Raw genomic sequence first — 1,153,433 nt, forward strand, 5'->3', positions numbered from 1 at the left:
CCTCTTAACATATCTGCTGTTCTAATTAAACCCAATAAAAAGGTTACGGATATCATAATTTTCTTTTTTAAACTTTAATAAAATTAAACTGTAACGTAATATCTATCATTAATATTTTCAGAATCCATTATCACCAATAAATCCAACCTCTATGCCCTCTTCCCCCCATATGTTTGTATTACTAACAGATACCTCCATTACCGAATAATTTACTCTTTATTGAGCAAAGTAAATAAAATAAAACATCGTAGTAGATAGGAGTTCCCTGGAGCTCTGCTCGTCAAGCTGAGGACTCCCCTAATGAGCTGGCAGACTGCCTAGTTGCAAAGCCAAAATATTGACAAGAAGAAGAAGAAGAACAGTTAGGTTATGGAGGATTTTTGTCATTTTCGTTATGGGAGGATCTCTGCATTGTACTGGCATTGTAAATTAATTCGCGAAATTTTAGCTTCATAAGTGTTTTTGATGTATGTATGTTTTAACACATCCTTTAAACAATTTAATTATGTGAGGGTTGTGGCATTTTATAATGGAAATAAGTGAAAGTTAATGTGGCGAAATCCCTAAAACTTAAAATGTCTAAGATTAAATTGAAAATTTGTATATGTTAGTAGATGTCTGTTAAAAGCTTGCACGTAATTTTATTTGAGATAGTAGGCAATTTACTGAGTTTGGGTTACGTCTAAGCAAGATCAAGAGTAGAAAATAGAAGTATATGATAGATCCTTGAATGAATTTTTATTCCAACTAAATGTTGGTGTAAAAATAGGTTTCACTGTATTCTAATCTAAACACCTTGTATGATGACACGTGTTTGTAAGATAAAATCAAAAACGCATACAAGTATTGCATACATTTATTATCACAATAGCAAATCAAAGTAAAAAATGTTTGGCACCCAACAGAAGAATTAATACATTAAAAATCGTACTCACAAGAAGTGAATGTATAGTATATTTATACTTATTAAAATATTATTTATTCAGAAGAATCATTAAGTTTATGGATGGCTCAACCACTAATACAAGAACAAACCCATTGATCCAAGAAATGGCCTTAAATCTTTAGCCCAAAAAAATTAATCTAAATCCAAAATTCCTTGAACGCACATTTATTGACAAGAAAAAATAGAAATAAATTGGCGACCCTAATCTTTTAAAAACTTAAGACAAGTTTACCAATTTTCGACGAATAAAAATCAACTTAAGTAAAAGCTTAAAAAAAATGTTCAATTCCAACGGTGGGATCGAATTTGACTTGGACATTGCCCAGTTCCTGTTTGGCTTTGGCGGCCGTTTCCTTAACTCGGGACAAATTGACTTGGCTGTCATTGGTGAAAAGGGCACATCTAGAAAGTAGAATACAATAACTGTTATCAAAGGGAACCGACGAGTCCTTAATATGTGCTGCATTTAGATCATATTTTAAAAGCAGATGGTGTCTGCCCTAGTATTGAGGCCAACAATTTATATTCGAATAGCAGAGCTGAATAGAGAGAGAATTCCAACGGTGGGATCGAATTTGACTTCGACATTGCCCAGTTCCTGTTTGGCTTTGGCGGCCGTTTCCTTAACTCGGGACAAATTGACTTGGCTGTCATTGGTGAAAAGGGCACATCTAGAAAGTAGAATACAATAACTGTTATCAAAGGGAACCGACGAGTCCTTAATATGTGCTGCATTTAGATCATATTTTAAAAGCAGATGGTGTCTGCCCTAGTATTGAGGCCAACAATTTATATTCGAATAGCAGAGCTGAATAGAGTACGTGAGACAAAGCTATTGGGAGATATAAAAGCTGGTAGAGATCCCGACGTCAATCCTCACCAGACATGGAAATCCAAATACTATACCGTGGGGGTTGTTGAGTTTATATGTTTAACCAGCTGCACACCATTAAGGAACAGGCAATTAGGATTGGAAATTCAACTCCCTGAGCCTGAAGTATCCCTATCAAAAAGGGGCGTGTTCTTCCTCTGAGGACCCACTTTCAGAACAAGTGTGATTCGCTAATTGGAATGCTCCATTCATCATGTGATTTGTTTTTAAATTGCTAAATAGAATAATAGGCACTATGGAACCAATTTACTTATGACCAAGGTATAGCCAACAAGCAAGCAATAATTTTTTTTTTGTTGACTGAGGAAAACTAAGCGATAGTTACCACTCATGGATGGTGAACAATTTTACTTACCCACCCAAGCCGAAGTGAGAGTACGCTGTTATAGGCAGCGAACAGAGATAGCACATCATGGCGCCGCACGGACAGGTCATCTTATTGCAACCGGTGGATTTTATGAACTTCTTTTGGCAGCTGTAGCACGTCCTGAAAACTCAATTCGTCATCTAGGATTGCGTATAGCCTTATTAACGCATGCGAGCGATATGCTATAAGGAGAATGTAAAAAAAAACAAATAAAGTTAGAAACTATAAATACCGGCTAATCTTACGCCTACGTAATGACCTGAGAAATGTAATAGAAATCAGTATTCTGGCGGGTATTGATTTTCAGGGACACCTGTAGAGAATCCTTCAAGAAAATGCAAATTCTAACACTTTAATCTCAATAAATTTTGGAAAACCTCATGTATATAAAGCTCCATATAAAGGGTTACTTAAGTTTACATTAGCTAATCGTTGACTAAAGGGGCACCTAAATGATCCGGCGTATTTTTCAATAAAACTTCTTAAAGTTCTTCCAGAAAATATTAAACTTTAAGTCAGACAAATTATACAAACTTAAAATTCTGCTGGTTGATAAAAAATTTTACTGTATTGATGAATTTTTGAATATTTGTTTTGAATAAATCTGTCGTAGGTGTGAATTTTATTATACTTGTATACGTAACCCAACGATATACCGCTTTTACGACATAATCCGGCATTTAACTTTGATAAATTTTTATGAAGGTCTAACCACAGGCCTACCACGCTTGGGTTTCTCTTTGTAACCCTCAATACATAGATTCTCATTTCCCCAATGATGCTGTTACCGTCACTCCATCCTTTCTTGACGGTATCGTGGCTGCTATTAAACCAGGTCTCATCTAAATATATGATGGGGACGTTTTTAACACGAATTTTTCCGAAATTCTTCTCGTGTCTCGAGTCCTTTGGCAACAGTCAATGTTAAAAATACTACGCAACTCTTTATGTAAAGTTTTAATTGGTAAAGCAATATTCTACTGATGCGCATCATACATCAACCGTCCACTATTCGGGCATATGCAAGTACATTTTTTGGGACCCCACGATCTTTCCGCGTTATTCTTTCTTGGGCACCATCCACAATTGCGTCACACTGTGGCATATAGTGTTTTAGTCATCTCGGAGATTAATTTTACGGCTCCACTTTCCCCAGATGTCGATTGCCAAAACAGAAACACATTAAAAATTATAATTACGTCATCGACCACAATCTCAATTTCTTTGTCACTGGACATTGCAAGTGACTATCAAAATTGAATAATGTTAGTACTTGGTAAGCAATAAATTATAAAAAAACGTATAAGGTACCTCAATAAAAATGGCACACTGAATCTTGAAAAACATTTGAATAACAGTAAGTTTTTAATTATTAGTTACAAATGCTTTGCTACGAAAATATTTTAGAGTTGGAAATCAGTTTAAGCTTTCTCATGCGTTTTTAATATAGGAGATCAACCTATCTAATGGATAAATCCAACTTGAAATCGAGCTACCTTTTAGGAAGATTTATAAAAAGCACACTCTTATGAATTGATAAACAGTTTAATCAAAGAAAATTTCCTTACTCTTAACATACAACAGTCCACAAGGCACAATTTTTGTCGATTAACATCTTAAATAAACGTCCCGAAAAAAATGGTCTTAAACTCATACCGAAGTCAAAACCATAAAAGGTTGTAAAAACGGTATATCGTTTGGCGAACTTTATAAGTACTCACTCTAATAGAATGTCAACGTCACTTATGTACCATGGCATCAATAAATAGACTGATTGATAATTGGCTCTGTTAAGGTAAACCTAAATAAGCGAAGTTTTAAGCACCTCGTTAACGCTTCAGTCATCTTGTCCTCGATAAAGGTGCGCCGACGCACGTCTTCGTCATACTCGACCTCGCTGCACCTGGCGGGGATGTGGGACTCGTGGCCACACTGTCGGCACGACTCTTTTCCGCAGTCGGGATTCTCGCACTGGAAGACGGTGCTGCCCTCAACCGGGATAGCGGCGAAATCGCAAAACGGACACGTCTCGAGACCTTCGATTTTGGCCCGCTTGATTTCCTCGCTCTGTACGCGCAACACTAGCCGTTCGAAAGTTTTCTTCGGCAGCACCATCTAAATAAATAAGTAGGCTATGAAAATGTATGATGCTATGGTCTGAAAGCGACAGCCACGACTGACTGGTGAATAGAATCAGAATAACACTGAACCAAAGGGCAAATCGACAACTCTAATTTAGGCGTTCGAGTTGGTAACCCAGCATATTCCATTGGTTCATTCCAAGATAGAATGTCCTATAAAATGAACCTCAAAACCGAGGAACCCTATTAGCGATGAACAAAACAGATATGAAAATTCTGAATGGGAAGTGATCCTGCAGTCATCAAACATCACATGCACAAAAACAGCAGTGCATGCAATGTGTAGAAAAGGTACTCAAAATTTTTAATTGTTGAGGACGAAAATGACAATTTTCTGGTAACTTTCTTTCTACAAAGGCTAGGTTTGTCAAGGAGCGAACTCAAGGAATAATTAAATTTTGAAATCCTTCAATCTTTGTAGAGTAATATGTCTCATCGACACATTACTTACAAAACAAAACCGCAAACAAATATTAAAAAAGTAAAATCAATTGTCACCGCTCAAAAGGCGTGATACGGATGGATTGTGCCACACTTTAAAAAAAAAAAAGCCAACATGAGTCAAAAATGCAAAAGGAGATACGGAAATGTCGAAAAGTTAAAGAAGAGGCAAATAAAATTTTATCTGGCTACAAAATTTAACAATAAAGTAGTAAGTAGTAAAGTAGGCTATGATTTATTGATGATCACAAACAACAAAAAAATGAATTTATTTTGACATTAGTTTTAAATGCGTATTAGCGACGCGTCAAAAATAGAGCAACATTTCTAAAATTTGTTCAAAAAGACGCCTTTAGTTAAAGTAAATGCAAAAATAACTCGTGTTGGGTTTATTTTGTGCTAAGTTAACCATTTGTGTGCAGGACTAGTTATGCCAAGAGGAATTACAATTTCAAAAGACCTAAAGCAAAGAGTAGTAAATGCATTTATGGAAGGTACCAATCAAGCTGATATTTCAAGACAGTTTATGTTACCTCGGTACAGCGCATCTAGAATAATTTCATCGTATAATGACAGAAGACACTTAGAAAAAATGCCGAAATCGGGAAGACCCAAAAAAACAACGGTTTTGACAGACAGGCGCATTAAAAGAATTGCTCAACAAGCTCCTTGGAAGTCCGCACCTCGAATAATTGCCGAAATTCCAGAAATTACGGTTGGTATACGAACTGTGCAAAGAAGATTAGTAGCTTCAAAGTTGTTCAGTAGACGGACAGCAAAAAAACCGCTAGTTTCAGCAAGGTTGACCTTTGCACGCCGGCATTTAAACTGGACCGTCAATAACTGGAAAAAAATTCGATTCAGCGATGAAACGCGATATAAAATATTCAATTCTGATGGAATGCGACGTGTGAGGCGACCAATTAATACAAGGTTTAACCCTAAGTACGTAACACCTACAATTAAACATGGTAAAGGCAGTGTTTTTTTATGGGGATGTTTCTCATGGAATGGAGTAGGTCCTATACACTTCATTAATGAGACAATAGATCGATTTGTTTATAGGGAGATTATGCAAAATGTTATGCTCCCTTATGCAGAGTGGGAAATGCCGTTACGTTTTATTTTCCAACAGGACAATGATCCAAAACACTCTTCACAACTCGTTCAACAGAGGTTTACAGAAAACAATGTTAAAGTTTTGCAGTGGCCGGCACACTCGCCAGACCTTAACCCAATTGAAAATCTCTGGGAAGAAGTAGAACGTCGCATTCGTACACAAATGTTTCCAAATAAACAATCGTTGATAGATAAAATTAATAAAGCTTGGACAAATCTTCCAGAAAATGTCACTCAAAAGTTGATTGAGGCAATGCCGCGCCGTTGCCAGCAGGTAATTCTCAATAATGGATAATCTATAAATTATTAAGGCATAATTTTAATTATTATGGTACTAAAATGTGCGTTTAATGTTTTTTTTTTAATAGAATATAATACTGTTAAATACAACTTTTTGAAATAAAATAAAATAAAACACTGTTAAATACAATTTGTTGCTTTACTTTTGTCGCCTTACTTGCTATGGAAAGTATTTTATCATAACTAGCAAAAAATATGAACCAAATTTTTTTTTATTTAAAAAATACTAAAAAAATATGTTTGTTGCTCTACTTTTGTCTGATTGTGTACATGGCAAACTTTGACAAATAAAAATGATATCGCTGTATCTGCTTCTCTTTAGCTAGGTTGTTGAATATTTGAATAAAGATTTTGAAATATTTCCACTTTACCGAGCGCTCCGTTGAAATCAAACTTTTTACTTCGTTTCTCAGGTTCGTAACTTTAAAACGCACGTTTTTATAAGTAAGCAATAAGCATACTGATGCCAAACTATCAACAAACCAAATAGTGTAACAATAAAAAAAATATTGTGTCAGCGTGTGTAATTTTGCGTCCTGCAAAAAAATTTACATGTACAAAATAAAAATATAAACAGAATTTTGATTAATTGTCATATCTTTCAGCAATTTTGTGTTTAGTTGTTTAATTTTTTTTTTGAGCACGCATTGTTTTTTTGAACTTGTTCATTCATCGCATAGCATCGCACCTGTAATCGATTGAGACCGAATTCCGAACCGCAGTCCTCGAAACAGGGAAACGTCAGGTGGCCATCCGCGATTCTGGTCTCAACACCCTTTTGGACGCAGTCCTTGCAGAATATGCAACCCGCGCCGCAGACAAAGCATTCTTCGGGGATGAGCTCGTCGTCGTAGCACACGCGGCAAGTCTCCAAAATGTTCAGTTTTCTGGCTTCTTCCTTACATTGTCTGTAAGTGTCGTCCTTATATTTTATGAACCGTTTAATCATCCTGCGATGTTTCAAGTAAGCCATCTAAAAGGGAGTAAATAAACAAAACGGTCATTATTGGCTAAATTTATTCTAATGTCACTTTGGTATTTATGGGATCCAGGCATAAAATAAAATTCACGATTCACTTTAATCGTTAATTTTTATACTTTATGTTGTACTTTCAACGATGCCTAAAAAATAATAAAAGATAATGGTAACCTAAGTTTCTTTGGTTGAAAGGTATAAAAAATATACTAAATTACAGTAAATCTTTTAAGTAAGAATTCTTTTTATTCTTGCCAGGTTTAAATTTATTTTCTTGTCTTACACCACCGAGGTGCGTAGGCGCTATTTTTAAAAAGTGAAATATGACGTAAAGAGAAGAATCATACCTCTTGAAGAAGTGGCAGATTTGTGGTTTTCAGCTCCACCTCCATTGAACGTTTATTCCTGAGACCCTTCCTAATCGTGTCCAATACATCGCAACATTCAATCAGTCTGTCCTTTTTCCTAGCAAACACCAAATCTATGTGTCGCTTACGAATAAAAGGGTACATGTTGTATAAGAATATTTTGGCACAGTTTACGTCGCCCTCGTTTCCTCCTAATTCATCAGAGAAGAAAGATTTTCTGGTGGGTTGTCGGAACGTCATTTCGGGGTTCGGAAACAGTTCCAAAAATAATTCTGGATCGAATTGGTCTGTATAGAAATTTAATGCCTCGTTGTCTTTTTTCTGCCTGAAGCAAATAGGTATGTGTGATAGATTGGGTTAAAAGCATGCTTTATAACCTGTAAGCTAAAAAGTGGTTAATAGAGGGCTTAAACACAGTGAAATTGGCGGCTATGTAATTTTTGTATAGGAGGGTATGCGCTTAAATTTCGCATTAGAACCCCGTTTTTTTTTATTAAACGGCGATCCCCACACATTTAGACAATACTTCCTTAAAAACGCTGTCGAATTCACAGTGGTCAAAAAAACTGTCAGTAACAATAATATGCGTATTATTAATTTCTAAGTTTGACATGTCAAAAGTTGTTCAAAAGATTTCCAATTAAAATACATCTCTTAAATTTTAGATTATTGGCGTCCGTCCTTAAATGATGGGTGTTGATGATACATTAAAATACATCAAGAATTAATCATCAATCTCTAGGCCTTACCTAAAAAACTTCAATAAATATTTCTTCAACTTTTCATATAAAAATTATGAAACAATTATATGTACTAATTAATGCCAGCTCTCAATGCATTTGGTACTAAAGACATATGACAAAATTTAGTATAAAAAAATCAAAGCAAAGTTTTCTTACTTAAGATAATCCTCCATAGTTGGGTAACTGTTATTTTCAATGGCATCACTAACAAACTGTTCCAACTCTGCACTACCCAAAAGCGCTAATCTTTCTGCCTCCTTTTCTAAGTAACTCGGATCGGCTCCGGGCAAAGCCTCCTGTAACCTATTGAAGATTACCAGAGGATCTTTATCCCGTTTTTTGTAATCAGCTATGAATTAATTATCAAAATTAATTATATTCAATATTCGACCTTTTTATTTTATTACCCTGAGTTAAATAGTCAATAGCATCGTCCATATTAAATCTGCTTTGTTTTGATTGGCAGTAGTCCCACAGGAAGTCAGGATCGGCATCGCCAAAAATATTAATGAGATGATTGTAATTGGCATTCAATGCTCTATCATGTCCACTATGATTTCCGAACCGCATAGGTACAGAATCGGATACAGGGAATGAGTTCAGTGTGCTGCAGGGGTTATCATCTTCTAACTGGCCAGACATTAAATTTACCATATTTTCAATTTTTTCATCTGGACTATCCCACGGATTTTGTTCCTCAACTACTTGCATTACAAAATCGATGACTCGGTCTGATGCGTTAGGGAACATCTCTCGAAGGAACGGTTTCACGGTCCCAGAATCCATTGCGTTAGTCAAATTTTAGGAAGCCAAAATCTACTAATACAGTGAAAGAATCACAAAATATCGCCTACTGTTAAGTTTGGTGGACCCCCGAAAGAGATGTCAAAATACAAAAGCACCCGTAGCAAGTCTTATCAACGAATATCTATCGCAAAAATAAGTTCGATTAATTGTATGGTACTCACCGTTTATCTCAATAAAAGATAATGTAATGTAATACAATTTTTCTCAACAAAAATAACGACCACATACACAACCTAAAACGCAAAATACGAAAGCCAAGCATTTTACCTAATCTGTGGTGCAGCACAGAAGACATAACAGTAATCGAGAAATAGGTTGCCCAAATCCTCAAAGACTTGCATTGAATTTAATGAGTGCGCTGTAAAAACAATTTATCGAAACCACCTGCTAAACAAGATCTCTAAAATAATTGCTAACATCCTGAAATTAAAGTAAAACTCGGATGCACTTCTAGAAACAGGTTGTTATAAAAGCTGAATTCCTTAGCTGTCGTTAAAATAGGATTTAGGACCCATTTTTTAGGCATTCGAGAAATTTATTTTTTTTACGAAAAATAGATACAATGACCTCTTAATTTATTTTATCTATGTAAAAACGGTAAAAAAAAACTTAAAAAAAACGCTGACTCGTTATTCCACAGTGCAAATTATTCCGCCAATTTTTTCCAAAATCATTCGGACGTGAGCCGCAAACGTGGTGAATTTTGATTCTGTAATGACGGATTTCGTTACGTGTATTTATCAGGAACTCAGAAACAACAACAAGTAAAACGTGGTTCGCAGTTTCTGCCTTCCTACGACAAGAACTTCCATTTCGATTGAATTTTTTTATTGGACAATGGTTCAGACCAAGTGAAAATTAGCCAGTCCCGTATCTAAAATAAATCGACAACTGAGGAACTTGTGGGTGCAGAGACATATCATAAAAACTAAACTTTGGATAATGTTGAGCTCGGTGGTTATTGAATTAATGAGTTTTATAACTGTGCGTAGAGACATTTTGTTATATATTTTGTTAATATTTTCTATTAGGACAACAGAGGAGCTGAAGAGATGTCCTCGAAATTGTTTAAACAATTTATTGGTGCCGTCACCCTTCTCTTTCAACCGTTGTTCTGTGGTATTGGATACTGTGGTTCTGTGGTATCAGGACTATTAAGATTCTGACGAAATATTTGCGCATATATAAATCAGTTTTACGTATAGATGAAAAGTTGTATTCTTTTTGAAAAATAATATAAGTTTTCTGATTTATCAATTTTATTTTCATATGCTCCTGGCATTATTGACTAATACATATTTTGCTACATCACAAACCAACGATTCCATTTTTTGCGTATAATTTTGGTAGCGGGCGATCAAAAATGGGCTTTGCCTTCTCGTATATGTTGCCTGAAATAAAAAAATTGTGATAAAACTCAACCTACGGCATACACTAATATAATGTAATGTAATGAAAATTGAACTATTTTGTGTACATTTTTTTTAAATGCGAATAGAGAAGCTAGCCAACAAATAGAACGTGTTAAAGTATACCTTTTGGAGCTGTTATTCGGTTAGAATTAATCCCAATGACCAACAAAAGGATCACAATCATAAAGAAGTTGCAACTAAAATTCATTTTTAATGTCTATAGACAAAAAAACTGATTGTTTTATATATTTGCATATATTTGCCTGGGGGGGGGGGAGGAGGCAATCACTCAGGGGATTTTTGGGTTTTTAGTGGCATTATGAAAAAGGGGAATTACTGATAAAGACCTGATAATTACGATTTTCATATATTACCACATATATCTCATTAGTCAACAAAATTACAAATTACAAAATGTACACAGAGCTGTTCACCAGAATTTTTTTGCTTCATCAAAAATCCCTTTGCTCTTGGAACAATAAGGGCCTCCCATTAAATATAGAGGAGTGAACTCCCGATAGGCTAAACATACTCTACGTTCTCGAATATCTTCCCTTAGAATTTGATGCTCCCAATCGTATCTTGCGGAATCAAACATAACAAGCAAACTAAATTTAGGCATAGGTACCCTTACAATGGGATAATTTACGTCCATTTGCATGGGTCTGACTTTGTAACATTCACTAACACTATTTACCATTCCTTTTGCATCTAAAACTTTGTTATAAAGTGAAACACATTCTAAATTATACTTATTTGGCTTATTATTATAGGTCAAAGTAAGCACAGAATCACTTAGTAGGTTCACTGTAACGATCCTTTCACCCCATATCCAACAATCGTCAATGTGTGGATCTATTGATGCCCCTCTGAGAGGATCATATTCCAAAGAACATTGCTCGATTGTTTGAAAGTCTTTTAATATAGTCACATCATAGAACTTATCTTGAATGAATTTGGAAAATTTAGGGAAACCACAAAAATCGCCTAATTGTAATTTTCGTTTCTTGAAATTACATTTTGGACCGAAATTTTGTTTCCTCCTGCCGCTTTGAGATAAATCCCATGGCAAACTATCTATGCCTGTGATAACATTGTCGTGTTCATTTTCATTCAGAAAACCTAAATCAATATATATTCCAGGAAAATCCAACGGTTCGCCTTTGTGGTTCGGATGCGATTTGTAATCCTCGCAGTCCCAACCGGGCCATGCTGCATTGCAATAGGGACAGTACACGAATGCATTCCTACTTTTCTCTAAATAAGCGAAGTTTTGTGTAATTTTATATTTATCTTCGCAAATTAAACAACTTCTGCGGCCTTTGCAACCACAAGGACGCGGTTTGTCCATTTGCTTAATTTGCAATTTAAAATTAAAATATTTTTTATAATCAAGGCTAGATCCACGGAATTCTTGTTCTTCTTTTCTTATCTCGTTAGGCAAGTTAACTAAGGGCACTCGCTCATTACTAAATCCTCAAAATAGCAGCTCTAGATTATAGAAATGTTTGGATTTTTGCGTTACTTATATTTAACAAACTGTACAACAAATTCGGCGGGAATAAATTCGGAATCACACAGATACTCACTTAGCAGTTTTATTCAAAAAAGATGTAGGAAGTTACATTCGAAACGAATCAATAACAATTACTAACGATGAGGCATGATAGAACATATCAACAGCAACATTATCAAAAATATTCGAATATCGAAAAATAGCTTTTATTGCACTAGACAAATGCTGTTTCTTCTTTCATATAGAAAAAAAATGCGTTTCGCTACGTAGCCCCATATGTAGGTAAAAAACGCCAGATGTAAATAAAATTACTTAAAATTAAAGATACATAAACGATGCTACAAATTATGATATGATCGAATACAAAACTATAGAATATGTCACAAACTTATTGATGACGACACAGCATTATGGATTCTATTTACATTGTGAGTTAGGAATTGATTACTCAATGTAAATGTCTTCGACCGGATACGCAGTCTCGATGAATTTTTGGTAGAACCTCTGAAACGCCCGCCTAGAAAAAATTGTAAATGAACAATTTAAACCACAAAAAAACACACAAGTAACCAATTTAGTGTCTTTGAATAGTAACTCTTCTTTTTTCAATAACGGCAGACAAAAAAACCACAACTGACCCTTGCTGTTTTCTATGACAAAGGCTGAATTTAAAGGTTAATGGGAAAACCGCAGTTTTAATTGTATTTGTATTTGTATCATTTGTAGTTTATTTAATATTACTGTGCACTCACTTATGTCTGAAGGTAAGATTTGTTTTGAAGAGATAATTTTGTTTATTTCATTGAAAATTTTAGAGGAGGTTATTAAGCGGCGCCTGATATTTGATGGCGATGGTACTGGAGAAGATCGTCGGTTAAATGTATTGCTGAGAACGGTTTCCAAATGGATAAATTCGAACGAGGATGCGGAAGAAGAATCTTCGCAAATTTATGACAAAATCTTAGCCCATTTAGCTCTAGTCAAACATTCTAGAAAACGTTCGGAATATGTGGCAAAGTCAAATGCCGAACAGCTTCTAAAATATAAAGCGCTGTACGCACAATATGAAACAAATATAAATGAAACAAAGGAGGAAATTATTAAACAAAAGGTCAAATTACAAAACGCAAAAGTTATTAAGAATAATCGCATACAATATGATCTCCTGGCTAAAGCCATTGCTAAGGAGCCTCGGCGAGCTGATATGATAAAAAAATTAGAGGTTTTGCAAAAAGATCTTACTGATCTGGCGGAAGAAAAGAGGCAGCTAGACATAAATTTGGAGAAAAGGAGGAAACAATTTCATGTTTTAGCTACATCAGCAAATGAGTTAGAAAACATGTTAATTCAAGATCATATGTATCAATCAAAGTCAGACTGTAAATCTGAACCTATGTCTGAATGATTGATTATAATGCAGTAATACTAGTAATAAATATATGTAACTTTATTATAATTTATTGTGTAATATACTTCGAGAGGGATGAATCCAGGACAAACTTATTAAAAAAAAAAGCATAAAAAACTTTTCTCTTATAGATATTGAAAATATGTAGGAACTAAATTTTAATTCCTAATGATTTTTTAAAACCACCTATTGCTATTGCAGCGACATAACTTTTTAAAGGAGTTTGTAAAACTTGAAACAACTTAAATTTCCGTTGCACCTTGTAATTATGGCTGATTTCAAAGTTGACTTTTTTTGCTGCTCCAAAAATTATTTATAATTGAAAACACTCTTTCTTCCTCTGCATTAGCAGAAAGGTAGACAGAGTGCAAACTTAACTATCAAAGATATGCTTTTTTGTACAATTATCAAAATCTTCAAGCCATTGGACACAAACATTAATATATCATTAGTTTCTTTCAGCTTTTCAATGGTTACAGATTACTTTATCAAAGATATTTCTTCAAATAGTTCATCTACATTGATCAATGTGTCATTTTACAACAAAACAGTTTATATTGCGGGTTGAATTTTCGTGTAATGTTTAATTGCAGCGTTGGCAATGTTTATTAATTATCTGGGAGATATCCAGGACAGGCCAATCCTGTATGGTTGGTCAGCCTGGTATATATATCTTTATTTATTGTCATATAGTCAAATGCCTTCTAAATTTCATAAAAATGACTTGCGTTTTCCAATATGAAAATGATACCTATATTTTACAAAATAAATGTAAAATCAGGAAAAATTGGCTACCAGCTGCCAAAATTTTTTACGAATGAATTATTTATTATGATTAGTTAAATCAACTACCAACACATACATTACTAAAAAAAACTAACCTAAAAATAGGTGGCAGTCACTTTTAATCATAGACAACAGATGTTAGTTTTGGAAGGGTTTAGAAACTAGTGAACGAGAAATGACGCTATATATGGCGTCATTACCGTCCAATCATTTATATTCGGATTTGAAGTGCGACTTACCCTACCGCTTCCGCCACAGGCCTGGTCGAGTCTTGCCCCCTAAAAACGTGACAGGCGAACCTCTGCAGCGTCGGGTGCTTCGTTATGAATCCCAAATAGCGGTGATCCCTGGGATGAAACGCGCAAAACGACACATTCTTCAGGGAATAAAAGTAATCTATGCAAGGATCGCTTTGCTGAAAAAACAAACATGAATGTTCGTTAGCCGAGGTTCAGTTTGACCCGGGGCATTTTACGTTTCGTTTCCTCCGGTCGACCATCCTCAGGCCCTGGTCGGAGACTTCGAGGGTGCAGGGCTGCAATTCGGGTTCGCCGCCGTGATTGCTAATCACGCGCCGGACAGCCTGGCACACCACGGGGGTACCTTTATGCGCTAGCGTTTCCACCGATCCGATGTAGCCTCGAGATGAAAATTTGAGATTAGAAAATACTTGCGCAGGGCGTTCCGTTAGTTTTTAAACGTTAAATCTCATGAAAGACTTGGATTGTTTATCGAAGTATCGTTCTGATGTTATTTCTCGAAAATGAGATGAAAAATTAAGGTTAGGAAATACGTGCGCAGAGCGTTCCGTGAGTTTTTAATCGTCAAATCGCAATAAAACTTGAATTGTTTATCGAAGTATCGTTCTGATGTTATTTCTCTAAATTGAGATGAAAAATTGAGGTTACGAAATACGTGCGCAGGGCGTTCCGTTAGTTTTTAAATGCTAAATCGCAACAAAGAGTTGGAATGTTGATCGTAAGCGGATCGTTCTGTTATTTTTAAAAAAAAAATTATTACAAAATTAAACCTGCTGCTAACTTTAGCGAATTCCTTGCGTGATTTCACCACAGTTGATATAAATAAAGGTCATACGATCGAAAATGGATATTTTTCACGATACAAGGTGTCAAACTTAAAAAATTCGTATTTTTCAAAAATATCTGAAACAGTTTCTTAGATTATTTGATTTAAATTCGAAAGTAATGTTTACGATAGTAAGAGGCTTATCTTTATTTAGATTAAAGTTATTAATTCCAGTGGCGCTCTGGAAAGACGATGTATTGCCAATATTATTGCACGCCACCGACTTTTAATTTTTAAAATTTTATGTTTAAAAGTAAAAAATGTTTAAATCTTTTTAACCACCTATTAAACAACAAAAATATTTGTTTTAATATTGGGTCCATTATAGTGCAAGAATTAAATATTTTGGGCATAAATACAAAAAGTAAACTTATTGTGGTTAGTCATATATATATGGGTTGGCGTTTTAGTAAAAATAAACGGAACCTTCTTAATTGCATCTTTTTTAATATGACGTCGCAAGTTGATAGTAGGAATTCTATTTGCGATGTTGCCATATCAAGTTGACTCAACCCTTCAAGAAACTCCTACTATCTTAGTACGGTTTCGGTTCGTTTTTGATGTTTTACCCAAAAGGTATCTTTCGCGGCGGCCGTGTTCGCAAGATGAATCCCAGTCGCTGTAGTCGCTGTCTACGGCGTAGGCGGATGGAAAAATTCCCATTCTGCCAGTTCTTAAGTTTACGCCTAAAAAAAACAGAGAAGTTTGATTTTAACCTACACCTTTTCACCTACAATATGTTGTAGTAAAATATGTAGCCATTTGACAATATGATGGTCGCAAGCAAAGTAAAAACTCAGACTTGAATTGACTCGTATGCGCATTTTGATTGGCCCTACCTAATATTTCTTTCAGAATGGCTTCCGTGGCTCTCTCTGTACTTATATGCCGCAAAACTATTTTTACCTATTTTTTAACATCAACTTATTTGGATTGTTTTTCCTTTTTTTGCTAAATTTGCTCAGCTTGACGATTTAGAATTTTCGGGGCGCATGTGAACAGCAATAAAGAGCAATAATTGTAGAACACTGTGATTTAATCTCTGACAATATATGTTTTATCTCCTACTTTTGTTTATGTCCTTGTGTTTAAATACTTGTAAGTCCTCGTGAAGTTAGCAACTTTCACAAATTAAAATGCTTCTTGTTAAACCACACAAGTATGTAACCAAAACCCCTGCATTGGAATGCTATGACACGAATAAATACATTTTTAGTATTTTATTCCTCGAACCCTGAATATTCGACCCCAAAATTGAAACGTTTATTTTTTTTATGGGTCAATAATTACTCGCCTTCGCACCAGAGGTCGTCGGCTTCTTTTTGTACGTAAATCGGATCGCCGATTTCAACTTCGATTTCGTCGTCGTGACGTGGCACAAACTTGTGCAACCCCCTGTGCGTGGGCTCCAGCATGTCGACGTCATTGTAGACCATGCCACCCACGATTGACGGGGAACTGCCCATCAGAGGCGACATCGATTTTGGCCCGTCGGTTCCGGTGGGCGAATGAGCCGTGCTGTGGCCGCTGTCTGCGTCCGTTAACAATCTGCAAAATTTATAATAATTAACGTTAGGATCTGGCCGGTTTATTTCAAAATTTTAAAATTCAAAATAAAACCCGGTAGATGATAAAACTGCCCACAAGCAGTCATGGCCGAGCGGTTAAGGCGTCTGACTAGAAATCAGATTCCCTCTGGGAGCGTAGGTTCGAATCCTACTGACTGCGATTTCTTTTGTGTGCGTTTTTTTTATTTCATAATTTTGAAACTTGAAAATAACCCATAATAGTATATAATTTTTTTAAACAGATATCAAGTAAATTGAAAACTAGTACATTTAAGGTTGCGCAAGAATGTCGCAAAGTATTATATAAAAAAAACCTTTTGAATAGATTATACAGAGTGTTTTATAAATGCATGTCAATATTTTTGGGTATTAAGATTAAGATTCCTCCAAGAAATTCTTATACGACACCCTGCATTTTTGTTAAAGCGAGGTTGCCAACTTATTCAGAAAAAGACGTTTTATTTACCTCCTACAGCTTTTAAACTGCTGCCTTTATATTGGCAAAAATAGACGTTTATATTAGCGAACATTACTAACGGAGAAGAATAATTATTTATTTAAATAGAACACCTTGTACCTAACTACTTTGTCGTCTGTCGTTAATATTTGTATTTTTGTACATTTGGGTTTCAACAAATGAAAGGTTTAATAATTTATTAATAATTTTTGTTATTACTAAATAATCAATACAATATAAAATACAATTTTATACGACAAAAGATGAAATAAGAATTAGAGATATACATTGTCTAAATGTGAATGTGAAAATATATTGAAATTTGATGTCCAGAGAGGCTTTGGTTAGTGTCTTCAAAAAGGTGTTTTTTTGTTGTTTTGAGGTGCCTCTTTACTTAATTCCGAGCAATCAATGAACATCATTACAAATTAACAAAATTTTTAAATTTGGTTTACTAAAACAATTTAGTTCGTAACAGAAACGTACTTTAAAATAGGCTCATAGCCTGCTTATCTATCTGTCTACCTGTCATATATAGATGTTATATAGATGTGCAAGGTTATGATATCAAATTATATATTCTTCTATTATAATTTATTATATTTATTAATGTAATTTATTATAATTACTGTATTTTTTTTTGGGGGGGGGGGGGGACTGTATAATTGTCAAACACCACACCACCACCACCACATCCTATACTGAGAACTATAATGAGTACGTACAGTAATGGACCAAGCACTCAACCTTGTGGCACCCCATAACCATTTGAGAGCCTATTTCTAATTGTTTCACCTAATTAAACATACTTTTAAGTAAGTGTCAATTAATTTGGTGCGGGGAATTGCATCGGGCTTCGGTATTTTGTTATGAAACACTACAAACCTATCCGATTCGGGCGAATCGTCCCAAAGGTATCCACACTTTAATACTAGAATTGAGCTTGGTCCACTGTTGCATCCCATTTCATCCGCTAAGGACATCTCTCTCGACTGCGCCCCGTACATGGTCGCAATCACAGCTGCGAAGAGAAACAGAAAAATTTTCGACCGCCAAAAAAGGTTCACATCTCACATTTTTTGTTCTTCGGAATTTCGGGCAATTTCCTGCGGCGCCGTTCTCCGTTCCACGGCGGTATCGGTACGCCCCTGGAGAAGGGATCCGGGCGGGGTTTGGGTTCCTCTTTTACCACGGTCCTCGCCTTGGAACATTCTGCTTCCGGCACGTTCGCGTCTCCAATTATATCACAGTCATGGTCGGCGTCTTCGCTACGGGAAGACGTGGGGGAGTCTTCTTCGACGTGCACCAGGCTGCGGTTCAGAATACCTCTTTAGAAGCTGCCCGTGGTCTTAACGTTGGGCATATGACGTGACGTGAAGTTAATTACAGATTTGACAGGTCCTGTATGTTGTCATACTTTGCTTGAGAACCATTTATTTTTCTATACTAAATTCTCTCGAATATAGATGATTGGACGTTGTTTTAAATTTTGAATACAGAACTAGATGTAGATATTTATCATCGCACAATTTTTAATTCACTTTTTTTTTTCGAAATAGTTTTCTTATTATTTAAAATATTTATTATTATAATTTTTTATTTATAGTATTTTTAGTATTTTTGCTATTATTTGAAAAAGTAAAATAGCAATAACTTTTGCAATAAAATTGTAAGATAAGTGGGTACATTAGATTTTGAAGAACTCGAATTGTAATAATTTAATATAACCATTATTAATTATTAGGTAACAACTGATTGTGCAAAACAATGCTAAACAAGAAAAATTCAGTTTTGGTTAGTTTCCTAAATGTTACCTACATTGGGAAATGTTTTCTCAAAAAATTGAAATAATTTAATTTTCCATTATGACCTTCTTTATGACCAAAACCCCTTACAAGAAATAAAAAAAAATAATCCTTATAGATTAATTTTTTTTGTCATGGTAATGTACCTAGCGTTGTGGAATTGACCGCTCAATTTTTTTTTGGCAATTGGCCAAAATAATTTTTAATATACAATGAAATTTATATTTAATTATTTATATTGTGCGTTACATCGCCGTCGCGTAGTTCTGAGAACTAAATGGAGTGGATATTTTTCGTATAGGGAATCCCTTGATGAGGGTTATTGGTAAATTGGACGTCAAAAACGCATAATAATTTATTATAAGATACAAATTAATATTAAATAATGATAGACAACACTCTGCAATTGCAAGATGTTATTTAAAACATTTTGATCGATTTTGACCAGTCAATTAAGAAGTGGTCAATGGGCCACCCTCTAATTAAACCACACATAAATATCTATAATGCAAAAAAAGCCAAAAGTTAACATTTTGTAAAATTGGATATCTCATATTTGTTGTTATTTTTAGTCCAATTTTGATATATTTTTTTAAATCTGGGAATATGATATCCAGTTGTAACTTACATATTCGGCATTTTGTTCAGCGTTTAAAAATATCGGAATAAAAAAGTTATGATGACTTATTCAAAATGCATACTTTTGAGAATCACCCCGTAGCTACGAATCATGCTGACATATCAAGACCAGTTTTTTGTCTTTGAACTTCGGAATATTCTCCGACAATCCGCATTAAAACTCGGCAAAAAATTATATTTTAAAACAATTTCTTTCAGGCAAAGTCAAAATTAAGTCGAAAAGCGTTAATAAAAATTCTTATTTAAAAAATTGATTTAACATTTGGGTACAGGGTTTTGGTTTGGTTAGTTTCATCTGTTAAAATTTGACAATAAGAGTCACATGTTTACAAGTTTTCTTATATTTAAACGAAATTTGCCAAAATCTATTAATAAAAAAATGTTCCCATATATGGTTCGGATTTTAGTGGTGCCATCAAATCCTATCGAAGTTGACCCATCCTGTCCCCAAATGTCAAAACACAGTGTGGAATAATTTTGCATTCAATTTATTCTTAAATACTAATTTTTGTTAACGCTTTTAAGTTAGGATTTAATTTTGGCTTAATTTATGAACAAAAAACTTTACAATATTTATTTTTTGCCGAGCAGGTTGGCTCTTATTGCCCTATTGTTAGTTGGACAGTGTGTTTCTTTTTACGCAAAGTTTATGGTTTCAACTGCTGAAAGATGTTGAATTTCAACGTAGTCAATGAACGTTTTAGGAAAAAGAAAGGCGGAAATAAAAGTTGGGCTAGACTTGCATGATTGATACACTAAGCAGTCATTGCGGCACTTGTGGATGCACCTTTTTTTAAACTAACTTTTTTCGTAAGGATAATGTTGGTCTAAAGTTTATCTTGCACTTAAAACTAACCAATACACTTGAAGACATAGTAAAGAGGCAATTTTTAACGAAAATTTTGTATTTAAAGAAAAAGTGAACGTTTTTTTTTAAATTAGAGAACAAACAACCTTTCCATGCCGTCAGCATTTTGGCAGCAGTTGGCTAAAAAATTATGAAAATTATAACCGCCTATGTGAGGGAAAATTTTGGCAAACAACCCGGAAAACTAGGGCGCGTCAAGACAAAAAAAAAATAAACCAATTGCAGAGACAAATAGCGTATTCTTTACTCACGAGTAAAATGGAGAGGTATTCGTAGAGTGTTGAGGGATTTTGTCGAACCGTTGGCCGAATTCCTCGAAGTCCGAGTCCGCCATGTTTGTTTTGAACCTCTGGACTATCGATTCGGCACTTGCAGGAAGGGTGAAACGCGAAGCCCGGCCGGCGTCGTAGGTCGTCGCGACGCGTCGGACGCGTCGCCGCGCTATCGTGTGGCGGGAAAATTCAGCCTTGTTTTAGATATTAGTCATTCCCCATTGAAAAAACTCAATCATCTATGACGTTAGACATAGATGTGCTAATGAAACTGGTTTAAAAGAAAAATAATAATTTTATACTTATAATCTTTCATAACTTAGCTAGAATATTATTGAATGTAGCACCATGCTTTTATTAGAGACACCAATAATTCCAAAATTGTCCCCTGCTTCGTAACCTGAGAGCTTAGATTGATATCCTAATCTGTAATCTTTTTCTTCACTTTACTAAAATTTTCGTTAAAATATTTTTACTTTTTCTTTGTTTTCTTTTTTATTTTTTTTTCTTTCTTTCTTATTTGTGTTGTTGTTTACAATTTGCATAATGATGCGGGGACACTTGGGACACTACCTTATTTCAGAAACTATAGTGGATTGAGCAAAAAGTTGAATACAAAAGTTAATTGGGGTATTACAAACCTTCAACTTTTGTATTTTAGATGGAGCACTTAGTATATTACTTCATTTTTGAATTCTATTCGAAATTCTAGACATATTTTGCGTATAATGGTCCTATGCCTAAGTCTAACCGTTTCGGACATTTTTAATTTTTTATGCCAAAAATGACGTTTGCGAGACATAAAATATCTGTCAATTTCTTCATTCGGAAGCATTCATTGCCTCACTCAAATTTCGATACGATGCGCGAAAAATAAGATTAAAAATGAAAATAAAAAAACTGCCAAAAAAACTTTTTTTTTAAATGGAAACTACCTATTTTTATAATCTTGTCATATTAGGCATTAAAAATTAAGGCAATTTTATAAAAGGTTGTATATGCCTAATGATTTTACTTTTTGAAATATTTCCTTTTAAACATTTGTCTATCACAATATGTTGTTGGCATATAAGTTCAGTTAGTGTAAGGTGGTTATGACCGCGTATAATAAAACAATTGATTACTGTTATAATTGAAATATTTTTTGACACATTATTAATTTTTTTATTTTTTATCGTTTATAAATTTAATTTATTCCCTTGCTTGCGTATCACGTTTACCACAGAGGAAAAGATTGAGAGATTATGCAACAAAATTTCCATTAAGGAGGATCCCAAAAAAAAGATCTTCGACAACCTTAGAACACCTTAGAATATATGGAACCTTGAAGAAAGAAAATATAGCGTTCTTATATTTTGAATGATGAAGAGCGAATGATGAAATACGCCTTAGATAGATAGAATATATATTAAAAGAACAACGCTTCGATCTGGCCTGAAGTAAACAACTGGAAGTCCTAGAAATTCTGTCTGGGGCAGAAATTAGAGCAACGGTGTTACACATCAGGTTAGATTTTTGCAACAATCTTATGGAAAGACATTTTTTAGAAAATACATTTACAAAAAAATTTTATTACATATAGACGATTCCATATTTACAACCTCAAGTAAAGTTTTAATAGGAAAAATACCCATTACTGAAGCAACGAGAATAATAAAAAAAATATGGAAGTTGCAAGATCACGTAGAACTTCTGTCAAAGTATGGTGCACCATTTGGAGGTTCAGTATTTTTTATCAGAATTTAAATTCCCAACGCTACTTAGAGCTTTTAAATATTATTCATCCCTTTGTTGACAATGACGTGTCTGAAAGAAAACGACGAAATCTAATTTGGTAGCAGGACGGCGCTCCTTATCACAGAAGTCAAGAAATTAGCACCTATTTAAATACATAGTACAGAGAATAGATTGATGAGAATGGCAGTTACTCCTGGCCTCCACTAGATTTTTTTCTATGGGGTACACTTAAGTTTACACTTAGTTTACAAACACAAACCGTCAACTACAGAGGAACTTAAACGTCGGATAAGAGAAGGTATCGATATTTAAAAGGGATTGAATCTGTTAGAAATGCCATTATGTATTTAGAAACCCTTTATCCTATTTGGATTGCTCAAAGTGGAAGACATATTGAACAACTGTTACAATAATTATTATCTTTGTAAGCTACTAATTTTTTTCACCAACGTTATCGCGTATCCTTGGTGTTATTCTGTATAAATAATGCATACATACATTTGTGATAGACAAATATTTAAAAGGAAATATTTCAAAAGGTAAAATCATTAGGCATATACAACCTTTTATAAAATTGCCTTAATTTTTAATGCTTAATATGACAAGATTATAAAAATAGGTAGTTTCCATTTAAAAAAAAAAGTTTTTTGCTAATTTTTTTAATTTCATTTTAATATTATTTTTCGCGTACCTTGTATTATTATGTATCGAAATTTCTTATGAAATCCATTATTCGAGTCCTTTGTCTACAAGAAAACTTACTCAAGTTAATTTGATATAAAATAGCCTTAATTTTTAATGCTAAATATGATAAGATTATAAAACAGGTAGTTCCCATATAAAAAAAAGTTGTTCGTCAATTTTTTTCATATTTAATCTTATTTCTCGGGCACCCTCTATATGTATCGAAATTTCTAATGAAATTCGTTCTCCAGTCCTTTGTCTACAACAACTTAAGTGAAACAATAAATGTTTCCGAATGAAGAAATTGGCAGATATTTTACGTCTTGCAGACGTCACTTTTCGCATAAAAAATAAAATTAAAAATGTGAAAAACGGTTAGACTTAGGTATAGGACATTATACACAAAACATATCTAGAATTTTGTATAGAATTCAAAAATGAAGTAATATACCAGGTGTTCTATTTAAAATAAGAGCGTTGATACTGGCCCACGAAAAATGAAACACCATGTGTTTAAGTTTTGGTTCCATCCCCTATAGTTTCTGAGATAAGGCAGTGTCTCAAGATAAACGGCTCACCCAATAGTTGTGTTGCAATTAAGCAGAAAGAAAGATGACACTTTTTTGGCCAATTCAATAACTCTAATAATAATATTAACTCTTCTGAACCTAAACCTTCAATAAATATGGAATATGTATTTTTGAAAACGAAATATGCTGTTAAAAGTAGTTGTTATTTCTGAAAAATACTTTCAAATATTGTGGTTTCCTTGTTGTTATTATCAATAGTCAAAAAACTATTTAAACTATATTAAATGTATAGCTCCCCTAAAACCAAAACGAAAAATGTAGGTTTAAATGATAGCTTTTTCCAAATGATCTTACAAATTTTCTAAAACCGCAACCTATTTTCCACAAATGTGGATAAATTTTTTTAGTTTTAGACTATTTTTAATTTTAATTTTTACAACTTTTGAAGACCGATATTTTTTAAAAAATATTGTTGCATAGTGTATCGTGTATCGCGTACTTTTTAGGATATTCTAGATGCATCAGATGTAAAGTAGTTGACATGAATTTACTTTGGTATAACACGATTCGAAGATTGCGTTTACAAAGTGAGACTGCGGTCGATCCAAGCTCTCGACTGCACAAAATCAATTCCACTGAGCAGTGCTCCAGCGATAGAGCAAAGCGGAGGACCTTACTCGACCTTTCATGGTTTATTCAGTGGGAATTAATAAAAGCTTTTTCAATTACTTTACTTTTGTTTGACGGCACAGCTTTCCGGCGATTGCCATAAAACTTAAGAGAGATTTTACGTTAAGAACGAGGCTTATTTAAATGTAATTTGATTGGAAGCGACACCGTTTTTTACACAGATTGTCAAGAATTAAAGCAATAAAACACATATAAGCGAGACTAACAAAACTTTCACAATCCTATACTACAAACTACAATCCTGAATGCTTGATCGCCTTTGGATATGACGTCAATGTCAATGTCAATTCTCTTATGTAAAATTTCCAAAATGACAAACCCTACGCGAAGACCGCTGAATTTTCCCAACAGCTACATACCTTACTTAGAGAAACACAGGATTCTAGAACTACTCTACGAAATCGCGAGAGAGCTGGTGATCCAAAAGCCGGAAGATCACGTCCTTTTCATGAAACAGATCCTTCAAAATGCGGCTGCCAGCAGAGATTGCCCGAGAGTGATATTGCTGGGTTCGTCGAAAATCAACAGAGTCAAATTGGCGAAAGAAATAGCAAAACGTACGAGGCAATACGTGATAACCTCGAAGGATATCGAGCAATCATTCGGTGGCAGCAAATCCAAAGCGATCACCTACCTTTTAAGGACGAAGAATCTGGGAGCATCTGGTTGGATTTTGGCAGACTGCATAACGGAAGAGAGTGAAGCCAGAGCACTTGTAAAGCTGGGAGTTCTGCCGACTCATGTGCTTTATATTGTAAGTCCTTCAGATCCCGATATCACTGACTTACTATACTGTAACGTAGCGTCAAACTGGCCAGAGTTCAGGAGGAATTTATTTGGCCTGCGCAACTTATACCAAAAAACTTTCAACGAGGTGTTGGTAGGCAGTAAACCTTTCGACTCTGTTGTGGAGGAATGCGTGAGTGTCCTCAAAAATCGGCGGCCGTTAAAGCGCGTGGTACCCAGACTGATAATTCTAGGGCCCAGGGGATCGGGAAGGAAAACCCAGGCTAAAATGTTAGCCGATTCGATGGGTTTAGTGCACATAGACTTCGAGTATGTTTTGTGTCAGGCTTGGAGGGCTGATACAGAGCTGGGCGCGAGCTTAAGAAAGTGTAAAAGTCAAGTGTGTTTCCATTCGGAACTGTTAAGCCAGATAATAAACAAGAGGGTTTTGAAAGAAGACTGTCTGAAGGGGGGATGGGTGCTCACTGAATACCCATACACGGATACCGATTTCAAGTTCCTTGATCTACTAGACACCCCCCCAAATAGAGTGGTAATTCTGGATTGTGACATCAACGTGTGCAAGCAAAGGATTGCTTCTAGCCAAGACAATAAACAATCGCAAGATGCAGCGAAGCTGCTACAAGCTGAGTTCGACTTCTATCTCGAGCATTACGGCAGCTTAAGAAAGTACTGTGGAGATTCGGCAATTATAATCAAGGGCAACCAGAGTGTCAGGTGCGTAAATGAAGCGATACGTGCGTATATTTTGGGCGCAAATCCCACTGGACCTCCGAGGAAGGGTTTTACCGAAGATATCCCCGAGGTGTGCAGCTGCGACTGCGTCGATGTACCTGCTCCAGTTATCGAAGCTTATATATGATAAATTGTGGAATTGTATGTTTCTTTTTTTACTAGATTAAGAAGTTTTGTTACATAGCAGTTTACAATTGTTTTTGAGGAGCTAGTGACCTGTATGTTTGGTGATTTTATTAAAGCGAATTGACTGGTGAATGGTACACCCACTGGGAGAATTCTTATTTCAACAAGTTGGTGATCATAAAGTTCTCAAACTATATATCAACTGATATCCCTATTTGTATGCCTGCTCGATCACCAGACGTGACACGCGTGGATTTTTTCTAGGGACATTCGAGGGCGGTGTGATAATGTACTTCATTTAGATAAGAACTCCTTAACACCATGCCAGACAATATCACACTGAAGTCATGAAAATGTTTTACTTTGTGATTGAGGATTTTGCTGTTGCATTTGGCTTTGGGCTAGCGAAAATGGTTTCTAACTAAGGATTCAGCCAAACCTTGTGTTGTTTGGCGACGTCTCATTGCGTAATATCAACCTTCGACTTTTCTGCGTCTCATCAGATTGCCGAAGAGTGTCTAGTCATAATTTGACATCTACACGCTTTTTTTGGGGTTTATTTCTTACCACCAGCATCTTCCGTTAAATTGCTGTTAGCTGCTCCAGTCGGTGTTGTAGTACACTTTTAAGTAAATTTTAAAAAAATTATTTCATAGCTCTTGAGTAAAAGGGCTCGTTGTCATGCCATCGTTTTGCAATCAATGTCATATTAGCCTGTGAAAAATTAGACCTTAATGAATAGTTCAACAATATTTGTGGAGATGACTAACTATTTTATTTCACATTTTTTCGTGTAGAATTTAAAATGTTGCTGCTCCCTTTATTCAGACATCAGAAATGTGTGTTTCTCTACGATCGTTGGTTTTTGGGTACATTTTTCTAAAACAACATGAATACATTGACCGATATGACCGTCAGAATTGTCAAATGTCAAAATTCAATCCGTGCGGTAAAATGTCCGAAAACATCCAATTGCTCTAAAATACGTGCACTAATATGACGGAAATGTTCGAAGTGGCTCGGATCCTTGGGAAACGTCACTGAAGCGGCAAAATGGCACTTTCCGCACGCTAGATCAGTGTATAATTAGATAATTTACAGAAGGGAGTAGAAAATATAAATTTCAATTTTTGCTTTAAAAATAGTTTACATAAAAACAAGTCTTGCTTTAACAATAGCTTACATAATAATAACACAAGATGAATAAATATTTCTACCCTGAATTGAGCAGTAGATTATTTAAGTCGGTAATTGTTTTTACTTGTTTTAATTGTTTTACTAAACGAATCTATATCCCTAGAGTCATGGGTAATTTATTGATTTGTTCAGTGGGACGAGACATAGAGTTGTTGAGCGCTGAATTGCGAATATATATCCTAGTTATCCACAACGACGTCACAAATAAGACTAACACTACTTTTAAGAAGCTTCTGGATTATATATTTCTGTGTTTTCTGTAACAAAACTCATCCTTGGAATCCTTAACTCTGCGTTTAGTCAAATATTCAGTTAAACAACATAGAATCATATAAGAAGGCACGCCAATGGAGATTCGCTATTTCCTTTTTGTATCGCCTCTTAAATAGGGAAAATCAAGGGAAAGCATCATTCAACAGGTCCGAAGTCGATAAACAGTCTATCGGGAAAAGCGTTTTCCTGTTCCATTTATACATACAGTTTATCGCGAAACCTTTCCGTCTGCCATCGGAGTTTATTTGAAACTGGCGCGCGTTTCGTAGGAGCCGAGACGCCATACGTAAAACTGTCTTGATCTTAATTTCGCAAAATGAACTTGTCAGTTCAAACGTTCGTAAACGGCCGGGAACGAATCTCCCTATAAGCGAGATACAAGGCGAACAATAGAATCCAAATTACGGAGCGCTCGAAATAGATAATTTCATAATCTAGTTCGTGGGTCCTTCGATGAACATCTTTGCGACTCGATTTTACGCGCCGACTGATGTTGATAAATCTTTTGATGGCATTACGTGTACCCGATGAGACAGCGAATTCGCGAAGGGGTATTTATATACTCTACAAATCGGGTGATTGATGATAACCAAGTATGGATTATTGTTACAAGCAATTTCAGTTGTGTACAAGCAACATAATCGAAAAGACAATGCTGGAGACAACGGTTATAAGAAAAACCCATATTGCATTCCCTATGCTAATAATATCAGAAATTTAAGTATATACAGTGAAGTTCAGATATAGTTGCATCAAAATTTGTTCGCTGTATCCGAGGTTTACTATAAGCAATAAATGATTTTTTGTACACACCTGATGTTTACCTGACGAATGGAGGTTATTGCATAATATATAATATTAAGGACGTTGGTTTTATGGACATATGCTACGATATACTAGCATTTTTCTAGAGATGTATACATAAAAACAAAAAATAAATTTTGGATAAACAAGTCGGATATTTTGGTTTGTACGAGTCTGTTAGAAAAGTTAATATTACTTATATGGCTTTCAAGGTTACAAAAAGAATTAAAATTTTTTCCAGGAACGTCACGCGACTCCAAAAACGTGCGAATTTATATCATTTTTTGCGTCATGTCTTTTACTGAAGGAACATTGATCATGGACGCCTCCTCGATAGGCTCCTCGTTCAGCTCACCTTAACTCAATTCTGCATTTGGTCATTATTTTAATGTTACATTTGATGTTATAGATACCTGTTGACACTAATTGGATAATTTCGTCTTGTGTCAAAGATTCGGCTTGAATAACTTGATCGTCTATTGAAACGTAACTTTGAAATCTCAGCTTCAAGGGCTTTTTGGGTATCGGTATTTTCGGAAACTCCTGAATGTTTTTTAGCCATTCCGTTAGAGGCAATTCATCATCAGAGTCAAAATCATCTTCTGCTTCAAATAACCCTGCATGTTCATGATATTTTGCAATTGCCAACTTCCTGCCAAGTATAGTAATAAAATTTGTAGCATCCAATAAACTCACTGAAAACTCTTGTCCATCATCAATTGCTTCCATCATCTTTATCAGCAAAATCTTTCTATAGTGACACTTCAGGGAACGGATTATCCCTTAATTCAGTTTTGAACAGGTATTGGATGGTATTAAAACCAGTTTGATTTGGTTTAACGGAACATTGCGATGTGCCGGACAATTATCTACTAGCAGAATAATTTTTCTCTTTTTCTTCTTCAATTCTGCTGTTTGACCTTACTTGCCTTGTTTTTAAATCATCCTGGGTTTACTGAATTGTCGATAACAAACAGCTTTCTTTTTTCTGTCCCAGACATGTTTGTAGTAATCAGAACTGTTATTCGAACCTTGGACGTTTTCCACCTGCTCACCGTTCTCTTTGGAATTTCAATGTCTTATCAGGGGTTAGTTTGTAGAAAAGGCCGGTCTCATCGGCGTTAAAAATATTCAGATCAAACCGTTGTGGGCCAGTTATTAACAACATTCATATCAACTGATGCAGACTCAACAATTTTACCTCCAGAGATACAATTTCTCTTCTGAAGACCTTTAATCCAACTTCTGGAATACACAAAATCTCTTTTTTCTATTCTACTTCCCAATTCCTTTGTTTTTTGGTGAAGAAATTTTCTTTTCTTTTTTGGGTAAACCACTGTAAAAGTCCCTTATTGACGCCTTCGTGAGCTGATTTTCTAAGCCTTTTACAAGTTGCATTTACTTGACCATAAGACGAGAGAATCCTGTCTTTTTTTTTTAGGTAATGGAGACAGTTGCTTTAGGCAAATTCATTTCACGACAAATATCACTTTGTTTCATAACACTTTTTGTATAACATCTTATTTTTCAAAGTTAATGCTTTTCATTTTTGCTTCTCCATTTGAAGGTCTGTCATCAATTTTCTTCTAATCTAAATCACAACTGAGATCAAAACAATAACAAAATAAATGTGCTACATATTTCAACTTTTCTCCGGCGAATTACCGGGTGAAGCAACGAAAAAGGTCATTAAAAACGGAAAATGTATATTAATCTTGACGAAATTTAGTTCACTGTATCCGAAAGTTCACTATATTCCAGGTGACTGTAAACAGTAAAAATTTACATTTGTCTTATGAGACTTTTTGAGTGTATTTCAAAAAGTGCTCATTATAACCGAGTGTTCACAATAAAAGGCTTTACTGTATCCGAACTCCACTGTATTTATTTATTTATTAATCAGGATACCAAAGAGATATTCACTATAGAATAGCCAATTATAACGTAGTAGAATATATAAAATCAGTATAATAACATGAACAGAGTATAAACAAAAAAGCAACTATTCAGTTCAGTAATGTAAAATACATATTGACTGCAGTTATTTAGAGAGAGATGGGTAGTAATAGGAACTGTTTTCTTTTTTATCTCTATTTTTAATACTACCTAATGTTGGTGGGAAAATCCGGCTACAATATTTTCAAGATGGCGGTACATCCGGATATACCGGAAGTGGGAGTCAACTTCCTTATTTTAAATAGAACTATATGGTGTGCTTAACTTTCAAAATTAATGTGCGCTAACGGTGAGGACTGGCAACGGCGTAGCAAACAAGAAAGTGTCAGTTGCGTCATAAGAGATAAAAGTATGAGAAGTTAACACTCCAGAAATTCAAACGATTCCGCGGAGGAAATTTTTACAGATATTGTTCGGTCTCTAAACACAAAATGTCTCTGAGAAGATGAGGTTTACGTATAAGATATTATGCATGAAATATGTCTAGACTTTTCTGCAGAATCAAAACAAGCAATGGCAAGTGTAGTGTTCCATTTCAAATAGGAAAGTGGACACCCGTTTTTGGTGTATCCGGATGTGCGGCCATCTTGAAAGCATTTTAGTCGGATAGCCCCCCTCAACATAATTTAAAATTTTCAAACTTTGGCTATAGATATGTGTGTGTGTGATATTTCCATGTAATAACTAAAAAATTTCAATAAATACAATAAACTCCGTTTATAGCGAACATGGGGTATTACGTATATATTTTACTGGTCCGGCCAAAATACTCTTGATTTATCATAGGATATTACGTACAATATATAACTTCTACTACGGTTATAAAGTACAATATTTTCACTATTTCTCTGAACCTGAACCTGAAACCTGCGTGTCCGGCCGACAGTTTCCATTTTATTGTTTTATGGAAAGGCTAGCTCGATTTTTTGAGTTTATGGTTAAAATGGGGGATCGACGCAAGTCTTTAACTGTAAAAGAAAAGATAGAGACTATCAGAAGTATTGAGAGTGGCATCGGTAAGGCGGAAATTGCTAGAAAACAGAAATTAGCAAAAACAACAATATCTACAATTTGGAGTAGTCACGAAAAGATCAAGAAAGAGACTGTAAATCACACAGGATAAAGCTCTTTTACGATGGTTTCAAGTTGGACGATCCGAAAATATTGCAATAAGTGGTCCAGTTTTAAAATCGACAGTCGAAAAATTAGCCAGGGGATTACAGGGTGAGAATTTTAGTGAAGGAAATTTTTACAGATATTGTTCGGTCTCTAAACACAAAATGTCTCTGAGAAGATGAGGTTTACGTATAAGATATTATGCATGAAATATGTCTAGACTTTTCTGCAGAATCAAAACAAGCAATGGCAAGTGTAGTGTTCCATTTCAAATAGGAAAGTGGACACCCGTTTTTGGTGTATCCGGATGTGCGGCCATCTTGAAAGCATTTTAGTCGGATAGCCCCCCTCAACATAATTTAAAATTTTCAAACTTTGGCTATAGATATGTGTGTGTGTGATATTTCCATGTAATAACTAAAAAATTTCAATAAATACAATAAACTCCGTTTATAGCGAACATGGGGTATTACGTATATATTTTACTGGTCCGGCCAAAATACTCTTGATTTATCATAGGATATTACGTACAATATATAACTTCTACTACGGTTATAAAGTACAATATTTTCACTATTTCTCTGAACCTGAACCTGAAACCTGCGTGTCCGGCCGACAGTTTCCATTTTATTGTTTTATGGAAAGGCTAGCTCGATTTTTTGAGTTTATGGTTAAAATGGGGGATCGACGCAAGTCTTTAACTGTAAAAGAAAAGATAGAGACTATCAGAAGTATTGAGAGTGGCATCGGTAAGGCGGAAATTGCTAGAAAACAGAAATTAGCAAAAACAACAATATCTACAATTTGGAGTAGTCACGAAAAGATCAAGAAAGAGACTGTAAATCACACAGGATAAAGCTCTTTTACGATGGTTTCAAGTTGGACGATCCGAAAATATTGCAATAAGTGGTCCAGTTTTAAAATCGACAGTCGAAAAATTAGCCAGGGGATTACAGGGTGAGAATTTTAGTTATTCTACAGGTTGACTCGAAAGTTTTAAAGTTCGTCACAACATAAACATCGGAAAAAAATCTGGTGAAGCAGGAGATGTCAACAAACAAGTTTTGCTGAACTAGTTGGAGGATAAGTGGCCCAGTATTGCGCAAAATTACGACTCGAAAGATGTTTTCAATGGTGACGAGACTGGACTATTTTACAAGATGACTTCAGATCGTACCCTTAAATTTCGAGGAGAAAAGTGTTTGGACGGGAAGCAGTCGAATTTGAGGTACACCGTTTGGGTTTGTGCAAATATGTCAGGAAGCGAAAAATGCAAACTTCTTGACCGAGATGCATGAAAAATGTGAAAAATCTGTCATTTATAAGTCAAACCTGAGAGGGAGAATGAACAACTAAAACGTCAGAATAGAAAAATCTAATCCTTTCAAATATTAGATTAGAGTCTTTGCCTCCAAATAGCACCTCAGTCGTCCAACCAATGGATCAGGGCATAATAAAGGAGTGCAAGGGGTACTGAGGAGGGTGGCTGAGGAGAGAAAGGTCACGTTGGTCTGGGTCCCGGGTCACACCGGTGTCCGGTGCAATGAGGCAGCGGACGCCTTAGCCAGGGAGGGCTCCTCGCATAGGCATATAGGGCCAGAGCCCCGCTTGGGGATCGCCCCGTGTGTGAGGCGGGGAGCTCTCGCAGCCTGGGCGAGAGACCGGGCCGCGGGGGGCTGGAGAGTTGCTCCGGGAATGAGGCAGGCGAGGCTTATGATGGATGGGCCCGCCCTTCCTCGGACCAGCTGCTTAGACTCACCAGAAGGGAGTGTAGAGCACTAACAGGGACCTACACAGGACATTGCAGGCTTAGGAGGCATCTTTGCTTGCTAGGCATTGGAGACGACCCGGAGTGTAGGTGGTGCATGGAAGGGGAGGAGACCCCGTATCATCTGCTCACCGAGTGCCCTGCCTTGACATGGGCAAGATTGGGGGTCTTCAGAACGGCCCTGATCGATCCGGACTCAGTGCACGGTATTGGACTAAAGGAGTTGCTGACCTTCTACAGGAGGGGCGGCATTCTGGACGCCCCCTAGAGCGGCCTGGGGCTACAACGGGTCCATCTGGTGGCCTAAGTGCTTGGACGCCCGCGAGGGCGCCCCCCTTTAATACCAATACCAATACCAATACCGCAGATATTTTTTGTATCGTTTGATCCCGTTGATCCAGTCATTTGAAAATAAGGAACCTTTCAATATGCATAAAATTATTTGCACAATGTTACTTTAACCACTATTCCAAAGTGCTTTCAACATGCAGTTCTGATAAAATCGGAAGATGAGTTTGATTCAGACGATGGTTCAGTGGTTCGAGAGGTACGAAAATAATGACGACGATGACTGGGAGGTTCCCCTAGGTAATTGGTTGTGCAATAGCGGCCAAGATGTTACCTACATGGAAATGTATCTTCCTGAGCTGGATAGCTTCCCAACTGTTGATGATAATTTAAGAACAACGGAGTTATTAACGGATAATGATATTACTACTGAAGTTTTACAGCCAAATGATCCTCAAGGCACTGGCAACGAAAGCGACGATGATCAACAGGACGAAATACCAAGTTATTCTGAAGCGCTTTGTGCCGTTAAAATTGTTACAATTTTTTTACAATCTACTGATAATGTAACTGATGATATTATGCAAGCGTCCTGGAAGGTTGAGAAGCACATTGAGAATATGAAATTTGTATTGCCAAAAAATAAACAAACAAAAATAACGATTTTTTTTTTCTCAAAAATAATAAAGTATGCATGTTGTAAAGTTTATATGGATAGATAAGCTTTTAGTTTAGTTTTTTAGTACCTATATTAGTGTTTATTAGATTTCTATTTTTATATAATATAAAAATATGTACGTACCTACATAATTTTTATAGCGTACTTTCGCTTATAGAGTACTCATTTTCTGGTAACCAGAGGGTACTTTATAACCGGAGTTCGCTGTAGATCGATATCGATGCGTGAAGAAGTTAAATTATTAAGAAATAATAATGAGAACAGTAGAAATGCACAATAAAGAAATCAAACACCTCATTCTCTTATTTATATAAATATGTAAGAGAAAGACAACAATCCCCATTACTTTGGCAAATTTGCCTCACTCTTCTATAACTCCGTTGCTGTTCCAGTCTAAATTCAGTTCACTCATCAAAAGATGTTGAGAAGGGACATTCAATCATCAACAGTCAATTTTTATTATTCAGAATTTTTCGGCAGAATTTTGCCAAAATATGCCCAGAACCCCTTAAATTTGTATCTAAAAATCAGTTAAGTGGGCGAAGATCGTTGTTTAGAAAGAAAATAGTCGAAAAGGTATTAGCCTGTATGGTTGATGGTTTCAGTCGAAGAATTTGGTAAATTTAGAAAAATTAGTGAAAATTTCGCATGCATTTTGTAGGATAGGTAAGATCATTGATCATAATCAGAAATGGACTTCCTTTTTAAAGATAACAATGAAATTTTTCATAGATAAAACTCTAAATGGTGTTTTAGAACTTCAAATAGAACAAAACAAAGGACATATAAAAATAAGAAATGAAATATTAAAATTGTGCATGTAGTAGTAACTTACATCCGAAACAGTTACAGTTATGTTGACACCACTGGCACCATCTTAAACAGACGCAGTTTTTATCATTTAGTCCTTTTATGAGACATCACTGGAGTTTCATCACTAGAGTGAAAAATATATGTGGGAAGCGGTTTTCGCTACCACAACACGCACACAATCCCCGCACTCCTCATTCAGAAGTGGAACAAAAGATGACGCAAATCTTCATCAAAATAACAATCTCCGCTGGGAAAAAAGCCAAAAAGGACGAAAATCTTTCCGATCGACTCTGAGCGCAACGTTTTAAACTCTTAATTCGGCCAATAGGACTGGATTCAGAAGTCGGACAGTGGCGTGTTTCAACAACTAAAAATACTCGTATCTGCACGTAATTGGTCATAAAATTTACAAATAAAACGAAATGGTAAAATAACTTTTCCATGTTTTCCGATTTTAGTATGCGCGGTTAATCTATAGTTTTAAAAGCAATAACCATGTTAGTAAAGTACATCATAGACATTCATTTCAAAGAAAAAGAAATAATTCAATGTATGTGATAGTCTTAGAGCTGATAACCGGATACAATTTGAAACAATGTGAAAGGATGCTGCAGAATGATGGCACTTGCAGGAAAGAAAGGCCAAAGATCAAAAAACAGGAGCTTTAAATTTAATCCGGACATTTGTAAGATTGTCTCATTGCGTATCTTTTTATCTTATATCTTTAAATCATTATTTTTTCATAAGTCTAGCTGCTTATAATTTTAAGATTGTAACCAGGATAGGTTAGGTTACATTAACGAAAAAAAAATATATTACTGATCATCATATCACTGTGAATTAAATTCACTAGAAGTTATGAGTTGTTCAACTGTGGAAGTGAAGAAGAAAAAATATGAGTTCTTGGTAAAGAAATTGCAATGAACACCGCACCATAAATCTATATTGTTTTTAAAAATAATACATAAGAATTTACCCCAAAATTGAGGAACACATTGAAGATACTCAGTTCGGAGTCCGTAAGGGCCTAGGTACAAGGGATGCTCTGTTCAGCAGTCACGTTCAAACTCAAAAATAAATGGGAAAATGGGGTTAAGGTATAAAGTTGATTCTGTTCTAGGGGCAGATAATATTAAAGGACTTCAAAAACTCCTAGATCAAGTAGTAGTGTCGTGCAACCGTTACGGTTGTAGAGTCTTATTATGGCTGTAACTAAAGAACCGGATATGCTTACAGAACTGTGGATCGGCCAAAGAAAACAAGAGCATTAAATATCTGGGACAATTATTAAGAGAGGAATGGGACCATTCACTGGAAATAAAATTCAGAATTGAACAAGCAAGAGCAAGGTTCATACGGATGAGGAAAGTGATTCGTGGACACGAACTTAAAATTGAGCTCAGAATGAGCATGGTCCGATGTTATGTGTTCTTAATCCTGTTGTATGAACCCTCACAGAGACTACCTTAAAAAAGCTGGAATCTTTTGAAGATAAGAAGGATGGAAGTCACGAACAGAATTAGCATTAATATTCTGGAACATCCTGGAACATACACCATCTAGCATTTGATCATTCAGAGCAACATTGAAGGAGGACGAGGCCCAGCAAGAAGAAGAAGAATATCTTGGCTGAAACACCTACCACAGTGGTTCGGACAATCAACTAATACGCTGTTTAGGGCAGCGGTAAATAAAGTATTGATAGCCAACATGATTCCTAACATTCGGTAAAAAACGGTTATGGCACATCAAGAAGAAGAAGATAATGTGGTTCATCGAAGAGTAGACCTTTTGTAATCAATCAATTGGTTGGATGGATATAGAGATATGTAGTAATAAAGTAGTGATTTTACAAAAAAAATAATATGAATCTCTATTGAGAGAGATGGAGATAGATTAACAAATATTGTTGAGACTCTGTAATAAAATATGGAGTGTTCCATTTTAAGCTCCATAGTGGCCGTATAATATAGAATAGTTCCTTAAAAGATTTAATAGAAACGACATCCATTTATCAATCCTGCCATATTATCGATATCCAATATGTTCTGCCATATATATCGGTGCCGCCCATGGAGTTTTCTCATCCCCCCGTTTGGAGTTGAACATCGACGTACGGATTCGTATAAAACACGGGGCGGCATCAAGTGAAAAGCTTTTCTTGTGCTATTTGTCGACATGAGCGGTTCTGGGAAACCCCTCCTGGGTTTGTGGTTGTATCGCAGCGGTGAGGAGTGGAGTTACAAGGAGGAGAGTCCGATCGCTTTAAAAAACCTGGTGAGTTTAGAGCCGCAAAATTTTTATACGGGATTGCCGAAAATTAATGCACATTTTACATCCAAACTGAACTTCTGAAGGGGGGAGGGGGAATGAATATATTTTTTGTAATTAATACTCGAAAGAAGTTTTGAAATTTTTGTATTCTGCTCACTTTTGTGTGCTAATTGTGATTTATTTTGGAGACTGGATAAATTTTATTTATGTTGTTAATCGGCTATTTGTGAGAAATATTTACTTGTCGATTCACATAGCGTTACCGCCTTGAAGGAAAACTAAAAACTGAATCTCATAGATCTGTACTTACTTCTCAAATGTGTTTATTAATTTATGAAACAAACATAACATGTCACAATGAAAACGAAAATACACACATAATTTTTTAGAAACAAAAACACCCATAAACATCCATATGTGTATTAATTAAATTATTTGGTTGGGTTTATTAATTATTTAATTAAAAGAGTTATTCTTAAATTTCCATTCTAGATTTTATGAATTTGGAAATTGCGCTCATCTGATACAAAACCATATGCTCAAAGCAATTTTTTTTCGATTGTTTTTTTTATTTTATGCAATACATAATTTAAAGAATAAAATAATATATAATAAATAAAACAGTTTTTAAATTTAAATAAAACGCACATGAAGTGATGTCAGTCAGTGGTGGGAAGCATTTCCTTCGTCGATGCGTTAGTGACGTCTTTTAAAAAGAAATCAGCGGCGTGCAAAATGGTGCAAAGTTTATGAAATCGGCCTAGAGGTTACAGGGAGGTAAAGGCTTTACTAATAAAATAAGACTGTTTAATATCTCCATCTTTTAGTAAAAATAATAAAGATTAGTATTATTCAATGCCTCTGAATGTCCATTCCTAGTGACAATTATCAGTAACGCTCAAAAAAACTTTTAAACATGAAAAATGGAAAGAACTTCCAAAATCTTTGCCAAAAAATGAAACTTTTTCACTATGTTATTATCACATCCAGCATAACGATGTAATGATTTAGTGATTTTTTTAGAAATGCGACATCACTAACACATAGACCAAAGATGACAGTTTGCAGCACTATATTCACATATAATATGGTCGCCTATCTAGGAAAATCACACTTCTACTTTGGAAAGCATATAAAGAAATCTGTAAAATATTGTTATGGAGGCCTTACGCAACGCTGTCCCGTTGTATAACGTTCTGGGCCACGCCAATGTGATAATCAGATATTACATGTGCCTAAACTTTAGTTAAAATGCTGACTTTTGTGGATTTAATTTTTACTCACTCCGCACTTCCCTTTTGTTGTTTTTTATTAGTACTACTGATACTACATTTTTCGTTTGTGTGTAGGTAATTAGTATTACGACGACATTCATTTGTTCTCTGTAGTCTCTGTAGATTTCGATATATCCAGCGTGCCTTTGATCAAATTGTTGGTTTTGGGGTGACGATCTCAATCAGCAAGGTTCTTTTAAACTATTGTGTGTTGCTGTGGTGTGGTGTGGTTGTTTGGTCATTTAAAATGGTGCAATCCCAGCACACGGGTTGTGGTTGCGGTATTGGGTAAATGTCGTCGCTTCATGGCACCTACAGCGGGATTTCCTTATACTAGGCAAATGCAAATGCCTGTGATATGTTGGATAATCTCCTATGTTTGATTGGTTGCAGTCTAAACCGACATCGACGGATCAGAATTCGGCGACGGAAGTGGAAAAAATTTCCATTATCTTCACCTTGAAAAACCAGGTGGGAGGTTTGGTACGGGCCCTTCAAGCTTTCCAGGATTTGGGCATCAGCGTCCAACACATCGAGTCCCGCCCTTCCCAAACTGGCGACAACCAGGTGGACTTCCTGGTGGACATCGAATGTGATCCCAAAAAACTGGAACAGCTTGGTCGCATGCTTAAGGTAGGTGAAATAAAATGTTTCACCAAAATGCGGTAAATTAAAAAAGGTTTCCTATTAATAACATAGGCCTTTTTCTAGCGATGCTCCCTAATCACAGAGCGATTTTCTTCCCTAATGAACGAATAACGAAAACTGAATTTAACTATATTAAACTTAAAACAAGTCAAGCGTTCAAAAGCTATACGAGTTATGGCATATATTTATCTAGTAGGTTTAAAAGTTTCTTGTCAGCTTGTAAAGATTTGTCACTACTTTAATAAATTTTACGTTTTTTGGGTTAGAATTATTTCAAATACATCATAATCAAATATCTGTACCAAAGAATGTCCTGCCTATTTATTAATTAATATTAAGCATATTTTAATTTAATTTATTTTTTTAAGCGCCAATGTTTTTTATAGGCATCCGCCAGTTTGCCAACATAACAAAAGGTTTAAGATATTCAAAATTTTCATGGGAGTGTGAATATTGAATGCGAAAACGACAAACAAATAATCAGAAGTAGGCAATTTGTTTAACTAGAGCGGAAAGTAAGGCTTTGTGTCTGGTATACGAGCAAATGCCGTCAGTGGGGCGTGAGAATAACAAACTCGATCAAAAAATTGAATAGTTATTTTATAACGAACATATTTTTTTATTTACTTGGATATCGGTAGCGCGATAAAATGCATAATTAAAAAAAAAACTACATCTCTGTGTAACATACGCGAAATTTTTGTATTCCAAACCGTATATAATAGTGCAAAAAATCACACATTGCATTATATTTTTAATATTTTAGGAAATCACAAACTAACTTGTTTGTCGTAGCGATGTTACAAACACAACTTTAAAATTTGCTTTTTAGAAAACTGCTGGATTCCTCCAGGGTCGGTTTTTGCTGAGTTGAACTTGCTAACGTTTCGCCAATCATCACGTTGGCTTCTTCAGAAGTTCGACGCCGCAAAAACCGACGCAGGCAGAATACAGAAGTTTTAAAAAAAGTATTACAGTAGCCTGAAATTTGGTAACTATTCGTGAGGATGTTTCAAATAGTTTAAATAGATAGATAGATAGATAGATTATTTATTCACAAAACCAGGTGATACAATGGATGTTTCGTCAATAAATACAAATAATAAATTACAAGTTTCATTGTAAAAACAATGTATATCATAATCTTAAGTAATGTGTAGAACGAATACGAGTATATATTTATATAACAAACATGACAAACAAGTTAATGTAATTTAAAATAAAAGAGAGTATACATTAGAAAAATCTCGGTAAACTTTTGACGTTATTTACGATGCTCTCAGGTACGCTTCAAATTCTTTCAGGCTGTAGAAAGCATTGGCCGTCAGGAGCCTCTTGATGTGTTTTTTAAATTGATTTATAGATAAATTGTTTAAGCTTGGAGATAGCAAATTATAATAATATGGTCCCGCGTAACTTAGTGATTTTTTATAAAACATATGGTTGAGTTTTGGCTTCAGCAGATGTTCTCTGTTGCGAGTATTGTAACTGTGGACATCAGTATGCTTCCTATGTGAATATTTATTTTTATGTGTGATCAAAAGTATTTTAAATAGGTATATACAAGGCATTGTTAATATTTTGAGCCGTTGAAATGTCTCTTTGCATGATTGCCTCGGAGGAAGTTTAAGAATCAGCCTAAGTATTCTTTTTTGCTGTATAAACACTCTCTCAGCATCATTCGCTTGTCCCCAGTTGACAATATTGTGTGAAATGGAAGAGTAAGCTGACGCGTAGTAAAAAGCTATTAGTGCCTTCTCAAGAAATGAATCTTTAATTGTTAATATTGCGAAAAAGGTTTTATTTAGTTTATTGCAGACATTGTCAATGTCCCGGTCCCATCTCAAGGAGCTATCAATATAAGAACCAAGAAACTTCGTGGTCTGATTCATTTCCAATGGCGAACCAGCAAAACTGATCGATAAGCCAGCTAAAGGTTTAATGTACTGACCAGTAAACTCAACCACGACTGTCTTTTCTACATTCACGATCAAATGATTTTGCCTACAGAAGTTATTAAATTGTGAGACAACAAGAGATGCATCATCCATCAGCACTTCTGTATCTCTTCCAGAGACAAAGACGGACGTATCGTCCGCGTACATAAAGACACGACAGTCACTGTTGAGAAATTCCGGCAAATCGTTCACATATAAAAGAAATAATAATGGACCCTAAGTTCCCCCCTGAGGCGTGCCCAGGCTGACGCTATAAAGGTCTGAGTACGTTCCATTTATTTTGACACTTATTTTCCTATGATTCATATACGATATGATCCAATCATTGATAGGCCCCCTGATTCCCAAGCACTCCAGCTTCTTTGCCATTATACTGAAGGTTAAGGAGTCAAAGGCGCGCGATAAATCGAAAAAAACTCCGATTACTGTCTCTCCGATATCTAGTTTATCATAAATATGCTGAACAAGTTCATTTGACCCCGTTTCCGTAGAGTGACCAGCGCGGAAACCATGTTGCACATTTGTTATTATATCTTCTTGCTCTAAGAAATGTGTCATTCGATTGTACATGGCTTTCTCTAGGACTTTGGAAAAACAACTTGCGATTGTTATTGGTCTGTAATTCTTTATGTTTGTTGAATCCCCTTTCTTAAACACAGGAACCATTTTAGAATTTTTTAGCGCCGAGGGGAATTGCCCTAATAAAACAGAGGAATTAATAATCATAGTTAAATATGGGGCCAGGACATCGCTACATGCTTTAAGAAGTCGTATAGGTATTTCGTCAATTCCCAAAGATTGTTTGTTTTTTAATGAGTGAATTAAGGACACTACTTCTCCCACAAACAAACATACTCTTTTCCCTGATGGGTGGAAAAGTACCGGTATCGTTTTTAAAAAAAATAATAATAAAAGAAAGTGTTGAGTCCATGGTTTATCGCAATTGTTAATAAATTAATTGACTCATTCTACATAAGAATTATCTCTTCGGTTTTTCCGCTGAGACGAACCGTTTTCGAGAAAAAAAAATGCACGTTAATTTTATTTTTTATTATTTTATTATTAAATAAATTCAAACGGTAACAAGAATGTTACCGGTTAAACAAATTTATCGATACTATACATTTGTTTTTAAGTAGCAATAACTACCAAGTTTGAAATCAAAATCTAGAGCAGATTTTTTTAAAATAGAAAAAAAATATTTTCTTTCGCAATATTTCATCAACCTGAAATGCAGTCGGCAGGTTTTAAAGCTTGTATCGATAAGATGTGGTATGGGTACATAATCTCATCCGACCTACGTTAAGTCTATTAGCTATTCTTCCGACACTAGTAGAAGGTTGAGCATTAATCGTGTTAAGAATTGCCTCCTCTAGAGTAAGTTCCTGTTGAACGAGATGTTCAGAAGTAGCTGTAGGAAACTTACGTGGAAACAAGGATGGACATTGCTAAAAACAGTTCTACATCCATCTACGGCTGCTGCTCGTCCGGTTTAATTACACAATGCATAAACAAAGTGAATGTCGGCGTATTTTTCATTCAAAAACGTAAACACGGTACCTTGAAGATTATTTTAATGTAACACACGAAAATAAACACGTAACAGTATATTATGTAACAAGTGCCGTAAACGACCTTTGACTCACGAATTTATTTGGCTCCAGCGGAGCGAGTGTAAAATACCAAATTGTCCAGCGATCTAGCATGCGGGATGCGTTACTTTATACGTCAGTTTCGTTTCCCACGAATCCGAGCCATTTCGGACATTTCCGGGATTTTACCGCACGGATGTGTTCGGAGATATTTCCCACGCTTTGAATTTTGACGTTTGTCAATTCTGACGTTCATGTCAGTGAATGTATTTGTGTTGTTTTGCGAAATTGTATCCAAAAACTAACGGTCGTAGAAAAAGTATAGTATGCAACACGTTCGGTAAACTTTTTAACTCTCTCGTTTATTGAAAACTCGCTTCGTTGCGCTCCGCTCGTGTCAAATAAACTCGTGAGTCAAATGCCGTTTACCGCACTTGTTGCATAATTTACTATTACCAAACTTGTTGCATTCTGTTCTTCTTCTACGACCGTTAGTATTTCAGAATTGACAAACGTCAAGATTCAAGGCGTAGGAAATATATCCGAAAACATCCGATTTCTCCCAGCTAACCAAAACTCGCGTGGTAAAGTGACGCTTTCCGCACGCTAAATGGGTGTATAATTACGTATTTTACAGAAGAGAGTAGAAAAAATTAATTTCATTGACGTTTACTATCACAATACATAAGATTCACAGTCATCTGTAATAATAAAGTAACTAATTCAATAAAGTGGTATTCTCTGTAAAGGGGTAATGCAAATTTCGCGTTCCAGAGAGAGGTGCTGACGATGGTTATTGGAAGTTACGGAACGGGGACAGAGGAGTTTCCACCTCCCACTCCATTATCCGCTACAACAAGCTTTGGTGAGTTCGAGATAAATATCAACGGTCCGGTGTTTGGTATTCATTCATTCGCAACGGAAGAAAGGTTTTAATACGAATTGCACGGTTGGGTTCGATATGTGTAACGTGTCCAGGGGCGTAGTGATCTGCAAAATTGCCAAAATTTTCACTTAGATGCTCCTACAAAGTGTGCACAAGTTGTAGTGCGAAATTCTAACCATTCAATCTATTTTTAAGTGGATTTCAGATAAATTGAAAAAGTGGCAACGCGTCAAATATTCTAGAGCTATAACTGTACCGACAGTTTTGGTGCAGTTAAATTGAAAAAAATCCCAATACAATTTAGGTTAGTTTACTTTTACATAATTTTCAAGCATATTTCCAGTGACGCATGCCAGTAATTCTGTAGAAAAGGAACTTCTATATAGGATTTGATCTTTCTGTCTTCGATTTATTGCTCTAGAGTCATAAAACTTGATAATGTAATAAAAACCCATTAACGGTTGACGTCATACGAAATTTCGACAAACAAATAATAATCGGTGGCATGTATACCGTAAACTTTTATTGCTGATTGCGTTTTTAATGGCAATTGCCAATATCTGTGAATCTGAATTCTTTGTTAATGGGATATTAAAACAAAGCGCATAAAATTCGAAAAATAATTCGAAAAGTTCGGGACCCTAAACTGCTCCGGTTTTAGAAATATTTTAAAAATACAGAAGAAAAAAGAACTTTTAATTTTTTCTGATCTGTGAGATTGGTGTTATGTTTGGACGATGGAAAGGAAGATATGGTTTTATAACTATATCAATAAAAATATTTTTTTTTCATATTTGACAGCTTTAGTTGGCATTGAAAAATATTTGGACCTGGTCTACTTAAATATAAACAAAAAGTGCCTTATATGACTAATGCGAACAGCTAACTCACCGATGGCATTATTGAAAGATGATAGCCAACCAGAATTTCCACATAATGGTATATTATACAATAAGTGCGGTAATAGTACATTATACAACAAGTGCGGTAAACGGCATTTGACTCACGGGTTTATTTGACACGAGTGGAGCGCAGCGGAGCGAGTTTTTAATAAACGAGTGAGTTAAAAAGTTTACCGAACGTGTTGCATACTATACTTTTTCTATGACCGTTAGTTTTTGGGTACATTTTCGCAAAACAACACGAATATATTCACTGACATGACCGTCAGAATTGACAAACGTCAAAATTCAAAGCGTGGGAAATATCTCCGAAAACATCCGATTGCTCCCAAATACGTGCGGTAAAATCCCGGAAATGTCCGGATTCATAGGAAACGAAACTGACGTGATAAAGTGACGCTTCCCGCACACTAGATTGATTTGTAATTATGCATTTTATAGACGTGAGTAGAAAAAATAAGTAATAAGTATTCATTTGTTGGAAAATGGACAATTAGAGAAAAAATCTGACTGCGATAACTAAAAAAATTGCCCTGATAATGTTTTTTAAAAAAGCAGAAATTTTTGTAAATAAAATAGTGAAAAATGTCTCGCTTGGTAGTGAAGTTATCTTCGTGCGGTTTTGCTAAATATTCCTCAAAAATTCAGCCCATGGCATGTAAGTCGGTTTCGATCTATCGATAAATTTCAGATTTCGACGAAATGCCGTGGTTTCCCAAAAAAATATCAGAACTGGATAACGCGCAGAACGTTCTGATGTACGGCAGCGAGTTGGACGCCGACCACCCCGGTTTCAAGGACCCCGTCTATAGAAAGAGGAGGGAGCAGTTTTTCAGAATCGCCATGAACTACAAACAGTAAATATTGTTTCTACTGATTAAAACCTACTAAAGGAGACTCTCGCCTAAGATGTATGTAGCATCTATCCAGATATATTCTTATTTCTTTAAGCATAAGAACCCAATTGGCTTATAAATGAAACATGTCAGGGACTTTATTAACCAAGGTTTACAGGAGAAGGTTAATCAATGACCATTTATTAAACTTCGAACAACTGAGAATTTAATTATTATTATGGCACGCTCAACATGTTGCAAAGACTACTATTTTCAAGCACCAAAGTGCTAACTAAAATACCAGAATAGTCCGAAATGGACTTACCACCGTGGATAACGAGTTTTGATGTTATCACTATGGTGGCTTCTAGTGACATCCATATGTGGTTGCTTTGAAGATGAAGATGAAGATGCGACCTCACCATAGCAATCAATTTACAGGTTAATTATAGTGGTCAGTCTAAAGCTTTTATTATTTCTAATTACGAAGCAAATAAATTACAGGTATTGTAAGAATTCAACCACGATTTTCTCCAAAATTGATATTATATTCACGATATAATGATTTATTTAATATGGGATATAAATTAATACTATACTGTTGCGCGTTTAAAACCAAAAATGTGATTGAGGTTCGGAGGGCGTAATAGGTACCGGAAAAGTCAGTACATTCGTAAAAAATATTTCTTTCTATGGAACAAAATCACCAAATTCCCGCAATATGTTAACATAATTTTACTACACTGTGGGGTATATGACATATAACAAACATTGCTAATACGTTACAACTTTATAAGGATGCACTATTCTGAGAAATTTGGCATTATAAAACCAAGAAAAACAAATATATTTTTCTAATAGCCAAAATAAAACCATTTTATGGCTCATCGGGTATTGATCAGAGTCTGAATCAACATATTTGCCCACTGAGCACATTGTTCCCCTGATTTTATCTAAGTAAAAATGCTCACGCAGATAAAGCAAATAACTACTCTCCAGAAGAAGAATATACACATTTATAAATGTGAGTTTTTTTTCTTTTGCCTTGTTCTTTCAAATGCGATCTGAGTTCCGAATAATTTAAAAATTACTTGTTGATACATGATTCAACTCACATATGGTATACATCACACTCAGCAAAATTGCCTACCCAGATAATAGCTTCCTCCTCTCTTCAAGAAGAAGAATCTGCACACCCACACGTAGCAGTGTTTTGTAGTTGGCCATGTCCATACCATTTTAGCATGCCCTAAGACTAGGGTTAAGCCATAAACTTACTTTTTTTGAAAAATAATAGTGCTATAACTCTGCCTGGCACAGTATCAGATTTATCTACCATCACATTTAATGAACTTTGTATTGCACAATGCTACCAAAATAAGGGGTGTTTTTTTTATGTATAGAACTTTAAGTTGCAATAAAACAACGATCGATTATTCGATTGACATGAATTTTATTTATCCGAAAGATAATCTTGTGGCAATACATTATAAATATGATTTCTGGCATGACAGCCACGGCTGGCGCGGATGTAGTCCTATCTGGACGTTCAATTTTCGATGACTTTTTCCAACATTTGTGGCCGTATATCGGCAGTAACACAGCGAATGTTGTCTTCCAAATGGTCAAGCGTTTGTGGCTTATCCGCATAGACCAATGACTTTACATAGCTCCACAGAAAGTAGTCTAGCGGTGTCAAATCACAAGATCTTGGAGGAAAATTCACAGGCCAAAACGTGAAATTAGGCGGTCACCAAAAGTGTCTTTCAATAAATCGATTGTGGCACGAGCTGTATGACATGTTGCGCCGTCTTCTTCAAACCACATCTCCTGGACATCATGGTTATTCAATTCAGGAATGAAAGAGTTAGTAATCATAGCTCTATACCGATCACCATTGACTGTAACGTTCTGGCCATCATCGTTTTTGAAGAAGATTCCACCAGCCCATAAAGCGCACCAAATAGTAAGTTTTTCTGGATGTAACGGTGTTTCGACATACACTTGAGGATTAGCTTCGCTTCGCTTCGCTTCGCTAATCCTCAAGTGTCGCTAATCCTCAAGTGTATGCCGCTAAGTGCGGCAGTTTTGTTTCTTAACGTAGCCATTCAACTAGAAGTGCGCTTCATCGCTAAACAAAATTCGCTTATGAAAATCAGGAACAACGGCAATCTCGTTTTGGGCCCATTCGACGAATCTACGCGTTACTTGATGATCGTTTGGCGTCAATTCTTGCACGAGTTGGATTTTGTAAGCACTTAAACCAAGATCCTTCCGCAAAATCTTCCAATTCCTGTGCTCGATGGCGGATGGACTCATTCGGGTCTTTCTCAATGCTACGCACTACAGCAGCAATAACTTCTTCTATACGCACCGTACGGCGTCTCTGGGGATGCGAGTTATCAATGAGAGTAAACGTGGTGCGAAAACGTTCTATGGTTAATCGAATTAACTGCTCTGATGGACGATTTTGTCGACGATAAAATGGACGTAGTGCGCGATACCTGTTCCGCACAGAACCATTATTTTTGAAATAAAATTGCACTATTTGCAAGCGTTGTTCAGGCGTGAGTCTATTCATGATGAATTGCCAAACCGAACTGAGAATAAATCACTTGACAGCTGTTAAATCGGTCTCCATCTTGAACAGTAATGCCAGCTTAAAGTTCTATACATCGAAAAAAAACACCCATTACAAACACCGGTTTAGTTACGAAATGACTTCCATTGTTAGTTATTATTCGTGTCGATGGTATTTAGAGCATTGCCGATAAAGTCTCCGTAATATTTTGCAGCGGACAGCCCATTCCGAAGGTCAAATACACGGACGAAGAAGTGAAAACCTGGTAAGTGTTTCGCGCGCTTGCGCAAAACCGTCACGGCGACACTCCATACTTTTTCAGGGGCGTGGTCTTACGCGAGCTGCACCGTCTTTATCAGAGACACGCGTGTAAAGAATACCTCGAGAACTGGCCGCAGCTCGTCAAATACTGCGGCTACAGGGAGGACAACATCCCGCAACTGCAAGACGTCAGCGCCTTCCTCAAACGCAAGACCGGCTTCCAGCTGAGACCGGTTGCCGGGTATCTAAGTCCCAGAGATTTCCTATCAGGCCTCGCGTTTAGGGTTTTTCACTGCACCCAGTACATAAGACACTCCTCAGATCCGTTCTATACGCCCGAACCGTGAGTGCCTTTTGCCATTTACATTGCCTTATGCAAGGTGTTTCGAATGCGAGATGTAATCTCGTTCCATGAAGCGTGGAATACCAGTACCTATTTTTCCTCTTTAATTATTTATTGCAGTTAATAATGCCTAGTGTAATAGCTATCGCCGAGCGGCACACCAATTAGGGCAGAAATAATCTGGCACACAGACGCTCAAAACTCAGCAGCTCGAATATATGAACCCAGGAGGAAAACAAAAACACTGTGCAAGAGAAAATAAAACATTCATAATAAAACAATTGAAGAGTACAGGGGACAAAAGATGAGGGTCCAAAAAACTTTATTCTGAGTAATTGTGATTTTTACTGATTTTGACTACTCTATAACATGGCAAACAAAAACAGAATTGTTAAATAAGAACAAACGTTGTTCAGATTTTCACAGAAATATATTTTAATGACAGCTGTTTCGGCAACACCGTGCCTTTATCAAATGCGGTGTTGCCGAAACAGCTGTCATTTAAATATATTTATGTGAAAATCTGAACAAGGTTTGTTCTTATTTAACTGTTTTAAATGGATTTTCATCAAGTAAAAGCCACTTCATTAAAAAGCAGAATTTTGGAATGTAATTATTGCTAACTTGAATTAAAATACTTTTTCACAAAATATACAAAAAATATATAAATTGTCAATGCAAAAGTATAAAAAAGAAACTTTGATTCCAATCCAAAAAAAAAAAACACTTGGCAATAAAGTTGAAAGGTCCATAATCTATTATTGTAATCTTATCAATGTGGTATTGTTGTAAACAAATCCTGAGCTTTTTGAGAACAGAATCTTTTTAGATGCTGTAGTTCTTGTAATTTAGCTTTAGATGCAGGTACTGGCACATCATAAACTAAAGTTGGAAGCAAAAAAACACTTTTCAGGTAGCGAAAGTCTTTTTTTTTTGTTTTTCAAGTTCTCTATCATTGTAATTTTCCCTATGTATCATTAAACGAGGGTGATTTTCGGTTACACTTAATTCTTTGACCGGTATTGAAGGAAAAGGACACTTGGGCATATAGATATCCGTTAGAAATTTCGTCCAACTCTTAAAAATGGACTGATCTTCACAAGAAATAACTTTAAAAGTGCTTGGTTTTGTCCGGGAATCCCTTAAAACTGCATTCCATTCTTGAGGCAGTTGAACGTACGTCTTCTGTTTCACTAAACCCATATTTCTATCGCATTTTAGACACAACTGAAAAGTATGGGGAAAAAGATGAGGGCCCATTTTTTGCCCAAATAAGACTAACAGTTATTTCGTATAATATATCGGCTATAGCATACCATCCACCTATAAGAAATGGCTAGAAACATAACGGTACAAAGATAAACAGAATTTAAAATGTATATTAGTGTACAAAAAAGATAAAGCTGCCAGAGATTGTGCGCAAGAAAGATGATAGTACATAGAAAATGGCAAAGTAGTGCTTCGCCGGCTTATCATAGTAAACAATGCACGTATTTCAATCCCTAGTTACACACATACAACACATACACATAAAACAAATTGACGTTGAAGTTTATTGGTGTAATTATTGAGTAATCTGTTTTTAAAGTTTTTTGGTGTATTTCTTGTTGTTGAATAATGACTGAGCAACAAAAAAAGAGGAGAAGAAAATCCTTTGGACGAATGCAGGATGTAACTAAAAAGTTACGCAAATGTTCAAAATTTAAATGTTTCCAAAATCTCACTGGAGCCGATTTAAGCTCGATCGTGTCTAAGTTTAATCAACTACAAAGTTATGATGGACAATCCCTTTATCTGAGTGGTTTAATAACGTGCAATCTTGTAACACGCCATCTTCCCGGGAAATCCCGGGAAAAAGGCTACAAATCAAAGGGTTCGGTCATGGAAGACATTAGAAAGTCTCACAACAATGGTTTTTTTACCTGCTGAGCTCAATATTAAGAAAATGTATTCTATGTACAAAGAAAAATATCCCGATAAATTAGTTTCTTATGAAAAATATAGGGAAATATTCAACACCAAGTTTAACATTGCTTTTGGGTACCCACCTGTAGTACATGCGATGAGTTGAAAGTAAAAATTGACATCGGAAAAAAAATTAATCAAAGTGCAGATGATCACAATGGACTGCAGTTACACACAGAACTGCGAAGCTTGCAAGTTGAAAAAAGAGTACATTTTAAAAGAGCAGACACATTTATAAACGTAAAAAAGCTAGACTTGAGGCTCAACAGTCAAAACCAATGAAGCTATTGTAATGGATTTTCAAAAAAATCTTCATCTGCCGAATATTACAACTAATGACACGTATTATCGTAGACAACTTTCGTTCTACATGTTCAACATACATGTCCTTACGACCTCTGAACTTCTTTTCTATACGTATACTAAGTTTCAGAAAAAAAGGGCGCCGATGATTCTGATTCTTCACTGTTATGGGATTACATTTTTAATCATGTGGAATTTAATATCAAGAAGCTTACGATATTTTGTAATTTATGCTGTGGACAAAATAAAAATTTCACGGTGTTACATTATATTGTTTATTTTGTTAAAAGACTTAACCCAATCAAAATGGTTTTTCCTGTTAGTGGACAATCGTATCTACACCGACAGCCAATTGGGGTACCTACACGCATTGCAAAATCCGTCATCAAGAAGAAAAACGGAAATAGAATCACGGAAACGGTGGAAAGACATGCCAGAATGAAAAAAATTTTCAGAAGTCCATGGCATGTGTTCTAACGGATCACTGCCCGGCTGAAAAGGCATCTAAGGTGAATAGCAGTTAAAAAAAACACTGCCAGGGGGAGATGGCGTTTTCATCTGCTGGATGTAAACAAATCAACGGCAATGAGCTACACCAATAAGTCCCTATCGAAGCTGTAGCGTCTAATCGGAGAGACGAACATCAATAAAGCTTTACAGCTATCGAGAGGGTCATAGTAGATCCTTTGCTGGAATTTCTAATCTTGAATCTAGCAATCGCCAGCTGTCAAGTGGCTTCCCTATGCCTTATGGTTGGACTCATTCTTCCTACATGACCTCTCCAATATCAACGCCTTGACCTTATCATCTCCCATCGTACAGTCAAAAATATATAAGTGGAAATTTTTTTAGCTAATCGACCATGAGACATTCTTCATTCAACAAAACAACGACGCACAAAAAAGAGACATTTTAATGACCACACCTAAAAAAACCTGGCCTAACACAAACAATAACAACAAGCAAGATGACGATGGATTTAAATTAGTCCAGCCGAAACGGCGAAGAAACAGAACTTTTATAGAAGGCACAAAAATAACAAGTAGAATACGTGGAGTTGAGAAGAAAGCTTCAATATGTATAACAAGGTTGGATAAATCCACAACATCAGCACAGGTTGAAGAAAACTTATCTGATATCTGTAGAGTAAATTGTGAAAAACTTAATTTTAACCGCAATGAAATTAAAATGTGTGCCCCTTTTACGCACAAGGATGCAATTTTAAACGGAAACCTATGGCCGCACGGTGGGCAAATATTTCTTTCCTAAAAAAAATGTAAGAAACAACGCCAGTGAATACGACTCAGAAAATGAGACACTACACTAGAAGGTGAGACACCTAACAAATCCGTAGTTATGAACCTTAATATTCAAGGGGGTCTCACAAACAAAAAAGAAGCCCTCGAAGCCACGGCGTCAATGTGCTGTGTACCTCAGAGCATCATGAATCCTCAGAAATTTTTTTTTACCTTTCAGATTATAAGGTTCTTAGTTATTTCGCGAGAAATAGTTGCAGGGGAGGGGAAGTCTGTATCTTGGGTAGAGGAAGTTTCGAAGCATTTGTAGAGAAACTCTCAATAATGTTAGAAGCTGTATAAGAACCAAAAAATGAGCACATTTTGTGCGACGACATTAACGTCAACTTGCTTGTAAACAACAATCAAACTAAAATACTAAAAAATATAATTCTTGAGTATAATTTGGTTGCTTCTATAGTAAAAAAAAACTAAAACAAATATTTATATCAAGTTTTCCATTTGTAAAAAAAGGAAAAGTCTCGTACAGGAACAAAACCAATTGGTTTAATAGAGAATAAGAGAGCTGAGTCGTGCGGTACACGAGATGCATTAAATAAATAAAAGAATAAAAAATGATCTACACAGAACTTAAATCCTATTACAACAAAAAACTTAAACCCGCAAAGAAAACTCATCACAATGTAAGGTTAATGAAATCTGATAACATAAGTAGGCAAAGTTGGGCAATAGTCAGGGAAAATAGCAACCGTAAAAGTATGGTGGTGAAACACTTCAAGACGGATCCAAAACCTGTGAAATTTTGAACAAATATATTGCTGATCTTGCTAACGATGTCAAGCAGCCTCAAAATCGAACGCCCGATATCCAAATACACTCAAACTCTATGTTTCTCTATCCTACTACAACAGTAGAGATAAAACAAGTAATTGAAAAAGTATGCCGTAAGAAATCATCTCGAATCGATAAAATACCGGGCACTTTGTTAATTTCTATTAAAGATATTATACCTCCTATTCTATCATACTTAGTCAATTTAAGCTTCCTCCAGGGCAAGTATCCACAGGCCTTAAAAAACTCAAAAATTGTACCTATTTTTAAAAATAAAGGCAATAAAACCAAAACAGAGAGCTGCCGCCCGGTAGCTCTTCAATGTCAAGTGGCAAAAATTTTTGAGTCCTGTTATAATGACAGACTGCAGAGGTTCCTTGAAAAATACTCTTTGATTTCTAATGCTTAAGATTCAGAGCCAACCGCTCCACAAGTACAGCTCTGGACTATGCCCTGGAGATCACTGCACTAGAACCCTGTGCAAGAGAAATAGAAGCAAGGAAGATCCGTAACAAATCAATTGCAATTTACACCGATAGTCAAGCGGCTATAAAGGCCCTGCAACCTAATAAAACAACATCCAAGTTAGTTCTGGACTGCCATAAGGCATTAAACGAGATAGCAAGCCAGAACAAAGTTACTCTACCATTGGCACCGGGGCACGGAGGGCATAAAGGTAATGAAGGCGCAGAAGACGCAGCCCGCGAAGGGTCGTTAATGTCCCTGATTGACAGGCCAATCGGCCAATTTTACTAAGCTACAATAGGAAAACCGTAAGAATAATGGTAGGTCTGCTGATGGGCTACTGCAGGCTTTAGAGACATCTAAGCCTGATGGAAGTGGAAGAAAACACAGAATGTAGATTCTGTGAAGAAGAGGAAGAAACAGCCGCACACGTACTGTGCCACTGCAAAGGCCTAGCGAGAGTGCGTTTCCATCTGCTGGGCGATTCCAAACCAGAGGCAGAGAGCTATACGAGGGAGCCATTATCGAAGTTGTGGAGTCTGGTTAGAGAGACGAACCTGGATAAAGCTCTATAGCTATGGAGAGAGTCACAACAGATCCTCTGAGTCGCAGTGACGGACAGGCTGACTGCTAGCTCTCTCAACTGTTAATCTTAATCTTCATGGTCTGGAGCCAGCCTTAATAATAAAACAGCCACACTAGGCTTTTTTTTTAAATTGAAAAATATGGGAGTTAGAGGACCAGCAAACTCATGGGTTAAATCTTACCTCTTTGAGAGAGTACAGCAGGTTGTGATCGACGGTTCAAAAACGAACCCTCAATATGTAGGCAGAGGCACCCCCGCAAGGATCTTGCCTATCACCGCTCCTCTTTAATTGTTTTATTAACGATCTACCTCAAGATAATACAGCTGCATTATTTGTACTGTATGCAGATGACACAAGCATTTTAGTTATAGATAAAAGCAGAGCTAATCTAAAAGAGGCCGCAGAACCAAGGGTCACGAGGGTGAATGAATGGTGTCGCGATAACGGACTACAATTAAATAAATCTAAGTCAATGGCTATGGAAATAGTCACAAAAAATACTCGCGTTGATTCCAATATTCTTCTCCAATTAGAGCGACGTTCTATAGAAAACGTGGAGGCTACTAAGTTTCTCGGTCTGCACATTGACAACAATCTTACACGGAAATATTACTTAATCCAAAATATTAGAGATACGGTATATATTGATGTTTTAAAGCTGGTGTACTATGGTCTGTTCCAATCAGTGATAGGTTACGGTGTAATGGGGTCTAATCACTGGTGCGCACCGGGGCTTCTTAGCACAAAAACGTACTATTGGTTACGTGATACGTGTAACTAGTAAACATTCATGTAGGGAACTTCAGATCATGACACTTCCGTCGTTATATATTTATTGCGTTTTGATTTACGACAAAAGTAAAATGGCAAGATGGAATAGGAGAAGTGACTTGCGCGAACATGACACACGGCAAAGAGATTACTTGGATATTCCATTCTCTAGACTGCATATCGGGCAACAAAACCCAAGGTATTTTGCCTTGAAAGTATATAACAGAGCTTTAAATTTCTACAAATGCTTCGAAGAAATTGATAGTTTATATATGTTTAAGAAAAGAATTAAGATCTTTTTAACTAATACTACTACTAATACTAACTACTCAATAGATGATTTTTTTAAATGTGTTCTTTAAATGTATTGTTTAAACACTGTATTTTAATGTGATGTAAGGTGCTTGAAAAGTATTTTGACGGCGAGTGTTTTAACCAATTACTTTTTACTTCTATAAATTTTTCAGCGACTGTTGCCACGAACTTTTGGGGCACATGCCCCTCTTGGCGAACCCCAGCTTTGCGCAGTTCTCGCAAGAACTGGGACTCGCGTCTTTGGGTGCATCCGATGAAGACGTCAACAAATTAGCAACGGTACGCACATCACGATATATTTTAATCTGTTCCGTTATCTTTTATAGCAATGAAAATTCTTCTATTATTTCTACCACGAGACAGAAAAAGAATAAAAATGCACCTTGACGTTAGTCAAAAATGGAAATGTTATATAACGATATAAGAACCTTATTATTTAGGCAAAAAATGCTCAGCTTCCATTATATGAACTTCAAAAAAAAAATTTATGTCCAGCCAAGCAAAAATTGTGGCCATTGTTAATTTTATGCCGGGCGTCCTGAAAAATATATACAACGTGGATAGGTAATAACGAAAAACGGGCTATAATCGTTTTTAAAACAATCCTGTTTACTGATCTCTGAAATTTTATCCCACTTTATTTGCTTCAACTAACCAATCAATTTTTATTATGCAATTTTAATAATTTCTGAATTAATGAGTCAGGAAATTTTATCATGCACGTTGGTTGTCCTTTTTTTCAACGTTAAGAGAAAGAGAAACCCAGCAAGCAAATAAACTTAAAATAAAACAGATATTATAATAATATCAGTAAAATATGCAACTAGAAACTGGAAATAATGGAAGATAAAAACTAATTATGATTAATTAATTAACCAATTAACGATCTGGTAAACTTCCAATGAACAGTTATTAAATATTTGGTCTTTATAATACTACCTGCTCAGAAAATGATATATGCATTGTGTAGAGTGGCCTAAAATGAGTATACTCAACGCGCGTGAAAAAAGTCGGAGTTAGTTTTAACCTCTCTGTATAATTCAATAACATAACGAACCTATTGCAGCTTTACTTCTTCACGGTAGAGTTCGGACTTTGCAAGCAGGACGGAGAACTCAAAGTCTACGGGGCGGGTTTGTTGAGCTCCGTCGCAGAATTGGGCCACGCCATCGAGAACGCAGAAACAAAAGTACGACGTTTCGACCCCGATGAAACTTGGAAACAAGAGTGCATCATTACCGACTATCAGCTTGGTTACTGGTACACCGACTCGTTCGAGGAAGCCAAAGAAAAAATGAGGTAATCTTCAAAATAACTGAAAGCTTTCGAGAAACTAACAGCTTCCAATTCGTATTTTCTCACAAAAATATAACTTTTATTGGATAATATACTGCCACTACTACGGTAAATGTAAAACTAACCTGCACATTGCGTTATTTTGTTTTTCAGTAACAATATCTAAACACTTAATTCCTTTTTACCTGAACGTTTGGTGAAACCTGGACTTAATTTGCGAAAATAGTGCCATAAAAATGCCGCATTTAAACTTATTGACGATCTGTCAGCCGCCATGTTGGTTGTTGAATGCCTCAAGGTCGTTGGTTTAAAACGAGAATTTAAATGCCACGCATGCGTACGTTGTCTGGACCTTCTCAACACTTTTTTCATAATTACTCCATAAGTTCCTGTATTATCAGAACAGACAAGGCCGTAATAGGTTTAGTACCTTGAAATAATTGTTAACCAAAATCGAATCTGAACCTGCGTTTCTTTACGTCAACAATGGCAAGTGTTGCCAACAAGAGTTTTTATGCCACAAAATTATAATTATTTTTATTCTGTGCAACTGCAAAAATCACAATTTGAATTTTCAACTGTAGAAAGTTCGCTGAAGAAATTCAAAGGCCGTTCGGAATCCGTTACAATCCGTACACCCAGAGCGTCGAAGTGCTTAGTAACGCCCAGAAAATCACTGCTGTGGTTTCCGAACTCAGGGGCGATTTGTGCATCGTCAACAGTGCTCTGAAGAAAATCAGCGCCCGAGATTCCACTTTGGACGTCAACAAAATCGCCAATCTTCTTCAGACCGGATTGGTTACACGAGACGACAGCGAAAACGGATCCGATTTACCGAACGAAACCACTGACAAACCTAAAATCTAACTGCGTGCACTTATAAAGTTAATGGATTGCTTTGATGTAAATAAAATCGATTATAATCAGTTGTCCAATTTATTAAGTTCATGGAATTTAATTAGAATTAATTAATTTAATTAGAATCGAATACTACCCCCAAATAGGTGGTATAATTTTTCCACAGGATATTTTTCGCATTAACGTTCTACCATGCCCCAATTAAATGCTATGAATGTTTACCCAATGAACCGTTTATTCCGAGGATATAGGCTTTCCATGTTAAAGGAAGAAGATTTCTGACCTTTACCTAACATTTACTCGTTTGATTTTATTGATTTCATATCTCTTACTCACAAAATATGGGTAAAGCGAGTGGGTTTTCGATAAAATTCGATGAAGATTACCTACAATCTCTTGTTGAAACTGACAATTCAGGAGTCTTTTTGGATAATTGCCAGTACCACATTGCCTTACATCCAGCTCAACTAGGTAGTTTTAAAAGTTCCATAGCTGACGAACTGGGTAGGAAAATAGCTAAATATGATAAAAGGTAAATTGACTTACAACTGTTTACAAATGACATAAAAAATAGATCGCTTCTCTGTTTTAGTTTCGATGGAATTTTGCTGGGTTTTAAGAATGTCAAATCTGCGTCCAGATTGGGAGTGATCGGACTGGACAATTGTTTTGTACATATTGACGTAAACGCTGATTGTTATATATTTCGACCCGAAGTAGGGATGATTTTAAAGGGTATTGTGACGAGGAGCACCAAACATCATGTCGGCTGTCTGGTATACAATACATTTAATGTTTCATTAACAAATATGAACTCGGACCAAAACTGGCAAGGTTCAGATGCAAATCCGGGTGATCAAGTATGTTTTGAAATAACCTTTGTCGACCAGGAAACTAGAATGCTGTATATCAAGGGAAAATTATTGTTAGTATAGTAGTTTTATAAAATCGCCATTAAAGAGTAGCAAGATTCTATGAAAAATTTAACAGATTTGCTATATTGACTAATATTTACATGATGTTGCTGTCACTTAAAAGATGAGTTCTCACATTATTTGCAGTGAGTCAAAATGATTATAAATAAGTTTATGAAGTATGTAGAACAAAAATTTATTTTAATATATTATTTGGCATAAGAAGGAAAGATGAAAGATACTCATGCCCATAAATGAATAAAATTACAAAATTGTTGATAAAAAAGGTATGCACAGTTATTTTGCCTGGTTATTGTAATTTAAATACATAAAAAAGTAGTTTGAAAATGTGGTGATGTGGTGACAAAGCTAAAATGAGTTTTTTATATTAAATTGCCTTTTCACTAGGATTTTCGAAAAATTTGTATAATTTAAACAAAATGGTTTTGAAAGAAGCCAGTAGAAGAGAAGAATAGAAGAGATAATTTCAGATCCTTTTATACCGTTTTCGTCATAGACGAGGGTTTTTTCTAAGAGTCCAAGTAAATTAAAAATGGGTCAAGTACACTTCCCTTCATGCACAGTAATGACTATTCTCAAATGTCACTAAGCAGTCTAAAATTTATGTACACCAAGTTTGTTTACAAGCATATAAGCGCATGCAGTAAGAAAGTTACATATTTCCTTAAGAATGGGTTCCAAATTATTCATAGAAAATATGACAGGTACCAAAGAAGTAGGAGGGGGAACATGAGAATTATTCAGGTCCTTAAAAAGGGATTGAGAGTGTGATTAAGGTCTCCTGCTTCTCCGCATTTACACAGGTTAGATGCTTTCACATTAATCCTGTATAGATAGGCCGGGTAACCACAGTAGTTGCTTCTTAATCTACCCAAAGTATTTTCTTTTCTTGTGAGATGCAACCCATGTAACCTAAGTTTAGCCGGAGGGTCCTTATGGAAACTGATATAAATCCTACCTCTCTAAGATCCCATTCTTCTTCATCTTAGAGACCAAGAACTCCATAGATCATTTTTAACAACTCTAAAAAAATCTAAAAATAGGGGTCGATTTCATAAACCCAAGGGCAATTCTAAGTCTCTGATATTGGACTCTATTTAGTTTAGCAATAACCGAATATGAACAGTTGCTCATAATCATAGATCCATGATCTAGATGAGATAACAAAGGCTTTATAGAAAGTTAGAAGAGTAGACGAATGCGCCCCCCACCAAGTCCTTGCTAAATACCTCATAATATTCATCCCAGCTGAAGCTCTAGATATCAGCTACCTCCAAATAGGTGGTATAATTTTTCCACTGGATATTTTTCGCATTAACAGATATATATGGAGGTATAACCCTAATTATCCTTTTAGGAATAATTACCTCGGCCGACTTAGAAGGACTAATGGATAAATCCAGACCGTGCAGGAATTTTGCCACATTTTCTAATGTTTGCTTGAGAACTAAACTCAAATGAGGCAAGGCTCGATCTGCCTCAACAAGAGCAATATCATCGGCAAACAGAAGTAATGTAACTTCTGCAGGAATACACTCAGAGATACAATAAACATAAATATTAAAAAGACGAGGCGCGAGAGGAGAGCTTTCTGGTACTCCCTTGGAGGACCAACTTAAAAAGAAGTGCAAGCATCCCTAACCACAAGCTTCCTCTCCGATGGTAACCTTTTTATTGTATCCACAACATCTTGTGGAATTCCCATACTATTCATAGCTACATAGAGATAGTCATTGTTAAAATTATCATAACTAGAAGCTATATTCAAAATCACCAATTTACAGGGAATATTACTACTAAGATTGCTCAGAATTTTGGTGCTCAACATGGCAGGATTATTATAAGTCCGTTTACCCTGGCGGAATCCGGTTTTAGAATTAGAAAATAACATAAAGTGTTCCAACTCCCATTCCATTCTCCTATTGAACACAGAATTTTACAAATACAGGAGGAAAGGTTAATCAGGCGGTAGGAAGATAGCATCTCTGGATTTCTACCTGGTTTAATGAAAGGAACTACTAATTGAGTCCTCCAATTCTCTGGGACTGGTCTAATATTCTTAAGAACCGAGTTAAAAAGGTTGGCAAGGTAGACGACAGCCTCAAAATGAAGATGGTTGGGTCTAAAATTTCTAGTTTCAAATTCAGCAATGCAAGTGTCATGAGGATAGCAATGCCGAAGGAGTTGCTGTGGGGAAGTTAATAAAAGCATTTTTATATTCCCTTTACTACACGCATGAGTTATTTTAGTTGGAGGTACTATATAACTCTCAATTGCCGTTTCAATTTTGTTATTTTGTCGTGTAAATTATTTTCTATGATAAAATGCCCTTAAGATTGAAGATGGCCTTTCAGATTCAAAACAGTTATTTGTTGTTGTTAAATATTTTATTTTTACTTAATTTTTTTTTTCCATCGTGTAAGTGGTTAGTTATTTTACCCATTATGTCGTGGAATTTATTATACTGACATTCGCAATTCAGTTAGGTTTGGTTTTGGAGGTGGGGGTTCCGTGCTGGTATGAGAGTGTATGTTGCATTTTAATGAGGGAATTATGAACAAGGAAATGTACCTGTATGTAAAAGTGCCGCAAAGTTAGAAATTCCAAAAACTTTGCTTTTTACCACCTTAATTGACTGATATCAATGTTATTTAAAATCTTTGCGACCATCTGGAACAAGTCATTAGCAATATTTCTAACATCGGCGATCTAAAGAATGGGCTAATATCGACCCCAGTTTTTGCGAAAAACAAGTCAGTTCCATCCTAAGGAGTAAAGAACTTATTATGAAGTATTAAAAAATCATTTAAATAAAAAATATGGTATATGACTCGGTGTATGAATTTCATTTTGAAGTCCGATGTTTCGGGTATGATTTATTTTTTTATTAAATTGTTTTTTTTTGTTCATGCACATCTGTATCTGCCTTTATTATGCCAAATGAAATAATAATATTAATTTTGGTACTATCTACTCAATGAAATTGAAATTATTAGTGTAGAAGTTTCATTTTGACTGCTTCTTAGTGCTTTTAATAAAAGAGTCTTAAATTCATTAATCAAATTTTACCTATCTTTTTTTATATATTTATAGCAATTGTCTTCTTTTACAGGTCCCTGAAGAAGAAGCAAAATCAAATATCCTCTAATAATGTTGATGCAGAAAAACCAAGCTGGGGTCAAGAAAGCATACCTGATAATAGCTTCAAAGAAGACGTAGCTGGAGAGATATCATCACTTTCCCAGAGAGAAGGAAAAAAGAAGAAAAAGAAAAAATCCGAGGCTTTGCTGAACAACTCCGATGAATTGGAACAGTCATTAAACATGTTTAACGCAGCTAACGAGCTTAATGTGAAGGAAATTAATTCAGAAACAGCAACAACAGAGGGTCGGAAAAAGAAAAAGCTGAGAAAATTAGCTGACGATGGTGTGACCGCCGGAGCTTCCCTACAAAATATGATTACAGATGATGCAGGAGAGATAACGCAGCGTGAGGGGAAAAAGAAAAAGGAAAAACATGTCGACGAACTCGATAAATTAAACTCGGATATAATCAGCAGAATATTTAACTACAATATTCCACAAAAGGAAGAATTCACAAGTTCTAAGAAAATAAGCGATGATAATTCGGAGATCGATTTCAATGAAAATAAACCAAAAAAGAAAAAAGTATCAAAATTACTGTATGATAGCGTTCAGATTGCTGCGGGTAAAACGTCAGCCGATGATAGTGAAAGAGAAGTCAATTCACGAAAACAGAGTAAAATACAAAATCAAAATATTGCAATGACAGGTTTTGTTACAGACGCCGTAGAAGAGAACATGGGTGAGGTATCTATGGAGAAGATGGTCTTGGAAACGCCGACGAAGAGGCCTAAGAGGAGGCAGAACAAATCACTCGAGCATTGTGTTTTAAATAACTTTGCAGATGATACCAGTGGGACAACAAAAAAGTTGGATGTTAACATACAGAGCGAGTTAATAAGAGCCGGAGAAAAATCGCCAAAACAAAAGCGAAGAAAATCAACGACCGACGTGTCATATAGTGAAGACAAAATTAATGATCCAAATGCGTCTAATGGTGGACCCCAGCTAGAAGATCCCAGTAAAAGTAGAACTAACCGAAGTCCCAAAGAATCAAAACTCTCTTCCATCAGCGTTCCAGATAGTGTAAGTGAAGTAATAGAAGAGGTTGTGAAGAATTCATTGAAACAATCCGAAGAGAAGGAAGCCACGGTGAGTGATATTTTGGAAACGTTGAAAATGAGTATGATAATAGGCGCTAAAAGGAAGCGAAGGAATTCTGTGGCGGGTGACGTTTTAACACTCAAAACGTCAGATGAAGATGGAACAAGCACAACAGGCGAGGGGAAGTTGCAAAGGAAAGAAGAGGTACCCTTTGAAGAGTTAGATTTGAACGTGTTGTTTGAAAATTCTCCCGTGGGGAATGTAAAGCTGGAACGGGATTCAGACTTGGAGAGGACGACCAAGAAGAAAGAGTCGAGTCTCCGGTGAATATTTTAATAATTTGTTTTATTATTTGGGACAACAGGGAAACGGAGCAAGAGATTCTAACACACTTTTACCTCAATTAAAATGTTTTTTTTAATCTTTTCCTCCCTATTTAGAAAATCCTTGATCACTTGTTTGTTGTCCTTATGTATAGATAGGAGTGAGCATTTCTTCTCTTGTATCTTCTTTATTCTCTTTTTCTAAAACAATTTTATAACCATTGTCTTCTTTTAAAGGTCTCCCAAGAAGAAAGTAGATCGAATATCCGCGAATAATATTGAGGCAGAATTACCTAGTTGGAGTCAAGAAAGGAAACCTGATGAGAACTTCGAAGAGAGCGTAGGTGGAAAAATATCGTCTGTGGCCCAGAGAGAAGAGAAAAGCAACAAAAAGAACAAATCTGGGACTAGGCTGAACAAATCGGATGAGTTGACAGATTTGAAAAAAATGAAGAGCAGTACACAGGCATGTAAAATCACGAACGACGAATTTAATGAAATCAACGCGCTTAAAGTAAAGGAAATTGATTTGGAAACATCAACAACGGAGATGGGTTTGGAAACACCGACAAAAAGTCATAAAAAGAAGCAGAAGAGCAAATCTCTCGAGGATGGTGTCTTAAATAACAACTTTCCCGATGGCACAACACTGACAGCTACGCAGGCGCACGATACGACGAAAAGAAAAAGAAATAGTAGCGAAAAGTGGGAAAATTATATAAAGAAAGAGTCAATGACAGCTGGAGAAACTTCTGCAGAGGAATGGGAAGCGGTCGAAAAAACGCCAAAAGAAAAGCGACGAAGGGGTGAGACCCAGCAACTGGGAGATCCCGATAAAAATAGATCTGACCAAAGCCCAGAAAAATCGAAACGTTCTTCAATAAAGGTTCCAGATAGCATAAGTGAAGCAATTGAAGAGGTACTAAAAAATTCATTAAAAGAATCTGAAGACAAGGAGTCTGCGGTAAATGAAATTTTGGAGACGTTGAGAATGAGTATGATAAAAGGCGGTAAAAGAAAGCGTAGGCATTCTGTGGCTGGTGACGTTTTAGCGCCAAAAACGTCAGACGAAGATCGGGAAAGCGAAAGGGGCAGCGCCAAAACGAAAATTAAAAAGGTAAAAGGGGAACCAGCCAGCTCGGAATTAGAAGGAAAGAAATTACAGTCGAAAGATCAGGATTCCCTCGAAGAGTTAGATTTGAACGCGTTGTTTCAAAATTCTTCGGTGGGTTTGAAAATGGGCGAACTGGAACATGGGGCGGAACCGATTAAGAAAAGGAGGAAGAGTTTTTCGCAGAGCTTATCCGTGGAAAATATAAAGTTGGAGCCAGATTCAGACTTCGAAAGAGCAACAATACGGCATAGTTAAGTTTCGGCTGAATATTTTTGTGTGCAGTCTATTATGTAATTTTGTTTTAAATAAATGACGTATTTTAGAGCGACAGATTACACGTTTTTACTCGCTTCTTTAAAGTACCTAATTTACGACTTTGGCTTCATTTTCTATGGCGGCAAGTCACTTCAGTAATTTCCTGGATATTACACACGGGTTTGGACGTAATCGGATGTTTTCGGAGATATTACCTACGATCAAAACCGAAACTAACCGCCTAATTTTTTTAAACAAACTTCCACAGGCTACTGTAATACTTGTTTATAAATCCAACCTGCCAAACATCCTATTGGCTTCTTCAGAGGTTAACTGAAACTGTTGACTTTTAGTTAAGCTCAATCAATTACCGACGCATGAAGAATCAGAAGAGTTGTAAATAGTAAAAATTCTAAAATCCCGGCTTAGAATATAAAGTTTATGTAGTGAATAATACGTTTTCTCGGAATTAGGAATCTCTGATCGCTCTTAAGGGTTTTTCGTTTCGTATTTCTTCCTGTTCAGGGTGACATATATATGTAGGAAGTTGTAACAGCGCTTTAGTTTGACGTGCTTTGTAACTCTAATGTATACATTTTTGGTTGAGAAATGGACATCCCAAAATTGTTGCTTCTGGTTTTAAACACTCTCGTGATGTTTTTTAATTAAATACTTTTTTCATTTTTCTATAAATCTTTTTAAGCGTGTCAGTGTGAAGTTTTGAATTTTCTGCTTCATAAACCCATAAGTACATTTCCATATCTTTTTTATAATGGAATTTAGGATTTTACAAGCTGTGTATTTGCAAGTTAGGCTGACTTGTTCTAACTGATTTCTGCGATCCAATACCTGTTTTCCAAATGACCCTTTTCCCAATTAGGATATTTTAACATTTATAAAGGTCGCTAATAAAATATAGAAAGAAAGATAGTGAATATATACTTAACATAAAATATACTTACCCGTTAATTGGCGATTTCGAAGATCCATCCATGCGGCTCTAGCGTCACGTGTGGTTTTGGTATAGTGCGTTGTTTTGCTTATATGTTTAGCATAGAATGATTTCACCAAACTGTGTTGTTTATAGGTATCATTTCAAGGGAATTGAAGTTTCTCACTTTGTCTGATCAAAGTAGTGCAACTAACGTAAAAATTAATAATAAAGCGGAGGAAGCCTGACACATGAAAGCAATGAGATAAAACTTAATGGAAACCCAGTCGCCAGCGACTTTAACATCAGTTAAATGAAAAATTTTGAAGGTAAAATTCCACTCAATTGACTGCACTTTTTTCAAGTGATTTCTAACATACCCTGTTAAAAATCTACTCCATCGTCGTCCACAAATAAAGGATCTCAAACCGGCAGTATATCCGCTAATTCTCAGATAGGAAGGTCGAGAATAAAAACCACACCATTGAGGAAATAAATACCTGAATACTTTACTCTCACTGGAATATATAAATAATACATCGTCACAATGACAATGTGTCATCGTCCACTCTAGCGCGCCTAAAACTAACCTTAGAAGCTAAAAACGCCATATACAAAATTCCTCCGCGTTGAAACTAATATTTCGCATACCCCCGTCGGTAATCCGAAAAAAAAAAACAACGTGTCATTCAATAACTTTGCTCCAATCAAAATAATCCGATAAAATGGCGACGGGCCTATCGGCTTTAGAACCGCAACTTTGACAGAAATCGTCAAGATTCTGCCGCGGCTGCAAATATAAACGTCAAATAGTTAATTGCTTTTTGCGTTCTAAAGTCGACGCCCGTCGTCCCTCGCTATCACGGTAATATGGTTATATTCAAATTTACATATCCTCACGGCCATTTCTGGACCGTCGTGTCCGTTATGTGGTCGGGCTTCAGTCCGTTCTGGAACCTGTCCCACATTTTCATGTAGAGCAACTCCAACCCTTGAGCGTACTCTCTGCAATCGAACAAGGGTGACGTCGACCTCGCTGTCCACACTTTGTGCCGCATCGCCTTCAAACTGCAACAATTATCGAGTGTTTACGATGGATAAGGCCGCATTTTACCAAAAATTTTTTTTGGATTTGTAGATAACATGCATAAAACATACATTGGAAATACTATATTGATTATGCTTCATTTTTTGAAAATATATATAACTGGTGCGTGAACACAACACCGGTTTTTTCTGTGAAACAAAACTTTACAAAAAATAAACATCCAACAATTAGCGTGTTCTTTAGTCTTAGTTTGTGCCTCGTGCAGTGAACATTACAGTATTTTACTCAAAAGGAATTAGAGGCGGCTATGGAGGAGATCGTGAGGACAATAACAATGAAAGCCGTAAGTATTATTTGGATTTACGTAAATTTATGCTAAAAATAATGTGAAAAAATATTTACAGAACATATTGACGCGGTCTATATTCCACCCGACGTGAATACCTTGACTGACGAAGAAGATACGAATGATAACATAAATCTACAAGAGTTTGGGGAACCAACTGATATAGTTGGCACTTTCGAGTTACATACACCGAATGATACAGCTGTCCTTCAACAGTATTGTAATTCATCAACTACTGAACCTGAATGGGACTCATTAGATGATAAAACCTGGAATTCAAAAGAAGACGTATGCTTTCTGCAAACGACATGCTTGCTTCTACTGTCAAATGGAAGAAAGGTCAGATTGAGTACACTCACACACCTATATCCGATTAATTTAGATCATGTGGGGAACTAAAAAATAGGCTTTCTGGAAAAACTCCGCTTGAAATATTTTGTATGTTTTTTGATGATGAAGTGATTGATTTGATTTTAAATCTTACATTGCTTTGCGACTTATAAAAACTGATAAAACAATTAAAAATTACAAAAAAATCTTGCACCTGCCATAGATTAAGTGCATTATGATAATCAAGGTCACCTCATGATTGTTCATGCTAATAAAGCCCGAAGGAGATGTAGAATCTGCCAGAGCCACACAATTTACGTTTGTAATAAGTGTAATGTGCATTTACATACTTCATACTTTGTAAAATATCAACAAAAATGAAACCGGGTGTTACCAGTGGTGAGCTCACGCACCATAAAACATTATGCGTTTTTTTTTTGTATCAAATCGGGTTCTATTTGGAAAACAATCTACCTTTAGTTGTTTTCTGTCGAATTTGAACTTTCTTTTGTATATTTATGTATAAATTATATGTTACATCTTATGTGCCCCAAAACATTATTTAATGTTTTTTCCCCGTGGTTCGTTTACGCCCCAGTATTTTTTTGTATGTTTCGAGTTTTTATTTATTTTTTTTGACACATGTAATGTATTCTTAAGTGCAACAAAATAATTTCAGAGCAAAAAAGCATTTTTTTTTATTTTTTTTTATAATGTGGGTTAACGTTTTATTATAAGGTAACCACAATTGATTGTGAATACTTCAAAGACTTCTTGTTTCTTGTTATGGATTCGTTACATCACAGATTTTTATTGATATTCTATTAAAATATTGTTTGCTATCGTAGATACTTGCAAACTTCTCTAAATTGGTGCATTCTCTATCAACCTCCTTTCTTCATTTCTCTCGTTTCTTGGCGTTTTTTTGGTTGCGATTAATTTTTTTTTTTTTTAATTTTAATTGATCAATATTAATAATTGTAATTATTTCAACTGTAGATTCGCGAGCGTAGAATAATACAATTTACCCCAAATCAAAATGTGGACTGATGAACAGAATGTCCCAAATTCGAACGGAACTGGCAAACCGGAAGAGATACATAGCCGGTGAAATAGAGGGATAGTTGCGCATTTTGATTCGTAATTTAAATACCCTGAAAAACCGAAAATCAGCAATTTCTTTTGAATTTTTTCCTGACCTTAATATAAAACATTTTTGAAAAGACAGCACACTTTCTCATTACAACTTTTTGTCTGCTATAAGATGACATTTCGATTTTATGTGCCCATCAACAACTTATTTTTTTTAACACAACCGAATTCGCATCTCTTACGGTTTCCGAGATCCCAATAGTCTCCCTTGAATTTGGAATAACCTGTACAGGGTGTGTGTGTTTTTTTTTTAAAAAGGTGGTTAGTACTTTAAAAATTATTCGACTTAGTATTGTCACAATTGTCCGTAAGTGTAAGTACTGCACATCCTATAAATTTATGTTAAATAAAGATTTCTTCTGGCTACTACCACCAGAGACGTACGACAGGGTTAAGTGGCAGTTTGACCTTCCCCAAATTCTACACCAGTGGCAAAATTGCGATTTTAACACAATTTTCTGATTCTCTAATATTTTTTTATATAAATTATAAAATCCAATGAAAAGGTATTAAACAAAAAAGATTTGATTTTTCTAAGCTTTAAAACAGTACTTTACCTATGGTTAACATTTGAAATTTTTGTTTTGTAGAAACCGAGTTTGCAGGATTTTGGCGCCCCGATGTAGAACATTAATTGACGGCCCTCAAATTTAAGTTTACAAATAAATTCAACATGATTAGTATTACAAACAACAAAATGAAATAAATATTTATCTATATCTTACTTACTTCAACAGATTTCAGAATTATTGCACTGAAAACTACATTTATGACCTTTTTTTTTCTTGCTTTTATGAATTACCCACAATCTCGAAAAATGGAATTAATGAATATATCTAAAATTGTTAATTAGAATGAAAATCTCTTGAGAATCAAACATTTTTTTCGTGTTCGAATTTATTTTTCATTCTATTTTAAAAATTATTTCGACAAAAAAATTTGACAGGTCAATTCCACAACGCCTAATGCCTAACGATTTGGTTAAATCTTTTGCTATCATTAAAATATGTTTAAAATTGTTTAAATATTGTGTAAATTACGACTTCCTCATATGGAAGCGAAGATAACAATTACGCCCTCTGGTTGCCATTTAAGATACTCGAAAATAATCTCCAGCATTTTCGGTTGGGCGATCAATTTTTAATCAAAAAATAAGTAGTTCCGGTCATCCGGATTTGTGAAATTGTACTGTAATTAGGGTTGTGGAATTGACCGGTCAATTTTTTTTGTGTCAATTGACCGAAATAGTTTTAAAAATGCAATGAAATTCATATTTATTTATTTATATTGTGCATTACTCCGCCATCGCGTCGTTCTGAGAACTAAATGGAGTGGATATTTTTATTTTATCGTATTCGGGTATTCCTTGAAGAGGGTTATAGATAAATTCTACATCACAAACGCATAATAATTTATTATAAAATTCATATTATTATTAAAGTATGATAGATAACTCTACAACAGTTATTTAAAATATTTTGATCGAATTTGACCAGTCAATTAAGAAGTGGTCAATTGACCGGTTAATTAAGAAGTAGTCAATTGTTGGTCAATTAAGAAGTGGTCAATCGACGGTCAATCAAGAGGTGGTCTGTTGCCGGTCAATTTAGAAGGGGTCAATTAAGAAGTGGTCAATTGACCAGCCCCAACACTAACTGTAATACAACGAGAACTTACTACTCCTTGTCCGTTCCGAGCTGGATGGCGATCTCTTGGTACTCCTGTCGCGATCTCGCGATTAACTCGGGACAGCCGAGGGTGTTCAGCTGACTAGCGGCCACCCTGGAGGCCAGCGTCTCGCTGGGCAATGTGACGACCGGCGTGCCCGTCCACAATACGTCCATGCTGGTCGTGTGACCGTTGCACAGGGGCGTATCGAGGCACACGTCAGCCAGCTGACCGCGTCTGACGTGCTCTTCTTTAGCGGCAACGTTGCTGAAGAGAATACGGCCCGGCGGCAGCCCCAACTGTTGGGCCGTGTTCAAGAGGTTCGGCTCGCCGACTGCAGGGAAACGCAGCAGCCACAGTACCGAGTTGGGAACCGCTTTCAAAATATTAACCTGGAACAAAACGAGACAGAAGGTTTGAGGAGAATGGTATAAATGAAAATTTAATATCTTATCAGAAGCTCAATGCGGTTTTAGGGGAAGAAAAATCTTAGAAAATACGATATTTGACAAGAGTCGTGCATTTTTGTTGCCCTCTCTAGCGTTTCATACCAAATTCTCTTGCCAAAACTGAAAAGTATGGATTGAGACGAAAAGTTGTGGAACTTCTTAAAAGTAGTTTGACAAACAGAAATCGACATGAGATTAATGGTTTCAGATGGTGGAGTGGAATAGAAACCAAAGTTTTAGGCTATCTGCAATTTTGATGCCGTTTTAGTTACAATATGATTAGGAAAAGCAGACTTTGATTACAATCTGGAATCGAGAAGAAGATCCTACTATCAGGCCAAGAGAGAAAGTTGTTAAGTTGATATCTACGGTTTTAAGATTGATTGCGCTACAATAACTGGCGAAAAAGCCGATTTTGACTGTAATCCAATTGAAATCAATTGAAAACAAAGGAAACTATTTGACTCGACAAATTATTTTTTATGGATGCCGTCCAGATTGTTTTTAGTGTAGATATAAATGACTTGTTGGAACTAATACCCATTGTTGAAATGAGTTTCTCAGATGGCACTATACTCTTCTATATGACAGATATTCGGAAAGAATTATAAACTGCAAATGAAAAAGATTTTACAATAATAAATGCCTGATTTCATATCATTAAATAAACTCTAAATTATAAATTAACCCCTTGCAATGTATGAAAAATATTGGCCAAATTTTGGTATTTTAAAAATAAACAATACATAAGAAATTTCTCGAACAGAATCAATTCAATACTTACCGAGTCACCAAAGAGGGGCATATAAAATTGAATTTAGAAATAAAAAGTGTATTAAACAAAATACGAGGGTTTTGCCCAATATTAGATGATATTTTAAGGAACTCTTAGCACCGTCCCATCCATCATATGGGAATATAGTTAAAAAAGAAACAAAAATATTGGATGGATATTAGCCAAATTTGTTTCGAAATATTAAAACAAAATTATAAAGGAAAATACCGCTGAAATACAGAATAAAAAATATACTTTCATAAGCAATATTTTTCAAATTAAAATTTTGTTCAAGTTCATTATACTTGTTTTGTGACATATGTTTTTTTTTTAATTTCATTGTGTTTTTTTGTTGGGATTTACTTTTCAAGCGTTGTCAGCAAGAAATAAGAAATTTTCTTTTCGCTTTCAGTATAGACGCGTGTCGTGTGAGGTGCCTCAAGGCTCAGTACCGGGTCCTATTTCGTTCATTTTGAAATAATAATACTTTATTTCCAACAGGTAACATGACCCAATTAAAGGAAATACTAAATATAAATCATCCTATACATGTACCAGGGGATGTAAAAACTAATCTTAAATCTACTAATCTTATAACTAAAAAAAAAGGAAAGAAGGAAAAAGCAAAGCATAAGACTTATCGGTACGGATAACCCGACGCCAATCGAGACTGGAGACCTGGAGACCATCACAATATAAATCGCAGTGCAATGATAGTTTGTTGAAGGTGGCACACATATTGTAAATACGGTTTTGAAAATGCCTGGGTAACTGCGGTAAGAAAGTTGATTGATGTCTCCCTTCCAGCAGCGGCACATGAAAGCGTAATTGTTCCAGAAGAAACGGACAATCGACTCCATAATGAACTAACTTATAGAGAAATGAAACAGACTGCAAGTCTCTGCGCAAGCTCAGAGGCAGTATAGCGAACCTTCTTAGCAGAAGATCAAGATCAACTTCCCTCTCAGGATAGGAACCGTCCTTCCTGAACATCAGATACTTTTGTAACCTTCTCTGCACACTCTCAATAGACTGAGTGTGGCAGTTATAAATTGGTAACCATATCAGCGAGCCATAGTCAAGCTTGGAACTAACGTAACAGTTAAATAACAATTTAACACTAGCTGAACTTCAACAATGCCTACAATTTCTTATTACGAATCCTAAAATTTGCATTGCACTGGAACCAATTTCAGTAATGTGAGGTACAAAAGAGAACGACTGGTCAATTAAAATCCCCAGATTCTTCACAGTGGCAAGCCTAGTCAGGACAGTATCATCCATATTGTAAACAATTTAGGTGTTTTTTACACTTGCTGATGTCAGTAACCTTCTCTGCACACTCTCAATGGACTGAGTGCGGCAGTTATATGGTGACCATAGCAGCGAGCCATAGTCAAGCTTGGACCTAACATACCAGTTAAAAACAATTTAACAGTAGCTGAGTCACAAAAATACCTGCAATTTCTTATTATGAATCCTAAAATTTGCATTGAACTGGAAACCGTTTTAGTAATGCAAGGTACAAAAGAGAACGTCTGGTCAAATAATATTCCCAGATCCTTCACAGTGGCAAGTATAGTCAGGATAGTACTATCCATATTGTAATTAAAGATTATATATAAGAAACCACATTACACTTGCTGTTGTTAACTGACTGACTGACAATATTGATGTTGTCCTGGAGAGTCATGCAGTCCGTGTCCATTTCAATGCATTCATATAGTTTTAGGTCATCCGCATAGCCAAGCTTGTAGCAGATGATAAAGGATATTTGATCCTCTATTGAACAGAAGTGGTCCAAGATTGGAACCTTGAGGCACAGCAGATAGGTCCTCGATACTGTAATCAGCGAATCGGAGAAACAAAATTTTTGAGATGCTTTTTCAATCAGTAAGTCATAATCCATCTGGTCAAACTGTTTGTGGAAGTCAGTATATATAACGTACACTTGACCTTGCCTGTTCAAGAAGTCACAGAGATACAAAAACAGGGAGCATAAGTTGGTGATAAATGATCTTTTCGCATAAAAACCATGTTTTTGCATTTATTCCTAATTAGAGCAAAAATAAATTTATGTAATATAATCTCGAATATTTAAGAAAAATTGCACAAGATCGCAAGAGTTCTCAACTACAGAAAGGTCACCATTTTTGAGAATAGGATAAACTTTGACAATTTTACAAGGTTCTGGATCAGCACCTGTTTCAAGTATCGGGTTAAAAATGTGACAAAGGAGCACACAGTATTGGTATTAAAGGGGGGCGCCCCCCGCGGGCATCCAAGCACTTAGGTCACCAGCCATGGAGCACACAGTGCGTGGGAACAGTCTCTCACGATAAAACTTTGTACGCCATCAGGACCGGCGGTAATTATGTTTTTGAGTGCTTTGCTTGCTGATAAGACACCCTGCATGGTAAGCTTAGGTATGTTGGGGTTAAAAGACACGCTTGAAGATGAACATGGTACATAGCAAAAGCTGCAACAACCATATTATGCTCGTGGCATGGCTTGGCAAATAATAAATAAAACGCCTTCCTCTATGGCGTAACGGTAATCATTTCCATGACGAAATGTAACTTACCCACATTTGCAGGGTAGTCGGATCAATCTTGTACAGCTGATTGAAGTTGCAGTACACCACCGCATCGTCAGGCAAACCGTACTGCTGCCTCGTGGTAATGACGATATTTTGGGGCACTTCTTCGCCGGTCGCGGCCTTGTTGTTGGTCTGCGTGGTAGCCAGCCCGTTCTGGACCAGAACGCCGTTCAACGAGGTCTGTACTTGCCCAGAGGCGATCATGTTTTCGATCGGCGTAGTGGTCGGCAGTTCGGCCACCTTCAAACTGATCTCGACCGGCTTCGCCGCCTTCACCACCTCTTTGATTTCTTTGACGTCGGTGTTTTCCACGAGCGGCGACAGATCGGTCGCGTTTATGATGGCGACGTTATCCGCCAAACCGTTACCGCTACGGTCGGACACGATGAGACGTTCCTTCAAGTGCGGGAACATCTGCTTGTGGTCGCCGACGAAATAAGTATACGGCATGTAAGCCAGTTTTTCGCTGTACTGGCTGGCCAGTTCTACTGGGGAGGTGACCGCGTCCGTGATCAAGTAGTCCATGAAGCTCGCGCCGCTCGTGCCTAAGAATTGGAAAAAGCAAATTAAATCCATCGCAGGCGAAGGAGTTCACCAAAATTTTTGCTGGCAACGGAATTCCACAAAAGGGCTGAAAGGCTACCCAAAATAAAATATAGGTTTTAGTTTAATAAGGCAATTTTTTTAGGAATAGTCAGAAAAAGTAGTTAGAACTTCTGGAAGAGAAGAATTTCCGACATATCTCCCGCACGAGGCAGTGCCAATGGAAAAATCAGATATACAGGGTGATTCATAAAGAATTCGTAATCTTTAAACTGGAGCTACTAAACACCAAAATATTATACAATTTTCAAGTTTTTTTATTACTATGACTGAAATTGTTATTGTTAAACATTCATTTATTATTGCTCCCCGTACCTTTATAAAAAAAAATCAGAAAAAATACCTTGAACTTTTTAAATGCAAATAAGTCAAAAACCGAAAGAACTAGACAGCCTAAATAGGGTACCTTTTCTATGAAAAATTGAACATTTTTTCAGATTTTCAACCAAAACTCGAATCGATTTTGCAAAATAATATGAAGAAGGCAGCGGCCCTTATAGGCGCAGCCTAACTGCCAAATTTTATCATTATACTATAAAAACTTTCTGAACTAATGAGAAAATTCAGAACAAAATTAAAACTTTGCACGATCTGTATCTCTGAATAATTGGTTAAGGCATGTTGAGTCAGTTTCGAGTCTAGTAAATTCGGTTTAGAGACTGACCATACTTTATGACTCATCCTGTATATCTGATATTTCAGTTAGCGTTTTCCTTTTACGAGAGACTATGTCAGGAATTCTGAGTTATTCTCCAGAACCTTTGACTTGACTGAATTATTCCTAAACAATTTCTCCTATTAAACCAAAATATATTTTATTTTTGGTGGCCTTTCAGCGCTTACGTAAAATACAAAAATAACCTGTATGTTATATTATATGCAAGGTTAATTTATAACGACCACACGACGGAAAATTCGATTTTCGAATTATTTGATAATAATATGTATTTTATAATAAATTATTATGCGTTTGCGATATGCAATCCCAATCATAATATCGACTCCATTTCATTCGTGACGGCCAGGTAACGCACAATATAAATTTCAATGTATTTTTTAAATTATTTCGCTCAATAACTGGTCAATTGACACAAAAACAAATTTGACCGGTCAATTGCACAATCGTAGGAACTCCGCTGAAAAAACTACCAATGTATTTGACAAAAAATTCTAAAAATATCTTTAGCTTGATTAGTTTAACAGGGGTGGATTAAAGTTGCTAGCGGGCGCCACAATTGAAAAAAAAAAGGTTTCTACTTTCGAGAAAAAAGATGGAAGGTTTAATATTAATTAATTATAGAAAAAAAAAGAAATTTCTTGAATCTGTGCTAGTGCGACCCAGCAACTATTGTTTTAATGCGAGTACATAAATAATAGTTAAATATACCTAAAAAAGAACAAAATTTGGGATATTGAGTTAAACTTTTAGAATCAGTGTTTGGATGCTTATAAAATTATTTTGTTTACGAAGTATACCTGTCAGTGAAACCGAGTGATAACACTTACCGGGGTAACCGAGCCACATCACTTGCACGGGGGCCGGCCTGAGGGCGAATATCTCGTTGCGGGCGCCCTTGGTGTAGCCGTTCATGTTCACCAAAATGTGGATGTTGTCCGAATAGATCCTGTCGGCCGCCTTGCCGTTGCAGGACTCGGAAGACAAATCGATAAAGTGCTCGCATTCGCGCGATATTTTGCTCCTAAATGTCGTGCCGTCGTCTTGACTCAACGCGTAACAAAAAACCTCAACCTAGGGGAGAATATGAGATAATGGTATGCTTTTATTCGGTTTATGTATATGTCCAATTACAAAAACAATTAATAAGAGTGGCGGAATTAAACATAGATGTTCATACAACTTCCCAATGAATCTGAATATTGTAAATTACTAAATTCTATCGAAAGAAAATGATTTGATTATTGAAAGATAATAGTCACATGAAAACGTTTATCCGATAGCTGGCGGGAAAATCTCGATACGAGCAATGACGTCATGACCAAGGAATTTGAACCGATAAGCACATTTTTTTCATTTATTTCGCTAGAAACTTTAACGTTATTATTATCAGTTGTTTTAATTGTCTTACTATTATTTTATAATACATAAGTGTTTTTTTTTGTAAACACCTATATTAATTTAATAAAAATCGGACTTTTTTTACCTTTACCCGGGAATGGTAGTGAATATTGAAAGAGAAAATTAAAATACATCAAGAAAGGTCCCGAAACATTTCATCCAAAAGAAGAAAATGAAAAAAAGCAGCTGAGCAACAAGCATCCCATGTCAGAGGGTTTTCACGAAAGCTCCAAAGAATCACCCGCTAAAAGAAAAAACAAAACCGTGTGATTAGAAAGACACCAAAAACTGCATATTTAATAGACTGTAGACCTATGGAAACTCGCATTAAAGATCACATGAATAAAGTACAATGCTATGGTCAGAGAGCAATTAAAGAGGCCTTCATCAATCTATCAATTCAGACAAACAGGCAATATATACTGTTAGTTACAGGTAACAAGAACCACCAATAAAGATGTTAAACACCATCGACCAAGAGTCACCATCCAGCGAATTTTATCGTCATTCTCTTCATAATCGTTGGATATGCATACTAACCAAAAAGTTCATGATAGATATAATTTGAAATGAAGGCAATGGCTTACCTTAAGCCTGTCGTGCAGACCGGGTACCGACTGCATCAAATGCGAAGTCGGATGGTTGCCGAAGTCGCTGCTCACGTAGCCGATCCGCAATCGTCCCTTCAGCTCGGCGGAGAACCGGTATGGAGGCTTGTGGAGCACGTTCACCTTCTCCAAGCAAAGGTTCGCGTGTCTGGCGGCGATCGCCTACGAAAACGCAATCCATACAGTAATCGAGAACGCGTCGACACGCCCGCCACCGTCAAACTCACCTTCCTAAACTCGTGAGACAAAGGGTACAGCATAGAGTGGTGGGGGTGCACCGACGGCAACCGGTTCTTCTCCAGCTGATCGGCGACGATGTTGACCAGCTTCTTCATGCGCGCGTCGTAGTCGGTCCAATCGCACACGATTTGCAGACAATGCGCCAGGTTGCAGTAGGCGTCCGGAAAGTCCGGTTTCAATTTCAATGCGGTCCGGTACGATTGGATCGCTTCTGGGATGTTGCCTGAATCCTTGTGGATGCTGGCGAGGTTGCTGTGCGCGTCGGCGAACGCCGGATTGATTTGAATGGCGCGTGTATAACACTGCAACGCGCCGGAGACGTCCTGCATCTCCTTTAACGTGTTACCTGCCGAAAGGGTACCCTTATTTGCAGGCGGAATAGTACTAGTTAACTAGACAAGTAACACAACATTCCATAGTGTTACGAAACATGGAAAAGTGAAAAAATAGATATGGTTAAGTGAAGAACACGATTTCTGCCTGACATGCACGGAATAACTGAGGACTGTAAATGGACTTAAAACCACAAGCAGAGCCGGTGCTCCAAAGTTTATAAGTACTCGCTCACAATGCATTAATTTGTTATCCAGGTCAGGTCCATGTAGACTGATTAAATTTTACGATGTCAATTCAATAACACCCTGCATTCACTTAGTTTAGAGGTTTGATGATTATACTCACCCATATTCGAGTAAGCGTCGGCGAACGTCGGCTGGATCCTGATCGCCTCTTTGTAATGCATCAGGGCTTCGTTCAATTTGCCCTGTTGCTGCAATACAGACGCCAGATTGCTGTGGGCGGCCGCGAATTCCGGGAACACCTCCAGAGCTTTCAGATACAGCCTGGTCGCTTCCTCGATAAAGCCCTGCTCCCGTTTGATGTTCGCCAAGTTGTTGAGGGAATCCGCGTGGCTCGGGCATAGTCGCAACGCCGTGTTGTAGCAATCCTCAGCTTCCGAAACCTAAACCGAGGGTAGAATTATCGATATTGTGTCGCGCATACGCAGAAGAATAGAAGGGCCACTCTCAGTTTTCTCATTGCTGCGGTTAGAAAAAAAAGGAATTCGAGACAGTTAGTTGTAAATCTCAATTCCAATTTTTTGCAATGTTGTGGCCTCTCTAAGAGGGATCACCTAAACGTTCTCACCTGGTGTAGAATGAATGCGGGCCACTTGGACGTATAAATTAAGCAAGGGCGAATGTCAGAAGAACCTTTCATTATGTGACTTTCAAAATGTTAGAGACTAATAATGGGGTTAAAGAAAAGAAAAAATGCGAATATTCCTTAGGCTGTACAAGATCCAAACAACTATTATAGTTAGCTAAACACCTATTTCGTGCATTGGAATAATAATAACAGTCTTTATTATATATACATTTAGTAAAATAAATATAAAACAGTACTATTATATGTTAAAAAAAACATCAAGTGTTCACCTATCTTCCTTTTTCACCCAGATGTTTTTTTTTTGATTTTCAGATTTCTGTAATTTCTCAAAATGTGTCCTAAAGGAACTCCTACTTTTTGTCATTAATTTTCTTTTTTACTATTTTTATTTTACTCTCCAAAGTAGCCCGCAATCGTTCTATTTTTACTCAAGTCGTTTTCTGCTTCCATTCTATTTGAACTCACCAAACAGTTTAGTACAAAGTAAAAAACCTGTTTCAAACCACTACTATAGAGGAATCTAGTGAAAAATTACTACCATCCAGAAATGTTTCCTCGTAATGAATTAATAAATCGGGTCTTTCCCGGTTCTGGGTTTGGCCATAGATGGCGCTGTCCATGTTTGCGATATCGACAGGTAAATATTATCGGCAAGAAAGTGACATCATTCTATCACTAAACAAAACCGTGTTATGAAATAAGACAGATAATTTCTAAATAGAAAGATAATAAGTAGAAGGGAAATGTGTTACCTAAGCTTTTGTTTACATATTGTTGTTAAGTTGTAGTTAAAGCAGAGTTTAAATTGTGCTAAATATGTGTGGTGACAGAGAGCATCAACTGAATGAATATCTGAGCAACGAGTAACTTTCTCAAGTAAGTATATTGGCCTTAGAAAAGTAAGGCAAGCCAGTTCACTGCCGAGTTCATGTTCACTGTTTGCAACCATCTACACAACTTATAGCTTTAACACTGATCCAACGATTAATAATAATGTAATTTAATTTAATTTTAATATTCACATTTAAATGTTAATACGAACTTACCCATAACGAGAAAGTTAAGTTGCATTAGACTGAACAAATGCACGCAGAAAATTCTTAAATTCATTGTGCATTTGACATCTTTCTGAATGTATTATCTAATTGCTGAAATAAATGTTACGTTACTTTACATTTTTTTAACAATTATACCACCGACTGATATACTTGATTGTCGCGTCGATACTGAGTGCCAATAAGTGTGCCAGTGAAGAGTGCGGGCAGCGAGACGGGCTGAGAGTGACCCTTCTTACAGTGTTAACATTGAGCGATGCGACCTTCAAAGATTGCAAAAATTGTTCCGAGTCCATTCGTGCTTGTTCGGTCACTAATTTCCTGTCATTCATCAAACTACGCCGGGGTAAAATATTAATGACACGATTCGGGAAGGTTTTATATCGCGTCCTACAAGCTGCCGCGCGCCTATTGACTGCCAACGTCGAAACGTTAATGTAACGAGATGGAGATGGATGTGATCAATCAGGCGCGGGCAAAACGTTGCCCGCCGGCGTTTTTTGGCCAAAGCGGCCGAAAAACAACGCGACGGCACCTATTTACCGATGATCAAAAATAGATTTCGGGTAGTTAAGTGTTGTTTGGAATTAAATGTTCAATTAACCGATCCGGGCCGTGTTTGTCGGATATCGAAAATCTATTAGCGGTTTTGCCTGCCAAAACAAACCCGGCCTTTCGATTGCTTATTAAACTGACAAACGTATTGCCAGTTGCATAAAATGCTAGAAGCGCTACCGGCTTATCTCAAACAAGCAGTGAAGCTAAAGTAATTTAAATTAGGTAATTATTTAAATATGGTGGTGACGTGTCAACTCGAATGCAATATTATAAATTGCAACTAGGATGGAACTTGTATTCGGTTGCCTATGAATGAGAGCTAAGAAACATAAAAAAACTTTCTACAAAACTTCTGGATTCCTGATGCGTCGGTTTTTGCTGAGTTGAAATTGCTGACGTTTCGCAATCATCCTGTTGGCTTCTTCAGACTGACTGAAACTGGCTATTTTAATCTGTATGGTCTGTTCATAGATATAAGAAAGTGACCAATTGCTTTGCAGGTAAAATTGTGGTCGGTAATAGAAACTAATTTTATACTTACCTGTGTTTAATATTCTTTGGTTTGGTATACTACTTACTTTAAGTTTATTAGTAATCATTCTTCTTTCGTGTGTAATACAGCGTGTGTTGAATCCTGTGCGAATTATGCAAAATATGTAAGAGTCTAGTGTATCTCAGGAGATGCTCCCACCCAAATATAGAAAACACTATTTTATTGAGACTAAGGAAGTTATAAATAACGTTTACTTGACTCTCATTGAACGTGGTGCCGGCAAGCAAGCATATTTAAGAGAAACGTCCACATTGACGAAAATTCTAACATCAACTGTATGGAAAATTGTGAATAATCCCATTTCAGAGAGGAAAAAAAAAGCGATGCTGACATTTTCTCGAACGTAGATGAAAGTGATCAAGATCTAATACGGCGTAAAATTTACCAGTTATACGAGTTATACCAGTTATACAAAGAACAAAGCGTGCCTACATTAGATATCTTAATTAGGAGACTTGAAAAAGATGAAACTGGTGTTAAATGTGGCAGAACTGTAGAAGTGTATTCGACATATGGGTTTTAGATTTTAAAAAATTGACAAAAGGCAAGTTTTAATGGAATCTTTTAGAATTCGGAAATGGCGACTGGAATATCTAGAAAAAATTAGGATTTACAGAGAACAACAAAGGCAAATTATTTACTTGGATGAAACCTGATTCGACACTTATGATACCCTGGAAATGGGTTGGCTGACTCAAACGCGCCATCAAAAAGAGGTAAAAGAATAAATATTTTGCATGCTGGCTCTAAAGTTGGCTGGATTCCAAATGGACTTTCTCTGTCTGCGAAAAATATTAAAGATTCTTCTCTGGATTACCATGAAGATACCACCGCTGATTTATTTGAAAGTTGGTTTAAAAACAAACTAGTTTCAAACATTCCCCCTAATAGCGCAATTGTAATGGACAATGGACAAGTTATCACAGTAGACAGTTGACTAAAACCCCTTTCTCATGTGACACAAAAGCAACAATCCAAAACTACATGTATAATAACGACATTTACTTTCACGAAGATACCACTGTATTGAACATGTTTGGTATCAACTGAAATCTGCCATTCGTCGTAACAATGTTTTCCCTATGTTAATTTCAATGTCCTCAAACTTATAGAAACCGAAGTTTTTAACATCCCTCCACAATGTTGGGCAAACTCTGTTAAACATATAGAAAAACCTGAACAATCGTATATCCATATTGCAAATAATATAGAACAAATAATAATTAGAACAGACGATGATAGCGATAGTGATACTGATATATTATGTGAATAATTCTAAATAATTTAAGTAGGTAATAAAAAATAATTTGTAATTTTATTTTAGATTTAAACATAAATACATACATAAATAAATAAATATTGTTTAGTATCTTTCCTAACAAAACCCCAAATAATTAAATTCTAAGCAAAGTACGGACCTGTTCGGCCATATTTTATTCTTACAACTTGCCCGGGTCTTTCCTTAATTCGTACAGTTAGTCACTTTCTTATATCTATGAACAGAATTTATCTGGTTATATATTGTTTGAGGGGGGCGCTAATAAGGGGTATAAACACCGTCTCGGATTGTTAGGTTGTTTATAGATTTCTATAGACTCTCGGATTTTTCGTTGGTAGAAGAATTGATTACATGCAAGAATTTTAGTTTTATCGAATAAAATTTGATGCCGGGTTTCATGAGTGTGTTCGGCTGATGAGTTCATTTGTTTTAGTCGTAAGGCTCTTTCATATTCTTTAAGCCTACTTGATATTTTTCGTCCAATGTATTCTTTGCCGCATATGCATGGAATGCTGCAAACTCTTGGCATCTCAAATGGAATTTTGTCTTTGACATTTTGGTTTTGACGTTATACTTCTTTAGAACTTTTGATATGTGGTCAGTGATGTTTTGAATGTAAGGAAAGACCACAGTGGCAAGTGTAGGATTGCTTTCGGCCTCATTGCTATTGGAAGGTTGTGGAGAAGTGTATTTTTTGATGGAACACTTAATATCTTTAATGTGGAAATTATTAGAGAGAAGAGCAGAGGTAAGGTGTTTTAATTCTGTTTTCAGTGACTCGGGCTGAGATAGTTTTACGGCTCTGTAAACAAGAGAGTTCATAACCGATGATTTTTGGGCAGGATAGTGATGTTACCATGCATTAAGGTATCGGTCTGTGTGCGTACGTTTTCTGTAAACAAGCAAGAAACCGACGCAAGAGTAATCCAGAAGTTTTGTAAAAAGTATTACTGCAGCCTGTGGAAGTTCCTTTGAAAAACATATAAAAACTGTTAAAGACAACAAAAAATACGACAAAACAATAACAAAAATGTAATTGTAATGAGAAAAAAGTAACCCTAGGAATTAGAACGATCCCACGAGGAACATAAAAACAACTAACTCGGCTAAATTATCCACTTGGAAATTATCTTCAGTTAGTATAGTCTACCAAGACTTCATGATCAGTCACACAGTTTAAATAGAGTGTCATAGCGTTCTAGCATAAACCTGTACCAATACAATATAAACAATATTAACCAGGTTCAAAAACTATTGAAGAAAATGATAAATAAAAATCGAAATTAAAAAATGTATACTTTCTAAAAGCCACAAAAAATTATATATACATTACGAAATGTTAGCTCGTTGATATTTTAGGTTAATTCCATAAATTAAAATAATGAAAAACACAAATTGGAAAAAGCTGTTTTAGTAAAACAAATATTTATTAATCGAACTATAACAGAAAAAACTAATTAAAAAATACTAACTGGCAAAGCCTAGTGAATTGATTTTTTTAGAAGCTACAAATCGTCAATTTTTTGTCTAATTTGTTCTATTAGTTTTTTGAAAATAGTATTTTATTATTCTCTTATTTAAAACAATACGTTTACTTCACCCTATCCGAAAATTGGCATTTTCCCTGACATGCAGTTGACATAGACTTCGTTAACCAAAACACTAACTAATAAAAACAAAAAATTTAAAGGATTTTATGTCCATTCAGATGCCGTGGGCATGTATCTATCTAGTACATAGGTACAAATCCAATGGTCCAGAGCTAATATTGGTTTTCATGTTTCGTCTTTTCTTTCATTACCGACTTCTAACTTCAATTTTTTTTGTTTGGATTAAAAGTTTAAGGACTATTTTAATTTAACTCTGCATTAAAATATACTATATTATTGTTTTATAATTGCGGGGCCTCGTTATGGAAAATGTTTTTTTTTCTATGATGAATATAAATCGAAACTGAAGCTCGGCAACCGAAAAGCCTTTGGATTTTACTGTGACATTTCAGTAATGTCCTAACTTTTCTGGGCATTCCACTAGTTGCAGGTTGCTGGGAATATTCATTTTTTAAATTTGGTAAATTAGTTTTCTGCATTTATGCCTACACTTGCCTGTCCTTTTTCCTTGAGCGCGTTGGCCAAGTTGCAATATGCGTCCGGGAAGTTGGGCTGTAGCTCGATAGCTCTTCTGTAGGTGTCGATCGCCAGATCGATGAGTCCCTGCTCGTAGTAGACGCAGGCGAGGTTACCGTGGACGACCGCATTATTTGGCGATAAATTCAGCGCCCTGAGGTACGCTGCTACCGCTCTGAAACAAACAAATAGATTATAAATAAGGACGTGTTTGCAAAAAAAGAATTAAAGCTTTAAACTCTGCAGAGTTGAGACTGAAGAATAGACGAACAAGAAATCACACTCTAAAATAATAAAAATATTGAAATTGTCAAATTTAAAAGGTTTAAAACGGTCTGTAAACTTGCGCGCTTATGATATTAGGCAGAGGATCATTATAATTGTAATTCTAAAACCTAACACACATACTCCTAACAAATAAGTGATACCGATGACAAGGATAGGATACAAGCAACAACAAATTCCTGACATAGTTCATGACAGCATCAACATATTAAAAGTAACGTAAAACTTGTAATAATTTTAACTTAATAACTCAATCTCAATTCTTCACTCTTATGCACTAAACAGACGCAAGTCTAAAGCGTCTAGCCAAGTCAGGGTCAGCTCAACGATTGAGCCGAATGTTGAACCATGAGGAACGCCGCCTCGACAGAGCTATTTTGATAAAACTTTGATTGGGTTTTTGGAAGTAAATGATTCTCTTTTATTCGGATAGACATGAAACGAGCGAGAAATAGGACCTTATGTGCCGTTTCGTCACAAATATAAGGAACTAAAATTTTAACGTGAAAATGCTCCTCTGCTCTCAAATATTCTACGATTATATTATTTTCTTATTGTTTTCGATTTTTTGATGAATTTTTTTTGGTATTTATATTTGTATGACTTCAAATATACATTTGTAGGTAAATGTGGCCAATAAAAATCGAGTGAAGCATAAACTGTGGATCACTAACTAATAACTCGCATAATAACTTAAAAATTCCTTCATACTACGCTTTACTTATCGATTAATGGCTTTTCCACTTCAAGTGAAGTGTAAAACGTGTGTTACTAGTAAGACTTTTATTTGCATTTTCTATTGCGATAAGCACAACGTATTTTTTAAACACAAGAAAAACAAGGGTAACCTAACATTTTAACGTGCCGAAAGGATGAAATTTTGAATTATATTGACTCACCGCAAAAGATGCAGTAGAATAGCATCGATAATCATACCCCGGTGAACAATTTTCCAACCAAAACAACTAAGCAATCATGATTTTTATCTAAACGTCTCGATTGTTGTCGTAGTTCTTACCGAGGTGCTTAGTATACTCTGGAAATTTTCAGTCAATGTCGTTGAAATACTAGGCGAATCAAAAAAAAATAAGCCGACTTAACAACAGTGCGTTGCGGCTAAATTTAAAAATTAATGGCTTTGTTTTTTAAAAATACATTTATTTATATATTTATTAAATTTTTATTATAATGTTTAGTTAATTAATCAATAATTAGTAATTTTGGTTTAATAATTTCTTTAAAATCGAATGTTTTGGATAAATTTAAAAAAAACTATGTTAAAGTATTTAAATTAAAATGTTTCGAAAAACATCATACAATAAAAAAATAAACAACTTTTTCCAATAATATGTTGCCATACTTTCAAAAATTACATAATTTTTTAATATTCTTTTTTAAAACTGCGACAGGTGAAGCCAAATGTGAGTGTGTGTGAGTAATGGTGGAACTGCATATAATTTTTTTTTTCCCGTAAAATAAAAACATCTACTATTTTGTCACATCAGCATAAAATTATATCCAACGCTTATCTCAATTAGTAATTTTTGCATGAAAAAATTACCAATCGTACTTTCAAAATCAGAGACTGGCTAACTGAAAAATAAAAAATTTTCAACATAAAATAATAAAATTGTAAAACGCCGGATTTTTATACACACCATATATTATTACAAATGAAACACAATATTTTCAATTTCCGAATGAGCGAAAACTTTATAAAATTGTTTTTTGGATTATTTAAAAATGTAAAAATTGCATGTATGGCAATCACTGATATATTACTGCTTTTTTGCTTTAGTCTTTTTTATGCACACCCCTGTATAGCACACATTTTAGAGCAGTTCATTTCTAATTCACCAAAACTAACCAGTGATAACAAGTTAGGTAGACACCCTGGAAGAATAATAAATTACACGCCGTATATAAAAATCGATACCACCTTATTTTTGTTGTTTGTTCATCATATTTGTTTTGCCGAGTATGACACACTTTTATTTCTATGTGTGTGCATGATGTGGAAACGATAAATTCACCAAGGTCGATTCGAAATCGTCAAGGTTCTACATGCTGAAACGGAAAGAAAACAAACCCGGTGTCCCAATAAATCCCAGTGCTTGAGCTAAACATATAGTTCGCACCAATGTCAAAAGTTCAGGTTTTAACGGGGCAAGACGATAGGGTTTTGACTATTTTCTATTGATTTTGTATCACAAATATTAGTATTTATAAATACATGTACATGATCATGTCTGAAAAGACTTTAAAAATATATAACATGTTTTTATTTTTATTGACATTATAAAGAAAAACAACATATATATTCCATTATTTTCATAAAAGAACAGAAATAATTAAAGACTTTCTATGCTTCAATGTCGGCATCAGTGGCATAATATAGTTATACGGGAGGGCAACGTTGCATTATTTAAAAGTCCACTTTATGTAAACGTAGCAGAATTTATTATATACGTCACAATGATCCTTATTCCAAAGTCCGAGCAGAAAGTCGCACGATTTGAACACCCCTCGTATAAGCTGGTAACACATCTACCGATTGGGACGAACCAATTGCCTTCCATTAGGTTTTACTTAACATTCAGCCAAAGTATCGTAGAGTTGGTTTGTTTGTGTGACTTCCCTTGTCATCATTATATATTCATTAATTCCGGCGAACAAATGCCATTGTGCCGTTGTTTTCTCAGTCGTCCGGTGATATTTCCCGATAAAAGCTCGCGTGACACCATCAAATTAAAGCAAAAAAAAAAAAATAGAAAAAACATGATAAAAGCGCGTTCGTGTGTCCTTATTTCGCCACGTTTTGACTAAACTTAATTTTAAAACCCGATCGGTTTTCTATCTTTAATGCGAGTCCGCGACTTTCCGACACAAAAATGGAGCAGAAAAGGTCAATTACGACAAAGCTGGGAGAGGGATCTTCAAACAATCGGTTTTTGCAGCGTAAACTTTTAAAGCAGTTGGACGAAAACTTTGGAAATGTTCTTTTAATGAAACCCCGTGACTCGAAGAAGAGTTTCTATACGTTTTACCCTGTACCTACTAACCGGCATTTTATCTTCAATTACTTCAACTTCCCGCCCTCTGTTAAGACGAGAACTCTTCAATTAAAATTATCGTTAAAATCGAAAATTTTTGTCGTATTCATTTTTCATTTAGTGTATATGGGTAGGTTTAAATCTACTGCAACAAAATGAATTGAAAAAGTGAACCAAATAAACTTGTTAAAAGGAAATTACGGACTGGCCTTCTTATCTTTATCTAACTCACCCAAAGCAATATGAGAGATAAAGCGAAAAGTTAACTGTAAAGTTGTAATTAACTTACACATTTTAAAAAGTTTTAGACATTTTAAATTTCATGCGAAACACACAAGCTCTAAAATAACCAAAACTTTTAAATATATTTTTTAAGTTGGTTCAAATTTCTTGTTATATTTCCAATAATATTTTGGGAAAACTACCGACAAAATTTTAAATGGAACCTTCAATCCTTTACAATTTTATCTGATACTAAATACTGCTATTGAAATTTGAATAACCGTTCCGGCATTCAAGAAAGGGTCCGAATAATTATATAAGAATTATAGAGGAATAACTCTATTGTGGTCTCAATTTCAGCTATTTACAAAGACCTTAACGCAATGACTTCTGAGGAGAAACAAGGTTATAGAAAAAAACGACCCCCAATGGACGCCATATTCATTCTTAGGCAGCCAATTGAGAAGTCAACAGAATTTAATAAACCCAGTGAAGTGATCTGGATATGTCAGCTGAAAGTAAAGTCAGTATATATAGAAAGCGGAAATGAAAATAAGAGCAGTGACTCTAAGAGATCGGATGCGCAGCGAATTCATTAGAACAGAACTAGATATAGAAGATATCGTACGGATTAGGTCAAGGAGACGCTATTGGAGAGACAGCGTGGATAGGATGAGGCCAGTAATAATAGCAAAATGGGCAAGGACACAAAATCCCGGCACCAGACGACCACCAAGCAGGCCCTTACAACGATGGTGAGATAGCTGGACGTCTCTTTCACAAGAGGCGCTATTAGCTAGATTAAACAGGGCATAGCTCTAGTCAAAGAAGAAGACATTTTTTACTTTTTATGAGATGCGGGTAAGATCACTCGGTGTTAGGTCAATTTATTTAGTCTGCCCTTCCTATAAAGACAAGTAGTTAATTAATAATAATTATTACAGAATAATTTACAGGGCTCCATATTTTGATACAAACCTAAGGTTACATCAAGAAATAGTCAACACGAAAGGGTTACTCGGAAACGTTTGGATCTTCTGTCTTTGCATGTTTTCATGTAATCCTGTAGGTGGGCGTCAAAATATAGCCGGATGTATAATTTGTCATAATATATATAATATACAATTTATTTCAGATTAAGAAAGGTGATACGATAAAGGGGTCGACTTCATCAAGAACCCGAATACTTCTCCTTTGGACAGCTTTTCGCTAGTTCACTTTCATCAACTTCAACTTCTATGACTTCCACAACATGTTTCTACTAAAAATTTCTTCTCTAAATTATCAAAAGAATGAGGAAAACTGCGATTTCAATCAATCTTGCGTTAAGATCGCCTCGTCAGTAACTACTTTTTCAAAGGAAAATCTTCAAAAAACGGCGTACCGCGCGTGGCGGCCAGCATCCAAAATTTTCGACCTTGACCGTATAAATTTTGCGAATACGCTCGCGGTTGACGTCAACTCTTTGGCGACGGGAAAAAATTGGCCGACGAATCCAACAGAAAACGAATTATGCGTTATGGTTGATAATTGCTTTGAAGACGTGCCAGATAATATAAAATGTGCGAGCCACATGAAAAATTTTATACGCATTTTAGCGGTCGCGTCCATTCATCTCAGAATAGTGCTGACGAAAGAGGAGCTGGATATTGATGCGCATGTTTCTGCTAAACGTTGAATTTTGATATAAAATTTAAGACACAAATGCAACAATAGCATAGAAAAAGAGGTCAAGACCGCGATTAACGTAATAATATAAAGGATATTCTACACATCATAAGCCCTGATTTCCTATATAAATATATATTGACAAATGATTCGTTATCCGGGTTGTTATAAGTTGTAAGAAAATCCTATTTTATTGTATCTTTTATAAAATATCTAGATTTATCAGTGGCGTCGGTACAGTATGTGAACAGAATAATTAAAAAACAGATATGCAATTGCAATGTGTATTAAATTATTGTAGATATGTCTCCATTTTTACTTCTTATTTCATTTCTCTATGAATATGACGGAAAAATGCCCAGCTCAAAAGTCAAAGTACAACCTGTATGAAGAAGCCTTGAACTTTGATATGATATTTAGAAATTATATATATATATATATATATATATATATATATATATATATATATATATATATATATATATATATATATATATATATATATATATATATATATATATATATATATATATATATATATATATATATATATATATATATACATATATATATGTAAAGTAAGTAACAAAAGTAGTTAACTCAATGTGTTGGGTAATATTGCAATTTTTAAATATTTTTCCACCATTTGTGGAAACGATTTTTCAAAACCCCAAAACTAATAACGCTTGTAATTTAAATGGATGGCAGGTCTCAAGACTCGAGCAAGACCCAAGAGGATTAATGACGTCCAAGGGGCGGGCCGACTGTGAGGACAAAACGTTTTATTATTAGAATGACTTATGAGTGTACCGTTTGCGTCACCGGTTATTTTCCAGCTGTGCGGAGGAATAACACATCCAATGATATTTCTACACAGTAGACGCTGATGATGTACGATGGGCGCGATTGCAATATTAATGTAACCCAGTTTACGTCCATTTCCCGATGTCCTAGAGTGACGCGTGCATTTGTCACTCCTAAATTACGACCGATCGATATGGAAAGATGCACCATTTCAGTTCGAAGTCGACAGATCCGCAAAAAATATCGCTTGATCGATATAAAATCTATTTTTTTCATATTAATGCTACACAGTGATCGCGTAAAAAGTCTATATTCATCCATTTAAATCCGCTGCCGTATTTTTTGGACCGAGTCGCGTATTTATCGATGCTTTAATCCCTAATGTTTCGAAATATAAACCACCGCAAAATTTTTGATAGTTACCTTAGATTTAAGAGCAAAATCTCCAAAATACTTCAAAGAAAATTAATGTCCACAGCTATGTCAATCTTTGGTTCTCTTGCATTGTAATTACGCTGATATTGCTTATGGCCCAGGTTTTGATGTTCAGTCCAAAAGTTATTCCAAAGAATATAAAAATCAGGCATACTTATTTTTAATCTAATAAGTGTGGAAAAGTAATGTATATTTTACTTGATCGGTTAAAAGTTATTCCAAAGAATATAAAAATCAGGCATACTTATTTTTAATCTAATAAGTGTGGAAAAGTAATGTATATTTTACTTGATCGGTTTGCCAAGTTTAAAATAAAAGTCGTTTTTATGCTATTCTATTTACCGGCTGACACAGGAATTTCCAAATCAGACTTGTCACTTGTTCAAAATTTGAAAATATTTATTAAAAATATAACTTGTGTTATAATTATTATTTTTCCACTTCCTAACTCTAAAATACTTAACTATGCACTGATTAGGCGGGAGCAAAGTGTGGCCTTTAAATTTCAGTTTTACTTAACAATGCATTATGTCATTTTGGAAGTTGCTGGTACTTTCGCCGCAGGCTGGGAGTGATGGGATGGATGTTTTCGGTATATTTGAAACGCTGATGGTGATGTTTTTTGACATTTGTGGGCTTGCGTTAAAACACTCTCGTGACGAAAATGGCGTTTATCAAACTTGTTGCATAATACAATATTTCACTTTATAACAGTTGTTGGCCGTATCAGTTCTCAATCACTGTTAAAAATTAAAAAGAAACTGTAAATAATTAATTAATTGCTTATTGGAAAAGTGAAATTCCTGCCTTTTCGACAGTGCCTACATGCTCCGATTTTGGCCTTAAGTCGCAGAGGATCCGACTTCTTTCTGGTAGTTTAGTAGATCTAAGTGCTCATATACGGAATTGCCACAGATTTTCACTTACAGGGAAGAGAGTTACACCAGCTTTGAAGAGATTGATAATGCTTTTGTCAAGTTTTTTGGGTGGGTATACTATACTCCTCAACAACAGATACCTGAGTTGAATGGATTTTCTAATGCATTTATTACTATTTTTTTAAAGAAACTTTCCCAGGCTACTGTAATACTTTTTACAAAACTTCTGGATTCCTCCTGCGTCGATTTTTGCTGAGTCGAACTTGCTGACGTTTCGCCAATCATTTGGCTTCTTCAGAGCTTAGCCATTGATATTGATATTTTTGCTTTTCATTAATGATATAGTAGCTTACATTGATAGTCAAATTTTGTTTTTTGCTGATGATGTGAAATTGTTTAGGATGATTGATACTGTGGTCGACTGTATGACTCAGCAGAATGATTTGGAGATTATTGGTTCTTGGTGTGCTTCCAATAACCAACTCCCGAATACAGATAAATGTTTCGCAATGACATCTTCAAACAAAACTGATACTATAACTTTTAATTACCATCTATATCACGCATTATTAAGAAAATGTGACAATTTTAAAGACCTGGGTGTAACGTTTGTCACAAAACTCTCCTTCACAAATCATGTGGATAAAATCTGTGGAAGTGCACTCAAAATGCTGGGATTCATAGGGAGAGATTTTGTAAGAAAACATACTTTAACAGTGTTATAGTATAGTTTAGTTATGTGCGCTCGAAACTAGAATACGGTTCAACGGTGTGGCAACCATGGCAAGTACGTACATCACTCAAATTGAATCACTATTGAATCGTAGGAGGTCGAGGTAGGAGGTACCTTTTATTTCTTTGCAATTCGTTAGTGGATTGCATTGAATTGCTGAGCCAGCTAAACTTTCACCTAGTAACTCCAAGGACCATTTTTTTTATTAAAGATGTCCTCTATCAGTTGAGGAAATTATTTAATGACTTCTGTAATGATGTTGAATTTTTGTCTTAGTCGCTCACAGTTTACAACATTAATTAAATGTAAATTTGAAATATTATAATTGCTGGAGTGAATATAGTTGACTACTTATTATAGTTACAGTTCTTAAAATAAAATTGTCTTCTAAATGGATGGCAATCTGTTAGACAATAAAGATGATAATTATTATTATATCGCACAATCCTTAAAATACGTTGGACTTCTTCATTGGCAAATTCTACATCTGCTGATCGAAGGAAAAATCGAAGGCAGGAGAGAGATGCAATGCAATATCCATTGAAAAAAAAAACGACAAGACGTTAAATAAAAATAATTTGAAAAACATTTCATTGGTTAGATGTTGTCGATATTTTCAGAGTCTTTTCCAATGTTTTTTGTTGGACACATAAACAAAATAGGAAAAATTGGAAAAACAAAATGGAAATATGTACATTGTTAGATTTCCTTAAACCATTTTAAAAAGATGAGAACCAAACCCAGTGGGTGAATGAATGAGATTCTCATCGCATACAACTTTTGGCCGCTTTAAAATCACTTGAGGCTTGTAATGTTCTGGAAAATTCCGGCGACGCTGAAATGACCTCATGTACCATGGCCTCGATCGTATCGATTATCCTTTCTCTTTTGAGTCTTGGCAAATCCCATCGAACTCGCGAAAAGTCTTTGCTTTGATTTAATAGGAAAGGTTTGAGCACACACGTGACACTAGCAACCGCATTTTCAATTCGGTGGTCTGCGACATATCTAATCGGATTATTTCGGTGCTAGTTCTTTCATCCTCGTAGAGAAAACGGATTACCATTTACTAGGGCAAAACCAGAAAAAGTATTCATGTAATAATAGTTTTGTTGAAATTGAAAAACCTATTTGTTTTTCTTACAAAATTCGGAGGTTTTGTGGCATTCAAAGTCAAGAACATTGAAATTATGAAAATTGTCAATTACAAGACATTTTTTACAAATATTCGAACGGTCAATTTTTTTTTAAATTTTTAAAACACGAAAATTAAATTAAGTCCGTGACACACTCAGACAAATGACATCATGGTAGTAGGTAGACGATGGATGTCGATTATTTTAATGCAATTGCCGAAATGCATTCCGTCAAGACAACGTCAAGGAATGCTTGTATTTTATTGCTTGGGTTAGTTTAGGTTAGATATTTACTTTTTAAGTGAGTAAAATAATATAATACAATATAAAAATTTTAAAAATATTGAGACAATGCTTCTCCCCATTCTCCAATACCATCAATTTTTTCCGTTCTAGTATTCAAAAACTTAGCAACAGCTCTAAATTTAAATTATCTTTACAGGTTTGGCAAATATTTAACAAACATCCTCATCAAGTCCTAAACGAAGAAGTATCTACTATCACTGGCTATAGGTTACAAGAAATTTTATCCGTATTTTGGTCCACCCTGTATATACAATGTGCCATAACGGATTTATTTTTACAGAGGCTATTCTCGCTAAAGGACGAACGCTACGTAAATAAGATTTTATAGAAACCATAACGATTCGGAAATAAGAAACCCTCGAAGTTGATGAATCCATAAATTTTACGGCCTCGATACAGAATTTTATATTTAATTAGGTGGAGAAAAAACAGTGACGTGACGATTTATTTTCTGCCATTACTACATTGCAATTACCATTATAGAAAAATGTTGGTAATCGTTTTTAATTAAATTTATTTTTGGCTAAAAAAATATAAATTATATCTAGACACATTTTTAAAAAGAATGTCCCGTTTTTAAATTACATTTCAAAATTAATAATAAAATAACTTTTAAGTAAATAACTATTTTAGTTTAATATTTCGTAATATTAACAGTAAAAGATATAATTATTTTTTGAAATGCAATATGGGTTTACAAATTTTATACAAATTATAGCTGTAAAAGTAGGTATGGTCTGTTCATAGATATAAGAAAGTGACCAATTGCTTTTGAATGGGATTATCCAAGGGTGGTCATTAACATACAATGCAACAAGATTATTACCTAAGGATTCGGTATTTAAATTCGGGTAAAATTGTTTGAAAATAATTTTATACCTACCTGTGTTTAATATCCTTTGGTTTGGTATACTACTTAGTTTAAGTTTATTAGTAATCATTCTTGTTTCGTGTGTAATAGAGCGTGTGTTGAATCGTGTGCGAATTATGCAAAATATGTGCGAGTCTAGTGTATCTCAAAAGATGCTCCCGTCCAAAGGTAGAAAACACTATTCTATTAAGACTAAGGAAGTTATAAACAAGGTTTATTTGACTGTCATTGAACGTGGCGCCAGCAAGCAAGCATCTTTAGAAGAAATGACCACATTGACGAAAATTTCAACATCAACTGTATGGAGAATTGTGAATAAGCCCATTTCAGCGAGGAAAAAAACAAGCGATGCTGACATTTTCTTGAGTGTAGATTAAAGTGATCAAGATATAATACGGCGTAAAATTTAGCAGTTATACGAGGAACAAAGCGTGCCTACATTAGATATCTTAATTAGGAGACTTAAAAAGATGAAACCGGTGTTAAATGTGACAGAAGTACCTTATGGAAGTATTCAACACATGGGTTTAAGAATTAAAAAAACTGACAAAAGGCAAGTTTTAATGAAATCTTTTAGAATTCGGAAATGGCGACTGAAATATCTAGAAAAAATTAGGATTTACAGAGAACAACACAGCTATTTTGCATGCGGGCTCTAAAGATGGTTGGATTCCAAATAGACTTTCTCTGTCTGCCAAAAGATTCTTCTCTGGATTACCATGAAGACACCACCGCTGATTTATTTGAAAGTTGGTTTAAAAATAAAGTAGTTCCAAACATTCCTCCTAATAGCGTCATTGCGATGGACAGTGCCAGTTATCACAGTAGACAGTTGGCTAAAACCCCTTCCATATTGCAATAAATATAGAGCAAATAATAATTAGAACAAGCGATGATAGCGATAGTGATACTGAAATATTATGTGAATAATTTTAAGTAATTTAAGTAGGTTATAAAAATAATTAGTAATTTTATTTTAGATTTAAACAAAAAAACATCCATAAATAAATAAATACAGTTCAGTATCTTTCCTAACAAAACCCCAAATAATTAACTTCTAAGCAAAGTACGGACCTGTTCGGCCATATTTCATTCTTACAGCTAGTTAGTCACTTTCTTATATCTATGAACAGACTTTAGATGGGTTATAATTATTTATACATTATCTACAAGGGTTTATTTTTATAATATAGCAAAGAATTTTTAATAAACAATACATTAATATTTCGTGTTATTACTTATAATTTTAATTAATTCCGTATAACAGTGACTATGCGGAACGAAATGGTCACGGATATAGCAAAGTCGATTTTCAATTATCTGGGTACGTAAAACGGTTTTGTTGTTTTGCCTAACCGACTATCCACGAAATATTTCAAATGGTCGGGCCGGAGGGCAATCGGAAAATCTCCAAATTGAGTGTGTAATACGGCAATTTTATTATGAAATCCAGGCCAAGCAAGGACATTTATTTCATATGCGCATTCTTATAACCGACTACCGCGTATAGGGCTGTCTCTTCTAATCCGGCAACTTTGACAGATTTATCGCATACAGAGTTCGAAGCAATAGAAAAGTCCCTGCCTCGCAGCTCTGTTTTTAAGTCAGGTTTCGACAAGCAAATTACAAAATTTTGTAACGCTATATTTTCAAGTCACGGATTTGAAACCGGAAATGCGAAAAACGGAAAACTCTATTAAGCGGGCATTTCCAGGATTTTCAAGTTTTCCAAGTTGATGAATATTTGCAGACGAAATTTATAAATATATATATTTAAAATGAATATTTTTGCATATGGAGCGGAAAAAAAGGGAGCGGATATTTTCAATATTTTGCACAGAAAATTCATAAGGGCTATACGGGACCGAGCAATTTATTTGGGATTAATTTTCTGGGAAACGCGTTTTCAGGATTCTATATCTAATTTGGGGGGGCGAATATACATGAGTATATAATTTAGAAACGCTGGAGGTAACGACATACGAAAGGTTGAGGTATAATAAAGGTAGATTGAAATTAATAACCTCGACCTCAAAAACTATAAAATGTAGTTTAACGTTTTGTAAGTTGCAAATGAAAAAAATAACTTTCAAAAATTATAGATTGGTTCGTACAATTCCAACTAGATTTACTACTTTTTAATTTCTCAAAAGTGATTGAAAAAGTAATTGAAAATTCTCTAGTTATAATACACATAAAACGATGGTGCAATGGTTTCTGAATATTAAACAAAAAAAAATATTTTTTATTATTTTATATTATTTTTGAAAATGAAATAAATCAATGACCATCATGAAAATGTGATTCTTCTTTCTTTTATTATTTGTTTTTATCATATATAACTTGAAATAAAAATCAGTCAATTTTTGAAGCAAAAAGCACCTCAAATATGCAGTAAACCAACTGAAGCTGAAGTTCAAACTCCAAAGGAAATATTTTCGTAGAGATATTTAACAACTCTAATGCATAATTCTTATTCTAAAAAACTATGTACATTAATGCTTTAAAATCCGTAATTTCTAATATGGCAGCAAATATGTCGGAATGATGTCATGGATAGAGTCTATGGATCCTATATCTGCTGTTCCTAGATATGGATTATATCTGAGGGACAAACTAATAGATGATTGATGATTTTGTTATTAATAAGACAATTTAAGATGCTTTTTACAAAACTTCTGGATTCCTCCTGCTTCGGTTTTCGCTGAGTCGAAATTGCTGACGTTTCGCCAATCATCCTGTTGGCTTCTTCAGGATGATTGGCGAAACGTCAGCAATTTCGACTCAACAAAAACCGACGCAGGAGGACTCCAGAAGTTTTGTAAAAAGCATTACAGTAGCCTGGCGAAGTTTCTTTGAAAAATGTGAATTTACTTCTTTAAAATTATTTTTACCCTTGTATTGATTCGTTATGGAAAAACACTTAGAACATATATTATTTATTAGGAAGAAATGTAGATGTTAAGGCCGAAAAGAATAAAATAAAAAAGTCAACGATGTCGGAAACAAAAATATTTCTCCCCATAATAAGACAAAATGAGTGAAGCGAATGTAGGCATCCGATATTTTGCGGACCTTTTGACTTGTTTTCTGATCCAACCGGCGCAACCTGTGTCCCCCTCGTTCCCCTCGACAGTCCCACGGTCCGAAGGCAACTTGGGTATGCTGATGACCGTGTAGACAACCACGCATTGCAATTCCATACCAGTAACTTGGACGCCGTCTTCATAGGCATCTTCGTCCAAGACCCGGCGGCGGCGGAGGCGGCCAGTCTCGCGATGTTTTTCCGGTCACCTGACGACGTCCGTCCCGCGCATTGATCCGGCCACGACTGGCGGGCCGAGAGCGTCGCGACGCTTCTCGGAACCCCGCGCGTAAGATTAATGTTACATGGGGTAAACGTGGAAACCTTTGGCGACGGTTGCGGAGGCGGCCGACCCCGTCTTTCGATCAAAAACGTGACGCGTCCTTCCGGACGTTGTTCTCCGAGTATCCAGATCAGATATGGGGATTGGTTAGTAAGCGAGGAAGATTCATAAAACCATTAGAGTAACATACCGACATCTTTTTTTTTTCATATTTGTAAATTTTGATAAACGCGCAATACACTGTGGCATACCATTTCTGAACGCTAAACTAATCAAAATGGTACTAGTACAGGGTGAGGCAACGATAGAATCAAGTTCATTATCTCATTGGTTTCAAAAGTTATGATTCAAAAAGGACTGTACCTGTTTTTTTAATTTTCCGACAGGCTACTGTAAAACTTTTTATAAAACTAGCTAACATTTGGTCAATGTTTTCTATCACATCAATAACTCCTTTCTACTTTATAACTAATCAAAATATAACATTTTTGGTAGGTTTGGAAATATTTTGGTATTGATTTTTTTACAAATTATCATTTTCATTATCATCAAGTTTCTTTTTTCCTACATTTAAAGTATTGCGCATTTGTTTTAAACGGAATTATGTTCAAAACAATTACTTGTTTATTACAGATTAGATTTCTTCAACATTTTCAAAACAAAACAGGGTCTGCTGTCATGTTACTTTTACCAGTTAATAGAACAAAGGAATAAAGCCGCCATTAGTATAGCATCCGCGCGCTCCTTCACGATAGTCTACTTGTCCACAAATCCTTTCGTTTTATTTTAAGTAACTAATTCAAAGTCGGGGAACATTTAAATCCAATAAAAATATCATATTTTATAAGAACACCTGTTATTTTAAACATTTAAAACAATATTTTGTGATGCTTATTTAATTATCTTTTAATATGCACATGTTCGTTTCAAGAAGACATTATAGAATCACACAGTGTTAATGATTTATTAAAATGCACCAATGAAGCAAAATCATACTTAATTTTGAGCAAATCGTTAGCTTTTTTTATATGTGAAGGCCCTCCTTAGCAACGGAATTTGGATTAGATGCTACAGAGCGTTCAAAATAAACGAATATATTTGAATTATATTAAAAAGAAAAATCTCGATTTTTTTAAATGGCACATTATTATGTTTTCCGAAAGATCTTGCAAAAACCTACAACTTTTCTTAGTATGTTATATACTTATTTTTAATACTTTGCGATTTATTTTAACTTTTCCAATAATTACACTTTTTTCTGTCTATAAAATTAGTTGGTTATGACAAAATGACATTGTTAAATTTTTACCCGAACGCTGAGTAAATAAATTCATACAATTTATTGTGGTGTTAGTAAATTAAAAAAAAAACTAAGGTTTTCTAAAGCTGAATTAATTAATATTATTTATATACTAGGTGAGGCAGAAAACAAATACTTAGTTGGCCGTAACTTTAACTTTAACTTCAGTGTTTAATGGAATGGATTGATAATAGTGATAGTAATGAATATAAAAAATGGAAAAGGGCAAACCGGAATGCTACCTACCAATAAGGAAAAAGAATTAGAAATTTTACTTCAAATTCAAGATAATCCCCACGTCAAGCAGCTAGTGTGATACTTTCAAATAATTTTAAGTTGTGCATCCTAACAATCTTTTGTAACTTTTGTGTGTTTCTCATAGCTTTTGAGTCATCCTATAAAACCTATCCTTGAGTTACCATATCGTTAACAAATTGTTGTTAGATGACCTTCCCTAAATAAATATTAAAAAAATATATAGAAATGCTATTCTTAAAGAAATGAAAAATAAAAGCAAACCAAAAATATTAAAAAAAAAACAATTAGAGCATAAGGTAAAAATGACGAATAGTAGAAAAATTGGAGGTTGATTCATTAAATTCCCTTCCTCTTATAGAACTTAATGCCGTTCCGATTCACTTCTCGCACGATAAATAAATAAGTTTTGCTGCTAAATTGCGTTCTGGACATTCTACGCCAGTGCATCCCAGTAAAAAACCTTACCCAGATCAGTTTACGATACGTTAACGCATAACCGAGCCACAAAAAGCATTTAAAAATGAAAAATTTAAGAAAAATCGACCTGTACCTCAAAATCCAAGATAGCTATGACGTTTCTGTTGGTGTCCCCTTGAAACGTTAACTCTCTTTTCAATGCTGAGGTGCTGAAGGAGTTTACACTGGAAGGAATTTGTTTAGAACTATCCAGTTTAATTGCCATTGGGGTAAGGGTTAGTGCCCTTCCGTACAACTAGCACAATCGCACACAAGATTGTAGACATGATAGATACAGACAGTTACCGTCTGCCATGGTGTTAAGAACAGACTCGAATCAGGAATGGAATAGGGTGGTGTTTGTGAGAACTCGATGGTCGTATAAAAGTCGGCCGCAGACATAGAGAGAGGCGCTAACTTCAATTTGGCATGGAATATGGGACTGCGCTTACTAGGGACCTTATGGTTTTAGGTGTCATAACGTTGCAATCTCTGGATTATCTGAACAGCAACGTAAATGCTCAATGCGACATTAATAAGCTAATACAGCCGTTCTAAAAGTTACTAAATGCAAAAAATTATGTTTAAATGCTTGTCGAACATTTTCGACACTTTACACTATGTCTGAGATAATTTTTTGAATTGTTATGCTATTACTGCGTGTTGATGAGACATTGTTATACTGCTGCGATGAGGAGATATTATGGGCTGTAGCTCAGCTTATTCAAGAATATTTATTACAAAATGATGTTTATTGCGGGTCCAGTCACAAAAAAGGGCAACTTTTGGAAGAGTTAATTTCATATGCAATTAAAAAACAAGAAGTATGTGATAATTTAGCTAAATAGATAGAGCATACTGATTTTCGTCTCGCTCCCCATAGAGCATTTGTAACACCTAGTGAAATCAAATACGAAAGCCGAAAATATACTACTTTAGCTAAGTATTACAAATTTTAATATTTAATCTTTATATTTTTAAAACACCGAAGAACTCCGTCCGTGCTGCTCTGTTCCACAATACCGATTGATTGCCGATACGATATACTTTGAGACACACCATACCTACCCTACACGGAATTTCGAATCAGCTTTTATATTTCCCAGTTAAAAGGAGCTTCGCGAGACTCAATCAAACGGCAAAGTGAATAGCGACCGTGGAGAGGAAAAAAAAAACCAGCGGCCAATCGAGCGCTCAATTTAAATCGGAGCGTCGCAAATTATTCCGGAAGGGGTTCGTCGCGACGAGCGGGAGGGACGTGCTCGAGGTTGTTTTCGGCATGACGACGCGGGGCAGAGGGAACATTTCTGTTCTAAATATAGAACCGCGAGGAAAATAAGACGCCGGTTGCATAAATCTCGGGCAAGTAATGGCGGAGAAAGTGGAGACCTAGTTACATATTATATTACACCTCCAAATTCGTTAAAACTAAAAAATTTCAGCCATTTTTAAAAATCGAAAAAAATACATATATTCCCGGTAACGTACAATTTTTCTATAAAAATGTTGTTCCGATTTTAAATCATCTAAAATGTCAAACGCGACTGTGAAATTAAAACATGTCACTCGCCGTGGAATTTCACGCAACAGAAAATTTATTTCTTCCAAAAATAAAAAATAAGGAGCGGTGTTGCACATAGCACAAGATAATAAGCATTCTTCCAAACCATCCAAAGTGCAAAGTGAAATAAATTTGGTGCCAAGTTGGTTGTTAAATAAAAAAAAGGGCTGTTACTCAGCTATGAAACATTTTTAATAAAAATGTCATCTTTCGCCACGCGATCAAAACCGAGGATTTAATAAGTCTAATTAAAAATCGTTCGCACATTGAACAAAGTGTTCTTATATTTATTTATAAATAAGTGTTTCCTACAGACAGACGCAGCTGTCCAAAAGGAAATCACAAAATGTCACAAAAAAGAGATACTTTGTCAGTGGACTAGTTTAAATTATTTTTTACCAACTAAATCTAATTAAGAACTAATTGCAGCTTTTTATTACAGTATGTTAAGTGGTATACCGTCTTAAGTGTCGTTTTAACGCTTTAAGGCTCAGAGCAAATAGGTCAAGATCGGGTACATCTGATAATTGGAAAGTTAGAAGAGTAGTTTGAATAAATAAAGAAATAATAAATCAAAATTTGTTCTACGATTTTCCAAAGGCTGCATACAATAGAAATGAAGGTTTTCACTATAACTAAAAAAGCCGTTCGATATATTTAAAATACATTGGATTCCAGACTCTCTCTCTCTCTCCCTCCCTCCCTCTCTCACCCCCCCTCTCTCTCATCCCTCTCCCACCCTCCATCACCCTCTCTCTCTCTCCCCCTCCCTCTCCCTCCGTCTCTCCCTCCCTCACCCCCTCTCCCTCCCTTCCTCACCCTCTCTCTCCCTCACCCTCTCCCTCCCTCACCCTCTCTCACTCCATCACCCTCTCTCAATCGAATTAGGCTAGACAATCTTTGTTTGACTTTTAGTTGTTTCAATCTGGAGTCATTAGTCAGGTGTTGTGTCCATGAAATATTTAGTAATTTCCTCCAACTGTACATTTCCGTAGCATCAATCATTCTAACAGTCCGGGCTTCGCAACCATACATACGCATCCGAAAGACTAAGCGGTTCATAATTCTGATTTTTGTTTATGTTGTTATTTCTCTGTCTTTCCAGATTTTATCAAGTTTTTTGGTTGTCATTTTTACCATTTCGCATCTAATTTTGATCTCTTGTTCTAGTGTACCCGTATTTGTGATTAGTAATCCCAAATACAAGTATTGATCAACAACCTCGAACCTGTCAATTATTATTAGCTCGGTCAATTATTATTTTTGTTTTGGAACTGTTGAGTTCCAGACTAGATACACGCTCTCTTTTTCAATCCTATGAATGAGATCCAACAATTCATCTGCAGTGTTTGCCAGTAAGACCGTGTCATCAGCAAATCGAAGATTGTTAATTTTTCTGCCATTAATTGCGACTCTTCCCGTCCAACTATCGACCGATTTCCTGATAATGTATTCGCTGTATATGTTAAATAGTATATATATAACGGATTTCTACGGTACGTGCCGCCTCTCCGTCCCCAGTTTCCATTTCTTTCTATCCAGACACATGTCTTCCTCTAGCCCTCTGGATGTCATAGCTTCATCTACCTCATTCCTCCAGCTTCTTCGAGGTCTTCCACGTTTTCTTTTCTCTACTGGTACCCACTCGAGTAGGCGTTTGGGCCATCTTGTATCGTCCATTCTTTTCGTATGTCCAAACCATATCAGCTGTTTTTTCTCTATTTGTTCTATTATATTTGTGTTCATGTTCATGCTTTCCCTTATGGTGTCATTTCTTACTCTTTCCATTTTTGATTTTCTGCAGCTACGTCGTAAGAAGTCCATTTCCGTCGTCATCAATTTGTTTCTGTTCTTTTTTGTCATATCCCACGTTTCGGATCCGTATGTGATTATACTCTGGACGATGCTAGTGTATATCCGTTTTTTCGTTTCTTTTGTAATTGTTTTATCCCACATTCTGCAATTCTCATTGTCCATTTTCGTTGCCGTGTTCGTTTTCCGTTAAATCTATCGGTTTTCCGAGGTCTACTACTGGGTTGTTTAGCGTTTTTAATGTTTTTTTCCAGATATAAGGGTGCTGGCCTTATGATCTAACCCTCTATTCTTCGAAGGACCAATTCTCCCGCTCTCGTCAGCCCTGACTCTGGTTTCCACTGAGGTTGGTTACTCAATCTTCCCCAGAGTTGCTCAGGTTCCCGGGTTTTGCCAACTTGGAGGTGAGAGTCGGAATTGAGTAGGAGAGGCTAAGTGACCCTAACTTGCAATAGGATCATATATTGCGCATCACTACCCCCTTAAATTAAATAGTTGCGGTGATAATACACATCCCTGTCTCACTCCACATCTTGGTTGAAATTCTCGAGAATATCTGTTATTAATCTTGACATTACCAGTTGTGTTTTGGTATAATGTAATTATTAGGAAGATAAGATGTTGTGGCACTCCCATTTCATTGAGGACAGTCCATAGCTCGCTCCATTTGACTCTATCAAAGGTTTTTTTGTAGTCCATGAAACAGATATACATAGGGACGTTGAATTCTCGAGCTTTTTCTATAATTTGTCATAAGTTGAGCAGATGTTCTCTAGTGCCTCTTCCTTTGACAAACCACGCTTGTTCCTCTGGTATTTGGGGTTGTGAGTAGTTTTTAAGTTTAAGTCTCTCGTTGATTACATGTACGAGGATTTTACTAGCATGCGAAATAAGGGTAATTGTTCTATAATTTTCGCATTTAGTTTTACCTTTTTTTGTGAATCGTTATTATTTTATTTTTTTCCAGTCTTTTGGCCAATGTCCACTTTTCCATATTTGATTGCATAGGTGAAGAAATAGGTTTATTCCCATTTCGCCCGTTGCTCTGAGAATCTCTGCTGTCTGTCGGGCCAGGAGGGAGCTTTTTTATTAATTGGAGATTTTTTATTATTAAACCCGTAAAATAAAGCCAAGACTGTTTAGGGCCTTTGTTTGTTAGTTTGTAGTTACCTAGGTAGAGATGACTTTTAATTTGCAATTGCAATTTTGCAATTTTATCAGCTTTAAACGAAGGGAGTTAGTTAATTTCGAACAGTTAAGTGTAAGTGTATAGACAATACACTTGCAGCATTTTTGTTTATCACTTATGCTGGTTCATAAAAGGCCTTACCAGAAAGTAGATCAACCCATCAACCAAAATATTCTTTTGGATAAAACAATGAGACTCTTTTTCTGTCACGTTCCAATGTGGAACGCCTTGTTTTGGATACACTTAACTTCAAATGTGAATTAAGTAATACCAGTGGTGTATTTTGTGACGTCGTTATGGATATAAAAGCTTCCAAATGTAAACTGAGTTATGCAAAGTCTTATCATCAATATATTAGTCCACTTTCTGTCCCACTCTACAAATAATGAAATTATCTAATCCGCCTCTATTTGAGATGAAGGCGCGTGTCTTTCGACTAACTTGGAAACAATAAAATAAGCCTCCAAAATAACCCCGGGAAACTACGGCACAGTAATTAAACCTTATGCGAGTAAGCAAAACAAAAACTCGTTGGGGGGGGAGGGGAGAAAGTTCTATCAGCCCTCACACACCAACGCGTCTATTTTGTCGCATAAGAAACCGTATTTCCGCGATCCGTACACGCCCTATTTGCTCAAATTCCCGTGGCGTATATAGTGGAACAATTTTCAATTAACCAAGTCTCGTGGAAAACTAGCGACAGGGCGTTGGCGCTCTCGCGGGGTTAATTATTATTGCTATTAGCGAGACGAAAGTTTCACGTGCCGCATATGCTCACTAAATTATAATCTAACTATAATGGCCTATTCGAGGGTGGGAAACAGGACATTTGTTATACAGTGTGGCCGCTTAAGTGTACAGAATGTCACACACAAGAGTAAAGTAGCGTTCTTCCCAAACCAAATCCTAATTTCATTTGTTTTTTATTCAATAAATTAATCAAAATCAAATAAATCTTTCACGATTTTGTTCAAATTTCGACATATTTGACAAATTTAACTTAGATTTTTAATATTTTTGGCAGACGTAAACTTCGGCGATATGAATCACAAAATTTCGAGACATTTCTAAAAGTTCAAAACCTTTATTCATCACCATCTTTCCCATATATTGCGCGATATCTCAGTTACTATGGTCGATTTTCGCGAAACAAAAAGTGCTTCAAATGTTTTCAAAACAGTCTTGGTTGACTACCCTTGTATTTTTAACACCCTGTATCGTAATGAGAGCTAGCTATTGTATATTTCTATACATTTGGCTAGTAACTTAAAACTTGAAATTGTGCAAGGATCAGTTAACCTCATAAATGCTCAAAACAGTAATTGTAAATTAAACCATATACATTTTTCAAAGAAACTTCCACAGGTTACTGTAATGCTTTTTACAAAACTTCTGGATTCCTCCCGCGTCGGTTTTTGCTTAGTCGAAATTGCTGACGTTTCGCCAATTATCCTGTTGGCTTCTTCAGAGCTTGACTGAAACTGGCTCGTATTTTACTCTGTACCTGCTTATATATAGTTTGAGGGGGAGGGGGGGGGCTAATGAAAGTGATGAACACCGTCTCGGATGACTGATTCCCAAGTTGGTGACAGGTAGAGACCTGAGTCGCGATTAAGATTGTTAGGTTGTTTATAGACTTCTAGATAGAGAGATAGATTTCTAAAGACTCTCTACTTTTGTTATTTGGTCTCATGGTCAAGAACCCATAGTAGATTTTCTTAAGACATTTAAACTCGATGCACCCTAACATGCGTTTTACCATTGAGTTGGAAGCTAATAATAACCTGCCATTCTTAGATATACTTATGAATAGAAAATCAGACCTAACATTGGGTCATTGTGTTTACAGAAAACCTACGCACATAGACGGATACCTTAATGCATGGTCACATCACCATCCGGCCCAAAAATCTTCGCTTATCAACTCTCTTGTTTACAGGGTCGTAAAACTATCTCAACCCGAATCATTGAAAACAGAATTAAACGTTCCATCAAAAAATACACTTCACCACAACCTTCTAATAGCAATGAGGCCGAAAGCAATACTACACTTGCCACTGTGGTCCTTCCTTACATTCAAAACATCACTGGCCACATATCAAAAGTTCTAAAGAAGTATAACGTCAAAACAAGACTTACCACTTGTCCAAAAATCTCTCAACATCTGCGGTCCGTCAAAGCATAAATTCCATTTGAGACGCCAGGAGTTGACAGCATTCCATGCTTATGCGGCAAAGAATACATTGGAGAGACCGGACGGAAAATATCAACTAGGCTCAAAGAACATGAAACAGCCTTACGACTAAGACAAATAAACTCATCAACAGTTGTCGAACATACACGAAACCGGACATAAAATGTTATTCGATAAAACTAACATTCTTGCATGTAATCAGTTCTTCTACCAACGAAAAATCCGAGAGTCTATTGAAATCTATAAACAACCTAACAATCTTAATCGCGACTCAGGTCTTTACCTGTCACCAATTTTAGTCAGTCACCTGAGACGGTGTTTATCACTCTCATTAGCCCCCCCCCCCACACCCTCCAAACTATATATAAGCAGGTAAAGAGTAAAATACGAGCCAGTTTCAGTCAAGCTCTGAAGAAGCCAGCAGGATGGTTGGCGAAACGTCGGCAAGTTCGACTCAGCAAAAACCGACGCAGGAGGAATTCAGAAGTTTTGTAAAGAGTGTCACATTTAACATTACTGAAACTTGCCTTAGCACAGTCCTAATAGTGCTGGATTATTTATGAGTTTATCACGGTGTATAGTAGTAGTATCTATTCCTAAGTTCTGCATCCCCCGGGGGAGATTTTTTTTACGACCATAAACTTTTCGGTATTTTTCAAAGGCACTTCCACAGGCTACTGTAATACTTTTTTTACAAAACTTCTGGATTCCTCCTACGTCGGTTTTTGCTGAGTCGAACTTGCTGACGTTTCAGTTAAGCTCTGAAGAAGCCAACAGAATGATTGGCGAAACGTTAGCAATTTCGACTAAGCAAAAACCGACGCAGGGGGAATACAGAAGTTTTGTAAAAAGCAGTAATTGTATTATTTTTGTATTTTATTTGTATTTCATATAATAGAATAATATAATAATTATTATTATGACTGGAAAACAAGTATATGTTTTGGCAATTTATGATCAACCATGTACATCGTAACCATTTAAGTGCAACTAAAATGGCAACAATAATTATCTATATGTATCTTATATCGTATGTTTCAGATAAAAACAACATTTTTTCGCTTTAAGAAAATCAACAAATAACAATTAAAACATTATTTTGGTCAAAGAAATGAAAACAAATTAATAACTAAGTCGAACTTGTCTCTTCTTAATTTGCGCTGTTTTAGCAGTCAACAGATTTTATTCATGAAAGGTTTAAAAAATATTAAATAAATAAATATTAAATAAAATGTATTAGAATTAATGGATTGCTGCTGCCTCGGTTGTTAATGAATAGGCCTAATAAATTTATGATTGGCGAAACGGTAGCAAGTTTGATTTCCTAGTTTTCTCGTCATGTCGCCCTCCATTTTGTATTCCCAGGACGGTAAAAGATCGAATAGCCTGGATAAAACACTTTCCATGGCATCATGGAAAATCAACGACCATACCGGGTGTTTTTTTTTGGCGCTGGCACGAATCCAATTCAACGCGATTTCCACTTAATTTCGCTAATTAAAATGTTATTTTCGAAGCGGCCGTGAATCGGGGACAAAAATAACGGTCCGCCGACGACATTCGAGAGCGAATTAAAATTTACGTTCCCATTTCCTAAATAAACCAAAATATCCGACTAAATTCCAAAAGACTATTTGATCTGGACGTGATCTCAGATTATTGTTCAGTGTATTTACTTATAGCCAAAGAATTTTCAATGCATTCTCGTATAAAGAACATAATAAACAAATTAGATACAGCTGTTGAAATCATTTAATAATTATCTTCAATATAAATGTGACAAATAAATGAATTTCATCAATTAAGATGGATGTCACTGCTCTTTCCAAATTTCCAACTTAATTATAAATAATTTTCTAGTAATAATATAACTTCCTTAAGCTTCTTCGATTTAACACTAACGATCGTTCAGAAGTCGCTACAAGTATCTTTTTGAATTTCAGTGGCTATTTGCATCCTCCTCATCTGGTGTAGTTCGTAAGATGACTTCATTGCATGCAAATGCTGCCAGATGATTATTTTTTTGATTAGGCAAAATTGATGCAATAATAAATACATTTATAAAATCATTGTTATTTGTAAATAGAGTGAAATACGCCCAACTGAGATAAAAATTTGGATTTTTGTTACTTTGTTATTTATTAATTACTTTATACTTTTTAATAAGTTCGGATCTAACCCAAGGGCTAAAAAAATCCGATTTCGGTGCAACATATCGAATTCTGAACAGGCAAACAGGGAGGATAGCTGGCGTTTTCGAAGCCGAGCACAAACGTCCAAGAATCAACGAAACTTTTCGCGAAATTAATAATCGAAAAGTTTTGGCGAACCTCCAAACACTCTACGACTTCAACCCGATACATCGGGCGATCGCACACCGCCAACTTTTCAGAAACTTCCACGAACACCGGCAGTCACCGGGTCCACGAAACGGAAACAGTTTGAACAATTTCCATTTCCTATGTACACGACGGACGCAGGGAAATTTCAGATTTATCGATTTAAATTTAACCCAAATTTGCCGTAATATATACATTTTAATTGGCTGTACCTTTTTTGTTTTTAAAGATATCAAGGTAAACAAAAAAAAAAACACAATGTAGGGTTAGTAGCCAAAAATTTTTTTCAAGTGACGCATAAAACAAAACCCTAACAATTTTCTAACACATAAGCCTACATCATATTTTTTAACACCCTGTATATTATATATGTGTTTAATAGAATATCTTATTCCGATTACAATGATGTAACACACTTCATATTTTAGTCCACTCGTTTTTGAAAAATCGACAAAAATAGGAAATTTTTATATGACTTCAAAGAATACCATGACAGACTCCAACAACAATAATTATTTACAAATTAAAGTAGGAAAAAACACCAAAAATGACAAGACACAAATTATTTAACTATTCTAAATACGGCTGTATGTGATCATAATTTTCCTGAACACATTTCTCATATACTTTAATTGTATGATGTCTTGCATTTAATAACCTCTCTGGATTGTCTCTTAACTGACTGAAATCATTTGCCGAAGTTCACGAGTCCTGTGCACGTGATTTTTGGTGTCCCCAAAAGAAAAAATCCATTAAAGTTAAGTCGGGGCCAATCCATAGTTCCGTCGTTCCTTATCCAACCCATGGAATATTCCATGTTATGAAAATTTTGAACACATTGTAATAAACGAACGTTCATCAGTCCATAAAAGTTTTTCAAAAAATTATTATTCTGATTACATCCATTTAAAAAATCCAAACAAAACTGCACCTCCTTTGACATTATTCGGCACTTAATTATTGAGTTTTACGAAATTTAAATGCATTATATTTATATTGTTTCAAAACTTAGCGGATTGATCCCCGAGAAATACCTGTCTCTTCATATACTTTAGTAATAGAGGAACCTAGAAGTGCTTCATAGAATCCTAATATATTATTTTCTTCATTTAAAACATTATGCGTCCGGCTTACCTTTTTAGCATTTAATACGTTACCCCGTTTTCTGCGAATTTCTTCGCCAGCCTTGGAAATATGTTTTGAAGGAGCTCGGCGCTCTGGATAAAATGTAATATACTGACGACGAGCTGTGGTTGCACTGTTATTATTCAGAAAGTATACTTGAAGCATATCACTCCTGTCACGGATGGTAAATTCGGCGAAAAACCATTTTAAAAATAATGACTTGGACAATAATTCAACCATCAACGTTGTTTACTCTATCTGTATACGAATATATTCATCTACAAGAAGTGGTTGGATGAAAATTTGGTAACCCTAAATGCTAAAAGAAACTAAATTTGTTGACAGAAGAACGTGACTGTCAAAAATAAAAAAATGAGGTTGTGTAGAAAAAAAGAGTTCTACTCGACCAATGCTTAAAATATGGAAACCACATTGACTAATTTACAGCTATTATAGAAATTCATACAATTAACGCAAATTATGTATTAAAAAAAAAACGATTAAAATAGTGCTCCGGGATATGGACTGATGGTATGGAGCTAGCATCTAAAAAAGCGCTCTTTATCGAAGTTAGACTGTTTTCTTTACCATTGCTACCTGTTTCCAGCTAGATATCATGATCAAATATGAAACCTTTAAAATACCAAAAATACACGAAAAGTGAGGGCGGCTTCATATAGTACTTCATGAGAAAACTCAAAAGCATGTTGCAATGAATATAAAATTGAAAATTATAATAAATCCAAGAATTAAATCGGGATATATGAAAAAAGTTTAATGACCATTCCTCTGGTGGATTATTTTATTGCTTTTAAGATTTTAGTTTTGAAAAACATTTTTTTTTCTGGTACGGGTTACGCTAATGTTATAATTTTATTTTCTTTTTAACGCGCTCACATAAATCTTTTTGCTCATTTCTATGTTTGCGAGATATTCATGAATTGTATTTATTTTTGTTTGTTTGAATAAATAAATAAACAAAAGAAGTCAAAAAACAGGAAAAGTTAACTTCACTTTTTATTTCGAATATACAATTTTAGGCATAGTTAAGCGTAATTTTTAATTCTAAATAAGATTAGAGTGTAAAAATATTTATGGCATTTTCTGATATTTATTTTTCTTCTTAATAACAATAATCGAAACTACAACTGAATTTTTTAATGTTGTGTACGAAAAATTTAGTCTTTCCTCTGCAAATGTAATGGAAACTACTAAGTATCTAAATAGTACATCAGGTTTTCGAAAAAGCATGGGCCAATATAAATAAATAAATAAATATATATATATATATATATATATATATATATATATATATATATATATATATATATATATATATATATATATTCTGAAGAACTGAAGAAAATTAGTACCTGTCTTCAACAAAACGGATACCAAAGGCGCACCATCAACAAGGCAATCAATAAACAACAACAGCCGCAGCAGAGAGTGCAGGACGAGACCCAACGAAGATCGATCGCTGTCCTGCCATACATCAAGGGGGTTACTGACAAAATCGGCCGAATATTACGGAAACACGACATATCAACGGCATACAAACCTGACCATACCATCGGAGCAATACTAAGAAACCCAAAACAAAAAATTACTCTGGAAAACCAAGGAGTATACAGTGTAGCATGCGGATCGTGCAGCCTGACGTATGTGGGACAGACCAACAGAAGGATTTCAGCCAGGCTCGAGGAACATCGTTTAGCCATAAGAAACAAACAAACAACATCTGCTTTGTTTCAGCACCAACATCAGACAGGCCATAAAATTGATTTCGGCACTTGCAAACAAATAGCTAATATTCCTGATTTTAGGACTAGGATTATACGAGAGGCCATCGAAATAGAAAAGTCCGGACACCTCAATACGAGAGACGACGCTCTGCATTTATCCAACACGTGGAGAACGATAATCAAACAGCAGAGCGATGCGCAGCAGCCAACGGGGACATCGCAACTACGATCGGGCGAAATTAACAACGCGACAATTCAGGGGGCGGAGCCACCTCCCCCCACGCACAAGCAGCACCGTTACCATCTCCGGCGCAGAGTATAAATACCACACGCACCGCCGATAACCTCCCAGTGTTCGAAGTGTTTTCGGAGCGCGAGCATTGAAGATGCCAAGTGAGATTTTGGCGAAACGTCTGCAGGATTCCAGTCGGAGTTCAACGAGCGAACGGATGATATCCCGGAATATAGTGTCATCACATTTTTCCATCCGTGAATCAATACGTGAGAATATATATATATATATATATATATATATATATATATATATATATATATATATATATATATATATATATATATATATATATATTCTCACGTATTGATTCACGGATATATATATATATATATATATATATATATATATATATATATATATATATATATATATATATATATTCTCACGTATTGATTCACGGATGGAAAAATGTGATGACACATGTCATCATATATATATATATATATATATATATATATATATATATATATATATATATATATTCTCACGTATTGATTCACGGATATATATATATATATATATATATATATATATATATATATATATATATATATATATATATATATATATATATATTTTAATTGTAAATTCCTATTCGACTCACAGTTTTGATAAGCCGAAATTTTAAAACAACAGCTTTTAAATGTTACGCCCGTAAAATAAGCACCGCAGAGTATACATTTTCGTCGGTTTACTGGAATCTTTTTTCAACGCGTATCGACATCAACCGGCAATTAAGCGTTAAAATGTTTAACATCGATCCACGAAGATTAATTGACTATTTATAATAATGGCGGGCCGATTTGGATATTTTACAACCTATTTATTGATACGACGTCCGACTAGAGTGCCGATATTTATCACGCGGGGATCATTCGAGAATAATTAATAAAGTATGGGAAATTTGTATTTAAGTCAGTTTGTCCATCGAAATCGTTCCTCCACTCCTCCCCAAAGTCTTTGGAAGCAACAGGTTGTCTAGGAGACTACAGATTAGTGTCGTTAAATAAAGAAAAACTTCACCGACGCACAGGATGACCTTTATTCTGAGATAATGGCAAATCTGTAGTTTTTGTAGGAACCGTTTGAAAAAAAAAAATTCTGATTCCCTCAGAATTTCAGTATTATTTTGAAAGGCTTTACCAAATTTAAAGCGTCGGATTTTGTTTTTATTTACATTTTTGATTTTGGGTAAATTTGTGCTTTTTGGATCAGACGAAAGTAACAAATTATGAAATACATCCAAATTTGTTGCAGCCTGATGCATTTTCTCGCATCATGGTCCCTGTATCTTAGGTACTCTGTATTGCGGGTCTCTTGGGCCTCTTCGGAAAGTTGTTCGATTGACACAGGACTTCACGATCTCTTTTCCGTATATTAATATTTTACGGATAGTTACTGACATTCTGTACCTAGGATACAGGAAAAAAAATAATCGAGCAGTTTCTGTCAAATAGATTTTAAAATCATCATATCTAATACTAAGTCCCATCGATAACTAATTCTTAGAAAACATCAAAATAAATAAGAACTAAAAGTTCAGATTTTCACGAAATTACATATATTTTTACATGACAATTGTTTCGACAACACCGTGTCTGGTCAAAATATATAATTTCGTGAAAATCTGAACTTTTAGTTCTTATTTATTTTGATAAATGGATTTTCATCAAGTAAAAGCAACCTCAGTTTATTATTGATGGCGGCCAGAGAGGTGCTTCGGCTCAACTACGGAAGCAGGAGAGTTTTCTTCTGCTCGGATAGTAGGGCTGCACTCATGGCGCTGAAGTCAGTGCGTACGCGCTCCTTGTTGATAAAGGAGTGCAAAGGGGTACTGAGGAGGGTGGCTGAGGAGAGAAAGGTCACGTTGGTCTGGGTCTCGGGTCACACCGGTATCCGGGGCAATGAGGCAGCGGACGCGTTAGCCAGGGAGGGCTCCTCGCATAGGCATATAGGGCCAGAGCCCCGCTTGGGGATCGCCCCGTGTGTGAGGCGGGGAGCTCTCGAAGCCTGGGCGAGAGACCGAGCCGCGGGGGGCTGGAGAGGTGCTCCGGGAATGAGGCAGGCGAGGCTTATGATGGATGGGCCCGCCCTTCCTCGGACCAGGGAGCTGCTTAGACTGACCAGAAGGGAGTGTAGAGCACTAACAGGGGCCTACACAGGACATTGCAGGCTTAGGAGGCATCTTTGCTTGCTAGGCATTGGAGACGACCCGGAGTGTAGGTGGTGCATGGAAGGGGAGGAGACCCCGTATCATCTGCTCACCGAGTGCCCTGCCTTGACATGGGCAAGATTGGGAGTCTTTGGAACGGCCCTGATCGATCCGGGCTCAGTGCACGGTATTGGGCTAAAGGAGTTGCTGACCTTCTACAGGAGAGGCGGCATTCTGGACGCCCTCAAGAGCGGCCTAGGGGCACAACGGGCCCATCTGGTGGCCTAAGTGCTTGGACGCCCGCGAGGGCGCTCCCCTTTAATACCAATACCAATACCAATACCTCAGTTCAATTTTACAAAACATTCTAAGCACCTAATCCACGCATGAAGTGAAGAAATTTATCGGCCTCATCAAAATATTTTCTATTTGGTTCATAATTGTATTTTCAAATTCCGCCTGAGGAACAAGGCCTACAGATATTTTTTTTGAACATATCATTTTTATAAATTTTGACAATATGGTGAAATCTGTAAATCAGAAGCTCGCCATGAAACCGAGAGACGACGAGTAAAAACACCTATAATGATACTATGATTATAGGAACCTTAATATATTTTTATAAAATAGGGAGGCAGAGATGGGCAGAATTTTTTAAGAAGGTTTATGAGACAATGAATATTCGTATAAAAAAAAAGTGATACCGTTTTGCTCGATTCTTGGGATATCTCTAAGCGAAATTAAAGATTTTACTTTAGGTAATAGAAGAACACATATTCCATTAAATAACGGTCACGTGGAATCCAAAACACAAAATGAATATGTCCTTATTGATATGAGTAGCCTAAACTTACCTCTATTAAGTTCATCCATTGAAAAATGGTATTTACTTATCGTGGGCCCAAAACAGGAAGCGAACTTGGACAGTTTTTTAAATATTTCTGCAAAAAAGCGGAGGAGTAACACGATTGCAAATATTCGGACGCTGTTTACGGTTAGCATGGAGATGTTTACTAAATTTATAGTGATATTGCGACAAGAAATTTCGTACAAACAAAATTTACCAGTAAATCCCGTTTCAGCACACCTTTCCGAAATTGCTGAGTAAGCAATGAATGATGTCATTTCTTTTCCAACAAATTGAGAAACGTTCGCCTTTTTTACGTACGAACTGCGGGAAAGTATAACTGTAATTGAAAATACTACTCTCGAGACCCTTGACAATCGTCATCGGGATAATAGTCTATGGAATTTATGACTATCTCGCATAAAGAAAAAGAGGACAAAGATATTGCAGAAAAAGTCTACATAATCAAAAGATGAGTAACATACTGAAGGATCTCAAGCCCCTAGTATGCAGGTTGTTGTTGTCCTATTAGGACTCCATACAAAGCTATGTATTAATCCACTCTGTATAACGAATTTCTCACTCTATATACCGAAAGAAAAAATGGCACCTCAGGTAACAAAGTAAGGAATGTAGGCCGTCTTGTAATTAATAGAGTCTCATAACTTCTCAAAATTCCTTACCCTAATAATCTAATTACTGAGATCCTGGTCGTCCTAAGTTTTTTTTCTCGTAATAAGCGATTATGTTAATGCCTTTATGTGTATGTTTAAAAGCGCACCATTGTCTTAATCAGTTCTAATTTGACTTAGTGAATACGGCGAGCATGACAAGTAAGCGAAAAATTTTATCTCTAGGTGATAAAGTTGCTTTAATTCGGGAGAAAAGAAAAGTGATGTGGGCTGTGGATACGGACTTACACCATCGACTGTATCCACGATTTGGAAGTGCAAAGAAAAAATCATTCAGGATGAAGCGTCAGGCAATTCTACTAGAAAACTAAGAAAGCCAAAATTTTAAGATTTGGATAGGGCAATGGTTTGTTCCAACAGCAACGTATTAAAAATGTACCACTCTCTGGACCTATCGTAAAACTAAAACCAGAAAAGTATGCTGAACAGCTTGGCATTATCGATTTCAAGGATTCGGAGAGGACAGGTAAGTGGCGGAGCCCGTGATGTCGACAGAAACGTCACTAGCGATTGGTTGGAGAAGACGTAGCCAAAACTAGCAAAAAAATACCTTGCTGACGACATTTTTAATGCTGACGACACTGGTATTTTTTACAAAACGACGCCAGATAAAACTCTTAAATTTTGAAGCACAAACTGTATGGGTGGAAAACTTTCTGAAGAACGTATAACAGTGTTAGTAGCTGAAAATATGAGTGGGAGAGAAAAAGAAAGCTAGTCGTGATTGGAAAATCAACTAACCCACGATGTTTTAAGAACATGAAACATTTGCCGGTCAGTTACAAGGCAAACGAGTCTGATGGATGACATGGCAAATTTTTGAAGAGGAGATACGGAAATGGGATGCCGAATTAAAGGGGTGGAAAATATTACTTCTCTTAGATAACTGCCCTGCACATCTCCATATTCCAAATCTACGGAATATTGAATTGACATTCCTTCCAGCCAAAACAAGAAGTGTATTAGAGCCGATGGACCAGAGCGTAATAAAAAGTCTTAAGAGTTGATACAGGAAAAACGTAATTTTACTGGAAATGCTCGAGTCCGAAGACAAATTTTCCATTAATATAGATGCAGTCAACTTTATTAGTAAAGCTTGGAAAAAGATGACAGCAGAAACAATTCAACACTCCTATGGTCATGCAGGACTTATTACAGAATGCGAATAGGACTAGGAGAGTGGATAGAGCAGTTTTAAACAACAATTACGTTTACAAGTGAGGAGTTGCAAGATTTTATGGTGATAGATTAGGATTTGGAACAGAGGAAGCCATATTACAACAAGCAAGAGAGGGCGGGGAAGACCACCAAGAGGAAGAAGATGAAGAAGTTGATCTGGGACCACCACCAACCGTTCAACAAGCCCTATATTCAGTTAAGCTGCTAGATAAATTTTTTATGTATCATGGGGAAGATGCCCCTCTCGAAGAAATGGTGAAAGTACAAGCCAAAAAATTCAAAAGAAAATAATCCGATTATTTGAAACATTAAATGTAGTTCTGAAATATTTATATAAAATGTTGCTACGTAGATGTTAAAATATGTATATAAAATAATTAAATTTTACATTGTTATTGTTATTGTGTTATTTTTCAAGTGACTATAACTCGTTTATAACGAAAAAAAAACAGTCCCTTCAATTTCAATAATTCAATTCAATAATTAGGTGACATGTATATGTATATGTTTATTTATGAGTTAAGATAAGATTTTTCCATTAAATATATGTTCTAACCGTTCTTCTTATCAATTTTATAATTTCGGTCATTATTTCGACTTCTCAAAATGCAACTTCCACAAAATGTATTTATGCGCTTGCGAGATCGTTGGCCCGGTGACAAAAACAAAACTTTTCGGGCCCAACGGAGCAGAAACAAAAGGACAAAACTGGCGTCCGGAATCGCCGAAAGACACGTCTGTCGCATCGGTTGTCATAGAAACGCGGGGAATTAAAGGGCGGGGGCAAACACGTCACGAAGTAGTCGTCCCGTTTCCGCCCAAGAATCCAAAGCAAACGGAGCGTACAAGACGGTAACGATAACGTTTCAGTTCTTTTGGGGCACGCCGGACATCTCTCGCAACGGCTTAACCTCAAACAATGGGCTGTTTGACAGCCGGAAAAGCGGTTTGGTCCTTTCCCAGAATCAAATTAAGGACAACTGAGACCCATTAAAAACAGTCTGAACTCCTTATACGTTGGCGCTTAGTTTTTAAACATCGATCCACTCTATACAAAATAAAGGAGCTGTGACTAAACAATTGTAGGGTTGTTGATTCGCATTTAGATAGGCTAGCTAGCTGTCGAACTTTTGATACATATGTATATACTCAATTGCAGAAAAAAGTAGAAATTATTAAGCTTATTGTACTTAAAAAATATATATATAATGAATAGAGAAATCGCGTTTCGGGAAAACAAAGTAAAGTAAAATTTGGTATATTTAAAGTTCGGATAGGCTTGACAATTTCCTACTTCCCAATGCACGCATACAAATTCCCTAAAGGTATGGGCAGGCAGTTTTGGAAATTCCATTGTACGTGCTTCTTTTCCATCGTGGAAATGTAACTGGCAATATGCACCTGAATTTACTAAAAAATTACATCGAAATAATAACTATCATACGGAACCAGAAACAATTATATTCAGGTATGCATTACCAATTTTCTAACCAGACGATTTTCAAAACAACGTAACTTTTTAGGTTTTAGGTGACTCTCACGGCTATTAAAAAAAAAAAACAAAAACAGATGACACCCACAACGTGAGGGGGTTTTGCTATTCTTTTTGCGTCAAATAAACAAATGTGTATTAGTTTTTAGTCGAAACCTTCTTTCCCAGTCGGAAATGCCTTTCGGTAGATTTTCGATCGCCCACCATATTGCACATTCTTTTGATATTCCGAGTAATTCTGAAAAGTGCTCTTCAAGACCAATGCTACAAAACCCATACTGTCCAATATAAGAAGTGGCAACAATTCCGGTTGTTATAAATTTTTTTCTTTTTCTTTCATAAAGCGTTTATATAGGTCGAATTTACAAAAAAACGAGAAGATGTACGGTACATGTTTTCAAAGTAAAATAAATAAACGCCACTGTTATCAGATTCGTGCGATAGGCAAGTTCTGTACTACCTACACGACGAAAGTCCTTAGTTAATAAAACTAGACGAACAAAATGGAACTAGAAATTATCAATTTATGGAGATTTCTTTAGATTACTTTTAGATCTAAATATAATGATTATTTTAAGTAGGAATTTTTAACGCTAATGTGAGTTGTTGGGCAACTAAAAGTTTACACTCAGAAGGTAAACGTTTTGCGCGAAAACTGATTTTAAAAAATTAATTCCTTAAAAAAGCACATAGAAAAAATCTGCAAAGTACCACCATACGCCGTGTTATTGTCAATGTCAACGTGAAAAAAATGACTGCAGAGAACAACGTCGTCAAATATGTAATTCTAAAATGAGATTGTTAAACTTTGCTATACAACTATACAGCATAAAATGCTGGAGAAATGTGATCTGGCCAATACATTTAATTTTAAAAAGATAGACAGAACAATAACTAAAAAACGCCATTTTCATTTCGGTTAAATTGAATTTGATAAATAAAACTAGAAATATGTGGACGTTATCTTTCTCGAAAAATCAATTTCCACGTGTTTTTTGAAATAATATTTTATCTTCTGAGCGAAATATAATAACAAATAATAATAACAAATTAATGGAAGAATTTTTTCAAACAGTATACATGGATTATTGTAGTTTATTGTTGATTATAAACGCCCTACAATTTTTTTTTCAAATTCTGTTGTAATAACCGAAACGGGTATACGGGACGAAATTCAAGCCGAGAAAAGGTGCAAAGAATAATTCTCAAGCCTAGCTGAACTCGAGATTAACGAAAAACTTTAATTACATATCAAAACATACAAAGTGGCATACGGGTATTTACGGTTTGAGTTTAAAGTTTAAAAATAACATTGTTTGTTGCAATTACCTGCCATCCTGCTGGGTTAACGGCAGCAAATTATAAAACTTTTGCTGCCCCAATTTATCAAGTCAAACACTATTCCTATTCAGTTTTCCAAAAACATGTTTGATTAATACTTTTAAAATGACCAAGCGAAAATTATAACCTTTATCTGTCACAGATTGATTTCTTAGTGTTAGTTTCTTTCCAAATACTGCATCTTTAAATTTTTATTCAAACGTAGTTTTGCATTAGTAACGTGTCCTAAAATTCCACCGGAAAACTCTATTTCGGCCGTATTCCCAAAGTTATCGAACTAGGCAAAGAATTTACCCTTATATATGTATATATATGGTTTTATTGCCTATGGGCTCCGAGACTTCGCGTAATAACAGTAAAAGACGGCAATCTCCGATAAAATACCGCCGACGTGGAGCCTCCTATCAACAACAAAAAATTTGGACCGACATGTTAACATCAGATTTGAAAACATTGGAGTTCCGCTAAATCTGCTTTGGCGAATTTCTTCAGGTCGAACTTTATTTTAAAGGGGTTCGAAAAAGCTGAAATTGTACATTGTGCAACAAGTTTGATAAACGCCACTTTAATCACGAGCTGAGCGATTGTTTAAGAAACGAAAAACTGAAGTTTATCAATGTATTGTACATAAAATTTAGTGAGAAAGTGGGCAGCTGAATCAAAACATTTCAAATATCAATAAATGTCTTAGTAAACCAGTTTTGAAAAATATGTAACAAAAGGTAACTTTGGCAACATGTCATATTTAGTGATGGAAATAAATTCAATCTTGATGGTCCCGATGGATGTAAGTAATGGGTGTTTTTTTTTCGATGTATAGAACTTTAAGTTGGCATTACTGTTCAAGATGGCAATCGATTTAACAGCTGTCAAGTGATTTATTCTCAGTTTGGTTTGGCAATTCATCATGAATAGACTCACGCCTGAACAATGCTTGCAAATGGGCCCAAAACGAGATTGCCGTTGTTCCCAATTTTCATTGGTCCGTACTTCGTCAAAAACGATGATGGCCAGAACGTTAGTCAATGGTGATCGGTGTAGAGCTATGATTACTAACTCTTTCATTCCAGAATTGAATAACCATGATGGCCAGGAGATGTGGTTTCAACAAGACGGCGCAAAATGTCACACAGCTCGTGATTTAACACCGCTAGACTACTTTCGGTGGGGCTATGTAAGCTATGTAGGCCGTATATGGCTTTACTATAAGCATCATTTGAGAATTAATAGAAAAAATATGTTTCCAAGAATTAAAGGAGGAGGTTCAGTTATGGTCTAGACCAGACCAGATGTACCTCTTTAAAAATCGATTCATTACGCTGACTGAAGGTACAACTCACCTAACCATGTAGCTGCAACTACAAAACAAGACTTTGGTATCCAGTTATTAGAATTGTCAGCAGTTAGTCCAGACCTACGTCTGGGGGATATTAACAAGTAAATCATATGATCGGGAAAAGACAAAAATAAATAATGTCAATGAACTCAAAAACTGTGACCAACATGGGCCAAAATTTCATCTAATACGCTTAAAGAGTTAATCGATAGCATGGAGTTATAAAAAATAAAGGTGGTTAGACGAAATAATAAGACAATGATAAATATAAGCAGTGAGGTTATAATTTTGTCACAGTAAAAATTAATGTATGTAATATATTAAGACCTTTATTTCAGTGTACTATTTATGCACCTAAACTATTTTCAGAAATCTTCAATTGATTTTAAACGAAATCTTTAAATATGTATGCGTTTATACTTTTTCACAGGCCTGTATGTTACGGGTAACTGTTAATTTTGATGAAAAATCACATTTCTACGAAAATAACCACGAATATTGGTGTGTTATGCAAAATTTACAGCAAAAGTATAAAACACAAAATAAGTATAAAAATTAACCGGTGTTTTTGACTACTTTACAAACTATCCACAGCAAGTGAATAACATATGAACTTAATATTCCCAATGATACATAATAATTAACTCATATAATGTCCATTAAAATAATCAGATATTTGGATAGTTTGAATTCTATTCAGCTAATCTCTAAACACTTTCGCCGCAACACATATACTATACTTTTTAAAAGACCATTAGTTTTGGTTAGTTGGGTATCATTTTGCAAAATAGCATGTGACGACAAGTGATTAAAATCTTTCGAAAACATCCAATCGCTTCCAAACCCGTGACTAAAGTTCCGGAAACGTCAAAAGTGAAGAGACAGTGGTTAACGAAGCTAATCTTAAAGAGACACTTTGCAAGCGCTTGAAAGGGTACTTTAGAACAGAGATAGTGCAAGAAAATATTTTTCATGGAAATTAGTGAAATAAAAATACAAAAAAAAAACAAAAAACAATCCCTCGGTACGGTAATAAAAAAAAGTTTTGAAAAAACACTTTGGAAATAAATAAAATTGATTGTTCTCTGCCGCCATCAGCGTAAAAATGGCTGATATAATTACGTTAGGTACACTTAACACTACCATAAACCTCATGGGAATAATTACGATCGAAATTTTTGATAACGTTAATGATCGTTAAATATTTGCGTTCTTTATAATGGTGTAGATAAAATAAAAATGTACATAATCTCTCTAAACTAGACACGCAGGATAGAGAAGCACACACATTTTTTATTTGAGAAGTTATGGTCCTCCTATTCAATATAAAATTTATAACAATAATAATGTCGGTGAATAACAGAGGTAGCCGAGCTACATTTCATTCTATCAACAACGAGCCCGTCTCTGCCTTCTTTCCGCCAACCGTTGGGTTCTTTCGTAATATTAATAGAGTTTGATAGACCCATGGTCATACTATAACTGTGGTCTCATTCTGATATTCGGGCAAGGCATATTACAGCGGGCGATGCAAGTTATTTATTTATTAAAAAATAACTTATGAATACAAAAAAATGCAAAATCCGAGAAGACGCCACGACACATTTTTAAAAGCAACAATACGCGACCAATGAGAAATGACAAAATCGCAGATAATGGATCACGGATTTGTGAAAAAAATCACGAAAATCTCATAAATAACGAAAAGGTTATTTGCGACCCACTTGGCTCGTGAGCCGCTATCGATTCCCTTCCTCGAGGGATGTATATTATTAATATTCCTTACAATCTGACTTGACTGGTAAATAACATATCTATCAAATGTTATATTTAGATCACACAAATTTGCTATTCTCGATATTAGTACGTCGGCGATTTACTTATAAATCATGCAAAATTTTTGTGATACTATAAACCAGAACGCAATGAATGAATCAACGAATAAATAAATGATCTTATTAATGAATGAAAAGTTCGGACAAAACAATTCAAATCAACTGTTTTTTTGGAGAGTCAGTTTTCATTCATGAAGATTTCATTATGTTGGTTGCAGGAGTCCACTCAATTAATGAATAAATCTCCCATCCTTTGGTTATAACGTATCTATATAGAGAGAGAATGAGCCAAAATGTCTATAAAACGGGCTGAACTCTTAGCCCAAGAAATCCGCTAGAAAAATACTAGCTTGACTAGAAACGACTTGTGGAAGTGAGTAAAAAGAGGCATCAGTGTTGGAACTTATCAATTGACCACTTCTTAATTACCCAGTTAAAATCGATAAAAATAACATCTTGCAATGGCAGAGTATTATTTAATAATAACATGTACTTTAAAATAAATTATTACGCCTCTGTGCGTTTGCAATTTACCTGTTCAACGAATACCCACAACATAAATAAATAAATATCAATTTTGTTGTATCTTTAAAATTATTTCGGGCAACTGACTCAAGGAAAAATGACCCGGTCAATTCCACAACCATAATTTCAAGTATATCTTAAAAATTTAGAAAAATTTATAAATTCTATATTATATTTATTAATCCTATATTAATATTAAGAACATTGATATCTGCCAACGCAAAAAAAAATATTTATCAACGATTAAGCTGGTTCATTGGGGTAGAGTAGTAGATATTCGAAACTTCTGTATCCCCCGAGATAACCAAAGTTCCGCCCCTTATCACAAATTGTTCTTCCACTCAGCTTAAAATTAGATTCACGTAACGTTATACTTTCCGTATTACTCTACATACCATCTTCCAATTTGATTTTTCACATTTAGTGAAGACATAAATCCCAAAGGGAAATTTATAAAACATGTTTTCTACACTTACGGTGTTTGTTTTTGCTGTACACATTTTAGGATTGGATACTAGACATAAATAATAAAGGACACAATCAAAAGAGTCACTCACCGGTCAAATATTCGGGCCTCTTTGAGCACGTTGCCCAAATTGATGTAGGCGTCCAAGAAGTTCGGGTCCAGGGCCACGGCTTTCTCGAAATGGTGAATGGCGAGCCATATCTCGCCCTGGGCGTTGAACACGCACCCCAGATTGCTCCAGGCGACCGCGAAGTCGGGCCTGGTCTCGATCGCTTTCAAATAACAAGCCTACGGGATTGGATCGGACAACGGGGGGACATGGATGGGTAACGGAGCGAGCCAGATCCGGTTGGGACAGAGCAAAAAAGAAAGAGAGAAAAAAAAGAGCAAACGTTAGTCGAAATTTCTACAGAAATATTCGCAAGTTCGGGTGTTTCGCAGTGCGCTGATTATCAGTCTGATCGCCAAGTTTTCGCCATTAACGCCTGGTGATTGACGCATTAACGCGATCTGCTACACGAAGTGATAATTTGGATTTGAAGTGTGGTTTATACCATTTATCCGACGCTCCGTAGTAAAAAAAAGCATTTTTTGGAGATCCGGCTCGAAGGATCAAAGAGTATATTACGCACCATAGGCGAGAACTTAAGGTTACCGACTCGAACGACTTCCTTCCTATAGGCGTTTGTCACCTTAATAAGTAAAGAGTGACCCCAAATGGAAACAAGACCAAAATTTTATATCAAGAGAAAGAAGTCCCCGTGACAAGCAATCTACTGGAAATTTCCGTTCCAATAAATGTAATTAGCGCTAATGGAACGGCGGTTCTGCTGATTAACGGAAATTCTAAAGGTGATGTCATAACTGGCTCCTTATGAATGTAATAAATGTGTCATCTGGTGTGATATTTAATTTTAAAAGATAAATAATTTTAATGTTAATAAGGTCAAACTTTTGAGATATACATGGAAAAAAGCTAAATCAGGAATGTGGTATACGAGATGTATACAGAAAGTGACTAATAACTAACATTTCAGCCTCGATTGCATCGAATTGGAGGAGAGATAATCGGGGCGTACAAGTGAGGTTATGTTCGCTTATATTTTATTAATTTGTAAAAAAATGTTTACATATAAACACTACTTGGTGAAAATGAAAATGGATACACGGTTACACACCATATAGACTTTTTTACAATACATTCGCCACGCAAACAATTACGGAAATAGGTGCTGTACTGAGCATAAGCTCCGAAGCAAAAGCTTCTTGCAACAAAAAATTCTTTCAAAACTCAATCGTTAGTTTAATTTACACGTACGGTATTGTTCTAACGGCGTGGAAAGAAACGTTCTTCAAAACTCTATTAAAGATTTCTTAAAATACATCTTCTGCAATGGTGACCCTTGATTTTTTGATTGATTTCTTTTTATGGAAAATCCCAGATTAAAGAAAATATATAATAATTTAACAAATTATACAGTGTTCCCTGCGGTCTAAATTATTGGACATCTGGACTGTCTCAAACTGCTTCCAATTCGATAGTACTTTAGCCAACAGCGCCGCCTACACTATGTTATGGCTTAGTAACCTTGTAATTCGGTCATAAAATGTATGCGCTTTCCTCCGAAATGACTAGAATTTTTCTCTTGTTTATATATTTTTTTATTAATATTTTTGTTCATAATTCCAAATTTTTGGTGCGAATTGGTTGTAATAAATAATAATCTCGTTAGTAATTATTGATTTACTTACACCTTTGTTTATGGATCAATTTTGATCATCTTTGTTTTGTTGAATAGATCTCTGAAAAATGATCTAAAACCTTGTTTTGCCTACTGCATCAACTTAAAGTCATGACCACCTGGGACTATTCAACAAAAGAGAGAGAAGAGAGAAGTAATATTAGGGATTTGAAAAAAAAAATTAATTGGCAACGAATTCTTATTCAGGGGTACTTGTAATCTAACTATACCAACTTTTATAATATTTCAACACGGGGAGTTTGAAATATCGTTTGCGCCCTGCTTAAGGCTGTACATCGTTTGTAGAATTTTTGATTACGGTTTGATTTTGATACCTTTTTTTTGCTGGATAGATGCCTAAAAAATGCACTCGAAGCTTATGTTTTTTTTCATCAACCTAAAGTCATGGCCGACCGGGACAAATTTTTAATGTTAAATATCGAGAATGGCAATTAGGGATTTCTTTAAAAACAAAGTGTCAATGAATTCTTAATTAGGATTACATAAAACCTGACTATACTATTTTCCATGTAGTTCGCTTAAGCATTATTCCTGTAGAATGGTTGTTTATGGCCCAATTTTGATAATTCTTTTTTACTGGATAGATCTTACTAAACAGAAATTTCTAACTGACACAGGTTTTTAAATCGGAAAAGCTTTAAAAAAAATTCAAATTGAAAATGACAAGAGATTGGTATTCAGGACTGACTAAAAGTAACTACTCCAATGACCATCGCTTTTAATTAAAAAATAAATAAATATTGTAAACCTTGTAAATAATACACAATAACGCGTTTTACCACAAACCGAAACGCGCGTTTCGCCAGCCAAGTTGGCATCTTCAGGAGAAGATTAAGATTCAGTTTTGAATCTTAATCTTCTCCTGAAGATGCCAACTTGGTTGGCGAAACGCGCGTCGAGTACGTAGAATTGAGTTTCGGTTTGTGGTAAAACGCGTTATTGTGTGTTAGTGCAGTGCCGAAGGTTCCAGTCAAGAGTTTGATACTTGTAAATTGTACAAATTTCAAAAATAATGTTAAAAAAGACTTTTTAAGAGACATTTATTTTTTAGTATCATCTTAAAACAGCGGCATTCGCTTCTCTATGGCAAACTAGGTTTTACAAAGGAAACAGTATTTTTGTTATATTCATTTATTAGATGAGAATAAAAATCCTCTTTAATAGGGAAATACATCATCATCATAAATCATCAAATTTTACTTTAAGAAAATCGTTAGTGTCTTTTATCAAAATTGAGCCATAAACAAACATTCTGCATTCTGTATTCGAACTTAGTAAATTAGTATAGTTAGGTTTTATGCAGTCTTCTTCTCTCTCTGTTGGCCATGATTTTAAGTTGAAGCAATAAGCAAAACAAGTTTCATTGTACATTTCTTAAGTGGGACCCAGTGTATATATTTCTTATAGCCGCTTTACGATTAAGCAGTTCTTCGTTGTTAACTCGTAGAACAATAAAATTGAAGTTGACTTGAACTGACAAGATTCTACTAAAGTTATTGTGTTTAAACTAACAAGGGCTGTTTATTACGTATTCGTTGGGTTAGCTGTTTTCTACAAGATATTAAAAACAAGAAATAATACAGACAAATAAATTTTTAAAAAAGAAGAATACAATTTATTGAATTATTGTAAAAACGGGAGATGTGTCCTACAGGGTTCTTTAGACCATTTGTATTAGTTTAGTGACCAAGTAATAGATGGCGCTTCCCATGAAGTGACGTTGCCCCCCAAAGACTTCACATCCGACAAAAAAACATAGCAACACGATTGTGGAGTACGCCAGAAATGAGTAGTAACGTTTTAGTTGTTGTACACTATAATTAATAAATAATACTTTCATAATATGTGTACTTTACTGCCACGAATATAAAATAAAACAATCCGGGACTAATTTTATTATTATTAACGAAGACAAATCCAAATTAACACCCCACCGGACGACGCCAACACGCCAAAACGCTATGCCTAAGCGCTCGCGACGTTTCGACCGTGTAATTTACGCCGATATGATATGACGTTGCGTTACGCCGAGCGCCCAAAACGATACCAAAACTCTACGCGGCAAAGCGCCAATAATGTACAAAAAATCCGGGACGTCCGAAATCTATATGCGAACATTTTCCGTCCTATATAATAATAATAATAATAATATGCGAAATGTAAATAAAGTCTAAATAAAAGGACACGACACACAGTCCACTTGCTTGTCGTCCGTTAATTTTGTTTGTACTTTACCTCTCTCCCATTAATATACTGGGCGCGCCGTTTACGTTAGACACACAACAGAGACAGAACTTTGGCAACTGCGGCTGGAATCGCTGGAATTTCGTTTTAACCTGTCGTTGTATAGGCAAACAACCAAACGATAAGCATGAGTATAGTAAAATACAAATTCTCACAGTCGTATTGATTTCAAATTAAACGAAACAAAAACATCGGCTTTTTAATATATATATGTACTTGCATATGGTGGGGAACGTGGCAACGCGGTGGCGGTAGCATGAAAAGGGCCTTTGCCGTCGGTTAACACCAAAACGAAAACCGCCCGAAGTGGAAAGTTTAAAATAGTTCTCAACCATTATTTTCCTTCAGCTTTGTACACCCACCCTTTTAATACGCTAGTTCTTGTGCGTTTTTTTAATCAAGGATCAAAATTAGAAATGAAAAGAGGTTAGGATTAAGGTCAGACACCACCCCCACTAACGCACCCTTAAATAATCAATTTTTTAAAATTAATCAAATTGTACGTTGCATTTTGATTTTCATTAAAATACACTTTACTAGTCGCGTCATTAAATAATTGCACAGCACACTATGATAAATGGTCACGAACTCTATTAAATAATTCCCAATAATTAAAAATGAATTGTTTTGGGCGCTTAGAAAAGGAAACAAATCGCTTCCATGTCATCTACGAAAACTAAAAGAAATGCAAAAGGGTGGTCATATGTTAATTTTGTATTTATTTTAGTGACACTTTTTTTAGGGGCACTAGAACACAAAACATAATAAGTAATATTTATTCAAACAAAACGACACCGAATATACAGGGTAATTCATAATTTCTAACTACTTTAGATATTTTGTTGATTGTACGGTAGAAGCTTCCGGAATGCAGTTACTTTTTCTCGAGTGAAAATTATTTTTCTACATTCGTGGAGGTCAAAATTGCGATTCATTTCTTAAGCAAAATGCCCTCTGGACTTTCCATTGTCCGACAAAAGCTTTCAGCCCAAAAATCTCAAATGGGCAGTATGAACTTGAGAACAACCATTTTCTTTCACGCTGCCAAAAGAATCTTTTTTTTATTCTATTGTTTGATGCTACAGCAGTGGCATATTTTTTTCATTAAAAATATTCATTGTAATGCCACTGGCGAAACGAGATAAACCATTTTCAACAAAACATATAAAGCAGTGAAAATAAAAAAAAACATTTTTTTTTTGCATTTTCACACCGTATATATCAACAATAAACGGGCTGTGAACCTACATTGATATAAACTTTTTTTGTTTAAAATCGTCACAGGAATTCATCCTACAGAATCTTATTACGAAACACCCTGTACAATATAGACCAAAATTAAGTGAACTTGGTACCAACTTTGAGAAAAATGTTAAATGGTTAAGCAATTATCCACAAAGGACACAAAAAGCTTGAATTGCAATTCTGGGGACAAATCTAGTGACTTTTGTGTTACCAACCCAACACCCCTACGTCAACGTTATTATCGTCTCATTACTATTTTGATTTGGCAATTAAAGTCCTGATACAAAGGGAAAAGTTATTTCACTGGCGGAGTGGCGAGTATTGAAATTAACAATTCTGTTTACATTCGGGTTGTCTGTTTAATTTTGGTAGTCACGTTTTCATTACTAGAGGCTTGCAACATGTCAAACAACATGCACATTTATTGCTAGCAGTTTTTTTTTAATCTTGCAATTTGTTGCTGCAATTTGTCGCACGCTTAATTGGCCCACATAAAATTGACTTTAGTTATTATTTTAAGAAAAATGTATTGCGAAATTATTTCACTACACATTTTAAAGTGATCAAGAATTTTTTTTGTTAAAATCGTTTTTTTTTTAATAAAAAACAAACACAATTCTCAAACTGAGTTTGGTGAAACATCGGCAAAAGACATTTCCAGACTGCCATGCGCGGGGGGACGGGGGTTAAATTGATAGGAAATGAGCACAAAATTTTCAAACAACGCCGAACATTTCGATTTGTTCAATTTCGATATCAAACTCGAACGCATAATGGAAAACCGATCGACGCGTCACCGAGAAAATTTCCGCCATTAAAGCGCGCGGCAAATGCAAAAGCTTTTCTCAAATTCGTATTTGGTTTGTATTTCGACTCGATCCCGACCGGGTGTAACCTACGCCAACGAGCACCTGAAACTTAAACGCCGTAGCGAAAAACAATTGCGTCCGATTTTTCGAAAATTTTGTTTGCCACTACGTTCGCACCTGAAAGAGACTGTTAACCGTGTTAAAATTTACGCCAAGGCGCCGTCGAAGTCTCTGCCGAGAAGCCCAAAAATTACGCACTACGAACCAAACTAATAAACGATTACGCCAAGGTTTTACGCCAAGCGCCAAAATTTGTTTTTACTGCGCGAAATACCAACCAAATACTAACCAATACGATTAATTCGGAAACCCTTGCATTTATCGGATCGGAAACATGTTTTTTAAAACCCGTTCAAAAAAAATGTTTCTATTGCGAGGATGCGGGTGATTGCGGGGGGTAACTGGTGTCGGGTGACGAGCGCCTACGAGCGACACTTACCTTGGCTTCGTCTAAACGCCCTAAAGCTTTGAGTAGGTTACCCAAATCGCTACGAACACAGTAGAGATCCTGCAAAAAAAGCACTGTGTAGGAAGTTAAATAGAGGGGCAAGGGATGAGAGTTATCCATAGATACGAATTCGTCTATATTGTCAAATATAATATTATAACAATGTGTAAGATATTGTAAATAAATAAATAAAAATAAATTTTTTGTCATTGTATTGATGATATAATAATTTTCGATGTGCATACAAAATTTTTTCAAGTTCAATCGCAAAGAACTTCAGTTTTTTGTTTTTAAAAAACAACATTGTTGTTTTGTGTGTGATACAACCCCCTTCCCTTTCTAAATGATGTTATCGATGTATTTTTAACACAACAAAATTGAGTCTGATCTCCAAAGATAATAGAAGAAGAACGAATGTATTGTAGTGTGTGCTACAGCCGCTTCTCGCTAGCGTCGCAACAAATGACAGTAACAACATTTTGAAGTGTTACTTTAAGACGTCAGTTACGTTATTCAAGATGCAATCGATTGTTTTCGATTTTAGTGAATGTATTCGTCCTACTTTGCAAAAATGTACCCAAGAACTAATAGTAGCAGAAAAAGTAGTTCCATCTATGATAAAATAATCGTTGCTTAAAACAAAAGGTCTTTTAATAAGTGGAACGACGAATTTCTAACCTCAAAGAGATAGGCAACCGAACTTGTTCCTGCGTTTGTAATTTAGCCTTTCTATTTACTTTCTTTAACATCATCACCAAAAAAATATCTAAGATTCATTTTTGTTTGTTGTTTTACTCCGAAATAGGAAAAATTGCAAGTAACGGCTTTAGGTAATCTGAGATGATCCAAACACTTGTCAAAAAAAATCCATCCCCAGAACTGTTGGCGAGTAGAAACCAATAAAAACAATGTTCGAAACAAAATCTAACCAAAAATAAAAACAATAAAGAAATGCCGCGCAAATGACTGTAACATTTTGAAATGTCACTTTAATACGTCAGTCCGGCTACTTCAGACGCCCTCGGTATTTTTGTCACGGGTTAGAGAGCGATAGATTGATTGTTTTCGATTTTAGTGAGTATATTCGTGCTACTTTGCAAAAATGTATCCAAAAACTAATTGCAGCAGCAAAAGTTTAGTATGCATTAAAACATTGGCAATATGCTTTGGACCGTTTGCTGAAACTATGTTATTTAATTACATTAATACATGAATCTAGACGATAAATTTCTTTTGCTGACCGCTATATACAAGAAAACGACCACATTAGAATCCAAAATAACTTAAATCATAACTGTTGAAAATAATGGTAATTTTATTACATACATTACATAGAAGTATATCAACAAAATGCGTTTTCATAAGTATGTGCAAAGTTTTAAGATATATAAACAAAATAAGTAAACCTGTGACGACTCCCGCAAATTCATATTTTGGCGGTTAAGTTTAGTTTTCACTCCAGTCACGTGAGCAGCACAGTAGAAGCAGTTTGTTTAAATTGCGCAAGAAAAACTATTCATATCTTTTATCTATGAGAATCCCGAAAAGTCTATTGATCTGTCGATTTTGTTTATGTTGACTGTGACGTTTTTGAGATGCAAGGTAATTTTGAAATTTGTTAATTCCCATTTTTTCCGAAAAATGCAATATCGTTATAAACCAAACTTGCCTTTTTTTAAACTCACACTGAATATTGGATATGATTCAAGAAATTTTATATCTGATGGTTCTATTTCAAGTTTTAGACCATGCATAACTCCTTACAAAGAATAAATATTTTAATGAAACTAAGAATAAGATGGCTACTTTTAAATTGGTCTGCGGTATATTTTGGCTAATCTATTGAAAACACTAATGGGAATACAAAAATCGTTGAATTTTCTTTACTAGTTATTTGGGGACCTAAAAAACAGACGTGGCTAAACTCTAGTCTCGTAAATACAATTTTTGCGTTAAGCAATGTGAAAATATTCCATCTGTGATAAAATAATTGTCACTTAAAACAAAAATACAAGAGCAGGTCTTTTAATAAGTAGAATAACGTAAATTTCTAACCCCAAAAAGTAGGCAACCAAACTTGTTCCTTTGTTTGGAACTTGGCCTTTCTATTTACTTTCTTATGACATCATCCAAAAAAAATATCTAAGACATATTTCTGTTTGTTGTTTTTCTCCGAAATAGAAAAAATTAAGGCACCTGTCAAATGTCAAAAAAAACATTCCCAGAACTGTTGGCGGGTAAAAACCAAACCAAGAATTAATTCAACAATAAGGAAATGTCGCGGAAAAATGAAAGCATTAGATGTTACTGCGCAAAAATAGTGAACAATTGTTTTTCAACAACCATTAACAATTGATTACAGCAAAACGGAAGGCTTTCCAAACTTTCCGCCACAACATTTCACCTTGACAATAAAACCAACACTGCGTTGACTTGCTAATTTAGTGTTATTTATAACCAACCTAATTTTTTATGGGTTTAAAAATTTATCCAACAAACCAATAAAGGAAAAACAAAAGTAGATACATGTAATATATTTTTCAAAAAGCTGTACATATATATATCCAGAAAAATTGGTACGGTTTTTGGTATATTTTTTAGCTACTTTTGGATATATTACTATCAGTATGAAAGTTATTAAGTTTTGTTTTTTTTTACTTTGCGTTGATATAACTAAAACCCTTGCACTGACATTATTAATGATTTTCATGTGCCAAAATTAACATATTTTTAAAGAATGAGCTATTAATAAGTAAATTTTTATTTTGCCATTACTGGTGCCATGATTGCGATTCAAGATTTATCATTATATTACATTATGATTTTCTATTCGATGACAATTGTAGTATTGTGAAGTCCTAGTTTCAAATTCATCAATTAAATATAGTAATAAGGTAATAAGGAATTTCTGGAAGGAAGGAAGGACGGAATACTGGCAGAGGAATTATGTAATAAAAAATAATACCACTTACTGGGTTGTATTGTAAAGCTGTGATGTAGGCTTGAACAGCTTGCTCCATATCACCAGCCGCTACCAGGGCAGCGGCCAAATTGATGTACCCATCAATAAAATCTGGCTTTAACCTAACAGCATGTCTATAATTGTCCAACGCTTCCTGCAACTGGTTGCGTTCTTTGAACACATTACCAAGATTGCTGCAAAGAACCAGCATCCTCTAAATATAATTAACAAACTAAAAAAATTTTTGCTTTACCTGTAAGCTTCAGCCAACAAGGGATTTTGTTTAATGGCCAATGTGCTGAAATGTGCTGACTTCTCCAACCTTCGACACTGGAAATGAATACTGGATAGCAGCAACAGCACCCCGGTATTTGTCTGATCTTGTCTCCATAGTTGCATGCAATGTCTCTCGGCGTTCTCATAATCTCCTGCTTGATATTCGCGATGTGCCAGCTCCAACAAGCCTAAGTTTAGAATAGCAATTTGTAGGGAATACCAAATAGATGTTAAAGCTTTCACTCTACTGTCTTAGCAAGTAAAAATTGAAATGTCTTGCATTTGACATAGCGGTGAACACATAGTAGATAACCTTAGTGTTGCCTGGGTCAAAGGAAAAGTATGGTGGCTAACAATATTATGGGATCGCCATGTCAAGGAGCAAAATGGTGTATCGAAATATTACCGGATATCCAAGACCATTCCGATACAACTAAGGGGCGAAAAAATGCAACAACAGCCAAACGATTTGTCTAAAAATAAGCCATTTTACCGACAACTTACCGACCGAATTCATGGGAATCGCGTCGTTCATTTTCAGGATGACTTGTGTGCCGAGAGGTAGGGTTCCGTTGATTTGATTTTGACTATTTACAGAGACCGATTGGCCCTGCATATTAAAATAAACCGTCAATGGTTGAAAACGCAAAATTTACAACAAAGGATGAACACAATTCACCTCTACGTTACCGACACGGATCGATGTAGAAGAGTGGAAGTGATAATAAATGGCGAAACAGAAGGGGGGATTAGAAAGAGACGGACTGTCGGAAACTGCATCTGTCAAAATAACCCGTTTTCATTGGTCAAACTGTGGGAATTTTCCGCTGGATTGATTTGGAAATTTTTCGTTTTGCGATTTTATAGCAAGCCATATAATCTGCGATAGCTTAAAAAATTTATTTATATGGAAATTTTTACAAACTAGAAAAAGACTAACACGCAATTTTTCATATTTCAAATCATAAAAATAGCAATCCCACGAAGGCATCGATTATCACGTTAAAAAATTTGTTATCTGTAGAAATATTAGCCACCACATTAATATTATCTTTGTTTTTAAGTCGGACATTTGTATATGTTTATAAATTTAAAATTTGAATTAATCGTGTTTATTGGGTACGAAGTTATAAATAAAGCGATATGACCGCAAATTGGTTTACATCGCCTGTTCTTTGACTTTGTTGTGGTAAATTCCAAAGTTCGCGGCTATTCGCTTTCAATTGAACACTTTTTATTCAACAATGTTTAGATCGGTGCAGCTTTTAGTGAACTTAAATTTCATCTTGGCTAATAAACAACGTTTTTATTGTGTTTCAGGTAACAAAATCTATAAATTTATTAAATTTAGTCATGACTTTGATTCTGTAATATATATGTATATGTATTAATAGGTTATTTGGTGAGTATAAATAAATACGTAAGAATTTAGAACTCATCGTTTGATTTAAAATAAATTATGACCAGTATGAAACTAAAGTACAATTCAAACGCAGCAGCCGCTGTGATAAAAGTTAATAAACTAATACTCAGACTTTTTTGGAGTTAACATATCTGCTTCATACGTATTTATAAAAAAAATGAGCTGCCGCTGCCACTAAAAAATTAACAGCGCCGTAATCTTTAATAATAAGCTCACTTTTGAAAATATATTTCTTCACAAAAGTGCTAATAGATAAACCGAATGATTTTTTTAGAAAAAATTTTAAAATCGTTAACAAAATTGATTAAAACACACCTCAAAATATGAACAAAGTTTGCACCTGAACAAAATATTTTTTTTTGTTAGAAGTGAGACTAGGCTAGCGTATAATTGGTTGTATACTTCGAGTACAATTTTTTCACTGGATTGTGAAGTCCAATCGTTTTCTGATATCGTTTTACAAAAGAATAACTTATTTTGGAGAAAATTATATTTTCTCATTGGGCAAAAAATTGTGATTGGCGTTCTTTGTCCTACTTGTCCCGTAGGAACATGTGCTGGCAGCATGTTCGTTAACAGGCCAATTTCTTTTCTTTGCAGTGCACGCGATTAGCTTGATCGAATGGTTCTATAACATTTCCTTTTCTTTTTGAACTTCGATCTCGTGGTTGCTGACGTCGGCGGGGTTCTATTTTTACAGTGCAGTTCTGTTTTTAATCGATCCTTTCATTTGCGTGGGGTTTGGTGTATGATTTGTACCCTTTTGGCATTTTTTTCTTTATTTTCGAGAGCGATGGCTGAAGCACGCGAAAGGACATTCATTATGGTCAAACCTGACGGAGTGCAAAGGGGCCTGGTTGGCAAAATCATCAAGAAATTCGAACAGAAAGGATTCAAGCTGGTCGCTCTCAAATTCGTTTGGGTATGTCAAGAATTACGAAAATTTTATATTCAAAAAAACATGGCTGCATAACCTATAAATATCATATCCTAGCCGGCTGCGACATGGCATCTTGATTGGGTGAAAATATTTATTTTTTTTAACGTTTCGTAGCCTTCTGAAGAGCTGCTGAAGCAACACTATGCAGATTTAGCTGGAAGGCCTTTTTTCCCTGGTTTAGTGAAATACATGAGCTCCGGACCAGTTGTGCCTATGGTTTGGGAAGGTTTGGATGTTGTAAAGACTGGCAGGGTTTTGCTAGGTGCTACCAACCCAGCCGACAGCGCGCCCGGCACTATTCGTGGCGATCTTTGTGTTCAAGTATGTTTTAGAGGATGTAGTAATTAGTTTATTGAATTTTCACATGATGCTTAAGACATTTGAAACCTGAAGTTTCTTGTTGACGATTTTTCACTGATAAAGGTCTAAGACATTTTATGGCAACAGTGTGTATAAGGAGAGTGTAAACAATAAGGTTTTATCATATTGCAGGTTGGGCGTAACATCATCCATGGTTCTGACGCAGTGGAGTCAGCTAAAAAAGAGATCGCTCTGTGGTTCAATGAAAAGGAACTGGTAAACTGGAGACCAGCAACAGAACCGTGGGTGTACGAAGATTAATGTGCTCTTTATAGCAAAAGCCTTCAACTTTGTCATTTTTGTAAAGTGTAGGTCAAAAACAACTATTAGGCTAGGTTGCAAAATATTTTGTAAATTGGTTTAATTTTGTTCACCCTTTTGTGACCCTGGTAATATCAGCTGCATTATTTTTACACTGCAAGATTATTAAATTTCCTTTTTTTTGGTTTCTGTTTTTTTTTGTTTGTAATTATTATTTTTGAAAACACCAAATGACTACATGTAGTTCGATTAGAAATTAAATGGACGGCTTTGCAGAACAATACAATACAATATATGGAAAAACAGCAAAAAGAATAAATTTATGCAACCCGCAATTACATAAACTGGTAAAAGATAATTTGAATTTCGTTTTGTAGAATTAAGGTAGCTGAACAATTTACATAGACATAATTGTTATAAATATAAGGAATAATTCCCAAAAATATCAGTTTATGCAACTCCTAATTACTTCTGAGTAACATTGAAAAATCTATGGAATTGTTTTTTAGTAAACCAAAATTAATAACGTGACGGATAGTGAATGTGTGGTTGCATAACATGCGAGAGGTAATTTAAGCTTCCTTTCGTAGAATTCAGGGAGCGGAACAATTTACTCTCTTGGACTGATGTACACAAACACAAGTGTTATAAATATGTGGAAAAATTTGAAAAAATATTTTAATGCAAACCACAATTGCATCTGAGTAATGTTGAAAAATCCGTGGAATTGTTTTTTAATAAAGCCAAATTTATAATCGAAGCGATAGTGAATGTGTGGTTGCCTGACACACAAGAGGTAATTTGCAACTCATAATTGCATCTCAATAACGTAAAAAAATCAGTAGAATTGTTTTTTAATAAAGCCAAATTAATAACCAGATGAATCGTAAATGTTTGGTTGCATAACACGCGAGAGGTAATTTGAACTTCCTTTCTTAGAATTACGTAGCGGAACAATTTCTTGGTCTAATGCACACATACACAAGTATAAAAGTCATAATAAACAGTATTAAACATTGGCATGCCATTCTGGCTTTTTTTTTGGAATAAATAATATGTATATTAATTTGTTGGCTATTATAATAGGTTTGCAAATTCCAACTTTATACCATTTGGTACCTATGCGTAGTTATAAGTTTAATATTCAACATTTAAAAATGCTTGCCAAAGGTTCCAGCTGAGCGCGATTATCAGAGGCGCGTCAGCAATTTCGGCTCTGTGTAAACCAGTCTTTAGCCGGAAGAACTCGTTCTAAGGATCCAAACAGTAGCTCAACAAAACAAAAACCAACGGCACCAAGTAAAAGTGCATCAACATTAAAGTGTACGGCGACAGCCGGCAAAAGATTTTTTAATAGACATTTTATTTTGCCTTCTAATTATTTTTTTTAAATAAGGAAATAAAAGTAAATTTTACGAAAATAATGACGTCGGAGTGTCCTCCGGTGTTTAACATGTGATTTGTCATATGTACCAATTCCGCTTACCTTTGCGAATTGGAAAGTTGTGCTCAAATCAGCGAAATCGGACAGGTAAGCCAGTATTTATAATTTCTTTGGCGATTTTAAATTCCCCCACCAGTGAAAAATTTTGTTTACTCGAAATCAACAGGTGTTCCAATGTTTTTTGGTGTTTTATATGGGTAATGACAATGTTATTATGTCGGTTTAGGTTATATATCTTGTTTACGTTTGCCGTTTCGTAATTTTATAACTATTCTTTGGTATACATGCATCAGTTGACATAATAATGTTTTTATTTCGGATTGATTTCTTTTCTGTTTACAAAATCAATAGATCTGAATTGAGAACACTACAGTTGCCGATTTATATTAAAGCACCAGTTAAGATACAGTTAGGAAACAATTTGTTTAAATATTTAGATTAATTGCCCAACCAGGCCCGCAGGGTTGAAAACTTTCCCTTGTTTTTATTTTCCATAGATATGGATTTTTATTAACATTTTGATTTAAAAAAGTTATGTATCTCGTTATAACAGGTTTAGTGCACGCCAAGAATATTGATAAACAAAACACTTACTATAATGGACTATCACCGACTAAGCCCTAATGTTTGCTCACAATGTAGATCGTATTTTATTCTACCAGATAAGGCATAGACTATGACGAACTTTTCCGGAATATCAGGCCATAGAATATATTGCAAATAGGAACCTATCGATACAGATTGTAATGGTTGTTCTTACGAGGTCACGGACTGTTCTGATATGACGTAATTTTTTTAATATTTTGTAGTTCTCGAAGAATTTTGTAGTGTTTCACCCACAAGAACAAATTAGTCCTGAAATTTTGTGGACATTTTCCTATTAATAAGAACCATATTTTAGTTTTTCGGTTTTCATTAAGTTAATAAATATTCGAATTCGGTAAAACAATACAAGCTGGAATTTTATTACCAGTTGAAACTAATCTACATGAGGTTGGGGGACCTGCGGGGAACCTGCGTAGGTATCTCAAACTGGCATGATTGAAGTTGCATAAATAATAATAATAATCCCCGGACTAAAATCTAGATCGCGATAAGGACAATAAGTGGCTTAAAAGCGTTTCAAAATCATAACTAAAACAGACGCGTCTATTTTCGGATATTTTTCGGTTCGTTGGGCGCTCCGGCACATTTTGAATTTGTGAAAGCCGTTGGCTAAACACGCGTTGTTATTTTTTGTCCCAAACGCGGTTTGTTAGTGTCAATAGGTTGTGATTTAGGTCATGTTTTCGTAAAAATTCGCGACGTTGCAAAGGAAACATCCATCTAGTTTACAACGTACATACAAGTAGGTACAATACACGTTGTCAGGGGTACTTACGATATATCTCTTATCTTTAGAATTAATATCTGTTGTACGAGAATTTTAAGTCGATTGCAGCGATTTAGAAATTTATTGAAACGTTCGACAAAATTTAGGAAACAAGAAGTCAGATCAAAAATTATACTTAAATTTACCTGTATATATAAATCCGAATGTTTTTATTTGTTCATTTCTTGCTTTGATCAACTTTGACTTTTCATATGGGTGTTTGCAAAGGGGCTCATTAAACCGGGGTATTAGGCTCTTCATTATTTTTAATACACCAATATGCGCCCTGTATGTTTGAGAAAACAACAACAAAAGTTTAACAGCACTAAAAAGATCGAGAGAATTTTTAAATTGTCTATCCCTCATCTATCAGACTTAACTTTTATAGGGACCGGCTTATCAAATATTGTTACAAGTGTCGCGTGTTTTACAAATCTTGTTATAAACATATAAATAAAAATAAAAAGATAATCCTCGTTTTGTTTTTAACTTAACTTAATCGAATGGAAACATTGGAATTGTAGTCAATATTTTTTTTTATTATTTATCTAAATTGGAAATTAAATTTGAAAATGTCATTAACTTGTTTTCTGCTTGTTTAACATTTATAGATATCAATAAAACTAAAGCTTCACTCGGTTATAAATTTTTTTGAGAATTCTAACCTCAAACTGATATTAGGCAAAATTTGCCATTCACTTTCTGAGTTTTATGTATTAACAATACGTAATAATAAAATATAAACGCCTATCTTGAAAGGAGAAAAAAAAACTCATGAATTATTTATTGGGTATACATAATCTGGATTTATAAGAGGGAGTTGTAACCATTTTCATTGAATTTATTACTTTTCGGGGACATGTATTTTTGAATAAATTAAACAGCTCATCTCCTTTATTTGACACATCAAAGGTCTTTTGTACTAATTTAAGTACTCATCCATTTTTCTTTACGACCTATCTTAATTTATATATATTTATATTTAATATTAATAGAAAAAAATGAAATTTATCTTTAGTTCTATTACAAGTTATTATGGTACTTTTCTTTCTCTTTTTCTTCAACTTGATCTGTTGCAGATTTATTTAGTTCCAGAATTTTAGTTATCTAGAATATCCAAAAATTTTTCAACTAGTCAGCAGATGTCTAGTACTTTTTAACAATACGCAACGTTATTACTGAAACGGACCACCACCATCATTTTTAGAAAACATTTTTACTATTTTTTTAATGCTATTTGCTAATTTCAGATGTATATATATTTTTTTTGCAGACCCCAATTCCGTATGTGTATTTCGATGTAACCCATCCCGCGTTACCCTTAATGTGACCGTTTAGTGCCAGAACTATGCCCGACACGAACGGTACCCAGAACGGCGCCCTCGAAAGTGGTACCGAGCTAAAGTCCAATAATCGTGTCCCGGACGCCACTGAATCGGACCCGTGCCTGGATAATCCGGTAACGAAAACCAGGAAATCGGAGACTTTCGAACGATACGTGAGTCAGATACAAGACAGGACCGGACTATCGCGACGGGGTGTCTTCGTGGCCGGGGGTGTAGTGCTATTGAGCATACTTTTGGTGATCGTGGTGATCGCGTTGGCTGCCGCCTGGCCCAGGGTACCCCACAGCTTTCAGTATCCAATATGCAGGGAGCCGGCATGTTTGAGGGCCTCGGTTCAGGTAATTTTTTCACCCTATTCGTTTTTTATTACAATTTACAAAGCTGTTAGACATGAAAGGGAATATAGAGAACTTGTAATATACAGGGTGGTGCACTAGTATGTCCTTGTTTATCATTGTTTTAAAAAATGTTTTCTTAGATGTTACATAGAATCAAAAGATAAACATTAACGTAAAAGCTTGGCAATTAAAAGATATTAACATGCTACATATTTTAGAATTTTTGCAAACCAACCAAAACTATTATCTCTTATCATCCAAGAAAACGTGTTAACTTTTGAGATACAGAGTCGTAAAGTTTTCAAAAATACACACAGCCTACTACATTTATAAGAAATAATTATAAAGATTTCAAAAATGCACCTCAGAGTTTGCGTACTTTCTATGCATACTTCGATTTTTGGAAGTATTTTAATAAAACAGGTAGGCAATTACTTCAGTAAGAAATAATAATGGCAACTCTCTGCGTGTTGCCATATTATCGATATTATGACCATGCAGAGAAGAGATTTTTATTTTTTTAATCGAAATTTCATACGACCACCACTGGTGTATTTAAAAAAAATTGTGGCATTCTATATATACATACATAGTGGTAAAGTTTTCAAAAATAAAATATATTTTTTTAATATCAGTTATATCCCACCACACATGCACTACATGTGCGATGTATCAAGAGGCATTATTTAGTGTATGGTCTGTTCATAGATATAAGAAAGTGACCAATTGCGTTTGAATGGGATTATCCAAGGGTGGTCATTAACATACAATGCAACAAGATTATTACTTAAAGTTTCAGAATTTAAATTCAGATAAAATTGATGGTCCGCAATAGAAAATAATTTTATACCTACCTGTGTTTAATATTCTTTGCTTTGGTATACAACTTAGTTTAATTTTATTAGTAACCATTCTTATTTCGTGTGTAATACAGCGTGTGTTGAATCCTGTGTGAATTATGCAAAATATGCGCGAGTTTAGTGTATCTCAGGAGACACTCCCGCCCAAATGTAGAAAACACTATTCTATTGAGACTAAGGAAGCTATAAACAGTGTTTATTTGACTCTCATTGAACGTGGTGCCAGCAAGCAAGCATCTTTAGAAGAAACGACCTCATTGACGAAAATTTCAACATAATCTGTATAGAAAATTGTGAATAATCCCATTTCAGCGAGGAAAAAAAGAAACGATGCTGACATTTTCTCAAGTGTAGATGAAAGTGATCTAGATATAATACGGCGTAAAATTTACCAGTTATACGAGGAACAAAGCGTGCCTATAATAGATATCTTAATTAGGAGGTTTGAAAAAGATGAAACCCGTGTTAAATGTGGCAGAACTAACTTATGGAAGTGTATTCAACACATGAGTTTTAGATTTAAAAAAATTGACAAAAGGCAAGTTTTAATGGAATCTTTTAGAATTCGCAAATGGCGACTTTAATATCTAGAAAACATTAGGATTTACAGAGAACAACAAAGGCCAATTATTTACTTGGATGAAACCTGGTTCGACACTTATGATACCCCGGAAAAGGGTTGGGTTGACTCAAATGATAAGTGTAAAACAAACGCGCCATCAAAAAGATGTAAAAGAATAAGTATTTGGCATGCTGGCTCTAAATATGGTTGGATTCCAAATGGACTTTCTCTGTCTGCGAAAAATATTAAAGATTCTTCTCTGGATTACCATGAAGACACCACCGCTGATTTATTTGAAAGTTGGTTTAAAAACAAACTAATTCCAAGCATTCCTCCTAATATCGTCATTGTAATGGACAATGCAAGTTATCACAGTAGACAGTTGACTAAAACCCCTTCCTCATGTGACACAAAAGCAACAATCCAAAACTACATGTATAATAACGACATTTATTTTCACAAAGATTATACCAAAAAGCAATTAATTGAGGTTGTACAAAGTTTGAACCTACAAAAGGAATACCTTACCACTGTATATTTAATCCCATTGAACATGTTTGGCACCAACTGAAATCTGGCATTCGTCGTAACAATGTTTTTCCCCGTGTTAACTCCAATGTCCTCAAGTTTATAGAAACCGAAGTTTTTAACATCCCTCCACAAAGTTGGGCAAATTCTGTTAAACATATAGAAAAAGTAGAACAATCGTATATCCATATTGCAAATAATATAGAACAAATAATAATTAGAACAGGCGATGATAGCGATAATGATACTGATCTATTATGCGAACAATTTTAAGTAATTTAAGTAGGTAATTCAAATAATTTGTAATTTTATTTTATATTTAAACATAAATACATATATAAATAAATAAATATTGTTTAGTATCTTTCCTAACAAAACCCCAAATAATTAAATTCTAAGCAAAGTACGGACCTGTTCGGCCATATTTCATTCTTACAGCTTGCCCGTGTCTTTCCTTAATTCGTATCGGTTAGTCACATTCTTATATCTATGAACAGACTTTACCACAATTTTTTTTAAATACACCAAGGGCGGGTGTGCACCTGTCTATTTTGGCACATATTGATAGTACGCCACTGATTTCTCTTAAAATAAAAATTATTCTTACAGTGTCCAATCATTTCTAAAGAAGTTTAATTTCGTGATTTTTTTTATTTCGGTTTTCGGTTAAAAAATAAAAACCTCTTCTCTGCATGGTCATAAAAATATCTTTAAGTGACACCATGCAGAGAAATTAGTTTTTCTTTTTAAATGAAATCCTTGCGACGGACTAAAAAAATTGAAGAGATCAAATCTGCTCATAAATGAAGGCATTTTTTTAAAAATAAATCAGTGGCGTGCCACTGACTGTCTATGAACAAATAATATTTTGGTTGATTAGGTTGCCACTGCACTGGTTAAGTTGTGAAAAATAAAATATCTACCAAAAAGAAAGTATCTAGCTTTTGATTACCAACTACTGTCCTTCACAATATATAGAATTATTAAAAAAAAAACACTACCTACTTAATAATTTTTAACAAAATTGTCTGTTAACAAATTCATAACAACCTTTTTGAAAAAAAGTAGCTACGATGATAAGAAATAATAGTATAAGTGTAGTAGTTAAGTTAAATTAAATTAAATATTGCCTTAATTTCTATTTACATACAAGCATCGCACGAATTCTGTGTCGCATCTATAAATCAATATGCCCAATGTCGGGCGGTACTACCAAGTACTTGGAAAACAAATTGTCAAAAAAAAACTTCACTATGGAAAAGTAGCAAAGCATCTATATTTCCCTTACCTTGGAAAAAATTAAATAAACAGGATGCTTGATGAAAACGTGGCAATATAGATCGAACATCGAGAAATATTAAAATGACACCGTTTTTGAATTTTAATGGGAGTGTTGCCAACCTAATGGAGAAAATTAAAAAAACTTTTTTTTTATAATCTCCTATACCTGTTAATCCGCTGTATTTGTAATAATAAAAACGGACCTTAATATGACCAAAGTCATTAATAAAATTTTAGTGAAGTGAAATTTAATGAATAACAATCAATACTTCAGAAAAAAATCAATCGGACAAACCAAAACCATAACAAAAATAGTAGTGGGACAATAGCTGAACACGGTAATGTGGTTATATAAGGGTGGTTCATTCAAAAATAAGAGAAAAATTAGTGTAAATTTCGTCAAATTGGCAAGAGTTTAGAGAACCCCTTCTAGGACATCATTACTTTGGCACTAAACTCCTAGGAATGCATTTGACTATACAGGGTGTTTTCTAATCGAATGTCAATAACTAAGAGCTCGATTTTTTGAACCATTTTAAAAAGAAAATGTCATATGAATATACTTAAACGTCTTTAATTTTGAGATACAGGGTGCTAAAGTTTTCAACAATAAAATATACTGTTTTAATACCTTTAATATTTTAATGAAATTTGGCACATATGTATGTTATCAAGAGGCATTATTTAGTGTACCAATTTTTTTTTTAAATACGCCAGTGGGGGGCGTACGGAATTTCACATTTTTATTTTGTCTCTTAAAATAAAAATTATTTTTACAATCTCCATTCATTTCCAAAAAAAAATTATTTCTTGATTTTTTTCAATCCGATATACGGTTTTCGCTTAAAAAAAAGCTCTTCTCAGCATGGTCATAATATCGTTAAAATGACAGCATGCAGAGAATAATTATCTTTTTTTTTTCTTACTTAAGTAATTGTCTATATGTTTTATTAAATCACTTCAAAAAATCGAAATACGAATATGCTGTATGTAAACTCTGAGGTGTTTTTTTGAAATATTTATAATCATAATATAATATAATATTATATTTATAACGTCGCATCGTTATGACCAATCCGGCACCTAGGTATGTACCTGTATGTGCCTAATTGTTCAGATTACTCTCGTGATATTAGTTTTAATAACAATAAGGAATAATCAGGCCGCAATAAAAGGTTTGAAAACATTGAAACCCTATCGAAAAAAAGAGAAGAAAACAATACATTATAATAAAAATATAACAAAAAACAAAGAAAAGTAAGGTACTCCAAATACTAATATCGAGAACTATAAGATAACTTGAAAAGTGTAATTAGTTCACTGACAAGAGTTTAACTTAGCCATAATTCAGAAGACAGACGCCCACCAATGAAAACATTGAAACCCTATCGAAAAAAAAAAAGAAGAAAACAATACATTATATTAAAAATATAACAAAAAACAAAGAAAAGTAAGGTACTCCAAACACTAATATCGAGAACTATAAGATAACTTGAAAAGTGTAATTAGTTCACTGACAAGAGTTTAACTTAGCCATAATTCAGAAGACAGACACCCACACATTAGTTTATTCAATCCGAAATAACTATTAAACAATTTTGTACGTCATTTTTTTTCTTTAATGTTACATAAATTATCCAATTTGGGGCCGATATATGATACAAAATGTTTTCCCTAACTGTTTGCGCAATATGTAGTATTAAACAAATTATTTAAATTTCTTCTAGTGTTGTAATTATGACAAATAAAATTGTTAGTTTTTCATTTGTATGGAGTAAATTACATGCAGTTATTATATACAAACTTCTAAATTCAAATATACAAAAGATTCGTTGGATGTAGCCTTGGATGTTACATTTAAATGGTCTAGATGACAGTGTCGTCCTCATCATACCAGTATACCATAATCTAATAGGGACTCCACACTTAATTTATTAGAAATTACAGATTTACCTGTGGTGTAAAGTTCTTATACCAGTTCTTACCAGTAGTCCATTTTGAAAAAAAAACTTACTAGTATGGATTAGTACGATGCTTGTTAACAAAATGTCCCAACATTTTTGATATTCAATTGCATACAGTTCAACAGTTTCTTAATAGGTGAGATCTCCAAGCTTTTGAGTATGTTCGCGATTTCGTTAAAAATTTACACAAGCAGCAATTGCGTTTTCGTTTCCAACTTTCTGTTGCGTTTTTCGAACCTTATTTGAGACTGCATATGCTATAATAAACAACATTCAGACGATTTTGTTTTAGCCAGTTTTACTTTTAGGATGGCGGCGTAGGAAAATAGTTTTCAATTTTCCGCGCACATATGCCGCATAATATCACATTCGTGTTGGAAAGCAAAACAAACATACAATATACATATATAACCGGGTGGGTTTGAAAATGAACTGGCTCTTCGCCTGTCTAATAGTAGAAACGCCAGAATTAAGTAGTCAAACGAGATTTGTAAATGCGACGCAGAATTTGACTACTTTAAACTTAAACCTACTTGGTATACCGACACGATCTTCCAGGCGACAGTGCATGCTTTCGAGATCTGTGCTAGAATATGCTGATGTGCACATGTTCAGACAGCTAGGCAGTATCAAAGGCACCAAGTGGTCCTCTAAGATTGAAGGCAGCTGCCAAGCGTTGTGACCTATGTTAGGGTGCCTTAGCAATATTAGGTGTCTGGGAACGAAACCTACTCTGTTTTAAGAAACGTAAGGTTGTTGGGTATAAAAAAGAAAAAAACACGAAAGGGATATTACATTATACACTGGAAATTGCTTCTTCAACAGTGAGATTTGTAGTACTTGTGTTTTATATAAATGAAGCACTCGAGTTTAGTTATTTTTGGTCCGAGCTTAAATAAATAATATTCCGTTGAGATTTTAGAGATTTAAAAATTCTACCAGACAACGCAGTCATTCGTTATATTTGCCTAGCCTTTATTATTACCGTAATTTATAGAAAAATTGCATACAAATTTGCGTACCTGCCATTATTTAAACTAATTTTAGGGAAATGCGTGTATGGCAGGTAAATATATATTTGACGTTGCGTGTTTTTTTTTTTTATCTGTGGTTTCATTTTTGTGTCGTGATGTCGTTTTTGGCGTTTTGTTGAAATTCAAGCAACGTCAAACACCAAATGCAAAAAAAATAAGCTTGAAAAATTTCTTCATATTTTTTCGGGTTTGGTATTGGGGCCCAGTACATACGAACGTTTTAGGTATAATTGCACTATAAAGCCAGTGCATTTCGGGTTAACAGTAGAATGTATGTATGTGTTTTATGTTGGATATTGAATTGACCTTCAATACGATAATACTTTTGGATTTATATTTCGGTATATAGGAAAAGTCTTACTTAAGAAACAGAATTTATTTTCGGGGTATCTAAATGCATCCCAAAACTCCAGTTAGCGACTTAATCACCCATTTTATTAGCATCGTTAAAGCAGTTCGCAGTTCTAAATGTTTTAAGAAACGTTAAAACTGGGAAGTCGATTGGGTCCGCATGTTATTTTGCGGATTGGGTAAATTAGTTAATTTTAAACTTTATTTAAGTTCAAAAATAAGTTGCTATTCTTATTAAGTAACCCTTATTTCTCGTAAATTTTATTTTTTTTAGGGCTTATTAGTTTTATCAAGGGCTTAATTAACTGAATACAATTTCACTGTTTTAATGAAAAAGAAAAAGCTTTTAATATGGTAGGTAGCATATTTATATGGCTTATAATTAACGTTAAATGCTTCTAGCTATAAGCGTTGTTATTTCTCGAGCGTTGCTGATTTCTAAATTTTTAAACATCGCAACAATGCAAGTATAAAATTGATAATTTTATATTTTATATATATTTTATGGAATATTCCAGGGCTTTAAACTTCCAAAATCAATCAGACTGGACACGTAATTTTCTTTTTGGGATAATTGGTGACGCAGAATAATGTTTTTTTTTATTCTTAAACTAGTGTGATTTTAAGGACAATGTGTATCGACATAAGTAAAAAAAAAGTTGTTTTTTCAAAAATATCTAAGTTTGACAGCCTCTATTTCGAAAGCAAACCATTCCAGAGGGCATTAGAAGAAAAACTATTATGCGATTGAAGTAAGCGAATTTTGTATAATCACCGCGGATATTTCCTAAACATTTTTCTTCCATAGTTATTCTTTTTTGCAGCTTTCCGAAAATCTTAATAGGTCAGTGTCGCCGTGCGGCGATTTGTGGGGGGCCGTTTGCGGCGGGTGGCTCGAAAATCACAGCAGACCCGCCGACCGCAGCGTCTGGAACCAAAAGCAACAATTAGTCAAAAAAGGTATTTAATATGTCTTTAATTTTTAAAAAAAAAGCTCGAAACAAATAAAATTGAAAATAATATTAAATTAAATTAAATATAGTACTCCAAATGTCAAACAAAGTTAAAAATTCGGCTTATATCTTTCATAATGTGATGATAAATTTGACATACAGGCGCTACTACGAAGCATAATTGAGTAATGAGGCTGTTCAAGTTTGGCAAATGTAGTATTAATAATTACATGCAGTAGATACAGTTGATTCTGTTAATAGGAAAAAACACAAAGTGGGTTTCCAATCATAAATACTGACATACAGTGGCCGCGTAAATGTATTAAACTTTAAGTTGCAATAAAACAACGATGGATTATTCGATTGACATGAATTTTATTTACCCGAAATCTTGTGGCATTACATTTTAAATATGATTTCTGGCATATGACTATATGAAAGTCCAATCTGGACGTTCAATTTTCGATGACTTTTTCCAATATTTGTGGCCGTATATCGGCAATAACACGGCGAATGTTGTCTTCCAAATGGTCAAGCGTTTGTAGCTTATCCGCATGGACCAATGACTACATAGCCCCACAGAAAGCAGTCTAGCGGTGTTAAATCATAAGATCTTGGAGGCCAATTCACAGGTCCAAAACGTAAAATTAGGCGGTCACCAAACGTGTCTTTCAATAAATCGATTGTTGCACGAGCTGTGTGACATGTTGTGCCGCCTTATCATGGTTATTCAATTCAGGAATGAAAGAGTTAGTAATCATAGCTCTATACCGATCACCATTGACTGTGACGTTCTGGCCATCATCGTTTTTGAAGAAGTACGGACCAATGATTCCACCAGCCCATAAAGCGCACCAAACAGTTAGTTTTTCTGGATGTAACGGTGTTTCGACATACACTTGAAGGTTAGCTTCGCTCCAAGTGCGGCAGTTTTGTTTGTTGACCATTCAACCAGAAGTGCGCTTCATCGTTAAACAAAATTCGCTTATGAAAATCGGGAACAACGGCAATCTCGTTTTGGGCCCATTCGACGAATCTACGCCTTACTTGATGATCGTTTGACTTCAATTCTTGCACGAGTTGGATTTTGTAAGCACGTAAACCAAGATCCTTCCGCAAAATCTTCCATAAAGTGGATGGACACAGATCCAATTCCTGTGCTCGATGGCGGATGGACTCATTCGGGTCTTCCTCAATGCTACGCTCTACAGCAGCAATAGCTTCTTCTGTACTCACCGTACGGCGTCTCTGGGGATGCGAGTTATCAATAAGAGTGAAAGTGGTGCCAAAACGTTCCATGGTTAATCGAATTAACTGCTCTGATGGACGATTTTGTCGACGTTAAAATGGACGTTGTGCGCGATACGTATTCCGCACAGAACCATTATTTTAGAAATAAGATTGCACTATTTGCAAGCGTTGTTCAGGGGTGAATCTATTCATGATGAATTGCCAAACCAAACTGAGAATAAATCACTTGACAGCTGTTAAATCGGTCGCCATCTTGAACAGTAATGCCAACTTAAAGTTCTATACATCGAAAAAAAAACACCCATTATATAGCACGGTGAATTTTGGAATGTACGTATATCATTCAAATATCTAATTTTTGACATAAAAACAATATCTCAAAATGTCAAAATATTAACAATATTTTTTTTAATGGTAACAGGGGTCATATGATACCTCTTTTAAAAGGTCTTTTCACGTTCTATTCGCCTACCAATTTTGAAAACATTTGATTCTTTAGTTAATGCAAGACATTTAAATGAATGCTTGTAGATATTTTAATAATTTGCTATTACTTAACCGTGGCTTAAATTTAAAAAATAAATAGTTTGATCATTTTATCAACTATTTTATTGAATGTTCAAACTCAGCATCTTGTGCATTTTGAAATTATAAACCTGCCAATAAACTTGTTCCTAACATTATGCAAAGTTTCTGGGATAATTCCACTGCAAACTGTTAAAAAATGATAAAAACGGAATTCTTCTAACTAAATCTTTATTCCTTAAAACATGTGCACCACCACAGTTCCGTTTTTCTTACGTTCCTCTTAGTTTCTGGTCAAAACAAAAAACACAGACCATAATCAAAAGGCACAGAATACAAAATAGACATTGCTAACTTAACTCTTAAAATATAAAATCATAATTTAATATACCTCCTTGATTTTATATCGTAAAAAAAATGATATTCATTAATTGCCAAACACATTTGTTACTTTTAATTGTTGTTTACTGATATTAGCGATATCTGAGTGCGCAGGTTTTGAAATTTTTCTTTTCCAAGTGATTTTGTAAGTATATCTGCGAGTTGATCATCAGTGTTTACTTTCACGATATCAATTAAACCTTTTTTGTAAAAATCATTAATAAAATGATAACTTACGTCAATGTGTTTTGAATGTTTTGCAAGACTTATTCCTCCTGTGTTGTCTTCATAAATTTTAATTGGAGTTTTAATTTTAAAACCTAATTCCTCCAAAATACCTTTTATTGGCAAAATTTCTTCAACACAATCTGCTAAAGCATAAAATTCTGCGTGAGTTGATGCGCGCGATACAATTTTTTGTTTTTGAGATTTCCACAATATAGGATTTCCAAATACTCGAATCAAAATTCCTGTTGTTGACTTACGGTCAATTAAGTCTGCCGCCCCCAATCTGCGTCAACGTAAGAATCTAATATTTTAGAATTTTTACTGTATGCCAAATTGACAAACCTGGTACAATAAAGGTATTTTAAAACTCTTAGTGCATACTTAAAGTGTGTATAACAGTAACTATTTTGAAAACGACTTAAATAATTAACTGAAAATGAAACATCAGGTCGAGTTGCTCCACTTATATCCTATCAAGTTTCTGTATTTATAATGATTTTCTGGATTTTCTGCTGGTTCTAATTTTAAATTCATTTCCATTGGAGTGTGATAAATTTTTGATTCATGAACATTATATTTCTGCGCTAAAGTTTCTATATAATTTTGCTGGTCTAAAAACATTTTCCTTTCGGGTTGATTGTATGTCTCTTTAATACCTAAGTACTGTGTTATCTTGCCTAAATCTGTCATCTTAAAATGTTTATTTAATTTACTCTTAACCTCGTATATTGCATTTAAATCTTGACTAAAAATTAGTAAGTCATCAACATACATAATTACATATATTGATTTTTGATCAGTTTTTCTCGTATATGAACAATAGTCATAATTTGAGCGAACAAAGTTAAAACTTAACATGAAATTATGAAAGCATCCGTACCAATCTCGTGGACTTTCTCTCAGACCATACAGAGCTTTCTTTAATAAACATACTTTATTTGATTCCACTTTGTAGCCGTTTGGTGGATTAGATTTTTCCATTTTGCACATCTATTTGTTCTACATGCCATCCTTGATTGCATGCTACTGATAATAAAACTTTTAAAGGACACATTTTTTCTACCGTATATATCTTCTTCTTCTTGGTATAATTGTTGAAATCCTTTTGCAACTACTCGTGCTTTATATTGTCCATTTGTTTTAATTCTATATATCCATTTAGTTTCGATAATTTTCTTATTTTCGGGTATATTGTCCATGTTTCACTCTCCTCTAAACTTCTTATTGCGTCTTCATAACTTTCTGGAATTAAAACGTTTGCAAAATTAACATAAACATCGTAATCATCATATCGTTTTGGTAGATTAACTTGTCTCTTTGGCCGACCTGAATCTAATCTTTCTGTGCTTTCTTCATTATCTTTTTTGTTCGGTGAGCTTTCTACCTCCTGAATCTTATCCCTGTCCGTTTCTTTAACTTCTTCATTTTCTTCTGAATTGTCACATTCATAGGAGATACTTTTCCTTAAGATTATATGTTTTGTGTCTTCTTCTTCAGCTGCCTATCCACTACTATTGGATGTTGGCGATCACATTTCCGTATGCTACCCTGTCCATTGCTGTATGTACAAGGTCCCCGATATTTTTCAAGCCAGTCCATTCCCTCAGGTTTCTAAGCCATGACATTTGTTTCCTTCCTACGCCACGCTTGCCCTCTATCTTACCCTCGACGATTAGCTGGAGAAGCCGATATTTTGGGTTCCTCATTATGTGTCCGAAATAGGCCGTTTTTCGTTTTTTTATGTGTAATAGAATTTCTCTGTCTCTGCCCATTTTTCTCAAAATTTCCTCGTTTGTAACCCTTTCGACCCATGATACTCTCAGCATACGGCGGTAAGTCCACATCTCAAACGCTTCTAATCTATTAATTGATGTTGTTTTGAGCGTCCATGTTTCCATACCATATAATAGAACGGACCATATATAGCACTCGACGTATCGTCGTCTTAGGTTCAGGCTTGTGTCTCTGTTGGTAAGTATATGTTTAAATTTTAGAAAATAGCTAAGGGCTATTTCTGTTCTGGCTTTGATTTCTTTGTCGTTGTCCCAATCGTCATACAGCCAACTACCCAAGTATCTATATTTCTTGACTCGTTCCAAAGCCATTCCATCGACGACGAGTTGCGCATTTACATAAGGCACCCTGTCCCTACTGATTATCATATACTTTGTTTTATTACTATTTATGTTTAGTCCATAGTTTTTACTGGCGTCGTTTAGTAGAGTAATCAGTTGTTGTAAGTCTTGGATATTATCCGCAATCAAGACAGAATCATCCGCGTACCTAATGTTATTCACATATACTCCATTTACTTTGATTCCGATGTCCTTATCTTCGAATGCTTCGCCAAAAATGGCTTCTGAGTACACGTTAAACAAAAGTGGGGACATGATGCATCCTTGTCTCACTCCTCTACGTATTTCTATATCTTGTGTTTTCAGTTCGTTTGTTGTTATATGTGCAGTTTGATGCCAATATAGATTTTGAATGCAGCGAACATCTTTACCATCTACATCCATTTTTTGTAATATCTCGATTAGTTTTGTGTGCTGCACTCTATCAAAGGCCTTTTCGTAATCAACAAAACAAAGAAAGACGTCCTACGCGAATACTGCGTCCCGCGTCCCCATTCCACTCCTAAACCCAAATTGTGTGTCTTTAATACTGTCCTCACATTTTCTATATAACCTGTGGTGTAAGACTTTAAGAAATATTTTTAGTGTATGGCTCATCAGACTTATTAATCGATGTTCTTTACAGCTTTTTGCATTTCTTTTTTTAGGTAATGGAACGAAGGTAGACCTTAACCAGTCTGTGGGGTACCTGCCAGTGCTGTATATCTTATTGAAAACAACTTCCAATAAAGACAGGTTATCATCGTCTATTAGCTTAATGATCTCGGCTGGCACTTCATCTTGTCCGACTGCCTTGTTATTTTTTGAAAGTTGTATCGCTTTACGAATTTCCTCTTTTGTTATCGGTGGTCCACTCAACGATTCACCCGCGGGGTTAATTTCGAGGTCCGTTCTCTCACTGTCTTGGAATAGTTTTCTTATGTATTGCTCCCACATTCTTCTGCTTTCATCCTTTTCCAGGATTATCTCGTTTTTGTCGTTGACTAGAACTATTGGTGCCTTGGTTTTATATATTCCAGCTACCTCCTTTAGCTTTTCATGTTCGCTATGAGTATCATGTATCTGTTGGAGTCTCTCTATTTCTTGGCATTCTTGTTCTAGCCACTTTCTTTTAGCTTTTCTGATTTCAGATCTAATTCTAGAATTTAAAAGACTATATTGATCAGGGTTTACATTTTTATGTTTACGTCTCTCGTCCATCAGTCGTAGAATTTCCTCTGTCATCCATTTGTTCTTAGGAACAGACTGATGGTATCCTAGTATGTTCTGAGAAACAGAGTTCATGGTTTTCTTCAAGCTATCCCATATATTGTCGACTTGATATTCTCCAATCGTCTCTTGCAGTCTCGCCAGTCCATCATTTAGTTTTTGTTGCAGAGTCGTCCTTACTTCTTCGTTTTTTAGTTTTTCAATAGCTAACTGAGGTTTCCGTTGCTGTCTCTTAACAAGTGAAAGCTTTACTTTATAGGAAGCCAAAAGAAGAACGTGATCGGATGGCACGTCGGCGCCCGGGTATGTACAGACTCGCTTGAGTGATGTGCCAAATCTCCTGTTTATCAGTATAAAATCGATTTGATTTCTAACGATGTTATCCTTATTATCCTGAGGTGATCTCCATGTATAAAGTCTTCTAGGGGGTAACGAAAACCAAGTGTTTGTTATTTTAAAGTTCTCTTCCTGGCAAAATTGTACCAGTCGATCTCCCCTATGGTTTCTATCACCCAATCCATATGGACCGACAATTTGGTCTGCTTGTAAAGAACCGATCTTCGCATTGAAATCGCCTTGTATTATATTGATTTCGTGTGGCTTGGTTAACCCTAGAAGTTCCTTTATCTCGCCATAAAATTTGTCCACTTCGTCATCGCCTCTATCGAGAGTTGGGGCGTACACTTGGATTATGTTGATATTAAGCGGCTTTGTTCGAATTTTTAATAACATTGTTCTGTCTGAGTAGGGAACAAAGTCAGTAACACTTCCAGCTATTTCTTTGGTGACTATGACCCCTACACCTCTTCTGTGGTCCCTGTCATTGTTACCTGAGTAGTAAAATCTTTTGTTTTCCGTGTTACATTCTCCTGCTCCTGGCCACCAGGTTTCGCTTATTCCTAGGATGGATATCTTCAATCTGTCCATTTCATGTATTGTGTTGGCTAGTTTCCCAGCCTCGTACATACTCTGGACATTCCATGTCCCTATGTTTAAAACATCTTTACAAATATTCTTGACTCCGGGGATTCTTAGCACCCTCGTTTTGCCGGAGACTGAGGGCCGATTTTTTGTGGTTTCTTCCATGTGATTTTCTTGGGATAAATACTTCAGTGGTTTCCCGTTGCCTTCTGAAGGTAATTTTTAATCAAGGTTGTCTTCCTTTAGGCTGACTGTCTTACTGGACTTGCGAGATCAGCCTTCCCTTGAAGATTGTTCTTCCGCCTTCCGGACCATTGGAATATTCATATCTCTTCTGCTCCTTCTGCCGTTGACTATCTTCACCGTACCCTGGCAGGGGCCCTTACAGAGTACTATCATCCGGGCCAGATGAACCCTGGTTTTTTAACGAGGTGTTACTCCTCGATTCCTCCTCCTTCCTCATCTCTTGCGTGATGAGACCCCAGGCTTGGGACTGGCATAGCGGAGTTTTGTGTCACATTCAATGAATTGTACGTTTCTACTAATTATCACTTTGCCGTTAACTAGAATTTTGTAGCCCAAGTCGGTGTGTCCTACTAAGATTCCTTTGACTGCTTTTGGATTTAATTTTGATTCTCTGCATTCTTCTGGAATTCTAACAAATGCGGTGCTTCCATACAAGCGTAAATTAGATACATTGTGTTTTTTATTAAAAAAGATTTCATAAGGTGTTTTTTGAACTTTTGTGTTTGCTAACAAACGATTTCCTATATAGGCAGCCGTTCGAATACATTCTGGCCAATAAGATTTATCAAGTTTTGCTTTAGCTAGTAAACATCTAGTACTATTCATAATTGTTCTGTTGTATCTTTCCGCTACGCCATTTAACTCATGAGTATAACGAGGTCCTGGTCGTAGATATATTCCTTCTTTGTTAGTGAACTGGTAAAAATCTTTATTTATATATTCTCTGCCATTATCACAATGAATTTCTTTAATTTTCTTTCCCGTTTGATTTTGAACTAATTTGACATCTTGCACAAAACGATCAAATACTTATTTTTTGTGTTTAATACAATAAACTACCGAATTTTACTGAAATCGTCAATTACAAAATATTTTTCACCTTCATAACCTTCCTGTTTTATTGGACCATGCAAATCTGTATGAATAATCTCTAGTATATCATTTGCTTTACTTCCTTTGTTTTCCAATTTTAGATTCGACATTTTGTTTTCACATTTTACAAATTCATTTTCTAGTCTATTTGGTTAGTTTTGGTTAGTTTTGGTAATTGCTAATTGTAAATTACACATCAATTTTAAATTTTTAAAATTTTTTTCCTTCTTTATCATTTCTTGCACATTTGTATTTGTATGATAAGATTCTGCATTTTTGTAATCATAAATATTAGTAGTTAGTTCATATAACTTATTTCTTTTTGTGGCTATGGCAATTAATGTACCTTTACAATCAAAAATTTTAGCATTATACTTGGAATACGTAATAAAATTATTCACAAAACTCACTTAACAAATTATGTTTCATATTTGGCACAAAATATACATTTTTAATATTTATTTTTATGGTTCTGCCACAAACTGCAAAGCATGCATTAATATTACCTATCTTTTCCGATGTTAAGGAAAAACCGTCACCTACCTTGACATTTACTGGTTTTGTAAGATTTATGAATTCTGAAAAATACTTATCAGTATTTACTATGTGGTCCGAACATCCACTGTCCAACAGCCATGCAATGTGATCTTCATTTGCTGGGGAATCTTCAGTTTTTGTCATCATTACCTCCACATGGAATGTGTAATTGCTGTCGATATCTTCTACTTTTGATGTACTTCCTTGACTTCTTGATTGCTGACTTGTGTTCTTGCTCCTCTTGAGCTGCCTCTCTGATTTCTTCCACGTGAAACAATGAACACTTGTGACGTTTTGTCTCCACTATTACTCTCTCGTTTTCGAAATTCTATATTTGGTTTTGATTTCACATACTCTACCGATTTTTCTTTTTCAGGTAAAGCATATACAATGTCGACTATACGAGAAAAACTTTCTGGCAACGCAAGCAGTAAATAGTTTAGTTTGTCTTCTCCTGTATTTTTCGTTCCTTCGTTACATAGTCTCTCGAATTCATTGAAATATTCCGTTGGATTATCTCTTTCATTCATTTTTAAATCTAACAGCTTAATAGCACTACTCTTTACCAAATATAGTTCGTCTAATTTTTGTATCATCTGTTTTGCCGTAGGCTGTGATATAACTAGTTTCAGTTGTGTATTGTTGAGACGGCTTACTCTATAATTCTTTGCTCTCAATCCCTTTTTGTTCCATTCCAGTTCGGTGATTGTTTCAGGTCTTTCTTGCTTTTTAATTACATCTTCACAATCCTTCATTTGCAGCAGCAACATAAGTCGAAATTTCCATTTGTCATAACCCGATCCATCAAACACATGCAAGATCAGTTCGTCTTTCTTTTCAGTAGCCATGTTACTTCTCTCTTCTTTTACTTTTTGATTTTTCAACAACCATGCTCTGCTACCATGTTAAAAAATGATAAAAACGGAATTCTTCTAACTAAATCTTTATTCCTTAAAACATGTGCACCACCACCACAGTTCCGTTTTTCTTGCGTTCCTCTTAGTTTCTGGTCAAAACAAAAAAACACAGACCACAACCAAAAAGCACAGAATACAAAATAGACATTGCTAACTTAACTCTTAAAATATAAAATCATAATTTAACACAAACATTTCGAACTCTTTCAGATGAATTTGGTTTTGTAACATAAATTTTACTTTGTAGATATCTCCCATGAAAAAAGTCCCGGGGTATTAGGTCTGGCGGCCGAGCTGGCTATTCAATGGGACCTGGTTTTCCAATCCAAAAGTAGTATTTACCAATCTAACGGGCCTTGAATAATGCGGTGGCGCACCGTCCTACTGAAAAAATATGTCTCTTTGAAATTCATTTCGCTTGTTTGCTACAATTGTTTCAATCTGTGGATTAATTTCATTTCGTAAGATTATAATCGATAAATATTGGAGCAACAATTGACTGACTAATCAAATGTTTTCACAATTGGTATGCGAATAGAACGTGATAAAACCTTTTGACATTTTGAGGTATTGTTTTTATGTCAAAAATTGGACCTTTTAATTATATACGTGCATACCAAATTTCACCATGGCTTATGCAAGGGTACAAAAAATAAAATCATCATTTACGCGGCCCTGTATAATAAGTTAGTATACCCAAGTATACTAGAGTATATGTGCCCCTTCCATTCTCCCTTCCTTCCCTTTAAACATTAAATTATTAATATATAATCCTGTACCTATAATAATAATAATAATAATAAACAACGTCTTTTATTAATTACATTTTTTCCAATATGACATTTCATAAATAATCAAAGTGCTTCAATGTGGCGAAGTCTAGCTTAAAAGCTATTCTGCTCAACCACTAGAAGCGAGAGAAAAAGAAATAGACGGAATCGAAAATAAACAAAAAATAAAAGTTGGTATAAAAGTACACACACACACACACACACACACACACACACACACACACACACACACACACACACACACACACACACACACACACACACACACACACACACACACACACACACACACTCACACTCACACTCACACTCACACTCACACTCACACACACACACACACACACACACACACACACACACACACACACACACACACAGACACAGACACAGACACAGACACAGACACAGACACAGACACAGACACAGACACAGACACAGACACACACACACACAAATCATTAGATATACCTCAATTAATATTTTTACCCAGAAAGTTTGTGTTGTTTAAATTCTTTTTTCAACTTCTTTAAAGAAAGTTTGTTTAATTTTCTGGCAGTGAATTATAGACATAGTTTCACCTAAACAAGGAAGTATTGAAAACACACCATCATTTCTTAAATTACAACGTGAATGGCTCTGATGACGTAACTGAAACTTGATTGATTATTAAAGTTTGCCAAGAGTCCTACGCTTTTATATTTTCAACCAGACCAATTCTTTTATTTTTTGTGACACATAATCAGATTTACGAATATTGCAAGTAAGCCTACAACCGCTATTCTGAATGCGAATCCTAGACTCAAGATCTAGATGAGGGCCATAAATAAGATCGTAATAGTTAAAGTGATAACACTAAGCTTTCGCATAGATTATGTTTTAGGGCTGTATTGAGAAAATGTTTGCTTAAATATAAACGTTTCTTAATATGTTCGTGCTAAGCTCCGTGTCTAAGATGTTTCCAAGATTTCTAACAGAATCAACAATATTTAAGGGAATATTATTTATTTTCAATGAAATTTGTTGTTTAGCAACAGTTAACTCTCTATTTGCACCAAACAATATTGCATAAGACTTTACTTGCATTTAAGATTGTGTGCCACTGATAATTTATACAAACTGTTCAATTCATTGTTATTCATTGTTTGAGTATTCTTAGCATTATTGACATCAAAATGAGCGTAGGGATATTCATTATTAGCGTAAGACGGCGCACTTCAGGCAACTGCAGATTTTAAAACACTAGTTGTCTAATTTTAAAGAAATAAAGGTCCCAAAACTGTACCCTGTGGAACCCTAGACACTACACTCACCCTCGACGACCTTTTGCCATTGTAATTTATACTCTGAGACCTGCCACGTAAATATGATTTAGATAAATTTAGAGCTAAATTGTCAAACCCATAGTATTTAAGTTTTAATTTAAAATTTAAATTAATTAAATTTAAATTTAATTTATTTAAATTTAAGAAGTTACTGGAAGGACACCGATAACATGTAGATCAGAAAATTGCTCCTGGTTAATTAATTGTATTTGTAATGTAGGGATCAATAATAGGGCTACAATTTTTTGGAATTTGGCCAGAAATTTGGTCTACGCCGTAAAAATTAGAACGCAAAATACAACCTACTTCTTCGTATTAAGTTGATCCTCTAGACGATTTTGAATTTACTAGAGTAATAAGTGTAAATTTGATTTGCATCATCATCGACAAATATTGAGTACAAAACTCTAGCGGTGACAATAGAAACATCAGAATTCCCCAGTAATGAAACTAAGATGCTAATGATGAGTTACCACCGATATTATCCAATCCTTTCTAGAACTGGAGAGAGTGAGAGACTTAATATCAACGTTGCCGGTTCCTTTGCACACGGGTACCGTAGAATGGAATTTGAAGCGTCTCTACGAGGCCTGTTTAGACGTGGACACTTTGAATCAAGTGGAAGACAGACCCCTGAAAACCATCATTACAGAGCTGGGTAAGTCTTTTTGCGCGTTTTTCGATGTACTCGATTAGTTGAAAGGACGCCGCTGTCAATCGATTTTTCTTGATCACTTGATATGAGATTTTCTGTCTTCTGAAGAATAATTAAATAACTGGTCCCCAAAAACTAATGGTGTTATAACTTATATTATATATATTTAGCGTTTTAAAAGCCTCGTCCGGACTAAGTGACATTTTAATAATCAGTTAAATTTGACAGTATACATTATGAACTATGTGATCCAAAAGATTAAAATTCGTTTTGAATATAAAATTAGTGATTGTTCGACTATATACGACAAGACACATTGCGCGGAGGCTTACAGGAGCTTTTACATTTTAAATTTGTACGCGTACGCCACTGCATTTAAAAAATAAGAGGATCTGAGTTGAATTGCGGAAATGTCAAAATTAGGCTGGAAAATAATACGGTAATCAATATTGTGATTACGCAGTATACGAAAGGCTTCCGATTTACATAAAGATACGCATCTACAATTTGGATTATTAATAGTGCAAGATGAACGGATAACTTCGGGCCTTGATCACACGTGGGTGATTTCTAATGGAACTTGTATGTATGCCTTCTAGAAGAAGAAGAATTAAATAACTGGTTCACAAAAATTAATGACGTTATAACTTTGTTGTTAAAAGGAGTTCCAATACAATAGTGAAAATAAAATTGGAAAGATATTTAATATCATAAGCTTTCTTTGCCTTTTTTTATCATATAATAGTAATACACAAAGATGTTTACAATTGAAATAATTAGTGAAACAGTAGGTAATAAATGTAATAAATTTAACATAAAAAAGAGCCATATTTTTTTACTTATTCATTTAAGTTACAGTTATTTAGGGCTTGAGTCCTAAAAATGATTATTTATTTCATAAAAGGGAAAACATGATTCACGCAATCAAACGCGACTTTTAAGCGACCGGCAGTTGTTGATATTTCGTTGATAAGAGATTTTTATAATCACAAATCTGAAGAGAAAGAAGAAACCATGAAGGCTCTTACTGAAAAAAAACTTGTATTATTTTTAAGTGTTCATTGCAAAACGAAACCTTTTATAAAATCGTATTATAAATATGTATTCAAATATATCGCGGAATATATTGTTATCACATTTTTCCATCCGCGAATCAATACGTGAAAAGAAAAAGATCAATTGAAAAATAATAAAATCTAAGGTGTTTTTCCTATTTTCCATTTTGAGTACCTAAGTATCGGGCCAATAAGAAAAACGGTATTATGTAGTTCATATTTTTTTTGATTAGTTCTCACTGTACATATAAACACAGAATTATCGTACCTGGCAAAAATATAAGTAATTTTTTTACTGTATTTGGAGTTGATATTGATCAGCCTATACAATTGACATGTATTACGACTAATTACACAATATATTGTGATTTAATTCTATTTGGTAATAGAAGATTATGCGAATTTTAGTTTCAGAAACATCGATACGTAATTATTTCTTTTTACTTTTTTCTCTTTACTTTTTAATAGTATTTAGTCCAAGATTAATTCACACAATTTAACCTTATGTTTTTGCGCGGTGGACTCATAATTAAAAACAGAATCGTTTTTACAGTGCGAATCCGTGTTAACATTACTTAAAATTGTTTGATTCGGTCAATAAAAACAAAAGATACTATTTTTATTGGAATATAATAGAAAGGGGTACGATTTAATACTAGTGTGAAATAAAAACTGCGGGAAATTCAAAATAAGTAAATCCCAATAATGTGGGTTTAATATGCTTGACTCTGATTTCTATTCTTAATATTTTTAATATTTAAATACTCATAAAAGAGTCAACGAGGAATTCTGTAAGTATTTCCATGTTTAAGAAACCATTTGAAATATTTTTTCAACTGCGAACACTTTTTGTATATTGCAATTAGTGAATACTCTTTTCAGTTGGGGCCACATAGTACCTATCCTAAATGTAAATGTAATCAAATGAAGTAGATTTTTGTAAAAACCACACCTCTGCGTATAGTGTATTATAGTGAATAAAATTTCTTATTCATGGTATTAGTTGTGAAGCAATCTGGTACGTTCCTGAAGCAATACACGACAACGAAAGAAGGCCGACATGTTTTCTTAATACAGATACCCGTTTCATCCTTAATAAAGATCGTCGAAAATTGATAAGTGGACAACAATAATGTCATTTATAAAGTTAACAGAGGCAGAATGAGCGCTTCTTATGTTCGACAAAGCCTTATATGTCCGTGGACGATTCTGTTGTATTTATTACGCGATGTCAACGTTTTCCAGTTCAATGTCTATTCGACTTTTATTTCTTGCTGATTTGTCAATTGTGTCAGTCGGTGTATATTTCCCACGCGACGCATCGAATGACCCGCATGCCACCATATTGATTTCGATTATGGTGTGGAATAAACGAAGTCATTAGTAATCGGAGTGAAGTCGTTTCGATTGCTCGAAAATCGTCGCCGTTCAGGGTCGAGAACATATATATTTGTTTAATGCGTTCCGTTGGGTAATTTTCTGGACTGGCCCGTCACGCCTTCGATTTAAATAAGATAAAGAGGGTGGTCGCAGCGACATTGAATCTATTTTAAAATTAGACTACTCCAGCTAAGGCGTTATTCGTTTCCTAAAAATATTTCAAGAAAGGGAAATATAATAAAAGTTATATCATCGCAATCAGAGTTTTTTAAAATTTAAATCCAATATGCCTCCCATAAGAAAATTTCAAAATTTATTCTTCATTTTCCAGATTTCAGATGGTGCTAAATTTCTTCAAGTCATGTAGAACGTTTTTTGGATGCAGATTAAAAGTTAAAAAAAATAGAAGCTGATAGCGTAAAAAATAATAGAACTTTCAGCATTTTTCTTTCTAAAATCGGTCTACTTTTAGATCTTTAACAGTGTGAATTTTGACGATTTTTATAAATTACCTTATATTTTTTAATTTTTAGCAGGATTTAAAATGAACAACTTTTTTCTAATTTAATACTGTTATGATCCGGTATATATAAATCATTAACAAGAATTTTAATAAAACCTATAACTGCAGACTGGTTGCGTGTATTGTTGGCTGCCTACGTAAATATTCGTGTACATTATTTCCATTTTAGTTTCATGTGTGCTCTATCTGAAGATACTATTTTGTATTTCTAATTTCATTATAAGCGATGGGACAACGTATCGATTGATTTTTTCATGCGTGTGTAAAAACGCTTCGTGAATATCTGCGAAAGGCTCAGCATTTACGCGGCTCGTTGGTCTAGGGGTATGATTTCCGCTTAGGGTGCGGGAGGTCCCGGGTTCAAATCCCGGACGAGCCCGATATTTTTTTTTCGGAACTCTGATTACTTATAAGTATACAAGTTTTATGCGATTTTAAATAGGCCCAGTTTAATTTACGGTTTTATTTTACGTACTCCGCGCTTGGTTTGAAAGTGTTCGGCGTTCCTCTCGGTATTATGTTCTAAATCCGTTTAATGGAGTTCAATTTTTTATTTATAGACACCAGTTGGACGTTATCAGGCATATGTTTGAAAACCGACCCGAAACCTCAAAGTGATTCGAAAATAGTTACAAAAGGATATTGTTTGATTTATTTTCATAAGTGGAGTCATTGTGCTGGAAAAATTTTAAACGCCACCTCTAAAATTAGAACCTATTTATTGCTTTTCGTATTCGAATTTGACGGATATTGATTTGAATATTGAGTTAAAACTAATTCTAGAAATACCGGGCGTTTCAAAATACTTTCCACGAATTTCAATGATAAATTAAAGTTTATTGTCACAACACACCACACACATAGGCAAATGTGAACGAAATCTCAGGAAAAAATCCATGCCATTAATTGGAATAAAATTAAAAATGGTAAAATGAAAAGATGAGCTTTCTAAGCATTAAAAAAAATTATTACTTTTATTTCACTTGATAGTGGTAACAAAAGATGTTACAAATATCGTGAAAAATAGCTACAATTTGTTACCTATATTACAATAAATTTAAATATAGGATACATTAACCTCCCGCCCGTCCCCTTTTCATATCGAATTTTCAAAAAAGTGCCTGTGAAATTTAACAATTCAATTCGACTTCGAAACTAAGCACATATAAATAAAAAAATCTTTGTTTTGTGATACCTGAGCTTCTTTATTCAACTGCCCATTTGAAATCATATAATATGATATGATTTCAGAGTTGTGAAAAAGAATTTAGAGTTGTAACTTAACGTACTTTCTAGCGGTTTAAAACATTTTTTTTTTTAAAGCTCTTTCTTAACTTCGAAATTTTCGGAATCTTATTATCATGTTTTCATAATCACTTATCATCTTCTTTTTCCTTTTTTTATTTTGCGCTACATTCTCCCTATTTTCTTTAATTTTATTTTGCGACCAATTTAAGTAATTGTTATTTCATAAATACCTCAAAATGAAATAATTATTGATGAATTATCTAAAATTTCTAAGATTTTGTATATTGGAAATATTAATTATTGTTAAAAAGAAAGAAAAATTCCACAGGCTACTGTAATGTTTTTTACAAAACTTCTGGATTCCTCCTGCGTCGGGTTTTGCTTAATCGAAATTGCTGACGTTTCACCAATCATCCTGTTGGCTTCTTCAGAGCTTGACTGAAACTGGTTTCAGTTTCAGTCAAGCTCTGAAGAAGCCAAGAGGAAAATGGGCGAAACGTCAGCAATTTCGACTAAGCAAAACCCGACGCAGAAGTTTTGTAAAAAGCAAGGAAAAAGTAAGTAAAAATGCGGATTTTGGTTATCGTAACCCAATTTTTTTGAAAAAATGTGTCCAGAAATACCGCAGATTACCTCAGGATTTTTCAATATAATTATAATGATATAATACAATATATTATATATAAATTATAATAATATCAATCATTGATATACTTTATAGCTTGGTTGTTCGAAAGTAATAACCTACAGGAGAGCGTAAATAATTTTTTTTTGAAAAAATCTGTAACTGTGTTAAAGTAAATCTGCTTGTATTACTTCAATAATCACTAGGGAGAGGCCCCATTGCCCCAAGCTTTTTGTAAGAAACTATATAACGCCACTTATAAGAAATGTCAACTTTGAACTGACATATATTCAGAAATATTCGGAATAATGGAAATAAATAACTAACGTTATTTTTGAAATATTGTATTTACATTAGAAATTTAAAAATATTCAGTAGTTCGGTTCGCAAAATGTTTAACAACCCTGACCCATTTGGTTAGTTTCTGCTTTTGCGTTGCGGTATTTTCGTCGACCTATTACAAATATTTTAACGAGTCGTTGCTAAAAGCCCGGCCATTTTTTTCCCTCTTGTAAATTGTTTATCAGAATGCGTTAAATATCACATTTATTTTAAATTTGAAATGCATTATGCGACTTGTAAATTAAACTGAGTGGTACTGTTGACTGAAGCTTTTTTGGGTGGATTCGGCGCGAGCAAACAAACATTATTTCTTGTTTTATTGTTCCAATTTGTCTTTCAATATATACAAAAGTTCGACTACACTTTTTCTAAATATTTATCCACAGAAAATTTTCGACTTAGTTTTGGTTGCTATCTGAAAATAAAATACTTACAATATACAAAAAATTCTAAAATGATTCCTGTGTTTAAGAAAGGGGATTCAACAGACATAAAGAATTACAGACCTATAACAATCGCAAGCTGTTTTTCCAAAGTCCTAGAGAAAGCCATGTACAATCGAATCACCCATTTCTTAGAGCAAGAAGATATAATAACAAATGTTCAACATGGTTTCCGCGCTGGTCACTCTACGGAAACGGGGTCAGATGAACTTATCCAGCACATTTATGATAAACTAGATATCGGAGAGACAGTAATCGGAGTTTTTTTCGATTTATCGCGCGCCTTTGACTCCTTAGACTTCAGTATAATGGCAAAGAAGCTGGAATGCTTGGGCATTAGGGGGCCTATCAATGATTGGATCATATCGTATATGAACCATAGGAAAATAAGTGTCAAAGTAGATGGAACGTACTCAGACCTTTATAGCGTCAGCCTGGGCACGCCTCAGGGGGGAACATTGGGTCCATTATTGTTTCTTTTATATGTGAACGACTTGCCGGAATTTCTCAACAGTGACTGTCGCGTCTTTATGTACGCGGACGATACGTCCGTCTTTGTCTCTGGAAGAGATGCAGAAGTGTTGATGGATGACGTATCTCTTGTTGTCTCACAGTTTAATAACTTCTGTAGGCAAAATCATTTGATCGTGAATGTGGAAAAGACAGTCGTGGTTGAGTTTACTGGTCTGTACATTAAACCTTTAGCTGGCTTATCGATCAGTTTTGCTGGTTCGCCATTGGAAATAAATCAGACCACGAAGTTTCTTGGTTCTTATATTGATAGCTCCTTGAGATGGGACCGGGACATTGACAATGTCTGCAATAAACTAAATAAAACCTTTTTCGCAATATTAACAATTAGAGATTCATTTCTTGAGAAGGCACTAATAGCTTTTTACTACGCGTCAGCTTACTCTTCCATTTCACACAATATTGTCAACTGGGGACAAGCGAATGATGCTGAGAGAGTGTTTATACAGCAAAAAAGAATACTTAGGCTGATTTTTAAACTTCCTCCGAGGCAATCATGCAAAGAGACATTTCAACAGCTCAAAATATTAACAATGTCTTGTATATACCTATTTAAAATACTCTTGATCACACGTAAAAATAAATATTCACACAGGAAGCATACTGATATCCACAATTACAATACTCGCAATAGAGAACATCTGCTGAAGCCAAAACTCAACCATATGTTTTATAAAAAATCACTAAGTTACGCGGGACCATATTATTATAATTTGCTGTCTCCAAGCTTAAAAAATTTATCTATAAATCAATTTAAAAAACACATCAAGAGGCTCCTGTCGGCCAATGCTTTCTACAGCCTGAAAGAATTTGAAGCGTACCTGAGAGCATCGTAAATAACGTTAAAAGTTTACCGAGATTTTTACTAATGTATACTCTCTTTTATTTTAAATTACATTAACTTGTTTGTCATGTTTGTTATATAAATTTATACTCGTATTCGTTCTATACATTACTTAAGATTATGATATACATTGTTTTTACAATGAAACTTGTAATTTATTATTTGTATTTATTGACGAAACATCCATTGTATCACCTGGTTGTGTGAATAAATAATCTATCTATCTATCTATCTATCTATCTATCTATCTATCTATCTATCTGTCTATCTATCTATCTATCTATCTATGGGCAGGACAAATATACGGGTATATATAATATGTTAATAGTATTAACTAAACAACTGTTGAATAAAAAATAATTTATTATTTGTATCATTTTTCAATATAATGCATTTCTTTGTTAGGAGACATGAAAAACGAACATTATAGTAGAAATTGTTATTTTCAAGTCATGCTTTTTCTTCAAAACTAACCAAAACCATCTTCCAAATGGCGCGGAGTAGTAAAAGGGGGGGGGGGATTCGGGTTGATAGCACCAATCTTAATTAATAATAGAATTAATCCATAAAGCCATAAATTTTTGGTAGGTAATGGACATATATAAGTCCTCCTAATGGCTAGTTTGGGTTGTTCTGTTATTTTATTATCCACAAATATTAAATTTAATGTAATACAATTTACGTGTTAAAAAAATTTGGTTTAATTCCTTTTACGTATCAAACGCACGATTTTCCTGTACTTACGGCCATTATTTTAGAACAATGGACAAATTATACCTAAATTAACTTCAAACTGAATATAGCATGTTTTTTTTTTAAATTTTATTAGGTCGTTATGCACAGTAAAATCGTTTTGGTTAGTTAGTTGGTTGGTTGGAAGTTTTTTGCTAATTGAAAATTCTTCATCAATTATTATTGTTTATTAACGGGTCTGTACTATATATTTCGTACCTGTCGTTTCGAATGAATTATAAAGTTAAAATAATAAAAATAATTAAAATCATTGGTATTCCAAAATTAATGTTGTTTTGTAAAATAATCTTTAATTTTACTTCCAATAAGTTCATATTATTGACAAATAATATAAACAGAAAATTATTTGATTAAGGCATTTATAAAAAAATCGATTCCGATAGTGATGAAAGTTTCGACAAAAAGGCCACGAAAAACTCTAGGAAAAGGAGAAGACTTTACGCAGCAGACGTATCGATCTATAGATTTTACAGAATTCTTGTAGAAATATTTCCGTTTCCGTCCGTTTCAAACGCGCCGAAAGCCACGCCCCGATTAAACAAACCAACCCCCTAAATCAATCGAATTCGCCACCCTCTCGTCGTCATGTTCTCTGGATAACCATTCCTTCAAATGTGAGCTTTGTAACCCTTACGCAAGGGACAATAACCTCCGTTACTCTGAAACACTGTCGCAGTTTCGAAACCTCCCTAACTCTAGCCGTCCCTTGGAAGGCTCTATAAAATAGGGCGGCATCACTATATATAAATTTGAATTATTCCGTCCCTTATTCCCGCGCCATCTTCCTATCGGGGTGGGATTTTGCTTCTGCCCAGTTATACTCTACTGTTACTCGCGGTGCGTTCGTTTCTTTGTTGGCAACCCTTAAGTGCCGTATAGTTACTGTATGTACATGTGTGTTTAGGGATGGAGATGTTAATTTTTGCATAAATATATTATATAATCGAGGTAGATAACGTTGTTTCCATCTCAACGTGACTTATGAAGGGATGAGACAATGTTGCCAGTGTGCTTTGCATCTCCGAGATTTCTACCGATTTACACGCAAAAGTATAGATAAAGTAATCGTACTTCTCTTCTTTAAACATTATATTTCATTAAACACCCATAAAATAACAATTAGTTTTTACAACAATGGCGATATGGGTTAGCTTTTTTATTTTGAGGAAAATGTCTTTTTGAATGTGAAATGTTTTGGTCACAGTCAAAATCCGGCAATACCGTGAAGTAAGCAAGGAATTTATATCTATATTTTGTTAAACAATTGGTTGAATTCGAATTTTCGAATACATCGTTTTAAATAACTTAGTTGGGTGTTTATGTTGTGTGACAATAAGAAGTATCTTCATTCATTTCCTAGAATTTCCAAGAAATCCATTTTTATAATAAGTTGATAAATAAATTACTTAAAATGTAACATTTGATGTAGTCTTCTCTACCATTTTCCAAAAATATTTGACTAGTAACTTGGAAATTAGAATTTTCAGTAAAAGCTCCACAACAGTTTAGGATATTTGTGTTACTTAATTTTATACTATTTATATTCTCTTACTTTTAACGGTTACCTAATCAACCATTCATAGTTTTTAGGCAACACCCCTCAACTCACAATTTTTTGAAGGAACCATGAGGTCTCTTGATGTGACCTTTGTCTTATATGCGTGTTTAGGGGTGGCGAGACAGGGTATTAATTTTTTTCTTTGTAGCATTGTCTTTTTTGAACAAAAAAAACACAAACCAGAGTTTAGTAGACTTTCCAATAAAAATCCCCCTTCGGCCGGTTTAATCATCGATCGGAGATTTTAAAGCTTCCGCACCCCGTCGTGCGTATGCTACCCTGTCATCGAATCTTTGTCTTCGCCGTTTACACCCTTAGAAACGGCGGGAATGCGAAAAGGGCGCCGAATTTTGACGTATTCGCGGGAGACCTCTCGAAGCTTCTGCTTCGCTGTTAAGAAAAATGCTCTATGCTCTATGCTCAATAATTGAAGCTCACGGGGCGCGCCCCGTTTTAAGGCGTTGTTTGTCGAGTAGAGTCTCTCCCTCAATGGAGGTTGGGAGTGCACGTTTCTAAGAAATGCAAAAGGTGTTTTCCTGACCTTTGTTATTAGGTTTAGGTCGGAGGTAACCTGTACCTATTTTTAACTTTACTTATTTATTACCGCTCTGAATTTTGAAAACAAAACAAAATTGTGTACATATTTTGTCTTCAAGTCGGGTTAAAATTCGCCCTGTTTATTTTAGAAAAGAACGGTTCGTTAAATATTAAAATTTGCTTTTATTTTTTGGTTGCATATTGTTTATTTAAAAATGTGTGAATGCAAAACAAAAAATACTTATAGCAATTTTTTATTTTTTCATACAAATTTTTACGTATTATTCAATAGCTGAAGAGAGTCCTAATGAGAACTGGTTCCAAAAAGACTTAAAATTATACAACTTTTAAAAATATGAAATTAATACTTACCGATTGTGCAATTTTTGAAAAATGTGATATTAATAACTGACAAATAGATGGTAATAATAATAATAATAAGAATAATAATAATAATAATAACGTACCACCATATTAACTAACCGATTTTTAATATTCACGGAGTTGCACAGACAAATCGATCTATACAGTGCTGAAATCTGTGGCTAGAAAACCCAGAACTGGATGTCATCTGCGTTATTGAAATGCCAACTTAAGCGTCTTAAAACGGATTATATTATAATTCAGGCAACAGCAAAAAAGTTTTCACAAGCAAATTGTCATAATAGAGTTTACCGAAAAACTGTTATTAAAATCTTACAACGTAAGCTTCAATGATTTCTTTGTTATTCGTTCTTAGTTTAATATTTCTAATCATAAGAGGAGCCTTTACTGAGAAAATTTCCATTATTTGGAGTGATGAAGTTAGAAGTCACAATGCTTTGGTGATAGTAGGAGTTGTGTCATAAAAACTGAGTAAGAAGCAGCGTTGTATTGTTTTATAAAAAATCGAAAAATGTACGCCAGCAGACTGCCATTAGTTGAAACTATTGCAAGAGTATCAAACTTTCACGTTTGTTTTTCTTTCATCTTGGTTAATTGCACCCTGCAAATAATGTTCGTAAGATAAATGTATGCAATTTTCACATAAAAAAGTATAGTTTTATAATTTCAAGCGATTTGCAGCTGTCAGTGATGAGATTTTGACAATTTTGATTGACAATATGAATAATGAGAAGCAATTTTCTGTTTTTTTGCACTCCCAGGCAGAAACATTCTTTTAAATTGGTTGAACTATTTTGAAAATGGAAATGGAAATGAGAAATCGCAAATGCATAATCTGGGGAACAGTAGTGAATGCATTGGGAATTAGTTGAAGGACTGTGCAGAAAATTATGCATAAAAAAACACAATAAAATAAAAAAAAACTACAAAGTACCAAAAACTGAAGATTTGACGGAAGATATAAAAATGGAAATCAGGAATCTGATTTATGATTTATATAGACCAAAAATTATTGTAAATCTTCTAGTTTTGCAAGAAACTCTTATCAAAATTGTGTAATGGGAGTGATTCAACATTTGGGTAAGATGGTTCTGAAAACAGTGTCACGAGGAAAACGGAATTAAAGGGAGTTCATTATTTTGCATGCTAGTTGTTTGACAACGTTAAATGTGTGTGTGTGTGTGTGTGTGTGTGTGTGTGTGTGTGTGTGTGTGTGTGTGTGTGTGTGTGTGTGTGTGTGTGTGTGTGTGTGTGTGTGTGTGTGTGTATTATGATAATATGAATTGTGAAGTGTTTGAAAATGGATAAAAGAGAAATCTAAAAAATCTACATCGTCTGCTGAAATCGGAACTAACAAAAATATATGCCGTACATGAAACATGACCTACGACGACCGCCATTTCAGTGCGAGTTTAAAGTCCGTGTAATTAAGTTACCGAAATAATCAATACAATTTAGTTTTTTTGGAATATTAAAACAATAATATGTGGCTAATGTGGTTGTACCGTAGAATACTTAAGGTAAAATGGACCGATAAAGTGACCAACATGGAAATCCTGAAAAGAATAAAAAAGGAAAAAGAAATTATCATTACGGTAAAAAAGCGTAAACTTCAGTACCTTGGACACGTCATGAGAGGAGAAAAGTACCAACTACTCCAACTGATATTACAAGAAAAAATTCAAGGAAAGAGAAGTGTAGGAAGAAGGCGTCACTCATGGATGAGAAACTTACGTGACTGGTTCGGGTGCATCACAAACCAACTATTTCGGTCGGCTGTGTCACAAATACGAATAGCACTGATGATTGCCAACCTTCGCAACGAAGACGGCACTTAAAGAATAATAATAATAATAATAAGTTTATTTCTATACCCTAAATGCAAACCAATGCAAAAGAACACAAATAAATTTTTAAGAATAAACAGAAGCATAAATAAATGCTTGTGAGTGGAGTTTTTCATAAAATACAACCGGTTTATACATAATCAGAGTGTATGTGCCTAAAATTTGAAGCGTAAAAAAAATGAAACAATTTTTTGGAAATCAAAATCAACAAAATACATTTTAATTTAAACGATTTAAATATCCGAAAAATAAAAAGTTCTCAGGATCAATAGATACCCAGATTAACCAGAAGCGCAAAGTTATCTTAAATATTTTAAATTCATCCATCAGATCTTTGAAAGTTTTTCTGCCACTATCGAGTATCCAACTCCCAACAGCTATATTAAATTTTTTAAATGTATTTTTAGCAGCAATATGATCCTGAACCATGTCATATAGTCTCGGTGCAAAATAATTACTGGTACGATGACCAATTGCTTTTGAACATGTGATATACGTCGACATTCCCATATTCTCGTAGTTATATAAGTAATATAAGACAGCAACAAAGCATCAATAAGAGTAACCGAAACTTTTTTTTATATATTATTTTAATAATCCATTTTTGTAGTATTTCTAGATTGCTTAAGTGGCATTGCGCAACTCTTCCCCAAGCAAGAATTCTGTAAGACAGTTGTGACTGGACAAGTGCAATATATAAGCTGTGTTGTGAAGAAGTTGTAATGTCACACCTGTATCTGAAACATGGCAAAACTAGTCCTGATATTTCTAACAATATTCTGTATCTGTAAGTCCCATTTGAGATGACGGTCAATAATTATTCCCAGATATCACAACACTACATAAAATAATAACACTATGTTTCCAACTTTGCTATGCCTGGCCGAGGAACTGTTTGACAACCATTGTAGTAGTGTAGTAGACCAAATGTCAAATTATAGGCCAATTGTACTAGTACATAGAAAGCAATGCCTTATTCAACTAAGCACTGTGGTTTTAGGAAAAAAGTAGACACGGTAGATGCGTTGATCAAGGTAACTGGCGGTATAGTCCGATCTTTTAATGACAGAAAAAGGTGTATTAGGTTTTTTCTCGATTTGGCCAAGGCATTCGACACTGAGACTTGAAGACTTGGGTATTAGAGGGCTAGTAAAAAAACTGATTAAATCATACCTACAAGATAGAGTGCAAAAAGTTAAACTAGGTGACACCCTTCTGTTAGGGTATTGTGTGCCGCAGAACGCGGTGTTGGGGCCAATCTTGTTTACATTATATGTACAGGGTGTTCGGAAATTGAGTTCGGAAACTTGGAGGAAAGATACAGGGAAAATAAAAAGAATATTCTAGGTAAAGTGCCCTCTAGTGACAGATTTCCGAAACACTGCTATTTTGTAACGATGACTTTTACTAAATCAGAGCTGTGTGTAAATATCAGTTCATTCCGTTGAGAATTAAGCTCATTGCTTCAAAAATAAAATTTTAAAAAATCAATTTTCACGGAAAATATCTCGATTTCGAATTTTTCTCACATAACTTCCTACCATTATTTTACCACGTTGAATCTTTCCTCCAAGTTACCGAACACCCTGTATATGAATGGAATATTTTTTATTTTACCGAAGGAAGGCTCTTCAATCGCTAGCAATTAGCCAGAAGAATATTCTAAAGAATTGTTTTCTGAAGCGAAAGTACTAAGTATGAACAAAATCTACATTAAAACAGTAAGACATTAAGTCTTTCAGTAAAAAGCAGATTTGTATCAAATCACGCCACGCCAGTACGGATGGTAAAATTTATTTCAGTTTGTTTGCAGCCCCTGGATTGTATAACTTCCTTATACAATATACAAAAACTAAGAGGCTTGTTGACCCCTGGTTGTTGAGTGTTGACTATGACATTCTGGAAGTGATGTTGTGATTTAATTTAGTTTAATAATTCTAATTTAAGTATTCAATTCAAATATATATTAATATGAACTTAGCTATAACTAGTAAGTTAAGTTGCATTAGACTGAAAAAATGCAGGCACAAATTTCTCAAATTCATTGTGCATTTGATATATTTTTGGAATGTATTATCTAATCGCTGAAATAAATGTTATTATTATTGTAGTTGTTGTTATTATTATTTTTATTATTATTATTTTCCTCTAATCTCAGATTGCTCCGGTCAATATATTCAACCTCGGTCCTTAGACAAGATGGCTGAACTTGGGCAATCACTTTCGGTTTCAGATATCTCCAAGAACCCTGCGCACTATTCTACATGTATCCAGAAGCACTGCCTTTTGCATAGGGATATAAAGTCTTTGGTTAGTTTTGGTTAAACTAACCAAAACTCAGGGTTTGAACTCCTTCGTGTAAGCTTTTTGGGATCTCGCCCGTTATCCCGACAACAATGGGTATTATTCGCACTGACTGTAGCCTCCACATTTTTTTTTATTTCATCCGCTAGTGGCAAGTATTTATTGATTTTCTCAGTATACTTCCATGATATGTTGCTAGGCAATGGTATATCCACGTCTATGATTTTCCTCTACCTTTTTGAAAATACGGCACACCACATTCTCCACATCTTGTTTAAGTATTCGGCTTCTGTATGATCTTGTAGCCATGACCTGATCCTGGATAGCCAAGATAAATCCGTCAGTCCCGGGGAACAAACCGCCCGAACGCAGAAAAGCCGTAGAGGCGACGGTATCCATCCGGTCAGCCTCAATCGTCGCTAGGTACCGATAGGGATATTCCGATACTAGTAAATACGAGTAGGTACTCGATACTTTTGATTCGATACCAGGTATTTATAGCATCGAATCAATCTTGCGATACTTACTCGGTATCGAAATAAAAGTACTTGGTATCAAATCGAATCAGCCTCACCATTAAAAAAAAAACCGAAAGCATCAGACAAACAAATTCTCTATCTGATCTATGGTAACGCGTTGTCTCGCGTCAGCCAATCCGATCTCGTCCGACTTCACTCGACCGAGCCCGAGACAAAAGCGAGAAAGACGTCCGCCCTTCATTTTTTTTTCATTGTCAACCAACATAAATTGTCAAACATACAAGAGAATGCTTACAAATAATTTTATTTATTGTAATCATCGGCTTATTATTCCAATGTTATCATGGAGTTTTTTGTTTAAAGTACGTGCTTAACGTGACGCAAACCTTTATAATAAAAGTTTTCTTTTCCTTCTTAATTTTGTTTTAATTATTGTCCTTCAACGTTCATTAAAATAAATAAAAAATAATAAAGTGTATCAATACTTTAGGAGTATTTATTTGAGTAGTATCGATACTTTAACGGTATCGAAACATCCCTAGGTACCGACCGTGTAGCGCTTTTCCTCTCCAGTTTGCCTTAGACTGGGCTACGGTTGTCATTGTCGAGGACGGGTCGAATACACTATCCGTCGATCAGCACGAACCATCCCACGGTGAATCATGCCGCTATTATTATTATTATTATTATTATTATTATTTATTTTGGCACTTTTCGTGTTTAATTCAATTTATATGATGAGAGACTTTTGGACTTGCATGATTGACTGGATTTGACTTATAAGTTGGTTGAATTGTCTTTTATTAACCGTCATGTTTTGGATTTCTAAGATTTTTTTTTTTTTGGTAGTTTTTGCTAATATGGCAAATTCTATAAAAAAAATACTTTTGATAATTGGGCCGAATTCGCGTCGGGCAAACAGTTTCGTGGCTCAAAGAAACACCGGTTGCGGTATGCTCGATCCCATAACCCTGATTAATTGCCTTCGTTAAGCTCGCAACGTGTTATTACGTTTAAAATATGGAACTACCTTCTGGCATTCGAAGCTATTAATTGCATTCCGCTATATTCGTCTTCGCCGCTTGGCAACACTTGACATTTCGATTAAAGTAATAATATCCGGTTTTTTTCCGATTTGTGGCGTTCCCATCGCGGCGTCCGAGTTAATGTTTTCAAATATTTCACGCGGGTCTTGATCGGCCGGCGGCTTTAGGGCTTTTGCGTAAGCGGTTGAGAAACAGAAGTTGCTTATTAAACTAATCGATTCGTTTAGAACAATAAAGATCGCCGCGTGAATTAGTCCTTATGACGTAAGAATAATAGTTTGTTGCACTTTCCCCCCTCTCGTCCCTAGCAATAGTTTTCTTACCCGATGTAATTTTTTTTTAATAAAATATATTTCATCACTTTGGTTGAATTTTGTTTTTCAAGGTTTAACTTTGGGCATTTAATACAAATATAATTTCTAATGCTCGGACTTTTTAAATGAATAGCGGAATTTTGAAATGCTGAATAAAATTATATATACTAATTATATTCTTTTTTTTTACCTCTAAAACTAATTTCTGTGTCATTCTCGTACATTTAGGGCTAATTTAAGTTACAGTTGAAATACATTTTTTATATGAAAATTGTATATTGGCTTGTTTTATAATAGCTTTTAATTTTGCTGACTAAATTGCAGGCAAAATTTTAGTATACTTTAAATGTTGATATAGAAATAGTGGAAGCCTGTGAAAAATATAACTATTTAGGTATAAAACTATCGAAGGAGGGCTTAACTGCGAGGCCTATTAGCTCGAAACATTACAGAGATAAGTCAGATAAGAGATTTCGGAATGCTTACTTTTTTGGTCATCCAGACCAAGCAAAAAGTGAGTACGTTCGAAGTAGTATTTTTTTGGATGATGAATCAATAAATACAAAGAATGAAGAATGGTAAATATTATGCAACAATTGTCGCAAACCACATTTGAGTCACGAGTTTATTTGCCCGAGCGGAGCGCAGCGGAGCGAGTGTTTAATAAACGAGTGACTTAAAACGTTTAGTTTGGGTACATTTTCGAAAAACAACATGAATACACTCACTGATACAAATGTCAGAATTGACAAATGTCACAATTCAAGGCGTGGAAAATATGTCCGAAAACATCCGATTGCTCCCAAACCCGTACGGTAAAATCCCGGAAATGTCCGAAGTGGCTCAGATCCGTGGGAAACGTGTAAAGTGACGCTTCCCGCACGCTAGATCGGTGTGTAATTAGTCATTTTACAGACGGGAGTAGAAAATAGTATATTATGCAACAAATGCGGTAAACGGCATTTGACTCACGAGGTTATTTGACATGAGCGGAGCGCAGCTGAGCGAGTTTTTAATAAACGAGTAACTTAAAAAGTTTACCGAACACGTTACATATTATAATTTTTCTACTATCGTTAGGTTTTATGTACATTTTTCTCAAAACAACACGAATATATTCACTGACATGACCGTCAGAATTGACAAACGTCAAAATTCAAAGCGTGGAGAAGTATTTCTGAAAACATACGATTGCTCCCAAATCCGTTCGGTAAAATCCCGGAAATGTCCGAAGTGGCTCGGATTCATGGGAAACGAAACTGACATGGTAAAGTGACGCTTTCCGCACGCTAGATCGGTGGGTAATTAGGCATTTTACAGACGGGAGTAGAAAATAATATATTATGCAACAAATGCGGTAAACGGCATTTGACTCACGAGTTTATGTGACACGAGCGGAACGCAGCGGAGCGAGTGTTTAATAAACGAGTTAGTTAAAAAGTTTACCGAACGTGTTGCATACTATACTTTTTCTACTATCGTTAGGTTTTATGTACATTTTTCTCAAAACAACATGAATACATTCACTGACATGACCGTCAGAATTGATAAACGTCAAAATTCAAAGGTGTGGCTAAATATTTCCGAAAACATCCGATTGCTCCCAAACCCGTGTGGTTAAATCTCGCAAATGTCCGAAGTGGCTCGGATTCGTGGGAAACGAAACTGACGTGGTAAAGTGACGCTTCACGCACGCTAGATCGGTGCGTAATTAGGTATTTTACAGACGGGAGTAGAAAAAGTTTATTACAGCATCGTCTTAAGACTCTTTATTGCGGAGTAGATATTGCAAGAAGTTTTTTCTAGCCAGGACATTTTTAAGCCGGTTAAATTACATAATTGTAATTAATTAACAATAACGATAATTAGGAATTTATCGAGGCATATACCTAGAAATTTTATTGAGTGGCTAAAGGAATACAAAAAGTTAATGGTTAAATACGTTTTAAGCTTTACTAAAAGAAAATCGGTGTATTGAAAGAATCTACTGCTTTTGATATACAATTAACTACTCAAGACAATCAAATGAATTGATTTTAGATATTTTTAATGTTTTCATTGATTCTATTTTCGAGATATAAGTTAATTGATGTTAGTAGTATATCATATTCGTCAGGTATACACCTGAAATTGACCCTTCCTACACTAGCTTTACCGGTCCCACTATGTTTTGAAAAAAAAATTAAATATGAAGCCTATCAGTGGGCCATTTGCGTTGATTTCAAACTTCTTGTTTTTTTGTGCCTTTGGAAGATCTAACATAAGAACTGAGTTGACAAAAATTGTACCTTTAAGATACGTTATGAAAAGCAAAGGTCGAGAAACCTTAAATTTAGAGAGAAAAATCTCACTGTCGGTTTTATCTGGGGCCGATGAAGCAAGCTGTGAAAATTTTAAATCGAGATGGAAGTTCTTTTAGGTAGTTGTCGCGTAAAATTTCTAGAATCATAATGAAAAAAACTAAAAGCTGGTATATTTGATGGTCATCAAATAAGCAACTTGTTCAAGATCCACAATTCACCACATCAAAGAACTAGGCTGAATGTTTGCTCAAGTGCTACAAAATTTCTTCGGTAATTATAAAGCAACGATTGAAGTAGAAGTATAGGAAAGTATGCTTCAAATTTTCTCGGTTGTAACCCTTGAGGTTTAATATTCCACAGTCACCTACATCATTTACTAGAAAACTTTTGGTGATTCCATCCATAGTTTTTCTTATAAATACTTAGATTCATGTGTTTTGTGCCCTTTTGTAAATGGCAATTGTAATATAACAGTATAGGCTGTTTTAACAATTATACATAGGGTATACAAACCCTGGAATAAACTTATAACCAGTACCTAAGTACTTGTTATCTAAAGATTGGTTGGGATTATTTGGGAAATTTCGTCCACGATTGTAGCGACATGGGTCCTACCAAAAATAAAAAAAAAACAATTGGACGGTTTCACCTTTATCCTTAAACGCACATAATTTATTTCAGTTTTTTCCCTTTGTGCGACGAGATATTTTACGGGATAATATTCCGGCACTTCGGTGAAAGTGGATTTCTTGTCTTCTGCCGACGCGATACGTTGTTAAATTAACTCGCTTAATGACGTTAATAAACCGGCTTATTATGGTCAGATCGGTCGTTTTCGTTTAAGTTCTGCTCTTGATAACCTTACGCCTTATTGGTACTCTTGTTAATTAATATTTTCTGTCGCCTCTTACGTATTCTCGTTACTTTTTTGAATGTTTTTTGGGCGATTGAACGGAACGGATGAAACATTGATTCCTCTAAATTTTCTTTTTCCTTTTAATCTTTAGTTTGTGGTTTTTGTTTTTCGGTTTCAGTTCAATTTTTAGGTTTAAGCAACAACAAAGGTCAGGGTGGGTAAAAAAAAAAATATTTTATTTTTGGATTTGATACATAAAAACTAGTTGCTAGTTACCCTGGAAAGTACTTACCACGTATGAGCTCTTAATATTAAAGCGAAGATTATCCTCATTATAGTTTTATAATAATCATATCTTATAACCAATGGATTATTAAGCTAATTTTATTGATAATTTGTCACTCTTTGATAACACTGTTCCACTCGATATAGAAAAGAAGGTAGTCGAAGCTCTAAAAACTTGAGATGGTAGAAATTCTAGGGTTCAAAAATTTGAGGTCTATCAATTCGTTTTTGCAAAAGGATTTGAGTGACTTCGTTTCTCAAAAATGATTGAATTGGTTCAAAACCTTTTACCCTACCATATGATTTCCTTGATGTTGGCATTGCATTGTGAGCTTCAGATGAGAGATAAGGAAAATGAAGAGTATTTCAAACAAATGAAAGTTGTAAATGACGCAGCAGAGCGTAGGTTGGTCTCTCAACATAATCAGTGTTTGACGAAAAACGAAGAACAGTTTTAATACTCGCTGCAAGTTGTCAAAGAACATCGAGGACTATTTCCTGATTCTAAAAAAAGTCGACTTGTATAACTCAATCTAAAAAATGTATATTTTTCAATTAATACTATATTAAGGCATAACATTTGGTGGATATGGTGGAACAGAATTCGTTTTCTATTAATGCATTGATTGATATTTCTTGAATAAAAAACTTTTTTTTCTGAAATGAAAAAATTGAAAATATGTATTAAAAACTATGGACATAAGTTGGGGTTTCAATGCAAATGTCTTCAAAATGTTTCGAGTAATCGAGAAACCACAAGAGACCTTTTATATAGATCATTTCCTATAAGAATAATTGAAAACATTTGACAACAAACAAAGTTCAGAACAAAAAGTTACTTTCCTTTAAATTCTTCAGTCTTTGACCTGGAAGGTTCCAATTATCGAAAAAGTATAAGAAACTATTTTTGTAGAACGTTCAATTTTCTATAATTTTTTTTAATAAAATTGGCTTTATGATCTATTGGTGATTAGATATGATTATTTATATATGAGACTAAATCGCAAATGCAAAAGTGTAATGAGGATTATCTTCCCATTAATATTAAGAGCTCGTACGTGGTAAGTACTTTCCAGGGGTAACTGGCAACAAGTTTTTGTGTGTCATTTAAAATAAATCGTTTTTTTTACCCACCCTAGTGTCCCAATGGGATGTAGAAAATAATTCAATGAAACTTTATTGAATTTATCACATTTAATTTGATATTTATCGACAATAAAAATTATGCCTTGTATATATCTCCTAAAGTTACAATAGCGTACCCAACAACTCTTATTTTCTAATTAATAGCGTTCGTTTGAAAGCCACTCGTGTCTGATTTGCGCTTTGATAGTTAAAAGTAATTTTGATTTTGATAAATGGTGGCAAATATTTTTGAGAGATGGGTATTTTTTATTACGTCGGTATTATTGCGTAGGTTCTCTCTCGGGACAGAAGCTTTAGGTTTTAAAATACAATTTTATGAGAAAAGTTTGTGTTTTTTACTCTTAAGTTATACAAATAACTGAGTACAACTTTTCCTTTACTTGTTTTTGATATAATCAATATATAATAAAGCCGGTAGATGGGCGTAAAAATACAGAAAAAGCCGTAGCTATATTAGATTTCTAAATACATGGTAATTTTTAAAATTTGGGTTTTTTGGACACCCTTTGCAGTTCGGTTACGCTTTAACTTATCGAAAACTGGTCTGACTAGGTTATGAACCAATGGCGTAGTTGTCTCCTGAAACCCACAAATTTTGGCATGTAAAGTAAATTTACGTTTTTTGTTTAATGGCACACCCTGTATACCTTTTAAAGTTCTGTCCTGGGTGGGTATTTCTTTTTCAAAGTGGAATGAGTGAACTTTTCGTCAAATCTTATATTTGAGATGTACCGCTTGTCCTGCTGCTTTCTTTCCTGCAAAAATTTGGTCTTTTCTGTTCCAGACCTTCTGCAAGAACTTGTAATGTTTTCTTTCATCGTGAAACTATCATGTCTAATGCAAACATACACATTTAAGTTACTGATAAAGGAGAAATTATAAACAGTTTCTTTTTTTCATCGAGAGTATTTATGTATTACTTGCCAATTTATGTTTTATTTCTTAATTTCTGATCTGAATCCTTATTATTTCGCATTGGAAATAGACTTTAGTCCTCTTTTTTTAAACGGTAAATCTTAACGCATTCGATTTTCATCTTTAAAAATTTAGGGAATATTTGTATACTTGACGTCAATTTAAATGTGCACTCTTTCGATGATAGCGCGCACTTGCGAAATGCGCGACACCTATTGATTTTTGTTGCTCCTCCTCCTGGCAACTCTGGATACCTTCAACCGCATCCAACTTATGCTGCCTTGATACCGAGAATTTCCCGTATCCAGCCTGAATTCCTCCGTCTGGACAAAACGACCCTCAAATTCGGTCTCGAATTCAGAAGGACAAATCGAGAGAAACAATAAAAAATTCGCAAATATTTCTGTTGGTCGCGTTTGGACCCGTATTAATTCGAATCCTTCGTCCTTTGCCGCGGCGTGAACGTTGCTGGAGCAATGAAATCGCTCGTAAAGGGCAACTTAAATCTCTGTAAGCGGTTTTGTCGCATTAAAAGCTTCTAATCAATAGATATTTAGTTTTGAAAACTCTCCAATCAGAGAAAGCTTTCCGATCGGGGGAGTAGAACGTTAGAGGCGGTGTCGGAGAACATCGAGCTCTATCTCGATTTGAGGGTCTAGGGAAAAAGCTCTAGGCCCTTGGAGAGAAGCGACTCAATATCCGCTTTCAGACTCTTGGTGGGAGAGGTTATAAACAGGCGAGTAGCGCTGAGCAAGAGGTTATCGATGGCGTTGTAGGGGTTGGTATCATGTTTTAACGTTTATTAATACCGTCGCCATATTTACGGCTGGTTTTACACGACTTATGTCGTATTATTCGTTATTCGCATGTGAAAAGATTGTTTTGAACCCGACATTTTTAGTTTTTGCAAGCTAATTTGCTCTGTTAGATTGACGTTACGTGTTTATTGCAACATATAGTTTTAAGGTAATCATTTGGCATGGATTTTTAATAGCTAACCGTACAATAAAAGTCAGACGTCCTTTTAATTTATAAAGTAATGATCATGTTACTTTCGAAAATCGATGAAATCGAATTTTCGAAAGTATCTGCGCTCGTATAAAAATTTTATATCTCGGTAACGGTAGGTCCTATTGGATTGCCGTTGGTACAGAAATGATCACCGTCGAAAAAAAAAAAATTTGTCTGTCCGTTCCCCATTGTTGTCTTTTGTTTTTTCCTGAATAACCTTCGAACCGTTGGAGCTACAAAATTTTTTAACCCTCCACGAGGCACATAAGCTTGTAAGAAATGGCCCTGATCCGACGCCGGTATCCATCTTTTTTTTGCGATTTTCGACTGTTTTTTGCCTTGCTATGAAACACGATAAGTGTCCGAAATTTGAAGCAGTCGACTTCATATTTGGCACATATTGGCTTTACCCCGTGACGGAACCTATTGAAAATCGGGGGGCCGGGGGGTCGGGAAGTATTCTAAAAAAATAAAAAATCACGTGTGTAAGGGTCTACAAAAAACATAGATACTTCTCTATAAACTTTTATTCGTGACAATTTTTCAAAAATATACAGGGTGCGCAGCAAATTCAAAAAAAACGAAAAATGGGTCCCTCCATTATTGAAAATTGGTTATAACTGAAAGACTATGATTCAGATCTCACTTTCTTTTATATCGCGATATAGCCCGCATATATAGCAAAAACTTTTGTATTTAAGGTTTTCGCCTATTGTACATGGTGTTCCCGATATTCCGTGCTAAATGAGAAATTTGTTAAGTGTCCTAAATTTGCAGATATCAACTTCAAATTTAGCAGAGAAGTAAAAGTCCGTGTCCACATTTAAACTGTGGAAATTGGGCGCAATCAAATATTAGCAAGTATTTTTTAAATTTATTTGAATTTTTTTTTGTTGGTAATTTTAACTTCCAGAAAAATATGTTTTCCTCCATAATGGTTCATAGGATTGGCAAAATTCTTTACCCGGCAGACGCAGAAGATCCAGTGCAATTACATTTAGCATTTTTTCGATTATATACAGGGTTTTCAAATTATAGGCAAAAATCAAAATTTCCTAGAAAGTTGTTTTTTTGCAGGGTAAATTATTAGCCGCAAATATGGATAATTGGATCAAACGGTGTCATAGACCGCATCAAGAGCTATAATTTTTGTATTTGCGCTGCTCGCAATATTTGAAAAAATCCATAAAGAACTTATTTTCTGGAAAACCATTTACTCTTTTCAAAAAATTCTTGAACCAGGACGCGTGGAAAATCCAGAGCTATAACCTCTACTTCGAACAATGATTGTATCATATACAGGGTGTGTCGTTTATGTGCAAAAAATCTAAAACATCCTAAAAATTTCAATTTTTGTGGGTAAATTATTGGCGATAAATGAAAAACCGTTGAAGATGGGATAATTTTATTTGAACAGTAAGAGACTTTCAGGTTTCGTCAATTATAAGGGCTCGAGATATTTGAAAAAATATCATTCGAAAACGCAAATTTTAATATTTACCGCTGTTTGCTGTACAATGCGTTCCTCTACGACAAGAATAAGCGAAGCGCCTTCTTTTTAAAATAAAAACCTGATTGGCTCTACTTTCGACGAACTTGCCCCGCCCATTGAACCATAATTTAATTATTTAAGTATATTAAGATTATCTAATCTAACTTAATTAGGTATTTTATTATAAGTTTTCTCTCCCGGGACTAGGAGGAGCTAGAAGTCTCTACAATTTTTAAAATTAATTTTCAATTTTTTTTCCTTCTTTCCTGCGAGTTTAACCCGAACCCCGAATTTTTTCAGGATACTTATTATCAGCTATAAGGTTGTTCGGAAAGTCATTTCGTTTTTTCCCGTCAGAGAACTTAATTACGTTTTTTCGAAACCAACTTCACACTTAAGCCGCATAACCATTATATGTCTTGAGAGCTGATATTGCAAGGCTTGTGTGTGAAAAAGTTCTATTAATTCTACGCAGTAGCTTTTGGCTGGTGCCCTTTTAAATATGGAGAGCAATAAGCAGCATTTTCGTCATATTTTACTTTTTTACTTCAGAAAAGGTAAAAATGCTGTCCAAGCGAGAAAAAAATTGACGGATGTGTATGGAGAAGGCGTGTTAACAGTACGCCAGTGCCAGAACTGGTTTGCAAAATTTCGATCCGGCAATTTTGATGTCGAAGATGCACCACGGTCTGGAAGGCCGGTCGAAGCTGACAAAGATGCGATAAAGGCCAATATGCAAAGATGCAAATCGGCGAATAACCACACGAGAGATCGGTGAGAGATTAAATTTGTCGAATTCGACTGTTTATGGCCATTTGAAAGGCATGGGCTTAACCTCGAAGCTCGATGTGTGGGTGCCCCATGTCCTTACGGAGCGAAATTTGTGTCGTCGCGTTGACGTGTGTGATTCGCTCCTCAAACGTCAAGAAAATGATCCATTTTTGAAGCGGATTATTACTGGGGACGAAAAATGGGTTGTATACAACAATGTTAAACGCAAGAGGTCATGGAGCAGAAAAGATGAACCGGCTCAAAGCGTGTCAAAAGCCAACATTCACCAAAAAAAGGTGATGCTCTCCGTTTGGTGGGATGTCAAAGGAATCGTTTTTTTTGAGCTTTTGCCGGACAATACAACGATTAATTCAGAAGTCTATTGTCATCAACTGGACAAATTGAATGATTCACCTAAAGAGAAGAGGCCCGAATTAATCAACAGGAAGGGTGTAGTGTTGCACCAGGATAATGCGAGACCTCACACAAGTTTGGTCACTCGCCAAAAACTTTTACAGCTTGAATGGGACGTACTGCAACATCCACCATATTCTCCAGATCTGGCGCCTTACGACTACTATTTGTTCCGGTCCCCGCAAAATTTTTTGGATGGCAAAACCTTTACCTCAAATGAAGATGTCAAAAACCACCTGAACCAGTTTTTCGCCAGCAAGGACCAAAACTTTTATGAGAGGGGAATTATGTTACTGCCAGAAAGATGGCAAAAGGTGTTGGACCAGAATGGCCAATATATAATTTAATAAAATATTTATTCATTATACGAAAACTGTCTTTCATGTTCCCCAAAAAAACGAAATGACTTTCCGAACAACCCAATATAATATCTACGAGGTGAGCGTTAAGCTTTTGTTTATGTTGGCCACCGTGGTTTTTAGGTATCTATGAGCGACTCGTCTTTGTTGGTCCCTGTTGAACGACTCGAATTATTGATCGATAAAAGATTAAAAGTTAATCGAAGAAACATCAGTTACAGGCGGCGTATTGACAGGCCTCTAGTGATAATTTATTATAACCGATCTCTTTTAGAAAGTACGCGTACCGATCTTATTATATTTCGCGCGTAAATGGGACCAATATAATTATTTTTATTGAGGTACATCTATTATTTTTAAAGCCTTCATTGTGGGATGCAATCGTATATGAAGGACTACTTACTGGCTTTCTTATTTACGCTATTTTCAAAGATACTTACGTCATAACACCTGCACTTGATTAAATGAATAATCACATGGATTGTTTCCGAGAGATAAGGTGATAACGATAGTCGTTTGAATCCATGAAATTTAATAGGATAAAGGATTAAAGTTTATAATATTTATAGGTCGAACCAGCCCATTAGGCCCAAAAAAAAAAATCTGTGTTAAACTGAAACAAATTTGCCTTTAAAAAAATCATCAACATTGTAACTGTGCGGTGTTTTTAGATCAACCTTGACAAAATTATGTGTTAACTCTCATTTCTCATTCATACCATTGTCATTAAGGTCATTTTTTGATATTTTCCATTACATTGCTTTCCATGATTCTCCATTAATTTCCATGATTCTAGATTCCTTTCCTTGATTTTTAATAATTTCATTTATACTGTTAAACTCAGCAAAAGAGGTGGTAAACGGCATTTAAGTCACGAGTTTATTTGGCAACGAGTGAGTTAAAAAGTTTACCGAACGTGTTGCATACTATACTTTTTCTACGACCGTTAGTCTTTGGGTACGTTTTCGCAAAACAACAGGAATATATTCACTGACATGACCGTCAGAATTGACAAACGTCAACATTCAAGCCGTGGGAAATATCTCCGAAAACATCCAATTGTTGCCAAACCCGTGCGGTAATAGCCCAGAGATGCCCGAAGAGGCTCGGATTCTTGGGAAATAAAATTGACGTGGTAAAATGACATTTTCCGAACGCTAGATCGGTGTTTGGATATTTTGGAGAAGGGAGTAGAAAAAAAATTATCTCCGTCCAAAAAATATAGGCTCTAGAGCCCTACTGAGGAAGAATCAAAGAGAGCCAATCAGCTTGAACGTAATAATGGTGCAAAAAGTCTAATAAGCAATTTTTTGTCTCTTATCTTCTATTGGTTCATGTTTTTGGTTTTTATCAATGTATTTCTTTATACTGTTTATATCGTTTACAATGTTCTCCATTTGTTGTTAATCCTACTGTATTCCTAATTCTAAACAACAAATTGTTATGAATATTATTCTTAAAGTATCGGTGTATGATTCGGTTGATTTTCTCATTTTTGATTTCTGGATTTGGCTGCTCTTTGCCTCTATCTGCCTTAAACCATATAAAAGTTAAAGTCTGGTCATAAATATAAGAAAGTATACGTAACTGTACGAATTAAGGAAATACCCGGGCAAGTTGTAAGAATGAAATAAGGCCGAACAGGTCCGTACTTTGCTTAGAATTAAAATTATTTTGGGTTTTGTTAGAAAGGAAAGATACTAAACAATATTTATTTATTTATGTATGTATTAAAACTAGAATAAAATTACAAAATTTTTTTTACCTACTTAAATTACTTAAAATTCTTCACATATCAATCAATATATCAGTATCACTATTGCTATCATCGCCTGTTCTAATTGTTATTTGTTCTATATTATTTGCAACATGGATATACGATTGTTCTGCTTTGTCTATATGTTTAACAGAATTTGCCCAACTTTGTGGAGGGATGTTTAATGGGATTAAATATACAGTGGTAAGGTGGAAGCCTTAAAACTGTATGCCCTAGATTTTTTGCATAATTATCACAGATGTACTCCTTTTGTAGGTTCAAGCTTTTTAGAACCTCAATTAATTGCTTTTTGGTATAATCTTCATGAAAATAAATGTCGTTATTATACATGTAGTTTTGGATTGTTTTCTTTTGTGTCACATGAGGAAGGGGTTTTAGTCAACTGTCTACTATGATAACTTGCATTGTTCATTACAATGACGCTATTAGGAGGAATGTTTGGAACTAGTTTGTTTTTAAACCAACTTTCAAATAAATCAGCGGTGGTGTCTTTAATATTTTTCGCAGACAAAGAAATTCCATTTGGAATTCAATTATCTTTAGAGCCAGCATGCAAAATGATGGCGCGTTTGTTTTACACTTATCAGTTGTATAATAAGTGTCGAACCAGGTTTCATCCAAGTAAATCCTAATTTATTCTAGATATTGCAGTCGCCATTACCGAATTCTAAAAGATTTCATTAAAACTTGCCCTTTGTCAATTTTTTTTACAACTAAAACCCATGTGTTGAATACACTTCCATAAAGTAGTTCTGCCACATTTAACACCGGTTTCAACTTTTTCAAGCCTCCTAATCAAGATATCTAATGTAGGCACGCTTTGTTCCTCGTTTAACTGGTAAATTTTGCGCCGTATTTTATCTCGGTCACTTTCATCTACACTCGCTTCTTTTTTTCCTCGCTGAAATGGTATTATTCACAATTTTCCATACAGCTGATATTGGAATTTTCGTCAATCTTCTAAAGATGTTTGCTTGCTGGCATCACGTTCAATGAGAGTCAAATAAACATTGTTTATAACTTCTCTATTCTCATTTGGGCGGGAGCATCTCCTGAGATACAATAGACTCGTACATATTTTGCATAATTCGCACACGATTCAACACACGCTGTATTACACACGAAATGAGAATGATTACTAATAAATTTAAACTAAGTAGTATACCAAACCAAAGAATAATAAACACAGGTAGGTATAAAATTATTTCCTATTACGGACATAAATTTTACCTGAATTTAAATTTCGAAACTTTAGGTAATAATCTTGTTGCATTGTATGTTAATGACCACCCTTGGATAATCCCATTCAAAAGCAATTGGTCACTTTCTTATATCTATGAACAAACCCTACCACTTTTTTCAGCCGGATTATTTACTTATTTACTAGTGTACGTCGATATCGTGAAACTATTTCACCATTATGATGTTCTTCCAAACAGTGCCGTACTTGAGACATTGACCTTCGGAATTGTAATATGCACCTCTTTTGGAATAGATCAGGCCTCTTGAATTCCTCCGGAATTCCTTTAAATTTTTCTGGAGTTCCATTGCAGAATTTCTTCAGATTTCTCGAGAGCGTTTCGGAATTTCTCTGTAATTATGTGGAGTTCTGTGGAGTCCCTCTGGAATTTCTTAGTAATCTACACCATAATTCTTCTGCGGTTTCCCTAAGCGTGGCCGATAAAAATGGATTCGGCGACGCTGTCTCACGCAAGAGAGGAAAATTTTACCGGAAGAATTGCTGCGGTTCCGACCGATTCTGTTCGCTAATCCGCGCATCGAAATTACAATCACGTTCACTTTTGCTTGTTTGTTTGTGTATGTGTGTGTGTGTGAGTGGCCGTAAAAATTTAATATGTAACATTCTAAGCACGATCTTCGATTAGACGTTACAAAACGTCTGGACTTTTTGCCAAAGATCCTATTCGTACACAAGTCATGTCGTAATCGGAGATAGAACGAAGTAGGCGCGATTAGATTTGGCAATAGATGTGATTGTTCGGTAACAACTCCGGGTAACAAGTAACCCGGGACTTGGTTGCGATGATTGTCGATTGTTTTCGGTGGCTCGCACATGATTAATTTGTAATTTAACGTCTATTGATGTACTAACTCTAAAAAAAAGTGCAAAGTTTCGGAATTTTTTCCCTTCCTTCGTCAGTCTACTACTAAACTAAAACTAAAAATATTTTCGCTGTCGCTATCTAATAATCATAACAACTATGGAATTTTAAATGAAACACCATTTTAGTAAAAAAGTTCTTTAAAACTATAAAGATTCAAACACGCCCAATTGTCTTTATAGTTCTGTGAAACCAGGTCTCTTCGATTATGACCGATTTGTTTTATTTTGATAGTCATGTGTACTTCAAATCTTTCATCCTCACAATTTAAGGGTCTTAGAGAGAATTTTCATTTGTTAATTTTGTAGATGTACAAAATATGCGTACCATAAAAATATACTTACTCTGTAGTGCAGCGTACGACAGCTCATTTTCGAAGAGCTATAGATCGTGGTATCTTTTTTATTATTGTACACGCTGCGTGAGGGCGCCTCTTCGCCTGATGTTTTGACTAAGAAATGATTAGGGAGTTTCAGAGGAATGTTCCAGTAAAAAGTTAAAAATGTATTGACTAGTATGGTACAAGAGTTTGATTTTAGAATAGAACACTTAAAAATTGAATGTGTCTCATATCTCTGTAAATTCGATAAGGTACCTTCATGAATTAAAAAAAATAAATTAATATATCGGATTGCCCAGATATTAAAAGTTTATACCGGCCTTGTCTTGACAAGAGTCCGATGCTGTGAGTAACCCAAACTGAAAGAATCTATCTCGATTACGTCCCTTTATCGAAAGCTGGTTCGGCTGTACTAGCTTATGTAAGAAGTATCTATTGAGTATCCGAGGGTATCGGAGAGTATCGGAGCTAAAAAATCCAAAAATCCAAACAAAAACTAAATTTGCAATACAACTAAAGTTAGGTCTGGGGTCCATAAAAATATGAAATGGAGATCGTAGACGAAGATTATATTGAAAAATAAGAAAAAAATATTCAGCGCGCTCCGGTTAATCCCGGCTAATTGAACTGGCTACGCCACAAAATAATACTGACTATAAATTAAACATCAAAATACGGTTTCTATGTAGATGAGATAAATCGGACATCAAACTAACCAACGCGAATACTATGGAACACTCTAAAATGTTGATCAAAATATGGATTGTTGTGAAAACAATAATGGGGCTTTCAGAATTCCAATGTTTATTTGGGAAGGAAAAGAATTCACGGATGAACGTTTTTACAATATGCTAAGCTGATTACCGTGTTCGAAGATACGTTTAAGTAAAAGTGAATTATATAGTTCACGGCCGTTATGTTTACCATCAGTATGACGTTTTAATATTTGCTGAAGGAAGGCTATATTGCCGAAACATCTATCCCTGTGGAATATTCGTTTTAGTCAAACGATGAGTAAATGAATACCGAGTCAATCTGTGAAAATCTTTGCTGGTAAGTCAGTCAATAATTTCCTTCAGTACAATCTTGGTGTTTTTTCTATGATTCGTGAATGACCAGATACGCCGTGACCAAGTTATCTTCCAAAAAAACATCGGATTTCATGTTCTCGTAATAATATCTCGTTGGAAGAGGCTCAATTCCCAACAAAACCTTTTTTTTATCACACACCTACCACTATTAATGTGCTTCTTTTTTTTATTTAATACCCGACAACCAGCTTGACGAGCAATATTTTTGAAATTATATAAATATTCTTTTGCCCTGTTACGGTACATTTTGCGTTATATTTTGCAAGTATTTGCTAGGTTATGCTTTTCTTAGGCCAAATTCAGTCTTCAAGGTTTTGCGTGGCAGTTTTCTACATATTAATGGACTACTGTAACCATCAAAATTCTGTCGATAATACACTCATTACTGTTAAGAATTTTTGTTATTGTTGGTTATTATTTTGTTACTCCTCACCATTTACCTGTGTAAATTAATATGTCTTAGAATATAAAAAATGCTGTTAACATATTAAATGTGCACTTTCTCGCATTTTGAAAAATTTATTGCAGATTGAGCAACTGATTTTATATTTTATTCCTTCTTTCATCTGTACGGGAAGAACTAAATCCGTCGTTTGAAATACCCAACATGTTGCCTAGTCCGTTAATCGAGGTATCCATCCGATACATAATACTGGGTTTAATCTTAAGTGTGAATAAAAGCACTTAATGCACCTCATAGGTCGGTCTGTCGGTCGGTCGACAATGTCGTTTCCTTTAAAAAAACCATCTAGACTAGAACGTATCCGTTGTTTGAATGAAGTCATACTACTTTTTATACAAAAGCTCTTTGTCGGTGGTGCGTTGGTTTTCACGCAACTGACGTAATACGCGTGGGAACATTGTTTGCTTAATATTTTTATTGTGCGATCTTTAAAGCCAATTAACGATGAAGACGTCCTAATCAATGGTTACCTCACTCGTAATAACTTATGCAAATACGGTTTTAATAAAATTGTTCAAACATTCTTTCGAGTGGGTATACCGTTCGGTTTGTTTTTATTTATTATATTTCGGAAATTTATTTATATAGGGTGATTTTTTTTTATGTATAGAACTTTAAGTTGCAATAAAACAACGATGAATTATTCGATTGACATGAATTTTATTTATCCGAATGATAATCTTGTGGCATTACATTTGAAATATGATTTCTGGCATATGACCGCCACGGCTGGCGCGGATGTAGTCCAATCTGGACGTCCAATTTTCGATGACTTTTTCGAACATTTGTGGCTGTATATCGGCAATAACACGGCGAATGTTGTCTTCCAAATGGTCAAGAGTTTGTGGCTTATCCGCATAGGCCAATGACTTTACATAGCCCCACAGAAAGTAGTCTAGCGATGTTAAATCACAAGATCTTGGAGGCTAATTCACAGGTCCACAACATGAAATTAGGCGGTCACCAAACGTGTCTTTCAATAAATCGATTGTGGCACTATACCGATCACCATTGACTGTAACGTTCTGGCCACCACCGTTTTTGAAGAAGTACGGACCAATGATTCCACCAGCCCATAAAGCGCACCAAGTAGTCAGTTTTTCTGAATGTAACGGTGTTTCGACATACACTTGAGGATTAGCTTCGCTCCAAATGCGGCAGTTTTGTTTGTTGACTTAGCCATTCAACCAGAAGTGCGCGTCATCGCTAAACAAAATTCGCTTATGAAAACCGGGAACAACGGCAATCTCGTTTTGGGCCCATTCGACGAATATACGCCTTGCTTGATGATTGTTTGGCTTCAATTCTGGCACGAGTTGGATTTTGTAAGCACGTAAACCAAGATCCTTCCGCAAAATCTTCCATAAAGGGGATGGACACAGATCCATTTCCTGTGCTCGATGGCGGATGAACTCATTCGGGTCTTCCTCAAGGCTACGTTCTACAGCAGCAATAGCTTCTTCTGTACGGACCGTACGGCATCTCTGGGGATGCGAGTTATCAATAAGAGTAAACGTGGTGCGAAAACATTCCATGGTTAATTGAATTAACTGGTCTGATGGACGATTTTGTCGACGATAAAATTGACGTAGTGCGCGATACGTATTCCGCACAGAACCATTATTTTCGAAATAAAATTGCACCATTTGCAAGCGTTGTTCAGGCATGAGTCTATTCATGATGAATTGACAAACCAAACTGAAAATAAATCACTTGACAGCTGTTAAATCGGTCGCCATCTTGAACAGTAATGCCAACTTAAACTTCTATACATCGAAAAAAAAACACCCATTAGAATCGGTTGACGTTTAAGAAAAAAAGTTTTCTGTATTCATCAGAACCAAACTAACGTAAAATATGAATAATGCAAAAGGCATAAAGTGAAATGATGTCGAAAGTTGGAACATTTTTTAAAACCAGTTAAAAATTTTAAATTTTCATGTTTCAAATGAGTGAGACGAAACAATAAAAGATATGAAGTGCTCTTTGTAGGTGGTTCTTTATTGTTTAATGCTTTCGCTTACCATTATTCATCCTCAAAACGGCCTAATGTTAACGCCATTACAAGAGCTCTCGCTGGCCTAGCGATTAAGGCGCGACTCTTGATACACACATTGGGGGAGATGGCTTCTAATCCCATCGATAGCCACGGACTCGCAAATTTCCTTAATAGAAGTAGCTATCCAACTGCAGAAACTATCTCATATGGTCGAGATGGAAAAAAAAAACATTCAAATGAATACGAACTTTAAAAAACTTTTTAGCTAGCGACAGTATTAAAATCAAATCGGCGAGAAGACCCAGATAAACAGTACTAATCAGGAACAAAACAGGAGAAAACATACGTTATGAACTTCGGCAGTTACAACAATCAAGCAACTCTAAGAACAGGGTAGTTCTTAATTTTTCAAAGAAACTTCACATGCTACTGTAATACTTTTTATAAAACTTCTGAATTCCTCCTGCGTCGGTTTTTGTTGAGTCGAACTAACTAACGTTTTGCCAATTATCCTGTTGGCTTCTTCAGAGCATGACTGAAACCGAGGAATCCAGAAGTTCTATACAAAATAGGGTAACTCTTCTTTTGTAGTTTCATCCGGATATGGGATTTTTTTAGTATTTCGTCGTCAGATATAATACCTACTAGGAACAAAATAAACATTCTTCTTCTGTGAGTCATACTTAACTACATATTGGATGCCGGTAACCCTGTCACCGTCTTTTGAGTATTAATATATGTAACACTTCAGAATTGTTACTTTACTGGAATACGATCCGGTAGTTCCGCGCCTACATTTTAAATTCTAAGCGCCTTTTTTTCCTGCAAACACCTGATTTGTTCTGACGTCCACGCTACCAGGCTAAGAAAGTCGTAATTTAATTCGCTTTATTTAGTTGTTATTACCAATGTTTCAAATACACACTTCTTAATAAATGGTCTCCTTAAAACTATACCCTTCTATCAATGAAGAATTAATTGAACCCGACAGCGGAATAAATGCGTATATATTCTCTTTGAATAAATAATTCGTTCGCGAAATAGATTCGTATCGCTAGTATCATTGGGCGTATGGCCTTATGGACCAAGTTCCGTGATTTCTCTCCGTTCCGGCATCTCTCTCGAATATCTGAGAAAGTGATCTATTTATCTTTCTCACTCCTGGCTCCGAGCGACATGCGTGGTATGATATCGTTTTCCTATTTCGGTAGAAGAACAGTGTGGTAGCTAGCCAAAAAGTGATTAACCTACCGACTTTTTCTTTTGCCATCGATTTGCGGATATAGGGTTAAATTCACTTAGATGTGTGGTCAGCGATTTGGTGATTCCGTTGCTGTTCATATTTTTGGTTCGTTCGGAGAACTGCCCACACTTACTCTGTAAGAGGATTTGACTGCTACCTGCTGCCTACCAAGCTTTCACCCTCAAGAACATTCATCGAGGTAAAGTCTTTAACTATTTAGCTTTTGTTACCTTTACCATTTTATTCACTCTTTAAAGAGTCAGTAAATTTTCCGGCTCGTTTTTGGAATTTAGCCGCTGTCGGCTTATACGCGGAAACTTTATAGGGTCCTTGGAACACCCGTACTCTGGTTGGAGCGCCCGTATCTCCTTGAAGCCCTGTACTCGCCTTAGAGCACCCGTACCCTCTTTAGGAGGGCTCGCGTTTCGGAGGCTTCTGGATTGACGTATTCGGGGAGGATCCAAACTTCGAAGTTCCTGTGTTCTCTGGATATTGGAGCACATTTGAATCATTGCTTGACTACCGGCTCACTTGATAGGTCTGCGCGAGGTCAGACACCCTTTGTAGGCTGCACTGTTCGGAAATAAACGAGGTGACGTCCAGTTCGATGTAAGCGCTACGCGAGATATTGTTAGGCATACCCTTTTTTTTGCTTTCCGTTTTTGTTACGCTCGGTAATTTAATCGATACCTTTTTTGGTATACCGACACGGAAATTCAATAATCATGTAGTTTTACTCTCGAAAATTTGTGAACAAATGCTTTGAAAATTTATGTATAATTATTTGCGGGAAGTTGACGTACCGGTAATACTGAGTATGATCGAGTTTTTTTTTATTTTAATAATTACTTATATTGCCCCTGTAAGCCTGTGGTGATCACCTAAGGGAATTTGAGCTTTTTTTTCCTTTGTGTATTTCTATTATTTTGGGAATTTCGTATTAAACGGGCTGTCAACTTGTTGCGGGGACGGCAATTGAATTTTGCGGAGTTTAGGTCGGTATGTCGCGGATTTGTAGTTTCTCATTATCCAGTTTTCATCTCTCTTTTTTTTGTCCCCTTAACCTTCACGACTATCTTTTATCGATTGTACCAATTTAAATTTAATGGTAGGTTTCATCGTTAATGTTCTCTTTTTTTTGTAAAACATCGGGTTCCTCACACCATCTGAGAGACTGGAAGGTCTGCTACTTCCTGGCGCCCTAAGGATAAATAGTGCTATATTTTCTTTATTATTCGTGGACGCCCCCATCGCTCCAGAACTCTGAGCACTACGGGTAACTAATTTGCAAGCACCCAGCGACCATCTTTTTTTTATCTACATAAAATTATATATTATATTTTACTTTGTATTATATATAGTATATATAAAATCACTTTCCCGATTACCAGTTACCACTTTAAACAAAGCGTATATTTTAGACCAACTGAATAATCATTAATAATAATTTTAATCTATAATTCAATTGGGTGCAAAAAAAAATTATATAATATAATTTTTGCTCTTTTTTAAACTACTTCCATCTCGAAACGTTTCGGGCCAGCGCCGTAACATGAATGGTCTGACATTATCCTTTCAACATGGCGGTTGCGCAAACCGACGCATATTAATTTCGATGTTAATCTCCCGAAGAGCAGCAAATATTTCGTTGCAATATTTTTTACCGCCGTTGGACTTGTTTTGGGACCATTAAAGAAGACCCGTAGAATATGCGTAATCCCATTTACATTTATATGTCCGATAAATTAAAATAATTATAGAAAATAGCTGCGCTTTCTAGTGGGGCAACGGCGGTTTGACTATAAAAAATCGATAGTTTCTCAATTTTTCGTTAAAATTCGTCGGACCCTCTTAAAATCAAGATGAAGACGCTTGCGGTAAGTACTTGCCCGATTGGTTAGGTCGTTTTTAGTGCTTGTTCATGTTCTAGGTGCTTCTCGGTGTACTAGCGACGTCACTCGCCAAACCTGGCAACTTGGGGTATAACTATCAGAGTCCTCAATCGAATTTGGTGATTAGGCAGAACTTGCCACCGCAAATATTGCCCCAAGGTCAGCCCCAAAGTTTGCCGCCCCCGGTCTTACCCCAGACTATTCCGGAACTGCAACCCTCCCAACCTTTGCCACTTTCTCAGTATCTTCCACCGCAACAGCTGTCTATCCAGCAGCCCGCTGTTCAGCTGAGGCAGGAGGCACCGCAGCTTTCATTCCCTTCGCTTCCTCAGGGATTGCCTCAACTGCCGCAGTCGTTGCCCCAGCTGCCTCAGTTCCCCCAGTTCTCGCCACAGTTGCCACAATTTTCTCAGCAACTGCCCCAATTGCCGCAGATTAGTCAACAATTCCCGCAAATCAGTCAGCAGCTGCCGCAAGTTCCGCTACAATTGCCTCAAATTCCCCAGCAGATTCCGCAGCTGCCTCTCGTTCGTCAGCAACTACCCCAACCTCTGCCAGAATTGAAACAACCCTTGCCATTACTTAACGAGCAAATCAACGGTCCATCTTTGATTTCTACACCATTGTCAAGTCAACCCGGTGTATTGGTGACCAAGAACATATACGTACACGTACCACCCTCAGAGCCTCAGCCGTTGCCCCAGGTATTACCTGCCCCAGCGATTAGGAAGAACTACAAGATCATCTTCATTAAAGCCCCTGAGGTGCAAGCTGCGCCTATAGTACGCGCGTCAAGCCCTCTAGCCGGACAATCGGAAGAGAAAACTTTGGTGTACGTGTTGGTGAAGAAACCGGAAGAACCCCAAATAGTCGTTCCAAGTCCCGCGCCCACAGAACCGAGCAAGCCCGAAGTGTATTTTATCAGGTATAAGGCACCAGGCAATGGCGCTAGTGCACCACTAGCGCCCCAGCAGGTGGACAGCGGGTCCAATGCCCTGCCCGTGGTTGAAGACGTTGCTAGGCAAGGGTCACCGGTGAGAAGTGGTGAAAGTAGCAGCGTGTTGTTCTCTGGGGGCGTTCCCGGTAGTAAATACGGCCCACCCGGGTATCAAAAGTAATAGGTGCCACCATTTTTGTGGTTAGTTTTTGCGCTAGTCATAGATAAGAGTCTGTTTTGTGATATCGTTGACCGTTTACGACCTTCATACTTACGTAATTGCGTCCATTTGACTTTAAAATATCTAAATGAAGTGAATTTGTGCCATATTAGTCTGGTATGCAGATTTTCTCGTTATGTATTCAGGAAAATATATTATACGCATCATTGAGCATTTTTATTGTCCTTACACAAGTATCAAGATATCAAATCCAATTTCAAAATCGGAAAGTTTGTTGACCTTTCGCGTTTTACACGAATACATTATGTCACCTTTTTCGAAATATAAGCATCAAAAATTGGAATAAACAATTTCAAAAACGAATGGAAACTTCCTTTCATTTTCGAGTCGTTCCCACCAATATTTTTAGGTTAAGTGAGAATTATGTTTGCCGCACTATTATAGTCATCCCCAGGTCACTCTAGTTGATACCCGAATTTTGGTGTAGATCTCATTAAACGCAACCTGAAAATTATGTCAAAAATTCTTGAGAAAACGGTTTTGTTGTTGCCAGAAGACAAAAGACAAATTATTGAATCAACTATAACAATAGTAATAATAAGAAATACATGAATTAGACAAGTCAAGAAACAAGGTAAAGTATATAAAATACATTACAATTTTGCAAAATGTAAATACTTATAAAGTAATAAAAGACAGATTCATAGTTTTAACCGTATATTGCATTGTTAAATGCTTGTATACTGTACACCGTGTGCCAAATAAACCCGTAGGAGATACGAGAAAGAGTTTTTTGGACCCTGCCGAAGATTTAAAACGTTATAATTTTGTTGATACAGAGTGTCCCAAAAGTGTCCCTCCCCGACATTTTTAAATTTTTTAAATGTATACTTCGACATTTTTGGAAATATCGATTAAAATAAAGATCACTTTCTTAAGAAACTCCTATTTAAATTTTGCATAGTTTGGGCAGAAATCGAGGTTATGTGTTTTTGAGATGATGCCTAATTTGGGCAGCTTTAAATTCAACCAGAATTTATACGGGTGTTGAATATATAAGATAAATTACAAACATACCTTATTTTTTGTCCTAGAATTGATGTCTGAATAAAAATATTGTGTTCCATGTGAAAATCTTGAGATTTTGTAGTTGAATTCTCCAAAACGGCTGATGCGCCTCTGTCAAACTGGTTAAGTAGTGCATGATCATAGTCTGGGATTAAATTTTCGTTGCAATACCTGGACCAGTAGCGTCACAACCCAATTTTATATGGGACAATCAAAATATGAAAAAAAAAACATATCCTCAATTTCTGCCTAAACTATGCAAAATTCGAATAGGAATTTCTTAAGAAAATGACCTTTATTTTAACCAAGGATTTCAAAAATAGCGAAGTATACAGGGTTTTCCATTTAAAATAACAAAGTTGAAGTCGTGGGGGGGGGGCGGGCACTTTTGGGACACCCTGTATCGACAAAATTATAATATTTTAAATCTTCAGAGAGCTCAGGAAACTTTTCTGCAAAACTGTTTCTCTTCAAAAAACCCACGGACCGATAGTCTCTCGCAACTCTAGGGGTAAGCTATTGAAAAGAAAACGCTTATTTTTTTATAACTTGTATGTATAAATTGTACACATTCAGTTTTATTGGATCTCTATTTCTAGCCGGGTATTTATGTGTTTCTCCCACCCTGCAATATAAATATTTACGCTTATTTACATAACACAGTATTTTTGGTAAGTAAATTGTAATAAATGCTGGTTTTATGATCTTTAAACAATGGTCTACAGGATTATAGAAGAATAAAGTTGAATAACATAATACGCACATAAAAGACTTTACAGTCTTTTCGGCTAACAAAATTTTTTTCTATTTATTTTTATTGCTGAATTATTAATTTCTGATCTAGAGGACCTATGAAAATAGTTTCTCGTAGAACTGCTTTAATGAAATGGAAAAAATGGAACTCTTTCATTTTTGTGCGACTCATATATTATGACTCAAAAGTCCTGCAATGTGCGTTATAAAAGTAAGATTAAATATGGTTAATATTAGCGAAGGTGTCAGTCATGCACTTAGTTATAGTTATTAAAAATCGTTGAGGTACAAAAAGGAATCTGCAAAAAACAACATTTTCGTTTGGATATTGATGGATATTAATACCCAAAAAAATCTAAAATCTATGGACATAAAACAAGTCGCCACTTGGGTGAATTAAAACAAAGGTTGGTAGGGTTGTATCTCGTACTTTCTACCCGAGAATGAATAAAGCCCTCAATTACAATTATTCCTTTCTCGGTAATTTATCAATGTGAATTCTTATGTTTGTGTGTTAAACATTTTTTTAATTCAAATATATTTCCTGTCTGCTTGTGGCTTATTCCTATCTAGTTTATAGTAGTGCTCGCAACTAATAAGGAAGTTGATTTTGATACAAGGATTATTTAAGTTATTGCAATCAGATTCTGGAATTGTGTTACGTTTGACTAATAATTAACTAATTCAGCAAACTAATTTTTAGGGCATATTTATTAGCCAGTAATATTTTTTTTTCTAATAAGCAAGCATCTTGCTTCGTTTTCGAGGTACAAGGTGTCAGGATTTATAGAAAAAAATCAATTTTTTTCGCTGATTTTGACAAAACTTGGGACGCTTCTTTGTCATGTTAAGGGTTTTTATTTTTTGGTAATCAGAATAAAATTGTTTCAGTGGCGATATTGGAATTGATATTTATAGGTAACATCGTGTATCGTCATTAAATTAAAATGAAACTGCTGGGAAGCTGAAGCTGGGAGTAGAAAAATATGTTTTCAATTCTGGAATAGTTTTTGCAATTTTTCTAGCAAAATGTGTAACTGAAAAAAAAAATTCGAAAATATGTAAATGTGTTTTATACCCAAAGTTTCGCGCCTTTTAACTAAACAAGTTTTTTTTAGACTAAATTTGGGCGATCGCCATAAAAGAAAGTACCTTCAAAATAAATATGTCTGATGTAATTTCGCATGGAATAGTAAAGTCCGGTTAAATATAGTGAGTTACCCCGAGGATTGAAATTCTGGTTAAAATGCATATACTAGATAGTAAATCCAACAAGAAAACAATTTATTTAATTTATTTAATTATTTAATGTTTTAAATTCAGTTGCATACGTAGTAAAATGGATACGCCAAGCAGTGTTAACATAAATAATAAGACATCGATCGCTAATTTATTATCTTGCACAATTAGTTGAATTTAATTGACTTTGAATTACCACCGGATTAACTCTCGAGGCAAGGGGTAAAATCAGCTACTAAAACCAATCACTAATCACTAAGAAAAATTGGTTCTGAAACGAACGTGGTCAAAAGTAGAATTTTAATTTTTGTGTCATTTGAAAGCACTCATGTTAGAGAATTTCTTAAATTAGTATTGACTACTATCATAAATAGTATTGATTTGAAACTCCATTTTGCTCTTATAGTGGGTGTTTTTTTTCGATGTATAGAACTTTAAATTGGCATTACTGTTTAAGATGGCGACCGACTTAACAGCTGTCAAGGGATTTTTTCTCAGTTTGGTTTGGCAATTCATCATGAATAGACTCACGCCTGAACAACGCTTGCAAATAGTGCAATTTTATTTCGAAAATAATGGTTCTGTGTGGAATACGTATCGCGCACTACGTCCATTTTATCGTCGACAAAATCGTCCATCAGAGCAGTTAATTCGATTAACCATGGAACGTTTTCGCACCACGTTTACTCTTATTGATAACTCGCATCCCCATAGACGCCGTACGGTGCGTACAGAAGAAGCTATTGCTGCTGTAGAGCGTAGCATTGAGGAAGACCCGAATGAGTCCATCCGCCATCGAGCACAGGAATTGGATCTGTGTCCATCCAGTTTATACAAGATTTTGCGGAAGGATCTTGGTTTACGTGCTTACAAAATCCAACTCGTGCAAGAACTGAAGCCATCAAGCCGATCATCAAGTAAGGCGTAGATTCGTCGAATGGGCCCAAAACGAGATTGCCGTTCCCGATTTTTATAAGCGAATTTTGTTTAGCGATGAAGCGCACTTCTGGTTGAATGGCTACGTCAACAAACAAAACTGCCGCATTTGGAGCGAAGCTAATCCTCAAGTGTATGTCGAAACACCGTTACATCCAGAAAAACTGACTGTTTGGTGCGCTTCATGGGCTGGTGGAAACATTGGTCCGTACTTCTTCAAAAACGATGATATTCAGAACGTTACAGTCAATGGTAATCGGTATAGAGCTATGATTACTAACTCTTTCATTCCTGAATTGAATAACCATGATGTCCAGGAGATGTGGTTTCAACAAGACGGCGCAGCATGTCATACAGCTCGTGCCACAATCGATTTATTGAAAGACATGTTTGGTGACCGCCTAATTTCACGTTTTGGACCTGTGAATTGACCTCCAAGATCTTGTGATTTAACACCGCTAGACTACTTTCTGTTCGGCTATGCGGATAAGCCACAAACGCTTGACCATTTGGAAGACAACATTCGCCGTGTTGTTGCCGATGTACTGCCACAAATGTTGGAAAAAGTAATCGAAAATTGGACGCCCAGATTGACCTACATCCAGCCGTGGTGGTCATATGCCAGAAATCATATTTAAAATATAATGGCACGAGATTATCTTTCGGATAAATAAAATTCATGTCAATCGAATAATCCATCGTTGTTTTATTGCAACCTAAAGTTCTATACATCGAAAAAAAAACACCCCTCATAACATCAGTTTTGGAATATGCTTGTCAGGTTTGGTCTTCTTCCTACAGGTACTAGGCCCAACAGACTGAAAGACCGCGAAAGAGATTTGTGAAAATTGTTGGGTTTTAAATAGCTATTCAAAATGGGGATGTTGTATATGACGAATTACTCCACTGCCTTAACCTTACAATTCAAATTGGATTAATAGATTGTCCATAATCGCTGTCTTTGCCTCCTGTTTATGGCTCCTTTACATAGTTTAAATATTATCTCTGACATGCTCTTCAATAATAAGTATATAAATTTCTTACCCAGAGTGATGTAAACTTCTTGTATAATTTATTAAAAATTAAAGAATTCCTGTGGTGTATACTAAGTTTATTCTTGTATCTCATTTGTTTTTTACTACTTTAACTTTTGAAACAGTGTTAGTTGTTATACGACTATTGCATTTGTGTTTTTTCTATTAATCATATCTGGGTAAATGCTGCCGCGTTAAGTAATAAATAAAATATAAATAACTTCATAAATAATAATTAATGGAAAAAAATATTTTGTGGTTAGGTGCTAAGTAAGTTTATGATAAAAATATTATAAGAAAGTATGACCACCGTTTTAAAGTTAGTTGTGAAAGTCTTCTTTCTCCCATTTAAGACTTATTAACGCACAAACATCGTACCTTCAAAACGGCGTTAAATTTTTTTGACGTTTCTAGCGTAGGACGTCACAGACATGGCGGTGAATGTTTACAAGGACCCCATACCGTTGTTAACGCTTACGCTTTTAGAATTAAATTGATAATTTGCTATGCTTAATTTATCGAATAGCCCGTATATAGAGGTGTTGGTTTTCTAAGGTCGCAGGACTTAATTACATTGACAATAGGCGCAGAATCGTGCTTGAACGAAGAAAAGCGAACCTCAAAAGAATTTTTACTATCGAGCGGCTGATGATAGGCATGCAAATAATGTATATGACGGATTATGCTATTAGAAAATTAAATTTTTTGTAGTGTTTTTTTGTTATGGTTCTATGAGCCATCAAGTATTTTAAGGAACGTTGGAGATGTTTTTGTGGTTTTCTCAGATTCGAAAAGAAAGAATTTTTTTTTCGGCAAGAGAAACGAGAGAGTGAGATAGTACAAATATCAAGGAACTGAGACTGAACTGAACTGAACTGAAAATTAGATTCAGAGTAAATCAGGCTAGAACTTCATTTACAAAGATGCTGAAAATATTCTGCTCTGACGATTATAAGCAGCCGACTTAAGGTGCATTTGATCACTTGTTATGTTTTCTTAATCCTTGTTGACGGAATGGAGTCATAGACAACCAACAAAGATGACTTACAAAGACTCCAGGCTTTCGAAATTTGGGTATATAGACGCATGCTTAGCGTTTGTTGGACGGTACAACATAATACAATGGAAAAAGAAGATACAATTAGAGAATGGTATCACTGTACATCAGTGGAAGTATTTCGCCATGCATCGCCATGGTGGTAGTCAACCTTCTAAGAGGAGGCGGCATATAAAGAAGAAGAAGAGAAACTAACCAAGAAATTGGGATTGTGTTGATTAACCTTAGAAAGTTTTCTTAAGACTCTCTAGCAAGAGATAAGTGAATAAGATATTGTTTATAAAATGTAACACAGGTCCCGACGCTTTCTCAAGAGAAATTCTCAGGGATTGTCTATAAATGTTGGTGTACCTTTTTTAGCTAGTTGTTTTCATAGCTGCATAGGTCGACTCCAAAGTTAAATCACTAACAGGCTTGAAACAGTTTACCGACCGCATTCAATCTGCGCATGTTTGTCGAATTGTTTCATATAAAGTTTGATTCTACACTGCTCAACATGCAGCGTGCAGCCAAGAGTTTATGACAGTTTTAAACTAGAAGTTAGTTGCACCACCCAGCTTTTTCTATCCTAAAACTGTTTTTGCGCCTTTGACATAGGGTGATCAGCAAACATGTTTTTAGTTTTGAATAGAATGTAGTTTTTTTACCAATAACATTAAATTATTAGAGGTTTGGTAGCAAATTTTTTGATCTTCGTATTTTGTTCGTTATTCACTTGTTTTGTCTACAGGGTGTCCCAAACTACTACTTTAAACATTGAAATTTTATTACCTTGTTTTTTTTTTGTGTATTATTAGATAATTTATAAAATATAAGCTATTTTTTAAATTAGTTCTTCATGTATATTGTTACTCTTTTCGACAAAAAAAAACAGTGAAGATCGATTTTTTCTCAATTGCAATCGAAATTGAGGAAAAAGAAGTTACTTCCTGTTTGAGAAACTAGCCAACACTACTAACAGTAAAATTAGCTTAGTTTTTTTTTATAAAAAATCTAAAATTCCGCAAGATAAGTGAATTCCAAAGAAATATATAACTTTTAACCCATTCAACTGACCCTGTATCTCTAATGGTTTAAAAGTTATGTATATATGATTATGTATTTTTTTAATCATTTGATGATTTTTTGGCTCTTATTTATTTTAGAAAAAAGTGAACGAGAAGAACTGGACTATACTGTACTGTATACCGTAAATTTTTGGCTCTAGTATATTTTTTTACAAACTATTCATCTGACTCAAAAAATAAACAAGCTATTTGCAAAACAATTTAATATGCTTTAGTAAGAGTTCCAATTTATCGTTTAAACGGTTAAAAAAATAAAACGTGTTAATGCACTAGTTATAGTGATAGTAACAAAGTTGTTATAGACTTAAATTAATTGCCTTTGCAACCGGAATTTTCACATTATTCCTTTTTAACCATTTGGATAGCGTTTAATCGTGTTAGCTTGATGCATACTACACCTCGAAGTTATGGTTTTAATCGAAAGTGGACTCCGCCAGCGAGCTGTTGCTCGACAACTGGATATGACATGCAGCAGTTCGAAGAGTATGAGAAGACTGGATCCTTTGCTAGGCGCCTGTAACAGGCAAAAGGCGAATTACAGCGGCTCGTGGTGACCGCTTTATTGTGTCAACAATAATAAGAAATCGTCACCTTAATGCGGTCCAAGTGCAACAAGTGCTATAGTCGACAGAGAGAAGAAGACTGAAGGAAAATAGCCTGATCTCAAAAACAACTACAAATGGTCCAAAACTTACTCCAGCTCATCGACAAGCACGCCTACGCTTTGCACAGGATCATGCGAATTGGACATTGGACCAATGGGAATCTGTTCTGGTCTCAGATGAGAATATGCCAGAGAGAGCGATTTGCAGACTGCTGCAATGAAGAGCGTAGCCTTTATGGAGGTGGTTCCTGCGTGATATGGGGTGCAATTTCTGGGATGCACGAACCGACCCTGTTTGTATCCGTAGGGGCGGCCGTGGTCAAGGGGCAGGAGGTTTAACACTTACCACGTGGTACCATAACATGACAATGCTAGGCCGCACACCGCAAGTTTTCGGGTTATGGAATGATCACCATGCAGTCCCGACCTCAGTCCGATCGACCAATTATGGGATTAGCTAAAACGGAGAATTCAAGCTAGACTTCGTACCCCAACCTCGATACCACAGCTTATTGTTACAGTAGAGGAAGAGTGGCTTAACATCCCACAAGAAACAATAGCGAACTTCATTAGATCTATGCCTAATCGGGTAAGATATATTATTAGGGCAAGAGGGGGTCATACATATTATTAAAAAATAAGGGTTGAGATGCTAATTGTCAATAACCCTATTTGTTTTTAGTAATAAGAAAAGGATAATTTGACTCGTGCAGTTATTTTACCATGCTAAACCTAAAAAGCCTAAATAAATTTTAATCAATTTAAACTCGTATAAAGTCTTTTAAACAGCAAATTTTTTTGATCTGATGAGTTTCTAAAAAAAATGAAATTGAAGTAAAAAGTTCACAATGGGCCGATTTCTGTGCAATAACCACGAAGCTTAATTTCGTATTTTATATGTACATTTCCTATTAGGGAAGGCAAATACAAGCACATTGTTAAAGATCTGCGTTCGAATTTGCCAAATCTCTAATTAAAATTATACCAGTTTATAATTGCAACATTCCAATGGCACTACAGCAATAAATTAGCGGCGCATGCAGTTAATAATGTTAGATATCGCGGATAAAAAGGTGCAAAATTTTGAAACGGGGTCATAAAATTTATCGCCTTATTAAATTTTATAGACGGGCTTTCGCAATTGACTCATCGAACGGGGAGATCATTTTGCACTCGATGTTCGCATTCGATCATTTAAATAAGTAAACTGATAGCAAGTCGGTTTTGGAAAAAATGTTTAGAGTGCACTACCGCAACGTAAAATTAAAAAGTGGAACTGATTGCAGCTTCGTCACAGACCGTTTAAATGCTCTCGTACTTTTTTAATGAGTCTTGAGCGCGATTGTCCTTTTCACACACTTCGCATAAAAATTAACGCACCACTTACATTTGGGTCAACTTCGAAGTTGTTTTTTTCGCGAACTGATGGTTCGGTAATGTTCAAAACCGGAGTTAGGAGGTGGATGTATTTTTTCTGTTAACACAGCATTTTGTAATAGTATATTTAAGGGGTTCGTTATCTATGGAAAGTACATATGGTCCTTAAAAGAAAAAACAATGCGGGTACTTAAAGCCACAGACTATTGGAGACGCGACGCTGAAAAATCATAAACTTTGTTAAAAAACGATAGAATCGGCGAAATTATGGGATCGAAGTAGAAACTAAGGTTGAACTGATTAGGCTTTTACTTCATGAAAATCCATTTATCAAAATAAATAAGAACTAAAAGTTCATATTTTGACAATTGTTTCGACAACACCGTGTCTTTATCAAATGTAATATGTACAAACTACCTGGTACTATATATACCGAAAAATGACCATAAAACCTTAATTAATGTTGTGAGAATTTAAGTTTAATAATGGAGAGGTTTTTAAATCTAATTGATCGTTAAGCAATACATTTGAATGTCTCATTTTGTTAATCTCCAGGGTTTCCAATAAATTTAATTATTTTGAATTTAATGGACAGATTTATATCTCTAAGGAAGGTTTGATTATGGGAAACCCACTTAGTCCTTTGTTAGCCGAGATTTTTATGGATAATTTGGAAAATGTCATACTAGAACATCCTTTAAGTAAAAGTTTTTTTTATGGTGGTATAGATATGTGGATGATGTCTTTACTTGCTTTGCTGAAACGGCCAGACAATTGAATTCTTTTTTAAATTACATTAACTCAATACATAATCGTATAAAATTCACTATTGAGATTGAACAGGATAACTCTATTAATTTTTTAGACTTAACTATTACGAAAGTGCAAAACAAATTAGATTTTTCAATATATCATAAACCTTCACAACACGGACACAGTCGTACATAGCAGCTCAAATCACCATTATACATACAAAATGACTGCATTTAACTCTTTTATACACAGACTTCTTAATACGCCAGTCTCAATAGAAAATTACAACAAAGAACTTAATATCATTAAACAAATTGCACTGAACAACGACTAGAATCCAATACATTATAGATAAAATTATAAATAAAAAACAAATGCAGACAATAGTAAACTGTATTTATCCGAAACTTAATACAGAACACGAACAATTTAAAACAATTACATACATAGGAGAACCTAGTGAAAAAGTTTCAAAACATTTGTCAAAATGTGGTTTAAAATAGCTTTCAGAACAAACAACACAATAGGAACATATTTAAAAAACAATAAATCGAAATGTCCAAGACCCCAAAAATCAGGTCTCTACAGGTTGAAATGTGGATCTTGTCCTAAAATTTATATTGGACAAACAGGTAAATCCTTCAAGAAACGCATCAACGAACATATAAGAGCGTTTAAGATTCTGATTATGCTACACACTTAAATACAGAAAAACACATTTTTGAAGACAATTTTGATATATTTTATACAGCCAGAAAAAATAGAAAATTAAATTTATTGGAAGCCATGGAAATTAACAAAATGTATTGCTTAACGATCAATTGGATTTAAATACCTTTCCTTTATTGAATTTAAATTCTTGTAACAACATTAATTAAGGTTTTATGGTCATTTTTCGGTATATATAGTAGCAGGTAGTTTGTAAATACTACATTTGATAAGGACACGGTGTTGTCGAAACAATTGTCATGTCAAAATATATAATTTCGTGAAAATCTGAACTTTTAGTTCAGAAACTAAGGGAAAACATTCAAATAAATCAATTTAGATGGTACTAGTATGTCCAAATAAAGAAAACAGATACTGAATTACCAAAACAAATCCTTAAATGGAGACTGACCTGCAGAGAAGGTATAGATAGGAAATCAGAGATAGAGGTATTTATGGAGGGTCGAGACACACGGACACTGGAATTGAGAAGGGGTCGAAGAACATGATAAACGTGCTTTTTTGTAATACTATATACTGTAATACTATTCACAAATCTTTGTGTGCGCAGCATAGTTTATGCTGTGCAGAAGCAGATTTGACAATCCACTACTGAGATCCTATTAATTAGTTAATTAATTTAATAAATTGTTATATTTAGCACTAAAGCTTTGAGTTTGGGAAATTTTTCTCGACACTAACAATGAATTATTGATTTCTGATTGGGTTAATTGATGGGAAATACGGTCCTTTCAGAAAAAATAGCTTTTAGGACAGACGTGAACAACTTAAATTTAATATTTAGAGGAGTCACTTTCAAAAATGGGAAAAAAAATGTCTTTCCATTTTTGGCTATTAGTTTTGTTAGGGAGGTAGTTTTAGAACTTTTTTTCTTTCTATATGTGGGCGGGTACTTAATGAATATGAAATTTTAGTTTAAACCATATGAGGATTTAGTGATACGTCTTCTGTTTTTTATAAAGATAAGCGTAAAAATTAGCGCCCTTGCCTTTTTATATTATTATTACTTTTTGAACGCTTATTTCGTATAATGCTACAGTATTATCTCGAAATTTTGGCAATTTTTTATTTGCTGCATTTGGAATATTTGGTCAGCTTATTTGAACCACAACTAACCCACACTAGTAGTAGTACATTTTTTGTGTTTTTTAGTTTTGTCTTGCAATTTTGAAAATAATGAATCAAAATTTGGTACGGCCTATTCATTATCTACAGGGAAGAATATTGAGAGATATTATGTTTCTGTAGTCCAAAAAATGAAAACTTTTTTTCCCCAATCGCGAGCAAACTTGATTAACATTCAACTCAATACTGCATTCAATTTATCCCTCTCCAAGTTTTTGTCACACACAGTCTTTAAATTTGGAAACTTTTTTTTTGGCATATATATTATTTAGTTGCAACAAAAACCATTATATTTCAAACCCACTTTTTTCATTATATATCATTTAGAAATATGGGATAAGTTTAGTTGTTAGATGTGATATTTGTCTGAAAATTTTAGGGCTGATTTTTAATGGCATGAAGTTAAAAAAAGGCACACAGAAGAGCAACGTTAACTCTACAGCAATAATGATTAATGTTTTTGTTTTTATTATCTTGATGCCATTAATGCCCAGGTTAAAAAAGCAACAACATCCTTCAAACCAAATAATTTTTTTTTCATATTGTGTTCACATTTTGCGAATATATCGTTAAATAATAAAATATACTTTTTAGAAAAATTAAAAAAAAACTGTTCTTTTATAAATCACCTGGAAAATTAATTTTTTTGTGTTGTGGTTTGTGTTACTCTTTTCACGTCAGAAGTTATTTAGATATTCTACTTTTTTGATTTTCGGTCCGAAATAATAGAGTAACTGTACCAAGAATTGTGAAATTTTGAGATCTAAGATGATCGCAGTGCATTTCGAACATCCTTGCAACAGGTGATGATAAAATGAATTTAAAAAGTAATTATCGAACGACATTTTTTATAAACGGAACAGAGGCGTCGCAAAATAAGTAATTACATTCTGAGATGGTATTTTATTACGTAAACCGCAAATTTATGTCCGATTTCATTTCGCGAGAGATACGTTAAAATCGAGGCGGATGATAACAATTAAGAAATTCGTGTTTTGTACCGAGCGTTCGAAAATCGAAAGCCGACCTTCGCATTAATAAGAAAAATTCCGGAGTGCTTATCTCCGGCGGAGTAATTGTGACACCGGAGATATATTTTCGGGTTCATTAATAAAACATTTCAATTAGATAACTAATGAAAAGTAAAAGTAAGCGAAAATGGTTGTAAACAGCGTGCGCGTGACAGCCCCGGCGAATTTCGACGTGATTTTGTTAAAAAAATAATAAATTTTAATTAGCGAGGCGGTTGTTTTTTCCTCGCAAAACTGTCATAATACAGGGCGTTTCAAAAATAATCCGGCTTCGCAACGTAATAGGGTAATTAGGCTTTAACTGTATTAAATAGAGCGAGCATTCTGTATTCGGCTTTTTATTCGTAGTTCCCGAAGAACGTCGTAGCCTTTGAAAAGGCTTTTGATCAAATGCAACATGATTTATTATTCAAATATCTAGGGATGAGACAGCTTTAAACAGCTACGACCTCAAATAGCCACGAAGAAGATTCTCATTAAGCGTGGAGTGCTGTCATCAACGTTTTTCATTTATTTCTATTATATAAACGTTTGCAAGACAAAATGCATTATAGCAGGAAGTATAGATGTTGGACAAATGTAACTTTTACTAGATAGTAGACTTCTTGATAGAGTTAACCATTTTAAATAGTTAGGCATCAGAGCTAAACTCTCATCGCCATGTCTTTGGAGAGCGGATTAAAATAGCATTTACTTTGCCTTCGGGGAAAACTGGAGGGCACGCGATTGGATGTAAAAAGCTGTGAGAGATTCGAAAACATCACCACTAAGATGAAGAAGAAGAAGAAGATAGAAGAAAGTCCAGTGCCGTCAGTGTCAACGAATAGTATTGTCAAAATATGTCCGCCACTGACTTTTTGCAATTTTTATTATTTACTATACTAAAGGTACATCTTTTTCGATTCATGAGTTGTTTTCGTGTCTACCCTCGTTTTCCAGCAAAAATCATGAAACTTGGCAATACTTACTTTATTAATGTTATAGTTAAATTTTATATTACAATTATAATATTGTTATAATGTTATATATAATATGTAATATATAATATATAATATGATAATTTTATAATGTTATAATTACTAAAATATAATTCACGCGCGAAAGTTATTACTAGCTTTAGTGTTCTTTTACACGATAACTCCTCCAGAATGCCAAAAAACTATGACCTTGATCTTACCCGAAGGTACGAAGGTGTTGGAGATGTTGGATGTTTTAATAGTGGCTCCATTCGATGCCGTGCGTGTTTTGACTGGCGATTTTTGTGACGAATCCAGTTACATTCACAGGACCATTTATAATGTGCTTTTGCCCTAGTGTCAACATTTTCATCGCGCATATTTTGATGTAAAATGGTTTCAACGCTCTATCCAAAAGCTACACCTCTCTATACATGTCTTAGAAAACTATTGATATGAACGTGCAGATTCACCCAGCCCTTCTAACATTAATCTTTTGTCGTGAAAAATGGCTCTTGATTCGATTAATGGAATTTGGGTGAATTTTTAGGTATTGAAAGGAGTGTAAAAAGGCAAATATGATGAACTCGGTGAATTCGTTAGTGCTACGAACCACCTTGCTGAATGGTCTGTGTTTGTGCGGAATATGGCAAAGAAATCTGTGATTTTGTGTTAAGTTTGTGATTGCGATGATCATAACGGTGAAGGAAACCTCACAACATACCCTGTATATTTTTCAACAACAGTTTCTCAAAAATAAATGATCTTAGTAAACAATGATACAATATCTCAATTCTCATAACTCGTATGCCATGCTATTTGTAATAAAAGTCACTAATAGTTTTTATGTTAGTTTTAAAGATTTAAGTGGTGATGATATGACAATGACAATTTTGTTTGTTGCACATTTCGGAGTTTTATTTCTTAAATTCTACTAATTAAATTAAATGTGGCGCGACTGCTGAAGACTAGTTTTAAAAAACCAAAACTAACGTACCGATATATTGAAAATTCGAATTCCTAAGAAATTATTGTTATTTTGAAATTAAAGAATTTTTGCGGCGGATAGTTGTAACTTACCGGTGAAAATTCACACCATACGTGCAAAAACAACCTACTCGAACAAAATCTGTTGAAAATCTGGTGGTTCTAAATATAGTCTTTATCTACGGGCGCTAATTCCAACAACCTTTTTTCTCGCCTGATTCCGATCGTTTCAATTATAGGAGTTCTTCACTTCAGCCTCAACCTGCTAATTATCTCATTCACGAGCGAGATAATCGGATAATTACAGAGGTTACATCGGCGGATCATCATTAACGGCATCATTCTCACTTTTTGACGGTCCTTGTACCACAATCGCCGTTCACCTAGCCAACCAAAAAAAAAATGGGCACAACCCTACTATTGCTAATATTAATTTTTTATTAATACGTCTAAAGCGCAATTGTCCGATTTTGTACGGGCCCGTCCATTCTAATTCAGCGCACAGTGGGGATGATCCACCACAAAGTATAAAAACTTCAGTTACAGTTTAAAGTATCGTCAAAACACGACCGATATTGCACCTCCATAAGTATTAAAGATGAGACCGTTCTTGGTAAGTGTAATTCGTAATTAGAAAGGTGGCCTCTCCCACGTCGAAGTGATAGTGACCGCGCAAAAATAAAAATCGACGGGGTTCGAGTGTGGTGAACTTGCAGTGCGTCCAATTCGCGTGTGAACCCACGTCCGTTTTGTCTTAATCGTTTGAAGTTGCTAAAAAAAAAAGCAAAATTCGCTGCACTCACTTTCTTGTTTAAGTTCAATAGACGCTGGTGTTTCGAATTCGAAAATTTAACTAAAAAGTACCAAAAGAGATGTTTAGGTCTTTTAAAAGAACAGAACTGACTGTAACTGTAAATTGATAAAAGCATGAAAATGTTCCTGACTAGTTAATCTATTGAATTTTTCTCAATTTTTTAAAATTGCCAACATACCTTGCCTTACCAAATTTGAACATATCCTTGTGCCGTATGCAGAGGAATTCAGAAAATTGACTTTTTCTCTCCGAATTTTATGAACTTTTTATCTAGAAAGTTTTGTTTAATGGCGTTCTATGCGTCTTTCAAGTTCTATTCCTCCTTTTAATGTGGGAAGATTTAAAAATAGTTTTCTATGCTAAACACCCGGTATTTAAAAAGTGAAAATTTTGCTAGAGATTAAGAAATATAATGAGGCCGTAAACTGCTTGTGATCACCAAGTTCGTAGAACAAATTGTTGGATGCTGGAGAACAAATTTATTATCACTATATTGCGTGCGAGTTTGTTGGAAAAAGTTTGTTCTGAACTGAGGAGTATATATATCGAAAATGGTTTTTATAAAAAACATTCATTTCACTCTAGATATCTCTATAAATAAATACACATTTTCTTATGGAAAAGATTTTTGAAAATTTTACCAGTGGCGTTGGTGGGGCATTTAAATTCAATATTATTGACGCCGCTCTTTCAGAAACCTACTTTTGAAATTTCCATTTATATTTTCTTACACCGTCTTCGCTTAAGAAACTGAAAACTATTTTCAAGCATTTCCAAAATGCTAAAATTTGAGTTAATTTAATTTCTGAGACGCTGCAGGATTAATACTCTACTCGAACTACACTGTCAAAGATTTTGTATTACCAAACCAACCATTTCTAGATATATGTTTGTATAGGAAATTAGGGCCTATTTTGAATGTTTCGACACTGCATTTTTGTAGAGTTGCCCTATTCTCAATGCCATTTTTCCTGGCATTTGAAAAAGTCTAATTAATTCGGCGATATTTTGAATTCTAATAAATTCAGAAAAGGGGGTAAACTATGTCTTTTTGCTGATTAAAATTTGATTAATGTTGGTTGATTAATAAATGAATAAACGGACTCCAGAACATTTTTTTTATCACTTCTTTGTCTTAATTTTTTTTTGGGGGTCATTTTAAATTTTTTTCACCCAAAATGGGATTTTGGAAAAAAATTGCCTTAAAAAAGGTCACAAAAGTAAAAAAATTACAGCTTTTTGAGTTTGACATTTAACCAAGTAGCGAATTATTAAATTGTTTTAAGTACTTTTCATTGTCTTCTTAAACCGTTTCAGCAACAATAAAATACAATTTAATGCTCCTTTTATAGAGCCGATTCGCCCGAAGAGGCCATTTTCTATTCACTCTAGAAATTAACGGAATGATTTTTTGAAAAATCCTTTGTATGTATATAACGCAGGCACCTACAAAATAAGTCGAGAATTTTTAGAAATTTCCCAAAAAATGTTACATTGCGTTAACTACTTCCTCAACATATAAATATGTAAAAAAATATTTTTTAAAATCAGTCCTGGAAGTAGGAAGATCCCCGCCCGTTAATAGTTCGATCCCTTTTCCTGCAGTTCACGTGTTTGGTGGCCTTAGCCACAGCTCGACCTGAACCTCCGGTAGGTTACAGCTACCAAGCGCCATCTGGAGGCGCGTCCATTGGTGGGGGTTACGCGGGTGGTTTCTCCTCCTCCCTAGGAGGCGGATACTCTGGAGGAGCTGCCCTCGGAGGTGGCCATTCCGGTGGTGTCTCTTTAGGCGGCGGCCACGGCGGTAGTCTCGGAGGATTCGGTGGCTCGGCCTCTGGCGGATTCGGCCAAGGCGCCGGCCTTGGTGGTGGTTTCGGACAAGGCTCTGGTATTGGGGGCGGTTACTCCGGTGGATTCGACGGTGGTGCCGGTCACGGGATCGGAGGCGGTCAGACAGTCCACAAACACGTGTACGTCCACGTAGCTCCCGAAGAACCTCAAGAACACCAACCAAGGAAAATCATACCCGTAGCTCCCGCTCAGAAACACTACAAAATCATCTTCATTAAGGCTCCAGCTCCTCCTACCCCGACCGCGCCAATCATCCCCGCTCAGCCTCAGAACGAAGAAAAGACCTTGGTCTACGTGTTGGTCAAGAAACCCGAAGACCAACCAGAGATTTCCATCCCCACTCCGGCCCCGACTCAACCATCCAAACCCGAAGTATACTTTATCAGATACAAAACTCAGAAGGAGGCTCTCGCTGCTGGTGGTCATTCCGGATCCGGAGGCGACATTTCGGGGGCATTGGGCGGTATCGATGGCGGCGCTATTGGGGGCGGCGCTGATTTTGCTTCCGCTCACGGAGCTTCGTTCTCCGGCGCCGGAAGTCTAGGAGGACACGGAGGACAGGATCTTTCCGGGGGATATTCCGGCGGTGCTTCCTCCGGTTCCTCGTCCGGAGCTTCTTCCAAATACGGCCCTCCCGGATACCACAAATAAGTAACATTTTGTAAGATCCAAAAGAAGTACGGGTACATCCTCAGTTGTCGTTGAGAAGCATCGTGAGCTGTGTGAGATTTGTGATACGCCACTTAATTCGAGTTCACGCAATATTTATGTATATATTTCCTTAGTCATTTTTTATTCACGTTAGTTTGTAAGAAACGGTGACAAATAAATTTTTATAATATTTTTTTAATTGGTTTTTTAGTTTTGCTTGCAAACTACCCTTCTTGTTCCTGTCCTTAGTTAATTGCATATTAAGAAATTTTTATGATTTGTAATTGCTTCCTATCGATTCATAGTGTCACGTATTTTTCCAATCAAAGCTTAAAAGTTTGACATAAGACGACGACAATAGAAATAACTTTAGAAAAAAAAAAGTAAGTATAAAATAATTATGTGAAGAATCTTTAAGAATAATGAAGTGCCATGAAAAGTAAGAATATACGAAGCAATGCCAACGCCGTCATTATCTTGTTCTGCGATACTTGGATTACGATAATAAAACGAATGGTGGAAACATGAAATTGGAAGATTTGGAGGAGAATATTCGTCGGGAAGCAAACAGAGCTACAGTTTAATGAAGAACAAATGTTGAACTCTACGAACTACTGGCGTGGCACACCTACCAAAAATGGAAGAATAGTTAAGATAATGGCCTAGAAAGTCCGTGAAGGCTAGAAGAAAAGAGGCAAAGCAAAAGACGGGGGAGGCTGAGTAACAAAAGAAAACCAAATCCCGGCTGAAGACGAGAAGCAAAAAGATTGGGAGCTATGGGCCTAAATGGTCTGCATTACCGCTAACGTTATATAGAAATGTTATTATGTTGGCAGATTAGAGGAAGCAATTACGTGCTTTTTGAAAAGTATTATTCGAGTTACGTAACAACCATTCTTTCGTTCTTCGCTAATTTAATGGGATGTTTTGAAACGCCCCACCATAGCCATCGTTCACGCACCTTAATGTCCAGTTCTTCTTTTTTTATGGGTATATATATATATATCGAGATTATCGTTAGTCCGCGTTGAATAATAAGCATCGTAGATGCGACGGTGTTGCCCAAACGCAAGAAGTGAAAGTGCAAGCAGCGCGCGTCTGTGAATTTGTTTAGACCCCGGTTACAACATTTCTTGGGCAATTTTCACAAAACGCTTATATTTGATTTGTCCTCTTTCGGTCTGACCTCCTTGTACGATCAAATTAGATGACGTTGCGCCACCCGTGAGATTTTTCGTCAATTGTCCCAAAGTACGACCGAATTCCTTGACAATTAATTATTGGCACATTTGACAATAAACAATGAAATATTATACAGACAAAAATTAGGTAGATGTAGATGCAGGGGTATTAGTTTATTTTTGTTTTGAATTATGCGGGGTGTTACAAAAAAGTAGATCAATCTGAGAACCATTTGAGACTTCCGCATTGTTCACTAATCACTAGTTAATTGCTTTCAAATACAACTCGACTTTTTCTAATGAGTTTCAAATACAACTCGACTTTTTCTAATGAGTTTCAAATGGGGTTTTGAGAAAGAGACATTTTATAACTTCTATAGCCTGTTGGAAATAGGTTCAATACTATAATAATGGTTAAAATGCGGTGTAAATTAACTAAGGGTGTAGTAGTAACCCATCTATTAAAAGGAAAGAAGATTAGTGTTAAATTCACCATCATTCTATTTGTTTTAGGCTGATGTTTAGACGTTTTATTACATCCTCTTTAGGCCACTACAATGGATATATAGGAATCATCTTTTTTTTTTAATTTAAATAGGTAATTATATTCAGAGATAAACAACTAAATAAAAACAAAAACGTGCAAAATTCTTAAAAAGAAAACGGTTCATTAAAAGACACAAAGGACAAAGTATATGTTATTTTTGCACCAAAACTAAAACACGGAAGTGTAAAAAATACGTTTTATTTGCTATCATATATTTTGTTCTAGTCTAGCTTTTATATATTACCTAACCATATCACACTCTGAAAGCCTCTCAATAAGGCCCACTTTGTCCTGGAGCTCCGTACCTAGCTCCTGAACCAGAACTCGAACTATCACTGGAACCTCCACTCGTACCTTTACTCGCAACAACCGAATCAGTATCTTCCACTTGCTGCTGAAGCTGCTGCGCTTGAACCCTATCTTCTTTGGCCTTGTATCGTATAAAGTATACTTCAGGACGACTGGGCTGCGTGGGTGCTGCGGTGGATAACTCGATCTCTTGTGCTTCATCCGGTTTCTTCACCAGCACGTAGACTAACGTTTTTTCCTCGTTTTGGGCTTGAAGCTGTAACTTAGGAGCGGCAGGTGCGGCGTAACTAGGCGCTTTGATGAAAATAATTTTGTAATGTTTCTGGTGGTTAGCTGCTGCCTGGATCTTAGCCTGTCGTTCCTCCTCTTCGAATGGAGGCGCTACGTGAAAGTAGATATGCTTCTGAACAAGAGGCCCTGGTGCTGCTTGAGGGGAGTTGCTAAATGAAGGGTAGTCCTCTTGAACATTGGAGCGTAAGTCACTTAAATACCCTCTACTAGGGGTCGAGCTGGCTTCGGCTGTAGTGGACGATAAGATCGGTACTCCGTATGACCGGCTGGGGATTTGGAAGGGCTGAATCGTGGGTTGTTTCCTTAGCAGGGATTGTTCTGATTGACTGCTGTCTCCGGATGAGAAAGGGGTTGGAATAGGGTAGTTGTAGCCCACCGGCGGTTCCGGTCGACATTCGCCGAGGGCTATCAGCCCTACTAGTGCCTGAAATGAACTATATTAGGTTTTACTGTTATCAAAGGTTACTATGGTTAGTTGGGGTGTTGCACTTACAAGAAACCGCTTCATATTGGTCGATTTGACGATTGACCGGACGATTTCGAGATGTCAGTTTTTATATCGGCCTTTGTGTCCTAATAGAAAGCGTCCGTCTTGTACAATACATGGCCAAAACAAACATTGTTAAGGTAACGTCAAATTTCATCTCGTGGTTTCAGAATACTTCGTGTTTGTTTAAGGTTTGTGTGTAGAAACTACGAAGGTGTGTCAAAACGCGCTTGTGTCGTAAAAAGAATTTCCACTGATCAGTATAGGTGCTAAGAAATTACGAAAATTAGTTTTTGATTCGTTGGTAAAGTGAAGTGAGGTGAGGGTGTCGGTTTTCAATGGGGTCGTAATTATGGTTTATACAATATGTCCCGGTAAGTCGGGACCGTATGAGAAACTTTTTTTATTATTAATTTTAGAAAATAAAACTAAATTTTCTAAAATCTAAAATAAAGTAATAAGATATTTTCCTTTTTTAAGTATTCAAGCGTAGAATACCTTTAGATTTGACAATATCGACGAATGCTATTTAAAATAAGTTGCAATCTAGGAAGCAACGGTCGCTTCACAACATGGCCGGTGATGGTCTGACGCAAATCCCAATTTTGTAATAGTCTGATATTCTTTCAAGGCTAACGTGTCGGTTGGCGTAAAAACAGATTAATAGGACCTTCTCACATTTCTGACTTCATAGACGAACTACCCTTAGAAGACGGTGCCTCGCGGCACATTACATTGAATGTTAGGGAATATCTTGAACATATGTTCAATGGAAACGTTATCCATAGATATTCTGATATTTCTTGATCTGCTAGATCCCTGATCTTAATCCCATCTGATTACTTCCTGCAGAAGTTTACCAGGAAGGGCTGTTTCAAGATTTAGAAAGAATAATTTTAGAAAAACGCCAGGAAATTTCTTCCGAAATGATCCCGAATGTATTACGTGAATTTCCAGTAGAACGAATACTTGAACGAGACGGTGGATATGACGAGACCTTAGTTAAATGAGTGAAAATTAAATGTCTATTTATATATAGATAATATTATGTTACTTGTACAATTATATATTTGTTTTATTTGAAAAATAAATGTGCATGTGCATTCACTGCGTGTTTAAATTGCAAAAAAGAAGTTAGATAGTTATCATGACTTTCATAATCACAAAACATAAATGTTCATTCCAAATAGCAATGCAAAAAAAAACATCTTTGCAATGTAAAAGGATGTAATTGTATATTCAACGTAGTTTTTGGTTATCACCACCTTTTTTAACAAAATTTTTCGATATTGCTGTACTCTTGAATTTCATTCATATTTTTTTGACACTAATAAAAAAAAATATCTGATGATAATAAAATCAATCTACGGAGATATCAGTTTACCTTTTTGGTTAGAACCCTTTTAGATTCGGTTATTTGTTCCCAACGTTTTAAAAATATTGCAGACAAAAAAAATTACCGCATAGTAAACCCTTGTTTCGCTTCTGCGAGACATCGTCGTAAACAAAAAGAATTTTTCGGTTTCAAAATTATTGCGAAAAATATCCGTCATGTCTCTCTTTTTAAGAAGTTCAAGAATTCTTAGTGCCTGTCCATAAAAAACTTTTTTTTCTTATTTTGGCCCTCCAAAATGTTTGGATATTATTTCCGTAGACTTGGTATAAGTGATATGTATGTCTGCTTCATCAATTGTTAAACGGCCCATCCTGTGCAATTAACCGCAATATGTATTGTGTGTTGTTGTGTTTCGTGAAAGTGAGTTTTTGGTCTGATTTTTTTTAAAACGTTTTACTTTCTTGTTGGATTGTTCCGCACAATACGCACCCAAATAATTATCCATTGTTAAACCTAATATATATTTACGACAGTGTCCCTAATAAAAGTTACCAGCAATAAATAAATTTTGCATTAAACCGAAGCAATTGTAATTTATTTTTACTTATACCTTGACATCAACGCTAGTAGACATTTTTAATTTGATTATTTTGACCGGCCGTAGTCAATTTTCAATTTTTGTCTTTCGAAATGGAAAAAAAATCCCTCAATAGCTCTTTCAAGATACTTCCTAGGCGGAGATCATTGGCTCTGGTTTGGGTATGTCTAGCAGATAAAAACGCACTTCTGGTAGACCTTTACTTTACTTTAAAATTTTTCTCTTCTTTGCCTATCAATTTTCGTTGGAAGTTATCTTCTGGAGTTATAAAAGGAAGATTCATGCGTTTGTAATATTGAAGCAAATGGTACAATAAACATTGCCTAGCTGGGCGATAATATCAATATTTCACATGGTGTGTCAGCAATCATCATCATCATATATCTAAATAAACATGTCAAAACAGATTATTGTTAGATTTTGAGTAAAAACCATTACAAAAAATATAAGTTAGTTTACGTCTTGACGCAGAATTTCACTTATTCGCAAATATTTAGCAGATAAGAAATGGTACAATAAACATTGCCTAGCTGGGCGGTACTGTCAATATTTCACTTGATGTGGTATCAGTTATCAACATATAACTAAATAAACATGTGAAAACAGGCTATTAATAGATTTTGAGTAAACACCATTACAAAAAATGTAAGGTAGTTTACGCCTTGACGTAGAATTTCACTTATTCGCAAATATTTAGCAGATAAGAAATGGTACAATAAACCTTGCCTAGGTGGGCGGTACTATCATTATTTCACTTGATGTTGTATCAATTATCAACATATAACTAAATAAATTATGTGAAAACAGGCTATTAGTAGATTTTGAGTAAACACCATTACAAAAAATGTAAGGTAGTTTACGCCTTGACGCAGAATTTCACTTATTCGCAAATATTTAGCAGATAAGAAATGGTACAATAAACATTGCCTAGGTGGGCGATCTACCAATATTTCACTTGATAAGGTATCAATCATCAACATATAACTAAATAAACACGTGAAAACAGGCTGTTAATAGAGTTTGAGTAAACACCATTACAAAAAATATAAGGTAGTTTACGTTTTGACGCAGAATTTCATTTATTCACAAATATCTAGCATATAAGAAATGGTGCAATAAACATTGCCTAGGTGTGGGGTACTACCAATATTTCACTTGATGTTTTATTAATCATCAACATATTACTAAATAAATGTGTCAAAACGGGTTTTTACTAGAATTTAAGTAAACGCCATCACAAAACGTATAAGGTAGTTTACGTCTTGACGCAGAATTTCACTTATTCGCAAATATCTGGCATATAAGAAATGCTGCAATAAACATTGCCCAAGTCGGCGGTACTATCAATATTTCACTTGATGTGGTATCACTCATCAGCATATAATTAAATAAACATATCAAAAATGCTATTATTAGATTTTAAGTAAACACCATTACAAAAATGTCAGGTAGTTAGTTTACGCCTTGACGCAGAATTTCACTTATTCGCAAATATCTAGCACATATGAAATGGTGCAATAAACATTGTCAAAACAGGCTAATATTAGATTTTGGGTAAATACCGTTACAAAAAATATAAGGTAGTTAGGAGTTATAAAAGGTAGTTCATGCGTTTGTAATATTGAAGCAAATGGTGCAATAAACATTGCCTAGTTGAGCGATACTATTAATATTTCACTTGATGTGGTATCAATCATTAACATGTATCTAAATAAACGTGTAAAAAAAGGTTATTAGATTTTGAGTGAACACCATCATAAAATGTATAATGTAGTTTACTTCTTGACGCAGAATTTCACTTATTCGAAAATATCTAGCACCTAGGAAATGCAATAAACGCAAAGTGACATGGCAAAGGAGGGACAGGGACCGTGTTTGATGAAAGATTCCCGTTGCGTTTTTTTCAATTTTCATTTTGAGTTTATATCGTTTGATAAGTAAGAAGTGACGTGCTCGCGATCAAAGTTTCTACCCATTTTCGTGAATGAGGAGAAATCGCGTTTTGCAAGTATCTGATTCATACGACGGTAATACAATAATTATTATTGTGCACATGTCAGAAAGGTGCGGCGGTTTGGCCTAGAAAAATTTTTCGCTTTGCTTTTTTACACCTTGCGCATTATTTTCGTCCATCTTGCTAGTCGTGTTATCTCAGTCGCGGTTAATGTATCTAGACGAAGCGTGGGCGTAATAGAACGTTTCGTTTCAATAGTCTGCTTTTGTTTCCAGCGGCGGAGATACAATGGCACCGTCACAGAAATAAATATATTATTTGTCGCCCGCAGAAAATTAACAATTTTGCAAATCGGTTGTATGTTTTTTTTTCTGTGAATTATTCGGATTGTAGATGTCGCAACTGCTATTGTAACTTTATAGTTAATTATTCAAATCTCCCTCGTTCAATTTCTCATTTCTCGAAATAAGAAATGACGTCGGCGATTCTTGTGCTCGGACTGACGTAGGCGTGACACTTTCACTGGAAAAAATGCGTGTGGCCATAAAAAAAATCAAAAAATATGTTAATATGCGGTTTTCAGGTAAAAAAGTTGTATGTTGCCCACTATTAATAATGGAGAGGGAAAGTGGTTATTGTTACATGCTAAAGAAACTGCTTTTTATTTCATGTTTGCAGCTTTGGATAATCAGTTTCGCAAAATTATGGATGTATTTAAACTGCTATAATTGTACTTGGACCTCAAAATGATAGATTAGATAGATAGATTGGTACGAGTTTGTGCAAAACAGCACATTCACTGTGTGAATTGTGATATTGCGAAAAGTTGCGATCCTTCTCAACTAAATAATAAATATAAATAAATTTCTTTTATTACCTCTTAATAGTGCAATTAATTAATTTTCGACATGTTTTGATTACGGAACAATTGTTCAGTTTGTCTTTGTGTCTCAAGGGCGTATTATGAGGAGTATTTCACACAAATTTGTCTTCCAAAATTGAAATCTGTTGATAAGGTTGGTTTACATTTTTTTAATGGTCTGCCATTATAATTGAAAGATAAAAGTTTGAAGTTCTGTTTATTTAAAAGACTTCTGCAAATATTTTTATTGTCCTAAACACTGTATAGTGTGAATGTTTTTTTTAAGAAAAGGCGTTCTTCGTGTACTAAATAATAATAGTGTTAAAGTGGCACTTTTTGCACGCCAGGTCAGTGCATATTTCTCGTAATGTTTGAAAATCACCTATTCTAGTGATCATTACACCTTTTTAAGCTTTTGGTACTTTTGAACTAAAGAAAAAGGTACTTTTCTTAGTTAATCCTTTAATAAATATATGCCCCCTCACATTACAAATTTAGCTTGGTTTTTGTTTCTTCTTAATTTAACTTCGAATCTTAATTAATATTGTCACATTTTATGCGTGCTGATATTTTTTTTTTATAAAAACAAATGTCGCTATGCAGGAAAAAAGTTTTTCTTATTTTTTAGTTATTAAAAATGATTTTCTCGCTGCTAATTTTTTTAAATCAAAATATTGAATATAATATTAGTTGGCCAGGCTGAAATTTTTGACGGACAATGAATTTTAATTTTCTTGCTCGCAAATAATACTTTCCTTAATATTCGCAATTAAATTTTATTATTTTAATTGATTGCATGGCGACACTGCCGATAAAACTTATAAATAATTCATCAACGACAGTCTTTTAACCTTGAAAAGAAAGTGTTTGGAACTTGCCCGCGTCTCCTCTCGGCCATCGAAAATTCCAGAAGAGATTCGATTTTCTTTCGGCATCTGGCCGACACTTTTTATTCCGCAAAATAATGTAACATCGTATAGCAATACTTGTCGCATTGCGACGCTAATTGCATTAACGGTTATCTCGTATCCTTCAATTTAAGACCGAAAGTGCAGTCTAAAATTCGAAGCCTACGATACGACGTAGAGGCCGGAGACGATAACGTTCCTGTTGTCGTAAATTTGTCTGAGTCCGCTGAAATTACGTCATATCCAAAGGAGACCAGGCAAAGTATTGCTAAAGAGATAACAGTTGTTCCTGTTAATCAGTCTAAACATAAATGTAAAACACGAAATCTAACCGATTTTTTGGATTCCATCCATAAACAATTTCATGTGACTGTCGTTTATAATGTAATATTATATTCATAAATGTAAAACTAAATATTCCTATGACATATTACTTTCACGGAATTTTTTGTGTCAAACTTAAATATGTTCCAAAAACATACTAGAACATATGAGTTCAACGCGTATTATAAAAAAAAAGTGCGCGAAAATGAAAAACCACATACATCAAGAAATAGTCTATTATCTATATTATAACATTTTTTTTCGCGTTTGCTATATTTCCTAGGGGTGGATTTGATTAATGATTGGTTATTCAGTTAAGTAGGTTTTAAAAAAATCAATTAAATTTGACTTTTTTTTTATTGTTTATCACATTTTATGAATAATTTTTTATTTATCATTTAATAATTTATATAAGTATATTTTTTATTTTTAATGCACTAGTCTCAAAAAACGTCGTCCACGATATTTTGTTTAGGACAAAAAAAAAAAAACGACTAACAGGATAATTTTTATTTTTTACGTTTTTTATGTGGAGCAGGTCTTCTCTCGTAAAATGAATAACTTAGCGCCATAACAAGTAGCCCACGTCGTGGCCTTAGTTGGAGATGGGCGATCGCAGCAATATGTTGCTGAAGGTACGAGAATCAATCAGTCTCCCGTTTGTAGACTGTTAAGAAAAATTTAGAAAACCTGGAAGTTACAATAGACGACCATTTGCAGAATGTCCCTGGTGCACCAACCCTGTAAACTGTTCTCTCCATGGTCTGGAATTTTCAGATATCTGTCAATTCGGTTGGAAACAGATTATGGAAATTTGGAATAAGATCCAGAGTGCCTGTGACTGCTACCTTGTTTAAAGTTGACAAACGAATTCGAATATTAACGACTGAAGTTTTGATGAGAAGGTGTTCACTTTTCGAATCTCATAGACGTGTTCCAGTTTACAAATGTTCAGGGGAGCGATTTCTTCAGTGAGCCAGAAATTTTGTTGGTGGCTCGTTTTTGATATGGGGAGGCTAATTTTTTTCAAGAGAGTTAGTCGTGTTTCGTAGGGGAACGTTAACAGCTTATCGCTATATAAGAGAGGTTACAATTATTGGCGATAATTTCGTCTGCGCGTGGGTAGAATCATGATGGAACTTCAAGAGGTTGCCATTGAAATTTTAGATTAGCCAGCAGTTAGCGCAGGCCTAAACCCAATCGAAAATGTTCGGACTAAATAGGAAAGCGGATAAGAGCTCGTAATATTGCCCCAGACCATCTAGAGGCCTATTTTGTTACTTTACATTTTTTGTTTTTTCTCGAATAAATATTGTTTGCATTATTTTTGCCCATTATGTTTTGATTTTTTCCTTATTACTTTAATTTTGTTTAATTTAGCATTAAGCATTGAACAATTAATAATTTTTGTTAATTTAAATTTTTCAGGGATTACAATTTTAAAGCAAAAAATAATTTAAATGTTAACTTTTAACCTTTTAGCCCTATCCTTATGACTGTTTTTTCCCTGCTAAAACTTTGAGAGGATTCCCTACATTACTTCAAATAACAATTTAATTAAGAAGATGGAAATTCCTCTAAAATCATGCATACATGTGCGGGTACACCCGTAGTGTACAATAAATGAATGTTTTATTTTCCAAAGAAAAACAATTCTTTTTATATCGTGATCCAGTATCAGTAGCCGTAATTCTATAATTGTGAGGCAGTTAGTGATGAATCCTTGAGTGCAGTAGCAGTAAACTGAGGGACAAGCCATTATTGACCTTGAGAAGAGTGTAGTGTTTTTTGGTCTTGGTAACAGCAGGCAACCGCAGCAGGCCCTCGCGTTTGATATGTATGTGATATTGACTGTCGTAGCTCTTCGCCTTTATGTGCCTTTATATTCATAACGTAGAGAGTTCGAGTATTACATATGTCTCTGTGAATTGGGTATAGTTTCCCTTGAGAGTGTATGATTTTCAAAATTTAGTTCATACCAATACCGTAATGTATAAGACTCTACAAGTAATATGTATATTAAGAGGAGTGCTGTCTTTTTTGATAAAAGATAAATACCCACTTCCTTATTTTCTTAGAGAAATAACGTATATGATTGATTGTCCCACTTAAGTTATGGTTCAATAATTATTCCTAAATATTTGATTTTAGCCTTTATTTTATTATGTCATTAGTCCTGTCAATTTTTATATATTCACAATCTGGTCTATTTGCCGTAGTTAGACAACACGCGATGTAGTGAGCTTTTTCGCTATTTAAGGATAGATGATGTTCATTCAACGAGTCTATGAGCAAACTACCCTATGTCACATGCCTAGTGTCACCAAGAAGAAGAAGAAGAGCGGTATCATCAGCATATGATTAATCCCTATTAAAAACAACTTTAGGCGTATTCCTTTTACGTGATAATTTTTGTGACGAGTGTTATTGTAATAATGGAAACGACAACCGTCGTCGCTCCTCTTAACAGTGATTTCCGGCCTGAACGAGTATAAGAGGTGCCGATATCGCGGCGGTCACTTTCGATTGATACAGATCCGCCGAAGCCACGGCCATCCTTGGCCGCGAGCGAAAAGGTGAAAGATTGACCCAAAATTTCACCACCCAAAAATAAGTGCGTGCGTATTCCGCAAGGTACCGTCCTGGACCGCGTTCGAAAATAGAGGTGACGCGGCCGTAGATCTACGTGACGGAACTGCGGAGAGAAACCGGGGATTTCCGATTTTCGAACGCCCTCCTGCGCGGGCAGTGTCCTTCAAAGTGGGGGACACAAAAAGATGCACTATATAACCGCGAGGGTACTTACGAAACGGTATCAAAAACTTCCGGTACCTATATCGGGTAACGTTGGGTACCCGAACCGCAAAAAACATCATGAAAATTTTCGTGGTAAGTATTCCGGTTTTTTTTGTGTTGTGTTGTTGTTTGGTTTATTTATATTATTATCATTTGTTTCTGGTCGTTTTCCATTTTTTTCCATTGTAAACTAGTCTCCTCAAAACTGTATGTGAATTGCCATTTTAAACATAACGGCAAAACTTAAGTCCAATGATATGGTGCAAGATAGAGATCAAATATACTAGTTCCTTTTTTTTATTTAAAAATTTGGACTTATATGTTACTTTTGTTGGTTATATAAATTTGTTTGGTGTTTTTTGATTTTTCATTGTGGTTGTCTTACAACCTTATAATATTATGTTCCTTCTTTCTTCTGTAAATATACACCTTTATGTACCAAGCAATAAAAAAGTCTCGTTTAAAATTTAAGAGTTTTTGGTGTATTATTTTTCAATACAAATTAAACGGAAACTAAAAATGTCATCTTAAACATAAAGCCAAAACTTAAGTCGAATGAGATGGTGCAAGAGAGAGATCAAATTTACTACCAATTTATTTATTTTTTTAGTAATACTTACTTTTATTCTTTTTTGTATTTGTATTTTGTATTTTCATTGTATTTCTTCTGCAAATGTACATTTTTATGTAGCAAGCAAAAAAAAGTGTCGTTATTAGGGGTCGTTTAAAATTTAACAGTTTTCTAAAATTTCACTAAAATATACATAACGTACTTGTTGTATGTTCATTACAAATTCCAGGGAAACTTTTTGGACTTTTTTTAGCCAGATATTTAAATTATTTGCTAAGGTGTCATGTACACATTATGTAAACATTGTTTTTTCGTTTTAATCGTAGAGTTCATAACGCTAAAAGTTGTTGGATGCTATGCCAGTAAGAGCAAGGTATTATTTTTCATGAAAAAATTGCAGCTTAAAGTTTCAATCAGGTCTTAAATTTATTTGACAGATTTTCCACTCGAACGATAATCAAATCAAATGGAAATGGGTCAATTTCGAAGTTACAAAAATCACTTAAAGTTAAATTTTAGTTTTAGGCATATACAAAGTTTTAAAGAAAAACCGCTTTTATGATCAATGTTCGTCATATATTAGACACATCTTTTCTCTGCATTTTGTTTGTGTATTCACGTCATACTTAATAATTACAGTTTATTACAAAAAGAGTTGAAATAAAATCATAAACATTGAACAAATAAAAAGGCAATATCGAGTATTTCATGGACAATGACATTGACTCCGAACCAGATGTTTAAATATTAGTCCATATTTCTTGACGATATCTAATCCACCCATTTAATCCCATAAATGTTTCATTGGGTTAAGGTCTGGACTGCGTGTAGGCTAGTAAAAGGTCTCAACATTGTTTATTTTTCTTGCAGTATGCCGTCTGGCATTATAAAACTCCTCTTGTAATCTGGCAAACTTATTCTTTTGACATTAATTGAGGTGAAAACATGAATAAAGAAACATGATGCTGGAAATGGTGGCATTGACTTGCACAGAATGTCACAAACATTGAGTAAAAATCTGTTTTTTCTCAATACATTTTGTACCTGCCTAAAAAAAAATCTATGTCCAAATCATAATTTTAAAAAAATATATATCCAAATCGAGTCACTAGTTTGTGAGAATATTAATTTTGTGCCCAAGTTATAATGTTACGGTAATTTTGATGCGAAGTTTACGTGTTTCGATGTTGTCCTAGCTAACCGCAGCTAGCAGTCAGTTAGCACTAGGGCCAGACAGGAAGTCCTAGAAAATCTAAATAACCTTAAAATATCATGGAACAGTGTTAATTAATTTTCAATTTTTTTTTATCTTGGCGTTTGATATAAAGTTTTTTGTTATTCTTGTTAGGCTGTTGTGGTTTTTAAATCAGTTTTTCCTCCTCATACGACTTAGGTTTCATTTAGCATTTGATATAAATATGACTTTAAACTCTATAAACCTATCTAACTAATATTTATCTTTTAACTTTATGCTATACAAAACTGAACTGACAGGACATTTGAGATTGTAATCACTGATCATATTTGCTCATAGATAACTACTGCCTTGGTGGCCATAATCCAAGCTCGTCCGGAACCACCTTCTGGATACAGCTACCCCGTGCCAGCGGGCGGCGGTCTGGACGTCTCTCTGGGCGGCCCCAGCATCGGAGGTAGCCACGGAGTCTCGAGCATTTCGCTCGTATCTTCCGGAGGCTCTGGTGGTTTTAGCGGAGGACACGGCAGTTTAGGTGGTGGCCATGACATCTCTGGTATCAGTTTGACTAGCGGAGGTTCGTCCGGTTTCTCCACCAGTTCGTCATTCTCTTCCGGCTATCACGGTAGCAGCGGAGGATCTTCTTTGCTTTCCGGCGGAGGCTCTTCCATAGGCGGAGGCTCTTCCTTTGGCGGAGGCTCTTCCTTTGGTGGAGGTTCTTCATTTGGCGGAGGTTCTTCCTTTGACGGTTCGGGCTTAGGTCTTGGCGGGGGCGGAACTCTTGTTCAGAAGCACATCTACGTTCATGTCCCTCCACCGGAGCCGGAAGACTTTAGACCACAAAGGATCATTCCAGCCGTTCCCGCCCAGAAACATTACAAAATTATCTTCATTAAGGCTCCGGCTCCGCCCACACCGACCGTTCCCGCCATTCCCTTGCAGCCGCAAAACGAAGAAAAGACCTTGGTGTACGTTTTGGTGAAGAAGCCCGAAGATCAACCCGAATTGGTCATACCCACGCCTGCACCAACGCAGCCCAGCAAGCCCGAAGTTTACTTCATTCGCTACAAGACGCGTAAAGAGGGCGGCGGTGGCGGTTTTGCTCTGGGCGGTGCCTCACTTTCCGGAGGAGGTATTTCCGGAGGATCTATATCTTCAATCAATGGTGGAGGCCTTTCTGGAGGATCGTCGCTGGGCTTGGGATCTTTTGCCAGTTCTCACGGTAGCAGTAGCTCGTTCGCAAGTGCCATTAGCTCGTCGTCTAGTTCTAGTTCTATATCGGGAGGTTCGTCAGGTTTGTCCACTAGTTACGGACCGCCGGGACACGTCAGCGGCGCCCCGGTGGGGCCTTATTAGGACATTAACCGGTCGAGAAAGTGATGTAGGGTTCAAGAAAAAGTGGTGCGCTCTACCCCAGATGAACCGTGATATTAATTCGTTTTGTATTCTCATTTGTACATATGCCATCGCTAGCGTTTAAGTTATTTTACGTATTCGTTTTTTTTTACTGTTATACGGTGACAAATAAAACTAATTTTCACGAACGCTGCCGTTTATTTGATCGCGGGGAAACGAAAGTTTTTGATTTATGGGAGAAATTTTTTTTGGCGATCGGATCGACATACTTTTATCGCGATAGTTTTCGGCGGTTAAAAATTTAGCGAGCTTAAAGCTCATAAATATTAATTCGCCGACTTTTGCGCGGTTAAAAGAAATTTCTCCCGAATTAGACCTACCCGTAATTTACTTTCACGGGATGACTCGTGCATTTTCGTTTTTAATTGGTATGTCGGTCCACCAATTATGCGGTTGATGAAGCAGTCCTCCCTAGTAATGGCGATTCTCAACTCGAGTTTCGAACGTCAATTAGAGTGATCAAAAACTTTTATTTTGATTTCTATAAAGTAGAGGAGTTTGGAGGGGTTCGTTTAGATACGAGTATTCCATGTTCCAAATAACGGAATATACCCTTCAACATTTTTTGATACAACCGTAATGACATTAAGGTATTGTGTGACATGTTGCGTCGTCTTGTTGAAACCACATCTCCTGGACATCATGGTTATTCAATTCAGGAATGAAAGAGTTAATAATCATAGCTCTATACCGATCACCATTGACTTGACGTTCTGGTCATCATCGTTTTTGAAGAAGTACGGACCAATGATTCCACCAGCCCATAAAGCGCACCAAACAGTCAGTTTTTCTGGATGTAACGGTGTTTCGACATACACTTGAGGATTAGCTTCGCTCCAAATGCGGCAGTTTTGTTTGTTGACCTAGCCATTCAACCAGAAGTGCGCTTCATCGCTTAAACAAAATTCGCTTATGAAAATCGGGAACAACAGCAATCTCGTTTTGGGCCCATTCGACGAATCTACGAATTACTTGATGATCGGTTTGGCTTTAATTCTTGCACGAGTTGGATTTTGTAAGCACGTAAACCAAGATCCTTCCGCAAAATCTTCCATAAAGTGGATGGACACAGATCCAATTCCTGGGCTCGATGGCGGATGGACTCATTCGGATCTTCCTCAATGCTACGCTCTACAGCAGCTATAGCTTCTTCTGTACGCACCTTACGGCGTCTCTGGGGATGCGAGTTATCAATAAGAGTAAACGTGGTGTGAAAACGTTCCATGGTTAATCGAATTAACTGCTCTGATGGATGATTTTGTCGACGATAAAGTGGACGTAGTGCGCGATACGTATTCCGCACGGAACCATTATTTTCGAAATAAAATTGCACTATTTGCAAGCGTTGTTGAGGCGTGAGTCTATTCATGATGAATGCCAAATCAAACTGAGAATAAATCACTTGACCGCTGTTAAATCGGTCGCATTCGTGAACAGTAATGCCAACTTAAAGTTCTATACATCGAAAAAAAACACCCATTATTAAGCCATTAGGAGTATTATATGGTTTATGAGTAAATTTTCAGGCTACTCGTATAGAGGTCTCTTAAAATTGTCTTACTCAACAGAATTGTCCGTTTTATCATTCTGCGCTAATTAGGAGCTAACAGGCTTTAGAAAAGAAATTATTTTGCTATAGATATTCCACGGAATTCCTTAACCTTGATCTACTAAACAATAAAAGGAAGACCGTGTTCTTGAGATTAGGTCACTGACGATTACGAGCTGTTCAGGTTGGGAGAAAACATTGAACGAAGATTTGTTCAAGAAGGAAGAGTTCCATCGAAAACCATTTACGAAGCTGACTAGAAGAGTAGAAAAGCTGACAGAAACTTAAAAATAAAAATATGTACAAAAAAAAGTGGTTTTAATCCTCGTTCAAATTTAGAAAATATCTTTTTTTGTTCTCCAAAACCGCTAGGATGTTTTCAAAAGCAGAATGATTAATACCCGCGTTAGTTAATCTCTTTTAACATTCAGGCAAGCTTATAAATAAATAATTTTCCCGATTTTTTGAGTCATAAATTAGCGTGTTTCGTAACACCATTCGAAATGTCATCCTGATATTTCATTAGACTCACTTTGTGTCCGCAAGTAGGCAGACGTTTCGATTTGCAGAAACCGCCGCGAATATGTTTTACCTACTTTCGTCACGTAGTTAATGTTCGTCAATAAATAAACAATAAAAATTAAGCATATACTAGTACAGCGATGACCATCCTAAGAAAAAAGGACAGTGAAAATAGGTGGTAAAAAAAACTTTTTTGTAACATATAGACAAATCCATGACATTAAAATGCTTTAGTCAGTATAGTAGATTAAAACTTTTGGAAAACCGATTTTGGAAATAATAAATCTACCATACACTTGCTGCATTGTGTTGTCTTTCTTGTTGTCAGTGGAATTTGTTTGACTGAATGTGTTCTCTGGCTTATTTGCCACATCTACTAAAATAACTGACCAAAACGATCGGCTATAACCTGAGTGCTTAATTCTAATAATAAAGAGACAACACAACTTTAAACAAATAAAATTGAATCTGCCTGCTCTTCAGAAGTGAGGTCTTCATTATAAAAATGTTACAATGTTTTCTTTCTATTTCTTTTTTTGTGATCGGTATGATTTATTTCTTTTATATTATATTTATTATATTTTGTGTACGTATTTTTTGTTACTTGTTAGGTGTAACTAGTCGTAAGACTAAATTTCTCCATTTGCTATCTTGCAATAAAGACGTCTTATTAATATTATATGGCTTTGTATGGGGGTTCCTATAAAACCTTCAACGTTTACAAAAAAGGCTCATTTAAAATGCAAATTAATTAAACATTGTGTGGATGTGTACCGGGAATTATATGGAAAAGATTTAGGTTATGCCTACTATGTCTATGATATGATATATAATCGTATATATATCTAATTATCAGGGTTAATTAATTAATAAACTTTTTTTTTTTTAATTATTATTTATTAGAATTAATCACTGTTTTTGTAAATAATAGCATTTTAGAATAATCTGCATTTTGTTTAAACTATAACAAATATTTAAACTTTCTGCCAGAAAACTTCTAATTTATTGCGAGCAACAAAATATAATGTGCGGACTTATCATATTATCTCATGTGCACAGACGCAGAGACAAATCCCTACAAAAGTGGCATTCTATATTGACGTTAGAAGCCTTCAATCTGTTAAATTCTTTAGTCATTTTTTGAAAGTAAGATAAGTCATCGCATACATATCAGCCGTTTTCTTAAATATTTGACCCTCAATTGAGTACTTCTTAATTGACCGGTAATTGACCACTTCTTAATTAACCAGTCAAATTCGATCTAAATGTCTTAAATAACAATTGTAGAGTGTTATCTATCATTATTTAATAATAATAATAATAATAATAATAATAATAATAATATGTATTTTATAATAAATCATTATGCGTTTGTGTGTTTGTGTGTGTGTGTGTGCGATCGTATCTTTGAGAAACACCCGAATACCATACTTAGCAATTTGGGAAATCTCAATAAAAATATCCACTCCACTTAGTTCTCAGAACGACGCGATGGCGACGTAACCCACAATAAAAATAAATATATATATATATATATATATATATATATATATATATATATATATATATATATATATATATATATAATAAAATTTTTCCGTGAATTGTCACAGTTACCAAAACTTTTTTATAAAATATGACAGATAAAATATTGTTGTTTTTAGAGCGGATTAGAAAAAAGTGACAAAATAAGTGGAATAGAAGCGCAGTCAATTCTTGGAGATCCTTGAACTAACTTCAGAAATTGTAATTTAATATGACGTATAACATACATCGGGTGGAAGGATATGTAAAAAGTAGAATTTCCTGCTGTCAATTAATATTGACGTCTGTCGTGGGACAATAGTTGTTACCTCACAATCGGATGATAATAATGCGTAACTAAGAAGAAATGAAGACGTGCAGAAGAAAATGTGAAAACGTGCCCGAAGAACGTCACGTCCATAGAGAGTTATAAAATGCCTGCCGTCGGGTTATTACGTAGACCTTTTTTCCTTTTCTGTAATCTATTACGGCGGGTAAACAGAATTGACCTCCAAAGGCATTGCGGCATGAAATTAACCCATACCCGGGTTTTATTAATAAATTACTTTGGTTTAAGCCCCGTTTTCTTGATTGATGAATTTAATTGACGCTTAATACGGAGAAGTTCTAATGGCAGTATTGCAAAACTTTCTTTATCCAGCCTGTTAACTGACCAATGCCGAATTTTGAATTAAATTCGGTAATACTTTACACCTCCTACTAAGCAAATACCAGACTTGAGTGATTGGTTGATACTTGACACACTTTTTAACATCAATTATTACGCACATTCTATAAACAAAATGTAATTATTGTGCCGTCAAATCCTATTTATTTATTTTATGTTGTACAGAGTGTCTTATAAGTTGCGTTCTGTAGTTGTCGACTCCGTTGAGATTAGTTCGAGCAGATGCCTTGCAAGCTAGGCCAGTGACCAACTATAAGAGCCATGGATGCACAAGCAAATACTAAAATACTAAATATCAATTAATAACGAATTGAAAAAGTATGTTGTTAATTTGTGTCAAAGGGTTCTTGGGAATAATTATTTTTGATTGCGACAATAACTTTTGCGGTAATATTGTATTTAAAGTCTCGATAAAGCTGTATACATTGGGCAATATTTCAACAAAGATCCATACTCCTACGTGTTTGATCAATATTTTGTACATGGTGACTGACCATTGAAACGAATTTTATTTAACAAATGATGAAACATTAAGTTGATTATCACAAAATGAAGAGACAAATATGCAATATATATATATATATATATATATATATATATATATATATATATATATATATATATATATATATATATATATATATATATATATATATATATATATATATATATATATATATATATATATATATATATATATAAAACACTTCGAAGACTCACACAGTGTTCTTCTTCTTCGTCTACTTTTCGTCTGAACTCGGCTTGAACAGACGAGAAGCAGAACGACCCGACTTGAAAATGGCAAGTGAGATCTTGCCGAAACGTTGTCTTTTCTATTATAGGTTAATCAGTTTTTGATTTTTGGCTATAGTTTTCGATTTCTATCGTCAGAATTTGTTTTGCTTGATATTGAAATAAGACGTTGCCGTACAGTCTGCCTTGTATTTAATATTCTGTATGGTTTAAAAATATCTTTACTCGGATGGAACACTTTTTTAGGTATTGTTCTTGAAAAATATTTTTGTAGAATATCTACCGGTTTGATATTGGTGACACGACCCCACCTCAACTTACACTGTCCAAATTAAGTATTATTTGGACTAAACCATCTCTAGCACAATAAGAACATTTGTAATTTTCTTTACCTAGTGGATCCTATCCCAAATGAGGATCGAATGTTACTCCCAAATATTTAATATATGTATGCTCCCAGATTTCTTGACCTTAATTAATTAACATTTTACTTGTTTAAATACAAATACGTTTAATTTGTTCTTATATCCCATACGCACGCCTTTTTTGTATTTATCATCAACAGAGAAGCAAAAACAAAACAAAATTCCTGTACAACCTAGTGGTCTACCTACATGTGATAAAAAGGCACAAATTTCAATGCCAAAGTAGGATAAACTATGGATGGGCGCCTCCCTGTTGACTTTTTGCATGTATAGCGAGTGTTCATTACTTTACACCAATTAGAAATGGCAACTTATGCAAAAAAGTGCAACTTGTTAGCCTGAGATATATAAGGTAAAGCTCAAAGAACCCATAAGTGCGAACCGACAGTTAAAAATTATTTTTAGCTACTTTCATATTTTTTACTTAAAAGGTAAATATCAATTGCAATATTAGCGGCGACGAGCGGTGGCATAATTTACCACGAACGGAAAAGTCGTTACGATTCTAGATTTGCATGTAGAGATTCACAAACGATTTGCCGCAGCACCCCCTTTCTGAAACTCTTGAGCGATGAAATGGGCAATCATCAATAATTATTCGTCGATACAGTTGCTGGAATTTCATTTCCCTTATCATCTTATTTCGGGAGAAACTTTAAATATGTGTTGAAAAAAAACAGCAGTATTCTTAAAATCTCCAACGTAATTGGTTATAAATTGGTTATAATAATTGTTTATTTCATGTTATTTGTATTTGTGCATTAAAGAGGTTTTTACATTAGAAATATACCGAGTTTCCCAAAGGACGCGGAAGTGCTAAATCTGGTATATTATTAGAAGTGACTTCATCAGTTGCTTGACCAAAACATTGCTTATCCCTCTTGGGATCTAGGTTCTAGCTTCCACGTGCATACAATAGATCTACATTCCTTTCAACAATAGAGTTGTACGAAAGAAAGAGTGAAAGGAGGTTTCACGATGCTGTAGATGTACAAAGTGCTTCAAAAGGGTAGTGTATTATACACACTTAGTAACAAAGAAGCTACAAATATGGCAGAGATATGAAGTTTTTACTTTTTATCTCAGAAACAAAAAGAGAAAATTAAATGTTATGGGATTGAATTAGACTACCCCTATCATTCGCACTAACTAAATGTAAAGGACAATATTGACATGGAAAAAATACCTCTGTTTAATTTAGAAACTTTATTTAAAACTTTCAAATAAAAAAATAAAACTTAAAACATCGCATTTCGAAGAAATGGAAATTTATTTTGGAAAAATAATTTAGTTGGATGCTCTTATATATTTTATACATACCGCTTTCAAATAATAGAAATAACAATTCTATTTTCTCCCATATTTGTAGCTTAGTGTCGACCTAATTGTTGACCTTGAACCCAACGATTATTATAAAAAAAACTACGCTTTAATTTGAACAAGGATCTCTCACCTATGGGTGTCGTATATAGGGATTATCAGTAGTGCCGGATTTAAAATTAATATTTGCAACATTGCCCTTAAGTTCATTATTTTAAAGATCGATTTTTGTAATTAGGACGAGGTTTTGAAATTTCGTAACAGATATGAAAATAAAAATTTGTTTATTAGACATTCTTCAGCAGATTTATAAGAATACTATTTTCAACCTCTTGCCATGTTTTGCAAATATGGCAACGTGGCAGATCCTGGTGATATGGATGTTCCAGAATTGACAATAAGGACCGATACACTTATTTTTAAATTCTCGGATTTTAATTTGGCTGAAATTTGAGAGAAAAATGCAAGAGCACCCTGTAGATAAAACATTCATCACCCATTAACCTCAAATAATTTTCGCAGTAGGCGTTGCTTTCGCTAAGCCAAATCAACGTTTTTTCGAATAGAAAATCTCCTAATTCATAGTCACCGTTTAAGTAATTCGCAATTACATATAAAACCTATGATAAATTACCAGCGTCCGTCGTTTCTCAATCGCTAAAACAGAACGCGTTATGAATTATAGTGTTAAATGTTTTTGTCACCTGAAATCAATTATGGATTATACAATTTAACACGCGAGAATTGCCCGAAGGGGAGCCCCCGCGCGTACCCCACTCGCCGAAGAATAATTGCTAGAGGTTGTGACCCTATTTTCTCCGTTGTTGTTAAATGTTAAAAACGACAAAGATCTTGAAGATGGGCATGGTGAAGAAGAAGACACGACGTGTAATATGGGAGAGTACCCCCCTTCGCCACTTGAATCATGTATAAAAGACTTTGGGCACCCGTTTTGGTACTTGTAGTACATCAACTTTGGATTTAATCATGAAAATATTCGTGGTGAGTACTAGTGAACAGAATATTGCGGTTCGTTTGTGTTTTTAGTGCCCTTTCGGATATGTGTCGTCGGCATTTTATTTGTTCCTCCCTGTAGTCGGGAAATTGATTTTTTTTGTTTATTAACCTTATTTTAACGTTTTTATTAACAATTTTGTCGAATTTTGATTGAATTTATAAAAATTTGAGGTGGATACGATCAAAAAAGTTCGAATGGAATATAGTTCTGTTTCTAATTACAGACTGAAGATGATTTTTTACATTTTTATCAGGTGTCCCTAATAATTTTAATTTTATTTCACATATTGATCCATTGTGTTCTCATTTTTCAAAGTATAACCAGGATAAGTTAAAAAATTACTATAACGCATTTAATTTTAATATATTTTTTCAATAGATTAGGTGTTAAAAACAATTTGGACTTATGTAGGAAAATCTTTTCGTAACATCCAAAGAACTTTATAACTATATAAATCCGGGCATCGTTATTCATCAGATATATTTGAAAGAGTTTTTGAATATAATGCGAATTGTGTACAATTACTAAAAATTTGTGTAAATTTTGCTCTAGGATTATTTAGTACTCTCGATGAATGTGCTTGAGTTCCCTTTTCATCTTTGTGTTATATATAATACACTCAGCGAGTAAATATAAAAGCCAGAATGAATATTGGAGAAATTCCAAAATATGTTTCAAGACTTCAAGGAGTTTTCTTCCATTTCCAGTATAGTTATGTGTTAAGAAGCCATCTGGATAGTTAAAATGAATGTTGATGAAAGCAGATCTACAATTAAAATATAAATCGATCTCGATTGTAGAAATTTGCATCGACTTATATTTTTATTGTAGAGTTTTATCTTATTTGACCAACATTAGTTCTATTCGAAATGAAACGTTTGCAATCACTAAATTTAAAATTGCCGGCAAAGAAAATATTATCTGACCTCTCAAAGTGTATATTTAATTTTCAAACTAATTTCCAACTTTTTGAAAATGACATTAAAAATAAAACGTTTTGTTGTTTTCCTCGAATTAAAAAAAAAGTCTCAATATGAAATAAAATACACTCAACAGGTACATAAAAAAACCAGAATGAATATTTACGGAATTCCAAAATAGGTTTGAGGACTTCAAGGAGTTTTCTTCCATTTCCAATATTATATTATTGTATTGTATAATTATGAGTCAAAAAACCATCTGGAGAATTTGATTTAATGTCCAAGTCTACCATTAAAATATAAGTCGACACAGATTATAGAATTTTGGAAATTTCTACCAGAATCGAAGTATCCTAAAAAAGCCGCTTGCCAAGTTATTTAAATATTCAGAAGGTATTTTAAAATAAAATTTATGAATTCCAACTGGCGATCAGTATTAACTAATCAACATCTGAAATAATGACCGAGAAATACTTTCAGCAATGATCCAGAAATTTTAATATCTAAATATTGTGTATTTTTATTTATATGTTATCAACAAATTTAATTTCTCTAAAAACTTTGTTTAATATTTATTTAACACTTATTTAAATACGGCTAGCGAAAAATTTCAAATTTTGAAAAATGTTTCCGGACTACCAAGGACCTTGGCCACTCCAGGTGTGAGAGCATTCATTAAAATGTTACTGTTGAGCACATTCTTCTAAAATATTTCCAGAGAGCTGAAATTTTATCCTGTTTGGTTTCCATCTTTACTGTTTAAATGTCAGAAGGCATTCAAGTTTTTACCAGATATCGTTATTATCATTACATCAGAGTGTAGTTTTTTGAGAGACCCAATTCACAATTCCAGTAACAATCAGTAATTTTACTTTTCTGTCTCGAATCATATTACCATTTTCTGTTTTTATCACAATTCCTTTTGACTCTAAAAACAAATCAAAACATCTAACATAATTGGTTTTCGTATAAAATTTTTTTCTTGGGACTAGTGAGACATTCATCTTTTCAGTGCCGAGTAACACCCTATTTATTGCACATAGTTAATAAGATGTTGTTGGAGTGGGCACCAAAATACAACCCAATTATTTTGTAAGGCCAATAGAACAGATGGCTCTTTTTGGGGCAAAATCAAATTCAGTTTCTAGAAAAAAAAAGTTGAAGAAACTTGAATGTTCTAAAGGTCTTTCGTTTCTCAAATTCTCCCTTGTATAAACGAAATTTGATCGTAGCTAATAGCCTCCGTGGCCACACTGTGCCACTGTAAGCCGCAATACAGCTACCCCCAACCTGCTCCCCCTAGCGGCAGCTATGGAGCTCCTGGAGGCGGAATCGGAGGCGGGGGACTGATTGGCGGCGGAGGTTGCGGCGCCGGTGGTCTGGGTGGCGGCTTCGGCTGCGGAGGAGGAGGAGGTGGTGGCGGCGGCGGCGGAGGCGGACTCATTGGCGGAGGAGGCATTGGCGGCGGTGGAGGCGGAGGTGGCGGCGGTGGAATAATCGGTGGTGGTGGCACATTGGTGCAAAAACACATCTACGTTCACGTCGCCCCTCCAGAACCGGAAGAATTGCGTCCCCAGCGTCCGATATCGCTCGGACAAGCCACCAAACATTACAAGATCATTTTCATCAAGGCACCGTCCGCTCCTGCACCAACCGCCCCCTCGTTCGCACTCGGAGGTCAGAACGAAGAGAAAACTTTGGTTTACGTTTTGGTTAAGAAACCAGACGACGCTCCCGAAATCAACGTGCCAACGGCCGCTCCTACGGCCCCCAGCAAACCCGAGGTTTACTTTATCCGCTACAAGGCGAAATCGGAGGTTACCGGAGGCGGCGGAGGTGTCGGAGGCGGAGCTGGAATTGGAGGAGGAGCTGGAATTGGAGGAGGAGCTGGAATTGGAGGAGGAGCTGGAATTGGAGGTGGATCCGGAATTGGAGGCGGTGATGGTTTGGGAGGAGGAGCAATCGGAGGTGGGGGAGGCGGCGGCAGTGGTGGAGGTGTTTCTGGAACCTACGGAGTACCTTCAGGATCTTCTGTGAGCCTTGCCACAAGTGGAGCTTCGTCGTCCGCAAGTGTCAGCCGACCAGCTACTAATTACGGCCCTCCAGGACAAAGCGGACCCTACTAAGTTTTGTTTATGTTTTACTTTTTTAATTTTTAGATATTTTTTTATATCTCAACGCTCGTTATCGTGATGATGTGGTCGTGTGAATAATCCCGTGATATTTGCCGTAGACTTTTTTTTACCCGCAGTTACCAGCAATGTGTATAGACTCGTAGTTTTATGTATATATATATATATATTTTTTCGAATTTTATATATTTTATATCCCCTTAGGTTGTAAGATAGAAAATTCAAACGGTGACAAATAAATTATTTTTTTATAGATATCGAATAACGTTGTTTTTCTCAAAAAACTTTGCTTTTTTCCATGTCAATGTTATGGATGCATTGAAAATGTCCTTGCACTGCAAGCCTTAATACTATGAGTAGATATACAAATTTTAATGCCTTTTGAACATGCAGTCAAATGAATACTGTGTTAATCGTCAGACTGAACCCATAAAATGTAACTTTAGACATATTTGTTGACCTTGTACAGTAGAAAGCATTAGAAACATTTATTAGTGACCTTAGAAGTTAATATACCTAATATACTGTCCTTACCTTTAGGATTGTTGGGGTTTTGGTCGTTATGTCTACGAATGTCTATGTCATCAATCAACTGATACTCTTCTTCCTCCCGGAGGGATACACATAGGCATTTATAATATTAAACAAATTATTGACGACTAGCTAAGATCTGTGGCACTGTTTTCTGATTATTCTTAGCTATTTGCATGATTAAAGGAAAGAATTGTGGTCATTAATGTCGTTCTAGTATACCTAAATCGACAAGGAAACAACTTGTGACGGACCTGAGCCGCAATCTCGAAAACTTGGCCTTGATTTGGGGAATTAATTTAAAATATTCTCACTTTTATTGGCTTCAATTTTAACCCAGACTCTCAAAAGATTTGCGTAAATTAATAATTTTCGGACAAAATGTCAAGATTTCGTTCCTGATGGGTGCTTAAAATTGAATTTATGCTTCGCCTGAGGTCCTCCTGCGAGTGCAAAAAAAACAACAACCACGTAAATCAAAATACCACTCGAACACATTTCGGGCAGTCGAAAGGCATTTTTTTTTCTAAATTGACGATGGTCATTTTATTTAATTTCGTTGATAATTTGAATGTTTAATCGCTTTGGCCCATCTTCAAAGAGCAAGGTTGTTCTATTATAGCGGATGAATTGAATAAAAACTAGATATAAAAAATAGTAGGTAACGGTTTGATAAAATAAAGCAATTATATAAATTATATTATAAAAATATAGAGTCAGTGTCGATTTTTTTTACAAAAACTTAAATAGAAAATTAAATTATATTAAAATTTTCAATTTCCAAATTCAATTCGGTGTGACTAAAAAATTACTTGAACAATTTTCCTAAGATACTGATACTGACATTCTTCAGAGCTCTTTTGTCCCAGCACTTCGATATTATGTAAGGGAGCCGGATGAAAGTACCAAATTATAGGTGCCCAGCAGTCTAGAATGGCGGAGGATGGAATATATTTAAGATTGACTGAAACTGATTGATAAAAATGCTCATCACCCTAAGGCATTTTCAAGACCTACGATTTTTTAGTAAGTGGTTCTTAAGATATCTAGATTACTTTTCTTATACATTAGAGCAAAAAGAAATCAAATGCGGGAATTTGGATATCCTTGTTGGTTATAATAATACTACCCAAAATTTTCCAAATTGGTGAGGCAAATCTAGTTTTATTTTGAAATTGCCATAAAATTTATATATGCCTGTTATTTTTTACGATATTGTGTATGTTTTGTTTTGGTTAATTTTTTGAATTGAGTAAAAACTCTTTCATACTCTGTTAACCAATTATCTTATTCAATATTATTAGAAACATATAGTATTCCGACGGATGCAGCAAACAAGATGTCAAGTGTACTAAAAAATGAAAGATATGGAAAAAGTGAATATTTACTTGCTGTAATAATAAGATTCGCCATGCCAAGAGTATGTTTTGTTGTTCGGGATATCCAAAAATACAAAAATATTAAATTTTACTTTTTCCCAATTTAATACAAAACATTAAATTGAAATATTTATTATCCCATTTTATTTTAATATCTACACAGGGTTGTTTTTTACACCGTCCCCCCTGTAACCAAAAAAAAAAAAAATAATGTCATATAAATAAATTACATTACAGGCGGCATTTGTTTAAATATTAAATTATTTGTTTAAGTTTTATGCGAACACAGACAAATCTTGACTTAACTCTTACGTAATCAAATAAAATAAGCATCGTCGACGTTTCCAATTAATTTCCCTTCTTAATTAATCTTTGTCTTTTAAGAGGATTACTACGAGTTTCCGTACTAATAGTCAAACATTATTTATATAATGCCGTCAAAGGAAACGAACGTTAAATGACGTCGTCTTTCAAATCCAATTAGTTCGGCAAACATTACGAAAATCTTCCCAAATTAATTAAAACCAAACAAGAAATATCGCGACCGTCTGCGTGCGGAGCGTAGTTCGGTCCTGGACACCCAGTAGATCACATTTTTCACGTATTTATGTTTATTCATCAATTTATTCCCTATTACGTAATGTCTTAACCGATCGCCCATTGGTGTAGATCTTGGGACTTACCCTTAATATGCCCCACAACGAAAATGTTAAAAATTCAAAATAAGTTTTCCCGGCTGCCGTGCTGTTGCGGAAAATCGGTTGGATTTCATTTTATCTTTCTCTTTTCTCGCTCTCAATAATCAATCAATAATTGTAGAGATTAATGTTCTCATTAATAAAATTGTTAATTAGTTAATTGGTTAATGATTATGTCGGATTGACTTCAAAATTTACTGTCGCTAATCATATAGAGCTTTTTCGATACTTTAGTAATAGGGTGGGAGCCATTGGATATTTTCAACTTTAATCACTGATTCGATTTGATTTATTTGATTACTTTGATTACTCAGTGTATGTTTTCGTGACTAAAATGTTGTTTATGAAACTTTTTGCATGACAGACTAATTTAACCAAACAATACTTCAGATTTTGTTAATTCCTTTGTTGGATATAGATATCCATATATATATATATATATATATATATATATATATATATATATATATATATATATATATATATATATATATATATATATATATATATATATATATATATATATATATATATGTATATAGGGTGAAGGTGGCAACAAGGGATCAACTTTTGTTTGACACGCTGTAGCAAAAAAGTTATGAAAGTTATAACTTTTCATTTTATTTTCAACAAACTATGGCTACACTACTTTAATTACCCACGATTACTTTTTGACATAATAGGTTGGTTGCATCATGACGACCATTTTTTTTTAAGTTTGCAAATGATCCATTGTGTACTAAGGTTAGGGTACAATGGCTCACCCCTAAGTAAACAATGGATCACTGGAGTACACAATGGATAATTATTTTTATAAGTATTAAAGAATGGACATACTAAAATGGATATAATTTTTTATTTATATTTATAAAAATAAAATAAATTCAGGTATATAAGTAATTGGTTGACAAATCCCTTATTCGCTAGATTATAATTAGCAACTATATTTTGAGACTAGGTACTAATAAGTCAAGTACGAATAGGTAAATGATAACTCATTCTTTTAGTAATAACTAAAGACATATCACTTTGGTAACGACTAAACTTGAACAAAACATAAATGACAGCTTCTTGATTCTCTAGGTCATAACCAGTAACAAAACTATCTGACCTAAGGACTAGAAAAAAAGAACACAACGAAACTTAAATTAAAATTGAAAATATTGTGGATTTCTTACATCTAGGCGCAATAACAATCGACATAAACATAACTTCTGATATTAGAGATCATAGTAATAAACAAACAAACAGAATTAAAAAATGACTTAATTAACGTTGAGGGCAGATAAATCTAATGGGAAACTATAGAAAGACTGCTGTCTTGAGGTACTGTCACTACAAATTGGCTTTGATAATATCAATTTGACGTCATCTTCTTTCACGAAAGATATGTCGGGCACATTGGGAACTCGAAATTTATTTATTTATTTATGTGCCCTGTGCTTTTGACTTAAAATAATACCGTCTTAATGTTGTAAACGGAATTCCAGTTGTTCCAGACACTTTGCGGAGGCTATCACCCATTTCAATTCTTAATAAAGCTGCCTTCATACTAGCTGCGGTAGTGTTCCCTCTTGTTCGCGGCCTTTCTGGACGTGGCATTCTGGAAACAAACACTGCGTGAAAAAAAAAACATCTAAAACTCAAAAATTAATTTACGACCAACTCTCATTCTATTGGGTACACAATGGATCATGATCCATTGTGTACTTACGAAAACTGAGCCATTGTATACTAGGACGCCATTAATATTTAAAAATTGTACCCAGCCGTAAATTAAACATACTAATCAAAAGTTTCTGCAGGAAAATAAGCCTAATTAAGTACATTTTAAGGCACGTATATCAGCACTAAGTTATAGATATGAAAATACATGATAGAAAGGTTCAAGTCTTACCTTCTAATTCGTATTTTTGCAACCAAGAACCAAAAACAACGATCAGCACAAATCAGCCTGGCCAACGACGCACATAAAAACGGTTTTGTTTGACATTTTGACATTTTGCAAAGCAAATTTTGCAATAACAAAAAGCTAACAAACTAATGTATTTCTCGTCTAATAAATTTTACGAATTGAATAAATGTTTTACTTTTTTTTATTGAGTTATGGAAAATTATTATTTGTTGAAAAAATTATATAATTAAATTATTTTCATATGAAAAACTATATCAAAATATATTAAAATTTTGCAAAATCTGTAAATGCCCCATTTTTATGTTATGATATTTATTGCCATTTTACTGTTTTTCCCACTATGATAGTATTTAAACTTATACGTAGGACGAATTTGAACAATTAATTTAGGTTCCGCAAATAGAGTGAATTATAAATAATATGCAGACAAATGTAGCTAATGTAGCAGAATTTCTGAAATATTAATTTACTTTATGTTTAAAATGTAATTTCAATCATATTAAACTAAATTAATAAAAAAGAACAAATATTGTCAAGGATAAAAAAAATGTAACATAAATAAATTGGTCGGCCATAAAGAATTATAAATCTATTAGTGTCACAAAATTAACAATTTTTCTACTTTTAAAATTAGAAGAAAAAATTTAAAAAATCAACCCAATTTTATATACTCTGATTACTTGTAAATATAAAAAACTCTCGCAAATATTTCCGGTAATATTTTTCACTTCCTAGCTTTTGCGAGCTAAGCAGTTTCCGATATAGTTATAGATTAGCTCAAAAAAGGCTTTCGGTAGACTTATCATTAAGTTAATCATTATTGGACCAGATCATTGTCAGCAAATTTTCGTCTCCCGTGTAATATGGTGTTAACCACTTTAGCGCGCGCCGCTGGTCATTCATCAGGCGAGGTGAATGATTTTATTATGATTATTTCCAATCCACATACGAGATTAACGCAAGGTGATGATTTTTAGTGGTTTTTTTATAAAGTCTAAATGTTAACTTGTGTATCGTAACCTTGGCTTAAGGATGTCCACCGTTTAGGTGGGGACCTTATAAATACTTTTAATTATCATATCCCGATCGATAGTTCTTCCTGACCCATTAACCATGAAGATCTTGCTGGTAAGTACTGCGTTTCGGTGATCTGTGACGATTCGGTGCATCGTGTGTTTTCTTGCAGCTGGTCGCTTTTGTGGCTTTAGCCAACGCGGACGTCAGTCACTTACAACATCCGGGCTACGCGTACCAAAAACCCGCGGAAACTTACGGCACCCCGTTGAGTAGTTACGGAGTGCCCCAAGGTTCCGTCCAGGGCCTTCCTTCGTTCGAGGGTTTCGGATCGGCGAAGTCTTTCGACCAGTACAACCAGGACTACTTGAAGGCGTTCGCAAATAGTCCCGCATCGTCGCAGCTGAGTTTTTCCAATATACAACAACCCGGATCATTCCAAGCACCAGTTTCCGCGCAGTTTGGTCTTCCCAGTGCCCAACAGGGTGTATCGTTCCAAAGCGCCGGATTCTCCAACCCGTCTCCAAGCGTCGACGTCTCCAACTTCCAATTTTCGACCCCAGCACCGAGCGTGGACGTGTCTAATTTCCAGTTCTCTACTCCAGCGCCCAGCGCTGATCTATCGGCATTCCAATTCTCTACCCCAGCTCCGGCAGTAGCGTCGGCCGGTGTCTCTGGCGTTTCCGTAGCTGACGGTCAATTTTCTACTCCCAAACCTTCGGTCAATGTGCTTCAGTACTCGCAACCTCAATCCTTTGGTTTCGGATCGGGTTTCAACTCTGCCAGTTTTCCTGGCGCTTCGGCTTCGGGTTTCGCTGGATTCGGACAAAGTGTCGTCGGCAAAACATCTGGAGGATCCATAGACGACGCGTTTGGAGCGTCGAACGATGCCCAAGTCGGTAACGAAGAACAGAAAACCCAAGTGTCCAAGCATTTGTACTTCTTCGCTGCCCCGGAAGAGCCGGAAGAGGAAGTGAAACCTCGCATTAATTTACCGGCCCAAGCCGCCCAGAAATCGTACAAGATTATCTTCATCAAGGCGCCGACTTATAAATCTCAGCTTCCGATCAACATTCCCGCGCCGCCAGCCAACGAAGAAAAGACTTTGGTCTACGTCCTGGTTAAGAAACCCGACGCACAGGCCACCATCAACGTGCAACCGTCGCAACCCGCTAAGCCTACCAAACCGGAAGTATTCTTCATCAAATACAAGTCGCAAAAGGAAGCTGAAGAAGCTGTCGCGAAGCTTCAAAGCCAGTACGGTGTTTCTGTTAGCCCCAACTTCGAAAGCGCCAACGCTTTGGATTCTGCCTCGGTGCCAGCTGGAGTCGGAAGCCAGGCTGAATCTGGTTTTTCCGGTTTCGGTCTAGAAGGAAGGAACGCGATCATCTCCAGCCAACCCGAATTACCGTCAGGTAGTTTTGGGTCTTTGTCGCAATCCGAGGGTCAAGGATTTGTGGGTTTTGGAGGAAACTCTGTATCCGCGCCCGAAATTAAAAGCTTTGGAGGCGTGGTATCGAACCAACCCGAAGTCGTCGGTTTTGGAGGCTTCGGTAGCAGTACCCCAACGCCCGTAACATTCGGTGGGAATTCGGCAGATTCATTGAGGGTGTTCGGAGCCGGAGTTGGAGGTTTGGGTCAAGTCGGATTGTCGGGAGGAAACGCCAATTTGCTGCAAGCCAAATTCGGCTTCAACGTCGGCAGTACCGAATCGCCAGCTGGCGCTGGGGTTAGCGTGGAATCTTCTAGTCCCGCTGCTGTTGTTTCGAGTCCCGCGGAAGAGTCTGCGCCCGAGGAGGAGGCTTCTACGGAAGCTTCCTCGACGGACGATGCGTCTCAGAACGCGGTAGACAACTCTGAAGTTGCAGTCAGTACCTTGGCCAGGAGCGGCGACTCCGGGGTCAACTACCAGTCGGAAGGGTCCAATTTCTATCAGACCGGCTTCCAAACGTACGGGGTACCCAAATAGAGACGGAATCGGCTTTTTATTCTTACAGGGTGATTGATTTCTCGATGCCAAGCGTTAAATACTCGCGTAATTTCGATATACTAGTTTAAAAATAAACAAGAGAGGTGAAACAAGTCTGTAATAAGCGTAAGCATTTTGTAAACACGCATCAACTGTACAGTCGTCATCTTTTGTACATACACATAGCGGTAATAAAAATATCATTAAACACGTCGTCGTTTCACTCCGTCCGATCGTAAAATATCCGTGAATATTTGCTACATACACGCGCTTTGATATTTGATGGTACCAAACGTGATAGGAGAAAGTGCGGAGGGAAAGTATTGTAAAACGCTTAGTCGGAAGTGTTATCTGTGGGCGTTTCCTATGTCGGGCGCAAAATATCCTCGTCAGGCAGGTGGTGTCGTTGCTGAGTCACGATGTTCTGCGGGTGGGCCTTCGGGAATGTTGCGGTTAGACGCGTTGGGGTATTTATGGCCGCCTGCCGATTTTAAAGGTCGCGCGGCGGATGTTCGTTTCCAAATTTATTCCGAATGGCGGAAAAAAAACTTACCCGAAGGTTACCCACAAACGGGACCAGATTCCTCATTTTTATGTTAATAACGGCTGTCCTTTTCTCTATGGTTATTTTATGGCGTCGGTTATATAATGTTTTTTTGTACGTACGCCACTGCAGTTTTGTTTTATTTAACATGAGTTGCGTCCGATGAAGAGGGAAGTGCTTTCAAGTATTTTTCCTGACTTTTAGAAAGTGAGCTATTTGGTACCGATTCACGAGAGTGGTGATAAGAGCGATGTCGCTAATTATAGAGGCGTTTGTATAGAGTCGGTGGTTCCTAAATTGCTAGATAAGTTATTTTGTGAGAGACTTTCGTGGCAGAGGAATTCTGGCTGGTCAACAGTCTGGATTTGTACAGGGTAGATCTACCAAAACAAATTTACTCACCTACCAATTTTTATCGAACGATTTGAGGAGTTTGGTCATGTGGATTATGTCTACACTCAGTTAGTTCGTGTTAATAATTATGTCTCAGGTAAAATTGATATATTTTCGGGTGTCCCCCAAGGTTCTCACACCGGACCCGTCCTTTTTAACTTATAAATGAAATTGTTGGTGTAGTTTTGGAGTCGTAGTATCTTTTGTTGCGGATATAGCATTGATGGAGTCGAGATCAAGGCCGTCACTAACACTAAAGTTCTGTGACACATTTTGCAGAAGTGGTAAACAGGTCTATGCGAGTCGTTGGGTTTGTTGTACGCAATAGTGGCCAAGTTACTCCACATTGCTTTAAACTCCTTTATATCTCTTTGGTTCGCTCTAGACTGGAGTATGCATCTGTGATATGATCTCCATATTATGCGTGCCATACGGATAACATTGAAGCCTTTCAGAAAGTATTTTTAAGATCTTTGGCTTCAAAGGCGGATATCAATATCTATAATGGGTACCAGATCAACTACAGTATTGTAACTAAAGTCTTCAATATTGATTCTCTTCAAACCAGAAGATTTCAGAGTGATTTTGTTTTTCTCTTTAAGATTCTGAATGGTTAGCATACAATTGAACGCATATTACAGAAACTGTGATAACTCAATGTTCCGTATGGCCCAAATTATGAAGTTTATTCACCCCTTACTAGAATGCTGAAAGCGTGCAACTGTCTAGAGCTTGATCCTTTTGTCGGCAGCCTCCGCTCTGATGGGTTCTCTTTGAGTGGTACCCCTTAATTCTGTTTATTGTTATTGTAATATTTTGTTCTTGTTTCTGGCTGTTATACTGCTGTCTTCCTCTCTCTTTGCCTTTAATGTTTGTAACAGTTATGTAAGTTGGTTATATCGTAAGTAAATAAATAAATAAATAATATTGCAAGTTGAAGGTCATGATACAACAAGAGCGTGTTAAAATTTATTTAAGAAAATTTTTCCTATAAGATGGCGACCAAAAACGCCGGATCTGGCCCCTCCTATTTTTTATTTGGAGAAGAATTAAGTCTACAAAACACCCTCAAGACATGGTAAATATTTAAAATAACAAATTCGGTATGCTTGTTCCAATTTGTTGGCGTTGCATTTGGTGAACTAATAGAGATAGAGAATCTTTTTTCTTGCCAATTTCTACCCTACCTATCCTTATGTTTGATTGCGCTGGTTGTGTCGAAACGGTCTTTAATGGCACTAAGCTTGGGAACCGTGTTTCGCTTACACTTATTCTTGTAGCATTCCAGTCAATTTTATTTCCAATTTCTCGAAACGATATCCGTCTCTCTCGTAGGCTCGTATGTAATTCCCTTAATTGACAATCTCCTTCCAGTACACTAAAGGTCATAAAACTGAATGGCTTTAAACAAATGTTAAAAAATAACAATAATAAAACCTGTTTATTTCTTGTAAAATTATATGAAAGTCTGGTGTGGCAAACAGGATGAGATAAGAATCTTGCTTTATTTACTGCATCCAGGAATTCGAGCTATAAAATATTATGAATATTACTGCGCGTCTTCCAATTTCTTTGACACATAGTTACGGTGTAGAACCAAGACAAAAAATTTATCTTTTTAACAAACTATGAAGTTGATTTTGATTCAAATATGTTTGTAATAACTCATTCATTTTTAAAGTAATTTGATACCACATAAACGGTGTCTTAGAGTATTGCAAGCTTTACTAGTAAGTGAGTTACCTGTGTTGTTATTATATTTAACATTAATTTAAAATTGTTTTATGTTCCACAAAGGAGTGAGTATTTTATAGTGAAACACGCTATTTGATTGTTGCTGGTTCCATTTTAATTTTCTAACTATTCGATTATTTTCTAATGTTTGAAACTGATAAATGTGTTCTAATATTTAACAATTTCGTTGTCTGTGATTCAAGCAAGTATGAATTTTGTGATGGTGGATGGTGTATCGCTTCAAAACGAAATATACTTTCTACCTCCGTCTGCCGTATCACTGTGAGTTTTGTCCCGTAGAATATGTTGGCGAATGAATGGGTTTTTAGACAGGCAAGGCAATTTCTATATAGAAACGAGACGCAAAATATAAGATATAAACGTATATATATATATATATATATATATATATATATATATATATATATATATATATATATATATATATATATATATATATATATATATATATATATATATATATATACGTCATCGTATATGGTATTTACACATAATACTGATAGAAGAAGATACCATTTATGTGATATCAAATTAAATCGATGACGTAAAAGTGTTTCTTTACTATTATAACTGTGTTTGGACTTTCAATTTTAACACTTTTAAAATGAAACCTACTTGCAAAAAGCAACAAAGACACTGGATTGTGAAAATTGGAGTAAGCGCGGCGAGCATGTGATTAAAATAGAAGAAACAATCTGGGAAGTTGATAGCATGCCAGAAAACACTGTAGAACCCCTCATTATTTCTCTTGACTCCAATGACTATAGTGCATCGGAGTACTCGGAACATGATAACTAAAACTTACAAATGCAGAAAATAATAATACAATTTATCTATTTTCATATTATTCTCTATTAGTTTTTGTTTAATTACATTATTCTCTCGCATTAACAAGCATAGCATAGATATTCTTTATTCTGTTCTATGCTTCCATTAAATTCGTATATAATGATGGCATCAAAGCCAACCGGGTTTTTCAAAAATCTGAATTACACTTATTTGATGATTGATGATGCGATTCGACTCTAATTTACTATAATGAAATTCTATGAAAATTGAAGATACGTTTTTTGCAGTGCAGATTTTTGAAAAACCCCATTTGGTTTTGATAACTCTAACTCTAATTTGGCGTTAGTGAGCTAATCACAACTTTCCAGAATGGAATATAAATTCGTCATACACCAAATAGTCATATAAGCATTGCGAATAATGGATAGAAATAAACAATTTAAAAAAAATGTAAATTTTAAACATAAAAACGTAATTTTTATTTTATATTTCTGGTTGATTATAGGTCCTATTCTCCAGCGTCCAAATTAGTTAGTTTTTTTCTAATGTCATCCCAATTAACACGGTTTATTTTAAACAATAAACTGACTTCGGCTAACGCAGTAAAATAAACAGTCACCGTATTAAATAAACCATTAAATTTGAAGATTCTCCGAACAATATTTTAGTGTTTCGTTTTTGATAATAAAACGATCAACGCAACGAGGACGCACGAAACGGCTTTCTCTTATTATTTGTTGAAAAAAAAATACCCATATTTTACGCAGGTTCGCATCGCTGGGCTATAATTTTCAGCCGTTTTAAATTTATATGCGTAAAGCATTCGGGTACCGCGCCCTTTGGGCGAATAAGTAAGCGGATTTCTTTTCTTTTATGCCTGCCGCTTTCGAAAATGAAAATCCTTAATGGCCGTTTTTTTTTCTTTTTGCTGTTGCCATTGGCATGGGGGACCGTTCTGACAAATTTTCACTTATACCACAGGTAGGGTTATAGTATTTGAAAAAAGTAAACCGTATTTTATTTTTTAAAACTTTGAAAAACATATTTTTTCGAGTTTTTTTGCACAGTTTAACAATTTATGATTATTTTTTAAAGTGTTCATAAAGCTTCTCCACTCTTCAGGTGAAAACTAAAATGATATAAGGCTATAGCTACAAAGCTTTAGATATGACACCAATTCACAAATATTTTTAAATTGTTGTGAAGTGTTGACTTACAAATGACTCAAAATCTGTCCTGTATCTGAGATTTTAATGACAAATGATCGAATAAAGAAAGCCAGTTACTTTGATTGAAATTAAACCATTATTATTATTAAAGATTTGTTTTGTAACTGAGCACACTTTTTGTTGTTTTGAATGTTATAGACATCTAAAATAGTTTCATTATTTGCTTCTAATGTTTTAATTGTTTAATTGTTTCTTGGAAATATTTAATACGTGACTAGCATACAGAAGATGAAGACAATGAACTATATTATTATCAACTTCTGTATCTAACTTTAATAAATTCTGAGTAACTATTGGACAATCAACATCCAAACTAACAAAGTAATTACAAATTGGTCTCCAGTTAAGCAAAATTATATCTATTGCTGGTAGAAGTGATAACCACTTGTTCATACGTGCCTTTTGATTTCATGGAACTCTCCTTCATAAATTGCTACAAATCTTTTCATCTCTTATGTCCAAAATTTGCACTTGGGTTATCAGCACTTAGACCACATGCTGGGCCGAAAGACAGTCCAAAGACCTTATGAAAGCAGAAATTTCATAAAAATCTTGTAAAAGCGAAATAAAATATAATGTTTTTAACAGTATGGTTGGCAACCCTAAGCACAGGGTAACAAAATGAAAACAAAAATCGCTGCCGGATATCCAACAAGTATTTAATGTGTTGATTCCAAAAATGTTTCCAGATTTTTTCTATGGGCTTTAGTTTTTGAGATACATGTGAATTGATATTAGTTCTGATCACAAGTATCCACCTGTCTAAATCATCTTCCCGTTTTTTTGTTATGCGTGTGGTTAATATATATAATATATATTTTGTTGCACATTTGGAAGGTCCGCGCGAAACTATCACGAGGACTGCTATTTTTGTCTCGTTGATATTAAAGTGATAGATAGAAATGATAAACAAAAAGGGACATATTCTAACCCAGATTCTGTAGAAATTTTCCGAACTCACTCCATGCTACAGAAACTTCAACGCCTAAGGAGGACAACTTCTCAGTGTTTCAATGAAAGAAAACTGAACGATCCTCAACTACTTATAAATATTAAAAGAAAAGAGTCTATTATATCCAGTCAGCATTTTATAGTAAGGCTCTGCTCAGGAAATTTACCTGATATTCTGTATCAATACTTAAAAAAATGAGTTTGCCTGCATATATTCCAGATGGTGGGTGCGTTTTTGTTGACTATTCAAAATGTAGTTTAAAATGTGTAATTTTACTTAATTATTGCTTAATTCCTGTTGGTCTACTACCAGGGAGGAGGAATATGAAACAATGTAACTAATTTTGAAAAAAATTAAATACGAAAAACATCAGTTTCTCCCTGGTCTTCGAGATGGTTATAGAAAATAAATGGCTTATTGTTCGTACCGAAAATCTGTTCAATGAATGATTGCAAAAAATATTTCACTATCTATCTAGATTTAACTATAGTTAATCCTGTAATTTCAACTTTCAAAGCGGTTCAAAATTGTATTATTTGTTTAAAAACAACACGTAAGTGGTTGCGTTATTCTTAGTTATTGCTTTGGTAATTTATTCTCCGAGTGTTAAGCAAAACCCAAATCAGAAATGTCGCAACTTTCGGTTTCATTTAAGGTTCAACCGCAGAAATAGAAACAATAATATGCGGATGTTTACAGACATTTTTAGCAAGTTTACTAGTAACCTTTAAGTATAGTATTAGTTATCTGTTGCTGGAATTACCCGAAAGCAAAAGTTAATCGTGATTCACTTCTGTTTGCTTATGCGATACGAAATTAATCCTGAAATTTTTTTTGGTACTTCCGCTACTACCATTGCATACGTCAGAAGAGTTTGTTCTTAAATATTTGTCTTTAACGTCCGCTTAATACGTTTTTCCCAAAAAACATCGATACACAAATATTATCCCATCAAATATTTGCATTAAAATAGAAGCGGCCTAGCAAAGGCGGCCATGAAATTTAAGTGACGCTATTCACGGATGATGCTCCATAAACTGTTCTTCAGTAGTTCAGAAAAAAATCCAAGATTTGCATTCAATTCTTCTCTGTTTCTTTGCAGCTTTAGGTCTATGAACAGTAGTTGCTGCTATTATTCCCCACATTTAGGGTGTACTAGTAGGAAAGCATAAATAATTATTTCTTTTTAAGTCCTTTTGGTTTTTCTATTTCGGTTGCTGTGTTGGTGGTTTTTGTTGACACTAGCAACTGCTAGTTATTATTAAAGCTATTTGTAAATTATGGTTTATGAAAATAGTAACAGGGAGCTCCGATTTAATCAACTTATTATTTAATTAATTTTAATTAACCTGGAGTTATGTTTAGGTATAGGAGTTATGTATTAGGTATATGAAGGAAAGCCTTTCAGTTTAAACATGAACATAAAATTTTGTTATACGAAAGCTTATTTTAAATTGTTCCGCTATCTGAACTAAATTTACTTCATATCCTTCATACTTAAGACAAGTCAATGGACTTCATTGTAACATGTGTGGTCATTTATGAATTGAGTTGTTTTAGAAGATAAAATGTCCTCAAACAAGTTCGGATACTTGATATTAACTGAATGTGCTATCAATTTATGTTAAGTTATTTTTTATTTAAAGAATTTAAAATTAAGTATTTTTTCTGTTTACTAGAGAAACTAACCGGGAGATGGACTCACCTCTAAAACATATTTTTTCTCAAAAACAATTATTTGTTAATTGTTATCAATATTTGGGTTTACCATCGATAAGCCGGGTTATATCTATTATTTGGTTCCTTATAAACCAGCATCCCATTATAAACTTCTGTATTTTTCTTTATACTTTGGAAAAAGGGTATTTGTAGAATCCTAATTTGATGCAGCACCTTCTTTTTTATTGTTGCAGGCGGATGGTACGTGCTGAGGGACTGGAATGACCAAGATTTCGACGGAATGTCCGTCCTGGCCAAGCTCCAAGTCCACTATGGCACCTCGCCGTACTTCAAAATTCACGTGGAGCCGAATCCTCTCGACCCAGGAGCCTCCAGTATCAGAATTTCCCCATCTGGATTGGGGTTACCGGATCGGGATTATTACTACAGAGATACAGACGATAGAGTAAGACCCTGGTTATGTTTTAACATTTATACAAAACCGAATATGCAATTAGTAGTAGATTTGAACATCCCGCGTTGCTTTATTTCAGATTCAAGCAGCGTACAAGGAATACATCAGGGACGTTATAATTTATTTGAGCAGCACCACAAACGAAGCGAGCAAATTCGGTCAGGACATGTACTCGTACGAAAGGAGGATAGCAGAAATAACGCCCAGCTTGGTGACCCTTCAAAACCCTGTCGTTACTTATAACGCGATTTCTATTTCTGAGCTAAAGGCCACTAATTTGGTGAGCACTGAATTAAGTATTTTTATTCTATGCTATCCCATTCATGACCCCAGTGCATCCTAGTTTCTGGCAGCTCCAGAATTAAATCTCTTAATTATTTGTTCGTTAATAGTGCACAGTTGGTTAAGAGATTAATAAGATTTGACTGTCATCCACTACTTCCATGATATGAAAGTGGCTTCTTGCCTTATCAGCATTCGTAAGAATAGTAAGACCTTCACGGAGCTAAGATTCTTCCTAGACTGTCGCTAGAAATATTCCTTGGACGTCTCCAAATCCTCATTTTCTAGTTTCCAGGGTCCTGAAGTCTTAGGGTTGTTCTCCGAGACTCGAATCCTACTCTCAGATGTAGAAGTTCTAGTCTCAGGAGGACCTCCATCGACGCAGTTGACGAATAAAGTGTTTACAGATACCGTTCTACGACATACTCCAAGCGATGTACCCCAACGCCAACATTTCCGAAAATACCGAAGTCTTAGTGACGTCATTGGAGTACTTGAATCAAGTTGCGCAGATTATTGCCTCGACGGACAGAAGAACGATGAACGGATATCTGATTTGGACTTTGGTCCGGAAGTATGCACCGTACTTGTCGGAGTCTTATACCTCGGCAGTGGATATTTTTCATTCTAAATTATTGGGTTAGTTATTTTCTGATAGTCCTTTCGCGGTTTTCATAACATCGGGAATTATTTAGGGGTGTCGAAGGCTCGGAAACGGTGGGAAATATGCTCCCAGCTGGTTAGAGACCATATGGGTCTGGCGACGGAATATTACTTCGAGAAAAATAGGCCCATAAGCGCGGAGACCTACGATGTTGTCAACGACACGTTTAATGTTATCTTGGACGTCGTCAAAGAGAGGATCCGCCAGTTTGACGGTACGGATTTGCTCTATCAGCAGCTGAAATCTAAAGTGAGTTTTAAATTTGATTAGTTTAATGTACATGATCCTAAATATCCTTATTTTAAAATTAATATGAATTATGAAAATAGAGACAATTTTAAGATTATGTTTAATAATAATTTATAATTTTTTTTTGCTTGGGTATTATTTACAAATGTGAGGGTGATGAGTTGCCCAAACAAACTTTCTCGATTTCACCATTTTCAGTGTATTTTGAAACAGGCTAGCTAACTAGTTTTTGCTCATGGTGGTTATTCATCTTCTTGTCAAATTTTATATATGAATATTTTATTGCAACTTTACTTACTTACTAGATTACTTTTAACTACATTTGGAGTTTATTATTTTGACTCCCATTGGGGCGGTGGGTTGTGAAATTGACCGGTCAAATTTTTTTGAGTCAATTGACCGCATTAATTTTAAAAATGCAATGAAATTTATAATTATTTATTTATGTTATGCGTTACATCGCCATCTTGCCGTTTTAAGAATTAAATGGAGTGGATATTTTTATTGCGATTCCCCGAATTGCTAAGTATCGTATTTTAGTGTTCGGGTTATAGGTAAATTGGACATCACAAACGTATAATAATTTATTATAAAATACATAGTACTATTACATAACGATAGATAACACTCTACAATTGTTATTTAAATCGTTTTTTATTTATTTTGTTTATTTATTTTTTATTGTATTGTCAATCAGACTTTTCTAACAAATGCATGCTCGATTGCTTATTGTTAAGTTTTACTTTAAGATCAGACCTCTTTCGAAAAACATACCAGAAGAATAATTGTTTTTATAGATGTTGATGTGTGAATACAAAAATTTATTTTCGTAATGTAATTTGCATTTTTTTTTTAAATAGACCTTATATACTTTTCCATTTTACACTTCAACCAAAAAATGAAGAAAAAAATTGAAAATAATTAAAAAAACATTTTTGCTTTTGTCCATGTTTGTTTCATGTATGCAAAAAAATAAAAATATATAGATGTAACACCCCGTATCTCTCTTTTCAACGAAGCTTCCTAGGGAGAAACTTTTTGCCAATCACCCTATATCTACATTCGCTGTACATTTATAATTCCAAACAAAATGAAACGGAAAGCTTGTTGCAATTCAGCAACACACGATGCTAATCCTATTTAACACTTCTGCATTTTTCCTGAAATAGGAATTTTATGTGTTTATTAATTGTGTTTTTATGCTTTACGCTTTTCGTTAAACGTAAAACGAGACATTATATCTGAATAATATTTCTGCATTAAGGTGGAATATATAACTACGAGATATTTACCACAGAATAATGCTAGAATATACAAGGTTGATACAGGAACTTTTGATGGCACCATTAAAAGAAAGTTGAGAAGTGCCATTCATGATGCGCATGCGTGATCAATTCTCATATGAGGAATGGAGATGGCATTGTTAACATTGGTATAGATATCTTGACGGACTGAAACAATGTTGCCGGTGCTAAACATCACCGCTGTATTGTAAGGATTAATACATATTTATACACACATATAGTTCGACGTCTGTTGAATTCTCTGACTCATTTTTGGTTTTGTCTTATAATGCCAGACGTAGGAAAGCCTTTAAAAAACTCAAAATGAACATTGTATCCATTTCCTTAATATTTTATTACACGTCCAAATGAAAGATTGAACTTACGAAACGAAAGAAAACGAAACACGAAAAGATTTCTGTATGGTCATGAATATCTAATCGCTAAGGAGCTGAAACATTTGAAAAAGTTCAAAAAACACCTCAAGACGTTTTTGACTCACACACACGCACAAATTTCATTCTTTGTCCAAATTTCTGCATGTCGTTAAATAAAAATCATTTCGCAAACATTAATAGAAAAATTAAAATATATGTGGGTGAATGTCGACTTCATTGTTATTATTATTGCTATTAGTCTTAGTATTTTTTCTCGTTTGTTTGAATGAATTTGTGTAAATTTTTGTTTACATTTTTATATTTTTCTTTTACTTGTTTCTTTCTACTTTTTTGTATTGTTTGGAAGTAAATGAATATCTATATCTATTATTGCAATAGCTATACGCGTCGAGTAATAAACCATTAAATGTCCGTCCAGCTCGACACGTTGCATCTTCAAATAGGCCTTCCCGATTCTGCCAGGGCCGCCCTGTTCCTAAAGGACTACTACGCCCCTCTGAAAATCATCAAGGGTTACTTGTTCGAGAGCGTCAAAAACAGCGTCGAGTTCCAAAAGAAGGTCGAGCAGAAAATGCTGCTCAAGCAACTCCTCGAATCCACCGTTCTGGAGCCACTTTTCCGGGAGGTCCCCCAGGTGACCTACTCAGCACCGAACAATCTGATCATCGTGCCCAGGAGTTTGGTATCGGACCCTTACTTCGAGGCTGGCTTTCCGAAACCCGTAGTTTACGGACGGTTGGGGGTGGAGCTCGCCGAATCAGTGGTCTCGTCGGTGTTGCCGTACGGCAGTTCGTGGACGTCGGAAAAGAAGATCCTGTCGCCCTTCCACATGACCGTCAACGAGTCTTTTAAGGCCGCACTGCCGGCGGTAAATTGCCTGGCCGAGTTCGTGTCAGATTTAAATTTGGACGTTTCCGTTGACAGAGCGAACGAGACGGGACTGACGCTCTTGAAAAAACTGTCCGCGGTCAGCGTGGCCTACGAGGTACGTTGGTAAATTGATATGGGAGTATGGTTATGTTCAAATTATCTCTGCGACGCAGATTGTTCATTTGTACGTAGAAATTACCTAAATTCACCGTCATTGGTCCAATTGAACACTTTTAAAGGGAAACTCCCCTATCCATAGCAGACAGACCAATGAAAACAACTTGAAATGAGTTTCCCACAAATATAGCATTGCTCCAGTCCTATTTAAAATACAGATTTGTTACCACTTCGTGCAAGTGCATACATATTGTCGTAGCTGTCAAATTGTGAAATTGATTGTTAATATTATTAATATCCTGAAAGAAAAAACAACCTTTTAACGATATTGTCCGGCAACTACTAAATTAATTGTAGTAAGTTTAAGAAGAAACGGCCAATAAAATAGTGGTTTTATTCTACAACGTCAACATGAAAGTTAAAGAGTACCAAGAACACACGTTAGATTAACTTAAAAAAAGCATACATGCCACACAGTGCCAGAAAATTGGTTATTAGAAAAAATGTACCATGTTTCATATTAATTCTTTTAAATTTCTTTGAAACGTTATACCCAGCACCTGTATGGTCAAAATCACAATTTGGTCACTACTATTTCGTGAATCTTTCTATGTCATATACAGAATTTCCCTACCCACTTTTATTTTTGAGATACAAGGGCAATCTTAAAATGATACATTTTGAAAGCCCCCGTATCTCAATTATCTCTCAACTGATTGAAAAGAAGAAAACAGTTTCCTTTCTAACTCTTTGCCTAGAATTCAATACCATATTGATTTTACAAAAATATATTATAAATTTGAGTTTATTTATAAACAAGTTTTTTTTTACAAATTATTTCTTACAAGCAAAACCAAATTAAGAACTAAATTACATTATTATTACTATATATTTTTGTATATAAATAATTCGAAAAGACGGTTATAATTTAAAATTTCGGGATTATTGTAATTTTTTGAACAATAAAGCCATGATTTGCAATCTGATATGTCAAGTCAAGCGTCAGTTATCTTGGCATATTTCTTTTCTAATTTTTAGTCTTCCCATGATTGCAAATTATTAATTTGAAAATTAGAACAGAGACACAAATGTTAAATTTTTGGAAATTGAGTCAAATCTATCATTAATCCTTAGATAAATATTTTGCTGAATACAATTTAGAGTAATACATATTTAGCTTACTAATACAATGATTACAAAGTAACAACTATGCATGCAATGTTTTAAGGATAAATACCAAAATTTCATTTTGGTTTTTTGATTGTCCTAAAAAATTATGCTTTTTGCAATTCGGTCACTGTTCTGTCGGAGCAGAGATATAATGATGTGTTTTATAGTATTTCGAAATTGTTTCTAAAATGTTTCTAAATTGATGAGAAATATTTTGAAAGTTGATTTTACAGTAAACGTTAAGCTAGGTCTTTCTAGTAATTTTTTAATCGGAACCGCCAAAATTTATTAAACATATAATACCACCTTCGACAATTTTGGGCAGAAAGTTTGGCTGATATTGTTATTACAAGAAGTGAACTGCTAATTATTTGATTCAGAACAAACTGCGTAATCTCAAATTTAAAAAAAAAAGGTAGTTTAATTCAATCAACCACAGACATTTTTAATTCCCAGTCTCAGCAAATATTATTAATCTAAAAAAATACCTCATTTCTTCCACGTTTCCACTTTCTCTCCGCCCAAAAATCAATAAAATCAATCCAAGCTTCTTCCAGCAAAATAATGTTTTTCATTCGCACTTTCTATATACCTAATCCGGTGAATTTCGACACATTAGTAGTTATTTATATTGCTATTGAATGATGATGTTTTTTAAACATTTTTATTAGGTTAACTGAAGCAACTCAGTCCTGTAATTTAAACTTATTGTTTGTACTTTCAAGGCTCTATTAAAGAAAACTCAAACGCTGAGTCACATACATCAGCCCGGTTTAGAAGAATTCGAGGACGCAGCTTTGTTCTTCTTGTCATACGGACAGGTAACTAACTAACCGAATCTAATCGGCATGTACAATGAATGTTGTTTCAGTCCCAATGTTCGAATTCGACGAGTCAACACCAATTGTATGACAATATGATTCATTTTAATTTGCCTCAGAATTCAGTGTAAGTGTTCTAAAGGTTATACTCCTTCACAAAATCACCAAACCTTTATTCTTTGATTTATTTGCAGCTAAAACATATTTTTAAATTTTTCTAGATTACATTTGGCGTGGGCACAATTACCATATTTTCCGGAATCCTTTCAGTGTTTACCCAACAAGAAATTACGGTGTCCTGGTATTTTTTAAGTCTGCCGAACAACTTTTTTTTATTGACGAAAGCAATTGATTGTGTGATTGCATTGTAGAAATTATTATTTATTTTTCGCGGTTTTTCTAAAGTGTAATTTACTTTTCTTTGTTTTTATTAAATGACTATATTTTCTAATGTTTTTTATTTATTTCAATCCTATAAAAACCTTGTGTTAAAAACGAAGTGTATAGGTAGTAATTTTTAATAGCTCTTTCTGATAAGAACGGAGCGCGTATTATTCTTGAAACTTCTTTAACTAAAATACTCGTTATTTTTAAAGCATATAGTGATGTAAAGGTCCTACCTTGGCGAAACCCCCAACATGCACATACGCGAGACTTCAAATTTCGTTCTTAATCATTGACCTTGCAGCATTCGAAAACTAACATGGCCAATGACAGGTTATCAAGAAGTTTGGATGCGTCATTTTATGCGCCAAATATGTACATCTCCTACCAAATGATTAGGCAAATAAGAGTTAAGCTTGGGGATATAGCTATATGCAAAGAAATTTGTCGCACAGTGTAGGTTACTGGGTGAAATTTGCAAGGATGCGTGGAAAATCATTTCCTTCTCTTTGAAAATATCAGTGCCGTTTGGGACGCAACAATGTTTACCGGCTTCAGGCCACTAATAGTGGTGCACATTTTCCAGAATTTACACCGATGACCAAAATAGTCACCGTTATTCGGCCCTATTCAAAATTTAATTTAATTATTCTTTCTTTTTATTTATGTTAACCGAAACAGCTATGTGGCTTTTTAACACAAGAAAAAAACATTTTCCTCAAAACATTTGCTGAACGGTTATGTAAACCTACCTCATGCGGGCGATCGTTTTTTATCCATATGATCCGTTTGAATATGCCCACCTAATTTCGTTTAAAAGAAGACAGGAGGCTGATAAACGTCAGAATTCCAACCCTACTTATTTGTTGAATAAATAAATCTTGCTATTTATATAATTATTATTATCTACTTGTAATGTTAGATAGTTGTAATGGCTGCGTTGAACCCGGAGATATCAGAAAAATTGAGAAAGGCCGTAAAGTTGCCACGCCGACAAGAAGCCGACGGTCATGAAATTGATGTAAAAATCTGAGGTGCACTGAAAGTTTGACTCTTTACCAAGCTAATAATTGTAGGTAGAAGTTCGAGAAGATGAAGAGCAGTCGGTGAAACTTCAAGAAATCATTGATCTTTTGGTTGCCGCGGGTTATTTCCGCGCACGTATTAAAGGATTGCCTCCTTTTGATAAAGTGGTTGGAGGGATGACTTGGTGTATAGAATCCTTAAATGTCGACGTGGACGTCGACCTTTTATTCCAAGAAAATTCCACCATAGGACAAAAAATGTAAATTTTTGTTGTCTTTAGCGGTGCAGAATTGAAATTGTTTTTTTAGCGCTCTGACGGAAAAAATTGTAGCTGTACTGCCAAAAATCAAGTGCCCTCACAGAATTGAACCTCATCAGATTCAAGGATTGGATTTTATACATATATTTCCAGTGATACAGGTTAGTGTTCAGTGATTTACTGTAAAAAGAATGTTGTTACTTTTCTTTTAGTGGTTGGTGAAAAGATCTGTTGAATTTAGGCAAGAACAAGCTGCTTTTGTTCGCGCCTATGCCGTTAACCAATTTAATAAAGAATTTTTAGTGGGAAATGAGAAAGAGAGTAGCAAAAAAGTTTTGGAAAACCTGAAACTTGTCCAGGAAGCTTACAGGCAAGTATTATTAAAAGGTGTTAAGCTTTTACTAATAGCAATTCAATTCTTAGACCTCAGCGTAGGTATAAAAGAAAAAATGCGCCTCCTCCTGATGTAGCGTCACGAGTCCAAATAACGTTATTGGAATACGGATATAGGTTAGGGGAAAATTCACAAACTTCACTAAAAGATGGGCAGAGTGATTTACCCATACAGCAACAATTGGAAGAGGTAAAAATGCATTTATTTATATTGTATTTTTTCTATGTTCCGTGTATTGCAATGCATGGGTTTTTGTTTTTTCATAATGTTATTTTTATTGCTCTTGTTGTTATTATTTGGAATGTGTGTGTGTGTGTGTTTTAGCAGCAGATTCAGCAGCTTTTGAACAACCTAACTGAGACTAAAGAGGTAGGCAATGCTTTTTCTTGTTCATAATTTTATGGAATTTTATATTTTGCTAATCAAGCCCATTTTTAGGACCTTTCTCAGTATGACATCCTCGATGAGGAGGATCAGAGAAAATTGAAATCCCATTATAAGTTGTTACATTCTGAGCTGAAGGTTAACTCGTTCATATAAATAGGTTCCACTATTTGTGTTGGCAATTTATTACAGGAGGGCGGAGTTCAATCCCCGGAAGAACAGCTGGAAAATCAAAGAGTAAGACTGGCCGAGAACATTAGAACTTTGGAAAGTCGCAAAGCAAAGCTGCAGGAAGAAATAGAAAAAGAAACTGAATCACTAAACGAAATAAGACTGAAACAGACTGAAGTTGACAAAGCACTCAAGGAATTTGAGGAGGTCGAAAATGAAAATCAAGAGTTAGGTGGACAATTTGAAAACCTGGATATGCCTACACATGTTTAATTTTTAGTTTGGCAAGAGAAATCGAAAAGTTGGTCATTACGCACGACAGTTTAAAAGCCGAGGAGGCACAGTTCAAAGACAGCTGCAAACAAGAGAAAGCGCGACTGGAGAAAGAAATTAGGTAAGATTTCATCCCCTTTACTCCCCTTATATTTCACGCCAGGGTTTGTTTTAGGGAACTGAAGCAAGAAGCGGAAGTGCCGACCGAGTCCAGTCCGGAACTCAAAGGGCAAATCGAGAAGGTCAGCGAAAAGGCGCGGCTCTTAAGGTTACAATTGGCGAAGAAAAACCGCATCGTGGCAACGCTGCAAAGACAAGTGGATGATGTCCCCAACAGGGCCGAACTCAGCCAGTACCAGAGGAGGTTTATAGAGTTATACAATCAAGGTATGCAATGCGGATTTTTTCTATAGTTCTCGTTTAATTTGTGAATACTAGTCGCTGCCAAGCACAAGGAAACGAAGCAGTACTTTTCGTTGTACAATACATTGACGGACAAAAAGATGTACATGGAGAAGGAACTCTCTCTGCTAAACTCTATATCGGAGAGCTATCCCGAGTATGCGATCTTAATTTATACAGGGTGTTTTAGAAATAAGTGTCGTAAATTTGAGGGTGAATAGACTTTGATGAAAAGTGAAGGAAACATCAGTAGGTTTTTTCAATTCCAGAGAAGTAAAAGATATTGGTGTTTTTAAGCTAAGGTTATGAGGTTTATGGTACTTATTTCCTAAACGCCATGTGTAAAGCTTAGTTGTTAGCTGTTACATCGTTGATTTTTAGAGCGATGCGGTCTGGCGGAGGCAAAGAGGAGTTCATCAAACAGTTCCAAGGTATTCTCGAGAGCGTGCGGCAATCGAGGTTAAAGGTAGAAAGAAAGGTGGCGGAGGAAAAACAAAAGCGAGACGAGTTGAGTGACACGTTGCAAGGTTTGGTGGAGTTGCAACGAAGATACGCGGAGGCGGTGAAGGAATTGGGGGTAGAAGTTCAAAAGTACGAAACATTGTTAGATCAAAGACAGGGTAAATGACTAAAGACATGGTAAGAGTTATTTTTGCAGTTTCGAACGAAAATGTATTTTTGCGTTTTTTGCAGACCCGTGACGTTAATCAGAAAAAATTAGTAGAATTAAGAATAAATTATGTAAATACTCATTTTATTCTAAAACTATAGCGTAAAATTGCATACAATTTACAGTATGGAATTTATTTAATTTTTCCAGAGGTGAACAAAAATATTTATAGTTTGCCAGATTTGTTTTGTTTGAAATATTTTTTCATCCCTATATTCTTGTCGTTTATCTTATTTGTTAATTGAATATAATTTTTTAAACTGAAAATGTTGATTTAACTGCTTCATGACCCGAAGGTTATTTTAAAAATATTATGAACATGTACTAAACTCCTCTAAAAGCTCTAAAAACTCCTCTGCTCTAGCTCTAAAAGTCGTTGAAAACACTAGTGTGTAGTATGAATAAATTCCTGCAAGAATTCTCAGGAATTTCTATTAATTATAAGCAATTAAAGAAATTACGGTATACATTCATTCGTTTGTGGTTTATCTCTCGCTCTAACTCTTATTATTTAAGTATTCACCCAGTTTTTATTATAGTAGTACAAACGCTAGAAAAATAATATTTTTATGTTTGTAATAGCGCTGTTTGCGCTTTCTGATCAAGCACCATTATGACCATGCGCTAACATAACCCGTATGACCTGCCCCATTAGGACCATGCGGTCATTATGACCAAGGGTCAATCTGAAATGTTACTGTGACCTTGCGCTAGCATAAACTGTTCCATTATGACTCGGAGTAGTTATATTCATTAGGTAATATGACCTGCGCAATTATATGTGTTATGTTATTATGAGCTTGCGCCACTATAACCAAGACCATTTATATGCGTGCGGTAATGTAACATCCGCTATTATGACCCAGCGCCAATATGAACTGCGCCGTTACAATCAAGATCAGCCATATCCATTTGGTAATATGACTTACACCCTTATAAATAGCTGAATCTAACAGGCGCTATTATGACCTCGCTCTAATATGAACTGCAGCTTGCGCCATTTTGTCCAGCGCTGTTATCTGCACTGGCGCCGATATGAGGATGCAACTGCTAAATAAAAAGTCATTTTTTGACTTGAATGATGATTTATTTTGAAGACAAACTATTATACACGTCACCGTTTACAGTTAACTTGGGGGAGAGAGACAGAGTTTTGCGTTTTCTTTCGATTTATTCCTTTGGTACATTGAGTCACTTATCGTTATGCTAGAAGTCTTATACGGAAATAATACGATTTGTATAATTTACAAAATGGCTCCAAAAATTTCTCGGTTTATAAACATATAACAAACATAATATCTATTTTTTTGATTTCGTATAAAATTTTGATTCGAAACAATTTGACTTTTGTTTTTTTTTTATGTAAACGTTGTTGGCAGACCATTTCAAACGGCAATAGAATAGTCCGACTGCGGGTTCGCGCCCTGATTCCCGGCGGGTCGCGACCACAGCGACGACCTCAGTCCGAGTTTCAGCTTTTTCAGCGTATCGATGTCGCACTCCGCCTCGGAGAGTTCGATCCTGTCGGGAGTTCCGCCCTGCTCGGACTGTCGGCCTTCGTTATTGAAACTCGTTTCAGCGACCGACAGGTGACTGAGGATCTGTCGCTGCGAATTGCTGCGACCTCCTTGTGCCAGCCACCTGCGATCAACACAGTCTTTCGTCAAAAAAGAGTGTGCGCGTATTTCGTTCGTGTTCATGTACCTATTGCGGTTTCTCCGAGGCAGAGATTTTTGTTCCGACATTGGCGATATGTCTGACGAGGTGCTCGACTGAGCTCCGTGGTACACAAAATCTGGAACGGAACGCCCGTATGAGGAAAATTGTTAGGCAACAAATACCTCGCAATTGGGGTTCTTTTGTTGGAATTGGAAATTTTACATCAAAAAGTAGAACGGAAACCATGCGGGAGAAAAGAAATGCCTTTCAAATGAGGTATTACACCTCCTCCCCTGGCATGTGTTCATTTGTTAATAAAGGCAATGAGCCATGAGCAATTCGTACGCCAAAAAGTAGATTAGCCAACATAAATGGCGGTTTATACTTTTTTTGATAGGAGTTACATCTTTTTGGTTGTGGCTTCTCACACATTAAACTGGTTAATTGGATAGGTTCGGAGTATACACTTACTAGCTTTGTGTTTGATATCTAACTGATTGGAAGACTCCGTTCGGCTTGACGTCAGTTGATCCTGATCCGACTCACTTTCGTCGCTGTCAATCTCATTTTTACGATTCACTCTTCTCCGACCATGGCCTTTTGTACTTTGAAATTTTTGCTGCAATCAAACAGATCAATATGTCCCAACCTATCGTCAGCACAACACGGATGAAAAATATGGCTAGTTTTAGTTTTGATCGGTTTTCAAGGTTCGTGGTACTCCGAAACAGCGGAATAATACCACCAGCGGTGGACAGTTACCAAACGAGGTTCGTAATCTGCAAAATTGTGGAAAATAAAAAGACATGTCGAAAAGTACTTACAATATTATAGTAAGGTGAGTTTCGTTGTACTGAAGATGTAGCGGGCGGCGGAGACGCGCAGCCTTCGGTTACAGGGTGCTCGTGGTACATAAAACTGTGCAGCATAGTGTTCTGGGGGCAGGGCAGCGTGCTAGGCTCGGAAAGCTGGAACGTCGCGTACGGCGATATGTCTTCCGACGTTTCTGCAAAAACTTTGCATTAGGAAGTGCCAACAAAGTCGACGGGTTGTCGATTATATATCGATCATTTGAATTTTTCAAAACTAAATTAGTTTAGTTGCTTTAACAAGTCATTTGAAGTCCACATTTGGGAACAGCTTGAATATTTGACCTCCTGGATCATTGTTTTCGGTTCCTCAGGTATCGATTTCTTATCGATAATACGGCGATATGTCTTCCGACATTTCTGCAAAAACTTCCCATTAGGGAGAAAGTTCCAACAAATCGACGGTTTGTCGATTATATATCGATCATTTGAATTTTTCAAAACTCAAAACTCAAACAAAAAACAAAAGTCCGAATTTAGACATTGCTCGAATATTTGACCTCCTGGCCTTTGTTTTCGTTTCCTAAGGAATCGATTTTTTATCGATAATTACGACGATATATCTTCCGAAGTTTCTGCAAAAACTTTACAGTAGGAAGTGCCAACAAAGTCGACGGTTATTCGATTATATATCGAACATTTGAATTTTTCAAAACTAAATTAGTTTAGTTGTTTTAATAAGTCATTTGAAGTCCGCATTTGAGAACAGCTTGAATATTTGACTTCCTGCACTTTGTTTTCGGTTCCTCAGGTATCGATTTCTTATCGATAATTACGGCGATATGGCTTCCGACATTTCTGCAAAAACTTCCCATTAGGGAGAAAGTTCCAACAAATCGACGGTTTGTCGATTATATATCGATCATTTGAATTTTTCAAAACTTAATTAATTTAGTTGTTTTAATAAATCATTTGAAGTCCGAATTTAGACATTGCTCGAATATTTGACCTCCTGGCCTTTGTTTTCGTTTCCTAAGGTATCGATTTTTTATCGATAATTACGGATCTTCCGAAGTTTCTGCAAAAACTTTACAGTAGGAAGTGCCAACAAAGTCGACAGTTCGTCAATTATATTTGGACCATGTGAATTTCTCAAAACTAAATTAATTTAGTTGCTTTAATAGGTCATTTGAAGTCCGCATTTGACCTCCTGCCACTTTGTTTTCGGTTCTTAAAGTATCGATTTTTATCTGTAATTACGGAGATATGTTTTCCGACGTTCCTGCTAAAATTTTGCTTTAGAAAGTGTCAACAAAGGCGGCGGTTTGTCAATTATATGTCGATCATTTTAATTTTTTAAAACTAAATTCATTTAGTTGCTTTAATAGGTCATTTGAAGTCCGCATTTGGGCGCTGCTTGAATATTCGACCTCCTGCACTTTGTTTTCGTTTCCTATGGTATCGATTTTTTATCCATAATTCGGCGATATGTTTTCCGACGTTTCTGGACAAATGTTGCACTAGGAAGTGCCAACAAAATCAACGGTTTCTCGATTATATGACGATCATTTGAATTTTTCAAAACTAAATTAATTTAGTTGTTTTAATAGGTCATTTGAAGTCCGTATTTGGGCTTTGCTTCAATCTTTGACCTCCTGTACTTTTTTTTTTGTTTCCTAAAGTATCGATTTTTTAGCGATAATTACGGTGATATGGTTTCCGACGTTTCTGCAAAAATTTTGCGTTAGAAAATGCGGACAAAGTCGATAGTTTGTCTATTATATATCGATCATTTCAATTTTTCAAAACTAAATTAATTTAGTTGCTGTAATAGGTTATTTGAAGTTCGCATTGGGGTACTGCTTGAAAATTTGACTTCCCGTACTTCGTTTTCGTTTTCTAACGTATCGATTTTTTATCGATAATTACAACTGGGATTATTAAAACATTTTATTATTTTTCTATTTTTGTTGTATTGATTTGACCATAGATTTAAGCTCGTTCGCCAGCTTACCGGGTATTTTCTCGCCTGCTTGTAGCGCCACCTTGTGAATGGTGGCGTAGTATCGTTCCCTCTGGGCTTCGGCGTTCTGCTGGTTGTCCAACTGTTCCTTGTCCGCTTCGTTCCGACCTACGGTTCAATATCGATTGATTGCATGGCAATAAGCTTCAAAAATTGTCACTTACGTCGTTTGAAACACACGATGGTGGCGACCAAACAGACTTTAACCAATCCGATCAAAATGATTAGCGGGATCATCACTTTCAGGTCCGCGTAGAACGGTACGCCGTCGGATCCTTGTCTTATCAAATCTGGTGGCGGAACGTCTGTAATATGTCATAGAGGAATATGTGAATTTCATAAAGGAATTTGTTTCTTATTAAGTATTGGCATTAAAAGAACTGTAGGGAAGTCAGAGAGTGACAGGAATCTACACAAATTTGATAGAGGTATCAGTAAATTTCATATTGAAATTAGACGGTTGCACGTACGTGTCATAGGAAAATCTTACCTCCATCTTTGGTTAAGGTGGTAAAGGCGAATTCTTCTGTAGAAAATCCAGCAACATTATGAGCTTCCAGCTTGACCACATATTTGGTGGCTGACGTAAGGCCGGCGATGGACGTTCTTCTTTGCGGCTTCAGGGCATTGGAAACTAGAAAAAAGTTAATTTTAAATGCCAATTTAACTTATCTTTTCCTGGTTTTAAATCGAACGCCATTTTGTCCACATTACCTAACGTCCATTGGGATTCGCTAGCCTTTCTATACTGCAGTATAAAATACAGTATTGGACATCCATTGTCTGGCCAGACGTGGAGCCTCAGCGTTACGGACGTAGAATTGGGATTGATGAACGAGACGGCTGGCGGTACGCCTGGAGGGTGTCCCTGAGTTCGAGCCTGTAGAGGGTGGCTTGCCGGCGAGCTACCGATTTTGTTGTGAGCTGTCAAGTAGAGGTGGTAGGTCGTTCCGCAAGATAGGCCCTAAATCATTTGAAACGGTTTTGTGTGACTAGGTGTTAAATTTTTAATAATATACTTCGTAATAGATGTTATAAAAAGGCGTTCATCTGTAGAATGTTCTACTAGACAGGTACAAAAACCAATAAAAGTAAAAAAAGATATATTAGGACAATCAAAACAGAATGTGGAGCCAGAAGAATCCAGACTGTAACCTTGGATTTTTACCTTGGTAATAACCAAACTGAAAATAGCAAAGGGAAGGATACTTATGTATACAATAGCTGAAGGCTGAAGCTGAAGGAAACTTATAATCACCGAGAGAGAAAGATCAAAATTTTAGTTAAACTAAATACACCGCTGGCCTAGACTGAGGTCGTGAGAATAGCCAGTATCAGACCTGGGAATTCTAATTATTAATCTCGACAGATGACAGTTCGTCAAGACTTTAGAGCTGTAAAGAGTGCTAGGCTTCTCTGTTGAGTAAAATTCACCGGTAAATTTCATAAATTACTTGTTGATCGCTACATATTTTATGTCTAAATTAGGTTTTCGTACGGCTTAAAGAAATGAGCTGCGTTTTGACTTACTTTCAGTTCATAACTCGTAGCATGTCTCGATAAGTGGATTTCATCTAAATTTCCATGTTCTTTCCTAAAAGGAAGGATTCGTATCGTTACACCAGGGTTGGTCACACAAAACAAAAATGAAAAGAAATGATTGGACGTCTAAAGTTATGAATATAGACAGCCCAAAATCTCTAACCTGTAGTTCAGCGTAAATCCGCTGATATGAGCGCCGCCGTTGCTGCCCGGTTTCCAGTGTAGCAGGATGCTGCTGCTCGTGGCCGAAGTGACGTAGAGCAGTGGCGCAGACGGAGGGACCTGGACTATTAGGTGGTAGGTGATCCTGTCTGAACCGTGGCCGTTGTCCACTTGGCACGTGTAATTGCCGACGTCTGATAGTTGCAGGTTTGACAGAATGAGCTCCCCAGTATCGAGCAGCTGCTGATTGTGGCTCGCGCCGCCCTACGTTAGCGTAACACAACACCAAAATCAACAAATTTAATAGAACTTTAATTTAAAGATGAAAAGTCAATAATTTTATTTTAAAGAACACATGATTGCTGCATTCATTAGTGCTGTGACAATTATAATATCATTTATCATTTATAGTATAATTTATCGATTCGATCGGTTTGAAGTAGATTGCTATAAAATTTTCGTAAAGTATCTTTTACTTTTACCTTTAAAATCTGTTCACTGCGCAGCCATTCCCTCCTGGGAGATCCGACGGCCTCGCAACTGAAGGCCACAGACGTCCGCCAGGGGCGTACGATTAATCCCCCGAATGTCGTTATCCTCGCCGGCACTGAAACAAAGGACCGTTTCTAGTTCCTTTGATTCGTTCCCTATCGCAAATTGCGAATAAAAAACAATTCGCAAAGGGAATTTCTAGATAGAATTTATCAAAGGATTCAATTTCCTCTCGTATAGAGGCAGGTGTCTCGAAATTCAAATTTATCGTGTGACCTTTGGCCGATACCGTAATCTCAGTCACGATATTTTGTTCCACATTCTTGAATCCTCGGAATCAAAAATCCTCTTCGAATTTTTGAAAGTTTGCGAGCGCTGTGTTTTGTGAAAAATAGTTGGATGGTGTCTTGCATTTTAAAATACACCTTCAAAATCAAAAATATTGGATTTAGCCTATAGTTCCAAATTAACTGACTAGCTGAGTCGAACTTCAACAACCATACTAAACCAATACGTTGTCAAGGTTGTTAGTGGATGCTTACAAGCTGCAAGATGATATTTTGCCTATGATTTTACCAGCAGCAACGTTGCTTGGGTTATTAAAAAAAAAAGGCTATTAATGACGGAGTTGAAATCGTGCAGACAGTGGAGGAAAAACAATTTTCTTTTTGCAGTTTAATATTCTAAAAGGCATTGGAAAAGAAATTAATCGCTGATTGAATTATTACTTTCGAAAAATCGATGAAATTGAATTGTTCCAAAGTATATGCGCTTGGCAACGAAACTTACATCTCGGCAACGGTTGAAATGGTCAGCCACACGACCTTCAAATTTGGCTATTTCTAAGCAGCCCACGAGATACATGATCCAATGAAAAATGAGTTCGATCAAATCACAGCGTCCATCTTTTTATTAGATTTTCGACTGTTTTTTGGACATTGCCATAAAGCGCGATAAATATCCAAAATTTGAAGCCATCCACTTGAAATTTGACACGCACATAGAGTTTAGCTCCGTAACGAAGCCTATTAAAACTGGGGGTGTCGTGAAGAATTTTTCAAAATTTAAAAACCGCATTTGCGGGGTATCGAGAAAAAAAATCATTTCTCAGAAACGGTATAAAAGATCGAAAAAATTCTCAAAACAGAAGACGCGCGAGATCCGAACCAAAAACCTTTATTCTCAATGATTATTTAAAAATGTACAGGGTGCGTTGGTAATTTACAAGAAACTGAAAATTGGGTTCGCCTAATAACGATAATTGACCATAACTAGGAAGTTGTAATCCAGTTGTCAATTTCGTTTACATGGTCATCTAGCCCAACTGAGCGTCACCAAATGCCGCGAAGTATTTAAAAAAAAAAATGATTTTCTCGAAAACTGTATACCCGATTGGCAAAATTCTTTAACTAGGAAACGGGGAAGATCCGCATTTTTTCGATAATATACAGTGAAAAATATAGAGGACCCTGAAAATTATTATTTTCCAGAATAAATAATTAGCCGTAAATCAAAATTAGTAAAAAATATGGCCGATCGGTTCAAACAGTATTATAGGCCACATCAAGAGCTACAATTTTTGTATTTACGCCTGTCGTCTAACATCCACGCTTCTCAAGATATTTGAAAAAGTCTACGAGGGGGTACCCAAAAAAAACGGAATCATTTTTTATAAACTATATATTGTTTTGAAAATCACAGAACGACCTTATCCCCTTCAAAATACTCTCCATTACAACTAATACATTTGTCCCAGCGGTGCTTCCACTGTTCGAAACATTTTTTATATTCATCTTTGGCTATAGCCGACAGCTCATCCCTCGTTTTTTTCTTGACCTCTTCAATGTTGTCAAATCGCTGTTCTTTCATGTCCCTTTTCATACGTGGAAATAAGAAGAATTCGCACGGAGCGAGATCAGGCGAGTAAGGTGCATGGGGCAGAGGAACCATGCCATTTTTAGCCAAAAACTGCTTAACAGAAATGGCTGTGTGTGCAGGTGAATTATCGTGGTTAAAGAACCAGTCCCCTGTCCGCCACAAATCGGGTCTTTTTTGTCGAATACAATCTTCTTAAAACTTCCACATAAAAAGCTTGATTAACGGTCTCACCTGGTGGAACGAACTCTGCATGAACTACGCCGTTGATGTCGAAAAAGCAAATCAGCATCGTTTTGATGTTTGATTTGAACTGACATTTTTTTGGACGGGGAGACAGTGACGTCTTCCATTGGCTGGACTGTTGCTTCGTTTCTGGATCGTAACCATAGCACCATGACTCGTGATTAGTAATGATCTTTGAAAGAAAATCTGGATCCGTTTCAAGCTGTTGATCCAAAGCACGACATGTTTCAACTCGATGTTCTTTTTGCATGTCAGTCAGAACACGAGGAACAAACTTGGCAGCAACTCTTTTCGTTCCCAAATCTTCGGTTAAAATTCGCTTAACCGTGCTCCAAGACAACCCACTAATCTTTGATAATTATTCAGTTGTCTGTCGACGGTCTGTGAGCACAAACTCTCGAATCTTTTCAATATTTTCGTCGATTCGAGCAGTTGATGGATGTCCAGAACGAGGTCGGTCATCAATTGACTCTTCGCCATTTTTAAAGCGAACAAACCACTGGTACACTTGAATTTTTCCCATCGCATCGTCTTTATAAGCCGTTTTTAACCTTGAAACAGTTTTAACAGCACTTTTACCGAGCAGAAAACAAAATTTCACAGCTGCACGTTGTTCTTTTAAACTTGCCATCGAAAAAAACGAAATAATAAAAAAACAGCGTTAACAAAAAATGGCACTGCAAGTGAACAAAACAAGTTAAATTTAAAACGAAGATGGCGTTGAACTCGCAATAAGTTGTACTATCCACAACCTGGCGGCAGAAAGGTGTACTATAGAAGCTCTGCGCGCGGCAATTCAATTCCGGTTTTTTATGGGTATCCCCTCGTATGTGACAGTAGATATTTCTCGCTAGCAATCTAGATTCGATGACGCCATTTAGCATTACGTGCTGCCTGGTTTCAGACGAAAATTAATTTCTCGAAAACTATTCACTCTATTGAAAAAAATCTTGGATCAGAAAATGTGGGAGGTCCAGGGCTTTAACCTCTACTTCTGGCAGTTTTTCAATTGTGTACAGGGCGTGTCGGTAATGGGAAAAACTCTAAAGAATCCTGAGAATTGCCTTGTTGGTGGGTAAATTATTATTAAGTTGTCTATTAATACTCATAAATAAGCTAAGGATTTCGTTCATAGTGAAATTTTGGAAAAATTGATGAAGGAAATAATTAGTTTATTTAGTAGTTGAAAACTACGTTACTAATGTTGCTTTAAAAATTAATATTTTTCTATAAAGCTAGAACCCGTAAATGGGCAACATTTGTTTTTTCCTAAAATTGAAGAGTTAAAGCTATGTACACAGACAATGACAGCATGTATGATTATGGGCCAGTTTTGTCAAACTTTGTCCAAATTTAATTAATTGACTTAGGCAAAATAAGGTGCACCACAAAATATTAAGAGTCTATGTGTTAATAGAGTAAAATACTGGGTGTTCTGAAATTGAGTGAATCTACTTTTAAGTGATTAAATTCAACCACTAAAATTATCTTCAGTTTGTATAAAGACATATCAAGAACTGCTTCCTCACCCTATAAAGGTCATCATATATATTTCGAGTATAAAACGCCATTTTCGTCAGATTGGGGCGCAGATTGAAAAAACAGCGGTGTATCATTTTAGGTTCAACAATGTTCAGTCCATACCTTTTAATATGAGAAAATGGTTTTCCAGCATTAAAAAAATGACTGTACTGATGTAAAAGCTATGATTAAAAAATCTGAGGTTAGAAGAGTTAAAGCTATGTACACAGATAATGACAGCATGTATGATTATGGGCCAGTTTTGTTAAGCTTAGTCAAAAACTCAACGAACTCAAATTTTACAGTTTTCAAATTTAATTAATTTACTTAGGGAAAATAAGGTGCACCACAAAATACTAAAAAAGTCTATGTGTTAATAGAGTAAAATACTGGGCGTCCTGAAATTGCAAGCATATAGTTCGAGTGAATCTACTTTTGAGTAATTAAATTCCACCACTAAAATTATCTCCAGTTTGTATAAAGACATGTCAAGAACTGCATGTTCACCCTATAAAGTTCATCATATACATTTCAAGTATAAAACGTCATTTTTGTCATATTGGGGCGCAGATTAAAAAAACAGCGGTGTATCATTTTAGAAAATGGTTTTCCAGCATAAAAAAATGACTGTATTTTATTCTATTTTTATAGAAAATAGTTATAATAATACAACACAAATTATAATAATACAACACAAACATTAGGTATCAAAATTGATAACTATGTTACAATGGATTTCCAAATTAAAAGCAACTCATGGCTGGTTTTATACGCTTTAAGAACATTTACAGATTAAAGAACTTTTTAAATACAAAACAAAAGTAATTTCTCTGCAAAACTTTTGTTGTTTCGCTGTTTGATTATTCCGATGTGGAGTAAGGAGATTATCTGTCTGGGCAAACAAGGAGATCAGTTCAACAATTACAAAACTCTGGTATGGGTTTTGCCTTTGAGATACCTCATCGTAGTCATATAAATAATTTCAATATTTTAAACATGAGCAATCGAAGAAAACTGCTAGCGCGTAAGATTTGCTCATAAAATTATGATTATCTAAAAGGGAGTTTCCAACTTCTTGCACATTCCCATAGAACAATTTTGAGTTTAATAGACTTCATTGTAGAACGCCATTATTTTGGCCTAAATTAGTCTATACTTCTAAATCTAAATCTAGCAAAGCCAAAAGCAATAAAATCTAAATTTTGCAGAACAAAATTTGCTATAACAAATTGGGTCATTAATGGCAATATCCTCCTTAAAAATATTTTTTTTCAATTTTTATTTATTTTTTTGGTTTTTATATATCTTATGATAGCAAGTTTTTGCAGATTGGTAGATATATATTTTTTTCCTCTAATTGTCTGGCAATACACTCGTGCTCTTCTACAATTCTAGGTTTCCAGCCTATTGGAGAACTAAAGGGTGTTTTTTTTCGATGTATAGATCTTTAAGTTGCAATAAAACAACGATGGATTATTCGATTGGCATGAATTTTATTTATCCGAAAGATAATCTTGTGGCATTACATTTTAAATATGGTTTCTGGCATATGACCGCCACGGCTGGCGCGGATGTAGTCCAATCTGGACGTCTAATTTTCGATGACTTTTTACAACATTTGTGGCCGTCAATGGTCAAACGTTTGTGGCTTATCGGCATAGACCAATGACTTTACATAGCCCCACAGAAAGTAGTCTAGCGGTATTAAATCACAAGATCTTGGAGGCCAATTCACAGGTCCAAAATGTGAAATTAGGCGGTCACCAAACGTGTCTTTCAATAAATCGATTGTGGCACGAGCTGTGTGACAAGTTGCGCCGTCTTGTTGAAACCACATCTCCTGGACATCATGGTTATTCAATTCAGGAATGAAAGAATTAGTAATTATAGCTCTATACCGATCACCATTGACTGTAACGTTCTGGCCATCATCGTTTTTGAAGAAGTACGGACCAATTATTCCACCAGCGCACCAAACAGTCAGTTTTTCTGGATGTAACGGTGTTTCGACCTACACTTGAGGATTAGCTTCGCTCCAAATGCGGCAGTTTTGTTTGTTGACGTAGCCATTCAACCAGAAGTGCGCTTCATCGCTAAACAAAATTCGCTTATGAAAATCGGGAACAACGGCAATCTCGTTTTGGGTCCATTCGACGAATCTACGCCTTACTTGATGAATTCATCATGAATTCATGAATTCATGATGAATTCATCAAGTAAGGCGTAGATTCGTCGAATGGACCCAAAACGAGATTGCCGTTGTTCCCGATTTTCATAAGCGAATTTTGTTTAGCGATGAAGCGCACTTCTGGTTGAATGGCTACGTCAACAAACAAAACTGCCGCATTTGGAGCGAAGCTAATCCTCAAGTGTAGGTCGAAACACCGTTACATCCAGAAAAACTGACTGTTTGGTGCGCTGGTGGAATAATTGGTCCGTACTTCTTCAAAAACGATGATGGCCAGAACGTTACAGTCAATGGTGATCGGTATAGAGCTATAATTACTAATTCTTTCATTCCTGAATTGAATAACCATGATGTCCAGGAGATGTGGTTTCAACAAGACGGCGCAACTTGTCACACAGCTCGTGCCACAATCGATTTATTGAAAGACACGTTTGGTGACCGCCTAATTTCACATTTTGGACCTGTGAATTGGCCTCCAAGATCTTGTGATTTAATACCGCTAGACTACTTTCTGTGGGGCTATGTAAAGTCATTGGTCTATGCCGATAAGCCACAAACGTTTGACCATTGACGGCCACAAATGTTGTAAAAAGTCATCGAAAATTAGACGTCCAGATTGGACTACATCCGCGCCAGCCGTGGCGGTCATATGCCAGAAACCATATTTAAAATGTAATGCCACAAGATTATCTTTCGGATAAATAAAATTCATGCCAATCGAATAATCCATCGTTGTTTTATTGCAACTTAAAGATCTATACATCGAAAAAAAACACCCTTTAGTTCTCCAATAGGCTGGAAACCTAGAATTGTAGAAGAGCACGAGTGTATTGCCAGACAATTAGAGGAAAAAAATATATATCTACCAATCTGCAAAAACTTGCTATCATAAGATATATAAAAACCAAAAAAATAAATAAAAATTGAAAAAAAAATATTTTTAAGGAGGATATTGCCATTAATGACCCAATTTGTTATAGCAAATTTTGTTCTGCAAAATTTAGATTTTATTGCTTTTGGCTTTGCTAGATTTAGATTTAGAAGTATAGACTAATTTAGGCCAAAATAATGAAGTCTATTAAACTCAAAATTGTTCTATGGGAATGTGCAAGAAGTTGGAAACTCCCTTTTAGATAATCATAATTTTATGAGCAAATCTTACGCGCTAGCAGTTTTCTTCGATTGCTCATGTTTAAAATATTGAAATTATTTATATGACTACGATGAGGTATCTCAAAGGCAAAACCCATACCAGAGTTTTGTAATTGTTGAACTGATCTCCTTGTTTGCCCAGACAGATAATCTCCTTACTCCACATCGGAATAATCAAACAGCGAAACAACAAAAGTTTTGCAGAGAAATTACTTTTGTTTTGTATTTAAAAAGTTCTTTAATCTGTAAATGTTCTTAAAGCGTATAAAACCAGCCATGAGTTGCTTTTAATTTGGAAATCCATTGTAACATAGTTATCAATTTTGATACCTAATGTTTGTGTTGTATTATTATAATTTGTGTTGTATTATTATAACTATTTTCTATAAAAATAGAATAGTTTTTCTGGATGTAACGGTGTTTCGACCTACACTTGAGGATTAGCTTCGCTCCAAATGCGGCAGTTTTGTTTGTTGACGTAGCCATTCAACCAGAAGTGCGCTTCATCGCTAAACAAAATTCGCTTATGAAAATCGGGAACAACGGCAATCTCGTTTTGGGTCCATTCGACGAATCTACGCCTTACTTGATGAATTCATGATGAATTCATCAAGTAAGGCTGAGAATAAATCACTTGACAGCTATTAAATCGGTCGCCATCTTGAACAGTAATGCCAACTTAAAGTTCTATACATCGAAAAAAAACACCCATTATATCTCTTGTTAAGTATGATGCTACAGGGTCTTCTTTTTTCCTTGGTATTCGTGAATTTATATTTTTTCTTTCTAGTTTGACAAATTATTGTTAAATAAATTTATAAAGAAAACCTTGTGTATTTGTTTTCTTTATAAGGTTGCTATAAAAACAGTTTTAGTGTTCAAAAAACCGTTGATGCATCTGTTCCACCAATCGGACTAAACTACGTATTCGTATCCGTTTAAAAAGTGGGTCGCGTCAAAAATATCCACCCTCTTGGTGCCTACAGGCGTCTATTATAGTGGGTCGGGAAAAGTTTTTCTTAGTGAAAAGTAGGGTGGATTGTGGAGAATAAGAAAGTTTGTGGCGAATGCGCTACGGAGACTGACGACGTCTCGTCCCTGATAATAAATTCAGTTAGAGAAGTTTAGATTCTCGCTTTCAATGGTACGCTGATGAAACGTCGGCTTTAATTGCACTTCGAACTTGTTTTGTAGAGGGTGCAATGGCAAGGATAACATTTACGGAGTTTATTTAGTATTCTGACTCATTCGAGATCGTCCGTTTGCCAAAATCAGTAGATTAATAAAAATTAATTTGCAAAGTCCAGCATCCTGAACTCAACAGATTCTTTCGCAGAAGAAGTTTTAGAAGTCATAAAAGCAAATTAGGTTTATTAAATCTTGTTCAGAGCTTTCTGTCAGGAAGAACCCAAAGAGTATTTCGCAATCTAGAGGTGTTATATCCGGAGTTGCCCAAGGATCAATTACAGGACCTCTCCTTTATATTTATTATAGCTATAAAATAAAGTGAGCTGTTAGATATTGCAAACCAGGATGATACTGAATTACATATGACTTTTTCACCCTGAAACTATTTATTGACCATTGATATGATCAATGAAAACGCATTTAGTATTGCTAATTGGTCAAATAACCATTCTCTAGAGATAAATGGCAAAAAAACTAACTTTGGAACAAAGAAAGGTAATAAAAAAATAAAATAAAACAAGACTTTTTCATAAAAGTAGATAACGAAAGTATACGTCCCGTCCCAAAAGCTAGAAGAAACCTTATATTGACATTTGACAACTCTTTGAGATTTAAACCACACATAAACAATTGTGTTAAAACGACATGCATTAATCTGAAGCGAATATGTCAGGTACGCCAAGTTTTTTATAATACACTACAAGTCCTTTATTTAATCTGCGTCGTGAGGTTCAGACATAAGCGCGCGAGATACCTGGCCGAGAGCCCCACATTCTAACCTCTCAAGACCATAGAATAAAAACACCACAGACCACCGAACAAAACTCTGATGCAACAGATGTTGCAATAGCAAAGTTCCAATTTGCTTTCTCAGTGATAGTAAAGTTTACAGAACAATAAATATGTTGTTTCTCTCCGAGCGGAAGGGGCTTTAATGCTTTCGTGTATGTAAGTGGTTAAAAAAAAAGAGTTAGCAAAAACTAAAACAATAGTTCAAAAAGGTTACTTTATAAACTAACAGTAAATAATAAATATAATATAAAGTATAACAAATCAGCTAGGACTGTCCATATTACAACACTTATAATATTTTAAATATTACAAATTGTAATTTAATATAAAAGCTTAAATTGGGGAGTTGTTACTTAATTTTCTCTACGAAAATCCGAAGAAAATTCGTATTTGTGGACAGACTATGAGTGGAATCTTTCTGAGACACTATGTCCGGGATCTTTCTGTTTCTCTGTTGATAGCTAGCTGGTTATATGTGAACTAGTTTTGGGTTGCGAGCAAACTCTCAGTAAAGAAGCAACTCCGACGCCATTAACCCCAAAATCAGCAAGTTTATGTCGTTCGTAAAGTTAGAAGTGAAAATAGGAAAAAAACTATAGAAGGACTATTATAATAGGATGGTAGACCTACTATTCTGGTCTCGAATTATATGTAATACTTTTTAAGAAAATAATGAATCCAAGGATGGATTTTCACTAAGAGATGGAGAAATGATAAAAAAAAATAGGAACGGATGTTTTGTATCAGATTTGGAAAGCTGGTGCGGTAGAAATGGCTTTTACTCTTAAAATCTCGATCGAAACCTCTTACAAATGAAAGGACATTGATTTTCGACATCTTTAAAAATGCCGCTAAGCTAAATGATAAGCTAAATGACATCTGCCGCACAAAACCGTTGGACCTATTCAATCCGTTATATTTCCGTAAATTGTAACATTATCATAACCGTATCATTTACTAAAATAAGTTTTTCGTATTTAAGTGACAATTTTTTTTACTAGGTAATGAAATATTATCTTCTGGCTCGAATTCGAAATTAAAAAAAAAGTGGGACATAGTTTCGGCGTTTTAATTAGTATTTGAACTAAACTGTCTATTCTAATTAATTAACCATACTATATAGTAGTGAGAAATCTTTACATTTTCATATGTATTTCCTCAAATATATGTTGTAGTTCCTGAGTTTTTCTTGGGTTGAGGTTGTTCAATAATAGTTTTTATGTTTCATTCAACTTTCGATGAATAATCTAAAATACGTACAAATATTATATGAATTAAATATTTTATATAAAAATATTTATCCTTTTAGAATAATTTTCAATGAATTATAAAATATATAAATAGGTTCAAATATGAAATAATTGATTTTTCAAAGAAACGTCCACGGGCTACTGTAATACTTTTTACAAAACTTCCGGATTCCTCCTGCGAACTTGCTGACGTTTCGCCAATCATCCTATTGGCTTCTTCAGAGCTTGACTGAAACGTCAGCAAGTTCGACTCAGCAAAAACCGACGAAGGAGAGTAAAGCAGTTGATGCGGTTTTAGTATATTTATGTCCATTTATACGATTTTTTAAAAGTATCATTCTAATATATATTTTTGGAGAGTTTAAGCAAGAATATGTTTGGTTTCTTTAGTAAAATTGTTTATATAATTTAAATAATTTTATTTTTATTTTAAAACCTGCAGATTCGCTGTTATTAATATTACTTTTAGGGAAATGATTTTCAATTAAAATTTGTTTGTTGGATGTTTGATTGTTCAAAAAATTAATTACCATCACGACATTCTTACTTACCTCGGGCCGTTACGACCTGGTTAACGACCTTCGAACTTTGACCCTCGCCTATCCTGGTGGACGCGGTGACCCAAAACTGATATTCGATATGCTGCTGGACTCCTTTGACTTCGAAAACTGTGTTGTGCGCGGAGATAATTTGCTTCCCGTTGTCCACTTCTTGCCTTCCGTCGGTGCTTCGTCTGCAAATTCAGGAAGCGAATGAAAGTAACAACCGAATAAGAAACCTACGTTTCCGCATACCTGTAGAGGTTATATTTGGAAACGATGCCGTTGGGTTCATGGGGCGGTAACCACGACACTTTGATAGATTGCGGCGAACTTACCGCCACTTTAATATCTGCGGGAGCGCCGGGAACTAAACGTGGATATGGCAAGTTAAAATATAGCATAAAAGTCTGGACATTTGAAGCATCTTGTGCAAGCAAATTGTATTTATAAAATGGAACTCAACAACAAAAAACTTGTTGGCAACAGTTGGCAATTGTATGTTTAGTAAAAATATTTCAAAACTCTCAAAAGTCCACAGTGTCACAAACTTGCGCAAATTTCAACTAATGTACTTTTATTTTAAATTGGGATCTCCTATGAATAAAATAAAGGTGGGGGCAGTTTTGAAGCATCTTATTTGACAATAAGCCAGTAAAAGTTCAAAATATTCAATCGCAATAATTATCTGTGACAGTGTGTTTTCTTTTGAAGTTATTACGAAAAAGCCAATTAGTAAAAAAAATTAACAATTTTTTTAATTTATATTATTAGCAAAATAATTATAATAGTAAAATTAATGCCAAAGCCTCAAATTTTTAACTCATTTTAAGAAAATATACCTTTCCTGAAAAGCATACCTAAATATTTTCTTTTAGATGTTAAAAGTTTACTGAATTAATATTCATTCGCGGGAATAAGCAGAACATATTAACAATTGGTTCGTAGTGACATTGTACCACCATACCGACACTGCAACTAAAGACTTGGAAATTTTGAATTCCATAGAACAATCCTGGTGTCAAACTTCAAAAATCAACATTTTGAAAACCGATTCGAAGATGCGGAAACATCCCCGTTGAATTGCTGAAAGCAGGAGGGCCTGGTATGAGGGATAGAATAACTCAACTAATGCAAAACTGCTGCCACCAAATACGGAGTGGAAGAAGGCGCACCTAATATCTAGTTTTAAAAAAGGAAACAGAAGGCGTTCCAAATGCTATCGAGGCCTAAGTGGAAATAGTACAATGAGCCGACTTTTTAGTAAAGTCGTATATGATTAAATAAGGCAGAACATCGGCCACAGAGTCAACGAAGGTCGAAGCGGATTTACACCAAACCTTCTTAGTCGTATTTTCATATCTGAGAAATCGTGATCTCACGGATATTGTATAAATCCATCAACTTTAGCTTTGCATGTTTGTCTATCCATTGCTTCCATTAGTAAGTCTTGCAGTACCATATCCGTGATTTTCTTTACTTGGTCTATCCATCTAATAGGTTACTTGCCTCTTGGTCGTTTTCCTTCCACCTTTCCCTGTACTATCAGTTTTCCCATGTTGTCGCCATCTGGTCTTGTGGTGCGTCGAAAGTAATTTAAGATTCGCCGGCCACATACTGTGGACAGTATGTCTTTGATCTTCAGCTCCATAAAATCCGTAGCATACTTCGCCAACACCACATCTCACATCCCCACATCTTTCGTATGTTTTCATAGTCCAGGATTCCGCTCCGTACAGAAATATTGAGAATACAAAGGATTTTGACCAGCATGATTTTCATGTTTCTTGTGATGTGTCGATCTTTCCATATTCTGGTAAGATTGCTCATGGCTCCTCGTGCCATTGCTATTCGTCTTTTTATTTCCTTTTTGGACCCGCTCTGGTGACTTACTAGGGATCCCAGGTACACAAATTCATCTACATTTTCTCTGTTTGTGAGGTTCGGAAGTGTCAATCATCATGAGCTTAATCTGGCTGAGATTTATTTCCAGACCCATCATAGCACTTTCACTTTCCACTCTGTTCAACATCATTTCGGTCTCATCTCTAGCCAGCGGCGTTGTGTCATCTGCATATCGTAGGTTTGTCAATTTTTTACCACGTATTGACACTCCTTCCTCGAAATCGCTAGGGCGTTTCTGATTATGTGTTAACAAGCCTGGGGGACAATATGCATCCTTGTCGCACCCCCTTTTGTATATTGAAAGTATGTGATGATTCGTTATCTATTCTCAGTATGGTTTAATTTCTTTTGATATAGGTTCTTAATTAGACTTATTAAGTGTTCGCTACTCGCACTTCTCGGAGTATTTGCCACAAGCATTTCCATTCTATGCAGTCGAATGTTTTATAGTCAATAAAGCACAGTAGCATAGGGGAATTAAATTCTCTTGATTGTTCTATTAGTGGTCTAATATTGAAAATTTGGTCTGGTGTTGCTCTTCCTTTCACAAAGGCGGCTAAGTGACGCTGTAAGCGGCGGTCGATTATTCTTAGGAGAATTTTGCTCGCATGCGATGTGAAAAAGATTGGTCTATAGTTTTCAAATTTTTTGGTAGAACCTTTCTTATGTAAAGGGATAAATATGTACTTAATCCTGTCGGTTGCGCATGTTCTAGTGTTCCAGATCTTGTTGCAAATGTCCAATAGTATGTCTATCCACGGTTCCTACAGTATTTTCAGTATTTCGGCATTTATGTGATCTACTCTTGGTGACTATTTGTCTTCAGATGTTGTATGGCTTCTATCACTTCAGGCTTTAACATATTCGGCTCTGTTTCCTCTTCCTCGTATTGTTCTGAATATTCTCCTTCTAGATCTCGATTGTCACCGTAAAGTTCTTCGCAGTACTGATTCCATTAATTCAGATCTTTTTCTGTCTCCCAAAATATATTTTATTTTTATTATATTTTAGGTTTAAATTTTCTGGACAGCAAATTCACTTTCTGGAAAAAATCACTTGTTTGGATGGTATTCTGGTGCTCTTCAATCTCTTCGCATATCTTTTTGATACATTCATTTTTATTTTTTCGACATCTTCTCTGAATTTCTCGACTAAGGTGAGCATGCTTCAATTGATTTCCATTCTTGTTTGGAATATTTCTCCTTTTCTCAATAATCCTCAATGTCTCCTCTGTCATCCAGGGCTTGGTCTGCCCTGTTTTTTCCCTTGTTCTTTTGATGTTCATTGATTGTCCCTTCAATGCTACTTCTAAATGCTAGCCATTCCGCATTCGTTGTTCATGATATCTATTTTATTGCCGGCCAATTTTCTGTTTATTTCTGTTTTGAGTAGTTTTGTTTCATGCATGTTCAAACTGTTTTTCAATTTTATCTGCAGCAAGCAATTGGTGGTCTGATCCGGGGGGTACATTGCGATCCTGTACAGACAACCTATTTATTGTACAACAGCTGGCAGAAAAGGTCATAGCAGTAGATAAAGAATTGCATTTGGCGTTTGTGGATCTAGAAAAGGTCTATGATACTGTTCTGAGAGCAGGGGAGTTTTAAAAGACTTAGACAGATGTTACAGAATATTATAGAAATGTATAGCGACACAGTACAGAATCAAAATGTACAGACACTTTCATAACCGATAAATGTGTTTGCTTAAAAATTAGAAAGCATGATGTAGCACACTATTTATTGCTGATGATCAGGTTGCGATGGCCCAGGACCATGATGATGACCTAGAATTCATGATGAAACGGTTTTACGACGAATATAAAAAGTGGGGGTTACAGATGAGTCTTGACAAAACAGAATACTTGGTAGTAAACAGCGATGCTCGATTTCAAGTTCTTAATGATAATGTAGGTATTAACCAAGTGGAGAAATTTAAATACCTAGGAGCACTAGGAGAAATTGAAATAAAACAAAGAATACATCAAAGTAGGAAAATCGTAGGAAGCCTTAACTCATTCTGGTGGGCTAAAAATATCTCAAATAAAAATGAGTGGAGAAAGTAAAGGCGGAGTCAGTTTTGAGCTATGAATCAGAAGTGTGGAGTTCAAATGCAGATCTAAAAAGAAGGATCTTAGCTGTAGAAATGGATTACATTAGACGAAGCGCGAATAGAAAGAAAAACTAATGAGGCAATAAGAACATGAATGAAAGCAGAAGAAACGGTGAATGCCTGAAGAGAGATGACGGAAAAGAATATTTCAGTGGAGACGAGGCAGACCACGTAGATCGTGGAATAAAACGATCAGAAGATTAATGAATGAGCGAAATTTACAGGAAGAGGATGCTTTAAATACAACTTGTATTGTATTGTAACCAATAATATATATTTAGCAAATACGAGTTTCAAATAGGAAAAAAAACTAACTCGATTTGGTTAGTTAACTTTTGGTCAGTACGTACCGTCTTCCTCAGTCTGACAGTAGGACGGTACCGTAAACACCCCGTCGCCGACTTTGGTGAAGGCGAGCACTTGCAAGCTGTAGTTGGTGAACTTTCGCAGTCCGGTGATGACGGTGGTGAGCGCGGTAGTTTTCCTTGTCTCGATTTCATCGTTACCTGAATAAATGTGGAAACGTTTTGGACCTTCAAGGGCAGTAGACGACGTAGTTTACCTTTCCAGTTCTCATCTATCACCGGTTCGTAGGTGAGTTTGTAACCTTGTAGAAGACCGTTGCAATGTTCGGTCGGCGGCGGCTGCCAACTTACTTGGAGTGACTGAGAGGTCAAAGCGGCGCATCTGACATCTTCGGGTGGCATGCTGGGCACTGCATGGAAATCATGGTTAGTGTTTGCACTCCACACGCGACACCCGATTGGTGATCCATAGGGATTATCAACCAATATATCAAAAGAGACACTTGGATCCAAGAAAAATGTTTGAAAGTTAAACTTTAAAACGGAAACACCTTTAGACAATATTTTAATAAATAATTGTCAATGCAATTCCAAATATTTTTGAAAATTTCGTCAAAGATTAGGTACTGGAAATATGAATTCAAAAATAATTAATAGACAGAATTAAACCTTGTGGTGGTGGTGGTGGTTATTAATACCGAGTTCTGCAATGCGTTTGACAGGCTGAAACATGGAGATCTGGTCGAAAAACTTGAGAGACTACTCATATAGACACTACTTTGTTAAGCTACAAGCCATCTTATCGATAATAACAACTTTACTTCTTCCCAAACCCTAATCTCATTAGGTGCCTAAAGGTCCCACTAGGGCCCCTTACTAATTGGTCTTATCATCAACGCCGTCAATTCTTGCTTATTTATTACATTCGTCAAAGTAATTAAATTCCGCGAGACCGGTGCTAATTAACTAATTAATAGTGGTCCGTAGAAATGTGTATATCAATCCTGAGTACCTTACTTCAATTAGGGTTTTTCGTTCCATATGGATTCCACAATTAACAAATGTTTGGACACTCCTGCCATTCAAGCTCTTCGTCAGCAATTTCATAAAACTATCCATTCCACTCAGGCTTAGGGACTATTATTTGTGAGAGCTGGTCGCTATTTAGCTAGGCTTGAAATAGTCATTTAATTATCCTTAGAGTTATATTACAACTAAATGGAATTTTGTATGGTTTCCCCATAGTTAATGCAGATCTTGTTGTTTTCCCAAGTTTTTCTATGTAATTTTAATATAATCTTGGTTCATAAAAAATAAACAATAAAGACTGTGACATTCACTAACGATTGTGGCTGATTAGAGAATAGAATTCTATCAATTAATAAAAATGGTAAAAGAAAATCAATCGAGAAACATTAATTATCCGACGGGCCGAAGGTCGTTAGCATATAAATTGACGGGTATAAATGGTAGTTTTATTTAGTTAGAAAAATGGATTTCTATAAGGGGCGACGGAAATTATAGATTATTTTAGATCTCGGCAGGGCGCTCCAATTCAAGAGATTGATAACTTTGCCCCATTTTATGATCTAAAGTCTCGCACAATAAAAACTGCGAATGGGTTTTCCCGACGTTAAAGAACTATCATTGTCGAATGGGAATTGAGTTGCGACTGCGATGAAATATTGTTGCAGTGAAAGCATATTCGCGTAAAGTTTGAACTCTGATGGTTTATTGTCAGGAAAATCTCAGGAACGGGATACCTAAGGGAATGAAATACATTAAAAATTTAGATTTCCAGAAAAATTTCTAGCTTAGAGAAAATAGAAAATTAAAATAAGTAGTTACTTTATGTCACTTCTGCATCCCCCATCCTCTGGAGGAGATCTATTAACATCAAAATTTCTAACTCAACTCAAATGACATTTGAAAAAGACACGGCGTTGTCGAAACAATTGTCATGTAAAAATACATAATTTCGTGAAAATCTGATCTTTTAGTTCTAATTTTTTTTGACGAAATCACTTTTGATCATACTTTAAAAGGGGTGTTCTACATATTTTCTTAATTGTGCTTTTGTAAATGTTTTGACAGTTTGTAGGATGCTTATTAGACTTTTTGGAGTACAATCAAGTCTTCTTCCTGCCATTTCTAACCGCTCCACCATAAGGAATGACAATTTTTTATTATAAATATTATAAACAATAAACACAAATAATTAGGAGCCTTTGTGCGATCAATTTTTTTATTATGTTTGTGAGTTATACGGGAATCAAATACGCAATAAAAAAGGGAAAACGATCCTCAGGCAACCATCAACGTCTGCTATTGTATTGAAACTAGTATCTGCATACCGTCCTCCATAGTTTGTGCGGTGACAGTTTCCGACAGTGGTCCGGCGCCGACCTCATTGTAGGCCTGAATCACGATCGTGTATCTCGTGAATTTGGCTAGCGAACTCAGCAACACCTCACCCCCATCCTCACCGTCTCCCGCGACGGAGGTAAAATTGTATGCTCCCATTGTCACCGACTTGTAGCCAACGTTAAATCCCTAGAACGGAACAATCGAAACTGGCTCGAATCTCTGCGACCTCGATCCAGACCTGAATGTCCCCGTGTCTCATTTCGATTAAAGGAGGTTGCCACGTGACCAGAATCTCCGTCGACGATATCGGTCGTGCGGCAGGATTCAGCGGTGGTCCTGCTGGCTTTTCCGACGCTGTACGAATCAGGACCTCGTCGCTGGGAAGACTCCTACCAGCCGGACCCTCAGCTATCACCCTAAACGCGTATTTGGTGGCCGGTTTTAAGTCCTCTACGGTGGCAGAATAAGGCAGTGGTGTTTCGGTGAGCTCGATTTGGCGCCACGCTCCTGAAACTCGAAAATAATACCACCACTACCTCGAGAAGCTGTCGAGTCCACTCACTTTCCATCTCTTTGAACTCTACGATAAATTTGAACACTTCGTTGGAATCTCCCGATTTATGGGACCATTTTAAGTTCACGGACGTGCTCGTTTTGGTTGGCACCTCGACGTTCTGTGGAGGAACCGGAGGTTCTTGTACCAGCAGTTGAACCAACTGCTGATCACGCCCGTACATGTTGCTGGCCTGGCAGAAATACGCGCCACTGTCTGAGGCGTCAGCGTTTAATATTTGAAGTTCGCCAGCAACCTGGACAAACCCATTTGTAAAGGTACAGGCCATGATAATAATAATTTGATGATCTTTCATATTCATTTGAAAATATATATTATGGGGACGATATTGATTTCTTGGAAATGGATCATCGGAAAAAGCTTAAACACATTCATAACCAAAATTAAAGGGATGAGCTGAGGTGTCACATCAATAAAATACATTTCAATAAAAGACATGTAGATATTCCCACGTTGCCGTAGCGTAAGTTACAGAACAGAATAAAGCTTATCCTTAGAAAACATTCATATTAAAAATAAAATATGTCTAAACACAACCTTTATCAAGAACGCAAAAGAGTGAGATTTAATTTTTTCTTAAAGAGGAGGAAGATTAGGATTTATGAATTTGGCTTTTGGATTTAGCAGAAATAAATCGAGAATATAGTTCATGCATGTGCATGTGACGTGACATTAATTTATAACCTTATATTTTAGAAAGATTGTCAATTTTCATATAAGGTGCAAGTGAATACTAAGTACGCAAAAAATACTGAATTATACGTTCTTACGTCGTTTAAAGTTAAATTTATTATTTTCCTCCTAAATGTTTTGTTTTTATTAATATTTTCTATTCTTCTCCTCCTTAAACATTATTATTTTATTTTTGAGACTTTCTTAAATCCACTCACATTGTCATATTGACTGATATGTGTAGTTTGTTCTTAATGGTTTATAACATTTGCAATACGAACCCCATCCGGAGTGACATCCTGTTTCACGTTAACCCTGTAGTTGGTGGAGGGATTCATTTCGGTTTTGCCACCCCTCAACCATATAACGCTAATTGGCTTGTCACCGTTGACATCGCAGTGCAGAATAGCACTATCCCCCTTTTTAACGGTCACCATACGTGAGCGGGCAGAAAAGTACGGCGACGCTGCAAAAATATTAAGAAAAAAATCTGCAATAACTAAATAAATAATTCCTTCATTATACTGAATAGTCTGAAAAAAAAAATGCGTTCTACATATTATGAAAATTCAATATAGGTGTTGTTCCTCCATAGCTTCGCTGAATAGATAATTGAAATTTACCAATAACGTTAAAAAATTTATATTAACTGGTATTACACATAAGGGGTGTTTTTTTCGATGTATAGAACTTTAAGTTGCAATAAAACAACGATCTCAATCTGGACGTCCAATTTTCGATGACTTTTTCCAACATTTGTGGCCGTATATCGGCAATAACACGGCGAATGTTGTCTTCCAAATGGTCAAGCGTTTGTGGCTTATCCGCATAGACCAATGACTTTTCATAGCCTCACAAAAAGTAGTCTAGCCATGTTAAATCACAAGATCTTGGAGGCCAATTCATAGGTCCAAAACGTGAAATTAGGCGGTCATCCAACGTGTCTTTCAATAAATCGATTGTGGCACGAGCTGTGTGACATGTTGCGCCGTCTTGTTGAAACCACATCTCCTGGACGTCATAGTTATTCAATTCAGGAACGGAAGACTTAGCAATCATAGCTCTATACCGATCACTATTGACTGTAACGTTCTGGCCATCATCGTTTTTGAAGACGTACTGACCAATGATTCCACCAGCCCATAAAGCGCACCAAACAGTCAGTTTTTCTGGATGTAACGGTGTTTCGACCTACACTTGAGGATTAGCTTCGCTCCAAATGCGGCAGTTTTGTTTGTTGACGTAGCCATTCAACCAGAAGTGCGCTTCATCGCTAAACAAAATTCGCTTATGAAAATCGGGAACAACGGCAATCTCGTTTTGGGCCCATTCGACGAATCTACTCCTTACTTAATGATCGTTTGGCTTCAATTCTTGCACGAGTTGGATTTTGTAAGCACGTAAACCAAGATCCTTCCGCAAAATTCTCCATAAAGTGGATGGACACAGATCTAATTCCTGTGCTCGATGGTGGATGGACTCATTCGGGTCTTCCTCAATGCTACGCTCTACAGCAGCAATAGCTTTTTCTGTACGCATCGTACGGCGTCTCTGGGGATGCGAGTTATCAATAAGAGTGGTGTGAAAACGTTCCATGGTTAATCGAATTAACTGCTCTGATGGACGATTTTGTCGACGATAAAATGGACGTAGTGCGCGATACGTATTCCACACAGAACCATTATTTTCGAAATAAAATTGCACTATTTGCAAGCGTTGTTCAGGCGTGAGTCTATTCATGATGAATTGCCAAACCAAACTGAGAATAAATCACTTCACAGCTGTTAAATCGGACGCCATATTGACCAGTAATGCCAACTTAAAGTTCTATACATCGAAAAAAAAACACCCATTAGACATGTAGACTTCCCCAATACCGGTAGGTAGCTGGTTAAACAATTATATGCATTTATATGCAACTGGAACAGATGTTCTGTGCTTTGGTATGATATCGTTGTTGGTTACTTGAGGGGAGCTTTCTGCTTTCATTTTTGCGGTAACCAAAAACAAGAATAGTTACGGACCTTGATCGAATCTGATCAACATCCGTTTCGGACCTATTCGAGACCTGTTCGGTAAATGTTCGAGCTTGTTCTTTGATTAGAACAAAATTGAAATCTAAACTTGAGAGTTTGAGATACCAAACCTCCACGGCCGAACTTCTGAGACACTTCTGAGGACAACGCAACATTATTTGTCAGTACTTATTTTAGCAGCAATAAGAAAATGTGGTGGGTAATTGATTTTGGTTTACATAAAAAAATATGAACCTGACTTCATCCTAAGAGATAATGTGTTACAGTTTTTTTTTAAATGATTGTGATCATTTTTACCCAGATGAGATTTTCTGTTTATAATCTGTTACTGAATAAAAACGTAATTAATATTAAGTTTAAGTTATTATTAATTTAGTGTACACAGTCTATTACTATTACTATTGCTGAAAATTTTAGGCCAATTGAGTGGTGATTACAGGTAATTAGTGCTATTCAGTTATCATTAGTGGGATTATAGTGGTAATACTAGGTAATAGGATATCTCGCGGTAACAAGTAGATTAAAATGTCAAAGTCTGAAGATACTTAGGTTCTTCAGAAATAGAAAAATGTGAATGAAATATAAAAAATGTGGCGCCAGTTAGTAACATTTTGGCGGATATTTTCGCTACTGAATTTGTGTCTTATATATAGCTAAGATACTTTTTTTTTAACTTTTTGGGTACTATTAAGACTGAAAACGTTATTGAAATACAACAGTTTTGCCAAATACATGTTTTTAATATCACATTTCTTGAGCAATTAGATTTTCCTATTGGATCGAATTATTATGTTATTTTTTTGTCTTTTTTGACAAAAGGCTGTTTAGATTGCTTTTTTTCATGTTTTTTTCTTTAATCAAATGTTTTAGAATCAGCATTCTATCATATCCTAATTATATTCCAAAATTTATATATGTATATATATTTTAATTTTTCAAAGAAACTTTCACAGGCTACTATAATATTTTTAATTAAACTTCTGGATTCCTCCTGCGTTGGTTTTTGTTAAGTCGAACGAGCTAACGTTTCGTCAATCATCCTGTTGGCTTCTTCAGAGCTCAACTGAAACCGGCTCGTATTTTACTCTGTGCCTGCTTTTATATTGTTTGAGGAGGGCGGAGCTAAATGAGGGGCATAATCACCGTCTCGAACGACTGATTCCCATATTAGTGACTGGTAAAGGCCTGACTCGCGGTTAAGATTGTTAGGTTGCTCATAGATTTCTTTAGACTCGGATTTTTTATTGGTAGAAGAATTGATTACATGCAAGAATTTTAGTTTTATCAAATAAAATTTTATGTCCGGTTTAGTGATTGTGTTCTGCAACTGCTGATGAGTTTATTTGAATTAGTCTTAAGGCTCTTTTATGTTCTTTGAGCCTAGCTGATATTTTTCGTCCTGTCTCTACAATGTAATCTTTGCCGCATATGCATGGAATGCTATAAACTCCTGGTATCTCAAATGAAATGTTGTCTTTGACAGATCGAAGATGTTGAGAGATTTTTGGACAACTTGTAAACCGGGTTACATTTCCTTGGAACTTTTGATATGTGGTCAATGGCGTTTCGTCACAAAATACATTTCACCACAACCTTCCAATAGCAATGAACTTGAAAGCAATCCCACACTTGTCACTATTGTCCTTCCTTATATTCAAAACATCACTTTCCATATATCAAAAGTTATATAACGTCAAAACCAGATTTATCAATTGTTCAAAATTCTCTCAACATCTTCGATCCGTCAAAGACAACATTCCTTTTGAGATGCCAGGGGTTTACAGCATGCCATGCATATGCGGCAAAGAATACATTGGAGAGACCGGACGAAAAATATCAACTAGGCTCAAAGAACATGAAAGAGCCTTAAGACTAAGACAGATAAACTCATCAGCAGTTGCCGAACAGAATCACGAAACCAGACATAAAACTTCATTCAATAAAACTAAAATTCAAAGCTCCGATCAGAATTGTGTATACTAAGGAATGAGTTATCCCTTCTGAAGTCACAGGGAGTAAGTTGTGACCATTTAAATAATCCCGAACATGCACAGTCTTCCCATGAGATCCTCGGGGAGATGCAGGATCGGGAAGATTGATCAAAAAATGTTATTTTTACAATGTGCCTGAGAGCAAGGCCGAAGGTTCAAAACAATGTATTGAACATGATAAAAAGTGTGTATCTGATGTTTTTGCAAAGATTAATGTAAATTCTACAAATTTTAAATGCTTTCGACTAGGAAAGAAGAACAACAATAGTCACTTGCAGTTCTTGCCCTAAAAAACCGTAAATTACTTACTGATGCCAGTATACAGATCAGAGCTGACCTTACTTACATTACTACAACGTAGGGAGATAAAGGAAGCATATGAAGAATTTGCTTTGCGTTCCCAAACAGAACAGAATTTACGCGTACAATATATTAAGGGCATACCTAAGGTTGTTCGTCAAAAAAAGAAACAATAACTCTATCAAAAAACTCAAACTAAATGTATACTATCGCAATGTTGGTGGGATACGCACTAATTTGTCGGATCTGCGTCAGGCTGTCAATAGTAGTGTGTATGATATTATAATTTTGGTTGAATCCTGGCTTAATGAAGACTATTCAGACTCGCAGTTGGGATTTTTGGATTCTAATCTGCATAGACAAGATAGAAGTCAGTTTAACACAGGTAAAACAAGGGGTGGGGGGTACTGTAATCGCCATTAAAAGGAAATACAATCAAGGATGGTACAGATTAGCGATTCTGTTTTAGAACATGTCTTTGTAAATTTTTCGTTTGGGTATAGACAATTTATTTTTGGTGCTGTTTATATTCCCCCGCATCACCAATCACAATATATGAAAAATTTCATTCCACAGTCCTGGATCTCGTTGGTGTCTATACCTGATGTCATGATCTGTGGTGACTTTAATTTACCCAGTGGAATCTGGGTTAATTCTGATGACGGATTGTGTGTTCAGAGTGCGGAATCAATTACATCAGACAATTTGGTGTGTTCATGTTGCAATTATCTCAACCTTAGACATATGAATCCTTTACCTAACGGGTATGGGGTATTTTTGGATCTCGTTTTTTCGAGCATGTGTGCCACTAGAGTTGCTTATGCCTCCGAAAATTTGTCAAATGTTACCGAACGCCATGCGACGTATGAAATTGATGTTCCTATAGACTGTGATAAGGGTCCTAAATATAATATCTTTTACTATGATTTCAAAAATTGTGATTTTGTTGCAATTAACGATTAGGTGTAAAGTTTTGCGCGAAGACTGTCATAATTCATATTTATATAGAGTAAACACTGAAGTCATACAGGATCCTAGTCAATTTTGGAGACATATAAATACGATGCGTAGATCGGGTGCGTATCCCAATTGTATGCATTGGGAGAGTGAGATTGCTGGCAATGGCCAAGAAATTGTTAACTTATTTGCGAAACACTTTTCATCTACATACAAAAAGCATGAAGGGGATGTTCCTGACTATAAATTTGACTATGGTTTGAACTTAAATGTCATTAACTTTACTCTGAATGAAATATTTGCGGGGATAGATGGCCTTCGGACTAAATACTCGCATGGCCCGGACGGTATTCTATCTATTGTAATAAAAAAATGTGTGTGTACCTTGAGTGGACCCCTCCACCACATTTTTAATGCTTCCTTATCGTCCGCTGTTTTCCAGAAGCAATATTAGAAACTATAGAGTATATGCATACAATCTGTCAGAAGTCTAAACAAATGGACAGTGTCTACACGAAGGCGATTGACAGAGTTAGTCATGAGCATCTTGTTCGTAAGTTTCGGGCCATAGGACTGGGTGGTACTCTGGTTGAATTTTGTCACAGCTTTTTAATAGGGTGTACATAGCAAGTCCGAATCAGTAATTATATTTCTAGCGAAATTGTGGCCACAGGGTTCACACATAGGTCCAGTTTTCGTTAATTTGTTTATAAGAGATCTGAGTGATGTGATTCTTCATTCTGAACATCTTGCCTTTGCAGATGATTTTAAATTTTACAAAACAATTGAATCATTTATGGACGCTCAGCTTCTTCAGGGCTACCTTAATAATGTTAGTTCGTGGTGCAGAGAAAATGGTCTGTATCTAAATGTTGGAAAGTGTTTTAGTATTACTTTTTCTCGCTTAACTAACACCCTTCAAAATAGATAAAATAAAAGTTAGGGACCTTGGAGTAATCTATCGACTATTTTAGAACCCTTTTTTGCTCCTTAGTTAGATCTACACTGGAGTATGCATCAGCAGTGTGGTCTCCACATTACAGATGTCACATTGATAGATTGGAGACTGTTCAAAGGGCATTTCTGATGTCCCTAGCATATAGAGCCGGTATAAATATCTACAATAACTTTCACATTAATTATTTTCTGGTATGTGAGCCTTTTGGGATAGATAGTCCGGAAATTAGAAGAACCCACTCCGATATCTTGACGTTTTATAAAATTTTGAACGGTGTATATAACTGTTCGGTTTTCCTCCAGTCCATTGATTTTAACATCTATCAAAGACGTCAGAGCTCCCCAATATTTTGCATTCCATTTCATCACGCCAACTATGGCTACTTTTCTCCTTTAACTCGAACCTTGAGGTTATTTAACAGTTGCTCTCTTGATCCCTTTGCTGGCGGTCTTCTACTATTTAAGACAAAATTAAAACAGGTGGTTTATTGTAGTTGTAACTAGTGTGATACTGTTTGTTTACTGTTTCTTACTGTTTTTGTATTTTTATATGTTTTATTAAAAAGCTAAGTTGTTGTTTTGTCACGTTGCTATTTCTATTTATATTTATATTATATTTATATTGTTACTTTTTCTTTGTAAATTGGCTCAGCCGTTGAAATATAAAATAAATAAATTCTACCAACGAAAAATTCGAGAGTCTATAGAAATTATTTATTTAATATAAGCAAGATTAGTGGCAATTGAAGTCGTATGTAGTGGTAATTCTTGCGATAAATGTGACAGATGTGGTAATTTAGTGTACTGTAATCTCCACAACGGATGTGGATTTGACGACTGTGACCAGTACTTACAATTGACCCTGAGCTGAATGACCTTTCCGATGCCGGTCCCAATACCATTTTCGGCTTGACAGAGATAGTAACCCTCTCGATCTTCTTTCACGTGTTGTAGCAGAAGCGTGCCGTTCCCGAGGAGTTTGGTATACATGTGATCGCGCACTTCGTCGTAGTCGCCGGACTTACTGCCTGAACAAACATGCTGGATAGAAACATTTCGATACGGTCGGTTTAAATGGAAATTATGGTAGTGTTAAGGGCCGATCCGCGCTGTTAATTAGGGCCAGGTCCGTGGGAGAAACGTGTTCTTTTCGAAATGGAAACCGTAAATCCGCATTTTATTTACGATCTGGAAATTCGTCGTAACATATTGTGCGGTTTCGGAGAAAATGCTCCCTTAATAGCGGTCTTTTGTGTCGGTTGCCGTTAAAAGTCATTCAAACAAGGAAGCCTTGTTGATATATCTACGGGTTTTCTTAGTGCGAGGGCAGAAAATATCGTCTGAATGGAGCTATTTACAAAGACCGACGCACAGAGGCGTATTCAGGTGCAAACTAGTTATTTGGCTAGTTTTTTATTTGCAAGTAGCATGAAGTCGTTATGGTTAAGCATATACAGGGAACGGCTAAAATGAATTTCATGTCGATACCAAGTCACATTATTTACTGTTCTCTTACTCTTACTTTTTATGAAAAAAGAATAAAAAACAGAAATTTAATTTTAAAATCAAAAATCTTAAATTGTTACATTTACAATCTATATTCTGTGGTTAACCCTTAAACACTTTTGATTTTAAATGTTCCCAGAGGAAAAAATCCAGTAAATTAATATCCGTAGATTTTGCATGCCATTCTGTTATAGTTTACTTTCTATTTCCTATTAATACACATTAATACACGCAGTAGATGGCGATTATCCTCAACTTTTCTCTGTTGTTTCTCTGTTTGTATATATTGTTAGCCCTGAAGCAATTTTTTAAAGCAAAGTGATATTTCAACGGTAATTTTACGAAAAAATATTCCTGTAACACAAATATCCGGAAATTGATTTTTAGCAAGGCACATAGTGTCAAATGTTGTTTTTAAATAAAACAAAGAGTAATGTCACTGAAGTAGATAAGAATCAACCTATGAACTTCTTAGTTGGATAGAAGAGAGGCTGTTTTCACTTAAATGTGTTGGACTTATTACAAAAATTCTAATGTTCTCAAAGAGTGATTATAAAAACCAAAAAATGTGTTCCCTATTAAAAAAATAATTAAAATATTTTTTCACTGATATTTTTGAAATTTGACAGTGTCGCTTCTAGAAATAAAGCCCTGATTTGATGGTAATTAGATAAAAATTAGTCCAGGGGCGTTAATATGGAAACTTAAATAGATGAAAAGTATAGACAAAAATGCACGCCACTGATTTTAATTTAATTTTGACATGTCTTTGAGACAACATAACGACAAAATTACAACATTTTACGAGATAAAAAATGAAAAATATCACATGTATACAAAAACATTTTTCACCATTCCACTACCCCCACTGGACTTTTCTTCTAGTTTGGGCTAAAAGTAATTTATTATTGGCGTTACTTAAACAGATAAAAAGTATAGACAAAAAATGCACGCCACTGATTTTTATTTAATTTTGATATTTCTTTGAGATAACATTACAACAAAATACGAGATAAAACATGAAAAATATTATATGTATACATAAACAGTTTTCAACATTCCACTACCGCCACTGGATTTTTCTTCTAGTTTGGGCTAAAAATGTCTTATTATTGGAAAGCAATGTAGCCAATTAAAAAAAATCAAAAGGCCGATAATTCAAGTGTATAAAGCGGTCAATCCTTTCCTAGAGTTACGAGATTTTGCTTGTACAGTTTATTTAAGTATTGATAACTTTTGAATATTTTGAAGCCGAATTCTCGATACTCTCACTGAATTTTTGTGAATTACGATCTAAAGGATAATAAACAAGGCAATTGAAAATGTTGGGCTAATTCTAACTTAAGACCATGTTAAAGTTAATCAAAGATTGGCGGTTGAAAGTACCAAATAACGTCTTGTGGATGGGGAGCTTCAAAAAACAAGTACCATCTACACAATACACGATGCATTTCGTTTAAGGATGCCCAGATCTAATTAATTGTCATCTACAGCTAGATCTCCAAGAAAATTATCATTTAGTTGGCAGACACCTACGTAATAAGTATTGTGTTTTACTGCTACCCGCTTGCCTCGCCGTGGTTTCCATAAAACTGCCTTTTATATGTCTGACCACCAAGCTTTTACCCATACAGTTTGCAGTGTACAAGTAAATTAAATCCCCACTGTATCCTGGCAACTCCCTTAACACTTAAAATTTCTAGCTCGGCTCTGCATTTTCACGTACTACGGTTTGCCTGAACAATCCCCCAACCCCCCTCCCATAAAATATCATTCTTCGCCGGAGTAGAAAATACATAATACAACCGGCGTCGCGATAGAGAGAAAAGTTGGGAGACCTGTGGCTTTCTTCCAGATGACCGTCGGAGTGGGGACGCCTTGCGCCTGGCAATGGAGAGCTACGTGCCTGTTCCTTTCTACGCTGACATCGACCGGTTCCACTAGCCAGCGCGGCGGCACTGGAAACACGCACAGTAATCAGCTGGATAGTTGGAGGCTGGTCATTGTATAGAGAGAGAAATTTTCTGTTAATCGCTTCAGAAGTTAGTTTTATTTGGGCTTTTTGTCGCGGGTTTTAGCCTATTTTTATCTAGCACAAATAAAGATGGCTAGTTATATTAGACCCTTTTGTAATCGTGTTTGCATCCAAAGCATATAATACAGCATTATACTCTGCAGTTTGCATTTATTTGGTGATCTCATTTCACATTATATTGAAGAAAACTGCGTCTAAAGACTATTGGTCTGTGCTCTTTTTGAATAGCTTCGATTGTTTGATGTCGTAGTTTTTAATATACGGTACAGCTTCGCTAATCCGAACTCCACTAAGCCGGATTCTCCAGTAATGCGGACAAAATTTAAATATTAGTTATTTACATTATGTCTTCCATAGTCCGGATCATGCTGTTGTCGACTATTTCTGGGTAAATAAAGAAGTGTAGACATTGTATAGCTAGCATGAATTTTTAAGTATGTAATGTAAATTTTGTTTTGAGAGTTTTGAAGTGACTGAAAATCAGAAAATAAATATTTTTTTGTTTTATTTTTTGACATTTTGGGTACAAACTGCTAACTCTTAGGTGAGTGAATTCCTCTATACTAATGTTATCATCTTGTTTTAGCTTCATCGAAAATTATTTTTCTGCACCGGGCCGTAAGGAAACTTTGCGAAAAGAATTCCTTCAAATGGAAACTGAGTTATACGGGTGGTTTATTAAGTGGCGGGAAAAACGTGCAACCATTTCATATCACATTTTAAGAGAAAGAGCGATACAACTTTATGTAAAACGTTATGGTGATAATACAATTTTAACGCAAGTAGAGTTTGGATAACCATATTTAAAAGAGACATGCAATTCTTAACCTCAAAGTTAGTGGGAAAAAATTATTTAGTGACCCAAATGTTCTTAAGCCTTTTCTTCAGAAATTAACCAAAAAAAATAGGGAGGTGCAGCACTGTTCTGGAAAATGTTACCCGATTGTAGTTTGTAAAGCATCTAAGGAAAAAATAACTTTAGTTCTTTGTGCAAATGACGATGGATCGCACAAGCTAAAGATGATGGTTATTGGCAAATTAAAAAATCCGAGGTCATTTAAGAATTGTATCAATAAAACGTGGATCACGTTAGCTTTATCTGTCAAATGTTTTCACAAATCTTTTGTTCAACCAGTAAAAACGTTTCAGAAAGATAATATGAGCATCAAAGGACTTTTATTTATTGATAATGCTCGAAGTCATTCAACAAAAGATCAATTGATCAGTGATGATGGAAATATCGTAGCTATGTTCCTTCCACCTAATACTACGCCCTTAACGCAACCGATGGATTAAAATGCAATTCGGCTCATTAAAATGTTTTACCGCCAAACCTTATTAATTCATATTTTGTCTTTTGAAGAAACTGGCATTTCCAGCACTCTAAAAACATTAATTTAAGAGATTTCTGCTGGCTAGTTGGCTAGTTCATGGGATAAAGTAAGCTCTGATGCAATTCAGAGTTGTAGGAACAGAATATTTTTTCATCCAGACCTTGATGAGTCAAACTCTGGTTGGGAGCCTGAAGGTTCTACGTCGGTAGGTGTAAGAACTGCATGTGAGTGTTTTTGCGTGCATTTTCTATTATATTTTAGGTGTTAGTAAATGTTTACATTTTTTGTGTTAATAATTGCCACAACAATGTGTATTTAGTGGATTTTTATAGCTTTTAAAAAGATTCTAATAATCCGGATATTTCACTAAACCGGATCGCCTCGGTTTTCATTAATCCGGATTACCGAAGCTCTACTGTAATAAAAATCAGACGTTTTAAATGTATTTTTATTTATTATTATCCGAATTGAAACTTTGTAAACAGGTAAACTTTCGAATAATGATTGGATACCTTGTATCTTAGATAGTTTATACTAATTACTGAAAGCGTCAACTGTTAATTTTCTCTCTTGCCCCATAGTCCCCACCTACGATCATTTAAAAGATAAATGTCGGTAATACAATTCCCACGGGTATTTTAATATTCTCACTTCGTGAAAAAAGCTATGTTACACAGCCAAAAGTTACGGCTTATCCGTTTTTGTTTTCCACAGTTTAGGAAGAATAGAAACAAAGCTCTAAACTGCAGCTTTTTATATTCGAAGCTTAAAAGAGGAAACTTTGAGCAATTTGTTTGAAATATTTTTTGAAGAAGAAATTTTTAAATACCTTCGTTGACATGTTGTGGGAAAACTACTAAAAATTTGAAAATTTGGTGTTATTGTAATGCCGAAATAAGTGGAACGCCCAATATATTTTTTAAATAAAATTAAATTATTTTTAGAAAACCCGATTTGGTTAGAAATTTCTATAATTTATTTGATGAAAAAATAATTAAAAAATAAATAAAAACACCGACAACTTGTTTTCAAATATAAGAAAAGTATCTGTGATTTTCTAGTAAAGCAAATTCTGTAACATTCTCTGTAATTATTAAACAAATTGAAATAATTTTCATTTAATTTTCAGCAGTATTATATTTTTGACTTAAGGTTAGAAAGAAAGGATTTTCGCCGGTTTTTAGGATTTATTTATAATTACATATAAGTATTCATTTTCTTGAATAGGTTTTTTTCTACAAAAACACGGAAAATATTAATAATTCCAAAAACACTAGTACAATTTTTTTTAGAACAATGTGATAATATACGAGTACCTTACAGCAATTAATTTGCTTTCAAAACCCCTATTGAGAATTGATTTGGAGTTTACAGTTTTTTTAAAAATGACGCCATGATTATTGTAGAGTTAAGCAAATCCCTAGTTCGTCTAGATTTTGTGAATGTTGAACATGTTTTTGTGTTTTTTATCTCAAAGAATGGAATTAGCGCAATCCAGATCACCCGATTTGTAGACCTTGAATTTTTGTCTCCGGGGCTCTATATAAATATGCTAGTGTACTCTAGGTCGATACATACTAGAGAGTAATTTTTGAGCCTAATAAAAACTAACCCAAATGTGCTATAGAAGCAATTATTGCAATGGTTTCGTTTAAGTTCCTTTTTAATTGTTCCTTGTTTCTTGTGTTGCTAAATGTATATCGTCTTCATTGATTATTAGACTCTAACTTCAATTTGACCTCATTCTAAATTTGCGGCGACCGGGGTAAAAATCAGGTCATCCCGGTGGTGAGTTTATAAACTTTTTCGTCCTTTGTCAAAATCAATACTAACTAGAAATAATGTTTGGGTTACATTAGTTTTTGACATGATAAAATAATAAGAAAATCGTTGAAAACAGGTTGAAATGGTTGGTAAATTGTGAACACCATATAAATGATAAGTCAAATCACAATATCAATTTGCTGTCGTGTTGCTGCTTACCGTACAGGCCTTTATTGTGATTACAATGGCGCATCAGCTTTCATCATTTTTAAAATAGTCAAGATATCCACCGAACAATTGAAATGAGGCATAGGGAAAAGTGAAGCAGTTTGCCATAAATTGAATGGGCCACTTTTATATTTAATAATTTTCACTTGAAAACACTATTACATCGATTTTAACCTAATTAAAAATTTTCAAATTTTTAGTATTTGTTGTCTTCCAATCACAAATCGAGGAAGTTCCCGCTGATAACGTTCATATCTTCGACTCCGGCAGTGGAAAATAAAACAGACGCCTTTACTCATTTTGGGACTGAGGTGTCTAACCAATACAGGTAATTGCTGCATCAAGCGAATTACTTGTGAAGTGCTTTTTATTAAACTTCTGGATTCCTTCTGCGTCGGTTTTTGTTTAGTCGAACTAGTTAACGTTTTGCCAATCATCCTATTGGCTTCTTGAGTATTACAGTATTGCATTACTACAGTAGCCTGTGAAAATTAACAAGCCCTTATGGAGACGACATCAAGCGGAAAAGAAGAAAGTCAGAAGATCACCGACTGAAACTGAAACCTTTCTGTTACGTTGTAGAGACCATTATGTCGTCCCCAATTTTCTTAAAATATCCCACCCGTAAGAAAATATACCTAATAAATAGGACTCTTCAGTCTCTATATCTTGAAATTGCTTCCATCTTGTCTCCATCCGAGTTGGATACCCTTTCAAACATAATTCATGACAAAGCTTTAAATCTCCCAGAATCACATTCAGAAATTTGAAAAACTAACGTCAGCACTAGGGAAACCATCAAACTCCTCTGAACTACCAAACACTGTGATCAATGTATCATGTAACATATTTCGGAAACGGAAAAATCAGTTCTTTCGAGAGGTTCCAACTTTGTCCTTGTCCCACGTATTATCCCAAAAAAGGAAGTCATTTCAAATGTCGGGTTTATCCTAAACAAACTATCATCTCAAATAGCTAATGAAATTCGATTTGAAACAGAAAAAATCTAATCTAATATTGCAAAGCCTGAACGCATTGCCCTAAAATCTCTAAAATCTAATTCCGACATCGTAATCCTAAAAGTAGATAAAGGAAATGCTATGGTCATGAACACAAATGAATATCAGGAAAACATTCAAGATATTCTTACATAAGGATCACGTCGTCAACCTAAAAAGATCCTATGTCATCTATGGAAAGCATCTTTAAATCTTTCCTTAAAGCCTCTTCTCTATCAGGCTCTGTCAAACAAATCTGTCATTCCTCATGACTCTAAAATTCCTCGTCTCTAAGGACTCCCAAAGATTCACAAACCAGGATTATCCCTTCGACCTATTGTCAGCACCATTGATTTTCCAACATATTCTCTAGCAAAATATCTAGCTATTCAAATTCTAGCGTTCAAATTTTTGAACTAATGTCGGGAATAGCTGTGGGTTCTCCACTATCACCAGCCATCGCGAATATATTATGGAAAAAAAATTATGGAAACGCCCTAGTCGATTTTCTTAAACATTTAAACTCTATACACCCTAACATAGGTTTTACCATTAAAATATAAAGTAATAACAACCTCCCATTCTTAGATATTCTTATTAATAGAAAATCAGACCTAACATTGAGTCATTGTGTTTACAGAAAACAGACACACACAGACCGATACCTTAATGCATTGTCACATCACCATCCGGCCCAAAAATCATTGGTTATCAACTTTCTTCTTTACAGAGCCGTAAAACTACCTCAGCTAACAACCTTCCAATATCAATGAAAGCGAAAGCAATCCCTCACTTGCCAGTGTTGTTCTTCCTTATATTCAAAACTTCACTGAACACATATCAAAAGTTCTAAGGAAATATAACGTCAAAATCAGATTTACCACTTGTCCAAAAATCTCTCAACATCTTCGATCCATTAAAGACAAAATTCCATTGGAGAGACAGGACGAAGAATATGAACTGGGCTCAAAAGACTTGAAAGAGCCTTATGACTAAGACAAATAAACTCATCAGCAGTTGCCGAACTCAATCACGAAACCAGTCACAAAAAGTTATTCGATATAACTTAAATTCTTGCATGTAATCATTTCTTCTACCAACGAAAAATCCGAGAGTCTATAAAAATCTATATGCAACCTAAGAATCTTAACCGCGACTCAGGTCTCTACCCGTCACCAATATGGGAATCAGTCACCCGAGACGATCTTTATGTCCCCCCATTTAGCTCCGAACCGCCCAAAAAATATATAAAAAGGTACAGAGTAAAATGCGAGCCAGTTTCAATCAAGCTCTGAGGAAACCAACAGGATGATTGGCGAAACGTCAGCAAGTTCGTCTCAGCAAAAACCCACGTAGAAGGAATGCAGAAGTTTTATAAAAAGTATTACAGTAGCCTGTGGAAGTTTCTTTGAAAAATTAACTTGTGACGTCTACGTATAAGTACAATTAATATTATTGGCGGAGGAAACTCGACGGATCCGAAGAATCACGTCGAGTTTCCCGGAACGCACGCAATACATCGAAATTTCATCGAAAAACGGAAAACACGCAAAGCATGCGAAATAAACACAAGCATGCGGAACAATAAAAAATACCCAAACGCTACCGTGAAAGTGAAATAACAAAAACAAAACAGGGTGCGACAGTACCTTCGGCCCCTTAACCGGGCACAGATGAGACGCGGTGCCAAAGCGGGCGGGTGTGTGAGTGGTGGTGGTGAGTCAGTGGGGGGGCAGGAAGGAGGCCGTTTATGGCGGGACACAGGCTGGGTGTGTTTTACCTTTGACCTGTAGCTTTGCCGTGTATCTGACCTCTGAGGCTGGATTGCTCGCGACGCACGTGAAATCTCCCGAATGTCTCGAGTCTAGGTTAGAAATGCTGAGGAGGCTAGAGTAAGGATCGAGGGCCGAAACGTTGACGCCCAGCTGGGGCGACAACGGCTGGCCGTCCTTTAGCCAGGACACCACCAGTGGCGGGTCGCCCGAGCTTACTCCGCAGACCGTGCGCGTGCGCATGCCCTCGCTCAGCCCGTCTTGAAAGGAAAAGGGCTCAATGATAGGGGGAACTGAGAGAGAAAAGAAAACAAAACGTCAGAGAGCAAGAGAGAAAGGACTATGTTGCAAAACCCTGGCCAAATTACCGTTGACTACCAGCAGCTGCGTGTGAGCCACTTCGGCCGCTAGATTGCGTACCACGCACGAGTAGTTGCCGTTGTGTTCGGGCGACAGACTCTCGATCACTAGTATGCTCGTAAACTGATCCACCTGTGTGATGGATACCGTGTGACCGGCCTCTAGTGAGCGACCGTCTTTCCGCCACGATATCGTGAGCGGGAGATCGCCCTTAGTTACCGAACAAGTGAGGCTGGCCCGGTCCCCCACGTGGAGGGTATTGACCGAGTAGAACGGACTTATTTTTGGAGGAACTGAAATTAAATCGTTAATGTGACGAGGCACGGAGCGCGCTTTCGGCGGCCCAAGGCAGCTTTTCTGCACCGTCGGTTCGGTTGTCAGCTTGGTTTAAGTTCCAGCCGACAAAGACGTGTCAGTATGTTCGATAACGCTGACGGACATCTTCCCAAGAATACCATTAACATCAAGAGTCGCGTTTCAAGATAGACTGTGGCCCTATGATAGGCATCAAAATAGAAGAGTCAAGGAATCTCCCACGTATACATAAATCGAACCCAAACTGTCTTGCTGAACCATATCGAGACAAGAAGAGCAGTGGTTCAGGTTTAATTCGACCCATTTCAATATTGTTTACTTTAGGCAGCGATATCCAGGGCGCAGAGCATAAGTCTCACGAAAATAAAATATTGACAATCGTAGGCACTGTCCTTTGCAGCTTTTAGATGTTCCATTTTCCGTAACTTTTCAATTCGATCAGGCTAGTTTGTCTGCTGGTTCCTGTAAAGGGGACAACGGAGCTCGATTGGGCTCATTTTAATATTATTTATGCCTTCAAACATTGCACTTCAGGGTGTATGGTAGTGATATATATACATTTGCAGTGAAAAAAACTTGACTAATATCTAAACAAGAATAAATTAGCGTCGGTATTCTTCAACTGGAAACTTGGATTGAGCGACAGACACTTTTGGGCAAAAACAAATAATGTTAGTTTGACTTAAATTAATAACTAGCAGTTCATATTTTAAGAATAATGTACATCTGCACGATTAAAACTTTACAGCTGAAGTCATGAATGACAAGGACTATCGATACAATTATTTTGTATTATTTGGTAAAATGCGACAATTCCAATTTTATTGTCTAAAAATTTGTGGTTTAGAATTATGGTACGACCTCATCATCTATGTATCTATTTCTTAGTTTGGTAGTTTTAGGCTGTAGGTTAGATTCTAACGGGTTGGTAACTTGAATATTTTACAAATTATTATTACTACTGCATTAAAAAATATTACTACTAACATACTAAAATTCTTCAAAATTCGCTTACTTGCTATCAAGTGAATATGTTAATAAATTTAACTACATCCTTACAGAAGAGAGGTAAAGCTATTTGGACCCCGATCTCTACTACCATTTTGACGAATATTGTATATCATATCATTCTTTTACTAACATAGCAATTTACATTAAATTGTTTTTAATTATTTGTAATATAATTAATATAATTAATTAAATAATTAGGATAGTTTAACATAAAAGTGAGGAAAGGATAGGGTTACGTGTATAAATGAAAAGAGCTTTAATTCGCTCTTTCATTAAGTGCTTCCAAGTTACCAAAAATACAAAAAGTAGTAACATTTTTTTTGTTTTAAAAATTATGTAATTTTCAACGCTTCCTGGTTATTTAGTTTTGCTTTCTCATAATCGCATTTGTCTAAATTTTGATCACCATTTTTCCCGAATCATTTTCACTTGCTCAGTCATCATTTTCGAAATGTTTATTTAGATATGCGTGTGCAGGGACTGAAATAAAATCAAATGCCATACGAGATGTGTTCAAAAAGTAAAGTGACAACATATGTTCTCAGTTTCAGCCAGTTCGGACATTTACTTTTGTTGCGAGCCAGAAGCATTAGAAGTGTTTTGTGTTAAAAATGGAATACAGTGAAAACAAGCTGTTCCAAGATGGCCAAAAAGACGCCGATGACGAACCTCGCAGAATGTCAATGACTGATGAAAGCATTGAAGAAGTAAAACAAATGATGTTAATAAATCGTCGAATCGCTTTTAGAGAGGGGGGTGAAGACGTTGGCATCTCTAGTGACTCGTGGCATACAATTTTTTCCAAAGTTTTGGGCACGAAATGTATAGCCGCGAACTGCTTAATTTTAAACAAAATGTTCCTTGAAGGGGTATCGCTCAAGAGTTGTTAAACGACATCAATGATGATGATGATTATGACGTCGAAATCAAAGCCCAGTTGTCAAAATGGAAGTTCTTCTAATCGCCAATGCCGAAAAAAACCCGTCAGCTCGATCAAATATCAAGGTTTTGCTTACTGTTTTTTTTTTATTATCGTGGCGTAGTACACCAAGAGTTCTTAACACAAGTTCGTACCCTTAAGTTATGAGCCGTCCGGCAACTTTTTGGGCAAAAACCACAATCTTGCCTTAGCCACCAGATGCACCGGATATGATCCCCTGCAACTTTTTCCTGTTCCCAAAACTCAAGAAACCCATGAAAGGAAGGAGGTGTGGAACGAATGAGGATATCAAGAAAAAATCGCCGGAAGAACTCAGGGCTATACCAGAAAATGCTTACCAGAAGTGCTCCGAGGATTGGAAAAAACTTGGCACAAGTGTATTATATATGGGGGGACTACTCTGAAGAGACTATATTAATTTTGATGAATAAATAAATACTTTTTGATAAAACCTAAGTCACCCTACGTTTTGAAGTCACTTCGTAGATAAATTTCATAGATAGAACCAATGTTGTCAAATCATGCATTTCTTTCTTCAATGAAACTTTATCGTTGGACCCAGATCATGACTTAATAGAGCTTTTAATTATTAGTATCGTCTGTGGATTAAATTGGTTCTTAATTCGATAAAAGGTTTCTTATAATGAGATTTAACATGACGATTTGTTTTTTATCTTATTGTTTGGAAAAGAGCGCTTTATTCTTCTGAGCTCACTATCTCTGGTTCAAGGAAATCTCTTTTGTATACTCGTATTACTTAAAACATTAATTTTAATTAATTAATTGAAGTGTATCGCGGCTCTTTAACGATACACATGGTTGATTAAATTATTGTTATGATTTTTATTAGTTATCGCAATTTTAAAACTTTTTTTTTTTCGTTCGATAATAAATGAGGTTCGTGAGACACGTTAGGGTCGTCTGACAAGTCGCCTTTAGATAACTTTATTACAATAGGGGATGATTACAAAGGTAGCAAGAAACTCTTACCTAAAGTTAAGAAACTCGCCGAGTGTGAATAAAGTTCTATTCGATAGTCCCTGCTGATATTTTTTGTCAATTTTGGTTCTTTGTTAATCAACAGAAACGATGCGGACAAAAACGATGCAAATTACGCTGTTAACGCAAGAAACCGGAACTTAAACCGAACCGACGACAGAACTGGCCGTGGAAAAGAACCCTTTTGGCAAATTAGGCGAACGTAAGTAAAACAACGAAGGACTTGAACGACGGACGAAGCTCTGGTGTCTCGGACGAGCGTGACGATCTGAAACCCGCAGACGTGAAATTTACAATGTTTCTCCATCCGGATATAACGCTGGCATAAATCTGGACCCGCTATATCCGACGTAGAAAAATATACGTGCATCAGATTGTTCGAAATAATTCGAGCACGGCTGAGATAAATAAAACAATGCGCTTTTATGAACGGGTCGCTTTGTTTACGAAGACATGCATTCATTCATTCATAACGATATCGACAATTTTTAATAACATTGTAAGGAAAATAGCTTTGATCCCATGTTGCCCTTGCACTAATTTATCCGCTAGACGGGTTTTTATCTCGGAACTGGTAAAATATATTAGTAAATGAAAAAAGCTCTATAGAATCACGTATACTTTAAAAATATTGTAATTTTGTGAATAAGTAATAACCTTCTTATTTTAAATAGAACATATATGAATACATTAATACAATTTTTAATGTCACAGCCATATGTTATGCAATATTTGCGATTAATTTATAGAGGGGGCAATACGATCCAAGAAGTAACATTAAAAATTGAAATGAAACAATATTTAAGATTATTAAAAGCGACTTTTTAGTATTAAATATGTCTAATTATTAAGAATGGAACGAAATGTATCAAACATATTTCGATATGTGCAGGAAAATATCCATATGGCCAAAAATCTGGTGTTAAAAGAATCACAAGAAACATTTTTGTGTCATTTTTTATATATATTTTACACAGATTCAACTATTCACTGATTAAAATGGTTTCAGCATTCAGACATTCCTTATTACCAGTTGCTTATAAAATTAAAGGGTTGAATTTAAATTAAATTAAACAAATTAAATTAAATTAAAAAAAAAGAGATGTATCAGCAATTTTCAAAATGGCCGAAAAGTAACAAATCTCGGTTGATAGTGAAGATATCGTCATGCGGATTTTATCATTAAATATTCTTCAAAAATCTAGGCCTACTCCCTTCTGTAAAATACATAATTGTACGCCGATCTAGCGTGCGGGAAGCGTCACCTTACCACGTGAGTTTCTTGTCTCACGAATCCGAGTCACTTCGGACATTTCCGGGTTATTACCGCCCGGGTTCGGAAGCAATCAGATGTTTTCTTCCGTTTTTACCGTACCGCTTGAATTTTGACGTTTGTCAATTCAGATGATCGTCAGTGAATGTATCCGTGTTTTTTTTATTAAACACTGGCTCCGCTCGTGTTAAATAAACTCGTGACTCAAATACCGTTGCATAATATAATATTTTCTAGTTGACATACTTCAAAATGTATTTTACATAAAAATAGTAAAAATAGTCGTTGCTAAATTTTTAACGTATTTTTTCATTTTATAAGACATTACTTTTTCAAAAATATCACATTTAGGATGCTTCAGGTTTTGATATGCCTATTGCTTCAACATTTGTCCCCAATTAAACAAATTTGACCTGCTTTGGATATTATTGAGAAGCTCTTTCCAGCACGTAATGATCGTAGCCTGTATTAATCAGGATTATGACAGAATGACATTAAAGAGTCACACGACATTTTTACTCAAACGCTTATCCTACTAGAATAAAATATTGGTGGTTTATTCTATTTTACGAAAAACTAGATTTGTAGAATCCTACATTGTGTTCCCTATGCGAAATAGATTTGCTAACGTATGATCGGTAAAACACGCAGAGAACAAAGTGGATTTGAGGATCATGGTAATCCTCTTTTGTAGTGTCTTCATTTTTCACGAGGCTTCCGTGCTCTAACTAGGTATTATTATGAGCAATTAAAATCTGACAAGTTTTTGGTAGACATTGTCACTTGTCACTTTAAAAATTAGGTGAATTGTTGAAAATGCTAAATTTTCAGTTGTTTTCAAAAAATGCAAAAGCATGATCTTGAAAATTAGCTAATGTCAACTTTTTGAATTATCCCCGTATATTAATTCCTAGAGTGACCCTCAATTTTCACACAGAGTTACACAAAAACAGTAAATAGTATTTCAAATCGAATTTTAAGTGTTGAAAATGGGATGCCTTGTAGAGCACTTGCCTAATTTGTTGTCACTTATAGGCTATCTTCAGAATAAATACAATTGGATTAATTTTAAACCTTTGATATTATTGCACTACCGATGGCACAACCCAAATTTGGGTAGTTCCACAACTTTGAATGTGTAATATTGTAATATTATGAAGATAAAAACGATTTTTCATAGATTGTTTTAGGCGGAATTCATTGGTTTTCATAAAATTTTCTTTATTCTACCATTTCTGAGTTACAACCCAAAGAAACATTTTTTGTACATTTATATCCTGCTAATCGTGCTCTTAGCAAATTTATGTTTTGCTAAATTTACAATAAAATTAAAACAAACTTTGCAAAACGCATTTCATATACAATGGTGGACTAAACAATTGCTTAAATATTTCTATCAAGTGCACTGTACAAGTGATAGCATTATCTGTTGCTGACGCCTACTAAACTGTTGACGGAAAGCATATCTTGAAATAGATCTTCGAACAAGAATGCACTTTTTAAATACTGAACTCTGCAAAGTCTTATCTTGAAAGCTTGGATTTCCTCGACACTGCCCAGTGACTGTTTTTTAATTGGACACACAAATAATCACGTAATGTGTACTTTCAACGCCAAAAAATATCTGACAGCGCTGCTATATAGCTCAAACGTACTATTTCCCTCTAAAATATCTTCGAACCACCCAGCGATGCCGCTTTTGCATAAACGAGCCAACAACCTTGCTTCATTCAATTTATTTTGATTCAGTCAACTTTTACACAATTTATTTTCATTCCTCACTTTTCTCATTATTATTCTTATTATTGTCAGCGTCGTAATATATTTTTAATTATTAATCGTTTTTAAAGAACAAAATTTAAACTTCAAAATGCGTATTGTCTCATGGGGCCAGTGCCAACGACTAGTACATTCAGTCGCAATTGCTTTATTTAACTCAGCGTTCGATACGGCGTGTCCATATCAACAAATGGAAAAAAGCACTTTAGGAATTAAGTAAACAAGATTATACTGACCGATAACGCTGACTTCGCCGCTACGTCTGGCGCTGTGGCCCTGCTTGTTCCTCGCCCAACAAGTGTACACCCCCGAATCTTCTTTCTTCTGTACCGGATTGATGATCAGGGTACCGTCTGGTAGCACTTTTTGTCTCAATCCGTTGGGCAGCTCGCTACCGCTCCGTTCCCAATGGATTTCCTCTATGGGATACCCCGCCACCGGACACTTAAGTTTGAGCTCCTCTCCGGCGACCGCTGTCACTTTGGGAATGAGTCGTATGTAGGGAAGGCCTGCAATTAAAACACTTTCGAGTGAGGTTTGGTAAACATGACGAAACTTAAAGTTGAAGCATACTAATGAAACCAAAGGAAATTAGGCACTTATTTGAGTCAAATTACTATTCAGAGTCAACGAATGTCCTCACTGACAGTCTCTTTTATATTTACAAAAAAACTGAAAAAATTTAGATTCGATTTTTTGGAATTCGATCAAGTACTATTGCATCAGTTTCCGTATTCATACAGTTCTGACAGGTAAACAAAAATATCGGTAGATGAGTAGTATAGTAGAGCCGGTTCTGAGTCAGATTTGGAGGAAACATTTGAATTTGTTCGGATCAGAGAGTGCCTAGGAACTTTTGTATTAGAATTAGCATTAGAAATAGTTGGTTAGGCTTAGCTAAGCGTTTGCGTTGAATTGTTGCTCGTATTCTGCGACACGGGTTACAAAACGACACGAGTCACGATTCATGGTTGTTGTATTTTTTTCTGAAAGTATGCTTAGTTTGCTTGTATCTTAAGGAAATAGTTTGTAAAAATTAATCCATTATTATTTCGTTTATCATACGACAATCCCTACTGGGTAATCTTAATTTCTAGTTGTTTCCAACCATGCACTTGCAGTCATGTACATTTTAAGTGTTACTTTATGTTTCACTGCTTGGGTTGATAGCAGATTTGTATCTTACAGTCAAACTGGAAGCTTATCTATAAATCTTGAAAAATTTCAAATCATAAAAAGTAGAGGCCAGCGTTGCGAACTTTCGCATGCCATATTGATAGCAAATCGAACCCTACTCAACCAAAAAGTGGTATCCTGCAGCTTCAATCCCAGATCTAACACCGGTCGTTTTCCCCCACAGCAATTATGTAGTAAAAACGTTTATATTATGGTGGTTGGAGGTGGGGTGGGGACGAGTTCAGGGGTCAATATCAACCGAGGGGTTTTACGGCCCCCCGAATCGAGCGACGCGGTTCGTAATTGGACGAAAATCATTCGACCGAATGTATTTGGCGACAGAGGGCACGCCTAATTGCCTTCAGGATTAATGCCCTTTTTACGGTTCATAAGTCACGAATTAGTCGTAAAAATGTTTTACGGCTTTTGTCGTTTATCTATGCGGCGTCAAAAAGACGCGTTATAGTCAACCATACAACACCCTTTTTGATTTCTGATTATTAATAGGTTGATACTTTGTCAACATCTTTTATTTTCTCAGGCCATCAATGTACTCCTCTTATTTAAGTACCACATAATAAGACTGCCTACGTGACCCAGACGGTAGACAACCAAATATATCAAGTGATGACAGAAGGAGTTCTGCGATTGCTACATATGTTTTAATTTAGCTTTAATGCAGAAATTTTATATTATGTCGATGCACATGTACCTTTTTGGCAATGTTAGACACTACAGGAACCAACACTTTCAAAATGGCGCTTTAAAAACCAATTTTTAATGCGCATGCTCAGCAAGGTGCGATTGGTCATATTGCCATTACCATGTATTGTTTGCTTAAAATTTTAACCACAATTTTTATGACTGATGAGCAGCTTTATTTACATTTATTTTTTTATTACACATTTATGTATTGAAGGTCAGAAAACTTGTTGACAAAATGAAAAAAACTTTCGAAACTACATTTAATGTTTCAAATAATAGGTCATTTTCTTTTGAATATTTTTAGTTGTGTTTTCAGCATTTCTTCGAGAGGGTCATCTTTCCCATGATACATAACAAATTTCTCTAGCAGCTTAACTGAACATAGCGCTGGTGGTGGTCCCAGATCAACTTCTTCATCTTATTTTTCCTCTTGGTGCTCTTCCTCACCCTTTCTCGCTCGTTTTAATAGGGCTTCCTCTGTCAAGTCTGCTGTTGTAGGCAAATCGTGATCTATCACCACAAAATCTTGCAACTCCTTACTTGTAAACGTAATTGTTGTTTGAAACTGCTTTATCCGCTCGCTTAGTGACTGATGATCTTCCAAGTCCTGTTCGCATTCTATCTCGACGATAGAAGTATTGAATTGTTTCTGCTGCCACCTCTTTCCGAGATTTACTAATAAAGTTGACTGCATCTAGCATATTAATGGGAAATTTGTCTTTTGACTCGATCATTTCCATTAAAACGTTTTCCTGCATCGACTCTTAAGGCTGGAAGAAGTGGCAATTCAATATTCCGCACATTTGGAATATCGGGATGCGCAGGGCAGTTATCTAAGAGAAGTAATATTTTCCTCCCCGCATCCCATTTCCGTATCTCCTCTTCAAAAATTTGGATGTCATCCATGAAGAAATGTTTGCCTTGTAAGTGACCGGCAAATGCTTGATGTTCTTAAAACATCGTGGGTTCGTTGATTTTCCAATCACGACTAGCTTTCTTTTTTCTCTCCCACTCGTATTGGCAGTTACTAACACTGTTATACGTTCTTTAGAAAGTTTTCCACCCACACACTTTTTGCTTCGAAATTTGAGACTTTTATCTGGCGTCATTTTGAAAAAAATACCAGTTTCGTCAGCATTAAAAATGTCGTCAGCAGGGTACTTTTCTGCTAGTTTTGGCCACGTCTTCTCCAGTGACGTTTCTGTCGACATAACGGACTTCGCCACTTAACTGTCCATAATTTATATTATGTCCTTGTTTGAACCTCCCCAGTCATCCTTCCGAAGCCTTGAAATCGATAATGCCAAGCTGTTCAGCAAACTTTTCTGCTTTTAGTTTTACGATACGTCCAGAGAGTGAATTGTTAGTAAGTTGCTGTTGGAACCACTGCTACATTGCCAGATCCAAATCTTAAAATTTTGGCTTTCTTAGTTTTTTAGTAGAACTGCCTGCCGCTTCAGCCCGAATGATTTTTTCTTTGCACTTCCAAATCGTGGATACCGTCAAAGGTGTAAGTCCGTATCGACGTCCCACATCACTTTTCTTTTCTCATTAACATTAACATGATCGTTTATTACAACAAAAACACTTAGAACGACCAGGTTCTCGGTAATTAGATTATCACGGAATTCTGAGAAGGTAAGAGGCTCTATTAATTACAAGTCGGCCTACATTCCTTACTTTGATACCTGATGTGGCCTTTTTTCTTTAGGTATAGAGAGTGAGAAACTCGTTATACAGAGTGAATTAATAAATAGCTTTGTATGGAGACCTAGTAGTACAAAAATTTTTGTTCTTAATACAGAGTTTTACGTATACAGAGTTTCGCTATAGGGAGTTTTCACTGTATCTGTTTTTATCACCCACTGAGGGATAAAGGGTGCTACGTTAAATATTCACTAAGTTCTAAACAAATTAAACGTATACGAGTTAGGTTAAATTACTATATTGTGCTGATTCTGTTGACTTTAACGGAAAAAGCATTGAACGTCGCATTTCCAATGTATTAAACAAAATCAACTATAAATTCATGATCTTATAACTAAGACAAAAGTAGTAACTCAAACATATTTAGATCTGAACAAACAAAAAGTGACGTCTTTTGACCTGTTATTTGGTCAGAACACATAATAGTGATTTAAATAGTGGAATTCCGAAGAATCATCCACTCCACTGAGCAGGTCAATGAACCTCATATCAAACGTTTTCAGGTTTTCTATAAATGTTACAGCCTAATTTGAGAAATTGTTAATTTCAAAATTCGCCCTATCAAATTTCGTCCCCTTGCGTCCTTTTTAGTAATACTTGTCTCCCCTGAAGCTCTAGGTTTAGTAATCAGACAGCGTGTATATTAAAAGCAAAATATAAAGAATAAAGAGCGATGTTAAAATTTACTGACCGTAAACGTTTAGCCTTGCCGAATGCGAACTTTTTCCCGCCCTGTTTTCGGCAGTGCAAGTGTATTCGCCGCCATCTTCTACCATTACGTGACTGATATTCACGTGACTGATGACGTCTCCATGAACTGTGACGTATTGCCCGATTACGAATCTGGAATAAAAAAATCACTATACTTAGTTAACAAATTATTCGTTAGTAGTATAGCAAAGCTGGTTCTAAGTCACTTTTTGCGGCAAAATTTTCGAGTTGGTTCATTGCTCATAACTATTCTTTTGACTTCACTGTGTTGTGTTAGTCCGATTTCTTCTCCCTTCCATAAATAAGAAAGTCTTATTAGTGCTTGGATGTGTCTTAAATAATTCATTTTATATTTGCAACTGGAGCAACAGCAACACAACAAACGATATCTTTCTTGAATAACCTTAATGACTATTTATTCTTGACAATAACTCAAAATTGGCGAGAAAAACAACATTCAGGAAAAAAATGTTATATATAATTTCGTAAGTTGTATTTATTGGTTTATCATGTCCGTGTATCTGATAAATATTTATAAGCATTTTTTCCTCATTTCAAACAGATTTATTACACTGCCCTACTACATGTAATTACTAAATCAAACATTTGCCGAGCTATGTTTTATTTTCATATTGACTTGTTTCATTTCTTTTTGGATCCGGAAATGTAAATAAAAATAGATAATTATTTTAAATGATTGAATTAAATTTTATATAGTCAAAAGCTTAGAGTCTTGTGATCCATAGCCCACCACTTCCTAATTAGTTCTACGTCGACTATGTTTTTGAAAAATCTTCTCTGGAATATCCAACCCAAGTTTCGAATTAATAAAACAAATTGCTCGAAGCGTTACCACGCGGAGCCTCTTCATACACCTAACGAGGAAATATCGCCCGTTGTCCGGAAAACAAACTGAAACATATGACGGTGGCGGTTCGCTAGACCTTGAAGATTTTCCCTTTTGTGTAAAGTATAATGAAGATAAGTCTTAGCACATAACGTGGAGGTGATTTTGGTGTTGTTAATTTCGTTGTGTGGATCCCCGGACCATTCGTTACGTTTAGCTGCCGGAGGAAAACAGAAACGGAACCACTGTTTAGTTTATTTTTATTAGCAGAGAGCAAATGAAATGTATACATAAACAAAGACATTATTTACAAACTAGAAAGTTCATATTTGATTGTCGCCATTGTACATCATATTTTACAAACACATTTTACTCATAAAATCCGTCACGGACAAATCTCAGTTAAAGGCGTGAGAGAGAATCCGCTTCGAACGCTTTAATTATGGGGCGGATAGGGGCTGGGGCGGACCTCGTTCATTTTCTAGTTCATTTGAGACGGGTTATGAGTTTTCGAACTAACGTCGACGCTCCCAATACTCGCAGACGGTCTCGACCGTTACGGCAAATCAATTAGAAGTTTGTGCTTGGCTTTCGGCTGAACGTAATTCGTAAAGTAACTATCAATCGGCTCTCAGGACTGTAAGCAAGGAGACGGTTCTTGTTCCGGCGTTTCCCGCCCTTGTAATAATTGATATATTATGTGTCAGAAATTGCAGTGTCCAGTAAATCCAAATATATTTTATTAATGTTTGGTTAGTTTTGGTTAGTTAGTAGTGGGGACAAATATAAATAAGAATCCATGACATTTTCATACAAATTTATTGAAAGGGATTTTTAACGATTCAATAGTAGGGTAGACTGGGTACGGTTGTAACAATTTTCACATAATAGCCCTTGACACAGACGCTATGGCTTTAAACTACGATTAAAGAATTTTTCATAGAAGCTTTGTCATTTACCTTGAAACCAAAATCAACATAAGGTGCATACGTAAAATAGTTATACCGTAATTAATCATTTTGTAAAGTGTGTACGACTGTTACAATAGACCCCATGCCAGGGGCGGTTGTAACAGTGATGGGGCAATTGCAACATACAGAAAGAATACACAATTTGAGTATTTAAGCCAGTTTTAATACTCAAACAATCACTTGAATTATTAATATTCAACAAACCATATATTTGTTATGAAAATAAGAAGAAGTTAAGTTTGTTCCTTAAACTTAATCAGACTCATTGCTTAGATTTTTTTTAGAAATAAACGTAGTTAAATCTCAGAAATAAACAAAATATTTTCCTATGGTTCTATTTAGAATAACTAAACCAACCAACAATACTCGTAGTGAGAAAAACCTGAATTCAAAACTAAAGTCATCAAAAATATTTTTTCTTAATCGTAATCAGATTTACTGCAGTTATGTCATATGTAATATCTATTCCCATCCGTACAAGCTTCGTAAGACTATAATGTACATCCGCCTTGACATTGTATAAAGCTCTCTCGAGATCGACTTGATGAATATGATTCTAGACAAACAAGAAAATAATTTTCTTCATCTAATGATGAACTAGGTGGTGTAATGGTCTTCTTTTTCTTCCCTTTATCTTTACCTTTCTACTTTTCTATATTCTCCTTTATATTGGATTTTTTTCAACTGTTTCTGTCGTTCTTCGTATTCTTTTCTTACTGCTTCCAGGAGTATCTGTGTTTTTCTATCTCTTGTTCCTAATTTCCTAGGAGGAGCTTTTGGGAAAGGCCGTAATGCTTCAGGCGAGAATAAAGATTGTTTACTTGCGGACGGAATTGCTTCTAATTCCGTACAAAAAGCAGCAGCACGAGAAGAAACGCTTGGTTTCAGATTTGCTGCTTGCATCGCAATATTTTGAGAAGACACTGGTGATTGAGTGTTAGAAATTGCTCTATTTTCAGGTTCAGATGGACGCATTGTGTGATTATGATTAGAAGCGGCAATTTATCCTGTATCATTTGGCTCTGGCCTGTCTGTCACGAATGATGGTGCTAAATCAATTGCGTGGTTGAATGGGAAGATCCCTGTCTTTCGAAACCGTGCCTGAATATTAGCCTAAGGTCTGTTATGATGCTCGGTGTGTCATAAATCGTCATGGTTTTACCTGGATGATTTCGCATCCAGGCATCACAGGCAGTGCATATTGCTTTTTTGAAAGGCCCATAACCAGAACTATTCAATGGCTGTAATTCGTGCAGTGGGCGGATATATATATATATATATATATATATATATATATATATATATATATATATATATATATATATATATATATATATATATATATATATATATATATATATATATATATATATATATATATATATATATATATATATATATATATATATATATATATATATATATATATATATATATATATATATATATATATATATATATATATATATATATATATATATATATATATATATATATATATATATTCTCACGTATTGATTCACGGATGGAAAAATGTGATGACACTATATTCCGGGATATCATCCGTTCGCTCGTTGAACTCCGACTGGAATCCTGCATCCGACTGGACAGGATTCCAGTCGGATGCAAGATTTGCAGGATTCCAGTCGGAGTTCAACGAGCGAATATATATATATATATATATATATATATATATATATATATATATATATATATATATATATATATATATATATATATATATATATATATATATATATATATATATATATATATATATATATATATCATCCTCCAAATCCGATGATCGACATTTGGCTATGGTAGATCGTCTCATGATAATCATACCTTTTGACGTAGTCGTTGTATATCCTATATAAGATGTTGCAACCAAATTGCAGCGGTAGATGATCTGCCATTGTCTAGTTGAAAAATTGGATTTTGCATTTGCTGAAAGTGCAAAGACAAAGTGCAAGTGCAAGACAAGTTGCAAAATATCATGATGTTTTTGTTAAAAAATTAGAGGTAACCTTCTTCCAACTATTATGGCACTCAAAACCATAACACCCATTTTAAGCTAAATGAAAAATTGAGGTTTTCTATTTATTTCACATCACGTAGCTGTTAATGGCCAGCCCAACTGAGGACGAAATTAACACCTAGATCAGAAATCTTAGGAGTCGTTCTTCACTATCCCTGTTTTTCTTTTTTTTTGTATAGACTTTTTCCCGAAATTGTATACCGCTGTAGCATTTCGACCAATTCTATTTTCAAAATTTCTGTTTTTTTTTTTTCAAAACTAAAAATATGCGTGGTTTGTTAGAACGAGTCGAGTATACCATCATAGAATAGTTAGTTCACATTAGTTGAAAGATTTTTACATAAGCTACATTACAGGATCCAGTTGTTTGTATTTGATGATTGCTTCTTTTACATCTGAAAGGTCCATTCATCTTTTCTCAGTCTGAGGACTACTTGATCTCTGCTCTTGTCTTATTTTTGTGGAAGTCACTATTTAATCACGTTCCTAATGCTTTCATCTGCTTTCCCCCCATTCATCTTTTAAATTTTATGTTCTTTTGTAATTTACACCTGATGTTTTTTGAAATTATGTTGGGAGAATAGCTAATTATCTATTAGCTAAACTTTTTAAATGACGTCTCTACGGTAATAAGGGTCAAACAGGTAAACAAGTTTCAGAAGTTTCGCTGCACATCGACGTACTCTCTCACAGCAATCCATTGTATGCTGCTCGTATACGCAGTTCTAATCGGCTTTGACCCAGAAATCCGACGGTGTTCATTTCATTAAACACCCTAAAAGGTGCACAAGTTGGTTTTCGTAGGTATACGTGTCGTACGTGTCGCTTTGATGCGAATTTCGCGAAAATAAATCCGGGCTGCCGGACGAAATGAAAAAGCTCCGGCACTGCTGTTTATGTTTTTCCAGTCGCGGTACATAAATTTTATACTCGGGAAACTCGCGAGAAGGATTTTTCCCTACTTTCGACCGAATGCGCGAAAGAGATAATGTTCCCGGAGTTTCCGGGAGAAAATGTTATGGTTGGCTTCCGGCGAAAATCGCTATTTAACTATTTTACATTTTCGCTGTAACTCTTTTGTTATTTTCTCTTTCGGGGTGGAGTGATGACGTTTTTAGGTTCAAAAGGACGTCAAGTTTGAGGGAAAAATTTTCCTCGTTACTGTGAGTTTATTTTTGTTTAGCATTATTTTTAGGAAAGTGACATAAACAAATCTTCACCTCACACAAAGTCAAGTTGGCTATGAACATCTAACTATTATATATTTCGGAAGAAACCCATACCAACTTACAAATTTCGCCGACTCTGTTTTTTTATGCTAAATTGTTATCGTAGAAGGGCTGATAAAAATATGCTGCCGCAAAGATAGCAAGTGTCTTTTGTTTCTTTCAAGTAAATAATTTATTTTTATTATTTTATATTTTTAGGTTCAAACGCAAATTATTTTTGTATTACAGTATTGGAATTGTGGAATGAAATGAAGTCTTTTGGGTGTAACAATTCTCAAGAACAATGTGCATTTATGAAAGTTAACTTGATTTTTTTTTTAAATTGTCCTGTTTCTAAGGTACGTTCTCTCAATCGATTTGCTCATTTTACTTCTCCATTAAAAGAAAAATGGATTTAAGCATGTCGAAAAGAGTTAAAACTTATTGAAAATAAAGAGTGGCTGGAGACGATGCTATATTTAAGAAGAACAGCTTACTGAAACAAGAGCGTGGGAGACACAGGAGGAACTTAGAAGGAGTTGGTCGGTCACCTAACTGTGCTTCAGAATACCACACACTCAATTTACAAAACACTATGTTAATAAACAAATGTCTGGAGAAGAAGCACTTTTGACAATGTTAGTAGCTAAATTGACTTGACATCATCACAACGTAATAAGAACATAAGATCCAGAAAGATTCCCATCTTACAAAAAATTATGTTACCCAAACAAAGGAAATATAGTGATAACGCCTATTTCTGCACAGGTAACGATCCAGGCATTGTTACATCGCACAGTTCAGCGATTAATAAAATTCCAAGAGGAGAATCAGAAGTTCTACGTGATTTAACTTTGGTTTCGAAGTGGGGTTTTGATGGGAGTTTAGGGTATTTAACTTATAAGCAACGGTTCGTTGAAATGGAAGCAGAAGATCCTAGCGTTTTTATATCTTCGATAGTTCCACTTTAACTGTATTCTAAAAATCTTGAGAAAAAGGTTGTTATATGGCTGAATCCTCGCCCATCTTCTCCTAGGTATTGTAGGCCAAAAAACAATAATTTTTGCCAAGGAATCAACCGAACTTTCGGTAAGGGAAAAATATAATTGACACACAAATCAAAGAATTAAAAAATTCTATTGTCTATTGTCATAAACCTTCACACACGGACATAGTCATCCATAACAGCTCACATCACCCTTATACACACAAAATGGCTGCATTTAACTCTTTGATACACAGACTTCTTAATACGCCACTCTCAACAGAAAATTACAACAAAGAACTTAATATAATTAAACAAATAGCACTGAACAACGGCTACAATCCGTCCATTATAGATAAAATTATAAATAAAAAACAAATACAGACAACAGTAAACTCTATTTATCCGAAACCAAATACAGAACACGAACAATTTAAAACAATTACATACATAGGAGAACCTAGCGGAAAAGTTTCAAAACATTTGTCAAAATGTGGGTTAAAAATAGCTTTCAGAACTAACAACACAATAGGAAAATATTTTTAAAAAAATAAATTGAAATGTCCAAAATCTCAAAAATCAGGTGTCTACAGGTTGAAATGTGGATCTTATCCTAAAATTTATATTGGACAAACAGGTAGATCCTTCAAGAAACGCATTAACGAGCATATAAGAGCGTTTAAAAACAATAGTCTAGATTCAAATTATGCTACACACTTAAACACAAAAAAAAACACATTTTTGACGACAATTTTGATATATTACACACAGCCACAAAAAGTAGAAAATTAAATTTATTGGAAGCCATGGAGATTAACAAAATGAGACATTCAAATGTATTGCTTAACGATCAATTAGATTTAAATACCTCTCCTTTATTGAACTTAAATTCTCGCAACAACATTAATTAAGGTTTTATGGTCATTTTTCGGTATATATAGTAGCAGGTAGTTTGTAAAAATTACATTTGATAAAGACACGGTGTTGTCGAAACAATTGTCATGTCATAATATATAATTTCGTGAAAATCTGAACTTTTAGTTCTTATTTATTTTGATAAATGGATTTTCATGAAGTAAAAGCCACCTAATTCAATGATTATTATTCCTACTTTTATTACATATGACTAATTGAAACAAGATTGCAATTACATTTTTGGTATCCCTGTCCCTCCGAAACTGACTGCTTTTTTGCAATTTCTCTTAATGTTTTTTTTTTTCACTTGACAACAATTCTAATGGAACTAACTTTCTTTTACACACAGCAAATTGACTTCTATAGTATTTTTCACGAATAGTGCCGTTTTGTCATTATTAAAGTCACACCGACCTCTATCTAAATCTGGAATATGCACTCTGACAGTTTCACCTACGTAGCAAGATGGGAATTTGTCATCTGACATACGCTTCAGTTTTTCTGATTGTTTTTCAAAACAATTTTTAGCTTCTGGTCTATTATCCAAAATACTGAACTGCTTTATGCAAATATCACAATTCTTACTAACTAACGTCTGAAGAAGGCACCCATGATTTAAAAATTCGCTGGTAGCATTTCCATCTTCCCTTACTTCAAAGATTTCTTCAACACTACCATTATTATTCTGCAAGTCCTTTCCTTCGTGAACTTCAATTACTTGAATTAAAGTATTTCGGTCAACTTCAACTGCTTCTGTCCAATAGGGTATTTTAATTATTTCCGAATCGTTTCGGCAATATCTTTAGAATTTTTGTTCTGTATAATTTTAACTCCTTTATTCTTCTCGTCAATGTGCATTTCTTTAATTTCTTCACTACGACCTGTTATATTTTTATTTAGTTCATGTAACTTCCATCCACAGTATTTTCTATATCCAACAGCTCTTCTTCAGTATTAATTCCTTCAAGAGGCTCTTTAGACATGTTTTAATCTAATAAACCAATGTTCAAATCCGCACCAAACATTGCTTTATATGGTGAACGTTTTATCCAGCAGTATTAGCACTTTTAGTAACTGCAGTTTCAAAAAATTCTTGGAGCATTGGAGCATTTACCACTTTTTTTAGCCTAAGACGTTTGCCAAATAATTTACAAAATCAAAGGTAGCAGACATAGTAGTACTTTTTCGTAATTGAATTTTCCGGATGTGAATTAATTCATTGGTATTTTAACCACATTTTCAAGGATGAGAAATTGGCGTATACTTCATTCATTCATTACTTTTTATCTTCGGTCCTCGTAGGCCTACTCATTTTAAGTCTTTCTGGAAGCATTCCGCTTTGAATGCCTTATTTAAATATGATAAAACGGATCCTGATAATCATTATTTAATTAGTAAGTCAATTAACTTTATAACAGAGACTCTATATTTCATTTATGTCGTCCTTGTTCCTTAAATCTAAACTAGATATTATTTTACCACCGTTTATTATATTTACTTCACTTCACAATATACCTTTTATAACAATATCTTTTTTTGACAAGCCAATTTTACCATGTTACCATAAATAATTAAATATAAAAAACTATGAGTAGCAAATGGAAAAATACATTCTATAACGTATTAAACAAAAATAATATTCCGTCATTTTGATAACATTTCTTTACATCGAATTTTGTAAACTGATCGATGTTGCTCATTGAGAAGTCAACCTGGAGGGTTAATTGACTTACTTCTGAAATTATTTCTATAGATATGATTTAATATTTAAAACTGTTTTAATATCCCACAAATTTGTCGCCCCGCACCGTAGAAATGAAAGCGAGAAGTTCCCACATAGTGTAAAATACCCTGGCTTAGTTTGTCCTTGTCAAACAGGATGAACACTAATCGGACCCTCATAATCGCACCCCAACATCTCATCCCCTTTCATTAATATAAGTGCCCCCTACACGTGCCTTCTTCCTCCCTATACAACGGGACCACTGGGTCAGAAATTACACGCTCCAGTTCCATTTTCCCCCGATTGTTGAAACATTTCACGCTTCTTTCGTCCTGCAATTCATTAACCGTTACCTCCATAGGGATGATGTGTCGATTGGGGACGAACTCTTAGACGCCGATTCAATTTGTCCTTTTGCGAGATCTTCGGCAAGTTCGCTTTATTGATCAGAATTTACGTTGGTTTAATCCATATAGCTGCTAGTTAAATATAGGCCACACATATGCTGTTGCCAACATCCGATAATGTTGAGGAGGTTTACATTTCGAATTTTTAGGAAAAGAAGCAAATGAAGTGAATGAAGGCCGCTGTTTACAAAGAGAATTGAGCAAATTGCAGGTTAGTTTGTGAAATTTATTTCTGGATGAAAAGTTATGGACATCTAGGGGGCATTAATTTGAACACCACAGAAAAACGCGCATTGGCTTGCGAAAAAATTTTTATCACATTAGAATTAATGTCATTACATAACATATTTTTTATATTATGTTATCTGCAAATCCATTATCTCTTTGCTGGTGAGCCACTTGACAAATTCTTGTTTTTGCCCAAGACCAAGATGATGTTTCTTCTAACGGTAGAGGATGATTTGCAAGTTGTTTTGCTATTTCTTTTTGTGGTTTGTGGTTTTCTACTTAATACAGTCCTCTCGTTCAAGCTCCACCAAAATTCTAATATTTCCTATTAAAAATAGAAAAAGGCAACTTTGAATTCCATATTTTGTGTCATCATCAAAGATTTCCGATGGTCTTCCTGGGCTTGTCCTTTTGCCAAACTACTGTGACATTGAAAATTTAGTAATAATAATATGCAAATATACATATTACTACATTACAAAATATTAGATGGTACCACTTTTAAGTCTAAATAAAATGCAGGCATCCAGCAAAGCCAGACTGTTCAAGCCTCAATTTAATGTAGACCAAATTACCCATAGAACCAGAAAAAAAAAGAATCAAATAAAAAAAATTAAATATGCTACGCAGAGCTTAGAATACGTTCGTTAGTTTTAAATAAAGAGAGAAGGAGACAGGAGATACCGAAATTATTGAGTTCCAAGAAGATATTTTTTAATTTTTAAAAGTTTTGATTAATTTTACAAAGTTAAACGTATAGATTATACTTTAATAATAAAAGTAATAATAATCATCATCATCTTTATTTCCAATTGTGTTAGTATATTACAAAATACACAAGCACAACGGAAATAGGGTCTAATACCTTGAGATACTATACAATTAAAAATTCTTATATCATTTTCTCAAAATAGTCTTTTATTGAGTTGGGTTCTAATTTTATCAGAAGTGTCTTTAAAATGTCTTTTAAATCTTTCTAAATTATTTATTTCTTTTAAATTCTTATAAAATCTTCTACACATATAATATTAACTCTTATCAGTTAGAGTTAATCTATGTATTGGGTAATTTACATTTCGCATTCTAGTGTTGTACGTATGAGATGATACATGCAGTTCGAAATATTCCAGGTTTTTAAAAAGAAAATGAGTGACGCATAAATATAGACACCGTATAATGTCATTAAACCTTCCATCTGAAAAATTCCTGGACAACTATCTCCACACTTCATCTTTTTAATTAGCCTTATAACTCTTTTCTGAACTACAAATAATCTTTGTACTTCGCTGTGGCCTACCCAAAAAATAATTCCATATTTCAAAATGGGCAAAATATAAAATTTTTGTTGTATTGTGGTGCATAAACCTTCTAACTAGTCCAATTCCATAACAAACAGAATTTAACCGTTTTTTAAACTATCAATATGCATTCCCATTCCAGTCCACAAATTCATCTACACTCTCAACTATATTAATAATATGCTTTTCATATTCGAAATAGGGTGGTTTATGCAATTTAGACTGTTTTATTCGAAACAAAATGGCGTGTGACTTATCTTTATTTAAAATTAATTTGTTTTCTTTAAACCAATTGTCGGCTTTTCCAAATTTACTACCATTGTTCAGAACCTGAGTAATATCTGTACCTCCCACAAGTAAGTTTGTGCCGTCTGCATAACACACATATTATAAATAGAATTGGTCCTAGCATACTGCCTTGTGCGATACCATATAGGCTCTCTTTAGATTCTGAGTAGTGAGGGCGTCCATTTTTCATAACTTTGGCAGACGGTTTCTATTCGATAAATAGGATCTAAACAGTTCGAGCACTTGTCCTTGGACACCATACAATTCTAATTTTTTTAGGAGTAGATCCAATATAGAGACAAATCCAAAAAAATGCCAAGTGACATACCGTCATTTTCGATATGTATTAGTAAGATTTTGTTTTAGTAAAGTGCAGTTTCAGTGAATTTGCCAGGCGTTACAGTTACAAGTTACAGTCAATGACGAAATCTACCACATACTGCTACTTCAAATATTTTTGAAAAACCAGGGAGAAGACTGATTGGTCTATAATTATCCATTTCTTCCTGGTCACCCTTCTAATATAATGGCTTGAATACAGCTGTTTTTAATTGATCTGGAAAAATTCCATATTTGAAGCTGTTGTTTAATAAATGACTAAGAACAATGTTAATATAGGGCACTTATAATTTAACTATGCTTGTAGATATTTCGTCATAACCACTACCGTGATTATTCTTTATTTTATTAGTTATTTCAGTAACTTCATCTGGTGACACCGATCTGAGGAACATTGTTTGGTTGTTAACTGATATTTTAGAACTGAATTGTTTGGCTCTGATTCTTTGATTAGATCTGGTATAACTGATAACAGATACTGACTATAACCTACCTACCTAGCATTTGACAATTACGATTGTTGTTTTTATTTAAAATGTCATTGCCAATTGACCACATACATTTTGTTTTATAATCCGAACATTCAATCTTCTATCTGTATTCTTCAGCTCTGGACGTTTTTAAGAGTTTGTCGTGTTCTTTTTTTGTTTGGTTATATTGCGATTTAAAGTAAGCATAATGTCTAGAGAGTACAAGTAAAATGTTTATTTTAATTTTAACATCTTGAACTCGCTGGCTATTTCTATGAGAGTGCTTTTTTCTTTTATTTATCAACTTCAACGGAAAATAATAATTGAAAGATCTACCAAAAGCATTTAAAAAATTAGACCATCGTCCATTAACGTTTTGTTCTCGAATCTTACATAAATCATTCCAATTCTGTTCAGATGTACACTCCAAAATTTTTGTTTATTTTCGTTTTGAGAAAATTCTCACATAATGGGGCTTTTCGTCCTACGGTTTTAATAGAAATTCAATTTTCTGTGCTGTATGGTCCGAGATAAATGTATCTAATACTAAGCAAGGTACAAAATCACAATTTACAAATATATTGTCTATAGAGCTTGATGTCTTTAAGGTTATTGTTGTTATTGTTATAGTTGAAATATAATGGAGTATTTTTTCGGTTTAAGTGAGCTTGAATATGACTGCCATCGGACCTAGTGTTCTGTCGTTTAGCTCAGTGAGCATGCACTGTTGTATCCCGCCTATGGCTCATATACCCTAATTTTCCAATAATATCTTTATAATATCTTTGCCAATAATATGCTCTATATTTCCCTAGACACGAACAACAAATATTCCCAATGCTTTCCATCTTGACTTCGACACATAAACATTGAGTAATCAAACATCCGGACGTGAGAATATGTACCAAAAATAGTTTCCAGAAAAAGTACTGCACACAGGTGACTAGTTGATGTTGAATAGGTGAAAGTCGCTTTGAGAACTGGATAGACACATTGCCATTAGTGCTGCGTATGGCGACTGGATTTTTTTTATAAAAATATTTACCACTACGTATCCACATTTATTTAAACTTTTTTTTTTGGATGAGAACTCTCCAGTCCAGCACTTTTTTAACACCCTGTATAGCTTTTCATTGGCACACAGTGTTTGTAAAAGACGTAGTTACTCAGTATAATTTAGAGAACTCACCACTTATTGCGATTATTCTAATATCTGGTGCCGTCTTAGAAAACTGCATATCGCTACCAGCCTGCAAGGGTCGGCGGATCGAGTTCTGCAGGGTGGCCTTTCATTTTACAACATCGTAAAATTCGACACGACGAGACCGGAGAATATTAAAGTGGGTTTTTGTCACGTTACGCTTACGTGGAAATTACTTTTGACGTCAGTTTTATGCACACAGGCTCGTATTGCTCGAAAATGTAAGTCAGTTTCGCGGGGAACGTTCGGAATGAAAAGATGCGACCCGGTTTTTATCCGTCAATCGCGCTTTTACTGCTAGCGGCAATGGTATTTGGTTAGATCTAAAAGGAAGATTCCCAACTAATTAGTTTTTAAAGAGTATTAAAAAAAAGTTTTTAAATTTGTCCATAATGTTCCGCTACTTTTAAAGCATCTTTACACCATCTCAATTTCGACTTTTAAGCACTTTTGTAAGTGTTCTAAATAGTACTAACAATAAAAAGACTGATTTTGGTCACTACATATCTTTACATTTCCATACCACTTGAGGAAGGTAACCTTATCGTTGGTCTGAGAATGCCACTCGACCAAGATTCATCCAACTGATTTGCTTTTAATTTTAGCCTGACTTGTGCAACCGTAATTGGAATCGTAATTGGTCTAGAAGAATAAATTATCCATAACTTTTATTTTATTTGCAAAAGTATTAATCTCTAAGTAATAGCGCAACCGGAATAAAGATGTGTTAACTTTTTTTTCTACTCCCCTCCGTAAAATGCCTAATTACATACCTATCTAACGTGCGGGAATCGTCACTTCACCGCGTTAGTTCCATTCCATTTCCCACGTCTTGAATTTTGACGTTTGTCAATTCTGACGGTCATGTCAGTGAATGTATTCGCGTTGTTTTGCGAAAATGTACCGAAAAAGTAACGGTCGTAGAAAAAGTATAGTATGCAACACGTTCGGTAAACTTTTTAATTCACTTGTTTATTAAACTCGTGAGTCAAATGGTGTTTACCGCACTTGTTGCATAATATACTATTACCTTACAGTTAAAAACTCCACAAAATTTTGATTTGGTTTTGATCTCATTCATTCCTGAAAATATATTAGAGCCACAGAGCTGCGTCCCTTACGCCTAACTTACTCGCGTCCCTGTTGGAAGAGTGCATTTGTTTTATACGCTGGCTTATTTTTTTTGTCGAGAGGAATCTCGGAATTTTAACGCGCGAATGGTATGCAAGTTCCGAAAATATCCACCAATTCCATGTTCAGAGGGGGAGATAAAAATTATAGGGCGCGATAATCGATCATAAACTTTTATGCGGTTGATCAAGGGGGATATTCGACAGAGCTGTCAAGCGTTACAAATTTGTTTGTTTAAAGTGGTTTTCACTTTCAAGTAACCTTGTATATTATATACACTTTCCTGATTTTTGCCTTTTTCATTATCCTCGACTCTGTTAAATAATGACGTAGTTCTATTCGTCGTCTATAATAGGTTTATTAATAAAAATCGATCAAGGAATGAGAACATTTTCATCAGTAAAATTAAGTTTTAAGGTTTCTTATAATATATAATAGAAAAAGAGTACCTTATGTTTTTAGTTAATCTACTCTCCTTTATCGCCAGAAAGCCTGCGTTCATGCTTTGACATTTCGCGCTATTAAGACGAATTATGGTACACTCGATCAAAAAGGTCACGTCATATTATAAATTAAAACAGTCAAAGCACCGAGACTGGGGGCTTCCCTTTCATTCATGTTTCGTCGGTTTTCTTTTAAGGTACCATTCGTAATTATATTTTATGAAATTTCTTCGTAACGTTCAAGAAACGACTTGCAATAAAATGGCTTACCTGAATGTTTGTCAGTAGTAGTAATTTCAGTTTTCTCAAATTTTAAATAGAAATTGATTTAACTAACAGAAACCCGAACTATACCGGCTGGCGAATTTGTCATGTACTTAAAAGCAACCTGTATATTGACGTTTTTATATATTAATTTGTTTTGATAATTATTTGTTTATGATTATTGTTGTTAGTATTGCATTGCATTGAAAATAAAAGAAAATGACAATCGTGACACGAAAGTTGTGGATAAAAAAAGCAAACCAGATTGCTACTTTTTGGGTAACTGTATACATTTAGGTTTAAAAATCTGAATCTGAAAAATCTAAAAAAACGGAACTTTCAGTCCTCCGTTATATGTGGGTAGAGAAGAATCCAAACGCCAGTGATACAAAAAAATATTACAAAAGCTTCTTCTTACCTTCCGTGACTTGGTAAGGAGAAACCATCTAGCAACCAAGATATTTGAGGTGTAGGGTTGCCGGATGCACTACACTTTAGGGACACCGCTGGACCTGGCTGCAGGGTTTGCTCGATGAAGCTGTACAGCAACACTGGAGGAGCATCTGATATAAAAAATATATTGTTAGGTAAATCCATTAAGTAATCGCGTGGGATAGTTGAATCGAAGTTGGATAACATTGTTCAAAGAACGAGTGCTTCAAACTGGTGAAAACATCGGTGTAAAATATCCCACAAGTTAATTTTCCAAACAAACATCCACAGGCTACTGTAATACTTTTTATAAAACTTCTGGATTATTCCTGTGTCGGTTTTTGTTGAGTCGAACTAGCTAACGTTTCGCTAATCATCCTGTTGACTTCGTCAGAGCTTGATTGGAACTGCTTTTATATTGTTTGAGGGGGCGGAGCTAAATGAGGGGCATAAATGATTACTTGCAAGAATTTTAGTTTTATGGAATAAAATTTTATGTCCGATTTCGTGGTTGTGTTCTATCCGACTCCGTCGAAAAATCTATTACCCCGCTAAAATTCCAGTATTCCAAAAATATTCTCTACCAAAATATTCCTTATTAAAATCCTTTACGGGGAAAACTGACAGGTTCGTACTTAATTACTTTCACTTCTTTGAACAAATAAAAAGCATTTCATTACATACACATGTTATTCTGGTTAGTTTTGACGTAGAATCCCTCTTTCCTAAAGCTGCTATTCTTGAAACTCTCACCATCAAAGCTTTGCACTTTAATTGAAAAATGCTGGTCTGGAACATATTCTTCTAAAAACGGTCAAATTTTTGAACAAACGTCCCGGAACAGCTATGGGTTTTCCACTATCACCAGTCATCGGGAATATATTTATGGAAGGCTTTGAGAACAAAGCTCTCGACACCTTCCATCTAGGACCAAAATTATGGAAACGCTACGTCGATGATACTTTTGTTATTTAGCCTCATGGTCAGGAATTCCTAGGAGATTTTATTAGACATTTAAACACAATACACTCTAACATATGTTGTTCTTTTCAATAGAAAATAGATCGATACCTTAATGCATCGTGACATCACAATCCGGCCCAAAAATAATCGGTTATCAACTCTCTTGTTTACCGAGTCGTAAAACTATCTTAGCACGAGCCATTGAACCCAGAATTAAAACCCCTTATCTCTGCTCTTCTCTCTAATAATTTCCACATTATAGATATTAAGAGTTCCATCAGAAAATACACGTCACCACAACCTTCCAGTAGCACTGAAACCGAAAGCAATCCCACGCTTGCCACGGTTTTCCTTCCTTATATTCAAATCATCACTGACCACAAATCAAAAGTTCTAAAGGAATATAATGTCAAAACCAGATTTACCACTTGTCCAAAAATCTCTCAACATCTTCGATCTGTCATTGGAGAGACCGGACGAAAAATACCAACTAAGCTCCAGGAACATGAAAGAGCCTTAAGACTAATACAAATAAATTCATCAGTACTTGCCTAACATAATCACGAAAGCAGAAGTAAAATTTTCTTCGATAAAACTAAAATTCTTGCATGTAATCAATTCTTCTACCAACGAAAAATCCGAGGGTCTATAGAAATCTATAAGCAACCTAACAATCTTAACTGCGACTATCTGTCATCAATAAGGGAATCAGTCATCCGGGAAGGTGTTTATGCCCCTCATTTAGCTCCGCCGCCCTCAGACAATATATAAGCGAGCCAGTTTCAGTCAATCTCCGAAGAAGCCAACAGGATGATTGGCAAAACCTTAGATAGTTCGACTCAACAAGAACCGATGCAGGGCTAATCCAGAAGTTTTATAAAAAGTATCCCATCTGGTTTTTATATTATTTTTCACTGAATGTAACTATTTCCCTTATAGTATTTGTAAATATGTGATCTATTTATAAACAAAAATAAACATCTTCTTTGGCACTTAGTAGAAAGAAATTATACTTTAGAAAATTTGTTTTCAACTTTTTAATTCCACTAAAATTTACGTAGTGCTCTCAAACTAACAGAAGATATCTGAAAGGACGGATTAATTCCAAATCTATTCAAATGAGTCCGGAATGCATTTAAATCCATCCGGTTTATTTTATTAACCGAATCAAAAGAGCTCGTCGGGTTGCGGCTTTCAGGCGCGCAATGCCATAAACTCGCTTACCGTATTTTAATAGTAAGCCCCATGGTATTACAAATAAATTCTAACTTTCTTGGCATCGCTTTTCGAGCCGTTGTTAATTTTAATTACACGTTTAAGGCCGGCGCTTGTGACTACCATGGAATATTACTAATGATCGTTTCGGTTCTCAAGGTTTTTTTATTGGTAAATCTGGTTTTCCTTCATGGTGCAATTTGATTGCATTTTGTTCAATAGACCAAAGAGTTTTAATGTTAACAATTGCAGAAAATTTTCAAGTTTCCAAGTTTGATTTTGTATTCGAAATTGCTGACCTCAGAGATCCTAGAGGGAGTGCAGATAAGGACATTCGCACCTTACTTTTAATTTTAGTGTTGAAAACTTTGTATTGTTTTGATTACTTTATACCCTTTAATTCTAACCAAACGAAAGCATTTTTAAAAATTATTTTCTCTACCTCCGAGCTGCAACTCAGCAGCAGCCTGCGCAGTATCCCCCTCCGCTCGTCTAACCACACACTGGTACATGCCCCTGTCCTCCCTGCCCACGTTGTTGACGATCAACGTTTCGCTTGATCCCCTTCCCGTACTTGGCAGTTGGCGTCCATCTTTGTACCACGTCACGAGATGTGGGCCGCCGCTTTGGGCAGATACGACGCATCTAATAAAAAATAAGCATTTATGCATATCATTTTAATGTAAACTATACGTTATTCGAAAATTCCACAAATATTTAATTTTAATAGTATAATATTTATATCTCTTAGTACTGAAGTAGATAAGCAAAGAGAGTTCGGGAGCTACATAACCTCAAACCTTATAGGAGCGAGAATTACACATGGCGCAATAACATGATTTAATTAGTGGTATTCCTATAGTCCATCACCCAATCACCAAATGATATAAAGGCAATAGGCGATGTTTTTGCTTCTGCTTTATGCTTTCAACAAAAATTTGAACGTGAAGACGTCAAACAGGAACAATCAAATAATGTTTTGAAGATTTTAAAATATATCTATTTAAGCCAGAGAATGAAAATCACTGGCTCTAAATTATTTTTATTTTTATAGACATTTACTCACTAGGCAGGTCATAGAAGGTTTTCTTTTAGCTCATTCTAGTAATTATTTGTATTATTTTCTATTCTTTTGTTAGTTTTTTTCCTGATTTTTTTTTCACCGAGCGAGTTACACACAATTTTCGTACAATTTTAGCAGTTTTTATTAAATTTTGTATTTTGGGTAACTCCCCTTTATGTTTCTATCGTAATCGCGTTCCGCGCGACGCTTTTACCTGTATTCCGCGCTGCCGCCCATGTGAACGCTGAGCAAGGGGGGTGAAATCTCCACGTGCAATGGGGTGGAAACTATTAGGCGCATTTCGGCTGTGGCCTCGCCGCCCGCGTTCGTCGCCGAACATCTGTAAACGCCACCTGTAAAATTTATCGGCGCCATTAAACGATTATCGTGTTACTTATGCGGGACGCCCCCACATTTAGATGGTCTTTTTTATGTCGAGAGTAATGCTACAATTTGATTGCGCAATTATTTGTTGCTTGCTTTCCGTGTTTGCGTGTTTGCATCCTGCAAAACAAGGGGGTGGGTATAAAATCTTTTTCATCTCTTTTTATACCATTCCACATACAGCATTTTCAAAATGTAAATGTGAACTATACGGCTTTACTTGTAACGCAATTCTCGGGAGCGTTTGATTGTGTACAATAGTCTCTTAAAATTTTTGCTACCTTAAATTGTAATTTTTTTTAGTTTAGAATATTTAGATTTGCCAGTCTAACCAATAATTTTGTTTTTTTTATTCAATAAAATAATAAGAGAAAATTTTGGTATTCAAAAAAAAACTTTATCCCTAACCAATCTCTGTCGTAAATCAAGAACAATAAAAAAAGACTACCAACTCTCAGCTCAGTTTTGAAATAAATTATAAATAAAATAAAAATATATATATTGATAAATGAGAAACAGAAAAAGCAAGCTCAAGGCTGCAATACATACTTTTAGTAATTTTGAATTTTTGAAGAGACCTCAAAAATTACGAGATTTCCGACACGAGTATTGACCTGTATAGAAATGCAGCCTTTTAATGAGGTGTAACAGAGATACTTATCGGAACAAAAATAAACGTTGGTGTGAAACAAGTGCGGAAACTTGGCTGCAGGATTTAAGGTTACAAAGGACTGCTCGATGCTGCGGGAAATTTAACTTAACAACAAGGAATAACGAGCGTCTTGTTTTTTGTCAAAGAATTATATTGGTCTTTCTTTTAACGACAATTGGCGCGAGACTGGAAGAACGCCTCTAGATCGAAAACTTCTTTCACGAAACGAGTACATTATTTATTGCGCGAGATCATCGAGCTTTTGTCAAACAATTTTTCACACAATCATCCTCCATTAAGAAGTAGCTACTATATAGCCTCTAACACAGATAAAAACAAGTTTTTTCTTTTTCTTCGATTTTTGATTAGTCGCAAATAACTCGCAGTAAGTTCTTCTGAAATCAAATTGAAGTTCTTCTTCTATTTTAGTCCGAACGCATGGAGCAATTTATATTTTGAACTTCTTGAAGTCACTTAGATAGTTGTTGTTGATTGTTTGCAGTTTTTGAATTTTAATTGCCTTCATACTATGATTAATAGGTGTATTTGTGTATAAAGATTCATAAGACATTCTAAAATGTACATCTTTTTGCGTATCGGTTAAATATTTGGCTTCCAAAAAAAAAGAATGCAAAAAATTAACTGAAAGTTATTAATACATTATGTTATTCTATTTCTCGAATTATATCAGAGATAAGATTAGCATCACTGTTTTTGTTTTTACTGCTGTAAAATAAAATTGTTTTCTATTTGTTATTTTCGTTATATTTCTTCTTGTCTTTTGCGACTTCTTTTTGAATTTCTTAGTTTTGCATTTAATTTTACTTTACTGAACGCTTTGACACAGAAATACTTTTTTCCCCTTCTTAAAGCACGAAAGTTTTTGATAACAGAATGCATCAAACAGTATGGTTACCATGCCATAAAACGGCTTATTCAGCTTGTAGTCTTCATTATTATATCAATTTTGCAAAAAGCATGTTTTTTGTAAGAAAACTTTGTGTTTTACATGTTGATGCTATACTATTTGGGTCGGAAAACCGGAATGAAAATTAACTGTCAGGTTTTCCTGAACCGTAAGGTGTCGGCGCTTAATCCGAGGATGTATTTTCCGATAAGAGTGGTTCTCTGATACGTCTTTGTTATCTCCACTGAAAAAGCGATTAAAAGAAAAGGAAATCGCCTTTTTGCAACTCCCAAATTCGATTTAGGACTATCTTCGGACTTCTATCGGCTTGTTACTTTTAAGGAGAGATAAATACACCCAACTGAAGAATTATCGGCTTTTCTAGGATTAGAATTGATGCCAGTAACTACTACGTCGGTTAGGTTACTCATTTTTGGATTAAAATCAACCAATCGAGGATTAGAAATTTTCAGTTCCATCTCAGATATTTCACTAAATCAATAATATAGAATAAAATAAGTAATAATTTAAAATATATTGTGTTTTGTAGAAAAATTTCAGATTGATTTAAATGAACCATTATTAATTCCTTTTCTGAATCTTTTCACCGTAAGAAGCTAAAACTTAACATAGAAGGTTTAATTTCATGTAACTATCATTGTAATGATTTTTAATTTATTATTTTAATCCCTTTGTCCCTAGAAAACGCAAAACAGATATTTTTTTCTAATTTTAAACAACGGAATATTTTGCCGAAATTTCATGTGATTTTAAATGTGTTTCGTACTTACCATCCTCGGCTGTGACAGCTTCGATGGCAAGCACTGGCCCCAGCTGTCTTGTTCTTGGCCCTGGTATTATCAAACTGGGCTCCAGACCTGCCTGATTGTACCATCTGCAATAATATCATATTTCTAAACCACAATTCTGCGTAGGTTACATCGTTTGACTAATCTATGTATTATATATTTTTCAGTATCTTATTTTAAATAGTGTCTGATAATGTACAGAAGAGAATATATCTTGAACTATCGAAATCTAAGCTATGTTTAAGCATATCTGGTCAATATTTCTGAGTTAAATTACTTTATTATCTTAATAATGGATAGAATTGATAGATCTTATACTACTTTTTGTTGATCATTAGTAGTAGGAATACTCTGGTTCTGCACCACTCCGACCTCCAAGTATGGAACCCAGAAGTACTTTCGTCCCTCTGCGAGAGTCATATATTGGTCCCATATAAGACTATATTTTAAGTAGCCAAAGAGAGGCTATGACTGTAAAAGGCAGCGTAAGTATTATGGAAACACATATACTGTAGAAATTTCCTGGCACAAAAATATATTTTTAAGGTAATTTTGAATTGTGGTTTTTAATAAATGCAGAAACAGTTTTGCAGTTTGCAGTTTTAGCCTTTTTTTTTATTAAATTTATCTGTGTTTATCATCATTGTAACGTCCACAATTTTTATTATTAAAGAACAAACTAACATTAGAACTTAGTTTTCAATTTAAAGAGAGCAACGACACTAGCAATAACCCGCATAAATTTTATAGGTTTATAGAAACTATTTTTCTTATGTTTAGACGTAGAATCGGACATTGAATGTTCTTCGTAACAGTCTTAGAAATTTCAACAAATATTCTTTTCTCAAAAATAGCTTCATTGCTCAATAATTACTAATAATTAGTAACTTCGCGCAAGACGCCCAGGTTTCTACCGCCCTCTCGCTTCACCTCAGCGCGCAATTCGTTACGTTCAGTTTTACTCGATTAAGTCTTTTACCCGGAGATTTAAAATTTAAATAACGACGAATAGAGGGGACTGGGCCGTCGAATATAAATTTTTGATTAGCATCGGTATCTCGCGACATCCAAGACGGGATGAAAATAAAATGGGCGATCGGGAAACGAACGTTTGGAAATTAATTAAACAACAATCGCGGGGATTTCGCTCTAAACCGAAAAATCCTGTCCTAAATTAAATCGTCAGATTAAATTATTTACGAGATATGCGCGGGGTCGGATTTATAGGATTTGGTTGGGCGTTTGAGTCGAAACAAATGTAGGCGGGATGGGGAATGAAGGTTTTGCCGCCTCGATCGAGCCAAATTCGTATTTAATAACACTTGCGCGCCTAAAAGGGCCCGAGGGAAGCGGGAGAAAGTTAAATATACAGCTGGAAAAGTTGACTGAAAAACTGGGATCAACTTCAGCAACAAAACTTTGATAATAGTAGGCTGTTTAAGTATAGCAAATAAAAGAGAAATATTTTTTTATTTTACTTCTTATTCTAATGTTCTGCCACTCTTCGAAACTATGAAATCTTAGTCAAAAAATTCTAAAAACCTTGAAAATATTAAATTCTTAAACACATTTGTTACTAGTATTCACAAATCTTCTCAATTTCTCCAGTTGTTGATGATTGAACTTGCTGAAGTTTTATTTAAACAATCGATGGCCGAGGAATCTAGAAAATTCGTAAATAGTATTACAGTAGCCTGTGGAGGTTTCTTTGAAATAATCACATTTGTGACTCCTTATTTAGCACTAACAAAAAATAAATGTTGCTTAAGTGATGAATCGTTTAGTTTTTTTCCACATGATTGCAATCATTTTCGACGACAAACGCGTGATTCATAATCTCACTTTATTTTATGTGAACTGCAGGGTGATAACCTGTCAGGAATCGATTTCTAATAAATCTTTCTGAAAATGCCGCTAGAGGAGCTGTGTTCTTATTAAGCTCAATGTAACAATAATTCGAATTTTCATAAACATAATGGTAATATAAAATATGTCGCTTAAAAGGAAATATTTTTCCATTAAAAAAAAAATGTAGAATAGAATTTTTTCCAAATTATGAGATAAACTCATGTCGAGAAATCAGTTACTTAATTTCTCCTGAAACAAGCTTCCAGAGCTCCGAGTTATAGTCAAATTAGGTTTAAAATATATTAATATGACAATCTTAACGGTTGCAACGTATTAATAAGTAGCTTACCTGTATTCAGGCGATGGACAACCTTGAGCTATACAAATCAGTGCCGCGCCTTCATCTTGAGCCACGGTCACAGTTCCGGAACTTTCTACTATCACAGGAGTAACGATTCCTCTATGCTCTGAAAAGAAATATAATTACAATATTTTCAGATAGTGCTAAAATGTGTTGAACATATTAAATAGACATATATGGACGTATAAATGTAATATAATAAAATGTAATAAAAGAATATTTATTAAAAATATCTTTATTTACAATAGTTTTCAATATACAGAATTTGTTAAAAAATAATATTTATATTCTAAAAGAATTACATCTTCTCACAGTCTTCCTTCGAACTGGATCAACACGTTTTTTCCTATTCTTCTTGGTCTCGTCCAAGAGGTGCATCTTTTTCCGGACGTTTCTACCAAATATCCTCGAAATATCTTCTCGTGTCATTGTCGTCGTCGTCTTCGTTAAAATATTGAGTCCCGCTTGGCATCAGCATCAGCAACCGTCTTCCTCAGATGCAGATCTAAACGGCAAACTGGTTCTATCATGCACCAGGCGCAGGCGACATCTGCGACGCTCTTTATACTCCGTGATATGATTGGTGGAGCTGGTGAGAATAGTAGTTGAGCAACAACAATTTGGATTTTAAAAAATAAAACAGAAAAGGATAGCAATATCATTTCGTATGAGATAAAATGATTTTGATTTAGCGATATCCCTGTTCAAAATATCTATGTTGTCTTTATTGAAATTATCGGTGAATGATTGAGCTAATCTAACCATATAACTTTCATGTTCCATGTAGATTTTATCGTCGAACTTCGACCCGGCAGTAAGTAGTAGTAGAAACCAAAACTAACCAACCTTCGCATTATGACAACTGGTAAATGCTTTAAGAAACAAGTTGCCGCGATTATTTTTTAAGAAAGAAGATATCTTTATATTAGTGTGATTATTGTAAATAAAAAAAATAATTACTTACGACGTATCCACATACTTACAGAACTTTCCCATCCATGGAGGGGAGAGAATAACTGCCAAACAGAACACAATGAAGTGACACGAAGAGTTTTGAACAGAGCGCGTGCGCTAATTGGAACCGAACATTTCGACATTTCCTTCGCCATCCCGAACATAGCCGAATAAGATAATGCTGCGCATGCTACGCGGATACGAACAATCCTGCGCATGCGCTAAGCCGAACATACCTAAAAATTCACACAATTTAAACATTTCGCCAAAAGTGGCTCAGAACCGGCACTACTATACTACTTATCAACTAAATCACTTAAAACTTTTGATAGTGTACTGAAGATTATTTTCTGAATCGTTTTTCTGCAGATAATTTGACTCTTGTTCGGTGTAAACATGGAGGATATTTGAAAATTTTGTTTTCTTTCAATATTTCCAATAACGAAGCAGCTAGCTATAAAGATTTCCCATTAGCGGAATTTTTTAATCCCTTAAAGATTCCAAGAGTTGCTATACTAAAAGCAGCAACAGTATCGTCCCTTTATACCGAATAAAAGGTGTTTCACGACTTTCCTTTTGGCAGACGCCTTAGCGTACAACAAGCCCGTAAATACGGGTTAACACTGCGTCTGGGTCCATTCATCACGAGCGGATGTTGTAATTAATGTAAATCCGTTTCCTTTATAGTAGGGTCGTCCCGTCAGAAATGCGCCCAGCTCCCGTTATCCGGACATAAAGGACCCTGCCAAGCGTAAAATGCAAAATCTGCTTCGTATTGTAACAAATGTTTCCCCGGAGAGACGCCGGAATATCCAAGAGGACGGCGCGGACAAGAGAAAGATGTTCAATGAAGAGAGAACTTTGCTCACTACTATTTGCTATGCGAACACCCTAGGGTCGGTTTTGCAGTTGACAACTCGCGCGATTTATGTTGTTTAAATTCGGACAAAAACTTAGCGATTTTAAGTACGAGATCGTTTGTCGAACCGTAAATTCCGACAGTAGGAAAAATACTCACTTACAAGTGAGTAACTCTGACAAGAACATCCGAATACAGTACTTGCAAGTAATAATGGGGATTCGTTTCTTTGCAATACTACTAATGGCAGATAAGTGTAAGAGGCGATTGTTTTATATTATGAATGAATTCCTCCACCTGTTGGGTACGTCGTTCGCTAGAGGTTACTTTGCCAAATCATTTCAATCGTTTGTATTTTTATGATTTAGATGTTTAATAATTTGGTAGCTTTTGTAAGCCTTTGGTTGATTAGTAGTAGTAGAAATTGGCTATGTCTACGTCACTCCATCCTTCGGGTGTTTTTGAGTCCGGATTTAGTTTTGCCATTGTCCGAGAGATGTCAGTGCAGTAATAAGTCACATTTCTGTCGCTAATAATTCAATATTCATGAGAGTATAAGATTTTTTTTTTGTAATTTCTATAGCATGATAATGTATATGTAGGCGTAAAACTAGATTTTTCAATTTGTAAAATTTTTAACAAATACTTTCAATTAAATAGCGACTTGGGATATTAATTTGAATTCATCATTTTCAAAAACGTCAGAAAATACTTTCGAATTTTGAATTTCTCAGTATATTATTTTGTTTCCTTTTTTACGGTGGTGTTTCTAAACTTCATTATGTACAAATATTTAAAGAAAACATTGTTTGATTATCACATAACACAATGATTTCACTGAGAAGACAAGAATCCCTATTTCTAGTCATCTTTCGCTGTTATAAAATTTGACTCACTTTTTCGCTGTTTAATCGTTATTTTATTTGACACTGACTATTTACAATGGGCAGAAATTTTATATTCAAAACCCTTTTAATAATAATTAAATTAACTCTTCTGAGGAAGTATAGAAGTCAAAATGTTACAATATTTTGGTAATTTTCAAATGCATTATATTGTTTCGATGTATATTTAAAATATTTTGGACAATTGTTTATTTTCCTTTCTCTGAACCTTTTAGACGATCCATTTAATTAGTTGCTTAATCTGTTGCTAAACAGCTGCGGAAATGTGACTTGTTTTCTACAATAGAGAAAAAGAGTGCGAAGTACACTAAATTTAGAGAAATCTAGTCTGATTGGATTAAGATCAGTTAAGATAAGTAAACAAATATTTAATAATGGTTAAGTTTGATTGTCTAAAAGAGCATTTTCGCCTCTTACTCCTTCTAATAGTCTTGCATTCCTTGTTGCCTCTTTAGAAGATCATTGATTCATTCTCCTGCTCCTGGTACTTGTTTATTTGTAATTTCTTAGTTTTTGTTATCTTGTATTTAAATGTTGGAAATGATTTAAAAATGTACCAACTCATTCACTTTGTATCTGTTTCAAAATAAATAGATAAAATAGATTTAATCATCTTTTAAGGAGACTATTGTAAATCATTCCCTATTCCCAACGGATACAAGAAACAACAAAACTTCACAGAAATCCGCAATTCCACGACTTAAATCCTCTCGTTTCGCTTTTAGCCGTGCAGTAAAGCCGCGATTAAATACTGCAAAGTAGCCATTTGTACACAAAGCGGCGCGGGAGGCTTCAAACGGAACGCATTTCGTTCGACCTAGTTGCCCATAAACTTTGCACCTTAACTTAAACGCGTAACAAACCATCGGGATTGAATGAAAGGCATCGCGTTACTACCATCGCTCGCGGTATTTGCGGGAGTAAACTCAACTTACCGGTAATTCTAACGTTGGCAGGACTGCTCACCACCACTTGCCGACTCAGCCTGTGCATCGTGCGGCATCGATAAGTCGGAAATTGATCGCTAAATTCGAGGTTGTGAATGAGGAGTTCTCCCGATGGCAGTTGGTGAAATTTCCCATCTGTAAGGGCCAAAATTCTAAACTCAATGACATAATACATACACATATACTCAATGATGCCTAATAATATTGCCAGATCCAACAACTCGAAAGGTAATATCGTCTCATATTAACCGAGAGTATTCTTCTTCAAGAATACTTATTAGCACCCGGCGTACACAAGTATGGATGGAAGTACACTCTATGATGGTAGAACAAATTTGTGCGAGTTTTCATTGAAAAAACTTCTCTTAACATATTTAAATATTCACACAATATTATGGTCAGAGGTCATCTAATTTTGATTTGTAAATTAGTATATATTTTATAAAAATTACGTTACTCTTAGAGCAATTAACTTTGATAATTTAAATAGAGTATATAAATAGTTAATCCGAGTTTATTCGGCCACTTTCATATTTTTGTAGTCTATTTTATATTCGGTATAAGTTGCTTTACCAGATTTTTGATATAACATTTTATGGGTCAAGTTCGTTATCGAATTTTCTTATACAGGATGTGTTTTCTATGCCTTCAAACTACTGACATCCGAATTGTGGTGTATTAACGGCACAAAAAATATTCCTGAAAGTCAACCCTTTTTACATGGGTTACTACTGAGAAGCTTTAAGCTTGACTTCCACTCTTGAGACTTCTAATAGTTAGGTATTTCAGTTGTAGGTTATTTCTAAATAAAAACTATTACGCAAAATTTTGTCTACTGTAAACCTAACCTAAAATTCGTATACTAAGTAATGTAATCAAAACTGCAGGATTTGTATTCTTCGAATATTTTTTACTTTACGTTTATTAAAAGTTTTGCTAGATTAAGTCATAGTTTGTTAAAAGATATGTTCAAAAAATAAATTTACTTAGAGAAAGTCTTCCGTTTGTAAAACTTGTTACTCGTTAAAGTATTTTTTCCATTGAAATTCTTTTGCTTTAAACAATAATGCTATGAAATCACTGCTTTTTGCCACAATCATATTCTAGTTAGTCGGCTTTGAGAAAGTATATCGACTAAATATGTCGTCAAACTTTAGCGAATATTTCTATTCTTTTTTTTAAATCGAGAACATTCCTTTACTCAATAATACATGTAGTAGATAAGTTGTAATATAGTGTGCAATAATATTCCTCTACAACAATATAGAAGGAGTCAAAGATTTAAAAGAACGTTTTTCTTTAGTAATTTCTAACATGTAACACAAATTCGAAATCGTAATATTTTTCGAGTTATAGGTTGTCAAAATTGATTTTTTTAAAGGTTATTTTTAAAGCAGTGGGCTTGCTTCTTAACCGAATTGATTTAGTAAAAGCCATTATTACAATACAAAAGTGTCTCGGAAATCTGTCACTAGAGGGCACTTTATCTAGAACATTTTTTTATTTTGCCCCGTATTTTATTTATTTAGACTGATATTGCAAAATAAAATTAATTGCCTTAAGCAGAATCACAAATCCTCAAAAATTGTTACTCTTGTTTTAAGTCGATAAGTGTTATCGTTTAGCCACAAATCAATTTTTATTTTCTGCTCGAATTTTACCTGTAGATGGGATTTTATCTAACACGACTTAATGAAATTTGCAAAATTGATTGTCGCAATCCATTAAGAAATACTTTGTATTAAAAGAGCTTATTATCCAACAAATACTGAATATCGCGGTATGCATGTTTGCTACTGAAGAGCAAATGGAAATGCGGATCAAGCACGACCGCTTTATATCGAGGCTTATCATTCCTTATATTACACAGAAGACTTGGTGAAACAGGATCATTCAAACCTGATTGGTATTGGTATTGGTATTGGTATTAAAGGGGGCGCCCTCGCAGGCGCCCAAGCACTTAGGCCACCAGATGGGCCCGTTGTGCCCCCAGCCCGCTCTAGAGGGCGTCCAGAATGCCGCCCCTCCTATAGAAGGTCAGCAACTCCTTTAGCCCAATACCGTGCACTGAGTCCGGATCGATCAGGGCCGTTCCGAAGACCTGATAATATGAATAAAGGAAGGAAAAGGTATAAAAGAACCTCTGCAAGAGAAGAAAGATTACTTCAAAATGTGGAGGTTGGCCCTTGAACGAGTACGTGAAAATTTGCTGTCAGGTAAGAATTGCTTGCTCCACAGTTTGGAAAGTTTTGCTTGAAAATAATCTTCGGCCCTTTCATGGTCAGAGGGTTGAAGCACTGTATGAGGGTGAGACTAATTCTATGCAATCAAATTTTAGAAAAAATTCAAAATGACCCGTGATTCTTAAATGTTATTTTGTTCACTGACGAGGCTGCATTCAGTGGTGATGGCATTGTAAATTTTCGAAATATACATCAGTGGAACATTGAAAACACAAGTGCAAAAGTTGAAGGAAAACATCAGCGCTGGTTTTCTTTAAATGTATGGGTATGTAGGAGATAATCTTATAAGAAAACAGTTTCAGTAAAGCTCTGAAGAAGCCAACAGGATGATTGGCGAAACGTCAGCAATTTCGACTAAACAAAAACCGACGCAGGAGGAATCCAGAAGTTTTGTAAAAAGTATATCCTGCTTCGGTTTTTGCTTAGTCGAAATTGCTAACGTTTCGCCAATCATCCTGTTGGTTTGTTCAGAGCTTGTCTGAAACTGGCTCGTATTTTACTCTGTACCTGTGTGCGCTTATGAGGGGTATAAACACCGTCTCGGGTGACTGATTCCCAAATTGAAGACAGGTAGAGACCTGACTCGCGATTAAGATTGTTAGGTTGTTTATAGATTTCTATAGACTCTCGGATTTTTCGTTGGTAGGAGAACTGATTATATTCAAGAATTTTAATTTTATCAAATAAAATTTTATGCCCGGTTTCATGAGTGTGTTCGGCAACAGCTGATGAATTTATTTGTCTTAGTCGTAAGGCTCTTTCGTGTTCTTTGAGCCTAGTTGTTATTTTTCGTCCGGTCTCTCAAATAGAATTTTGTCTTTGAAAGACTGCAGATGTTGAGAGCTTTTTGATATGTGGTCAGTGATGATAAATTGGTTAAGGCTTTCGCGGCCCGTTGATAAGCTATTATCTTCATTCGGGTTTAAAGGCCGTCGTCGATTGGAATTACTTCCTAACGTTTCGCTAGCACGAGTGGCGAGCTTCTTCAGTCTACGTCCAACATCGGAGATGGAAGGACCTCTGAAGAAGCTCGCCACTCGTGCTAGCGAAACGTTAGGAAGTAATTCCAATCGACGACGGCCTTTAAACCCGAATGAAGATAATAGCTTGTGGTCAGTGATGTTTATATCTTTTTTGATTTTGTATTATTCAGAAATTCAAAACGCTACAACATTTACCATTAGTATCGTGGGATGAAATGTTTGAACATTTGAATACTCCTCTGACTCTTACACTTCCCAAGATTCCTCATCTCGCTCACTATACTCTATGAAGTTTTTTTAATAACCTGCTTTATGCTGTTATCTGGCTGCGTACTAGCCCGTAAATTCAAAGATAAATTCCCGATTTATAAAATATGGGTACGCAACACAGAGCACCGTTAATTAACTCAAAACATAAACATTATAGTGGTAATTTATGTAACACTGTAATATTCCGGGGAAATGAAGTATCGATCCGGTTGAATTGTGCGATAGACGTTATTAATATATGCAACATGTTCATTAAAACGGAAGACGGTCGCTTACAATTTTCAATGGGAAAGCATTAACGTTTCCCAAGCAATGATATTATCAAACTGCAACGAATCGTATCCTTTCGCGTCAGGATAAAAAGTTCCACTTTACTCTCTACAAACATGACATGTACCCAAATGAGAGATGAGATCGTTTGGGATACCCCTCATATCACGGTTATTGTAAAGCTTATCAGAAAAACACTGCACAAATTGATAATTTTGATTTTGTTCGTCGAACTCAGTTAAGCATACATGATAGTCCTACCAATTTCTTCTCATTTATTCAGACTAAGAAGGCAGATTCGAGGATTCCAGCCTATTCTAATCAGCCATGCAACGGGCCTAGTATGGTTGTAGCAGTTCTTGCGAAAGACTTTGGTGTCGTTTGCACGATATCCCAGCCAGATCCATGTTCATCTTCGACAGTCAACATACTAGTCAAACCATCCAGAATGTTTATCAGCAAGCAAAACATTAAAAAATAAAATGACTGCCGGTATTAAAGGCATAATAAACATCTTTAAACTGGTACTTGAACCGGGTGTTTATGTAGAACCTTGGAAAAGTTCATTCTAATTAAAAAAAAATGATCCTTCTGCAGTTGAAAATTACAGACCTATTTCGAAATATTGGAGATTATATTACATAAATTTATCCTTGCCCAAATTCGAAATAAACTCTCTACGCAAAAACATGGTTTTTATGCGAAAAGATCATGTATCACCAACTTATTTTCCTGTCTTTTTATGTCAAGTCGCCGATATATACACTGACTTCTACAAAGCGTTTGACCAGATAGATCATCACTTGCTGATTGAAAAAGCGTCTCAAAAATTTGGTTTCCCCGAATCGCTGATTTCAGTTTTGAAGTCCTCTCTGGGGAACCGTCAACAGTTCGTGGAGTTATTCCAAATTCTGGTGTGTCTGAAGGTTCTAACCTTGGACCACTTGTGTTCAATATATTTATAGACGATCTCATGTCTTTAGTCATCTTCGACAAGCTTGCCTATATGGGTGATCTAAAATTATATCACTGCATTAACAAGCGGCACGATCTACAGACTCTCCAGACTAACACCAATATTGTTAGCCATTGACGTACTAAAAATAAATTGCACGTTTAATGTCGTTTCTTACCACAGCACGAAAACTCCTATAGTCTTTAATTACAATATGGGTACTATCCTGACTAGACTTGCCATTGTAATCAATCTAGGGGTTTTTACTTGACCAGACGTTCTCTTTTATTCCTCACATTTAGTATGGTCACCAATATCTAACTGCCAGGCTCAGTCCATTTGCTCAGTGCGCAGAGAAGATTACTGAAGTATCTAATGTTCAGGAAGGAGGGTTCTTATCCTGAGAGGGGAGAGATCATGATCTTCTACTAAGAACATTCGATATACTTGCTTCGAGCGTCCTCAAATCTGTATCATTTCTTTTCAAGCTAGTTCGTTAGGGAATCGATTGTCCGTTTCTTTTGGAACAATTACGTTTATAATATGTGTGTGTGATACATAGACAACTTCGATTGGTGTCGGGTTAACTGCACTGACAAGTGCTATCTTTTTATTTCTTCTTCTTTTCCTGTAAATATTTCGTATGATTTATATTTAACATTTCCTATAATTGCGTCATGTTACCTGTTAGAAGTAAATAACAATATTATTATTAATATTATTGTTATTGGATGGCTGCGTCTATTTATAGGAAATACTTCTTTGTAAATAAATGAATTAATACTTTTTACAAAACTTCTGGATTCGAAACGTCAGCAAGTTTTGTAAAAAGTATTACAGTAGCCTGTCGAAGTCGAATATTTTATATTTATTCAACAAACAGACGTTCTGCAAAGTCGATGGACATCATTCTATAATTATTTTCTTTTGCGGCTTCTATTTAATTAGGAAAGAAACGTCATAAAGGTTCATAAATAACATCGCGGCGACACCGACCCGCGCGATTATCCGAAAACCAGCAGAACCGAGCCCTAGACGAGCAGAAAAAAAAAAAAATAAAAACACGATTTGTGTCGGCGTTTCCTCATTAAAATGAATTCGGCCTGGGACTGAGGCACTCGAATGTTCCGCCGGAGCCAGGAAACTGGAACACATCTGAAATTGGAACGTCGCGTCGAGAGAAGGAACTTTGTTTTTCAGTTAGCTGGGATCCGTTTCGAGATTTTTCTCTTAATTGCGACAGCACCCGCGACGGATATTTTAATTATTTTTACCCCAGTCGATAACGTGTCGCCTTTCTTTTTTTTGCCGAAGTCTTCGTTCAAATTTACATTTAAGCGCAACGGCTCTTGATTAACCAGGTGTTGGATTTCACTCGTCCATCATAATTTTAAGCAGATACCAAGCCATTTCGAATTTTACTTGAAATTTCACGCATAATTCATGTAGCACAACTCTTTCTTTTTTTTTTACCAAAAGTATAAAAAACGGAAAGTTAATTTAATTTTGAATTTAATAGGTAAATATAAACCAAGAAAGAAAGTGCCTCACTCGTATTCTAAGATTGCCCCCATTTACCTGCCGGTAACTTTCGAAAAATCGATGAAATCGTACATCGTACAGCGTAACCGTCGGTACAGATGGAATCAGCATCGAAAAAAAACGTTTTTTTTTTGTCTGTCTGTTCTTCGTTCTCCGTTTCTCCGTTCTCTGTTCCAAGGAGCTTCGACGATAACTTCCGAACGGTTTAAGCTACACACTTCAAATTTTGCTCCTTTTTAACCGTCTACGGGGTGCATAAGGTTGCATCTTTTCTTTTTTTTTTGATTTTCGACTCTTTTTTGGACGTTGCGATGAAAGACGATAAGTGTCCGAAATTTGAAGCTATCGACTTCTAATTTAGCAGGACAATAGCGTTTGATCCCCTAACGAGGCCTATTGAAATTGGGGGGTTGGGGGTTCAGAAGATATTTAAAAAAGTTTAAAAAACTGCGTTTGCAAGGGTCTAAAAAAAAGATCATTTCTCGAAAACTGTGATGAAATATGAAAATTGGCGATAGCTAAAGGACTGTGTTTCAGATATCAGTTTAACATGGAAATAAAGCTCGCGTACACAGTTAAAACTTTTGTATTTTGGGTTTTCACCTATTGTACAGGGTGTACGCGATATTCAATGCAATATTAAAAAACATAATAGGTGCCCTAAACTTGCAGCTACCGACTTCAGATTTGGCAGAGAAGTAGAAGTTCAGACGCATATTTAAATTATTAAAGTCGAGCGCAATTAAGAACCGCAAAGTATTTTTTTAAAATTTTTGAATTTTTGTTATTTTGGCTTCTTAAAAACATGCTTTTCTCCGTAACTATTCACTAGATCGGCAAAATTCTTTAACTGGCAGACTTTGTTCTTTTCCAGAGTAAATTATTAACCGCAAATCAAAAATCGTAAAAAATATCGTTTCAAACAGTGTCATAGAACGCATTTAGAGGTACAATTTTTGTATTTGCGGTTTTCGTCTAGCTGTTCAAAATATTTGCAAAAAATCAAAATGAACATCATCATTGCTCGCCCTCTATCTAGACGTGTTTTTTACTATTACGACGTACTGCATGGCTCCAGAAAAGAAATATTTTCTCGAAAACCATTTACTCTATTGGAAAAAATTATATACCAGGAGACGTAGGAGATTCAGGGATATCACCTCATTTTGTACATTGTTACCAGGGTGTATTTTTTATCGGCAAAAACTCTAAAAGTCCTAAAAATTGCCTTTTTCGTGGGTAAATTTTTAACCGCAAATGAAAAACTATAAAACATGGGATAATTCGATTTAAACAGTATCGTAAATTGTGTCGAGGAAGAGTTTCAGGTTTCGAGTATCATACAGGGTACGCGAGACATTTGAAAAAATATCATTTGAATTAGAATATTATTTGCACACATTTTAGCATTTATCAAAGTAATTTTGAAGTTCGGCGAGACTTGAAAGACACCTTATACAGGGTGTATGCACAATAGAATTATACCGATTTTGCGAAAGTTCCATAATGGTCCGCAGAAGAAAAAAACAACATCTCCCTCTAGCACAAGCTGCACAAAATAAAAAGCTGCTTCGCGCTATGCTCTACGAACTTGCCCCGCCCAGTGACGATTTTTCGAAAGCAATCTCAAAAAGATATTTCATCGTAAAGACAAACTATTATGTATGGTACATTTTTTTAAATCTTCTAATTTTTTTGGTATTGTATTTTTCATGTAGATTTACCTACTTAAATATTCGCTTATTACTAAGGAACACTCTGATCTATTATTACATAGAAAATACATGAATCCATCTCTGGGTATGGGCATACCAGTTAAATTAATATATGCCAAATGCAATTGATTCTGTCTCTCTTACTCCCAAGTAATATGATGATTGTTAGTGCCGGCTGTGTTGCATTGGTCATATAGGCAACTGTTGAAGTATAAGTGAAAGCAAGTTTTATTCTGTCCGGCATTTTATTGCCGATTATAGTTAGTACCCGTAAAGTTCTTAAATTGTTATAATTCTGTCAGTAAAGGAAGTGAATATGGCGCATCTAAATGAAAATTAAAGAATTGAAATTTTATTTTTTATTGAATATGGGGACAAAACAAAAGGTTTGTAATTCCTTTAACGCAAAATATCCAGGAAGATCCATTACAAGATCCAGATGGAGTAAAATTGATGGAAAATGATAGAAACAGGCCATGCAAAAGATACCGCCAGGTAGCCCAAAAATTAATGAGAATAGAAAAACATTTTATTGGAAATTAAACATAATCCTTCTGAAGTGACTTCAAATCATGTTAGCTTACGAACAGCTCTGCGTGCATTAAAAGAAGAAAAGTGTCATCCGTACAAGATTACAGGAGCTGCACGGAGATGATCTCGACCGTACAGTGCAGTTTTATGAAACTATGATATAAATGTGCAACGCAAATCCATTTTTTCGAAGTCAGATACTTTTTAGGAGGTATTGGAGTACAAATAATCCCCGATGGATGAGCGAAAGTCCACAAAAGTAAATGTTTGGACAGGGATTTTGAATAACAAAACTATTGCACCTTGTTTCTTAGATCTCCGTCTTACGCGAGCCTGCTATTGACAATTTCTATACAATGACTTCATTGTATGACTTTCCCTCATCTATCGGGGATTATTTGTGTTCTAATGCCTCCTAAACAGTATCTGAGGATGATAAAATTAAGTTAAGTTGCACGTTTGCATCACAATACAGTTTTCTGCAGTCGGAGTCATCTTCAGAGTTCTTTGTTAGCTAACATCATTATTTAAAGCTAGTTGAGAAGATACACGATGACGATTACATATTATATATATTATGTTATAGATTATATATTATATATATCTTCATTTATTTACTACCCAAAATCACATTCAGAAATTTGAAAAACTAACGTCACCAATAGGACAACCATCAAACTTTTCTCAACTACCAAACACTGTAATAAATGTATCATCGCACCAACTTTCGGAAGCGGAACAATTAGTTCTTTCAAAAGGTTCCAACTTCGTCCTTGCCCTACGTATTATCCCAAACGAGGAAATCATTTCAAATGTCGAGTCTATCCTAAACAAACTGCCATCTCAAACAGCTAATTAAATTCGATTTGAAACCGCAAAATCCTCAAAAAATCAAAACCTCCTAAATCCAATATTGCAAAAATTGAACGCATTGCCCTAAAATCTCCAAAATCTAATCCAGACATCGTAATCCTAAAAGCAAATAATGAAATGCTATCAAGAAAAGATTTCAAATATTCTTACAGACGGATCATATCGTCAACTTAAAAAAGATCCTACGTCATCTATGGATCGCAAATTTAAATCTGTTGTTAGGCCTCTTCTCCATCAGAATCAGATAAAAAATCTGTCACCCCCATGACTCTAAAATTCCTCGTCTCTACGGACTTCCAAAGATTCACAAACCAGGATTACGCCTTCGACCTATTGGCAGCACCATTGGTTCTCCCACATATTCTCTAGCAAAATATCTAGCTTCCTTATTAAAACCCCTTACAGGGAAAACTGACAGTTTCGTACTTAATTAAACAATTAAAAAGCATTTAGTTAGTTTCGACGTAGAATCCTTTCTTACCAAAGTTTCTATTCCTGAAACTCTCAACATCATTTCAGATATATTAAAATCCGAGAATCTAGAACCAAACCTTCTCACCTCAATCGAAAAATTGTTGTGTGGAACATATTTTTCTTATAACGGTCAAGTTTTTGAACAAACGTCGGGAACAGCTATGGGTCCTCCACTATCACCAGTCTTCTCGAATATATTTATTGAAGCCTTTGAGAAAAAAGCTCTCGACACCTTTCATCTAAAACCAAAATTATGCAAACGCTACCTCGATGATACTTTTGTTATTTAGCCTTATGGTCAAGAAACCCTAGTGGATTTTCTTAGACATTTTAACTCTATACATCGTAACATACGTTGTACCATTGAGTTATTCCATTCCTTTCCATTCTTAGATATTCTTATCAATAGAAAATTAGACCTAACATTGGGTCATAGTGTTTACAGAAAACCTACGCATATAAACCGATACCTGAATGCATGGTCACATCATCATCCGGTCCAAAAATCATCGGATATCAATTCTCTAGTTTGCAGAGCCGTAAAACTATCTCAGTCCAAGTCACTGAACCCAGAACTAAAACACCTTACCTCGCTTTTCTCTCTAATAATTAAAGATATTAAGCGTTCGATCAAAAAATACACTTCACCACAACCTTTCGCTAGCAATGAGGTCGAAAGCAATCCTACACTTGCCACTGTAGTCCTTCCTTACATTCAAAATGTCACTCAAGCTATAAAGAATGTTCGGTCCATCAAAGATAATATTCCATTTGAGATGCCACTAGTTTACAGCATTCCATGCATATGCGGCATAGAGTACATTGGAGAAACCGGACGAAAAATATCAACTAGGCTCAAAGAACACGACTAAGATAAATTATCTCATCAGCTGTTGCCGAACACAATCACGAAACCGGACATCAAAATTTATACGATAAAACTAAAATTCTTGCATGTAATCAATTCCTCTACCAATGAAAAATCCGAGAGTCTATAGAAATGTATAAATAAGCTAACAAACTTAACCACGACCCAGAATCAGCCATCCGAGACGGTGTTTATGCTCCTCATTTAGCTCCACCTCCCCTCAAACAATATATAAGCAGGTACAGAGTAAAATACGAGTCAGTTTCAGTCAAGCTGTGAAGAAGTCAACAATGATAATTGGCGAAACGTCAGCAAGTTCGACTCAGCAAAAACCGACGCAGGAGGAATCCAGAAGTTTTACAAAAAGGAAGATTATTCTGCTTATTCACAGTTGATTTTGTAATGGGTCCTTCTGAATATTTTTGTTTAATAAACCACAAACTTTCTCTTGAGTTCTAGTTTTATTTTTATGCCTAATAAAATTAAAATATCAATTCTCTCAATTAAAGGAACTTGATAGCGACAACTCCTTTTTGACTCAACTTACATATTTCTTATTTACTGCAGAAAAAAGTTATGACGAACGTGTGCCAGAATTTTTATTGAAATGCAATTCCTGATTTTTAAATAAATTTCTATAAATATAAAAAATAACAATACTGATACAAAATAGGCATAAAAAAATAGAGGGTGGATGGACACTGAAAGCACGACTCGAAAAAAACCGCAATACAAACATGGGGTTGCCAAAAAATGTGCCATTCCGACATTGTGTTTATTCCTTCAATGAATCTGATTATATTCTTTTCGATTTCATTGCCTTTTTGAGTTTTTACTACAAATAATATTATGCTTAGATAAAACTCTCCAAACTTCAAAAACATATTTGCATCAATTCGTATTTTAAAAAGTTAACTTGGTCGAATTGCATATTAAAAAGAATGGAAACTTCAATTATTTTAGCCAAATTTTTCAGAGCAATTCTTCAATTATTTTTTATAAAAAAAATATTTGATTGATTTGATCTTATTTAGGTATTTTATTGTACCTAATGCTCTACCTACAAGTCAATGAAAACGAGTTTTTAACATTCTGTTTGCGGAATGACGATGATTTTTTTTTTTTAATGTATAACGAATCGCCCTGTGAAATATCGAACTCTAATTAACAAACACTCTGCATGGTAATACAGACAAAACTCAGGTCTATTTAATAGTTTTTAGAAATATTAAGGAAATAAAAAGGAATACAAAGAAATCTTGCTGATATTAATTAAGTTGGAAGGCCACAAGCAAATTTAAAATTAATCTACAAAATAATTCTTGTTGTAATAATAACTTTTTTCCACTACCTACAGTAAAAAACGCAATCATGTTTCCTAAACTAAAATTCTTCAGCCACTCGTTTATCAAAGTCGTTGATATACTACTATTTATTATACTGCGTCTGGCGATTATACGAAACTGTATAAAAAGTTCAATATGGGAAGACAAGCTCGCAAAGAAAAGCGGAAAAAAGTACTAAAGAAACGCTGTAAAGCATCTCGTCAGTGCTTTATTCTGTTAACGACGAAACCTCAGCTTTTTTCAGTAAAAGTTGTAAAAAAATTCATCAAAGGCAAATTTATACCGAACCTGTTAATGATGGCGCCCAATTTTCTGAAAATTCAATTTAAATCCTTGTTATGTGAAATATTCGGTTTGATTAAAATTTCCCTGATTAACAGCCCTTGCGTCCAATTAAAAATTTTATCTAGTTATGTGAATTGTGAATTCGTACCTAATTAATATTCCGGAACCAACCAAAATAGGATATAGCAAACAAGTTTCTATACGTGATGTACTAAACTTAAGTAAATTTAATATAGTTCAAGAAAAAGATTTCAACTTTTTCTGTTAAAAAGGAAATTTAAAAAAATAATTAAAAATGTTAATCATAAAATTGATTAATGTAGCCTTCGAAACACACGAGAACATTTACTTGTAATTAAATATAATAGAAAAAGAAATTGGGATTTATCTCTTTTAGCTCGACAGTTTTGACTCTGTTTTGGTTTCAGGTGTGGGGTCCCGAATGAGAGTCGGGGTTCATTTATCTTGTCATTTTATATTTGCATGCAGAATTATTTACACTATTATTGGAAAAGTACATCTTTCAGCTACTTTCACATGTATTTAACAAACATTTTCCAAGATCAAATTTGCAATTTGTATTTGCTTCGATTTTGGATATTTTATATCCCAATTTGCAAAAAAATGTTCTGTCTGGTTTCAATTAATCAAATTGTTAAGCAACTTACGACCTGTTGCACTATGTTCATGAAAATCTTTCTCTCAGTTTGGTCGGTGAAATTTTATTTTGCTGTATTAAATAAGAATCAGGATTGGCCTCTGTTTTTTTTTCATCTTGGCAGCAATAGCCAAGTATGTAGTCACCATATTTACTCAACAATAGAGTTTTAATTTGCTTCATTGTTAATAATTATTAATCGATTTAACAAAAAAAAATGTGGTTTAGACAAAACAAGCTAATAGTAAAATGCAAATGATTTTATTTGTACTTATTTTTTTAAAAATATTGAATGGAAATAAAGAGGTTTTATTATTATTATTAAACACAATAAATGACACAAAAAGAAAAGAAAATCTCTACTAATTTTTAGTGAAAATAAAATATTGAAAAATAACGCTTGGTTAACAGACACATGTCCTTTGGGATATCGCTAAAAACAGTTAAGACGTGCCTATTCAATTTTGTAATTTAAAATAATTTAACTATAATAAACACTTTTATATACAATCACTAAATTTACACTTAACACTAACGAAATACGATTCATATTTTTTTTTCGTTGAAAGCCTGGAACCCCGGATCAGTTAGACACCGTTTCAGTGTAGTCATCAGTTGTGTTTTATAACGTGACTTACAGTCTCGAACTCCCTGCTGATTGAATTTCAAGTTCCCCAGAATATACATTGCATGTCTCCATGCCAGAATGCATAAGATAAATGCGAGTGAAATACTGAAAAGTAAGCTGTTCATAAGGAATACTGAGAAAAACAAGTTTTTCGATAGCCTAGAAGCAACTTGGAGGATGTTAGTTGAAACCCTGGATCTAGATGGATAGATGGATGGAGAAATTTGAGATCCCACCCTCGATTTATATTTTGTATTGTTCCAGCGCCCTAAATAGAATTACGTAGCCTTACTCAGGTCAGAATACAAAACACAGTTATATTCCGAATTGTGAAAACTCTCAAACATTAGGTGCAGAATAGCTGGTTTTTCTGAAAGCCAAGCGGAAAGACACCTGCTAAACAAAAGATGCAAAGCAAATGCCTTAATCACTTTTGTGTCCAAGGAGTAAAAGTCGACGTTGTTTTCCTCCTTTAAATTAATATTATTGTAACTTAACTCACAAAACCTAAATTTTGTTAGGTTCTTCACCCAAAAACTCAAACTTTTGACTTGGCCTCGAATCGTATTGCGTAAGCGCTCTCAAATTCCTTTCGATGCACGTCCATAGCGACGCTCGGAAAAAGAGAAAATTAATATCCAACCCCGCCATTAATGCGAAAAGTCATCGACCCCGTCTCATATGTAAAGATTCTGCAGTTTCGTTTGAAGTCACGTCGGGGAAGCGAGAGGAGAAAAACGCCTTTTGTTTTGAAATCGTCACGCTGACGTAGATAATTTTGAAAGCTTTTAATACAAAAAAAACGGTTTCCCCACAGCGCAACATCCAAACAACCGAACGTCGGCCACACGAAGAGATTATTAAAAACCATTTTACTTGGTTGAATAGTATTTGCGAGTCTCTTTCGGAACATACAGGGTGACGCAAGTACAAAGTCCAATGTCCACCTTCTTTAGCGCAACATCAAAAACCCGTTTTAACGAGTTTATATATTTTGCTTATTTTCATTTCTCTAAGACATCCGAATTACTTTTGAGTATGCCAAATATGATATTAACATTTTTTACGATTTAAATTAAAAAGGAGTAACGTCGCCTTTGCCTTGGATAACAGCATGAACTCTATTGGGCCTTGTACAATTTGACCTGCACAAAATTCGTGGGTAAAGCTATCCCATATTTCTTGCAATTACTCACGTAGTTAGTACAGTTCGCTGAGGACCATTCATGTTACCGTTACTGTTAGTACCACCCTTTGGCCGACATACATCCACACCACGAGGCCCTGTGGTAGCTTAACAGTCCTTTTGAGACAATCCTCATGAAATGTTTCTGTTTTCTTCCGAGTCTGCTTTCCTTTGCCCGGTTATGTTTGGTCCACGATAGTAATGATTTGACCAAAATGTATATAAGGATTCCTTTTTTGAAATCATTCATCTCTAGCCTACTGGAATAAATGAAATAACACAAACATGTAGTGTATTTCTTTTTCCGACTTACATATTCTAATTAAAAGTCATAGTGCCAGCTTCAACATGTTTTTTCGTTATATTAAACACAGTAGTCGTTGCTGTCATCATTTCACTGGCTATAGTACTGCTGAATAATAAGTTCCGGCACTTTCGAATCAGTAGATTTTCCATTTTAACGCACATTTCTTATTCATATGTTTCATTTCAAAGCCTGATGGAAATGATTGATTGATTGATTACCAAACGATTAATTAAAGCGTAGCAATAATCAAATCATACAAGCAATTCCAATTACAATCATAAAAATGTTGTTAATTTCATATTTACGATTTTTTAAAAAATAATAAAATATTGATGCATTTCCCAAAATTTGGTTATTGGCGCTTGTACCAAGGAGCCACTAAAGCAAGTAATTATTTCATACATGGGGTGTTCCAAAGTATTACCAACTTGACGAACTTTAACACATGTTCTGTGAGTTTTTAAAAGGAATGCCTCCTATATCGCTTCTTTACCATTTTTTTACGGCAATATTCACATTAAACTATCGCTAACCTAGCGAACCGTCAATATAAAGTGAGTTTGTAATTTAATTAAAAATAGGCCAAGCGTCATCATTGGCCCCTGCGTCGGTGATGCAGGATTTTCTTTTTTGTTATGCCAGGTGTCCATGTGGAAGCGAAAAATTTCAATTTTTTTGGGTGGAAAATATGGGCAATTTTCTAAAGTTTTTTATGACTTCTAGTGAATCACTTGGTCAATATCTCGGCTCATTTTTGCCATTTTTGTGGATATATTGCTATCCAGTGGAAATATTTCCATTTAAACCACACACACTGCGAAGAAGGAAATGTGAGAGAATGAGAGTTTATACTTCCGTTATCAATTGCCTTACCTTTTTTAATAAATGCAAAGGTTCAAAAATAAACCTGTCATATCCAAAATATAAACACAGCTCCCGTTTAAACCTTCTTTTTTAAGCTAGAATAATTATCAAATTTGTGAAACGTTAACTTTACTGAAACGAAGTACAGTACTTTTACCCCTAACAAATTATTTATGAAAGAATGAAAAGAAACGCAAACGGATTCGAATTAGTGTCTGTTATTTCAGGACGTCTCGCTCGCAAGGGATTAACATAATTCGTAACCTAGATTTTCGAAACCGCGGGTGATGTTTAAATTTAAATTTGATCAACGTTACGCTTGCCATGCCAATTTGAAATGACCACAGCGCCGAATCTGACTTTTGTGACTAGTATTTACTCTGACCCTATCTTGTCACAGCATAATTAGAAACAAGCAAAGTTTTGTGAATATTTAGAGATATACACCGTAATCCTTCAGTGCGGGATTGTTTTAGTTATGACGTTTGAATATAAATCTGAATTCAAAATAAGGTGCGTAAATGCCCTGCTTGCCAAGATATGGGGGGTAAAAATTGAAAGAAAAATGTACGCCACTGATTTTTTTGTATTTTTCCGTTTTCGTTTTCGAGATAAGAAATAAAATAACCCCTTACTAAAATCACAATCAAAAAATTAGTACAGTTCTCCAAACAGTACACCGTTTTCATGACATAATCCGATATTTACCTTTGGTAATTTTTTATGGTTGGGTTTCTCTTTGTAAGCCTCAATAAATAGATTCGTAATTCCACAATGACGTACCAGATCCGTACTTCGGTACCTTGTGCACACAAAAACTTGTATGTTACTGATGGTTTTGTAATGAGAACTAATTCTTCGTACGAACGCACGTAGTCCCTCGGCAACAGTCAATGCTCAAAACACTATGTAACTCCTCATGTAAAGTTTTAATTGCTAAAACAATTTCCGACATGGTGCATGTGAAGTAGACTTTTTGGAACCACACGATCTTTTTGCGTTTTTCTTTCTTGGACACCATTCACAACTATGTCACGTACTGCGGTGTTTTTGTCATTTTGGGCGTTAATTTGGTAATTTAATTTAATTGGTAATAATTTGGTAAGAAATAAATTGTGATAAAAACAATTGAACAAGAGTAAGCTGGTAATTACAAATTACAAACACAAGATGGATTAGAAATAGAAAAGTCCAAAGCTTCGATGACTAATAAAGTACTTCATAAAACTGGCATCCTACGCCGATTTCACCAACCCCCGTCAAATCAACCAATAGCAAAACTGGTAAAAAGTCCATAATAATTCAATAATCTACATAAGATGCTTTCATAGGATAATATTTAAGAGTTAAACCATTAAGGTGTAAATCAGTTTAAGCTTTCTCATGTGTTTCTAATATAGGATATCAAACTATCTAATGAGCAAATTCAACTTGAAATAGAGCTACCTCGAGTAGGGACTGTTTTAGGAAGATTTATGACGAGCACACTGACACGAATTAATATGACAGTTTAATCAAAGAAAATTTCCCTACTCTTAAAATATTACAGTCCGTATGGCAAAGTTCTTGTCCGCTAATATCTTAAATGCGGCCCTGGATGTGGAACACGCTTTACAACAGGCGGGTCTTAAGTTCATTCCGAAGTCATAATCATAAAAGGTTGTAAAAGCGGTATATTGTCGGGAGAACTTTATCAATGTGAAATTTTTCGAAATCCGTCGTACTGCCAAAATTGATCAATTTCGTTAAAGAGTCTTTAGAAACTTACCACCTTGCAACGAAGGGTAGATGAAAAACGATGGTTCTTGTACCCATGAAATTATCCTAACTAGGTCCTTAACAAAATTTGGCACCATGCATTTCAGTACGGCGGTACAACCTCTCGCAGCACCAATAACTTCAACATCGACTTTAAATGATTGTGTAACCACTGCAAACAAAAGAAATTACAATACGGTTAGTGAGCTGAACAGAACTAAGTACCTGGGAGTCATAATGGATCGAAATCTAAAACGTCGCGTAGATTAACTAGACACTTAAACAGTTTTATATATAAATTCCACATCTTATGGGAATTTCTTGACACAAAACTAATAGTGTCTAAGAAATCTACTGCTGCTAATAGTTAGATATCAGGTCAGATATAAATTGCAAAGAAGCAAATTGTCATTTGTCGTTCGGCCATGATATTCAATTGTACGATAACAATAAATAATATGTAATAAATATGTAAACAGTAAACATGCAGCCTTCAAATTAAGTTTTAACTAAAATAGATACAAAGAATCTCCTTACCAGCCCTCACTTGTACATCCCTGCTGATAATTCTTCCTACGGTGTTAGAGGCAACGCATCGATATACGGTGCTGTGAATATCTTGCCTGCAAATAAATTTTTCTTAATTTTGGTCTTATTTTAGACATATTTGGTGCCAGTTGCAATGTATGAACCCATAAGATTCACCAAAGCGTTTATGATGTTTGTTCAAAATATGAAAACATTAACATGCAAATTCATTAACATTAGATTGAAAGGTTTAGAATAGGTCATCCTTTGGTTTATATATTTTTTAACACAAAATCTGTCCGGACTGTAGCCTACTGCTAAACTAAGAATCCAAAACATTTTTTACAGGGGATGCTTAAATAATTCGAGGAAAATTTTAAGGGGTCTTAAGCAAAATGGGAAGAAAAAGTTTTCGAAAATAACAACAATACAATATCAACATAAATAAAATCTTGTTTACTCTATTTTAACCGCATGATATAAAATGAATTAATTAAAAGACAAGCCACTAACCTATACGCGGCTGCGGCGAAAGGTTGCAAGAACAAAGTGCCGTTCCTGAGGACTCTCCTAATTCCCGAAACGTCGCCCACCGACGTGCCGTCGACGCTTAACCAATCGATCGAGGGCTGGGGGCTGCCGGACGCAGAACAATCCAGCCAGCCTCCGCTGGAATTGGAAAATTCTAATCGCGGCGGAGGCTCCATCACGAACGAAGGTCCCCTTAAGTGCGAATCGAAGCACATTATGAAACCTGAAAAAAAAAAAAGGAAATATTACGACAACGTCGATCAAACAAAAATATAGACAATTAGTAAATAAGACCGTAGACTCAAAAGTCTTAGACTAACACAGCATGGGGAAGGCATTACGATTCCTTGTTTAGCGTGCCCTCAACAAATCAAACGTATTCTTCATCAGTGCGTTACACAATATAATTTTTCAAAGACATAGTTTAAAAAGACTATGTGAAATTACTATTAACTCTCAAGATTGTCCAATTTATTTAGAAGATTTTGGAAGTCAGGTCCACAAATATCCCATAGTTATTTTATTATATCAAGAAGAATGCTTAATACGGGCGTCAGTAACCCCATATTGCTTTTTGGATAGCAGTTAATTATTCCTGACAGTCAAATTTTCTGTGAGACTCGAAATATTATCCACACACATATTTTGTTAACGAATTGGACTTGTCGTTTAAGTAACACCTTGTATTCTTACGAGACGTAAGTGGACGTCAGGTAGTTGGTGTTGGTGACTTCTACGTCCCTCGATCAACATCTCTAATGTTGAAAATTGGTAGGCCCCTGGTAAGGGGGAGTAGAAGTAACCAATACCTACTACTAAGACAGCGTTTTAAATTCGGACCTTTCGCAGATTTTTCACACCCGTTGGTGTTTTCGATAATCATTCATCATTCAACGATATTAATTTTCTTCACAAAGCAGAAGCCAAGTTTGACACTCGGCACTCTCGGTCCCAAACAAAAATAAATCACCACCGGGGAAGCAAACTTGACGTAATATTCAGAACGAAAAACTCTCGGTGCGGCACCCTCTTTCGCTTAAACGAAAATTGAAAAACGCAATCAACTCTTCGCTAACTGAGGCTTTTAGAATAGCTATCCGACTCGTTCTCCGATAATTACTTCCTGCGGTATTACCCCGAAACATGTACGGGCGAAGTAATCTTGGAGAAGTTGGGGTAAGGGATCTCTTTCCTGCCATAAAACTTATACAATTCCGGAACTGCGCTCAGGCGGGTGTGCTTACGGTTTTCGTGACCATTAACTTTATGGACTCCCCGGGTTCAAGGTTAACAGCGGGCTATATGATCCGTACGTAGTTGAAACTGCCGAGCAGGCAATACGGTTTTTCTGAAGACCCTAATCACTGTCTTTATTAATAAAGTAATTAATTTTTAACTTCCGTTAAACCGTTAAGCGGAGAAAGTCAAGCAAAGCAAAAGGACAAATGCCTGCATTCTTTATTCTATTAAAATAAAAATTGTTTTAGAATCGTCAACAATGTTAATCAAAATGTTTTTGAAAGAAATAACAAAAAATATGGCTTTCTAGTGCTTACTCTAATATAAGCAATAATTTAGTAATTAAGTGTTCGCAAAATGTCACTTAGTACAACTTCTTGCACAGTATACTATTTTAGGCTACCCCCTAGACAACTAAGGAAACTAACTAACTAAACTTTTCCGTTTTCCTGAAAATTTTTATGTACTGTAACGTTATGTTCTACTGAATTTTGTAAAGCTTCTTTTTTGATATTATAATTATGTAGTATTAAATGTGGTAGAAAAATGCCTTAGATCAGTTGACCAACTTGACAAAGATGGCCTCTGTATTGTTTTAAATTAAGAAAATATACCAAATCAATGTAAATTTTAAGTTTTGAGTTTTTAGCCAGTGTTTCTACGCGGGAGGTACCCTCAGCAGTGATCTGTGATCTGTGATCAGTGAAAATGGACGTGAACAAAGTAATAGCATTAGTGACGTATCATTCAGGAACCGCAATGATCCGTTTTGCCAGCCATTTGTAACTTACATTAATGGCTCAACACGACTTGAAATTACAAGCTGATTTACTTCATTTGCAGATATTTTAACTGTGTTTTGGGGCAACAATAACTCAAAACAGCTAATATTAAATATTGTATCTGATACTATAAATATAAAACAAGATTTACTTGTGTTGCGGAACATTTCACTCATAGGTATTAGCACAATAGGTTATTCCAAATTTTTGTTTTTTTATCGACTAGTCTACAAAACGGAAATATTAATAGCTAATAAATCAAACTAAAATGAGAAATAAAAGAATAAGAAAAATGAGATTTTTATAAAAAATACATATTTTTTATATTCTTTAAGTTTTAAATGTTTCTGTTAATTATTTAAAGCAGATTTTTGTGAATATTTTTTAGCAAATGTCTAAGTGTTTTTAATAAAATCTGTTTCATTTTTAGACATTTAACGAATTTTAAAACTTTTTTGTTAATTTAATTATCAGGAATAATTTATAATATTAGCCAATAATAGATGACACTTCTTCAGTGCCCCCCCATTGTTTTTTTTTCTGCCATATTTTGCCTATTACTAGTAAATGGAAAGAGAGTTGTTTACCAAGATCTCTTTGAAATAAAAAAAAAATTGCACCATTTTTTCTTAACGCCAAATATATACAATTATAAAAATAGAGGTTCTGGATACCTCGTATTTACTTATTTTTAAAATATCAACACCTATTGTGAATCCTCTTCTATAGGAAAATCAACGGCAAATTTATAAAAAAAGTTTTCATTTGGAGAAATATATTTATATATATTTAAGCCTGCAAATGTCGCCATATACAATAATTTTCCTGTCCACTAATATACAAGCAGCCTATATATACAGCCATATGATATAAAGATATAAGTGAATCGAAACAAATTTTGTCGTTAAGTTGCAGATTCTGAGATAATTAACGGGCCACATCGCACATTTGTCTCAAAATTCATAATCATGTTAAACCACCCCTATGATGGAGAACTGACATGGTTTAGAAAGAAGCAAAGAATTTCTGCGAGGAAAAGCAATTCGTTCTCCGAATAAATATTATATACCTATCCAAAACTTTAGCTTTACATATACTGCTTTAATTTTATCATATGCTGCCCTAATTGTCAATACATTGACTTTGGGACAGTTGGTTTACTTTTTTTTTTCGGGTTTTTTTGAATTAGCTTAGTTAATGAGACATATTCATTTAATGGACAATAAAATAAAGAAATATAAAAAAATATTTAATTTTCTCCAAACATTCCGTAAAGTAGCTTTGTTTGTCAAAATAAATAGATGAAAGTTATTTGTTGTTTTATCCAATAAAATAAGGCTAATTGGAATGTTAACTTACTACATTAATTATGTAGTTTTGAATACGTAAGAGTTTTCGGCAAAAAATCTCCATCGGGATATACTGGCGCCACCAATAAATATTCATATCTCGGATCCCTGAGTGTAAAAGTACGTTGTGCGCGACATCGAACAAGGCACCGATGTTATTACATTATGATAAACGACCCGGGTTGTCAGTTTCGAACTTTCGCGCGTCGCAAGGGACAAGAGTCCGTAGTCGAAGTAAATAAGGGAAACGCAGGCAAACCCCATTGTCGCACAAATCAGAGACTCACCGGCGTTCCAAGAAAGTCTCTGGGGCTAATTTTCCCTATTCAGAATTCCGTTTTGTTACTTTCCTTACATTATCCAAAGTGTTTTTCTTCTAGGTCGTTTTCGCGACCACCAGAATAAAAAAAATTACGGCCTTCGAAGCGGCAAACGATTTAAATACTAACGCGAATTGTATCGACGACGTACGCCTCTGCTAGAAATAATAAATGATGAACAGAATGCTTTCTTCATAGGTATCATGAAACATTACTGTATGGTTTTTATTTAACAAAACAAACAAACCACCGGTGGCCAGCAGGTCATACGTTCACGGATAAAATAAGCACCAACTTTCTGAAATTTTCAGTAAAATAAGATCATTTCTTAACTCCGGTATGCCAACCTGCATGTTGTTTCGTTGGTGTACCAGGATGCTATTAAAGTAGGCACTTCCAGAGACAACAAATTTGTTCAAGGTAAACGATCATTCTCCTGTAAAAAATATAGGTTTCACCAAATTTAGTAAATTAAATTCAATATTGTCATAAAAAAATCATATTTATCCTAATAGGTTATTGTGAAACCTGGATTAATGGTACACGTGTTCAGATTTAATAAAATACATTTAACATTAAAATTTAAGGAGCCATTAACCTTGCCCTTTCTTCAAAAAAAGGAATAATTTTGATGTTTCTAATTGACTTCCGGCTTTAGTAAAATAAAACGAATAAATTCAAGATCCTGTGGAATTAATAATTATAATAACTTAAAAATCGTATTCGTATTGAAGTGGTTTTTGCTTATAACAGCTGTATCGTGCCTTTATCAAATACAGACTTTTTTGAATCATATTTACTCGTCACAGAATAGCATGAAGTTCACCATGGAGATGAAAGGAGATAATTTTTTAACTTTTTGAACTTATATAACTATAACTAAACCACCTAATTAATTAGATTTCTACAGAAACTTTTGAAAAAAAAATTAAACAAATATCTTTTAAAAGTGGTTATAAGGGTTAATGTTTGAGAGATAAGATTATGAGTAAAAAAAAACTGTAAACTCTATTTGTCCAGTATTACACACCGATTCCCATGCCTAGAATAAACTTCTAACATTTGATTAGTTAAGACTCATCGGTAAGACCCCACACCTGCCACCAGATGAACCACCTTAAGTTATGTGGTTACTAAGGGTAACTATACTGACAGTGTTTCCAATATGGAAATTTTATTCGGCTGGAAGGAAAATCAAAACACACAAAATATTCCTTCTAGCTAAAAGTGCGTAATCAAAACTTCGTAAAACCCAAAGAACCCCGCACCTGCCACCAATCTGTGCTTATCTGTTAGTTTTTCTCAACCCCACATCCAACACCATCAGACCTAGTCCATGTTTATTTGAAATTATTTTTTATTCCGTTCAACTATTATTTTGCATATTGTAAAATTGTAAGTAAAAAAAGTAGGATAATTTGTTTAGCCTTTTCCTTAAAGTTTAATTTGATATCGCCCTGCTTTTATCATCGTATTTAATAAAGACAAAAGGGCCTAGCCATTCTTTCGTTTACCACAAAACTTTTCTCATATCGACGCGAATGCACGCGTCCCATGAAAGTTAATAAACGGGAATACGCGGCATACGCCAGCGTTGCTTTTTTGCCTTTAATTAAAATTTATTTTACATGCTAAACTCTTCCTAACGGCCGAACTGCCCTCGAGGCGGCGCAGAACCGGCCGAGGGGCTAATTTTTCTTCACTCAACTAGACTAAAGCAACAGTTGGAGATGTGCTAAGGTTGTTATTTCTGGGAAATGTGCCAAACATTAAAGTGACTAATGTGCCACTAAGGAAACGAATTGTTTTCAAACTATCGCCTCGCTGCCCCATTCGGGCTAGCGTCGGTTAGACCGGACGGTCGAATTTATCTTTCGAAGCGGAGCTGCGAAAACCTGACGATTCAAATTGATTTTTGAGAACCGAGCAAGTGTTTACATTTCACGACAATGATCGTTTAAAGCGATATATTCAGTCGGGGCATCACTAATAAGTAAAAAAGTAAGAAGGAAATCCAGTAAGTTGCTTTGCAAATTTGCATCAATTAAACTTAAACTAGGTCAACATTTTACATTTCATTCTTTCGACCTTTCAGATTTGACTCTAATCCTTTTTCAATTTCTTTTTCTCTCTCGCTCTCTCTTTCTGTTTCTCAAGTCGTAGATCGATTTCTAGCATCGTGACTCAATCATGGTACAACCCTTCTTCGCACTCTTCGGGAATTGACATATTTGAGAAGTCTTTGATTTGATCTATAAATCTGCCGCTTCCACTGAACGTCCTGCAGTAGCATATGCTCTATACGTCGCGATCGTATAGCTACTAGAGATATAGAGGCCCTGCCTCTGCCCGTAATACAGGAAAAAGTTGAGAAAGTCTATTCAATATGCGCATGCGAGAGATTTAAAATCTCGTTTTTAACCAATGAGCTTGCGACATTCAAGAACCGACATTGACATTTTTCGGGCAGTATTTTCTCAAAATATGCATAGATTTCGTTAAATGTTCTGGGAATAAAAGTTAAGTAGCCGAATAAATACGATAGTGTCAAATATGGTTCGAAATAGGTATAGGTAACCCTAATGCAGTTTGATAGAGAAATTAATACTTTACTTGATACCACAATGTTACAGAGGGTCTCAATTGAAAAACAAAAATTTCTAAAACTTGGGAAATGTGATTTTTTGGGGCCTAATTATATATATCAAAGAACATAAAAGGTCCTTAAGACTCATCGGGAGTTGCCGAACACAATCACGAAAGCAGGTACAGAGTAAAATGCGAGCCAGTTTCAGTCAAGCTCTGAAGAAGCCAACAGGATGATTGACGAAACGTTAGCAAGTTCGACTCAACAAAAACCGACGCAGGAGCGTTTGAGGATAATTAGTAAGTATTTAATTCATTTGTTTGCTTGCAGGCTCAAACTTGCGTACCAACAAAATTAAATAAATCAAAATAATTGGGTCAAACATGTTTAACAAAAATTTGGATAATTGCAAATAACGCTCCAGAAAAGGACGAATTGCAACGGCGCCAAAACTTTTCGGCCGCGCAATCAACTTCAACGTCAAAACTATGTTGTTTTTGAAAGCGAAAAGGCAAAACGACGAACACACAAGGGAATAACGTTCCCCGACGTTCCAGTGACCGACGTTTGTTTCGTTTAATAACCCCCTCAGAATATTTCGAATTCAATTACGGGATACGCGGTCGTTCCATTTTCGCCATTTTGGTGTTTATTGTTCCGAAACTTTCGGTCAACCGGTCGTCGCGCCGGTAAAAATCTCCGTTTTGTCCGAGATTAAATGTAAAACTGCTCGATTGTTTGTTTGCGTTTTATTTTCGTTTTCTGGTATTTTGTATTACTTTATCGTGGCTCAGTTTGTCTTTTTTAAATAAAAAGTGGATTCGCTGCCGCCGCAAAGAAGACCCACGTTATTCGGTCAATATAATCGTGATGTTTTGAAAAAATGTACCTAAAAGAAAATGGCAATAGAAGAAGTATAGACACTTGATAAACTAAGTCACTAGAGACTAAAGTCGCCCATTAAAACTTGTCATTATATACAGCGACTCGCAGCTTAAATGATGCAGTCGCTATAATAAAAAAACTGACTGGTCTGAATGTCTCTTTATTTATTTGGCACAAAACAACTTATTGAAATTAAGTTAGTAAAGGGCCTTCTAAAAAAGTGTGAATTACTTTTCGTCTTAAATATACCTTACTTAGTTAACAATAAACAATTAATTAAATTATATGCAATATTTACGTCATAGCTTAAATAACCGGGGTCAAAACTTATCATTTTGAAATTTGCCAAGGCGACGTCGTGGCTTTTATTTATTACTGCAATTGTTTTTTGTTTAGTTTGAAATTTTAGAACACGTTTTCGTTACTCAAACTCAAGGGTAGCTCCAAATAAGATCTTCAATGAACGTGTGAATAGATTATCCAAAAAAAGTGGTCCAAAGATGTGTGTCGAGTTGGAAATACAGTTAGGAAGAATGTGTAACCCTGATACAATTCGACGAATTCTGCGAAAAAATAATTTACATGGTCGAACTGTCAGAAATAAGCCTTTCATTAGCCGAAGAAATACACGCGTGAGATTCGCATTCGCTAGAGAGTATATGGATAAAGATTTGAACTTCTGGAATTCAGTAATATTTGCCGATGAGACCAAAATAAACTTATTTGGATCCGATAAATAAATATCAGGAAGAATTAAAATTGAAAAATTATTGAAAAAAATTAAAAGTAAATTTTATTGAAATATGGAACTGGAGTATATTAGAGAATTAGTTAAATCAATACCCAAAAAGCTACAAGCCGATATCGATAATGAGTGAGGCCTGACGAAATATTAGCAGAAGTATTTCCAATTATGCAGTTGTTTTTCTCTATTGATTTGGTTATATTTTGTTTTGCATCATTTAAGCTGTGTCATTAATATTGTATGTAATAATTAGTAAGGCATGTTAAAGACCAAAAGTAATTGACACTTTTTTAGAAGGCTCTTTACTAACTTAGTTTCAATAAGTTGTTTCTTGGCATCTTCAATGCTCGCGCTTCGAAAACACTTCGAACACTGGCGTTTTCCGAGCACGAGCATTGAAAATACCAAGTGAGATCTTGGCGAACCGTTTGCAGGATTTCAGTCACAGTTGAACGAGCGAACGGATGATATCCCGGAATATATTGTCAACATATTTTTCCATCCGTGAATCAATACGTAGAACAAATAATTCGCTAAGTATAGTTACTGTAACACTTCAGACTTGTTACTTTACTGGAATACGATCCGGTAGTTCCGTGTCTACATTTTAAATTCTAAGAGCCTTTTTTTTCCTGCCTCACCGGTAAATACCTGATTTGCTCTGACGTCTGCGCTACCAGGCTAAGAAAGTCGTAATTTAATTCGCTTTATTTAGTTGTTATTACCAATGTTTCAAATACACACTTCCTAATAAATGGTCTCCTTAAATCTATACCCTTTTATCAATGAAGAATTAATTGCACCCGTCAGCGGAATAAATGCGTATATATTCTCTTTGAATAAATAATTCGTTCGCGAAATAGATTCGTATCGCTAGTATCATTGGGCGTATGGCCTTATGCACCAAGTTCCGTGATTTCTCTCCGTTCCGGCATCTCTCTCGTATATCTGAGAAAATAATCAATTTATCTTTCTCACTCCTGGCTCCGAACGACATGCCTGGTATGATATCGTTTTCCTGTTTCGGTAGAAGAACAGTGTGGTAGCTAGCCAAAAAGTGATTAAACTACCGGCTTTTTCTTCAGCCATCGCTTTGCGGATGTAGAGTCAAATTCTCTTAGGTGATCACCACAGGCTTACAGGGGCAATATAGGTAATTATTAAAATAAAAAAAAACTCGACCACGATCATACTCAGTATTACCGGTACGTCAACTTCCCGCAAATAATTATACATAAATTTTCAAAGCATTTGTACACAAATTTTCGAGAGTAAAACTACATGATTATTGAATTTCCGTGTTGGTATAGCAAAGAAAGGTATCGATTAAATTACTGAGCGTAACAAAAACGGAAAACAAAAAAAAGGGTATGCCTAACAATATCTCGCGTAGCGCTTACATCGAATTGGACGTCACCTCGTTTATTTCCCGGAGAGGGCAGCCTACAGGGGGTGTCTGACCTCGCGCAGATCTATCAAGTGAGCCGGTAGTCAAGCAATGATTCAAATGTACTCCAATATCCAGAGAACACAGGAACTTCGAAGTTTGGATCCTCCCCGAATACGTCAATCCAGAAGCCTCCAAAGCGCGAGCCCTCCTAAAAGGGCTACGGGTGCTCTAAGGCGAGTACGGGGCTTCAAGGAGATACGGGTGTTCCAACGAGAGTACGGGTGTTCCAAGGATCCTATAAAGTTTCAGCGTATAAGCCGACAGCGTCTAAATTCCGAAAACGAGCCGGAAAATTTACTGACTCTTTAAAGAGTGAATAGAATGGTAAAGGTAACAAAAGCTAAATACTTAATGGATGGATGTTCTTGAGGGTGAAAGCTTGGTAGGCAGCAGGTAGCAGTCAAATCTTCTTAAAGAGTAAGTGTGGGCAGTTCTCCGAACGAACCAAAAATATGAACAGCAACGGAATCACCAAATCGCTGACCACACATCTAAGTGCATTTAACCCTATATCCGCAAAACGATGGCTGAAGAAAAAGCCGGTAGGTTAATCACTGTTCTTCTACCCAAAAAAGGAAAACGATATCATACCACGCATGTCGCTTGGAGCCAGGAGTGAGAAAGATAAATAGATTACTTTCTCAGATATTCGAGAGAGATGCCGGAACGGAGAGAAATCACGGAACTTGGTGCATAAGGCCATACGCCCAATGATACAAGCGATACGAATCTATTTAGCGAACGAATTATTTATTCAAAGAGAATATATACGCATTTATTCCGCTGTCGGGTTCAATTACTTCTTCATTGATAAAAGGTTATAGTTTTAAGGAGACCATTTATTAGGAAGTGTGTATTTGAAACATTGGTAATAACAACTAAATAAAGCGAATTAAATTACGACTTTCTTAGCCTGGTAGCGCAGACGTTAGAGCAAATCAGGTGTTTGCCGGCGAGGCAGGAAAAGAAAGGCTCTTAGAATTTAAAATGTAGGCGCGGAACTACCGGATCGTATTCCAGTAAAGTAACAATTCTGAAGTGTTACAACTCCCCCCTTCCAATAAAAGGACGGAAATTCTGTAAAATTTACGGACGATTAGCGACACATGTGAAGTCTATATTCACTTCTCAAAAAAAAGGAAAACAAAAACAATCATCCAAAAAAAAAATTCTAAGAATAAACGAGGTAGAAAAAAAAGGACAGTTGCCAGGCAATTAGGAAAGTAATTAAAGCTAGCGAAGGCACTAATTAAATTAAAGTGTTATTGCTAAGCTAAACACGACAAAATCACTAGACATATAAAGATCGACTTAAAACAAAATTAGTTTTCATCTGTGTCTGGATCGGGTAGTTCGGAAGGATAAACCGGTTTAAGGTCTTGAACATGCCATTGACCCTTATAATTGCCTTGTTCATCAGCAAGTTCGTACGTCCAACTGCCAGTTCTCCTTGTGACGATAAAGGGGCCTAGAAATTCTGGAGCCAATTTGGCACTGTAATATTTAGTGGCATCGGAAAGTGTCTTATTCTTGCGCCAAACGTTTTGGCCTACCGCATATTGAATGGGGCGTCTTCGTAGATTATATCGATGTTTATTACGTTCTCGCGAACATTGAATTCTTTTAAATATTTCGTTATAAAGTTTTTTAAAGGTCTCAGCTCTCTTCTTAATATCATCGGTTTTGCTAGGTTCTGACCTTGTTTCAAGGTTTATAGTCTCATTATAATCTGTGCCGAATAATCTATGGTCACGACCAAAATTTACAAAGTAAGGACTATAGCGGGTGGTTTCCGACTTCGAAGTTCGAATAGCACAAGCAATCGATGCCAAATTTTCGTCCCAAGTTCTATGATTACCTTTTGAAATATTTACTCGTTCAGTTGGGTTAGCTTGAGGATAATAGCTCGGCGTATAAAAGATTTTGGTTTTGTATGACTTACAAAGATCTTGAAATTCTTTCGATTTCATCTGAGGGCCATTGTCGCAAGTCAAGTACTGTGGGGTACCATAAGTCAAGAAAATTCTCTCCTCGACAAATTTACAAAGGGACTTAGCTTTAGCTGAACGACAAGGAAATATAACGGTATATTTACTGAAATAATCGGTTACAACCAACAAATAGGCATTCTGCGATTTAGATCTAGGCAGTGGGCCCATGTAATCTAGGCTAATCGCTTGCCACGGTTCTCTAATTTTTGGGTGATCTCCCATAAGTCCGGCAGGGATCCGCTGTTCAACTTTGTTCCGTGCACAAACTTGACATGATCTGATGTAACGAATTATATCGGTTCTCATTTTCGGCCAAAAGTAACGCTCACTAACTCTCCAGTAGGTCTTAAATACTCCCATATGTCCTGCAGCTGGAATATCGTGACATCTCTTTAAAATATCTCTTCTCTTATCCTTCGGAACAACGAGTTTCCAAGAATGAGCAGGTTCAAAATGTGCGGATGCGGAGATTTTACGTGTTTGTACAATAGACAGTTTTCTACCCTCCAACTTGGGTATTTATCAGGCTTATTTTCCAAATTAACAAACATGTCTTTATACCATTTATCGCTGGTTTGGTGAAAAGACCATGCAGTGCCATCTACTTGGTGAATATTAACAGAATCAATATTGGCAGTTGGGACAGATCTCGATAGGAAGTCTGGAACCACATATTCCTTCCCCTTTCTGTGGACCAACTCAAAATCATACGGTTGCAGGAGCAAACACCAGCGCGCGAGGCGACCTTGCGGATCCTTCAAATTGGTTCGATACAATAAAGAATGCTGATCCGTTATGACCTTGAACTTTGGACCTTCCAAATAGTGGCGCAATTTCTGCACACTCCAAATTACCGCTAGACACTCTTTTTCTTGACGTGTGAGAGACCGTGAAAGGTAGCATATTACTTTATCGCCATCTTCAAACTCTTGAGTGAGGACTGCTCCCAAGCCATAATGCGAGGCATCTGTCTGCAAAGTAAATACTCGGGTGAAATCCAGGCACGTCAAAACTGGGGCTGTGACAAGAGCTTCCTTGATGAGGTTAAATGATTTCTGACATTCCTCAGACCAAGACCATTTAGCATTTTTCTTGGTAAGTTGATTAATAGGGGCCATTACCGAGGAAAAGTTGGGAATAAATCGCCTATACCAAGAGGCAGTACCGCTGAAACGCCTAATTTCGTGTATATATATCTCAGGATCAGGACGAAGGCCTTGAAAGTCCACTAAATACGATAAGTACTTAAGTTGTGATTTACAAAAATGACACTTCTCTTTAGAGACCACAAGTCCAGCATCTCTCAACCTATCAAATACAATGTTCAGGATTCTTAAATGATCGGTAAAGTCCTTAGAAATTAATATGATGTCATCCAAGTAAACCATGACATGTTCCTCCAAATCGTAACCCAAAACTCGATCGACTATTCTCTGCCAAGTAGCAGGAGAATTACTTAGACCGAATGGCATCCTAGTAAATTGATACAAAGGCCGTAAAGGATCGGTGAAAGCGGTGTATTCTTTTGATTTTTCACTGAGTGGAACCTGCCGAAACGAAGATTTGATGTCGATTGAACTGATGTAACGAGCACCTCTTAAACGATCTAATATGAAAGAAATATATGGAAGAGGATATGCGTCTTTCTTTGTAACGGCATTAAGCTTCCTGAAATCTATACAGAACCGATAGGTACCGTCTTTCTTCTTAGCTAAACACACTGGACTCAACCACGGGCTCTTAGATGGTTCAATTACCCCTAATCGTAGCATTTCTTGCAGTTCATCATCCATATTCTTTTCTTTCATTGGGGATACCGGATAATATCGTTGTTTAATAGGTTTGGTACCAGGTACTAACTCAATCTCATCTTGTGCTACATTACGGCAACCAAGCTCTCCTGAAATTTCCGAAAATTTTTGCTCGACCAAGTTATTTAACGCTATCCGTTGTTCCGGAGTTAGTGCAGATACATCCTGAATACTACAAACTTGAACTCTCACATCATCAGTAAAATGCCACACATCCTGCCTAAGATCTGGTACTAACTCCATAGTTTTTCAAAAATCCACTCCTAGAATTAGCTTATGTGAGAGCTCGGGAACGACCAGAATGTCAATAATTTTCGTTTTGTGCATCAATGTAACTGGAGCCTGAAAATAACCTGTACTGGTACAGCTTTGCCCATTAGCAACGGTACAATTCAAATTATGTCTCAACAGTCGCAGGCCTAGACTCTTCAATATTTCGAATCCTGGCAAACCAACTATGGTGCGTGAAGCACCAGAGTCCAACAAACCATTCATAGTGTACCCTAATATACTTATTTCTATGTAAGGCCTCTGATCTCCATGTACATGTCCAATTATATAATCCAATAAAATTTTCTGCGGAAAATATACAGAAACAGCCGATATAGTAGGGCTGGAAGACATCTCACGGCTTATTGACGCTCCCTCGATCCGTTTCCTCGAGGACGCGCACTTTTTGCAAGTTCGTGTGGTTTCGTTAGGATTTCCACATCGATAACAATATTTGGTGCGAGGTTTGGTACAATCCTTGCTTACATGTCCCATCCCTTGGCAATTAAAGCATTTATACCTAGAGAAACGTCTGTTATCTTGTAGCGCGAAAGTGTTGGTTTTGTCGATAGAATTAACATCGATCAGTGTTTCCTCCGTGTGGTCTGCCGATGTAGAAGCCGATACAAATGCAAAATCGGGTTCTACCATAGTATGTCTTTTCCTAGAGGGTGGAACGTAGTGGTCTGCCCTATATTTCTTTGTTTCAAGCTTGATACACGCATCCTCTAGTTCTTCAATCGAAGTTACAACAGGTAGTTGAGTTCCATAAAATGGCGCTAGGTTTCGTATTACTATTTCGGCCTATATGTCTGGTGAAAGGTTGCCGTAACGACGGAATAATCCATTCATATCAGTTAAGTAGCTGACGATGGATTCGCTGGAGTCCTGAGTGCGATCTAGGATTTGTCTGAAAAGTCTGGGCTTGTAATCGGGATTCTCATAATGTTTTCTTAATAAATCACATAATACGGTCCAGGAGTTGAATCGATGACAGTTTGATCTGTACCATTCCTTACCCTTGTTACCAAAAAAGTCTATGGCGGACTCGTAGAGCTGCCTTTCCGATACGTTTCGGGCTTTCCTCAGCTCCTCGACGCGTTCCAGGAAACTGTGTACCGACAAAAGTTTTGTGTTTCCGGTAGATTTAATTCCCCATCTATCAATCTGTTGGGACTTGAGCAACGTCTGCGAAGTTGAAGGTGTAGCCGAAGAATGATTTAAAGTGGAATTCCTAGTTGGTGTTTGAGAAGAAATGGAAGCGTTATCGATATCTCCATCATCACTTAGGTGAGTATTATTTAAAAGAATACTGAGATTCGGGTTTTGCTTAACACATTTGTCTAATGAGTCATTAGGGTATTACTCTCCTTAAGGCTATTACTAATATATTTAATTTCATCGTCAAAATCAAACATATAATCGGGGTAACTTAGTAGTATACTTTTCTTTTCTAATTTGACAAGAGGACGAATTGTAGTTCTCATTTGTTCTACTGTAGTTGCATCATCGATGGGTAAACCACGTACCCTGAATTCCCACCGCAGTTCAGGTTTCCTCAAATCATCCATCTTCATTTTATAATCCATTTTGTTATTAACTTAAAAGATACAAGCTCCAATAACACTAGAAATTTAAGAGAACTAAACTAAAACGAGCCTAAGAAAGACACGCGCACGGTAACACAAAAAAAATTAAAGAAATTAAAAAAAAAACAAGCCAACTCTGTTTCAAACAGTCTAGTCACTCCCCATCCAAAAGACTTACTGAAACTTCACAGATATGCGAGATTCGATCTGCGTAGGCGTATGGACAAAAAAAAATCAACAAGGGGTTGAAAATGTCCTTATAGACAGCTAGGTATACGAAGGGGCAAGGGTTGTTAAAAGATTTCCCAACTTTAAACAGTTACGCAACAAAAGAGGGATAATGTTGTCACGCACATATATACACGAACAAAAACAAACAATTAAAATACCGAATACCGAATATGTGCCAAAACATAACATAGTAAAAAAGTAAAAACCAACCTAAGCGAAAGCAACCATATAACGATAAAACAAAACTTAAATCCAAAAAAAAAAAAATTAAAAAAAAAACAGTACCTAAAATAATCACCTGAAACATAACAATCTATTTTTTAATGTTAAAGTAGAGGTGTTAGATCATTGACCTCTATATCTCTACAAATACAATTCAAATCAAGGTGTCTATAATAATATTAATGATAAAAATAATAATCTTTATTGTCTATCAGATTAAAATCCATTTAGAACTATAACTATAATAAGTGGTCAACTAAATTCACTCCAGCAAAGTAATAGTCTAACATACAATCGATTATAGTATTTCAAATTTACGTTTAATGAATGTCGTAACCTGTGAGCGACTAAGACAAAAAACTGATAGAAACAGCCTTAGTCAAAAAATTGGTTCTTGGCGTTATTAGGTGAAATGCAGGTGAGATGCCCTTATAGTCTTTGAAGAAACATGAAAGTTCAGCTGGCTTAGCAACTCAGGGCAATGCACTAATGAATTGCAAAGTTAATATAAAAACTGAAATGAAAGGTACCTCCTACTTATTCAACAGTGAGGCAACCTTAAACATTAGTAATGAGTCACTCTGTGGCAGTCCCCTAGTCGAGTAGAAACCATTTGGTTGCAATTGCTACTCTGGGGAACGCCGCTACTAGTCATGAACCTAAGCGATGAGTGACCGCGGAGCCCCGCATACTGTATTCTGTTATGCAGATATAACTTTATGAATGCTACAAGATCATCACAAAATCCAAGTATTCTCAGTTTAGAGAGCAGTACAGTGTGGACCACCCGGTCAAAGGCTATTGAAAAGTCCGTGTATATATAAGAGAATCACATAATTTTTATTATTATGTTATATTATTATAATTATACTATATAATATACATATATCATTATGCGTTTTGTTAACTTTTCTATTGAAATTTTGACGCGTGTACTACTAGGCCGTTGGTGCTATGCGTTATATGCAAATGTGTAAAATCAGAAAAACAACGATATAAAAAATAATAAATTCATTATTAATATTATAGTCTTTTGTGCGTTATTTAAATACTATTGTACATACACTGCGTTATTTACAATTAGCGTATCATCGATATTTAAAGGTATCACACATAACCTGCAAAATCCAAATTACATTACTGATTGCCTTTCCATGCAAATTGCTAAAATAAATAAATTATAGCTTTTATTTATATCGTTATAACAAAATCGAAGAAATATTTCAGTACTATATGGTAGGAATTTTTAATTATTGCTTATAAGTGGGCTCGTAATGTGAGTATCTGTGAAAAGATTGGAAATTAATTGTAAAAAAAAAGTGACATCCATTCTGAAGAAAAACCTAAAAATACACTAAAATAGCAGCGTCTGAGTATTATTTATCTTCAATACCTCTAAGTCAAAAAACAAATGGTCGTCAATTAGAAAACGAACATTCAACATTTTGTACTAACCAAAGCACATTTACTTTTTTTCAACCCTATTAATTTTGTTGTTACGTTATTCGCCTATTCGACCATATTTCGTGGTGTTGAAATTATTAACTCATACTTTATCGTTCTAGCTTTGCCTTTGCAAATAATACTTTAAATAATATTTATCTGGTAGTGATGCTTACTCGTTTGCCTTGTTGGGGTAACTGTATCTATCCAGTTATTTACATGAGCCTATATGAACCAACGGCATTTAATGTTGTAGTCAAAATACAAGGTTCTCAAAAAGTTTTATTTTTGGCATGTAAAAAGTATGATTATTATATCTTTAAAAACTAGTTTCGTACTATATAGGTTCTCAAATGTGTTAATAAAAATATCCCAAGTAAAATAAGTCCACAAGCAACCCCACACTTGCTACTGTTGGCATTACACTCAAAACATTCAGAACATTACTAACTAAATATCTTAAGAAATATAATGTATCACTTGTCCAAAAATTTCTCAACACCATGCATCTCATAGTTGAGATTCCGATTGAGACACCAATAGTTTATAGCATTCCATGCATCTGTGGCATAGAGACAGCACGAAAAATAAAAACTAGGCTAGACAAGTAAATTCATCAGAAGTTGCCCGACATATAGCTTATTATATCTTAACCAAACTCAGGTCTTTACCTTTCACCAATATGGGAATCCTATGGTGCCCGCTCCCTCAAACAGTCCTTATGCAGGTAGAAAGAGTAGAGTACAGCGTGTCCCATTTTTTGGACTTTTGCGGGGTATATTTGTTATTTTTGTATATAGAAAGTTGCGGTTTTCAGTACACCATTTTTTCGTAAAACAGATTTTCACAGTTCTTTAAGTTCTTAGGAAACAGAGCTAAATAGAAAATATTTCATTTTCAGGCACACCTCGTATCTCAAATACCAGATAACTGTCTACTATAACTTTCCGCCTTGTGAATTAGTATACAGGGTCGGGTCAAAAAATATTAGCAGCTTACTTTATTTTTTAAATGAAACATCCTGTATATTAATAGATTATAAAATTTATATTTTTCAGTTTTTCAAAAATCTATAATGGTATGCAAGCACTGTTTCTCAAAAACGAGCAAATAAATGACAATTTTCAATAATTAAATTCCATAGTAAGGATCAGCATTTAATGCCGATAGAGTACAAAGACTCTTTGCATTTGGGGCGTCATGTTTTATTTTGGGCAGGCATATGGTTTATATAATTTTTGGAGACGGTCTGACAGCACCCTCCCTTCACCCAATACAATAACATTCGAATTTATTTAGATAAATCAATTGACAATTCTTTCTATATATAGACTCCATCTCTTTTCTTACACTCAACCTATTCACATGAACATAAACCAACAGTAATAATAATAAATATATTAGGCCTAAGTTTAGGTACGCGGAGCTCGTTTTTGAATCGAGTATTATGATTATGTGCCTGTCTTCGGGAAATTAATTTATTTTTTAGATATGACGGGGTATCAGACAAAATAACTTTATGAATGAAAACGATACGATTCTTCATTTTTATATTGTTTAACTCGGTAGTGTGAGATGTGATAATGCTTTCTGTTGCTGTTTTCCTACAGAAATATGAGCCCCGCTTGGGGATCGCCCCGTGTGTGAGGCGGGGAGCTCTCGAAGCCTGAGCGAGAGACCGGGCCGCGGGGGGCTGGAGAGTTGCTCCGGGAATGAGGCAGGCGAGGCTTATGATGGATGGGCCCGCCCTTCCTCGGACCAGGGAGCTGCTTAGACTGACCAGAAGGGAGTGTAGAGCACTAACAGGGGCCTACACAGGACATTGCAGGCTTAGGAGGCATCTCTGCTTGCTAGGCATTGGAGACGACCCGGAGTGTAGGTGGTGCATGGAAGGGGAGGAGACCCCGTATCATCTGCTCACCGAGTGCCCTGCCTTGACATGGGCAAGATTGGGAGTCTTCGGAACGGCCCTGATCGATCCGGACTCAGTGCACGGTATTGGGCTAAAGGAGTTGCTGACCTTCTACAGGAGGGGCGGTATTCTGGACGCCCTCTAGAGCGGCCTGGAGACACAACGGGCCCATCTGGGGGCCTAAGTGCTTGGACGCCCGCGAGGGCGCCCCCCTTTAATACCAATACCAATACCAATACCTACAGAAATATTGTGCCGTAAGTCATAATTTCAAGCGCTTAAGGTATTTTTTAAAAAATAGCTTTCCCCAAAGATGGATAAGTAGCAACGGTTATGTTAGATCGCCTCCGCGATACAAAATGAAGTGTATAAAACGTGTTATCACAGGTCAGCAGAACTTCGAGAGGCAATTCATTAAGCCTTTTCGAAATCTGCGAATTCTTTTGAACGCTATTCAAAGCATGTTAAAAATGTGTGCCAATTTAAAAAAAAAAACTTTAAAAATTCGTTTCTTTCTTCTTTTCGGTAATGAAGTGTTTTGTTATATTGTTTCTTTATGCCAGAAAACTATTGCTGCAAACTTATTGTTATTATGAAACAAAAGGTATCTAATTCTTCGTTAGCAACTTCAATCACATGGTCCTATAACTTTTTGACCTGACCCTGTATAGTAATTCCGAAAGCGAAATTGAGTTCTATGGGAAAAGAGAGACAATTTTCACATTTACGATAAGTTATCTGATTTAAATACGAGACTTGCTTGAAAATGCAATATTTTCAATTTAGCTCTGTATCATAAAATTTAAAATGATTAGCGGAATGTCGGGAATCCATAAGATTTGTAAATAGTGGTAATTCTTACTCTTACTCTATTCTAATTACCCTAGAATTTTCACCAAATTCCAGTCGTGATTAAATGCAGTCACAAAATACGTAAATTTACAGACCATCCAATACTGTTCGCCATTTCTAAATACCTTGATTGAAATAAAATATTTATTTAGACAAAAAAAATAACTTCTCGTGTTATAAAAAAATACAAGGAGTTAGTTTTGGTTAGTTTCGAAATAGCTCTAGGACGCCCTGACACCGTTCGATAGATAATTAAAAGCTACGTTACCTGGTGAGTTAAAAAAACATGGCGTTCCCTTTAAATTAATCGAGTTATTTGTATGCAATAAAAACGACAACAAAACATTGAGCAATTGGAACGCATATCCGTTGCTACGCCACAAAAAGGCAACCATTCCCGATGGGGCGTCGTAGCCGCGACCATGGGTTAATTTCAGCCATTTTAATTAGCGAAACGGGGCTTCTACGTGTGGCAGAAAAATATCAGATTGAACGTGCCTCGAGCTCTCGGTTCTGTTCTTTTACGGACCGTCCAATTAATTAGCTGGTATTAAACGCGCTAATGAGTAATTAATAAGGGGGCCCATTGATCTTTGTCTGTTTAATTAAAACGATGACGAGGGAATTATTGTTCCTGTAATTAAGAGATTCTAATTATCAGGCACGACGCGTAATTGGTATGGTAACGACATTACCGGCGGTGCATGTGTCGAATAGTGCGTCGCGTTACGTTTAATGTCAAAAAGAGAGGAGGATCGGAAAGAGAAAGTGGAGGAGAAATAGAAAGAAAAACTCTTGGCTAGCTAGGAAGCTATTGAGCTATCCAAACCAAACAGCAGTCAAATAATACCTCATTGTGAACAGGAAAAAGCACAAGAAGACAACCTCTGGTTTAGGTATCAAGCCATGCAGGGCGAGCGTATCTGTCTTCTACGGTAGGCTTATAAAAAGTGCTTTGTCCAGGCGGAAGCATATTGCACCTGATGAGGCCTAAGTCTGTGGTGTAGGCTACCTTCCTTCACTTGCAGATACAAGACGAACCATAATGTACGAAAAATAGAGAAGATTGTAACGAAATAAATTTCGTTACAATATGATTTCAATTAGACATCAGATTTATCGGTTTCCGTACTGCTTGTGACGTGTTTGTGAGTGACGTACACACAGTAAGTAGGTCAACCTCTATTCTGAGATACATTGTTCTCTCGGAACTGAACCTATTTTGACGGTACGGATATAAAACGGATGCGAGGTCAAACCGGTGGGCTTTTCTTTTTGGAACGGGTTCGAATTAAAACCGAACAGATTTTTGGCGATGGTGATGTATTTGATTTTATATTTTTAATTTGGTTTGGTAATGTTAAAATTCCTTTAAACGTTCAATTTTTCAGTTTGCGACAAATAATTTCTTTTATTTTACGGGTTATGCCATAAGGCACATTTTCTTTGATTGTCATTTTTGGATTATTTGTGAAATAATAATCTCTTTTTATTTTCAAATGTGTTAGCCATCGACAGTTAAAAGTATAAATTTTGAATTTATATATTGAGTAAGTTTCTGGTGCACGATATATTTTATTTTGTTTACCCACCAATCGCGATACATATCTTGTGTGTGTTGTATTGCCTTCCTGCTGCAACACGAGGTTGGGAGCCTCTTTCTCAATTTATTGTGCACGATATATTTTTGCTTACCTATCAATCGTGATACGTATCTTGTGTGTTGTATCACCTTCATGCTGCAACACGTGTTTTTTTTCTTGGTGTCTAGATTGGAGGCCTCTCCTTCTCTCCCTTGCTTGAAGGAATTCCGGATTTATTTCCATTTAAAATCCAGTCGAAGAGACACCAAACAAAGGAGGAGGTTTCTGCCTGTACTTTCAGCGAGGATACCTGCGGGTGAGTGGTTGTTTTTTTTTTAACTTGTTGTAAGAAAGCATAAGTTACCACTGCTTAAACACCTGCACGTACCTCTCGATATCTGTGGTTTGAGACTCCTTCGTTTGAATAGTGTTCGATACCTCCTTTCGATAACATTTAAAATTTATATTTTTAGTATTGTTTTTTACTGATTGTTTCTGCAGTTTTTGGTTTTGATAACTAAAATACAAGAAATTATATTTTGAATATCACCATTATAAATACCGCCCCTCCAAAGGCAAATTAATTCTGAATTATCCATTTCAGTCATTTGTTTATTTATTTTTTTTAGTAATTTGATAAATTCTATTCTTAACACGCTTCGTCGAATAGTGTTTTAATTTTTGTATTTGCGCTAAAAAGAAAAAACTATTTTTGTAATAATTTTTTTAATTTTAAGGTTTTGTTGTAATTTTCATTTCATTGTTAGGGTGCCTGAGCACCATCATCATTGTTGTTAATTATTTTTAATCATTAGCCGTTAGACCTTCAGTCTACTTTAAATTTAGAAAAGTGATGGTTTTGTACTCTTAAATTCCTCCGTTACAAGTTACTGCTGTTGCCTTGTCTTATTTGAGGTTAAATCATCCCGAACCGATAGTTCGAAGGACGCTGGGGACATTGGTGGCAGGATCTCGGGGAACTGCCGTTCTACTCTGACATAACCTAGAAATTTGTTACCCAACCAGTCGAGCGACCAGGTTGACGGAACTAGTTGCCCTGTCCTGTGACATCTGCAGCCAGTCAAGCATCAGCAGTCAAACCTCAGACAAGTAACAGGGTACTTGTAAAGGGGTGGGAATTAATTAAGTTGTAGAATCCATGCAGAATTAAATTTTAACTGTTTTATATTATCTTCTGATTCTGAAACCTTGTTTGCCTCCAATTTTTTTTTGTTGAAACAGTAGGAAGCTAGATTTGTCCTTTTCCTAACTTCCAATTTTGTTCCGTTGTTCCGCCCGACAAAATAAAAGAAAAAAAAAGGAAACAGATAACCTGAACCCCGCCCTTCCCGCTATCAATCTGAGCAGCCCAAAGGCACTCCTTTTGGTAAAGTTCTGCACCCGATATCACGGGTTAAAGAATTTTACTTTACAAGATATAGAGAGATGAAAGCAGATACTACTTGAGTAAGTACGAAGAGCAGACGAAAAGGGGAGAAAAGTGTGAAGGTAGCTTGAAATGGAAAAGTGTGAAAAAAATAGCTTCTCAGAACATCAACTTTCCGATTCATGCAACGACTATAGCGTAAAAGTTATGTAAGCGAATAATTATAAGCTTATTTAAATCGACGAACTTGATTAATTTTACGATGAGGATGTCGACTAGTTCCTCTAATCGATCAATGAAAAGTAAAAGGTCATGTTTTATCTCTCCTTTGGCTGACTAACAGTTTGAAAAACTTTTATTTTGGTATTTTTCCTATTACGTTATAGTTCACCGATTGCTAATGAAATAAACGTCAAAACATAAAAGTCCCGAAAATCATTAAGTTTATATTCCCTGGTCAATTTAGGTAGTTTGTTCATTGTAAAAACTATTAAAAATTTTAGATACCTATATACATAAATGTACAGTCTCTGTCTATATTTTGACATAGGCCTACAGGCTTTATTTTGGGTTATAACAAGAACTAGTATATACAAGAATTATAGGGTTTATTCTTCTTAAATAAATAGTACACCAGAACAATCCCTAAAATTTTTGCATACGCCATTTTTTTATGTAGCCCATAATACGTTAAAATTTAACCGCACAATTTACAACAATACACAGCGTTATAAGGGATAAATTCCGTTCTATATAATATTCCATAAACATTTTTTCCTCTTGAAATTATTACATACCAATTAATGGCTTTTCACGTAATTTTTGTAAGCTCTAAGCTCTGCCATGAAAACTGTTTTTGTTCACCAAGCTTCATCAAAATTATGAGGTGAAAATTTCCTTTGCAAAATAGAAAGAACGAAGTTTTTTTAGAATCAAATTTTGTGTCATCAACAAGGATTTTTTCTGAATTTCCTGGACTTTTTTGAGAGGTTCCACTTAATCTACATCCCGTTATTCGGCAATTTTTAACATTTTCTTGTTTGGTAAAATTGGATCTATCATGTTATGTTAATGATGTATTAATATCGTTATGCTATAATTTTGAACACCTGTTAAACAGTGCAAATTACATAGTTTTATAGGTTCATATTTCGACCTGCTTAAATTTGGTGGCACTGAACGGAAATTCCTGGTTTTATTGAACCCCGTCGTTTAGAAACAGATTACAATAAAAAACAGTCTACATATTTTGCTCGATAGCTCTAATTTGCGGATTCGCAACTGGAATTAGAAACATTAGGTGCGCGACCACTACAAAAAAATCCGCTTTTTAAAAAAATCGAGTAAACGCGATACTTTCTCGTACATCATATTCGGTTGGCGGATTTCGAACCCAACACAGCGCCACACGAAAGCGAGAAGATTTATTATTACAAGATGGATGACTACCCCTGGGCGCGGAACTTAAAGAATGTATCGATGTAATAAAAACATATCATCAGCCAATACGAATACTCGTTCCCAGTGCAACAGTTTGAATATAGATCTATTCAGATCAATTTATTTCCTGCGTAATCATGGGTCACTCCAGGAGCAACGCATTGTGATGAAACATGCTCGCCAAGAAGTGAGAAATGAGTAGAAGTCATTGTCAGAAAATGCGAAAGAAAATATTTTTATCCAACAAACGATTAAGACATGGAAGGTTCAAACACATTTAATTAATTATATACCAAGTGGTAATATTTATGATTTTGTGTTAGCTGCAGGATTTTTCAAATATAAAATGATACTTTTTGACACTAATCCGTCATTCAGCTTGCCCATGGATTATATTGTAAATAGCCGTGTCTCGAATGGGTAATTTTTGCTTGTGTAGTTTGGTAGCAAATATATAATTATAGGTATTGGTATTGGTATTAAAGGGGGACGCCCTCGCGGGCGTCCAAGCACTTAGGCCATCAGATGGGCCCGTTGTGCCCCCAGCCCGCTCTAGTGGGCGTCCAGAATGCCGCCCCTCCTATAGAAGGTCAGCAACTCCTTTAGCCCAATACCGTGCACTGAGTCCGGATCGATCAGGGCCGTTCCGAAGACTCCCAATCTTGCCCATGTCAAGGCAGGGCACTCGGTGAGCAGATGATACGGGGTCTCCTCCCCTTCCATGCACCACCTACACTCCGGGTCGTCTCCAATGCCTAGCAAGCAGAGATGCCTCCTAAGCCTGCAATGTCCTGTGTAGGCCCCTGTTAGTGCTCTACACTCCCTTCTGGTCAGTCTAAGCAGCTCCCTGGTCCGAGGAAGGGCGGGCCCATCCATCATAAGCCTCGCCTGCCTCATTCCCGGAGCAACTCTCCAGCCCCCCGCGGCCCGGTCCCTCGCCCAGGCTTCGAGAGCTCCCCGCCTCACACACGGGGCGATCCCCAAGCGGGGCTCTGGCCCTATATGTCTATGCGAGGAGCCCTCTCTGGCTAAGGCATCCGCTGCCTCATTGCTCCGGATACCGGTGTGACCCGGGACTCAGCCACCCTCTTCAGTACCCCTTTGCACTCAACAAGGAGCGCATACGCATATGAACTGCCAGAGCTTGTCGATCCAGAGGGATCGACAAGCTCGATCCCGTTGTCTCGCAGTACGCTCCAGCTCCGGCCAGATCTCCCATTCTGGACCCGTCCGTGTACCAGATAAGTCCATCCCAGGAGCCGACTCTGCCCTCTCTCCAATCTTCCGTTGATGGAAAGAGAAAGGTCAATTTTTCAAAGAAGGTCATCTCGGGGATCATGACGTCACTCGGCATGCCCATGACCCCGCGATCCCCGCGACAGCCCTCTAAAATGTCGTACGGGCCCCGATTGAAGGTTCCCTCTCTCCAGAGCCCGCAGCTCGCCAGCCTCACAGCTGTCCTGGCCGCCCCCATCTGCACCCGATCCGCCAGAGAGGGCAACCCCACCAGAGCCTCTAGGGCCCTCGTGGGCGCCGTTCTCATGGCGCCCGTTATGCAGAGGCAAGCCAATCTCTGCAGTTTGTCAAGAACTAGCCTTGCTCCCGCTCTTTTGGTCCCCGGCCACCATGCCACTGCCCCATGCGTGAGTATCGGCACCACCAAGGTACCGTAGATCCACTGTATGATCTTCGGCCCCATAAAAATCGAACTACTGCAGAATACATCTGCAAGATTTTTCACGTGACTGTTTTTGTCTATTTACAGATTTTCTTCACTTGGACTGATTAGAAAGGTGTTTTAAGGCTTAGCAAAGGGGTTTATGATCTTCGGTAGATTTCAAGTCAAAAGCGTAGTAGTGGCGGTGTTTGTAATTTTCGAGTGTGTTGAGAAATGTTCAAAATTATTGATTCTCAAATCTTTTGTTACATCTGGTGTGGGAACGTCCAGGCTTTAACCACAGAGTGAACATCTAAATTATGACACAAATTCATTTAAAAATAATATAATTTAAATTAAAAATAATTAAGGAAAGTATCATCGGTACAAGATTATATTCCTACAGAAGCTGAGCGAAGACGATCCCTACCGCAGACTACTACAGTTTTAGGAAACTATGATGGAAATTTGCAACTTAAATTCATTTTCTTTATGCAGATACTGTTTAGCCATGAAGCCCCCTACTGTTTAAATAGTACGGTATACAAACGAAATCGTAGGTATTAGAGTACAAAGAATCCACGGTAGATGAGAAAAAATATACACAAAATCCACAAAAAATAAATGTTTGAATACTATAATTATTGGACCTAATAGGATGGCCTGCAAGATCTTCACATATTACTACACAGGATTTTTTCCTCTGGGGATATTTAAAATCAATACAGTGTAAGAAAAAACCACAAAATTTAGATAACTTAAAATTTAGAATTAGATACGGAATAGGGCAAATTAATGAAAATGTCCGTAGTCATACCTTTTCTTACTGATTTGATCAGAAAAACTAGATATAGATATGCTACATGAATGAAATTTGATTTGATTTGTGATCTTCCATTAAAAAAAAAAGAACTTGGTGTCGACATTTACGTTTTTGACCCACCCTGTATATATTCTGTTTACTGTAAAAAATGGTCAAGAAGAAATCAGGATGAATGTGTGCGAGCATTTTTCCTCATTTTGAAATTAATTTTTTTCTATATTTTAGTCGTTCACTGTATATGTGATTTCAACCAGCAATCCGTGTGTCTAATTACGAATATTTCAAATGGTACAAAAACCATTCTATCTAATGGTTGCAGGCGGTGTGACGCGTGTGGAGGTCAAGAGTCATCAATAACAACCACTGAGGCGTTTTGTTTCAAAACATCAGTGATATTTAGTAGAATGTTTAATATATACCATCCATTCCGATAGCTTGCTACTTCTTTTACAACTTGATGTTCCATCCAATAAAGAGTGTTGCAGTAATAACTTGTTACTTTCGAAAAATCGATAAAATTGCGGCTCGGGAAGTATTTTTAAAAATTTAAAAACCGCATTTGCAGGGTATCGAGAAAAAAATCATTTCTCCAAAATGGTACATACGATCGAAAAAATTCTTGAACCAAACGAAGCGGAAGATCCGGACCAAAAACATTTATTCTTGATGATTTTTTTAAAATTTACAGGGTGCGCCGGTAATTTGCAAAACACTGAAAATTGAGCGTTCTTTATAATGATAATTCACTAAAACTGGAAGGCTTTTATTCTGTCTTCAGTTTCTTTTACATGACTATATAGCCCGTATGGACAGCTAAAACTTTTGTATTTAAAATTTTTACATAATGTACAGGGTGTTCGAGATATTCTTTACTATATTCAAAAACGTCTTAGGTGACTCAAATATGTTGCTATCATTTTCAAATTTAGCAAGGAAAAAATTGCCCGTAGTCGCATTTAAACAGTACAAATTGAGCACAATCAAATGCCACCAAATATATTTTTTTAAATTTTGAAAATTTTTCTTTGATTATTTTGACTTACAGAAAAACAAGATTTTCTCAAAAACTATTCAACCGATCGACAAAATTTTAGTACCAGGAAACGCGGGAGATCCTTGGCTATGACTTTCATTTCAGGCATTTTTTCGATTATGTACAGGGTTTTTAATTATGAGCAAAAATCTAAAAGACTGTGAAAATTGTAGTTTTCGGGAATTAACCGTAAACCGAAATTCGTAAAAAATATGGCTAATCGGACTAAACAGTTTTATAGGCCATATAAAGAGCAACAATTTTTGTATTTGCGGTTTTCGTTTATCACATACGCTATTCGAGATATCTGAAAAAATTTAAATGAAAATCGCCATTTCTCGCCCTCAATCCAGACTGGATGACGTCATTTATTATTACCACGAACTGCATGGTTTCAGAAAACAATTATTTTCTTAAAAACCACTTATTCTATTGGAAAAAATCATATACCAGGAAACGTGGGAAATCCTGGGCTATAACCTCTATTTCGAGCATTGTTTGAATTATATACAGGTTGTGTCGTGTATAAGCAAAAATTCAAAAACATCCTAAAAATTTCCGTTTTTGTGGGTAAATTATTGGGGCAAATGAAAAACTGTCAAAGATGCGATAATTTGATTTGAACAGTACTGTAAACTGTGCCGAGAGAGAGTTTCCGGTTTCGTCAATTATACAGGACGCGGAAGATATTTGAAAAAATACCATTCCATAACGCTATTATTTGTACAAATTTAAATATTAACAAAGTTTTCCGTAACTTTGAAGTTCGGCGTGACTTGAAAGACTGTTTATACAGGGTGTATGCACAATAAAATTACATCGATTTTGCGCAAGTTGCATAGTGGTCCGTAGGAGCACGATAGAAAAACAATGCGTCAATTTACCACGAAAAACTGCGAAAATCTTTCTTTCTAAAATAAAATGCTGCTTCGCCCTACGCGTTACGAACTCGCCCCGCCCAATGACGATTTTTCGAAAGCAATCTTGTTCCTTACGAATTATAACGGTTATTACTATTTTAATAGTAACGGTCGATCTTTACTGATATAAGAAGCAAATTGAACCATAAAATGTGCGGAAGTAAAATCAAAGTAACTGCCCCTTGCAAGAACGAACCCCAGTCTATAACTAAAACTAACAGTATATTAAAAAAATATATCCGTTCATAAAACACGCTTTATATTTTGTGGTCGATTTTCTTCAAAGTACATCTTTGCGGTTAACAAGGTTTTCGCAACAGTTGTCTGATTATCCGGACTTATTAAAATTAAATCGCTAACCGACCAGCATTTTGCTAACGAAAACGCCGCTGCTACTCAAACAATTTTATCTTGCGAGATACGTCTTACGCTTCGTATATTTACGGAAACTAAAACCAAACTTTACGTACATTCCCTGCCGAAACAACGAAAACCTTTCTACTTTCGCCGCGAGATAGTCACAGAACCCCCGGGGCCACAAAGACCTGGCCATTTACTAAATACCCTAGTATTTTAAATCACCACCGGCTTCTACGTCCGACCCGCCCACCAAATTACACCGGCTTGACTTCCATTTTAAGTGGCTTTTTCTGTCCGACGAGATTTTCTACCGGCCGGAGTTTTAAATTGTGATTTAGCGGAAATTCGTCCTTTCGAATACTAATTTTTTTCATGGGGGAACTGTGTTAGTCGATATCGATGCCAACGTGTTTGTCAGTTATTGTTAATAGCTTTTAAAACTCATTACTACAAACAATTTTTGTCGACTACCTTAGAAGAAATATTGACTGTAAGGAAATTCCAGTTATTACGTACGGACCTGGAACTTTCGGGGAACATATTTTTTCCGCAATCGTTCACTTAAAAAAAAAGAGACAAAGCAAATTAATAATGTAACGCTATTAATTATTATATATTTATTAACGAAATTGCGAAAAAATTTCAAACAATGGGTTTTCTACACATCTAAAAAACTAACATATCGATAAAAATATAATATATAAATAGGTGTCGATAATGCTGTACGCCAGCGTAGGAAGCATAGAAATATGGAAGAAAAAAGAAGAAAAAAAGGTACGAATAAGGAGAAAGTACAGTATACAAAATAAACGTGAAAATGTTATTGTATTAATATGGCTCACTGGCTTATGATTCATTACTTATGATTACGACTTACCCAACTATTAAAATAATAACTATTAAACTAGTAAACTATGGACTCTGCTTAGCTCGTCTTACACAAACATATTAAATTTTAGTAATAAAAGTTAATTACTCTCCGAATGAGGAAAAATAAGCGACTACAATGCATCTCACTGTATTATAAAATCTAAATCTCATTTTCACTTAACTTCATTCTGAAGGACCATCGGCCATATCTCGAAAACAACACTAAATATTTTATCTTGAAAACAGACAATTCTAACGTTTTTTCTTTTAGAAGATATTATGGCGAACTTGCACATTCCTTTCAAGCAAATTTAATAAGCTGTTTAAAAGATGCAGGGAGTGGTTTAAGTAAATCGACTCGCCAATGAGCCTTGGACAACACTTAGTGTTCTGGTTTTCTAATAGACTTATTAAAGCAATTGCTTTAGGTTAGGGGACTGTCACAGAGTGATTTATTAATAATGTTTAATGTTCCCACACGGTTGAATCGTAGAAGGTATGGTCTGTTCATAGTTATAATAAATAGAATAGTAAATAATTTTATACCTACCTGTGTTTAATATTCTTTGGTTTGGTATACTACTTAGTTCAAGTTTATTAGTAATCATTATTATTTCGTGTGTTGAATCCTGTGTGAATTATGCAAAATATGCGCGAGTCTAGTGTATCTCAGGAGATGCTCCCGCCCAAATGTAGAAAACACTATTCTATTGAGACTAAGTAAGTTATAAACAACGTTTACTTGACTCTCATTGAACGTGGTGCCAGCAAGCAAGCATCTTTAGAAGAAACGGCCACATTGACGAAAATTTCAACATCAACTGTATGGAAAATTGTGAATAATCCTATTTCAGCGAGGAAAAAAAAGAAGCGATGCTGACATTTTCTCGAGTATAGATGAAAGTGATCAAGATATAATACGGCGTAAAATTTACCAGTCATACGAGGAACAAAGCGTACCTACATTAATTAGGAGGCTTGAAAAAGATGAATCCGGTGTTAAATGTGGCAGAACTACCTTATGGAAGTGTATTCAACAAATGGGTTTTAGATTTAAAAAAATTGACAAAAGGCAAGTTTTAATGGAATGTTTTAGAATTCGGTAATTGCGACTGCAATATCTAGCAAAAATTAGGATTTACAGAGAACAACAAAGGCCAATTATTTACTTGGATGAAACCTGGTTCGACACTTATGATACCCCGGAAAAGGGTTGGGTTGACTCAACTGATAAGTGTAAAACGAACGCGCCATCAAAAAGAGGTAAAAGAATAACTATTTTGCATCCTGGCTCTAAAGACGGTTGGATTCCAAATGGACTTTCTCTGTCTGCGAAAAATATTAAAGATTCTTCTCTGGATTACCATGAAGACACCAAAAACAAATTAGTTTCAAACATTACTCCTTATAGCGTCACTGTAATGGACAATGCAAGTTATCACAGTAGACAGTTGACTAAAACCCCTTCCTCATGTAACACAGAAGCAACAGTTAAAAACTATACGACATTTATTTTCAAGAAGATTATACCAAAAAGCAATTAATTGAAGTTCTACAAATCTTAAACCTACAAAACGAATACGTCTGTGAGAATTACGCAAAAAATCTAGGGCATACAGTTTTAATTCTTCCGCCTTACCACTGTATATTTAATCCCATTGAATATGTTTGGCACCGACTGAAATCGGCCATTCATCGTAACAATGTTTTTCCCCGTGTTAACTCCAATATCCTCAAACTTATAGAAACCAAAGTTTTTAACATTCCTCCACAAAGTTGGGCAAATTCTGCTAAACATATAGAAAAAGCAGAACAATCGTATATCCATATTGCAAATAATATAGAACAAACAATAATTAGAACAGGCGATGATAGCAATAGAGATACTGATATATTATGTGAATAATTTTAAGTAATTTAAGTAGGTAATAAAAATAATTTGTAATTTTATTTTAGATTTAAACATAAATACATAAATAAATAAATATTGTTTAGTATCTTTCCTAACAAAACCCCAAATAATTAAATTCTAAGCAAAGTGCGCACCTGTTCGGCCATATTTCATTCTTACAACTTGCTTTCCTTCATTCGTATCAGTTAGTCACTTTCTTATATCTATGAACAGACTTTACCTTTCATTTCAGTTTTTATATAAACTTTTCAAATTGAACTGAGGTGACTTACCTGATGAAAATCCACTTATCAAAATAAATAAGAACTAAAAGTTCAGATTTTCACGGAATTATGTATTTTTCCTGATAATTGTTTCGACAACACCGTGTCTTTATATTTACAAACTACCTGCTACTATATATACCGAACAATGACAATAAAGCCTTAATTAAAGTTATTGTGAGAATTTAAGTTCAATAAAAGAGAGATATTTAAATCTAATTGATCGTTAAGCAATACATATGAATGTCTCATTTTGTTAATCTCCATGGATTGCATTAAATTTAATTTTCTCCTTTTTGTGGCTGTATGTAAAATATCAAAATTGTCTTTAAAATTTGTTTTTCTGTGTTTAGTTTGTCGCACAATTACAATCTAGACTATTGCTATTTTATGTTCATTAATGCGTTTCTTGAAGGATCTACCTGTTTGTCCAATATAAATTTTAAGACAAGATCTGCATTTCAACCTGATTTTTGAGATTTTGGACATTTCGTTTTATTGTTTGTTAAACAAATTCCTATTGTGTTGTTAGTTCTGAAGGCTATTTTTAAACCAGGTTTTGAGAAATCTTTTCTAACTTTTTCACTGGGTTCTTTTATGTATGTAATTGTTTTAAATTGTTCGTGTGCTGTATTAGGTTTCGGATAAATAGAGTGTACAGTCATCTGGATTTGTTTTATATTTATAATTTTATCGATAATGGAAAGATTGTAGCCGTTGTTCAGTGCAATTTGTTTAATAATATTAAGTTTTTTGTTGTAATTTTCTATTGAGAGTGGCGTATTAAGAAGCCTGTGTATAACAGAGTAAAATACAGCCATTTTGTGTGTATAAGGGTGATTTGAGCGGTCCGTGTGTGAAAGTTTATGATAAACGGAAAAATCTTATTTGTTTTGCGCTGAACAACGGCTACAATCCGTCCATTGTAGATAAAATTATAAATAAAAAACAAAACCAGACAACAGTAAACTTTATTTATCCGAAACCTAATACAGAACACGAACAATTTAAAACAAATACATACATAGGAGATCCCAGTGATAAAGTTTTGAAACATTTGTCAAAATGTGGTTTAAAAATAGCTTTCAGAACTAACAACACATTAGGAAAATTTTTAAAAAACAATAAAACGAAATGTCCAAAATCTCAAAGGTCAGGCGTCTAGAGGTTGAAATGCGGATCTTGTCCTATAATTTATATTGGACAAACAAGTAGATTCCTCAAGAAACGCGTTAACGAACATAAAAGAGAACATAACGAACATAAATGCTACATACTTAAACACAGAAAAACACATTTTTGACCACAATTTTGATATTTTACATACAGCCACAAAAAGTAGAAAATTAAATTTATTGGAAGCCATGGAGATTAACAAAATGAGACATTCAAATGTATTGCTTAACGATCAATTAGATTTAAATACCTCTCCTTTACTGAACTTAAATTCTCGCAACAACATTAATTAAGGTTTTATGGTCATTTTTCGGTATATTTAGTAGCAGGTAGTTTGTAAATATTACATTTGATAAAGACAGGGTGTTGTCGAAACAATTGTGATATAATTTCTTGAAAAGCTGAACTTTTAGTTTTTAATTAATGGATTGTCCTGAGTTGCTGAGCCAGTTGAACTTTCATATTCCTTCAAGGACTGTAAGGGCATCACCTGTATTTCACCTAGTAACTACAAGAATCAATTTTTTGATCAAAGGTCCTCCCTATCAGTTGATGAAATTATTGAATGACTTTTGTAATGATATTGACGTTTTTCGTCTTAGTAACTCACAGTTTATCACATTAATTCAACGTAAATTTGAAATACTATTATTTATTTTATGTTTCACTATTACTTTGCTGGAGTGAGTATAGTTGACTACTTTATTATAGTTATAGTTCTTAAGATGAAATTGTCTTATTATTATATTAATCTGTTCGACAATAAAGATTATTATTATTATAACTATTATTGTTTTTAATTTGAGGATTTTTAGAGAAATCTTAGATTTCATTAATTTCACGCCTTTTTGCGGAGAGCGCGCAGAGCTTAAACTTAATTTTCAGGTTGTCCTTGCGCCAATTGTAGTGTTTTATTTTTTTATTTCAGTTTTTTTTTGTAACCGAACAGGATAGGTTATTTTACCGGTAGATGTTTTATATTTGATTTTGATTTCGTGCACTAAGCCGTTTGTTATGTAAATTCCAACAGATATTAACAGGAGGATACTCCTAAAGTGAAAGGTGGGCAAGGATTATTCAAATCGTTTGAATTATTTATCAACTATATTGATCAACGGCATTTATGAAGAAGGAAGGTAGAACTCAAAAAATAATATCACAAATTTACAAATTATTTTTTTAATTCCAAATAATTTAAAAATGTGTAATTAATTACTAATTTCTTTGGGTATTTCAAGTTTAAGGAGTAGCTGAGGATTAGTAATCCAATAAAAGAAACACAAGAAAACGCCTAATACGATAATAATGACATAGGTGACCTTTTACAACGACCTGGGAAAGTTTAATTACATGCAATTTGCATTTGCATCCTATATATCCTAGTTTATGGTCATTAAAAAAAATGTTTTGATTCTTTTAAGATGCTCAATATAAAAACTCTTAAATGATCAGGAACAATTTATTTAAACTCCCTGCAAAACTGGTGGTAAAATGAGGGGGATACGTAACGCCATTCAATACCCAATTTGCGAACACAAAGACTTCAGTATTAGAGGTTTTTCAAGTCGTCAAGCAGAAAGAAACAAAGAAATTGGGGGCAGCGAGAGCCATATTGCGGCACATTTCGATGGTATTTGTGATTTGGGAGGTTCGCTCCAACCATTACACCTATGACATATATACAAGACTTGATAAATTATCGTATAACCACAATTGTAAGATGCTGGGAATTATCCATATTAAAACAAGAATGATTAGCTAAATATAGAAAAATACCTAAGAGAAAATCAATAAGTATGATGCAACCACATGGAGAGGTTGCCTAACAATTAATATTGCAAAGAAGAAGAAAACTTTGGATAAAAAATGGAGACTAGGCTGAGGTAGACTTCTAATAGAGCTATGGACAGAAAGCACGCTACATTGATAATGAAAAAAATAATTTTGAAATGTGATTGAAGACATTTTATTTTATTACTATCATTGGTTATTAAAAATGGTTAATACGTACAAGAAAGTACAGTTAATTAACATATGCCGCAAACCGATGTGAAAGCAAAAAAACATATGAAAAAGTTTTAGAATGGACCTTGCACAGATATCCCCGTCTCTAGGTGTAACAAAAAACTTCACAAGTTATTCCTAATGTCGAGAGAGCTTGTAAACAGTAAGTGGAATAAAGTTTTATTTTCTTAGAGATTACATACAGTGCAAGGTTCAGTATGATTTTATTTATATGACAATAATTTGTTGAAACAATTGTTCATTAGTTTTGTTGAGATAGAGCCCTAGAGGTATAGAAAGTGACTAATACATAGACTATTGTAGAACATCGTGAACATTTTGAGCAGTCAAGGTCAGTCTAAAAGCAATTTATATGTCAGAGGTTTCACCTGCGCCACCCAATTATATTTCATGTTCATAGTGTCCGCCAATTGTAATTGGTGATCTAAACACTGCCTATCGATGCTCCTTCTAAGCAGTGCCTAAGAAAGTCTATCAACTTGTTCCATACTAGACTTTTTCTACCACCGATTGTGTTGGGAACATTTGTACAAAGCAGTAGTGACGTCGCCGTTAGCACTGCTGCAATTTTAAAGTAGGCGACACTCGTCGGCACGTCTCTTTACGTCGGGCTGTGACAGGTGAAATGTTCTGTAACTTTACAACTCCAGATTCAACTTTCTTCCTGCCTAGATAATCGAGTAACTTAAATAATTACGGCACTTTCAAACCCGCGACGTTCCCGTTTAGTTTAAATATTTACGCCGTTCCCTTAACCTGTTGTGTTCGGTGCTCGCACCCCAAAAGGCACGAAGAGAACGCAAATCGCGACATAAAATTAACAGCAGTTCTCGACGACGTAAGATAAGCGGCCCTTTCCGCCCCGAACTGAACCGCTAAACGACATTTTAATAAAGCCGCAGATAGTGAGCTATTGTCCCTGTTTCAGTGTAATTTAGATTAGGAATAATTTTCCTATTGCTTCGACTAAAATATCGACGCGAATTTGGGAGAATTACCCTCGACGGAATCTAGTTCGAACCGTTCAATAAAACTTGGTTTACTCGCTCGAGTTAAGGAAGGAGTTACATTAGGAAGTCGAATGGGTTCGACGAAATTTGAAGGAAACGTTCCACGTATTCGCCACTCATTTTATATGTTTACTGATCAATATTAAACAAACCCCAGAGCTCTTTAACAAACAAGAATTCGCATCGCTTCGTCTCTCAACTAAATCTAAATAAAAAAAAAACTAAATCTTCATATGATAATAACATAACATGTACACAGGTACACATCATCTTTACCAGATTGCTTAGGGTTTTGCTAGATTTATTTCTACTCAACTTAAAATAGATGCTAGCAAATCGAGTATATTAATTTTTGGTATAAATTGAAAACATTTGGCAAATGTATTGGAGAATGTTGCACAAAGCTAAAAATTAAAAGCAGCAGTGCAAGCTAGGAATTTGAGGGTGATCGTAAATTTAAAGATGTCGTATCCGCGTAGGAGCTTTCTAAGCACAAATAATAAGTTATAATTGACAGAAAGTCATTTTAATTACGCTTATGGTGTTTACGGGGTCATGTTTACATCAGGGAGACGTCAACATAATCCAATAAGTTTAGAAGGCCTATAACATGAATTTGCAGATTCGAATTGGTAATCTGTAAAAAAAGCAGCCAAATTCATATAGCGTGCCTCTACTACAAAATTATAGGCGTACATAATTTAAATTTAAGATGTAGAGCTCTTACACAAGTTCACAAGTTTAAATGTTTAAACCTTCACAAACCCAGATACCCATTGACAAACATCTTACAAACTTTGTCTGAAAGATGACCTAATACATAACATTCAGTATTTTGCATACCATACTAAAAAAGCAAAATTTAATTAATGGTGGTCAAAATTCGATTTAGTTGCTACGGATTATCTTGCAGTTTAAAACCAAAAAAGAAAAAGAAATTACCTGCCAGTGGACCAAGGCTACCTGTGCCGATCCCATTTTATTTGCTCATCATTTACTCATTAGATGTAGGCACTATCTAACTACTATCCAAAATGTTATTGTTCAACTTTAATTATTGAAAAGCTTGTTATCACATCATCAGGCATAAAAGACCAGGGTTTATGTCACATCCCTCAGTCTCACTTTGCTCAGTGTAGTAGCGAGAATGTACAAGTACTCGCCCTTTGTAAATCCCTTTGGGGAGCCTTTCCCCAATTTGCCTATCGAGATTTGGTGTTTAATATTACGATTGTTAGACCCTGCATCGCTATTGGTGGCAGTGAGGAGTTGTAAGCTGTGGGAGGAAGTGTGCCTGGGAGATCCACGACTGAGGAAGATGGTTGCTGATGCCAAGAACATGGAGGCGCTAGAGAGATTAGAAGCTTTACGAAAATCGATTACGTTCGTTACTCCCGAATATGTCTCGAGGATATTTGGTAGAAACTCCTGAACCAGGGCCGAGGATTAGGACTTATTGCTTTTTGACTTAACTTTTCTACAGATACGCAATGCCTTTGGAAATATATACATTTTTTTTGTGAAATTGGTGGAACTAACCTGTAACCAGTGTACACATCTCCATCATATTTATGTATATCAAATTTGCTATTACAAAATAGTCTAAAGATGTTAATTGTAAGTGTGCTTAGTAAGTAAACGGACTGAATATTCTATATATAACGCTTCTGTAAATATAGACATAGCAGTAAGTGAAGTGACCAATTTGTTTTAAAATACGTATTTCTTCTCTAAATAAAAATGTATTAAAATATTGATTATTTTATTTAAAGTATGTCTCGACTTAACTCTCATATATAATAGGAAATTTCAATATTTTTCGCTATTTATTTTTTTATATATTTTTTTTTAAAAATAAAGCAAACTAATTTAGTTGGGTGCCGTCAAACAGTTCTATTTTGAAACAACATGTATCATTATTGGACAATTAAATAATTCAATTTAGGGGTAGTCTAAGTCTAAGTCATTTTCAAAAAAAAAGTAAGGTGTGTTTTTTTAATAGTAATATTTAAGTAATATTTTATTGTTGCTTTTTCGCATTTTACGAAGAAAATAAGAACATTACTTCTCCGCCATATTTGTAGCGCGATATCTCTCGAATGGTTAGACAAGTATTTTTCGCCTTTGTTTCGAAACACCTAGTATACAAAAGCGTTTATTTAAATTGGCATACCATACGAATTGGCGTTTTTTTTTTTTTTGAAAAAATGCCGTGGTTTGTTAATTTGGTCGACGGATGTCGAATTCAACAGCAATATCGGGGGGGTGTCGGTAGTGACGTAGAAGAAATCCCAACAAAGCGTATAATTCTGTTCATTTAATAAAATTTAATTAACATATAATACTAATATTTCAAAAGTTATTAAATATTTTACGTTTCCTGTGTTTCAATTGGCCGATTTTCCATGTTTTCACGATTTTTCACCGTGGAAAATCGACTTCAATTATTTCGCGTTTCAAATCGTTAACTATCACTCATCATGGAATTGTTTTAAATATTCAACGAAATAATACGTCAATGGGGCTAAATTTTGGACGAGTTATTACTAATAAAATTGTTTGTTTCGCATTCGGCCGTTTAACCTAAAAAAAAAAAAAACATTTCACGCGCTAATTAAAAAAAACGCCATAGTTTTTTACCAAAGGCAAACGCGGACCAATTTAGCTGAATAACAACAACGAACGGCCGTAAAAGTCATAACCGCGAGACACAAAAACCAGTAAAACTGTGTTATCTTTTGCGGAACAGATTTCCCAGCCGTGGCCGTTAGGAATTTATCGCTAATGGGAATTTTTAAAAAGCACAAAAAAACGAACGCGGCAGGGAAATCGATAACGTTCGCATAACGGAAATAACAGCCTAGTTTCATAAATGGCCGCTCGCTTTGATCTTTTCCTAAAATTGAAAAATGATATTTTTATGAATATGCTACATATCAATATCGAAATCTTAAAAAAATGCATCTATTAATTGTCGTTAAGTTTTCTAAAACAACTTAAATCATTCAAGTTCGTACAAAATTAAATAAGTCACTCCACGTACTCTTTGAATTGCACTAAAAATTTAATTAGTCCCAAATAACAATTAAACCCTACATACATTGGATCAAAACTTGAGAACCGAACTCAACAAATAGTAAAGACAGATTTTTATTGTCATTAATGTGGTTAAGCAATATCATTAGGGACCCTCTGTGGTATATTATGTACACAGTTATCTCTATAGCATAACCGGCTAATATAATTGTCTGCAGATAATGCAACTTGGATTTTTAGTTGGGAGAACGCTGATAAAATACACTCAAATGAATAAAGACTTTTCTCCAGTTCCTTCTGTAAAATTCCTAATTATACACCAGTCTGCGGAAAGTGTCATTTTACACTGTTAGTTTCGTTTTCCACGAATCCGATGCAGTTCGGACATTTCCGGGATATTACCGCACAGGTTTGGGAGCAGTCGGATGTTTTCGAAGGTATTACAGCAAGGATTGAATTTTGACGTTTTTCAAAAAATGCATCTAAAAACTAACGCTCGTGGAAAAAGTATAATATAGTTTGGTAAAAATTTTAAGTCACTCGTTCATTAAACACTCTTTTCAGTCGTGCCAAACAAACTCGTGACTCAAATGCCGTTTACCGCACTTGTTGCATAATATACTATTGATGCTCTCGATGGATGTTTCTCCAGTCATGGGTTTCTTTTAAAATTGATTAAAACACAATGCCTTATGTTTGCAACCGTCTTGGACTTGTGATTATGTGGGTAACAAATTGCTAGGAATGTGAGCAGCTGTGCTGGCATGCCTTCGTTCAATCTAAACTCAAACATGGGCCGATTTTGCGGGTACAAAAAAGTGTATACGTAGTATCTTTGCGACCTATTTTGTAGAAAATAATATTGTTGGTATCTAAGTCCTGGGTTTAGGTTTGTGTCTAAAAATATCTGTTTATTAACTGGGCATATACTCGTGATTATTTAATTAAGTATAAATCAGACCTTATACCTGAGAGATGTAACTTCACCTTTTCTCAGGAAAACGTCAAATAGTTGACATAATTGCAATCGATAATAGTTTTCCAGCAATTATTTGTAGAAGGTACGAGAAAAAGCGAAAAGCACAATTTATAACCGTGTTTTCCAATGAACTTTTAATCATTGACCAAATATTTAGCGATAACGATAAATCAAATTTGTTTTTTTTTTAAGATTTGTTTTTATCGTTCCTTTATACTACTTTAGACATGCCATTCTTCTTCTTTCAGTGCTCTATCAGTTATCTGACGTTGACAACCACTTGGGAGAAGGCATTTTGGTCTTCTGCGAGTTTTCCTGCTGCACGGTATATAGTCTAGTTGCATATGTTAAGTAGCCAGGGTATCTGCTTTCCACTAACTCCTCGTTTACCCTCAATCTTTCCATCTATAATCTTTCTGAGGAGATGATATTTTTCGCCTTTCATTATTTGCCCCAGATATACTACTTTCCATCGCTTGACAGTTGTGATGAGCTAACGATGTGTCTTTGCTCTTCTCAGGACTCTGAAAGACCCTGAGACGAAAAGGAAAACTGAACTAAAACTAAACGCACGAATCAATGATGCTGAGGATCAACTTTAAACTTTAAACAGACAATTGACAAAATACAGAAGGCTATGGAAGGTGTAAGGGAAGAATATCTTAAAGTAGACAAAACTAACAAGAGAAAAGCATGTATGACCAACGAAATAATGGAAATGATGGAGGAGAGGAGAAAACACAAAAATGACCCAGAGAAGTACAGAACGATAAAGATTAAGATCAGAAACAAAATAAAACTAACTAAGGATGAGGAAGCGTTAGAAAGGTGTGAGGAAATCGAAACCCTGCAAAAGAAATACGATAGCTACAACTTGCATCGAAAAATTAAGGAGCTCACCGGTAACTTCAAAAACAAACATCTGGGAAACCTTAGCCACTCAGAAGGTCGAATTATAGTAGACAAACAAACCAAAATCAACACCTGGAAAGAATATCTAGAAAAACTGTTCGAGGACCATAGAAAGGAGCAGTTTGACATAGAGGAGACTCTTAGCGGGCCAAAAATCTTGCAAGAAAAAGTACAAAATGCCATTGCACAATTAAAAGATGGTAAAGCATCGGGTCCAGATGACGTTCAATCAGAACTCCTCAAACTATTTGATGAAAGAACAATCACGCTCACTACTCAAGTGTTTAACAAGATTTACAACACCGGAAAAATTCCATCCGAATGGCTGAAATCTGAATTTGTTGCCATTCCGAAGAAAACACGAGCAAAGAAGTGTGAACAATAAGTCTTATGAGCCACCTTTTAAAAGTACTTCTTACACAGGAGAATATACAACGTGTGTGAGAGCCAAATATCCCAAAACCAATTTGCTTCGTAAAGGTAGTCGGTACTAGAGAAGCACTCTTTGAAGTGCAAGTCTTGTTCCAGAGATGTCGAGAAGTGAATTGCGACGTATATGCATGCCTGATTGACTATCACAAAGGAACAGCCATCGACGACAAGGACCTGAGAATTATCGGGAACCTCTATTGGAACCAAGTAGCTAATTAAAGTGGAAGGAGAACACACCGATTACGTAAAAATAAAACGAGGGGTCCGACAGGGTTGCATACTTTCATCGCTTATATTCAATCTCTACTCAGAACTCACCTTCCATGAAGCCTTAGACAGCATGGACAGGGGAATTATGATAAATGGACACAGGCTCAACAACATCAGGTATGCTGATGATACAATTGTCTTTGCTGACAGTCTCGAAGACCTACAAGCCCTGATGGACAAAATTACCCAGCGCAGCAGTCAATACTGCCTTGAAGTCAACGCAAATAAGACCAAACTTATGATAATCACAGGAAGTCATCTAATTATAAACCAAGCTGCTATCGAAAGAGTGGATCACTACAAATATCTGGTAACCATCATTAATGAGGACTGGAATAACGCACAGGAAATAAAAACGCGCATAGGAAAAGCCAGATCAACATTTAACCACATGGGTGCATTTTTCAAAAGTCATAACCTCACCCTTGACACTAAAGTAAGGCTCCTGCGATGCTACGTCTTCTCCGTTCTTATTTATGGTGCAGAATCCTGGACGCTCAACGAAACCACAGCCAAAAAACTGAACGCTTTCGAGATATGGCTGTACAGGAGAATGCTAAAAATCCCCTGGATGGCAAGAGTATCGAATATGGAAGTTCTGAGAACAATGAAAAAAGACCCGGAACTAACGAACACAATTAAAACCCGCAAATTAGAATGAAGAAAGATACGGTCTGCTGCAGACAATCCTACAAGGAAAAATCCTTGGACGAAGAGGACCAGGGAGACGCAGGATATCGGGGCTTAAAAATCTCAGGACCTGGTTCAACAAAGCATCCCTGCAACTATTCCGAATTGCGGCAGACAAAGTCCGAATCACTATGATGATCGCCAACATTCGCAACGGATAGGCACCCTAAGAAGAAGAAGATATCTACAATGTGTTTGCATACCATTAAATTTTGACCCCTCTCTTGACCTTACTCTAGGTGTGCGTCTTTTTTTTATCGCCCTCAAGAACTTTTCACGCGCTTGTTTTAATTACTTTGTTTTTCCATTCTCTGCAGGTCTCTGCATAGCTCTGGGTACAGAGTCTTGTCCGTTTGTGGTTCTTCAACAGATTTCTATATCTGGGGTTGTAGTTAAGTTCATCATGGTTTGGAAATTATATGTATTCTGTAGAGGATTCCATTATGGGTCAGGTGTGGTAGCGAAAAAAATTAACTAACTATAGCTTTAGTACTTCCCCAACATAGTAGCAGGTATCTCAGATGTGGTCCGATAATCCAATTATTACATCTCGCTCTATTATTTAATCTATGTGAACATATTCTAACGGCTCCTCTAGCCGTTAATTTATCACTTTTCACAATTCAATTCAGTTTACAGATGTTATCCAATTTGGTTTCTTTTCAAGTACACACTTTTTTTAGAAGTAGTTACTGTAGCAATCCAAGTACAGAGCCCAGTGCTACCTCAAACTGTTCACCACAACCCGTGACATCCCATTTTATAAACTTTATTCAACCAAAATCAAATGCTTTTTTCAAGTTGACAAACACATCAGCCCTGAGATATAATCGAGAAGATCCAGTGTTGCTAAGCTGGACTTTTTCTTCTTTTCTTATCTATCAGCACACTCAAATTCTTGAAATTTTGGACTTGAATCTGGTGTTGTTCCGCCTCGCCTTTGTACTTTGAGATTGTTCTTGTTTCTGCTTCTAAATTTATTTTTTGTATTTATATTTGTTTTTTCCATATTTATTTATTGGTTTACTTATTTATTAGTTGTTTTAGGATGTTTATTAGGGCACGCCTATTCCTTATTTCGAACAATATTCTATGTAAGCGAAGTACACAAAAGTTATAGATATGTTGGTAATATAGTTACGGTTTTATCTGCCATGTCATCGAATACTGCTCCCGGATCGTGCCATTTCTCGAGAAAACGTATTTATGACTAACGGCGTTGACAGTGAGAAGGGGAAATTCTCAAACTTCTTCGGCCCGAACGGCCCAAGTGTCTGTCAATATTTACCTCGCCAAGTCAATTTACGCCTTTGACAAAGTTAAAACTGGCGCATTCGAAAGAATACAGGGTGAGTATTCTATCGAGAGTAAGTAAGTAAAATATGATCTTTGCTGAAATTAGCACCAGAAAAAATATTCCAACACAGATTAAGAGCTTAATTCAAACGGGAGGACGTGTATCTCTAGCAGTCGCTTGAAAGTCACCCTCTCCAATAATAACAACAACACATTTGCATGAATGAATATAATATAATATAAAGCAAACGCATTAATCTCTTCCTGATTAATATACTAATATACCATGAATTTACTGCTGAATATGAAAATAACCGGAAAATGCAAGGGTTTTTACTACCCAAACCCATATAAAATTCGATAATACCCAAAAGTAAATCTATGTCCACCAAATGGAAAGCTATTACTTTTACGATACCCGAATGGGTTTGAAATTATAATATAATAGGTATTTTGAATTTTAACTTAATAGACTTCGTTTCGAATTAATCATTTACATTTACTACTATCGTCGACGCCTTAACGAGCAAATGGTGAACATTTAAAAAGGCACTACCGAAAATTTTAATTCAAACTGTTTCAAAACTCGAGGCACACTAACGAATGCACGCAAAGGTTATGGGACTACATAGTACTACTCTATTACTGTCAAGTATACGGGTAGAGTTTGTTTGTCATTTAATGTTTTAATTGTATCTCACAGAATAATAGAGAGCAGGTTATTTTCTTAAATTGGGAAAAATACTGCACTGAACTGATTTTATTCTGATGGATGAAATATCTAAAGGAGAATCAAGAACTGTTAGCACTCCTTTCAAGATTATTGGAGTGGGTTCTTGTTACTTTTTTCTTCAAATTTAAACGGAAAAATTAGGTGTAGATGATAGGAATTATAGACATAAAATCGCAGAACAAAGTAAACCAAACTAACAAACTACCCGTTGATTTGAATTTCAAATCCCACATAAATATATGCATTCAAAAAGCCCTTTGTTTGAATAATATTTATTAAACCCAGTCGTCGCATTTTACCAATTGGCCTTAAAATTGAATTAATGGATTCGCTTGTTCTCCCTTGTTTGGATCAACAAGATGTAACCCGAAAGTACACAAGTCGTGTGTACGATTGATTTACGGTATCAGGGAACGTGCCCTAATAACACCGATCTACTAGAAACATCTTATTTAGGTCGAACATAGTACAGTACATCCCTGAAAAAAAAAACATCTCTAGAATATAGAAAAAAATATAATATTTTAATTAAGATCTTTTTGCTATCAAAAATATAAAATAACAACACAATACACAACATTTTTTATGACTATACTTTACTTAATATGTATTGAAAGCTAGCCATATTCAATACTTTAACAGATTTGGTTGACTTAAAATGCATAAGATTTGGACAAAATTAAAAAATTCGATTAATATCGAAAGCACAATGAATACTTTATATAGATATCTTATTTCTCCTCCAAAAAGCATTTCCAATAACATAAAAAAAATCTGCTCTCTATAGTATATTATCCACGGATAATTTTTTTTATATGCATACACTTTTTGTCAGTTGATATCGCTTAGTTATTGCTAGCTGGTTAGTTTGTAGTTAGGTATAAAAATACAACCATCAAGTAAAAAAGAACACTTCTAGTTAACTGAAATAAATTAACGTTCAGAATAAATAAATTCTAATAATGGTATTGTGTTAACTATTTTGTTACATCTGTATTTTATACTTTAGTTCATTGTATATGTTATTTATTTGTTCGGTTATTGATTTTTCTATTTTTTAGATTCTAGTATTTTTTTAAAAGAATTATTGAAATTTTGTACTGCAATATTACAAATTAAATTAGAACACAAAATTTTAAGATTTTCATAGTTTTTAATGCTTTATGACAGCTGCTTCGGCAATACAGTATTTGAGAAAGGCACTGTGTTGCCGAAACAGCTCTCATAAAGCATTAAAAACTGTGAAAATCTTAACATTTTTTGTTCTAATTTAATTTGTGTTAAATGGATTTTCATCAAGTCAAAACCACCTCAGTCCGATTACTGCAATATTGTTCTAAAAACTTAGTGTTAAGCGTAAAAATAGTGGCCCGTTTTTGGATACTACTAAAACTACTAAACTTATCCCTGTAGTAATCTTTTTCCTTTGATTACAAATTAATTTGTTATTACATATTCAGTTGTACCATAACATACCGGTTAAAATAAGAAAAGATTTGACTTGGACACTTAAATTAATTGTTTGCTTTTGATTTGTTGCGATTAAGAAGAAGTAAATTTTTGAAATTTTGATCGTTTTTCGCGCAGTTTTAATTTCACATTCATTATAATATTGACCTAAATATTAGCCTGTTCGTTACCCGCAAAATAGCGTAGGTTTCAACGAACCTTCTATTGCATGAACGCCAAAAGCGAATTTCCTCATTACAATTCAGCAGGAGTAATTATCGCAGGCGCCAGTGACTAGATTATTAATTAAATTTCATTACCCAGAGTGACACAAGAATTTAATGTCCGGAGAGTCGCAAAATAAAAAAGAAAAACGAAGCTTTTCCGGCCAAATTCAAAAACAACTTGGGCTCGAAAAATCACCGCATCAGTGACGGCAAAATCGATTCGTAGCAGATTGAAAGCCGCGTGGGCATAGTTAGCATAAATTAACAAAAAATGGGGTCAGTCAGTTAGCATAAACTTGTCCACGTAGTATATTAAGTCAAAGTTGTTATAAATCTGGATACGCTACCACTGATATAACATTTAAATTCTAATTTAATAAATGTTAGCCTTGAAAAAAGAAAAATAAACTTATTAAAAATTTTTTAAAAATAAAAATATCGAGCGATAATATAAACTTGAAAAAAGTATTACCAATCATGTATAATTTTTGTAGAGTGTAAATATATAAATAAATATAAAGAATGGTTTGACATTAATACATTACCCCTAAACATAGATAAAACATTTTTTATGCCTTTGCCTTCTCATTGGTAAGGAATCTCAATGCGATCAAATTCACTGACAATAGAAACTGCACCATTTAAATAACTAGGATAAACATTGGAAATGGAATCTTCAGGTTAAAAATGTTACTAAAAAATACGATATCTTATAAGCAAATTTAACTAACCGCCTTAAGAACCATCTCACACTCAAAGATGTAAAAACATTATATTATGCACTTTTTCAATCTCATTTGACTTGTCTTATGACTTGTGCGGATGGGAAGAAGTAATAGTATAATATCCAACGGCGTTTGAGTCACGAGTTTATTAGTTTCATTAGTTTTTTGGTACATTTTCTGCAAAACAACATGTATTCATTAATATGTCTGTTAGAATTGACAATCGTCAACTTCAAACCGTAGGTGATATTTCCAAAAACCCGTGTAGTAATATCTTGGAAATGTCCGAAGTGGCTGGCAGCAAGGAAACGAAAGTAACATGGTGAAATTGCACTTTCCGCACGCTAGATCAGTGTATAGTTGGGTAATTTGCTGGGGGTTGGGGGGGGGGGGGAGGTAGAAAAAGTTTACAATGCTAAATCACAATATAGGTTAATGTAAAAAAATTGTTTGCATACCTACTATTTGTTACTGTAAATACCCAAAATGTGTGAACACTCAAACTGGGTAACAAAATGTAATAGTGAACTATGACTTTCTGTCATCATGACTTAAATACGGATCTATCTAACTCACAAGTGCGCAACCACTACAAAATGAGCTTTAGACATATTTTATATATTGACTTTATATTCTGTGCTCCATGGACATAAAAATAGCAGGTGAATGTAGATATATTTCATCAATATTTTGGGAAGTAGTATGCAATTTTTTTTTACTCTTTTTCTTAACTCTTTGTAGCGTCCTGCGAATAAGATAATCGAAATCTAATTTTGATAGGTTCTTCCAGAATTATCTTGCATATCCAGTATCTTCTTGTTCATGTACAGTCTTCATTTCAGAGGCTGGTTATCATCATCGCTATTTTACCTTTGGAAGCAGCGGCCTTAAATAAGTCAGATGACGTAACATTAAACCATTTCCTCAGATTTCTGAACAGGGATGTTCTTCTCCTTCCAACAGATCTTTTTCCTAAAATTTTTGCTTGGATAATAAGTTTCAGGATGGCATATTTAAGATCTCTCATGATAATAATAATAATAATAATAATAATAATAACAATAATAATAATAATCTTTATTTTATACAAAACTTCTGCATTCTTCCTGCGATGTTTTTTGCTGAGTCGAACTTGCTGACGTTCCGCTGTTGGCTTTTTCAGAGCTTGACTAAACCTGGCTCGTATTTTACTCTGTACCTGCTTATATATTGTTTGAGGTGGGTGGAGCTAAATGAGAGGCATAAACACAGCTTAGTCATGGTTAAGATTGTTAGGTTGTTTATAGATTTCTATAGACTCTCGAATTTTTTGTTGGTAGAAGAATTGATTACATGCAAGATTTTTAGTTTTATAAAATAAATAAATAAATAAATTCTTGCATCTAATCAATTCTTCTACCAAGGAAAAATTCGAGAGTCGAAATCTATAAACAACAATCTTAACCGTGACTCAGGTCTTTACCTGTCAACAATATGGGAATCAGTCATCCGAGATGGTGTTTAGTTCTGAAGAAGCCAATAGGATGATTGGCGAAACGTCAGCAAGTTCGACCAAGAAAAAACCGACGCAAGAAGAATACAGAAGTTTTGTAAAAAGTATTACAGTAGCCTGTAAGTTTCTTGGAAAAATTGATAATCTATAACTATAATAAGTAGTCAACTATATGCACTCCATCAAAGTAATAAAATCCAGTATAGTATTTCAAATTTACGTTTAATTAATGTGGTAAACTGTAAGCGACTAAGACAAAAAAGTCAATATCATTGAAGAATTTCATCAGCTGATAGATAGAACATTTAATCAAAAAATTGGTTCTTGGAGTTACAAGGTGAAATACAGGTGATGCCCTTAGAGTCCTTAACGGAACATAAAAGTTCAGCTGGCTCAGCAACTCAGGGCAATCCACTAATGAATTGGAAAGTTTACATAAAAACTGAAATGAAAGGTACCTCCTACGATTCAACAGCGAGGGAACCTTGTGAACAAAATTTTAGGAACTTTCTCTGTACGTTTTCAATTTGAGCGATGTACTTACCAAATATTGGTTGCCGCAAAATCTATAAAATTTCTCACGATGAATCCCAGAATTTTGAGTGCACTTCTACAGGCTTGATCGACATGATTTTTGAAATAGAGTTTTGTGTCAAACTTTCCACCCAGGGATTTAAAAATGTCACATTTTCTCAATAATACGTGATCCAGATCGTACTTAAAATATTTATCTGAATTTAGGGGTAGAACCAAGAACCAATAATCTATAAATCATTCTGCCAAGGCACACAGTCGACCATACTATCAATTATTCTAAACAATTTCACATCATCAGCAAAGAGCAAAAATATCACTCAATTGCTACCCTGGAAACGCCGCTACTAACCATGAACCTAAGCGATGAGTGATCGCGGAGCTCCACATACTGTATTTTGTTATGGAGATATGACTTTACGAATGCAACAAGATCTTCACAAAACCCAAGTATCCTCAGTTTAGAGAGTAGTGCACTGTGGTGCACCCGGTCAAAGGCTTTTGAAAAATCCGTGTATAGCATATCCACCCGCCTCCCGTCGTTCAAAGCCTTAGTAGCTTTGCAGCTTTCCTTCTTTCACTTCCTGCGGGATTTCTACATCTTTCTCCAAGCTCTGTCCACGACATTGTCAATATCTTACGGTAGGCCCACATCCCGAAAGCTTCTAGTCTTCGCACGCAGTCTACGATGAGAGTCCAAGCTTCTACACTATATAAAAGGACTGAGAAAACAAAACATTTGAGCATCCATGTTCTTAGGTCCAAGCTCAGATCGCCTATCCAGTATTTGATGTGGCTACCGATTGAGCCTTCTACTGATCATATCACATTACACATTGTCCACAAGTCTAATGACCTTAACGACACCGAAGACAGTTAACTTTAGCTTCTTGATGAACTTCTAGGAATGAACGTTCATGTTGCTGCTGCAAAACTAGAAGCGACTTATTTCCAACTTCAAAACCATAACATAATTAAAATTTTAGCTGAAGCATTGTGTTAATGCTGATCTTGACATTGGTAAAGGAGTTTGGTGATAACTTGGTGAGCTTTATAAATTATACCCATAGATTTCAGATTATGTTTAGCAGTTTATAAAAGGCGAGTCAATGTAAGTAGGTTTTTTCCAAGAAAAATGGGTATGTGAAAATGTGGCAGTTTCTTTATAAGGGCTATTCCGTAGAACAAACAAGACTTCATTAATGCAAAGTAATTTTGTTTAGCTATTTGTGGACTTAGCTATTTGAGTACCTGAACCATTATGCTGCCAGAGTGGTGTCAAGTGATCTGCAAACTGAATCGATTTTGCATTCGTAACCTGTTTCAACATGTCCTCAATGAAAGTTAAAATTAAATAAAATTCCTGAAGAACTCCTGCGACAATGAATTTCAAAGAACATCTCATAGTTACTAAAAATTTGAAGGATCTTATTCCTGATTCACAGACCTTACTTTTTGTATTATAAAGTTTCATTTATACACAATCAAAAGCAATGCTTGTTCAACGAAAATTAATGATTTTTCATTATAAACTCGTGCTCGTGCAGATAACCAGTTACTAACTAAGAACTCCACAGTGACAACTATCCGACAAAAAAAAATAGGCAAGCATTAAATAAACAATGCAATGCATGTTATAGGTCCATACATAGCAAATGGAAAATATTTTTCAAGTCAATATTTCTATTATTTTTCATTTGCAGAAGAAAAATACTTCAAAAAGTTGTTCATTTCAAAGAGTTTTCTGAGATGTTAAAAACGGCAACTCAAAATAGGTGCCGTAATAAAAAAATATATATTCCGATTTCGGTGCGAGTCACATATAACGGAATATAAGAGTATTTATCCAGCGCTCTTGATATCGGCACTCGAGGCGACTAAACGAGTCGTCGTTATTTTGTTAGAAGTCGCAGGACCCCATAATCTAACAGGCGCCGACGTCGAGGATATTTTGATTTCCCCGGGGAACCGATCGATGAGTACGTCGTTACCTGACGTGTGTCAATTCCGTCGTCTGTATCAATAAGCCTTTCCAGCGAAATATTTCACTCTAAGAGATATAACGCGTGCGACGGAGAGACTTTTTGTAGGCCGGCTCTCGTCCTTCTAGATTCGGTTTTTTTTTATTCGAACAAATCAACAAAATTGCGAGAAATCGTTTTTCTTTTGTATGTTACATGGGGACCAGGATTAAAAATATATCTTCTTGTAGGAAAGTTGTAAAAAATGACTACCACAAAACTAAAAGATTCATCCAGATGGATGGATTCGATTGACATGAATTTGATTTATTCGAAAATAATCTTGTGGCATTACATTTTAAATATTATTTCTGGCATATGACCGCCACGGCTGGCGCGGATGTAGTCCAATCTGGACGTCCAATTTTCGATGACTTTTTCCAACATTTGTGGCCGTATATCGGCAATAACACGGCGAATATTGTCTTCCAAATGGTCAAGCGTTTATGGCTTATCCACATAGACCAATGACTTTACATAGCCCCACAGAAAGTAGTCTAGCGGTGTTAAATCACAAGATCTTGGAGGCCAATTCACAGGTCCAAAACGTGAAATTAGGCGGACACCAAACGCGTCTTTCAATAAATCGATTGTGGCACGAGCTGCGTGACATGTTGTCGTCTTGTTGAAACCACATATCTCCTGCACATCATGGTTATTCAATTCGGGAATGAAAGAGTTAGTAATCATAGCTCTATACCGATCATCATTGACTGTAACGTTCTGACCATCGTTTTTGAAGAAGCACGGACCAATAATTCCACCAGCCCATAAGGCGCACCAAAGAGTCAGTTTTTCTGGATGTAACGGTGTTTCGACATACACTTGAGGATTAGCTTCGCTCCAAATGCGGCAGTTTTGTTTGTTGACCAAGCCATTCAACCAGAAGTGCGCTTCATGGCTAAACAAAATTCGCTTATGAAAATCGAGAACAACGGCAATCTCGTTTTGGGCCCATTCGACGAATCTACGCCTTACTTGATGATCGTTTGGCTTCAATTCTTGCACGAGTTGGATTTTGTAAGCACGTAAACCAAGATCCTTCCGCCAACTCTTCCATAAAGTGGATGGATACAGATCCAATTCCAGTGCTCTATGGCGGATGGACTCATTCGGGTCTTCCTCAATGCTACGCTCTACAGCAGCAATAGCTTCTTCTGTACGCACCGTACGACGTCTCTGGGGATGCGAGTTATCAATAAGAGTAAACGTGGTGCGAAAACGTTCCATGGTTAATCGAATTAACTGCTCTGATGGACGATTTTGTCGACGATAAAATCGACGTAGTGAGCGATACGTATTCCGCACAGAACCATTATTTTCGAAATAAAATTGCAGTATTTGCAACCGTTGTTTAGGCGTGAGTCTATTCATGATGAATTGCCAAACCAAACTGAGAATAAATCCCTTGACAGCTGTTAAATCGGTCGCCATCTTGAACAGTAATGCCAACTTAAAGTTCTATACATCGAAAAAAAACACCCATTATAAGTAACTCTTAAACCATTAATACAGGTATGGGGATAAGAGTTAGATTAACTGAAATTATTAGTATTTTCTTGCCAGAATCGAATCTGACCTCTTTAACCCAGTAATAAATATGAACAACCAGGATTTTTGTATAATAATAATTTCGAATTGTTTGATTTTCATACTAGACTTATTAAAGATTTCGTTCCGTGTCATCTGAGAACAACTTTCCACGGATCAAGTACTAATTAATAAAAAATAAATGTTAATATTCCTATTCAATGGAAACAGAATGGATATAGCGTTTTAGTCCTCTTTGGTGAAACAAGAAAGACTTGTCAAAAAAGTCGTATCACACTCTTTATCAAGGCTGTGAAGTTTCGGTACGTAGAACAGGAATGACAATAGCGGTACAGATATGTTACTTGAGAAAGAGTAAAGTATCTTATGTATATAGAAGCGAGGTTATCTAGAACTTTCTTTATTTTTCGTCTCTCGATTTCTAATCACGACGGTTCCACCAATCTTCTTCCTTTAAATTTCTTACTAACACAGCTTTTCTCATGTCATAGTTCTAGCTTCCTGGTAGTCGTCATCTTTTCTGTCTTTCTGAAGCAACCAGATTTCAAATTTTCTTTGACCATTTATACCATCTATATGTCCATACCAACTAACCAAAACTAACCAGTTTGCTATTTTTTCTCTTATTTGCTCGTTTCTCGAGTGCTCCATAATTGAATTTCTATTACTTCTTCTCCAGTAAACCTCTTCTAGTCATTTCTTGATCCGTTTGTTGACTCTCAGGTTTGTGAGTGCATTTGGATTCACAAATCGACTTCTATAACATTTGATTGGCCCTTGACCGTAATTATTTCATTCCACATTGTCATACTTTTAATGCATTTCCTAAATGGATTTTAAAAAAGTAGAAGAACTACCGAACCCCCTTGTTCTTTAGTGACTGGAAATTCTCCCGATTGATGTTTTCCTAGTTTAAATGAAATGGGACACCCTCAGTAGATGTTTCTTTCTGCTTTGTGTAGCGTTTTCCTTCAAGCAAAGAATAGAAGAAGAATAAGCAGCTATGGCCAGCACTCATAATAACAGGAAGAAATATGTTTTAATTATGTGAGTTTTGTCGTGAATGTTTTACGAAAACCGTAGGAGTGATGTATTTAAAAGTTACTGCCAGATATTATAAAAAATTCTGATATTCGATAAGGGAAAATCTGTAGTCCCGTCGAGACTGATGGTTTTTTATTGAACCGTCGAACATAGTAAAAATTTCAAAACTATCTCCTGCGAGGACTTATCTATTATTCCAAAGCGATTTTGTTGTCCCTCTTCGAAAGCAAAACAAACATGAGAAAACGAGTATTTGCTTAAAAATTCATGTTCCCGTTCAAGAGGGTTGTTATCTATTCTCTGTGGATGGAAATTAAATGAAATCATTTGAAAGTATTTCGTTGAAAAAAGGTAACTCTTTTTTATTGTCAGATATTTTTATTAAAGAAGATTAAGGACGAGGAAGCAATACGCCGAAATTGGTTCTAAAAGTTGAAATGAAAAAGGGGGAGGCCTCCAAAAAATAAGAAGTATCCTTTTTGTCGCTTGTTTTCACTGATTACTCGGATGCTCTCGGATTAAAAAGAGATAGAGGCCAGAAAGAAAAAGCTTTCCCGACAAATTGTCTCCTGCCGGCTGCCAAAAGAAAATTAATAAAGAAAAACCTTTCTTTCGGGCTCGTGTTTTGTGGTAGTCGAAATGCCGTCGTATTAGCGAATTATTTGATGGGTATTTCATTCGTCAAATTTATGAAACAAGAATACTCTAGGACGTAATCAAAAAAATCAAATACTCAAATATTTTCAGGCAGCTGTAGCTCTTATACCTGTCGGCATGGCTCCTAGCGGAATAAATAGCTTCATGTTATTCAAAATGGAGTCTGGCTTATAAAACGACCCGGCTGCGTGTTCTTATTAACTGGTAGTAGGGAGAATGAATTTTTATTTGCCATTTAACGTAAATTAAGAAATCGCGATTGGAATTTCTAAAGAGTAAGAGAATTTTGCCAGTCTTGGGTATGCGCCATTAAAATTTAAGTAGTATCAAAATAACTGTACATCATTTAATTTGCTTTATCATAAAAGAATTAATATAATTTTAATTAGTAAACTAAAATATATAGATAACCACAAACGAAATTGAGGCAGACACATTAAATAATTTTTTTACAAGTACTGCTGATAATTCAAAAAAACTAGTTACCTAAAACCAACAACGATCAAAAATTTCTAAATCGCACCAAAAATCTTCCTGTATTCAAAGTCTCACAAGTGACTTTCAATAAATTAAGGGAAGTTTTTGATAAATTAAAATGTAAAAATAGCCAAGATCACTTTGGCATATCCATGATAATCTTAAAGCAAATAAAGAATATTTTGATATACCCTCTTACTCATTTGATAAATGTCCTAATCAATCAAATATTTTAAAAATATCAAAAAAATTTCCCCTACATAAAGGTGAGGAAGTTACTACTTTGAATCAGTATTAAAAAACCAAATAAACAAACAATATGAGAATTTTAATTTCTACTCTGCTATCACCAAGCTGGTTAAAGCTATAGTCAAAGAACAAAAAGAAGGCAATTTTACGAGTGCACCATTGTGCAATTTTACTAAAGGGTTCGACTGCGTGGACCACTCGACTAAAATATTACAATTTTCACATCTTGAGCCAATGCCTAGTTTGCTTCATATCTTGCTGAGAATGAAGAAAATGTTGTTTAAAACAATAAAACCTCGAATACATTGCTGAACCTAACTCTGAATTAACACGAGCTTAGGATTGGATTCCAAAAAATAGCTTAACTTTAACGAAAGGAAAACAGTTTCTTTAATCTTCTCTCAATGAAGTAAATAATGGACAAAATGCAAAATTCTTAGGAATTCAATTAGACCCTGAACTAAATTGGTTACACCACACCAAATGTCTAAAGAAATAAAAAAAATCATTTTTTTAAAACTTACCCTAACGTAGATTGTAACATGTTGACAGTATGTCATGCTCTAATTGGCTACCACTCTGACAAACTGGGACCAGAAAGAGTATTTGGCTTACAACATAGGGAAATTAGAATAATCACAAACCTCAAATACATAGAGGATGTTAGATCGAAATTTTCGGACCTTAAAATCCTTACACTGCCAGCGCTTATATATTTAAGTGTCTATTGTTCGAAGTGTTTTCGGAGCGCGAGCATTGAAGATGCCAAGTGAGATTTTGACGAAACGTCTGCAGGATTCCAGTTGGAGATCATATATATATATATATATATATATATATATATATATATATATATATATATATATATATATATATATATATATATATATATATATATATATATATATATATATATATATATATATATATATATATATATATATATATATATATATAGTAGTTTCTTGAGAGCTTCACTGAAATCTTCAGTTTGAACTTCTCAGAAGCCAACTGGACGATTGCCGTAACGTCAGCAACTTCGATTCACCAGCAACTGACTCAGGAGGGATCGACAAGTTTTATACATAGTATACTAAAAATAAATAAAAAATTAAATAGTAATAATAAGCTTTTTTACCTCTCTTTAAATTTTCCCTACCTCTTTCACCAACTTTCCTAAGGAAAAAACCAACTCCTGCAGATTTACAGAACAAAATATATATGTAAAATGTGTGCGTAATGTAATTTTAAACAAATAAAATAAACAATATAAACCTAATTTATTTATGCTTCCTATGCTAGGCTAAGGGCTGAATTAATAAGGATCAAAATATTACAGTTACATATTTAAAATAAAATTGAACTAGAATACCCGGTGTCGAAACTTCTAAAAATTAAACCAAAATAATGAATAGAAAGAATTAAACCATAAAACTTTAAATGAAAATAATAATAATATGTCGCCTCTATTGGGATAGGTGAAAATTCCTCTTTCAAAATGAATAAACAGTTACAAAACTTAATGTTTCTATTTACAAATCTTCCGGACTCTTCCTGCATCAAGAACAACAATCCAGAAGATTTGTAAATAGGTTACAGAATTGTCTTAGGAAGGTCTTTACCCTAATACTCCCGAGGAACTGTCCAAACTCCTTCCGCAAGAAAGGCTATCCGTCTGCACGCACCGGCCTGGCTTCCCAGGGCAGATGTACAAAGCAGCAGGGGAAGGTCACTTAGCATTCGTAATGCTAGAGCGTGTTCATTGGGCATAACCTCAAGCGTATTAGGTGCAGTAGCTATTAAATGAACATTTGTATATATATATGTACGTATTCCGAGCTAAACTTTACACACTCCGATAAACAGGTTACAGCTTGATTTGCGAAATAAAATTTGTTATCAGGTATCGATTCCGGAGCGAGATTTCGCGATGTTCGCTTGCAATGCAAAAATTTTTAATGGGAGTGAGAAAAAGGAGTCCCTGTCAGCGATTTAACCAATCGGAATCAGTCATCCGTCCCTTACTCGTAGCGTCGACGCGTGGGCCCGTGAAATCGGATAAAACGTGATACAAATACGTGAAAAATCGCGAGAGAAATTTCACTGAATGGTTCGTATAAAATAGGCAGTTCCTGCTATATTTGCAGTCGGGTTTGAGTTGAACAGCGGTTCCCACCAAATTTTAATTAAATCCAACCTCAAAATTATACCAAAAGTTTGTGAGAAAAAGTTGTTTGTTTGCCGGTACCTTCAGATGTACAAATTTCCTCTATCAAAAGACCACTTGAATGAAACTGACCATTTCGCTATCCACATATAACTCTAATCCAGCGATGAGCGAAACATACAGCAAGCAAAAGAATCGTGAGAAAAGATCATCGAACATCGTGATACAAGAATTATTTGCATGCGTCTTTTAATGTTAACGTATCTTTTATCCTCTAGAATTTTACTAGCTTATTCTTCTTCTTGATGTTCCATATCCGTTTTTACCGAATGTTAGGAACCATGTTGGCTATCGATACTTTATTTACCGCTCTCCTAAACAGAGTATTAATTGATTGTCCGAAGCACTGTCGTAGGTTTTTCAGCCAAGATGTTCTTCTTCTTCCAAGACCTCGTCTTCAACTAATCTTGGCCTGAACGATCAAATTCTGGATGTTGTATGTTTCAGGATCTCTCATAACATGACCGAAGCAAGAGTGTCTTAATCTTGATGTTAGCAATGATTTCTTTATTTTTCTTTATTCCGTTCATGACTTCTATGTTAGTGACCCGATTAATTCAACCTATCCTCAACATGCGCCTGTACACTAACATTTCAAAAGCTTCCAGCTTTTTAAACGTAGTCTCTGTGAGACTCCAAGATTCTATTCCATATAACAGTATTGAAAACACGTAACATCACACCATTCTCATTTTGAGCGCAATTTTAAGTTCCGTATCCACACACCACTTCCTCATGCTTGTTCAACTCTGAATCTTATTTCTAGTGAATGGTGCCAGTCCTCGCTTAATAATTGTCGCAGATTTTTAATCCTCTTGACCCTTTCAAGTTTATTTTGGCCGATTCACAGGTCTGCATGTATATTCGGTTCTTTAGTTACAGCCATAAATTTGGTCTTTTTGATGTTGAGTTTAAGACCGTAACAGTTGCATGAAACTACTACTTGATCTACGACTACTGCCAGTAGAACGGATTTATTTGCATATCTTAAGCTGCTTCTTAGAATATCGTCCCCAAGCATAAATTAAAACATGTCTTACCCAATTTGTGATTGAGATGCCTTCAGTAATATTATTTCTTATTTTCATATTTGTCTTTTGATGCCAGTAGAGGTTGGCAATGATTCTCACGTTCTTGTCAACAATTCTTGTTGTTCTTAATATTCGAATCATTTTTTTCGTGTTGCACTCTGTCAAACGTTTTCTCGAAGTCAATAAAACACATAAATACATCACAGTTCATATCTCGACATCTTTGAGTTAGAACTTGAATGCTGAAACCTTGCACTTAGGTCTTTACAGAATCCGAACTGAGTATCTTCAATTTGTTTTTCAATGAACGTCGACTTCAACCAGTCTAATGGTATATCTGCTTTATCGTATATTAAATTAAACAACTTAACTAACAATGGATTTGCTATCTCTCCCAATATTATTACTATCTCAGTTGGGATTTCGTATGGTCCTGTTGCTCTCTGTTTTTTGCAAATTTAATGGCTCTCTCTATTTAGTCTTTGGTAATTGGTGGTTCATTTACGTTTTCTCATCTTCAAATAGCTCTTCAAAATATTCTACCCATCTTAGCTTATACTAGCTTATTAGTGACATTCATTCTTCTGGGATACTTTTAAGAATGCGTTGATGATATAAGTAAGGGATGGAGTTACAATAATTTCAAGAAAGAAAAACACAGGAAGAATTTAGGTCTCCAAAAATATAAAGATAGGGCCACCGAACCATCACTGATGCAACTTGGGAAGCACTTTTTTATTTGATTTGTGACTAAATACATATATAACTCTGGACAAAAAATACGTTTTCATTCAAGATTCCAAACACGAAAATGTGAATGCGAATGTGGACACCATCGTAAAGGTTGTGATGTCCCCTAATTATTCAACTTGAGCAAGGGAGAAGAAAAAATACAGATCATAAAACAAAATGAAGCTTAGTCTTAGCCGTATCTAACATTTAGTTGTACCCTAGTTATTCCAGCGATAGCAGCAGGTTGGAATGGTCATAAGTTATCTGATGGTAACGTGTTCTGGGCTATCTGAAAGGAGCAATTCAAGTTGTGGAAGTTCGTGGTATTCGGACAGATGTAAAAATGGTATGGCGTTCCGTCTTGAGACCACTTTTCAAGGTAAGTTATTGTGCCCAAATAGCTAGTAGATAATATAGTTAAAATTGGTACGGTAAAAATTTTCAGCGCATAATTCTACATTTCACACACAAACTTGCACTGCGTCCAAACTTATTGACCATCTGTCAGTGGCTTTGTTGGTTATCGAATACCGCAAGGTCATTGGTTAAAAGTTACGAGTTGTACCGAAGGAGTTATTATGGCCGTGAATTTCCATTTCTGAGAAACTCGATTAAGATAAACTTGGAGGAATTATATTTTTAAAGTTCTCACCATGCTGCGTGGCAGTGTGATAGTTATGGTGGTACAAACCAAAATTTGCAATACAGATAGAAAAAAAAAACATAAAAACAAGAATAATGTTTAGTCCTCACTTAACTGGACTCAAAATGAAATATCTCTCGCGGAATTTCATTAACGGTTTCTGTCGTCGCGACATCTTGCGGGCTATCTGGTGCATATCACTATAAATTGACTTTTACGCTTCGATTTTGTTTTAAATTTACGAGGTTAAATACATTCAATGGTCTGACGTAAACTGAACGACGCAGCTTGGTCAAAATCCTACAGTTGACATTTAAAATTGCTGCGTGGGAGGAAAAAACTACCGACTTATAAAACCGCCCTCGTATATCTGAAAATCAAACTTTTCGGTTCTCCCACTTACAAAATTTACGTTTTTGTTCCTGTGCGATCATTCCAAATAGACCGACCGCCTCCCGAGTGCCGTTTTCGCCGCAATACGCGCCGCCTCGTATGTTTTACCAGCTACGAAACTTTTAGGGTCCCACGATTAATCTTCTTAGTTCAACTTGTTGAACGCAAGCGGTTGGAGAACGGGGAAAAACTACAAGTGAAGGGTGTTAAGGGGGGTGGGGGGAACTGAAAGCGGTCAGAATCGATTCCATCTTGTGGGGTTGGGACAGGGGGACACCGCGAGGGGAGGTGAGTTATGAGCTGTCGCCACGGAGAAGTTAACAAATTAAATCTGGCATTCTCGATGGCCGAAGTGGAAGGTAATTACATTTTCTAATTCTATAGAAGTGAGAGAGGATGGATAACCGCCTTCCCGTAGCAGAGAGCAGAGATTAAAGCTTTGCGCAGGTAAGATTAATGTTCTTTTTTCCTACGTCGACGTCGATTGCTATTGAACCCGTCTCTTTAGAGAGGTACGGGTTAATCAAGGACAGAAAGACGGGATTTAACTAAGAACATTTGGCTACATATACATATATATATATATATATATATATATATATATATATATATATATATATATATATATATATATATATATATATATATATATATATATATATATATATATATAAGGTTGTTCGGAAATTCATTTCGTTTTTTCCCGTCAGAGGACTTAATTACGTTTTTTCGAAACCAACTTCACACTTAAGCCGCATAACCATTATATGTCTTGAGAGCTGATATTGCAAGGCTTGTGTGTGAAAAAGTTCTATTAATTCTACGCAGTAGTTTTTGGTTGGTGCCCTTTTAAATATGGAGAGCAATAAGCAGTATTTTCGTCATATTTTACTTTTTTACTTCAGAAAAGGTAAAAATGCTGTCCAAGCGAGAAAAAAATTGACGGATGTGTATGGAGAAGGCGTGTTAACAGTACGCCAGTGCCAGAACTGGTTTGCAAAATTTCGATCCGGCAATTTTGATGTCGAAGATGCACCACGGTCTGGAAGGCCGGTCGAAGCTGACAAAGATGCGATAAAGGCATTAGTTGATGCAAATCGGCGAATAACCACACGAGAGATCGGTGAGAGATTAAATTTGTCGAATTCGACTGTTTATGGCCATTTGAAAGGCATGGGCTTAACCTCGAAGCTCGATGTGTGGGTGCCCCATATCCTTACGGAGCGAAATTTGTGTCGTCGCGTTGACGTGTGTGATTTGCTCCTGAAACGTCAAGAAAATGATCCATTTTTGAAGCGGATTATTACTGGAGACGAAAAATGGGTTGTATACAACAATGTTAAACGCAAGAGGTCATGGAGCAGAAAAGATGAACCGGCTCAAAGCGTGTCAAAAGCCAACATTCACCAAAAAAAGGTGATGCTCTCCGTTTGGTGGGATGTCAAAGGAATCGTTTTTTTTGAGCTTTTGCCGGATAATACAACGAATAATTCAGAAGTCTATTGTCATCAACTGGACAAATTGAATGATTCACTTAAAGAGAAGAGGCCCGAATTAATCAACAGGAAGGGTGTAATGTTCCACCAGGATAATGCGAGACCTCACACAAGTTTGGTCACTCGCCAAAAACTTTTACAGCTTGAATGGGACGTACTGCAACATCCACCATATTCTCCAGATCTGGCGCCTTCCGACTACTATTTGTTCCGGTCCCTGCAAAATTTTTTGGATGGCAAAACCTTTACCTCAAATGAAGATGTCAAAAACCACCTGAACCAGTTTTTTGCCAGCAAGGACCAAAACTTTTATGAGAGGCGAATTATGTTACTGCCAGAAAGATGGCAAAAGGTGTTGGACCAGAACGGCCAATATATAATTTAATAAAATATTTATTCATTATACGAAAACTGTCTTTCATGTTCCCCAAAAAAAACGAAATGACTTTCCGAACAACCCAATATATATATATATATATATATATATATATATATATATATATATATATATATATATATATATATATATATATATATATATATATATATGATGACACTATATTCCGGGATATCATCCGTTCGCTCGTTGAACTCCGACTGGAATCCTGCAAATCTTGCATCCGACTGGAATCCTGCAGACGTTTGAAGTGTTCGAAGTGTTTTCGGAGCGCGAGCATTGAAGATGCCAAGTGAGATTTTGGCGAAACGTCTGCAGGATTCCAGTCGGATGCAAGATTTGCAGGATTCCAGTCGGATGCAGGATTCCAGTCGGAGTTCAACGAGCGAACGGATGATATCCCGGAATATAGTGTCATCACATTTTTCCATCCGTGAATCAATACGTGAGAATATATATATATATATATATATATATATATATATATATATATATATATATATATATATATATATATATATATATATATATATATATATATATATATATATATATATATATATATATATATATATATATATATATATATATATATATATATATATATATATATATATATGATGACACTATATTCCGGGATATCATCCGTTCGCTCGTTGAACTCCGACTGGAATCCTGCAAATCTTGCATCCGACTGGAATCCTGCAGACGTTTCGCCAAAATCTCACTTGGCATCTTCAATGCTCGCGCTCCGAAAACACTTCGAACACTATATATATATATATATGTATATATATATATATATATATATATATATATATATATATATATATATATATATATATATATATATATATATATATATATATATATATATATATATATATATATATATATATATATATATATATATATATATATATATATATATATATATATATATATACATTTTTTATACCCCGCCCATATTTTGAGAAACTGAGCTGCTTGGGCCCTATATTTAATGCTTTCAATCGGTAGCAAAGTGAGCAAAGTATAGTAGGGTTGCTTTGATCTCCCCTCCAGCTTAAGTGGAAAAGAGTCGTGGCAAACTTAAGTTTTAAAAAGAGTAATGACATAACCCCTCTTACTATTAAAAATTGTACTTAAAATGGCGTCCTGTTGTCATTTTGACATTTTGAGTTATTGTTTTTAAGGTCAAAAATTAGACATTTTAATTATATATGCGCATGACAAATTTCACGGTATTATAAACATGGGTACAGAAAATTAAAGGGCTGCCTTATCATTTACGCGGGCACTGTAGAAATAACAACGCAACATAGTTGCTGTGGACGAATTCCTGAAGGATTTTGAGTTCACTATTTTATACAAAATTTTTATATTTCCTTCGACAATAATTTGTAGAAACTTCAGCCTCGCATAAATCACAGAAAACAAGTACATTGTACGTCAAAGTGAATTTTCAAGAAACATTTTTTTTTATATTTTTACCAATTCAAACATAGTAGTTGAACATTTCAAGATCAGAAAATGGAACCGTAATAAGTGTCGTTCACAACCCCGACACATACGATTAACAGTTCATTATTTTCCAGAAATATTCGAGCAAAATTTAAGTTTATTAGAAGTATTTGGATAAATTTTAAATCAATCTAAAAATACCAAAATAGCATGTGCCGCAGAATTACTGACGAGACATGTTTTATTTTGGTATCCCCAAAAGCAATTCAACCATGCAAACTTTGTTGCATTGTTAGAGTTGAAGTTGTGGCTGATGTAAATATTAATTCGCATCCAACATCCTCTGCCTTTTTACGAAAATGCCATACATTACACTGTGGTCCAAAAGTTGATAATATAGTAATTAAGTAATTGACTTTATTTTATGTCCAGTTTGTGAGACATGTGTCTTGCCTCCATAAAATATCCTAATAAAAGTAACCTACATAATTTAATACCCGTCGACAAAGAGAAGAACGCGGGTCGGAATATCGTTCTTTCCAGAAAAAAGGACCTCGTTCTCATAAAACCACGGCTCATTGAACTTCTGCTTTAGCTTCAATAAGTTCCAAGGTACGGAATAAACATTTCTTCTCCTATTTACGCGCCACATTGCCTTTTAACTTCGTGTTTCTTATTGTATCCGCTTTTTATGTCGCGCGTTTGGCACAAAAATGAAGGCGAAACAAAAAATTCCCGCTCCAAAAAGGAGAAGACGTAATTGCCTCTGGCGTTTTCGTATGAGAAGAAACGCCGGGATAATATGAAATAAAAATGTATAGAAAATATTCGTCTTGGCTCTCACGAGATCAGGATCTTATAAAAAAAGGTTCATTATCTGCGCTTGTGAGAAAACATTGAATTGGTTGTTGTGAGGGGCAGGATGAGAAAATTAACAATTTGAGCTGATCGTGTTCTGTAGGGAAATTTCCATTTTGACAATATTCACAACAAAAAAAATTTTTTTTGCAGAAAAATTGTTTAACAGAACTCAGCACAGTATTAAACGAATTAAAATTTAATTACGATCTTTTAGTAACTCCCTTTAAATAAGAATAATGAGGTTTTGTCTACGACAAGCAAAAGTGGGAAAGGTCAAACTATTTTCAATTAAATTTTGGCGTAAGTGTCGGTAAATATAAAAATATAAATCGTTGAAATTGTTGGAATTATTAGTGTTTTTGGACAATAAAACTTTACTCGCTTAGTGAAAACGGAGGAATATGGGTTGGTGTAGCTAGAATTATATTTGAATATGGCAAATGTGGACAAACAGGACGTTTAGTTATTTTCGGGTATTTTATTTTTGTTTTTGTTTAGTATTTGTTACTTGATACATTGAATAAGTACTTTTTATAGGCATGGCAAGAACGCACATCATTTGTGATCATGGCAATTACTATTAAATTGCCATCAATGATCGATTGATGCAGAGAATTTTTCAAAAAGGGATCATGTATTACAATCGCTTTTGAAAAAAGAAAGAATGCAATGAAAAACCAATTTTACATTCCAGGTTTTCATGTAAAATTTAAAACTAAAAGTTTCTGCCAAATCGGTCATTGGAAATCATAATTTCGTTCCTGCCATTTCAACTAAATTTTGAAACTTGACGTTCAGTGAAAAGCGCAGATCAATATCATTTTTCGTTCTCAAATTATAAGCAGTTAAATATAGATAGACACATATTTTATTATTTAAAAAATATGACCAAATTTGAACTCGAATGCCCACAGCTTATCTACTATTACCCAAGAAAATGCAATCTGCCCAAAATCTTCCGAAATTAGGAAAATAATTGAGCATGTTTTTAGTAGAGAAATGTTCCAATTTTACTGCGTTCGCACGGATCCGTTTTTTTTTATCGGATTCCCTTTATTTATTGAAACGAGCCGTCACTAAAATTTCAGTTTCGACGGTAATGCAACAAAACGGAAAATAAATCGCGCGGCCATTCATCGGCACATTCTTTCAAAATGGCCGGGCACTTTCGACGGGTATTTATCGCGTCAAGCGTACGGCGTACGAAATTTTTTTCGACGACGACGGAACTATTTTTGCGAAACAATCGACACACACACATATACACGTATGCAGAGATGGAACTGCAGCTTTTGTCACGACGTCGATTAAAACGTTTCGTTTTAACGCGGCGCAAAAAGTTTCGGATCTTTTGGGGGCGATGATTTGAAAGCGTCTGATGTTCAATTTTCGCGAGATGGACCAGAGTCGTTGAAGTAGTGAGGGTTTTGCATAATAGACACGGATATTCGATACGTAGCGAATGTGACGAAATGCAGCTGCCGAAAACGGAATCGTCCAAATTGCCTGTCACGAACAAGTAGCATTCAGACGCTTTTACAACATCCACGCGTGCTCGAATATGCATTTATGTACGATTATGTCTGCAACTGAAACTGGGCAATGCGCTGCCGGTGCGAATGCAGAGCGTATTAAATATTAAATTCCAACCACTTATTCGAACTTCCATTGGATTTATTTTCAAATACGCTGAATGTTCGCTGCCTATGCTGATAGTACAGGAACTCGCGAAACAACTATATAACATTTTTTGAGAAGGTCCATTCATTGTGCGCAAGCGCGAGATTTAAAAATAAAACCTTGCGGCTTTCAACAAACAATATGGCCGCTGACAGAACTTATATGTCGAAAGTGCAGAATTGCAGCACCCGGCGCACTGTAGGCCCATTGCCCAAACCAGGTTGCATTAATTCGATTATTTTTTAGTTACTTAAAAACCTCAATTTTTTTTTATTATTTATTATTATTATACATTGCCGGTAAATAATAATACCATTTTTTTTTCAATTTTCCAGCGTTGCCACATTAGTATTTTTCGGAGTATATTTAAAAGATATACCAAAATTAGAACAAAAAAATTGGAAACATTTTGCAATTACTGCCCAGTTTTATTCAAAAAGCTTCTGGAGTCACGTGAAATAATTTAACTGAATTTAAGAAAACAGAAAACATACTAGTTAACAAATTCCAAATATATGAACTATTTACCTATTTAACTGTTAAATTAAATTAATTTATGGAAAATATAACTATTTTATTAAAATAACACAGCAAGCAAGAGATCATACAAAACACAAAAAACTTAAAGGATAAGAAAAAGCCTTAGAATTGGCTTATATGTAACCTTTTGGCAGAGGTATTTTCTACTTAACATACTTTTTTTAACCCTGAAACCCACTAGATAAATTATAATATTAGTTATTGTCGCTGTCATGACATGTCAAATCCACTACCCATACGCTCAAAGTCATGTTCGGAGGTCTCCGAAAAATAGTCATTTTTTGTAAGGCACGGAAGCTCTGGGCTTTTAAATAGAGCCAATATATCAGATGATAGTGGGTTTTTTGGTCTTACAGTTTTTTGTCGGTAACTGGTTATTACGGGGTCAGAGGACACTAATAACATTCGCATCAAATCTTTATTCGTGGCAATGCGCGATTTTTTTTGGGTGTGATGCTCGCGATATCGCCGACAATCTTTGTAACGTGCCTCTTGGGCCGCTTCAGAGAGCTGCCCAATAGGCGCAATACAATGTTTAATAATATCTGGGGAACGGTACAGCAGTTTGCGGACGGTTATGGGCATATAATACCACGAGTAAAGACTTAAATATCTTAAATGTTTCTTCTGCAAGGTTTTTCTTACTAGAGACACTCCAGAATTGACACAACGTTTTTTTCGATATTTCGTACATTTCTAAAAACAAATATACAAAATTAGTCTTGCAATTTTGAGTTTAGACGTGTGTATAAAATGAAAACAATATGTCTAAAAATAATGCATTATAATTGGCCCATTGCGCGATAAACAAATTTAAAAGCATATTAATTGTGAATATTTTTATCACTCAAAGGTTAATATATTTAACTGGCATAAGTTTTGCGATTATTTGCGACATTTTTGGCTGACAGTTTTTAGTAGTTTACACCCTTGCCTAATAAAAAATGTATATTTTCGCTTGGCACTCGTTGGCCTTCATATTTTTTTACTCTATAGAATTTGAAAAATTAAATATCAATGGTACTTATCCCTTCACTTCTTGTCAAATCGCAGAAAAAAAAAACGAACATTCTACATTGCATGTACAGGTCTAAACTAATTAACAGGACTGACATCAGTTGTCAAATACTCAAAGCGGCATTTGTTTTCAATGCCAACTAAGCCATTTAAAAATTACGAAAACTTGCGCCTTTATAAAAAAGTCTTGAAAGAAAACAATACCCTTTTTACATGTTTCAGTATGTTCTTAATTTAAAAACATTGACAAATTTTGCATTTTTAATAATGATTTATTGCAACCTACTTTATGCATGGGGCCCACAGTGCGGTGGATACGATGCTATTTCTGCATGTATTTTTTCATGTAAGCTATTTTTTCAGATTTTTTTTGGTTGTAAATCGGCGCGAAGCGTCAGTTTTCATAAATTCAAAGGTTTAACCTCTATTGAAATAACTTTGAAATGCTAGATATCGCACAAGAAACATCTAAGTGCAAAAAATGTTGAACAAGCACCTCCTTTAGACAGTAGTTGACAATGAGTATTTCCTATACTTGTTCTAGTAAAAGTTCAACTTGTAGCTTAATTGTTTTCTTATATTTCTTGTAATTCTTGTAGACTAAAACATATTATCCTAACATTAGTAGCTATTAAGGTGTACCTAAAAATGTAGAGAATTATGTTTATTAAATTCACATGTAAATATTTGTGTAAGTCTACTTTCCAGCTTGTTAAATGTCAAATATATAGACATCACTGTTTCTCTAAGATCGTATTATTCCTATATTTGTCACATTGGCTGTAATTTCGTAAAAGAACAAGGTATTGGAAGCACAAATTATACAAGTTTGCGAGATTGTTGTATTATATAAATTAATCAATTTTCTAGAAAAATTATGGCAATGTAGCAGTTGGGGATAACGCATGCTTAACTTTCTCTACGGAAATATGATGGCCAATCATTATCAGGAGAATATCAACAAACTATCAATAAATCAATCAGGAATATTCAAATACTTAATATCGCGATATGCATTTTTGCTACGGAAGAGCGAGTGGAAATACAGATCAAGCACAACGGCTCATCCCAACAGAAACGTTCCATTTGCTAAGACATTCACCATCATACACACCTGTTAATATGGAAAAAGGAAGATCAAGGTATAAAAGAACCGCTGCAAGAGAGAAAACAATACTTCAAAATATGGAGGCTGACCCTTCAACGAGTATGAGAAAACCCACTGCTCAGGAAAGAATTGCTTGCTCTACAGTTTAGGAAGTTTTACATGAAAATGATCTTCGGCACTTTCATGTTCAAAGTGTTCAACCACTGTACGAGGGTGATGATCAATTGAGCGTGATTTTATGGAATCAAATTTTAGGAACAATTCAAAATTACCCGCAATTATTAAATGTCATTTTGTTCACTGACGAGGCTGCATTCAGTAGTGATGGCATTGTAAATTTTCGAAATATGCATCAGTGAAACATTGAAAATCGACATGCAAAAATTGAAGGAAAACAGAAGCGCCGGATTTCTTTATATGTGTGGTCAGGGATTATAGGAGATAATCTTATAAGACCTCATTTCTTTGACTGATCGCTTAATGGGGAAATGTATTTGCAATTTCTCCAAGAGGAACTACCACCTTTGCTGGAAGAGGTACCCTTGCAGTGGAGACAAAATATGTGCTTAATGCAAGATGGCGCTCCACCGCAATTTATATTAGCTGCAGGAATTTGAACATGGAGGACAGGTCGGGGCGGACCTCCTTGCTTGGCCGCCTCGCTCAACAGACCTTAATCCCATGGACTTCGTTTTTTGGGGGCACTTAAAGTCTTTGGTTTATGAAACACGTATAACAGATATCAATGGTATACGACAAAAAATAAGAAACGGTTGCGCAATCATTGTGTTCGACAGCATTTTTTAAAATGTATAAGAAAATGTTTAGAAATGAACGGTGGGCATTTGGAAAATGAATTGTAATTAGCGTTGCATACTATTTAATTCCTGATTATTATTAATAATTTGTTATTTTCGAAAATAACATGTTTTTGTATGCCATTTTTTCACTTTTTTAGTTTGTAGCATACTGTTTTCAAAAGTTTAGTGCACGTCGCCTGCAGGTTAATAATGCTGACCCGCATTTCCGCTTGCTTATCCACACCTTTCTGTAAATTAGTGCCGTGAATAAAAAAGGCGATTTGTGGCTAGACGATAACACTTATCGACTTAAAACGAGAGTAACAATATTTGAGGATTTGTGATTCTGCAGGGAAAATAAAAAAAAATCTGTGTAAAGTGCCCTCTAGTGACAGATTTCTGTGACTGCCCTTTATTCATAAAAAATTATTAACATTGTGGATTTCGTTTTGATAAAAATACTGATGTTAAATTATTAACTGACCGCATTCTCGGTGGGTGCGAAGGCCACTCGAATTTTTCAAGAGTACCCCATTATATTCTTCTTAGTTAGTTGCAATTCGTCTCAGAAAATAATTATTCCATCAGGAGGGTCCTACATTTATTTTTTTTGACAATGACGTTCATTCATGTTTCAGACTCTGCGAATTTCTTCTATTTTCTGATGACTTAAAACTATTTCTCAATAGGTTTGTACTATGGTGCAACACCAACGATATGAAGATTAGCGTATCTAAGTGCAAAGTCGTGATGTTGAGTAGACGGAGTTCTCACTTTAATGCAGTGCAGTCCATAAGAGATTTGAGAGTTCATTTATACCAAAGAATTCTCTTTTGCCGGTAGAGTAAAAGACTTTTTATACTTGTTAGAGACCACCTAAATTATGCTGCGTCTTCTGTCTGGGGCTCGCGTTACACTTTTCACATGAATCGATTTAAACCCGTGTAGAAAAACTTTCTACACTTTACTCATTTTAAAGTTTCTAGCAATCGTCCGTTCGATCATGAAGCCTTATCTAGTGAACTCGGCCATGAACTTTTTCTGCTGTGTGCCAGACATTTTATATCTTGTAGTCCAAATACAATTTCCCAATTTTTGTTATTACTTTATTGTGGACCCTTAAGTCCGCAAATAAATAAATAATTATATTTCTAACAACAATCATCACGATTGCCAATGCTCAATAGATCATATGATTAGTTTTTGTTTTCTTCCTATCCAGTCCACAGGCTTCATTTACTCTTAAATTTCGTTAAGTTACTTATGTACAGTAGGAGTAGTAGTCATTTTTGTACTTTTACTCATTCCATTATACACTTTCCTCGATTCTGATTTTAAAGTCTCTCTAAAGAGAAACATTTGGCTAAATCGTTAAACTTTCTGTTACAATGTAAGGCACAATCATCTGATTATCAGAATATGGTGAAGATGTTGATTCTTCTCGAAACCATTCATTATTAATATGAGTAAGCCCAAATAATATACAAATAGGCATACGAAGTGGGAAATAAACAATAATTAAAACAGACGACTTCGTTTCGTTGGGGGTGCCATTTTGAGTCCGCCTATGGATAACGGATATATTGTGGCTAAAACATCTCCGCTATCATTTTATATATCCTCTCCGAACTGATTAATATTTCCTTAACACTAAATACAAATGATGCCTTTAACAAAATGCGGCATATTTTTTACTACTTCCTCAATAAGTTCTGAATTAGAATTAGAGTGCAGTTTATAATAAAACGACTTTAATTACAATATCGACATCACATTTCGCAAGCAGTTGTGCAAACAATGGCTGCAGGCTGCGGACTAATGCGCGGGTTTTGCAAACGTCAGGGAAATACTTTTCAATCTACTAGAGATGTTCCACTCGTAAAAGGATTTAATCGGGAGGAGGGAGCTACGCGTCTGACGCGCCATTTTTTATTTGTTTTCCGTTGAACAAAGGACTACTCCGTCGCTTTCTAATTTGAATAGGTCCTCGACGTTGCGGCCAGTGATTAATCATATGGTCCGGGAGATTGAGTTTTTGCTCCAAGCGCAAGGTAAATATTCGGCAGGTATTTGGAGATACGTAGAGTTTTGCTTCTGCTTTAAAATGGCCATAGATTCTTTCAACAAATGTTAACCCGGAAATTTTAAAGTAATTTTGCATCCTCGAAATAATATTAAATTATTATTAAATTCTTCCACCATTAAATGTTCTTGTCACTACGCGTCACTGTACTCCATCAAACGAACTGAAACGATTAGGGCAATGCAGCCAAATGAATTTTGTGAGGCAAATGTTATTTGGTTTGGTTAGATAGATAGATAGATTCATTTATTGACTACGTTTCGTACAAAAGGAACGTACAATTGTTGCAAGTCAGAAGTTATATTCAAATGTAATAAAATCACATTAAAAAATAACATAAAAACAAACATCTAATACAAACAAAATTATACAGTACTATACAGTTTTATAGCGTATCGATACCAATGACAGTGTCAATGTATGCTCGCACGGAGTAAAAACAATGACGTTGTAGGAATTATTTAATAGTATGTTTAAATTTTATATTGCTCATCTTTTTCACGGTACCTGGCAAAACATTATACAATTTCAGGTTCAACAAGTTGCTCTCAGACTTCCTCAGTCTAAACCTAGGCCGTCTAAGGAGATCCCCCGAACGAGTTGGATAGTCATGGCAATCAGAATTAGCGCTAAAGTTTCCTTTCGTTCTTTGTATCTCTAATAAGTGGTAGTAGATATAGATGCAAGGAAGGGGCATCACTTTAAATTTTTTAAAATAAGGTTGACAATGGTCCCTATATCCTATATTAGCAACGATTCGAATGGCCCTTTTCTGCATTCTAAAAATCTCCACAGCAGCTGAGGAATCACCCCACAGCACCGTGCCATACCACAAGTGCGAATGCAACAAAGAAAAATAGACTATAAGCAGAGTCTTTGTTCCTATCAGGCCTCTCAGTCGTCGAAGAACGAATATGTTGCTGGACAATCTATTTTTCAGGTCTGAGATATGTTGTTTCCAATTTAGACTATTTAGACTATCATCGAACCTAATGCCAAGCAACTTGACGGACTGTCCACTATTTACCAAGCAATTGGAGGAAAACACAATACTCTGGGTCTTGTCTAAATTTAATTTAAGTTAATTATTTTCGAACCAGACATTAGCCCTGTCCTCCAACATGCCAACCCTAACGGACAACTCCTCGACACTCTTATCAGATGTAGTGAAGAATGTATCGTCGGCAAACATCACGCAGTGATTGGGGGCCAAGAAATAATAAAGGTCATTTATGTAGATTTTAAATAGTAGCGGGCCCAGGACAGAACCCTGGAGCACCCCGCTTACTAATGATTCAAGTGATGAACGGTCATCCTGGTATTCTACAAACTGCTGTCGGCCCTGCAAGTAGGACGCTATAAGATCTAAGGGCAGACCTCGTATACCATATCTATATAGCTTTTTAATAAGAAGCTGGTGAGAAACACAGTCGAAGGCCCTGGAGAGATCACACAAGGTCAAGCCAACTAATTCACCCCCCTCGAGGCCCTCAACTATCCCACTCACAACTTTAGACACTGCTTGGATCGTCGAACACCCTCCGCTAAATCCAAACTGACGAGCACAAAGACATTCGATCTTATTAATATAAGAAGTTAGCTGATCTTTTAGTAAGATCTCAAAAATTTTTCCGAACAAAGGCACGATTGAAATCGGCTTGTAGTTGTTAGGATCATTTATATCACCTGCCTTATGGCTTGGAACTACTCCCGAAATCCTAAACAGCGACGGAAATACACCTGTATTAATACATTCATTAAATAAAGTGGTTAATTGCAGTGTAATGTATTCAACCAGTCCCCTCACCAAAACACTATTGATATCATAAGCATCGCTAGAATAAGATTTTTTTTAATCTTAGTATGGCTCGGTACGTATCCTCACAAGATATCGGATGCAAAGAAAACGTAGTTTCCTCCAATGGAAACCCTTCAACACATACACTCTGTACATTGTGATTCACCGTTAAGATCTTTATAATATTACTCGAGACAGAACTAAAAAACTGTTTAGATCGTTTGCTGATAAGTCAGATTCTTTATCACATCTCCCAAGACAATTTCTTTCATAGTTAACGATTTTCCAGACATCTTTGTTTTTATTGGTTGATTTTTCGATAACTTTTTTCGATACACTTCTGTATATACAACAACAACGAATGTAGAAATAAATTTAATTCAGTTCAAGCGAAACGCTCTGAGTTGCTTCCTAAATCTGTGGTATATTTAGGCACATAGAATGAAGCAGGCATCCTAGCATTAAAGGGTGATTTTTCCAATAGTTTTGGACAGTCTACTCTGTTATTAACAATATTGTGCAAAAAAAATGCCACTATATATTATTCGCCTAACAGATCATTTCAAAATATGATAGGCTTGCTTCATACGATACACCTATTAGATAGTAAAGTTCATGAGCAAAATAAACTTTTTTTAAATGCTTTCAATTCTGTTCACATACTTATGAAATTGGGGACTCCATATCACCCTGACTTCAAGATGAGACCTCACATAGGAGTTATAGAGTACGACCAGCGACTTGGGATCTTTAAATTCCTTGGTAACCCTTGCAATAAAACCAAAGTTTCTATAAGCCTTTTTCACTATGTTTTTAATATGAATTTCAAATCTCAGTTTTGTGTCTATAAATAAATAAATAAATAATCGTTTATTGACCACATATAAATACAAAAAGGTATTTTTGAAGTCAGGAAGAGTAAAAACAAGATAAATATATTACATATAAACAGCTAAACCACTGTAACCAGAAAGTAAAACACTCTAAGAATAATGAATTATCTCAAAACTCTCTTCAAAAAATTTTTTTGATAATTGTTCGAATTTTTAATGGAAAGTCGTTTAACATCAATATTTTTGGACCGAGAAAGAGTGTTTGCAAAAATATTATGCAAATCTAGATTACGTTTATTTTTGTGTGTAGTACACAACCCCGATCTTAATGTTATGATATTGTCAGCTGTTCGCGTCATGTAGCTGTGATATCCACCATGAGTCGAAAAAACAGACAAATTTGAAGTGGATTTCAACTAAAGTTTGGAGAATAAATATACATGGTAACGTAAGTATTTTCAATTCTTTGAACATTGGGCGGCAGTGGCTGGACGGCGGAACATCCCCAAGAACCCGAACCGCAGACTTCTGCAATTTAAAGGCTCTCTCGGCCTCCGTCGCTTTACCCCACAATAGTAGTCCATATGATAAAATACTATGAAACAGTGCAAAATAAACTATACGGAGAGTGCTTTGCGAGATGGAACCTCGCAGTTGTCTCAGAACAAAAACCGGAGAAGACAATTTACCTCACAGGTAGTCTATATGAGACGACCAGGTTAAAAACGCATCTAGGTAAATACCAAGGAGTTTGACCAATTCAGATTTTTTACTTCTTCTATTGGTACTGAAAATTAGAGTCTTTGTTTTATCGGAATTTAAGTTTATTTGCAGAGAACCACTGCTCAATCATGGAGAGTGTAGTGACAGCCTTTTTATTTAAATTAGTTAGATCTTTCTCCGATTCAATCAATGATGTGTCATTCGCATTGAGTATACTGCAAGCAGCATTTGTTGCATCATTTATATATATTATAAACAAAAGCGGACCAAGGATAGAACCCTGAGGCACTCCATTAGTAATGTCCAACAGAGCGGATTGCGGATCATTCCAGACAACATATTGCGGATGAATAAGATTTTAAAAGGGCTATTGTATTTTCACGATTTCCGTAGTACTCAAGTTTATAAAAAAGTATATATTAGTCGCAGTCGAATGCCTTGCTGAGGTCGCACATCGTTACCGAAGTCGACAGGCCCTCCTCAAACCCATCCATGCTCGATCATTGTGTATAAGGCACGGATGGTGGACCTACCTGACCGAAATATCGGTTAATACTTTCCTTCCCTCAGAGTAAGCGACAAGTTTACTATTATTATCGACTCAAAAATTTTTCTAATGATAGGAGCGATTGCTGTTGGTCTGAAATTATCTAAGTATCCCCTTTTTTAAGGAGTGGAAGAATTTTTGTCACTTTTAATTCATCCGGAAGAACATCCCTCTTCAATTCTATCGTTAATTAGTAACGTGATAGGTTTCAGAAGTGAAGATATTGCTTCCCTAACTCCACTCTCCACAACTGCTGACATAAAAAACCAGAAATTGGGTCTAGCTGATCTGGAGATGTAGCATCTACTACTGAAGGTGTGATGGTTTTCGTTATCTCCGCTGACACAAAAGCAAAATATCTGTTGAACTCCAACGGAGTAATTGATGATTGAATAGAGTTACTGTGCTTAGACCGTCTCTCCGAATTAACAATATTCCATGTCGTTTTAGATTTTTCATTTGAACATGATAGGTTTTCCGTTTCTCCACCTTTATAGTGTGACGATATTCTTTGTGGAACCGTTTGTAAGCATGAAAGTCTTGGTTACTTTTTGAACTATGGTAATTTTTTTTAAGTCAGAAAAGATGCTGGCGCATTTGTTTAAGGTTTTCATTGAACCATTTAATTGGCCAACAATGGATAGTTGAGTTAACAAGAGGAAAGAAACTGTCGACAGCTCCCCTAAGTTGTTCAATAAACATGGAACAAACCTCAACGCCACTTTGTTCGTTACTGACAAGTTTGGGCCATTGAACTAATGAAAATCCATTTATCAAAATAAATAAGAACTGAAAGTTCAGATTTTCACGAAATTTTCGTGAAAATCTGAACTTTTAGTTCTAATTTATTTTGAAGTTTGGGCCACTCAATGTGCTCTAGACTGTTGCCGAACGCAGTTATACGTTTTTTATTTATTAACCATCTTTTAAGTTTATCATGATTACGGCAAAGTACTGAAGAAATAACGTTTATTAATTGTCCCAAATGATCTGACAAAACAGGGTCACAAACTAGGACACTAGTAAAATTGGAAATTACATTATCCAAACAGGAATCTACTACTGATTTAGACTTCCTGGTAGGTTCTTTTACAAAGAACTTTAACCCAAACGAAAGGAATATATTTTTTAACTCCTCTGATTGAGAAGTTTTCTGTGTTAAATCTACACAAAATTCTGCATGACTTTGAACAGCAAATCCGCCGACATCTAGATATTTGACTAAAATAACGAAATTAAAATAGAATCGTCCATATTAACCGACAAAAGCCCACCGCCGTCCAGCCAATACTCAGACAGGCACAAAATATTAATATCAATTAATCTTGCAAACAGTGAAACTTCATCAATTTCATTCGGTAACGCTTGAATATTTATATGTAAAATACTGTAGAAATTATTAGTAGACATAGTATGGATTTCCTGCATTTTTCCCCAAGTGTTAACACTGTTCATTCCCTTGGGTGGTTACTCCAAGATCCCTGATATGCTTTACTTATTTAATACTTATTACATTGAATTTATAATCAAAGTAACATTTGTCAATATTTAAAAACAGTCGGTTTCCTAAGGAGTAGTCATAAACCCTATCAAGGTCTTCCTGAAACTTTCGACAGTTGTCGATGCCTTACTCGGGCGCATGCACATAGCGTCCGTTATGAACAAAGAAAACAGAATAGGTCCCAAGAGCGATGCCTGAGGTATGCCAGAAGTGATATTAATAAATTTAGATTTATTTTTATTTAACTCAACAAACTTTTTGAAACATTTGAATTCAATTATCCAACGCCTCAGACACATCCTGAACATACAGTGAGAGATTTGTAGGGACGGACCTACCCCTAACAAGCCATGTTGCGTTTCACTAAGAACGTACCTAAGTTTAAAAAATAACTCCTCTGATATCATTGCATCAAGCATTTTGCCTGAAATAGAAAGAATTGATACGGGTACAGGTACTTACTACTGTTACACATTTCGAAATAATTAAAGGTTAAAAATAGTGATAGCAGCAGAGATTCCGTACAAGTTTAGGGAAAATTTGTCTGGCCCAGGACCTTTATTTATATCCAGTTTGTTTAAGTTTAATTTTAAGTTTAAATTAACTGTGTCACATGGAGCATCCAGCAACGGAATATTTGCAGGAGTTCTTTCTGGTTCATAAACACTAGAAAAAAAAAGCAGAAAACACTTGGCAGATATCAGTATTTTTTGCGTAATTTTTATAGCCCACACTTATCGCCCTAATTCTCTTCCGTAGTTCAGAAAAAGTGAAAAAAGTGAAAGTGAATCAATGGGATTGTTGTATTCCGCTTTAGAAATTCCTTAGTGCTTGATACAGACCAAATCGGATACTTGTTAGTGTTTTTCCTGGGAACATTATTTGTAACAAGTTTGTAAAAAGACACAGAGTTATCAACTTTTATATCATTAATAGTATTTTATGCAACAAGGGCGGTAAACATTTGACTCACGAGTTTATTTGACACGAGCGGAGCGAGTCTTTAATAAACGACTTAAAAAGTTTACCGAACGTGTTGCATATTATACTTTTTCTAAGACTGTTAGTCTTCAGGTTCATTTTCGCAAAACAACACGAATTTGTCAGAATTGGCAAACGTCAAAATTCAAGGCGTGGGAAATATATCCGAAAACATGCGATTGCGCTAAACCCGTGCGGTAAAATCCCGGAAATGTCCGAAGTGACTCGGATCCCTGGGAAACGAAACTGACGTGGTAAAATGACGCTTACCGCGCAATAGAAAAAAAGATTTACCCACTACACACGTGACAACTCACTATTTGGCACATCCATATTTAAGTTTTTCAAAATTTGACTTTTTCTTAATGGATTTTACCGTGTTTGTTTCAATTGAAATTTCAATACATTTGTGTTGAATGACTCTGTCACACCAAAGGATCCGAAGGATTTTTTGAAAATTACTAAATATCAAGTCCAAGAAGCCTGCATTGTCATTGGATACGCCATTCAATTAATCAAAATTATCTTTCAGTAACTCACAGTATGGACCATATAAATCTGAATGTACATAATAACTTTTACTACAGTCAAACAGCCCCTTACGTACATATCCCCATAATAACACGCTAGTTATTACGTTATTATATTTTCTTTGTCACAGAAATTAATAATAATGGCAGATAACAGAATTAAAAGCTTGTTCATGTGTAGTTTTCAATTTTTCTATCTGTTTCGATTTTTTGGAGGAAAATCATTTGGTAGAAGGTGCTTTATGAAATCATTTCAATTGTTTCATAATAGAATAATTATGTAAATAAATTGTATAAATGTAATAATAAAAAATTAATGTTATTATTGCATTTGTGTGATATGATAATTATTGAGAAATTAAAATGAAATCAGTATTCTGGTAATAATTTTAGAAAGAATATATTTTTAAAAAAAGTAATAAATAACAACAACAACATATTTTCTCATTTATTTAAACGAATAAGATTAGCCACTACCCGTTTTGTCGTTGGCAGTCCAGTTAAGACCGAATACAGTGCTATGCGGTAGCCGATGATATGCACGATGAAGTCACATTGGTGCATAATTAAATATAAAATGGCATTAATGATGAAATGGTTATCGTAGGTCGTCGCGTTGTGAACCGTCCAAATTTTTGGCATGATCCGCCATTGATACCTTAAACCATTTCACGTTAGAAACCGCATCATATCGAATGCATAGTCCAACTATTGGCATAGTTTACACGACGGAATCCGTTCGGTTGAGATTCGCCTGCAAATTAATCAATTAGATATATATTCGGCTTGGATCCGGGTCACGAATGGAGCCCAGAAGAGGCTTGTTCGGATTGGTGGGTTTAATCAGAGGACCCCCTTGACGTCGGTCCTCTATACAGATATTCAATTTATACGGTCACGTGACCCCGTTCGGGGTCTGTCCCTTTGTGTCGGAATATATGGAACGATTGAATTTAGCAAACTCGGTTCGACATCACAACTTGCTGGCATCAAACGCGCTCTACGTTTTTTATATTTTGAACATTTTACAAACACGGTTAGTACTTTCATGATAAGGAAAGTCAAGACTAAACTTAGACATTAAAAGGCATCTAAATAACTATGGACATATTAAGATGAGACGTTCGCTATAGGGTCTCTCTAAAGTAAAATTGAATGCCCTCTAATTTTTTCAGCAGAACGAACTGATGTAAGAAATTTTTGAAATTATTTCAAGTGGGAACTACACAGTTTTGTAGTAGAGTAAGTGCAATTTACTACTAAATAGTAATAAACTAGGAAAAATGGTGTGCCCATATTGAAATATAATACACCCTACCCGGCACTTATTGAAAGAAGTGAATCTTTTATTGCAAAAATATTTGAAGATAAATTGGAAGGACATTTAATAATTTGTATTTCATAGGCGTACTGTCATTCTTATTCCCATATATTCATATGCAAGAAAATGGTCCATTGACTCAATGGTGCTTATATATTGCTTCTGATATTTGATCAGTTTGAAATTACTTTTGTGCGGTGCCCTTCGATAAAGATTGGAATATTTTGAAAACGATCGAAATTACGATCGATACTTTAATAGATTTGCTTTCGAGAGACCGAATACCCAATAGAATTTGAAGATTTCAACGACCACAAAACCCATACCGATTAAGACAAAATTGTAATATGTTTGTTCATTTTCAGATTATATCAAAATAACCTCTGCGATAATACTTCAACCATAGTGCGCTTTGCAAATCATTTACAGCCGCTTGCTTCAAGACCACATTCATTGTTCATTCATCGTTTACATTTGTTCAAGCGCACCGAGGTACGAGTTCTCCCAGCTTGCAAAGAGGAACACGTAAACCGAGCTCGTATTTAACTTCAGACTTTATCTTTGAAACCTCATAAAAGCGCAAATGACCAGTATTTCCTTTCACGCCATCGAGATATCTCCCCCATTTTATGACGTCGATGTATTACGGGATGAGTCGTTAAAACCAAAGCAATCTCGGCTGCGGTGTCCGTTTACGACAGACGGCATTGTTCGATGCGAAGGTGAGGGCAGCTGGCGAGGACGACCGCTAAAAGCGAGGAATTAGGAAAGAGAAAGCATTCGACTCAACCGCAACCCACGACCGTTAATTGAAAAAAGCTAAATAAAAATTGTGTGTCATGCATGAATTGAAGATTTCAAAATTAAATTCAACAGTCACGAATAAATTGCATAGTTTATAAATTAAAAAAAAAATTAAATTTTGTGTAAGTTTGGCCTCGGTTTCTGTCTTTTAGCTATGTGCGCTCTTTTTTATAAACGTTCGTTTAGCCTTTCTGGTGAATTATAGTCGAAAGCTTGGAGTAAAGAATAATTTACAAATTTATTAAAAAGCATCTATGATCTTTTATTAATTAATAATTAATAATTGATTGAGGGTTTGTTCATACTTGGCAGTTCCCCGTTACTGTATTTTTGTCGAAGTGATAGTTATAAATTAAAAACTAATTTTTGGCGATTCATTATCGTATAAATTTTCAACAATTTAACCATTATATTATTGAAATTAAAAAGTGGCTATCGTAACCTGACAAAATGTAAATAGTTCTTATGCGTTGCGTTGCTCATTAAATGATCACTGAAAGACAACCGTAAAAGTTCTAAAACTGTTTACATCTTGCAAGTCGTTAATTTCTTTACTAGAAAATCACAAAACTTATGTAGGAGTGGCAAAGTCGACTGAAATCAAATGAAACGGAGCCCTACCTGTGGCGCGACACATTAATTCTCCCAAAATTAGGTCAAATAGAACTAAAATATATTTAATAAGAACCTGTAGACCAGCAGGCACGGCGTGAACGCCAAGAATTTATCATAACTAACATATCCCACGCTAACGGCTAAAAATGGCATCGGCCTAATTAATTTTGAAAAATGCCCGGCGCTAGGAAACATGGTCGGTGTTTTAATGGAAGATGGGACGAGCTGCGCGCCGCATTATTAATTCCGAAAGTTTATTCTATTAGCACGGTGCACAATATTAAAGTTTTAAGTTCGTAATACGCGAAACAGTTTCTACGAAGCGGTTACTAAAAAAATGAAGTAAAATGATACCAGTTCTAAGAGTATCCGCTTGATGTTACTGATAGAAATCCAAGTTTAATACTTTTAAATAAGCCCTACTAGAAATATTAATAAAATATAATAATGAAACCTTTACTTTGCAATTTTACTGTTAATTAGACGGATTAAAGATAATTTAAAATTTCAGACTGCAACAACTGAACTGAGGTGGCTTTGACTTGATGAAAATCCATTTAACAAAATAAATAAGAACTAAAAGTTCAGATTTTCACGAAATTATATATATTCACATGACAAGTGTTTCGACAACACCGTGTATTTATCAAATATAATATTTGCAAACTACCTGCTACTATATATACCGAAAAATGACAACATAAATCTTAGTTAATATTGTTGTGAGATTTTAAGTTTAATAATGGAGAGGTATTTCAATCTAATTGATTGTTAAGCAATACATTTGAATGTCTTTTTTCTACTTTTTGTTACTGTATGTAACATATTAAAATTGTCGTCAAAAATGTGTTTTTCTGTGTTTCAGTGTATGTATTTCAGACTGTTGTTTTTAAATGGTCTTTTTTGTTCGTTAATGCGTTTTTTGAAGGGTCTACCTGTTTGTCTAATATAAATTTTAGAACAAGATCCGCATTTCAACCTGATTTTTGAGAATTTGGACACTTCGTTTTATTGTTTTTTAAAAATTTTCGTATTGTGTTGTTAGTTCTGAAAGTTATTTTTAAACCGCATTTTGACAAATGTTTTGAAACTTTTTCACTGCGTTGTCCTATGTATGCAATTGTTTTAACTCGTTCGTGTTCTGTATTAGGTTTCGAATAAATTGAGTTTACTGTTGTCTGGATTTGTTTTTTATTTATAATTTTATCTACAATGGACTGATTATAGCGGTTCTTCAGTGCAATTTGTGTAATGATATTAAATTCTTGGTTGTTATTTTTTGTTGAGAGTGCTGTATTAAGAAGTCTGTGTATAAAAGAGTGAAATGCTGCCATTTTGTGTGTATAAGGGTGATTTGATCTATTATGCCTGACTGTGTCCTTGTGTGAAGGTTTATGGTAAATGGAAAAATCTAATTTGTTTTATGTTTTCGTAATATTTAAATCTAAAAAAGTAATAGAGTTATCCTGTTTAATCTCGATAGTGAATTTTATACTATATATTTAAATTGTCAATTGCCTGTCCATTCCAACAAAGCAAGCAAAGATATCATCCAAGTATCTATACCACCATATAAAACTTTTACTGAAACGATATTCTTGTATGATATTTTCCAAATTGTCCATAAAAATCTCGGCTAACAAAGGACTAAGTGGGTTTCCCATAATCAAACCTCCCTTAGAGATGTAAATCTGCCCATTAAATTCAAAATAATTTTGGTCTAAAGATACTATTAAGCAATCTAATAAATCGTGTTTCACCGATGGGTTAACCTGCTTCCGAGTGAGGGTACTAAATCTATTACATCCATAGGTGTAATACTGGAAAATAGGTTTGTACAAAAGACAACAGTGTTGCGTTAGAAGGGATTTTGATATCTAATTTTGTTGATTAATTCAAAAGAATTTTTTATTGCAAATTTTGTTTTAAAATCTGTGTGTAACTTTAAAATGTTTACTAACGTTGTTGAGAGTTTAACTGCTGGAGCCGTTACAAAAGACACGACTAATCTAGTGGGTATACCTTGTTTATGTAATTTAACTAAAGAATGCAATTTCGGCGGTTGTGGATTCATAATTGTTAAAAAATACTTGTCCTTGTCACCAAATAGTGTGGAGTTAGTAATTACTTCTTTGACTTGTCTTTGATATAACTCGGTAGAATCGTGTTTGATACATTGGAAAAGTTCTGATTTAAAAATTGTTTTTGAAATATATTCTGGGAGATGGATAGCTATGACTGTCTTCCCTTTATCAGCACGTATAAATAACGTGCAAACATAGCTTCTGAAAATAACATAATATATAATAATAATAGCCCAAGAGTTTTTCCAATTTTTGTAGCAGTCTCAAATGTAGTTAGGCGTAAATATTTCTCCATCTTGTTTGGAAACACGAAATAGACACGGATGATGAATGCGGTAGATGTTGAACTTAAAAATAATTTTGGTCTTTTTGGCCATGTTTTATCAACAGTTATTTATTACACAGCCTCAAAGTGGACCCCACGATTGCGTCCTCTTGCTTGATTTGTTTTACACCCAATTTTTCGAGCAAAATTGAACCCACTGTATAGTGCAATCAAGCTGTGGATTCAACTATATCGCTCACATCGACCGACAGCTGAGTGCTACTTAATAGCACAAATTTATTTTCGATGCTACGAGTGCCATCTCTTGGATTTTCTAGGGACATACTCTTCTTACGATAACGCAGCTTATCATTTTCAGCAGAGAACAGAGAACCAACATGGCGGTATGTAACTTTAGCAATAACCGTTACCGTGAAAACGAACCTTTAACGCAAGAAGTGGGTTGTAAGCAATGACTGCGCAAACGCAGGCAAACTACTGGTCGTTCATGCATATTCGGCGTCGAAAACTCATCAGCGCGGTAATAGACAACAACAAACTAAGCTGCCGTCACCTTACCGACTCCTCATAGTCTTCAGCTTTCAGATTTATTATAAGTGAAGGGGGGGTCCCGTTTCCTATTAAACTGCCGGTGTTTCGCTTTTCGGAATTAATGGTTTAGAGCCGAGGCAGCGTTGCCTAATTAACGAAATTAATTGGATTTCGGCGGGCTCTCAAGTGTCTCGCCGCCACCACTCGGCAACGCGAGATAAAATTTATTTAATAAACATGGCCGTCCGAAAATCCTTAGGCAAATATTTTTTCCGAAGAGGAGTTAATTACCAAGCGTCAAAAGTCGAATCAGACGAGGCGTTTGCATTGTTTCCCCACTTTTGATTTATACCGGCTCCCTCCAAATTGTGTCATAAGATTTAAAAAAGAGCTTAATATAGAATACACTTATTACAAATCATATTAGGCAAAAAGGAGTTAAAGACAATTTAGAAAAGGTTTGAACGAAACGTTCTATATTGAAAAAAGAAATAATGTTTTAGTATAATTTAATATCGTTCGCTATTACTCGCATTTCAAATCAAAGGGCGTGTCCTTCATACTGGTGGCAGGTGTGGGGTTCGAAGAGAATGGAGAAGGGTTCCTGTTTGAATTATCCCATAGTTTACGTTGTTACATATTCCAGTGAATATGCTGGTAAAATAGGCACGGAAATATTGTATGAGAACTTCCAAAAACCATATCCAATATTGCTATACTGACATTGTCCCAGAGATTCGACTAGACCATTGAAAAGTCACTTAGTAGACCTCTTTAAAATGATGCATTGGTCAACCATCTTGAAACCGTCAGTAAGGCATTAAACTACCCCCAATAATGAAATATCAACAAATTCGTTATATTTATTTCGCAAAAAATCAAAAAATCTGACGTCCTAGATATTCAATCACGCCGGAAGGTATCAATTTTTTTTAATATTTTAATGGTAAACGATTTTAAATGCTTGTCATATTTAAAATGTTAGGATGCATATCTTGTTTATTTTATTTTGTTTTTAAAGCTATGGTTAATTTTCAAATGGTGTATATACCTATCTTTTTGTTTTTCAATTATTTTTTCTTTAAATAGGACACAAGACAAATAAACTTATCAGCTGTTGCCGAACACACTCATGAAACCGGGCATAAAATTTTATTTGATAAAATTAAAATTCTTGCATGTAATCAGTTCTCCTACCAACGAAAAATCCGAGAGTCTATAGAAATCTATAAACAACCAAACAATCTTAACCGCGATTCAGGTCTGTCCTGTCACCAATTTGGGAATCAGTCATCCGAGACGGTGTTTATACCCCTCATTAGCGCCCTCACCAAACAATATAAAAGCAGGTACAGAGTAAAATACGAGAAAGTTTCAGTCAAGCTCTGAAGAAGCCAACAGGATGATTGGCGAAACGTCAGCAATTTCGACTCAGCAAAAACCGACGCAGGAGGAATCCAGAAGTTTTGTAAAAAGTATGAAGACTCCTACTCCACTACAAATTATTATACAGCTCGTTTTCACCATAATTAGTCACCAGTGACATCATTTCAATTACACCAGATTGAATAGCAGGAAGTCAAAATGATATTCCGGAAAATACAACAAGATTTGGGCCAAAGCCTGATTCGTGGCAAGTGTGGGGTTAACGGGAATTAACTTGACCTCGGATTGGAGCTCCCCGCATGCTGTATAACACCCGATTCGAATAGTTACACCTGCTATACGAGATTTAGTTGCCAATTTAATACATTTTAAAAGGAACCCCATTTACATTCTATTTCAACTCAGAACGATTTCTGTGAGGTAATGAATCGCAGAAATTGCAAATTAGTAATAGTAATGATAATACTAAGCTGTCCATAAAGTGAAATCGTTGAGATATAATATTTTAAGATTACGACATACATTTTTTGAATAAACAACAAATGTCACGTCAAAAACGATTAAAATAAAAGCACACCAGATATAATAATTTTTAGTGATTATAGGACGTAGTAAATAGTCAATTTTCCCCCAAACTGAAACGAGCTACCATATTATACTGGATGCAAATTTTATCGTTAACCACAGACTTTAAAGAATTTCAAAATAAACAAAAATGAAACTGAAACGCTCTTCCGAGACCAAAAATCTCCCGCCTTTTGATTCGAGGGTTTTTGCTAATCCGGAAACAGAATTAAGATACGAAGATTCTCGGTCCGCAAAACGTAAAAAAACGAAAGAATTTACGACTGACAAACTGCAGAAAAATAAACTCCGATCCCCGCATTAATCGGACCATAAATTTTACTTATACAAATGGGGTTGTTTTTTCTATTCGCGCCTTCCTTTCTGCCCGAGTCTTATTTATTTCGAAATAAAGAGCGTGACGAACTCAGATAGGCGGCGGCTCCGTACCGGCGACGTTGCCACGTTGCGACTTTGCTGGGGATCAAACCGCTAACCAACTCAAACATGAGAAATATGAACTAGGCTATTAGTACCTAACATCCTAAGTAGCACATAAATTTTGTTATTCGACTAAATAAATAATTATATATTTACTTTATCTTTGCTTCATTTAAGGGCACATAGTCGAATAAAGCTCGCCAAGGTCATCAATATATTTTCAATAATCAATATTTTATTAAATTGCCTTATAGTTGTTGATGAGGATGATTAATAAAACGTTTTTAAAGGCTTCGTATCAAATGTGTTTAAAGATGGTTTCAAAGCAATATTTACAAAACTGTTTATGCTTGATCTAAATTTATTTTATAATTGTTTTAAAATGATTGTATTGAAGATGCAGGATACCATAATAAAAATAAAGTTTTATTTTTTGTAAGAGTTTTATAGCAAGATTTTATAGTTGTTCTGGAGATTTACCTTTAAAATTTTGTAAATACTGTAAATCAAATAGTTGCGACGTCATCACAGATTCGGAACATCAAAGTGTAAAATCTAGTTCTTCTAAAAGCTCACGAGAGCTTGGAACTTATAATAAAGGAAGCGCCAATCTATCCAAAATAGTATAGTAAGTAAAATAGTAAGCTGAATCGATACATCCGACTATTTCCTGTAATGTTAGTCATTTTGCATTAAGAAATCTAACCCATTCTATCCTCTATTATTACGGTCTGTAAGTTCAATTATGGTTGACTGCTGTGCTCACTGCTCTACTAAATCCAGAACGTCTTAAGTAGAAATGTTCTTTTACCCTTTGATTCTGTAGGTATTCATGTCTGAAGCTCTCAAGAGCCTTAATTAGCTCAAGCGATCATCCTTGCTCGAGAATAACTTGCATGTACGCTTTTCAGCGATAACCAATTCTTCCAAATATAGTGGTAAATAATTTATTTTTTAAATTTCGAAAAAGTTGTCCTATTATTACCAACGTACAATTTACCCAGAAGAGACATTACAAATTTTTACATTACATTATTGATTTTGATTCTGGCTAGAAACCATTGACTAAGGCAGTTTTTTCAAAATCGACCCGTGATTATTAATATAATTTTGTATCCTGAATTCAAAAAATATATATATATATATTCAGTACTAGCTTTTTTTTTGTAGTTATAAATTGTAAATTTTATTTGGTATTTGGTAGACGGAGTTTATATTTTATCAGCTAGCAGATTCTAATTCGACGATCCCAGCTGGACACGTTCTGGAAACCAGCAAAGCATTTGTAAAGAGAGAAATGACATGTTATGCGTTAAAAAGGATCCAAATTGCCTAAACAAAAGAACTTATTGATACTGAAACTGGTCGAACTGATATTGAAAATCAAAATGGATGTCTTTTTGCCAAGAAATAAACCAAATAAAAACTACATTAACGGTTTTTTTTCTGACTTTTTTTCCTTTTAATAATTATATGGACAGAACGATCAGAATAATTAATTGAAAACGTTAATATTAACCTGGAAATATTTGTATATTCCAATGCGTATATTAATGCGTATATTAGCACAGAAAATCATCCTTATTATGAATAGTATCTTTTGCATTTAGTTTGTTAGTTAGTTAGTTGTTAGGTTTAGTTGTTCTTTATCACTTCTATTCTTTTTTTTTTGTTATATCTTGACACATATAATTAACCAACATCGCAACAGAATAGCAAGAATAAGCAGTATTGTTTCATAATATATATTTACACTTTTTATAGCATTTTTATTTTATGTAATTAAGCTATATTATTTCAAAACTTGACTCTAACTTTAAATTACCTCTTTGAGTGTCCTGAAGAATGAAATAAAATTTCCAAAACTTCGACTACATAAGGATTTGGTAAAGGTGGGCAGTTTCGAAATCACGAGCTGAAGCCCTTCAAAAAACTCAGAGACGCGGCAGCAGCGGCTTGCGGTTACGGACCGCGGATAAACTCGAAAATTGAAAATAAAAATGAGTTGCTGTAAATGAGATTGGGATTGGACGGCGGTGGCGCAACATGCAATCACGATCCTTACAAGATCCCCGCTGGTCTTATTTGGTCCGAGAGGATTTAACGGGATCGTATCGAATTACCCAGAATATTGGTTGGTTGAAGTTGTTTTGTTCCCTGGGATCCCAATAAGAAAATATGGTACGAGCTAATTCGTCTCGAGGAAAAAAACTGTTCATTAAAAAAAGAAAAACATAAAACTGCCGTTTATTTGAGCTTCGCGATTTTTTAAAAATTGCTGTCTGACGGTCCCGAACATATTGTTCTGGACTCTAACAACAATAGACAAAAGAAACAAAAAGGAAACATCCAATTTTTCCAAGTTCCAAGGATCGTCAACAGCTGTATAAAACGTAATCATTCGCTATCGTTGGCACTTAATTATTTATTTATTTATTTATTAATAACGGTTAAACGATATTAATCACAAAATAATTATTAACTTTAGCACTTAACTAAACCAACTAAATGTTCCATTTAGACCCATTTAGACTTTAGAGTATTCTTAAAATTTATTACACTACTAGAAACTCTTAAATCATTAAATCTAAATAAAATGTTTAGAATGGGCCCTACGATTAATGCAAAAATTGCAATTTTGAAGGAATAAAACTACAATCGAAGTTAATTAATAACAGCATCGTAATCTGTATGATTATTAATTCCAATACTGAACTGACAAAAATGCGCAATGCACAGCCTCAAAGACGGATTGTAATAAATCAACGCTAATTATAAAACCTAAGGTCCTATAGCCTTTAGCCATTCAATTCAATTCAATTCAATTGATTCCAGAAAGTTAGCTTGCAATCGAGCAGGACCATTAAATCTTTAGTTTCACTAAGGGAATGAAAGAAATAACGAATATTAACTGTTAAAACTTATGCAGAGGCAGATTTAATGACCCTAAAAACTTTAAAATTTTTGACAATTGCAATCGAGCAAGAAATAACGAATATTCACTGTTAAAACTTATGCAGAGGCATTTTTAGACAATATAGGTCAGATTTAATGACCCTAAAAAATTTTCGACAAACCGAAATAACGTCAATGTCTGGTGATATAGGACCATTGATTCTCACTCTTCGTTTTAGCTGCGAAAAAGAACTGCAGAGCCAATTTTAAAACTTTCCACGAAAATTCAGACTATTTAATTTAGATTTCAACATTGTCTTGGTAGGTTAGAAGATTCCTAACAATATACTGTTGATCTGTCGTTACCAGCCTGCATTCCCATGATAAAATGGATCTAATTAATAGATCACCAAATTTAAAAAAATGGTGAAATAAAATTGTCTTTTCAGGATTCAACTTAGTTAATTATGATACCCAGCGTTAGTGATTTTTCAAATTTTACCATTTTCAGAGTAAGTTTTTAAACTATTAGGTGTAAGTCACGTCCGTAAAAATTACGTTGGATGCTGTAGTATTGGATCAAGTGTAACATCATATATGTTCTGATTCTTTGATGAAATTAAGCTATTCAATTCATTTCAATTCAGGAGACTTAATAACAGTAAGCCTATTCGTACAATTTCAGTATTAGAGTGTAGATTTAATAAAGGGAACCTAATAACATATATATTTCCTGTAAAGGGGTTGGGGGAAGGTGGTTGTAAATCACCCTCAAATCTTAAACGGGAAAGAGCGGCAAGAAAACGGTAGGACATACAACACCCGAAACGGTAAATCACCCACCTTGATGGTTTCCCGCGCCGTCGTCTGCCCGGCCGGGTCTTCTTAGGGGTATTTTCTGACGGTAATAGGTGGTAAGGACCACAACACAGCGCGGGATTCTTGGGAACCGATCACAGCAGAGAGCTTGTTTTTTCGTGCCGCACTACGCACTACGTACGCTAACGCAAGTATGTCTTTTTTCGCGGCTTAACCAATGTTGAGTATGGTGGGGGTGTTATTATATACACAGTGCGAAAATAAAAGGTCAACTCAAAGGAAAAAAATTATGAAGTTACCGAAAAATGTTATTCAACCCTTAACATTTCTGATCTTGAGATACCAAAATTACAGATTCCTAAATAGTCAAAGAAGTTATAGATTCACAACTATAGAATTGGCAATTTTAATGATAATAATAATAATAGGCAATGTGACAGTGCAGACATAATATGTGACTCACAAAGTTTTTTCCTAACTTTAAAGTTCAATACAATGCTTATTGGGATATGAGTCTTAAGTAAAAGGTAAGTCATTTTACTTAAATTTGAAATGTGCTCACTAAATCTTAATGATACGCCGACCGTTACTCTAAGTTTTTGGCCTTGGTAGCAAACCACAAGTGTCTTATCAGCATTTAACGTTAAAGCATGTCCCTCAATATAAGCAAAAACCTGTTGCATAATATCTGCTTCGACTTCAGCATAATGGAACGGACCAAAAACATAAAGAAGCTGGGGATATCGTTAGCATATGAGTGAGATTGGCAAAACTGCTGCGCGGTAGCCAAATCAAATATATACTAAAAATAACATAAGATTGATCCTTGAGGCACTCCTGTTAGCACTTCACCAACTGTCGTCCTAACAACTTGTCTTCTATGTTGCAAGTAGTTGCAAAAAAAGACCGTCAGGTAGTCCAAAGTACTGCATTTTGGAGCATTAAACAACTAAATGCTCGATTAAGGTCGAGTAGAATTTGTATGGTCGCAAGTTCGTCATCTAAACTCTGAAAAATTATATATTAATAATAATAATAATAGTAATTTAATGGGCTTTAGATCACTAACCGATTTAGTAGAACTTACTTTAGGAATGAGACATGTCTTCCAGCAGGCTGGAAAATAGCCACTTTCGAGGTATGAATTTACTATGTGGATTATATGATTAAGTAGTATATGGGTAAACTCATTTTAGACATTAAATGTGAAACTCCATCAATTTCTGAAGCATTTGATTTAACACTATAGGGGGGAAGGGAAGCGTTATGTCGCGTAGTCTGAAAGCGATTCGGCATCAATTCGGCATTTGCCTGTGTACCCGAAAAAGCGGCAATAAAATGTTTATTTAGTCCTTCACAATACTGTATATTATCTGGTAACTCCGGTCTTGGTTGAGTGAGAATATGTGCATATTTCAAACGTTTCCACAGAGTTGACGCATCCTGAGGCCCGGCAAACTTAAGATACGCCGTTTTTACACGCCTCAACGAGGATAAAGCAAAATTGTTATATAAAACTGTATACTTTTGAAGTGCTCTATCCCAGTCTAGAAATATTTCCCTAAGAGTATCTGTAAGCCGAGGGACATGAGGCTTACTCAGTCTCACGGAACGCACTAACCAAATTCGATGTAAGAATCTCAATTTTGCTATCAATATCATTCAGATAATAGAGTTCCTCCCATTTAATTTTGTTCATGTAATAGTAGAAAGCTGGGTTGTCGAAATACTTGTAGCATCTGTAAGTATATATTCTTTGTTTTGGGCTTTTAACTGCAAGCGAGAGCTCACAAAACACTAAACTATGATCAGAAATTATATCCACATTCAACACGCCATGATCTTTCACATAGAATGAGAATAGGATCCAGAAGATTCGCTGTGGTTGCCGTAACTCTTGTGGGCTCATTAATTATCTGCCACATATTATAACAGTCAAAACAGCTGCTGACAGGATTTGAAGGATCCAATAAGTCCAAATGGTGTAACTTCAGATATAATTGTATGATACGAGTTTACGGATTCCCCTACAGAACACCCTGAAGGTGAACGATATACAACTCCTAACATCGCAGACAATTTTTCAATACTAAAATTGATCAGGAAATTCTCTAATAGGCTATTATCACCAGAATATTTTGAAGCTTTTGTATCACTACGGACATAAATAGCTAGCCGTGCAGACTATATGAAAATCGTTAGCAATAATTGAATCCTTGATATCTAAAACGTGAGCTGTTAAAGAACTAACATTAAAGTTGTCGATTCTCAGGTTACGACACACCGCTCGCACAATAGAAGAAAATGATGATTAACAATTAGGACACTTATTTGCGAGTAGTGGCGTGAAGAAGAGTTTACTCATTCTGCACTCCACGTTGTACAAGATTATTGACGTGTCCCAAAGCCTTTATGCTAATAGCGCGATCCCTACCATTTTTCCTGACAAAAACTAGTCCATTGTTGCTCCACTCGTACTTGTAGCATTTGGTCTTCAATTTCACAGCATTCTTTAACAGCTTATAGGTTGTTTTACGCAACTCTTCGTTGATAAAGAATTTATGTTTTAGAATATCCTATACAATGCACTGATCATTCTTCGGCTCCACTGTTGTTATCAGTACCTATTTAAAACACTCAAGTCTCACTTTGATTATAATGTGCCCCTAAAACTATGGGCAATCAATTAATATCATTAATTAATATATATCTGTAATAAAGGTATGGCCCCGTGTTGGTTGGAATATTAGCAAACGGAAACTTGCGTGTTGGACAAGATGATAAATCTCGAGTGACTTTAGATTATGCCGTAAACAAGTTGCCGGGCGTATAATCAGTTCCGCTATAATATAATATCGACGTTTATCCGAATATTCCGAAACAGTTTAAACTTGAAAAGCAATTTAAGTATGGTTTCCGGCGCTTTTCTGAGAGAGCGTTTATCGGACCTTCGTGGCCTCGGGGCTATTAGGAGTTGCAGTGCATAACACGTAAATTTTATACCACATCTCGCCGTTACTTTACACCTTGTTGGCTGTAAAATAGTGTTAAAACTTAAGCCAGCGTGGTCATTAAACCGGATCGTTTCTGACAACACTCGACGGTTAATCATACAAGTTATGGATAGGACTCATTAAATCAAAATATTAATAAACATTACTACTTCATTTACTGACACGAATACAGGATCCAGATTAATTTTGGATACGAAAACAGTCTGTTTTCCAATCGAAATTACTGGCCGTTCTCCGTACTTCTGCTCCAAGCACTACTGCTTTTAACAAAATCACCAAATTATTCTTCTTAAATCCCCCATGAAATTAACTACGGCGTTCAATCAATAATGCTAAATAAAACTGGTTTTAAATTCAATAAAAACTCTGACGGATTTAGGAACACTTTGTTTGGAAACGTGGGCATGCCTCTACCACGTTGCTGTATAGTACCACCCAAATGACGGACTCTTAGACCTGTGGTCAGATTTTTTTTTATAAAGGCTCATTATTATAAGCCAATCTTAACCCAACATAGTTTTTTTTTAATATAATAATACTATATTATACAACAAGTGCGGTAAACAGCATTTCACCCAAGAGTTTATTTGAAACGAGCGGAGCACAGCGAAGCGAGTGCTTAATAAACGAGTGAGATAATGAGTTTACCAAACGTAAATTATACTATACTTTTTCCACGACTGTCACGAAAAAATCACAATTTAACAAATTAAAAACAATAAAAGATTATAGGATTACTAAATTTCGTACTATTCACCGTTCCGATCGGTTCTGTTATTGTTGTTTCTTTTTAACTGTGTACATTAGTCAGAGAGAGATGTATATATTTACATTGATCATTAAGTAAGACTGAAATTGAAAGAAAAATCATCCAAGGATAGAGATTTTAAAAGGATTGAATTTTAAGTTCGTATAACCAAGAAAAAGCAGGTCCTAACCATCAATTTTGTTTTATTTGTACTGATGGATATTCGAAAATGGTACAATTGATCTTAGCAAGGTATTAATATAATAACTGTAAAAACCACTAAAGTTCATGCGAACGGTATGTAAAATTTCAGTAGGAAACTTAAATTATAAATGTCATTTTTCTTCCCGACTAGTCGACTAGATTTTAATTGTAGCTTTTAACACGTAGTATTTAAATTGTCTGATATATTTTCTGTGTATTAGTGTTTGAGTACATTTTTGCACAACAACACGAATATATTCACTAACATGGCCGTCAGAATTGACAAACGTCAAAATTCAAAGTGTGGGAAATATCTCCGAAGACATCCGATTGCTCCCAAACCCGTGCGGTAAAATTCCGGAAATGTCCGAAGTGGTTCGGATCCGTGGGAAACGAAACTGACGGGGTAAAGTGACGGTTCCCGCACGCTAGGTCGGTGTGTAATTATGCATTTTACAGACGGGAGTAGAAAATTTTTATATTATACAACAAGTGCGGTAAACGGTATTTGACTCACTAGTTTATTTGCTACGAACGGAGCGCGAGTGGATTAAAAAGTTTACCGAACATATTGCATATTATACTTTTTTTACATTGATAATTTTTGGGTACTGTTGCGGGTGCAACATCCAGGTAATTCAAAGCCCAAAAAGTTTTCGCAAGCACTTTAATGACGTGACCTAATTATCGCCAACATGGTATGCCTTGCGTTTATAACTAAAAATATAATCATTTTTTGGACAACACACGCTTAACGTAAGCAGGAACGAGATTTCACTCTACGAATAGAAAAATTAGTAAATCCTTTCACAACATCGAAGGAAATATTAACGAAAATGATTAATTGCCAGCAAGCGGGAGACGCTTCTTTTTGTCGCTCATAACCTCAACTGTGTGTCACGGGTTGCCAGCGTGCCTGGCGTCTAACATATATATATATATATATATATATATATATATATATATATATATATATATATATATATATATATATATATATATATATATATATATATATATATATATATATATATATATATATATATATATATATATATATATATATATATATATATATATATATATATATATATATATATATATATATATATATATATATATATATATATATATATATATATATATATATATATATATATATATATATATATATATATATATATATATATATATATATATATATATATATATATATATATATATATATATATATATATATATATATATATATATATATATATATATATATATATATATATATATATATATATATATATATATATATATATATATATATATATATATATATATATATATATATATATATATATATATATATATATATATATATATATATATATATATATATATATATATATATATATATATATATATATATATATAAACGTCAAAATTCAAAGCGTAGGAAATATCTTCGAAATCATCCGATTGCTCCCAAACCCGTGCGGTAAAATCCCGGAAATGTCCGAAGTGCCTCTTATCCGTGGGAAGCGAAACTGAGGGGGTAAAATTAGATTGATGTGTAATTAGGCATTTTACAGACGGGAGTAGAAAAATATTTTAGTAATTCAGATACGATGCGATAGCATGTATAGGTAATGAATTCGATATAGTCATTAAATGTTATGACAAACGAGGTTTTAAACAAAATAAGTTAACATCACTTTAGCCAGGAGTTTGATTTGACAAGAGCGGAGCGAGTTTTTAATAAAGGCTAATAAAAACTTTCTGCGTTTGAGTAAATGTTTGGCGGAATAAATGACGTGTGACGTGACCACCGGAAGTTAAATAATTATTCGTCTAAAGGCATAATTCGGAATTTTATGGTAGGAAATAGAAAAAATAACTTACCACTGTACATCCGAATCTAACACTTATATTTACTTCAAACGACTAGTACTGGTGTGTGCACTTATATTCAATTCCCTAAAGAATCAAAAAGTTCCGGTGTAAAAACAAAAAGCATCGAAATATCTGATTGCAAAAACAGGGCGCAGGGTGTAGAATACGATTATACAGCTCAACTAATAGTTATATTCACTTCAAACAAAAGGTAACGGTGTAAAAAAATAAGCATTGTAAAGAACTAGTAAGCACTAACAATAATAATAACATATAAAATATACCGGTGTAAAAAAACAAGAAGCATTGAAACATCATAGGGCCGTCCATCATACGATCACTAACAGACATTACCGAATAAGAATTTCTGACATTACCAAATATAGTCCAAATATCTTGTGCAAGGGATATTTTATACATATTGTTATATTTTTCACAACCAAAAGTTGTATTAATTCGGTTTGAATTACTTCGATTTGATATATGATACTAAGTGTGTCTCGTTGATTTTAAATCAACGACGATCTACGGCTAATGTCTTGCTAGAATAAACTGAGAGATCTTTTATAAAATGATATTCCATCGTCCGATACGTAAGCCTAAGCAAGCGTCCGAAGTAGTCCCGAGAAAATTGCTAGAAAACTAAAAACACGGTCGCTTTACAATAACATGCCGAATCGCCGCGCTCATTGTGAAACTCCTGCACGTACTCTCGAGGGCGGAAAAATTCGCAGGAGAAAACCGAAAGCGGGGAACCTTGAACCAGATTACTGCAACTTGATCGTAAAAGCGAACTTTTACCGAGTCATAACCGGAAGTGAAACTTTATTAAGAAAAATTGACTCGCCGGGTTATTCCACTTTATACGCGATTTTGCAATTCGCAATTCGTGTTGCAGCTGCCTGGCGCGCCTAGGGTAAGCGTAAATTTTGTTACTTATTTTTTTGCATATTTTAGGGGATAATTTTATGCAAATTTTTTTATATTATATTAGTTATATGAAAAAATTATATTTAAACGTAAAAATGAGTGTGAATTTATTTTATTTCAAATAATTTTCTCATGTTTCTGACTAACAGAGTTTTTTTAATTCTGTTAAATCTCAATAAAATGTTTACAATGTTCTGTTCTATTTTCCTATTTTTGTCATTAAGTAAAAAATTTGCTCATGACTGGTATTTTAGATGAGAACTATGATTATTTGTAATATCTCTTGGTCCTGTCCATGATAAAATTTTTACTACAGCATTGTTGTGGCATATTTACAAATATTACATTGCATATTACAAATACAAATACAAATAGAGCATTTATATTTGCGTTGTAGTATATGAATTAAATATTTTCTTTTTAGGCAATATAGGCGCTATATTCAGCTAGCTTTGGTTTTGGATGAATAACAGATAATACCAATGAAATTCTTTGTGCTTACAATAATGTAGACGAATTAGTAAAATCGAAGTTAAATTTCATATTTTTTAATAGATATAGTCCCCAATGCACACAAGAAATGCATTTTTGCTAACTAACTGGTTATTGCGACTTTCCCTATCACTTATGGGTTTTAATCTCCTTAAAGTGACGCTTGATCGGTGTGTTATAAAGTATTTTAAAATAGGGAGTAGGAAAGATGAATAATTAAGTGATTCTACATACAAAAAAAGCTTAACAAGCAAGTGTAAGATAAAAGTACCATCAATACTATCAAGATGTGTAAAATATATCTGTATTTACTAGTTAGTAGCCGCTAAAGTTTTGTATACGTCTTAAGAATAGTATAAAGCATGCAATAGGCACTAATTCAGAGCCTGCAAGTACTTAATTTTTCATTTTCGACTTAAACACTCATATTCATTAGAAAAAAAACGCTAATTTTCAAATACATCGACTGCAGCCAAAGTAGCAGATAGGCGACATGCATCTCTCAAAAGACAAAGCAGGAACTCGATGACAGTTCACGGCCCACTACTGATAGAAGAAGCAAGCAGGGGAAGGCGACCTAAAACCAAAATTACTTTTGGTAAAAATTAATGCATTGCGTTTGGCAAATATTGTGATGTGCTTAAATCGACAAAAATTGCTGACATTGAGCAAAATATACCCCATTGAATTGTAGCATATTAGTAGCTCTCGACATGAAAACTGATATACGAAGGGTTTTCGACTTGGGGATTACAATTACATTCTATTTTTTCATGTAATATGTTGAGGGCGCTAGTTAAACCCTATATCTCACAATTTTATGCTATAACTATCTTTTTAGTACAGTAAAGTTTATTTTTTCTAAATTATGATGGAGTAATGATATTTAAGTAAAAAAGATATACTACAATTATTTTGACAAAGCACCCAGTTTTCAGGATATTTCCATTTTAATACGCTCCACCTCATCAAAATCGGTGCCAACTCCAAAATTGGTTCCCTCGCGATTTCGTTTAATTGTAGATTCATGACATTTAAGATATACACGGTGAAACAACCTTGTATCTTAATTAGTGGCATCTTACTAGCGCACACTGATATGATATTGAGCCAATAGTCATTGGTAAAATATCACTTATTATTGAGATAGACAGTGTAAGATTCAGATCTCAAAATTGTCATTTCTTTATAGCTCAAGCTGTTTTTGAGATATTGAAAATGAAAATATGCGCTACTAAAATGTACCTCCTTGCGATACAGGGTGACTCATTGTTGCACCCCGTATATTCCACCCTTTAGTAGGTCTATTGATGCCAATTAACTAACTATTTATATTTTAACTCTGACTGGACAGCGATCCTTTGCTTTTATAGAACGTAGAGCACACTTGGTATAGGGGTAGAACATTCGAGTGGTCTTCCCGAGACATAGCGCCTGTAATCTCGCTCCGGTTCCTGCGAACTCAGCCCAAAATTATTATTTAGTACTATTGTGCGGGGTCATAAATTCACCGTCGTTCGTAAAATTAGGTAAAACTTAAGCAAAATACAAAACTACATTTTGGTTTAAAGCATAGATCATCTTTAAGTTATCTTCAGTTTTGGACAAACAGAAACTAACCACAACTATAGTATTGACGGAGTAGTAATACCAATCAAAATAAAATTTAACATTTTTTTTTAATCGGTATAGTTTCCAAAATAAACAGGAAAATCATTTCTGCAATATTTAGATTATATTGGCAACTTATCTATTCCTATATTATTATAATATTTAGCTACCATCAATATGTTACTATGTATTGCATTGCAACATTGTTGTGGTATATATGAATTGCAAATAGAGCATTTATTTATTTGCGTTATAGTATATGAATGAAATATCGTCTTTCTAGCGAAAGTAGGCGCTATATTAGTAAAAAGTGTCATATATTCAGTTTTAAACCAATAAAATTCTTTGTGTTAATATAATATGGACCAAATAATAAAATTAAAATTAAATTTCATATTTTCAAACAGATATAGTACCCAAGACACAAAAGAAATGCATTTTTGCAATATTTGAACTATATTGTGACATTCCCTATCACTATTGGGTTCTAATCATCTTAAAGTGAAACTTTGCGTACAACTGATAGGTGTGTTATTAAGTATTTTAGAATGGGGAGAATAAAAAATAAATAATTAAGTGATTCTACATACAAAAAAAACTTAACACGCAAATGAAAGATAAAAGTGCCAATACTGTTAATATGTTGGAAGGATCACAGTCAAATACCTCCATAATATATACGAACATTAGATTAAACTCTAAAGAACGATACAAATCAGCTGATGTTAAAATAAACGCTTATACTTATTCAAACATACCCCACATATGTTTGAAGTAAAAATTTCAAGTTTCTACAAATATTCGTTACGGTCCATCTCAGGGAAGACCTACTTAATGGTCTAGGGTTACGATAGTATCAAATACTTATAACGTCAAAGCAATAAATGCACTATATCATTGGTTGTATTATAGCTGGGAATCTATCGCACGCCTGGGTTCTTGGAACGCAGACCAGGCTGGCCAGGGCCTGGCTAAGCCCATTCGAGTCGCCCCTGACAGTATATCAAAATTGTAATTTATTCCGCAGTAGAATACCGTTTTGCGGTATTACGAATTGATCACTTTAAGTAAACCATCGGGGATCGGTAAAATACAAACTAGTAGTTATTTTAAGGAATCCATAGAGCGAGCGCGGTTGTAGGCCTTGCATGTGCGCCTATCCGATGAAAAACGTCTCCTTAAATGGCCGCGTTTATCTTCGGTATGTTCAAACGCGCGGGTGGCGGCAAGAAGGAGGCGAACCGATCCTCGTCCGACATCGTTCCCCTTGAGAAATCAATTTACGTCGGGTTTATTCTGTTGGCGGATTTATTATTCTGTTTCGGTGGAGAAAATTAAAGATGGATGAGCGCTGTTTAGCGAACGATTTAAGAGCAGCCGAACGGATGGATTGCCTGTTCGTTTGAATAAACCGGTTCGAGCCGGTTTGCTCGTTCGGTACGCGGATTTAATTTGTTGTTTTTTTTTGCTCGTTTATTTGATTCGGATATTGGCAGCGCATCTGGCGATAAATTTTTTCATAGATAAGGTCAAAAAGTTAAACAGTTCATATTTTCATCGAAATATTTCTACATAAACACTTAGGTTAATGATCAGAGTCGAATGAAGTTATGTACAATGATTTCTACATAATAAGGTTAGGATACCGTGAGATCTATGATGTCAGCATTTGGCCACGATGGTACTGTGAAGAAACCGTGAGATTCGCATTGTCAGATTTTTGGATACAAACCTATAAAGTCTTAGTTTTAAGTAATATGAAGGATTCTTGTTGTAACTGCTGCTGCAGAAACTCTTAATTTTCGATTGTATTTTGAAAATAAAGTTATTAAAAAGTCATCTCGTCTTCGCTTGAACATAATTGGCGCAGTCGGTAGGATTGTGCCCTCGGAATTCGGAAAACGAAAAAGCAGAGACAATTCGTGTGTGTGCGTCGCATCGTGCGGAAAAGTGACACTTACCGAATTCGGCCACCCTGAGGAGTGGTTTCAACCGCTACAGCGCAATCCAAAAAACTTGTTGGCGAACCCAGAGAAGACTCTTGTAGGCAGTGTGCAACAAAGGATCAGGGAAGGGAAAACCGTAAGTGTGATTTTTTTCCTTTCGCCCCTTTAAGATCCTCCGTTAAGGCTGTTAATAAGGATAATTTTAAGCAAGACGTATCGGACGTCAAGTAGTTAGGGAAACACTTTTTTTTTAATCGATCAATTTTTGATGTTAAATTGTGAATCAGAAACAAGCTGCGAATATTTCAAAGCATTAAGTAGTGACGTAGAATCTGAAATTAGTGAAATTTTCAAAAATCTAACCTTTAGTGAAAGAAAAGTATCAGAAAAAATGACAGACCTAGTAAATTTAAATTTATTTAAATCAAAATTGCAAAACATTCAACCTTACGAAGGTGATAGCAATACCTTAAATAAGTTTATCAACAGATGCGAAAGCTTAATTAATGGTTACGCTTCCCTTGCAAATTCGGAATTAAATATACATATTTTTGAATGTATCCAGGAAAAACTGGGAGGCAGAGCAAGTAACGCAAGAAAAAGTGCTTGTCTTATCTGTTAAAAATACATTGGTATTTGCTAAGTGTAAAATTGATCGATACCTTAAAATCGATATTCCAACACTTATAGAAATTCCAGCTGCTTGTCAAATTACCTTGGGCAAGAAAAATTATTACAATGCCAAAATTATGAAAGGAAAGCCTTTGCTTTTACCTCAAGCCTATATAGAAGAATTTAAACCAATTACGTCACACAGATTAGCGAACATCAGTCAAATTAACTTCCAAGACCTATATCAATTAAAACAGATAACAAATGAACTGCAACCGATTGAAGCGGTCATTGCAGCCCTAATGATAGTTTTTAGAAAAAAACTTCTACCGAAATGTCAACATAATCAATCCGAACCCAATAAATCCAATCAGCCGGAGCAAACTCATATTCCATTATGTTTGCTTCTTGAGGAGGGAGAAGTTATGTACAATGATTTCTACATATTAAGGATAGGACACCGTGAGATCTACGATGTCAGCATTTGGCCACGATGGTACTATGAAGAGACCGTGAGATTCACATTGTCAGCTTTTCGGATACGAAGCTGTACAGTCTTATTTTTAAGTAATATGAAGGATTCTTGTTGTAACTGCTGCTGCAGAAACTCTTAATTTTCGATTGTATTTTGAAAATAAAGTTTTTTAAAAAGTCATCTCGTCTTCGCTTGAACACAATTATCGGAGAAATCCAAACTTAGTAATATCCATATTAAGTGGACACATTATCATTTGATGAGAAACTTGATACTCTTCAAACTCTTCAAGATTCTTTTTTGTATCGAGGTATATCCGGTCGGTATTACTGAGAGCATGTCTTTAAATATGTAAAAAATGTAATCCATGATAAAATCAATACAAAAAATATCTTATCAAGAACTCAAATTTATAACCACATCCTAAAAGGTGTGGTCACGTCTTAACATTTACTAACTAACCAATCAATATCAACATTATCTGCGTCTCATAAAATGCGGATTCAAAGAAAATTTTTGGCAGTTTTTGAAAATATAATTTTTAGTCATACTTGGTTTTTTTCTCTTCATATTTTTATTTTTTTGAAATTTGCCTATATGTATTTACTGAATTGAATTTTTTTTTAAACAAGTGCGAGTTTTACTATTGCGATACAGGGTGACTCATTGTTGCACCCCGTATATTCCACCCTTTATAACGTCTATTGGTAAAATATCACTTATTATTGGGATAGACAATGTAAGATTCAGATCTCAAAATTGTCATTTCTTTATAGCTCAAGCTGTTTTTGAGATACTGAAAATGAAAATATGCGCTACTAAAATGTACCTCATTGCGATACAGACTCATTGTTGCACCCCGTATATTCCATCTTTTATAACGTCTATTGATACCCATTAACTATTTATATGTGCGTGCTGCAAAGTCGCACCTTTTGACTCTGACTGGACAGCCAGCGATCCTTTGCTTTTATAAAACGTAGCGCCTTCTCGGTATAGGGGTAGAACATTCGAGTGGTCTTCCCGAGACATAGCGCCTGTCTCTCGTAAAATTAGGTAAAACATTGGCAAAGTAAAAATACAAAACTACATTTTGGTTTAAAGCATAGATCATCTTTATGTTATCTTCAGTTTTGGACAATCAGAAACTAACCACAACTATAGTATTGACGGATTAGTAATACCAATCAAAATAAAATTTGAAATTTTTTTTAATCGATTTAGTTTCCAAAATACACAGGAAAATCATTTCTGCAATATTTAGACTATATTGGCACCTTATCTATTCCTACATTATTATAATATTTAGCTACCATCAATTAATATGTATTGCATTGCAACATTGTTGTGGTATATATGAATTGCAAACAGAGCATTTATTTATTTGCGTTATAGTACATGAATTAAATATCGTCTTTCTAGCGAAAGTAGGCGCTATATTATTAAAAAGTATCATATATTCAGTTTTAAACCAATAAAATTCTTTGTGCTAACTATAATATAGACGAAATGATAAAAAAAACTCAAATTTATAACCACATTCTAAAAGGGGTGGTCACGTCTTAACCAATCAATCAATATCAACATCATCATTATCTGGTAGCTTTTGAAAATATCATTTTTAGTCACAGTTGGTTGTTTCTCTTCATATTTTTATTTTTTGAAATTTGCCAATATGTATTTAATGCGAGTTTTATCCCTTCTTCCATTCTTACCCCTTGCCGCTTAAAAAAATAAAATCAAATGAGATACTTAGGCTTTTACAGCACTAATCTTATGAACAATAAAGCAGAAATAAAGCTCAGTTAACTCAGTTACTACAAAAGCATTAATTACTTTTTCTTAGAGCCAAGTTTGGAATTATTACTAATAAATATGCGTATGCGTACTAATAAATTTCCTTTAAAGTCAGTTCTAACTCAGGACCGTTCATCGCTTACTTTTGGAAGGTGCTGGAACGAGAAATAGAGAGAAGAAAATGTCTAAAACAAAGAGGTTTAAAGTAGAGAGGTTTACTCCTATAACTACTCACCAGTGATTAGTAACTTTATCATCTATCCAAAACTAATTTTGCCTTACTGATAGAGCTAAAGATAAACGAGATTAACGGGGACCTAATAAATCAGTGGATACTATTTAGACCGGAAAAATGGTAGACTAAGTAAAAAATCATCAAAACATGTCAATTTTCTATATCAATGCTGACTATGATTTTCGTAGAAAGCTCTACCCAAATTGTCAAATAGTGGGTTCTATCCTTAACTGTGTAGGTCGCAAATTATCTCGAAGCTCAGTTTAGGATCCGGATTTAACGGACAGACTAAACAAAATTCACAATTCATGCTTCATATTTTCTGATATATTACAGAATATGACGAATATGACAGAATTATAACACTAAACGCAAACAGAAACGTCTGAAGCTTAAATCTTTAAGACGTCTTCACCTCCCTCAGTCATACTTACAAAATGTTAAAAACTTATCAACCTTCTTAATTGTAAATAAGGGTCGCTTTTTTGGTAATCTAAATAGTGCTAATACAAAAAAACAGTTGCTACTTTTAACGTAAGGTTTCAAAGAGCCCTTTTAAAGATGCTTCGCCTGTTTTGTTCCATTTTTTGCTTTTTGGATAATTAAGCCACAATAATAATAATATAATAACAATAAGATTAGACACCAATATAAAGCGTTGCTTAATATTAGCCGATAGAGGGTATCAACAACTGGAAGGAAGGAACTGGATAATGTATACGTCGAATAGGATATTTCAAGCGAATAGAAAATGGTATTTTGATAGGGGCGAATAAAAGTATCCACGGACAACGGACATCTCGACGTTCTGGACCCAACGGCGCTAACTACGCGACACAATTTCTTCGGAAATTACGTCCCCAAAATCGATATTTAATATGTCGGGCTCAAAAGGCAATAAGATCCCCCGAGTGTTTCTTGAACGCCGTGTCAGAAAACCCGATTACCCCGGCATTCAATAAGGGAGGCAACAAGTTTTTGTCATTTCGTTTAACTTTTTTCGCGACATGTTTCGTCCAATCTATTTTGACGTGCGTATTTACGCGTTTTCGCGATACCTTAAGAGCTATTTCAAGTTGATTGAAAAGTTGATACGAAATATAAGGAAGTGAAATTTGGAGCTAAAGCCACTCTTTTCTTAACTTTCTTTTTCTCTTTTTTAACCTCTGTTGAAATTATACCTGATAGAGGTTGATTGATTCTTAAAATTTATCACTATTTGGAAAATAATTTTCAATAAAGTCGAAAGAAAATTATTTTAAAATTTTTCTCAATTACATGGGGGCGTGTGGCAATACAATAATATATTATGCAACAAGTGCGGTAAGCGGCACGAGCGGAGCGAGTGCTTAATAAATAAATGACTTAAAAAGTTTACCGAACGTGTTGCATAGTATACTTTTTCTACGACCGTTAGTTCTTTGGAACATTTTCGCAAAACTCAAGGCGTGAGAAATGAGAAATATCTCCGAAATAATCCGATTGCTCCCAAATCCGTGCGGTAAAATACCGGAAATGCCCGATGTGGCTCGGATCCGCGGAAAACGAAACTGACGTGGGTAAAGTGGCGCTTCCCGCACGCTAGATCGGTGTCTAATTAGGCATTTTACAGACGGAGTAGAAAAAAATATTTTTAAAGATATTATCTCTTCTAAATCTGCCTCCTTTATAATATTAAAAATGGCTGTAATCGAGTGGGATTAGTACGAATGTAATAAAGCATCTGAGATTTTTTTTCATACCGATGGTCTTCTAATTTCTTGGCAACTTGATTCAGTATTCAGTTATTGCAATTTCTAAATTATTTCTCGTTAAGATTTCTATATACCCATCGATTCAGGAATTTTCGTAATATTTCTTTTAATTCATCATTTGCTGATAGCTAATTGAAACCTAAAACAAATTGGCGTATTTATATTTAAAAGTTATATAACCGTTATATATGTTTTGGTAATACCTAAATGTAGAAATTTATTTAATTTTCGTTTTTATTTTCCAAAAATAATCCGTAGATTACTTGTAATCAAGTAAATATACATCTAAAAATAGTGAGTAAACTTAAAATGCTGCCCTAAAAAATGGGACTAAGCAGTTAGTTATTCAATTAATATTTGTAGCTTTTACCTTCTATAATGTCCAGTTGAACACTTCTATCGAAATCATAACTCATGTTTCAATATATCATATAATTAGCGAATTGATTATTTACACTGGAAATATAATTGTGCCACGTGTTTTTGGAAAGAAAAAGCTATTTTTCCAAATAGTGGCATGAAAATTCAAAAACAAGCCGTGTCATTTCTTGTATAAAATGCCCTGTACAATTGAAAGTAGTTTTAAATTGTTTATCTTTTGATTTTAGCGAACATTTATCAAGAAATTGTTTAACAGCAGTGATAATAAATAAGGTAGAAATAATACTCACATTTTCATGAAAATAACCTCTCGAATCAAATGAAAAAGATTTCTTAAGAGTCTATACCCTACAAACCCTTGAATCAGGTCAAGTGCAGTGATAAGAAGAAACATTTTTATTATTCTAGTATTTACATTTTATCTCATAATACTTTTTTGCGAAAATATCGCTCCCTAAAGTTTCCCAAAATGTTTTTTTTTATATAACTTTTATGCGCTGCGAAGTTTTGAGATCACTCTGTATAATAATTATAAAGGTTCCATAACACAGTACCACTAATTTTAAAAATCTTGGTTGACCCACCCCTTATAAAGCTGGCAGGTGCGTAGCTTCGACTTCGTAGGATTCAGCGTCAGCAGCGGAACCCCGGCAATCTAATTATTCAAATCCGCGTCTTGGAGATATTTCTTATTTAATTTAGGAAGTTCTCCATTAATTGGAAAGATGATGGGCATATTCCCTGATCGGATTCCAGACGCAGCGCCGCCCCGTGAAATGAGTTAATTTGAGAGAAGAGTGTCAGGCGCGTATTCATTATAAACTAGTTTGACACTCGCAAATCACTGGTTTTCAAGCTTCGCGCTCTATTTGGCGCACACTGTCCTTTACAGGTGGCATCTAATCAGGCACCTGATGCCAGACAACTTTCCTTGGCTGCCACGTCACACAGTGACAGGAATTCTGGTGGAATAGAAGTTTTTATTATAACTTTTGAGCAACTTGATGTTCATTTGATTTTATTTTGTTTGTCTATGCGCTTGCACTATTTAAATACTTAGAGCAATCTCGTACTACCAAGTACCTCTCTCACAACCAAGAAACTAAGATCAAGCTTCATCGGGTATTCACAGGGAAAATTCGGATCAAACCTAGAGTACTCTAGGGATATATTTTGTGGCCAAAACTGTGTAACATGTAAGTGTGTAACGGTCTATTCTTCACCGTTAGCGCTTCCGCCAATTCGTCAAGAACCCTGGTAAAATTTTTGAACGGGAGGATCTCCTTAGTAACAGCCATTTTTTTTATTTAGGATCTTATTGCACTTATACGTTACTAGGTACAGTTAGCACAAGCCATTAAAAGGATATTTCTAACGTAGTATTGGGAAATTTCGTGTAGTGGTGATTATCTTCTTCCAACCCAATATATAATGCCCCTGCGTCGTCTTCGCTGGTCTTGTGGCGGCATTACACAGTGCATGTAGGCGTGTTTGTATACTTCCTTAGGTTGAGGCCTTAGTACTTCTTGGTTGGCTAGAGGCTGCTCGGAGTTGTAACGGTTATTGTAGCCATTGCTCTCCTTCGTCCTGGTATATTCCTGCGACATCCCTCGCACTCGAGGCTCCGTAGCATTGCCTGTCTCTATTTTAGTTGACGCTCCTTAAAAGGAGAGCGATCAAATCAGTATCCAAGGCTCTAAGAGAAGATATGCACCACATGGTTATTTCAGGTTAGTTGGTTGCTGTTCCCTGTATCCGGGTTGTTATGCATAGAGGGAGTCATTTGTACACATCTCCCTGGTTCTTGACTTAGAAGTGGAAGACTTTTAGTATTTGGTTTGCCGGCATTGTTTAAGTCCATTGCCTCCCATCACCTGACAGGTGTTTGGCGGTGTTGCCGGAATGCATAGATTTCGTGAAGTGCTCCGTGGTTCCTTAGGATGTAAGCTAGTCCAATAAATAAAAATTACGTTCTCTTGGTCGTTGGTCTAGGGTTATGTGTTTACTCGTTTAGCGCAGGTATCATTGCGCTACATGCCATCCTTTCCGTAGCACACAAGCATCATTTGTCTCGTGTAGTCGTAGCTCATACAATATGCGAAACTTGGCAGCGTGTATCTTTGGCGCCTTATTTAGTTTGGAGGAAGGTCGTAGTGTTCCGAAAGTAAGAGATACTAAAGTGGATTCTTCGCGTGTGCGAGTGCGATCGGTTTTACGACGTACTTCCGGCAGGAAGTCTCGCGGAGCAATCGTTTAGCCATTTTGGAGTAATTGTTTAGCAAGCAGTTGTGGTGGATAGTGTTGCTGGCGGCTCGCTTGTATTTCTGTGGTGAAGAGCACCCGGAACCCATTTTTATTGGGGAGTAAAAAGGGAAAACCGCTGCGTGTGAGTTGTTGTTGTGTAGAAGCCGGGAGGGAGGCGAGTGAGGTCGTTCCAGGGCTTATTGGGATTTGGTTGAACAGCTCACGCACCATTTTGTGGGATTATCGGCTCACGCCACCACGTGCTAATGATTACGCCTTCGATCACTAGGGATCCTATAACACTGCTGTGCATAGAGGCGCTAAGCCGGTTAGCTTCCGTCGTTTGGAGTTGTGGTAGTTGTGGCCATTGGTTTGTGTTGTATTCAGGCTGCACGAGTCGTTAAGCGAGCGGAAGCGTGGAAAACCCTCGCTAGAGGGTTTCCTACTTGGCGTTTAGTTCCCGGTTTTAGTTTCCGATTGGTTCTTTCTCTGTTTTGGATCTTCCTTTTTTTTTCCTGGATCTTGGACTTGCCTGTTCTACCTGCCTCCTACCTGGCGCGTTTGGATTTATGACTGGCTCGGTTTGGGTACTACACGTTCCCGAGCAGCACGCGCACCACTTAGAAGTTCGTGCCCGCAACACGGTGTAAGCGTACGCAGCAGTGCCGTACTAGGAAGGTTGGAGCTAGGAGAGTAGACGAGTGAAACCTTACGGTTATCTATCGGTTATACACCTGAGTCAGCTCAGGTCATTTAACGTATGTAAACTTAAATTATTAGTATTGACCCTCGATTGTGTTGTAACTATAGACACCCTCGTTTAGTGTCGAAGCTCGGTAGCTTCCCTCTTATACTATGCGCATTGTTCGAAGATATATGACGTCATAAATCGCTCGTTCGGTTTCGCGCTACCTACCCCGTCGACTTGAAACTACCGGCGGTTGACGCTAATCCTTGCGGCGCTATAGCGGGGTAACTAATAAGATCACGTTCCGATTAACCGACTTTACCTTTTCCTTTTTACATTTGACTTATTTTAATTTTTTTTTATATATATACTCATGTACCAACATTTGTACAATTAAACTCTAATACTCCGTGTCAACCGAGTTTGTTGTTATTGTGACCTCTCATTGGGATTGGGGTTCTCAACTCGAATAATCACTTCGTATTTAGTGGGAAGTCGAGTGCACAGTAATAAACTCCATCTTCTTGGCGGGTTAGGTAGTGTATAAATACGTGGCGCCCTTAAAAAAACTCCCCACGCCTTTCTCCACTGTTTAAAAGCTGGCGGCCGCTACCGATACCCTTCTTGCCAATACTGTGTCTATGAGTGGCCCCATCCGACTTCCGCTAGACTGAGGGTCGTGTTATAAAATATCGCCACAAGTGCATAATTAATGATGATGATTAATGATATTTTATCTTGGTACTAACATCAATCGCGTATCATCATCATATCACATCATGTATTTTTCCTTTAGAGTTTTACTAGATTATGATTTTCCTAGTGACTCATTCATTCTTCTGGAGTTGTTCTTCATCCGTTTTACGTTTATGAGATTGATTCGGGCTCCCTCATAATTGAGTTAAAGTGGTGAGGATAAGTATTGCATAACTGCAATACATCAACTGCCAGTATAGGAAAATATAAAAATTTTCCATAAAACAAACATGGCATTCATTTAATTTGTTTTTCTACTCCCGTTTGTAAAATACCTAATAACACACCGATCTAGTGTACGGGCAGCGTCACTTTACCACCTCAGTTTCGTTTCCCACTGATCCGAGCCGCTTCGGACATTTTCGGGATTTTACCGCACGGGTTTGGAAGCAAGCAGATGTTTTCGGAGATATTTCCCAAGCTTTGAATTTTGACGTTTGTAAATTCTGACGATTATGTCAGTGAATATATTCGCGTTGTTTTGCAAAAATATACCCAAAAAGTAACGGTCGTAGAAAAAGTATAGTATGCAACACGTTCGGTAAACTTTTTAAGTCATTGGTTTATAAAACACTAGCTGCGCTGCGCTCCGCTGGTGTCAAATAACCTCGTGAGTCAAATGCCGTTTACCGCGCTTGTTGCATAATATACCATTAAACTATAATTTTTCGACATTTTTAAAATAATCACTTTTTTTTCAATAATTTATTTAAAATGAAACATCAATTCGGATATTATTTTTTTTCTCAAAAAAAGTTCCTTTTGTCGACAATAAACAAGTGTTCCTTTTATTTAGGTGTTTATCATACGACTTGTTAAAAAATTATCCGTCTAGGTGTATATACGACATTCAAGGGTACTATTTTATAGATCCGTACTGATTAATGGTCATCTACATTTTAAATAAATTAGACCTGAAGGCTTAAAAAATTCTTCAAGAAAAACGAAATTTTAGTGACGTCTTTTAAGGTTTCATATCCCCTTAGCCTATATATGAAAATAGTATATTATGCAACAAGTGCGGCAAACGGCATTTGACTCACGAGTTTATTTGTCACGAGCGGAGCGCAGCGGATCGAGTTTTTAATAAACGAGTGAGTTAAAAAGTTTACCGAACGTGTTGCATACTATACTTTTTCTACGACCCTTAGTTTTTGGGTGCATTTTCGCAAAACAACACGAATACATTCCCTGAAATGACCGTCAGAATTGACAAACGTCAAAATTCAAAGCGTGGGAAATATCTCCGAACACATCCGATCGCTCCCAAATCCGAAGTGGCTCGGATCTGTGGCAAACGAAACTGACATGGTAAAGTGACGCTTTCCGCACGCCAGATCGGTGTGTAATTAGCTATTTTACAGACGGGTGTAGAAAAATACAATTAGAATGATGTACGCCTTAACCGATTTTGCTTCATAAATTTTGTGGCACTTTCTGCATACGTCTATTTTTGCAAATATTATAATAACTAATAACTAATCTACAATTACGCAAAGTACATTTCCCATAGCTGGTGTACTTGGGAAACTTGATCTACAATGAAATACGAACCACACAAAGACGCTTTAAAAATGACTTTAAAGAGCCTTACCAAATACCATCGTAGTTTCATTTTAATTTATGATTAAATACATATCTTTAGGCAAAAAATAAATACTGGATCTCAAATTTCACGGTTCCCTATTCAATTCCAACTTTAGGGGCAGGTTGGTGCAAGTTCTCTTTGTGTTGTAATTTTTAAGTTCTGTGCTTTGTTAATGGGACAGTCTTAGCGGAGGTGTCCATTGCAGTAAAATTCAAGGAAGAAGAAGACGAAAGAGAAGCTTTCTCGAAAAATTAGGTCGCAATTTTTTTTTCCGATTGTGACGCTACTGATAGCAAATACACGTGGCATTAAGAAAGTATTTCATTATATTTACTTAAAAGTTTTACGGGCTCTTTTCACAATGCTTACATCAAAGGCCAAAAAAGGATAATTGTTGAGGGAGTATCAACTTTCAGGCCAAAGACCCAATACGAATTGGCTTAAAATCTTACTAGTACTACTTAGAATACGCATAAAAAGTTTCTTCATACCGGAAATCCTTCACTTACAATAATTCGATTCCAGTGGTAAGATTCCGAAAGGAATTTTCTAATAACTTTACAAAAAATGCTTTTGTATTATTAAATATATCTATTTTACTTTGGTATTGTTTAAGTATATATTAGATATAACCATTGTCGTGACTGGGGATTTCAAGTGGTACTTAGTTCTCGGTGTGCTTTGGGTCGTAATGTGACATTGTCGAAGGCTAGATTTTTAATTATTTTAAAAAGAAACAATAACTGAGTCATGATTCTGTTAACATTTTATAACGTTCAATGTTGTTGACATAAATATCATTTTCTCTTTTTAGAATATAGTTGCCAAATTTAAAGAATGTATTTAGAAAACAAAATTATTTTAAAATAATCATTTTAGGGAAGAAAGAGATTATTTGAATATGAATTATTGAATTGTAAAATCGACAATAGATTTAACAGAATTTAATTTTCTCTTAGATCATCATTAAATTTAATTGCTATTATTCAACATCACAACAAAGTTTATTTCAGGAAAGCAATAATGAAGCTGAAGCTCCTCTAAGTCGCATTTAATAACTAGCATGCTTGTAAAGCATCTGGGTTAGTTCTTCTTGCGAGTTCTTGCGGGCTCGTCCTATTAAAAAAAAACTCGACTTTTATAAACCGCTTAATTCTCGTCGAAAATCTCATCGAGAAGCCATATTTAATTGACGTCATTTACCGGAACGCGAAGCGGCAATACGCGACACGCCCGACAATTTTATTTTAAATATTTCAAAAACTCATCACGGCTCCCGGACTATTTCAGGCCAAACAAACAAGCCAAATGAGAAATTCCGTTAATAACGATCGGGACTGAAATTTTAACTTTGACGAGTTTTAATTTTAGAGGGAATGTCAACAGGGGATATATTGGTGCAGCTGTATTTTACGAATGATATACGTCTAGTTGAGATCCGCCGCATAGAGGATTACTTGCCACCCATTTCCGTTGGCTGTTTAGTATTACATTTTTTGATTTCATCGCGTCATTGACACATATTTGTGGTTATGGATCCTCCTGCGTCAGTTTTTGTTGAGTCGAACTAGCTAACGTTTCGCCATCCTGTTGGCTTCTTCAGAGCTTGACTGAAACTGGCTCGCATTTTACTATGTACCTGCTTTTATATTGTTTGAGGGGGGCGGAGCTATATGAGGAGCATAAACGCCGTCTCGGATGGCTGATTCCCATATTGCCCCCCAGGTCTCCAGACCTGACGCCTGGCGACTTCTTTTTGTGGGGGAGGATCAAAGACCTTGTATTTCGAAATCGCCCAACTACTAGAAGGAAATTGGAAGGGGCACCAGTTTTCGGCACACACATTATTTAGCAAATTAGTAATGTCTCGTGCATAGTGAGGAGGTGCACGGTAGGGTTGAAAGTATAGCTCATTATTTTGCTGAAAAGGCAAATTTTCGATAAAAGAAATTGCTTGACGAGGACGTCACTTTTGACACTTGGGCTTGTGTATCATGCCATTTGTTTTTATCTGATCATAGCTACCTAAATAGATATCGTAAAACTGCACAGGTCAGAGTTAAGCACAACCTACTATGATGATTATTAAAAATTGCAGATATCTTTTTAACTACTTAATAAAAATAGGTGTATGGCACATCGTTTGACAGAAAATTTTATTAGAAAACTTTTTTTTTATTGGGGTATTCCATTTAAAAAAATGTAACTTTGTGTTACATCTCGTGAACTAAATGTTTTAAGACAAAATCGGTGAAACAGGTAGGTTTGCCCTTAAAAATTAAAAAAAAAAATGTTTTTAATAAAATAAAAAAGTTTTAGAGGGTTTTTAGAAACGCACATTTTTAAGAATCACCCTGTTGCTCAGAAACGCTTTGACATATCAGGATGCGGTTTTTGGTTTTCGACTTCTCTCGAAAATCGAGCCCTTAGGTTTGGGCTAACTATACTGCAAATGCTTAATGCTTACCTTTGTGAGCTATCGTTTAACATACATTTAAGAAATATTCCACTAAAAATCAGTTTGTAAATTCGATTGTCCATAATTATTAGCTTTAAAATAAGTTTTCAGGGTAATTTTATGACTCACTGTATGTATTAGGGCACCTGGCAAGCATAGAGCTACTGGATATATAGGGACTGATAATACAGGAAATTTTGATGAAGAAACTGTGGCGAGGGCAATATCAATGCAATATCCGCAAGCCCACTGAATGGAATATGGATTTCAATCAAAGGAACAAACCGTATCTATTTGATGTCATTGGAAGAACGAGGAAATTGCTTGTGTTGCGATTGTTTTCGTTGGAGAAATATTTATCTTGTCAAGTATCTCAACCAAACTCATAATTTATAGCGATTATTCACTGCTTCTTGCTAAGTTTTGGGCGAATCACCGCTATAACATTTCCGCCACTTTGAATGAGGAAATCCAGGCGTAAAACTTTTCAGCTTCACGAATTTCTTGAGTAAATTGCGTATCATCCATTGTCGAAACATTTTCTGCTCGACTTCTCTCGCAGGTCGGACTCCAATTTCCAGCCCGTCCGGGACCGAACCCGCAAAAAAAAATCCAAAACTGTCCCCCCAATACACCGGCAAATTAACTCTGCGGTAAATCCCCCACGGGAATAGGGTTCGGGCGTTCGTCTGCCGGATATTGCGTCGCAGACCGGTCTCTCTCTACTTCCGTTTAGCCGGTATAGTCAAATATTATGTGCACACAGAGGCGTGGGAAGCGAAGGAGCGCTAATAATAATAATAATAATAATAATAATAATAATAATAACAATAATAAAAATAATAATACCTCTTTATTTCAATTTGCTGTACAAGAGAAGTACAAATGAAATGACGTCACAAACAGGCAACGATTAATTAATATAATTAACCAAAATATTCGTCAAGTGTATATGATTAACATTTCCCTAATACTTTTCTTAAAATTTCTAATAGTGCTTATACATTTCACAGAGTTCGGTAGATGGTTAAATATCTTGATGCACATATGTACCATAATATTCTGGGTTCGAGTGTTATAATTGTGTGTCATGTTTGAGTTAAATTCATTTTTATTTTTAAATATGAATTTGGACATTCGTAAACATAGATTCCACACACGGTCATTATCTGCAGTTGCTTAAAGCATCCTCTCAAAGAGTCATTCTACTGCATTTTTCTCATTCTCATCGATCTTATGGTTCTCTTTTGAATAATAAACACTTTTTTTTAGTTTAAAATTGACGCAATAAACAGTTCTTAAGGATTCCGTTCTCATATAACTAAATAAATAATAACTAAAAGTTCAGATTTTCACGAAATTATATATTATGACATGACAATTGTTTCGACAACACCGTGTCTTTTATCACATTTGATACAGACACAATTGTCATGTCATAATATATAATTTCGCGAAAATCTGAACTTTTAGTTTAGTAGTAGTAGTAGATTTTCATCAAGTAAAAGCCACCTCAGTTCAAATCTCATATACCTTCCGATAACTCTAATTGCATAACCTACCCTATTTAATTTTGTACATACTGTCCGTATATGCGTCTCCAATTTTAAATGTTCGTCTATGTGAACACTTAAAAACTTTGTATTCTCCGTAAACTCCACATCACCCATCACCCGCAGAATTAGTTATCAAAAAATTATCTATGCCGCTTGGTAGATCGTTAATGTAAAAAATAAAAAGAATTAGTCCTAGTGTGCTACATTGTGGTATACCCGAACTAAGATTTCAGATTTTTTAATATTGTTTTTACTTTGGATGATGACGTGCTGTTTTCTGTTTGTTTGAATCCAAATGAAGGCTTTACTATGAACCCATATCTCTCCATATATCCAATAAAATTTTATGGTCTAGGCCATCGAATGCCTTACTGAGGTCTAAGAATAAACCCATGCCTAAGTTTTTTCCTCAAACTGCTCCAAGATGGTTTTCGTGAACTGAAAAATGACAGAACTAGTTGACCTGTTGTTTAAGTAGGGAGGTTGAGAGCTAGAGAACAATTGACATTTATTCAAAAATTCAACTAATCTCGAGCATATCACCATTTCAAACAGTTTGGAAAGCTTGGGTAAAAGACTGATTGGTCGATGGTTATCTAGATCTTTCAAGTCTCCTTTTTTGTAAACTGGTCTAATTAGAGTTAATTTTAGTTGCTCTGGAAAGACCGCTTGCTTCATTGAGTTTTTTATTAACTAACACAAAACCTGTGGTATTACTGGAATCGATAGTTTCACTATACTAGCCGGGATTTAGTCATAGCCGCTGCTATTTTTGTTTTCCAATTTTACTGAAATTTCGAGTATTTCATTTTGTGTTTATGTTATTTTGAAATGGAATATAAGTTTGCCCGTCTAAAAGTGCTGAGATCATGGTTGTCAGGTGCTTTTTAAAATCGTTTGTAAATTTTGTAGGACCTTCTGGGAAGTCTGGAAGGTTTTTGTTACTTTTTCCTGTAATTTCGCCGCAGATGGACCACATACTTTTCATTTTGTTATCCGAGCTTACTATTCTCTTTTCGTATAATCGCTTTCTCTCTTCAATTAGAAGTTTATCATATTCCTTTCTTGTTACTTTGTATAAATACTTGTAGTTAGTGTTGGTTTTTGACAAGTTGAGCAGTAGATCTAGTCTCTGTTTAATCCCTTTTAGATTTAAGGATTTTGTAACTTTCTTTTTTTTGTTGCAGTGGGCCCTTTTGAGAGAGAAGCACTCATTGAAGATATTTATGAAATCATTTATAAACGTATTCTACTGCATATTTACATCTAAGATGTCAGCATTGTAGACATTTTCCCAATTTAGCTTTAGGCTTGCAAGAAAACGTACTTTGTCATCGTCGATAAAAAATCTTTTTTGTACAAATTTATTTTCATCCCCCTTCTCTAAACTAAAATCAAGATTGTTGTGACAAATGATCTGAAATATGAGCTTGAATTGCTATAGAATGTTCATTACTATCTAAATTGGTAAAAATACTATCTAGGCAACTAAAACAGTTTGGTAAAAACTAACTAACAGGAAACTAAACAGGAAAAAAGAGAATTCATCCTAATATTTTCCCCTATACCTAGTGTCTTCTAAATACTATCTACAGTTGCGTGGTAGTTGCGGGAAAACCGAATATTTATTATTTGTTTTATTAATATTATTTGAAAAATCAGTTACAATTGGAAGAAAAATAAATGAAAAATTGTGAAATGGCATGCGAATAATTTTAAGGAATATACAAATTTTTAATTTCTTTGTTTTTTAACGACACGGTAACTTGAGCATTATTCCACCAAACCGACTTTTTTATAATCATTGATTATATTCAATTTTTCTTTTAGAGAAAGACGTTTCCTTTTTTCGGTCGTACTCAAAATATTAATTCAATTCAGAATTTGATGTTAACCGAGGACTCAGAATGCTATTAAAGTTCAAACCAGGTAAAGCGTAAACCGTATAAACTAATTAGGATAATGTATATTAAGTTGTTGCCCATAAAAAAAAAGAAATTATACCATTTACATCTGATAGCCCACCTGGCTGGGATATTCCGTACTCCCAAACATTTTATTGCTCTTAATTGAGGGCTGCATATTATTGACGAAAAGTGTCGTTATATACAGGTCAAAATGAATAGATTTTCTGGAATTCTGAGTTGGGGAATGCAAAATTGATTGTTGTATAGGTCGTTTTATGAAATTGACACTGGCATAATTGTAAATTATTCCGACCTAATTAAAATATTTATTTTATTTGCATATTGCAAAAATACGCATTTCAAAATAGCGAAGTTTCGAGAATCTTGGATATTCTAAAATAGATGAAGGAGATATATAAAAAGAAAAGGTGTTTCCCACACCGACTTATTCGCTTTAGCTGGTGGTATAAGAAGCATGCAGAGGCAGAGTTGTAAATAAAAAAAAGCTAGTGCACGGACGCCTATAATGTATTTGTTACATACATTAATAAAATTAGAAATTGTTCTCTTTCTTAACATAAAAAAATGTAAACCAATATCATTCTACTAACGCTACTCTTTTAAAAGTCGAGCACATATGAGATTTGGACAACTTCCAGGCTTATAGGTAACGTTTTCAAAAAAAGTTCTAAATTGAAAAATGTTAAGGTCATAATGTGCCCCTACAACGCTTTTGTTCTCGGGAAGCTATCTTTTGGATTATTGCACGATACGCTATTTATACGGAACAAATAGAACACATGAGACAAATGATCCAGACAGACAACATGGCACTGGCTCAAAATCACTTTCATATGTAATCTCTTTCTAAGAGAAGAAAACTCTCAGGTATAATGTTCTTGGACAAAATAATAAATAATATTTCTTGGTACTCATATCATCGATTACTGATTGATTTAATATAAAATCTACTTGCGAACGAATGAAGCATTTTTAATCCCATTTCGAAGAACAAACTTTTCGCACAAATTGCCCATGTATAGAATATCTAAAATTGGTTATAAACTTTAAAACATATTTTAAAAATAACCTATGCTTTTCTTGAGAAGCCATTTCATAATCTTCTTTTTATATTTTTTATGTAATTATTAACTGATTTGCTGTATTATTTATTATGTAATATTGTAGATACTTTTATGTTTGTTGGCATCCGTTATGTCCATCAAATAAATAAATAAATAAATAAAAATAGGCATCACGCTGTATTTTTGGTATGATTAAAATATATCCCGTAAAATAATAAATTACAGTTCTCTCCTTTCACCTGTGTTCCTGCAAAGTTGTACGAAACTACGATTTATCGCACATTTGGCAACATTGTTAGTGACAGGCTGTCAATTTAAGAGTGAAGAGAAAAGAGTGTGTTTAGCATTAGTAAAGATAGCTATTTTGACACTTTTACATAAAAGACTGTGAGCTATAATATTTGATATCATATAAATTTTTTCCGGACAAGAAAGACTAAAATTCGAAGTTTTCTCGTAGTGTTGTAGAAGTACTATATATAAACATGAGTGTAATTTATTCAAGTTAATACTTTGAACTCAGCATTTTAACACACTCAATAATGAGCAGACAGAAAACTTATTTCGGACTTTTTTTTTCTGAATGGAGAATGCGGGCACAATCACACTTTTTAAATTTAGTCAAAAAAATTATATATTTTTTGTAAAAATGTACCTAAACCTATACAGTTTTATTGCCTTTGGATTATTGACGGCGTTTGGCAATTCCTCCTGTAATGGTACTTATCGTCATTGTAATGAATTTGAGCGAGGTAGAGTACCGGGCCTACGAGAGCCTACTAAAAGACCTTTAGAGACCTTTGCAGCATAACAAGCTCAATCGGCCATGAGTTCAGGGCAGCTACAAGTTGACAGATATCCATATAATCCATTGATATTGCCATTCAGTAATATACACAGAAAACTACTTCTGGTGTCACGAACAGACTCACTGGAATCAGGAGTGGGATGGGGATATTTTCAGAGACAAGGCGCCAACTTTGCTTGGAAAGTTAGAATACGTTTGCTGAGGCGTTATAGTTTGAGGATACATTACTGTTGGACCTCTAGTTTTTTTTTTTCTTTGAGAGAAATATGAACTAAGCAACTGCAAGATCGAATTTTTCAGCCAGACAATCCCTAAGGCACAGTTGCCAGGAACTTTCCCTGACAAGCTAATGTAACATTTCTTCTGTGATATTTAATATGTACATGATAAGACAGGTAGAAGGCTCAGTCAGTTGCCCTATTTTCTTACATATTAAGATTTGATTATTCCTACCATAGGCAGTTATCGATCACCTGACCGCGTGTTCCAAACCATTACATCTAGGCGGAACTCACTATTATATATTGAATCTTCACATAAGTTGCAGTTTCTATATCATAGAGCACCTTTGGGATAAGTGGCACATCCAGTGCATTATCACACAACATTACTTAGTGTAGAAATCAGTCTAGGAAGTGCATTTGCTATTCTTAAAGTGAATTTTGAATAGCAAAGTTTGTCAATTTAATGTTAACAACTAAGATTGATAGTTCGTGGCCCAGGTGTAAAAAATAAAGTTGTTCAGATGGAATCTCATTTAAAAAAACGAATTGATAAATAGCAAATACACTCATTTTAACTTCATTATTTTCTGGAGTCGCCTTGACTCCGCCCTTGTATTCTTCATTCTTTACCTTAGTATTTTATTTTTTACCCTCATCTATAATGCGACCGTATTTGTTTCGGTGATATTTTGCGAGTTACGTCAAAACGCAGAGAAGTCAGTCACTATGGATTTCTTAATAATTCCTTTTAATAAATGTGTTTCAATTCTTATATAAGTCCTATATACCAATACATATTTTTTTTTATATTTTACAAACTCCAGCGGGTCAAATCCAGTCAGTTAATGACATCATTCATCATTATTTTGACAATTTTAGCAAAGCAAAACGACTAATATGACTTTGACCACTGGAAGTTATTCGAGTAAACATGGCTGAAAAGTTTGGAAACCCCTGTTCTAAACCATAAACCAGAGAATATAAACAACTTCGTGCGATTTAAAATCACGCCCTTCCTATTAAAAAAATAGGGTTTTTAACTTTCCTCTTTGGCTTATAAAAGCATATCTCTAATCGACCTAGTCGAGTAATGCATGGATACGCTACGAATAATTCGACCAAAAGCCCCATTAAAACGGACGCACAGGTAACATATTTAATCGTCGGTCACAACCGCGCAATTTCGAGAATTCGAAGCGACGCGCCGCTGTGTTCACCCGATTCCGCTGATCCAATTAACCGACGCTAGATGTCGCCGGCGTGCAACGCGTAACGCGATATTAAACGGTTAATTAGCAATTAAATGGGCTTCTAGAAAATAAAAACCAATCTACGACGGGAATCCCATAGGGTGGAGTATTACGTAGGAATTTAACGGTTGAGTAGAGTAACGCGAACCGATAGGTCCGTATAAAGTGTCCGTTAATTTGCTTAGTTAAATCGAACCGTGAACGCCGAAAATTGCCAAGTATCGCCAAGGTGCTGCCACGGTCGGCAACCATATAAATACATATGTTCGAAGTGGGGTTTAGTTGACGTTGAGGTTAACGCGAAAATTCAGAAATACATAGTTCGTTTATAATATGTAAAAAAGTTTAAACAGTTATAATTAAATTTATGATTGGCATAATAGTTCAAATTAGTTCTATGATTATGATGATTAAATTTATTTGATTAATTATAATGACAATGAAAATTAAAATTATTAATCTATCGTAGTGAGAAAAGTTTAATTATTGTTCAATTAATGGAGAGTTGATATCTTTCAAGTAGACAATTCTAAAAAAAGAGAAACTATATACTACTATTTTAAATCCTAGATACTTTTGCGCCATTTTAGAATGTAGAAATTAGAGGGATTTGAAAGCTATTGTTGGATTCCCACGTTGGTTAAAAGGTGCACTTTCAGATTTAATAATTTTATCAAATAGTACGGAATTAAACTAATAGCAACTTGCATGTTTTTATGTCTTTTGTTGTATTCTTTCTCCTACGTTATAACTTGGAACTCACACTAATTTTGATACAGAGAAAAATAAAAATAATTATTAATTTTCAGGTGATAGGAATATCTTAACCTTGCAATTAAATCAAATATATTTAATGAAGTTATACTTTGTCGATTTAGTGATCAGATAATATAAATAAAAATTAATCTTAATTAGTATATGATTTTGTGAACGAGTCCGGGTACTTAGGGTATCGCCGAATCCTAGACTTATAAAAATGACCAGGGAAAAGAGTTAAATTATCGTCACTAAATAATAGCAAATTCCGCCACCATTGATAAAACAAAATAGAAGTGGGCCTCGAGATAGTACGTATCATGAAGGTGTGTTAGATGTTTCTTAAGGTCAATTTTTATTATTGACTGCAATGAAATTAAAATATTTCGCACCAACCACCCGAGTTTACATCGATAGTTTACATGAATCCTATGCCGACCTTAGGCTCAAATAATAATTATTAAAATTAATAATATCTCCAGAAACATTGACAGAAAACCAGTTTTGGAAACTTGATCATCCAACACACATATTAAAAACAGAAATTTATTAGCAATCTTTACCTTCTGACCAACTCTGCAAGAAAACCGTGGATACATCAGTGATTTCAAGTTAGTCTATAGAATTAGGGAAATTAAAAAATGCCTGGATTTACAGAGATAATATAGAACTCGATGCAGATATGAGTTATTATTAATTGTAAGATAGTAGATAATTCATAATTTATTTGAAATAATTTTAGTAACAAAGTTAAAGACATTTTCTGTTAAATAAATAACATTATTGTTACTAATTTACATTTCTTTAAAAATTTAGAAAAAAAAAACTACTAAAAGCATCGGACCAGTAAATAGCATAGGAATAAAGATTCTTTTCAGTATGATCATGTCTAAGCGGCGTCCAGATGCGTAGGTAGAAAACTAATCCATAAAACCATATAAATACTTTAGGTAGTCAGTAATTAAGGAAGTGACCTCAGCTGACCGATCAAAAGCTGGATGGACCCTTTCATAACAATACATAATAATTACAGTAGTTTCCACTTCAAAACGGGGTTGCATTTTTGAAAAACTACTGCGGAAACTGGAAAGGCAGTTTGTAATTATAATAATAATAATAAGAGCACTTTATTTCCAGCAGGTATCATGACCCAATTACAGGAAATACTAAATATAATATATACCATTGAACGTAGAAACTAATCTTAATAATTCTACTAATGTTATAACTAAAAAAAGAATGAGAAAGAAAAGGCTAAGACTTATCGATACGGATGACTCGACGCCAATCGAAGTTGCCGAAGTATGGCTTGGAGACCATCATAATATAAATCGCAGTACGATAATAGTTTGTTGAAGGTAGCAGACATATTGTAAATAGGGTTTTGAAAATGGATATTGGACCTGGGTAACTGCGGTAAGAAAGTTGATTGATGTCTCCCTTCCAGCCGCGGCACACGAAAACGTAATTGTTCCAGAAGAAACGGACAATCAACTCCGTAATGAACTAACTTATAGAGAAATGAAACAGATTGCAAGTCTCTGCGCAAGCTCAGGGGCAGTATAGCGAACCTTCTTAGTAGAAGATCGTGATCAACTCCCCTCTCAGGATAGAGACCGTCCTCCCTGAACGTTAGATACTTTAGTAACCTTCTCTGCACACTCTCAATGGACTCAGTGTGGCAGTGATAAATTGGTGACCATATCAGTGAACCATAGTCAAGCTTGGACCTAACGTAACAGTTAAATAACAATTTAACAGTAGCTGAGCTACAAAAATGCCTGCAATTTCTTATTACTTATTTTTGTAATGTGAGGTACAAAAGAGAACGACTGGTCAAATAAAATTCCCAGATCCTTAACAGTAGCAAGTCTAGTCAGGACAGTACCATCCATATTGTAATCAAAGACTACAGGAGTTTTTGTGCGGTGGTAAGAAACCACATTACACTTGCTGATGTTAAGATGCAATTTATTTCTGGTACACCATTGACTGACAATACTGATGTTGTCCTGGAGAGTCATGCAGTCCGTTCCAGTTTCAATGCATTCATATAGTTTTAGGTCATCCGCATAGGCAAGCTTGTTGAAGATGATCAAAAATATGAGATCGTCTATAAATATATTGAACAGAAGAGGTCCAAGGTTACAACTTTGAGGCACGCCAGAAGTTGGAACAGAAGGAACTGATCTAAACCCCTCAATCTCAACAAACTGTAGACGGTTCACCAGATAGGACCTCAACACTGTAATCAGCGAATCAGAGAAATCAAATTTTTGAGATGCTCTGGTAAAACACTTTGTGGAAGTCAGTGCTTATAAAGTTAACTTGGCCTTGCCTGTTCAGGAAGTCACAGAGATACAAAGACAGGGAGCATAAGTTGGTGATACATGATCTTTTCGCAAAAATTTCGCAATTTATTTAATATAATCTCGAATATTTTAGAAAAATTGCACAGGATCGAAATAGGTTGGTAGTTTACAACTACAGAATGATCACCTTTTTTGAAAATAGGATAAACTTTGACATGATTCCAGGGCTCAGGAAAAACACCCGTTTTAAGTATCAGGTTAAAAAGTGACATAAAGGAGCACATAGTGCGTGGGAACAGTCTCTAATGTTAAAACTTGGTATGCCATCAGGACCGGCAGTAATTTTGTTCTTGAGTGCTTTGCTTGCTGACAAGACATCCTGGATAGTAAACTTAGGTATGTTGACTAGTTGCGGATTAAAGAACACCCTTGAAAATGAACCTGGATCTGGCCATATTAGGCCCATGGCATGGCTTACTAGAATAGGACATCGTGGCTGAGATTTGCGAATCTGCCTTCTTCCGCTGAATAAATGACCAGAAATTGGTAGGACTATCATGTATACTTAACTCAATACGACGAAAAAAATAAGTATAGACAATGGAATTTAATTGTGTTGCTTGAAATTGAGGAAAGCTTTCTCCTTCTCAAATATAGTTGCGATAATTACTTTGGTGAACCAAGATGGAAATCGCCTTCGTCTCAGTGTTTTAGTGGTCGTTCAAACGGCAAAAATATTGTTTAGCAAGTCGTGAAAAAGTGTTAGAACCCTGTCGACATCCGAGTACTCCATAACACTATTCCAGTTTGCATGCTGCATCAGTTCATACATGTGAGGATAATGGGCCCTCCTAAAGTTAAATTTGGTTTGATCGTTCCTATTGATTGGAAAATTAGAGACGTGTGGAAAAGCGGCTCGGAGAGAAGCTATTAACGAAGGATGGTGTGGATCCTCATCGATAAGTAGTACTGCGTTTCTCGTTATCTCAACGTCGAAATTGTCAAAAACGAGATCTAAGCAGCGGTTATTTAGGTTAGTTACAGAGTTATGCTGTTTAAGATTCAATATGGCGCTGAGGTTGAGTATTGATCTATGTCGGACATTGATAGGCGCTGAAACAGTGAAAGGAGGAATATTGAAGTCACCCAATAACAAGACAGATCCGCCAAACAACAAGTCCAGCGGCGACAAATATTCAAAAAAGCTCTCAACTTTGAGGCTGACAGCAGTGGGAGGAATGTATACTATAAATACATAAAATACAAAGTAATCTAAAGAACTCTTATAGCATAAAAAAATCTATACTAGGAGCACTGTTGCTGATGCCGGAGGTATCCAGAAGTATGGACTCAAAACTGTCACGAACACCGAGCATGATACCACCGCCCCTGGAGATTCCGGTTAGATCTTGCCTTCTGTCTGAGCGGTAGACCAGATAAGAATCAGGAAAGGGTTCAGAATCCCGAAAATCTGGTTACAGCCAGGATTCAGTAACAAGAACGATATCACACCCTCAGTAAGTTACGCCACTGTGAAAGACATAGGTCCTAGTTCTGAGACCCCGAATGTTCTGGTACATACAGCGACAGTGGAAACACCACGGATGTATTTTAGAATAAGATTGTTTTCATCATTCGAGCGACGATGTTGCAGTTCTTCTTTAATATCCCGAATATGCTTACGTTGCGCTGGAGACAGATCTGCCTCTACATAAATTTGGTGATTCTCAGTGAGCGTTCTTCTACTCTTCAGAATCAGTGACACGTCGCTGGGTTTAGGCAGCGTCACTTTAACTAGTTTGTAGCCATTACAGTTTGGTTTACCGACGGAAACAACGTCAATGACATCAATCTGTGTATATCCACTGCGGGAGACCAGTGAAGAGATTTGAAGTGACTAAGGAATGCTCTCGTAGCGGCGAAGATTAAAAATCATCAAATTGTTAATGCGTGCCTGTTTCTGCAGCACTTCTTGAAGAATGCCGTTTTCGTGATTTTGTTCGGCGGCTGTAGTGCTATCACTGCGATTGTTATCAGCAATTTGATTCATTGCATTAATTTTGATTTGGTCTTCGTATCTCGCGAGCAGGTTGGCATACTCAGCTTCGATGCCTATTAATTTTTACATTATGTCGTTCAAGGATACTTGTTTATCGGTTATTGCTGAGTTGGAGACATCACCACCAGAGATATTTTGGAGCGAAGGACCCGGTCCAATTGAGCGCCTGGGGTTGCTATTCGAGGTTTGCTTGCTGCCTGACTGAGACAGCGACTGCGCGATATCTAAGCAGGAATTGTATGCCCAGTGGTTTCTTTGGTTTTATTCCACATAGTTGAATGCTTGTTAAACACATGGTTAGTGATACCTCAACAACCCTTGTGGAACCACGACAGACAGGTACGACATGCGTGCAGTCCGTCCGTCCCCAAAATCACTCATAAAAAAAAGAAATAAACACGGCTAAGCCCGACCACGCGGAACGCAACTAAAATACTATTATTAAGGATATTGCACCATATCATGCCAGACGTAGTGAAAATGTACCAAATGCATCGACAAGAAAAGAAAAAATTATCAATTGGCTGCGCAGTTGGCAGATTAATTACCCAGAAAATGGTCTAAAATGTGAGTTGCTAAAAATTGTCAAAAATTACAAAACGAACTTGCCCTAAGCTACAGACGAAATAATTGCTAAAATTGGTTATCAAGTTTTAGGATTACCTCCTCGTGATTGTATATTTAACGCCATAGAATTGGTGTGGGCTCAGTGCAAAATATTTTTCAATAAAAATATTCTAAGTAAGGCAAGGCACGATGATACTGCAGTAGTATCTGTTTGGAAGGCAGCTCTCCAAACAGTTACCAAAAAGAATATAAAAGAATACTGTGAAAAAGAAAATATGCTTGACATAACGGCACCGGTACTGGTTATTAATGTAGACTAAGATTCATTTTCTGGTAGTGGAAGCTCCAATTTTGGCTCTGATGATGAAAATGTTTCATCGTAAATTAAAACTAACTAGATATTTTATGCGGTATGATATTTTTCTTTTCAATTTTCCTTTTTTATGTATTGTTTTAATTTTTATTTTATTTTTTAATGCAGATTAACCTATTTAAATATTCACATATCATTAAGGAACATCCTGGTCTATTATTACATATAAAATACATCGCTCAGTATGGGCGTACTAGTTAAATTAATAAATGCCAAGTACAACTGATTCTGTCTCTCTTACTCGCAAATAATATAATAAGGATCGTTAGTGGAGGAACAACATCTGTTGAAGTATAAGTAGAAGCGTGATGAACAATCTATCTGATTCTGTCTGTCTGTCTATATAACGAATTGTATAGTATATACAATTATTCTGTTATATTATTTATTTACATCTATATATAATGGTTTATTTTATTTATTGTTTTTATTGTGTATAAAGGTTTTTATATTTATAGTAAATATAGTAATAATATTTATAGCATATATGAACATAATAAAATAGTAATAGTAATTTATAGTATAGTAATTACTTCTCTTACTGAATAGCTTTTCATATGAAATATGTAATCAAAATAAATAAGAACTAAAAGTTCAGATTTTCAGGAAATATATAATGTTTACGAATAAAATAGAACTTTTGTTTTTTTACAGTCATTAATCCATATTTTCAAGTTATTGTTGGTTGAGAGTAAATATATTGATCCGAACAACCGCTAAATATTTTCCACCTTTTACCATTTCTTCTTCTCGTGGAATGAAGAAGTGAAAATTTGTGTTTGATCGACTCAGACCAAGTTTTATTTCATTAATTTATTATTTTTATTTTATTAATGCTTTTTCATATGCAATCTCCCGTACAGCACGGTTTTATATCTTTGTAATTGTACAACGTAAACAACGACAACCAACCGATCGATCTGCTCGAAACTGCGAATTTTGCCGAAACCTAGAATAAACAATTTAAATCGACTTTCCTCGATATGGCAGCGGTCGTCCATTAAAAGCAAAATAACCGGCTTCGAGGGGGCCGAGAAGACGAAACGTTTCGATGCCACGGAATGGAAGAATTAATTGGCTCGCTCGCCGAATTAGTTTAAAGGCGAAACAGCGACAAATGCTTAATGGAAAAACGTCATCGCGGCTGCCTTTCCGTCAACCGCTAAAAGGAAAGTTTGGACCAGTTCCCGATTCAGTTTGTTGCTTCAATGCAGTCATTTTAATCATAGGGTTAACTCCGTTCCAGAAACATTCGTTATCAAACAGATTTTTAAAATTTTAGTTTTGTTTTGCGAAAAAAATGAAAATTATTATATTCTCGAAAATTAGTTGGTCACATGCTATTTGTCATTTGATAATTGTAGAAAATTTCAAATTAAATTAAATTATAAAGAGCGCCATTTATTTTTTGAGTCTGTGATCGCAGCCTATTTAATATAATATTTATAATGCATTAAAATAAAGGAAATGTCAATTACACATGTTTCATTTTTTGTTTTACTTCAAGTATAATTCTATATTTTTTCACATGGATATTATTTTATGTAGAATTTTCAAAATTATTTTTTTTATGGATCCCTTCTTCAGTGGGCCAAACGGAACATAAATTGTCCGTTTTGATAATTTCAAATGGGATGAGATTTGGATCTCTTCGGGACTGTGTCAATGCTCGATCCTTTGTTCTTTTTAGTGTTTATTCCTTTTCCAAGATTTTTCAAAAAACTGACAAATTGAAAAGCATTTGGTGAAAAATAAAATATTACCTAAACTACCACACCAGCACTACTATCCAAAAAGAAAACGGTTATTATTAATTATTATTACCGCAAGCGAAAAACAGTTTTTATATTGCTTGACTCCAGAAAGGCTCTTGACACTTCGAATAATCGTTTATTAAGCCCAATATTATGTATATATGAGAAATTGAAGAATATATGTTTATATGTTAATGTTTATAAAATAGAAGTCACGTTGTAAATTATAGAAAACAAAGTTATGAATTCTTGCACTTAGAAAAGGGAATTTCAGAGGGTTCTGTACTAGGACCTGAATAAATTTCGTTTAAACAAAAATATTCTCAGAAAACCTAAGATTCGCAAATGACTACAAAAAGTTTACATCAAATAAAAAATTATATTTTAAAATATACATTTTCTTACAAAATATTTGAAAATACTTCTGTGTGACTCCTTAGTCCTGGTACATTTTGAATAATCCAACAGTCGCTATAATTGTTTAATAACAGTTCCAGATAGTGAACGCATACAAAAAATGCTAAATTCCTAACTCCAAGTAATACATGAATAAATAAAATCTCAGGGAATTATTCACAAAATTAAGGAAATTGGTTGGCTCTGTATGCAACATATAAGGTTAATTCATTCGCTTTGTAAGACACACATATCTTCATAATAAAACAAGTTTGGGAAGTGATGTCCACGATCTTAATATTAGACACAAATATACAGCTACAGTTTCTAAGTATTCATCCAAATTTTCATTTCAATAGCAAACTCCATTTATAGATATATCCAATTCCTAAGCTCGCCCTTACACAGATACATTACATTACATTACGTAAATCCTAAATTACTATCCTACCCTGTCATATCATATCATAAATATGGTCATCATATGATCATATTCTATTCATGACATAGTCAGTATTTATTTGTTCCTACTCAATGTCAATCAATGCCACTTTACAAGAGATGTTTATTTTATAAAAATATGTAAATTTTACATAATTCATTGTTATTGTCCTTTATAAATGATATATTTTGGTGATTAGTTGAACTAGCTGAACTAAAGTCGCCTAAAGCCAATAGTTAATATGCATTTTATTTGTACATTTTGCTGATCAATTCAGTCCTTTATTATTATAATAATTGTTATTTTTAGATTTTAGTGTTTTGAACTATTTGTCGAATTTTATATAATGGTGAATGTTTCGAGAGATTGTTGGGCGTTAAGAGCTGATCTGAACTAACCGGTGCATTGATGCAGGAGGAATGGGAGAACGTCGAAACGTGTTACTCATTACGCACTATGCAGAAAACAAGGAGAATAAATGGCATGAAATAACTGTATAATGTCTAAGATAAACATAAATTATATCCGACTGTTTAGAAGGAAATTGGTTTGCACGCATGAGTCAGAGCGGCAGACAGATTCAACTGTTTTCAAGTGCAATGAGAACCCACACGAAGTTGGCCTTTTCTCTAGGAAATCAGACTTTCGAAAACAGCCAAGCTAATTAATAAAATATTTTTCTACAATCATTAAACCTTACAAGACGCTAAAAAATCACATTCCGCCTTTTAATGAAACAAAAATAACTTTTTTATTCATCAAAATAATTATATCTCGTTTATTTTATTTTTTGTCCTGTTAATCGTTGTAATTTTGGTCCTAACACATCATCATCATCAACATATTAAAAAATTAAATAATTATAACTGAAATAAAATAGTTTATAATAATCCGTGAAAAAGGAGTAGAAATACTAATAGTATATTATGCAGCAAGTGTGTTAAATGCAAGTGTGTTTATAAAAACTAGTAGTATTCTTTTTATATTTTTTCTATTTGTTAAACAACTAATCCAGTTTTCTTTGATAACTGTCTGGAGGGCTGCCTTCCAAACAAACACTGCCTCGCCTTACTTACAATATTTTTACAATATTTTTATTAAAAATATTATGCACTGAGACCACACAAATTCTATGGCATTAAATATAAGGACGCAATCTAAAAACTCGATGAAAATTTTTAAGTAATTTGTTTATTAAGCATTCGCTCCGCTGCCCTCCGCCCGTGCTAAATAAACTCGTGGCTCAAATGCTGGTTACGACATTTGTTCCATAACAAGCTATTTCTGCGCGAAACACTTTAACTGTTTCGATTTTCCATAACAGCATCGCCTAATCCCAAAAGGCAAACTTGAATATCGGCAACAAGCAAATACATACCTTTTGATTTTGCGAAAAGGGTTGCCACCTCTAGATATATACGAGAACGCGTCCCAAACTCCTCGCGGAAACAAAGAGGCCCGGAATATTTAGAAACAACAAGAACAACGAGTAAAGGCAAGACAAACAATTTACGGGGCTAAATTAAGCATTAAGTCTCTAATGAGAAATGTCACTCGCAATTATTTGAAAGTTTTCGGCGAAACCGATAAACTTTCCCAGAAGCGGTTTGACTTTGGCTAACAGGAGTTTCCAGACGACTTTCACGAAACCCTTTTTCGACACGCGCTGCACTTTTCCAAACAAACAAGGTCCTAGATTTTGTGAGAAAATCGTTATATATTACTTAACAATGGACAAAATTTTCCAACTCAAATTCTAATTTAATTCAAAGAAAAAAAGCTGATTCGCATTTATTTTGAAATTTTTGAGAATCGGTTGAGTGCGCTCCTTGACAAACCTAACTTTTGTACGATCACGAGAAAATCAAAATTTAATTCTTAATCCTTAGTTGGAGCAAAAAACATTTTTTTCTTAAGAAATAGAAGGATATTATTATATTATATTATAACCATAAAATGACCAAAACCGAGTTCTATATCGTCCATTCATTAAAAAAAAAACTGGAAAAAACTGGATCAATTGCAGAAAGCACCCTCTACAGACTAAAAGAAAAACTATGGAATAATTTTTAAATACGAAGCCATATCGATGTAAGAGATGCAGTAGTTTTTAAAATAATTTGTTTTCTAGCATATCCCATCCCTTTTCACAGAGTTAGGAAAAAATACTCCGGATGGATTCTAGGCGTTACACAAATTTAACTAGCCAGAATACTATTAACCGAACTGTGCTTTGTTATTTTTCACCCATGTAAAATGGTCTCCGTGGACAGTTAACTGGACGCCACTAACCTGAAACAAAAAAATCACTATTAGTTATCTTCAATAAATCAGTACCGTTTTTGGTATTATTCAAGTAATTTTGAAGTAAAATTTTAATCATATTTCCTAAACAATTTTTTGCAGACGTTGAAATAGTTATAGGCTAAATTCTGGAATTCCTCAAGATTCCAATTTCGGGCTATTGTTTGTCCTCTTTATTAATGATTTAAAATTATCAAACCCTTCCTAACGTTTCGCTAGCACGAGTGGCGAGCTTCTTCAGAGGTCCTTCCATCTCCGATGTTGGACGTAGACTGATGATTTCTCCTGCGCAGGTTGTATTTATGCCGATTGGTGGTGGGCGGGGCTTGTTCCGCTTCGGTTGGTCTCGGGATATCGATCGGTACTGCTCGGGCATTCCTAAGGATCGGGTTCCAGATTTGGTTGAGTCTAAGGGTCTCCACCTTTCTGTTGAAATTGTGCGGGTGTTTTTGTATCTCAATGGCTTCCCTGACTAGTCTGTTGTGATAGCCGTTGACCGATGCTAGTAACTTACAGCTCTCAAAGTGTATCCTGTGTTCCCCGCTGCCCAGTGCGTGTTCAGCTACTGCAGACTTCACTGTCTGTCCTAGCCTGCAACTTGCTTTATGCTCCTTAAGTCTCGTTCCCATTGATCTCTTGGTAGTTCCGATGTAGACCTTTCCGCATGAACACGGAATGCGGTAGACTCCTGCAGCTGAAAGTGAGTGTCCTTCGCTGACCTGATGGTCTGCTGGATTTTCTTTGTAGGCTTAAAGATTGTTTCGATGTCGTGTCTTTTCAATACTCTGCCAATCCTGTCGGTGACACTCGGAATATACCGCAGATATGCGTGGGAGGTGGAGTGTCGTTGTTCGGTATCCCGTGATCTTGATGATCTTGAGTTCATTGATCTCTCGATCTCCCTCTTGCTGTAGCCATTTGCCACGAACGCAGTTTTCAGGTGTTCAAGTTCCATCTGGAGGTTCTCCGGTTCGCAAATCCTTCGGGCTCGTTCTGTCAGGGTTCTAATAACCCCATAATTTTGGCTTGGGTGATGGTTGGATAGAGCATGCAGGTATCTGTCCGTATGGGTTGGTTTTCTGTAAACTGTGTGGCCCAGCTTGTTACCTCGCTTCCTCACTAGTACGTCTAAGAATGCAAGTCATTTTCAGTCTCCATAGTAAACTGGATGTTGGGATGCTGACTGTTGAGATGCTGCAGAAAGTTGTTGAGCTTGTCCATACCATGTTTCCAAATCACCGATCGATATGCCGAGACCAACCGAAGCGGAACAAATCCCGCCCACCACCAATCGGCATAAATACAACCTGCGCAGGAGAAATCATCAGTCTACGTCCAACATCGGAGATGGAAGGACCTCTGAAGAAGCTCGCCACTCGTGCTAGCGAAACGTTAGGAAGTAATTTCAACCGACGACGGCCTTTAAACCCGAATCAAGATAATAGCTCATCAACGGGCCGCGAAAGCCTTAACCAATTTATCAAACCCTTGTTGCACTAAACTGTATTAATTAAACAGCTATATATCTGAAGCATTTATCTGTATATCTGTATTATAGTGAAACTGCAGTTAACGAATTTAGTATCACTAAATACGAAGCAATGCTTTGTCCTTGCAAACTAGTTCATTGTAACATTGATAATATATGTTTACTGTTAATGCTCCTGTTTACCCCCGCTTCCGGTCAAGTATCTCCAACCATCTTCAACAAAACAAAATTTAACCACAACTATATATACCACGCTTGAAAAGATGGGTGCGGTCATGCATAGACATTGTTCATAGCTGGGTTCACAGTAAATCAAGATTACATTTTTCCAATAATACATTTTGGTTGATGACTGCTGCTACTCGAACACTTTTTTCCAGAATTGCCCGGCGCTCCTTTTTTATGTTCTTTGATGCACAGTTCTACAGGTCTCTTCTTTTTCTCGTTCTTATTTCCAAAATATCTTAAACATGAACTACATGCAACTATCTACTATCTACTAGGCTAGTAGCCAGTGTAGGCCATGTTTTGTAATATTGTAGTGGTTAGACGAGAAACTGTGGTTTTGTCCAGTGCGTGTAGTTGTAGACGAAAATATCCAGTGAAGTAAAAGTAAAATAAATATCCAACTGTAATAGTAATTGGTATAAATAAATCAATGTCAAAGTGTTGATAGTGTGTTAATTATACCAGTTTATGTTTATTGCAATAATACCAAATAAATATTGACTCAGTATCTTCTTACATCTTCCACGCCCACAAAAACGATTACAAAAGCCAAATCTTACAAAATGCTGTCAATGCTCTTTGATCTGTAGAGATAAGCCTTAAAATCGACCAACCAAAACAATGGAAATGCGAAATAAATCGCGAAAAAATGTCGAACCCCGGCGCACCTAATCCGATGTTATCTTGCCAGAATTACATCGTCACGCGTGTTGCCGCAGTATTCCTTATAAAATCACTTTTGTGTGCGTGACGTGACTCGGAAATTTTCAATTTGATACAGATAAAGGGAAACATATCCCCGCCGTGCTTGTCCTTCGCACGGGTTATGTGCGGATGATATTGCCGAGCCCACAGCGGGGACAAATATCGGAGAAAACGTTTTTTTTTTCGTCAGCACTAAACCCCGTATCTCCGTAAAAGTTTATTTGAAAGTTAAAAATATCTGCAAACGATTTTTATCTTAGTACCTTAGTAATAGTAATAAGTTTATTGATATTATGATAGAGATTTTATCATAAGCATCGAACAGAAAGAACAAACCTATGAAAATACATTTGGTGACACTGTACATTTACATATAAAGGCGCATATAACAAACATAAACTTTGTTATAAAGGGATTCTGCCAATATTTTAATAAAAATTTGTGTTAAATTTACTTTTCCTCAGACTTATTGTTAGATGTATATTTGTAGATACGCCTCTTCTGCAGTTCTCTGACGTCGGGTATTGATTGAGTCGGTATTCATGTTTCACCAAACATGCAACTCTTTCAGAGCGCTGTGCTTAACTGAAGAAGTCATTTATTTATGGTGAAATAAAAATCATTCAACGTCTCTCAAGTTCTTCTTGTGATTTTGTTTATAGTTAGTGTTACTGTAGCAAAGCTCTGAAGAAGCGCCAACAGGATGATTGACGAAACTTTAGCAAGTTCGACTGACCAACAATCAGAACAGTCCAGAAGTTTTGTAAATACTAACAACATTCATTTCAATAAAGGCTAGTTAATTTTAATTAATTTGTAAGAAAAAAGTTATAAGTATAAATGACCTAGAGCGCCATAAAGACAAATATGATTAATAATATTTATTATTCATTTATGTTTAAGCATGCCAAAAATATCGATGTACAAAATTTTAAATTAAAAATTCCTGTCGATGACGTTAGATTAAACTTATAGCGGTAGCAATACATATTTGAGCAACAGTGTGATAAAAACAGAACAAGTAACAAAAAGGATTCAGTATTTAGTTATACAGGCTTATAAATTTTAATTCTGATTGTACCCGTATATATTTTATAAAAGTTTGAAAGTGCAATATTAAGCTTTTTTAAGGAATGTCTTCAACTTTTTGCAACCCACTTACTGTTAGAGTTCCCATAAAAATCCATTCAACATTTTCCTCGGTTTTTCTTTTTTGCTTCGTGGGTTCCTCCAAAAAAATCCTAAGTTCGTCATAATGCTTCTATCACACTCGTTCTCAAATTAATAATGTATACTTGTGTCCATAGTTAGGCAAATATTTAATTCTTCGCCGCTCATTATTTTTATTGTTGTCATATTAATCTTATATATTGATTTTTTCATTGGTTTTTCAAGTGAACGGGGAAGGAAAATTATGGACAGAAATTCTAAGTGATAAAATATCCCAAGCAATATTCTTCATTTAAAGTGAGTATACATCAAAACAATTTTGCCAAAGACACGAATCCAGCTTTCCGGGGCATGAATTAGTAAATTTTCTTACCTACGCAGAAAGAAACTAGTCAACCCCTAGGTGTTCAGTTGTTAATTAAAGACAATTTATTTCTTTGAACTTTCATAAAGTGAACGAAGTCAACATTGAGTTGAATGAATATAATTTCATAGATTTTTTGTGTTTGAATGAGACTAATGCCGATAGGCACTTATTACATAGTTATATCTTTTGAGACTTTCAACTTGGTCCAAGCTTTGGCCGTAAACGTTTCACTGGCGAAGGATGTGCTATTTGGTTTAAAGAAAATATTAATTTCAGAACAATTTGTTTGTATGGATATGGTATTGATAAGTATTTCGAGACCTGTGGAGTTTCTTGCAGGGGAATTCGAAGGATGTAGATCGTCGTAGGGAGATGCACCGATTTTTTTCTATAAACTTTTCGATGTTCTAAATCTTATTTACAAACCAATCATAAATATCATATTTTGTGGAGATTTTAATTTTGACCCCGTCTGGGACAGCTGTAGGTTCAATAGGGTGTGCAGCATAGCTTCAAACTAACATTTGCACTAGTGCAAGAATTATAAATAACATTTTTGCAGGACAAGCATATATTTCCTGCTGAAACAAACTGTAACTCTTTAACAACTTTTAAAATAATAATAAAAATAATAATAATAATAATGAAAATAATAATAATAATAACGATAATGTTAATAATAATGGTAATAATAATAATAAAATAAGGCCTCCCGAACAAAAAGGATGTTGCAAAGGACCTAAGGGCTGCAAAGATTGCAGAAAACGCAAACGTAACTTGACACTGGCCTGGATCGATTATAAAAAGGCGTTTGACAGTTTCCCTCATTCCTGGATCCTAAGAATCCTTGAACTAGTAGGAGTGCATGAAAATATTATAAACACATGCCAAAATATGATGACGAACTGGAGTATCACACTGCACCTAAGAACGAGAGACTAGGAAATAACAATTGCAGGCATTAAAATCAGGAGAGGGATATTCCAGGGAGATTCGCTCTCACCTCTCCTGTTCTGTATATCCCTAATACCACTGTCTACCGAATTAAACGGACCGAATACTTTAAGCAATGTCAAGTTAAATCATTTACTTTACATGGATGACTTAAAGCTCATAGGAAAAAGCGGGACCGACTTAGAAGAACAAATAGCTACAGTACGAAACTTCAGTAAAGATATTGATATGCAGTTTGGGCTAGAAAAGTGTGCAAAAGCAATATTCAAAAGAGGCAAACTAAAAAAGATAGATCATATAATAGTGAACGATTTTAAACAGCTTGAGGACGAAGAGACCTATAGGTATTTGAGGATAAAAGAGGGTGACGAACTAGACCATGTTAAAATAAAAGAGTGAGACTGCTACTAAACACTCAGTTGAACAGCAGAAATAAGCTACGGGCCATAGAGCAATTTGCAATCCCCGTGCTTTGGAGTGATAAATTGGAAAGCGGTTAAAATAAAATGCCTAAATCGAAAAACTACAAAGCTTGTTACGCTCCACAGGATGTATCACCCACGAGCTGACACTGAAGGTCTATATGTGTCCAGGAAAAATGGCGGCAGAGGCTTGCAACAAGTTGAAGCTACCTATAGGCTCTGTGTGGGGGGGCGTGGTCAAGGAAAAATTGGATGCCAGCGATCCTCGTGAGCGTCAGTCGAATCTTGGCAATCCAAATTTTCGTACACTCTAATGAGTAGTGTGATTAAAAGTGAAAATATAAATAATTTTAAACGGTTTTTAATTCTAAATAAAAAATGGTTAGAACGAGGCGATCAGGAAATACTTGTTGTGTTCCTGGCTGCTGTGTTAATGAAGACTTAAACAACATAAAATTTTATAAATTCCCCACGCAAGGCTATAACCTCGAAAAGAGAGTAAAGTGGGTTAAAGCTGTGAAAATAATCAAGTAAGTAAGACCATGATTATCCTAATAACTGATTCAGAATTTATTGTTATAAATTTGTAAAAATGATTATTCAATTTTCTGTAGTTGTGACGGAAGTTCTTGGGAACCTAGTTTAAGGTCATGTATTTGCAGTCAACATTTTGTAGCAGGTAAAAAGTCGGAGCATCCTAATAGCCCTGCATATCTCCCAACAACATTTCCTGAAAACTATTACGGAAAACCAAAAATAAATAAATCAGAGCAAGTACAAGCACAAAGCAGGTAATTTTTCTATTTATTAAACCTTGATTTATAAACGTGGGTATGTTTTGCCCCTGCCATGTAATTAACATTAAAAAAAGAAAAAAAATCGCAATTTTTTTTTCCACGAAAAACTATATTTTTTGCTTTACATTTGCCATTTAGTTGGTTGTAAAATTTTTCATTTGTCCTTAATGTAATATTTATTGAGTAAACCAAGTACATTTCAAGAACTTTCTCGATTGGTTTCGTAAAATTATAATCGATATATAGGATTGACAATTAGTAACGTTAACAGTAATTTTGTACATAATTTTTGGACCGAGGTCAGTAGATACAAAACGGCTGGACGTTAAAGACCCACGTTTGTACAGAGGACGATATGAAAAATTAATTGAATCGTAGATGTTCATTTTACTAAAAAATATAGGATTTCTCGATTACAGATTCGCGAGAGCAATGCGGAGAAGTCAAAATTCAAATGGTTCCGAAATGGACAACACTAAGCTTGTTAATATAAGAACACCTGAATGATCATATGGATATACAGCAATGTAGTGAAGTTATTATTGACTCACTGCAACCGCGGTTTAAAGATGTTGCTGTACAGATTGATTTTCATGAAGAAATGAATTCAACCTTCGTAAATAATATAATATATAATATAATAAATATGGTTCTTTTTTAATTGAACTTTTCCCGTAGCTACAGTTTCAATATAGCCGACATTAAATTTTTTCGTTTCTTTATCCCATATTGGTTTCGATTTGCATGATATTGGACATTTTATTTCGACTATTTTAGTTACCATGCCGTCACTGACTACTATTCCACCTACTGAGACTCCTAACCAGGCCTGTTGGGGAATCACAAATAATCCAATTTGAAATACGTGAACATCATGCAGTAATTTGTAATTTTCACGAGCTTTTTCCTCATTTTGAATTCCATAATTTAAACTTTTCGGATGCAGAAAATCCTGTAGTAAAGATTCAGCTGATGTGCGAGTTATTGTTTTTATCTTATGAGCTTTTGCGCTGGCCGTTATGCGTACACGTCTTGCTTCAAACCATTTTACCGTTTCGCTTTGTTGTGTGGTTTGTAAACACAATGTGAAAACTTCTTCACTGTCTAATAATATCCGGTCTCTGTAAAACTGTGCTATCTCAGATGACAGAGCCAACCTGTCTTTTCCTATGGTGATACACTGACCAGCACTCTTTAACACACAAGCAATCACCTTTTTCGTACACTCTGATATTAGTTCTACCTGTCGTTCTTCGAGACATATATTCATGACCACCGTACAGACTTGTTCTTCCTCACTAATATCATCGACTTTTAACCTTTTTTTTAATTGGGCATTCGATATCGTCAAAGTCTTCCAAAGTCAAGTGCAGTGACTGAGGAGTTTTTTTAATCACTTTTTGAGGAAAAAGATCATTTACCGTAGATCCTTGAGAATATTTTTCTTTTGCTAAACGATTAATTGATTAAAATCTCCCCTCGTGCTGAACACTCGTTTTAGACACACTCCGGTCATTGTTTATTCGGTGGATAAATGCCGCAATATGTTTGCATTCGCCAGTTTCTTTGGCAATGCAAGTACATTGAGCATGTACCACCTCCCTTTTACTATTCAGCTAAAAAAATTAAAGAATCAAGTAAAAAAGCCACTTTTAAAGTTTGAGAATTTTTTTTCTGTAATCTGTAAATTATATGGTGTTTCAGTGACGGACGTTTGCCGAATGCATTTAGCAATTAACTTATTGTTAAAAACAAGTGACAACCTACTCCCGAAACCTAAGTCCATAAGTAAGGCGGCAACACAGATCGGGACAGAACTGGGTATAGAAATGATATATCTAAATCAAGAACGCAAATGGTTATATAAAAAGTTACTATCGGATAAGATCAAGGAAGAATGGCAGCGAAAAGCAATGTGCGGCCAATATCCATCACGGGTGTTCAACAACCAATCCGTCCACAAAGAGAATAGTCTGAAATAGTTTACCCGTCTTACATTAAAGGGAGAAGCTGAAAGTTTAATTATAGCGGCACAAGATCAAGCTATTAATAACAAATATTTCTCCAAAAACGTTATTGGGCAAAATATTGAATCAAAATCCAGAATATGCAAAGAACAGGATGAAACAATTCACCATATCATCTCGGCATGCCCGGTTTTAGCAAAGAGAGAATACATTGAGAGACACGATAGGGTTGCTAAATTGGTCCATTAAAAATCCCCAAAAAATATTTCTCCAAAAGGAACATATTCTCACATATTCCTTTGAAATAGTTAAATGGTCCAGTACTGAGTTGGAAGGCTTAGATAGAACAACTCGCCAGAGGTTAACAAAATTCAGATGTTTACACCCCAACTCATCAACATCACAGCCTTATATCCCTAGAAAACAAGGTGGCGGGGGCTTCTAAATATAAACTAAATTTGCAGAAATCAGATCTCTAAAATTAGTGCGCAATGATTAGGATCCGCATACCGTATCATCCAATCTATAAGAAATGTTGATAAAAACTTCACACCACTCAACTTAGGTATGCCAACAGTAAGGAAAAAGCACTTCATGATAAATACTCTCTAACACTGGAAGATACATTCATCGACAAAACATCATCACTACAGTGGCTTCATAAGTGCTATCTTTATCCTGAAACTGAGTGCTTCATGCTCGCAGTACAAGACATGGTAATTAGAACTAGAAATTATTAAAAACATATATTGAAAATTAATACCATTGATGTGGGAAATATAGCAACACTGTAGAATCAATAGAACACATAATGGGTGGTTGTAGCGCACCAGCAGATCATGCTTATTTAGGAAGGCACAATCAACTGGCAAAAATCATACATTAGCAACTGGGCTTCAAATGGGAAATTTTGTCGAAAGATACTCCTGCATTTTACAAATATGAACCAAAATAAATGCTCGCAAATAGGTCACATCTGCTATATATCTGGTACTAACAGATACAACGGTCGCTCACAACAAACTAGATATTCTCCCCATTGATATTGCCATACCGTTGACCCATAATTTGAGATCTACGGAAGCTGAGAAAGTTCGAAAATATGAATACCTGGCTATCCAGCTAAAACAAATCTGGCGTCTTGACGATGTAACCACAGGTCCATTAGTTATGTCAACGGAGGGAATTGTTACAAAAAATTTCAAGAAAAACCTGGAGAAACTAGACATGCAGAATAACATCTTTGATTCGATATTATACGACATTGTTCGAAAATTTTTGAGATTAGGTGAAGTAAAGAGGACGAATCTCCTCTCTACCATATCAGATCACCAATAGCTGCAAAGCAGAGAAGGCTGAGACCAAGAATAATAATTATAATAATAAGTTTAGTTCGAAAAATGAAAATAGAGACGCGGCTCATTAGGCAGGAGAATTTAAATTTCGTTAAAAATTATCGGAATTCCCACATCCCGGCCCCTCCACTTCCGATCGGCTGTGATCTGCGTCACGATGACGTGCATGCGTGAAATATTGACACGGATCCCAGATAGGTCATGGAGGAAATCGTATGCAGTTGCAGCTGCATTTCGGATGCATACGTACCCCCCTACACACACACATACATCAAGCCGAGCTGACATTGTTGTCCGGGGGCCTCCGGTGCCGAAATGGGTCAACGTGTTGGTCGCACACGGCGCAGGATTCAAATAACCGCACCGGCCTCCCTGCCGCCCCCGCATTGATCATCATCGGGAGCCCCAAGCCCCCCACCCGCCCCACGATTCTGTGCGTGCTGTAGGGTTGTACGGGGTGCACGTTCTATCCGGTCGTTACTATGTTTTTTAATGCAAGAGAGGAACCAAATGTAAATTTGCAATCACAGAGATCATTAAACACAACTTATGTAATCTTTGAAGGTTATCTCAAAATGTAGATAAATTTCAATGACAAATTTCGTATTTCAGTTTTTAGGACCTCGAATCGTTCCTAATACTGTACTTAACTCCCATGCCATAACTCTTGATATGGTCATCTCTGGAATGCAGATCAAGGTTCTATTGGTTAATTTGGCTGTTGGGTCTTTTCCTGCTAACATAAAATGGTTCGTACAACTTTAGAAAAGCAAATAATAGGATCTTGGAGATAAGCTGGTACTTCTTGGGGGAGTTTTCTGATGTTAACAGTATGTGTCAGCGATTTTATGAAAAACCGTACACTGCGTTTGACAGTTCAGTTTCTCTTCTTTTTACAGAAAATTTAGTCAATACTATTATCAGAAATTCCATAGGATTAGATTACACAAAAAATCTGAACCTAAATTGGCTTATGAGAATTATTTGCAGCACGTGGAGACTTGCTGCTGATTAAAAAATATTTTGGACCTACGTAAATAGCAAAAAAGTACTTCTAGGACACCTATCTCGAATCGAATATAATTTTAATGAAACTGTTGACACCCCTCAGGCTATAGTTTACTTTTTGGCAGAATATTTTAGTAATGTTTATAGTCCTAAAAGTGATATTATCTTACTACGAACTTGTATGTCCGATCCGCCTATTCATATTGATAGCTTTAAGGAGGATTAGTTATTGAGAGTCTTGCGAGCTATACCGAATAAAATTACAGCTGGATCCGACAGGGTATCGGGCTTTGTTGTTAGGAATCGTCATCAAACTTGGGTCTCTCCTCTATTAGCCATTTCTATCCTGATTATAAAATGCTGCACTGTTTCATAATGCTGAAAAGTGGCCATTCCTGATCATATTAAAAATTATCGACCAATCAACCTTCCAACCTTTGCTAAAGACTTCAAAAAACTGATTTGCGCTCGTCCGGCTAGTCAAATTAAATTTCATATTTTGTCTAATCGACACGACTTCCTTGCAGGACGATCTACTAATAGCAGAGATGAAGCAGTTTATTGCAGAGTCTCGACAAGAAAATTCAGGTTGATGTTGCTAAGGCTTTTGACCGCAATGACCACTCGATGCTAATTAAAAAAAAATTGGTTCTGGATTTTAGCGATTTATTTTTGAATCTCTTTTCGTCTTATCTATACAATAGACTGCTCTCAGTAAGATATAATGGATTCCAGCTTTCGAGCTTTATCAACCACCTGCCTGATAAAATTCAATGTGACTTTCTACTATTTGCAAATAATAAATGATATATAGATCTATTTATTCGTACGAAGATCATACCACAGTTCAACACCAGCTGTTTATAAGTCGTGTGAGCAAAATAATGTTACTCTTAACATCTTAAAGAGCAAGGTCTGTTCATACACCCGAAATCATCAAACTTTCTTATTTTTCTACAAATTAAATAACTTAATTTTAACAAGATGTAGCTCTTTTAGAGATTTGAGTGTGACTTTCGATTCACATCTTTGGTTTGTCTAACACATTAATATTATAGACTATTCTTTGTTTAAATTACTTGCATTCATTTTTCGTAACTGCTCAGCATTTTCTCGAGTTGCTGCTCTAGAGGCGGTTTATTATTCACTTGTTGGATCTAAGCTTTAATATGGTTCCATAATCTGAGCACCAATTTATTTAACTCTTATTCGGTCTCTTTGGAGGATGGTGTGTACCCAGTGAGGAGTGTTAATGGTGATTTCTTGCCAGACAGATTTGATATTCAAGCCTTGGATCATAGGCGGTTTACTGCTGGTCTAATATTTTTATATAAATTGTTGCCTGATCATGTTGACTGTTGACAAATGCAAGACATACTCTGACCTTCCCCCCTGTATCGATTATGCCCGGATTACAATTCGCTTAGTCAGAACAATGATATTTTTAACCATCGCTTACCAAGAATAATATTAATATGTAAGAAACATTACAGAACTCGTGCTTAAAAATCATCTAACTGCCTAATTTATATTATGTTATATATTATAGTGTCATTGTAATTTCCTGTTCAATTTTTTTTCCTTCTCGTTTCTTGTATTTATCTCGCGTTTCAGAGAGTATTTCGTATTATAAATCGCTATTGTGATTGTTTTATTACATAATGTCCTATAATTGGCGTGAACTGTTGGGCAATAAAATCCATTATAATATTGTTATTATTATAAGTTACACAGTAATGCGGCAGCTGTATAGCTACAGGTAGTTTAATAGAATAAAACATATATTAATAATTATTGTTGATTATAGTTATAGAGATGAGCAAATAATTAAGATGTTAAGTAATCTCGCTTCAAGTAAATAAAAACTTACATCGAAGTAAGAATAATATGAAAATAGATAAATTGTAATAAATATTATTTTTTTAAATCTACAATTTATAATACAAATTCATTTGTAAATTTTACTCATCATGTTCCGAATAGTCAGATAAACTATGGTCGAGTTCAAAGAAATTACAAGCCAATGAATAATATCTTTGTTTTTCAAGAAGACGTAGGTCTTTTTTGAGTGGGAGCTGACATTATCCACGACTATAACAGACGCAGGAGGAATAAGATAATAATTTTCTGATTTTTAGAAAGCGCCGTTATAATAATCCGTTTCTCAGCAACAAATCCAGAAACATTTGCCATTTTCAAGGGCGAACATTCCCAACAACTGCGGGAAAGTAAGTTAAATTCTAATTTTCAACACTGCCACTCGCGAAACCCTCGACAATAATGCTCCTAAGACCAGTAAGTTTTCCAGATCAATAAAATACTCCACCTACACCACTTATAAACATCTGGAGCTGGTGTTGAAGCGTGACATGATCCCCGTAGGATCAAATTTAAAAATTACATGTATTTATGTATATTTTACCCCTTATCTACAGGTTTTCCCACAGATTAAAGGGATGACTATTTTTTACACAATTTTTTTTATGAAAAATGTAAAACATTGGAATTTTCAGAATCTGATAGGGGGACAAAGTATATATCCATGTTTTTTTTATTTCAAAGCGAGGACGTTGTTCAGCTATTCGACGGTACGGATTCTTTCAAAAAGTACCATTAGGTTTTATATTTTAACGGCTCCATTTATACACCTTGAAACCCTTTCAAATAACATATAACATAACCTAATCATATACCTAAATACCTAAATTATTGTGATTCCGAAATAAAAGTGTCGCCGAAAAATATCTTCAATCTGCCATTACAAAACTAATCATTGTTTAAAATCAAATTAAACTAGGTTTAACACGAATTGAGAGCATTTTTATTTAATTTATTGATTTATTAAACTAAATATTGATTATTATTAATTTATTTTATTTAATTAAAATTATTAATTATATAAAAATATGAAATTATTAATTGATTAATTGAATTAAAAAAAAATAATTACAAACTCAACAGAATTACTCCTATTTACAAAGTAGGGTAGGAACAACCTTAGAAATTCAATTTCGACGGACGATACATGCCATAAATCACAGTTTGAGCGGATTTGATTACAAAATTTACACATAACAGTAATTGGTAAATAACAATTTTAGTTAGTATGCATACATAATTTAATTTAATAATGTGGGATCCTTTATTATATTATCTAACAAGAGAAACTCATTTTGGACTTTTCCAATGTTGTATAAATATTTCAAGACATATTAAATTAAAATTCTTACAATTTCTTATGAAAAAAACATGCACTCTAGATGCTCTACCTATCATATCATTTATATGTGCCCTGAAAGATAACCGAGTATCAAAAATTACACCGAGATCCCGCACTTTATATTTAAATTCTACTTGTTTCTTTTTTCTACTAAAGCTGAGCACAAAACATTTGTCAGTATTAAAATGTACTTTATTTTTTATAGTCCCTCCATATATTCTCTGTAAGGCTTGTAGAGGTTTTGGACAGTCAATGTAATTTTTAATTATAGCATAAAGTTTTAGATCATCAACATATGAAAATATTTTTAAATCATAAACTAAAACAATCAAATTATTAATAAACAAAAGAAGACGCAATGACTAAGATTGGAAACTTGCGGAACAACTGACTTTGCATAATAATAGTCAGAGTAGAACTCCCTGTGGTCCCGTATACAAATATGTTTTAAAAAATTTAACCGGGTTACTATGAAAACCAAAATTGTTGAATGATTTTTGCATAACGACATTATTGTCAAACATCCCAGTAAAATCTGTATAAATAACATCAACTTGGCTCTTCTTGTCCAATCCCCCATCAATATATGGAGTAATTTTAGATGTAGATTTTTTATTTAAAAAAAACTTGTTGATTTTAGCAGCACAGTGATATGGGTTTACGCTTTTAATATCAACAACCACACCTTTTTTAAAAACTGCATATCGGACCTCAGAGAGACAAAAATAAACACAAACATGATGTGAGCATTAAAGTGATCTTTGGAAAAATCAACTGCTATTGATTTACCATTACTATACTCAACATCATTTAACTGCATCACACTTCGGACGCCAATTGTTCTTCTTTACCCTAAACGTAGCTAGGAAACATAGTTAAAAACATGTGTTGCTCGGTTATTTTGACACACTTATCGTAAAAATATTGTAAATCAAATTTAGTGGCGGTTTTCATCACTATTCCAGTTCACTAACATGAGAACCCAAGCATTTGTTTTCTTGACAGCTTTCTGGTAATTCCAAGATATAATTTTAATGTTCAAAAAATATTTTAAAATAATGCTGGCAAATTTCAACTTTTCAAATCCCTATCGAAGTTAAAACTTAAGAACGTTTTGAAAATCGGAGTACCCACAGGAGGTAAGCAAATGTATAAAAAACATAATGTATCATAGTGCAAAAGCGCCCTCGAGGAATTCGATTTAATCTTATACCGAAAATGCTAGTACGCTAATTTTAATGAAAGTTTTCTTCTATGTCAACGTTACTTGCAGGATTTCAAAAATATCTTGCATTGACTTTCATCTTAACCTGATAAATTAGTCCTGAAATAAATTAAGTACCAACATTGAACAAAAAGTCAATTACAATTTTACGCGCAAGAATCTTTCAAAAAAAGCAACCCAAGAGATGCCCACCAATTTCAAGAACCTTAAAAAATCGCTTGTCATTTCCCACTTTACAACAAGCGACCAACGACAAATACAAAAGCGGGATATGTTAAACCCCAGAGCAGCCTCGAAATATCTCATATAATCCCGGGCCCTTTCAAGATTAGGCCATCGAAATACCTTCGGATGTTTGTGGTTTTGTACTCGGCGTTCCCCAAATATAAGCCGCGGACTTAAAAGGACGACGACACCTTTTAGGGGAAACATTGTTTGGGTTAAGACCCAAGAAGGACGAAAAGGTTCGCAGACAACGATCCGACGACATTTGCAAGGGTGATTTTTCGGTAATTCCAATTAAATATAAATGTTATCAGGAGCATTTTCTACAAAGAATACTACTTACTACTAGTAAGTTACATATAAGAAAACGGATCTTTTTTTTTATTTTAAAATTGTTTTTTCAGCAGAAGACTGCAAAAACAATTGGTATAATGGTATAATTACAGTTATTTTCATTGCGGGATTTAAATAAATAACAGATTTAGATAGAAAAGTTAAATATCAAATTGAGAAACGGTTTAATGTAAAAATCTCTCTGTACGCTAAAAATCAAAAAATGGGTTGAAGGTCATTATTTGGGATAGCATTTTATTATTAATTTTGAAAATGTATTTTGTAGCAGGTTTTAAAAATGGCATAGTTGCAGTTATTATCCTTACGTGTTACAAAGAATTAACAGATTAAAACGAAATATTAAATTTAGAGACTGAGTTGAAAAATCTCACTATATACGAGGTGTTTCAGATTAATACAGAACACCTTTTTAGTTTTATTAAATTTGAAAATACAAATACGACAAAATAGCAAATAGCCGATTCACATTCGCAAACAAAAATTAAATAAATTTGCGTGATGCGTTTAAAGATATTCAAGGTTCCTCCTGCTACAATTTACACCATTTTTCCTCCTTTTCTCTTTCCTATCTAAATTTTTCTAATTTCTAAGAGTAACATTTTATGAATTGCAATTTGACATTTGCTGAAAAATATCCAAATCGACAAAAATTTACAAGTAGTGTTAAACGAAAAATAAAAAAAATCCAATTCGAGGAAATTATTAATAAAAAGACTCATTTTGATTTACATAATTTTAATGTCATAAAAAGTTAACTATGTTTTTATTTATTTTTATTTATTTTTTTAATTATTTTATAAACACGAAAATATTTCCTTTGTAATGAAAAAATGGTACAAACAAATGAATACTAATTTAGGTTGCACAAACTTGCCGAGAGATTGTTTTTCAAACCCACCATAAGTAAAAATAGTGACTGTACTTCGACTGCCATTATAGCTTTTATTTCGACATTTACAACAGACAAGCTTATACAAAATCCCTATTTGTTAAATACAATAAAATCATAAAAAAGGGGTGTTTGACTTTTAACGATTTTTTCATTAAAATTAAATTTTCTTTTTAATCTGTGTTTATCTATCTTTCATGTATCAACAGAAATGAACCTCAAACAAATAACACAGGCTTTTGGTTGGAAACATCGGTATTTAGACATATGTATTATAATTCTTATTAACTTCTTAGCAGTAGTCCTTTGTTTTTTTCAAAAAACTAATTATTTTTTTGATAGCTTGCTGAAAAACGATTTTGATATCTATATCCCGAGACGTGCTATTATTACGAGCCTGCATAAGCAACGAAAATACGAAACTATGCAACCAATTATACGCTCGCGTATTTTTCCTCACCCACGAGGAACCAATTTGCTCTGCACGCTGTTTCTGGGATGCGTTTACTTCGAGACCGAAGCAAACGGTCAGCAAAATTACGCGCCCGGGGCAAATGGCGCGTTCGATTTATAGAAAAGTCAGTTTTTAATAACGCGAACCGAAAAAAAACGCCGCCGGGGGGGTGGTGCGAGATTTATGCCGCGTGACGTTCGGCAGCGATTCCAAACCGCCCACGAACAATAATCGTAAATTCGGAATAAGAAATAAATTGGCAGTAAACGTCAGGAGCATTTTGCCGCTAAACATTTCATAAGCCGCGCGTCGTTGGTAATTCGCCCGATAGGGGGCGCCCTTTATTACGTAACGCAGGGGGGTCGCGTATTACAAATTCGAGCTCGGCGGGGGCGGGAATTTACGTTCGACGCCGTTCCGCATAAAGAAATGACTAAAACAGGATTGACATGAAAATAATTATTTTTTTATCGTATTCCTCTTGTATTCCATGAAAGGGCAGGCGATTTATCAAAACTGGTGATACAAATATGCAGGGTGTTCGAAAAATAGACGGAGATTTTTAGAGGGTGATTCCTTGTTAAAATATATTTTAGGGCTGGTATTTTAGACATGGTATTAAATTGATTTTTTTTTTTTTCCAATGATATCCATAACATAATGTACATTACAACGAATGTTGTTATTACACACTTTTCACTCACGAATCATTGAATGACGAACTCGAGCTAAACTTCTAGAGGTCCATTTCTTACCCCTTCGCAACGATTTACGACTTTAGAAGTTGAATTTTTATATATTTTATATATTTAATCAAACAAAAAATATTAAACGCATGGAACGCCACTGGACTTAATAATTTTAATCTATTACGGATAAATTATTCTCTTAATACAAGAAATAACATTACCAAATTTCTTGAAAATCTTGAAAACTCTGCATTTCCGTGCTTATCTTTGCAAACACTTTTTTTTATATTTTTGAACAAGAAATCGCTCTCTAAAATAACTCCGTCAATACTATATGCAAATCTTCTAGATTCTTCCTTCGTCCGTTGTTGATGAATTGAACGTTTCGCCAATCATCAGGGCATAACTGGCTCGCATTGTACTCTGTACCTGGTTATATATTGTTAGAGAGGGCTGAGCTAAAGGGTTCTGCCTCGGACGACTGATTCTCATATTAGTGAAAGGTAGCGGTTAACATTGGTTACTTATAGAGTTATAGATTTTTCTTTGGTAGAAGAATTGATTACATGCAAGAATTTTAGTTTTATCGAATAAAATTTGATGACCGGTTTCGTTATTTTATTTAGCAACGGCTTATGAATTTATTTGTCGTAGTAGGCTCTTTCATTTTTTTTGAGCCCAGTTGATAGTTTTCGTCCGGTAATCGTTGTCGCATGTGCACGGAATGCCGTAAAGATATTGAAAGATTTTTGCTCAAGTGGTAAATCTGGGTTTGACCTTATATTTCTTAGGAACTTTCGATAGGCTTCTTCTCTATCAGAATCCGTAAAAAGATCTGTTACCCCGGGGATCGCCCCGTGTGTGAGGCGGGGAGCTCTCGAAGCCTGGTCGAGAGACCGGGCCGCGGGGGGCTGGAGAGTTGCTCCGGGAATGAGGCAGGCGAGGCTTATGATGGATTATTATTATCACCAGTCATAGCGAATACATCTATGAAAGCCTTTAGAGAGAAAGCCCTCAACAGATTCCATATAAATTATGGACACGCGACGTTAAAGATACTTTTGTTATGTGACCTCATGGTCAAAAATCCCTCCAAGATTTTCTTAGCCATTGAAGCTCTATACACCCATACGTTTTACCATTGCATTAGAAACTAATAATAATCACCCATTCTTAGATATTCTCATTAATAGAGAATCACATCTAACACTGGGTTCTTCTGTTTGAAGAAAACCTACGCTCACAGACCGACAGACCTTAATGCATAGTCATATCGCCATTGGACCCAAAAATTTGGTAAGTATTTCTCCTAGATTATCCACATCGATTTGTTCGGTTACTTTTTGCACCGCTTGTTTTGTCAATGTTTTAGTTTATTCCCTATTTGAAGCTTGAGCAATTAAGAAGAATATTTTTTCCCTATTGACAAACAAAGCGTTGACAACGTTTCCAGTACTTTATGTTTCGAAAATTAGGAAATATTTTGGGTCACCAATGTAAAAAAAAGTATCACGCTGACATAATTTTTGAAATCTCAAACGTGTAAGCTAAACCATGATAGGTAATTACACGAAAAAGATTTACGATGAGATTCATACAGAGAGGCCATTGGGAAGTAAATTACCTCTTACAGAAAATGAAGATTTGACGGGTACATTGTTCTGGACTACCTGGAACTTTTTAGTTGTTGTTGATGTCGTTGATGAATATTGCTCCAGGTGTTTGCCTGCTTATGCATGAACAACATTTTCCATTGCGAACAACACACTTTTTTACAATAAAGATACACGAAATAAACTACAAAAAATAAACTATATTTTCTTCAAAATACCGTCACAAGAACCCCATTATAATTCGTTAATAGCCATTAACTTGGCTTAAAGGTAAAATTTTAAAACTCCTAATCATTCAAACTAGTCATCAAATTTATTTATGCAACTTCTAAATTTTGTAGATAAACTAAGGACTGCTATTAAACTTTTCCAGGATTGCTTTTTGTAAAATAGCGTTCTTATAGATTCTTTCTCCTCATTTGCGATGTCATATTCTTTGTTCTTATCGCCGTCTGCAATTTTGAGCTTTCATTTACCAATACCAACCAATTTATGTTGATTGCGGTATTGTAGTTAATCCATGACCGAATTTCTCGTATTTATACTCCACATATAAATTCTCATTTGCTATTCCATTACTAAAAATAAACAAACCGGGCAACATTGCGACACATTCAAATTTAAAATGGCGTATTTAAATTCTGATTGAAAAAGTTCCGGGCGACTGACGTCGCAACGAATTTTAGTTAAAAAAGTTTCGTTTGGTGGTTAATGTTTCTTTAATATAAAAACTTTCGCGCTGATTCTAATTGGCAACAGCGAACCAATGAGTTACGGTTTCCTGAGTGCGTCAATGTTTACGAACTTCCACCGTTTTGTCATGAGCTAGTAAAGAAAAAGACTAACACGTTTGAGGCAGCGGTTGCGTGGAGATACATTTTATCCTGAACCTATACCGCTATATCAAGATTTTGTGTGTATCTGTGTATTACTGGTTCATAAAATTTCGAATATACTAATATCCTGGAGAGGAAGATTAGCTGACGAGACCACACCTAAATATTGTTGATATCTCTATTTCTTCGATAGTTTAGCATCATTCCAATAATTTAGATGCCTTACTTTTTTTCGGATAAGCCGGAGTCCCGTGTAAATAATATTCTGCCAATTAAGACATAAAAAATCACGTTAATATTAAAGGGTATTGGGTATTGAAAGATGTGGATTGTGTTTTATTAAATAAAAATTTCTTTGGCGCAAAGTAAAACAATTCACGTTGTCTTCGTCAACACAAAAAACACTATACCATACGGTTAAATAAGTGCCAAATAAAAGATGAAAGTTGATTATTACAGAGTTCAACTTGTGATGTGGATAGTATTGATTTTTTATTGGAAATATTATGTTATAAGGATTCAAAGGAGACATGTATAATATTATACAATCCTATTTGTCTGACAGACTACAAAATGTAAAGGTAGGTACCAATATTAGCCCTACGGAGGCTTGCAATTTTTGGTGTATGTGCTTAGTTTGAAAAGCCCTCCTTTGGTCTCAAGATTTGCTAACGACACCATGATTGTGAAGCACATACCGATTGGTTATTGTTTAGGTGTTTTAATTGACAATAAGCTCAGTTGAACTCAACAAATTAGATATATTTCTAGTAAATATACACCAATGATTAGTTCACTATATATGTTATAATGCTAACATTAATATATACGACTTCTTCAACGCACTTTATTTGATTCCTGTCTCGGGTATCTGTGGGATTGTATACGTAAATTCGATGCAAGTTTTGCGGAATAAAATAGTAAAGATTTTATTTAATTATAACCGATTAATTCTCGCAGAGCACGTATAGGGGAATTTAGGTATCTGGAAGCTGCATAAAGTATTGCTTTTGGAAAAATATAAAGTTATTGATAGAATTTTAAACAGAACTTAAAAAATAAATTTAAAAATATACACACACTCATACACTTACACAAAGTTATATATATATATATATATATATATATATATATATATATATATATATATATATATATATCATAATATCATTAAATGTAACAAAGGCCCTATGGTGTATAGTATTTAACATAGGCGAGCCGTTTATTTGTTATTTGTTCTTGATACCAGTGCTCCTAAGCACTGTCCAGAGGATTTTTGTATACTATACGTGTATGTATTTTGTATTTATTTGTTAAGTTAATTAAAAGTATTTCTAGGAATAAAACTAACATAAAAACACCTCGGTTTCACAAAATTAAATTTTAGAATTAATCAACCAAAAATTAATCCCGTTGAAGATTTTATAAATATTTGTTTAGTTGTTTTGAAATTTTATAGAATACGGATTTTTAGAAAATGTAAAATTACGAAATTGGTGTTAAATATATGCTAACGAACCCATAAGAGCAGGTTCTGTATTCTTTTCCCTGTGTTAAATATATGCTGACGAACCCATACTAGCAGGTTCTGTATTCTTTTCCCTGTTACATAAATATACACATTGAAATTTTATATTATTTCAAAATACCAACAGATTCAGTAACATTTAAATATCCGGTACCGTCTCTTCCTCGGTAGTTGACGGTTTGTGTTGATAACCTAAATCATTAAGTGTTCCTCATAGAAAAAAACCTAGGGAAGTTAAGTCATTGCTCCCCAATCCATTCTCTATAGTGTGTATTTAAAAAGGTGGTAATTTCTTGACTTCTGTGATAAGGAGCGCCATCCTGCTGCCAAATTAAATTTCGTCGTTCCCTTTTAGGCATTTCATTTTTAAGAGGTGAATAATATTTAGAAGCTCTAAGTAGCGTTGGGAATTTACATTCTGATCAAAAAATACTGGACCTATTATTCTGAACCTTCAAATGACGCACCATACTTTGCCAGAAGTTCTACCTGAACTTGTAACATGTAAAGTTTTACTTGAGGTTGTAAATATGGACTCACCTGTCCAAATAATATTAGCAATTATATTTTCTGAAAAGTGTCTCTCCATAAATCTAAACTGATGTTGCACTAATTTCCGCATTGGACAGAATGTTGTTTATTTAAAGGCACGTTCGAACGGTTGTTCAATCTTCAGGGGTCTCTGCAAAATGCAACAAAATATTAAGTTGCTCTTCAGTATTCACGACGTCTATTTTTTTCTTTCTTCTAAGTTCTAAAGTGTTAGTAAATCTTTTCGAAAATCATTTTTCTGGTCTCCTTCTTAATGGAAATTTTCTAATATAATCTCTAAGTTGCAGAGTTCGGTTTTTATTGTACGAGAATGTAACTTTCCAACATATCAATCTTTTCCTTTGCGGTAAACATAATACGCCAGCAGCATTCTAGCACTTGTTTTGTTTAAACGCCATCATAGCCACCTTACCCTAACTGAATTTTCAATATTTCAAAAAGTAAAAATATTAGGCATATACAACCTTATATAAAATGGTCTTAATTGTTAAAGCTAAATATGACTATATTATAAAAGTAGGTAGTTTTCATTAAAAAAAATTGACAGTTTTTTTAATTTAATTTTTAATCTTATTTTTTCGCATCCGTTTTTCGAGTCTTTTGTCTACAACAAAACTTACTCAAGTGAATCAATAAAAGCTTCCTAATGAAGAAATTGGCAGATATTTAAAGTCTTGCAAACGTCATTTTTCACATAAAAAATTAAAATTTAAATAAGAATAAATTAAGAAAGTTGATACTTGCTCACGAAAAATGAAACACCCTGTATCTACAACATTTAAATAAATTGAAGATCTGTAAATCCCAATTAACTTTTGTATATAACTTTTGACTCCATCCCCTATAGTTTCTGAGATAAGTATATAAAGAACGTATATAAAGAACAGGTTTTCTCATTTTCTCGACGTTGCTTGAGATATTTTGTTAATAGGGGTGCATTGAAACAATTTTCACAGTTTTAATGCTAGTTTTCCATGTTCAATGATAATATTATATATTATTTAGTTGTTAACTTCATTCAACAAAGTCAAGAGACCATTTTTCAATCAATATTCAGTATTATGCTCACCCCGAAGCCGCCGGTAAAATTATAAACATGGTTTCCAGCAGTAAAAACGTGTTTCTTTGCATTGTGGGTCGCTAACAAGTTTCGACAAAATATATGTAGCCATTTAAATGGAACTGAGAAAAAACCCTATGATTTTCTTTTCCTCTGAATTCATTCAGTTTACTACAAATAATTTATTATGTAAGATGCTCAATATTTACTCACAGAATCTTCTGTGGTTCTAGGTTCAGGGCTGTTTAGTACAAACCTATAGAGGTTATCTCCCTATTCAGTCTAGTAATTAACTCTAGTTGATTTCTGAGCATTCTGTGTTATTTATTGGTACATCGTAAGCAAAAATATTTAGAAATTGCAAAATTCTACCAACAACAACTCACAAAAGAATATAAGAGAAGCTCTCGCGAAAATTATGACCCTGTCATAAGGTTGAAGTGGGCACATGAGTCAAAACGAAAACGCCGAGCATTCGACGATACTCTGTCCCTCGTTCTCTGCGAAATGAAGAATACGGGACATTATTTGCCTCAAGCACGAGCAATAAATCTAGCAAAAATTTAACTAAATAAAAAGCGCTCATCTGCCTCGGTCGATGGAACAATTTGTTTTTGTCAGCCCACAAAAAACCGTGCAAAGCTACGTTTCGGGGAAATCGGGACTCTTTTTGAGCGGTTGCCTTTTTTTATAAAAGTCCGTCATACGTAACGCAGTTATTTCGGTATAATTTTGATTACTTAGGCATAGTTTATTTTATCTAAACGTGTCCAGTAACAATTGCATAATTTAGCTTCAATGTCAGTGTTTGCAGATTGCTTTTTTAGGCGTTTATGACTCATTCTAAGTACATGGAAGTAATTATAGATTATGCACCTCATCTACCTGAACAATATTTTAACTATTTTTCTACTCCCGTCTGTAAAATACCTAATTACCCACCGATCTAGCGTGCGGGAAGCGTCACTTTACCACGTCAGTATCCTTTCCCACGAATCCGAGCCACTTCGGATATTTCCGGGATTTTACCGCCCGGATTTGGGAGCAATCGGATGTTTTCGGAGATATTTCCCACGCTTTGAATTTTGACATTTGTCAATTCTGACGGTCATGTCAGTGAATGTATTCGTTTTACGATTATGTACCCAAAAACTAACGGTCGTAGAAAAAGTATAGCATGCAACACGTTCGGTAAACTTTTTAACTCATAACGTAATATACTATTGTGAATACAGTATTTTCGCGACCCTTTTTAACTGTGATAAAATGGTTGTGATTCAATTGATTACTTGAAAAAATAATAGATAATTAGAACTGATATTTGTATTAGAAGCTATTAATTTTGTCAAATGTGCCTGTAACTGCAATGATCATTGCGTAAGGTTCCAGGATCAAATAATAAAAAGTTGCAAATTGAAAACCAAGTGGCAGCAAATGATTTTTTTTTAGAAAGTTATCGAAACTCGAGTTTTAGAAAGAATAGTATTCAGCACAAGAAAAGTATATGTTTGTGAGTCGCTAGCAGAGGAAACAAGATATACAACTTTTCAAAGAAGCTTCCACAGGCTACTGTAATAATTTTTACAAAACTTCTGGATGCCTTCTGCGTCGGTTTTTGCTTAGTCGAAATTGGTGACGTTTGGCCAATCATCCTGTTGGCTTCTTTAGAGCTTGCCTGAAACTGGCTCGCATTTTACTCAGTACCTGCTTAGCTAAATGAGGGGCATGCCTGGTTAAAATATTGATGACAGATAAAGACCTGAGTCGCGGTTCAGATTATTAGGCTGCTTATAGATTTCTATAGACTCTCGGATTTTTCGTTAGTAGAAGAATTGATTACATACAAGAATTGTAGTTTTATCGAATAAAATTTTATGTCCGGTATCGTGATTGCGTTCTGCAACTGTTGATGAGTTTATTTGTCTTACTCGTCGTCGTCGTTTCTGCAATGTATTCTTTGCCGCATATGCATGGAATGGACAAAATATTTTTCAATTAAAGTTGTTGCAGATTCTCGGATTTTAATATATCTGAAATGATAGTGAGAGTTTCAGGAATGGGAACTTTAGTAATGTCGAAACTAACCAGAACATCTTGCGTATCTAATGCAATGTTTTTTAATTGTTCAATGAAGTGACAGGAATTAAGTACGAAACTATCAGCTTTCCCTGTAAAGGGTTTTAATAAGGAAGCTAGATACTTTGCTTGAGAATTTGTTGGAGAATCATTGGTGCGGACAATAGGTCGAAGGGGTGATCCTGATTTGTGAACCTTTGGGAGTCCGTAGAAACGAGGAATTTTAGAGTAGTGAGGGAGAAGAAGGATTAATGACAGATTTAAGATTACGTTCCATAGATGACGATATGATCCGTCTGTAAGAATATCTTGAATCTTTTCCTGATATGCATTTGTGTTCATGACCACCGCAGCATTTACTTTATCTGTCTTTAGAATTACGTTGTTTAGACTTAGCAATATTAGATTTAGGAGGTTTTGATTTTTTAAAGATTTTTGAAGTTTCAAATCGTATAAAAGTAGAAGATAAACAAAGATTTAAAGCTTTACTATGAATCACGTTTGAAAGGAAATTGATCTCGGATGGGGACCAGATGGACGCAATTTCAAGATGTAGAGACAGAAGAGCCTTATTGATTGGGTCTATTTTCTTACGCGTATGATGCATTCTTTCTCGAACTAAAGCGAGACTAGATTTTTGAAGATTTTTGATAAGCGGGCGAGGTTTTGACATGATGGGATATTTGAGGAAATCCAACACTTGCCACTGTTGTCCTTTCTTACATTCAAAACATCACTCATTATCATATCATATCATCATATCAAAAGTTTTAAACAAATATAACTTCCAAACCAAATTTACCACTTGTCCAAAAATCTCTCTGCATCGTCGATCCGCAAAGATAAAATTCTATTTGAGGAGTTTACAGCATTCCATGCATATGCGGTAAAGAATACATTGTAGAGACCAGACGAAAAATATAAACTATGCTCAAGGATGACGAAAGAGCCCAAGACAAATAAATTCATCAGTAGTTACCGAACACAATCACGCAACCGAAGACAAAATTTTATTCGATAAAACTAAAATTCTTGCATGTAATCAATTCTTCTACCAGAGAAAAATCCGAGAGTCTATAGAAATCTATAAGCAACCTAACAATCTTATCATATATTATTCATTTCTATAGAGCACATGCGCCATCAACTAAATATAATCTCAGGCCACAAAATTATTCTCCGTATATTTGGAAACGTTGGGTTAACTGAATAATAGAAACTCAACCATTTTTTTTTTCAAGAAAACAGGTATTTAAATAAATTACATGAAGCACTGCAAACTATATTTCAGAATATTTTACGATTTCCTTTTCCCTTCTTTCTCAGCAGTTCCATAGGTCTTCCTCAACCTCTCTTTCTCAAACCTGTCATTCGCTTCTTTCCAACTCTTTCGTGCCCGTTGTCGTCTATAATTGCGTGTGCGGCACCCGCAATCTCTCTTCTTTCTCTTCTAGATATTCTGGTTCGTTTCTGTTTTGCAACACAAACTTTGGGACTCAATCAGTTAATTATATATAGTTGGTCAGAACATTTTTATAATACTTTCAGCGCATATTGTTAAAAAAATATAAAATAAATGCGAATATTATAATATTCGCGAAATTATAATATAATATAGGAAACAAAGTCCATCTTCCCCCTCTAACTTTTGGACAGTTTGGTGTATTGCTATGAAATTTGGGGTGGCATTATATGGCACAATACTTTATTTTTTTCCATAAGTAAATGACGTTTTTCCATAGTTTCGTTTTTTTTTTTCTAAAATAATGTTCATATGACAATTTATTTCCAAGGCCTATTTACCACCACTTCAAATATTGATTTTGAAGACATTCAAAATTTTTGAACGAAGTGTGGTTTCGTTTGGGTTTTCAGGTATCGTAGTTTCTGGTGGTAATTTTTGCCTATTTTAGATAAACATTTGTTTTTTATTTTTGCTTTTTTCAATTTTTATTATTACATAGTTTAATTAGTAATAGAATTTTAACCAGTTTTGTATCGTTTACTTATCAGAACTATTTTAACTTAATACGTTGCAAAAGTTTAAAAATAACCAAAAGGTAAATTAATGCTGATAATATTAACAATAATAGTCTATCTAAAATAATATAGAATTGTCTCATTTAATACCAACTCAAATTTCATCGCAATATACTAAACTGTTCAAAAGTTAGATTGTGAAGGGTGTGGGGGGGGGACAGACTTCCTGTTCTCGTTGTATAAGTGTAGAAAGACACCAAAGAGATATCATAATATTTTTTATTTTTATAACTTTGTTTTGCCATTTGCATTTCGTTAAATTAATTATAAACTCATTATGGGAGTATTATTCTTTCCTCATTCCGACCCTGCACTGCGTCTTTTTTGTTTTAATCTGTACACCAAGAATGAATTTTAAATGTATCTACAATTTTTATTATACAGAAACGACGAAACGTCTCCTTTTACTTTGCTAGTAGGAAAATGTAATATATTTAATGGATAACATAACTCCCTTTTTTGTATTGAAGAAATGCATTGTAATTTTGAACTGAGGAGGTTTTTACTTGATGAAAATTAATTTATCAAAATAAATAAGAACTAAAAGTTCAGATTTTCACGAAATTATATATATTGACATAACAATCGTTTCGACAACACAAAATATATAATTTCGTGAAAATCTGAACTTTTAGTTCTTATTTATTTTCATTGTAATTTTGTTGAACGGTCAGAACATCGAAATTCTCGAAGAGTCAGTCAATATTCGAATCCTTCGGATATTACCAGATTCCGGTATTCGAATATTCCCATCACTATCTATGATGTTTATTTTAGTTTGTTTAATTGAGCTCCTGTGATTCTCTTCTGATTTATTAGCAAAGCAAGATAATTCGATCAATATATACGACCTTATGAAGAACTATAAAGCAAATAAAGTCTGTCTGTATTGGAAAGTTCTGATGACGATGACTCCAAATTATTTCTCAGATGAGCCAACATTGAAAAGTCATAGAACTTCGATGTCAACGTATTTCAAAGTTCAAAATTCTAATATACAACATAGACGACTATCATGGAAATTAAACAGTTCTTGCAACTATGGAAACTGACCACAAAGGGTTATAACTGTTAAGGATAGAACCAACTTCTGTTTTCTAACATATATTCGAAATTCTACATATTCCAAGGCTACCGCCAGAAAATGTGGGTACTGATTCGAATTCCGGCAATATTTCTTAACACCTATTCAATAAAATCGAGATCTATCGCACTTCTTTAATTAAATAAAAAAAAAACAGGTTTACGACTTCGAGTTGGGAAAGCAATTCAAAATCTAGCCTGAAACGGCAACACAAACGTATCCAAGACACGCGAGAGCCATCGAGAACGTCATTAACCCGGACTATATAGCGGCAAAAATTCAGCGAAACTTCAAGAGCGATCCCGGACAAAGGCAAGAGTTAATTAACTCCCTATATATGAAATATTTGATTGCTTTCGTTTGCGCGCGCGTCGGCGTCGGATTTCGTGTAAAAATGAAATTTCCAGAGTGTTATATTTAGTTGCTGATGGCGTGAAATTGGATGGGCTCCAGACTGGAAACGATACCGTCGAATCGCCAAGATGAAAAATTTTCTTGACGCCCTCGAACTATTTTTCATGTGCGGGCGGTTTCGCCGTAGAAGGGAGGAGGACGAGGAACACCTTGACCGGCCGTTAGAAACATGATGAAATAGGTTTCGGTATGATTTAAAGATCTATATAGTATTTCGAACTCCAATAATTTTTTGAATTAAAATTTATATATACAACGTGCCATATAAAGATGTTAACAATATTTATAATGGCCTCTTGATTTATTGAAATAGTGAACCACTAGCATTTTTACTTTCACAAAAAAATGAACAGATTACTTTTTCAGAAGATGTTTAATTCCTTTCGGAAAAATAAGTAAGGACTAAAAGTTCAGATTTTAACGAAATTATATATATTCACATGACAGTTGTTTCGACAAAACCGTGTCTTCAACATATGTAATATTTACAAACTATTTGCCATGACAATAAAACCTAAATTAATGTTGTTGTGAGAATTTAAGTTTAATAATGGAGAGGTATTCAAATCTAATTGGTCGTTAAGCAATACATTTGAATGTCTCATTTTGTTAATCTCCATGGCTTCCAAAAAATTTAATTTTCTAATTTTTGGGGGCTGTATGTAAAATATCAAAATTGTTGTCAAAAATGTGTTTTTCTGTGTTTGTGTAGCATAATTAGAATCTACACTATTGTTTTCAAATGCTCTTTTATGTTGGTTAATGCGTTTCTTTGTCCAATATAAATTTTAGGACAAGATCCGCATTTCAACCTGTAGGCACCTGATTTTTGAGATTTTGGACATTTCGTGTTGTTTTATAAAAATTTTCCTATTGTGTTGTTAGTTCTGAAAACTATTTTTAAACCACATTTTGACAAATGTTTTGAAACTTTTTTACTGGGTTCTCAGACAGCGAAGAATTTAAAACAATTACATACATAGGAGAACCCACTGAAAAACTAACAACACAATAGGAAAATTTTTAAAAAACAATAAAACGAAATGTCCAAAACCTCAAAATCAGGTGTCTACAGGTTGAAATGCGCATCTTGTCCTAAAATTTATATTGGACAAACAGGTAGATCCTCCAAGAAACGCATTAACGAACATAAAAGACCATATAAAAACAATAGTCTAAATTCTAATTATCCTACACACTTAAACACAGAAAACTCATTTTGACTACAATTTTGATATTTTACATACAGCCACAAAAAGTAGAAAATTAAATTTATTGGAAACCATGGAGATTAACAAAATGAGACATTCAAATGTATTGCTTAACGATCAATTAGATTTAAATACCTCACCATTATTAAACTTAAATTCTCACAACATTAATTAAGGTTTTATTTTCATTTATAGTCGCAAGTAGTTTGTAAATATTATATTATAGATTATATACGGTGTTGTCGAAACAATTGTCATATAAATATATATAATTTCATGAAAATCTGAACTTTTAGTTGTTATTTATTTTGTTAAATGGATTTTCATCAAGTAATTCCTTTCGGGTTATTGAAAACTTCGTTTATCAATGTCGTGTATCGTTAATTAAGTGAATTTGAACTGGTGAGTAGAACCAGTGATCACAAAAGAAGGGCTGCTAAGACACTTAGGAACACAACCAGTACATGAATGTTGACACTCATACCCTTCTCCTTTGATATAGCGATTAACCATTATAATCAAGAGTGGAATCAGGGAGTTTTCATTGGCGAAGCATATTTTTGTTTTTGGGCTCACGATGATCTCAGAGACCTGGAAAGAGACGCCGACTTCAATTTTGCATGGAGCTTAAGACTGCTCTTACTAGGAGCTCTATGTTGGTATGCCACAACAGCTGGAAACTCTAGTTTTTTGGTCAGAAACATGAACGTTGGCGTTAATACCAATGTCATGTTGCTCTAACTTCAGCAAATTTTCAGCAAAACAATGCCATTAGTTACTAGAAACTAGAAACATTTTATGCAGGATGTACAGTATGTTGGGACACGCTGTACATACTGTGCAACCTGTGTTGTTCTGTTATGTTTCACTTAACTTATCTAAAAGGTGAAAACTGGACTGAATGTCATTTTTTACGTAAGATGCAGTGGCATAGTTCAATGCAATATTTAATTGTTGATGCGCTACCTAATACTTGAGTTGAAAAGTACTGTAGACACTAACATTTTTTTTTACCTACTCTTGATGCAACGGATTCAGGTGAGGTAAGAGGAGGGGGCCGTAGGAATTAGGCACATTATTTTAACATTTCTGTTTTTGCCGTCTCTATCTGAAACATCTAGCAAGTAGTAACAAATTTGTTAGTATTAACTTGATCTATATTGAAAACAAAGGAATAATGAAATTATGACAAACTGTGAAAAATGTGCAATTATTAAATTGACAGGTGCGAAAAGTTGACTCATTCCAGTTAATACAATAATTCAGGCAGATAAACGGCCGATAGAAATAGCCCCTAACTCGTAAAGTCAAGTCATGTCATTTAAATCTCGTGAGTAATATCAGTTATTTGATGCAATTTTGAAGGATATTCAGCCATTCCTTCATTATGTTCTCCTGTAAAACTAGTTCTCATGTACAAAGGAAATGATCAGTACTGTAGGAAATGATCAGTACTGTTCAATGACTTAAAGAAAGGGCAACCACATACTCGCCACTACGTAAAAGTACGTGCTTTACAATGATGCGACAATAAAATCCGGAGGATGCTTGACGTGCAATTGCCATCTTATGATGGTCTATAAAACAGAAATTTTCACAAAAAAATAATTATGTTTGGGTTAAATGGTAGAAGATTATATTATACGGCGCACGATACGATTGTGTGCTTGCGCATTTTTGCAGACCTCCATTTTACTAACGGTTTTAGAAAGTTATATACTGCCAGCCGTGATTAAGTAGATTACGCAATTTCCGGAATGTTCTACCTCAAAACGCTAATAACATTTGCCGACCAACTCTGTACCCCTCCTGAAATACGCAATAATCGTTCATCCGATGAGGTTAACAAACGCGGAAAGCGTTCGGAAAGGAATTCCGCCATAATTTATGAGATTCTCCGGCACGGAGTTAAGTCTCGTCCATGTTGGAAACTGAAAACGATATTGTTCGGGATGCGTTCTACTCGCGGAATTCGCCATTCGCAATACCACAGACTAAAAACATGCCCTAGCGGAGCGGAACAACAGCAAATTTTTTGTTGCCGACTAATAAATTTTAATGCCTCAAATGCATCGCTTTTAGTTCAAAACGGTAAAGAATTTCATTACTCGTATGAGGGAAAAGAGGACATGACAGACCCTCGGAAGAAGAGGAGCTGTATTGTCGGTAAACATTTTTTTATTATTCAACATTAATTACATCGATCAGTAAAATTACAGCTTACAATTAGTGAAAGTGAGTGAGCTTTTTCCTAGCTCCCTTTCATCTTCAAGTTTCACTAGCACTAGCAGACAATACATTCTTAACTGTGATGCGTCCTTCATCTTGGTGGTCAGGAGGCTGAATTTAAGACTTTCGATGAATTACGTCTTCGTGCCTTCCTTTCTTCCTCTAGAAGAGCACTTAACTCTCAAGAAAGTACAGTGCCTCTTTCTTGAGAAGTTTCGAGAGTTATTCAATGAATTTATCTATTAGTGCTCTTAATCAGATGCTCTCTAGTGATGTTCAGTTATGACAGTGTCTTCCTCTTCTAAATGCAGCCTCCATCTGGTGATGTCAACAACTCCGGTGTATTTTTAGTTGGCCATGTCTTGTCAGGAATCCTACCGGCGCTCGTAGTCGCGTTCAACTGAGATTAAGAGTCGACTTTTGACCCTGAGGCGTACAGAATACAGATAAGAAATTACCACAAACGAAGCAGAATGAGGAAGAAATTCACAAAAAGGTTTTCTTCCGATTTTTCTTAAATGTAAATAAAAAAGGGAATTGTCGGATCTCTCGTAAAGTAAAAAGGCCTTACGTAGTGGAGCAAAAAAGCTGTAAAAATGTTCAGATTTTTTTTCGGCTTAGAACCAGATGAAACCTCACCCAAATCATTAGTTATGTTATTGTACATACGAAATGGGCAATTACAATGCAGTTCAAGCCAATTGGTGCAATTCATTCGATTTCGATGATGTTCCCAAACAATTAATAAATATACGCACGGGAAAAGAAGGCGCAAAAAAGAAACTGAAAAAAGTCTATCTAATTATTTACAAACACCTAGCATCCTCGAAAGGTCTGTTGAAACTTTTTGGAGGCCCACAAAGGCTAATGACTTTTATATACGGAACTAAGAAGCCAATAAATCTTTCTAAAAAATGGTTGTAGAGTCGGAATTCAAGTTTCGTAAAATCATCTGTGCAACAAGATTCCAAGAAATTAATTTAAAAGGACCCATTAACGTATGAACTTATTTTGGTTCCTTCAGTACGAATTCGTAATGATGGTTCTATGCGAAAATCTGCAAATGCTGAATTGAATTGAATTGAAAGTAGTTTATTTTTTAGCAGAACATGCTACTAAACATCAACAAATTTTAAACAAATATGTATAAAAATATAAGTATTAATAAATTTAACAAATAATAATAATAATAATAATGATAACAAAAATAATAATACCTAAGTACTTAACTATACATTCACAGAACGACAACGAATGCAAAATTTGTAGCTCAAGTTCAGATACAAATTTTTCAATTTTTTTAGAAAAATCTGCACATTGGGTGAGTTTTTAATATCGGAAGACAGCGCATTGAATAGTCTCAGGCTATATTGAAAAGACTTTTTTGCATATGCACCTTGGAATTAAATATTCCTGTAAGTATGCAATTGCTGTTGAATCTTGAAAATCAATACAATGTTAGATATCTCAATGCTCTGGGACATAGAGAGCCAACTAAGCAATTCAAGCATAAGACGAACAGGAGTGGATCGGGCTATATTTTGCAAGATTTCAAGTCTTTGTACTTCTGACATGTTACAAGATATTAGAAGTGAATTGCAATAAGCAAAATGTGGGTATACTACAGTATTGAATATAAGAAGTCGAGTCTAATGGCTAAGATTTTGAGAGACTCTTCTGAGAAAACCTATCTTCTTGCCAATCTTTGCACATATGAAATCAACATGCTTGGAGAAATTAAGTTGCGAATCAAGCATTACGCCTAGATATTTCATTTTATTAGTATGCTCCACTGGCTGATTATCAATTGGATTGGATAATTACTTTCCAGGAATAATTTGCAGTTGTATTTTTAGTACCAAATATGTATTTAGTCTTAGTTACGTTTAATTTTAATTTATTAATGCAAAGCCAGTTGTGCAAAAGGCTGAGTTCGAAATTTGTTGTTTCAGCAAGTTGATTGAAATTCTTTCCGGATACTGATAGAAGAGTGTCATCCGCGAAAAGACTCGGAAAAGAATTTTTCACAATTTGGTCAATGTCATTAATGTACAACACGAATAATAGGGGCCCTAGAACACTACCTTGGGGTACGCCTATCTTGCTGCTAATCTCCCGTGAGACGAAGCCATTCACCTTAGTCACGTGAGTCCTATCGCAAAGATAGTCCCTAAACCACAATAGAGCAATTTCCATCACACCATACTTCTGAAGTTTCTCAATAAGCTGTTTTCTGTCAATGGTCTCGAAAGCCCTCTGTAAATCAATAAATACACTAAGTATTCGTGAAAGTCAGACCGCCACTTGGGGCACACATATTGCAAAGCTGTTTCACATCAGTGCTTCGTTCTAAATCCCGATTGATCCTTGAAGATCATGTGCTGTTCGAGATACATTGGAGGCTGATTGCAGACAACAGTCTCTATTATTTTGTCTATAACCGGAAGAAGATTAATGGGTCGAAATTCCTCAGGCTTCGTTGGTATCGGCACCTTAGATATCGGAACTATAACACTAGTTTTTAAAACCCTGGGGACTTTCCCTGTTACCAGGGAAGTATTCACAAGGTGGAACAGCCAGTATCCAAACCTTTCGGAGCAATATATGTGTGGGTTATTTAATTTGGACGTTGCAGGTGGCATACTATCGGCAATATCAATGACGCACTTGGAATAAAAATTATTGAAGTTCTCCTCTACTTGGCCATTTTCAAAATCAAAATATTCATATTAACATGTGCATTTTTATATTATTGATGGTTTGGTGTCCATTCAGGAATTGAAACCTACTTCTTCTATGACATTCAATGACTTAGAACAAATATTTTTTAAAATAATATTAAGTAGCTCTCGCAAATGCAGTGGCAGAAGATTTGCAGTTATTTTTGATAATTACATCTCCCTAATGACTCAGACGTGGTGAATCATCTGACATAACTGAATATAAAGTTTGTGGCTCTTGAAAGGTTCCACTTTTTAAAGATTTTCTCAAAACATCCGCCAATAAGAAATCCATATTAAGTTTTATTGTGGATAATGTTTTGAAGAATACAGCAATTGTTAGACAAAGACAAATCATTGATAATAGGAGGAGGATCTGAAAATGCCTAAAACGTCTTTATCATAACCCGGGACAAAGAGCCTAAACTTTAGCAGCACTTCAAACGTAAGCAAGAAAAAGCAGATTCGCGGATCATTCTCCATGTAGTGGTAGAGGGAGAGGAAGCACAGTAACACTATTCTAGTTAAGTCTTTGGATAACGATGTTTTTATTTTACTACTGCATCATTATTTCGTTGCGGAGCAAATACACGGTTGCAGACTATTTATAGAATTGTGGCATTCGAAAGATAAATGTTCCTTATCAATTCAGAACATATTTGAAAGTTTGGACGAAACCGGATGTGGCACAAGTGCATTTTTCAAAATTGGCAAGAAGGAGACAGCCTTTAATGTACTGGTCAAGAATGTTTTAGATGCATATATCAACTGAAAATTTAGTATTCTGGTTTTACGATGTTCTGATGAAACCTACAAAAACAGTAAAAGTAAGTGTGTGTAGCGCAGGGCTTAAAGTGCTATGAAGAATGTAATTGCAAATTCTGTAACAACAAAGATATAATAGGCTGAAGATGGATGAAGATTTCTAAATGATTTTGAAAAGAATATGTATTTTGCCTATTCAAAAATTCGGAAATAAAAATGTTCATTAGTTCATTAAAATTGCGTCTATACTTTCTTGATTCTCATAATCACCGGCTTATGATAATGCATTCTTTGCTTTGATGGCTCAGCATAAACGTATTTTCAACATAAAAAATCTCTCTAAATTTAAAAAATCATATTTCGAATACTATTGCGGATAAAAGATTGCATTTTCAAAATAAAAAATTTCTCGCTCACTGACAAATTCAATACAAAATTTGCAATTTTCATATTTGAAGTCTTGAAAAAAGTGGAAAATAAAAAATCTGGAAAATTATATGGCCTCAGTTATAATTGCTTGTGTATGTCAAGTCAAACAAAAAATTGTTCTGATATGTTGAATAGTTTTGGAGTTATTGGAGGGTGAATGACAGAAATTAATGTTTTTGTGTTTCCGCATTTTTGCGAGTTTTTTCCATTTTACAAAACTCGGTACCACTAAAAAAGGCGTAATTACCCGTTTCGTATGTACAATAAGCTAACTAATGATGTCAATCAGGTTTTATCCGGTTATCTGGAAGGAAGCGACTTTTACAGCATTTTTTACTTCACTGTATGTGATTAAGATTGCCTTAATCTGAAAGTTTCATTGAATATCTAAAGGTATTTCTGTGGGTGCGGTATTGCTCTTGGTGTTCCGTTATGCACCCATCAATTGCCTTCCTCCTTTAGAAGAGCCGTCCACTGTCAACTAAGTACAGTACTTCTTTCAAAATGAGAATTGTTGTAAAATTTTGACCAGTGCTATTATAGAAATGCATGTCGAAAATTGAAAACAACTTCTGTTAGTTAGTTCAGTTAGCATGAACCTTATCGACGACAGAATCTCACATTTTTTACTTGTGAAATCTAAAAATTGTTAAATAAAGCATCGTGGACTGTTTTTTGACGTACCTTTTACACGCAATTTGCATTTACAAGTCGACCCAAACATGGATAAATCAATAAGGGGGATCTTTTCTTTATCATATCTTATTCTGTTGCTGCCAATATTTTCAAAAGCAAATTAACAAGTCCAACTTTTCTTACATCACACATCTGATGTTCCGGCTTTGGAACCTATCCAAATAACCCCGACTCTACGTTATTCATTATTTCGTACGTGCAAATTTAGCTCGATGCTCTATTAGGCGATAAAGCTTTATATTGGCTTTTTGGCTGCGCTATTACCGATATTGCGCCGGCCGTTTTGCAAGCACATTCCGTTTTACTCAAAGCTCCAACCATAAAACGTTCTCGAAAAAATTTTGACCGCCCTTCAGATTTTGTTGAACATTTGTAGCATCCAGTTGATGTCGTATGTAACGTTCTATAGAGTGGAATGTAAGAACCAGGAGTCTGTTAATTTTTTGTTTTCATTCACAAAATGTATCTAAGACAAAAATCGAAATTGAACAATTTAAAAAAACCTACTAAAAAACAGTCAGTCATTTCTAATCACTAGACTAGAAAAAAGTTTCAACTTTAATTTAAATTACTTAAACACCAAACAAATTGTTCAGGAGTTCATTGCGCGCTTGCTATTAAGGGTAATAACAACAATATCCCAGCTAATACCTACTTTAGCTAATTTAATAAAATCTCAACCTAGAACTAATACTAAATTACAGGATAGTTCACGTAAGGCTTCCCAAAATCATACAGTTTTCACAAGAGCAAATGAAGGAAAGACAGTCATAGCTATCGATGCTATAGAATATATTACAAAAACCAAACAGTTTCTTAAACCAAACATACACCTCTGAGTTATACCAAAATCAAATCAAAACGGTAATTACAGATTCATCACTTTGTAATGACAGGGAAATATGCCAACCAATAAATATGATTGCTCATTCTTTTGTAACAGCACCATCAGTTAGACTTTCATCAATATTAATAAAAGTTTTAGTATATCATGTTGCCTTCAAACCCAAATATCTTATCAAAAATTCGTTAGATCTAATCAACAATGTTAAAGACATTAAAATTCCTTCTAATGCGACTCTAGTTTTCGACGTCCAAAATCTATTCTCTAGCATTCCACCGATTGACGTAATAAATATAATAGACAGTATTCTTACTCAGAGATAAGGCCAACCCAGACAAATCAAGACTTGTTAGATAGTTTAATAGTTTGTTTAGACCAAAATTATGATTTTCATTTTCATATTGCTAAAGAAGGATAAATTGTCCACTTAGTCCACTAGTTGCAGAAATGTTCATGGAAAATATCATACACAAACTCCTCTGAGTAAAAGATTTCATTGGTGGTTTAGATACGTAGATGATCTGTTTGCTTATTTCACTGGAACGGAAAGACAACTGTAGTCCTTTTTGAATCATATTAACCCCATACTAAGCGTATACAATTACAACTAAACAACAGAACAAATTAGTTTTTCCATTTACCATAAACCCTCACACACGGACACAGTAATTCATAATAACTAAAACCACCCTCACACACATACAATGACTGCCTTTTATTCTTTAATCAACCGACTACTTAATATACCACTTTCCGCAGAATGTTTTTAAAATTGATTAAATATTATAAATATCATTTAACTAACAAGATTATAACTAAAAAACACTTTGAAATAACTAGGAACTCTATCTATCCCATATTAAATACAGAACCCAACATTTATAAAAAAAATAAAATACCTAAGAGAACCTAGCAAAAAAATTCGAAACATCTACCTAAATTTGGTCTTTTAAAACTGAAAACACAATCGGACATTTTTTTAAAAACAATGAATCTAATGTCCCAAAATTCATATCGGTACAGGTACAACATTTAACAAATGCATTAAGGAATATCAAATAAAAGTTCGGATTCTAATTATGTTCATTCATTTAAATTCAGAAATAACCAAGTTTGATGATAATTTTGAGATTTTACATAATGAAAGAGAGAGTAAAACTAATTTATTGCAAGCTATGGAGATTAATAAAATGAGATATTCGAATCTATTACTTAATGACCAATTGGATTTAAATGCGTCTGTTGTTAAATTTAAATTTATAACTCTAATTAAGAATTTGTTGCTACTTGATGGAATATAAAAATGTCGGAATATCGTCATATGTTGTATATGATAAAGGCACGGTGTTGTAAAAGCTGTCATAAAGTGATAGGTCATTTTGGAAATCTGAACAATTTCTTTCAAATTTAATTGTGCTAAATGGATTTTCATCTAGTTAAAGCCAGCTCAGTTCAATACATTCAAAAAAATATTCTCAAGTTTTCTGATGATAACTAATGGTCATAAAAATAAATATGGATATTTTTCAAAACTATTTTTCTGTCTACGTAGAGATGGGCAACTAGATATTTTTACAACTATCATCCTAAAACCCTTAAAAATTCCTAAACAAGAAACAGTATATAGCAATATTAATAGTATACTTAGAGCGTAAAGGATAATTTTTCCAGGCTCACGCTTTACTACTATGACGAACAATCGGCGGGCTGGGCCCGGTTCTATCTGATACCGAAAAACTCGGGAACGTCACTAACGAACCCTTGAAATATCCGGATTTTAAGGGAAGCAAAAGGTGAACATCCGGAAACGTATTTATTTAAAATTGAATGTGACGTCACCTTCGAATTACGTCAAATATGAAACAAACAATGCCTGAAATAAAAAGAAAATTCGAGTCGGTTTTGCAGATTTGCAGGAGAAAAACGATTAGTAGAAAAAAAAAAGAAAAATTTTGTTTTATGCGTGAAACTGCCACAGAATATCGAAAGTTGCAACAACACGTGGAATAAATTATGCAGGGCGAATGCGCTCATTTAAAAGCTCCGAGCATAAAGCCCAACGTTATCAATTAATTCATTCCACGTGAAGCTGCGTAAATATAAAACACAAACTTTATTTATTGTTTCAACTGTGATTTTTTATGTCTTGTATTGTTTTTCCTTACTGCTGATTAGATAATCATGAACACATTTCGCCATATTTTTTACATAATATAATTTGTCACTTAGAGAGAACCTACAGCAAAATGTCAGTACCGAGGCATTTCCATAATTTATCTATAAATTCTTTTTTTTTGTCGCAATAAATGATTTAAACTAATTACCTCATATGTTCTTATTTCTATGATCAAACTAAAGAAAATTACACCTCCTTGGTTAATGTTTTAAGTTAACACTTAATAGCTTTTGTCTTTAAAATTTAACTGTCTCAATCTTCACCGTGCTGACTTTGGTCCGCAATTATGGAAGTTACCTGCCGACGTCTATAAAAATTCGGGTCCGGTAGGTATTAAAGGACAGAACATATATATTTTTTTTGTTTGTTTAGGTGCTTATAATCCGATTAAATTACAGTAAAAATAAACAATAATATTAAATATATACAATAAATTCATAGCTAGGAATATCTATACATAATTACATTTTTACTGTAAATGTCTAAATCTAATTCTGTTTCACTACCAGAGTCCTCGATGACATTAATTATAATAGGATTTATCTTGTGTTTTATAATCTGCTGTACTGACTTTTTCCAGCTCTCAATTGGTATGTTGTTAGTTACATTTTTTATCAACACTGGGACTTAAAGTAGGACTGCTCTGACCTTTAATTATACTTGGTTAAACAAAAACTCTATGGGGTTAAAAATGCAATGATAATAGTATGGCCAGCCTGTTCAGCCAAATGCATATGGATTTAGGACTTCCAAAAGTTTCCCTTTTTTGTAACTGAATTCAAAATAAAAATAATTGTGAGTAGCAGACGGCTCTGGTAGCTCGCGTTATCCATCACAATAACACTGCTTATGAAAATGTTTTTTAAAATATTGTTTTGAAACCAAACAAGCTAGAATCCTTATTGAAGATCATTAAACCTCCAAGTGCGTAATCTGTGTGATTCCATTACTACTTGTCTTTTGTCTATTTTGCGGTACTTAAATACCATTTTACAAACAACTCTATGGAGGGCGGCACGGCTTACATTTATATTGGTTTCATCTTCTTCTAGCTTCTTTTTTTAGTTTATGCAAAGTAGGATTAACTAGGCTTTGATAAAGACAATATATTTTCCTTCTTATTAAGTTCTGATTTTAATTGCTATACGGTGAGTTTAAAAATCACTACGTTTATACATTTTTGCAATTCTCGACTATTAATCTACGATATTGGCGTTTTTGTAGTAGGCTTCTTTTAATTCTTCTTTTTGAAGTTTCTTATACATTTTTCCCAACATGTTTTGCATCAAGCAACAAATGATTTTGACGCGACATAGTAAAATAACTTTTTCGAGAAATGATCAAAACTCAAGAAATATATCAGAAACAAAGAAATATACCTGCCTTGTCACTCAAGCAAGAATAAGTTTTTTGTTAGTGCCCCTACCCAATAACAATAGGTAATAACATCGTTAAAATTACTTATTATTATTATTGTAAACAGTTTATATGATTTTAGAACTCAAATTTATTTTATGCCAGTAGCGTGGGACCGAAATTTCAAATTTGGTTTCTCAACAAATGCAGAAAAAAATGTAAAAAGTCTATTTAACCCATTAATGCCCAGAACTGTGAACTTTTTTTTAACAACTAAATTCATTGTTTTGAATTAAAAAACGACAAAATATGATATGAAAAATTTTTTTACGAAAATTGGAAATGTGGTTTTTCATTTTGATAATGGGTCGTTAACGACTGCTTGGGCGCCTATTGAATAAAAAACTGAAAAATTAGAAAGTGGTTACGTTTTATCGAATTCATCAAAACATTTGTCTTGAAGTGGAATTTAACAAGTATCACACGATTCTGTGGTTTTGTTTTTACATAAAGAACACCTTCTTCTTGGCTGTTGACAAACTATCAAGTGACGTCCTTCCGAAGTGGTACAATACATAGAAGATCTCTTTGGCCCAGGCATTTTCGGTTTTACTCCGTATTTATTTAAAAGATACTGCGAAATTTCTCGTATGCGCGAACTAGTTGACTAGCATTAGCAACGTACACATCAATCATCCAATACAGTATGGGGTATACCACTTTTTGCCCCTCATGGCAATTCGGTAGTTGGATATATTATCTTCAATTTGATCCACACCCTCCATGTTATAAATTTGTATTGCATGGGGTTGGGGAACATCAACCCCTTTACATTTTTGTAAAGGCTCAACGCCGTACTCATTTGACAAAACACTAACAACATTGTTGTCCTTCCATTTTATTCCTACGATACCTTTGTCCTTATCCACCGCACTGTCCACAAATCCACATTTTCCTTTTTTATTATCTTTGAGTCATTTAATTCACATTTCATCGTTCTATTTTCTCTCACTGTCAATGTTACCCCAAAATTTATCTGAGTTTAGCAGAGGTAAAACAAATGTCAAAGTATAGTGAAAAGCGCAAACCAGAATATTCTCTTCGTAGAACCTCAGCAAAGTTTAGTACAACAGATTCCCCAAAACCTTGACTTGACTGGCGATTTCTTTGTTTTTTCGTACTTAGTGAATTTCGAACTGTAAGCAATAACCTGGTTTGTTACTCATAACCCAAGCTTTATATCCGAATCAAATCGGCTTACTGCATATAAATTGCTTGCAGCCATATTTTCCATAGTAAGCAACCATCGGACTCGTCTATTGAAATATTTGACTGCAAGGGTGCATATTATATAAACCTTTTGTTCAAAGTGGGCGCAACTTAGCCATTTTGCCCCCTTGAGGTAAGATGTTGTTATCAGCAACATCCACATATTTCCTCAAACCGTTTGCATCTCATTAACTAAGCTACCAGTGAATTATGCACATCTTCTGGTTCGTCCCAAAACATTCTTCGGCAAGGTAGAGGAACGTAACCGCTAACTAGAAGAATTCCAATAAATACATATAATTCATGGTTTGAAAGCTCAAATCCAGGAACATTTTTTTGAGTGACGGACTCATAAAAAGTTGAAAAAAAATCGACAAGATGGATGGATCTTTAGATAATGTTAATGGTGGTACCAGAGCACCACTCCAAGAGACATTTGCCCTATTCAAACCACCCTTCTACCATTGAAATTTTATTTCAGGTTTACTCTTTTTTTAGGAGGTTGCATCTTTTAGTAACTGACTGCGATTGACTATCAACATTACCACCTTCTTGCCGTTCTTGTATATTGTCTTCCATATTTAATAAGGTGCGCCAATTCTCTTTGCTGTACCCAAGCTCGCCTTCTGCCATGAGTTGCGACGTACTAAGTTTGGATCGTTATCTTCCTCATCCCTTGAGTCGCAGTCGGTATTTTCGCATTTTCTGGGGGGTAATATATATATATATATATATATATATATATATATATATATATATATATATATATATATATATATATACCTTCTGGCAATATTTAAACTTCATCCTTGTCCAACTTTTCAGCTTCTTCTAGCAGTTCAGCAACGGAAAGTGGCTTTTTCCTAAAAAATACCATAATTATAAAATGGTTTCATAAGTGCGCAAGGGGTCGTTAACGACCCAGCAACAAAAAATGGCAAAAACACATTTAAAACTATAACAGATATTTACAAGAATCTCCTAACAAATATTTAAAAATAATTATGAAAACAAAATATTAAAATTTAATTTACTTACCAATAATAATTCAAAGACATTGTTTTGCCTTTTTCTTACACTCGCAAATCTCAGCTCTTACGGTTCACATGTTGCGCAGTCTGCTAATTAGATAACAAATTCCTACATTGCAACACACGATAGCATAATTTTTACTTGCTTCTTACTTACTGCTTGCTTACTAACGACCCCTTGGCCATTAATGGGTTAAAAAGTGACAGTTAGAACCGAATCATCCTATTGCAGATTACAGTTGGGACAGTTTGTTCTGACTCGGTCACTACGTCTGTAGTTATAAAGCTCCATCTAGGTTTGTCTCTCTTATTATTAAATTACACAGTTTAAATAGTGCATCCCTGGTGTAGCCCGCCTCTGATTTGATTCCGCTCAGCAGGTGAGTGTTTTCTTCTTCTCCCCTTAGATTAAATGCATCTTTAGCCTTCAATGGTCCATCTCTAGGTCTACTATTGCGTTGGGAAGAAATTCCTTGGTCGCAGCACAGAAGAGTTCCGGCTCAATATCGACAATCTTTCGGATACAATTTCGTAGTTCCTTTCGATTTCTTGGCGTCCTTTGTGAATTTGTGACGGGCTATCGCCTTCAATTCATTGTTGCCAATTTATAAACGGAATTTACCAAAGTTTGTTAATGGTTACATATAGTGAAACAGGGTTTGTATTAATATGTGGTGTATTATAATTGGAATGAGCGGACTGGGCTATTTAAAGACGCCGGCAGCCAAACGATCAGCAGTCATTGGTTCCACCAAAGAGTATAAGCTAGAGGGGAAGGCTCCCATTAGTGGCAATGTTAGTGTTGTGTCCAATCATGGAAACGGAAAACACGCTGGAAGTCCGGTTCAATTCAATTTGAAGTTTGAAAGGCAAAATGTGAAAAAATGAAAAAAATTATGTCGAAATAGTTTTAAATTTTCTTTAATTAAAATATAAATAAAGTGCTGTTATCCGTTACAAGCTACTGTAGTATTTTCAGTGTGACGCATTACTTTAAATCGCCATGAAAGTACTTTAGTTGGACTTTGGACACAAATATTAGATGGCATTCGTAACAGTATACGCGACCTTCCTATCTCATACTGTTTATGTTCATCTTAACGGAGACCGCAGGGTGTATATTTTCGAAGTGTTAAACTTTTGCCCAAATCAATCATCATATCGATCCGGTAGAGGGCGACGGGTCTCACGCTCGCGTCGCGAAATCGTTCAAAGAACTTCACGTAGTTGCGATGAAAAGTGCTGACGGGGTCTTTCGACATTGGGGGAGTTTATAACGGGACGTGGGGGGCAGAGGAGCTGTTTGTAAAGACCCCGCGCAAGATTTTAAACTCGATAGCGCGAACGTGTTTCGAGTGCCTCAGTTCCGCGTTTTTTTTTAGGGGGTTTCGCTTGGTAACTTTTTTTTATAATAGTGTCGAACGAACGTGCCGTTTCCTGGTCGCTAGAACGCGATTGAATTCCATGGAGTAAAAACAATCAGAGAAAATGACGTCAGTGTGAGTTTGACATGTTGAACGGGAACGAGAACTAACAAGAACTCGGAATCACTTCGATAGTGTTTAAAGATATAGAAAAAAATCCATAGAGGGGCGCATTGTTTTTCTATCGTGCTCCTGCGGGCCACTATGGAACTTTCGAGAAACCATAGACCGCCTAGAAGATAGTTTCTCACATTTTCGGGACATATCTGCCAACTACACTAAATCATAATATAATAATATAATAATAATAATAAATAGCTTTAATTATAACAAAAAAAAACAATATACAATTTTTAATATTTTTCAACGAAAAGTAAACAGATAGCCCAAAAGCGGCGCAGTCTAGCTTTAAATAGCTACTCTACTGAACGGCTAAAGAACTATTTATATAATTAATAAATTGGGTACTATTTATTGAAATAAGAAATGGATCAACAACAAATAAAATATGAAAAATATCTGCAAAATCGGAAGAACGACAAAACTCTACTACACACTATAGAAAATGCAATTGAAGATAAAGAATTTGATAACTCAATATAATCCCTTGCTAATAACATAATTAGCAACGAATTATTAGGAAAACTGTATTTGTAACAAATGATCTTTGTACCTTTTTTTAAATGAATACAAATTTAAGTTACTGAATTCCTGTGACAAAGAATTATTAACACGAATTACAAAACAAGGCACTCTGATGATGTGGTATGGTTAGTCTGTACCTGTATCTTACATTCGCAGAATGGATAGTACTCCTAGGAGTAAGCCACTCTCTCAGCAAAGTGGGTGAATCGAGGTTATGGATAATTTTCATAACGAATACGTCGAAATGAAAAGCTCTTCTATGTTTCATTTTAAGCCAATTACGTTGACGACATGCAGCAGACACATGGTCATATTTTCGAAGACCCATAATAAAACGAACGCAAGCATTCTGCAACCTTTGAATACGGCACTTACCACTTGTTATCAATAAAAAAACCACACACTACATCGTGAAAACGTGAAAGAACAAGTGACTCACATAATTGTTTCCTTAGTCTAAAATTTAAAATATGGGTGTTACTGTATAAGATTTTTAGAGAGAAATATGCCTTCTGAAAGATATTTTTTAAATATTCACGAAATCTTAGATCGCAATCTATGATCACCTCCAAATATTATCTGAATCGACAGTGGAAAGTTTAATATTATCTAGCATTATATTAATATTTTCTTTAAGTAGCTTAAATTTATTTTTATTTCCATTAATATCATTAAATGCGATTTTGATGGCTTTAGCTTTAAATTATGTTCACTAATCCTGTTAAGATCTTGATTTATAAAAACAGCAATACAATTGATTATCGTAGGCATATGCCTGAACTTTGCAAAAATTTAACGATTTTAAAATGTCAGAAGTGTAAATCAAAAAAAAATAACGGCCCCAAAATGGAACCTTGTGGCACCCCAGTGAAAATTTCAATTTCTTTCGATTATCTACTATCACAGTATATTTTCTGATATCGATTTGAAAAATACGATTTAATCAGCTCGCGTGAATTAACGGAAAAACCATAGAAAGTCACCTTGGAAATCAATAGATCATGATTCACCGTATCGAATGTCTTCGAAAAATTCAAAAATATTAAGGCACTCATTAGTTTTTTTGTCAGTGGCTAGGACAATATCATCAATGACACTTATAAGAGCATTCGCAGTACTTGACTTTCCTTTAAAACCGCACTGACTTTATGGTGATATTATCTATTATATAGGTATACATTTGATTATAAAGAACTTTTTCGTATACCTTTGATAGTGCCGGTAATATACCTATTATTCTTACGTCATTGAAATTTATTATTTTTAGCTAATTGTTTTCCAAGTGGCATTTTCCAGCTTTCTTGAAGCTAATTTACTTCTATGGAAGAATTAATAATGTGGGTGACATATTTATCAATGTAAGGACTGCAGTATTTAAGAATAAGTGTAGAGATTTCGTCAACCCCAGTGGCATTTGTTTTAATTTCATGAATATATTTATGAACTTCAGCAAGATTTGTTAATTCAAAAGAAAAGTGTAAAACAATTGTCTTGATAATATTGTATTTTATCATTACAGTTTGATTTGTTTTGAGGTAACTGCGAAAAGAACGTATTAATTTCTTCAGGGTCATTCAAGTTATTTGGAAGAGTAATATCTTTTTTGATTTAATACTAAAATTCTTTAGAGCCTCCCAAGTTTGTTTGGAGTTATTAAAATTGCACAATAAATCTAGATATATCCTCTTTTCTCTACTTATTGTAGACAATTAAAAACTCCTTAGATTTTTATATAATAGGCAATCATTATTATTCCTAGTTCTTTTAAATCTTTGTAAAGCTGAATCTGTCTGCTTCATAAATATTTTAACATTTTCCGTCAACCAGGGAGCGCTTGGTTAATTATGTTAACAGTAAATTATTAAGTATTGTAATTTTCTCATCAATCTTGTTTTCATAGATGATATTGTCTCACGGTAAGTTGTACATATCATGTTGAAAATTGTTGACATTAAAGTTTATAAAACAACGATACTTTAGAATAGGCTTTTTAAAGAAATCCAAGGTGCAATAAATTAATTTATAGTCGGAATTGTGATGTGAATCTAAAGAGATTCGTGAGCAAGAAATCACTCCTTAACAAAAATCGCATCCGTCAACGTACTATTAGTTGCTGTAATTTTTGTGGGTTCGTTTATAACTTAATAAAGATTATAATTTTCTAAGAAGGGTACTAGTGGATTATCGTGATATAAAAGATTGAAGTTAAAATCGCCAAGACAAAAAGTATTATTAACGGTGGGATAAATATGGGAAAATATATTGCCTAAATCACCCAAAGCAGCGTTTAAATTAATTTTAGGGGGTCTATAGAAACAAGGAAATGCAATTTATTGTCCTTTTATGCAATTTTTTAAGATTAAGTATTCTAATCCACAATTTACATTGAAATTATGATTAATAACTTCAAAATTTAAATGACTTTCAACATATGCAGAAATTCCACCCCCTCCACCCACCATATCTTTTCGAAAAAAGTCAAAACCAGGAATACAATAAGGTTCCGTTGCATCACCAACAGAGAGCCAAGTTTCCGACAGAAAGATTACTTCAAAACTATTACGATTGCTTGAAAGTTCTGACACTTAATGTGTTTCATAGCGTTTTCGAAGCCCAGCGAGAAGTAGTCAACAAAATGGCCGCAGCTGTCGGATAGCCTCAACGTTTTGCGAGACACTGCGGGGCGCCTAATATTAGAAAGGAGGAACATTTGAAGCCCGTAGTTTTCACCGTTGGAAAGTAATCCGGAATCAAAAACCCGCCGAAGGTGCGTTATGCAGAACAGAGAACGGAGAACTGACGAAAAATGATATTTTCTTACGCTGGCTCGTTCTGTACCGTCGGCGAACCCGTACGACCAATCGATACTTTCGTGAGACTCGATTTCATCGAAGTTCTCCAATTGATTTTATTCCAGTGCATTTCCTCTTTCGAATCCTCTTTTTTTCTCAAATTTCTCAAATTACAAAGGCTTGGATTTTATTAATAGAGTTTCATATCTTATGAACGCCGACCCAATCAAAATTCAATCATTTCAATAGGTATTCAAAATTTTGGAATATGATGTTAATCTATAGTGTCAACAGTAGTCATTAGTGAAATCGCGAATACGCCATCCGCATTGATTCCAATGGAACCTTTCGAAAGAAGTTGAGCAAGACCAGCAAAATTCAAAGGAAACTAATCAAAACTAAACAAAAATAAAAATATCACTAGTGCTAGTCAAACTTTCATCGAACACTGGTCAACGGGTATTAAAGTACCATCGTAAAAAGGGTTAGACTTTTACTAGCCTGAGAAATATTATCTGGCTTGCTTCTTACCACAGCTCTGCAATGGATTATTGTCTTCTTCTCGTAACTGGTGTTAATTAGGAACCCAAACGTGTAATGAAAATAAGAACGACCGTAGAGGAAACCCGCGGTTTATGGAATAGACCATTCGATTCGCAATGTTGTCGCTATGTTCCTCCACCTTCCAACTTTGGAGGCAGCTTGGTGCGAATGAACAATAGAATTTTAATTTCTCTCATCTTCGGGGAAAATGCTGCACCTAAATGGCACGTACCGATTCGATCGATCCCGTATTCTTCCCTCTCGTTGTCAAAATTTCCTTTTTTCCATTAACGTAGTAATCCGAGATGGCAGATCGTCCCGCATCCATCTCCATCGCCGTTCGCCTCGAATGCCATTATCGTCTTCGTAACTGCGGATATTAATTCCGCACAATAATTTCGACATCCACACGCCTAGCAGTTTCGTGCCCAGCATGCAACACAACGGGCTTGTCGATAATAATAATATGCAACCGGCCCGAACCGAAATCGATCGTTGCAAATAAAAGCACTAAATCAAAGCAATACGATCGTTTACGTCATTCGCCTCGGGCCTATGCGCTTTGCTTTTGCCAGCAATCGTAGACTTTACTCCAGGCGTTCGTGAAATAATTCTCTATGCGGCCTCCACGGAACCAACGAGGTCGATACAACATATGCCGACAAATCAGTTGACACTTATTTTATCCTCGCTTTCTTTGTTTCCACTTCTTCTCCAGCTTTCCCCTAGCATTTATCTCCAGTATTGCTTCTTTAAAGCTATCGTCAACTGACATTCTCGAAAGTTTCTCTGTCATTAACAATATCTCGACCACTTTCTCATCTGTAGCAACTTTTCCTGCATTCGCCTGGGTGCAAGAAGTTATGAAGACCGGCTTATTTTTCGATATACTAAGGTAAATTTATCTTACAACTAAACGGCAGTGTAAAAAAAAATTACCATGAGAAAAAGGTGTCTTTTTGGTGCTTTATTAAAACTCTTAACATCAGCTTCTCTGCGTGAAACTTATATGCAAGTTTTTAAGAATCATTAGAATTAGATGCGCGTCCCTTTTTGGACCACGCGACCACCTTCTTGATGCACACAACTCGCTATACGAAATTGAATGAGTCTTAGAAGATCCAAACATAATGTCTACAGGACTTAATTCTAACAAATCTGGTTCTTACAACTTAGCTCCCTTTTTTTCTAAAATCTTTCTTACTCAAGCTGGTACGACATTGTTTCTTTAAATGCTCCACAAGAAGAGACACAGAAATACCTTTGCTTTGCAATTGCTTTGTGGCATACGGTAGTGAAGGTACTTACGATCATAATCCTGAGGATGCTTCCGACATGGGAGTCGGCATTATACCAAACGCCCAGTCCGGTTTTCGCAAGGGAAAGGGATGTCATTCTATGGTACAATTGCACTTGAACCTAAAATGTAGACAGGTTTATGCCGTTTTTGGTGATTTCCGTATAGCTTTCGACTCTGTCTGTAGCACAAGTTACATAGCTATGGGGTCAGTATCAGCTTTATCAATGTTATAAAGAATTTATACGAGAATGCTTCAGCTACTGAGCCTTTGACCGAGAGCCATTCCACGTACTGCTTAGATGTACTCTTTACAATAAATTTAGAACTATCTTGCATAAAATTGCATAATTTTTTGTCGAAACACTTTAGAATCCTACTCCCAAAACCGGAGTAAATTTAAAAAAATACTCTGATGTCATCATTTATTCTTCATGGTTCATTATCATGGAATGGTTCGGAAAGTGAGAAAGAGAAAGAGAGAGAGAGAGAGAGAGAGAGAGAGAGAGAGAGAGAGAGAGAGAGAGAGAGAGAGAGAGAGAGAGAGAGAGAGAGAGAGAGAGAGAGAGAGAGATCTAGAGGTGAACAATCTCCTGTCATAGTTTCAGATAATCTTGTCAATGCACTTTTCCATTTTATACAAAAAACACTGGAAAAAAGTAGCTAATATTGTCCCTCTTCCTAAGATTGACAACCCTCAGTCGTTGAGCAACTTAAGGCACATTTCCATTCTGCCAAAATTATCCAAGGTTATAGAACGTGTCCTACAAACTCAAAAAACAAATTATGTTGAAAAGGAGAAACTAATTGACAAAACACTGGCAGGTTTTAGGAGGGGGCACAGTTGTGCTACAGGGCTTCTTGATGTGACAGATGACATAATTAGAGGGATTGATGAAGTTAACTGCACTGTGTTGATTCTACTCGATTATTCTAAGGCTTTTGACCATTAGTCAGAATATTCTGCTCACTATTCTTAAATACTTAGGTTTTGGCGAAGCATCCGTAAATTTAATTAAAAGCTACTTAACTTAAAGCAAAAGGTGGTTCTGGACGGGATCGAGTCTGCTTGCCTAGATATAAGAAGTGGAGTTTCTCAATGCTCAATTTTAGCTCCTGTTCTGTTAATTATTTTGACAAAAAAATCTTATATCTAGGGATTGAGGAAGGTAACTGCACTGTGTTGATTCTACTCGATTATTCTAAGGCTTTTGACCATTAGTCAGAATATTCTGCTCACTATTCTTAAATACTTAGGTTTTGGCGAGGCATCCGTAAATTTAATTAAAATCTACTTAACAGGGAGAAAGCAAAAGGTGGTTCTGGACGGGATCGAGTCTGCTTGCCTACATATAAGAAGTGGAGTGTCTCAAGGATCAATTTTAGCTCCTGTTCTGTTAATTATTTTGACAAAAAAAATCTTAGATTTTCTCGAGTATTGCAAAAGACATGTTTTTTACCCCTCCCGGTTGCAGCTTGAGTGCCAAAATGTAAACAGTAATCTTGAACCAATTGACATAATTTCCAGAGATCACGGATTGCGTTTAAACCTAAAAAAATCTTCTGTAATGTTTTTTGGTCGGCCGGTGGAAGTTAAGCGTCTTGCTTCTGAAGTAATTACTTCAGAACGATGCAAAAAATTTGGGGTCACTTTTAGATACAAAACTTCGTTTTGAAAAGCATATCTCGACTTACACGCAAAGGGCTATTGGCCATTTAAAAGGGTTGTATAGCTCAAGGCATATTCTAACTCAAAATCTTTAAAAAAACCTTATGGGATGCTATTGTTCTCTCCGTCTTTAATCACTGATGTCGTATATGGGCCTTGTTTGACAGCTAATTCGTCACAATGTATTGAAAAGATTCAAAAATGCTGCCTGACATCTATTAAGCTAAGCTGATTGGACGAATATGAAGACGCGGCGCTTTATTTCAAAATAATTAAGACAAAATATACCGAATAGCTCTCCGAAAAAGAGCTTTTATAACAAACTAAATTCCTCGTCACCGATCTGATACATTTGAAGGATCCTTCAGTAACGACTTGACTAAACTGTATAATGACCTGCCCAATTCCGTTCAGAATGCGACAATAAATTCTTTTCCAAATAAACTAAAAACGTGGTTATGTTATGAAATTTAAAGGGAAAAAAAAATATAGAGAAGTTACTGAACGCCGGAAGAATCAAACCACTGTGCACTGCTAGAATTCTTTAAAAATTTGTGGTATTTAGAGTACTTTAGCATCGACTTTAGCTAATAGTTTTTTTATTTGCAGAGGTTTTCCTTTTTGTTATATAAGTAAGTGGGTACTTAAAATTGTAAATATTAATTAAAAGCATGGTGTGACGTTATGTGCTAATTCTAAATTTTGGACTGATTCCTTAAAATATTATTTTGAAGTGCTAGTATAACTTAGCTTGTTCTGTTTTATATATTATATTATAGTGATCTTGTTATCTCTACTATAACCCTCACTTAATTTTCTTTATTTACAAATGGAGTTTTATTATCTGCTAGCAATTTTGCATTGTGTTCTTTGATCTCCTTCATTAATATAGTAGTAACGCAGAACTTTCAATAGTGTCCAGATTATTGTTCTTTTTCTTTACTTTTTTATTTACCCAATCTTGTTCTTTTGTTCTATTTACAATCTTGGTCTCAAACAGCAATCAATGCAACCCATGTTAGAAAAATCCGAGGGCCTGCGAGGTGTATCGAAGAATTCGCCCCGAACGAAAGTTAACCAACTATTTTCAATTACGGAGTCAAGTACGGCCCTGGATTTTACCTGCGCGCAGTTCGCGGCAGCTGCCGAAATGCTCGACCTCTTTCGGGAACGAAATAAATTCCCCAAGGGTAATCCCGAATTAAGTGGAGTCGCCTGCTTCCGGGTTTTGTCGCTGTAGAAATCTGAAAGCGCCTTCATTTCTCGTAATTATCGTACGTGAGGCACGAACACAGTTGAAGATACGTACTAAAGGAAAAATATCTCTCTGTGGAAAGGAAGACGTTGAGTAATATCGACGCGTTTTGTGTAATATGAATAAAGAAAACAAATGGATGTCTTGAGGTTTATACTCTCCACAAAAGGCGAATTTGCAAATGACGTTACAATAAACAAAAACAAAATTTTTTATGTTATTATTCTTGTTTATTAGAGAAAGGCATTTGACGCAGGAGATGCTGGATATACATCAGCTTCAGTAGGGTAGTGCCGGTTCTAAGCCACTTTTGACGGGAAAATTTGAATTTTCGTGAATGTTCGGGTGTGTTTGAGTATGTTCGGGTGCGCGGCAAAATTTTGAATCTTCGGGTATGTTCGGGTTGGCACATGCGTTCCCATTCGGGTTTTTGCGGAAAATCTTCTAAGTCTGCATGCTCAGTATCAATCTTCGGTTACAATTAGCGTACGCACCATGTGCAAAACTGTACGTGCTACTTCGTCGTATTCAGTTCGGCAATTTTATATTTTTTTCTCTCCTCTCCAAATATTAAAAAATCTATAGGTATGTGGGTGTTTGTGTTAAATAGTTAATTTCTAGTTTCAAATATAGCAACAGTATTCTAACGATGTCCTCTTTCCTAAAAAATGTTAATTTTTAACTTGTTTCTTGAAGAGTTTGTAAGTTCTCAAAAACTGGAGGTTGGTGACAAAAACAAAATACTGACTTTTAGTAAAAGTGACAACACAGTTCGTTGAGAAAATCTACGTGGAACTTGAACGTTGTCTGGTTGGACTAACTCAACGATTCACCGAAAACTTCGATCGGGAAACCATTAATAATTGGAACAGGGATATCGCTAAAGGAAAATTATTGTATCTTGTTAGTTTAGGATCAGTAGGACGAACAGCCGACATTCAATTTTTAGATGAATAAGGATGATGAATCGTATAGCTGATAAGAGAAAATTAGCGTCAATGTATAAGGAAAGGTTAGTTAGTTACATTCATAAGAATTAATATTTTACGTTAATACCGTTTAGGTCGCTTCATTTTCTTTAAATTTATCTTTTAGACCCTGTAGCAAACGTGTACAATTTAATAACGATATCATTGTACAAACATGGTGAACATGAAGATAGAACTTCATACTACCAAATAGACAAGATACGTTTTCAAAACAGAATTCATACAACGTGATGATTTTTTTTGAAAGCATTAAAATTTCGATGAAATCACGATTATTTAATTGCAATTAACCCCATATTTCAGTTTTGAAACAATATGCATAAAATTTTAAAAATATGGAATTTCAGAATTAGAGTTTTCGCAATTTCTATGAACTAAAATTGCGTTACGTTACGTTAAGTAAATAAAAATGCAAAAAATGGTGACAGTTTTCTTTTCTCTTGAAATTTTGATACCCCTCGAAGGTAAAAGGTAAGTTTCTCAAAGGGACCGTAATCCTTGAACCTCTTGCGACAAAAAACTGCAGATGCTACAGATCCTAATAAATCATTCATTTTGACGGCAGCGTGCGCTAACGTTGAAAGGATTAAGTCTGTAGAAAAGCTTCCCCGGAAAACGAAGAACACGACCGGGTACGGAATTTTTACGCGACTTATCACTGGCTTACGGCAAATGAGGCTTTAAAAATACAGAAGAGCCCCAGGAGTTTATTTTAAAATTTGTCTTTGATTTTAATCTGACCTTGTTGTTTTTACGGGAAAATAACTTTTTCCGCGATGACTTAAATTAATATCAAAACGAACAAAATCCCCAACTTTTGCGGGTATTGTTAATTAAGTTGACAAATTAAAGTATTGAGGGAAAGAGAGAAAAGTAAGCAAGTGAAGCTTTGAAAACCAAAATATCGATAGTTATGCTAGTTTGCTTTGAATTTTAAAATGTTAAACTTTTTAAAACATGTTTCTAGTAGTGCAATTTCGTCGTTTCACCATCCGCCGTCCCCCTGGCATAATCTCGACATATCAAAATGATAGATTTCTATTTTTTTTGCGGAATTTCCTTTTTTTATTTTCATGTTTTTTCTTCAGATTTTTTGAACATTGCTGCCGTTCACAATAGTGTTGAACTATTGAAAAAATGAAATGAAGAAAAGTCATTTAATGCTTTTGACAGTAAATGGAGGTTTTGAAATGTATTCTTTAAATTTTATTTATTTATTTGTTTAGGTAATAATTATTTAATTTTATAAACATGTGTGGATACCTGTAATAAATTTTACGAAGACGTTGCTTGCTCGATAGACAGTAGTTGGAGCATTGGATTATGGCTCCGTTATCATATTGCAGCTATGCGGCTCTTTTATTTGTCATTTAACGCCCTGTTTTGATGATTCTGCGAAACTTTCTCTTAAATAGTATTTAATTGACACATTATATTTCCATTTCCTCGTTTACATTAACGTAAGGTAATGGTAACAGTTTGAACGGACGCCAGATCTAATAGACTGGGGTCTGTAACTGTATTGTTATTTTCAATCTTACTCAATCATACTCAGAATTACTTAAAATAAGAGGCTGTTTAGTTTTGATTAATTTAATCAGCTAAGGAAAAGGCGATGCCGCATTTTATTTTTGGCTTATTCTTGCGAAGAAATATAAATTTGAAAAACTTGCTCTTGTAATTAGTTTCCTCTTGACTTACTATTACAAATTCAATTATCAAACACCTTAATATGTGCAATCATCTATGGTACAGTTAAGCCGCACGGATTCATGTAATTAATAACAAAGATTTATTTCGAACCAATCCGTCATCGCCATAGCTCTCGCAGAATACGAAGTGCCAATTTTGCACAACTGTTACAATAAATTGACTGACATTAAACTCATAATTTATTTGTTCTGTGCATACGCCACTCGTTTAATTTAATAGTAATTAGTCGTGTTTACAAAAGCCTTAGCAAAGTATTACAATGTCCAATAGATATCGGTTAATGAGGTGAGGGGTTATTGGTTAGGTATATTAATCACCTGAGTTACTGTTTCATATTTTAAGTATGTACAGGCATATTCACAAAGTTATTGTAAACCAATATTTCATACTTTTTAATGGAACAACCTGCAAAAAGGACATATTTAATTTTCATGGTGGAAGTAAAAAATGTTTTATGGAGCTTGAAGAAGAAGAACAGGAATGCATTTTGTATAAAATCAAGTTTTATTATAGTTTATGTAAGATATTATCAAAAAATGGTAATAACAAAGGTTTAATCTGTTAGGCATTTACTTAATTCAAAGGAAGATATTTTTTGTATCTATCATTGCTTGACATTACTCAAAATAAAACATTTATCTGTGTACCAAATCATAATCAAACATCCTGAACATATATCTATAATTTTTAATTTTATTTTGCTTGTAAAAACATAATTTCGTTTAATATTATTTTACATCCCATACCTTACATATTGACCTAATATTTAAAAAAAACTACAAAATTCGAGTAAATTATTGGTGGGTTTGCCCCACTACATTGTAATGGGGGTTTACTATGACATCGTTCTAAAAATATCTTAATAAATACTAAAACTATATAAAATACTATAATACAAAGACTAAATTTTATTAGGCACAAAAATTTAAGCAAAAGTTTTAGATTTCGGTCTTCCTTAAACTGAAACTTCGTTATTTCAGACACTTTAAAAAGTAATTTTGGCGAAAACCTGAAAGTTGAAAGCATGATTAAAATACAGATCATTTTTTGAGGAAACGTGTGAATTCGAAAAAACATAACAATAATCGTCATATAAAAGGACGCCATATTCACCAGACTGACTTTTTAAAAACTTATTATTTTCTATGAGTATTCAAGCAAACACCTTATAAGACCTTATTCTTGGAATACTTATAGTTTTTCAAGCTACTATTTTTATAAAAATCTTCGTAACTAAAAGAAACTGGAAACCCAATTGAAACGTCTCTCATAACCTCACTTTTCAGTTGTTTATTGATTTGTTGGAAGAAATGTGCTCAATTTTCTGTAAATATGTAGGTAACATTTAGAATTAAACTAATCTTGCCTTTTAAAATTGTGCAAACAAAAAAAGTTGGAAAACCAGCACCGTCTTTGGCAGTAGTTCCAAACGAATGGGAGTCCAGGTAGTAGTCGTAGAATATTTATTAGGTGCTTCAAGATTTATAAGGACGCAAGCTGTAACAACGCAAGAGTAAAAATGTTATAACAAGAACTATATAAAATCTTTAAAAAAAGGTGAAGTAACTAACACCAAAAATTTTATAGATAAATAACGTTTTGGAGGTGATATTATAAAACTTAATTATAATAAATATTTATTGGAAGTCTTAAAAATTTATAACGCCAATGTTTTCTTAGAATGCTATATTATGAACCCAAAGGTTTTTTATAAACCCCTTATAACTATCCATTACCTTTAAATTAACCCTGAAGCTTAGAAAAATACAGCGTGTTCTCAATAAAAACTTAATGCACTTAGACTGCGCAAAAATAAAAAATCGAAACTGCAGCAAGGCAAATGGCTTAAATACAACCATTAACCGGTTATTCAAAATTTAGCTTCGACGAATAAACAGGAGAACGCCTAAAACTTGGAAATTCCAGTACAAGAGGTTCCTAATTGAAAAAGTTCTAGCAGCGTGTGCAAAGTACACGGCTCCACTTCTAAAAGGGCGATGTTTTACCCTCTCGCGCGCGTTGATTGCGTCTTTTGTCTGCCCAATTCACATTCTGGAAACTAACGCTGTCTGGAATTTCTAAAACGAACATACGTAGCGACAGAAATGCTCACCGAACGTCATCTAGAAAATACTGTGACGACGGGTGTAGCGATGCGTTTGATATTGTGGTTGCTCGTTGTTTATTCTTTGCAACTTAATGGCGTATGGCCTTAACCTCATATCCTTCGGAAATTATTTCTCCGAAAGTTCACTTTTAAGGTCCGCGGAATTCGACTTTTCCCAGTCAATTTCGATTAACTTCAGCTTAAAACGGGCTTACTCTCCAATTCCCTTTTCTGGAGGCTAAAACAAAGCTGCAATCCTTTAGAGAAAATCTCATTTTCGGGGTTTAAGTTTAGGTTATTCTGTACGACCGTCATATCGGCTTACCGCTACGGTCAGTTTTAGTACACCGCAGATTTTGACTCCGTTCTCCATCATTTTTCATAAACAATATGGAATTTTGTAGAAGAATTTGTCCCTCAGATCCCTTTATATCTAGGAACCTTTTTATAACATCCAAGTTACCAGGTACGTTGCCAGTTTCTTACGATATTGAAAGAGCTTCAGTGCTACGCAAGTTGTTACAAGTTTATTGCAAAGAGCTTTTCTCCATGTAGATACGTTCCCATTATGCGAAGTGTTAACTCCGGAGTTGTCGAAGTTGTTCTCCAGTTATCTCGAAATTGCCTCACATTTCTCAGGTTTTGGTCACTGTAGGCCAGCGCCGAGCCCAGACAATTATACTCTCTCCACCGGTAAGATATAATGGGATACTTTTGCCATATGCGACAGTAACTTAAAGTATAATACATTTTATTTACTGCAATGGACACTGTAATGGAATCTTAAGAATATTTTTTAAGAAGTAATGATATCTTCAGAAAAATAGCGATACTTTAATATACAGTTTGGTCAGTTGAGCGTAAATTTTCACAACAAAATTTTTCTTAAAACTATATTTTCACATCATCTTGCAAAAAATTGAATGTAGTTCTTTTTTTTTTCTTGGCTTATATAAATTTTTATATTTTAGCTCAAAAGCCCGAAACTGGATTAGGTTCTGAGCGACAAGCTTTAACAGTTGATAGATCGGGATTTTTAAAGTTCAAAGGAAAAAAAGTTTCTAATCAGAACTTAGCTATTGCTCTAAAACATATCAGTTACAAAGCAAAAAAGCAAAAAAAAGGAAACAAAAATAAGTAAAGCATAAATCATACAAGTTCAAATAAGTTAGTCAATCAAAAATAAGAAATAAAATCACAATTTAAAGCATTTCATGATATCATAAAAGACGAAAATTCAGAACCTCAGTACGAGTAGTCTGCAAGTAGAAAGTACTATCAACCCGAGAATGTAAACGGATTACCTTAAAATTAATATTCCGTAAATAAGGACAATCAATGTCATTATTGAGCACTTAATTCGTTTTAAATTAGTTTACATATTTAAGCGATCTTCTTATTGATCTAGCTTTCAGAAACAACTTACAATATATAGTTGTTGCCTAGAGATTATATCATTTATAGCAATGTTAAAAGGAAGAACTAAGGCCGAGAGGTACCCCAGATGTGGAAGCCATTAATTTTCTTCTTGGTGTGCCTTTCCTTGGAGTATCAATTGAAGCAGACCATATCTCTCTTGGTTCCTCATTTTATGTCCGATATATTCTAATTTGCGTTTCTTAATGATGTCCACTATTTCGGTGTCTTTCTGAAGCATTTGTGTTTTGTTGGAAACGTGATCAAACCAGAAAATTCTAAGAATTCGTTTGTAGAACCACATCTCAAAGGCGTCAAGTTTCTTTGTAGACGCGTAACTTGTCGAAGCGTTGAAAAAAAATGACAATGCTTTTTTCAAATGCTTTTAAGAACAAAAAGTATTTAAATAAAAAAGTTTTCGGAATTTTTATCTAATTCGGAGCAAATTTTATGATTTGGAGTTTGTCACCAATAACTTGTTCCGATGTAACAGTTTGTGATTGGTTCGGTTAAGTTACGATTGACTTATTCGGTCTTCGGATCTTAATATTTGGACCGTGTATCAATTACTCATTTATACGCCGCAGTAACACGAACTGAATGCATAATGGACGGCGAACGTTCGCAGCCCGACATACAGAACGCGTCCGCTGCCGAAACACCACGCCCAACTAATTACTATAACAAATAACCAGGACTAAAACAATGGGGCTTCGTGCATCCGCGCCGAAGGGTTCCTTAATGCTCGAGAGCGCCATCTGTCCACCGAACTTCAAGGGCCTCGACGCGTATATCGCGTCATACTATTACCGCATTTAAGGACATTGCGCGACGCGTAGGGCCCGTTAAGTACAGCGCGCCATTGCCATGATGAATGCGTCTCTGTTTCGCTCGATAACAATGCCACAAGCAGTTTAACATTTTAATGGACGCGCGTCCAAAACTTGCTAACCGCGAGTTGCCCGAACTCTTATGGGCGCTGTAAGAAATACGACATTCAGTCATGGTGTCCCAAAGAAAATTTGCATTGGTCTATTATTGAAAAACTATATCCAGCAAAATTTAAAATCGTCGTGCACCTTTAATATTATTTTCAAGTATAACCAGATGTGAGTGTTAATTAGTTTGTTAACGAAACCCTCTGCGTGATTGGTTAGTTGGAGACAATAATGACGTAACAGATCGAACTTTATGGATTTCCATATTTTCAATTTTAGAAATCCCATATACAGGCACATTTTTGAATGGGATTGTTGGGATATCTTTTAAAACGTTCAAGATACAGTCCCGGTTAAGTGGGATCAATTATAGGTTATGTATTTAGATATTTCGCCGCCTGGGAGGGTTCCTTTTCTTTCCCAAAGCGGACCATAATATGAATATGAACGGTACCCTTATATGATATCTACTCGTTATTGACGTTTGTCAGAAAGAACCGGAAAGAATATCCTCTTTATGCGGGTATTCAAAGTCGTCACACTAGAAATAATAATGATATTGTTATCGATTATTCATGAGTCGGGAAAACTAGACCATTTGAAAATTACTATGGACCGAAGTTTTTTAATTTCTTATCTCCCTCCATTACAGAATTGCCTGAAAAGCTGTTGGATCGAACCTACTACTGATTGGACGATTTTAATTATCAATTTAATCTGTGTTTTATCCAAGTGGACTTTTAAAATCAATAAATTATTATTATTATGATCTGAAGCTAACAAAGTTTAATTATCGCACGTGGACTGATAAATATTATAGAACAGCGACTTATTTTTATTTTGTTAGTTTTATACTGTTGTTATTTTGTCCATAGGACTTACCAATTTTGATTTGCTTTATCCTGTATCAACATTGCAATTTTAAATAGTACTACCTTGTAGTTCTCTGCATTTTTAAATTATCTTTAAAGAACTAATCTAAATTTTATAATTAGTAGAAAATTTGATTTAAAATTTCAATATTGTTAATAGCATTTCGAAATTGAGACAGTCTATACACAAACAAGAATTTTGAAGGTTACAGCTTTCATATAACTCTTTTTTTTTTGAAAAATTTTAAATAAGTTTGAAAGGAAGGATGTATAAAAATCAAAGACAAGGATTTTTGTTAAATTTTGTTAGTCTAGCTCTGTTTTTGGTAGCTTCATAACTTAGGCATCTAAAAAACTTAAAGTTACGCACAAATATATATTTGTGAAAAAAAATTATTAACAGTTTTGTTAATTTAATTTCGACTATTCACTATTTCACTATTTTCAAATTATTTATGGAAATTTTTTCGAGCTCATTTTTTCAAAAAAAATTTCGGATTTAATTTGACGGTAAGAGAATTTCACACCTGTAGTTTTTAACCAATCAAAATTAATTGTGTTGACAGATTTCTATGCCAACGCAACTCAACTGTAACTAAACTTTTTCTTTTGAAATGGTGATCTGTCAAAAAAAAAAAATGTTTTGATTTGTTAAAAATCACAGGTGTGGAATTTTCAAGCTTATTTCTCATTAAGCTCTATATATACGAGTAAACTTTAAAAAATTGCTCACCAACTCTACCGTCGAACTTGTACTGTTGATAAAAGTAAAAAAATAAACACCAAGGTTAAATTTATATTTTTGTTTGTCCTCGACCGTGTCTGAACAAGAAATTATTTTTAGAATGTTTTCTCGACATGTATTCATTCTTAGCTCTAGAGATAATAAATAAAAAAGCGTCTCTCGGTTTTCTTCCTTAGGAGATTCATTTACCACCATTTACACATGAGACATACAAGCCTGAATAAATTATATTTCAGTTTAGTGTAGTTTCACGTCAAACAAAGAATACAGGAATCCCAAACATACCACCGGAACTGAAACAGAATCATGTCGCTCTATTAGTTTTGTAAATGTTGGACTTTCGTTGAATACTCAATTTCGCTTGATTTAATATCAACAAAAAGCACACTGAATAAGCAACCAATGACGAGATGAATAACATCATCAAGCTGAAACTTAGGTTGAACAAATAGCTATTTATTTTAGGATACTTCCCCCCAACATTAACAGCCAGTGTGATCTATTTTATACACACACAGATCACATTCAGTATCATTGGGCACAATTGGTGTACTACTTGAACAAGTTATATCATCTGTGATCTGTGGTCTGCTATCTCCAATCATGCCGGTCAAACAATGAGGTAAAGGCAAAGTTACTTTTGAGATTTGTGAGTAAAGATCCTTTTTTTGCATTTGGCAAATCTGCCTAATATATTTGACCACTCGCTCGTATCCGGAAAATTTAATATAAGCGCCAAACTTGAGAGTTTATGTCGTAAACCATTTCCCAAACTTGAAAACAAATTTCTACCCTATAAAGTACCCGCGACTGAGACATATGGACGTATAAAGAGAGCGAAAAGAGAAAGAGGGAAATAAAAAGTTCGCAGTGGCGTTTAAAATTCCAAATCCACAAAGCGTGTATACCGAATACCAAAACGGCAAACACTACAAACGGCTGGCAGTCGGGAAAAATTTCAAATATCCCCGCAATTTTAATTCCGAGCGACTATTACAGGAAATTCCTGCGTATTCAACGATAGAAGCCTCATGAATCGAAGACGAAAACGACTGCAGAAAAAAAAACGGGAATCTTGTTTTGGGTTATAACATTTATATGACAACAATCATTGGGAAGTTGTTAAGGAATTCTGATTAGTAGAGTAGAGTACAGTGGGAAGAAACTCTTTGGAGTGCAAAATGCACAGGTATGAATTGGGAAAGCTGAGTTTGTCAAATTCAGGAAAGACGCCAGAGAAATCAGAAAACGAACATCAGCTAGATGGGCTAGAAGAGAGCTCTAATATAGGAAAATAGCGGAACTATATACGAAATATTTGTCAGAAGGCGCTTGAACATTTAAAATAAGTGAAAATAATAAAAGAAACATTGAGGCGACACAGATGTTTAGATGCCGTTTATGAATATCTTGAATCGGAAACGCACGTTTCAGAGAACGGCTTATAAACAGATATAGAAAAAAATTTTGGTATTAACGTGTGCGGATGATATATGAAATCAGACACTCAAAGATGATTACGTAGTTAGTGAAATCGAGATGTAGGGAGCGATGGTGGCCAAAAACAATGTTGATGCAGTGCGATAGCAGAAAGAAAGTGAAGCTAAGGAATAAAAAATGGAATAAGCTACTAGATTCTTGAACTTAATAGGAAGTATATGGTTTAAATGTTATTGAACCTTCTATCGGTATGGACACTCAGTCAGCTATTCCGTTCTATATTATAGATATTATTTCATTGCGCACTTCGGCATATTGTCTAGTATGCAATTATGAAGTTCACTGTACCTTCGATATTCGTATATTGTAAAAGTCATATAATTATTATTATAATTAATTAATAAATAGGTATAGAAAGAACCTCGGTGTTGTTAGTTACTCACAAAACATGCCAGGATACAGGATTTGGCAGTCGTTTGTGTGTATGATTAGTTTTCTACAAACATGGTATATCAGAAAAAATCAATCTAAAGAAGTGATAATAGTAAAGACCCATATCGAATATTGGGAAGGTGTGTCAATTGTGTTCGGAGCAATAATTTTGTTTCTTACTTTGTGTTGGTGTTATTTGAGCGCAACAAGGGATCACGCTGCATGTGAGGTGCTTGGCCCTTAGCGTGCAACGGTGGACAAAGCGATAGGAAGCTGTGAGGAGCGAAGTAACTGAAGCAGCATTGGACAAAAGCGGCTCGAATAAGTGAAATGATTTTACCCTTTTTTTTTTCATTCTTGTGTTGTTTGGTGGTCGCTATATTTTTTTTTATTTCACTTTCATGGAAAATCCAGAAAAAAAAAGAAAAACAGATTAGAGTTAGAAAAGTTTACTTCGCATGAAAAGAACGGCGCAAAAATTTAAACAGAATTTGTAATCTTCTTTTAGGATTAGATAAACTTGAAAATGAGTATTTGCAATTAAAAAGTAACTTTACGCAATTTATAACATAAGCGAAAAATGTAACTAAGGTTAAACAATATATTAATGTTTTAGATGTTAATTTTTAGATAGATTAGCGAGTATTTTTCTAACTAGCAATAACATGACGGAAACTTTTAATATAAAAACGGCATTATCTCTCTTGTCGACAATGGACGGTTAGCAAGACGTAACAAAGCAACTTAACTTCTGAATGATAATCTACGTCTTAAAAACAAAATCGTCAAAAACTGCGAAAATAAGGCTGTCTTCTTTTTACAACAGCGTTTCCGATTTAATAAATGATATAAAAACATATTTATTAACGCAAAAATCAACAGCTGCATTTTCCACTCAGCTACATACTTGCAGTTTGGAAGAAATTTTGAAAAATTATTTTTAGATGTGACAATAGCCGAAGCAGCAGGAAGCGATAATTCTATGAGTATCTCGCTAAATGAAAAGTTGACAATTAATGCTTTTTCAGAAATGCTGAGTTAAAGGTCATTGTTAGTTGTTGCTAGAAATTATGAAAAGCTGACGGCTGGAATAATCGGTGCGCAGGAAGAGGACAAGTCGAGAATTTCCGGCTCTTCTAGCACTAATTTATTTTGTGCATTTGGGAAACGATCTTTTAATAGGAATTTTGGGGGATTTTTACATAACAGGTGCAATAATCCTGAACGATCTAATTTTGCGCAAACTAATAGTCGAAACACAAATTCCCGTTTTTTCACCAGTCAGCAAAATAACAATATCCATTATTATGTATTTATGAACTGCTGCCTATCAGAAAAAATCGCTTTATTTTATTATCTGAGCACGTATTCTCAAAATTTGACCCTCGAAAGTATTATCTAAAGCTAATTATATCCAGCATTTTTAGAAACCATCTACTAAGCTGACGTTTTGAATAAAAAACTGCGACGGATGGAAGTTAGAGTTATCAAGGGAGCATCAAGCTACAACATTAAAGATTCCGCTAAATAATTACTTAGTCCGGAGGTCATTCTGTATGTGACACGCCCAACGGAATATAATGTCATGCAATACAATTAACCCAGATTACCGGCAGCGTCTGTTATCTCTGTCCGTGAAGATAGTGGATATTCACTTGACATAAACGTTAAATTGTAGCTACTTGGATATATCTGCGAATGATAAGACGGAACAAAGGAATCGTCCCCGTCGATTATCATTAGCATGACGATTGCGTTTCTTATCCTTTATTGATAAGTGTAGTATACCGCATAACATGCGGAAAATACAAATTATACACCTTATTTTTATTTGTGGGAAGCCATTTTTTCGATTTTTCCAAGTAAATATAGACAAGATGTAGATAAAAAACAAAGGTTGAGGGTGAAAATTTCTAAATATGGCGCTTACAAAGTATAATACCTAACTAGTTTTAGTTCGTAATGCATTTGTAATATATCATTCGGTATTCAGTAAAGGAATGATCCTAGAGATTTAGAAAATATACTATCAGTATATTCTCATGTTAACGGCAGTTAGAGAGGTAGCTAGACTGTTTCAAAGCTGAGACAAATTGAAGTGTTTTTTGCCTCATAGGAAAGTAGAGGGCGCTGTTCGAATATTTATGGAAGTGAAAGTCGATTACCCCGTATAACCAACTTGGTGTTTTAAAAAGAAAAGTCGTTTTATGAATCAGGCGATGTCAGAGGAGATGTTTTATTTGTTGCATTTTATTTTATTTATGCAATATGTCAATAATTAATAAAATTAGTTAATTTTGAAACAATCGAATAGAATATTATTTGACTATCCATTTTCTTTTACAGAAAAATGCCATCTGGTGGCAAGTTGAGTAACCGCAAGCACCTCATAGCCTCTGAAAACCACTCAAACATTGCATCCATTGTGCAGGAATGCCACAATATGGAACGCGAACAAGTTGCAAACGAATCGAATGCAGAAAATGTTTAACAACAAAGCCATTTTTCAATTGCAATTTTTACTCAATGAGAGAACTAGCCTTGCGAATTTATGTTCATCATGTTAAGTGTCTTCCTCTCTAGTGTACTGGCCGAATCGTATTCCGCACTCGTTAGGTAAACTAGTACACCCCACTCAATTACAAACTCTTTTGCGTATAACGTCTACTACAACAAAAATGTGCGGCAGACAAAGCCGATCCCCACCGGTCGTGAACGAGGGTTCCTTTTGTTTGAATTCCCGGCTCTATGAGATAATGGCTATGGCCTCAAGTGGAGTTATACTCAAAGCAAAGTCTTGACGTGCAATGGGGGCGACATGGGACATGATTGTACGCCCGTCAATGACGCACATTGTCTGATGCGAGCCGCGTAATTCATAAACGAGTATGGGCATTTTCCTGCCTCGGTTGGCTACAGGCACTTATTCCTTATTTATTACTCTATTAATATTAAGCTCTACTCAGATCGACATAACCGACATTCTTTTTACATTTTATATTTTGTTTCTTTAAATTGTGTTATTATTGCGTTATTCTTAAGTTAATAAGTAGGAGTAGTAATAATAGGGTGCACCTAAAATAAAAGGGTTATCAAATTTAGATAACTTGATTAGATATTCGCTATAGCCTATAATGCTTGAGAAATTTACAAAATAATTACTAAATTGTAGAGAAAATAATCACCAGAGATTGATGACAAATAATTAAAGACAAATCTCTACTACTTATTTGCAAAACCTTCTGGATTCAGAGCTTTCGACTCAACAACAGCATGTGGAAGTTTTTTTGAAAACAAAAAAAAAAGACCAATATCTTCGTTTTGTTCCTTTCAAGCGTGCGAACAATTTGATTCGAGGTACTTGCAAAACCCAAAATTCACCATAGCAGTGCATCAGTGTCAAATTGCGCTTTGATTAGAAGTTAGGAATTAGATTTATCATTTGAGCCAGTTTAAGTATTTTCAAGCTTCTGCAATCTATGCCGCCATCTCTCGACAAGTGGCAAAGCCAAATGCAACCGAACAAAAAGAATCCTAAAATTCGAAAATTTGATGTCTCATGCACCACGGAACGGAGGATGGTGAGGTCACCACATCAAACTACTTGCAACTTACAACTAATAGGCGTAGGTAAACTTTCTTCAATTTATCAGAAGCTAATAAATACGCGACGAAACCAATAGAAAAATATAAACCAATACCAAAAAACATCTTTTTTCTTGACGAGAAGTGTATTAATTGCTATGTACTAAAAATATAGCAAGACAAAAATATAACCAGGGCTCTTCAAGCTTTCAGAAAACGGGAAGAAAGTAATAATCATCCATATTAAAAGTCACTTAAGGCACATTAAATAACAATTAAATAATAAAAAATAACAATAAACCTACCTAGGCACGCTTTAGAAGAACTGAAGAAACATGTTTGCAACTTCCCGAAAAAATCAGCTTTACAACTGCAAGGAAAGTAATGTTCCAATGATCCACAATAATTTACTTAATTTCATAAGGAGTGTTTTTATTTTGGTACTTTTAAGGAACAATGCAGAAATTTCCTTTAAGTTATCAGCCTCTGCAGTATACCCAATAATAAGTTAAATTAGTAAGCGTTTCGCTTACTAATGTATTTGAGAGTATTATGAAGTTATAGACTGGATTTTCACATGGGCCGGACGGTATTCCATCAGTCTTGATTAAAAATTGCGTGTATACTTTTAGTGGTTAACTACAGCATATATTTAATCTATCCTTGTCTTCAGGTATTTTTTGGAAGGTTAGCTATTTGCTACCGATTTACTAGAGTGGTGATAAGAGCGACGTCGCTAATTATAGAGGCGTTTACATACAGTTACAGGTTACTAAACTGCTAGATAAGTTATTTTGTGAGAAACTTTCGTGGCGCTGCAGAACGTCTTTGAGGGGTTTGGTCAAGTGGATTATATCTACACTGATTTCAGGAGGGTGTTTGACCTTGCATATCATGTGCATCTTGTCTCTAAGCTTAAAGCTCTAGGTCTGGTTAATTTGTATTAATAATTATGTCTCAGGTAACATTGATATTTCTGTCACACGGAGTCCCCCAAGATTCTCACACTGGACCATCTTTTTAAACTTGTTTATAAGTAGTATTGTTAGTGTAGTTTCGGAATCGCAGTGTCTTTTGTTTGCGGATGATTGAAGATAATCAGGAGTGGGACGTGGACAGTTTTTGCATGTGGTCTAAGATTAATAATCTTACGTTCAATGTTAAAAATGCTGTAGTATTAGCTTTAGTCGTTCGTTGAGAATGGTTCACAACCGATATAGCATTGATGCAGTCGAAATCGTCACTAGTATTAAAGACGGGTGTTTTCTTGAATTCTAAATTAAGCTTTGTAATACATTTTGCAGAAGTGGTAAACAGGTCTATGCTAATCCTTGGGTTTGTCGTACGCAATAGTGGCCAACTTATTCCACATTGCTTTAGATTCCTCTCTATCTCTTTGGTTGGAGTATGTATCTCTAGTATGGTCTCCATGTTATGCCTGCCATATAGATAACATCAAAGCCGTTTAGAAAGTATTTTTAAGAAATTTGGTTTCAAATATCTATAATGGGAATCAGATCAGATCAACTACAGTATTATAACTATATTGGTACTCTTCAAACCAGAGGATTCCAGAGTAATTCATTATTTCCCTTTAAGATTTTGAAAGGTTGGTATTATTTAACGCATCTTACAGAAGCTGTGATAACTCAATGTTCCGCACACATCACCGTCGCACAAATTATGGAGTTTATTCAACCATTACTAGAATGCTGAAATCGTGCAACTGGCTAAAGCTATTGTTATATTTTGTTCTTGATTGATTCTAGTTGTTATACTGCTGTGTGTAAATAAATAAATATAAAATATAAAATAAATAAATAATATGATAATAAATAAATGTGTAAATAAATAAATAAAAAAAAAATGATTCGCCTTCTAAAAACGACCGGTTTTTCACATTCGCAATAAAATAGCTTTTATCGACAGATATTGTTTTTTACTATTCTGTACAAACAACACGCCATAAAAACCGTTAACAGAGTCACGATTTCTGCTTTATTGTCCTTTATCCAGCTGCAATGAGTCGGCTAAAGGGTCAAAGATCGAAGGTAAACATTATAAAATACTCCCAAATTTACCGCAGTATAAATTTTGTTATTGCTTTAAATTGTGAAATCTTACACCTATCTAGGATTCGAATTTTCCTTCTCTTCACTATTGCTGAATATGGTAGAACACGTTGTAAAAAGCAAGCAATCAATGGGAGCTATTATTAATCTTATGAATCGATGCATTGGCCCATTTTTATAATTTCCTAGACGAGGATTGAAGGCAGAAATTCATAATTTTAACATCATTAAGTGCTTTTGAAAAACATCTCAAAAAATATATTCTATCCGTAAGCTTCGAAGCAATAAACAACTTAAAAAATACAAATGTACAAGGAACAAAAAGCAAACGAAATAAGAGAAAAATACAAGAATAACTAACAAAAAATAGGGAAAAATGTCGAAAATAAATAGACTAAGATTTGCTTATTTTCAATATCAAATTTAAAGTAATATTTGTTAGACTTTGTATTTTATATAAATTATGTTGCAATTCCTTCAAACGTTTGTTAACCCCACTTTCTGCAATATGTGGCAGGGTAAATGAATGATGTGTGATACAGCACAACTTAAGGGTTTTAGGGAGAAATTTCATTTGTTTATTTTGTGGATATACAAAATGTGATGTATTATTTTTAATTTAAATTTGTCGTTCTCTACAGAATAAGCATATAGCGCAGGTATTTGGATTTTTAACTTTACCAAGAAATATATCTGTGCCCTCTGAAACTGCGTTATAAAACTAAGTTTTTCTTTTTTAAAGCAGCCCTTATTATACAATGATGGAGTACCTGAAATGTGATTCAATCGTCTAAAAAATCCGACTCCACTCCACCCATTGAACTGGGTCCTAGAAAGCAAGTCATATTTTGAAACGGCAGGACAAGGCAGTCTGCTAAAAAATCATTATTATATAGGATTTTTAAAATTCAAAATGACAAAATAAATTCAGCTCAAAACTTCAACGTTGACGGACTTCCAAGTCTCCTATTCCATTATAGATCTCTCGTATAATTTCTTAGCACAGATTGTCCAATACTACAGTACTTATATTCTCTGGTAAAGCAATTCCGTGCTCTGTAAAGACAAATGACCTCTCTTCAATTTGTAATTTATAGGACGAAGAGCGACTGGAGCATTTATTTTTCAAAAATGATTAATACTCTTGATTCCATTTGCTCGAGTCGCTGGGGTTCTATTGTGAAATTCAATGAAACATGTTAAAGGCGATGTCTCTCAAAAACTTCGAACTTCGAAATGTTTTTTACTTTTTTCTATTCCTTTACTGCAATTACTGTATTTTTTTGTTTTTCTTGTTCACACAGGGTAAGTTTTTTTTTGTAAGCGAACTTACTTCTTATTATTATTAGTAGTAGTGGTAGTAGTGCCACCAACGGTGAATGAATTCACCACTAGACACCACTTTTAAAACGGACACTCTGTATATTTCGAGACATTATCATCCACCAGCCTCGCGGTCGTATAGACACTATTCACGGCGAAAACTTTTGTAGTGTTCCCCGACATGACTTCTATGAATAGGCACCCGATTCCCAGCGGGTGGTGGTTTCCATTTGCAAATAAAACCCGGTTTCGTTTTCCATCGCGAGATTAATGCGATTTGAAGTGGGGCCCGTTCGCATCTCTCGGGTTCTCGAGAAATTCGTTTCCCAACCTAACGGATTGCCTATTCGATGATACCAAAAGATTAAGTAATGAGTTTTGCACGTTGTTTGTCGGTGTGATGTTCCCACCGCCACACCTAGTCTACAAAAGCTGACGTAAATATTTTAGACTATTCAATATATGTCGCGTGTGAATGTTAAATTGAGCAATTCCCCATGCAAAATTGAAATAGATTTTTAATGTTTTTTTATTCTAAAATTAAACGATATTTGTCTATTTGATGCCATTTCTGCAAAATGAGTATAAGCTACTCTTGGGAGCTCTTCTGCGTGAGAATTTAATGCCGCATACAGGGCCACGCCGCTCTAGCGTTTGATATAGCGTAGTACACACTAGAGGCTCGGTTGCCGCGTTAGACTATAACGACATTTTATATTTCATTTATCTTGTGTTATTATTCTTGGTGTTTTAAGGTAGTTTTCGTTTGTTTCTCTAGATTTTTCTCGAATACATTTTATTAGGCGATAATAATGATTACACATATTAAAAGCAAGGCGCTAGGCGTGGACGTATAAACATTTTGACATTGAATCTGTGTTCACTATTTCTCTTACCATACATATCACATACGATGAACTATTGCATTAAAAACTCCACGTTTTCAGAAAGAAAGCTCAAATAATACCGTCTCCTAAAAATAACAATTCGGAAAATTTTAATTATTTGAGACCGATAACCAACATTATAATAATAATAATAATAGCACTTTATTTCCAACAGGTAACATGACCCAATTACAGGAAATATTAAATATAAATCATCGAATATATATACTAGGGGACGTAGAAACCAATCTTAAATCTACTAAACTTACAACTAAAAACTAAAAAACTAAAAAAAAAAAAATGAAGAAGGATAGAATGAGAAAGAGAAAGAAAAGGATAAGACTTAACGATACGCATAACCCGACGCCATTCGAAGTTGCTGAAGTATGGCCTGGAGACTATCATAATATAAATCGCAGTGCGATGATAGTTTGTTGAAGGTAGCACACATATTGTAAATAGGGTTTTGAAAATGGATATTGGACCTGGGTAACTGCGGTAAGAAAGTTGATTGATGTCTCCCTTCCAGCCGCGGCACACGAAAACGTAATTGTTCCAGAAGAAACGGACAATCAACTCCGTAATGAACTAACTTATAGAGAAATGAAACAGATTGCAAGTCTCTGCGCAAGCTCAGGGGCAGTATAGCGAACCTTCTTAGTAGAAGATCGTGATCAACTCCCCTCTTAGGATAGAGACCGTCCTCCCTGAACGTTAGATACTTTAGTAACCTTCTCTGCACACTCTCAATGGAGTGAGTGTGGCAGTGATAAATTGGTGACCATATCAGTGAACCATAGTCAAGCTTGGACCTAACGTAACAGTTAAATAACAATTTAACAGTAGCTGAGCTACAAAAATGCCTGCAATTTCTTATTACGAATCCTAAAATTTGCATTGCACTGGAAACCATTTTTGTAATGTGAGGTACAAAAGAGAACGACTGGTCAAATAAAATTCCCAGATCCTTAACAGTAGCAAGTCTAGTCAGGACAGTACCATCCATATTGTAATCAAAGACTACAGGAGTTTTTGTGCGGTGGTAAGAAACCACATTACACTTGCTGATGTTAAGATGCAATTTATTTCTGGTACACCATTGACTGACAATACTGATGTTGTCCTGGAGAGTCATGCAGTCCATGCCAGTTTCAATGCTCTCGTATAGCTTTAGGTCATCCGCATAGGCAAGCTTGTTGCAGATGATCGAAGATACGAGATCATCTATAAATATATTGAAAAGCAGAGGTCCAAGGTTAGAACCTTGAGGCACGCCAGAAGTTGGAACAAAAGGAACTGATCTAAACCCCTCAATCTCAACAAACTGTCGACGATTCACCAAATAGGACCTCAACAATGTAATCAGCGAATCAGAGAAACCAAATTTATGAGATGCTTTTTCAATCAGTAAGTGATGATCTATCTGGTCAAATGCTTTGTGGAAGTCAGTGTATATAACGTCAACTTGACCTTGCTTGTTCAGAGAATCACAGACATACGAAGACAGGGAGCATAAGTTAGTGATACATGATCTTTTCGCATAAAAACCATGTTGTTGGGTAGATAGTTTATTTCTAATTTGAGCAAAAATAAATTTATTTAATATAATCTCGAATATTTTAGAAAAGTTGAACAAGATCGAAATAGGCCGGTAGTTTTCAACAACAGAGGGATCACCTTTTTTGAGAATAGGATAAACTTTGACATATTTCCAAGGCTCTGGATAAACACCCGTCTCAAGTATCAGGTTAAAAACGTGACATAAAGGAGCACACAGTGCGTGGAAACAGTCTCTCACGATAAAACTTGGTATGCCATCAGGACCAGCGGTAATTTTGTTCTTGAGTGCTTTGCTTGCTGACAAGACATCCTGGATAGTAAGCTTAGGTATGTTCACTAGTTCCGGATTAGAGGACACGCCTGAAGATGAACATGGATCTGGCTGGGATATGGTGTAAACGCTACCAAAGTACTTAGCAAAAGCTGCAACAACCATATTAGGTCCTTGGCATGGCTGACCTGAATAGGACATCGAGGCTGGGATTCGCGAATCTGCCTTCTTCCGCTGAATAAATGACCAGAAATTGGTAGGACTATCATGTATACTTAACTCAGCACGACAAAGAAAATCAGTATAGGCAATGCGTGACTGGAACTTGATTGACTTGCGTAGCGCGGTATATCGGCCAAAATAATAAGCAGATTTGTATTGCTTGAAATTGCGGAAAGCTTTCTCCTTCTCAAATATAGTTGCGATCATTTCTTTAGTGAACCATGATGGAAAGCGCCTTCGTCTCGGTGTTTTAGTGGGCGTGCAGAGGGCAAAAATATTGTTTAGCATGTCGTAAAAAAGTGTTAGAGCCCTGTCTACATCCGAGCACTCCATAACACTATTCCAGTCTGCATGCTGCATCAGTTCATACATATGAGGATAGTTGGCCTTCCTAAAGTTAAATTGGGTTTGATCATTCCTATTGATTGGAAAATTAGAGACGTGTGGAAAAGCGACTTGAAGAGAAACTATTAACGAGGGATGGTGTGGATCCTCGTCGATAAGTGGTACTGCGTTTCTCACTATCGCAACGTCGAAATTGGCAAAAACGAGATCTAAGCAACGGTGATTTAGGTTAGTTACAGAGTTTTGCTGTTTAAGATTCAATATGGCGCTGAGGTTGAGTAGGGATCTATGCCGGACATTGACAGGAGCTGAAACAGTGAAAGAAGGAATATTGAAGTCACCCAACAGCAAGACAGATCCACCAAACAACAAGTCCAGCGACGACAAAGATTCAAAAAAGTTCTCAACTTCGAAGTTGGCAGCAGTGGGAGGAATGTATACCAAAAATACATAAAATACAAAGTAATCTAAAGAGATCTTACAGCCTAAAAAGTCTATGCTTGGAGCACTGTTGCTGATGCCGGAGGTATCCAGAAGTGCGGACTCAAAACTGTCACGAACACCGAGCATGACACCACCACCCCTGGAGACTCCGGTTAGATCTTGCCTTCTGTCTGAGCGGTAGACCAGATAAGAATCAGGAAAGAGTTCAGTGTCCCGAAAATCTGGTTGAAGCCAGGATTCAGTAACAGCAACGATATCATACCCTGAGGAAGTTACGCCACTGTAAAATACATGAGTCCTAGTTCTGAGACCCCGAACGTTCTGGTACATACAGTTATCGAAAATATTAGAAAAAGCAATGGAAATTGAATTACAAAAGTTAATGAACAAAAAACAAATCATCCCTTTACATCAGTCAGGATTCAGAAAAAACCATAGTTGTATTTCAGCTCTATCAAAAGTACTGGACGATATTTTCGAAACTATCTATAAAAAAAAAAATTAATTTTGATTTTGTTGGATTACTCTAAATTTTTAATAGCCTCAGAGGACTCGATATTGCACCACGCAGGTTTGTCATAGAATGTTTGAGATCACTGCAAAGATTTTCTTACCAGCAGGAAGCAGCCAGTGTTTTTCAAAGGTACTGATGGCGACATTGCCTAGGAAAATTTTAAACCCTTTTTTTTCTATAGTTTTTATATCCTTATACACTGCATCTAAATAAGTGCAAGTAAATCCGCTGTCATGATTTTCGGAGCAAAAGGCGCAAAATTCGTCAAACAATATAAATATTGAATCCAAATTGAAAATTAATCAATTAATGTGTCCAATAGCTTTAATAATATTGGGTTAATTATTGATGATGAACTGCGATTCACTAACCACGTTAATTAAGTCGCAATCCGGCTAAATTAACTTAAGGTTAGCCTATCAAAACAAGTCAGTTCTTACAAGACAAACCAATTCTATACTGTGTGACTCTATCTTGGTACATGCTTAGGCTAATTTATTGTAATCGAAAAAGTCATAGAATTAGCCATAATTTAAAACTAATTGGCAGAATATGTTCAAAAAACACCTGCACTCTGTTTGCTGCAAGAATCAAGGTTAACAAATTAATATTTAAATACCTTGTCGAAACTTCAGTGAAAAGAAATTTAGGTCCTTTATTGATAATAATTTGTCCCGAATGTTTATGTAATTGGGTAGTCTCAGATAATACAGTTATCTTTCTCAAGGGTGTTATTGCCAATGTTTAATGTACATTAAAATTTTATTTTGATGTGGAAGAACAGACTCCGCTTCTCCGTGGTGATAAGCTGAACCTCGCCCTTATACTGTTTATTTCTTTTATTTGCTTTGTAAATTTTTGATTCATTAATAAACACCTTATTGATATCTTTTTTTTTCAAAGAAACTTCCACAGGCTACTGTAATACTTGCTGACGCTTCGCCAATCACCCTGTTGGCTTGTTCAGAGCTTGACTGAAACTGGCTCGCATTTTGCTCTGTACCTGCTTATATATTGTTTGAGAGGGGCGGAGTTAACTGAGGGGCATAAACAACGTTTCAGATAATAATAATATACTTTATTTAAGTAATGTTCACAAGGAAAATTAGTTAGTGTTTGCTGATTTTTACACTTGTCCATACAAAAACAGAAAACGTGTTCCCATATGGTTTAAAGTAAAATTTCATTATTCGTTAAATACCTACCTAAATATAAAAAAAATCTAAACTCAACCATCTAAAACAACAAAACAGCTAAAAATGTACATTTTTTTAAATTTTTTAAAGTAACCATTTTTTTAGTTTATTTGAAAAACAATATATTCTTCCATTCTGAAGAGAATAGTTTGACCAAGTCGTACCTGAAGAATTTTTTAAAAATATCGGTGAAGAGGAATAATGACTCTTTTAAATCTTACATTTATGTTCTTCACGTCTGTCCCTTAAATTTATTTTTTTGTAAAAGGAATTAGGGGTATTTCGTTTGAATGAATTTGAAATAGAGACAGCAGCGGTGCATATTGGTCCGCATCGCATCCTTCAGCTTGTCGCAGACGGGCATTTCACGATGGATACCGTAAATGGTCCTCAGGCAGCATTTTTGCTTCTTAAAAACAAAATACTTGTCTGTTGAAAAACCCCTGAAATTGATACCTGGACACTATGTCCTGAAGGTAAATAAAAAGACAGCTGAAGTTTATTTCCTATTTCGAAGACATTAACGCTATTAGGCATGAGCAAGACGAACCTGAAAATAGTAGTCGGGTGCCATAACGGGAACGAACTATACAGGGGTTAGAGGGACGGTAATCAGCTTGACTGAAACTGGGTTTCAGTCAAGCTCTGGATGAACAGGATGATTGGCGAAACGTCAGCAATTTCGACTAAGCAAAAGCGACGCAGGAGGAATCCAGGAGTTTTGTAAAAAGCACGACTGATTCCAAATTGGTAACAGGTGGAGACCTGAATCGCGTTTAAGATTGTTAGGTTGTTTATAGATTTCTATAGACTCGGATTTTTCGTTGCTAAAAGAATTGATTAAATGCAAGAAGTTAGTTTTATCGAATAAAATTTCGGCAACAGCTGATGAGATTATTTGTCTTAGTCGTAAGGCTTTTTCCTGTTCTTTGTTTGAACCAGTGGGAACTCTGGCGTTGACGACGTTATACTTCTTTAGAACTTTTGATATGTAGTCGGTGATGTTTTGAATGTAAGGAAGGACCACAGTGGCAAGTGTAGGATTGCTTTCGGCCTCATTGCTATTGGAAGGTTGTGGTGAAGTGTATTTTTTGATGGAATATTTAATATCTTTAATGTGGAAATTAGAGAGAAGAGCAGAAACGTCAGCAAGTTCGACCCAGCAAAAACCGACGCAGGAGGAATGCAGAAGTTTGGTAAAAACTAAATTTAATGTCATATTAAATTAGCTTAGAATAAAATGGCTGGCTGAGTGATCTTTTCTTAGTTGTGTTCCAAAAGGCTACTTTTCGACAAGCACTCTCTCTCTCTCAGAAATAATGACAATAATAATTTGATCTATTCGTGTACCAATTTCAAGTATAAAATTTAAGTTTTCTTATCGATATTGTTGAATTTAGACTGTATTATTTTGTTTTTTTAACGAAAAATGTCAACATTTAAAAAGTCATCCATGTCTTTGCAACAATATGGATTTAATATTCCTAATCTATTTGGCGCTAAATGAGTTACTTATCGCCATACGCTGTCTAGTAAATATGTGCGATCAATGTATTATTGAGTACGTTAGAACAAGGAGTAGAAAAAGGAATATATACTATTTTAAAACATTTTGTTTTAGCATACTGATTATTCGAAGCGTGAAATTAAAATGGTGAAAAGTTCATAAACAATCAATTGATTTTTGATTAGTTTGTACTAATTTGTTAGCTACTAGGTATTTTTCCATGTTATTTGAGTCATTTCAAGTTTACACGATTTGAGCCGGTGATTGTAACCTCGAAATCGAATATAGTTAAATTGTCTGTGCAAATTAATTAATATTAATTAATTAATTAATAAAAAAATTGCCTGTGAGGTAACAAAAACAATTAATTGTTATATTATTAATCTAATAACACAATTTCAATGAGAGATCTTCAGACCAAAAAAATCGAAAAATCGGAGAGTGAAATATTGATGAAGAATAGAACAGTTGGAGTTAATTTTCTTTCCATTCCAGCTGGGAACCTTTCTAATAATGGGACCCGCGAAATCGTAGCGCGTCTTCGATTAACGTCACGCATTCCAAATAAGCCGAAAAATCTCCGGGGATCCGGGAAACGGGACTTGATGGCCCATTAGATGGGATTAGTGTCATATTCTTTTTGCCGCGTGCAATCCCACTCCTGATTTCTCCCGCAAACGAGAAATCCGGCGTTCGCAATAACAGGCAAACGGTAAAATGAGCGATTTCGATTTTTTTCATCCGATCGACAATAAAATCCGTACGCGCAGAATTATCAAACTTCAAAATGAAACGATTTTCCCTGTTAATGATAGGAACTTTCCGTTCCCGCGTACTCGCAAAACTTTCCCGGGAACGGGAGATGCGAGATGAAGAGTAATACGGCGCTGAAACTTTTCCCCTGTATTAACCACCATAAGATAATACTGTGTGTGGAGGAATTAAGAAAGCTTGCGGTTTTGTTTCGGGTCTGTTTGTTTTCAATTACGCGCCCGTCTTTTCTGAGAAGAATTGATTATTGAGGGGATTAGTTTGTGAAATATTAGCGTTTATTGAATAATGATACAGATAAATTATATTAAAATAAATAAGAACTAAAAGTATCAAATGTTTGATAAAGACACGGTGTTGTCGAAACAATTGTCATGTCATAATATATAATTTCATGAAAATCTGAACTTTTACTTCTTATTTATTTTGATAAATGGATTTTATTATATTTAATGGAGGTTTAAGGTTATTGTGTGTAGGCGTCTTGCCTTTTGCGACCAATACATCTATTCGGGCACACTTATTATCCTCCCCCATCAAGTTCAACCGTCGTATGAAGTCCGTTATTTTGTCGGGTTATGTTGTATATTCATGCAGGGTATATAATGATATTTGTTTTATAATAATTCAAGCGAGCTGAAAAACTTCGGAACCTATGTGCTGACCTGACTGACTACCATCCCTCTAACCCCTGTATAGTCCGTTCCCTTTATTGCACCCGACTACTATTTTCAGGTTCGTCTTGCCCATGCCTAATAGCGTTAATGTCTTCGAAATAGGAAATAAACTTCAGCTGTCTTTTTATTTACCTTCAGGACATAGTGTCCAGGTATCAATTTCAGGGGTTCTTGAACAGACAAGTATTTTGTTTTTAAGAAGCAAAAATGCTGCCTGAGGACCATTTACGGCATCCATCGTGAAATGCCCGTCTGCTACAAGCTGAAGGATGCGATTCGGACCAATATGAACCGCTGCTGTCTCTATTTCAAATTCATTCAAACGAAATACCCCTAATAGCTTTAAAAAAAATAAATTTAAGGGACAGACGTGAATAACATAAATGTAAGATTGAAAAGAGTCATTATTCTTCTTCATCGATCTGGTATTCTTCAGTTACGACTTGGTCAAACTATTCTCTTCAGAATGGAAGAATATATTGTTTTCCAAATAAACTAAAAAAATGGTTACTTTAGAAAATGTAAAAAATGTACATTTTTTGCTGTTTCTTTGCTTTACAGGGTCGAGTTTAGATTTTTTTTAATATTTAGGTAGGTATTTAATGAATAAATAAATTTTACTTTAAACCATATGGGAATACGTTTTCTGTTTTTGTAAGGACAAGTGGACAACACTAAATAATTTTTCTAGTGAAAATTACTTAAATAAAGTATATTATTATTATGATTGTTATTATTAATCCTGCTTTTCAAAATACTTTCTCATCATATTTTCTATATCATAAGCATCTTTTGATATTATATTTATAGGGGCAAATCCGGCACGTTTGTTCTTCCAGTCCTTCAGCATTTCCTTGAGATATATGTTAAACAAAATTGCTTTCACCGTGCTGGATAATCTTTTACCTATTTTTGTTCTTGTCTCTAAATCTGTGTACAATGTAAGGAACGGGAGTTACCTCTTCTTCAAAATAGTGCTTTTTTCCACAACCACCATGTTATAGAGGTGCGTGCTCACTCAACTTTCCTAAATGCTGATCCACAAGCTCAGTTGGAGGACGACTTCTGATACTCACTTGGTTAACGGCTGATCTAAGGACTCCAATTCCTCGGCAGCTGCTTTCTTTTCAAATTTCTACTCCTGACTCCTCTTTTAAGTACCAATCATGCTGGTAATATCAGTGATTGCCTTTGTGTCAGGTTAGTAGTGTAAATAAAGTTTAAATTGAGAATTCGAGTCGGAACACAATGCTAAAATTTTTGAGACAAAGGTCGAACAGTTGGTTGCCAATATCATTTAATTTGTAGAAACCAAAATCGGATAGGTCAATTATAAAATTCAATTCACTTGCCTTATTTTTTATTTCGCTGTTTACAGGCCTTGTTCCCAGTTCTGTTCCCAGTCCTGTATTTTGAATTTCGTTAAACTGTTAGATTGATGGGCTGACTGAATAAGATACAAACACTAACTTTTGTTTCTGCAGACCCAGTGTTCTTAAAGTAATAACCAAAAAACAGACCAAAACAATAATACATAGCGTATTTTAGTAATTAAGGGATATTGTCTAGATAGATACTGACTTCTAAATAATTTATCACAAAGCAACCTTAACAATAAGCTTGTATATCTAAACTACTAACTTGACGAGTTACCAGAAACTGAAATGATTTTTGTGTTGTATTATATGTTGTATATTGTATGTAGTGTATGATATTGTATATTGAATATAATTGTACATTGAAAAGCTTTCGGATTATGTGATTATTACTGTTCTTGGATAAACAACACCCTTTACTACTATTATAAGCAGTATTTGCAATCGCCCAAGTAGATGCCGGTAAGTAAATACACTTACCAATAAACCAATCATCAATTTGAAAATCTTCTTTTAAAATTAAAATGAGATGGGAAGAAAGGCGGTAGGGTTTTCGGGGTTCAAAGAATTGTACGATAACTTTTTTGGAATTTTCGTTGTTTTTTTTTTTAGTTAAAATCCTCAATATTTCGCATAATTAACCTGCGTTTACTTCTCAGCGGCTTTATCTAAAAAAATGCTAAAGCATCTAGAGCCTTCGAGTCTAATATTCGAAGGGATTACCATACTTTTCCGGTTTCCGTAAAAATAATAAAAGCATTATTCAGTTTGGAAGCGAACGATATGCGCATTTTTCCAACACAAATGCAGGAAACAAATCTGCAACGCCGAACATCTGGGACGTGGCCCGTGTTTCGGGATAATATTCCCCAACAACAAAATAGATATTCCGATATCCCTTTGTTAGAATTTTATTGACATAAGTAATAGCGCGTCCGCAGATCAGATTTCCTTTGTTGCGAGCGGGAAGTGTGTTTTGACTTTAAATCCCTTAACTTAATAATCTGCAATATTAGGAAGAAGGCTGTTCAAGTTGAAAAGAAAAATTATGTATTTGTCAATATTTTAGAAACTTTGATATTGTATAAAAAATCGGTTTTGTACATATCAATTCTGTATCCACTATGTATCCAAAATAATGACCGTTAACACATAAACAATTCTTTACCAGACATTTTGTATATCATTATTCGGGATAATTAACGCTTATCATCTTCAATCATGATCAAAGTTTATTAGTAACAATTGTCGGTATTCTCAGAAATAAGATGAAGATGAAGATAAGATCATGCCGAGTTTTTTATTTTATTTTTTAGAAATCTAAGAATAAAAAATTGGTTAGTTGGTTATGGTGTTAATAGGATTATTTATCTAGTATGGATTAGACAGTTGGCGAATGTAAAATTATTAAATAACTTGTTTTCTTAAATTTATTGCTATTATTTTTCCAAAGAAACTTCCTCGGGCTACTATAATATTTTTACAAAACTTCTGGAGTTCTCCTGCATTCCTCCTGTTAGCTTCTTCAGAGTTTTTGTAAAAAAGTATTATTGCTCTTTTGTTTATAATTTATAGATTATAAATCCTCAACAAGAACAAAGGGAAATTATGTCCAATTTTAATATGAACCGAATCTTTATAAGAAATTAGATAGAGATAACAACTATCCCTTTTTACATTTTGAATGTAAATAAAAATTTGTGTCGTTTTTGAAAATGAAATCACATTTATAGTCAAAAGCCCCGGTTTTGACACGTACCAAAAAAGAAGAAGAAACAATAGTCTATTTTTGCCAATCATAAGGTGCATCAAAAGACATCTCCTTTATTATGCTTTATAAAATCTATATTTCAGATTTTTGCCGAGTCCACCACTGGGCGTTGCACGAATCTTTCCTCAAAATTTGAAAATACTCAAAAGTTTAACGGAAATCCCAAATCTCTAGCTTCTCTAGACAAAGATATTTGCGGATTTATTTTGGGAATAAAGCATCATGCAGCTATCTCAGAATTATTATTATAATTATTACTTATTATTGAATATACATTTTCTAGCTATCTAATTTAATTTTTAGTTTATAAGTTGAAAATACTCTTCGCTTAACACTAAATTAGATGTCTACAGCAGAAACTGTCACAATGACTATCAGCTATTGAAAATTTGTGTTTTGTTTGAAACCTGGATCATGGCTTAAATAATTCTTTGGTGCCTCTGAATTTTGTTTGAAAAATCATATTGAGAAACATTATTCTTCTAAGTCTCTGGAATTTGTCATTTCTACGTACCCCTTGTGGGGCATGTTTTTGGCTTTCTCATAAAATTCAAGAGATGCGGAACCCACTGATAAATCATATCTGTCGTGGAGATCATACCATACCAGATATGGAACAACTAAGCATCGCTTAAGGTGGAGGGTCGTCAACACTTTAAGAAATTGATACTCCAAGAATAGATTCAACTTGCCTAAAATATTACATTTTGCGGAATTGGAATTACTGACATTCCAAGACATGTAAAGAGCAAAACTAATATCAGATTGCACTAGACAAAATATGAAATGAATTACTCGCGTAAAATATAATAATAATAATAATAATAATAATAATTAGCCTTCGAATATTTTAATTTCTGTTATTAATATCTATTAATAGCAGTTTGTTTTTTATTCAATTTTCAGTCATTATTCTCCACGGTTATCTCTAAAAAATCATTCTAGCGACGCAAATATAATGCATCCATATCGCCAAGTCTCGATATTATTTTCTCTTTTATCCGGCCCTAATTATATTATAGGCCAAAAAACGGTGTGTGATGGGACAGGCAATAAAAAATAAAATACATCCTCACTACTGCGTTACGAGATCTTATTGTTTACATCTACAGCTCACCTGTCAAACTTGCCGCCAACAGGGTCAACAACACGAGCATGTCTCGGCAATGCAATAAACTATCTAAAACAACTAACAGTTCTTAAATATATCTTAAATTTCTAATGGTTAAACTGCATAGCGTCGGAAACGCGACGTTTGGGAAAGCCCCCTTATCAGAGAGTGACTACTCTGTCAGCATGCTTCTGCATCACTTCGTACAGGCCGTTCGATGGGGTTTCGCGAGTCTCTTGACTGCCGCCGATACACTGCCAGCGTCGGGATGCTGAGCGTCGCGCGCTGCCGTCGTCGGGAGAAAGGGCGGCGCACGTTCTCCCCCCACCCCCATCCCTTGCCACCATCGAATTCAGGAACGGCGGTTCAAAGGGTAACGGTCCTTCTAATTTATTCATAAAAAATGTAAAAAATCAAACATTTATCTACCAACATCTTGCATTATTAGTAAAATTTCCAATTTGAATATCAAATACAGATGACAACATTAGATACTGCTTCTATAAAATGAAATGAGGACAAAAAACGGATGATTTTTTGAGTATCGCGTTAAATCAGAAGAGGAAAAGTACGCATACCACATTTTACGTCAGAACTAGAACTGGAATGTTATCTTTAGATAGATTAAGTGACATTCCTATTCTAGAGGAAAACCTGATCCACATTCACTGGGAGAACTGCCCCACTAAACTTTATAGGATCGGTCTAATGACGTCGATCATGCAACAATTTCTAAAATACTGGAACGCAAAAGATAACGGCAGCCAAAAATTATCTGACTATGTCCAGAAGAAGCTTACGTAGCAAACTTAAGGCGGAGTGCTCTGTTCAGGGGGAAGCGCAATGGACCTACTAGGGCCTATAGTACAGACTACTCCTCCCTCTGATGACAAAAGACTATTGTGATAAAAAACCTGAAACCAAAAATGCTTTTAAAATTTAAAAGTCTTGAGTAAAAGAAATCTAGACAATGCATACTCCATCGGTATAAATAGTATAAGCTTAGGGTGTTACTAGACTTAAAGCGACAATAAGAAAAATTTAATTTATAGTTGAAAGGTTTCCAAGTACAAAAAGCATCTAATTGGCTCCTTGATGCCAATGTTTTGATAATAGAAGCATTTCTCGAAAAATTATTATTCATAGATTGTTATCTAGAAGAATTTACTCTTGACCAAACAAAAGCAAAAAAGCTATTCCGATGGAAGGTGATTCTGAAACTGTTGTGCTTGCTACAAAAATCAACTAACAAAGTAGTTAAAGGTCTTGCTAATGTCATATATCATTGTGAGAACTATACTACGGAAATAGTCAACAATACTAGTGAAAATTGGTTCTTACAAGTAATCGCCCAAAACTCTTTTCATTTAAACAAGGGCCATCAAGGTGCAAGCACGTATATGCAGTTTGATAAATTTATTAGTTTTTGAACTATCTACAACAAAATTTTAAACCAATCGTAATGCGCTCTCCTGTATTCTCCCTCTCCTATTACTGTATTACTGTATCATAATTGCCATCTTCAAAAAATAGTAGTCTAATTAATTAAGAAGTTAACTCCAATTTTCTAGGCGATAGCAAATAAAACCAAAAAATAATATAAAGCTGCTATATAAGGAAAATAGAGCTTTTTTGCTGCTGTTTATATATATATTTTTTAATATTGACGGAGGGGCGTAGCACGCCACTGCATTTTACAATCACCTAGGGGCCGGAGGGGAGGTTTGATTAGGCCGGCAGGCGTTGAATTTTTACGGTATTTTGATGGTGTACGCCGTCCGGGAATTTTTTTCGACCCTAGCCCAGAGGTAGCGGGGCGGCGGCGGTGGGGATAATGAGTGGCGAGGGGCAAACGGAAGAGTTAGGAGGAGGCGGAGGCGCTGCGAGTTGAAGGGAGGTGGGGTCGGCTTTTGCAAATTTGTTTTGCAATACGAGAAACGTTTGCTTCGATTTTGATCGATACGCGCGTGTAGCTTCGTGCCTGGATGCATTTCGGTCATTGTCAACTATGCGTACTAAACAGCAAGTTCACGCCCAAATAAGTTGATAAAATCCGAATGCGTTTTGGTAGGCGGTCGGTTAAGCAAGTCTCGATCGGATCGGAGTGCCGCAGGGTTTAGTCCTTGGCCCATTCTTATTCATTCGTTTATAGGACATAACTCCATTAAATATAATAAGTACATAACAATGCAGTTTGACCAAGAAGTGGCTTTGCCAATGTTTTATGACTTGGTTGCCTGCATTCAGCGTGCATAAACAGTTTTTTTTTATTGCGATATTCAGTTTGATTGTGAGGTATTAGCAATGCGAGTTAATATTTTCAGGAAGATACCCTTAGAGAATACTTCAGCAAGATCAGCACAACAGCACATAAGTGGGTATTGGGTTGACAGCTTATGGGTTTTTGTTTTTTGTTTTAGATGGTCGTAAAAGAATCAACCGAAGTTGTGGAGACAGGCGTCGACTTCACGCATGGAAAGTGAGAGGGTAGTAGGTGGGGGTGCCATTATAGTTGGGAGCAGTCACTTCGAGTTTCTTTGAACGAAAAAATGAAATCTCACTACTGCATTAATAAAGTGTCCCGACTTGTGGCGTTGCCCTACCTTCAGCAACTGCAAGATCCTATAAAAATTTATTTCAATAAGTTTGTTTGTAAATGTCATCTGTTATTCAAATAACTATTGTTCCAGTAACTTCTGAAAATGTTATGTTACAATCTCTATGTTACATCTCTATTGGTGTAATTTTATGAACACTAACGAGTGACATACTACAACATACTAGTGATTATCCGTCAGATATCGTTAAAACATAAACATAAAAAGTAAGTTAACAAATGCTACGTTAAAGTTGGTAGGCACAAGATTGGAAATACAAAGAGAATATGTAATTAAATGGAAAGAAAGTGAAAATTATAAACAAACGGTACATAGTTATTTATTATATATAATCTTTTATTACATATTATGGTATTCGAGTCACGAGTGACTTAACCAAGCGTGTAGCATACTATATTTTTTCTACGACCATTTTTTTTTGTACATTTTTGCCAAACAACACGAATACATTCACCGAAATTACCGTCAAAATTGACAAACTTCAAAATATATCTTCGAAAATATCCCACCACAGTAGTGCGATAATATCTCGGAAATGTCCGAAGTAGCTCGAATCAGTGCGAAACGGAACTAACGTGGTAAAAGGACACTTGCCTAGCGCTACATCGGTGTATAAATGAGCATTTTAGAGAAGGCAGTAGAAAATAGTATTTCCCTACTCCCGTCTGTAAAATACCTAATTACCCACCGATCTAGCGTGCGGGAAGCGTCATTTTACCACGTCAGTTTCCTTTCCACTTCGGACATTTCCGGGATTTTACCGCACGGATTTGGGAACAATCGGATGTTTTCGGAGATGTTTCCCACGCTTTGAACTTTGACGTTGGTCAATTCCGACGGTCACGTCTGTGAATGTATTCGTGTTGTTTTACGAAAATGTACCCAAATACTCGTAGTCGTAGAAAAATTATAGTTCAGTAAATGCCGTTTACCGCACTAATTATGCCACAAGTGTGGTAAACGTTATTTGACTCACGATTTTTGGTTAATTTTTTAATTTGGTTAGTTTTTGGGTACATTTTCGCAAAACAACACGAATCCATCCACTGACATGGCCGTCAGAATTGACAAACATCAAAATTCAAGGCGTGGGAAATATCTCTGAAAACATCCGATTGCTCCCAAACCCGTGCGGTAAAATCGCGGAAATTTTCGAAGTGACTCGGATCCGTGGGAAACGAAACTGACGTGGTGTTTTAGGTATTTTACAGGCGGGAGTAGAAAAACACTTTAGCGGCATTTTGGCTAAAAGATCTCTCAAAAAGGGCGGTTCTATCTTTAGATACCGTCAAACTCAAACGGATAAATATTTAGGCGCGCCCGTTTAATTATCTTTATAGGCGAAGCGCACAATCTGAATGTCGGATCTTTGAGATAAATCCTATCAAAATCCCATTAAAACATTCAGAGATATGGTGGTTAATACGGATGCTGTAACAGAAGCGCAGAAATTAGTTCAGAATCTTTTGTAAACCACTTCCATCAATGTAAAGCATAAAAACAATAAATCACACAGCCTAAGTTTCATTTTTTGTCTCATAGAGTTCTCATGCAGATATAGGATTTTAAGTTTAGCATAATAAATTTAAACATGATGTGGGAATCCAAAATCCGAGTCGATCAATATGCTCAATACTAATTTAAACAATTAAAATCTTGTAGATAATACAGTAAATTTAATACAAAAATAAATGAGTCTTTTGTATAAAAAAATTAACAGATAAATATTTCTTCAAAGTATTTTTCTATGTAATTCACTTGATGGTTGGTTGGTCTCAAATCGCTTACCTCCAAACGTTTAAAAATCACACGGCGAAGAGTCTGGACTGTAAAGTCGACGATAGAGAGTTTTCCAGTTCATTTTCAACGGTTTTTGTTGAATTGCAGCTGCTGTGTGCGTCTTGGCCTTGTCGTGAAGGAGCAACACTCCGCTGGTGGAACAATCCCCACATGCAGACGTTCTTGTGCCATGGCTTGAAGGATTATTAATGATTTTCATTGTCATTTTTTGTCAAATATACGTCAAATTTTTGCCAGAATAACCGTCGTTAGGTGGTTTAAAACTAGTAGTTTTTAATAAACACACTTAAGCTTGATTCCATCCAAGACATCAGTAAGCAACCGCAAGTTCACGCCCATATAAGTTGATAGAATCCGAATGCGTTTTGGTACGCGGTAGAACATCGAGTTTTGGCTTTCACAGAGTTTTCTTCGCCTTTCTTTCTCCACTCCACCCATGCCTCGTCCAGATGCCAATTTACAGAAAACAACTTTTCTTTCTTTAAACTTGAGAAATGCGTACTCTTGCATCCTTTTGATCATCATTCAGCAACCTTGGAACGCAACGAACTGAAATGTGTGATCTGCAGGAGACCGCTATGGAACTTTCTCTCTCTCTCGGCACAGTTTACGATACTGTTCAAATGAAATTATCCCATCTCTAACAGTTTTTCATTTATCGCCAACAATTTACCCACAAAAAAGGAAATTTCTAGGATCGGTTATTTTTTTGCCCATAAACGAGACACCCTGTATATAAATCAATATATACATATATAATTCTGTATATAATTCAATAAATGTTCGAAATAGAGGTTATAGCCCTGGATCTCCCACATTTCCTGGTATTTGAATTTTTCCAATAGAGTAAATGGTTTTACAGAAAATACCTGCTTATATGTCGAACAGCGTATGTGATAGACGAAAACCGTAAATACAAGAATTGTAGCTCTCGAGGTGGCTTTTCAGCGTCTTTTAGCAATTTGCCTACAATTGTATATAATAGAAAAATGCTTGAAATGAAAGTTATGCTACTGAATCTTTCGCGTCTTCTGGTTCAAGAATTTTGCCTATCGGAATAATAGTTTTGGTTACTGGAGAAAACATTTTTTTCTGGAAACCAAAATAACCCCAAAAAAAAATTTTTTTTTTAATACTTTGCGGTATGTGATCGCGGCCAAATTTAATGGTTTAGATGTGGGTCCGGACTCCTACTTCTCTGCTAAATCTGAAATAGGTAGTTGCAAATTTAGGGCACCTATTACTTTTTATAATATTGTCTGGTGTATCACGAATAATAGGTAAAACCTTAAATACAAAAGTCTTGACTGTCTACACTACCTATATTTTGGTGTACAACAAACTGACTTCTGAATCGCAGTCTTCTAGTTATGGCAAATTTTCATTAAAAGGTGAACCCCATTTTGAGTTTTTTTGCGAATACTGGCCACACCCTGTACCGTGAGTTCAATTTATCCTGATAACACTTTAATTGGCTGTAACTTTTTTGTTTTTAGAGACATCAAGGTTAACAGAAAAACAAAATGTAGGGTTAGTAGTCAAGTTTTTTTCCAACGGACATAAAACAAAACACTGTCAATTTCCTGAGATATAAGCCTACATTATATTCTGATTACAATGATGTTACACGCTTTAAAATTTTAGTCCACTCGTTTTTGACAAATCGTAATATTTTTAAATGAAGAAAATAGGGCAAACAAATTAGGATTCTATGAAGCACATCCAGTTTCCTCTATTACTAGGGTATATGAAGAGAGACGTATTTCTCGGGGATTAATCCACATCCGCAGAATATCACTCTAATGGATTTAAATGTCGTAAAACTCAAAAACTAGGTGCAGGTGTCAAAGGAGAATGCAGTTTTGTTTGAATTTTTTGAATAGACATAATGAGAATAATAAATTTTTGAAAAACAATTTATGGACTGATGAAAGTTCGTTCACTACAAGAAAGAGCCGTAATAGACAAAATACGCGATATTGGTCTTTAAATAATCCTAGACAAAAACACGAAATAAAAAACCAGGGTTACCATAGATGGGCATACTTTGGGTCCGATATTTATAGATCAAAAGTTAACTGATGATCATTATTTCCAATTCTCAGTGCACCAAATGGAACAATATAAACAAAATTTATACCTAAATATATCAGCGCTGATTATGTGACACCAAGAGGGCGACCCTCTTCGCAATGTTGTGCAAGTTAAAAATTTTCTTTACATAGAATATCCCAGGGGTTAGATAAGGCACGGGGGAACTATGAATTGGCCAGTCAAGTGTACTGACTTAACCTTAATGGATTTTTTCTTTTGGGGACACATAAAAAATCAAGGGATTTCAGAAGCAGTCAATCAGTTAAGAGACATCCGGAAGCGTTACTAAATGCAAGACATCATATAATTAGAGTATGAGAAATGTGTTTAGGAAAATAGTGGTCATATACAGCAGTATTTAGAATAGTTAAAAAAAAATTACTTTAGTATATCTTGACATTTTTATCATTTTTGTTCTACTTTAATTTGTAAATAATTATTGTTGTTGCAGTCAGTCGCGGCACTTTGTGAGATTATATAAAAATTTCCTATTTTTGCCGATTTGTCAAAGACGAGTTGACTAAAAAATAATGTACTCGCAATAATATTAAACACATATATAATATACAAGGGTGTTCCATTTAAAAAAATATGTTGTAGGCCTATATCTCGGAAAATTGACAGTTTTATACGTTACTTAGAAAAAAACTTGGCTATTAATCCTGCAATTTGTTTTTTTGTTTACCTTGATATCTCTAAAAACAAAAAAGTTACCGCCAATTAAAATGTTATCAAGATAAATTGAACGCACGGTACATTTTTAAAAAGTGTCAGGAATAAAAGTTTCGATTTCATTGATTTTCATAAAATAACAAGACCGGAGCGCAATCTATGCCGTGTTATCTCAGCAATAAACTCCAACTAGGTTCGATATTTTGCCACACAATTCGCGTTAGCAACAATTCGCGTTAATTTCAGCTTAATCGTTGCCGACGCCCGATCGAGTTCGTACATATTCGAGCGACGTTTTAGCGTAATTATTTTTCGAAAACTTCAAATCGCAACAAATGACGCAACACCGAACAGTTGTTAAAGCTAAGCGAAACTTCGGAGGCGTTTAATGGAGATGCGGCCCGTAGAAACATTTATTTAAAAACTTTCCATTCACCGAAGTTGCACTGAAAGCGACGTTACGTTCTCCGCTAGCAAAACAAAACAAAAAAGTTGCAGACGAAGCGCTCCGCCCGTGATTGTTGTTTTTGTTACGAAAATGATAACGTTTCGGGACGATTCCCAACCCCCCACCCCCCCAAACCTGATTTACTTTTACTTACCAGCAAATTAAGAAGGTTAAAAAATGTCATAAATGTTTAGTTTTAAGTATATAAAAAATAAAACACAATATTTCTTTTAAATGTCAAGGACGGATCGCTAAAAAGTGTCAAATCCAGATTTGGAGACTTAGCAATTAGCATGACCACTGGCTGCTGGCCAAAGGACCTATTGCGACTCCTTCCGTAGTAATGGAGCTCTCCTAAGGTCCCTCTGAATAAAGATGCCTTTCAATATAGCGGTGGCTCATCAGTAAACCTAATGTTATCCTCACGGCACTCCTTTTGTTTCTGCAATATATATGGCTCTCCATATTCACAAGGTATTTGGTAGATATACTCTTTCATTTGAGTCGTTGCTTTGTTCTTGTAAGTATACTCCCTAATGTAGTTGTATTGTTTTGCTATTCGACTGATCTTTTCTGAGATTCTATTTACGTATGGGATCGTCAAGACAGATAGATAGATAGATAGATAGATGATAGATAGATAGAAAGATATATTGTTAACTATTTTTGTACAAAGTACATTATAGCAAATCAGAGTAATAATATTGTACAATATTGATAATACAGTTTAAGTATAAAAAGTAAAACAATTAAATATAAACACTACGTTACAATATAACAACAATACATTTTAAATTAAAAAAAAGAACAAAGAGACAAAGATAAAAACACTAAGAGAAGTAATATATATTTATTTCATAAAATACGTTTAATTCCTATCTACCTCACACAGCTCTGATGTTGCTTTCCATTTGCAATTTGATAATGTTTTGTTAAGAGATTTTTGACTGCAACCATTCTAAAGGAAATATTTTTTAATACTGCTAATTCTACATCTAGTAATGCTTCGTCACAGCATATTGTGATTGCTCTTTTGCAGAATGGAAAGTTAAATATGATGACACTATATTCCGGGATATCATCCGTTCGCTCGTTGAACTCCGACTGGAATCCTGCAGAGGTTTCGCCAAAATCTCCTTGGCATCTTCAATGCTCGCGCTCCGAAAACACTTCGAACACTGGGGTTTCGGAGCGCGAGCATTGAAGATGCCAAGTGAGATTTTGGCGAAACGTCTGCAGGATTCCAGTCGGATGCAGGATTCCAGTCGGAGTTCAACGAGCGAACGGATGATATCCCGGAATATAGTGTCATCACATTTTTCCATCCGTGAATCAATACGTGAGAATATATATATATATATATATATATATATATATATATATATATATATATATATATATATATATATGATGACACTATATTCCGGGATATCATCCGTTCGCTCGTTGAACTCCGACTGGAATCCTGCATCCGACTGGAATCCTGCAAATCTTGCATCCGACTGGAATCCTGCAGACGTTTCGCCAAAATCTCACTTGGCATCTTCAATGCTCGCGCTCCGAAAACACTTCGAATACTCGGAGCGCGAGCATTGAAGATGCCAAGTGAGATTTTGGCGAAACGTCTGGAGGATTCCAGTCGGATGCAAGATTTGCAGGATTCCAGTCGGATGCAGGATTCCAGTCGGAGTTCAACGAGCGAACGGATGATATCCCGGAATATAGTGTCATCACATTTTTCCATCCGTGAATCAATACGTGAGAATATATATATATATATATATATATATATATATATATATATATATATATATATATATATATATATATATATATACTCGCTTTCAAGGGAGAGAGAGAGAGAGAGTGAGAGGGGCGGGGGGGGAGGGAGAGAGAGAGAGAGAGAGTGGAGCTCATCGGTCGGCATAAAACTGGCCTTTGTCTTGGAAGTAAGAGTTATGCAGACAACACCAAAGGGCCTCCAACACTCCCCCCGAAGCGAAGTTTTGTCTTGAAGTGTTGTATCAATCCTCAATCTGGCCTCGATAATGTCTAACTATTCCGCCAAGGTCACGTTGGTGTATCAAAGTTCCACATCAAACCTAACAAACTTGTCTGGTCTGAAGGACATAATCTTTCGTTTTTTAAAATATACTGTGCAATGTTTCTATATGTATTTCGTTCGTGATGTATACATTTGCTATTACGTTTGTGATATGCTCATCAAAATGAGACTAAAATGAAACGAAATATTTGGCCTATAAATTATGAAAAACTACACGATAAACAAAAGAAAGTTCTAATTTGTCACGTGGTGTAATTGGCGAATTAATTGGCAAGCCAAAATGGCATTTTTTTTATTTCGTCCATTTTTATTTCACAATATAGCGGCACGGCTAAACTTTTCGCTGCCGTTTGTTTACAAATCGAACCGTATGATATACGTCTCGTTAGTTCCGTAGCGATATTTTCCCTTTTCGGCTTTTACAACGCTCTACGGCTCGAACCAGGTCGCAGTTGCACCGGAGCAGAGCCTAAATCCTCGCCCTTTGCAGATGGAATCGAGTTGTAAAACAAATACGGGATGAAAAGTGGGCCAGTGGGGCGTTAACTAATTTATCGTAACGCTCCACCAAAGATAAGTGAACACCCTCCTGGTTGAGATACGGATTCGATTGCTCTAGATTTTGCACCGGGCTCGTAATATGGGTGTAGGATACGAGGCTGTCAAATGAAATAAATAATCTTTACTGCATAAAATGGGAAACTATTGCGATATGCCAAGATTGATTAATGTTCTTAATAATTAACAACCACCTCCCAATAACATAACTTTAAAAATATTTACACAACAGCAAAATAACACATCACACAAATATGTGCAAAAAAGATTCATATAGTCACTAGAAGGTTTATGATCTACCGGACACAAAACTTTTCAGAGGATTTTTAAATAAAAATGTACTACAATCTTTAAACGAACGAGGTACTGAGTTATCCATAGGGCAGAGGAATATAAAAAACATTTTTTTTTAAACTTTGTTCGACACAGGTAGTTTTAACGGGTGATTCAATAAGAGTTTCCACATTACAATCTGAAATATTTTTGAAACGCCACTGTATTTGTTTATTATCATATGAGATTTCTAACCTCAAACCATAAAAAAATTAGTCATGGAGCAATATACGACCGAACAACGTGTAAAAATTATGCAAGCCTATTATGAAAATGGTCGATCAAGAAAAAGGGCATTTCGGGCTCTACGTGAACTTTGCGGCGCGCAAAATCGACCTTCTGAGAGGACAATTTGGAATGTGGTTCAAAAATTTGAGCAAACTGGATCTGTAACTAACCTCAAACTTCCTCAACGTGCTCGTGCAAGTCGGTCAGATCAAAATATTGCCATTGTTCGCGAAAGTGTAGCCGACGATCCAAACACATCGATTCGTCATCGATCGCAGCAAGTGTGCCTTACGTATTCAATCACACAGCGAATTTTAACAAAAGACTTGCATCTACACCCATATAAAGTCCAAATAACTCAGGAGTTGGTGGTTTTGTAAACAAACAAAATGCTCGTATTTGGGATTAGAAAATCCATGAGAACGCTGTTACGGTTGATGGTTGATGGTGTTCGCTATCGAAACATGATATCTGATTTTTTCTAGGAGCAGTTGGAAGATATGGACATTGAAGATTTGTGGTTCCAACAGGATGGAGCCACTTGTCACACATCCGCTGCGGGGCAAGGTTCCTGGTCGGATTATCTCACGTAACGGCGATATCAATTGGCCGCCGCGATCATGTGATCTCACTCCCCTAGATTTTTTTTTGGGGTATCTAAAAAGCAGAGTGTATAGAAGTAAACCAAACACTATTCCAGAGCTGAAACAGGAGATTAGACGCGAAATAGCCGGCATAGAACCTGAATTGTGTCAAAAAGTGATAGGAAATGTGAATAAACGAATTACGTCATGCCACATGAGTCTCGGGGTCATTTGAATGACATCATCTTTCATACCTAATTGTAATCCACTAATCTAAAATGGCAAATAAAAATGTTTATATATTTTTATATTTTTCCGAGTTTTTTTTTATTATTTTAATGTGGAGACCCTGATTGAATCACCCTTTATTTGTAAGTTGTTTTTTGCCATATCCTATTCATATGTAAATGAAAAGAAAAATTATTGTCCGTGTATGGTAGATTAACGTTATTTAGCACTATATTAGATGAGGACCGGTCAATAAAAATTTTTGGAAACGAAATAAAAGCCCAGGCTGATATTTTTTGCAAGTCTACATTGAATGAATGGTGCCCGAAAGATCTGCCGTGGGTGTTAGGATATTAATTTGCAGGTCACCTGCACTCGTAGATCAGATCAGTTCTAAAAGAGTGGAGGTCTAAAGATAGAACCCTGGGGAACACCCCTCGTTGCAGCTCTCCTATCAAGCCTCACAGCAACTACCTCAACCCCAGCCAATTTGCTGCTTCTGATATAGGTAACTTTCAAACCAGCGTCAATCTTATAATAACTTGTTTTTTTATTCCAACATAGTGTGTAGCCAAAAACATAGATCAACAGCGTCGGGAACAGCTATCTATGAAGTTTACACTATCACCAGCCATTTCGAATATATTTACGGAAGCCTTTGAGAAGAAAACTATCGACACTTTCCATCTAAAACCAAAATTATGAAAACCCTACGTCGATCATACTTTTGCTATTTGGGCTCATGGTCAGGAATCCCTAGTAGATTTTCTTAGACATTTAAACTCTATGCACCCCACCATACGTTTTACGATTGAAATAGAAACTAATAACAACCTCCTATTCTTAGATATTCTCATCAATAGAAAATCAGAACTAAAATTGGGTCATTGAGTTTACAGGAAACCTACGCACACAGACCGTTACCTTAATGCATTGTCACATCACCATCCAGACCAAAAATCAACAGAGCCGTAAAACTATCTCATCCTGACTCATTGAACCCAGAATTAAACACCTTACCTTTGGTCTTCTCTCTAATAATTTGAACATTAAAGATATTAAGCGTTTCATCACAAAATTCACTTCACCACAACCTTCCAATAGCAATGAAACCGAAAGCAATCCCACATTTGCCACTGTTGTCCTTCCTTATATTGAAATCATCACTGACCACATATCAAAAGTTCTAAAGAAATATAACGTTAAAACCATATGCGGCAAAGAATACATTGGAGAGACCGGGCGTAAAATATCAACTAAGCCCAAAGAACATTCAGATTCATCAGCAGTTGCCGAATACAATCACGAAACCGGACATAAAATTTTATTCGATAAAACTAAAATTCTTGCATGTAATCAATTCTTATGGCAACGAAAAATCCGAGATGCTATAAAAATCTAAATTCAAATAAAAAAAAATCAGTCATCCAAGAGGGTGTTTATGCCCCCAATTTAGCGCCGCCCCCTGAAACAATATAAAAGCAGGTACAGAGTAAAATGCGAGCCAGTTTCAGGCAAGCTCTGAAGAAGCCAACAGGATGATTGGCGAAACGTTAGCTAGTTCAACTCAACAAAAACCGACCCAGGAATAATCCAGAAGTTTTATAAAAAGTATAACAGTAGTTTCTTTGAAACATTCTTAAATCCATTAATACCCAATATTAGTTGACGTATGTCTAGCAGTTAACGAAACACCTTGTATGTATTTTTGATAGACTCCCCGCGTATTCGAACGGTTAGTTGATAACGACATTTTAAACTTCAGAATTCTTTTCCCGGACCTGTATTTAAATCCGGCGAAACAAACGCTGCGGAGCCGATCTCGCGAAACGGAAGAAGCAAACGAGGATAAAACAATAAAATTTACGAGACGTTATACATTCCTAGAAGCGATGCAATAAAAACTTAATTTGGTAAGTTTTTATTTGCCGACCGACTTTCTAAAGTTTAAAGTTGTTTGAAATCCTAATATCATTTTTCCACCGCTCACGATAGCCAACTAGTTTGGTTAAATGTCTGATTTTCTTTACAACGAAATGAAAGTAATGCTGGCAAATCATTAAAACCAATGATTGGCGCAACCAGGTAATGAAAACTGCAGGCAGATACGAGAATATGTTTTCTATATATATATGTATCTAAAATTAGTAGCATCTACGTCTACTTCTACCAACATTTTTAGGGACCAGCTAATGGAGACTTTCGTTTGCTAGACTACTAAAATCTGACTACCAAATGTGAGGAAATTATTTATCTTGGTATCGATATCCATGACAACGTTTTCTGTATTTTTCCGTTTGGGTTTCCTTGCTTAGTATTTTTTTAACTTCAGTTTTTAGAACCTAGAAGGCGCTTTACAGTTGACGTGAACCCAGCTGAAAAAAAAAACATCTTATCGTCAAAGTTTATCTTTAAAACTCTTTTATATTTTTGCGTATAAATAATCGCGCTACTTAAACCTAAATGTTACTTATTTTTTAATAAGGCTTTATTCTTACAGTTGGAAAATACATAATTTTTAAGCTTCATAATATATTTTCTTAAAACAAAATAATTGAAAATGTTACTCTCATAAATTTATTTTTTCCCTAGTTATTCCAACTTTAGACGGAGCTCGGCGGAATTTGGCAGAGAAGCACTATCGCCACCCACGTCTACGCAAAACACAGCGGTTTGTTTTTTCGAAAAAATTTGCTTATAAACTTTAACTGAATTAGAAGAAATAGATAACACCAGAAAGAGTAGACAAACTAGGAGAAACCTTTAGCAAAATCTTGCGGACTGTTATGTATTATGCATTAAAGTTTACTCGATAAATTCAGTATTTCTTCGATTTCATCCAATTATATATGTATATATATATATATATATATATATATATATATATATATATATATATATATATATATATATATATATATATATATATATATATATATATATATATATATATATATATATATATATATATATATATATATATATATATATATATATATATATATATATATATATATATATATATTCTCACGTATTGATTCACGGATGGAAAAATGTGATGACACTATATTCCGGGATATCATCCGTTCGCTCGTTGAACTCCGACTGGAATCCTGCATCCGACTGGAATCCTGCAAATCTTGCATCCGACTGGAATCCTGCAGACGTTTCGCCAAAATCTCACTTGGCATCTTCAATGCTCGCGCTCCGAAAACACTTCGAACACTGGATGCAGGATTCCAGTCGGAGTTCAACGAGCGAACGGATGATATCCCGGAATATAGTGTCATCATATATATATATATATATATATATATATATATATATATATATATATATATATATATATATATATATATATATATATATATATATATATATATATATATATATATATATATATATATATATATATATAGTATATTTTTTGGGTTTTATCTAACGGAGGAAGTGGCATCCACCTTTGCTATTTATAGAACGCATTTTTTGTCAGCTATTCGGGCGCAAGGTCATCGTTGTTATTTAGTTTAGAGTTTTAGTCTTCCCCTTGGGCACGGGTTCAAGTGATATTCATGTTATAGCTCTCGAAAAAAAAATGAAATAAAAATTTGACCATAATTACTGTGTTTTTCTCAGACAAAAATAATCTGAAAAATCTCAAAGTGGTAAGAGAAAACATCATTGCTGATCAAAGCGTCGGGAAAAAAAGTAAAAATCGAAGAAACCGATTAACTAACTAACAAGATTCAGTCTCCTTTGAAAAACTGATTAAAATGCGGTAAATACAGCTGATTACATCGAAATTAAGAAAGAAAATCCTCACAAGAAAATTTCTAGGGCAATTAAGGTTTCCAGATAAACCTTACACTCAGATATTCAAAATGGACAACAATGAGCATGTTGCTTTATTTATGGGTTTAAATGAAAAAAAAAACAATCAGAATTTTATCGTTTGCTCGACGACGTTTCCCAAACGACTTAAGTGCATAACATATTTATACTTTCACAACACAAATAATCAAAATCACAACGAACTGAAGAGTAGGTTACAACTGCTGCGGAAGAAATCCTTAGAGAAAAAAACAAAAAAATAAAATTTAAGTTGTTACCATGAACGACGATCAAAAACAAATTACAGAACGGTTTTTCAAAAAACATATTAAAAATAAAAATTGTATAAATCGTGAACTGTCCTGAGATTTTTATAAACCAAACATTGTCAGTAATAAAAATTTACGTATGCAATAAATTTAAAAAAATATGCTGATCCGAAGAAGATATTTTATTTACAAATTTAGAAAAGGTTCATTTTTAGTTTACTAATGTTTATATGTTTTTCGGAACAGTTTATGTCCATTTTAAAGTATTTTATTTTGCTTTTGAGTTATAATTGCATATAGAGATGACAATTTAAAAACCTAAAACAGCTTTGTTTAGGGACGAAAAAAAAATCGAAAATCGCTGGAAACGATTTCTATCAGGAGAAGTGAAAGCATAAAAGTATATTAACTAGACATTGAACATTGACCATTAAAATTTCAAGTAGCAAAGGGATTCGAGTGATGCTCATTTAAAGCTTTTGAAAAATGTTTTTGAGGAATACTAGAAAATCTAGATTTTATAATATTCTTCTCGGTTTGATGTAAATGAATGCAAACTTTTGAAAGATTTAATTTTCATTTCATTAATTTTTTTTATTTATTTCATTCAAAAAAAGTGTTTCTGTTTTCTAGCAAACCAAGAACTTGAAGCGTTTTTTAAAAGCTTTAAAATAAGGTATTCCTCTGCTCCCTATTTAAGATTTCAATTGAGAATCATGCTGTATCCAAGGGGTTGCAGATTGGGCTTAATTAATATACATTTTTTGTTCTCACTTTGGATAGAAATTGTATTACTCGAGCCTCACTCGATTCTGGATTTCGGATGTGAATAAGAGAAATGCAAAATTAAATATATAGTCCTTATTTACCATATTTTATACGCAATGATCAAATGAATTAAAATAAAATAGATTGCATTAATAAAATAAAAAATAAACCTTTTTCGTAGCAAAAATTTGGAAACAAAAATAGTTTTCATGTAACATTCGTTATCATTGACAAACTAAAAAACATTTCTAAATTTGTAAATAACACATCTTCAGACCCGTTATTTTTTATTAAATTTATTGCATATGTAAACTTTTATTACTGGCCATGTTTTGTTTGTAAAAATCCCAGGATGACTCTCGATTAATCTCATTACCTCCTGCTTTTTTGGAGGAATTTTATTTTTAATGTGTTTTTTGAAAAAACACTCCGTAATTTTTTTTTGGTCTTTTGTCCATGGTACCAGCTTACGTTTCCGTTTTTTTTTCTCTAGGAATGTCTGCTACACCAAAGGCAGGAACCTGATCCTGATTTTTCAATTGATTCGGGTTTTGATTTTCTAACACATTTTCGTAAAAATCTTCTAAATAATTGTCATCACTTTCGTCTATGATCTCATCACTTAATTCTATTTCACTCAGAGGTTTCCCTTTGTTCTTTTCAAATAACGCACTGTTTTGTGAAAGTAATAATAACTTGCTCACTTTAGCGGTTTGGTAAACGTCGTCTGGCAAATGATAAAATTCTGAATGGGTTTTTTCATTATGACCCATAAATGAAGCAAGCTGCTCCAATTCATTTTTGTCTATTTTAAAAATCTGAGTGATAGTTGCCAACTGCTTTCTTAACCTAGTGGAAGTCAACAATGATGCTGCTGCCTTGTTTCCACCAAGCGCCAGTGAATGTTTTCTCATGACCGTATATCCTCCAATTGGATTTAATGTTCCCGGTAAACCAAAAAGATACTGATTATTTTCAAGATCAAAATTTTTTCTCAGATTTACCAAAGAGAGTGTAGAATCCATCGCGATTTTTTCAAAAAGTACAGGAACCCCTCTACCCCTTTTTCCTCTAATGACTATGCGTTTGAGTGATTTAAATAAAATTTTCTCGGAATTTGTCAGCACTTTTTCAAATTCGGACGATGGGACTGAATCGTGGTTTTCTAAAAAGGCTAACAGGGTCATCCTTTGGAGTTCCCCTACCCGCCTTTTGTTAAAAAACATGACACTGCAAAATATCCCTTCCAGTAAATCTCGATAAGCTTTTTCATTGTGATCATTTTCTGCCAAGACAAGTTTGGCTTGTGAAATAAGATTTTTAAGATATTGGTCCAGTTTCTGAAATAAAGAAAACTACATAAAACAATGATGAAATTTTGATTATATATCTAACCATCTCTATTACAAAATCACTTTTTTTTATTGATAATCTAAACTTTCATTTAAGTCATTAAAGATTATTTCATAGTATGTATTTGGTGAGATATTGTTTTCACAGCGATACCTCTACTTTTTTTTTTAATTTTATTTTTACATAAATATAAAAACTGTAAAACAAATAAACTTAATATAACCGAAACACAATTTTGTCCATCTTCAGGAGAAGATTAAATCTAAATCTTTTATTGGAGATGTCAACTTGATTGCTAAAACGCGCATTTATGAGGTAAAATTATGTTTTGGTTTGTGATAAAACTTGTATTATAAAACAATTTTTTTCGACGATTATGCAAGAAGCTACTTTTTTCCCAATATTTACACAAGTTTCAAAACGTGATAAATTTAAATTAACCTTGATATCTTCCGCCACAGGTATTAATGTTGGTTTGTTAAATTTTTTGTAAGCCAAATTCTGTCCTGCTTCGCTCGAAACCTTAATTGCCCAGTCATTATCAATAAGTTTTATTAATTCCTTGAAATTTTGTATATAATTTTTACAAGGATTTTCCTTTTGAATTTCAATAGAACACGCTGTATTTACTGCATGTTTAATCAGTGTTCCCATCTGAAGTGCCAAAGAAGGGGACTTAAAACTTCGATTTTCAACGTCATACTCTGCTATGTTTCTTGTAGCTAAAACCAGTATTTTAAACATTTTAGGTAAGAGAATCTCAGCTAAACCAAGTGTTTTATTATTTTTGAGTGTTCTGACGCTGATGAGTAAACGAGCTAATCGTCTCATGTTCCGTTTCGCTACTACCAAAAGATGTTTTTCTTTGTGACTTTTTATATAGCGCCTACCAACTTCACAAATAAGTTGATCTTTCTTAGCAACCAACGAAGTTTCATCTGCTCGTAACATGTTTATAAGACCGCTAATTTTTAAAGGATCATTCGGTCCAAAATTCCCAACCATTACTGTTTGACCTTCAATCTGTGCTTGAAAGCGTTGACTCGGATCGGGATTAAAGAAACATTTTTTTGCGTGGCGACGAAGACTATTCGTGGCATAATAGCCTTGACAAAATTTGCAAACAATATAGTCTTCAACTAGCTTTTTTTTGTTTGCCATTAGAGGTACAATATTTGATGTAGAAAAGTCACCTTCCCTACGAAGTTTATCAATCAACTTAATCCGTTTCTTAGATTTCTTCTCTAGCGACAAAATTTCCTGTACTTGGAATTCGTCCCAGTGATTACGCTCCATGTGCCTTAAGAAATTTCCGACATCTTGATTACAATATAGGCATTGATGTTTTCTCCTAACACGTCGAGTTTTTCCAGGTGTTTTAACTTCGGAATCCAGATTGTCATTTTGTCTGAGACTGACACAGTAATTGTGGTCAACGCTATTATTTTCTTCGGGAGGTAAACCTGGTTGTATTGTTTGCATCGTAGTATATGTACTGTCGGGCAATTCTTGACGCAGTTCAATAGGGCTATCCAAAAAAAAATCACTTTCTCTGTATCCACATTCCCACGAACTTTCTGCTTCGGATTCTTCTGGTAATTTATATTCCGAATCGGAAATTATTTGGCTATTATCCGAGCTTGAAGGAGTCATATCTACAAAACAATAATTTAACAATGTAAAGAGGTTACGTAGTTTTCATTTTTCGCGGATAGTTCCATACATTATAACAAAAACTTTAAAAAAATTGTCTGTGATTTAAGCCAGATACCAAAAATGCACTTTTTCGAGAAAATGTCATTCATTTAATTCATTTACTTACAATTCATTTTTTTTTATAAGAGTAAAGTAATCTTATTTAAAAGTTTTTAGCAAAATGATGTTTCAAAATTGGATCTAATTGTTTTCATTAAGTTTGGATGATAATATTTTTTTGCTTGTTTGGTTAAAAATATCTCATTTAGAACTTACAATCTGAGTAGCACTTTGCTAAAAACTTTAGAATAAGTTTGCTTTACTCTTGTAAAAAATTGTTAACGGTTTGGACACTCTACATGCAAAATAATATTTTTTGTTCAATCAAAAATTTTGATAAAAAATGTCCTTTTCTTCAAAGACGAAAGTTTTTGTCCGTTTAAAATCTTGTTTACCACATCTGGACAAGGACATGAACATGCCGAAAAAAATTCAATATTGTTTATATTCGTAGTTCAGTTTCAATTTTCTCAAAATTTGAAAACTTAGTTAACTTAAATAAGAAAAACGAGCACTGTTTTCAGCCTTTATTTCTTAAACCAAAAATTGAATGTGATGTATCATCTAACTTCAGTAAACTAGGAAAATACTTGATGACACGGTTATACTGCAAATTGCAATTGCAACCGGTTTTTGAAAAGTTTACGTTTATCTCACAAAACATGCATTTTCGGCCCTTTGATTATATAAACTTTCCATCATATTTTTCGGTGAGATCTTACCTCTGAAATTTAGCAATGCAATTTTCAAAGATAAATGGACACAAATAACTGGTTAACATTAAAAAAAGTAACGGAATCGCTAAATATGTTGAAAATATATTAACATGAATGATTTGACTTTTGTATTGTTTGTGATGTGTTTCCGTAATTTCGTTGTTGAATCTCAGTTATTTTAAATATCTTGAAAGAATCTTAACCTGCGAATTAATTCTCGTAATGCTTGATACGGCGAAACTTTGTAACTAAGTGTAAAACAAATTGTATAATAATTTTGACATATTGTCAAAAAAAAAGTGTAAATAAAAAAGCTGACCTTCTATAATTTATTTAGGCAATCGAATTTTAAAGAAATTTCATCAATTTTCCGAACAAATCCTTTGGAAGCTAAAACTAAAATAAAATAGACGATATTGTGTTGCTTATTATACATACCTGAGAAAATATAAAGCTAATACAATAATTGTCAAAATTCTTACCTGCTAGGCTCTTGTCTCGAGCTAGATCCAAGATACGTTTACTTCTACGATTCATTGTTAAGTTACGCCGACACAAATTTTTATAGGTAATGAAAATATTCAGAAAGGTTAGGTTTAAGGGATAGCAATGTGGCCACTAAAAATAAAACTATATCGCATGGGGAAGCCAATATAATCAGACGACATATTTCCAATATACACGGTAAATTATGGAAGTCAAAGTAACCGTTGCCAATATCACTATATACACATAAATTGGGGAAGTCAGTGCCACCGCTAAATATATAACCAATTTACAGGCACAGAAATCGATGCTAGAGACACAAGCGGAATCTCGTTGAACCACCTCGTATAATTTTATCCAGCTAACGTGAAAATTGACGTCCGCGAGTTTTAAGTGTTTTTGAATAGGTGGTGCTCAAATAAGTGTAATGCCGACATTATTTTATATATTTTATATATATATATATATATATATATATATATATATATATATATATATATATATATATATATATATATATATATATATATATATATATATATATATATATATATATATATATATATATATATATATATATATATATATATTGATATACGTATTGATTCACGGATGGAAAAATGTGATGACACTATATTCCGGGATATCATCCGTTCGCTCGTTGAACTCCGACTGGAATCCTGCATCCGACTGGAATCCTGCAGACGTTTCGCCAAAATCTCATTTGCCATCTTCAATGCTCGCGCTCTGAAAACACTTCGAACACTGGGAGGTTATCGGCGGTGCGTGCGGTATTTATACTCTGAGCCGGAGATGGTAACGGTGCTGCGTGTGCGTGGGGGGAGGTGGCTCCGCCCCCTGAATTGTCGCGTTGTTAATTTCGCCCGATCGTAGTTGCGATGTCACCGTTGGCTGCTGCGCATCGCTCTGCTGTTTGATTATCATTCTCCACGTGTTGGATAAATGCAGAGCGTCGTCTCTCGTATCGAGGTGCCCGGACTTTTCTATTTCGATGGCCTCTCGTATAATCCTAGTCCTAAAATCACAAACGAGAGGAACAGAGATAAAGAACTGAAGAAAATTAGTACATGTCTTCGACAAAACGGATACCAAAGGTGCACCATCAGCAAGGCAATCAGTAAACAACAACAGCCGCAGCAGAGAGTGCAGGACGAGACCCAACGAAGATCGATCGCTGTCCCGCCATACATTAAGGGGGTTACTGACAAAATTGACCGAATATTACGGAAACACGACATATCAACGGCATACAAACCTGACCATACCATCGGAGCAATACTAAGAAATCCAAAACAAAAAATTACTCTGGAAAACCAAGGAGTATACAGTGTAGCATGCGGATCGTGCAGCCTGACGTATGTGAGACAGACCAACAGAAGGATTTCAGCCAGGCTCGAGGAACATCGTTTAGCCATAAGAAACAAACAAACAACATCTGCTTTGTTATAGCACCAAGATCAGACAGGCCATAAAATTGATTTCGGCACTTGCAAACAAATAGCTAATATTCCTGATTTTAGGACTAGCATTATACGAGAGGCCATCGAAATAGAAAAGTCCGGACACCTCAATACGAGAGACGACGCTCTGCATTTATCCAACACGTGGAGAACGATAATCAAACAGCAGAGCGATGCCCAGCAGCCAACGGGGACATCGCAACTACGATCGGGCGAAATTAACAACGCGACAATTCAGGGGGCGGAGCCACCTCCCCCCACGCACAAGCAGCACCGTTACCATCTCCGGCGCAGAGTATAAATACCGCACGCACCGCCGATAACCTCCCAGTGTTCGAAGTGTTTTCGGAGCGCGAGCATTGAAGATGCCAAGTGAGATTTTGGCGAAACGTCTGCAGGATTCCAGTCGGATGCAGGATTTGCCAGGTAAGACATCATTCTACAAGTTGAAAGCTAAGATGACGAATTTCTCAATAATTTTTAAAATCGACTAATTTAATTTCCTTTTCCATACCCTATTTATGGTCATTATTTTTTAACGGATAGCAATGTCAAAATTACCTAAATTTAGCTAAAATCGCAAACCACATTTTGCCATTCGATAAAAAGAAACAATTTTCAATGTCAAACTATAGAATTCGACTTTATTATTGATTAATCGGACCGTCTTTTTGTATGTATTTATTTCGTTATTTATTACTGCACCAAAACGCTATATGGTCCAGGTTGATTTAAACTCAAGAAAAAATGGATACACACATTACATGCGGAGAATTCATTAAACGCGGCCTGGAAGCGTTTAAACAGAGAAGACGGCCGGTGTTTTCCAAAATAAGTAAAAAAAAAAGCGCGAGCCGGTCTAAACGCGGGGAACCCTTAAGCGCGACCCTCCCCCCATTCCACCGTCTACCGGCGCAGCCCGTTAACTCGTTTTCCCCAATTAATTTTTTTCGTTTTTTTTTCCTTTGTTGCAATTTCCGAGACGCGTGCGCATCTTTCTCACCGGTTTCCCGAGTGTAACGGGCCCGATAATTACACGACTGCGAAACTTCAAAGGACTTGAAATTTCGCCACCGCTCGATAAGGTCGTGAGACGCAAAGACAGAGCTGGAATAAGATTAAAGGTTCGTTTCTACAACGAGAATCAATTCCTTACTGGCCCACACAAATAAAATAATTGAATGCACCTGAAAAATAATTCCAGAACTGTTTCAAGTAGCTCGGAACCTGTAAGAAACCAAAACGCGTTATCTAGTGTATGAAGCCCATCTATCAACTGATATCAGTTTGGTGTCAGCTATTTTGCACTACTTAATTTGTCTCTTGCTTCTGTGAACATGGAGCATAGCAAGCTAATAACAAAAAGATACTAGGTGCTTCCGGAATTTAAAAAATATCATATATTTTTCCATAAGTGTCGATTAGATGAGATGCTGTGTCATATAGCCACTAGAGGTATAGAGGCCCTGCCTATGCCGATAATACGCGGGATTTAAATTGTCGTTTTTAACCAATGATCTAGCGGTATCGAACAACCAGCATGGCCGCTGACAGATCGTCAAAATGTTTGGATACGGCATTTTTACAGCAGAATTTTCTCAAAATATGCATAAGTCTTGTTAAATATTCAGGGAAAACGGGTTATGTGTGTGCAAATCGCTGTTTCGAAAGAAAATGCCACAAAGTATAGGTTAATGGGTGAAATGTAGAGGCATGCCCGCATGCGGCGCATCAGTTGGTACTGTAGTAGGGCACTATATTATCTAATAGCTATATGTTTTCAAAAGTCGGAGATGAAATTCACAAAATACACCCAAAGTTGGGTCATCTGAACTTAAACATATTCCAAAACTAATAAACGGTGAATAACAAATTTAATTATTAAGTTTTAAGTAAACTTATTTCCAATTTAGTTTGCGAATTTGAATCAAAAACAACTGAAACTGTGCAAACTGGCAATTCCTAAACAGTTCTAACGTTTCTTTCGAGAATTGATAGAACTATCCTAGAACGATCATTATAATGAGTTTCCCCATTAAACGGAAAATTTACATTATGTCAGTGATTAATGACCAGAATCCAATTTTGCTGCAGTTTATCTGACTCGCATGGTCAACAAACTAATCGCCTATTGAACATGTCTAGCATATGAGAAGAACGAGTAGAAGTCTAAGTACAAAGTCTACTTCATGAGGCCAGCGGAAAATATCAGATAAAGTCTGTTCATAGATATAAGAAAGTGACTAACTAATACGAATTAAGGAAAGACCCGGGCAAGCTGTAAGAATGAAATATGGCCGAACAGGCCCGTACTTTGCTTAGAATTTAATTATTTGGGGTTTGGTTAGGAAAGATACTAAACAATATTTATTTATTTATGTATATATTTATGTTTAGATCTAACATAAAATTGCATTTTTATTACACACTAAAATTACTTAAAGTTATTCACATAATATATCAGTATCACTATCGCTATCATCGCCTGTTCTAATTATTATTTGTTTTATATTATTTGCAATATGGATATACGATTGTTCTGCTTTTTCTATATGTTTAACAGAATTTGCCCAACTTTGTGGAGGGATGTTAAAAACTTCGGTTTCTATAAGTTTGGGGACATTGGAGTTAACATGGGGAAAAGCATTGTTACGACGAATGGCAAATTTCAGTTGGTGCCAAACATGTTCAATGGGATTAAATATACAGTGGTAAGGTGGAAGCCTTAAAACTGTATGCGCTAGATTTTTTGCATAATTATCACAGACGTATTCCTTTTGTAGGTTCAAGCTTTGTAGAATTAATTGCTTTTTGGTATAATCTTCGTGAAAATAAATGTTGTTATTATACATGTAGTTTTGGATTGTTGCTTTTGTGTCAACTGTCTACTGTGATAACTTGCATTGTCCTCTGCAATTAAGCTATTAGAAAGAATGTTTGTAACTAGTTTGTTTTTAAACGATCTTTCAAATAAATCAGCGGTGGTGTCGTCATGGTACTCCAGAGAAGAATCTTTAATATTTTAATCTTGAATCTTTAACATTTTTCGACAGAGAATGTCAATTTGGAATGAAACCATCTTTGGAGCCAGCATACAAAATAGTTATTCTTTTACCTCTTTTTGATGGCGCGTTTGAGTCAGCCAACCCATTTCCGGGGTATCATAAGTGTCGAACCAGGTTTCATCCAAGTAAATAATTGGCCTTTGTTGTTCTCTGTAAATCCTAATTTTTTGTAGATATTCCAGTCGCCATTTCCAAATTCTAAGAGATTCCATGAAAACTTGCCTTTTTTAAAATCTAAAACCCATTTGTTGAATGCACTTCCATAAGGTAGTTCTGCCACATTTAACACCGGTTTCATCTTTTTCAAGCCTCCTTATTAAGATATGTAATGTAGGCACGCTTTGTTCCTCGTATAACTGGTATGCCGTATTATATCTTGATCACTTTCATCTACTAAGTAGTATATCAAACCAAAGAATATTAAACACAGGTAGGTATAAAATTATTTTCTATTACAGACCACAATTTTACCTGAATTTCCGAAACTTAGCCAATAATCTTGTTGCATTGTATATTAATGACCACCCTTGGATAATCCCATTCAAAAGCAATTGGTCACTTTCTTATATCTATAAATAGACCTTATCGGTAATCTGATTCATTCGAAGCATGCCACAAAGAGGTACCAGAATGCGAAAATTTAGCTGGAGGCGCAACACACTATTAAATTTTTATGAATTCCTTTCAATAAATTGTTTTGAAAATGTTATTCATATTTATTCCAGCTACTTCCCAAAATAGATGGTACTGATATAAAATTTTTGTTGCATTATGGAGCCGATACACATAATATTATAATCTAGTAACATTTCCAGCTGATTCAAAATAACTTATTACTTTTATTAAGCTGCTTATTTATTTATTTAATATTAATTTTCTGTTCCTTAAAACGTAAGGGCTTCAACAACACCTTATAAGGCCTGCTTTTGTAGTCTCTGTATATTGTTATTATTATTTTTATTATTTGCACAAGTAAATATTGACAAATAATCATCCAAATCGCACTAAAATGTATTTGCACAAAACGTAGGACCTAGGACTAACAAATCAAAAATAATGGAAAATGGATAAATGGAAACCCTTATCTACGCAGGATTTCAACCATACTATTTTTTATGTCTTGTGTTGTTTGTTTTCACTCTCGATATAAGGTTATTTCTTCATTTTAACAAATTATTTTGTGTGCCCCAATGCTGGCGAAATATTGAATCGCTATAAGCCAACATAAAAAAACTCTGAATAAAGTAAACTTTATTACTGGGTATGTATTTTAACGGCTATTGACAAACTCAATAAAATATATGCAAGAAGAATCTTGTATTTTGCAAATTTTGTAAGAATTAAAAAGTGTGGTATAATATTTTGGTGAGTGAACTCAAGCGTTCAAGAGATGTTTGTAATCCAAAAACCAGTGCTTAGGACTATCTACCTAACGTGTGATGTCGACGTCTCTTTAAATCAAATTGAAATAGTTATGAGGGTTTATAATAATGACATTTTTGTATTAATTAGACGGTCATGAATATATTTCATAATATTTTTTGTATAACATAAGTTGTCATTCAGAGAAAACCTACAACATATCAGTTAAATGTCTAAAATTTATCTTTAATTTCGTTTTTTTGTCGCAATGAATGATTTAAATTAATTACCTTATTTTTATAATGAAACTAAAGAAAATATACACTTTTTTGGTTAATGTTTTAAGTTAACACTGAATTCCGGTTTTGTCTTTAAAATTAACCGAATTTTTAAATTTGATGATGATGATAAATTTATATGAGTCGAGCGCCATCAACCTTGAGCACTATGAAACCTATATTTAATCATGTCAAAAGGGTACTGTTCGCATGAGTTGATGAAATAGTGGAAAGAGAAAATTTGAAATTTGTTTCTCGTTTTTGAGGCTTTGAAGCTGGAGTGAAATCCTTTCTTTTATTTTTAGAGTAAAATAGATAACTAATACACGCAAAAAAATAAAAAGTCTTGTTTTAAAATGGTAGAAATTTTAAGTAATAGTTAGAACGCATTCACCCATATATCAAATCTTTTTCGTCTCTGTTCGTTTCAGCAATGTTTTTTTAGGCTGCTGGAATATTTTTTGTAAGTTTTTTCGCTATGCTCGTAGTTGAGACTTATAAATTTTTATTTTTAAGCTGGAAAAGTTCAACTTTCAGCCCCAAAGCAAAATGCTATACCAAACAATAAATTGGACTAGAGGATAGTAAATTGTTCTTTTTACAATACTATAAGGGTAGTGTTCTTCTTTATATTAAAAATTTATTATTATATTAAAATTTCTAGTGAATCCCCTTCTAGAGTTCAGTCACGGGCTTAAACAACACCCCGTAGAGAACTTCTTGTCGCCGAAACACGTCGACAAAACAATCGAAAAATGGGCAAAAGAGTTTTCCTATAAATTGCATTCTGTACGAATGGCATGCAAACTGCGACGCCTGGGATATAATTCAGTCGATTGTCCGCGTGTCAATCAATACTGGACACGAGCGGGAATACAAAACGGCGTCCCCGGTGTACCCGTTTCGGATTGGAAAAGGTTTTTTCTTTTTTGAAAACCAAACCCGATCGTCCTCCTCGATGCGAGAAAATCCTGACGTGAAATTATTCTAAACGGCAGCATATTTAAAGAAAATCCCGATCTATATACTTGTAATAAAGTAAAATTTGGGACAGATATTCGGACATTTCATTGATTATACGATGCAGATTCATTATTGTAAGCGAATTACATTCAAAAATTATTAGAGTAAAATTTCTATAATTTTTCATGTTCAGAATTTAATTATGATTTAGGTTTTAGTATTAAATTTCGTTAAGTAATACATATTATATAGTTTGGCGGCATAATTGTGATTGATCGTGTTATTGTACGCTTACCTATTAATAAAATTATTTTATAGGCGGAGTTCACATGGTTAGGGGAAGTTATTATACCGAACGTCGAGAAAATTGAGAGAAATTAAAAAAAAAATAAATAAATCGGCCATCTAGTTTGGCCACCCGATGGCGTAAGTGGCATCTTAACTTTTAAAACCCTATTGCCGCAAAATTTTCGTATATTATCCATAAAGTGAACACTGTTTTATAGTTGAAAATTTCATTCCGTTGGTTTTTTTATTCGAAATCTAGATAATTGTGTTCTAATTGTGTACTTTTTGAACATCTGTGGATGCTTAATTTATTTATATATTTGCCTCTGAAGATCTTCGACAGATATTTTTTATAAATTTTGAGTTTTTATATTTATATCTTATGTTACGGAATATGTCTGGCTACCATATTGGCGGTTTCCCTCCCCGCTCTTCCCCACTGCCACTTTTTAGCAGTGGATGTCACCCAAGTAAAAAAAATGGGATTGAAATTTACGAACTGTCGCATACTGGTCGAATTTCTGGAAAAGCTGGAAATAATGGGGTGATGAAACAAGTCATAAAAGTTCTTATTACCCGCATAAAATATCGTGTTTTAAATTTGATAAATAAATGCAATAAATAAATTTGAATTTTGGATCATAAATTTTTATATATAGCTTGTAACAATTATCACTAAATATAAAAATAATTTGTACACTCTTAAGCTCTTTTAACAAGTGACTTTGAAGATATAACTTAAACACTCATAAAGATTCAAATGATAGAAATGTACATACATACATATTATTATGTTACATATAATAACACTGCTTGAGTTACATCAATATTAAATACTGCTACATGTTTCAAATTAATTTCTTAAGAATTTAAATTTTTCTCTAAAATTGAATGTAAATCGAAATTTCGTTAAAGCTAGTATTATTTAAATATAGACATTACTAAATCCATCTATCTACAATATTTTAGTCCAATGTAACCTAAAATACGGAGCAACAAATCAAACGAGTTTCTGCAGAAGAAGAATCGGAACTGAAAGAGTGTTTTTCAATAACGGAAATATTTGACTTTAAAGAAATATAAAGTGTTTTTATTAAGTTAATCGCTTCTGGGAACAAAAAGAAACTTTTTGTATTAAAGCAATTTTTTAACGCCCTGACCAAGAGAGTTATACAAACCTTTTTCTTATAATTAGCCAAGAAATTACCTCCTTTCATTTGAACATGATATTTATGTGTTACCCTTTAATCAATTTAAAATCACTCAAAACACCAATATTTTAAAAATTAAATATAAAAATATTTAATTAAGGTCTCTAACAAAAATGTAATTAGATTATGAACATTTAATTATGAACTTTTATATTTTCATTATATAATTATATTATATATTACATAATGGAATACGGATTACGCAGAAATATCAAAATGTTTTAAACAATGGTTATTACATAGCTTGAGTATTATTATTATCCGTAATTAATTTAAAATGTTAAAAAACTTTAAAAATTGCCAATGAAATAATTTATATGAATATGAAATGTGAAGAATGAAATATTTATGTGTTGAAAATAGTAACCATAAACAAAGAGAAACCTATACCAAGTGTAATGGGTGCTGCAATCTAGAAACAAGATATCAATTGTTTTTTTCTAAACCAGCTACTGTGTTATTCGTTATAAATTGAATTAAAAATAACCCTAATGAAAATATCACTTATAGCCAGTACGTCGCCTCGAACTATTTAATCTAACCGCGCATAATAATAATCTCTATTTGTTGCATATATAAAAATCATTAGTACAATATTAAGTAGAAATTATACCAGCCAACAATATGATATAGAAAAACACAGGGTAACTGGAGGCCACTTAAAAGAAGATCAATATCCGGCCCCGTGGAATAAGATATTTTGATTTATTTCATTACTTAATAACTAACTTAATTAAGATGTACTTAAATTATGCATATAAACAAGTATAAAGGACGTGATCGAAGACAGGCGTCATCAAATTCTGATTAAAGTTATAGTCTATAGGAAGTACTATATAATATTTCATTAATATTATAAATTCTAAAATGGTCCTGAAATTTCTATCATAGCCGACTAGTCATAAAATCTTAGGTTAAGGTTATGAATGTCAGTCCCGTATGTATTTTACTTGCTGTGAAGAATAGTGAGAGAAGAACTTTTTATTTTGTAGTAAGGATATGTCGCAGTGGAAAAACGAAGTTTGTTGTGGAATATCTGTTGAGGGTAAAATTATATAGAAACCGGTACTTCTTAGATTCATTTAGAGCTTATATTTAGTAATCGGTATTTATTTTGTTAAATATCTTCAACAACAACGACCAAAAAAAAAATAATTGTATGGGTATAGTTATACCTAAAACAAGCATATTATAGTGAATGATGTTTCCTTTTCTATGACGACTATGTAATCAAAAACCATTATTATTTCATTGTAAGACACTAATAGCTAGGCGGTATTTTACCTCACATTTTTATTTAAATATGCTTATTTCAAATTACATCAAACAATTGAAATGTTTAATTCAGTTGGATAACAAAAAGATTGGTCTGAGTGTTATTAGGGAAGTGAATGATGAGAGTTATATATGGCACCTTTTACGGAGGAGGAGCTCTTGCATACTTTAAAAGATAAATTAAAAAACAAAAAGTCTTTTGGATCCGATGGCATACCAACGTTTATATTACAAAGAGCATTGGGTTTGATAACAGGTCCGCTTACATCCTTGGTGGATCTATCTTTTTTAAGTGGCACATTCCTATCCTCTCCAAAAAGAAATAGAGTTGTGCCAGTTTTCAAGAAGGTCCGGTAACTATTTCAAATAGTTTTTATAAAATGTTTGAGTATGCTTTCTTCTTTTGTAGATAAATGCCACATTTTTATAGATAACCACCTTAGCTTCAGAAAAAATAAAAGCACTTGAACTATAATAATATCTAAAGTCGGACATTTGACTGTGGTGATTTTAAGGAACTTGGAGAATAAATACATAATTCTCACATTTTTGAAATTTTATTGTAAGACAATGTTTTGTACTGTAGGCTGTCCATTACTTCTAGGTCACGTGATCATTTGGGTGTTCGAATTTTTAAAAAACGTTTAAAACCTTGTCAAAAATGATTGAAAATATTTTTATTATCCAAAACATTTTATTTTTTTGAGTAAATGTTTTTGTATATGTCAGTTGTACCTGTCATGTATTTTGAATATTCCTATGCAACGTTATCTTTGGGAAAATAAATATAGTTTGTTAATAACAATTAATATACATACCTAGGAACCTTGCAACGCTATTAATTTTAAAGAGGTGTTTAAGCTAAGTTCGTCTTGGTTAGTTTCGCTGTATTTATTTAAAAATTACTTCAATCATATCACAGATGGATAATTTTGGATAGTCAATGACCGTCAGGTAAAATTGACATCATTGATTTATCCTTTTGATGACGATCACGCGACTACAACGGATCAAAGTTTGCTTTAGTCATAATTTGTTAAAATAAATAAATAATATTATATCAGGTGCAATATATATTTATTAGAATACTTTATCACTTCGAACACTTACGAAATCTCAGAAAAAAACCTCCAAGTAATACAGACAATCAACAACGAAATTAAATAAATAAAACCTAACTCTAGAAGCGCGACAGCAATTCCAGCGCCGCAACAAACACTGGGTCAATTTATAGATCGTTTCCGAGCCTCTCGAATTCCTCCACCAAGTGCAACATGTCGTTCCGATCCAATCCAGAATTTTGGAAGACTATCCGGAAAAAGTTAGGTTTCGACTTGTGCGTCTGATAGGTAACCATCATCGAGCCTTCCTTCATCATCTTTTCTTTAATTTTCGGCGCCACGGCGTGCAACCTTTCGTTGTAGTCCGGATCGGACTTGGAATTCCTGAGTCTCTCCGGGACATACCAGAAGCATATGTTGGTACATTCGGGTTCCGGGATCACGACCTCGAAACCCGGACGGTTTTTGATGGTTTCCATGAAGAACTTCGCGTTGTCGAAGGTTTTGTCGATGTGATTCTCCAAACCGTCGGTTCCTTTGGCTTTCCACATGAACCAGAACTTCAGCACGTCGGCTCGGCGACCGCATTGAATATGTTTATCACCTAGAGAGATTAATATAAACTATCGATATTTAGGGAAATTTCCTTGATCCGTACCTGTGTCGTATTTGGTGTCGTAAAATTTATCTTTCTGAAACAAGTAGGACGCACTGGCCGAGTGCGCTTCCGTAAGGATCTTCTCGTGCCTCACGAGGAGCGTCGAGCATTGCTGGGGTGCCGTCAGCAATTTGTGAGGGTTCCATGTTACGGAATCGGCTCTGAAATTGAAACAGGGGCGGCCGTCAAGTACTGTGTTTTTGAACTTGGTGTTTTCAATGGCACCATTTAGAATTTTATTTTTTTATACTCTTCCGTATCTATTTAAATATAGTTTATACGGGGGTTTTTCATAAACTTCTTCGCAACTAAATTTCATTCAAAATTCGTCTTATCAAAATACGAAAACGGTGCCGATAGACTGTAGGATGCCCTTTAAAAGTGGTACAGGCGACAACATCTTCTTTTATTAGGAAGCAGTTTCCTTTTTAGTTTTATTTAATTTTTAATTTATCATTGCAAGAATTTCAAAATTGTACTACCATCATTTCCTGCAATTAGAGAAATTCAATGACAGCTCCTGCTATGATTTCTCCAGCTCTTTGCTGGTGTCTACTGGTGCTATAAATGGGTTAATATCTTTACATTCATTTACAAACCATTATATAAAATAACCACTAAAATATTTCAGGACAAAATGGTGGAAGACCAGTAATTTGATAATTTCGATTTTGACAATGATTTTAATATTTAATAATATGATGCTCCTTAGAAATAAAACTTTCCCATTACTTAAAGTTTTTATACAGGGGACAATATATTTTTTTTAATTTTACAGCGGTTTTCTTTTGAAGTTTATTTGATATTGTATTTAAATTTTTAATTGGAAACATTGCAGCCCCTGATAACAATTGTTTATGTCCTGTCAAAGGAATTATAAATTAAGCTGCGAAGTTTTTCGGTTTAATAATAACACAAACTAGTTTATAAAAGAACCAGTGCAGACGAAAATGTTTCTTCACAAAATGGTGGAAGCGCTATAATGTTAGAATTTCGGCAATAGTATTTTTTTTCCATGCCCTGCTCTAATATACTCTCAAGTACAGTATGCAAAGTGTTGAAAAACTTCTTCAGTCTATCATGACGTTCATTGCATTGCGTCATTCCAGTATTAACAGGTTTCAAGTAAAACGAAAAAATGGTTTTTTATCTTTCTAATATTTTGAGATTGAAGAACTGAAGAAATGTGGATAACCAGCAGCACCGTACGTGCGCGTGCGACCTTGAATAAAGCACGAATAAATACAAAAACATATAGGCAATTTAAATGGCTCATTCTCTGGATGTGACAAAAAAGCGTTAATTGTTTTTAAATCCTCGTTAATGGAAGCGAAAGGTCTATTGCAGTGCAACTAGCCGTATAATTAGCAGGCCGTTTTATTACCTAACGAATGTTAAATGAGCTCCTAGTAACAAACTTCTACTGCATAAGATCGACCAATTCCATTTCGCTTATTTTGTCAATGCACATGTAAAATGTACTGTCAGCTTCAAAATAAAACAACAAATTTATCAAAAAACGCCACTGGCGAAAACATGGTAAAATGCAAATTTTTCCTTGGATTATAACAAGAAACTAATTTTTATTTTAGCACCATTACATGGTAGGTGCGTTTATATTATAAACATTATTTTCGCACAGGTACTTACTGCCGCTGAGTTATTATACAGGGCGAATGAAAAATAAAGTGGGTGTTTTAGATCTGGTTTGGCATTTTTGAAATTAACCTAAATATGCTAAATTATATCCCTAAAAAATTTTCACCATTCGTACAGCAGATCAATTTGCAAAATTACATTATAAACAAAATTCTTTAAATCCTTAGGGAAGCAAACATTCGCAAAATTCTAGTTCGTATGGTTTTATAACCAAAATAATTGAACATTATAAAGACATAAATAAACAGGAAAATTTGCGAAACATAACGCAAAATGGGCAATTTTTTTAACATAATTCCAATATGTGCGGTAAAAGAAAATCATCCTCGTTGTATTTAAATTACAAAATTGGATTGACGTTTGGTGTCCTGCCATTTAAAATTGCGCTTTGGTTTTACAATTTCAAAAAAGGCACGCAAAATGCTATTCTTATTTTGTGGCACATCCTGTATTTATGCTTACTTAGGGAGGATATTCCATAAGTGGGAGCGTTTTTTTAGTTTTTATAAGATGGAGGGATGTTTTTATAAGATTACTCTTTACCAGATTTTAAATGTTTAGTAGTTGAAGTGCCAAATTGCGCACCACTTTTTATGTTAAACATATTTTAATGCAACACACCGTATATGTCGAAGTAACGATTTTCGATTTCAATTTTAAATTTAATTTTAATTAAGAGATGATGTTCCGCATCCCAAATTTACAGTTTTAATTAATCAATTCAGTAATCTGAGAAATCAAGTTATTGCGAAAAAGTCGACGTTAATTGTCATATCAACAACATCTGACGTTCGAAAACGGAAGCGAACGATCATCTGTCCATAACGAGAACCTTGGTCTGTTCACCCATAGGTTGAATACGAGCGCGGCCAATCTCTCAAATTCCTATCATTACCATACTTTCCTTGTTAAATCACAATTAGTTGTTTTTACATTAGCGTTTTTAAAATTAATTCGCTTTACCCTTGAGAGATCTTGTCGGTATTCCGATTTGTAATAGTTATTAATCAATTTTTGTAGAGTTAATTAGGATAATTGTGATTTGGCACAGTTCCATTAATCTAGATAGTCAAGGTCGTGACGGATTTCTTGAAAAATTGGTAACGGTCGTTTCTGCGTGAAAACTAAGTCGTTTAAAAAATATATTGGAATTTTTTTTTATCAATTTAGGAGCTTCATGTGAAAAATATATTTTAAATAATGCCATGTTACGTCGAAATAAAAGTTGCTACTCTTTTTTAAAAGTTGTATTTAGCTCCCTAAAAGATATAAGTATTTTATCTGATTGGTTTTGTAAATAAAATTGAGCAGGTGAAGCTATCTTAAAGATTTAAGCTTCAGACGTTTCTGTTTCCGCATAACCTGACTCTTCGTGTTATATTGTCTAATATTAAAAGAAAATCTAAAGCCAGCGTTCTGAACATTTTCTCACTAACCCTCGCCGTTAAAGCCACGCTACCAACTGAATCAGCATATAATAACCTAGATATAATTACTGACTCACACAGAGATGATACTCTCACTTATTGACATTAAGCTTTAGGTTATGAGCGGAAGATATGTCGACGCTTCTCGTTAATCTTTGAAGTAGTGCCAGATCTCTCATTTACTTTAAAAAACTAAAGCCGTTTGGAATCTTCAACGTAATTATGTACATACATGTTTTAAAATAGAAGGAAAGTTAGAGATATATGCTGAAAAACAGAGGCCCTAAGATAGAGCCCTGTTTCACAGAAAGGTTGCAGACTTACTATTGTATTGAGTGCAACTTTTTTTGGGTTGCTAATTTGTCGAAGAAATGACCTCTTTAATATTCTTTTCGGTGGATATATTTTTTTGTCTAGATGGAATTTATAATTAGCACCTAGATCTTGATATCGAACTTCACTACTATTGATATTAATACTCTGTATTCTGAAAATCAGACTAGGGTACGTGTTTAAATGAAATCTAATGCTTAAATAATTACCATTAAGTGTATATAAAATAACGACTGCAAAATTAATTATTGTAGACAAACCTTTCGATGCCTCGAAGTAGATGTCTGTGTTTCTTGGACATCAAAGCGCCCCCACCCCATGCGGCGTCTACATGCAACCACATGCCGTATTTTTCGCACAAGTCCGCTATCTCCTCTAAAGGATCGAAAGCTCCGATCACGGTTGTACCGGCCGTCGCGCACACCATAAAAGGTTTACCACCTGGAAAGAAACTTCCATGAACAAGCTAGACATCAATTGCCAAGAGAGCTGACGCTATCTCGCTAATCTGTTTTAACCAGGATCTAGGTTGCCAAAATAACTTTAAAGTAATGAGATTTAAAGAATGTTTTTAATTGATTGATTGATCACTAGTGATCCATCACTATCGATCTATATGGCGCACAGATAAAAGTCCGGAAAATGCTCACGAACAGAAAAAAGTGACTAAACGAATTCGTGCAAACAAAAGCAGTTACGTCTTTTTAACACCAAAAAACAAAAAAACGCCCGAAATAGGCATGACCAGAGCTAGTAAAACAGCCAAAAATATTATAGTTTAGAGTTTAGAAACATCGGAAATAGCTAGAGAATTTCATAAAAGTATAACTGTCTCCATATTCAAGACAGAAAAGACTTGAGACGCAAATAAGAAACAGGGAAGAACAACAGGGCTTTAGGCGAAATAGGTTCATCATCAAATGGTTCGCCTTTCCGACATTATAGTCAAACTTACAGAGAAAGAAACGTCAGGCCCTATTATAAGAGTTGTCCGCAGTCTCCATATGAATAATACAACTAAAGTAAAAACATGAGATAATTAGCTTAGATAATTAGAAGAGAACAGACTGCCACCCATTACACTTGAAGAGAAACCGATAAGAACAAGAAAGAAGACCACTTAAGAGATAGAAGGACAACTGGCAGTCCACCTTATAGAAAATAAAAAAAATACAGAGCAATTCATATCCCACATCGTTGATAATTGGTGGGGCTTCTTCGTAGTTGGTTGCTTAAGATCATAAACGGTACTTAGGTTTATGATAAACCTCATCTTCCATCTGTTAAATTAAACAAACCTTCTTCTATAGATCGCTCCACTTGCTCGAGGAGATGGGATGTTATTATTTTACCCCTGAAGTCTGTTTTTATCAAATACACGTTATCAGTGCCGATTCCCAAAAACGACGCCATTTTCTTGATGGAGTAGTGAGCGTCCTCGGACGTGAACAGGACGAGGCGCTGTAGCGAATGAAGACCTTTCGTCTGCAAGTAAAATATTCTCTGCTGAATAAAAATTTGCATGTTTTTTCGAAAAATAAAAAAGTTATTTCTAATTTGTAGAAGATAACGAAGAGATTAAATAAATATGTGTTTTTATATGATTCTTTAGATCACTAGATAATCTAGTTACCTTAATACCGAGAAAAAACAGTGCCCTAGTAGTGGAGATTGGAACTTTGACTGCGATTTGTTTTGGTCGACTTCCTTATGACTATTAAACTGCGAGATAAGAAAGATATGGGAAGTTGTAAATTTGCTCAGTATGACGTTACTATGAACTTTAAACATGGAATCACTATAATATTGATTTTGGGAAATATTTTTAAACAGCAAAATACGCTGAAAAGGTTTTATATTCTCACGGCGAAAAGACTTTTGAACTTTCTGTGTGTTTAAATGGTGATACAATTGGTTTAGGGCTGACAGATGTCAACGAAATCTCCATTTTGATGCCCGTTGTTAAAGCGCAACATTGTATTCCAATGCGGTTAATTATATTACGCTACCAATTGGTTAATTGATCGCAATTTGCAATACCGAGGAACTGCCTATTTCATTTGAATTTTTTAACTGGCTTAATTCTGCGTTTGTTTGTTCGGCTAATGACGTTTTCCTAATAAAGCTGGCTAATGACTGTTGCTCGTTAGAAAGTAAAGCGCAGAAACGGTAATAGCTAAGCATGTGGTCTGTCTCGAGGAAGTAACGAAAAATCTGAGGTATTTTTTCTAAATAAATAATTTTATAATAATAAAATTATTCATCTTTCTTAAACTGCAACATATTCTGTTATGTAGACATTAACTTAACTTAAAATTGGAATTCCTTCAAAATTGTCTTTTACATTATATATTATTATTATATTATATATATATATATATATATATATATATATATATATATATATATATATATATATATATATATATATATATATATATATATATATCACATATTTTATTATATTAGATTTCGAGTTTAGGCAGAATATTGTTTTGGGGAAATAACACACGCAGAATCGAAAAAAGTTGGCAAAACTTGATAATTTTTTATGAAAATGGACGCTATAAGAAATTTTTATTACACATTCTATTCTAGGTAGATATACTTGCACCATCAAATGCGAAACTATACAAAAAATGATTTAACAATCATCTAGTAAACAGTAAACAATTAAGAACCTTGTATTATATTTTTTTTGGCATTCACTGTATCCAATTTGTTTGTTGGTGCTTGCGGAATAATAAGTACAAGCAGTGGCCTGAGATTAGGGTGAGGTTCAAACTGCGCCCAAAGTTTTTTATGAACGAACACAACGCAGCAATCAGAAAGTCAATTATATTCATTATTATAGGAATTAAACTCGAAACATTTAATCATGTCCTACTTAATTGTAGTATAATTATGCAGGGTGGCGCAGTTGTTTAAAAAATTGTCTGCGATCCCGATCAATATCATGCTGTATCTATATCGTGATTCACAAATAGTAACCAAAAATGAACTTCGTAATCTTTGGTGAATTTTAGAGAGCTTTTCCTATAAAGTATTTATCTAGGAACCTTCGGATAAAAGATAGAGAGTATCAAAAGTAAGAAAATTATAGAAAAAATGGAAATTGAGCACTTTTTTATATATAAAATATTGACTTTTAAAATTTCATCGCACCTTGCAATAACAATATTCTTTTTAAATCTAAGCCTATATAAAAATTTCTTTTTTTTTGCATTATTGCTTAGTTTTTTTTTTTTTGAAAAAGCAACAATTGTATTAGCCGTATGTTTTTCAGGTTCTTTTTTTTTAAGTTTTAATAAAAATGGTCTGAGAATTTTGACATAAAAATTACATTTGACCATTGAAAGCAAAATTGAGTTTCTACTGATTAATTATTCGATGTTTTTTGTAGCTTTGTAACAAGTTCGAATATAAAAACTTCATCTTGATACGTGGTGTAATTTTTGGGCTACGAGAGGATTTTCAAAAGTTTGTTTTTACGTAGCGGATTCCAACTTTTTAATTTGTGAAAATCTTGTCTTAGATAACTTTTTTAATTTTTTTGATAGGACATTTTTTTTCTCAAAATTTTTATGTAATTAGTCTTCACCTATTTACATTTTTTTAGACATGACAAGCTACTGTTTTGATACCATGACCATAAGCTACATGCCTGATTCCAATTATTTTTAAATAAATAAAAAATATTAAAAATAAATGTTCCTAAAAAGTACCTTATGTAAGTTTTCATGATTTTATAAAATGTTTTAGCTCGAATACGAGGGATACGCAAACAACTCAAGAGTGAAAATACTTGTACTTTTAGTGGCGTTAATAAACTTAAAACAAAATTAACTCTTCATCATTATCAATGACGCTACCCAATTTCAATAAGATCTGGCAAAAATATTAAAAAAACCGTTTTTTTTTTAATTATACATATAAACAAAATATACACCCCGTTTCTTAGAAACTAGGCATTTTTTGACATACGTTTGCATGAAGCGCGGTATATTATATTTAAATTTGACAGTAAATCGTTTTGGTTAGTTACGTTGAATCTAGGAACCTGGCAAATGCTAGGTCGCTTGCGAAATATCTCACAAAGGTTGACCAAAATAAACCCCATTTGTCCGCAAGCTTATAAGAAACAATAATTATTTAAACGCCCTATGTATACTCACTAACCTTAATATCTGGATTAGCGAAGCACCTGGCGCAGCTAATGGCGTATCCGTTAGCGATAGAACCACCGGGGCTGAATATCCCGTCACCCCTCCCATCTTTCCACCCTACAATCTTTCTCATCTCCCTCAAGACCGTTTCCTCCATCAAGGTAAACAGCGGAGAAACTTCGTAAGTGTACACGCTCGGATTCAAGGCGTCTGTCAACCACTGACCAATCAGACCGTACGGATCGACCGAAGAAAACAACTGATTGACGAAATACGGATGGCCCGTCTTCACGGAGTGCTTGATTACGTCTTTCACGATTTTCTGCAAATCCGAATGGGTCGAAGCTTCGTTCTTCAGCTCGAAATCGAAGAGCGCTTGCAACTTTTCCGGGTTCTTAAAGTCCAGCAGTTTATTTCTGCGGCTGGTACCCTCGAAAATCGCGTCCTTCAGCAGTATGTCCAAGCACTCGCGGAAGAAGGTCTCGTGCTCCTTCCGTGACGGCAAACTAGGGAAATTCACCCTTTTGTCGGCAGCGGGTTCCACGTAGTCGTCGTTTCCGTCGAGATTTTTGATAGAAAAGGTCGCTTCTTCGTCGGAGGACACCAGGTGGTCGCTGTAGCCACCCGACTCGTCCAGAACTAGGTCCAATTGACCGGAGGCCGGCATCGCGCCTGTACAAAGTGATTCCTCGTAGCTGAACGACTGAATCACTCGGTAAAAGTGAGGCGTTTCATCGCCGGTACGCGTATTATAAAGCGAAAGTCCACGTGGTGCGGGTCTGGTCGCCTTGCAGGCTGGGTTTTAAGATTTCCACCGCGACGTGCGTCGGTAATAAGAAAAACCGATGCACTGCTTATACAGGGTCGATGCAAATGACCTCCATGAAATGTGCGGTATACTAAAAGTTAGCATGTAACAATTTTTTCCATTACCTGATACACAGGTGGTTCAATGGGATGGCCGAAGAAATAGCAATATTTGCTATGAGACGCCCTGGATATTATTTTCCTCCCCGGTGTTTTTGTTTTTCATTTTCATTTTTTACTATTCTGCAGAACCTTGAAAAAACTTTTGCACGATAAGTATATTAGCAACTATACTATACATTAAATTATCTGAAAACTAAATCTCAATATCTTTATCCTAACCTAACGCAACGCTTGTTAATTAATAACTACATCCGACCATTCTGGAAACTAAACATGGATAACGATAAACGCAAACTTTGAAAATATTTCGGTAAGCATCAAATAACGACATGAAAGATGCCGATGAAGATTCCGCTTTGTCAAATTTCACACCCTACTAAAAAAGCAAACTATTATCACTATTATTATCTGTTTGTATTTCTTTTAGGATTTTTGGTAATTAATAAACTGAATTAGCCTTTGACAATATTAATATTATAATATTGAAACAAAAACCGATATTACCAAATATTTGAAAACAGGTAAGAATGTTATAATAATGTCTATGGTATGGTAAAAAAAAACAATATAAACTAAGATAAACAACGAACTTTTATTTCAATAACAACCAGTAGACTGAAGAAGCTTACCAAACTTCTTATAAGTTTTAAATTGTCTTATTTATATTTTAGCTTAGGAAAAGTATATTGAGATAAGGTTTTTCGGCTCTTGTTGGACTATCTAATGATGTAAAAAATTCATTATAATATATAACATTACGTCAGAAAACGTCATCTGGTAGTCAGTCGAAATCATCTCATTCATTGCAGGTTTGATAGCCTAGGAAAAGTCCTTTTTAACGACATGCATTAAGTGCATTAAGTCATTTTGGAAATATCCGCATTTATTTACGGAAATGTTGCACCCCTTTTGGAGATAGAATGAAAAGCACCCAACAAAAAAGATTTGGATCATTAATAAAGATTTTTTTTAAGAAAACGGGATTTAAAATTCAAGAAGGCAGGTGCGACCTCTGGTGGCCATTTCAGAACCTCAAATATACTTTACAGCATTTTTTCTGGGCAGATTTTTTGCAAATAGTGTTGAAAAATAGCAATCTTTAATGGGTCCGTTGTTAACATTTAAACAGAGTTGGCATTTTTTTTTTGTAAGGAACAAAAGCCTTTTAGTGAGACTACTAAATTCCGTCACCTAACCTTGGACCAATCAGTGGTACATAATTTAAATCTCAAATATTAATCCTTGAAGTAATGTTTAAACATCTTCAATCAATTTATGTTTAACTTTGTACTAGATATTAAAACTTATAGATTATATATGGACACATAAGTGCATAATTAGGTATATTAAAGGAGAGAGTAAAAAAAATCTGCTTATAAGGGACCATTTGTCATGTCAACAATTCTACAGCTCATGACTTTTTCCAAATTTCAGGTTCTTACTTAAATATTTATGTGCAAGAAGTAAATTCAGAAGTAAACGTTTAATTATCCAATAACACTTACGTTCTCTGTATATTTTATTGTTTTTGTGAAAGACTGTCTTTTTGTATGAAAATTTTTAAACATATACAAAAGTTGTGTATGAAGTCGGTATATGCATTAAAATTATTTTCCATTATGGGGAAAATCTCTCACCGAAACTAACTTTTATAATTTAAAGGCTATCTGCCGAAGAAATTGCCCAAGTTGATTTGACGTAAAATTGGTACCTTTTGAGATAATAAATAATTTTTTAAAATTCTGTGCTTCAATCTTCGTTATAAACCCTTGGTTCTCGGAATTTTTTCTCAACACTTTCAGCTACATTTCTACCAACGTAGACTCCTATCGAGCCTCCCGTGGACCCCTGAGGTTCCATCTGGGTCACTTTTGGAACTAGGGATATAAAATAAAGAGTTACAAAGGGTGTGTTTTTTATGTTTTTCAAAGTTTTAATAATATAAATAATAATATTAATAATAATAAAGCTTCGTTCTATTAACATTAGTTTGAGTACTAATTATGACAGAGGAAATATAATTTTAGTAGTGGAAAAACATTTTTTTTGTCGAACGTTATTTCTACACATTTCCTTTCCATTTAATACGGAAGGCGTCGAAAATAATGATCAAAATAATAAAAGAAGACGCGATAAGGTACTTCCGCGGCTATTTTTCTTAGTTTATGTGAAAATAATTCAAGTTTATGTTAAACAACGGCGGTATGATAAAATTATACTTAATTGACCTGGTGGTTTCACAATACTACGCGAATCGCAACCAAATGAAACGGCTAAAAAAGTCAAGGCCTTATAAGAGAACGGCAAGATGAAAATTAATTTATTTTTTAATTCACTGCTAATAGCAGATACCCACTTTTCCGACCTTCCTCAGGCGCGTTTATTAAAGTACTGATACATTTCTTAATAATTATTAAGTAGATCGAAGTAAGGGGAGCATGAGATCAATGCTTTGTCGGGCGTAGGTCAGTTCCATGAAACGGTATGCAAAATTATAAACATATAAAAGGTCGCTGTCTACATGGAATGAAAATTTCCCCATCGTTTTGCAACTTTCTTCGAATTTCAGCGGGGAATTTCCGATTGACTTCAGTCGGTGACTTCAATGGTATTTCCTCAACCTGTTCGCTCTCGCAGTGAAGCATTGCAAATACTTATAATTTAACACGGTGGTATTAGTGGAAGATTATATTCGACACTTGGTGATATGCTTCTACGATTTGATAATTTTTTTTGGTATATATTCATTAAATATGAACATACAAGTATAAGTCGATAAAGGATGTTTGTAGTAAAATAATTACGGAGATGTCTTCGCAATATTAAAACATTTTTCATTCGGATTTACCATTTACAACCTATTTTCAAATTAAATAATTCGTATTCTCAGATCCCAATCTTGACTCGAAAAGGTAACGCAGTGACGTCACTTCCAGTTGTGAATAGGTTTATTTTTTATAATCGCTGTCCACTGCAGTGTATTTTGTGTTGCCTATTCACTTCAAATCACAATCAGCTGCTTATGTTTTGTTGGGTAAAAAATTATTGTAAAATTCACAAAAACAACTTCAGAACGCCGCAATAAACACATCCCAGCCGAAGCAATTTATCGCAGACGAAGGAATGAATAAACAACGCCCACCACCGTATTCCGCAGGACCTGGTAATTTTCTTATTGGCATGATAATGATACTTTGTTATGGCGTTTGGAATATCAGCAAGGGAGAAAGGATTTTACCAGAAAAAGTTTTTAAATTTCCAGGTGTTCATCAATACCAAGCATCAGCGCCAATTTTCGCCCATCCTCAGCAAACCGCACCCCCTTCTTATGGATCAACAACAGTTGTCATTACTCAACCTGAAGTAATAATTATCGGTGCCTGTCCAGCCTGCAGAGTTGGGGTGCTAGAGGATGACTTTACTTGCCTTGGATTACTATGTGCGATTTTATTTTTTCCACTTGGAATTTTGTGTTGTCTAGCTATGAGGGAGAAGAGATGTTCAAACTGTGGTGCCAATTTTGGTTAATGCTGGGTATCGGTTGGTGGACCATTCATCCATAAATGTTTATTTTCGTGTATTTCCTTTATTGGCTAAACTTTTAAACAATATACTTATCGTTTGTCTTTGTCAAAGCTTATGTTTATTGTCAATTCACTAGGTTGCTTACCTCAACGATTTAAGAAAGCTGTAAAACACTAAATAGCAGTTTGTAGCTAATACAGTATTACCCCAGGCACAGCATTTAAGCTGCAAAGGGGAAATAATGAATATTTTTATAAATAGGGGGAAGAGGAATCACACTTTCATTGCAGCTAGATTTATTACTACTATCAATTTTAACTTGTAAAGCAAATTTAATGAATATTTATCTTGATAAGTAGAAACCATTATAAACGCAAACAGGACAGTTCTGTACTTCAGTAACAGAATTCAGAATTCGGTAGATCAAGATTAGCTATCCAACCAATTTCTCTTAATTTAGACTCTGAAGTGTAATAAATAGAAAGCTTTTCAACTAATGAAAAAATAGAAGAAAAGAGTAAATCTTTAACCATTGTCGCCACTTTATGTTTACAAAAAAAAAGCAACATTTTGGTTTTGGAGTCTATTTTTATTACATTACAACCACAATATTAATCATTCAAGGTATCATCAATCAATACAATCCGCCCAAAAACTACAGCTTCAACGAGAACATTTACTGAATATGTAAAAAACTAACAAAAACGAAAGCCAACATTAATTTCATTACACAATAAAAATAAAACTACTGAATAAAAAATAATTTAGGACAAGGTTTATATTACTTTTTTAGGCGACTATCCTTTACTAAGTTTAACAAATTCACTGAAAGCAGCTCGAATTTCTTCGTCCATTTCAGGTTCTGGATCGCAAAGGGCGTCCGGGTCTTCATTGTCGCTGAAAACGAAAAAATCATGGTACCAACTAACCATAACTTGCCCCACAAACAAATTCTTACATAATATATTCGTCATGGGTGGCATTTGCCATCAGAAATTCTCGTTCTTCATTCGTTAAAACCTGACCCTCTGTTTCATACATAACGCCATTCAAAATTTCATCATAATGTGGTTCATCAAATTCAGAGGAACTAAAATTTAAAATTAAAAAATTAAATAGAGCAACTACAAACCGAAAAAAAAACAAAACCCACTCTGACGAAGTTTCACTTGTCATACGTCCCCAGTTCGACTCTCTCAAATTAATCACTGAATTTAAAAGCATCAAAGTCGAACCACTCAAGGAATTTTTGATAAATCTAAGCTGAGAAAAGACTTCATCCAGCTCTGTTCTGCTTGTTTGGTCAAGGGAGTATCCGGTTAACTATAAAAGAGTGACCATATATTATTTAAACAGATATAGTTGGAATGGGGAACAAAACTATTACCTTCAAAGCTTGAGCCACACACTTTACATTATCATTTCCTCCACTCTCCAACAACCTTTTCAAAGAATCTATCAAAAGTGTACCATATAAAGTAGAGTGTGGGAGTTGAGTGTATAATTCGGCAAGAAACAATAACACATTTTGCTGATTGGGATTTTCCTGCAACTCTTTCTTACACCTCATATGTAGTTCTGCCCTAAATTCGGCGCATTTTTGTTCTACATACCAGCAGAGTCTCGCACTGTTGTATCGGAAATTGGCTGATTCTATTGCCTACATGCATGTTAAATAAGTACAATAAAACTTTGATTCACAATAATTAATAAGACAATTTAAAAAAGAAAAAAATTGTACTCACCTCAGAAACTAGGAGTTTGACAATTTCAGACATAGCAATAATATCGTTAAAGTAAGGATAAATAGTTTCCATAAAAACCATCAACAGATCATCAAACTGACCAGGATATAGTTTTAAACTCGATATGATTTGTTTCAGCCGAATCATATCTGGCGAATCATCATCGCAGTGTCCATTATATTCTACATAACTCGATCCAATCGAGTTTTGCTTGTACTTATTCAATCTGTTTTGGGCGCTGTGTTTCACAATTGACGCGGGGTCGCTTACAGTTATGTGGACATTTTTGGGAAAGTAATTGACTGGTTCGGAGACTTCAGATCTATTGTAACCGGCAGGGTAAAATTCCGGTGCATCTGCTTTTAATGTTGAGTTGGCGACGACAGAGTCCGGCTGGGAGTTTGAAGAATCCCGTTTGGCAACGGCTTCCGTGGAATTATTCAGCTTTGGAGGCCGTAGACGACCTTGTGTTGTAGACTTATTCCACAGCGGGGTGGTTTGGTTCGCTCTTTGCTCCATTGGCAAAACGATCGATTACTATTAACATTTACTACACAAATTACAAGTCAATTTGCATTGTCGGACATTTCAATCACAACACGAAAACAACATAAATTTTCGAACGCCTGCGCAGAAACATCAATTTAGTTCTATTCTCTGCCAATAAATATCACAGTCAAACAAACAAATGGTAATATTGAACGAGAACCCTGCCCTTCGCGTTCTGTGCATAATGTAATGGAATATAATGGAAAACGATATGACCGATCACCACAGACTCTTTTAAAACTACAGAATAGAAATTTAAGGCCATGAATAAAACGCTGAAATCTTTCTTACCTAATCATGACCTAAAATAAAATTAACTGAGGAGGCTTTTACTTGATGAAAATTCATTTATCAAAATAAATAAGAACTAAAAGTTCAGATTTTCACGAAATTATATATTTTGACATGACAATTGTTTCGACAACACCGTGTCTTTATCAAATGTTTTTTACCTAAAATAAACATAGCAAAAGAAAAAACAATCATTAAAGCACATCAATTATGTAAGATAAATTTTCCTTATATTCATCACTTACTGCTGAAAAGCGAACAACAAGGGAAACATCGTGGTTATTATTCAGACGTCTAGCTGGGATTATATCAAATGACGTCAGAGTGCTACAATCGTTTTGTATAAAAATGTATTCGATTTGATATTGGTTGTTGGTTATTTACATTCGGTCTAGACAAGCTCGAATCATGTCAGCGCGCATAATATTTTAAAGAATTACTTGGTTTTATATAAAATGTTTGTGACCAGTGACAATCACAGACGTCTTATATTAAACGTGAAGAAGATGATCTCTTCTATCCAAATATACAATTGATTTACAAAATTGCCAGGTTTGATAACTAAATTAATAATATTATTAATTCGCAGCTAGTGATGAGAGAAATTAGTCATCATTCTGTGCTCATTCGCATAGAATTTAAATTTTCCGCAATTTTTGACATAAATGACACAAGAATGATAAGCGGCCTCTGAAGTAAAAAATATCAGTTAAAATGAAAGCAGACTGACATGGTTGACACTTTTCATTGAGTAATTCAGCATTATTTTCATGGTTTATTTTTATTTGTTAGAAAAATGTGATTGCTCGCATTGATCGGCGAAGTTACGCAGTGCGTTGATGATTTTTCGCGAATGAACATTTGGCATGACTTGAAAGTGTTCCAAAAAATTCTAATAATTAACGTGTTTCTAATGGCTGGTGTTAGTATATATTTCTTACGGACAAATGCGCTAAAGTTCCTTGTAATGTGAACTAAAGACACATTATTCGACGAAGAACTCTTGTAAAATTCGAAGTGTTTCCAAAATGTCATCCAATTTGAGGACTGTGTTTATTCTCTTCTATTTAATAGGCCTAAATATTATAGGTAAGTGATATAATTGCATGAGTGTTGATAATTAGCGGCCTATGCCGGCGTTGGCATCGTTAAATTTGTTTTAGGAGTGTGGTCTCTGAAGTGTAGATGTGATGATTTCTGCAAACATACAAATGATACCTGTGAAACTGATGGTTACTGTTTTACTTCAGTTCAGTTCAAGAAAAATACTAATGAAGTCCTCTATAATTATCGGTGAGTGCAAGTTCCTTGTATTCCCATTTGAAAATTTATGGGAAACCATATAAGTGTTTTTTATTTAAGAAGGCATTTGTGGGTGTGTTGTTTTTCATTTTTAATTTTCTTCCTAAGGTATTTTTGAGGTTGTCAAGATAAGATTATAATGATTAGGCTTGGTGAAAACAACAAAAATCGATTAAAACCGTTTGTTTGTTTGATGTAAAGTTGTTCATACTCTACTAAAAATACATTCAACTTGCCAGCTTCTTAGATTATTAAGTACCTACTAGATTGCAACATCTGTATGGTTCACTCAGTTTTACACTATTGCAATATTTTTTTAATAATACCAAATAACATCAATTATTACTATGAGCTTTGCGGTACATGCTGTGAATCTATCTGACCACCTTTAGCCCTGTTTGAAGTCTACATTGATTTATTAAAAGTCTTATTAGATTTTATTACTTCCTTCGCAACAACAAGCAGCTTATTGCTAAAAACCCATGGCTACTACATAATACGCAAAGAGTGGGTCGATAGTTCTCAACCTAATATACAGGGTGCTGTTTATGTATGTGGCCAAACTGCAACTGGGTTATTCTAAGATGTAAGGCTTATCAGTATAATATGAACATACAACAAACTCCTTGCATTAATTTTCAATTTGAAAGACTAGAATGGACGTTAATTTGAAAAGAATTAAGCAAAAAATAATAGAAGTCAAAAAAATTCTGGAAATATATATTTTTTTAATTTAGTTTAAATAGTTTAGATAAGTTTAAATAGTTAGATAGTTAAGTTTAAATAGTTGATTTTTTAGTTTAACTTCCTGTTTCTTGTATAAACATATATTTTTCGTTTGGCCAAATACCTACATACCCGCCCGATAAATGTTAATTAATTTAAATTGTAGCGCTCTGTAGATAAATGTTTTCGACAATAACATCGTTATCAGATTGTGGTCGATTAATGGTGTAATACACTTTATCTGGTTAATTATTTTTGCGATAAATTTCCCAAAATTACTTTCCAGAAAACAAAAAAAAAAACAAACTTTGACTCCCCAATAATTGGATAGCCAGTCCCCTTATTCCCGCATACACTCCTGGAAATTTGCTCCCCAATTCACAATTTATAAAAAATGTATTTAATAGCTAGTAGGTATTCTTGATTTCAATTATTTCCAGCGAAACAAATGTAACATAAGCATTATAGCGACGAAGAGTATTCCGTTGTTATTTTTACCGGCCATAGGTTTGAACTTGAAATTATAATTGTGGGATTTGCAATTTCAAACCGATTTGTGTTTGAATATCTTCGAAAACGCCCATTGTTTGCAAGGTTAAACACGACTTTTGTTTTCGCGTACGTGTTTATGTATTCTTCTCGATTTTTCGTGACTTCTGCGAATTGTTGTTTGAACTTTGATTCGATAATAACTTTCATGTGAAAGTGTTGTTCACACGAAAAGATTTGGACGTTTCAAAAAAGTTAGGCGAGAAAAAACAAAACTGTGTTACAGAAGGATTTATTAACAAAAATTAATGAAATATGTAGACGTTTCTGAACTGTAGTCTCTTCCCCCATCAGCTGTTTGGACAGGGCAAAGTTTCTACCGCCTGAAAGTCCGATGCAGTGCAATAATCAGTTGTGCTGTGACACAGACTATTGCAACGGCAATGAGTCCCTACTAGAGAATCGCTTCGGTAAACGGCTTAAGTTAAATCAGTGGACAGGTAAACCTGTGTGGCCCCCCAGGACCTCGATTTTGCGTTTCCCAGGTTTTCCCTTTTTTTTCAATTAACATTACTAATGCATTTGAATTTTGCCGCGTTTACAAGAATCCCATATTGCTTTGGAGTGCGACAAAATTTCTGTCGCTACTATCATAATAGTTGAATTACCCGATCTTATGAGAATCCGGCATATTTCTGACAGACTGATCCATTTAGTCAAGTATGTAGTATTTTTTTCGAATATTTTCTATTTATTTTGCTAGTCTATATTTTCCAGGGTATTTTGACCGCATGTTATGATCAATTCGGACATGGAGTCATACACAAGTGTTCCATGAAAGACCCTATTTTCTCTACTCCGTCATGAAAACTATAAAATATATAGGAGAGCGCAATAGTGTATACATACATATATCATAAGGCGTGCAATTAAAAAAAAAAATAATATTCTTTCCTCCATGAAATGGGCACCGGGATTGTTAAATTGAATTTTAATGCCGTAGGGCCAACTTACTGGCCAAAAAATACAAAAATATGTTTTTCTATCTGCTAAATTTCAATTTAGTAAAATTTCATTTTAGTAAAACAATTTTCTCCAATTTTTTAAATGGGTAAGTCGCCCTATTATAAATACTTAACAATCTACAAATTTTTATGTCCGCCGACTTTTTGCAAAGTATAGGATAATGTCAGTTGTAAGAATTTACAAAATGTCAGTAAATGTATACCGTGCATTCAATTTATCTTGATAACATTTTAATTGGTTGTAACAAGGTAAACAAAAACCAAAATGTAGGGTTAATAGCCAAGTTTTCTTTCCAAGTGACGTATAAAACAAAACTATCAATTTTCTGAAATGTAACACATCATGTTTTTTTTAGTGGAATACCCTGTATATTATATATGTGTTTAATAGAATATCTTATTCTAATGAACAAATAATTACTTATTTGTATTGCAAACTGGTAACATTGCTTTGAGGTTTTAGCAAGTAAAAAGAAGAATTTTGATTTCGGTAGTAACAAAAACCAATTTTTAAGGAAACGATTAAAAGGAAATAGAACGACTGTATAACTTATTTCATTTTATATTCATTATTTTATATTCAGATTGTACTAAATAGCGATAAATTACCGTATTTTTGGAAATCATTAATAAAAACGGACATGACGGATCTACAGGTATCAGGAAACCTTAACAAAAGTGGTGTAGTAGCGCGATAGTTGAATAAGTAGGTAGAGACACGGTTTAAAGATAATAATTAATTAAAAAGACAGTGACGGTGTTATCTAGCCATTTCCTAGAGGAATATGCAGACGATTTTAAGTTACTGTAGGTAGAAATTGCCTTTCAGAATCATGTAATATTTGGTGTATTAGTGTTACATTTATTACGATGTCCTATGGCAGTAAATAGGTCCTGTTGCTAAAGTTTATGCAATGTTGCCGGTGTTCTTTGTGCTCTGACAGAATATTAGATGGAAAAAATTCAACGTTGAACGTTCAAATCTAACCTCAAAAGAATTGGTAAAACCGAAATCTTGTATTCTTGATAACGAAGTGCTCATAAATCATATTACGAACACTTTTATTTACATTGAATTGATCACGTAATTTTGAGATGTAAATATTTGTGCCGGCGTCTCTATTGTTGTATTTACTCCTATAAATGATCGGGCTCCATTTAGACTTATCGTATTTGATTGTTTGCGAAATGGTAATATGCGATTCTTTCGAAACGTACTTTTTTCCGTAACAAAACGAACCAGTGCTTTGCGCAACAGACTGGCCGATTTTTTTTTATATCGGCGGTACTAACACCGATTGCAGCAGCATTGCCAGATTTTCGTTATCGGACTGCATTTGATATTTAACACGTTTTAAGGCCGTACCGGCATCATTATTTCGTTTCGACCCCTTTCCCCCGACCCGCCTCCTCCAACGACTGGCTATTCGAAAATTCACCCAGATTTTTGAACGAAATCAACTTTCCGGTTGCGGAGACGTTTTCCAAATTTTAAAAGAAAATAATCAAAATCCCGTCCACTGATCCGAAACGTGTCCCGGTCTCTATTTAGGTGCCTCGACCGTGACCTGACCTTGCCGACTAACAACCCCCTACCGTGTCACAAAAAAAACCCACTTAAAGCAATGTTCGTGATGGAGTGCTGCAAGGACAAGGACTTCTGCAACGAGCACCTCAAACCGCAGCTAATGCTGCCCAGTACAGGTAAAACTAGTCCGGTGGACGTTGAACAGTGTAGAGGAGGTCTTGATGTGGATTCTATTAGTACCTATTTGGTTCTGGTCGACATTGCGGAAACGTTTGAATGTCGCGTGCAATTTTTTATCGTTTCGAACCAGTTCTTCCCAAACAGTCAACAATGAAACATCAGAAAAAGAATCAATATTTTGTTGGGTCATTTTTTTATAGTCTATGTCTGCCGAATTGGCAACCCATTCAACAATACAATGTTTTCAAGTGTTCGATAAATAAATTTTAATTTGGATAAATAAGTTGAAAAACATATTTAATCTACACATCTGCTCGTCAGTTATGATTTTATATTGATTATGATATTAGATTGCACTTGAAAGTTACAAAAATGAAACACATTTTTTAATCGGTTATTTAAAAATCTAAATTTCGCACTGGCTTGCTACAAGAGAACTTAAAGCCAGATATTAATCAGACTTCATAACATTGTTGGGAACATTATATATGGATATATTATTTTAAATTGTTTGCAAAAACTGTGTCAATATTTTTAGTTTATTAAACAAATAATGGTAATAATATTTCTAAGGTTTTGTTGTGTAGTTGTTTATTTTTCTTTATTGAATCATTATTTTACCAATATAATATATATAACTTTTATGTCCTGTCATTTTCCTTTGCATTTGCAAAAAGGAATGAAAACCGCGAATTATTAGTTTTTTTGTGGTAGTTCTTCAATGTAAGTGTTTTTTTAGTTTCTGATAATGCAGATTATTTGTTTAAAAAGCATTTTTTACACTTCAATAATTTTATCGGATATTAAATAATGCTAGATAAAGATAATCTTTCAAATGGATTAACGACGAATTAATCATCCTAGCGACCTGCAAACGAACTTTAAACAAAGCGAACTAACGAAAACGACTACGTCGTGAGATACAAAGAAAACTAAAAAGACCTAAAAGTTTTATTTGGAGTTGCTTGATCTCAAAAAATAAAAAGTAAACGGTGCACTTTTTAGACGTCTATACCTAAAATTGAGCCAGCGCTACTTAAACTTAATACACCCTGTATGCGCATTATAGTAACTTTTTTTGTACAACGTCGTATGTAATGGAACTTAATTCGTAAATACAGGTTATACGAAGAGCTTTTTCGAAATGAAGTAAATTGAATAAAAATCGCATAGTGACCTTCAAATGTTCTCTTAAATGTTACTAGATTCATTTCTCGTGTATGGTCTTTCTGTTTCTGTTTTGATGGATTTTTGTCATATATTTGTTGCACTTTATGTTATCTGCGCATAAAGTGTCATCCTAAGAGCTCGACAACAGGTTCAAGCGTGTTTAAAAGGTAGGAAACAGGAAGACGCTAATTATAGAGGTCTGATAGTATTGTGGTGATCGGGATTGAAATTTCTTATACGAAAGCTTCTGAAGTAGTAAACTAACTTGTTAAACTATCAGCCTCTACAAGTTCTTTTCGTTGTAGATACCTATTTATTTATTTTTATTTAGCCGCACTAAGCTCTTGTCTTAACATCCTTAGAGCTAACGCCTGTACTATCGCTAAATTATTTTCACTCTAAATTTTAGTCTTTTCAGTTCGTTGTATAAAACTGTTATAGTAATTTTTTTTTTCGGTGAATCAAAATGACAGATACCGTGTTACAAAATTTGATGATCGGCTCCAAAACTACCATTTGGCTGAGCCACCTGTAAAAGAAAAAATATGGGACATTTGCCAAACAGATTAAATATTCATTTTGGTAATAATAGCCGGGACCAAAATCAATATTCCCAACGTCAGATTGCCAAATGGCAGACAAAACTGTTTTGATCTAAATTCGAAAGCATCCCGCTTATTTCTTATGAAAACTGGCTTTCGGTATTTCCATCGGATTGGCCAATGACCAGTTTTTGAGTTACCAAAATTGAACTTTTTTTGTGTATGTATATTGGTCATTTTTTAAATTTATTAGTGCCTATACGTTTAGTTTTTATTCTTAGTTGTAGTCCTCATGATGTCTGCTTGGAATGTGAATAAAAATAACTCTTATCTTTTTCAATGTCCAGGTGGATCTGTAAAACTTCATGTGATATGTCTTTAGCTTAAATAATTTGGATCAATGTAAAAAATTGATAGACTGACTGATTGATTCCAAGTGACTTCTTATTCTTTTTATTGATCCACCTTCAGTTTCTCTCTTCTCTCTCTCCTTAACAAAATCTGCGGTGCGTCCCTGTTCTTTCGATCCGCCATGCCCGCACTAACGAAACCCATATGTTTATGTTTAATAATTCCTTTATTTAATTTTTCTAAGAAACTTCCACAGGCTACTGTAATGCTTTTTACAAAACTTCTGGATTCCTCCTGCGTCGGTTTTTGCTTAGTCGAAATTGCTGACGTTTCGCCAATCATCCTGAAGAAGCCAACAGGACGATTGGCGAAACGTCAGCAATTTCGACTGAGCAAAAACCGACGCACGGGGAATCCAGAAGTTTTGTAAAAAGCGATTCCTTCATTTTGTGTCATTTCGATAAAACATCTGAAAGCACATTTCCAGAAAAAATAACCGATAAACTTTTTCTGTAAGGAATAAGTCGATCGCATAGTTTTCGTAAATTTTCCACAATGGATTTTGAGTGAACACAGCCAGACAAATTATTCGGAGATTCGGAATTCGACCCATAGAAGGCACAACTTCATGTGTGTCCTTGCAGTGGAACTTGCCGCCTCGAGCTCAATATTTCACTTTATTGCGGTGGCGACCGCTTGGTATCTGTTATTTTACATTATTAGCCTGTAAAATTAGTCAGCATGCATGAAAATTGTGTAGACTTAGATTTTAGTTAGTTTAAATGTCCATTTAGTGTGAATTTGAATTTTGTTAGACCTAGTTTTTCTTACTCGAATCGTTTTCGTTCTGCCATCGTTCTGGTGGATGACGCTATCAAAGAAAAACTACGGTTTGGTGATGCATTGTAATTTTCTATGGTCTCTTCGCGTTTGTCTCCATCGGCCACAGAACGGACTAGACAATTGTAAACGACGCGATATAGACATGCCGGCATTATTTTTCTAGATGTTTTCACAAGGAGCAGTTTCCCGATATCGTTGCTGGCGCCAGTAAACACGGCGAGTATTGCAACGCTACGAAAATGGACGGCGACATCTACCGGGTGACCGCGTGTTGTCAAACCGGCGATTTCTGTAATCGGGATCCTTTGCCGCTCCCCGAAGGTTAGGACCGTTGGCTTTTTTGTCATCAGTGGGCTCATTCTGTGATCGTTGTTCATCCGTTTAACGTCTATCTCGACCGGCGCATCTGTGGGGGGTTATGTTTTGTCTCCGGGCTTCAATTTTTGATTTCGGGGAACGATTGCTCTGTCTTTGTCACTAACTAACGGAAAAATAAGTACGAGTGACAAAGGCGGAACATTTTCTAGGAGAACACGTCGTTCCCCAACTTCAAGAATTGAGCCCCTGGTTGATTGACTGCGACATCAAGATCATAGGTTGCCCGGTAACTCTCCACCAATCGCAAAGCAGGATTTAAATTCATTGGATTATTGGATAAGATTGCATTTTAAAGTGATTTATGTAAACTTAAAATAAAGTTTTTTGCATGACAAAAATTACCCTTTGCAGTTTAGGGTTAATAATAAAATAAAAGAGAACAAAAATAGTTTTGAAATTTCTATACAGCCTTTCAGTAAAGTATTTTCACCATATTAACGATAGGTCCTCAATACTACCTGCATCATTCAATATGCAAGTATTTCCGTACTATAAATCGATCTTTCATGTTTCTACATACATGTTTTTTTGTGTTAGATGAAAAATTTTGGTGCGATTTGCTATGGGACGATTATACTTATTTACCACAACATCGAAAAAAATATTTCCTTGCGAGATAATTCGGGATCAAACATTGCGTCTCTTCCCATTTCGAGTTGCCAGACGACCTGTCCACCGTCCGTGAACCTTGTCTTAGCATGGTGGGCTATTTGTTCTGGAAAATTCGAGTCGCGTCACGCTGGGTGTCGATACTCTGGATTGTTTGTATTTTAGCGGACACCGTCGATCGTGAAGCCGCCATTTTCTTGCGTATTACAGGGCGCCGCCAGGAATAACGAAAAAGGATTTGTATCGATTTTCCATTTTGTTGTACATTTTTTTTGGGTACGTGTCTTAAGCTAAGGTGCATGTATTCGCTTTGCATTGCCACATCTTCTCGCTTCGCTGTGTTTGGCTACTTTGAGATATCGAATTACCGCGCATGCGTAAAATAACTACCGTCTCCTGCATGTGAACTACGCCCACGATAATGACCGGGACATTCTGACCTGTAGGTGCGACGGGCGCGACCTTGAGCTCGCTGGAGATAGTGGCTTGCATCGCGATACCTATTCTGATTGTGTGCATAATAGTTTTGGTCGTCTACTTCTACCGCACCGGCAATCAGAAGAAAAGGGGACTACATCATCATTTGAGACCGGGCGATGACAGCATCGAGGCCCCGGACCATCCGATTTTGAGCAAGGGTGTGAGTTTGAAGCACATGATCGAGATGACCACCAGCGGCAGCGGATCGGGTTAGTTTCTATGTTCGCACAGTGCGCAGACTTACAGGTTATGTGCTCTGCGTCGGTTTCGCAGAATATGAAAAAAATGTTTCTCAGTATCCTCCTAGATTCAAGCACCATCATTTTTCTGTTACGATTTAAACTGCGACGCTAAAATTAAAATTAGGAAGTATGAAATTAGATAACATTATGTCGTCTTCCGTCTATCTAGAACATTCCAGAGAATTCGGACGAATGATTGATATTGTATTTGGAGGAAGGCGTTCCTCCTCAGCATAATATATATCGTTAACCTTGTAGAATGTGTCTTCCCTCCGTGGTTTTAGTTTACTATTTATTGAGAACTTAAGTTCTGGGACTATGTCAGCTGCGTTCTGACAAGGTTCGGAGTAGTGCATTACACGCAGTATATAAAAAGTTTAGCATTTACGTTTACCATTTACGTAGAACTATGGCCACGTGGTGGGCAATATTTCAAAAATCGGCAGTGAGCAGAGCAGATATGAAAACATTCCTTCCTAGTATAATGAGCATCCTAAATCTGGGAAAACTTATCCTCCCTTCGTGATTTAAGTTCGCTATGTATTCAGAACTTTCATTCTGGAGAACATCTGATATTAACGCAACTAAGTCTTCTGCATAATGTCGGGTGTGTATAAAGGCGTTCTTCTCGATTGTGATATTCTCTGATGGGCCTGAAGACGAACTACTACAGAACCTATGCACTTCCCTTCTTTTACTATCTTCCTAGAACTGCAACAATTGTCGTTGACATAACTACATGGTGGGCGGTACTAAATTAGTAGTTTTCATTGGAAGACACTATGCACCGCACTAATACTATATATCTATTGCCTCTCTTCCATAATTTTAGTTCACTTTTTATTTAGAGATTCCTTGAAAACAATGGTTATCTCCTTAATTCCCTTGGAAACTATAATCACGACAACCCATCCCGCTTGACCAGTCAGTTCCGTAAGCGCTCAGAAAATGTATCAAACCATTTATAAGTTTTTTTAATGATAAAATGCAGCTGGATTTATTTTTTTGTGATATAGAGGGGGACGTTATATAAAAAATGAGTCAATGTTATTCATGTATCACAGGTCTGCCGTTGTTGGTTCAGAGAAGTATCGCCCGGCAAATCCAACTGATCGACATAATCGGTCAGGGCAGATTCGGGGAGGTATGGCGCGGCAGATGGCGCGGTGAAAACGTGGCAGTGAAAATTTTCAGTTCGAGAGAGGAACGGTCGTGGTTTCGGGAGGCCGAGATTTACCAAACCGTGATGCTTCGCCACGAGAACATACTCGGATTTATAGCGGCCGATAACAAGGGTAACGGGAGTTCTGCATTTGCGACGGCGCGGACCATTCGGTAACGTTTGTTGTAGATAACGGCACGTGGACCCAATTGTGGCTCATAACCGACTACCACGAGCACGGTTCCCTATTCGATTTCCTAGGCAGGAATACTTTGGACACCGGAGGCATGATTCGGATGGCTTTGTCCATCGCGACGGGTCTAGCTCACCTCCACATGGATATAATGGGGACTCAAGGTTAGAACCTTAAGTAAACTGTAATTAGTCGTTCTATATACACAGTGTTATTGAAATGACTTTATATATCTACAAATAATCTCATCGTCGAGGGACAAATGGCAAAAGTACTCTGGTAGTCTAGAAAAAATTGATTCAAAAATTTCTTATAAAATGCTTGTCGTGTCACTGGATCTTTTGTCAGGCAATAAGATTTGCCATGATGCTGGGTTGAAAAATCATGCGACCCAACTTTAATAACCTGAAATATGAAAAAAAAAACGCTTTCTCAACGGACTTATTATTTTGTTTAATAGAATTGCAAAGGGTTCCCGATTAATTTTTAACATGGACATTGCTAATCTCGTACAATATACATCCAAATATATAAAACACTCATTGTTTTGTCTACGAACGCTACAAAAGGTTATTGCTAATCACATATATCCAAACTGCAAAACCCTAGTGTCATTATTAGTGTTGACTCACCAGTGCAACTACTTTTTCTTTAATTACCCCTGAAGGGATTTGCTTTTAAGAAAATCATTAACCCAACGGAGAATTCACTAGTTTCAAGAAAGGATACGGGGAAAAGTTCCACACACATTATATACAAGTCACAGTTCCATTACTTAGTCATTCTGCAGTTGTATAAACTTACATCTCCCGCTTAACGCTTGGTCGTATTTTTCTGTATACCAGCTATGAGAATTTCCAGTTCATTCTAGATTGGATTGCATTAGTAACATTATATTGTGTGAAACTTCGGTTTAAATAGCAGGACAGAGTTGTTGATAAAACCAAATAAACGGATTGATTCGCTGTTGTGTCAACACAAATAAATTATCTCATACACTTTAATTGAAATCAAGAAATAACTAAAATAATAATAATAATATCTTTATTATCCCACATGGCTAGAATACAATCAGTGTATTATGTATTTCGTCAAGTAGGTCAAAATTAGGTACACAATATAGATCCCGCAAGTGAGGCAGAAAACTACATTAAAAATTTTTATAATAAAAATATGACAGAGTAGAACAATATAGTGATTACAAGCATTAATAAGAAAATATTCCTCTAAATTATAAAAACAGTTCTGTAGGAGAAAAATTTTTAGTTTGGATTTAAAAATGTTTATGTTACTACTGCTTTTTAGCTCTGAGGAAAGTTTATTATAGACTCTAACACCGGTATTCGTAAAGTATTTTTTTGAAAATTCTAGTCTATATTTTTTATAGAGAAACAGTCTTTGTTACGTGTATTATAGTCGTGAAAATCTACTTTTTTTGTGTTATTTTTGTTTTTTTACACCCATAAACAAACTTACGATATGTATATACACGCTAAAGGGAGTATTTTAAACTCCCTGAAGAGGGGCCCGCACGAGCTATCCGGCGACACTCCAGCTATACATCTTAGGACTTTCTTTTGGAATATAAAAACAGATATCGCATAACTTGAATTTCCCCAAAAGGGACTACCATAGAGCCATAGAGTATTCTCAAATGGATGTGAGCATAGTAGAAATTTACCATGCATTTCCCATCCAAAACAGTTTTTAAATTTTTTATTAGGAAACCATAACTGTGCAGCTTGGAAGAAAGTAATTGGCATTGGGTTTCCCAAGATTAGGTTCCGTCAAAAATTTAGCGTGCTTTTTTTTTTCAACGACCTCTCCGGCCGAGTGGAAATTCACAGAAATATTGTGTTTGTTTGTGGTCATTTGAATATCAGAACACTGGTTTTTTGGACATTCAAAAAGAGTTAGCAGCAAAAGTGCTGAATTAATTCTGTCTTCAAGAGTTTGAACAGTCGTCCGGGAACTCTGATAAACCCAAACTAAGCAGGTGAGCAAAGAGTTTATTGATAAGAAGGATAAATGAAACAGCATTGTACCTTGTGGTTCGCCTCTATCATCCGATTGGACTTGAGAGTTTTTAATTTGACACAAGTTGCCCTTTTCCTCCCTTATTTCATCACACTGCCTACGATTTGTTAAGAACGATCTAAACCAGTTTAGAGCTATTCCAGGAATTCCGTATTGTTCCTCCCTATTCAAAAGAATTTTGTAGTTCATACAGTCAGAAGCCCTGCTAAGATCACAAAATATTCATGCAGGTTGCTTTCTAGACTCAATATAGTTGATAGCAAAAATGAATGAATCGCTGTTTGGGTTGATCTAACTGTCCTGAAGCCGTGCTGACTAAAGCCAAAATTTTGTTTTTACTTAAATAATCGATCAAGCGGCCAAACATGGTACATTCAAATTCAAATTCAAAGCATAATGTAATTGCTCTTGGACGATAATTTTCTGCAGAATGTCTGTTGCCTTTTTAAAGATGGGAGTCACACATGAAAGTTTTAGGGCTGTAGGGAAAACTCCCTCAGCTAATGATGCATTTATCAAGAAGGTCGATGGACACTGAATATAGTCGGCACACTTTTTGAATATTACAAAAGGCACACCATTATCAGGACCATAAGAATTTTTGTTTTTTATTTTATTTTTTATTAAGTTCGGTATTTCCTCTTGAGAGAATGGTCTAATGTGCTTGCTTCCAGAGAAACTTCCAATTACATGTATAAATTAATTTTCGTGGGTTTCAGATGACTTCTTAATTTTGTCAACGATTTTATTAGGAGCGTTTATAAAAAACTTGTTCAAAAAATTCGGTAATGCTACCGGTTTCCTAATATTGTCATTGTTCTTAATCTCAAAATCCTATGATCGTTTATTCCTTCCACTTATCTCAGACACAATAGACCAAGCAGCTTTATTTTGATTATCTGACCAATATTTTTGCTCATAGTAACTTTTTTTTTTGTTAAATTTATTAATTTTTTCATAATTATATATTTCTACGGAAATGCAGCCTTTTTTGCGCAAACTATTTAATTTTTTTAGGCATCTAAACAGTTATTTTTCAATTGGTGTCCGGGTATGCGTCTAATCACTCTCACAAATTCCAATGTTTTAAGCGTGGTCTCTCTTTTGACTTTGATGTTGATCTTTGCGGAAAATAATAAAATTAAAATATACTTCTTCATTGGCATCTTAAAATTAGTTCTAAACTTAATAAACCTAAAACCTAATTAAAATATATATTTTTAAATAATCGTTACAATGGTCTTAAAATTTTATTCGTGACACAGATTTAAACTAACCAGAACTAACTGGTCCGAGTGTACTGCAACTGGAAAAGTACTTTCTATTTGTTTACTATTTTTCATTTTTGTAATGTTGTGAGTCCCATACTCTTTGATACTTTTTTGTTACTGAATAAATACATTTTTTATGGTCATGTGGTATAAGTGTAGAATGAGAAACTACCGACATCTTTAAGCATTATTTGAGATGGATACATTATATAGTTGTGAAATTTGTGAAGATTAGTTTGGAATCAGCATATCTTGTTTATCGTCCAACCTAATAAGCAAGAACGATTTTTGCTCCTTGTTGTTAATTAATTGATATGGACGCGGTTTGTAAATGGTATTGTTGGGTTAGCTTTGTATCATAACCATGTTACTATGTACCAGATACTAGCCTATATAGGTTTTGCAGCGTATTTATCGCAATTCACATGAAATATCTGGCTAACTGACTAACCAACCGGTTCCCATCATATCTCTATGTTATTTTATTTGACTGACATCGTGATTTTTTATGCGATTTGTACCGAACCAAATATCACAAAATAACACCCTATTGTATGCGGTTTTTGCATTTGTTTCGTCAGGAAAACCCGCGATAGCCCACCGCGATTTGAAATCGAAGAACATCCTGGTTAAGTCCAACAGGACGTGCGCCATCGGCGACCTCGGTCTCGCCGTCAGGCACGACGTCACCACCGATACGGTAGACATACCGTTGAACAACAGGGTGGGCACCAAGCGTTATATGGCTCCCGAGGTGTTGGACGAAACCATGAACGTGGATCAGTTCGATTCGTTCAAAAGGGCCGACGTATACGCGTTGGGGTTAATATTTTGGGAGGTCGCGCGACGTTGCAACGTAGGCGGCATCTACGACGAGTACCAGTTACCATTTTACGATGCGGTGCCGCCGGATCCGACCATCGAAGAAATGAGAAGGTAAGAGTCAATTATTGTGATGTAATTTCAGAATGAGTTCGTGGACCTGTGTGTTGCTGTTTAATGTAACCGTCGCTGCAGTGTTGCCAATTTGGTGCCCAATATAATTTTGACATTTGTTTCAACATTAAACGAACTTGTTTCTTGTGTTCCTTTCCACAGACTGATCTTGAAATCCAGCTAATTTAGTCTTAAATAATAAAGAAGAAAAGCTGATAGACTCTTTTTAGGTTTTATGTGTTGGTTGTTGCTTGGCGTTATGAAATCATAATTTATCATCAAAGAATTAGGAATTTTATACATTATGCTCAATTTTGATAACATGTGTATACATTCTCACACATAGTTCTTGGGACCATCAAACCGGAGGAAAATATGAGCAGTCCTGATAGGTGTTAATTTTCCATGTCTTTATAGTATGCACTATCAGCGACCCCCTCAGCTACATCCACACTCACTGGAAAATGTTGCATAATTTCCTTGACATTGAATGTGAAACCAAAGTTTATATCATCCAAGAGAAAATGCAAGAAATTATTTTCTAGTTTCTCTGTCAGGGCATCTTAATTTTTAAAAGTTTTGGATTTGTAAAAAAAATTGTTATGTAAACCATAAGTAAGAATGAGTACTGTTCTAAGGAATAAGAAAAAATAATTATTTAGGTTGGCAAATCACAATGGGGTTTTTTTAGACTAAAACGATTTTTCCAATAACGCTAGCAAACACCTTACTCTGTGAACTAAAACTGTAAACTCTGTAATTATCAAAATTTTCTTTAGCTCTGCCTTGAAATTTTTATCATATGCAGTGTCTTTAAGTTTTTTGGGTAAGAAGTTGAAAAAATTTGGGGCCAAAAAGACAAATTATCTTTGCTTGCCGGTTTTTTTTGCTCACTGGGACCACTAGACAATCATTTTTATGTTGGGTATTGTGTTGATGTGCGATATTTTCAAGTTAATTTTTTTTTCTGTTAATAGATAAAAGCAAGTAAAGTTGGCGGGTGTCCAGCATTTTGGGTTCACTATTTAAAACGTGCGTAGGGTATAATCGATTTTTATGAAATATTAATTTTAGTACCCACTTTTGCAAAACGTCTACTTCTTCCAAATAACATCTTACTCCACCCCAAACCGCAATACCGTAATTTACTCGCGATTCATTTAGATGACTATCAATAATTATAGCCAAATATTTTGCAGTCAATCTTTAGAATTTCATTATTTTGTTGCAGTTTGATGGTTTCAAAGTGTGGTAGAGTGTTAGAGTAAGATGTAGAAGGAAGAAATTTTTTCTTAGTGTTGTTTAACATCAGTTTATTACACTTACTTATGAAACATTTAAGTTGATCCCAGTTTTCTGCAGTGTAAACTACGGCGGTGTTATCTGCAAAACTGAGTATAGTTCTTTTATATAGATTGTGAACAGTTTTGAACCCAACACTGTTCCTTGTGTTTTGGTTTTAACGCCATCAGTATTCAAATTGATTTCTATTTTTCACATAGCTTTTTAGAAGGTTTAATGTACTGCCACTGATTCCATATTTTTTGAGTATTTTTTTATTAATTTGGCATGATATACTCAACGCAAATGCAGAAGAAGCTCCAAAAAAATTTCCAGCATGTTCTCGTGGCCAATTTACCAACCAACTACCGCGTTCTCATTAGGAGAGATAATTGTTCGAATTAAAGACTTTGTATCACACACTATTTTTTTTTGTTCTGGTGGGAACGGATTTAGAATGATTCTAGTCCTAACCCTAACCTAACCCCGAAAGCCCATTGTTAAAAATCGATTGGGGAAACGGTTCGTTTTTAGGGTCGTGTGTTACGAACGGCAGAGGCCGAACATACCGAACCGTTGGCAGAGTTGCGAGGCGCTCCACGTCATATCGAAACTAATGAAGGAATGCTGGTACCACAACGCGACGGCGCGGCTGACCGCCTTGCGGATAAAAAAGACACTCTCTAACTTCAGAGCATCTGAGGAGTTGAAAATGTAATTTTGCGGAGAAGGCGGAATTCTCGGTGAGTATGTCTAATTCATTTGCGCAGAACGTCCGATTATAATATGCAGATTTACCGTATAAAAAATATTGACAGTACCTGTCGACTTAAAAAAAAAACGAACATCGAGAAATAGAATAAAGTTGCCAATTTTTTTTTCAACTTTTTAGTCCTAATTTTTCTATATAGGGTGTAAAATATATTATAACTGGGCGTCTTGTAACCTCCGCGGGTACACGAAGTAAAACGCTTCCGGTTTCTTTCCAGGGTCCTCAGGTAATAAAATATTTGGGAATAATGTGATGATTACAAATTAATTTTAAGTTTTTTTTTATACATAGTATAAACTAGACTGTTAGATTTTTGTTTGTTTGTTTTCGTTCAGTAACGCGTTTCGGTTTTGTCGGTGATCCAAACGAGTATTATGTGGAAGTTGGTGCGCCGCCCCGATCGGTCCCTGCGGTCGTTTTCGCCCTTATCGGCAAGTACCACATAGCTATCAGATGGAATAAAGAACTGTTGTGACATTTTCATACAGCGCATGCCCCTAGATTTGACCCAGTGACGGCCATGGGCCGGTGGGAGGTCAGGAATGTTGGCAAAAGCGCCAGCGCCATGCAGCGGAGGGTGTCCCAACTTGAGATATTTTGAAAAATGCCGGTAAAGAAATCTTTTGCTTTTAAGTATGGTGCTGCCATCTGTTAGATAAAACATGAGATAGAGTTCTGGCAACATTTTAAATTTAACCTTTAATTTACATCGTTCGACAAGTTACATAAAAAATACAGCAGGTCATATGTATTTTTCAATTATTTTTGTTAAACCGTTTAAATTAAATGTGTACATGCTATGAACATGATTCTTGAGGCTACTCAACTACAGACTACATAAGTTAAATTTATTTAATGTTATTGTTAGCTATTTTGGCGAACGATTAACTTTCTTAGCAAGTCTCGACAACACAACAATAATAAGTAATATATTGTTTATAATTGACCAACGCCAATAAGGTATTGGAAAAAACCCATTCTGATTATCTGCTTGCGTAAAAACGTAAACATTAAGATTCTCATCCCTTTTGGGTGGTATGTGCTGAAAATGTCGAATTGTTGATAGGTCAGCGGCCATGTTGATTGTTGAACGCCGCTAGGTTTTGCGCATGCGCATATTGATAGTCCCTTTCCAACATATTTTCCATGTTGGCTTCGGATGCATAGCCAAGGCCTTTATATTTCCGGTAGCTGTGTGGCGAAAACAAACGAGACCGTTTCGGGGGTTGCGGGTGTGTGCGTGCGTGTGTTTCCGAATATACAAAATCCACTGCCTTGTTAAACAATATTCCAGCCCATTCCTTATCCGATAGACCGCAATCTTCTTCCGTATACACGAAAGTCAGCCCGCGTTCCAAGGTTAAATTGTTGTATTTCCTACACTCATCCCAAAAGTTGTTTAAGAAAAACCTGTTTTGAGGTTTCGATTCGCAGCTGTCATTTGCGATGTGGCCTTTGTATGGAAAACTTAGTTATTAATGACTACACAAAAATGTCGGTTGCACATTCCGGTCCTAATTTTTCGAGACTTAAAAAATTGTTTAATCAGATCTTCAATAGTACATGTAGCTTCTGGACTATGGCGGAAAGTTGAAAAATTGTGTAAATACCTTTTTCATTGTAATTTATAGTCAAAGTTCATTCATAATAAATATCCGGTTTAGACCCTTCTGTAATTATTCAGTTTTAATTTCATTTTCGCGACGTTTTAACTCCCATATTACCTTTTAGATTTTAATGCGTCACGGTTTCTTTTTTATTATTAGAGTTCGGACTTTTATGCACAGAAAATGCTTAAAATATGCATATAAATATGTCTGTTTTTTCCAAAAAATATGTCAAATAGATGCTTTTTTCAACCACCTATGCACTTTTATGCCTTTTATTTTTTACATATATTGTTTACTGAAAATCAAAGAAAGAATAGTCAAACAACGAAACAATTTACAACATATTTACAGTTTTTATACATAAAAATAATAATACTTAATTTTGAGTATTTATTAACATTAGCTAATAACAAATTAGTGATTTATATTATATACTTATACCTAACCTATATTAAAGCATTACGGTAAAACCTATTTAGTTTTACAATCAGACCTATTATTATTATTGTACCAATTGATAATTAGATGCTGTTCTAAATTTTCTATGGTTAATTTTTGTCTTTTATCGCTTAATATAATTTTGTACTTGGAGAACGTCATTTCGACGTCGACCGAAGTAATTGGCGTTAATTTAAATGGAGCAAGATGTTCTGGTTCCAAATAATGTAACTCATTATCAACCGTCGCATCTAATGATAAAATTTTTGAAATTTTTAGTAACTTTTGAAACCTTTTATTTTTTGTTGTTACTTGTTGTTTATTATATAATAAATTATTATTGTTTAAATGATTGTTTGGCTGTTTCAAACTTATTGAACATTAAAATTGGCATTTTAAAGCCTCATTTATAGTTATAAAAACACAGTAAGTGAAAGTTTTTGTAGTAGGTAACAATAAAATTTTTATACTAGAAAATAATATGTTGTGTCAATATAATTTTATTATGAGTATAACAGAAGAAATAAATAATAAAAAACATAACATAGTCCATTCTGACGGTCCTGAAAAAACGAAACTTTAAATCTAAATTTGAAACACACCATTTTGTTTCTGTTACAAAATTAGCCACTAGAAAGTGTCCACAAAATCACAATATCTTTTATATTAAGCAAAAAATGGCAATATTTATTATGCCATTTTTAAAGCCTCAAAACATTAGGACAGCTTTGTAGCTTCAATAATAACCTAGTTTCCCATAAGAAATAATCGAAAAAGGGACACCCCGTAGATAAAAGCTCCGGATCATTAATCAGCGAGGTGCCGGTTTGCGATTCGCAATCGAATTGTAGATGGCGCCTCCGTTCAGTCATTCCCTTATTCTGTCATACTAGTCAACTGTTCGGTTTGGATTATAATTGTAAATTTTTTTCTTTTAACGCGCCGACCTTTCCCCGGGGGTGCCAGCGCGCCTCAAATGTCAAATGTACTTTACCAGTTGTCGGGAAAATGTCACAAATCGGGGAATCCTGATGGTTCTGCTCGGGTACTATGAAAGTGAATCGCTGGCAACCTCGCCTTTCCTTTTACGCCACCGTTCTTTTCCTGCATGACTGTGGGCGTGTGTGTGTGTGGGCATTCGTAGTTCCTACAGTCTTCGAGCCGTTTTTAGATATCTCTTCGCTTTTACGCTAATATATATTAAATCGTTTGGACTCGGTCGATAGGAAACCTAACCTCGTATAAGTTTGGACCAAAACTTCTTTAATCGTAGTCAAAAATTAAAACAATAAATTTAAACCAAATGCTACATTTTATCTCCATTTCTAATTTTTTTTTTTGCATAATTAAGTTCCTTGATTTTCTGATAAGAATTTAATAGGTCGACCTCTACACACTTCCGGTTTTCCGGGCCTAGTTATTCGTAATTTTTATTTAAATATGATGTTGACTTAATTTATAAGCTGGATGAGATTTTGGACATGGTTGCACGGGTTTGTTAGCGGAAACTTATACGAGGTTATGCTCAGTGTAATTTAGGACGCTAGGTGTGCGATTTCGCTAATTCTTACATTTTAAGTATCCTCGTCTGAGCGATGTTATTTTGCTTTCGCAAACCTAGCAATTAAATTCATATACGCCCCGACGGCTGTTCCCCCTTTTCACTCATTTATTCACCGTTTTGTACAAATTACTTACGTTTTAGTATGTATAGTTCTTAATATTAAATAACAACTTGTAATAGTAAGTTGTAAAATTGGTGGATCCGCGAGATAAGCGCCCGGGTTAGTTATTTTTGTTCCTTGGAAAACACTCCTTGCATAGAACATATACGACTGACTGCATTGTCAAACCAGAACTTGTGCTCAGTTTCTATTTTGATTAGAAAAGAAAATAAATAACATTCGTGAATTATTTTACATGATAACGTTTTTCCTATTTTTCTCTTGAGCAGTTCAACAACCTGATGTGGGGTTTCTTTATTGGCATTCTCGGCCATCGTTAGGGGCGCTGCTACACTAAGCAAAAGTAACTCTCGAGTTTTTGGTGAATTTTGCGTCTACAAAAAACAAAATTTGTTCTTGCACCAAGCAAGAGTTTTTGTTTGTATCGGATTCGATCAACATGCAGTTTTGTTACATAGTAAAGCTCATATCTTGAAAATCCTCGGTCATCCGCCATGATTTTTTCTTCCTAAAATGTTATCTTTCTTTGAGTGTTTAAAGATGTAAAACATTTTTCGCGTTGCGTTACTTTTCAAATAAAAATTAAAAATTTAGGTTACTTTTAAGATCAGGTTGATGGTGGGAATGTTATTTTTCTACTCGCCTTTTAGTTTGCGGAAATTTTACCGCGTCAGTTGGTAGACTTTTTAAGTCACTTCAAAGGTCGTGCCAAATAAACTCGCGAGTCACTCAGAGCTAGCGTACAACTGGGACATAAAAAATTGATTATTGTTTGTAAATTCAGTGACTGGTTTCCTTCTTCAGCAGGATTTTGCTTTTGATTTGCTACGCCAATCGTTTGTCGCCTTCCTCCACCTTTCTCACCGCAATTTTCACCTTTATTCCTCCATTTTTGTCTTGAAAAGCGTGAAAGTGAATCATCACTTCGCTTTGTACGTGATAGTTCTGTAACGATTTTAGTTAAATTTCCTATAATGTAACGAATAAATCTCATAAAATTTGAAAAACAGTAAAATGAACTAAACGCAAACCGCAACATAAGGTGTCCGTCAAGTCGGTACCTGTTTTCGCAAATTTGCATGTTGGACGTTAAGGTCGCATGGAAAAATTGGTAACAGTGAAAAGCCAAAAGGAGCGAAATAGTCCGGGTGCTTGGGTCTCGCTTTCGTAAACTAGGGTTATATTTGGATTCGTCGTTTTTAATTGGTGAAAAGACTGATTTAAAATTTTACTTTTTAAGATTTCTGTTGCAAAGAGAAAAATTGTTGCACGTTTACGCGACGCGATGTAGTTTGTTGCAATTTTTATTGTCCCTTCTGTAGTTTTACGTTTCGATTTCGCACGGGAAAATTATATTCGCGTACTACATTAAGAATAAAAAAAACACTATAGATGTTATAAAGCGGACAGATTGGTACAATACTTGGTCAAATTTTGCGCGACACGCGGAGGAAACGCTCGGAAAATTTTCGGTCGTTCAAAATTAACAAAAAAAAAGGAAACCTCCCCGTGTATATGTTATTCGTTGAAAACAAGGCCTAAAAAACATTTTTCATCACAATTTTGACGGGTAGGTGTGCCATTTTGACCTCGTTGTCGGTGTGTCGTTGAAATTTATTGTTCATGTCATTTGTCAATATTGTAAATAATACAGAATCGAACTGTCTAAGCTCTCGGGGAAGCCCCCGTTCGGCCGCGGCTTTTGCATGTGGGTTTGTTGAAATTTTTCGGTTTCGGTTCGTGTTACAAGGCGAGGGGGTGACCCGCGGGACCGCAGTTAACCAATAAATGAGAATAATGGTAACCTATTTTTTGAGAAAAATAACAATAGTGCTGTTCCCAATGGTACAAATTCAATGTCGAAGAGTTTATACAAGCATAAACTGTTGTGTAGTTTTTGCCGTATGTCTGAGCGATACGGTTACATCCACCCGGTAGAATAGAAGTTCACGTGTCGTTAGTAGTTCTGATGCATCGCTCATTAACATTAAAATTGATCGTTCGAAATTGTAGCTCACGAATTAACGGATGTAATCGTATGGCAGTGACGAAAGGTATAGAGATTAAGGTATATATATTCACTTAAAAAAAATAAATAAAAAGAACGAAAAAAATCATTACACTTTCGGTAACTTTGTACAACTTGGCAACCCTATACGAATACTATAATCTCTATCGAAGATACAAATAAAAATTCCTCAGGATAAATAGATGTACACACAAATGCAATAGATGACTTAGATTTTTTAAGTAGATTATGTAAAAAGGAGTAAGAGTATTGTCTTTAAAGTGAAAAAATGCTTTATTTATTTATTGACTGTTATCCTAGTTGTTTTTTTTTTATTACTATTATTAATATTATTATTCGATAAAGGGTAAAGCATTTTCTTTTGAATAAAAGCGTTTTGTTTTCAATTTGTGTACAGTGAGTTTTAGCTTAGAGCCGTATAAACTTATATGAAATGTAAACCTATTTGCAAATATATTAATTAATACCTCGAATCGGGTATTTATTTTTAGCATGTCTTTACTTTTAAAATTAAGGTGGAGGCGAGCTCCAGATCGGGATATAAGTTTGGACTAAACAAATCCAGATTTCCACCTCTAATAATTATGTCCCGGGTAAAATAGATATTTTTTTCGTCCCCCATATTTTTGACTTGTTTATAAATGATATTATGAGTGTAGTTTCGGAATCGCAGTGTCTCTTGTTTGCGGATGATTTGAAGATATTCAGGAGGGTCGTAGAGCGCGAGGATGCTCTGCTGCTGCAGAGGGACGTGGACAGTGTTCGCGTGTGGTCTTAAGATTAATAGTCTTGCGTTCAATGTAAAAAAATGCTGTAGTATTAGCTTTAGTCGTTCATTGAGTATGGGGTTCACAACCGATGGAGTCAAGATCGAGGCCGTCACTAGCATTAAAAAGTTGAGTGTTTTCTTGGATTCTAACTAAGCTTTGTGACACATTTTGCGGAAGTGATTAACAGGTTTATCAGAGTCCTTGGGTTTGTTATTGCAATAGTGGCCAACGTACTCCACATTGCTTTCGACTCCTCTGTATCTCTTTGTTTTGCTCTAGACTGGTCTCCATATTATGCCGGCCATATAGCTCGAAGGTGTTCAGAAAGTATTTTTAAGATCTTCGGTTATATCTATAATGGGTATCAGATCACCGACAGTATTATAAGTAAGGCCTTCAAGATTGATACTCTTCAACCCAGAAGATTCCAGACCGATTTATTTTTTCTTTTTAAGATTTTGAATGGTTGGTATCATTGTTCAGCTTTTTTACATGGCATACAATTTAACGCATATTACAGAAGCTGTGATAACTCAATGTTCCGCATACCTTACCATCGCGCAAATTATGGGGTTTAATCGCCTCTTACTAGAATGCTGACAGCCTGTAACTGTCTAAAGCTTGATTCTTTTGTCGGCAGCCACCGCTCATTTCGTTATGATGTGTTCCGTTTGAGTGCTTTTACTTAATTCTCTTTACTGTTATTATATTTTGTCATTGTTTGGTTCTAGCTGTTACTGCTGTCGTTTTCTCTATTTGGATTTAATAAATGTAAAAGTTTTGATTAAAATGCGGTATTTATGCATTTCAACTTTTGTTTTAATAAGAAATAATTATGGTGTTTTTATAGCTTTCATCCCAAAAATTGGTTATCGAGCTCCTTGACCAGTTAAAAGTTTTCCTTTAAAGCCATCTCGCGGCAAAACAACGAACTTAGATGCAATTCAGTGAAATATTTGGAGTCTTGTAATCTGTGGTTGACTACTGTACCACCCTTAATGCACCAGAAGTGTTATCTTACATAATCCTGTAACTGTCAGAGAAATGAACACATTTTGATTTAATTTTATTTGAAATATACTCTCAATAAACTAACGTTGCAACGTGGACCTTGGTATATCTCACCACAACACTTAAAAACAATTTATATAAATAGATGAAGATTAACTATCTAGTTCAATTCAAAATAATTATGCTCTTATCATAGAAGCTTTTGAATTATAACAATACCCCATTGTGAACTTCAACTTGAATAGTTCAAAATTAGTTTTCGGAGAGAATAAATCCAGGAGGGTCGAGGAAACATGATTTTCCAAAATTTCTAGCTGTTTCTATATTTGTAACAAATACTATTTAATTTTTAATTTTAATGAAACTAGAAAAAAAATCACTGAATTATGTTAAGATCGTAAACAGATACCAGAAACATTAGAAAAAAAAAACTTTATTTACCGTTAATAAATATTTAAATCGCTGTACAAATATAATTGTATATAAATCAATTCAGTTGTAACAAGTCCGTCGGTCGCTAAAACGTGACCGACTTGAAGTAACGCCCACCCGCTTCACGTGGCTGCGCAGAGGGTCCAACGAAAACAAGTGCGCAGATCCGGAACGATATAACATACACAAACGATGTGTGGGAGCGGCGTCTCCACTACAGACACAGACCAGAAACAATGTACCGACCAACAACTCGGGTCAAAGATATCTGCCAACGAAACTCCTCAGCCGTGAACGAGACTTATATGGAAGTATTCGTAAGAAAATCCTTGTTTCAGGGGGGGGGGGGGATTTATACAAAACGAAGACCCCCTGTTTAGAAATTAGACAAGGCGGGCATGCTGCCTTTGCAATCGACAACAGTCCTCGAGGGATCGGTGAAAGTCAACGAGAAGGAATCGAGAAACCCGAGACACTCTTCTTCCGTATTGAAAGCTAGCTCTTGCGTCAAGAATGTCAGCGTTACGGTCTGCCGATAACTAAACAGAGAAAATCTGGTTAATTTGGGATACCGCGCGACGGTGACGCTGGAGATGCATTTGTTCTAGAGTGCTTGTTGCTGTGTAGAGAAATAAAAAAAAGGTGTTTTTAAAATATAAGTACAACCTGTAAGCTGGAAGTTGGAGCGCTGCTGTCAAAACGGTCGTCAGCAAAACAAAAGTCAAAAATAATTTTACTTACTTTATCGCCCTAAGATGTATTATGACGTAGAAGACAATGATATTAATTAATTAGAAATTTTAAAAAAGTATTGTTTTGGCGTGGCTGATATTTCCTTTTTTATCGCCTCGTATTAAACGAAAATTCAAAGATTTCTTGTTTTTTTTTTAAGGTTAATTTTGCGACTAGTCAACGGCGGCGCTAGTGAAAACAAACATATACAAAAACGTTCCCGTAACTATTTGACACTGCCGCTTGCATTTTTTTTTTATAGTAAATGCAAATTCTCGGACCGGGTGATCGAAAGTGACTCAAAAACGTGTACGACAAATGCATCTCCAGCACAAAAAACAAGCAGCTATACAAAACATACAGTTGCGTACTAATCAGAGTAGCAAATTCCTGAAATAAAGGTAACCTGTAAAAAAATCATTGAGTCCATTCCGGCTCGAAGGACATTTAATGGGTTTAAGTAATTAAGAATAGAAATTTATTTTTGTAAAAAATCTCAAACTGGAAGACCTTCATTTAAATCGCCAAATCCTGTTCAAATTCTCAATATGAATAAAATTGTAAAAGAAAAAATAAAACAAATTTAAAAATCCTTACGGCCATGGATAATCTAATTCATTTTAAAAAACAAAAAAAAAACGGTTTTTTTTATTTGCCTTGTCATTGAATGTGTAGGTGGAATACCTTGAAGTGTATATATCCAAAGTCTAAATTTTTAATAAGATAACAAGCATAAATATGTGGAATATAATGGACTAAAATAACCCGAATATTACCAAAGGCTTTAAAATCATTCTAAAAATGAGAATACAACACTGCAACAAAAATTAATCATTTTTATTAATTTTTGGAAATTATGAAATTACTGACCGGGTATTTGTATTTACGACTTTTAAAGAGTGGTCGTGTTTAATGTCATTAAATAGATTAATTATAGGCAACAATTTTGAGAAACTTCTCTTTAGTCGCTAATTTGTTTTGCACGAGCGACCGGACCTAAATAATGCAGCACAGGCTTGATACGTACCTCTTGATAATACACTTTAAATAAGCCTTGCGTTCCCGCTCAATGAACCAGTCAATTAAGAAGCCAGTCATGAGTGGGGCGCCGGCGTACATCCTAAAAAACCGATGGAAATTGCCCGAACCCCACGCGGATCGCATTTTTAACGCGAACGCTATGCATGGATCGCCTTTTTCCTCCGGCGAGAGGTACTTCATTATCGTCATTATGTCTGCAAAAAAAAACATTACATTGCATGATCGACGACCAGAACCATGTCGGATGTCGCGGCACATTATATCTTGACATCTTAAAAGAACATCATTAACGTAAACATCATGCCTTAAAACGAAAAATGGTAAACGTTAATTTAATGTTAATCGCTTCTTGTAAATAGTCTACATATAACTCAAAAGTGAATGAAACATGAACAGTGTTGAACCAAAAATCATTGATTTTGTTTATTTTAATTGATTTTTATAATTTCATAACAATACGTATTACCCTTTTTTTTGTAGCAATTACAAAATATTTAAAAGCCACTATAAGCAATATATTCCGTGACTCCAATTGCGACCTAAATTTCGTGAAGTTTTATTCGTCATTATTCATATCTAGACAATCTAGAGGATTTACAGCTCTGGGAGACCAGTGAATAATGACGCATGTAGTGACCTAATTACAGCATGTTAAAATTTACACTAAAAGATATGATAATATAGTGTTGGACCAACTTTGATTTTTTTTTTTTTTAATTTCATAATATGTATTGTTTTTGTAGTAATTACGAAATGTTTTAGAGCCACTCTAAACAATATAGTACAACATACACACTAAGTATTCGTTAGAACGAGCTTTTTGCAAGAAAATTTCTGTCGCGAGTTATATGTCCCAAACTGCAGACGAAGCCCAAAGCTAAGCGAAGATAATGCATCGCTGACACCGCATCAAAAGTCCTATTTATTCGATTGTCATACTGTAAAATGCGCTCTTAATTATTCCAGCCTTTGTATCGGCCAGTTGGAATAAAACTTTATTTTGCTTTCTGTATAAACAAATGTTTTTAAAAACGCTCTCCCGAATTTTGAACATTTTAAGTCGCGGCCTGTTTTTTTCTTGATCTATAAATTGTCGTTGTCAAATACGTCTCGCGTATTGAGTTGGTGGTTTGTCAAAGGTGAAAACATTTAAATGGTTGGAAGAAAAGAAAATAGCATGTCAGGTTCACATTCGAACGACAACAGATCCAAATAAGTCTGGATGAAGAGCGATTTGTAAAATCTGTGAGAAGGAAATTCAATAGATAGTTCAAAGACACCACGATGTTTGTAATAATAAGCAGCAAGAAGCAAACACAGGTAGGTAAATAATATTTTATTTTATCATTGCTTATTTCAATTTTATTTAACTTTAGAAACGTTTTCAAAAGAATTAAGGCATGGCTTTAAAAATAATTAGTAATTTATATATAAACACTGAACTTTTGCCATTAGTAATAACTGTCCGAGATTTGCTTATTTAAAAAAATTGTTTTCAGATAAAATAAAAAAAGACGTAAATGGATTACAATGGTGGACATTACAAAAGGATGAGCCAGAACTTGCGAAACAGCTACCAATAACACTCAGATATAAGGAACAGGATTTTTGTTCAAACCATACAACAAAAATGCAGAAGCATAAAATGTATATTATTATATTAGTAGTTTTATTTTTTTAAACAATTGTGTTTTATTTTTATTTGTAATAATATTCGTATGTTGTGCTTATTAAAAAAAAGGGAGTTTAATTTAAATCATGATTTTAATAGTGATTTAAATCAGTTCATTAAAATCAGCCCAACCCTGATCATGAATATATAAAAAAAAGAAAAAAAAAAGTTTATATAAAAAAACGGCTTGTGTAAAAATTCTTCCGCGAGTTATATACCCCGAACTACAGACGAAGCCCAAAGCTAAGCGAAGATAACGCCTCGCTGATATCAAAAGCCCTATATATTCGATTGCCGCATTGCAAAATACGCTCTTAATTATTCCAGCCTTTGTACCGGCTAGTCCAAATAAAACTTTATTTCGCTTTTTGAACATTTAAGTAGCGGTAGACTGATAGTGACTATCATCTTTGTCTTTAGTGTCAATTTTTGTGCAGTAATTAATTATAAAGTTGTACTTTTAGTGGCTTATTCTAAATAAATAAGAGAAATTGCGAAAAAACAGTCTCTTTGACCCCTTATAATTATGAATGATGTTGACAGATTAAAAAAAAAAAGTAAATATTTAGGTAAATATATGTATTTTAGAAGCCTTTTTTGAAATAATACTCCTCTAATCTTTTTTTTTTTTTCAACTTTAGAAATACTTAATATTTTGAAGTTCCAAGCATATCACTTACTAAAAAATAGTTTTTCATCATCAAATAATAAGTGAATAATACCAATAAGAGCATTAAAATAAAAAAGACAACAATCACCATTACTACAGGATATGCCAACCTGAGCAACCTAGAACACTAATATTACCAGACCTGTCATCTTTCATGTGGTTTAGTGTCATGAAAAGATACTCACCCAAGGTGTTCTTTGTGAAGATGTAATACAGTATCCTGTAGGCGACGAATTCGTTCCTATTATCGCCGCCTACATCGGAATACAATGCTTTCAACTGAGTCTGACACTGATTAAACTCCTCGTGGTCGCCCTTTTCTAGGGCGATCCGCGCGTGAGTTTCGTACACCTGAATCGTGAACTCGTTTCTCACACCTTGGACCTTAAAATGGATGAAATTAGCGCGCGGTCGAGAACAAAACAGCCCCATACTCACAGTAAGATCCTGACGAATGCTCTTCAGCTGATCGCATGCATAGAAATAGTCTTGTTTCGCGAGCCACTTGTCTTTAACGTTAACGAGGGATTTGCGCAAAACCTCGACAGGACGGATGTCACACGCCTCTGGCGCTTTCGTGAGGCGCAAAAACGACTTTTCTATATCTTGGCACGTGCCAACTATGTGAACACCCGACCAGTCGAAGTCGCCCGGATTCGAATCGTCTTGCGACGTGGACAAAAGATGTTCAATCATTGAGCGGTCGGTTGGACTTACGTTACTAGTTCTAAAAGAAACCCGAAAATGTCAGTAAGCGCAATGTGGACGAACATCTATACATCTATTTTATACCTAAAGAAGATTAAGTCACTTAATATCTAAAAACTAGCGAGTAATATAAAAAAAAGAGAGAGAGAGAGAGAGAGAGAGAGAAAGATGTCCAAAATATGAATGTAAAACTATCCACATCCTCACTCTTTTTGACGATAGAATGTAAGAGATGAAGGGGATAAAAGTTGAACCAATCAATGTATTTCGTTTACTCTACAAACTAAACAGCCTAAACTTGTTGTTCTTAATAAAATGAAATAGAAATGGCTGAAAATTGAAATGTGCATACAGAATGTAATTTTGTCTTGGCTAACAACTATTAAGGCTGTAAGGGATGGTAACTTGCTTACCTTGGGCCATTGTTGAATCTGGCGGCCCGTTGCTCCAGCAGTTCCTTGTTCTCTTCAACGTCTTGGCCGAAACTTTGGTAGAAGGGCGCCTTTTTCTCTTTGGCTTTGTTCTTCTTTGATTTGTTGTTCTTTTTCTGAGGACCCAGACGATTCGCCAACTTGCTCTTTTTCGATTTTAACGGCACAAATCCGTTTTCTTCAGATGAGCTGGAACTGTTAAGTTTAATCGTTTAGCTATAAAAAATGCGAAGAAACTAGTGTCTTCTGCTCCTCACTAATCCAAATGTAATCAAAACTAGTAAATTTGGGTTCACATTAATTGCAAAGAAATAGCTACCAAACTGAATATAGCAATGCAGCATTTGTATAAATGACAGTAGCAAAATAAACTAAACCTCAAAAACCAAACGCATTGTTATTGGTTCTAAAGTTAAAAATCGATAACTTTGGGTATTCGGTACACATGTACAGGATGATAAAATTGAGTTTGTTTTTGAAATTAAATATTTACAAGTGATCTTAGATCCACGGTTATGTTTTGTAATTACATTGGGGCTTTTAATTTTAGCTAAGGTATTAGTTCATTAGAAGAGCACAATCAATTTGGAATTATGAAATTTTGCACAATCACCAACCAACAACTCTACAATTGGGGTTATTTTATTGAACTGCCGGATAATATGAAAAATACGCCTTGCCTAAAAGACTTACAATGTTTGTGCATAGTTCATAGTTTGTGTACGTAAATTATAAAAGCTTATGTAAATAGTCAGATGGTAGAATAAATAATAATTATTACACATTGCTTTTTTAATTTATGATTTTAAATTTCATTTTCCAATCATTTTTAAAAAACCTCACCTGGATTTCTTTTTATTATTAACTATAAACTGGCACAGATAATCAAAAATGAAGTAAATGCAAAAAAGTGGTGTCAAAAAACTATACCTAGTTGCGCGATGCCTTTTCGGTGGACTCCTACTGCCAGACTGTTTCCTTGGACTCCTTGACCTAGACCTAGAATTAGAAGCGTTTCGTCCCCTCAAAGAAGCCCTGGCTCCCAACCTCGCCCCCATCGCCGGGGATAAGCCCTTTTTGTGTGAATTTTGGAACTGGGCCAATTGGCCAACCACAGTTTTCACCTGTCCCGTAAACTTCCCCCCCTGTTGCACAGTTTTTTCCTGTTTGCTGTCAGAATAAATGTTGGGCAGAGGCTCTTTTGACCAATCCTTGTGCAGTTGACCTGACTGATAAGCAGCAGTGATTTTACCCTTCAGAATAATCTCCACCTGATTTTTATCTATTGTGGTTTTACACTTTGAGTAACAGTTATGCACATAATCTTTCAAACTCTGGGGCCAATCCTCCGTAGGATTGCCTCCATTTAAATGTTGCTGAACTGGTTTGTTAACTACTTGTTGGTTTTTTCCCAATGGCAAACTTGGAAGAAGGGGTTCATTGTTAGAAGGGTGTGGTGGTAAAGGGGGCATAGTTTCAGGTGGAGGTTCTGGCTTGGGCATATTGAAATCACTTGGAGGTAATGGTGGTGCATTATTAAAGATGTGATTTTGCATTTGATTGTTACGATTCCTCTTGCGTTTTTTCTTCGCTGCCCCACTATTGGGGGAGCCAGTCACCATAGCACTAGGATTTGGCAATCTTTTGCCATTCAACTGAAACCTTATTGGTTTACTAGAAAACTGCATAGGAGCTCTGGGTGTATTATTATTTTGAGGTAATGGGGGAGCAGGTAGTGGAGGTTGAATTTTTGATAAATCTTTTCCACTCATGTACGGATATGCTGAATACCAATACTGCTGCTGAGCATAACTGCTGTAAGGATGGCTAAAATTAAAACCATTCGCCATATAATATGGCAACCAATTGTTCTGCTCCAGCTGATGAGAGTTTTGTTCAGGTGGAGGAGGAGGAGGTTTACTTTCGGGAAGAGGAGGTGGTGGTGGAGGAGCCGAAGGTTCCGTTCCTGGTGGTGGTGGAATTTGGGACACATCTGTTTCATCCGTCATCCTGAAAACTGAATATTTACGCTAATTAATCTACATACAATTTAGCTTAAATCCGAAAATAATCGAAATATTTTAAAAATTATTGCATATGAGATGCTAATAAAATAAACATTTTTAAAATGCATTATCTTTACCAATTTGTGACGTTCGCCATCTTGTCAATTTAGACCTACCTAGAAAGGAAATTAAATCCTTGGAAATTTAGGAAACACTAATCCCGATCTATAACAAAAACACAGAAAACACTCCGCAATAAGTTATATATTAATAATAATAAACTTATATTAATCACTCCCGTCGATGTTATTACTTATTAAATAATATGAAGAAATTGTGCACTTTCAACTAGCATTCTAATCATTCACATTGAAGCACGGAACAGAGAGAAAAAATACTCCTCTCGCACAATTGGGAAACAGAATACGAATGTGGTAAGTTTCGACTGACAAATTCATTGTAGAACCATCAACGTGCGAATACCATCCGTATTCCAAATATGAGATTTTCTATTTAATTTCACCTTTTTTCAGTTTTCTTGTAATTTATAATTTCGTTTTAATTTTGTAATTTGCACAAAATATATTATTCAAGTTGTTCTCTCCACCCACTGAATAGGCGACCAATAATGCAAGAGCATGGATTGTCTTTAATCTGTAATAACTAGGAAGAAAGCTCATAATATCGTAATATAAATTTTAAATGTTCATAAAATTATCTAAAATTTTGATTAGTTTCTGATTTAGAGGTAGATATTGAAAAAACCATACACAAAATAAAACTGAATAAATGGCACGGGTTGCAAAAAAATTGTGTTCAACAAAAAAATTGAACCTTTTGATAAAACGACGTAACAAATAAATTCTTCAGAAATAATGATTCTACGCCAATACCACATACAAACCTATACAAACAAAACTAGAAGAAAATAGAATCCCAATCAGAGACAAACGGTATCTATACGTTTATAAACGTTCTGGATTCGTCGATTCTCGTAAATTCCGTCGTTTTCTAGGCATGCGTAGAACGAATTCATCCGCTCATATATAAGCGCATCAGGCAGCGGCGATTTTCAAATTGTTTCGAGTTTTTCGATTAGTGCGATAAACAGAAAATTACCACAAAATGTCTTTTATACCGATTTTGGTGCGTGATATGATGCGACCTCTCAGGATGATGGAAAATCAAATGCGAATGATAGAAGACGAGTTGTTTCGACCATCATCAGCAATTTGGGCCAATAGACCAAGGTATGCCTTAAAATATCCGGATCAGTCGTCGGATTTGGCCGTAACTCAAGACAAACAAAAGTTCCAAGTCAGGTTAGACGTTGAAAATTTTAAGCCGGACGAGATAAAAGTGAAAACTGTGAACGACAACGTCATAGAAATCGAAGCGAAACACGAGGAGAAAAAAGACGACCACGGTTTTATTTCGAGACACTTCGTGAGAAGATTCGTGCTACCCAAAGGGCATAATTTAAAGGAAGTGGTCTCTAGTTTGTCCGAGGACGGAATTCTCACTGTTACAGCGCCCAAGCAGAATCCCGAAATTCAGCAAGAAAAAGCGATTCCAGTCGAACACATTTCTGACAAGTAAAGTTTTACGACTCTTATTATTTTGTTCGAGCCATCTCGATTTATTAGACTGATTATTTTGTAGTTATCAAGAATCTTGTAAATGCCGGTATTTTTCTTATGTAAGGCATTGATAGATTTTGTAAATGTTTTTTTTTATGCTAATAAATACTGCTGAATAAAAATCGAACCTTTTATTAACGATTTACCCATAATACGTTTTTATTTCATATTATTACACAATAGCACAAAATTTTATGAACCATTTCGCAATATTGCTTTACTTCACTTTTCATTATTTTGTGGCATACTAGGAAAAATAACGTTTACCATGTAAAAATCCAAATTTAATCAAAATGGGCGGAAGGCTATTAGGGTCATTTTATTTGGGAGTGGAAATATATCTATTAAGGTTGTCTTCTATTTTTATATATTTATAAAGAAAAAGCATTATATGAATACAAAAAAAAGCAAACTATTTTTCAAAAATCATTTTTGCTTCGGTAGCAAAAACAATTATTCTCGTTGTCAAGAAAATATCGGCAAATAATTTTGTGCTGTACAGCCGTCAATAAAATAAACTGAATAAAAGGAGTTTTGAATGAAAATGCAATGAACAACAACAAAACGGTATATTTGTCGGCATTTATACTGGAAATATATGGCATCTTATAATTCCAAATATATCCGTAAAGAACACCATTTTAGGAAATTGCAATATGTATATAAAAATAAGCACTATACAAGAAACAATTACTTGGGGCCTCAAGTCTTAATAAAATAAGTAAAATACTAAAAAATAATACTTATAAAGGAATAATAAATGGAATAATAAGGAACGGGTAAGACATAGGATGCATTACAATACGGCGGGGTTGCTACTCCATCTCCTCCTCACAAAAGGTCTGCCTAACCGCTTTCCAATAGTCTCGACGTTAAATCCTATGCGAAGCAGATTCTCGTGGTCTAAGATTTTCCTTCCATCAAACATATATGCCGGTTTCATCATTTGGTCGTAGATTTTTTCGTAATCTAACGTCTGCAAGACATATGCCTAAGTATTGTCGTCTCATCTGATACGATATAGCTAGTAGATAACCTAGAGGCTATGACATTTCGGTACAGGTGGGATGATATTTGCGCGTGCGCACAAATTTCACGTACTAGCCTGCCCTTATTTTTTTTTAACGATCCACACACTTAACTTGCTTTTTTGATGAAAATTTTATGGAACGTGAGGTTTGAAATAGAGCGCGAATATTTTTGATGTTGGTTCGAAAAGGTATATGGTATAGATAAGTGCTCTATATAGAATGTTTCAAAAATCAGTATCAAGATTTTAGAGCGACGTCTTTCACAAAAAAATAAGACCACGGAGTCAATTTGTTTAGTTAAAGCACTTTTTTTTTCTTTATCACAGTTTTAGAGGCATTTAAACAAACATTTAAGGATGTACAGATATTTTTTAGGGGTCAATGCGAAAATACGAAATGAATTTTGGGTTTTGCTTAGAAATCTTTTAGCCTCGATTAAATAAAAAAAATTAAAGGCAAAGGATATTTACAATTTTCCGCGAAGTAATGAAAATGAAGGTTTCTATTTTCATTTTGACTCTTTGTTTTCCTTTCAAATAGTCATTACCAACAACTAGTATTATTTTAATGTCTGGCAATTTTCCTTTTTTCTTTACATTAAAATGGGCGACTACGAAACATTCTCGAATCTATTCTCCAAGGGCTGCTGGCGGAAATTAAGATTTCACATTGCTTAGAAGGCACCTAATATTTGTGGGTCCATTAACAGTTTTTATAATGGGACAAGAACAATAAAATAAAAAATATAAAAGTAAAAAAATAAAATAAAAGGAAAAACAGTCCCAAGAACAACTGGCCAGGGCTTTTCGTTTTTTTTTACATACTTTTTCTGCTATATATTTTGAATACAACCGTCTTATTTTACACAGCAAAACAAGTTGGCTATGGTCCTAAAAAAATCCCGTGATGAGCCCCTTTCGGCCATATAGATTTGTTGATAACTGTATTAAAAAAGGCAGAAATATGGGGCATTTTTGACATGTACGTCGATTTTGCTCTACCTAGTTCAAAAATGTGAGCCTGTACTAGTAGACCTTTAAAATTACTTAAACGGCAAACGTAATCCATCAATGTTGACAGATTTATAACCCCACTGAATCGCAACGAAACCAAACGAATTATCAGTAAAATACCCTAATATTGCACCTGTTCCAAACGATACTATGGTAGTATTATAAAGTAGGTTAACTGTTTTTCCGCCAGAGTTCTTATTGCGTTGTAAAACTGTACCTAAAATCTTGGTACATTTTAAAATACCCTGAATATCTACCAGCTATATGACCTAAACAGCCTTACAATAAACTCATCCCATTCGGTGCACAGTACGATGGCGTGGCACCCGTTGGTGGCGCTGTAAGCATCTTTAAACACGGTCACGTGTTTCCTCACGTGTTCCGGAGATTCGCTGATTAAAGGATGGGTCAAATCTTCGTATATTTGAGTTTCTTCTACCTAAATCGAGATAAATTTGTCAACCGTTTGCCCTATAGAGTTTTATACCTTGGGATCGTAAATATTTATGCTCGCTCCTTCGTCAAGCATCGTCTTGGCAACGTAAATGGCGGGACTCTCCCTCGTGTCGCCCGTATTTTTCTTAAACGCGAACCCCATAATGCATATTTTTTTGCCGCTAACGGTGTTGAAGAGCGATTCGATAACTTTCGATGTAAATCGCTTCTTTTGATATTCGTTCATGTCAATCACCTGTTGCCAGTAAGCGCCCACCTAGGTCGCACAAAACGACGTTTAAAATCGTGAGTTTGCTATGTTAATTGCCTAGGGATTTTGCTTGTAAGCGACAGAATTTTGCACTATGAAACAATAATAACAAAAAAAAAAAAAAAGATTTGATACTTATTAATAGAATATGCCAAACCAGAAAAACTCTCAAACCGACATGTTATCATCATCAGACCTTTTCTCAGATTTTCTTGTATAATATAAGTACCAGAATTGGACTAGTGACTTTCTGTTAATATAATAGAGAATGATTGTTATGAAAAAACTACGTCATTAGGTGTGAAAAAAAAGGAATTCGAAAAAAAACCTAAACAATAAAAAAAACGTTGAAATAATTAAAAATGCACAGCAATTCTGGTACATATTTCCTAAAAATTGTTAAATCCTGATATTTTTTTTGTAAAACTAATTTAGGGTTAAATTTTGGTGAGAAAAGCTTTATATTTATTTTATAAACAACCAATGCAGAAGAAATCCAGAAGATTTGTAAATAGGATTACAGAAGCCTGTGGCAATATCTTTGAAAAATAGAAGAAGACCTTACAAATATTTCAAGGGCTTCACAAAAGTATATTTTGCCAAACAAATTGTCATCATGCAGATAAGCAAGCAAGCGAGCAAGCCACTTTCTGAGAATAAAATCTTGCTTACTTCTTTGCAAGTAAAAGTATCACATTAATGCATACCTCCGGTAAATTGAGGGACTCGCAGATATATACCAGGTTAAGGATGTCCTTTTGGAAACAGCTCCCACCGAATCCCATAATAAGAAAAATAAATACATTTAATACATTTCGCTCCAATAATAACAATAATGACGCTCACACGTTTCTATCTGGGAAGCGACAGACGAACAAACTCCATTTTCTAGCCAAATGAACTTGGGGGAGCAAAGGGGAGACTTGGTTATTGGTATTATTGTTATTATTTTGCTAATATAAGACACACACGCGGGCAAAAGTTATGTTAATGGTGGAGGAAAAATTCTAAACAGTCAAACATATAGTAGCTACCTATAGAAGCCTGCAAAAATTTGGGTCCTATACGTGAATCCAGACCCACGGCCCTAGCCACCTCCGCAACGTCAGCGCCAGTCGACTCACATATGGCGGATAGAGAATTAATACTGGATATTCTTTGGGCTAGCATCGCGTTCGCTGCCTGTAAAAAAGAAGGCAATAATAAAAGCAGTTAAAAAAAAAAAAACAAAAATAAATTTTTTTAAGGCGAAAGTTAAATATAAATGAAAATAAAACTAATACTATATATCCTTGATAACCAGTGGTATAATAATATGATAACGCGTATGTAGATAAAATATAAACATATAATAAGTCGCAAAGAAGTGACAGTATAATGTAAAATGAATAAATAAATAAATTTTCAATTTCAATTTTTCCAAGGGAAAATCAGATGAGATGTTTTTTGTTATATTAGTGGTGAATAATATACATCGGGATGAAAATGGTGCTTAATTATCGAAACACCATGTAAATTTTTAACGACATTTGACATTGAAGAAATCTTGATTTGATTTATAGTATCACCTGTTACTCTATGTAGGATAATTTACTCCCTGTATATTACTGATTCTCTAGACACATAGAGATATAAAAAAAAATTCTATCAAAAATGACATTTACTGACCGCATACTGTCTGCAAATGTCATTTCCACAATAATCAGACTTAGTACAGATCTTAACATTACATGAAGTTGTTAAATATCTTATAAAAAAAACAGTAAGTTCTGTAAGAAAATGATGAGTTTAAAATTTTATCTAAAAAAAAAACGAGAAATATGAACAAAAATTTGAGGTCCGTTCAACATGCGCATGCGCGCGATTTAAAGGCTAGTATTTAACCAACGAGCTTGCGGCATTCAACAACCAATATGTCTCGTTAAATGTTTTGACAAATCGAGTAAGTTTCAAAAAAAAAAATGATGCAAAGTACAGGTTAGTAGACATGTGCAAAAAATCTTTACCTTCTTTACGAAAACATTAATACCGCCTGCAGCGCATTAATTTTTACAGTAGTAGGGTTACTATATTATCTAATAGTTATATGAAAAAAACAAATCACTATTTTTTTACTTTTAGCACATAACGCCTATTTAATTTTTACAATTAAAAAAAAAACATTATTCAACAATGATATTTTATATACAACAGTGTAATTTCGGCCCATATTCTTGAATATGTTACCTATCATGGGAATTTGAATCCCTTTCCCCAATTTGCACAAATCTAAAAAGTTATTTTAAGCAGGTTATTAAAATAAAATATTAAGAATGGTCAAATCTTAAACTATAGATTAAGAAAAAACGATCCTGGAAAAAACATGCTAAAAAGTTTGATATCAATCAATAATTCCAATAGATTTTTTTTTCAATAAAGCAGAAGTTGACAGACAATCTTTCTGTGCTATATGCTGGAATGACATAATCAATTGTATTTGTATTAGAACGTTGGTTGGTTTATTTAATTATTAGAAGCATTGGTAAATATGCAGCCCAATGAAATTGTTAGCTTCATTCAAACTCAAAAACTAATCCAATTAACTCACCAATTTGGACAGTTCACTGGACCAAGTGTTGGTAGTTAAAATATTTTTTCTCGGTATCCAGTGTTCATAAATTGCGCATAGCTCTTCAATGGCTGCCTCGCCACCTGGGGTTTCTTCTCCCCCAATCAACACGCGATCAGCGTTTAACAAGTCATTAATGGCGGTGCCTGAAACGCATCCGACACGTTAAAATGGAAGTGATAGCGATTTTTATACCTACAACTAGAAATTCTAAGGGTATACATATTCACCTTCTGCTAAAAATTCTGGATTGGACAAAATTTGATAAGATACACCGGACCTTTGATTGGCTTTCAGAATTTTCATGATGCTCTCGGCGGCGTTTACGGGAACGGTGCTTTTCTCCACAACGATTTTGTTACTCCTTGCTATGTTTGCTATCAGGCGAGCCGCCCCCTCGACATACTTCAAATCGGGCGCCCTACCCTAAAGATAATTGAAAATGCAAAAACTATATAAAGGGTGCAGCAAGTTGTTTAAGGAAAATAACCAGAATTATGAACACTTGTTTATTATTCCACATAGGTATATAATCAAGGGAGATAGCATTGCTTTTATTTTAACATGATATGAATATCTTGACGGCCTGAGACCATGTTGCCAGTGCTGGATATTGCCAATATTTTTATGAATTCAAAAGCATAGATAAATAAGAAATCTCACTCAACTATTTTCTATTTTTAACTATTTATAATGTCATGTAAAATTTAATATTGTTACATTATAATCTTACAAGTAGACAACACCAGAATAATAGTAAAGTAGAAACATTTCAAATAAGATTTGTTTTACCGCCTCACTACCAATGAAACACTCTGTATAATACAGCATAAAAATATACCTTCAAAAGTCTTATTAACATTACATAAGTTTGTTCATGCATATATTAAAAAATTGCCTAAATTAATCATTTCTTATATAAAAGCACAACCAAAGTCAACACCAATAGGAATATTCAAACAAACCAAATATGTCAAGGCAAAACATCTTTAAAATTAAGAAATTATTAGCAAAGATGAAGACTGAATAATAATTACCTTTCCATTTCCAAAAGTCTTTGTCGGTGTATTTACTGAAATGAATATTAAGTCGGCCTCCAAAATGCTGTTGTTTATATCATTGGAGAAAAATAAGTTTTTTCCCCTGCAGGCTTTTACCACCTCATCTAACCCAGGCTACAAATGAAAAAAATCTATGACCAAGCAAATAGAAGAGAGTTATATAAAATTTACAATAAAATTTTTACTGGAATTGAGGATCTTGCAAGAAATTTCAAGGAATAATGTGACTATCTTAATCCCTTTAATCTAGTAGTTAGACACAAATGTTTTACCTCATAAATTGGCAGTTTATCTGAATTCCACTGGCTAATTCTTTCTTTACTTAAATCAACCACTGTTACTTTAATTTCTGGACATTTTAATGCTATGACACTACAAGTGGGGCCTCCCACATACCCAGCCCCAAGACAACAAATATTTTTTACAACCATTTTTGGCCTAAAACAAAAATTATTAACTTAATAACTATGAAAAGAAAAATAAGATAATTTGACCTGCAAAATATGCAATGCACTATATTCTTACGTTTATAATAAATATCCTACTGCAATATTCTTGACAAATTTAAACCGAATAGCAGGTACCAATCTCGGAACCAATCTAAAGCGTAATGCGAAAGACGTGGTAATGGCATGGACACGTTTCAACTTTATTATTATATGAATCTTTGAAAGACAAAACCCATACCAAACACTTTAATCCCATTTAATCCTTTGCCACGGTGTATATTTTTTCTCTTTTTGTTATATTTTTGACAGACGACACCGGTCAGACACACACATCACAGACTAGAGCTATTTATAGCAATGTTAGAACAGACACCGAATAAAAAATTGGTTCTTCTTGAAAAATGGAGAGGCCATCACCATCCTCAGGAAAAACTCCAATTCAGGTCAAATAAAAAATAATCCGAAAGCCAAAATTATTTGCTCCTGAATAATTTCAAAGTTTCTTCTCTGTTTTTGGAAGCTTTCGTCAAGTATAAAATACCCTCAAGGACTATAAATCACGAAACATCGTTATATTGGCATGAACTGTGATATCACTTATCCCGTTTCATGTATTAAGAAGATAATATAGAAGGGTAAAATAATTTATCTTTTCGATAATACTATTTTGCTCCTAATGCACAGGACATTATAAGACAATGTATTCAAAGTATTAAGCAGATCAATGTCATTAATACGAATTGTGTGCATTAATCGGACCGTGGTACGTCACACACACTTGAGGTCCATCCAACTTACGAACGTAGCGCTTGCGTAACTGATCAAAAATATCCGTAGTCTATCTATACCAAAGAACAAAATATTTCTGAGTCAAAGATAAGAAAATAACAATTTAGGCACATATTTGAGTCTAAACATGAGCATGAATAAATTATAAAATCAATTATTCAAGTCAGTTAAATCGTAAACATCTGTTGCATGTTTTTGCTAATGAATCGTGTGTTGCAGTTGTACCATCGAAGTATGTGCCTCGTCCTGAAATATCTGCGGTTCCAACTACGTTTGTGTTCCGAAAGTTATTTGTTTATAGTTACAGATGGGATATGAATTCCAAAAACGTATCCGTTCAAGTGTTTGACAGTGATATAGAACTGCTTCTTTCCAATGGTTATGATATTAAACAAATGGAAACCAAATGGTCTAGGTTAAAACAAGTTTGTCTTTTATGTCTTGCCCTTTGTTTATTTGGTATATTTGGGTTTGGTTATTTTTGTAAGGAAAAGGTATGTGCCCTATCTTCCAGAGATATCTCCATTTTTAAGAATGACAGGATAGGAAAGCCATTAACGGTATCAGATGGAAAAAAAGGACTAAGCTATGATGATATGTTAAATGAAGATTTCATATTTGATTTGGAATCACATGATGTTATGGTTTTTCTCCATATACAGAAAACCGGTGGCACTTCATTTGGAAAACATTTAGTACATGATTTGGATCTCAAACAGCCTTGCAGTTGTCCTATTGCTCGCAAGCGTTGCTATTGCTTTAGACCTCACTCTAATCAAAGCTGGCTATTTAGCCGTTATACTACAGGGTGGAAGTGTGGTTTACATGCTGACTGGACTGAACTTACTGGTTGCGTGGATGAGAAATTAGATGAATTAGAAGGAGTAGTTAAAAGAAGGTATTTTTATATTACCTTGCTGAGAGACCCTATTGCTAGATATTTGTCTGAGTTTCGACATGTGCAAAGGGGGGCCACTTGGAAGGGTTCTCGACATTTTTGCAAAGGAAGAGCTGCCACTTTTGATGAAATTCCCCCGTGCTATGAAGGAGAAGATTGGGAAGGAGTTGAAATAGAGGATTTTATAAATTGTAAAAGCAACTTAGCTAAGAATCGTCAAACTAGAATGTTGGCTGATTTAGAACTGATTGGTTGCTATGATAAGACCTATATGACCCAAGTTGAAAGAGACAGGATAATGTTGGCCAGTGCCAAAAAAAATTTGCAATCAATGGCATTTTTTGGGCTTACAGAATATCAGAAAATTTCACAGTATATCTTTCAGGAAACGTTTAATTTAAGGTTTACCATACCATTTGAACAAAATAATGCCACATTATCGAACTCTTTAATGTTGAATTTGACACCAGAACAGGCATCAAAAGTTAAGAAACTTAACGATTTAGATATAGAGCTGTATAGTTTTGCAAAAAATTTATTGTTTGCCAGGTTTGAAAAATTAAAATCGAAAGATAGTGACTTTGAGGAGAAATTCAAACATTTAGGGGGTAGTGACTTTGACTGGGATAAACTAGATACAACTGAAAAAGGATTTTAAGCAAGTGGGTAGCTTTTCCAGTCTTTAATTGTTTAAGTCATTTTATATTGATAATTTGTTTGTTAATTATGGTAATTTTATAACTCTTCCTATATTTTTCCTATATTTTCACTTCCAATCAATTGTAAATATGCATTTCCGAAATTTATTGAATTTTCATATAAATACATAACTTGTCAAACAAATTGTAAATGTAAAATAGTGCTGTATTTGTTTCATTTGTAACTGAGGTGATATATCACAATAATAATGTAGGTTTTATGTTCAGATCCTTGTTAGATTTTAAGTTTTACATTTAGAGAATTAAGTCTGGCTACTCCGATTAGCATTTTTTTTGTTTTTATCTCAGGTTTCTACAAAATGTTTATATTATTTATCTCAAATGTACCTATTTCCATAACTCATATAGATAATAGATATTTTTAATCATTTCCCTAAAAGAAATGAACTTTTTAGCTGACTCTTTTAAGGAGAGTAAAATTCAAATTTTTAGGAATGAAAGGCACTGTTGGTCACTGATGATTTTTAAAGTTTTCATTTGAAACCTTTATCTCATTACTGTTATTGTATACAAGATCAAGAGGCATGAAGATATTGAAAATGACAAGAGTTATGAAATCTGTTAAGGTACAGGAAAGCTGCTTATTTTTCTGTTTAAAGTGCATTAGAAATTTTGAGAATTCCATAAATAAAAAAAAAGTTTTTATTTTTTTCTGACAAATTGAATGTTAATTTTTAATCAGTGATTTTAAAATCCATCTTCTGCTATTTTCAATATTGTCAGCTTTTTGAAATCGGTGATCATGCCTAAGCTACAAGGTCAATTAAATTAGAGAAAAGTTGCCCTTGAATTTCTGAAAATAAATAACTTTTCCGAGATTCCCATGCATCTTTATCGTATACATTGCATCAATGAGGTTTTTATGTTTTATTTGATAAATTAAAACGACCAAGCTTTTCCTATAATATAGGATAAACGAATAGTCCTTAAGTTAAAACATGTGCCATTTCAATATGTTTGTTTTATTCAAAATAATTTTGTCTTTCATTTTTATATGAAAAATTATTTGACTTTATCGGTAGTAACCAGATATAACTTAGAATTGAACCAAAGATAAAATATATAGCCATGTGTTCAAATGTGTTTAGAGAAAATTTAAGATGTTCGCATTCTGTTTGCAAATGGCAAACGACCCAGTCGCCATGGTGTGTAGTTAAATCCATCCTTTTTCCTTCCGCTGCATATGTAGGTCACAAATTTGTCGGATTTACAAATGGAACCTTCTATACATGGGAAACGTAAGCTGCGAATATTTTTACATATTTTCGAATTATTTTTATACGTTCAATTTTTTTTTTCATAATCTGTGATACCAGTTTTTCACATTGAATTCTGACGAGTTTGCTTTATTAGATGGGGTTGTAAAGTTTATAATTCACCATTGTCTGTTAAAATGTGTCAACGGCCTATCAGACATGTACGCTTTTGAAGTTCTAAACATATTCACAACCCGCCGATTTTTTGTTAGCAGCTAAGCATATTGAATGCATAATACAATCATTAATATTCGGATCACCTAGTCGGCACTATACAACATTGTGTATATTTCTTTACTTCTATTAAACGTATAACTTCCGTTACTTGCGATTTTTTTGTCCGTTAAGAACTTGTCAGACCTGCGCAATTATTTAGAAAATTTTCATTTTTTTAAGGGACAAGAAACCTGAAAAGTTGTCAGTTTAAAAAAATGGCAGAAATGGAGCAGCAGGTTACTTAAAGAACGAATATTTCATTTATGTTTTCTTTGACCAAATAGAAAAATATACAGGCTTATTTTCAATGAGTGCCCTATTAGACGTTTATGGATAATGACTTACGGTCAACAACAAGCCGATATAATTTTTTTTTTGGCAACCCGTACAGCTAAAGACTTGAATTTTTGGTTACGGTTCCCTATTACATTTTTTTATCATAATATCGTACCTATAACAATTAACTAATCGCGTGCAGGGCGTTCATAAGATCAGGCCTAATTGGCATGTTAGCTGGGAATTTTAAATGCCATCTAAAAGATCCAACCTATGATACCTAAGCTATTATCTTCATTCGGGTTTAAAGGCCGTCGTCGATTGGAATTACTTCCTAACGTTTCGCTAGCACGAGTGGCGAGCTTCTTCAGAGGTCCTTCCATCTCCGACGACGGCCTTTAAACCCGAATGAAGATAATAGCTTATCAACGGGCCGCGAAAGCCTTAACCAATCTATGATACCTATTATCTATTTTCACTGGTTTTCGAGTTATAAGCAAAAAACCAAAATATTTCAATTAGAGCGAATTAATCACATTTCACCTGGGTAGCACTATCTGACCGGTCATGGTGACGTTTTTGTAAACAAATTTGTCTTTGCCATAAATAAGCTTAATATTCCGTTCTTAGCGTGTTCAAATGAGTAATTGTAAAAGTGCAACTGGAAGGAAATACATATGCCAACAAAAATATTCATAGAATTTGCTATACACAAAACTAATGTTACAGACTAATAAACAGTTTTAAATTGTTTTTAATTACATACAACCAGATATTATGCTTGAAATGCTCCATTTGCTCTAAGACATCCATGACTTCATAGCATTGGAAACTATTGCCCTTTGAAAAGGCCTGTCTGACACGGCATTACAAATATTCTACTGTTCGAACTGGAGTTGTATAGACTCTTTCTTTAATAGGGCCCCGAAGGTAGGCATCAACCTGTGTAATATCTGGCGAACGCGGTGGCCAATTCCATCAACCTAGACGCCTTAGTCATCGGTTTTCAAAGATGTAAATTCTTGACTTATTCTTTTTGTCCAATAAGCCGTGCAAGTTGGTACTAACATCTGCGATGTCACACCAATGGCAAATTGTCTAAAAAATCTGTAACTACTGTTCGTAAAAATCCAGATATTTTTTCTCTTTCAAATTCTCATTGTAGATATAAAAATATATTATATTATTCATCTCATCCAACAAAACACGTTGAAACTAAATGTATGTTGAAATCGCTCGCATAAATTTTGGATTTTTTGATGACCAAAAATGACTATTTCTTCTGTTAAAAATCTCGATTATCTTGTATTCTAACCAATATCATCTCACAAAAAAGAAAATATTGCTATGTAATTATTTTGTAATTATGCATGTTATGCTTCTTCGTTATCTGTTGAATGAACGAATAAGATATTCCTAAATCATTTTTAGCGCTTGGAATGGACGCATGTGGAAATGCGTGAAAATATGCTAAAACAGTGGTTTCATTTTCTTCTGAGTTTGTAACAGGTTTTGGCATTTCCCCCCTTCTTCGTAGGTTTCTTTAATGGCCTTATCTCATACGCGATAAGTTGATTCTCATACTATATTATGATAAAATAGTTTAATAGGGAACCACACCCAAAAATTCAAGTGTTTATCTGCACGGGTTGCGAAAAAAATTATTATTTTATATCGGGTTATTTGTTGCCAAATTTCTTTAAAAAGTATTTTTTATATCCGAAAATGTTCAAGATAGGTATGGGACATGTTACATAAAAAAGTTCCAGAATGTTTCGCAAATATAATATATAGAGTGTTCCACTTAAAAAGCGAAAATTGATATACTTTACGAGTATATCTGGCAACACCGCATGTCCAAAAATAATTTACATAGGTAGCTCATATATAAGTAAGCAACATTTCAGGTTTTTAACGTAAGTCATTCTCCATAGACGTCTAATAGGACACTCTCCGTGATTAACCCTGTATATTTTTCTCCACTTGCATACTTTGAAAAAAAGTATTAAACCTTGGTCTGTTACAGAATTTTATTTTTTTCATTTTCATTTCATTTATTGTGTAATAGAACATCCCGATTAACGGAAAATGTGCAATTTTTTGGTGCTGTATATAAAAGTGAGGATCCAGAGTGTCAAAAGTTCAAGTTTTAGTTTCTCCAAAATATTTTTTCTAATGTAATAACTCTTTTAAAATACACATATTTAACGTTTAGATACAAATCCTTATGCTCTGATGTCTTTCGGGATACGAAATCAGGTGATCAAAGTTGCCAAGCTTATGCGCATGCGCGGAAGTTTGTTCGATTCTGGACAAAAACCTTATAATATACTCAAGTTTAACAATTTTACCGTATAATGCTAGATTTTTTTATAGTTTAAAACTCCTAGCCGGTGGTTATATGTTGTCTTTGTTATTGTATGTTAATGGACTATAAGTTAAACAGATTGTTCATATATAGGGCGATCCATATAATTGGAAATATATTTAGACGCTAGAATCCTGAACTAAACATTTAACCAAAATCATTTAGATAAAAAGCGACTCATTACTCATTTACAGGGTGTTTTATTTAAACAATATTTTTGCCCAAACAGTACTTCAAAACAATTTGACGCATCCTTGTTATATTTGGCGGGAGATGTAGGTTCCTTACTAGATAACGCTAAACAAACATTCCTTGCGCACGACGGAGGCAAGTGGTTGGTCGATCCTGCCGAAATTCTACGTCATTGGCGGAATTGTCATTTTAGTACAATTTTTTGATTCTCAAATGCCACTTACATGTAAATAAGGAATATTTACTTATTTTTTGAGATATTTAAAGTTAAACATTAAGCCGCACAATTATTTGTGTTGTGTGTTTATGGGGCGTAGGATTGTATCTATTACGCATAAAAAATTCAGTCCCGATTAACAAAAAAGTATAAAGTTTTCAACGAATAAATGCGTTCCAATTTTAAAAACAAATTGTTGTTTTCAAAAATAGTTTATTATGCAACCGGTTTGACTAACGACACTTTGGTCACGAGTGTCTCATGAAGTTTAACATTTTGCATATTATGGGTTTTCTACGACTATTAGTTTTTTAGGGATATTTTTGCAAAACAGCAGTAATACATTCACTGAGTGACATATGATATGGCTGTCAGAACTGACAAATGCCAAAATTCAAGCCGTGAGTAATATCTACGGAAAAAACAGTGAGTAATGTCTTAGGTATTTTAAAGTAGGGAGTAGAAAAAACTTTTTTTGCATTTAAATTGCAATTTGCGTCATGATAACGAATTAAAGCGGACAAAACGAATTTTTGGAATTGTAAAATATACAATTGTTTGATAACTTTTTTTGTGACAAATAAAATTAAGTTGTCGTAGGAAATTTTCCGAGTTTTTTGAATTGCTTCATGTTTCTAACCACTCTAGCACAGATCACTTGTTGAAACGAAACAAAAATAATTTCTTCATAACTTCAAATACACAGATTATCCTACAGTGTGTCTCATTTAAGAACTGTATATCCTTGTAAAATCTTTGTTTATGGTCCGATTTTGATAAAAAAAAAATGGATAGGATAGGTAGATACACTAAAACCTTAATCTCCTTATTCCATTAACTTTTTTAACAAAAGAGAGAGAAGTACTATTAGGGATTTAAAAATAAATAAATTGGCAACGAATTCTTATTCAGGGGTACTTAGAACCCAACTATATCAACTTCAATACGGGGAGTTTGAAATATCGTTTGAGCCCCGCTTAAGGCTGTACATGGTTGTAAAATCTTTGATTAGGATTTGATTTTGATAATTTTTTGTTTATTTTTACATCAACAGACTTGCTATATTATTTTAATTAAAAAGGACTTTTAATTCTCATCTAATAATGAAAATAACAGAAATATCAAAATTTATTGACGTTTAAAGATGATACTAAAAACTAAATGTTCCTTAGTTTTACAATATTTAGTTTTTTAAAACATTAAAAACTTTGGTCATTGGTCTAGTTGCTTTTAGGTAGCCCTGAACACCTAGTAAGCCATAACTTTAGTCGATGCTGTACGAAAAAACGGTTTCATTTCTCTTTCGTAAGATCTATTCAGCAAAAAAGAATTATGAAAATGGAGCCATAAACAAAAATTCTACAGAAGTAATGCATAAGCGGGGCGACCGCGATATTTCGAGCACCCTGTATTTGAATTTCATGGAAATTAGTGTAGTTAGGTTTTACGTAGCCCTGAATAAGAATTCGTTGACACTTCATTCTTAAAGAAACCCCTAATAGCCTTTCTCGATATTTGACATCAAAAATTAGTCCCAGTTAGCCATGACAGGTTTTAGTGCGTTTTTGGAGAGATATATCCAATAAAAAAAAATTCAAAATCAAACCATATAAAGATGTACAGTCTTAAGCGGGGCCCAAACGATATTTCAAACACCCTGTATTAAAATATTATAAAAATTGGTCTAGTTGGGTTCTAAGTACTCCTCAATAACAATTCGTTGCCAATTGATTTTTTTTAATCGCTAATAGTACTTCTCTCTTCGCTTTCTTTTGTTAAATAGTCTCTACTGGCCGTGACTTCAAGTTGAAGCATTAAACAAAATAAGGTTTTAGGGCATTTTTCAGAGAACTATCCAACAAAAAAAATATATCAAAATCGAACCATAAACAAAGATTTTGTATAGTTCTTAAGTGGGACAAACTATTCATATAAACAAGTAGTACTAGATTCTTAATTACCGTTGTAGACACATTTAATTTTTTTTTTAATTTTTTGTTAATCTACACAGTTCTCAACAAATTTAGTTTTTTTCTTCTTGATCCATTGCGTTTCTTAAATGTTATACCAGTTTGCCCGACATAAATTTTGGTGCTTTATCCACATTTCATTTTGTAGACTCTGGATTTTTGAATTTTTCATGATTTAGTTTTATTGTTTTTTTAAAAATATCCTATGGTGTTTTCACTTATAAATGCAATCTTAAGACTAAGATCGCAAAAATTGTTATAAGCTATTTGCTTATATAATTCTTTTTGAAAATTTTCTGCGGAAAGTGGTGTATTACGTAGTCTGAGGGTAAAAGAATAAAAAGCAGCCATTTTGTGTATGCGAATGTGATTTGAATTATTATGTATTAATGTGTCCGTATGTTAGGGTTTATGGTAAATGGAAAAATCTAATTTGTTTTGTAAGTTTGTTATACTTAAGTTCAGAAAGTGTAAAGAGTTACCTAGTTCCGTCTCTATTGTAAATTTTATATGGTTATGTTAATATGATTCAAAAAGAACTGTAGCTGTTTTTTTAATCTTTCAAAGAAACTTCCACAGGCTACTGTTATACTTTTTATAAAACTTCTGGATCCTGCTTCGTCGGTTTTTGTTGACACGAACCAGCTAACGTTTCGCCAATCATTCTGCTGGCTTTTTCAGAGCTTAAGTGAAACTGACTGTACTTGCCTTTTCGTTTCAGCGAAACAAGCAAAAGCATAATATACGTATCTATACCACCAAAGAAATCTTTTACTCAGAGGATGTTTATGTATGATATTTTCTACATTGTCCATGAAAATATCTGGAAGTAGTCAACTAGATGGATTCCTCATAATTAATAATAATTTTTTAGCATTATAAAATTGACCAGTAAAAATAAAATAATTTTGGTAAAAACAAACTATCAAACTCTCTAACAAATCTTGTTTTATTATAGTGTTGACTTCTCTCTGTGTAAGAATATTGTGTATTATGTTTATTACGTCGAAATATGATATTTTAAAACTTTTATTAATCTTGTTGAAAGTGTAACTGATGGTGCTGTAACAAAAAAACTACAATAACAATAAAAGCAAATCTCGAAAAACTCACAAATCTGGAGTCTACAAGTGGACATGTGGATCTTATGCCAAAATTTATATCGGATAAACAGGTACAACATCTAAGAAACGCATTAACGAACATAAAAGAGCGTATAAAAATAATAGTTCAGATTCTACCTACGCCATTCATTTAAATTCTGGAATGCGCAAGTTTGACGATCATTTTGATATTTTACAAAATGAATCAAAAAGCAAAAAACTAAATTTGCTGGAAGCTAGGAAGATTAATAAAATGAAATATCCAATTAGTTAATAACCAATTGGATTTAACACGTTCGCTGCCGGTAAAAATTTGATGAACACCCCAGCTTTTTTGTGATAAAAGATTTAAAAAGACTCTTTAAATAGTGTATTATGCAACAGGTGCCTTTTGACTTACAAGTTTATTTGACACTAGAGAAGAGTTTTTAATAAACGAGTGAGTTAAAAAGTTTACCGAACGTGTTGCATACTATACTTTTTCTACGACCGTTAGTTTTTGGGTCCATTTTCACAAAACAACACGAATACATTCACTGACATGACCGTCAGAATTAACAAACGTCACAATTCAAGGCGTGGGAAATATCTCCGCAAACATCCGATTGCTCCCAAACCCGCGCGGTAAAATCCCGGAAATGTTCGAACTGGCTCGGAATCATGGGAAACGAAAGTGACGTGGTAAAATGACGCTTCCCGCACGCTGGATCGATGGGTAATTAGCTAATTTACAGACGGGAGTAGAAAAAAATATTTCTTTATATTTTCAGATATCAGCTTGACAGATCGCAATGACATTTGGCATGACACAAGGGTTGCGTCATCGGTCTGACGTAGAAAGTTTGGCCCTTGAAAAGACGTTGACGTAAGACATATGTCACTGCCAGTCACATTTTTTTCTATACTTTTGTGATAACCTTTTATTATTTATAAAAAAAAATAAATAAAACCTGGCTTAAAAACTAGTACAAAAGAATGTCAAAATTTCAAGTTAAGTTTCCTAAGATTATTGGCGTGAGTGAAATTTTTTGAAGCACTCTCCTAGGCAGTTCCGCAGGAGGGACAGAAAAACACGGTGTCTTCCGCAGCTGGCTGTAGGGCACTCTGCATCTTATTTGCTTTCCTTTATCATCTTTATCGAACTTCAAGGAAAGATGTTCGGTGGTTATATTTGATGTAGCTGAGCTGGTTTGTTTATTTGTTTAGTTTGCTTCAGAAAGCAGTTCTTTTATATAAGAGTATGCCGAAAAGTGTAGTAATCGAGTTTTTCCTCGGAAGAATATTTATTAAATAATAGAAAACTATTTAATGTTGCAATGGACAAAAAGTGCACAAACAGCTTCTTGTACCATCTTAGAGTTTTTTTTTTCAGAGGAATAATAAGAAAGTATTTGGTCTTGACGATCTATTCCCGACATATTTTTATTATATTCAGCTATCGCCTTTGGTTTGTCTTTTCTTTCGCCTCTTCGATTCTCTTGTTCCAAAGTACCGTCAAACTTAATAGAAATAAACAAAACTTCTCTCTCATTTTTCCACTTTCAAAATCATTATGTTTTCTGAGCATTTTGTAAGCATTTCCCTCTCGAGCTTTGCCTCTACAACTTCTTTTGGATTTTCTTTTCTGTTTTTTAATAGAGTACCAGTGACAAAGGTGTTTTTTAGGAGAAGCCCTTTGGCAAAGGAAAAACTATTGTAGAAATTATCCATAAACACACTATGTCCCATGCCTAAATTTTTATGCAACATTCTTAGCATGACCTTTGCCGGACATATCATCTTCTGCACCAGTGTAAATTCTTACTTTGAAAACTAAACCGGAGAGTTCGCAAAGGACGAAATTTTACAAAAAACTTATGAGTCTTATTTTTAATGACAATTGACTCATCAAGGGATACATTTTACTACTTATATAATATTAAATGAATCTTATTTTGTGCAATCGATCTCCGAACCCAGGTCCTCCTCTGTTTGGGTTTTTTGAAAAATGCAAGCAACGCATTATAAGTAGAAAAGTGGTTTCCAAGTCGTAATTCGAGATTGCTCAGTGGTTTTCTGGCTAAGAAAAATTTCTGCATATCGATTCGTCTCTTCAACAATATATATTAACAAGTCATCTGTGATTAATAATTTAAAAAATCCATAAGGTCTGATACATCTACTTGTAATCCAGGATTACCTGAGAATGAAATTTGTTTCAAGTTCATCCCGTCAGTCCATCCAATATTCGACAAGTAATTACTATTTCGCAATGGACCAGGAAAAGGTGGCTGTTGAAGAATTTCCTGGTCCGACTCTGCACTTTCGTCACTTGAGGAAGGCTTATACTCACTTCTACTACCCACTCATCACTTTTTGAAGCGTTAGCCAATGTGAGCAGTTCATTATTCAATAAAGGTCTCTTTCTATCCCACGCAAAAAGTCCTTTTTTTTGGGCCGGAAGGGGTTGTTGTTGTCATTACTTCTTTGAAGAAATTCCCAAAACCGACATTGCAAAAACATGTGCTCAAACGCGCTAAAACTGCAAAAAAAAAGCAACACCCCTTCTCGAAAGTCGGCAAAATACTGACTACCTGAAATTTTAAGTGCACTGGACCCAACTGTCGCGTCATTGGCTTGTGGTGGTGGAAGGCCATGGCGCAACATATGCGTCATAGGCAGAATCTATTACTACCTGATTGTATATTTGTAGATTTCAGAATATTGCAATATTTTGTATTTGATAAATAATAAAGGTAGGGTGTTGCAACAGCTGTCATAAACCAATAAATAACTGTGAAAATCTGAACATTTTTGTTCTAAAACCTAAACCTAGTGTGTAAAGCTCCCTTCCCAAATTCTGTGTCTGGCTGCGCTTTATAAATGTCACTAGAATACTGTGACTGTCGCATTTTTGTTGGTTTTCCGGCATACTCTCCTTATTAATAATGGCCATACCTGTTCCTTAATGCCAGAGGGTTATAAAATGTAAATGTGCAATTACAGGAATTATTAAACGAAGTGAACAACATAAAGGTTAAATAGCAAAGTTCAGATAAATGACAGTAAATAGTTTTTAAGAGCTACACAATTACCGAACGATGAGATGCTACCAATATCAATAAAAAATGGAAATAAGAGGCAAGGAAAACAGAGAAAAAAATGTTTTAATGGAGTTAACGACGTAATATGTAAAAAGAGGGCGCAACGATAGTTCCCGCGCTCATACGTATTCCCTGTGCAGCTGCAGGAAACATGCCCCGTTGCCGCCGTCTTTCTGGCCGCCGAACATCACCGCCAAAAGCGTCGGCATTTCCGCGCACGCGTAAACTTCACCTATCCACTTGTCGAGAGTGTTGAACGCCTTGTTCGAGTTGTCCAATTCGGTCTCCGCTATCCTTATCTGGCCGACGTTCAATGAATAACGGTTGAGGTTCTCGCAGAACTTTTTCACCACGCCCCTGTTCGACGTTTCGGACGTGCACGCGATATTGGTCACCTCGCGAGTCACGTTCTTGTCCACGTAAAATTTATACTTGTCCGCGGTGTCGTCGACGCCGACCACGGACGCCGTTTTGTCCATTTTGGTGCACTGCCGCAGCATGCTGGTGGCGTAGCTGGACGTGCCGATGTCTGGGTACGCCCTTTGTTCGGTAAAAATCGAGCCCATTATCGCGTCGCCGAAATACAGGTGCTTTTTGAGTTTGAGCTGGGTCAGTTTCATGCACGCGAGACTGTCCTCGTTGGAGCAGTGCCCGTGACCCGATTGGATGGTCTCGTTGAGGAACTCCTGCGCCAAGGTTTGCAGTTTGGACTTGCGCGCTCGGTCTCCGGTTATGTTGTAAATTACGCTAGGAAATAATCCGAAAAAGAAGGGGTAACGATCATAGATACTTAATCAAGGAACATATATAGCATTGTTTTCATTTTAATGTAATGAAAATAGGGACTTTTGCACCCCTTATGAAATTATTATTATGGTTATTTTCAGTTCAGCATTTTTACTGTTTGCACTTGGCATGAATCAGGCCAAAAAAGTTCACCAAATACCAACCTCTGATGCCTTTAACATTAACCTCAACTACTTAATATAGCAATAGAATACACCATTACCAATGGTAAGATTAAGACACCAACTGCTACATTTCATAACAAAAGACCCGACCTAGTCTTGACGTTTGCAAACGATGTGGACATTATTGGCAACAGCAGGATCAACCTAAGGTTCGAAAATGAAGCGGAAAAAAAAAGATCTAAAAATACATGAAGACAAGACCAATAGGAATGACTGCACATAGAAAGAATAGGGCATCATTTTACAAACTCAAATACCTAGACACGAGTATTAGAGAGTATTGGGAGAAGAAATAAATAATAGGATCCAAGCTGGAAATATATGCCTCCTTGCTCTTTAATGAAATTAATGGAACTCACCTGAACAACTAAACTATCCGTTGCAAATAAAGAACTACTAAAGATATTTGGAAACAAGGTGCGGCGGAAGATATTCGTCCCAACCAGTGAAGAAGCAATACCGAATAAAAACTAACCAGAAACTCAAAGAACTCTATACTGGTGGTAATATGGTAAACAAAGAAAAGGCCAGTGGCTAGGTAACATAACACAAGGTCTTTTAGGTCGACCACGCCGTAAGTGGGTTGGAAAAGATGCATGCATATTCACGGTGGCATGGAAATAATGCCAGATAAGGTTTTGAAGAAGAGAAAGAAACCTTTTAAGAAATATTATTTTATGCGATATTTTCAACCCCCAATGAGATTCTAGGCAGATCTCCCTTGAATTTAAAGATTATATTAGGGTACCTGGTATGTTACTGAATTATATCCCACAAATTACGATTTAACAAATGCTTTAGGCCTCCCGCGCCAATACTAGCTGTAAAAACGGCAGACATTTAAAATTAACTGTTTTCGACAAGGTATAAAAATTTTAAATGCTGTTACTGGCCTAAACGAAAACCTTATTAACTGTTTTTGCGTCCTTTAGGAAAAAAATTAATAGAACTAATTCTGTTAATTATTACTAGCCTCAGATAAGCGGTAATAACCAACCAAAATAGCAGGTATACATGACAGGAGGAAACTCATACCTAGTGTCTATCACATAGGGATGCATCATTTTCAACGCGTGCAAATCGTTAGACAGTGACTGACCCACTAATATGACGTCATCGGGTAGAATCCTCCTGAGATCGTTCTGGACGTCTTTTAACTTTTTCGTCACCGATCGCATCATCTTGGAATTAATCCCGGAAAATCGAGTCAAATAGTCGACGATTTTGTTATCCGGTTTCACCAGCGTGTCGTAGAATACCTCGTGCTTTTCGTTGACAGCCGATACTCTTGTCAATTCGAGTTCACCTAAATGGATATGAATACCATAAAACCAAAATATTTTCAAAATCCGTTAAAAAATAACTTACGCAAATAATAACGCACAATTTTTACCATAAGAGAAGCTAAACAAGGAAAAACTAACAGCGACTCCTTCAGTAAAAAATATCAACCTACATTACTATTTTGTTGCCATATTAAAGAAATTATTCTTAAATTAACCGAAAATGACGAAGCACAAGTTAAAAAAATATATTTTTTTACTAAACAAGCTAAACAATTTTGAAATATAATGCTTGAAAATCCTGGGCCAAAATAAGTGAAGACCTACCTGTACTGGTCCGGCACATCTCGCAGTCGATCCCCACCATCGGACTGGTAGGAGTGACATTTTTGTACTTCTCTTTAGTTAACTTATAATCGGCGTATTTTCGTTCTACAAGCCCTTTAATGGGTAATGGAAAGTTTTCTTCAATCATTTGCCAACCCGACAATAATAATTGTGTTCTACAACAAGTGTCAACTAGATGATAATGAATACCAGCCAAACTAACCAACCAGTGACGTATGTATCGTAGAAGGCAGCACACAAAAGCATATTTCATCAATTTGTTTAGAAAGAATTGGCATTATTCTATCTATAATATTATTACTTTTACAATAAATTCCGAAAAAAGTTAACATAATAATTAAACCAAACTTCCTACGTTTGACGCGTTTTATTTATTTACTCTCTAGTATTACACGGTTTTGTTAACTTGTTATTATTTGCTTCAATAATTTATAAACTTATTATACAGGGATATACTAAAGTCAATATTGGGATCAAAATGAACGGTTTCCGAAAAATTTTACTTGTGGGATGTGGAAAGTGCAAAAAGTATTCATAGTGGGAAAGACCATTTATCTAAAACTTTTATGATACCTCAATCTTAATGTATATAACTTAATTTTCATTTCTCAAAAATATAAAACGCTACCGATACTATACAGGGTGACTTTGAAATTATGGTTTTTGGTATTCTCTAAATAGTTCTTGTTATGCATCTAGTTGCCTATGGTATTTAGAAATGACAGATAATTTGGTAAGTTGCTGGAAAGTCTATGGCTATAATACAGCAACTTATGAAGCAACTATAAAAAAAATTGAGCTCTATTCAACATGCGCATGCGCAAGATCTAAAATCCCGTTTTAAACCAAGGACCTTGCAGCATTCGACAACCAACATGGCCGCTGACAGATTGTCAAAGTGTGGATGAGGCATTTTCGCGGCCGTATTTTGTCAAAATATTCCTAGATCTCGTTGAATACTCTGGAAAACCTAGTAAAAACGCATCCATTTTTATCGTAGTAGGGCATAGCTATATGGTTTCTGGGATTGATCATTTTCTCTGACACTTCATCACTTGACTTGACATTGGTGGAAATTCTACTTATAGAAGTAAGAATTACAACTTGTGGAATACTTTAAAATCGGAGGAAGCGACAACTAGGTATGTATTGTAAACAATAAATGAAAACTACCTACAAAGATAACATGAAACTGAAGCAAATGTTGAAGTTTGATGACATTTTCCAAAGATGAAAATCATATCAATACGCTGTTCTTCTGAGTAAATCTTCATTAGATCAAAAACAACACCACAAGAATAGTATGCAAATATCAACAATTATAGAAAATAATGGCAAAATGAGACAAAGTTGGCAGTCTAAAGAAATTATTTGACATTTCTGAAAACCATAGCCAAAAAAAACTTTTATTAGGACACCTTGGAAATGCTAATCAGCTAAAACAGGAAGAGTTAACCAGATACCCTAATACCGTTTGATATTTGTAAGTTAAAAAATATACAGTTCCATGTAAATTATTCACTTAAAACTGTTAATTTGATTTTATCAGTAGCAAGACCATGACAGTCTAACCTATTGAGTTGTCTTAAAAAATTTTCTTTTTTTCATTTTTTCGAAATAAATATTTAGATAAGTAAATTACATACTGGGTTCTGTTAGGCATTAAAACCAACAAATTAAGTTTTCTAGCACAGTGCCGGGTATATAGATTTATTAAACCTGAGCTTACCTTGAAAATTTGTCGCTTGCCGGCAACCCGCTGATAGTTTCCCTAGGTTCGCTGGGGCACTCGTCGATAGGGAAAAAATTCTTAACGGTGTCAAATATTTCGGTGCAATTTTTGGCGGCATCCGCCATAGTTCCGTATTCGTTTATTAATTTCCGCATCTGGGTTGCTGGAAAACAAATTTCGGAATAACATCCTTGGGTTCGCATTATTTTGGTGAAAAAACTTTACTTTTTATAAAAGTAAAAAAGGAAAATATTTCACAAGACCATTGTAAAAAAGTTTTATTTTATTATTTTATTTTATTTTTTTATATAAATTACTCCACACTGTTCCTAAAAGGTTTATAAGTCGTGTTATTATCAGATATAAATCCCAATATAAATCAAATTAATCAAAAAGGATTAAAATTATTGCGTGTTACAAGAAATGATTTTGATTTGGACAAAAAGTAATCCCATCTATGTCAACATAATAATATTTTTAAATATAAAATTCCAAATTCCAAGGTGGAAATGTTTTGTGTTGCTTAAAGAAACATTTTTTGTGAAAAAACTTCACTTTTTATAAAAGTAAAAATGGAAAGAATTCCGAGCAAAAAATTATACAGCAATGTGGTAAATATTTCACAAAACCATTGTAAAAAAGTTTTTTAAACATTGTTTAGTGCTGCACTTCACGTTTATTCTTTTTTAGATAAATTATTTCACAGTGTTCCTAAAAAAACGGTTGCGGGTAGATACCTTCCTGCAATCCAAGCAGAGAGCAGGGCCTTAGCACCCCTGCCCAAGCGAACTCTTGATTTTCTCCCACCTCCCACCCCATTGGGGGAAATCATGACCCAACCCTTCGTCGTACCCATTTTCCCATTTAATCCTACCTATATCCTTTCCAACGGTGAAGGCAACGGGAAACCACACCGTTAATATTTCCCAGGATATTGCTATGGCGAGGAAAATAAAAAACACGGCCCATAGTCCAGGGCAGCCCTTAGATGGGCAAGGGGTGCTAAGAATCCCCCGGCTCAAAATAGCAAAATCTAGAATGCGGATAGGCACATGGAATGTGAGAACCCTCTATGCTGCCGGAAAATTTGAAAATCTTGTTCAAGAAACCAAACGCTTGAAGCTGTCTATCATGGGTATAAGTGAAATACGATGGCGTGGTTCGGGAACCTGTAGACATGAAGACAGTATATTGTATTATTCCGGGAGCGACAACAACGACCCACATCATAGAAACGGAGTAGGAATCTTTGTAACACCGGAAATTGCGAAGCATGTACTTAATTTTGTTCCAATAAGCGACAGGATACTATTAGTACAACTAAACGCATCTCCACTTAACATCAACCTAGTACAGGTATATGCTCCTACGTCAGAAAAACAACATGATCACGAGGTGGAAAACCTATATAAACAACTTAGTGCAGTACTGAAAAGCTTAAAAACAAATGAAATCACGTATATAATGGGTGATTTTAATGCCAAAATTGGCAAAGGCAAAAGATCAGATCTGGTTGGGGAATATGGTCTAGGAGAGAGTAATGCACGAGGGGACAGGTTGTTTGATTTTTGCCAAGAATACAATATGGTAGTAACAAACACATGTTATAAGGTACATCAACGCAGGCTATATACTTGGAGAGCCCCTGGAGATAACCCAACACATATAGTGAGAAATCAAATAGACTATATTCTTGTCAACAAAAGATTCAGGAACTCCATCAACAGATTTACAACATACCCTGGCGCAGATATTGGATCTGACCACAACCCTTTAGTCGCCGACGTAAGAGTTCAGTTAAAACGGATAGAGAAGAAACACCAGCAAAATAATTGCAGTATTTCAGACGTCAACAAAAGTAAAATTGAAAAAGAGGTTAATGATTACATGAGAGAAATGAGAACTACAGAAAATGTTGATGAAACATGGGAATTATTCCGTGAACATATGACCAAGATATTAGAAGCACATAGAGTAACAAATAGGCACAAGAAACAGAAATGGATGACTGAAAAAATATTGGACCTTATGGAACAAAGAAGACAATACAAGAACAAAGCAGTAGAATACAAAAGGAAACAAAGAGAAATAAAACAAAAAATACGAGCGGCTAAGGAGAAGTGGATGACGGATAGATGTTCTGAAATGGAAGAATTTGGAAAAAAACATGATATGTTCAACATGTACAAGAAAGTTAGGGAAGTTGCTGGCTTATATAACAAAGAGGCTGCTAATACTATAGTGGATAATACAGGAAAAACTATTATTGGTGAACAAGAAATAATTGAGATATGGAGAAAATACCTAACCGAAATGTTTGAAGACGACAGGCCAAATATACAAGAAAATGTAAATCAAGGTGAAGGACCAGAAATCTTGAAATCGGAAGTTCTACATGCTATAAAAACAGCCAAACCCAAGAAACATTCAACAGAGCTCTTGCAGATGATCCACGAAGATCACATCAGTGCCTTAACTAAGTTTTTCAACAATGTATATGATTCTGGTAAAATACCCGAGGAATGGTTGAAGTCTGTTTTTATAGCCCTTCCGAAAAAACAACAGGCGAAGAGATGCGATGAATATAGGTTAATTAGCCTCATGAGCCACACACTTAAGATCTTCCTTCGCATAATACATGGAAGAAGCCGGTGGTGCGAAAGGGATATAGACGAACCCCAATTTGGTTTTAGAAACGCACTTGGAACCCGCGAGGCACTTTTTGCCCTAAATGTCCTCCTGCAGAAGTGTCGCGACCAACGTAAAGACATCTATGTGGCTTTCATCGACTACGAAAATGCATTTGATAGGGTTCAACACGATAAGCTTTTTAATATATTAAGGACCTCAGGTATCGATGGTAAAGATCTATGTATCATAGAGAACTTGTACTGGAACCAAAAAGCAGTGGTAGGATTCGATGGAAGATTAACCCGCGAATGTTGCATTCAGCGAGGTGTCAGGCAGGGATGCATTCTCTCCCCGCTATTATTCAACCTTTATTCAGATGTGATTTTCAAAGAGGCTCTACAAGATAAAGACCATGGAGTGATGATCAACGGCGAACTGATTAATACTATCCGGTATGCCGACGACACGGTCATCTTATGTGATAGTATCCAAGGCCTTCAAGAGCTGTTGGATTGCGTAAACACGACAGGATGGAACATGGGTTTAAAAATGAATGTCGCTAAAACAAAATTTATGGTATTCAGTCGCCAGCCACATGCCGATGCATCCCTAAATATAGACCAGCAAAACATTGATAGCGTTACCTATTACAGATATCTTGGATGCTATATCACAGAGCAACTAGATCCAGATAAAGAAATCAAATGCAGAATAGAAACAGCTCACACAACTTTTATGAAAATGAAACCATTCTTCTGCAATGATAACTTAAACCTCAATTTGCGCCAAAGACTGATCAAATGCTATATTTGGTCTGTGTTGTTATACGGTGCTGATACTTGGACTCTCAAGGCCAATGCTATTAATCGCCTGGAAGCATTCGAGATGTGGTTGCATAGAAGAATGCTCCGAATACCATGGACCGCTCTGCAGACCAACGAAGCAGTTTTAAATAGAGCAAGTGCCGTCCGTGAGTTATTTAACACAATCAAAATACGAAAAATATCGTACCTGGGGCATGTTCTTAGAGGAGACCGCTACAAAATCCTTCAACTTATAATGAAAGGCAAAATCGAAGGTCGCAGAGGTGTTGGAAGGAAACAAATGTCATGGCTAAAGATCATCCGCGATTGGACCGGAATACGCAGTGCCGAACAACTATTCAGATTAGCCGAAGACCGTGATCAACTCGCCAATGTGATTGCCAACGTTAGGGGGACCTGATATGGCACCGAAAGAAGAAGTTCCTAAATTTTTTATAAGTAGTGTTATTATCAAATAGAAATCCCAATATAAACCAAATTAATCAAAAAGGATTTAAGTGTTGAAGGAAATTATTGATTTGAGAACATAATATATTTAAATATGAAATATAAACAAGGTGGAAATGTTTTGTGTCGTATAAAGAAACATTTTCATATATTTATTTGATAAATATGATAAGCTGCTTCTGTACTACTTACACAACAAAAAATTGAAATTTCAATGCAATTGCAATACAAATAATTTAAAATTATTTCCACTAAAATTTAATATAATACACCTTATTTTCCATGCCCAACATGATTCACTTCTAAGAAACAAAAGTTCAACAAGTAGGTAAATAATCTTATCAAAAAAAAAAAAAAATTCTGGGAAGCACAAAATAATTGTTTACAAAAACATCAAGTTGGCACCACACCCCATTTCCATTTGCATATCTTAATTAAATAAAGAGATTACACTAAAACATTTTACATTTAAATCATATAAAAATTTCCAAATTTATTATTAATAAAAAACTTACCAGAAAGGGGCACCATAGACAACTCTTTAATAATATCTCCTCGGTAAGATAATGGCGATACAAATTCAATTTTGTGTTCAAAATTAGATTTTAAAAATTGAAATTCACTTTCAAATGCTTCATAGTGGTACAAGGAGACATTCTCCACAATTAATAAGTTTACACTCTTGAGTCTGTTGTACTTTTCAAGAGAACACCACCTTGTTGGTGAGTATGGGGAGTGTACTCCAACTTGAGAGTACATAATAAGGTGCTGAATGTCAGAGAGAAATAATGGTGAACGGTTCTCTAGTCGGATCTTAAGTGTGGCACTTTCTCCCATATCTCGGAGCCTAAATTTTGGGCTATTACGAATCTTATTTGTTTTATCTCTGAGCATTTTTTTCAACTCATCAAATGCCTCTCCTTCAAGCTTTGGTTTGACAAAATCCACATTTGCTGATCCATCCTCTTTCCTAAAATTAGTTTCGTAATCAAATATTCAAGGCATCTCATTTTAATTGCTTTTTACTGTTCTGGTTTAAATTTTTTGGCACTGGGTTCTGCAATCATTGCAAAATTTGGTTCCTTCTGATGGTCCTGTTGGTGTAATTTGTTTTTTTGTCTGTCGCATTCGTTTAGTTTTACTATGTCTAAAAGAGCAGCCATTTTTTTCTTCTTATTTTCGAGTCTTAATTTTCTTTTTGACGAAACGTTTGTGGGCCCTGTCATTCTGCTGCCATATAACAACCAATAACTAAAAAAAAAACACTGTTTCTAACAAACTAAACATATCTCTAAGCTTTACCAAACAGATATTAAAATATGAATTGACAAAACTGTTTTTGCTACATCAATAAAAAATTTGAAATTATATCGGATCATACCCTATCCTGTGTTTTTGAATTTGAATGTTATTGTTTAAGGTTAGATACCAGAACAAATGAAACTCGACAACTGTTTACCTGTTAACCAACAAGCGTTCACTGAATTCATTTGTAAAGCTTCGAAGTTTTATCTGCAACTTAAATGACTTATCGCAAGTGAAATTTACTCTTTTAAGATTTGTTTTCTAATTTCCATTTGAGTAATGCAGGGAAAAGGTTATTACCATAGTAAAATAACTTATCACCATGTTGGTTTCAAGGAGAGTTGCCGAATTAGTTGCTTAACCAATCACAAAGCAAACATTTACATCGTTTGTTCTGTAGATTCCGAATTCCAACAAAATATATTTTTCATAATTTGAATTTAGATATTATTTTACATAACGAGTACGTAGGAGATTATGGAGGTAATGGTTCCACAGTGAAAATTTCAGTAAACAAAATTATATACAAAATTTATTAAACCTTAATGATAAAGTAAATAAGTAAATAATCATGAAATATGTATAAACATATAAAATAGTTCAGATACCATATTTCTTCATTGCTCCATTTTCCTGATATATACCAGGATTCAAATACAATTTTTTAAATCCTTTATTTTTCACTTCAGACGTCTGCATAGTTCTATCTTCAGAGAGTCGCTTTCTAAGCCCTTGGTCCACCATCATCAACAAATGATCCACAGATTGTTTGTTAGCATACTCCATAAAATTTTGACAAATTAGCTCTATGTACCAAGTACCTCTATAAGTATCTCGATGAGCTTTATAGCCTTGTAATGTTGCATAACCTATAAGCATATCTTCAATGGAGCGTAAGCGAGTAGCTAAAGGTTTGTGTTCCATGCCATCTGTGTCAGTATGTTGAATTGAAATATCTCTATCTGAACCTCTGCAAACTTGGTATATAAAAACCTTCGGTTTTCCTTTGAACAGTTTACACTTTTTATTTGTAAAATAGCTTTGTACATCAGTGGCAGATATATGTTTGCCATCAATGCCATAGATTATAGTTTTGTTCAATTCTTCACAACCATGACTCATAATAAACACAAAACATATGTCACATTTTTTTTCAGACTTATACTTGGTAAAGTCTTTCATTATAACTCGCATTTCCTCTGTGGTTTTGTTGCTGTGTTTCTCTATTACATAACCTCCCATTTGGTTAAATAATTTCTCAATATTTTCTTCATCTACTATTGCTCCTTTACGGTACTTATGCTTTGTTTCCAAAAACTCATAATTGTTGATAATTAGAACCCTTCCTCTATTTTTAGACCTAGTTTGATAGTACTGCAAATTGCTATTATATTTTGGAGAGTCATGAAAGTCATCAGCCAATTTCACTTTTATGTTTAAAGGTGAAGTGTTGGGATTTGTGTAAGAATATTCTACTTCAATTGAGGAAGTCTTTTCATCTTCTTCCTCTTCCTCTTTACAGTCTTCTTCATCAGGTAATCGAAAAGGAGAGCACTTGTGTTTTGGTTTAAGCAGCTCCGCTAAGGAATTATGGCCTGTATCTATCAATGATTGGACGAAACATTGAAAGGCTGGCTCATCCTTTTCCCTTAAATTAAATAGAAACATCCTCTTATTATGTCTGTCGTCACTAGTAGAAAATATGTCACTGATCTCCGAATTGTGAAAGACATTGCTATCTGTTAGATGTTTAGCAATAACTTCTATATTTTTTATTTGCATAAGTGATAACCAGTTTGTTCTTATCAAATCATCTTGTTCTGGTAACATCTTCTAATTACTGCTTACACATAAAAAGAACTTTTCTTTTGGTTTTCAATACACCCCAATACAAATTAAGGTTACTCTTCTTTTGTTTGTTTCAATGTTTGTTCGTTTTCTATGCAATGATCCGCCCACCGCAGAATCGCTGATAATTCATAGTTCTACAACATTCAGTTTTAAAATAATTTTATATTCATTCGTTAGATTATTACTTTTTAGTAAGAAAAAAACAAAACAAGTTTGTGACTAAAACATATTTAAAAATAAACGGATCGGTGAAAATATTCTAACCGAAGTTTTGTTTCGTACTTACAGTTTTTTCTGTATGGGCGAATGCCTTTGCAGAGTATGCATAACACAGGTACAGATTTTTCAATTTTCTATGCTTTCTTTAGGTTAGATTGTTTACTTACAATAATATCCGAATAGTAAATACAAAATTTTTACAAAAATTATCGATCGTACATAAGAAATGAGCTCCTTTCGGTTAAATTCTGGTGATTCCGATTTTAGGAATAGGCAGAAAAAAATATTCGATCAGCTTTTCGTTTTGGAAAGTAACCAAAAAGCTTCAAACAATGATACTGGAACATTGATTCAAGATGATATAATGTCAGAAGATTTAGAGCCACAGAAGTCTTATATCAGAGAAAAATCAAAAGTTACTAGGGCAGAAACGAAGCATTTCAAGGGCAGGGAAAGCATTTTTAAAAAACCTCAAAATCCTGCCCCAAGAAATTATGTCAATCGTATGCCTGACTTTAAGAAAAACCCTCACAAGTGGACGAGATATTCATTAGAAGGTGTGGACGATATTACTGAAGAAAGCAACACAAAATCTGCTATGTCTTTTCTAAAAGAGTTAGCAGAAAGAAAGAAGATAGAGAGTGGTATGGAGGAAGAAAGTGAGGAACTGGAAGAGTTGCCTTCAAAAATCATCTTTAAAAGGCGCTTTTTAAAACGCGAACATACCACACACCAGACGGCTGAAAATAAGTCTTCATTTGAAAATTCTAGGTTGGTTATGGCAGAATATGTGGTGGGACAGGAGGTTAAAGCCAAAAGATCCAAGTTAAATAAACCAAAAAAAGGAGTTGAGTTAAAATTGGATCATCTTACTGCATATGAAGATGAATAGAGTTTGAAGTTTTGAATTTTTAGATTGTTGCAATTATTTATTAAGGAACATTCTCCTACATATGTAAATAATAAATAAGGTTAAGAATGTTGTTTTTATAACTGTAATTAATGATAATGTTGGAGTTAATATTTTTTTTGTCTTATTTTTGTATATTTTTGCTTTAGTTACAAACTAAACTAAAATTTTTAATCAATATTTAAAAAAATGGAGTTGGTAATTACTTAGGAACAAAATGTCTGATTCCTAACAATTTGGGACCAGTTGGACATAGTAGAAAAATCAATTTTTTAAAGCAAAAAACATATTTTGATTTTACAAAATATATTAAAGTTTGCACTATCTTGATTTATTTAAATACCTGTATGTATTTTACTAAACACTAAAAAATAAGCGTTTTTGTGCTTAAATTAATACATACACATATATTTATTTATTACAATTTATCATTAAAAAAAGGGAATCTTCTGTCCTAAAAGGCTTTAATAAAACATTTATATTAGGGCATATGAAAGAATAAATAGAATATAATTTGAAACCTATCCAAGCAGTATGTAGGTAGCTACCTATATAGTGTGTAATATCTAATTTTACAGTTAAGATAAACCAGAGGGAAGTTTTAAAAATTTAAAATATAATTTTTTTTTAATATTTCGGTATATAAGACCAATATTTGATAAAGCTCATGACTTCAGATTTGTTCCAAATATTAAAATAAATTCGATATCAATCACAAAACATTTGCGAATTGTTTAGCGCAATTTTATTTTAAAAAGTTAATACAAACTTTCAGCAATCACAATAACTCACTTTTTTTAACAGAAACGTTAACTTTGACACAACAAAAATCTTTTTAAAAAAATTAAACAACTTCGATATATTTAAGATTTTTTGAATGTACATGTAGATATCATTGCAGATATTTTCTGACTTTAAACTAGCATTTATAATAAAAATAAAGCCATCCGGAAAACTATCTGACAACTGATTCATATATTCAAGCGCATGCCTGGAGCATAAACGCTTATCTAGTGTTCCTCAATCGGCGATTAGCAAAATCATTTTTATTTATTTATTTATTTGTGCATAAAATCTTCGTTCCTAGGAGATAATGTTTATCGAATTACTATAGCCTTGGAGGTAATGCTGAATATCACATCTAGCTCTCGGTGATTGTGATGACAATGGCACGTCTCCTCCGGGCCACACTATAAGTGGCCAAGGTAGACTACATCGTACCTAAATTTGTGTTCAATAAATCTTAGGCTATCAATCTCAATCGCGCTAACGAGCTAGTTGTAATTAAGTTTGTTTATAACGCTTTTCTAACTTGTCAACTAGTGGCACGCGTAAAATAATTAAATTTCTGATATATTACTGCATGTAAGACCAGAATCACTCATTTGTTATTATTATTTCACTGAGGCAAGCGTTGTATTTATTTCTATGAAGAGACTTAATTGCCCTGTTGAGTGCTAAGTGCTGTGGTTCAAGCCACCCTCCTTTACGTGCAGATACAAAACGCATCTAAAAATAGAAAACAATTTTTTTCTTAATATAGCTCTACCCTTAAATCGTTCTAAAATTGTTAGCAGAATCTAGCTCTATCTCATTCCCAATTCATGTTTAAACTTGATAAACAAATGTTCCTTTTGTTTTGTATTCAAAAAGTGCGTGAAGGTAAGGGGAGTTTCTGCCATTCTTAGATAGAGAGCAACATTAATACCTTCATAGAGCCTTGTATTCTGGAGGAAGTACAGTAACTGTTTCACGGGGATTTTGGATTTCTCTTAATGATGTGCCTCCCAGCTAATGGTGGTAGTTTCTTCCTCTTCTAAACACAGCCTGCGTATGCTGTTTCAACGGACGTCAGAGAGAGCGAGAGAGAAATTCCAATTCCAATGTATAAGCAGAAACAGATTCATATCAGTGACAATTATTTTAAAAAAAATAATACAATTTGAGAGAGATAGAGAAAGATTTTGCAATTCTGATTTATCAAATTAATATGGTAGAATATACAGAGATACATTAGTGGAAATTTAATTTAAAAAATAATACAATTTTAATTTTAAAAGGTGAAGTTTATGGCAGACATGTTCAGTAAACAGAATAGTCCTTATTGACAGCCTTTTTCTTTTGTGACTTTTTTCGACGAGGCGGGAGATAAAATAACGTGTTAAAACCAATGTTCTGGATTTCCAACGTCTGGACTACGCCGCCTCTCCTGTTCTCCCTCAACCGTTGATCGACCATACTGAATAATCTGTCGATGGGTTGAGAACCGTCCTGTTGGTCAAACACAGCGCATATAGACTCCACAGAACGCGAGCCATTTTTAGGATTGCGATGCGACACTGAACGAGGTAAAGTGGAATGCACAATTAGCACATCTTCTAGATTTCTGTGGTAGTCCCCTTCCTCTGGAACCTCATCTTGAAGCTTGCCTCTGCACAAGTTGAAATGGAAGATTTTCGGTTTTCCGCGGAACGACCGATGGCATTTATCCCTTGAGAAATAATCCACTATTTCATTCACCGTCAATCGGTTAGTTTCTTGATCTTTTTCGTTGCATATTATAGACGTATCGGTACCCAAATCCTCGCCGTGGCTCATCACGAACACAAAGGCAGAGTCCTGTTGGATTTCGCTTTCGGCAAATTCCCTGACGATCGTTCTGATTTCTTCGCGACTTTTATCCTTATGGTCTATCACTTCCGTTCCATCAGCTTTGAATAATCGTTTTAAATTTTCAACGTCGACGCTGGATCCGGTCCTGAAGAGGTGTTTCGTCTCGTCGAAATGCTCGTTGTTAATTATCAAGACTTTGGCGTGTTTCACCGATTTCGAACCCTTTGGTTTTCTCGAGAAACGGAATAGGGACTCCAGCATTTTGACGTTTCGCACGTTGCTCATTAGCTTCTTTGGTCGACGGAGGTCGCAATCGGTTTCGTCCACGTCTTCTATCTTCCTTTTCTCAGATCCGATTCTTCGTTGCCTCATTTCTGCCTGCAATTTTTTGGTTCCCTCGTCTAGGAACCTATTGAACAGCGCGTCGAGACTTTTTATTGGTTTTTCTAAGCGTATACGAGATAAATTTCGGCAGACGTCCCCCGGCATGGTTGCGAACTCATCCTTGGTGAGGATGCTGCTCTTCAACAGCCACACCATAAAGAACTGTACCAGATTCTTTTCACACGCAGCCTCTTGCTTGGTTCCCATGTTTCGACTGACACAGGCGTGGACGAGGGTAGTTAGAACGTTCTAACTATCCGGAAAACCACCCGATGACTGATTCACTTGTTCAAGTGCATGCCTGCATAAACGCTTATCTGCGGTGTGGGGTGGGGGGTCTGTGATCACATATTTTATCTTGATTAATCCGCGATTCGAAGTGTGCATCTGCGAAATGTGTCGTCCCTTTTAATGCGACACGATTTAAATTTATATTTATATATAAAATTATCGATCGTACATAAGAAATGAGCTCCTTTCGGTTAAATTCTGGTGATTCCGATTTTAGGAATAGGCAGAAACAAATATTCGATCAGCTTTTCGTTTTGGAAAGTAACCAAAAAGCTTCAAACAATGATACTGGAACATTGATTCAAGATGATATAATGTCAGAAGATTTAGAGCAACAGAAGTCTTATATCAGAGAAAAATCAAAAGTTACTAGGGTAGAAACGAAGCATTTCAAGGGCAGGGAAAGCATTTTTAAAAAACCTCAAAATCCTGCGCCAAGAAATTATGTCAATCGTATGCCTGACTTTAAAAAAAACCCTCACAAGTGGACGAGATATTCATTAGAAGGTGTGGACGATATTACTGAAGAAAGCAACACAAAATCTGCTATGTCTTTTCTAAAAGAGTTAGCAGAAAGAAAGAAGATAGAGAGTGGTATGGAGGAAGAAAGTGAGGAACTGGAAGAGTTACCTTCAAAAATTATCTTTAAAAGGCGCTTTTTAAAACGCGAACATACCACACACCAGACGGCTGAAAATAAGTCTTCATTTGAAAATTCTAGGTTGGTTATGGCAGAATATGTGGTGGGACAAGAGGTTAAAGCCAAAAGATCCAAGTTAAATAAACCAAAAAAAGGAGTTGAGTTAAAATTGGATCATCTTACTGCATATGAAGATGAATAGAGTTTGAAATTTTGAATTTTTAGATCGTTGCAATTATTTATTAAGAAACATTCTCCTACATGTGTAAATAATAATTAAAGTTAAGAATGTTGTTTTTATAACTGTAATGAATGATAATGTTGGAGTTAATATTTTTTTTGTCTTATTTTTGTATATTTTTGCTTTAGTTACAAACTAAACTAAAATTTTTAATCAATATTTAAAAAACTGGAGTTGGTAATTACTTAGGAACAAAATGTCTGATTCCTAACAATTTGGGATCAGTTGGACATAGTAGAAAAATCAATTTTTTAAAGCAAAAAACATATTTTGATTTTACAAAATATATTAAAGTTTGCACTATCTTGATTTATTTAAATACCTGTATGTATTTTACTAAACACTAAAAAATAAGCGTTTTTGTGCTTAAATTAATACATACACATATATCTATTTATTACAATTTATCATTAAAAAAAGGGAATCTTCTGTCCTAAAAGGCTTTAATAAAACATTTATATTAGGGCATATGAAAGAATAAATAGAATATAATTTGAAACCTATCCAAGCAGTATGTAGGTAGCTACCTATATAGTGTGTAATATCTAATTTTACAGTTAAGATAAATGGTGGAAGATTGTATTAGTAAATATCACTGCATTCATATAGTATCTTAACTTTAAAAAATATGCATTTCCATATGTACCCAATTTGGTAAGTCCCTATCATAAATATGGTGAGCGCTTGGAACCAGAGGGAAGTTTTAAAAATTTAAAATATAATTTTTTTTTAATATTTCGGTATATAAGACCAATATTTGATAAAGCTCATGACTTCAGATTTGTTCCAAATATTAAAATAAATTCGATATCAATCACAAAACATTTGCGAATTGTTTAGCGCAATTTTATTTTAAAAAGTTAATACAAACTTTCAGCAATCACAATAACTCACTTTTTTTAACAGAAACGTTAACTTTGACACAACAAAAATCTTTTTAAAAAAATTAAACAACTTCGATATATTTAAGATTTTTGAATGTACATGTAGATATCATTGCAGATATTTTCTGACTTTAAACTAGCATTTATAATAAAAATAAAGCCATCCGGAAAACTATCTGACAACTGATTCATATATTCAAGCGCATGCCTGGAGCATAAACGCTTATCTAGTGTTCCTCAATCGGCGATTAGCAAAATCATTTTTATTTATTTATTTATTTGTGCATAAAATCTTCGTTCCTAGGAGATAATGTTTATCGAATTACTATAGCCTTGGAGGTAATGCTGAATATCACATCTAGCTCTCGGTGATTGTGATGACAATGGCACGTCTCCTCCGGGCCACACTATAAGTGGCCAAGGTAGACTACATCGTACCTAAATTTGTGTTCAATAAATCTTAGGCTATCAATCTCAATCGCGCTAACGAGCTAGTTGTAATTAAGTTTGTTTATAACGCTTTTCTAACTTGTCAACTAGTGGCACGCGTAAAATAATTAAATTTCTGATATATTACTGCATGTAAGACCAGAATCACTCATTTGTTATTATTATTTCACTGAGGCAAGCGTTGTATTTATTTCTATGAAGAGACTTAATTGCCCTGTTGAGTGCTAAGTGCTGTGGTTCAAGCCACCCTCCTTTACGTGCAGATACAAAACGCATCTAAAAATAGAAAACAATTTTTTTCTTAATATAGCTCTACCCTTAAATCGTTCTAAAATTGTTAGCAGAATCTAGCTCTATCTCATTCCCAATTCATGTTTAAACTTGATAAACAAATGTTCCTTTTGTTTTGTATTCAAAAAGTGCGTGAAGGTAAGGGGAGTTTCTGCCATTCTTAGATAGAGAGCAACATTAATACCTTCATAGAGCCTTGTATTCTGGAGGAAGTACAGTAACTGTTTCACGGGGATTTTGGATTTCTCTTAATGATGTGCCTCCCAGCTAATGGTGGTAGTTTCTTCCTCTTCTAAACACAGCCTGCGTATGCTGTTTCAACGGACGTCAGAGAGAGCGAGAGAGAAATTCCAATTCCAATGTATAAGCAGAAACAGATTCATATCAGTGACAATTATTTTTAAAAAAATAATACAATTTGAGAGAGATAGAGAAAGATTTTGCAATTCTGATTTATCAAATTAATATGGTAGAATATACAGAGATACATTAGTGGAAATTTAATTTAAAAAATAATACAATTTTAATTTTAAAAGGTGAAGTTTATGGCAGACATGTTCAGTAAACAGAATAGTCCTTATTGACAGCCTTTTTCTTTTGTGACTTTTTTCGACGAGGCGGGAGATAAAATAACGTGTTAAAACCAATGTTCTGGATTTCCAACGTCTGGACTACGCCGCCTCTCCTGTTCTCCCTCAACCGTTGATCGACCATACTGAATAATCTGTCGATGGGTTGAGAACCGTCCTGTTGGTCAAACACAGCGCATATAGACTCCACAGAACGCGAGCCATTTTTAGGATTGCGATGCGACACTGAACGAGGTAAAGTGGAATGCACAATTAGCACATCTTCTAGATTTCTGTGGTAGTCCCCTTCCTCTGGAACCTCATCTTGAAGCTTGCCTCTGCACAAGTTGAAATGGAAGATTTTCGGTTTTCCGCGGAACGACCGATGGCATTTATCCCTTGAGAAATAATCCACTATTTCATTCACCGTCAATCGGTTAGTTTCTTGATCTTTTTCGTTGCATATTATAGACGTATCGGTACCCAAATCCTCGCCGTGGCTCATCACGAACACAAAGGCAGAGTCCTGTTGGATTTCGCTTTCGGCAAATTCCCTGACGATCGTTCTGATTTCTTCGCGACTTTTATCCTTATGGTCTATCACTTCCGTTCCATCAGCTTTGAATAATCGTTTTAAATTTTCAACGTCGACGCTGGATCCGGTCCTGAAGAGGTGTTTCGTCTCGTCGAAATGCTCGTTGTTAATTATCAAGACTTTGGCGTGTTTCACCGATTTCGAACCCTTTGGTTTTCTCGAGAAACGGAATAGGGACTCCAGCATTTTGACGTTTCGCACGTTGCTCATTAGCTTCTTTGGTCGACGGAGGTCGCAATCGGTTTCGTCCACGTCTTCTATCTTCCTTTTCTCAGATCCGATTCTTCGTTGCCTCATTTCTGCCTGCAATTTTTTGGTTCCCTCGTCTAGGAACCTATTGAACAGCGCGTCGAGACTTTTTATTGGTTTTTCTAAGCGTATACGAGATAAATTTCGGCAGACGTCCCCCGGCATGGTTGCGAACTCATCCTTGGTGAGGATGCTGCTCTTCAACAGCCACACCATAAAGAACTGTACCAGATTCTTTTCACACGCAGCCTCTTGCTTGGTTCCCATGTTTCGACTGACACAGGCGTGGACGAGGGTAGTTAGAACGTTCTAACTATCCGGAAAACCACCCGATGACTGATTCACTTGTTCAAGTGCATGCCTGCATAAACGCTTATCTGCGGTGTGGGGTGGGGGGTCTGTGATCACATATTTTATCTTGATTGATCCGCGATTCGAAGTGTGCATCTGCGAAATGTGTCGTCCCTTTTAATGCGACACGATTTAAATTTTCATTTATTAATTTTATCAAAATCTCCAATGGCAATAATTTTATTTTTGTGGCTTTTGCAAGGAGTATTTGGTGACTTTACACAATACAGAAGTGCTGTTTAGCGGTAAAAGTTTAATTGACGTGCCATAAATAGGTGGATTGAGGAAACGCAGAAAAAATTATTTAGGGACGGCTTAAAAGAATAGTTCAGTTAAATGGAGATTATTTTAAAAAACCAGTTTGGCAAATTAACACAATAATATAATGCAAAAATGTCAGAACTTCGGGAACATTCCTCGTATGTCTATACGTAAAAGGAAATAGAGGTAATAAGGGATCAAAAAGCAACCCAATTTTTTCTGCACTTGTGATAAGATAATCAAATTATTTTTAACATAACGTAGTTTTACTAAAAGGATGTCGAACTTCCATTGTCTTTATTTTTATCTTACATAACGTTTCAGACAGTTGTATTACTACCCGTTATGAAGTGTAAACTAAAGCTTAATTCTAAGGCTACGAGGTTTATATACTAGGCGACGGCGCTCATCCATGACGGAGTCGGATGTACTCAAGCGTAATGGCGCTCATCCATGACGGAGTCGAGTGTAGTCAAGCGTGGAGTTGTTCAACTAGAACGCCAGCATTGGTGCACCTTATTAGAGGTTGCCAAATTGTTGGTATATCTACGCTTGCATTGCTGAAGATGTCTTCATTGTTTCTAATGAAAACTGCTTCTTTAAATTTGCGCTTTCTCCAATGCTGCTCTCTGTGAACAACCCGCGCTCTGGACCATTGGATGTTGTGTTGTTTGGTCCACATATGTTCCGTGATACCTGATTTTTGCGTTTCACCCTTCATTGTATGTTTCTTAGGTTCTTCAACTCTTAATTTCACAGGTCGTTTGGTTTCGCCAATATATGACTCTCCGCAGTCACAGGGTATCGGGTAGATACACTGTTTCTCTTGAGTCGACGTTTTTGTTTTTGTGAGTACACTTCTTAATGCTGATCCAGATTTAAATACAGTTTTGACTTGATATTGTTTAGCTATTCGCCTAATCTTTTCTGATATTCCTTTCACGTATGGGATCGCCAAGAGGGAAAGAGTATCTACCTCACATGGTTCCGGTGTTGTTTCCCGCTTACAGTTTGTTATTATTTTGTTTAACGATTTTTCGGAGTAGCCGTTCTGAAGCAAATCCTTTTTAATATTATTCAATTCGGCATCGAGAGATGCTTGGTCGCTACATATTGCACAGTGTTTTAATTATTCCTAGTTTGATTGCTTCAGAATGGTTAGACTCAAAATTTAGATACTATCCTGTGTGGGTAGGTTTCCTATATACAGACGTGTTAATAGAACCATTATTTCTACTTACTAGGACGTCTAGAAACGGTAGACACCCGTTCTTTTTTTTCTCACTAGTAAATTTAATTAATGTTCGCAAAGAATTAAGATGATTAAAAAAAGAGTCTAACTGTCTATCGGTTCCACTCCAGATAATGAAGGCATCGTCAATATATCGAAGCCAGACCTTAGGTTTAATAGTTGCAGTGTTTATGGCATGAGTTTCGAACCACTCCATGTATATGTTCGCTATCACTGGAGAGAGAGAAGAACCCTTCGGCAGGCCATCATCTTGTGCGTAAAACTTATCTTTGACTTGAAAGTAAAAATTATGCGGACAGCACCTCAGAAGCTCCAACACTCCCTCAAGTGGCAGCGAAGTTTTCTCTGATAGGGTTGTATCATTCCTTAGTCTAGCCTCGACAATACTTAACGACTCCTCCAAGGGCACGTTGGTATATAGACTTTCAACGTCAAAGCTAATAAATTTGTTTGAAGGATCTAGTTTCACGTTTTTCAGAATATCTACCAAGTGCGTGAATTAAGCTTTAGTTTACACTTGATAACGGGTAGTAATACAACTGTCCGAAACATTGTGTAAGTTAAAAATAAAGACAATGAAAGTTCGACATCCTTTTAGTATTTCTACTGAATCAGTGTCTTCAAGCAAATATGACGTAGCTTCATTTATAAACTTAATTTTCTTTCTTTAAAATCAAAAATGTTAATTGGCGTTTTTCAGGTGTTTCCATTGGCACTATATAAATTCCTTTGGTGAGTGCACTTCATTCGGAATAATCAAACCAAGGTGGCGAAGGAGAGGCTAATGTGTTGGTGGACATTAGATTGTTGACATTAAATTGTGTTAGGAGAAAAAAATTGGACTAAAGGGCACTCATTCTGTACAAGAGTTTTTGGACTGTTGAACAGAAATTATTACAGTGTATTGTTATTTCTACAAAAATGATGAAAACTATAGGCACTGGAATTTAATAGGTATGCACCTAAATCCCCGGTTCTGAGGCTCTATTTTTTAATTATTTCCCTATGGTTTATCGATGTTTTTAAACATCTCAAAAGCTCAAAGGCATACCATTTCTATTTCTCCCAAGGAGATGAACCGATTGTCTTTGATAGTAGTAGCTTATTGCTTTGACGATAAACGCATATTATTGATTTTTTTTTACGCTCAAATGGTAAAACCCAAGCTGAAAAAAAAAAAATAGAATATATATAACATGTTTCCAGCTTTAAAATGACTGTATGCTTCCCTCAGTGTTTACTGCTGTTTAATTTATCAATTTTTAATATTTATAGGGTACAATAATAGTAATAAACGCTAACTTGTATAATATTACATATTGTATATATTGTATATTATTTTTCTACTCCTTTTTGTGAAATACCGAATTATACAAAGATCTAGGGTGCGGTAAGCATCACTTTACCACGCGAGTTTCTTGTACCACGGATTTGAGTCACTTCGGACATTTCCGCACGGGCTTGGGAACAATCGGAAGCACGATTAAAAGTAGTATAAACTCATTGTCTCCATTTCTTTTAAACCTATAAATACAATTTATAGTATATTAATGTTAATTCATCGGACATAAGCAAACTAAATGAGTTTTGTGAAGCTGAAGGGACCATTCTTTTCAGCACGTGTAAGGGTTTAACATAATGACTCTAAAATATTCGCCCAGGAAACCAATAAAAAATCTTATGTAAATAATCGATTAATAATGAATGTCTTCCCAGTTTGTTATTGGTTGATTTGTGGTGGTTGATGAAATCGGAGTATGCTGTCTGTTTTATGAAACAGTACCGTCGAAGCTTTGGAGTGATTTCTATTCAGTCTTGTGTTTGTAATTAGTAATTACCAACTTATTGTTATTCAATTGTTTTTCAAGACTCAGTGAGTCATTTTTATTGAGGTATCATATACAATTTATTACAATTTATTATTATTATTTATTTATAATTTAATTTTGATGATGAAGATCCGTCAAATTCAAATGGATCAAAGACTCGGACACATTTGCCGTTCGCTGCCCAAATTATAATTTTAAATGTATTCCTTTCTCTGAAATCGACATCTGGGGAAAGTGGAGCCATAAAATTATAGTCCGAGATTATTAAAACACCGTATGCCATACGTAACTTAGTTGTGAATGGTGTCCAAGAAAGAAAAACGCGGAAACTTGGGGTCCCAAAAATTCTACTTGACTTGCACCATGTCGGAATAGTGAGACGGTTGATATATGATGCGTAGCAGAAGAATATTGATCTAACAATTAAAACTTTACATGAAGAGTTGCGTAGTGTTTTTGAACATTGACTGTTGCCAAGAGACTTTGCGTAGTTTTTCAAATAAACTTCTACAGGCTACTGTAAAACTTTTTACAAAACTTCTGCAGTCCTCCTGCATCGGTTTTCGCCTAGTCGAACTTGCTGACGTTACTAACCCAAAATTAAAACACCTTACCTCTGTTCTTCTCTCTAATAATTTCCACATTAAATATATTACGCGTTCGATAAAAAAAAAACACTTCACCACAACCTTCCAATAGCAATGAGGCCGAATGTATTCCTACACTTGCCAATGTGGTTCTTCCTTACATTCAAAATATCACTGACCACATATCAAAAGTTCTAAAGAAGTACAATGTCAAAACTAGATCTACCACTTGTCCAAAAATCTCTCAACATCTTCGGTCTGTCAAAGATAAAATTCCATTTGAGATGACAGGAGTTTACAGCATTCCATGCATATGCGGCAAAAAATACATTGGACATAAAATTTTGTTCGATGAAACTAAAATTCTTGAAAATAATCAATTCTTCTACCAAAGACAAATCCGAGAGTCTGTTGAGCTCTATAAGCACCTGCCACCAAAATGGGAATCAGTCATCCGAGATGGTGTTTATGCCTCCCAATTAAGCTCCGCAACTCTCAGTTTCAGTCAAGCTCTGAAGAAGCCAACAGGATGATTGGCGAAACGTCAGCAAGTTCGATTCAGCAAAAATCGACAGAGGAAGAATCCAGAAGTTTTGTAAAAGTAAAGTTTTGATGGAATCAATAGGAATTTCGGGTTAAAAACGTCCCCATCATATATTCAGATTAGATCTGGTTTGGTAGCCAACAAACGGATTATGATGCTACATGCCGGGCTCTGAAGTTGGTTGGGTAGATAACGCTTTGTTGCTTTCTCCAAAAGTTTTCAAAGAAGCGAAAGTTGACTACCACGAAAATATGACAGCAGACATCTTTGAAAAATGGTTTTATGAAAAATTGTTTCCTAGTATTGTACCAGGTATTGTCGTGATGGACAACGTCAGCTACCAAGCACAAGCGGAATAAATACCGAATTCATCATCGACCAAAGAAGTCATTCAAAGTTTTCCGTCTTTCACCGTATCACTGCAATCTTAATTCAATAGAACTGATCTGGGGACAGCTGAAACCCAGTTTAAGAGGAAACAACACCTCACCGAAATTTAGTTCTGGGGCAAAGAAGTGAAGTGTGAAATGTGAGAAAATGTTTACCGAAGTCGACTAGGGCCAGAATTAATTAATGTGGGCGAGTCCAGTGACGATAGTGATTATTTTGATGTAGAATAACTTTTTTTTATAGTTATTCTAATATTGTTTTATAGCTAAATTTACTCCTTCATTTAAGGCCACTGTGGGTAATAAGGCCCATGTACTCATTTAACAATAAAAAATAATTTATAAGTATTATGGCGCCATCTAAGTGTTGGTCCGTTACCCAAATTAATTACGCAAACCGGCATACTCGATTAAGTTCTGTAGTTTTCGACATTTTTTATTTAACATATCCTCAACATGAATTCGTTGCAATGTGGGTAATAAGGCAGATATCAGTTGCGCCTTATTACCCACCACTTGAATTTAATGGGCCTTATTACCTTATACATTTTTTAACCAAGTCGCACCATTAGAAACCATTTGGAAGCCGGAGCTGTAAAAAGAATCCTGTGGGCGAGGCCTACCTTGACTGAAGTACCAGAAACTGATTTAGTTCGGAAAATGATTAAATTTTTTGACATAGGATTTCCCTTTACACCAAAGGGACTACTATGAAGTGCATTCAAGTATGTTGAAAATCAAGGCATTTCTAACCGTGTCAGCATTGAAACAAAAATTGATGGATGTGACTGGTATAAAGCAGCTATGAAGCGACATCCACCCTTATCTCAATGAAAGGCCCTGTCGACGAATTCTGCTAGGGCGGCAAAGCCTAATTTCTTCATTGTTAACGACCATTTTCAAAAACTTGATAATGTTCTCGAAAAATATGGCTTCAAACATCAACCGGTAAAGGTTTACAACATGGATGAAAAGGGATACAGACTAACCCTATATCAACAGACGGTCATTGCCAAAAAAGGAAACACCTGGTTGCTCCAGAACACTCTGGAAATTGTTACCTGTGTAAACGCATTAGGAAATGGTATCGCACCCATGATATTGTTTAAAGGGCAGAGGCTAAAACCAACTTTTGGTGACGGGATCTCAAGTTAAGATGTCTCCGAATGATGACCACCTGATATATTGAATGGCTCAATCATTTTTGCAAGTTTATTCAACTGCCAGTTCTCTTAATATTTAACGGTGCTGACTCATATCTCCACGTTTCAATTGTTGATGCTTCCGACCAACTGGGAATTCACTTGTTATGCCTTCCTTCAAATAACACACATGAACTCCAACTGCTCGACAAAAGCATGTTCCCTTCTTTCAAAAATTTTTGGGATGAGAAGTTGTTGCGTTATTGGGACAAATTCCCACATAGGAAAATGAACAAAGAAATATTTTCAGAAGTTTTTACGCCAGTTTGAGGGAGATGTATCACCATACATAATATTATATATGGATTCAGAGCCACAGGAATTTAGCCATTGTATTCCTTGAATGCATGATGATTGTATGGCGCTAACTGAAGATGATCTGGAAGCTGTTAGATGTCTGTAGTCCAATGCGGGAGCCTTATAACCCTCTATGGTTGGAAATACGGCTCAATAACGAGTTTACGTTGAAGTTTTTTACAGAAAAATTGTTTCATATTTTGTTACATTTTATTTTTCTATGTGTTTGATGTATTAATTTAAATAAATATTTTTTTCAACATTTTTATTTATGGTATAATAAATATTTTAAAGTAAGAATGGATTTTTCACTGCATGGACTAATAATAATCCATGAATCTCACCGATGGAACTCTACACAAATCCGTCAGCTTTCAGAATTTGTATGGATGAAGTACCGAAGTACGGTTCTGAAACGTCATTGTGGAATTGGGAATCTATTTATTGAGGATTTCAAAGAGAAAACCAAGCGAGGTAGACCTTCATAAAAATTTATCATAGTTGTCGTAAAAACGGTTTATCATCGGGCGAACTATACTCAATATGTGCAGTTCCGAAGCTCGTAAAAATGTATCGAGTGAATTCCGTTTAAATTTGGCGCTACGATCTGGAGAACCAGCCCACGCACGCGCAGAGACAAAGACGGACGAGCATTTAAATATCATTAAAAACAATCAACGTTCGAGCGCTTTTATCAATCCTCTTCCGACGTCATGGCCGCAGTCTATCGTCGACCGAGTCGAAATGAAAGCGGGGAAGCGGCAGCCGCGGCGGCAGCGTTCATCCTGAAAAGCCCGGCAAAAACGCGATTTTTGAATTCTCGCAGATTCGCGCCATATTACCGGATAATTAACGTCCTCCCGAATTCGCAGGTGTTTTGTTTTACGACGCGGAATAAATCAGCGGGTCATTATCAAATAATAAAGTCACATGTCGCCTCCTTACAGATAATGACTAATTGTTAGCGCAAATTTGGTGAGACGAAAAGTGCCGGTTTTAGGACGACACCGATGTAAAACCGTATTTCTACGCTTGGTGTTTTGGTGATTTGGTGATCCGGCCGCAGCTCCGAGGGTAAGACCTCCGCTTAAATTGCTTTTTATTACTCGTAATGGATATCATTTTGTGTTTACGACAATTGCTCGGAGGTAATTTGCTCGTATGGGCGTCCGAGCGTCGCCTTTTTTAAAAAATTCGTCGCTGTCGCATCCATGTCATTTACACTGCGGTGCAAATATTATCACAAAACAACAAAAAGCAAAGGCAATTTATATAATATTAATGGCAAATTTTGCTCTACCTAGATAAAAATGTGAAGTCCAGTGCTGCCCCGGGAAGTATCTTAACTAATATTACTGTCAAACGTACGCCACTGACATTTTTGAATATTTTGTTATTTACTTTAATGAAACTATTAAAATTAAAACCTTGTCGACCATTGAATTTTTCTCGTATCTTGCCTCGTTTTCGAAAGAAATAATAAAAATCATTAAAATTAAAATAAACTTAATTCAAAAAATTAGTACCATCAGCATCATTGCACTCATATAGTCTACGACTTAAGAATTTTCGTTACACACGCCGTGTAATGCAAAATAAGCATTTATGGACCCATGTTTATATGAACTTTTTTTCTTTTTTTTATGACGAGTCTCCATCCTAGTATTTGCGCATGTCTCTTAAATTACCCTGTATAAACGGCGGAATATTTTATTTACTGACACAATTGTTAATAACATCATTGGTATCTGAATATTTGATGATCAAACTATACTTTTTTTTTACTATTTGTAAAAAAATATTTAACTAACTTCTTAAAAATGTATTGGTCAGAAAAAATTTTCCCCAGAATTATTTCAGCAAAGACTTAAGAGGTATTATACATTTAACCAATATTTTTAATTTCTTCAAAAGGGTAAAAATTTAAAAAATTTTAACAACAAATCAATTGATAAGGAATGCCAAAATACTGATTTATTTTTTATTTCTAATTAAAACGCACAAATTCAGAACATCATATGATAAAATCAAATTAACAATGTTCGGGATCAGATCATATCCGTAGGGGTAAATGTTTAATTTTCCCCAAAAAAATAAAACAGCAGGAAGTTATTAGTTGGTATTCTACATCTACGTGAGTTCACCAAGAAAAGATAATATCTCATTTTCAAATACACGAAAGTGTATACAGTGTGTTCCATTCTCATTGCAATTGTATGTACTAGAAATAGAACATTTCAAATTTCGAGAATATGAGGCCGCAAACAAAATTGCCATAGTTACTTGAAACTATCCCAAATTACTAAGTAGGTAAAAATGATTGTTAACCACCTGTGTAGAATCCAGTGGCGCAGCCAGTTTTTTTCACTAATAGAATTATTTTTTAACGGTTATTGTTTTTATAAAGACTGTCTTAGATATTTTTCCTGAAATTCACTTGTCTTTTTACAAGTTTTCGCAGTCCAAAATTTCTCAGTAGGCTATGCAAAATTATGCAATTTTATTTATTAAATTAAATTAAAGCAGCCACTTTTTTTGCGCGTCGTGAGTCCTAATAATACTATATATTATAATATATATTATAAGTAAAATATAAGATTAATTACCTTTCCCGGACTAATGAAGATTACGCAATTTTTTCTATAAAGTGAAAGGAGGAATAGTTTCTTAAAAGTTGATCTTGTGCTTTTGATCTTTAATCATCAGGGATGTCAAACTCATAAGTACAGTTGGGCCAAACAAACAAGGTTAAACTTTAGAAGGGCCGCAAAAAAATCATTATTCAAAGGAACGTTTATTTTGTATACATTGTAATAATTATAATTATATATATATATATATATATATATATATATATATATATATATATATATATATATATATATATATATATATATATATATATATATATATATATATATATATATATATATATATATATATATATATATATATATATATATATATATATATATATATATATATATATATATATATATATATATAAATATAAATATATATATATATATATATATATATATATATATATATATATATATATATATATATATATATATATATATATATATATATATATATATATATATATATATATATATATATATATATATATATATATATATATATTTATATTTATATATATATATATATATATATATATATATATATATATATATATATATATATATATATATATATATATATATATATATATATATATATATGCTGACACTATATTCCGGGATATCATCCGTTCGCTTGTTGAACTCCGACTGGAATCCTGCAGACGTTTCGCCAAAATCTCACTTGGCATCTTCAATGCTCGCGCTCCGAAAACACTTCGAACACTCGGTTTTAAATTATTATTATTATTTTTGTAATTTTTTCTGCGTATTTTTGATACGAACAAGTATCATCTAAACTCGTTTTGTTCATGCTGCACGTCGGGAAGTGTGTCGAATCTTCATTTTTAAGTTGGTTTTCCCAAAGAACTAATTTAGATTTGAATGCTTTAATTATGTCAAACATTTTCGTAATAATATGATCTTTCCCTTGTAACGATAAATTTAAATAAATATAAATATAATAAATAAAATAAATTGGTCATATCAACTAAGAAAGATAAATCTTGTATCCATATTGGATCGGAAAGTAAACTTACGTCTTGATTTTTCATTTTTAAAAATTGACATATTTCTTCTTTCAAATCGCAGAATTGTTTGAGAATCTTGGAGCAAGATAACCAACGTACCTCGGTATAGTAGGACAAACCCGAATATTCACTATCTAAGTCGCTTAGGAAAGCAGTGAATTGATGCTGATTTAAGCCTCGAGATCTTATAAAATTTATATCTTTTTTTAGATATGACAAAACATTCTCCATGTTTATTACCTTCGTGCATAGAACTTCTTGATGTATAATACAATGCGTATGATGAATGTTTGAACCGTGAATTTCACTAATTTTCTTTCTTAGTAATGCGACGAAGTCCTTATTTTTCCCGGTCATTGATGGAGCGCCATCTGTAGCAACAGAATTTAATTTTGCCAAAGGTAGCTCGTATTTCTGCAGAAGTTCAAAAACACAAGTAAATATATCTTGTCCTGTGGTAGTACCAGGCATCGGTATTAATTCCAGTAATTCCTCAAAAATGTTAAAATTCTTATCACAAGAACGAAGAAACACTGCTAATTGAGCTTTGCCACTAATGTCTGTACTCTCGTCACAGGCAATGGAGAAACTTTCGAAATTAGATGCTTTTGCTTTAATCTGATCACTTAAATTGGCGGCTAAATCAGTAATTCTTTCCGCAACTGTATTTCGAGACAATGAAATTGATTGAAAAGCCTTCACATTTCCATTACAAACATTCCTTGATGAAATCACCGTCAGTAAAAGGCTTCGAGTGTTTAGCCATCAACTCGGAAACGACGTAACTTGCATGTACCGCCGCTTCACTTTCTTGCAATACTTTACTAAACATCAACTGTTGCTTTTTCAGTCCTAATTTGAGTTCTTTCAACTTTTCTTCTCTCATTAATCCTTCATAATTGTTATATTTTCACTGGCGTTGTTCGTAATGACGTTTAATATTATATAACTTTGGTACATTAATAGTATTTTTACATATCAAGCAGATTATTTTATCTTTTATTTCACAGCTAAAGTATTCTAATTCCCATTTTACTTGGAATATCCTATGTTCGTCAATGATTTTTCGTTTAATTTTACTACCACTTGGTTTTAATACAGACATACTGAATACAATGGGCTGGAATAAATACGCTGTTGTTAAGAAAAAATTATACATTTTAATAAAATGTATAAAAAAAAAACATTTTAATAAAATATTAATGTTAACATTAACTTACCAGAGAAACGGAATAACTGTATAAATAAATGAGAATACTATGAATTAAGTTATAATTAATATTAAAACAAAATTATTCCTATTACCTGCATTAATTCATGTATATCGTACAAAACTATGTTCAGAGAACTGAGACCATGTGTTTGGCTACATTCGGCTATCGTCGGCTATCGTCGGACGCTACTCACACGTATTTATTATTATTTGCGGATATATTGGCCGGGCCGCAAAAATGTTCGTAGTGGGCCGCATGCGGCCCGCGGGCCGTGAGTTTGACATCCGTGACGTACATCAGCACGATTGAATTATTAGTAACATATTTATTTGAAAACATACTATCTAAAGACGGAAATGAATACCAAACGTTAACGAGATTGCAATTTAGTTATTGCTAAATAAAAAATCGGTGCTACGCTTGAAACAACGAACAATAATAATTAAATTCGTATTAGGGAAAATAATCACGCCACACCAGGCAAATGAAAATAACCTGTCTTTTTTATGGACGTTGGGCTAGAAAAATATTCGGACTTTATGGACTTTGCACAGACTAAACAGAATAACAATAAATAGATTAAATTTATATTTTATTAACTCTTTTTACTGCAGCCTAATTTATTTAATAAAAAAAATCAAATTTTTCATGATATTGGGTTATATAAAACTTTATTCAGTAAACATTTCGAACAAAATCTTATCAAGTGGGCTTGGAGTAGGAGGGTTTAATAAACGAGTGATATAACCACTGATATACCATTCTTTCCTTACGTATATTGAAAATTTTTCGAGCAAATGCCTTTTTTATACTAAATAGAAATTAATAAAATATTTCTAGCAACTTTGCTTGGAAGATGTCATTAATAGGAATATTTCCCCAAAATTCTGCAATATATATGATGCCTTGCCACCTCTAATAAATCACTCTGTATAATGCTAAATTTCTGAAGGATATAGCTTAAATATTTTGATTTTTTGGTTTCCGCCAGTGTTGAATCTTGCGGGGCTTCATTCAACTCTTTCTGAAAAAAAGAATAATAAAAATTGATGTATTTTCAGTGTGATATATTTATGACGTTAAAACAATTACTCCACTAGCTATAAATTAATGTAAGAATTTTATTTCATCTAAATCTTCCTAAAAATATTGACTCTGATAAATTTATCTCAACGTTACACTGGATAATGTCAAAAGTGATGTCAGTTTTTATCGGTTGCATACGAAGAACGAGCGGCATTCGAACAAAATCGCATACTTTCCACCGTGACCATGTTTTGGTATTGAAGATAGACGGCAAGAGTCAAAGACAACGTATGTATTCCCTCCTGCCTCTTAGTTGGTGTATGCGAAACCAAAGAACTATTTTTACATGTTGCCCGTAGCACATTTTTGAGACCAACTAATTTCGGAAATACATGTTGCTAAAAGTTATCATCATCGACTTGTAATGCTAAATTTTGTTTTATACTCGTCTATTTTATTTTATTGGCAAAAGTTTGTATTTTAGCCATAAATTTTTAGGTGAAAAGAGTTTTTTCGAAAAAGGTAAAACGTAACATTTGAGATTAAGATCTTCATACGTAAGATGTACTGACTAATGCATAGAAAGATAAGATACGCATTTATTTTAGTACAATATTATTATTAGTATTTTTTTACTCCCTCCTGCAATTATGCACTAATCAGGAGTGCGCAAAATGTCACTTTAAAATGTCACCGCACTTAATTTAGTGAATGAATTCGTATTGATTTGAAAAAATGTGACGGTCATAGAAAAAGTATAACGTGCACATTTATAAAATTCTTTAGATACTCGTTTATAAATCATGTTGCATACTATACTATTATAGCACTGACAAATTAAAATGCCTCGTCGTAACATTCAAAAAGTCGAAAAAATCCCTATTAACATTTTCCGAACTTGGATTACCGTTAAATACTGGAAAGTAAAATGCTTCGTCATTTAATAGTTTGGCCTACTAATTACCGTCGACGGCATAAAAATAACACATTGAAGCGTAATTATATATATTTGAATGAAAAATCCGTTGCCACATTGGGAAGTACATATTCTCAAATAACCGGACGTATCAAATGACGAAAACTGGTTTTTAAATTAATGTTACACCCAGATTACGCACATAATTAACGAATTCTTTCGTTATTACAGTTTTGGAATCTCACAACTGGTCACTCGCAGAAACAATTGGAAGAGAGCAATCACATGAACTGCTGCATTTTTAATTCTTTTGCGATATATGTTGAAAATTCAATGTGCATATGAAATAATAAGACAGCAAAAAGGAAAATTCAGCCAAATAACAAAAGGACAACAAATGATTGTTTGAATGGTTCCATTAAACGTTTTTTAATTTTTCCCAAACTTTTCTTTCTATTGCTGTGTAACGTATTGAAATAGCTGCTGAACTTGCATCAGTTTTATACTTTGAATACGACAAGCGTTCATAAGCTCGTATTTGTGGTTCAGTATATTTTTTAAACTTTGAATTTGTTTTGAAAGTTAATGCAATTGATGACGTAAGTAACGAGATTCAAGAAACGAACTACATTTTGTTTAGAAGAACAAACTTTGCGCAACAAGCATGACAAATAGTACTGTTCCTTATAAACAGCTTAAAGAATATATGGAGTTCGCAGAAGTACAGTTTAGCGCTACACATGTGAAAAACTTGTTCAAAATATAGTTTGTTATATAAACATTGGGTCAAAAGCCAACTATTAGATACCGCTCTACAAATACGGCGGAAAAATAACGTTTTTATTTTTATCTTAAATCGAAATGAGATAAAACAATAAAACATTGCGGAAATATTACAAAAACACATTTTCTGCATATTTTTTGATTTCTTTGAAATGAGGGTAGGGGATTAAATTACACTACCTCTATTACTCTTCTTAACAAAGTTTAACATCGACACATTTGGTTTTATTTAGAAACTTTTGTCTGGTTCAATTTTTTTTATAATAAAAACTGTTTCGAAATAAAAAAAATTATGAGATATAAAACATCTAGTCGGCTGCTGTCACTTCTCATTACGTTTTTTCTTATTGCTTTGCTTTATTTATTAACCAACCAAAACTAATCAAACTAATGATTTAATTATTCAATAATAGAAGTTTTAATTCAATAATGGTGAATTACATTAATACAGAAATGGCAGATATGCATTTTTTATACGGGCGTGCTAACGGAAGTTCGTACATCCGGATTAGCGGATTAGAAGTTGCCTATGCTAAATATTATTAGAGGATAAACGGAGATAAATACAGGGAAAATTTCTGCAGAATTAAATAGTAATGCATCAACTGTATGGAGGATATTAAAAGAAGAACAGTTATATCCATAACGCACTCTTTTACCAAGAGTTTTTGCATCGATTTCGCCTGATGAATACCGTTGATCCTGTTTTTTGTTCAAAAATTCTGGTTTCGAACGAAGCTAGTCTCCCAAGAGGTGCAATTCAAAACTCTAACGACAGGCATATATGGGCTGAGGATAATCCGCATTCGATAACAGAATATAGACATTAATACCAGTTTGCAGCTAATGTTTTATTAGGAATTATAGATGATGATTTAATTGGGTCTACCTTCAAGAATAACTGGTGACTGGTAACTCCTAATTTCGTTTTCTACAAGAAGAATTACCTCATTTGCTAGAAAATGTGCCCCTATTAACTAGAAGAGGCATGTATTATATGCATTATGGTGTCCTAGCATATTTCAGTTTAAGTGGACGTATAAAACCGCTGGATAGGAAGAGCTTTTATCATTGGCTGCCTCGTTCTCTAGATTTAATTCTGGTGCATTGTTACTTTGGAAAAAACGATAAAATCGATTATTTTCGAAAGTATACTCGCTTCTCACTAAACTCCATATCTCGGTAACGGCTGCTGCTAGAGGACCGCCATTGGCACAGAACGAATCGGTGTCGAAAAAAAAAATTTTCCATCTTTTTCCATCTTTTTTTTTTCGATTTTAAACAACTCGTAGGCAACAAGTAGTTTTCAAAATTCAAAAACATTTTTTTTAAACCAAAGAGTGACCATTTCTTGAAAACCGTTCATCGAATCGAAAAAAATCTTGAACGGGAAGATGCAAACTATTGATACCCACAAATCTTTTTTTGTGCCGGCATTTCCAAAAAACTGAGTTATGGCCTGTTCATAGATATAAGAAAGTGACAAATTTTTTGAATGGGATTATCCAAGATTATTACCTAAAGTTTCGGAATTTAAATTCAGGTAAAATTGTGGTCCGTAATAGAAAATAATAAATAATAATCTTGTTGCATTGTATGTTAATGACCAACCTTGGATAATCCCATTCAAAAGCAATTGGCCACTTTCTTATATCTATGAACAGACCATACTCTTGAAGGGAAAATTGACTGTAAGTTAAATACAGTTATTCAGTCGGCGGTTTCTTGTACATGACAGTTTTGATTATAGAGATATGCCGAAAAATGCAGCAAATGCCCGAAAGTTGCAGCTTTTGATTTCAAAATTGGCAAGGCAACAGAAGTCTACCCCCGCATGCAGCTTATAAAAGCTAGGTGTAATCGGACATCGGTAAACATTTTTTAAAAATTTTCGAAAAACTTTTTGTCGTAATTTTGGACCGTATAAAAAAAATCATTTCTCGAAAACTAATTACCAGATCGACAAAATTCTTGAACCAAACGACGCGGAAGATCCTTCATTTTGGGCATTTTTTCGATTATATACAAGAATTTTGAGTTGCGGACAAAAATCTTGAAATTATTAACCGTAAATCAAGTGCGTCGTTTGTGGGCAAAAAATCAAGGTAGTCCCTGAAAATTGGCGTTTTTGGGGGTAAATTATTAGCTATTAATGGAAAACTATAAAACATGGGATAATTTGGTTAAAGTGTCGAGAGAGAGTTTCAGGTTTCGTCTATCATACAGGGTTATTACTTTTATATTTGTCAAAGTTTGTTGTGCCTTTGGAGTTCGGCGATACGTGAAAGACGCTTTATACAGGGTGTATGCATAATAAAATTATATCCATTTTGCTAAAGTCCCATAGTGGTCCGCAGGAGCACGATAAAAAAACAATGTCTCTCGCTAGGACAAGAAACTGCGAAACAGTTTCTTTTCAAAATAGAAAGCTGCTTCGAAGACCTAAGAAATCATATAATTGCGTCTTGTAATGGTCATAAGAAATTATGCAGATATATTACGCCGTATTATAGACTCAATAGTTAGTAGGATATTATTATGAAATTAATGATAAATTATATCACAAGGCAGACATTTTTAACAGTTTCAAATAAACCTTTCTATTGAAATTTATTTTTTTCTATGGCATTGTGTAAGCTTAGTTGTTCGGCTTTTGTCCCAATGTTTATATAACAAACTACCCTTTATTTTAAATAAGGAATCACCCCCTTAACCACCTTGAAACACCCTGTATAGAAAATCTGTTTATAAGTACGTAAACCTAATGCCATAAACATAAATAAATTAGGTGTGTTAAGTATATCGCTCATAGATTAAAAATTTGCTTCTAAAAATTTATCCTAAATAAAAAATAAAAATTATACGAGGTCGAACAGATTAAGTTAGTCGAGGACAAGGCAAAGGCAATGTACGTTACAATTATCGGGTCCGGCTGTAGCGTTTATTTAAAATATTGCAGCAAGCGATGCCTATGACTCCACCGCTGTTGTCCTAATATTTATTTAAATTATTATAGAAACCTTGGAAATCCGGTAAATTTCCAAATAAAAACGCGAATATTAGAAACACAAACAAATCGTCTTCAATTTGAACTTCAGCATTTGGTTGATATGGGCCAGTGTTCTCATATAATGTGTCTCGTATTACAAACTTGCTATATTTCCATAGCAACTTTGATCGTTTCTAAATTTTTTTAAAAATCCGACACCACTGGCGCATGGGATAAGAATGACCTGTCGCCAATGGCTGGTCCCATTTCATTTGCCGTTCAGTTTATTTGATGTATAATTTTTTATATTGACATACGAACGCTCATATGGAGCAGAGGTATCGGGAAGGAGAGGGCAAGATGATTGATGAGTGAAAAATATTTAAAGCAGATTTTATGAGTTGAAAGAGAAACTTCACTATATATGAGAAATGAATTTCATTGATTCTAGAAAAGAATAAGAACGAGTAACAGAAAGCTGAACGCATGTAAGAAGGGACACATTAGTATGAAACTATTTACAAATATTCTTTATTCTTTCTGTGTCGGTTGTGGATGACTTTTTTGTATTTTTACTATTAACTTGATTAATGTTATTACTTTGTAAAGTTATTTAATAGTTTGATTTGTAAATAGAAATTTAAATTTGGTAGGGCAAATAAACTTTACTTGTTAAATAGAAATTCATTTCATTGATTGTTTTAGAGAATATAGAACATTTTCAGACATTTTACCCTAGTGTTCCAGTTCCATAAGGATAGTTAAAGAGACGCATATCTTGTATTTACTTTTCAAGTTTTCCTATAAATACTTTTTTATCCTTTTTGAAATTAACTTGAAAATGATCGTAATGTTTTTCCAAAATTAGCGTCAAAGGCTGTCAATTTTTAAAGAAATTTTTGCTGATCAATTAACAAAAATCACCACATATCGTGAAAGAGGGGTCATGTTCACAAAGAAGGCTTTGGTGTTTGATAGAAAGAAATTTTAGTCTTAATGTAAACGTAAATTGCTATAGGTATTTGGAAATGTTTTATATACGAATTTACTTGAAGACGAATTTTTCATTGTCGTTTGGTTCGTGACCACGAAAAATATTTATGGCTCATAAGTTAGACACGCGGTCATCAGTTCTAGCCTTGGATATGAATCGGGTACAATCCTTACAATGTATTTTTTCAAAAATGTGCCATTTAATTAGCAAATTAAAAAAATATTATTTTATATTTAATATTGACATATACATACTTGTACCTGTAACTATTTTTCGCTATTTGTAACTTGGAAAAGGAAAAATATTTAACATTTCTTCAATCATTCCTGTACATTCATATACAAACGTACACTTTGCAACTCGTTCTCGAAAAATAATTTCAGTACCCACAGTTCGTAAAGACTTATAGACGTAGATTTGCCACAGTTCATGAGTCTCTCGCAGTACATAACTTTGATATTTTAAATTAATTCTGTGAAAATAATATTTTGTGGCAAGCCCCGTTATAATCAAATCCAATATTTTCGTACTTGATTGAACCTATTAATAATTTGCCAATGCGATAAACGGAAACAAGCATAATCCTTCGAGATTGATATCGAGCATTGATGCATCGCTTACATGTTGTACAAAATTAACTAACCAACCACGTCATTTTAAAAGCTGTAAAAATTCATATCATTATGATGATTTAATTATTTTGAAATTTGGAATTATCTAAATAAAAAAAATCGGAATATTATAGTTCCTATATCCGTTTTCAACAGTAAGTAACCAAAATCACTTTGATTCAAACACTACATTAGTATCTTTCGTTAAAGGGTTCGTTCTAGATCTGGCATAAAAAAAATTAGTGTAGGGAAAGGCATTGCGAATTGATGAAGAATTAAATTCTGCTAGATTGGTATTGGATTTTCACCAAAAATTGCCGATGTTAATCCCGATGTTACAGGTCACCAATCCACGTTTTACCAATTAGTTTCGAACGAAGAAGACGACAGAAACTAAAAATGTCACGTCTGCTTTCCAGATGTGGCCCATACTATCCTTCACCCTGGCCACGATGGTCTTGATGGCGATATCGGTGGTCAGATCGGAAAACAATTCGGCCGCTCTCTGTCCCGGAAGTGCAGACAAAGGCCCGTGTAACCGGAACATCTACAAGTGGGCGTTCGACCACAACAGGAAAGAATGTTCTACTTTCGTGTGGGGAGGTTGTGGTGGTAATGATAAAAATAGGTTCGACAGCGAGAAGCAGTGTATCCAAAAGTGTTTCCACGTGGGTAAGCTCGCTAATATTGACATCATGTAGCTACTAGATATATAGAGGCCCTGCTTGGTGCTAATGATACTCAAATCTCCTTAAAACATAGATATATAGGTAGATCCTTTATTAAACACGTTCTGTTTAAAAATAAAACAATTGTGGCAAGTAAATACGTAAATGTGAAAACAGTTAAAAAAATAGCAAAAACGAGACTATTCTATAAGAAAGAATTACGTAAAAGATAGAAGTCCATGTACTCTCACGCGGAGTAGAATTAGTGCCTTTTTTACATATCCTTCAAGTTTTTTATTACTCAGTGCCTTCTCTTTTGATGGTAGTTTATTATACAAACACAGGTTTAATGAATTTTTGTGGCATTCAGTCTACTTAAATTTTTTGTTGCCAAAGAAGTCAATTTCTCGGGTAGGATAATCATATTGAAAAGAGTTCAACCCAAACGTGTCAGACATGGAAGTGGCACGAGTTTGAATATTTTAAAGAATGATCTTGATAACCTTCACACGCTGTTACTCTAACTACCTTGTTTTGAAGTTTAAAAGCCAGATCAGCTGCAAAAAAGTAACCCCGCGGAACAACACTATTGGTCAGGTGTCAGGTTTCCATAGCGACTAATTACACTAATTCACGACAGTGTTTTACACAACGAATTGACATGCTGAGCCCATCCCATCATCTATTGTGAAAAGTTCCACACTACCACCCATCACCAAGCTATTATTTGTTGAGAACACATATGCATTTAATTTAAACTGTCTGCATAAAAAATGCATTTATTCTTAGATTGTTAATATACACAATAAAAAGCAGCTTATTCAGGACAAAGCCCTAGGATACTATCCACTCTTCTCACGTTCGACACACACACATTGTCTCCTAGATGATAGGTATGACTTAGTATAATATAGATATTCATTTTTTCCAGTAGCAAGTGGTGAGAAACTCAGTGGAAGGTCACAAAAGAGTAAAATCCACGTGTTCCCCCCGCTCAAGGCCCCCCACAACATTTCTCACAACCCTGCAGATTGCCTGTATAGTAAAGCATCCTGGTCTAAACTCGAAGGAGGCACTGAATATACAATTATTGCTATGTAGAAAACGTGATAACTGGTTTCTTATTAATGACTCTAAAATTTTTCCTAGTAGGGGAACTATAGATATTGGTAAATTAGGTTGTCCCTTTTTGAATATCAGTACAACCCTAAAAACCTTAAAATATTGAGGGAAAATTCAATCCTCGATGCATCTGCCTAAGAGATAAGGAAGAAGTGTCATTATACATTCAATAACCTCTTTGTATCACAATAATCAAAGAAACCTGATTTTTTCAAATCTGCGCCAACCCAAGACCCATGTAGAAATAGAGTTGCTGAAACAAAAGGTATATATAGGATATTCTTTCTGTATAATTAGTTATTTTTCACGCATCTCTAATTCTGGTACCTAATGTACTAATATACTTGTCATATGCATCCCGCTTGTTATTTTTAATAAAAGTATTTTGAAAAAAACTATAAACAGTTCTAGATCTAGATCTAGAAAATGGCACAAAGTGCGGATTGGTGGCTGACATTCAGATTAGGAGGTTATTCCCACTAGGGGGTCACTATATTATCTAATAGCTATGCGGTTGTGAAGGACGGCTTTAAGTAGGGTACCCATTTTAGCCAGGAATCAAATCACGCTCGTGAACGGAACCAGCGTACCCAAAGACCAAAGGGGTCCGAAACTGACGTTCCAGGAAACGGGAAAGGACAATACGTTCATGTTCGCCCAGTCCAATACGTTCATACAAATCGACGGTGACATAATCCAGACGTTTCAGTTGAGGTAACCGAGAGCAAATAAATAGCAATAAGCAATAAATTAAGCAATTCGGTGGGGAGCTGGGTAAATATTAATCCTGATAAGAAGGTGAACAATCCTTGTGTAAACATACGGTTATAAATAATAATAAAGTTTTTCGATTTGAACTATACCGGGTGTTGGGTTACGTCTAAAAAGCAATACTAAATTGTATACAGTGTGTCCCAATTTTGATAGTTCTACGGCATATCTAGCGACCTTCCTAACCCAAGACTTTTCTTTCATAAGATGAAAGGTGGCACAAAGAGAAATGTCATAGAATTTTTCGATACCGGGTGATTTTGGAAATTTCGCATTGCAGCTTGGTTATCGAAATAGTGATTATTTAAAAATTTAACACCCTGTATGTATTAATACTTTTATAAAGTTTTTATTTGTTTTTTAGAAATATATATACAATCACATAATAGTTATTGTAAATACAAAGCATTTATCTTTAATTTCAATATTTTTAACACGCTAGCTGTATTATAAGGGGCCGTAAAACTATCCATTTTTTTCCATAATTATGAATCTAAAATATTGCCTAATACTGCTGCCTATTGACATCAATATTATTAAACATACCAGAATGTTTAAAAGAATGCTTACACTTTACATCACATTTTTGTTTTATTTTGTTTAAGGGTTAAAGATTAAATTAACTTATTTTCGCTTGTAGAACTTGTTCCTTTTTTATTGTTTTTTTTTTGTTTTGCGATTATTTGGCGCATATGTGTTGTTTTCGTTTTGATTATAATTGCTATGATCACGAAATCAATTACTATTTAATTTTTATATATTACCTTTTTATGATATTATCGTATATGCTAATAGAAAGAACCAATAATAATAATAATAATAATAATATTACTTATAAACGCAGCTTTCTTAGTGACGAAAAAATTGAAGATTTTGATTTTGTTTTTCCACCGATTTATTTTAAAATTATTGAGCTTCATTTTTCAGTCGAAAAATCGAAATGGTGCAGTGTTTCGAGTTTCTTACACCATCATCCACTTTAATTATTCTAATGGACGACATATTGGATTTTGGTTGTGTTTAATGTCGCTTTTTATTATCTTTTTAATGAGATAACCGTTGAGCTACCGTTCCGAAATATGATAACAAGCCTCATAGGGTTGAATAAAGATAATTAAAATTTGACAATTTTTTAACTCTCATTTATGTATACGGGGTGCGATAAAAAACTTATCTTATACAACTGTATTTTTTAAATGGCAATTTATTTAAAACAGTAAAGCAAAGACAATATTTTATATTTGTTAAAAATTTTAATGCAAACTGCAAAACACGAATTTAAAGAAAGTTCATTGTTCTTTTTGACTTACTGTGGAGCAATTTTAAGGTGCACAACTTTTGTTAAAGAAAAATAACACATCCTTTAATTTTTTCTTTGACCAACTCGATCTTGCTTACAGATTATGTAGACAAATTTCGTTTCAATTTCGAACGCGGCTACCCCACGGCCTCCTGGTCTATCACAACGTCAAAGTGCCCACCGGCATTTCCCTCCAGCCTTACGCCCTCTACGTCATCGTCCAGCAAGGTCAACTGAAGGTCGTGCACGTGTACGGAAAGCACTCCACCGCGCTTACCGTCGGCAGGGGGTTGAATAAAGACCAATGGCATTCTGTAACGGTAATGCGTCACCATATATGTTTCTCTTACGTTTCATCAGTTTTGTGGCCCCGTGGTTCGCCGGATCTCACTCCACTTGATTTTTTTATATGTCGATATTGCAAAAATTTTCTTTATCAGCGAGTTTTCGAGACATGTTAATAAATATTTCATCTTCGACAATTCCATGATGGTCACTTGTGTGCACATTCTTTACAATTTTTTTTTGTAGTAACTTGGGGTTGGTTCCCTTTTTTTAGGTTAGAATCGATGTGCACGCCGCCAAACTCACGGCGATGGTCGACGACCTCAAGGAGGAAACCGACCTGAAGGGGTTGGACACGGAGAATAACTACGGAGTTACGGCAAACGTTACTTCGGTTATTCTCGTGGGAGGTACGCGTCTCTGTGACCTCTATGGTAGGATCTCGAATTAATGAAATTTCCAGGTCTAAGTTCCGAGGAACGTCTACACGGCGTCAAATACATCATCGAGTCGTTCGTCGGTTGTATCAGAGACGTGATTCTGAGCACTGGCAAGTCTGCTTCGGATTTGCTGCAAATCTCTCCCCTGATTGCCACCAAGCACGAGAACGTCCAGGAAGGTTGCGTAGATAGGTGCGCCGAAAACCTTTGCTTCAAGGGTTCTAGGTGTGTGAACCATTACAACTCTGCCACGTGTGATTGCTTCGGCACCAACTACGAAGGCGAATACTGTGATATTTATAGTGAGTGACTCGACCTTCTCTATTGACTCTTCTTCTCTTACTTGACTTAGTCAAGATCTCATAAGCAGAATTATATTTATAGACTCAGTGGTGTAAAAGCTTCTAAACCATTTTATAACACCCGCTATCAAAAGGACTAGGCAAACATTTTTTATCTCCTTAACATATTAATAAAAACAAACGATCGTCGTAGCAACTTCACTTTTTAAAAAATAGAACACCCCGTATATTTTTACTCAGCATGCATAACAATTTCAAAAATATGTAGTTTGTCGGGATTGAATTCAGCCGTTTTTGACTACGATATTCAAAAGAAGAATTCAAAAATCGACGTCAACATGACCCTGCAAAAGAAAAGTGTTAGGTATATTTATTAGCAAAATGAAGTAACAAGTTTCTGATTTCCAAACCGCAGTGCTTGTTGTTCTCTTGATACTTTTTATCTCATCAAATCAACGAAAGATATTCCCTAAAAGTATATGTTATCCGAGAAATGGTTGCTGATATTTACGTAGAACTTGCGATAAATTTCCATTGTTTAAGGCAAATAATTTGATGTTTTTGCCATCAAAGCTTGTAAACAATGTTTTTCAAGTTATTTCAAATAAGAACTTTTATTTTAGGTAAAAATATCCTGAAAAGTATACATAATGTTCTACTTAAAAATAATAAAGCTTATTTATGTTTATTGGTACGTTCAGAAAAAAGTATTTGCCTGTTCCCTTTAACAAACTCTGATGGCCATATTTTATATTCTATACTTCAAAAGGATGCTATGGTCCCTTAAATAACTAAATATTTTTTGGTTTGTTCCGGTGATATCAAGGATGATTGAATGCCTGTCAAGGAGCAATTTTGCCTATACTTTGAAACCCCCAGACCAGACCAAAACTTTGTTTTTAATTCAATCTTACCCATAAAATCCAAAGATTCCCACTGTCTATTCCAGCTGCCACGATCTTGACACTCCGAGGATCCTCCTACGTCTCGTATAGAGTCTACGACTGGAAAGACCGCGTCCATTCCTCCCTGACACGCTTCTCGGTCATGTTCAAAACCAGATTCGACGATTCGGCTTTGCTGTACGCCGCTGGCGGCGAACACGGCATTGACCATTACATCGCCGCCTCCATATACAACAACTCCGTTTACGTGGTAATGGATTTCGGCGAAGACCCCATCACGGTTCGTCTGGGACTCACCCCGGACTTCAAGCTGCATCAGTGGAACAATTTGACCATCTTCCACGAGCACGACAAAGTCCATCTGGTACTGAACGACGAATTCAAGACGATCAACATCAGCGGCAATCCGCTGCTTTACATCGACCCGGAGATCTACATCGGCGGTGGGCCGGAGTTGCAGAAGAAAACCGGCTTGAAGTCGAAAAACAACTTCGTGGGGTCGTTGAAGTACGTCTTCTACAACGACATATCCATCATCTACGAGCTGAACAAGAACAATCCCAAAGTGCACTACATCGGGATTCTAAGACCAGAGTTCTACGAAGCAGACGTTCAGATCATACCGATCACGTTCCCCTTCTCCGCTTCTCACATCTGGTGGCACAACAACCACACCGATATACTGTCCTTGTCGTTCCACTTCAAGGCCAGCAGTAACTTGAGCGTGCTCGCGTCCAGCGAGGCCCAGACCGGCCTCTACTGGGAGGTGAGGGTGGTGAACGACGAAGTGAGGTTCGAGCTTTCCGACGGCATCAAAAATACGTCGCACCTGATCAGCGTGAAGAAGACGCCCGGCATCTGGCACTACTTGAACTTATCATACGCGAACGGTGAGGTGAACGTGACGGTGGACAGTCGTGAGAAAACGGATAAGATCGGCAATCTGACGTTCGCGATCGGTGATAAAATCAAAGTGGCGGCCGGATCCAGATCGAATTCGGGGTTTTTGGGGTGTATGCGTGATATCGCGGTGAACGGGGCTCGGTTAGAGCCCAGAAGCGTGCTCCAAACCGAAAGGGTAGTGGGTGAGGTGACGTTGGACGATTGTCGGTTCGTGGACGCGTGCTTGAGGCCGAACACCTGCGAACACGGCGGTAAATGTTCGGTGAAGGAGGACAGGCTCACGTGCGACTGCACGAATACCGGCTACATCGGGACGAACTGTCATTTCGCGTTGTACAGGAAGACGTGCGAGGAGTTGGCGCTGTTAGGTGAGAAACGTTTGATTTTTGTTTTTGTCGAATAATTTTAGAAGAACATGCCAATTTTTCTGTGGGCAAGGTTAATATTTGAGTTAGAAAATACTTCAAATCTAAAGAGTGGACTACGGTTCAAAATAGATAAATTTACTTTTTCTATACTAAGTAGCACTTTGGTATAAATAACTAAAGTATTTACTACAATTCGAATGCCAGATAATTAGATTTTAAGACGAAAATGATGTGCGGCGTGACACCTCAATAATGATTTATCTATTTGTTTCTAGTTAATACTTGGTTGCGCAGTGCTAAGCTCAGTATCATATTTTGGAGTGCGAAAATTATGATATGATTTAGAAAATATAACCAACTTTGCGGAGAGGCATAATTATATGTGGACAACAAACCTATTCAAGTTGTAGAGTCTGTTAAATGTCCGGGTCTACATATTGAATGGAATATGAAGTTTTTGATTTGAGATTGTTGAATTCAAATAAATATGTATTGTTGTATGACATGAAAATACAGTTATGTAAGAGTTTTTCTTTCTCGTCTGTCTTACTGCAATTTTGTTTGTTACCTCTGTTTAGACACTGTGACCTCTTATCTACAGAAAATTCAGAATACTTGTTGTCGCTTTGTTTCTAACTTACGCAAATTTAACTATTTAGCCGGAGTATTCAAGAAATTAAATTGGTTACTAATAAAAATTATTGTCAAGCACAACTAAATATTTGGATGACAAATTAGAATTTAGGAAATCACGCTTACTATGCCATTACATCATCATTAGATCATGTTCTTAAATCAAAGTTTCTTGGTCCGTGCAAAACTTTTAGCTTTTATTTTCTTATATTTATTTATTTACTTCTTCCTGGGCGAAATAGCTAAATTATAAAAATAAAGTATAAATTTAGTCTTAAGGGCTTTGCCCTTTGCAAACTTTATGGCAGATGCTATTTTACTGCTCAAATTTATATTGTAATTTTCATCATTTATTATTAGATGCTAGGTTGGGGTACTTTTTGATATTGCGTTTGTTCTCTCTGAACACATTTTACATTACCACAAGTTTATTTAATAATTGTGACAACTAAACTATTAACCAAAAACCAATGATATTCAGGCTGTCGTGACATGTGTAACAAAGTATAAACTTATCAAAACCTGCTCATTCCCAAAAGGGATGGGATAGATGCAGCACATCTTAAATTATTTGGTACGGATTTAACATTATAGTATTGTAACTGCTAGGGAACTACCTTAAACTTATAGTAGTAGTACCTGCTTTGTTTTCATTCATACGACTCAATGTACCACAACGCACAACCAACTAACGAGTCGAAGTCTCAGTTTCAATCTACTTTTCTTTTTTTTCTTCTCTCTTCTCAAAACCTCCGAACCTTAGAAAAGTATTTGAACGAAGCCTGATGAAACTGTTACAGTTAGGAAGGGAAATTGTAAAGTATATTTTTTCTTTAATTTTTTGACTTAACAGGACAATATTTGTAAAAATTGTTTTATAGATGACCTTCTTCTAACGCGTCATTCTAAACCAACAAAATTTCTAATGGATCCACTGCATTTATGGCTATGTCAAAATCAATCTTCATTATGTCTTGGACGCGAGGTAATAAGCTATTTCGTGTTTATAACGAAGATGAATTTTTCTTCTAAGACTTTCAAGCTACCACCTACTCTCGAAATACCTTCTGATTATCACGGTTCAGTGATTTCACTAGCCATGACCGTAGCTACATCAGCTTCACAGTTTACTGGCAACGGCTTATCTGGCGCCACGGTTGAGTGCTCACATCTCTAGTATAAATAGCACCGCTGATCTGACCTGGCTCAGTTTCATTTTGACAATCGCTGAGTCAAGTCGCTAGAATGTACAAGCTGTTGCCGTTTGTGAATTTCTTGGAGGAGCCGTTCCCGAAGTTGCCTATCGAGATGTGGTGCCTGATATTGCGATTGTTAGATCCAGTGTCGCTGTTAGTCGCAGTGAGGTGTTGCAAGCTGTGGGAAGAAGTTTGCCGTGGGGATCCGCATCTGAAGGAGACTGTTGCTGCTGCAAAGAAGATGGAGACGCAGGAGAGATTCGATATTTTAACCAAATCGACGACGATGGTTACACGCGAAGATGTATCGAGGATATTTGGCAGTAACGTTCAGAAGAAGGTCGAGGTTAGCAGAAAGATGCACCTGCTGGACGAGCACAAGAGGAAGGGGAAGAAACTCGTCGGTCCAATTCGGAGGAAGACTAATGCAAGATGCAATCCTTATCGAATATAAATGCAAATTATAGTGTTTATGTTGTGAATATTTTGACTGAAGTGTATTATAAAATGGTTTTGTAAATAGATAAAAATTAAATGTAAATAGTGTAGTTGCTCCTGTTTGTATTGTATGGAATAGTTTTGTAAAGATGAAATATTTAATTGTATTTATTTGTTGTAAATAAATGTGTGTTAATATAAAATGGCTTTCAATTTAACCAAAACCATTAATACTGCAACTTATATATATCTCGAAAGGTTTTGAGATTTTGAAAATGATGATATTTCAACAGTGGCGCCTAGTTCAGTCACTTAATGCAAGATAATGGCGTGTAATACTGAATTCGTTTACAAAATAACTAAAAAGTGAGGGACAAACGAAGGTCACGTAGAAATTATGAACTGAAATTTCAGATATTTATTTTTATCATTGGTCTATTGGTCTCTAGGTTCAAAAACTTCAACACCTATTTTACCTAGCTAATACATTTCTGTCCATAATAAACAAAACTAGGGTGCTCTGGAAGTGTTTCTAAGAAGACTACTACACACACAAATTACAATATTACATTATTATTATATTGTATTTATTTGCTTTGCATTTACGCAAAAGAAAACTATAAATGGAAATAAGTCTTATTTAACAACAACAATCAAAGAAAAAGTAAATGATATTCAAGGCTGTTATGACATATATAAAAGCAAAGACGAAACATCTTATAAAATTGTGAAATTGTGCTCATTCTCAGAAGAGGTGTTGACGTATGCTACTAATTAAAAATAGACACTACATTGTAGGGTTTTGATTACTTCGGAACTCTCATAAGTTTGTAGTACTAGTATATACGTTGTTTTCATTCATACGATTCAATGTGACACAATAATCTATTAACTTATGTCCTACTGCTTCATTTTCGATTTTCCTTTGGATTAACCAAACATTATAAAAGTACTTAAACCAAGTCTGATGAAGAATTTAAAATGAAGAAGGTACCTTGCAAGATGTTTTCTTTTCTTCTTTTTTTGGCTAAACGCCATAGTCCACATCCGTCGAAATTGTTTTAAAATATAAACTTGCTCTTATTTTAACGCATATTTCTAAAGCAACTTTATGCACTGCATGTCGTAATTAATCTTCATCATTTCTTGGACTCGAGCTTAGCGGATATTTTGCGTTTACAATGAAGATCTATTTTTCTCATCAAATCAATTACGATTACCACGGCTCAGTGATGTCCGTAACCATAGCTGAATCAACTTCACAGTCGACTGGTAATGACTCATGCGGGGTCACGCTTGAGTACCCACGGCTCTGGTATAAATACCAGCGCTGATCCGAGTTTTCATCAGTTTCATTGTGGCAATCGCTGAGTCAAGTCGCTAGAATGTACAAGCCGTTGCCGTTGGTGAATTTCTTGGAGGAGCCCTTCCCGACGTTGCCTATCGAGATGTGGTGCGTGATTTTGCAACTATTAGATCTAGTGTCGCTGTTACTCGCGGTCAGGAGTTGCAAGCTGTGAGAAGAAGTTTGTCGTGGAGATCAGTTGAGGAAGATGGTTACTGCTGCCAAGAAAATGGAGACACAGGAGAGATTCCATATTTTAACCAAATCGACGACGATAGTTACCCGCGAAGATGTCTCGAGGATATTTGGCAGAAACGTTCAGAAGAAGGTCAAGGTTACCAGCAAGATGCACCTGCTGGACGAGCACAAGAGGAAGGGGAAGAAACTCGTCATTCCAATTCGGAGGAAGAGTATTATAAAATGGTTTTGTAAATAGATAAAAATTTAATGTAAATAGTGTGGTTGCTCTTGTTTGTAATTTGACAAAATTTTATTTTGTGTAAAATACTTTTGCAAAGATAAAATATTTAATTATATTTATTTGTTGTAAATAAATGTGTATTAATATAAAATTGCTTTTAATTAAACCAAAACCATTAATACTGCGACTTATATTTCAATATCTCGAAAGGTTTCGGGACTGTTTGGAAATTTAGAAATTTTGCTGATATTTCAACAATGGCGTCTAGTTCGGTGATCCACTTAAAGCAAGATGGTGCGGTGTAATATCGTTTTCGTTTACAAAACTAAAGAGTGAGGGAGAAACGAAGGTCACGTAGAAATAATGAATGAAATCCACTTGTCTCCTCACCAGTTTGGCAATAGAGTGAGTTTCCCAAAGTGGATGATTGTTCATCCACAAATTGGACAGCGTAAATAAAACCATTTTAACACTTATTTTACCTAACTAATACATTCCTGTCAATAATAAACAAAACTAAGGCGCTCTGGAAGTGTTTCTAATAAGACTACTAGACTATACACACACAAACTACAACATTACATTATTATGTTATTGCATTTATTTGTCTTGCATTTATGCAAGAGAAAACTATATATGATATCTTTTTTAACAACAATAATCAAAGAAAAAGTAAATGATATTAAAAGCTGTCGTGACATATATAAAAGCAAAGACGAAACATCTTATAAAATTGTCAAATAGTGGTCATGCTCAGAGGGGGTTGAATCATATGCTCATAAATTTGTAGTACTAGTTTATACGTCGTTTTAGTTCATACGACTCAATGTGGCACAATAATCTATTAACTAACGTCCTAAAGCTTCGGTTTCGTTTTTCCCTTGGATTTACCAAACACTAGAAACTTACTTAAAACCAAATCTGATGAAACTGTTAACATAAAGAAGGAAGCTTGCAAGTCTTTTTTTTTCTTCGTTTCTCGACTAAATACCATAATACCAGTCCACATACGACGACATTGTTTTAAAATATAAAGTGTGGTCTTTTTCTAACCCGTCCTTGTAAAGCAAGTTGATGGTCAACAGAATTTCATTGGGTCCACTGCATGCAGTAATTAATCTTAGTTATCTCTTGGGCGCCAGTTTAGATGGTATTTTGCGTTAAAACTCATCAAATACCTTAATATTACCCCGGTTCAGCGATGTCATTGGCCATCACTGTAGCTGAATCAACTTTACAGTTGACTGGTAACGGTAACACGATGGTCTTATTCTAACGCGTTATTCTAAAACCAGTTTATGGCTCAATTTCCAACGGATGGCATTTATTGCTACGTCAGAAATTAATCTTCATTATGAATGGACGCTAGGTAGTCTTGCGTTTATAATGAAGATGAATTTTTCTTTTAAGACTTTCAAGGTACCATCTACTCTCGAAATAGCTTCTGATTATCACGGTTCAGTGATTTCACTAGCCATGACCGTAGCTACATCAGCTTCACAGTTGACTGGCAACGGCTTATGTGGCGCCACGGTTGAGTGCTCACATCTCTAGTATAAATAGCACCGCTGATCTGACCTGGCTCAGTTTCATTTTGACAATCGCTGAGTCAAGTCGCTAGAATGTACAAGCTGTTGCCGTTTGTGAATTTCCTGCAGAAGCCGTTCCCGAAGTTGCCTATCGAGATGTGGTGCCTGATATTGCGATTGTTAGATCCAGTGTCGCTGTTAGTCGCAGTGAGGTGTTGCAAGCTGTGGGAAGAAGTTTGCCGTGGGGATCCGCAGCTGAGGAAGATGGTTGCTGTTGCCAAGAAGATGGAGGCACAGAAGAGATTTGATATTTTAACCAAATCGACAACGATAGTTACCCGCGAAGATGTCTCTAGGATATTTGGCAGAAACGTCCAGAAGAAGGTCGAGGTTACCAGGAAGATGCACTTGCTGAACAACAACAAGAGGAAGGAGAACAACTTCGTCGGTCCAATTCGGAAGAAGACTAATGCGAGATGCAATCCTTATCGGATATAAATATCAATAGTGTGTATAATTGACTAAATAATTATCTATAGTCTAAGATCTTGTGAATTGTGTATATGGGATTCTATTGTAAATAAATGTGTGAATATAAATCTAAGTTTTATTTAACAAAAACCCAGTATTCGTGGTGGCCTATATTTTAATATCTCGGAATGTTTAGCGGATAGTGGTAGTATCCACATTTCTGCTTCTACTTTTGCTTGATGATACCTCAATGATGATTGGTATATGAGAGAAGACTCATTTTACCTAGCTAAGACATTCCTGACAAAAGTAAATGAAACTAAAGGTTCTGCACTGAAGCGCATTCAACAAATGTACAGCATTGCATTAGTATAGCATTGAATTTATTTGCTTTGCATTAAAACAAACAAGCTAGAAATACAAAAATAGTAATTTATATTGTAATCTTAATTTGTCCATGAATCCCAAAAGGGGTGGAAAAGATGCTACACATGTTGAAGCATATGTTCCGGTTTACCTCGAAACTACCTTAAATTTGTATCTATTTAGTTTTTATTCATGCGTTTAATATGGTACAACAACCTATCAACTAGACACTCAAAGCTTGAGTTTTGATTCCTCTTTGGATTTTCCAAACATTAAACCAATGATGTAATTGTTAAATTAAAAAAGAGTATTTTTTGTTTCTTTTTTCGGTGAACACCATGATGTTAGTTTTCTGTTTTACAACGTAATGTGCCAATTTCACTACCGTCCTTTTCTTTTGCGGCTATGTTATAATTTTTTGGGACCAAGTTTCTGGAAAATTTTGCTTTTACAATGAAAATAAATTTGTCTTCTAAGACTTTCAAAGTACTTTCCGAGTTTCACGGATCAATGTGCTAACTAGCGGTGACCGTAGCTGAATTAACATCATAGTTGACAACGGCTTGTATCAGGTCACAGTTGAGTGTCTACGGAACTAGTATAAATAGCATGGTTGATCTGACCTGCCTCAGTTTCAATTTAACAATGATTGAGGTTACCAGAAAGTGCAACACCTGGATGAGAACAAGAAGAAAGAAAAGAAACGTGTTTGGTCAATTCGGAGCAAAACTAATGCGAGGTGCAATCCTTATCGGATTTAAATGTCAATACAGAATGTTTTTGTAATAATTACATATATTAATTAGGATTAATTATCTAAGATGTCTAGTTTAAGTTGCTCGTCTGTTTTTTGGCTGACTTTTGCATATATGCTGATGTAAATAAATGTGTGTTAATAGAAAGTTGCGTTTTATTTAGCGAAAACTGTTGATGATGCCACTTACATTTCAATATCTCAAAATTACGCTGATATTCAAGCAATGGCGTCAAGTTCTGTATTCCGCTTATTGCAACAATGGAGTCCGAATAATACCGAACTGTTCATTCATAAAATAATTAAAGTCAGGAACTAATAGATAAAAATTACATAGTAATTTTGGATGAAAATCACCTTGTCGCTATGTCGTCAGTGATGTAAGAAGGAGGGCCAAGAGGGATTTGATAATTTATTTGGTAGAAATGTTCACAAAATGGGTCGATATTACTATGGAAGATGCACTTCAATGTATGAAACGAAGAGGTCTCTAGGTCCAATTCGGAGCAAGACTAATGCAAGGTGCAATGATTTAATTGCAAATCTTCAATTTTTCGCATATAGGTCTCATTTGAAAAATAAATACATAGATGTATGTTTTTTTATTGAATTGTTTAAATCGAATGCTAATGTCACATAAATACGTGAAAGCATGCTTTATTACGCTGCAACATTTGATTTGTTTTCAAGGGTATACCAAGCCCGATGTCTATCTTATCGATATCGACGGTAACGGGAGATTCCCACCAGCACACGTTCGATGCGAATTTCAGAGTATCGAAGAGTCCACTAAGACCATCGTCGAACACAACCTCCCCAGTCAGATAGACGTGCGATCTCCTTCGGAGAAAGATTTTAGGTAACACCCTCGTCGACACTTTTTGGCAGTAGCCACGCAACCGTTGAAGTTTAGTTTCAGCATTAAATACAGAGAATTTAACGCCGACATGCTACAAGAACTCGTTTCCCACTCCTTGAACTGTAGCCAATACATTAAATACGATTGCCTCAAAGCTCCTCTCGAGTTGCATTCGGCGACTTGGTTCATAAGCTCCGCCAATCAGACGGTCGACTTTATAGGCGACGTCAAAAGGTTTGGGAGTTCCCATCGAGTAAAATCGATCACATAACGAATCTTATACAGGGGTACGTGCCCTTGTTCCGTAGGAAGGAAATGCGAGAATCCTCAGCAGTGGTGTAACTGTGACGACATTAACGACGACAAATGGAACACCGATGAAGGATATTACACCACCGGAGATAGTTTGGGTATCACCGAGATGGTGTTCCTGCAGCAGCCGGACCTGACCGAGGACGCCTTAGGAAGGATTACCCTGGGACCACTCGAATGTGTCGAAACGAGTAAGTTTGCCGACCAGTAATCGTGCGCATGTGACCGCAGGCTTTCAACCGGCCATTATTTTAAGTGTTCTTAAAATTTACGGAGCAATTCTAACCTTCATTATGATTCATCATCCAATTGTCGGACGCTTAGTTACGAGAGGAAATACAAATTAAATCTAATGAAATGCTGCTGCCAAACCAGTCAAAGACCTCGTAAGGGTCGTGCTTGTCTTAAAAATGTACTGCGTTGTCTAACGAAACGATTAAGAGAAGATTGCGTGGGCAGCAAACGCGATATTAATAAAATAATAATAAAATTGGGAGGATGTAATATTTTTCAGATACACAACGGTATGTCGTGACTTTCACGACGAGCCAGTCGTACATCGAAGTGCCAGGGTGGAGAAAGGGCGACCTGGCGTTTTCGTTCAGGACCACCGGAAAGAAGGCGATATTGTTGTATCAGCCTCCAATCAGGCCCAACTATCCGAGCTTTATGGTGGCTCTGACTAGCGGTAACGATAAATTATTATTTCACGTCACATTAACTACTATACTATATCGATATTGCTAGAGTCTATCACAAAAATAAGAGATTTCTTTAGATTTTCCGGTTTCTCCGTTTATTGGTGCATTTGAGGCCAGACAAAGATCGGGTTGTTGTGAAAATGACCTAACCACTAAGAAATTGAAGATTGTCAGTCAATTGTACCCTAACTTGCCAGAAACCACTAATGTGGTTTCTGGCAAGTTAGGGTACTATTAAGGTATAGTATATCTCAAAGTATGTCGTATTGCTTCCGTTAGCTTCGGACCCCTATAAATCTTATGGACGGACTCTAATATTTATATTGATTTCATCTTCGTTTAGCTTCTTTTTCTCTTCGCTTTGACGAAGAGAATATAATTTCCTTCTTATTGTCATTTTCACACTTATTATTATTTTCTTTTATATAATTCTTAATTAGTAATACTATTCCTTTACAACATTTGTTTAATAAAACCTCTAAACTTTCGTACATATTTTTCACAATCTGTTTTGAATTCAATTATTAGTTAAAACTGTAGCAATATGGATGAGTAAATTATTTATTGATGGGTTTGCGCAATCGATGAATATTTAGTTATTATTTATTATTTCAGTGTCGTCTTTGGGGTCAGAATAACTTTTATTTAGACATGTCCGGCACTGTTTTAAAGGTTTTATTACTTTTTGTTATTGTGGAACTTTTATGTCCCTCGATAATTTTTGGTAACTTGTTTTGTTGTCAAAGAAAAACCTCTCATCACCACTAATATTACTGCAAAATTATAACAAAATCGGACCAAGAAAATGTTCCGAATGTTAAGACAACAAATACATTTTTCTTTGGCACCTTTAAAAGTCGACAACCTGTAGTTACACTTCATATATAATAATATTAATATACGTAAATGACTATTTAATCAACATGACAAAAAAAAGTTTATATAAACATATATTGTTTATATTCTAAATTAGAGAACACATTATTTATTATTTATTTATTAAAAATATTTGAGTTAACTCGATGCTCGAGTTTTTTTTGTGCAGTGGTATTTAAACTGAAATATGGAAATCTATCTACAGAAACTTCTATTTTTACATTGAAAATAACTTTCTAAATATTTGGCTATATGTACTTAAGGACCAGCCTATGTGTTAGAGTTCATACTACGATGGAAGGCTTTTGTCTGTAATATTGTATTGGTCCAAAAAACAGTAAATTTTTCCTACTTGTATTACGTTTCGTCTCACATCAGTTTGACCACATTGCACTCCTTTCCAATGATGGAATTCTGCAAACCATTTAGTCTATAACTACTTGGTCACGTCGTTGTCCTTAGAATACTTAGTGATTAAGGAATGGTTCATGTTAGCTATAACAACTTTGCTAACTACTACTTTGTAGACTTTCAGCTGACCTTCAATTTCACTTTGAACACTGGCGTGTCGAAGGAATTGGTAATAGTTTCCGGTCGCCGACTCAACGGAGGTGAATGGCACAAGCTCTGGATCGATTACAACAAGTACCACGTCCGATTCATGATCAACGAAGATTACCAAATGGTCGACTTGAAACCGGAGGAGGAATTCGGCCCGTTTGAGGGTTCCATGTTTATCGGTGGCGCACCATAGTAAGCCCCCAGACTCACCAAATTTCTAATAAAGTTGCTCTAACGATTACCACCTTTTAGTGATCTTCTGGACCCGAAATCATCGGTGCATCAGGGATTGATCGGCTGTTTCAGGGGGTTGGTCGTGAACGAAGAAATTTTAGACATTTATAGCTACATGAGCGTTCACCTCAGCGAAATCATCAAGGATTGCAAGCCATCGTGCGTTCCCAATCCTTGTCAAAATGGCGCCCAATGTCGGGAGCTTTGGAGCACGTTCGAGTGCGTGTGCCCCAATCCTTGGGCGTACAAAGGGGAATTTTGCGAAATCAGTGAGTCATTTTATTAGTCTTCTGGATATTCTCCAAATGGGAACAATATGAAAGCTATGAAGCACTATAACTCTCAAAACGTAGCAACTTTTTATACGATTATGTTTTTTTTTATTAGGTTTGAGTCTCAAACACCAGCTATTTCTTTCAGAAAGGGCAGTTTGTCTACAATCAGTTGGTGATTTGTATAGGATCTCTAAAATTTAAGTGTGACTCTGCATGGTTAGCAAATTTTAGATTCAAAGCAATAAAAGCAAGCTGCTTTTTGTATTCAAGTGACAATAACAACAACATTATATATCGGGTATTGTTGTTTATTTATTTTTGTTATCAATTAGACATAAACACGAACGCGTTAACCTTTACCCATCCCGAGTCGTATCTTCATCGGAATTATTTGACCAACGAGACTGGCGACGAGAAAGACGTCATGAGGAGCATCTTCGAGGAGAAGATTCTCCTAAACCTACGAACCTACGATAATGTGTCGTTGATATTCTACGCCAACGATCATCTCAACAATTTCGTGCACCTGTACATCGACAACGGTAAATAATATCGAACGAGCCGATGGAAAATTTAACGCTTTTCTTATCAGGAACGCAGGTGGTTTACCTATTCAATTACGAAAATGAAATTTTCAACGTCACCGTCGATTATCCAGAACTGAACACCAGCAAGTCGGTTCAAATCGCGATCGAACGGGACGAGAACTCAACGACCGTTCACGTGAACGATAAAAATGCCACAGTGCCTATCGGCGTCAAGTTGCTGGAGAAATATTCCAACAAGCCTTGGATCAACACAGAAAAAGGTAGAAAGCAGAAATGAAATGTGGCAATTAGCAGAATTTTCAATTTCAAATAGAATAGACTGCACAAATAACTTACAATGTTCACATACATCTTTCTCACCATCTATTCCACTTAACATATTTCTACTAATAACCAAGTCCAGGAATATTCTTGACAGCAATCGATTTCGTGAGATAAACACTGAAGTTTCCTTGTTTAAGTTCCTATGAGCACACAGCAGTTTCTAATTTATTAAGATAATTGTAACGTTTTGTAGTTACCTGAGTCGTTTTCTACATAAATATAGGTATTCAGCGATTCGCCCTTTTTCTAGTTCTTTCAAGAGTCCTCCAAGCATGCCCATTTTGCCTGTTTGGGCACTCCATTGTACCTTTTTTAATAACACTGATTCATACGTTTCCTTCGTGTTCTTTGTATGTTTTCACTTTTTCTTCTGTCTGAGATTTTTTCGCTTATTAACTAGACCTGAGACATGGTTCAATAATAATAAAATGCTTCGGTATCAAAGGCAAGACTCAAACTTGTCATTTGCTTAATTCGTAAATTACGAATTATTCTTAATGTACATGAAAATTGTGATATTTCCCTGGATTCCACGTATAACTGTCTTATTTTGCCGTTTGGGGCAAAAGAACAGCTTCAAGGTTCAAGAAATGGTTATTCTAGTTTGATATGGAGCACATTTTTGAACCAGTTTGTTTTTGGCACACCATGCGTTTTCATATATTTCATATTAATTGACACACTAAAAGGCACTTCTCAAAAATTGCTTTTACAGTGTGCTAGACACTTACGCTTTTTGCTCTGGCGGTACACCTTTTTATGTTATTCTACTATTTTTGGCGTATTACCTTCCTTGAATGACGTCACGCCGGTTTCAAATAACGTATTTCTTATATTATAGTATACAGTAATATCTATGATTGTTGTATGACTGAGTCGTGTTGCATTTGAAGCTCGTTTAAATTACGTCATGAATTTTGCGGAAGGATTGCATTTTAACCTTGATCTTTTTCCAATTGATAAAAAGCCAAGATATTCAAAACTATCAGCTGTGATTGTATCTTCGCTGCATCTTGCAAAAGTTTGCAAATAATTACAACAAATCAATGTTAATTTTGACGAATATATTCTGAAAGGTACAAAAAAAACCAGCATTGACTGTTATTAAGAAACGACAACGATTTTTTTCAGTCAGTTGACATAAATTAAACAAAAATAACCAAAATTGACATCATTCGAATTCGATGTTGGTTTACCGTTTCTCTGATATGTTCTTGGTCTCCATTCAATAAGTCTGTGAATCGATTTGGTGCCTTTCCCTCTAGTTATGTGGCCTGCCCATTTCAATTTTAGTACTGAGGCTCTAGATATGATATCTGTGACTCTTACTCTATTATGTAGGATATCATTTCTTGGCTTGTGCCTCAATATTACTCCCAGCGTAGATCGTTTCATCGGCCTTTGGGCTACTCTTAGCTTCGAAACACTGCTCTTTGTAACTGGTATCGTTTCTGTCCCGTAAGTGAACATTTGTCTTCACTTCAAATGCTGCCCTAATTGATATCATGCATGTAGGTGGGTGTTAATTTTGAAAGATAGAAAAAAAAAGTGTAAATACAAAAGTTTGAAGATTTTTGCTTTATTATCTTATGCAAATGTCAGAAAAAATAAACGCCGATCACATGCTGTCGAAATATATATTATCAGCTTAAATCGTAGATTTTTTTCCTGATTTCAAAAACGTATAGTTTATTTAGCCGTTTTTGAGATATTTCATTTTAAAAATTATTATCATTCGATTTCTGGACAATAGCCATATTGTTTAAAAATGATCAAGTCTGCTTTGATAGCAACCATATTATCTATGTTTGCAATCAGGAAAAAAATGTACGATTTGAGCTAATAACATATATTTGCATAAGATAATAGAGCAAAAATCTTCAAAATTTTGCATTTACACTTTTTTTTCTATTTTTCAAATAACCCTACTACCCTACCTACCCGGTATTAAAACGATGTCATCAGCGTAGTCCGTCCACGCATATTCCTTTATTACTCCGTGGCCACCTTGTATAATGTGTAAATGAATGTGTTGGCGCCACAAAATGATGTTGCCGTTTTAGAGGTGTTGGCGCCCCAAAGACCTCCCGCTCCTCCTACAGAATATTTCCAATTGAACCTGGGCGGTTATGACCCCGAAACCTTATTAAAAGTGTCCAAGTATCCCGCCCGTCTTCCCGGTTACGTGGGCTGCTTCAGGGGCCTCCAAATCGGCGACACTCTAATCGACTTGCCTCCGAAAATAAACGTCAGCGATAAAGGTGGGTGCGACACCAACCGCACGGCCGTTTAGATGCTAACTAGGATGTAATTAGGTGTCATAGCGCATTGCAACATGAAGTGCGACGCCGAACCGTGCAAGAACAAGGGGAAGTGTATCGAAGATTTCCAGAACCAGGAGCACACGTGCGACTGCGAGCACACCAGCTATTACGGGGAGTTTTGCAACGAGGAAAAGGGAGCGGATTTCAACGGGGAAGCGATCCTCTCCAGGGTATATGTGCTCAACGGGACGGTGGACCACGTCAAGATCCAAGTCGCCTTTTCCAGCGTCGACGTTCGGCAAAAGAGTACCGTGCTTCTGTTGTTACAGACCGAAAACAAGTAAGATTTATATTCCTGGAGGCATCCATGTTTATATGTTTTAATCCTGCAAACGGAACCTCCTCATTTTAGCGTTTTTTTTTCTATTCCTGCAGGTTTATACCTAACCGCCTCGTTTGAGGCTATTTTTTTTTCTAATCGTGCAACTTCCTTATTTGAAGCTATCTTTTTCTTCAAAATAGGAGCAAACTATATCTTTCTAATCGTGCAAAATAATCGCCTCAATTTCGTCGAATCTTGCAAAATAGGACGAACCTAACCGCCTCTTTCGAGGTTTTATTTTTCTAATCTCGCATATTGGGACGCGGAATCAAACCTTTATCCCCTTCATTGTTATAATGCAGACACGGTTTAGTACCTAATCGCCTCATTTGAGGCAAAATTTTTCTAATCTTTCAAAATAGGACCCGTCTAACATGTAAAATAGGACGAATCTAGCCTCAACTTTTGGGACTATATATTTTTAACCTTGCAAAATAGGCGCTTGCCTTAATCAAGCACGGAGAATGATTAACTTCCTCAATTATTATTGACTTCCATTGTAATAGATCATTTTAGTTCAGAGGCTCTAGATAACTGTGCCTCAATGTTACTGCTAGCATAGATCGTCCCATTGCTCTTTGGGCTACTCTTACTTTCAACAAACTACTCTTGTAACTGGTATTGTTTCTGTCCCGTAAGTCAACATTTGTCTTCACTTCAAATGCTACCCTCCTTGATATTTTGCATGCTTGATTATCTTTATTATTTTAATTTAATTTTAATTATCTTCTTGTGCTACCGGTATTAATCTAGTCTAAACTTTTGGAACTATATGTTTTTACTCCTGCAAAATAGGCGCTTACCTGAATGAAGTACGGAGAATGATTAATTTCCTCAATTATTTGTTCATGACAAACTTCCACTGTAACAGATTATTCTGAATTTTTCTGGAAGTGCCCTTAAATATCAAAGAATTTTTTACGTGCTCACTTAGAGTTGTATTTGATTCAGGAGAAAAAAAATGAGTCCACGAAATATCCCGGGATTCCCCAAGAGCCAATTCAAAAGTTCCTCAAAAATTTAATACAATTAATAATTTTTAATAAAATATATGTATTCTTTGCAGAATCTAATTGAGCCCTAATATTGATCGAATATTGCTTTTAGAATTTTCATGTCTTCTTATTTTCAAACTTAAATGTTCTAAATCCAAGTCTTTACTAAATTTCCGCGTTTAACTCTTTCCTTTACTTACATCATCTTTTTCAATGGTAATCCCTGCCTACCTTTTGCTTTTAATTCTAACCTTTCCTGGGACTACTCCTATAGTACACAGTGAATATAAATTGTCAGAAATACACAAAAACAGAAGCACACGCACTCTATTAGTATTACTTTTAAAAAACCGATGAAATCTCGAGTAATGGTTGTTCGTACGGGGTTGCCGTCGGTACAGATCGATTCAGAATTAAAAAAAATGTTTCGAAATCCAAAAAAAAATTTTTCGCGAAAACCCATTATCCGATAGACAAAATTATTGAAATAAATAAGAACTTAAAGTTCAGTTTTTAGCGAAATTATATATTATGACATGACAATTGTTTCGGACAATTGTTCTGGAAGTGTCTGTTATCGGCAAATAACCTAAATTACCTTCAAAAGTGTCTTTCTTGGAGCAAATTAATAGTCCTAATTCTAAAACAGTTGCGAACATCGCCTTTTGGTTTGAACGTTTTTATAGGTAGATTAGAGAGCTTCAATTTTTGCATTTACTGTTTTCGTTTGTTCTACAGGGTGCGCGATAAATGCCCTAGAAAAGGTTTAGTCGAACTCGCGCGATATATTAGACCAAAACCCTCACGTCCCTACTTAAAACGATAATATCGGCAATAAAAGGCTTGTATATCCACCGAATCACGCTGCGTGGGTCCGTTGTTAGGGCGTCGGAAACGCCACGGGGGGTTCAAACCCAGGTCATTCTTTTTCATTTTGAATATTTAATTTTATTATATTCTTGCGTCGCGTCTGCTTAATTTCTTTAAATTATTGTAACTGAAGTTTTTTAAGACGAAACCTTTTTTCATTCAATTTTTTTTCAATTCAGGAGTTTATTTCTTTTTCCAAGTAACACGGGTGACGGACTTTGAGTGTTCAGTCTTCGGAAAACTTTTTCATTGTTTTTACTTTCAACAAGCCTCCAGTAAACCACAAAACCGCCAGAAAACTGGATACTATTAACCCTCTTTGACGTTTCCTTGGGTTAGCTTCAGCAAACTCTCCTATTTAAACGACGACTTTGGTTTAGACCATCGCGGGGGGTCAAAATCGCCAGCGCGATTAATAGTCTAGCCTAACATAAACACTAACTCTAATAAAAAAAAACAAGAGAACAGGAAAGGACTGAAATTAATAATTATAGTTAATGGGGCAATAACGTTTTTACCTTAGTAATTGATTGCGAAAATAAGTCCAAATTGTGTCGAGCATTGTACTTGGAGTACATTGAGAAAATAGAGTTAGTACGGGGTACCCGAAAATTTAGTCTATTTTATAGGTCAGAGCAATCAAACAAGTTATTTAAAATTTTAAATAAAGTGATTAACTAATGGTAATCATGGCGATCACTAAGAGACACATAACCTAATCTATTTAATCGTATTCTATGCCAAAAACCTGGCGGGAGATATACTCCTTCCAACTTATACCATACATACTTCAAAAACTTACGCTGAATCCAGGGTATTCATATACTTTTTGATTCTTCTGCCAGTACCTTATTAACATGAGGAGCAAAGGTCCAATATTACTTCCAAGTCTCAAAAAGTGTTAGAGCGAGAGATAGTTTTATCAAAAAGATGATAGTCATATTTCATAGCTGCGCTCATGGTGCTAATAGAAATTACATTACACTTGGCTGTATTAAGTTGCAAGGGACCAATTGTTGATTTGCTCCAAACTGCGCTGAAAGTCATTAACAAAAATGTTGAATAATAATGGCCCCAATATCGAGCCTTGAGGAAGGCCTGAGGAAGCAATGTATTAAAAGTGTGACCATAGAAATAGACGTACTGAGTGCGGTTAGACAAGTATGATGAAACCAACTTAACAAGCGATTCGGACAATCCAATGGCATGGAGCTTATGGATTAGAATTTTGTGATCTAGGTGATTAAAAGCTTTTTTCTACTCCCGTTTGTAAAATATCTAATTACGCACCGATCTAGCGTGCGGGAAGCGTCACTTCACCACGTCAGTTTCGTTTCCAACGAATCCGAGGCACTTCGGACATTTCCGGGATTTTACCGCACGGGTTTGGGAGCAATCGGATGTTTTCGGAGATATTTCCCACGCTTTGAATTTTGACGTTTGTCAATTCTGACAGTCATGTCAGTGAATATATTCACTGACAAATGTCACCGACCAAATATGTAAGTCCTCCAAAAATACAACATCAGAATCAGATTCTCTACTTTTGCAAAAATCTACGATCTCTCACAGCACCATAACGTGCAGCTGTGGAAAAGAATTTACTGGAGAAGCAGGTTTAAAAATATCAACCATCTGAAAAGGGACCATCAGATTTTATGACAGAACTAACAAATACCTCTATCAAAGTAAAGTACGGGAATCCATTGCAATTTTTGTAGTGTATTTATGCAGTTACCCACCGATCTAGCGTGCGGTAAGCGTCACTTTACCACGTCAGTTTCGTTTTGAATTTTGTCGTTTGTCAATTCAGACGGTTATGTCAGTGAACGTATTCGTATTGTTTTGCGAAAATGTATCCAAAAACTAACGGTTGTAGAAAAAGTATAGTATGCAACACGTTCGGTAAACTTTTTAACTCACTCGTTTATTAAACACTCGCTCCGCTCCTGTGAAATAAGCTCGTGAGTCAAATGTCGCACTTGTTGCACAATATACTATTGAAAAATCATTGTCATCATTTGAGAACCTTTATCAATAGCCTCAGAAATATACTGAGACCTAGTTAAATTGTTACTGGTGGATCTTCTTTAAAAAAAAACTGTATTGTTGGGGAATTATTTGGTTTTGTCATTTTGTCCTGTAGAGAGAACTTTCCAGAAATTGCAGATAAAGAAAATAGCCCTATAGTTTATGATCTTCGATCTACAGTTTTTTTTTGTTGGCGGGAATAATTTTAGACATTTTCCCTATACCAGGAACGACTTGGTTTCTCAGACACACATTAAAAAGTATTAGAAGCGGTTTAGCCAGATCAAACCTACAGTCATGTATAAGGAAGCTTATAATTCTTTCATAACTGGAGTTTCGACCAGGTGTTTAACTAACGGACATTTCCACTTGGATTAATTAGACAATTACTCTATTGACTAAAGTGACATCTAACTTTCAGTTACTCACATCGTCCATATTTTCGGCGTTACCTTGGTTGGTAGAGGAACCTAGAAGCAACATCGAGATGATGTATTCCCAAAAAAAGCGAATAAGCCAGAAGTTAAAAAATGTTGTTATTTGACATTTCGTGATATATTATATTTTTTGATTAAAGGTTTAGCTAAAGCTTATGGTAGTTTGGTGGTTTAATACATTTTTGAAGTGCCTTTTTTTTGTTCCTATTTTAATTTTTCTGGACTCCTAATTATACCAGCTACGAGAAAGATACCTTCTTCTTGTTCTTGCCCAGATATCTTCTCGATAAAGATCTCTGTCTCCTGCCACATGGAGCAATTGTTTTTTTCTGGAGATAACCTTTCCGTTTTCCGTTTATCTATTTTTTCTTGCATTACTGCCCGATTTCAGTCGAAGCTACTACTTGCTGGTTGGGCTAAGTCTCGAAGGTTACCTGATAATCCAGGAGGATAGAGAGGGAGCCGTTTTTTCGGCTACGGTGAACAAAAAGAGCTTCATCAACGGCGCGAGACACTCGATTTACTACAAACGCGATTTTAACGAATCGGAATTGTACGTCGACAGGGAAGTGACCCCCATGGAGCAAATTCCTGCTCAGACGTTCACGAACATTCCGGAACAGGGCGAGAACGAAGTTCAGGTGGGGGGTCAAGAGACCAACGATCCTCGTTTCGCGATTTACAAGAAGTTCAGCGGATGTTTGTCGAGTAAGTTTTTGTTTTCAGCTCCCGTATCGATATAATCAGGGAGGAATTTTTGGCAGACATCGTCATCGAGGTGAACGAGCACGTGATGAAGCCTTTGGAGGAGTATATGTTGTTTACGAAAACTGGAGCGGAGAAAGTGAATGTGTCGAACTCGCATGGGGTGAGGAGCGCCCAGTGCAGTGCGGATTTCGATGTGGTCCACGAGAAGACGGCGGGAACACCAAATCTGAATATCAGCCAGGTAAGACGTACTTGGTATCCAAATTTTCAAAGAAACTTTCACAGGCTACTGTGATACTTTTTACAAATCACCTGGATTACTACTGCATCAGTTGTTGATGAATCGAACTCGCTGACGTTTCGCCAATCATCCTGTTATCTTCTTCAGAACTGAAACTCAAGAACCCCACAGGGTAATTGGCGAAACGTCAGTCAACAAGTTAGATTTATCTACATCTACGTGGATCGGAATATGCTAGAATATGCTATATATTATGCTATATACATACACACATACACAAATGGAAAATACAGAACTTGTCACACATCTTTCTTTACATTTTCATGGTGCCGCACATTATTCTTCTTTTGTCCCAGAACACACACTATCCTTACCTCTCCATATAAATGTAACTCACATTTAATAAATATATACAAAAATATCTAGGAAATTAACCCGTTGTATCATGGCCGGTAAGTGATAAAACTTTCATCATGGTGGTCAGTGGTTCTCAAACAATCTAGATCAATAAATGGACAGTAGGCAAGGTATTATATTAAATATCGCACATCCATATCATGTAAACCACAGTTATAAAAATTGTAGGACACATTGAGGTTATGAAGAAGTTCCTCGTTCAGAAAAGATTTTTGAAAATTGCATGTCTAAAGGAGTCAAAATACGAGCAGTTATTCAAATTTTAAAGAGATTTTCCGGATATCGGAAACGACTAATCTTTGGTCCGAGATCTGAAAAATGCTCTCTCTGTTTGATGTTTAAACGGATTGTCTTGGTTGGTTATTTGACTTTATACATATCGTAAACAAACAAATCGGGTCTATCTAGTGCCTCTTCACTCTTTTTCTGAAGTCAGGCTCTAAGGGAGCGAAAATTCTCCTTAACTCAAGGTTGCTGCTTTGCGATCTAGATCATTAAGAAATGATTAAGATCGACACAAAAGTAGCTCGGGCCAATAAAAAAGTAATTAACAGTCGATTAACATGACCTTTCATTGATGGTTAATTCACGAAATAATTCATTCATATTGTAAAAGGGATTACTGAAATGTGGATGAAATAAAGAATAAAGAATACACTTAATTAGTTAGATATAATAATAAAATCTAGGAAAATAAAAGAGGCGGAGGTAGATATTTTCAGAAAATGCTACCTGGTTTATCTAATTATATAATTTTAGTGGTACAGCCTAATAATTATCGCAATATGCTTTAATAACATCTGAAAAAAAAAAACATAAAATTGCCCGCCATTGACGAACACAATTTTTCATTTATTGCCTAAATAAAATTTTTATTCGTTTTGGAAGCACTGGGAAATCTAGAAGCATCGAGAGGTCTTTCGGTTAAAAATTGCCAACTGCAGATTGGAAAATATTTGTAAATTAGATTAGATTAGATTTCGATGAAAATTCCTAACACTACATATGACAATTAGGGTCAAATTCACAAAACCGGTGAAATTATTTTTTTCAAATAGCCAATTCTTAAAATCTTATCTTATTTAGTTGGATCAGTCATAAAGTCTCAGATATATTTAAAATTGACGTTTGCAGATCGAACAAATTGTTCCCATACGAAATTCTTTAAAATTTTACTATATTAACTGTAGGCTGTTGAAAATAAATTTAGTTAGTAATTAACTAGGGATTGAAAAAACTGGGGAAAATATTTGTATCAAATAGAAACCACCAATTTTTATAATACGATCTTATTTACCAATAAAAATTATCACTATATTAGGTTATAACATTGAGAATATTGATAAGTTTCAACGTTCAATCAATCTAAAATAATTTAGAACAGCTTGCCCGCAGCAATCAAATGTTCAAATTTTGTATAGTTATCGTTTTCCCATAACAGATCGACAACGTGAGACACCCTGTATATTGGGTTCCAGTTGTAAAACTATGAATATTCGACAATCTTATCGAATGTTAAGATGATATTAAAATATGTAATTTCTTGGGTTTTTGAATTTTATGTTAATAACTAAAAAAAATGTTATATAAATTTTGCTAAGCAGAGTCTGTATATGATTCTTAACAGAAAATATTATTAAATTAGCGAAATATACATGGAATTGGGTTTCCAAATTTTTGGACGCTGTCAGTAGATATGCTATGCTCGTTCAATAAATTAGCACGAGAACATTTATAGTCCAAAATCGCTTTTGTTGAAGATCGTTGGGACTCCTTAATCACTAAGCCCCTTTGGTACAAAATTCGCTGTATTACGTTTTTATTTGCAAAACTATTATCCACGTTCGGATATAACGCTAGCACTGCCGTAGTAAAACAGTTCGTGATGATACGCGCAGTGACAATAGCTGAGTCGACTTCACAGTTGACTGGTAACGGAAAAACGCGTTACGGTCGAGAGACCTCAGCGCTGGTATAAAGAGCAAAGCCGATCCACGGTTAAGTGCCTACGGCTCTAGTTTAAATAGCAGCACTGATCCGACCTACCTCAGTTTGATTTTGACAATCGCCGAGTCAAGTCGCCAGAATGTACAAGCTGTTGCCGTTTGTGAATTTCTTGGAGGAACCGTTCCCGACGTTGCCTATCGAGATGTGGTGCATGATTTTGCGACTATTAGATCCAGTGTCGCTGTTGGTCGCAGTGAGGTGTTGTAAACTGTGGGAAGAAGTTTGCCGTGGGGATCCGCATCTGAAGAAGACTGTTGCTGCTGCAAAGAAGATGGAGACGCAGGAAAGATTCGATATTTTAACCAAATCGACGACGATGGTTACACGCGAAGATGTATCGAGGATATTTGGCAGAAACGTTCAGAAGAAGGTCGAGGTTACTAGAAAGATGCATCTGCTGGACGAGAACAAGGAGAAGAAGAACGAGAAGAAGCGTGTTGGCCCAATTCGCAGGAAGACTGATAGAAGATGCAATCCTTATCGAATTTAAATTCAACTAGTATCGTTTATTTCGTGTTTTTTTGTCTGAATTGTATTATTTATAAAATGCTTTTGTAAATAGTAGTGTAATAGTGAACATAAGTTGTATTAATATATATTTAGGTTATAGTTTTGATTTGCTCGACGAGGTAATTGTACTGAATTTTGTGTATATAATGCTTTGTTTTAAATAAATTATAATAACAATATGTGCTTTTCTTTTATTTCTTCGAAAACGATCTATCTCGTTATTTTAAAAATGGATCCAAAGACTGCTGAGCGGCAAATTAAACCATCCAGGTCTGTACTACAGTACTACCTTATTTTAAAACTGTTAGGCGGAGGTAGGGATTTTCTAAGAGAAATATTCGACTGCAACGTATATGACTGCACATAAGAGAGTTTATATAAAACGTGTTTTTCGTACCGGGCAGCTTTTAATTAATAAATATGCAGTAAATAGTTTTACTGTGTACATTAGCTTATTTAAAAAAAAAAATGGAGGCTGCAATTATAACGTCTTTTTCCGTTTCCTTCATTATTACCTATTTCTAATGCACCTGTCTCTTCTATTTAGAAATTAGTTTAGGCTTAGCTCATTATTCCTTCGAAAGTTGTTTACAAAAACTTTCACGTAAGCAGAGTGACATGCTTCATTAGTACTGTAACTTTTTAAATATAACTAACAAAATTCATGTACACAGAAAATCTTTAATAATTAATTCTAAGTATGTATAAACTAGGGTGACATAATTAAAAACCGATATTTGGTATGGTCTGTTCATAGATATAAGAAAATGACCAATTGCTTTTGAATGGGATTATCCAAGGGTGGTCATTAACATACAATGCAACAAGATTACCTAAAGTTTCGGAATTTAAATTCAGGTAAAATTGTGGTCCGTAATAGAAAATAATTTTATACCTATCTGTGTTTAATATTCTTTGGTTTGGTTACTACTTAGTTTAAGTTTATTATAAATCATTCTTATTTCGTGTGTAATACAGCGTGTGTTGAATCGTGTGCGAATTATGCAAAATATGTGCGAGTCTAGTGTATCTCAGGAGATGCTCCTGCCCAAATGTAGAAAACACTATTCTATTGAGACTAAGGAACTTATAAACAATGTTTATTCGACTCTCATTGAACGTGGTACCAGCAAGCAAGCATCTTTACAAAAAACGGCTACATTGACGAAAATTCCAATATCAACTGTATGGAAAATTGTGAATAATCCCATTTCAGCGAGGAAAAAAAGAAGCGATGCTGTCATTTTCTCGAGTGTAGATGAAAGTGATCATGATATAATGCAGAGTAAAATTTAGCAGTTATACGAGGAACAAAGCGTGTCTACATTAGATATCTTAATTAGGAGGCTTGAAAAAGATTAAACCGGTGTTATATGTGGCAGAACTACCTTATGGAAGTGTATTCAACACATGGGTTTTAGATTTAAAAAAATTGGCAAAAGGCAAGTTTTAAGGAAATCTTTTAGAATTCGGAAGTGGCGACTGGAATATCTAGAAAAAATTAGGATTTATAGAGATCAACGAAGGCCAATTATTTACTTGGATGAAACCTGGATTGGGTTGACTCAACTGATAAGTGTAAAACAAACGCGCCATCAAAAAGAGGTAAAAGAATAACTATTTTGCATGCTGGCTCTAAAGATGGTTGGATTGCAAATGGAATTTCTATGTCTGCGAAAAATATTAAAGATTCTTCTCTGGCCTGCCAGCAAGACACCACCGCTTATTTATTTAAACGTTGGTTTAAAAACAAACTAGTTCCAAACATTCCTCCTAATAGCGTAACTGTAATGGACAATGCAAGTTATCACAGTAGACACTTGACTAAAACCCATTCCTCATGTGACACAAAAGCAACAATCCAAAACTACATTTATAATAACGACATTTATTTTCACGAAGATTATACCAAAAAGCATTTAATTGAGGTTCTACAAAGTTTGAACCTATCAAAGGAATACGTCTGTGATAGTTATGCAAAAGATCTAGGGCATACAGTTTTAAGGCCTTACCACTGTATATTTAATCCCATTGAACATGTTTGGCATCAACTGAAATCTGCCATTCGTCGTAACAATGTTTTTACCCGTGTTAATTCCAATGTCCTCAAACTTATAGAATGCGAAGTTTTTAACTCTCTCCACAAAGTTGGGCAAATTCTGTTAAACATAGAGAAAAAGCAAAACAGTCGTATATCCATATTGCAAATAATATAAAACAAATAATAATTAGATGATAGCGATAGTGATACTGATATATTATGTGAATAATTTGAAGTATATTAAGTAGGTAATAAAAATTATTTGTAATTTTATTTTGGATTTAAATTGTTGAGTATCTTTCCTAACAAACACCCAAATAATTAAATTCAAAGCAAATTACGGGCCTGTTCGGCCATATTTTATTCTTACGCTTGCCCGGGTCTTTCCTTAATTCGTATCAGTTTAGTCACTTTCTTATAACAGACTTTACCACTTTTACAACACAAAGTAACTAGGCTCAAAATTAAACGATTGAGTAAACGAAAAACATCGTAATTCATCCATCAATGATTAATTACCTAACGTTATAAAAGTGTTACCAAACATTGGTTACCTTTCGGTCTGTTCATAGATATAAGAAAGTGAACAAATGCTTTCGAATGGTCATTAACATACAATGCAACAAGATTATTATTTATTATTTTCTATTACGGACCACAATTTTACCTGAATTTAAATTCCGAAACTTAAGGTAATAATCTTGTTGCCTTGTATGTTAATGACCACCCTTGGATAATCCCATTCAATCTCTATCTTATATCTATGAACCCACCATACCTGTTTAACTAGAATTTATCGCTCTTTATATATTACCTAGAATTAAATGATTATAAGTTGTTGTGTATGTATAGATGAATTGGTTTGTCCTTGTTTTGGGGCTTCGCGTTTCACTCGGAATCATAAAATCTTATTATTTCGAGCGTACCCCTTAGAGGCAATAAAACTTATTTCGGGCTGGATCATAAAACCTTTTCGTTTCATATTGAACCTTTGTTTTGCAATAATATCGTTGTACAGTTTTCTTCTTGAAGGATGTTAACCTATTGAATCCTACTTTATGAAGTGACGACAGTAAAAATTAAAGCCAAGGATAGCTAAAATGTTCGATATCAATGCAGGTGTCATCGAGGGCGAATCGCAGACACAATAGTTTCCAAACCGAGTAAACTCTTGGGAAGAAAAATATGAAACATTTTTCCGGATGTCTTTCAGTTTGGGGCATACGCTATACCGACATACTTGAGCGAGTACAGACCAACCTTTTAAAAAGATTATTGTTACAGGTTCTTCACAATTAAATTACAAAACCTTTAAATCTTGCCTCAGCTATCTGAACGAGAGGATGACATTTTAGAATGTTTTGAAACAAAACTTTTTAAAGCAGCCGGTTTACACTACACTAATTTTTACTACGGCTTTGCATCTTCTGATCTACCACTCAGCTATTTAAATTGGGAATTGCCAACGTCCATTTTAAGAATTATCGCACAATTAAGACCGCGCTTACTTTATTAAACCTGATCAGATTTGCTCCGTATGTTTGTCCGTACACTTAACAATTTGAAAATTTGAAAAAAATTAACCTACAATTTGTATCAGTAGATTTTAAATCACGTGCTGATAGATCCCTATTAGTTTACTATTTTGTTTTTTTTAGGCTTATGTAATGTCTGATGCTGATTTCTGGTTGTAGAAATGTAATTTCCGATAAACAATAAATAAGAATAAACAAAAAAATAACAACTTTCACCTGGTATAGTCTGAAAACGTTTAAGCTTATTTGCATTTTGCCATTTTTGCTCTGGCATGTATAATTTGTTGTTTGAAATGAAAAACCTCATTATATCGGTGCTAATGTTTCTCAAAATCCACAATTCTCGTAGGGGAAGGACAAAACGTGGGTTCAAGACGCTCCCCAACGCATACTATACACGTCCATATACTCTGCCGATTCTATCGAAGAAGACGGCACCAGTCAACTGGTGGTTATAATTTTGGCGTCCTTTTTCCTGCTGGTGTTGGTCTGCATCATCTACGATGTGTACCGCACGAAAAAACGATACAAGCGCAGAAAAGAGTACGAGACTGACGCGAGCATATTGCTTTCCAAGCAACAGGCCGCGTTGCTGCTGCAAGACAATAATAAACCCGTAAGAGTCGCCTCTATTTTCGGACGACGCTGGTGTAGACTGTTTTTTTTTTGCAGCCTGTCGATCACGACAATAACCACACCAAACCTCCGGGTTGGATCCCGTTGGAAAAATCCAACGGGAATGTGGTGAACGGTACCAAGGAGGTGGAACCCGCTGAAGATCCTTCTAAACCTCTCAAGCGAGCTGACAGTCGTCGCGAAAAACAGAAACGGATAAGTTTCAGAGGTGAGTTTTTGATGGCTGATAACATTTCATAACTATAATAATAATAAAACGGCTATAATATTATGACAAGAACATGATCAGCCTTTGAACATTATATGTGGTGCACATAGATTTGGTACTGATCTCATAAAGATTTATGTTTTGTAAATGGTAGGGGATATCTATGCCTAGAGTAGCATTATGTCTGAATTTAAATATTTTTTTTTACTGATTATTTTTCAATGTCCCTTTTTCTCCGTAGTGAACCACCCGGCACCAACTACAGAGTGTCACAAAAATATCGAAAAATGATTTTTTTAAACATATTAATTTTCTGTATTAATGTCTATTAGCTAACAGCCATGACAACAAAACAAAAAAATGGTGATCCTTCATTCAAGTGATTAACAATCATCGGATCCTGACCTACATCTACTTTACAATTTGGTTGGTGGGAGGAACTGGCTGACCTAGCCCCCTTTTCTGAAAGCAGCTGGCTGTATTACTTTCTTTTTCCTCTTTTTATGTATTTTTCAACGGCTGATTGTTCCTGACCTTAAGGCATTTTCATAATATTTATTGCTCAATAATTTTATGCAAAAATTTCCGCTATCTAAAGTGAGTGATAATTTGTGCTCAACGTTCGTATCTTATCAAATATGTAGATAGTGTTGCAGTAGAAATGGTTCAATCGAATTGAATTATTTAAATAAATCACCGTCCAGATTAAAGATAACAAGTTATAGGTAATATTCAAGGATGGTTTCCGGGTTGGGCCTAACAGTTAGTGCTGAATTTTCACCAGCTACAATTTGTTGAATAAGACCTCAATCAACTTTATGGTAGTACCGTCACTAGAATACAGCAGTTGTCTTTTAGGCGGAACAAGGACTAAATATAGCTCGTTGTCAGTTAGTCAAGTATGGTGACATTTTATTTGAACGAACGTTGGTGGCCATATAACCAACTTCTATTTTGTCCTGATTATGCATTTTCCCTATGAGTTTGGCATCAGTTAGTTATCCACTTTTAAGCCAACCCTTTACTTGGGATCTTTTGATCATATTCTAAACACGCTTGGCATCAAAATTATTTTTTCTACTCCCGCCTGTAAAATACCTAATTACACACGGATCTAGCTAGCGGGAACGGTCACTTTAGCACGTCAGTTTCGTTTCCCACGAATGCGAGTCACTTCGGGGCGGGTTTGGGAGCAATCGGTTGTTTTCGGAGATATTTCGAGGTATTTTGAGGTTTCTTTATTCTGAGGGTCACGTCAGTGAATGTATTTCTGTTGTTTTGCGAAAATGTACGCAAAAACTAACGGTCGTTAAAAAAGTATAGTATGCAACACGTTCCGTAAACTTTTTAAATCACTTGTTAATTAAAACTCGTGAGCCAAATGCCGTTTGTTTCATGATATACTATTGCAATGCCAAGTTTCTCCAAATAGATTAGGCATTACTAAATTATGATTAAATTAGAACTTAAATGTTCAGATTTTCATTAGTTTTTATTGGTTTAGGACAGCTGTTTCTGCAACATCATGACATTATCAAATACAAACCAGGTAGCAACAGATTCTTAGTTACCATTATTGTACGGTTTTGAATTGAAATTTAACAAGAAAGACCCATTCAAAGCCTGTTTGTCATTAAGTAAAAAATTCGAATAGGTCATTTTGCTAATCTCCATCATCTTGTATATTTCTGAATTTAAATAAATGTGGTTCTTAAATGCATAATAATTCTAACTGTTTGTCCTATATAAATTTGGGACATGGTCCACATTATAACTTGTAGACTCCTGATTTTTGAATTTTTCGTGATTTAGTTTTATTGTTTTTTAAAAATTTCTTGAAACTAAATTTAGAAAGATATTTCGAAACTTTCTTGCTAGGTTCTCCTACGTTTATTATTAATGTATCATTAGGATGGACAGAGTTCACTATTGTGTATGTGAATTATTATGTATTAATCTGTCCGTGTTTTAGAGTTTGTATTAAAAGCAAAAATCTAATTTGTTTTGTAATTTAGTTATATTTAAGTCCAAAACGTTTAAACAGTTATCCAGTTCCGTCTTTATATAATATGATTCAAGTAGGATCGCAAAGAAATGTCATGCACGTATCTGTATCACCAAAGAAAAATTTTACTCATTAATGATATTTTCTAACAGTTTTTGTTCCCTTTTAGAGTAAAAGCTACCTCAGTTCAATTACTAAATTAGCTTGAACCCTTCGACCATCACCATGCGTCTTAATCGGAATGACCGTTGTATTGCAGATAGTGCAAGCGAATTGACGTGGGATACACCCGACGAGACGTCGGAAATGCTGACTCCGATGGCGGAGGTAGCGGAAGAGGACGATGCCGAGGAGGATGCACCGAAGCCAGTAAGTAACGGGAATGTCGCGCGCATGGCTCCTCTGAGCTCTATAAGCGAAGTGACGCTCTATAATCCGGATAGGAAATCATTGGTAAGAATCAATGGAGGTCGTGATCGTGCATGTGAGCGTTGCTGATCGAATTTGAAAATCAATTTCCCGCAGTACGTGCCGCATGCTGAGATAACCGGAAAAGTGTTTCCATTTTAAACCATAGAATTCTTGTATATGTTTATCGAAACCATCAGGTGATAACTTGGAACTCATTTCAGTTTAAACCGTACACTGTATTAAATTATTTATTAATTTTTTTCATAAATATTAACGAAAATTGCTGTCAAAATAGCCGACATTTTCTTTTTAATTGGAAGTTTGAAGCCTTCCTGAGTTTATTTTAAAATTTACACAATTGGATTGAAAAGCCTTATTACTTGCTTAGAATCGCTTGCCATAAAAGGTCTCCGAATTTTTTATTTATTTATTTGTAAATTGCGTATACATCAAAGGAAACTATTGAGAATGTCTGTATATGCTGAAAAAATTTATACACCAGTATCCACATAATTATGATATTTATTTTCGGCATAACCTTCAAGTAAGCGGAACACAATTGAGAGTTCAATTAGAGACATATTTTCCGATTTGGAAACGTAAGTTACTTTTGAGCGCAGTGGGAAATTGTTTTTTGCTATAGAGCCTCAGTGTGTGTAGCTTTGAGATGTTACTTCATGCTTCCATTCAACGCATTTGCATTCGCATTCGAAAGTTATTTTACGCACGAAAAGCCTGACAATAGAAGTTTCAATCGATTGCACTCCAAAATTGTCACATTCCAGTCTGATGACGTATTGATATCGAAACTGAGGCAAGATATGTATTTTATTAACCCCTAAATTTCACTCTTTCTATTTTTCTCAAATGATGTAAGTTCGAGTGTTTCCAGTACTACCTTTATTCGGAGAAGTGACATTGATGTGTTTAAAAAGCCTTGGCAGGAAATATCTTGGATCACACTAACGCATGGTCATAGCTGCTTAAGCTAAAAATAGAGCATGTCGTAAAGACCTAAGACGTAAAGCCTCTAGAGCGGCCGTCCAGAATGCCGCCCTCCCCTGGTCATATTGGAGCAAACAACGCAGCTTATGGCCACAATACGATTACGCAGGATAGGATCATCGCACTTATCAATTTGTTTCCTCTGACTCAAGTCTAATCTTCCACCGTCTTTGTTATTTCTTCTTCGTTACGAAGGTTGGCAATTTCTTCAGAGTTCTCCGCACCATATTACAGCACTGAGAACACATCCTCGTCTTTAAATCCCAGCTGAGGTCGCTGTAACAAAATACTCCTTTCATTTTCATAAACGTTGTTCTCGTCAGTCCTATGCTGGTTTTGATTTTTACAGAACAGTCATTATCACTATTTATAACTGTGTCTAAGTTTCAACTTTTTCTATGTATTGATTGTTTATAAGAATTTGGTGTTTGTGATGGTACTGTTTTTTATATTATCATTAATTTTTTCTTCTTATATACTTCTTATATACTCCATATATTGACTTTATGTAGCAGTTTCTGTAAATCGTTTGAATTGTTAGCCAACAGCACAGTATCTTATGTTGTTGATGGGAACTCCGTTAATTACAATACACTTCGTCTAATCTTCTAATGCTAGTTTCATTATTTTCTCTGAGTAAAGGTTAAACAGCATCGGAGATAGCACGCACCCCTGTCTCACACCACAGCAGATTTCTGTTTTTTCTGTGCTACTTTCTTCCACTTTCACCATCGCTCTCTGATTAAAATAAAGATATGTGATGATTTTTATATCTCTGGTGTCTAAATTTTTTTTTTTAAGAATTGTTATCAGTTGTTCGTGTAGGACCTTGTCGAAGGCTTTGTTGTAATCAATCAAATAGAGAGAGTTCTCGATTCATATCCATATGCCGTTGGGCAATAACGTTCAAGGCAAAGAGTACTTCTCTTGTTCCTTGTCTTGCATTATATTTTTTTGGAATACGGATGAGCATTAATATCAACTGATAATAACTGTCCTGTATATGGTGTTATATAGATCTGTTAGATTATCTATGTTTTCCTCTCTTATCAAGTTGATAATTTCATTGGGTAACTCATCCAGTCCTGCAGCTTTTCCATTTTTTATGGTCTTTATAGATGAGCTATTCTCTAGTTATTTCTAGTCCATTTTTATATTGTTCTATTTCTGTTCTGTTAATATCTCTAACATCGTTGAAAAGTCCTATTATGTATTGACTCCATGTTCTCAACTTTTCTTCCAGTTCTATGATAATTCTACCATTCTGGTCAGTTAGTATTGTCGGTTTTTTTTTATGTAATGCTGCCATTTCTTTTATTTTTTGTGAACATTGAAATTGTTGTGCTTTTCTTGGAGCACTTATATATTTCAGAAATAATTTCGCAATGGGTGACCAGATTTGCTAGTTCTTCTGCAACTATAAAAACCTAATTTTTGGTTGTACCGAGTGACCAATTTTTTTCTTCTTCGTTTGCATTTCCCGAAATGCTTCGGCAATCTCTTTAGCATGGGCATGACGTGGGTTAGCGAAGCCACCCGAAATAACATCCGACTTGTTTTTCGAACTAGGTCGGGTGTCACACTCCGCCACCGAGAAGAATGCCTCCCCCAAATAGCAATCCCTTGTCCACAACGTTGCCATTCATGATCGACGAGACGAGTAGCGTGGAAAGCGCGGCCTAACGACGTCATCAATCGCCACACCGTGACTAAAACCATCAGAAAAGAAAACGTAACGTCTACGTTTTCTTTTCTGATGCTGGGAGGGGGGAATCATCATTCGCAATTCATTGAGGCTTTCCCAAAAAAGACCAAACGCGTATTGTGATAAAGACTATAGAATTTCATTTGTGCTTTTCATTGTTTGTCGATCGGTGGACTGGAATAAAGAGGAGCGGTTAAGAAATCTGGCGTTTTTTTGGTGTAAATAGGGCGTTAATCCTTGATCTTTAGATAATCCCCAATGGTGACGACGCTGCACCACCGACCCAAAACGAACTTCGAGAGGGTAAGTGTGGTTTCGTTGATAAAATCCTTTTAAAGGTGATACATTCCAATTGTGTCGGGCAGATGGCGAGACGGACGACATGTCTCGACCAGAATCGCAAACTCCGGTTTCCGTGGACGAGGCTACGTCCCCAAAACCCCTGACGATCACCACCAACACCAAGCCAGTATTAGTTGGGGAACATTTTAGAAAGTTCGACAACCCGATCAGTTACCTGGGTGGTCCAAAACTCGCCCCCAGGAATCGATGGAGTTTGGACAGCGTGTTGTCCGTGGACTAAATCGCGTTCGCTTTAAATTAGAGTATGAATGAATGCAAGTAGTCTGATCTCCGATTTAAGAGGATATTTTTGTAAATAATCAATTGCCTGCGTTATTCGAGTAACGAAAATTTGAGGAGTATAATTTATGGCCAACAGTGAAAGTAAGCACTCTGTATTTTGTTTACAAAGCGATAATAAAGCGAACTTGCGAAGTGAATGGTACTGATGACCATAAAAAACCAAATTTCTGAAAAATGGAAAACTTCTACCAAAAGAAATTTGTTTGAAAAAAAGAACATAATAAAAGCCAGTTTCTAAAAACAAACTTTAAAAATATTTTAGGAAAGATATCGCACACAAATATCATAAAAAACGGATGGCTTAAATAACATTGTTGAGCAGTATTGCAATTTTTTTCCTTTAAGTTGCTTGTAGATTGCCGAACGTAACTACAAAAAAATCTAGTTACTGTTTACTATCATCATTCCCAAATACTCGCGTGTACGCATTGCCTTTATTTAAAAGTTAAATGTTGATTACGGTAGAGCAGCGTAAAAAAATTATTTGCGCCATAGTTTTCTCACATTTTTAAAACGACGTGTAGAATAATTGATTCGTCTTGCTTTAAAAAAAAAAGGGTGAATTTTGCTATAGGCCATCTAAAAATAATATCTGCTTGTCCTTGTTTGCTCTGTTTAAATTTTGAAATGTCTAATTATAGTTTTTATAGTGAATTATTTAATTTTAATTTGGATTAAAAATTGTATCTTATATATAGTTTTTGTTTTACTCTGTATCTCAAGAAGGAGTCCATATCGGAACTTTTTTATTATTTTTGGATGACCGAAGAATATCTTTTTGAAACACCCTCCACCATGAGATTGCCTGGATCTGATGCTTAGAATGAATATAATTTTCAGCAGTTTAATTAGAGCTCGCCTTGGAGCGTTCTCGGGCAAATAAAAACTGTTGTACATCTTTATTTGGAATTGTTGCTAGAAAAACCAGTATTATTAAAGTGATCAAATAAATCGATAAATTTTAAAGTTACTTTTTTTTAGCATTAATAAAGGTTTCTACTTCGCAAATCATAAATCAAACGTTACTCATTACTCATTTAAACTCATGAATACTGATTGATTTTCAATGAAATGAATCAGTCTTCGAATCTATATCGACACAGTATTCGAATCAATGCAATCACCATACTACCGCACACCCGGACTAAATAACTGACTTCCTTTCTGTCTGTGACTATTGAGATTCGGTGAGACCCGGCATAGGTACTGAAAAGTAGGCCGTGTAGAAGTGAAGCGTGTTTGGTGAAAACAGGAAAAAAATTACTAGTTTCTGTTGAAAATGAATTAAAGGTACCATCTGCTGGCTAAAACAATATGTTACCTTATATTTCATACAGAACAACAACAAACATTTAAAAATATTATTGTTACAATTCAATTAATTCCATAAACTGTCAGCTATTATTGGAGATAGTGATTTGTGTAAAACGGCATGTGTCCCACGTAAAAGGTAAGTTTCACTTTGTATCTACATATATAGTTTGCATGGCTATGCTTTTTTACTCTCAAAATTCAAGGTTTAAGTATCTATTTCGTAATAGAGCGTAATGCAATACTAAAACCTGACTAGATTGTTCTGTGTAGTGAAGCAAAATTTATAAAAAAAGAAAATGGATTATTGTTTTAATTTCTCGGTAATTAACATTAAAAAAATAAACTCAAATTTGTATGGTAATCACCGCACAAGCGCACGCGTGTTTAGTGTTAAATAACCGACTTCCCTTCTTCCTTTGACTCTCGAGATTCGGTGAGACCCGGCATAGGTATCGACAAGTACAAGAGAAGCGTGCCTGGCGAAAATGACATTTTAATATCCATTTTCTGTTGAAAATGAATTAAAGGTAACATCTGATAACTAAAATAACATATTGTCGTATAACTCAAACAGAACAGGACTAAGCTAGTAGCAACGTAACCAATATTTTAAAATGATATTGCACTTAGAAAACAAGCTTGTGCATAAACGGTCAAATCTTGCTTTAAGGACATTACTTAGTTTCACCTGACGCCTCTCTGTACTTGGGGATGTTAGTTCTAGGTAAAAAATTAGTGATTTGTGCGTTTTGAGTGAAGCGGCTGGTTTTCCATGCAAAAGGTAAGTCTCTCTGTTAACTTTGCTTTTTTACTCTATTATGTAACAGAGCGTAATGGTCGACATGCAATACTAAAATCTGAATAACTTTTTCTGTGTAGTGCAGTGTAGTGCAAGTAACGAACTCAGAAAATGTTTTTTTTTCTTGGTTTCTAAATAAACTAAATTAACTCACTAATTTCGTCACCAGTAGTCCTGCAATTTCAAGGTACATTCCAGGTTGTCCAGAAAATATTGTAGCTGCAATGTTTAATGATGGTTTGCGAAATTAAATTATATTCAAATTTACTTCCTCTCGTCTATAGATGGCGTCCTTGTGTCCAAGCTCTTCAAAGCTAAGTTTAAAGCTAATTTACTTCAAATATTAAGATGATTTGATCTAAAAAACCTGTATGTGTTATAATTCAATCTTAATGTATAGTTAAAATCATAAAATTGAATGATTTAATTCTACCAAGCAAAAATGGAAGCGTTACCAAAAATATACTTTTTGGCTTCTCCAAACAATATTTTCATAACTTTAAATTACCTTAATTATCCTGTTCATTAATAGCTCCGTATTTTTAGTTGCAATAACATTTCTGTGCATATTTTCTCTAATTTAATAGTTAGGGTTGGTTAGTGCGTATGTTGATGAATGTTTATTCATATATCAAGAATGTATTTAAAATAAACAATGTAATAACTAAAACTAAACACTGGATATATTTTTAAATTAAGAAGAGGCATACAAATAATTTCAATTTTCTAATGACCGCCATATTGTATTTTTTTAGATTTGATTAGGCGGTTTTTATTATCTATTTTAAATGATTAATATTAAAGAACTTTGACTTTAATAAAAGGTAATATCAACATATATCGTAAACCTCTTAACGAACTCAGAAAATGTTTTTTTTTTCTTGGTTTCTAAACTAAATAAACTAAATTAACTCCCTAATTTCGTCACCAGTAGTTCTGCAATTTCGAGGTACATTCCAGGTTGTCCAGAAAATATTGTAGCTGCAATGTTTAATGATGGTTTGCGAAATTAAATTATATTCAAATTTATTTCCTCTCGTCTATAGATGGCGTCCTTGTTTCAAAGCTATTCAAAGCTAAGTTTAAAGCTAATTTACTTCAAATATTAAGATAATTTCATCTAAAAAACCTGTATGTGTTATAATTCAATCTTAATGTATAGTTAAAATCATAAAATTGAAAGATTTAATTCTACCAAGCAAAAATTGCGAAAGCGTTACCAAAAATATACTTTTTGACTTCTCCAAACAATATTTTCATAACTTTAAATTACCTTAATTATCCTGTTCATTAATAGCTCCGTATTTTTAGAGGCAATAACATTTCTGTGCATATTTTCTCTAATTTAATAGTTAGGGTTGGTTAGTGTGTATGTTGATGAATGTTTATTCATATATCAAGAATGTATTCAAGATAAACAATGTGATAACTAAAACTAAACACTGCAAATATCTGCACTACAAAGTATCGAGTAAAATTTTGATTGAATAATTTAAGTGTCCAAGAACATCTCGGAGAACATCTTGAATATTCCAGAGGAATTCCATGTAATTATAGGAGGAATTTCTTTCCTCTGTGGTGTACCCTCCGGTTTTATTAGGTATAGTTTAAGCTATAAATTACTCTATCTACTATCTATACCTAATTGTTTATTACAGAAATTTAGGGTCAGATATCCTGTCGACAAAGTTGACTGTTCACTCTCAAAGTGTTTTTTCCAACATTGTATCCACTGGTCTTTTATATTTTTTTTTTGTAATAATAAACTATTAGGGAGGGAAATAAAAAACCAATTTAAATTTTTATATTTTACAATTTATTTAAATATTATACCATACAGACAATAAAATCATATGTGCACAATCAAGGTAAAGAAGAAGAAATTAACTTGATCAGGAGCAAGGTTCAACAGTAACCAACGAATAGACGAGGGTAATAAGAAAATAAATGCACATATCAATGTATACACAGTGTCTTAAAAGAAACTGATCAGTTTTTAGTTTTTAAGCGTTTATAAATGAAGTAACATTTGAACAACACAGTTGTCGTTGACAATGCAATCAAATTTGACGAGATGCGCTTTAAGACACTTAGTACATAAATGCATATAAATAAGTGGTAGACATTTGCATCATATAATCAGACTGTCTCTAATGAGTAGCACAAACTTTGTTCCTTTTTAATAATATTGCATACTATAGACGCTATCGTATTTTTTTTTAGGTAAACGCTAGGTATATGTCATATTTCAACTAACATCGAACTATAGTTATTTTTTTTTAAATATAGTATACATTAAAATAAAGCTTTGTCCTGATTTTTTTCATGGTGGTGAATAAGTAGCCTAAAAATGCCAATCGTACATCACTTGTTTTTCGCTTAATGTTAGTACTTTTAAGTATATAAAGTTAAATATATTATACAGGGGAGATATGAAAAAGAACATGCCGAACGGGGTCGTACCATTTTTCTAAATCAAAAGTCCCAACGGAAACGTTTTAACGCGTAACTTGTCCAAATATCAATTTTTTTGTATAAAATAGATGACGTGAGTGGTCAAATTTTGGAAGGCACTTACTACATTATTTTTTGAACACATTTAAGCCTAGTTGTCAAACTATACCGGCCGTTTCAAATTCGACTCTTACTATTGGGTTCTCAGAAACTGTAGCTTAAACTAGGGTAAATCCAGGCATATAGGATAGGATATATTTTTAAATTAAGAAGAGACATACAAATAATTTTAATTTTCTAATGACCGCCATATTGTATTTTTTTAGATTTGATTAGGCTGTTTTTATTATCTATTTTAAATGATTAATATTAAAGAACTTTGACTTTAATAAAAGGTAATATCAACATATATCCTAAACCTCTTAAGTATTAAGCCACAGGGTTTTAAAATTTTAAAGAAAAAATGACTTTATCAGAATTTTCTTTTCATTCTGTGTACATATTTTAATCATTACGAAGTTTTTTATGGTTTTACATTCGTACGAGATTTGTACTGAACAGTTTTGATGAAAAAAATGGTAGGCTTTTTCTAACAAGTAAAATGATTTTTGGAGTTCTCATTTTTGGAGCAAATTCAACCAAAAAAAAAACCATTTTTTTAACAATTGTTATATGAGATTTTTGTTGAAATTTGGTACTATACCTGAAGACGTGACGAAAAATAAACAACTTTCTCCAGTGATATCCACGTAGGTGTACTAATGAATGTTTCAATAGAAAAAATTAGTATAAAAAATATATACCTCAAAAATCAAGAGGTTCGTTTAGCTTTTCTTCCTAGAATCACTTTAAATATGAAAAATATACTTATGAAGAAAAACGACACGTCAGAAAACTGGCAAAGTAAAATCAAATGTTGTCCTTTTTGAGAAGCCCTGTATGTCTTGTCTTATCTTTTCCAAGATCCCAACGGCGGGGGTCGAATTTGGAACACCCATTATAGTGAATTATAAATAGAGCAGCGAATATTTATACTCGTCCCGTTTTACTAAAAGACAAATATAAGTACTAGCCACGGGTTTACATATTAGAACGTTTACCAAAAAGAGTCCCAGACTAGCACTAAACACTCTTACCAACATAAATGTTTAACTTGCAAAGGCCACTTTTTTTCGAAAAATATACATTATCACGAGTAGCACTAAAACCGATAAACCAAATGGCAAACCCCGAGTCGGCAGGAAGGCATTCTGAATAATTTTAATTTAATATATTTCCTCTCTACATTTACAATGATTTTATATAAATTTTGTACATTATTTTCATATTCCTAAACCCTAAAACGAATCACAAAAATATTCATTTATAACCGCCGTTAGCGAAACAGTTTTGCAGCGGTGGTGGAATTAGTGTGGTAGTTTTTCGCGCCGTCCATATTGTATACCTTAATATAACGAAGACTTTCTAAATTTTGTATCACCTTTTTAATGAATAACGCAAGGCGCAAATATTTTAATATAACGTCATCCGGGGTCAACTCTCACGCGTACAAGAACCATAAAATTTTGTTCGGAGGGAAGGGCCTTTAAATACGAGCAAAATTTTTATGGTTATCTCGAAATTGTCAGCTACTTTTGACAAACAAAATGTAGATGTCGCTTTTAACATATCGTATATATATATAAACTATGGGCTTACGTTATATGTAATATGTTCTCGTCAGCATTGTAAATAAATTATACAAGTCTTTCATAAGTTAATACCGCGAGCACTAAACACACTCTCGTTTATTTTATTTTTTTTTGTACATGCACAACACCTAGGAGTCACTATTTTTAGTCCATACTACGTAATAATTGGTTTTTCCTTTTAACATATTATACATTTGGCAATGCAAAAATGTTGACCACGAAAGAATTCTTAGCTTTATCGGTTTTCGAAGTAGAGGAAGCTTAAAAAAAAACACGAGTTCTCCGGCATGGATTTTAAAGATTCGAAATTGTTTTGATTAACGTCGCTATGTACACGAAAGTTAACTGGTTCCTTTACACAGCACGTCAGACGTGCAAAGTGTAAAAAAAAGATGCGAAACAATTTTAGAGCAACCACTGCGAGTACACAGGTTTTCAGATTCCTAGAATTTGACCAAAACTGACCAATTCATTTTAAACTAGTACAAAATACTTAAATTTTTGTTTGCCAGTAAAAAAGAAAGATAGTGAAACAAAAAAAAACATTATAAGCAAACAATAATAATAATAATAGAATAATTTTTGGTAACGTTTTTATTCTCTGCTGATGTTCCCCTTACTTGTAATTGAACAAAATTATGACAAGCTTAGCCAATTTTTTTTTTTTGACTTCTCGAAAAATACATTATATTCCAAAAATCTGTTTATGCAGAGTTAAAAAGTTTAAAGTCTTTTCCAGTAAAAAGTATTTCGTCTTTTCTTCGAATAATATAAAACTTGGCATGTTCTACAAAAAAATGTTGAATATCTAGAATTATTTTACCAGTAATGATAAGAAAAATATTCAGTTAAGCATTTTTAATTGGAAATCATGCAAACTTGTAGAAGATTTCACCGAAATCTTTCAAATGTCATCGGGTGTTTGGAAGTTGAGAGTTCATTTATTACTGTTCTAAAATAAACCTGCCGTCAAGATAGTCGAGTTTCGATCGATGTTGCTCCGAATTAAACCGCTATGTTAAGCACAATTTTCATATGTACGAAAAACACTGGCGTAGCAAAAAATTCATCGCGCATGCCACACGGACCTCACTGGTGCAAACTAATCCTTTTAACACGCATTTTGAAAGATTTTTTGGGTCAAAATATATTAAGTGATTTAAGTGTCTTTCACGCGTACGTTTATTTGTAGAAATATGTGCTGTCAGAATCTTGGTCGAATTATGAAAGCAGTTGGATTGACTCGAAATTTTGAAACAGACCATTTAGATACCGTTAGAATGAATTCAATAAAGAATTATAATAAGGATTTCGCAGTGTTTTCCCCAAACTTTCGCATAAAATCGTCGACGTTTGATTCGAGACACGCCTTCCTCTTCTTCCTGACAAGTTACCGAAACGTATGTCGTAAATAAATAAAAATAAAAAACTGACCGACAGCCAGTGCTGCTACATAAATACTGCGGATCACTGACCATACTAAAAATAAGTTACAAACTCTTATGTTAAACTAAAAACAAAATAGGAATAGTCCGTCGGGTATTGCACAGAAAAATAAACAAAGTTACAACGTCTTTGCTGTGACAACGGTTTTCGTTTGTATCCTAATGCAAAAAAATATCGCGGGGAGTCACAAAACCGCCGGCGGGGGTAGTTTTGAAAAAAAAAAGGACTCTAGTGGCAGATTGTCTTTGGGAATGTGACGGCGGAGTATTGCTAGCACTTTTCACATTTCGCCGATAAATTGAAAAAAAAAAAATGAAACAACGCAACCGCAACCTTACTACTTACAGTCGATAATAAAACGTCCGATTCGAATTTTGAATTTGGAACATTAGCATACAAATATACACAACAGTCTTTTAAAATAGAACTGGCCGAAATACTTTGGCTTCCTAGATAAAATATTTTTTCTATTTTATTTTTTAAATTAAAGGTTATTCCCGTTATACATGTAAAAAAAGTTTTACCTCCTGGATATTTGAAGTCCCTTTATGGTTACTTTTTAAAATGACCTTCATACCATACAGCTACTCCCAAAAGTGTTAAAAATATATTTAACATGCAAATTTTTGTACGCCTTTTAATTATTAAAGGCCAGTTTTGAAGAAAAACTTTTACTAGTATTAATTAAAAAAAAAGTATGATAAAAAAGTTATTGTTTTGTTTTGTATTTCAAAAAGGTTTTTGTTGCCTAAATGTTAAGGTTTTTTAAATAATTTCAGTTTTGTCGCAATGTAATCCAATTTTAATTTATCAAATACACGGAAGAATTTAAATTTTGTGAACGAAAGTTGTAGTACAGTGTACTAATAGATCATGTCTTATATCCCAAATATTATCTTGCCAATAGTGTCGATTACCTATCGAATAGTCGAATAGTCTGATAGCTAACTCTAATTTCGGTTTTTAAACTTCCTGTATCATGAAGCAATTTTTGAGTGTCATTTTACAATTTTGAAAAAGGTAGATTGAAAATTAAAACTGGCCCTCCGATCCTAGACCTAACACCGCCAGATAGATTTCTTTTTATGGGGAAACATAAAAAGAATTGTTTACAACATTCTTACAACTACACCAGATTCTAATATGAAAATACGTATTAGACACGCTTTTAACACTGTACGTTCGCAAATCTCGTTCAGAGTTGCCAATAAGAAGAATATATGTGTCTAAATTTTTATTTTACTTTCAGTTGGTTTTGAAGTAAAATTTTTAAAAATCTACCGTATAATTATTATTATCCGTGTTATTTTTTTAAATAAAATTGAAGTATCAGAGAGAAAATACCTAAATTATACTTCAATAAGCTTAAGAGCTTAAGGCAATTTAAAAGAATGTAAGAATACAGAAAAGTGACATTCGGTTAAAATGAATATGCCAACTAAAATTGTTAGATTAAAATAAATTTTGACCCAGCCTGTATGAATCTTGTTTAGTTTCGAGGTATAAAATATTAAGTGACATATTGACAAGCTTTAAATTATTTAAAACATTTACTCGTAGAATAAAAAAATGTACTTTTAAAAAATACAAGTTTGATACTTTTAACACTTTTGGGACAATCGGTATAGCAGAAAAATAATTTTTAAAAGTTATCACAATCGGACTTCACACTTCCCCGACCTAAAACTTTTTGAAGACCTTGTACAGCCTGAATAACCACGCATAAAAGTCGTGTCCGAAATATCACACCTTACAGTAAAATTTGTCAATTTTTTCCCGTAACAGTTCGCGAAAATAACACAAAAATGGAAAAAAATAACCGAAAGGGAGGTTTTCTTCTTTCCGTTTTTTTTTTTTAACTAACCAATTTATTTATCACATGACGTGTTCGAAGCGGTAGTTTGTTGCCGGGTCTTATTCGCCGCGGCATTCCGTCATGGGTTCCATTTTGATGGGCGCCATTCCGTCCTTGGGTCGCGGCGTGGTCGAGTGGAGGGGCTTCACCAGGTCGTCGATGTCTTCCTGGAAGAGATTCTCGGGCCGGGGAGACGTGAAGGACCGCGCGGGTTTGTACGTCATCCCCGACACGCCTATGCCTACGTCCATACTATTTCCTGAAACCGAAAGTATCGAAGTTAACCTAGCTATAATAATAGAAAACGCTATTATCTTTCTTATCTAATTTATCTCATAACAAAATAAAATTCGAAAATTTGAACCACTTATGTGATTTTTGTATTATTTATTTATTTTATTTAGTATTGTTCATAAAGTGCCGTAATTAACGTAATTAACCCCTATATATTACTTAGACACACAGAGGATTTTCACCTAGAGGCATGGAGGCAGTTTGGTTTTTACATGCTCACTGAGTTACGGATAACGTATGTAATTATTGCAAACAACATTATAAACCATCTTACAGATACACAGTGATAGTTATTGAATAAGCACCAAAAGTAACTAATCAAAACTACAAAAGAACACCACCGCACAGAGATCGTTTTATTTTAGCAATTAATAAATGAAAAAAACAATGTTCAAAATAAATAAATGTATGCTGTTATATTAAAGAGTATGCCTTTTTTGCTGAAACGGGGCGGACACGAAAACATTTGAAATATTAATGAACAATAATTATTGACTTTAGTTTTTGTGATCTTTGTTACGTGTTCTTCACTTTTTCTTTACTCCCGTCTGTAAAATACCTCATTACGCACCGATCTAGCGTGCGGGAAACGTCACTCGTTGCCCACGGATCCGAGCCACTTCGAACATTTCCGGGATTTCACTGCACGGGTTTGGGAGCAATCGGATGTTTTCGGAGATTTTACCGCACGGTTTGAATTTTGACGTTTATTAATTCTGACGGTCATGTCAGTGAATATACTCGTGTTGTTTTGCGAAAATGCACCCAAAAACTAACGGTCGTAGAAAAAGTATATTATGCAACACGTTTACCGCACTTGTTGCATAATATACTATTAAATATGGGTAAGCAGTGTAGAAAGAAAATGACTCAAGGTGCGTCATAGTATGAGATGAGTATAGAGCATCATCGGCCCTCATTTCATTTAATAACTATATGGTGGAAACAGCACTTTAAGGTAGTTGTGTTAATTTGCTCAATGCCCAATCTATGAAAATGTTGAAATTGTGTATTAATTATTCGATGATACACCTGCACGTATAACTATTCAAGTTGTAGTCAGTCATTGAAAAATGCCGATGATTAGGGAAATTTTCGGTATTTTCTTTTTCGAGAACTTGTGATATTGTAAAAAGTAAAAATTTTTTGAAAGGCTTGGAAAAAGGCTCTTACACTGGTAAGTTTATTTCGTGATTTGAAGTGTAGGAATTTGTTGCCGTGATGTACAAGTTTCGTGGTAAAAATCGATGGAGGATGATTTACAATGTTAGATAAAATGATACAGACCGACGACTAGACATGAATCTAAATCCTTTTGTAATATCAGTAGTAGGAGAAGTAGCGAGACCGTAAAATCATTTTTTTTTTCGCACTTGAACCTCTATGAATGGTGACAACTCGTGGTAACTTGGCATCATGACTGATTTTATTCTTTCGTGAAGATAGCAAAGCCTTGAAACTATTTTTCTCAAATATTAAGATGAAAACGTTACGACAAGAATTTTCGCTCGATTTATAGATTCTTTCGTTAAATTATAAGATACTATTTCAATAACACCCCGTATAAAATATATGGCATTACATAAAAGCCATCATCTAAAGGTTTTACTGATAATATAACTAAAAATAATATCTAAAAAAATTCCATTATCTATCTTTTTTTTTTCAAATTTTTAGTTATTATTATCTCGTAGTAATCATTATCTCGCAAGAGATACCCATTCTATGAGCTAAGGCACTGACCTATATTCATGTTAATTGCCGGTTCCATACTGCTAGACACAGTGAGCCCGAGTGGAGAAGATATCGGACTCTCCATGGCGGATTCACTCGGACTTATCCTCAGGTCTTGTATGCTCCCAGCCGGGCTGCCCATGTTCCGCATGGAAGCGAGGTGGCTCATGCTCATGGGTGGGGCGCCGTTGCTCGGCAACGTCATGTTGCCGCAGTGTCCAGCTAGTGCTAACGAGTTAACTAGACTCGCGACTGGGTTAGTATCATGCGCGGAGCTCTGGTTGTGGGCAGCGGCAACCTATAACACGATTACGATTAATCCGAATCAAAGAAGAGACATTGAGATGCGATTAGACTTACCATGCTGCACATTTGTTGTCGTAGTCCTTGGGCCACCGCGGCCACTGCTGCTGCGGCAGCAGCCCCTGGCGACACATTGGGATCTGAACCGTTGCTACATGAATTGTTTGGATAACTCTGAATGGTGACTCCGTCCTGACAGCAGAGCTCATGTTAGAAACAATTACGAGATTAAAAGCACTGTGGACTTACGTGTAGCCTGGGGTAAGGTAAATGCGGCTCTTCTTTGATTTGATGGGAATCCCTGAATACTACGGCTCTTATGACACCTCTAATGTGTTCGTCTGGCCACACGCCTAGAAGAATCCTTTGGGGCCGACCTCTGCCTTTCGGCCTCAGATCTGTTTAAGAGAAAAGATTTTGTTGTCAAAATGACTTATGATTAATTGTGTTAGTGGTTTGAGATTTTGAGTATGGTACCCGATTGTGTTGATGCCATAATTTCAGAATTAAGAAGCGACAACATTCATGTTAAATTATTTCAAAAATAGAAGATATAAGCAGATAGAGAATAAAAAGAAATTGGCGGGTTTATATATTTAAAATTTTCCTGTCAAACCATAGGTGATAGGTCAAATAGGTTTAAAATAAAAGGTAACATCGAACTAATTATTTGGTTTGCGGAAATGCAGATAAAGAAAATGCAAAAAAATCGTAGTAGCAGTTTATTTAAAGAAAAAAAAAGTCAAGAATCCGGAAAGATCTTTTTTTGAGACACTTGGAGAGACTTAAATTCCGCGCGTCTGGGACGAAGAAATAACCAAATAGAGAATAATAAAGGAATAAAAAAAGATTGGGTATAAAATAGGGCCAATGAAATTATCAGAGGATTGCGAAAATTGAAAAAAAAACTGACCAAAACTAACACCAGTAGAAATGTAAACATAAGAAATGTATATTTAAAAATAAGACAGAGTAAGTAACAAATATGAATGAAACGAATGGAAAGGCTGTTGGAATAATTAAATACAGAGTGCTGGAAAACTAAAATTTTTTAAATCAATATTTTCATTTTTAACAGAATCGTACTTGCAAACTCGCCTGAATATGCGAACACAAATAATAGTGAACAATAAAAACACAAAATTTACTTTAAACAGGAGAAAGTGAAATGCGAACGAAACAGGATAAAATAACAGGATGACTTATAATGTTAGGATATAAAATTAATTATATTAATATACAGTAAAAAAAAGAACAATCGACAATAATTAGAGGTGGTACTAAGAGTGTGAGTAAATAATAGTGAACAATAGAAACACAAAGAGTAGAAATAACAAAGGATCGGTGAAATAAAAATTAAAAAACAAAAAATCAACACTAGTACAAATACAAGGTTTCTAGATTCGCTTCTCTATACAGGGATCTCTGCTCCTATTATACTTGAAGCAAAGATTAAACGGAGAAAGTTCTAGAGGAAACTTAGTGCATTTGATAGCCGGATTCAGATTTACGATCCGTCAATTGGGTTTGTTAAATATCGGCGAAAAAATGAAAATGGCGGATTTCTTTTTTCGCCGGTAAATCCAAAACGGTTAAATTGACAGTTGTCAACATTATTCAGACACTATTTTAAGGTGAGTCAGATAGTGTGCATGTATCAATCGTCTTTTGTTACCTCGCAAACCACCTTAACTTTCATTTTATAATTTATTTATCGATTTTTGAAAAGAGTCTAATATTTCCAGTTCAGTGATGTCTCGCAAGTGTACCAAAGAGTCTATCACACTTCGGATAGTTAGGTCTTAATTATTTTATAAGTAGGCCAGGCATAAAAAAAATCATAAACGCATTGAATTTTCAATAGAACATGAACTAAAGAGCGATTTCTCAACAACAGATGTTCTGGGCAAATTATCAACTGTGTGTTAAAAAAAGTCAGAAATTTCGTCGTTAATTTAATTAAAACACTTGAATAACCTACAAGTTCGATACAAATTGCAAAAGTAAATCGCTACAGAAACAATTCACAAGTAGTGTAATGTAATAGTTATTAAATACATATTTGAATTGGCATCGAGACATTTGTGGCAATTAGTGACTGTAAGCTCGGGACGATCAAATTCATAAACCTTATTTTTTGTGTGACCCCAGAGGAACAAATCCAAGAGCGAAAGGTCGGGGGATCTAGGAGGCCAAGATATTCGACCTCTTGAATAGTGTTGTGAGCCGGATATCAATCCTGTTAAAGCCAGGTTCGTCTAAGCTCATCTTCGGTTAGAGTAGGTAGTAAAGCAGTCACAATTTGGTTTGATAATTGGTAATTCATTATAGGTGCTCAATTAAAAATGGTAATTAAATATCAATAATCTCAGACTAAAGGTTAATTCGAAATCTAGTCTTTAGACGTATCTCGCGAGGGTTTTCCACAGCCCAATGATGAGTGTTGTGCTTATACATGATTTAAAAAATCATGATTTCCATTGCATTTATACCACATACCGCATTCGTCTTTGAAAATCAGTTTCATTAACTAAAATATTTCTAAATTGGATTTTATGAGGCTGCCATCGTTCAGAATACTTCTCCAAATACGGAGGTAATGACGGCGTTTCTGTGTGACTGCAAGTACAACGCTCAAATGTCAAATTTTTCTTCACTGGAATAGGGAATACCGACTATTTTGAATAGGTTTCAACAATTTGTTACATTTTATTGAGAGAATGCGCTCAACTCAGATACTTTCAATTATTTAACGCCAAAGTCCTCAAAGTCCTTAGATGAAAAAAGGTAACAAATAAATCGTGGTCTACTTATAAAATAATTAAGACGTAACTTTACGAAGTGTTATAGTAGTAATTTTTCAAAGAAACTTCGACAGGCTACCGTAATACTTTTTATGAAACTTTTGGATTCCACCTGCGTCGGTTTTTGTTGAGTCGAACTAGCTAACGTTTCGCCAATCATCCTGTTGGCTTCTTCAGAGCTTGACTGAAACTGGCTTCCATTTTTTCTTACATTCAAAATATCACTGACAACATATCAAAAGTATTAAAGAAATATAACGTCAAAACCAGATTTACCACTTGTCGAAAAATCTCAGAACATCTTCGATTCAAAGACAAAATACCATTTCAACTAGAACATGAAAGACAACAGAGAACATATAAGACAAATAATTCACAACATTCACAAAACGGGACATAAAATTTTATTCGATAAAACTAAAATTATGTATGTATGTAATGAATTCTTCTACCAACCAAAAATCCGACAGTCTATAGAAATCTATAAGCAACCTAACAATCTTAACCGCGACTCAGGTCTGTCACTAATCAGGGAATCAGTCATCCGAAACGGTGTTTATGCCCCTCATTTAGCTCCGCCCCCCTCAAACAATATAAAAGCAGATACAAAAGATATAGAGTAAAATACGAGCCAGTGTCGGTCAAGCTCTGAAGAAGCCAACAGGATGATTGGCGAAACGTTAGCTAGTTCGACGCGCAGGAGGAATCCAAAAGTTTTAGAAAAATGTGATAATAGTATGCAACAACTGCGGTGAAGGACATTTGACTCACGAGTTTATTTGATACTAGCTGAGCGCAGCGAGTGACTTGAAAAGTTTATCCAACGTGTTGCATAAACATTTTTTTCTACAACCGTTAGTTTTTGGGTATATTTTCGCAAAACAACACGAATACATTCACTGACAGGTCGTTAGAATTGACAAACGTCAAAATTCAAGGCATGGGAAAACATCCGATTGCTAACAAACCCGTGCGGTAAAATCCCGGAAATGTCGGAAGTGGTTCGGATCCGTGGGAAACGAAACTGACTTGAAAAAGTGTTTATGGCTACCATAAGAAAAATGAAAATTAATTAGGGTTGCGGGATAACAAAAGATGATGAGACATGTCTTAAAAAAGTTTCCGAATAATGTCACATTTTGACAGCTGTTAATTTAATCGTTTTCGATTTACTGGAGAAAAACGAAAATCGACATTTTAGGTTTATCGCCGATGTTTCCCAAACAAATTGGCCGGTAATCAAATGCACTAAATTTCCTCTAATATTTTCCGCATTTCATAAGTGCTGTAGGTATAATAGCGGGGATTCCTGCATAGAGAGGCGAATCTGGGATATATTGTATAAATATAGGAAAAGTATACTTAAAAATTACGAAAAATAATAAATTTAGAGTTTAATTTTTGAGTAAGTAATTGTAAGATCTTTTATTTTATAAAAATAGCAGAATCGTACTTGTAAACTCACCTGATCCTCCGTCAGCCGATGGCCCTAGCATATTGTGAACGCGGTTTGCGTACAACACGAACGTGGGGTAGGGTATGTCGTATTTCCTAGCGGCCTGGGACAGTGACAAGCCTTCCTTTAAAACGGAAAATATCGCTTCGGCCATGGTCTCGGGTCTCCACGACTTCAACGGGCCCCTTTCCCGGAACCTTAAGTTATGGACGAGGCTCTGGTTGGTATTCCAACATTTCTGCCACATCGATTGCAACTGGTACTGGTAGCTGTCTGCTAGAAGAAAAACGGAAAAATATTCATATTAGTTCCGGACCCCTTTTTTTGTTTTCACATTAGATTTAGATTAGGAGCGTATAGTCTTCGCGACGAGTTCAAAGTGACGTCATCGACAGTTACTCTTTGAGTTGAGTTTAAGTCAATTTTTGTTTGTCACGTTTATTTTTAATATAAAACAAAAGCACGTGCTATAAACAAAATATCTGTTTATGTGATGACTAATATAAATTTTAAAAGATAATTATTTAAATTATGGCCACATGACGTCACATTAAACTTATTGTACAATTACTATACTTTTAGTTTGAACATGTTTTTTAAAATATAAAATGTGCAACGTCTTTGTATCAATTTCTCTTATTCCAGAGAAGTGCAGGTTATATTTTTACACCCTACCTACAAGATCACCTATACAAGATTTGTGTTTTTTCGTTTTAACGTTAAAAGTTTTCGGACGAATATGTAAAAAGGACTGGTAAACGTCGAATTTTGATAAGTGTAAATACGCATTTTACATTCCTTTACACAAAGCAAAAATGTGAGATTGTCAATCTGATGATGATTTCTTCTAAAATTATCGTTGTTTTCCTGCCTGAAATTTATTGATGATCGCTGTCAAATTAAAATAACTAAAACATTCAGTTATTCTTGAATTCAATGAAATTAGATTCGAGATGAGTAACAAATGTCATCATTTGCTATTATTAACATTTTTTTAAAATTTGAACTTCCATATTTTTAAAGCGAATGAAATCAGAAAAGAGATCTATAATGATAGAAAATAATATACCCCTAAAATTCATAAAAAACGTAAAACTTTCGCATTTATACTTTTTTTTTTAATTTTTCAAGGATGACCTTTCGTGGGTAAGGTGTAGGTAAAATATACGAGAAAAATCGTTTATCGGTATATTTTATTAATTTTGAGTTTTGGGTTGTTTTATTATTCAATATTAAGTAAACAAGTGTATAACCTTTGATAATATAATTAATTATTTTTTTGCAGAGTACTAGAAATACATTATTACGGAGTAAATTTAATAACTTAATAATGGATAGTGTCACAATAAATGGTAACAGACGCCTGAAAAGAAAAGTTTCATTATTTAGACCATTGTTGCTACATTTTAAGATTCGTATCGCGAAATAGGTTGGGCAACGTTTAGATGCATATAGTTAAAAATGTCCCCGCGGCGTAAATCGCTAGCGAATGTCTTTTTGTTTTTATCGCAAACAATAATTATTTGTTACATATCAGATGTTTATCGCCGGTTTGTGGTCGTAGGTGGCAATAAATCACGGCGCAATAGCAATGACTCTTTTTTTATTTAAAATATTACCAACGTTATGAAAACGCATGAAATATTGGGTCGTTGTTTAAATAATAAAAATGCCTAGCGGTGTGATTTCAAATCAGATAGACGTGGCGACTGTATTTTTTCCTTATTATTGCTGACAATAAGTTGATTTTTATGATAATATAACTCAGTGCCCGAGAAAAACAACCTCAAAGTTGAAAACGTGCTTTGTGGCGAAACAATTATTTTTGACGAGATTAAAAAATGTAGTCTCTTACATATAAAAAAAAATGTTAGGTCTGGTTGTTGGAAATTGTAGAGGAAGAAAATTGCAATGGGAAATTACAGATTTTCGGTTTTTCCCGGATATCATCGAATCTAATCAGAATTTGCTCCATTTTGAAAAGGTTTTATATTAAACACCAAAATAGGCAATTATGCCTCTATTTAACCGTTTCTTCGTTTCTAAGATCCCAATATTTGGGACAACCTGTACAGAGTGATCACTTAAGGATAGCCAGCGGTCATTTCTCCAAGATTTAGAAAAAAAAATCGAAGAGAAATCGCTATGAATTACTTCTAGATGTGTTAGGGGGTGTAATTCTTCTGGTCTCTAAAAAATGTTTTTTCTTAAAAAAATACCAGTATAGTTGGGGGAAAAATCGTGTGAAATATCTTTGAAGATATGACCGCTGACTACCTTTAACTGATTACCCTGTGATCCCTCGTTAAATGGTACTGTTCTAAGTTGTCCATCATCAGATTATTTTTACAATACAGCTTATTTTTGTGCGTTTTTTTAATAAATTTATTAACACACTCTTTTGTTTGCTCTAACCATTTTTTGTATTCGAATGTGCTGTTGCTGTTATGGGGGTAGTTATAAAATATAAAGAAAAACATGAAAAAATAGTTTTTTTAATACAATTTTGTGCAATTGTCAACGGTGGCGGTTTACCAACTCACCAGCTGCTTGTACTACCAGACTTAGTGATACTTTTGGTATTTTGATACCTAATTATACCTCATTATTTGTTATGTTTGCTTAAATTGAGGTTACTGAGTTGATTTAAGCTACTTTATCAACTTTCTTAATTACCAAACTGACCACACAAATAAAATGCTGAAAATAGGAATAAATAAATTATTTGTTGCTGAAAGTTAAATTTACTTAAACAATATATTGATCTTCTTCTCTCGTCGCAAAGATGTTTTTGGATTATGACTCTTTTTTTTTTAAATCATTTACGTCGGTGACTAACTTAAATAGTTGTGTCGAATGTGGTTTATTGCATTGAACAGGTGTCATTTCCAATGGTTTTCGCATCCAGATATTGGATTAGTTATTGAAAATGATTGGTCAAGGTGTTTTTGAAACCATTTGGAGACTTTACTGCCACTATATAATTTTTTCTGGTTTTGAAGATGGTTTTGTATTTTTTTATAAGCAGTCTTAAGAGATATCTCGACTTTATCCGCTGCGTTTTTCTATATGACGGGCATTATTAATAAACAACAAAAATAAACTAAAGCAAAATTATTTTTTCCCAACTTGGACACGAGTCCCGACAATGTAGCAACAAAATCTATAATTACGTGTAAAAAATAATATGTATTACCGTGTTTAAGTGAGCAACCTGCAACATAAACAAAAACAAAATATTGCAATGAATTAATAACGTTCAACGGAAATGCCTGTAGGTATAATATAACATATAATCGAAGGGAATAGAGGGACAGGACTGCTAGCTTTGGTTAAAAGAAAATTAGCTAGCAACTATGTCGACGGGACTTCTGCAACTGGTAAAACAAAATACTGGTATAACTTCATGGATCTTTATTGATTAACATTTTCTTTCGAAAAAAAAAACAGAAAATTACATATGGAATTGCTTAGGACTAAAGCTCAAAGGAAGAAAATTACAAGCGACAAAAATGATGGAAAAATAAAAAATGAAAATAACTAATTCTAAATTAAAATACGATGTACAGGGGGAGCCACGCCGGCGGTATAGCGTCAAAAGTAAAGAAATTCGCGATAAGGCAAGTGGTACAAAAAGTCGCGGTCGCGCGCTCGTTAGCATCGCCCTGTACAAAAACGGAATCACAAACTACAACTGAGTATCCGACGGTGTGCTAAACTCAATAACAGTGTCGTAAAACTGAGACGTAAAAGGTCGCTTAATATCTAAATATTGTATTGCTTTTCTAATCAACAATATGTTTAAGCGTATCGCTCTTAAGATATTACATATATTTCAGTATTGCTTTGTTGAACGCATGGTGAAAGATTTGTACGCACGCTGGACTACATATTACTCAAGTACACTGTGGTCGATGATTATTATGTGTGGCTTTTGTTAGGCCTGTATAAATGGAGATTAACAAAACATGTTCCCGAGCCATAGGAAAACGGTTTTCTCAATCTCTGAGATCGAGCCAAGCATGCGTACCAAAATTTTCAAACTCGGGCGTACAATTTGACGTAAAAATGGCGCATAGTTTTCCGGGTTATTAATCAAACGTAACAATTCCCAGCGGCGGGTACGAACATCATCCTAATGAAGTTATTAAAAGGAATGCCCCTCATCGCTAACCTATAATCTTTGTAATGCTCTATCAGCATTTGACAAGGTGATAATTACCAAAGTGACAAAAACAAGCGTACATCGCATGTTCCAACAGAATTAACGTCATGCGAAGCGGTAATAACTTCATTTAGTAAAAATGGCGCCGATCCATAAGACTGTAACCGATAAACAGTGTGAGTTGATAATATTAAAAGTTTTCGGCATGGAAGAAGATCGCCAACTCCAGATCAGACTTGAAAATACTAATATAGGAAGTATTTTATACAATGCGTTTCAGAATTCGGTACAACTATTGGGCATATTGGTCAGGCAAGAACAAGCAAATCTGGTTTTCATATAAGTGTCCTAACGTGCTCCGTTTTCGAGACACGGGGTGTCAAGGGCTATAGATAAAAATCGTTTTTTATTAGCTACTCAAAAATCTTTGGACTGATATTGCCAAAGCTTGGCAAACTTATTCCTCGTCATAAGCGTCTTTATTTTATTATTATTCGTTTCAGTGGCGTCCGATGGGGCGATTTAATTGATGTTTATAGGTAAAATCATGTTACGCTACTGACATTTTGAAAATTTATAATTTTTTTAAATCGAGCAATCAAAAATGAAACTTTTTGGTTCCTTTCGGTTTTTTGTATCAAGATAAAAATTTTAATAAATCGACAAAACCAATTTTTTATTAATTACCGATTTAAATGAAAAAAAAATAAATCTTCAAACATCTGTGCCGCCATGATATTATCTATAAATACCCTTTCACTTGTATCTTGAAAACAAAGCGCACTTGTTGATGTGAAAAACAGACTTATTTTGGCTGATAAATATAATCTTAAAATCTTTGTATTGAATTATCACCCTGCCTAGTAGACGCTATTTGGAAACTTTTTTACGAAAGTACAGGGTTAAGGTCCAAACGATATTATGTCAAACGAATTCAAATATGTATGTTTGTAAATTAAAGAAGTTACAAAAACATATTCTATTCGAATCACCCGATGATAAAAACATTTTCCAAAGCTATCAAGTTATTTAAGCAGAGTTGAAAGTATCATCTAAAATAGCGTATATAAAGTTTTACAGAGCTTTTTTAAAAGCGAATAATCGAAATACTATCTTTAGTATTTGGTTTTCCACACGATTGTGAATCACCTAACTTAATTTTTGAAAATACCCTGGCGAATTCTTATATCGATATTAGGAGATTCCGTGACACATACAACTTCAACATTCTAGGCTAATTAAACACGTCCGTATCAAAAAATATATGATATATACAAAACTACTCTTAAGTGTAACAATATAGCAAATATGAAATCGAATATGATACAAAAACTTAACGAGGATAAAATTTTTAGGATGGGAATATCATTTATTCGATAAGAGCACTTTTGTCGGGAAAACTTTTGTTTTGAGCACCCTTGTATATGCTACGGATAGGCCTACGACTAACACAAGTAAAAATGGAATGTCCGCGCTTAATGAAATCTTGATTGCCGTTTGGGTTATTAAGTAGGCAAAACGTTTGCCGTTTGTCGAATTCCCAAGTGAACGTTCGGCGACAGTCTCACCGTTATTAATATAATAAAGAAAAACGCGGAATAAAGTGACGTCATTGCTTTGTTAAATAAATTAGTGCTGTTTGCAATTTGCGATACGTTTCTAACGACTTGTATTAAAGACGCATGTATAAATGAGAATACATCAACCGTCTCCGTTGGAAAATAGCCTGCCGCTTGATACACCGCGATTAAATAAAATTGAAACGATCAACAGCGAGTTGTATTGTCGCCGATTTTCAATGATTTATCGAGAATTTGCTCAGAATTGAAGATGAAGATGAAACGATTTTTGTAGAAAAATTTAGAAATCAAAATCTAAAAATTAACGGACTTGTACTTAGAATTATTGGGATTTAATGTAGATAAACAGCAATCTACCACTATTTATGAAAGATTTGATTATGAATAATTTAACGAGGTACTCGAGAGAAAATATTTTTTTAGAATTCGTAGTACGAAAAAAAAATAAGTTAGTAACTAAATATTACAAAAATACGAATTACGATTTGTCGAAGATTAACAGAGATTTACCAACATTTATTTATTCTATGTCTTTCTCAACAATTTAGCTAAGATTTTAAAAGGATATATTTATTTTGAGAGAAATGATTCAACAAATATTACATATTTGTTACTTTAATCAAGAAATAATTGTTGTGTTTGCCACGATTTAGTTTTTTGAAAGCATTTTGAAAGCATTTTGAAAGCATCATTTTTTAGTGAATTGGTGACAAACTAATTTTACTTTACCGTAACTCGAAGCAAAAACGGTGATTTACCTTCATTTATTGAACGAATGCGTCAGTTTTTAGTTAAAAATTTTAAAGCATATTTTGTTTGTTGAATATTATATATCTACAAGTTTAACCAAGGGACAAGAGCCGTCATTTATTGAAGATTTTCCATGATTTACCAACAGGATATTTTTTTGAGAAAGAGTGATTCGACAAATATTATATATTTGTCCCTTTAATCACGAAATAATTGTGATGATTTATCGAAGATTAGTATGGATTTACCACGATTTATTGAAGATTTATCAACTATCAACGGCGTAGTTTTTGAAAGCAGTTTGAAAACATCATTTTTTGGTGAATTAGGGAGCGAAACAAATATTACTTATCCGCAACTCTAACCACAGAACAGTGATTTACCATCATTTATTGAACGAATGCGTCAATTTTTAGTTAAAAAATTTAAAATATAATTTTTTTGTTCAATATTATATATCTATAAGTCTAACCAAGGGACAAGAACCATCATTTATTGAAGATTTGCAGGGATTTACCATAATTTATCCAAGATTTATTTACGAATATAGCGAGGATTTGGAAAGGTTTTTAAATAATTTGTTTACCTGTTGCGCTTGCGCTTGATTCTCTGTTTAAGACTAACGTAATTTACGGATCATATTTGATTCCAGTGTTATTTTGTTCTGGACTACTCTGTACATATTAAAGCAGGTGTATTGTGTGTGGACTGCGTGCGAATAAAGTCGAATATTCCCACGATTTTTTTCCGTAAAATTCGTTACAAATTGTAATTTACCTCCCGCTGTTTGATGAATGACAAAACCATTTCGCGGAAATGCGATGGATTTCTTTAGGACTGCAACCGGATTTATTCCTATGCTACAAATTGTATGTAATTTGATCAGTCGAATCGTCTTAACATGAGAAAGATACACAACTTAATTATTAAGTTATGGTAATGAACAAATATCGTTTTAAGAATTAATATCACTTCAACAATTGTTTTATACAGACTGGAAGTCTAGTATAATGTGCGTGTTTGTCACATTACAAAGGGGTTCCTTTGAAACTATTGTTAAGATAAAAAGGAAAGTAACTCATTTTGTGGGTGTCGTGTGTCGTCGGGAAATTCGAAAAACGCAAAACCAAAATTTCACCGGCAACTAAATAATTATTACTTACAACGTAAACTAAAAATGCAAACTATCATAGCGAAAGAAAATTAATTTTATTATACAAAAAAAGGCCGTTTAAAAGGAATGGTTGAAATTGGCAGAATTGAGAGATCCGTTATTACTGTTGTTGATGTTGTTCTCGTAATACAGGGAGACTATGCTGTGCTTTTTGCAAAACGCCCACCACCACCGGAATCCCGACAAACCGGTGAACATAAATTCAGGATCTCTCATCCTCCTCAACTTTTCCACGAAATACAAGACCTCCTTCAACGATTTTTTCGTCCTTCGATTGTAAGCGGACACGGATACGTCGCAGCAAAACTCCAAAACCGCCGCTTCCTCGGTCAAATTGAGGCCCGCCTCCTCCAACACGGCCATCCTTTTCGATTTGCCCAGGATGTTGTCGTACAGGGTACCCTTCGGGATACCGAATCGTGCGGACGCCTGCGTGAAACGCATTTTCTGCGTGACGACCGCTTCGATCGCTTCTTTCAGCTGGTCTTGGGTCCACGTTGGCGTTTTGAGCTTTAATAGTGACGGGTAGTCTGGTGGTGGGGATAAAAGAAATATGGTTTTGTTAAATATGTCGAGAGTCCGTCAACGCGGGATGGTTGAAATTTGAATTGAAACGGACAGGCAAACGAAAAAACTAAACAAAACTAATATCGTTAATGCGAAAACCAATATCGCAATAAAACAATAATAAATTTTAGTACTTTTTATAAAACTTCTGGGTTCCTCTTACGTCGGTTTTTGTTGAATCGAACTAGCTAACGTTTCGCCAATCATCCTGTTGGCTTCTTCAAACCTTGACTGAAACTGGCTCGCATAAACACCGTCTCGGATGACTGATTTCCATATTGGTGACAGGTAAAGACCTGAGTCGCGGTTAAAATTGTTAGGTTTTTTATTTCGTTGGCAAAAGAATTGATTACATGCAAGAATTTTAGTTTTATCGAATAAAATTTTATGTCCGGTTTCGTGATTGTGTTCGGCAACTGCTGATGAGTTTATTTGTCTTAGTATTAATGCTCTTTCATGTTCTTTGAGCCTAGTTCATATTTTTCGTCCGGCCTCTGCAATGTACTCTCTGCCGCATATGCACGGAATGCTGTGAACTTCTGGCATCTCAGATGGAATTTTGTCTTTGACGGATCGAAGATGTTGAGAGATTTTTGGACAAGTGGTAAATCTGATTTTGACGTTAAGCAAGGACAACAGTGGCACGTGTGGCATTGCTTTCGGGTTCATTCCTATTGGAAGGTTATGGTGAAGTGTATTATTAGAGAAAAGAGCAAAGGTAAGGCGTTTTAATTCTGGATTCAGTGACTCCGGCTGAGATAGTTTTCCGTTTCTGTAAACAAGAGAATTGATAACCGATGATTTTTGGGCCTGATGGTGATGTGACAATGCATTAAGGTATCGATCTGTGTGCGTAGGTTTTCTGTAAAGACAATGAACCTATGATGAGAGCAGAGGTAATGTGTTTTATTTTGGATTCGTACATCCTAACATATATAACATAACAATCCCCCATTCTTAGATATTCTTATCAATAGAAAATCAGAATTAACAGTCAAGCTCTCAAGAAGCCCACGGGATGATTGGTGAAACGTTAGCTAGTTCGACTCAGCAAAAACCGACGCAGGAAATATAAAGTATAATAAATAAAAGTATTACAGTAGCCTGTGGAAGTTTCTTTGAACAATTAACAAATTTTAGATAATTCTCCAACGCATGATCATAGAACATGAGAGATCAAGTAAATAAATTCTTCAATCAGCGACCAAAAACTGGGGAACGTGTAAACGGGAGCACGATTACAAAGGCGACTGACTCCTAGAGGGTCGACCCCCCATCGCGAGAAGGCGCTGCTATCTATAAAAGCGAGACACTGCTGCTTGTTCGGATGATCGTGTCGCGAAAATAAAGACAGGAATATAAATAATAGACGTTACATAAACTATTAGTACTTTGTAGTGAATAGCAGGGTGTATAGAACCATTTTGACCGTTTCAGCTTTGTCAAACCTTCGCTGACTACAATATCATCGGTCCCAACTATGATTTCTATCACTTTTTTTCACATGGTTTAGAAGTTGGAAATAAAAGTTTTCTTCGACAGCAGCTTTCCTTAACTTTTCATTGTGGAGTACTAAACATAAATTTTGTACGCAATATTTTTGAATTGTTGTCCTATGGTGACTTCTCAGGCTAATAAAACACGAGATGATTTTGCTTGCAATAATCGTCGGTATCTTGGTTGGGTTGTTGAGCCTACTTTTAAGATAACTATGTTGTCGAAATTGGAAATCGTCTTTCAGCTGCATTGAAGCCAATAGCGCTAGACTGTTGAAACCAAAGGTTCTTAATGTCTATTTTCCAAATGATTTCACAATAGTCTGTGATCAGATCATCTACCATTATTGTTTCCTAGAGTTTTAAATGAAATGAATGACCGGCTTCGAAGAATTGTGTATTAGGTTTTTCTTCGTGTTGTCAAATAAAGTTAGTTACATTCTACAGAACCAGTGCCTCCTGATTATATATGATTATTACTTTGAAAAAACTCGCACAAAGATTTTACGGGAGTTTGGTCAGGATAGCAGTATTGTGTTGATACAAAAATTTTATGGACCGCTTTATAAAATATGGATTTAGTCTGGAAAAGCATAAATGTAAAGCCCTATTACTGGAAGCGATGAAATTGTAAGTAAAAAACAGTACCGAAGAGAGCAGAAGAAAATCGTTTATCTTTATGATACGTGGATAGTACCAAAAACCAAAATATAACCAAAGCTCTCCAAGCATTCACGGCAGGTCTGGTAATGGGTCTTAAGGAGAAAGGAAGAGACTAATAATAGTTGGAAGCGAAGATTATTTTGGAATGGATTATTGTTTTGGATTAGCAGTTATGGATAACGCAAGCTATCATTCACTATGCATCATCATCATCATCTGGGAGAAAACAAGAAATTGTCAACTGGTTAAATCTCCAATAATATTGAATTGATAATCTGGTAACGAAGAACCTATTAGATATTACCTGCACTCGATAAAAAGAACGGCAATAAAATGGATGCCAAACAATGAAAGCTCTTATGAGTATACTCTTTTCTGGAATAGCGTATAGACCTTGTCAATTTTTGTGTTGTAGGGTGAAAATATTACAATTTTAATAACTTTCTAGATGTTTTGTTGAAACGGCCTTTAGGCATCAAGTATTGTTTGATGTAGATTTACTAATTTGTTGACCAGTGGCATCTGTAAAGGATACAAGAGTTCGTGGAAATAAAAAGTGGTTTCGGTAATAATACGACATACATTTAGCGTAAATAACTCGGGCAACTCGAAGCGAGCAACGAAACAAATCGCTGTTCGGAATCACTATGAAGTATTTTTGTAAATAGGAATATAAATAACCGAAATGCAGGGCACGACAACGTCTGTCGGGCTAGAAAATTGCAAAAAAGTACCTTTAACTTGACATTATATATTTCCCATGCACGGGTCCCAGATATATGGGTGCGTATAAATAATAGGTCCGCGCTAGATTCCGTTAAAAATACTCGAAAATTATGAGATTGTGTCTTGGAATACGGGAATATATATCGTTGTTTTGCTGTTTGGCTGCGGATATGAGAAAAGTTTCGCCCAGCTCAAAAAATAACCGGCGATTTTTCAACGAGACCGTTCTCGCGATAACCTCCGAATTTTTCGAAAATTGGTTATCTTTCGGCTACGATAAAGACTCGATAGAGAAGAAAGCGCGACACTCGGAAGCTGACGATGTGAATAGGCCTTTCGGAACTTTAGTTGCGTTTTCTTCCCGTGAAATCTAATAGAATCGCTTTGATTAAAAAGTTTATAACCTGTCGATTCTCATAAATGCGCTAAACAAAAAGAGGAAATTTAAAAGTAGATTGATCTGATAATGTAGCGCGTTTGTGATTTTGTTGTAGCTGTGTCCTACAAAATTTATTTCTTGTTAAATTAAAATTCTTATATTGATATCGAAGGATTTATCTCCGACAAAATGGGTCGTATGTCCCATTATTCATGTGTGGATAGAAAAGTCATGGCTGATATCCCCTAACTCTTTTATTCAAATTTTACAGGCGCCCTCATTGTTAGTCCGTTTTAGAGGGCCAAAAAAAATTAATGGTACAGAAGTAGTTCAAGCAGTTTATTAAAAGTTTCAATTTAAATACCAAATAATTTAGGTACAATATTTTTATTTATGTTGCATTACTTGCTAAAACCTGAAATAACTCCAAAACCAGTATTTTTTCACCATTAAACCTACCTTTACGGCAAAATATCATATAAAATAAGCGCAGTAAGTAAAATAAGCGACGCTCCTGTACTAAATATCAATATTTTGTTAGCAGCCAATGGTCCAACCAAAGGTATTATTTTAGTATTATTTGGATAGTTTGAAAGGTTTCAGAAATAAAAAAACCGAGACATGTTTATTTAATTTAACCAAACTAAGGTTTTTTTTTTGATATTCTATTCACCAAAGCCTAAGTTTGGTTAACAGCAAATGTGTTTTCCTACGTGGTGTTTTAGAAAACATTAATTATTCAGCCAAAATGGAATGAGATAGGAACATGGACGTCTAATGCCATTGGATAGAGCACTGTTTGAAATTTTTCGGAATTACAGGGTATCTTTTTAAAAATTAAGTTTGAAAAACGTTTACTTTTAAACCACCCGGTATAGACATAAGAATTAACAATGCCCTACGTGGTACTATTGCATCAAGTGTCATATGTGAATTTTGAATTCTGAATTATTTCCGCATTGTGCTTCGAATAGCACGAAGCAATTGGAACAATTTTTAAGTTTTAGAGCGATGTCGATTTGAAACCCCACATTTCAAAACCCGCTTAGAACACGTACGCCACTGGCCGGCGTAGCGTTGAAATATCTTAGAGCCGTCCGTATTCTCGACCAACTGTAACAATCGGTAACATTGTTGAGGAAACCAAACAGAACGCGAGATTGTTTTCGATTATTTTAATTTCGCTTCAATGGTGGTGGCACAACAAAAACAACAAAAAGTCGATGCATTATATTTATAATAATTACGAACCTTCGGTGTGCGCGCCGCAGTGGGTCTTTGCCGTAATTATTTCCGACCATTCGCAATAATACTGTAATAATCCAGCGCAAGGAACCCCATGCAGTGGCGTATGAATAACGTTATTAGGTTTGCTTAAATGTGTACGGTTTTTTTTATATTAACCCCCCCCCCGCCCGACCTTCAATTCGCGTTCTCGGCCGTTGTACTTTGGTCGGGTACCAACTTTTAATTCATCGAATTACTAAATTGAAACACTTATTGTTGCTACCACCAGAATTATATTTGCCTCTTTCTCTAATTTTTTAAAACTTTTATATTTCGTTCTTTTATCTAAACATGCGATCGCATGTTCAATCCTCAATTCTCTTTGTGAAAGGTGACAATCGATTTCAGTTTTTTATTTTGTCTCCGGCCAATTTTTGAATTGTTTTACTCTTCATCTGTGTCGATGAGACGTTGTGATATGCCACAAAGATTAGAGTATTGGAAATTTTGAGGAAATTTTATTTTGTGAAGCCTATAACTTGGAATAAACTCGAAAATATCCTCGGACACGACGATTAGCATTTTTGAAATTGCTGTCTTGGTCTAAGGAAAATGTTATACGGTCTGTCCGAACGTTGTGATGTGACTACTTTTTTAAAAAATATTTTTTAATGGCAAACCAAGTTACACGTGCATTCTATATTTCACATTTATATTCCTTGTCACTTAACAGATATTTAACACACATGACGTAATCCGAAGAATGGAAAAAATCTAATTAAAAGTGAAATTCAATGCCAAAAGGTGTTGGGTTGATCGTTTCTATAAGTCAGAAGTGTAGTTTAGTACTATTGTGTTGACTGCTGTTCACCGTTCACGAGTACCATCCATACCGCAAGGTACCTTAAGCAAAATTGAATGACAGTTTCTGGAAAATGGCCAGATTGCTGTCAGTGAACAGGTGTGCTTGTTGTTCAAGAAAATCTTCATTTCTAGATTAGACAGATTGCCAGGGAACTCTGACTTACCCAGTTTTCAGTCTTCAAGAGTTGTAAAAGCTAAAAAATCTCGCCCTCGATGATCTGCTTAGAAAACTTCAATTTTTTGAAAAAATGATCTACTAGACAGAATTGTTATAAACATAGAACAAGTCTTGTTTTCTGATAAATCTTCTTTTATGTTCAATAGAAAACTGATCATAAATTTTCTTCCCATTAGATGATGTTTGTTAAATATCTTTTAAATAAGGAATAAAAATTTGAAATTTAGCGTGCCTAAGATGATTTACCGTTTAAAAATTATTTTTCTTGAGGCACTGTCTTCTTATCTATTGAAGGTTAGCTAATAGGGCAAATCGTTTGTGTCCTATTCTATTCTATTTTTCAGCAATGAGCGGTCCGCTTCTATCTTCAGTTTTGCCGTTCGTTTTGAGTCTCAGACCTCTATAAATATATACCAGGTAACTTATTTTCCGTCTTTTGTAAAAAATTCGACGCATTACCTATATTTCAAGAGCTTCCCGGTTCTCGTATCGAACGGACTCTCCGCTTTAAGGATTCAGCTCCATACAGAAGAACTGAGTAGACATATGATGTTTTATATGATTTGTTACCAAATTGATTATTCTGAGGAATACCCTCTTTGCAAAGTAGAACAAGAAATGCCATTTAAAAAATAGATGCGTCTTATTTCAAATTTAATAAACGCTGTATAAAACTTTGTTCCCCCAAAAAGGAACTTAAATTTCTCCCATATGCTTTAACTGCAGTCGTACCTCCAAGTAAAGCAAGGATGGGCCACGATCTTACCATTAACGTCTACCACGTTTTTGAGATAACTATAAAGTGAAATTTAGGATAGTAATTTTTAATATTGCCAACTGAACTGTGAGATTGAAGTTCTCAGATGTCAAATTTAATTTAAACCACAAACCCCGCGTACGTCACTGGATGGAATTCATATTTCGTCCGGGTGTTCTGTTGTTGGCCGAAAAGAAAATTAAATAAGAACCGGGGACCAGGCGACCGAGGGGTACATCTTGATGCGTATCATTAAGGTCGGTGCGGCGTTGTGCGGATTTGACTTTAACTGATGTCCCGTCATTTGTATTCGGGATATTCTCCCGATTCCGCTTCCAAATGCCCGGGTATATCTGACGTGCCCCCCGGCGGTCTAGGCAAAGCCTCACCGATGTATAATTTTCGTAATTACAATGTAAAAATTTGTTTTCTTTTTATTTTAGTAAATAAATTGACTCAGTGATTTAATTCAGCACTACTTCGTTTTTTAATTACGATTTTTTTTTCAAATAGGAAAAAATATTTGTTTATTACGTTGCAACGTAATAAATGACTTTAGGGCACCAGAAAAGTGAGAGTAATAAAAAAGGAATAATAAGGGAATCTTTGAAAGTGTGGTTCATAATGTGTTATTATCGCATTTATTTTTTACATTTAAACGTATGCAAATAATATAATTTGGAGCATTTTTGATATTATTTTTTAATGCGAAAGTTAATCTTCAGGTGATATTTTAAAGCCAAGGTTATTCATAAAAGTGCTTCTAATATTATCCGACTTTTTCGAAGAATAAAAGTATGTCCAGAAAGATAAATACATTTTAACTTGAATTTGCATGGGTTTGTTTATAATAGCCTGTCTGGCCGTGTTATTTTCTCTTTTTTTGACATTTGGCCATCGAATTTTAGGGCAGGTACGTATATAAAATTAAAAAAAGAAAAATTACCTATTATATTTTTTAAAAGTTGAAGTTTATGTTGACGTTTTATTTCAAGGAAGATTATACATAAAAATGTTTTCAATATTACGCCATTTTTTTAAAGAATATGATTGTCTACAAATAATGTAATGCATTACATTACAATAAAGTTCGGAATACTGTAGCTAGGGTTGGAGTATTGACTGGCCAAATTTTTTTGTGTCAATTGACCGAATAATAATACAACGAAATATGGATGGATTTACTTGTATTGTGCATTACATCGATGTCGCGTCGTTCTGAGAACTAAATGCAGTCGATATTTTTATTGGGATTCCCCGAATCGCAAACTATCGTATTCTGGTATTCTTTGAAGAGGGTTGGTTATAGGTAAATTCGACATCACAAACGCATAATTTATTATAAAATACCTATTATTATTAAATAATGAAATATAACATTCTACAATTGCAAGATTTTATTTAAAGCATTTTGGTAGAATTTGACTAGTCAATTAAGAATACTAACTGTAGCTCCGGAATTTTGGATAACATATATACAAACCGAAAAACCATAAAACATTATTAATCGTCAGTATATTAATCATTGTTGATGCATAGGCAGCACACTTTTTTGGATTCTAATTGCTTTGAGATTAGTTTGGAATTTTATTTTATAACATGTTTTAAACTTTTGAATTGAATTTACGAAATTGCAATTACGTTTCAAAAGAAATTTGTCGCGATCTAATATAATATGAAGAATCTAGTGAAAACAAATTGCGCAAAAAAACATAGCAAAAAGTCAAACTGACCAAAAATAAGCCAAGTAAAAATCGTGATCCACAAAACACTAGTTAAGATCGTCATGAGGTATGACCGAGGCTGAGGTTTGGGAATTAATCAAACACCAGCTCATGTTAATGGACAAAGTAAAAGTCAATCGACGTTGACGTTGAAAGGTTTGAGGTGTCAACTGTATGGACCAAAGAAGGTAGCTAAAAAGACTACTTCAGTGGATACTACCACAAAGATGAAAAAAAGGTCGACCCAGCAGGACATGGTGAGATGGTATAACGAGCCGAAATCTGCAGTAGTAAGTAACCGAGTGGCAAGCAAATGGGTGGTGGTTGGACCGTCCCCACATTTTACGCCACTGGCGGAATTACCATGTTTTGCTTCTCCAGCAGTTTATATCTAAAATAAATTCATTATTTTAAAAGATACTTACAGTTAAACATAAAGTTGCTCGATTATTTTTTTGAGTGAAACTTTAATTCCAACGAATAAGAGCAAATTCTTGCTCCCAAAAGAACCATTTTGTTATGATTTAAAAAAAGAGCACTTTTAATAATACGAAACTATCAAATAACAAGTTTTATCCAAGCGAGTGGGGATAAATTTGAATATTTCGAGCTGTGGATTACCAACGAGTCACCCTGTATACAGACATAAAAGTTTCGGACGCGAGCGAGACGACACCATCATATCTCGATTATTTCAGCGAGGCCGGCCAACCGGGTCGTTTTCCTACGTCTCGCTCGACCCCCGTCAGCGCCGCCAACACCCCCGCCGCCCCCTTCGTTGTATTTAAATTATGCATTTAATTAAATTTATTTACAACGCTTGCTAATATATTAATGAAACAGTTGCTATTAATGCGAAAATGTTTCGCTCTACTCGAGAGCGCGCGAGTGTTTATGTATAATTTATATAAAATTATCGATTACATCGGGGTGCCGGAAACGGTGGGGAGACTACGTGGGGGTGGTTTGGAAGTTCGGTCGGTCTTCGATTTGCGCCGTGCGGGGCGGTAGCGGCGAGGGGCTGTTAATTGTGATTCACCATCTATTTATCATTGTCTTTAGCGATTCCCTTTGCAGAAATGGAACGACGAAATCGCACCCCTTTTATTAATAAATAAATAACGGCTATCGATTTTAAAGTTCCCCCAGCCGCGAGTTAATAAATACAGATTTTTTATCCGAAGCCTAATACAGATAACAGAAAAAAAGAGAAAACAAACAAAAAAAGGGAAAAGATTAATGCGTTTTATCAAATGGCTTCTAGCCTGACCTGTTGCGTCTTTTGATGGGAAAAGGCTCCCCTCTTTTCTTTTCAGGTACCAAATCCTCTTGGATTTATATTGTTTAAGAATGTTGTTTTAGTCGTTCTTTTAGGAAGAACAAATGGTATCGGTTGCTATACTCGTGAGACAGATAATCCTTTAAGCCAAAGATTTATTTAAATCTACCTTTTTCAAAAATTGTTATTTTTTATTGATAAATAAACAAAGTTATATCCAGAGCAGCAGTTACCAAACTGAAAAATTGAAAGTCATGTGGGTCAGACAGAATATACTCACTGCGAAACTAATGACAGCGTAACACAAACTTTTAACAAATGAATGAATGGTCAGGGAGTTACTAGTCAGTGGAAAGTGGCATATATATCGTCCATCTACAAAAAAGGCCGCAAAGCAGAGTGTCAAAATTACAGGGGGATATCAGTTGTAAGTTCAATTAGCAGATTATATGGAGGAATATTAAGAGATCTAACTAACCACCCACTGGCTTGCCACTCGGTTAGTTACTACTGCAGATTTCGGCTCGTCATAGCTGCTTTTATACCATCTCACCATGTCCTTCTGGGACGACCTTTTTTCGTCTTTTTTGCTTTGATCCATACGGTTAACACCTCAAATTGTTTTATTCAATGGTGTCAATGTCGATTGACTTTTACTTTGTCTATTAACATGAGCTGCAGCTAACAGTCTTTTCTTCTGGTGTTTGATTGATTTCCAAACCTTAGCCTCGGACTCATAGGTCATGCCTCATGACGATCTCAACTAGTGTTTTGTAAATCAAGATTTTTTCTTACCTTTGGCTTAGTTTGACTTTTTGCTATATTATGTTGTACAATCATTTTCTTCTTCCTATTATACTATTAATAATACTAATACTATTATTATACTATTCCTATTATAGAGATTATACTAAATTTCTTTTGAAACGTAATTGTGCGTAAATTCAATTCAAAAGTTGTACAAAAAGAAAAGATGTTATAAAATAAAATTCCAAACTAATCTCAAATCAATTAAAAAAAAGTGTGCTGCGTATGCATCAACAGAACAATCTATTGTCAATATGTTAATCATTAATATTAATGACGATTAAAAATATTGTATGATTTTTTGGTTTGTATATATATGTTACCCAAAATTCCAGAGCTATAGTTAGTGTTGGAGCTGGTCAATTGACCATTTCTTAATGGACTAGTCAAATTCGATCAATATGCTTTAAATAAAATCTTGCAATTGTAGAATGTTATATTTCTTTATTTAATAATAATATTAAATAATAAATTATTTATGCGTTTATGATGATGATGAAGGAATTCCTTACCCGAACACGATACTGTGCGATTCGGGGAATCCCAATAAAAATATCAACTCCATTTATGTCTCAGAACGACGCGACGTCGACGTAATGCACAATACAAATAAATAAATATATATGTTTTTAATTTTATCCTGTACATGCCTAAAATTCGATGGCCAGATGTCAGATTATATAGGACAATATTAGGAGATCATATGGAGGCAGAGTTCATAGAAGAAGAGCAAAGTGTATTTAAAGCCGGAAGATCATACACGCACAACATAGGGCCGCAGTTAATTTAGAATCGCAAATCTTATTCATTGATCTCCCGAAAGCTTAGAATAATTTACCCACTAGCAGGCTCTGGGAAGTATTGCAAGGCACCTCCATTAATCAAACTCTAATAAATGGCATCAAAAACCTTTATAATAACTCCACTTCAAAGATAAAAACAGGAAATAAACTGTCCAGAGATTTCTGCGTAACAAAAGGGTTTCGCCAGAGGTGCTGTATATCACCAACGCTTTTTAAAATGTATGTTAAAGAAGCCTTACTAAAATTCAAACAAAAATGTTCTGGAATGGCAATACCCCTAACAGATAAAAGTTGAAAAAACGAAATATCTATGCATAGGAAGGAAAAGTGGTCACCTACAATTGGAAAACTCAGAAGAAATAGAAGTCTGTAAAGAGTACAAATACCTAGGACTTACACCGGACAAAACGGGTTCAGATGACCAAGAAATAAGAGTGATGCAGGCACGAAAAGCAATTAACTGTTTGAACGGAATCCTCTGTAGTAAAAATATATCGAAACGTAGGAAATACATTATAATACCCTATCATGTATGGTTCAGAAACTTGGAGAATGACACAAGAACATAAAAGATTAACCGAATCAATCGAAATGGATGCACTTAGAAGATCAGCAAGCGTATCAAGAACCGAAATAGTTGGAAATGAAGGTATTCACGAACAAATGGGACTTCAAGACACAACCATAACTGACATCGAAAGAAAACAACTGATCTGGTATGGCCAGCGTATGAACGACGATGATTACCTAAACAAACAATGAATTGGAAAAAAAGAGGGTGTCCACAAAGAACATGGTACGAATGAGAGGACCGAAGACAATGGAGGCTAGATATCCGATAATGTCGACGCAGGTTTTAAACCGGTTATGTGAAAAACCCTGAGGTCAATTGAAAATATTTTTTTATAAAAAAAAAACAATACAAACATATTTTCTTTTGCCTCCTTCCTGAGTTGCAGGTTTAAAGTTAAAAGAAACAATTGCTTTTCTACTATAATTTTAAAGTTACTCCGGATTTTTTTAATTAATTAATATTAAAAAACAAAAATGAAAACTCCCATTTTTCGACTCAACTTCATTTTATTAAAGAACATCTCTCCTTTCCGACGTTGCAGCCTGTACAGCGTTGCTATGTACTCCGGGAGAAGTCGAGGAACAAGTAGTGATAATTTAAATTTGTTTCGAAAAAATATTTAAATTTAAAATCATTGAAAAATCAACGAAAAAACCCCAAAAAATCAAGATTTCGGATTTGTAGAATTAGGGTTCATATAAAAAATGTTCTCTCTATTGGTGACGACGAAAAAGTTTTGTTTAGGTCGGGCGATTTTGGTGGCGGTCTATTAATTTCTCCATATTTATTTGAAAACTTTCGAGCCTGCGTAGCTCGATGTGGCGATAATTACCAACCAATGAAAATAGAGAAAACCTGTTCATTTAAAGGCTGTTCTTCCTTATCGTAAGCAAAAAATGGCATGGTTGTGGAAAAAAAAGGGATGGATGGCCTCACACTCGCCATTAAAAATATTGATTGAAGAAAAAAGTAATATACAAGAAAATATATCTCAACCAGTGCGTTTGCTTTCAATCAACCGCATTTGCCCTTGTACGTTTTGTTTTAATGATATAGGGCCAGGACACCAAGATTGAATAATCCGGTAGATGTACCGGGCGTCCAATTAAGAAGGACACTCTGCCCTATCTCGAAAAATAATTGTTGTAAAGACTTGGGGTGAAAAAAAGTCTTTTCCAACAACTCCAAGTTTGACAACATGCGTTCAGCCATTTTGAAATTATTACTGCCCATGATGGCTATATATTACGCCAATCGGCAAGAAATGCAATCAAAATCTGGATAGCAAAGGAAACTCAAGCTTACTGAAGGCAATTACCAGAGTTGACCCCTTTAAAGACAGTGATAGCGTGTCCCATGAAGAAACGCACAACCGACACCCTACTAGCATTAATCAGATCAAATCTGAAAGTTCTCTTAGGGATGTAAACCGGACACTGCAGCATCAACCAATATGTGCACAGGAGTGCCCTCGCCAAACCTGCCGGTTGAGAGGGAGGATGAGGAAACTGCCCGATAGTGGAAAGAATCAGGTCTTCAAAATTAGGGGCTGAAATCCTCAGACCTCATAATTCGCACAAAATACCCCCTCCACAGTATCGCGGACTACGAGGGCTGAATCTCATGGAGGCGTGAATACTTTGGAGTGTGTCGCAATAATTCTTCTCTCATTAGCTAGAGCAAACACCATTAAAAGCTTTAGAAACTTAAAAAATAAGTTTTAGCATTTTCTCTTGGCCACTTTAGCAATGCATTTTTTCACTTCATGTCTTTACTTTGACTACCGTATTTGAAGTTAATGCGATGTACTTAGTAAGAGACACCACAGAGTTGAGCGGACCTTTTATGATTCTATTAGCTAATTTTTTAATAATTGAATTATTTCACACAATTTTAATTTTAAATTAAATTAACCCAAAAGAATCAGGGCAATCGTTACCAAACATTTAGTTATTTTCCAACTAACAAAATCATCAGATTTTTTTGTCCACAAACTTTTCCCTTCTCTTGAGAAGTCAAATCTTTTGTTTGCTAATTATTTGTAGTTGTTGGAGCTCAGTACCCGTAAGCACATTTCCGTCGACTATTTAATTTGTTTAAGTAAATAATTTGATAAGAACCATCACGTATGTGAATCAAATATGATCTTGCTTATATCGTTTATAAATATCCACGTACCCAAACTAATTATACCGTAGCCTTGTATTTGTTTATTGTAAATCATATTTATATTAAGTTTGTATTTGGATTGCGGGGATTAAAGTTTTTGGCAACGTTTGCTCTGCGGCTTCGACGTAGAGCCCCGCGGTAAAATGTTTGCCGGTTATTTGTAAACGAATTTTAATCTGCCGCGGTGATCGTTGGAAAATTTACGTTTTTCGATTGTACGAGGATTATCGAACGAGACAACATGACGTTCTGTAATTTTCCAGAATTTCAGCCGTAACAACGAAAAAAACAAAACGCCCTACAAAAATCGCGGATTGTTTTCGAAGATAAAACCTAAAAAATGATATTTAGACAGATCGATATTTGGTTAGTATTATTCGTTTTTTTAAAATTGTATGATTATTAATACACAACTCAGGTGCTAATAACATTACATTACCAACAGAAGTCGACATTTTGCAACATTATTTGAACTTTATTTAACTCTATTAACACCTAAATCTCATCAGGAGAACTCTCTTCAACTATTACAAATTACTTGATTATATATTTTTCGTTTTGATTTTGTGATATTTATTTTTGAATTATTTATATTTTTTTCGTTGCCAACCAATTTTATTGGATAATTATTTATTTTTTTATCGAAGAGAGTCCTCCGGATAAAATTTAGGTTGAAAAAAAAATACCCCATTGAAAATTGAAAAAGCCATATGAAAAAACTCAACGATTGTGGACCTTTTCAGATAGGAAACTTTTAAAACATAGAAAGTATTACTTAATATTCTGACTTTAAGTAGAAAAAAGTTTTTTTTTGTAGTCATAAGACGACGCCCTTTATATCCGTGGTAAATTAGAAATATTAGGTTCGGCGGCGTTCCGTAGGGCCTTCTTCATCAATGTTATTGCAAAAAAATGATAACTGCCTGACTTTTGTTAAATAAAAGATTTTTTCAAATTATAGTCAAATTCTTATTCTTATCGTATCAATAATTATATGGAATCATTTCAGAAAACACTCCCAGAATGTTGTGTTAATTAGTAACAATAATAAATAGTTGCAAAATAATGAACCTTTCACGTCCCCTTTTCCTCTTGACACTTTTTCCAAAAATTTTGAACCACTTCCACTGGAAAATATCCGCAATTTCAAGTCTAATAATGAAAACACTTTTTTGAGAGTTTTTTTTTTTAATTGTAAGAGTTACATTGCTTTTTGATCTACGAGGGGGTACCCATAAAAAACCGGAAATGAATTGCCGCGCGCAGAGCTTGTATAGTACACCTTTCTGCCGCTAGGTTGTGGATAATACAACTTATTGCGAGTTCAACGCCACCTTCGTTTTAAATTTAACTTGTTTTGTTCACTTGCAGTGCCATTTTTTGTTAACGCTGTTTTTTTGTTATTTCGTTTTTTTCGATGGCAAGTTTAAAAGAACAACGTGCAGCTGTGAAATTTTGTTTTCTGCTCGGTAAAAGTGCTGCTGAAACTGTTTCAATGTTAAAAACAGGTTTTAAAGACGATGCGATGGGAAAAACTCAAGTGTACCAGTGGTTTGTTCGCTTCAAAAATGGCGACGAGTCAATTGATGACCGACCTCGTTCTGGACGCCCATCAACTGCTCGAATCGACGAAAATATTGAAAAGATTCGAGTGTTTGTGCTTACAGACCGTCGACAGACAATTGAACAATTATCAAAGATTAGTGGGTTGTCTTGGAGCACGGTTCAGCGAATTTTAACCGAAGATTTGGGAATGAAAAGAGTTGCTGCCAAGTTTGTTCGTCGTGTTCTGACTGACATGCAAAAAGAACATCGAGTTGAAACATGTCGTGCTTTGAATCAACAGCTTGAAACGGATCCAGATTTTCTTTCAAAGATCATTACTGGTCACGAGTCATGGTGATATGGTTACGATCCAGAAACGAAGCAACAGTCCAGCCAGTGGAAGACGTCACTGTCTCCCCGTCCAAAGAAATGTCGTCAGGTCAAATCAAACATCAAAATGATGCTGATTTGCTTTTTCGACATCAACGGCTTAGTTCATGCAGAGTTCGTTTCACCAGGTGAGACCGTTAATCAAGCTTTTTATCTCGAAGTTTTAAGAAGATTGCGCAACAGTATTCGACAAAAAAGACCCGATTTGTGGCGGACAGGGGACTGGTTCTTTCACCACGATAATGCACCTGCACACACAGCCATTTCTGTTACGCAGTTTTTGGTTAAAAATGGCATGGTTCCTCTGCCCCATGCACCTTACTCGCCTGATCTCGCTCCGTGTGACTTCTTCTTATTTCCACGTATGAAAAGGGACATGAAAGGACAGCGATTTGACAACATTGAAGAGGTCAAGAAAAAAACGAGGGATGAGCTGTCGGCTATAGCCAAAGATGAATATAAAAAATGTTTCGAACAGTGAAAGCACAGCTGGGACAAATGTATAAGTTGTAATGGAGAGTATTTTGAAGGGGATAAGGTCGTTCTGTGATTTTCAAAACAATATATAGTTTATAAAAAATGTTTCCGGTTTTTTTTTGGGTACCCCCTCGTATATGAATCATAAATCATAAAACCATTTTCGCATATTCCTTCAAATCTTCAGCCTTTCTTTATATTATCTTGTATTTTTTTATGCACAATTTCCTGCACAGTAATTAAGTTGATTCCCGGTGCTTTCGCTACTAGTTCCTAGATATTAGCTGGCTATTTTGCACTTTCTCTTTCATTTTCAAAATTAAAAACCATTGTTTTTGCTTGGAGATGAAAAAGCCCAAAAAATTGTTTTTTTATTATTCACGTTGCCACTTAAGATTTTCAAAGTCTCAAAACTGACAGCTGTAGATTAAAGCTTTGTCAAAGGATAATGAAACGAAAATATAACCAGGAAATAATCATCCTAGCAACTAGCAAAGGCCACTTTGCCACTTAACTCTTATTACGGAATTGAAATGAAATGACACTTTTCTATAAACAGTGGCAAAAAAAAACGTATTGAAATTAAGTTAGTAAAGAGCATTCTAAAAAAATGTGAATTACTTTTTGTCTTAAACATGCCTTGCTTAGTTAACAATAAAGAATTAGTTAAATTGTATGCAAAAATAATAACCGGGGTCAAAACTTATCAGTTTGAAATTTACCAATTGCAATTGTTTTTTGTTTTCGTTCAGTAAAACACTTTTTTCAAATGGGTCGTCGGACTACAATTTCTAAGAGAAATTTAATTACAAACAAAGTAAACAGTGCCCCAACTTGATTTCAATAAGTTGTTTTTTTTTTTCAAATATATAAAGAGACATTCAGACCAGTTAGTTTTTGTTGTTTGCTGTTTTTGTTGAGTCACTGTATAAAAATAACAAGGTCTATAATGGTGAAATTGGAAAATAATATTGCAAATATTTTAAAAAACAGCTTAAAGAAGAAACTTTAATACCCTTTTTGACATTTTTTTAAGTAAATCTGCTATTACCTTAATTATAACCCCGACACTATCGTATAATCCCAGCCTAAATAATATTTTAATATTAACATTTCATCGTATACATATACGATAAACACGATAAATTTGGCGCAAATTAATCTCCGACCGTATACTAAAACCGTATAAACAAAATAAAAAAAATAATAATGATCGCGGCGAAAACGCGTTATCAACGTCTATATAATAAGTTAATAAGATCCCCGCGTAAAATATAGGGAGGCAAATATCGTAAAATTGGAACAGATATTATTCACGCTTTTTATGACTAATCGTGAATTATTATATTTTTAAATTACCTGGCGAGTTCGCGCCCGCGGAGTTTTCGTGTGAAAAAGAACAGGTAACGGGGTCTGGCGATACGGCCGGCTCAATTTTCGTCGAACTTGCCGGACGTTAACGTATGAACGGTACGAATCTAGAGATCGCGAAGCATATGATTTTTCTTAACACTTTCCAGTATTCAAAAATTCGCGATTTTCAAGACAACAGTCGTAAAACCGATCAAGGTTCGGATATAGAATTGTATTTCGAAGGTTAGTTTTATATTCTTTTAAATGACATTCATTTTTACTATTACATGCATCCATTACGTCAGTCCTGGCTGATAAGTTGCTAATTAATTTCATAAAGGAAGTTCAAAGTTATTTCAGTATGAAGGTCTACTAAGTATATCCAAGTATCGAAATGAAAAGGCATATAAAGTTCGTTTTAAGAGGGTTTAGTACTTACGAAATATTTCTCGTATTTAATAATAATTCTAGTTCTAAAAACAGCTTTTGAAGGGCGGCCATTTTTATATTTTGGATACGAAAATGGATTGTAAGGTCATAATTCTCTTTTGGTCAATTTTTGAACATTTGAACATTTGTTTAAAAAGCAAGAAAAATTAATCACGTAAATATAGATCCCTACTGAATTAATTAGTTATTATTACTACTATTATATAATCAACGGTTCATTTGGCTTAAGGTAATCGTAATATAAAAAATTATGTATGTTTTATTGTTGTGCATCTATTTTTATACTATTTTTAATCACTCCTATACAATTTTTTATCTATGTTTTAATTATGACCAGGAAAACAATGCTATAAATAATTTTATTTAAAAATACATTTTTGTAGATTAAAATTAAATGTATGAAGAAGGTCTTGATGGCCGAAACGTCACAAAAAATAAAATGTTTCACAAGTAACGGAAACTTATTTTAATTAATTTCACTAAAAAAGGACCAAACAAAACCCAAGAACCATTTCTTAAGAATATATAAAATCATATACATATACATATATATATATATATATATATATATATATATATATATATATATATTAAAACCGCTAGTGACAAAACCATTAGAATCAATGATCCTTTCGTATCTCCTGATCATATAACGTTCCATTATTATTTCCTTTTAATCAGCTACTTATGTTTTGGGCACCTTTCCAGCTGCCCTTTTATCTCAAACTTAGCAGATTGTGCAGTTACGCTTTCACCGTCGATATTAACGGCCCTTAAGGAACAAGTTCAACTTAGTAATAGTATAATTGAAGTCAGTTTTTGGTTATATTAATTTTTTTTTGAAAGACGCGATGAATGGTAATACGGAAAGATGTCTACAAGGAATATTACGTGACGTAACCAAATATTTCGTATATTTGCATTATTTGAAATTTGAAAAGTTTTCCTCCATAGACGCATTGGAGCTGTCATATTTTTGATGCCTTTGAGTCGTATGTCCCTTATTAATGGAGCCAGCGTGCCGCGCCTTTCTTGGCCAAGGCTGCCATTTGATATTTTGTTATTTATTTATTTATAAAAAAAAACTGTTTCCAAGGCCAGGAAATAAAATTAAAAATATATGCTTTAAATTCGAAATAATTTTTATATTTTTTAAGGATTAATAAAAAAACAAATAAAATTATGAAAAGACATGTTCCATTAAAAAAACACAAGTTTAGTTTACATATCAAAAATTGCGATTTTCAGAAGAAAACTAATCACGTCACTGCATCCTTCCAGACCAGTTTCCAACTTTTGTGACTATTTATCTTTTCAACGTATCTGTCCAGAATTTTGCTCCTGAGGAAGGTCGTTTAACCGAAACAAGTATGGAATTTATAATATATTTGGAGCGCTAGACGATTTTTTTTAATTGTAGGCTTTACTGTTTAAATTTAAGTGGCAAATTTGATAAAATGGCTAAAAACAAATGATTTATTTTGACACTTACCGGCTATTGAAGACGTGGAGGCTCCGAGCCAAGCGTGGGACGATTCCAACAACTTGGCCTGAAAACGAAAAAAAAAAAAACATAAATAATTACGATGACTAATAGTTTTCCGCTATCGAAACAGAACCAATATTATGTTTATGGTTTGCGCGATTTTCCGCGATTAGAAGTAAATTTCGATGAAAATCGCACGTTCTCGCGCGACCATAAAGATACGAAACTTATTATTCCGCATAATCAGTTCGAAATTAAATTTTATAAACGGACGATTAAATTAAACAGCAACACACCTGCGGCAAGTCGAATTGCAGGCGTTATCGTCGGATAATACGCAGAACCTTAGAATATTAAAACGCTTTTTTGATAACTTTTATTAGCTTAAGTATAAACGGGCGTCTATTAACGAGAAAAGCAAAAAACAAAACGAATCTTGCACCTGGGATTTACAATTTTGTATCCGGTGGCCGGCTTGCAATCACTTTACCTCAATGACTTTGTTGACGACGATGTTTTTATAAGATTTTATCATACTGGGAAATTTTCATGCCTCTAGCTTTAACCGTTTCGAAGTTATCTACGTTCAGCGATTGTAAGACGGCAGGAAGCGTCGGCGGATGGGTGACGTCATTCCCTGCATTGCGCTATGGGATGAAATTGAAGAATGAATGAATTTGGGCGTTCCTTTTAGTGCAGTTCTTTTTTGACCAGAATATGGTATACTTCAAGAATAATAATTGATTTAAAGAAAAAACGGACATACCATACTAGTCCGATTATATGACTCTAATGATATGGCTACTGTAAAAATCAATCTTTTTGGTCCTTCGAACCGGCTCAGTTGCTAAAAATAAGCGTAAATCCTACTATTTATATTGATTGTTGACAACAATTACTTACTCAAACAGTATTTTTTAACTTGAGCATTAAAGCAATCATAGTTTGGTGCTTCTTTTTCTCTAAAAATGCCGTTCGTTGTTGTGAATTATCTGACGTAATTCAATTGTTTTACACCTTGACTTTTTTATCAAAAAGTCAAGGTTTTAATCTCGTCTTTTTTTTTCATTAGCTTTCTTTATCCACGTTTACATTGTTATAAGTAAATTATTTATAATTTGGTTTTCGAACGCATAAAAATGGTAATAGGAACAGTAATTTGTTTATTTTATTTAATTTATTTTTAGCTCCTTCTCACCAAACTTGAGATCTCGGTAACGATACGTCCACCATTGGTACAAAAATGATCAGCATCGAAAAAAAAAAATTTGTCTGTCCGTTCTCTGTAGACAGAACACATTTATAGCCATACCTTTCGAACGGATTAAGGTAGAGGGTTGAAATTTGGCTCCTTTTTTACCGTCCACGATCCGCACAATATATGTAAAAATGGCCGCGATCGGATCTTGGCGTCCATTTTTTTTTTCGATTTTCGACTGTTTATTTATTATCGGTTAATGAGAAGTATTTTTTAAAATTTCAAAACTATTGTTTTTCAAAAACAAAAATTGACTATTTCTCGAAAACGGTTCATTCGAAAAAAATTCTTGAACGAGAAGATGCGGAATATTGACGCCCAAACTTTTATTCTTGACAATTTTCTGAAAATGTACAGAGTGCCAAAAATGTGAAAATTGAGTTACCTGTGAAAGGAAAATTGACTGTAAGTTCAACACTGTTACTCAGTCGGCGGTTTCATCTACATGACAGCTTAGCCCATAGAGAGATCTAAAACTCTAAAGTATCTAAAGTATTTAAAGTGTTCGCATATTGTACAGGGCGTTCGAGATATAATGTGTTATGCTGAAAAATGCAGCAAGTGCCCGGAATATGCAGCTATTGACTTCAAATTTTGCCCGCATGCAAATTATGAAAGCATCGGGCATCGTCAAATATTTTTTAAAACTTTTCGAAAAATTTTTTGTCGTCATTTTGGGCTATAAAAAAAAATTCATACCTCGAAAACTATTAACCCGATCGGCAAAATTCTTGAACCATAAAAGAAGGTCGAGGACTACAACTTTTATTTCAGGTATTTTTTCGATTATGTACAGGGTTTGTTAATTGTGAACAAAAATCGAAAAGACCATGAAAATTTTTTTTTCTGTAATAAATTATTAACGGTAAATCAAAATTCATGAACAATGTGAACATTTGGTTTAAACACTGTTATAGGGCACATCGAGAACTACAATTTTTGTATTTACGGTTTCCGTCTATCACAAACGGTGGTCGAGATATTTGAAAAAATCCAAATAAAAATCACCATTTCTCGCCCTTAATCGAGACGAGTGAGTTCAGTTAGATCGCTTATAGAATAATGATGGTGTGTATGTTGACCGGAGTAACAAAAATTACGCCGCCATCGTTGGAGGCGTAATTTTTGCAATCGCATACGTGGCAGTTGACTCGATGTCGACAATCGCAAAAAATACGAATCCTTAGATCGTGATCCTCATCTTTAATCTAATGATGTTCGGGATCGAATTCTCGCTCCGGATGTCATAAAGGCCGTAAGTTTCGTAATGCCACCCAGAAGTTTCATGCAACATTCAACAGGTTAATTTTTTTCTATACCTTCCGTGCATTTCTTCCGTGCCGTTGCGCTGCCATCGATACCACGAGGTCGACCGTTTGACCATCGAGACGGTTGAACCGAACCATCGAATCATGGATATTTCTCGCACAAAGCACTAGTGCGTACGTTTACTAATTTTTTGCTACAAATTAAAAAAATTGTAATTTTTAATTACTTTTGATTTTTTTTTCGAAACAGTGATGATATCAATCGACCAATATTTTTATACAACGAGCAGTGGTGGAATAGTGGCTTTTAACAACCAACATGGCTGACAGTTGGTCAATTACAGATTTTAGGTTAGAGGTAGCATTTTTACGGCAGTATTTTCTCAAAATATGCTCAGATCTCGTTTGATGTTCTGGAAAAATTAGTTAACTGCATGGAGATCGCTGTTAAGAGTGCAGAAGTATTTAAAAGTTTAATTTAATGTATTTTTCTACTCCACACCGATCTAGCGTGCGGGAATCGTCACTTTACCACATCAGTTTCGTTTCCCACGGATCCGAACCACTTCGGACACAGGTTTAGGAGCAATCGGATGTTTTCGGAGATATTTCCCGCGCCTTGAATTTTAACGTTTGTCAATTCTGACGGTCATGTTAGTGAATGTATTCGTGTTGTTTTGCGAAAATGTACCCAAAAACTAATGGTCGTAGAAAATGTATAGTATGCAACACGTTCGGTAAGTTCTTTAAGTCACTCGTTTATTAAACACTCGCTTTGCTGCGCTCCGCTAGTGTCAAATAAACTCGTCAGTCAAATGCCGTTTACCGCACTTGTTAAATACTATTAAATTTTTTGAGATTTATTTGTGGTTCGGGGGTTTTAAACTTTGGGATTAAGCAACAGCAATTACTTACGTAAAATACATATACACTAGATTGTCAAATCTTTTATTTTTAGAGGCTGCAATTCGTTTTTTAATTGTTGGAAACCTCGTTCAACTTTTAGGATTCATTTTTTTTATATAAACATCAACTAGAAACTCGCGTTATTCCTAATCCCACGATTTCCACTCTTCTTTTAATACCTGGAGGCATGGTGGGTATGCTACAGACTATATCAGGTAACTGCTGCAGTGTCTAATGGAGAGCACCCAGTTCTGGTGCTGCCATCAGACATAACCCGTAATGCAAACACGTCGAACCTGCCAAGCAGGGACGAATGGGTACGTAATAAGTCTGACCTACGGGGTAAACGACAGCGTTGGTTCACAGACGGCTCCAAAACCAATCATATTCCAAGCGGAAGTTCTTGCCACTGAGTTTGTACAAGAAACACACGGAAACATCAATATACTTACGGATAGCAACAGTAAAAACGCAAATAGCTGTCAAGAGGTCTAGATTAGTGAGACGAATTCATTTTGACATGGATGCGTGGACACAGTGGCCTGCAGCGAAATGAAAAAGCTAACCTTCTGGTACGGAAGGGGGCAAAAATTTCACAGATAGGATCACAGTCCAGATTGAAGGAGGAACCTCGCATACCCAGACTATTTCAATACATTAGTATACAATGTGTGTGCAGTATGAGTATGAGCGCAGTGGGAAGAATTGTAAAGTGAGGGGCTCAGATCATGGAACTTAAGAATGTGAACAATATAGCACCCCACAAAAAGGGACTTCATATGAGGGCTGAACTTGATGGGAGAGATACGAAATGGGGAGTATGCTGCAATAGATCGATTGGTAGCAGCGAAAGGTGGGCAACACAATAACTTAAACATAACCTAAACGATGGGCCAAATTAAAGCTCTCCGCCTCTAAGAAACAAAACGCCCTTAAAAGCAACTTAATTCACTTCGTCGTTCGAACAGAAGCGGGACAAGAAAAAAAAAATAAACCCGATAGAAATTCCACTGGCCTGGGTTTATTTAATAGTTGCACTCAACGTTTATATTAACGGGTGATCACAAAAGCGGTAGACATTCCATCGCTCGTCCTAAACGCGTAAACAGCGCTAAAATAAGTTTTATTCCTTCTTAATAAACAAACAATTTTAGACAAATAACGTTTGTGAGCGAACGTAAATATTTACGCTGGAAGTTTTAAAACATAATAGTTAACAATAAATTTTATTATCTTTTTGATTATTTAAAGAATTTTTATTGTTCCGTCGACGAGTGGTCGTCGTCTCAGCGGCGTTTTTGGGAAATGTCAGTTTATACGAGCCCTAACAACTAAATGTTCGGACGATGTAAAAAATGTTAAAAAAGAAATTTTTATATCTATTTTAATTTTTTTTTGCCTTGTCGATTGAATAATCAATTTACGCACATTACGATAGCACAGAAAGTGCTATTGTAATGAATTATTCTTTATTTCGCATGAATTACATAGCAAAATAACGGAAACCAAAACCAAATTTGCTGACAAATAAATATTCGCGAATGTTTATTGACCAAGAAATCAATGCTACCCATCTATTGATGGTAAAATGTAGTGTTCTTAGATAAATGAGATGTCAGTTCGGGTTGAATCTTTCGAGTTTGTATAATAGTTGATAAGAAAATGACGCGTGGTGTTGCAACAAACAAAAAAATGTGAGAAATTATCATATCTCAGTACTGCAAAAAATTTCAAATGACTTGAGTATTGCAAAATCAACAGTCAGGGATATTATAAGAAAGTATGAAGAGGCAGCTAGTGTTAGCGTTCATGGTAAAAGTTCAGGCCGACCCCGTAAAATCACTGATCGTCGTATTCTGGTCAAGATTTGTAAAACTAGCAGACGAAGCGTGTTACGACAAATTCAAGCCCAATGGAATCACGAGGCAAACTTGTCTCCAGGGAATGTTGTAGACAATGGATGCATAAGTCTGGTTTGAGTTTTTATAAGGTAAGTTTACAACTTTTCCTGTTTCAATATAAAAATTATTAAGATTCTATGATCTACTTTTGTTAAAGACAAAGGAAAAATCATTATTAACGTCTATTCAGAAGAAAACACGTTTGGATTGGGCAAAATCTAAAATATCCTGGACAACGGAAACGTGGAGCAACGTTATCTTCAGCGACGATTCAAATGATGATGTGTGTAGGCTATTTTCGAAAAAGGGTGATTCATACAAAATCAGAAGCCTTTCACAAAGATTGTCTAAAGCGCACGGTAAAATTTCCCCAGTGTGTTATGATATGGGGGTGTATGAGTGGTAAAGGTGTTGGCAACTACGAGTTCATTGATGAAATTTTATCAAGAAGTTTGATTCCATCAATAGAACGAACTTTTGGAAATGAAAATTTTATATTTCAACAAGACGGTGCGTCCTGCCATACCGCGAAAACAACAAAAAAGTGGTTTGGGGGCCATAATATGAAAGTTTTATCTTGGCCATCAAGTAACCCTGACTTGAATATTATTGAAACTTTATGGCATCGGATCAAAAAGACTTTGCGTAACAATCCTCAGCGTACAGTTCCAGCATTAAAGGCAAAAATCACCGAAATTTGGAACACTTTCACCCCCGAATATTGCAAGACTTTGGTAGATTCCATGCCAAAACGCATAAAAGCTGTTATTGCCGCGAAAGGTGATGTTACTTCTTATTAATGTTCGATTTAAAGTAAAAGATTTAAATGCGTCCGAATATTTATTTATCAGCAAATTCGGTATGCAAAAAATAATTCATTACGATAGCACTTTTTGGTATAAAAATAAGTGCGTGATTTCATTTTTCAATCGAAAAGGCAAAAAAAAATCAATTTAAAATAGGTATAAATGTTTTCTTATTATTTCGTACATCGTCCGCACAATTAGTTGTTAGGGCTCGTAACGTTTCGGACGTGTTCGGCCCGATTTTAACGAAACAATACCCGGAATAATTATCATCGATTAATAATGCAAAACATTTTATAAATTATATGTCCACGTCCCGTATAATTACTCGTAAATTGCCGCGTCCCACGTTTTATATTATTTTAATTACTTCGGGTTTAATACGTTAAGCAATACGATCGTGCAAATATGTATTATTAATTAACGCTTATTTTTTGTTATTAATTTCGGTTGGCGTTTGTTCACTTAGCGTTTGAAGTTAAAAGTTGGTAGCTGTTTTTTTGGTTGCGTAGGTTTCTTTGTTTCGAACATTATATTTGTGGAAATCCCGGAATAAGAAATTTATTGATCTACATTGGTAACAGCTAACTTTGTAAATCAAGACAGGTTCGCTAGTTCAACTTCTTTCTTCACTGAAATCCAACATGTGATTGTTCTCATCGAAATTTATTACTGTGTGACACAATACGCAATGATTGCAACCTATTTATAACTCTCTTGCGTACAAGCTACAAGTAACCAGATATTCTTCCGAAGAAGTAAGTAAGTATATTACTGTTATAATATATAAATGTGCTTATCTCAATGTTTGCACAGGTATTTATTCTCCAACATCATTTATATAAAGTGTTCCGATAAACTTTGCGGTGCAAATTAAAATATTTCACCTCTCGATGACAACAAAGCTTGGCAGCCCTCATTCCTGTAAATGTTTAATACATGCGTTGAAACAGTTGATCATACTCAGTCGGAATAAAGAATTGGGAATTGTCTCTTTGTCTCAACAATTACCAAGGCTTGGACACTCGAAGATGGTGATGGTGACTATTAAAGATGTTTTACAGTAGGACGACTTAGTTATCCAGAAACAACCTCAACTGATTAAACACGTGCGTGGTGTCGCTTTCATCGGGTTCAATCTTGTAATGGGCAATGTTTTGATACTGACACTGGGGCTTTCAGAAAGAGCAGTGAGTCTGAAGAGCGATTTTTAAGACTTGGAAATCGTTTCAGCACAACCAGCATAATCGAACATGTATCTAATAATCGACAGATATCCATAATATAGATTTATCGAAGAATTAGTGCTTACGGTCTACAGTTGTACAGTCCATCGTTGCTAGTACCATTAACCTCACCACGATTATTTATGGCCTGGTATTAAAAACATCCTCATTAGAATCAAAAGTGGAATCAGGTCGTTTTCAGTGACTTGTGAGGTTTTTATTTATGGATAAATGATGATAATATTAGTCCACCGAAGACATGGAGAAAAGCGAAAGAAATGTTGCATGGAACGTCAGGCTGCGCTTGCAAGGCTTGGTAGTAGTTGTCCTGTAGTTTTTGTAGATGAAATCATGGGCGTTGAGCAATACATTAATGACGTGTTACAACATGTCGCGTTACCAAGACAATGATAGACCACATACCGCTGCACTTACTAGAAACTTCCTCCGACGAGCTTATTTTGCCCTGCTTCCGGGATATGATCGGTAGAATGATAAATCGGTTGCCACATGAAGTATTATTATCCCGGTAGACTGCGGGCAAATATGGATCATTTGATTCCATGAAGAGTTGCAATGCCAAAACTCGAAGTTTCCTTTCAATAAATATAGTTAACAATGTTATCGATTATTTTTTACAAAACTTCTGGATTCCTCCTATGTCGGTTTTTGCTAAAGTTCCCATTCCGAAAATCCGAAAACCTTCTCACCTTAATTGAAAAATACTTGTCTGGAACATGTTTTTCTTATAACGGTCAAATTTTTGAACACGCCACTATCACCAGTTATCGCGAATATATTTATGGAAGCCTTTGAGAAGAAGATTCTCGACACCTTCTACCTAAAAGTAAAATTATGGAAACGCTACGTCGATGATACTTTTGTTATTTAGCATCACGGTCAAGAATCCCCAGTAGATTTTCTTAGACATTTAAACTCTATACACCCTAACATACGTTTTATCATTATATTAGAAACTCCCATTCTTAGATATTCTTATCAATAGAAAATCGGACGTAACATTGGGTCATTGTTTTTACAGAAAACCTACGCATGCAGACCGATACCTTAATGCATTGTCACATCACCATCCGGCCTAAAAATCATCGGTTATCAACTCTCTTGTTTTTAGCGCCGTAACTCTATCTACTATCTCAACCCGAGTCACTGAACCCAGAATTAAAACACCTTACCTCTGGTCTCCTCTTTAATAATTTCCACATTAGAGATATTAAGCGTTCCATCACAAAATACACTTCACCACAACCTTCCAATAGAAATGAGGGCGAAAGCAATCTTACATTTGTCACTGTAGTCCTTCCTTACATTCAAAACATCAATGATCAAATATCAAAAGTTCTAAAAAAATATAACGTTAAAACAAGATTTACCACTTGTCCAAAAAATCTCTCAATATTTTCGATGCATTTGCGGCAAAGAATACATTGGAGAGACCGAACGAAAAATATCAACTATGCTCAAAGAACATGAATGAGCCGAACACAATCACGAAACCGGACATAAAATTTTATTCTATAAAACTAAAATTCTTGCATGTAATCAATTCTACCAACGAAAAATCCGAGGGTCTATAGAAATGTATAGACAACCTAGCAATCTTAAACGGGACTCAGGTCTTTACCTGTCACCAATATGGGAATCAGTCATCCAAGACGGTGTTTATGCCCCTTATTTAGCTCCGCCCCCCTCATATAATATATAAGCAGGTACAGTGTAAAATGCGAGCCAGTTTCAATCAAGCTCTGAAGAAGCCAACATAATTGGCGAAACGTTAGCAAGTTCGACTCAGCAAAAAGCAGGACAGGAGGAATCAAGAAGTTTTGTAAAAAGTATTACAGTAGCTTGTGGAATTTTCTTTGAAAAATGATATCGATTTTCAGTTTCAGTTCTTATCTACGTCGCACAGTATATTTTGTTGTAATTTTTTCGATACAAACTGATTAATTGTATGGTTAATATAAAAAAACCTCACTTGCAATTTGAAATCAAATGCCGACTCTAGAGAAATTCTCAAACCGCCCACGCGTGTGTGATAAATTCTCTAAATTGCACCGGTCCCCCTTCTATTTTCTCATTTCCGCCGTTGTCTCTCTTAAAACAATATTATAAATCTAATAACCCGCGAGACGAGATTTAAGTTTCAACGTTTCGTTTTATTTTTACGGGCACGCGGTCAAATATGCAAGCAACTCTGGAGAAACGTAGCCCCGCTTACAGGATATTATGTATATACGTACAATTAATATATCGTGCGAGTCGGCGCTTTTAACGAATGTGTTTACGGTGTTTTTAAGAGATATGTAAGCGTACTAAAATTATATTTTAACGTGTTTAAATGAGCTCGGCAATGATGTCGGCGAACCGCTTTCGCGTTCTCCCGTATTTTATTCCCTCAGCATATCCTGCGGTTAACGTCGAACAAACTTTCCAGTCACTCGTTTCATTTCTTCTTGTTGTTTGCATCATCAAATGAAGCACAACAGTCTTGCTCAAAGTGTTAACGTCTGTCTCGTGAATGAACATTGTTATTATTACTATTATTATTATTATTACATACGACAAGAGATCGCGATTCGCTTTTTATGTGCCATGGACCTCTAGCAAAAATGTATTAAAAATACGAACATTACAATCTTCATTCAATTATGTTTTTTTAACATTTGACGGTAGACAACAATTAAATTATTGGTATGGATAATAATACCGTAATATCATATGAAATTGTAAGTAATAAGTAAAGTGTCAGCCGCGTTTTCTAAGACACCCTATAAATTCTTCTGGTTAGTTGAGGAACCTAATCTGCATCATTTCAATTTTGTTGATAAACTCGTTGAAAAAAGGTATCCAAATGTATGGCATCCATATTTTAACTTACATCTGACATACGAATAAAATGGGATAAAGCAGGATTTGCTGTGAAATGTTAAAGTCTTTATCATCATAAACGAAGAAAGACATGGAAGTTAAAACGAATATCAAACTTGCTGCTCAAACGTTGCTTCGGAACGAAATGCTGACTCATTCATTTCATCTCTCCTTAATGTTGCAATCATGAATGAACAGAAGGACTGAATTTGAACTTGACGCTTCACCGTTTGATTTCTTGTGATTTGCATTATTATCCCCTGCGAATTATCATGAAAATGAGTGGGATAGTCGGGCAAGAGAGAGACATTGGACTCAAATAGAATGGCCCTCTAGAAGAAGCCTTTTACTGTCTCCTCTTCATGTCCAACTTGGCTTGATGACGCAGTTTGTTAAAGCCTAGACAAAAACTGACAGTGTTTTAAATATTTGTACCTGAAATTTCTAGCCAAGATAAAAGAAGGTATTCTTGTCGGGCCGCAGATAAGAACATTATGCCAAAATAAGGATTTTCAAAACACAATGGTCAATGTCTAGAAAAACGCCTGTAGTTTTCATTTATAGAAGTAATTTGTGTTTCTTGGAAACTCTAAGGATGAAATTACGAAAGTGCTGTTCAAAATATATTGCAACACATTCATCGTCTAGGTTGCAAAATGAGTTTGAAAGTGCATTTCCCGTTTTCACACTTGAACTATTTTCCTGAAAATCTTGAAGCAGTTAGGAGAAAGGTTTTACCAGGACATTATGGAAATGGAGGGACGTACCAAGGCAGATGCCCTTAAAAACACACAGCCGAATGTCCGGACAACACAACTTTCTAGCAAAAAGACGAAGATTTCACTCAAAAAAAGTCTGAGTAATGTTTTTTTTTTCTTTTTTCTTAAAGCTAGGATTCCACTTTTTTACTGAACAACAAGTGGGGTATTCGGCATTTGACTCACGAGTTTATTTGAGCGCAGCGGAGCGAGTATTTAATAAACGAGTGAGTTAAAAAGTTTACCGAACGTGTTGCATACTATACTTTTTCTACGACTGTCAGTTTCTGGGTACATTTTCACAAAACACGAATACATTCTGACATGACCGTCAGAATCGACAAGCGTCAAAATTCAAAGCGTGGGAAATATCTCCGAAAACATCCGATTGCTCCCAAATCCGTGCGGTAAAATCCCGGAAATGCCCGAAGTGGCTCGGATTCGTGGGAAACGAAACTGACGCACGCTAGATCGGTAGGTAATTAGGTATTTTCAGACGGGAGTAAAAAAAATAAATTATTTTAGAAATATAGTTTTTGTTCCTTTAATATTTGCAAAAAAAAAACTAACATAATACAAATAAATGCACAGAATTTTTGAAATCAGCCTAACAAATATAAATATATATATATATATATATATATATATATATATATATATATATATATATATATATATATATATATATATATATATATATATATATATATATACATACATATAGTAAAAACATCTGTCAAAAAGTTAAATTTTGTAGACCTGTGTCATTTGTTCATCGACTATCATAAAACATGCCATTCATATCATCCAAAAACAACGAGTGTGAACCATGGCCAGGAACTCAAAAATCACTCTCTTAAATACTGATATTCAATTAGAAAACGTCCCGTCTAAAAGTGCAAGTCTAATATCGCGTGGAAACGGGCTACTTTGGCAAGTTCTTCTTTCCTATTAAATAAGACACATATACGGGTACACTTTTACCCTCCCCTAATGGCAGTAATTTTAAATTTAATATCGGTAATGGTTTTCTATTTTTACGTACGTCGGCGAAATGTAGATGTGTAAGGGTGATTGGGGGGGGGGGGGGGCGCGTCTCGCACGAAAACGCGAAAAGTTTTTATTGGGAAATAAACGAAAAATTGCGAATTAATGGCGAATTGAGCGCGCTCACGAGGGGGAAGGGGTGTGGGGCAAATACGGCGAGCGACAGATAGAGACGGGGGGGGAAAGGTGTGCTCGGCTGTTCGCCGAAATGCACCGCCGCCGGTGGCGGCAGCTGAACCCGTTTACATAATCGAATAAAACATTAGCGATAAAGTTTTATCAACTTTTAATATTATATTTCGATACGCCGGTTTATAGATGTCGTTTCCGTTCCGAACGAGGAGGGGGAGGCAGTTACGGGGGAGTCGTTTTCCAACGTGGCGGTGGTGGGTCACAAAGGCTGTCCCCGGGGGACCCGATCGATTTCGTCTGCCGTTGACATTTAAAAGATTTTAATCGCGACTTTGTGAAGACGACGAGATAGATATTATATTAAAATTTGACGAATTGATTAGTTTCGCCTTATTTCCCCCTCCCTTTGCGTAGTAGCTTATAAAATGAAATATTATTTACTTCAAAAACGCTCATGAGTTTTTTGAAACTTTGGGACTTTCAAAGGCCTAGAAAACGTATTAGCTGTGCATAAAGGTGCAACATTAAAAATTATTTGTACATTTTTGTACATTTTTGCACCTTTGCGTACTAGCAGGGGTAAAATCGACTGCTTAAAAATTCTAAAAAAAAGCTATTCCATATTATTATAACCGAATCATAATTAATTTATTGAAAGCGTTATTTTTTAGATAATTCTAGGGATTTAGCCTAAAGCCAGAGCTTGCGAAAATCTTATAAATACCAATAGCAATTTTTTTCATTGATAGAAAAATAGTTACTAATCAGTAACATTTTTTTTATTAAATACTTTTAATACTATAATTATTATATATAACATTATAACTAGGGGATAGGATTGTAAATAAACCAATATATAAATGAATAATGTATTCTATAACTCACTAGCGTTACAAGTTTAAAACATCACTTACTAGTGAGTCACCACTGTGGTACTAGTGTGGCCGATAAGTCTATGTGTCACTAGTGAGAAATTTTTCAATTATGGACACTTGCAGTTTTTTAGTTGTCATTTTTTAGACGAATTTTATTTCTCGTCTTCTTCATTTAATTCATTAAATTTTTTTGCCTGAAAACATCGGTTATTGAGTTTTTGCCCACCTAAACAAATTTAAAAGAGAATGGGTACACGCTCAAAATTTACGCTTTCAGGGAGTCACTTTGACGTAGCGACACACAACAATAAAAGTTCCCTTTAAACCGTTCCATGTAATTATACACACATACCGTTTTGTGCACGGTAGAGCGGACGCATTATAATATAAACCGTGTTTACATTTTTGGTGCGCGAAGAAAAAAGGCGCTCCGAATCGTTTAAACTATTTAGAGGGAGTTAATTTAAACGTCGAGTTTTTATCTTTCGACAAAGGAACGACGAAACGGTCTCGCGCGTTTATGATAATTTCGTCGGATGACGAACCTGATTTTTTCCGGATATTGAACCGGCAATGATATGTCTTATTGGGGCGCGATGGAAACAATGTTCAGTAACCATATTTTGCGGTAAAGGGTATTAACTGGTAATGACGTTTAAAAAAAAAAACGAAGAAATTTATTAACCATTCAATTGGGGGTTCAAGAGAAGCATTGCACGTATTATATTTTCAATCGGTTTAAGATATGTTGTAAAGTTGTAGTGTGAGCAAGTGTGGGCATGGTGTACTTCAACGATGGGCGTCACAACCACGCCGGTAGCGAGGACGGCTGCACCTGGATGGTGCCTGATGGAAGCTGTTATTGGTTCAATATTGATCAAGAAAGTTGCCGTTGGTGGATGCGGAATGCAGGATGCCTTCTTGATGTGAAGGCATTCCCCCTCCCTCTCATCCTCGCTCTATCCTCGGTCGTTGTCAGATTCCGGCCTCCGTGATCCAAAAAAGTACGTTTATTGGGTGTAGGGTGACCAATCTCCTCCATGCTTCGCTGTCGTCGCCGTTCTGATCACCTCTGACTGACAAATTTGTTGGTCTATGAAACGAACATGCGACCGTATTTTGCGTTTTCCCTCAACCTCAACCTCAATATACCAATACGGTGTAAGAGTCATTCGTTTTTGTCAATTCTTAGTTCTGATAGAAAACAGGTCATTTCGAAAGTCTCAACTCTCTTGCGTTAGGTCTCCATGATTCGGATCAATAGTTTGGCATCGGAAATATTAGCCTCTGCATCGGCCGTATTTTTGTTTCTTCCGTGATATTATCGTCTTTCCAAATCATTACTAGTTTTCCGATTCCCCGGTACATTGTTACCCTTTTTTCGATGTCTCGTACTGATGCAAAGGTTTGAGTCATCACTTTGCATTACGTTAACTCGATCTAAGCATTCATCAGCTCTAATTAAAACTTGTTAATCTAGTAGTTTTGTGAACTTATAAACTGTCCTCATCGAATGACCATAGGAACTAGGGAAAATATTTTGCAAATTGAAAATTTCGTTCTTTGCTTTGCATATTTTTATCGCCACTTTATTTTCGCTGCCAGAATAACTATAAGATGCCGGTCTTTAACGCTGCGAATCCATGATTCGTGATTTTAAGAAGAAAAATTCACATATACCATACTGGTTTGAACTACAGGTTGTTAAAGATTTAAGAAAGAAATCATTCTTTATTATAACTTTAATTACTTCCTAGATTTTTTATTTCTGAGATTATAAATTAGATTCTAAGCACTTGTTCCTGTGTACTAGTACGGAAAAGTATGGTTGAAGAGTTGTCCGCACTAGTGCCAACTATATGGCACTATATGACACTAGAATGTAACTTTTTCTAACTTTACACTCACCTATGGCGTTACGAGATGAAGTTATTTTTATTTGTATTTTTTTAGTTTCTTAAAATCCTTTATTTTTAAATAAGGGTGATGAGGTTTTATAGATTGTTGATTATGGTGAGCCGCCAAAGAGGGCAGCTGAGAGGAGACGTATTAGCAAGAAGAATTCATGGTTTAAGGTAGTACTAAGTAAGTGAATCAAATTTTTCAAAGAAACTTCTACAGGCTACTGTAATACTTTTTACAAAACTTCTGGATTCCTCCTACGTCGGTTTTTGCTGGGTCGAACTTGCTAAAGTTTCGCCAATCATCCTGTTGGCTTCTTCAGAGCTTGACTGAAACTGGTTCGCATTTACCATTGAGTTGGAAACTAATAATAACCTCCCAATCTTATAGATAGAAAATAGACATTGTGTTTACAGAAAACCTACTCACACAGAGCCGTGAAACTATCTCAGCCCGAGTCACCGAACCGAGAATTGAAACACCTTACCTCTGGTCTTCTCTCTAATAATTTCCACATTAAAGATATTAAAGCCTTCCATTATAAAATACACTTCACCACAATCCTTCATTAGCAATGAGGCCGAAAGCAACCCTACACTTGCCACTGTGGTCCTTTCTTACATTCAAAACATCACTGACCACATATCAAAAGTTTTAAAAAAATATAACGTCAAAACCAGATTTACCACTTGTCCAAAAATCTCTCAACATCTTCGATCCGTCAAAGACAAAATTTCATTTGAAATGCAGAAGTTTACAGCATTCCATGCATATGTGGCAAAAAATACATTGAAGAGACCGAACGTAAAATATCAACTAGGCTCACAGAACATGAAAGAGCCTTAAGACTAGACCAAATAAACTCATCAGCATTTGTCGAACACAATCACGAGACTGGACATTAAATTTGATTCCATTTTTGCATATAATCAATTCTTCTACCAAATAAAAATCCGAGAGTGTATATAAATCTATAAACAACCTAAATTTAAAGTTAAACAAACTATCACTAAATAATTTTTCTTTAAAATTTATTGCATCTGTCCGATGTTTACGAAAAAATTTCCATATAATGGCAATTGTCTTTTAAATTTTATAATACATTCAAACAGTGCGTTAGAAAACTAAATCTACGAACGAACAAAGAACAAGGGATAAGGAAACGGTCCAAAAAAAAATTATTTTATTAATTTTATAGTTTTATAGCATTTTTTTAACAGTTTAAAAAAATCTTTAAAGTATGGACGGATACAGTTCCCTCGTATCCCCAGTTTCAGGACGCCCTGTACACGCGCACATGCGAGCGGGACAACATTTATTCAAACCGAAACAAATTCGACGCGAATTTCATCGCGAGCTTAACAACAAATTTTAACGACGCGCTACCGGATTGTTCTTAATTGCCTCACGAACATTTTAATAAAATCAAAACTTAATTCAATTTCCTCGGTTCGTACGTTTCTCCGCCTCGTCCGCCGCTTCAAAATAAACTCGGTTCGCGCCATTTCCTTTGGCTCTAAGATAATTTACGTTTATTTTCTAATTTACCGAGCACCTTAGAACATTTGGTGCGAAGTTTCGTTTAATCCCGGGATAAATGTATATATAAATATCGAAATTGTCTAATTTCGAACGACCATAACGCTTCCCAGCGAAAGATTTACGACCGATGATCTCTGTATTTGTCGAGAAAATCGTCGCCAACGGGCGAGTTATGAATTTTTTTTATAGTATTACTTGGCCATTTGACATGTTCCTGAAGATATTTGAATGAATGATAAATTAGCAGTGACTTTTTATTTATGCGCAAACACGTACACTAGGGCTTCATCGGCAAAATATTTTAGAGGTGGTGGAAAAGAAGTCTGAATCGCTTTATAATATCTGTCATGAAATAATTTGCTGGAAACAAGTGTTTTTCGAAAAATCTTGGAGAAAAAATTTGCAAAGGGGCAAAATGTAATTGCAAAATTAAGTTATGCATACTTAATAGAAAAAATCTCTCGCGAAACGGTTGTATTAACGCAAGATTCAATTGGCGACTTAAAGAAAAAGAAAAGAAAAAATAATAAAGCATATTCAGGAAATTTGGAAACACTTACTTAAAATAGTGAATACAAAAAACGAAATGAAAAAAGCAGCGGCGAAGTTTTTGAAGCTTTCGTACTTCCAAAGATTCAGGGAAGGTTTTTCCACATATTAGTTAATAATGATTAACTGTGAATACGAGAGCCTTATTATCCAAAATTATGGAATAAAAAGCATTATACAGGGTATTATTGAAAGGAAGTCATATATAAATATATAACGTAGACTTCGTCCTAATGCCGAATCCATATTTGTCTTAAGATCCAAAGTAGTGCTGATGGTTAAATAAAAAAAAAACTGAAGATAAGTTGGCCAAACACATACTATTACTGCCGGACTTTATTGTTTATAAAGAAATAAATTCAATTCATAAAACAGAAGAAGTTGAAAAGATGATTAAAGAAAAGTTAATGTCGAGTATGTATAAGTAAATGTGTATGTGTATTAATAAAGGTGGTAGAAACATTCTGAGATATTCCCATTCTTAGATATTCTTATCGCTGAACCTAGAATTAAAACACCTTACCTCTGTTCTTCTCTCTTATAATTTCCACATTAAAGAGATATTAAGTATTCCATCAAAAAATACACTTCACCACAACCTTCCAATAGAAATGAAGCCGAAAGCAATCCCACATTTGCCACTGTTGTCCTTCATTACATTCAAAACATCACTAACCACATATCAAAAGTTTTAAAGAAATATAACGTCAAAATCAGATTTACCCCTTGTCCAAAAATCTCCCAACATCTTCGATCATACATTGGAGAGACCGAACGTAAAATATCAACTTGACTCAGAGAACATGAAAGAGCCTTAAGACTAAGACTAAGAATCACGAAACCGGACATAAAATTTTATTCGATAAAACTAAAATTCTTAAACAATATAAAAGCAGGTACAGTAAAATGCGAGCCAGTCTCAGTCAAGCTCTAAAGAAGCCAACAGGATGATTGGCAAGTTCGAGTTAACAAAAACCGACGCAGGAGGAATCCAGAAATTTTATAATAAGTATTACAGTAGCCTGTGGAAGTTTCTTTGAAAAATTGACAAAAATATTATTAATGTTCATCGAAGCTTTCAGAAATCCTGTTTGGCGGGAAAAAGAAGGCGGTTTATTGACATTTGAGTCCTTTCGAACTGCAGATTATCACGAAGAGTTTGAAGAAATGGCTATTATTTATGATGCATAGAAAAACAACAACTTCGATTTCGAGAAAACAGACAAACTGCAGACGGGATTTGACAAAACAAATATCGTTTTTGAAGTATGGCGTGAAAGATATAGCGCCAAAAAAAATATATTACTATCCTGCGCGTACCACTTCTGTGAATTATATCGAATAGAATTAATATAGGTCCAAATGAAAGGTTTGTTGCTGTCGAGGCGACTGTCATGCGCGTACGGCGTGTGTGGCCGGCCTTAAAGTCGACCACCCCACACCCGCCACTATTATTCAATTCATGTTTTATTGGATTAAAAATTAACGGTTTTGGTGGGTGACCGTCGACGTCATAAATATTTGGCGGGTCGTCCGAAAGTTACGGGCAAACGAAAGTGGCGCCTCGTCACAATAATAATCATAATCACGTGAAATATGCACCGCGCGCGCGCGTACATCGCTGGCAACGGCGTGCATGCAACGTCCCAAAGCGACCGAACGTAACGCGTGTACCGCATTAATAATGAAAACATTGTTAGTGAGCAGTTTTATAATTCATACGAACAAATACAATTAAATATTAATGGACATTAAAGTTTAACGGGCCAAGAAAGGCGAGTGACGTAAGAGCGGCAAGTGACAGGGCGGCGCGGGGGCGCGCCACCTACTTCTAAAGGGGTCTCGACTCTTTGAAGCTTTACACACAGGCCCGGTTGAATTTTTAAAACGGTCGAATTGTTAAAGAAAAAAGGTTTTTTTTTGCGCGCTGGCGTGAATGTTTGATGATGGGTGGGAGGACGCGGGACGATCTCCACTCCTCGCCACCATCGTACAGCGTTGCCGGTTCGATTGCCGTTTATTCGTAGATATCTTCGTACTTCTTCGTACGCCTTGTTACTTTCGAAAATCGATGAAATCGAATTTTTCGAAAATATCTGCGCTCGCATAAAAAATTTATATCTCGGTAGCTTCTATGGGATCGCCGTTGGTACAGAAATGATCACCGTCGAAAAACAAAATTTTTGTTGTCTGTTTTAGAAAAAACTTATTTTCTCTAAAATCATTTACTATTTTCAAAAAATTCTTGGACCAGGATACGTGGAAGATACATAGTGGTCGGCAGGAGCACGATAGGAAAACAATGCGTCTCTTTACCACACGAAACCGCGAAGTTCTTTCCTTGTATAATAAAAAGCCGCTACGCGCTACGAACTTGCTACGCCCAGCGACGATTTTTCGAAAGCAATCTTGTTCGTTGCGATATAATTTTAGTTGCACACGTCAATCCAAATCATTTTCCTGGAGCATTAGTTGTAATAAATAGAATTTGTCATGTTTCATTAGGTTTTTCCATTTCGTTGATTCTTTGTCTTTTCTCATCAGGTACATTGGAAAAGTATTCAATATATGATACTTTGAGAATCCGTAAACATAGCCACATTTCGAATGCTTCGAGCTTTTTTCTTAGTGTTTCTGTCACTATAGTGGGCCTTTGTGTGCAAATTGATTTTTTGTATGACCACACGAGTTGAATTAACTGATTATTTATTATCAACTATCTAGCCGGTTGTTGGGTTTCGTTCACTAGCATCCACTTAGTTTTGTTGAGGTTTAAGTTAAGTTCTTTCGTCACTAACTTTTTGAATTTTTTTTTTCAGCAGATGCAATTCATACATATTGCTAGTCTGCACGACAGTGTCCGACGTATTTTCTATTACTTCTTCATTCACCTTTTATTGCTAATAGATTTTAAAGAGTCCTTATCGTACTTCCTTTAGAATTTCAATGCTTACCGGCTAAATTACCAATTTTAGACTTTACTGGCTGACCACAGAGCGGGGAACCTTTATAAAGAGCACCCAAACAATCCTTCAAATCTGTTTACATTTTTCTCTTAATAACCCGCCATTCAATCAAAATCAGACGTATCCAAAATATTTTCATATTATTTTTCGAAACTGATTCATAGGAATGTGTCTGGTTTTATATAAAAGCTTCTAAATGCAGTTTTTTTACTATTCTTACGTTTTTAAACCAACTGAAATTGCAGTGTACACTATACACACACAACTAATTATTTAATTTAATTTATTTTCCTACGGTTTCACCAATTTACAAAACTTTTATATTCATTAAAGGAAAATAGAGAGAAAAACAGCAATATAAAAAGTAGAATCAAACAAGAACAAAATATAAAAATAAATAGAATTAAGTGGGAGCACTCAAACGGAACACATAAGAAATAAATGAGCGGAGGCTACCGACAAATGGATAAAGCTCTAGACAGTTGCACGCTTTCAGAATTCTAGTAAGAATTGAATAACTTGGGCAATAGTAAAGTATGCGGAACATTGACCTATCACAGCTTCTGTAATATTCGTTAAATTTTATGCCACATAAAAGAGCTGGGCAATAATACCAACCAATCAAAATCTTAAAGAGAAAAAATAAATCCCTCTAGAATCTTCTGGTCTGAAGAGTATCAATATTGTTAGTTTAATTAGTTATAATACTGTAGTTGATCTGATACCCATTATAGATACAGATATGCGCCTTTGAAGACAAAGATCTGGAGACCATACCACAGATGCACATCCCAGTCTAGAGCGAACGAATGAGTCTAAAGCAATAAGTAAGGTGGTCACTATTGCGTACAACAAACCCAAAGACGCGCATAGACCTATTTACCACTTCCGCAAAATGTGTCACAAAACTTAGTTTAGAATCCAAGAAAACACCCAAGTCTTTAATGTTAATGACGACCTCGATCTCGACTCCATCAATGCTATATCGGTTGTGAAATATACTCAATGAACGACTAAAGCTAATACTACAGTATTTTTTTTTACACTGAACGCAAGACTGTTAATCTTAAAACACATGCAAACACTGTCCACGATCTTCTGAAGCAGCAGAGCAACCTCGCGAGATCCAACCCTCTGTAATATCTTCAAGTCATCCGCAAACAAAAGGCACTGCGATTGCGAAACTACCCTAACAGTTCTATTTATAAAAAAGTTAAAAAGGGTGGGTCCAGTGTGAGAATCTTGGCGAACTTCCGAAAAAATACCAATTCTACTTGAGACATAATTATTAACATGAACCAACTGAGTACGACCAAACAGGAAGCACTTGTCAGCAAGTTCGCAAAATTGTTCACTACATTAATCTTGGTTGATATAATTATTTAGTTAGTCCATTTATCTTATCTTTATCTAGACAACTTTTTGTATTTAGAACGTAACAAGTACATTGTTAAACCTATAAAATTAGATTGATGTAAGCATAGTAGTTATCCTATGAATAACAATAAAATCGAGCCTTATTGAATTAATATAATCACTATTATTTATATCTGTTGATTATATGCTTTGCCGCCAAGATGGAGGCTCATTATTTTTCACTATTACCCTACAGAGTGCGATGTTGGGAATCAAACCTTCCGAGTCGATGCTTGTTTCCGTGTTCTCCATATATTGAAAAGTTGAAAATATATGTTGTAACACCAAAGTCTTAATGAAACGCCATTTTTCAATGGCTTGCAGTCCGACGAAATATCTTTGCCAATTTCAATTAAATAACTTTCTTTATTTAACAATACAGCATAATAAAAACAATTACAATTCTTAGAATTCAGACTGAATATCAACAATTTCTTGTCTTTTTTTTTGTTTTGGCCTATAACAGCATCCTGGTTTGACCTGAAAAAGCAAACATTTTCAGTAAAAAAAATGTCGGCATTCTTATATACTAAACTATAATTTATAGTTACATGATTAAAGTGCACTTGCGTCATATTGATAATAAACATAAATAATTACTAGTACCAGGTCACGGTGGTGAACGTGTTACCAAGATATCAAGCGCAATTGTGCGTTCGAATTTCCGGCGTGGGTCCACCGAAAAAACGGTATAATTGGCAACGTGGCCCTAGTATTTCCGCGTTTAATATTAAACGGTAACCAATTGCTGTTAAGTTTACAAGGAGTCGGTCAACAGACGAGGAACGGATTCGTTTTGTATCAAATTTAAAATTGCATGGCCGCCGCGTCGGGGCTTTTTATCGATTGAGAGTCCAACCTGACGTCGCTTCGGGCAGTCAAAATAGCTTCGCTTACTATGATCACATTTTTAAGAACAATAAGAAAATATGGTACTTCTTAAGTCAAAAAGCCCGTAGACATTTTATAACCTTTACTATATATTGTTATAATTATATTCTTAAGTAGTTTGTGTCTACTTCTTCATTTTGATTTCATTTGTTACTTTTCCATTTTCATTGTACTTCTTTCAATTTAATTTACATTTATTCATCCACTGACATCTGTCCTCATGTATTATTCTTTTAATTATTTCGCTGTTAATGCATGAAATATTTATTGTTTATTTCTTCAAGATTAAAAGCACTCATTTTTTAGATGTTTTAAGCTCACGGTCGTCAGGAAAGTGAAGTAAAGTATAGCAAAATGTGATTTATAGTTGTGAAAATGGAGTATGTTCAAACTAAACTTTAGAAGCTTTTATTGGATTGGGTATCGCATTTTCTGGGTACACACTTTTAGACTTGTAGGCAAGGTAAGTTAAACATTTTCGTTGCATCTTTTTCTATATTTCCAATGTGATTATTGCAGCCTGTTGACTAAAGTACTCTAGTTTGAAGCGAACGTTTGGGAAGTATAGCAGTTATAGTTAATTTTGGATGATTAAACTTAATATTTGCCACTCCTAAGTCAGTAAATTTAGTTCCACGCGATTAACGTGATAGTCAACATGAATAATCTTTTTCAAAGAAACTTCCACAGGTTACTGTAATACTTTTTATAAAACTTGACTGAAACTGGCTCGCATTTTACTCTGTACCTGCTTTTATATTGTTTGAGGGGGGCAGAGCTAAATGTGGGGGTAAACATCTTCTCGGATGACTGATTCCCATATTGCTGGCAAGTAAAGACCTGAGTCGCAGTTAAGATTATTAGGCTCCTTATAGATTTCTATAGATTCTCGGATTTTTCGTTGGTAGAAGAATTGATTACATGAAAGAATTTTAGTGTTTTCGAATAAAAGGTACAGGTACAGAGTAAAACGCGAGCCAGTTTCAGTCAACCTCTGAAAAAGCCAATATGATGATTGGCAAAACGTTGGTTAGTTTGACTTAACAAAAGCCGACGCAGGAGGATTCCAGAAGTTTTATAAAAAGTATGAATAATCTTCCTCTTTAGAGAGAATGTTACAACAAAGCATTTGGATGGATTGAGAGGTTAAGAGTTCCTATGACACTAAGTAATGATAACATACAATGCCCGTTGTAGTTTAAGGCAGTGACATATGTTACTGGTTATCATAAGCGCAGAACAAACACAAAACCTCGATGTGAATAATGAAAAAAATAATGGGGTCAGAATGGACCCTCAGGATGTGGCCACTATGATTACGTAAGAAATTTCTTTCCAAGACTGCAACAAAATGAGTTCTAGTGCAAAGATTTGTCGTTGTTAAAACTGCGATATATCACCTAATGGAATTTGGATAGAGTAGAACCATGTCCAATTTTTTCTGAGTGTGAAGATCACATGAATGAACGGTTGGTAACGACATCGAAATGAATTTAAAAAACTTTCATGCAACCAACGGACGAGAGGACAATGCGAAGCGTATTATTAATTTACCCAAGCCAAGTAAACCGAATAGGTCAATACATTCGTGAACTATAAAGTCGTCGAAAGAAAAAAAAAGAGCAAATTATACATTTCAGACAGCCTCGTTCGATATAACGAACGTATTATTATAATTAAACAATTACCCACGTGCAATTATCATATTACTCCGTCGGTTCTCGTTATTAGGCGTTCTCGCTGCGAAGAGGTCGCCGTATCGGAGACACGGCAAATACCGCACCTACCCGACGGAGAAGGAGAATCGCTGCTCCCCTCCACGCCTACTTATTGCTCGTCCAGTCCAATCATCCCGTCGATAACGAACGCAACAATTAAACGGCAAACGCAACGCAAATGAATTTGTTGGACGCGGCTCGATGTGAGCCGCGCGCGAGTAACATGTCCGACGGTACCAAGTCCGGGCGGACTGGCGGCTTAAGTGAAAATAGACTGGCCCGTATGGGTGGTTCGTCGCAGGTGGTTCGATCGGTTTGATTTGTTGAGGTTGGGCGCGTGAGGTTCCGCGCTTGCCGATCGTTCGGGCGAGGTTTTACGGAACTCGAGGGGGAAAGGGCACACCGTGGAATCTGTCAAGGCCACTTTTTGGGGTACCTTGGAACGATACGTCGAAGCGATTCAGTTGAAATCACATAAGCAAAAGTCTCGAGGAAAGACGAAGACGTTTTTCTTTGACGGGCGTTCTATTAAAGACGAAGAATATAGAGGGGAACTATTTACGTGCAAATCTGGATTTCAATAAACGCGTTACGGTTAAGATTGGATGCATTTTTGTCCGAATTGCATTCGTTACAAATCCGGAGAATAATTTTGACAGCTTTCGAATACGCGATGATGTCCACTGCACTCTTATTATAACAATTTAAAGATTTTGTATCTGCAGCTTACTGAATTCGCTTGTCTTAAGCCCTTTCAATTATGTGGACGCCGTATATGGACCACGCGTAGATCCAGAAGATACCAACAAAGTTCAGAAAATCCAAAAAGGATGCCTATAATATTAGGAAATATGAACCGATTAGTTATAAACTCAATGATGCGAAGTGGCCATCTATGGAAATAACTCGTCAGCTTCATGCCCCACAAAATAATCCAAAATAAGTTCCCACCTTACCTGTTTGAAAGAATTTCTTATAGAATCGATGTGCATAATTTGAATTTAAGGTTCAAGAAACTTTTAAATCTTGTACGGAATCTCTGCTGCCAGCGCTATTTTTCATCTTTAATAAAAGTTTATCATTTGGAAATGTGTCAAATTAGTACCTGTCCATAAGAGTGGCCGTAAGATTGATATCACAAACTACCGACCCATATCAATTCTTTCTATGAATGGCAAAATACTTGAGACGATTATAACAGAGGAGTTATTTTTTAAGCCTTGGGTACGTTCTTGGTGAAACGCAACATGTTTTTTTTAGTCGCTACACTGTATGTTCAGGATGTGCCTGAGGTGTTAGCTAATATAATGGAAATAGATACTGTGTACACTGATTTCTCCAAGGCATTCGATAAAGTACATCATCCTGCAATGTTAGTAAAACTTAAAAACTTCGGTGTGCACGGTTCTCTTTACAAAACTCTTCAATCATACATTAGTTCTAAGACTCAGTTTGTTGAGTTAAATGGAACTAAATCTAAATCTAATCATATTACGTCTAGCATACCTCAGGGATCGAACTTAGGACCTATTCTGTTTTCTTTGTTCATAGCGGACGCGGGTAAATGTTTTCGTTTTGCAAAATTTATTTCATATGCTGATGACCAAAAGATGTATACGCTTGTCAGGAGCATCGACGACTGTCGCAAATTTCAGGAGGACCTTGATAGGTTTTACGATTACTACTTATGAAAATATTGACAAATATTACCATCTTAAGTTCAGTAAATTAAAAAAATTATATAGCTTTTGATTATAAATTCAATGGAGTAAGTATTAAAGAAGTACAGCATATCAGGGATCTTGGAGTAACTATAGACACAAAACTGAGATTTGAAATTCATATTGAAGACATAGTGAAAAGGGCTTACAGCAACTTACAAGGTTTTATTACCAGAGTTAGTTTTTACTAACTAAATTTTTTAATTTACCCAAGTCGCTGATCATACTCTATAACGCCTATGTGCGGTCCCATCTTGAGTTCGCCAGTGTGATATGGAGTCAGTCCCCAATATCATGCGAAGCATTCAAAATAAGTTTATTTTTCTCATGAACTTTAGGTATAACCCCAATCTAATAGGTGTATCCTATGAAGCGCGCCTTGATTTTTATCAGACGTTGATATTTATCTGTTAGGCAAATAATATATATAGTGCCATTTTTACCACAATATTGTTAGTATCTAGACATCAGACGTCCTCTCATTGGGCTCGAAAAGCACAGAAAACATATGTTTGGTTGCAGCAACATGGCATAAAATAGTCCTGTGTTGTCCACAGAGAACCCCACTGGCATAATTTCCTAGCAAATGTTAATAATGTTTTTAGCGATTCATGAGCGGAAATACACCCGATGTAGTATTCAATTACCATGGATGTGTCCAAAGATGCGGTCTTGACATGTTTATAAGTGACATAGGTTTGTAACCATGGAAGACGGAGCAAAATATCAGTTACCATTTTTGTTTTGTCCAAAAATACCATTTATATGTGGTAATACATCATTATAAGACGACCCACGTAGTGGGCGTCCATGAACGTCGGTGAATGAAAGAAACGTTAATGCCATTGAAGACCTACTAAAAGGATAAACAGGCCGTTAGCAAACATTGCTAAACGCCGTCAGCTTCAAGAGCTGTTAGTCCACTATGGTAACTGACGAAATGTGGATTGCTTATTTCAATCTCGAAACCAAAAGTGGATCTAAGGAATGATATTCGAACTTATTATCCGAACCACTGCGACATGCACTCGTCAAAAAATGGCGGTCTATTTAAGATAGGAATTGCTTCCGCGGCCAACTTATTCCACGGATCTTGCACCCAGCGTCGTGAACAGGTGGATTGAGCAGATCTGCCATCTTTAATGCTCCTTAGCACTGGTTTTTAAAGCAATATGCAGCAATTTTGCCATCCGCGCCAAAACTTAAATTGAAAACGTCTTTTAAAATGTTTAAACTGGCATATACCGAAGCTTCTGTTGTTGCGAGATGATTAAAAAATGACGTCCCTGTACACGTACAATGAAAACATGTAGAGATAGTGACACGTCACGTGACAATGTCTCTACCGAGCAGTGAGTCAGATTGAAACAGTCGCGTGTGACTCGGCCAGGGCTCGATAAAGCTCTCCGTATTTAAATTAAGTTAAGCTCTCGGTGAATATGGCTGTGCACGCGTGTATATCATAAAGGTTTCAGTGAGAATCCGAACGGCGCGGCGCCGAGAGCTCCGGATCCAAACAAAAACCTCAATTAGGAACGTAGTATATTATTTAAATTACAATTACCAACTTCGCCGTTTCATAAATGAACTTATTGCATTATCCAAGGGAGCAAACTAAAGCTTTAATTCGAGCGATAATTTCGTTAAAAGTTAAAATTGAACACACACTCGCGCGCGCGCGCGCACATTCGATAACAATAAAACATTTACAAATCCATTTTTCTCCGGGTTTCGTCCCTTCCCTCTGCCCCCCCCCCCCCCAAACCGGCGCCATTTTCCCCTGAGCGCGTCGTAAATATTGCCCCGAACTTTGCATGGGCGCAAAAGAAACAATAAATTTTCAACAGTACATTAAATTTCGCTGAAATATTATAGTTTGTTCGTTTATTCGTATCAGAAACAACTTTTGGCCTTTGGCTTTTAACGCGATTTTGTAAAAATAAAGCCAATTGGAAAACGCCTTTAACGTTAAACTTTCACGGTTACAGAATGAAAACAACATGACTTTAAAATAAATTTATATGACAGTAAATAATAATAATAATAAATAAACGTTTTTGTAATTCAAATGTATATATATATATATATATATATATATATATATATATATATATATATATATATATATATTTTGACTTAATGCACTTTTTCTACGACCATTAGTTTTTGCGTAAATTGTCGCATAACATCACTAATACGTCCACCACCGTCAGTAGCTAAAGATGGCTAAAAGTCATTAGAAGCAAAAGAATCTTTTAACTTGACTTACAAATGTTCATTATTATAGGAACAGGAATTTGATCACGTGTTATTGTATCTTCCTTGCCGATCTGGTGTTCGACTACATTTAAAAGCAGTTCAAATTGCACTTCAGACGTCCGGATAAAATTTTTATACTATTGTGCACCCTCCAAGCGCAAGTCATTTACGAAAGACTGAACAAGCTCCCAATTCATTCCGTCGTTCCACCCATTTCGTGACGCAGCAGTTTTTTTCACTTGTCGTTTCGCTCAGGTCTTATCTCCAATTAGAGAAGCTAGTTGCGAAATTGACCTGGCCACGAGACTATAGATTGTCTAGTCTAATACCCATCTGGAGATTCTCCAAGTAGTCAGAGGCGAATCTGGATTCGATTTTATCCACTAGCCACTTGGCTTACAGTTTACTGAAAATAGCATATCGCTACCAAACTCGTGACTAAAGTACTGTAAACGTCGGAAGCAGCTCGCTATAGAGGTTAACGAAAGTGACTTTTGAAGGTGTCACTTTCCGTGCGGTTGATCATTGAATAAGTGCGAGTAGGGAATAGAGAGAAATTAGTAATGGTTTAAAGTGAAGAATTAGCATTGAGACAGGTGGGAGGGACGTACACTTTTAAAGCACAGTTCTCACAAAGGAGAGGTAATGCGTGAGTCTATGTCTAAAATCTATCTAATATTCGTTACATAATGTTAAATCAGAAATCTGGCATTCTACCATTTGCAGTCACTAAATCAATCACCATTTTACACGTTTTTCACTTAATTTTGGGAATCAATAAGTAAGCAAATTGGTTTGACAAAAATGATCATACAAAGTGAACAAACGCGATGGAATATAACAAGAAAAACTTTGACATTCATCCCGTCGAATAAGAAAACGCAATTACTTCTAAAGAGCGCTACTAAAACTAAAACAAAATCAACCAACTTTCCTAATTGAACCGGCAAATAAAAGTAAGACGGGGGGTTCTAATTTTAAAAGAAAACGGACAGCGGGATTTATGTGATGCGTTCAAAACTAATTCCCAGGAAAAATAAACACAGGACTGTTGAGTTTATTTCTTATTGTATTTCGTCCTCTCTCTCTTTCGCTCTGTTTCTCGCACACTCCCGTTCTCTTCCTCCGCATTTTTGTATGCGTGTTGTCTACGAGACCAATATTTGTGACAGCCAAATAACACATCTGCCGTCGTCTGTTTGTATAGGGCGATTTGGTGTCCTTATGGCCAAAAATGTTGCGATATATACTAAACACTCCGAATGCACAAGTTTTTCAGCAGTATATTTAAACACATGTAGCAGAATTTGATAAAGACTCACTTAATTTTGCTCCGTCGGTGAGGTTCAGCCTCAAATTGCTATTTTCCTCATTCAGAAAGATCAATGACATCTGGTTAGCGAGTAATATTTTCTAGTTATAACAATATATATAAAAATAACAATTTTGCAAAAAAAAAGTTGAGTTGAAAAATAGTTTACTGTTATAATTTATCTTTTACTTTTATTGTGAAATTTTCTGGGTTGTAAAATTAGTGGTCTCGACGGTTTGGAAAATACAAATAATTTATGTCCCCAACTATTGACAATGGGTATGGAAATAAGTTTTTATTCTTTTGACAGCATATGGGAAAAACAGTTTTAATATATCAGTTACAAAAAGATTGTCAAAATCTTTACAATATACTACGCTAGCAACAAACTAAATATCTTTTGTTGCTGGTCTAGACTTTGGAGGCTGCTTATTTTACAAAATGAGATTACTATTTTAGTCCGTTTTTTTTTTCAAGCTTGACACAATTAGGAATAAGGGATTCACTCAAAGGATATTGACATTGGGGTGTATATCCAAGATTTTTTGTTTTGTTTTGTTTGAAAGAAAAATTGAGAAAACAACAACTAACCAAACCGTAATCAATGAATATTTTCGTCGTAGCTTTAACGCTTCGTCAATTTTCCTTGGCTTTTTAGTTAAAAACCAGTCTGAACCGTATCATTTTTCATATTAGTGATCTATCTCTAAAATAATCTAAATACATTTTTCTTGAACAGAGCAAAAAATAAGACAATTACTGCCGTTAACATTTTGTTTTGCATCTCGAAACATGCTTGAATCGTTTGTAAGTATAAGTGGATACTCTTGATGATCTCAGTATACAGCATTTAGAGGTTTTTCAGCAAAGTATGTAAGTTAATATATCTTATAGTGTGAATTGCATTCTTCTGTGTCTATTTGCTCATCTGATTATTATTTTTTGTTGTTTGTTAAGTTATTTATGTAAATTTTTGTTATTGTTATAATATTAATCTAGCTTGGATTTTATAATTTTAACATTTCCTTTGTTGACTGCGCCAAACACAATGAATTATGTATGTAAGCAACCAAAGCATTTATTATTATCATTATTATTATTATTTATTTGTTTTTTCACCATGAAACTCATTTTAAATAGTTGAAGTCATCATGATATTATAAAACAAAAATTCTTCTTCTATCTACCTACCGATCTAAATGGGTTATTAATTAACGAACAAACAAAACAAAATATATTTTTGAAACTATAATAAATATATTCTTGAAATATTTTCGATCCATCATATTCATACAATATTCAAAATCGAATTTAAACACACCTTTATGTCGCAACAACAATAGAAGTAAAAATGTAATGGTGCCTAACGAAAAAGCAGTCAGCCTGTCTGCCTCTGTTCCCTTTTCTATTGCCTCTTTCCATATTTCTCGATCTGGTGAAACGATACGTGACTTCTGCGCTGTACTTTTCCCATCACTATAAGGCTGTCTTTGTCGTTTTCTAGCTTTCTAGTTTTCACTTTCTTCGTGCATAATGATGATACACGTTACACTTAACTCTTCCCGTATGGACTGATCGAGGGAATTTTAAGCATTCTCTTGTAGCACCATTTTTGAAAGGAATCAATGTATTCTTTAGATCTAAGTGAGTATGAAAAGATTAGAAAGACCAACGTTCGGACCAGATTCATTTTATTGTTTTTGGTTATGTATGACCTTTTCTATGTTTTGGTAAGTTTCAGCATCGCATTGACCTAATGCACATAGACCTGAAATCTGTCAAAATCTAACTAGTTAATCACATTGACAAGAACTGCGAAAAATATGAGGTTTGTTTTATCTGCGCGTACGCGAGACGCGTCCCGTCCGCGACCGTTTCAATACATCAGAAGTGGGATTAGGCGTGCTCGCGTTACAATCTGGCCGGAAAAACGTGCAGTTTTATGAAATATTTGAACTGCCGGAGGGTCATATAAGTGTCACTTTTAGGCGTGTCATTCGTTGTTTGTTTAAACCGGGCGTAAAAACGGCGTAATTTATGAAACTCGCGGCGTAAAAATCCAATTTCATCCGGCGCGGGAGGGGAGGGGCTGCAACAATAACCCGCGCCGTTTCGCGGGTCCAAAGGCAAAAGTGTACATAATCGGGGGGGCCCGCGTATATCGCGCGGGCCCGATCTGCTTTATTTACCATTATTAAAACAATAAATTCGCACCGACGTCACATTCCGTATTTTTATTATTTTCGTTGCCGACAAGTGATCTGCATTATAGCGGGGCCCGCCCGGGTTTCCATTATAAATATCTAAAATAAACTGTTTTAATCTAGAATAAAAGCCGGTGAAATACGGCGGGCGGCGGCGGCTTACACCGGCTACCCAAAAATTGCAACTCGTAAATATCCCTTTATTAATTTTTTATATTACGAGCGGGGGCAGTTGGGCGCGGGGTTCGCCGACCCGCCCCACACGGACGCCCTTTTGGATAATTGCTAATTTTCGCGTAATTCTCGACCGCGTTTTTCTCGATTTTACTCGATTTATCGGTTAATAACGTTGCACGATACCCACCATTCCAGAACGAGGAAACGCGCGTGACAAAAATGTATAGAGAGGGTGTTCCTGAGCGGTGTGTCAATACTCAATGAGATGATTCTAGGATTCGTTTTGACCTACAACACTTGTAAAATACATTTTTAAGAAAATTGCTCTATTTGTGATGTGGAAACTTTTGACTATATATTTTTTATAACCTTTAAATCCTCTTTACTTAACACCCGAACAAGCTCAGGAATAAGTAGCGACTGTTGGCAATATCCTTTAGCTATTTACGGAATGATGATGTAAGGGAGAAGAGCGTAAATTTTAGATTTTTTTGTCTTCTTTCATTATCGAGCTTGTAATTTTAATTTCCACTTTTGTTGTTTTGTTTGTAATTAAAACTCACTAAGCTCAAAAGCTCAGCATCATTACTTAATTTAACTTTGTATTACAATATTGTTATGGTTTTTCTTTTTTCTGGAAGCAATCAATAAGTAAGTGTTCCATTGGTTTTAAAAGAAAAACTTCATATGTACATTTGTCCTAAACGTTATAACTGCTGAGGTGCAAGATGGTCAATTTTTCAGAGATTATGTTTTTTTAATAAACTTTGGTATGAAGAATTGTTCTCGTTTGGTTTTATGAAATATCGAATAATTTCGTTTTAACGCTCTTTATTGTTGTTTTTTTCTACTCCCTTCTCTAAAATACCTAATTATCTAAATCTAGAGTATACAAAGTGTCATTTTACCACGTCAGTTTCATTTCCGGATCCGAGCCGGATATTTCCGTGATATTACCGCACGGGCTTAAAAGCAAAATTGTACCCAAAAACTAAAGGTCACTGCGATCGTGCCAAATAAAATTGTGACTAAAATGCCCTTTACCACACTTGTTGCATAATATACTATTCAGCATTTATTATTGAAGTTATATTCGAAATATAACTTACCGTATACAAAAAGTATAACTTGAGAAGCGATCGTTCAAATTCCACTTAACTGTAAAATGTGAGTCGAACAGATTTTGATCATACTTTTAAGATTTAATGGATTAGTCGTATAAGAATCCTTGAAAATCAAAAAAATCAATTTAAATATTTAAACTAAATATCCATGCATCACTCTAAATTAGATATAATAATATTATTATTATATAGTAGGTCGCATAACTTTTCATTAATTCATTCATTCTTCAATCAATTTTTGGTGCTGTTCCACAGGCAATCTGCCAGCACAGTTCGTGTTTCATTGAAAAATGTCCGACCAGCACGTTCTTATTCAGGCCAACGAACCAAAACTATAGATTTATTCTGGATATAATGGCATCAAATTACAAGATTACTATGACCATTCGCCCATTACCGACGTCTGTGGAGGAATGTTTTTCTTTTGGTCACAGACCAACAACGACATCCCCCCCCCTTCCCCCGAGGTCCTTCCGGGTCCATCCGGCCGCCATAGCGGCGTGAACAGGAAAATACAGCGGGACCGACAACGATTACACCTTTAAAACACTCACTAGTCACTAAAAACACTAAATCCACTCAGCGGACACCGATTCCATAATTTTTGGGGTCGATTGCAAGGGATTCTGTCGGGAGCGAACGGAGGTTAAACAGCCATGTGCAATGCTCACGACAGAATCCCACCCTAGAATGTAACACTAGCACCAAATAGTCCGAACGTCCAGATCAACTTCCTACAGGCTCCTCCTTCCTTCTGTTTGAACGAGAGCTCAGAAGCAAATGCGTAATATAAAATGTAATGGGAAAAGGTTTTTCCTCCGTCGCATCAATCAACTCTAACTTGGGCACAGAGAGAGTTCACCAATCGCGCGCATAAACGCCAAAAGCAGAATTTGATAACTGAACATCGATGGTAAAATCGTTCAATTATGAATGTGAATGTTAAGGAGAAACTCCAAAAGAAAAACGATCGAAATAAGCCGCGGTCGTAAATACAGAGCCGCGATGCCGTCCATAATAGAAATGGCCCTGCAAAAAAAAAGAAAGGCATCGCAGGAACGGACCGCCTATATTATATATATATGCAATCGAAACATTCACTTATATAAATTTGATTGTTTGTCGTCGACTGAGAGACAACCGTCCCGCACAAAACACCGATGGGTAATAAAGTATTTTTAACAAGCTGACATGTGCCCATTGTGAGCAAAACGACTCTATCTCGCTCTTTCTGTGCGCCTCTTGTATGGCCACGGTCGTCCCCGCTAACCGAGCTATTCTTCTTCCGTTCAAAAATGTCGGGTAAATGGACGTCGAAACGTGTACGGCAGTCGGGCCCCGTTTTTTTCTAAATACGAATAGGCAGGCGAAAAAAAAAACAATCGTTATAGGTGAGAGAGCAAAAATTCAGCGGCATTTTTAACCGAATTGAATTTCGCTACTTTTGTTTCGGCCCATAGAATAAACTAACAACAACACGCGGCGCTGAACAAATCGACATGTTTACGATAAAAAATAAAACCTTTTTTTTTTTCGTTGTCGACAAGTCGGGAAACAAAATTTCGATTTATATGTCGACGCTACATTATATATACGGAGCTTGTTACCAAAAAAGTCTGCAAACACCTCGAAAATGATGAATTGACCCTTGAAATGCTTCTGGACTTATCCGTTTGGATAGGGAACTTATTACGGCCAACGACTTAAACTCCTTAATGGTGAGAACATTGTTAAATATGGAGACGATATTAACTTAATTATTAGAAGTAAATGACTTCCAAATTTAATTTTGAAGCCTCAGTAATTCTTTACAGTAGTCACAGATTGGTTCGCAAAGAATCAATTAATTCTAAATAGAAATAAGATCAACGTACTTAGGTTTAGGACAAAACAATCTAACGAAATGTGGTTTTTAACAAAGAAAAAAAATAATTCTATTTGTATCCGAGTTATTTCCCAAATATCTGAACCAGTCATCACTTGTATCCCTATACTTCGCCAATTTCGAAATTTGTTTTTAAATATGCCGTCATATTTTAGGGAACAGAAAGCTTGACACGAAATATTTTTACCATACAAAAAAAAATTTTTGGTAGTTTAGGTAGGTTTTGTCCAAACTTATAAATTGTTATTTCAAACATTTATTTTGATTTATAAGCGCTCATATGCCAATGGAGTCTGCCTAAGCAAGCAAACTTAGCATTTAATTTATATATCCCAAACAAATATAAATAAAATAATAATAACAAAAATACCGTAATTGGCAAAAATTTCTTAATCCTCCATCTTTCTTCCCTTACCTCACTGAAGCTGTCTTTTCCTCCTCATTCACATCCATCCATCCATCCCACCTCTCTGGCCGTTTCGTTCCGTACCTCTGTAGCTCTTAAGTCGTCTCTAGTGCTTAATTACTCTTTCACTCTCTCTGTTCCGTGCTCTTTCTCGCTCTCTCTCTCCCCCCCCCCCCTCTCTTATCACTTTTTCTTTCTTCCAGTTTCTCTTTTCAATTCTCAATTTCCACATCTAACCTTGGTAAAGGTTGATAAACTGGTTCTCGGTCGTCTGACTATGTGTGGTCAGCTGACTCCGATCTCTTGAAACTGGTATAAAATGCGATTTTGAATCGCGTATTCTATTGACAGTCCACTATCAGCTAAAGAAACGCCTGCCTAATGAGAACGAACTGCAGATTCTGCCAAAAAGGAACTATGCTGCAAACCGGAGGCAACGAATTACATATACCAGGGGATCATTACCGCAGCTGTGGATCAAGCCAATATCTTCTGAGTCACAGTGATACGGGAGTAACTTTCCCAATTTAAAACCAAGCTGTTGTCGCTGCCTTTATTTCAATTTATTTATTGTAGACGAAACTTTTTTTTAAGACCAAAAACGAAAAATCATAGCACATGAGAATTTTGTCTGGTAAACTGGTAAATGATCCTGGAAGGTAAAATAAAGTTAAAAACATCTGCATGAATGCTTAGATCAGAAAGCACTCTCGTAGTTGTTAATGGCAAGATTTAGTTCGTTGAAAACAATATTCCCATCACTAAGTTAAATTTTTGCGGGGTACGATGGAATAACAGACTATGCCTTTCAGGCTGACCGTCGTTTCGCGTGGCATGTGGACGCCTCTTACCAGGAAAAACCCCGTCCACGGCACTTCTCATTAAGTCAGTGTAATAACAGAGCAACGTGCATCGAGCCCGTCACAATAAGAATTATTTATATTTAAATGATATTTATGTCATTACATGCATGTGTCACATTGTGTTCATAACAAAATACGAGCATGACTCGACATGGTGCGTTATTACGTATTATACGGCGATACGTATAATTACTTCGTTATAGGAACGAAACGTCGTTAAAGACACATCCGGATATGGCTGTCCCCGCTTTTTGTACTCGATCTATTGTGGCGAACGCGTAGGATAATAAGAAACGTTATTTAAATAGCTATTTGCGATCTCTGACAATTTTATTGCGAAAATATGGTGCCATCGTCAATGATTGTTGAAAAAAAAACATTCAGCATGGCATAGTACTGCATCTCCATCACCTTTTTATCACTACTTAGAAAAATTTGACTCTTATGGCGTATTTTTGATAGTAAAGAATTTAAAGATGCAGGAGATTGTTCGAAATATTCCCTATTTTTTCCCAAGTTGGCTCGCTTTAAAATTTAAAAACAATTACGTTATTGGGTAAACATTTTTTATATCTGCTACTACTAACTACATTTAACAATTTATCTCTTTTGGTTTTAAAGGATATTTAGGTTTTATTATTTTTTATTATAGTCTTACTGCAAGAATTTAAACATAAAAAACGACTACATACACACACGGGCTGCGCAAACTTTTCTTGGTAGTACAATTTTAAGGTCAGAACGATCCCTTGAATTTTGTTGTTATAGTTTATAGTTTAATAATTTTTTATTATCTGACATATATATTTTAGTCAAGTTAGTAATTATCGATAAGAGGTCAATATTTTTATCATCTTTATTCCATCTTTAATAAAAGTTTATTTTGTTATTTCTTATTTAACTGATTTTTTAATTTGCATTTATCGGATATACCGCTAAAAATAACTCTGAGCTCCGCATTTGCTAGTTGCATGACCTGCGGAAAGAAAAATTTGAATTGTAAAATTTTAATAGCAGATCGCAGGACGGGAGGCTTTGGAAAAAAGGAAATATTAAGTGTAAAAGTGTTATTATCTCCCTGAGGTATGCTGTTAAACGTGGTTGTAGTTTGCTACCAAGAATCATTGACAAGACTGGAGGGGTCTGACTCTGTCAATCTCGTCTGTGAACCGCTCATGTGAGTGTTGAGCGTTGAGGGGACAGTTCTGAATTGAGGCAGTCAATGGTGTGAATTCTGGGGCCCTCTTCGACTTAAGATCATCTAAATAAGAAGGCACCTACATCATGGGGTGGTCGACGATCGCACATATAGATTGTGGTTAGAAGAGGAGGAAACTGAAACTCATCTCCTCACCAACTTCACGCCAGGAACCGCCTAAGAGCACCAGGAGCTCAATTTAGTGAGCCCTGGTACTTCCTTGACAATACTAAGGGCTCTTGTAAGGGCGGAGTGAAGATGTGCGGGCATGACGGATCAGGAGCCGCCATAGGGAAAATGATTATGATGGAAAGACATTAAAATATTGGTACTTCTTTAATGAAAGAAAGAGCACGACTGAGAATCTTGAACTATTTTGTAGATGCGTATAGGACTAGAAAGATAGACTCCACAGGGTTTCTAGCCGGTGAAGATCGAGGTACATAAAAATTTAGTAGTTCAGAAGCGTCAAATTGTTTACCAAAATCGTAACTCTGTTAAATGTCTCCCGTTATTGGAAACGTGTGCAGAAGTTCCTCATTCGGTTGATTGCAAAAGAGGCTCGGCTCTCTAATATTAGAAAAAAGTCGTTTCGAGAATTATCTTGATTCGGCACCGGGGTACTAAAATCGAAATCCATTATCGGATTTTAAAAACAAACACGAACTAAGTTAAACAAAAGCGGACGCGCTCCGACCGTGTACTAAAAATCAATTCGGGAAGCATTCAGAAAAAAGGCCCTAACCAAATAATAGACGTGCACTTTTAATTTAAAAATTTTTATCGGCAACAGCGCCTGCAGAGCAAAACCGGGAACAACAATAAAAAATTGACAAAGATTAAAGAATTAACTGATTTGTTGTTCGACAAAGAACAATCAACGTTCGGACGGGCCGATTTTTTTTTGTTTATCGCAACCCGGAGGCAAGTTAATAAATGAAGTTACCGAAAAAGAGGACTTGCCGCATTCTCTCTGTGTATATAGTTGAACAAATCGATGTTTGGTATCGTCCGGAATTACGTGGGGGATTTTGTTGTAGTTCTCTTTTGTCTGTCTACGTCGCTTTTTATATTTTCGGTCCTGACTTCGCAAAAATAATAATCGAAAAACCTATTAACCCCATTAACTATACAGGTGCATTATTAAATTTAATTTATAAAAAAAAGTGGCCAGTATAATTCTTTTTCCTTATTGTTTGGGTGAGGGAAATATATATATTAATTTAAATTTGAATGTAAGTGGATTAACTCTGGGCTAGATTCAAGGACGGTATTTATAAAAGCAGCGCGCAATTAGAACTCCTGCATTTCTGTTTTCAAAGATATATTATTTAAATATTCCAATAATAAGTCGTTCTGAACGTTGTCCATGATCATTTTAAATTTGGGTAAATGTTTCAGTAAATTAAATTGTCAGATTTATCAAAATAGGCAGATTGCCAACTGCTTAAACGAGAATGAAATACTGCGTGATAGAGTGTTAATATATTGGATTATTAATTTCAATAATCAGAACAATAAATTTTAAGTCAACTTTTTAAAGCTTTGCTAAAATATCAAGTTTAACTGCATATTTTTCGTCATTTATTATTTTTTCAGTCACTTAAGCAGTTTATTTTTATTATTATATCTTCATATGGAGATGTACAGACATTAATATCATTGAAATTAAAAATTTCTGAAAGTGATACCGCAATGGCAAATCTTTGTGCAACATCCTAGCAAACAAGAAGAAAATTATTCTGCCTTTATTGATCATTTAATTTTAATATACAATTTTGTATTTTTAACCCAGAATTCCTATATTATCAGTTGATAAGATTTCTGTCGCTTATTTGTAGAAGTTTTTGTTAGTGTAAGAAGCATAAAAGCCAATAGTTTATTCCTGTAGGACTAACTTCGATATTATGAGTTTTTTTTTTCCGAAAATAGTACCAAGTTATGGGCTCCAAAATAGTATATTATGCGGTAAACGGCATTTGAATCACAAGTTTATTTGGCACGGGCAGGGCGAGTGTTTAATAAACGAGTGACTTAAAAAGTTTACTAAACGTGTTGCATACTATATTTTTGTTACGACCGGAACAACAGGAATACATTCATTGAAATGACCGTCAAAATTCAAGCAGTGCAGTAAAATCTCCGAAAACATCCGATTGCTCCCAAACCCGTGCGTAATATCCGGGAAATGTCCGAAGTGGCTCGCATCCGTGGGGCAAGAAACTCACGTGGTAAAGTGACGCTTTCCGCACGCTAAATCGGTGTATAATTAAGTATTTTACAGAAGGGAGTAGAAAAATCTTTTGTTTTGTTACTTTACTATCTAAGAAAATAGATTATATAATACAGATACCTAACCTGTTGTCAATATAACATGATTAATTAATAATAAAAATACAAATAAAAAAACTCACTCAGAACAACGTTTTTTAACATCTTTTTCATTTATTTTATTATAACGCTATTTAATTTCATATTTGCCACTTTCTTTGCAACTGTTCTTCTTCAGTTCTGCTAAAGAGCTGTATACGCATATATACAACTTATATATTTTATTAATACGTGAAAACGGGTTTTCCTTTATCGTGACTAGAGATTTACTTTGAGGCGGAACAAATTGGCTCGTCGCGTCTGGCGACAGGTAAATAAATAATGTCACTTTAAAGTCGACATTACTTATTCCATAGCAAAGAAAAACCGCTGTTATATTCGTGCCTTATTTAAATATCATTTTGCCTCAAAAGACGGTTCGTATATTAAATATAGAAAGAACCGATGAATTATGCAGGTCCGAGGTATAGGTAAATGTGAAATTACCCCCGTATTTGCTTTAATGTTGCATGGGTTTCGTTGCAGCGGACTCGAGGCAATAAAGTTTAAGAAGTAAATGCATATGAATTATCGAAAACATACGTAAGTAATACCAGACTATCGATCCGCTTTGATTTATTTAAAAGGAGATCGAATATTAATTAAGAACTATTCCATTCTTGATTAATTGCCTTAATTGTCGGTTGAAAGTCCATTTAAATGCCACCACAGTTAAAGCCACCTCTCGCTCTGTCTCTCTCTCTCTCTCTCCTCGCTTGAAAATCGTGAAATATAGATGGGTTATCATAAGAGGTACTATTTTGCAATCGGAAACCACCGAGAACTGTTTCCATTTTAATATATTAAGATTTTTTTAATTTAACATTTCACCACCTCATTAGCGAAATTTGATTGGTGTGTCAAAACAATACTTTTCTTCTCAAAAAAGACCTTAACATTCTACACGCTGTCGTGTCTATTTTTTTTATTATTTATATACTTTCTTATTTTTTATTTGGTCAAATTGAAAAAAAAAGGAACGTACGTGGCTATACCCAGATTTCCGACATACCTGTAAGATAAAGAGAAAAATAAGCAGACACAAAAACTAAACTTTTCGAAAATTTTGTTTGAACACTAAATCTTCAGTGATCTTGTTTATCCCCGTTTGTGATAAAAAATATGGAAAATGCAATTGGTAGGGTTTAATTGGCATTGGTTAAATATATAAGAAACATTGTTATGTAAAATCTTTTGCATTTTAAAGAATGAAAAAGGAAATTAATACATAATTAATTTACGTAGAACTCATATAGCGACGTCTTCTTTGGTGGTTATTGTCGATGAATTGGGCGACTTTTAGAAAAAACAAGAAATAAACCTGCAAAATAATATTAGAAGTTAATTGTTTTTCCAATATTTATTTATTTGAAAATTTAGATATCTATGGATAAATCACGGAAAAAAAAAGCTAATATATTAAATTATATTTATATCTAAAATTTAAATTTAAATAAAAATATTTTTTGTAATATCGTTGCCTCTGAAGTTTTAATTTTTCAAAAACTATACAAATTGAAAATTATATTTTAAATGCACCGAAATCTTGTTGGTGCAGGCGTCAAATAAGAGACAACATTTGTTGAAATAAGCGGCGCAAAAAGTCCCAATTATCGATTTAAAAGAAATACAAAATTTAATGTTCCCCAGATAATTATGGCGTTCACTGCGCTTATTCCGGCACAGAGTGACGTCCTACAATGGGAGCTCGCGTTTAAATATTCACGGGCCCGTTGCATGGAAGTGGTGTGTGTGAATTTGTTTTCAAAACTTAACTGTAAAACGAAATACTGCCCTTAATTATTAACGGGCCGCGCAACCCAAATAAGTCTAACTGAATTATAGAAGCAATAAATATTAAATTTCGAGCTCGGCCGGGCTCGAGTTAAAGCGTTGTTTACATAAAATATATTTCAAATATTTATAAATACATAAAATTGGTCTTGAGTAAATGCGCCCGCCCGCCATAAATAACGTATGAAAATAGGATAAATAATTCATAGGGTGTTTCGTTTATTAAGTACCATATATTAAAATTGTTAATTATATTTTTAGGTCGCGGCGTTGCGCGGTTGTTTGCGACATACACATACATATACACTCACACGCAGCCTTGTTCGTGTTTCGTACAGGGTGGCTCGCGATCAAGCTCAAATCTCGTTGGCTATTATTGGTTATGAGTTATCCACTGTTCACATTCACATGGTCAGAACACTTAAACCGAGAGATAGATATCTGGAATCGTTTCTTAATCACCTTAATAATTCACTTCTAGATGTGACTGTGAATCGAATCCACATGCAGGACAATATTTAAGTTATGACTCCAATCATTATGGAATAAATTTCTCTCGAGATCTCTTTCTTCTGCCGTTGTCGTTTTCGGACATTGTGATGCATTCATGGTGACTCTTCGCAATGTTTCTCTATCTTCAACAGTACGCATCTCCTAGTAGACCAGCATTTGTGTGAGATCTTTTATTTGGTCTATATATCTCATCCGTGATTTTGTCTGACACCAATTTTCCCTTGAATGTTTAATTCTTTAAATACCTCAATTTTTCTTCTGCAAAGGGGACACTAAAAAATTCATTTTAGTTTTTCCAAATTTTAACAAGATAACTCAAATATGTCTCGACGCTGGACTGAATAAGGTTAAAACAGATTTGCTCCACGATGGTTATGCTGCAAATGCTCTTATACATTAAAAAAAAACAGAAAAATATTTAAAAATATCAAGCAGTGTTCAAATAAGGAGCGACCTGATCAAGAAAGAGGTTATTTTTATTATTATTAGTTATTATTATTATTATTAAATTATTATTATTATTATTATTATTATTATTATTATTATTATTATTATTATTAGTTAGTTAGTTAGTTATTATTTATAAGAGAATAAAGAGACAAACCTAGAAGACCATTTTATTGAAATTGCAAGAAACCAAATTTTCCTTCGGTAGATATATGTAATTTAACATTTATCGTGAACCGCCCGGTATAGAGAAAATTGACTTTAGAAACGCGCGCGTTTGGAATATTATTTTAATGTCTTCGCTTGATTAGCATAGAATGAACGACTTTTGTTTGTTACACAGAAACTAAAAAATCGGGACAATATTTGTTTTTGCGCTGGAAACGAATTTGTTTGGTTTTAAGTATGGACGAAAAGTAGTTTGACATTTGATTGTATTTGTTCTTGTGTTTGTTTGTTTGCTTTCTGTTCATATTTTAATTGTTATCTAGTTAGTTTTGTACATTAACTGTTAAATTTCAAATAACCAAAACTATTATTTGACTTTTGAGTAGTATTCTCTATGTTCTATTATTATGTTGAGCAATGTTATTAGACGATTATGTATAGAACGTCCCACCGGGAACGTGGTCGATACGCAAAGGGCAATAATTTTTTTTTTTTTAATGGCATTGTACTAACACCGACATATTGCTGCTCTAACTACAACATATCTTAATCCCCAAAGTTTGCTCAAGTATTCAGGTTCCAGCGCCGCTTGTTAGAGTTGTTGCAGTAATAAAATACAAATATTGTAGGGACTATTAATTTTTCCCTGCATATTTATCTTAAATTGTTCTACCATCTACTCATCTACCACATAATTAATAGAATAAGATGGTATCCATTACTTTGGAATAACATTTTACAAGCATATTCCTCTAGGAAACAAGAATCTTATTAGCAGCAATAAATTAGCAGTGAATTTACGATGTTTTATATTAACTAACTTGAAAGTCCTTCAAATTTAGAGAAAAAACATAAGAAAATTACAAAAAACATCGGCTCTATTAAATAAACGTCCACAAATCAAAGCATTAAATGCTCACAAACTTATATGTCCTCTAGTTTACGAATATTTTCGGGCAGCATATTGTACAATCTAATAGAAAAGTATTTGAGTGGCTTGGCCATGTGTCTTTTAACGGGTAGCGGATTATGCAGTTTTTTAGATTACTTAGTTACGAATAACTTTAATAAATCACTTTTAGAGAGTTTTTGTAAATTATGAGTTATTATCCTCAACCCAAAATTCCGTACTTTGAGTAAATTTGTACCAGAAATAAGTATATAATATATGTAAGGGTTTTTTATGCAAAAAATCTTTGGAATGGATCTGCACTTTGGTATTTCACCTGTTTTCAAGTTTTAGGTTGCCAAACTAAGCAGATATTTTTTATAATTTTTTATATAAGGTTCATTTAAAACAGTTAAAAAACCATGAGATGGTTTATAAAACACGGCAGTGCCACCGCAAAAATAATGATTGCAAAGTGGTACTCTGAAATATAAATATTTCCCTCTATATAGAAGCATTTTCAACCCTACCTGGGAGAACACCATTTCACCAATACCAAATTCTACTTTGTTACATGGGGTTCAACATTAAGCTGGTTCAAAAAAGACGAACATCTTTTTTTGGATCCGACACACAAAAACTAGTTGCTAGTTACCTCTAGAAAGCACTTACCACCTATGAGCTCTTAATATTAATGGGATGATTATCCTCATTATAATTTTGCTTTTCGATTTAGTCTCATATATAAATAATCATATATTATCACCAATAGATCATCAAGACAATTTTATTGATAATTTTTATAGGAAATTGAACGCTCTTCAAAATTGGTCTCTTATACTTTTTCAATTCATCAAACATTGAAGAATTTAAAGAAAAATGAATTTTTGTTCTGAATTTTGTTATTGATTGATAGTTTTTTATCAATATTTTCAGTTTTTAAATTATTTTTTCCCATTTGTTTGGGAGTATATTTCTGCCTCATCAAATTTCTAACGATATTTTATTTTATAATTTAACTTTAATCGCAATTGAGGTTCATAATTGAATATTTCTCAACCGGTTCATTAAAAAAAACACACACACACACACACACAAGAGAGACCTTTTTTGTAGAGTATTAAATTTCTTATAAGAATAATTGAAAACGTTTCACGATAATTATTTTTCAGTCAATAATAAAATTCGGTACAAACCATTTTTGTAAAGCGTTGAATTTCCTATAAAAAATTGAGACTAAATCGAAAATGCAAAACTATAATGAGGAGAGTTAACTAGCAACTAATTTTTGTGTGCCAGATCCAAATAAAATAGTCGTTTTTTTTTACCCACCTTAATCAACATAGAGACAAAACGTCCCAAAGAAGAATAGTCTAACTAACTAACCAAAACTAACCAGATGTATTCCAATTGCCATTTTTTGTATTGTGAAACACTATGCAATGCTTTAAGCAATAAAACGAAACTAATTAAGGATTCGTTCCCTGATAAATGTTGACGCTGTGTAGATCGCAGGACATTCTACCGACAACCGAATCGCTCGACAAAAGCGCCTACACTCTCACGCCCTGATGATTGAAAAAAATTAACCGCGCGTAGGCGTTTCGAGCAAAAAATAAAAATTGCAGCACACCCCCTTCAGCGTAAATTACGTTTTCATTATTTCGCACTGGTCTGCGATTAGATCGCGAAACGAGCCGGAGGGTTAACACGCGGGGACCCCGTTTAGATACCGACCCGTTGGTTGTGCGCGGTAGCCAAAGGTCTATCCTTTATAATGATACATTTCGTCATAAATATATTGCATTAACTATAGCGTCGGGCATGCAAAGAAATCCCAACTATTATAATTTACCTTTATCAAGATTTCTTGTTCAGTAAATCTAAGCGAGCCCGGCTGACCACCGAGCCGGACTGATATAAGTAACGAGTACGACATTGGTTATTTACGGCGACTATTTCGACCCGTTTTTTTCAGCGATAAATAAATATCGTTTATACGGGCACGTTAAGGAGGCATCTGATAAATGTTATGAAGATGTTGTGGATCGCTGCCTAACCAACGGATCGGAACAGTTTTCAATAAAAGAAAAAAAATATATCTCTCTTATCTCAAAAAGTTATTCAGAACAATCTGTGGCCAAGTAAAGAACAATGCATCCCAAATCCGTTCCCTTTCTAACAGGCACTACCATATCATGAGGGTGGGTGATGATAGAATACCTAGGCTAGATTTAGGAGAGAAACAAACTCCTGATCATCTGTTAATCAGCTGCGCACCACAAGGAGCGCAATTTAGCGAGCCCGGAGATTCGTACTGGGAGAGTTAAGAAATTGGTCTGGAGCACTGCGCTCTTATAGGGGAGAGAGTGAAGAATATAATGGATCGAAAAGAAAAAGGACAGCCGATAAAAGACACGACAGTTAGAACACTGCGACCCAAAGGATCAATTATGATACTCCGTTTCGTGGTAGATTTTGTGTGTGTTTTCTACCACTCCCGTTAGTCTCTTAAGCCGGCAGTCAGTGGACATAATATCATTCATCCGCTCTTTTATTGTTCATTAGCATGTCTGCTGTAAATCTGGCCGATGAACTTCTGAGAAATTGCTCGAATTGTCTTTGTCCTGGATTTACTTACTCTCCATCATTTCTTGGATTTTTGGATGGATGAGTTTGCAAAGAGTTTAGCCACCCCACAAAAGGGTTCTGGTTCCACCATAGCCCTTGGCAAGCCTTCCCAGGCTATATTTTCGGCGAATTTAATAATTTATTTTGTTTATAATTATTATTTATTATGGAGTCTAAGGAGCTAACCAAACTTTCAACGAAAGAGGTACTGTACTTCCTTGAGAGAGGTTCTTCTACGGGAGGGAGCGAAGACGCGCGGGAATGTTCAACGTTCGGAAAAGATTAAAGATAGACAGGAAATCCGTTGTAAACACTTGTTGTAGACTACTTTTTAATTACGGCATAGTCTGTCTTAATCTTTCTTCATCGTGTTGGATTTCGACAGATCCCCCCAATAATACTTTAACAATGTTAATACCTATCATTAATTTAATTAATAAACGTGGTGATTTTCAAATTCACCGTATAGACAATAGTGATCAGGACCTAATAAGAAGGAAAATATATTATTTTTATCAAAGCGAAGTTTTTCCTACCTTGGATAAACTGAAGAAGAAGCTAGAAGAAATTGCAACCAATATAAATTTAAGAAAATGATATTTATTTTGAATTCAGTTCCAAAAAAGCGCAACTTTTGGAGGTCCTAAATTAATTTGCAATTAAAAAACACTATGTATGCGATAATTTAATAATCGTCCATACCATTGCACGTTTAACTCCATAGAGCATTTGTGGAATCAAGTAAAATCGAAGGTTAGAGCAGAAAATGTTAATCCTACTTTAAGTTTCAGTGTTATAAATTTGATAACAAATGTAATTAATAACATACCAATTGAGAGCTGAAATAATTCAGTACAACTCATTAGAAAAATTGAAGACTCTTACATTTCTCTACAAAAGAACAGAGATGCTATGATAATTAATCTCAATAAACGACTCTGATAGTGAAACAGACTTAGATTTAGAGATTTAGAGTGAATATATAATTAATAATGTATAGATATTCCTAGCTATGAATTTATTGTATATAGTTATTGTCGTTCTTTTTTCTTAGTGTAATCTAATAAGATTATACCCATCTAATTAAACAAAGAAAACTATATTATTACCAAAACCTTTGAGAGTCCGTCCCTAATGTTCTGTACTTAAATACCTACCGCACCCGAGTTTTATTGCCATCGGCAGGTAACTTCTATAGTTGCTATCAAAAGCCATCACGATGAAGATTGAAACAGACTATACCTCATGTATCGGTAGTCTCCTGGATCAATAAAAATCTGAACACTCTGTATTTTGTCATATCCAATGTTCTCTTTGCAAAAATATACTTTTTGTTTTGTTGAATGTTAATATATGTCTAAGGCTAACTCACGGTAGAAAAAAATAATTTCTTGGGTAAGCCAATGAATTCAATTCAATTCATTGTTACAGGAGACTATCAAATTACTTGTGTTTATCGCGAAATTACCAAAGTCGTGGAAATGAGCAAATATGAGTTGCGTCAATAAGTATCTACAACTAGTGCGATATTAACAACAATAAATTTAGAAATGTGTATATTGAATGGTTCTCACGATAAACAAGGAGCACCTATTATTAAATGCCTAAAAAGTAGTTGCCCGAGAATTACTAATAAAAACAGATTAGGGAAACAAGCAAGTTCGTGAAAATATTTCGATACCGGGTTAATACGATTTTTCTCTTTTTTTAGGAGAAAAGAGATATAATTTAAGTTTGATATAATGGTTGGAGTTGTTTTAAGAAACAACGGTCCAAACAAAGCACGTAAATTGCCTTCGACCAAAGAACTGATGTCTAGCACAATTTCTTTTCACGTTAGTAAAAGATTAGGAAATGTAAAAGATGGGAAAATGCTCCAATATATTTGAAACATCTTTCTTTTCGCTAATATCTACCTTTCTTGGTTTCTGTCCAATTGATTTCGATCGAATCTCTCCGAAGAAGTTTTCGCGATATAAATAAAAAGCATTTACTATCTAATATTCCGAATGCAGAAGATTCTGTAAGAGACACAGATATCACGTCATTGGTTTGATTCTTTAATCGATTTTCCGGCCGCTTTCGCGAGGTAGATAATAATCCCAGCGTCTGGCAACTTCAGACCGCGAATCCATTTCGCGCGGACCGATCATTAAAGTTTCTCAAGTCGCAACCAGCCGCTTCTAATAGACAATAACACGGCCATAACTATAGTAATAACGAGGCAAAGTTATGCCGTTTGGGTGCGATGCGGCGTTCGGTCTAGGGCGTCTAGACTGCCCCGATATGCCCCTTTGATAAACTCGGGGAAAGTTACAAAACCGCCCCGCCCCCGTCGCAGTTTTTGGATTAGCGCGCGCGACGAAAAAAATGGTCGCTTAAAGCGAGACCAAAAATGCTACCCGAAAGTTTCCGGCGAAAGTTTCGTCGAACGATCCGAGACACTCGAAAACACAAGTCCCGAAATTGAGATCAAGAAGTTTTGGCACTTTACCGCTGTTGCGTGTCAAGCGACGACAAGTAATTTTCAAGGGAGAACCGAGCTGGGACTACATCCCGGTGCGGGACCTACTATGCGAATAAAATCATCGAAATAACCGAATTAAAGGTGCAGGAACTTTCACGATTCTCTAAATTCCAGTACTAGAAGCTAGTGCTTTGAATTTAGTTATTAGATTGCTGAAATTAGTGCGAAGAGAAAAAAAGGAACAGTTTAGAGTAGGAAACATGGAATCTGCTGTACGTCTGAAAATATATCTGACTGACAAACAAGTATTATCCACTCCTGCGTATAATAAAAAATATACAATATAATATGAAAATTATATGCATTACGACCGTGGTCCTTTGCAGGTTCTCTCGGCACTTCATACTGCACAGAGAACCAGTACGACTAATTGGATTTTGTTTTCACTCATATTTCACCTTTTCCACAGGGCAAGAAGAGGATAGAATAGAAACTACATAAACGTGGTTTTTCGCAGTTTCAATGTTACTGATGTTTGAAGCTTTTGATGGGCAAGAACGTCTCATTCAGTCATCTAAGTTATACAAAACATTAATTATATTTTCAACAGGCAAGAGGATGATAGAATAGAAAATACATAAACGTGGTTTTTAGCAGTTTCATTAAAAGAAATGTCGCTGATTTTTGACGCTTTTAATTACCAAGAACGTCTTAGAAGAAAGGAAGAACTTAAAAATCGCAGCAAAATCACAAGGGAATTGACATTACATAAATATGTGAATTGTGGAAATGGATACATAAATAAACTCAAAGTAATAATAAAGCTGTAGGTATTGATCAGCTTTATATAATGGTATCTCTATTGAAAGTTGCTTCATTATCCTTTTTAACTTATCCTGGTTATTCTTTGGTTAGAGGAGGATGACTTAGGGTAAAGAGTAGTCATAAATCTTGTTTGCGTGGTATAAGTATGAACATCGGCATTTTTGACACATTCACGTAAATTTTCATAAATATAGACTAAGGGCAAATTTTTGTGTTTTTTGATGTTTATAACTAGGTTGTTAGAATAAAGGGATTTCTGTACAGCACTCGTCGTCCGTTCAACTTTATCGAATAGCACTTGTGGGTGTTTAGCTGAGGTAAATGGAATACCGCCATATAAACACAATAGCATGAACAAATAAGCACACAAAAAAAGAAAAAATTATGCTCCCAATTTTAAGAATCTTGATGCTGTGATACAGAAAGCGACCAGGCATCGAAAGTCACATATCCATAATGTTTTTTAAGAAAATGCAGGTTATGAGACATCTTTACATTTGTTGAAAGTTTCTTAAATACTGCTAAACCAATATTCTAAACTTATTTTTGCACACAACCAGCAATACATCGGATTATTGAGAGTTATTTGTGCTATTTATTGGCGTGGACTCTCCTTGGGCATAATAAATTTAGATTTCAAAATAAATAACATGAGTTTCTTCCGCTATTCTGATTTACATAATGATATTTCGAGTTCAAGTTTTTATTGTGATTTATTGTGATAATACCTAAAAAGCGTTTGGCTTTTGCTTTCTATTTTGGAATTGTTTCTTTCCGAGTTAATGTCAAACCGAAATTGAAAATAAAACTGACGTCTCCAAAAAAAAATCGTATTGAGATGCAAACAGGATAGACTACGGCCGGGTGGCGACCTAGCTGGCCAGCGTTTGTGCGTTGCCGATGCCGCCATGGAAGCGATCTTGGCGCGGAATTACTCAAAGCTTCTTTTAATCCTTTAATTATGCTGGCAACTAACCGCCAATGACGCTATTCAATTAGGAAATTAGGAATTAACTTTTAATTGTGTTGCGTTTTAAACGTACATGCGTATACGGAGATGCGGTTTTTGTCTACGTCAATCGGTCGGGTTTTCATCTTAATTGTTTGATTATTTATTATTTGTAGAAGCAATTTGAACCGGTACCATCAACACAAACGTACGACCCTGTTCTCTAAAAAGTGCTAAATAATTTTGTTCTCTGAAAATGACGCGGGTTACTTTTCAAAGGGTCACATATAATATATTGTTTCTATATTCTGAGTGATTAATTGTAAATGTAGAAACTGTAGAATCCTGAACTCAAATATTTAAAATTTAATTGAAATGTGCGTTTTGTTTAGAAATCTAAAATCTAAACCAGGAGCATACGTCAAGAAAGTTTTTTGATTCTCCAAAATGTAAATAACATTCTTTCTATTATTTGAAACGAAAAAATAATTATTTTTCGAGATATCCGAAGTTGAACATAAAGCTGCAATTAGATTTTAAACTGTATCATCAAAAAAGCATAATACTCTATGGGTTCACCATTTAAAACCACATTGAGGTTCTCAAAAAAACCTTTCTGTTACAATTTAAATAAAAGAGCAATGTTAATAACATAAATATCAAAAAACGCATTTTATGATTTTTGTTAAATCTTAATAATTAATTAATCTTAATAGTTAATTAATTATTAATAAGTTACCGCGTACATTTCATAAAATAATTTCTCATAAATACTCCTCCTGTATTAATTGTATAACTTTTGGCACAGTACCTTCTAAAATTGAAAAATTCCCTCCTGCAATAAAATCGTTTTTTATTGGAAGAGTCTTCCAATTGTCGAACCCTCGACAAAGCAGGATCAAGAGTGGGCAGCCTGACAGGATACTATATCTAAAAAGACAACTTCGCATCATTGTGGGAGACAGTACAAGAGAAGGAAACATCTATTAATATTCTCATAAGTTGTACACACTAGGTGGCAGACGACTAAGGGTATATCAATTTATTGAGCCCGAAAAACTATCCAGATTTCCTTCCTCGATAGGGCTTCTAGCTATTCTGTTATGAATGCAGAGCCCTGGCTAAAAATGACAGAGTCTCACCACAGGCATGAAAAAGAACAAAAAAGAATTTCTTTGAATTCGTCATCAATTTGTAAGCCTTATTGATCTGAAAGTATATAAGGACTTGAAAAAAATACACCCGAGGTGGAAAAATTGCCGATAATGTCGTTTTTGTTTGGAAAACATCCTTAGGTTAGATTACATCCAAATTTCCAAAGAGAAACCCTTAATATTTATGGACGCGTAATGATGTTAATCTAATAGGGCATTTTACATTTTATTCACATGCATTGTAATCCATTTTTCTTCCATATCTTGCTATTATAAGTGGGAATTTGTTACACTTGCTAATACAGAGCTATAACATTTTTTCGGTCGATCGATAAAGTAAACAATAGAATTAGCCCATCGAAATTGAAACTTGGTGGTTTCGGGGCATCAATTATGCAATCGGTTAGCATGTGTGGTGTGTTGGAAGACTCCCAATACGGAATCGACTACTCGGCGATGGATCGCGTCACTTTTGTTTAGGTAAAAGCGTTGTTGTGTCACCTGGTGAACGCTTTACTATTTATGGAACTTGAATTTCCCGGGAAGTGTTAATGTTTAGTTGAGGGTTAGAACGAAATTGATGTGCGATACACAAAACAAGAACGGATTTTTATGCACATAGGATCTGCCACTGCTACATAAAATGTACCTGGCGAGGAGGTCTTCCCAATGTAAAATCGATAAAAAAGGTACGCTCTTTTCTACAGCGGGAGTATGTTAGAAAAGTTCTGGTCTCTTTTGACTGTCGATAAAAATGGTACATTTATTTTGACACTTTTTTAAACGAAATTTCCTAGTTTTTCTATAAAAAAAATATAAATTCACAAACTTCTAACAAAATTCAAATTCAATTAAAAACGAAGGAAAACCAACTAAAACATACTTTTGTCGCAGTTTGTGAAGTCGCACTTTTCTTGTTTTGTTTACTTTCGTAAAAAAGTGCAAATTCATATTTTTTTAATATCTGCCAAAAAAATTGTTAATTGACACCTTGTTATACAAAAAGCCAAAAGTTTATACTTCACAAAAAAAAGTAAGTTTTACGAAACTTTATAAAAATAATTGTACATTTTTCGTAAAATGTTATTTCCCTAAGTGTGAATTGGCAAACTTCTCAAACAATTCGTACTTTTTACAGTTAACTAAAATTTATATTTATTATTATATTTGACTTAATTTTTTTTGTAGCTTGTAAATGCGCAGTAATAATTATAAATTTGTCAAAATATTTATAGCGTTTTGGACATAACATAAGTGTCCTATTGTTGTTAACAAATATTGCGTCATATAAATGTGAAAACAAATATTTGGTTGATTCATTGATTGACACTATATGAACTAACCAATACTAACCATTTACGCTTAACTTTTTTTACGAAATTAATTGCAACAAAATAGGGCCGTAATCGACATTTTTTCCTAATTTATTTAAGAGCAGCAACTGGCAACTGAAATAGTGTTGAACAGTTCTCGTTACCTTATCAATTTTCTCCTGAAATGAAAATACAAAAATTCTCCAAGATGAAAACCTGCTTTTAGATTTCGAACCCGTTTTTAGTGAAAATAAAAAATAGCGTCTTTATTGCGCTCTTTTGATCTGATATAATAACAATGTAAATCGGCTTCTCCATTTACGAATATCACTAAATGAAAGTCGGGTCGTTTGTTGTTTTAGCTGATCTATTTCGTCGCCAGACCGTTCCTTATGTCGGGTGTTCTATTTTAAACGGGCGCACACGATTTTCCCGATTCGCTTTTGGAGAATATATTCTGAACACGAACAAAAAGTTAATTTTTAGAAATATTTTACTCTGTACATTTAATGCCACAATTAGTCGAACGGATTAATACTTTTTTTAAGAAAACAAAGCGGTCTGTGTGGAGAAAAAAAAAGGAAAAAATTTATAATAATAAGATATATATTTATATAGATCATTATCGATTTTCCGTAAAGCTAAGTGATATCAAAACGCTTCAAACGTAACGTAAACACAGTAATAGTTTCTAAGTATGAAGTTTTCTTGAATAAACTTACGAGTGTGTCGATGAAGTTGCAGATGAATGAAGTTAAGTACATACCTGAAACAAAAATACACATTTATTCCCATGAATAATAACGTTATTAAAGTATTTATAAAACCAAATTTATAAAATTTCATATAAATAATACTAATCTCTATTACTATATTTTGTACTTGTTAAATGGGTTAGGTCGTATGGTATTATATATTGGAGTAAGCAAGTCCCTGTTCTGTTTTGGTTAATTTGTTTATGTATTCCAATGTTATCCATATAATAAAAACCTATAGATTTTAGAATTTCATACTCGCGATTAACAGTCGATTAACAACATCCGAGCGTTTCTGACGGAATGTGTCAAAAAAAAATTGAATAAAATTAACTGATCAATTTCTAGATATAGATTTAAATAGAAATTTTAAGGTAAGGTCAAAAAGGGTTTTCTTTATTAGTAAGTGTAGTGTAGTGTAGTAAGTGTATGTATTTTATGTAATAAGTTGTTTAAAGTAAGATCGGACAATTAAATTAACTCATTTTAATGAAGTAATTTTAATTAATATAATAAAAAATATATTTAATACTTAATACTTAATGAAATTAGTCTTCAACAATTAATTAAATGTTAATCCTAATTTTCAATATAAAAAAATGACAATAAACCTTTAGTTCTTTTAATTACAATTTAGGTGTATTCATATTGTTGCATGTAGTCTTTTTCCACAAATTTAAGTTGGGCAAGGTTGATAGCCTAGAAAGAGCCCTTTTTGACAGCTTCAACTTTATTAAAGTGTCAGACTTTTTGGAGTTATCCACATTGATTGCAAGACATTAAATAAAAATATTTGAACTTCTATGAGCTTTAAAACACTGATTGTGACAGTAGTTAATAAAAGAGAATGTTGCAGAAACCGAATGTGGCAGTTACCCCCTCCCCCCACCCCCCTCAGAAATAACTATACTGAGAATATATTAGAGGCACTTTTACTAATTTTAATTGGATATAAAAACTGATTTCTACAAAACGGAATTAGTTAAACATGAATTTTACAAAATTAATAAAACAATTATAACTGTTAAAAAATGTCATTTGAAATTAAAAATTAAGGAGGTAAATAATCCCATCTATTTTCGTGCATGTCGCGCTAATGATCTGAAACAGGACGTTTCGACCCCTAAAGTGATGCCTATGTGTCAACGTACAGTCCGCACTGCTATGACCTACATTATAATATACGCAGGGGTTCCGAAATACGTAGTTAATATACGCGTCGGTCGGGGGAATCTCATCCGCGTTCCCCAGCATGAACGACGAGACGTCGATAACAGGACAATGTCAACGTATCCTGCCTCGCGATCTATGGGCTTCCCGTTACCGGATTGACCCGGAGCGTCCTGCCTCGCTGTTTACGGCGGTTAACCTTTTGATGTGACTGTTTCGCAGCTTCGTCCAGTGGCGTCACCCTCGACTCTTTCACAAAGGAAATGACTTTGGAGAATTTGAGTATTTACTTATTTATTTACAGTTTAACCAATTTACAAAACTTTTGCATCCATTAAAGGCAAATAGAGAGAAAGACAGCAATATAATAATAAATAGAGTTAAGTGGAAGCACTCAAGCTATGTAAAAGAGCTGGAAAATAATACCAAACAATCAAAATCTTAAAGAGAAAAACTGAATCACTCTGAAATCTTCTGGTTTGAAGAGTATCAATATTGAAGGCCTTACTTATAATACTGTAGTTGGTCTGATATCCGTTATGGGTCCTGCGCCTAAAGATCTTAAATAGACTTTATGAACAGCTTGGATGTTATCTATTATCTAAGTTGGCCGCTATTGAGTACCGAAAGACTCGCATAGACCTGTTTACCACTTCCGCAAAATGTGTTACAAAACACTCAAATTTCTAATGTTAGCGACGACCTCGATCTCGACTCCGTCAATTGTGAACCATACTCAACGAACGACTAAAGCTAATACTACAGCATTTTTTTACATAGAAAGCAAGACTTTATTAATCTTATACCACATGCAAACACTCTCCAAGTCCCTTTGAAGCAGGAGACAAAAGACACTGCAATTTCGAAACTACACTGACAATATCATTTATAAACAAGTTAAAAACGATGGGTCCAGTGTGAGAACCTTGGGGGATTCTCGAAAAAATCAATTTTACCTGAGACATAATTATTGATATGAACGAACTGAATACAACCAGACAGGAAACACTGAATCCACTGTAGCCCAGCCCCCAGGCCCCTAGGAGCTGTCTCTAAGCTTAGAGACGCTCAAACGCCTTCGAGAAATCAGTTAAGACACCAATCCACCTGACCAAGCCCCTCAAAAGCGTTCCATAAAAATTATTGGTAGGTGAGTAATTTTGTTACGATAGATCTATCCTGTACAAATCCATGCTCTTGATTAGCTAGAATTCTCCTGCAATGCCACAAAGTCTCTCACAGAATAATTTATCTAGCAGTTTAGGAACCACGGACTGTATGGACTTGACCCAGAAAACAGCATAATATTAATATTGATTATTTTGTCTGTAGAGTGTGAATAAAATGTAGCGCGTCTAGCGCCCATACGAAGTACTAGGAAAGCTGAGTTAACTCAGTAGTTGGGGGCAATCAATGTTATCATGCATCAAATAATATACGAACTTTATAGACTGAACTGTCCATTTCATGTCGAGACACATTTCATCAGATCTATGCAAGAGGACGTTATGATCGCATCCCCTAATCGGATAGACTCCATCTTCCCTAAGTAACAAGTACTTTAGACTTTGGCGTAATTGAAGTGTAAAGAACAAAAAGGGGACTATAAATTCCGCTTAAGAAGACTAGGGACGTGATGGTTTGCAGTGCTATAAACTGGAATTTCTATGTAAGCTTCTTTCGTGAACCTTCAGATCACCAGACTTATCGACTACTGAAGATTTATAGGACATCGTAGGTAGAAGACAAAGTAGATCATCACATCTGCCAACATCATACTGATTGTCAGATTGTCAAAAAAATGACTACTAATTACTTCTCAAAAATGTTTATTTACTGGGTGTTGCAAAATCGATTTCATAGAGTATAATTCCACCAGAACGAAATCCGTTTTCTCGGGCCCGGCCGCCGTCCTAATAAAATCCCGGATATAAATTTCGCGTATTCCGGCAACGTACTAAATTTAATTCGAGCGAGATTAAAAACTGCATAGTCGGACATCTAGCGAATTAAAAATATATTTCCCGCTAAGAAATATGTTTCACGCAGGGTTATTTAATAAGTTTAAAAGGCCCTGGAAATTGTAAAAGGCACGTCTCGCGGACGTGCTCGACCCAATTAACCGGCGAAAAAGAGATACGGCATGTGAAAACGCCACTCGGGCACGGGAAGAGTGCCATTTCCTCAACACACATACCCGCGGATACTTAAAAACCCCTATTTTTATTATATATTCTCCTTTGCAAAAGATCTTAGCTTTACTTGTATCGTTTTCTGAAGACGTGTCCTTGTGGTTTGGTGCATTTCAACCCGATTGACTTTTGGCAAGTTTTTGATTATAACAGTACAAGTTCAATTTTGGCATCATCTCTCTGCAACAAATTCAACGGTTTGTGGGGATTGACTTGGTGGGCTTCGTATTGGTAGAAAATAAAGAAAAGTATTATTCGTGGCCCTATTCGTGAAATAAGTAAAAATAAGTCATTTTAAGACCAATAATCAAAAGAAAATTTTTACCCTGTACCTTCAAACTAGTCAAATTAAAAGCACTCATTATGAAAATAAGGGCCAATTAAATAATGTAAAAGGCCAAGTATCAATAGATTGCGTTGCTTGCAGTAGTGGAGTGTATTTGTGAGAAAATTGTAAGTATATCAATCAATCAATCAAAATCACCTCAAGAATTACCACGAAATACCCCAAATTTCCACATAAAAACAAGCAATCTAAACAAATATTTGGCAAAATGGGCAACAATTTAATGTAAACTGAAAACTCATATTGGGCAAAACTATTGTTTTTCCATATCAATTTTCAGTTTAAATAATATAAACAAAATTAAAGAAAAATTTTGTAATTATGTAAGCAGAATCAAGAGTACAAAAGTCGGTAGAACAACAAATCTGTTCCAAAATGTAACTTATAAAACTAAATATATATATATATATATATATATATATATATATATATATATATATATATATATATATATATATATATATATATATATATATATATATATATATATTTACATAAGTCACAAAATAGGCAACACATGTTTAGATTCTTATAGGGATTCCTTCATAACTTTATAGTTAAGCATATCAGACTGCTGACTTAAAAACAAAGTTCTAATTTTCTTATGGTGTTTTCCAATATGTTATGTTATCTTATAGTACAATAATGTTTCTAAATTTATAGAAGATTTTACTTGGCATATCTTCAGTACCATACGTGTTTTGAACGACTTATTACCATAAAATTTCATTTCTATAAAACTTCGATTAATTCGCAGGACTGTGTACATTAAAGAACCATAAGGAAATTATCCCAGAATGTGAGTTTTACATGACACGCGCATGGTGAATGTCAATCCACAGCATTTTTTTATGTTGGTTTCATATGTGCCTGTGTTATATTTAACAATAGTATGTTATGCAACAAGTGCGGTAAACGGCATTTGAGTTACGAGTTTATTTGGCACGAGCGGAGCGAGTGCTTAATTACGGTGACTTAAAAATTTTACCAAACGTGTTGCATACTATACTTTTTCTACGACCGTTAGTTTTTGGGTACTTTTTTGAAAACAACACGAACAGATTTACTTACATGACCGTCAGAGTTGACAAACGTTCCAAAATTGAAGCCGTGCGGTAATATCCCGAAAATGTCCGACCTGGCTCGGATCCGTGGCAGATTTCGCGTTAAATAAACTTAATAAATAAACTACATACTACAAGTGGTTTCGGATCCGTGGAACGAAAAGCTCACGTGCAAAAATGTAAGAAAAGTAAATGCAAACTTGTTAAGTCAATCTTTTATTGAGCACTCCCTCCGCTCGTGCCAAATAAACTCTATACTATTATAACTCCATCGCAATAAAGAATAATCTAGAAAGCAATTATTTCGAACGCTTAATTTACTGTCGTAGAAGGTACGTACAACACAATATATAAAGTCCTCGCGCTGTTAAAAAAATAATTTTAAATAAACATTCTTTGTGGAACTTATAAACAGCACTACATATATCCCAATATCGTTTTGGGAAAGCTGTGAAGTCTACTATTGTTTCCACGAGCCTTTTCCCATAACCCAGGCGAACCCAATGGAAAACCGGGTATTTGTTTTGAACACTTAAATCGACGAGCGTATTTCCATCGCCTCTCCAATTTTGTAAAATTTCGGACAGCGCGCGACGATCTCGTCCACATCAAATATAAATTGCCCTTTATATTTAAAACCCCCTGAATATTATATCCGTGCTGATAAGTTTGTGCACCCCAATAAATTTACTACCCTGTTTTCCCCGGAAAGCTGAGTATCTATATATGACAAGTTTTAATAATTCAGCAACCGATAATTGGGAACTTAATGGTCTATTGGCCACCGGCTTTGTCTGTCGAATTTATCCTCTGCACATATATATTTTTAATAAAGAAATAACAATATGTAGACCTATCGTGTGACGTACGGGATAAATTTGTATTCAATATGTCGGACGGCGCTTTGTTCTCGTTTATCTTGGCGTTTTTGAACGGCCCGTTAGGCCCAGCGCGTACATTTTGGCGTACGCCGTGTAGCTTTATCGTTACTCCGAAGAATACATTTTCTGTCTGACTATTTTGGCTGTGATTGGCACTGTATTATTAAGGGTAATTGATGCGAATGTATAACAATAAAAACGAATAAAATGTATACTTTTTTAAATGTAAACAACATACGAAAAGATCCAAATTTTACTTTGTATAATATATTCACGGTAGAGTTCAGGAATCTATCTATATTATTAATTAATTAAATAATCTTATTATCTAATTTGAATTCAAAGAGTCATAATCTAGCGCATATTTTAAATAAGTCAATCGAAAATCAAATAGTAAAATTGAAAAACAAACTGTTGCAAAATTTAATGTTTTAGTAAAAACAGAATAAAACTGTAGAATATTAGTCATTCCACAAAGGATGCTTCTTTTAGATTGAAATAATTATAACAATAATAATATAATAATTAAAATAATGATAATATTAACAATAATAATGTCTTTATTCTCGAATACACATTATACACATATTCAATGTATTTATTGTTTATAAGTAAATACAGGTATTCCTATAACAAGTATCTCTAAAGTGTAATTCGTACCTAATGCTACGGTATAACAGAATATAGGGTACAACCTAATTTTTGAAACATAGGCAAGGCAAAAAAATATATTGATTAATAATAAACGACCTTAATTTTATAATAGACATCAACCCTGCACAGATATCCATCCCCGGTTCAAGGTGTTTTTCTACAAAAACTTCACATCTTTAAACAGGTTCTAACCTCATTATATAGAGAGCATCTAAACAGTAATAGAGTTTCATTTTGGTTCCCTTTCGTTTCATTATATTCAGTGTTAGACAATGTATAACTTCTTTATTGCTAGACAATATGAGACGAACAAATAACGATGTTTTTCTACTCCCGTCTGTAAAATACATAATTACACACCGATATAGTGTGCGGGAAGCGTCACTTTTCCACGTCAGTTTCGTTTCCCACGGATCCGAGCCAGTTCGGACATTTCCGGGATTTTACCGCACGGACATTTCGGAGATATTTCCACGGTTTGAACTTTGCCGTTAGTCAATTCTGTAGTAGAAAAAGTATAGTATGCAACACGTTCGGTAAACTTTTTAACTCACTCGTTTATTAAACATTCGCTCCGTGTCAAATAAACTCGTGAGTCAAATGCCGTTTACCGCACTTGTTGCATAATGTACTATTAAAAGGCTAAAAGCGATAGAAAACACTGTAAGCTTAACTTTTCTTTTTAAGCTTTCATTAATTTTGATTCGTCTTTTCAAGAGAACTATGAATTAATGTGATATATTCCTTCTAAAAACCTAAACATTTGTAAAATTACAATCGATATGCACATAAACTGTTGCAAAGCGGGTAAAATACATAAATACAATTTATGCTCAACTTTGGTTAGCTAGACCCCGCAGCAAGTTATGCTAGTTTAATACTCTGTTCATTAAAAATGAACAAATTTAAACAAAAATATTGGTTAATAATTAATACTAAACGAAAGGTATTGTAAAAAATACAATAAATATAAAATAACGAAAATTAGCATTTTGTTTGGTAAATTAGCGGCAATGAGACATTAGTAGCAACCCGTCAGGTGGAAATGCTTTCGCTGATATTTGGTTTCACTCGGTTGTTGGAACCTTGTAAGAACCTAAAAACGATCATACTTTTATGTATTTATTTTTGCGATTATTTTAGGTGGCAAAGTACGCAATCGCAATCCCATTACTCATAACCCGATTGGTAATCTAAGAATAGCTATTTTTAATTACTCCAAGTTTATTAAAACGCATATAGACATTATGGTTAAAACATGGCATAAACTTTAAAAACAATAGAAATAAATTAGAACAGCTCGACCGAGGGAGAGGTTATGTTTCACACTTCATGAGTCAACAGTCGAAATGCTTACAAAGCCTAAAAAGGTAACAGGAATGCCCCTAGAGTCCATTAACATTTATATACCGAACGTTCATTTATCACTTTGCCCGCCCGTACCTGGGAGGCGTCGTTGTTACGAAACGTCGCGTCGCCGGCAACGCCGTTTTAAACGAGATTAAGACGTAATAATTGCGGCCGCGTTTTATGAAAAAATCCAACTCTCTCTCTCTCCCGTTCTCGACATTATTAGCATTTTTCTTCGCCGATTCGTATCGCCCGTTCCTCCTACATAGACCTGTAATTAGGCGTAATTGTTCTTTACGCGCCCGGTACACGTACGTACCCTAAACAGAAAAGAAGAAGAGGACAAAAAGCGAGAAGAAGAAAAGGCAGCAGCAACCGAGTTAAAAAAAGAAGAAAAAGGAAAGACGTATATATACGCCGGCTCAACAGAATATGTAATTAAATAATACTTAAATATCTAATTTATTATGTTCCATATAATTTGTATCAGTAATTAACTGTAATAAATGTTCGGGATTTTGATCGTCGGAGAATTATACGCCTTTTCATATTTTATCTTCACGAAGTGGGCGGTTTTCGAACTCGCAGCGGGTAACGAAGCAGTGGTGTGGTCGAACCCTTTCTACTTCTATAATTTGTCGAGATTTTTCACCGGAATTACAAGGTTTCGATCCCGATCTGTAACGGATGGTACCGACATCGCGTGCAGTGATCCTCTTCGATTTATTCTTAGGTTGGTTTTGTTTTGGTGCGATTTTTTTTATTCTCGGCACGCATCATTCTACCAAATCTCACACAGGACAGAGTAGGTATGGGGTCACTCGGGCTAGACAGGTTGGTACACTTGAACTACTCCGTATGACTCACAACCCCATTACTACTTTCCACTAAGAGTAAAAAAAAAGTGTTATATGTCAAAATGTTTCAATGTAAGTGTACTTTGAAGTCTCATCTGCCAAATTATCTATGATCTGTACAAGGGGTAAAAACTAATTGCTGTCTGCCTACAGGGTAAGCGCAAATTCCTGACACTTCAATCAATTACATCTAGACTTCACTTCTGTCATATCAACGGCCCGAATGTTGTTTTTCCAGTCGTTTCACAACATTCCTTATTATATAAATTTTAAATTGCTGTTTTTTATCCGTTCCAAGACTTTTTCATTAATTCGTTTGGTGCAAAACACGGATCTAAGTAAATAGAGCTCTACAAAATTACGGAGACAACATTTGAGGACGAAGAGAACATAACTAACCAAAGCTAATGAAAACTAGACGAAGATAAGGGCAAATCTTTGACACTTGAATCACTCTCATCAATTTTATTGATTTCGCCGAGACTGGTTGTGACGATAATACACTATCGCGGTACTACCGTGTGTGGGTGGCAATCCTGCCAAGAATATTCAGTACATTTCACCAAACTTAGCTTACGACTGAGTCAGATCCAACAACACCAGTGTTGATCGTGAAGCACTTTTTTCGTTCTACGCCACTGACAAGCCCTGCTCCCTATTCGAAAATCTTTGAACTACCTCATTCGGGTCCGTACATAATAAGTTAATAATATCTGGGCCCTGCCGCGAGTTATTATAGATGCAAAAATAATTACTGGAAGAACAATAAACGCTTCTTATTGGGGGCCTTTTCTCTTCGTAGCGGCTACATATTTATATACTCGGCGCGAACCTTATCTCTGGCATCGCGATCCAACCCAAGATTCCTATCTTCCCCTTATTAATATAAATTATCTGCTAAATCGTTATTTATTACTTCGGCGGTGCTGTTTAGCGGACTTGGATAAACGAGCTGGCGGCTTAGGACTTATTGTTTTTACTTGGAGAGCTTTTTTCGGTTCTCAAAATTAAATCAGTCGGCAGCGCGTCAAGAATAGAAAATACAATACAATACATAGCTTGACCGTCAGAAAATAGTCTTGTATCTTGAAATAATATCAAGATCTTTGAACGATATAAATGAATTTATAAATTGAACTGAGGTGGCTTTTACTTGATGAAAATCCAATTGACAAAATAAATAACAACTAAAAGCTCAGATTTTCACGAAATTATATATTATACACCGCGTCTTTATCAAATGTACACATTTGATAAAGACACGGTGTTGTCGAAACAATTGTCATGTCATAATATATAATTTCGTGAAAATCTGAACTTTTAGTTCTTATTTATTTTGTTAAATGAATTTAAACGAGGTAGGATATTACGACATGATGGGATGTTCATTTGAAGCATGAGAAACGGGATTGGGCTGAGTGCCACAACAGTGATACACGTCTGAGGGGCATTGGAACATCAAGAACGTTGTCGCAGAGACTGTTTGAGCACAATCACAGCAATTGTGCAATGAAGAGTAGCTACGGGCTGTCATACCATCCTCGGTAGACATTCCCATTACGCAATAGTGTAGATAGCTACGTACGGCTCAGTGTGAAAACGGGCTCACTGAAATCAGGAGCGGAATCGGTTCGCTTTCAGGGCTTGCCTTGTGGGCTTACAATGGTCGTAGAAGATTACAATGAAGACTTGCAGAACGCGCCAATTTTGCATGAGCGTGGAATACCGATCAGTTCTAGTTTATTTGAACTCAACAAGCATAACCTTCAGCAACTGTAAGATCTGACAATGTTTGTTCACATACCGTTGCGGTTACTAGACACTTCTTCCGGCAATGCAACCCTTAACGTCTATTGAATATGTAAGGGACTTTCAAAAACGCTATTTCAATATACTTCAGGGGACTTTTCGGAATTTTTCATCACAAGAACGTTTCCCGGGTCACCTTGTATTAGGAACCAGAGCGACGATGGGTCACATACATGGGTTATACACACGCGTTAGACGTTTCGATCCGATTTTCGAGCATCTATCACGTAATATTGACGTTAATTGCCGACAGCGTTATTCGACGTGAGGATTATTATAATTATTATTATATTCGATGTGACGTGGCCTATAAAAGCGTGGAATAATTAATTGAATCGACATTTCCGTCTATGCGTGTTCGGCGGCTTGATTGTGAACTATTACGATCGATATAAGACAATGGTTACAACATCAAACGTTTTTTGATGTAAAGAAAAATATTTCTTTCAACAAAGAAATCTTCAATGTTGAATGGTGGACATTTTCGACAAATGTCAAATGCGTGTTGAATAAGGATACATAAATATACAAACAATATCAAACCGCAAACCGTTAGTTCACAAATATGAAGAATAAGCACGTCACATCTTTTGTCTTAAAATTACTGGAATTAAAACCACATGCAGTTGCTTCGTTATAGTTCGACCACGTCATAAAAACTCCTCGCAGAGGTTGGACCAAATTTTAATGTGATAAAACCTTATGTCTCATTTTCGTACTCCTTTTTGACTCAGGATCGTGGCGTTCAAAGTTTTATCAATCTTGCTAGGAAGCTTTTATAATTTCGCTCTATGGTGGTATGATGGTATCGTATTTTCAGACCTAATTCTCGATGCCTGAGTTGATCGACCAGTACCAGCACCTTGTTCTCAAGTCTTTCTGCCAAATTTATCCCTTGGCCATATGATTTAAAAGCTACCAAAATCGCTACTATGTCAGGTTATTATAAGTACAACTGAGATCGGCTGAAAAATATTTTCCCTCATTATGACGCGAACACACAATTGCAGTGTGCTATTAAGCAGTCCTACTTCAAAACCCTTTTGTTTTCTTTTATTATAATATAGTTTTTTTAGTAAATACTCATATCCGCTGCTTTACTCTCCAGGACCTATATAATAAAATAACATTTAGATCTGATGCGTAGTCTGATCGTTCGATAACTATGAAATTCAAAACCTTTCTGATTTTCAGGTCATTTTTACCTACTGACTTCAGGGAATACTAACTAAAGTTACGCTTTGTGACTGTGCTATATTGTCGCATTGCGACCAAACATATGAGGGTCCTCAATAAACGAAGAATGCAAAAAGTTCAAAAATCGTGCTTGAGAGATTTACTAAGAAGATTAAGAATATTGCATTGCAAGCACCTTCATAAAAGACTTACTTTTCGTATTAAAATCCATCTACGACCTTTACGTTGAATTGGTTAGAATTCCAAAACATTAGAAAAAGAAGTTAGTTTAGTGGCTCTTGCATTTGTTGTTTGTTGCATTTATTTCAAAAGTATATCGTTTATCAGTATTTGGTTCAGCTGAGTTTATTTCGAGGACAACTTTGATGATAATCACTTCGAACTTGCGATACATTTTCATTTCATTTGAATAAAAATGCCAAATTTGTTTAATGTTGTTGATTTTTCGAATAACCCACATATTGTTTTGTCCTATTAATATTTCCGAAATCGTTTCTCATCTCAAGTTAAAATATACAGGATGTTCCGTTAAATAAAAAGTGAGGTTTTTGATTTTTTTTTAATTTGCGGAGCTCATGGTACGCTCAAGAGATAATAAGAGCAAAACTACACAACTTTTGTAAAAAAAAATTGCCCGCCCACTTTAATAAACTCTATAGTGTCAAAATATAAATGAAATCCCTGTACAGAGTTCACTCATCATCAGCGATGTGCTCTTTGTTTTATTTTCTGCCTTAACCATGGCAATAATGACCCTCGTCTCATTCAGCCCATGATGTTAACATGATTAGAAGAACTCCATTGAAGTCGCGCGTAGCTGTCGTTTTTAACTCGGTTTATAATGGATCGACACGAAAAAAGTCGACACTTAAGTCGAAGCGACCGAACGGGTCGTTAAAGTTCGAGACGAACTGTAAACATTTATAATAATTCTCCCTTATAATTTTCCCGACGTAATCCGGTAGCGAGATGTATCGGTATTTTGACCCAAAGCGGCGGCGGCGCCAGCCGGATTTCATAAACAAGTTTATTTTGCGCGTAAATATATATGCGCCTAGCGTAATTACAGTGAAATATTATTTTTCGGGAATAATGTCGGCGAAGAAACCATTAAATCGGCGAGATTATAATTCCCAGAGAGGAAAGAGAGAGAAAGACAGAGAGGGACTCCGAATTTAAAATTATACGTCGTTTATATTAGATATAAATATATCGAAACGGGAAACGGCAATTAACTAAAAATATCGGAGCAGTGAAAATTCACAATATCGGGCCATCATTTATTTTAAAGCTCGGGCAGCAAGAAAGGAAAAACGACGCAAACGCCAAGCAATCAACAACGGAATACAAATTGATGCAAATATTTCATTTTAATGGACCGGCGATCCTCCAACAACCTTCTTTTTGGTAAAAAAATTACGTTCATTTGTTGCTCATATCGCCGCAGGAACAACGCCATTTATAATAATCGTTTTCTAGCAGTAGATTTACTCATAATGTTGCGTCTCTCAGAATCAAAGGTAATGAGAAGTGGGAAAATCTATGAGCTGTCTAAAGGCAATAAGAAAATTGGAAATGTACTATTAATTGAATGCATTGGAGGAAGTCAAGAGGCATTTTTCACTTCGGTTGATTTGAATGATTTTTTAGATGACTATTTTGGCATAACGCAAACTTGTTAATAATAATATTGTATATTGCATCTGAATGCAAGAATGTAAGAAATAAGGTTGCTTACAAATAATTTAAAAATAAAATAATTGAGTTGGACTAATTGCTAGTGCGTATTTATTATTTATTTATATTATTTGGAGGAATAAAAGTGAGGACAACAAGATTGCTTTCGAAAAATCGCGGCTAGGCGGGGCAAGTTCGTTGCCAAGTAGTTTTGTATTTCACAGAGAAGTCGCTTCGCGGTTTCTTGCCAAAAAAGGGACGCATTCTTTTTCTATCGTGCTCCTGCGGCCCACTATGGAACTTTCAGGGTGTATGCCTACATAAACCGTCTTCCACGTCTCGCCGAACTTCAAAGTTACGGCAAACTTTGAAAAATATTAAAATTTGTACGTACACAGTTTACCCTAGTGTGTAAACCAAATTATCCCATATTTTATAGCTTTTCATTTACGGCTAATAATTTATCCACGAAAACAGCAATTTTCAGGGTTTTTAGATATTTTGGCCCATTAAAGGCACACCCTGTATATTATTGAAACAATGCTAAAGGTAGCCCTGGATCTCCCACGTCATCGCGTCCAGACTGAGCCGGAGAAATAATGATTTTCATATGGATTTTTTCAAATATCTCGAGCAGCGTGTATAAAAGACGAAAACCGGAAATACAAAAATTGTAGGTCTTGACACGGCCTGTGCCACGGTTTGAACAATTTTCCTGGTCTTTTAGATTTTTGTCCACAATTTTGACAAACCCTGTACATAATCGAAAAAATTCTTGAAATAAAAGTTGTAGTTCTCGACGTCCCGCGTTTTATGGTTAAAGAATTTTGCCGATCGGTTTAACAGTTTTCGAGAAATGAATTTTTTTATATAGTTCAAAATGACGACAAAAAATTGCACCTAGCTTTTACAATTTCCATGCGGGGGTGGACTTCTACCACCTTGCTACATTTGAAGTCAATGGTTTTGGAATTTTAAAAAACACTTCCCATTCACGGATCCCTCTCAATTTCAACAGATTCCGTCACGGGTCGAGGCTCTATACTTTTTCAAAAGTTCAAATCGATAAATTCAAATTTCGGACACTTATCGTGTTTCATAGCAAATGGCAAAAAAAAATCGAAATTCGAAAAAAAATGGACGCCAACGTCCGATGGCGGCCTTTTTGACATATATTGTGTGTTCGGTCTACAAAAAAATTGTTTTTTACCTCGATTCGTTTTGTACCAATGGCGGTCGCCTAGGACCAACCGTTACCGAGATCTGGAGTTTAGTGAGAAGCGCGTATATTTTAGAAAATAATCGATTTTATCGATTTTCCGAAAGTAACAAGAAGATAACAAGGAAGTGCTTGGCTATCGCTCATTTTTTGGATCAAGATACATATGAGTAGAAATTTATATGAAAGCAAGTTTCAAAGTACTCCAAAATACAGGAATGCCATAAGACATATCCGATTCAAAAAAGAGTCGAAAAAGTGTGGATCAACAAATATTTGAAATATGTCGCCGATGTTTTGAAATAACTCACGATGGCTTAATTGATCAGTTAAATAATCACGGAAACATCGCCATAAATGACTGGTATACAGTCACTCACACGGGCAACATTATAATTTGTTTGCAAAAAAAAAACGTAACGTAACTTGCTGAATTTGCCTTAAATTTTCGTTTGCAATTTGATGCAAATTGGCTATATAGTCTACACAAAATGTCTACCGCATATCCGTTTATGCTTAATATGATATTAAACTGGGATTTATTTGCAAAAACAAATATATGATACATATGTTAACACTATAACGTGTAAGACTTGTTAAATTGGATTATCGGATCAGAAACCGCTTTTAAAAAAGATCAAGGTTTTGACATTGTAAAGTCTGGAACTTAATAACTATTCAATTGAACAGAAGTAGTAAAATAATAAGCACATATCAGTGAACATTTGGCCGAAAAAGTCAATAAGCTTGTAAGATACTTAGCAACAGGCACCTGTAATTGTTTTTGAAGGTTTAAACATTTGGTTAGGTTCTGAATTATAATATTATATAACGTGGTTTATGGGTTTCTAGATTATATTTTACAATGTTGTACGCATATTCAAGATAGTCTTTCTTAATGCTTTCGATTCTATTCACATCCTTATCATCTAAACTTAAAATGAAACCTTTGCTGCTTATGCACATGCTAACATAAAATTTGTGTCAACGATCAAACCTAAATTCCTAGTTTCCACGACTGCTTTTTATTATTTGATTATTTATCTATACAAAAAAAGCTTTCTATTTAATCTTAAAATACTGAATTGTGCACTGGGGGCTGGCGAAATATTCTAAAAGAGTTATTGTGCTGCATCTGTATACAAGTAATTCTTTGAGTCCAAAATAAAACAATCGTACCAACGTAAATGCGAGTCAATTGTTACCAGTATCAGTAAATGTTTTGCTTTTGATTGTTCAAAGCAGTCAAAATTTGTTAATATTTAGGAGTAACCCTAAAATCGTTTTTTTATTCATGTAAAAAGTTCTGGAAGAAATGTTAGTCTTATTTTTTAGCGTACGTATGTTATTGGCGAACGTTCAAAACCATATTTTAATATTTCATATTGCCATTCACATCCAATATGTTATATTTAACAAGTTCCTAGGTTACCGAAAAACTTCCACGTTCGCAAACTTAAAACGAACAGTTTGAGAACCGCCGGCAGACAAAGCCGCCCCGGTGGCAATATACCCCGCCCCTTCGCCCTATCCAACGGTTATTGTTACGGTTAGTGTTATTTGCAGCCGTGTTTACGATTATTGTTATTGTTATTATTACAGAATATAATAATACTAAAGACATTACATTGTTTGGCAGCGAGTTAGGACGAAACGCGAATTTATCTGCGTATAAATGTGTTGCTATATATATGTATGTGAATGTGTATGGCGCATTCAAATGGGATGCGCCGCGTAGATTCATAGTAACTCGCGGGAGAATTGAAAAGGCAAGAACAAGCGAACGGGGGTATTATGGTGTGTCGAACAATGAATTGGGGCTTATCTATTTCGGGTGCGATCGTAAACACCAGCCCAATCCTGACAAAGAACAACCAGAGGCGAGAAATTGTAGTTTCGTTTTTCCCCTCGTTACACACACGTCCAAGCACAGAAACAATTTCATTCTATTCGACAATTTCAAAGCGGAGTTTCCTTTTCTTTCATTTTTTCTCATCTCAACTGGTTGTCTCGGAGACAGATAATCGTCTTCATCAGGACTTACTTAACGTAGTTAAGAATCCACCTTCATATCATGTTGACGGGACGACAGCACATTCCAGCTGTGTTTAGAAGATGAGGAAACTTCAATTCATCAACTAACTAGCTGCGCACCAAAGGGACAGCCCATGAAGATTACTAGGAGCTCAATTCATTGACCCGGAGGAACTACGCAACATGCAATGGAGTACAGTCAGGAAAAATGGTCTTTAAATACTATATACTATATGCTATAATACGAAATAATGTTGTGGTGCCTCAGACTTTTTAGAACAGAGGTTGCAAAATATGTTAAGAACTATTTCAAATGGAGTGAAACAAAGAATGTGGTTCCTTCATGATGAAGCCCCTGCGCACTATGTCCATTAACTTACGAACTACTTAAATAAGTTACTTTCTCAGCGGTGGATAGGAAGACATGGTCCGCTTAGGTGGCCACCTAGATCTCGTAATCTAAGGAACATTTTCTGTGGAGATATGTAAAAGAACAGATGTATAAAACTGCATTACAACACAAGAGAACTTGAAACAGAGGACAAGGGAAGCCTTGCAAAGTGTTAGTCATGAAATGCTAGCGAATACTGCCCAAACGTTTAAAAACCGTGTTAGAACATACACCCACGTCGGTGGGAGACATCTCGAGAATAAATGAAGCGAAATATCTCCGCTATGATTACAATCTGTTTATGGTGAGTTGAGTTATATAGTCTTGGTGCACCAAATTATTTTGCTTTAAGGGTTATGACAGACGTGTCATATCTATATGGAATCAAATATTTATATGTTTTATTTAAAGGTCACTTTACTTTTCTATGGAAATTATGTTTCAGGTGTGTATTTCTTTGGTATATCACATATTTTTTATTTATCTCTGTGACAACTTACTGAACTACTGAAGAATCAATCAATCAAAACCGTTTTCGATTGTAAATTTTGGGAAAACAACAGTGATAAAAATAGGCCAAAAGAGGATGAAGGTAACCAAAATCATTGGAAAAGAAAAGGAAGTTCAAGGAAGCACGCTACAGTGTGACATTAAGTATTACGAAAAGAAAATGTACTAGTAGCGCGCTAAGTAATCAACTCAAAATTGCACCGCACGCGGATGAAGATTCGTTAGAGATCATGCACACTGGGCTGTTGTTGACTGCAAGAGAGTTTTGTTCACAGATGAAACTCGGGAGAGATTAAAATCGCCAGATGGTCATGTCAAAGTCTGGCGCAGGTGGTGCATTTTCATGCAAGATAATGCTCCATGTTGCAAAGACTGCTTTGCATTACTTAAATGAAATTAGTATCCAGATCTTGGAGTGGCCACAGCGCAGCTCGAGTTTATATCCAAGATGAGTTCGAAGTCATATACCTACCCTAATTAAATTACAAGAGTTAAAGTGTGTTGTTATGTTGGAATGGGAAGACATTCTTCAATCAACCATCCAAAACCGATGAATGCAATCAAGCAGTTATAAGAGTTGACTTTTTTTTTGTAAATTGCAACATCTCTTTGTTTGTAAAGTTAATAATTTTGTATAATTCTTTGATCCTTAAAAATCCAATGTCTTCTGGTGCAAAATTATTTAATTACTTTTATTTCTATTATACACATGCAAAACAAAGACATAATTATAAAAAAAATCATATACCTGCTCTATACAATAAATTCTAATTACCGAAATTCTATCCAGGCGTTAAAAATGTCGAACCAATAATCGACTGAATTAAAAAAATGGAAAGTCGCTCAAAGTCGTTAGCGCCGGAGAGGGTTTCGTGGTCGCGAAAATGGCGCCGTTTAAAACGTTATTATATCGAAACAAAAAAAAAAGTGAACTTCCGACGAAACCGAGCGGGAGTCATTAACGATAAATATGTCTAAAACCGCCCCCCGGGATGAGGGTGTCGAGGGGAAGGCTTGATTGACTCAATTCTTTGAAGTACGTCCCAGTGACGTTTTGCAGAATACAACTTTATATAATACGCGTTCGAACAAAAAGACTTTTAGACGCCGGAAGGAGATCAAAAACGCAATGGAGACCGTAGTGCGGAGGATGATTGCGACGAATCGGCGCGACAACGAACGGAAACCCCATAGAATTCTCCAAGAGGAGCGCGAGTTGCCCACCGAAGAGTTTTGGATCAAATGGCGTGCGATGGAAAAAAAAGAAAAAGAGGGATCGAGCGATATTCGACCAGTTTCCTTATTTATCAAAGTGTTCGTTCGGGGATGTGTAATTATAGGGGTAATTACTCGTTTAAACGGTCCATCATGTTTCGAGGGACCGGAGACTTGGCGGATGGTTTTCCTGCACGTGAGGGTCAACGCTTAAGATGGCAAAAATTTTAGTATACTTTGGATACAGTTATAAAGTCCAGTTTACTCTAAAAACGTTGATAATGAGAGGCGGGAAGTAGTGGTCTTAATAATTTGTGTTTGTGTGATTAGAGGGAATACTAATACTACTAGTAGAGGGCAAGATACAAAATACTCACGTATTATACAATTCCTCCGAAAGATCTCATTTCTTTAAAATATATATGACTGATTCAAAATTTGCCTTATACAAAGGTTGCTGGTATACAAAAACTGAAAAATTGCTGTAATTTTAATAATTTTGATAATAGAACCAGCAACAGCGTAGGAGCGGACTTTTTTGCACCTTTGAGCTTGATTCTTTATTGGTTTTCTATGGTCTTTTCCATTTTATGGGACGCTTGGTTTATTAATAGTATATTATGCAACAAATGCGGTAAACGGCATTTGACTCACGAGTTTTTAATAAACGAGTGAGTTAAAAAGTTTGCCGAACGTGTTGCATACTATACTTTTTCTACGACCGTTAGTTTTTGGGTCCACTTTCGCAAAACAATACGAATACGTTCACTGACATAACCGTCAGAATTGACAAACGACAAAATTCAAAACGAAACTGACGTGGTAAAGTGACGCTTACCGCACGCTAGATCGGTGGGTAACTGCATAAATACACTACAAAAATTGCAATGGATTCCCGTATTTTACTTTGATAGAGGTATTTGTTAGTTCTGTCATAAAATCTGATGGTCCCTTTGCAGATGGTTGATATTTTTAAACCTGCTTCTCCAGTAAATTCTTTTCCACAGCTGCACGTTATGGTACTGTGAGAGATCGTAGATTTTTGCAAAAGTAGAGAATCTGATTCTGATGTTGTATTTTTGGAGGTCTTACATATTTGGCCGGTGACATTTGTACGTACGAATCAGTTTCCTTGTTATTATGTGTCTATAGTAATGGTATGATATTTATTAATCAAGTGGAAGTTGTTTGAGTGAAGCACAGCAGGTAACCTTATTCGACATTTTGTAATGTTTAAAAAAAAAATTACTGGCCTTCAAGCGGCCGTTTTGGGAATTTTGGTGTTCTATATGCCAGTGTTTTTTTTTATCGTCGTTCAGTTTTTTTTGGCAGATTATGGTTCGTTACTTTTTGGCGCGAGTTAATACCAGACCGTGAACAGATTGTACAAAATATAATATAAAATACTCCGCATTAATTGCTTTTCTTATACGCTTTTTAATAATTGCCTAAAAATATTATTTTAAATAAACATATATTTCTACATTTAAAAATATTACTCTATTCTTCCCTAAATCCTTTACACTTGTCATATTCTTGTTATTACTATTATTATTATTAGACAGGTTATGAAAATTTTGGTTATCACTCATAAGGAAATCAACAAGCGTAAATATTTATAATTATTTTTTAAAATATTCCATAACTATTACACATTTTTAGAAACGCTCAATCGAATTTTAAATAAACATATATTTGGCATGTATTTCAAACCTTACACTACACTACACTACAAAGAATTCATAAAATTTGCGACATTTGTGGCAGCTTGTTGAAATAAGTTTGAGCAGTTTTTTTTTAAATTCACAATAATAACAATACCATGTTATATAGGAAATAAATTTAGTTTCTAAAATACCAAAATATATTTAAAAAATATTAACACATTTATACGGTTTTGAAAAGCATATTAAAAACAGAATTAAATAGGAAACATATATTGGGAAGTTCCATTGAAAAAATTACGTCGTACTTTCAAAGTTATATTTCTGCAACAAAATCGGAGTACGGCACTGGACTCTGCTTAAAAAGATTTTTCATTCTGGAAAGTGCATCTTTTATAAAAAATCGAGCGTAATATGTATGAATAGTATAAACGATCTATTATAAAGCTTTTCATTTCAAATAAAGTGAAAAAAAAAAAGATACTGCCGATAGCAACTCGAAATTGGGACACCGGAAGGAGTAACATAAGTCATATAGCTACCACAGATATGCCCTGCCCATGCCGATAATACAGGAACCTATGAAGCAACTATGAAAACAAATTCGAGAAGGTCCTTTCAACATGCGTTTGCGCATGATTCAAAATCTAGTTTTTACCCAATGACTTTGCGGTATTCAACAACCAACATAGCCGCTGACAGATCGTCAAGTTTTTTAAGCGAATATTTTACGGCCGTATTTTCTCAAAATGTGGCCAGACCTCGCCCGTTAAATGTTCTGGGAAAACAAGTTAAGTATGTGGAAATCGCTGTTTATAAATAAAATGGAGATTAGTGGGGTAACTTGTCTACGAAAATATCAATGCCGCCTGTGACGCATCAATTTTTACCGGGTCACTAATTATCTAGTAGCTATATTGTAAAGGTGGTATAAACGATCGTGTTATAAAAAATACTGTGGATAGCCACTCGAAATTGGGACACCCCGGAAGAGTGCTATAAGTATAAGTCATATAGCTGCTAGAGATATAGAGGCCCTGCCTATGCCTATAATACAATAACTTATGAAGCAAGTATGAAACAAATTTTGAGAAGGTCTATTTAACATGCGCTTGCGCGTGATTTAAAATCTCGTTTCTACCCAATGACTTTGCAGTATCCAACAACCAACATGACCCCCGACAGATCGTCAAGTTTGGAAGTAGAATTTTTACGGCCCTATTTTCTCAAAAAAACGGGTAGCTCTCATTAAGTGTTCTGGAAAAACGAGTTGAGTGTGTGGATACGGCTGTTTAAAAATAAAATGGCACAATGTGTAGATTAGTAGATGAAATGTACCGGCATGCGCGGAAAATCATTATCTTCTCTACGAAAATATCAATGCCGTCTGTCATAGTAGGGTCACTAATTATCTATCTAGTAACTATCATTCAATTCTCTCTAGCTATATTTCTCCAATTAACAATCCTTCTCTCTATCTTAAATCTTCCTTCACGGCTTCTCTCAATCTTCTCCTTGGCCTACCACGCTTCCTTCTCCCCTCCTGGTTTTGGTATATTATTTTCCATCCTGGCGATGTGAAATAGTTCGTAGAGTTCACTATTCATCCTGTTCTCTCAGCCATGCTCTGTATTTGTCCCGCCAAAGATATGGTATAAATAATAGGTAGTATAAACGATCGTGTGATCAAATAAAATGAAAAAAAAAGTACTGTTGATAGCCATTTTAAATTGGGACACTCCAAAGTACGGACGATTTCACATATTTCGAATGAAACTGTCGTCGAAATTTTTCGACAATCGCACATCAAAAGCTACGTGTCGGGCCACACCCCCATCGCGCATTGTTTAACCGTTCGAATTTGCAACAACGATCGGCCAGCGATATTCGCCGTTAAATAAAACGCCAATCTCTACGCGTCGAAGCACGTGTCCGAAATTTTTAAACCGCCCCCCATCGACACCTGTTATTTTCGATTTCGTCCGCTGTTCGGCGTTCCTCCGCAAAACAACGCTAATGGCTTGATTAATCGTTTTGTTTATCGTCCAAATTGCTCCTCTTTGTTAATATTTCGAAAATTATATTCGACAATTGTACCGGCGGCGGCGGCCGCACCCGACCGCCCACCACGCCGATTTAAAACGTATAATTTGCAATTTAAAATCAAATATTTTAATATTAACGCGACCGCGATATGATGTAGCGGGCTGTGGAAGGGGTTGTGGGGGGCTGGCGGGGGGGCACGTAAACATGCGATTAACCCAAAAATTATTATTTCCGTGCCGTATTGCCACTTATTTAATTATTACATTCGATTATTTATTATCCCGTTAATTGATTTTAAAATAAATCTAGGCGCCCCTCCACGGGAAACGATTTAATATCGCTGTTGTTGTAAAATGTTCTTTATAGTAGATAAAGATTTAAAAGCAATCGGTATTTTTTTTGTTAAGTAGTAATATTTTTTTCTATTCAATATATGTAGTTTATTTATTACAAAAGACAAAAATAAAATTTGCAAATTCACTTGCTTTGTGCTTAAAAAGCATACCTAGTATCAAAAACGCGAAATCTGCCAGGGATCCGAGTCACTTCGGACATTTCCGGGATTTTACCGCACGGGTTTGGGAGCAATCGGATGTTCTCGGAAATATTTCCCACACCTTGACTTTTGACGTTTGTCAATTCTAACGGACATGCCAGTGAATGTATTCGTGTCATTTTGCGAAAATGTACCCAAAACTAACGGTTGTAGAAAAAGTATAGTATGCAACATATTCGGTAAACTTTTTGAGTCACTCGTTTATTAAACGTTTACCGCACTTGTTGAATAATATATTATTATCGAATAGATGTGTAGACTTCACTTTATAATAATGTTCCCAACCATAACTGTTAGTTTTTTCTTTCTTTTTAACATATAAAATACTACTCCATTATTTTTTATTTTCTTCAGAGCTACGCATGTGCTGCCAAGTGTTGCTGTTCACTCAAGGTATTTTCTTTTTCACTCATTTACACTTTAATTACCACAAGATCAGAGTGATGATAATTTATTATTCTTTTAATCCCTTTTGCGACATATATTTTTTTTTATATTCATTTCAATGTTAATTGATACATATATTGCAAATAAATCATTAATTTATTTATTTGATGTTCCAAAAATTTTTAATATCTTTATGAGTATTTAATATAATTTCTTTCTACTATTGCAATGAGAGACCCGAAATGGTTGAGTCCGGCGCTGTCTGCGACAGAATGTCTGCGACTGCAATCTATAAAAGCGCCATAGATGGCAGTCAGGGTGAAACGAGCAGGAAGATTAATAATTAATAAATATAAGTAAATCATAACTGCGTACTTATTTGCTTAGGGAATAAGGGTGTATATAGTGTTTTCTACTCTCTACTCTAAAATAGTAAGGATGCAGAAAGTGTTGACGTTATTCCAGTCATGGGTTTAGTAGCGATTGGATGTTTCTGTGGTTTTTAGCCGTGGTATTTTGACGGTTGACGTTTTTGACGATCCCGTCGTCAGTGCTGTTTTGCAAAAATGTACCCAAAAACTAATAGTCATTGAAAAAGTATAGTATGCTCCGCTTGTCAAATGAAATTAGTGACTAAAATGACTTCACATCAATATAATAAACTTTGCAGAGAAAGATCTCCAATTTTGTTTGACTACACTGTGTATGTTATTTCCTACTTCTTAATTATTCTTTATTTTGATTGCAACAGTTTGACATATGAGATAGGTGTGTTTGTATAACAACGAAGAAGTGTAATTTCTATAGTTAAACGAAAAATCGCAGAAATTAATTTCCTCTACGCTCAAATTCCATTTACTCGGCGCCATCGAGAAAACGTAATTTAGACGCAATAAAACAGTTTTGTCCGCTTTAATTCTACAGTTTTAATAATACACACCGATCCGCCGCGGCACTTAATATTAGTACACAATTAGTAGCGCATAAGAAACAGAAGGAGACCACCACTTACTATTATTAACGATGTCTAACACAGGAAACGATGACGCAGCTGCCCACATTAAAACAGGATTTACAATTTCTTTTTTACATTCTTACATATGTCCATTAAAGATAACAAAAGGTGTGATATGAAAAGTTTCTTTAGTAACTTCAGTAAATTATCATTGAAAAACGTTATTAAGCTTTTTTACACAATAAAATGTATAGACTTAGATTTGCTTCGTCTAGCTTCGTCTTCTAGCAAAGCTTGGATGCAATCATAGCTACAATGAACTCCAATCAATCGCCTGTTTAGAGCAGCCGATCGTCTTCCTTAGCTTCGTCCATTTATTTTACCTTCCATAACATTTTGTGGTAGCAGATACTTGAATCAAACACCTCCAACGTTGAAGCATCGCAGTCATAAAATTATTCATAATAAGTAGCAGCACGGCATTAGCATTGTTAACACAATGCTAATGCCGTGGCTATAAATAAACAAATTTTTCGCTCTTGAGTCTGATTCATGGTTCGACCCAAAGTTTTTCTATATAAAATAGATGAGCCGTTTTTCCTTTGAATTCGATTATCACGACGGTGTCATCAGCACTTCAAAAGTTGTTGGCGTTTTGACCCTTTATTGCTATTCCTTCTGAGCGTTCGTTTAATGCTTCAGTATAATAATTTCAACCTCATTGTCCGTCAATTTTGATTTTTGCAATTTGATTCTGACAAATAATTTTTAAAGAATGGAAGTTGTCAGTTGTCAGTAGCCGCACCTCTCGTGATTTTAATTGTGGAGCGAACAAACCGAGAATAAAAAACGGAAAATCCAACCCGGTCGCCAAAAAAAAAAGGAAAAAACACGCGAACGTTAAAAGATAAATGAAGGCCGACGATTAAAACGTGTGGAAACGGTTATTTTCTCGTTTTTCCGAGTCCGCCACTCCTTTATTGTAATAAAACGAAAGGCTGGCGCGAAATGGAATAAACATAACCGCTTTGGTATAATGAATATATACAAAAGTAAACTTAAATTCTCCGCGCGCACAAAGCCCGTTTGGCAAATAAGCTTTTCACGAAAAAACGGAGCGTACTTTCATCCGTTTTTAAGTGCCCGGAGCGCATATTTAACACTTTTCCCGCTACTGACGTGTGGACGACGCGGAATTTTACGATTTTTAAAAAACAGATGTGAATAATTTTAAAATCCGCTTGACAGCTTCTGAATTTGAAGTTGAAAATTGGACATTACTTAAGTCGATGAGGGAAATATTTTTAAGATGGCGGCACTTCCGATTATAGAAGTAGGTATTGTATTGCAATTTTGAGGACACATCCCTCATTTCCATATCCATTTTTTCTTATCTCCCCAATTAGATTCTATTATCGCGGATGTCATGGTTTCTCTAATCTCGTCTCTCCATTTTCTTTCTCTTCTTCTTCTGTTTTTATTAGTTCATATTGCATAATTATCTTTGGCCGTCCTTCAGCGTTCATCTTCCTTGCATGGTCGTACTACAACAGTTGTTTCGTTTCTGATGTATCAGCGCTAGTGTTCTTTTTCATTCTGTTCGTCTTCTTCATTCCTCATGATGTACATGTTAAATTCCACACGCTTTACGTAAAAAATGCATTTAAACTATTTCTATTTTCCTGTTGCCTTCTTTCCGAATTGCCAGCACTGATGTCGAGAATAGCATAGTCACGTTCGTTGATAATCTGATTTTATTGGACCATATTATTGAATTTGGTCCTATTTTCGAAATGGTAGTTCTTGGATATTTGAACTTCTCACATGTTTTTGATGCATAACGGATCAGTAGAGTTTCTGTAAATTTTTCCCATACGAGACTTGCAACGGTATTCCGTAATAATAACAATTTATATTTTCGAAATATTTAACCAATTGTAGCCTTACACGTCACATTTCAAATATCACCTTATATATGATATATATTATGATATGTATGACGGAACTTGCAACAGTGTTCTGTAATAATAATAATAATAAAAATAATAATAATAATTTTGAAAATATTTACCTAATTGTAGCGTTACATTTCAAATATGAGCTATACTGAGTAACCGAATTTTTCCTTTCATACATTTAATGAAACGCGACAAACATTTACCGATATTGAGATACTGATGTTTTTTTTGTTTCTTTATAATAGAACTTTCTTGGTGCCTTTCTTATTGTCATTCGCCTTGTTCTTGCATGTAATTATCTATCTTCTTTAAAGGCAACCTTAAGCTTTTTGGCATGGTAAAATCATCATTAACAGTAAATGTCAGTTTAACGTGTGGTGCATGAAGGAAAGAATATTCATTGTTCATTATTGTTTTCTTTATTTGAGTTCACAAGTTTTTTGTGTCGGTCTATCATGGCTTTACCCTAAATTATCATTCCTACCATATTGCATACACGTCTTTAGTATTTTAGAATTTGTAGCTAACCTTTGCACCGGTTGGATTTTATTAAAATTGGATATTAGTTCTTCTACCGTCCAATGCAAATCTTGCAACTCTGACTATAGCTTTCCACTTACGCTGCCCGCTATTAACAATGTACCAATGCGAGCTTAAGAGTTGTGATTTTCAGACCCCATAACCCAAATATCCTTGTTCCAGTCTCTTAAGACTTATGACTTACTCAATACAGAGTCCTGTTTCATGCCCATCTCTGGTACTTTACAAGATATTATTGTCTCACAGTAGTACAGAAAGAATACATCTTTTGCCATCTACCTAATGCTATCAAATGTCTTTCCGAAATCAACAAAACATGGAAGTAGTGGTATACTGTCTTCAAGAGCCTCTTCAATCATGTTTCACAGGCTTTGGATATTTTTGTCGAGAATATGATCACTTTTAAACTCTAGTTTATTTGAACTTCTTAGCTTGTGATAAAGGATAAGTTTTATCTGCCTTCCCGGCTTCTATACCAACAGAAAAGTCTTGCTGAAATATTAAGTAAACAGCTGATTTACCTGAGAATACAAATTTAAGCCATACTCATGTTGGCCCCAATTTTCTTAAAATATGCCATCACGTCAAAACCTCATCCGTTTATAAAATTCTTCGAAAATCTAGTTTCGCATTACTTCGAAAAAGAATTCATCATACCCGTAAGGAAATAGACTAAATCAAATCTTCTGTCTCTACACTGCTTGCTTCCATCTTGTCCCCATCCGAGTTCGATACCCTTTCAAACATGATTCATGACAAAGCTTTAAATCTTCGTTTATCTTCTATCCGAAATTATATGCAGAAATTTGAAAAACTGACGTCAACACTAGGAAAACCATCAAACTCTTCTCAACAACCAAAACACTGTAATAAATGTATCATCGCACTAATTTTCGGAAACGGAAAAATCAGTTCTTTCAAAATTTTCCAACTTCGCCCTTGCCCCACGAAGAAGAAATCATTTGAAATGTCGAATCTATCCTAAACAAACTGCCATCTCAAACAGCTAATGAAATTTGATTTGAAACCGCAAAAATCCTTAAAAAATCAAAACCTTCTAAATTTAATATTGCAAAGCCTGAACGGTATGGAATGCAACCGTAAATCTGTTATTAAGAGCCAAACTCAGTGAAAAAATCTGTCACCCCTCATGACGCTAAAATTCCTCGTCTCTACAGGTTCCCAAAGATTCACAAACCAGGATTACCCCTTCGACCTATTGTCAGCACCATCGGTTCTCCAACATATTCTTTAGTAAAATATCTAGCTTCCTTATTAAAACTCTTTACAGGGAAAACTGATAGTGTCGTGCTTAATTCCTTTCACTTTATTGAACAATTAAAAAGCATTACATTAGTTACACAACATATTCTAGTTAGTTTCGATGTAGAATCCCTCTTTACCAAAGTTCCTATTCCTGAAACTCTCAACATAATTTCAGATATCTTAAAATTCGAAAATCTGGAACCAAACATTCTCACCTTAATTGAAAAATGCTTGTCTGGAACATATTTTTCTTATAACGGTGAAATTTTTCAACTAACGTCGGGATCAGTTCCACTATCATCAGTCATCGTGAATATATTTATGGAAGCCTTGGAGAAGAAAGATCTCGACACCTTTCATCTAAATCCAAAATTACGGAAACGCTACGTTGATGATACTTTTGTTATTGGGCCTCATGGTCAAAAATCTATAGTAAATTTTCTAATGCATAGTCACACCACCATCCGGCCCAAAAATTATCGGTTATCAACTCTCTTGTTCACGGAACCGTAAAACCCAGAATTAAAACAGCTTACTTCTGTTCTTCTCTCTAATAATTTCAACATTAAAGATATTAAGCGTTCTATCACAAAATACACTTCACGATAACCTTCCAATAGCAATGAGGTCGAAAGCAATCCTACACTTGCCACTGTGGTCCTTACTTATATTCAAAACATCACTGGCCATATATAAAAAGTTTTAAAGAAATATAACGTCAAAATCAGATTTACCACTTGTCCAAAAATCTCTCAACATGTTCGATCCGTCAAAGACAAAATTCCGTTTGAGATGCCAGGAGTTTACAGCATTCCATGCATATGCGGCAAAGAATACATTGGAGAGACCGGACGAAAAATATCAACTAGGCTCAAAGAACATGAAAGGGCCTTAAGACTAAGACAAATAAACTCAGCGGCAGTTGCTGAACACAATCACGAAACCGGACATTGTATGCGATAAAACTAAAATTCCTGCATATAATCACTTCTTTTACCAAGGAAAAATCCGAGAGTCTATGGAAATCTCTAAACAACCTAACCTAACAATCTTAACCGCGACTCAGGCCTTGGCCTGTCACCAATATGGGAATCAGTCATCCGAGACGGTGTTTATGCCCCTCATTTAGCTCCGCCCCCTCAAATAATATATAGGCAGGTACAGAGCAAAATACGAGCCATTTTCAGTCAAGCTCTGAAGAAGCCCAACGTTAGCTAGTTCGACTAAGCAAAAACCGACTCAGGGGGTATTATTGGTATTGGTATTGGTATTAAAGAAGGGCGCCCTCGCGGGCGTCCAAGCACTTAGGCCACCAGATGGCCCCTTTGTGCCCCCAGAATGCCGCCCCTCCTGTAGAAGGTCAGCAACTCCTTTAGCCCAATACCGTGCACTGAGTCCGGATCGATCAGGGCCGTTCCGAAGACTCCCAATCTTGCCCATGTCAAGGCAGGGCACTCGGTGAGCAGATGATACGGGGTCTCCTCCCCTTCCATGCACCACCTAAACTCCGGGTCGTCTCCAATGCCTAGCAAGCAGAGATGCCTCCTAAGCCTGCAATGTCCTGTGTAGACCCCTGTTAACCGACTCAGGGGGAATCCAGAAGTTTTGTAAAAAGTATTACAGTAGCCTATGGAAGTTTCTTTGAAAAATGATACTTTTGTGTCCGCAAAAGCAGTTTTCCGTAGGAACGATCAAGGTTGGACTTGTTCCAGTATTAAAATATACGAAACGAGTTTATTATAGAGACGCCAAGATCGATTATTGGACAAGTCACTCGGCGCACATCTAAATCCGCCGCGAACGTATCATTATCTCGGTCATTTGGACGTAAACGTACTGTCGTCGTACGGTCGGCGGTACCGCCTGATAAATGTCCACGCGATCGCGAATAGAAGTCGGGAAGCGTACGTGCCACTGAGGACGCTAGGTGGGTGGTTCACCGCCAGCGGGTACCGATATGATCGTCTTTCTAACGTGGCATCTGCGCGCAATAAACAAATACGGGAGTTGCCATAATTATTTTATTGTTTTCCTTCGTGGGCATCGAAGCAGTAATTCCGGTCGCCAATCGCCATGATGGCATGCCTATATCGGGGTAGACGGCGCAAAAATACGCGGAAAAAAGCGTTGACGTTTCTATCGAGAAATACGACGACAGGAATTAGATTCATAGATTGACGAAAAAGTCGATAACGAGTACAGTATGTTTCAAAATATTACCAACCTCATTTGCCGTTTTTGGCCATAAGTGACGTTGATGATGCTAATACTAATAATATTTTCAGAAGAAAATACGAGGGGTAAACCGCAGAGGGGAAGAGTTTTCCTTCATACTGTATGAAGGATCTAAAAAGGATCTTGAAAAAATTGACCTTAAGCGTTTTAAAGCAGCGACAAATTCAAATCTTTTTCGTGCTGTTTGCTCTATCCCTGAATCGTAACTGGTAGGGTTATGCTTGAACATTTTTGGAAAGTGTCGATAACTCCTAAAAGGCAAGCGAGCTAATGAAGTTGCAATGGGCCTTTCGCAGGCTACCAACCGTGCTATAAGCGATTGCCACCAGATGGCGTTTGTGCAAAAAATGAATGCATCAATGTAACTATTTTTGTTTAATTAGATAGTCCAATAACCCAGTGAAAGCCCAATTATTCAAAATTGTTTCAATAATGCATAGAAATTATTTGACTTAAACCACTAGTCTTTGGAATTTCAAGAGTCACTGTTTCCGAATTTGCGTCAGTTTTGCATTATTTCTCGCTGACGTTTCGTCAAACATGCTTGGTATCTTCAGAGCGATGTTTGAAACTGAGAGCCGAATGCTCTTCAAATATCTGTGATATTTGTGGTTAATTGACGGTAGGGGGTTACATGGGTGAAAGATAAAAGCCTGTGTCGCGGTGTGTATTGTTTGGGAGCTTAACAATTTTAATGGATACCACATTAGTTGTGTCAAATAATGATGGCCCGTTTCATAGTGATGTTCAGGTTCATGATCTCTGGTATTGTTTGGTATTGATTTTTGGGCAAGTGGAGAATGAGGCTCAGTTTCTAAGTTATTTTGTATGAGTAGTTGTGGTGAAGCTTGCTGTCCTTTAAATGTCAAACCATTAAAGCCCCCCACCCCACACTCGCTTCCACCGACGTCAATCCCACAATTATTTGGAGTATGGACAAAGCATTCGCCTCTAGTTTCAGACAGCCAATATGCCAACAGCAGAAGAAGACTTAAATATTGTTATTATTTAAAACTTTTTTTATTTACTTCATGTGATGGCACCATCGATTACCCAGTAGTATTTGTGGCAAGAACCTCATTAATTTTTTGCTTATTGACTAGTGGTCTACAATCTCTAAAACTATCATCACTATCATATGCAATAAAACGATACAAGACGTCACGCCGCTTAAACAAATAACTTTTTACCAGTCATTACACCACAACGCCACAAAAAGAAATTAATAATCCCCCGCCCCCGCCCGCCTGCCCCACCGCTCACACGCATCCAGACAAACAAACGCGCTGCCTCCATTGTTCGGGATTTCAACGGTACCGCTTAAATATGTTATTAAATTGCTTTATCGTTTCCGCACGCGGACGACGTACGATCCCTGGTCGGCGTTGTGTTGTTCTTCCGTTTAATTTATGCAAACGATTGCATCGATGCCATCGATCCACGAACGTTCGAAATATATTTAAACGGCGATGATATCCTGGTGAAACACGAAGTCGATTTTCTTCGCTTCGTAAATCTTCTTCCGCGGGGCGGCCGCTTTTTTTTTTCTTCTTTTTCATCAAGCGATCTGCGCCTGATTGTCACAACGTAAGCCAAAACGCGTTGGGCTAGACCAAAACATTTTAAAATATGCAGTAATTATATAACATATTAAAGGCCATAATTAATTTAACCAACAATAAAAATGTAAGAAACTGACACCGATTAAAATTCGATTCGAAATATTCTTCACTATATAAGGTGTCTTGTAATTGAATGTCAATAATTAAGGGGGACGATTTCTATTAAAATAAAAATTATTTTTACAATCTCCAATCATTTCTAAAGAAATTTAATTTCTTGATTTTTTTCCAACCGATGTACGGTTTTCTCTTAAAAAAATACGAACCTTTTCTCTGCATGGTCATAACAATATCGTTAATATGACAGCAATGAACAAATAATATTTTGGTTAATTAGATCGGCACTGCACCGGTTAAATCAAGAACTTCTTTGTGAAAAAAAAATCTAGTTTTTAGTTACCAACTAGTATGCTTCAGAAAAAAAATATTAGGAGACCGTTCTTCTTAGTTTTACAGTTTTAATGAAATAGCACAATAGATTCTAATTTACTATTAATAATTTTTAACAAAATTGTCTGTTAGTAAATTAATAACAACCTTTTTGAAAAAGAGTCGAACATAGAAACTGGATAGGCTGTTGAAAGTGTCCTCCACTTTGAAGGATACTCGCTTCAGCACTTTTTCTCATATTACCGCGCACTTTTTGAGATATACCTCCAGTATTTCTTATTAAATCGCAGAAAGCTCTTACAAGATTCTTCAGCTCTTCCACAGTGTTAACTGAATTGCGTTAAACCAGATTTTTAAGATGCCCCCATAAGAAAAAGTCCAAACCATTTGAAATCTGGGGACCTAGGGGTTGAGGTCCGCCGTGACCTATCCATCGATTATTAAGTCTTCTTATTATTATTGTAAGACTATGTCTTGTGTTTTCAAGGAAGCAGCCTAAGTTGTGACACCGAGGTCCAGCTCTCATACCAGCGCTTTGGTGGTCTTCCGGGAGGTCTGCTTGTATTGGGTCTCTCTTCCTTTGCGATTTTGGCCAGTCGATCGTCTCCATTCTATTGATATGATCTCTCCATGCTCTTCTTCTAGTTCTGGCCCATCTCACTATATCCGGAACGTCACACATTCTTCTAATTTCATTGCTCCTTATTCTGTCTCTTAGCGTTTTCCCTGTGCCCGTAATGTCTTCATCTCGGTCGTTCTAAGAATCTGTTTAGTAGCTGCAGCCTCCGCCTTCGTTCCTATGGCGTATGTCACAACTGGTCTAACACAAGTTTTATATATTCGTGTTTTGCTTTCGATACTTAAGTGTTTATTCCTCCATATCACGGTTCGAAGGAATCCCGATATCCTAAATGCTACTAATTGTTTGCATTTTTACTTCTTGTTTCTATTGCTCGTGATGTTAACCCCTAGATACTTAAAAGACAACCTGCTCCACACTTTTATTATAAATTGCCAGTTTGCATCTTCTGGGTTCTCTCGCTATTGTCAAGGATTGTGTCTTCTGTGTCGATATGATCATATTGAATTTTCCTGCAGCTGTTTCGAATTTGTGTAGTATTTTTTGCAGAGTATCCTAATCTTCCGATATCACAACCGCATCATCAGCGTAGCAAATTATCTTACACTCATGTTTTCTCATTCTGCATGCTCGGCCTGCAGTTTTGACTTCTTTCATTATTTCGTCCATTATAATGTTGAATAGTATTGGACTGAGGCTATCTCCTTGTCTGATCCCTGTTGATACCGGTACTTTACTGGAGAGTTCGTTGTTTACCCTTACATACATGCTATTTGCGCTGTTCATGTCCCGAATGATGTCTATTGTCCTTTGGTTTACGTCTCGTTGTTTTAGCAGCTCAATGACGTCATGTTATTAAGTGTGTGATTTAAATATTCTCTAACTGCAGCACTAAAATGAGTAGGCGCGCTGTCATGCATGAACTTTATTCTGTTCCTAATAAAATATGGTACTTCTTCTAGCAATATTACGAAATCCTCTTCCAAAAACCGGCGATAATTATTGCCCTTAATAAGATGCGAAGAACCGAATTTAACAACTGATGTCAAACAACTGTGAAACAACCGTCTTGACACAGCCTACTACAATGATACGAAATAATTATAAAGATTTCAAAAAGGTACCTCAGAGTTTACGTATTTCGTATTCGTATTTCGATTTTTCCAAATATTTTAATAAAACATGTAGAAAAGAAAGTAAAATTCTTTAGAAATGATAGGAGACTTTAAGAACAATTTTTAATTTAAAAGAAATCAGTGGCGTACATCAATATCTGCCAAAATATACAGTTGATATTCCGTACGCCCGTCACTGGTGTATTTAAAGATAAGTATTACAGATACTAAAAAATATATTTATTTTTGAAATGTCTTTACCACCCTCTATCTCAAATGTTAAGATGTTTTCTTTTTAAAATGGGCCCAAAAATCACCCTTTAATTATTGACATTAAGTTAGAAAACACCCTGTATATTGGTCCAGAAAACGCAAATTCAAGGTTTTCTTGAAATTTTTCATTGCAATAAAATCTACACTATTCTTTTTACACTTTTCTGTAATTTCAATATTACAATTTCTCAAGTTGTAATTATTAAAAATTATAAAATTTATATGAGTGTATAAAACAAATAGTTGCATTGCAGAGGGATTACAATGATTGATGCAAAAAGGCAGACAAAACTCGCGATGGCACCAACCATTCATTATTCTAAGTTTTTCCTGCAGCAGTCCTGATTTCCCAGGCTCATAATATATATATACATATATATATATATATATATATATATATATATATATATATATATATATCTTTAATGCTTTGAGCCTTCATAACAATAACATTGGCAAAATTATATCCCAAATTAAATTTGATAGCAAAGGGTTAAAAATATCAGACATCTGGCACAGCCAGATACTGTTACACACCAAAATTGAGCACTAAATAAACTGAAGGGAAAGGACAACGCTTGGAGTGCTATTGTGAGCGAATTAAGGACAAGGAAATATCTAAACAAAAGTTTAATGAAACGAATTTACAAAACATTTCACTATGTGATGAAGAATTGAGAATTGGGATTTTTTTTTATTTCCTTGTCCATTATTTTCTCCCAAGTCTTAGAAAGTCTAGGTAGAATACTAATCGAACAAAAATGATCAAACTCTGTAGATTTTTTATTTTAACCATGAGTATTACTTGTACTTGATTTCACAGTACAGGAAACATATGAGATCAAAATACATATGAATTATGTGGACAATATGCTGTACAACTGAGGGCAACAAAGTTGAAATAAATTATATAAAAAAGTATTTTAAGCACTTTAACTTCATCAGTTAAACTAAAAGTTTATTGCTCATCAGTTTTATTAATAACGTTATTTTCATAAAAGTTAAGCTGTTCTGGGTTGGGCAGTTGAGTCCAGTTTATAAAAAAATATATCAATATCTGCATTTTCAAGTTTTTCTAATTCAAGCCACTTCTCCTTATTATTATAATTTTGAAATTTCATTTGCATACTGCTATTACAATAAGGCAACCCTGAATGAAATAGACCAAAGTAACACATGTTTAGAACATCAATGCTGACCAACGATTTAACCCCTCGGACCAAGGTTAGATTTTTTGCTGAATTCAAAAGAAGTCGTGAATCACCAGCCTTCACTACATTGCTATCGGAAATCTTTAAATCAGCTACAGCTTTTAAAATACGAAGAGTTTACTGTGGGTGTATTACCCGGCTAGAGGCATAAACCATTAATAAAAATGCTCGTTTAGAGAGGTATGATTGTATCAAGTTTAGAGGGGCTTCCCTTACTCTATATCTAAAAAGCTTTCCTATTAATAAACCAGGAGGAACGGAATCGAAGCCTTTCGACAGATCCAATAGAAACAAAACGCTTTGTTCACTTGCTTCAGGAGCCCCAGCATGTTCTGTAAAACTTTAAGTACTGCCTTGGTGGTTGATCATCATCTTCCAAAATCGAAAAACATATATTTTGTTAAAGAATGACATTATACGATCCTTCAGTATAGGTTCAATAAATTAATACATGTATTACACTTGGGGTCAAACACGTGAAAATTATTAGTCTGTAATCCCAAAACACCACAGGCGTTAGACGCTTTCGCGAGAGGCAATTTCTGGACAAAATGACCGTAGTTAATAAGTTCAGGGATAGGTGGCGAAATTATCGATAAATTTTTGCCGCGTAAACGGATAAATGCACGGATGCCTAAGCGTGAAAATTAACTGAACATTGTCGCCGATATGTGAAAACGGATACACGGTAAATGGCCGGAGAGTAATTTGACGCGGGACCCGTTAATTGTTCAATCATATTTTAGGAAATAGAAATATTAACGAATTCGGGCCGCCGGCCGGAAAACGAAAATATCTGATTATAATAGCGAAAAAACTGCGCGAAACGAATCGACGGGATATAATTGAAAATGCGGCGGGACAATAAACGACTTTCCCGGTTTTTTGTTTTACCAGTTTCGACTGGGAAATTCTCTCAAACCAAATTAATTAGATTTACCATTCTGGAAAAGTGATTCGAATTTTATCTACAACTGCGGTCTCTCGGTGGAAGATTTTCCAACAAAATTAAAGGAAATGACGATTAGAAATACGCCAAGCTTGTATACACTTTTTTTTCGAAACCCTTGAAATCTAGGTGCAGGAAATAATTTTTTTCTAGTCCCGTCTGTAAGATACCTAATTACCCACAGATCTAGCATGCGGTAAGCGTCATTTTACCACGTCAGTGTCGTTTCCCATGAATTCGAGTCACTTCGGACATTTCCGGGATTTTACCGCACGGATTCGGAAGCAATCGGATGTTTTCGGTGATATTTCCCACGCTTTGACGTTTGTCAATTCTGACGGTCATGTCAGTGAATATATTCTTGTTGATTTGCGAAAATTTAACCAAAAACTAAAGGTCGTAGAAAACGTATAGTATGCAACACGTTCGGTAAACTTTTTAACACACTCGTTTATTAAAAACTCGCTCCGCTCGTGTCAAATAAACTCGTGAGTCAAATGACGTTTACCGCACTTGATACTGGGTAAATTCTTGAAAAAGAGCACCAAATCATTCATTGAATTTGTGTGACGTGGCCATTAGAAGTGACAAACGTCAAAACCGTTAAACTCTTATCTGTCAGTAAGGGAAACTTTATTTCTTATCATGTGAGCAAACTTTGCCAAGCGCTGCAAAAATTCCTTATTTAAATGTTTTTTTGTGTAAAATTAACTGTTTCGCTTTCTAATATTGTTTGATTGAGAAAAAAAGGAAAACAAATTTAAAACATAATAGTACTACTCAAAATAAAGAGACACACTTTTTGAAAAGTATCTGAATTTAAATTTGGTATAGATGTTAAGCTTATCTGCACTTTCCCATGGCATGGGAACCATTCAAACTAAAACTAAAGCTAAAGCAATTGACAGTCGATCGTAATTGTTTATTACTTTTTCTCAGTTTACAACGCAACTGCAAAAAATTATAAACCAAAGTGACACAATTTTATAAATTTTTTGATGTTTCTCATTATGACTTTGTTTTCGATAGAATATTTGTACATAAATTAGGATAGAATGAACTGAGGATGTGCTTATTGCAACGATGTCAGCAATTAAAGTGATTCGAATCCATTTATTAATATTTGTCAGCAAAACAGCGGTTTCCCATTAATTCTGCTGCATGAGCGATAAAAGCCTAAAAAGCACCGAACGCGTCTGTGTGTATGTGTGTGTGTGTTATTTGTATATACATTTATCGACACTGTCGACCGCTATTTCGATTTAACGCCGCTTTAAGATTTCATGAGCCGGGCTAATTAGGCTTTAATCAACTGAAAACGCCCCCTCCCAATCCCCCTTCCGCGGCGCAAAACTTACACATCCCCCGGCTAAAACTAAACTCTAGTTCCGCGTTTACAATGCTCTGACATAATTTGACAGCTAATCGCGTGGCCATATGAAATTTTAATTAAAACTTTCCGACGAACGAGCGCGGCACGGTAGATGGCGCTTAGCGAGAATATGTCTGTTCTGGCGTTAACGTTAAAGCTATAATTGTAATTTTTTAATTACACTGGATGCACGATAGGCCTTAGTTTGTATGGTGGTGGGGGGTTGCTTTCGACTCATGTCTACAGGGTCGTATTAATCGAGTCAATTAAATATCAAAGAGTCTAACAAAACCAACTCTGCTTACAATAAAAGCCAAAAAATATACAGTAACTCACAGCTCAGATGAAATACAGCCCCATAACATCACTCCACCTTCACCGCGTTTTACCGTAGTTTTTAAATTTTTTAATTTTAATTCTTCGCATCCAAATAAGTTTATTTTGGTCACATCGGCAAATATTACTGAATTCCAGAAGTTCAAATCTTTGTTGATATGCTTTCTAGCGCGTCTATTTCTTCGGCTAATGAAAGGTTTATTTCAGGCAGTTCGACCAGGTAAATTATTTTTTCGCAGGATTCGTCGAATTGAACACACATCTCACGTTCATTGAAGATCTTATTAGGAGATAACCATATTCTCGACCCTATTTCAAGTAACGCTGAATGATATGCTGAACAATTGACGGACATTTATTTACCACTTAGTAGTTAACTAAGTAAGGCATATTTAAGACAAAAAGTAACTCACATTTTTTTTAGAAGGCTCTTTACTAACTTAATTTCAATAAGTTGTTTTTTGCAAAATAAATAAAGAGACATTCAGACCAGTTTAGTTTTTGTTTCAGTGACTGCAATATTTAAGATGTAAGTCACTGTACACAGGGTGTAAAATATTTTTTTAAATATAATATTACAAAAAATTCAGCTATAGGGGGGTGTTTGTGGGGTGAAATTTGGAGAGTACTTTTTTATCCTGAAAAACGTATAACAAATACATGACAACATCGAAAAAATTTTTAAGAAATATATATAACAGTATGTATTTTTTCAAGATTATGATTTCAAAAATTTTTCAATTCTACTTATATTATATGTACATTTAACCAATATTTTTATTTTTTTAAAAAAGGAAAAAAAATCAATCAATACCAATATACTGATTTACTTTTTAGTTATCTACGAATTATTATTTAATTTTGAAACAAAATCGAATCACCTTACTTTCCAGAGCAAATCACCTTTTAGTCAGCGATTTATCCACAAAAAAACCAAACAGAAAAATTGAGAAACAATATTTTCATTATTATACTCATCTGATATTAGTACTAACGTCAATGGCAAAGCAAATACCCATTATTACTGGAAAGTTTAGCTTTGGTTTTAGGTCTCTGTAATATTCATGGCATGAACCAGATTCCATCAGATGTTTCAGAGGTTTCGGAGGTTTTTTCCGACTACGGAATTGAAGAGATACTTGAAAAAACTTAAGCTTTATTTAATAGACTCGTACATTGAATGTTCTAACAGTCTTCAACTCGTTTTTGAGAGTTCATCGTTAACAAATGTGCAGATCGATCAGGGACAACTGAATCTTGATTAAATAGCTTCTACACTACATAGTTAATATTTTGCTGGAATGTAGGGCGGATATCTCGATTTAATGTAAATAATGATAATATATCTTTTCTTTATTAAAATAAAAAAAATGCAGACCCATGCACATGCCAAAATTTATCGCGGTAAATATATTCTACCGAAATCCAACCCTGTCTAATTAACACGGAGGGTGGTGTATGTATGCGTTATTATTGTTAAAATACGTTTGTGGCAAGATCTAATCTCGACTTGGTACGCATTGGTACTGGGAGGGGGCGCGGTCGGGGAACTGGGGTGCATTTCGAGCTGTCGCTTATGAACGCTGATCAATAATAAATTTGCATGTTTTGTTCATTAGCGCGTTCGAATTAAAGTTAAATTAAATCGGCGCAGCGAAGGGGTGGGGGAAGTGGGCGAAATGGTGTCTGGAAGGGGTCAGGATAAAACTCGATAGCCGAAGATAAATTTCACGTGCTGTTAATAAACGTGTAAATTGTATAAAGAGCGAGTCAGCGTAAACTTCGCGAATTTGTTATAGAATGACTATAAATTATACAGTTTTTTCGTCCATTACCGATAGAAGCAAAAAAAGTTTTATTTCCAGAAATGACAAAATAAAAGCCCCTGCAGAAAAGGATGATCAAAAGTAAATTTAAATTTTTTAAATTTTAAATATAACATTAAAAATATAAATAAACATAGTGACTCTTTTTTAAATTTAGTCACGATTAACGGACTATGCTTAGAAATGTCATGTGATGAAATGAGAGCTTTTGATGTATTTAGTAGACAACATGGTTTAGAGAGAAAAACGGACTGGGCATAATTTTTTTTATAACTTATAATACAATTTTTTTTAAAAGAACACCAAAGGCTAAATAATAGTAAATTAGGCAAGTGCGGTAAACGGCATTATATATTAATATATATTGCTGTCCTCCTTCATCGCCTTGCTGATGTTTTGGCCTTCTCGTCTCTCATGTCTCGTGTTGACTGGATGACACCCCTTCGGTTGTGCTTATCGTGAGACAATCTTTTTTGTCAAGTGGTATTTTCATAAAAAACTTGTAATGGTTTCTTGGAAAAATATATCGTTTTACTGTAAAATTTATAATATGAAACATGATACAACGTTTTTTACTTACAATTCACTTTTGCTTCATGGAGATATACTGCAAAAACCGTCATAGGCATCACAGTAAGTATGTAGAAAAGTGCTGTTTTTGAGAGAATTGACATGAAAGGGAAACAATAGAAATCTCTTTTTACAAAACTTCTGGATTCCTCCTGCGTCGGTTTTTGCTGAGTCGAAATTGTTGACGTTTCGCCAACCATCCTGTTGGCTTCTTCAGAGCTTGACTGAAACTTCGACTCAGAAAAACCGCCGCAGGAGGAATCCAGGAGTTTTGTAAAAAGTGTTACAGTAGAAGGTGGAAATTTCTTTGAAACTATAAAAATCTCATTCGTGGAACGACAGTGATAGAGATAGTTGAGATGAAATGCTCGTTTTCTTAAATTCTCTGCTGCCAAATTGCAACTGTCTGAACTGAATATTGCTTACGAACACCTCATTCACTTCAATTGAACGGTCTTGCAAAATTGAGAACATAGAATCATATCACACATATCAGGGTCCTCTCAGATAAGAGATCCATCAATCGCCCTGTTCTCCTAACCTTCTCGAAATGATGCAGTGGCCGATATTCCTCGACCAACCTCACCAACCAATACCAATTGCATTTAGACAGCAAAATAATTTAAGGTAGTTACTTCTTCTTCTAACAAAAGACTAGCCCCCATCAGGTACCAATATTTATATAGGTCTAATATGTGCCGGTAGGAAACCGGTAGCCTTTTTCCGTGCCCCATCCGCGTCAAACCTAGGAGGCGAAGATCGCCAACTCGACGATGACATCGCGTTGTCCTCCATCGGATTAATTAGAAACCGACCGCATTCCTCTCCTTTCTTGTCCCGTTGCCGAAGAATTTTAATCACGTGTCGCAACGCCTTACCGTCCCGCCTCCCGGACTTCTTATTGGAAATATGAAATACTTCGCGGGTCGATTTTTCAATTAAGAAATTAAGGAGTAGCGGGGCCGGGCAATTCCTTTTCTTAAAAGTTTTAAGGCCGCCGCCCGAGTTAGGACCGCAGAATTCGTTATTGGATTTTCTCGCTTCTGCTTTTTATTCCGATGGTTTCCAATCGCCGTTGCGTTTATTTATCGAAAGTTTCGTGTAGAGCGGCGGCTCATTCCTGACGAACCTCCGCTCCAGGTGACGGAAATGAGAAACGGAGGTTTGTTCCCATTACTCCAGTATTCTACTCCAAAACGTCCAATTATATATCGCGATTTTTAAGCAACGAAATCAGCTGAATAGCGATTATGCCGTCACAAGAAAGATAGTTCGTAGTTATATTCAGTCAGAATATAGTAACGCTGTCTTGGGCACACTTACGCCACCAAGACCCCCATTGCAAAATCAGCCATTAAAAAGTGGATAGAGGCAATGGAGGAGTGAGGAGGCACGCCAAGACAAGCCAAAAAAGCTGCAAAAAGAAGGCTGTAAGAATAACGGTAGGCCTACTGACGAGTCTGTATAGAGGCTGAGGAGTTTAATTGAAGCAGAGAGGACTATGCAGGGAGTCACAATGACTAAAGCTAACTCGAAAGCTTGAATTTTATATTTTGCTGTAGCTCGTAGGTATAATACGAGCAAAAATATGCATTTATTGCTTTGACGTCATTTATTGTGTATTAAGTAGGTGTTGCCTGAGATCGACTGTGACATGCAATTTTTATTTTAAACGTACGCGGATAGTTTTAAATTTGATTAAGCATTGATGCTGCGCGGTATTTTCCAATAAGTAGAAGAATTCGTAAAAGAGCTTAATCCAAATTGCAATATGTTCGTATATATTATGGAGTTATTTGACTCTGATCCTTCCAGTAAGTACGTATTTATGTACCTGATTCTCGATCTTTGACCCTGCGCGGCTGTTTTCACTGTATAGTTCAAAGGGTGTACTGTATTTATCTTACAGGTCTTTTTTTAGGACTATAGATTATATTCACAGTAGATAAAGGTAAAGGTGGAATAAAGCCGATGTTTTCTTGTTAGAAAATATGGAAAACAACGCAGAATTTGAAGACGAAATGGAGATGGTAGTCGAACCTAATGACAATTTAGAAGACAAACTACCTCAGCAAATAAAAAAACGGATCCATTTGTTTTGGGATGCTAAACAAATTGTTTTGAATGTATACAAATTTATAAGAAATTCAGAAGCGGAAGTAGGAGCAGCAATAAAAACAAGTGACATGACCAAAGAAGTCAACTGTAAGAAAAATTGTTGCAAATGGGATAGTCAAGAGGAAAGTGATGCTCGTACTTCGCGAGTTTTTAAAGAGCAACGCGCCTAAAAGTCGTTGCGTACTTTTTTGAAGAAAATAGATTTTCGGTTCCAAACAATTAATAAACGGCAAGTGCTATTGGAATCTCAAAGAATTTCGCAATGGAGGGTGGATTATTTAAATGCAATTGAGCCAAAAATATGAGTACAAAGTTGGTCTAACTGTAAAAAAAGAGTAATAAAAGAAGAAAATATTTATCGAGGACGATTGAATCATTGATCATTGAACTAGGTGACGTCAGTAGCGATAGCGGCGATGTTTTAAGTGACTTATACTTTATTATTATTATATTTAATATTTTGTATATTAATAATGATAATATGTTGAAATGTAATGAAATAGAACGTAATCAATTGTTACTTTGTACTAATTTTTATGTACATGTTGCAAGAATTGCTAGGCGAAAAAGATTGTTAGTTCAGGTGTACAAATTCCTAGGACGGTCCGGGAATAGTTATGGATAAGGATCTTATTCAAATTCCCAGGGAAAATAAGAACAGTAAGAAAAAATAAAGCCACCTCTCTTAGGTAAGAAAATGTTGGTTTGAAAGGGACCGGCTGCAGTGGACGAATAACTTACCAAGTTCACCAAAACACCATACGCCCGCAGATATTGGTAGTTACAGTTACGCCACTAAAGTATACCTCAAAACAAATAAACCGCATTTTTCATGCTTTCTGTTTTTTTTTAACTTAAAATACTACTTTGGGAGCTAAACAAGGGAAACAGTTGGTTTGCACTACTTTGCATTATTAGCATTCGATGTCATTGTTATTTTTTTTACATTGGGCGCAGCAGCTCACCTGATTATGGTCATGGAGTAAGATTGTCCTGAGAGAACTTAGCACAGGCAAATATCGATCATTTAATCGCCGAGAATTAGAAAACGTCAAACATACGTGTAAGCGCGAATCATTTTTGAATTTCTTTCAATAAATTTACTTGAACATTTTTTATTAATGAATGAATTATTTTTTTTGTATTTTTTGCATCAGTCGCTTCTCTGAATTGTAATAAAATCAACTAAACTTTATTTGGTTCTAAAAAGTTAAAATCTTTGTTATAAAGATAAATTGAAAAATACTTTATTAACTTTCTAAGTAGTCTCTAGTTCGAACACTCTTTCCTGCCTTAACAGGTTTGACGAAACGAAGATTTTTTAATTATGTTTAGTATGTGAGACTTCTACTTATTTGTTCTGTTGACAAACAAAATAATAATTCAATTAGCTGGTTAGACAAAAACTGACTTGCATGCTTTAGATTATATATAGGTCCATCTATTATTCATTTAAAATATTTAGTTTTAAATTTTGAAAACATTGAACTGGTTTTCTTAAGTTTTCACTTTTTTATATGCATACACATGCATATAGTGTTATAAAATAAACTTACATATATGCGATTTTTCATCCAGTATTACAGTTATACAGTAGTTTGATAAATTTTTCTTTAAATTGCGGTGTACCAACAAAATGTTAGTTTGGAAAAGCATAAAAAAATCCAGTTTATCTTTTTATTTTGTAGAAAACTGAAAAAGAAACCACTTTTTCCGATATTTTCAGAAATATTTATTTAATATTTCTAATAAAATTTGCCAAACCCCATTAGTCAAAAATATTCCCATATGATGCGGACTGTAGCGTATAAGCGTTAAATGAAACTTTCATAAATAAAGATAAAAAAATTCTCCTTCTGCTTTTAACCTTAGGAAAAAATGTTCAAAGAAAATATTTTATTAGTAATCGGAAAATCGTGGTTCACAAAAGAGAAAAACAAGCCCAAAAAAAAAGAAAGAAGCAATATCGTAACGACGAAAAGCAAAAGGGCGTTTAAAAAATTCGCGGGGCAAATAGCGAGAACGGCGTGATCGTATTTAAAACCGTTCGGAATTTTCGTCCGTCAACCGCCAACGCCGCCCGACCCCGGAATATGTGCGGAACATAAAGCGGAACACTTTAAAGTTGTCACGGTTCGAGCAATTTAAGTTCGTATCGCGTTTCACCGGAATTGACAGTCTTCGGGGTTGTCGGCTTAATCTCTTGTGAAATGTCGGTTTTTGCCCCGACGACGACGCTTCGCGGCAGCGTCGTCCCCGCGATTTTAGGCGGCAGGGGCGGTAACGCTTACCCTTTTATTGGGATTATCGGGCATTGGAGATTAATTACTTAGAACTTATGATAAAAACTTAATCAAAGTAACCAAAACTATATGGCGATTTGAGTTTTTTCCCTTGGCGCAAACGTTTCTGAGTTTGATTGATTTAATTTCGAAATTTGAATTAAAAATATACACAGTGTTTTTGTATGATGCAATGATGATACAAATGACAGGAAAAACTGCAAATTAGAAAATTTCATGTTTTATATGGCCGATTTAAATTTGTTACGTTTGCATGTTCTTTTAATAGTTTTATTAATTTCATTTATTCATTTTTCTAATGTTAATTGTCATAACATTAAAAGGGAAAACAATTTACTATCGCTACAATTTATTTTGACATTTTTAAATTATTTTCATTTCGCGGTACGTTTTGAGGCCTATAGGTACGTAAGTGCTAAGTTTCCGTTTTTTTTTTTTTAATTTAAATCGATCTATCGGTACTCGATAGAACGCAGCAGAAAAACCAACACGTTTTAATTCGTCGCTCGTGATTGTTATTTTATAATGCAGTCAAACACATACTAATGAAGGGCCTCGATTCGTCGATGTCCTATAAATTGCACAGTCCACTTTTCTCGCCAATCTGGCTAATGTTGAGTTCGTCCATTGAACAAAATTTGTTTTAAAAATAAACTGTCTATAATAATCACATAATATTTTTTAAGATACAGACTGTAATTAATAATAACATTTGATACGAATCTCCCACAACACACAACCTTTGGAATTTGCCTAGATTGGTCATTCGACAAGAGAAAAGGAACAATCTTGTTCTTCTTCACACCAATCCACAAAGGTGTGGAAGAAGACAAGGTTGTTTTTTCCCCTCCAATTGGCCCCTTTAATTTGAGACTACTTTTAAATTTTTAATGCAATACAGTTAATGAGTACCATATTATGAATAAATTTGATAAACGCCACTTTAGTCACTACTGATTTAATACGTTTATCAACGTGTCGCCTACGTTTATGTTAACATTTGACATTGATTAATATCATTCTGAAATTTTAATCCAAAAATCTGAATAACGGATATAACACGTGAAACTTTCCATCTGTCTTTTTTTTTTTTGAATGACTTAAGTCAGTAGGTGGCGCCCTCTAGGAGAATACAGAAAATAATGTATTAATTTTGGCGGAACTGACAACTTTTGGTGGAAGATAGGATAAGACAAATAACAAGAATTTCTGAAAGACTTCAAAGACCACTGGTACGTGCATGCTTAATTGTTTCATTCTCAAATTTTCATCAAATTTTAGATTGGTAGATCCTAATAACGAATTATACTAATATCACAATTATACTAATTTATCACGTACGTTCTATTTAATATGTGTTTGCTTTAATTAAGACCTATATTATTTTAAAAATTCGGTTTACGAAATAGTAATAAGTAAGGTTAATATATTTAAAATCGTTGGAAAATATTAAATGTAACAGCAGCGTGATAAATTTTCATTGGGATCTTGATTATGATTGAAAATCCTAGTCATTGGTGCATATTAAAAACAGGGGTTATATGTTGTTTCTCTTTTATATAGTTTAGATTGTTTAGTTATTTGTGATTACTATCCAGTTTTTGTATGTTGTATGTAGATTTCAATCTTCGCTCCCTTCTCAAAATTCTCAAAAGTTTCAAAACTAAAAATTCACATAACAGTCAAATTTGACCGCTGATTCCAAGTTTAAGCGAAATATGACGTTACATTCTTTAAATCGAATTGGGTTCTTCTTGGGGAAATAAGATTTTTGTAAGGGAAAATTGAATGTATACTGGAGTTTATCCAGTCTGGGAAGACACGTTCGAAAAATAAAAAAAGAGCAATTATTCATTCACTATTTCGACTATATATTCCTTTACAACACGCTTTGTGAGGCACCAAATGAATATTCTTCGGCGAGTGATAAATCGAATCAAAAATACATATAAAAGACGCACCCCTATCATAAATTTGAGGTCACTCAAAACTATATAAATTCCATTCAGTTGATGACAACGAACCAACTCTTACATGCCGTTTAATTAAAGTGGTACAATATCTGCCTACAGGAAAATATATCGCACAATACAAAAATCTGACAGTGTGTATAAAAAAAGGGATAAGTAAACTGAATCGAATGTTGGAAAGGATCTAATATTTCCCGCAACATTTTGATCAACTCTTTACGGCCAAAAGATTTTTATTGTGGATATTCTAAATTATACCCCTACACGCACTAGATCCAACCTTTACCAATTTCATTATTTGACAATCGATAAACTTTTATGACCAACATATTTTTATTGATATTATAAAATAAAGCGGGCATAAAGCGCACATTGTAGTCCGTTTGGTGGCCTAACTTTATGAAGTCGCTTTCCACTCATTGGCGCGCCTCAATTTCTATCTTTTTCACGAATTTCCGCCGATTATTGAATAATTTTACTTTAATTTTTTTTGTTTGCTAAATAAAAAACGCACACTACTAGACGCGTATATAAATAACCAATAACATGCAAATGAAGTCGGCAAAATATTCCGGTTCGTTGACGAGTCGGAACAAATTCCGAAACTTAAGGGGTCGCAAAAATATTATACACAATATGGACCGTGTTTAGTGCTCTCTTATTCGTTTGCGACGGCCCCGGTTCCGCCGTTAAATTGTATAAATTTAAAAGCAATTAAAATAAATTTGCTTTGATTGGGGCCCTTCAGGAACTCGAAAACGGAATTTCAGCGTTTCGCGGCGAAAAATATTTTGAGTTAATTGACCCTTATCAAAAACATCGACTAATTTGGCGTATTTTTAACGATTTAAGTGCGAAAACGTTCTTCGTTTATGTTTCGTTAACGGATAATTTGATTTTTGGAAAATTAAATTGTTTGAAAATTTAATGAGGGCAAAGTAAAAAAAGCATATAACATGGCGCCAACAAGAGATGGTTGAAAGAATGACATGTTTGACCTATATGAAATTCAAATTTTAAAACATGCTAGAGACAAAGAGAAAAGTTTAATACAAAATTTGTATGGTTTGTTAATTTAATTTAAATTAAATTAAATTAAATTAATTAAAAATTAAATTGAATTTTTAAATGAGACACCTTATATTTTTGGTAATTTTTTAATTCTTTGTCAAAAATTAAACTAACTTGGTCGAATTCTGCGCTGTTTTAAGCGCTGTTTTAAAGATATATGAGGTTATGCAAGGGTTAGTCAAGTCATATTTTATTTATTCAAGATTTAAGAAGGCGATTTCGTTCCGTGATGGACATTTTGGAAATTTCAAAAAAATCCAGTATTTCCCATTGGCTGTTTTAGTCAAAACTTTTTTCACCACAAGTCTTTGTTACAGTTGCTTTTCGATTAGTTAGCCACCCAGTAGACATGCACCTAACATATACATCTTCGAAGTGATTCTTTCGTTCATTCACATAGCACACTTGCCAAATGCGACTAGTTATAATTCATAGTTTATACAATTAAATTTGATGTATTTTATAGTAATAAAACGTTTCTTTTTGCTATGTTATTATAATTAATAGTACATCTTTAAAGGGCACATAGTTAAAAAGTTTGCAACCATAGTATATAACAATTTAATAAAAAAATCATGATCCTAACGTTATGGGGACTATAATAATAATAGTCTCCGGCAACATGGAAAATAAGTTTTGGGTTATGACAGACCAAGAGAAGTGTTATCCACAGAGTCATATATTGTGTTACTAGCAATACGAACATAAGTCCAACCTGATGCTTATTTTTGGCAAATGAGATTACGTAGAAAACACAATTTTTTAAAGCTGTTCAGTGTTAATAGTTTACATTGCAACAAGTGCGGTAAATGGCATTTGACTCACGAGTTTATTTGGTACGAGAGTAGCAACTGCTTAATAAACGCGTGAGACAAAGAATTTACCATCACCGTCACGAAAAAATTACAATTTAACAAATTAAAAATAATAACAGATTATCGGACTACTAAATTTCGTAACATTCAAACAAAACATTTACTAGTTGCCATTAAACCTATTCGTTTATCGTTCCGATGGGTCTTGCTATAGTTGTCTCTCTTCAACTGCGTACGTTAAACAGAGAGAGATGTATTATTGGATATGTCATATAAACAACGGAATAAACACAATTTTAAAACGTTATGTTGTTTATTTAACTTTTACAATTGATTATTTAGTAGTTTATTTAAAGAAAAAGACTGTAATTGGAAGAAAAATCATCCCTAGAGCTTTTAAGAGGATTAAATTTTTAAGATCGTACAAGCAAGAAAAAGCAGGTCCTCCTACCTAACCTTCAATTTTGTTTGGTTTGTACTGATGAGACATGGATATTTGAAAATGGCACAATTCGTCTTCATGCGAACGGTATGTAAAATTGTAGTGGGAAAATTAAATTATAAATGTCACTTTACTTACGGACTAGATTTTAATTGTAGCTTATAGCACGTAGTATTTAAATTGTCTGATATATTGCATAACATTTTTCTGTGTATTAGTTTTAGAGTACATACAAAACACGAATACATCCACTGACATGACCGTCAGAACTGACAAACGTGAAGACTCAAACCGTGCGGTAAAATCTCCGAAAACATCTGATCAGAATTGTCCGAAGTGGCTCGGATCCGTGGGAAACGAAACTGACGCGGTAAAGTGACGCTTCCCGCACGCTAGATCGGTGTGTAATTAGGTATTTTACAGACGGAACTGGAAAAACATTTTGTCACATTTTAAATAGTGCATTCACTCAAAGAGAAAGGTCCGAGTCCAAGTCGACTCTCTCATTCACTTCTCATCACAAGACATATTCCAGATTACTCAATATATTACTTCTATACGTTACATCTTCTAATTTTTGCAGAAAGAGCAATTATTTGATCCCCCTTTTGGTGTTCCATGTATTTGCTCAATGTGACACTTCTCCGTACTGTTCGTTGATATTCGTTCCTATATTGAAGTTTTTTAATTTTGGTCGTCGCCTTATAACTTCATAAAACTAAGAATTGAACATTTCGAGCTTTATGAACCTCGGATTTTGGGTAAACAATTTCAAATACAAAGATATAGACTATGGTGTGTTTCTGGTCGGCTGGTTCTTGTTCCGACATTAATATATTCCCGGTTAAACGCTAAAATACTTTTCGTCCGGAAAAATTTTAATATACAAATCAGCGTTATTATTTATACGGGCCCGGGTATTCGAGACGGTCGAATTTACATGCATTTAAATACTTTATACAACGCGAGATTATCGCCATTGATAAAAAGAAATGAAGAAAAAGAGGAACGAAAAAAACGGTGTTCACAGCAGACAACATAACAATTGCAAATGACATTCGAGCTTTCGGGGTCGACGTTATTAATTCGCCATCCATTCGCCGGAAAATATATAAATAAATAATGAATAAACTATTAAATTTTAAGGCCTTATACATTAAAGATTAAATCGGTTGTAAATATATTGGACCCTTAATGGCCACCGATGCAGATCATATCTGGGGAATTTGTGCGGATCGGGTTGGTACTGGCATAAAATCAATTTTACGATTGCGTACTGTTTTCCTCGCACACCTGCACGGATATTTTTAATTGCCACTTTAGCAACTAATATGGTCGCCGGAATTTAATCTTCCGTCTCATTTTTTTGTCGCCGCTGTTACGGCCGTTGCTGTTTTACGTCGTACGTCACTGTTTTTGTTATTAATCATGTACACCCGATAGCGTGGGGTCGCCATTTATGGCTGCCTACTTTGTGAATATAGACGTTATAAATTTTGTGTGTCACAATTAGACCGTTTCGTCAGCTTACGTGAGCGATTTAAAAATGGCGCAAGATTTTTCTACATGTATCGCATATTCGAATAGAGATCACAGAAAAAAAACCCAAATACAATTGTGTTACTAAATCTGAATATTCTATAATGTGAACTATTTAAATAGGCTTGGGAGGTAAAGTCTGATCATAGATATAAGAAAGTAACTAACTGATAAGAATTAAGGAAAGACCCGGCCAAGCTGTAAGAATGAAATATGGCCGAACAGATCCGCACTTTGCTTAGAATTTAATTATTTGGGGTTTTGTTAGGAAAGATACTAGACAATATTTATTTATTCATGTATGTATTTATGTTTAAATCTAAAATAAAATTACAATTTATTTTTATTACCTACTTAAATTACTTAAAATTATTCACATAATATATCAGTATCACTATCGCTATTATCACCTGTTCTAATTATTATTTGTTCTATATTATTTGCAATATGGATATACGATTGTTCTGCTTTTTCTATATATTTAACAGAATTTGCCTAAGGGAGGGATGTTAAAAACTTCGGTTTCTATAAGTTTGAGGATATTGGAGTTAACACGGGGAAAACATTGTTACGACAATGGAATTTTAAATATACAGTGGTAAGCTGGAAGCCTTAAAACTGTATGCCCTAGACTTTTTGCATAATTATCACTGACGTATTCCTTTTGTAGGTTCAAACTTTGTAGAACCTCAATTAATTGCTTTTTGACATAATCTTCGTGAAAATAAATGTCGTTATTATACATTTAGTTTTGGATTGTTGCTTTTGTGTCACATGAGGAAGGGGTTTTAGTCAATGGTCTACTGTGATAATTTGCATTGTCCATTACAATGACGTTATTAGGAGGAATGTTTTGCACTAGTTTGTTTTTAAACCAACTTTCAAATAAATCAGCGGTGGTGTTTTCATGGTAACCCAGAGAAGAATCTTTAATATTTTTTGCAGACAGAGAAAGTCCATTTGGAATCCAACCATCTTTTTGATGGCGCATTTGTTTTACACTTATCAGTTGAGTCAACCCAACCCTTTTCCGGGGTATCATAAGTGTCGAACCAGGTTTCATCCAAGTAAATAATTGGCCTATGTTGTTCTCTGTAAATCCTAATTTTTGCTAGATATTCCAGTCGCCATTTCCGAATTCTAAAAGATTCCATTAAAATTTGCCTTTTGTCAATTTTTTAAATTCTAAAACCCATGTGTTGAATATACTTCCATAAGGTAGTTCTGCCACATTTAACATCAGTTTCATCTTTAAATCATTAAACACAGGTAGGTATAAAATTATTTTCTATTACGGACCACAATTTTACCTGAATTCAAATTCCCAAACTTTACGTAATAATCTTGTTGCATTGTATGTTAATGACCACTCTTGGATAATCCCATTCAAAGGCAATTGGTCACTTTCTTATATCTATGAACAGACCATACCTAGTAAGTGTCTTCAGGAATCATCTGAAGACGAAACTTGCAAATATGGAGGAGGCTCAAGAAACCTCTCTTTTTCAATTCATCGTTGTTTATAAAATTGCACCAGATACCAAATACTTATTACCTACTTTACTTGACTTTTAAATATAAATTAGCTTGTAGATACGAATTGTCTTTACTAATCATCATCGGCTTTGGTAACTTAAGTTTTTGGCAACAATTTTGTCATCCAATATTAATATTTCAATCAACTCTTTAAGCAATGAGTTTTAATAAATTTAATTTCGATAAGTTCATCCTCCCGGAGGAAACTTTTACACAGCAATTATAATCTGTATCAAAATTACAATTTATTTTTTTGTGTTGTCCCGGCTTCTCGTTCTATTTTCTTCTCTTGAAAATTATTTACATACATACATTTTACAGAATACTGGTAAATTTAATTTAATTTAAATTTTAGAACATCGGATGCAGGAGCAATTTAGATTTACAAATACTATTACAGTAGCCTACAGTAGTTACTAATAACTAATAACGTAATGGCTTCAACGACACATTCGTGTCATACTTTTAGACTCTATATGATCAATTATCAATTAACCCTATGTTAACTTTGTGTAATCATAGTTGGTTTTATTAATGTATTATAATTTCACAAATCAATATTAAGCTTCACCTTGTTTATCAATAATGCATTCACACCCTTTTTTTTCATATTGCACAAACTACATTACAGCAATTAAATAAAATATTAGCATGAACAAACTGTAGCCAAAGGCTTCTTCTAAATGTTTTTCTTGTTCTTCGACTTTGCAGGAAATTCAAAATTGAGATATTTGCTTCCACCTATAATTTGTTGTAATATTTAGCTAATACTTACAAATATCGTTATTTGTTTTTTTACTAGTTAATTAATTTCAACTCAATAACGTCTTCTACTTTTTAAATTTGTTATGATCAAATTTTAACCTGGTCGTTACAAATTATAGCAGTAATGCTATGACAAAATAAGGTTGTTCGCAATTTTTTCAGACATCTATAGAGAAAATCCGATAAATTTTAAGTTTAATTTTATTTTAAACAGACAGGCAATTTTATAAATATTTTCTACAAATTTTAATTTTAATTAATTTAATTTGTTAAAAATTATTTTAACAAATTTATCCTACTTTTGGAGGATTATTCGGTAAAACAAAATAAGAAATAATGAAAAAGATACTTTACCAGTATATAAATATATGTAGGTTTGGATTGAAACTTAGTTAATTTGAGTTTAAAAGCATTTACAAGCAAGCGCATCAAATCGAAATCGAAAGAATTGGTTAGCAAAAAGAATAAATATATTTCACTGTCATTCTTCCTCTTTTTGTCATTTTTTATTTTCGATCGACGTCTGCGTCGTCTTCAGGGGCCCGGTTCCCAATTTAAATAATTGAATACATGAATGGCTGATAGGGCCGCGTTGCATAGTGCATGAAGCAAATTTGATAATAAATAAAACTAAATAACGTCAATACCGGGCGGATTTCATAAATATTTACGTTGCATTTTGGGGGGGCAATAAAACAAGAAGGTCCGCTGCCGGAAGCAAGACGGAAGGCGGCGACGGGGGCGGAGGTGTAATTTATCGAATGAAAATGTATGTAAAAGTAATACCACAACGGTCCATCAGAAATCAGCAAAAATTTGAAAATAAAACTATTGGTCGCAATGTACACTTTTAGGAAGCTTGGACACTTTACTTCGATATGGAAAAATTATAAGTATACATTTAAAAGAACTCAATGCCGATTGAATTTGGAAAACTTGACCCATCAACATTGTGCTCTCACACCACATTTGTTTTCTCAGACTTCATTTTTGCATCTCCAGATATGAAAATTTGCTGAAAAAATGAACCGAACAATTTTGTTTGCTTTAAGATCCTATACTACAAAACCTAACATGGAAAATATTTCGCAATAAATAATAACTAAAAGTTCAGATTTTCACGAAATTATATCTTTTTACATGATAATTATTTCGACAACGCCGTGTCTTTAACAAATGTAATATTTTCGTAACTATTATTATTGTTGTGAGAATTTAAGTTTGATAAAGGAGAGGTATTTAAATCTAATTGATCGTTAAGTTTGAATATCTCATTTTGTTAATCTCCATGGCTTCCAATAAAATCCAAAAAAATTTTTTACTTTTTGTGGCTGTATGTAAAATATCAAAATTGTCGTCAGAAATGTGTTTTTCTGTGTTTACGTGTGTAGCATAATTAGAATCTAGACTATTGTTTTTAAACGCTCTTTTATGTTCGTTAATGCATTTCATGAAGGATCTACCTGTTTGTCCAACATAAATTTTAATTTTAATTAAATTTATTGGAAGCCACGGATATTAACAAAATGAGACATTCAAACGATCAGTTAGGTCAGTTAGGTTAGATTAGATTTAAATACCTCTCCTTTATTGAACTTAAATTCTCACAACAATAATAATTAAGGTTTTATGGTCATTTTTCGGTATATATAGTAGAAGGTAGTTGGTAAATATTACATTTGATAAAGACACGGTGTTGTCGACACAATTGTCATGTAAAAATATATAATGTCGTGAAAATCGGAACTTTTAGTTTTTATTTATTTTCAATTTTCAATCGGAGTAATTGTTTACCCCGCAGCAATCAGATTGATCCCGAGGGAAATGGTAAAATTAGAAAACTTTAAATAATTGTTGGACCTTTTTAATTTCATGTGACTAAATTTGTAGAGAAAAGTCTGCTTAACAGGTTTTCTTAATATTTACCCAATTCCTTACACAAATTATGGTTTAAACTAGTTTAAGTTAGTCAAATGAAATGAAAAACGTGGCCTAACCAAAGCAAGGGTGGTATATCGAAATAGTATATTATGCAACAAGTGCGGTAATCAGCAATTGACTCACGAGTTTTAATAAACGAATGAGTTAAAAAGTTTACTGAACGTGCTGCATACTATATTTTTTCTACGGCCGTTAGTCTTTGGGTACATTTTCGCAAAACAACAAGAATACATTCACTGACATGAACGTCAGAATTGATAAAAGTCAAAATTCAAAGCGTGGAAAATATCCCGCGCGGTAAAATCCCGGAAATTTTCGAAGTGGCTCGGATCCGTGGGAAATGAAACTGACGTGGAAAGTGACGCTTCCCGCATGCTAGATCGGTGTGTAATTAGATATTTTAGTAGAAAAACATTTTTTTTAATGTTTAATATTTATTTATTAGATTTATAATAGTTTTCTAGTTTAAACAATTTCCCTTGCATATCACCCACGGAGCCCTTCATATGTTGAACACGTTTTTTTTTTGTTAATCATTATAATGTTCGATTTTTACACGTACTCAGAATGGTGGTTTTATTATATTAGTATTATATTTACATTATTTTCGTAAACATCTCCAAAATTGCCAAAGCTGGAACGATAAAATCCAATACCTCGGGATTTTTGAACATGCAAAATTCAAAGCAATGTTGCCAGATTTACTACTTTTACTTTACACGTCATAATATTTATTTTTATTGCAAAGAATAGCGCATGATGAATTTATTAATTTCCAATAATTTCAAAATTTGGTTTCTATTAACTACTGAGCTACGCTAAAACTGCCTTTTCAGTAAAAAGTACCGGAACAATTAAATATCTCCAAAACTGGTAAAGCTTGAAATCTAAAATTCAATACCTGTGGGTTTCTCAACACGCAGAATTCAAAAATGCTAACAGCAGTGTTGTCAGATGTAAAACTTTCTTACCATGGTCCAAACTTGCTTTATCCATTTTACTGAACGTCTTCCCTTTTATCTTCTATATGGCAGTTGCCAATTTAAACCCTTTTGCATGCAACAATACTCTCATTCTTACCTTTATTTAGAGTTTAATTTATTGAAGGTATTGCTTGATTAATGCGGTTACTTTTGATTTTTTATTCAATCGAATAATCATAAACGTAGAATGCGGCTGGTTTATTTTCAATTTTCGAAATTTCACGCGGCCATCACTAGAGGCAAAGGGGCCTCGCCTACAAATGCGAATTTAATGTAAACGCTAATCTTAAATCTTTAATTAATCTTAGAACTAGTTCTGGCGAGATCCGGCCCTGTTCCCTCACTTAATTACTGCCCGTCTTGGATTACGGGAAAATTAATTTCTCTGGAGAGAGGGAGCGCGAGTGAGACGGAAAACCCGGCGGCGAGCATTTCTCTATATATAATATTAAATATTGCATTATATTAAATTTTCCATTTGGATGTTTCTCCGTTGGCCCTTAATCCCGACGTTGATTCCGCACCCGTCGTCGTTCCGACGCCATTTATGCCGCAGCCGCTCCGTTCCGTGCGCAATCGAAAGTTTTAGATACTTTAATTCCTTCCCCCGCCACCGGGCGGGGACCTCTAATTGAAAACGCTTAATGAGACAAGTTTGAGCGTGATAAAAATTTAATATAAACTGCCATTGTCACCACCATAATATGGTTATTATACCGGGCGTCCCATTGCATTCTAAACAACTCCCGTCCCACCTACGCTTTGAGGTAGAGTTGCTAGATAGACAGTATACAGGGTGGAACGAACGCTTAAATATCTTGCTTTAAAAATTCGGTATTAAATTGGTCAGTTTGTCGCTACAGGCACCTCTTTATGGTATAGTTTGCAATTTTAAATACTAGTTTAAAAAATTCGGAGATAGTTGCTCGATTAAAAATGAGTTTTGGTCACTAATCCTGCGCACGGCCTGGATCAAAATTCTCGAAATGAGTAAAATGTACTAAAGTCGAGTCCAGTCGATAATCCCTACAAAATGTCAATACTTTGTTCTTCTCTGTATGATGCTGGGCATTTTCCGCATGGCCGATAATGGTATATTTATTACGCGACAAGTTTGATAAACGCCAGTTTAGTCACTAGTTTGATTTGATGGAATAAAGATATTTTCTTTTATATTTGGTAACTGGATGGATATAAAAAGTTTAATTGAGAACGTTAATTATGTTATTTTTTATTTAAAAATAAAATAATTATTTGAAAAATCTTGTTGTGTGAAATACCTGATCTAAGTTGACCTTTGCGTTTTCGTAGGAACTGTCAGATGTCCAAAAACGAAATCTGGTAAAATGGCTACGTCCCAACAAAAGGATGATTTCGCGAGACATACCTCCCCCACCGGGTTTCGATTGGTTTTTTTCTGACCCATTAATATAACACCCTCGCAATGGATGTCCCGTATATGACAACAGAAGTGCATATTTTCGCATTGAGGTTGTCGCATTTCGAAACATGAATCACGTATAGGTTCAATACGGTTCGACACTTTTTACTCTTTTTCCCGCCGTCCTGTTTTAGTTTTTTTTTCTTTTTGAGAACGCATTCCGTGCTCGCCATTTTTATCGCATTGCGCCAACGGACCAGTGCACGGGAAAAATATACTCGGGAGGCAATTTATGTGTTTACAAAAGGGCGTATCAGATTATATGAATGAAAATGGCGGATCTCCGATCCGGTCATATCATGTGCGGGGGTGTCGTCCTCTATGCGAACGTATAAAGACGTGATTCAACATGCAAAATTAATGATCTAGTCTGGTTTTTACCGGGTTAAACAGTTACCGAAGCAGAAAAGTTTCTGATTACACTTGGAAAAGTCAGAGGATTATAAAAGGATGGGAGAAAATTAAGGAAGTAATGGTTTGATTTTTATTGTGAAAACTTAGAAATGTGTGATTGATTGACTTGTATTTTGTCTATCTCTTCAACCAACTTGATACTTGAAGTTTAGGGAATATAAATGTGGGTAAATAGCGCGACAATTCTCAATAGATCGGGGGCAGAATGGGAAAGGCTAAAAGTGGCTCTACAGGAGAATCTTAAAGATACTATGGACCCAGAAGATTACTAATGAAGAAGTGTTACAGAGAATGAAAACTTGAAAAAGTTCCTGAGCACATCTGAAAAAGGATCTGAGAAAATTAAAGAAGTAATGATTTGACTTTTAATGTGCAATGGCGTGATAGGAATCACCATTCTTGAAGTTTAGAGAATAATAAGGTGGACAAATAGTGCTTCCCTAAAATTTTACGATTCCCAAAAAAAATAAAAAATAAATAAACGAGAAAATGTTTACTTTCCTTGAAGGAAATGTATTCTATTAATAATGAATGATGAAATGGGTAAAAATTACAATGCAGGACTATCTTTTTTTTTTACTTTTATGAGTATTCATGAAATTTTTACTATTGAATTAATATCTAGCAACTTCCGTACGTAAGAAAGTAAGAAAGTGGTGACCTCTATATAGTGTTGATTGGATGTGTGTGTTGATATGAAGTCATATGACTAATTTGCAATAAAAAATTTCAAAAAATAAGTTTTATTATAAACCTCGTCTTTCCAGAATATTTTGTAGGATGTAATTTACATAAGATTATTTTCAAAAGTTTAAAAGTTTTAAGATTATGTTTCCTTTTTCTAAGTTTGCTCATTTTCAAGTTTCTTTCTACAATTGTGATAACACCATTGCAATTTGATCCTACTGATACTTAAGGGTGATACTATTATTTTGGTTCGTGACATGCTCAATGTAACCTGGTCGAAATCTTGGACTGTAATTGTAAAAAATTGTTACAAATTTACAGTCTGTTAAATTTTGGAAATAGTGATTTAGATTATTAAATTGCCGAAGCTAAGTTTATGGAAATAGTTAACTCATACCACAAATAATAATAATAATAATAATAATAATAACAGTTGTTTTGATGAGTGCAACGCTGAGCGAATCCTTTATAAAAACTAGCTTTCACATGATGCGACAAATTTAAAAAATTCGGCCCATAGTAAGCGTCTAGTTATCACGATTCTTGAATAATCGATCAAACTGTCATTCCCATTTCTAGTCAATGCATACCATCAATGCCAAATAAATATAATAAGAACGTATCGCCAATATGTCAAAATCTCTAAACTTTTCTTTTACATCATCCCCATATTTTAATTGCGCCATTGTCCTTATAACTCGTCTTTGACAAAGACAAACAATATGCAGTTCGAAGGTTAATTTAAACAGATTGCACTTGATTAATAATTTCACTTAAAAAAAAAACACTTCTTTGAGTTTTTGATTCATTAAGATAGAGAACCAAAGCTCTCTTCGTTTGAATAGCCAGACTCAGATATATACGCAGCCAATTCATACTACCCATACTGAGCGACGATATTTATTTTTCGTTCGCTCAGAATTTAAAATGCATCGGTTAATTTAAATGTTTTTTAGCTCGGAAAGGAGAGACCGTTAAAATTTCGCGGTTTATTTAATAAAAACTACCCGTTTCGCCGAATGAATATTTAAATCCCCGACATCGAATGTCGCTGTTTAAAGTTAAAATCCCTAAAATTACCTGTTGGGATGTTTGCGTTCGCACCAGTAACCGGTGCATGCAAAATGGATTTGTCGACGCCGTTTAAATTATTCGGCGGCCCCGTCGTCGTTCAACGAATGTATACGCGGCCTTGTAAAACGGCTATATAGGTGCGACGAAAAAAATGTGTTCGTCCCGCCATTTTTTTTGTTTACCCGGGCGCTGATTACTAACGAAGGGGCGCTGCCCAAGTGCCGGAACGTTTAGTCCAAAAACTTTATTGTTCAGTAAAAAATTAGGCATTGAAATTGAAATTGACCATATACCTATCTGGCAAACCACGGAGGGAGCTGTAATTCCTGTTTAAAAAATTGGGATTTCTCAAGATTCCCTATGGAGCATAGTTTTTCTGCCCTTGACTAAGTATTGAAACTAGAGCCACGTTTAAGAATTATTTACATTTTCTTAGATTTTTATTATGAAATTGATTAAAAATTTGAATTATTCTTCTAACTGTTAATAACAACTACTATGAAAGACTCAAATATGGAACAAATTCATTTAAAAATCAAGTATTGTTGGATTTCAAGAAAAATGTTGGCACACGTCCACCATATTTTTTTTGCGCATTTTATGCAGTAAATAGAAAATACACAGGTTGAGTGAAAAAGTAGATGTCGACATTAAGTTCTTTTTTTTTTAATGGAACACCATTTTTTAAATCCATTTTCGAAACCTGATCCCGACCCTGACCGAAGATTATAGTTTGCTGAAACTATGATGGAAATATGCAGCTTAAATCCATTTTTTCATAGTTAATTGCTCTTTAGTGATAAAGTGGCATTTTGCTTAAATGGTACGGTAAATAAACAAAATCCTAGTTATTGGAAAATCACAATATCCACAAAAAATAAATACTTGAGCAGGGATTTTGAATAACAAAAATATTTATTTCTCATTTTCTTCTTCTTTTTCTATCAAAATCTTACTGGAGCCCGAGATTCATAATTTCTTAAAAATGACTCCTTTCCATGGCTCCGGGTACACAGATTTGGTTTCTACAGGTTTCAATTGCGTGGATATTGAAATGTATTTCCCGGGCAGTGGATTGGTAGAAATGGTAGATGATTACTATACACGTGTAAACTAGGTTTAAGATTCCAATCTGATGAAATCAGCGTTAGACTTCAGGTTCTTTGCGCTAATATCGTAATATTAAATTTTAAATTACTCAAAACACTTTGTAAAGTTATTCTCGCTGCTTAATAGAAAGTGCTGTAATAGAGGCTTCTAGCAAGAGATAAAATATTTTGAGCATTGTGCACAAGGATTCATGAAAATTTCGCGACATGTATGTTAGAATATGTCTTTTTACTTTAGATTCACAGCATTTCGCAACGATGTTACAGAAGATGCGTGTAATTTAATTTAAGCGTTGTGATTAGATTAAGACCCAGAAAATAGTTGGGTAACTCCTTACTTAATTCAAAACGCTGGATATTTTAATCCATTAGTTTTTAGAATATTTTCCGTCATTTACATTTTTCATAAAACAGTTTTTCAAACATCAACAACCTGATAACTTTTTTGATATTAAGGTTTGAACCGATAGCTATATTCAATATTAAAATTGAACTTGCATGTATTATAAATTATTCAAATTGAAACAATATACTTAGGGTATTCAATTTAAATTATTTAGACATTTTCTTGTTTAATAATAGATGAAATCCAATTAGATATAAAAGCCGTCTCACTTACCGCAATGGCAAAGCACGATGAAAAAAAATCGCGGACTTACCTGAAAAAAAAAACAACGCATTAATACAAGGTGTTCGAATAAACTTGGGTAAATTCGCAAAAAAAAAATAAAAACGTCGTCGCGTCGGGCCCAAGAGTCTTTTCTGTCGCCGGAGTACTGGGGCAGGTTTGATGTTTTAATTAAGCCCCGACTTTTTTCCGAATAAATTTAAGCTTTTAAACTCGTTACAACTAATTAAAAACGCAACGGGCTGCGAGTAAAACAAACCGGATAAAAAAACGCTTTCATATATTTTTTTTGTATTGTTTCCAAACGAAACAATCCCCTTTTATAGTCGATTTTCTACTAATTAACTGAAAAATTTTTAAACAATGTCACAGAGGCTGCGCTCGCTGGCAGCCTGCTCCGGGGAAAGAGGCTTACCTAACGAGAAACGAGAAAGAATATATATATACATACATATATATATATATATATATATATATATATATATATATATATATATATATATATATATATATATATATATATATATATATATATATATATATATATATGGCCTCTCGTATAATCCTAGTCCTAAAATCAGGAATATTAGCTATTTGTTTGCAAGTGCCGAAATCAATTTTATGGCCTGTCTGATGTTGGTGCTGAAACAAAGCAGATGTTGTTTTTTTGTTTCTTATGGCTAAACGATGTTCCTCGAGCCTGGCTGAAATCCTTCTGTTGGTCTGTCCCACATACGTCAGGCTGCACGATCCGCATGCTACACTGTATACTCCTTGGTTTTCCAGAGTAATTTTTTGTTTTGGGTTTCTTAGTATTGCTCCGATGGTATGGTCAGGTTTGTATGCCGTTGATATGTCGTGTTTCCGTAATATTCGGCCGATATTGTCAGTAACCCCCTTGATGTATGGCAGGACAGCGATCGATCTTCGTTGGGTCTCGTCCTGCACTCTCTGCTGCGGCTGTTGTTGTTTACTGATTGCCTTGCTGATGGTGCGCCTTTGGTATCCGTTTTGTCGAAGACAGGTACTAATTTTCTTCAGTTCTTTATCTCTGTTTCTCTCGTTTGTGAGCCTGAAGGACCGAGCAATTAATGTATTTGCCACTGCCTGTATCTGTGATGGGTGGTGATGAGATTTAGCGTTCAGATATCGATTAGTGTGTGTTGGTTTTCTATAGTCAGTGTGTTCCAAGTGTCCATCTTCGGTCCTTGTGATGTGCACATCTAAAAAGGGCAGACTGTTATCCTCTTCAAGTTCTATTGTAAATTGAATCCTTGGGTGAATGGAATTCAGATGATCTAGGAATTTCAAAAGCTCCTCCTTGCCAAAAGGCCATACAACAAATACGTCATCAACGTATTTTGTCCATAGTTTTGGCTTCAGATTTGCCTTCTCTATTGCTTTCTTTTCGAAGTAAATCATGAAGAGGTTGGCAATCACAGGTGAGAGAGATGATCCCATTGCTGCTCCATCTATTTGTCGGTAAATTTTCCCGTTGTGCATAAAGTAAGCGTTTTTCAGGCAATGTCTTGACAGATCCATTATGTATGGCGGAAGATCTTAGTTTTCTTCTATAAGCAAGAGTGCCTCTTCTACTGGAATACTCGGGTAGAGGGATTTGACATCGAAACTTGCCGTAATGTCGTCCTTGTCCATCCCGAGAGAGCCTAAAATCTGAGTGAAATGTTCTGAGTTTTTAACATAGGAATCTGCCTTTTCCACTATAGGCTGAAGTGCACTGGCCAGATGTTTTTCCAGCTTGCATAATGGTGAGTTAAAGGCGCTTACGATTGGACGCAGGGGAACCCCGTCCTTATGGATCTTTGGGAGCCCGTAGAATTTTGGGCAACGACTCGATTTTTCCCTCGGAATAAGTTTCTTCTTTGTATCCTCGTTTATTGATGAATCGAGAATTTTGGACTTAGTTGTTTTTTCCAAATATGTCGTGGGACTCTGGTGACTAGTTTGTATATTGGGTCGTTCAAAATATCCTCCAATTTTGCATTATAATCCGATATATATATATATATATATATATATATATATATATATATATATATATATATATATATATATATATATATATATATATATATATATATATATATATATATATATATATATATATATATATATATATATATATATATATATATATATATATATATATATATTTTATATATTTTTTTTTTCACGTATTGATTTACGGATGGAAAAATGTGATAACACTATATTCCGGGATATCATCCGTTCACTTGTTGAACTCCGACTGGAATCATGCATCCGACTGGAATCCTGCAGACGTTTCGCCAAAATCTCACTTGGCATCTTCAATGCTCGCGCTCCGAAAACACTTCGAACACTGCCAGTGTTCGAAGTGTGTTTTAAATGTGTTGTTTTAAATGTAAATCATATAATATATACACAGGGGATGTAAATACTATCTAATAACTAAAAAAAGACAAGAAGAAGAAAGAAAAGGATAAGACTTATCAGTACGGATAACCCGGCTAATCTAAGTTGCCTAAGTATCTCCTGGAGACCATCATAATATAAATCATAGTTTTTTGAAGGTAACACACATACTGCAAATAGGATTTTGAAAATGGATATCGGATTTGGGTAAGTACGGTAAGAAAGTTGATTGATGCCTAGTTTCCAGGTATGGTATTGTGTTATCTACACAATTCGCTCCACTGTAAAGCTCATATACCATCTCGCTTGTACTAAAAATAGTGATTGTAATTTCTTTGGTTAGTTAGGTATCTCTAATTTCGTTTTCACCGGTCCCCCCCCCCCCCCGGTTTAATTTAAAAAATTTATAATTCGTGTAATGTGTCTTTACGTAGTTTCTTGGTCCAAAAAAAATTTACTGGACTTCCATTATTTAAACTTTTGCAAAAATTTACTACCTCTTGTTAGCCATAATTAGCTGCTTTTAAATCAAATGGCTGAATTTACCAAAATCTATTATTCGGAAGATTCAAGCTCAAAGAATTTTTGTAAGTGTTTAACAAATCAAACAGTAGTGCGTAAAGCGCCAATTCAAAAATTCCATCGATATTCTAGCAGCACATAAAAAAATGCGACGATTAAAAAAATACTTGCCAAAAAATAAACTAATCAGAAAAAAGCGTTTTAATAATAAATCAAAATCCTCGCGGACCGTAGATTTTAATTAAGAAAATAATTCTCAGCGTTTCCCTCGATTGAAAATTAATATTTAAAACTGATAGTCTGCAAAAGGATTTTAAAAATAATGCAGTTAATTAATTGGAAATCAATTCCGAGCACGGACAAGACGGCAGCTCCGGTAAATAAAAATTAGCACTGGGTAAAATGTGTATTGGCAGTCCGATTATATTTCGCATCGGATTAGAGAAAATCGATTTTTAAACGATTGCACACGCATACAGGGTGATTGCGTGCGGGCAAATTTAATTTCGTACATAGGCGTAGGTAGAAAATTAACCTATAAAACCATATAAAGTGGGCAATATTTCAAGTAGGTAATGAACATACTCCTTAATGGCATAATAAAAATTTTAATATGCGCTGTTAATCTATAGTGTCAACAGCAATATCGATATGAATAAAATAGCGAGTACATCGTCCATAATCATTCCAATGAAAAAGTTCTGGAATAATTATTCCTTATCAGTGAACGACAAAGTCATTGTTTTAAAAGTATTTATCAAATTTGATAAAGACACGGTGTTGTCGAAACAATTGTCATGTGAAAATATATAATTTCGTGAAAATCTGAACTTTTAGTTCTTATTTATTTTAAATATATATTTCTATTTAGAAGAGGAAATATCCAACCTAGAAAGAATTTTGATGGTGCTTGTAAAGGATGACAAAACTGCTTTGGAAAACCTTGAGGGATGTGAATTTCACCTGCAATTTTTTAGCCGAAAAGCAATGAAATAGTTCATTAGTAAGAAAATAATTGACACATATAATTCAGTACAGGTAAAAATATTAGTGCTCATCAAACTTTCAGGAAAGCAGTTCCACGAGTATTAAGTTGCATTAGGAGGAAGCCTAATAGTTATACGAGTTGAAAGGGAAGATGGATTGCTAAAAGGGGATTTATTGACATCTGATTCCCCGCAAACGACAGATTATCAGAGAGACATCATTGCAGATGTTTCCGAAGATTACTCCGACGACTGATTCTATAGTGGTTATGGCGCATTGAAATAATTTTAATATATAATATTATCCACACATAACAAAGGAAGAACTCTTAGCTATAGGAAATTTACATTAATGTTTTCTTGAAAAACAAAATACTACTATCCTACGACACCCCAATATGATGTAAATTAAATCCAATAGAACTGATGGGATCAAGTGAAAGGATTTGTCGCTAAAAATAGTATATTATGCAACAAGTGCGATAAACGGCATTTGACTCACGAGTTTATTTGACACGAGTGCTTAATAAACGAGCCAGATAAAGAGTTTTCTCTATTTTCCTTGCTTATACGACCTTAAAAATTTAATCTTCGTAAAAGCTCTATCCTTGGACACTTTTTCTTTCAATTACAGTCTTTTTCATTAAATAAACTGATCAATTGTAAAAGTTAAATAAACAACATAACGTTTTAAAATTGTATTTATTCCCATGTTTATATGACATATCCAATAATACGTCTCTCTGTGTCCAACGTACACAGTTAAAAAGAGACAACAATAGTAGAACTGATCGTAAACATAAATGAATAGGTTTAATGGCAACTAGTAAATATTTTGTTTGAATGGTGCGAATTTTAGTAATCCCATAATCTATTATTATTTTTAATTTGTTAAATTGTGATTTTTTTGTGATGGTTGTAAAGTGACGCTTGCCATACGCTAGATCGGTGTGTAATTAGGCATTTTACACACGAGAGTAGAAAAAGCATTCCACCAAGCTATTGTGACAGTGACCCTAGATTACTGAAAAAGGGGTGACCATCATATTGTAATTGTAATATTAAGAAGAAAATGCAGTTCCTCAGTTAGTCTTGTCTAATGAATGGGGTTGAATCTAGGTTGTAGGCTATTTTTGCTTTTATTTGATGACATGCTGGATAATTTCGGGAATCCTCCGTTACTACTTGCCTTCCTTTAACAACTCCAAGTCCATCATTCTAAATGTTGTTTTTTCTTCGATTGCAAATTCTTGGCGCCTCTTAAGAGTATAAGATATTTAGGAGGGAATGATATAATATTAAATGCAACTCTCTCTTTTACGTTTGCATAAAATTTTTCTATAATCTTTCGTCGTGCAGTAAACCAGTCAACAGGCGGTTGTTGACTAAACTGGTTTCAGTAAATCTAAACCTTTATGCAACTTTATTATCATGTTTGAGGTGATCCCTCACAATGTGATTTACCACATGCATAATCTTATAAAAACGAAGCAGGTTGCTAGGCGAAAATTAATTTTCCAATTCGAAATATATAAATCGCCCTTTGAAGTAAACTTTAATCCTCGGGGAACTAAAAGTGGCAAAAGTGGCCCCTAAAACGGTTTAAGTAGCGACAAAGGGGCGAACCCAAGAACGAAAACGGCATTTCAACCGGAGCAACAACCGAAGGTAAATTTCGCTTAATATTTATTTCGCGTTTATCAAATTGAACGTTTCCGAGGGGAATTGAACTTCAGTCTGGCGCGGAACCGTATAAATTTGTATTCTATATTTTAAATTAGAATATATACGCCGACCAAGGCGAATATATCATGTAAAAACGTATCTTCGAAAGTTTCGCGAGCAGAGAGAGGGAGAAAGATGTACGGGCAACGTTCTTTCGGGCATTTGCATGTTATGAGCAGAAGTTTAGAATATATCTTTATTATTAGCGGCAACTTTTCGGGCGGCGGCGGCGGTGGCGGTAAAACGTTACGTAACACGCCTGCGAATTATTTATGTTTCGAGTTTTCAAGTGTTCCGTCTACGGTAATTAACGCGAACTTTAAGTGTCAAAGTTACTTTCCGGAAAATAGTGGCCGGGAGTCAAGAGCCGACTGTGACGATTTGGGAAGAAAAAATCCGATAAAATACAAAATTTCCAATGTCTTAATGACTTCAGAACAATCATGGATGGCGGGAATTAGGGAACAGCTTAGAGAATACGAGTTACTTTCCGAACCCCAGTGAGAATTTAGACCAGATTATAACTGGGTGACTGCTACGACGGATGTAAAAAACGATATTTTCAAAGTACAAATATCCTGTACTCTTATTGCTCTGATACTGTGTTAGGAAAAAAAAAACAATTTAAATTTGACTTACTCTGGAGCCAAGAAGACAATTTAAATTCTTTATGTTCTTTGACAATATCATAATGTCAAAAAATTGGCCTCAGCATTGAGCAAATAACCTACCGGCCTGACATTCCTAACTTGAATTTAAGATTCCGTATCATGAATCAGACCAGATTCTTCTTCAGTATAAAATGTTAAAATTAAATCAGTTTAGAAACGCGAATATTTAATACGATTCGTTCTTTCTTTGCTTTGAGTGATTCTGATATTTTGTCTTTACAATTATATATTGCCGTACCTCATATCATGTTGTTCGTGTTTATGTGTATAAATTAAAGTACATCCAATATTCAGTTAGCTAAGCTTTTAGGTAGTTAACTAATTAAACAAATAAAAAATCTCATGGTTCAAGGGTCTGGACTTTGATCGTCTCTTAAGTTGCATTCAGTCGACCTTCTTTAGCTCTTGTCATCACAACTTCTGTTTATTATTGCATTAATATTGTTTAAAGATGCAAAAAAATAAAAATTATTATTATTATTCTTTAAACGACACGTTTTTCCCGCAATTGTCTATAAAATATCAATAAATAACCTTGCTTTAATTAATAAACATGTATCCAAATGACGGCTCTCTAAAAGGAAACCTAAACAACATATTTATTGTATTATTTCTAAAACTGTTTAGATACATAAATTAAATTTATACCGCAAATAACGTTTATTCTGTCCTAAAGTTGACTGCTAACAAAATTTATGTTTATGAAAATTATTTAAACAAAATGAATTAATATACAAGAGGGTTTTTTAGCAAAATACATAATCTTTTTTTTCTTTGTGTATGCAACAACATATCAACCGACTACGTACACTGGGCCACCCTATGTAAAAAACTTTCTGTTTATTATACTAAGTTTTGTTTAGTTTACTTATGGTGAATTTTGTCACATTATAATCGCATACATAAAAAATTTATGGATCTCTAGTTCAAACGCCCAAAGCAACTAAAATGTGTCGGGACTATCGACTATTGGAAATTGTCAAAGATTCTCGCAATGCGACGTACTAAAGCAGGCAAGCAACTCAAGATAATATACAGGGTTTTATTGGAATTAACGAAATAACGCAAAACAGTCATATTATGTATAAAAAATACTCTCCTTAAAGTACAGAAAAATAGTTTTTTCTACTCCCGTCAGTAAAATACCTAATTACGCACCGATCTAGAGTGCGGGAAGCATCACTTTACTGCGTCAGTTTCGTTTCCCACGGATCCGAGCCACTTCGGACATTTCCGGGATTTTACCGCATGGGTTTCAGGGCCATCGGATGTTTTCGGAGATATTTCCGACGCTTTCAATTTTGACGTTTGTCAATTCTGACGGTCGTGGCAGTGAATGTATTCGTGTTTTTTTTTGCGAAAATGTACCCAAAAACTGAAGTCGTACAAAAAGTGTAGTATGCAACCCGTCAGGTAAACTTTTTAAGTACTCGTTTATTATACACTCGTGAGTCAAATGCCGTTTAACGCACTTGTTGCGTAATATACTATTTTCTACAATATTTTTAGTTTGATATTAATTTAATTTTGTGAAACATTCAAAAAATTCTAACAAAAATATTTATTTTGGGGGAACTAAAAGTCAAAACGACGAATATCCCGGAGGCCGTGAAAATATGTTCCCAACTTCGAGGCGTGAAAATGCGTGGGGATGCCTTTTTGAAAGGGCGACGGCCTTCAATCAAAGCGAATCATTGAAAAGGGGAAACCCGATATGAAGGTGAAATCGAGTGAAAATCCAGAGAGTCGTCAATTTTCCAGACTGCGTGAGAGGTCGGCCACCGAACGGACTTGAGATTTTATTTTCCTCGATCGATAGCGCAGATCGCCTCGCCTTAAGGGAGAACGTCTTATCAGCCTTTTCGCCTAACCCTTTCGACACGTTTAACATGCTTGGAGCTAGCAGCAGGCAATAATTTCTTTAAGATATTTACTAGCGTGGATACTGAATAAAATGAGAGCATTCTAGAAAGCGAAACACATATTTCTTTTTACAGGGCGCTTGAAACATTTGTATTAAGCAGAGGGGGCGAAGTAAAAACAGGATAAGTGAAATTTTGATATCACTAGAAATATTTTCTTTAGGATGAAGCAAAAGTTCCAAATAATACTGGCATCAAAGTTTCATGAAAATCGATTGTAAACAAGGGAATACTCCAAACAAACGCTTCCTGCAATTTTTTTCCCATTTTTAATATTTGCATGGGTCGACTATTTATGTTTTTGTGTACTACCTTCTCATCTGACCTTTATAGATCGCAGCAACCTCTCGTGATGAATATAGGAAAATTGAGTTCTCTCAAATGGCGGGCTCCGTGGTCAACGGTTTTTGGCTCGTGGTGGATGCGCCGGGTCACAATGTCAATTCCTTTCCGTTGCAAACACAAAAGCTTTCAGGTTACGGACGGGATTTTTTTTTATATTAAACTATCCCCACCCCCGAATCATTTAGATGGATGACGTTTGGCAGAGATTTGCGTTAATTGTTTTATCCCAGCCCATTTATCGTTTAAATGATTATTAGTTTGCTTTTGCATTATGCACATACTTAACCGTTATACCTACTGGTTGGCTTACTAACTCTTTGTCCATTTTATAACAGAAAAATATAAAGAATATTGCTACTTGCCAAGGCTCAGAGCACAAAAGAAATTCTGGGAAATAACAAGAAAAAAGTATATATATCGAAATTCGTTCGAAAATAGTGCAAAAGTTCGGTTCAAAGGAAGTCCCCGCGTCCACGTCTTCGCAATTACAGCTTCAAAAATAAAATCGACGGACGCGCACAAAAGGGATATTCCTAAGAGAACTATAAAGCCGAAAAATAAATGTATTTTGCCGATTTAAATTTAATTGCCGCGAATAAAAAGGCTTTCCCGACGCGCTGCGAGAAAGAGAGGAGCAAAAAAAAATCGACGGTCGCTGGTAAAATTTTCGGTCCTCTTAAGAAATGTATATATTACCGTCGCCAGGCGCCCACAAAAGGAGTTTTTAAATCAAATGAAACGGTACCTTTTCGCCGGTTCCGGGGAGAAATAAAAATTCTGGTCCCGGACCTGCTAATTTTCGCGTTATATTCGTCGAATTTTTACTTTCGTGTCGAAGTTTCTTTGAAAAATTACGGTTAGGTTTATTTTAAATCAATTGTAAGATTGTAATTATTGGGCTTGAATTTATTATTTACTATGTTTTAGGGTTCTGCAAATACAAATGGAAATTAGAGAAATAAGATAATTAAGAAAATTAACAGTTTGCTCAGAATCTTGATATCAAGGCAGTACGTTATCCCACGTTATACTATAGCCATTTGTATTTACAGAATCCTAAGAGATATTAAATTAAAATCTCAACAATGGATGAAATTAAATTTTTCTGCAAAGCAATGGAGTTGGTGCAGAAGCGTCAATACAATAAGTCCTGGGCTCCTCATATAGTTTATTCCGCTTGCGTTGAAGCATTAAGAAATTGACGAAAAGGTACGAAGAAATGTTTAAGCTTTGGTGTTTCTATCGCATGGCGAGAGCCTAAGAATCACAGTGATGATTTTTTTTTGTGCATGTAATGTTCAGGGATTGAACAAAAAAATAAGAAACAAATTGTGTATCCCAATCTTGACTCTGCTATTCGACCAGTTCCTCATGGAGCAGATTTACCGGACACCTACCGCCCCAAAAGAACTAGAAACAAACAAACAAAATTTCCTTGCTTCATTTGCGAGTGTGATAGTCGGGCAAAATATATACATTGGACTCAAATAGAATAGCCCTCTAGACCAAATTTTACACCTGGTAGGAAAAATGTATTAGGAGATAGCTTGACGACAAAAAAAGTTTTACCGCCTCTTCTTCACATCAAACTTGGCTTGATGAAGCAGTTTGTTAAAGCCCTAGACAAAAATGGGTGTTTCAAATATTTGTACGAGAAATTTCCAGCCAAAATAAAAGAAGGTATTTTTGTTGGGCCACATATAAGAACATTATGAACAAAGACAAGAGTTTTCAAATCACAATGACCAATGTTGAGAAAACATTTTTAGAAGTATTTGATAACTCTAATGACGAAAATTACCAAAGAATTGTTCAAAATATGTTACCACAATTTCATCGTCTTGAACTATTTTCCTGCAAATTCTGTAAAAGTTAGCGAAGAACAGGAGGGAGGTTTCACCAGGAAATTAAGGGAATGGAACGGCGATACCAAGGCAGATGTCAAAACAGGATATGCTCTTAAAAATACACAGCCGAATGTCCGGACACCGCAGCTTTCTGATAAAAGGACTGAAAAAAGTTTTTTTTTCCAACCTTACGAGATACAAGTAAATGCATAGAATTTTTTAAAACAGCCTACCAAAATTATATAAATTATTTTTCAAAATAAAAACTATACGGGTAGCTATACGGGAAGGGCGGCAGAAATTCGAACGACGGCGGGTCGACGTCAATTAAGTATACAGGTCCGATTTTAATGCCATTTAACCCGTTTTTAAACCCCCTTTTGTTTGCGCGGATGGCCGCACTATCGAAACGCGGTTATTTTATTTAACGCATTATGTTTGGCCGGTCATTATGGGAAAATTAAAATTACAAATTGGCGTCGCGCGTTCAACGGATTTTTGAATTAAATTAATAGTTATTGTCCGGCGGCATCTACGTTAAACGTTTTGTTGTATTTTGTTGTCATTTGAAGTGGGTTTATCGCGATATTCCGACCCCCCGAGCGTCGAGGTTAATATTTGTTTCCCTTTAAATTTCAGTTTATAATCGCACTCCACAGGCCAGAACTTTCGATTTATTATATCGATTTCCTTTTCCTTTTAAAGCGGCATTGGGGAACTACAGAAAAATAAAATTAACGCCCGTCTCACACCACCATGTTTAGTGACGTTCGTGTATTTTATATCCATCAACAAACAAACGAACGTGAATATCTTTTTTAATAATAATTTCTCTTTCCAAAGCAAATAAAAAATAAGTAAAAGGTATATAAAAAATAATTAACGTGAACCTACAGTCAATAGCTCACACCAGAAGAGAAAATGCACACTATTAGATCCGCATTATTACAATTAATTAACAGTTTAACATATCGTTAAATAACTGTGGAGGTAACATTTGTTTAACGAGCCGGAGACATCATATTACAACTTCAGTGATTATAAATCATTTGAAACTAAAATAGGTACTAAATTTGTCTAGGTTACTTTACTTATTTAATAAAAATAAAGAGAGGGAAACTTTAAAATATTTTAATCATTTCGAAAACTGGTTTTTCATTTGTATTTCCAGAACCACAAAATACCTTTATGCCAAGCAAAAATAATTACAAACTTAAAAGTTACAAACATCATTTATCAATTATTTTTAAATTAAGCCTAAGCATAGATTAAGTTGACTATGCTAAATTTTTTAGAAAAAAAGTAATGTCGCATATGTTGATTTTTGTATCGTTTTAAAAGAAAATTAAACAACAAACAATTTCAATTTTCTCGAGAGCCCCAGTTAAATTGATTTTTTGTTGTATCGGTTGCGTGTTTTTATATTGATTTAAAAAACGCTATGGAGTGCAAAATATTTAAAGATTGCACGGAAAATAGACGGAATGTCAATTATTAGCTTTTTTCTATTGCCTACTCTAAAACATCCAACCCACTCAGTCACTGCAGTCCTGTTGCAGTCATGTTTCTCTGTCCTCTCCGATTGCCTAACATAATATTGTGTAACTTCAAATCAAAAATATATTTTTATTTATGTAATGGGTTTTCTGTGGTTTCAATATTCAGTACGACTTTTTAACAATTAACTTGGTCTACCTTTTTTTGAAAATAATAAGTAGTGGTCCCATGTGGAAAGGGTTGGATGTGAATGATAATCTTCAGAGTGTTTCAATTCATATGAAAACCCTATAAAACAATAAAAAAAATGGGTAATATCGCTCTGAAAATTATAAGCGTGTTGAAATAATAAAAACGTAAAAAAGTATCTGGCTGATATTCCGTGTTTTGTATTGTATTGCATATTGCCTATAGGCGATGACTAACTCAGGAAACTATGTTACAAAAAAAATAATTAGGGTACACCTGACAAGATTATCACTTGTTCTTGTAAAAACGTACCTTTAAAAATAAATAAGTCTTCCTGTATATGATTTATTAATTTATATAAAAATACTTAGCGATATGGTCATAATAACTAATTGCCTTATTCATTATTGTCTAATAGTATTCGAATATATTTCAAAAGACACGTTATAGTTCACCATGGTTGGCTACTAAAAGGAATAAAAAGTTTTAGTTTTGCAGTGCCAGTGAGTTTTAAATTATAAGAAAATAGTTGTGATTAATTCATAAATAGTACTAAATAATTGATTGTAAATAAAAACATGAAAGAAACAATCGGTTCGAATAAGAATTTCGAATTTTAGCTTCGCATTTATCTGCATACACACGGGCAGTTTATCCACCGATTCTTGTGTTTCGTTCTGCCGAATATGGGGGAAGTATTTTATTTTTATTGTCCGAGACAGCCGGGACCAATACTTTTTGTTATGTCGCATAGACTTCGAAGCCATATAACGTTATAAAAGTTAATATAACTTAGTTTTCCAATAAAAATTCCCCAGAAATATAGGAATTGTATCGAATATAACTTTTTATTACTTGTACGTACTTTTTATATTTTTATTGTGGAGTGGCTCAAAACTTTATATATGTACTCTCTATCTTTGTCCGATGGCATTTCTACCCGCCCGGTTTGAATTGGGAAGAAATATCGACGAACGGGCGGTATTGGCAATTTTAATATAAATTGTATTTTATTACGTCCGGACAAAGAGATTTTATTATACGGGCTTGAACATTTTCTCTAATACCAAAATTAAAAATACAAAGAAACTAAGAACAATTATAATGAAAGCTAAAATAAAATTACTACTACGAAAAAAAAAGCCTGATTAATTAGCAAAAAAAAATTATCACTGAATAATTTCTCTTGAGAATTTGAATTGAAAATAAAGAGAGAAGTAATTAAATGGTTTACAGCTATTAAAATTGATTTGAAACAAAACTTGGCCATAAAAATATTTCTACAAACAACTTTACTAACCGTCAACAATTTAATCCCTACCAGTTACTTTCTAATATCATGCGTCTGTTTGATAAATAGTGGAGTTGCATAATAATTATTTGGTCAGCATGATTTAATAATGGGTCAGTATAAACAGGTTTGGTTAATTCATTCTCTGATTCCTTACAAAAACTTTATTAATCCTGGGGCGCTCATTGCTGCTTATATATTTAAGTTGCTAACGAAAATAATTTAGAGCGGTCCAGAATAACATTAACTGCTGACTAACTTAGAAATGTTTGCTGACCATAAGTTACTAACCACCTAGCCATTTTGGCTGACCGATTACATTTCTTTGTTTACAAAAGTAAGAATTTAGCTATGTATTTCCAATTGTTAAGGAAATACAAAAACTGATTTGAACAATTTAAAAAAAAAAGTAAAAATTATATATTACGAACATAACGCAAATAAGATATCAATATTCACAATATGATACTTAAAAATAAGGATGGAGACAAAAAACAATAAAAAATAAAGAGGAAGAAGAAAAAGTGTATTATTGGTTTAGTGGACATTGATTTTTTGTATGTTTCAATTTAACTAGTTGAAAATATACGGGGTGTATAAAAGAAACAAATGTATGCGTCATAAACGGAACCCATTACGTTAAAACTAGCTACCCCACTAGATTCTATGAAACATGTTCTATAAAAATGCTGCAGAAGCTTAATTTTTCAATTTTACACCACAGAGGGCCAAGAACTTTTTGCTGGCATTTTGAGTTTCATAAAAATGTAGCCAAGATGTCTCGCAAAAGTGTCTAAAAGCGGATAATCTTGGTTGCGTACAATGTTTTTAGATTTGAATGCAAAATACGCGTTGCGTTGAAATTTGAAATGTTCAAACACCCTGTATATGAAAAAGAGCAAATAAATCGGATCACGGCAAATGAGAACATTACTGTCCCATTAGTTGCCTTCCATATTGCTCAACATGAATAATTACGCCGTCACTTTTTTTTTGCAGCCGAAACCGCAATAACTAACAAGCACCACCCATCCGATTTTAATTAAACGTTACACATTAAATAAAAGCAATATTATTAATCAATACGCGCTCGGCAATTCAATTCCTCATTTGACAGAGAAATATTTCTTTAATTAAATACTAGTGCAGAATTCATAGTTATTACAAAAGGTTGCCGCTAGGTACAATAAATTGATTGATATATGCGTGTATCTCCGTCTCTCTGACAGTCTTAAATCAGTTTAATGGCGGCCATTTAGATAATTAATGTGTGCCGGAGACCGTATCGTCACTCTTACTTGCTCGGCATTCGAAGTATGCGCAACATTTATATTAATATTTATAAAATCATTGCTACAGGGGTCGAGACGCGGCTGACGAGCTTTTTTCGGCACTGCCAATGCCAAAAATTTTGATGTGTCGAATGTAAATATTTACATGTAATCAATCAGTTTAATTACAAGTCATTCCTTTGATTTGCTGTGGTATTGTCTTTATTATTGTCCCTTATATTGAATAAGCAGTCTTGAAAAACTGCCTAAGGAATTTAATATAACGATGATAAACAGCATAAGACAAAAGTGTTTAGGTTTGGGATGAAAATCCTCGTGGAAACCACCTGTCCACCTGTCAGCAGGATCTCATCGTTAATCCCACAAAGGTGTTCTTTGGACTTAGACCCCAAAAACTGGACCGTGGTGATCTTCTCTTCAGTCACTGTTGGTCGAAACTTTCTTGGAAGTGGTAAATCCCTGGGGCTTTCGTACCATACTCTGCATTTTTAACTCAGAAACATAGCTGTCAATCCAGGTTTCATATGCAGTCACGAATATTGCTATAAAGTTTTCAAATTTATTTATTTATCAATGCTTTCTCCGCAAAACAAGAGTTTGTGACTGTCAGCAGTAGCTTGTTCACAGATCTATTAGCCAAATACAGCACTTTACCACCTGATATAAAAGTGTAGTTTGACACATTGCGTGTACCACATCAATATGCTATAATTTTGTTGCAGAGGTTTTCATACGAAATCCGATCTCAAATTTGTTCATTTCGCTAATTCGGGCAACACATCAACCAAAGTTTAGGTGACATGACGTGACTTAGTTTTGAAATCAATGCTCACATGCACCAATATATGTGCTATCAACGAGTACCTACCTATCTTCAACTGTGAATTGCAAAATTTCCCCAAGATGGAGAAATTTCTCCCTGGTTAGGTCGAGATTGTTCGCCGTTTTCTCGGTTTTTCTCGTCGTACGTTAGAAGGAACACAATTCCAAAATATAGTCTCCGATAATACTTAAAAATCTCATTCTTCATTGTCTGTGTTAGATGAAGGTGAAAGGTAAAAGTTACCAATTTAGTTTTTCTAGTAACCTATTAGGTGAAGAGTAAAACGATTTATAGGAATAAGAACATGTGAAGATAGACTCAAATCTTTTTTTTCTCTTTGGTATGTGTATGTCTTTGGATAAGGAGTATTAATAAATGTTTGCCTACACTATTTCGACACCCAGGTTGCTACTGTCGAGTAGAGTTCAAAGCCAAAAGCACAGAACTTCGAGAGTTACAGAAACCTCAGTCACTGGTTTACGTTCAAAGTCGTACCGACTTGCGTGTGTGTGTGTGCAGCGAAGATAAGGTTTGCCGCTAATTTACTATAAGTGCCGGTTTACGACCAATCCGGTTCGCTGGAAACAAGAAATTAAGTCCGCGGTATTTTATTAAAATGACACCTCTAAAGAATCTTCGCTGCCAACTTAACGGAGCGAGAGGCTTAATTCGTCGCGACTTTTATTGGTCGATTTATTCCCACGCAATCGGGTCGTTAAGACGATACCAATCGCCGAGTAAGACGGTTTATCGTCATCGTATTCGTCGTGTTCGCGTTTTCTACGCATGGTGTGTTAATTGGACACCGAATATTAACGATATATAAGAAGAACTACGTTCCGGCTGCTTTCGTTACATAACCCATTTCTTTCTAGACGCTTGCGCACTCTTCATTGGTACTTATGCCTCTAGGATATAGCACCGGTCGTTACATAACACCATTTTAACCGTATACTCAAAATAAATGCAAAACTGAAATTCGCACCCTCGTCGACATCTACCACCCACAAACAAAAACGTGCAACGACAATGAAAACGAGTCAATTCTACTTCTAATTCCAGTGAGTTCGATCTTAACACCATCCAGATATGGTGCTCTATGTTGGTTAATAGTAACACCGACCGAAAAGGACTGCCGGACTAAACTTTATAGGGCTTCGGTCGGTGTGGAAAGGTTAGTCATTAAAAAGCTGGAAAAGATGAAACAGAAAACTGTTGGCTAGCTTGAATAGGATAGGTAGGCGAAAGAGTAGATCTGTAGTTTAAGCCGTGCACTAGGCTCACTAGCTGAGTAAAGCTAGTGAGGAAGTTGCTACCCTCCTCTATTTACAAATATACTAATTGAGGTGAAACGATCTTTAAGGGTACTAAGGATGGAATTCATGGTCGCTATCCTCCATCAAAAAAGACACTTGAATGTGTCTAGGAAATGATTACGAATGTCTTGGAAGCTGTTTTCGTGATCACTGCTTCTGTCTGGTTCTACTGTTGCAGCAATTCAGAAAATCCTGTTTCCAATTTCCCGAAAGGATATCCCAGCGTCTCGTAGAACTACTTATTCTACCTCATTCAAATTCACATCATTGAGGATACACGTCACGCCTTTTTGCCGAAGGTATAGCGAATCGATGTTTTCAATGTCCCAAAGTCAATAAAACTAAACAGCTACTTAAATGGTCCGAATTTGGGAGAGCGTTTTTAAAAACATTTAGCGAAATAAAGTTTTATTTGGACCAGCAGATACTGGCAGAGGCTGGAATAATTAAGAGCGGTTTTCCAATACAACGAATATATAAGGTTTTTAAGGTGAAGTCTGCTATTCTGGGTATATAACAGCTCTAAGAAAATTAAAAGAACATTTTTTTGTAGAATTAAAAAAAAGTCTGGTTATTTGTAAACAGTCTGGAAAAAAAATTAAATATAATTTTAGAAACTTTTTTTCATTTTTTTTTACAAATTAACAAGATCTATTAACAAATATTCGAAACCACGTGCATATAGTTATTTTATATTTTTGATTACTTGATTACTTGTTTTAAAGATATCGCATTACAAAATGGGTTCATAAATAAATAATTCTATATCAATTCAACTCGAAATAAGTACGCCTCAGTCATCCCTCGTATACAAAAGCTAGACGGGACTAATTTAATGCCCCTTGTACTAGCACGCAAAAAACTAGGATTGGGATTTACGATCGACAGCGATTTCTCCAACCGGTAGCGGTGGCCCTTTTTACTTTTCGGTGCAATTGTGAGCGTACGTTTCGGCACCCGAACGGTTATCGTTCGAACCCGAAGCAAATCGGATTTGAGCCCGCGACTACGTGGGCGCCGCACGGTATAACAATCGTAACATACATTTTTCATCAAGTCATGTCGTCGTCTACTTATTCATACGTGGCGGATACGATATATCTAGAGGCAGGTGAAATACATGCAGAATATGCTACGGTTGTAGATCTTAATGTCAAATAAATACAGTAATATACTGACTTGATCTTTAATGCATTGTCTGGATGTGTGCGCGCGCGCGTGTGTGTATGGTGGGAAAATCGCGATGCGTTCGCCTCTATATTTTCCTCCATATTTTGATGTTTGAAAGCTGTTTGCTTATTTGTATATTATTGGGGGCACTTTTTCCAAAAAACGCCATATTTTTGCTCTATCGCGTTATTTTTTTTATAGCGCTCTATATCTTAAAAATGCTATTTTATTAATATACATATCTATGACATGAATATGTTTGTTCCATATTAGGCATGATTTTTAAATCTATTGGTTTTTATGAAATTAAATGTGATTTGGCAACAATGAATAATATTAGATTTCTCCGCAAAGCAACAGAGTTGGCGCAGAAGGGTTAATACAGCGTTGGAGCCCGCTTGTGCGCGGTTTGCTTCTATTAGTCTTCGTGCTAATGTGTTCGCGGCTGCCATCTTCGTTGTTGGGTATTTCTAGTGTTTTAGAACGTATAAATAAGGAAGAAAGACATTGTGTGAACAATCCAAATAACTTTTATTGTATCTGTGGTAGTTACCTAGTATAACTTCTTTTGTGAAAAATATATACCACGCTTATTTAAGTGTAAAAATTTGGGACCAAGACAAGACATTCGCTCATCATACTGTTTGTTCCGTTTGCGTTGCAGCATTAAGAAACTGGCAAAAGGTAGGAAGAAATGTTTTGATGTTCCTATGGTATGCCGAGAGCCTAGGAATTACAGTGATGATTGTTATTTTTAATCTTGTAATGTTCAAGAATTCAACAGAAAAAATAAGAAACAAATTGACTGTGCTATTCGACAAGTTCCTTATGGACTAGATGTACCGACCCAAAAGAACTAGAAGGTCATATCGTCAGAATCAGAGGGATCTAATTGCGACCCAGATTTTAGAGATCCCGAATTGCGAATTAAATACCCAAAAATCAACCCCATAGTATCCTGCTTCCGAACTGTTAGCATGCAGATTGCATGCTTGATGGCTTCACATCAAGTTTTTACCGGGATCGCGAAATTATGCCAATATTTTGCTCAGGAAGGACAGCTAGTGAATTACAACAATACTCCTGACTTAGTTTAACAAGGATTCCACTTTTTTACTCAATAAAAAAAAGATTTTTGAAATGTCGCTTTTTTTTCTTTAATATTAAAAAAAACACGTTTCCTGATACAAATAAATGCATAGAATTTTTGAATAAATAAAATAAATCAATTATTGGCTTTCTAACATTCCTTTCAAATGTAAAAAATGAGAGAAGAATAGATTGTTTGATTCTATTCCATTATGGATTCATTCAGTCTGCAATAATAAACGAAAAGGTTACCGGTTCCGAATACAAACAGAATTGCTCTGTTAATTGATGGCTCAAGAAACTTTAAATAACAACTAGCACTCTGTAGGAGAACTACAGTAGGGCTGTTATATTTTATTTCTCAAAGGGAATGTTTTAAATTTGTCTAGTCGAACGGAACAAGATTGATATGAACCCGTAATTTCAATTCGTGGCAATTATCCTTAAAAATTCTACGTGGTTTTGACTCGTATTAAAAAAATAGCCCAAAAAATATGTTTGTAATTTATTAAGCAATATGTTACAATTTTAGCATAATTTAGGAATGCTGTTGATACTATGTATTAAAGTAACATGTTGTGGTGTTACGTGTAAAACACAATATTGCTTCCTTCCACCTGCTCCATTTTATAAAAATAATTTTGAAAGAACTTGCCAAGTGGGCAAAAAAAAACTGAGAAAAACGTTTTTCGTTATTAGTTTTGATCTATTAATAAATAAATTTGTTTTCTTTTCTTTATACAGCGATAATGTAAATTTGATTCATGTAAGACATTGTTATTATTTTTGGCATTTCAATAGTAAAAGGTATTGTCATAACTTTTGTTGACTATGGGTTGTCATGCTCTTTTGACAATAAGGCTAACTATAAACCAAAACCTTAAACGAACACTCTTATTGCAAAGCAATGATTTAACTTTGTTAGAGCTATGACTAAAGCAAATATTGTAACAAAAACAGAGCAAAGTGCTTAACTAAATGATGCTTTAGATGTATAAAAACCCTGTTATTGTTTTATTTTGTTTCTTTCAAGCAAACAAACTTAAATATTGTAAAGAATCCGATAGCAATATTTTGTCTTAGTCTATATTAAATAAATAACTTGTTAAATTGTTACTTCTGGGACATCCTGTACTTTTTTTTATTTACTTAAATATAATTATTTCAAAATGATTTAATTAAAAACTGTTTGTAAATATAAAGTTTTTTGTGAACACCCTGAATAATAATTATATTGTATTAAAGTTTGATGTTCGTAATATTTTTTTCTTTTTATTGTTGTGTTTTTATTAATGTTAAGTAAAATTTGTTGGCATTACAAAAAAATCGAATTAATCAAACGTCTAGGGTTTCCCTCGCCCACTGTGCGACAACAGTGTTTATGACATCTGAACATTAGCCCTGCAAAACACTCCAATAAGGCTGTGCAAAAAAAATAATCTGGACTTTTTCTACTAGAGAGTTACATTGTTCTCAAACGAAAGCCTTCAATTTTTACGTACAGTCGTTAAAAGTACAGTTTGTTACTTACGTCGGTACAGTGATTTTTCCTGACTTTCCTGACAACAAGCGTCCAGGCTCGCTAAAGCTCATCTATACATTTTTTCTTGCAACAGGAATCATCTTTCTTGGGACGAGATACAACACTTTCTTGGTTTTCTGTTAGAAGACTAAAGAAGAAGAATAAAAAATCTAATTCGGTATCACAATACCACGAAGAATGTGTATAGAGTTCATAATAGTCAACAAAATCGTTCTAGGGCTTATTTTTTTTCACGCTTATTTGAAATTTTATTTAAATAAGAAGAAATAATGTATCAACGTAGCATTAGATCTCCCTCAAACGTCAAAACGCTTTGGTTAAAGAGGAGATTTTAATAAAAATTTTATAAAATAATTATTATTTTGCAGTAACGGTGTGCATCCTTTCGCAATATTTATTAGATATAAATTGTTGAGTGTTTCATGTGTCTAAAAACTATGTATATTATGTAGGACTTTTTTCTAATTATGCACAAATTTGGAACATCGCTTCCACTAGTGTTGTCAACAAGTTTGCGAAAATTGAAATTTAATATTATAAGTTACGTAAACAATTTAGTTTATGTCAATGCAATTAAATAATAAAAATATATAATAATAAATGGTATTTAGTGGTATATTAATAAGCAAATAAATGAAATACAGAACCACAGAATTAAAAAGAAGAAAAATGAAAAGATACACTAGAAGAAGCATGATAAAAACAATCAAAAAAAATATCAGGACGAAGTTTAACCTCTTCAAAAACTTAATTTAAAAATGTCCTAACAAAATAGAACGCTATTTTGAAAAGGTTTTAGGTTATATTAATATTTATTGATGTAGATCCGGATTTGCAAAAAAATTATTTGGAACTTTGGATTGGGAACACTAAACACAATTTCTTCCTTTTTATAAAACTTCAGTTTCAGTCAAGCTCTGAAAAAGTCCACAGTATTACAGTAGCCTATGCAAGTTTCTTGAAAAATTAATTTCTTCCTTACTGGCATTCGATTTAAGTAATTTAACAGATTATCGCATATAACTTGTTGGTCTGCCATATTAAGAAAATATCGGTCGCTCCTCGTAAACCTCGGCGCTTGGCAACGGCTCGTATCAAACTTTACAACACAATATAAATCGTATAATAATTTCGAATACATTGTAAATTTACGACGTTATTAAATTAAATATGGCGGTGGGCCGTGCGAAACACTGTATCGGGCTAAATTATATCGTCATATATACCCCGTTCGCGTTTTATAGACGATTTTATCATCGTCCCGGTAATTATGATGAGTTTTAGACATAATATATATAACGTAACGATGCAGAATGTAAGACGCGGCGGTTCCGCCATAATCGTTTTTCTTAGAAATTATTAATTTCAATCGCAGCAAAGAAAATCGGATAGATGCCCACGGGCAAGATATGAAACGTTATTTGCTCTTGATTCATGCGGTCTAAGCACGAAAATTGCAATAGGTAATTAGTAATTTCGTTGAGTGGTTTTGCTACACCACTGTGTGATTAAGTGATGCTAAAATACAACCTGGCGAAGCTTTTCGAGGGTTCGATATGCGGAAACAGCATCATCGAGCATTGGAACAATTTAAATCAAAGCGTTTTCTCGATAATATTGGCGTAGAATCCAATATGAGGATGTAATTAGCACACAAAACTGACATGAATCTCAAATAAGAAGTGTGCAAAGAAAGGGAAAAGAAGGTTCCAATGTTCCGGAAAATTTATTGCTTTCACAATAAAATTTTAACAACTAATAAAAGATTTTTTTAAGTTACTAAGTTGCTAGAATTCCTTTTAATATTTCAAACAAACTTCCACAGGCTTCTGTAATACTTTTTATAAAACTGCTGGATTCCTGCTGCGTCGATTTTTGTTGAGTCGAACTAGCTAAGGTTTCGCGAATCATCCTGTTGACTTCTTCAGAGCTTGACTGAAACTAGCTCGCATTTTAATGTGTACCTGCTTTTATATTGTTTGAGTGGGACGGAGTTAGGTGAGCGGCACAAACACCGACTCGGATGACTGATTCCTATATTGGTGACAGGTAAAGACCGGAGTCGCAGTTGAGATTATTAGGTTGTTTATAGATTTCTGTAGACTCTCGGATCTTTCGTTGATAGAAGAATTGAATTGAAAAAAATGTTATGTCCGGTTTCGTGATTGTGTTCGGCAACTGTTGATCAGATTATTTGTCTTAAGCCCTTTCACGTTCTTTGAGCCTAGTTGATATTTTCCATCCGCCGCATATGCATGGAATGCTGTAAACTCCTGGCATTGCCAATGGAAATTTGTCTTTGACGGATGGAAGATGTTGAGAGATTTTTGGACACGTGGTAAATCTGGTTGTGACATCATATTTGTTTAGAACTTTTCATATGTGGTCAGTGATGTTTTGAATGTAAGGAAGGGCAATAGTGGCAAGTGTGGGAATGCTTTCGACTTCATTGCTACTGAAAGGTTGTGGTGAAGTGTATTTTATGATGGATCGCTTAATATCTTTAATGTGGAAATTATTAGAGAGAAGAGCAGGGTCAGTAACTCGGGCTGAGATAGTTTTACGCCTCTGTGAACAAGAGAGTTGATAACCGATGATTTTTTGGGCCGGATGGTGATGTGGCAATGCATTAAGGTATCGGTCTGTGTGCGCAGGTTTTCTGTAAACACAATGACCCAATGTTAAGTCTGATTTTCTATTGATGAGAGTATCTAAGGAAGTTGTTATTAGTTTCTATTTGAAAGGTAAAGGTATGTTGGTATGTTAGGGTCTATGAGGCCAAATAACACAAGTATCATCGACGTAGCGTTTCTATAATTTTTGTTTTAGGCGGAGGGTGTCGAGAGCTTTCTTCTCAAGGGCTTCCATAAATATATTCGCGATGACTGCTGATAGTGGAGAACCCATAGCTGTTCCCGACGTTTGTTGTAAAATATATTCCAGACAAGCATTTTTCAATTAAGGTGAGAAGGTTGGGTTCAAGATTCTCGGATTTTAATATATCTGAAATGATGGTGAGAGTTTCAGGAATAGGAACTTTAGTAAAGAGGAATTCTACGTCGAAACTAGGCAGAATACCTTGTATATCTAATGTAATGCTTTTAACTTTGTCAATGAAGTGAAAGGAATTAAGTACGAAACTGTCAGTTTTCCCTGTAAAGGGTTTTAAGGAAGATAGATATTTTGCTAGAGAATATGTTGGCGAATCAAAAAAAAGTATTGCTAGAATTCCGATCTATAAAGTTGGCGAATCAAAAAAAAGTATTGCTAGAATTCCGATCTATAAAGTTGAAGACCGCAAAAATTTAATAACACAGTTGTTTTAAAATCGAATTATTGACCACCGATATCGATATCAATCGGAAAAGTTGATAGAGTGGACCACGGCGTCCTTATTTGTCTTCTTCTGAAGACACTGTATCATTGGACCGAGTCTATGAGATCGGAGACAGATTATTAGATTTGGAAAGTACTACCCAGATGATAGTAGTAGTAGTAACTTTGGCAGTGTTCTTATTTGGACCGTTATTCTGCTCCTTTTTTTCCGTAATTGTAATTAACATTGATCTTCCGATTTTAAAGTTTCTTTTTACAGTTATTCAGACTTAACGAAGATAAGGTTCGTCTGCAACAAGATTTATGCATTTGGCTCGATGGAATAAATTGAATGCTATGGACTCCGAATTTCAAAATGCTCGTAGGTCGTTTCAACTGAGCCGGCCCCATTTGAATTATGATTAAGTTGGATCACGACTTCAGTAATGTTGACTTTGCGGCATTGGAAAATATACGATGACATGACTTAAAGCTTGTCATGATGAGGTCTACCCATATATAAGATAATATACTGGCCCTACTACGGTAAAAATTGACTGAGTTCCGTAATTTTTCTGGAAAATTGATTATTTCTTGGTGACAATATCTTCATACGGTACTCACAAACTTCTATAATGTATGCTTTCAATACTTCGTTCTTTCACGAAATTACAGCAAATCTGGCAAATATGAGGATCTAAAATTAAAAGTGATGGCTATATATTTGACATTTAACAAACAAAATTTTAGGTAGACTTAAATAGCTACGAAGGATGTTTGGGTAGTATGTTTTAGTGTACAAGAATTACAGGAAATATAAGAACGCAATTAAGCTACATAAGAAATATCTCTTGTCAATTATTGTCTTTAGGGAGTTGCTTCTTGAACATTTTTTCACTTGGATGTTTCATGTGCGATATCTGGCATCTCAAAGTTATTTCAATGGAGGTTAAACCTATGAGTTTATAAGAAACTAACGTTTTACGCCGATTTACAAAAAAAAAATAACTTAAATAAAAAAATACATGTAGAAATTGCATCGTATCTACTGGGCTTGAAGAACAAAAACGCCAAATTTATTACAAAATTATACGTGGGTGTTGCAATTCTGCACTGCTTTCCTAGACCTTAACTCATTGTTTGCTTGAAAATTGCATCCAAACATCGACGATCTGTCAGCGGCCATGTTGTTTGTTGAAAGCCGCAAGGTCTTACGGGTCCTACGTCAGAATTTGTCATTAGAGAAATCTTGCGCATGCGCACGTTCATTGGACATTCTTCAAATTTTTTTAAGTAGTTGTTTCATGAGTTCCTGTACTGTCAGCAGTTAGCTAATGAGTCGACCTAATGCTGCTGGACAAAAGAAAAATATTTTTCTTTGCACCCGGGAGTACTTTGCGTTCCCAAAAATACGGTTTTCCTATTTAAATGGCGGGGCTCTTAAGAAAAACGTAAAATATTCCACTCGCATCAATTAAAGTCCATTATTCATTGTTTTTATGTTTTCGACGACGGGCGGGCGCGGCGAACGACATGTGCGTGGCCAATTTTAAACAAATTCCCATCACTTCGACGATCCGTAATAGGCCAATAAAACCGTGCAATTATAATAAATAATCGAATTACGGATGCGGAGCCGTGCGAACGCGGGACCGCACAACACACTACCGTGTATTAAAATGACGTTTTGGAAACTAAAACATTGCCGGAAATCAAACGGCGGTCAACACTTTGCTGTATACTATTTCATAATTAACACGAATATGATTGCGATCGGCGGCCATCGATCTCGACACAATATGAATCCACGCGTTGATTATAACGTTACTTTTTATGTTTTAAATTCAAGCTCGAACTTTGTTTGCACCACTGTTCTTGTCAAGATATGGAAGTGATTTATCGCTTAAAGTGCTTTCAGCCACCATACTGCCGTGATATCGACAAAGCCCGGAAAGTCAATTGTCGATCTTGGTATTTCTATTGAATCAGTTTTTCTATATATCTTTTACATTCCTAGTGTTGCTATTTATATAAAAAAATCAAAAATCCAAAACAGAGAAGAAAAATAGTATCTCAATGAAGCAGCGTAACGTCATCATATACTTTTAAAAGTTAATTATAATTGTGGTAGCGCTAAGCTGACTGAAAACTACCCGTTCTGAAATGTGCTTTAAAGACGTGGAAATTTCTAATTATATAGTTATACGGGAAGCTAAGATATAGTTCATCCTATGAAGAAGTTAATGCTGCTAGCGCCCCCTAGAAGCTTAGCTTGGAGTGTAAATAAATGTGATATTATGTAGTGAGAGATGAAAGAAGCAAACAAGTCATATTGCTTTATGTTGGAGAAAAATTCCTAATCCAATGATCCCAATGAATAGTTTGAATAATACTGTTTTAATATTATTTAATATTGAACATTAAAAAACAGTTCTAAAATAATTAATTGATTTTGAGGATACGCTCAATAGTCTCTTGAGGTAATAAAAAAAATAAAAAGGGCTTTTGATATACGTTTTTATGGACAACGCCAGGGGTTTAGTAGATTCTATTACAATTCGTATTATAAAAAATACAATAAAAATAATAATTATTAATAAATAAAGAAATGTACACGCTAGATCAAAAATGTTTCTATGCACGCCAAAGGATTCTACACAAAACCATCAATCACTAGTTGATATTTTTAATATCACTATGGTGGTATTGCTATGTTAATTTTGAATACTACTACTGTTTCTGTGGTTGTAAAACGTGGAAATTTTTAATTATTTAGTTATACGGGAAGCTATGATACGGTGAATCCTATAGAGAAACTTTTTAAAAGTTGATGAAAGAAGAAAACAAGTCTTATTGGTTTACGTTGGAGAAAAATTCCTAATCCAATGATCCCAACGAATAGTTTGAATAATACTGTTTTAGTATTATTTAATATTGAACATTAAAAACAGTTCTAAAATAACTAAACTAAAAATTTTTTGAATAATACAACTCGTACTTGATTTTCAGGGTACGCTCAATAGTCTCTTGTGGTAATAACATGATAAAACGGCTTTTGATATACGTTATTATGTATAACGCTAGGGGTTTAGTTGATTCTATTGTAATTCGTATTACAAAAAATAAGATAAAAATAATAATTAATTATAAATAAAGAAATGTACATGCTAAATCAAAAAATGTTTCTAGGCACGTCAATGAATTTCTACATAAAAACATGTATCATTATTCCATCTTTTTAATATATAATTTTTGGTTCGCTGTCCATTATTGCGTACAATGTTCTGCTGGAGAGCAATGCTCATGGACTGTTCACAGAACAAATAACTCGATTTTAAAATAGTTAAAAATTAACAAGAATGCTTTCGAAAAATCAGCACTGGGCGGGGCAAGATCGTAGGGCGTAGCGCGAAACAGCTTTTTATTATAAATAAAAGGAAAGACCTTCGTTGTTTCGTCTGGTAAAGGGGTGCACTGCTTTTCTCTCGTACTCCTGCGGACCACTATGGAACTTTCGCAAAATCGATGTAATTTAGTTGTGCATGCACCCCGTCTAAAATGTTCTTCACATCTCGTCGAACTTCAAAGTTACAGCAAACATAGATAAATAATTACAAATGCACAAATAATAGGGTTGTCGAATGATATTTTTGCAAATATCTCGCGCCCTGTATAATTGATGAAACCTGAAACCTGAAAAAATTATCCCACCTTTAACGGTTTTTCATTTATCGACAATAATTTAGCCACAAAAGCGGAAATCTCTAGGATCTATTAGAATTTTTTGCTTATTATGTTTTTTAATATTGCACGGAATATTGCGAACACCCTGTACAATACTTGAAAACCGTAGATACAAAAGTTTAAGCTGTCTATATGGGCTATATCGTCATGTAAAGGAAACATCTAAAACACAGATTTCAAATTATTGCCAATTTTCAATAATAAGACGACCCATTTTTCAGTTTTTTTGAATTTGCGGCGCACCCTGGATATTTTTGAAAAATTGTCAAGAATAAAAGTTTATGGAGCCGTATCCTCCGCGTCTTCTGGTTTAAGAATTTTTTTGGTTTTCTAAACGGTTTTTGAAAAATGGGCTTTTTTGTAGACCCTTGCACACGCGATTTTTAATTTTTTTAAAATACTTCCCCCCCCCCTTCTTTTTCAATAGGTTCCGTCACGGGGTAAAGCTGCATAGATGTGCCAAATATGAAGTCGATTGTTTCAAATTTCGGACACTTATCGGTGCTTCATAGAAAGGTCCAAAAAACAGTCGAAAATCGCGAAAAAATGATGGATACCGGCGTCGGATCAGGGCCATTTCTCATAAGCTTATGTGCCTCGTGGAGGGTTAAAAAAGAGGCAAATTTCAATTTTGGAGCTAAAACGGTTCGAAAGTTATTCAGGAAAAACGAAAAGACGAGAACGGACCACGGAGAATGGACAGACAAAAAAAATTTTTTTTTTCGACGGTGATCATTTCTGTACCAACGGCGATCCCGTAGGACTTACCGTTACCGAGATATAAAATTTTTATACGAGCGCAGCTACTTTCGAAAAATTCGACTTCATCGATCAAGTAACAAGAGACTCTCCAGTAAAGCCCACCTGCAGCAACGATAATACTTTGGACAGGCAGACAAATCCAAGTAAAGGTGGACTGCCGAAGACGCATGAAAGGTCTCCAACTGGGTGGATTGACTAGATCACAGGAATCTCCAAAAGGCCATTGCATGAAGTTACAGAGATGACAGAGATTGAAGTAGGTGGAGGCAGGTCATACACGACGTCACGACGACCACTACACCTCCTTCGAAGACTTTCCAGAGAGCCCATCATTGTTCAAAAATGTAAATTTTGATTTCATTGACGGAATTTCTAGATTATGCATTTTTTGAAAGAATTTGGAGAGATTTTAGTTCTTCGTTTCGCAAAAACACAAAACATCGTATAAAAACAAATCTTTTACAAATACATCACCCTTTCGGAAGGGGATACAAAACTTCCGACAGTCCGATTATTCCGTAAGCGCACAAAAAAAGCAACTTTTCCAAAAAGTATTTTAATTTATGGCCAAACAGAAACATTTATTTAAAATGGAAAACGGCGTAGCAGCACTCGTGAATAAAATATATAATAACGTGGAAGTTTCTTAAATACTTTTCGCGTCGTCCGAGAGTACAAGGAAGTCTAAGGAATAATTTTATAAAATTTATTATTCAGCGTGCCCCACTACTCTTAAAAAGTTTTTATTAGAATACTTTTGAAATTCTGTTTGTGAGGAACGTTTATGTTTTCCTTGCGTCTAAATTATTTCATTTGAGTTTTTAAAATCCGTATTTAATTAAGACGATGGAATAAGTTTTTTTTCCGAGACAGCCCGATCATAAAATAGTTTGTTTGTCGTCTTATAATTTAAGATATTTTTTCTTTACATAATGAAATGAAAATAATGACGGAGGTACGATGGACCTACTCAGGCCTAAGTGTCATGGTGCGAACTTTCACTTATTAAAAGGTAAGTTGCCGCTCACAACCGTTTTTCTGGAGAGTACTCTGATCATCTTCCTGATGTTAACAGTGCTTGATTTCACCAAAGCTAATTATAGTTATCAATTTCAGGTATCATTATTTGTATTTTTTACTGGCATTTCGTAGCCTTTTTTATTTATTCCTTTCACATTTCTTATTTATACAACATTCTTGCAAGAGTGGGATAAAAGCAAGGAACATTAAAACAAATATCACAGACTTTATAGAAGGACGGGGATTTAAAAAAAAAAAAAATATATATATATATATATATATATATATATATATATATATATATATATATATATATATATATATATATATATATATATATATATATATATATATATATATATATATATATATATATATATATATATATATATATATATATATATATATATATATATATATATATATATTAAAAAATAATAAATATGACTTCTTATTACATCGAACAATTTTTATTAGACGATATAGAATAAGGGTAAATGGTAAATCGCAGAGGAATTATGCTGTACAGTAAGAGGGAATCTTAAAAGAATTTGGAAAATTTTTAAAGAAGTTGATCTGAAAATATTTCTTACGGTCTTCTTTTGATTATTAAAGTAATAACATTTTTTACCGCGAGCCCCTACATCGAATAGTTTCCAGAAGGATTTGGAAGAATATTTGTAGAATTCCGCCGGAATCCCAAGGAATTTTAAATACAAAACATATTAGTTTGAACAGTTTGTAGTTTACCCATTGGTTATACCTTTTTTTTTCTGAAACGAGGATTTTAATGAATAGGGACTTAATTTGTATATCTGTTCATGTTTTAATTGTATTTTTTGTTGTTTTCGTAAACATTTAGTACATAAATTCAATTTAATTCAACGTAGGGACCTCTAGTTTCTAAGTTTTACAAAAAAAATAACCAATGTATAGATAAGGCTTTTTTTTGTTCTCGGTGATCGAAAACTAGTCGAACTGAAGTATTCGCTTTCCTTCTATTTCATTGCGGAGCCATTGTTCTTTATATTTTGTAATTTTATTTGTCATAAACTTTTATAGCGAATTCACTGTCAAAGTTAAACTGAAGTAATTGTTATTTAATATTTTTTGAAGTATCTATTAAGATTTTATTAAAGTTGGTTTCATTGGAAAATGCATTTATAATTCCATCAACATAACCTTATTTGTGATGCAAAAAAATAAGACCTTTTATCATAAAAAAATAAAATTAATTACCAAATTTTGGCCATTTAGACTGTAAACCACTCCTCTGCACTCGCCCTCACTGCGGCTTTTAATAATAACTTTTAGCGACGCTTTTTCAGTCAAAACTACCCCAAAACTTTTTTCGACAAAAAACACACACACAGTTTGAAGCATCGAGTGCAATATACACACACATACGTATATATAGACCCACATTTAATATTGCGGAACGCGGGTAGGAGTTTGAAAACAAAGCGCAATACGCCAGCAGTAAACGGAACGATTTTATTATATGAAAAGTTTTTATTTCTGCTCGCCTATTGGAAGGTTTCTATTACCAGTCGTTGATCAGAATTGCCCGGCGACGTGGTATATAAATACACCCGCCGGTTTTACGACCACCGTTCGCCTGAACGATACATAATAAAATGCAAAACTCCAAAACATTGTTTCGTATTGTCGCTCCGTTCGAGTTCTTTTGTTTTTAGAGTCAAATTTTGGTTAAAATTAAGGTTTAGTTATAAGGTGGTGGGAGCGGCTCCTAACTACCAATCTAGTATCTTAGTAACAGAGAAAGAAAACAGGTTTAGCTCTCGATAGACTAGGTCGGTGGAGCGCTGGACTGCTTTTTGGTTAGTTTTGCTTAGAGCTTAGCAAATACTATAATAATATAAATAAATAATAGCATCCCTGAGTCCCTTAAGCTCAAGGTCGATAAACTAGAAACATTTCTTGGGGCACATTATACATGTGTTCATCGTGTGCCAAATAAAACGATAAAACGATCTGGAAACCCATAGGAGATACAAAAAAAAGTTTCGTACAAAAGTTTATTGGATTCCCCTGAAAATTTAAAGTATTATAATTTTGTTTATACAGGGTGTCCCAAAAGATCCCCCCACCCCCCGGATATGCACTTTGTTATTTTAAATGGAACACCCTGTATAATTGTTTATAATGAATGTTTGCTTAAAATAAAGATCTCTTTCTAAAGAACCTCCTATTCGAATTTTTCCCAGTTTAGGCAGAAATTGGGGTTAAGTGTTTTTTTTTTTTTCATATTTTGATTGCCCCATATAAAACTGTGTTGTGACGCTAATGATCGAGTATTGCAACGAAACTTTAGCCGCAGACTAAGAAGGTGATGCACTATTCAATCAGTTTGACAGATACGCTTCAGCGTATACGGGGTGTCCTAAATAGGTGGTGCCGTTTTGACGAATTCAATTAACAAAATCTCAAGATTATCAAATGGAACCCACTATATTTTTATTCAGATATCAATTCTAGGACAAAAAATAAGGTAAGTTTGTAATCTGAGATATTCAAGGTTTAAGATAATGCCCGTATAAATTCTTGTTGAATTTAAAGCTGCCCAAATTAGGTCACTTGTTGGCAATTTTAGGTATTTTTTAAATAGGAAAGACATTACATTAAAGATATAATACTCCAGATTAAAGACATAATACTCCAGATATACGAATAAAACCAATTGCTAAAAATTCCATGTCTATTAATACGTGGAAATTGTGAAAAAAACCGACTATATACTACACACTTTAACAGATTTAATAAAACTTCAGAATCCATATTTATTTATATTGAAAATACCTGATAACAAAAATAAATAATTAAAGTTTATAGGTTAACCAAAAAGCTTTAACTAATTTAAAATACAAATAAAATATATACTAGCAAAAAACTTGACAACCATGAACTTCTTAAATAACAACAAACAGAAATGTATGTTTTACCTTAATGCGCCAAAAAAAAAAGGTTGTGATGTCATAGTCAACTACATTTTTAAATATTTTGATATTTCTTTGTTGTTTTGATGCCAGATGAAACGAGCATTTTAAGTTAACTTTTTTTTAGATTTATTTATTCAAATTTGTTACCTTGGTTAGTTAACCCATAAACTTATTATTATTAATTAATTAATTATTGTTTTTATTAACTATTAAATGTTTCTTTAATTATGAATTCTGAAGTTTTATTAAATCTGTATTGTTAGCAATAGGTTTTATTCGTATATCTGGAGTATATTTTTAAAAGAAGTAGGGTCATGTCCTTGCTAAAAAATGGCTAATATTGCCAACAAGTGGCATAATGTGGGCAGCTTTCAATTCAACAAGAATTTATACGGGTGTTATCTTAAACCTCGGATATTTCAAAAAGTAAGCAAAATTTAAATATAAGATAAGCTTATATTTAAGCTTACCTTTTTTGTCCTAGAATTGATATCTGAATAAAAATTTAGAATGTTCCATTTGAAAATTTTGAGATTTTATTAATTGAATTCGCCAAAACGGCACGATCTATTTGGGATATATAAGCTTTATAAGTTGAGCGGCATTTGTCAAATTAAATGAGTAGGGCATCTTCTCCACAACTTTATATGAAGCAATCAAAATATGAAAAAAAAAAAACCTCAATCTCTGCCTATGCAAAATTCGAATAGGTATTTCTTAAGAAAGTGACCTTTATTTTAACCAAGGATGTCGGGGGGACACTTTTGGGATATCCTGTACCAACAAAACACTCCTACTGGTTTCCAGATCGTATAGTGGATCGTTTTATTTGGCACACGGTGTACACAGCAAGTGAAAAAAATTGAAAATATAAAAACAACAACATAAATATAAAACAAAAAGGCCAAACCGTAAGTTGAGATGGGACGTTGAGCACTATAGCGGCAAAGAACAAATTGGCGAAGACAAGAACTCAGTTACACGAGAACAATGTAACGTTGCTTACATCACGAAATTCATAACACAAAATGAATATAACGGAATGAACATATAACAAGAGTGACTACAAACCACCAGCGTTTAGAAGCGTAGGAAGACCACAAAACAGATGGGTTATTTTTAGAAGGGTCTTTACAAAGGTTCGAAGTGTACAATTAGAGCAGGGAGGCAAAAAGATGATGAAATGATGATGAAGTTCCGTTTTGTTAAAACAGAAAACAGATCACAGCAGACACTCTGTCTAGTCAAATAAAAAATCAGTTAAAAATTGAATGTATTAAAGCAAAATTTAGAGAAACACACAATTTTTAATTTTATCTAGTCTGTTTGAATCGAAAATTGGTATTACCGATTAACAAAAAAAAACACATTTTCTTACCGTTTTTCGGTTAGATTTATTGAATTTTATGTGGTCCAAAATTTATTTTTTTAAAAACATTCATATTTATCAAGCATTCAGGAAAAATTATGTTAAACAAGTTACTGCAATTCCAATCAATCGTAGGGAGCTTCGAGCTTTTACAGTAGTGTTTATCTGTTTTTGCATACCATGAGTTTATTGAACATTTTAAGTGTCTTCTCCTTCATTCTTCCGACAAATGAATGAGCAGTCACGTTCGCAATTAATTTCTCAAATTTAGAACACCTTTAATATTTTAAAAGTTATGGCAGTTATAGAGCTGAGTCATGTTTCCTAAGTAGTGAAGGGTATAGACTAGAGTGTGAGCCAATTTCAGTTACGCTCTGAAGAAGCCAACAGGATGATTGACGAAACGCCAGCAAGTTTGATTTATCTAAAATCCATGTTTGTAAATAAAAGTAAGTTGAAGAGCATTGTTGCAAGTATGACGACTGATATCATTTTAGAAAAGCACCAGTAAAACGTCAGAGAAAAAGGAGGGGAAGAAATAAGATAAACTGTTATCACTGAGTTGTATGCAAAATAATCGCACATACGTCGTTCGTCTTCGTGTTGAAATTGTTTGCAATGTTAAATTTTCAGGTTAGGGAGAACCGTACAAAATAACATATCCTATACTTTTTATTATTTTTGAACAAAATTTATGGTTTCTTTTTATTCATTACTTAAACAGTAGATGTAACAGAAACGGAAAAAGAACTGTTTCAACAGAAATCTCAAAATCGACTTTACTGCGGTTTTCGTTACGACAGCGGTTGTAGATTTTAGGGCTACTACATTGTCCCCGGCCGGATATAAAGCAGCTCCTATAAAAAATGTTTACTGCGTCCATAGCGGCTCAGCGGCGGCGCCGTTTAATATTGTCCGAGTGATCGACGACAATGTCTTCGTGCCCCCGCAGTACCGGCGTTAATAAATCGAAATAATGAAAACTGGATACCGACCTACGTTTTAATAACGCCATTTAGTGTAAACTTTGATGTCGCCGAAGGCAATAAAGTTCGTCCGCGTTCGTCGGACGCGCGTCCTCTATATGCGGAAAACACCGTCCGTTATTGGTTAACGGCGTCGTATAAAAAGTATTCAAAATATATATGGGCCCTTGCGGGGATAGAATTAACCTAAGGCGTGGCGTGGGGGTATTTCCGATGCCTTTTTATTGCCCGAAACGTCGATATGAAAGGATTTACGGCCGCCAACGGGTCGGGGAAGGGGGGATATTTTCCGTTTTTTTTAATGCGACCAAACGGTGCATTAGTTTTAAAAATATTCCGGTGGGAGGCGGTTCAATGATGATGATGAAGCGTCCTGCCCTTTTTTTCTATATCATATTGCGTCGTAAATTCACTTGACGACATCGTAAAAGGTGGAGGCGAATTTAGAGCTTGAGTGGAAGGTGCGCGTCGAAAGGGCATCTAGGTTCAGCTAACGCCGGCAGCCAGACTCGTCAAGAGTCTGGCTAGATTTAGCAACCTTTAACAGCAAAATAAGTAATTCGCCAGTCGCTAAGCAGAGTAACAACGATTATATACATTACCGTCCTAAATGGGTATCGATAAATTATTGCTACAAACACCAAACACCAGATGAATACTTTGTTATGACCAATGTTTTGGTGATTATGGAAGATATTGAAGCATGTCGACGAGAATCAGTTACAATATTAAGTAACACCATGAGATCAACATTTATGATTACTAGATAAAAAAACTGAATATCCAAAGAAAAGTTTAAGGCGAACCAACGTTACATTCGCTACAAGAAATGAAAATGTAATTAAAAAAGAACTGCTCTCTTTGTATCACGTTATTTCTAACACAGTCTACATATGACGTTGTCGTCCATCATATGGAGACGGGAGGGAGTACAAGGAAATAAAGTTTCTGCTTTTATTCATGTTATTAGTTGAATACCTCAAGGTTGCGTTTTAGGCTCAGCCCTCTTTTCTCTTTTAAGGCAATATTGCCTGATTTTATTATATATTGTAGTACAAATTTATTTTTCCTGGCCACCGAGTAGTGTTGAACGGAGTAATAAATATTATGCAGGTCTTTGACGTCTAAAGGCATAAATAGATATAAATCATTACACAATTCAAACGATGTTCTTTGTTGAAGACTCTGTCAAATGGTTGTAGTGTTGGGGCTGATCAATTGACCACTTCTTAAGTGACTAGTCAAATTAGATTATTTTTTTTTAAATAACATCTTGCAATTGTAGAGTATTATCCATCATTATTTAATAATAACATGTATTTTATAATATATTATTATGTGAACCCTCTTCAAGGCATACCGGAATACGATACTTTGTTGGAGAGGTTCCCTACGTGAGGAGCAAGCCTTAGGATGCAGAAACGCATTTTACGGACTATATTGTTTAATCCGTGGAATTTTTCATGTCGAAACATATTTCCACAACACTCTTTAATGAAACTTCCTAGTATGTACATACTAAATTGTGCCACGTATGTAAAAAGTAACTCTAATCTGTATATGCTCTGAAGAAACTCAGATATTCAGTACAATTTAAGACCGAATCTTAACATAAAAATACTGGCACATCGACTGTCTCTTACATCAAATAGTCTCTTTGTTTTGACTGTAAAAATTTATAGTAAATTGCCTATGAAACTGAAGGAGGTAGCTAGTAGAACAAAATTCAAATGCACTCTTAAAGACAAATTGCTACACCTCGCCTATTACAATATAAAGGATTTGATACATTTAATACGTATTCGTTGTTTGTTTTTGTTTATATATTTGTTATTTATCTAATTTTATTACTTACTATTATTAATTAATTAATTATACTAAGATAACTTTATATTTTTACATTTGTATTATACTGACAATATCCAACACTTATAACTCAAGTCCTATGGAAATAAAGCTATCTTTATCTTTTATAATTGGCGATTCGGGGAATCTCAAGAATAATATTGACTCGATTTGGTTTCCAGAATGACGCGACATAGACGTAACGCACAATATAAATAAATATAAATTTCGGTGTATTTTAAAAATTATTTCGGTCAATTCCACAACGCTAAACGACTGCGACTGTGTAGTTTTAACAATTATCAATTAATGGGATGCTCTATATAACTCATAGGTGTATTTAGTCTTGGCATTGAACATGAGGGTCACACGTACAATACTTTGCGTTATCACGACGTTGTAACGACTAAAAGTATCCCGGATCTAGTGTCACCTTGACACCTTTTTTGAGTGACTGCTTAATTTCAAAGATTTTTATGTTGTCAATTCAAAATAACCGTCAAGGTTTTTTTTTCTTTCTGCAACTTTCTATTTGTACATTTTTATTGTGCTCTATCTTCATGTTACTGATAGTTTATTGAGAGCAGCAGATTCTAAATTAAACTCTTGTCTCATACTCTTGGATTATAGCTTTTTTAAAAAAAATATTGGCCAGGGATACCAAAGGGTAGTTATAGCAAATACTCATTCAGATGCCATTGCTTTGGAGAGGGGGTGTTCTCCAGGGGAGTATTCTGGGACCTATTCTTTTATACAGCTGACTTCTCTACTTTTCATAAATTTTGTAAATCTCATCAATACGCCGATGATACTCAGTTATATTTTATCTTTTGTTGCTAGTGAAGCTTTAAATGCCGCTACTAAAATAAATTAAGATCTAAAAATAATTGCTGAGGTATCTGCGGCTCAAAACCTTTTATCGAACACTAATAACACGCAGATGTTATTATTTGGAAATAAAAGGGAAGATATTGTAAAAAACGCCTCTTTTAAGAATGCCGTAAATGTTGGTTCGGTGTTACAAAAATCATTCTATAACATTTTCTCAGTAAAGAAGCCAAACTTAAACTGTGTGATATGTTAGTTTTATCCCATGTCGCTTATTGCAGTATTGACTATTGGCCAGCTATATTTAATCGAGATAAGGAGAGACTCCAAAGCCTTCAGAATGCTTGCATTCGTTTTAGTTACAATCTCAGAAAGTATGACCATGTTTCACAGTGCCTCTCTCCCAGTTAGCCTCTTTTGTTTTTTTACTAAACTCCAATAAGACCCCGTCATACTTGTTTGATAAACTGCAGAGGAAATGATATTCATAATCGAGACACCCGTCATTGTTTAAGATATTGCGTTCCTAGACACACTTCGGTAACTTTCCAGAGATATTTTAGCTATAATGCAGATAATTATTTAGTGAAATACCTTATGCTATAACGTCCCTCCCCACAATAAAGTTCTTCAAAAAAGCGTTAATATTGTTTATTAGGCCCGCCCGTAACTAGCAAAAGGGTATGAATTTATGATGTGCGTCTATTTCTTGCGCTTACGATGTATATACGGGTGTATATTTTGTTGACAATTATCGTGTTGGTACTGTTCTTGTGGTTACATGGAAGAGGGCAAATTGCAAATGTTGCCACTATTGTATTGTTACTTATATTGTAATACTTTGATTTTCAATAAAAACAGTTTATTATTATTATTATTATTATTATTATTATTATTATTATTATTATTAAATGGACAACATTCTGTGTACTGTGTACTGTTTCAATTAGCATAGAAAATATTTATCAAACTCTCATACATTTTTTTTTAATTCTCATCACTCATCATTATGAATCCTTTCAGTCTTGGAAGAAGAAGAAAGAAGGACCAAGCAACTGGGAAGTGGGGCCAGTGGTCACCACTAGGCGCAGATGACACAAGTTTAGTTTGAATAGACCTCTTTATTGCAGCGTTGGTAATGCTAATGGCCAATAGTATCGAATATCAATCACGTGCGACGTTCCTGCTTTTGAAGCAGTTCTTTTATATCTTGGTCTCCCTTTATTCATATTATCAGGTTTAAATGATCATCTTTCACTAAGTTTTCTGTGTATGTTGATGAATGCCTTAGCGGATGGAACGTTTCTATTGGGATAAACCCCGATATAAAGCCATCGTGCTTGATCTGCATTCAGTATTTGAATATTCCTGGTGGGGCATCATAGTAGCAATTTAATAGAAACTAATTTTTAACGGAATGTGACAATGACATTTTTCACATTTCATTAAGTCATGTACCAGGGCTGTATGTAAAATACTAGCTTTTTCTGTTGCTTGCTACCATTATTGTACCACGTTGAATTTTTCCTCCAATTTTCCGAACTCAATTTTCGAACACCCTGTATATAAATTAAATTGGCCCGCCCCTTTCGTTCCACGGGGCCCGAACTGGCAGCGGCGCGATTAGTCGGGCCGTATAACCCCGCGTAAAACGCACAATCGCGCGCGCACAACTACGACCAATTAAAAACAAATCACTTATTATTATTAGCACGCGCCGATCCGAGCGATAAATCACCAATAATGCCATTAATGAATTACCTGAATCGGGCCGCCGCGCACACTTTTGACGGAAAATTTTAATTTTACCATTTATCGTTTATTTCGGGATTCGTTTTTCGGTATTTGTTTTACTTAAACAAGAGGTGGTCAAGAGGAGATATTCCCGTTTTAGGGATATTGAATACGAAGACGATTTTGGGATAAACTGTGCCGCTACATTCTAAGGGGAGACGGCATATAAAAAAGATAGTGGCTGTTTCATTAAAGCTTAAAAAAGGAAAAATTTTACTCGATTTCGATTCCTTATTCCCCAAAAACCCGTATTCCTGAAACCTGGAAATAGAAATGAAAGAGGGAGAAAGGATTCTATATTGCCAAATTTCTCAACACTCGTAAGGATATATTATTCTAGTTTATGCTTTGAAAATATCATTTTTAATAGAATGGCAATAAGTAGTCCCACCATCACATTTAATTATCGGGGATGCATCAAGATTAGGGGAAGGCCCACCTCAAAAATTACCCAAATTTTTTTTTCGTTATTATGATTATAAATTCTGGTCATTTGTACCATTTTTAGCCCTTCGCGTAATACTAGGGGTAAAATGGTCGGCTTAAAAATTCTAAAAAAAAAGCTATTCCATGTTATTATAACCGAATCATAATTAATTTATTGAAAGTGTTATTTTTTGGATAATTCTATGGATTTAGAGCTTTGGAAAATCTTATAAATACCAACAACAAATTTTTTAATCGATAGAACAATAATTACTAACCAGTAACGTTTTTTTTTTATTAAATAGTTTTTAATCAATAAATAATTATAATTATTATATATAACATTATAAATAGGAGAGAGTGGGGCACAACGACCAAAAGCTTTGCCAAAATTTGGGTCAATTTTGTTAAAGGTAGTTAAAAATAAATCGATTTGATGGTTAAAAGCCACAAAAAATAATAAAAAACTTAAGTGGGCCGCTTACTATCAAATCTAGTAACTATAAAAAAGAATAAAATTGTAATGACGAATTAAAAAAGTAAAAATAAAATAATATTTTTCACATAATTTTTTGCTAATGGCCCGTATCTAATCCCTAAAATTGAAGAATAGTAACCCTGAACCTAGAAACAAAAATAGGATGAAAAATGCTGACGTGTACTAGAAAAATTAATATTAATATCAAAAATCTTCGGGTTTCACTAAGACACTGCTTGGAAACCGAATATTTTTAGCTGAATTTGAAGCAGACAACTTGTCATCTATGTAATATTTGATGAAAATCATTTCCTACAATCAAAATTTTACAAAAAAATCAAGTTTTCCTAAAGTTGATATGGTTAAATAGTATATTCAACGAGTGTGGTAAACCTTTTTTCCTACTCCCGTCTGTAAAATACCTAATTACCCACCGATCTAGCGTGCGGGAACCTTCACTTTTCGGACATTTCCGGGATTTTACCGCACGGGTTTGGGGGCAATCGGATGTTTACGGATATATTTCCCACGCTTTGGATTTTGACGTTTGTCAATTCTGACGGTCATGTCAGTAAATGCATTCATATTATTTTGCGAAAATGTACCCAAAAACTAACGGTCTTAGAAAAAGTATATATATATTTTTTACAATACTCTTGATTGTTCACTTAAAAGCCACAATTTACTTTATGGCTACGTCATATTTCAACACTTTTAAGAGTGAGCAAAGGAAATAATTATACAATGAAGGGCTAAAATATTGAACAATTAAAAATCAGATATAATAATGGGAACACAAGATTAAACATTTTATTAGAAGTTGAAGATAATCCCCATCGTGCGACTTCTGAAGTAACGTCCAATAATGATGTTGGCTAATGGACAGCTTTGCTTGTATTAAAAGAAGAAAAGTATCATCCGTGCAAGATTACATTATTACAGAACCTAAAAGAAGATGATCCCATACCCCATTGATCTTGAATAACAAAATTATTGGACCTTATTTCTTCGATCAAAATATTATTCTTATAAAACGACTTAATTCTTACTCTTGCAGTTTCTTTCCCAAATCCCAATCAGCTTGATATGCCTATCAGACAGATTTGGTTTCGACGCTCCGTTTTCCTAGACAAGGGCGTGAATATTTAATTACGAAAATGTCTATCATTTTCAACACCAAGTGAAATAATTTCTTTTACATGTTTTTCTAAACTTTCTAAACTTTTCCAATATTCCAATATTTATATTTTCAACTGCAAAAGTTTTGTATTGTACTGTACCTTTGCGTTTTTATCCAAAGAAACAAATGGATTCCACCTACAAACTTAAATGCGTCACACCTCCACGTAGAAAAATTCATAATCGAATTTAAACTCGGCGAGAGGGTGGGGCAAGATGCTAAAACGAGACGGGGACGCGAGGCGTACGGAAAGTCCCCGGAGTAGTCCTCAACTCTTTTTCTGCCGCTATCTTTGTGCACCGATGGAATTTCCCGATAAAAGAACCGAAATAATCTGATTTGGACGTCGACGTTTTACCACGAGAAAGTCAGAGAACGCTTTTCACTGTCCGCGTTCTATTTCTCCTTTTCGTAGCGTGATAACAATATGCAAGACGCCCGAGAAATTTACTTAAATTTTTCCAAGTGGTGAAAAAATTAAAAATAGCTGATTATGTCAAAAAGTATGAAAACATTTTAAATTGGTCAATTAAATGAGCATAAATGAACAACTAAAGAAAAGTATGAAAGCAATAGACGAGACGAGAAAAAAATGCTTTCTGGAATAGATGGCCCACTTGACATACTGAACGTTCAGGGCAATTTGAAAGCTTTGATGCGTCAACATAACCACAAAGAACCATAAAATAGTGGCTAACAACAATGTCGATCAAAAATTCAAAAAAGTAATTATAAAATAATTTTTTAATATTATTATTAAAAATATCCTGGACGGATAAATTAAAAAATGAAAAGGAAATACTCAGTAGTCAAATAGAAGGCAAGATGGGAATGAGTAGAACGCAGCCGTCATGGGCGAGAAATGTCAGACAGCGGACAGATTTGAAAACTAGATAAAGGAGAACTTATAAGCACCCCAAGAGCTAAAAATAGATTCCAACATGATTCCAGTGAACGGTGAGGCAGGCGAAAAAGAAGAAGAAGAAGAAGAAGAAACTCAGAATTATACAAGAATCTACAATAAATTAAGTATGAATTTTGGATAAAGTTTTGGTTAGTGATTGTAGAGTTATTAAAAAATACATTTCATCTCTATTATCTGGAATGTCAGGATGGCACAAGAGTACATTTTTCTTTAAGATTTTGAAAACTTTTACAAAACTTCTTTCGTCAATAATCGTGTTCGCTTCTTCAGAGCTTGACTGAAACTGGCTCGCATTTTACTCTGTACCTGCTTATATATTGTTTGAGGGAGACGCAGCTTAATGAGGATGCCCCTCATTAACACCATTTCGCATGACAGAGAAAGACCTGAGTCGCGGTTAAGATTATTAGTTCGTTTATAGGTTTCTATAGACTCTAGGATTTTTCGTTGGTAGAAGAATAAAATTTTTTGTCCGGTTTCGTGATTGTGTTCGGAAACTGCCTATGAGTTTATTTGTCTTAAGTCTTCTTAAGGCTCTTTCATGTTCTTTGAGCCTAGTTGATATTTTTTGTGGGGTCTCTCCAATGTATTCTTTGCCGAATGTGCATGGAATGCTGTAAACTCCTGGCATCTCAAATGGAAATTTGTCTTTGACGGACCGAAGAATCTGGTTTTGACGTTATATTTCTTTAGAACTTTTGGAATGTGGTCAGTGATGTTTTGAATGTAAGGAAGGATCACAGGGGTAAGTGTAGGATTGCTTTCGGCCTCATTGCTGTTGGAAGGTTGTAGTGAAGTGTATTTTGTGATGGAACGCTGAATATCTTTAATGCGGAAATTATTAGAGAGAAGAGCAAAGATAAGGTGTTTTAATTCTGAGTTCAGTGCCTCGCGCTGAGATAGTTTTACGGCTCTGTAAACAAGAGAATTGATGACCAATAAATCAAGAAGTTTTTTAAAAGTATTACAGTAGCCTGTGGAAGTTTCTTTGAAAAATTTTGAAACTATTCGATAATCGACTGAAAAATTACAATCATAATACCATTTGCAATAATAAGCTGTAAATTTCAATTGGTCGTAAACTAACCGTGTTTAAAGCGCTACCATAAATATATTGAGTTGACGTAGCCCAGCGTTAATGCAGCACTTTCTATAATATAAATTGTCGTCACTTTTTAACGTAACTTTTAAATCATTAAAGGTACAGGGTCGGTTAAATGGGATAAAACAATGTCCCGAAACTAGAGGTGGACAAATATTTCAGTAATATCAAATACCAGAATTTTAGTATTTCCTTTCCGATACATTTATTTTATACTTTAAAAAGTTATACAAAAGTTGTGTTTAACATGGGGTAGGTACTTTGGAATTCACTTGTCTATGTAATACTAATATTGAAGAACGCATAAAACGTGTAAAAATACAAAATGAACTATTATAAAATTAGCTTAATTCTCTATAAAGTACGTAAAAGTACACAAAAATACTGGGCGTTGTCTTCGAAATGTTGATAGAAGAGACGGAAACTATTGAGAAAACAAGTGAATACCGAAGAGTCTCCTTCGGGCGTATGTTCATCGTCATTATTTTCCAAGCAAAAAAATCCAGTTTGCCAAAAGGGCTCGAGCAGCACACGGTGGCGGTCTCTATTAAAACGGGACGACAGATTAATTAATACGCCTCCTCTACCGGTGGCTATTACGAGGGTCGCTGACTTCTTCCATGCACGATAGCCGCAAATTTTCCCGGTTAATTTCGGACACGGCGGCGCGGTGCGGCTCTCCTTTTTCGTCTCGTCCCTTTAACCCCGTCCTCTAACCCCTCGCTTTACTTTAATTCGATCATCCTCGCTCGCGTGAGTAGTGATACAATTTTAAACGATATAATTTTAATAAAAGCTTTCCCGGACGGAGACGACCATGCAATCTGGAACGGGTCAAAATGATATATTTTCAAACCTCAACTTGCAGTGCGTCCTGCAATATCGAATAAACGAATTTCTCGCGTTGAATTTAATTGCAGCAAGTATAGTCTGTTCGTTGGCAAGCGAGAGTAATAGTAAGATGTTAGAACGCGGTTAAAATATGTCAAAATGATCAATCACGAACTGGAAGAGCACTCAAAAATGAGAAGTTTGGATAGTTCTTCATTGAATTCGCTTGTTAAGAATTGAATGAATATGAATTTCCTGCTATTATAGAGGTGCCCTCTTTGGACGTTTGCGCAGAGAAGAATATGCTTATGATTCAATAAGTGAAAGGAGAAAATATAATGTACCAAAACCACGCAATATCACAAAAATTAAACCATTATCTTGGACATCAAGATCGGAAGCGGAGGCTGTGTACAGGAAAATGCGTAAACAGAAGCAGGGTAGAGGTTATATCATTTTCGTTGAAGATCTCCATGCTTCACAATACCCACTACAGTTACGCTTATACGCTCAGTACTCTTAGGCTTTAGATTAGTTTACACTGGAAGTGGAAAGTGAAAGTGGGTAAGTTAAGTGAAGACAATGATAGTGTTACATCTTCCCTGGGCTTTATTACGTACGGTTCTGTATTACATCTAAGGATCGGAAGCGAGCGAGCAGAAAAGGACTAGCTCTAAATTATCTACTTATGTTTTTGAATTTGATTTTTTTATGAACAACAACACAGAGAAGAATGAATTTGTTGTTGGAGTTGTAGTTTGTTGTGATCGTAATTCCAAGCTGAAAAACAATTGCTGCCCCCTTTTAAATCTGGAATTTAGAGTCGCTCCAAGATGAACAAGAAAATTTGATGTTTTTGCTCTGAAGCACACAGATGACTTTTGAAAAAGTGATCTTTCGTAATTTCCATTATTTTTCATTCTTTCATATATGTTTTGCATTCAATAAGTAAAAAGCACCGGAAATAAATAAAACGAAAAAGTAAAGGGTTATAAGCAATAAAACGTGAAAAAAAAAATCAAATATCAAGAAATAGCAAAAAAAAGTACACTTCTTATCAACTGCTAATGAATGATAATTTTGTGTGCCGTCATCAAATAGATGCTTAGAATTTTTAAATTCCATATCTATGGCGGGACTCCAAAGCAGCTTGGACAACGATAGGTGATTTAATTGACGTACATTTTATTAGTCTCTCTTCGACGCGGACGGAGTATAGACATTTTTAACGGTCACGATGTCCGTTACGTGTCCCCACCCGCGGCACATTAAAAACGACGAACCGTAAGGGGGTAAATTTGCCATTTGGAAAGTTTACGCATGCAGGTGGACGGGAAGGGCTCGAATTTTTACGTTAACCGGGCAATAAAAAGTTTAAAACTATATTATTATTAGAACGATGAATGCAACATTGTGTTCTTTTATTCCCGTTTGCACTTTTACGGCAGGATTTTTACTGGCGAATAACTTTTTATATTGGCTGCGCGCTGTTTTCTGCAGCACGGTTTAATCCGTCGGTGGTGGACAAAACTACATTTATATAGCCTAACATTGTCTAAATACTTTCGAAGAGGGGAAAACGCGTAGCCGCCAGTCGTATAAATTCACAAGAGTTTTCTATAAATTATTTAATCATGCGACGTAACGCCAGAAACGCGGTGCTTGCACAAATTCATGTAATAAAATGTTTCTTGATGATTTTTGATACATGAGAAGTGTTCTCTCTTCTCGAATTAAAAAAAAAACATTTTAAATGTGATAATTAGCATTGCGAAAAATATTTTGCACTTATAATATAAATTCTCTGCACTAGTCTGACATGTCATTTCTGCATTAACAGTCACTGAAACTTTAACATCGTTCTGAGCCTGGCCTGTAGAGTATTTTCTCAAACATCTAGTATTCTAACCGTAAGATTCCACGTATCACCCACTAACCTGGTCTTTGCGCCATTTTCTTTCTTAAAAAATGCCGTACCAAACTTACTGACGATTTGTCAGCGGATATGTTGGTTAGTTTTTGCATTATTGGCATAGGCAGGGCGTCTATATCTCTATATAGATTGTAACTAATAAAACCATATGACAAAATAAGTGTTTTTATCAGTGGCTGAGCAATGAAGAAAAATATCTTTGGAAACAGACATTTGCAAATATGATTAAAATATATATATATATATATATATATATATATATATATATATATATATATATATATATATATATATATATATATATATATATATATATATATATATATATATATATATATATATATATATATATATATATATATTTAACAATTAAATATTGAATTATACTGCAAAATGTTTTGCAATGGTTAGTTTTAGATAGTCTACAGCAGATTGATTTTTCTATCATGTCCCCCCTATCAATCTCAAGTATTTGTATACACAATTTTATGCACATTTTTACTTATTTGTCGTTTCAGATGTGCATATTGCAATACAACCATAAAACAATAAGTCATAACGATTTAATTCAGAAATGTTGGAACTGAAACGAAATTAATGAGCGAAATGACTAGAAATTTATTTAAACTAAAAAAAAAACACTGTCTTCTTATTTGAGAAACCGAGTCGAAAATAGCTCGCTGAACTGTTCTTCATTCCCAAGACTAATTCACACGATGCTTTGACTATATCGACATCAAAACTCCCCTCAAAAACTTAGATCGATAACCTCATTAACTTTTTAAGAGAAGCTTAACAACATTATCAACTATGGCAAACGGCATTTGAGTCACGAGTTTATTTAGCACGACCAAAGCGAACTAGGTATTTTACAGAGGGGAGTAGAAAAACGTACTCTCCCCATTTGACTTTTCTTCACAATTTATTTTTATAAATGTATTTCAAATTCGGAGTCTAAATATGGGATTAATAACATTAATAACATTTTCTTCAATGTGTGTATTTTGTTTAAACAAAGTCTGTTTATATTATTACAATTCAATAGAAACAAACAATAAAATGTAGAATTGTTAATTTTTTTCTGTAATTTCGATGAGAAAATTTCCAATAAGTTATTTTTGTCATCGATCTAAGATCATTTTATTACGTCGCTCGCTCGACGAAACACAAAAGCCTCGCCCGAGATCGTTACTAAGCGAACTGGATAAATGAATGAAAAGAATAAAATTAAAAATGTTCCGCAAGAAAGCCGTTCTCCTCTTACGGGCGAATCGTTCGCGATTCCCGAAGCAAAAGAACGAATCCGCTCGTTTCGCGGTCTGGCGGATCCCATCAAAAATAAACCGGCGGTGGCGGTGGTGGCGGCGGCCGTCGAGAGGCGGGCGACGGACCGGGCGCTAAACACATGCCGGATTGCCCGGACGGGTGTGTAAACATTAACACGGACAAGCGCCGGGCACTAGATAAAATCGTTCGGGTTCAGAATGAATGAATGGGTCAGTGGCGCGCACGACGGCCCAAATCCGGATAGGCGCCGAATTCACGGAACTCATGTACGGAGGGACATCCCAGAAGCAATTCGACAACTTTTAACATCATAACTACTGCTACCATTAACTGGCTTAGCTAATTCACCACCGAACGGCGAAGAAGGGAGAGAAGGAATATCAAAGCACCCAAAAGAACAAATAGAAAACGCTGATTTATAAACTCCCGACGAGATCGCAGATAGTCTCAGAGTAACCAAGGAGAGAAACAGAGAAGAGAAAAACTGTTATTTGTAGAAGGTTCAACTGGAAGGAAAACGACGGTTGTGCTATTCCTGTTAGGATTTTAGAATTTGAAGTTCCTTGGCAGTTTTGACTGAACTTATCAGTCGTAAAGATAAATATAATCTAAAATGAAAATATAAATTTATGTATTTAAGGGGTGTTAAGTCTAGGAAGCAAGAAAATGTTTATGGCAACACATGGATAATAACCACAAAGACGCGGTAAACGCCTTACCAAAATCTACCAAGGACTTGGTGAATTTTTCAAAGAAACTTCTACAGGCTGTGGAATTTGTACTTATGGTAACTGGTACACTGCTCCTGAAGCAAGGCAGAGTCAATACCCAATGTGTACGAGTGTACTTGGTTACGTATCAGTGATGAACGCGCCTGATATTATCACCGACACCTAATTTGTTGTCAAGAACATTTTTCTACTTTGCTGCGGGTTCAAAATTCCACGCAGCTTAGATTACATCTTCGTAGGGTGGTCAGTTGTTGTGTCTTTTTAAATCAAACACTTCAAACTCTGATCGCATCTGGTTCATTAGTCCAAACTTTCAATTTTTTACTTCGTTACATCAACCACAAATACGTGGTTCTGTGTTCGCTTCTATTTCATTAATCCAGGTTTTCCATACCTGATTTAGCTGACGCGGATCAATAGACCACAAACAAGTCCGGCACTGCCATCGCCTGAGCCCATGTTTCCTGGTTGTTGTTTCTCTATTGTCAAGGACACTAATGTCCCTTTCGACATCACTTATGAATGTGCAGTTGTACCCATACCCATATCAGTCCAAACTCTCCATTCTTGACTCGGTTACGTGCCACTGATGAACGCATTTTAGTACTACGCATTTAGTACTACCACTGACGGATAATTCCATAATGGTTTGGTGTGTCTCACCATTTTTATTAAGTGACTACCACATCTATCAATTCATCCATGTAAAATAAAAACAGCTTCGTTTTGTAATTTCCGGCTGTAACCACGTATGTTATTATGAAAATAACAATTGCTATAGAATAGAACTGCTACTTAGTGATGTTGAAGTGGGAAGTCGCTGGTAATATAACTTTTTCCTACTCCATATTCTAAAATACCCAATTAAGATCCGGATTGTGCAAAGTGTATCATCAGTAAAAGATAGTTATAATGTATTCTTTCTTCATCCACGATGATGACCGCTGAAAGTATTATTTTTCGTGATTTATTCAGATACTGTTTTATTAAACAGCTTCTGCTGTTCTTTCCGCAGCAAGGAAAACCTATAACAAGTTAATTGTTCGGTAAAGAATTTTTCCGAAGACCAAGACACCAAAAGTGGATAAAATGCAACACTTGAAAATGTAGTCGACAAACAACATGGTTCCATATGATTGTTCGTTGCTCTGAGGGGACAAAGAAAAACAAAAGGACAAAGAACGATATGTCGACGTTCCTCCGTTCTTTATCAAATTCCAGACAGCGACCCCTTATTAACCCAACCGTTTTGGCGAAATTGCAATTGGCCGATCGATAAATCCTTCGCTTATACTCGTAGATAAACAAAATGAGTTTGCATATTAAACCTGTATTCGTGCGGCACCATTCGCGACGATTACCATGTACACTTCATTTACTTTAGCGAACGTTACACGTAGATGGGAAATGGGAAATCAAACGATTTATATCCGACGCGGCGAGCGTCGAAACGAAAACCAAATCGACGACGACGACGACAACGAAAAAAAAAAGAGAGAGAGAGAGACAACGGACACACAAAAACTACTATCGGGAGGTTTTCCCGAAAATCCCAAATTGGTGTCGAGGCATAACGATCGTTATCTAGCGGCGAAATCCCCGAACGCCGGATCAGTTATTCCAGATTAACATCCTGTGCATTGTATTAATGCTGGAAATTATAAACCCCGTACAACACGTGATAGATAGAGAAAATTTGATTTTAAAACTGTCCTATCTATATTGGATGCTGCTTAATATACGGCGCAATCTAGCGCAGTTATTACAGAGAACGATAGAGTCGGAGGGATGTGTCGCGTCCCCCCACCTCCTCCCGAACCCCACCCGGTTTTTGTGCCTTCCCCCTCTCGCGCGCACCTGTATATATACACCGATGCATGCGGGTCGACCTCTCTCCGCCACACACACGTACATACATATGCATGGAAACATTGATTGCCAATTTACAGCTCTAATATATTAGTCCCTGATTGAGTTTTGCTGTAAAATAGGAATAATGCTGACGTGCCAGCACTCTGTGTGTGTACATTATTGTGGGGCTTAAACTTTGATTAATTCTCTGCCGGCTAAAGCCGGCTAGAGACCCCGGCATCTCTCGATATGACGGCGAGCGTGCACTCCATCTTGATTTGCGATCTCGCGTTTAATGTAATCGCCGTTGGGATACACTTGCGTATATGTGTGTGGATCATTTATTGTTGCCCGGTCGTATATGTCGACTATAAAAAGAATTTACTAGCTATAGACAGACCTCGCAGATTTGATTCGAGTAAATTGCACTGCAAATGCTTAACTTAGTTGCGCAATGACTCTACTGATTACTTTCCATGTGTTGCCATTATAACAAAGACAGTGGTTCATTCTATTGATTTCATTTTCTATATTCTTCAGTGCTTTGTGAGTCTCGTATATTGAAACCTTTCACGCAAATTTCCAGCCATGCCTCCTTCTTCATCTTCCTTCTTTTCCTTTTCTACAAGAATGTTGCCTTCCATTATTTTTCTATTGTAGACAACAGTTCCCGGTCCTTACCCATCCGTTCCAGAATTTCAGTATTTGTGAATCCATCTGCTCGCATCTAACATCTTTATAACTTTTCAAAAGCTTATCTTGTCATCGAGGTTGTTTGGTTTGGTCGTTTTTAACGTGTGTCCTTGTGCTCCGTAAAATGGATTAGCTTAGATCCCAATTACAAAGTGATGCAATACAATCATGCATATCCGGAAACCAAAATAGTTATTGCCAAAAGTACGCAAACATCGATCCTTTTGTTGATGTGCTTCCATTGTAAAAATGATGGTGGTTCACTTTAGTAACTTCTTCTTAAAGTGTCATCTCCTTCAGAGGCTTTAAATTTGGCTCATCTACGCAAGTCGAGCAAGCCTTTGTGAGTCTAAACTCTTTTTTCCTCCAGCCTTCCATTATCACCTGTGAGATTTGTTATCCATTCGCGTCAGAATTTCAGTATTGGTGAATCCATCTGTTCATGACATTCGCAGTTAACGTCTTTAAAAGCCGGTCTTGTCATTGTCATCTTACGTGATACCCAATTACCAAATGGCGATTTCATTTTAGTGAAGAAACTTCGAACTTTTTCAATCATTATCAGTTCATTATCTATATCGGAATGGTCTTTGATGACTCTCGCTTGCTGGTTCCCTTCAAGCAACTGAGTGAGTATAAATTATGTCTTCGATGGTGCCTGCTAGCAGAATCGCATCCTCAGGATATCGTAGGTTAGTACTGGGTAGTCCGCTGACTTTCCTACTTCGATAATCATTATACAAAATCTCACGAAATATCAAGTCAGAATTTAAATTTCGATAGCGTCAGTACAAAAACTGAAAGATTTCGTTGGGCGATATTCAAATTAATGAAAATTGTTGGTTTTCAAACTAAGCAAAAAATTATGTAGAAAATTTTAACCACTTTCGCAGTTTTTTGAAACGACGAGGAAAGCTGTGTGTTTCTTATCGAGGTTAAATCGATCGCTTCGAGAAGACAGTTCGTAAATCCCAATTCCAGTTTTGTTTATCTGCGCTATATGCACTACAGCCTGGACACCTGTCGTCAGAAATGCAATTGAAGAGTTTGGAAGAACGAGTAGAGAGAAATACAATTAACTTGAAAATCTTAAAATAACTCAGAGGCATTTTTAATGAAAATGTTAATAAAAATATTTTTCTCGCTTAAAATTTAATTATAAGTGGACTTTATGCAAATTTTAAAAGAACGGTTTCGCTTCTATTTCACACATCTTTTTTAAATGACCAGAAAAGCTCTGCGCTTCTTATTGAGGTTATATCGAACAGTTCGAGAGAACGGGTCGTAACTTAAATCCCAATCCCAGCTTTTTTAAAGAGAGATACAATTAAGTTGATAATTTTAAAATAACTCTGTCGCTTTTTTGATGAAGATATTAATAAAAATAATTTGTTTTTCCCCACCGTCAAATGGCGCATTCAAAGCACGGCGGGCAAGTGGTTTCCAGGGACCACCGCAAATTACCGCCGTTGCCGTAGCGCGATAATGGCGTTCAACATTATCCCGTGTTAATTGCGAGAAGAATCGCGACACCCGAAGCAAAAAACAAAGCGCCATCCGAAAGAAATTAAACTCCATAAATTTATATTTAAATTAAAATAAAGATTAAGGCGGGGGTCTGGGGCGCGCGCGTCGTCGAGGTAGAATTTAATCATGAAATACGTCTAATTTACATACCGTTCCGGTGTGGCTGGTCTTGGTGGTGCGGTGTAGACGCGGAAAAAGATATATAGTTTGTATTATGTACGTACCTGGAACAAAAGAATTTTTTGTTAGTCTACTGTGCCACGAATTTTGTTTAGGGGGTGCGCGGCTATGGCGATTAACAACTATTATAATAAAGGATTTGACGATATATTTATTTTAACCTTCAATTAACCATACAGGTAGTTCTATCGAAAAATTAGATTTAAAAAGGCGAGTGGGCGCACACTTCTGGTATAACCGGAAGTACCGCCATTTAAGGAGTATTGTTCCAATTAAAATAGACAGGCTGAACCCCACTTCCGATATAAACGGAAGTACTGTCACATGCCAAATGAGTCAGTTAAGTACTGCGTTTTTGGGAATATTTTAGCAAATGATTTTAAGATTTAAGATTAAAATAATCAATATGACACCCACTTCCGCTATAACCGGAAGCACCATCACTTTAACAGGTTTGAGTTTACATCAACAGTACGTGAGATCCACCTGCTGTATCTCTCACTTAAATACACCAATATAAAACATTAGGTACTGCAGTTAACTAATTCTTATTTGAAAAAAATATATACCTTTTCACGAAATATTATTTTCATAAAGACACTGATATGAAAGAGCAATAGAGTAAAATTAGGTACCTTAGACAATATTTTAACGAAAACCAATCACATACGTCTAAACTGCACATTTCTACACCTTTTCCAAAAAAGATTTTAAAAAGCAGGAATGTCTATTGTTTCTCGGTTTCGAAAAAAAAAAAAACAACTTAAAATCAAAAATCGGTTTCCTTTTTTTTATTTTCAACTTTTATGGACTATAAAAATGCATAAAAAACTACTTTTTGTTAGTTTCGTTTAAAAAAAATCCAAAAATGCATAAATAAATGTAGACAAGACAAGCGAATTCACATATCTTTTTTTGTAAATAAAACTTGCAATAAGTGTGCTAGAAAAGATACAAAGAATTTAATATTCTTAAAATATTTCCTACTGCACATCTGATAATTTCATTGAAAAAGTGGACAACGTGGAGATCAAACTTAAGCGTCGCGTCAATTCGAAATCGTCCAAGTTTACGACAAGATCGCTTTCGTGTCGTCGCGTATATATAGGGAAGGCAATCGATAAAAGTCGAGAGGGAAAAAAAAAACGCTTCATCAGCCGGTGCCCTTGGATCTTTCATTTTCCCGACGCTTTTCGGCGAAAGCTCGACGTCGTGTCGGGGTTACTTCCGACATTCCCTTTCCCTGGATTACGAGGCCAACACGCCGCGTGCCCCGCCGCTCTCGTTGCATCCCGCGCAGTTTTATCGGCCTCTTCGAGATACATTTTCGGCAACTTATTTTTTGTATCGGCAGATTAAACTGATCTTAACACTTGAAAGATACTATTACCTAATTTTGAAAACTATGGACCAACCACTTTTGACCAAAATATTAGGAACTGCATAATAATTGCATTGGAGACTTTTGGAAGACCAGCCTCTACTAAATCAATTTTTAAATGAAGTGTTAAAGATGAAAACACAGTCTTAAAATAAAGAAGGCTAATTCCTCAGATGCCAAATCAATTTACCATCATATATAATATATAAAAGCGGTTTGGCTACAGCCTTGGCCGTTTACCGCATCCCAACCTCCACCCATATCCTCTGTGAGACTTCTCTTTTGCATAGCTTCATCAATTCCTGCGTTCCAGCTTTTCCGTGGTCTGCCTCTTTTCCTTCTTTGTGGTGGGCTCCACTCATAATTTTTTTTGGAAACCACATTAGTGGTTTTTCTTCAATAGTATCTAATAGTCTCTTTTCCACATTCATTCAAATTTCGTCATTTTTGATTTTGTCCATTACTGTGGTCTTACAGCACAATGTCCAAAACATCATTTCTGTAAAAGCTACCTTTTCTTTCATAGCCTTTGACATTTTCCAAACCTCTAACCCATACGTAATTGTACTTTGAACATTCTCCTCGTAGTTTTTTTGGGAAATTAGGTCATTCCATAACACTGGGTGTAATTGACGTATAACAATTTTATTATTAATTTTATTTTGTACGTTTGTTTGGATGTTTACACACATCGGTGTGTAAATCTTGTCCGTTTATTCCAATAGTACTGGGTTTTCTCCATATTTATTTCCAGGCCCCATTTCTTGTATTCTTCTACAAGCTTTTTAAACGTATAGTTTATATCGTCCACATCTTTCGCAAATATTACTTGATCATCTGCAAATAATAGACTGTGGATGGACTCTCTGTTCATCATTACACCCATTTTACTGCATTTTTGTTTCCACTCCTTTAAGCCCTTATCTATGTAAATTTTAAATAAGTTTCTTTTCCAATTTTTACTAACCTTGTCGTGTTGTGATAGAACTGTTTCTCTGCGTTTATGTACATCACTGGTACTTCTTTTCCTTTCAAAGCATCCCATAACTTATTTATCGGCACGGGCGTTCTTGAGGTGCAATTCTCTCGAGCGAGCTATAGTTTTTTCGGATAGTTGTTTCAGGCAAAAAATGTTATCGACGCAGGATCGTCCCGCCCGGAAACCACTCTGCTCGTCTACATCTTCAATTTTGCCTTCTATACGATTTTTCAATAAACGTCCATATAGTCCATATAGACCAATAGAAGATTTATCATCAAATACCGAATCGAGTATAACCTTGACAAGCATGAAGAGTCTTAAAATGTAATTCCCATTACAACTTACGATTTATAACACGAAGTCTCTCGTTTCCACCAGACAAGCCAGTATATTATCGCATTTTTATATTTCTGTGAAAATTAATGGTAGGTTCCTTCAGGCTTCGATTATGGCGATCTTGGTGGTCACTTTCAGGCTTCCTTAACTCCTTTGACAGAAATAAAACCAGCCTTTGAATATTTTGAAGTTTTCCTCGGTTACGGGTCGCTGTTTTGGTTAGTTTTGCCCAAGAGGGTTCAAGAATTTCATTTGTCTTTCCAAAGAAAAATGATCTTCGAACTCACGATTGCATCGACAGTAGCTAGCAGGAACGTTGTAGCCTTAAAGGTTGAATAGTTAGAATAACTTCACAAACATACCTTGTTAGTAAAAATCCATGCCAGCATTAGGTACGTGTCCTTAAGAGAGAGACTTAACCATATTAAAGCTACAGACATCGAACGGTTCAAGAATATATCGAAACCATAGCTACAGGCTATTTCAAAAAATAAAGGGTAAGAAAATTTCTCTCAACTTCGATGTCGGACATAATCGTAGATAAAATTTGTTGTAACATATTTTGAACAATATTTTCGTTTTTTTAGCCCTTTGAGTTCCCAAGAAACTGATCAATTACTTCTTTAAAATGAAAATAATGTCTTTGCATGATGTCTGTCTTTGCGGCCCCACAAAAATGCCTTATTTTATCTTGGCATCAGATATGGCTGGAAATTTTCCGAGCAAATATTTGAAACTAGGGCTTTAACAAACTACTTCATCAAACCAAGTTTTCTTCATATTTATTCATATTTGGGGACAACTAAGCTATCTCTTAATAAATTTTTGCTAGAGGGCCATTCTATTTGAGTCCAATGCCTGTCTCTCAGTAAATTGTTGGAACACACTAGCAGGCCTTCCTAAGTAAAATATTGACATAACTATTTTTCGCGATCCCGGTAAAAGCTTGATGTGACGTCAGTCAGGTACCAGTCACGAAGTCTGGACGTTAATAATTCAGAAATCATTTAATTCACTCTGATTAAACAATTCGGACTCTCTAAAATCTGGTGTGAAATCTGAGTCATCTGGATCGGAATTAGATTCCTCTGATTCTGAGGTTATGAAGCTTTCTAGTTCTTTTGAGGCTGTAGGTGTCGGTACGTCTGGTCCATGAGGAACTGGTCGAATAGCAGAGTCAAAATTGGGATACACAATTTGTTCCCTATTTTTTCTGTCGAATCACCAAACATTACACGAACAACAATAACAATCATCACTGTGATTCCTAGGCTCTCTCCATAGCAACACCAAATCTTAAACATTTCTTCCTACTTTTTTGCCAATTTACCTTTGCTTTACTACGACATAACTACCACAGATATAATAAAAGTTATTTGTATTGTTCACACAATGTCTTCTGGTCATATTTATACGTTCTAGAACACTAGAAATAAGCATTATCGAAGACAACAGCCGTGAACACAGTAGCACGACGACCAATACGACCAAACGCAGCATAAACAGGTTACAACGCTGAATCGACCCTTTTGCGCCAACTCTGTTGTTTTGCAGAGAAATCTAATACTGTTCAGTGTTGCCAAATCACAAGCGAATCGGAATTTTTCAAAGAACGTGTTTGTTAACCTTTCATCCGTCCTGTCATAAGGAAGTTTCCAGACCAGACTTTATGTTGGAAAAAAGGTTTTTTTTGTGCCAGAAGAAAGAAGAAACATCAAACGTAAAGGAATTCGCCATCCGGTAGAATGATTCATCAGCAACCGCCGACGCGGCGGTAAAGAAATTTCAAAATTTATTAATAAATAAACGCCCCCACTCGGTTGCCCATAGTATGTAAGCGTTAATAACGAACCGGGCCCAGTGTTTTCATAAATTAAATTCAGCGAATTAAGTGCGCGAGCGGTGCATGTATAGCGTTTAAAGGCCATTATAATGTAGATGTGTTCTCGTAAACATGTCCGTAGAAATTTATACTACAATTTTACTTGACGGTATTGTTTAGCTGCCTTGGGGGAGATCGGACGGAATTAATACCCGGGAAAGAGAGCAGGTCAAATTTTTAATATGCTGCAGAAATCGTCTCGGGGTTGCGCGCCTTGAATCGTAATCCGCTCCGCCGCCGGACCATAATTCATATTTTTAATTATTTTTTAGTGTACGACCGCAGAAATGTCGTTGTAATTTCGACGGGGCATCGCCGCGGACCGCATTTCAATATCGACAGCCACCATTTCGAGTCTAGCTGCGGCACTGCTTTCCGGAGCTTTTTCGCAAATTTTTGCACCCCAGTTATGCACCCCAAAAGTGGTCGAAAAAAATCATAAAATAATAATAATAATAATAATACTAATAAAAATAATAATAATAATGATCGTTATTGAGAACTGAGATACATAATATACATAATACACCATATACAATACTAGATTCTCAAAGAGCGAAGTCTAGCTGACTATTCATCTATATATTATTTACTGGTAGCAAGGAAAAATAAAATATATACAAGAGAAAAGTAATTATAGAAATAATGGTGTGATTAATTCAAAGGGGAAAACCCAATCGGCATGCCTTTAATGCTCTTTTGAAGCAGTTTTAAAGACGATATGGCAAAGAAATGTCTATACTGATTAAAAGCTTTTGCCACATTATACGTAAACCCCCACTCGTAAAGAGCAGATCTGTGTTGAAGCACAGTTCGCGTATTCTCCCCAATATTTACATTGTAGGTTTCACAGTGAAAAAGTAGCTTATCTTTTAAATATGGAGGACTAGAAGAAGACTTCAAGATCTTGTACATTAACACAGCGAATAGGCATTCAAATCAATTGTTTATGCCCAAGAACTGCAACAATTTAATTTTAGGGGACACGTGGTCATATTTCCTTAAGCCAAACACAAACCTACAACAGTTGTTTTTTGTATTTTTTGAAGGCGTTGACGATAAAGGAGTCTTAAACATGGCTAAAACAATTCATAATATATGACTCACAGAGTTTTTCCTTAATTTAAAGTTCATGCTTAAGTAAAAAGTTGGTTGGTTCTTTAACGTAAATTTGAAATGTGCTCACTAAATCTTAATGATACGTCCATCGTTACTTCTAAGTTTTTGCCCTTGGCAGCAAACGAGAAGGGTTCCCCATTTTTCTCAATATGCAAGTATCTTTTCAGGAAGCGCATTGCAGAGTTGCGAGTAAAGGGTAAGGCCTGAGTTTTTGCCGCATTTAACGTTAAAGCATGTCTCTCACGATAAGTAAAAACCTGCTGCACAATATCTGCTTCGACCTCATCATAAACAAGCTGGGTATCGTCAGAATATGGCTGAGATTCGCAAAACTGCGGCGCGGTACCCAAATGAAATATATACAGCAAAAACAATAACGGGTCCATGATTGATCCTTGAGGGCACCCTTCACAGTCCAAAGTATGACAATTTAGCGCAACTAAAAGCTCGAGAAAAGTCGAGTCGAATTTGTGTGGTGGCAAAGTTTTTTATTCAAACTCTGAAAAATTGGTTCAGTCACATTCAACAAAACTGTTATAGTACTGTGTCCCGGACGAAAACCGATGTCATTATTTTTAACAAATTCATAAAGCTGTAAGTAGACAACCCTCTCCAGAACCTTGCTCACTACAGGTAGTAAGCTAATCGCTCTTAGATCATTAAGCGATTCAGGAAAATTTACTTCAGAAATTGGACACAACCGTTTTACTATGTGGGTTATATGGTTATATACTTAAGCAGTATGGGTAAACTCAGTTTTAACATTAAAAGTGGAATTGCATCAACTCCCGAAGCATTTGATTTAAGACCATAGATAGCTGACTTTATTGCGTCAGACGAAGGGAGGCGAAAGTGAAACTCAGAAGCGTTATGTCGCGTAGTCTGAAAGCAATTGATCAATTCGGCATCACCCTGTGGTAAGTGACAATATGTGTATATTTCAAACAGAGTCGAGGCATCCTAAGACTCGACAAACTTAAGATATGCTGCTTTTTCAACGAGGATAAAGCTTGTACTTTAGAAATGCTCTATCCCGCTCTAAAAATATTTAGCTAAGAGTATGAGGTTTACTCAATCTCACGGAACGCGCAGGGGCATGACTATCGAATATTTTAACCAAATTCGTAGTAAGTTCGTAGGCGTTGACGATAAAGGAGTCTTAAACATGGCTAAAACAATTCATAATATATGACTCACAGAGTTTTTCCTTAATTTAAAGTTCATGCTTAAGTAAAAAGTTGGTTGGTTCTTTAACGTAAATTTGAAATGTGCTCACTAAATCTTAATGATACGTCCATCGTTACTTCTAAGTTTTTGCCCTTGGCAGCAAACGAGAAGGGTTCCCCATTTTTCTCAATATGCAAGTATCTTTTCAGGAAGCGCATTGCAGAGTTGCGAGTAAAGGGTAAGGCCTGAGTTTTTGCCGCATTTAACGTTAAAGCATGTCTCTCACGATAAGTAAAAACCTGCTGCACAATATCTGCTTCGACCTCATCATAAACAAGCTGGGTATCGTCAGAATATGGCTGAGATTCGCAAAACTGCGGCGCGGTACCCAAATGAAATATATACAGCAAAAACAATAACGGGTCCATGATTGATCCTTGAGGGCACCCTTCACAGTCCAAAGTATGACAATTTAGCGCAACTAAAAGCTCGAGAAAAGTCGAGTCGAATTTGTGTGGTGGCAAAGTTTTTTATTCAAACTCTGAAAAATTGGTTCAGTCACATTCAACAAAACTGTTATAGTACTGTGTCCCGGACGAAAACCGATGTCATTATTTTTAACAAATTCATAAAGCTGTAAGTAGACAACCCTCTCCAGAACCTTGCTCACTACAGGTAGTAAGCTAATCGCTCTTAGATCATTAAGCGATTCAGGAAAATTTACTTCAGAAATTGGACACAACCGTTTTACTATGTGGGTTATATGGTTATATACTTAAGCAGTATGGGTAAACTCAGTTTTAACATTAAAAGTGGAATTGCATCAACTCCCGAAGCATTTGATTTAAGACCATAGATAGCTGACTTTATTGCGTCAGACGAAGGGAGGCGAAAGTGAAACTCAGAAGCGTTATGTCGCGTAGTCTGAAAGCAATTGATCAATTCGGCATCACCCTGTGGTAAGTGACAATATGTGTATATTTCAAACAGAGTCGAGGCATCCTAAGACTCGACAAACTTAAGATATGCTGCTTTTTCAACGAGGATAAAGCTTGTACTTTAGAAATGCTCTATCCCGCTCTAAAAATATTTAGCTAAGAGTATGAGGTTTACTCAATCTCACGGAACGCGCAGGGGCATGACTATCGAATATTTTAACCAAATTCGTAGTAAGAAACTCAATATCATTCCTATAATAGAGTTCGTCCCATTTAATTTTGTTCATATCATAATAGAAAGCTGGGTTGTCGAAATGACTGTAGCATCTGTAAGTATACATTCTTTGTTTTCGGTAAGTGAGAGCTAGGAAAACACCAACCTATGGTGAAAAATTAAATCAGTATTCAACACGTCGTGATCAGTTACATACAATATATTACTTATGAAAATAGAATCCAGAAGATTCGCTGTGGTTGAAGTGACTCTTGTGGGCTCATTAATTATCTGCGACAAAACACCTGCTGATAAGATTTGAAGGATCCAATAAGTTCGCATTTACATCACCTAGAATAACTATGCAGTCAAATGTTGGTATCAGTTCTGACATTAGTGGATGATCCGAGTTTACGGTTCCCCTACAGAACACCCTGTATATACAACTCCTGAGATTACAGATATTTTTTATTATCAAAATTGATCAGCAAATTTTCTAATAGGTTATTATCACCAACGTGAACAGAATATTTTGAAGCTTTGGTATCACTACGAACCTAAATAGCTACGCCACCTCTAGTTCACGGTCTTACCTAATTAAGTTATAACCCCTAATTTTAAGTTTAAGTTTCCGTCATCCATATGAAAATCGTTAATAATAATTAGATCTTTGATATCCAAAAAGTAAGCAGTTAAAGAACTAACATTAAAGTTAACGATTCTGCGGTTACCACAACCACAATAGAAGAGGGTGAAGATTAACAATTAAGACACTTATTTGCGAGTTTTAGCGTAAACAAGAGTTTACTCGTTCTGCACTCCACGCTGTACAAGATCGTACAATCGAAAGTTTTATGGTTTTCTAGACTTTTGCCAAGAGACTGGCCAAGGACGCTATGGTCTATCTATTCGATGTTGTCTCTAGCAACCTCCATCTATTGATCAATGCTAGTCTTCACACTCTGTTCGGATTTTTCTAACGTAGCACGTCCATTGAGATCTTTGAGCTATTTATTGATTTTTGTTCTCGATCTTCCTACAGCCGAACATGATTTGGTCTTACAACCTGTCAGTCAAAACCTCTTTTAATGCAATTTAAAGAAAGAGAATATTAAAGTCCCTTGAAACCAACACAAGATGGATGGAGGGAACGTGAAGAATAAAACACATCTTACTGATTTGAAAAATGCTAGACAGATCTTGCGGCTCACCATCAAGGCAAAGGTTAACTTTTCGAAAGTCACACATTCAACATTTTATATATTTGTCGTTAGCACGTTTATTAAGGAAATCTTATTTTAATTTATAAGACCACCTGTTGCTTATTAGTGTATAAGCTGTGGTATACGCTGCAGAGCTAAAGATTGTCCTTTAACTAGCTTTTTTATACTTTATCATTTTAGATTATTTTCAAATTTATCAGTAAGTCTTCTTGCAGAATTTTCAAAAATTTTGAATTTTCCCTACCCTCGAAGTGACCATTTTTAAAAACGGTTTTCCGGCAAAACGGCGGAAATTATTTCTAGCCACTTGGAATAATCAAAACATATGAGCAATTTTTAAGTCCATCTTGCCACCGGCCGGGCGGATACACGCGCATAAATCCAAAAAGCTCCCGTTCTGATCAATACCCCACGTCCCTCCGTCCCCTAAAACACATCAATCCCGTGTCCTTTTTTTCCCGGCGCTCCCCAGGGCCCGCGCCTCGAATTTAAATTCACAATAAATACAACGCAAGAGTTATTTCGTTAACGAGATTTTTAAATTTACGCAAATACAGGCCGGAACCCGGGGCCCCCGGACACTCGTTCTGATTAACGAGTTAGATGGCACAATAGATCTTTTTGATAGGTTGCCGAGATAACACCCCATACATGCCGCGTCATGCACCGCGGACTGTTGGATTAGGGGCGGCTTGGGGCGGCGACCTGTTTTTCTCCCGTTTTTGTTTGGTCACGTGATTGATAAAGTGAAGCCCAGATATTTTTGTGCTATCGCCGTTATAAGAGACCCGATAATTCAGTCATAAAATGGGAAGATATGTGCATCCAACTTCACCATTGCGAACACTCTGATACCTGGTGTAATGAATAGCTTTAATGAAGAAACTAATAACGAAAGCGGAGAACAATTAATTCAGATATGCACAATTAACGAGCTAAGAATCAATAACACATACTTTCCTCAGAAACGGCAGAACAAATTTCAGAACAGAATCCAAGATGTCAGAGTCCTAACATCTGCCAACGCTGGAACCGACCACAACCTAGTGTTGGCTAAAATAGTTATGGGAAAATACCAAAAAACAAACACCTGTCAGAGTCAGCAATATTGAATCACTGACATCCCCATCAACAAAACAACAATCTCAACAAAGACTCAAAGATAAAATAGACAGTTATCATATTACAGAAACTGACTGGTAAAGAATAAAATTAAACATTCTAAAAGCCGCCGAGGAAGCTGTAGGAAGAAGAATTTCAAACAAATTTCCCAAACCAAACACTAAACCATGGTTCACAGATGAGGTAAAACAACTGGCAAATGAAAAAAGAAAAGTAGACCTGAAATGCAGATCACAAAACCTACCACTTGATGAATACAAGGTCATAAGAAACACAGTAAATATGATCTGCAGTACACATTCAGAAGGAACACCTTAGCATCCCTCAGGAGCCATGGACCGTGTCTAAGGAAAGATCTCCTTACTAGCAGGGTACCTGGGAGATGTAATATGGCGAAACAAACATATGACCATAGAAGGTAAACCTCGCATATATAAGACCTGTATGCATATATAAGATCCGTTATGACATACGCTGTAGAAACAAGATTGCTTTCGAAAAATCGTCGGTGAGCGGGGCAAGTTCGTCGCAAATAGCGTGAATCACCTTTTTATTTTAAAAAGAACGCGCTTCGCGGATTCTTGTCCTAGAGGGACCCAATGTTTTTCGATCGTGCTCCTGCGGACCACTAAGGAACTTTCGCAAAATCGATGTAGTCTGATTGTGAATGCACCCAAGTGTTCTTCACATCTAGTAGAACTTCAAAGTTACCCCACACTTCGGTAACTATTAAAATTTGCACTGGTAATTTGCAATTTAAAATTATATTTTTTCAAATATCTTGCGACCCCTGTATTATAGACGAAACCTTAAACTCTCACTCGACACAGTTTACGATACTGTTCATATCAAATTATCACATCTTTAAAAGTTTTTCATGTATCGCCAATAATTGACCCACAAAACGGAAATTTCTAGGATCTATTAGAATTGTTTGCCCACAGACGACGTACCCTGTATATAATTCCAACAATGTTCAAAATATATATAGCAAAAAATATAGCCCTGGATCTCCTTACTTTCCCGGTATCCGAATTTGTTTGAGAATTTGAGTCTTTTCCTTTTCTTGTAAAGGGTTTTTGAAAAATGGTCGTTTTTGTAGACCATTGCACACGGGATTTTTTATTATTTTTTAAATACTTCCCAACCCCCCAGTCCCCCCATCTTCAATAGGTTCCGTCACGGGGCAAAGCTGCATTTATGTGCCAAATATAAAGTCAATTGCTTCAAATTTTGGACACTTATCGTGTTTTATAGCAAGGTCCAAAAAACAGTCGAAAATCTGGAAAAAAAGATGGATACTGGCGTCGGGTCAAGGCCATTTCTTGTAGCTCCAATGGTTCGAAAGTTATTCAGGAAAAACCAAAAGACGAGAAAGGTGAACGGAGTACGGACAAATAGACAAAAAAAATTGTTTTTTTGACGGTGATCATTTCTGTGCCAACGGCAATCCCGTAGGGCTTACCGTAACCGAGATATAAAATTTTTATAGGAGCGCAGATACTTTCGAAAATTCGATTTTATCGATTTTCGAAAATGACAAAAGCGGAAAACTCGACAACAAAAACAATCATTCGAACAGCAGAGATGAGAACTTTAAGATCTATAACAGGGTACACACTGGAGGACCACAAAAGAAGTGAAGACATCAGAGAATATTAATAATGTACGATGGTCCCGAAACAGAAGGCGCGAATGGAGAGATCATGTTGAACGGATGGATGGCCACAGACACGAAAATTGCAAGAGATGATCTCGCAAGATCGAGCAGACCTCCTGGACGTCCCCCCATACGATGGCATGAGAGCTGGAGCTCATCTTCCCAGCTACGTCTCTGACTATAGAGTTCAAGACAAAAGCCTTACAAAAAGAAGAAGAAGAAGAACTTCACCAAACATTTATATAAGGTTGTTCGGAAAGTCATTTCGTTCTTTCCCGTCAGAGGACTTAATTACGTTTTTTCGAAACCAACTTCACACTTAAGCCGCATAACCATTATATGTCTTGAGAGCTGATATTGCAAGGCTTGTGTGTGAAAACGTTCTATTAATTCTACGCAGTAGTTTTTGGTTGGCGCCCTTTTAAATATGGAGAGCAATAAGCAGCATTTTCGTCATATTTTACTTTTTTACTTCAGAAAAGGTAAAAATGCTGTCCAAGCGAGAAAAAATTGACGGATGTGTATGGAGAAGGCGTGTTAACAGTACGCCAGTGCCAGAACTGGTTTGCAAAATTTCGATCCGGCAATTTTGATGTCGAAGATGCACCACGGTCTGGAAGGCCGGTCGAAGCTGACAAAGATGCGATAAAGGCATTAGTTGATGCAAATCGGCGAATAACCACACGAGAGATCGGTGAGAGATTAAATTTGTCGAATTCGACTGTTTATGGCCATTTGAAAGGCATGGGCTTAACCTCGAAGCTCGATGTGTGGGTGACCCATGTCCTTACGGAGCAAAATTTGTGTCGTCGCGTTGACGTGTGTGATTCGCTCCTCAAACGTCAAGAAAATGATCCATTTTTGAAGCGGATTATTACTGGGGACGAAAAATGGGTTGTATACAACAATGTTAAACGCAAAAGGTCATGGAGCAGAAAAGATGAACCGGCTTAAAGCGTGTCAAAAGCCAACATTCACCAAAAAAAGGTGATGCTTTCCGTTTGGTGGGATGTCAAAGGAATCGTTTTTTTTTTTAGCTTTTGCCGGACAAAACAACGATTAATTCAGAAGTCTATTGTCATCAACTGGACAAATTGAATGATTCACTTAAAGAGAAGAGGCCCGAATTAATCAACAGGAAGGGTGTAGTGTTCCACCAGGATAATGCGAGACCTCACACAAGTTTGGTCACTCGCCAAAAACTTTTACAGCTTGAATGGGACGTACTGCAACATCAACCATATTCTCCAGATCTGGCGCCTTCCGACTACTATTTGTTCCGGTCCCTGCAAAATTTTTTGGATGGCAAAACCTTTACCTCAAATGAAGATGTCAAAAACCACCTGAACCAGTTTTTTGCCAGACCAAAACTTTTATGAGAGGGGAATTATGTTACTGCCAGAAAGATGGCAAAAGGTGTTGGACCAGAATGGCCAATATATAATTTAATAAAATATTTATGCATTATACGAAAACTGTATTTCATGTTCCCCAAAAAAAACGAAATGACTTTCCGAACAACCCAATAGATAGGAACCAATTGCTTGGGACAAGCTGTTAGTCAGTCATGTTCTATACAATAACAAAATGGATTATTGATTATTATTTTTTTAATGACAAATATAGGGTAAAAGATTAATTATTACATTATAATTTGATTCAATATTTCACTATTGACACTATTTTCAGGTTCAGTTTCTTCTTAACTTCGTAATAAGTGTGATAAAGATGTTTATAATAATTTATTTGACACCCTATACACAGTAAAAGCAGTGACGAAAACCATCGCAAAATCTATCTTTTCTTTGCTTTACTCCAATCGACTGTTCTCAAATAATTTTGTGGCGTCACCAAAAAAAACTATATTTTTCTCTCTATAGTTACTAGAGATTGAGGCCATTCTCCGTATTATTCTGTAGCAGGGAACCATCTCCTCTGTAATGCTGTTACCTTTAGGGCTTGCTAAACTGATAAACCATTCCTAGCATAACGCGAAGAAGTAAACACTGAAATCGAGATTTGCAATTTACATTTTTTAATAAAGTTAAAAGCAGAAGGAGAATATTATTTATTTGTTAAAGTTTTTATTTTTCCTTTATACGCTGAAGTCCGCATCATGTGGGAATAGTTTTGACTAATCGGTTTTGGCTAATTTTATTACAATTGTTAAATAATATATATATATATATATATATATATATATATATATATATATATATATATATATATATATATATATATATATATATATATATATATATATATATATATATATATATATATATATAGATTTTAAAATTCATCTAAATTTAAAGTAAAGTTAATATAGTTTAAACATTTTTAAACAAAATAAAACAAATATTAATTCATTCATTCATTCGTTAATAGAACCTGTTCTATCGAATTTATTACAAAAAATTCAAAAGTTGGGCTTTCACATTTTCTTCGATATATTCCTGTACTAAGTTCGCTCAGAACAGGCCAGTGAAGATGTAGCAGATGTAGCAGTTTGAATTTTTATTTCAAAAGGACCCTCTTAGGATACCTTAGTTCGCAATCAACATCCGAAAAAAGTTTTGGTTGGCTTACTCCGGGTCACTTGATGAAAAATATTTAATTTCTGGGTTTGTGTCAGTAGAGCCGAGTTTTTATACTATTCCGCCATAGTTCTTGCAGCGATCCGACTTAAAAATACATCGAAATGTATTTTCTGCAATCGGGCGTCGAACAATGGGCTTTAAAATTCGCTCGAATATAGGCGAAGCCTTTCCTCTGGAACATTTTTATTCCTCGTTAATAAAAATTCGTTTAATATTTTCGATATCTTTCCGTATCGTTCAGCTCGTTTAACAATGCGAAACCTTACTAAATATATATTTTCCGTTCAAATATTTTTTTTTAATTGAATGCCTTTAAACCTGCGGGCTATTTAGATACCATAAATATCGCGGGTGCAGTATTAAACATCCCTTTTTTGTTATCGTTCGAGCGATAAAAAACCCTTATTTTTTAAATATTTGATTTATTTCAAAGAAGAATCTCTTTCTCTTTATAAAGAACAATAATATTAGGCTGTAGAGGAAGGAATTTTTTTTTCAAAAATTTTTTTAAAAATAGTTTTACTTAGTTTAATATATCCCAAATGTTTAAAACTAAGATGACAAACATATATCCTAGTACACTGGTCAAAATACTTGTTTCCGGAAGTAGAATTAATAAAAAAATTAGGTTTTATAAACTAGTAAGAGCATTCAGAATCAATTTAATTAAGATTTTTTTTTCATTCCTTCAGCAAGTAAGGTGGGGATGCGTGGTAATAAGATATTTCTAAAATGAAAAAATAATACTAGATCCTGTAATTATTCACAATTAATCTCATAATAAACAATCAAAAAATACTACCATCAAGTAATAATAGAGAATTCGGCATGCAAATACAAATACATAATTGTAAAGTGTATATCGCTACCGCACACGTTTTCCCTATCTCTTTATCTGCAATTAGTGGATTTTTACTTTTTTATAATATTTATTACTTTAACATTTTCGCTCCGGGCTGTTTAAATGCAATGCTAGATATCGGTGCCAACAAAGAAAAAGAAAAATCATAAAAAATTTCGTTTGACGTTAATAACATATCAACTGGGAGATCAGGCTAAATATAGTGCTGATATTAATTCAGATTTGGGTTACTTTAAAACTTCAAAGAAAAATTTTGAAAATAGAACAACATTAAAGTCTCTGTTTACTGCTCGTACTTCAACTAATAATCGTCCTGCTGAGGCTGGTTATCAAATTTCTTTATTAATTGCTTAAAAAATCACAATATAGGCGGGAATTTGTTAAAACCGTCAGTATCAGAATTTCTTAAAACGAATCTGGAATAAGATGAGAAAGATTTAAAAGCTATGCCACTCGGTAACAATACTGTTAGCAGAAGAATATACGAAATGAGCGAAGATATTGAAAGACAACTTGTTGAAAAGCTGAAAACAAGAAAATTCTCAGCGCAAATGGATGAATCAACTTTGAGAGATAGCGAGGCAGTATTGATAACTTATATGAGATATATTGATGGAGGACATTTTGCTGAAGAAATGATGTTCCGTAAAAGATTAGAAAGCACCACTACCTCGAAAGGTAACTGTAATAAGTTAAAAAACTACTTAGATGCCAATGAAAAAATAACATCTTGTGCTGCAGATGGCGCCCCTAATATGATGGGCAAGAAAAATGGCTCCTTAAAATTGATGATTGATGATTGAATGATTCTTGCGCATTCATAGGAAAAACTTGCCAAAATAAGAAGGCATAAGTCGGTGTTTGGCCTTTCTCGTTCGTAAAATTGCGGTATTATCGATTTTTGCTCAATTTGTTTGTGCGATAATTCAACGTTTCCTCGCCCAGAGAGAGGAGTGAGAGAGAGAGAGAAAGAAGGAGAGAGAGAGAGAGATCAACAGAGAGAAATTACACGATTTCTGTTTACGATTGCGGAATACGTTAAACGCACGTTAACCCGTTCTATCTCGAATTGATTTAGTTTTCTATAATTCGCATGTACACTCTATACTTAGGCTCTATGGCCGCGGGGCGGAGCCCGGACGGCGCAACCCGGGGCTTTTATTAATGCCGTTGCTATATTTATGACGAGGGGAAACGGACGAACGGCAGAAAACCCGAAGTTGCGATTTTTCTATTGTCTCGCGCCTTCGGCGGTTGCACTTTCAGCCGCTCCTGGTCGTTCTCATTAGGAGCGCGGAAATGGCCGCGAATACCGTGTTATTAACTTATCAAGAGAAATCAAACTGCTAAATGTTAATCTAATCTCCGGCAACATCTAGAAAAGGTAATAACGAAGGAGATGCGGTTTACAGTAGTGGATACGTTCTGTAGTTTAAAAATCAGTCATTTCCTATCGCAAATAGCCTATACGTTTAGTTAATACGAAATAGGACGAATGGAAAATGTTAATCGATTATCGGTAGCGACATGTGCAACAAAATATCACCTTAAATTAAATTAAAAAAAAAGAATAACCTAAGTAAATCGTGGCTAGATCAACAGGCTTTAGTTTAAGAAGACTTGAGATACAATCTTCGTACAAATGCAAAAGTTTATAGACTAGATGGGCAACAAACAAGGAATGAGTTCTTCGAACAAAAAAATACAATGCATACAGATTAAAAATTATCACACACAAGAAATTCAAACGATACATGGGTGTACGGAACTTCTCCAATTTGGAGGGGATTACACAAGTCTAAGTTGTTATTTTGAAAAAAAAAATTCTATGCATTTAATTTGAAAATATTAAAGGAAAAAAAGATATTTCCAAAATAATTTATTTTCTTATTTAGTAAAAAAGTCAAATTAAAAAGTGAAAAAAAAATTACTTTGACTTTTTTGAGTGAAATCTTCGCCTTTTCGCCAGAAAGCTGCGTTGTCCGTGTGTTTTAAAAAGCATATCATGTTTTAACATCCAGCAGTAGGCCGCCATCATCGTTATACTCCATCTGCCTTGATCCTTGGTCCTGTCCTGGTGAAACCTCTCTCCCTGTTCTTCGCTAACCGCTATAAGTTTTTCAAGTGTGAAAACAGGAAATGCACTTTCAAACTCATATAACAACCTAGACCATGAAAGTTTTACAACATATTTTGAACAATACTTTCCTAGTTATACTTATCAATTACTTCTCAGGCGTTTTTCTCGATATTGGTCATTGTGTTTTGGAATATCTGATCAGCTATGGCTGGAAATTTCCCGCAAAAATATTTGAAACACTGTCCATTTTTGTGTAAGGCTTTAACGGACTGCTTTATCAAGTCAAGTTTGATACGAAGAGGAGGCAGTAAAACATTTTTGGGGCCAACTAAGCTATCTCTTAATACATTTTTGCTACCAGGTGTAAAACTTCGTCTAGAGGGCTATTCTATTTGAGTCCAATGCCCGACTATTCCACTTGCAAATAAAGCAAGGAAATTTTGTTTGTTTGCTTCTAGTTTTGGAAAGTCCTAAATTTTCATAAGTTTTTTTTTAATGTACCGAATGTACAACGGAAACCGAGGCCAGAATTACATTCCTCTGATTCTGACGATATGACCTTTCGGGCGGTAGGTATCGGTAAATCTGCTGTGATTCCTAGGCTCTCGCCATACATACACCAAAGCTTAACCATTTCTTCCTACCTTTTTGTAAATTTCTTAATGCTTCAGCGCAAATGGAATAAACAATATGAGGAGCCCAGCACTTATCTCAGTCACCAACTTAGGCGTGATATACATTTTTCACAAAAGAAGTTACAGCTTGCCTTTGCTTTACTACAACATAACTACCACAAATATAGCAAAAGTTATTTGGATTCTTCACACAATGTCTTCTAACCATATTTATACGTTCAATGAAAACAACAGCTGCGAACAACAACGCTGTATTGACGCTTCTCCTTCAACACTGTTGCTCTGCATGTTAGGCATGCCTAAATATTCATGTTATAGGTATGAATATTAATAAAATAACATTTTCCATATAAAAAAATGACGCGATAGAGCAAAAATATGGCGTTTATTGGAAAAAGGGCCCCCTAAAATACACGAATAAGCAAACAGCTTTCAAACATCAAAATCACTGTAGACTTGTGTTATTTGCTACAAGGGCAGCTATTGCATTAAGATTTGAGCCAAAAACATCAAGTTCGTTTGATAACGAATAAAAAAAATTTTCAACGCCCAAAATCGATTTGTCGTTCTATAATTTTTTAAACGAGTGGATCCGTTTTGAAAAACTAAATTAGAGTTAAAAACGCTTCATAAATTTATGCGTCACATCAAATTTGAACAAATTAACTGTCGAATATTTGCTTTCCAGACAGAAAAAAATATTTAAAGTGATGTCAGAGCAATTCTAAATTTTGAACTAAAAAGTTACTATCGATAATAGTGAAACAAGCGTGCCTTCAGTTTCGAAATATGTCGCACTATATCTGAGTGTCATCTGCGTGTATATGATAATTGCAATGTTCCAAAAATTTAGGAAATTGAGATGAAATTTTAATATTTTTGCCTTACATCATTTTTTCTAGTTCTGAATGCTGTTATAGAATGTCTTTTTTTTTTTCATTAGACTTTGGTAGATTAGAAGAGTCGACCATGGATCAGAAAGGTGCTCTAGTGCCTTATTTGGGTTCCGCTCTTTCAATCACAAAATACTTTATTTAAAATATCCAACACATCAATCTTAAATATTACAATCAGGGGTAAAATTGCACCCCCATGATCATCGTACTAATATTTTTGAGGTAACCTACCTTCAAACCTCTTTACATTAAGTATACAATTGATAAACTGAATTTTTTCATACATTTTTTTTCTTTCTCCTTCAATAAATATTTTTGAGTCATGAATGCCGCTATAGAAGGTTGCCATTTTTTCATTGAACTTTGTTAAATTACAAGAGCTGAATATGGATCCAGAAAGTACTGCAGAGGGCTTTATCTGCGCTCTAATGATTTATTGTTATTATTATTATAAAAAAGCGGTAACTTTCACAACCAGGTCCACAACGACAATATTATGACAGCGTATCCTCGCATTTTTGACAAGAACCTCGCCGCTAATAATAATGGTAAATTTATTGTATGCCGAGCCCGTCGAACTGCTATCGTTGCAAAATCTACAGGAATAATGTTCGTTTCGATATTCGGATAAATTCGCTTCCAAATAAACTTTATTGTTCGCGACCAGAGGGTCGCTAATGTATAAAAGCAAAGTTGGTTTTTGGCACAACTAACCAATTATTAGCTAAATTGCGTGCGGTTTGTAATTATCCGCCAAGTGAAAAATAGGATTACTATATATATAGTATATAGGACGGGATTTGGTACGAAATCGTTTGCACCGCACGCCTACATTCGCACACACGACTATATATGCATATACCTACGTGCGCGGGTTTCATTAATACATTCTCTGTTTGCAGTATCATTAAAGCAATACACATAATATATATATATATATATGTATAGCAACAAGGGCTGAACATGCAAAATGGAACAATCGCGTGAAATCCGCCAAAAACGTTGCGCCCGAATATAATTAAATTTTGAAATTTATGCACCTTAGAACTTTATCTGCACTTGGGGAAAATCGATACACACCCGCTCGCACCCCCGCCCCCACTATTGTTAATTTTAAGCGTCTAACTTTTTAATGAGTTCGCCCCAAGATCCTTTAGTCGCTGACCTTTTAATACGGCCCCTTTTGTTTCACAAAAGTGTCCACCGCGCTTAAGGAAGACGCCAGGGTATTTTACTTATACTTATACTGAAATCTTCACGTAATACTATAACAGAGCTGTCACATGCTGTCGATTCCAAAAACAATCCAATATTCGTACAGTGCGTTGGCAGGATGATGTCCATTTTGTGCGAATTGATGATTTATTGCTCACACACGAATAACGAATAGTCATGTCTTTCGCCCATTGCGTTGTGGATTTTTTCCCTTCAGCAAATTCTTTGATCCTCCTCGACGCCTTCCATGTGATGGCTTTCACGTCAAAGTTTGTCCCTTAATTGTTTTTTTGTGGCGTCAACCATCACTCTAATCGTCGCATACAGAAGTTTTTTGTTCTCTCCTTAATCAGACTTCTGATCCTTAATAAGTGACAATGTTCTTTGCGACAGTTTTGTATATAAGTTTTTTTCCACAGTATTCCGTTCGACATAGCAAATGTGTTCTTATCTTTAATAGTATTATTCATCAGTTGTTATCTTCAATCCTAAATACTTTTTTTCCCGTCATACATTACAGATCCTTATAGTCCTGACCCAAGAGAATCTGATCATTTGCAAATAACGTGCATGCAACTTCTTAATTTGCATAGAAATCCTCACCTGCCACTGAATAGCTGAATAGCTTTCATTACCTGTTCCGATAAGATCTTAAAAAGTGTAGTTGGGAGCGACTCCTTATGACACGTTAAATTCTTTCGTCAGGTGACACTAAATATTTACTTTGGCTTCACAATTCATGTAGAAGACGTTTTTGGCTTCTACAGCCCTACATTTATATATATTTGTCCTTTCTAAGGCCCTTTAAAGGAGATTCGCATGGAAAATTCATTGCCACTTTTTTCTTCATTACTTGCGTGGTGAAATAATGATTGACGGTGAATCTCCCTGCTCTGAATACCGCTTGCTTTTTGGGTTTCATATCTCGATATTCGTTTTCCACATTGTTTTTTAACAACAAGGTGGTTACCGGTAATCCCCGACAATTATCACATTTATTCTTTCTTCCATTTTTATGTATTGTGGCGCATAACTTGTCCATTTTATTTGACCCTATCAGAGGTGACTGTTGGTTGCTTGGACAGTTATTTAAAAAAAAATGGCAAAATTTATTGTGTGGAATAACCAGTTACGATTATTATAACCTCAGATACAGTGAGTAAGCGACACCTATTGCGACATCGCACAATTAACTAAGCGAAGAACGCGACTGGCAGAACCAAATCATGGAAATTCATTCTAGGGCCACAAGCTTGAGAATCAAGCAACAAAAATATGTTTCTTAACGTTAGCTACCGGTTATTATTTAATTTATCAATGAATTATTCACGTGTCTCCTTTGGGTGTTCGGGTAGGGTCTCTTGGTAGCTTCCTACTTTGGAGGAACATTGTCAGCAGCAACGTCTGACTATTCGCTTTACAAGTTGTTTTTTCTAGTTACCACTTGCAATATGCTGAGGCATTTGTGTTTCAATTGGTAAGCCTTATTCCGAGCTCACTCCAAAAAAAAAAAAGCAATCCTCAACTACGAAATCATATGCATCACTATACCAGAGACATACAGAAGACCTCAGAATTTGGCTTCCCTCTACGTAAGTGCAGTGACGTAAAACCAAACACACACATAATACTTTGAACCAAAATGAATTACGCAATTTCAAGTAATTATCGTAAATCGACAGTGTTTTTTCAAGTAAATTAAAATATTGCAACGTATGCATCTTAACGACTTGTATACAATTTGATTCGACGCGATAATTGGACATTTTAAAACGCCATCTTTAAAGCGATACCGTTTTTGCGCCATTATCGGCAATAATCTTCAATTTGGCTCTCTTTTTGCTAATTTATAAATACGCAATTTTCCGAAAATTTAAAATTGCACACCCAATAAGCAAGGCTTTTGGGATTTATGCTAATTATTTTTTGCACACTAGAACAATACACAGATTTTGTGTTTTTATATTAACTTGTCTAAGTTGTGGGATAGTTTTACTGGTTCTGCGGATAGTTAATTATAAATTTTGTAACATATCTTATCATTGACATTTCTTGGTTCTTCTACGGCGTTATGCTTAACACAGAATAATTAAATGTAAAATTGAGATTTTGCTTCTACTTCTACATAGCTGGTTTCTATTTAATTTTAAGGATGTTACTTTTTTATCGAATTTTATTGTATTAATAACACAGTGTAACAAAATTCAAAAAATGGTGCAGGAAATCCAAAAATGGAGTTTAGATGTTTTTAATGTGCTAATTAGAAAAATGTCTCCAGATTTTTTTCTATCACCTCCAGCTCTTGAAGTGCAGGTCGGTTGCCATTAGTTCTGATAAAATTAGATTCTCGTTAGTCAAATATATCTTTGGAATTGTCCACGGACCAATCTATCTCTACTAGGTTTACCAGCCTTAGAAGTTTTGAAAAAAATTAGATACGAAGAACATCAGCAGGCAATTCGTGTTGATTTCAAAATTGTAAAACAACATCTGAAAACATCTGAATGCTCTCAAATCCGCGGAAAAGGAGTTTGGATCCGTGGGATAAGAACTCACATCATGCAACAAGTGTGGTAAACGGTAAAGTTTACCAAACGTGTTGCATACTATACTTTTTCTACGACCGCTAGTTTTTGGGTACATTTTTGTAAAACAACACATATATTCAGTGACTTGACCGTCAGAATTGACAAACGTTAAAATTCAAGCCGTGCAGTAAAATCCCCGAAAACATCCATCCGATTGCTCCCAGATCCGTGCAGTAATATTCCGGAAATGTCCGAAGTGGTTCGGGTCCATGCGACATGAAACTCACGTATAATCGGATATTTGACAGAAGGCAGTAGAAAATTAAAATGATAACTTTTTGCAATGAAAATGTACTCGTTTATTAAACACTCGCTCCGCTCGTGTCAAATAAACTCGTGAGTCAAATGCTGTTTACCGCACTTGTTGCATAATATACTATTATCGAACGTGGTGCATACTATACATTTTCTACGACCATTAGTTTTTGGGTACATTTTCGTAAAACAACATAAATACATTCACTGACATGACCGTCAGAATTGACAAACGTCAAAATTCAAAGCGTGGGAAATATCTCCGAAAACATCCCGGAAATGTCGGAAGTGGCTCGGATTGATGGGACACGAAACTGACGTGGTAAAGTGACGCTTCCCGCACGCTAGAATGGTGGGTAATTAGGTATTTTACAGACGGGAGTAGAAAAAATAATAAATCCGTTGAACAAATATATTCATATTGAGAGCGCAGAAGAGAATACTGAGAATTATTCTATTTAAACCATATACATACTTTTGCAAAACATTACTTCCTAAAGTAAATTTATCAACGTTCAACAAAATATCTTAAAAATAGCACGGCGGGACAGGGATACATAAAACCATATAGCCACTAGAAATATAGAGGCCCTGCCTATGCTGATAATACAGGAACTTCGGAAACAACTATGAAAAACATTTTTGAGAAGGCCGATTCGACATGCACATGTGCGAGGTTTAAAACTGCGTTTTTTAAGCATCCAACAACCAACATGGCCGCTCAAAATATGGCCAGATCGGGGCCAATCAGATCTAGATAGTTGCATGTTTTCGGAAAACGATTTAAGTTTAAAAAGAAAATGGCCCAAAGTGCACTTAGTGTGATAGGGCAACCATATCATCTAATGAGGGTATAATCTGAAACGTTATAAAATCTGATCTATCTTTTATAGTAATTATTAAAGAATTTCACCTTTCCATTTATAAACGTCTAAAAAACTCTCGGAAATAGCGAAGCAAGCGGGAGCACATCCCCCAAAATCCGACGAGATAGCCAAAAAACAGGGGCGGGGGGGCAACTAAACGACTCCCAAGTTCTAAACCGAACGGGGCGAGAGAACGAGAGAGGAGCAAAAAAGGCCGACAAGGTCGTGACATCGATAAACCGCAAAGTCGGTTTTACAAGCTACCAACAAGTGTCTCGGGTGTTCCGGGGGGTGGGGGTTTATCCGATGTGACGTAACGCGACCCTGCGGAACGGCAGACTCGACGCGACGTGTGGCGGCTTTATTAGCTGATTTTCACGTATTTTCGTGTTTTCTCTCCGCTCCGAAAACCTCCGGCATTTAAACGCGATTTTGGGGGGATTTCCGATTCGGGCAATAGCGTAAGTTGCCGCCGCCGCCGCCACCACCACGCCGGTTTTGGTTTATTTCGATCGTCTGACTTCGGGGAAATATACTTAAGCTCTCGCCGTTTGAAATAATTATCTCGCCGTGTTTTGTTTAATTAATTTTTCGTATCTGGCTTCCTGTACGACCACACCCATCACGGAGGAAATGGAAAAACGCTTTCTACAAGACTTTTGACATTTTTTTTAGAAACTACTGATAAGATAAAAAATATATGCACTTTGAAAGACAATTTTATATGTTTTCATACGAGTTTAAATTGATTAAAATTTATTTCTGTTTTTAGGTTTGGCATAGTAAAATAATTACTAAAAACAAATAGAGTTATTGACAATGAGCAACTCAACACTTATTTCTTAACAATAGGTATGACCCCCTCTTGCCCTAATAACATCTCTTATTCGATTAGGCATAGATCTAATCAAGTTCGCTACTGTTTCTTGTGGAAAGTTAAGCCACCCTTATTTTACTGCAACAATAAACTCTAGGATCCAGTTTGGAGTACGAAGTCTAGCTCGAATCCTCCGTTTTAGTCCACCTAGCACCTGTTAAACCTCCTGCCCTTGACCACGGACGCCCCTACGGATGAAAACAGGGTCGGTTCGTGCATCCTAGAAATTGCATATCACGCGGGCAGGAACCACTTTCATAAGGGCTCCGCTCTTCATTGCAGCATTCTGTCTTTGGTACACTTTTTTCATATTCTGGTCCCATCTGAGAACAGAACAGACCCCCATTAGTCCAACGTCCAATTCAGATGATCCCGTGCAAAGCGTAGGCGTGATGGCCGATGAGCTGAAGTAAGTTTTGGACTAATTGCAGTTGTTTTTGGGGTCAGGTTATTTTCCTTCACTCTTCTTCTCACTGTCCACTGACTAATAGCCACTCTTCATGGAGCTGTTGTTGCACTTGAATCGCATTAAGGTCAGACGATTTCTTATTATTGTTGACACAATAAATCGAACATCACGAGCCGTGGTAATTCGCCTTCTGCCTGTTCCAGGGTGCGTAGCACAGGATCCAGTCTCCCTATACCGACGGTATACTTTTCAAACTGCTGCGTAGTTGTTGTCGAGCACTTTCGATTAAAGCGATAACTTGAGCGAGTTTTTGCGGTGTAGTATGAATTAGGCAATACAATTAAACGCTATCTAAATGGTTAAAAACGAATAATGTGAAAATCCAGTTGCAAAGGCGATTAATTTAAGTTTGTTTCTATCACTATAATTACTACATGAGATGGTTTCTTATCTTTACCATAGCTACTACGCATATAAAAGATAAGCACTGTCTTCCAAATAGAATGTTTATGATAAAACTAAAGTCAAACATTTACAGTAGGTAGATTTCTATACACGCAAGTTTAGTTTATGGGTCATTGTGTAATGGACCGCTTAAAAAATTGGGTACCATTTTTGATAATAAACTTAGTTTTCGTACACCGCTCTCCAAAGTTCCAGGCAACATATATAAAAGTAAAAACATTTTGAACTTTAAATTTAAAAAATTCTATGTAAAGCATTATTGATGTTTGATGTTTTAACTAATATAATATCTAGCCGAGAACAAGTACATTTTGTTTGCTTTCTTCACAAACTGATTGAAAAAAATTACTTGTGGAAATTGTGTTCATTTCCATGGAACTTGTTTTTACTGTATAAAATATCCAAAATTAAGAAGACCGTGACCAAACGCTCCTTCTCGTAAGACTGCTTAATTAATATCATCATATGCAGTGGATTTAAATTTCATTTAAAAAAAACATATTTCAGGGAAAATTAACTAGCAAATATAAAACATAATAAACGCATAAAAAGTACGTTAGACCTTTTAACGATTTAAAAAAAAAACGATTATTGTTGAAATAAATTGCATTATTTGAGAATGGTCGTTTAACATCTGTATCTTTTAGACATTTTGCTATTTAAGTGTTGCTGTTATTTTTATGCCTTTTTTCAGTTATTCGAACTTCTGTATAATATAAGCCATATGGGTTTATGACGCAGTTTTCTGTTGATCTGCACTTATTTTGCGGTATTATATTTTTCACCAATTTTATTTTAATAAACGGCACTAAGATTTTTTTTAACAGTGTTGAATCCTTTTATTCTAAACAATAAAAACCTCAACAATCCCGGCAGGTATTTTATAGCATAAAATTGCCAAAGTCGGACGCCACTGACTTTTTTTGGAAATTACCCTGAATAAGTGTATAATGCGTGTGGCTTACCAATCACAATGGTAAAATATTGTTCTAACCTTCCGGTCTGGATCTGGCATCAAATGGATTATGTTAGCTGCAGCGATATAGAACAACATAGATATGTCTGGAACTTCTTGTGTATAAACAATAAAAAGTAGGACCCGATACTGTATAAACAACAAGTGACAACTTTTTCGGCTTCAGAGTTGTATTTGTAACTTACCTCTTGCCAAATGATGAAAATGATTACCATTAGTTTGAATAATTTTTTTTTAAATTAGTGTAGACATATAATACAATTTAAATTAAGTATAAAGTTACTTTTTAAAAACTTGACGATAAACTAACTCTTTCAAAATAATTGAAAACAGGCATTATATTCTCATTTAAAAGGGATACAATTTTTGATAGTTGAAATACTAAAAATATAACACCCAAAAAGTGTCAAATTTTTCCAAAAGCTGGTGAATACACATAAATTTTAGTGACGCAGATAAAATACCAAAACCATTTGTGCTAGCTGTTTGCAGTGGTATAAAAGTGAACGTATGATTAACCACGACATATTATAAAAATTATAAAATTTAAAAAAACTTCTACAAAAAGAATACCGATAGTGGATAAAATAAAGCTTTACATACCAGGTATTTGTACGCTTATGATTTTTTATCTTTTTGAAAAATAAAATTTGGGTTTCTGGAGACTAGCCGTTAAGAAAGCCATAATTCCATAAACGTTGTTTATTAATTGAGGGCCGATAATTGAGGTTATGAAATCTTAGCTGATTTTAACAAGATAACTTAATATCTGCACCTGTAGCCCACCTCTTAATTTTGGAGCTGTTTTAAGTAAGTCCCTTTCTGCCCACGCACTACAAAATTTTAACAAAATATCAAAAGCGGCCTTTAACGAACTTTTTACGCGAAAAAGGTGCATTGTACAAATGTAAGGCTAAGGGTGGGTTGTTTAAAAAAATAATTTGAATTTTTGGCAGTGCGCACCATTTTTTCTTCTGCAAAAACATTTAGTTCAAAGCCCGCACAAAGGGCACTGGTAAAAATAATAAAAAAGCTCCTTAATTATGAAAAGATCAACAACGAAAAAGTTAAATTGAAATTTTATTAATTAAAAGCAGTGAAATAAAATTACAAGTGGATGAAAAGTTTTTTACATTTTCGCATTTTTGCACCGTAATGATATTGAGAAAAACAAAAGAAAAGCTAACTTTATCGGTTCTTTGAGCAAAAAAATGTTCTTAGAAAAACTTTTCCCGAATTTTATTTAAAAAATTGAATTATAACAATAACTTCCTCATTAAAAAGGTGTTAATTGGTTTTAGTGGGGTTGCGCGCGTTGGCTACCGCCTCGCCCACTTACTAAAAATATACAATAAGAACCGTCGAAATGGGACCGTCATTAGTAAAAACCGATAAGCTCGCCACTCCCTTGGATATCCCTTATTAATAAAACGATACCGATCTTTAATAAAAATGATGAAACCTCCCATCCATATTTAATTTGTAACTAATTAGGTAGACGGAATGTGTGTGTGTGTGTGTGTGTGTGTGTGTGTGTGCGTATATATATGCGGTATCAATACCATTAGCCGAGTTACTTTTAAAATTCAGTTATTATCGCGATAAGCCAGCCAATGCCGTCTCGGACTCCCAAATGAATTGGACGGGGATAATATAATCAATCGAAATTAATAGAAACGCGATGGGATATTAGCGTCGGTTACGACAGTCGATCGAAGTGGTAGGTGAGGCCTTGGTCTGCGCCGAAGGGGTTAGGAATCGCTCAGCCACACCTTCAATTTGCTTAAGACCTTTGAAGCACACTTTTAAATTACGTATTTAACCAACAAAAACCGGCTGAAACTTGTTTTTCACAAATGGCGGCTAATTTTGACTGACGTTGACAATATGGGGTGTTATTCAAATGATATCATGACAAGAATATTAGTTATCACGGCTGAGGGTGTAGCGAAACAAATTATGACAGGTAGCGGTTTCTATATTTCTATTTGCTGCTGATTATCGTATCGAGCTACAGCCGGTAACGCCGGACACGGAAATAGTTGTAGGCCGGCATCTCACCCAATAGTTATTTTTTTAGATCTCGTGTAATGTGAGATATTTTTCATATCGGGAGAACCTGCGGCCTGTTATATCGTCGTATTGTGTCAATACACTTTACCGGACGTTTGCCTGGTCTTTTGTTAAGGTAGGTCGGATATTTTTTTGTGCGGCAAATGCCACTTATGGTTTTTTTAACTTACTGTATTTTGTTAAGGAATTATCCCAACCCGTTGCATTGTAAACCAAATAAAGTTTATTAAATGTTCCAACCTGTAACGGGTTCAATTTGTCATTGGCTACTTCGACTTATGTTTCTCACATGTAGGTTAATAATGCTCGGAGACTACCGATTAAATGTTTTATTCTCACAATTACACACTGTCTTAATCCTCAAAACTACTGGTATTGCTAATTATTCTTCACTACTTCATTCTGTTCGAACACACTCTAACTGTTTAATTGCTGGGTGTGGTTTGCCTGTCCTAAAATAAATGTAAATTGCACGAGACGATCGTCCTGTATTCTTTCTTATTTCCGAACTAACGGCAATTTCCATTCTTGTCCCTTGCTTTCATTTATTTACACTTGTTGCTTTTTGGAGAGGTTTTTTTTTTTAATTTACGCTTTATTTGGCCACTGCTTTGGAGAGGTTATATTTCAATCCTCTGTCAACGCGAATGCACTCGGCCATTAGTACAGTTAAGCACTCGACCTTTCGCCCACGTTCGTCTTCGATTTCCTAAGACGTTACTGTGTAATCTCATTCATGTGTGTAATAATTGATTATTATTGGTAATAGCGGGTAGTAGTTAGGTAATATTTGGCCTCCTTGCGTTGATTAACTCCTGTCATTATTGGCCCATTGACCCTAGTGGTGTCGGAACCAAACATCGTATTGCCAGCACCATCGGTCTCTTTTTTTGGAACTTTGTGAAACTTCATCGGTCTCTCTTTCTTTGGCTTTACGATTTCCGCCGGTGCAAGTGGTTGCAAGATTTCAATCCGAAAAAGTTTGTGGCATCTCGTAGTTTTCGAGGATTAAACCGGATTGAAATCGTATAGAAGTTGCTGATCGTCGTCTTGTTGGTAGTATTTTGCTTGGACGTCCCCAACATTACAACTTAGGCTGGATTAAAGCTAACCAACCTAGCACCTGGTACTCTTCACCGCCACCCACGATCATCAGGCGTAAGTTTCACAACTTATTTTACGCTTTGTAAGAAATTATGAACTCCGCAACTCATTAATTTGTTTTGTAGGGTTTTGGTTCTGGTTTTGGTTTTGGATTTGGTTTTTCTTTTGGAACCAGTTTTTGATTGTTGGTCTGGTTTTGGCTTCCCTAGTTCCGGTTCAATTGGATTTGGTGCCTCCTTACTTCGTGTTATGAATTCTGCAACCCAAGAATTCGTCGAGTCTTCAAGTTAGCTCGGTCCAGGACTTTGCAGTGCATATCTCCTCGTCCAAGAGTGATAAGCATTCGTGCCTATCCCACTGACTGGTGAACCGGTAGGCAGTATACAGAACAGCCATCTTAGAGCTTGCCCGACGTTGCTGGTAACTGGAGGATCACAGATAAGCCTCTATTTACGTTCCGGTTAATTTTATGCCTATTAACTACAAATTTCAATTTTTAAATATCAATATAAATTAAAGAGCTCAGTTAGGGTAAAGATAAAGTACACAATTATAGAAACATTTTTTTGTAAGAACTATTTCTAAACGATCGATCGTAACCAAGCTTCCTGTGCTTAGTGTGTACTTGAGCCAATATATGGAGATTTAAACTGACGTGCCGGTCTTATTTATTAATTATTTATTTGGTTATTGGTTATTTGGGTTCGAACTTTGTTAACTTTGTGAGTTTCTTTGGTGGCTAGTGAGCAAGGACACTAGTCACTATCATTAACTTATAGTATAGGTTGGGGTTTTGTCCTAGCTGGCGCCCCGGTTTCCAACAAGGGTTCTATACCCCGCCCATATTTTGAGAAACTGAGCTGCTTGGGCCCTATACTTACTGCTTCCAATCGGTAGCAAAGTGAGCAAAGTATACTAGAATTGCTTCGGTCTCCCTTCCACCTTCAGTGGAAAAGAGACGTGGCAAATCGTTTCGTAAGTTGAAATATGACAAAAAACAAAATTTAGCGAACTTATGTTGTCTACTAACATTACAAAAGATTTCCAATTAATTTTTAAAACGAACATTGCTAATCTCATAAATTCAAACCACAAACATCATTTCCTTAATAATTAAAGTTAAAAAGATTATACAGCATTAGTCTAATATATCCAAATAAGAAAAAAAAGAATCTATTAATTTTCTAGTCTAGTTCTAGTCCTTGAAGTTCTGAAAAAATGTCGTCATGGGTCCAATTCGATCCAATTTACAGTTTTCGAGATATCGATGTGGAAATGTGCACAAAGCGGAATTTATATTAACAATAACCTATTACAGATAAAAAAAACAATTTTTTTCACAACATTTTTATGGGACAATTTTGCTTTTTGTATAGTTTTATAAATGTGAAACTTATTTTTCATAATGGGTGAAAGGGTGAATAATTATATAGAGGTTCGTTTTATTACAACTTAATATATTGGTAGTCAAGGAAAAATAACCCATTTGTTCAGACGGTGTTACATGTTAGTTTAATAGTCTGAAGACTGTGAAGTATGCATAGTTCCAGACCGTTCCGGTTTTTATTACTTTTAGTAAAGAGAGATTAAGATATTGAATGGATGAGTATTTCGAACATCTAACATAATATTTACCGGTTTACATACATTTTCCACACACAAAAATGTAACGCTGTAAATTGTATATACTCGTCAAGTCCTAAATTAAATAACTATTATATTCTATTCTACATCTAATACATACTATAAATAGTAAGTAGTAAGTGCGGTAAACTCACGAGTTTATTTGACACGAGCGGAGCGGGTTTTTAATAAACGAGTGAGTTAACAGGTTTACCGAACGTGTTGCATACTATACTTTTTCTATGACCATTAGTTTTTGGATAAATTTTCGCAAGCCAACACAAATACATTCACTAACATGACCGTCAGAATTGACAAACGTCAAAATTCAAAGCGTGAGAAATATCTCCGAAAACATCCGATTGCTCCCAAACCGGTGCGGTAAAATCCCGGAAATGTCCGAAATGGCTCGGATCCGTGGGAAACCAAATTTACGTGGCAAAATAACGGTTTCCACACGCTAGAATGGTATATAATTAGGTATTTTACAGAAGAGAGTGGAAAAACACTATTTCTTTTTGTAAATGTTGATCAGCAGCAGATTTAACAGCTAAGCATTTTTTTTGTTGAATAAAAAGGCGATTGATTTAATTAAAATTGAACATCAGTTAGAAGTTCTTTTGTTAAAGCATCTGTCTGCAAATCTGTGTTTAATTCAGTCATATGTGAAGAAAACGACAAAATACATCAAAAAGAGCAAACATTATTGGCAAACAACTCTTTGGTTGCAGTTGCTTATGAAATATTGCAAAAATCTTGCAATCTGAAGAGCAACCTACAGTTCTAAGAATCATGTCAATAGAAACTCCATCGCCAAAAGCGTTTGATGTAGGCGCGTGTCGCAATACGATGAACACTTTGTATAGTATAAATTCCATTCAATAGCTTTGTTTTGGCTTCACTTTAGAACTAATTCTCTGTTAGTCGACTCATTCTGCGATGGTTATATTAATTCTAAAAAAGTTTTGGAATTATTAGTTCGCACATGCCCAGTGTCTTTTAATTTAAATTAACCAAATTTCAGTTAATGTGAAAATTTTGTGTTTTTATGTATTTTGAATTTGTGCTAGTGAAGGTAAATGAGTCTTTGCTGTTATTGCTATTATTTAATTCAGTTTAGTGAATATTCAATAATCAATTTTGTAATTCAAGGCTTATTATTATTGCATAATGTATAGGAAACATCTTATTTATTATTTTTACTATCTAACTTAAGTTTTACGCTTTTGCAGTAAAATTGTATTCGGGCACCTAGAAACTCACGTAGATCTTAATGATCTGGCCATTTGATCTCTATATAATCTCGTTTTGATTCTTTAAAATTGTAAACTCTTGGTGTAAAGCGGGTTGACTACATAGAATCTCGTAAAAAAGGCGCAGATATAATTATTTACAATTTATTACTCTTAGGATGTAATCTGTATTCTCTAGTTTTGGTAATGTCTAACTGATAGCTATTCTGCAAAATTGATAAAAAATACATAAAAAGCAAAGAGATTATTGTTAAGAATAAGTCTCGTATTTTAATTTTAAAAGCAAAGCGTTGGAATGTGGTATATCTCAATATTTTAAACAAAGTCTGACAGTGTCAGGGTCACTTACGTCACTCGCAAATCCCATACGCACTTCAAATTCATTCAACGCGTCCCCTCCGTAGCGAGGATGTCTGAATTATTACGCGAATTGCGGTAATTTCGAGGGTAAGGTAAAATTTTAATCGTCCTACAAAAATTCGCACAATAAAAACTTTCCAGAAAGGCGAAGTACATTAACGGCGTCCCTCTTCCTCCGGCTAGGGGGGGGGGGCAGGGTAAAGTGGTGGGGGCCGTCGAGAGACGACGAAAGTATCGCGCCGGCAATAATATTCAAAACGGGAAGATTACAAACTTGTATCTTTAATAGCCAAAGTTTATGTGCGGATGTTGAAACGATGAATATCGCGTTTCTTTATAAAATAAAAATAAACGGGGAAAGATAAAATGTTCCCGGGGTCTTTAGCTTTAACATCTCTTATATTTATTGTATCTATGTCTTCGTTCCGCGCGCTTCTACCCCGGCCGAACGGAATAATTTAATATACCCGGCAATAAATTTCGGATTACGGTTTTATGCCTCGCAATAAAAATCGTAATTTAGAACAAAATATGTATATACAAGATACAATTTTTTCGGTCTTCCCCGCTCGTTGTTCGGTTCTCCTTCGTTTCGGCTTCTCTTAATGAGAAATTTCAGAAAATTACTTTCGAAACGCGGTTGAAAAAGAAATGAAGAGCTCCTCAAACGTATGGACAAAATAGATTTTATTTAGGTGTATGGTATAATTTTAAAGACAGATCATACTGATTGGTAGCGAGTACTACTCTGGTGTATGTATAATATTCTTATGGTGTGGTCAGCTTTTTGAGTACCTGTCCACTAAATAAAATATTTCAATTCGAAACTATTCCATCAACTACCTCCCAACCGGTTCAACTAACCAGCCTTCTGCAAAAATATTTTATTAATAGGTCTATTTCTAGGTTTAGATTAGGTTTCAGATTACTGTGTGCAGCCGTCCGCTGGAACTCGACGGTGTACTGCGAGAATTCGAGTGCTCTTCGTTCTAATTTGCTACCCAATTGCTTCTAATTCAACTCAACAAGACGCGTTCATGCACATGGGGTTCCAGTAGGTCATGCATTTTTCAGAAGTCGGTTCGCGCTCGGCAAACAGCTGATTTCAGTCCGAGTTTGAAGATTACTGTGTCTGATACCTCTACGTATATCCATATCTATCCTAAGAGGTCTTTGGTTTGTACACAAAAAATGTTGTTCACTCGGCAATCCATCTTTCCTTGCCTGGATGCGCTGCGCTCCACTCGTGTCAAATAAACTCGGCAGTTAAATGCCGTTAACCGCACTTGGTGCATAATATACTCTGCCGTTTCATACAGTTCGTTCATACTATAGCTTCTCCGAACTGAGTGACGTCCTTCGATTCATCAGTTACTTCTGGCTGAGGCTAACCATATAACGGTATGAACGCCCGTAAGGGTGCGTCAAAGTCAAAGACTGATCCAATTATGGGTTGTCAAAAAGTTATTTCATTATCTTCCTAAAAAAATATTGGTTGTAGAGTTTTTTGCAAAATTTATGTTTTTCCATTTTTTGTTGTGGTCGAAAAAAAATTCTGAACTTTTTCGACGATTGTGTCCCTGTCGACAATCTTCCGAAATTCTTTATTAACAGTTTGTAGGGCGTTAGGAGAGTCTCGTTTTCCGCCATCAGATTTGGATGGCTTCTATTGCAGTTTAATGTAGCCTTGGTGTCGCTTGATTCGCATTAGTCGCTGATCTGACTTAAGGGCAGAGTAAACAGTTCCGTAAGTTGTCGAAGTTGTTTTCGCACGTTGGGGACATACTTCTGCATTCTCTATATCATATGTAGGGTGTCGTTCTCGGCTTGCCGAAAGATTGTAGCGGCATCTTCTATTTCGCACCAGTTGCGAAGCCAGGAATGTTGTTTTCGACCCGGACCTCGCCGACCTTGGAAAATTAGTTTGGGGATTGAGTACTTGGCACCTCTAAGGATGTGCCCAAGGTAAGATATCTTTCGCTCCTTTACGATGTCTAGAAGCTCTCTCTGCACACCAGCTATTCTCAAGACTTCTTCGTTAGTTGTGTGTGCAGTGCAGAGAATAGGCACGACCTTACGCAATGTCCACATTCCAAAAGTGTCCGTATTTTCATGGGCCATGTCTCTGTCCATGTAGCAATATAGACTACACTTTGTTACAAAGTGCCAATGGAAGAGAAGGTGCAAGAAGGAAGTTTAAAAAAGGTGTTATTCGCTTGCCCTATCCTTACTTCCTAGCCGCAGTTCCATTTTTGATTGAGACTGACACCCAGGTTCACAAAACGCGACTATACTTAGCTTTGGATACTTAACTATTCTTACTTTTGTTTAATGCCTCTGCCTGACTAAGACCCACTCTTTAGCGAAGGGTTTATCATACTCGATCCGTGCCCCACGGTACTAGTGTAAATAGGATGATAGCTTAGGCGCACAGGAAATTAATGCCCAAGATTATTATACCCGACTAAAATAAATAAAATTTAACGCGAATGAACTTTTATTATTCGAGATTTTCGACCTCTTCTGTTGAAAATAACCGTACGATTCGTAGTTTAGGTCATTTTTGACCACTAAATGAGGGGCCCAAAGGAGCTCCATAATACTTGCGTGGTTTCTGTATCGTTTGATTCGCAATAGTTATACTTTCATATAATATAGTTGGGTTCAAGCAACTCCATTGAGGTATCGACGTAACCAGAACGTTTGTGACGGCAGTAGCAGTAATTAGAGATTAAACTTAACGTAAAATCAAATGGATTTTTATTACCGTGAATAATGCAACGCGTGGATTCGCGTAGCGCATCTCCGATTCGTGATACAATTTTCCGTTGCTTCATGACAGCGAAACCGCATCGCTCGTTCAATTTGCGATTAGATCGCGGTAAAAATTTGATAAAATTACATATTAGATGAATATTAGCGCACGTAACGATCGTGATTTCATCACGACCCCCCTCCCCACAACGATAAGTTCGCGCAAAGTAAACATCTCGTCTCTCGTTCATAAATAAAACATGCAAAACCCGGCCGCCGTTCGAGAACTATCATTTACATATTTTCGATCGGTTCGAAATTGTTGCTAAAATCTGCACGACGACGTCCTAATTCGGAAAAACCTAACCACTGTTATGCACGTTTAATAAACGATACGAAAACGGATCATTTCGAAAAACCGCGGAAGCGAGGGGGAGATGAGGGCAGTGGAGGGAAAACGCGAGCAAGTCCGACTCGGAGAGCGGTTTTGCTTAAAGATGGCAATTTTCGGCCGCGCTTAATGATAGTGGAAGTCGAAATTGATTTTTGTGCCTCGTTTCGCGTACTCGCGATTGATCGCGACTGGCGAAATGATATTAATTTTTAATAACTCGCGGTGGGAACAATGGGGATACACTTCATTAACATACACTCCCCATTTAATTGCATCCTTCATAACACAGGTCTACAAAATCAAACTTTTTGACCGACGTTTTTATTTTGAAAACTGATTTTTTATAATTTTGGTAGGCTGATTTTAAAAATTATATACATTTATTTGTAACGCGTAAGGGTTTTCTTGCAAAAGCGATATTTCTCAAAATAATATATTTTTTATTCAGTAAAAAAGTGGAATAACAGTAAAAAAAAAGTGAAAAGAAAAACTTTACTTAGACTATTTTGAGTGAAATGTTCGTCTTTTTGTCAGAAAGGTGCGTTGTCCGGATATTGGGCTGTGTGATTTGTAGGGCATATTCCATTTTAACATCCAGCAGTGGTCATCCCTGTTCTTCGCTGACTGCTCCACGGTTTTCAGGAAAATAGTTCAAGTGTGAAAACAGTAAATGCACTTTCAAATTCATATTGCAACCTAGACGATGAAAGTGTTGTAACACATTTTGAAAAATATTTTTCTAGTTTGCGTTCCTAGAGTTCCCACCAAAAACTTAACAATTATTTCTTTAAATGAAACCCAGGCGTTTTCCTCAACATTGGTCATTGTGTTTTCAAAATCCTTATCTTTGCACAATGTTCTTATCTACGGCCCAATCTGTTGTCCTAGGAGCATGCACAGCACTTTAAGGTCGCCATAAAGCATCCACAGATCTTCTTGGTAGTTTATTTTCTTCAAAAGACGTCCTAAATGTTCATACGTTTCTTTTAAATGTACCGAATGTGCAACAAGAACCGAGGCCAGTTGGTTCGTTATTGTTCCAATACACTAGCGGTCCTTCCTGAGTAAAATATTAACATAACTCTTTTTGGCAATCCCGGTAAAAGCTTGATGTGACGACAGATGATGGTAAATGCTTGTCGCGAAGTCTCGACTCTGGTATCAAACCTGAGTCATCTGATTCCTCTGAATCTAACAATATGACATTTTCTAGTTCTTTTGGGGTCGTATATATCTGTACATCTGGCAATGAGGAGCTGGTCGGATAGCAGAGTCAAGATTGGCATACACAATTCGTTTCTTATTTTTTCTGTCGATTCCTTGAACATTACGCGAAAAAAATAACAATTACCACTGTGATTCCTAGGCTCTCACCATACCATAGGAACACCAAAGGTTTAACATTTCATCCTACCGTTTTGACAGTTTCTTAATGCTTCAACGCAAACGAAACAAACAGTATGAGGAGCCCAGGAAAGAAGTTATAGTTTACCTTTGCTTTACTACGACATAACTACCGCAGGTATAACAAAAGTTATTTGGATTTTTCGCGCAATATCTTCTTTCCATATTTATACGTTCTATAACATTAGAAATATGCAACAACGAAGACAACAGCCGTGAACACAGTAGCACGACGACCAATACAACCAAAATCCGCATAAACAGGTTACAACCCTGAATCGACCCTTTTGCGCCAACTCTGTTACCACATCACATTTAATTTCATAAAAAACATGCCTAACATGGAACAAACATATTCATGCCATATATTAATAAAATAACATTTTTAAGATATAGAGCGCTATATAAAAAATTACTTGACAGAGCAAAAATATGGTGTTTTTTGGAAAAACGCCTCCAAAAATTTGATGTCTGCGTGACAGTTTGGTTATATATTTGAGTCTATTGTAAGTCTCATGAGAAAATATGAAATACATAGCTTTATAAATAAAGCTTGCCTAAAAGATCTTCTCTTCCCTTCTTCTCCTACTACAGGATAAGATAGAAGGCCAAAGAGCCAGACCACCATGAATACGGATAGACCAAAAATTATAGGTGATCCATTTCAATGAAAACTTCGAGAGGCGGAAGTTCGTCAAATAACCATAATGTCACAATTCTTCAGATATGAAGAGACGGCGACGAAGAAAAGCTTCTGGATTTTTATTTTACCTTCAAATATCACCTAGGATTCTTTAATTGCGACTAAATGCATATAAATTCTTAAAACTTTTTCATTTTTAATCATTTTAACAGGCATTCTTTGTAATATTCCGATCAACATTTATGTGTTCATTAAAGTTCTGGATGGATTCATATAATGGAAAGAACAAATCAAACTTAGAGATGTTATCTAAAGATGTTAAATTTAATCTATAAAATTTGTGTGAATCATACCAGTAGTTTTTAACCAATCAATATTGTGTTTTTTTTTACAGCTTGTCCTCGCATGTATATTCTAGGAAATCTCCCACCAAGTGGAAATTATTGTTTTAAAAAAATCGTTTACTCGAAAATTTTTTCGGAAATGCATAAATGAAGCATTAGGGATTTTGAAATTGATAATTTTCAGTCGAAAAATAGAACTTGATACATAAATAGCCCAATATTGATAATGACTTAATTGTATAGAAAATAATTTGTAAAAGCATTTTATTAAATATTATTGTTCATATTACTTGATTTCCGCTTTTTTTTGCTATTATTTCTTTTAATATATTCACTATTTTATAAATCTTCCGAATTCTAGAAAATTTAAAAATAGATGCGGAATTATTAATTTTGATCTAACCAGATGAGAATCAACCGCTTACATTTGAACATTTTAAATTTGAATAATTAGAAAGAACCGAATAATGAATAAATATGTATTAAAGGAAAGCAAGTCAAGAAAATGCAATTTAAAATAAAGCAATAAATATACCACAACGTATGAAAAAATACTGGTAGTGACCTTCTGTATGCTATCCTACGAAACTACGTACAGAAGAGCACGCCACTGATAATGAAATATAATATCATGCGGCGGCGGCGGCGTTTTTGGCGCAATTAAACTCGGAGCATATTAAAATGATTAAAGAAAAGGAGAAACGGGAACGCAATAAATATAAATATCAGTGCATTTCAATTTACTTTAATCGGTTTCGCCGGGGGGGCGGCGGCGGGCCAGCGGGGAGATGCCGCCATCGTGGCTCGGGAGTCGAGAGAAAGAGAGTGAGAGAGAGAGCACCCACCATTCATCCGATCAGAGGAGAAGTTATATTTGCAGATACGAAAAAACGGCAACGCCGCATTTTGATTTAATCTAATCTGCGACGATTTGGAGAAACCGTTTTTCTTCGCCGCCTTTGATGTCGATGTGTTTCCCAGAAACTCCTTCATGAAAAATATCGGATGTTCTGAAATACTGGTACTTTACGTTTAGGGCACTGAATACTGAATAAGTCGTAAATCCCAATCTCAGTAGTTTAACTAGTTTTACGAGGGACGTTAGATTACATGCGCCGCTCCGGTCTTCTTCGGGTCCCAATGCAAACAAAACAATTTTGCTTCTGTAGAAAGTAGTACTTTTCGTTATTAATGTCTAAAAGCTAGTATTTTTTTAACATTGTTAAAACTTCTTTGTTTTTTACTGTGGCTATCTACGGAGTCTTCATAATTCTGCGATATGTTCATATTTCAAACGCTTCACAAAGAACTATTGGCCAAACATAGTAAGTCTGCGAATAACAATCTAAGATCCAGAATGAAGTGTCTTTGGTTTTCAATAAGAAGACTATCTATGATATTCACTGCAACGATGGTTAAATCGATTGATAAATAAGTTTTAGAAGGAAATTAATACCTAAGCCAGATTTTATTAATTTTTTGCGGTATCGCTGAACCAGCTGTCATCATAGGATTTTATACAAGGTCATATAAACATGATTTGTACCTTAGAATAGCGAAACTAAAAAATATGAATTTGAGCATATTTTAATAATGCCAAACATTTTTAAAACTTCTTGGTTTCTTATTTTTGGCTGTCTATCCACATTTCAAACGCTTCTTTTATTAAATCATATTTATCTTGAGAATCTAACCCTCAGTTACATACGGAATTATTGGCCGAAGGTCTACTACGAACTTCAGTCTCTTCTGCTGTGAGCAAAAACGTTAACTTGTTTTTTAATGAAATGTCTAGTATTTTCATTACACCGATGGGTGGAATACTATTGCGGTTTTATCACGAGAGGAGAAGTGAAGAAGTTTATAAAACTCGTATTTGACTTACACTTAACTGAATGACGCGGATCATTAGGGATCAACATTATTAGGGCCATATGCACTATCATGATTTATTGTAGATGAGGTTTAAAACCCGATCAAACTGCTTTTTGTTATGCGCCGTTGAATTTTCACTTCTATTCTTGGGTTAAACTTAATTCCATTCCTAAACTAAAATTCCGAACATAATGCTGGTAATTAGTTAATTTTTTGCGTGCTTCAGGCCAGATATAATTAAATGAATAATTTAGGGATAGCCTATTAATATGGAAATTGAGATGAAGATGCCAAAAATTTAAAAGGGGGTCAAAAATATTCATTGATTTCGGTTTGGTTCGCATAAAACATTTTATTTGCTCAATTCTGGTTTTACTTTGGCCAGAATTGGCCATTTACCAATATTTCAGAGGTTACTGCCATTAATATTTTCGAATAGCGAGTATAAAAAATTATTACTGGTTTTTATAGATCTTTACAGTAATTATGGTAATTATGGCGCCCACCACGTATAATCTACCGGGATTAGCAAAATACGAGAACATGTTCGCGGTGCCAGCTAAACGGATTAAAAATATCTTTTGTCTCTTTCGTTCTCCCCGGCGCATATGTTACCGAAAGCGTTTTTTGCAATTCATTTTCCATCCCGATTCATCAATATCATATTAAACGTATATATTCGTTCTCCCGCCGAAGTAATTATTTGGGATTTTTTTTGTTTTTTTTTGTTCAACCCGCCATATCGATCGACGAGAGTGACAGCGGCGGCGTCGCCGAACCACCGCCCCCGACAAATCAAAAAAGACTTGGAAATATTTTTGAATAATTAACGATTGCGAATTAATCCAATTTGCGTTATGAATAGCGGCCGTTCCGTCCTTTTTTTTTTTTTTCGCCTCACTCCTCTCCTCCATCGGCCCTTCCCGCTTTTTATTTTTATGGTAGTATTTAATTTAATATTTTTATCGTCCGCCATAAATCAACTCTAATTAAGTTAATTAAAAATAATTTTATCCGGGCTCTTTGTAATGCGCCGATAAAGGGGCGGCGGGCGGGGGGAAAAGTATGCAATCAATTTTCTTTATTAGAAATTCTGCATTTTCCTGCCCATATACTCGGCGGAGATATCTTCATTGTTTTGGACGTTATTGCGCCACGATGGCGATTCGTTATAATAATTGGGTAGTTTCCCGGATAATAATATGAAAGACTCGAAGTTTATACAGTGTGTCCAAAATTTTTAATGTTTAAAAAACGAACTGATAGAATTTTTTTTCTTAAATTATTAAACTTGACCACTGGTGTTTTCAGAATAGTAAGAATTTTTTTTCAGTTTTTCGAACTGCTAATAATTGTATCAATCATCGCCATTAAGGATGCTTGTTTTGAACAAAAAAGGATGTAAATGAATCAGGATTTCAAACATGTTTAAAGGGTGGATCATCAAAGCTAAAAAAAGTAGCTTCGGTGAGAAAGAAAATCCGTCAAAGAGGCAAGAAATTAAGAGGAAAAAATGTATAAAATATAAATTAATGTAAATGAGGGCTAATTTATAAAAAAAAATGTTTCGCACAGATGTTTTCGGAATAACTCATTCAATTTTCAAGAAAAGTAAAAATAATTATTCAATGCTACAAACATTTTAGGTCCTAATCACTTACGAAAAGAACATTGCTTTACTATTCTAAATTGATGTGAAATTGTTATCTAATGCATATACCTTGTTTATTATATTTTTTGTGAATTTAAAACCATGCAGATAAAGGTAAACTATCAACATGTTACCTCAATAATTTTGAGCTGTGATATATTAGAACACAATTTAAGAATATACATTTTGCCATGGCTATTACGATTAATAGGGTTCCTAAAACGAAAAAATAAAAACATAAAACTAATGGCTCGTGAATGAGATAATTTTGTTCTATTCTTGATTTAATCTGTGACTAAATGTTCGTATAAGCAGGTGCCCCAAAATTATGTGTAAACCCTATCTTGTCAATTTGATGAACCTTTTTCTGAATTTAACGAAGGGTATCTTCAACGTCAAGCTATTTAAAATACGTTTACATGAAATTTTAGTCATAAAATGAGTCGAAAATTTACATTTTTTTTACACCTTATTTTTTAAAAGGGTTATGTTGGTCGAAAAGGTTAAGGAAAATTATGTGGACGATGTCTTTGCTTGCTTTGTTTAACGAACAGACAATTGAATTCTTTTTTAAATTACACTAACTCAATACATAATCGTATAAAATTCACTATCGAGATTGAACAGGATAACTCTATTAATTTTTTAGACTTAACTAGTAAGAAAGTACAAAACAAATTAGATTTTTCGATATATCACAGACGGGCACAGTCATACATAACAGCTCAAATCACCCTTATACACACAAAATGGCTGCATTTAACTCTTCTATACACAGCCTTCTTAATACGCTACGCTCAACAGAAAATTACAACAAAGAACTTAATATCATTAAACAAATAGCACTGAACAACAAATACAGACAATAATAAACTCTATTTATCCGAAACCAAATACAGAACACGAACAATTTAAAACAATTACATACATAGCAGAACCTAGCGAAAAAGTTTCCAAAATCCCAAAAATCAGGTGTCTACAGGTTGAAATGTGGATCTTGTCCTAAAATTTATATTGGACAAACAGGTAGATCCTTCAAGAAACGCATTAAGTAACATATAAGAGCGTTTAAAAACAATAGTCTAGATTCTAATTTTGCTACACACTTAAACACAGAAAAACATATTTTTGACGACAATTTTGATATATTACACACAGCCACAAAAAGTAGAAAATTAAATTTATTGGGAGCCATGGAGATTAACAAAATGAGACATTCGAATGTATTGCTTAATGATCAATGAGATTTAAATACCTCTCCTTTATTGATCTTAAAATCTCGCAACAACATTAATTAACGTTTTATGGTCATTTTTCGGTATATATAGTAGCAGGTAGTATGTAAATATTACATTTGATAAAGACACGGTGTTGTCGAAACAATTGTCAAGTCATAATATATAATTTAGTGAAAATCTGAACTTTTAGTTCTTATTTATTTTGTTAAGGAAAATTTCGTATTTTGTGTTATTTGGCGCATTTGCATTTTGCATGTGTGTGAAAAATTAATTTAAACCGGTAAACATTGCACATTCTTAAATGAAGCGATGTGTTAAAATGAACCGCTGGCGATTCTTCTTTCCTTTCAGTTTTAAGGTATCAAATAATTAAATCATTATATGGAAAACTGTACCCAAACTGGAGCTAAAGGGTAGGGATTAACTTGTCGTTCACTAATTTCAGTAGAATACGGTTAATCGCGTTTGTGTTAAACCATAACTTTCTAACGTCGATACGTAACTTCTTCGTTTAAAAAAATATCCACTAACCTTGTTTGGGTAACGAATGGCAGGTCTACTAACGAACCATTGCCAGCTGAAGAGGCATTTGTTCCCGATGGAAGTGGAAGAATAAACTGAATGTAAATTCTGCCATGAAGAGGAAAAAAATTCGCGTTTTAGGTCAATGTGAGTCTAATCAGAGAAACGAACCTAGATAAAGCTATGGAGAGAGTCACACAAAATCATTTAGATCGCAGTGACTTATAGACCAATTACTAAGCCTCTCAAATCTATTAAGATCAGAAAAGAAACTCCTTTTTTAGCTTCTCGAAATACCAATAATAGTACACAATAGCTCGATAAAGTTTGCTTTCATCTGGGCGATAAATATTTTTCCGTTTGTCCAAAACTACCTCTGGTATAATTAAAATGGGCAAAATGGATGGTAAATTAATCACGATTTCAATCAAACACATCCGCTGTCGACATTCTCGCACGTACCTAGGGCGGTATCATACGGGGCCATTTCGATAATAAAAAAGCGCCTTTGGTGTTCTAATGACATCATCAAAACCGCTTTTAAAGCGATATACGTCGGGGGATTTGACACAAAAAGAGTGGAATTAGAAAAATACGTTCCAGTCACGCACGCAACGGGCCGTTTTTGATGTATCAGTGTCAACTAACTAAACATTATGAAATTCAGATTAGACACTCCCTAACTTGGCAACTCGTTTTTGTAATACGTTCGCCCGTTGTCGCGGAGCGTCACGTGAGAGCCGGTAAAAACAAAAGCACGACACGATCGTCGCGGATAAGGGAGGGAGATTTTTTTACGATTATACACGGAAATGTATCATCTTACTTTAATATTATCAACATATTGCCACCGCGTAGGTATAGTGTTTAATTTCAATACTTTTTGAATACTTCAGTTTAATACTCCAAGTTTTTGGTAAAATATGCTCAAAAGAGAAATTACCCTTCTCTTATACAACTACGATTTAGGATTAACCTGAGGATCTATTGCGTCACACTCTCAAATATTCAAGATTCACCTCATCAACCCTCAGTTATTCTGTAAATGGGTAACGTATTCAGATTCTCAAGTCTGAGGGTGTCGATTCTCGGTTTTGAGTACGTGATACGGAAAGCCTTCAACGGTTGGGAAGGAGGAAGCGTCATAGCATGGACAATTTCCGCTACGCTAATGACGCTTATTCACCAGACCAGCAGGAAATGTAGAGACATATTAAACGAGTAGAGAGAGTAACCTTGGAGTTTGGTCTTCAATTGAACGATCAAAAAACAAAACTTATATCAATAGATGGCACCCACAGCATTGAAGAAATACCCAGCATTCAAGCAAAAAATGGCTGTTCGAGTTAAGAAATTAGAAGAAGGTCTTGCTAAAACAGCAATGGCCAAAGTTAACAAAAAAATGCAAATTAGTCAACACTTTCGTTTCTCCAATTGCCGCTATATGTAGCCGAGCCCTGGACCTTAAAAGCCACACATTGCCAAGTGAGAAGCGTTTGAGATGTGAGTCCGGAGAAGATTACTGAGGATCCCTTGGACGGCCCATAGAACCAACATATCCATACAAAACATCCAAATTAGATCGTCAGTCAGAATCAAACAACAGTCTTAAGTATTTTGGACATGTCAGCAGACGGGAAGATGACGATTTCGAAAAACATGTGGTCCGAGGAAAAGTAGAAGGAACACTACCTAGAGGACGCTCTCGAAAACGGTGGCGGGACCAGGTGAAACAGTTTGCAGGAAAATTGTTCCAGGAAAGTAATAGAATCACGTCCGATAGAGATAAATGCAGAGACATTGCTAACAACACAACATGAGCCAAATATAAGATCACGAGACGTCAAACATGAAGTAAACGACTGGAGAAAGAGAGATTGCTAGCGCGATTCTTTGTAGGACCTGTACTGTTCTCGAATGCACCATCTCTGGTAATGGCGTGTCATAGCCACCATCGATTGTGGATCTATTGGTGACTAACGTTATGGCATTTGATCTTTACTTTTTACAAATTATAAGAGAACCATTTAAGCAGTTGCCGTATAGTTTTTATACAAAATTTGTGTTTACAATTTGCCGCTTTTTTGGTTAAAACCTTCAAAATTTTTGGGACTTCCTGCACAAAGATTTGTCTTCCACGCATCGTAGTTTTGCAATTAAAATGATGGATATTTTTAAGTGCTGTAATAAATAACGGTTCATCGAGTGTCGACAAGGTTTACATAAGCAGCGTTAAAAATATTGATTTGATAATTTGCAAAATTATTTGTCCGGAGATTAAAAAAAAAATTCTTAAATAAAATTAAAAAAAATATTCAGCATACAATGCAATTTTTTGTAAAAACCGTATATATCCATTGTCAACCTTGATCAAAAAAAGTATTAAATAATGTGTGTCACGATAAACTTCTGAGACATTCAATTAAAATTTCACGACTAAATGATTTTGACCCCATGAGTACATATATGACGTAATTTATTAAAATCAGTACCGCCGATGGAAAAAAAGCATCCAATACTGCAAATATGCAGGTTCTCATACACTTGTTACTACCGACAGCGTAGCAATGGAAAAAGTGAAAAAAATTGAGCGACAGTTTAAGTATTAGACTTTTCGAAAATGAGCTCGCAAGTGATGCTTGGCAGCCCAAAAAAACATTAATAATACTAAGGTACTGAGAGCAATTAAAAAGCAGGCAAACTGGAAGGCGAGTGGACTGTCAACACACGTATGATCTGTTCATAGACATAAGAAAGTCACCAATTCCTTTTGAACGGATTATCCAAGGGTGGTCATTAACATACACTGCAACAAGATTATTATTATTAAGTAATATAATTATTAATTAAGGTAATAATCTTGTTGCATTGTATGTTAATGACCACCTTTGGTCAATTTCTTATATCTATGAACAGACCATACGAACGCTAGTTAACAGTTCCAGCAGGACACTATTATCTCATCGGGTGTTTTAGAAGAAGAAAGTGTCATTCATCTTCTAAACAGCTGCGCGTCACTGAAGCTTTCATGCTTGTAGGTGTGAAACGGACGATTTTAATGGCTACCCAAGGACAGGGACATACCGCAGTTGCACCTCCAAATTCCTTGCATTTTCAAATAGTTCAGCGACCACAAATATTCGAAATATAAATTGAACGAAATCTGTTTAAATCGCGGTCGCGCGCAATCTATAAAACATTTCGACCGAAGAAAACGTATCAAAGGCATATTCGACGGAACGGGGGAGCGACCTCATTAAAGCCGAAACGTCGTCGAAAAACTCTCGCAAATGATATAATGACCTTTTCCGCGTGGAAAGCGCCGACAATAAAAAGACGTCGACGACGCCGGGCAAAACAGCGTCGGGCCGTTGTTGTATAGCAGGGCACGATATTTTGCACCGATATATTACAATATACTCGGGGCACCAAAGTCGCCTTTTACATAATTTATAAATAAACATTCATAATGCACGTTATATTTTAGGCGGGGCCCGTAATGCCATGCAAATTATAACGACGCGGAATGGAAATTTAAATTTTAATGGTCCTTCATCTCATACTTTATATAGAAAACAAGAAAGTAAGGCGCAAAAAAAAATCTTGACGTTTTCAGGATGTAACGGCCGGCCTTTTCCCTTTAGGATTTTTCCATTGTCCCACGCCCTTTCCCCAGAAATGAATATCCTTTTTTTTATATTTCCAAATTAATAAAGCTAATTTTAAGTAACAAACAAAAATTTGTCCTTATATTATTAATTTACATAAATATCCATTTAAATAATAAAGAAGTTGAAGTTGAAGAGAGAAACCGAAAACCTTTAAAAAAAACGACGACGAAGAATTTTTTGGGGTCAAATTAATAACTATAATGAAAAAAAAAAAAAACAAAATACATAATAGAAAAAAAAACACCTATTTATGCATCTGCTGATTTCACATCAACTCCATGATAAACTTCAACACATCAGAGGTATATACATATTCTTTTTGTCAAGTAAAAGGGCAAATATTTATAAGGATCGAAAATTAAATTATTACAAGCGGAAATAAATGTAGTCGTGACGTCAAACGAATTTTTTTGATTGTGTAATTAAATACCGCTAATCTTATTAAAAATTGTTGATTCCTTGTGTTTGTAAATAATTTAAAGTTATTATAAATATTGAAAACTAAATTAGCTAAAAAAATGTCACTTTTGCTATGGGTAATTATACAACATAAATTAATATTAAAAATGTATAAATATAGTTTAGTTGCTTTTTACTAAACTTCTGGATTCCCCCTGCGTCGGTTTTTGACGTTTCGCCTACCATCCTGTTGGCTTCTTCAGAGCTTGACTGAAACTGGCTCGCATTTTACTCTCTACTTGCTTACATATTGTTTGAGGGGGGCCGAGCTAAATAAGGGGTAGAAACACCGTCTCGGATGACCGATTCCCATGTTGGTGACGGGTAAAGACCAGAGTCGCGGTTGAGATTATTAGGTTGTTAATAGATTTCTATATTGTGGTCGGCAACAGCTGATCAGTTTATTTGTCTTAGTCGTAAGGCTCTTTCGTGTACTTTGAGCCTAGTTGATATTTTATTCTATAAAACTAAAATTCTTGCATGTAATCAATTCTTCTACCAACGAAAAATCCGAGAGTCTACAGAAATCTATTAACAACCTAACAATCTTAACCGCGACTCTGGTCTTTACCTGTCACCAACATGGGAATCGGTCATCCGAGAAGGGGTTTCTGCCCCTCATTTAGCTCCGCCCCCCTTAAGCAATATATAAGCAAGTACGGAGTAAAATGCGAGCCAGTTTCAGTTAAGCTCTGAAGAAGCCAACAGGATGATTGGCGAAACGTCAGCAATTTCGACTAACCAAAAACCGACGCAGGAGGGATCCGGAAGTTTTGTAAAAAGCATTACAGTAGCCTGTGGAAGTTTCTTTGAAAAATTATAGTTTGGGTTGGTTTCTCACAGCTACATTTGCTTATAATTTGAGAAAATAATAAACCCTTTAATACTGTTAAACGCTTAATTCATTAAAAACTAGAAAAACATCCGTTCTTAGGTTGTCACTGGGACGAGAGCTTTAGGTGTGGACAGAAGCTGCAAAAATATATGGCAAATTTAAAATGGAATAAAGAATAAATAAAAATTAAAATACTAAAAAGAACAAAAAAAAGTTAAAATAGACATAAAAAAATATTACATTCAGTTACATGGAATATAAAATTTGAAAAAAAAAACAAGGTACAGCAACCCCAAAAGCCGCCACCAAATTTAACATCCTTTCAACCGTTTCCTTTAATTTTTGAATTCTCAGTACAGAAACGTATCAGTAATTTAAAAATAAAATCAAAATATGTTTCCCAAACACTTTTTAAGAAAAATAAGAAAAATTTCATTAAAGAGCGTCCAAGGAAGCTTTTACTAACGATTTTCGAAAAATTCCTTATCCCACAAAAAAATTTATTTCCCACCCCTCTTTGTTTAAATATACCCAAAGTATTTCCGTGTTAATGCGGCCCCGTCATAAAACCCGGCTTTTTATCGTGCCCCCCCAACCCCTCTACACGCCACCACCGCCCCCCTTTATATTTTTTGATCTGCCCACCCCGACTATTTGTCACCGGCAATAAAGGCGGGTTTAGCGTCGACGATATGAAAAACGGTTATTCGATAATATCAACGTCAAACACTTGTCCCGCGGACGCCCCTAATCCTTCAGGACATTTTTGTCCTGAGCCGATCGGGACAAAGCGGCTGCGGCGGCGTCGCTGCCGGGAACATCACTCCGGTTTGTGCTACGGCTTTGCCGTGTGTACAAGAAGTATTTGGATTCGCTTAGCCCCCCCACCAGCCCCTATTCGTTCACTCGCACCCCTCGTTGACCGAGTGAGGATCCCTTTTTTTGCGCGACATTTCGTCGACCAAAACGCGAGTTTTCGATGTGCCAAAAACTCACGGATCGAATTTAAACGTAGCTTTAGCCTGTTCTGATTAAATGTTTTTATTTGTCATTAACCTAGGTAATTCTTTAGAAGAAATACGATTCAACTCAGATATCATACACAGTACGCCTAATTTGAAGTAGCTGGAAATTACCTGAACTTTCTCCCACCAAACAACGTGAAAATGCTATCTGAAACTGTTGTTACTTGGGGACACATCTGATAAAAAGAGATTGATAGAATACTATTTTATTTACTAGAAGAGTTTGGATAGCCACAGTATCGTCGAAGGCTGTTCATCCCAGGAAATGTTGGCGGAAAAAAAGTTAACACCAATAAATCATAAATAAAATGACTTTTTAGAAGATTAGAATGTTAATCCAATAAATAAAGTTAATCCAATAAATAAATGAATAAAACGTTGATACAACAAAATGTAAGAGTGTATCTAACAAATTTTTCGTCGGGTTTGCTAAAGTAGTTGTAGCGGTGGAAAAAACTGTTTTGGTTAGTTTTGCCTACTTTATTTATAGAACAAAATTAATTTTACTCACGTTCCAGTCACGCGCCGTAAGACGTAGAGACAAACTTACCTGAAAAAAAAACATTTATGTAGATTAAACAGGAAACTACTACAATTTACTACAAATCAAATAAAATGGTAAGTAATATTTTATATAATAAATAAAAAGTGATAAAACGAAGACAAATTTAAAACAATTTAAATTGTATTTTAAGTAAATAATGAACGTAGAATGAGTTTTAGTGTGTGTTGTTTTGCGAAATAAAAGAAGCTGGGATAGTTATTCCTCATCAGTGAACAAGAAAACATAATGAAAAACAATCCCAAGATGAAGAAAGAGTGCCTCAGAAGAAAAAGGATTTGACTTTTATTAATCTGTAATTAACTGTGTATCTTCTGTATACATTGTCGTGATTTTAGAGGGTGTCATATTTTGACAAGCCTTTTTTATGGATTATATCAAAAAATAATTTGACAGAAGACCCTGGCGGATAGGAATAGATACACTGTAGAGATAGTTATCTATAATTTTTATTTATGGCCATTATTTTTGACGAACTAAAATCGCGTGGTCGCCCTACCTGAATTTAATCGGAATTCGACTTGGTGGGACGGCCTGTTGTCCTTATGCATGGTTAAAGGGGTTTTGTTAGAATAGAAATATGATTTTCCCCCCATTAAATATCCGTTCTACGTGTGTTGGGAGACAAATGAATACCAGAACATGATACACCGCAAACATATTATTATCAGTTATATATTTTGGGTTAACATATTATCTATGATGGAAAAATAAATATTACAGCTTTTTTTGTGAAAACTCGAAAACATTGAGTTAACTGCGGCTCCCCCGCACGCAACGCAGTACGGCTGATACATTATTTTGCTAAATTTACATTAAATTTTGTTGGGGGAAAACCAATTTCTCTCTCCACGTATATATATGCCACAGTACAACGGGAGAACTTATACAAATCTGATTCCGCATATTAAACAAGAGTTGGCGGGTTGCATATTATTAAATTAGCAATCAGGGTAGCTGTGGAAGTGCTGGAGAGCACTCGCCCGCTTACCCCGCCCGGGGGGGTATCGATTGGGTGACTCGGCCCGGGAAAGGCGGGGGGTTTGCCAGTGGCGCGTCGCCACCTAAAGTAAATTTCTGCACGTTTTGGGCTCGTCCAAGACGAACAGAAAAAGTTTTTTTCTAATTGTTAGGCCAATTATTGTTCCGGCTGATGGTTATTGATATAAAGTCCTAAAAATATAAACCAAGGATCATAAATGGTTTTTATATGATGGCCAAACGCGATTGATAGAAAAATGTGGAAAACAGAAAAGAAAATTCAACAAAATGAAATGAAATTACAAAAAAATGTAGGTAACGGAAACCTACCCGCACTATTGATAACTATGCAGTTATTTAAGTTGCAAATTATTTAAATTATTAAACAATTAGTATTTAAAACGTTTTTTAAATTTAAAAAATATATAATAAATTTTCTAAATAAGTTAAAAATGACGTGGGTATTACAATTTATAAATATTAACAGCAAAAAGAGCGCTCTGTGAAGGCCTATGAAATGTAAACTAGAAAAGCAATGCAAGTTGCATATGCATGCAATGCATGTATTTGATTTATTATATTTGATATTATTCCAGATCAGAAATGTAAACCTTAAACTTGGAAAACTGTTTTCGCATGATAGTGACAAAGATAGAACACACGTTACTAGAGGAACGGTGTTCTCCACTCCCAAGAATAGGGTATTTAAATAAATCTTTCAAATGCGGGGTCAGGTCCGGTGAATACAGAGGCAATTTGTTCCTATCAAATAATACTTATTTGATAGGAACAAATTTAGAAATTGGCTGGAGTTCACGTGTTATAAATAAATCCCAACAACATTTTAGGTTTTTAGTGTTTCATTCCCTGAAGTATAGTAGTAAACTTTTCGAAGGTAGTGAAGCCAAATCCTTGGGCATATTGAAATATTGGGATCCATATCATTCAAGCTAAACTATTGTGGTAAATGGGGTTTTAACAAGGGATTAGAGAAGTGATGAATATGACAGGATGGCGTTCACAAATAAGAACTTTGCAAAAATCCCTAAGTTACTATAAAGTTTAACTTTAAACTGTATTAGTAATTTCGTTTCATTTGTGGGGTGCTCGAACTAATTAATTATTAATGGTTTTCCTATACCAATTTTTTTGTAATATTGAGAGACTTTAATTTGTTAAAGTTTTCGTTCGTCATATTCATTACAACCGCGAAAATAGCGTTTTTTAAAGGAAAGAACTAACTAACTACTATAAACCTTAAAGTCAAACAATATAGCTGATGGGTGTTTCTATAGCAACGCAAAATTAAAATGTGTGAGGTTCTGTCAAATAAAAAAAATATTTTCACTACGAGGTTAGAAGAAACACCCGCACGCCCATGTCACTTATCGCATGGCGTTCCATTACATCTCTTCTCTTACCCCCTTCGGTGCGAACAGCAGCGGGGCCATTGCGTTATGAGTGTGTATGTGTCGGGGTTCCACCACCTCCACTTGTAGCGACACTTTAGTAACCGAGACTGGATATTTTTTTTTTGCTCGGAGGGGCTAATTATTTCCCTCTTTCGCCCCGTTTTTCGCCGTATTCGATACAAAAGGTCGACGTTTCAAAGGCGAACGTCGAACGCGGGGGTTGTTAACGTGAAAAACACGCGCGTAGCCATTGGTATGAAAACGTTAAAGAGCTAATTTACTAGTTACCCGCTTTGTTGCAATCAAACGCAGGTCTTCGATTGAGGGCTGCTTTTTATGCAAAAATTGCATATGACAAGCGGAACTAAAATATAACGCTCCTAAAAGAGGGGAAATGCAACTCAACAGACGATTCTCGTCAGCGAACCTATCATGGATATCGAAAAATTATAATTCGGACTTTTTATTTTGGAGAATGTGTTGTAAGCGCGGAGGTAAACAAAAATGATCCGTATGTTTTAGCAATATTGCTATACCATGACCAGAAATATAGTGTTTTTACAACGGACCCCGTGATTATCTTTGCGTACTGTTTATTACTCCAAAACCGCGTCCACTTATAGAATACCCTGCCGAACAGATCTTTACCCGTAACCATTCCAGGACCGTCTTAGCAATTCTTGAAACATGTATATAAAATTATTTATAGAAAGTAACAATTTTTTAAAGTTTTTTTCCATTTCTGCATAGCATCATTATTAATATAAAAAATATTAAATATAATAATAATAAAGTATAAGTCACTTAAAAAATTGTCACCGTCGCTACTGTCACCTAGTTCAATGATCGACTCCGCCGCTAATCGTTCTCGATAAATATTTTTCTTCTTTTATTAGTCGTTTTTCGCAGTTAGACGAGCTTTGGACCGATATTTTAGTGACCTCTTGGCGAATTAAGTTTATGTACTATCACTAAATTTTGGTGCAATGTTATCATGTTAAATCATCTCAATCGGGGTAAATATACAATGTTACGGGGGTAATCTCAAGATTTCATATCCGTTTTGTTGTGCTATCGAATCGCGAATATAATCTATAGTCTTAAAAAAGACTGCTGTTGTTTACAAATTTATGTAGAAGACACAGAAATACAAGAAGAAGAATGTTACTAATCGACAGGAACACCAGACAAAAATGATTATTTTTAAACTTACCTGTAAGACATATAGAGTACAGGTACTTATCTGCGGTTAAGGTACTGCAAAATACTTAAAACGTCAAAGCAATAAGTGCACTATATTTTTGGTCGTACAATACCATGTTTAGTTGCGGATTCCAAAACTGACAAACAAAATTCCTGAATCAGTTTACGGACATCCAGTAATGAACTAGATACAGATGTCATGCTATGACAATTGCTCTGACTGGACTTTATACTATGCGTTAAACTTTCGATTAACAAAACAAAACAAAATTAGTGAACGTTTTAACTAAAATGCATAGCAATTAACAAAATAAAATTGAAAATTATGATTAGAAACAAGTGGATTGGGTGGAAGAGATAATACGAGAACAGAATGCCACTAATACTATTAAAAGATTTAAGGAGTTTTACATAAAAGAACAGTATTTTCTGAATTGTTTGCTAGTCTAAGAGTTTTAGAAATAAAACTAATGTCGTAACCTGTAAGGAGAATTGGATAGAGAACTATGAGCTGCTCTAGTTACTCTGACAGGGAATATGAAGTTCAAGTTTATGAAAAAAGATTTTAATATATACGAGGTGTGTTCAAAAAGTAAGGTAACTTTTAGGTTTTATCAAAAAGTATTTATTTATGCATCAAAATTAATGTTGTCCCCTTCAAATTAATCCAACTCCCAGCTTGTGCCCACTTCCGGTAACCACTTTCTGGTATAGCCTTGAGATCTTCGAGCGATTTTTCGTTTATCTCTTCAATCGTTCCAAACCTCCTTCTTTTAATGGGTTGTTTGAGTTTTGGGAACAGGAAAAAGTCGTTGGGGGCTATATCCGGCCAATATGGTGGCTGAAGTACGATTGGTTTTTGTTTTTAGCAAAAATTTAGACACAAGAAACAAGCAGTTAGCAAGTGCATTATCGTTATTTTTTCCCACAATTTCGGACGTTTTCTTCGTATTGCTGGGCGTTGGTTTCGACGTAAAAATCATGTGCCATGATTCGTCACCAGTTATGACCTTTTTGAGCATATCAGGATCATACTTGGCGTCGTTTAACAGCACTTGAGCGATACTGCTTCGACAGACCTGTTGTTCAAAATTAAACTTCGCAAAAAATTGCATTGCACGAGCCAATAGAGACGCCGACGTCTTCAGCCACTTCTCTAATAGTGATTCGATTATTTGTCAACACCATTTGTTCAACTTCTTCAACATTTTCATCAGTTATTGACGGGTTGGGGCGTCCAGAGAGAAGTTCGTCATCGGAGTCTTCGCGGCCATCTTGTAACACCTTGCCCATTTCACACACCACATTCACCATATGCTGTTGTTAACATTTCAAGTTATTTCCACGGTATTCCATTTTTTACATAAAATTATATGCAAATTTTGTGTTTTTTTTTTACAGAATCGCCGAGCGCATAAAACACGTCTAACGTATCTGTTCCAAAAAAAAAAAATAGTGCAAACTGATTGAAACTGTGGACATATGTTATTGACATGTGTACCAACCCAACAACAAAAAATATCGAAGATCGAATGTACGTAGCCCGCCCAATTACAAAAGCCACCTACTTTTTGAACACACCTTGTATTCGATATACATTATATATATATATATATATATATATATATATATATATATATATATATATATATATATATATATATATATATATATATATATATATATATATATATATATATATATATATATATATATATATATATATATATATATATATATATATATACATAAAGTTATAACACAAGTATAATATAAAAGTTAAAAAGAGGTTAATAATATAAAAGTAGTTTTAGGTAATTTTTGAAAACGTGTAACGAAAGAAAAACAGACGAAAGTACACATTTCCAATTGTCAATTAACAAAAACTCTTAATAAACGGTACTTGATCATTTGATCATCTGATAAATTGTGCGTCGAAAAGTCAATTATTACCAGATTAATCGTAAAAAAGGACAAAAATTTATCCAATAAAAAGATATTTATTACATGGGTAAATAAACAAACGAGCCAAGAGGTTTCATTCAAATTTAACATTGATTGCTATGTCAAACGCGGGTTAAATCTAAATCAAATTATTGTAACGTTGCCAACTATTCAAATTTAATAAAATTAGAACAAAAAATCGCGCCGTGTATTCATGATTTGCTATAAATGAAAAAAATATATATATTTTTGAAAGAATATTTGGTAAGTACAGTATAAACCGTACAAGGTTCTAAAATAGGTCCAATTTCGCAATAATGAAATCAAAATCATTAAAAACTAACATTGTTACATAATAAAATCAAAAAATGCTTAATTTTCGGTGCGTAATTCTAAATATGGCGAGAATAATCGCTGAATTGCTCCCAATCGTACTGGTATTTTAAATTTATTACTTTCCAATCGATTTTACCAACTCGCGGAAAATTATAACCATCAAAAAATGATTTAAAACCACAAAATGATATAAAATTGCACTCGCTGGCAACGGGTTATCTTAAGTTTGCGATTTTACGATTAAACATTATTTTAAGCATAGTGCCTGTAAATAGATCGGGTTTCCAAGGCAGGTCATTTATTCAACAACAAATTCTGAAAATCTGATCAATTAGTTTTTTGCGGTTGATATGTAATTAATTTTTAATTAAAAGTACTAAGTAAATTTTCTTTGTTAAAAAACTGCTAAACTAACATTTCGAAAAACTGTTTCGGGGATTAATTTTTGGTAGTGACTACTTAAGTGAATTTAATTTTTCCTGATGAAGTGGAGTTCAATTGATGTGATCTTGCTCTAACAGTATTAGGCATTTAAAAAAAAAATGATGCCATCAAAAACTGACGCTCCCCGCATTGGGTGAAACTAGAGCTTTCTTTCTCAGGCACCATTTAAATTTGTTACTCAACTATGCCAATATGCTTTTAGTTACTTCGGCAAGTTTTGCTAAGACATCAATTTAGCGCCAAAGAAAAGTCTATATTCGTGAATATTTTAAAGACGTTCGAAACAAAGTTAATGAATTGTGAGTTTTAAATTAATTGTTGATGAGCCGTAATTTCAATTATTATTAATTAATCTCTTATTTATAAACGTCTGCAGTATTTTGCGACAGTGCTTAAGTAAGCTGACACTTTTTTATTTCTACCAGTGGCTTAGAATAAATAAACATTTTCTTTGCGCAGTAAAGGTTACTTCTTGCATTTTTGTGAGAGCGCTGTCTGAAACTGAAAGCTTGTGAAAGCTTCTTCGAAAAATTCATGCGTTTTTGTAGATACACCATTCTGGCTTAAAATAATTAAATATATAAATGTTACATTAGGTATATAAGTTTATAAACGATATAGTCAAATCTTGGTTGCATTTTCTTTGAGCTAACTTAATTTGTTGAATTAAAAAAATCTGCCAACGAACCCAAAAATGAACTCGCTGTCTTGTAATAATAATTTATTTTAGTTTTAATTCAGTTTAGCTTAATTTTAAACTTTTAACTTTTTAAAAACACTAATATTGCCATGACTGCCATGACTATGGCACGCGAGACAAAATTGAAATTACGAACGGACAAAGCATCTGCAATACCAGGCCAAACAACTGTATTCAGAAATACATTAAGTAAAGGTTATTTTTATTATTGTTTGTGAATATTTTCCAGCAAAAATGAATAATTAGAAATTACCGTAAATGTGGTTTGGTCTTAGTTTTAAAACGAAAAACATATCTGCGGTAGTAAAACGTAATGTAACGTAATTTATGTTAATCAAAGGCGTTTAGGACAAACATTTTCACGAAGTTATTTCCTAAAAAATGTATGCTGACACTATATTCCGGGATATCATCCGTTCGCTTGTTGAACTCCGACTGGAATCCTGCAGACGTTTCGCCAAAATCTCACTTGGCATCTTCAATGCTCGCGCTCCGAAAACACTTGTTCGAAGTGTTTTCGGAGCGCGAGCATTGTAGATGCCAAGTGAGATTTTGGCGAAACGTCTGCAGGATTCCAGTCGGATGCAGGATTTGCAGGATTCCAGTCGGATGCAGGATTACAGTCGGAGTTCAACGAGCGAACGGATGATATCCCGGAGTATAGTGTCATCACATTTTTCCATCCGTGAATCAATACGTGAGTATATATATATATATATATATATATATATATATATATATATATATATATATATATATATATATATATATATATATATATATATATATATATATATATATATATATATACATTCAGGTAATAAACGCGAATATATAAACGTTACATCAGAACACAAAGCTCGAACGGACACAACATTGTCCGTGCCGCGGTGTTAAATCGGCGTAAAGGATAAAAACACGTTTTTCGAGCGGCGAAGCTCCGTCAGAACTCTTTATAGACAACGCGTTGTTGTGTCTGTGTATACGCGTATTTAATTGTACGGAAAATTTGAATTAAATATTACACCGTAATTAAAATACAAGCGTTCGTCGGATATGCAAATTGAATTGAAATTTGCGCGCCGCTTAAAAGTTTTTTAATATTCATTCGAAAATGTTCTCCCGGCCGTCCGTATAATATCAGCGACGTTTCGCAATTTTGACGACTCGAAGTTGTCCTGTCGGACGACGCCCATTGAGATAAATTGTTATAATTCGAGCGACAATAGAGAATTTTGATTATCAAAACATGACCTGACTGGCAACAAACCCCCTTACTTAAAATAAATTAGCCCATATATGTGTGTGCTAGCCAAGCCATTTTTAGCCTGGTAATAGAAACAATTGTGTTTTTAGTAACAATTTGCTCCTATAATTATTACGGTTATACAAAATTATATAAAATAAATAAATAAAAAATAAATCTAAATACTTGGTCCAAAAAAAGATGCTTAATACTACTTTATTACTCCGAGAATATTTCAGTTATCATTTAATTAACATAAGCAATTTTTTTTATATTACTTCGCAACATCCCCATAGATATAATTTTTACTTAAATTTCAAATTTAAATATATATTTAATAGAAATATAAATAGATATCCCCTGTTTATAATTACATTTGCCTGCAACAAATCATTCCACAAGTATCATAGTTACTACGCTTTAATTGTTTAAATATTTCAAAAAATAATATAGTGCATAATATTTTCGCCACATAAATTAGAATTAGAAGTTAGTTAGTGAGGTAAAAATATTTTCAGTGTAGTGTCAAAGTGCATACGCAGATTATTATTTAGTCAAGATGCACAATAATAGGAATGGTTAAATTTTGTTAAATTGTTAAATATATAAAATCGTATAACCAAAAAATATAGAAAAACCCCTGCACGAAATGACTGCTTAGGCTGAATTTTTGACTTCAATTTTCAATTCAATTCAGTCTGATGGCCGGTTTTTAATGTTGCAATGAGCGCGGATGAATAGATGACTAGACACAGGAAATAATAGAAATCCATGTACCAAATTCTTTCGAATTTTCCCAACAGTTTGACAACTTCGCATTAAAATTCCAAAACAATTAATTATAAATTAAATATATAGGCGGTTCCAATTAAAAAGTCATGTATGGTCACATCTTTTTAAGATCGTTTTTTACATTAGTTTCAAATACATATTTTTTTAAGAAAATAATACGTTACGCTCCTAGAACCAAAAAAAAATACTTAATTAAAACTAATTAAATCCTGTTTCCTTTTTTTTTTCAACGACAAGTGTTGAAAGATTAAGAAATAATAAATTTGGCTACCTTGCATTTCCACAGTATAGCTATTATTATATGAAATCGTATAACTGAATTTCGAAAAAAGACAAATAAGAATAAATTATTTAGCTTTAATAGCGTCCTTAGAATTTTTTAGGACAACTAAATATTCGCGACATCTCTAAGGCTTCATCATCACAGGTAAAATGAATTCGATTTAGCAATAAATGCTTTTTTCAAAGTTTCAGAAAATCCGTTTAGTCGTTTACGTCTTATATGTATATTTTAATAGATAAATTTTAAAAAGCATATATCCTTTTCCTACCTTTACTAGATGGATTTCAGGGAAAGAAAGTGGTTAGAATACCAGATATGTTACACAACAAATATTTATTCAAGTATTCATTAGTGCTAAAAAAAACATTTCGAACAAAAAAGTAGTTCTTTTTTTTTAAATGCTAGATTTTTGAGTGTTTTTTTTTTATAAATTCAAGATGATCGTTGCGTACCTTTTAAATATGTTCCACGGTCTTTTTGCGGCCGTTGTAGAAATCAGTTTTTCCAAGATAATAATGCTTTGTATTTTTATTTGCTCAGACAGTTCGCCAGGATCGGGGGTTTATTTCTTGCCGAATCTCGAGCACGGAAGAATATTATTTACTTTCACCCCGGACAAAATTCCGACTATCTAATTTCGCGGCAAATTCCGTGGTCCCCATCATCCTGATAAATCGGGCCGTAATCTACATTTACATATCTCTATTGTCATAGGATAGCGCAAGTGTAGGATAGTTTAATTAGTTCGCAAGTTCTAGTTCGCCTTCGCAAAGTTTATCCAATCAATACGGACCTCGGTGTTTCGTCTCACTCCCACACTCACTCTGGCCCGGCTCTTTGCTATAACTTTGTGCAAAGTTTAACATTTGTTATATAAACAATGTGCACCTATACCCATGCAGCCAGCGTATCCGAACCGGGGTTATTTATCTTAAGGGTTATGTGGGGGCAACTTGCGTATAATATGCTGCAGGGGTGAGTCGCGGCCCTCCTGCCGGCGCCACGGTTCCCCTCTTTTCTTACGTCGCGACCAGCGCAAACTGCGATAGTTCGCGGGTTTTCGATACACGTGCGGGGTGATTCATTATCGTTGATGCCTGAAATTAGCATTTACCCACCTACGGTTAGGCTAAAAGATCGTGTTTTGAACCACCGAACGACGCCCTGGTTAATACAATAAAAATAAGTTAAGAAGATAACAAAGCAAATAAATAAGTAAATGTAATAAATAATTAAAACGAAAGAATACCTAACAAACAAAAATACAAACAACGAAAAACACGTATACAAAGCGTATCAGTTTACTGCAGGACTTTTAAAATCAATAAAAATAATAATAATAATAATAAATTTAAAACACGCAATAATAACAGTAAAAGCTACAATCTGTTTAAAAGAAATATTTTTTAAATATGTTGCTGAAAGTTTATAATTATTGATCAATTCAGGCCAAGTTTTACCGAATTGCACAAGCTTGCTCAATAATTTATTATTAATATTATTACTATCGGTCTCAGATTTCTCTGCTTTGCAGATATTGGTGACATGATATTTGTAGAGAGGAGCTTTCTCCTATTCTACTTCACCTAAGCTCAAAATTTTTCGAACAATGTGACATGTCTGGAGAATTATAGCTTTTTGTGATGCATCAAAGATGTTATTCTACATGTCTGGTTTTTTAAGGATTTTCTTGAAATTTTTTGTAACAATTCCCTCCTTTGATATAACCAATGGACTTATGGTTACTTCGTCAAGACGCCAGATTTGAATAGCCAGGTCTTCATATTTTCGTATTTTCTCAGCTTCAGTAGGTCAAAGGTATGGCAAAATCAATGATTGTCCCTTTATTTTCTGTTTATTAATAATGAGAATATCTGGTCTGTTGATAGCGACCGTTGTATCTGTTAGTACCGGACAATTCCAGTATATTAGATGTGACCAATTTTCGAGAATTGTTTTTCATTCATATTTCTAAAATGCAGGCGCATCTTACGACAAAAGTTTCCATTTCAAGCCCAGTTGCTGACCTATGATTTTTGCTAGTTGATTGTGCCTTCCTAAATAACAATTGTCTGCTAATGCGCTCCACCCACCCATGAATCAATAGAATATATTGATTCTACACTATTGTTGATTTTTAATATATATTTTTCATAATTTCTAGTGCTAATTACTAATTATACTTTTGATACTTTCTTGTCCTAAAAATCTGATCATGTATACCATTCATATTATTATTATTTATTTTTACTTATTTATTTATTATTATTATTTATTATTATCATCGTTCGGTGGCTTGACTCGGAAGTATCAATGTCCTTGAGAGCAGTGCTCTAATCAAAACTAGCCAACCAAAACAATTTCCTGTTTTTTTTTTAGATTGGCGTGTTCATCAAACTCCCTCAAAGAAATTATTAATTATTTATTAATTATTGATTTTTATTTCGTTGCTATAAATCTTATAATAGTACGGTGGGTGAGCACAATCATTTGGACAGTCAGTGACATGTCCTATGTTATATGAACTCTGTTTATGCAATATCGATAGCTACCTTGTAATTCGATATCCTATAATGAATACCTGTTAGGTAGCCTGTTTTAAAAATAAATAAACTCGTCAATAAGAAAACGAAAACGGCAAATATTTTGTTATACAATTTATTGCGGAATCCGACGATCCATCCCCATCCCCAATTTATGGTAATGAGGACCACAGCATAGCTGTACCCTCCTTGACAGTTGTAAATCGGCAACGATCCAGATGCGGGTTTTGGGAGGTGGTAAATTTGGGGGGTGGGGGGGTGCGAACGCAAGCCCGACGTATAATTTTCGTGACGCCGAGATGAATTCGTGGTTATTAATTTAGGCAGACAACATTGCCATTATCGATCGGCACTTTGTATGATCCGGGTGCGTCTAACAGAAAAGCTTCGACGTGACAAAGCGACAAAGCGCTATGAGTAGTGCGACGACAAAAATGTAATCTAAAAAATTTTACATACGAGCATGTGCAACCTTTAACTATCGTTTGGTCAAGCCCATTATCAAAATTGGACACAAAAGATATTAAATAAACTTCACGCATGTCCATTATCAATGGATCAAAAAGATATATAATTATTTTTTAACTCTCTCCTAACTCTTGACCTGTTTTATAGTTCGCGGCTGTATTTCGGAATTTAAGTTCCAGCTACATCTTTTTTTATTCTTTGGAATTGGTAGTGTGTTTTGTATGAATGCGTATATCATTTTCAGTATTGTCTCGCTGACGGTTCACGCGTCAGCTGGATAAAATTCATAATAATTTCGTACTAAGATTAGGCTCAAATTTTTCTATACCGAACAGAATTTAGTCTCTAGATGAACTGAACAGTAGAAGTAATGTTGCTGAGGAGTAAACGTGATGTTGATTTGTGGCAAATGACTTGTTCTTGAATCGAAATAAAACGCAAAATCTTTCAGTTTCTTTAAATGTTAATATTCCGAAAGGCACGAGCGTCACTCTGCTCGATAACACTATTGACGATAGATTGAATTGACCTGTTCATATTGGCTCCTTCTGTAAATCCTTGTCATCCGTACTGTCTATGCTGCGAAAGCTTAATACTCAAGTTATGATAAGTGTGTATTTCGCTTTATTTCACCGTAAAATGCAATATGAGGTCACCACATCGAGTGGATCTAGTTATGCAGTTATGAAGTTTTAGAATAGAATATAAAACGACTTGATAACAATTCATTTAAGAGAGCTGCCAAGAATCTACTGACAACACACTGTTTTTACAGTACTAATGAGTAATTAAATTTAAAATGTTAAACTTGTGTAACCTGTCTACTACTACTTTAAATTTTTTTTTTTTTGAGTGTTTTGTACATTTATTCATATATTGTTTTATTATCCTTATATCTATTTGTTTATTTTGTTTTGACTTGCTACACATACATTTTGTATACTGTGATTAAATAAATAATCCTAAACCTAGTTATTAAAATATCATACATCACTTTTTTGAGCTTTTCTCTGAAGCGCGAAGTCGAATGCAGTCCTGAAAGTTACCAAGAAAAGAATGATTTAATTATTTCAAAAAATTAAAGAATTTTAAAAAAGTTACCTAAGTTACTCAAATTTGCGTCATCATCAATAGCAAGATCTCGATCAACTTTTGAACGTTTAATACGCCTAGCGGTTCTTTTGTGCAGGGTAAATTATAAAATACTTTTAATTGCATACTGCTTTTGTGTAGCAATTCGGGAGAGAATTTTAAAGAAACTAATTGCGGAAAAAAAACGAATGCTCTCCCCTTGCGATCCCACCCCTCGCCGGTTGCCAACGTCGACATATTGTTTTCTCACCCCGCCCGGCGTAAGCTGGCGACTAATTTCGCTCCGATCGATTTTATATACTTAATGACGCCACAAAACTTATAATAAATTGTTCGCAAAGGTCGTCGTCGTTTTTCTAGCGGGAAATATACTCCGTGTAACTGATTTGTTGGACTTAGAACACTGTCATTATCCCGGGGGAGGGGGGGGTTCATTGTATATTCACGAAGTTCCCTCCCCCGAGACAGCTGTATAATAGTAGCCGTTTCCGTGTAATTTTCGCGTATATTTTAAAATAAACATATAATACGTCTAACAGCGACTTAACATTAAATACATATTCGACTCTTAATGAACCGTTTCGGCGTGCTAAGTGTATTTCTGTGAGAACGTTTCCTCGATTCCGACCGTCGCCGTTTTTATTATTATTTTAATGGTCTCGGACAAGTAATTTAAATATGTTTTGAAAATAGAGCCGTAATAACCAAAGCGATTACGAATAATAACACGAGGACGACGTTCAAATTATATTATAAAAAAAAATGGTATTAAATTAAATATTTATCGAGTGGAAGGTGGACGTTAATGATGCTGCGGCGACACGCGATGTTTGCAATATTGATTAAACACTCTTTTTTTTTATTTAAATTTAATTGAACAAAAGTAAGTTTTTAAATGACGTACAGGGAATTGGATTACTTCTCAAAACAAAAAATTGACGAGTTTTTACAACATTCATAAAAATTGGAGTTTATGTTGATAAAATGTCACATTATTTTTTACCATTTGTTTGGGAGTATATTTCTTCCTAATCAAATTTCTAACTAACCATAATTTCTTTTATAATTTTACTTTATTCACACTTGAGGATCATAATTGAATAGTTCTCAAAGGGTTCATTTGAAACAGAACTCATTTTTTTTCCATTAATTTCCATAATTTATTTTTTTTTGTTTGGGCCAATTTTGTTATTCGTTCATTTCTTTTTATATGGTTTTTCTATGTCGCCTCTATTGCGTAGTTTTTGGAGCTTTCGAGTTGTGTGTTACTGTAACCAAATAATTTACCGCCACGTGTTAATATAATTACGATAACTGTGAAGTATGTGCTAATTATTTAATATGAATAAAGGAATACATTTCATGGGCAAACCGATGACAAAATTACCAACAGTGAAAGAGTTTACGTGTGCATTTTTTCACTAAATTATTTTCCTGAAATATTCCGCGGAACAAAGTGCTAAAAATGTAGCAGATCAAGGTAATGTAATGGAAACCATTCTACGAAGTCATAACAAACGGCAAAGAATTTTTAAAAACTGCAAGCCTAAAAAATAATCATCCCAAAAAAAAGCATTCACGGGCCTGTCGAGAGTTTTTTCTGTATTCCCCGTATATCAGAAATATATCAACTCTTTCTCCATTTGTAAATTGATTCTTCTTTTTCAAGATAATTCAAATCGATAACACGACAAAATCGATAATCAGATAAAAATGTACAAACTGTCAGAATTTTCAATTATGCCAACTTGATGATGCATAGATGCAAAGCCACCTAAGTAATATTTTGTTTTTATAAAAACGTATCTTCTTATCTGGTTTTCTCCTTCCTGCGAGCTTATTTTTTAACGGATTTTGAAAATTTTGGTGTCAAAATGTTAAAAAAAAAGTACCGGTTTTAAAAAGTTTTTGTTTCCACTAGGGTTCTATTTGAAAAAACTAGGATATCCTAAAAAAATAATAGTTCATTACATTAAATGCCATTTGCAATTAGACAAGTAAAGAAAACTTTCATTTTTCCTTTCCCATGATCAGGTGAACCGGTAAATAATATCTATCATGGTCACAGCCTCCTAGACACAATTTTCAAAAATTAAATAAAACTAAAAAAAAGAGAGAAAAACTTCTCCTCTCCTATCCTGAATCCAAAAATGCAAAAAATATAGGTCTTTTTTTGTGTTTCAAAAATCATGACCGTATCGTCATTAGTGAAAGGACATTTTTTTAAATCAAACAGTCACTTTCAAAAGATATACCTAATATCATAGGTTCATAAATGATTTTGCAATTATTTGTTATAGGGTGTCTATTATTCGCTGAATTGCTCTATATTTTCTTCGTAGGCAGGGCCGAATTCAGGCATCGTCCCGTTCACATGCGTTATATAAATGCTACGTATGTTCTCTCTAATCTTTATCCGCAATGGTGCCAACGAAAAAATAAGCGCATTCTTCCACCGTAAATAGATCGCAATCAAATATGGCGACGGAGCCGATGCTTTAAAAACCCATCTCCCTACTACACCCATCCGTTGTTTCGCGTATTCGAATTAACATTACCTCGCCTAACAAATGACTCCGCTTAAGTGATGTATGTTTTCAGCGTTAATGCATCAACTATATTATATATTATAATATATTGTTATTGTTTGTTGCGCATAGGCGCGATCGAAATGCATTGTTCGAGAGTAATTATCTCTTATAAAGCACCGACGCTCATTACCATATGGAGAAACCTTTGTGCGGGGACAAACCTACCATTAAAATTTTTAAATATATAAATGTTTAACGGTTGTGTGCGCGACACGCATTTGTTGAAATACGTATGCGCGGTGACGAAATAACTGCGTGCGCAAGGGCCTTCCAATTAATGGTAAAATTTATTTTGAAGTATCGAAGAACGCTTTAATATCTATATCGTGATTAAAACAGGTTTGATCATAACTGAAAATTGATTGACATTTTTATAAAATCAGCGTTATATATTTTAATAATAATCATTTGTTGCTCCCTTTTAAAAACACTAGATGTCAATTCGTTTTACATGGCGATATAGCCCGCATGAACAGCTAAAACTTTTGTGTTTAAGGTTTTCACCTATTGTACAGGGTGTTCAAGATATTAAGTGCTATATATTAAAAAATTGACAGGTATCTTAAATTTGCAGCTATCGACTTCAGATTTGGCAGAAGGGTAGAAGTCCACACCCGTAGTTGATTTGTTGAAAAAGAGTATACTCAAATCTCGCAAAGCATTTTTTTTTAATTTTTGAAATTTTTTTTTGGCATATTTTGACTTCCAGAAGAAAATTATTTTCTCGAAAACCATTAACCCGATCGGCCAAATTTGTGAACCAGGAAATACGGGAGATCAGGGGACCATAACTTTTATTTCAGGCATTTTTTTCATTATATACAGGGTTTTTCAATTACAGACAAAATTCTAAAAGACCCTAAAATTCGTTCTTTTCGCTAATGAATTATTAGCCGTAAATCAAAAAAACTATGGTTTTCGTCGATCACATACGCTGTTCGAGATATTTGACGAAATCCAAATAAAAATCACCATTTCTCATCCTCACCCTAGACGCGATGACGTCATTTACTATTACCACGTACTGCATGCTTTCAGAAAACAAGTATTTTCTTGAAAATCACTTACTCTAGTGGAAAAAATCATATACCAGAAAACGTGGGAGATCTCAGGGCTATAATCTCTATTTCGAACATTGTTTGGAAAATTTTTGAAACATCCTAAAAATTTCAGTATTTGTTTGTAAATTATTGGGGATAAATGAAAAACTAATAAGGTTGCGATAATTTGATTTGAACAGTCTCTTAAACTGAGTTTGAGAGAGTTTCAGCTTTCGTCAATTATACAGGGCGCGCGAGATATTTGAAAAACTATCATTCGACAACGCTATTATTTGTACAAATTTAAATATTTAACAAAGTTTGCCGTAACTTTGAAGTTCGGCGAGACGTGAAAGACACTTTATACAGGGTGTATGCACAATAAAATTACATCGATTTTGCTAAAGTTCCATAGTGGTCTGCAGGAGCACGATAGAAAAACAATGTCTCCCTCTATTACAAGCAACTAAGAATCGGTTCCCTTTCAAAGCTGCTTCGCGCTACGCGCTACGAACTTGCCCCGACCAAACGACGATTTTTCGAAAGCAATCTTGTTACTTTGGTAAATTAACGTAAAATGCAAAACGTTTTATTTCCATTATGGTTGCGACCTATTACTTATGAATAATAAGATTCCTTGTAAAATTTCAGACTATGCAGAACTTTTTATAAATATAGTATATTATGCAAAAAGTGCGGTAAACGGCATTTGGCTCACAAGTTTATTTGACACGAGCGGAGCGAGTGCTTAAATAAATGAGTGAGATAAAAAGTTTACCAAACGTGTGCCACACTATACTTTTTCTAGGACCGTTTAACAAATTTAACAAATTAAAAGTAATAACAGATGAGCGGATTATTAAATTTCGTACTATTCAAGCAAAATATTTACCAGTTGCTACTAAACCTATTCGTTCATCGTTCCGATCGGTTTTGCTATTGTTAGACAGAGAGAGAGAGATGTATTATTGGATATGTCATATAAAAAACGGAATATAAGCAAATTTAAAACGTTACGTTATTTATTATTTAAAGAAAAAGACTGTAATCGGAAGAAAAATCATAAAAGGATAGAACTTTTAAGAGGATTAAATTTTTTAAATCGTATAAACAAGAAAAAGCAGGTCCTAACCTTTAATTTTGTTTTGTTTGTACTGATGGGGTATGGATATTTGAAAATGGTACAATTGGTCTTGGCAAGATATTAATATAAAAACTTTTTTTCTTAAAAAACTATAAATAAAGGTTTTAGTTTATAGATAAAGCATGAATAACTACTTAAACCTGAGCTTAAAAAAGTACATTCAATATGTTTAAATTATTTTATATACCAACTAGCCCAAGTCTGATAACTTCTGTTTTTTTATTGACTTTTATTCAGGGATATTCTTTCTCTTTTTTCCTACTTGTAATTCTTTGGATCTCATCGATAATTGATTTATGTCCTTGCATAATGTTTCTAATTTGGTCGTATGTTCTTAGACATTCTCTTTTAATGCGGTTTTCTACGTTAACATTGAGTTCGGAACTTCTATAGCTCTTCTTCCTTTTAACATTTTTAAATTTCATATATATTTTTAGTATGATTAAAAAAACCATTTAGTATCATTATTTTAAGTTGCATACAAGGTTCGACCATAGTCATTTAACATATCTTCTACGTAATATCGGTCTAATTTGGATTTTAACTTTATATCTTTTACTTGTATTGGAAACTCTATTCCTGGAAGGCCAGTTTTTTCTTAAGGTTTAATGCCCAATATCCATCCTACAAGAACATCCTCTGTAAAAATAGAATGAAAAATTTAGTGATTTATGCTGATTTACCGACGATCATGTCCCTTTTTACAGTCTCATCCCAAACACAACTGACTGTAAATCAACATAACCTTAATCTTACTTCACGATGATTTCCTGATTGAATGCTTGTTATATGTTCAAATATTGATATGTGGTTACTGTTTCAACAAGAACTCAAAAGTGATTAAAAAAAATCCGATTTAATAGCAAGCTTGAGAGACTAAGACGTATCGAGACGTTCATCGAAATAAAAGTGTGTTTTTTTTAATACAAATCCGCTGGGAAACAGAAAATATTTAAACGAGAAAATACTCGTAAAAAGGAGAAAAAAGTATGTTGTTCCTAGAAAGTTGCATTAATATACATACGTTTCAGCATAAACATCTATTATTTGCAGGGTCGTTATGTTAAGCTTTGAAACGGTAAGCGGCCAATCTAAAGACTTATTTGCATGAAGAAATACATCTCGATGCATAATTTTATTGCACAAAATGATATAGAATTAGGAAACAGTTTTTCTACAAGGCTGCCTTTTGGAGACGATCACAGAAAAGATTTTGTTAACGTAGCAATGTGGTTCGGATAATTGTGTTTGATTTCGAGGAATCGTCTCCGAGGTTTCTTTATTGAGGAACTGCTAAATTTATTATCTCCTCTTACATGTTTTCCTTTATAAAAGAAAAAGGCCCACCCTAGTAGAAATGTTTATAGTGAAATGTCGAATTAGTAACAATGCTGTTTTTATTTTTTAATTTTTAAAAAGATAAATTACAATTACATTTTAGGGTAGACAAACAACAAAGTTGAAGATTTTAAATTGACAAGAAATAAATTAGTTCTTAAATTCGCGGTTTTAAAGGCAAATGGCTTTGTCAAGGTTCCAAATTTCTTGCGGCTTACAAGAATCAGAATTCTGGGAATCCCACTCATGTCCCTCCTTTCCCTTTCTGGAGATTTAACTTGACCTAAATATATAATTTTTGAGCTTTTGTAAGAGGGTTTTAATGTAAACCAAATGCCTACTGAGATCAATGAAGACTCCCAGACATGGTTTACTTTACTACTGCAGATTGAAGATCAATCACGAATCGATGAAAATGTCGACTGAATCAGATTTTCATCATCAGTTCATCAATGAATTGGGAAAAATGTGCTTTGACTTTTTCTGGAACGTCATTACTGGGGTCGAATCGCGGGCGTTTGAGTACTACACAGGCGCCGCAGCGTGGAGTGACACACTTTAATCAATCCAAGACCCAAAAAAGCAATGATCATGAAGTCGACGATCAGATGCATGTTGACTGGTTTTTTCGATATCTACGGAATCGCACATTTTTAACGGGAGGTTCCCCGAAAAATTTTGAAAGACATCAAGAATAACTGCGGGTTGTACCATGATAATGCTTCTTGTCACACTGCAATGTCAATAAACAAGTGACTCTTCTCTTTTCGATGTTTAAAAATCAAATTTTGGGAAGTCATTATGTGAAAGGCGAAAGTATTCAAATGGCTTTGGCTCGCCATCTGAAAGCTTTAGCACTGCTATGAGGAGTGAATGAACCGTCTCTAGCGTTGTGTGGCTTCAGAAGAAAATTATTTGGATGGTGGCAATAGCAACTATAATTCTATTATAACATTTTTTTTAAATCTGACTCATTGCTAAATTTCCAAAGCTCGTAGGACAACTGACCTGGTGCTTTTTTATTTCTCAAACTTTATTGTCTTGATTTTTATAATAGTTTTACTGACTGATTTAAAAAAAATGAGTTAAATACTTTACTACTTTAGAGTAGTGCTCGTTAGTGGCATTTGCAACTGTCTCAGTATCTAGTTCGCGCTGTTTCCATGTGTGTGAGTCGTTTTATATACATTTCATTTTAGATTGTATCACACAAGGGCAAGTTATTATAAAAAAATTTTTTTGATTAACAAAAAACAAAATTCAAGGTACGTGACCAAAAATTCTGACAATTAGAATATAATATGGCGCTCCCCCACTTTGACTCTAACTGCCTAGGTAAGATTTATCCCTATATTTTCTTCTGAGGAAGGTCACATTGGACCGAAATGTCAAATAAAAAATTTAGTATTCTAATTTCGCTAGTTCCATAACCACACCTAACATAAACCTAACATAAACATATATAAATACATTTTATGGTCTAAGGCGACACAAGAAAGTGGGAACACTCTATAACTTTTAAAAGGCTTGAGGTAGCGATTTGAAATTTGGAAGGGTTAATATAGGCTGAATGTACAATTTCTATGGGACACACTGTATATGAATCGAGAAAACAAATGCATACCGATCATTGAGGAGGGTGAATTTAAATACATACATCTCCACTTTTTTAGATAAGATTTTAATGGACTCAAAATTTTATCAATTCGTTATTATAATAATCATACACAATCAACAAAAGCCGTTTAAATATATATTCAAATATCCTCAGTTCAAACAAAATCAGACACGGAAAAGTTGTCGTGTTTCTCTCGAAATTAATTTATAAGGTCTTCTCCTCAATTGTCAAATTTTCATTTTGGCTAGATTTTCATTCAATTTTTCAAATAAATTTCAAAAAAATTAACGATATACTGCATACTTGGTCACATTATCTCGAAAGTCGCGATCTTTCGAAGATGTCTTTAATGGGTTGTTTTCTCTCAACAATGTAAAATTGGGATATCCCACATAAAAAATAGTATATTATAAAACAATTGTGGTAAACAAACGGCTTTTGAGTAAGGAGTTTATTTGGAACGAGCGGAACGAGTGAGTTAAAAGTTTTTCTAGTGCGGTCTGTAAAATACCTAATTACACACCAACCTAGCGTGCGGGAAGCGTCACGGTGCCACGTCAGTTTCGTTTCCCACCGATCCGAGCCACTTCGGTCATTTCCAGGATTTTACCGCACGGGTTTGGGAGCAATCGGATGCTTTGGAAAATATTTCTCACGCCTTGAATTGTGACGTTTTTCAGTTCTGACGGTCACGTCAGTGAATGTATTCGTGTTGTTTTGCGAAAATGGACCCAAAAACTAGAAAAAGAAGAAACGTAGAAGAAAAAGAAAAGTAGAAAAAGTATAGAATGCAACACGTTCGGTAAACTTTTCAAGTCACACGTTTGTTAAACACTCGCTCCGCTGGTGTCAAATAAACTCGTGAGTCAAATACCGTTTACCGCACTTGTTGCATAATATACCAATACCAAACGTGTTTTTGGGTACATTTTTGTGAACAAAACCAGAATACAATTTACAGAACTTACAAACGTCAAAATTCATGGCTTGCGGTAAAATCTCCGAAAACATCCGATTGATGCCAAGCACATGGAGTAATAACCCGGAAATGTGGATCCGTGGGAAACGAATCTGAATCACCTCGTAATTTACTAAAGGAAACAATTAAATTTAAGCTCTAAGTTGCAAACTTTTCTTGTTTTCATTAATTTCTTTTCCTTTATTTCTTCTATTAAGTGTAGACTACACCTTCAAGCAAACGTGGAAACGGACGCTTGAGTTGATTTACACATTTATTGGAACATATATAATATAAACTTCACAAAAAAAATCTATTATTATTACAGAAATGTTGGACTGCCAGTAAACAAAAAAAAAAGTAATCCACAAGAGTAAAGTTCACTATATTTTATTTGTTGAGAAACTTAATTCAACAAGGGCACGCACAAGATTTAAAATCTCCTTTTTAACTAATGACCTCAGCATGGCCGTTGACAGATCGTCAAGTTTGGATGCAGCATTTTTAAGCAACTATTTTCTCAAAAATAGGTCAAGATTCCACTAAGTTTTCATGTAAAAGGGAGTTAAGTGTGTGGATATCGCTTTTTAGAAAGAAAATGGTGCAATGTGCAGGTTAGTGTAATTTTTACAGCAGTAGGGCCACTTTGTTATATGATGGCTATATAAGTAAATCATATAGCTATAACATAGATACTTAATAATATAGTGGCACCACTAAGGTAAAAATTGATGAGCAGCTCGTTTTCTCAGAACATTCAACAACTTCTAGGCATATTCTCAAAATTTCTTTCATAGTTGCGTTATAAGTTCCTGTTTTATCGGCATTACGCATGGCCTCTATGGAGTAAAGTAAAAAAAAACAATGACGTGGACTAGAAATTCCACGAAAACGCAACTTTAGCAAATGTGTTTACATCACTTCTGAAAGTTATGTAGTTATATATGTATTGAGGACATTTATCATTGAAACCTATGAATATGTCGCCCATTTTCGTGTTATTCCAACCTGTCTCGCGAATTTTAAAGCGCGTCGGCAGCCCTCTTCGCACGGCATGAATGAATCGAGAACAATATTATTCAATTTTTTCAATCCTGCAAGCTGTTTCCGGATAAATAACAAAAACGAGTCCCTATGCCAAACAAGGCCGATACAATACAATATTATTAAATAATCTAAATTCACGGTGTTACTTGTGCATAATAAAAATCATCCCAGGTAACAGAGGCTACGGTACGGAAAACTAATGGAACAACCTGTATATGATGGCATTAATAGATACTCTCTTTTATAGTCAATCACCCAATGTTGGGTTCCTATGGTGTATAACAAGTTTTTTTCTTTTTCTGGCCATTTTTTCGTCAAAAATGTCCTGCGTACAGGTTTATAAAATGGTAGTTTATACTCGTTTTGAAGTTAGTTCGAATCGTTTGTACAGTGTGAGTCAAAATGAAAAATAATGATTTTATTAACTATAATTCTCCATTTTCCGTAACCGCAAATTACATGTAAGGATAATCAAAATAAAAATAACGTAATGAAGCAGAATCGAGTCTAATCCTCCCGGTTCGACAACTACGTCTTAACTAACTTATCGTAAACCCAAAAAACATCGCATAATAATACCCTAATTATCTCCTCACCGCAACTTGCCCACCCTGTCCTTTTTGCCTGAGACGCCGATACATTTTACGATCGGCAAAAAAAACAAGGCGGCGCCTCTTTGTTGCGGGGTCTTGTCGGATATGACGTAATAATATAAATATTCCAACACTCGGCCATCCTGACTATTGGTCTGTCCTCAGACCTAATGGTGAAATTTAAACGTAACTTCAATCTTTCAAAACTACAATACCATTCTAGCTTGGTGCCTAGTCTTAATCATTACGTAATAAAAAAAACATAATCAATTGTAGGTAGTAGGGTATCTTAAACATAAGCGACATTCCTTTATAAACAATAAAATAAGCAACATTTGCTTATAGGCAACGTTTGCCAAAACACAAAACACCAGCGACGTTCGCTCATAGGCAACGTTTGCCAAAATACAAAATACGAGCGACGTTCGCTCATAGGCACGTTTGCTAAAATACAAAGCACGAGCGACGTTCGCTCATAGGCACGTTTGCCAAAATACAAAGCACGAGCGACGTTCGCTCATTGGCACGTTTGCCAAAATACAAAACACGAGCGACGTTCGCTCATAGGCACGTTTGCCAAAATACAAAGCACGAGCGACGTTCGCTCATAGGCACGTTTGCCAAAATACAAAGCACGAGCGAAGTTCGCTCATTGGCACGTTTGCCAAAATACAAAGCACGAGCGACGTTCGCTCATAGGCACGTTTGCCAAAATACAAAACACGAGCGACGTTCGCTCAGAGGCACGTTTGCCAAAATACAAAACACGAGCGACGTTCGCTCATTGGCACGTTTGTCAAAATACAAAACACGAGCGACGTTCGCTCAGAGGCACGTTTGCCAAAATACAAAACACGAGCGACGTTCGCTCATTGGCACGTTTGCCAAAATACAAAACACGAGCGACGTTCGCTCAGAGGCACGTTTGCCAAAATACAAAACACGAGCGACGTTCGCTCATTGGCACGTTTGCCAAAATACAAAACACGAGCGACGTTCGCTCATAGGCACGTTTGCCAAAATACAAAGCACGAGCGACGTTCGCTCATAGGCACGTTTGCCAAAATACAAAGCACGAGCGACGTTCGCTCATTGGCACGTTTGCCAAAATACAAAACACGAGCGACGTTCGCTCATAGGCACGTTTGCCAAAATACAAAACACGAGCGACGTTCGCTCATTGGCACGTTTGCCAAAATACAAAACACGAGCGACGTTCGCTCATTGGCACGTTTGCCAAAATACAAAACACGAGCGACGTTCGCTCAGAGGCACGTTTGCCAAAATACAAAACACGAGCGACGTTCGCTCATTGGCACGTTTGCCAAAATACAAAACACGAGCGACGTTCGCTCATTGGCACGTTTGCCAAAATACAAAACACGAGCGACGTTCGCTCAGAGGCACGTTTGCCAAAATACAAAACACGAGCGACGTTCGCTCATTGGCACGTTTGCCAAAATACAAAACACGAGCGACGTTCGCTCATTGGCACGTTTGCCATTAATCCTCTTCGTTTTGTATACTAATCCACTTTTTAACATGGTCTGCGGCTACAACAGTTCTTCTACGTTTGAACCCCTCTCGTAAGTCTTCAACTTGGTATCTGTCATTAAATAGTACTTTTGTGATGCGAAAAGGGCCTTTGTATTTCGGATGAAGCTTATGACTGGCACCCGTAGTAGGTATACTCGTTATTAATACTCTAACTAGGTCACCGTCGTTGTACCTTTTGGAATCTCGTCGTGTTTTATCATAGCGTTCTTTTTGTTTTTTCTGGTCCCTCGATATGTGATCCGAAATTTTACACCTAAGCTCTTCCAGGTCTAGCCTATCGATTTCGTCTTGGATTTCATTCAGAATTATTGCCTCTGCCGCATGTTTTGAATTAGAGCCAATAAGCGCCTTCATGGGGGTCGAATTAATACCCTTATTAAAACTTGTATTAAGTGCGATTTGCACTTGTTTTATCTATTTGTCCCAATCTCTTTCGTCCTTGCCTGCAGCTGTTGTTGATAGCGCACCCACAATGGTTTTGTTATATCGCTCACATTGGCCATTACTTCTGGGCGAAGCAACGGCATTTAAAACGTGCTTAATCCCATAAGTATTACAAAATGTTCTAAAAGTTCGAGATGTAAAAGCTGTCCCTCTATCGCTTATAATTCTGCTAGGTACTCCAAATAGATATATTAGGTCGGTTAAAACCCTAATAACGTATTTACTTTTTTGATTATGTACTGGTTCGATTACAGTGAATTTAGTAAATGCGTCAACAATCACAAAAATATACTTATTCTTCGTTTTGCTTGTCATAAACGGCCCAACATGATCTACATGTAATGTATGAAAAGGAATCGGATGTTTCTCAATAGGGTTCAATTTACATTCTCGTTTAGAAAACGACTGTTTGTAATACATACAACTTAGACAAGCGTTAACATATTTCGTTACGAATTTCCTCATTTTTGCGAACCAATAGTTTTCACGAATTCTTCGTAACACTTTTTCTACATTAAGATGCCCATAATCATCATGACACAAACGACAAATTTACATACGTGCTGCTCGTGGAACAACCCATGCTTTGGTTCCATTTCCTAATTTTTTGTATAATTTGTTATTCCTTAACTCATACTGCTCAAAGTAAAACTTTGTATCGCTATTTTTTATTTTATCGGCTAAAATGTTTCGGATTCTACAAATCTGTTCATCTTGCATTTGTGCGCCGGTAATCCAGTAAGCTTCTGTCAAGTCTATTTGAAAAACTTCAACTTTAAAATTATTGTTCGATTTGGGGTTTCTGCTAAGAGCGTCAACATGCGTCATCTTTTTGCCGGCCCTGTACTCAATTTCGAAGGTATATTCTTGAATTTGCGGCCACCATCTTCCAATGCGCGGGATCAAATCCTTCTTTGATAAGCTCGTTCGCAAGGCATTACAATCCGTAAACACTTTAAAGTTTATCCCCAATAAATAGACCCGAAAATATTTTAAGGCATAAACTACAGCCATAGTCTCGAGTTCGTATGAGTGGTACTGCCTTTGGTCGCTTGTTGTTTTTTTTTGCTAAAGTAAGAGACAACGTGCGTATTACCCTCAGCATCGTATTGAAGCAATATTGCCCCGACACCGATGGAACATGCGTCTGTGTGAAGTTCGGTTTCTAATTTAGGGTTATATATTGCAAGAATTGGACAAGATATAAGCTTTTGTTGAATTTGGTGAAATGCTTCTTTTTGTGGTACGCTCCATATCCAATTCGCACTTTTGAGAGTTAATTTTGTTAGAGGCTCGACAATCATGGAGAAGTTCTTGACAAATTTTCGAAAATAACTTGCTAATCCAAGAAATTGACGCACTTGCTTAACGTTGGAAGGATAACTCATATCCAATACCGCTTGAATATTCTTCTTACCTGGCCTCACTCCTTCTGCACTGATTTCTCTCCCAAGATATTCTAGAGTAGTTGCAAGAAATACGCACTTACTGATTTTTAAAGTAAAGTTATGTGCACGAAGTTGGATTAACACCTTTTTTAAGCGTTCTAGTCCAAGGCGGACGTTTGAATTTGGTGTTATTCTCATGAAAACTATAAATTTCGGTAGGCATGTTACCCACGGTGTTTAGATACGCATAAAGTGCATTGGCATTCTCATGTTGTGCGGCTCTAACAGTTCGCGATATATTATCGTCTTTAATACCGTCGATTACTGCGTCAATCAAATAAACGTCAGGTATATTTATGTTAAGTGCCCTTAATTTAGACATTTTTTTAAAACAATAATCTCCTATGTTTTGTCCCGGCTTAGTTTCGTAATTAGCAGCGTCCTTTAGTAACTTGGAAAATGGAACAGACTTACGGAAATAGAGGCTCATTGATGTTTTAATTTCAATCCAGCTTGAGTCGTACTCCAAGTTCTCGTCGTACCATTGACGAGCGTTACCTCGTAATCGTCCGGAAATTATTCGAAGAATAGTATCATCGTCCCACTGATAACGTTCTGCCAAACTATCCACTTTACTCAACCAATTATCCACCATCACGTCATCCCGACTTGGGTCAAATTTTGGCACTAAAAGTTCGTCTCCCGCGCGAAAGACCGGCTTACGCCTTTTTAAATCATTTAATTCTTTCCTCAAACGTTTTATTGTCCGTTTTCTCCTCGAGCTATTATCGGAAGAGCTATAACTCGAATTCGAACTGTCACTATCACTTCCCGAAGACGAGGATGAACGTTCTTTCCGTGTATTACGCTTTTCACTTGTAACTGTTTTCGATTTAAATCTTCCCATGACGTACAATAATTTTAACTTGTCCGAGAAGAGAAAAAAAAAAAACGAAAACGATTGTAAGTGATTTTAGTAAAATCCCACCGCTGCTTTGTAAGGATAATCAAAATAAAAATAACGTAATGAAGCAGAATCGAGTCTAATCCTCCCGGTTCGACAACTACGTCTTAACTAACTTATCGTAAACCCAAAAAACATCGCATAATAATACCCTAATTATCTCCTCACCGCAACTTGCCCACCCTGTCCTTTTTGCCTGAGACGCCGATACATTTTACGATCGGCAAAAAAAACAAGGCGGCGCCTCTTTGTTGCGGGGTCTTGTCGGATATGACGTAATAATATAAATATTCCAACATACATATATTTACTTTGATTCTCGACAAATGACGACAGTAATTGACGTAAGAAAGATGTCATTTCAATGACATCATCCGCCTGAGAGAGTAGGTCAAATTGACGTCCTGCTGACGTCATATATAACGTCATTTTCGTCATTTGCTGATAAGTTAATGACGTCATTTTGACGACCCTCTGCTACCTGAGACGTTTCGGAAGATATTTTCTGTTCCTTTCGGCAGCCATGTTCCCACTAATTCTATCGCTAATTCGCGGTGCAAAAAAGGGAGCACAAAGTCGCGGGACCCACATTATCATCACCATCGTCCGATACAACCAGCTCGTGCAAAAATATGACCATTTCAAACGCCGAAACTCTTTTATGTTTCTCCGTCACGGCTGCGCGCACACACACACGACTCGTTAAACAATTACTTAGCGGAAGATTAGTTTTACGGCTGGAAAATTGCGGGTCGTCCTTTAATTTCAACATACCGAAATGGCCCCGCGACAATGAAACAAACGTGGCCGAGCCACACGGACGCGACGGTGAGAGCGACGACGACGACGACGGCGACGCTCGCAGCGGCACGGTAAAATAAAATAAATATGATCGTAAAAAGTGGGTAATAAACTCTCCGGGTCTTTATCTCTTTACTAGAGCCAGATTTTCAGCGCGAACGCTGCGCTTTATTACTGACATCTCGTTAGATACACTGTGTTATGTTCTTTATTGTTGTTTAAAGCTCCATTTCCACGCTTTACGACTGTTTGCTTATGCCGACTTTTACATTTTTTTCGTTTTGTTTCGGTGCGCGATTTTGTGCGCGTCGCAATCGTTGCTCGATGCTGTAGACGTGCTCGATAGTCGGGAAGGTTTGCTCCATCGAGATGGTAGCAAATGAACGAATGTTCAAATAGTCGAAAACCACGAGCGGTGTTCGGGTTCGGGCGGGGGGTGGTTTGTCACAACCGATCCGCCCGATTTTTATAGGGATATCAAGTTTGAAATTTATTTAAAATGATTTATCTTACTACGTTAACGTTTTATTACTTTTTTTAAACAGGAATTCAGTTAATTGTGGGTAGTAAAGTCATAGGGTAATGCAGGACCGGAACAGAACCCCTTAACAATAGTATATTATGCAACAATTGAGTTAAAAAGTTTACGAAACGTGTTGCATACTACACTTTTTCTACGACCGTTAGTTTTTAGGAACATTTTCGCAAAAAAAACGAATACATTCACTGACATCACCGTCAGAATTGACAAACGTCAAAATTTAAGGAGTGGCAAATATCTCCGAAAACATCCGATTGCTCCCAATCCCGTGCGGTAAAATCCCGGAAATGTCCGAAGTGGCTCGGATCCGTGGGAAACGAAACTGACGTGGTAAAGTGACGTTTCCCGCACGCTAAACCGGTGAGTAATTAGGCATTTTACAGACGGGAGTAGAAAAATAGATTTTCACGACGACTTTATGTATTATTTTGCATGTTTAGTGAAAAAAGTCGTATTTTATCACATTATTCAACCCTTTATCAGGGAAAGTAGAAGAGAATGGTGTATTCACCTTAAGGAAGGGACAACATAATCATGAACACTTGAAGGACCAAATACAAGACAGGAGCTGCAAGCATATGTAAGAAAGGAGACCAAATGAATATATGCAATAGACTTGCGACAAGGTAAAAAAGTTATTAGTAATAAAAATATTTGTAGAAATTGTGTAGTACAGTACGACTGAAACTATATAAGTATTAATAAATTTCAATTATATTCATGTAATTTTAGAAATGCCGAAGGTGCCTTACTGGGGTTTTAAACGAGCCTGTGTTTGCGAAGAGTGGCTCCAGATTTTAGATTTTAAGTAGTTGCCTAATTTTAACCACATCTTCGACATTTCATTGTCGTCGATTTTGGATGTCTAGACAGTGATACAAATCGTCATCCTTAGTCTAAGCGTCAGTGCTGTTGAATTTTCTTTTTAAAGTTCCTTCTCGTGATACAGGGTGTGAAGACAAGGCAACAAAAAATTTGGAAAATATGAAAAGATCTGTATGATGTTTCATTAAATTCTATTGTTAAACTGTAACTGTATGAAGGAATAAATTTTTAAGAAAATTTTGAACACCTGCAGCGTGTAAATTTGGAAAGCAAAATTTGTTTTTCGTGAACGGTCTTATATATATGTATATCTTTAATTAGTTTATTCTGTATATAGTTTGAATTTAAGTTATTTGAATTTTATTATAAGACTCTGCCCTCCACTGGCCTGAATAACCATCCCATTTCATAAACACTATTTTAAAATTATCCTTTGACACAGTGACACATCCAACATCATAAAAAACTTTTCCGAATATCCGAATCCACAGACGCTTGAACCAAGGATGACGCTTTGAACCACTGGCTGAAAATCCATCGTCAGCAAAGAAATGCCGAAGCAAAGTACGGGAAAAACAATAAAAACTAATTTAACCGAACTGTTATAGTCACCAAGCTTTCCTTTGCCCTTATTCCAGATCACTGAAATCAATCGGGTCAAGTTTGGTAAAGTCTGTTCATAGATTTAAGAATGTGACTAACTGATAAGAATTAAGGAAAGACCCGGGCAAGCTGTAAGAATGAAATATGGCCGAACAGGTCCGTACTTTGCTTAGAATTTAATTATTTGGGGTTTTGTTAGGAAATATACTAAACAATATTTATTTATTTATGTATGTATTTATGTTTAAATCTAAAATAAAATTACAAACTATTTTTATTACCTACTTAAATTACTTAAAATTGTTCACGTAATATATTAGTATCACTATCGCTACCATCGCCTGTTCTAATTATTAACTTGCCTTTTGTCAATTTTTGCAAATCTAAAACTCATGTGTTGAATACACATAACTGGTAAATTTTACGCCGTATTATATATATCTTGATCACAAACTTCCTTAGTCTTTAGATAATAATCTTGTTGCATTGTACGTTAATGACCACGGTGTTGCAAGCCTATACGACGTCCTAAGCATAGCTATGAAATTTTCCTATAGTATTCTTGAAGGAAAACAATTTTACTCCCCAGGGAGATTTTAAGATTTCTCTGAGAAAAAACTATATTCTTGAAATCGAGGAAAAAAAATTAAACAGGAAGAAAAATTGAAACTAATAAATCGAACGATACACAGACTGTCCAAGATAAGGATGTCTAACATCGGGAAACCATAAAAGATACGAAGATCGTTAAATTAGAAAAAGTTGCAAAATTTAAAGGTAAATATATAATGTGCTGCTGAGAAAACTAAACAAATTTCATGACTTCCGAAAATTCGCCAAAAAACTGAAATTTCACTTTTTTTTAATTTAATTTTAAGTATGACTTTGCATGTCCGAGAAATAGAAAAAAAATCGAAAAGTCGTATTTAAAATTTCTTAACGCCATCTTCTAGAGCTTAAAAACTTGCAACGAGAAGCGAAAGACTTTTATTTTCTTTTATATCCCTTTAAATAACCCAAGAGAAAAATTAAAAAATTAAATGCAAATTTAGTAGTTTCCGCGACAGCAGGATATTAACCTCTAAAATTGACTTTTTTTTAAATTTAATTATCTTATGGTTTCCGATCCTTGGACAGACTGCATAACAATGCGCAGCAACTTATTTCGCCTACAATCGGAACCCATTCCTGACGCGAAACATCCGAAGACAGTTCGATGTCGGACCCTTTGTATTACGCGAAATATAAATTAGCGTCCTCGCCATGCAGCACCGCAATTTTCTTTGACGTCCCATTCAAATGCAGAAACAATATTTAAATTAAATAAAACTCCCCTCCTCGCCCCGCCTCGCCACCGGTGGACGTGGCACGAAATCGACGATACATATTTCAATTTCCATCCCGTATACGCGGCAAACGAAATTAACTACGAAAGCAAAAAAGCGCCCAGAAATAGTTAAGTCGCAATTAGGACTCCCTGTACATAATTAAACGGTCCGAGGAACAGGGAAAACACTCTAATTTCGATCATTTCGATTAATTACAATAAAATAAATTATTTACGTGGAATTTCGAATCGAAAATGGCGTGTACCTTAAGTGTATTTGTACAATTCCCGACCGGTAATTAAAATATAATATGTAGTTGCGGTAATCGAATTCGAACCGGCCAGTTGAAATGTCCGCGGCCGTTTATTATTGTTATTAGACACAATCAAAGGTTTTTTTTTTGCCTGCCTCTTTTTTTTTTTTCGTCTCGTAGGCACCACTTAAGGTCGGTTCTACAGGTATCATTTGGCGCTATAATATAAAATCGAATTATATACAGGTACATCTGTTACGTTGCTCGGTGACAAAATGTCTATAATTTGTACAGCATTGTAAATTATAAAGGTTCATCAATGTCGCCTGCGTTCCATCGAAACGACTTAGAAAAGAAACGGTAGCTACACATGTACTTATGCATACATTGCTCCAGGCTATCGCTTGGTGTAATAAGACATTTGAATCAATTCCGAAGTGCAGTACTACAGAGTGTTCCCAAATTAATGCATTTTGTACACCGCCTTCAAGCAGCAAAAGGCATTTATTGAAACGAAATATTTACTTAAAAATGTACCTGCTTTACAAGACTTGTACGGAATATTTTTGACGCACACTTTTTAAGTGAACAAATAAAAACCATCTTACTGAATGGCGAAATCTGCAAGATTATGATCAAATCTAAAGTTTAAAATTGTTGTGAAATTTTTATTAACAAAATTAAAACTAATATAGGACAATATTTCGCATCAACTCGAAGACTAGAATTTTTACGAAAAATTATTAGTACAGTTAATACAGAAAAACACTCGAATGAAATGTATTTTCTCATGTTTATTAAACGCATTTGCTGAATATATCTGATAAACGTTGCCTTTATTTCATGACTATAAAATGAAACGTTGTATTGCACTTTTGTTTTTTCTAAATGATCTATCTTGAAAATGAGTTTGCACTGCAAGATTCTAGCAATCGGCCAGTCATTGAGCAGCTCCCCAGAGACTTGTTTTACGTGCTGATATAGCTTAGTTAGACAGTACTTTAATAACTTATTTTACAAAATCTGCATTAAATTTCTAAAGTACGTAGGTGCAAGTTTATATCAGATGATTCGACTACACCTTATGACTAACATATTGACGTGTTGTTTTTTGTTGATTAATGAAACTTTTTTCGTTTGAAAGCAGATAGTTTTCGTTTAAAAATATATAATAATTTTATTATTTGCTGACGATCATTCTTGCCGAAGATTTACATACCACATGACGAAAAAAGTAGTGGAGGAATGAAATAAATGGAGACTGAATATGAATCTACAAAAATATATGGGAGAATATGGCCATGGGAGAATATTTGGTAATTTTAACCAACAACGTCAGTATCTTACCCCACTAAACTAGAAATTAGAAACTTAGCTAATCCTTGTGTTTTGCGGAAGCAAGTGTTAAATTGAGTTTAGTTTGCGCAAATTGCGTTTTGGAAGCATTTACCAGAGGTGTAACCCGCGATTTATTTTAATATTTTTTTAATTCCGACACAGTCCAGAAATTTTCCACATAACCTAAAAATATTTTTTTTAAATCGAGCGAAATTCGTAAAATCATTTAGAAAATTCTGTGTGCAATCTGGCGTACCAAGTTTGTATGTTGATAATAACTAATATACTCAAATGACGCGATATTTCTTTAATAGATTCATTACTATTACTATATACTTAACAGGAAGCGTATACACCGGAAACAATAAGTAAAAATGTTACTTTTATTTACACGAAGAATAATAAGACTTCATTAAATACTACTTGAAAGTACCGTGTCTTGCGACCCCAAAATGTGGAGTGTTATAACCATGTAGCTATTAGATAATATAGTGGTTATACTACAGTAAAAATTAATAGGCCGCATTGAGATTTTCGTAGAGAAAGGAATGATTTTCAGCGCATGCCTCTACATTTCACCCACTAAGATGTACTTTGTTCCATTTTCTTTATAAACAGCGATTTCAACACAGTTAACTTGTTTTCAGAAAATACATCCAATTCCGCATCCAAACTTATTATTAGTTAAAACAACATTAAAGGAGGAATTAAACGCAATCGAACAGTTTTTATAAAAAATTAAATAATTGCTGTTGTTGCGATGCAAATATTGGCAAGAGGAAAGTGTGGTAAGAAGAGTTGCTTAAACATGAATGGTTGCTATGGTAACCATGTAAGGTGCGAAAAAACAATTCTCGGGAGGGGTAATGAATCACGTGTGAGTTTCTAATAAAATAATAAATAAACAAGAAAATGCAAACTTAATTTAACATACCACTTTTACATTACAAAGATATGAATGAAGCATAAATAAAAAAAACGATAAAAAACAATATCAAATAAAGAGAAAAAATTAATAATCTAGGTAGTTTCGCGTAAGAGATCTTTTTTTAAATGAAATTTAAAAGCGCAATGAGAGATATTCTGTGATTGGCTAATATGAGGATATTTATGAAGTAATCTAACAGATGTAAAAGAGAAGCAGCTTTTAGTCATAGACTTCTTAATTTAGGCATTTCAAACTGACAAATGAAACGGGTTCCACGGAAACGAATGTGATTTCTACAAGTCAGTTTTTCCGACAAATATGAAGGGCATCTAGTTTTAGGTAGCATGTGAAGAAAACAAACCAAATATAATGTAAATGTAAAATAGTGAGGTGTGTGACTGACATGATCTCTTCGTTTAAAATCGAATACAGGAATTCTGTACTTTTTGTAATTTATGTTTTGCCAAAACTAACCACAACATCCAAACAGCGTCCACAGACAAAATTGCAGTTATTTAAATAACTGAAAGCTTCACAGAGATTTTTTTTTAATTTAAAGTTTAGATTATCATTACTTTTGGAAGCCTTTTGGAAACCGGTGTACGAAATCTCAGTTTATAAAAGATGACACCCAAGTTTTTACCTCTGTCAACAGCAGGAATTTTAACCCCATTTATGAATATATCCAATTTTTGGGCGACCTAATACTTAGAGGGCCCAAAATATCTTATTCGGATTTAATTTCAAGCCATGATCATTTCAGTATTTAAAGATCGATTCCAAGCATTTATTTAGTCTCCTTGTCGCTTCCACTGCATCACAGCGGGAAAAAGAAATATGCATTTCTGTGTCATCAGCACGCCTGTGGCTATTGCATTCACCAAAGCAACCCGACATGCTTCTGTATGAATAATGAAGAAAAGAAACTAGCTGATATCTATTATCCAGATAATTACGAATCAATTGAATCGTCTTAAATTTAAACCCGTAGTATTTTAACTAGGATCGAAAGTTTTACTACAATCTAGTAAGGTCGAAGCCGGTGTCCTCCTTTAACTGCTGCTGAGAGAATATCATCCAAGACTTTCAGCAAAGCCGTAACCGCACTGCACGCTTTGCAAAATTCTGACTGTAATTTAAGTAAAAGGTTTTTAGTTTAATAATCCCGGATCTGCCTATAAATCTACTACTCCCGTCTGTAAAATACCTAATTACACACCGATCTAGCGTGCGGGAAGCGTCACTTAACCACGTCAGTTTCGTTTCCCACGGATCCGAGCCATTTCGGACATTTCCGAGATTTTACCGCACCGATTAGTGTTGTTTCGCGAAAATGTAGCCAAAAACTAACGGTCGTAGAAAAAATATAGTATGCAACACGTTCTTCGGCTTTTTAAGTCACTCGTGTCATATAAACTCGTGACTCAAATGCCATTTACCGCATTTGTTGCGTAATATGCTATTTCCAAATACTTTTGAAAACGTTGGCAATAGACTAATAGGTCGAAATATACAGCTTTCAATACAAAGATTAAAAAATTGAATAAGAATAGGCAGTACTGTTGGGCAGCAAAGTTTTAACATTTATGGTGTTCCATCCACTTATGGTGTAATTCCATCCGTACGGTGTGTAACAATATTAAAATTTGCATAATTGTATTATAAATAGTAATAAAATTAAACAAATTTGACACGCTTTTATATAAAATGCAAATCATATCCAGCGCTCATTGAAAACACAAATACACAAAACAAGAAAATAAGTACACCCGCCTACGAAACATGTCCTGGATTTGTTTACATTCAAATGAAATAACATTTCGGAATTCAAACCGCTAAGTTCTTTCCAAACTTCGCAATATTGGAGCATTTTTGCTATTAGCCTTTGTAATTGTCTTTTCAATTTCAAAAAAACTACTTTCCTCACTTCACTTCGCATAGGCCATATGGAAAAAGGCCGAAATCGCTATGCGGAATCACGCGAAACTCCCGACGCCTTTTTTGCAGAACGCAATTTAAACGCGCGTAAATTCTCGATTTAATCTGTTTAAAAACAAATAAATCGTTCAAATATAATAAACCGTTAAATAATTCAAGGGTCAATTTCGGGCAATTAAAAGCTTTATAACGGGCGCGCCCCGATCGCGGGCAACAAAAATTTCGCAAAATCACTTGCCATTTTCGACGGCCGCCGTTTTATATATTTAATCAAATACATGTATATATATGTATACGGACATACGCGCCTGGCCGGGATATATTGCAATTTATAAATTGAATAAATGGCGTGACAGTAATCGGCGAAATTATTTTCGTTAATTGAACAATTATTAGGCTTTTACGCCGCGTATAACGTATGAAAATATTAAACGACCCGTATTTTATTCTCGGTCAAGTATTTTTTTGATTAAACCGATTTCGAATATTGTTCGGCTGTTTATTATATACGTGCGAATTGTTGCTCCGTTTTTCACGGCCGCAGTTTAATTGGAACGTTTAAAGTTATATTAATTAAATGCAAACAATTTACTGCTATTCGTGGAGAAGGTTTCTTTCTATGAACATTTTTCGTATCTTCTATCCGACTAATGAGAGCTCCGGTAGCCCCGGAAGAGTAATAAACTATAGACTATAATGGGTTAATGACATTTTTTACGACCCCGACTGCCCATCATATTGACTGTGTCTCAAAAAAACTTAATAGCCTATATTTTGCAATATTAATATTAAATAATCCGATATCATTCCCACCCCACCACTTCTTTAAAAAACACCTTCTCGTTCCGAGTAAACATGCTTATTTCATTAATTTAATATTATTAATATTTATTAAAATACTATATACAGGGTGCTTCAAAAAATGTATACACACTTTGAACTTCCATAGAAAATTTATTTACCGTTCTACAAAGTTAAATTTCAGGAAAATAGAAAGCTGAAAGTCCAATGTAAATAAAACATAAATAACAAATGTTAATACTGTTCAAATTGGGGACCTGCAGCATCAATACAATTCTGAGTACGAGTCACCACTGATCAAAACGTCCAATGAGATTTCTCTACACACTGCTGGAATCTCATTCCAAAGAATGTCTAGGTTACGTGGTTTACGTTTGTACACCTCATCTTTTACTGTGCCCCACAAGAAGAAATCCAGTGGTGTAAGGTCTGGAGACCGTGCTGGAAACTCGATTGGCCCCCTGCGACCTATCCACCGGCCCGACAAATTTTGATCCAGGTAAGCTCGTACGTCCCTGTGATAGTGCGGCGGAGCACCTTCTTGTTGAAAATAAAAATCATCATTACCGTATAATGCACGAATGGCAGGAAATATGCAATCAGCAAGCATTGTTAGGTAATTAATACCAGTTACAGTGCCTTCAAATCGAAAAGGTCCAATGAGTCCCCTTGAAGACAAACCGCACCACACATTTACACCAGGCAAATTTACAGCTTTTTCAATTGTAATGTGAGGATTTTCTTCACCCCAGTAAACACAATTGTGCCTATTGACAGTTCCATTAAGTTTGAATTGGGCTTCATCCGACCAAATAATGCTACCCATAAATCCCGGTTCACGTATCACCATCTCCTGAATCCATTCACAAAATTGCAATCTTCGATCTGGATCGTCGTCATTTAGCTGTTGCACCAGCCTTGGAATGTAAACACGAAAATTGCCTCTCTTCAGAATGCGTAGCACGCTGCTAGCACTTACATCACTTTCACGTGCCCCTTGCCTTGAAGATTGGTTAGGAGAGCGTTGAAACAGTTCCAAGACTGCCGTTGATGACTCATCACTTGTAGCTGTTCGAGGCCGACCTGAATGACCTTTATGCACATCACACACTGTTCCATGAACTTCGAATTTGTCTCGTATGCGTGTAATTGTTAATCTTGAAGGTGGTTCTGTATCATACTCCCTTCTCCACTGTCTTTGAACTTCATTTACATTCTCAAACTTCCAGTACCACTTAATAACCTGCTTACGTTCTTCAAAACTCAAACGTACGTTCCCCATGTTGATATTACAAATTCCAACTGATAATATAACATAGAGGGACGATTATGCTGGCACCTGGCGAAGAAATATAACATTAGCCTTGTAGAGCGGGAAAACTACAATACTTTAAAGTGTGTATACATTTTTTTGAAGCACCCTGTATAATATTTGTTTTCAACAGACGATGAATGTCACCTCGAAATAGTATAATAACCGTTTTTGTTGCATTCAAGTGAATCGAAATGAATGTATTCGGGACACAAAGTGTCACTTTAAAACGCCAGCCCCGTTAGCTACGGTGGCGAACAACTTTGGACGTTTCTGGTACTTTAGTCACGGATTTCGGAGGGTTCGGATGTTTTCAATAGATTTTGCAGCAACACGCAAGGAAATAGAAGCACTCGAAATGATACGCTACCGCAAGATGTCAAGTAGAACAGCACACAGAATGAATATTTTTATTCACAGAGAACCGAATATTTGTGTATAATAAACACTGTCTTCTTATTTCAGAAACTGAGTCGACTATAGCTCGCCATAGGGAACTGTTCTCCATTTCCAAGACTAATTCAACTCAATTTACACGATTCTTTAGCTATATGGACCTGAAAGCTTATTAACTCCATGTAAAATTTACATCACCTCATTAATTTTTAAATGGAAACTCAGCAACATTAACGAAAAATAATCTATTTATTTGGATTTTTTTTTTAAATTTTTATACTGAGTTACGTCGCCGTCGCGTCGTTCTGGAAACCAAATGGAGTCGATATTGTTATCGGGATTCCCCGATTCGCTAAGTATCGTATTCGGATATTCCTTGAAAAGGGTTATAGGTAAATTGAACATCACAAACGCATAATAATTTAATATAAAATGCATATTATTTTTAAATAATGATAGATACCTCTCTATAATTGCAAGAAGTCATTTGAAACATTTTTTGACTGGCCAATTAATCAATTGATCAGTCCAAAAACTAATAATTAGGTATTTTTCAGAACGGAGTAGCAAAATATTTTTACGTCATAGGGAAGGTCGGGAAAGACAAACATTGTGATTGTAGGAAAAGTAGAAGTTAAAAGAAGGATAGACAAATATTCTGTTACAATTATAGATCAAATTAAGTTCCTTACAAATGTCAAATGTCAAAGCTGAAGAGAGAGGGAGAGTTCCTATGGTCACGTCAGACGTCACATTGTCAATGTATTCGTACTGTTTTGCAAACCTCAAAAACTAGAAACTAATGGTCTTGGGAAAAGTATAGTAAGCAACACATTGATAAACGTCTTCAAACTATAGCCTCATTAATAATAATTTTACAAGAAAGTAGTTGAAAATTCTCTTTTTTTTTGTCACAGAGGTTAAAAACCACCCAGCGTGTTACCTATTATTACAAAACTCAAAATGCTGTTCTCTTCGAACGTTGCCGCATATGGCATTCGTCTCGCTTACGGCACCGTCCAAATGTGAAATATCCACTCTATAAATAGCCAGAAAAAATTAAACAATCGGTCGGGGAAAAAAAGGCGAAGTAAACAAGTGCAAATGGTAACATCCTTTATTTACGTTAAACGGAAATTTAAATAATTTCTATCTGGTACCGCCACTCCCGCGCCCCGTCCACGGAATCACGAAAATTAAAGAACAACATAAACTCAATAAAATCTTATAAGATATTATCATCGCCCCCTTTGAAGTCGTCTGCGTATATAGGATTATGTATATACGGGTGAGAAAAAATAACATAGGCCGCATGTTCCGTGAGCCGTTTATCGTAAATCTCCGGAGAAAATGAAATCTAGACAAATTTTAACACGTTTCGGCGGTCGCCGAACGATTTCGAATACGAATAACGTAAATAATCTTTATTCCGTATGTGTTATTTTATAAACGCCATTTTGTCGGTGTTTATTTGAACTGGCGTCTCGAACTAATTAGGGATCCTATTTAACGTATTTATTAATGGAATGTTTATCGGGACGTTCACGTCGATTCGATTTGATTTAACGTTCGCGCTTCGGAAAGGTTGGGACAGTCTACGACAAAGAAATTTAGAATCGAAATAGAAATAACCACTCTATTTAAAAAAAACGCAAGTATAGTTTCAGTAGTTTTGCGACAAGCTGTATATTACAGAAATAAATTAACGAAATGACCACACAACGTTTCAAGATTTGTTTTGGTTCATTTGTAATTTTTGTACGTTTATAAAACGTATATGAGATCAAGCAATTGCGAAAATATACTTTAATTATATATTAGATATTAGATAGCAAGTCTAATCTTTTCCTTTTGTCTAATATGTTGTATATATGCACAATAAATATATTTTTCTACTCCATTCAGTAAAATATTTCATTATACACCGATCTAGCGTGCGGGAAGCGTCACTTTACTACCTGAGTTTCCTTTCCGACGGATGCGAGCCATTTCGGGCAATGAGCAATCGGATGTTTTCGGAGATTTTGCCGCACGGCTTGAATTTTGAAGTTTGTCAATTCTGACGGTCATGTTTTGCAAAAATGTACCCACAAACTAACGCTCATTAAAAAAGTATAGTATGCAACACGTTTGGTAAACTTTTTAAGTCACTCGTTTATGAAACACTCGCTCCGCTCTTGTCAAATAAACTCGTGAGTCAAATGCCGTTTACCGCACTTGTTGCATACTATACTACATATAATTATGAGTACTGAAAAAAAACTTCGAATAATGGTTTGTGCAGGCCATCGCGAGTTTTGTCTGCCTTTTTTCCATCCATATATAGTAATCCCTGTGAAATGCACCTATTTGTTTTATGCACTCATAGAAAATTTTCAACAATTACAACTTGAGGAACTATAATATTGAAATTCCAGAAAAAGTGCACAAAGAATAGTTTAGATATTAAGATTTTCATTTGTCTCCAAATTGGAAAATTAAAAATTTCAAGAAAACCCTTAATTAGCATCTTCTGGGTCAAGATACAGAGTGTTTTCTAATTTAACGTCAACAAATAAAAGGGGATTTTTGGGTCCATTTTAAAAAGAAAACTTCATATGAACGTATGTCCCGAACATCTTATCTTATCTCAGATTAAGATTGCTACGGGGTAGAAAATAGTATATTATGCAACAAGTGCGGTAAACCCGGGTGACTCACGAGTTTAGTTGGCACGAGCGGAGCGTAGCAGAGCGAGTGTTTAATAAACGAATCGCTTAAAAAGTTGACCGAACGTGTTGCATACTATACTTTTTCTACGACCGTTAGTTTTTGGGTATATTTTCGCAAAACGACACGAACACATTGAATGACATGACCAGCAGAATTGACAAACGTCAAAATTCAAGCCGTGCGGTAAAATTTCCGGAAACAATCGATTTCTCCCAAATCTGTGCGGTAAAATCCGGAAATGTCGGAAGTGGCTCGGATTCTATTGGTTTGCAAAAATGTACCCAAAAACTATTGGTCTTAGAAAAAGTACGATATGCAACACGTTTATAAACTTTTTCAGACGCTCGTTTATTAAATACTAAGTCGGCTGCGCTCCGCTTAAGCCTAAACAAGCTCGTAACTAAAGTCCGTTTATAAACTCCTATTACTGCTATTACCGAACAAGTTTAGCGGGATAAGACGCGCCATGACCCCTAAAAAATGTCTTCCCTCTAATAATCAATAGGCATGTTGCAAGATGTCAGAGCTAAAAGGAAAAGAATACCTCAAAAACTGTAAAAACCATAAAGAAAAAAATAAATAACAGAAATAAGGAACAAAGGAAAGGAAGGAAATATAAATTCTTGACAGTCAATTTTAAAACACGTTAAATTACTACATCTCAACATGTAACAAACGAGATTGACGGGTGCGTCAAGTTGGTGACAGAAAACTGGCGCAAGAGGAAAAGGAAAAAGAAAAAATGGAAAGATTGAGAGGAGAAAGAGGCAATATTTTACCAACGTAAGATAAAAAGAATCTCCTTAAATTATTTTAGTAGTGAAGGTATTAAGGAAAGAGAGGTGACTGCGAGGTTTAGGTGTCATAATCAAGTAATGGCGATAACTTGGTAACAAGGAGAAATTTTATATTTTTACAAGTAATGGAAGGAAACCATCGAACATCGAGCGAAGACATGTTAGTACCAGGTGTGCAAGAGAGAAAGAAGATAGCTTAAGCGAATAGGATTTTGAAGAAGTAATAAGTATTGGTTGGAAGAATGGGAGAGGAGGTAAATTTTTCAAGCAAGCAAACAAGACGATGCGATAAGAGTTATAGAATTACGAAGGAGCACAGCTTAAATCGGTAACCAGAGAAAAACATAAAGTCAACTGAACAAATATGTGGTTAATGAAAAAGGCAGTGTGAAAGAGCAGGAAGGCAGCTTAAATAAGGAGGAATCTGAATAAGGAATAAGTGTTGGTTAGAAAAAGAGAAGAAAAATAAAGGAAACCAACTTAATAAAGCGCGAAGATGGGGAAGACATAAAAGTTAAAGAAATACGAAAAACGAAAAAGGGGGCACATTAATGAAAGAAGTGTGCAAGAGAAGCGAGAGGTTAACCTAGTAGGAATCTGAAGAAAATAAGAGACGAGTCTAGCAAACTGAAAGGATGGCGAAGATATAGAACTTACAGAAATACAAAAAGGTGACATTAATGAAAGAAGTGAGCAAGAGAAGAGGAAAAAAAGTGTAGATTTTGCAGGCAAGGAAAATCATCGACTATAGGGAGCGCGGCGATATGACAAGAAAGAGTTACTGAAGGAAGATAGCGAAACGAACCTAACGAAGTCTTCGACATACGCAAAGTAATCGAAATACAGAAGCGGCGCAAATATTTCCACGGCAATAAATAACGATAAGTGCGCCTTCGTAAAGATCGCCTTAATGAAAATTCATGGGGACGCGCACAAATCATCGTCGTCGACGTCGTCGTCGTCATCGTGGCCAAGACTTTTCAGCGCGCGTAATTTTCGTTGTTTTTTTTTATTCCGCGACCCGCAAAAAGCGGAAACGCTGTCGGCCGGAGATGCGGAAGCGGCGCGCGCGCTCGCGGGATGCGGGGTGGGGGACCACGACGTATATACATATCCAAGTTTTCAGGAAGCTCATTTTAATTACAAAGATTAAAAAGTAGCGCCGCGGAAGAAGGCCCCGCACACACACGCAGACACAAAAGCACCCACCCCCTTCTCATACATGACGTACCACGGCTCTATGTAAATGTCTCCCTTAATAATTCTTACCTATACGTGGCGTACAACGGCGTCCCATTATAAATATGGGCGTCTAAATGTAAATGAAGACCCCCGTCCCGCCCACCCCTAGCGCGTATATATACGGAGGAACTAATATATTTTAGTATTTTAACACTTCGCGGCGGCGTAGCCGTTGTTTATCTGGTGATATATCGCTACGTAATTAGCGGTCGGTTCGGGTAGGAGTTCTACGCGCCGCGCCGCCGCGCCCTCTGACGTCTTAAACGGTTAACTATTTATTGCCCGACAATTTCCCTCCCCCGGATCTCCCCCCGGTACATATGATCTATATCGTCTTATCATATGTTATCCGGTCCGTGGTGATTTATTTTCTTTGCGCCCCGTAATATAGCGCTCTCGATCGAGCTCCGCTCAAAGTTCCGTTTTCGTACGTGTACGGAACGTAATTGAGCGTTATTACTATCGTTTCGGAGAGCGGGCGGGGAGAGAAAAAAAAATGGTTTCTCACGTTTGCTAAGCGATATAGTTGTATGAAACTATAAAATACGTTCTCGAGACGGGCACTACACGCCGCGCGAACGGGACGAGCGGAAACAGCGTTGCCAAATCCATTTTAACCACTTGAAATACTGTCAGATAACAGTACCATTTTTAGCAGATCATTTTTCAATTTTTCGCCTATATCAATAAAGACCAACTTTAGGCCCAATCACAGGCAAAAAATTATTTGCAGCAAAACACATTTTGATGTTTTCTTTGCTGCTGTAATAATGCGGCATTTTAATACGAATCCAAAAAGGTACGACGCGCCGAACTATATTTGACCAGATATTAAACTTTGGACAGTTTTATAGGCCTGACAGCGTGACTATGTTTTAATAAAAATACTTTGTTCTGCTCTCTAGCAAGCGTAAAGCGTCACTTTACCACATGAAATTCGGATGTTTTCGGAGATTTTCGACACGGCTTAAACTTTGACGTTTGTCAATTCTGACGGTCATGTCAGTGAAGGTATTTGTGATGTTTTGCAAAAATGTACCCCGTAGAAAAAGTACAGTATGCATCAGGTTTGGTAAACATTTTAAATCACTAGTTTATTAATGCCAAAACACCCGTAACTCAACAGCCGTTCAGCACACTTGTTATGTAATATACTATACGGTTTTAGTTTTTTTTTTCATATACTATTTTGGCGTAATGTGAAATATTTTTGTTATTAGACATCGTAACTTTGTGAAGAAAAATTCTTCAATAAAAACACCTATCAAATTAGATTGTGGTGGTGTGCTGATTTTTTTGTCTATTTAATTTAATACGGGATTGAGACGCACTTTTTAAATTAAATAGACAAAAAAATCAGGAAAACAAGGTATGGTCTGTTCATAGATATAAGAAAGTGACCAATTGCTTTTGAATGGGATTATTCAAGGAATGGTCATTAACATACAATCCAACAAGATTATTACCTAAAGTTTCGGAATTTAAATTCAGGTAAAATTGTGGTCCGTAATAGAAAATAATTTTATACCTACCTGTTTAATATTCTTTGGTTTGGTATACTACTTAAGTAACTTTATTAGTGATCGTTCTTATTTCGTGTGTAATACAGCGTGTATTGAATCGTGTGCGCATTATGCAAAATATGTGCGAGTCTAGTGTATCTCAGGAAATGCTCTCTCCCAAATGTCGAAAACACTATTCTATTGAGACTAAGGAAGTTATAAACAATGTTTATTTGACTCTCATTGAACGTGGTGCCAGCAAGCAAGCATGTTTAGAAGAAACGGCCACATTGACGAAAATTCCAACATCAACTGTATGGAAAATTGTTAATAATCCCATTTCAGCGAGGAAAAAAAGAAGCGATGTTAACATTTTCTCGAGTGTAGATGAAAGTGATCAAGATATAATACGGCGCAAAATTTACCAGTTATACGAGGAACAAAGCATACCTACATTAGATATCTTAATTAGGAGGCTTGAAAAAGATGAAACCGCTGTTAAATGTGGCAGAACTACCTTATGGAAGTGAATTCAACACATGGGTCTCAGATTTTAAAAAATTGACAAAAGGCAAGTTTTAATGGAATCTTTTAGAATTCGGAAATGGCGACTGAAATTTCTAGAAAAAAATTAGAATTTACGAAGAACAACAAATGCCAATTATTTACTTCGATGAAACCTGGTTCGACACTTATGATACCCCGGAAAAGGGTTGGGCTGACTCCACTGATAAGTGTAAAACAAGCGCACCATCAAAAAGAGGTAAAAGAATAACTATTTTGCATGCTGGCTCTAAAGATCCAAAACTACATGTATAATAACGACATTTATTTTCACGAAGATTATACCAAAAGCAATTAATTGAAATTCTACAAAGCTTGAACCTACAAAACGAATACGTCTGTGATAATTACGCAAAAAATCTAGGGCATACAGTTTTAAGGCTTTCACCCTACCTTGTATATTTAATCCCATTGAACATGTTTGACACCAACTGAAATCTGCCATTCGTCGTAACAATGTTTTTCCCCGTGTTAACTCCAATATCCTCAAACTTATAGAAACCGAAGTTTTTAACATCCCTCCACAAAGTTGGGCAAATTCTGTTAAACATATATAAAAAGCAGAACAATCGTACATCCATATTGCAAATAATATAGAACAAATAATTAGAACAGGCGATGATAACGATAGTGATACTGATATATTATGTGAATAATGTTAATTAATTTAAGTAGGTAATAAAAATATTTTCTAATTCCATTTTAGAGTTAAACATAAATACATATAAAAATAAATAAATATTGTTTAGTATCTTTCCTAACAAAACCCCAAATAATTAAATTCTAAGCAAAGTACGGACCTGTTCGGCCATATTTCATTATTACAGCTTGCCCGGGTCTTTCCTTAATTCGTATCAATTAGTCATATTCTTATATCTATGAACAGAGTTTAACTGCGTATTGCTGTCAACGTCTCTGTCAGGTTGAAAGATGTAAACCAGTGGTCGCGAACCTCTTCAATGTGTCGAACTACTTTGGTAAAGAGCTACCCACAAGGAATATTATGACAATTAGATCTTTGTGGAATTTTGCAGTTTGTATTTTTAAAAGGAAATTTTTGTGAAAACTAACAAAATTGCCTCCGCGAGCTACCGGTAGTTCGCGATCAACAGGTTGGCAATCGCTGATGTAAACAGAGTCTTGCACAATGTTTGTTCTTTTTATGGTACGCAGCCCTTAAGGTAACAGTTATTTCGTTAAATTCTATAAATGCCTACCAATGCTATAGTTGTCCTAGGATTATTATATTAATATAAAAACGGACCCACATAATTAAAGCCATTAATATAATCTAATTTTTAAATATTGGTACGGCAATATTTATTTCTGTCTTCCTAATCCTAGTTTTCTGTCGTTCTATTGTGGACCATATACAAGTGAATTAAATTCTTTTATGCATTTACCATGTATAAAGTGTTTTTGGAAAATGTAAAACGATAAAAACAACTGCTTATTGTCAAAATATCTCGCGATCCACTCTATAACAGACGAAAGCAGTAAATAGGAAAATAAGTACAGTATATTTGCAGTGTCACAAATAGTTTTATATACTATAACCGTAATTACAGTGGACAAGGCCTATTTGTTAAAACGAGGGTGGCATAATTATCTCTTTTTTATATTGTTTTATTGAATATATAAATATGGAACACTGTTCGAACCCGGATTTTTTTGTCACTTCAAGTAATCGAAATAATTTAAACTTACGAAAACATTGTTCAACAAAAACACAAACAATTTTTGTTTTAACTATCGAAAATCTAGCTGCGTCGAACCATATACGATACAAATGAGTCCGATGAGGAAAATCCAGTATCTTCATTAGAGAAAACACTTTCAAGATTAACAATAATAATAATAAGCGTCAGTGGGGGTAGATCGGCCTTGAAATCACAAGAACTACTGAAAAATCAGTAGAGGCGGCAACGCAGAGTGAAAACGACCGTATTTGCGTCCTCCTGCGTTTAAATGGAACAGTTATAACGGCGGTCCACTTTTATCGAGATAAATTGTTATTAAGAAAATCGTCGTATATTACATACTAGACGACTTCCTGTATATTATAATCCGCGTGAGTTGAAGAAAATTGCGAAACGCATTCACGTCCTTTGCAAAATACGCGTCGACAATGTGAAACTCCCATAGATTAAGAAACCACCAATAATGTCGAAAGCAGCAGAGACACTATTTATTATGAAAGTATGAAAGTAAGAAAGTATTAAAAACATTTATTTAGTAACAGATTCAGGACACAAAATTAAAGAGTGTTCCAAACAGCATAAGACCCTTGAAAAGGCTTTTACAAAATAAATAAATTCAACCACATTCTTTTTATTGAATGATAAGTAACTTTCCCTTTTAGAGACATTAAAGGTCACTGAAAAAATATCTACATTAGTAAAATATTCATAAATATCAATTACATTCTCGTGAGAAGTATGTTCTGCCCTGACTTATCCTACGAAAATAAATTCTGAACAACTCAGAATTTCTCAGTTTCCTAACAGGACCTTTAAAATGCAGGAGTTGCAAATGAAATAGAGAATTAATATAATAATGGTAGTTAAATATTTGAGTAAAAAGCTTAGGAAATATTCCCAAGAACTTTTTTTCAAGAGAATGGATTCTTTTCACATGAAGCTTATATTGTGAGTTCCAGAGGCAAAAGCCAGTTTGGTATAGACATTTTGGATTCCGAAATTCTTTGCCTTTTTCCTTTCTTTCATTTTGTCAAAATGAGAACCATTTAGTTACGGTTTTTGTTATTCAAACCCCACGTTACAACTTAGGCTCTGCTACAGGATTGACAGTAACATCAGCAGTTGGGGTAGATTGTAACGGTTTTAAAAAATTAGATAAATTAGATAGATAGATAAATTAGATAAAAACTACCAAACAAGCAATTGGCAAAATTAAAATCTATATAATGTTGGTTTTGGAAATAGATACTCAGATTGAGAAACTCGGTCCCTAGAATGTAGTGTATATATTATTCTGTTTTTCCTTCTTAATTAAATAGAATAGTATATTAACCACTAAAATTATGGTTCTAGTTTCATGAAATTATGCGGTATATAGGAACGACGACTAGGATGAGAGTGAATCACTCCAATGGATATATCACAAAATTTAAAATAACAAATAATAAACATAAAATACCTAATATTAAGGCGAGGTTATTTCTTATAAAATATATAGGGTGTCCCAAATTCACGCTTGTTTATAAGACAACAAAGGACAACTTGAGTTCTCGTTCTTAGAGTAGATAAAATCGAGAACTATCGTGGAAGATTCTAGAGGTCCATTTAGGTTATGATCAATCCATCATCATTTCGTAGTTATTTAAGTCGTATTTATTCTCTGTAGCGTTATTATCGTTATTAATTCAACCAAAATTTTCAAATAACGTGACCAATCAGGGAGAGATGCAGACACTGACAAGATCAAATCAAATTGCATGTTCAACCAGAGATAAGAAGTTGCGGTTAGGGACCGTGTGTCGTAAATCCTAATCCCAGTTTTTGTGTAACTTCTTCTTAACCATAATAAATAGAACAATATTTCCAGTGGAGAGCGAACAGCGACACAAATCGAACGGGATCAATCTAAAGCTATTAACTTGGTCGGATCGTGTGCGCATTGTTTTCTCAGAAATCTCCGCCGCAAATAAAATTAAACTGAAATTTTAATTAAAATACGATCTCGGTGATATATTAAAAATGAAAACGTTTCCTTTGGGATCGGATTAATCTCCCCGAGAAGTACGTTTAATTGGAAAAGATTGGAAAGTTTACGGAAGGCTTCGTGAATAAACTTTTCCGTTCAATAAAAAATATATACGGTGTCGCTCGTGGCGGATATGACCATGTAAAGAACGAGATCGCATCCGTGTATTACTTAAGGGTTGAGATTTTATTTCCACACTACAGAGGGTGAATCCTAAGTTGTTTGTTGCAAAAACAATTAGAAACTGGATTACTTTGCAAATTATTATCTAAATTATTTTAAAACAATTTGCTCGAATACGAGATTTCCTAGAGAATAACAAAGATATTGATTTTAAAAATAATCCAATTACTGTATGCTGGTACTGTGGTGCTCCCACTACAGCGTCCCAAGTCATCCTTGGAATAAAGAAGAAAGGATAAAGAAGAAAGAAAATATCTAAGTTTGTTCTGACTAAATAATTGCGACAACAGAACCTGGTATTTATTACCTTCTTTTTGCAGTTTCTCGGCGTTTTTGTAAGTTTCTTGAAATGGTTAAAGTTCACATAAACCTAAATATATTAAAATAATGACGAACAAATATGAAGGGTGTGTAATATAACAAACTAGGGTTGAGAACTACTATTTCATAAGCAGTTTAATTTATTTGGATATATTCAAAAAACTTGGTAATTACAGGCTGAATGTATATCTAAAAGACGTTTTATAGAAATTTTTATATATAATTTATTGATATTTTTCGCAAATTAAAAATCTTTACTTAACCTCCTGCATTTTTTATGCCATTACATTGCGCTAATTTTTTCATCATGATATACCTTAATCAATCAACTAACGCCTAAAAAAAAAAATAAAAAAACATTTTTTGGGTGCAAAAATTAATTCAACTTATAAGTGTAGTAGTGTTTGCATTTCTGATGCGTAATAATTATAGAATCCAAACTTTTAACTCTTGTATTAAGGACTATATTGATAGTGGCCAAAACGCAACTGGAGCTTTAAGAATATGTTTCAATAGTTGTTAATGTTTCGTCTTTTGTTTTGTGTGATGATGTTGGTGTTAACCATATATGAAAAAGGTCTAACAGCCCAGAAATGTTTGGAAATCATACGACTAAACCTAGGCAACCTTTCAAGATCAGAACAGCTTGATTTCGGAACTAAATCCTTTTTAGAAGAAAAGAAAAATGCTTTTTTCTGTGGCACCACGTTTGTATGATTCATTAATTTATAATTATATTGAAAAGTGAATTAATTCTTAGTTGACTCTTTTCCGCAGTAACCTTCATTTTACCAAAATAAATAAGAACTAAAAGTTCAGATTTTCACGAAATTATATATTATGACAATTGTTTCGACAACACCGTGTCTTTATCAAATGTAATATTTACAAACTACCTGATACTATTGTGTTGTTAGTTCTGAAAGCTATTTTTAAATCACATTTTGGCAAATGTTTTGAAACTTTTTCACTAGGTTCTCCTATGTATGTAATTATTTTAAATTGTTCGTGTTCTGTATTTGGTTTCGGATAAATAGAGTTTACTGATGTCTGTATTTGTTTTTTATTTATAATTTTATCTATTATGGACGGATCGTAGCCGTTGTTCAGTGCTATTTGTTTAATGATATTAAGTTCTTTGTGGTAATTTTCTGTTGAGAGTGGAGTATTAAGAAGTCTGTGTATAAAAGAGTTAAATGCAGCCATTTTGTGTGTATAAGGGTGATTTGAGCTGTTATGTATGACTGTGTCCGTGTGTGAAGGTATATATTGAAAAGTCTAATTTGTTTTGCACTTTCGTAATAGTTAAGTCTAAAAAATTAATAGAGTTATCCTGTTCAATCTCGATAGTGAATTTTATACGATTATGTATTGAGTTAATGTAATTAACAAAGCAAGCAAAGACATCGTCCACATATCTATACCACCATAAAAAACTTTTACTTAAAGGATGTTCTAGTATGATATTTTCCAAATTATCCATAAAAATCTCGGTTAACAAAGGACTAAGTGGGTTTCCCATAATCAAACCTTCTTTAGAGATATAAATCTGTCCATTAAATTCAAAATAATTTTGGTCTAAAGATACAATTAAGCAATCTAATAAATCTTGTTTCAACAATGGGTTAACCTGTTTCCGAGTTAGGGTAAAATCTACTAAATCTATCACATCCATAGGTGGAATACTGGGAAATAAGTTTTGTGCATCAAAAGACAATAGAGTTGCGTTAGAAGGGATTTTGATATCTTTAATTTTGTTGATTAATTCAAAAGAATTATTTATTGCAAATTCTGGTTTAAAATCTGTGTGGAACTTTAAAATATTTACTCATTTTGTTGAGAGTTTAACTGCTGGAGCTGTTACATAAGGCACCACTGGCCTAATGGGCATATCTTGTTTATGTAATTTAACTAAAGAATATAATTTAGGCGGTTGTGGATTCATAATTGTTAAAAAATATTTGTCTTTGTCACTAAATAGTGTGGAGTTAGTAATTATATCCTTGACTTGTCTTTGATATAACTCAGTTGGATCGTGTTTGATACAAAGGAAAATAAAATTCACTATCGAGATTGAACAGGATAACTCTATTAATTTTTTAGACTTAACTATTACGAAAGTGCAAAACAAATTAGATTTTTCAATATATCATAAACCTTCACACACGGACACAGTCATACATACATAACAGCTCAAATCACCCTTATACACACAAAATGGCTGCATTTAACTCCTTTATACACAGACTTCTTAATACTCCTCTCTCAACAGAAAATTACAACAAAGAACTTAATATCATTAAACAAATAACACTGAACAACGGCTACAATCCGTCCATTATCGATAAAATTATAAATAAAAAATAAATACATACAACAGTAAACTCTATTTATCCGAAACCAAATACAGAACACGAACAATTTAAAACAATTACATACATAGGAGAACCTAGCGAAAAAGTTCCAAAACATTTGTCAAAATGTGGTTTAAAAATAGCTTTCAGAACTAACAACACAATAGGAAAATATTTAAAAAACAATAAATCGAAATGTCCAAAATCCCAAAAATCAGGTGTCTACAGGTTGAAATGTGGATCTTGTCCAAAATTTATATTGGACAAACAGGTACATCCTTCAAGAGACGCATCAAAGAACATATAAGAGCGTTTAAAAACAATAGGCTAGATTCTAATTATGCTACACACTTAAACACAGAAAAACACATTTTTGACGACAATTTTGATAATTTACATACAAAAGGTAGAAAATTAAATTTATTGGAAGCCATGGTGATTAACAAAATGAGACAGTCAAATGTATTGCTTAACGATTAATTAGATTTAAATACCTCTCCTTTATTGAACTTAAATTCTCGCAACAACATTAATTAAGGTTTTATGATCATTTTTCGGTATATACAGTATCAGGTAGTTTGTAAATATTACATTTGATAAAGACACGGTGTTGTCGAAACAATTGTCATGTCATAATATAACTTTTAGTTCTTATTTATTTTGATAAATGGATTTTCATCAAGTAAAAACCTTCATTTTATTGAGAGAATGAACAAATTCTTCCCATCTTATACCTACATATACTTTAATTAATTTTAATAAATCTAACTTTTCTAATGTCACATACATAAACATACTATCAAATAAAGCAAACTTTGGTTAGCATACGGATTTCTATTGGTTGGTGTGTATATCAAAAGGAGATGGAAATGGAACTGGGATAAGGCGAGTTTATAAATTTTCCGTCCAAGTTAACGTAATAACCGGCAAGAGTCGGGCAATAAAATTCACGCAGACGTTTTCATGCGTACGCGCGATCGACCTCTTACCGTACGTATACGATAAACATGCCGTAACAAATAACTGAAAAATGTGTATTCAATTTATCGCGCCGCCCCGCGTATATACGCGCGGAACGGAAACACACGGAAAACTTGAATGGTCCAAAGCGGACGTATATTACATTTTATAATCCAGGCGAACTAATTTATTTAATAATAATGCATCGCCGAGGGCAATTCGACGAAGTGCACCATTAAAGTGTCCGTAAATTAGATTTTAAAACGATTGCGAAATTTTCAATTAAAGCGACGTGTATTAATCAGTCTTGTCATTGTAAATAATTTTTATTTCGATATTCGTAAACGCGACACTTGTAAGAGGCGTCGCAGGACTCGCGATTTCACAGGACAGGACTTGACTTGGAATATCTTCGTGTTCTTTCTCCATCTTTTCTGTAAAAAGGGACGGCGGAGGCAACTTGTACAAGACTGCCTCTAGTGCTCTAACCTACGGACCAGGTCTCCCTTTTCCGTTTCAAAGGGCTTGAGTTTTATCCCCTTTGAGAGCTTTTGTCTTCCTGCTGGCCCCTGCTAACTCAACAGATGGTTCCTCCTTTCCTGGGCTATAATGAGTTAACAATGTCAGTTCCTCCGTTGTCTGCGTCTCTCCAAATGTAGTGGCATACGTTGTTTGGGATTGGATGGATTATTTATACAGCGGTGTTCCAAGGGGCTGGTGTGTAGCAGATGCATTCTCTATTGCTTTTACTCTACCTACCACCATTGAATGGATAGTCAAAACTGTCACAAAACTTGTCGTTGGCTGCTATGGAACAACGCCGAGACTAAAGTTAATGTAAGAGAGCTGTGGACGGCAAGAACACCGATTCTCACAAGGAAACATTCCGTATTCTTATGAAGTATCCTTATTTACCGCGAATATAATCTATATAATTTTAAAAAAGACTGTTGTTGTTTACAAATTCAAGAACTGTGTAGAAGACACAAAAATAGAAGAAGAAGGATATTGTTAACCAACAGGCACACAAGAATTATTATTTACAAAATAAGATAAATACAGTACAAGTACCTTATCCTTACCCTTTGAACTATCCAGTGAAAACAGCCTAATAGAATCGAAGCTCGAGAATCAGGTACACAAATACATAGTTACTGGAAGGATCACAGTCAAATACCTCCCTAATACATACGAACATAATGCAATTTAGATTAAACTCTTAAGAACGATACGTATCACCATTTACGTCTCTAATAAAAATGACAAGGTTCTACAAATACTCGTTACGGTTCATCTCAGAATAACCACCTGTTGGGATGGATTTTACAATGCTCCTGCGAAGGTCTGCGAAGGTGCTGTAAAATACTTACAACGTCAAAGCAATACGAGCCCTAACAACTAAATTATTTTTTACTTCGCATGAATTATATAGCAAAATAACGGAAACCAAAACCAAATTTGCTGACAAATAAATATTCGGACGCGAATGTTTATTGACCAAGAAATCAATGCTACGCATGTTAAGATGGTAAAATGTAGTGTGCTTAGATAAATGAGATGTCAGTTCGGGTTGTATCTTTCAAGTTTGTATAATGGTTGATAAGAAAATGACGCGTGGTGTTGCGACAAACAAAAAAGTGCGAGAAATTATCATATCTCAGTACTGCAGAGGTAAATCAATGCAAAAAATTTCACATGACTTGAATATTGCAAAATCAACAGTAGGGGATATTATAAAAAAGTATGGAGAGACAACTAGTGTTAGCGTTCGTGGTAAAAGTTCAGGCCGACCCCGTAAAATCTCTGAAAGAGATCGTCGTATTTCTGGTCAAGGTTTGTAAAACTAGCAGACGAAGGGTCTTACGACAAATTCAAGCCCAATGGAATCACTAGGCAAACTTAAATGTCTCCAAGAAATGTTGTAGACAATGGATGCATAAGTCTGGTTTGAGTTTTTATTAGGTAAGTTTACAATTTTTCCTGTTTCAATATAAAAATTATTAATATTCTATGATCTACTTTTGTTAAATACAAAGGAAAAACCATTGTTAACGTCTATTCAGAAGAAAAAACGTTTGGATTGGGCAAAATCTAAAATATCCTGGACAACGGAAACGTGGAGTAACGTTAGCTTCATCGACGAATCAAAATTTGAAGTGTGTGTAGGCGATTTTCGAAAAAGGGTGATTCGTACAAAATCAGAAGCCTTTCATAAAGATTGTCTAAAGCGCACGGTAAAATTTCCCCAGGGTGTTATGATATGGGGGTGTATGAGTGGTAAAGGGGTTGGCAACTACGAGTTCATGGATGGTACTGTAAATGCAGAAAAATACCAACGAATTTTATCAAGAAGTTTGATCCCATCAATAGAACGAACTTTTGGAAAGGAAAATTTTATATTTCAACAAGACCATACTGCGAAAACAACAAGAAAGTGGTTTGGGGACCATAATATGAAAGTGAATATTATTGAAACTTTATGGCATCGGATCAAAACGACTTTCCAGCATTAAAGGCAAAAATCACCGAAATTTGGAACACTTTCACCACCGAATACTGCAAGACTTTGGTAGATTCCATGCCAAAACGCATAAAAGCGGTTATTGCCGCGAAAGGTGATATTACTTCTTATTAATGTTCGATTTAAAATAAAAGATTTAAATGCGTCCAAATATTTATTTGTCAGCAAATTCGGTATGTTTTTGATATTTTGTTATGTAATTTATGTGAAACAAAAAATAATTCATTGGGACAGCACTTTTTGGTATAAAAATAAGTGCGTGATTTCATTTTTCAATCGAAAAGGCAAAAAAAATCAATTTAAAATAAGTATAGATATGTTTTCTTATTATTTCGTACATCGTCCCCAACAATTAATTGTTAGGGCTAGTAGATTTGGTCGTACAATACCTTCCCAGTTGCCGTTCCGATTAGATTCGCAAATCTAAAAATATGGCTTGCCACTGTTGTACCCGCATATTCCGGACGAGAAAAAAAAAAGCGCCCCGCCCCGTTCGGCGGCGTCGAGGAAAATTTACAAAAAAAAAAAACAGCGCAAAAAGGATGTTTTTTGTTAACGAAGCGTTTTCGTACACGTCATGTCGTATTTGTAGGCGTCTGCTTTATGGGATGTTGCGCGGCATCTTTTCGCGGCGCACGCTAATTCAATCTGCGCCCCGTGTGTGTGTGTGTGTGTGTCGGAATTTTGTTATTTTTTCGGACCGTTTTATATTTGATAAAAGCGCCCGGTCCAGTTTTTTCCATCGTTTCCTGACTCTTTTAATTTTTACGAAAGCCCGGCCACCGACGCGCCCGACAAGCCTCACACTATTTTCCCGTACTCGGGAATTAATAACGTTAGTTACGCGGCGGCGGCGCTGCGTTGTCGGTGCCGATTTTTACGTTTTAATTATCGACGAAAACAGAAAAAAAAGAACGCGTGGAAAATTACGTGTACCGGAAAATTTTTCACCGATTCGAAATGTGATTAAAAATCTCTTTTTTGCGTGCTGGCGCCGTATTTGCAGGCAATAACAACGCAAAACGACGCGACACTCTTCGAATCCGACTGCAGTCGATTCCGTTCGTTTCAATGAAGTAACAAAGAAAAACCAAAAGCACAAAATTACAAAGAAAAAGTTCAAAAAACAAAGATTTTGTGCGCGTGCCCTGTATAAACTACGCAATAAACATTCGACTCATCTATCTTCGATTTCATGGCAACAATTCGTAGGATGTACAAACTTGCCACCTCGCATACACTGTATAATATACGGAACCCTTAAATACAAATCATTGTATAAGGTTGTTCGGAAAGTCATTTCGTTTTTTGCCGTCAGAGGACTTAATTACGTTTTTTCAAAACCAACTTCACACTTAAGCCGCATAACCATTATATGTCTTGAGAGCTGATATTGCAAGGCTTGTGTGTGAAAAAGTTCTATTAATTCTACGCAGTAGTTTTTGGTTGGTGCCCTTTTAAATATGGAGAGCAATAAGCAGCATTTTCGTCATATTTTATTTTTTACTTCAGAAAAGGTAAAAATGCTGTCCAAACGAGAAAAAAATTGACGGATGTGTATGGAGAAGGCGTGTTAACAGTACGCCAGTGCCAGAACTGGTTTGCAAAATTTCGATCCGGCAATTTTGATGTCGAAGATGCACCACGGTCTGGAAGGCCGGTCGAAGCTGACAAAGATGCGATAAAGGCATTAGTTGATGCATATCGGCGAATAACCACACGAGAGATCGGTGAGAGATTAAATTTGTCGAATTCGACTGTTTATGGCCATTTGAAAGGCATGGGCTTAACCTCGAAGCTCGATGTGTGGGTGCCCCATGTCCTTACGGAGCGAAATTTGTGTCGTCTCGTTGACGTGTGTGATTCGCTCCTCAAACGTCAAGAAAATGATCCATTTTTGAAGCGGATTATTACTGGGGACGAAAAATGGGTTGTAAACAACAATTTTAAACGCAAGAGGTCATGGAGCAGAAAAGATGAACCGGCTCAAAGCGTGTCAAAAGTCAACATTCACCAAAAAAAGGTGATGCTCTCCGTTTGGTGGGATGTCAAAGGAATCGTTTTTTTTGAGCTTTTGCCGGACAATACAACGATTAATTCAGAAGTCTATTGTCATCAACTGGACAAATTGAATGATTCACTTAAAGAGAAGAGGCCCGAATTAATCAACAGGAAGGGTGTAGTGTTCCACCACGATAATGCGAGACCTCACACAAGTTTGGTCACTCGCCAAAAACTTTTACAGCTTGAATGGGACGTACTGCAACATCCACCATATTCTCCAGATCTGGCGCCTTCCGACTACTATTTGTTCCGGTCCCTGCAAAATTTTCTGGATGGCAAAACCTTTACCTCAAATGAAGATGTCAAAAACCACCTGAACCAGTTTTTTGCCAGCAAGGACCAAAACTTTTATGAGAGGGGAATTATGTTACTGCCAGAAAGATGGCAAAAGGTGTTGGACCAGAACGGCCAATATATAATTTAATAAAATATTTATTCATTATACGAAAACTGTCTTTCATGTTCCCTAAAAAAAACGAAATGACTTTCCGAACAACTCAATAGCTCATCTTAATAATTTGAATCAAAGTGGACCCATTTTTCAGAGTATTTCGGTTGAGGTCACTAAATTACTTGCGAATTGAAGATTTCTGACTGCTTTCGGTCGCGCATGATCCAAAAAATGGAGCCCTCGACACGGCTTAAATAGGAGTTGAGAACAAATCGCCGTGCTTCTCATTTGGAGCTAATAATTTACTAAGAAAAAGAAATTCTTTTGAAACGCTTTTGTCCGTAATCGACACGCCCTGCATATTTTTCAAAAATCTGTTTGAAATAACGTTATTCCGCATCTGCCGCCTCTTTTCGCATAATTATTTTTCATTCATACATTCCGTTTTGGGGAAAATCATCGAACATTTTTTAAAAAATCCAAACAGCGTAAGAATTGAGAAAATTAGGACCTGATTTTTTTATGCTTTGATGCTTGTTGCTTTCTAGAATAGTCCAATCTCAAATTAAATAAACTCTCAAAAATATTGTCAATTTTTGAAAGAAACTGCTACAGGCTACTGTAATACTATTTATAAAACTTCGCCAATCATCCTATTGACTTCTTCAGAATTAAAACTGACTATCTGAGGGGTATAAACGCCGTATCGGATGACTGATATTGGTTACAGGTGAGTCGCTGTTAAGCTTGCTTGCTTGCGAGCCAGTTTCGGTTAAGCTCTGAAGATGCCAACAGGATGATGATTGGCGACACGTCAGCAAATTTGATTTAACAACATCCGTCGCAGGAGAAATCCCGAAGTTTTTTTGTAAATAGTAGAAATACTCGTTTATATTTTTTGTAGTACGGCCCTGTTATGTTTTTGTATTATTTTATTTATTTATTTATTAATTTACTACCTTATTTATTGCTAAGCTTTATAAAGTTTTGTTGTTAGAAAACAATGAAACTAGTTGTAAAAAATATTACAGGATCGTATTACCAAAAATTCAAAATAAATTATTTATTGGTGTTAAACCATCGATAATATGAAATTTAAAATGAAGCACCAACGGGTGATTTTATTTCTATAAAAACTGCAAATATTTGTAATTTTTTAGGCAAAAATAATATTTTTTACACAAATTTCAATAACGTAATGCACATAATTCCTAAAGAACTAATAAATTAATTAAAATTATTATTATAAAGATTATTTCAAAAACAACTTAGTAAAAACATTGTAAACTGCAGCAGTAACCGTAATGACCCCATCATTTGTCTATCTCAAACTCTTTCAAAAATTAGTAAAAAGATAAAAAAAAATTTGTTGCCCCCTTTGCAGAGTTGCATCTCTTGAAGCAGGCGGTTTCGGATACACATTATTTTTTTTTATTATCTTATTTCGCCTTTTTTGAAAAAATATTAACTGTAATGTAATAATTTCGCGTAATACAGCAAATCATTTACTTAAATCTTCCGTTAGTATGGAGAAGACGTAAAAATAACTACGTAGAACGCATCTCCAGTTCCTCCGATCGATCCTATTAAATTTGCTCACCGTAATCACTATCATAAAATTCGCGTACGTCGTTTCAATGAAACAATCAGTTCCGGGGGGTGCATGTATATATGGCCGACCCTAATTGAACCAGAGCTCCCATTACGCGTTCCCTGTAATCGCGTACAGTTTTCTTCACAATAATGCATGTAATATGCATATAGTTTCTCGTTATGCGAACGGGTGCGCGGCTGGAAATAGTTAAAATCGATGGCCATACCACATTTGCTTTAAAATTATTTTTATAACGGATATATATTGAATAGATTCGCTAATTCATAATTTAACAGACGTTCCGTCGCGACGGCGAAGATCGATAGCTCGCGGGTGGCGGAGAACGGGGAGGGAAAAAAAATGCGGTCGTAAAATTTTGATAAATTAAAATAAGGTAGCGAGCCGCGAGCGAGACGTGCATGCCTGATAAATATTTATAACTTATTATTAAAAGAAACGTCTGACGGTTCAACACATTCCTATTAAATATATTTATTACCCCCGAGACGTGCTATTAAACGCTTTCATTCTTCTTTTAATAACGGACTGACGGACGGAACATTCTCCAACAACTGAAACGTACGTGTATATATTAGAAAATGCATTTGCATTTCGTTCGGATAATATAATTCGCCTGCAACGTCGCGTCCGAAGGAGGCCAGAAAAGAATAAGTAAAAAAAAAAATCGACAGCCAACATAAACTAGGCAGTCGTAAAAATAATCGACTCGTAACCCCCCACCAGTCGTTTGTGTTTGCCAACTGACTTACCCGGACCCGTCGAATTTACGGAAATGTAGGACTTACCTGAAAAAATAAATAAATAAATAAATAAAAATCGTTCCTTTCAAAATAACATTCATAGTTTACCGTGTGACGCAAGACCCACTTAATATTATTAATATTTTGGGAAGTAGATTGAATAAATATGAATAACAATCAACGCAGACGTTGTACACTGTGTGCCAAATAAAATGATCCACTGTACAATCTGGAAACCCGGAGGAGATACGACAAAAAGTTTCGTACAAAAGTTTCTTGGACTCTCCTGCAGATTTAAAATATTGTAATTTTGTTGACACAGGGTGTACAAAAAGTGTCCCCCCCCCCGACATCAACTTTATTATTTTAAATGGAACACCCCATATATTTCGAAATTTTTGGAATCCTTGATTAAAAGTCAAAAGAACAGATTTCACTTCTTATTTCTAAGAGTTTGTTCTTGCCATTATGTCAGACGTTGTTTCTATTTCTATTGGTAAATGGCAATACGACCAAAGAAGCCGATAAGCTCAAGATAAATCTGGATAAATCTCACAGATCTTTGTCACGTAGTAACCCCTCTCATTTCCGATCGCGCTAAAACTGTCTTATAGAGATCGAGTAGTAGACTGCTGTTGTAGCATTCCGGCCTATCAAACAAATAACGGCTCCATATTAAAACCAAATGTAACAACCTCAAATGACCTCAAACTTGGGTGTTTGCACCTGCACCTTATGCAACACAATTCTGAATTTAATTTCAACAACTTGGCGAAACAGCATTATTTCTACTGGACGTTTTTTCATTGAGTCACTCAGCGATTTGGGAAAGGATCCCTTCCCTTCACTTTTTAATAAAAAACTGCGTATTGATTGATTAATTTTAGAATATTCCGCAGGTACAATTCTTCTGGATTCGCTTGCTGTATTGACTCTGTCTTGCTGACGTTTCGTCAAACATGCTGCTGACTTCTTCAGAGCGCATGAGAAATCTAGAAGTATACCAATGACAAGCTGATAATAAATAAGACAATTAAGATATATTCCTTTAAACAATATGGCGTGTTTGGACAATCTATACATAGTATACAATTTCGGGTTCCTGGATAATATGCTAAAACACGGGTCGCCGGTTGGGGAAGAATAAGCGGACGTTTAGTTAGAGAGTGATCAGCGACGCTCCGGACCAGGTCTTGAGTAATAAATCTGATATCGCATAGGCCGCCCATCTATCCTAGCCCTGTCGCCTCGTTAAACGCGGTTATTGGTCCCGTATACCAAAACTATGCCCATTCTGAAATGAAATATGCGCCGCTCTGCCCCGTCAGGATCATAACTCAGCTAAATCAGGCGGTAACCGACCGGGCGACAGTTTTTCTTTTGGTTAGTTTACGCCATTAAATCCGGGCGATAGAAATTCGAGTGGCGGTCGAGCGCGCGCGGGAGGCGGGCGGGGGTTGGGGGCGGGGGATCGTCGGAACGGCAGACTCGGCCGAACGACGGGCCCGTTTCCCTTGACTAAATCAGCCGATTGTAATTAGTACAATGCAACGTTATTGATGTGTCACAGGAATTTGGTTAGCGCCGATTATTGGCCAGGATTCGGAACCAACACTGCAGAACGACTGATACATTCTCTCTAGCGAAGAACAATTGCCAAATTAATTAATAACATATTGCCTATGAAATACGTAATACAATTCGATATGAGGCGAAATTTCATTACACCGTGCGCTGTCTGTTTCGCGAGATGGAAGATAATGACACGATACCGCATTGGATTTGGCGATTAATAACTTCCTCGATTCTTTTCACGGGTTTCAATAATATCTCTAGTAATAAAAGCAAGAGAGAAGAAGTAATACTGTGCTCACGTAATAATGACATATTTCGAAGTTATTGCTTCGTCATGTTAGCAAACCAAATTTATTCGCATGTACCAAAAACAATACTGGATCATTCGGTCATCATCATCCTAAAAGGGAATGTGGAAATGGTGTCCTTTTTAATAGTGATTGTAGAAAAAGCAATACTGGAATTGATCAGATAGCGATACAAAGAAAATTTTATACATAGATGTCATTTGAGGCGATGTTCAGCTTTCTTTATCGAGCTTATAGCCGAAGTGACTTGTGCTGGATGTGGAATAAGAACTAAGAAATCCAAACCAATTCAATAGGGATCACAAACAAATCGCCTAAGTTTAACTCGAAGAGCAGCCAAAAAACTTTCCAACTCCAAGTACGAAAAGCCAAAATTGTCGACCAGACAAAAGCTTTGCTTTACAAAATGATGAATGGTAGTGATTGATTAGTTAAGCAAGATCTCATATATATTGCCTTTCTTGACAAAGGATGGTCTACTTTACTATGACTTTGATAGTTTCATAAATTATAATAACCAAGTGAGCAAATTATTAGCGTGCAAAGAATCTAGCTTAATCACTAAGCGATTCAAAACCTAAAGGTGCTGAAAGTTGCCAAACTGTTGTTATTCGAATGGAAACCCGAATCCTAATCAATACTTCCATAAGTTCTTAATAGTTATTCTGAAGAGACCATAATGATTTTATTAAGAATACAAGATCTTCGATTATTAAATCGTGATATCCAGGTTTTCTTCCGGATATCTTACATTGCAACAAATCAATGACGTAATTTTTGTCAAGCCGTGACCTTTAATCAGCTGAAGCAAGTAAAATTTTAGAGGAGACACATTCATCTGCATTCAAAAATCGAACCAAGAACCAAGCTTACACAGGCGAAACCAGTTCTAAACAGAAGTGGACGGGACATCAACGTCCGAAGGAAGCGATACCACTTATGATGGTGGAGTTAGCAAAATTTCATTTCTATTATTTGACTATTATTTGATTGACAAATGCCTAGCTGCTTTCATAGTTTCATAAATCATAATATCCAAGTCATCAAGATATTATGACGTGGGAATCAAGCTCAACTTCTAGACGATTGAAAACTTGGAATCGACCCAATTGTTGGTATTCAAAATCGATACTTTCATGAGTTCTGAACAATCACTTTGAGGTCATCCTAATGTTTTTATTGAGAATGCAAGATCTTATATTAGTCAACATTGAAATCCTGATCCTCTTCCTAATAACTTACGATACAATATCGACTTCAACAAAACCGTTACTACAACCAAAATCGCACAGGTCTGGTCCTATTGACTTTTTTCACTGGCGCTTATAAAAGTGGGACTACGAATCACCTTAATGACAAAATTTTAATGTCGAGGTCAGTAAATGTTGTGTTCGTCTGCTTTCAAAACCAAACCATGCTCCAAGTTTACGAATCGTTTGCGAAATCAGAGAAGAGGGACGGAGCGTCGACGCACAAAAGAAAACTGAGGACTAATTATCGCAATTAGTGGACGGTGAGAAAGCGACGCTTTCATTATCGTCCCCTCGGATAATTGCAAGTTCTGACGTTATAGGAAGGGGAGACATTCGTAATGGCGGCGAATTTAAGAAACCCCTGATCGATTGTCACCGTATTTGAGCGACGTCAACCTGTCCACGCGCCACGGACGACATGATTTGAGCAAACAAACTGCGACGGCGCGTGCATATTTTACGATTACACATAATCGCTTAGCCTGTCATGTTGCCCGCGCCTCTACGTCAAGTGCGGACCCAGTAATAATGCAACGGTGCATCTCCCCCGGTATAGCAATCCGCCGATTGTTTATTAAATCGACCGGCGAGGGGTAATTAAATTAATGATCCGCTTGTTCGCATGAATTCGTCATTATATCGGCCGACATCGGAAAATCGCCGGTCAAAGGAGAAAGAAGATTCCTTTCTTACCAACCCATCCTTTTCTTACTAAACCTCCCCTCTGGGCACACTTAAACAAACTTCCCGCTTTTCGACAAATGAAAAATACGTTAATTTCAATTTTAATTTTTAATACTTTTGGATTAGATATCTTTGGATAAGAAGTTTGGCAACGGTTAAACATAATTTTATCCAATCTTTTCAAGAATTTGCTAATTAAAAAAATAGTGCAGCTAAAAAAAAAGATCAAATCTATTGAACAATATGACCATTCCCCATATTTCTAAATTAAATTAAAAATAATACTTCTCCTTCTTCTACTTCTTGGAGATCTGTCGATCTGTTAATTCTGAAGCTGCCTCTGCACCTTCTTCTGTGATGTGGATTGCCAACTATTTTTCCACCTTTTAGGTGGTCTTCCGGGAGGCCTTGGGCCGGGCGGGTTGTTTTCCAGGACTATTCTGGGAAGTCTGTTCTCGCCCATCCATTTTACATGGTCTGACCACTGCCTCTTACGTTGTTTTCCGCATCTCCCAATATGTTGTATCCCGCACTGCTCTCTGACATCTGTGTTTCTTACTCTGTCTCTTCTGGTTTACCCCACTATTGTCCTCAGTGTTTTCATCTCTGCTACCCTTAGCATTTGTTTCGTCTTGTTGGTGTCTTCGCGGACTTCCGTGCCGTACGTTATGGTGGGTCTGATACGAGTTTTCTAGATTCTAATTTTGCTATCCTTGCGCATGTACGGATTGGACCAGACTATATCTCGTAGGCATCCTGATAGTGCGGATGCTTTGTTAATCTGGTTCCTTATGTCTTTAACTGGGTCGTGGGTGCTTAATATATCTTTGCCCAGATATCTGAATTGCATCCCTTGTTCTATGGGTTTGTCCTCCACTGCATCATCGGCGTAGCACACTATTCCAACTCTTGTGTTGCCCAGTCTGTATAGGAGGTTGAGACCTGTTACTTTGTTCATAATTTTGTCGATGAGGAGATTAAATAATACTAATAATAATAAAATACTATTAAATAATTAATTAATTAATAAAATAATACTAATAATAATAAAATACTATTAAAAATATGTACAACAGATGTAATGTTTGGATTGAAGATTTTGCTTGTTACTTTCAAAAGTATACGCGCTTGGCAAGGAAACTCATATCTCGGAAATGGTGCATCGTACAGCGTCGCCGTTGGTACAGATGGAATCAGCGTCGAAAAAAAAGTTTTTGTCTTTTTGTCTGTCAGTTTCTCTGTTCTCTGTTCTCCGCATCTCTGTCGACGCTATAATTTTCGAACGGTTTGCCAGACCGCCTTCCAATTAAGCAATCCATGAGACACATAAGTCAATAAAAAATGGCCGTGACCCCGGCGACCGTCTTTTTGTTTTTCGATTTCCGGCTGTTTTTTGGACATTCCTATGAGACACGATAAGTGACCGAAATTTGAAATTTTAAGGGGGAAGTATTTTTAAAGTAAAAAAAAATCGCGTTTGCAAAAAAAATGATTTTTTTTGGTTTTTTTGGCTTCCAGAAAAACATGCCTTTCTCCATAACTGTTCACCCGATCGACAAAATTCTTTAACCAGCACTCGCGGAAAGATCGATTATTTATCTAAAAAATCTAAAAGACCCAAAACATGGTTCTTTCCCAGAGTAAATTATTAAGCGCAAATCAAAAATCGTAGAAAATATGGCTAATCGGTTCAAACAGTATCACAGGTCGCATTAAGAGCTACAATTTTTGTATTTACTGTTTTCGCCTATCACATACGCTGCTCGCGATATTTGAAAAAATCCATGTGAAAATCGCAAAATCAATATTAATATAGACACGATGACGTCATTTAATATTACCGCGGACTGTCTGGTTTCAAAAAACAAGTATTTGCTCGAAAACTATTTACCATATTGAAAAAAATAATATACCGTGAAACGTGGGAGGCCTAGAGCTATATATGCGTATGAATGGTGTGTCGATTATGTGTAAAAAAAAAAAACAAAAAAATCTTGAACATTGCCGTTTTCGTGGGTAAATGAAATACTATGAAAAATGGGATAATAAACCAGTCTCGAAAATTCTGTCGGGAGAGAGTTTCAGGTTTCGTCTGTCATGCGAGGTACGCGAGATATTTGAAAAAATATCATTTGCAATCGCAATTATTTGTGCAAATTATTATATTTACCATAGTTTGCGGTGACTCTGAAGTTCGGCGAGACGTGAAAGTCACTTTATATAGGAGCACGATAGACATAGGACAAGAAACCGCGAAGCGGCTTCGTTTTTAATTACCGAGCAGCTTCGCGCTATGTTTTGTATACGATAGAACACGAAAGAGCCAAATCAACTCATCAACTGTTGCCGCAACAGGACATAAATTTTTTTTTGATAAAACTAAAATTCTTGCATATAATCAATTCTTCTATCAACGAAAAATTAGAGAGTCTATAGAAATCTATAAACAACCTAACAATCTTAATCGCCATTCAGGTCTCTACCTGTCACCAACATCGGAATCAGCTCCTGCCTTCTCAAACAATATATAAGCAGGTACAGAGTAAAACGCGAGCCAGTTTCAGTCAAGCTCTGAAGAAAAGTGATTGGCGAAACGTCAGCAATTTCGACTCAGCAAAAACCGACGCAGGGGGAATCCATAAGTTTTGTAAAAAGCAGGTTTAGTCTAGTCTATTCCAATGTAACAACGCGTTGATTTCTGGAGGATCTGTGAAGAGGAATATAATCGATATCATAAAAAAACACCCAAACTGAAAGATGAGGACGAATAGACCGCGACAGATGTAGAAATCCGTTATGTAGTAAGTGCAGCGGGGTACAATATTAGGAAAGTCAATGGTTAGAAAATAATTGAAGTATATAGACCAAAAAAAAAAGATGGATGATACTTATGAAATGGGCGCCAGAGAGCACAAGTGACATGTAGATTTTTCAAATAATTTTCAAGATGGAACTAAATTGGAAAGCATTTTTAGTTGACGGGTTGTTATTAATTTGTAATTGTCAGTTATTTACCAAATAAAACTCCAATTTATAACATCTTTTTTTTTTGTTTTTTTTTTTACAATGCCTTCGACCAGCCTAGTAGCTGACATTATCACTACAGACAAAAATAAGAGAAACGACAACGTTTTTTTGCCATATTGAAAAGCAATTTTCTTAACAGTCGAACATTTTTTACGCTTTTAAACCCTGTAATTGGTACTGCCGCCAGGTCAGATTCAAAGAAATGGTTATTCGACTTTCGACATAAGTCATAACTTGGACAAAGTCGGCGAAGCAGAGTTTTAAACTCCCACTTAAAGTATGAATTGCATTATACGTATGATCTACGTCGACGTCGCAGGCAGAATCTTTTATACTATTCACGGCAATTATTCAAAACAGCTGTATAAACAATGGACATTCCGTATACCTCGTTTACGTGGCTTTTACATTCTTTACTGAATACATAAAACGGAACTAAATAATTTCGCATAAATATTTAATGCCCCCGAATTTACGTAAGCGTCGTGTTATTGATAATTCCGAAATAAAGTTTTAAAACGACAGCCATTATTTTATAACGCCAAAATGATGTAGCGCGGACGAACAATACAACAAACTATTTGCATATTATTTTCGGGCTTAGATGGAAACTCGGGAGTTAAGGGAAAATTAATGTGGCTGTTTACGACCGTGGGATTTGGCCGAGGCGTCGTGGTTTAATTTTGAAATTATATACCGGGCGTTATCAATAGAGCGAAGAGCATAGGAAAATCGTTTACTATTTCGCGCCCTATTCGAATAAAGCTACTCCGGAAATGACCTTATTTAATTCAATTGGTGTTTATGCGACTCTCAAAATATTGTTACTTTTTCCTTCTTTATCCAACATAGAAAAAATAGGTATCTAAATTACAGGGAAGAAAAAATGCGGTAACAATTTCAAGAATTTTAACAATATTTTCATCTTCTGTCAAAAAGTATTCATTGATGGAACTGTTGAAACAACAACAGTTTAGTGCCACCTGCCAAAATGGGTACATCTAAAGATAAAAGACGAGAGATGAAATATTCAGAAAAAACATCACATCAAAAGTTCAAGATCAAATTCCTGTGGCTGTGGCAAAGGATATATTGGAGAAATCGGTCGGAAAATATAAACCAGACTAAAAAAAAAAAACCTAATATCAGTCAGACCTCGGAAAATAAAGACACTAGCAGTTTCTCAGCATCACTACGATGGATAAGACCAAAATACTTGCATCTAGCAACATCAAACAATAACATAAACCGCAACACATATTTCTATCTCTCGTAAAGCAATTAAACCCCCTTCCCCACTCCCCTTGCTTCAATCAACAATGGACCCTCAGTTTCTTAACAGCTTAACAAGTTGCTCAACGTCTTACTGTCGAAAAATAAAAAAGTATTTTGCGACTTATTATTAACGTCATTTGAATTAGTACCAAATAAATCCTGCAAGAGATTGGAACACGAAATTCAAAATTTGGATGGAGAGAAATAGAGCAAGAAAATAACGAAAGATGTAGTGTTTGGTGTATTTTTCAAGGCAAGCCGGTACCCACGCTTTGGTGTAAATGTTGCGGCGTTCCTATATAAGAAAGAAAAAAAAGTCGATAATAAATTCCCCAGAGTAGTGGTAGAATTGCGTCTATTTCTCCGGCAGAGTGCTATTTCCTCCCGTTTTCTGATGTCCAAAGTGACATTTTCTTCTCTCTGATTAATAATAACTTCAAGAGAACCGTGGAATTAAAAAAAAAAATGAAACGTTAATAGCAACAAACTAGTACAACTGCAAAATTTTATCTATTAAACGAAGCTAAAAAAAAAAACATTCTAAAATTCACAATTTCAATATTACACTCAGTAAAATGAAAACGCCTATTGCCTTCGAGCTCTTGGTCACAGGTGGGATTGTATATCATGTAGTATTTTCCTCGTGTCCCCGTCTTGATAAAATATCATATGATATATAAAAAATCGCGATTCAGTAAATTCGATTCCGTAAAATGTTTCAGCTTTCCCGGTATTCGGGGTCTTAAGCGTTAGACCCATAAAACACAAGGGGTGTATATGTTCGCCGCTAAAGTAAATTTAATTAAACAAGTTTTATATACTTCGGGGTCGTAAAAAGAACCAGCGAGTTTAACATTGTAACGGAGACATTTACGGATAGGTTACACGAACGTTTGAAACTGTGTTTTTATTATATTTCGGTGCCTAATTCTCTGCAAAAAGCTCTTCCGTTGTATTTTGATAGTCAAGTCCCTTTATTTGGTGTTGCTATTGTTTCATGCGTATCGAACCATGTGTCGCTGGAGTATGAGACACTTATAATCACTTATAATTATTTCCAACAAGGTCATATTAAGTAACAAGCAAACGAAGCATTCACTTGGTCTATTGTAATTAAACGTTTACAACATCCAAAACAGTTAAAAATAAAGACAATAGAAATTTACAATATGCATAATATTAAAATCCAAAGTTAAAGTGTGAAAAGATTTGTGCTGTAAATATGGGATTATCTCTCGTTCAAATTTATATAACTATGCCGCTGGGCAGACTTCTTTCCAAAAACGTTGAGTTGAATATAGAGATACCGGGTCCGGCTTTGTTCCTTGTGTCGGTCGTTATTCACTTAGCATAAAAGTCAGAGTTGTTTTCAGAGATTTTTCTTCACGAACATAAGCAGTGACAGATAATATAGAGATCGAACAGTAAAATACGGCCGTTTGAAAATACGATATGCAGGAAGCTTGAGAATGGAGCTAATAATTTTTTCTCTGGATCTTGAAAGCGTTGATTGCATGCTCGGAAAAACCTCAGAACAGGTCTAATGCTATCTGTGAAAAGCGAATATGAACACAAAAACTGTTTACGCTCGAGCATAGAGAGGGTTTAATCAAAGAAGCGAGGAATCAATAATCACTCCAAGGAATTCAATATTTCTGTCCTCTGGCATTTGCCAATAAAATTAAGATAGATATTCTGATTCTTAACAAATAACTTTTCAAAAACAATTAAATCTGTTTTATGGATTTATGGATAGAGTGCGAGTGAGGTCTAAATAGAAAGCACAGGCACATAATACATACGCACACAGGAGCACGCAGAATATTGTAAGATCTCCTTCGATTTGGCAAGACTTGCCTTCATTGACTTAATAACGATTAGGCATGGTTAAATAACACTTCTGTATTTTTAATATTTTAAGAAGGGTGGTAAAACCGTAAAGAAAAATTTAAGAGTAGTATTAACAATTTTTTCAAAATGCATTAGTCAGTATTCTACCCATCGATGTAATGAATATAATACAAATAATAGCAAAGATGATTTAAACCTAAATTACTTTAATAGTTTTAAGCAGATGATACGCAGTTGACGATGGCTGTGCATTTTGTTTGGTCGGGTCGTACTGTGCTCACAGCGCCATGTTTATAAGTGAGATTCCATAAGACTTTTCACACTTTTACTGCCATTGAAGCCTGTTCTCAACTGTCTTACTGAAACGACAGCTTCATTGGGTTTCATCATTAATACATGAGCCATTACGAGATATAAACAATGCGTCATCTTTTAAGAGATACGATATTCGAAAACGTGAGATCGATGCGTTTTGAATGCACAAAAAATTTCAATGGCATCACCAGATTTATATTGAACGTATAACAATCTATTAAATTCAGCAGAGATGACTCGAGCACGCCATTAGAGTAAAACCTTTAGAATAAACGAATGTCGTTTATCTCTCGCATAGCATTGCAACATTTATTTCGAAGCAAAATCAACATAGGACGACGAAGGAGACTGCCAGACTGCTCTCACACACACATTTATAAATAAGGTCAGATATATAATAACAGCGGCACAATATAATCCGAGCGTTGTAAAATTTAATGGTCCGTACGTTGTGTAGCATTAAATGATAGAAATAAATACACTTATAGAATATTAAACGAGTTGTGTTCTAGCAAAAGTAAACATTACGTCGGATCGATCGTATCTATAAATCCCGCTACAAAGATATTGAATATGGAGATTTCGAACTCGTCGATTGGGGAAAGGCGTAGGCTGACGACTTTTCCGCATACATGAGATTTAATAGTGTAGCTGTTAGCGGTAGTAAAACGAGAAGTACGAACGCTCCCGTTCTACATCATCCGTCCTTAAATTACAGTTTCCAAAGTAAGGTTGCCATGGTTGCTCCGCACATCTGTAGATGGCAGCACATAGTCCCGACCAAAGTTGCTTATTCCAAGAATTAAACAAAAATTTTGTTTTAACTATAAGTTGAGATCTAGCTGTGGCTGTATTGTATCAAGTTTACAGCAAATTTGTGGGTACATAATACATGATTTCTATTTAACGCCATTTTAAAAAATAAACTGTAAGTTTTACGAAAAAATCCAAGAGATGTCAACGTTCCTAAGTAAGCCAGGCTATCAAAATTTATTTTAAGTGCTTTAAGAATTCGTAAATTTTATTTTTCCTCCACTTTTTGTTTTTGAAGATAAAACACGGGTGACTTTCGACTAATTTAAATTTGTAAATTTACCAGATTAAAAACAAAATTCGCGTGAAAACAATCGACGCGTTCGCAAAATAATGTTTGTAGTGATCGTGGAAAATCCAGCGGCGTCAATAATTTTCCAAACTTAAACTACCCCGCGCATTACGTGATTTACAGAAACGGAAGGAAATTGAGAAACAGAACTGCGGAACGCCAGTAGTCGTACACTTGCATCGGACTGGAAAGATTAGAATTCCATTAGTTTGGGCACCGGCAACTGTTACACCGATTACATTGAACTTCAATTATCTGCGGACCCTTTGTTGACTCTCTTAACATCGCTATAAATGTCGTTATGTTCTATATAACGCGGTTCTAATTCCAATTCCCAAATTATATTGAAAATAATATACAATTTGTTATGTGTGTTATTAAACTGAACGTAAAATATAACTTTCCATATTTTGCACTTTTTCTACTAAAATTACCAACATTTTCTACTAAATGCGGTTCTACAGAACTTACCTACAGAACCATATTCGAAATTTCAGAATCAGTATGCATCGAAACACAATAACTAAAAACAAAAGAATTGAAAACATTGTCTCAATAATCGGACCGTATTTCGCAAAGAGATAAGAAAGTATCGAGCGGTTAGTAAAAAGTATTCTTAATTAGTAACTTTTAAGTTGTATATTGAATGGAAATTACTGAATTAGAAACTTATTTGATCATTCTCGGTGATTCTATTAGACACAGCACAGCGGTGCATTTTTGGACATAATTGGTAGTTCAAAATGAGTCTGTTGTCGCTTGCTTAAAAGCAGTAGGTAAACACCAAGATAAAGTGAAATATGAATAAAAATATCTTAAAAAGAAATGAATGAAGCAGGTTATTTTTTTAGAAAATAAGCTTGCCAAATGTTTTATTTTGATGTTTTCATATTTTGAATAACATTTTTGACGATTCAGAACCAACCCTTACCTGTGTAGTCAGACAGTAAAATAAGCTGTTCTACTTTGATTCCACTCCGAAAAGTGCCATGTTCAAAAATTTCTTCGTTACATTCGGGCGAAAAAAACATCTAGATTATTTTGTTAATTTCACAGACCCAGTGGACTCCACGCTGTCTGCTGTAGGAGGTTGAGGTGAATACGGTATTAGTCTTGTAAAAAAAGATGGACAGAGACTGCCGAGAAAAAATCTCCCCCCACCCCGGGCGAACGACGCGTTTCCACCGAAAACAAATAAACCCCCCCCCCACCGCTTATTATCGGGAACGCGGAGTCAATTACCAAATGGAAAAGTAAACCCGCCAAAATTAGCGACCATTAAACAAATCTGCCATCGGAATTTGCCACAGTTTAAACAATTACCGCGGGTCTCTCTACATTAAAACCGATGTGTTGTTTTACAAGTATCAGTTGAATTTAAAACAGATTTTCGACGATGTATGCACCGCACACACACACACACACGTACGCGCGCACGCTCGCATATATATAAAATATCGCACGTGCCCCACGCGGGGATTAAACGGCAACACATTAACAAAATTGCAACAGTTTCCCGATAAATTCTCGCAAATTAATTCATCAAAAATTGAAAGTCGAGAGTTAATTTGAGCAGGGTATCCCCGACATGATCATTTTACAGTTTTCTACATATTTGCAGAGCGGTGACGGGAGGGTACACGCCGGTATTCGTAAGTTTTATTTAATATATATTGACAAACACTTTTAGAAAACTAACTACGAAAAAAGTATATATTTTTCTTCTCTTTATTTAAATAGTTGCAATGTGGTATAATAAGAGAACGGTTTTTAGGTCCGACTTGGACCATCAAAATGTTAACTTACTATAAACAAACCTCCTTTTAATCCTATGAAATCAGGACATTCTCGTTAAGGAAAAAAATATTTGTTTATGACAGTTTCGCAATATATTGAATTCCATCGTGTGTTTAACATTCGATCCTGGCGCAAAGATTTTTTAAAATAAAGTAACATTATCAGGTTAAACAAAATATTTGGTTCAAAAAACATAGTTGATACTACTTCATAACTTTGTGAATTAAACACGGTTAGAAGGTTCTCAAAATAAAGAAAAATATGTTACACGTATTATAAATTGACAAACTAAAAAAGATAGATAAGCCACTGTGTGCTAAAAAATGCAGCGGTTAAATAATCTCATGTATATGATTTGTCAAAAGAGTTTATGTATTTTTTAACTTTGTTTCAGTTTATAAATATCCTAAAAGATTTATTTTTTAACCATTTTAACAGATAATAAAGGCACCTTATTCTTATATAAGCTTCACCTTAAGCTATACCAACTAACTCTAACATATTCAATTGGGCTATAGATATTGGGTTGTTCGGAAAGTCATTTCGTTTTTTTTTGGGGAACATGAAAGACAGTTTTCGTATAATGAATAAATATTTTATTAAATTATATATTGGCCATTCTGGTCCAACACCTTTTGCCATCTTTCTCATAAAAGTTTTGGTCCTTGCTGGCAAAAAACTGGTTCAGGTGGTTTTTGACATCTTCATTTGAGGTAAAGGTTTTACCATCCAAAAAATTTTGCAGGGACCGGAACAAATAGTAGTCGGAAGGCGCCAGATCTGGAGAACATGGTGGATGTTGCAGTACGTCCCATTCAAGCTGTAAAAGTTTTTGGCGAGTGACCAAACTTGTGTGAGGTCTCGCATTATTCTGGTGGAACACTACACCCTTCCTGTTGATTAATTCGGGCCTCTTCTCTTTAAGTGAATCATTCAATTTGTCCAGTTGATGACAATAGACTTCTGAATTAATCGTTGTATTGTCCGGCAAAAGCTCAAAAAAAACGATTCCTTTGACATCCCACCAAACGGAGAGCATCACCTTTTTTTGGTGAATGTTGGCTTTTGACACGCTTTGAGCCGGTTCATCTTTTCTGCTCATGACCTCTTGCGTTTAACATTGTTGTATACAACCCATTTTTCGTCCCCAGTAATAATCCGCTTCAAAAATGGATCATTTTCTTGACGTTTGAGGAGCGAATCACACACGTCAACGCGACGACACAAATTTCGCTTCGTAAGGACATGGGGCACCCACACATCGAGCTTCGAGGTTAAGCCCATGCCTTTCAAATGGCCATAAACAGTCGAATTCGACAAATTTAATCTCTCACCGATCTCTCGTGTGGTTATTCGCCGATTTGCATCAACTAATGCCTTTGTCGCATCTTTGTCAGCTTCGACCGGCCTTCCAGACCGTGGTGCATCTTCGACATGAAAATTGCCGGATCGAAATTTTGCAAACCAGTTCTGGCACTGGCGTACTGTTAACACGCCTTCTCCATACACATCCGTCAATTTTTTTCTCGCTTGGACAGCATTTTTACCATTTCTGAAGTAAAAAAGTAAAATATGACGAAAATGCTGCATATTGCTCTCCATATTTAAAAGGGCACCAACCAAAAACTACTGCGTAGAATTAATAGAACTTTTTCACACATAAGCCTTGCAATATCAGCTCTCAAGACATATAATGGTTATGCGGCTTAAGTGTGAAGTTGGTTTCGAAAAAACGTAATTAAGTCCTCTGACGGGAAAAAACGAAATGACTTTCCGAACAACCTTATACATCTGATCCATTGATTTTACGCGTATCTGTTTAACACTACGGAATTGGAAATATAACCTGCATTACTTATTAAATAATTTCTGCATTTTTTACCGAGTCAGACTTTGTTAAAGTTTTTAGGTGAGTATTTTTTATTGGGAAAATTTCACGAAGAACATAAAATTAAAACACTGTAAATATTCAACTAACAGACTTTCAAAAGACAGTAACTGGATAATTAAGAAAGGTCGACACCGCGATACAAATCTATTAACATCTATTAACTGAAGGGTTGAAGTTGGAGACAACGATAATGGACGAAGAATGCTACTGTATCAAAGATCATATGGTTATGTTTCTTCCGAATTATTTCTTAGAATGGAACCTAAATTATTTTTGTGTTGGCAAAAAAAGAATTTACCCCGCAGAGTCAAATTAGTTCCTTCGAAATTCTTTAGAATTACGTTTAGGTTTAAGTATTAATTTCTTCAACATCCACTGCAATTTTCGGAATTCAATTGGAATTGAAATTCTTCAGAATTTCCTAGCAACATTTCAGAATATCTCAGAAGTTTTATCCACATTTGGTCAAAATTTGGGAGAAGAAAAAAATACAAAATATATTTTTATATTGCAGCACAAGATGTAACTGTGCCGAAAATGTTCGTCTTTGTCAAATAAAAGTCCACTAGTATTCATACGGTTCGAAATTAGTTAGGCGACCATGGGAAATGACCGCACAATTTTTCTAGTCTAACAATGTTCCTCACGGCAAAGATAATACGCAATAAATTCCGCCACAAAGTGGACATTAGTACAACATAAACAACATTGAAATTTACTCCCACGCATATGCCTCTTCATTTGGCGGTACCTTTTCTACGATACTGCTTATGGTTCTCCGCATATAATATATACGAGCCGGTCATTAGACGTTGACCATTATTTATACGAATTGCCGCCGTATAAGCAAATAAAATATATGTATATTTGGGCTCGCAACATTTAATTTATTACCGTTTGTCATACGAGGGAGAGAGAGAGAGTTTGTATTTATTAAGTCGAATTGTTCGGCGGAAAATACATTCTAATTACCCCTCAAAATAATAATTAATAATTTAATTATATTTTACTTATAAATACCAATTAAATTGTCGTGTTATTGTTCGAATACCCCCTTCTCCCGTTCCAAGCCGATACGAACGTGGTGCCTACACGGTCGTGTGGCGCTGCGTACGTATGTGTGTGTGTGTGTACGTCGACAAGGTTTCTTGAAATAATATTTATTAGCGAATAATTGGCATTCTGTTATACGTCGTATCGTCGACAGGATGTTTTTAGTCAGGCGATGCATCCGAACCGTTTCCGATAATATAAATGATTAAATAAAACCCCGGAATAAAATAATACCGGAATAATTGAATATCTATTTCTCTCCCGCTGTGTGCACGGCACGGAAACGTTTCGCAACGTTTCGAAGACGCCGCCGCCGCCCGATAAAATGTATTATTGACGTATATAGAAAATTTGTTCAATAACTGGAAGTGATTTGTTATTACATCGAAGACTTGAGTGTTTTTTATTGATTCGGGACGAGTTGAATTAATAACACGGCGGCGCGGTCACCTTCTTGGAAATTGGTTTTCTTACACTCGGCGACGATGATTGCTTTGTTTCTTTTTTTTTTTGCCGTCCCCATAGCGAGGACAGTATTTTCACGAGTTCTGACCAATCACATCGTACAGGTCAAAATAAAATTAATGCAGCGACAAATTATTAATATACAATAATATTGTAACGCCACTGCGGTAAAATAAACATTAAATCCTGGGTCGTTGCGTAAGGCTGAGATAAAGGGGGGCTACAGAATCACCACATGCCTTGAACTCGTCTAGTTCGTTTAGTTTAATACTGCTCTAAATCTAACATCAGAAGTGGGATTATTGTTTTAAATTTAAAAAAAATACCGAAAACAACGCTACCGAGGTGAGGGACCTTATTTCAGGATTTTCTCGACAGTGTGTTGTCTCGCGTTAATATAATGTGTCCGTAGCAGATTGGGTTACTGTACCAGCAATGGGTGGGTTGAGTATCTGGTGGTTGTTTTAAAGGAGAGGCAGGTGAGTCGACATTCTTGAGATGGCTTAACAAGGGATTTATGCAAAAGTTTTTCTGGTAGCGTTGATTTTAGTAAAATATTGCATTTGTTCCGAATTCCCTTTACACAGGAGTAACTTGTAAATTCAATATGGTGTGGTGTTAAAGATTCCACTTTGCGAGTACAATTGGGTTAAGCTGAACACATTGTTGTGAAAACCCCATCAGATGTATTAAATTCAAATAAACCGTTGAATGACGTCGGCATCTTGTACGTTTGCACCACTAAAATAATAACATGTTATTAAAAACATTTTTGTTTGAATGAAAGTCTAAGGGATGTACAAAATATTTAAAGAAAACGCAGACAATACTGTTAGGTTTGAAAAATGGGTTAAGGCTATTAAGTGTCTCCTTAAGTTAGCGTACAGCCCCACTTTTTCTCAGCTCTTTTTTAAAAATTACAGTTTAATACAAAAAACTAGAAGAATATCACAAACGTTACGCAAATAAAAAGTCGGGTGTTTCCTCCTATACTTATTAGTCCGTATTTCCCCGAATATTTTCCACATCATCTAAGCAAGCAGAAGGCGGTTAATAATCTCTAAGCTGCTATAAATGTACAGGATGTCAATACTCACCTCATTATATGATCAGCCAAATTTCAGCAATGTACCTTTGCCTATTTAAAGGTGCCCCAAAAAAGAGACACAAGCTCCCAAAGAAAAGTCGCCTCCAATCAACAACCCGTTCTTAATATAGTCTGAATTTAACCGCAGCTCTGTTGCTGTATATAGTTCACACGCTTACATGGAACTAACTAACCATGATTTTTCGACGACAGATCGACATTACATTCCGTCTTTAATTTAGAAACCAAGATAAAAACGTGAGAAGACTGAGTTGTATAAGAAATGACCTTAAGCCAACAAACCTAACAGGCAGTTAGTTGGCTGTTTTGACCAATTATTTTTTATTGATCTTGATGATCTCTTTTGATCTGATTAAAATTTTTAATAAGTAAATATTTTGAGTTTATAACTTACACTTCTTCTTCAGCAGCCTTTTCACTAGTTTTGCCTGAAATTAAGGGTATTATTAACTATCTAGCCCGTTGTTCGGTTTTGTTCACCACAATCCATTAAATAATCAACAAATGTCTATTTATTATTATTTTAATTATATATAAAATGTAAAGAATGCCACCAGGGCGCTCTGCACGATTGGACGTAGCGCCTTAGCACTGTGGTAGAGTGCATAACCGAGCGATTCAGCCCGCCGTAGCGTCCGAACGGCGTCGTAGCGCGGCGTTATCCGTCAAACACGGCACCGCCATCGCCCCCTACTCCTCTCGCAGCCCAAAACAATCGAATCGATTATGACGCGAAAATCCGGCAGGGACAAAATTTATTATAATCACCTGCAGAACCTTATAAATTGAATTAGTTTAGATATATTCGATGCGGTCGCGGGCATTGCAGGCGCGTAGCTGAGTTAATCAGCAAATTAATTAAATGACTAATTAATGTGTATTGGATTGCACGGTTCTCGTAATTAGATCTAATTGGAAGCCACGATCGCGGCCATCATCGCCGGCGACCAATAAAGTTCTTCGCGTCACCGATCGAACGCGAACGCGAACGTTTCGAATGCGTGCGTGCCTGTGTGTGTGTGTGTGTCTATGCACTTGGAACTTATGACAATGACTTGCCCGAATTACGATTACGTTCGTACTCAATTATCGGGAATGCGGTATGTTGCAGTGCGATACGTCGGTAGCGAATAATGGCGTCCAACCGTGTGTGAGAGTGGTGCGGTGAATGGGGTCGGGGGGGGGGGGGGGGGGAGAATGACGGCAACTTCCGATTTTGTATATTTCTGAAGATGACTCTGTGATCCGATTGCGAGAAAAATCGACTTAATTAACACGAGCAAATAACAGAATTCAAACCAGTAAAAAATTACACTGCCATGAAAGTGGATTTTGTATATCAATTTACTAGCAAGGCACACTTCAATTTTATACTACTCTGTTGCTTCTCCATTTTTATAGTTTTAAACCACTTTTTGTTATATGGCCCCAATTTAGTGGCAGCTTCCGCAGCTTGAAATAAAGAAAAAATCAACAACTAAAAGCCAAGGTCGTTTCAACAAAAGTTTGAGGGGCTAAACAGTATGTGATCTTGTAGATGATGAAAGTATTGTATTACTTCCAATACTGCGTTTTTAATATGTAATAACTATATCAAATGCCAGCTAATTATTTAAAAAATTGTGCGACATAAATGTGTGTGTATGTGCTTGTTTTCTTATTTTGAGCTACCAAACATGCCCCGACGTTAGGGTCGTGCATTGAATCATCTTATAAATTAGCTGCAGCTGGTTTTTGCATCGATATTCAACAGTTAATCTGTTCACATCGACACATTTCTATAAATAAAAACGGGTTTTCCTTATAATTTGACACCTCAAAGATTTTGATTTTTACCTTAAAATACACTGGACGCACACACGCTTCCCACCGCTTCTATCATTCTTTACATTTCATATGTATTAATAACAAATATACACTTAATAATTATTTAATGGATCTGCAATACCCAGCCACACAATTAATAATAAATGTTCAATTAATTAAACACTAGTGCTCATACCCATGGAACAAGCATAGAAATACGTATTAGAATTAAAAACGTCAAAACAACATTTAATACAATGAAAAATCTATTCACACACAGAGACTAAAGCTAACACTAAGTAAGTGCTATATATTTCCTACAGTGATATATGGAGCGAAAGAATGGACAGTGACAGAAACACTAATGATCAGTCTGTCAAAGTCACTATTTACTATACATAAGGGTTTTCAAATTTTCAACAAATGTTTGATCGAGCCGTTTTTGAGCTATTTTCTTTTGTCTGGTTAGCTTTTCCATTATTCAGAAGCCTAAAGTTTGTGCGGCAATTCACAAAATGTTGACCAAAAATTAGTCTCCTGAATTTATTGTCACAGATCAGACCATTAATCTTTCCTTCTCCCTTTTAACTGTTTTTCTTCATCCCCACATTCACAGCTCGAATGAACATATGACATAGCTCAGCTCAAACAACTGAATACTGCTGACATAATTTTAAGTTACCCATTTTCAAATCGACTGATCGATGTGGCGGTTTGTGCTACTGCGGGACCTTTGTAGATGTGTGGTCGACTCTTCTGTAGATGGGCGGTCTCTTAGTAATATGAGTTTCGAATGGATTACGATAATTGAATATCCTTTGAAACAGAGCAACACACATCCAAACCACGACGATCAGATGTTTATAAATCGAACAACCGTCGAAAATTAAAAATATTATGGCCCACGTTTTTATAAAATGGCAGAGAATTAATGAACTACTCCTACGGGCCAGTTGTTGACGATATCAAATCTAGGCTAAGTTTAGAGGAGAAGCAATTAATTACTAATCTTCTAACCAGTTGCGCACCATTTGGGGGCAGATGATTAAGTATCAGGAGCTCGGCGATGAACTATCGAAACTCCCATTGAAAGGAAGGTCCTGGCTATCAATGTTATAGAATAGTACACGATTTTTAAACAGATCAAAGATGATTATCCACTACACTGTTTTGTTTGTTCGACAGGAATACATCACGAAACCCACAATTTCATATCCTCTCGATTCCAATGGGAAAATTCAACTACATCGTCATTGTGTCGCGGTCGCTTCTATTCTACGCTCGTCCTTTATCGTAGGGACCAAATCGTTCGTCGAGAAACAGCAAACAATTATAATTCAATCGATTTATCGAAAATTCCGCAAATACGCATTCCATACGTCGAGGACCGACTTACATAAAAGTCAAAAGCGCGCGCATTCACTGGGGCCCCGTTCGCTGCCCTCATCGCCATTGTCTGCGACGTAGAATGCGTATAAATACGTGTCTCGGGACCACCGTGGTCGGGTACATGCGGAGCCCGAATCGATGGGACACAAAGCTCGCCTTGAATAATGAAACTACAGATGTAATTACATAGTTTATTAGCACGTTTCCATCATACCGTTTCGTTTTGTGTGCGTAGGTATACACGTGCATGTGTGTGTGAAGCTTCTTTGTTCTTGGGCCGTATGACTTGCCTCGACGCACGATTTAATATGGATTATAATAAAAGGCTGCTTTCTATTTGCTTAGGTTTCAAGCATTCAAGCTGTTTGAAAAATGCTCTATGCACGAAAATGGTGAATTGGTTCTCAAACCTACAAATGTTGTTGATTGATCCGTATCTGTATCTTTACTAAATAGCTTTTGCCCTTCGTTTCGTTAAGATTACGCACGGCTCGGGCTTGTGTGTTATTAATTCACTGGCGGTACAGAATCTTTCGATATACTGATGATTTGCTCGATAAAACAGGGGCGCTCTCGGACCAATGAACAAACAAAATGTATTCTACCAAATATGCGCAACTAATTTACAGGGTTCATAGACATCAGAAAGCATCACTGGAGTGCAAACTAAAGCTTTTCGCAGACCGAAGTTACAATAGGAGCACATGGGAAACGAATTAGACCAATGCTTACATGATACCTCTCCTTTTGTTTAGGCTTACGCAATGGGTCTTGATGCTTATTACCAGTTAAAGTTAAATCTGATTCTAAATGGAAACAGGAAACATGCTGAAAGACAGAACAACCAAACTGTAATGTCTATGTCTGGGTCTGAAATTCATGACAGAATAAAACATGCAGCAAGTACGTTTTCCGGTTGTAGTATCTCAAGAAAATTGTTCAAATATGTTAATTTAAGGGTGTGCCAACCCTGAATAAAACTCTTCCCAAAAACTAAAGCACATCTCTCTTTGAACAACTAATACAACAGTATTGGTTCTTTTCGACTCCTCGGTTAAGTCGTGCTGCAGTTTATCCTTGCCTAGCTGTACGGCATGTCGGTCGACTGTTCTGATTCATAAGTGCCTTTTGAAGGCCATACAAAAGATATATAACCCATATGCAAGTATCTGATATGATCTACAGACGGATCAAAAATGATGGAAGAAGAAAGCGAAAGAAAGTGAGCCTCACAATCTACTACTAGGCCTCAAAATTCAGCTAATCCTTCTAGATGTCGGCGATTTCTTTACCGATTATAGATTATTTTTGACCATGGCAAATATAGGAAACATAACACAATAACACTAGCTTTAAATTAAAGTTAACGAATAAATGGATGTAACCGCCAATCAGAGCAGTTGTGCGCGTGATCAAAAATGATCCGTACATCTTGACGACTTCAAAGGAATATATCATGCGTATTCTTGAGAATTCGTTTACATCTCATTACAGAATTCGAAATATTTGAGAATTCCAAACCGAAATAAATAATTCTGCCCTGTAACTCATTTAACAACTTCTTCAGCTTCAGAAGGTGCAGACCTAGAACCAAAAAACCAAAACCAAATTTAATTTAATCAAACTGTTCCCAATCATTTCATATAACGAAACTGCTATATCTATAGAAGATGTTCGAAAATTCACACCAACCTAAACTAAACTAAAACATCCAGTGAAAACGCTCCCTACGAAGAACACCAAATCGGCGAAATCTTGGTATCCAAGTTTATCAAATAAATTACTTCGCAACATTTTCTCCTTATCTCCTTATAAATCAACATCTAAACAACGCAGCCATTAAATCAATCATCCCGACCGGAGCGCGTGGCAACGTCGCCTCTTTGTCACTCTCGGCTGACGCCGGAGGCGAGTGCATCCGCGTCGTTCCGGTCGGTCGGAAAGAAGAAGACGCCGTCAACGAAATACGGGATGTGTCGCCTCGTCCTCCGATCAGCTGATGCTCTCCCGCGTACATCCAACACGAAAAGTGGGGGGAAGACGGGGGATCGACCTTGCACCGTTCGCCACGACTCCTCTAGACACACGAGAGATATTCCAAACGGCAACGCACGCAGTGTTGCCGTTCCATCTGATCTATGGATACGACGTATAACGGTTTTTCGTTTGTCGTTATAGTTATGTCGCAGTGCTACAATGTCGCAGTGTTGCAATGTAAAATTTTCATCGTATAATAATAATGTAGCATTAGTTACTTTATTTTATTTTTCAAAAAACACGTTCAGATATAATTAATAATGCGATATGTTCTAATTCTGAAAATGCATTAAATGAAACTAAAACTGAAAATTAAATCAAACTAGTTACTTTTTACAAAACTTCTGGATTCCTAATGCGTCGGTTTTTGCTGACGTTTCGCTAATCATAATGTTGGCTTCTTCAGAGCTTGACTGAAACTGACTAGCATTTTACCCTGTACCTGCCTATATATTGTTTGAAGGGGGCGGAGCTAAATGAGGGGCATAAATACCCCCTCGGACGACTGATTACCATATTGGTGACAGGTCGCGGTTAAGATTGTTATGCATGGAATGCTGTAAATTCCTGGCATTTCAAATGGAATTTTATCTTTAACGGACCGAAGATGTGATTCGATAAAACTAAAATCTTTGCGTGTAATCCATTCTTCTACCAACAGAAAATCCGAGAGTCTATAGAAACCGTGACCTGTCACCAATATGGGAATCAGTCACAGGAGACGGTATTTGTGCCCCTCATGTAGCTTCGTTACCCCCAAAGAATATATAAGCAGGTACAGAGTAAACTGCAAGCCAGTTGCAGTAAAGCGGAATCATGAGCAAGTTCGACTCAGCAAAAACCGACGCAGGAGGAATCCAGAAGTTTTGCAAAAAGTATTATAGTAGCCTATGGAAATTTCTTTGAAAAAAAATGAAACCAGGTTCAGACAGACGATACAAAAATCAAAATTATTGTCCGACAAAGTAACGACAAGACCAAAACAATAACACTAAAAATACATCAATTAAAGTTTATTTTTATTATCTATCGATTGTAAACATTTTTGGGTAAACGTAATAAAGCAATCGGAAATTTTCGCAAAGGCGGTAAGTAAAAGTTTGTGGAGGGCAGATGTTTTTTTAGATAGAGTTTAAGAGGCATTCAACACAAAACATCTCTGGAAGTGGAACTAGATAACCCGAGTGTCAATTATTCTTCTCAATACTAGAAGAAATAGGATATACAAACATCCGGATTTCATCACATGGAAAGAGACGTTGAGAATATGGAGCTATGACGGTTAATATTTGCCACGAGTATTTTCCATATTCCCTCAAGGTTTTATAAGAATGGCTTAGTGTTTTAAAAGGAAAAGACGTGAAAATGCTAACAATGTTAGGTTAAATTTTCATCGTTCCTATTGGAACATGTCAACTCCTGCCGTTTCCTAAACTTTCGACAATTCTTCGTTTATAATTTTTAGGTAATGGTTCAAATTACACATATGCAAAGCATTGCTTCTATTGGATATTGTCCTAGTCTTCTCCTAGTCTTCGAATTCTCTTGCTTTTGAAGCTTTTGAGGATTTTATAGGTCTTCAAGATTTACCTCCCAAAACGATCAAAAAGGCTGCTCGTAATTGGCTGGCTAAAGTGAAATTTCTGGATATGAATGACTTACTTCACGCCATCCATACATATGATGAGTTGCCCAAATAAATTACGAATTAATTGGCATGTTTTCTTTTTGGATTGCATTGCTTTTTATATGTATGTATATTCTGCTGCCTTAACAAGTGTACTGAATAAATTCTTTTTTTCTATACTAGTTGTATACTATTTAAATATTTTTCTTTTTCCTTTTTTTGAAACGGTATTTTTCTGGATCTTAGCATTGCATCTGTCAAGGCCTTTCTAGTGCTACAGGAAACGAATAACAATGTGATAAGTGTTCAGTATTACCGAGCTAGTTTTGGGGCTATGCCTACTACTAATGTAATGATGTCTACAGTCCACTTGATTTTTGTTGATAATCTGAGTATTGTTACTTCGATAACACCATTTTCCTAATCTAGTTTATTATTCAAAAGAATATTGGGCCCCGGTTAATTTCAAAATACATTGTTCGGCTTATATTTATAATAGGGAAATGATTTTCTCAAATGATACCTACTTGCAGCCCCTTGATTATCATTACACTCTTTTGTAATGTATTTGCAATGGTTTCTTTTTTGTCAGAAAAATTCTGTTTTGTTGATATTGTTGGTGAGGACGATGCTTTGACGAACAGTTAGTTGGCTCGCCTATCCAGCTATATCTGATCTATCGACATCCAGATATGCATTGCAGAATTCATCTTTCAACAATCGTAAAGTTATTTTTATTTTAGTAGTGTAAAATGATATGGATTGTTTGTTTTTCGCAGTTGAATTCAGTAGAATTTCCTTTAAATTTACATTGGTCTGTTTCCATTCAAATTGTGTTGCTTTGAGATCCGATGGAAATATTTTCAGATGGTTTTCCGGTAGCTATTTGATTTCCCTTTATACCAATTGGCTTGGGATCCAGATTAGGTGGATACCTTCAATTAACTGCAGGAACGAATCGATTATTGCTAATAAGTTTAGAACTAGCGAGTTCATGCTATACCAACTCCGGTGTTAGTTTTTGATCCGTCAGTGTAACTAATTGCGCTATCAAGTTTCTGGATGCTTAAACATTGATATCATTGTTATATGATGCAATGAAACGAAATATTTAATACAATACTTGATTTTTCAAATTTCATCTTACTTTTTGGTCCTCGAAATTTGCGGATAGTCGGCAAGACGCGGCAACGGGGTCTCATGCGGCGCCTAAAAGAAGACTCGTCGAGAGAGGAGGACGAGAGAGAAAGGGAAGGCGGTTGGGGCGATGTTCCGGAAAGACGACGAGACGTGCTTTTCGGCCACTTCGAGGCCCCGTTCGAATAATCGGGGTCGCGTTAGCCCAGGTCGTTAGAAAACAATCGAAAACACGCACACGTATTCTCACATATGGTTCAGGTTCGTAGACCCCTGGCGAAAAGGACCTCCCCGAAAGATTTACGACACTTTTCGGTAGGAACGATTTCGGGACGAGTGACTAAGCGTATCGCGTTTTAGAATAAGGTGAAGCGGTGGCCGGGCGTCGACTTCTCCACCTTTGTTTCCATTACGCGGCTTAATGACGAACGGTGAACGTAATTAATTCACCAGATGAAAAGAAGAAGACATAGTTATTCCGAATCCGTTTTGCTTGTCATGATACTACTGGAATTGTGGAAAATCGAGCATTGCTAGCAGTATCCAGGCAATATAAAGAATTTCCAATGGAGTGGGCACTACTTCTCAATGTCAAACTAACCAAAACTAATCGAAAGTAACCAATGTAAATATAAAATATCCACTATGAAATTCAAATTAAGACCCCAACTAATACCATAAAAGCGATTCTGAACCTTTTTTTCGTAAATATATATTCTCTTAATATATTATACAGGGTGAATCATTGGTGAATTGAAAGCACAACATACTTAATCTGATTTACAAATACACCAAATGTTACTGATTGGGACATAAAAAAACAGAATTTGGTGAACAAGTTACATCCGTCTCAAATTTTGATGTTTGATAAATTTACTAGTCCTCAGTTTAACGTTAGTTAAAATCGTAAAACAAATGTTCTAAATCTCGATACAATTTTTGAAAATTGAAAACCTATTTCCACCGATGTTGCAAATTTTCTCTTTTACCTGCGGTCTTGACTTTTGCCAGTGATATTAGCATTGAAGCCTAAGAAAAAAATTGTGTCTTGCTGAAAACTGATAAAACCTATATGCATGCGTTGCGACCTTCAAGCGTAATGAAAGTTCGATATTTCAATGGATAATCAACGCTACACTTCTCGTACTTAGGGATGTCCTCATGTCAGAAACTTTCTCAGCTGATCCACCCACACTATCAACTACACTGCTTAAAGATTTCTTTCTTCCTTGCAATAGTCGGGTGCTATTAATCGCAAGACAATATTAACTACAAGGTTCTAATTAATTAGCATTGAGCTTCAGGCTTACAAGTGGTTGATCGCTACTATTATTATTAATTTTTTTACCCAATCAATTTCAGCACACACGATTTTACAACGCAAGTTTCCGTCCCCACGCGTCAGGGGCCGTATGTCGTTAGTGCGGTTCAGGCGACGTCTCAGACCACTAAAACCATCAAAGACCCGAGTACATACTGTTTTAACTTGGAATTGGGTTAGGCTCCACCTACCTCTATCACAATTCTCCAATCTTCAGGTCTCGTCTAGAGTTCACCATCGATATATTGAAATATGGTTTGTTTTATCAATGCCGAGTTTACTTCTGAGGTAACACCTCAAATAGTTAAATTTCGCGAATGTGAGGGTAAAAGCCCGATTTTCCAAAAGCGCGGGCACGCTACTGACCCCGTTCGGTCCCCGACAGCGTCTCGAAAGGAGCGGCGTCGTTGGGTTCATTGTGCCACCGCGGAGGCGGCGGGTCGGTCAGCCGCCTCCCGGTTACTTTTCCCTCTCGTCGCCGACGCAGGAGGCAACGGCCTTCGGGTAAGTCGACGTCGTCGTCGTAAATCAATTTTCTCGGATGTTCGTCCGTCACAAACGATTTCCCTTAACACTGGCCTTTTCATTGGAAAGTTTCGGGATCACTTGGGGATCCTCTACAGATTCGAAACGTGTATCGGAATAAAAAGTTTTTTGCCTTTTTTTTTTATTGAAATTATGACCTCCGATGTAGCGGGACTTCCATGATATTTGATCCATTCGAGCGTTATGTGGCATGTTAAAATGCGAGGTATGTACACAATTAAATGTCTTGTTCATCTCTTGTATTATCAACAACAATGTGACTCTACAATGACACATTATTTAACGACGCAAAAGTCATTAGAGCGCTCTTGACATTTCAATGTGTTTCGATATTTCGGCGTTAGTTGCATCCTATCGGGGAATTAGGAATAACAGTTCAAATAGATAACAAATATTTATCATTAAGCAGCAATACATGGCGTTCGGAAATTGAGTTCGGAAACTTGGAGGAAAGATTAAGACATCGTTATAAAATAAAAGTGTTTTTTTTTTCCATGTATTTTAGTTATTTAAATTATAACATAAATACATTTAATATTTTCGAAAATAAAAAAATATTAATAATTCATTCTGAACATTTTATTATACATTTTGAAAAGTCCTGTCGAACACGAAAAAATACCTATTGATTTTTGAAGCTTTATAGCTGTTTCAGACAATGAAGACTTTAAGTGCCCAAAAAGTCCATCGTGAGCGAGGCCGCCAACCAAGGGGTTCGCCCCGATCTATCCATCGATGTTCAAATACCTGATTTAAATACCTTCATACCACATGTTTTGTCTCTACTGCAGCAAAGGTGGTAGTTCCTCTTGGAGAAATTGCAAATACAATTCCTCATAAGCGATCCGTTAAAGAAATCCGGAACTCTAAGATTATTTCATATAATCTCTGCCCATACATTTAAAGAAAACCGGCGCTGATGTTTTTGTTTCATCTTTTGCATGTGGATTTTCAATGTTCCACTGACGCATATTTCGAAAATTTACGATGCCATCTCGACTGCATGCAGCCTCGTCAATGAATAAAATGACATTTAAGAATTGCGGGTAATTTTGAATTTTTTCCTAAAATTCGATTGCATAAAATTACTCTCAACTGCTCAGCACCTTCCTATAGTGCCCCTTTGAACATGAAAGGGCCGAAGATCATTTTCACGCAAAACTTCCCATACAGTAGAGCGAGAAATTCTTTTCTGAGCAGCAGGGTTTAGAACCAAATCATTTGAGCAAGCATGCTAATGTATACCTTGAAACTTTGTGAATGATTTGAAGTCAAACCTGTTGGCTTTCACTCTTGCAGTGAGATCGGAGAAACACGAAGACGATATATTTATATCTCATATATCTCAAATATACTTAAAACTAATGGAAGTGAGATTGAAAATGTTACTACGGTATTGTCACCTTTGGTAATAGGTGTTTATTTCTCGTGCGTCTGTCGATTCCAATGGTCTCGCAATATATTCGTTACGCTAGATGTTTGTCCAGTAGATGAATAATTTTTTTCCACACCACACAAAAGTACGGCACTGGACTTCTTTTTCATATAAAACTTGACATTTTTTAAAATAATACCTTATAACTTATTACAAATTGCAGAGTTTATAGAAAGTTTACTAAACTAAAATTTTTTGGTAAAGCACTGTAATTAAACAAAAAAGGCGTTATTCTGAAGTCTAAAACGGTACTATTTTCTCGAAAACTCCGAATAATATATTGTGGCCGCATTAGTTTTTTATAATCGGGGAATTTCCAAAATTTTTGAATTCAGTAATGACAGGGTTACACGAGTCTTACTAAATTTTGCAATTGATTTAAGGCAAGTTGCTTACTTACTGAATTCATCCTGGATTGAAAGCCTCGACCACGTAGCAAACCAACTTACCTGAAAAAAAAAAGAAAGAAAATTAAAACCTCTAAGGAACATAGCACGAATCAAAGCGAGAAATTAGTAACAGTCCAGGTTAAAGTTCTGTTGATAACCTTCAAATCAGCTAAAGAAGCGGTTAATCGGCTTTTACGAAAGATTGAGTTAGAAACCTTAACATTTTGAGTTTTTGGTCCATCGATCAATGGTAAAAAACATGGATATTTGTTTATTTTTTGCGCTTTCATTGTAGCTGGTTTCTAAACATTTTACTGTCTAGGAAAAGGAGGAGATCCACTAAGTCATCCATAAACATAGATTTATAAATGATAACAACTGTGATGAGATGATTATAACTTATTTTACAAATTGAAGATCATAAAACCATTATTTTAGATAACTCTCCATAAAAATACCGAAAAAAACCGAAGCAGAGAAACAAAACAGCTTCTCAACCAAAATGAACTTAACCCAGAAAAAAAAAACTGTCATTAATCATTCGCAATGAAGATATCTTATCAAACAAAATGCTATTTTCACATTTCGAGTAACGCCACTGGTAACCGTTTTTGAAGCAATCTCCCCGGGTCCTTATCCGCACACTCCTCGCGCCCCGCCCACCCGACGGATTAATAACTCCCGATTTACGTTGATGTTATCCGCGGCAATTCAGCGTAATTACTTTGTTAAATCTGCCTAAAACGCCCAGGAAGACGGCCGAGGTGCTAATAGGGACCTGACGATACGATGTTTCGAGCTTTTACGGACGGCTTAAGGACTATTCGCGGCGTCCTCGGGAAATTGGCATTGCTCCTCTATGAGATGGCAGATTTTTCGCTAACCCAAAACAATAGTGTCACCCTTGTGTCTGATGCACTGAACTCTTAAGAGTTTTTGATGATTAACTCAAATTTTCTAAACAAATTCCAGAAAAATTTGTAAGCAAAATCACAAGTCAAAAGGAGAAAATGGTGAACTGAAAACCCCTGGATTGGAGTGAAATATTAGAGTTAACTTTGCACATTGTAGCAGAAATGCTCGAAAATAATATGAAAAATTTTTCGTTTACTGTATTGACGACGGGAGGTCATGTTTAGCAGTTAATCTATTAGTATTTTAATGTATTAATAAAATTAATATATGGATGGTTTTTGTTGTTTTTGTTGTTTTCTGCTATGAAAAGACATAACAACCGTTTTTTTTTTAAAGGAAGAGGAAGATTGGGAAATTTGGAATAAGTCCGGCAAGAATGTAAGAAAAAATTTAAAAGAGTTCTATGAAATTCAGTAAAAATTACATGTTTCCTACTGCCTATTCCAAAATACCCAATTACGCATGGTTAAGCGTGAGGAAAGTGCCACTCTAAGGCGCTACCCACAGTTGAGAACAGCTTCAGACATTTCTTTTAGACACGGGTTTAGGAGCAACCGGATGTTTTTGGTAGATTTTAGCCACCAAATATTGTCCGTCACGTCACAACTCTTCATTCAGACAGTCGGAGCAAGAGACCCGAGAGAAAAGAAAAAATAAATCAAGAATAGCGCTTCATGTATTGACGAAGAAGTTAAATATCGAGTTTGTGTTCGTCGAAACAAAGATGTCTCTTGGTCTGCTCTCTGTATATCAAACTATCAACCATTCTCATTTTCGAAATATAAACTTAACGGTTTCACAAATTGAATACTTTCTGGATGGACACTCTAGATAATGTAGTGCGTTCCAAATTAACAATCCGTTCTCTGGACCTGTACAGGTTTCCCAAGACACATTGTAATGGTTTTCGGGAAATTTTCGTCTAGAAAAAAAAAAGCGACATTTTAATTCATTGTACGTGAATGTTTTGATACTTTTTGAATGTTGTGCTGTGAATATGTGTGCGTTTAAAGTTTATTTATAAATTTTATATACTAAGTGTGTTTTGAGTAACTAAACAGTTGGAGAAAATAAATCTACTACAGTTTGATACGATAATAATTGTTAGCATGGCAAGGGTTAATGCTATCCGAAATCTTGAAATTTCCAGTTTGAAATCAAAAAAAAAACAATTAGTTAATAAATCGTATATCAAATGGCGTACTAATATTACTTCTAAAGAATAGATGATATACCAAATGGACTGCCTTGGAAGTCCTGAGCATCCCGTGGACAATTAGAAACGAGGAACATACAAACCAAGTCACCCACAGCATCGAGAGAATAAAACTCGAATAGGAATTATTGCAGCTCATCATGCGGGGTAAAATAGACGGAAAAGAGCCCCTGGCAGAAGAGAGTCTTGGTTCAAAGATACAAGGAAGTGGTGCAATAAAACATTCAATAAAACAAGGAAATGATGATGATGATGAGCCATTGCAAGACCATAAAGATACATGCTCAAAATATTTTTTGCATTTTAAGCTCGAAACTTATTTAATTTTGATCTGCTATTATAACACATGCATATCAATATGCACAATTCCAATTCGCAAAAAATGTCCAAGACCGATTAATTTCCTTTACCCGCGATTATTTATTTCCAGGCTGGCGATCCATAATAAAATACGAAACAAAAAAAATCGCGTAACACAGGAGCCGAAAAAAACCCATCAACTAATTGCTAATTCCAACCCCGACGATTAAAATAAATGTAAAACTTCCCCTACGGACGCCATGTTTGCTTTTTGCCGGGCGGCATGTGTGCCACCGGGGCCCCACCCCGCCAGCGCTGGCGCTCCGCTCCTTTTTTTTTTAATTTTTGTTTTATTTTTCGCCGTTCGGCCGACAGTTTTATCAATTATTTTTCGGATTGAAAAATTCAGTTAAATGCTTATCTCATTTGTTTCGTTTCAGATATTCGGATCCAAAATTAAACTGGCCCCGTCTCTTTCTCGCTTCGATTCTGTCCTCGTCGGTTTATATCTTTTTGGCCCGCTCTGCCGGTTAATGCGATTTTCCCCCGTTTGGATTTGAGATGTATCCATATATTCTATGTGGGTTTGTGTGTGCCGGAATGTTGCGAATTTAAGTAAATTACAAGTACGCTTCGAGAAAAATTTGATTCGAGTAGAAGGACGTTGCGGTGGAGGTAATTCGAATCCTGTATAAGTGACTTTATTGTCGCACTGCCCTGTTTGCCGGTATCCTACAACCATTTAATACATTATTTTTTATTTTTGGCTAACTCTGCCCTTACTAGAAAAAATAACTGCCCTTTTTATATTATATTATATAGGGCTTCCAATTTAAAAATTAAATAACTTTGAAATATTGTGATTTTTTGACACTCCCTGGTTATAAATAACTACGTAATATAAAATCTACACACCAAACTCAGCAACTTTTGTATCAATTTTTTTTTCAAAAGTGAAAAATAAAAAAGTTGGAACGTAGGTTTGTATACCGGGTGACACAAGAAAAGTGCTTGTAGCTTATGACGTACCTATACATACAATATTTACGTTAGTTTTTGACTGTACCACCGTATTCCAAAAGAATATCAACTTTTTACCATAATAAATCACTTTCAACAAAAAATTCTAATCGTTGAATCTCTGAAGAAACAACTCTCCCTTGAATTTTATTAATTTTTTTAAATACTGATCTGTTTTTCTTCCACTGCATGACATTGTCGAGAATTTCTTCTGCATTTTTATAACGAATAGAAGCAAAGCCACCTAAAAAATATTTTGTTTTTCTAAAAATGAATTAAATTATCTTGTTTTTTCCTTCCTGTAAGCCTATTTTTTAACGGATTTTGAAAATTTTAGTGTCAAAATGTTACAAAAAAGTACTGGTTAAAAAAATTTTGTTCCCACTAGGGTGCTATTTGAAAAAACTCCGTTATCCTAAAAAATTAATAGTTCATTAACTTAAATGTTATTTGCCATTAGAGAAGTAAAGAAAAGTTTCATTTACAATTTTTACCATGATCAGATGACCCGGTAAATAGTATTTATGATTGTCACAGCCTTCAAGGCACAAATTTCAAAAATTAAATAAAAATTAAAAAAGCAAAAAAATATGAGAAACTCGTACTATCCTACGTAGAATGATCTCCTGAATCCAAAAAAGCAAAAAATATAGGTGGTGCCATTTAAAATTGGAAAGTTACTGTCGTTTCCGCTCAAACCGGAAGTGCAACCATTGACTACATATTGTCAAAAAATTTGACATTCAACTTCAAATCGCTATCTCAAGCCGTTTAAAAGTTATAGAGTTTTCCCACTTTTTTTTGTCACCAGATATATTGCTTAAGAATGATTTAAAATGCTTCGTTTCCGATGTGCAGGGTGTCATAATCTGATTTTAATTTTTGTGCTCACATTTCTAAAGTTTTTTTGTGATTTTTTGGTTGTATGATTATACCATGGTGCCATATTTGTAGCGAAACAAATTATGACGGGTAGCGGTTTCCATATTTCTATTTGCTGCTGCAAGTTGAATTATAATTTGATAGAGGGCGCCCCCACGATTAAAGGATTAAAGTATCGAGCTACAGCCGGTAACGCCGGACACGGAAATAGTTGTGGGCCGGCATCTCACCCAATAGTTCTTATTTTTCCAGATCTTGTGTAATGTGAGATATTTTTCATATCGAGAGAACCACCTGTGGCCTGTTATATCGCCGTATTGTGTCAATACACTTTACCGGACGTTTCCTGGTCTTTTGTTAAGGTAGGTCGGATATTTTTTTGTGCGGCAAATGCCACTTATCGTTTTTTTAACTTACTGTATTTTGTTAAGGAATTATCTCAATCAACCCGTTCCATTGTAAACCAAATAAAGTTTCCCAACGCTGATTGCGAGTTTTTGTGCCGGCCCACCCACATACTCCCTCAAAAAGCGGATCGACCCCGTTACGCTGCATATTCTTAGTGGCCATTTTTCTTCCATCATTCTTTGAGATTTCAATATATTTATTATTACCTCCAACTTTTACCACGTTGCCTTAATCCGTTTATATATATATATATATATATATATATATATATATATATATATATATATATATATATATATATATATATATATATATTTTTCCCATCTCCCCAATCTAGCCATTTTCTTTGTGGACTTTCTTTTCTTCTACTGTTTGTTGGCTCATATCAGAACAGTTGTTTTGTTTCTACCGTATTTGCACTAGTCAATACTCTAATACTCTATCTGCTCGCCCCCATATTTCTTCAATATGCGTATGTTCTGGTCTTGATGTTCTACATGTTCTACGGAAAAAAATCGTTTTTTGTTTTCTTTCGAGAACGATTGCGACATAATCTTGATATTAATGTACGTATTGGCTTTTCGCCTTGCTGCACTTTATTGTAGATGGGTGGCTCTCTCTGTTATTCGATTTCGTAAATTTTCATTTCTACGACGCCTGCGATGTTCATATGCAACCCCCAGGCTATATACATTTATTCTAGTTATTCTATCATTTGTAACCAAAATTATAAAAGGCCATCACGTCATAGGTCAATATAAATTTGATGCGAAAACATTTGGCAAATGGCTATTGAAAAGTCCCGATATAATAAAGGCAAATTAAAATTAAATCTATTACTAACGGTAGCCGCAATGTAAATTTGTGCTTTGCCTACACATTCGGATAATAATATGTTTATGGTTATTTTCCAAATAACAAACACTAATACAATACGTCGAAAACATGAGGGCTTGTATTGTTCTTAATTGGCATATTAGTTTGAAAGTAGGAACGAAACAGGCAGATATAATTTAACATTCGTTAAACGTTTTTTAAAAATAAGTATCTATGGTCGCTTATAATATCGGATTTATCCGTTAGTTTATGCGTTTTTTTGGTGCATCTGCCCAAGTTTCTCGATCACGTATTATTAGTGCGTAGATTCCGCTAGACGTGCAGATGCACCGGAGAATGTTTAGTTTTCCTTTTGCTACATAATACCTACTAATGACTACTGATGATTCTGCATTCCATCTGCTCGTGCTGGCATAAAATTTGCGGTGTTTAGAGCTTAATTTGCAATTACCGTCCATTTTTAAAACAGGATCCACATTTTTTAAAGAGTGTTGTTTGTGGTCTCGACTTATACAAACCAACGAAATTAAATCTAGTAACTAGAGTTAGTTAATGGATTTTTTTTTTGTTGCCGAAAGTTGATAATATCATCAAAATGAAGACCAACACGGAACATGGGGTGCAAAGAAGTTGTAATTGAATATTGTTTGAAATGTGTTGAATATTTGGACTGAAAAACGAATAATAGATTGTCAGCAACGCGGATACAAAAGCAATTGATCTCATTAATGAAAGAAAGATGACAAGGAGAAGTTTTTCTGGTAGTTATGTCCTTTGGAGCAAGTGTTCAACTAAAAAAGTGAGCTTTATGGAAAGTTCACAAGAATAAGTAGGAGTTTCATTTTTCGTATGAATACTGTCAAAAACTCTGCTCTGTAGCTGATGATCAATTTTTGGTTGATAATTGTAGGTTTGAACGACTTTTAACTATAAAATTAGTAAATAAGCTAATTTTGAGTGGCATTTAAGGCAAGAATTTAAATTTAACTCGCTTTCTTTGGATGAAATTTGGAGCATTGGAGTCGGATGAATTCGGGAAAATGATAACTGCAGATTTCAGGTAACAAGCTGTATCTGAAATGGTAATTTTCGAGGTTTACAGGCAAGTACCACATGAGGAACTGTGACATATATCATGATTTGTCTGAACTCAGCACTGAGTGGGAAATACTTTCAAAGCATGAATTAAATAAAGAACTACCGATGAAATTAGCCAGGCGATATGAAGCGAATGGTGCACATGTTTCTGTTCACAATCGTAAAAGATAACTTCGATTTTTTTCGTCACAAATCCGTGTCCCCTTTAATCGAACCCTTTGACCAATGATCTGGCTTTCTCATAAGCAGCTTTTTCTGTCCTTGCACCGCCGGGATAGTCGATATTAGTCGCACCTTGGATCTCATACTTGACCACAGCGTAGAGCGCCGGTGTAGTTACGGATTCGAAAAGTGCTCAACAGAGTGTTGATAATCTTGAGATGTCGGTTCGATGAGATCATGCTAAGCTTAAACTACTTTACCTTATATACAGAGAAGATTTAGGATTAATTTGTGCTGGATTCCCAGTCGGGAAATAAAATTCCGGATACAGCAGTCGTAGAATTTTCATCCCTTCCCCTCCGGGCCGTGAATCAATCAATCAATATGTCAGGCAACATTTTTGTAATTTATGGACCATTAGATGAAAACTGATTGTAAAAAGGACGAATATATAAGAATATCTATGAATTTCCGCCAATCAAATCAAATATATATAAGTAGATTAAGGAGTGGCCATTGCGGCATTCTTGTTCATTTGCACATAATCAATGTGCTGCACGGAAACACGATTCGAAAACTTTACAAGTACTCATTATCTATGGGCGTCTCTGAGGCCATTCAAGTTATTAATTCTTTTTCTTTTTCATCCGCACGCAATGTAACATATAGCACATATTTTAGAAAAGTTATTTCGCGCATATAATCTTTCCTTATAAACAAGTTCATAGATACTTGGATGTTCAGTCTTGCATTGTTTGCTGTTTTTATTGTCTAAGACAGCTCAATAACGCTGCGTTTCATTCCCAGCTCAAAATATTTAAGCATAATCTTAGTAGTAGAGACACGCTGAGCGCAAATAGTTCTCTCTCTTTCTCTCTCTCCATGGCGCGTAATAAATCGGTCCAATTTGTCAAACAGTTTTCTGACGTATCGCATAATTCGCCACCGAGACGGTCAAAGCGAGAACATGAGCTTTTTCTTACACACCCCGTCCGGCTAAATTACGCGATACCAGACACTTCTTCTCCTCGAACTCCTCCTTCTGAAAGATAACGCGAGCATTAATTATCCAAGGCGCGAGACAAGTCCCTCTAATAAATCGCCGTTATTATTTTTATCGGTAAGTTTAATAATAAGTGGTTATTATTAGTGATAATCTTCGGTGTACGGTTACGGAGGAGGATAGTAAATCAACGCGGACTATTCGGGTGAACTTTCGCCTTATCATTAGACGGGGATCAAAAATTTTCAGAAATCCGTACTTTCACGAACTTGAAGCTAAAGAATGAGATATTAATGAAAAGTTTTTTTTCATATTCTTATTTTGGGGGCTTCAGTGGACACGAACCGCTTGGTGCAAACGCAAAGAAGATTGTGCCTCAGAGAGATCTTCACAGATTTGCAGATTATTGCAGAAACCACAGATTATTCTTAAATATTGATAACTGTCGACATATTTACAAAGAAAAAGGATTTTATAGATATTAACTTAATGGTAACAGCTGAAAAGTAAAAGACAATTAAACATTGAAGATCATAACGAAACTATTGTCAAAAAATGTTTGAGAAATCTGGACTTCATTTTGAGAACTACCAAAGGGTTCAATAATAAGTCTGTACTAGAGTACTCATTCAAAGGTTGGAATCCTATTTATGGTAAATACATCATCAGAATAGAAAGCATACAATAAAAACTTTTTAACAATTTAAACTTTAGATACAACAGAGATCGACACTTTTGCTCGTACGTAGAAAATGATAAATAACCTGGTGGATTATTCTTTTTGTATCAATTACTTGAACTTTAACGCTAATCCATATCATGTGCGAAAGGGACTGGACGTTGCCTATTCAGCGATTTAGGTCCAATTACTTTTCTTACTCTCCATTTATAAGATATAATAATTATGTTTTTCAAAACGGCATAGATATAAATATGTTTAATTTAGGCCTTAGTTTATTCAAAATACACGTACATAAACTTCTTTAGGTCATAGTTATAATTTATTTAAATCTAACCTTTGCATTCATTGCTCACTTTTCCGATTTGGTTATATAGTATACGCCTGTATTGTGTCATTCTGTAATTGGGTAGCTGCGTCTGCCTGTTGAATGGCCTGTGAAATATAAATAAAAAATAACAACTTACGACCAAAAGGAGAACAACAGTTAAAGTTTGAAAGTGCAAATAATTTTCAATCGTTTTGAAACGTACAAGATATTAAATTCATTAACAAAACGAAGGAATATTTCTTTCTAGTAAGAAAGATTTACAGAACAAGACATTAATTTAAAGTGATGAAAGCACCCTCTTAGCTTCAAGGTTCAAATTAATGAGGAATAAGTCTGAGACAGTGGTTACAAAGCAGATAATACGTCTATAAACTGGTGACGTAAGTGACCCATTTTAAGAAATTCAGTCAGTCAAAAATCAAAACTTCTGCGCGAAACGATCCCACACCCCAAAATAAACGTTCGTTTATTTTAATGCAGTTTTTTCCCTACTATTTTCGTTCTGCCGCCTGGTGTCCGACCCGCGGAAGAAATAAAATATTTCGTTCATATTTCATCGATTAATATGGCGGAGCGCAAAAAAAAATTAACGCGAACCTGAATAGGAAAAAAATAAAACGACCCTGTCGGGGAAAAAAATCGCCCCCATCCAATATTAAACGGGATGCATTCGTCGAAACTGGATTCGCGTGGCGCAATTTCCCGTTTTTTTTCGCCCTTTTTAAAATTACCCCAAACCCTATATAGAAATGAAATTTAATAATAAATTAGGAACATACGTCACATTTCCCCTTCATGTCTTTCTCTCTCGCGCTCTGCTGTCTACTCCAAAACATAATTGTAAATTAGATTTTCTTTTCTTTGAATTAAAATATTTAAGAAATAAATATGAATTATATTATAAATAGCCATAGCAAAAGCAATTGCATCCCCGCGAACCCTGAACCAACATTTTTCTCAAAATTTATATTCCGCCATATTATGATTCAGTTGTAGTTTCCGAACCTACAAAATATAAACAAATACCGGTTGTTATTTTGTCAATATATGAAATACATAAACTTTGTGTTGTTTTTCAATAATTATGGAGCCAAATTGTCTTTGTTATCTATTTTTTGCCATCAGAGGTTTCAGTTAACATATTAATGACCTTGTATTATGCCTTGATTGATTGAAATAGAAGCAATGGTCTATTATCGGGGGGTTACTAGTGTTGGGCCTGACCACTTCTTAATTGACTAGTCAAAAATGACACAAAAAAATGACTGGTCACTTCCACAACCCTAATTAATGGAACTTGCAAAATAACTAAAGCAAAAATATAAATAACATAAACACAAAATTTAAATATTTATGAGAAACTACCACTGCATTTCTACTTTCTCTCCTATTATATATATAAATTTCATGGAATTTTAAACATTACTCAATTGATACAAAAAAAAATTGCCCCCCGGTTAATTCTACAACAAAAGGGGTCACTCCTCGCGTGTGAACAACAAATTTGTTGAATTGGAGATTATAAAAGTTCCTTGTATTTTCCATTCTTATAATACAAGAGGCCCAGGCGAATCATTAAATTGTATAACGTCTCGTTATTTTAATAAACTCAAAACATATATATTTTTAAAATGCAGTTCATAACTTAAGTGAATATTTCCCTCCTTTATTAGCAATTAAAAATCTGAAATTTAAGATTAACTGAATAAGAATAGAATAGAATAGCATGGCGTTTATTGACCTTTTATATACATAGCAGTGCATGGAAAACCATATAACAAGTTTAAAAAGAAAATATGCAGCAATATATTGGTACAAACTACTCGTAACAAATTTCTCAAATCCTGTAACATTGTAAAATGAATTTTCAATTAGAATATTTTCCAAAAATTTGTTAAATGTAGGTTTATTCATATTTGTCAAGTTATATTCTTTGTACCTACTTATTTTTAAATAGGTTATGAAGACTCAAATCCACTTTATTAGTTGGGGTCATTTTTATCGTCGGTAATATCAATTTAAACGCTCCCCTAGTATCATAAGTACGATACGAGGAAGGCATCGGGTAATCTTTTAAATGTATATGGATTTCAATTAGTGTCAAGTACCTACCAAGACAACGGGAAAACTCAAAAATTTTTAAAAATCGGCCCAGCATGTTCACGAATTGACATATTGGCAATTAGTCTTACTGCTGCTTTTTGCAGGATAACTACTTTGTAAGAGTAAGACGAGTTTCTCCATAGCAAAATACCATACGTAATTCAGCTGTATTCAAGAGCATGGTAAAAAATTTTCAATACATTATCAGTAATACACTGAGTTGTCTTATCACAAATATTTGAGTAGATAATCTGGAACAGAGATATTCCACAATGAGGAAAAATAATATTTTGTGAAAACCATTCACCAGCCCTAGACAAGTTAACTTTATTATAGCAGCGCAGCGAATCCCTGTCAGTTTGTCGAGAGATTATAGATGTATGATCTGCAAAAAAGGCAGAATTTCCGTGTGGGACAGCAGTGGGAAAGTCATGTATGTACACAATGAACAGAATTGGTCCCAAAATAATTGACAAAAGTAATGAGTCTTTCCCGTTGCAGTGTACTTACTGCCTTTTATCAGTCAGATATGACCTGGAGGAGAGCTCGTTCTTATGAACTCCGTAAAACTCAAGTTTTTGTAATAAAACATCAATTGATACACAATCGAAAGCCTTGCTCACGTCACACTCCTTGATTTTCCTCTACTGAGTTCTCGATTCTATGAAGCAGAGCTTCCAATATATTCCAATATTTTTACAGCATTTTAAAATTTTAGTATTAATGAATTATCCTGTATTATATAATAACTGTACAATAAATCTGAAATTATTAATATTATTACAAATTTTATATTATGAAAGACAACATCAATTAATGTAGTTTTCGATAACTTCGTAGTTTTGAAACAACATGTTCTGCACAGAAACTTCTTCGATTTGGTGTACCTAAACCGGTCACCATCGACTATTATCGGCTAACCTTGATTATCATCATGCCTTCTGAGTCCAAACAGCCACTTTGGGCATATTTGCGAATTTCATGAAGGTATACACATATATAGAAAATATATAATATAATAAAATATAATAATAAATAAAATATACAGAAAATAAAATTCCTTTGAAAAAGTCGGCATTAACAAAGTACAAAATCTCGACGGTTTTGTTGAGTTAAATTGCGTCAGCCTAATTACCATAGAGAAGTAGAGAAAGTATACTAACTTCAAACTCTTTTTATATTCAAAATGCTTAGTTCCAAGTGCTCAAAAACTTATATTTTTGAATTCATAGTCAAAATACATGCCCATAGAGACAACAATATTCAGGGGTTTGTTTACATCAACAACAAAGACTGTTGATGGGTTTCATCGCTTTAAGTTTCTAATTGAAACTTCATTGAAAACTTCAAAAAGGTTCTTTCTAGTCCGAGACAACTACTTCTCGCAAGTGGAAGCAGTCCTAAACCATTTGCTACTTTCTTAATTTATTATTTATTATTATTATTATTATTTATAAAACAAAAAAAGGGGAAATAAAAAATTAGATCAAGGTGCTGCGAGCAAGCGTTAAGCGACGGCGACGCATCGAACGTAACTCCATGAACGGACCAAATTACCGGCTGAACTTATTAATGATAAAAATAGGATTGACAACTCCAAAACCGGATCCTCCGGTTCCGCAAAATGTCGCGTCCGCTCGTTACCGCTGGCGGCGCGTCGAAACGACAATAAAAGGTGGCAAAGTGCGCTTCCGCGGGATAAAATCCGAAAGTCGACCGCCCGCCCGCCCCCTGAGACAAGCGGCGGAGGGCGGCAAGTGGCCGCCGCCATTCGCCGTGAAACAACCGCATTAAGGCAATTTGACAATAAATTAATCTAGTTACCCGAGCTGCTTTGACGGGGAGTTTGACGGGGGGCGGAGAACGAGAGGAGCGGGGGCGGGTGGCCGCGGGGAGGACGACCGCCTCGAAAAAGAGGACGCCGCGCCGCTATGCACAACAGGATATGGATGCATTTCCGTTCTCAAAGGGTTCGGTAATTACAGCCGCTAATGTGATTACTTCATTTCTGAACATAGTCCATTAGGCCCTTGTGCCGTAGAATAATTCTATAATGCAGCCGTGTCTCCTGTCGACCCGACTCTGCTCCGGTTGGAGTACATATATATATGTATATATAGTTCAGCTGGCGGTTTTGCCCGCCTCTTCCGCGAGCCTCCCCTGTCCGGATCTGGGTTGATCTGTTTCGGTTCTGTGAACCAGAAGAATCGTCTCAGATTGCATATGGCATCGATTTTATCCAAGCGTTCGTTGGCCGCCAAAGGCCGGACCACGGAAGGCTCGGACCTGCGGGGAACTCCCTTAAGATTTGTCTCGCCTTACGGTCAAGCGAAAATCATAAGCAACAGAAACGCAATAATTTGAATAACTGAGTGTAAAAAACGCCCCAATACACTCACGGTAACTTTCTTTAGGTTATGGAAACTTCTGAAAGCTAAAAAACTGTGACGATGACGATTTTTTGACATAAACACCAAATAAACGAAAAACCCGATAAATATCTGGAAATTATCAGACGAAAAAAGGTCCTCTATACACAATAGCCAAAGCACAATTCAAGAAAAGATTGAACCTTCATCTCTTACAGCTGCTAGGTAGATCAGTTCGTTGAAAGGGCGTATTCACAAATCATTTGGTATAACTCAGTTTTGCAATATTCTTGCATGACGAGTGGACTAAGATCCACACTTCGGACAGAGAAGACTGAAGAAGTTTAGAAGTGTTGAACACTATACTTTTCCCACTACTATTAGTCATTGGGTATATTTTTGTAAAACAGCATGATTATATTCACCGAGTGATATGTCACGTAACCGTCAGAATAAAGCATCGCCATTCTGACCCAACTAACCAAAACTTAATTTAAAGTACAATATTTCGTTGGAATTTTGAACGTTCAATTATATTCTACAAATTTTAATCTGACCTTTTGATCTTAAATTTTGACTTATTTTGGGTCTTAAGGGTTCTTGTTTGCCATTTTTTGAGTTTACCAATATTGATCTATAAAAATTATTGTGGTTTCTTTATAGAAGCAAAGAAGCCAAACTAAAATTCATTGAAGTTTATTGATAAAAAATAATTAACATTTATTTGTGTATTAAGAGCCGCTCTGAGCGAGAAATTTGTCGAGCGAGGCGTATCCCAAAAGTTTGCCTAGTAACCATGGAAACCATAACGAAGAAACTCTTAGTGTGTCTTCGATTTTTGACTACTATTAATGTTTTTAATAAAAACGCTGGTGTAAATTATTATAAATTTTAGAATGTGAAAACAGAATCGTTCTAACGACGCTTTAAAAGAGAGTTTCGTATGTTTTCCAGGTTTTTGAGAACCGTTCAACACGAAGAGAAGCTGTCACTGTCAAGTGGCCAACAGATTTTAGTATTAAAAACCACCTAAAATGTGCAACATATTAAAATGAAATACGTCCACATTTTTCAAATAGTTCATTTTTTAAAATCCCATACCAGAGTTGAAGCTTATAAAACCCATAAAAAAGAAATTGCGCTCTAAGGATACCCGCATTTTGCACGTTTGCCGGCTTGTTGGGAACCCTTCAGCACGAGATTTGCTCAAATAACGGTAAGCAAACCAAAGCGAATATGCTCGCAAGAATATCAGTTAACGGGCACAATACCAAATCCCTAGATCTCGTTGCCGGTCAACTGACATAACACCGCAGCATTAGCAACGTCGGTAGTTTCATAATACACACCAATTAGGGCAATTGCGTCAGGCGTTTATTAGGCCAGGAAATTTTGCGCCGAACCACCGTCTTCCCGGAACTCAAGAGACTCCTCGAAAGCACGCCGCTCGATACCGCCTACCCCGCCACCACCGCCCACCACCCTGTTTGTCGGTAACTCGAAATTATGACCGGAATATGCATAGTCAGGACGGGAAAAGCGACGGTGGTGGACAGACTCCCTCACCCCGTCGTAATCCGAAACGATGCCTACGGCTCTAATATTATTATACGTTACATTCTCTCTCCTGGCTAATACACGAAGTACATTTATTATATTAGTACGGACATTGTGCGTGTGTGTATGTGTGTGTGTGTATGGGTCTGCCCCACATACAAGAGCGGTGGTTACAGATAACTCGCAGGGGCGGAAAGCCGCCCTTGATGATGCCACGCTTTCGGCTCCCTTTCCCCACTTTTGCGCCACCCTTACGTGCGCTCTGGCCGCCCCTAGCGATGAAACGGCACTTGATGACGACATACGGGGATTTCATTTTTATCGCGTGGACCGAGTTACGTTAGAGTCAGAGAGCTACAACCCAACGAGAGGCGACAGTCGCCAACACAGTTGTTTATTCGCAGAATGGGAGGTAAGTAACCCTTTGAATAGAATGTATGGAAGGCAGCTTATTTAAGATCGTACTTGCATCAGACAAAGAGGATATTGAATATATAACAAGAAAGAAACTTCCACACGCTACTGTAATACTTTTTACAAAACTTCTGGATTCCTCCTGCGTCGGTTTTTGCTGAGGCGAACTTGCTAACGTTTCGCCTTCTCACCTTAATTGAAAAATCCTTGTCTGGAACACATTTTTTTTATAATGGTCAAATTTTTGAACAATCGTCCGGAACAGCTATGGGTTCTCCACTATCATCGAATATATTTATGAAAGCCTCTGAGAAGAAAGCTCTCGACACCTTTAATCCAAAACCAAAATTATGGAAACGCTAAATCGATGATATTTTTATAATTTGGCCGCATGATCAAGAATCGGTGGTATATTTTGTTTGATATTTAAACTCTATACACCGTAAGATACGTTTTACCACTGTGTTGGAAACAAATAATAACCTGCCATTCTTAGATATTCTTATCAATCAGACCTAACATTGAGTCATTATATTTACAGAAATCCTACGCACACAAACTGATAACTTAATGCATGGTCACATCACTGTATGGAAAAAAAAATCATAGGTTATTTACAGAGCCGTAACACTATCTCAGTTCGAATCACTGAACCCAGAATTAAAACGTTACCTCTGCTCTTGTAATAATTTCCACATTAAAGATATTAAGCGTTCCATCACAAAATACACTTCGTCACAACCTTCCAATACACTTGCCATTGTGGTGCTACCTTACATTCAAAACATCACTAACCACAAATCAAAATTTCTAAGAAAATATAACCTCAAAACCCGATTTACCACTTGTCCAAAAATCGCTCAACATCTTCGATCCGTCCGCATAAACACCGCCCCCCCGAGACGGTGTTTATGCCCCTCATTTAACTCCACCCACCTCAAACAATATATAACAAGGTACGGAGTAAAATGCAAGGCAGTTTCAGTCAAGCTCTGAAGAAGCCAATAGGATGATTGGCGAAACGTTAGCAAGTTCGAATCAGCAAAAACCGACGAAGGAGGAATCCAGAAGTTTTGTAAAAAGCATTATTCATGAATATCATTAATAGCGTTTGCAAGTTAATGTTCTTCTTCTAGAAGACAGCGGTATTTGAATAGCTTTAATATTATAGCACCCTATGGCACCCACTTAGCACTACTTAGCACCCGACTCACGCTGATATCAGATCCTCTGATTATGGGGGACTACTGCAACGCGAGCAAACTCCCGCCATATAATTCCCACTTGCACTTTAGCACAATTTACTATACACCCAGAACTATCTAGCACCCAATTTAAAAAGCATTAGAACCAGAGGAAAAGGAAGAAGCTTGAAATGTTAACATCAGATACGGCACTAGCTACCATCCGACTTACAGAGCTAGCACGATACCTTCCGGAGGGTTAGAAAATGTTTTTTATTAAGCTTCCACGTTAGTACTAAGCGTACTAAGAAAAAATTCAACCGCAATGGCAATTTAATTTTTTTCTGAAAATGCTGTTTAATTTACATAAGGTTCCCTAAGTCGTCACAAATACCAATAGGTCTATAGTCAAAAAAAATCAAGAAAACAGAACTCTCGGAATTCTTAGGGATAACAAAACTAATAACTTTTTTGTGTCATCTGATCCCAAACCAACTTGAACAATGAAACGTTTTTTTTCAAGTCTTGAATTTATTAGAGCCAAATGAAGTTTTTGTTCTATTCCCTTCTGAAAAACCGATCCGCCGATCTAGCATGCGGAAAGCGTCATTTTAGCACGTGTGTGGATGGAGGTGTGGATAAAAAGAGCATAGAATACAAGGAGTTGTAATTTTTTAAATACTTCATAGGTAGTATCAACTTCATGCTTCATGTAAACAAATATATACTGTATATACTTACTCTTATAAAATTTTGTTATTTGTTTATTAGGTGGAATCTTTTTGAAACACACATTACTTGCGTAAACTAATGCCAATACTCATAGCTTTTATTGTTTTTTAATCAATGATGTTGTATATCACCGGCACTCTTAAAAGTATACATTGGATATGCCCTAAAAATATGGGTTAGGAGTTGCAAAATACAACACTATATACACTGCAATTTGCTGATGACCAAGCAAGTAATTCCTGAATCATGAGTAAGGGAAGCTATTAAGTGAGTCTCAACTATGGGGACTATCAGTTAAAATCGGAAAAATTAAATATATGTGTATTGGAAAGAACAATAGAGATCTGAGATTGGAAGATGTAACAAGAACAGAAAAGTGCAACAACTTGGAAGTAGTGAAGGCAGACGCCAGAATTATGTAGGGGATAGAACAAAAACAGGTAATATGTACGTACGGGCATGTACGTAGAATGAATGACTACAAATGCTAGCATTACAATGGTCACCACAAGTATCAAGACGAAGAGAAAGAACAAAGAAAAGCTGGACGCGAAAAAGCCACGAGTGAGACGAATTTGTTGGGTATCATAAGGCGGCGCCAGACATTATAAAACGATGACAGATACACATACTAAAAAAAATTGTGGTTGCCGATCAGCCATAAGGACTCTAAAGACTAATAGCACACTTCAACAACGGACTAACAAGCTAATGGATGACTTTCATACCCAGAGCTTCGCTCATGCGCGTAGTAAACTGGGTCGGTTATTGTCGCCTCTCTTTAGATCGGAGCTCTCTGGCGGAAGTATTCCCCACGACGCGACATTACGTTCGTTAAATCGAGCCGTGCGGATATTTTATTCAAATCTGCGAAACAAAAGGTCTAAAAATAAACGAGGCGGAGAAAAAGGCGCTGAATTTTATTTTAAAATCCGGTTTCCGCGCGTGTGGACGCCGCCGCCGCGACGCCGGCCGGCTTCATCCCGCGGCCGCAATACGTTATTTTATCGATTACGCATTAAAATCCTTGCAACGGGGGAGCACAGGAAAAGTACAAAAAAATAATAAATAGGCACCGCGCGTACAGCAAGGTCGTTTCGCCAATCGGAAGCGCAGCAATTCCACATACGAAAAAACCAAAAAAAGTGCGCGGGCTTCGGCCGAAAAGAGCGAACGAGCCCCCGCTCCTCCACCACCGCCCCACGCCACGCTCATATTTCAAATGCCCATTTTTATTTGTCTGTCAAACTTTTTCCGCGTACCCGAAAAATGTTTAATTATTTTTACGTTTCGTATCGAGAAATGTGGCCGAGCCCTGTGTGGCACGTATACGAGCGCGCGCGCGCCCTCTATCGATATTTCATTTAAAAAAAAAAACGTGTCCGAAACGAGAAACGGCCATCATATATTTATATCCTCGGCGGACCTGTGCGCGCTTTGTTTCAGTTGCAGACAAAAAATTCGATGTGATTTTTAAATTTAATGAAACAAAACGAACCCATCAAATATGCAAAATATCATATACGGGCGCGCGTTTTTTTTTTTGCTCTCCTCTCGTTCCCCGCCGTATCATTTTTTTTTCGGGTATTTTTTCGGGGGCGTCGTTGTTTCGCGCGCGCGCGCGCGCCCCACCCCCTGCCCGCTCGGCGACTCCATTTTTATATTAACATTTTACTGTTACGGTAATTGCCGCACATGAATTTTGCACGAACTGGCGATCCTCACCAGAGCCGCTCTACTTTTATTTTTGCCGAGTAGATTTTACGTCGCTATTCATTACGCGTTGTCAAAATGTCTATGAAGGACCGCGAGACGATATACAGAGTGTGCCAGACAAGTTATTAGAAACATTATTGACGTAAGAAGTCTTCGAGGTTTAGATGTAGACAGCGACCTCTTCCTAGTCAGGGCGAAGGTACGTACAAGAACCTCACGGGTGCTTTGGCTAAGGCGTCCGCTGCTTCATTGGCCCGGATCCGGGTATGACCCGGGACCCAGACCGACATGACTTTCTTCACCTCGGCCACTTTTCTCACTACCCCTTTGCACTTTATCAAAAAGGAGCGCGTGCGCACTGAATTTAGTGCCTTAAGTGCAGCCCTACTGTCAGAGCAGAAGAATACTCTCCTGCCACCGTGGTTGAGCCGAAGCACCTCTTTAATCGCCATCAATACAGAAAAAAATTCCGCCTGAAATACGGTGCAGTACTGACCCAGGGGGACCGATAAACGCGAACCCGTTTTCTCGCAGTACGCTCCAGATCCGGCCAAATGTCCCATACAAACTGACGAAACTCAGGACATCACTAAACCAGAGTACCAGCAATACCACAAGGAATTCAAATAACACAAAGAAAAAGGACCGGTTTAACCATGACTGTGAAAGACAGGTGAAACTCAGACAAAGAATGCTACCAGGCCCAAAAGAACGCAATAGTACGGGGAGGCAAGAATTAAGGCAAGAATAACTATAAGGAATTGGAAGCCGACACATGAACAGAGAATTCTTGAAGAGATGGTGCTACAAAGACAGAACAAGACAAGAAAATTCTTACAAGAGGTTAATAAAATAAGACCTCGAACTAAAACGGTTATCCAGAATGACCAGGCAAAACTTGGCCAACGAGGAGAAAATAGTAGAGTAGAGTAGTAGAGACAGACCGCTCATGAACATGGGATACAAAGTTCTCTCCCTTATTATACTGGAAAAATTGACCTCACAGATCGGGGATCAAATAAGTGACTACCAGCGTAGATTTTCACAATCAGAGATTTAATGAAGAAATGCTGGAAATATAACAAAAAATTACATCAGCATTTTATCGATTTCAAATCGACCTAAGATGGTATTACATTGTGGAATGCCATAGACGAAGTTGGAATACCCAAAAAGCCGATTAAGCTCACAATTGCTTGCGTGGAATGGTCGACAAGTGTAATCAGAGTTGTGGAAAAAACATTTGCAGTTAACAGTGAAGGAGCAGGGAGAAGCTGTTCTCATACACTGTTATTTAGAAACCAGGGACCCCGTGACACAGATATATATATATATATATATATATATATATATATATATATATATATATATATATATATATATATATATATATATATATATATATATATATATATATATATATATATATATATATATATATATATATAGTGGGGAACTCAACCATCCATGTTTTCCAGAGAATGGGACGGCATAGCAACCAAAGAAAAATCGTGGTTCCTTCAGCCCAAAGGAAGACCACCAAGAAGCTGAAAAGAACGAATGTTAACAAGAAATTTAAATAACAATTACAATTAAATATATATTATTTGTATAGTTGGCCATGGCGGAGGCCTGACTAATAAAACGAAAGAAAAAAGCGTTATGCTTATAGTTATTATAAGAAAAAATAACACAAAATTGGCAATTTTGGTTATGCGTTATAACGAATTTAAAATCATTATTGATCGTCGTTGTAAAATCCGGAGAGCGAAGTAATTATTGCGAATCCGTTTGACGCTTGCTATAAACTTTATTTTTCAAATAATCCAACAAAAAAAGTGTGGGACGATAAAGTTAAGCGACCTAGAAAGGGTTTTCCAAAAACGGGCATATCATTAAGGGATTGTGAGCCAACCAGCCAACGGAATACTATCAAGAAGTTCTAACATATACTCGTCAAAGTTCTGAAAAGCCTCGCAAATTCTGCATTCTATATAACGGCCTTGATCAAGAAGCAATCTTTCGATTTATTGGTAAAACATTCATAAGCAGCTACATAAAAATGTTTATATATTTAGTTTTAGAAAGATCTTAAAAACAACAAACTAGTTCAAAATATACATTAAATTTAATTTCATTCAAAAAGATATGTTCTACGTCATAATTGAAACACAAAATACATTAGCACGAAACTAGCTACAAAAAAAAAGAGATAAGGGGGTATCTCAAGAAACGGCTGGAATATTGGACCCCTGTCGCGAGCGAAGCGCCGCTTCCTAGTCAGTCAGTCGAAAAGGAAAACCGTGTAGCGCGGCAATATAAATAATCCACTGATATTATTAGTCAGTTTGTATAAGGAATAGTAGTTTAATAAGACTGTTTCGACTTTGACGATTCCGAAAGATTTATTGTCGATTTAAAAACTCTACAATTCTATTTACGTATTATACTATTTGCATACATAAATTTACAGCAGTGGTATAAATTTATTGGGTTCCTGCTGGCAAGATGTGACCTACGTTACCTTGGGTAAAATCACACTACTTTCAATTAGAGCGCGCCGACACATTTTTATATTGACAATTTAGTGTTACAGTAATTGCTCCACATAAATTTTGCATAAACTGCGTGCCCCCGTCAATCCTCACCAGAGCGCTCTACTTTTATTTTTTCCGCGTAGGTTTTTTATCGACGCCGCTATTCATTACGCGTTGTCAAAATGTCTATAGAGAGAGCGCGACGCTATCCGACAAGGATTAACATCGGTCAAACATGAAAACGTTTGTATACGCCGTTATACCGGGGCAGCCGTATAGATTTTTGCCTCTTTTTTATTTTCTATTTCGTTTAGACGCGAGACATTTGTTTCGCAGTTGAAATTAATATAGCCGTCAGACTGTAACGCACAAAACCTGGTAAATACAACCCGTGGACGTGGGAAAATTGGTTAAAAATGGTTACGCATATTCAATCTAAAAAAAAATGATATACAAAATACAAAAACATAAAAACCACACAAAAAGGCACATTAAAATAAAGAGGGGGATGCAAGTGTTCCAACTCCTCTTTAGGCCACGTCTCTAAAACCAAAATTTTATTGACTTTCGCAGCTAGTTGTTAGTATTTTACCCATGGAACTTTTATAGGCTCTATTCTCATAGATTTTTTAGACTCTCGCCTCTAAACTAACCAATTATGCACAGTTCAATCGTTTCCGGTACTTTAGTCACTGGTTAGGAGCGATCGAATTTTTTTTTAATTTGTGAAATAAAAGTGTCATTTTTAAAAATATGTTGCATAATATACAAAAAAAACAAATTTATTGGCCGGGGCAAGTACGTTGCAGCGTTATGTTTAAATACACGTACTTCATCACGGTGTAAAACGTTTAACCTAAACAGATTGAAAATGAGCATCAGCATAGTCAATTATTTGTTCGTATTAAATTCATATCTTAGAAAAATTAACCGCGGACGTTCCCACAAACATGCCCCTAACAATTAGGAAATTACTAAATTTTAAGTACAGACAAGTAAACATCTAAGCTTTACTTGCCATACGTGTTTTTGACTTTTTCTCCCTGGGTCTATTTTAGTTTCGTCCATATGCTCTTAAAAATAAAACAAGTTTGAAACATACAAACACCTATACGGACAATGAAAGTCACTAGGAAAATGTTAAGGTACACCAGTATTTCAATAGAAAAATAAAGAAAATTTTGGCAAAACAGACATTTTGACATCAAAAAAAGCATACAAAAAACCTAAGAAGATTGTATAGCACCGTCATAACCACAAGAAAAAAAAAGGCAGTTCAGAAAAGTGAATTTATATAAAGTGGTTCTCTGGTAAAGCATTCGAAGAACTCTTTTTATAATAATCATAAAAAAAATCATTTTATGACAACGACAAACAAAGAACACACAATTTTGAGGTTTTTTTCGAGGTTAGAGTTTGTTATATGATTTAAAAAGGTGACTTAATTGAGAGAAAACTATTAACCTAAGTTAAGGTCTCAGCTAGCAATAGATGTTCCTTAGAAATATTCGTAGAAACCACGGAAATTGAAAACAGTTTGGAAAGAATGGAAAACATTTTAAGACAATCGCGGATTTTGAAAAATTCTCAACGTCGTTCTCGCGAACGGCCCTAGATGTAACAAGTATTCCCATTATCATCTTTGTCATAACCTGAAAGAGCAAAAAGTGCGTTATTAAAAAAAAAACACCCAAAAAATAATAAATTTTTACGTCATAGCAGAAGTTTCGGTTTTGGAAAATAAACTGCGATAGAACTCACTACTGTACCTAGACGTGAATGCCAGAAAAACCATCAATAAAATTATTATACAAACAAACTCGCAAAAAATATATGTGGGCTTTAGACATTAGGGCTAATTATTGAAGTAATAATTAACAACCGCCAGTGCCCCCTCAGCATTCCCGCTAATGAAAAACGGATTGTCCTTACCTTTTGGTAATGCAACAAAGTTGCGTTACCAAATGGACGCATTAATCCACGATAATTCAATACGGAAATATCACTCAAATCGTATGCTAATTGCGGCCGCAGCTTACACCGACCACCATCGTTTTCTTAGTTAATTGCTTGACGTTTCACGTTGCAAAGGTCATTTTTAAATACTGATGGAAGGAACACAAATTCGATCAATCAAGCAAAAAACTTGACAGTCTGGCGGATGCCGCGCGGAACATCACCATCAATATTCTCCATCACGTTCAAGAGCCGTTTTCCGTTCCCAAAGAATTTAACAGTCACTGCCACGACACGTTGACCAGGCAGAACGGATTGGGAAAATTAATCAAAATTAGTTTAAAAAAAAAAAGGGAGAACGGCAATGTGGCGCTCTAGGGAAATCTATTGCTGATTAACCAAATCAGCTTTAAAGCAATTATAGATGAAGTACGCAACTCTAGTGTAATGTAATAAAAATAGTTTGGTTTTCTTTAGCAATATCACGATTAATATATTTATATTTAATGCAAAAATAACATGGCCTTGTCTGTGAACAGTTTCTGGGAAATCTTCGTTAGGTACTCCTCTCCCAAAAATTAGAAGAAAATATAGGTAACCGATCAAAAAATACCTGAGGGGTAGGCGAATAGACAAAATACAAAATGAATTACTTGCGGTGGCAATTTAAATTCCATCCCTTCGAGCACCTATGTTGTCCTATGGGGGACATTACTTTAAGTGTCTCGCTCGAACATCCCTATTTGTTATATTAATATTAGAAGAGGTTTTCTATGGAATCGTGCCTGAAAAACTTAAAACGATGACGTCACACAATGTAACCACATTTCATGAGTAATAGTCACTTTCAATCTTTAAAATCCGTTTGTTATTTTTGGTACAAGATCTAATAAACTATTAGTCGGAGGAGTTTGTGAAAGAAATTCCTTAGCACAACACTTAGCATATCAATTTCTTGGAAAATCCTCAGTATATCAATACCAATCATAGCAATCTTCATTAATTAAGGGTTCAACCTAGGCTCCAATGGGTTTTGTTTTCTTCGAACCCAGACGTATTTTTGCTTTGCGTGATCAAATTACAAACCCCTGTGTGGTTTTTCGCAAACTTCGATTTGAACTAAATTGGTACGGTCAGATCCGGGCGATAGTTGTAAATATTACACACGCATTTAAGGTAAAATCGGCGGTTAATAATACAATGTAAAAAAGTCGGAACGTTTATACATGTTAAGAAGTGTTCTTATTGTCGTAAGTCACGGCATGTAGTCGCAGGGTACAATTACCGAACTGAATTTAAGTCATTTGAAGTGTTTATTGTATTTTTAGTGCAATGGAAAGAAAAGGATTCGAATCGCAAAAGTAATCTAGTGCTAAGAGCTTTCGATCTTGGCTTGAAAAACGATTTAAATTTTTTAAGAAGTTTTTTGGCTCAATGGTCTTTGAGGGAAATGCAATATGGCTGATGTTATATATGGAATTGGATCGGGATATGCAATTATTACAATTGGTCCTGTTCCTTAACTTACACTAAATGAAAAAAAAAGTTACTGCGGATATAGTGAGTAAATGAGGACGAAAATGCAGTAGCAAGCTGCTTAAGTGGTCCTTTAATGGCTAAATTCGATATCTGACACTTCAAGATTTTTTTGATATTTCGAAACAAACAACATTATTCACATCCATTTTTGGGGGTAGTTTTATACCTTCCCCGCTTCTCGAGGTGGTTGAGCAATAAATCACTATGAAGCTCTCTTGGCCCAGTTAAATTTCTGGGACAACAGTGACTTTCCTAATAACATTTCAAAGGACGTGATCTTTCCATAAATTGCCACTTATAAACTAATATTCACGGATTTGTCGATCGGATCTCTCAAGGCGCACGTAGTGTTTGATCGCCACACACATTTGTTATTTTCATCCTTAAGGGACGGATAGTTCAGTCAATCGGTGAAGAGTGTTGAAAATCTAGAAGAAAAAGACGAACTGGGTTCGAAATAGAAAAAACACTGCCATTATGGCTTTCGTGCCTGGTACATTTGAGAAAATGAAAAAAAAGGAGGGTCTTTTTGAAGTTTTTTGAATTTTCTTTTTTACAATATTCAAAGATCAAAAAATCAACAGATTTAAGTAGTAGCGAGACAAATCGTTTATGATTCATCTTTGCGTAACGGACACCTATTCGCTTGAAATCCAAGAAATGACCTCGACGACCAACTCGAAGGCGTTTAATGCTCAGGATTGAGGACTTTTCTTTTTTCAGTGGCGCGCGTTTTCGGTTATGGACGGCCGATATAATAAAAAAAAAATATCGTTCGAGGTAAATGTTCCGAAAAACTCGCGATGCATGGGTTTCCAGACTAATCCCTTAGCCGTTGAATATTTTACAATGCGTTTTGGGCCCAGATGCGCGCTCGTGAGTTCCTAAAAAAAGAGAGCGGACGGGGAAAGATATTGAATTAGGATTGACTCGTCCCCCAGAACATGTAACCGTCGAGACAGCGGCGGCGCCTACGATATGTTGCGTCGATCAAGTAGCCTGGAATTAACTTTTTTTTTTTGCTTATTTCAAGACGAAATATTTATAAATGAATAAATTTTATGCACCTTTTTAATTTATTTTTATTTATTCCAGTTTTGTAATGGAAAGCAGTTCCAAGTGTTCACCGCCTAGAAAAAAAAACTAATGTCACGAGCAACGCCGCGTTTCAAGAAAAAATTCAAATCACTATCAGTAAGAATGACATATTTGAAGTAGTATTAAGCGCGACTCAATTTAATAACTTCAACATTTACTTTATATTTATATTATTTTTGTTTTAAGAGCGAAAATTTTTAATTTTTGACAACTCGAATCTATGGTAAAATAATCTAATTATCCTAAAAGTCATAAAAATTATTTATCTTTGACAGAAAGATCTCTATCGACCGAACTCCACGCAGTAATCTTTTTAATAATATTGCCCTATTTTTTTTAATGAACTTAACAAAATATTCATATAAAATTACCCTAGAAATAATAAAAATAAACTTAAACAAAAAATGCATGGAGATAGGTATAGAAAATGGAACTGGATAGGATGCACAAACACATACACAAAACGTCAGGTTAAATACTGAGATTTTCAGTTTCGATTTTCAGGTTTCAGTTTCTCATCAATGTTTGCGATTGCAGTATGTTTTCATACTATTATCAATCAATAATAGAAATGTTACTTCAACTAATAAATTATAATAAATTACCTATATAGGTATGGGTGCAAAATACATATTTCTATCTACCCATTACCCATTGGTTTTATTATTATTGTCAAAGTTTCATTCAGTTCTTCTAGATACGATTGTTTTACCACGCACTCAGTAAGTCTTACTTGCGATAATATTTTATGGTTAGAGCAGTTTTTTTTTTGCGCTTCATATTGTGTCACCCTAAAGTGGTCCAAATTTTACAACGTTCTCAAGGCCAACCAAATAATTCAGCTACCATCAAAGTTTAGTTTACCAATTAGCTGTTAACCACAATTGAAGTTTAACTTTACATTGAACAACTGACCCTAATTTTTAGAATACGCGAGTAAAAACAAATCGAAAACAACGCTCATTTTAGTTCGGGCTGTATTACAAAAAAAAAATAGGTTTGTTCATCACGCGACAAGTTTTATAAACGACACTTTAGTCACAAGCCGGACGAGTGTTTAATAAACGAGCGTTTGATTAAACGTGTTGCATACTATACTTTACCTACCACCTTTAACCTTTGGATCCATTATTGCAAAACAGCATCAATACATTCCAATGTTTTTGATGAGATTGGTCTTTTAACATATGTATCTATTACAGATTGCTGTTACTTTTATGCTTTTGTTGATTTATTGGCACTTCTGAATAATAGCGGCCACATGGGTCTATGATACACTTTTTAGGACCGTTTTTAGGTAGCTGGTTAAGAACTCTCGACGAAGCAACTGCGTTGTTTCGTTTTATTTTAATAAACTGCACCAAGATTTTTTAACTGCGTTGAATCCTTTTATTCTAAACAATAAAAACTTCAACAGTTTTAAATCAACAGAAAAATGGAAATGTTTGTATAGTAACTTTATGTTATTTCGGCTGTGTATAAAGCCTGGAATATCTCAGTATGTATACCGAAATCAGCTACAATAGTACTACTACACACATACACATGATGCTTTTTCTTATGATACTTTATATTTGTCTGACAATTTATATTTTAAATTTATTAACAAAAATAAATACAGCCATTATATATTAGATATAATTTTGCGAAGTAGCAGGAATATACTCACTAAGTGACGTCAGGACGTCAGAATTGACAAAATACCATGAATACTTTTTTTTTTAATTTTTATCCGGTTTTCTCTTAGTCTTTAACTTTAACTTGTTAAAAATATATATAAATGTCGTGTTTTTTTCTCCTTTATTTTTTGGAGAGAAAAACTTGACATATCAAATACGCTTACTTTTTTATACCTACGGCGCTGCGTTTCGCCGGTTGTATACCTATCAAGTGTATTCTCGCCCGTAATAAAATATTCACGCTTGCGAACTTTGATATTCACCGCGTATCGAGCTCATCGAACCTCCACTAGAGGGGGTGTTAGAATTGGAGTGTTTTTAACGCTCCGCTTTTTTTTTCAATCAATCCGTTGAAATAATAACGTATTCGGGTAGGTACGATCCAAAAAGGTTTCCGGTCACCGACATTTTGTAAACTTTGACAATTAACGGGCGTGGGGACAGTCAGCCTAATCGCATTTGGGACAACCGGTATACGAGGCCCAAGTTTGCGGTCTATCGTCGGATTACGCCAAACGTTGGTTATGGCAAAGGGCCGAAGCTGTGAAGGGGACAGGATTAACCGCGGGGTTGGCCGGCAGCGAGGGGCCGAGGGCAGGGCGGGCGGGGGACCCCCGTAGTCGGTTCTGCAGCCCGCAATGTTTAGGTTGTCGGAATATTTCGTACACATCGTGTACATTACGTTCTCTGTCTACAATGCTGCAGATTCCTGAAATGTATGGAATGGATGTCGTTGTCGACCCAACATGGCTCGTTGCGGTTGACGCGGAATTCACCGTACAAGTATTAAAGTATAAAGATGTAGCCTTGTTTTTCCGCAAGGACCGGACTTTTTTTTGGGCTAGAAAAATGTAGAAATAAAATGGGAAAATACACACAGACACATACTTAGGAATATTTCCCCTTTTCTATTAATATTAATAAGGGCACGTTGTGAAAAACATAATGGAAAAATAGATTTCGATGCAGCATTAGGCGCGAAACTTTCCCGAAAATTCCGTTGATATAAATCAAGCGGACGTGCTAACCGCAGAAGTGGGAAAAAGCTAAAGGTAATTTTTTTAAATGTAATGCTGTTTAAATAACTTTTATATATGACTTTTTATACCCCCTACTCTGAAATACCGAACCATACACAGATTAAGCCAGCCAGCTTCGGACGTTCCGGGATTGGGTGCGATCGCTGTCTTCGGTAGATTTTCCGATATTTTAACATTTGTCAATTCTGATAGCCACGCCAAGCATTACTCGTACATGTGGTATTGCAAAAATATACCCAAAATCAAACTATCAAGCAACATACAATTTTTTTGATAAATATTTTATTGTCTCAAACAAAAACAGTCGGATTATATTATAGTGACAATCCATTTCCACGCCTATTGGCCACATTTGTTTTGTCTTGTTTTCACGCAACTTTTGAATACCAAATTATTATTTTCTGATACGGAAGACTTGGTGCAATACTCGATAGGAGACTTTTTGTTTCATTCGCAAAATTAAAAAAAAATCATTTTGCATTTCTTTGCTGGTGCGTTTAGTAATGACTCTCTCTTTGTCTAAACCAGGTAATATCCTCTGGCCCGAACTTTTGATTACTCGATACTTTACGTAAAAAAAAATCACCGTTGCTTTTCCAGCAGATCGGTGTCTGGTTGATCGATTTTATGTTCGCACTACTAAGGAAAGTTGTCTCCGTTGAGAAACTTCAGTTTGTATAATACGAAGTTTGCATTATTCCTGCCAGAATGAAAATTGGATCGTTTGTCCATTATAGCACACCATCAATATTATCGCTCCCGTTATTTTGGTTACAAGTAAAATATCTTAATCATCTTTTTTAAATAACATTTTTCGATATAATATTTTTTTCATTTAATAACTCCATATTTCTCATCTTTTTACGTGAAAACGATGTTAATAAAAAAAAAAACAAAAAACTTCGATAACGGTTTCACAAATATAACTGTCCATCAGGAATTATAAAGGTTATTATAATTAAGTTATTTTGGTTAATACAGTTAAAATTGTTTCATTTCCTTCAGAGAAATTATCACGAGAGTCTTAGAATATCACGAGAGAAGGATAAATCATCGTAACAAAGTAATGTATGATAAATCACGGGAAGATAAAGTCTATACAATATTAATATTAGTGTTGGATCTCTTCTTAATTGACTAGTCTAAAAATGTTTTAGATAACCTCTTGGAATTGTATTATTTAACAATTATATGTATTTTATAATAAATTATTATTCATTTATGACGTCCAATTTACCTATAACCTTCTGCAGGCAATATCCGAATAGGATACTAAACCATACGGGGAATCCCATTAATAATATCGACTCTCATTTGGTTCTCAGAACGACGCGACGGCGACGTAACGCGCAATATAAATAAATATAAATAAATAAATATAAATTTCATCTTTAATTGACACAAAAAAAAATCAAACAGTCAATTCCAAAACCATAATTAATATTAATGGTTCTTGCAAAATACCTAAAAAAAATATATAAATAACATATAAACAATTTTTCAATATTTATGAGAAACTACTACCTGATTTCCGCGTTCTGTCCTAAAAGGCGGAGCTAAGGCAATGACCGGAGCAAACCATTTCCGTCAGTTGGGTGCACGAGATACGTTTAATTTTGTCAAAACGTGTCCTAATTCATTTGTGATTTTTTCCACTGGAAATTTTACTTAGCGAATTTTTTTTTTAAAGAGAGTGTTCTTTATTTTCCTCTTCGTCTTACGCGTCGGAGAGGAAGCTCGAAACCGTCCTAGTTTTTTTTTCTTTCGCCCTCAAATCCGTCCCCGCACTCGTTACCAGAACGGAAGAAAAAAGAAAAACAAAACCAAAAACACAAAACACTCGCTCGCGGATCAATATACGCGAACGAATGAACGCACACATGCGAAATATAAAAACAACCCCACCGCCCGCCGGTGTGACGACGTGCGGTGTTCGAACGGGTTAAAAGGGCAAGAGGGGACCAGGGGGTAGGGGAGCCGTATATCCCTTACGAAGCGCTCCTCTGCACCCCCGCACCCGCCTCGCCGACGGATGTGCCGCTACAGTGACAAACAACCGTTTCACCCCTTCTGGCACCCTCACGTATGATGTTTTTATTTTAATATTTCGTTAACACGGTTAAATAAACTCGATACATTTTTTAAATATGTGCCTGTGATTTATTGAACAAATTCGATATCAAATAATTCATGGAAAGCCCTAACCAAGTTAAGGACTAAGTATGATCATTAATATGAGTATGAATCATTCGCTTAGATATTGACCATCATTGTTCTTTATTGAGGCTTGTGTGATAATGATAATTAAAAACAAAAGTTGAGCCCCCAAAAATTGTGATAAAATAACGTAGCATATTACAGATTTGAAAAAAGTTTATAAAAAGAGCTTCTTAAAAATATATAAAAAATTATATTTATATTTTGTATAGTTATTGAATTATTGAAGTTTAAAATTTATACACTATATTTGTGATATTGTTAATTTTTTGTGATATAATTAATAATAGATTAATTAATTACTAAACTATTGGATAAGCTCAGATATAAAAAATTAAAACTTTATACTTCAAATTTCCACTATTTAAAAATTATGAAAGATGTATGATGTTTTTATTTTAAGATTTCGTTAACACGCTTAAATAAAGTCGATAAAGTTTTTAAATATTGAGCAAATTCGATATGGAATAATTAATGGGACGACCTAATCAAGTTAGGGACTAAGTATGTGGGACTAATGAACCATTCGATTAGATATTGACCATCATCGTAGGTAACTTTTTTCTTTATTGAGACTTATATGAGAATTATAATTTTAAAAAAAGTTGAGCCCCCAAAAATTGTGATAAAATATTATTACATTATGCATTACACAACATATTACAGATGTATAAACAGAGCTTCTCAAAAAGATATAAAAAGGTGTATTTACCCTTTGTATACTTATTCAATTAATGGAGTTTAAAATTTATAACTTGTGATATTGTTATTTTTTTTTTATATAATTAATAACAGATTAATTAATCATCGTCTATTATTAAACTATTGGATAAGCTAAATATTAAATTAAAATTTAATATTTCAAACTTCCACTATTAGAAAATGATAAAAGATGAATGCTACGAAGGCCGTTATCTTTAGCTTGAACATGGACACCCTGTATTTTCAAAAATTATTTACCGAAATAATGTTAAAAATATCATGAAATTTTTTATTTATTTATAATCTGCGTTACATCGCTATCGGGTCGTTCTGAGAAGTAAATGAAGTGTATATTTTTATATGGGTTCGCTAAATATCGTATTCGGGTATTCCTCCACAAAACATTTTGATCGAATTTGACTAGTCAATTAAGAAGTGGTCAATTGACCAGCCCCAACACTAACTAGTTACACGCCTCGGTAAAGAAATCGGCTATGTATCTTAAGAAATTAATACCTAATCAAATCGGTACACCGAGCGACCAAAATTTGGTGTTTTCAAAATCAGAGAGCTAACAAATATGCTAATATGTAACAATATAATTAAAAAGAAACTGTTTTATTTTAAAAAAAGCAAGTTGGCACTTTCGGCATTAAGTATTCTACATCCGTTGATAAAGAAAAAAATAAGAAACCAAACGAAAAAAAATTGTTTCTAAAAAATGTTATAATTATTAATTTAACACTCACAAAACCCTCTCCTGTTTTTCGAAAGCCTTAATTTTTTAAAAATCGGTTAAATCCGGAGAAATCCGTGAAATCTTTGAAATCTCATGGGTGTGAGATCTGGTGTACCAATTTTGATATGGTGATTAACTCATCGGATGTTACGATCAAAGAAAAAATTAATGTTACATTATCGATATAGATGAACCTAACCAATTTCACAAACTTACTAACTAAAGAGCGATGAAGTAAAATATAAAACTTTTTATAAAACGTCTGGCTTCTGGCTTCTGTTGGCTTCTTCAGAGCTTGACTGAAACTGTCAAGCTAGTTCGAATCAACAAAAACCAACGCAGGTGGAATCCAGAAGTTTTGTAAAAAGTATTACAGTAGCCTGTGGAAGTTTCTTGGAAAAATTAAATAAAAAAATAAAACTCTTGGTCTACCTTCAGACCGACAAAATACAAATAAATTCAAACATTTCATAGAACTGGCATAATGAAGTGATCCGGCAACCAGGTATACGTTATAATGAATTCCGCGATAAAATATTACTTTATTATTAAAAAGAAAGCGATGATTATCAACGGACCCTTCCCATTCTTCTCCGTGTGCGAAGGTATCAAATTACACCGTAAGGTTCCAGGTTCAAAAGGAGATAATTGTCAGATATTACAGCTGCGGGGAGGATGTGCGCTTTTTGCTCCTTTTCCGTAACGAACCGCATTACAAATGATAATTCGCTAATTACGCAAAATATAAATATATATAATTTGTAATTAGGTTTGTTGCCTGTAACAACATTCGGCCTGCGTGTTAACGTATATTATTTGTTAATTTTAAAATATAATAAGCTACACGAGGGCGTTAATTTTGATCACTCGGTTCCCGTTAGAATGGTGCCTAATCACTTCTCCATATCTAATGAGGGAACTAAGAGAACAGTTGGCATGTTGATGTGTGATTGTTGTGCGAAAGCAAGTAGAACATTTAATGTGCAGCAGTTTGGTAAGTGCCGAAGCCTCGACTCGGTCTGCAGGATTTAACAAAAAATATACATCAGACATGGAAAATTATTTAAAAACATGGGTGTAAACCAGTATCTAGAGTATATAACAACTCTTGGTCATCTGCACACTAATCATCCAAGACCGCATAAGTCAATTGCTCTTGCTGTGTTGCAAATATAGGCACTTGCGGAAGGGACGAAGGGAGTGTTGCCTAAAAATGGATGGTTGTTATGGTAACCACGTAAAGTGATTTATAATAAGTCCCGAGAGATTCAATGAATAATTGGCAGGGTGATTATATCTTGACTCCCTTTCAGAGATAATGCAATCCACATTCGTTTCTTTGAAAATTTCCAATAATAATACTAAGCACAAATACAAAACAATACCCACCTATGAATCATGCCTTGGATTTATTTGCATACACATGAAATGGAATGTTATTTTGTGTATGGGTGATGTTCAACACTACAGTGTCTCAATCCGTCAGGACATTTGCATCACTTTGAAACGGAAACAATATCTCCCTAAAAGGCAGAAAACCATCCAACAACAAAAAAAATATCACTCCAAATAAAATTTTACAACAGTCAACATGTCAGTATTTTCTTATGTACAGCGGCAGTGTTTACATTAACGGTTCATTTTTAATTGCTTGACCTCTCCAACTTTTGCCTAGCTTTCAAACATAAAGTTCCAAATTACTACAACAAAGCCGTCAACCTTCAACAAGATAAATCAAACACATAGAATTTTTGATAAAAAGAAAAGGCAGAAAACTGTTATGGGAATGTTAATTTTTCTTTATAAAAATTTAAAAAAACCTAAAAACTATTCGATTGCAAACGTACTTTCTACTTTAATTTTGGCACAAATTTTGAAAAAAAACGTCGAAGAATGAAATTGGAAATTACTGCAGAAATAGGCGGCAAGTCACGTGGAGTCAACCGAAAAGGGTCCAGAAAGACCACTCTAGACCAAATTTTGAAGGAGTTGGGATCTATAAGATTGTATGCGAAGTAGAGATATCTGAACTTGTAATTGGCGACCCTAATCTGTAGCTCAAATACCTCATCCACTTCTGTTTTTATTTAAACCGTGTTGCAGTGAGAAAGTTGCAGATGATAGAGTTCTCCAAACGGTATACAATTTTTAGGACATAATCCGGTATTTAACTGGGTTAAATTTTTATTAAGGCCTAACCGCAGACCTATCTCGTTTGAGTTGCTCTTTGTAAACGCCAATAAATAGATTCGCAATTCCACAATGACGTTCCAGAACGGTACTTCGGTACTTCGTGCATACAAATGCTGAAAGCTGTTGGATTTGTGTAGAGTGACATTCCTCGATTATTATTAGTCCATGTAATGAAAAATCCGTTCTTACTGTAAAATGTTTAATATAAATATAAATTAAGGAGTAAATTTACCTATAAAACAATGTTAGAATATTTAATTAATAATCGCTATCGCCGCTAGACTCGCCCCCCACATTAGAAGCAGATATTTTTCTTACTTGGCTTCTAATTAATTCTATTGACCATAACTAAATTTCGGAGAGATATTTTTTCTTCTAAAATTGAGTTTCAGCTGTCCCCATATCAGTTCTATCGGATTAAAATTGCAGTGATATGGTAGTAGGCGGACACTGAATCCCCACTCCATGGCCAACTATTCCATCTTATACTTCTCATCAAATGTTCCCGACTTAAGAACTCCCCATAAATGCCTCTTTGTGTAGGAATTACCAAGCAACAAATTTTAAAGGATTTCTTAAGTCGGTATTTTTGCAGAATGCCAGCTAGCGTTTTCCGTTACGACAACACTGTTTGGTGGAATACTGGAAAGAAATTTTTCTGAAAACCATTTTTTAATGATGTTTGCTGTCATGTTTTCGTGGTAGTCAACATTTGCTTCTTTGACATCTGTTGCGGAAAGCAACAATTCGTTTGCACCGCGACGGTATCGTCACCATGTCTAATCTAAATATATGATCGGAACTTTTTAGCACGAATTTCTTGGATTTCTTTAAAATATCTTCGAAATTCTTCTCGATTACATCAAAACTTGTCTCTTATTGATGGCTTTATAAGAAAAACCAATTCTTCGTCCGAACGCACGCAAAATCTGATGGCAACGGTCAATGTTCAAAACGCTACGCAGCTCTTCATGTAAAGTTTTAATATTCTTTTGATATGCATCATACAACACCGTCTCACTATACCACCAAAACCATAAAAGGTTGTTAAAACGGTATATCACTACTACTTCAATATTGTAAACAACTCAAGAAAACACATAAGAAAACGCCTTACCGTGGATTTTTTTCTAACCAACAGCGTCCCTTTTGCGTCTAAGCTTCGTAAATTTTGCGAAAAGCTTGACCGGAATATACCAGCAGCAAATCACGCGGCGAACAACAGACGCGGACAACAACACGGCCACCCACCCCACCCCGCAATACTGATGCCACCGGCCTTCTCTATTACCACAGAGGCATTCAATATATACCGTGAATTATGGTCTCCCGCGCTATCTATTTGTTTAGCTGATTACCTAGTAACGGTATTAGATCAGGCCGATACCTGCTAATCAATTAATTATTTATGTATGATCCGGCTGTGTCTCATCCGCCTTGTCCCTCTTCGTATACGCGCCATGTTGCCGGATGTAAATCGACCGTACCCCCGATGTGACCGGCCCTGGACCAATCAAACCGGCACAAACACGCGACTTGGTTCGTTAATTTCAAGATATTACAACGGCGGCGGTTGCGACGGATATATGCGTGCCGGGCGTCCGAATTTTGTCAGAATTATGGATCGGTACATCGCAGAGCGAGCGGATTTGCCTTGCCGAGATACGATGCGTGATTTGTGACGTATTCGATGGTTGCCGATTTCCGGAGACATTGCGGATACGAAGGACGAAGCAGTACATCAAAACGATTGTGCATTTGAATGACGACATTAGATGATTGCTGGAGGTGGCATGGTGAAGACAACAACGCAACCGAGTAGCGTACGACAAAAACTAACAAGCCTACGCGTCATTGGACCAATGACCACAACGTCCACTACAGCTCTGGAGGTCCGACTGTATATTCCCTCAAATTAGTCTGGCGCATCCCAATTTCTATAATTGTCTAACTTGAACATCTGCATCTTGAAGGCCTCTACTGCTCATGGCCGTTTCAATATTGTTTCTCCAGGAGGCGAAGAGGGACAACAATTTCAATTGTTTAACCTTGATTGTCTATATTTGCTACCACACGTCGCCTAATTTTCTCATTCCTAATTTTGCCGAGTTTTGTTAGCCTACAACTCATTTTTGAGTATTCCATTTGTGTTGCCCTCAAAACGCCCTTATACTTTTCTGTTCAACTCCTAGCCTGTTCACCATAAATGACAACTATAATCGATAATATCGATAATATTTTTGTATATTAATAGTTTTATTCTTTTAAGAAAATTTCGATCTCTGATTTTCAATCAGGTTTGAGTTTTCCTGATGAAGTTTACGAAGCCTTAATCTTGGTTAGTTTTGGTATTTGCCAAGCGGTGTGGGTGTCACAAAGCAACCTTATCTGAAACCCTTCACTATAAACAGTTCGGATTTGTATGTCTTCGAAGTACCTTTCATTCACACTGCTTGTCCTCAAAGCATTTCACAAATTAATGAGTGCTACAGTATCCTATGCTTCTTGTAAATCGATGAATACAAGATGTATTTTCAAAATATCAGCAGTACATTTTTCAATCGGAGACATATTTACTCTTGCTGGTACTGAAATTCTTCTTCTACTCTAATTTCAGACCTCTCTTATGAATGTTATTTATATGTCCAGAAATCCGGGCATCTTTCATCTCATAGGTATAGATTGAGGAGTTTTGCTGATTGTTCAAAGGGCAATGTTTAATAAGTTCTATGAAAATACATACCGGACCTGAAGATTTTTTGTTCTTAAATGATTTTTTTTTGTCATTTCAATTTCTGCGGCGATACAATATGCAGTATGGAAATAAGGGCATACAAAGTTGCCTATTCATATCACTACAGCCTGGAACCAGGTAAGACTGGAACATTGTCCCTAAAATAATCTGGTACATCGATGCGAAGAACCAACTAGAGAGGGAGCAGCAACTTAGGGAATACCTAGCAAAAGTTAGCAGGCGAAATAAAGAGGAAAATAATAGGCAACACAAGCTGCACAATCCGGTAAAATAACATCCAAGTCCGTAGTCGATTACCGCAAGACAGTAAATGAGATATTAAGTTAGAATAAGCTGATACTGTCAAAGAAAAGGAATTCATCTGAAACCAATAGGCTAAAAAAACAGACGTAGGTTTTATATCAGTTGGAATGGTTGTAGAAAGTAAACTTCCATCCGCTGGGCGTACCATATTTTGAAGGTCCTGCTCGCACATTTGACGTTACTCAGGAAACTAACTTCAAAAAGGTCCGTCAATTGATGTAACTGTAAGCCATCAACCAAACTCTTTTAAAAGGCATTTAACATTTACACATTTCAGACGGCCTATTTTTTTTATTGTTGCTATTATTACGTATTAATACATATTGAGAATAAGTTGAAACTGATAGACGTAGCCGAGTTGGAACTGTTTTGGATCTGCTGTCCACGAACATGTGAGTATTGCATCAAACCAACATTTCATTTAAAACAACTAAATAATTCAAGAAATTGCAATGATTATCGAATAGTTCACACCATATTCGTTACGTCGCGGACAATGCAACGTTTTTTACTGTATGATGTATAAAATAAGTTACAACGTATAATCTAAAATGCATTACTTTTTTTCTTTGCCTTTTATATTTTGTAATTACGCCGTAATAATTTGTTTTTAATCACTTGCCTTCGACACTTTTACAGCCGATGGAAACGATCTCGTTTCGTTTATTACCGCTAAGGCCGCGCGTTAATTTCTTTCCGTAACAATGGAACCTGGTTCGTGGAAAATATTAAAATAACTTATTCGTTAATAATAATCGCCGTAATCTCCCCTAAACTACAAACGACCACGGTTTGTGAGAATGCCTTGACAACTTTGAAAACTCTATACTCTGCGCTCTAAAACCTTACAGTTCACGCTACTAAGTCGATCTTAAAATTAAAACTGCTTACACGCGCTCAGAACGCAACATAATTAACCCACATAAATACAAAATGCATTAAACTATAGTCTGCCTATAAAATAGCAGTGACGACTTAGTTCTAGGAAAACTACAATAAAAAACAATCCAAGTTTCACGTTTAAACGCCATATAGCATTTAGAAATAGCATATACCAGTTGCATTCTTCAAAACGGAGGATATATTGAAAAACTAATTTAATTAATTTTACTTGTAAGTAATATTCATCAGTTGTTAGTGTTAATTTTTTGTAACCATTTCACGTAGAAATTTAAACGTAGAATTAATTGATTTGCAAAATTAGGCAACATTGGGCAGAGTTGATTATTCTGTTTTTAATATGACAATGCTCTAAAACGGTTGTGAACCAGTTGATAAGTTGAATTAACAGTTTCATATCTTAATATACCCAGTTTTTAATTTTATCTGTCAATTAAGTCAAATATTTTATTACGTTATATAAATGAAATTGTTATTAAAGTGGCTATTCGATAATCCAAGAATATACAGGGTGTCTCATTTCAGAAAATTAAGAAAAGTATTATTTTTCGAAACGTAGCAAAACCCGCGTATTTTAAGAAAATATTTTAAATTTGATCATTGCCTAAAGAAAAGCATTATTTTCGTAAAAATAGAAAAAAGTTTAAAATGTTAATAAACAACCCAACAATGATGGTTAACCGGAATTCTGAAGATGATGGCTAATAAGTTCAAAACGGTCCATCACAGACCCATACTCATATATATCGTTGAATTTTTCTTTGAAAGGACTATCCAAAAATGCAATAAAATGTAGGGCGTTCTATTTAAAAAATATAACTTTGTTTTACCACTCTGTATATAAAAAAGTGACGACTATGAAAATAAAAAAAGTAAAGGTCATTTTAATAGTACAACTTTTGTGTTTTTAACCCCCGTAGGTTTCGAGATATGGTATAAGACCCTCTTAAACGTTCCACCATGAACATAGTAATTCCGTCAAGAGCCCCTTAACGAGATACGAAGGTACGCAGTGGTCTTGGCTTACCGTGGACAGAAGGCAGCAAATTCTTCCTTGTTTCTGCCTTTATATAATCGAGTCCACGGGTCGCGTAGATATTTCTATCGTTGTCGTTTAAATGCCTAGAGTTCCACATATATATTTCTCTAATTGCAAAGCTTCAATAAACTTTAATATTTGTCTGTAGGCCAGGACATTTTTACAGATATACTTCGAATGATCCAGAACTCCTGAACTAGTTCAAATAGGTCAGTTTGTCTCTCTTGACTTGATAGTTCCAAACCGCGCACCATAAACTATGAGCCATAACAAACACCACTCATATCAGAAAGTCTGTGGTTCGGAGTTTATCCAGACAGGTTGGGCAACACAACGTAACCCTTATAATTATCTGGGGACCCAATACACCCTCTGAGAATGTGACTATGTCTGCAGGTTTCACAAACTCCAAGTTAACAAAGCGTCCGAGCAGTCTGACATGGAAAAATCTCTTGTGCGCCTATATTTGTCATCTACGTAGTTGCGTCCTTTTATATTAATAGCTACCCCGTGCCTCGCGCCGCGCCAAGTATCTTATATAAATTAAGCAAGCAATATGCGAAGTTTTTTAAGGCCTTTAATAAATTACTCCGACTTCGCTTTCCATCGCCTCCCCGCCCCTATATGCCGCCGTCGTACGGCTCTTTATACGTACACTTGTATTGTCCCTATTCGTTTATTCTTCTCTTTTATCCCGGTTCGCTATAACTTGTTTCAGTTCATCTTCAAAGCGAACGAAAGTTGTGTGTAGTTGAGATAGGCGGCTTAAAATACACAGGCGCGCACACACACTAATATACAGATCGCGCGCGAGCTCACGGTTTATGTTGGCAAGGGATGTACGTTTGCCCGGAAATTATTTGAAAGCAAAGTCCTCCGGAGGAAATCTTCGAAGAGCAAGGGTGTGATCGATAAGGCATTCGAAGCATTTATTTCAATCAAAGTCAGGGATACTGTGACGGATACTACGACATTCAATTCACTCAATAAACCAGTGCTCAAAAAAGGACGTCCATACTACTCAAAATTATAGCGTGATCGTGACTTTAAGTGACCCCACAGTGTTCAAATACATTCATACATTGACTGACATGCCTGTCAGAATTGGCAAACGTCAAAATTCAAAGCGTGAGAAATATCTCCGAAAACATCCGATAGCTCCCAAACCGGTGCGGTAAAATCCCGGAAATGTCCGAAGTGGCCCGCATTCGTAGGAAACGAAACTGACGTGGTAAAGCGACGCTTCCCGCACACTAGATCGGTGAGTAATTAGGTATTTTACAGACGGGAGTATGAAAACAGTTTTGTCTACTCCCGTATGTAAAATACCTAATTACACACTGACCTAGCGCGCGGAAAGCGTTGTCCTCCAAATGGTCAAGCGTTTGTGGCTTATCCGCATAGACCAATGACTTGACACAGAAAGTAGTTTAGCGGTGTTAAATCACCAGATTTTGGAGGCCAATTCACAGGTCCGAAACGTGAAATTAGGCGGTCACCAAACGTGTCTTTCAATAAATTGATTGTGGCACGAGCTGTGTGACATGTTGCGCCGTCTTGTTGAAACCACATCCCCTGGACATCATGGTTATTCAATTCAGGAATGAAAGAGTTAGTAATCATAGTACGGACCAATGATTCCACCAGCCCATAAAGCGCACCAAACAGTCAGTTTTTCTGGATGTAACGGTGTTTCGACATACACTTGAGGATTAGCTACGCTCCAAATGCGGCAATTTTGTTTGTTGACGTAGCCATTCAACCATTGCTAAACAAAATTCGCTTATGAAAATCGGGAACAACGGCAATCTCGTTTTGGGAACATTCGACGAATCTACACCTTACTTGATGCATTCATGATGAATTGCCAAACCAAACAGAGAATAAATCACTTGACAGCTGTTAAATCGGTCGCCATCTTGAACAGTACAAACAACAACAGAACAACTTAAAGTTCTATACATCGAAAAAAAAACACCTTTTATAGCCAGATTTTAGAATGATTTTTTTATTGTACCGTTTTTTTTGTCCTAGATTTTGACAATTGCAGCTCT

At 35.2% G+C, this 1,153,433-nt stretch overlaps 34 protein-coding genes, 1 long non-coding RNA gene and 2 other non-coding genes across 60 annotated transcripts in view; 20 read left to right on the forward strand and 17 right to left on the reverse strand.

The window, feature by feature from the left end:
• Window positions 1-410: 410 nt before the first annotated feature.
• LOC132707426 (E3 ubiquitin-protein ligase RNF216-like) lies at window positions 411-10,186 on the reverse strand. 2 transcript variants are annotated; one of them, XM_060679281.1, is made up of 8 exons: window positions 9,262-10,186; window positions 8,701-9,112; window positions 8,450-8,642; window positions 7,530-7,875; window positions 6,895-7,179; window positions 4,031-4,320; window positions 2,194-2,325; window positions 411-1,617 (listed from the first exon to the last, which is right to left on the reverse strand). In XM_060679281.1, the coding sequence occupies exons 2-8, from the start codon at window positions 9,077-9,079 to the stop codon at window positions 1,467-1,469; spliced, it is 1,776 nt and encodes a 591-aa protein (XP_060535264.1). In that variant the 5' UTR covers window positions 9,080-9,112; window positions 9,262-10,186; the 3' UTR covers window positions 411-1,466. The 2 variants fall into 2 exon arrangements, with proteins under 2 accessions (XP_060535264.1, XP_060535263.1); XM_060679280.1 differs by having other exon boundaries at window positions 8,701-9,109; window positions 9,262-10,185.
• A 689-nt stretch (window positions 10,187-10,875) lies between these two features.
• Window positions 10,876-11,923, reverse strand: LOC132707423 (alpha-ketoglutarate-dependent dioxygenase alkB homolog 4). The gene has a single exon (XM_060679272.1). The coding sequence runs from the start codon at window positions 11,861-11,863 to the stop codon at window positions 10,943-10,945; it is 921 nt and encodes a 306-aa protein (XP_060535255.1). The 5' UTR covers window positions 11,864-11,923; the 3' UTR covers window positions 10,876-10,942.
• Window positions 11,924-12,077: 154 nt separating this feature from the next.
• LOC132707643 (JNK-interacting protein 1) lies at window positions 12,078-21,006 on the reverse strand. Its single transcript, XM_060679566.1, has 8 exons — window positions 20,897-21,006; window positions 18,408-18,643; window positions 18,219-18,354; window positions 16,603-16,856; window positions 15,878-15,994; window positions 14,698-14,861; window positions 14,462-14,637; window positions 12,078-12,545 (listed from the first exon to the last, which is right to left on the reverse strand). The coding sequence occupies exons 1-8, from the start codon at window positions 20,977-20,979 to the stop codon at window positions 12,473-12,475; spliced, it is 1,239 nt and encodes a 412-aa protein (XP_060535549.1). The 5' UTR covers window positions 20,980-21,006; the 3' UTR covers window positions 12,078-12,472.
• On the forward strand, window positions 12,768-14,443 carry LOC132707644 (THO complex subunit 7 homolog). The gene is made up of 2 exons (XM_060679567.1): window positions 12,768-12,792; window positions 12,844-14,443. The coding sequence occupies exons 1-2, from the start codon at window positions 12,783-12,785 to the stop codon at window positions 13,431-13,433; spliced, it is 600 nt and encodes a 199-aa protein (XP_060535550.1). The 5' UTR covers window positions 12,768-12,782; the 3' UTR covers window positions 13,434-14,443.
• Trnas-aga (transfer RNA serine (anticodon AGA)) lies at window positions 16,955-17,036 on the forward strand. Its single transcript has one exon. It is a non-coding gene; the product is annotated as a tRNA-Ser (tRNA).
• Window positions 21,007-24,867: 3,861 nt separating the features above from the next.
• Window positions 24,868-26,290, forward strand: LOC132707530 (adenylate kinase 8). Its single transcript, XM_060679425.1, has one exon. It carries the CDS (start codon window positions 24,869-24,871, stop codon window positions 26,165-26,167), a length of 1,299 nt encoding a protein of 432 aa, XP_060535408.1. The 5' UTR covers window position 24,868; the 3' UTR covers window positions 26,168-26,290.
• A 10,948-nt stretch (window positions 26,291-37,238) lies between these two features.
• On the forward strand, window positions 37,239-57,273 carry LOC132707294 (tryptophan 5-hydroxylase 1). Its single transcript, XM_060679086.1, has 9 exons — window positions 37,239-37,337; window positions 39,002-39,241; window positions 43,581-43,671; window positions 45,286-45,451; window positions 48,226-48,276; window positions 48,334-48,615; window positions 55,261-55,387; window positions 56,175-56,407; window positions 56,989-57,273. Exons 1-9 carry the CDS (start codon window positions 37,239-37,241, stop codon window positions 57,269-57,271), a joined length of 1,572 nt encoding a protein of 523 aa, XP_060535069.1. The 3' UTR covers window positions 57,272-57,273.
• Window positions 57,274-57,570: 297 nt separating this feature from the next.
• Window positions 57,571-64,170, forward strand: LOC132707293 (titin homolog). 2 transcript variants are annotated; one of them, XM_060679084.1, is made up of 4 exons: window positions 57,571-57,794; window positions 57,855-58,187; window positions 61,310-62,707; window positions 62,945-64,170. In XM_060679084.1, the coding sequence occupies exons 1-4, from the start codon at window positions 57,604-57,606 to the stop codon at window positions 64,074-64,076; spliced, it is 3,054 nt and encodes a 1,017-aa protein (XP_060535067.1). In that variant the 5' UTR covers window positions 57,571-57,603; the 3' UTR covers window positions 64,077-64,170. The 2 variants fall into 2 exon arrangements, with proteins under 2 accessions (XP_060535067.1, XP_060535068.1); XM_060679085.1 differs by lacking the exon at window positions 57,571-57,794 and having other exon boundaries at window positions 57,892-58,038.
• Window positions 64,171-65,491: 1,321 nt separating this feature from the next.
• On the reverse strand, window positions 65,492-134,078 carry LOC132706999 (UDP-N-acetylglucosamine--peptide N-acetylglucosaminyltransferase 110 kDa subunit). 3 transcript variants are annotated; one of them, XM_060678608.1, is made up of 13 exons: window positions 133,850-134,078; window positions 133,323-133,533; window positions 133,080-133,263; window positions 130,099-130,167; window positions 123,630-123,826; window positions 83,620-83,815; window positions 77,584-77,863; window positions 76,890-77,248; window positions 76,642-76,824; window positions 75,484-75,727; window positions 73,360-73,919; window positions 69,561-69,943; window positions 65,492-66,075 (listed from the first exon to the last, which is right to left on the reverse strand). In XM_060678608.1, the coding sequence occupies exons 1-13, from the start codon at window positions 133,959-133,961 to the stop codon at window positions 65,904-65,906; spliced, it is 3,150 nt and encodes a 1,049-aa protein (XP_060534591.1). In that variant the 5' UTR covers window positions 133,962-134,078; the 3' UTR covers window positions 65,492-65,903. The 3 variants fall into 3 exon arrangements, with proteins under 3 accessions (XP_060534591.1, XP_060534592.1, XP_060534593.1); XM_060678609.1 differs by lacking the exons at window positions 123,630-123,826; window positions 130,099-130,167; window positions 133,080-133,263; window positions 133,323-133,533; window positions 133,850-134,078 and adding an exon at window positions 97,107-97,356; XM_060678610.1 differs by lacking the exons at window positions 123,630-123,826; window positions 130,099-130,167; window positions 133,080-133,263; window positions 133,323-133,533; window positions 133,850-134,078 and adding an exon at window positions 84,825-84,953.
• A 1,286-nt stretch (window positions 134,079-135,364) lies between these two features.
• Window positions 135,365-136,516, forward strand: LOC132707003 (nucleoside diphosphate kinase). The gene is made up of 3 exons (XM_060678617.1): window positions 135,365-135,690; window positions 135,823-136,029; window positions 136,201-136,516. The coding sequence occupies exons 1-3, from the start codon at window positions 135,517-135,519 to the stop codon at window positions 136,327-136,329; spliced, it is 510 nt and encodes a 169-aa protein (XP_060534600.1). The 5' UTR covers window positions 135,365-135,516; the 3' UTR covers window positions 136,330-136,516.
• A 142-nt stretch (window positions 136,517-136,658) lies between these two features.
• On the forward strand, window positions 136,659-263,329 carry LOC132707000 (protein gone early). Of its 4 annotated transcripts, none has more exons than XM_060678611.1 (12): window positions 136,659-137,860; window positions 140,419-140,829; window positions 148,234-148,369; window positions 160,198-160,356; window positions 256,904-257,115; window positions 257,204-257,404; window positions 257,814-258,045; window positions 258,102-258,319; window positions 260,419-260,985; window positions 262,883-262,978; window positions 263,029-263,105; window positions 263,200-263,329. In XM_060678611.1, exons 2-12 carry the CDS (start codon window positions 140,494-140,496, stop codon window positions 263,288-263,290), a joined length of 2,325 nt encoding a protein of 774 aa, XP_060534594.1. In that variant the 5' UTR covers window positions 136,659-137,860; window positions 140,419-140,493; the 3' UTR covers window positions 263,291-263,329. The 4 variants fall into 4 exon arrangements, with proteins under 4 accessions (XP_060534594.1, XP_060534595.1, XP_060534597.1 ...); XM_060678612.1 differs by lacking the exon at window positions 136,659-137,860 and adding an exon at window positions 138,913-139,121; XM_060678614.1 differs by lacking the exons at window positions 136,659-137,860; window positions 140,419-140,829 and adding exons at window positions 147,145-147,329; window positions 147,928-148,161 and having other exon boundaries at window positions 148,218-148,369.
• On the forward strand, window positions 163,619-163,690 carry Trnap-agg (transfer RNA proline (anticodon AGG)). The gene has a single exon. It is a non-coding gene; the product is annotated as a tRNA-Pro (tRNA).
• LOC132707395 (uncharacterized) lies at window positions 197,003-198,389 on the forward strand. Its single transcript, XM_060679240.1, has 2 exons — window positions 197,003-197,031; window positions 197,085-198,389. Exons 1-2 carry the CDS (start codon window positions 197,017-197,019, stop codon window positions 198,162-198,164), a joined length of 1,095 nt encoding a protein of 364 aa, XP_060535223.1. The 5' UTR covers window positions 197,003-197,016; the 3' UTR covers window positions 198,165-198,389.
• Window positions 213,424-216,398, forward strand: LOC132707002 (H/ACA ribonucleoprotein complex subunit 1-like). The gene is made up of 2 exons (XM_060678615.1): window positions 213,424-213,493; window positions 215,300-216,398. Exons 1-2 carry the CDS (start codon window positions 213,479-213,481, stop codon window positions 216,194-216,196), a joined length of 912 nt encoding a protein of 303 aa, XP_060534598.1. The 5' UTR covers window positions 213,424-213,478; the 3' UTR covers window positions 216,197-216,398.
• On the reverse strand, window positions 217,778-219,045 carry LOC132707499 (uncharacterized). Its single transcript, XM_060679384.1, has 2 exons — window positions 219,018-219,045; window positions 217,778-218,948 (listed from the first exon to the last, which is right to left on the reverse strand). The coding sequence occupies exons 1-2, from the start codon at window positions 219,030-219,032 to the stop codon at window positions 218,196-218,198; spliced, it is 768 nt and encodes a 255-aa protein (XP_060535367.1). The 5' UTR covers window positions 219,033-219,045; the 3' UTR covers window positions 217,778-218,195.
• On the forward strand, window positions 227,346-231,090 carry LOC132707194 (keratin, type I cytoskeletal 10-like). The gene is made up of 2 exons (XM_060678938.1): window positions 227,346-227,882; window positions 229,895-231,090. The coding sequence occupies exons 1-2, from the start codon at window positions 227,868-227,870 to the stop codon at window positions 230,909-230,911; spliced, it is 1,032 nt and encodes a 343-aa protein (XP_060534921.1). The 5' UTR covers window positions 227,346-227,867; the 3' UTR covers window positions 230,912-231,090.
• Window positions 238,619-242,087, forward strand: LOC132707141 (uncharacterized). Its single transcript, XM_060678850.1, has 2 exons — window positions 238,619-238,754; window positions 240,923-242,087. Exons 1-2 carry the CDS (start codon window positions 238,740-238,742, stop codon window positions 241,814-241,816), a joined length of 909 nt encoding a protein of 302 aa, XP_060534833.1. The 5' UTR covers window positions 238,619-238,739; the 3' UTR covers window positions 241,817-242,087.
• Window positions 247,369-249,531, forward strand: LOC132707249 (nuclear envelope pore membrane protein POM 121-like). The gene is made up of 2 exons (XM_060679025.1): window positions 247,369-247,473; window positions 247,532-249,531. Exons 1-2 carry the CDS (start codon window positions 247,459-247,461, stop codon window positions 249,326-249,328), a joined length of 1,812 nt encoding a protein of 603 aa, XP_060535008.1. The 5' UTR covers window positions 247,369-247,458; the 3' UTR covers window positions 249,329-249,531.
• Window positions 260,859-262,876, reverse strand: LOC132707004 (uncharacterized). Its single transcript, XR_009619684.1, has 3 exons — window positions 262,646-262,876; window positions 261,070-261,286; window positions 260,859-260,978 (listed from the first exon to the last, which is right to left on the reverse strand). It is a non-coding gene; the product is annotated as an uncharacterized LOC132707004 (long non-coding RNA).
• Window positions 263,330-264,204: 875 nt separating the features above from the next.
• On the forward strand, window positions 264,205-267,189 carry LOC132707231 (coiled-coil domain-containing protein 93). Of its 3 annotated transcripts, none has more exons than XM_060678994.1 (13): window positions 264,205-264,383; window positions 264,439-264,647; window positions 264,697-264,808; window positions 264,860-265,017; window positions 265,071-265,230; window positions 265,369-265,410; window positions 265,480-265,563; window positions 265,618-265,823; window positions 265,877-265,990; window positions 266,045-266,256; window positions 266,308-266,428; window positions 266,653-266,910; window positions 266,965-267,189. In XM_060678994.1, exons 1-12 carry the CDS (start codon window positions 264,294-264,296, stop codon window positions 266,897-266,899), a joined length of 1,755 nt encoding a protein of 584 aa, XP_060534977.1. In that variant the 5' UTR covers window positions 264,205-264,293; the 3' UTR covers window positions 266,900-266,910; window positions 266,965-267,189. The 3 variants fall into 3 exon arrangements, with proteins under 3 accessions (XP_060534977.1, XP_060534976.1, XP_060534978.1); XM_060678993.1 differs by having other exon boundaries at window positions 265,366-265,410; window positions 266,965-267,188; XM_060678995.1 differs by lacking the exon at window positions 265,369-265,410 and having other exon boundaries at window positions 266,965-267,188.
• An 831-nt stretch (window positions 267,190-268,020) lies between these two features.
• On the reverse strand, window positions 268,021-580,282 carry LOC132707251 (cell adhesion molecule Dscam2). Of its 6 annotated transcripts, XM_060679033.1 has the most exons (35): window positions 580,056-580,282; window positions 365,024-365,264; window positions 364,520-364,605; window positions 363,993-364,154; window positions 346,215-346,361; window positions 342,550-342,667; window positions 340,335-340,438; window positions 337,815-337,953; window positions 336,980-337,182; window positions 334,346-334,490; window positions 319,149-319,300; window positions 315,106-315,378; window positions 308,561-308,845; window positions 308,201-308,485; window positions 301,900-302,019; window positions 299,410-299,583; window positions 292,596-292,780; window positions 291,631-291,877; window positions 291,307-291,575; window positions 291,056-291,254; window positions 288,959-289,111; window positions 288,747-288,902; window positions 284,635-284,749; window positions 284,392-284,573; window positions 273,619-273,743; window positions 273,138-273,400; window positions 272,963-273,026; window positions 272,147-272,396; window positions 271,923-272,066; window positions 271,597-271,737; window positions 271,424-271,540; window positions 269,425-269,606; window positions 269,072-269,219; window positions 268,646-268,736; window positions 268,021-268,582 (listed from the first exon to the last, which is right to left on the reverse strand). In XM_060679033.1, exons 1-35 carry the CDS (start codon window positions 580,093-580,095, stop codon window positions 268,327-268,329), a joined length of 5,961 nt encoding a protein of 1,986 aa, XP_060535016.1. In that variant the 5' UTR covers window positions 580,096-580,282; the 3' UTR covers window positions 268,021-268,326. The 6 variants fall into 6 exon arrangements, with proteins under 6 accessions (XP_060535016.1, XP_060535014.1, XP_060535013.1 ...); XM_060679031.1 differs by lacking the exon at window positions 308,561-308,845; XM_060679032.1 differs by lacking the exon at window positions 308,561-308,845 and having other exon boundaries at window positions 268,460-268,598.
• A 13,730-nt stretch (window positions 580,283-594,012) lies between these two features.
• LOC132706941 (uncharacterized) lies at window positions 594,013-600,974 on the reverse strand. Its single transcript, XM_060678539.1, has 4 exons — window positions 600,852-600,974; window positions 599,092-599,553; window positions 597,017-597,272; window positions 594,013-594,052 (listed from the first exon to the last, which is right to left on the reverse strand). The coding sequence occupies exons 1-4, from the start codon at window positions 600,904-600,906 to the stop codon at window positions 594,013-594,015; spliced, it is 813 nt and encodes a 270-aa protein (XP_060534522.1). The 5' UTR covers window positions 600,907-600,974.
• Window positions 600,975-611,820: 10,846 nt separating this feature from the next.
• LOC132707115 (cysteine sulfinic acid decarboxylase) lies at window positions 611,821-620,811 on the reverse strand. Its single transcript, XM_060678808.1, has 5 exons — window positions 620,096-620,811; window positions 617,215-617,401; window positions 616,177-616,357; window positions 612,498-612,658; window positions 611,821-612,443 (listed from the first exon to the last, which is right to left on the reverse strand). The coding sequence occupies exons 1-5, from the start codon at window positions 620,747-620,749 to the stop codon at window positions 612,007-612,009; spliced, it is 1,620 nt and encodes a 539-aa protein (XP_060534791.1). The 5' UTR covers window positions 620,750-620,811; the 3' UTR covers window positions 611,821-612,006.
• A 3,194-nt stretch (window positions 620,812-624,005) lies between these two features.
• On the forward strand, window positions 624,006-624,713 carry LOC132707159 (membrane protein BRI3-like). The gene is made up of 2 exons (XM_060678881.1): window positions 624,006-624,175; window positions 624,275-624,713. Exons 1-2 carry the CDS (start codon window positions 624,136-624,138, stop codon window positions 624,538-624,540), a joined length of 306 nt encoding a protein of 101 aa, XP_060534864.1. The 5' UTR covers window positions 624,006-624,135; the 3' UTR covers window positions 624,541-624,713.
• A 399-nt stretch (window positions 624,714-625,112) lies between these two features.
• LOC132707158 (uncharacterized) lies at window positions 625,113-626,922 on the reverse strand. Its single transcript, XM_060678880.1, has 5 exons — window positions 626,283-626,922; window positions 625,925-626,197; window positions 625,691-625,860; window positions 625,496-625,627; window positions 625,113-625,434 (listed from the first exon to the last, which is right to left on the reverse strand). Exons 1-5 carry the CDS (start codon window positions 626,799-626,801, stop codon window positions 625,335-625,337), a joined length of 1,194 nt encoding a protein of 397 aa, XP_060534863.1. The 5' UTR covers window positions 626,802-626,922; the 3' UTR covers window positions 625,113-625,334.
• Window positions 626,923-627,813: 891 nt separating this feature from the next.
• Window positions 627,814-650,612, forward strand: LOC132707019 (TGF-beta receptor type-1). Of its 3 annotated transcripts, none has more exons than XM_060678639.1 (9): window positions 627,814-628,211; window positions 628,286-628,415; window positions 632,217-632,368; window positions 636,712-636,954; window positions 638,052-638,282; window positions 638,339-638,506; window positions 642,232-642,586; window positions 644,402-644,610; window positions 644,857-650,612. In XM_060678639.1, the coding sequence occupies exons 1-8, from the start codon at window positions 628,151-628,153 to the stop codon at window positions 644,583-644,585; spliced, it is 1,524 nt and encodes a 507-aa protein (XP_060534622.1). In that variant the 5' UTR covers window positions 627,814-628,150; the 3' UTR covers window positions 644,586-644,610; window positions 644,857-650,612. The 3 variants fall into 3 exon arrangements, with proteins under 3 accessions (XP_060534622.1, XP_060534621.1, XP_060534623.1); XM_060678638.1 differs by lacking the exon at window positions 632,217-632,368 and adding an exon at window positions 635,442-635,599; XM_060678640.1 differs by lacking the exons at window positions 627,814-628,211; window positions 628,286-628,415 and adding an exon at window positions 635,442-635,599 and having other exon boundaries at window positions 632,252-632,368.
• A 1,989-nt stretch (window positions 650,613-652,601) lies between these two features.
• On the reverse strand, window positions 652,602-660,271 carry LOC132707005 (leukocyte receptor cluster member 8 homolog). The gene is made up of 7 exons (XM_060678618.1): window positions 660,051-660,271; window positions 658,799-659,885; window positions 657,851-658,063; window positions 657,168-657,456; window positions 656,915-657,113; window positions 654,374-654,581; window positions 652,602-653,153 (listed from the first exon to the last, which is right to left on the reverse strand). Exons 2-7 carry the CDS (start codon window positions 659,875-659,877, stop codon window positions 652,991-652,993), a joined length of 2,151 nt encoding a protein of 716 aa, XP_060534601.1. The 5' UTR covers window positions 659,878-659,885; window positions 660,051-660,271; the 3' UTR covers window positions 652,602-652,990.
• A 620-nt stretch (window positions 660,272-660,891) lies between these two features.
• LOC132707007 (protein lethal(2)essential for life-like) lies at window positions 660,892-661,648 on the forward strand. Its single transcript, XM_060678622.1, has one exon. It carries the CDS (start codon window positions 661,000-661,002, stop codon window positions 661,471-661,473), a length of 474 nt encoding a protein of 157 aa, XP_060534605.1. The 5' UTR covers window positions 660,892-660,999; the 3' UTR covers window positions 661,474-661,648.
• A 419-nt stretch (window positions 661,649-662,067) lies between these two features.
• On the reverse strand, window positions 662,068-668,701 carry LOC132707006 (UDP-glucose 6-dehydrogenase). 3 transcript variants are annotated; one of them, XM_060678619.1, is made up of 10 exons: window positions 668,459-668,701; window positions 668,206-668,371; window positions 667,910-668,047; window positions 667,103-667,298; window positions 666,852-667,018; window positions 665,298-665,446; window positions 664,972-665,044; window positions 664,046-664,270; window positions 663,842-663,997; window positions 662,068-662,490 (listed from the first exon to the last, which is right to left on the reverse strand). In XM_060678619.1, exons 2-10 carry the CDS (start codon window positions 668,362-668,364, stop codon window positions 662,311-662,313), a joined length of 1,443 nt encoding a protein of 480 aa, XP_060534602.1. In that variant the 5' UTR covers window positions 668,365-668,371; window positions 668,459-668,701; the 3' UTR covers window positions 662,068-662,310. The 3 variants fall into 3 exon arrangements, with proteins under 3 accessions (XP_060534602.1, XP_060534604.1, XP_060534603.1); XM_060678621.1 differs by having other exon boundaries at window positions 664,972-665,037; window positions 665,297-665,446; XM_060678620.1 differs by having other exon boundaries at window positions 668,428-668,701.
• Window positions 668,702-669,224: 523 nt separating this feature from the next.
• LOC132707749 (heparan-sulfate 6-O-sulfotransferase 2) lies at window positions 669,225-672,812 on the forward strand. The gene is made up of 2 exons (XM_060679686.1): window positions 669,225-669,333; window positions 669,391-672,812. Exon 2 carries the CDS (start codon window positions 669,486-669,488, stop codon window positions 670,725-670,727), a length of 1,242 nt encoding a protein of 413 aa, XP_060535669.1. The 5' UTR covers window positions 669,225-669,333; window positions 669,391-669,485; the 3' UTR covers window positions 670,728-672,812.
• Window positions 672,813-681,455: 8,643 nt separating this feature from the next.
• LOC132707200 (uncharacterized) lies at window positions 681,456-691,328 on the reverse strand. 3 transcript variants are annotated; one of them, XM_060678944.1, is made up of 7 exons: window positions 691,165-691,328; window positions 690,732-690,956; window positions 690,221-690,675; window positions 685,801-685,966; window positions 684,051-684,226; window positions 683,476-683,746; window positions 681,456-682,216 (listed from the first exon to the last, which is right to left on the reverse strand). In XM_060678944.1, exons 2-7 carry the CDS (start codon window positions 690,929-690,931, stop codon window positions 681,589-681,591), a joined length of 1,896 nt encoding a protein of 631 aa, XP_060534927.1. In that variant the 5' UTR covers window positions 690,932-690,956; window positions 691,165-691,328; the 3' UTR covers window positions 681,456-681,588. The 3 variants fall into 3 exon arrangements, with proteins under 3 accessions (XP_060534927.1, XP_060534929.1, XP_060534926.1); XM_060678946.1 differs by having other exon boundaries at window positions 691,087-691,167; XM_060678943.1 differs by lacking the exon at window positions 691,165-691,328 and adding an exon at window positions 691,008-691,136.
• Window positions 691,329-691,601: 273 nt separating this feature from the next.
• LOC132707446 (caspase-3-like) lies at window positions 691,602-692,926 on the reverse strand. The gene has a single exon (XM_060679312.1). The coding sequence runs from the start codon at window positions 692,838-692,840 to the stop codon at window positions 691,611-691,613; it is 1,230 nt and encodes a 409-aa protein (XP_060535295.1). The 5' UTR covers window positions 692,841-692,926; the 3' UTR covers window positions 691,602-691,610.
• A 309-nt stretch (window positions 692,927-693,235) lies between these two features.
• LOC132707451 (U5 small nuclear ribonucleoprotein TSSC4) lies at window positions 693,236-694,290 on the forward strand. The gene has a single exon (XM_060679315.1). It carries the CDS (start codon window positions 693,307-693,309, stop codon window positions 693,970-693,972), a length of 666 nt encoding a protein of 221 aa, XP_060535298.1. The 5' UTR covers window positions 693,236-693,306; the 3' UTR covers window positions 693,973-694,290.
• A 1,707-nt stretch (window positions 694,291-695,997) lies between these two features.
• On the reverse strand, window positions 695,998-697,241 carry LOC132707447 (caspase-7-like). The gene has a single exon (XM_060679313.1). It carries the CDS (start codon window positions 697,192-697,194, stop codon window positions 696,073-696,075), a length of 1,122 nt encoding a protein of 373 aa, XP_060535296.1. The 5' UTR covers window positions 697,195-697,241; the 3' UTR covers window positions 695,998-696,072.
• Window positions 697,242-700,267: 3,026 nt separating this feature from the next.
• On the reverse strand, window positions 700,268-701,511 carry LOC132707450 (caspase-7-like). Its single transcript, XM_060679314.1, has one exon. The coding sequence runs from the start codon at window positions 701,462-701,464 to the stop codon at window positions 700,343-700,345; it is 1,122 nt and encodes a 373-aa protein (XP_060535297.1). The 5' UTR covers window positions 701,465-701,511; the 3' UTR covers window positions 700,268-700,342.
• Window positions 701,512-708,637: 7,126 nt separating this feature from the next.
• Window positions 708,638-761,024, forward strand: LOC132707116 (axotactin). The gene is made up of 24 exons (XM_060678809.1): window positions 708,638-708,983; window positions 720,535-720,787; window positions 722,457-722,619; window positions 724,077-724,296; window positions 724,536-724,671; window positions 724,725-725,003; window positions 725,953-727,179; window positions 735,023-735,191; window positions 735,246-735,425; window positions 735,477-735,694; window positions 736,018-736,191; window positions 737,608-737,833; window positions 737,894-738,144; window positions 738,483-738,692; window positions 738,743-738,958; window positions 741,086-741,283; window positions 741,338-741,626; window positions 746,393-746,709; window positions 746,766-746,950; window positions 753,810-754,076; window positions 754,133-754,304; window positions 756,569-756,762; window positions 759,679-759,733; window positions 759,796-761,024. The coding sequence occupies exons 2-24, from the start codon at window positions 720,535-720,537 to the stop codon at window positions 760,011-760,013; spliced, it is 5,817 nt and encodes a 1,938-aa protein (XP_060534792.1). The 5' UTR covers window positions 708,638-708,983; the 3' UTR covers window positions 760,014-761,024.
• Window positions 761,025-764,030: 3,006 nt separating this feature from the next.
• The window catches only part of LOC132707056 (protein bric-a-brac 1-like), a 491,329-nt gene continuing 101,926 nt past the window's right edge, over window positions 764,031-1,153,433 (reverse strand). For 2 of the 4 annotated variants that reach the window (XM_060678705.1, XM_060678703.1), the window contains 6 exons: window positions 803,815-803,872; window positions 776,223-776,498; window positions 772,215-772,363; window positions 772,023-772,157; window positions 771,672-771,960; window positions 764,031-769,893 (listed from right to left, as the gene is read on the reverse strand). In XM_060678705.1, the coding sequence (XP_060534688.1) occupies window positions 769,694-769,893; window positions 771,672-771,960; window positions 772,023-772,157; window positions 772,215-772,363; window positions 776,223-776,498; window positions 803,815-803,872 (1,107 nt within the window). In that variant the 3' untranslated portion in view covers window positions 764,031-769,693. Of the gene's footprint in view, window positions 769,894-771,671; window positions 771,961-772,022; window positions 772,158-772,214; window positions 772,364-776,222; window positions 776,502-803,814; window positions 803,873-1,153,433 lie in introns of all 4 variants that reach the window. The other 2 variants (XM_060678702.1, XM_060678704.1) reach the window with 2 other exon arrangements.

The sequence above is a fragment of the Cylas formicarius genome, unplaced genomic scaffold (genome assembly GCF_029955315.1).
Source record: "Cylas formicarius isolate icCylForm1 unplaced genomic scaffold, icCylForm1.1 PGA_scaffold_9__14_contigs__length_23061073, whole genome shotgun sequence".
NCBI classification, from domain to species: domain Eukaryota; kingdom Metazoa; phylum Arthropoda; class Insecta; order Coleoptera; family Brentidae; genus Cylas; species Cylas formicarius.

Bases quoted from the DNA above. Each gene is read 5' to 3' on its own strand.
- LOC132707426 (XM_060679281.1), bottom strand. From the start codon at position 9,079: ATGGATTCTGGGACCGTGAAACCGTTCCTTCGAGAGATGTTCCCTAAC. The intron at 8,643-8,700 runs GTAATAAAATAA...ATTAATTCATAG, and splicing joins TATTGACTATTTAACTCAGG to CTGATTACAAAAAACGGGAT. The intron at 7,876-8,449 runs GTAAGAAAACTT...TATTTGCTTCAG, and splicing joins ACTATGGAGGATTATCTTAA to GCAGAAAAAAGACAACGAGG.
- LOC132707423 (XM_060679272.1), bottom strand. From the start codon at position 11,863: ATGGACAAACCGCGTCCTTGTGGTTGCAAAGGCCGCAGAAGTTGTTTA.
- LOC132707643 (XM_060679566.1), bottom strand. From the start codon at position 20,979: ATGGCGGACTCGGACTTCGAGGAATTCGGCCAACGGTTCGACAAAATC. The intron at 16,857-18,218 runs GTTTGTAGTGTT...TAAATTTTGCAG, and splicing joins GATTCGCCCGAATCGGATAG to ATTGTTAACGGACGCAGACA. The intron at 14,638-14,697 runs GTAAAATGCCCC...TTGTTTTTTCAG, and splicing joins TCGACCGGAGGAAACGAAAC to CAAAGCGATCCTTGCATAGA.
- LOC132707530 (XM_060679425.1), top strand. From the start codon at position 24,869: ATGACAAACCCTACGCGAAGACCGCTGAATTTTCCCAACAGCTACATA.
- LOC132707294 (XM_060679086.1), top strand. From the start codon at position 37,239: ATGAGCGGTTCTGGGAAACCCCTCCTGGGTTTGTGGTTGTATCGCAGC. The intron at 39,242-43,580 runs GTAGGTGAAATA...TTCGCGTTCCAG, and splicing joins AGCTTGGTCGCATGCTTAAG to AGAGAGGTGCTGACGATGGT. The intron at 43,672-45,285 runs GTGAGTTCGAGA...GATAAATTTCAG, and splicing joins ATCCGCTACAACAAGCTTTG to ATTTCGACGAAATGCCGTGG.
- LOC132707293 (XM_060679084.1), top strand. From the start codon at position 57,604: ATGGGTAAAGCGAGTGGGTTTTCGATAAAATTCGATGAAGATTACCTA. The intron at 57,795-57,854 runs GTAAATTGACTT...TCTCTGTTTTAG, and splicing joins ATAGCTAAATATGATAAAAG to TTTCGATGGAATTTTGCTGG. The intron at 58,188-61,309 runs GTTAGTATAGTA...CTTCTTTTACAG, and splicing joins TATATCAAGGGAAAATTATT to GTCCCTGAAGAAGAAGCAAA.
- LOC132706999 (XM_060678608.1), bottom strand. From the start codon at position 133,961: ATGCAGGGCCAATCGGTCTCTGTAAATAGTCAAAATCAAATCAACGGA. The intron at 77,864-83,619 runs GCAAGTGTAGGC...CCCTCGGTTTAG, and splicing joins CGCTCAAGGAAAAAGGACAG to GTTTCGGAAGCTGAGGATTG. The intron at 73,920-75,483 runs GTAAGTGTTATC...TCCAATTCTTAG, and splicing joins GATGTGGCTCGGTTACCCCG to GCACGAGCGGCGCGAGCTTC.
- LOC132707003 (XM_060678617.1), top strand. From the start codon at position 135,517: ATGATTTGTACCCTTTTGGCATTTTTTTCTTTATTTTCGAGAGCGATG. The intron at 135,691-135,822 runs GTATGTCAAGAA...AACGTTTCGTAG, and splicing joins TCGCTCTCAAATTCGTTTGG to CCTTCTGAAGAGCTGCTGAA. The intron at 136,030-136,200 runs GTATGTTTTAGA...ATCATATTGCAG, and splicing joins GTGGCGATCTTTGTGTTCAA to GTTGGGCGTAACATCATCCA.
- LOC132707000 (XM_060678611.1), top strand. From the start codon at position 140,494: ATGCCCGACACGAACGGTACCCAGAACGGCGCCCTCGAAAGTGGTACC. The intron at 258,320-260,418 runs GTGAGTTTTAAA...ATGTCCGTCCAG, and splicing joins ATCAGCAGCTGAAATCTAAA to CTCGACACGTTGCATCTTCA. The intron at 262,979-263,028 runs GTAACTAACTAA...ATGTTGTTTCAG, and splicing joins TCTTCTTGTCATACGGACAG to TCCCAATGTTCGAATTCGAC.
- LOC132707231 (XM_060678993.1), top strand. From the start codon at position 264,294: ATGGCTGCGTTGAACCCGGAGATATCAGAAAAATTGAGAAAGGCCGTA. The intron at 264,809-264,859 runs GTTAGTGTTCAG...CTTTTCTTTTAG, and splicing joins ATATATTTCCAGTGATACAG to TGGTTGGTGAAAAGATCTGT. The intron at 265,564-265,617 runs GTTAACTCGTTC...AATTTATTACAG, and splicing joins TGTTACATTCTGAGCTGAAG to GAGGGCGGAGTTCAATCCCC.
- LOC132707251 (XM_060679033.1), bottom strand. From the start codon at position 580,095: ATGCTCGTGTTGTTGACCCTGTTGGCGGCAAGTTTGACAG. The intron at 284,750-288,746 runs GTACGTACTGAC...ATCCACGTTTAG, and splicing joins CTGTCAGACTGAGGAAGACG to TTCCCGGCGCTCCCGCAGAT. The intron at 272,397-272,962 runs GTAAGTCAAAAC...CAAATGATTTAG, and splicing joins CTACGAGTTATGAACTGAAA to GGCCTATCTTGCGGAACGAC.
- LOC132706941 (XM_060678539.1), bottom strand. From the start codon at position 600,906: ATGAATCGTAGAAGTAAACGTATCTTGGATCTAGCTCGAGACAAGAGC. The intron at 599,554-600,851 runs GTAAGAATTTTG...ATTGTTTTGTAG, and splicing joins TCGAGACAAGAGCCTAGCAG to ATATGACTCCTTCAAGCTCG. The intron at 597,273-599,091 runs GTGACTTTTCTA...ATCATTTGCCAG, and splicing joins TGATAAACTTCGTAGGGAAG to ACGACGTTTACCAAACCGCT.
- LOC132707115 (XM_060678808.1), bottom strand. From the start codon at position 620,749: ATGCCGGCCTCCGGTCAATTGGACCTAGTTCTGGACGAGTCGGGTGGC. The intron at 617,402-620,095 runs GTTAGTGAGTAT...TTTTACTTGCAG, and splicing joins TCGCTAATCCAGATATTAAG to ACGAAAGGTCTTCATTCGCT. The intron at 612,659-616,176 runs GTTTGTCTACAA...TTTCAATTTCAG, and splicing joins CTACTTCGAGGCATCGAAAG to AGCCGATTCCGTAACATGGA.
- LOC132707159 (XM_060678881.1), top strand. From the start codon at position 624,136: ATGAATAAACAACGCCCACCACCGTATTCCGCAGGACCTG. The intron at 624,176-624,274 runs GTAATTTTCTTA...TTAAATTTCCAG, and splicing joins ACCGTATTCCGCAGGACCTG to GTGTTCATCAATACCAAGCA.
- LOC132707158 (XM_060678880.1), bottom strand. From the start codon at position 626,801: ATGGAGCAAAGAGCGAACCAAACCACCCCGCTGTGGAATAAGTCTACA. The intron at 626,198-626,282 runs GTGAGTACAATT...ACATGCATGTAG, and splicing joins TCAAACTCCTAGTTTCTGAG to GCAATAGAATCAGCCAATTT. The intron at 625,435-625,495 runs GTAAGAATTTGT...TTTCGTTTTCAG, and splicing joins ACCCATGACGAATATATTAT to CGACAATGAAGACCCGGACG.
- LOC132707019 (XM_060678638.1), top strand. From the start codon at position 628,151: ATGTCATCCAATTTGAGGACTGTGTTTATTCTCTTCTATTTAATAGGC. The intron at 628,212-628,285 runs GTAAGTGATATA...AATTTGTTTTAG, and splicing joins AATAGGCCTAAATATTATAG to GAGTGTGGTCTCTGAAGTGT. The intron at 636,955-638,051 runs GTTAGTTTCTAT...CATGTATCACAG, and splicing joins CACCAGCGGCAGCGGATCGG to GTCTGCCGTTGTTGGTTCAG.
- LOC132707005 (XM_060678618.1), bottom strand. From the start codon at position 659,877: ATGACGGATGAAACAGATGTGTCCCAAATTCCACCACCACCAGGAACG. The intron at 657,457-657,850 runs GTAAGCAAGTTA...GGTTTCTTTTAG, and splicing joins AGATTCAACAATGGCCCAAG to AACTAGTAACGTAAGTCCAA. The intron at 653,154-654,373 runs GTACGTATCAAG...TTCTCTGTTTAG, and splicing joins TTAAAGTGTATTATCAAGAG to TTATCGGCAGACCGTAACGC.
- LOC132707007 (XM_060678622.1), top strand. From the start codon at position 661,000: ATGTCTTTTATACCGATTTTGGTGCGTGATATGATGCGACCTCTCAGG.
- LOC132707006 (XM_060678619.1), bottom strand. From the start codon at position 668,364: ATGGTTGTAAAAAATATTTGTTGTCTTGGGGCTGGGTATGTGGGAGGC. The intron at 665,447-666,851 runs GTGAGTTAATTG...TCTTTTTTACAG, and splicing joins CCAGTGAACTGTCCAAATTG to GCAGCGAACGCGATGCTAGC. The intron at 662,491-663,841 runs GTAAGGCTGTTT...TATGTCTTGCAG, and splicing joins CCGAATGGGATGAGTTTATT to ACGTTAGATTACGAAAAAAT.
- LOC132707749 (XM_060679686.1), top strand. From the start codon at position 669,486: ATGAATTCCAAAAACGTATCCGTTCAAGTGTTTGACAGTGATATAGAA.
- LOC132707200 (XM_060678943.1), bottom strand. From the start codon at position 691,084: ATGATCCGATATAATTTCAAATTTTTTATTGATGTAGCAAAAACAGTT. The intron at 685,967-690,220 runs GTAAGTTTTTTA...TTTGTTTTCCAG, and splicing joins GTCTATGGTGCCCCTTTCTG to CAACCCAGATGCGGAAATTA. The intron at 683,747-684,050 runs GTAGGTCTTCAC...ATATCCATTTAG, and splicing joins GATGTGCCGGACCAGTACAG to GTGAACTCGAATTGACAAGA.
- LOC132707446 (XM_060679312.1), bottom strand. From the start codon at position 692,840: ATGTTACCAGAACAAGATGATTTGATAAGAACAAACTGGTTATCACTT.
- LOC132707451 (XM_060679315.1), top strand. From the start codon at position 693,307: ATGAGCTCCTTTCGGTTAAATTCTGGTGATTCCGATTTTAGGAATAGG.
- LOC132707447 (XM_060679313.1), bottom strand. From the start codon at position 697,194: ATGGGAACCAAGCAAGAGGCTGCGTGTGAAAAGAATCTGGTACAGTTC.
- LOC132707450 (XM_060679314.1), bottom strand. From the start codon at position 701,464: ATGGGAACCAAGCAAGAGGCTGCGTGTGAAAAGAATCTGGTACAGTTC.
- LOC132707116 (XM_060678809.1), top strand. From the start codon at position 720,535: ATGTGGCCCATACTATCCTTCACCCTGGCCACGATGGTCTTGATGGCG. The intron at 735,426-735,476 runs GTTTGGGAGTTC...AATCTTATACAG, and splicing joins TTTATAGGCGACGTCAAAAG to GGGTACGTGCCCTTGTTCCG. The intron at 737,834-737,893 runs GTAAGCCCCCAG...ACCACCTTTTAG, and splicing joins TTTATCGGTGGCGCACCATA to TGATCTTCTGGACCCGAAAT.